Source organism: Hemiscyllium ocellatum, chromosome 19, assembly GCF_020745735.1.
Source record: "Hemiscyllium ocellatum isolate sHemOce1 chromosome 19, sHemOce1.pat.X.cur, whole genome shotgun sequence".
Classification (NCBI taxonomy): domain Eukaryota; kingdom Metazoa; phylum Chordata; class Chondrichthyes; order Orectolobiformes; family Hemiscylliidae; genus Hemiscyllium; species Hemiscyllium ocellatum.
This window is the reverse complement of record NC_083419.1, coordinates 2,008,209-3,069,538: the sequence shown is the minus strand read 5'-3', so window position 1 is coordinate 3,069,538 and position 1,061,330 is coordinate 2,008,209. Positions and strand designations below refer to the sequence as shown.

Sequence of the window (1,061,330 nt, the reverse complement as noted above, 5' to 3'; positions counted from 1 at the left end):
CGTGTTCATGCTGGTCCCCAGAGATTGAAATGCACTTCTTATATTGTGGTGGTTTTTTAAAAGAACAATTGCAGTGAACACACTTACCATTAGACCCATGTTGTGCATCACCCCTAGTTTATTTTGAATATATATTTAAATGTCAATACAACTTCTTACAGCACACATCGTATGTCAAATAAAACCACTGAAGAGTTCCAACGTGCAGAGTCATTGTACATTAAGCTTGCAGTAGCTGTTGTATTATCCTTAAATATATTGTATTAAATGTGAATTTATACCTCTTCATACATAAACATGATTCTTGTGTTACATTGCTTATTGTAGTCTTCTAGTAATTGGGGCGCAATGCCTCTTTGGGGCATGACATTTTCTGTTCATTGGTTTTCTGCAGGTGTGAATTCATACTCTTACTACTAATCTCAGGAGATTGATTTTATAAAGGTACCAAGAAAACTAGATTTTCACATTCAAATGGTATTTGGACTAAGTGATTGTTGGGTCGATATTGCTAGTGATGTGTGACATCTTACTGTGGTTTGACATTGACAGAAACAGTGACGACAAAGTTTGAGCACTAGTTCACCACAGCGCTCCGAGTGTTTGACTGACTGGCAAACAGATTGTGGAATGTGTTGAGTGCATGTGCAAAATTACCGTAGATGTTTCTAATATTTTAGTGTTTTATATTTAGGTTATTTATTCTTTATATTGGATTCCATGATGTAGCCGGTGTGCTGTTTCAGTTTTATTGGTAGTATTGAGCAGACAGTGCATCTGCAGAAACTGATTACAAAAGCTTCCAATTATTTTCTGAAAATTGTATTTTGACATATACAAATAAAAATTAAAACATTGACTTAGTCCCATATTTATTTGTCCACAAGCTGAATATTAAAATGCACAGTGTACTTTCAACTTTGAAATTATTCCCACATCCTTCAGTGTTCAAGAATGTATCTTGATTGTGAAGCGGGCCTGCCAGCGAAAATTGTCTAAGGTAAGATTTTGTGAATGTGAACATCAGGTGATGTAGAAAACCTCAATGATTCTGCTTTTCTTTTAGAATGTCTGATCCAAAGGGTGTTGAAGCAGCAAATCTTTGGATTTATGACTTTTTCGTAAATCTGAAGAATCTCAGAAATGGGCTGAGCAGTAGACCCAAGTTCCTTCAAATTATTTTCTCTGCTGCATGGACCTCTAAGGTTCATGGGTGGCAGCAGCTTTTGAAACTGGAAGGTTGTGCTCAGAATTTGCATCGGTAATACTGGTTTGGGGGGCTGTGCTGAATCCTGGGCAGTATAGAAGGAATGGATGAGTGGATCATCGGCATCGTCGAGCTGCTTTGACTATTCAACATGATCATGGTTGATCTTCTGCCTCACTCTTCTCCTGCCTGTTACCTATTCTTTAAATCTATCTCGCCTTTCAATGTACTAAACGTGTTAAATTTGTTAATTGCTAAGGTTCATAATCTTATGTGAGATGGGATTTCTTCTTGTCTCGGTCCTCTTTCAAAATTCCCCAACCAAGAGCATGTCTCTTTTTCAGAGCCTTGTGTTTGTGAGAGAACCTCTTGTAAAGTCTGGGGAGTGAAGGCCCAATTTCCTCTGATTGTAGGATAAAGACTGTAGATGTGGGAAATGCTTGGCAGGTTGAGCAGCATCTATGTAAAGAAGCTCAATGATTCAGGTCAATGATGTTTCCCCTTGCTGGTTCTGACAGCCATTCAATTTAACATCGAGTTGGTAATTTACCAAAGAGGCAGTGTCACTAAAAGACCTCCCCACATCTTGATCATTCATTCAAGTGAATCAAACCAAAGTAAGAAACCAGTTAGTTCTAAAACGTTCAGGGATACGCTGAGGTTGTCAAAGGTGGTACAGAAATGTAAACTTCAACTTTCTCTGGTAAGAATGTAACAGGATTGAAAGCAGGCCATTTGGCTTTTTGTCTTTGCTTGACCATTGAACGAAGTTGTGGCCAACTCTGCCTTAACCCTCATGCATATCTTTCAGTCATCAAAGAAACTGTTGATTGTTAAATGGTTTAAATGATCTAGAATCCACAGCTCTGTTACGGTACACAATTTCATATGTTTGCAGTCTTGTGAAGAAATGTCTGCTCATGTAAGGCCTAAATGACTGTCTTTATCCTGAGACTGACAATGTTTGAAATTCTGTGGCCAGAGGTATAAGTGTTCTCCCCCTATACCTGATTGTGCCCCCAATCGTTTTTGTTGTATTTTGTCTCATTCATCTAAACACAAAGTATATGGCGTGTCTATATTATCATTCCTGAAAGAATGGTCACCTCTTGCATCTTTCTCTATCCCTGTTTTGCCTTCCCTGTTCTCTCTTGGTGCCCCCTTCCATTTCCTCTCATCATGCTGCCTCCCTATCCTGTCTGACCTCCTTCCACCATGCTCAACTTTCCTTCTATGGCTATAAGAATATGCAATCAAGATTGGAGTGCAGAATTAAGATATAGACAAGTCATAATATCATTGAACTTGAGAATAGATTCATGGGCTGATTGGTCTATTCACGTCCCTTTGAAATATCTGAACTTGTCACTTGATTTTCTTTTATCATGAAGCGCTAAGTGGACACTGCCAGATTTTTCCCGTCATTTCTTGGCTCAAGTGGATCTGAAGGATGTCTGCAACATAAAGCCTAAATCCTGACCTCCATCTCTTGGATCATTGCTCAGTTACTCCCTGTTTGAATCCAGACAATCTTTGCAACTTTGAAGTTTTGATTGAGATCAATAAATTATAAATGTTAAGCTCCAGGTCAATAAGAGTTTGTGCCATCTTTAGCAATTATTTAAACAAAAAGACAGGGATTGTTGCTGAGGCAGTGATACTGCAGAAGGACTTCAGGCTGGGAGAGTGGACAAAGATGTAGCAGATGGATTACAGTGTGGGGAAGTGAGAGTTTTGCACTTGGGCAAAAAGATTAGAGGCGTAGACTATTTTGCAAAAGCAGATAGGCATCAGAAATCAGAAGCACTTGAGCATCGTGGTTCAGGATTCTGATCAGGTTACCATGCAGACTCAGTTGGCAATTAGGAAGGCAAATGTAAGAGGCTGTATAAGCCTCTGATCAGACCGCACTTGGTATATTATGAGCAGTTTTGGACCCCATATCTAAGGAAGAATGTTCTAGCCGTGGAGGGGGTCCAGAGGATGTTCATGAGACTGATCCCAGGATTGAAGGGATAGTGAAGAGAAGTTGAGGATTCTTGGTCTGTACTCAATAGAGTTTTGAAGAATAACACAAATCTTACTGAAACTTAGTGAATACTGAGAGGCCTAGATAGTGTGAATGTGGAGAAGATGTTTCCAGCAGGTGAGGCTATGGACCTGAGGGCACAGCCTGAGGTTAGGGGAGTCAGTGAGAGGTGGATCTGTGGAACTCATTGCCATACAAGACTGTGGAGACCAGGTCATTGTATTTACGACAGAGGGGTTCTTGATTGGTAAGGGGATAGAATAAAGTGTTACAGGGAGAGGGCAGGAGAAGTGGGGTTGAGAAAGGGATCGAATGGCAGAGCAGACACAATGGGCCAAATTGCCTAATTCTGCTATATCTTAAGGTCTTATGGTTCTTGCATTGTGCCTAAATGTAACAACCTGAGATGCAATATTAAAACTAAAAAGAAATTGGAGATTTTGTGTATTTATATTAAACTTCAGTTTATAAATAGGAGAAGATTACAGGAGGTTGGAAGAACATCCTTTCTGGATCTTTGATGCTAGCAATTGGACCACCAAAACTCAACTGCCAAACCTGTTTTGTTTTCACCCTAAGATTAATTAAAATTAACATTCAAGTCTTTTCCATTCTGTTCTGAAATTTCTACAGAACTGCATATCAGCATGTCACCCAAATGAAACTTCCTAAATTTATCTGGCAGCTTTTCTTAAGTTACACTAAATGACAATAAAAATGATCGTGTTGCATCCACAAAAATCAAGGCTAAAGCCATTTTACATTTCCTCTTTTTTCCCAATTTTCTTAGCTGTTTTGTTTGATTTTAGGAGAAAAGATATCCATCATGGTGTGGTGTGACAGAGAACTGTGGCAGACCACTATTTAAATTAAAATCACAAATCCCATCCAAGCAAGTGTCAGAGAAGCAGACAAGGTAAGTGTGTGCCATTTAGCATTGCATTTACATAGGAAATATTCACAAACTTTCAGTTGAGCATGTGTCCCACAAACTAGTTTAAGTAACAGATTGAATGCAGTTCAGTAATTGTGCTATTTCCCATGGGCAGGAATGTTGTACCAGAGAACAAACAAAGCCTGGGTGTGTTCCACAAGTGTATTAAATCTGTTTGAGAGTAATATTTAATTGTTTGTTGGAAGAGATTTGCAAAGTACATTACTGAGTCAAGATCGCCATCATCACATGACTTTTGACGAGGAAGGGCAACATCCTTAAGATATCTTCCCTACTGCACTCTGCTGACATTTAATTCTTTGTTGGCTGCATTCCAAATTGCATTTTACAGCCTGAACTTGCTGTGTATTTGTTATGAAAGGGTAGCGGAAGAAGTGAGGCAAATTAGGAATCAATAAGTACATTTTAGTGTGAAGACAGAGATTGTTACTGAATTACTAACTGAGTCCTTTGGATTTGCATTTTGCAAGAGAAACGGTGCTGGAATTCCAATCCCGATGGAGAAACGTAGGTGGAAGTAACAAAACAATCCTCAAATTAAGAATGGTCAAAAACATTCCAGTTTTGAAGATAACATATATCATAATCTATGTAAATTAATCAGATATTGATGGGTCCATAAAAATCTTATGGTCTATATATTACACTTGGAATAGCAAGATGCAAAAGATTGTGTCTCAAGCTTGCAAGAAATCATATTCCCTGCACAAATATGGCACCAGATGTCATCTCTGTTTTCCCCAAACAACCTTTTGGATATTCCATCTCTCACCTTTCCTGCTGAATGGATTTAGTCACAGGGCAGTAATAGCTCCACTTGAAGTTCCCTGAACGTGACAGTTACCTGAAAAGCATACTCATGCACAATGCCGTTAGCTAGGCACAGATTCCCTTACCTCGCTCTATTAATGAACAACATTAAATGGGCTGGCAAACTGGCTCTGCCAACTGGCTCTGTAGTTGTTATTGTCTAATTCAGAGTTTCTGTTCTTGTCTTCAGTTTTAGGTTCCTTTTTATGTAGCTGTTTGTAAATGGGCCTTCCGTGTTCTTCCTCTCTTGCTCTTTGTGGCTCTCCTCTGGTCTAAGGTAGCCATGTGGTTTCGGGTCTCAACTTCTTGTTAGTGCTACTTCCAGATCAAGGGTTGCCAGCCTCACTTGCATTATTCAAGAGCATTACAGTTCATAACTTTGTGTACTGTTAAAAGTCCTTTGCGAACAATCATGAAAACAATTATTAATTCCCTAAGTTGACGAACTTGCTTTGGTTTATTTGGTTAAATAGCAGATGATGAGGGAATTGCAGTTGCTGAGGTAAATGTTACAAGGCTTATCAACAGCATTGAGGGCCATGGAATAAAAGGGACAGTAGGAGTATGGAAGCAAAGTTGACTGCGACAAAAAGAAAATTAGTTGGTGAGCAATTGATTTTCAGATTGGATGATAGTATGAGTGGAGTTAGAACAAAGTAGTGCACAGCCCAGGAACAGGCACTTTGCCCCACCATGCCTTTCTAACCACAGAGGAACTTCGATTATCCAAACGAGATGGGCGGGCACTATTTCATTAAGATAGTTGATTATTTGGATAATCGATTTTAACGTAAACAGGGAAGCCATACTGATCTAACGTTGTACTCTACCAGAGAGTTTGTTTAAACCTATAGTTTGAGTCTGCCATTTAAGTAAACTAATCTTCGCGGTCTGCAAATTACAGGTTAAAATAAGAAGAGCTGAACCCTTAGCATAAAATCCCAGCATTAAACAAAATCCCGAACAGATACTACGACAACAAGACCATTTCCAGGATCAGTTTCTGGAAACTCGGTCTCCCATAGAAGGACGTAAGCCCCGCCTCACGCATGCCTTTGTTCTTGCCTTTTTTTTAATGAATTGCCCGGTAAAGTGCCAGGAATACTGTAAAACCCTTACTTTTACAAAGGGCTGTGGAGCAATCCTTACTGTAAAAATATCCAGTTGCTGTTGCTTGAGTTTCTTTGTTGATTGCCAGCGTTTTCACAGACGAGTCATAAAGATGTACAGCACGGAAACAGACCCTTCGGTCCAACTCGTCCATGCTGACCAGCTATCCCGACCCAGTCTAGTCCCACCTGCCAGCATCCGGCCCATATCCCTCCAAACCTTTCCTATTCATATACCCATCCAAATGCCTCTTAAATGTTGCACGTGTACCAGCCTCCACCACTTCCTCTGGCAGCACATTCCATACACGTACTACCCTCTGTGTGAAAAAGTTGCCCCTTAGGTCTCTTTTATATCTTTCCACTCATCCTAAACCTGTGCCGTCTAGTTCTGGACTTGCCCATCACAGGGAAGAGACTTTGTCTATTTATCCTATCCATGCCCCTCATAATTTTGTAAACCTCTACAAGATCACCCCTCAGCCTCTGCTCCAGGGAAAACAGCCCCAGCCTGTTCAGCCTCTCCCTATAGCTCAAATCCTCCAACCCTGGCAAGATCCTTGTAAATCTTTTCTGAACCCTTTCAAGTTTCACAACATCCTTCCGATAGGAAGACGACCAGAATTGCATGCAATATTCCAACAGTGGCCTAACCAATGCCCTGTACAGCCGCAACATGACCTCCCAACTCCTGTACTCAATACTCTGACCAATAAAAGAAAGCATACCAAACGTCGCCTTCACTATCCTATCTACCTGCGACTCCACTTTCAAGGAGCTATGAACCTGCAATCCAAGGTCTCTTTGTTCAGCAACACTCCCTAGCATCTTACCATTAAGTGTACAAGTTCTGCTAAGATTTGCTTTCCCAAAATGCAGTACCTCGCACTTACCTGAATTAAACACCATCTGCCACTTCTCAGCCCATTGGCCCATCTTCAGTACGGGTAAATAGAATACACTTACCTCTTTGAAACGTTTTTGTGGGACCTTGAAATCATCTTCAGATAATCTGATATTCAGATAATAGTGATTCCTCTATAAAAATCTTTTGCCTAAACAAGGTCCATATTCCCCTCTTTCCTGTGTATTTATTTATCTGGCAAGATGCGTTTTAAATATTGCTACTGTATCTACCTCCTCCACCCCTCACAACGCATTCCAGGCAGTTGCATTTCTTCATCTTTAAATACTCCCTTTTTAATCATCCTATGTTCCTAGTTTCCCTACCACTGACGACTCACGACTTACGACTCACCAGCCTATAATTTCCCAAATTATTTGTTACCATTAAACAAAGGAATAGCTTTGGCTATTCCCCAGTCCTCTAGGACCCCTCCTGTGACTCAAGAGAATACAAAGATTTCACACAGGCCTCAGCAATTTCCTCACCTGCCTCCCTCAGCAATTGGAATAGATCCCATCAGGTCATGAGGACTTGTCTTCCTAATTAGCTGCCAAGCTCCCAACATGACCAGCTTTTTTACTTCGACCAAGCCTTCACCTGACTCGCCATCCACCTTTGAATAGTGATGCAAAGTTTTCATGAAGCACCTCACTGATTTTCTCTTCTAAATTCCCTCCTTTGTCCTTGAGTGGACCTGCCTTTTCCCTAGTTATCCTCCTCTTATATATGTATAAAGTGCTCTGGGTGTTTCTTTAGCCAGTTTGCCAATGTTTTATGACCCTTTTTGCTCCCTCAATTGCTTGAGTTCTTCAAGGGCCTGCCTGTCTTCAGCTTCCCAAACCTTGTACTTTTTTCTTTTTGACTAAGTTCTCACTTTTTCTCCCATTTTTCCATATTTTTGGTTATCCATTTTTCCATAGATATTTTCATGATTTTTAACATGAATGTGGGGAAACATTTTCAAAATTTACAGCTCAGATATGGCAGTATTATGGCCAGGGAGGATAGTGACAAACTGTGGAGGACACGGTCAGTCTGGTGCAAAGGGTAGACACGTTGGTGAAATTTCATGTAGAGGAATGTGAAACGATTTTTTAGTTAAAAGTATGAGGAGAGCAAATCAAATGTACTATTCTAATAGAATTCCAAGAGCAGATTGAGAGAATACCTAGAATGCACAAGCAAGGAAGTTATGGTGAGCATTTTATAAAATGTCTCATTTTGTCTTAGTTGGGAGTATTGTGCATAATTCTGGGCACCACATTTTCACAAGGATGTGAAGGTATTGGTCAGGGAGCAGAAAAATTGTTTGAGTGATGGTCTCTGGATTTATTTTTGTGGACAGATTCGATTATAAGGCGTTTGTGTCCTTAGAGAAGAGAAAATTCAGAGGCAATTTGATGGAAGTTACCAAAAGGAGGGGTTTGGACAGACTCAGTAGGAACAAACTGGTCCCATTGTTGGAAGGGCTGGAAATCGGAGCATAAGACAATTTAGTGCAAGGAACACTGGTAACAGGAAAATTATTTGTGCAGCGAGTGTTTAGGGCTGAATGTTCTTTTCTATGCTACGTAAACATTCTGTGGCTCTGTATTTCTGTAGACCAATGTTTGTTTAAATATTGACTTCCTTTTAAACTAAGTGAAAGGAATTGTACTGGCTCACGTGTTTGAATAAATCTTGTTTTTTGTCTTTGCCATGTAAATGTGACAGTATGGAGTTAAGAGTTTGGAGTGTACTTCCATAGGTATCTGTAAAACCTTTCATTGAAAAACTTCACACTGGTTTTGAAAGCAAAGACTGATCACCTGAGCTAATTGAACCTTGAAATCTGTGGTTAGCTTAGCTGGATGTTTTATGTGTACTTGGGAATGTTGAAACATACCAGTTTCACTCATGGAAGTATAGCAAGGATAGATCTGCTTTTCTCTGGGTTAAAGGATATTTGAGCATGAAGTGCCAATTCCCACATGGCACAGAGTCAGCACTAAGTTTAGATCCAGCTCCAAGTCTTTTTTTTTCTTTCCTCCCTGTTGATGTCCATAGGAGATTAAGGGAGATTTTTGGATTGCATTTGAACTCTGGTATCTACTAAATTTTAATGGAAATTTTATTGTTTTAAACTAGAGCCAGCAGGTGGTGCTGGCTGCTGCTAGCTTTCGTGCATTCCAGCTACCTTTTTGTACTGTGTTCTCTCAGCTGAGTTTACATTGTTGGCTAACTTAAACTAATCAACTGGCTGCATTCATATTGACCATTTTGTGTGTACATGGTTTTTATTCTCTTCACATTGCATGTTTTTTTCCCCAAATTTAAATAAACACTTGCCATCCAAATTTTTATTTTAAAAATACCTATTTGTGAAAAGCAATATTTTAAATGTTTTATTGGCTATTGTCCATTTCCAGTAAACTATAAATGTTAGTGCAACAAAAAGCTTTTTAACAATACTTACAATCTGGGACCCTGCGTGTGTGTGTGTGTGAGAGAGAGACTGACTAGATTTCACATGTGAAAATATGCAACTCCGGAACAAAAGTTGCTGCTTCCGTGGGACAAGAACAACGTTGTTATAGAGCTATACAGCATGAGAGCAGACTCGTCAGGCCAACTCACCCATGCCAATCAGATATCATAAACTGATCGAGTCTCATTTGTCAACATTTGGTCTGTATCCTTCTAAACCCTTCCTGTTCCATCCAGATGCCTTTTTAATATTGCAGTTGTACCCAAGAGCAAGGCAGCAGTTAATCATTAAACCAGTATGGGGACAGGGTAAGATCTCAAACGAAAGAAGAGCAGGTTCAATAACAGTAAAAACTGAAGTTTATTCTCCTCTATTAATGTTCCACCCAGTGGTGAAGGGCAGCAGAAAACATCTTTTTTTCTGAACCAATTATCAATACATCTCAAGTGTTAATACAATTCCTGTGAAATAAAAAGCAAGCTTCTTGCTGGGCTGTGCCCCTGCCATGTTCACTGATATGGAGCTGGGATTGACAAACCTCATTCAAACAACATGCTTCCAGCCAAGAGATTAAAAGCTGTTTCATTTTTGAAGAGCAAGTAAATTGGACTGGGAATATTAGCTCTGTTTCTTACAGATGCTATCAGCACCATCTGTTTTTGTTTCTGATCTACTGGTCTGAGCTGGATTTGAACTTGGGTCTTTGGTGATAAAGCTGCCTTTTATTTATCGTCAGACTACTATATAAACCCAAAATCATGTTCAACAGTTTCCAGAGCCAAGGTACAGTGGATGTCTGTAGGTGGAGATTTATTTACCTTGGGGAGTGTACATCTGCCAAATCCATGAAAATGTGTGATATGTAGTGTCAGAAGATGTCTGTTTGTCCGTTGTGCCTTTCCTAGCTTTTTTGGTTCCAAGCTCTTTCTCATCATTGTGAATATTTCCTTAAAGTATTTATACTGATGTCTTATGAATTTGTTGAATTATTTTCTTTCACACTCAGGCAGTAGATTCCAGATTGCAACTTGCTACATGAAAGACTTTGTTGTCAATCACCTGTTGGTTCCTGATATGTCCGCAGCTAGAATTATTTTTTCGTTATGTGCTTACCAAAACCATTTGTGGTTTGAACACAATTGAAATCCTCTTAATCTTTACTTGAGTTTAAAAAAAAGTCTCTCAATATCAAGTTATCGTCCAACACGTTTATTTGAAAGTATAAGCTTTCAGAAGGCTGCTCCTTCTTGTAGCTGGTGGGGCAGGATCGTAGGACAAGGAATCAATAGTAAAAGATTCAAGTATCATACAACTGATGTGATGTATTGAACAAACCCAGATTTATCTTTAATCACTTAGAATGGGGATGTAGTTTTGATTAATTGTTGTGGGAAAAAGAATTTCTTTCAAGTCACATCCCCAAGATAACCTAAGATTTTACCAGTACATTTAATCTCAGCTCAGGCGATACATTGAAAGTGATAGATTAGAGTCTGTATCTCAACCTTGAGTCAGACTGGTTCTGTTTCCAGAGTAGGAATTTATGAAATGTCACACTGACTGAACACCTCCAGAGTGCATGATTTTTGAACAAAATAGAATGTATCTGCAAATGCAAGTTTATTTTAAGATCAAACCCACCTTTTCCAAATTCTTCCCTTCACAAACGTCCTCATCCCTGACACTACTCTGATCTCGAAGGTCATGATATCCTTCCAAAACTGTATTCAATAGTGGACACTACAATTTTTAGATTAGATTAGATACAATGTGGAAACAGGCCCTTCGGCCCAACAAGTTCACACCGACCCGCCGAAGCGCAACCCACCCATACCCCTACATTTACCCCTTACCTAACACTACGGGCAATTTAGCATGGCCAATTCACCTGACCCGCACATCTTTGGACTGTGGGAAGAAACTGGAGCACCCGGAGGAAACCCACGCAGACACGGGGAGAACGTGCAAACTCCACACAGTCAGTCGCCTGAGTCGGGAATTGAACCCGGGTCTCAGGCGCTGTGAGGCAGCAGTGCTAACCACTGTGCCACCGTGCCGCCCACTAATCTCCTACCTGAGGCTGAGTTGGTATATTTTTCAAGTTTCAAAACCATAATTTTTTATTTTTGTATGTCTTCATTTCCTTGTAAAGCCAAGGACCAATGTTCCACTTCTGAACTATGCTGAACATGCCTTCCCACATGCATAGGTATATACACCCTCTGGATATTTCACTTTCTGTACATTGTTGTAACATCTGTTATTTTTGCATTGTAATCCCCTTTTAGCCAATTCCAGACAGCCTGGTTGCAGTTTGACATGGATTCTTCATGTGTGTAGAGGTCTTGCTGGCTTTCAATGAGTTCGCAATTGTGTAACTGAGCATAAGTATTAAGTGCTGGTGTTGGTCCTGCTAATTTTTCTTCTAAGGCATTAAGTTATCTGCAGCTGATTTTGCAGGAACCACAGTCCCACTATCTTGCTGTCATGCTTCCATGGATAAGTCATAGTGTGTGGGCTTGTATGGTTTTGTTCCATTTTTGTCTGCAACCCAAGACTTCCTTGTTTTAGACCTGTTTCCCTTGGATCTGCTTTGACTCCAACGCACTGGAATATTGTCAGTGCATTGGAACTATACCTTACATTGAATAATCAGTTGGAATAGTGTCTATGTGCTGCGAAGTCTCCGTAAGACTTTACAATGATCAGAAGTGGGAAAAGGCCAATGCAGCACAAAACAAAACTTAGGTTTTAACCTAGCATTTAAATCAACTTAGCTCCTTTTATAATTGCACTTTCTTCAAACGTGGTTTCATGTTTTTGTCATAAGTAGTCTATGAGTCATGATGTAGTATTCCGAAGAGGCAAGTTTGGAGTTGCTGAGACCAAACCTTTCTTTCCTCTCCATAAGCACTCAGTCTCCACCACCCAAAAGGACAAGGGCAGCAAATGCACTGAAATATTATCATTTGCATGTTTCCTTCCAAGCTACAGATCATTCTGACTTGGAGCAATATTGCTGTCCCAAGGAGGTAGCTTCCCACCAGCACCACCTCCAATGCAATCAGTGGCCTAGCCCTGGGAGGGTCTCGTCATGAATGAATGAAAAAGGATGCCTTAGTCTTCCAGACTGCAAGCTCAAAGCCTCTGCTGCTCACCTTCTACAAATGACTCTGGAAAAGACAAGGTCCCACATCTTTACGGGAAAAGTAAATCAAATATATTGTGGTTCTCTATTTGATTCTTCATGAAATCTGTGTCATTGTTTTGTCTTGAATGATGTTGAGCTTCTGTAGTGGAGCTGCATTCGTTTTGGTACATGAATTTATTATTATGTACTGAGATACAGTGCAAAGCATTGTGTGCTAACCAGACAAATTGTACCTTACGTAAGTACATCAGGGTAATAGAACAGAATGAAGTAACAGTGTTACAGTCAAAGAGAAGGTGCAGAGAAGGACTCTAATATGAGAGGTCTGTTCATAAATCTGCTAACTATGGGAAGAAGCTGTTTTTAAACCTGGTATATGAATTCAAATTCTTTTGCTCAATGGAATAGAGTATAACCAGGGTGTTGGGGGCATGGGGTGGGGGGTAGTTTTTGATTCTGTTGTCTTCTTTCCCAAGGCAACAGGATGTGTAGACAAAAGGCTGGTTTTCATGATGGACTGGGTCGCATTCACAACTCTCTCATTTCTTGTCTTGGGCAGAGGAGTTGACATTCGAAGCTGTGATGCATTCATACAGGATGCTTTCTATGGTACATCTATCAAAAATTGTAAAGGGTCATTGTGCTCTTAACTGTGTTGACTGCAGCATCGATGTGGATGGACCAGGGCAGATTGTTCATTATATTCACCCTCAGGAAGCTGAAGCTCTCGACCATCTCTCCCTCAGCCCCATTGATACAGACAGGGGTGTGTCCTCCACTTCACTTCCTGAAGTTAATGACCAGCTCTTTCGTTTTGCTGACAATGAGGGAGAGATTGTTGTTATGTCATGTTACTAAGCTGTCTGTCTCTTTCCTATACTGTCTCATAGTTGTTTGAGATCTAACCCACTACGGTGATGGCATCAAATTTGAAAGTGGAGTTGGGGCTGAATTTGACCCCACAGTTGTGAATGTGCAGGGGATTATCTGTGCAGCCTTGCAGGGTACTGATGTTCAGAATTATGGTGCAAGAGGTATTGTTGCCTATCCTTACTGATTGCGGTCTGTGGGTCAGGAAATCGAGGATTCAGTTGCAGATGGGTAGCAGAGTCATAGGTCTTGGAGTTTGGAGATTAATTTTGTTGGGATGATGGTGTTGAAGACAGAGCTGAAGTCAATAAGTAGGCATCTAATGTAGGTGTCCTTGTTATCCAGATTGTTCCAGAGATGAATATAGGGCCAGAGAGATGGCATCTTCTATAGACAAATTGTAGTAGATCAAGGCAGTCTGGGAGGCTGGAGCTGATGTGAGCATTACTCACCCATGAAAACACTTCACAACGCTCAATGTCAGAGCCACCGGGCAGTAGTCTTTAAGGCCTGATTTTCCTTTGGCACCAGGATGACAGTGGACATCTTGAAGCAGATTGGGACCCCTCATCGTAAGGAGGTTGAAGATATCTGTGCATATTCCCTCCAGTTGGTCTGCCCAGGCCCTGAGTGCATGTCCAGGGATTCTCCCTGGGCCGGTTACTTTCCATGGGTTCTCACACTCAGGCTGACCTGATGTCTAGCAGTGATTGTGGGTACAGGTGCAACAGAGGCTGTTGGGGTGCAGAATATTTCACTGACCGTGGAATGCATTGAGTTTATTGGGGAGGGCTGCATTGTCAGTGATTCCACTCAACTTCGCTTTGGAGCATGTTATATCATTCATGCCTTGCCAGAGCTGATGTGTGTTTGTGTGGTAAGTCTGGGTCTGTAGTTTGATCTGGTATTGTCTCTTGATGCTTATTGCTGATTATGAAACTACACCTGAATGTTGTCCAGGTCTTGATGCATGTAGACAGGGATTGCTTTAGTACCTGAGGGACTGTAGTAAATGGAATTGAACACTGAACATTTCCACTTCTGTCATTTATGTTCAAGATAAGGTCGTCTTTGGAGCAGCTGGTTGTGCCTAGCAACTACCATGATGACTTCTAGAACAAAAACAGGAAATGCTTGAGAAATTGAACAGTCTGGCAGCAGCTCTGGAGAGAAAAACAGTTAACGGAATTGGAGAAGGGTCACTGGACTTGAAACATTCACCCCACAGATGCTGCCAGACTTGCTGACTTTCTCCAGCACCTTTGATTTTGGTTTCAGATCTCCGGCATCTGCAATATTTTGTCTTACTATAATGAGCTTTTGCATCGATGACCTGGGAATGAGATGATTGACAAACAACCACCTTCTGTTGGTCTAGGTATGACTCCAACCAACTGAGAATTTTCCAATTGATTTGCTGTTGCTGTGAGTTTCATTGGTGCTGCTTCACACCACAGCAGTCAAATGCTGTGAAACTGTCAAGGGTGCTTGCCTCCAGAAATCAGTTCTTTTGTTCCATTTTTCTATCAAAGCTGTATTGAGTTCTGGAGCTGTTGTCCTGGCAAAACTCAGTAAGCTTGATAAATTTGTCATGTAATTTTGGAAAAAGTCAAATGTGCTTTGTGACCTGACTGGGATTATAATGTGTGAGCATTTTTCTGGAATTGCTTGTGAAATCTCAGATTTGAGCACTGAGAGACATTGATCAAGAATGACCCTTCCTGCTCAGGTCAGTAATCGAAGAAACAGCATTATTGAGCATCCCAGTTCTTTTCAGCCCAGGCAGCTGCAATGTTGTGTTTTCCTTTGTCGAGGTCGTGTATTTGTATTGTTATCGTGTCTGAAGATGGAAGTTTCTGTTCACAGAACTTCATCCTCATCATGATGTTTGGTCACTCTTGTGTTAACATGGCTCCTTGTAGGTGTAAGCACTCACCAATATGTCACACTCTGGAGTGAGTTTTTCCTCCACTCTACATCATGATATTAATGCGTTGGACTATTTATTGTAGTTTGAAAAATGATTTAATCTTAGTTGACAATGATATTACTTAGTTCTCCTTCACTTTCTTGACATCTTATCCTCCTCTAATGAGTTGTATTCAAGCACCACGACGTTGACTGCAGTTCCCTGACTGATATTGTTCCTGTCAGTCTCTCTATCTTATGTTTAGCCTCCTCTGTTTTATCTCTGTGCTGCACTTTCCACATCATGCTCTGTTTTCAGAACCTTTCCCTTAAGCCACTCTTCCTGTTCCTCTTGCAAAAGTTCCCTCTATCCCACATTGTTTCACCGTGCCTTGGGTCATAATTCTTGGTCATTCTTGGATATGCTGTTGAAAGCACTTTACAGAAGGCAGTATTCTGATGTAAGACCTTGGTGTTAGTTTGCTTCTGTATGACAGATTTCAAGACTATATTCTTCACAGTTCACCAAGCAGTTAATCTGAAACATGAGTATATTGTGTCGTTGAGCATATTTTGTATTTGTTGATGGGATATGGGTATTTATTGCTCATCTGTAGTTGCCTGTAGAGCAGAGAAGAGTCAACCACATTGAAAACTCTTTGTCAACAAATGAAAGCTTTCTCCTGGATTTTCAGCAGTATACTCAGTCAATGATATTCTGCTTGTTTGAATGGCTGCAGTCCAATTATTTTCACACATTGTGGGATCACACTGAAGCATCACCAATTTCTAATCATTCCACCATTAGGGGCCATGCTTTCAGCTGTCAGAATGCCAATCTATGGAATTTCATTCTCTGATCCACTTTATTTCTGTTTCTTATGGCGCTATTTAAAACCTACCTGTTTGACCAATACTTTCAGCTGGACAGCAATATTCCTTAGATCATATCACAAACTGGGGATGATTTATATGTGAAAGTGAATACATTTGGAGGCAAAAGGGGAATACACAAATACACGGGAGGCTGAACTTGTGGGTCTTGTATATGCTCAAAGTATTTACATGATACTGTTTGAGAAAAAGGTGAGCCCGATCAAGACCAAACTGTGCTTATATACCTTTGAAAGAAAGCCAAGGTTCCAAGACTTCAGGATTATCAGCAAACCAACCTCATCATTGAGTCTCAAGATATTTGGGTAGGTGATCAAAGAGGTAGGATTTAAAGAGTCGTAATATAATGAATAGGTTTAGGGAGGGATTTCAAAACTTGTAATATAGGCAGCTGGATAGATGGCCACCATTGGTGTAGAAGAGGCCTGAATAATAGAGGCAGAGAAATCTGGAGGGTTTAAAAGCTGTACGTAGTTATGAGGTGGGTGGTGGGGGCAACAGCAGGACTTAACAAAGAGGAAAACAGAAAATATGAGAGAAATTCAGTCTAGCAGCATCTGTGGAGAGAGAAACAATGTTAACGTTTCGAGTCTGAAATATCTTGTTCAGATGATCTGAAGAAAAGTCTAATCAAATTTTGAAATTTTCTGTCTCCACAGATGCTGACCAACTGAGTTTTTCATCAGCGTTTTCTGTTCTTGCTTTCAGATTTCCAGCATCTGTTGAAGTTTGCTTTTACTTGGAAAAGAGGATCCTGTTTTGAAAAAGAACTTTTAAATGAATTATCTATTTGAAATGGACAGGTGTCATTCAGCTCCTTACAATGGCAATTAAGTGCAAGTCCTCCACATCCCATCTGAAAAGTAATGAGATGAAATTCATGAGCCAACTATTGATCATAGTGGCAGCATTTAAGGAGAGTCCCAATTGAGGGGAGGGAGGTTGAAGGAGAGTCCCAGAACTTGAGGGGATCCAATTAGCTAAGATGTTGCATTTTCAATCATGTAGGAAGTGACCCACAAAACAACTTGCATTTGTTTCAACACAATTGAATCAATTTTGATTTTATTCCTGCCTGCCCTAGTCACAGATTGAGAAAATACCTTTGCGTGTAAGTATATATCTTGATATGTATGGGTCACTGTGTTTGTTTGTTTGATTTATTGTTGTCACATGTACCAAGGTACTGTGAAGTGGTGTTTTGTGTGTAGTTGTGCATCAGGGTAGCACAACAGAGTGCAGAATACAGTGTTAGAGCTGGAGAAGGTGCAGTGAGAGCGAGATCAGAATTGACGCCTACAGGGTTGTTCAAAAGTCTGGCAGGGAAAAAGCTGTTCTTCAGCCCAATGGCAGAGTGTATAACCAGGGTAGGAGGGGCCTTTGGGATGTTGGTTGTCTTCCTGAGGCAGTGGGGAGTGTAGACTGAGTCAGTGAATGGAAGGCTGGATTCTGTGATGACCTAGAGTTTAAAAATTACTATTCGCTCTCCTCGTCTGAAAAAGATTCAAATGGCCTCCATCACTTTGAAGGCTCAGATGAATGGGGCATGTCTCACACCATCATGACCTGGAATTATATTTCCAAACTTTTATTGTCACTGAGTCAAAACTCTGAACTCAATCCTTAACTACCCTGTGGGCATCCCTACGCCACATGGACTGCACCACCACCAGGACCTCAACAAGGGCAATTAGGAATGGACAATAAATGCTGTCCTTGATCGTGTTACAGATGTTCCCATGAATAAATAACAATAAAACGAAGAGACATTGCCAAACCTATAACAGCAGCTGTTGTTAACTGTTTAATAGAAATTGGAATAAGATGATCAAAAGCTGCCTGTGCCTTATTAATTTATGTCAACTGCTGAGGCATCTATGTCTGAATGTTGTTGCCTATATCAAGTCAAGATAGTTTTGTTTGCTGCGATTTTGTAGGTACAAATTTGTTGGTAGCAAAATTTCACAGCATTGGCATTGGGAGCTTCTTGACAATGTTGATCAGCAAAAAGGTAAAATAAAATCAAGTTGAACTAAAAACACAGCATTGTGTTTCTGACATTTGCTAACTATTTCAATGAGCCACTACAGAGTAAGAAAAATCACCTATACAGTGTATTCAAAAAGAACAGGTACCCAAGGAGAATAGTCCTCCAATTTCTCGGCAACAAACCCAAGCAAGCAGCGAAAACACATCCTGAAACCCTAGCCATTCTCCCCTACATCAAAGATCTCTCAGAAATTTCTGCCAGACTCCTCAGACCTCTTGGCATCATATTAGCCCACAAACCCACCAACACACTAAAACGGCAGCTAATGAATGTGAAAGACTCTATACAGACAACAAGCAAAACTAATGTCATTTACAAAATATCTTGCAAGAACTGTAACAAACACTACATCGGACAAACAAACAGACAACTAGCCACCAGGATACATGAATATCAATTAGCCATAAAATGACGTGACCCACTCTCACTAGTACCCTCACATACAGATGAGGAAGGGCACCATTTTGACTGGGACAACATATCCATCCAACATATCACATGCGTGTGAATTCCTAGAAGCATGGCATTCCAACTGGAAATCTATCAACAAACACATTGATTTGGACCCATTTACCACCCCTGAGATAAGGAACACGAAATGACCACCACAGGAAATGACATCACCAGCCCAAGGAAACCTAAGCACGCATTGAAAGTGGGTCTCTAACACCAGTGCTTCACTGTAGGCTCTCTGGTGATGTGACCCAGTATGGTGACGAAACATTTGAAAATGAACTTTCCAGTTCAACAAGGAAATGTCCAGAACTTTCTAACTACCAAACCTATGGTCTTATGAATGCTGGGGAGCAAAGAGAAATGCAATATGGAAGTTTTCCCAGGTTTCACCTGTCTGCAGAAACATGACAAATCTCTGTGCCAATTACAATTCACATCAGCCTATACTGTGCCATCAGCAAAGTATGGAAAGGGAATCGCCCACTATCAAGATTCTGACGGTTAGTATTGACCAGAAACTCAACTGGACTTGCTCTTGTAGCCACTGTTTACATAACAAGTCAAATGCTAGGAATCCTGCATCAAGTAGTTCATAGAAAGCCTGGGCACAAGTCAGGAGTGTGATGGAATTCTCCCCACTTGCCTGGATGGGTACAGCCCTAACAACACTCAAGCTTGACATCATCCAGGGGCAAAGCAGCCTACTTCATTGCCATCATATCCACTCCCTCTACCACTAACACTCAGCAGCAGTAGGTACTTGCTGTAAGTTGTATATAATACAGAAAAACTTCCCAAACCCGTGACTACTGGCAGCAGATCTATGGGAACGCCACATACTGTACATTCCCTTCCAAGCTACTCATCATCTTGATGTGGAAATAGATTACCATTCCTTCAGTGTTGCTGGGTCACAATCCTGGAATTTCTTTGCTAATGGTGTTATTGCTCATTATGTGTAAGTGATATAAAAGAGAATGGTGGGGATGATAACGAAACTTTATATTGCCATGAAGATTGACCAATGGTGGTTAATGAGGAAAGTTTTGGGTCACAGGAGCATTTCGACTGAATATTCAAATGGACAGATCCGTGGCAGATTGATTTTAACCCAGATCAGTGTGAAGTGATGCACTTTGAAAGAAGGAACAAGGGCAAGAGAGTATTCACTGAATGGCAGAGATACCTGGAAGCTCAGATCTTGAGTTGCGAATCCTGAAGGTGGCAGTTCAGGATACCAAGGTAGCAAAGCTGTACGGGAGACTTCCTGTTATCTGTTGTGACAGAGATTCTAAGAGCAGGAAGTTTGTCGGAGCTGTACAGGAATTTGGTCAGGCCACAGCTGGAATACTGTTTGTAGGCCTAGTCACTGCATTGCAGAAAGGTTGTGTTTGTAATGGAGGATGTGCAGAGGAGATTCACCAGGCTGCTGTCTGGGATGGAGCAGTTTAGTGATAAAGGAAGGCTGACTCGACTCAAACTGCTCTCTTTTCAGGCAGAGCAGACTGAGGATTGAGGTGTATGGGACTGTGAGGAGCATGGACTGTCAGTGGAAAGCAGCTGTTCCCCTCAGTTAAAGAGTCACTAACTCGGGTGGACATAATTTTTGACAGGAAGATGGTTTAAAGAGGATTTAAGGAAAATTAATTTCCAACTGATGGTGATGGAAGTCTGGAGCACTCTGCCTGGGAGGGGAGTTGAGATGGGAGACCTTTATAACCTTTAAAATGTACTTGAATGAGAACTTGATGTATTACCCTTCAATGACATAGACCAAGTGGTGGAGTGTGGGACTAATATAGATTTGATGATTTTTGTCAGTGTCGACTTGATGCACTGGACAGCCTCTTTTGGATGTTTGAGAATTCTGTGTTGGGCAACTTGTTGGATATCTCAGAATACTGAGAAATTTCAGTATCTCCAAACTATTGGTTTCTGTCTGTGGGCTGGGGATTGGCAAACTCGTGTGAATACTCTTTTTGGAATCAAACTGAAAGAAAGTCTGATATTTTTCATCATTGAAGGATGCTACAGAACATCAACATTCCAACACTCTTCATAGAACATAAAAAAGTACAGCACAGAACAGGCCTGCGATGTTGTGCTGAGATTTAATCCTAATGTAAAATATAGCAACTTAACCTATGCACCCCTCAACTCATTGCTATCCACGTGCAGTCCCGCAGTCGCTTAAATGACCCCAATGACTCTGCTTCCACCACCACCGCTGGCAACGCATTCCATGCGTGTTCACAACTCTCTGCGTAAAGAGCCTACCTCCGACGTCTCTTTTATACTTTCCTCCTAATATTTTCAGACAATGACTTCTTGTACCAGTCAATCCTGCCCTGGGGAAGTCTCTGGCTATTGACTCTATCTATTCCACTCATTATTTTGTACACCTCGATCAGGTCTCCTGTCTTCCTCCTCTCCAGAGAGAAAAGTCCGAGCTTATTCAACCTTTCTTCATAAGTCAACTCCTCCTGTCCAGGCAACATCATGGTAAACCTTCTTTGCATCTTCTCCAAAGCTTCTGTATCTTTCCTATAGTAGGGCGACCAGAACTGGACACAATATTCCATGTGTGGGTCTCACCAGGGACTTGTAGAGCTGCAGCAAAACCTTGCGGCTCTTAAACTCTACCCTGCTGTTAATGAAAGCCAAAACACCACATGCTTTCTTAACAACCCTATCCACTTGGGTGGCAACTTTGAGGGATTTATGTGCTTGCACACCCAGATCCCTCTGTTCCTCCACACTGCCAAGAATCCTGTCTTTAATCCTGTATTCAGCATTTGAGTTCGACCTCCCAAAATGCATCACTTCGCATTTATCCAGATTGAACTCCCATCTGCCATTTCTCAGCCCAGCTCTGCATCCTGTCTATGTCGTGCTGCAGCCTGCAACAACCCTTGATACTATCGATGGCATCTGCAACCTTTGAGTCATCAGCAAATTTACTAAACCACCCCTCAACCTCCTCATCCAAGTCATTTATAAAAACTAAAGAGCAGAGGCCCAAGAACAGAGCCCTGCGGGACCCCACTCAACACTGACCTCCAGGCAGAATACTTCCCATCTACAACCACCCTCTGCCTCCTGTCAGCCAGCTAATTCTGAATCCAAGAAGATGTGCCCAAACAATTTTATTCGGGATTCAGTATTCTTATGCAATGGAAGTGTATCCTTTAGCTGATATACAAAAACCAAGGGTAAGTCATGAGATGCTTGTGTTCTGGCCTCAGCCATTGAACCCCTTGTCATGTTTGAATGCGCATCATTCCCGTGGGAATGGTGCTGACAGTGATAGATTGGTCCTACTTAAACAAAACATGCGCAAGATGTTGGCATTGCTGATGAGGCCAGCTTTTGCTCCTTGTCCCTAACTGACCTTGAACTGAGTGACCTGCCTGGATTGTTGAACAGGATAGTTCCGAGTCACCCATATTGCTGTGGTATGGAGTTGTGTTTAGGTTGGACAGGGTGAGGAGGACAGATTTCCTTCCCCAAAGGGCATTAATGAACCAGGCAGGTTATTACGGCTATTCATAATGGTCTCATGGTTGCAGTGAAATTAGCTTTTAATTCCAGATATTTCTTGAATTCAAGTTTAGCCATTTACCATAGTGGGATTTGCACTTGTGTCCCCAGAACCTTTATTGGGTCTCTGGATTACTAGTTTAGTGACATACTGAGCACTAGGCTACCACCCCTGCTGTTAGTTTTACTCAATTATACCATAAATTCTTGAGGATTTCTCATTTCAAAGAACTAGGCACCTAATGGTAGATCCTAACTTTCACGTATGGTAGATGCTGGATGATCCAAAGGGAATTTTGTTTCTCATTTCTATGGGAGGATTCCAGGAGCTACTTTCTGCCAAGGTTTGTCTACTTTGTGAATGGGCTGAATTATCTGATTTTTGCTTTCCATGATTGGTGTTCCCAATATTGTCAAGTACCTAATGTGAATAAGCAGTTTGATGGTAACTTGCTGAGATGGTATGCCAGTGTGTTAATTGCCATCCACAGACTGGAAGATTCAGGTCAAGCAAAGATAACTTCCCTCGAGTGACCTACTCCATCGACAGGATGAAGCAATGAAGATGTTTGCTACAACCACACTCTTCTCTTTTTCCTCTCTCTTGATTAGATTCCCTACAGCATGAAACAGGCCCTTCAGCCCAACAAGTCCATACCGACCCTCCGAAGAGTAATCCACCTGGACCCATTCCCCTACATTTACCCCTGACTAATGCACCTAACACTAAGGGCAATTTATTTTGGCCGATTCACCTAACCTGCACATCTTTGGATTGTGGGAGGAAACCAGAGCAAATCCACGCAAAGACAGGGAAAATGTGCACACTTCACACAGGCAGCCACTTGAGGCTGGAATCGAACTTGGGTCGCTGGTGCTGAGGCAGCAGTGCTAACTACTGAGCCACCGTGTTGCCTCTTCTCCTCGCGCTCTCCTCCTCACTCGTGCATACATCAATTATTTACTGTTAATCTCTGGCTAAAGATTGAACAACCGAGAATATTGTTGTCTGGAGCTGTCCCATATTAGAGACACTGAAGAGAAGGGAGTTTTGGAATCTGTTATAGGAGGGAAGTGATGGTGCTGCAGAGGTGCATGGCTATGCTGCAGATTCTACCACAAGCTGTAGAAAGAACTTTAAGGCGATGGTGATTGAGAGCTCCACGATGAGCGTGGATATTTTGAGCATACAGCTTTGGGACAGAGAATGGGTGAAACTGCATGGTATCTGAGGACTGTGGAACATCCCACAAGGTTTAGTGGCTGTAGCAACATTTGGGAAGAGCTTAAATGAATCTTTGCATTAAAGGGAAAACCAGGATATGGGAACAAGGCAGAACTGGGAGGTTTGGTTTCTGTTTGTATAGAAAATGAGTGCCAACACCCATATGGCCAGTTTACTTTTATAGTTTTTGTCGTAAATTTAGATTGAAGTGGTTACATTTTCTGGTTTGTCACATCTGCTTCACCAGTGAATATTGGGCATATCCACTTTGTAAATACAAACACAAACAGGAAGGGCTATTTCCCCCTCCTCAAACTTTGTTCTGCCATTCATTAATATCACCGGTTCATAACTCCATCCACCTGGGTTTTGATTCCTATTCCTTAATATCCTAGACCAGCAAAAATATGCCTTGAATTTTTAATTAATTTCATTAACAGCCCATGCTTGCAGAAGAATGTTTCTCACTTTGTCAAGCTGTTTTTTTGAGCTTCTATGTGGCCTGTGCCTGAGTTTCAGTTTCCGAACATTATCCACAGCAACCCTACCGATGGAGTTTTTTTTCCCATCTACCCTATCAATTCCTCATGATTTTCTCGATAAAATCAGCTTTTTCTTGACATTCCCTGGAAGATGTGTTTAGTTATACAACCTTTCCTCCGATGTACTTTATCAGATCCCTCACCTCTTTGTGTATGTGGTGATTGACCTTAGATCCTCTGTACCAGTCATGTGATGATACACTTGATGCTTCAAAACTCATTGACCCACAAGAGAGGAAACTTAATATTCATACTACGTTCAGAAAATCGCTCATGCAATCTCCCATTTTCAGAACTGGTTAGCCCATCTCTGGTGACTGTAGCAATTGATACGTTCAAGTAAGTTTCTCCCTATGAGGTAGAGCACCGATGGATTCCAACATGCTCTGGGTCCTCACTGAAGTTCTTGGGCAATTCAGTTAATGTGCAACTCAATCCCCCTTGTAGCAATAGTCAGGTTATTGGTAATTTTAAGGTACTTTAATTGAAATCTACTTTGTTCAATATCCCATCTACCACTTCTGTTACCTGCTTCATTTGGTTACCAGTTGTAACCCTGTGGTTAGATTTTTCCATCTTGTGACCTAATTGCTTAGTCCTTAATGGATATCACACGGTAATTCAGCCTTCAAGTTCAGCTGTGTTTCTGGCCTAAAATGCTGTTATTATCCAGGAGGTAAATTTTGAAAATGAAGAGTGCCAAACCAAGCTAGCTAGACAGACTCTAATGAAAAAGGGCCTTTCAGTGACTGGATAGACAAGGCTTAGTGGGCTGAATGGCCTCCTTCTGTTCTTGTATACTGGCAAGGCCACAGCGACAGGCAAAGTTGTGAATAATTGACTTTGTCAGATGATTTGTGTACCTGCTTCTCTCATCTGGGATCTTCTGCTTGAAGGTGCTGTTTGTTGATTCAGTGATTTACTTTTAGAAGGAATTTGATAAATATTTGGAAAACCAATAGACCTGTTCAAGGATTGTCGTCTTTAGTGACAAATGTGACCACTCTCTCCCTGTCGGCTGGGTGACTGCACCAGGAGTCTGCAACATCTGACACAGCACCTGTTCTGTTAAATTTAGTCGAGTGTGTTGCTGGAAAAGCATAGCAGGTCAGGCAGCATCTGAGGAGCAGGAAAATCGACGTTTCGGGCAGGAGCCCTTCATCAGGAATGAGGCCTGGTTCTTATTGCTGATAAAGGGCTCTGGCCCGTAACATCGATTCCCCTGCTCCTCGGGTGCTGCCTGACCTGTTGTACTTTTCCAACAACACATGCTCAACTCTGATCTCCAGCATTTGCAGACTTCACTGTCTTTGTTTAGTGGGCGGCACAGTGGTTAGCACCGCTGTCTCACAGCGCCAGAGACCCGGGTTCAATTCCCGACTCAGGCGACTGACTGTGTGGAGTTTGCACATTGTGTGCGAGGGTTTCCTCCCACAGTCCAAAGATGTGCAGGTCAGGTAAATTGGCCATGCTAAATTGCCCACAGTGTTAGGTAAAGGGGTAAATGTAGGGGACTGGGTGGGTTGCGCTTCAGCGGGTCGGTGTCGACTTGTTGGGCTGAAGGGCCTGTTTCCACACTAAGTAATCTAATCTAAAAATGAAATTTAGCCCATACACAAAAGGGACTCTCACTGGAGAGGAATATAGCAAGTTCGCACAACTGAATATTGGCAACTCAATTTCCAATGGAACATGCAAGTGTGTGAAAGTGCCATAGACTATTTCACATTGACCCACGTTCTTCCTGTTGTTTACAAGTTTGTTGTCATGTCATTCTCTCTCCTATAGGGTTGAAGTTTGCTGATGTACTTTGCAAAAACTTTAAAAGGTTTTGCTACCTTTTGTGACCAATTATCTTTGGTTGTCTGTATCCCTTGGAAATTTTAACCAAAGGCCCAATTATTTAATGGGCAGCACAGTGGCCCAGTGGTTAGCACTGCTGTTTCACAGCGCCAGAGACCCGGGTTCAATTCCCACCTCAGGTGAATGTGCAGACTCCACACAGAAAGACATTCTCCCCGTGTCTGCGTGGGTTTCCTCTGGGTTCTCCGGTTTCCTCCCACAATCCAAAAAATGTGCAGGTCAGGTGAATTGGCCATGCTAAATTGCCCGTAGTGTTAGGTGAAGGGGTAAATGTAGGGGAATGGGTCTGGATGGGTTGCTCTTTGGAGGGTCGGTGTGAACTTGTTGGGCTGAAGGGCCTGTTTCCACACTAAGTTATCTAAATCTATCTAAAAATCTTATCCCATTTCTTTCCCACCCCACCTCTCATTTTAGAACACACAAATGACTTGATTCTCTAAAAAGAGATATGAATTATTCCGCTAAAGGTTGAACGTGGAAAGGTGTTGGACATTGTGACAGCATTGCAATAGTTGCTGTTGTGAACATCATCATGGCAGGGGGTTACCAGGAGGGGAGAGGGAACAGTTGCTGGCAATCTCCTGCCCAAGACTGTCCAAACTAGAGAAGAAATATTCATGAAGGTACCACCTACTTTTGAGAATCTCCAATGGGCCAAAGGCCCCACACAAACTGTGGAAGGACTGTGCCAAAACCTGAGGTAATCAATTACTTGCCTCTACCAACCCTGTCTGTCCCAATTAGACAGATACGTGGATGGGATAAGTATGGAGGGAGATGGACTAAATGTAGGAACGTGGGGCTAGTTTAACTGTGAAACCTGGGCGGCGTGGACAGGTTGGACTGAAGGACCTGTTTCCATGCTGTAGACCTCTGTGACACAATTGTATATGGAGTCACCTTAGGATTCAGTGACTCTGGGTTGGAAGAATGTCTCCCTTGATCCTGTGCACTGCATTTAGAAGCTGGTGATGATCAGCACACTTGCTCCAAGTCTTCCTACACAACACTAGGGTGAGACTGAAAAACCTATCCGAGTCCATTTGTCCAGCCATTGTAAGTTGAAAATTTACATAATGCAAATAAATTTAGAACGGTCAAGGCTCTCACTTTGAGCCTTGTAATGGTGGGATGTAATTGACTGCCTTATTCAAGGGCACTTCCTGTTCTACCCTGATGTGGAGTTGAAGTCTTGCGCAGGTCCAGATCTGGTAATACTTAGATTCCCTACAGTATGGAAACAGGCCCTTCAGCCCAACAAGTCCACACTGACCCTCCAAAGAGCAACCCACCCAACCAATGCATCTAACACTATGGGCGATTTAGCAAGGCTTCCAGGGACACCTGAGTAACTATGAATGAGGGGCAGGCAATCAGGGGTCAAATGTTGACAGATTTCCTTCTGTAATGGATATTAGTGAACCAGTTTAGTTTTTGCCATCAATATTGGTCACTGTTACTGAGAACATAATGTCTGGATTAAATTAAAAGTAGGGTTCAAATCCTTGAGCTGTTGTGGTAGAATTTAAATAACTTGTCTCAAATTTGCTTATGAGCTAACACTGCCCCCTCCACAGTTGTAAGTAAGGCTTGTTCTGACTTTGTTTCTGTCAAAAACAAAGCAAATTCAGTGGGATACAGAGAAGCTTCCTGTTTCATCCTGCTTTCAGGAATTCAAACTGGAATGGTTTGGGAAATTGCAACATTAAAATGAAAAGTGAGCAGTTCTGTAAATATTTTGTGTTGATCCGAGTATCTGTAACATGAGTCACTTGGTTTGGAGCCACAGACGAAGCAGCACGGATTTCATTTAACTTTGTTCCGATTCTTCACCAAATATGTTCCTGAAATGGCACTGGATCTGCCTTGCCTGTTCCAAACCACACCATGGAAGGCTATAACCTTCCTCATAGTCAGGTTTTAACATCTGAAGCTTCACCCTTGAAATGCACAGAGGAGGTTGCTCTGTTTCTGAATTACAACAATTTAGTGAGGATCAGTTCCAAGAAGGGAATCTGGGTTTGATCATCATGTAGTCTTTTAGCTCAGATGATTGTACCCAGTGAATGTGTTGTGTTTCTGTGGACATGTTGGAAAGTTAGAATTAAAATTGTCACCCTGGGAACCTTGTGGAATATGTGAGATTGAGGGCAGTGGTCTGGATCACCAGTATTACATTCAAACTGTGCCTGTTTTGAAGAGGCCTGATGAAGGAGTGGCGCTCCAAAAACTAGTGCCTCCAAATAAACCTGTTGGACTATAACCTGGGGCTGTGGGATTTTTAACTTTGTTTTAAAGAGTTGCAACATTGACATGAAACAAAAAACTATTCTTTTGAGAAACTGTTACAAAAGTCTGAAATGCATTGAAGGGAACCCATCAACAATGAGACTAAAGGTCTATTATGAATGAAGAAATCCCTTTCATTTTTACAAAGCCATTCAAGAATGCAGGGGACATCTAAAGTATATTACAACAATAGACAATAGGTGTAGGAGTAGGCCATTCAGCCCTTCGAGCCTGCACCGCCATTCAATGTGATCATGGCTGATCATTGCTAATCAGTATCCGCCTCCTGCCTTACCTCCATAACCCTTGATTCCACTATCTTTGAGAGCTCTGTCCAACTCTTTCTTAAATGAATCCAGAGACTGGGCCTCTACTGCCCTCTGGGGCAGAGCATTCCACACAGCCACCACTCTCTGGGTGAAGAAGTTTCTCCTCATCTCTGTCCTAAATGGTCTACCCCGTATTTTTAAGCTGTGTCCTCTGGTTCGTCACTCAGTGGAAACATGTTTCCTGCTGCCAGAGTGTCCAATCCTTTCATAATCTTATATGTCTCAATCATATCCCCTCTCAGTCTTCTATACTCAAGGGTATACAAGCCCAGTCGCTTCTGTCTTTCAGTGTAAAGTAATCCCTCCATTCCAGGAATTGACCTTGTGAACCTACGCTGCACTCCCTCAATAGCCAGAATGTCTTTCCTCAAATTTGGCGACCAGAACTGCGCACAGTACTCCAGGTGTGGTCTCACCAGGGCCCTGTACAGCTGCAGAAGCACCTCTTTATGAGATACTTTCAGGTGTAGTTATTGTAGGAAATGCAACAGCCATTTTATGGACAGCAACAACAACAACATGATCAAAAAGCAGAAATTGCTGGGACTCTGGAGAGAAAGTAGAATGAATGTTTCAGGTCTTAGTGACCCTTCCTCAAAACTGTTGGTAACTGGGAAAAGATGAGAGCAATTTGCGATATTGGAACTAAATCTCAATTCCACTCCGGTGTTTCTACCAGTGATCTTAAATGTGTAACCTCTGTTTACCAACCCTCCTGGACATTGTTCCTCTTTATGTTCTCGATCAAAGCCTGTTCTGTTTTTTTAGCCCCTCCAGTAAATCTGCCCTGAACGTCCCCGCACCAAGGAGAGCAGGGAGAGGGTCTCCTGTGTCTTTCTGCTCTTCACATTGGCTAAGTCCTCCCTGCTGTCCCCATTATCCACATTATCGGGGGGATGTGATCGCACTGGAGAGGGGGCAGGGGGAGATTTACCAGGAAGTAGGTCTGGGCTGTAGAGTCTGTGATGGAGAGAGATTGGACAGACAGGGGCTGTTTCCCTTGGAGCAGAGGGGATTGAGGGGGGACAGGATTGAGATGGATAAGGTGATGACAGGCAGAAACTGGGGTAGACAGGAAGAAACTTTTCCTCTTAGTGAAGGGATCAGTGACCAGGGGCAGTGACCAGGAGGTTTAGAGGAGATATGAAGAAAGAACATGTTCACCTCGAGGGTGGTGGGCATCTGGAAGTCCCTGCCTGTGAGGGTGGGAGAGGTGGAAACCATCACCACATTGAAGAAATATTTGCATGTGTGTTTGTGGGTGTCACGTGCTGGAAACTGGGGTTAGAATTGTTATGTGGTTCTTTTTGACCTGTGTGGGGTTGTGATGCCTGAAGGTCCTTTTTTCTGTCCTGTAGATCCCTGTACAAACAGGAATAGGAAGGGTCGATAATGATCAGCTGTTCCCACTGATTGGGGGTTCTACAACTAGAGGACAGAGGCTGAGATTTGGGCCGAAGTATTCAGGAGAGATGTTAGGAAGCATTTATGCACACAGGATGGGAGTTGTTTGGAACTCTGCTACAGAAGGCAGTGGATGCTGCATCTGTTGTTAGTTTTCATTCTGTAATCGCTCATTTTTCATTAAGGGAAAGTCTGAAGGGAAATCGGTCAAAGTGAGAATATGGATTTTTTTTTTCAAAACCTGCAGATGCTGGAAACCTGAAAACAAAAACCGAAATTGCTGGAGAAACTCAGCAGGTCTGGCAGCATCTGTGGAGAAAGAAACAGTTAATGTTTCAAGTCTGGAATGACTTCTGAACTATTATGAAAAAGGATCACCTGAGCTCAAAACGTTAGCTCTCTTTTCTCTCTACAGATGCTCAGATCTGCTGAGTTTCTCCAGCAGTTTGTTTTTGTGTGTTTCAGATTTCCAGCAACTGCAGTTTGTTTTTGTTTTGAAGATGCTTACAGACTTTAGAAGTAATTAAAAGCAAAGGGTCATGGGATCTGATCAAATGAAAAGGAATTTTTATATCTGTCTGTTTGGTAATCCGTCCTAAATTAGGGTGACAGTGAATTTCTGACTGAATTGGATGTTCATAACTGATGGCTTAGTTCATTCAATATTGGAAATGGCTTTCTAAAGTTTGATTAGACATAATGAAGTCATCTGTGTATATAACTCAGTTGCAACATTCTTTGAGGATTTTGTTAGTCAATGTAACACTTGGGTTTATATCTATATTATTGTATTGGAAGTACATGACAGTCTGTGTGAATATTTCAATGATTACTCTCCATGGTAATTGAACTGCAAAACTAAAACACAATGATCCACCAAGGCAGGTTTCACTCTGAGATCTGACTTATCTAATAGCACCATCAGCTGGTGCCACATCTGGTATCACTATCCGAGCAAAGTCTATTTATCTTGTTGCTCGTTGATACAATCTATCAACACATCGTTGTAATTTTATACTTTTATCTGCACTGCATTGCAAGTCTACTTTTTTAAAAAACAAAATTAACCTGTTATTTCCAATCAGCCTGTTGAGAGATGTAATTAGACACCTTTGGAGCAGGTGGGATTGGAACCCAGGGCTCTGTCTAGGGATAAGGACGCTATCACTGCACCACATGAACCCGAATGCTACCGTTTTTTGTGTCTTTGGCCAGTTGGATAATGTGGCTTTCTATCCTATGTTATAAGTAATTAATAATGATTAGTTGTCAACACAGGTGTTTGTGAGATACTGAGTTAAGTGCTTGACAATTAGTCTGCCTGCCCATTGTCCAAATCTGCGAGACAGACAATTTCTTCATTTACCACACATTCTGAGCTTAACGTTTAGTTAACAGTTAGGAGTAAATTAATGAAATGCCTCCTGGAAGTTCCTGTAACTAATCCACAGACATTCCATTCACACCTGAAGCCACCTCTGCGAATAAATTCCAATGTGTCTGTCAGACCTGACCAACCCTCTACAATGGAGACTTTTTGATCAGTTGAAATGTTGTGGTGTTCACCAAGCCATCCTTAATCTCTTAATTCCCTGTCGAAATATGTTAGTCCACCTCCTCTCTAATTCCATCACTACCCCTCTCTCCTTTTGAAAGTAGTGAAGTCACTACAATTTTGCAACCCAGAGCATGTTTACTAAGTTAAACTTTGCAGATGTCTGAACTATAATCTTCCAAGGTTCTCACCTTTTTCATGAAAAACATCCGTTGCTGGCATTTATTGCACTTGAATGTTACTAATTCCATTATTGCTGTTAGCGCCTTCTGTTAACTTTTATAGTGATATCCCATATATAGTTTAATATAGTTAAAAATCCCACAACACCAGGTTAGAGTCCAACAGGTTTAAAATCTGATTGAAGATTTGTAGCTCGGGTATCCGTTGTTGTGGTTCTGCTCGCCGAGCTGGAAGTTTTTGCTGCAAACGTTTCGTTCCCTGGCTAGGGAACATCATCAGTGCTGTTGGAGCCTCGTGTGAAGCGCTGCTTTGATGTTTCTTCCGGTATTTATATTGGTTTGTTCTTGCCGCTTCCGGGTGTCAGTTTCAGCTGCAGTGATTTGTATGTGGGGTCCAGGTCGATGTGTCTGTTGATGGACGTTCTTGCCGTTTCCGGGTGTCAGTTTCAGCTGCAGTGATTTGTATGTGGGGTCCAGGTTGATGTGTCTGTTGATGGAGTTTGGGGATGAATGCCATGCTTCTAGGAATTCTCTGGCTGTTCTCTGTCTGGCTTGTCCTATGATAGTGGTGTTTTCCCAGTCAAATTCATGTTCCTGGTTGTCTGAGTGTATGGCTACTAGGGATAGCTGGTCGTGTCGTTTTGTGGCTAGCTGATGTTCATGGATGCGGATTGTTAGCTGTCTTCCTGTTTGTCCTATATAGTGTTTTGTGCAGTCCTTGCATGGTATTTTGTAAACTACGTTAGTTTGGCTCATGCTGGGTATTGGGTCCTTTGTTCTAGTGAGTTGTTGTCTGAGCGTGGATGTTGGCTTGTGTGCTGTTATGAGTCCTAAGGGTCGCAGTAGTCTGGCTGTCAGTTCTGAGACGCTCCTGACGTATGGTAGAGTGGCTAGTCCTTTTGGTTGTGGCATGTCCTCGTTCCTCGGTCTATCTCTTAGGCATCTGGTGATAAAGTTGCGTGGGTATCCGTTTTTGGCGAATACCTTGTATAGATGTTCCTCTTCCTCTTTTCGCAGTTCTGGTGTATTTCAGAGCACTGATATTTGATGAAGGAGTCTGAAAGCTAGTGCTTCCAAATAAACCTGTTGGACTCTAACCTGGGGTGTTGTAGGATTTTTAACTTTGTTCACCCCAGTCCAACACTGGTGTCTCCACATCATGACTTGATGTGTTTTGGGTGGTGATGACAAATGGCTTGGAAGTAGTTCAGTATTCGTTGTCGGTGTTTGCTAAGGAAGTGGATGATGACGAAATATTGGTCATGGAGCTGAACATTGAGACGAATGACGTTCCTGAAAAGGCTGACTTCGACTTGAGTGGATAGCGTCAACAAAATGTGGAGATAGTGGGAAGTAGTCCCATTATCTTTCAATCTTTTGTAGATTCAGGGAGAGGTGCCAGAAGATTGGAGAGCAGCACATGTGGCACCTTTCAGCTGGAGTTACTGGGGAATGTTTGTTACCCTTCCCAGATGGTCAGTTTAACAGCAGTAGATCAGGTTTTAGAAACAATAAACTAAGGGGAAAAAACAAGTTTGAGTTAATGAAACCGAGCAGCCATAGATTTATAAAATACAGAACCTGATTTGATTTTGTAATTGAAATTTATGGATAAATAAGACATGACAGGAACAGAGGATTCCAAATGGATTTTAGAGATTTTGATAAAATGCCTAATATTTTATTTTTTCACTGGGTATTTGTGGCACTGGCAAGTCCATTGTTCTGTTGCCTGTCTCTAATTGCCCTGAAGGGTTTGTGGTGTGCTGCCTTTTTGATCTGCTGCAGTCCATATGCTGTAGGTTAACCCACAATATCCTGACGGAGGGAATTCCAGGATTTTGACAGCAACTCTGAAGGAACAGTGATATATTTCTAAGTCAAGCTGGTGAGTGGCTTGGAGGGGAATTTACAGGTGGTGTTCCCATGGACAAGGCCAGCAGCTACATTAGTTTGGAAAGCTAATGAACAAAATTGGTATCATAGGATGTGTCAGTTGTCATTTTTTTAAAAATATGATGCAGGCAAAGAAGAACCAGCTGTAGTAAATGGTTGTTTATCAGACCGGAGGATGATGGTTAAAGGTCAATTCCAAGACCACAGATAGTTTTTAATAGATGACTTGAGTGTTGAAACAGAGTGAAATATCAAGATTTGCAAATGGTATTCTGTTGCTTGAGCTTGTTTATAAAAATCAAAACCTGAAAACGCCCAGTCATAGAGATGTACAGCACAGAAGCAGATCCTTTGATCCAACCCATCCATGCGGACAGGATATCCCAACCTAATCTAATTCCATTTGCCACCACTTGGCCCATATCCCTCTTTCGTATTCATGTCCCCATCCAGATGTCTTTTAAATGATGTAACTGTACCAGCCTCCACTACTACTTCTGGCAGCTCATTCCATACACGCACCATCCTCAACGTGATAAAATTGCCACGAAGGTCCCTTTTAAATCTTTCCCCCCTCACCTTAAACCTCTATAGCTCTCTGGGTCATTGAGTTGATGAGAGGTAATAATGAGCTGCAGTATTTCCAGTGCCAGCCCAGTGTAGTGGGTTAGCTCTGAGGCACGCAAAACCCCATTTACTAGGTTCAGTTTTTGCTTCAGAGGCAAAAGTGTACCCAAGGAAAACGTCCTCTGCGATGAGCATGAGGAAGGCTGTTAAGCAATGAACTAAACTCGAGCAACCTATCCCCAACTTGAATAATAGAGAACAAAATTGATTTGCGCAGGGTAGGTTATGTGGGGAACAGATTGTTAATAAAAGTCTTGGATTCTGTGTTGATTAAATTTTTGATACATTAATTAAAAATGGTTTTAGAAATAACCATGAGATAAACAAATATTCTGCAGATGATCAGCTTTATACACATGAGGTTACAGGAATCTTTTCTGATGGTAATTGGCCTGGATTAGTGGGTTATGTCAAGTAGGATTCTGGCAGCTTGTTTGATTACTTTTGGAGGGTTCATGATTACTCTATTAATACTTAACTTTCAGGAGATTAATGCATGGAGCTGGATGCATTATTTGAGTAGGTGTTACATGTTTGGGAGTGGGATTTGGATAAAAACAGAAAGCACAGCTGATGCTGGAAGTCAAACATACAGAAGTTGCTGGAAAAAATCAGCAGGTCTGGCAGCATCTGGTGGGCGGCACGGTGGCACAGTGGTTAGCACTGCTGCCTCACAGCGCCTGAGACCCGGGTTCAATTCCCGACTCAGGCGACTGACTGTGTGGAGTTTGCACGTTCTCCCAGTGTCTGCGTGGGTTTCCTCCGGGTGCTCCGGTTTCCTCCCACAGTCCAAAGATGTGCGGGTCAGGTGAATTGGCCAAGCTAAATTGCCCATAGTGTTAGGTAAGGGGTAAATGTAGGGGTATGGGTGGGTTGCGCTTCGGCGGGTCGGTGTGGACTTGTTGGGCCGAAGGGCCTGTTTCCACACTGTAAGTTTAATCTAATCTGTGGAGAGAAATCTGTGTTAATGGTTCAGGTTGAGTGACCCTTCCTCGGTTTTGAGGAACACAGATTTCTGTCCACAGATGCTGCCACACCTGCTAAGCTTTTCCAGCAATTTCTGATTTGGTTTAGTGTTAATGAAGTGATCTAAGTGAAACATCAAACACCCAGTGCTACATTCTTTACCCACAAAATAAACCTTTATTATGAAGGAACAATGATAAATTAGAATAATTGAACTACTTATGATATAAACTCAAAAATGTTAAACGTATGGTAAAAGTATAATCTTATCAAATCCCAAAGGTACTTTTTAAAAGAAATTTGTCAAGTAATAAAACAGCTTTTATACAGTACCCAAATCACCCCTCCTAATGCTTCCCCTATCTCGTACTCCCATCAGAGTCCAACAACTTGGTAGGTTTAATCTTTTGGGGCTGTCATGCATTTGAGGTTCTCTGTACTTTGCTTAAATGTTTGGGTTTTTATCTCAACACTTCTGGTCTGGAACTGGCACCAACTTATCACTTCAAGCTAACCTAATTCACTGTCTATTATTTCTTTCTCAGGAGCACTGCTCTACACAGTCATTCTGTTCCAAGGTTTTCACAGGACTAACTGGATCCAAGTTGAATGTGAAATTAAATTTTAATTGCTTAGCTTCAGGGACAAGCTCATATTATTGGGTTTTAAAACAGTTACATTTTTTTAAAAACAGTTTTTCGTAGTCTGCAGCTTGTTCTTCTGACAAACTTGTGTTTGTCAAATCACTTTGCTGTTAAGATGAGATTACTTACAGGCCCTTCGGTCCAACAAGTCCACACCGACCCGCTGAAGTGCACCCACCCAGACCCATTCCCCGACACCTAACACTACGGGCAATTTAGCATGGCCAATCCACCTAACCTGCACATTTCTGGACTGCAGGAAGAAACTGGAGCACCTGGAAGAAACCCGCGCAGACACGGGGAGAACGTGCAAACTCCACACACAGTTGCCTGAGGCGGGAATTGAACCCGGGTCTCTGGCGCTGTGAGGCAGCAGTGCTAGCTACTGTACCGTTCTGAGGGTTCAAAGATTTTTTAACCTCACTGTCCAGGTACCTTCTCAAATGAGGTGAAGTGTCTTTCAACTCTATCCTCAGTAAATAGAGTATAGATTTTTTGTTTATCAAGTTCCTCATTTGAATCATAATCAATCTCTGAGCTCTGACTGCTACATTCTTTACTCCAAGCCTTTCTCTGGCCTAGTTATATTGTCTAATTCCCCTTTCCTTTTAAGTTCAAATTTTTAAATTTCAAAACCTTTCCTATTTCTATTCCTTTTTCTCGTTTTTCCAATTCCAGCTTTCATGTTTCCAGTTCTATTCCCTTTTTCCTCATCACTTTTCATTGCTCTTTACTTTTCTTTCGACCAACTGAAGTCTTTTTTGATTTCTCTAACTTTTTCTTCAAACTCGGTTATCTTAATTTCCAGTGAAATCTCCAATAATTCTCGCAGTGACCCTGCAATTTCAGGTTTGCTCCACCTGATTCGAAATGTTGGATAAACACTTTAAACACCTTTTGTGGTTTATTGCTGTTTCTAATTTATCTGCGCACGCTTTCAATTTAGATTGGATCAAACATTTCAAATAATCCACTGTTGTTACATCTTCTACACACTGAAAACTGTGATACGGAAAACTATTTTGACCAATACAAATCATAGAATAAAATTTGCCACAACATTCCTGGTTTATGTACAGGATCACCATATGCCTAATTGTTTGAAGAATGCATTTGCAGATAATGTCACATATGAAGTCTAGACGATGAGGTGTGTTTCCAATGAGTGTATGCGCGGAGTTGCTTGCAGTTATTGGTGTCAATCAGTGCCTAGTTTTAAGAGACACAACTCCCTCTTAACTATATTTAATTAAAATTCTGATGAAGAAACCCCTCTTGTTGTGATCCCTGCTGATGGAACAATTCAGTTTCCAAAATAAACTCTGGCTTGATGGCACTTTGTTTTTTAAGTTAACTTACTAGTTATTCACAAACATATTTACAGAAGACTACAAATTTTATTTAATGGAAGTAAATTACATAAAATAATCAGATATGAAATAAAACAAACATTAGAGACATTGAGTATCTAAACATTAGAGACATTGAGTATGACCATGAAATGCACAGCCAAACAAGCTTTATTACAAAGTCTCAGGTCTAATGAAATTGCACCGTCTTACTGTTCAAATTTCTGTTTTACTCCTCCTATTGGCTTTTTTTCTGGCCTCTGCAGACAATTTGATGGGTCCTTTCCAAATCTGCTGATTGGAAATTTTTCACAAGTGAGAGCCTAAACTTTCTGTTCTCATAACCTCAAGATTTCTGAACAAACTCCCATGGTCGAGACGTTTCACAAACTAAATCTTCTGACGTCTCTAGTTCCCTGAACTGCTTTGGATGATTTGTGGAAGACTTTTGAACTCAACCCTGATGTTTACTGAACTGAACTTTTTTTCGAAAAAACAAGTTGCTCCTTCCAGATTCTACCTGAATGGAAAACAAAAGATTACATGTTTACCCAACCTGCCATAAACCTAGCAGTACCACCATCTTTACTGAAATACCGTGAGGATCTGCAATCACTTGCTTCCTGACAAATACTGTATTTGTGCCTGTTTCTGAAGGAATCCCTGAGCTTCATACTTTTAAAAAGAAAATCTCTCTGAAATAAGCCGCCCCAAAGTATCTATTGCAAAATTCAAATTCCAAAAAAAGTATTAATATTTATTGATTATGCATGCTTTATCATGGTATCTGAGTTCGTGCATTACTGTTTTTAATTTTAAATCTGTTTTTCTTTATCTCTGGTGTTCTCAGTTTGTGTGTTCCTCCATCTGTTACAGTATCTCTCGTCTGTCTGACTTTGTTGATTTGTGTTTTTGTCTCTGTATGGTTCTAGCTCTGCACTTGTGTGCCTGTTTCTGCCTCTGTGTTCGTATTTATCTATCTTTGGGCATTCCCACTTCTGTGTCAGTGACTCCCTATCTGTGTGTTCCTTCCTTGGGACCTGGGTTCGATTCCAGCCTCTGCGAATTTCAATCCAAACATTTGCCTTCCTGCCCATTTTCTTTGGGTGCTCCGGTTTCTTCCCACAGCCTAAAGTATTATCTTGAAACGTGACAATATTACAAAGGAGGAGGTGCTGGACTGCTTAAAATTGGATAAATCCCTGGGACCTGATCAGGTGTACCCAACTACTCCGGGAAGCGAGAGAAGAGGTTGCTGGTCCCCTTACTGAGATAGTTGTATCATCGATAGGCACAAGTGAGGTGCCAGAAGACTGGAGGTTGGCTAATGTGGTACCGCTACTTAAGCAAGATGGTAAGAAAAAGCTAGGGAACTATAGACCGGTGAGCCTAACATCGATGGTGGGCAAGTTGTTGGAGGGAATCCTATGGGACAGTATTTATGAATATTTAGAAAGGCAAGGATTGATTAAGGAGGTAAAAACAATGACTGCAGATGCTGGAAACCAGATTCTGGATTAGTGGTGCTGGAAGAGCACAGCAGTTCAGGCAGCATCCAAGGAGCAGCAAAATCGATGTTTCGGGCAAAAGCCCTTCATCAGGAATAAAGGCAGTGAGCCTGAAGCATGGAGAGATAAGCTAGAGGAGGGTGGGGGTGGGGAGAAAGTAGCATAGAGTACAATAGGTGAGTGGATGAAGGTGATTGGTCAAGGAGGAGAGGGTGGAGTGGATAGGTGGAAAGGAAGATAGGCAGGTAAGACAAGTCCGGACAGTCATGGGGACAGTACTGAGCTGGAAGTTTGGAACTAGGATGAGGTGGGGGAAGGGGAAATGAGGAAACTGTTGAAGCCCACATTGATGCCCTGGGGTTGAAGTGTTCCGAGGCGGAAGATGAGGCGTTCTTCCTCCAGGCGTCTGGTGGTGAGGGAGCGGCGGTGAAGGAGGCCCTTTTGATTTAAGGACAGTTGACATGGCTTTGTGTATGGGAAATCATGTCTCCCAAACTTGATTGAGTTTTTTGAAGAAGTAATGAAGATGATTGATGAGGGCAGAGCAGTGGATGTGATCTATGTGGACTTCAGTAAGACATTTGACAAGGTTCCTCATGAGAGACTGGTTAATAAGGTTAGATCATGTGGAATATAAGGAGAACAAGCCACTTGGATACAGAACTCACTTGTTTTTCAGACTGGAGGCCTGTAACCCATGGTGTGCAATAAGGGTTGGAGTGCTGGATCCACTGCTTTTTATTGTTTATATAAATGATTTGGATGTGAGCATAGGAAGTATGGTTAGTAAGTTTGCACATGACACCAACATTGGAGGTGTGGTGGACAGTGAAGAAGGTTACCTCTGATTACAATGGGATCTTAATCAAATGGGCCAATGGGATGAGAAGTTTAATTTAGATAAATGTGAAGTGCTGCATTTTGGAAATGCAAATCTTAGCATGACTTATACACTTAATGTAAAAAGTGAGGTCTGCAGATGCTGGAGATCAGAGCTGAAAATGTGTTGCCGGTTAAAGCACAGCAGGTTAGGCAGCATCCAAGGAATAGGGAATTCGACGTTTCGGGCCAGAGCCCTTCATCGTAGGCTGAGGGTTAACCTTATAGAGGCTTACAAAATTGAGGGGCATGGATAGGGTAAATAGTCAAGCTCTTTCCTGATGAATGGCTCTGGCCCAAAACGTCAAATTTCCTGTTCCTTGGATGCTGCCTAACCTGCTGTGCTTTAACCAGCAACACATTTTCAGCTTATACACTTAATGGTAAGGTCTGAGGGAGTGTTGCTGAACAAAGAGACCTTGGAGTGCAGGTTCATAGCTCCTTGAAAGTGGAGTCACAGGTAGATAGGATAGTGAAGGCAGTGTTTGGTATGCTTTCCATTATTGGTCAGAGTATTGAGTACAAGAGTTGAGAGGTCATGTTGCGGCTGTACAGGACATTGGTTAAGCCACTGTTGGAATATTGCATGCATTTCTGGTCGTCTTCTTATTGGAAGGATGTTGTGAAACTTGAAAGGGTTCAGAAAAGATTTACAAGGATATTGCCAGGGTTGGAGGATTTGAGCTACAGGGAGAGGCTGAACAGGCTGGGGCTGTTTTCCCTGGAGCATCGTAGGCTGAGGGTTAACCTTATTGAGGATTACAAAATTGAGGGGCATGGATAGGGTAAACAGTCAAGCTCTTTTCCCTGGGGTGGGCTAGTCCAAGGCTAGAGGGCATGGGTTTATGGTGAGAGAGGAAAGATTTAAAAGGGACCCAAGAGGCAACATTTTCACACAGGGTGGTACGTGTGTGGAATGAGCTGCCAGAGGAAGTGGTGGAGGCTGGTACAATTACAGCATTTAAAAGCCATCTGGATGGGTATTTCAGGAGAAAGGGTTTAGAGGGATGTGGGCTGGGTGTTGGCAATTTGGGACTAGATTAATGAGGTATCTGGTTGGCATGGCTGAGTTTTACCGAAGGGTCTGTTTCTGTGCTGTCTATCTCTGTGCAGGTTAGGTGGATTGGCCATTAGAAATATATGGATTCAAAGATGGGGTGTGAGATGCTTTACAGCGTGTCAGTGTGGACTTGATGGGCTGAATGGTCTGCTTCCACTCTTAAGGGAACCTATGATTATATATCTGTGCTTCTAGCTCTGTGCTTGTGTTTATCTGTGTCTTCATGTATCTATGTATGTGTATGTGTCCGTGTGTGTGTGTCCCTGTCTCACTGTCTCTGTTTTTGCCTCTGTGTCTGTTTGGTTTATCTCTTACTTTGTGTCTGTTTTGGTCCCTGTTCCTGCCTCTGTTTCTGTCTTTGTCTTTATTTCTGTTTGTGTCTCTGTTTTCATATCTTTTTCTGTGTTTCTGGCTGTGTTTTTTTTCTCTCTCTCTAAACTCTCATTTTGTGCATGTCTTTTTCTGTCTTTACGTTCCCCTCTGTCTCTTCCTCTCTTGTCTTTTTCCCTCTGCCTCTCTCTTTGTGTTTCTCTCTCTCTCTCTCCCCTCCCCTGCAGGTAGGAGGTGGAAGAACATTGTGAGCAGGAGCAGTTTCCCACCCCCCGGTCTCAGTGTCGGGCTGTGCAGGTACAAGGGAGGAGGGACACTGCTGCTGCTGCTGTTCTCATGATCTGAGGTACCTCTCTGTCTGTCTGTCTCTGTGTGTGTGTGTGTGTCTGTCTGTCTGGGTCTCTGCAGGTACCGGGTGGAGGGAGGGGATCCCCCCCGCCCCCCGGGGTGGGGGAGGGGACGGTGCGGCTGCGCTCTGGGATTTCATCGCTGCCGGCGGCAGGTCTTTGCGGGCAGTGGGCCGGGGCTAGGGGAGGGAACCGGGAGCCCCCGGGGGGGGGGAGAACCGACGGACAGTAGTCACCTGGGCCCCGGGGGGTAGGGGGAGGGAGCCGGCTGCAGGTACGGAGCTGTCCCAGGGCGCTGGGGGGGAACGGGGAGAGACTTTGAGCCGAGTTTGGGAAGTTGGCGAAAAGTTGAATGAACTTTCTGAAAAGTTTGACAAAGTTTGTAAAAGTTGCTATCTTTGTTTTGTTCCGTGTTTTCCAGCTTTCCCGGGATTCCTTCTCCCTCCCCGCACCTGAGGATTTATTTCTGGGGGGGTTCTCTCTCTCTCTGAAGGCTTGAGAAACAAAAGGCGCCCCGGACTAGAGTTGTTGTTGTTGTGGAGAGAGAGGAGTGTTCTCCCCTGGGGAGAGTTTGTTGTAATCCTCTCTCTCTCTCGGTGTCTCTGGGGTTTGGCGATGGCGAGCGGCGGTTACCGACCTCCCGGGAATACCACCGACTTCCTGGAGGAATGGAAAGCCAAGCGGGAGAAGATGCGAGCCCGGTTCGCCGCAGCAACCGGCGCTAACTCCGCCGAGAGCGGCCCGAACCGGAACGGTGCCCCGCCGCCCGCCGCCGAGCTCAGCAACAACAACAACAACAACGGCGGCGGTAGCGCCGGGGACCGGGAGCGAGCGGCCGCCAGGAGTGTCCCTCCCATCAACAAGCGGCCGGACGAGGACGGGAGCGGCGCCACCAAAGGCAGCGAGAGCGGAGCCAGGAACCCGGCGGCGGACGAGGTGGAGGCGGAGAGTCCGTCCGCCGCTCCCGCCGCTTCCTCGGCGTCACCTCCCGCCAGCAGCAAGATCAAAGAGAAGGGTAAGAGCTCCGGGCCCAGCGCCAGGAAGGGCAAAGGGCAGATCGAGAAGAGGAAGCTCAGGGAGAAGAGGAGGTCTACAGGAGTGGTCAACATCCCATCCACTGAGGTAGGCAGCTGGCTCACCCCCTCACCCTCACCCCCTCATCCCTCCCCATGTCACCCCCTCATCCCTCCCCGTGTCACTCCCTCATCCCTCCCCGTGTCGCACTCTCCACCCCCTCATCCCTCCCCCCTCCCCAATGTACCCCCTTCACCCCCTCATCCCTCCCCGTGTCACACTCTCCACCCCCTCATCCCTCCCCGTGTCACACTCTCCACCCCCTCATCCCTCCCCGTGTCACACTCTCCACCCCCTCATCCCTCCCCGTGTCACTCCCTCATCCCTCCCCGTGTCACACTCTCCACCCCCTCATCCCTCCCCGTGTCACACTCTCCACCCCCTCATCCCTCCCCGTGTCTCACTCTCCACCCCCTCATCCCTCCCCGTGTCTCACTCCTCACCCCCTCATCCCTCCCCGTGTCACTCCCTCATCCCTCCCCATGTCTCACTCTTCACCCCCTCATCCCTCCCCGTGTCACTCCCTCATCCCTCCCCGTGTACCCCCTTCACCCCCTCATCCCTCCCTGTGTCACACTCTCCACCTCCTCATCCCTCCCCGTGTACCCCCTTCACCCCCTCATCCCTCCCCGTGTCACTCCCTCATCCCTCCCCGTGTCACTCCCTCATCCCTCCCCGTGTCACTCCCTCATCCCTCCCCGTGTCACACTCTCCACCCCCTCATCCCTCCCCGTGTCTCACACTCATCCCTCCCCGTGTCTCACTCTTCACCCCCTCACCCCCTCCCCATGCAACCCCCTCATCCCTCCGTGTCACCCCCTCACCCCTCCCTGTGTCACACCCTCACTCCTTCACTGCTTCGACTACTCGCTCACTTCCTTCCCTTCTGGTGGTACCCCCCTCCTGTCTGGTACTCCCTCAATCCCCTTACTCTCTTCACTCCTCCCTTCCTGGTACCCCCTGGCGTCCTCCCTTGTGGTACCCTCTCACTGCCCTTCACCCCTCATCCCTTTTTTCCACCCCTCTCTCATTCCCTCTCCCTGTTCCCACCTCCAAGTGCTCAGCACCTCACTTCCTTACCACCACACCATCCCACACTCCCATTCTCCTCATTTTCCCACTCCCTTGTCCTTCTCACCCACCCCCGGTCATCATTATCCTGATATTCAAATCCACACGAGACCTTGTTGTGTATCAGCTGCATCATCATAGACTGCAGTGAGGCCATTTAGTCTGTCATCTGCATACTAGCTCTTGTTAAAAGTTGTCATCCCCACTCCCCACCCCTTTTGCTGCTAAATTCAAGTGGCTATCCAGTTTCTTTTAGGAAGGTGCTCTGAAACCCGTTAATGTATGAATAAGAATGTATTCCACGTGTTTTCCTCAGGTTCTGTAATAGTATAACAGGAAGGAATGAATATATGCAGCTTAAAACATAGATTAAATTCCACTTGTTCAATTGATCTTGATTTCAATTGGGCTCCCTAAGCCTGTGTCCCTGCATCAAATGTCACATGGGATTGCTGAGCCTTTTATAAGTAAATCGAGCCATGGCGTATAATGTAACTATTTGTGGGACCTTGCTACGTGCAAACAGGCGACCATGCTTCCTATGTTACGGCAATGACTGTACTTGAAAGAGGATCTCATTGGCTGGTAAATGCTTTGCTGTATCCTGAGGTTCATCTATTGCATGTTTATTCTATAGAGTTTTATATTTTCATGTTCCAAGTTAAGGGTCTGTTTCTCTCGTTTGTTGAATCTGCAATGAGATTTTTGAAAGGCTAAAGGCGACCCCTAAGACTAGGTACCATGGTGGAGGATTTGACTTGATCATTTGCAACTGCTGTTGATGTTGAAGTGAATGTGTTTCACCCACTGATGTAACCAACCTCTCTCTCTTCTATCTGTACGAGTTTTTTTTTGTTTAATTTGGGGTGGGGTAGGGACTATCCAAACCATTAAAATGTTAAAATTTCTGTGTGTACACAGGGAAGGCCTGAAACAGCTGGATAATCCCAACTGGGTTTATCTCCATCTCCCGGACGGCATTAACTTTTATCCGTCCCATCGTATAAACTCAGCCTAAAACAAAAAGGAACAAAATCCGTGTTAGACTTTGTAAAATTTTATTTCAAAGGGAAAATGTGTAACTGATTGAACTGTTGTGAGAATTTGACATCAAAACTTTTAATATTCTTGATTATCAAAAGTAATTTCTTTGTAATGGTGTTTGTTTGGGTGAGTGGAGGGGGCCAGCGATGTTGGGGCAATGAATTTTGTATGTTGTTTACTGTTGTATAATTGGAGTCTTGAGGTATACATGTGTGCACACAAAAATATCGTTGATGGAAATGAATGATGTGACAAAGTTCCTGTTATGCCACCTTGACAGGGCAATACTTTACAAAGCAGACCCAGGCTTGTTTGTCTAATTATAAATGTAGCGGGATACCTCCAAGCATTCTGGTAGTTTTTCATTCCTGCCTGATGGCATAGTGAGTGGTGGCCACTCTGAGATCGGCACAGATGTTGCTGAAACATCGGCTGCTATGGATTGGACCACCATGTGGTCTGGTCTTTTACTCAGTGTTGCTTCAAGTTGAAGCAGAGAAAACATCATCAGAATTATCCAGGCCTTGAGGCACCCCGACCCAATTTAAGGCCAAATGGGTTTTCTCTGAGTTGGTATTGCTGCTGCTGTAATGTGAGAAATTGGACAACCAGTTTGTGCGCAGTGGGGTCCTTATGTGACAGTAGCTTTGAGGAGCTGAGGTTTATAAAATCATGAGGGGCATGGATGAGGTGAACCATAACGGTCTTTTCCCTTGGGGCATATTTTTAAGGTGAGAGGAGAAAGATTTAAAGAGGACATGAGAGACAGATGTGCTGGAGAAACTCAGTATTTGTGAGGATAGAAAGCCACTTAATGCATTGAGTGGTTTGTTTGTGGAATGAACTGCTAGAGCAAGTGTTTGATACCGTTACAGTTACAAGAGTTAAGTAGCACTTAGATAAGTACATGGATAGGAAAAGTTTGGAGGGATATGTGCCAAATGCAGGCAGGTGGGACTAGTTTCATTTGGGAATATAGTCAGCATGACTGTAGGGTCTGTTTCCATGCCTATGACCTGACTCTTTAAAAACCAGCAGCAGGAGGAGGACAGTCAGCTCCTGGACCCTGCTCTGTCATTGAATAAGTATTGGCCCGGAGGCCACAGACAGCTGTCATCCATCCGAGAGGGCAGGTGGGTTTCTAAGAGAGAACCCCTTGAGGAGTAATTTTGTTCAGCAAAGATACTAAAGGATATGCACCAAAGGTGGGTAAATGAGTTAGGCCACAGATCGGCCATTACCCCATTGAATGGTGGAACAGATTAGAGGGGCTGAATGGCCTACTCCTGGTTCCTATGTGTCATTTTCCCTTTGTGCTGCACTGGAGCATAAGTCTGAATTTAATGTAATTGTTAAACCATGGTTGAGAATTGGTGAGTTTTCCCAATTTATTTAATTTTAAATTCACATTGGTATGATTCACGTTGTTTCATTCAGATTTATTAAAGCAGTTTGGTTTATTTGGATTAAATAGTAGTTAGATAATGCAATGTTGCATCGTATCTATGTTATAACTTGGATGTTGAGGATTTTATCATCCTTACTGATCTCTTTTGTGGAAAGCGCTGTAGGATTCAGTCACCATTCCGTGTACTTTAGTGCATGGGGAATTCTTCTAAGTTGTCATTAATTTATTTTAGACTGAAAAATTTTGGTAAATTTTCTCATTCTATACATGTGACACAGTGCATTTTAACGATTGACTCCTTGGCTCGAGATTATATCGTTAAAAATCTCACAACACCAGGTTATAGTCCAACAGGTTTATTTGGAAGCACTAGCTTTCAGATCGCTGCTCCTTCATCAGGTGGTTGTGGAGAATAAGGTTGTGAGATGATCTTATTCTCCACAACTATCTGATGAAGGAGCAGCGCTCTGAAAGCTAGTGCTTCCAAATAAACCTGTTGGACTATAACCTGGTGTTGTGAGATTTTTAACTTTGTCCACCCCAGTCAAACACTGGCATCTCCAAATCAGAGATTATATTCTTCACATCGTTTGAATCATAATCACCAGATCTTTATTCAGTTGCCTTTTTACTTTGTGGTCATTTTGTTGCCCCTGTAACTGGTTCCCAAAATAATCTTCCTTTGTGGTGTTGTAGTTTGGATTAAGAATTACTGTAGATTGGGTTTGTTCACATTGTTCACCATTTATGTGACTTATGTGAGAGAGTTATACATGGCTGACTATAGCGCCTCAATTATATCCTGGAGTTAACACTGTCTGGTTAGGAATAAAAAATTATTGCAGTCTTGCAATGTTTGCATCCATTTTGAGAAAAGCAGTGTACAATTGGCAAAAAGGGTATTGGTGTGCCTTTTGTGATATTGGATTAAAGTCGAGGTTGATAGCACAGGAAAAGACCCCTTCGGCACAGCTCAAAAACACCTGACTCTTCTCCTCCTATTTCCCTGGCCTTCGCCCATAACTTAGTGTGCCTTAGTATTGTAAGTGCACGTCTGATATGTGATGGGGGTTTCTGTGTCTCCCACCTTTTGTACAGGCAGAGAGTTCCAGATTCCCATCACCCTCTGGGTGAAAAGAAATTTCCACTCATCCCCTGTGAGTGTTCTGACCCGAACCTTAAATCCATGTCCCCTTGTCATTGATCTCCCCCACGTCATCGATACTTTGCAATAATGCCTCTGTTCCGCGGAAAATAACTGCAGTCTATCCAGAACAAAAGCAGATTTGGCAGCATCTGTGGAGAGATAGCAGAGTTAACGATTCCAGTCCAGTGAAGGGTCTGAAGAAGAGTCATTGGACTTGTCACGTTCACCTATTTCTTTCCCTCCATTTGACTTAGTGGTGTGACCATCAATAGAAGTAGGTAATTTGGCCGGTGGGAAGTTACTTGTTGACACTGAAGTTGTAGTCCATTGCTGAGCGTTCTGATACTGAATAGAACATTCCAGAAGGATAGCCCATCTGGTTTGCTAATGGCAGTTTAGCAGCTCTGATGATATCAGATTCGGTGCTGGAGTTGGAAGCCTGCAGAGTTGATAACTGACCCTTTGCTGGGTGGTTTGTGCTGTGTGACTCTGTGCTGCACGTGGAGAGAGGTTTCAACAGCATGACGTGGAAATGCCTGATGAATTGTCTGCTCTTTGAGAGATCCAGCATTACTTACTGAACTAACCCTGATCTCGTAGGTTGGACTGAGCAACGTTGGTAATTATTCCTTCAGATACGGAGTCAGTTGTTGCCAATTCCTCGTTGGTTCTGTTTTTCCTGAGCTGGACATATTGGTGAAAATGGACTGAGTGGTTCTTGATCAGGGAAGCAATGCAGAGAGAGACTGATGGAGGCATCGAGGACAATTTATTCAAAAAGGCACTGACAATGGACATGGATGTGACCTGATTCCCATTCAACACCCTGCCAACTGGAGACTAGAAAAACAGTGGTTCCTTCTACAGTGCTGACGAGTCAGGTCCAGGTCACTGCACCCCCTGTGTGAAGAGGCAAGGTGAATATTATTTCGGTCAGTTAGTTCCTTCTCTCTGCCATAAGGTGGACAGCAGTTAGAGTGCAAAAGGTTCATTTAATGATTGTCCCGATAAAGAAGAGACCTGAATTTGTATAGCACCTCTGTGTCCCAAAACATTTCATAGGACATTTGAAATGCAGTCCCTGTTGAAAAATAGCACAGATAATTGCCAATTTACACACAGAAAGCTCCTCTAAACTGTTTAGTGATGTGTGTTTGAGGGATAAAGCCTGACCCTGAGTTTAAGATGGTGTCTAGACCTTTACACCCAGCTACCAGTTTCATGTTGGATGTGAGCCCGTGGACTCCAGGGTGATTGAACAGTTCTGGTCTGGTTGGATCATGTGACGACCAGGATGGAAGAAGCCAGTTTGATGGCTTTTATTTTGTTTCTCAGCTGCTGGCCCTTATCCTCTTGGTTCGCAGCATAAATCGACGTGCACAACATGTTCCCTCTTAATGTAAACGTTATCCTCTTCACTCCATCATATAAAACTGGGAAAGTGAGCCCAGTTTGTAAATCTGAGAGTTATAGCTGTTACTAATGGAACTGTCTGCTTGCCCTTAGGCTAGGGTGAGGCAGCAGCGTAAAATCAAATGAAAGCTAGTTGCACCTTGTCTGACATAATTACATATTGTCATGGTGACGTGTGAGGACCATTAGTCTGTTGATTTTTTTCAGTCCGTGTTTGGATGCAGTAATGTTTGTTGGCTGCTGTCTAAGTTAATGCAGTGGAGACTGTGCATTGATGTTTCAGAGAATTTAGCATATTAACCAAATGAGGGAGGGAACATGGCTCATTATTTTGGTAGTCCAGTACATTTTCTTTGACCACATAATATTTTCTTTGCTTTGGAAAAACGACATTTCACCTCCCAGTAAACTCTAGAGCTGCAGGGTTCTCTTACCTTTAGCAGCTTCATGATGCAGTGCTGCTGTGCAGCAATAGTGATTGAAGCACGCGGAATGGAATTACGTTACTGCACTTAAGTGATCACTAATCAATAAATTTACTAAGAGAACTGAGAATCAAAAACAGGAATTGCTGGAAAAGCTCAGCAGGTCTGACAGTATCTGTGGAGAGAAATCAGAGTTAATGTTTCCAGTCAAGTGACTCTTCCTCAGAACTGGAACAATGATGAAATAGAAATGAGGACTTGTCCATTTCAGTGTCGGTCAATTTTAATTACTGACAAACTCTGATACTAAGAACTAATTTTTAGTGTAGAGTGCCATGCCATTGGACATTTCTGAAAAGCTGTTGCAAACTTTTTTCTGTTTTTTTTATCTCTCAATCCAACTCTATTCCCTTTTCTTTCATACTCTGAAACTGATTTGACCTTGATATATTTAAACTGATGATACCTGGTTCAGATTCTGTGCAGCTCAGTAATAATTCTTCAGTCTGATTGAGCGTTGCACAGGGTTCTGTCCCAAATAGCAGTGATAAAGTTAGAAATTCCATCCAAGGCAAGTTTAAATGTAATGAACAGTTGATATTTCAGATTGACTACAAAGTCCTTGTCATCAAGTTTAAATGTTTGACTTTGGCTCCCTCCCATTATTTTAACTAACAGCGCTCCTGCCATTAAAGCAGTGGTTCCCAAATTTATTTCCCACTGCGACTCCACATTGATGCTGGAAAATGATCTCGACCCGTCAGAGGGAGCAGGTCTCTGTCCTTTGCTGTTGTAGCTTCATCCAGAGTGCAAGGTGTCCGCTTCTGCCTCTGACCCAGTGAGCTCTCTTTGGGAAACTCTGCAAACAGGCTGCTTGAAGTTTGTAGCTGATCTTTTCCAACTTGGTGTCAAGCTCTTGCTCTCCTTTGCTCACCCTGCGTTCTTAATTGTTGCCCATCTTTTATTCTCGAAAAATCATTTATGAAATGTGGGTGTTGCCAACTGAGTCATCCCTAAATTCAGAATCAACCCCATTGCTATGGGTCTGGAGTCACATGTAGGCCAGATGGGGTAAGCATGGTAATTCCCTTCCCTCAGGGGTGTTAATGAGCTGGTTTTGGGGTATCCAGCAGGGGTCTTGGGCTTGATTTTTTTGGGTTGGCTTTTTATTCCAGATTTTTAACGAATTCACCCTCTGCTATGGTGGGATTTGAACTTGTGAATCCAGAACATTAGCCCGGGATTCTGGATTACTCACCCAGAGGCATTACCGTTTCACAATCCCCTCTCCCATTCGTTCAAGAGAATGTGGTGGTGAACAGTCTTTGTTGTTAGGTGGACCCGCAATGCCCTTGGAGAGGGAATCCCAGCATTCTGACCCAGTGACATCAAAGGATATATTTCCAGGTCAGGATGGTGAATGGCCTGGAAGGGAACTTGTAGGGGGTGCTGTTCTCATGTATTTGCTGCCTTTGTCCTTCTCAATGGAAGTGGTTGTTTTGGTTTGGAAGGTGCTGTCTGAGGATCTGTGGTGAATTTCTGCAACACATCTTGTAGATAGTACACACTGCTGCTACTGAGTGTCGGTGGTGGAGGGAGGGGATGTTTGTGGATGTGGGGCCAATCAAGACTGCTGCATTTCCTGGATGGTGTCAAGTTTCATGAAGGTTTTTGGAGCTGCATTCAGTATTTCTATGGGCAGTGCAGGTACAGTACCGTCTCTGGTCAGTGGTGACCTCCAGGATGTTGGTAGTTGAAGATTCAGTGACAGAAATGGCATTGGATATCAAGGTAGGATATTTCCATTGTGTCTAGCAGGAGGTTGCTATTGGTGTGAATGATGGCCAATGTTGGGACAGATGCAATCACAGTTACAGCGTTTAAAAGACACTCCGACAAGTACATTGACATGAATAAGAAAGGTTTGGAGAGATGTGAGCCAGGAGCAGGCAGGTCAGACTATTTTGTTTGGGATTATTGGCACCATGGACTGGTTAAACCAAACGGTCTGTTTCTGTGCTCGATAACTATTGAAAACTTAGCTCCCCTTCCCCAAAAATACCAAAAACCACTGCTTCACCATCTCCTTCCTTATGGACACTGGCAAAATGTTGGAAGTTAGATCAGTGCGTTTTTATCGGGTATGAATGTTGGGAAAGACAATCCAGGAATGTAGCGATTAGTTCAATGGACTTAATGTGTCATGATCCCATTGAGCCTTGGGCCAGGCTTGAGGGAGTGAATGGCCTCCTGTTGCTCTGTTACCGTCTCAAAGGTGCAGTGCCAGATAAAGGCCTGTGTATTTCATCAGGGTCTGGCAACTACTGACTTGGAGCCGAGCCCCTGATACTGTGTAGGGCATATATATTTTTAAACAAAAGAAAAACATGATTTGTTGAACTTGCTGCAGACTTGATTACCCTCTCGCTCTTCCAACTGGGCTCTTGTCCAAGTCCATTCTGTTCAGTTGTTTCCAGTTGATTATCCCATTGTGCAGGGCCAGCAAAGGGAACTCTGCATTCAGCCGCTGGTCCAAAAATCGAATTCTCATCAAATGCTCCATCTCTTCAAAAGTCAGTGCAATTGTCTCTCTGAGGAGCCATGCTCTGTCTGTCCAGATATCCATCCAGGACAGGTTCACTCTCTTGGATCAAATGTTGACCACACCTTGGCACACCGCCTGCAAAGTGCAGGTCATGGAGCAGTGCCCGTCTGGGTTCACTGGGTACTCCTGTGTCAGAGGATTCTGAATTCCACTGCAAAGCCCCCGGTAACAATCCCATTCCATGACTGCGGCGTGCTGCACTCCCCATGGTACTGCCTTTGGAATGAAACACATCAATATTGCTTCTGCTGCCAGTCCTTAACTCTGTGCTACTTCATTCTTGATCCTTCCAACAAAATGAACCATTTCCCCCTCTGCTTCGTCCTCATGGTCTTCAGTTCAGTCATTAAGCACAAAGGAGGCCATTTGATCCATGGTGCCATTGCTGGCAATTTAAGAAAACAATTGTTCAACGAATTTCATTCCTCCACGGCCCTGTGGATTCTTTCCTTCAATAATTTATCCAGTTCCTTTTTCAAAGTTGTTCTGGGATCAGCGTCTCCCTCACTTGCAGGCAACAACTCACTGTATAAAACTAAAATTCTCCTGTGCTCCACTTTGTGATAAAACTATATGACAGCACAATCAGAACTGATCCATACCGTCCTCTGCACTGAAGGGGCGAGCGTTGCAGGGATTATTGGTTAGGACTGCCTGCTATCCCTAGGCAAAAGGGAGGACTGCAGATGCTGGAAACCAGAGTCTAGATTAGAGTGGTGCTGGAAAAGCACAGCAGTTCAGGCAGCATCCGAGGAGCAGGAAAATCGATGTTTCGGGCAAAAGCCCTTCAGGAAGTGACCCTATTCCTGATGAAGGGCATTTGCCCGAAACGTCGATTTTCCTGCTCCTCAAGCTGCCTGACCTGCCTGCTATCCCTGTCTGGTTATGTCGGTTTGAGTCACAGCAGCGTAGCCTTGCCTCTCAGCTTTTTTTTTGTCAGTGTACAGTCATGTTCCGTTTTGAAGGTGTCAGTTTGAAACCTTGTGTTTTAGAGGATTCCTGAATTTGGTTCAAAACATGAAGAATGCAGCTTTGGCATGTTGAAATGTCCTGTTCCTTGCTGTGATGTGAGCACTGCTGACATGGCATTTGCTGCCCATCTCTCATTGCCTTTGAGGTTCTCTGGCCATTTCAGAGGACAGTTCAAGGTGGACAATGTTACTGTGGGTCTGGGGTCACATGTAGACCTGACCTGGTAAGCACAGCAGATTCATTCCTTAAGGGACGTTAGTGACCCAGGCTGGTTTTTACAACAATTGATGTAGCTTCTAAGTCCCCATCGCTGAGATTTGCTTTCAGTTCCAGATTTATTGCATGAATCTAAACTCCATCAGCTGTCATGAAATTTGAGCCCACATCCCCCAGAGCATTAGCCTGGACCTTTGCATTATTAGTGGCATTACCATCATTGCCAACTGCCTCTCCTGGAAGAGACTTGATTTCCCTGTAGGATTTCTTCATGCATCAAAGATGTTGCTGGCTGGAGCAACATCTATTGTCTGTCTCTAATTGCTCAGGGGGTCAGTTAAGAGTTGGGCAGTGCAGTGCAGCACAAAGACAGGCCCTGAGAAGATAGGTAGTTCAGGTTGAGGTTCTGGATGTAAACTTGCTTGCTGAGCTGGAAGGTTCATTTTCAGATGTTTCATCACCATAGTGGGTAACATTATCAGTGAGTCTCAGGTGAAGTGTTGGTGTTAGTGACCCACTTTTCTATTTGTGTGTTTAGGTTTCCTTGGTTAACCTGTGGTTCTGGATTCCCTTACTGCAAGAATGTCAGTGAACCATAGAGTCAAGAGATGTACAGCATAGAAACAGACCCTTCGGTCCAACCCGTCCATGCAGACCAGATATCCCAACCCAATCTAGTCCCACCTGCCAGCACCCGGCCCATATCCCTCCAAACCCTTCCTATTCATATACCTATCCAAATGCCTCCTAAATGCTGTAATTGTACCAGCCTCCACCACATCCTCTGGCAGCTCATTCCATACACGTACCACCCTCTGCATGTAAAAGTTGTCCCTTAGGGGTCTCTCATATCTTTCCCCTTTCACCCTAAACCTATGCCCTCTAGTTCTGGACTCCCTCAACCCAGGGAAAAAAAAACTTTGTCTATTTATCCTATCCATGCCCCTCATAATTTTGTAAACTTCTATAAGGTCACCCTTCAGCCTCCGACGCTGCAGGGAAAGCAGCCCCAGCCTGTTCAGCCTCTCCCTGTAGCTCAGATCCTCCAATCCTGGCAACATCCTTGTAAATCTTTTCTGAACCATTTCAAGTTTCACAACATCTTTCCGATAGGAAGGAGACCAGAATTGCACACAATATTCCAACAGTGGCCTAACCAATGTCCTGTACAGCTGCAACATGACCTCCCAACTCCTGTACTCAATACTCTGACCAATAAAGGAAAGCATACCAAATGCCTCCTTCACTATCCTATCTACCTGTGATTCCACTTTCAAGGATCTATGAACTTGCTCTCCAAGGTCTCTTTGTTCAGCAACACTCCCTGGGACCTTACCATTAAGTGTATAAGTCCTGCTAAGATTTGCTTTCCCAAAATGCAGCACCTTGCATTTATCCAAATTAAACTCCATCTGCCATTTCTCAGCCCATTGGCCCAGCTGGTCCAGCTTCTACTGTAATCGGAGGTAACTTTCTTCGCTGTCCACTACACCTCCAATTTTGGTGTCATCTGCAAACTTACTAACTGTATGTCTTATGCTCGCATCCAAATCATTTATGTAAATGACAAAAAGTAGAGGACCCAGCACCGATCCTTGTGGCACTCCACTGGTCACAGGCCTCCAGTCTGAAAAACAACCCTCCACCACCACTCTCTGTCTTCTACCTTTGAGCCAATTCTGTATCCAAATGGCTAGTTCTCCCTGTATTCCATGAGATCTAACCTTGCTAATCAGTCTCCCATGGGGAATCTTGTTGAATGCCTTACTGAAGTCCATATAGATCACATCTGCTGCTCTGCCCTCATCAATCCTCTTTATTTCTTCAAAAACCTCAATCAAGTTTGTGAGACATGATTTTCCCATGCACAAAGCCATGTTGACCATCTCGAATCAGTCCTTGCCTTTCCAAATACATGTACATCCTGTCCCTCAGGATTCCCTCCAACAACTTGTCCACCACCGAGGTCAGGCTCACTGGTCTATAGTTCCCTGGCTTGTCCTTACCGCCCTTCTTAAACAGTGGCACCACGTTTGCCAACCTCCAGTCTTCCGGCACCTCACCTGTGACTATCGATACAAATATCTCAGCAAGAGGCCCAGCAAAACTTGTTACGCTCACCATTATGCTAGTTTTTTTCCAGGTATACTCCATTCATGGGTTCAAACCTATGTCACCAGAAATATAGCCCAGGGTTCTGGATTACCAACTTGGTGACATTGCCACTGAGGCATGACCTTCCCTCCGTGAAAGAGCACTTTCTCCGTGACCAGTATTTTTACAGAAATGAATCATTTTTTGAACAGCAGCAAATAGGTTGAATTGAATCAAGTGGATCTGACGGTTTTTGGAGAATTGCCACTGCGGGATTTTGGCTGAAAGGAATGTTTGGTGATTGAGGGAAATGAGAAATGCAAAAATCCAAACCCTTGTTCGAAATTTTTTTTATAAGTTAGATTATTTTTCTGAGCGTGATGTTTCCATCAATGTGAAGGAGAGGGAAGAAGCTAACTTGTTGAATGCTTTCTGTTTTGAGTTCTTAATTTTAATTTCACATTAACCTGAGCTTTATATCTTGGGCGTGTCCTGATTCATTATCTGCCCTCGAATGCGGAAATGAAGTCTCCCTTTTACCGCCTTTCACAATTTTTATAAATGTTTCTTGTTGTTGAAACTCTTTTTAAAATGGTTTTACTTTGGTCCAACTTTCCTATAGCAACTACATTTTCCCCACAAAACAGCCATTTTAAAAAATATATACTTTCTGTTTGGCTGTTTAAAGTTCCTCTTGGAGATTTGCACGTAGGATTCCAAACATCAGGATTTAGCCAGAGGCTGATTATCAAAAGGGAGAGTTGGAAGTCTGCAATTCAGATAGTTGTGGTCTTTGCTCACTCACACATCCTGCACAAGTATTTCAGGACTCGGTAAATTGTACCCCAGTCTCTGATTCAAGTTCCCCTTTTCCAGGTAGCAGTAAATTTGAATTTTGGTTTTGAGACGCAATCCGTGATTAAAGCCAGCATTGCCCATGTCCAGCTTTTAAAGGGACTGTGGCACAGTGATTAGCACTGCTGCCTCACAGCGCCTGAAGACCCGGGTTCAATTCCCGACTCACGCGACGGACTGTGTGGAGTTTGCACATTCTCCCCGTGTCAGCGTGGGTTTCCTCCGGGTGCTCCGGTTTCCTCCCACAGTCCAAAGATGTGCGGGTCAGGTGAATTGGCCATGCTAAATTGCCCGTAGTGTTAGGTAGGGGGTAAATGTAGGGGTATGGGTGGGTTTCGCTTCGGCGGGTCGGTGTGGACTTGTTGGGCCGAAGGGCCTGTTCCAACACTGTAAAATCTAATCTAAAAAAAAAATGTATGGTGGTAATTTTCCCCTGGCATTGTTTTTCCTGAGCAGGTTACATCAGGCTGCATTAACTGAGTTTGGTGAGCACCAGAATGTCAAAGTTCAAATTGTTTGATAAGCTGATGTGCTGAATCAGGTGAGAGCAGAGAGTTACAGCAGGTTTATTGTTGATATATAGTTCAGTGCAGGCTCCAGGTTTTACCTTTACCTTCATGATCCTTTACGTTTCCAGAAACCACTTCCTTGACTCCAAGCACTTTAAACCCACCACCAACTCCGCCCATTCACTAATGAACAAATAACAAAGACTTTCCATCGGGGCATTTTGTTTTAAGAATTCACCTGGGGGATGGGAAGATGGGATAGAACCGCTGCAGTACGTGTACTGCAGTCTGTGGAAAACTCGAGCAGGGCCTGATGAAGGGCTCTGGCCTGAAACGTCGAATTTCCTGTTCCTTGGATGCTGCCTAACCTGCTGTGCTTTAACCAGCAACACATTTTCAGCTCTGATCTCCAGCATCTGCAGACCTCACTTTTTACTCAAACTCGAGCACTCTATGCACACGCTCCAGTTAATATCACTTGCTCTCAATTCGCTGTCCTTGTTCACCATGAAAGGGATCTACATTTGGAACAGTGATAATAACACTGGCACCAACCTTGACGTTTCATTTGGAGTGGACAGTGGTCTGTTTGAGCGTCGCCCCTCCTGGTGGGTTTGTGTGGGAGTTGTACATTGCCTGTACCAGACAGGGTACCACGATACTGCACGGCAGTGGGGCTACAGGCTCTGTCAGTGTGAGTAGGTGCAGTGATTCTTTCATTCACTTTCTCCTCCTCTTCTGACCAAACAATGTCTCCCCACCACCAGCAGACACACACAGACACACACAGACACACACAGACACACACACCCCCACACACACGCACACCCAGTCCCTGTCCCCGGATAGTCCACTGCAAATTGGCACTAAAACTGCAACTTAGGAACAGGACAAATAAATAATTCTGTTGTGCTGAGCTTGCTCCTTTTAAATAGGATGCAGTGATGAGCAGGTAATCTGTTGTTATGGAGTTCCTTGAGGATAAATGTTGGCTGGTAAATGGAAGACCCTCCCATCCAGTCCTCTTTAAAACTATTTCACGGAATCTTTAATATTACCTGAGCAGACGATGAGACTCGTGTGTCTAATGTTCGTTCCCCTTTGTCACATCATCCAAGAACTATATCCATCATCTGATGTTGTCTTGCTGCCCTCTCTGAGTAATGTTGGTTCACCCGTGCCTTTTAGGGAAGTAAATCTGCTGTCCTTGCTTGCTTTAGCCGACATCAAAATGCAGGATCACAGAAACCTGATTAACTTGGAGCTGCCCTGTAGCAGGCAGTAAGTTCAAGGGCAGCTGGGGGGGGGAGGAAGGGGGCGGCATTGATTAACATTTGGCCTTTGTACTGAGATCCACTTCCTGTGCAAGATCAAGATTAAGAATTTAGAAGCAAGGCCAGGCCATTTGACCCATCAGGCATGCTCGTGCTGTTCGTAAGACCATATTGTGCCTCCCCTTCACTTTCCCGCACTGTTCACATAGCCCTCGATTTGCTTAGTATCCAAACATGTATAATAAATTCTCTGAGTAAACTGAGCATGTCCAGCTCTCTGGAGCAGAAATTTTCCAGTTTTCACAACATCCAGCGAAGATATTTCTCCTTATGTCTGTTTTATTTTGAGACTGTGACTCAATATTTGAGATTTACCCAACCAGGAAATAGCTCCAGCATCCACCCTGTCAAAGTTGGTCATCATCTGAAGTGACTGTGGGAGGTGGGGCACATGGGAGAAGTGAGGTGAGCAAAGCGAAATGGAAGGTATTTTAATGCAGGGAACCGGAAGAATAAAATTGGTGAGCTGAGGGCACAGCTAGGCTGGTGGGAGTAGGGTATCGTTGCTAGGGTCAATGAAAGGCTGGGAAGGACTGGTCATTTATCAGTCCTGGTTGTAGAGTATTCTGATGAGATGGAGAGGGAAGGAAGAATGGGGCCTACAACGGCATAGCAGCGAGGAGAGAAGATAGCTCAGGAACTTGAATAAATGAAGTAATTCAAGTCTGAATCAAAAACTCAAAAGGAGCAAGCATGCTGTCGGTTATAGACTCCCCAATAGTCTATCTTAATTCACTCAAAGGATGAGGTCATCTCTAGCCAGGCCAGCGTTTACTGCCCATTGCTAATTGCCCAGAAGGCAGTTGAGAGTCAGTGACATGGTTGGCACGGTGTCTCAGTGGTTAGCTCTGCTGCCTCACACCACCAGGAACCCAGTTCGATTCCAGCCTTGGGACAGTGTGTGGAGTTTGCACGTTCTCCTCTGGTTTTTCCCCTCAGTCCAATGATACGCAGGGAAGGGTGGATTGGCCATGGGAAATGCAGGGTTACAGGGATAGGGTGGGATGCTCTTCAGAGGATCCTTGTGGATTTAATGGGTTGAATGGCCTACTTCCACTACTGTAGGAATTCTAGAGAAATTGCTGAGAGTCTGGAGTCACTTGCAGGCCAGACTATGTAAGAGATGAGAGTTTCCTTTCCTACTGTCACCAAATTTCAGAGAATAATAAGGCAGTCCTAGGGGATTTTAACTACTCCAGTATTAACCGGGATGGTTTTGGTGTGTTAGATAAGGAGGAAACCATGTTCTTAAATTGTATCCGGGAGAACTTTGAATCAGAAAGCCGGACAAAGGAAGGCACAGTTCTGAATCTAACTTTCAGAAATGAGCTTGGGCAGCAGATCAGGAGGGGAGTGCATTTTGGAGATGGTGACCATAACTCTGTTTTGTTTAGGATCATTATAGCAAAGAATGAGGATTGGCTGGGAATAAGTGTTCTAAACTGGGGGAAGGCTAATTTGACTGAGATAAGATCAAGTAGATTGGGAGCAGCTACTTGCAGATGCAAGAGTGTTGGAGGAAAGACCAAGAGTACAGAGCAAAGGGTAAAACCAGAAGCAGAGAAGCCTGGGTGCCAAGGGACAGAAAGGTTAGGATTAATAAAATAAAATAAATTCTGGCAGATACTGATGGCTCAATGCAGCACAGTCCCGAGAGGATTATAAAAGTGCAGTGGGAATACTTAAAAGGAAAGAGAATACATGAGAAAGCATTCATGGGTAGATTTAGGAAAAACCCAAAGGAGTATCTTAAAACTATAAAGAGCAAGAGAATGAGGAGGCAAAGAGTATGGTCCATTAGGTCTCGCAGAGAGAATGTGTGTGGGGACCAGGAACATATCAGCACAGTCTTCAGTGAATACTGTGTCGGAATTCACAATGGACACAGGGATAGGCATCAGGAAGGAGGACTGAGAGAGAGATTAGAAGAGATTAACAGAGAGTGAAGAGCCACTAGAGGGTTCAGCAGCCTTCACGATGGATAAACCCACAGGCCCAGATGTGATGTCTCCCAGGCAGTTGAGGGATTCAACAGAAAAGATACAAGGGACCTCGGCATTCATTCTGGCCACAGATGTGGAAACTGCTCACATCATGTCATCACTAAAAGAAGTGGAGCAAAGAATAGACCAGGAGTTAATAGCCCAGATTCTAACCTCAGTGGTGGGGATGTTATTATAAAGAATTCTGAGCAACAGATTATATTAGCGCTTGAAGGAAAACATTATTTAAGGAAATTCAGCTTGGGCTTGTTGAGGGAAGGTAACATTTCAAAACTTTGAAAACAAATTTTGAAGAGCTAACAGGATGTGTAGGAGGGGAATGATTTAATTTTGCATGTGGAATTCTGTAGAGCTTTTTATTAAATCCCTCCTGGCAAACTGGTCAACAAAGTTGAGAACCCGTGGGATCCAAGACAAAATTGAGAGGTAATGTCCTTGGGAGGGCGAGCAAGGCAAAGGACTACAGTGTGACTAGTACAACTCAGAAGTACCGAAGCTCAGAGGCATATCCACAGATCTCTGAAGGTAACCGAGCAGGTAGGTGAGTGATTAAGGAGGCAAATGAGAAACTGCTCTTTATTAGTCAAATCCTAGAATACAAGAGCAAGCAGTTTATGATGGAGCTGTAGATAATATGACTTCATCAACAGTTGGAGTATTCTGTGCAGTTCCGGTCACCATATTATAGGAAGGCTGTGATTACACTGGAGGGGGTGCAGAGGAGATTTACCAGGATGTTGTCTGGGCTGCAGGATCTCAGCTGTGAGGACATATTGGATAGGCTGGAGTTATTTCACTTGGAGCAGTGACGGTTGAGGGCAGATCTGATAGAGCTATGTAAGATTATGAGGGGCATAGACAGTGTGGATAGTAAGGCACCTTTCTTCATTAGGAGAGTGCTCAGTAATGGAGGCATTGATTTTGGATAAGAGATGGGAGGCTAAGTGTAAGTTGAGAATCTGGTTCACCTCGAAGTGGTGGGAGTCTGGACCACACTGTCTGAAAGGGTACTTGAATCAGGAATTCCTGTAATATTTAAGCAGATATTTGCTTGCATTGCCATGGCGCCTCAGGCTAAGGCTCAAGAACTGAAAAATGGGGTTAGTCTGGTCAAATCTTTGACTGGCATGGACGGGTTGGGTCCAATGGCTTCCTTTAGTGCTGCAAATGTCTGAGTCTGATATATTTCAACAAGATCACATCTTATTCTTCAAAACTGTCAGGAATACAGGCGTGGTCTGATTAATCTCCACTGGCAGGGTCATTTACTCAGTCCAGGAATCAGTCTAATTAAGCTTGAGCTCCCTCATTGGCAAGTTCATCCTTCCTCTGGTCAGGAGACCAAAACTGTACCTAGTCTGTAGAACATGGAAGTCAGAGCAGAAGGAGGTCATTCAGCCCATTGACCAGCTCTGCCTTCAGACTGATCGTGGCTGGTGGTCTACCTCTACTTTCACTCTGACCCTCCCATCACATTCCCATATTCCCTTCATGTCATTAGTCTCCAGAAAGCGATCAACTGTCTGTACTGACACCTTGTAGTTTCCAGATGATGATACAGCCATCGATCTCTGTGATTGAGCTTCCAGAACTTTCTCAGAGAATTCTAAAAGTTCATCATCCTCTGGGTGAAGAAATTCCTCCTCATCTCACTCTTAAATGACCAGCCCTGTGTCTTGAGCTGAGTGATTTAGATTAGATTAGATTCCTTGCAGTGTGGAAACAGGCCCTTCGGCCCAACCAGTCCACACTGACCCTCGTAAGAGTGACCCACCCATCCATTTCCTTCTGACTCATGCACCTAATGCTATGGGCAATTTGGTATGGCTAATTCACCTGGGCTGCACATCTTTGGACTGTGGGAGGAAACTGGAGCACCTGGAGGAAATCCCTGGTTCTAGAGTCACTGTCTGGTCACTGTCACATGCAATCTTTAAATTTTTGAAGCTGACAAATGTTGATCTTGTCTTCTCAGTCTCTCTGATTAAATAGCTATTTGTTCATTATTCATTCATTGGATGAGGGTTTCGCTGGTAGGCGAGCACGTACAGGAGAGTCTCTTCGCTGGCTTCTGTTTCTTTGGATTGAGTTATTGGCTGGTTAAGCAACTATATTTGTTATGGCCTTGGACATAACATAAATTCCCAGTCCTTTTGATGTTGTGACATGCACTGAAGGAAGTTGTTTAAATTTATTCTGCACTTCAGCTGCAATGGTCCTCAACTTTGGAATTCTCTCCCGAAGCCTTGCTGGCTCCTCTCCTTCAGGCTGCAGTCCCTATCCCCTACATCTCCTACACACCCCAACCTCTTCCACAAAGTAAGTGCAATGTGCCAGGTTTCCCTAGGAATTTGGCCTTGGTACTGTGGAGGGATTTAAAATGGGAGGGGACTGTGAGTAGTGCAAGCAACTCTCTGCTTTCCATCTTGGACGTGTATCCAGATTAGCACTGGGGTGCCTAACTGAAATATAATCATGAGATACAGCAGTGAAACTGAAGCAGCCTCCTGGGCTGATAGTCTGGTTTGCAGCCACCACCCTCTCCTTAAACTATTTGCAGAGTCACCGCCCTTAGCAACAAAGGGTAACCTGAGGAGTGATGTGACATTAACACATTGGTTATTCGGTCGTGTCGTTGCAATAGTGCCATATTTGCATAGCTAAAAGATGCTGTCATGCTAATGTGACCAAACTTGGCTGGGATGCAATTTGTGTAATATTGTGTTTGTTGCTCCTGGGATAACATGATTGTTCAGTTCAAGCTGGATCTACAGCCTGCAGGGTTCAGTGGAGCCAAGCAGGATATTTTCCCAAAGGATTACTGTTGGAGGTTTTAAGAAAAAGCCTATTTTAATCCTTTGGCTCAGGGCTCAGTAATTGACAAGGGAATATAATTAAGCACAAATTAAGGATGCACTGAGAAATTGAGTCAGTCTGCAGTGGGGCATCTCAGGGACATTGTATGTATTGTTAGGAAGCTGTGCTGACATTACTTATGTTTCTGTCTGTAATTCTATTCACTACTACTCTTACAGGTGAAGGCTTTATTTTGACATTTTTTAATAATTTACTTCGGTTATCCGAATGTCTTTGCCCATCCCTGAAGAATGTAGTGCTAAGCTGCCTTCCTGACCCGCTGCAGTCCATGTGCTGTAGGTAGACCCACAATGCCCTTAGGGAGGGAATTCCAGGATTTTGATCTCGTAACACTGAAGGAACGGCGATATATTTCCAAGTCAGGATGGTGAGTGACTTGGAGGAAAACTTATAGGGGGTGGTGTACGTGTGTATCTGCTGCTCTTGACCATCAAGATGGTTGTGGAGGTGGTTTGGAAGATGCTGTATGAATTCTAGAAGGTTGACAGACTAGCTGCAGGGAGAGAGCCAAGGGACATCGTCTCAGGATATGAGGTCAGGCATTTTATTAACTCATTCATGGTCATGGGTGTTACTAGCTGGGTCTGCATTATTGCTTCATCAGGACTGAGATGAAAGATTTCTTCACTGGGAGGGTAGTGAACTGGTGGAATTCACTACCACAGGAATCTATGGAGACCAAGTCACTGAATATATTCAACAAAGAGATGGATAAATGTTTGGATTTTCAAAGCATCAAGGGGTTATGGGGGGAAGGTGGCAGCATGGTTTGAGACAGATGATTAGCCAGGATACTGCTGAATGGTAGGGCAGACTCAGGTCTTACTCCTGTTTTCTATGTATCTATATTTTGGTGAATTTCTGCAGTGCACCTTGAAGATGGTATACTCTGCTGCTGCTGAGCCTTGGTGGTGGAGGGAGGGGGTGTTTGTGGATGTGGTGCCAATCAAGCGGCTGCTTTGTCCAGGATGGTGCCGAGCTGCTTGAGTGTTGTTGGAGCTGCTCCCATCCAGGCAAGTGGGGAGTCTTTTAACTCACTCCATCTTCAGCTGCTTCACCAATGGCCTTCCCTCAATCAGAGGTCAGAGGTGAGGATGTTCACTGATGATTGTATCACATTCAGCACCATTTGCAGCTCCTCAGATACTGAAGCAGTCCGTGCCCAAATCAAACATGAGCTGTGCAGCATTCACTTGGCTGTCAAGTGGCAAGTAACACTGGCACCACACAAATGCCAGGCAATGACCATCTCCAACAGAGAGAGAGGGTAACTATCACTCTGTGACACATTCTACGACATTACCATTATTGAATCCGCTGCAATCAACATCAGTGGGATTACTATTGACCAGAAATTCAATTGAACTAGTCAAACAAATAGTCAGTACAAGACCAGATCAGAGAATAGGAATCCTTCACTTCCTGACGACTTAAAGCCAATCCACCATCTACAAGGCACAAGATGGAGCCTTGTAGATAGTTACTCTCTCTCTCTGTTGGAGATGGTCATTGCCTGGCATTTGTGTGGTGCCAGTGTTACTTGCCACTTGACAGCCAAGTGAATGTTGCACAGCTCATGTTTGATTTGGGCACGGACTGCTTCAGTATCTGAGGAGCTGCAAATGGTGCTGAATGTGATAGAATCATCAGCGAACATCCCTCAATCGGAAGGTCAGAGGTGGGGAAGGCCATTGGTGAAGCAGCTGAAGATGGTTGGGCCTATGACACTCCTCTGAGGAACTCCTACAGAGATGTCCTGGAACCTGTCGAAGCGAGATAGGGATCTCAAGGGGTGAGAGTTGAATCAGCAGCTGGTTTTACATTTCTTTCAATTGACTTCAAATGTATTAATAATGAGCAGTAAACTGAGCTGTCAGTTACTTCATCTTGTCTCACAAAGTAATGATCTAACTCTGGGACCAAGCATGGTTTTCTGGTTACAGCCAAGCAACAGACTGAGGGATAACTGTTGGGCCATGGGAATCTAATCGGTCCCCATTTTGACTCGGACATTCTGTCCCGACTTTGAAGTTTGGATTCTAAATCCTGATAACCTCACTTAATAAGAGAGACCGAAACTCCCCATCTTATGTAATATCTTCCCACTAACAGTGAGGCAGATGGTAGGAGACACTTAGATTGCCTTGGATTAACAGGAACCCTTTCTTTTCTGAATACATTGGTGAAGAATTGGAATGACAAATATCAATGGCAAGTCAATGTGTATTTGTCCCTTCAATCCTGCAGGAATGTTCAATAAGATCGTGGCTGATCTGTTGCCTCAACTCTGCTCTCCCTAAACCCCTTAATTCCCTCGTATCCAAAAATCTGTAGGAATTCTGTTGAATGACTGAACATCTGAGCATCTGCAGTTTTCTGGGGCAGAAAATTCTCAAAATTCTCAGCCCTTTGAGTGAAGGCACATTTCCTCACCTCAATTCTAAATTGTGGACTCCTTGTTCTGGGACTGTGATGCCATTGGTTGGATGGCTGGTTAGTGATGCGAACCTAATGGGTTCAGTTCCCACACTGGCTGGACTTATCATAACGGACACTCCTTCTCAACCCCTCCCCTTACCTGAGGCACAGAACAGGCTTGATGGGTCAAATGGTCACCTTCTGTTCCTTCTTTGTGTTTCTGTAACAGTTTGATCCTCCCATATCACACCATGACCCTAACACTCAGACTGGAACCTGTAGAGTTCCCAGACATAGCTAGTGGGTCCACTTCCTACCTTCTGCTTACATTATCTCCTGTAGTGTCACATTCCTCTTCACTGTCTGTCCATATGAAAGCCATGCTGCACGAAGGAAGCTCTGCTCATTAAGCTCATTGTCTATTCGGGTAACAAATCCATCAAAGTCCGGGGCTGCAGCTCCTTCATCACTACATCCTGTTCGTGCTTCCCTGCCTGACCATCTGTCACATTCTCCTGTTTCTCAGCGTTGCTTCTCTGTTCTGACTGCCTTCTGGAAGAACCCATCTACTCCCTGATGCTCCATGATCACTCCAACTGAGACGCAAGCTCAGACAGTCTGCCTTCAAGTTGGTCAAGCTGCAAGTGTTTATCTCCGATCCCTTTCTCTTGGACTGTGCTGCATTGGACAGGTTCCCATTCCTGTCCTGGTACACCATCATCCACACCATGTCTTTCTAATATTATTTGATTCATTTGTCAATTAGTCACTAATTTGCACAGCTAAAATAACAGCAAGCTTCCTAGCTTAGAGAAAAAAGGACATTCACCAACCCCGGAGGCTGTAAAAGATTCCAACCGCAGTCCCTGGAATTCCCTTCTCAATGGGATTCCCAGCCAGAGCAAGCACCTGTCTTAGCCCTGCTTTCCATTCCTGCCCAGCTCACCTCCATCTCCACGCTGTGCTCCTACTCTGTGACTAATTGAGAAACCCTTGCCAAGAGTCGGAGAGAATGGATTCTGATTGTCATGTGCATTTAATTCTGTAAGTTTTGATGTTTGATTTATCACTGTCATCATTGCACTTGGTTAGAATGCAGCATATTTAAGGCAAATATGCCTCAACATTTTGACCTGCTGATCTGACCCACTTGACCTGGGGTACTCAGTTCTGCTGTTTCTTGTGCTAGTAATTTTTGAGTTCGGCAGTGGGATAGGGCTTTGATTTGTGTAGTTCATTGAGTCGCTGATAAATAAAGCTGTAAACTTTAGGATCACTGTATCCCTGCTTGGGATAGATGAGATTAGAGGAAATGTTGAATCAACGCTGACCTTTGCCTGGTGTGGGCCCTTATGACAGTGGAAGACAACAGGTTTGAGCTAAAGAAAGTAACTTGCATGTAATCCATGGCCAACTCTGATTGGACCATGTTGGTATGGAGGGAGTCTCTCCAGACTGCCTTCCAATCCTACCTCTGCCCCATTTCTCAGGTCTGTGGCTTCGGTTATCCAGAACTGAAACTTTGGAATTTCATCTAATCCTTTGGTTGCCTGGCTGCAAGTCCTGCCCTTTAATTTACTTTGCTTTAATCTGCACAGTACCAGCAGTCTTCCCAAATTTAAGGTGCAGTGGAAATGGAGCTGTTGTACTCTAAGTGAAGCTGATCAAGTTGATCGCATCCAGGGGTTATGGAAGTCTGGGGTTCTTGCTGTGGGAAACTTTAACACAGTGTATCAGTTGGAAATTTCAAAACTGAGATTATTGCTTTTTGTTGAAGGTGGTTTTGAGGATTATGGATCCAAGACTGGGTGGGCTGGAGTTCACAGTGAGACCAAACCGAGCAGCTGTCTGACTGGCTTTTATTATAATCCTCAGTAGTTACATGTTGCCATGAGATTAGCTAATGAATTAAGTTAGAATATCAGCTGTGATCCCATTAATGGCAGAGCAGCCTCCAAGGGAGAAATAACCTCCTGTTAGTCTGGCTTTCTACATTTCACTAACAAGTTTGATCGTCCCTTCTCACTCCCCACCCTCTGGCACCAGGAGGGCAGCGCGATCCTTTGGACCTGCCAGATATAGCTGCAGGGTCCACTTTGTCCTCTTCTGCTTCTCTTGTCTCCTATAATGAAACATTCCTCTTCACTCTATCTCTGCTTGAATTCGGGTTTCACTGTCCGCTGAGGTGGAATTTAAACCCATGAGCCGAGGGCGTTAGCCTGGTTTTCTGTATTACTCGCCCAGTGACATTACTGACCATTCACCACCACCACCACCACCACCACCAGCTGAGAGACATGTGGACGGATATATTGTACAGACTCCCTTTCCCAACTGGAACATGGAACTGCACTAAGCCACTACATCTGTAAGTGTGACTGTCCCCCCTCATTTGGAAAGACCCTTGAACCTGCTGTTTTACTTCCAAAACCATAACTGGAGATGTTGAGGAAGTGGTTTTGTTAATGTTTATGACCAGGTGTATGTCAGTGTGTGGGGCCTGTTTTCTGGTAGTGAATGTTCAAGTCCAGTGCAGCTGCAGCTTGTGTTTTGTGGAGTAATGGGTTGGGATTTGGTTTGATTTCTCTCTCTGTCTTGACCCAGTGTAGTTTCTCTGCGTAGCTCTGTTGCAGGTGATGTCTGCCACTGTGTGCCTTGCTGGGAGAAGGTTGGCTGGCCCTGTGATCCTCAGACAGCGGGAGCCAGTTGCTGCTGTTTTTATCGTCTATAACCTCCGAATGTTGTGTGGTTGCTTCGTCACATGACACTGGACAGAGTTCCATGCTGTCCAGATGATTACAGGATAACATTAACATGTTGTTTATTTCTGCATACTTCCCATAAATACACAGATTTAAAAAAATGATAACTGCTTAATCTGTCATACTTTTCTCTTTAGTTTTAAATAGTGAAAACCCTTCCACAAACCGTTGCTGGATGTCCCTGAGCATATTACGGATTTTAAAATGTCACCAGTGTAAATTAGGAAATGCCCTAACCATGTTTGTGTACATGTTCAGCTGTGATTTATGACCGTGAAAATTGTATTTGGCAAGATTGGACAGTGTGTCCGTAAATCAGATGCTGTCAGTACGTTATTCAACGCACGCACAAATATTGTAAATTTAGTTGAAGTCATGCAAATATTTAAAAATAAGGAGATTCTAATAATTCTTGCAGCATTTTTTTGCAGATTTCCAGGATATTCAGATTGACCTGGAAACTCTTCCTCTTGCTTTGAGACTCTGAGCACTCTGCTTCACAGAAATAGTTGTTCAGGGGAAAGCAAAGACGTCTCCCAGTGGTTTCTGACTTTTTTCACGGATATGGGCGTCATTGGCCAGTGTTTAAGTGCATTGCTAATTGCTCAGGACATCCTTAATGGCACGGTGGCTCAGTGGTTAGCACTGCTGTCTCTCAGCACCAAGGACCTGGGTTCGATTCCACCCCCAGGTTTGTACATTCTGCTTGGGTTTTCTCCGGGTGCTCCTCCCATAATTCAGAGATGTGCAGGTTAGGTGGGTTGGCCAGGTGAAATTGCTCACAGTGTCTAGGGGCATGTAGGCTTGTTATCTTACCCATGGGAAATGCAGGGTTACAGGCATAGGATAGAGAGGTGGGTCTGGGTGGTATGCTGTTTGGAGGATCAGTGTGGGCTGAGTGGCCTATTTCCACACCTCTGGGGATTCAATGAATCAACCACATTGCTGTGGGTCTGGAGTCACAGTTAGGCCAGACCGGGTAAGGATGGCAGATCCATCCCTAAAGGATCTTCGTGAACCAGACTGGTTGTTCCAAACATCGAAACTGGTCACTTTAAGATGAGCTTTTCATTTCCACAATTCTATTGAATTCAAATCTAATCATCTGTCAGGGTTGGACTGGAACCCCATGTCTGTCGAGCATTTAGCTGGAGTTCTGTGTTGCTAATGCAGTGAACTAATGCTGTCCTACGACCAGCAGCTGGCCGCCTCGTATTTTCAACCACCTTCACAAAAACATTTAACTGGTTACTGCTGGAAATGAAGTTGTGCTGCTGAAACCTTTCATCAAGGTGAAAGGAGGGATGGCAACTTTCAGGCCATCACAGCAATTCGGACAATCTCGGTGTGGGAGAAAAGCCTGCTCATTGGCTAGCAGGTCAGTTCTGATTGGCCAAAACCGCACCATGGAGAAAGCACTGGGGAACTTGCTGAGCTCCTGAATAAAATAAGTGCATGTTTTGAGCATATTCCTTTACTTTACAGGAAGCAGCCCTGAGTATGACAGTATGGGATTCATTGATTACCTTCAATCAGTTGTTAATGTAGCTTTGCACCCAGTAAGGATTGTTCAGTAAGTGTTGCATGTCTAAAAGCAGACAACTTATTTTTTGTCCTTGGATGTATTAGATTCATAGTCATAGACATGTATATCATGGAAAGAGATCCTCCGGTCGAACCCATCCATGCCGAGCAGATATCCTAACCCAATCTAGTCCCACCTACCAGCACCCGGCCCATATCCCTCCAAACCCTTCCTATTCATATACCCATCCAAATGCCTCTTAAATGTTGCAATTGTACCAGCTTCCACCACATCCTCTGGCAGCTCATTCCATACACGTACCACCCTCTGTGTGAAAGAGTTGCCCCTAGGTCTCTTATATCTTTGCTCTCTCACCCTCAACCTATGCCCTCTAGTTCTGGACTCCCCGACCCCAGGGAAGAGACTTTGCCTATTTACCCTATCCATGCCCCTCATTATTTTGTAAACCTCTATAAGGTCACCCCTCAGCGTCCGGCGCTCCAGGGAAAACAGCCCCAGCCTGTTCAGCCTCTCCCTGTAGCTCAAATCCTCCAATCCTGGCAACATCCTTATAAATCTTTTCTGAACCCTTTCAAATTTCACAACATCTTTCCAATAGGAAGGAGACCAGAATTGCATGCAATATTCCAACAGTGGCCTAACCAATGTTTTGTACAGCCACAACATGACCTCCCAACTCCTGTACTCAATACTCTGACCAATAAAGGAAAGCATACCAAACACCTTCTTCACTATCCTATATACCTGTGACTCTACTTTCAAGGAGCTATGAACCTGCACTCCAAGGTCTCTTTGTTCAGCAACACTCCCTAGGACCTTACCATTAAGTGTATAAGTCCTGCTAAGATTTGCTTTCCCAAATGCAGCACCTCTCATTTATCTAAATTAAACTCCATCTGCCACTTCTCAGCCCATTGGCCCATATCCTGTTGTAATCTGAGTTAACCCTCTTCGCTGTCCACTACACCTCCAATTTTGGTGTCATCTGCAGACTTCTGATCAGAATATTTTACAATGTGCAGCTTTACTATCAAATCATTTCAGGAAGTGATTTCCTGAAATATAAAGAAGGGTTTTCTAAATCAAAACAAAAGGGGATCATTCTTTTCAGTTTTCAGCATTAGCATCTTGAGTCTGTCAGTACTGGGTCTGGTAATTAGGTATGTACTGAATGTTCATGTGGTTTCCAAACTGCAGAGAACATCTAGCATTAAAACAGTTAAAGAGCCTGGACACTGAACTTATTTCCTTATTAGGACTGTTGTATTCCTTGGCAAGTTCTTATGAACTATGCCAAAGCCCATTGATAGGAAGTTGGAATTATTTCACATTATTTAGTTATGTGTAATTTATGTTTTGAAATCACGGTTCTTCCAAAAGGTTTCAATTTGCATTGAGCAAGAAGCAACTATGTCCCTCCTTTACTGCATCAGGTTATTTCAGACAAAGTGAAATTGTTCCCAAATATTGAAATGTCAGGAAAAGAGACCGTGATCAGAATTCCTATAGCCACCTCTTTCTTTTCTCTCTCTCTCCATGTTGCAGATTTTTAAAGACCATTTCTGTGCTTGACTGTTTTTGTTCCTAGCTGAAAATGTGTTGCTGGAAAAGCGCAGCAGGTCAGGCAGCATCCAAGGAGCAGGAGAATCAGCGTTTCGGATATAAGCCCTTCAGGGCCCATGCCCAAAACGTCGAATCTCCTGCTCCTTGGATGCTGCCTGACCTGCTGCACTTTCCCAGCAACACATTTTCAGCTCTGATCTCCAGCATCTGCAGTCCTCACTTTCTCCTGTTTCTGTTCCTAACCTGTATTAGCCAACAGGATTCCATCTCCTATCCAGCCATCCCTGCTATTATATCCTCTTCATTCCCATTTTTCTCTGAGGTAAAGACACTCATGTATTTATGGAGCATTTTTGTGATCTCAGGATGTATCAAAGTGCTTCAGAGTTGGAGGTGTGCTTACAAAGTCGTTATTGTTTTTGCAAGAGACGCACAGCTACTAATTTGCATGTTACAAGATCTGGTGGCACGGTGGCTCAGTGGTTAGCAATGCTGCCTCACAGTGTCAGGGTCCCGGGTTCAATTCCAGCCTCGAGTGACTGTCTGTGTGGAGTTTTCACATTCTCAGTGTCTGCGTGGGTTTCCTCCCACAGTCCAAAGATGTGCAGGTCAAGTGAATTGGCCATGCACCTAACACTATGGACAGTTTAGCATTAGTCAGAGGGCAATGGGTCTGGGTGGGTTACTCTTTGGAGGACTTGTTGGGCCAAATGGCCTGTTTCCACACTATAGGGAATCGAATCCCATGAATAGAAATGCGGTGATAACCAAGCGTCTGTTATTGTGATGTTAGTTCTGAAGGACGTCCCCCACTCTTGTATCCCGGGGCTTACTCTGAATCCACCTTGCAGAGGTCAGGTGGGCCTCAGTTTAACATCTCATTGAAAAGCCAGCATGCCCTGACAGTGCAGCACTCCCCGAGATTTAGGTTAATGAGCCTTTTTTGATGTTTCTTCATGAGCAATATTAACTTGACGCAATCTCTCCTTGTTTTGACTCTTGCTTCATCTGAGCTTTCTGTGCCAGAAGTCTGCTATTCGAAGTCGAAAGGGAATAATTGCAGCAATGTCACAGGCAGGATTCCGGTGAGGGGGTGGGTATAAATGTGGTCAAAACAAATCATTAAAACAAAATTCAGAAGAGCTTTGCTCAAATTGAAAAGTTCTTGGTGCTTCCATGGGAGTAGTGTCAGATTTAGAGAAAGCTGAATGTGTACTATCCTAGAGTGAGCTCGGAGACCGTCCACCCAACCTGTTTGTGGGGCTGTCGATTCCCTTCTACTGCCTTGCTCTTTCATTAAGAGTTCTTTGGTTCATTGGCTTTATGTAAGTATGGGGATCAATGCAATCTGAAAACGGTGATTTGGCCATTGAATGTTTTCCAGGTGATCCAGGCAGAATCTTGTGTGTATGTTTTGTGAACCCGAGAAGCTCTGACTTTGTTCATTAATTCTGATTGGAAATTGATTTGTACCTAACTGTTCACCACCTGCCACATCCGATTGTTCCCATGCTCCTTCTATACAAAAATATACAAAGATATATAGAGGTCTTGCTGCAAATACACACTCCCATTTATTTATCTTTTATGTAGTCCTTTACTGGACTTTGGTTCTCACTCATTGGACCAACTTCTGTAGTCCATCTTTAACTGTGTTCAGCACCAACAAGACTCGAAGCCTGATACCATCCAAGACAAAGCCCTCCATCCACAAACACCCAGTCCCTCTACCACCGATGCTCACTTGCAGCAGCGTGTTCTATCTATGAGATGCACAGCAGGAATTCACCAAAGATCCTCAGACAGCACCTTCCAAATCCACAACCACTTCTAGAAGGGCAAGATCAGGTGATAAATGGGAACACCTGCAAGGTCCCCTCCAAACCACTCACCATCCTGACTTGGAAATATATCATGGTTCCTTCACTGTCACTGGATCAAAATCTCTCCCTAAGGGCATTGTGGGTCTCCCTACAGCCCATGGACTGCAGCAGTTCATGAAGACAGCTCACCCTCACCTTAAGGGGCAACTAGTGATGAGCAAAAAAAAAGTTCCTGGTTTCTCCCCGTGTTAAAAAACTTCAAAAATTTATCTCCCCTTTCGCAAATATATTCAGTCACTTGGCCTCCGCATCCTACTGTTGCAGAAAATTTCATGGGTTCACTACTCCTTAAATGGTAAAGTATTTCCTCATCTCAGCCCTAAATAGCTTCCCCAAATCCTGAGACTGGTATAACATGCCTGACCTGGTGGATTACAGGTATTTCTAGGCCATGCACGTTATTCACTATTTCCTGCTTTGGTATAATTTGTCAACGTGTTGGGTCGTCTATAAACACAGGACTGACTGTTCACCCTCGATCAGTCCAGCTACAGAATGTCACCAGATGAACAGAACGACCAGCAGAAAAGGTAATAGTGTGTTAAAACCTTCTCTTAAAGCCTGCTAGAGAAAGTTTGAGCAGATTGCAAATATTCTGCTCCCTCTGAAGGAATGGTCAGGTTTCCCTGACCTTCCCGGCCATGCAGAACCTGAGAGACTTACAGCAGTTTTCCAATTATGTAAAATCATGGTTCATGCTGTTCCAGCTGTGAGACGTGATGAGAACTATTTATAGAATCAGAGGTTATTTAGTTCGTTAACCTGGGTCTGGTTTATACCTAAACCCCCTCCTAATGTGTCTCATCTGGAAAAGGTAAAATGATACAAGGTTTACGTTGCAACCTGGTTATTACGTAGTTCAAAACACAACATCGTGGCAAGAGAGTTTCTTTTTATAACTCTGAAGATAGTTTATCTTCCCCTCCATACTCAGCATTGTTCTACATCGTGTCAAACACCAGTTTATTCCAGGCATGTCTCAGATTCCTTTAGAATGTATGTGCCAAATTCTCAAATTTCACCAGAATTCTTAACTCGGGATCTTGACTGAAAATGATGTCTTCCAGTTCCTCCCTCCAAAACTGGGGAGCTTGCTTCTCAGTAGCAGCTTTTTATGCCATCTGCAAAACACTTCGCTGTGAGGTGATTTTGGAAGTGTCAAGATTGTTGTCATGTCCAGATTTTAAAATTTAAACATTCATTTGTGGGATGTGGGCGTTGCTGACTGGGCCCAGTATTTATTGCTTAAAAATGTGTTGCTGGAAAAGCGCAGCAGGTCAGGCAGCATCAAAGGAGCAGGAGAATCGATATTTCTGGTATAAGACCTTCTTAAGCCCAAAATGTCAATTTTCCTGTTCCTTTGATGCTGCATGACCTGTTGCACTTTTCCAGCAACACATTTTTAAGCTCTGATCTCCAGCATCTTCAGTCCTCACTTTCTCCCAGCATTTATTGCCCCTTGAGAAGGTGGGGGGTGAGAGCTGCCTTCTTGAACCGCTGCAGTCCATGTGCTGTAGGTAGACCCACAATGCCCTGAGGGAGGAGATTACCAGGTTTTGACCCAGTGATAGTGAAGGAATGGCGATGTATTTTCAAGTCAGGATGGTGAGTACCTTGGAGGGGAACTTGCAGGGGGTGGTGTTCCCATGGATCTGCTGCCCTTGTCCTTCTAGATGGTAGTGGCTGTGGTTTGGGAAGTGCGGTTTGAGGATCTTTGTACACAACTTGGCGTATGCCAATCTCCCATCAAGAGCCATGTTGTAATAACTTGATAATTTGTTTTCATAATGTTGGACGGATATTGGCCAGGAACCCCTCCCTATTCTTCAAAATAGTGCCCTTATTGAGGCCATAAGATCCTGATGTCCAGCTGAAAGAGCTGATGGAGCTGTGTTCAATTCCCCATCCATTTGAAACCTTTCCAAAAGTGAAGCGTTGGGAATGGCTGAAGCCAGAATCGAGGAAAGTTATTCTCATGGACAGACTGCTGGAGGTGAGGAGATTGGGGACGTTAACTTTGAACATCGAATAATACAGTACAGCACAGAACAGGCCCTTCAGCCCACGATGTTGTGCCGACCACTGATCCTCATGTATACACCCTCAAATTTCTGTGACCATATGCATGTCCAGAACTCTCTTAAATGTCCCCAATGACCTCGTTTCCACAACAGCTGCTGGCGACACATTCCGTGCTCTCACAACTCTGTGTAAAGAACCCACCTCTGACATCCCCTCTATACTTTCCTCCAACCAGCTTAAAACTATGACCCCTCGTGTTAGTCATTTCTGCCCTGGGAAATAGTCCCTGGCTATTGACTCTATCTATGCCTCTCATTATCTTGTATACCTCAATTAGGTCCCCTCTCCTCCTCCTTTTCTCCAATGAAAAAAGTCCGAGCTCAGTCAACGTCTCTTCATAAGGTAAGCCCTCCAGTCCAGGCAGCATCCTGGTAAACCTCCTCTGAACCCTCTCCTAAGCATCCACATCTTTCCTATAATCGGGCGACCAGAACTGGATGCAGTATTCCAAGTGCGGTCTGTCCAAAGATTTTGGTTTCATTCTCAAGTAATTGGAGTGAGATTTGAAGCTGAGACCTTCAGTTCCAGGGCTGGAGTGCTGCTCATTAAAGCTAATGTGTGACTCTCACTCCCCCTCCCAGCCATGCACAGATATGATCCTGCGGCTAGCACACATTGTTACACATTGGCAGTATGGGATTGTACTAGAGAGGGTTCAGAGGACATCCATGAACACACTACCTGGAGTGTTCAGCTGTGAAGAGAGAGACTAGACAGGCTGGTGTTGTTTTGCTTGGAAAGGGAAGGCTGAGGAAGGTCTGATTCAAGTGTGCAAAGTTGTCAGGGGCCTAGATAGGGAGAAACGTTTTCCTTTAGTCCATAATGAGGGCATGGCCTTCAAGTAAATAGGACGTTTTGAGGGGGTTTGAGGAAAAGTTTCACACACAGGGTGGAGGGTATTTGGAACGTGCTGCCTAAAAGGGTGATGGCAGTAAAAACCCTAAAGGCACTTTAAGAAACATTCAGATGAGCCCTTGAAATGCCGTAGCAAATAAAGGTACAGGCCATGTGCAGGGAAATGTGGACTGAGAAAGTGGATGTTTAATGACCACACGATGACTCCAGGATCTTGTTTATCTGCAGAGATGATGCTGATGGATAATCGGCACAAGCCAATATGGTGATTGAGGAACATTGTCCTGAACTGCTCTGATGTGGATTTTTTTCAGGTCATGTGACCAGTTAGGATTTAACAGTAAACAAACATTTCCCAAAATTAGTGAGCATTTTCTTACTGTTGACTTGTGGAGCTTTGCAGCTTGCAATGTCCAATGAGAGGTTGAGTCTGTAGCTCACCACCTGGTCTTGGCTTATTTGAAAACCTCTGTGAGAATCTTCTGTTTTTCTTGAATTATCATGGAGGAGAGTTGCCAAAAAACATTGAAAGTCTGAAGTAAGTTGCACTTGTGCACATTCTGAAACAGAAATAAGTTGTTTTTAATCTATGGATGACTAGCATTGCTATTAAGCCTCAGTCTTTCAGTTGAGCAGATGCATCTTTGTAGTTTCAGTAAACCTTAGATAATTTGGTTCCTCAATTGGAGCAAACAGTATAAAATTGGGTGTCTTTTCAAAGTTTCCACTCTGTTTGGGGTTCAATAGGATGAATGTCTTGGTCAGGTGAAAGAGGCTCCTCTCCTTTCAGTCTTTGTAGCAAACAACATCGAGGAAGGCTTCACAACCCCCACTGAGATCGGCGAATGAAATTTGGAGTTGGGTGTGAGGAGGGTCTGAGGGTTCATGGTTACTGTGGGATACAGTACAGTGGCTGCAACATACTCAACGTCAGGGTGGGCTCTTTGGACAAGCTTTCTCAATCTGGCTTCCCTGGGAACTGACTGTCCTCCCTGGACCAGGCCTTCCCCATTGACAGGCCAAGTAGCTACTGACTGTCCTCCCTGGACATAGCCTTCCCCATTGACAGGCCAAGCAGCCAGTGATTTGCTGTAGTGTTGCACAACAATAAATCATTGGCCCATTCAGATTCTACAAAGACTTGCCTGCCTCCTGTCTTGTGCTGTTTTGTCAGTGTTCTGGAGCTGTTGTACCCTGAGAGTTTAGTGTGACTGAGAATAGGTGTACAATTCCAATCCCCTACCCTGAACCCCCAACACCTGACCCTGCCAGTGACCACTGCCTGTTGTAACCTGGTAGCAAATGTGAGAATGAGTGTACGTCTGCGAGAGGATAAATGAGTTATGTGTGACAGCAAGAGGGAGTATCTCTGACTGTGTCAGGGAGTAAATGTGGGGTAGAGAGTGGGTGTGACAGAGCAAGAGTAACATTGTGAGTGAGCTAGCATGAAGGATTTGATTAAATGAAAGTATGATATTTGGGGACTGAGAATTTGAGTAAGCAAATATGTACAAAAGGGACTAGAGAGAGAGGAGAGTGTGGTGACAGAGGGTAAGTGAGTGTGTGTGAGAGTGAGAAGCACAATGATGGTGTCTGAGGGTGTATTGCATTCCATGCTCTCAAATTAAAACCAACTCCTGTGCAGGAAGGGTTTAGAGGGATATGGGCCAAGTGCTGGCAAATGGGACTAGGTTGATTTAGGATATCTGGTCAGCATGGGACAGGTTGGACTGAAGGGTCTGTTTCCATGCTGTACATCTCTGTGACTCTGAGTCTCTATGAACTTGGGCTTGGGATTCCGAGAACATTCAATCTTCCCAGCGGGGTCACGGTGAAAATGTTTGGGAAGCTCTTACACAGAAGGAAGTCATCCAGCCCATAATGCCTGTGTTAGCTCTTTCTGAGAGCTCTCCAGTCAGCCCTGGGTCCTTTGGGATGTGTTTGGTAACTAAGACACACAGTCGCCTATTTCAGAGGGCAGCCAGTCCCCTGGTTTTGCAAAGTGTTTCCATCTTGACACTCGCTTTTTTGCCACTTACTTCAGTCTTGTTGTTCTTTCCTTGCCCATCCACTATATTTTTCTTAATCCCCTGGGCAATTTGTAAAGTTATGGAGTTATGCTTTGCCGTGTTTCCACTCGGGTTGTCTTGTCATGTGGTTTGAATTTTGACTTTCTGATCCCTCCACAGCTTCATTTCTCTGCCTGATGCTTTCCTTTGTGGGAAAGACTAGGCGCAGGGAACATGTTTAAATAGAAGGCGATGGTAACATATGTTTTCTGTCAGCGGGTTGGCAGTGTCTGGAGCGCTCCCAGCCCAAGAGCAACGGAGACGGGCTCTTTAGATATTTTTAAAGTCAAGTCCAATGCGTTTTTCAATGGAAGGCACTCGGGACAGTCAGCAAAGTGGAGTTGAGAGTACAGTCTGATCGGCTGTGATCTCACTGAATGGTGGAGTGGGCTCTAATGGCCAAAACACCTAGTCCTACTCCAAATTTGTATGTTGGTGTGACCCTCGGAGATCTGAGCCCTGCCCAATGGCTGCCGTGTCTTCAGTTGCTGGAAGCTCTGGATTTTGCTCACTAAACACCCAATGACCAGGAATTGTCAGAGTCTCTCATTAGCCCCTGTCTACCTCTCTTTGTCATTTGTTCATACAATGTGGGTGTCACTGGCTGGACCAGCATTTTATTGCCTGTCCCTAGTTGCCCCTTGAGAAGGTGAGGGTGAGCTGTCGTCTTGAACTACTGCGGTCCATGTGCTGTGGGTTAGACCCACAATATCCTTAGGGAGGGAATTCCAGAACTTTGACCCAGAGACAGTGAAGGAACGGTGCTGTATTTCCAAATCAGGATGGTGAGTGCCTTAAAGGGTGGTGGTGCTCTCATTGCTTTCTTCATAATGCTCTTTACACCCCATGGCTTTGGCAAAATACCACCTTTTTAGATTAGATTACTTACAATGTGGAAACAGGCCCTTCAGCCCAACAAGTCCACACCGACCCGCCGAAGCGCAACCCACCCATTCCCCTACATTTACCCCTTACCTAACACCAGGAGCAATTTAGCATGGCCAATTCACCTGACCCGCACATCTTTGGACTGTGGGAGGAAATCGGAGCACCCGGAGGAAACCCACGCAGATACAGTCAGTCGCCTGAGGCAGGAATTGAACCCGGGTCCCTGATGCTGTGAGGCAGCAGTGCTAACCACTGTGCCACCGTGCCGCCCACCTTGTGATACGTTACTAGGTAAAAGGTGTAAAATAATTGCGGAGATTGCAATAACTGTTTTAAATTGAATATTTATCATCTCCCACTGTTTTGGAAGGTATGAAGACCTGTTTCTTGCTCTTTATGAAAATCCTTTGCATCAGTTAGAGGGCAGAAGAAAAAGATACTGGAGTTGTATCCAGAACAGCTATTGTCAAGGCTGCCAGGAGGGAAGTCCAGAGCTTGAAGGGACCCTGCTCACAGGAAGGCTGCCAGCAGACTGGGGGTCAGCTGATGGGGTATTATGGTAAACAGCAAGGAGGAATGCTGTAGTCGTGTCGTTGGGTCAGTCAGATGGACTGAACAGTTGCAAATGAAATTTAATCCAGACAGGTGGGAGTATTGATAGGTAAGGGAATACCACGTGACAAATAGTATGATGTTTGGATGTACAGATGATCAGAAGGACCTTTGTGTGTGCACACCGACAGATCTTTGAAGGCAACTGGGCAGGTCGGTACGCTGGCTAGCGGAGTGTGTGGGCTACTTGCCTTTATTAATCAAGGGACTGAATGCAAGAGCAGAGAGGTTATGATGGAGCTGTTTTAGTTAAGCCACAATGAAGTAATGTATGCAGTTCTGGTCGCCATATTCGAGTAAAGTTATGATTGCATTAGAGAGGGTACGGTTGGGGGAGGGAGGGGGGTGGGAGGAACAGACTGGATAAGCTCAAGTTGCTTACCCTAGAGCAGAGAAGGCTGGCGGACCTGATTGGGGTGTACAAAGTTCTGAGGGGTACAGACACGAGATAGGGAGAAATCGTTCCCTTTGTTTGAGGGGTCAGGATCAAGGCCCACAGGTTTCAGGTAAAGGATAGGAAGGCTGGAGGAGTCTGAAGGAAACATGTTTTCACTGGGTGGGGGGAGGTACCTGGAACTCATTGCTGGAAAGAGTGGAAGAGGCAGAAACCATCATAACATTCAAGTGAGAAAAACAGAAATTGCTGGAGAAACTCAGCAGGTTTGGCAGCATTTGTGGAGAGAAAGCAGGGCTCATGGTTCGAATTCAGTGCTTTCTCTTAGAACTCTCTGCTGTCAACATTTAAGTATTTAGTTAAGCACTTGGAATACGTCCGCATCCATGGTATCTCAGTGTCCAAAAAACTGGAGATTGGATTGGATCGAAGCTGTCTCACCAGTGTAAACACGATGGGCTGAAGAGCCTCATGTTCCGTTAAAAACCCTTGACTCTCAAAACTCCTTTGTGGGGCTGGTTTCTTCTATCCTCCTGGTGTCAATTTTGAAAAATATTTGTGGCCAACCTGCGCAAGTCAGTGGCCATCAACCGCCCACAATGCCCAGCGTTAATTACTGGTTTGGTCATGTGGTGAAGATGATGTTCTGTATAAAGCCGGGCAAATTGTTGTGTCATTTGCACAGCGTCTGCTACTTACTCGGACGTAGAAAGTTCTCTGTTCTTCCAAAGGAAAGGGAACATTGTTTGCCTCTAACTTTAAATGTTTTCTGTTCGGAGCAGCTCAGGAACAATGCTTTGATGGAAAAATTATTCCGAAATGTTGCTTATTTGCAACATGTGCAGTAAATTGTAAATTTATTCTTGCATTTGCATTAAATTGTAATTACGTTCACCAGTGAAATTGCTGAGAAAAGCACATTGTAGAACAGCGCCCTGATTGTGGGGTATTTCTAGATCGCTTGATAATTCTCATCTGTCTCTCATCACTCTCACTTCCCTTGCTAAACTCTGATCCTCAATGCATCCAGCCCACGCCAGGCTGCTCTCCCGTACTCTCTCAAAACTCGAATGTCCATGACTTATTCTCAGCACCACCCTGCTCATCCCGAGGTCAGAGGTGAGGATGGACGCTGATGATGGCCCAATGTTCATGTTGAAGCAGCTTGCATCCATCTGCAACAAGACCTGGGCACCATCCGTGTTTGAGCTGACAAAGGGAAAGGGACATTGCCTGGCATTTCTGTGGTGCCAGTGACCATCTCCAACAAGGGAACATCTAACTATCTCACCTTGACTTTCAGTGGCATCGCCATCTCTGAATGTCCCACCCTCAATATCCTGAGGTTACCACTGACCAGAAACTGAACTGGGCTAACTTTGTAAGTACAGTGGCTGCAAGAGCAAGTTCAAGGCTGGGGCTGTTAGCTTTTCTCATTCATTCACAGGACGTGAACCTCACTGACTACGTTAGCATTCATCGCTCATATCCATTTGTCCTTCAGAAGATGGTGATGAGAGCTGTCTTCATGCAGTCCATTTGGTGTTTGTAGACCCTCAATGTCATTGGGGGTGGAGGTCTATGCTGCGTAACTCACCTGTCTCCCCACAACCTGTCCGCCACCTACAAGGCACAAGTTAGGAGTGTGATGGAATACTCCCCACTTGCCTGAATGGGGAGTAACACTTCAGAACCCAGTCACCATCCAGAGCAAAGCAACCCACTTGATTGACATCACATCCACAAGCATTCGCTGTCTCCACCTCAGGCGCAGTGTACCATTTACAAGATGCGCTGCAGAAATTCACCAGGATGTTGCCTGGGCTGGAGAGTCTCCATGAAGGAGAGAGATTGGATTTTGTTTGCTGACAGGGGATATGATGAGATTTGTAAAATTGAGGGGTGCAGAGAGTAAGAAACCTTTTCCTTTGGGGTAGGGAATCAGTGACGAGGGATATAGCTTCAAGGTAAGGGACAGGAGGGTTTGAGAGGATGTGAGCTGGAGGGTGCTGGGGAATTTGAAACTTGCTGCCTGCCAGTGTGGGACAGGCAGAAACCTTGGTCACATTGAAGACATATTTCGATGTGTATGGGTGATGTCAAGGATATGGGCTAAGTGCTGGGAAATGGGGTTAGCGTAGTCAGATGGCTGTTTGTGACCAGTGTGAATGTGATGGGCCAAAGGGCCTTGATCCATGTTTTGATCTCTGATGCTGCCTGAAGCCTTGACTCAACTCTGTCATCCGTGAGTGCGTCCCTGCCCTTTGGCATCTGTCTATAAAGGTGAACCTCACTCTGTAGAACCAGGCTCTCTCTCTCGATGCTCACATACAACCACAAAGCTGTCGTTCCTGCAGGTATGTTCATCCATGCTAATGTTTCCTCAGGAATATTCCAAGCAATCTTCACCAACCGCCGACATTCTCCACTCCCTGAAAACCCCTGGTCACTCGGAGCCCTGCTGCTTATTTCTCTCGCTCTCTCTAAATTCTGTCTGTGTTCACCGAACTGCCTTTGGTGCCAGATGAACAGCTTCTCTTTGTGGTTTTTAACCAAACCCCCCCCCGGCCCCATTCCTGCCTATCTCTATAATTGCCTCCAGCCCTACCACCCTCAGAGATATCTGCACTTCTCTAATTCCTGCTTCATGAGCTCCTGAAGTTAAATTGCTGCAACATTTGGTCTCTCTCTCTCTCTCTCTCACCCTCTCACCTGCTGCCTGGGCCCTGAACGCCGGCTTCTCTTCCTCTAAACCCTGTACCTCAGGTGTGCTTTAAAATCTATCGCTTTTACCGCACTGGCTCATCTGGCCAGATTTTGCTCCGTCTAGTTCCGTGTTATCTTTCATGTGCAGTGTTCGTTGTGACTGAGTTGGCAAAACTCTTGCACCTGAATCTCAAGTTCCCTGTCTCGGAGTAGAGCGCACGCTCGAGGTTAGCTCTCTGTGGAGTGCCGAGGGAGCCCTGCACTGGCTGAGATGCCATCCTTTCTCCTTCCTTGGCTTGGTATAAAAGATCCCATGGCTCTGTTTTGAAAAAGAGTAGTAGAGTTCCTCCTGGTGTTGTGTCCAGTGTGAGTCCCTTCCCAATATCCAACAAACACTATCACATTGCGATTGATGGGATCTTGTTGTGCACAGTGTGAATGGTGCATTTCCAACATTGCAACAGTGACTGCCCCTTCCCATAGTCACATGCATTAGCTGCAGAGCACTCAGAGCATTGTCAAACAGAAATCTTCCTGTTTTACAATGACTGGTGCTGGTGGAAGTGTCATATAAATTGATACATGGCACAGTCTTGTTTCCTAACTTCCAAGGTGAGTGAAAAGCAGCCGTTGTTTTCCTGGACAATAGGGTTGCCCTGACATTAGAGAGAGAGGCAACTGGTGGGGTTTTAACCTGAGGGTCGCCACGCCCTGGGTGAGAAGGAGATGCTTTCATGGTAATCTCAGCCAGTGTGGAAATTGAACCCACACTATTGGCATCACACCACGCTACAAACCAGCTGTTCAGCCAACTGAGCTAGGTGACTCCATTCACCTTCCGCTGCCAACGCAAATGGACATTTTGCTCTTATTTGTTCATGTTTGATCAAGCTTTTCACACGTTACACACCAGAAAAATTCTTCCCTTTCCTGGCAGATGCTTAAAATAGCCATGTTCACAATTCAATCATGAATTGTGTTGTTCCCTCCTGTGTGGGGTGTACACCTGACTAAAACTTACACTTGACTGAAGGACAGTGGGTCACCAGGGAGTCTGATTGTGACTAATTACAGTACGCTGGCCCCCCACCTCCCTGTCTGCTCGCACACATTGCACTGGAATGACCTTCTGTTACAAGCTGCTTATATGCTCCATAAGTTTGTTTATAATTTAACATCACCTCATATCACAGTTAACTTGGAGTTTTGAGGAACTTCAAACTACTTTCTGGTTCACAAATTGTTCTTGCGAGAAATTCCAATAATGCGGAGAGCAGCAGATCACAGCGGCGGGGGGGATTTGTTAACGATGTCTGAATCATTCCAGGAATAGAGTTTTCATTAAGAATGGCAGTTTGCTGGAGATAACCAGGTCAGAAGTCAGATGACACCAGGTTATAGTCCAACAAGTTTATTTGAACTCTCAGCGGGGCAGGTTATGAGAGCCCGTGAGTTCAAATAAACCTGTTGGACTATAACCTGGTGTCATCGGACTTCTGCCCTTGTCCGACCCAGTCCAACACAGCGCCTCCACATCGTAAATAACAAGAACAAAGGCAAAAGTCACACAACATCAGGTTATAGTCCAAAAGGTTTGGAGCTATCTGATGGAGTGGCGCTCTGAAAGCTAGCGCTTCTAAATAAACCTGTTGGACTATAACCTGGTGTTGAACTGCTGTGCTCTTCCAGCACCACTAATCCAGAAAATAATATTTAACTTGATCCACCCGAGTCCGACACCGGCTCCTCCACATCACAAGTACAAAGGCAGAATTCCTGTAGAAGTGTTGGTCTGAGTCCAACATGATATGTAACTTCGGCAGTGCAAGGCTAAATCTGTCGTGACAATAATGAAATTTGATGCAAGAATTTCAAAATAAAAAGTTCCACTCCCAAAATATTTCTGAATGTTGCAGAATCATTGGCTTAGATTAATGTGTTGGAGTTTCTGATTGGTAGAGTGCTGGCACCTGGGCATTAATCCATGTTGGAAAATGGGTTGAAGATGTGTTCTCTGAAGTCTATTCAAGTCTAACTGGAATGTCAGCAACCACATCTCTATGTATGGTATTAAATGTATTTGCACTGAACAGAAACATATGATTGCATGAAGCTCAAAGCAAGCTACTGTAAAAATCTGAAATAAAAACAGAGAACTCTGGAGAAACGCAGTATGTCTGGCAACAGCTTTGGAGAGAGAAGAGAGGCAGCTCATGTCTGAAGTCCAGTTTGACCCTGGTACTGAAGATGAGTACCCAGACTTGTCAGGTGCCTGGAATGTTGGGTTTGCTGACAGTGTTAATGCAATTCCTGTACCAGCTGAGGTGACAATAAAGGATATTCCTCAACCTCTTTCCCCCTCCCCAGAGGCATGGTGACTCTCAGGTTCAACCTCCTTCAGTTGTGTCTCTCTCTCATGAGAGAGCAGGACTATGGTCTGTTCGGTTAAAAACAATGACTGCAGATGCTGGAAACCAGATTCTGGATCAGTGGTGCTGGAAGAGCACAGCAGTTCAGGCAGCATCCAAAGTGCAGCGAAATCAACGTTTCGGGCAAAAGCCCTTCATCAGGAATAAAGGCAGTGAGCCTGAAGTGTGGAGAGATAAGCTAGAGGAGGGTGGGGGTGGGGAGAACGTAGCATAGAGTACAATGGGTGAGTGGGGGAGGGGATGAAGGTGATAGGTCAGGGAGGAGAGGGTGGAGTGGATAGGTGGAAAAGGAGCTAGGCAGGTCGGACAAGTCCGGACAAGTCATGGGGACAGTGCTGAGCTGGACGTTTGGAACTAGGGTGAGATGGGGGAAGGGGAAATGAGGAAACTGTTGAAGTCCACATTGATGCGCTGGTGTTGAAGTGTTCCGAGGTGGAAGATGAGGCGTTCTTCCTCCAGGTGTCTGGTGGTGAGGGAGCGGCGGTGAAGGTGGCCCAGGGCCTCAATGTCCTCGGCTGAGTGGGAGGGGGAGTTGAAATGTTGGGCCACGGGGCTGTGAGGTTGATTGGTGCGGGTGTCCCGGAGATGGACAGTGGCAACGGTACCTTCAATTGGATTTGAAACATTATCATTCCCTCCCTCCACCCCCACCCCCCCCACCCCCCGCCCGTCTCCTTCACCATTTGATACAGTCATCGATCCCTCGGCCTCAATCCCATTTCCTGTCCACTGACTATAGCCCGTCCAACCCGCTCCTAATGCAAACTCTGCCTCCCTCCTCATTGCATTTACTCAATTCCCCATTCTGGGGGATTGAGTTCCACAGACTTACGGGCCTTTGAGCGAAGTAATTCCTCCCCATCTCTAATTGAATCTATGATCTGTGATTGTAGATAGCAGCTTTGAATGTTCTGAAGGCCTGACAGAGCTTTATTTTCTCCATGTGTAAGACTCTTGGTTCTGAACAGTCAGATTTATCCCTTTCATGGCCAAGCTATGTTCCAATTAACGGGGAGCTAAGCCCATTGGGTCCAATTTGAGGACAGTCCCTGCCTCATTCTGTGACTCACATTCAATTGTATTTTAGTCAGAAAACATACTCCCCCCTCAGAAGACCCGAGTTCATCATCCAGGTTACCTCTCCCTGCGCAATGATTGAGGGAGGAGTTGTTCTCTTCGTCACTCCCATGCAGGCAAGGGGGAGGGGCTCACGATCCCAGGGTGAGGGGGACAGGCTGGTGCTCAGGGTGGGGGCAGGGTTCTGAGATGGTGAGCTTAATAGGCGGGCTGCGGACTGTGCTATAACTGGGGCAGATGGTAATGGCAGTGTCGGGTGGTTGAGTTATCTGGAGGTTTGAGTGCTCCCTCTAATATCTTCTCCTTTGCATGTCCCTATCAATGTTCAGTGCCTTTCTGAATGAGCATCTCCAATGTGGCTGGACACCAGCCAAGGCCCCCACCACCTGCCACCAAGTAATAAAGAGGATTGATGAGGGCAGAGCGGTGGATGTGATATATATGGACTTCAGTAAGGCGTTTGACAAGGTTCCCCATGGGAGACTGGTTAGATTTCATGGAATACAGGGAGAACTAGCCATTTGGATACAGAACTGTCTCAAAGATAGCAGACAGAGGGTGGTAGTGGAGGGTTGTTTTTCAGACTGGAGGCCTGTGACCAGTGGAGTGCCACAAGGATTGGTGCTGGGTCCACTACATTTCGTCATTTATTCACATCCAAATCATTTATATAACGGAGGTACGGTTAGTAAGTTTGCAGATGACACCAAAATTGGAGGTGTAGTGGACAGCGGAGAAGGTTACCTCAGATTACAACAGGTTCTTGATCAGATGGGCTAATGGGCTGAGAAGTGGCAGATGGAGTTTAATTCAGATAAATGCGAGCTGCTACATTTTGGAAAATCAAATCTTAGCAGGACTTACAATAGTAAGGTCCTGGGGAGTGTTGCTGAACAAAAAGACCTTGGAATGCAGGTTCATAGCTCATTGAAAGTGGAGTTGCAGGTAGATAGGATAGTGAAGAAGGCGTTTGGTATGCTTTCCTTTATTGGTCAGAGCATTGAGTACAGGAGTTGGGAGGTCATGTTGCGGCTGTACAGGACATTGGTTAGGCCACTGTTGGAATATTGCGTGCAATTCTGGTCTCCTTTCTATCGGAAAGATATTGTGAAACTTGAAAGAGTTCAGAAAAGATTTACAAGAATGTTGCCAGAGTTGGAGAATCTGAGCTACAGGGAGAGGCTGAACAGGCTGGGGCTGTTTTCCCTGGAGCGTCGGAGGCTGAAGGGTTAACCTTATAGACGTTTACATGGATAGGATAAATAGACCAAGTCTTTTCCCTCGGGTCGAGGAGTCCAGAACTAGAGGGCATAGGTTTAGGGTGTGAGGGGAAAGATATAAAAGAGACCTCAGGGGCAACTTTTTCACGCAGAGGGTGGTAAGAGTATGGAATGAGCTGCCAGAGGATGTGGTGGAGGCTGGTACAATTGCAACATTTAAGAGGCATCTGGATGGGTATATGAATAGGAAGGGTTTGGAGGGATATGGGCCGGGTGCTGGCAGATGGGATTAGATTGGGTTGGGATATCTGGTCGGCATGGACGGGTTGGGCCGAAGGGTCTGTTTCCGTGCTGTACATCTCTATGACTCTATTTATAGAAACCGCTGACTGTAGGAGGGGCTGGGTGAGGTGAGGGCTAGCTCACCCAGAATTGACCCTGCAGGGAGGGCAGCTGGTTCTAGGGGGAGCTGGCTTCATCCCAATGACCGGGGAGTCCAGAACCAGAGATCACAGTCAAAGGATGCAGGGTGGACCATTGAGGACTGAGATGAGCAGAGTGGAGAGCCTGTGGAATTAATTACCACAGGAAATGATTGGAGTCAAAAATATTGAATGTTTTTGAGGAGGAGTTGGATATAGTTCTTCGGGCTAAAACAATGAAAGGGTGTGGAGACACAAGCAGGAATTGAGTTGAATGCTCAGCCATGATCGGATTGAATGGTGGAGCGGGCTCAAAGGGCTGAATGACCTACTCCTGCTCCTGTTTGCAGTTTCTGTGTAGGTAGACTGCATGCCTCATGGACCATCATCCCCAGGACTCGACGATTCCGCATGTAGCACGATGAGGTCACTGCACCTTCATATCTGACTTTGTCCTGCACTGAGGATACATCAGCAGGTGTGGGGTAGGCAGAAGAGGGAGGGTAAGACCAACGTAGAAGGCAAATGCTCCCAGAGTCCTTTCAACGAAGGGACTGAGTACTCTTAGCGGAAAGTTCCACAAGATGAAGATGGAATAACTGAAAGAGCAGGGACCGACATGGGGCGATTGAAGTAAGTTGTGTTGAAACAGGAGGGGTATTGGTGACAGGGTAAAGCAGGCATTGCTGTGAGCTAAAGTATCACCTGCAGAAGAGTGCCAAGTGCGGCTTGGCAGGTGTACAACTCGATGAGATCTGGTCGAAGTTGGGGCTTGTTCCAAATACCATGAAACTGCTCTGTTTATAGTTGGACGTCAGACCAGGGAAGGCGGGGGTGTGGTTGAATTGTGAATCCCCCCACCCCCCCTACCGCCCTGCCCAAACCCCGTACCATGAGTACCTGACCTGACATGGTCCCATTTGAGGAGTCCGTCTTTGACATTGCAAGTGTCGAAACCTGTTAACTCGCCCAGCCCCAGGACCTTGCCAGATTTCTGCCCCCTCTGATTTAGGATAGTCCAGTTGTCCTGTCATTATTGGAGGCCATACCTTTAGCTCCAGAATCCTTTCCTTCAACTTCTAGCAGTCTCGCTCTTGCTTGCGTGTGCTCGTTCTCTGTCAACCCCTCCCTCCACCCCCCCCCATCCTGCTCTCTCCTCCTCCCATCCCCCGCATTCACTGTCTACCCCTCTCTCTACACCCCCCCTCTCTCTCTCTACACCCCCCTCCCTCTCTCTCTCTCTCTCTACACTCTCTCTACACTCTCTCTCTCTCTCTCTCTCTCTCTCTCTCTCTCTCTCTACACCCTCTCTCTCTCTCTCTCTCTCTCTCTACACCCTCCCTCTCTCTCTCTCTCTCTCTCTACACCCTCCCTCTCTCTCTCTCTCTCTCTACACCCTCTCTCTCTCTACACCCTCTCTCTCTCTCTCTACACCCTCTCTCTCTCTCTCTCTACACCCTCTCTCTCTCTCTCTCTACACCCTCTCTCTCTCTCTCTACACCCTCTCTCTCTCTCTCTCTCTACACCCTCTCTCTCTCTCTCTACACCCCTCTCTCTCTCTCTCTCTCTCTCTACACCCCTCTCTCTCTCTCTCTCTCTCTCTCTACACCCTCTCTCTCTCTCTCTCTCTCTCTACACCCTCCCTCTCTCTCTCTCTCTCTCTCTCTCTACACCCTCTCTCTCTCTCTCTCTCTCTCTCTACACCCTCTCTCTCTCTCTCTCTCTCTCTACACACCCTCTCTCTCTCTCTCTCTCTCTCTACACCCTCTCTCTCTCTCTCTCTCTCTCTCTCTACACCTCTCTCTCTCTCTCTCTCTCTCTCTCTACACCCTCTCTCTCTCTCTCTCTACACCCTCTCTCTCTCTCTCTCTCTCTCTCTCTCTCTCTCTCTACACCCCCTCCCTCTCTCTCTCTGCGCCCCCGTCTCTCTCTCTCTGTCTCTGCGCCCCCGTCTCTCTCTGCGCGCCGCCGTCTCTCTCTCTCTCTCTCTCTCTCTCTCTGTGCCCCCCTTGCTCCCTCTCTGCGCCCCCTTCTCTGTCCCTCTTTTTTTTCTTCAATTTTTTTTTAAGACATGGTTTTGAAAACCAACTTCTTTCTCCATGTTTTGCTCACCTGTCCTGACATTTCCTTGTATGGCTTCATGTTAAACTTTCTCTGGTAACTGTTGCTGTGAAATGCTTTGGAATATTTTGGCTGTGTTGGAGGTGCTATATAAATACAGCTTCTTGTTGTTGAATCAACACCGTAAAGAGCTCCAAGTATTTGGGTCAGAGCAACAGAAAATATCTCAGGAAATATTCAGTGACTTAAATGGTGAAAGAATGTGAAGAATTTCACCAGACTTAGTTTATCTATATGTAAAAAGTTGTGAACATTCTTAACTTGCCTGTGCACTCAACAATTTTACTCATCTCCATCAGCCCTGCTGCAGCTTCTGTGTTTTAAATGTATAAAAACGTGCAGATCTTCATGTTAAAATATTTGTGGGATAATGAGCTAACGCTATTGGGATTCCTCAGTGCCTTGTTCAGGATAGATGGTCAATAAGTGACATGACACGGACACTGTGTAGGTGTGCTATGCTTTGTCTGAGACTATCCTTGTGTGTTAGCGTGTCTCATGAGCACATATGTACATTAATGTATCTTCTGAAAAATCATGGGAGCTCTTTGTCTAGATTGTGTCTTGTCTCAGTATCCCACAGCATTTTAGATTCTGTGTCCACACTCTCCTGAAAGGTGAATGTTTTTTATTCACACTGAGACTTGGCTGGCCCAACATTTCCTGTACCTGTCCCTAACTGCCCAGAGGGCAGTTAAGAGTCAACCACATGGCTGTGGGTCACTTGTAGGCCAGACCAGGTAAGGATGATTGATTTCCCTTCCTGAAGACCATTAGTGTATCAGATGGTTTTGTTTTAATGTTTAAGATTAAGATGATGTTTAACACACTTGCCTTCATTACTCAGTCCTGTGAGTAGATGAGTTGGGACATCATGTTGAGGATGTACAGGACATTGATGAGGCCTCTTCTGGAACACTGTGCCCACTTCTGGTCACTCAGTTATAGAAGGATATTATTAAGTTGAAGAGCGTTGAGAAGAAGTTTACCAGGATGTTGCTGGGAGTGGAGGGTTTGAGTTACAAGGAGGTGAGATAGGCTGGGATGTTGTTCATTGGAGTGTAGGAGCTTGTGAGATGATCTGATAAAATTTCATAAAATAATGAGGAGTATCGATCTTGAAAAGCAGGTGCCTTTTCCCTAGAGGAAGGGGGTGTACTTTTCAGGTGAGAAGAGAAAGATTTAAAAAAGATGTGTGGCAACTTTCCTTTCACTGGTTTGTGTGTGGAATAAAGTGAATGAAGTGGTGAATGTGGGTACATTTACAATGTTTAAAAGACGTTTGGATGAGTACAGCAGAAAGGTTTGGAGGGAGATGGGCCAAGTGCAGGCTGGGGGCACTAGTTTGGGAACATGGTCAGCATGGACTGGTTGGACCGAAGGGTCTGTGTCAGTGCTGGATGACCATGATAATCAACAATGGTCATTCTGAGACTTTTAATTGAATTCGCATTCTACCCTCTGCCGTGATGGGAGTTGAGCTGTTGTCCTAGAGCTCTGGATTCGACCAGTGATGTTTCCAATCGCCCATTGCCCTACCCTTGGAGACCTGCCCATTGCTGCAAAGCCGTTCCCCCCAGCCAACATGGTGTCCTGACATCAGCTGTGATGATATTGGGGCTTTCTGCTGCTGGTCTGTGGAGCCTGGAAACAGCATCAGTGACCCCCTCAAGTTGGCAGCTGACAGGAGGATCACTGTGCTTCTGGGCAATGCATCACTGGTGTTATCACTCCCTCATTGTCCCCATGATGTCGCCAATGAGGTGGTGCACCAAGTCTTGAGGATCTGCGGCTGTTTCAATGAGGTTCCATTTTTCCGCCTCTGGTGGAAGCAGGAGATGTCGTGGCCAGTGTTCTTGAAGAAGAGCATGGAGATTCGCACTGGTACCCAGGCCAATGTTCACCCCTCAGCTAGCATCAGCTCCAACAGACACCGCTTTCCCATTTTGTGTGTGTGTGAGAGAGAGAACTTGCTGTGCAGAATGCTGATGGTCCATTTCCTGACACTACAGCAGCAACTACATTTTCATGGTTGTAAAAGCTCCTTGACGTGTCACACAAGTGGCAATGGTGCTACGTAAATGCACATGTGCATGTTACATTCAAGTCACATGGTTTGTGGTTGGATGGTTATTTATTATAATATGGGAAAATAATTAATTAAAACATTGTCATGCACAACCTACCATTTGGCACGCAAGTGAATCTCCTGTAGTGGCTACAGCAGGACAAGACTGAGACTCGAGTGTCTGAATGTGATAGGTGACTGGGCGGGGGGTTAACTTTGCTGCAAATTAATTGAAATCCCCTTTGGAATGTGTCTCTGGAATGTTTGCTAATGCCAAATTGTTATCACACACTGATGGATGGAAGTATTTACTGGCAGATGTCAGCAACGTTGCAATTTATTTCCAGTCAGAGCTATGCTTTGAAATAGATTTGTTCTTGATTTTGGGTGGGGGTTGGGGTGGGGGGTGGAGGTGGGGGTTGGGGGTGGAGGTGGGGGTTGGGGGTGGGGGTTGGGGTTGGGGTTGGGGTTGGGGTGGGGGTGGGGGAAACAGACAGAGGGAGGATGGTAAACTTTACTGCAGCAAGTTTGGAGGATCTCACACGCAGCCGGCTCCTCCTGTGCTCAGGGAGGGGGTGGCAGGAGGTACATAGTGTGCGATTCGGTTCTGGGTGATGGGCTGAATGATTGGATTAGTCTTAGTTCAAAGTGCAGGTAGCCTCAGGGATTCACCCAGTTTCATTTTGAATTGGATCTTCTCAAATTAATATTCAAAACTCACCAGGTTTCATTGCCCCTTTAAAAACTGTGTTGTACAGGAATTCCGTACATTTCAAAGTCAAGCAATGAATTATGAAGGTCATGCGTTTAACTATACTGTACCTGTTTGGCATCATAGACCGGTTTAACTGATACATTTAAAATTGTTTCTTGTTTTTAGCGATTTGCCGTAAGTGTCTTTTAAGGGGAGTGTCTCGATTTGTTTTTCTGCTGAGATCCCCACCCGGAGAGAGTTAAAAGGCAAAGCTTTTGTGTTTGGTTTTCATCAGATGCTCTGGGAAATGTATAGTTACTTGCAGAAAAGATCTGAATTCCCTTTTTAGAACAGATTAGGGTTGACAAAGAGAAGGCGATCCACTTGGGGGCTGGAGGGGGAAAAGATCAAAAAGATGCAGACGTGGGTAAATTCAGGGGAAACTTCAGAGTGTGGCACGAATAAGCGCGGGGTGAGGGGGAGGAATAGAAGCGGATGCTAGAAGAGTGAGATGAAACAGAGGGGCAGGGGCAGGAGCAAGGGAGGAAGACTAGTGGAACATCAATCAGTTTGAAGAGTCAAAAACAGAAATAGCTGAACAATCTCAGCAGGTCTAGCAGCATCTGGAGAGAAAACAGTGTCAATCTTTTGGGCCCAGTGACCCCTCTTCAACATATAGACCGATCTCTACAGACAATCAGTTGTGAAGATGGGCTGGGTTAGGGGAGGCAGTAGATGATGGGTTGAGGGAGGGAAATCAGTAATTACTGATGAAGGGGAGTCAGTGAAAGTCAGACTGGGGGAATGAGCAGCTGCTCATGGGGAGCACCAGCAGCTGACTGTGGGGTTATGTCACAACAAGGCCATGGTGTGTGGCTGTTGGCGTAAAGAACCTGGGAAAAGATGTTGATGCCATATAATTGTTGAACTTGATATTGAGTCCAGAAGGCCACAGGGCCCCCAGCGGAAAGTCGGACACTGAGCTTTGCTGGAGCACTGCAGCAAGTCTGAGACAGGGAACAGGGTGGGCTGTTAAAGTGGCAGACGTGAGGCAGTTTAGGGTCATTTTTCCAGATAGAAGACAGGCGTTCTGCAAAATAGCCACACAGTCTGCACTTTGATTCCCCAGTGTAGAGGAGAGAACATTGTGAGCAGTGAATGCAGTAGACTAGATTGTGGGATGTGCTGCTTCATCTGGAAGGTGTGTTTGGGCCTTGGATACCGAGGAGGGAAATGGGCAGGTGTTACACCCCCAGACTGCAGGGGAAGGTGGTGGGAGTCGGTGGGGGGATGTAGATGTGGGAAGTGAAGGAATGAACCAGTGTGTTCGAGAGGGAATGGGTTCTGGGCTGAATGCCCTGTAATTTAACACATGCCGTGGTGTAGGTCTGGCAGTGTCTTTGCAGAGAAAAGTAGAGTTAGCATTCTGAGGTGAATATGACTTTGGTTCAGAACTTTCTGTTCAAAAGTTTGTGATTTAATTTGATTTATTGTTGACACATGTACCTGAGTACAGAGAAAAGTTCTATTTTGAAGCAGGACAGGCAGATCGTAGCATATTAGGACATACGGATTGTCGTTCTGAAGAAGTTGTATCAGATTCAAACCGTTAACTCTGTTTCTCTGTCCACAGACGCTGCCAAACCTGTCTCTCCAGCACTGTTTGTTTCCAGCTTCTGTCATCCGCTGTAGTTTGGTTTGACTAGTTCTGTATGTTTGCTGTGTTTTTTTTGTTATGATTCAGAAAATGTTGAAATTCCAAAACCCGTTTCGAATTTCCCTTTTGCTCTAACTAAGGATAATGATCTGCTGTTGTACCTGGTCCATTTTCAGATAGCTTGGGGATAATCGCTATTGTAGCCTATTTGAATAGTTGTCCACTGCTTTGACGACAAGCCACTTGAAGCAGTCATTGTCCGTCCTGAGAGCAGTCGCCCGTTGTCATTGTGACCAACTCCACTCAGTTGTCCCAGAATTGCTGCTGCTGCTGCTGGCCCATTGTGTGTCCCTTTGCAAGGTGAAAGGTCAAGAATGCTATTGGGGAGCGGGTCATGTGCTGTCTTTGAAACAGCACATGAGAACAAATCAGAAAATACTGTTGACGGTTATTTTTGCCAAATCATTTTATGCTTCAAATTCGCAGAAAAGGAACGTCTGTCTCTCGTAAATTTACCTCCATTCTTCAGAGCTTAGAATCTCAGCTCAGCTCAACCTTCTGGATTTCCTTTGTTTTAATCTTGTTTAAGTGTTTGCTTAAAAAGTGGTTCAGGGTGCTTTGTGGTTTTGCAAAGTCTGCTAACTTGAATATTAGCTGCTTCTCTGAATGTGATTTGAGTATTTAATTCCAGGGTCTGTTCGTTCTTGTTTGACAGACCAGTTGGGTGGAGGGAGTGTGGGGGTGATCGGTGCAGTGTGGGTTTTAGTGAGGGTGGATGGGAGGGAAGCAGATTTTACGCGAGTATAGAGAGCAGGCATCGGAGTAGGCTGATCATCCAATTTAGTCCTCTGTTCCCACTTTCTTCCTATATCCTTTGATCCCTTTTAGGCCTATGAGCTGTATCTCACTCCTCCTTGAGAACATTCAATGTTTCAGCCTTGACCACTTTCTGTGGTAGAGAGTCCCACAGGCTCGCCACTCTCTGGGTGAAGACATTTCTCCTCATCTTAGTCCCAAATGGCCTGCCCAGTATCCTCAGCCGGTGACCCCGGTTGTGGGCTCCCTCGTCATTGGGAACGTCCTTCCTATATTTAATCTCTGTCTCGTCCTTTGGAATTTTGTGTTATGCGATTCTCCCTCATTCCCCTAAACTCCATGAATATAGTCCTAAATGATCCAGTCTCTCCTCGTGGCCATTGTGTCCCTCCAGGAATCTGTCTGGTAAACCTTTGCTCCACTGCTTTGTGTCCTGGGGTCAGTGAGGACATAGTGGCCTGACTTGTTTTCAGGGTGGGAGGTGCACAGACAGAGCGGGGACTTGAGCAGGTTAGGAAATAGACAATACAAAGAACTTTTATGGTAAAATTGCAAAGGTTGTAGGATTTGGTCAAAAGAGCAAGCCCAGTGCCCATGTAGCCTGAGCTTTAACTCTGAACACCTTCCACGTCCTGCACTGGTCACCCAGAGGACCTTGATTGGTCAGTCACAGTGGAATATGAAATGTGACAATGAAGGTAACCTTGTATATAGCCCTTGTGCCAAGCGCCTGTAGGTTTAAGGGTGCTTGTCTAACACTCTACCTGTGTCCCAGTACAGATGCAGGCTGATCTGCATTTTAAACAGTTGAGCTTTTAACTCTTTGCGTTTTAATCAACCCATTAGGACATGTTATCTCACACCTGGTCAGATTCATGGGTTTGACCCCACTGCACCAACTTCACCGAGTATCCAGGTTACAGAGCACTGCTGTGGGATTTCTGTATTGCCATTTTGGATAGACATAATAACCCTGTCACCATCTGTAAGGCACAAGTCAGGAGTGTGGTGAAATACTCCCCATTTGCCTGGATGGGGGCAGCTCCAACAATACTCAAGAAGCCTCACACCATCCGGGACAAAGCAGCCAGCTTCATTGGCACCAAATCCTCTCCCACAAACACCGACGCTCAGTAGCAGCAGTGTGTACCATCTACAAAATGCGTTACAGAAATTCACCAAAGATCCTCAGTAACTTCCAAACCCACAACCACTTCCATCTACAAAGAAAAAAGCAGCAGATACAGGAGAACACCAGCCCCTGCAAGTTCCCCTCTAAGCCACTCACCATCCTGACTTGGAAATGTATCGTTGTCACTGGGTCAGAATCCTGGAATTCCCTCCCTAAGGGCATAGTGGGTCTACCTACAGCACATGAACTGCAGCGGTTCATGAAGGCAGCTCACTCCCACCTTCTCAAGGGGCAACTGATGATGGGGAGCAAATGCTGACCTAGTCAGTGACATCCATATACTGTGAATGAAGAAAAAAAAGGTAGTTTGCAGAGTTATGGGATAGTCCTTTCAAAGGGCTAGCATAGGTCTGATAAACCAAATGGGAGAAAGTGAGGACTGCAGATGCTGAAGATCAGAGCTGAAAATGTGTTGCTGGAAAAGTGCAGCAGGTCAGGCAGCATCCAAGGAACAGGAGAATCAACGTTTCAGGCATAAGCCTTCCTGAAGAAGGACTTATGCCTGAAACGTCGATTCTCCTGCTCCTTGGATGCTGCCTGACTTGCTGCGCTTTTCCAGCAACACATTTTTCAGCTGCTGATTAAACCAAATGTCCTGCTTCCTATGTTGAACAATTCTACCTCAGATGTGCATGTTCAGTGTAGATTCATTTTGCAAACTAATGACTTCACATCATCTAAGAAATAAAACTCACAATCAAGTAATAAACCCTCATTCTCCTTGTGTTACTATAGAATGTATGCAAAGGTTAAAGTTTGGGAACAACGAGAGAGGTTGACAGTTGAGTTTATTTGGCAGTGTCTGAGTCATTATTTATTTACCAATCAGATGCTAAAGTACTGGCTGGCACGTCTCCCCAGGGCAGCCATTTGAAAACTCCCTTGGGTTGATGAATAATAAATTGTTATTTTGTCGGGGGGTAGATTCATAGCAAAAGACCCTTCAGCCCATTTTGTCTGTGCCCATAAAAATCAGCCACCTAACTATTCCAATTCCGTTTCCCAGCACTTGGCCCATTGCCTTATGTGCCTTGATGCCACAAGTTTGCATCGAAACATTCCTTCAATGTTCTGAAGGTTTCTGCCCCTCTCACCCTTCCAGGCAGAGTTCCAGGACCCCAACATCCCCTCGGCTGGAAAAGATTTCCCTCACATTCCCTCTGAACCCCCTGCCCTTTACCTTTGATTTGATTTATTGTAGTCAAGTGTAGCTAAGTACAGTGAAAAGATGTATTTGTGAGCAGCAACAGGCAGACCATAGTAAGCAAGGATTTAGAGATTATAGGGCACTTAGACAGAGTGAGGCATGCAGGATACACTGCACAGGAAGTATGTGATGCAGGATCAACATTATTTGAAGTTAGAGTGTCCGTTCTGTGGTCATTGATTCCTACATCAAGAGGAAAGGTGTCTTCCTCTATGTTCCACCCTTGTCTATGTTGATTCTGCATGTGGGTGGAGGCACAGACCGTCTGGAGTGCAGTGGTAATATTACTGGCCTCGATTTCCAGTGGTCTAGATTGGTGACTCTGAAACGAGATCACATTCCACCATGCAGCTGGGGTATTTTAATTAATCTTATAAATCTGGAATCAGAGCCTTCTCTCAGAATTGGTCACTTGAAAGTAGCAGATTATTTGGAAATGCCCCATCTGGTTCACTAATATTTTTTAGGAAAGGAAATCTGCTGTCCTTACCTGGATCTAGCCTCCGTGGTTCCAAACCCACGGCAATATGTTGACTCTAAAATTGCATTCTGAGATGGCTAATCGAGCTACTTAGTTCAAGGGACACACTTGACATCCACAATTCTGATGTTGCACAGAAGCCCTGGCTTACCGGTACCTTAGTCAGAAGTGAGTACTGCAGATGCTGGAGAATAGAGTCAAGATCAGAGTGGTGCTGGAAGAGCACAGCAGGTCAGGCAGCATTTGAGGAGCAGGAAAAGCAACATTTTGGGCAAGAGCCCTTTATCAGGAATGAGGCTGGAAGCCTCAGGTGGAGAGATATATGGGAGGGGTGTGGGACGGGGAGAAGGTAGTTGAGAGTACTGTAGGTGAATGCATTCTGTTGAAGGGCTCCTGCCCGAAATGTCGATTTTTCCTGCTGCTCGGATGCTGCCAGACATGCTGTGCTTTTCCAGCATCACTCTAATCTTGTGCACTAGTACCTTCATAGATGTTTCTTGACCCCCCCCCCCCAATTCAGGAGACCGAGTCTCTTTCTCCACGAGTTTGCAACTAACCCAGTTCCAGTTTGTGTCTGAAAGCCTCAGGAGGAGAGATGCAGCAAGCCCAGGAGTGGGCCATTTGCCTCCTCGAACCTTCACGACCAATAAACATGATCGTCCAACTCAGTCCTGAATTTTTGCTTTATCCCCCATGCCCTTTGATCCTTTTAGCTTCAAGAACTATATCTAACTCCTTGAAAACATTCAATGTTTTGGTCTCAACTTCTTTCTCTGACGGAGAATTCCACAAACTCCCTCTCTCTGGGTGAAGACATTTCTCCTCATCACAGTCCTCAATGGTCTACCCTTGTACGTAGGCTGTGGACTGAGAACTGTATTGATCAACTCACTGACAGTCAGACCCAGGGCTTTCTTACTCCTGACCATTCATCACCATTTGGGCTATTAGCCAGCTGCCTCAGGATCACCCTTAGCCTTGGAACGATGGAAGCCATGAGGCAGAGGAGTAGGGTAGAGGATCGAATGTGAAGACATTAGCAAGAAAGAAGGCATTTAGATTACTGTAGTGTTTCTCATATCCTCAGGATATTTAGGAGGATTTTCCAAACGATGGAGTGCTTCAAGTGTTATCAACGTTATAATGTAGGAACTGCAACAGCTAATTTATGCACAGCAAGATCCCACAAACAGAAATATGAAAAATATCCAGATAATTTACGTGATATTGGCTCAGACATAACCTTCTGTCCATTTTCAGGCAGTGCACTGCAGATTGTTAGTGAGCTCCAACAGCAATGCATATCTTTGTCTTTGTCTGGACTCTGTGGGAGTAACTGTGGAAGAATTTTAAGTGGATGCACTCAAGGGTGTGTGTGTGTGCCACAAGAGGTTCTGCCCTGACCTCTCGCCCATATCCCTAGCCCTGAAATGAAGGGTATACATCTGCAATGGTGATTCTCAAATAGCATGGGATAAATGGATTGAATTTTCCATATTTTGCATTCTTTTGATGAGAAATAATTCAGCTGCTGTAATGCTTGTATTAACAGGAACTTTGACTAAATAATTCCACAAGTGGCTAGAATTTCAACACACATGGGTTTATTTGCTGCTTGTTATGAGGGAACAATCTTTGTCACTGACTTAAGTTTACAAAAAAATCTGTGTTTCTACTCTTGTCTGACCTTTGCATCAGTACTTTTAGCTGACATCTCCACTTCGGAATTAACGTGGTCATTTCTCTGCGGTTGTACTATAGATTAGATTAGACTTAGTGTGGAAACAGGCCCTTCGGCCCAACAAGTCCACACCGACCCGCCAAAGCGCAACCCACCCATACCCCTACATTTACCCCATTACCTAACACTACGGGCAATTTAGCATGGCCAATTCACCTGACCCGCACATCTTTGGACTGTGGAAGGAAACCAGAGCACCCGGAGGAAACCCACGCAGACACGGGGAGAGCGTGCAAACTCCACACAGTCTGTCGCCTGAGTCGGGAATTGAACCTGGGTCTCAGGTGCTGTGAGGCAGCAGTGCTAACCACTGTGCCACCGTGCCGCCCAATACTATACTTTCTGCTACCTGGGCATTTCGGAAAGTCAATGTATTGCCACCGTTGAAGAAAGAAGGTTTCATGTATACATCATGATCCCAGGGTGTTCCCAAGTATTTTGTGGTTAATTGTGCCTGTTTCTTATGAAACTCAGAAAGATTGTGACACGGGAGGTTATTTGGCCTATCTCTATTCAAACCAACTCTTTACAAGAGCGACTTCACTGTAATACCCCACCCTCTTCCCATGGAATTGCTGGATCAAGGTGTATTTTCTGGAGATAACACACCAATCCCAGATTCTGTTTCTTCAGCAAATTTATTCACAACATTTGGAAAAATAATGCAGCTCACCTCTGTTCAGTCTCTGTCTCACTCTCGTCTTCTCTCTCGTTCTCTCACTTTTGCGCTCGTTTTCTCTCTCACTCTCCATTTAAGACTGAGTGGTTTCTTAATAATTGAACACAAGGTGTAACTGAGCAGCTAATTTACATACAGGCCAGTCCCACAAACATCAGTGAGATCATGGCCAGGTTTGTAGGTTTAGCTATGAGCATTGACTAGGAAGTTGGGGCTAATTCCTCTGCACCTCTTGAAAACCACCATAGGAATGCATTTTTCCATTCGCTCATGGGATGTGGGTATCAAGGAACTCATTATTGACTTTCAGTGGGATGTTACTCATGCCCCCCTACACATTAACAGCACACAGGTGGAACGAGTGGGGAGTGTCAAGCTCCTGGTAGTGATTGTCTACAATAAGCTTTCTTCATGTGGATGCACTTGTTACAAAGACCAAACAACGTCTCCATTTCCTCAGGCAGCTGAGGAAATTTGGCGTGACGGTGAATACCCTTGCCAATGTTTAGAGGTGTGCCATTGAGAGCTCTCTGTCTGGATGTATCAGTACCTGGTATTCCAGTTCGGAGACAGTTACAGAGAGTGGTGAACTCCGTCCGGACAATCACAAAGGCCAACCTCCCATCTATAGAATCCATCTACCAGGCCCGCTGTCAAGGAAAGGCAGCCAGCATTCTCAAAGATCCATCCCACCCTGGCAATGTTTTTCTACAACCTCTACCATTGGGGAGAAGGTACAGAAGCCTGAGCGCACACACCAGCCGGTTTCAAAACAGTTTCTACCCTCCTGTTGTTAGAATAGTGAATGGACGCACAAACTCTTAACATTCTCCTGTACCTGTGTTTTGTTTTTGCAGCTGTTTACCTATTATTTACTATTTATGCTACTTAACCCTGTGACCTGCCTGTATTGCTTGCAAGACAAAGCTTTTCACTGTGCCTTGGTACATGTGACAATCAATCCAATTCAATTCAGTTCACTGACTAGACCAGCATTTATTGCCCATCCCAGATTACCCTGCATGAGGTAGTGGGTGAGCTGTTGCCTTGAACTGCTGCAGTCCATGTTGTGCAGGGATACCCACAGCCATTACAGAGGGAATTCCAAGATACTGAAGCAGCGACACTGATGGAATGGCAATATATTTCCAAACCAGGATATTGAGGTGTGTTCCTGTGTATCGACTGCTCTTGTCCTTCTGGCTAGCAGAAGGCCTGGGTTTGGGAAGTGATATTTCAGGAACATTATTACAATGCATCTTGTAGATGGTACTCACTGCTGCTACTGAGTGTTGAATGTGGAGGAAGTGGATGTGGTGAGATACTTTGGCCTGGATGGTGTCGAGCTTCTTGAGTGTTGTTGGAGCTGCCCCCATCCAGGCAAGTGGGGAGTATTCCATCACACTCCTGACTTGTGCCTTGGAGATGGTGGACAGGCTTTGGGGAGTCAGGAGGTGAGTTATCCTGCTGCTGTCTCCCTCGCTTTTGATCTACTCTTGTGGCTGTTCTATTTACAGAACAAATCCAGTTCAGTTTCTGGTCAATGGTAATCCCCAGGATGCTGACAGTGGGGGATTCAGTGGAAGCAAAATTGAATGCGAAGGGGATGATGATTAAATTCTCTTATGTTGGAGTTGGTCATTGCTTGGCATTTGTTATTTTCCACTTGTCAGCCCAAGCTTGGATGTTGTCCAGGTCAAGCTGCATTTGAACATGGATTGGTTTAGTATCTGAATTGTTGTGAATGGTGCTGAACATTATACAATCATCGAACATCCCGCTCCTGACCTTACAATGGAGGGAAGGTTTTGATGAAGCAGCTGAAGTTGTTTGAGCCTAGGACACTACATCTTCAGAGATGTCCTGGAACTGAGATGACTCCCCTCCAACAGACACTGTCATCCTCCATTTTGCACAGTATGACTCAACTGGATTAGTGGTGCTGGAAGAGCACAGCAGTTCAGGCAGCATCCAAGGTGCAGCAAAATCGACGTTTCGGGCAAAAGCCCTTCATCAGGAATAAAGGCAGAGAGCCTGAAGGGTGGAGAGATAAGCTAGGGGAGGGTGGGGGTGGGGAGAAAGTAGCATAGAGTACAATGGGTGAGTGGGGGAGGGGATGAAGGTGATAGGTCAGGGAGGAGAGGGTGGAGTGGATAGGTGGAAAAGGAGCTAGGCAGGTAGGACAAGTCCGGACAAGTCATGGGGACAGTGCTGAGCTGGAAGTTTGGAACTAGGGTGAGGTGGGGGACGGGAAAATGAGGAAACTGTTGACGTCAACTGTTGATGCCCTGGGGTTGAAGTGTTCTGAGACGGAAGATGAGGCGTTCTTCCTCCAGGCATCTGGTGGTGAGGGAGCGGCGGTGGAGGAGGTCCAGGACCTCCATGTCCTCGGCAGAGTGGGAGGGGGGAGTTGAAATGTTGGGCCAAGGGGCGGTGTGGTTGATTGGTGCGAGTGTCCCGGAGATGTTCCCTAAAGCGCTCTGCTAGGAGGCGCCCAGTCTCCCCAATATAGAGGAGACCGCATCGGGAGCAACGGATACAATAAATGATATTAGTGGATGTGCAGGTAAAACTTTGATGGATGTGGAAGGTTCCTTTAGGGCCTTGGATAGAGGTGAGGGAGGAGGTGTGGGTGCAGGTTTTGCAGTTTCTGCGGTGGCAGGGGAAGGTTCCAGGATGGGAGGGTGGGTCGTAGGGGGGCGTGGACCTGACCAGGTAGTCACGGAGGGAACGGTCTTTGCGGAAGGCGGAAAGGGGTGGGGAGGGAAATATATCCCTGGTGGTGGGGTCTTTTTGGCGGTGGCGGAAATGTCGGCGGATGATTTGGTTTATGCAAATGAGTTTTCCCCTGATTTCCATTGATTCCGGTTTTGCTAAGGCTCCTTGATGTGGATCCTGATGTTAAGGGTTGTCCCTCTCCCCTCCTCTCTGGAATTCAGCTCTTTTGTCCAGGTTTGACCCAAGGCTGTAATGAGGTCAGGAGCTGAGTGACCCTGGGGAATCCAAACTGGGCGTCACTGAGCAGGTGCTGCTTGATAACGCTGTTACTGACACCGTCCATCACTTTACTGAGGATCGAGAGTAGACTGATTAGATTAGATTAGATTACTTACAGTGTGGAAACAGGCCCTTCGGCCCAACAAGTCCACACCGACCCGCCGAAGCGCAACCCACCCATACCCCTACATATACCCCTTATCTAACACTACGGGCAATTTACCATGGCCAATTCACCTGACCCGCACATCTTTGGACTGTGGGAGGAAACCGGAGCACCCGGAGGAAACCCACGCAGACACGGGGAGAACATGCAAACTCCACACAGTCAGTCGCCTGAGGCGGGAATTGAACCCAGGTCCCTGGCGCTGTGAGGCAGCAGTGCTAACCACTGTGCCACCGTGCCACCCTGGGGTGGTAATTGGCCGGGTTGGATCTGTCCTGCTTTTCATCTACAGGGCATAGAGTCATAGAGATGTCCAGCATGGAAACAGACCCTTCGGTCTAACTTCGGAGGTATGGCATTGAGGATACATTAGAGGTTTGGATTAGGAATTGGCTGGCTGGAAGGAGACAGAGGGTAGTAGTTGATGGATTATGTTCATCTTGGAGCGCAGTTACTAGCGGTGTACCACAAGGATCTGTTTTGGGACCATTGCTTTTTGTTATCTTTATAAATGATCTAGAGGAAGGACTTGAAAGCTGGGTAAGCAAGTTTGCGGATGACACAAAAGTCGGTGGAGTTGTGGATAGTGAGGAAGGAAGTGATAGGTTACAGCGGGATATAGATAAGTTGCAGAGCTGGGCGGAAATGTGGCAAATGGAATTCAATGTAGCTAAGTGCGAAGTCGTTCACTTTGGTAGGAATAACAAGATGATGGATTACTGGGCTAATGGTAGGCTACTTGGTAGTGTGGATGAGCAGAGGGATCTTGGTGTCCATGTACACAGATCTCTGAAAGTTGCCACCCAGGTAAATAGTGCTGTGAGGAAGGCATATGGTGTACTGGGCTTTATTGGCAGAGGAATTGAGTTCCGGAGTCCTGAGGTCATGTTGCAGTTGTATAAGACTCTGGTGCGGCCTCCTCTGGAGTATTGTGTGCAGTTTTGGTCGCCATACTATAGGAAGGATGTGGAAGCTTTAGAACGAGTGCAGAGGAGGTTTACCAGGATGTTGCCTGGAATGGTAGGAAAATCTTATGAGGAAAGGCTGAGGCACTTGGGGCTGTTCTCATTGGAGAAGAGAAGGTTTAGGGGAGATCTGATAGAAGTGTATAAGATGATTAGGGGTTTAGATAGGGTAGATACTAAGAACCTTTTACCGCTAATGGAGTCAGGTGTTACTAGGGGACATAGCTTTAAATTAAGGGGTGGTAGGTATAGGACAGATGTTAGGGGTAGATTCTTCACACAGCGGGTTGTGAGTTCATGGAATGCCCTGCCCGTATCAGTGGTGAACTCTCCTTCTTTATGGTCATTTAAGCGGGCATTGGATAGGCATTTGGAAGTTATTGGGCTAGTATAGGTTAGGTAGGATTCGGTCGGCGCAACATCGAGGGCCGAAGGGCCTGTACTGCGCTGTATCCTTCTATGTTCTATGTTCATCCTGCCGACCAGTAAACCTAACCTCATTTCATCCCATTTGCCTGCATTTGGCCCACATCTCTCTAAACCCTTCCTATTCATATATCTATCCAGATGCCTTTTAAATGCTGTAATTGTCCCAGCCTCCACCACTTCCTCTGGCAGCTCATTCCATACACGCACCACCCTCTGTGTGAAAAGGTTCTCCCTTAGGCCTCTTTTATATCTTGCCCCTCTCACCCTAAATCTATGTTCTCTAGTTCTGGACTCCCCCACCCCAGGCAGCAGACCTTGTCTGTTTATCGTATCCATGCCCCTCATGATTTTATAAATCCCGATAAGGTCACCCCTCAGCCTCTGACGCTCCAGGGAAAACAGCCCCAGCCTGTTAAGCCTCTCCCTGTAGCTCAAATCCTCCAACCTTGGCAACATCCTTATAAATCTTTTCTGAATCATTTCAAGTTTCACAACATCTTTCTGATAGGAAGGAGACCAGAATTGCATGCAATATTCCAACAGTGTCCTAACCAATATCCTGTACAGCTGCAACATGACCTCCCAACTCCTGTACTCAATACTCTGACCAATAAAAGAAAACATACCAAACGCCGCCTTCACTATCCTATCTACCTGCAACTCTGCTTTCAAGGAGCTATGAACCTGCACTCCAAGGTCTCTTTGTTCAGCAACACTCCCCAGGACCTTACTATTGTAAGTCCTGCTAAGATTTGCTTTTCCAAAATGTAGCATCTCGCATTTATCTAAATTAGACTCCATTTGTCACTCCTCAGCCCATTGGCCCATCTGGTCCAGATCCTGTTGTAATCTGAGTTAACCCTCCTCGCTGTCCACTACACCTCCAATTTTGGTGTCATCTGCAAACTTACTTAACTGTATGTCTTATGCTCGCATCCAAATCATTTATGTAAATGACAAAAAGTAGAGGACCCAGCACCAATCCTTGTGGCACTCCACTGGTCACAGGCCTCCAGTCTGAAAAACAACCCTCCACCACCACCCTCTGTCTCCTACCTTTGAGCCAGTTCTGTATCCAAATGGCTAGTTCTCCCTGTATTCCGTGAGGTCTAACCTTGCTAATCAGTCTCCCATGGGGAGCCTTGTTACACAGCTTACTGAAGGCCATGTAGATCACATCCACTGCTCTGCCCACATCAATCCTCTTTGTTACTTCTTCATACCTGGGCTATTTTCCACATTGTTGGATTTCTTCTATTTTCCTGTGTGTGACCTAAATAAAGACTTTAAAAATTTGCAATTGCTTATTTGTGTAGGCAGAGAGAAAATGTTTCTTTCTCTAATTTTTGATAAGACCAAAACTTGTGCTATGAACCTAATCCACCATTTAGTCCAGTTCGGAGTTTGGAAGAAACTTCTTTTCCCCAGTGAGCTGGGAGAGTGAGGAAGTCATTCCCATTGGGAGTAATTGAGGTGAATAAGGCCATTTGGCCCATCGAGACTGCTCTGCCATCCAATCGTGGCTGAATAACATGGATGTGATTTCAGGCAAGTATGATAGAACATGAAGATGTAGCAAGAATGAGAAGATTTTGTTGGAAGGGCCGAGACAGAGTCAAGTGTTTGAGGCTGGTATGGAGGCTTGGCCAGCTGAGCTGGATGGTCAGTTTCTGTGCCGTCGAGTTTTCCATCGTATGGACTGATCAGAGTAAAGTGATCTGCAAATGTAAAAGTTATTACTTTGTTGGGAACGATGAAGGTATCTGACAGCCGACCACAAAAGGAAATGTTTGGCTTGTTATTAAGTTGTCGAAAAGGAACTGTTCGGGGAAATAGTTATCTAGGGTGTTGACCGAGACAGTAATGAGGCCCTGGCAGAAATGTTGATTCATTAAAATGGATTGTTTGAACTTCAGTGATTTCTTGAAAAATGTGATCTGCCTTGTGACCCTGACTGGATTCAAATCTCTTTGTTGCTTATGAAGGAAAGGTCAAAGTAAACCATAAACCCTGAAGATTTGTAGCGTGTCTGCCCTGGAGTTAGCTCAGGAGGATTATTAAGAAGGAGGAAAGATACAAAGGGCTATGCCTTTGTTTGTCTGTAATTGCACTATCTCTGATTTCAGTAAAACTTAGAGACATAATAGAAATGTTCACCAGCTGGGGACTGGTGTCAGTGGAGCTTGTTTAAAATGCCCTTGGAGTCATCGAGGTTTACAGAAGGGAAGTAAGCCCTTCGGCCCAACCTGTCCATGCTGCCCCATTTTCACAATTAGTCCCATTTGCTGGCATTTGGTCCATATCCCTCTAGACCTATCCCATCCATGTACCTGTATAAATGGTGGTGGTTGATAAAATTGTACTCGCCTACACCACTACCTCTGGCAGCTCATCCCAGACACACACCATCTGCTGTGTGGGGAGAAAATAGCCTCTCTGGATCCATTTGTATCTCTCCTTACCCCTATGCCCTCTAGTTTTAGACTCCCCTACTGTTGGGAAAAACTACCTTATCTAAGCCCTCCTTTTGAAGTACTTGTGTTGATGACTTTGAGTTCTTGGACTCAGAAGGGTGTACTTGGACGCAGTTCAATGACGCCTTACTGAACTGATCCCGGGACTCGGGGACAGAAATGAGGGAAGGGTTTGAGGAGACTGGACCTTGACAGGAGTGAGCTGTAACATTGGAAGGGCAGATTCAGCAGATACTGATGTTGGTGTGGAGTGTGTGAAGTAAAAAGGCCTGCATTTACTCGATGGTATCAGTTTTCAAATGGATTGTATATTCGATAGCCAGTGTTGGACTTGGGTGGACAAAGTTAAAAATCCCACAACACCAGGTTATAGTCCAACAGGTTTATTTGGAAGCACTAGCTTTCAGAGCACTGCTCCTTTGTCAGGAAGCTAGTGCTGGACTGTAGTAGATAGTTAGACTATAACCTGGTGTTGTGTGATTTTTAACTTTAGCTAGCCCTGACAATCTCTGTAAGGATTACATACCCTGATGACTTTGAACAGTCTCCATAATCACAGCAAATGGGTTTTTACAGTGGTCACTGTCCCACAGCTCCATTCAGGAGAACGTTTAGACCATTTCGGACTGAGATGGGGAGAAATATCTTCACCCAGAGAGTGGGGAACCTGTGGGATTCTCTGTCACAGAAAGTGGCTGAGAACAAAACATTGAATGTTTCAAGGAGGAGTTAGATACAGTTCTTAGCGTTAAAAGGATCAAAGGGTATTGGGGAGACAGCAGGAACAGGGGACTGAGTTGAATGATAGGCCGTGATCATATTGAATGGGGGAGCAGGCCCAAAGGGTCGAATGGCCTACTCTTATTTTCGATGTTTCTCTTGATTCTCCCCTCTGTTCACAGTGCATTTGAGTGACAGAGAGGAGTTGTAGAGAGTGTGGATTGGTAATAATAGTTTAGACACTATTTATCACATCTCTGAATAAACTCAAGGCGATGTGAGCCTTTCTAGGAAGAAATTACACCTGGGTGTTGAACCACTGGAAATTTCAGAGTTAGGTTTGAAAAATAAAAAAAGACACAACTGTTTGTGTTTTGAACAAGGTGTTCCAAAGCGGGGGAAATGACAACAGAAATTTGCCATGGGACTAACAGATGGAAAATTGCCACAAGATCACATTGTGCATGAAAGCCTTTGGAAATCCAGTGAGATGGAATCCAAAACCCCCCTTTAACGTTTATATTTTTCTAGCACTGTCCCATTGCCCCCCACTCCCCGTTTTACCCCCCATTCACTTTAATTCATGTACAACTCAGCTGCATTTTGCCTGAACTGTGTCCAGATCCTATCGACAGCTGTGCTTGAGATCTGAAATTCTGTGTTTTTGTGTTTACTTTGTTCTCAAATTTGGGGGGTACAGTGGCTCAGTGGTGAGCACTTCTGCATCATGGTGCCAGGGATCCAGGTTGGATTGCAGCCTCGGGCAACTCCATCCAAAGCTGTGCAAGTTTAGGTGGGTTAGCCATGGGCTATGTAGGGTAACAGAGAGAGGCTAGGTCTGGGTGGGATGTTCTTTGGAGGGTTGGTGTAGACTCGATGGGCTGAATGGCCTGTTTGCACACAGTAGGGTTAGTGTCTGGGTGATACAGGCAGTGCCAGCATTTACTGACCATGGTTAATTTCCCTGAGGGTAGTGATGAGCTGCCTTTCGGATCTGACCAGTTTGGTCAGTCACCTGCTGCCCAGCCCCCTCTGTGTGACGGATGTTGAAATCCCCCTCCCAGAATACAGTCTGCATCCTTGCCACCGGATGGCAATGGTCTATTGGTATTATTGCTAGACTGTTAATTCAGAGGAGAAAGTGAGGTCTGCAGATGCTGGAGATCAGAGCTGAAAATGTGTTGCTGGAAAAGCGCAGCAGGTCAGGCAGCATCCAAGGAGCAGGAGTATCGACATTTCGGGCATAATCCTGAAGAAGGGCTTATGCCCGAAAAGTTGAATCTCCTGTTCCTTCGATGTTGCCTGACCTGCTGCGCTTTTCCAGCAACACATTTTCAGCTGTTAATCCAGAGACAAGAGTATGGTGCTGCAGGTCAGGTCAGGCAGCATCTGAGGAGTAAGAGAATCGACATTTCGGGCATAAGCTCTGCAATCCAGATACCCAGGTAACCTTCTGAGAACCCGGGTTTGAATCCCACCGCAGCTGGTTGTATAAGTTGAACTCCGTAACATCTGGATTTAAGAGTCTAATCATGACCATGAATCCATTGTCGACTGTTGGAAAAACCCATCAGGGTCACTAATGTCCTTTTAGGGAAGGAAACTGCCATCCTTACCTGGTCTGGCCTACATGTGACTCCAGACCCATAGCAATGGGATTGACTCTTAACTGCCCCCTGGGTAATTAGGGACAGGCAATAAATTCTGGCCCAGCCAGCACTGCCCTCATCCTGTGAACAAATAAATATTTTAAAAAATCCCTGTGTGCTTCCGCCAAGTGGGGCTTGTTTTGTTTGTTTGTGAAATTTATTGCCCTTCTGTAATCGCCCAGAGGTGGCTGAGAGTTTGTCCAGGAACAAGAATGGAACGGCATAGATTTTACATGATGTGCAAAACCAGCAGGGGCGATGTGAGAAAAATCCACCTTCACCCAGCAAGCCCTCAGGGCCTGGGATGAACTGGAAATGTGCTGGAGGCAGGTTCTATTCTGAGGCATTCAGGAGGGGCATGGACTGGGTATTTGAAGAGAAACAGTGCCCACGTGTGTATGGAAAAGTCAGGAGATTGGCAGGGGGGTAATGATGCCAGTCTGAAGAGCCAGTGCGGGGTTGGTGGACCTAATGGTCTCCTGTTCTGTGACAATGCTGTGATTCTGTGAAGGATTGCCTATATTGCAGTGGGTCTGGAGTCTTGTGTAAACCAGAGGAGGGTTTTACTACAAGTGATGTTCGTCACATGTTTACCGTTATTTAAGACTTTTATTGAGCTCAAGTTTTACCAACCTGCTACAGTGGGATTTGAACCCGTCACGCCGGAATATTGGCTCGGAGGTCTCGGTGACGAGTCATGTGGTGTTACCAGTACCATCCCTGAGGAGGAGCTCAACATGAAGGATTACTGATTCATTAGCTGAGGGGTGGGATGGGAAGTGACCGGTAGGTGGTAATGAGCAGTAAAGTTCCTCATGATGTCTTCACCTTGATGCAGTGAGACTTACTGGGGTCCAGAGTCCATGTTGGTTCCATCCACAGTATATCACTGTGCTCCATTACCTCTCCCTCTGGGATAGGACATATCCAGGGATAGTGATGCTGGTATCTGGGATAGAGTCCTACTCTCAGAATTATACCTTGAAGACAATGTCAGGCTGTTACTTGACTAGTCTGTGAGACAGCTCTCCCACTGTAGGCACCAGCTCCCAGTTGTTTGTGAGGAGGGGTGACGGCTGTTTTTTCCTGTGGTTTCCACTGTGTAGGTAGGTGTTATGGTTGAAAATGTGTTGCTGGTTAAAGCACAGCAGGTCAGGCAGCATCCAAGGAACAGGAAATTTGACGTTTTGGGCCAGAGCCCTTCATCAGGAATATGGTTGTCTGGTTCTAATTCCTTTCTCCGGGTCGTCTGATACAATCATGTGGCTTGCTCGGTTCCTTCAGAGGACAGTTGCTTTGTAGGTCACGTGTGGGTCAGGTCTGGTAAGGACAGCATGTTTCCTTCCCTGAGGGACATTACTGACGGATGAGTTTTTACAACAACAGACAGTGGTGACATAATCGCTAATTTTTACTTTCTATTGCAGATGTATTCATTGAATTTTATTTCCACCCACTGCCATGGTGGGATTTGAACAGCTATCCCCAGTGCTGCGGGAATGGAGGAGCAGGAGCATGACATTCGGTCTGTCCACTCTGCCCACCGTTGTATGTGATGATGGCTGACCATTCACTTTATTTCCTCTCTCACTGCACCATCCTAGTGTCCTGTTATTGAAAGGCACTGGAACCCTCGGATTATGAGTCCAGTGAGATTGCCAACCTTCTCTGAAACCTTTAATCTCCCCACTGCTCAACAACGGCTCCTTCTAACCTCACTCTGAACAACCTTTTGGTGACCTGTCCTAATGTTTGGATCGTTATCTAATTTTGTTCTGGAACAGTTCTGTGAAACTGGCGTTATATAAATGCGGGTGGTTGTTGTCTTTGTGTAGCAGTTTGCACTGACTCAGCTGTGGGGGAAATGAGCACCTCTTGCTGGGCTGCTTCTGTCCAATTGTAAACTGGATGTGTCATTCCATTATCAATGTCTTGAATGATATTTCCTCCGCACGGTCCAGCCTGGGGGAAAGGTTCAGGCAGTGAGCTGCCGTCCCAGCTCTGTGCCTCTGTCATCAACCCGATTTCTCATTTTTTCATTTAATGAGTATGCAGTCGTCTTTTGTTTAAGCAAATGCTCTCCAGATTGCAGGATGTAGCGCCTTATACTCAGGACCTCTGGGTCTCCCCATCTTTTTCCTCTCACCCCCCCCCCCCCCCCCCCCCCCCACCTTTCTCTCTCACCACCCCCCCCCACCTTTCTCTCTCACCACCCCCCCCACCTTTCTCTCTCACCACCCCACCCACCAGTTCATCGCTGGAGACTCGCAGCGTCATCCCAAACGCTGCTCTCACTTCCACATGGACGGCCTGTGGAACTGTAAGTCGTGCTCTTTCCAAAGGAAATGCTAAACTGAGGCCCTACCTGTCCCTCTCATAAGAGCAGGAGTAGGCCATTCAGCCCATTGAGTCTGCTCTGCCATTGAATGGGCATATGGCTGATTTGATAACCCTCAACCCATCGTCCCTGACTCTGCCCTGTAACCCTTGATTCACTTCCTGATTGAAAAGTGGTGTCTGTCTCAGCCATAGACAAATTGGAGGATGCTGTCAAGGTCACCATCTTAGAGAAGTTTTGGGTGAGATTCTTATTAATTCCCTTTAACGGAGTGTCTGTCTTGACCATTTCAGAGGGAAGTTCAGTCTCAGTCACATTGCTGTGGGTCTGGAGTCACAGTTACACCAGACTGGATAAGGATGCCAGATTTCCCCATTTAAGGTCATAAGTGATGATCGTTGTTACCAGCTTTCAATTCCAGATTTACTGATTTGATTTTTCAATTGTACCAGCTGTCATGCTGGGATTTGAATCTGGGGTTTTAATCTCAGTCTCTAGATTACCCATCCACTGACACGATCACATACCGCCATCTTTCCCCTAACTACACTGTGGGCCGAATGGCCTGCTTCTGGTTTGTGAACTGTGTGAGGTGCCGTGCCTGAGGGTGGTGATGGGAAATGATGAATAGTTGGAGGTGACGGTGCACTGTAGGGACCTGACCGTGAGGGATGGTATGATCTTTCTGTTCCCTTATCTCCTCATCTTGACCTGCTTTGGACCACTTCCAAACTCAGCAGCAACGCCCACTTTGTCTCATCCAGACAAGCCCGTTTGTCTTGTTTCTGCTGCCTGGCTGTGATCAAAACAATCCAGAAAAGCTCAGTACCTCTGGCAGCGTCTAGGGTGACTTTGCTCTGTCGTCTGTGCTATCAAACCCCTCCAGCAATTTCTGTTTCTATTCCGGGTTTCCAGGATCTGCAGTTCCTTGTTGTGGTTTCTCAGGATTTTACTAAAATTCTGTCGATCATACTCTGTGACTCCATTGGCTTATTTGTCTGTGGGGAGTGAAACACCAGTTGGCTTTGGTGACTGTGAGGCTGAGATTGCTGGTACAGATATGAGAGAGGGTGTATCTTTGGCAAATTTGCCAGAAAAAGCAAACTTCCGTATTGCTTTCATATTGCACATGCACTACCCAGGCCCGTCATCACACCCGACCTCCTCCTGAGCTACCTGAGTAAGAAGGAGCGAGGTATCAGGGGCCGTTTCACGTGATGCGCATACCACCACTGATGGGCTGTTTGGGATTGCAGATACCCATGGAGCTAGAGGCAAGGAGTCCTGGAGGGTGTTGGGAGCTCCTATGGTCCAGTGATAATGTCCCTACCTCTGGCCTAGGAGCTCTAGATTTTAGTCCCAACTGCCCCGATGTCTGCCTGAGCAGCTTGATAAAAAGAAGCGGGGGAGAGCTCGGAGGGTTGTGGAGGTGGACGGGGTAGGAACACAAGTTTGTTTGGACCACTTTCTGCAAAAGGAAACTACTAACTGGCAAAATAAAAATAATTAATGGCCAACAATGCCTGAACTGTTCGGCAGGTTGTGCATGTTCTGCCTTGCAGTCACAGATGTACCATTCAGAGTCCTCCGCCCAATTCCTGAGAATAAAGACAACGCCTTGTCCCAGCTCTATTATTTTGTGGTTGATGCTATCCACCACACACCAACGGTTTATGCTTTCTGTCTGCTGATTTTCAGTTTATGATTGCTTTCTCTGCCTCAATACAATGGAGCCAATCTGACCAGGAGTGTATTTGTCAGGATCTCTACCTCCGCGCTCTGAGCGCTGATAAACTGCAGTGTTAACCAGGGGGTCATGCTGGAGGCCGGGCAACGTGCTCAGACCTGATGGCATTCCGATTAGGGAAAGGGAATGAAGACACGGATCGGCTGAACCAACAGATCACTCCTGAAGGTTCAGATAGAAATCGAAGGTCCTGTCTATCACACTCTCGGTTGGGGGAGTGGTAGAGGAGGAGGAGGCGGCAATATCCTAGTGATATTATCACGGGATTGTTAATCCAGCGACCCAGTTAATGCCCTGGGAATGCGGTTCCAATCCTGTTACAGTTGGTCATGGAGTTTGGCTTCAAGGAAAAGAAATCTGGAATGAAAGGTCTGATGATGACTGGGATTCATTGTCAATTGAAATAAAAACCTCTCTGGGTCATGAATGTCCTTCAGGGAAGGAAGCTGCCATCCTTACATGGTCTGGACTACACGTGACTCCAGACCTACAGCAATGTGGGCAGTTAGGGATGGTAAATAAATACCAGTCTGGCCAGCGATGCCCACATTCTGTGAAGCTTGACTGTGTTCCAGCTGTCAGCGGACACGGTCTAAAGTTGAAATGAGTTGGTGCTGGCCTCCCGTTCTCCGGTTAGAGGCTTCCTGTTGTATGAATATTTTCCCAAGCCCTTGTGCCATGAATATGTCTCAGCTTCTTCGTTCTGTGATGACACTGAGCAATGTTTTGTGTATCCAAATCCTCCTTGGCTCAGAGTGGTCATAATTTCTGTTTCAATGCCATGTTTCCATTACTGGAATTATATAACACAGTAGGTGGCCATTTGGCCCATCGTATCCATGCTAACTGTAAGAGTTTTCCAAATACTCCCACTCCAGTGCTGCTTCCCATTCAGACGTCTATCCAATTCCCAATAGAATGACTGCAGTGCCCTTACTGCTCCCATTCCCGGTGTCCCAGTGTTTTTGATTGATTAGGATAAGCCTCATTACCCACACCCCTGGCACTTGGCCTCAGTGGAGGTTGGGGGAAGGGGCTGCGTATTTCTCCCTGCATTCCTGGTGGATCAGTCTGGATCCGTGCAAACTGAGTTAGCCAAGTCCTCCTCTCTTCCAAGTCCGTTCCAGCTCATTTCTACACATCCAAACCGTTCTGCTCCTTAGGAACCGGAGAAGGCCATTCAGCCCCATGAGCCTGTTCTGTCATTCGTTGAGCTCTTGGCTGATCTGTGGTGTAACTCCTTTGGCCCATATCCCTTCACAGCTTTCCTTAACAAAATTGTAACTACCTCATATTTAAAACTAACATAACCCTTCCCTGCCCATTTACTCAGTACATGTCCGTGTACACATACACACACACAAACATATTGTTACAATGTTCTGTATGTGGGGATTTTCTCAGAAAAAAACAAATTGCCCACTCCTAAATCTTCCTTTGAAGAGTAACTGCTGCTTCTGTAATACTATCAAAGTGTCAATCAGACCGTCCGTTTGTGATGAAGGGTGTGCAATTTGTAGTTTTTTTAAATTTGGAAATTGAAATTCACTATTCTTAAAGACATCATAAGAGTCAAATATTTTGTCAAAGTAAGCAAAAATTCATAAACTCCTGTCTTTTCAGACCCTGGCAAACCAAAACCCTGGGCCAGGTTGCTATGTTTAACAAAAAGCTTTATTACACGTAAGGGAAGGTGATGGCCTAATGGTATGATCATTGGACTGTTCATCCAGCGATCAAGATAATGTTCTGGGGACCCAGCTTCAGATCCCACTGTGGCAGAATGTGGTATTTGAATTCAATAAAAATTCAAAGAAATCTGGAATTAAGAGTCTAATGATGACCATGAAGCATTGTCAATTGTTGGAAAAAGCCTATCTGCTTCACTAATGCCCTTGAAGGAGGGAAACTGCCATCCTTACCTGGTCTGGGCTACATGTGCCGCCAGACCCACAGCAATGTGGCTGACTCTTAACTGCTCTAGTCAGTGATACCCTCATATCATTCTTGAATAAAAAAAGTAGATTATTATTACAAATACAGAATTATGAACTGTAATTATATAACTCTGCCAGTTGAGATTCTATTTCCTTTTTAACATTTCTCTCCCTTACCCCACACGTACAAATAGGTTAAAAAAAAATGGTGTTACGGATGGTGTGAAAAACTGGGAAAGCAGTTCAGTGGCTCAGTCATGGAGGTCATTGTTCTGTTTGTCAGGACTTGCTCCTCCTTAATCTCTGTCCTCCTTAATGGAGGCACACTGTGGTTGGTTCTCCGACTGACTTGTTTGAAAGTAACAGTTTATGGCCAGTGGTCAGAGACATGACCTCCCTTTCCTTGGGGATTTAGATTTTATTACAGCCCAATAAGTCCACACTGACCCCCCAAAGAGTAACTTACCCAGGCTCATTTCCCTCTGACTAATACACCGAACACAATTCAGCATAGCCAATTCACCTGACGTGCACGTTTTTGGACTGTGGGAGAAAAGCAATGCAGATGCAGGAAGAATGTGCAAACTCCACACAGATAGTCACCTGAGGCTGGAATCGAACCTGGGTCCCTGGTGCTGTGAGGCAGTAGTGCTAACCACTGAGCCACCATGTCACTCTCTAAAGGCTTCTAGTGATATTGTTCTAACCCAGCAGCTGTTCAGCTCCACAGCAGCCAATCACCTTCTTGTTGACTGGCAGGTGCTCTCAGTCGCCCTCAGCTGGTTGGAACTTCAGAAACCAATCAGCTACTGGTTTCTGGCTGAATCTCTATTTGCTCCCTGGTGCCAGTCCATCTGCGTCTGGCCTCCCCAACTAGCTAATAACGCAGCAGTGCAAACAACACTTAAAATGAGATAGTAGCTTGCTTTTTAAAAGTGCAGCAATTCTTTCCATGAATCCTGGTTTTGAAAGTAGTCCTTTTATATGCAAGATTCTTTGGGGGCTTGACAGGGTAGATGCAAGGAGTTGTTTCCCCTTGTGGGAGAGCCCACAACTCGAGGGCATCATCTCCAGTTGGAGAGAGGGGGAGGAATTTCTTCTCTCGGGGGAGAGAATCTGTGTAATCCTTTACCATAGAGGGTTGTCAAGGCTGGGTCACTAAATATATTCAAAGCTGGGATTGACGTTTCGGACAAAAACCCTTCATCACCAATGGTCAGAAAAGCATTCATCAGCTCTTGCTCAAAACGTTGACTCTCCTGCTCCTCGGATGCTGTCTGACCTGTGCTTTTCCAGCACCATACCTGCAACTCTGATCTCCAGCATCTGCCGTCCTCACATTTACCCAGGCCACATTCGGAATATTGTGCACAGTTTTGGGCCTCATATCTCAGAAATGATGTACTAGCCCTGGAGTGTGTTCAGAGGAGATTCACGAGAATGGTAGGGGAATGAACAGCTTAACATATGAGGAACATTTAAGGACTCAGGGTTTATACTTGATAGAGTTTAGAAGGATGAGAGGTATCTAATTGAAAGTTACAGAATACTGAATGGCCTGAACAGAATGGATGTTAGGAAGATATTTCCATTGGGCAGGAGGGATTAGGACCCAAGGACACAGCCTTAGGGTAAAGGAAGATCTTTTAGAACAGAGACAAGGAGAAACTCCTTCAGCCAGAGAGTGAGGAATCTATGGAATTCATTGCCACAGAAGGCTGTACGGGCCAGGTCATTGAGCATGCTTAAGATGGAGATAGGTTCTTGAGTATCAAGGGGATCAAGGGTTACTGGGAGAAAGCAGGAGAATGGGGTTGAGAAACCTATCAACCATGATTGAATAGCAGAGCAGACTCAATGGCAGGGCTGAATGGCCTAATTTCTGCTCCACAGAAATTATGGTCTTATAGACTAAATGCTGCATTTGTCATCATACAGGTGACTATAGGACCCTGTGGTGTTAATGAAAAGATGTTGGTTTTATGAAAGATCCAGTAAACATACAAAGCCATTAGCTGTGTTTTCATTCAGTTCTGAAGATGTCAGGCTTGAGTTTAGAAGCAAGTTTAATTTTTCTCCCAAAGGTATCTTCCAATTACCTCCTCAGTAGGGTTTAGTTTACAAATCAAGAGTTTGTTTGGACAGGATCAGGTTATTAGAACTGAGACTTATGCCCTCAGACTTGTGAAAAGTTCATGGCAATAGGTTTGGAATGGACATATTAAATTATCTCAACAGACAATAGGGAGTGGGGATGGCATGGTGGCTCAGTGGTTAATACTGCAGCCTCACAGCGCCAGGGACTCTGCTTGATTCCACCCTTGGGTGATAGTCTGTGTGGAGTTTGCATATTGTCCCTGTGTCTGTGTAGGTTTCCTCTGGGTGCTCTGTCTTCCTTCCATAGTCCAAAGATGTGCAGGTTAGGGTGGATTGGCCTTGCTAATTGCCCATTGAGTCCAGGGCTGTTTAGGCTAGGTGGTTTAGCCATGGGGAAACGCAGGGCTACAGGGATAGTGTAGAGGGGGTGAGAAGTTCTTTGGCAGGTTGGTGTGGGTTCAGTGGGCCAAAGGGCCTGTTTCCACATTGTGGGGATTTTATGTTTGGTGAGCATCCTCTCACTTTGAGTCTCTGTAATGGATAGTCTGAGGAAACCGATTGAAACCTATTGTGTTGTAGGATCATTCGACTTAATTTTCATGTTTAGATAGCTTTTCTTGTTTTTAATAATAAGTTTCTGAAATGCTGTGAAAGAAAACCTGCAGCCGTGTCTGAATATCTCTCATTAACCACCATGGAAACTACCAATCATGATATGTTAAAGTATCAACAACAAAGGCTTCAAACACACGTTCCCTTATTCTGATGCAATCAACAATGAGACATTGACAGAAGAGTTTGAAGAAAGAGCAACTTCCAATAATCAATTAAAAACATCAATCAGGCAACATCAGGTTATAGTCTAACCGGTTTCTTTGGAATGATGAGCCTTCAACGTGCTGCTCCTTTGTCAAGTGAAGTGAGAGGGAAGTGCACAGGGGCGGAGACACCAAGGGCAGACAGATCAAAAGATCATAGAAATAGTGTGAGTGGAGTATCAAATAATTAATTTTTACTTCAATTAGACTCTTGGCATGTGACTCTCAGACCTGTTGTGTTATTCCTGTCAAATAAAAACTGGAAGAACTGTGGATGCTGTCCAGGAGCCAGGGGGAGGGGTTGCTGGAATGGGTGGGCGGGCCGATGCTCAGTGAGTCTGACAGCATCTGTGAAGAAAAATCCCAGTTAATGTTTTGGGTCCGGTGACCCTCTGGTTTTTCTTCAGGGATGTTGCTGGACCTGCTAGGCCTTTCCAGCGGCTTCTGTTTTTGTTTCATGTTATTCCAGTCGTTTGGTTCATCTCCGGTCCCACCTTATTGTTAATTTTTGTGGTTCTCTTCAAAGTTTGTGAGAAGATTTGTAGCTCGGGTGCTCCCAAGCACTGAGGATGTCACCTAGACAGGGGACGAAATGTCTGCAAAACAAATTCCCAGCTCGGCGAACACAACCACAACATTTGTAGTTCTCTCTCTGCCTCATTTAATCAATTAAAGGCCTTCCTGTTGCTTGTTAGTCATCTGCTGACACTTTATTCACACTATCTAACATTTTGGATCACCTGCACAGACCTATTATTCGACACTCCACCCACACCATTTGTATGGTCTTTTAATCTCTCTGCCTGTAAATTCTGTGTCTGTGTGCTTCTCTCTCGCTGCATCTGATGAAGGGGCCACGCTCCGAAAGCTTGTGATTTCAAATAAACCTGTTGGATTATAACCTGGTGTTGGGTGATTTCTGACTTTGTCCACTCAGTCCAGCCCCGAAACTTCCACATCAAGCAGGCTGGATTAACAGTGACCTACAGTTGTCCAACCTGAATCCCCACTCGGAGAGGTTCTACAATCCCTTTATAGATCTGGACTTCCAGCCAAGCATGCAGAATGAGGGCAGGGGAAAGAATGCCTTTCTGTAGAACTGAATGGCCTCAATGTCCTACCCTGTACCAGGCCTTTGGGGAATCATTCATTATGTTCCTTGAGCTCATTTAGGATGAATCCAGCTGGACCTCATCACCTGAGCCCTTCATAAAGTGGGCGGCATGGTGGCACAGTGGTTAGCACTGTTGCCTCACAGCGCCAGAGATCTGGGTTCAATTCCCGCCTCAGGTGACTGACTGTGTGGAGTTTGCACGTTCTCCCTGTGTCTGCATGGGTTTCCTCTGGGTGCTCCGGTTTCCTCCCATAGTCCAAAGATGTGCAGGTCAGGTGAATTGGCTATGCTAAATTGCCCGTAGTGTTAGCTAAGGGGTAAATGTAGGGGTATGGGTGGGCTGCGCTTCGGCAGGTCGGTGTGGACTTGTTGGGCCGAAGGGCCTGTTTCCCCACTGTAAGTAATCTAATCTAATCTAGACTCCTAATAAAAGACTAATAGCATAGACCCGTAAATGTCCAGTTGGCTACATGGGTGATTGACTGGTGGCAGGTGAAAAGTTAAAAACAAATGAATAAGTCACAATGATTTAGTGATCAGGAAGAAAACATTAGGCTGTGAGGAAGAGTATTTCTGGTTGTCAGAGGCAAAATAAAGACAAGTGGAAAATAAAAGACTTGTTGTGTACGAGGACTTCTAGTTATATATATAAAAAATAGTCTATTATAAAGGATGAAATTACGACACATCTGGATAGTAGTAACAGGATAGGACAGAGTCAGCATGGATTTATGAAGGGGAAATCATGCTTGATTAATCTTCTTGAATTTTTTGAGGATGTAACTCTGAAGATGGATGAGGGAGATCCAGTGGATGTAGTGTACCTGGACTTTCAGAACGCTTTTGATAAAGTCCCACGTAGGAGGTTAGTGAGCAAAATTAGGGCGCATGGTATTGGGGGCAAAATACTAGATTGGATTGAAAATTGGTTGGCTGATAGGAAACAAAGGGTAGTGATAAACGGCTCCATTTCGGAATGGCAGGCAGTGACCAGTGGGGTACCGCAGGGATCAGTGCTGGGACCGCAGCTTTTTCCAATATATGTTAATGATATAGAAGATGGTATTAGTAATAACATTAACAAATTTGCTGATGATACAAAGCTGGATGGCAGGATGAAATGTGATGAGGATGCTAGGAGCTTACAGAGTGACCTGGACAAGTTAGGTGAATTGGCAGATGCATGGCAGATGCAGTTTAATGTGGATAAATGTATGGTTATCCACTTTGGTGGCAAGAACAGGAAGGCAGATTACTACCTCAATGGAATTAATTTAGGTAAAGGGGCAGTACAGAGAGATCTGGGTGTTCTTGTACACCAGTCAATGAAGGCAAGCATGCAGGTACAGCAGGTAGTGAAGAAGGCTAATAGCATGCTGGCCTTCATAACAAGAGGGATTGAATATAGAAGTAAAGAGGTGCTTCTGCAGCTGTACATGGCCCTGGTGAGACCACACCTGGAGTACTGTGTGCAGTTCTGGTCTCCAAATTTGAGGAAAGACATTCTGGCTATTGAGGGAGTGCAGCGTAGGTTCACGAGGTCAATTCCTGGAATGGAGGGATTACCTTACACTGAAAGACTGAAGCGACTGGGCTTGTATACCCTTGAGTTTAGAAGACTGAGAGGGGATCTGATTGAGACGTATAAGATTATGAAAGGTTTGGACACTCTGGCAGCAGGAAACATGTTTCCGCTGATGGGTGAGTGATGAACCAGAGGACACAGCTTAAAAATACCATTTAGGACAGAGATGAGGAGAAACTTCTTCACCCAGAGAGTGGTGGCTGTGTGGAATGCTCTGCCCCAGAGGGCAGTGGAGGCCCCGTCTCTGGATTTGTTTAAGAAAGAGTTGGGTAGAGCTCTCAAAGATAGTGGAATCAAGGGTTATGGAGATAAGGCAGGAACAGGATACTAATTAGGAATGATCAGCCATGATCATATTGAATGGTGGTGCAGGCTCGAAGGGCTGAATGGCCTACTCCTGCACCTATTGTCTATTGACAGTTAATAGTTTAAAAAGAAAGATCATGGTGATGGGGGAACAAACTGTTTGGGTGTTTGTGATCGCACTTTTGGATATAAAGAAATAAAGCAGACCCAGTCCATATCAGCGTGTGTGGAGGCTGGTACAATTACAACATTTAAAAGGCATCTGGATGGGTATATGAATAGGAAGGGTTTGGAGGGATATGGGCCGGGTGCTGGCAGGTGGCACTAGATTGGGTTGGGATATCTGGTCAGCATGGACGGGTTGGACCGAAGGGTCTGTTTCCATGCTGTACATCTCTATGACTGATCCTGTTAACTGCAACAACGTGACTGAGGAAGGGAAGTTGTTCATTGGCGGCTGGAACTTTGAGTCAGGTGACAGTGCAACAGGGTTTTCTCCAAGTGCAGCCTGTTCTCTGAGGTGAAAGTGAATAAGGACAGAGCACCAAGGTTTCCCACGGCTTTGAGTTCATCGCTTCTGAGAACGTGAGGAAAGTCAGCATTGAAGGGCATCAGATCTGGGTGAACCACGCCAAGACAAAGTCGGATGAAGGCAGCCTCACACGTGAATGAGAACGGGGGGGGGGTAGGCTAGAGCTCTGGGCACAATAACTTGAGGGCCTCTTGCTATTCCTGGGACTGGGGGGAGCAGGGCTATGAAGGGCACAGCTCCTACAACCTCTGATACCAGTCTTGGTGCAATTCCACAGTCTGACCTTCTCCCTTTCAGCTTTTCTAGTTTGGGCAGAGGTGCAGGTCTGTTAATATAATTGTTGGCCATTGTGCCCCAGTATGGACTGGCAGATCCTGACCAGTCTCTGCTTGTCCCAGGTCCTGATATATTGGGCAGCTCCAGCCCCATCACTATCGGTCAGCCAGGGGTTTTATCAGTAGTAAAACCAAACCACATCGATTGTACCTTCTTTAAAACAGTACATTTTTCTTTGTATTATTGGAAGGCAATTGTAAGAATGTGTATGGGATTGACGGTCAGTGAGTGATCATGAATTCTAATAATCACTGTGCATGATGTTTTTTTTCAGAAAGTCATTTTATGTGATAAAGGAATTAAAAATCCTGCCTCTGAGGCATGGTGAATTTTACATTTTTGCAAAGCAGTATTGATGGGAAGTTGATAATCTGTTTCTGTGTGAAATTTGTGTCTTGGAGAACAGCAAAAAAAATTTAAACATTATGAATTGAAATGTCTGGAGCGTGCTTTTAGTTTAATGGGGAAAAACAATAAAGCAGACCTAGGGATGGGTCAGCAGAGCTGTCTGCCTGAGGCTGGGACTAGCCTATGTATGCCACGTGTACTAGTTCTATTCTAGGGTTCAAGAATAAATGATGTTCCTATCCGGTCGGGCTCCCTGGGTTATTACATCGGCGATGAGAGTAAAGCAAGGTTTCAGATAGTCTTGCCTTTCAATGATCCTGGTTAGATCAGAGCTGCTGTTTGTGTAACCGGAACATTCATGCGGGTATGGGGTACTAGCCCCAATACACTGGAAGAATTAGTTATTTTATTCACCCAACGAGATAGAAGGAGATCACTGACAGAAAGTCGTCTTCCTGAGCATCGTAAGGAGTTTGACCCACCCAGCAATCGTGGAGGCAAAATCCTTTGATAAACTGATAGATACAGTAGTGGACCACTGTGATCCCAAACCAGTGTTATGGGTTTAATGTGGCAAAGAGACTTTCTGGGAGCCGGTTATTGAGTTCTTGATGAGACTGAGGTCATTGCCGAAGCACTGAGTGTACAGGTCAGCACTTTGGGATCACCGAGTTTGAGCAATTAATAATATTGCGACTTATAGGAAGCTACTGACTGAGCCGTGATGTGGAGGTGATGGTGTTAGACTGAGGTGGATGAAGGCACAGGCCACATGACACCAGGGAACAAACCTGTTGGACTATAACCTGGTGTCATGTGACTTCTGACTGACTGATCCAGATCTGGACATTAAGAAAAGCCAGGGGACAGGCTATTTCCCAAGAGAACAGAAAAAGTGGTTCACGAGCTTCAGGGGTCTGTTGGCAGTACCGATCTCACCCTTGGGCGACCTGCTTACCATCGAGGTCAATCCCCGGTGGATAATACTTGTAGATCCTATTGGTTGCCAAGGAAGGGCGATTGGAGTCAGGAGCTGCAAGATTCCAGAACGGGATAGGAAGTTTCTCTGCATTACAGTGTGGATAAGGAACGCCGAGCTGTAGTTGTAGAGTTCACCCCAGACAAAGCTACCGGAACAGGCGAAACGTGTAGTGGCAAGGTCAAAGGGCAAAGCCACCTCAAAACAGGGCTTCACTTGAGGATGAGGAGCTGATACAGCTAACCCGCATCACTGCTCCCAAAGTGGCTCCAATCAACATAAAACATCGGAGAGCGACACAAATACTGCTGTACGGAGGTGGGTACTGCTGATGCTGGTAATCAGAGTGGTACTGGAAAAGCACAGCAGGTCAGGCAGCATCCGAGGAGCAGGAAAATTGACGTTTCAGGCAAAAGCCCTTCAGCAGGATCTTTTCCTGCTCCTCTGATGCTGCCTGGCCTTCTGTGCTTTTCCAGCACCACAGGTGCTGCTGTGTCTGTTGTTGAGGAGCAAACCTTTAGGAAAATCTGGTGAGGCATTTTGCTTTTAAGCCTGTGAGACCCCAAAGCTAGGTGCACTGGGATCCCTTGGGATCTCTTACCCCCAGTTACCATGGACAACAGACAGTCTGACTCCCCTTCATTGTGTTTTTGGGAAGGGACTGGCTATAGGAAATCTGCCCAAATTGGCAACAGATCTTTAAAATGGATACTGACGATCCAAACGAAGTCATTGGGATTTCAAAGAGGGCATCAAAAAGATAAAAGGCACCAAGATCCGTGTAGACCCAGAGGTCAAACCAGAATACTACAAGGTACAGCTGACCCCGTACGCAGCACATGCCAAATTCGAGTCTGAATTGAAACATCAGTTATCCCATTTTAAAACCTGACAACTCAGTCTGTTTCAGTGGGGATTATAAACTGACACTCACAGAGCTCCTCACTTACACAGAGACCCTACGCGACACACAGAAGATTGGAATGGTAGCTGGCTGGGGGGGGGAGGGGCGGGGAAGGATGGGAGTCAAATAGTTTCCCAAATGAGTATGAGCCACACCTACCACCAGCTGGAGCTCGAGTGGTTATCCAGGGAGTACATCCCTATAAATGCTCACTAAGGACACTACGAGGACACGGACCCTCCCTCTGGGGTGTCATTGGCTTGCACCACATCTCAAAGGCGGATGGGGAATATCTCAGGAACTACTGCAGAGGAATGTTTGGAGAATTGTGAGGAGGTTTTGCAGTGTTTTTCTGTGGCTGGTGTCCATCTAGAAAGGGGAAAATGTGTGTTCCAGGTAAAGGAGGTATCCTGTGTTGGGTCCAGGGTTGACAAGCACTGATTATAACCTCTCGAAGAGAAAGTAATGGCCATTAAAGGGCTCTAACTCCAAAAACCAACAACAGCTGAAGCTTTTTCTAGGTCCCATGAATTTCTCATGGTAATTTATACCCAACCTGGCACCCCTTCACGTCCTGTTTAAAAATAAATCCAAAATGTGGTAAATGCCACAATCAAAAGCCTTAACAAACACCATACAACTGTCAACAAATATATCAGCCAATTACGATCCCTGGAGACCACTCATTGTAACCTGTGACACCTCCCCCTATGGGATGGCAGGGTTATTATCGCATTGTTGGGATAGAATTCCAATCACGTATGCATCATAAACCCTAGACAAGGCAGACAGGAAGTATGCAAAAGTGAGGACTGCAGATGCTGAAGATTAGAGTCAAGATTAGAGTGATGCTGGAAAAGCACAGCAGGTCAGGCAGCATCCGAGGAGCAGGAAAATCGACGTTTCAGGCAGGAGCCCTTCATCAGGAATGAGGTTGGAAGCCTCAGGGGGTGGATAGATAAATGGGAGGGGTGGGGCTGGGGAGAAAGTTGCTGGGAGTGCAATAGGTGGATGGAGGACGGGGTAAAGGTGATAGGTCGGAGAGGAGGGTAGAGCAGATAGGTAGGAAGGAAGATTGACAGGTGGGACAGGTCATGAGCACGGTGCTGAGCTGGAAGTTTGGAACTGGGGTAAGGTTGGGGAAGGGAACATGAGGAAACTGGTGAAGTCCACATTGATGCCCTGGGGTTGAAGGGTTCTGAGGCAGAGGATGAGGCTTTCAGATTGGGAAAGAAGCAATTGGCCATGCTATTCATGGTGTGATAGTTGAACCAGTGTGTCCAAAGTCAGTTTTTCACCTTAGTAACTGATCTCAGACCTCTGCTTGGCCTCGTCAGGGAAATCTAAGGCGATTCCTCCCATCGCATTAGCTGGGATTCAACACTGGGAATTACCATTAGGTGCCTCTGAATAAACATTGGAACATCACCCAGGGCGACAGACAGCCACCAGCCTACTTCCGAAGATGGATGAAGTCATGACTTTGAACTTCATGGAAACTCTCTACAAGCATTTGCCAAGCAAACACATGCTTGGACCCAAAAGGACCCTGTGTTGCAAAGTTACATCATATCATCCTAAACGGTGCATCACAAGTATGTCCGATAGAAGAGTTGAAATCCTATATCAGGAGTTGAGTAGAGAAGATTATCTTGTGTGGAGCCCGGTTGGTTATCCCATGTCCAGGTCAGTGACCAATACTTCAATGACAATCCAGGAATTTGTGAAGTGAAAATACCTGCAGGAACTATGTTGATGGCCTGGCACAGACACAGATATTGAAATCCTGGTCGTATGGTGCAAGGTTTAGCAGGAAAATCAGAACAGCCCACCAGGAGCTTCATTGCAGCCATGGGATTGGCTGGGGAGATGCTGGGTGGGAGTACACACAGATATCGAAGGCATTTTATGGGCTCTGCATTCTTAATCTATATCAATGTCCATTCAAAATGGATCATTGTGCACCAGTAGGCCTGAGGTCCTTATAACTAGGTAACGGGACATTTCCCAGTGGGCAGTTCCAGTTCTCTATGAAGACAAGTGAGGTAAGGCACATCCACATGGCACCCTATAGCCATCCTCAAACAGTCTGGCAGCGGATGAGGTCCCAGTGTACAAAAGTAATATGAGAAAGCAAACTATAGGCTGTTTGGAAATGAAGCTTAGACATTTCTACTTCAGCTACAGGACAAAGCCACATACAAAGACAGGAATAGCCCTGGCAGAATCATTGGTGGGCCTACACCTTTGGACTCAGCTTAGCCTGACTTGTTCAAGGAGAAAGCGAGGACTGGCTGTGCGTTTCTAGCGCCACTCTCTTCGACTCAGACTTTCCCAAGCTTGCACTAAACTGAGAAGCCCAAAGAAAGGGTGAAACCAGACTGAGATTTAAAACCAGGAGATATAGTCCACATAAAGGTGATGGCTTTCCATGGATTCAGGGAGTCATCCTTCAAATACCAATATACCATACTGTTCCCATTTTAACACCAGGAGAAGACCACACAAAAAAAAAACACGTTGACCACCACGGACAGCGGGCATCCTCCACGGAGATGATTGTTTTGACAGACACCACCATCAGCGTCCTTCACATCAACCTGCTAATGGGAAGCTCTGCCCAACTAAAAACTCGAGAGCTGTCCTTAGGACTATGATGACTCAGACTTGGAGATGGAGACAGAGGCAGTGGTAGATCAGTCGGAGTTCACCACTGAGGGTGAGCTCCTGGACTGACTTGCCAATAGTCTTCACGGAAGCGACGTTGGCCTACCTTTTATACAGCCCCCAACCAGACCCAGAAAGGAACAGGAATGGGGCCAACGACAAAACAGTGCAAGACACCCCACTGTCACAGAAGCAAGGTGGAACACTCGGAGGGGGAAAGGTGTGATAATCCCCTATAAGGGCTGATGGTGAATCACCAATTAATCTCCTTGTGGTGCTCGTTGAGTATGAGTTGCCTTGGTAACAGGCAGTGGCCTTCCCTGCTGGAACCCCTCACCTGAGCCCTTCATAAAGCAGACCAAGGGATGGGTCTACAAACTGTTTAGAGTGGCTATATTTTGCAATTAACAATAAATGATGTTCCTTTCCAGTCAGGCTTCCTGAGTCATTACATCCCATCTGGTCATGAATATCAAGGCATTAAAATGAATTAGATTCAGCCAACAATTTGAGATGGCCCCTGTCCCAACAACACACCAAAAACATTTTCCTTCTCTGTCCTCTGCATCTCTTGCCAATTATAGTTCCTAGATCTCCTATGCTCTGCTCGATTTAAGTATTGGTTCTGGACACGAAGGTTCGTGCTTTCATTGTCAGTAAAACACATTTAGAATGATTTGAGGTACTGGAAGGCATGAAAACAATGTGCATTTACACACTGATCAGACTGACTCTGTAACTTAACAGATCAAAACATTTATTGGATAAGGTTTATCTATTTGGACTGAGATGAAAAAGCAGGAAGGAATTCACAAACCTTGAAAAATGTAATGTGAGGAAATGTAAATTATGGTCAGAGATGTCGAGAGGCAGTTGGTGAAATTCTCTGTTTCTTTAGATGAGTATTTGGAATTCCTACGGTGTGGAAGCAGGCAATTTGACCCATCAAGTCCATACCAACCCACCAAAGATCATCCTACTGAGACCCAGCACCAGCCCCCTTCCCTATAACCCTGTATTTCCCATGACCAACCCACCTAACTGCACATCTTTGGACGGTGCAGACACAGACAGTTGGGTGAAGGTGGAATTGAACCTGGCTCCCTGGTACAGTCAGGCAGCAGTGCTCATCACTGAGCCACCGTGCCAGCCCTACCAGTGCTGTATTGTGTTCTTTGGAACGTTATGTGGAAAGTTTGAATCTACTGGTCATGTGACTTCTTTACATCACAGCACAAACCATGTGTGATTTTAAGTACTTTTAACTACTTCCATGTTGTTGGAGGATCTGACAAAGGGATTTGTTGGTTGTCAACTGTAAATGTCATGTGCACATTAACTCAGCATTATAGTATTATTAACAATTTGGATTCCTCCCTCTATTAATTATGGACGACCCTGTGGCTCAGTAGCTAGCACTGCTACCTCCCAGTACCAGGGACCTGGGTTTGATTCCAGTCTCAGATGACTGTCTGTGTGGAGTTTGCACGTTCTCCCTGTGTCTGTGTGTTTCCTCCGGGTGCTCCGGTTTCCTCCCACAATCCAAAGATGTGCAGGTCAGGTGAATTAGCCATGCTAAATTACCCGATGAAGGGCTTTTGCCCGAAACATCGATTTCGCTGCACTTTGGATGCTGCCTGAACTGCTGTGCTCTTCCAGCACCACTGATCCAGAATGCTAAATTACCTGTCGTGTTCAGAGGTAAATGTGGAATAATAGGGTAAGGGGATGGTTGTGGGTGGGTTACCTTTCAGAGTAGGCTTGTTGGGCCAAATGGCCTGTTTCTACACTGTCGGGATTCAATGAATCTGTAATTATATGCACTTTCTTTAATATCAGGTAAAGTTGTGATAGTCCCAGCTTCCTATCTCATAGTTAGATGGTGGTGCTTTAACCTGAGGGTCAGCTCGCCACAATGACCTCAGTCTGTTTAGGAATTGAACTTGTGCTATCGACATCACTGTGCGTTACAGACCAGTCACACAGCCGCAAGTGCACCCCTTTATGTAAGAACTGAGCTAACAGGAACAAGACGGGAACATTTGGCCTTTTGAGATTACTGCATCATTGAATGTAATCATGACCTGCTCCTTGATCACAAACCCCTGTTCTTGATGTTCACCACATCCCATGATTCCTTTAAGAGCCAAAAGTTCATTGACCTGAGTGTTGATTATATTCAGTGACCGAGTGTTCACAGCAAATCCCAAATCCTTGCTGCAGCAGATTAAATGGTAGGGCCTCCTCACTAAGTGAAACTAACAGGAAACAAACCGTGCTCGTAGCGCAGAGCATCCTTTCTGGAAAGAAAACATGTTCCAGCTTCCAGATTCCATTTTGTTGGAATCATAACATGCCAGAAATGTGTTTCTGTTTGGTCCATTGTTAATAAGAATGTTGGGAGACATCGTGGGGGGTTTAGTTCAGTATGTCTGATGACATGTCATTGGGTAACTGGTCTCCTGGATTTACTTGGTTGCCTGAGGGAGTTGGAAAGGAATTTCTCCAATTGTATCTTTCTGAGAGTGACAATGGTTTAGTTTGCCTCCCACATAGTTGGTGTTCTGAAAAGCTCAGTGGGTCAGAAAAGTATCTTGGAGGAAGCGATGAACATCCCTGAAGTCCAGGAGCAGGAGGAGGCCGTTCAGCTTCTGCTGTTCAGTTGGATCTTGATCGTTTATCTGATTGGTTCCATTACCCTTAACCTCTTTATCCAATAAAAATCTATTGACCTGCTGAGTATTTTCCATTTTTTTTAATTTCAAAAATCCAACAACTGCAGTGTTTTGCTTTTATAAAAAACAATTGATATTTCAGTTTCAATAAGTTGAGTGGCCATCAGTTTTTTGGAGGAGGGATAGATGCAAACTTCCATGACTCTTTGTGTGACAAAGTGTTCCCAAAGTGTTCCCCATACTCTCATTTTAAGTTGTGTTAAGCTGTTTGTCAGTGTTCCTTTCCATCTCCCCATCCTGACTCAGTAATCACCTTTGACACATCGACTAGAATATTAATGTAATCATCTGTATTCAGAATACAAACCTTTGCTCCATATCATTCCGGTGAACCTGCCTTGCACCCTGTATAGGGGAAGCACTATCTCCTACCTGAGTGGCTGCCCTGGGTTCAATTCCAGCCTCAGGTGACTGTCTATGTGGCGTTTCCCCCCACAGTGTAAAGATGTACAGGTTAGGGTAGAATGGTTGCTGGAAATTGCCTTGGAGATGAGGTGGATTAATCCCTGGTATCAGGTGGGCATGGGATGCTCTTTGAAGGGTCAGTGCGGACTGAATGTCCTCCATCTGCACTTTGAGGATTCTATGATTCGGTGAGAATTAATGCCCAAACCTGAAGACCACTGCACCAGGCCAGAGCTCAGTACAACTTTGGAGAGCTTCCCCCACCCCACTGAGAGTTGCAGCCCTCCTTACTGAGCTCCCAGACTCACTCGGTAAATTAATTTTGATGACCTGGTTTTCCAGGTGAAAGACCAAAACTTCAACCTGTGTTTGCTCTGACTCACGCTCCAAGCAGTGACTTGGTTTCAAGTGGCTTTGTGTGTTCGATCCAGCTTTGTTCTTACTTTCTCAACTCAACAGAAGTTAAACAATAAACTCCAGAACAGTGTGAACATCACCCAGGTAGAGGGTATAAAAACAACGTGTGTTTTGAAAATAAATCAATGGGGTTGAACAGCCTCGTTTAATGAGATAAAATGATGGAGTATATGAAGAAGAACAATTTGACTGACAATTGTGAGACCATCAGTTGTATAATAAAGAGTTTTATTTGCTTTCTGATTGGCTTTTTAAAAATTCATTCTTAGGACATTAATGCCATTGGTTGGGTCAGTATTTATTGCCAGTCCCTAGTGGCCCCTTGAGAAGGTGGGGGTGAGCTGCCTTCTTGAACCGCTGCAGTCCATGTGCTGCCCACAATATCCTTAGGGAGGGAGTTGTAGATTTCAGTTGCAGGAAAGCAGGGCACCATATGACTGGACCTGTCCAATGAGCAGCTACAGGTGGGGCAAATGGAAATGGGGGTATCGTGATGGACCCACCAGAAAGAAATACCTTCAAATGGGATTGACTCTCCGGGCTCCTCATGTGGTCATTGGCAAGTGGCAGTGAGAAAGTTCTCAACGTCACATCAAAACCTCAAACTCTGCACAACATTTGCTGAGTGTATCCAACTATTTCTTCTTTTGTTTCAGATTTCCAGTGTTTGCAGTTCTTTGTTGTTGTTGACTTTTGTTTCGCACATAAGTACAGATTTAATGTTGTTTTAGGGAAATTCCCGCAGCTTTGTATCGGGACAAAACATTTGTTTCCTCTATTGGAAACCGAGCAGTTTGTTGTGGGTCAGCCACAGTGGAAAGGTGGGAATTGATGGACAGAGCCCAGGGACTATTCATTTGTCTTCTCTGATCTGGTAACCACCCAATCAGCCAGTGTCTACTTGACTCGTGGGCAGGGCTAAAGGGACTGTGGGGCCTCTTTATGCGATACAATGATAGTGTATCTGTTAACTATGTGACGGTGGCAGTGGTCCATTGACTGCAAAGGTGTATTCTAACATATCCAAAAATAACATTAATCGCAGTCAGTCTCTTACAGTAAGGCTTCAGCAGACTATGGGTGTGAGGAGATTTTTCTTCCTTCTCTTTTCCCATTTCAGGGACCTCTCCAGGTTCCCAACTCATGCTGACAGCATGGAGCAGCGGTGGGTAATTGAGCCAATCATCAGCAAGAGAGAGCGCGATGAGTTGGTGACTGTGGAGCCCGCTGGTTCCCCGTGTCCCAGCGCTTTGTAGTTGAGGGTTGGTCAGTCTGGAGAGCTGGGTACTGTGCCCAGGTGGAGTCTAGTATCTTCCTGGACATCAGGTGCACTCATCTGGAGCTGTTTGATTCAGATACAGCAAGGAGGCTCTTGTAGCATGTTGGTAATGTCCCTGCCTCAGAGCTAGGAGGCCTGCGTTCAAGTCCCACCTGCTCCAAAACGCATCTGACCAGGTTGATTTTGACAAGTGTAGAATAGAGCTCAGCCATTTCCTGGCACAACTGTTCCTCACATCAGTGAAATCTGTTTGATCAAGGGATCATGTTGCTGTACTTTTGAAAACCTCTCCATTACTTTCCCTGCAGAGTCCCGATGATGATGATCATTCTGACCAGAAGCTGCAGCAGAGAGAGGATGCCATTACTCAACAGAACACTCTCCAGAACGAGTCCATCACATCTGATCCAAACAGCCCGTACATCGTAAGGATTTCTTCATTAAACTTGTTGTTTTCTATTTTTGTTTGCTATTGGAGTACTGGTGCTGTGATCTACAATTAAGTAGTGTTCTATAATTGCTTTAAAACTCTAGAATACTGTAAAGTAACGATGTCCTGATTTGTGGGAGTTTGGGGGGGGGGGGGGAGTGCGGCGGGGGGGGGGGTTGTGGGTAGATGGTGTGGGAGTTGGAGAGGTCAGTAGACAGAGATCTGTAACACCTGCGTTATTGTTGACCTGGAAGTTGGGTCTTGCATTAGTATTTATCTCTGTATGTACTAGCTTCTAAAGAACCAGCCGATTCATCACACTTCCTAAACCCTTTCCTGTAGGCCTGCTTTACTTTTCAAGTCTTTATCACATTCCTTTTTGGAAGTTACTATTGACTCCCCTTCCACTGCTCTGTTAGACAACAGGTTCCAGGTGAGAGCAATTTGCGATATTGGAACTAAATTTCAATTCCACTCCGATGTTTCTGCCAGTGATCTTAAATGTGTAACCTCTGTTTACCAACCCTCCTGGAAACTGTTCCTCTTTATGTTCTCGATCAAAGCCTGTTCTGTTTTTTTAGCCCCTCCAGTAAATCTGCCCTGAACGTCCCTGCACCAAGGAGAGCAGGGAGAGGGTCTCCTGTGTCTTTCTGCTCTTCACATTGGCTAAGTCCTCCCTGCTGTCCCCATTATCCACATTATCGGAGGGATGTGATTGCACTGGAGAGGGGGCAGGGGGAGATTTACCAGGATGTAGGTCTGGGCTGGAGAGTCTCAGTGATGGAGAGAGATTGGACAGACTGGGGCTGTTTCCCTTGGAGCAGAGGGGATTGAGGGGGGACAGGATTGAGATGGATAAGGTGATGACAGGCAGAAACCGGGGTAGACAGGAAGAAACCTTCACCCGTTGGTGGAGCGATCATGACCGGGGGCATAGATTTAAGTGGCAGAAGCTTTAGAGGGGATGTGCGAAAAATCTTTTTCCCCAGAGAGGAGTGGGAATCTGGAACTCTCTGCCTGTAAGGGTGGGAGAGGCAGAAACCCTCATCACATTAAAGAAGTGTTTTGATGTGGGGTTGCAATGCCAAGGCACACAGGGCTATGGGCCAGGTACTAGGAAATGGGATTAGAATGGTCAGTCGTCTGTTTTTGACCAGAGTCTACCCCCGTGATGGGCCCAAGGACCATTTCCTGTGCTGTCAATCTCTATGACCTCTTATAACAGCGGTTATGATGTGGGATGTTGTGGTTAGATTTTCTGCCACCGAACCTCCTCACTGCTGTCAGGCTGAGGTGCATGTCCCAGTTGGGGAAGGATGCCCACACTCAGCCTTCAGCAAGACAGGTGAGTAAGGCAGTGGGCGGGAGAATATCTCTGGATGTTGTTCATATGGACTTCCAGAAGGCTTTTGGTAAAGTCCATATAAGGGCCTGTTAATGGCATTGAGGGCTTATTGCTGACATAGCTGAGAAATTGATTGGCAGATGGCAGAAAATTGGGATAATGTATAGGTCCTCAAGTTGGCAGCATGTGACAGCAGTGTTCCACAGGATCTGTGTTATGGTCTTAATTATTCACCTTATTTATTAATTACTTAGCTAATGGTATAGGAAGTGATATATCCAAATTTGTTGATGGCACACATGTTAGGCAGCATTGTAGGCAGTGTAGATGATAGCATAAATTTACAAAAGGCTATTGATAGACGAAGTGAATGGGCAAATCTGTGGCAGATGGAGATCAATGTAAGCAATGTGTGGTTCTACATTTTAAACCGAAGAAGGATAGATCAGGGTACTTTCTAGATGATATGAAGCTACAGATATCCAAAGACACTTAGGGATTCAACTGCGTAGATCTTTAAAATATCATGAACTGGTACAGAAAATAATCAAGATGCCTAATGGAATGTTGGCCAGAGGGCTGGAGTACAAGGATGCAGAGATGATGCTGGAGATACACAAACCCCCCCTCAGAGTACTGTGAGTGGATCAGGACCCCACACCTTAGGAAGGAGATACCGATCTTGGAGGGAGTCCAACAAAGGTTTACAATAGCGATATCTGGACTTATGAGGAGAGTTCAAATAAATGAGAGCTGTTTTCTCTTGAATTTACAAGGTTCAGGGGCAGTTTGATTGAAGTCTTCAAGACATTAACAGGAAAAGGCAGAAAAACTAAAGAGAAACTATTTCTACTGGTTGGAGATTCTAGAGTTAGAGGCAAAATGTGAGAATGAGGGCCAGAGCTTCAGGAGCGATGTTAGGGAGCACTTCGACACACAAAGGCTGGGAGGGGTTTGGAACTCTCTTCCACAAACAGCAGTGGATACTGGATCAGTTGTTCATTTTAAGTTTGAGGTAGTTTTTTTTGTTAAATGCAGGTACTAAGGGTAATGGCCTATGGCAAGAATATTGAGTTAGGTCACAGATCAATCATGATCCCATTGAAAGGTGAAACAGTCTCAAGAGGCTGAATGGCCTTCTCCTGTTCCTGTGTTCCAAGAAGATAAACTCAATTGTGGTGGACAGTAAATATTCCATATCATAGCTTGTTACATTGCATCTCATTATCATCTCTAGTGCAAATAAAGGCTTGACTTTAGAATACGTTTACATTTGAATGGCTACAGTGTTCTCACATAGATACTGAGCTGGTTAAGGCACACCAGACACCTCTGGTTAATACCTGCCAGGTGCAATCCTTTGTCAATAATTTCTAAACTCTCTGTTTGGAGATGTTTCTTAGACCTCTGGAGCTGCTGGGGCTTGAGCCTAGGCTTCCTGGGTCAGAGTAAGAAAGTTCCTGCTGTACCACAAGAGCCCAGTGAGTAGTTATGGTCTGGAATACACTGCCTGAAAGTGTGGTGGAGGCAGGTTCAATTGAGGCATTTCAGAGGGTCATTGGATGATTATCTGAATCGAAATGATGTGGAGGGGAATGGGGAAAGGGCAGGCGGTTGGCACAAGGTAATGATGCTTATTTGAACTATGGCCTCCTTCTCAACCTGACCAGTGCTGTGATTCTGTCCCTGTGTAATTCTGTGTAAGATTGGCACAGTCTGCATTGTACATCCAATGCAGAATGTCCTTACCCAGTGATGGCCAATAATGGAAGGGCCTGTACATACAAGGTGTATACCTGAATCTATTGATCTTCATGATAGCATTTCCAGCCATCTGCAGCTAATGTTCAAGATCACTCCCTCCTACTCTAAATAGAAATGCAGCAACTAAACGTCAGTCTCACAGTGTTACGTTACCAAATGTTGTTTATCCAGCTGAATCAGTAAAATATTTATCTGACCTGCATGCTGACAAAAACAAATGTTATTCTTCAGTTGACTGCCTGCTAAATGTCCAAACTTCCCTACTTTACAACCTGCTCCCATTAATAACTACATGGTGGCTCAGTGGTTAACACTGCAGCCTCACAGCATCAGGGACCTGGGTTCGATTCCAACCTTGGGTGAGGAGTTTGCACATTCTCCCTTTATCTGCATGGGTTCCCTCTGGGTGATCCAGCTTCCTCCCACAATCCAAAGATGTGTAGGAATTGGCAATGTTGAATTCCCATAGTGTTCAGGGGGTGTGTAGGTCTGGTGTATTAGTCAGGGGTAAGTACTGGGTAGGGGAATGGATCTGGGTTGGGCCGAAGGGCCTGTTTCCACACTGTAGGAATTCTAATCTAAGAGAAACAGTCCAGAGGCTGGTTGCGTGTTTAAATTCTGGAGTTTGGAGAGATGTGGCTGTGGGCCTAACCTTCTCACAGGGTTTCGATCATTCAGTATGGAAACATGCCCTTTGGCCCAACCAGTCCACACACCAACCCTCCGAAGAGGAACCCACCCAGACCCATTTCCCTCTGACTAATGCACCTAACACTATGGGCAATTTAGCATGGCCAGTTCACCTGACCTGCACATCTTTGGACTGTGGGAGGAAATCGGAGCACCCGGAGGAAACCCACGCAGACACGGGGAGAATGTGCAAACTCCACACAGTCAGTCACCTGAGGCGGGAATTGAACCCTGGTGCTGTGAGGCAGCAGTGCTAACCACTGAGCCACTATGCCGCCCACATCCACTGCATTTGCGTAGCATCTCTGAAACATCATCCCAAAGCAGTTCATGTAGAGGGAAAGCAGCTTCATTGCTGTAGCACCTTTCCCATCATGCTTTGCAGCCAATGAAGTGTTGTTGCTGTTGCAGTGAATGAACGGTGGCAGTAAGTGTACAGCAGGGTCCCACAACCTGCAACAGGATAAATGACCAATCCTTTGTTAGTGACGTTGGTTGCTGCTTAGGACTCCATGCTTTTCTCAACATAGTTAAAAAAAAATCACACAACACCAGGTTATAATCCAACAGGTTTATTTGGAAGCACTAGCTTTCGGGGTGCTGATCCACGCTCCAAAAGCTAGTACTTCTGGCGTTGAGTGATTTTTAACTTTGTCCACCCCAGTCCAACACCAGCACCTCCACATCGTTTCTCAACATAGCTCTGCTGAGACAAATAGATAATCCTGTGGTGTTTGTAGGAATCCGTTTGAACCTTCAGACCTTGTAGATTTGTCTTTCTGTGGGAGAGTTGGTCTGTACGCTACCTGCCTTGTCTTCACCATGTTGACAGAGCGGCTGTCTCCCTTGTTATGACACAATACCAGTTTGAAGAATGGGTGAGCTGTGTTGTGTTATGTCCCTCACATAGCGTACCTTTAAGATGCATTCAGTTCAGAAAACAGCCAGTTTATCCTTCAAGCCAGTTTCACCATTTAATAAGTTCCTGCCTGATCCATTTGTGTGCTGAATTCCACATTCCCTTGTCCCTTTAATTACCTTAGATTTTTGATCATCAAGGAATTCTATTGATCTCAGCCTTAAAAATATCCAATGACGTACCTTCACTGTCTTCTGAGGCAGAAATTCCAAAACCTCACAACACTTAAGAAGAAAAAATATTCCCTTCATGTCTGTCCTAAAATGGCAACTTGTAAAAACAGTGTTCCCTGCTTCCGGACAGACCTACAAGAGGAACTATCCTTTCCACATCCACCTTGTCGAGACTATTCAGCTTCTGGTACATTACAATCAAATCACCCCTCGCTCTCTAACCTCCAGTGGAATCAAGCCCAGCTCATCCCATGCTCCTGATACCATCATCCTATGGGAACTGAGAATGTCAATGTATCAGATGCCATCTTACCTGGGGCCATGTGTTATGGACTAGGCCAGACCACTCAGAACATTCTTGAGCAGGCAGCCCAGACCATACTTTGTAATTTGTTCCGGTATGTGTACAGTGAAAATTACCTGGAGTAAGTTAGCGAGGTTGACTCCCAGGTTTTAAAATAGACAAAACTTTATTCACAAAATTACACAAAGAACAGAAATAAAGAATCCCTACAGAAGTCAGTCTGTCCAAACTAGACTTAATTATGCTGTTCCGAATATCCACAACAGTCCCAATAATCAACCCCCCTTAAAAAACTGTAAAAATGGAACAAATGCTTACAGGTTGAAGTTAGAAGGGCAGAAGGGGAGAGAAAGAGCCTGTTTCCACACAGTTGAACTCCTAACTAGGTCTGGACTGAATTGCTCAGTTAGAGAGCTGACCACTCCCATTTCATTACACAGGTCACTTCTAAAACATGACCACTTGACCTGAAGTCTCATCTGTTACATATAAACAAAAGGCCTCTCATAATCCTTTTCATCTCTGAACCAAATTAGTCACCCCGGAGCTGGAAGCTGTTTTACAACCCCTCACTAACCTCCAGTGGAATCAAATGCAACTTATCCCATGCTCCTGATACCATCATCTTGTGTGACCTGAGAATGTCACCGTCTCAGACACCACCCTCCCTGGGGCCATGGAGGAACGGTGAGGCAAGGGAGGGAGAATACAGGACCTGAATATTGATGGAATGGAGAAAGACAGCAGGAACTTACTGAACAGAGGAATCTTTGTTCATGAAGCACAAAAAACTAGTATCCAAGTTCAGCAGTTGATCGAGACGGCCGATTTAATGTTCATCTTTATTTCAAAGCGAATGAAGTATAAACATAGGGCAATTTTGCTAAAACTATACAATGCACTAGTCAGACTACAGCTGGAGAATTGTGAACAGTTTGGGTTTCTTATCGAAGGAAAGAAAGGCTGACATTGAAGGCGAAGGTAAAAACAAGGACTGCAGGTACTGTAAATCAGAGTCTAGATCAGTGAGGTGCTGGAAAAGCACAGCAGGTCAGGCAGCATCCGAGGAGCAGGAAAATCGATGTTTCGGGGAATCCAATGACATTGGAGGCAGACCAGAGAAGGTTTACTCAGCTGATCCCAGATATGGAGGGACTGTCTTATGATGAGAGGTTGAGTAGGATTGGGTCTATACTCAATGGAATATAGAAGAATAAAAGTGAAACAGAAATTGAAACTGATGGAAAAGCTTAGCAGGTCTGGCAGCGTCTGTGGAGAGAAATCAGAGTAAACGTTTTGGATCCGGTGACCCTTCCTCAGAATTTATGGTAGCTAGGAAAAAGTTGGTTTCTATGCAAAAGACAGGGCGGGGGAAGGGGGTAAAGTGTAAACAGTAGGTGGGGATAGAGCCCAAAGCGAGAGAAGAACAGTTAGACAGACAAAGGAGTGGATAACAATCTGCTGGGAGGGTGAATAGCTGTTATTGGGGACTGTGTAATGGGTGACAATGGTTGGAGCATAATAGCAGACTGAGTGGGGGCAGGGTAAGTGGAGGGTGATTAGCTGTTAATCAAAGGTGACCTTATTGAAACATACAAGATTCTTAGGGACTTATGGTTCTGAGGAAGGGTCACTGGACCCACAACATTAACTCTGCTTTCTTTTCACAGATGCTGCCAGACCTGCTGAGCTTTTCCAGCAACTTCTGTTTTTGTTTCTGATTTACAGTAGCCGCAGTCCTTTCAGTTTTTATTTAAGGTTCTTAGGGGCTTGAGCAGGTAGATGTTTAAAGATTGTTTCACCTTGTGGGAGAGTCTGGGAGTGGAGGGCGTTATCTTAGAATGAGGGGTCACCCATTTAAGACAGAGATGAATACTTTCTCCTGTAGGAGAGGTGTGGATCTGCAGAATTCCTTACTGCAGAGGACTGTTGAGGCTGGGTCATTAAGTGTATTCAAGGCTGAGACAGACAGATATTTCATCAGGAAGGGAATCATGGATTATGGGGAAAAGGCAGGATGGTGGAGTTGAAGATTATCACTTCAGCCATTGAATAGCAGTGTAGACTCAATGGGCTGAATGGCCTACTTCTGTTCCTATGTCTTATGGTCTTGAAGCATGACATGGTGAAAGTGTGCTAAGGTTTATAACTGAATAGCTCAATATTAGCCCATACTCTGAAATGCCTGTGTCTTTAATGTTTACATATATATGGAGCTGTAATAAACCTGCTTCTTTCAGTACCTTGCAACTCATGCCTTGTTCCTCCTCCTCATTCTTAAATTGATCCCCCTTTACACTGAGACTGTGCCCCCTGGTCCTAGAGTCTCCCAGGAGGGGAAACACCCTCTCAGCATTTACCCCGTCAAGCCCCTTAAGAATCTGACATGTTTCACTGAGGTCACCTTTCATTCATCTAAACTCCGGTGAGTGCAGTCCCAACTTGTTTAGTCTTTGATCATAAGGTAGTCCCTCCATCCCTCCTTCTCCAAACTGCCTACGATGATATAATATTTTTCCTGAAGTACGGGGAACCAAAACTGTTCACAGTGCACCAGAAGTGGTCTCACCAGCACCTTGTACAGCCACAGTGAGACTTCCTTTCTCTTACACACCAACCTCTTGAGCTAAGGGCCACCATGCAGCTGCTGCTGCTGCTGTGTGTTAGCTTTCTATGTTTCGCTCCTCCCCACCGCCCGAGTCCCTCTGTGTTACAGCTTTCTGCAGTTTTACTCCAGTTAAATAATACTGGTTTTGTTCTCCATTCCAAAGGGAATAACGTCACATTTTCTCACATTGTGCTCCATTTGCCAACTTCTTGCCTACTTATTTGATTGAGGTGTATAAAATGCTACAGGAGATTGATGAGGTGGATGCGGAACAGATGCTCCCCTCTGTGGGACATCATGAACAAGTGGTTATAGATACAGAGTGAGAGGAGGTAGCTTCCAAACTGAGATGAAGAGAAACAACTTCCCTCTGAGGGTTATGAATCTGTGAACTTACTACCCCCCCAATTGAATTGGGGGCAGAATCAATCGACAGATTCAAGAAAGAAATAGATATATTTCTGATGAAAAGCAGCACGGTGGCACAGTGGTTAGTATTGTTGCCTCACAGCGCCAGAGACCCGGGTTCAATTCCCGCCTCAAGCGACTGTCTATGTGGAGTTTGCACATTCTCCCTGTGTCTGCGTGGGTTTCCTCCAGGTGCTTCGGTTTCTTCCCACAATCCAACAAATGTGCAGGTTAAGTGAATTGGCCATGCTAAATTGCCTGTAGTGTTAGGGGCAGGGGTAAATGCAGGGGAATGGGTCTGGGTGGGTTGCTCTTCGGAGGGTCGGTGTGGACTTGTTGGGCTGAAGGGCCTGTTTCCACACTGTAAGTAAGTAATCTAAGAAAGGATGGAGACAGGAAAGTGGAGTTGAGACCTCGATAAGATCATGTTAAATGGCAGAATGGGCTGAACGGCCTAATTCCTATGTTCCAGTCCTTAGCTTGTCAGCATCTCTCTGCAAAACATTTATATTCCCCCTCACAATCTGCCTTTCCATTAATTTTTTTTGTCATCTACACATTTGATTACAGTATGTTCACTTGCTTCCTCCAAGTCATTAATATGTTGTAAACTGTTACTGTCCCAGTATTGTGAAACCCCACTGGTCAACCTGATAAAGCCCCTTCCCCCACCTCACTGTTTCCTGCCCATGAGCCAGTTCACCATCCGTACTCATGTACTCCCTCTAAATCGAATGAGTTACATTACGTGAGCTAAGATAAACATTGCTGGGTTAGGTACAAATGTCCAATGGGGGCCAAGCCTTAATCCACAGGGCCAGGTCAGGCTGCACTGACTGCTGGAAGCTGCACTTTGTAAATAGTGACTGATACTATCTGTAACTAGAAACTGATAGTGGCGATAGGTAAGTGAAAAATACCAGAAATATGTACCGATACCTCCTTTCAAACCATTTTGCAATTCTGTGGCAAGTGGAGAGATTGTAGAGAAGGTGATCCAATGCTGGAGCATGAAGTCTCTGGGCTGTGAGCCATAAGACTGTGGGTTCAAGTTCCATGGCAGAGATTTGTGTGTAAACTCCTGGCTGTTAGTGCAGTACTGAGGGAGTGCTGCACTGTCACAGGTGCCGCATTATGGGTGAGATGCAATCTCCTCCCCCAGGTAGAATTACAAGATCCAATGGTCACTATTGGGTCTGGTGGCCTGGTCAATTCGTCACCCACTCTTGGTCCCCATTGTCAGATATCGAGCTGCCTTCCTTCCCTGATATACCGTGAACAATCCCTGTGTCTGGCTACTCCTCTTTCTCTCCAGGATCCACCTATCAGCCACATCCCTGCCCCTGCACAACCCTACCCCAGTCCTCATGTCACTAGTATGAATCCTGCCTTCTCCCCATAACCCTTGACCCCCTGAATAATCATGAGCCGATCTATCTCTGCCTTAAACACACTGTCTGACTTGGCCTTCTCAGCCCTCTGCAGCAATGAGTTTCACAGATTCCTCGCCTTCTGGCTGAAGAAATTCCTCCTCATCTGAGTTCTGGAGGGTCCTGGCTCCCTCTGAGGCTGTTCTCTCGGGTCCCAGTCTCCTATTTAGTCGAAACATCCTCTCTCCATCCTGAACTTGGACTTCCAAATTCCTTTGTGCTTCAGAATTCTAAAGCCTTTTCCCATTTATAAAATAGTCTGCTCCTCTTCTCCCACTGGGATACTTTCTCACATTGTGTTCCACTTGGCACTCCTTTGCTCACTCCCCTAACATGTTCAAGTCCTTCTGCAGCCTCCCCCCTTCCTCTACACTATCTGTCCCTCCACCTACCTCTGAGTCACCTGCTGCCAGCCCTGCTGAGTTTCTCCAGCACTTTCTGTTCCTGTTTGTTTCATTGCAATATTGACCCATCGGTCAGCATCACGTGGGAGTTAGCTGTGCACAAACAGTCTGCTGTTCTACAACAACCCTTCCACTCTATGTCATTGCCTGTGAAACACTTTGCTTGGGCTGTATAAAGGCAAGGATTTTCTAACAGGGGAATACTGCGTTCTGTCCCCATTTCTAAATCTTATTAATTGTTGGGTAGGTTTTGATGTCACGCTTTATGGGCTGAGAAAGATGCCAAGAGGGAGACAAAGCAAACCAGGCTGTGTGTGAATTGGGTGCCCTTCATGTTGTATGTGATTTCTGGTCACTACGTGAATTGGAAGGAAAGCCATGGCTGACCTTGTTAGGAGATTTATGATTTTCTCTATAGAGCAGAAGCCAAATCTCCAGCAATGTGGAACTGGGGCCAAGTTCTCAAGTGACACATGAAGGGCCTTAAGAATCATGTGTAGTGATGTGGCTGCATGGAAAACAGGGAGCAAATTTCCAGCCAAATTGAAAACTCAGCTGCTCGGGCACGGTGGCACAGTGGGCGGCACGGTGGCACAGTGGTTAGCACTGCTGCCTCACAGCGCCTGAAGACCCGGGTTCAATTCCCGACTCAGGCGACTGACTGTGTGGAGTTTGCACGTTCTCCCCGTGTCTGCGTGGGTTTCCTCCGGGTGCTCCGGTTTCCTCCCACAGTCCAAAGATGTGCGGGTTAGGTGAATTGGCCATGCTAAATTGCCCGTAGTGTTAGGTAAGGGGTAATGTAGGGGTATGGGTGGGTTTCGCTTCGGCGGGTCGGTGTGGACTTGTTGGGCCGAAGGGCCTGTTTCCACACTGTAAGTCTAATCTAATCTAATCATATCCGGACTTGCATTGTCATAATTACCCATCACCCACTGTGCTTGCTGACCTCCCAATACTTCAGCAACTCCATTCTAAAACTCTCACCTTATTTCTCATATCTCTTAGTGGCATCACCCCTCCCTTACTTTGTAATCTTTCCCAGACTTACAGCTCCTCCGAAATCGCTCAGATGCCATTAGCCACGCAGCTGCTACAGCCAACACCACTGCGACAAACAATGACGTCACTTCCGCCCCCGCACTGCACAGACCACCGCCACCGTTGACTATGCCGCTAACATTCCTGATGAAAGGCTTACGTTCAAAACGTCGACTCTCCTCCTCGATGCTCCCGACCGACTGTGTTTTTCCAACACCACGCTTTTTGACTCTGTTCTCCAGCATCTGCGTTCCTCACTTTCTCCCCATAATGCGCTCTCAGCTGGCTTGGTATAATTTTTATAAAATAAAGAACTATGGATGCTAGAAATCTGAAACATAAATATAAATTTCTGGAGAAGCTCAGCAGGTCTGGCAGTATCTGTGGAGTGAAAGTGAAATTAATGTTTTGGGTCCAGTGGCTGTATTGATGAGGAGTCACCAGCATCAAAACATTAACTCTGCTTTCTCTCCCTCTCTCCACACACGCTGCCAGACCTGCTAAATTTTGCTAGCTGTTCCTGTTTTTGTTGGTCGAATTTTTGTCAGCCTGTTTGTAATCTTTTGAAGTGTCTTTGATGTTTGGTAACAGTGGTAAAATGCAAATTGTTTTTTAAGAAATAGCGTGTCACAGACTTGAATGAATTGGACAGTTCATTAAATATAAAAAAAATTCAGTCATTTTTAACAATCCCTCATGGGATGGAGACATCATTGGCTGGGCCAAAACTCAATGCCGTGGAGATAGTTCAGAGATTTTGACCGAGGGTCAGTGAAGGAATGGCGATCGATTTCCAAGTCAGGATGATGAGGGGCTTGGAGGGCAACTTGCAGGGAGTGGTGTTCTCACATATCTGCTGCCCTTGTCCTGCGACATGATGATTGTCTTGGGTTCAGGTAGTCCTTTTGGAATCGGACTACTGGGTTCCTGCAGAGTAGATTACAGAAGGTACACGCTGCTACTACTCTGCATCAGTGATAGATGGGGTGGGTGTTGATGGTGACGGATGGGGTGGGTGTTGATGGTGACGGATGGGACGGGTGTTGATGGTGACGGATGGGGTGGGTGTTGATGGTGACGGATGGGGTGGGTGTTGATGGTGACGGATGGGGTGGGTGTTGATGGTGATGAATGTGGTGGGTGTTGATGGTGACGGATGGGTGGGTGTTGATGGTGACGGATGGGGTGGGTGTTGATGGTGACGGATGGGGTGGGTGTTGATGGTGACGGATGGGACGGGTGTTGATGGTGACGGATGGGGTGGGTGTTGATGGTGACGGATGGGGTGGGTGTTGATGGTGATGAATGTGGTGGGTGTTGATGGTGACGGATGGGTGGGTGTTGATGGTGACGGATGGGACGGGTGTTGAAGGTGACGGCTGGGATGGGTGTTGATGGTGACAGACGGGGTGGGTGTTGATGGTGACGGATGGGGTGGGTGTTGATGGTGACGGATGGGGTGGGTGTTGATGGTGACGGATGGGACGGGTGTTGAAGGTGACGGCTGGGATGGGTGTTGATGGTGACAGACGGGGTGGGTGTTGATGATGGATGGGGTGGGTGTTGATGGTGATGGATGGGGTGGGTGTTGATGGTGATGGATGGGGTGGGTGTTGACGGTGATGGATGGGGTGGGTGTTGACGGTGATGGATGGGGTGGGTGTTGATGGTGATGGATGGGGTTGGATGTTGATGGTGATGGATGGGGTGGGTGTTGATGGTGACGGATGGGTGGGTGTTGATGGTGATGGATGGGGTGGTTGTTGATGGTGATGGATGAAGTTGGATGTTGATGGTGATGGATGGGGTGGGTGTTGATGGTGATGGATGGGGTGGGTGTTAATGGTGAGGATGGGGTGGGTGTTGATGGTGATGGATGGGATGGGTGTTGATGGTGATGGATGGGATGGGTGTTGATGGTGATGGATGGGATGGGTGTTGATGGTGACGGATGAGGTTGGATGTTGATGGTGACGGATGGGGTGGGTGTTGATGGTGATGGATGGGGTGGGTGTTAATGGTGAGGATGGGGTGGGTGTTGAAGGTGATGGATGGGGTGGGTGTTGATGGTGATGGATGGGGTGGGTGTTGATGGTGATGGATGGGGTGGGTGTTGATGGTGACGGATGGGATGGGTGTTAATGGTGAGGATGGGGTGGGTGTTGATGGTGACGGACGAGGTTGGATGTTGATGGTGATGGATGGGGTGGGTGTTGATGGTGATGGATGGGGTGGGTGTTGATGATGATGGATGAGGTTGGATGTTGATGATGATGGATGGGGTGGGTGTTAATGGTGAGGATGGGGTGGGGTGGGTGTTGATGGTGACGGATGGGATGGGTGTTAATGGTGAGGATGGGGTGGGTGTTGATGGTGATGGATGGGATGGGTGTTGATGGTGATGGATGGGGTGGGTGTTAATGGTGAGGATGGGGTGGGTGTTGATGGTGACGGATGAGGTTGGATGTTGATGGTGATGGATGGGGTGGGTGTTGATGGTGATGGATGGGGTGGGTGTTAATGGTGACGGATGGGGTGGGTGTTGAAGGTGATGAATGGGGTGGGTGTTGATGGTGATGGATGGGGTGGGTGTTGAAGGTGACGGATGGGGTGGGTGTTGATGGTGACGGATGGGATGGGTGTTGATGGTGATGGATGGGGTGGGTGTTGATGGTGATGGATGGGGTGGGTGTTGATGATGATGGATGAGGTTGGATGTTGATGATGATGGATGGGGTGGGTGTTAATGGTGAGGATGGGGTGGGTGTTGAAGTTGATGGATGGGGTGGGTGTTGATGGTGACGGATGGGATGGATGTTAATGGTGAGGATGGGGTGGGTGTTGAAGGTGATGGATGGGGTGGGTGTTGATGGTGACGGATGGGATGGGTGTTAATGGTGAGGATGGGGTGGGTGTTGATGGTGACGGATGGGATGGGTGTTAATGGTGAGGATGGGGTGGGTGTTGATGGTGATGGATGGGATGGGTGTTAATGGTGAGGATGGGGTGGGTGTTGAATGTGATGAAGTTATTGAAGATCATGGACATATTTGTGTGACTATTGTAATATACTTTACAACAGTTTTTGAGGCCTCCTTTTAGAATGAATTGTGTTTTGTGTGCATTGTTTGTGTTTTCTAACCAAATAAGAAAGAAAAGCTCCAGTTTAAACATTCAGGATACATTTGTTTTAAGCATTAGGGATATATCCAAAGCCTAGAGAAAGATTTCTTTCAGTCTGAATGTCGTTTGGAAAAGTCCTGTGCTGTGCATGGATGATCAGAGCTGTCCTGACCTGGGAAGGAAAGGATAAAGTGCAGCTACTTTACCTTTGAGTAAATACTTTGTGATCATCCCAGACCATAAATGATGGGATAAAACCAGGAAGAGATTGCTTAAAGCTGAATATGTTTATGCTCAGGCGCATGCATGCCTTCAAGAAAAAGCCAACCGTGGTTCCAGTCTATAAGTCAAGGTCATCAAGTGAATTAAACTTGCAGAGCTGTTCGAGACAGAGTCGTTGGTGTGAATATTGCACACGTTCTGTTTGGTAACAAAAACAAAAATTGCTGGAAAAGCTCAGCAGGTCTAGCAACATTGTGGAGAGAAGTCAGAGTTAGCTTAGTAACCCTTCCTCAGAAACTTGAGTTATGTTTTTGGCAGCTGTGCTGAGGCTGCCCTTTGAGTACAATCCATAAACTATTGTTTCTCTTTTCCAATTTATAAAGGATTGTTTTGGGATTAATGGGATTATGCCGTTACCATGTATACACGGGATGTGGGTGTTGTTGACTGGACTGCTATCCATTGGGCATACTATTGCACTCAGTGACATCATGGATCACCTTTGATACACTCAGCACGTGGGAGGGCGGCCGTGAGTTGACACATTGCTTTAATCGTGTCGGCAAACAGATCATTGTGTTTTGACAACATTTATATCACGTTGGCTAAATTAAACACAGTGTACTGAGGTATATATCCCGATGGTGAAGGCTTTTAGATGGCTGGGATCAGTAAATGTGTCCAAACCAATTGTAGTCAAAAAGTGTGGTGCTGGAAAAGCACAGCTGGTCAGACAACATCCAAGGAGCAGGAGAGTCGATATTTCGAGCATAACTCTTCATCTGGAATTCCTGATGAAGAATTTATGCTCGAAACATTGACTCTCTTGCTCCTCGGATGTTGTCTGACCGGCTGTGCTTTTCCAGCACCACACTCGTTAATTCTGATTTCCATCATCTGCAGTCCTCACTTTCTCCCAGACCAGTTGTAGGAGAGCAGATTTGAACTTATGTTTTTGTATTTCTGCTTCAGTGAGGTGACCATTCTCATCTGTTCAAATTATTGCATAGAACAAAGAGTGTGCAGTCCCTTTTCTGCTCAGTTCTTCTGCACTCACTGTGATCAGTTGAGCTGATAGATCCCAGGTCAGATATAATCTCAAGTTCTTTCTGTAAATTAGTTTACCTCTCCTGTTCACCCTCTTTTCAAAGACTCTTCAGACATCACTGATCAATCATTCTATAGTTCCCCGTTTTCTTATACATAATCCCCTCCGGAAAATGCCTTTTTGGGTTCTTTTAAGGTGCGGGTGTATTGCTGGATTTGGCTGGATTGTGTTACCCATATCTAGTTACCCTTGAACTGAGCGGTTCGCTCAGCCAATCCAGAGGGGCAACTGGGAATTAATCACATTGTTCTGGGTCTGGAGTCACATGGCGGCCAGATTGGGTAAGGATGACAGACTTCCTTCCCAGAAGGGAATGAGTGAAGCCGATAGGTTTTTATGATGTTTGATGAATATTGGCATGTTCACCACGACAGAAACTAACTTGATGTTCAGATTTATTATTAGCGTTAGAATCCCTGCAGTGAGGGAAGAGGCCTTTGACCCATCGAGTTTGCATCAACCCTCCCGACAGCATCCCATCCTCTCTCCATGACCACACATTTCCCATGGCCAATTCACCCTGACCTGCACATCTTTGGACTGTGGGAGGAAACCGGAGCACCCAGAGGAAACCCACACAGACACGGGGAGAATGTACAAACACCACACAGTCAGTCACCCGAGGGTGGAATCGAACCTGGAACCCTGGTGTGATGCAGGGCTAACCACTGAGCCACCACGCCACATACAGTAAATGCTCCCAGTACCATTGCTGAGATTTGAATCTGTGTCCCAATAATGTTATCCTGGCCCACAGGATTACTAGCCCAGTTCCACTATCACCATGCTATACCTCCGCTTCATGTTATATCTTTTGCGTGGATCTTTGAGATCCTGCTGGGAACAGGATCAGCACTGCGATCAACATATGCAGAGCCTCGGAGCTGCCACACAGCTCAGAGTCACCCAGCCCCTCCATAAGGCATGAAGGTATAGGTCACTCTAACAGTTCTGTTACCGAAAACAAGACCATGCTTTAAACTCTTGAGCATTCCTTTTAGTGAATTAGTTCGGAGCAAACAGTCTCTTCAAGTGGAGCTTTTGTCTTCTTAGTTTTGTTGTTGCTCATTTTGGCAGATCATTGCGTTAGGAATTTGGAAGGAAGTGTTACTTGGATATGTCTGAATATCTTTGGTTAGATTTCACATAAGAAAGCAGTCATTACTTTGACTGCTGCTAACCAGTTATGTTCTGTTGGCTAATGTGCACACTCTGTCTGCCTTTCATCTGCCACTCCAGAACAGACTGTTGCTCTGCTTCCTGACATCTGTAAGGTTTGTTTTGTCCTAGTTGTTCTCGCCTGTCTCAGCTTTCGACTCCTGGTGTTGTGCACTTCATCTGTGTCAAAACTCAGATTCCCATATTGGTGACCATATGTTGTAAGTTAGCTGACTTTAGATGTGTCACACCGCCTTGGAAAAACCTTGCTTTAATATCTGGAAACCATTTCTGCATTAAGTGTTTACCTCTGGCAAATGGAAAACGATGCAGTATCTCAGCTGTATTTAATAGTATTTTTCCACTGAGAAAAGTCAAATTTGGTTTCACTGACTATTAAGGTTTATTAAAAACCACTTACTGCTTATCCATTAAGTTACAAGAGCAGTCATTGCACAGTATATAAATAGGCCACTGATTTTATTAGTCCTATCAGGAGTTTGTTATTTCTTTGATTTTGAATTCATTCACAGGATGTGGACATTTCTGGCTGGGCCAGTATTTATTGTCCATCCCTAGTTGCCCCTTGAGAAGGTGGGGGTAAGCTGCCTTCTTGACCCGCTGCAGTCCATATGCTGTAGGTAGACCCACAATGCCCTTAGGGAGGGAATTCTAGGATTTTGACCCAGCGACACTGAAGGAATGGTGATATATTTCCAAGTCAGGATGGTGAGTGGCTTGGAGGGGAACTTCTAGACAGAACACATAGAGTGGAGAAAAAGGGTTTTTTTTCAGAATGGCCGCTGGTAACTTTGGAGTTTCGCAGGGGACCACAGCTATTTGTGTTATACATGAACAATCTGGACGAAGTAACTGAAGGCATTGTTACTAGTTTTGCAGATGACACAGAGATAAGTGGATGGGCAGGGAGTGTTGAGGAGGAAAGACTAGGAAAGTAGGCAAAGAAGAGGCAGCTGGAGTACACTGTGGGAAGTAAGAGGGATAAGCAGAGGTGTGGACTATTTTTAAACAGGAAACGACTTCAGAAATTTGAAGCACAAAGGATCTTGGGAGTCCAAGTTCAGGGTTCTCGCAAGATTAACATACAGATTCATTTGGCAATTAGGAAGGCAAATGCAATGTTAGCATTCATTTCAAAAGAACAAGATTACAAGAGCAGCACAGTGGCACAGTGGTTAGCACTGCTGCCTCACAGCACCAGAGACCCGGGTTCAATTCCTGACTCAGGAGTTTGCACGTTCTCCCCGTGTCTGCGTGGGTTTCCTCCGGGTGCTCCGGTTTCCTCCCACAGTCCAAAGATGTGCGGGTCAGGTGAATTGGCCATGCTAAATTGCCCATAGTGTTAGGTAAGGGGTAAATATAGGGGTATGGGTGGGTTGCGCTTCAGCGGGTCGGTGTGGACTTGTTGGGCCGAAGGGCCTGTTTCCACATTGTAAATAATCTAATCTAAAAAAAAATGTACTGCTGAGGCTGTATAAGGCTCTGGTGGGACTGCATTTGATGACCCTTTCGAACTGAGATGAGGAGGAATTTCTTTAGCCAGAAGATGTTGAATCTGTGGAACTCATTTCCCCAGAGGGCTGTGGAGGCCAAGTCAGTGCGTGTTTTTAAGACAGAGATAAATAAGCTCTTGATTAGTAAGGGCATCAAGAATTGTTGGGAGAAAGCAGGATGGGGTTGAGAAACATCAGCCATGATCGAATGGCAGAGCAGATTTGATGGGCTGGACGGCCCAGTTCTTTTCTTATATCTTATGGTTTTATAGTATTTTTCCCATGTATCTGCTCCCCTTGTCCTTTAGATGGAAGTGGTTCTGGGTTTGGAAAGTGCTATCTGAGGATCTTTAGTGTATTTCTGCAGTGCATCTTGTAGACAGTACACACTGCTGCTACTGAGCGTAGGGGGTGGACGGAGTAGATGCTTGTGGATGTGGTGACAATCAAGCAGCTGCTTTGTCCTGGATAGTGTCATATATAGCCTTTCACTCAACAACCTCATCTAGATCTACCATTAAACTCCTTATGTGCCTGCCCAGCTTCTCCTAATTGCATCATGGCTTATTTGTCCTTTGAGGAGAAGGTGGCCATGCTTTCAGCAGGGCTGTTTGGTGGATTTCCACAGGGTGACCGATGAGGTGGTTCTGTCTCTGAAAGGCTTTCTTTCCCCAGTTTGCCTCCTGCTATGTTACTAGTAGAGTCTCCCCTCTCCTTCTGCTTTCCTGGTGTCTCTGATCTGGGTGTGTTCTCAGAAGGAGGCTGTACTGCATATTATTTAGTTTTGTTGAGTGCAGACTTGGAGCTATAACCCAAACCTCCGAAGTGAAGCCTTCAGCGTATCCTTTTTGCACTTTCTTTGACAGCCTATCATGTGACTATACCCCAGATTTGATCTGTTCTCGAGAGGTTCCTGTGGTTAGTGAGGGTTGGGGACTTTGACCACCTGACATTGATCTGGTACCCAGTCCAGTTTCTGTGTGTGAAGAGCAGAGTGGGCAGGGCTGTTGGTGTATTGGTGTATTGGTGTTCCACTTGGTAGGCAGACCCACCTCTCCTGTGGCGTTGAAAATCTGTCAATGTCTGCCGTTAACTCGGACAATTCTTGCATGTGTCGTGTCATCATTGTAGCAATGCTGAGTGTTGCTGAGGCCAGTGACAGGTCTTGCCCATGGACTGAAACTTTGAGCTTGAAATGGGTCTTTCCTGGTGTAGACTGGGATATTCTTTCAGTTTGCTTTGTGTTGGTTAGAGAGCTCCTGTTTGAAGAAGACATTCAGGCTGTGTTGAACAGCATGGCTTTGGAGCCCTAGATCTCTGCCTGGAGACAACTGAGATTGGGCAGTTCCCGGCCTCTCGATCCCTGGATCACCATCCTGGATGGCATCATGGGGAACAGAGCAGAAATATGTACTGAAGATGGTTGGTGCCAGCACACAGCAGAGTTTAACTCTAGCGGTGGCACTTCAGCCTGGACACAAGGCAACAAACTGTCCCACAATTGTTTTAACAGTGGTAACAAATTTGTCCAAAGGCCCTCTCTGATGCTGAATGTGGCCGACACTGAGAGACTGCTTTTGGAAATCAACTGTCTAGGGCAGTTCTCAAGGTGAGGGGCTGATCTGTTAGCACTGACACGTGCCTTCACTCAGACGGTGGTGGATGTGTGGCTTTCACACATCACTGGACCTTGGGTGCATCCTGGTTGAACTTCCTTAAGACTGGGATGGCTAGATCTCTGGGCTGTCCAGGAATTGAGCGATGTGGAAGTGAGTGGGAAAGTGGAGTTGGAGCTCACAATTTCCATGATCATATTCAATAGGATAGAACAGACTTGATGGGCCAAATGGTCTACACCTGCTTCACATGTCCACTTGTGTTCTCCTGGCTGTGTCAAAGGCTTTGTTCAAGTCAACAGATGTTTGTGATGCAGAGTGATGCTGACAGCATGGGTTCAACTCCCACACTGGCTAAGGACTCTCCTTCTGAACCTCTGCCCTCACCTGAGGCTCAGTGACACTCACGTTAAACCACCGGCCGCCATCTTTGTTTAATGAGGGAGCAGCCCCATGGTTTGATACCTCCTTTGCCCATGGCTTTCCCCTTGGAGCTGTGTCACACTTTGTTTGAACTTTACGTCAGGCAGATTGGTAAGAGCATTGTGTGAAATGTGAACGTCTGTCGCCTGGCATGTTGAGTTAAAAGTGGTGCATTGTATATACTGAAAGATACTTCGGTCAATACAGAGTCATGTCCTCTGAAAACAGGAAGAATACATAAACACACTACATTAAAAACATTGGCAAAATATGATTTCCTGCAGCAGTACTCAAGCCCTGCATTACCAAACCCAACCAATTAAAATTGTAAATGTGGTCCTTTTAATAACAGACTTTCAATTGCACAAACAAGCACAGAAATAGCTGGAAAAGCTCAGCGTTCTGCATCGTGAGGAAGGCTGACCGGACCTGAAACATTAGCTTTAATTCCTCTTCACAGGTGCTGGCAGACCTGCTGAGCTTTTCCAGCAACTTCTGTTTTTGTTTCTGATTTACAGCAACCACAGTTCATTGGGTTTTCGCTTTCCAATTGCACAATGTGTTCTTAGATGCCTTTCTATACCGCCTTCTGAATTCTCACCTCACACTCCAGATCGATATTTAAATAGTTTGGATGTTTCTACAAATGGCGGAGGTCCCACCCTCGGAGAGTGAGTTAGTGCTCACTGCACAGTCGGAGGGTGTGCTGAAATGCCAGCGGTGACACCTCTCAGAGGAGATATTAAACCCAAGATCCGTCCACTCCTTCAGGAGGGGCTGATAAGATCCCAAGGTTCCATTTTGCAGAACAGCAACGGGAGGGGGGAGGGCGGGGGGGCTTCCAAATTCGCCGGCAAATATTTGTCCCTCACCCAGCAATATTAGCAGCTTATCTGGTCATTGATCCTCTCTGCTCTGGGTGGGAGCTTGCTGTTTTTGCTAAATTACCGTAGTGACTAGGTTTCAGAGATAATTCCGTAGCTATTGACATTCTGAGCACGTGAAAATTGTTACGAAAATGCAGGTTTGTGCTTTGAAGCAAAACATAAATTTGTCGATACAGACTTGGCCAGCAGAATCTATTGCAAATCCCCTCCCGCCAGCCAACTGCCTGAACCATGTATTTCTGTCTTGTTTGTGGGTAATTGGTGCATGAAAATTAGCTGCTTTGTTTCTGACATTGCAACCGTGTAACTACATCTCTAACATGTTTGATTGGTGGACAGTATTTTGGATTGTCCTGAGGTTGTGAAAGGTGCTGAATAGGAGCAAAATGGTATTTTGTTCAATTTGGTAACTGCAAGATATCAGGAATACCAAAACTGTGCAGTAATTGGCTCAGGATACATTTAACACAAAGGGTCTTCAAAACTGGGGCTGGAGTTTCAATCCGAACACACCCATAGTGCATCCAGGACCGCTGAACTGTATGTCACAGCTTGTGGACTCTTCAACACAAAACATACAAATCACGTTGTTTCTTCATTTAAACCCTGAAGGTGAAACCCTACATGCACGCGCGCATACACACACACACACACACACACACACACACACACACACACACACACACACACAGAATTAATTAGCTTGGAATTTCTGCTAATTGTACTCCTCTCCGAGCCTTCCAAGAAACTCTTAAAATGAGGCTGGTCCTTTTTGGGGACAGGGACTTGAAGAGATATTCTTGATGACAAGCCACCTATCGAGGGGTCCTGTTTGGCCCCACCCCTGGGCATTTCCCATTTGCAGGTAAATGTAATAGGAGGATCTGCCAAGGAGCTGCTCCTCCAGTTGGAGGCTGTTTCTCTTTGACATTGATTGCTGATAATCCTGTCAGTGTGTGACAGTCACAGCCTGGGACAGCTGGTGTGTTAGACTGCGCAAAACACAGTGTGTCAGTCCCTTCAAAGTTGTCCCATAAGGCTCCTCAGCAATATTAATCAGCAATATTAATCAGCAATATTAATCAGTGATATTTTAGTCAGTGATATTAATCAGCAGATCCTCAGTGGGATTGTATGGTGACTAAGAGCGAAATATGCGTTTAATGATGTTGCAAACTTCACCTTCATGAAATTTACTCATGCCCCATTGCTCCCCACAGTGAGAGAACTTAAAATCTGATTCCCTTCTAATAGAAGTTTGGACGATTCTGGTTTAAAAGATTTTGAGTGACTGTAATTGCACTAGACAGTAATTGCTGTACCCTTATGTAATTGGTGAATGCCTGATTGTATTTTTAATAGTAATTATTAGTCATGGAAAAGTTGGAACGATCACAGTTGCCTATTCAGATGAATGTATCTACCTTTATGAGATTAAAGCCACAGTAACTGCAGCACCAGGCCACCACGCGCCTGTACAGGATAGTAGGAATATTTTTGAAAACTGTAAAGTTTGTGTTTTCGATGGTTCGTGGCTGATTTTCAGTTTGGTGATAGACAAATTAATTTGAGTGTAGATCCAAATGCATGAGAGGCTGAAGGAAAGACCGGCACGTGCCCAAACCAGTGAAACTTTGTACCTGGATGTGCTCAAAACAGAGAGTCTACCCCCAAGGTATTTAGCAGAGCAGAGAATTCACCTTTGTTTCAATTTGATTTACTCCAAAGAACACAACAAAAGCAGCGGAGAGATTTTCTGCATGGATGGAGAATTTTTTTAGCAATGCATGAAGGATTTTAGTTTTGCTGAGTTCATCGTTTTCCATGATGATATGGAAAGCTTTGTCAGGGAGGTTTGCTGGCTGGTCATATTCCATTTTCCACCAGTTCCACAGGGATCGGTGTTTGATTCCCAGTGATCCACAGGGATCGGTGTTTGTTCCCCAGTGACCCACAGGGATCGGTGTTTTATTCCCAGTGACGCACAGGGATCGGTATTTGATTCCCAGTGACCCACAGGGATCGGTGTTTGATTCCCAGTGAATCACAGGGATCGGTGTTTGATTCCCAGTGACCCACAGGGATCGGTGTTTGATTCCCAGTGAATCACAGGGATCGGTGTTTGATTCCCAGTGACCCACAGGGATCGGTGTTTGATTCCTAGTGACCCACAGGGATCGGTGTTTGATTCCTAGTGACCCACAGGGATCGGTGTTTGATCCCCAGTGACCCACAGGGATCGGTGTTTGATTCCCAGTGACCCACAGGGATTGGTGTTTGATTCCCAGTGACGCACAGGGATCGGTGTTTGATTCCTAGTGACCCACAGGGATCGGTGTTTGATTCCCAGTGACCCACAGGGATCGGTGTTTGATTCCCAGTGACGCACAGGGATCGGTGTTTGATTCCTAGTGACCCACAGGGATCGGTGTTTGATTCCCAGTGATCCACAGGGAACGGTGTTTTATTCCCAGTGACCCACAGGGATCGGTGTTTGATTCCTAGTGAGGAGATATTGAATGAAGGCCGGTCAATCTGGGCTATATTTACGTTTCCACCTGATACAAGCAGAGAATTAATTCTCTCATAGTGAGCTTATTCCTGTGTAAACATGCAGCAAGGAAGAACTCACAACTGTGTCACTGCTTCCATTATATTCAGGTATTTCATAGCTCATGGCTCAGTTTGGAATATAGTCACTGTCTGTGGAGGCAAACACTGAAATACATTAGCACAAAGATACTGGATGAGTGTATGATCTGCTGGACTACCATTGGATAAGGAGTTTGATGGGGGAATGTTGGTTAGAATACCAAGAAACTTCCATCCTCCTGCTCAGTCTCTTCCCTGTACTGAGGTGGGAGGGACTGCCTTTGACACCAGGGCAGGGTTTCATCGAGAATGGTATCAGGGAGCCAGAGGGAACTGGGGAAAGAGCTCGACTGGTTAAAGACATACCGGACACAAAGGTTGGGTTGTTGGAGATCAGTCATCTCAACTCCAGGACATCTCTTCGGGAGTTCCTTGGGGTAGTGTTCTTGGCCCCACCATTTGAGCTGTTTCATCAGTGACCTTCCCTCCATCACACGGTCAGGAGTGGGGATGTTCGCTGGTGATTGCACAATGTTCAGCACCATTTGTGATCCCTCAAATACTGAAGCAGTCCATGCTGAAATGTAACAAGACCTGGACAATATCCAGGCTTGGGCCAATAATTGGGAAGTCATGCCACACAAATGGCAGGTAATGATCATCTCAAACAAAGAGAACCCAATCATTTCTCCTGCAGTCCATGTGCTGTGGTTGGCCCAAAATGCCTTTCAGGAGGGAAATTCCAGCATTTTGACCCAGTGACAGTGAAGGAACAGCAACATATTTCCAAATCAAGATGGCGAACCTGTAGGTGGTGGTTATGGGTTTGGAAGGTGCTGCCTCAGGATCTTTGGTGAATTTCTGCAGTGCATCTTGTCGATGGTACACAACCGAGCTTTGGTGATGGGGATAGTGGTGAGTGCTTGTTGATGTGGTGGGACTGCTGATTGGTATCACATGCATAAGCTCTCACGTTGGAGTTTAGAAGATTGTGAGGTGACCTTACTGAAACATGTAAGATTCTGGGGTGGGGAGGCTGGCAGGGTGTATGTTGACAGGATTGCTTCCCTCAGGGCTAGTCACATTTTTAAATAATAATTTGTTTCGCATTTCCGGTGATTGTCAGGAGTTGTATCTCTCAGAGGGACATTAGTCTTCATACTTCTCTTGCATGGAGAGGAATTGGAGACAGTGGGAGTGAAGGCTTGGTGGGATCGAGGAGAGAGGTAGCTAGGAAAGTGGAGTTGAGACCACAATCAGATCAGCCATGATCTTACTGAATAGTCAAGCAGGCTCAAAGGGCTGAATGGCCTGCTGCTGCCATTAATTCTCCTGTTGCTTACATCCGTACATCAGACTTGACAATCCATGATATCTTTGAATAAACAACATCGTGACCGCCAATGAAGTTTATTTTTGTCAAAGAAAGGCAGATTGAATCTAAACCAATGAGGAGGAATTTCGTCCTCGTCTCCGAGGGGAGTGAGTCTGTGGGATTGTTTACCAGAGGGGGCTGTCAGGGCTGGGTCATCAGGTCTATCCAAGGCTGACACAGAGAGACTTTTCATCAAGAGAGAATCAAGGGTTATGGAGAAAAAGCAGGAAAGTAGACTTGAGGATGATCAGTCTAAAAATGTGCAGGTCAGGTGAATTGGCCACGCTAAATTACCCGTAGTGTTAGGTGAAGGGGTAAATGTAGGGGAATAGATCTGGGTGGGTTGCTGTTCGGCGGGTCGGTGTGGACTTGTTGGGCCGAAGGGCCTGTTTCCACACTGTAAGTAATCTAATAAAAAAAATCAGGCACAATCTCAATGAATGGTGGAGCATACTCGATGGGCTGAATGGCCTATTTCAGCTCTTGGGTTTAATGGTCAACTCTGTTGTCAAGGTAAAGATGATTTATCTGAAAGAATTTTAAAACAATACAAACATTCAACAGAAAATGCAGTGATTTGTAGGATGAAACTGAATATGAGTTTCAAACAATATGAAAATTAATCATGCTTCTCTTTTGTTTTATTTGGATATATAAACTTCTCAATTAGATTGCAGGCATTGTAATCATTCCCAGTATCTATCAGTCTGTGTACAATATAGATCACATGGGATATGAACCTTTAATCGACTAAACAGAAACAGCTGGAGAGAGCTCTCTCGAGCCAGTAATATTTTACAGTGAGAAGGTTGGGCTGGGTCCACTGTTGCCAAGAAACCTGCAATAAAGCGCTCGTCAGAGCTGGATAAAGGTTATAAAAGTTGATCAGTGTCTGTTTAAGTCTGAGCCCTTGGCACAACATAGGAGCCAGGGAAAACTGGGACAACAGCAGAGCCAGGATTTTATTGGGAATGAAGGGTTTTGCTTCAGAACTGTCAATGGTAATTCTGATTCAGAGAAGGTTGTTGCTGTGTGTGCTGGGTGAAGATTCAGCCCCATGTTCGGGGAGTAATAGACTCGGCTGCAAGAGAGCACTGGGTGGAAGATGGGCTGTCGCAGGGGGAAACTGAGGGGAAACAGCAAGAGACAGGACAGAGAGGAGAGCCTCCAGAGAGAGGAAGCTGGGGAAGGGGAAGGAAACAGAGTGTGTGAATGAAAGATGAAGGTGGAGGTAAGGGTTTGACAAGGAGAGAATGTAGGATAGGGGGAGGGGAGAGGAGTTACAGTGGATGACAGAGCAGCGTGAGATTCATCTTGATTGCTTTAGCAAATAGAAAGGTTCATTGAGCTGAACAGTTTCCCCTTTACCTTTATACAAATCCCTAAACAAGTTCAGTCCAATCATATGATTATTTTACTCAACCGTGGTAACTATGGAGAGATAAAAGCAGACCTGCATTTATACGGTTCCATCCACATCCTCAGGACATCTGAAAGAGCTTGCAAAACAAAGGAAATAATGGCTGATGTAGGCCGTTCAGCCCTTCAGGCTTGCTTTGTCATTCAATATGATGAGGGCCGACATCCAACTCAGTTCCCTGTTCCCGCTTTCTCCCCAGACCTTTTGATCCCTTTAACCCTCAGAACTATATCTAATGCCTTGAAAGCATTCAATGTTCCAGCTCTGACCACATTCTGTGGTATAGAATTGTACAGACTCCCCATTCTCTGGGTGAAGAATTTCTCCCCATCTCAATGATCCATCCTGTCCCGGTAGATTGTGAACAAAGTACAAAGAACATTATAGCACAGGACCAGGCCCTTCGGCCCTCCAAGCCTGCACCAATCCAGATCCTCTATCTAAACCTACTGTCTATTTTCTAAGGATCTGTATCCCTCTGTTCCCTGCCCATTCATCTATCTGTCTAGATACATCTTAAATGATGCTATCGTGCCTGCCTCTACCACCTCCGCTGGCAACGGGTTCCAAGCACCCACCACCCTCTGTGTAAAGAACTTTCCACGCATATCTCTCTTAAACGTTTCCCCTCTCACCTTGACCTTGTGTAATTGAGTTCCGCACTCTGGGAAAAAGCCTCTCATGATTTTGTAGACCTCAATCAGGCCCCCCCTTCAGTCTCCTTCTTTCTAATGAAAGTAATCCTAATCTACTCAACCTCTCTCCATAGCTAGCACCCTCCACACCAGCAACATCCTGGTGAACCCTTTCCAATCCACATCCTTTTGGTAATGTGGCGACCAGAACTGTACGCAGTATTCCAAATGTGGCCAAACCGAAGTCTTACACAATTGTAACGTGACCTGCCAATTCTTGTACTCAATACCCCGTCCGATGAAGGAAAGCATGCTGTATGCCTTCTTGACCACTCTATTGACCTGCATTGCTAACTTCAGGGTAGAATGGTCTGACACCTAGATCTGTCTGTGCATCAATGTTCCCCAGGGTTATTCCATTTACTGTATAAGTCGCTCTAGAATTGGATCTTCCAAAATGCATCATCTCGCGTTTGCCCAGATTGAACTCCATCTGCCATTTCTCTGCCCATCTCTCCAGTCTATCTATATTCTGCTGTATTCTCTGCTGTCTGCTGCTCCTGTCTACTACTTCACCAAACTTTGTGTCATCTTCAAACTTGCTATTCAGACCACCTATACAGTCCTCCATTTGTGTATATCACAAACAACAGTGATCCCAACACAGATCCTTGTGGAACACCACTGGTCACAGGTCTCCATTTTGAGAAACTCCCTTCCACTCCTACTTTCTGTCTCCTGCTGTCCAGCCAGTTCTCTATCCGTCCAGCTAGTGCATCCTGAACTTTATGCAACATCACTTTCTTCATCAGCCTACCATTGGGAACCTTATCAAATGCCTTCATGAAGTCCATGTGTAGGATATCTACAGCCCTTCCCTCATTAATCAACTTTGTCACTGTGTCAAAGTATTCTACTAAGTTGGTAAGACATGATCTTCCCTGCACAAAGCCATGCTGCCTGTTACTGGTGAGCCCATTTTCTTCCAAATGGGAATAGATCCTATCCCTTAGTACCTTCTCCAGCAGCTTCCCTGCCATTGATGTCAGGCTCACCGGTCTGTAATTACCTGGATTATCCCTGCTACCCTTGTTAAACAAGGAGATAACACTAGCAATTCTCCAGTCCTCCAGGGCCTCACCCATATTCAAGGTTGCTGCAAAGATATCTGTGAAGATCCCAGCTATTTCCTGTCTCCCTCCCTCAGTAACCTGGGATAGATCCCATTGGACCTGGGGACTTGTCCATCTTAATTCCTTTTAGAATATTCAACACTTCCTCCCTCCTTATGCTGACTTGACCTAGAGTAATGAAATATCTATCCTTAATGGGTTTTGAGAAGATTTGTAGCTCAGGTTGAGGTTCTGGATGTAGGTTTGCTCACTGAGTTGGAAGGTTTGTTTCCAGACGTTTCGTCACCATATTGGGTAACATCTTCAGTGGGCCTCCGGATGAAGCTCCCATCTTTGGGTTAGTTTGAAGGCTTGATTCGGAGGTTCACTGAAGACGTTACCCAGTCTGGAAAATGAACCAGCTCAGCGAGTAAATCTACATCCATCTATTCATAACTTCAGCATCTTTCATGCCCCTCTCCTCGGTGAATACCAATGCAAAGTACTCATTAAGAATCTCACCCATTTTCTCTGACATCAAGCATAACTTTACTCCTTTGTCCTTGAGAGGGCTAACCCTTTCTCTAAGGGAAGAGTATTAAACTGGACCAAGGCCAATTATATCAAAATTTGGCAGGAGCTGGGAAATGAGGATTGGGAGCAGCTATTTGAAGAGAAGTTCACATTTGATATGTGGGAGACTTCCAAAGATAGGATGAGGTGCAGGATAGGCGTGTCCCTTTGAATACAGGGGATAGGAAAGGCTAGATTTGTGAACCGTGGATGACAGGAGAAATTGTGCAACTAGCCAAGGGGAAAAGGGAAGCGTGCATAAGGTCCAGGCAGCTAAGAACAGAATGGACTTTGGAGGAATATCGGGAGAGTAGGACCAATATTAAACAAGGAAGCAAGTGGGCTAAAAGGTTTCATGAAAATAACATTAGCAAGCAGAATCCCAAGGCTTTTTAGATTAAATTCCCTACAGTGCGGAAGCAGGCCCTTTGGCCCAGCCAGTCCACACTGACCCTCTGGGGAAGAACCCATCCAGACCCATTTCCCTTTGACTAATGCACCTAATACTACAAGCAATTTAGCATGGCCAATTCACCTAAACTGCACATCATTGTGATTGTGGGAGGAAACCCACGCAGACACAGGGAGAACGTACAAACTCCACACAGACAGTCTCCCAGTACTGGAATTGAACCTGGGACCCTAGTGCTGTGAGGCAGCAGTGCTAACCACTGAGCCACTGTGCTGCTCATTCATACATAAGAAGCAAGTGGGAAACTAGAGATAGAGTTGATCCACTGAAGGATAATGAAGGAAGGCTGTGTGTCGAACCTGAGAGACTGGGTGAGATTCTGAATGATTTCTTTGCATTAGTGTTCACCGAGGAGAGGAACATGATGAACGTTGAGATTAGAGATAGAAGTTTGATGAGTCTGTACCATGTTGACATAAGTAGGGAAGATGTGTTGGGTAGGCTAGAGGTTATTAAGGTGGACAAATCCCCAGGACCGGATGGGATCTACCCCAGGTTGCTGAGGGAGACGAGAGAGGAAATAGCTGGGGCTCTGACAGATATCTTTGTGGCATCCTTAAACACAGATAAGGTGCTGGAGGACTGGAGGGTTGCTCATGTTGTCACCCCGTAGAAGAAGGGTAGTAGGGATATTCCGGGTAACTACAGACCAGTGAGCCTGACGTCAGTGGTGGGAAAGTTGTTGGAGAAGGTACTGAGGGATAAAATCTATTTATATTTGGAAAGGAATGGGCTCATCAGTGATTGGGGGGGGGGGGGTGGGTATAGACAAGGTGGATAGAGACAAGCTTTTTCCCAGGGTGAAGGATTCAGTAACAAAAGGGCATGTGTTCAAGTTGAGAGGTGAAACATTTAAGGGGGATACACGCTGTAAGTACTTTACACAGAGGGTGGTAGGTGCCTGGAATGCATTGTTAACAGAGGTAGCAGAGGCAGACACGGGAGATTCATTTAAAGTGTGTCTGGACAGATGCATGAGTAGGTGGGGAGCAGAGGGATACAGATCCTTAGGAATTGGGCGACAGGTTTAGACAGTGGATTTAGATCGGCTCAGGCTTGAAGGGCCGAAGGGCCTGTTCCTGAGCTATAAATTTTCTTTGTTCACTGTTCGTTACCCTCTTACTCCTCATGTATGAATAAAAGGCTTTGGGATTTTCCGTAACCCTGTTTCCTAAAGATGTTTCATGACCCCTTTCAGTTCTCTTCATTCCTCGTTTCCGATTGGTCCTACATTCCCAATGTCCTCCTAAACCTTTGTTTTTTTTCAGTTACCTAGACCTTGTGCATGATTCCTTTTTCCTCTTAGCTAGTCTCACAATTTCACCTGTCATCCATGATTCCATAGTCTTGCCATTTCTATCCCTCATTTTCACAGGGGCATGTCTGTCCTGCACTCTGATCAACCTCTCTCTAAAATCCTTCCACATATCAAATGTAGATTTCCCTTCAAACAGCTGCTCCCAGTCCACATTCCCAGCTCCTTCCGAAGTTTGGTATAGTTGGCCTTCCCCCAGCTTAGCTTTCTTCCTTTAGGACCACACTTGTCTTTGTCCATGAGTGTTCTAAAACATACGGAATTGTGATCAGTATTTCCAAAGTAATGCCCCACTGAAACTTCAACCACCTGGCCGGGCTCATTCCCCAACACCAGGTCCAGTGTGGCCCCTTCCTGAGTTGGACGATTTACATATTGCTCTAGAAAACCCTCTTGGATGTTTCTTACGAATTCTCCTCCATCTAAACCTCTAGCACTAAGTGAATCCCAGTCAATGTTGGAAAATTAAAATCTCTCATCACCACCACCTGTTGCTCCTACATCTTTCCATAATCCGTTTCCATATTTGTCCCTCTCTCTCACACTCCCTGTTGGGAGGTCTGTAGTACAGCCCCAATATTAATACCACACCCTTCCTATTTCTGAGCTCTGCCCATATTGCCTCACTGCTCGAGTCCTGTATAGTGCCCTCCTTCAGCACAGCTGTGATAGCCTGTCTGACCAGTAATGCAACTCCCTTACCCCTTTTACCCCCCTCTCTATCCCTCTATCCCTGGGACTCTGGTTTTGGTCTGCCTGGGCATTAGGACCATCCTTGTCGTTTACCCAATCTCATCCTGTTAGACCTTTATAGGTTTCTATGAGATCCCCCCCCCCATATCCTTCTAAACTCCAGTCAGTATAGTCCTAACTGATCCATTCTCTTTTCATACACAGAGTCATAGAGACGTACAGCACAGAAACAGACCGTTCATTCCGACTCATCCATGCCGACCAGGTATCCAAAATTAATCTAGTCCCACCTGCCAGCACCCAACCCATATTCCTCCAAACCCTTCTTATTCCTATATCCATCCAGATGCCTTTTAAATGCTGTAATTGTCCCAGCCTCCACCACTTCCTCTCGCAGCTCATTCCATACACATACCACCCACTGCGTGAAAAAGTTGCCCCTTTGCTCCCTTTTATATCTTTCCCCTCTCACTTTAAACCTATACTCTCTAGTTCTGGACTCCCCCACCCCAGGGAAAAGACCTTGTTTATTTCCTGAAGAAGGGCTTATGCCCGAAACATTGATTCTCCTGCTCCTTGGATGCTGTCAGACCTGCTACGCTTTTCCAGCAACACATTTTTCAGCTGATCTCCAGCATATGCATTCCTCACTTTCTCCTATTTATCCTATCCATGCCCCTCATAATTTTGTAAACTTCTATAAGGTCACCCCTCAGCCTCCGACACTCCAGGACAAACAGCCCCAGCCTATTCAGCCTCTCCCTATAGCTCAAACCCTCCAACACTGGCAAATTCCTTGTTAATCTTTCGGCAAGTTTAACAACATCCTTCCTCCAGCAGGGAGACCAGAATTGAACACAGTGTTCCAAAAGAGCTTCATCAATGTCCTGTACAACTGCAACATGACCTCCCAACTCCTGCACTCAATGTACTGACCAAAAAGGCAAGCACACCATCAGTCCTGCCATCCCAGGGATTAGTGTGGTATACCTTCACTGCACTCCCTCCATCGCCAGAACATCCATCCTCATATAAGGGGGCTAAAGGTGCACACAGTACACCAGGGGTGGTCTCCCAAAGGCCCTGTACAATTGCAGCAAGGTATTCCTGCTCCTGTACTCAAATCCTCTGACTATGAAGCCAGCACAACATTTGTCTTATTGACCTCCTGCTGCCCCTGCATGATTACTGTCAGCGACTGGTGTACAGGGGTAGCCGGGTCTCATTGTCCCTCTCCCTTTCTCAATTGATAGTCATCCAGTTAATAATCTGCCTTCCTGTTTTTGCTGTTAATCTGGATAACCTCAGGTAAAAACAATAACTGCAGATGCTGGAAACCAGATTCTGGAATAGGGTGATGCTGGAAAAGCACAGCAGTTCAGGCAGCACCCGGGGAGCAGGAAAATCGACGTCTCAGGCAAAAGCCCTTCGCCTGGATAACCTCATATCCATCCACCTTATACTTCACCTGCCATATATTTTCCCACTCACTCAACATGTCCAATTCACATTGACGACTTGGAAGATTTGCTGCCTGAGAAGTTTATTTTTGATATTTAGTTGCTTTTATCATTTCGGAAACATGACCTGCCAGTCCCATAAACAGCAATGTAACGATGATAAGGTGATCTCTTTTTAGAGACATGAACTAAGGGATGAATATTGGTCAGGGCTCCCGGGAGAATGCTGTTCTTCTTTTGAGACAAGTTGCAGTGGTTCCTTTAATTCTACCTGAGAGGGCACTCCCTTTAATGTGCCATCTCCAGTTGTTGAGCCTTCCCGCAGCACATTGGAGGTTGGATTTAGATGGCCATGACGTGGCACTTACAGGATTTGACAAGGTGTAACAGCTCCTGACCTCTGCAAATACAGCAGAGTTCTTAACAGAGAGCCTGGAGAAATTGGCATCCGGTTTGATTTGCGCACTGGCTGACAGGTTCATCAAAGGTTACAGCAATGAAACCCATATTTAAAAACTCTTTGCATTAGTTGGATGATGAAACATCTACAAGTCCATGTGTAGATTTGCAACAGCCAAAAGTGAAGATTAGGAACGTGCAGATTTTCCTGGTACATTAACCTGAATTTTCCCAAGTTCTGCTCACACGCCATCTCTCTCTGCTCCGGTCTCATCAAACCAATCATTTTTATGCCCTTACAGCAATGGCGACATTGTTAAAGTTCTCACCCTGCCTTTCACAACTCTCCCTGGCTTCATCCCACACTCCCTCTGGAACCTCTTACAGCATTAACACCTCCTGAACTCTCTGCTCTCCTCCCAGTCTTGACTTCTTGAGATTAGAAACATAGGAAATGAGGGCGGAGTCGGCCATTTGGCCCTTCAAGGTGATCGTCCAACTCAGTCCCCTGTTCTTGCATTCTCCCTCATACTCTTTGATCCATGCAGCCTCAAGAACTACATTTAACGCTTTGTACACACTCAACGTTTTAGCCTCAACCACTTTCTATGGCAGAGAATTCCACAGGCTCCCCCTCTCTGGGTGCAGACATTTCTCCATCTCAGTCTAAGCGACCTACCCCGTATTCTTAGACTGAGACCCCTTGGTTCTGGTCTCCATTGGTCATGAGGAGCATCCTTCCTGTGTTGAGTCTGTCTAGTCCTGTTAGAATTTTGCAAGTTTCTGTGAGAGTTACATGTCCTGTGCTGCAGCTTCAGCCGCCTACAGTCTGAGCTCTCAAAACTTCCCAAGACTTTTCTGTCCACAATTTCCTTTACAATGCTAAAGCTTATTTCTTTGACCAAGACGTAAGGTTTACCTCTCCTAATAGCTCCCTGTGCGGCCTGGTGTCGTATTTTATTTGTTGCCCCTGTGAAATGTATGGGTTGGTTTTATGAGCAAATGTGTGTTGCCAATTTTCCGCGTCTTACAGTGACAGGAATAGAGTGCAGCTGAAACAGCAGGAAACTGATTGTAAAATCATTAGACACTGATGGGTTATAAAACACATGAGGCAACTGGAAACCCTTCATTTTCACATGCAATTAAACAGGATTCCCAGGTGTGGAGAATTCTCCACATGGTACAACAAGCTACCAGTGGGGAGGCTAAAATTGAGGTCATGTTCCATTTTTTAATCTTAAACTGGCCTGAGATTTCAGAAGATAACTGAGTGATTTACCCAACTGTGGGTGCAAGCATTCAGCTTTCTCAACAACTCCAATACAAGAACAATGAAGAGGATCTAGAATAGGCTGTTCAGTCCATCCAGCCTGCTCTCCCATTTATATCTGGGATAAATCCCCAGGGCCTATTAATCTATTGCAGACTATTTAAGAAGTAGTGGTTCCATGGGTGTCATCTTCCAAGCTTCTTCAGATTTTGGAACCGTTCTCAGGTTGGAGACTAGCTAATGGAACCCTATTATTTAACAAAAAGAAGGTAAAGTGAAAATAATGAATTATCGACCAGAAGCAAAATTAGAAATTGCTAGAAAAGCTCAGCAGGTGTGGCAGCATTTGTGAAGAAAAATCAGAGTTAATGTTTCATATCTAGTGGCCCTTCCGCAGAACTGTGACTGGGTCAGGGTCAGTTCTGAAGAAGGGTCACCAGACCTGAAACCTTAACTCTGATTTCTCTCCACAGGTGCTGCCAGATCTGCTGAGCTTCTCCGGCAACTTCTGTTTTTGTTTCTGATTTACAGCATCTGCGATTCTTTTGGAATTATGCACCAATGTTTGTGATGTCAGTGTTGGGGAAAATGCTGGTGTCCATTATAAAGGATTTAACAGCAGAGCACTTGGTAAACAGCAGCAAGATCAAGGAGACTCAGCGTGGATTTACATCATGAAAATCATAGAACATAGAATATTACAGCGCAGTACAGGCCCTTCGGCCCTCGATGTCGCACTGATCTGTGGAACCAATCTGAAGCCCATCTAACCTACACTACTCCATGTTCACCATATGTTTATCCATTGACCATTTAAATGTCCTTAAGGTTAACAAGTCTACTACTGTTAAAGGCACCTCCAAACGGATCCCACCACCAGGGATATATTTCCCTCCCCACCCCTTTCCGCCTTCCGCAAAGACCGTTCCCTCCATGACTACCTGGTCAGGTCCACGCCCCCCAACAACCCACCCTCCCATCCTGGCACCTTCCCCTGTCACCGCAGGAACTGTAAAACCTGCACCCACACCTCCTCCCTCACCTCTATCCAAGGCCCTAAAGGAGCCTTCCACATCCATCAAAGTTTTACCTGCACATCCACTAATAATAATCATTTATTATATCCGTTGCTCCTGATGCGGTCTCCTCTACATTGGGGAGACTGGACACCTCCTAGCAGAGCGTTTTAGGGAACATCTCTGAGACACCCGCACCAATCACCCACACCGCCCTGTGGCCCAACATTTCAACTCCCCCTCCCACTCTGCCGAGGACATGGAGGTCCTGGGCCTCCTTCACCGCCGCTCCCTCGCCACCAGACGCCTGGAGGAAGTACACCTCATCTTCCGCCTCGGAACGCTTCAACCCCAGGGCATCAATGTGGACTTCACCAGTTTCCTCATTTCCCCTTCCCCCACCTCACCCTAGTTCAAAACTTCCAGCTCAGCACTGACCTGTCCTACCTGCCAATCTCCCTTCCCACCTATCCGCTCTACCTTCCTCTCTGACCTATCACCTCCATCCCCACCTCCATTCACCCATTGTACTCTTGGCTACCTTCTCCCCAGCCCCAACCCCCTCCCATTTATCTTTCCACCCCAGAGGCTTCCTGATGAAGGTCTTTTGCCCGAAATGTCGATTTTCCTGCTCCTCAGATGCTGCCTGAACTGCTCTGATCTAAATTACTGTTGAAGGCAAGGCATTCCGTGCCTCTACTACTCTCTGAGTAAAGAAGCTACCTCTGACACCAGTCCAATATCTGTCACCCCTCAATTTAAAGCTATGTTCCCTGGTGCTAGCCATCATCATCCAAAGGAAAAGGCTCTCCCTGTCCACCCTATCTAACCCTCTGATTATCGTTTATATGTCTCAATTAAGTCACCTCTCAACTTTCTTTTCTCTAACGAAAACAGCCTCAAGTCCCTCAGCCTTTCCTCATAAGACCTTTCCTCCAAACCAGGCAAAATCCTAGTAAATCTCCTCTGAATCCTTCCCTATGCTTTCCCATCCTTCCTATAATGCAATGACCAGAACTGTACATAATACTCCAAGTGCGGCCGCACCAGAGTTTTGTACAGCTGCAGCATGACCTCATGGCTCCGAAACTCAATCCCTCTACCAATAAAAGCTAACACACCATATACCTCTTAACAACCCTATCGACCTGGGTGGCAACTTTCAGGGATCTATGCTCATCTATACTACTAAGAATCTTACCATTAGCCCAGCATTTCTGTTACTCCTTCCAAAGTGAATCAGCTCACACTTTTCCGCATTAAACTCCATTTGCCACCTCTCAGCCCAGCTCTGCAGCTTATCTATGTCCCTCTGTAACCTGCAACATCCTTCCGCACTGACCACAACTCCTTACTGTCATCCGCAAATTTACTAAACCATCCTTCTACCCCCTCATCCAGGTCATTTATAAAAATGACAAATAGCAGTGGACCCAAAACAGATCCTTACAGTACCCCACTAGTAATTGAAATCCAGGATGGATATTTCCCATCAGCCTGTATCTTCTTTCAGCTAGCCAATTTCTGATCCAAACTACTAAATCACCCTCAATCCCACACCTCTGTAATTTCTGCAATAATTTACTGTGGGAAACCTTATTAAATGTCTTACAGAAACCCATTTACACTAGATCAACCTCTTTACGCTCATCCACCTGTTTGGTCACCTTCTCAAAGAACTCAATAAGGTTGGTGAGGCACAACTACCCTTCACAAAACCATGTTGACTATCCCTCATCAACTTACTACTTTCTATATGATTATAAATCCAATCTCTTATAACCTTTGCCAACACTTTACCCACAGCCCAAGTAAGGCTCACTGGTCTATAATTACCAAGGTTGTCTATACTCTCCTCCTTGAACAAGGGAACATTTGCTATCCTCGACATAAAGATCAAAACCAAAGTCTCTGCAATCTCCTCCCTAGCTTCCCAGAGAATCCTGGGAAACATCCCATCCGGCCCAGGGAACTTATCTATGTTCACACTTTCCAGAATTGCTAACACCACCTCCTTATGAACCTCAATCCTGTCTGGTCTAATAGTCTGTGTCTCAGTGTTGTCCTCGGCAACATTGTCTTTTTCCTGTATGAATACTGGTGAAAAATATTCAATTAGCGCCTCTCCTATCTCCTTGGTCTCCACGCACAACTTCCCACTACTGTCCTTGACTGGCCCTAATCTTACTCTAGTCAATCTTTTATTCCTCATATACCTATAGAAAGTTTTAGCGTATTCCTTGATCCTATCCACCAACAACTTCTCATATCCCCTCCTGGCTCTTAGCTCTCTCTTTAGGTCTTTCCTGGCTAACTTGTAACTCTCAAGTGCCCTAGCTGAGCTTTCATGTATCATCTCCACATAAGCCTACTTCTTCCTCATGAGAAGAGATTCAACTTCCTTAGTAAACCACAGTTCCCTTGCTTGACCACTTCCTCCCTGCCTGACAGGTACATACTTAACAAGGACCCGCAATAGCTGTTCCATGAATAAGCTCCACATTTCTATTGTGCCCATCCCCAGCAGTTTCCTTCTCCATTCTATGCATCCTAAATCTTGCCTAATCGCATCATAATTACCTTTCCCCCAGCTATAACTCTTGCCCTGTGGTATATACCGATTCCTTTCCATCGCTAAAGTAAACATAACCGAATTGTGGTCACTATCACGAAAGTGCACACCTACCTCCAAATCTAACACCTGGCCTGATTCATTACCCAGTACCAAATCTAATGTGACCTCGTCTCTTGTTGGCCTGTCAACATACTGTGTCAGGAGCCCCTCCTACACACATTGGACAAAAACTGACCCATCTAAAGTATTCGAACTATAGTATTTTCAGTCAATATTTGGAAAGTTAAAGACCTCCCATAAGAACTACCCTGTTACTCTCGCTCCTATCCAGAATCATCTTTGCAATCCTTTCCACTACATCTCTGGAACTATTCTGAGGCCTATAGAAAACTCCTAACAGGGAGACCTCTCCTTTCCTGTTTCTAAGCTCAACTCATACTACCTCAGTAGACAAGTCCTCATCAAATGTCGTTTCTGCCACCCTAATACACTCCTTGACTAACAATGCCACACCTCGCCCTTGATTGTCACCTTCCCTGTTCTTATTGAAACTCTAAACCCTGGAATCTGAAACACCATTCCTGTCCCTGCTCCACCCATGTTTCCAAAATGGCCACAACTTCAAAGTCCCAGGTACCAGCCCATGCTGCAAGTTCACCCACCTTATTCCGGATGCTCCTGGCATTGAAGTAGACACACTTCAAACCACCTTCCTGCTTGCTGGTACACTCCTGCAACCTTGGAACCTTATTCATTACCTCACTACTCTCAACCTCCTGGACACTGGAGCTACAGTTCAGATTCCCATCCCCCTGTTGAATTTGTTTTAACCCTCCCAAAGAGCATTAGCAAATAGCACCGCCCCAGGATGTTGGTACCACTGTGGTTCAGATGAAGACCATCCTGTTTGTAGAGGTCCCACCAACCCCAGAAAGAGCCCCAATTATCCAGGAATCCGAAACCCTCCCTCCTGCATCATCCCTGTAGCCACGTGTCCAACTCCTCTCTCTCCCTACTCCTCGTCTCACTAGCACATGGCACTGGTAACAAACTAGAGACAACAATTCTGTTTGTTTTAGCTCCAAACTTCCACCCTAGCTCCCTGAATTTCTGCCTTCCGTTCCCATCCATTTTCCAACCTATATTGTTAGTTCCTATGTGGACCACGACTTGAGGCTGCTCCCCCTCCCCCGTAAGGATCCCCAAAACACCATCAGAGACATCACGGACCTGGCACGTGGGAGGCAACACACCAACCGTGAGTCTCTCTCGTTCCCCCATAACCTCCTATCTGTCCCCCTAACTATGGAGTCCCCAATGACTAATGCTCTGTTCCTCTTCCCCCTTCCCTTCTGAATAACAGGGACAGATCAGTACCCCATGCCTTACCCCAGTAAGTCCTCCCGCAATAGCATCCAAAACAGTATACTTGTTGTTGCGGGGAACGGCCACAGGGGCTCCCTGCACTGCCTGCTTCTCACCCCTTCTAACAGTCACCCAACTATCTGCATTTCTAATAGTAACCACCTCCCTGTAGCTTTTATTTATACCTGACTCTGCCTTTGAATGATCCTGGGTTCATCCAATTCCAGCTCCAGTTCCCTAACATGGTCTCCAAGGAGCTGGAGTTGGGTGTACTTCCTGCAGATGTACTCAGCTGAGACACTAATGGTGTCCCTCACCTCAAACATCCCGCAGGAGGAATACTGCCTCCCTGCTAACGCCCCTTCGTAAGAAACGAAAGAGAAAAAAAACTCTCCTGATTTCCCTCTCGGGTGTCACAAACACCCAACTTATATACCTGTTCAGGAAGAGTCCCAGAAACCCCTGCACTCGGTAAAGTTTTTAAATGGAGAATGTATCTTTGCGACAGCTCCCTGGTTTCCACTCTCCCTGCTCCTGCTGCAGAAAATCATGTTGGACAAATCTACAGGAGTTTTCCAGGATGTAACCAGTGGAGTTGATAAGGGGGAATCAGTGGATGTGGTTTACTTGGATTTTCAGAAGGCTTATGATAAGGTCCCACATCAGAGATGAGTGTGTAAAATTAAAGCACATGGGATCGGGGGTAGTGCCCTGACATAGAGACAGAACAGGTTGGCAGACAGGAAGCAAAGAAGAGGAATAGGCTGGTCTTTATTTCAGAGGCAGCCAGTGACTGATGGGGTACCATAGGGATCAGAGCAGGGATCCCAGCATGGCCAGACTACATTTAAATATTATGAGCAGTTTGGGCACTGTATCTATGCAAGGATACGCTGGCATTGGAGGGAGACCACAGGAGGTGTGCTTGAATGTTCCCAGGAATGGGTGGCTGTTACATGAGGAGATGTTGAGGACTCTCTGGATCTCAATGGAGTTCAGAAGGATGAGAGGGAATTTGGTTGAAACTCTAAGAATACTGAGGTCTGGATAGTGGTGACGGAGAGTAGGAGAGTTTCCGCGGGTCAGAGAGGTTAGGAGCCAAGGGCACAGCCTCAGAGTGAAGGGACAACCCTTTAGAACTGGGAAGAGGAGGAATTTCTTCAGCCAGAGGGTGGTAGCTCTGCAGAACTCATTGCCGCTGTGGAGGCCAAGTCATTAAGAGTATTTAAGGTAGATAGGTTCATGATTAGTAAGGGGTCAAGAGTATGGGGTGAAGGCAGGAGATTGAAGTTGAGAAATATAACAGCCCTGATCGTATGTTGCAACAGATTTGTTGAGCTGAATGCCTAATTCTGCTCCTATATCTTACGGTTTCATGGTCATGTTAATGATTTAGATGAAGGAATTAAATGTAATGTCTCCAGGTTTACATGTGAGGCAAAGCTGGGTGGTAGGGTGAGCAGTGAGGAGGATGCTCTGTGTGATTTGAATGCCTGATAGCTGCAGTACAATGTGGATAAATATGAGGCTATTCACATTATTAGCAAAAACAGGCAGGCAGATTATTATCTGGATGGTGATAGATTGGGACAGGGGGAGGTACATTGAGACCTGGGTGTCCCTTGTACACTAGTTGCTGAGAGTAAGCATGGAGGGGCAGCAGGTGGTGAAGAAGGCAAATGGACATCCCTGATGAAGGACTTATTCCTGAAACGTTATCTCTCCTGCTCCTTGGATGCTGCCTGACCTGCTGTGCTTTTCCAGCACCACATTTTTCGAGTATCCATCTAACCTGCATATCTTTTGACTGTTGAATGCACTGAATGACTGAACATCCCGAGCTCTCTGGAGTAGACAGAGAAGATTCCCACGTTGCTGAGGGAATTGGGGGCAAATGTTCGCAGGTAAAGGGATGGCTGGAAAATGAGAAGCCTTCAGAAATGAGATAACAAGAATCCAGAGAAAGTATATTCCTGTCAGGGTGAAAGAGAAGGCTGGTAGGGATAGGGAATGCTGGATGACTAAAGAAATTGAGGGTTTAGTTAAGAAAAAGAAGGAAGCATATGTCAGGATAGATCGAGTGAATCCTTAGAAGAGTATAAAGGCAGTAGGAGTATACTTAAGAGGGAAATCAGGAGGGCAAAACGGGGACATGAGATAGCTTTGGTAAATAGAGTAAAGGAGAATCCAAAGGGTTTTTACAAATACATTAAAGGCAAAAGGGTAACTAGGGACTGAATAGGGCCCCTCCAAGATTAGCAATGCGGCCTCTGTGTGGAGCAGCAGAAGATGGGGGGGGGAGATAATAAACAAATATTTAGCATCAGTGTTGACTGTGGAAAAGGACATGGAAGACATAGAATGTAGGGAAATATATGGTGACATCTTGAAAAATGTCCATATTACAGAGGAGGAAGTGCTGGATGTCTTGAAATGGGTAAAGGTGGATAAATCCCCAGGACCTGATCAGATGTACCCTAGAACTCTGTGGAAAGCTAGGGAAGTGATTGCTGGGCCTCTTGCTGAGATATTTGTATCATCGATAGTCACAGGTGAGGTGCCGGAAGACTGGAGGTTGGCAAACATGGTGCCACTGTTTAAGAAGGGTGGTAAAGACAAGCCAGGGAACTACAGACCAGTGAGCCTGACGCCAGTGGTGGGCAAGCTGTTGGAGGGAATCTTGAGGGACAGGAGGTACATGTATTTGGAAAGGCAAGGACTGATTAGGGATAGTCAACATGGCTTTGTGCATGGGACATCATGTCTCACAAACTTGATTGAGTTTTTTTGAAGAAGTAACAAAGACGATTGATGAGGCAGAGTGGTAGATGTGATGTATATGGACTTCAGTAAGGCGTTTGACAAGGTTTCCCATGGGAGACAGATTAGCAAGGTTAGATCTCATAGATTACAGGGAGAATTAGCCATTTGGATACAGAACTGGCTCAAAGAAAGAAGACAGAGGGTGATAGAGGGTTGTTTTTCAGATTGGAGACCTGTGACCAGTGGAGTGCCACAAGGATCGGTGCTGGGTTCACTGCTTTTCATCATTTACATAAATGATTTGGATGTGAGTATAAGAGGTACAGTTAGTAAGTTTGCTGATGACACCAAAATTGGAGGTGTAGTGGACAGCGAAGAAGGTTACCTCAGATTACAATGGAATCTTGATCAGATGGGCCAATGGGCTGAGGGGTGGCAGATGGAGTTTAATTTAGATAAATGCGAGATGCTACATTTTGGAAAAGCAAATCTTAGCAGGACTTATACACTTAATGGTAAGGTCCTGGGGAGTGTTGCTGAACAAAGAGATCTTGCAGTCCAGGTTCATAGCTCCTTGAAAGTGGAGTCACAGGTAGATAGGATAGTGAAGAAGGCGTTTGGTATGCTTTCCTTTATTGGCCAGAGCATTGAGTACAGGAGTTGGGAGGTCATGTTACGGCTGTACAGGACATTGGTTAGGCCACTGTTGGAATATTGTGTGCAATTCTGGTCTCCTTCCTATCAGAAAGATGTTGTGAAACTTGAAAGAGTTCAGAAAAGATCTACAAGGATGTTGCCAGGTTTGGAGGATTAGAGCTATAAGGAGAGGTTGAATAGGCTGGGGCTGTTTTCCCTGGAGCGTTGAAGGCTGAGGTTTATAAAATTAAGAGGGACATGGATAAGATAAATAAACAAAGTCTTTTCCTGGCGTTGAGGGAGTCCAGAACTAGAGGGCATAGTTTTCGGGTGAGAGGGAAAAGATATAAAAGAAACCTAAGTGGTAACTTTTTCACGCAGAGGGTGGTACGTGTATGGAATGAGCTGCCAGAGGAAGTGGTGGAGGCTGGTACAATTGCAACATTTAGAAGGCATCTGGATGGGTATATGAAAAGGAAGGGTTTGGAGGGATACGGGCTAGGAGCTGGCAGGTGGGACTAGATTAGTTTGGGATATCTGGTCAGCATGGACGGGTTGGACCGAAGGGTCTGTTTCCGTGCTGTATATCTCTATGACTCTATGACAATCTCATCTCAGCCATGAGCATGCACTCCTTACCCTGAAACCAGGAGCCTGTGTACTCGATTCCTGATCCAGGGAGAAAGAGCTCCATAACATCTCCCCCAACAATGACCGTCACCTTTTATGCATTTTAGTTCAGGTTGTCTCTATTTCTCTCAGCTCCAGAGAGTTTCAGCTGGCGTACTCCATCTCTACAGTGACAGGCCCTTCAAGGTTATGCACTTACTGCTTTGGAAGGACTGAAGTAGACTGTACGAGACTCTCATGGGATTTGACCAATGACCTTATGACGAGAGCTAGCCATTGCGCCATAGCTGATAGAATTCACTGTCACTTTTTTTTGGGAATTTCTGATTTGATTAAAAACCTAATTATGTCACTAATAAAACATTTTCGGCCATGACACATGTTTTTGAAGTTTTATTGCAAATAATTAGAATTAGACATAATCAATGAGCTGGAAGGTTCATTTCCAGACATTTCATCACCCTACTAGGTAACATCTTCAGTGGGCCTCTGGCGAAGCTATGCTTTCAGGAATTTTCAGCGTTGCTTTGCCTGAGGCTCACTGAAGATGTTACCCAGTATGGTAACAAAACGTCTGGAAATGAACCTTCCAACTCAGCGAGCAAACCTACATCCAGAACCTCAACCTGAGCTACAAATCTTCTCAAATCTCACTTAGACATAATCAAATTTGCCCATAATCTATTACTCTGTATTTATGAATAGTCGCTTAGTCATAAAGAGCTTGAATATTGCTGAGAAAACCCACAGAGATTGTTAAAGCATCAGGGCAAATCAGAAAAATACCAAAATAAAGGAAAAACATCATTTTTTTACCTTGGGGAGTGTGTCCTGCTTGGTTGGTGCTGAATGGTTTCCATCTGGAAGGACAGTGCAGCAGATACATGCAAACACCAATTCCTGCAAGTTCCCCTCCAAGCTGGTCATGACTCTGCCTTGGAAATATGTCATCATTCCTTCAGTGTCACTGGGTCAGAATCCTGGAATTCCTCCCTAAGGGCATTGTGGGTCACTGACAGCACATGGACTGCAGCGGTTCAAGAAGGCAGCTCACCCCCACCTTCTCAAGGGGCAACTAGGGACGGGGAATAATTGCAAATGGTGATGCCCACTTTCTGTGAATGATTTTTAAATTTGCAGATTATGATAGAGTTACTGCCATAGAGAATACCCTAGTTAGATGAAGACTGACAGTTGACTACTAACTGTTAACTCTTCACATTTTAAACAAGGCAGGTTTGTCTGATTGATTGAAACCTTCCTGCGAGAAATGAAGCAGAAAAGGCTGTTCTGTCGAGTTGAAATAGACACAATGTGTGTATATATTCTTCTTGTCAGCACAGTACAAGGCCCTGTGAATTAGCATCTTTGCAATGCCCAGTCAGCCTCTGTTAAAGCATCTAAAAAATCTGAGCAACAAATGTATCTCAGTGGTTAGCACAGCAGCCTCACAGCGCCAAGGACCTGTGTTCGATTCCAGCCTCGGGCGACTGACTGTGTGGAGTTTGCACATTCTTCCCGTGTCTGCGTGAGTTTCCTCTGGGTGCTCAGTTTCCTTCGGTGCTCAGTCCAAAGATGTGCAGGTTAGGTAGATTGGTATACTAAACTGCCCATAGTGTTAGGTGCATTAGTCAGAGGGAAATGTGTCTGGGTGGGTTACTCTTCGGAGGGTCGGTGCGGACTTGTTGGGCTGAAGGGCCTGTTTCCACACTGTAGGGGATCTAATCTAAATGTTTCATGAGAATTCTGTGCAGTAACAATTTGGAGAAGTGACAGGTACAGCAGTGTTATCAGTGAACCCAGAGACCTAGGTCAAGGTCTGGGGCAAAAAATATCTGAAATGAAGGCTGTAATGATGACCGTGATTCCATTGTCGATTGTTGGAAAAACCCATCTCGGTCACTAATGTTCTTGACGGAAGGAAACTGCCATCCTTACCTGGTCTGGCTGGCATGTGACGTCAGACCCTCAGCAATGTGGTTGACTCGGGGAAATTGGGGATGGGCAATAAATGCTGACCTTGCCAGCTATGCCCTGATCTCATGAATGAATTTTTAAAAAGCGAATGGTATTTGCTACTAACAGGATCCTGCCATAAAGACAAAAAGATGTCCTGCCTGTCACACAATTGATTAGTGTGTGGTATGTGAATTTCAGTTTTTGTGTGATGCCAGGTGTGTGTAGACTGTACATCTCAAAGATTGACGTGGATGGTATCAAACAATGCGTTCCTTTGGCCTTTCACAATAGGCACGGTCAGGACCATTCCCAAACACTTGCTGAAGTGACAACACAGTGATTCTGCGATTGGGCAAGAATTGCTCAATAATCTCAAGCGTGCAAATGATTATAATGAGAATGAATCTGAGATTGTCCGTTGAGTTTGCAGTATGGTGCAGTTGCAAATCCTGGAAGTTGCATGTCTTAATACAAACAGGTGTGTTCTAAACGTGTTTGTGTGGTACAGCCTTTTTAACATGGATTCAGGGGATGTGGGCGGCGCTGGGTGAGCAGTTACTGCCCCACTCCAGGTGTCCTTGAGAATCCAGTCGTGAGCTGCTTTCCAGAACTGTTGCTGTCATTTAGTGTAGGTAGACCCTCCAAGCTGTTATCGAGGACATTTAAGGACTTTGATCCAGCAACAGTGAAAGAATGGTCATATAGTGACACATCAAAATGGTGGGAATGACTTGGAGAAATTCAACTGAACAAAATGGGCAGCAGCCAGTCTCTGGTTGATTCCTTGGGTTAGTGTTAACTCATCAGAGTCACCCTGCCTGGTTTAAATTTAAACAAAATGGCAGTTAATCGTCAATCATCATCTAACTGACGTATTCTCCATGGTAATACCTCAACCATCTAGGTCCACAAGAACCCTCCTCTCATGCATTGATAAAATAATCCCCTTTATGATGGTATTCCTTGTGAGAAGATGCACAGCAGATTTAAAGAAATGTTAGTAGACCTTGGAGTTATAGTGATTAGGTTGGACAAAGAGAGATGGGACTAGACATGGGCCAGATGGACTGAACAGCCTATTTTGTGCCATACATTCTATATATTATTTAACATTCTCAAAGGGATACAGAAGCAACCAATTTGAGTGGATCTGTTTTATTTTTATTCGCTGTGGGACATGGGTGTCACTGGCTGGGCCCAGCATTTATTGCCCATCCCTAGTTGCCCCTTAAGAAGGTGGGGATGAGCTGCCTCTTGAACTGCTGCAGTCCATGTGCTGTCAGTGACCCACAATGTTGTTAAGGAGAGAATTGTTGAAATTCTGTTCCTACTTTCGACTGACGAGGAGTTTTGTGTTTGAGTCAAGTTTCATGCGAAAAGAAAGAAAATTAAAAATTTTCATTTACATCGCATTGTTTGTGACCACTGGATAAATTGAGACATTCTGTGGTCAATGACATTCTTGAAGTGTAGTCTCTGTTTTAACATCGTCAATACAAGATACAGCTGTGGAGAATAAGATGTAAATTAGTGCCAATGCTGAGATTGCTGAACTTTTATCCGGTAAAGCTCTATGGGAAGCAAAGCACTCAATGGAGTTTAAGATGCAGGTCAGCTACAATCTCATTGGATAATGGAACAGGTTAGAGGGACCAAATGGTCTTTTGTTTTCATTCCAGTCTAGTATTAAAAACATTTCAAAATGATACCTCCCGTGGTCTTAGTTAATGTTGAACTTTCTAACGAGAAACATGTGGACACCAGAATGTGGTGGATGACTGTTTAGAAAAAGATTGTAAATAAATAGTTGCGTAATTGACTTTAAGTTCAACCCAATCCAGTCTCAATGAGAATAGGAGCACTCGCTCAATCCAAAAGTCATGGTTTGAATGAGCTCCCCTCAAGTCCATCCGTGGTCTCATTCCCCTGTAATCTCCTTCAGTCCCATAAACCTCCGTCCTCCACCAATTCTGATTCTTGTAGCTTTCTGACTACATTTGCTGCACCGTCAGTGCTCTGCCCGACAGCTGCTGGGCTCCTGAGCTCCAGGTTTCCCTCCCTAATCTTATCCATCTCTGCATCACTGTGTTCTCCTTTTCAGACACCCCTTAAAAAATCTCCATCTGTGGCCATGGGGAGGTCACCTTCAGTAATATCTCCTTGTGTGGCATTTTCACGGATATTGAGTGCCTTGGAACGTGAAATGCAGATTGCTGGTGAAACAGTTTACAATGTTTCTGTGTGATGTGACTGGATGTGACATAAACACCATAAGATATAGGAGCAGATTTAGGCCATTCAGCCCATTGAGTCAGCTCCACCATTCAATCATGGCTGATCTACATGCTGTTTATTGTATTACAAAGTGCAGATAGTTTTACACGTCACGTTCTGCTGAACCACTGTGAACTCACTTTCCTTTTTGTGTCTTGCACTGTTAGCACTTTGCTGCTGATGATCCAACTGTCTGAAATCAGCGATAACATCCTGACATCTGACTCTATGCCTTAAACAGTCTTTGACACCAGCCTTTGGGATGTGTTTGAAATAAGTCTGAAAGATCATGGAGTAAAAAATATTTTTGTTTTATTTTAGGAAACACCAAGAACTACAAGCCGATGGAAAAGGTAAAGAAAACATTTTGTGACGTTCCAGTTTTATGCAAACTTTGGTTTTCCCATAATGAATATTCTGGGCAATCAGTCCGTGACTGCATGGATCCAGGATCCGATCTGACCTCAGCTGACACACTTGCCATTGTTTCATTTGCTCTCCTTCCTTACTGAGGCTGGAATGCTGGCTGTGGCAGCTAGCTAGCTCTGCATAGGCTGGAACTCGCTGCTTGCTCGCCGTGTGGACAGAGACTTGGCAGGGGCTGTTTGGATTGTAGTTCAACACCAAAGGCAAAGTGGTCACTGACTGCTGTTGGCAACTCCAGCCTCCTGCTCAGCCTTCTCAATGAGTTCTAATTGTTTGAATTTGAATAGAACTAGCTGTAAATATAGTTAAAGACAGGCCAACCCCTTGCACTGCATTGTATATAATACTTGGTGTGTGGATATAGAACTGTTGATCTCCAGATTTCCAGTAAATTGTTGATTTGTTGAGTTTGTAAAGATCCTGGGTGAATGAAGAGAGATTGGACAGACTGAGCTTGTTCTCCCTGGAGCAGAGGAGATTGAGAGGGAACAGGATTGAGATGGATAAAACGATGAGGGGCTTTGACAAGACAGACAGAAAGAACCTTCACCCCTTGATGGAGGGAACAGAGATCAGGTAAGGTAAGGGATAGATGGTTAAAGGAGGACTGAGGAGAAATGCCTTTCCCCAGAGGATGCTGGGATCTCGCTGCCTGTCAGAGTAGGATAGGCAGAAACCCTCACAACACTTGTGGAATACTGCGTTCAGATCTAGTCTCCCTGCTATAGGATGGATGTTGTGAAACTTGAGAGGGTTCAGAAAAGATATGCAAGGATGTTGTCAGGGCTATAAGGAGAGGCTGAACAGGCTGGGACTGCTTTCCCTGGAGCGTCGGAGGCTGAGGGGTGACCTTAAAGAGGTTTATAAAATCATGAGGGACATGGATAGGGTAAATAGACAAAGTCTTGTCCCTAGGGTGGGGAGTCCAAGACTAGAGGGCATAGGTTTAGGGTGAGAGGGGAAAGATATAAAAGAGACCTAAGGGGCAACGTTTTTACACAGAGGGTGGTACGTGTATGGAATGAGCTGCCAGAGGAAGTGGTGGAGGCTGGTACAATTGCAACATTTAAAAGGCATCTGGATGGGTATATGAATAGGAAGGGTTTGGAGGGATATGGGCCAGGTACTGGCAGGTGGGACTAGATAGTTTAGGATATCTGGTCGGCATGGATAAGTTGGACCAAAGGGTCTGTTTCCATCTCTATGACTCCATAACTATTTAGATGTGCATATGCAATGCAAAGGCATAGAAGGCAATGACCAGCACAGACTCAATGAGCTGAAGGGCCTTTCTCTGTGCTGTAATCTCTTGCTGGTGTACTGTTTGTGGAATTTTGTTTCGCACCATTTACTTGAGTGGGTAGCACATTCTCACCTGTGATTCAGGAAGTTATGAATTCAAGCCCCTTTCAAAGACTTGACCATGTTATTGAAACCAACACTCCCAGTGCCAGTCCTGAGGGAGTGCTGCACTGTCAGAGGAGCCATCATCGCTTGATCAGTTTATGTTAATTTCAAATCTGAGAGAGGAAATGTTTTGTTAACCAAAGATATTAAGAGATATGGGCCATAGGCAGATATTTGGAGTTAGGTCACAGATCAGCCTTATCTCATTGAATGACGGAACAGTCTCAATGGGCTGAATGGCCTATTCCTGTTCCTATGTTTCAAAGGAGATGTTACACTGAGGTCACATCTGTGCTCTCCAGTGCAAGTGAAAAATCCCATGACACAGTTTAGAGGAACAATAGAGAAATTCTGCCCAATATCTATCCCTCAACGGACATCCTCTGAAGTAGATTATCGAAATTAAGGAAAGTACTTCAGATTCCAGAAATCTGAAATAAAAACAAAATGCTGGAGAAACTCAGCAAGCCTGCCAGCTCTCATGGAGAGAGAAAAAAACAGATTTAACCTTGAGTCCAATGACTTTGAATTTTTCCAGTATGTTTGTCGATTATCTGAGCATTATCACGTTGCTGTTTATGGGAGCTTGCTGTGCATGAATAAAGGGGCTTCAGTATAAGACTGAGCTGAGGAAGAACTTCTTCTCTCAGAGGGTTGTGAGTCTTTGGAACACCTTATCTCAGAGCTGTGGGGCCAGAGCCCTTGTGTATATTTAAGGCTGAGATGGAAAGATTCTTGATCAGTTGGGAAATCAACGTGTCGTGATTGGAACCAGATGGATCTTATTGACTATGAGATCCTTGATTGGGGTTGCTAACCTGGGCCAATCAGGGAGCCCTGGGTGACAGATTAAACGGGGGTTAACCCGGTGTAAAGGGGTGAGGGTAGGTCCTCATGCGTCTGCTCCTGGGCCTGGCCAAACTGGCCATAAACAGATCCAGGCAGCGGGCCGTGAGGGGGTCATTAGGTTTGACTGCCTGCCCCTCTTCCGCGGTTACGTTAGAGCCCGGGTGACCTTGGAGAAGGAGCACGCGGTGTCCACCAACACCCTGGAGTTGTTCAGGGAGAGGTGGGCGCCACAGGGAGTGGAGTGTTTTATTTCCCCCTCCAACTCTATTTTGATTTAACCCCTGCCCTCCCCTTCACTGTTTGTTCACACAGCATTGCCCTTTGATGCTTGTCACTGGCCACTCGGGTGTTTCCTTTCTTCCTGGTGTTGGAAATTGAATAAAGATTTCTGTGCTCCTTAATTTTCACTGTGTCCTAACCCTGCACACTCACCTCATGGGTGCTGGGGTAAAATAAGCACTACCGCTGAGTGGTGGTAGTGTGGGGGTTTGTTTTAAACAAATATATAACCAAGAGATGAGAATCTTGTCAGAAAAACATATAACCAGGGGATTTGGAATCTGCTCAGCTCAGGGACTGACTCTGAGCTGGCTGGTCATAGCCAGTGTACTGTGCAACAGGTAAACAAAGTGACAGGATACCGGCCTCTCTGCATTTATTTCTCAGGGGTTATGGGGAAAGGGAGGGAAGCTGGATGTGAGGAATGTCTGATCAGCCATGGTCCTGTTGACTGCCAGAGCAGGCTCGAGGGGCTGAATGGCCTACTGCTGTTCCTATTTCTGAAGGTCTTACGTTACGTACATTACAGCATGCCATTGGCTGTAAAATCGTCAGGCTGTCTTTAGGTTCCAGAATGTGTTTTTTTTTGTAGAGGGTAGAAATGGTTTTTCGTGAATGCAAATTAGAATTAGCCCAAAAGAAACTTTGAAATTTGGTGAACATAGATAATTTCAATAAACAGTAAATTGATTATTAATAGTGTCTCACAAGAGATGTTCTATATAAATGTTGATACAAGGGCATAGGTTTAGGGTGAGAGGGGAAAGATATAAAAGAGGGGCAATGTTTTCACTCAGAGAGTGGTACGTGTATGGAATGAGCTGCCAGAGGAAGTGGTGGAGGCTGGTACAATTACAACATTTAAGAGGCATTTGGATGGGTATATGAGTAGGAAGGGTTTGGAGGGATATGGGCTGGGTGCTGGTAGGTGAGACTAGATTAGGTTGGGACATCTGGTCAGCATGGACGGGTTGGACCGAAGGGTCTGTTTCTGTGCTGTACATCTCTATGATCTATAAGTAAATCCCCTGGTAAGCAATAATTGGTTCATTAACCTTCACTTAAAGAGTCAGGAAAGTTAGTTGAAGAGGGATTTCTGTTATTGTAAAATTAATTTTGAAGGTTTTGGGGCAGATTATCAGACAGTCACACATGTTCGTCAAAAGGTCATTGACACTGACCACACGCAGTTTATTCATTAACAGGAGAGGGGGAATTCGACAGCACCCTGCCCATAATTTGACAAATTCCTGTTGATGAGGATCAGTTACAGACTCTGTTGTCTTGTGTGAAATTTCTTCAGTTTATCTGAATTCTGCTTGTGGGAAGAGAGACCTATAGTTAGCAGTGCTGAAACTTTAATTTACAGCAAATAAATTCCAGCTGGGGCTTAGTTGTGGAAGTAGTCAAAATTATGCAGCCTTTTTATGGAATAAATCAGGATAGTCTTTGCTACCAGCAAGTAGATAGATCGATAGAAAACACTGATTTAAAATAATTCGCATTTTCAGATGCTAAGTTGGGGTTCCTGGATGTGCTTTGGGGTAAACGTAGCTATTCTTGTAGGGAGTTAGCAGAAACTCAGTGGGTTAAGTGGCCTCTTTCTATACAGTAATCATTCTTTTATTCCCTGATTGTGTGATCCCAAAACCAGCGTTTTAAAGAAGAGTAGGTAAGTTCTCCCGATTGTTCTGTCTAATACTATCTTGCCTTCTTTAGCACAGCTTTCTATTTTGACTGCAGTTGGGTTCCTGCTGTACTGACCATCTAACTATCTGTGACATTGCAGGGAGCTTGCTCCATTCAGACTGAATGTTGTAACGGGCAAACAGTGCATTGTCATTACTTTGGGACATGTTGAAAATAAAAAGGTGCTATTTAAATAGAAATGCTTTAATGTCACAGTAATCAGAATTTGGAGGTTGGGGTGCTCGGTTGGCTGGATGTCTAGATGATGCCAGCAGATTGGGTTCAGGAAGGACTCTCCTTCTCACCCTCTCCCCTTGGCCCTGGAGGAATATTGGAACAGTAGGACCAGTCCTAAACAAGGAAACAAGCGGGCTAAAATAGCTTAAATGAGCAGAATTAAGCAGAATCCCAAAGCCTTTTATTCTTATATAAGAAGCAAGCGGTTAAGCAGAGAAAGGGTTGGTCCACTAAAGGATAAGGAAGGAAGGCTGTGTGTCGAACCTGAGAGAATGGGTGAGATTCTGAATGATTACTTTGCATCAGTGTTCACTGAGGAGAGGAACATGATGAACCTTGAGATTAGAGATAGAAGTTTGATTAGTCTGGATCACGTTGACATGAGTAGGGAAGATGTGTTGGGTAGGCTAGAGGTTATTAAGGTGGACAAATCCCAGGACCGGATGGGATCTATCCCAGGTTACTGAGGGAAGCAAGAGAAGAAATAGCTGGGGCCCTGACAGATATCTTTGTGGCATCCTTAAACACAGGTGAGGTGCTGGAGAACTGGAAGGTTGCTCATCTTGTCCCCCTGTAGAAGAAGGGTAGTAGGGATGTTCCGGGTAACTACAGACTAGTGAGCCTGAGGTCATTGGTGGGAAAGTTGCTGGAGAAGGTATTGAGGAATAAAATCTATTTATATTTGGAAAGCAATGGGCTTATCAGTGATAGGCAACATGGTTTTGTGCGGGGGGAGATCGTGCCTTATCAACTTAATAGATTTCTTTGAGGAAGTGACCACATTGATAGATGAAGGAAAGGCTGGAGATGTCACATCAATGGTCTTTAGTAAGGCGTCTGATAAGGTTCCCCATGGTAGACTAATGGAGAAAGTGAAGTCACATGGTGTACAGGATGTTCTAGCTCGGTGGATAAAGAACTGGTTGAGCAACAGGAGACAGAGAGTAGTAGTTGAAGGGAGTTTCTCGAAATGGAGAAAGGTGACCAGTGGTGTTCCACAGGGATCAGTGCTGGGGCCACTGTCGTTTGTAATATACATAAATAATCTGGAAGAGGGCACTGTTGGTATGATCAGCAAGTTTGCAGATGACACCAAGATTGATGGAGTAGCAGAAAGCATAGGGGACTGTCAGAGAATACAGGAGGATATAGATAGACTGGAGAGTTGGGCAGAGAAGTGGCAGATGGAGTTCAATCCAGACAAATGTGAGGTGATACATTTTGAGAAGTCTAATTCTGGAGCTAATTTTACAGTAAACGGAAGAACCTTGGGAAAAGTTGATGGGTAGAGAGATCTGGGAGTGCAGGCCCATTGTACCCTGAAGATTGCGGCACAGGTGGATAGAGTGGTCAAGAAGGCATATAGTATGCTTGCCTTCCTCGGACGGGGTATTGAGTATGAGAGCTGGCAGGTCATGTTAAAGTTGTACAAGACATTGGTTCGGCTGCATTTAGAATACTGTGTACAGTTCTGGTCGCCATGTTACCAAAAGGATGTGGATGCTTTGGAGAGGGTGCAGAGAAGATTCACGAGGATGTTGCCTGGTATGGAAGGTGCTAGCTATGAAGAGAGGTTGAGTAGGTTAGGTTTATTTTCATTAGAAAAAAGGAAATTGAGGGGGGACCTAATTGAGGTTTACAAAATCATGAAGGGTATAGACAGGGTGGATAGAGATAAGCTTTTTCCCAGGGTGAAGGATTCAATAACAAGAGGTCACGCTTTCAAGGCGAGAGGTGGAAAGTTTAAGGGGGATACATGCGGCAAATACTTCACACAGAGGGTGGTGGGTGTCTGGAACGCGTTGCCAGCAGAGGTGGTAGAGGCAGGCATGGTAGATTCATTTAAGATGGGTCTGGAAGGATGCATGAGTAGGTGGGGGGCAGAGGGATACAGTTGCTTAGGAATTGGGTGACAGATTTAGACAGTGGATTTGGATCGGCTTAGGCTTGGAGGGCCGAAGGGCCTGTAAATTTTCTTTGTTCTTTGATATGGATCATGTGCAGACAGATGGGATTAGTTTAGAATGGCATCATGATCTTCACAGACATGGTGGGCCGAAGGGGCTGTTCCTGTGCTGTTCTATGTTCTAGATGAGGTCCTGGACTTGTGATCTAATGAGAATTTACCCTTACACATCACTGAGCTGTCATCTACTTTATTAACTTTGTAGCTCAGTTGTTTTGGTGAAGGTTGCCTATTGATTGTCATAAAACAATGAACTGCGGATGCTGGAGATTGGAAACAAAAATAGAAATTGCTGCAAACATTCAGCAGATCCAGCAAGTCTGAAGAAATGTCACTGCACTCGAAACATGAACTCTGCTTTCTCTCTCCACCGATACTGCCAGACCTGTTGAGTTACTCCACACTTCCTGCTTTTGCTTCTGATTTCCAGCATCTGCGGTTCTTTTTGGGTTTTTTTGATGTTCGGGAAGCGTGTATAAATGTTTGATGGGGCAACTGTAAAGACTTGAGGGAACAACTTTGACATTAATTGCTGGGGAGGGATCCCTTCCATGCCACCTCCGTAAAGTTTATAAGTTAATACGATCGTTTAACCGGAGTACCCAACCCTTTAAGGTGCTGCATTAATCTTTACTAAAGTGTCAGGGAAAGGCCACCTTCCCCACCAATTAATGTGCCTGAGGTGTTCCCTCCTTTCCAGCTGGTGTATTACAGGGTTACATCCCTGCCTCTTCTCCTTTTTCTCTGAAATGCAGTTTGTTAAATTTGATTCAGAATCCTAGAGATGTACAGCACGGAAACAGACCCTTCGGTCTAACTCGTCCATGCCGACCAGATATCCTAAATTAATCTAGTCTCATTTGCCAGCATCCGGCCCATGTTCCTCCAAACCCTTCCTATTCACATACTCATCCAGATGCCTTTTAAATGTTGTAATTGTACCAGCCTCCACCACTTCCTCTGGCAGCTCATTCCATACACGTACCACCCCTTGATTTGATTTAAGCTTTATTGTCATGTGTACTTAAGTACAGAAGTATAGTGAAAAGTGAACAATGTCACCACACACGGCACCATCTCAGGTGTGGAGATGGCCAGGTACAAAACATAGATACAAGTAGTAACATAGGGAAACAGAGTTAAGAGTTAAGTATTACTGTTGTTCTGAGAGTGTAAGTAGAAAAGTAAAGTTAAAAGTTAATATTATAGTCCTCCTTAGTAGTCAGGCGAAAAATAAAGGTAAAAGTTTGACATTGCACATTTCATAGAATATTAAACACAGACAGGCCATTTCTCCCAAATAATCCATGCTGCCATTCCTGCTGCATTCAAGCCACCTCCCAGACTTTCCCATCTGTCTCAATCCTCTCCGTGTGTCTGTAGCTTCCCCTGAAATGCTTCTGTAAAATTCACCTTTGGCACTGTCAGCAGGTCTTCTTCCCTTGTGACGGACAAGACACCGCAGGGTGGTTCATTGGTTAGCACTGCTGCCTCACAGCACCAGGGATCTGGGTTCAATTCCAGCCTCGGATGACTATCTGTGTGGAGTTTGCACGTTCTCCTCGTGTCTGCGTGGGTTTCCCCGGGCTGTCCAAAGATGTGCAGGTTAGGGTGAATTGGCCAGGTTAAATTGCTTATAGTCTTCAGAGATGTGTAAGTTAGGTGCATTAGTCATGGGAAATGTAGGGTAATAGAATAGGGGAATGGGTCTGGGTGGGTTACTCTTCAGATGGTCAGTGTGGACTTGTTGGGCCAAATGGCCTGTTTCCACACTGTAGGGGATCTATCATTCTCTCTGCTGGAGCAGTCCCACCAGCCCCTGGATGCCTTGCTGGTTTTGTGGTACCTATCTCACACTGAAAGCCTCTAACTCTCCTCAGGTACAATTCAGAAAAACCTTCTTTGATTATTTAAAGCCTCAAAAGAGCCACCTGTCAGCCTTCTGCTCACACAGGAGTGAGGTTCAGTCCTAGTCATCCCTGCTTTCTGTGTTTAACCGTGCCAAACTACTATCAATCATTTTAGCCCCATCTCCACATCTCCATTGAAAGCTAAAACTTTTCAAACAGCAAGGCGACCATTCAGCCTTCATATCTGTACTGGTTGTAAAAGAGCAATGCAGCCAGGTCTTGGACTGTAGTCCTGTTGGTTACAGAACTTCAGATGTGTATTCCAAGGATTTATAAAATGAGTTTAGGGTTTCTACTTCTCCCACTCTTCATACAGTGAGTTTCAGTCCCTCTCTACCCTCTGCTTAACCTCCCTCGAATCCTTCTGTTAATTATTTTAAATCTACGCTCCTGATTATTAACCCTCCTCTAAGGGAAATGGGACCTTGCTATCCACTCTGCCTAGACTCGGTTACATCCCTCTGTACATCACTAATGTGTCTATATCCTTTTAAAAATGCAGTGACCAACACTGCACACTGCATTCCAAATGAGGTCAATCATATTAATCTTTGTTACTTTGTGTTCACTGTTCCTTGCTGTGTGGCATGACTTGCATTTTTTGTACTTTGTGTTATTGGTGAATAGTGAGCAAGGCTGAGAGCAGTCTCCTTTATCTCCAAAACCCTGAGTTATGAGTCAGTCTTGCATAAGAGTTACCAGCTGAGAGTTTGGTGCTGGAAAAGCACAGCAGGTCAGGCAGCATCCGAGGAACTGGAGAATCAACATTCCGGGTAAAAGCCCTTCATCAGGAGTTCCTGATAAAGGGCTTTTGCCTGAAACGTCGACTCTCCTGCTCCTCAGATACTGCCTGACCTGCTGTGCTTTTCCAGCACCAAACTCTCGACTCTAATCTCCAGCACCTGCAGTCCTCACTTTCTCCCATAAGAGTTACCAGCTGAGCGTCCAGACAAGGTCGGGTTTTCTCACACTGATTCACGTTCCTTGTTGAAGGAACGTTGCTGTCCCGTAAAGAGATGAGTGAAATTGTCTTGTTCCTTCTGTTGACTCAGTAGGCATCCCCTTGCTGTTACCTTGATGCTCATCATGTTGTTGTTGATTATGTTCTAAAAAAGAGAAATTGCTGATGAAACTCAGCAGATCTTGCAGCCTTTGAGGAGAGAGAAACAGGAGGCAATGTTTCCCATTGGTCACCCACTAAAGCTGGGAGAAATCAGAGCTGGGTTTTTAAAACACCTTTCCCCTACATCATGGTGTCTCTGATGTATTTGTCTGTAACATTTCCTTGTCTGAATATTTTATTGGTTCTCTCACCAGGTTTTCTTCTCTTGTGACACACAAGATGTCAGTCTATAAGACATAGGAGTGGAAGTAAGGCCATTCGGCCTATCGAGTCCACTGTGCCATTCAATCATAGCTGATGGGAATTTCAGCGCCACTTACCCACACTCTCCCCGTATCCCTTAATTCCTTGCGAGATTAAGAATTTATCAATCTCTGCCTTGAAGACATTTAGCGTCCCGGCCTCCACTGCACTCTGCGGCAATGAATTCCACAGGCCCACCACCCTCTGGCTGAAGAAATGTCTCCGCATTTCCATTCTAAATTGACTCTCTCTAATTCTAAGTCTGTGCCCACGGGTCGGAGTATCCCCACCTGACGGAAACAACTTCCCAGTGTTCAGCCTTTCTAAGCCAAGTATTATCTTGTAAGTTTCTATTAGATCTCTTTTGTCAGTCTTTTGTAAACTCCAGTCCAACTCTGTTCAGCCAGCTGATAGCACCAACATGACTATTCTGGGAACAAGTCACTGGACTCAGAACATTAACTCGTGTTTCTCTCTCCACGGGTGCTACCAGATCTGCTGAGTTTCTCCAGCAATTTCTGTGTCTGTCTGTTTCCGATCTGCAGCATCCACAGTCCTTGGTGTTTTTGACACAGCTTCATTGTTGGAAAAACACCTCCTGAAAGCTACCCACAGCTGTGTCCGCCTCACATCGAATTAGAGAAACCCTTACTTGTTTTGATTTAATCAGTGGTACCTATGATGAAAGGTCACAGACCTGAGCTGTGAACTCTGTCTGACTCTCTATGTCTCTCTCTCCTCTCCCCCCACCTCCCTGTCTCTCTCCCACTGATGTTGAGTTTCTCCAGCACTTTGTAGATTTTTTTTGTTTTTGTTTTTGTTTTGTTTTTGTAGCCCAAAACCAGTTATTTTGGATTCCAGTTGTCAGCCACCACCCCCTCTCCATCCTCCTGTATCCTGATCTCCTCAGGAATGGGGGTACACTTCACCTCTTACAGAGTCCTACAGCACAGTGATAGGCCCTTTAGCCCAAACTGCTCCATGCTGACCCAAGATGTCCGTCCACGCTAACTCCATTTCCCTGCACTTGGCCCATTCTAATCCTTCCCTATCCTTATATTTGGAGAAAGTGAGGATTGCAGATGCTGGAGATCAGAGTTGAGAGTGTGGTGCTGGAAAGACACAGCAGGTCAGACAGCATCCGAGGAGCAGGAAAATCAGTGTTGTGGCCCAAAATGTCGATTCTCCTGCTCCTCGGATGCTGCCTGACCCTGCTGTGTTTTTCCAGCGCCACACCCGGTCCACGTATTTGTCCAAATGCCTTTTAAATGTAGTTGATGTACCCACCTCAACCACTTCCACTGGCAGCTCAATCCATGTGTGTACCACCCTCTGTGTAAAAAAGTTACCCCTCCTCTAACTTTGGGAATACTATTTCCATTTCCATCCTCTGGGATAAGCCAAGTTTCTGATATCCTCCCCATGTCTTCGATGTCAGGACATCCTCCAGATTTGGAACCAAAAGAGAAAATGCTGGAAAATCTCAGCAGGTCTGGCAGCATCCATAAGGAGAGAAAAGAGCTGACGTTTCGAGTCTAACTGATCCTTTGTCAAAGCTCATTCAGATTTGGAATCTTATTTCTATGTTGTCAATGGATGAATATGACCATGTTAACATGGATTATGTGTCTAGTCTTTGCCAGATGGTATCACAGACGTATCGTTGAGACCTTAAGTTTCCATACTGACCTGTTAGGCAAAAACAAAAGGCGATCATTTTGTCATTACTGATCTCAGGACATCCTGACATGGTTAACGGTGCAGTCTTCATTGCAACTTCTGAAATGTGGTGACCAATTTACTTGTAGCAGCTGTCCCAGACATCAAGGTGGGAATGGCCAAGTAATTTGAGAGATGTAAATAACTCTTGGCCAGAGAACCTCTCCCTGTTCTTCAAAGTAGTAGCAGGGGATTTGAGAGGATACACAGAGCTTTAGGCTAATTTCGGACTCAGAAAGATGGGACCTCCAACAATGCAGCCCTCCCTCCTCATTAGGACTGGGGTGGTCAGTGGGATTTTGCACTCAGGACTGTGCAATGAGACTTGAGTCAGGAAGTAAGGAGACCAGGGCTGAGACAACAATGAAGACAAATATTCACCAGGGTGAGGGGGAGGTTGGTGTATTTTGTGACTCCAACAAGGCACCACAGTGAAGTTGCTGTCATTCAGAATCACACTTTAATCTGTACTATTGTACAGCATCCAGCATACTTCATTCTGCTGCAGTTTGACTTCCTGTTGAAGATTAAAAGTCTTTCCCTGTGTCCACACAGCACCACGAACGCTCCTGAAGAAGATATCACAGCATATTCAGCCAGTGGCAGGTATCCTGGCCGAGTAGAGAGGCCTGGCTATAATCGCTATGGAAACGCTTCAAGTTCCACATTCAGCAGTACATTAGAGAAGAAACTGGAAGAATTTGAAAAGGTACTCAGCAATGCAGATATGTGTGTGTGAGAGAGAGGGAGTGACACGTGCTGTGTGAACTCTGTGTGTATGGTATAAGTGTGTCTGTGTGAGTGTGGCAGTGTGTGTAAGTGTCACAGTGTACGTGAGTGTGACAGTATGTGTCTATGAGAATATCTGTGTGTCTGTGCGAATATCTGTATGTGTGTGTGTGAGACAGTGTGTGTCTGAGTGTGTCTGTGTGAGTGTGGCAATGTGTCTGTGTGTGTGTGTGTGTGTGTGTGTGTGTGTGTGTGTGTGTGTGTGTGTGTGTGTGTGTGTGTGTGTGTGTGTGTATGAAAGAGTGAGAGGAGTGAGCAGTATTCTGATTGGTCATGCACTAGATTTAATACCATGCTTCTCTTTTCCCAGTGCATTTCCTCCGCTCTGATATTGTAGTATATTTTCCTTTTATAGTTCTTTCACTGTCCCCCATCCTTTGTGCTGCGTATCTTGCTATTTCAGACAGTAGTTAAGAGTTAACCACATTGCTATGGGTTTGAACTCACATGTAGGCCAGACCAGGGAAGGATGGCAGATTTCCTTCCCTGGGGGACATCAGTGAGCCAGATGGGTTATTACTCCAACTGATGGTGGTTACATGGTCACCATCACTGAGACCACCTTTATTTTCCAGCCACTCAAAACGTGTCCCTAAAATGTCAGCCTGACTCTCTGGATTAATCGGGGACATTACCACCATGCCACCACCTCCATTAGAGCTGCCAAAACTGAGCAAATAAACTGTCCACTGACCATTATCTATGATTTCAAAACAGAAATGATATGAATGGTATATCTTATCGAAACATGAAGAATTCTGGGCAGACGTGAAATTCCCCTGGCGCATGTGAGGCGCCGTGGTCAGGACACTGGGTGGACAATTTCGGGCTGGGCTGAGGAGAGATCTGTTCCCTCAGAGGGTAGTGAGCACGAGGAAGCCTCTTACAGAAAGCTCCGGAGGTGAAGTCACTGAATATATTTAAGAGAGAAGTCGCAAGATTTCTGGAAGATGAGAAGGTGCCAAGGGAGAGAGTAGGAGAGTGAGTGAATTTAATGGGTTGAAGGGCTACAGGGCGCAGGCAGGAAAGTGGAGTTGAGGCAGAGGTGGCTAGCCATGATGGTATTGAATGGTGGAGCAGGCTTGAGGGGCTGAATGGCCTCCTCCTGCTCCTAGTTCCTAATGGTGTGGAAATATAGGATCAGCCACAATCGTATTGACAGGTGGAACAGGCTCTGTGGGCCAAACAGCCTTCTCCTGCTCCTATTTTCTTACAGTTGTGTGAACAATGGAACTGTCTCAGTGTGAACACTACAGCATCTAGATAATCTCTAATCTGCCCGTGTGAAGATGCTACACACGTGGAGCTCCTTCATTCAGAGACGATGCCCTTTGGTTCTGGACTGATCCTCTCAGCATCAAACTGATCTGAGGTGTTCCATCATCCCATGGAGCAGGCAGGACTTGAACCCAGGCCTCCTCGCTCAGCAGGATGGACACTACCAGTGCACTACAAGGGCCCTAAATGTTGGGAATTGAACCAGGCTGTAGCGTTACAGTGTCAGACTTCATCGGACCTTGAGGAACGGCTATTTCAGAATGTATCTTTTAAATGTACACATGGTTATCCCATTATTTGAAACCTGGACTAAATGCAACTAATGTCTTTCATCACCAGGAACTTGCGAAAGAGAGACAGGAAAATCAGAAACTAGTCAAACTGCTACAGGACAGGGATGACCTTATTGGGAAACTGAAGGAAGAAATTGATCTACTTAACAGAGTAAGTGCCATTTGTTAGAAAAACACCTTGTCATTACACTGGAAATAAGATGTATTTATTAAAGGAAACATCAGCATTAAGCTGCAGAGCTGTTCCAGCTTAGAGCTATCACTGTATGTTTCATGGTGTGGTGATCCTGTCCTGGTTAAACTGGCCCTGACCTCTCCCTAAGGTGAGCACCAGGAGGACCCACGACTGAACCCTTTGAGAGAGAGACAGACAGACATTCATGCGTGTTTTGTGTGTGGATGTAAACATAGAAAATAGGAGCAGAATTAGACCATTCAGCCCTTCGAGTCTGCTTCACCATTCAACATGATCCATCTCAGTCTGCTGTTCCCACTTTCTCCCCATACCCCCTCAGCCCGCACTGTCTGCTCCCCAAGATCCACAAGCCGACTACCCTGGCCAAGCCATTGTCTCAGCATGCTCCTGCCCCACCGACCTCATCTCGTCCTCCGTCAACTCCATCTTCTCCCCATTGGTTCAGGCACTTCCCACCTACATCCACAACACTAACTATGCCCTTCATTTCTTCAGCAGTGTCCAGTTCCCCAGCTCCCCCAGCACTTTATCTACACTATGGACGTGCAGTCCTTATACACACCCATACCACACAAGGATGGCCTCCTCTCCAGCAGATCCATGCAGTCCCCCTCCACCAATACCCTCCTCTGCCTCGCTGAACTGATCCTCACCCTCAACAACTTTTCCTTCAACTCGTCCCATTTCCTCCAAATCCAGGGGGTGGCCTTGGGTACCCGGATGGGTGCTAGCATCACCTGCCTCTTTGTTGGCTCTATCGAACTGTCCCTCTCCAGTACCTACACAGGGACTGTGCCCCCAACTCTTCCACTGTTACATCGATGACTGCATTGGTGCAGCGTCCTGCACCCAGACTGAACTGGAGTGGTTCATCGACCTGGGCCACAACTTCCATCCTGCCCTCAAATCCACCTGGTCCATCTCGGACACCTTCCCTTTTCATGACCTCTCCATTTCAATCTCTGGCGACAGTCTCCAGACGGATGTTTACTACAAACCCACAGACTCCCATAACTACCTGGACGACACCTCCTCCCATCCAGTATCCTGCAAGAACTCCACCCCGTTCTCCCAATTCCTCCGCCTTCACCGCATTTGCCCAGATGAGGAGACATCCCACTCCCGAGTATCCCAGATATCCACCTATTTTGAACAACGTGCTTTCCCCCCTCTGTCACCAGACAGCCCTCCACTGCACCACCTCCATTCCCCGTTATACTGCTCTAAACCCCCCCCAATGCAATAAAGACAGGGTCCCCCTTGTCCCCACCTACCACCCCGCCAGACTCTGCATCCAGTGCATTACCTTTAAACACTTCCCACCAACTCCAACTAGACCCCACCACCAAGAACATCTTCCCCTCCCCCTCCCTCTCTGCCTTTCACAAGGATCGTTCCCTTCAACAATTTGTGCCACTCTCCCCACCGACCCCCCCAAACCCCCAGGTACCTTCCCCTGCAACTGGAAAAGGTGCAAAACCTACCAATACCTCCCCTCCCCCCTCACCAACATCCAAGGTCCCAAACAGTCCTTCCAGGTGAGACAGAAGTTTACCTGCCTCTCCTCCAACCGAGTTGACTGTATCTGGTCTTCTCTACATCAGGGAGACTGAACATAAACTTAGGGAACGGCTCACCGAGCGTTGTAGCCGGGCCCATAGGGACCGACCGGACCTCCCAGTCCCTGCCCATTTCAATTCCCCTTCCCACTCCCTTTCCGACAGGACCATCCTTGGCCTCCTCCACTGCCACAACAAATCAGAAAGCAAATTAGAGGAACAACACCTTGTCTTCCACCTAGGCACCCTACAGCCTGGAGGACTCAACATTGAGTTCCCCAATTTCAAATCATCTCCCATCCCCTGGCTCCCTTCTCAGCCCCTCCCCTGTTCCCTTCCACTGCTCCCTGTCACCACCCGGATTTGTTCCTCCCATTGGCCAACCAGGCCATAACCTCTACCTGTGTTCACCTATCCCAACTTCACCACCGTCCCCTCACCCCTTTATCTGCAGCTCACCCTACACCCACCCCAAGGCCTGAAGAAGGTTACACCAAAAACATCGACTTCTCCACCTCCTGATGCTGCCTGCCTTGCTGTGTCCCTCTCCCTCCTGATGCTGCCTGCCTTGCTGTGTTCCCCTCCCTCCTGATACTGCCTGCCTTGCTGTGTTCCCTCTCCCTCCTGATACTGCCTGCCTTGCTGTGTCCCTCTCCCTCCTGATACTGCCTGCCTTGCTGTGTCCCTCTCCCTCCTGATACTGCCTGCCTTGCTGTGTTCCTCTCCCTCCTGATGCTGCCTGCCTTGCTGTGTCCCTCTCCCTCCTGATGCTGCCTGCCTTGCTGTGTTCCTCTCCCTCCTGATGCTGCCTGCCTTGCTGTGTTCCCTCTTCCTCCTGATACTGCCTGCCTTGCTGTGTCCCTCTCCCTCCTGATACTGCCTGCCTTGCTGTGTCCCTCTCCCTCCTGATGCTGCCTGCCTTGCTGTGTTCCCTCTTCCTCCTGATACTGCCTGCCTTGCTGTGTTCCCCCAGCCTCCTGATGCTGCCTGCCTTGCTGTGTCCCTCTCCCTCCTGATACTGCCTGCCTTGCTGTGTCCCTCTCCCTCCTGATGCTGCCTGCCTTGCTGTGTCCCTCTCCCTCCTGATGCTGCCTGCCTTGCTGTGTTCCCCCTCCCTCCTGATGCTGCCTGCCTTGCTGTGTCCCTCTCCCTCCTGATGCTGCCTGCCTTGCTGTGTCCCCTAGACTCCTGATGCTGCCTGCCTTGCTGTGTCCCTCTCCCTCCTGATGCTGCCTTCCTTGCTGTGTTCCCCCAGCCTCCAGATACTGCCTGCCTTGTTGTGTTACCCTCCCTCCTGATGCTGCCTGCCTTGCTGTGTCCCTCTCCCTCCTGATACTGCCTGCCTTGCTGTGTCCCTCTCCCTCCTGATGCTGCCTGCCTTGCTGTGTCCCTCTCCCTCCTGATGCTGCCTGCCTTGCTGTGTCCCTCTCCCTCCTGATACTGCCTGCCTTGCTGTGTCCCTCTCCCTCCTGATGCTGCCTGCCTTGCTGTGTCCCTCTCCCTCCTGATGCTGCCTGCCTTGCTGTGCTCCCCCAGCCTCCTGCTTGTCTACCTTTCATCCCTTTAGCCCTAAGAACTATATCTGACTCCTTCTTGAAAGCATTCAATGTTTTGACCTTAACTGCTTTCTGTGACAGAGAATCCCACAGGCTCCCCACTCTCTGGGTGAAGACATTTCTCCCCATCTCAGTCCAAAATGGCCTATCCCGTATCCTCCGACTGTGACCCTGGTTGTGGGCTCTCTCATCATCGGGAACCTGCTTCCTGTGTTTAAATTTATTTGTGTGTGAGAGAGATTTGCGTGTTTTTTGTCTGTGTGCACATGATAAATGTGTGTTTGAAATTGAGTGGGTGAACAATCTGAACTGTAACCTCAGTTAAGTATAATCCACATCTCATCATTTAATCATCCTCATGTGACAATTCACATTTCAGCATTCCCAGGAACATCTGCTATATCAGAATTCCATGCTCTGCTGATTCAGTTTAATTGACCCACGTGATTTGGTTTGTGCTTACTTGTCCAGCCTTGTTTGTTGGAAAGCTTATTACATACGTTTTGTTTTGAGGAACAAGGCAGGAAAAGCCTTTATTTTTGTTCCTTTTCAGCCCTTTCTTTTACAGCAACATGATTCTTCCTGAAAGTGGGACTGAAAACATTAAATTAACACTTGCTTGGAATGGACACTGACAATGAAGTCAGAAGGCGTGCTTGATGGAGAAAATGATTCTAGATTGGGTTGGGCAGCAGCCAAACCGAGTCCTGGAATGTCCACAAAAGCGCGGAGACCAGTCACTTTTGATCTTTTAATTATGCATCACTTCCCGTCTGTAATCTGAGTTTTGTTCAAGGGCATGGATAAAATGTCACCGTTACTCAGTACAGCAAGGCAATGCCTGCAGACTGTCTTCGAGTCATAACTTCAGGGAACGGCTATGGCATAGGAGGCCATTTGGGCCATCATATCTCTGCTAGCTCTTTGCAAGAGCTGCTCAGTTTATTCCCATTCCTCAGCCACCGTTGGTCTGATATTATTTTGCATCCAGTTTCAGTGGAAGTCCTGTTATAATCTAGTTTAATGTACCGCACGTTCAAGGGCTCCAAAAGGAATTAAATCTTTATTTAACTATTCATTGCGTTCATTAAAACAGGTGTTTATTTTCTTTGCATGGTGCAGTGATAATGTGGTTTCACCCTCTGGATCTCAGCGAATGTGTTCTAGCAAACCTGCAGTTCACTTTGAGTGCTCCTTGCCAATCTGCATCCTCTGAAATTCCAGGCAGTATGTCCCAGATCACAACATGTTACTGGTGTATAAAGTGGTTTCCTGGTATCATTTCTGGGTCTTCTAGTAATTAATGAAATCTCTGCCCCCCCCTCCCCCTGCAGAGTGGGGTCCATTCTGATATATGCTTGACATTAACTCAATCCCCTTCATTAAGTTGTATCTACAGCACAGAGACAGCTATTTGGCCCATCAGATACTGGCAGCAGTTCTTACAGATTGGAGGACGACAAATGTAATTAAAAAAGGAGGGAGGGAACAAACAGAGAACTCCAGACCAATTCACCTGGCATCAGCCGTGTGGAAAATAAATGCGAGAGTCTATTATCAACAAAAGGATATCAGAAAGCTTAGAAATCATTAACGGGATTAGATAAAGCCAGCATAGGTTTATGAAAGGCAAGTCATGCTTAACCAACCAACCTAGTAGGAAGAAATAAGGGAGAACTGGTGGATGTGGTGTACTTGGATTTCAGGAAGGCGTTTGGTAGGGTTAGTGGGTTAAATGAAAGCAAACATTTACAGGATTGGCCTGGATTAAGAATTAGTTGACAGACAAGAAAGAGAGATGGGAATAAGTGGGTCATTTTCCCAAGTAACAGGCAGTGACTAATGGGATTCCATAGGGATCAGTGCTTGGATCCCAGCTATCCACCATTCACATCAATGACCTGGATGATGGAACCAGCTGCAATATTTCCAAGTTTTCAGATTACAGCAGAGCTCGGGCTGAGAAATGGCAGATGGAGTTCAACCTGGTTAAATGTTCAACCTGGATAAACGCAAATGATGCATTTTGGAATGTCGAACTCGAATGCTGAATATAGGATTAAGATTAGATTAGATTAGATTTCCTACAGTGTGGAAACAGGCCCTTCGGCCCAACAAGTCCACACTGACCCTCTGAAGAGCAATCCACCCAGACCCATTCCCCTACATTTACCCCTGACTAATGCCCCTAACACTATGGGCAATTTAGCATGGCCAATTCACCTAACCTGCACATCTTTGGACTGTGGGAGGAAACTGGAGCACCCGGAGGAAACCCACGCAGACATGGGGAGAATGTGCAAACTCCACATAGAGATAGTCGCCTGAGGCTGGAATTGAACCTGGGACCTGGTGCTGTGAGGCAGCAGTGCTAACCACTGAGTCACTGTTCCAAACGTCCAGCTCAGCACCATCCTCATGACCTGTCCCACATGTCCATCTTTCTTCCCACCTATCTGCTCCACCCTCCTCTCTGACCTATTACCTTTACCCCATCCTCCATTTACCTATTGCACTCTTATCTACCTTCTCCCCAGCCCCACCCCCTCCCATTTATCTCTGCACCCTGAGGCTTCCAACCTCATTCCTGATGAAGGGCTCCTGCCCGAAACATCAATTTTCCTGCTCCTCGGATGCTGCCTGACCTGCTGTGCTTTTCCATATAGTTTGAAGATATTAGGAGAAGGGTATAGATGGGACGTCAGAGGTAGGTTCTTTACACAGAGAGTTGTGAATACATGGAATGCGTTGCCAGCGGTGGTGGTGGAAGCAGAGTCATTGGGGACATTTAAGTGACTGCTGGACATGCTCATGGATAGCAGTGAGTTGTGGGGTGTGTAGTTTTGGTTATTTTATTTTAGATTAGGATTAACCCTTGGCACAACATTGTGGGCCAAAGGGCCTGTTCTGTGCTGTACTTTTCTATGTCCTATGTTTAAAAGTAGGTCAGATTGTGAGGTGTAAGGAGGTTTCGAGATGATTTAGATGAGTTGAGTGAGTGTGCAAACACATGGCAGATGCAGTACAAACATGGCTAACTGTGAAGTTAGACACTTCAGTGTGAAAAACCAAAAGGAAGAGGATTGTTTAAATGGGGATACTTTGGGAAGTGTGGATGTGCAGAGAGGTCGGGGTATCTGTGTATACCAGTCAGTGAGAGTAACCAGGCAGTTGCAACTGGAAGGGAAATGGTATATTGGCCCTCACAGAGAGAGGACTGGAGTTCCCAAGTAGGGATGTCTTACTGCAGTGATACAGGGCCCTGGTGAGACCCACAGCTGGAGTACTGTGTGCGGTTTTGGTCTCTGTCCCTAAGAGAGGATAGACTCCCCATCGAAGGGGTACAGCGGAGGAGTCACTCAGCTGATACTGGGGACGGCAGAACTGTCCCATGGTGAGAGGTTGGTCTGACTGGGCAAGTATTCACCAAAATTTAGAAGGATGGGGGCGATCTGGTTGAGACATGCAGGATTCAAACAGGGCCAGACAGACTGGACACAAGGAGGATGTTTCTCGCAGGTAGGGAGTTGAGAACCAGGGACAGCCTCAGGAAATGGGGTTAATTATTTAGGACTGAGATGGGGATATATTTCTTCACCCTGGGGATGGTGATCCTGTGGAGGTCTCTACCACAGAAACCTGTGGAGACCAAGTTACTGAAAATATTCAGGAAGGACATTTTTAGATTTTAAAGTCAAGGTGTTTGGAGAGAAAGTGAAATAGGCAACTGAGTTGGATGATCAACTATGGTTGCAAGGTGGAGCAGGCTCGAGGGGCCGAATGGCCTGCTCTTGTTGCTAGTCTCTTTGTGTGATGTGAGCTGTCTCCTTGTCTTATTTCATCTCACTCTAGAGATGTAACTTCCTATCACTTTCTGCTTTGTGGTTTTTTTATAGAATAAATAAGGAGGAGGTGTTTCCAGTGAGAAGTGAGCTGTTAATAGAGGGCACAGATTGAAGGTAATTGGCAGGAGCAGTGTGTTTTCAAGCTGAGAGTGGGGATGATCTGGAAGGCACTGTCTGAAAGGGTGATAGCAGCAGATTCAGTTGCAACTTTCAAAAAGAATAGTTGAACTATCTGACAAGGAAACATCTACAGTGCCATGGAGAGAGAGGGGCTGGGAGAGGTGGGGCTAATTGGACCATGCTGTGAAAGAGCTGGCACAGAAACAGTGGACCGAATAAATGTGCTGGATAATTCAATGCTTCTGTAAATTCCCCATAAATGCTGTTTGTCTCAGCTATTCCACGGCACATTGGAAACACTCATGGTGAAAATTTGTTTAAACGTCCACCTTATTTTTATCAGTTTCTGCGACCACAATAAGCTATATCATCTGGCCTAAGATTCATAGAAGGAGGCCATTCAGCCCATTCTTGACTGTGGCAGCCCTTTGAAAGACCCCTATTCATCTCACTGCTCTGTGATATCTCCTTCTGGAGTTTATCCAGTTCCATTTTGAAGCTGGCTTTCTAGGCAGCACATTCTACACCAACCTACAACGTAAACACCTCCTGCTGTCTCCCTCGTCTCTGTCAAAATCAATCTGCTCTATGTATTGATCCTCCTGTCAGAGAAGATGGTTTCTCCTTGTTCGCTGAATCAGGACACCTCGTGATTTCAAACAGCTCAGTTAAATCTCAGGAAGGAGGGGGGTGCAGCACAGAGTCCACACAATGAACCCTGAGCTTAGGGAGTAAAGTATGAGGAGAGGTCGGGTTCCGTGACTGGTGTTCCCTGACTGTGGCAGATTGTGAGGTAATACGTTTTGGTGGAAGAAACACAAACAGACAATAGAGACTCAATGGTCCAATGTTGAGGGGAGGACAGGAGCAGAGGGACCTTGGGGTTCATGTGTTTGATTCCTTGAAGGTGGTCAGGTACGTCATAACAATTATTAGGAAGGCTTATTGGGTCCTTGGGTTTATTAACAGAAACATCGAGTATAAAAGCAAGGAATTGATGCTACACCTCTACAGATCACTGGTCAGATCATGTTTGGAGTATTGTGTTCAATTCCGGGCTCTTTATTTGAGGAAAGATGTTAAAGCCTTGGAGAGGGATTAAAGGAGATTTACCAGAATGATACCAGGAACGAAGGATTTTAGATTCAAGACAGAAAAGAGAAGTTGAATTTATTTTCCCTGGAACAGAGAAGATTAAGAGTGACCATATTGAGATGTTCAAAGTTATGAACAATATTGATGGAATAAAGGAGATATTGTGTTTCAACTAGTTGGCATGTCAGTATGTCACATTGTCAGCAAGAGAGCTAGGAGTGAGATGAGGAGAAACGTCTTTACTCAGAGAGTTGTTAGGAGACTGGTGGAGGTGGATTCCATTGGAAGTTTCAAAAGGGAGCTGGAGATATATTTAAAAGGGCTGAAGTGAGAGGGCTAAAGAGGTAGAGCTTGAAAGGTTCGTACAGGAGCGGGAACAGACATGATGGGTTGAATGGCCTCCTTCTGTACTGTAATGTTCTATGATTAAGAGTGATTCAATTGTTGATGTGTTTAAGATGATACAAGAATCAAATATGGTTGCATCAGACAAAACCATTCCTCTAGTGTGGAATTTGAGAACATGGGGACATGATCTGAAATTTCGAGCTTGGCTGTTCTGGAGTGAGATCAGCAGCACTTGTGTCACATGAGGAACTGTGGGAATGTGGATCACAACTCCCTAAGGATTCCAGGGAGATGGCAAGGGACTGGCACATCTTCAAAACATGACTGACCTCACTCTGAACTGTGTACAGAGGAACCTCGATTATCAGGCATTTGATTATCTGAATTTCAAATTATCCGGCAAGATTGCAGGGTCCCGATGCTTGGCTAACTTAAGTTATCCAGCACTCGATTATCCAGAGTTCAGTTAACCGAACGAAATACTCCCTGCCTGTGTCCTTCGGATAATCGAGGTTCCTCTGTAATTCCATAAAGGAGCTGTTCATGCCGGGCTCTAGCAGACTGTAAACACTGAGGCTTTTGTTGGAGAAGGGTGTCAAGTGATATGGAACAGAGACAGGCTAATGGAGTTAATGTACTGAACAGCCAAGATCTTATCAAACGGGGAATGGGTTTGATGGTTAGGTGGTCTCTTTCTGAACTTCATGTCCACTCAACCTTTTACATGAGTAAAGCAAAGTCAGCTTCTCTCGATGTAACAGAGGTCTCTCTTGCATCACATTTCCATTATCCATGCAGGTTGCTGAGTGGATCATGGAATCATGCAGTACAGAAATGGCCCTTCAGCCCATCAGTGTTGGCTGGAGGAAATACAGGTGTGTCTCAAATGCACCAAAAGCAGTGTCAGCAGAGAGCATTAAAGCTCAGGGAGTAGCCTGAATCACTGCCAAAACACAGATTTCAGGATTTACTAGCATGGGGAAAGGGACCATTTTCACAATCTCTCCCTTGGTACATTGCATTCCTTTCAGGAGAAACCTTTGTAATTATCTCCTTGGATGTAACTGCAGCCCTGCAGGATCTCAGCGTTCCCCTGGGATTGGTCTTTGAGCATTGTCCAGTTTTACCCTCTGCCTGCCCTCTACCATCAGAAGTCTGTCTGCTCCTCCCAAAGAATGTGAGCTCCATGCTCCAATCAGTTTCCCTTGCAACCTCTCGCTCCTTACTTCAGACACTCCTGTAAACCTGTCGGTTTTATCAGGCTTAAACTTCCACCATATCTCCTTATAACATCTTCTTTTCAATTTTGTCTGGCAGAGATCTGGTGAGCTGCTCTAGGACTTTGTTAATAATGCAATAAAAATACGTGTGAGCTTTGTGGAAATCTGAAACTCTAAGGGGTGAGGGTGGGTGGCAAGCCTTGCAGGAGGGTGGGGTCAGGGGAATGATCTGCAGAACTTCCAAAATAGTTATTCATAGACATTATTATAAGCCTTTCCAAAAAAATGGGTACATTGAGATACAAATCATGATTGTGATCTACTTGGATAGCAGAGCAAACTCAAGGGGCTAAATGGCCTCTTCATAGAATAATACAACACAGTACAGGCCCTTCGGCCCTCCATGTTTTGCTGGCCTTTTATCCTAATCTAAGATCAGACTAACCTACATACCCTTCATTGTACTATCATCCATGTGTCTATCCAGGAGTTGCTTGAATGTCCCTAATGTATCTTCCTTCTGATGTTGCTTTTATATTTGAACTGACAGTTCATCTCTCCTTGGTAAATAACTTAATTTTTTTTATTCTTCTCACCTCTGTTCAAGGATTTGGATGAAATTGAAGATGAAAATGATCAACTAAAGCAAGAAAACAAGACCTTGTTGAAAGTTGTAGGCCAGTTGACTAGGTAGAAGATGGCTGTGCTTGTTTGACAGAAGCCTGACTGATAACTTACACATTTTTACAAATCTGGAGTTAGCTTTCAATAAACAAGTAAAGACTGAAGAGAAATCATTCCAAGCTCACACTGTTCTCTCCTGAGAATACAACACACCTTCTGTTAGAACTGCATTTTGTGTGAACATTTTGTGTTAGTAGTTGGCTTGTCTGTTGTTTTTTGATAGCAACTGTTGGAAGTCTTATTTCTTAATTAATTTCCTTACACTTCAAAAGAACTTCTTGCAAGGAGGTCACTGGTTTAAATTATGGTAACAGTTTGGTCATCTATATGATTCAGGATCAACTCATTCTCGATGTATTCTCTCTCGTCATTTTTGCATTGAAAATTCACGTGCTGAAATTGTTGAAAATTGTTGAATTGCTGAAAAGAAAGGTATTTGTGCTTTACATAGAATTTAAAACAAGGTTTAGGAAGACTTAGTCTCATGAATGGTAATCATCTGAGGAACTTCTGTAGGGAATATCTTTCCCATTTAAATTCTGAGCAAAACCCTCAGAGTTCCCAGTACAAGTTTAACATGTCCAATGGTCTTTCTTATCCGTGTATTTGAAACCTTGGTGAAGTGATGTGTGGCTTGGCAACTGCACGAAGAAGATGATCACAGTGATTTAACGCCTTACATTCACACTGCAGGAGGAACTGCGAGGCTGGTTCTCATTGAGTTTGTAAGTAATTCACGTCAGGAGTCAGGCCCCTAACCTGGAGTGACTGGGTGTAAGAATTGCCAAAGGAATTAATCTCTCTCTCTCTCTCTCTCTCTCGCTTCGGTCATTCTATCTCACACCTTAGATGGTTCCTGTAAATAAAAGCAAAACACTGCAGATATTGGAAATCTGAAGCAATCTTGGAGAATGCTGGAAATCCCTCAGCAGGTCTGGTAGCAAATGCAGAGAGAGAGAAACTGAATTAACGTTTCGGGTCCAGTGACCCTTCTTAAAAAGAAGTCATTAACAGACACAAAACAGTAAATCTGCCAAACATGCTCGAGTTTCTCCAGAATTCTTTATGTTTGTTTCAGGTGGTTCCTGGGTCAAACGTAGGTGTAACTCTTTACTTACAATTCATAGTTTGGTTTTATTCAATAACTATTCAATGAAATGGGTCAGAGAGCTGACGATAGCTTTGGTTCAAGGTGGAACCACACCCATATGTTCCCTTGTGCTGGAATGGTCTTAACAAGACAGTGTTTAAGTCTTAAAATTATTGTTTGTATCTTTGTGTTTTGAACATCACTGCTTCCTGCCCTTCACTATATTCAGTTATCACAGCTTTTTTATGGCTGCTTGAAATTATTTTTTTTCCTGACTGGAATAAATTACATTCCAAACTCATGAAGTTAACTTTCCGTAATGTACAAACAGCCACCAATAAGATGCAGCTTTTTATTTTGCAGGACAATGTACACTACATAACAATAAACATTTTCTTAGAATTGAATCCACTTTTTTGAATGCGTGGACCATTGTCAAACTAGAACAAACGATCATTTAATCTCTCACAGAGAGAAACAAAAGGTTTTCTTTTGAAAATAAAGCTTTTCAGTTTTGAAGTTATTGCAATATTAAAAGCCTGGAGCTCTAATGTTTGACAGAATGTAAATTCAAAGTGGCTGATGGTGACTTTTGACTACTACTGGGACTCATTCCTACAACTTTGAACACATTGGTTTCCCTTTGTAGATTAGACTAGTGGATCAGAAAGGACAATACTTTATAATCTGTTTATGCTGTTGCAGATAAATTTACACAAAATAAATTCTGGAGCATACCACGATTACAACTTGTGTTGTGTCAGGTTTATTTTTCTTGTGTTAACATCGCAGATTATTGCTTCTTTCTTGATCTATTTTCTATTTGCTTTCTTATTAACCACATTCTTTTATCATTTTGAATTTTACTTTTTTTGTTAATTCATTCATGGGATGAGGACATCACTGGCTAGGTCAGCATTTACTGCCCAGGGGGCAGTTCAGAGCCAACCACATTGCTGTGGGTCTGGAGTCACATGGAGGCCAGACCAGGTAAGGATGGCAGTTTCCTCCCTCAAGGACATTCATGAACCAGGTGGGTTTTTCCTGACAATCGACACATGGTAGTCATTACACTGTTAATTCCAGATATTTATTGAACTCAAATTCCACCAACTGCCATGGCGGGATTTGAACCCAGATCTCCTGAATGTTATCTGATTCTCTGGATTAACAATCCAGCGATAATCCCACTCGGCCATCACCTCCCTTTTTACAAATATCTTTACAATTTCTTGTGTTCATAGTCTTCCAGAACTTGACTCAGTAGCTGTTGAGAGACTCTGGAGAGTCGAGGACTATTTTGGGCTGAGCTGAAAAATATTTTCATTCAGAGGGTAATAAATCTTTGGATTCCTCTACCCCAGAGATCTGTGGACTCTCAGTCATTGTGTCCGTACAAGACTAGGATCGAGAGTTTTGTCAGCATGAAGTGAGCCAAGGGATATGGGGGTGGGCAGGGAAATGGCATCAAGGTAGAATATTGACCAGAACCTTATTGATGCAAGCTGAAGGGCTGAATGGCCTCACTTCTTAATGGCCCCCTGTATATTGCCCTGATCCATGGTGTGGGAATCACTAATATACTAGTGAGTTTTAAGATATCAAAGGTGTTTTAAGATTTATTTCAGAATTCCATATATTAGTTATATCTGCCAAATCTATAAATGCCATAAATAGTTAGGACTTCCTTTATACCATTTGTACGAAACTGAGCATTTAATTTCAAAGTTTCTACCTTTTTCATCCTGTACATATTAAAAAGTTAGGACTGATTGTAAATCCTTTAGTACTTGTGGATTGGTCAGTTTTAATTGTTTTGATCATGTGCTTTAATACTGACCAATCAGGTTGGCACAGTCATTAGGAGCAATTCCAATGGTTTGCAGTTGACAAGGCAGGAGGAAGTGGAGGTGGGGGACAAGAGAAGGAAGAGGTTTGTGGGGGACAAGAGAAGGAAGAGGTTTGTGGGGGAAAGGATGGTATGACAGGATGTGGGGAAGGGATTGAAGGAGAAGGCAGCGAGGGGAATGGAAGGAGGTTGGGATGATTGGTCACTTTTAAAGTAAATGGCCAAAACCTGATGATTAAATCAGTCAGTCAGTAGGCACTAAAGGTTAGGTAGATTGGCCATGCTAAATTGTCCTGTAGTGTCCAGGGATCTATAGGCTTGGTAGGTTAGCCCATGATAAAATGTGAGGTTACGAGGTCAGGGTTTAGGTGGGATGCTGTTCGGTGGGTTCATGCTGACTAGATAGACCGAATAGCCTCATTTCACACTGTCAGGGTTCTATGATCCTAGTGTCCTCGGCCCAACCATCTTCAGCTGTTTCATCAATGACCTTCCCTCCATCATGAGGTCAGAAGAAGAGATGTTCACTGATCATTGTTCAGCACATTCATGACCCCTCAGATCCTGAAACAGTCCATGTCCAAATGAAATAAGACCTGGACAATACCCTGGTTTGATCCACAAGATGGCAAGTAATAATTGTGCCGTATGAATGCCAGGGAATGACCATTTATTTAAAAGAAGACAGAGTTGAGCCATCACCACTTGACACTCAATGGTGTCACCATCAGTGAATCTTCCCAATCAACATCTTAGGGGTTACTGTTGACCAGCACCTTTCACAACTCCAGAACAGGTCAAATGTACGATGATGCATGTCATGTGTCTAACATGGCAGAGTTCTTCCAGATCTCATTCTCCTTCTGCTATTCTCCCTCCCCCCTCATTCTCCTCCCCCCTTCCATTTCCCCTTATTCTCCTTACCCTCTCACTCCACCATCATTCTCCTTCCCCTACCTCCCCTCTCATTCTCCTTCCCCTCTCCCTCCCCCTCATTCTCCTTCCCCTCTCCCTCCCCCTCATTCTCCTTCCCCTCTCCCTCCCCCCATTCTCCTTCACCTCTCCCTCCCATCTCATTCTCCTTCCCCTTTCCATTTCCCCTCATTCTCCTTCCCCTCTACCTCCCCCCATTCTCCTTCACCTCTCCCACCCCCCTCATTCTCCTTTCCCCTTCCATCTCCCCTCATTCTCCTTCCGCCATTCTCCCTCCCCCCCGGCAAAGGGACTAAATGCCAGTTTAGTGACTAACAGCAGCCTGATCACTCAAGAGTCCTGGAATATTGGCACAGATTTCTATCATATATCATGCTGTTACACAATACACAAACTTTATGGTTTATTAACTAAATATTGTTTTATTACTATTTTATTTTTGTGTCTGGAATCGTGTTCATGTTGAAGTTTGGGAAATGCTGAAATAATAAAAACAGAAAGTGCTGAAGCAAGTCTGGCAGCGTATGTGGGCAGAAGCAGAGTTAGTGTTTCAAATCTGTTATGACCTCTCTTTGTAAGTGAAGAGCTGGCCTGGACTGGCAGTGCAGGTATTAAGGGAGGTGCTGTGTTTTGTTTTAGATGAGTTGTTAAGTTGTGGTCCTGCTTATTCTGTGAGGTGACTGGTATTTTAGAAAGAGTAGGGGCAGATCTCCCTGGTACTCACCAACCTCTTGACTACAGCCATTCAAATGGGTCATCAGGCCATTCTCACATTGTCGTCAGCCAATGAGCAGCTTTCTGGTGAATAACCAGTCAGGTAGGACCTGCTGCAGTTAATTTATGAAGAGCAAGATCCCACAAATAACAAGACCAATGACCAGGAAACTTTTTTTATGGTGTTGATTGAAAGATCACCTTTGACCCAGAGATACCAGGAGGAATTGTCGCACTCCTCTCTCAGGTAGTGTGCACTCAGAGAGAACAGTCAATGCCTGTGTTTCATGTGTCACCCACAAGGCTGGCTCCCTTCTCTCTCAAGTCCCACACAGGGAGTGAGAGGTGACTGCAAACTTTCTGCACAGACCGAGGGTGATCCTGAGAGGGTGGAGCTGGGATCTGCCACTCTGCTGAGGCTGGTGTGTTGTGACTCTGTTTCAGCAGCCAGTTTTCACTGAGATGAGGATGACCTCCCATCTCTGACTGCTTTTACAATACTGCCATCTATAGACCTGAACATTAAACACCTTTACCATCATTTCTCAGTTCCAGTCAGACTCTAACTATCATCAAGGAAACTACTACGGGGCAAACACATTCACACAGATCTCTGTTTGTGTTAGTTCCAAGTGTGGGATGATTGTCTTCCAATATTTTATTCAAATGAAGCAGAAACACGTTGCTGTTTTTATTCTTAGATCTGATGGATTGTAGGAGAAAGTGAGGACTGCAGATGCTTGAGATCAGAGCTTAAAAATGTGTTGCTGGAAAAGCGCAGCAGGTCAGGCAGCATCAAAGGAAGAGGAGAATCGATGTTTCGGGCATAAGCCCTACTTCAGGACGGTAGAATCGACGTTTCGGGCATAAGTCCACAGGAGAATCGACATTTCAACGTATTGGATTGTATCCAATTTCTGTTTGACTAATGATGCTGTAATATGCATTGACCTATAACTAAGTAACTTTGCAGATTATATTGCAGCCTTGGGTGAGGGTGAAGTGATTCTGCTTGGGTCTTACAAACACCTAGTGCCCTAAAACCAAGAAACACTTGCATTTCTGTAGCATCTTTCCCATCTCCAGGATTTCCTGGAGAATTTTAGAACCAAAGACGTAACTATCAGGCGCAGTCCTTATTGTCTGGAGCATGGCTGTCAGTTTTGTGCACAGCCACCAGTGATGTCTGTCAAGGGATAACTATTCATGGAGCATATGCAAATATATTTCCTTGTTCTTGTTTAAAGCAGTGCCAATATCCAGAGGCAGGGAGCAAGGCAGAACGGAACCCCAGATAGTGAAAACCCCACATGTTCCAGTGCACCAAGGTGAAGCAGGAACAGTTCTGAGGAAGGGTCACCATATCCAAAACATTAACTCTGATTTCTCTCCACAGATGCTGCCAAACCTGTTGAGCTTTTCCAGCAATTTCTGTTTTTGTCTCTGATCTACAGCATCTGCAGTTCTTTTGTGGATTGTGGATCAACGTTGAGCTGGAGTGCTCATCAAGGTCCTTTCTGGACTGGGTATAAGGGTCTGCTTGGTCAACAATAGTAGAGAATGAACCAGTGGTGAGACTTCGAGAAAGTGCTCTTTCCTAAATATAAATATGTAGTCTATTACACCCTAACCATAAGTATGGGTTAGATGGATTTGTTAGACATAATTACTGAGACTTTCAGGAGTGTTCTGATTCCAGTTGATCATCATATCAGACCAGTCAGATCCCAGAGTCAGAAACCCAACTTGATAAATCAGAAAGTACTTTTACAATTTGGTCAGCTGGTGGTCAGTTGCAGGGCTACCAATGCACTTTTAACAAAGGAACATGAATTTATTATTTAAACTAAACAAATATGTATATGTAGTGTATATAATATATGTGCCAATATGGAAAAGTTCTATCATAAATAATAAAAATACAACATTTCTCTCAACAATATCCTTTACAGACACTCAACTCCATTGACCTGTCATTCCTTTATTCGCTCTTTAATTTATTATTCTATTTCTGCTCCTCTGGGTGTTACTTGAACATGTACCACAGTGTGGCCCAAATAAAGCACTTTTGCTTTGGAAAATTAACTTTAAATTTCTATCCAAATTAGCTCTTTGTAATTGATCAAACAGTTCATTCAGTTATTCCCAAGTTTTCCGAAACTCAACCAAGTCGTTCATGTACACAGGACAGTTCCATCATCCTTTGATAATATTATTGGTTCATTTTGAAAAGTTGCTGGGTCATGTTTCATTCCAAACCTTTCATACCTTTGCCCTGGAAAAGCCTGTCCAGTGTTATTGATCCAGTATTACTAAAGGTGGAAATACCTTTGGTGGTAGCAGTTAATGACTTTTGAAATATCCTTTTAACATGTCAATCCTTACAATGTACCATGTTTATCCAATCCTCACAACACAAACCTTCAAACATGAAATTGGATAGGAATCTGTCCTTGTCACTGTGCTGACTTTGCACTGATCTCCACATAATTAGTGCAATCCAACTGGTTTCAGCATCATCACAATATGAGGTCTAGTTCCTCTGGCACAGTTCAGAAACACTATTGTTCATCATAAACTTAATCTATTCCCTCCATTAAGCTCACATCCCTTGGTTGAGCCTGTAAGGATGTTGTTCAATGGGAAATCCTTTGCCTAATATTCTGAAGTTGCAGGCATTTGCTATATTTTTAAGAGAGAGTGAAAGCTGTTTTGCATTAAGAGTTTACAAGCACCTGTCATGTGACTGACTAGCAGTCTTAGAGTGTACTGGAAAATTGAAAATATGGAATATTTGGCTGTGAAACAGATACCGGAGTTTTGTATGCTATGTTGACAACCATTCAAAATTTAACCAAACAATTTTAATTATGCCCTAGTATACGAAAACCAAATTGTTTTTGAATTTACTGTTTTGCCAACATTGAACCGATGTAATGATCCGATGTTTGGGGTATAAAGAAGCAAGCCTTTTGAGAGTTAGCCAGAGACTGAGACCAACTGCCATCACCAGTGTAACTGCCAACAAAACACTCTCTATCAAAGGAACCTTTTTCATCTGAAACATCTTTGAAGCGAAGATGACCCAGGGAGATCTACAGCCAGAGGAAGAGAGATAAGGGAGACAACAGCTACTGTGTGGTTTTGAAATTAAGTTGCTGTAATTTTAATACAGGTGGTTATTGAGCAATATATTGTTGTGGAGTTGGAGGCAGATGACAAGCAGTTAGGAGAAAGGAGGCTTCGAGTTGGAAGTAGTTGTCATTCAATGTTCACTTTCAGAATTAAAGAATAAATTGAATTTTTTTAAAATCGTGGACTTTGGGAGTTCTCCGTCACTCGTACTTTAACAGATTACAAGGTGAGGTGAGCTATTCTGGGTGTTTGGTTTAATTAGCAGAGGGGTTCACTGCCCTGTTGTAACAGTTTGGGACTCGGTCCGTGATTTAGACAGATCCAGTCTGAGATTTGAATAGATTTGAGGTATGACAGATCTCAGCAGGAATAAACACTTGGTGATTAGTGTCCTAGGTCTTTAAGTACAATGTAGGTGAGACGATTTGTTTAATTTTGGTTACCTGCGGTCGGTTAAATTAAAAATGAGAGAAGTGGCTCTGAAAATTGCTAAAGAGGTTCTGAAGTTTGAAAATGATTACCAAATTTGCTAAGAAAGTTTAGAATGACAGGAAAAGGCCTTACTTTTAGAATTAGCGATAGGGTTCGAGGTTAGATAACCAAGGGCAAAAAGAAAGCTGAAATTGTAAGGGAGTTAATCAAGCACTTGGGTGTGTCAGAGAAACAGACAAGTGTGGTATAGTTAGAAAAAAACTTAAAATTCCAATTGAGGAAAATTGAGTTAGAGGATAAAGGGAGAGAAGGAGAGAGAAAAGAAAGAGAGAGACAAAAAAGAGAGACATAAAAAAGAGAGAAGTTTCTTAGCTGAGCAAAGAGAGGGAGAACAAAGGGAAAGAGAGAGCAAAGAAAGAAGAGGAGAGAGAATTTAAACTTCAGAATTTGTTACTTAGGAACGTCAAGTTAACAGGATGGAGATGAAGAGAGACGGTAGTGATATATACAAATATGTTAAACTCTGCCACATTTTGATGAGACAGATGTCAAAGTCTTCTTTAGTTCATTTGAAAAATTGGCGAAGCACATGGAGTGGTCAGAGTACATGTGGGCAATGCTGGTTCAGACTGAGCTGGCCGGCAGAGCGAGTGAGGTATTTGCAGCGCTGTCAGCTGAGGAGTCAAGAGAATGTGCAGATATCAAGCAGGCTATTTGGAGTGCTTCTGAATTGGTATCAGCAATGTATAGACAGTGGTTCAGAAACATAGTGAAGGAACCAGGTTAGATTTATGTTGTGTTTGAAAGAATTAAACACAGTAATTTTGATAGATTAGATTAGACTTAGTGTGGAAACAGGCCCTTCGGCCCAACAAGTCCACACCGACCCGCCGAAGCGCAACCCACCCATACCCCTACATTTACCTCTTACCTAACACTACGGGCAATTTAGCTTGGCCAATTCACCTGACCCGCACATCTTTGTGACTGTAGGAGGAAACCGGAGCACCCGGAGGAAACCCACGCAGACACAGGGAGAACGTGCAAACTCCACACAGTCAGTTGCCTGAGTCGGGAATTGAACCCAGGTCTACAGGCGCTGTGAGGCAGCAGCGCTAACCACTGTGCCACCGTGCCGCCCCGAATGGGTGCGGGCCTTAAAAATAGGTAAGACCTATGAGGCTCTCAGGGAGATTATTCTGCTGGAGGAGTTTAAAAACTCACTTCCAGAGATGGTAAGAATTCCTGTGGAGGAACAGAAAGTTCAGGAAGTGGGAAGGGCAGCAGAGATAGAGATGAACATACAGTGTTGCATAAGGCAACGTTTAGTTTCTGACTTTCATTCTGTGAGGGCTAGAAATTGGAAGAACAGGAGATGCTACACTACACACAAAGAGTAGATAACACTGGTGATTGTTTACTGGAGGGTAAAAAAAAAGCCCAAGAGAGTGGAAAGGAGATGAAAGGCCTCAGGTGTTTCCCCCGGGGTAAAGTGAGACACGTAAAGTCACAGTGTTGGTCATTAAAGAAAGGCATTGTGGGAAAAGATGTGGTAAAAGAGGGTAATCCAGTGATATTAGTGAAGGTAGTAAAGGAAACGCCAAGACAAGTTGAGGAGCTGCAGGAGACTGTGCAGCCGAGGCAGGAGTTAGTGCCTGATCTCTCAAGAATTCCTCTCTGTGTGTCAAGTTTACTGAGAAAGAATGGGGGGAGAAGGGAAAAAAGTTATAATTTTGAGAGATACAGGATCTAACTAGTCTATAATAGTAATAGATGAACGTTTTTTTACACTCTTTCTGACCTGTTACCCAAAAGAGTGGTAATTTGTGGGAGAGATGGACAGAAAATTAGCGTTCCCTCATGTGAGATTAGGTTGGAGTGCCAACTCAAGACTGGGAAAGTAACAGTCAGAGTGATTGACAGATTGTCAATTCCAGGAATTGAGTTTGTTCTTGGGAATGATTTAGCAGGATCCAAGTTGGGAGCGACAGCCCATCTTATGGAGAAACCAAAGGAAGATCAGGGAATGAGGAGTTAATAGAAAAATACCCTGGAATTTTTCCAGACTGTATAGGAACAAGATCCCATTATCATAAGTCACAGCACGAAGCAAAAACTAAAGAGAAAGAAAACAGCAGGACTACACAATAAAAGATTAAAATGTTGATGCGTTCTCAGAAAAGGACGCAGAAAATATTCCTGAGGGTAATTATCTTAAAGACAGAATCCTAGGATGAAAATGGAGACCACAGTAGGTTAGTGCTGAGGAGAAATGTGCCAAAGTGCACCAGATTGTGTTGCCAGTAGCATACAGACAGGAAATGTTACGCTAGCACATGAACTACCTGTAGGAGGTCACCTAGGTGTACGAAAGACTCAGGCTAAGGTACAAAAGCATTTTTATTGGCCTGGAGTGTGCACGGATGTGGTTAACCTTTACCGTATGTGTCAAAAATGTCAAATAGTAGGTAAACCAGCACCTTTATTGCTAAGTCCCCGCATTCGAAGAACCTTTCATGCTGTTTATGATTGACTGTGTCGGTCCCCTCCGTAAAGCTAAAAGTGGGAACCAGTACTTGTTAACCAGAATGGATGTGTCCACCAGATTTCCGGAGACACTTCCATTATGGAGTATCAAGGCATAAAGAGTGGTAGAGGACTTAGTATGGGCTACCCAAAAAGATTCAGTCGGGCCAAGGGTCAAATTTTAGGTTGTTTGAGGAAGCCATGGATAGTTTAGCCATACATCACTTTAAATCCAGTGTGTATCATCCTGAATCCCAGGGAGCTTTGAAAAGGTGGCATCAGACCCTGAAGACCATGTTGAGAGTACACTGTCAGGATTACATGAACAGTTGTGATAATGGTATCCCATTCCTATTGTTTGCTATCAGAGATGCCCCAAACAAATCTACTCATTTTACTCCCTTTGAGTTAACATTTAGACATGAAGTGAGAGGGCCTTTGAAATTAATTAAAGACAAATTGACAGGGCCGATGTCGGAGATCTCACACTTGGATCATGTATCGAAGGTGAGGGAGAGATTAAATGGGTTGGTGAGTTAGCTCAACAGCACCTGAAGGGAGCACAGCACAGAATGAAGCAGATGGCAGATAATAACACAAGACTATCCCAAGGGGATAACATATTGTTACCAGTGGAAGGAGATCTCTTCAAAGCCAGGTTCAGTGGTCCCTATCAAATTGAGAAAAAGTTGAGTCAGGTAAACTATCTGGTAAAGATGCTGGATAGGAAAAAACCTGTATCATTGGGTACGTCTTGTGAATATGTTGAAACCTTATAATAGCGAGAAGGAACTGGAGAAACAGGGTTAGTTACTGGCCCACAGAGTGAGGAATCAAATCAATATGGTGCGGAGTTTGATGTACCTCAAAATATGTTAAACAATGAAGATGTCTTTGAAGACTGGGATAGGTTAGGGATAGGTTAGTGATAGGTTAGTGAAGTATCTGTCTCAGGAGTAAAGAACTCAGTTGAACAGTTTGTTGCAGCAGTATGAGGACATATGCAGGGGATGGGGAGGATTAATGCTATTGTGCATGAGGTAGATGTGGGGAATGTAGAAAACAACATTCCTACAGAATTAATCCTCTCCAAGCCACACTGGTCCAGAAGGAAGTGGATATGATCGAACTGAGTCAGAGCGAGTGGAGTTCGCTAATCGTGTTAGTTCCCAAACCTGATGGGACTCAACGATTTTGTGTGGGCTATCAGAAGGTCAACACCATAACAAAATCAGACTCCTACCCAATAGCAGGATTGGAGGGTTACATAGAGAAAGTTGGACAAGCCAGTTACATCACAAAGTTGTGCTTATTGCATGGTTATTGGCAGGCACCTTTAACAGAGAAAGTGAAAGAAATTTCTGCGTTTGTAAACCCAAATAGGCTGTAACAAATCAAAGTGATGCCTTTTGGAATGAAGAATGCAGCAGCTACATTCCAAAGACTCATGAACAGAGTTGTGGCTGGGTTAACAAACTGGGCAGTCTATCTGGATGATGTCATGATCTTTAGTGAGTCATGGAAAGATCACATGGTACAATTGGCAGAGCGAACGACCAAGAGAAACAAAACCAGTGATAACCTTAAAGAAAACAGAATTTGCGAAGGCAGAGGTGACATTCTTGGGACATAGCAAGGAACACAAAGACAATGGCCAACAAGGAAATTCCAAGAGAAACCTCGAAGAAAGAGATGCTTCAATTTTTGGAATTAAGCGGATTCTGTCTGAAGTTTGTTGCAAACGTTAGCGGTGTAGTGGCACCACTAATAGATTTGCTGAAGAAGAACACAAAATTTCGGTGGACAGAACAACGCCAGGAGGCATTTGAGAACTTAAAAGCAATAGTAACCACCGCACCAGTTTGTAGCGATGCCAATGTTTTTGAAACCCTTCAAACTGCAATCGATGCTAGTGGTATATTGGAGCTGTACTGCTACAGTAAGATGACGATGGAATTGGCCAATTGGCTACTTTTCAAAGAAACTTAACACCCACCAGAGAAAATACTTTACCATCGCAAAGGAGTATTGAGTTTGGTACTGGCCTCCCAACATTTTCATGTTTATGTGACGAACAATGTGTCAGAGACTATTGTGTACATGGCTCACAATCCTCTTACATTCTTGGGATGATTTAAAGACAAGAATGAGAATATTTTGTTGGAATCTTATGTCACAGGTGTTTAATTTACAAATTCTCCATGTTTCATGTCGTAAGAATGTGATAGCAGATGCGTTATTGTGGATTTAATGGATAAAGTATAGATAAGATTGAACAGATACCAATGTTATAAAAATGTGTGTGCAGAAATTAATATGAACTTAGATTAATGTCTTATGTATTTCATTGTAATGGGGTTAAGAATTAGGAAAAAGAAATGAAGACATCTTTTCATTATGATAGTTCTTTTCTTTATTAAAGAAAGAGGTTTTATGAAGTTTAAAGTGTATACTGTACCTTTAAGAAAGAGTGAAAGCTGTTGTGCTCTAAGAGTTTGCAGGCACCTGTCATGTGACTGACTAGCAGTCTCAGAGTGTACTGGAAAATTGAAAATGTATAACATTTGGCTGTGAAACAGATACATGCGTTTTGGTTGCTATGTTGACAACCACTAGAATTTAACCAACCACTTTAAATTATGCCCCAGGATACTAAAACCCAACAGATTTTGAATTTACTGTTTTGCCAACATTGAACCAATGAGACAATCCAATGTTTGGGGTATAAAGAAGCAAGGCTTTTGAGAGTTAGTCAGAGAGAGACAAACTCTCTCATTGCCAGAGTAACTGCCAGCAACACACTTTCTATCAAAGGGACCTTTTTCATCTGAAACATCTTTGAAGCAAAAGAACAAAGATAACCCAGGGAGATCTACAGCCAGAGGAAGAGAGATAAGGGAAATAACAGTCACTGTGTGGTTTTGAAATTAAGTTGCTGTAATTTTAATACAAGTGGTTATTGAGCAATATATTGTTGTGGAGTTGGAGGCAGATGACAAGCAGTTAGGAGAAAGGAGGCTTCGAGTTGGAAGTAGTTGTCATTCAATGTTCACTTTCAGAATTAAAGAATAAATTGATATATTTTTCTTTAAATAGTGGAATTTGGTTAGCTTTCCGTCACTCGTACTTTAACAGATTACAAGGTGAGGTGAGCTTTTCTGGGTGTTTGGTTTAATTAGCAGAGGGAGTCACCGCCCTGACATAACACCCACATTAACGTTATGTACACCCAAAGATGTCTTTCCCAGCCCCAGTTACACAAATCAAGTTGTGAGATGGTAGAACCTTGTGAATGTCACTGTGATAGTTTTCTGTAATTTCGGATAATATTCTCAAATTTTTAAGCGCCCCCTTATTATTCAATCTGAATACTGGGAGATTAACTTTTGATTTTTCAAATTCTGAGTAATTCTCTTGCTGTTCCAATAGTTTTGTTTCTTTCACCATGGTAATCCCACTTCTGTTGGAGCTACCCTCCCTGTCATAGTATCTCTTTAGTATTTTAATGAGACACTTGTGTATTGTTCCTCCTGTCCGGAGTACTCACTGCACAATTCACACACCATCAAGTTCCTTTTTGATTTGTTCAGCTTCAGTCAATCTCACTTTTATTGATGCCCAAGAAACAGGAATTAATGCTGACATCATTAATGCTGACATCACGTCTGCAACAAAATTCAAGCTGTAACCTTTTTATTTAATTATGGGGGAGCATGGTGGCTCAGTGGTTAGCACTGCTGCCTCACAGCATCAGGGTCCCAGATTCGATTCCAGCTGGGTGACTGTCTGTGTGGAGTTTGCACATTCTCCCCGTGTCTGTGTGGGTTTCCTCCGAATGCTCCGGTTTCCTCTCACAGTCCAAAGATGTGCCGGTCAGGTGAATTGACCGTGCTAAATTGCCCGTAGTGTTCAGGGATGTGTACGTCAGGTGCATTAGTCAGGGGTAAATATAGAAGAATGGGTCTGGGTGGGATAGTCTTTGGAGGGTCAGTGTGAACTTGTTGGGCCAAATGGTCTGTTTCCACACTGTAGGGATTCTATTCTGATTTTCCAAATTTGTTGAGCTCTTTTCAAATATTTTTGTTCAACTCACATAGTGTCTGCCTGAAACTTGACACTTGGGGCAGAAGTACCATGTCCGAGCATTGGTTTATGGATTTTTAATTAATTAATTTAATCTCATCCCATGTCCACGTATTAGTGCCGTACAAGGAGCACAAGCTGGGGCATTGGAAAATTGACCTTCAGTAAAACTTTTATGTCCAAAAATGCTCTTTGCAATTAATCAAACAGGAGCAGAGAGAAGTTCAGAGGGGAGGGATCCTGTACTGCAGCAATTTGCTCGACAATCAGAAAGCAATATGGCTACGTCTGATTGCACCCTTCCAACAGTAGCAGGGACACAGAGCTAGCAAATACCCCATACTTCAGTTTAAGGTTTGTCATGCAGCCTGCAAGGAAGTAGGGGCTGTGAGGGTGGGGGAAGAGTTGTTGGTCTGACAGAATTGCCCCCTGAGGAGCCACCGATGGCCTGAATGGCCTCCATCTGAGCTAGAAGTGAATTTCTGTGTCTGACTGCAGTTGTAAAAACACAGGGGTAGTTCACACAGACAATCAGTCCACATTGTATCTGCACAGTTTAAAAAGATTAGGATGTAATTGGGGAGTAGTGTTGAGCTACATTGGATACTGCTGTATAACAGCATCAACACTGCCCCGTTCTGCAATGGCATCACATCCCCTGTGGCTTGTCACATCTCTCTCACACACATCCATTCAACACAAAACCCCTGAATTAAAACAAATCTCCATTAATGATCTCATCGCACCATTTCTTTACTACACTGCCCCCGCCTTACATCCTGAACCATGCTATTTCTGAGTCTGGCCCCTCTCACACTCTCCGTCCTCCCGGGGGGAGTTAAGGGAACTTCAGTTGTTTGACCTCCTCCACGTTTACAAACTCGCTTTAAGATTTATCTCTCTCTGGCCATCTCTTCGTCTGTTTGGTGGTATAAATAGATCGCAAGTGATCATTTTAATAATATCCCTGCAGCCAACAACAACTTGCAACTGAACGCCCCCGACATCTCTGTGGGATTCTGCACTAAGACCTTGGAGGTGAAATGTCAGTTCACTGAGCTACTGAGTTTCCCAAGGATATTGGATGACTCATTTGTCACAAATTGTTTGTACTTTCCCTGCATTTATCTTGCCTTGATTTAGCCTTAATGTAAACATTGTCTGGAAATATTTAACGTTTCTGTGTGCGAGTTTTTTTGGGAGATGGAGAAAGAGCTCAGAAAGAAATCTCTGGGGCAGTTGAGGAAAGTGTGATGGGTTGTAAAGCAGAAGTTTGATAATTCACTGAATGGGAGCAAGGAACCACCCCCCCGCCCCAAAAAAAGGCAAACTGAGCTTTGAAATATGGCTTAGAAGATTGTGTGAAAAGTTCTGGGCAAGGGCCATAAACCTGAAACTGTGGACGGGAATCATCCTCAGACTCTGAGTGACTTGGGCACTGTAAGGCAGTTGTGAAGATCAGGTGAGATAGGCACAAATTAGATTGTCAACATCAAGGGAAAAATAAATTCGGATTCTGCAACCGAGTATTGAACAATTAGACACAACCTCGCCAATGAGTGGTGAGAGGTCTGTCTGTATGCATTCGCCTATCATTATTACCACAGCTCACCTCATTGATATGCAGATTCTCATTCTCCCACTTGCTGCATGGAACCGGACAGAGACAAGTCCCGATGTGAAAATCCAAGTGGGTACCTGGTGACTCCAGGTCACTGCTCACTCCTCTAGACCTCTGTTACACAGTGACCCCCAACCCCCCCCTCACAAGCCTCACCCCTGGCTATCGGTATCAGTCAGATACCAGCTTCATGGCCCATCTCTGATGCATTAACGATACACTTCTCCATTTCAATGCTGCACCTCATAAACTTACAAACAGGAATAAGATTAGGCCAATTGGCCTGTCAACACTCCTCTCCCATTCAATAAAATCATGGTTGATTCAATTTTAACCTCAATTCTATGTTCTTGTACATATCTGATAATAAGGTCATATTCACAGAGTCATACAGCACAGAAACAGACCCTTCGTTCCAACCAGTCCATACCGACCAAGTTCCCAAACTAAACTAGTCCCAGACTTGTCTCAGCCTGCTCCTGCCCCACCGAACTCATCTCCGCATACCTTGACACGGTTCTGTCCCCTTTAGTCCAAGAACTCCCCACCTACGTTCGGGACACCACTCACGCCCTCCACCTCCTCCAGGATTTTCGCTTCCCCGGTCCCCAACGCCTTATCTTCACCATGGACATCCAGTCCCTGTACACCTCCATCCCCCATCACGAAGGACTCAAAGCCCTCCGCTTCTTCCTTTCCCGCCGCACCAACCAGTACCCTTCCACTGACACCCTCCTTCGACTGACTGAACTGGTCCTCACCCTGAATAACTTCTCTTTTCAATCCTCCCACTTCCTCCAAACTAAAGGAGTTGCCATGGGCACCCGCATGGGCCCCAGCTATGCCTGCCTCTTCATAGGATATGTGGAACAGTCCATCTTCCGCAACTACACTGGCACCACCCCCCACCTTTTCCTCCGCTACATCGATGACTGTATCGGCGCTGCCTCGTGCTCCCATGAGGAGGTTGAACAGTTCATCAACTTTACTAACACCTTCCATCCCGACCTCAAATTCACCTGGACTGTCTCGGACTCCTCCCTCCCCTTCCTAGACCTTTCCATTTCTATCTCAGGCGACCAACTCAACACAGACATCTACTATAAACCTACTGAATCCTACAGCTATCTGGACTACACCTCCTCCCACCCTGCCCCCTGTAAAAACTCCATCCCATATTCCCAATTCCTTCGTCTCCGCCGCATCTGCTCCCAGGAGGACCAGTTCCAACACCGTACAACCCAGATGGCCTCCTTCTTCAAGGACCGCAGATTCCCCCCAAACGTGATCGACGATGCCCTCCACCGCATCTCCTCCACTTCCCGCTCCTTTGCCCTTGAGCCCCGCTCCTCCAACCGCCACCAAGACAGAACCCCACTGGTTCTCACCTACCACCCCACCAACCTCCGTATACAACGTATCATCTGCCGTCATTTCCGCCACCTCCAAACAGACCCCACCACCAGGGATATATTTCCCTCCCCTCCCCTATCAGCGTTCCGCAAAGACCACTCCCTTCGTGACTCCCTCGTCAGGTCCACACCCCCCACCAACCCAACCTCCACTCCCGGCACCTTCCCCTGCAACCGCAGGAAATGTAAAACTTGCGCCCACACCTCCTCCCTCACTTCCCTCCAAGGCCCCAAGGGATCCTTCCATATCTGTCACAAGTTCACCTGTACCTCCACACACATCATCTATTGTATCCGCTGCACCCGATGTGGCCTCCTCTACATTGGGGAGACGGGCCGCTTACTTGCGGAACGCTTCAGAGAACACCTCAGGGACGCCCGGACCAACCAACCCAACCACCCTGTGGCTCAACACTTTAACTCTCCCTCCCACTCCACCGAGGACATGCAGGTCCTTGGACTCCTCCACCGACAAAACATAACAACGCGACGGTTGGAGGAAGAGCGCCTCATCTTCCGCCTGGGAACCCTCCAACCACAAGGGATGAACTCAGATTTCTCCAGTTTCCTCATTTCCCCTCCCCCCACCTTGTCTCAGTCGGTTCCCTCAACTCAGCACCGCCCTCCTAACCTGCAATCTTCTTCCTAACCTCTCCGCCCCCACCCCACTCTGGCCTATCACCCTCACCTTGACCTCCTTCCACCTATCACATCTCCATCACCCCTCCCCCAAGTCCCTCCTCCCTACCTTTTATCTTAGCCTGCCTGGCACCCTCTCCTCATTCCTGATGAAGGGCTTATGCCCGAAACATCGAATTTCCTATTCCTTGGATGCTGCCTGACCTGCTGTGCTTTAACCAGCAACACATTTTCAACCAGACTAAACTAGTCCCACCTGCCAGTTCTGGCCCATATCCCTCCAAACCTTTCCCTTATATGTGCTGATCCAAATATCTTTTCAATGTTGTAACTCTACCCACATCCACCACTTTCTCAGGAAGTTCATTCCACACACGAACCACCCTCTGTATAAAACATTTGCCTCTTATGTCTTTTTTAAATCTCCCTCTTCTTAAAAATGTGTCCCCTAGTCTTGCAATGCCCAATCCTAGGGAAAAGACAACTTTTAATCTTTCGTACATATGGTCATTGAGAATCTATCTATGCCTTAATGATATTTTAATATTTTGCATCCACCGTATTTTGAAGGAATTCCAAAGACTCACAACCCTCTGAGAGAAAAGTGTTTCCTCATCTGTTTCTTGAATGAGGGACCATTTGTAACTATTAGTCCCTTTTTCTGGATTCTCCCACGGGATAAACTATCCTTTCCCCATCCGCCCAGCCAAGTCCCCTCAGGATCTCAAATGTTTCCATGAAGACACCCCAACACTTCTCACCCCCTGAGAATATGGGCCTAGCCAGTCTAGCCTTTCCTCATCCGAGTCAAGATTAGAGTGGTGCTGGAAAAACACAGCAGGTCAGGCAGCATCCGAGGAGCAGGAGAATCAACATTTCAGGCCAAAGCTCTTCAACAGGAATGAGGCCTCTATTCCTGATGCAGGGTTTTTGCCCGTAACGTTGATTTTCCTGCTCCACGGATGCTGCCTGACCTGCTGTGTTTTTCCAGCACCACTCTAATCTTGACTCGGATCTCCAGTAACTGCAGGACGCACTTTCGCCTAGATTTCCTCATCAGGCAACCTGCTCATTCCAGGTGTAAGTCTGAACTGCTTCCAGCTCATTGACATCCTTCTGTAAGTATGGGGCCCAGTATCGTACACAGTCCTCCGGATTCTAGCTCACCGATGCCCTGTATAACTAAAGTATTACCTCCCTACTCTTCTATTCAATTCCCCATACCATCACATTCTATTACCTTTCCTGATCACTTGCTAGAGCCACAGACTAACTTTCTGCGATTGGTGCACTGGGACACCCAAATCCCTCTGTAACCCAGGCCCTGCAATCTCTCAGTATTTCTTTGGAATGCTGCTCCGGTGACAGGGAATTCCATCAGGGTGTATCTCAGGACTCCTTGTTTGATCTCTTACCTCTCACTCACAGCATCTCTGCCTTGTCATATCTTTTTGTATTTTGCAGCCTCAACCTGCCGTTAAAGGCTCACCATCAGTGTGTGCTGCTTCACTGTTTAACACAGACACAAAACTAAGCACCTCGTCACCAGCCGTAATGCATCAAGGGATGGACATATAGACTGGGAGCTAAGGAGCAGCGAGAGTCAAGTGTTCGAAGATTGTGTTCAGGAGAATTCCCTACAACAAGACGTGTCCATGTATGTGTCCAGTCCAACAAGAAACGAGTCAGTGCTGGTCCTCCTTTGTGGGAATGAGGTGGGTCCAGTAGATCAAGAGAGAGTGGGGAAACATTTAGGGACAGTGATGATTGTATAATGAGGTTTATGACAACAGTGGAAAAGACACTGGTCAACCCAAAATATTCAACTGATGAAGAGTGGACTTCAATGGGGCAAGAGCAGAGCGGTGGGAGGTGAAAAAGCAAATATAAGAAGCAAAGAGGGCTTCTGAGAAAAGGCTGGCAGCTAAAATAAAATTAAATGCCAGTTTCTCTTCAAAGCACGTCAATGGTAAAAGGCAAGTAAATGGAGGAGTGTGGCTGATGAGGGATCAAGAAGATTTATAACCAGAGGCGGAGGCTTGGCTCCGGTGTCAAATCAGTAGCTTAGATCAAATTCTTAGCCATGAGACAGATCCTGAGGAAACTCAGTCACTAGGAAGAGGTTAAAATTGAAAAGGAGAGGGTATGGGGTAAGTTGTGACTACATGAGCATACTTGGAATATTGTGTCCAGTTCTGGTCGCCCTACTATCGGAAAGATACAGAGGCTTTGGAGAGGGTGCAAAGAAGGTTTACCAGGATGCTGCCTGAACTGGAGGGGTTGCCTTATGAAGAAAGGTTGACTAAGCTCGGACTTTTCTCTCTGGAGAGAAGGAGGAAGAGATCGAGGTATACAAGATAATGAGTGGAGTAGATGGAGTCAATAGCCAGAGACGTTTCCCAGGGCAGGATTGACTGGTATGAGGGGTAATAGTTTTAAGACACTAGGAGGAAGGTATAGAGGGGATGTCAGAGGTAGGTTCTTTATGTAGAGAGTTGTGAATGTATGGAATGTGTTGCCAGCGGTGGTGGTGGAAGCAGAGTCATTGGGGACATTTAAGCGACTGCTGGACATGCTCATGGATAGCAGTGAGTTGAGGGGTGTGTAGGTTAAGTTACTATATTTTACATTAGGATTAGGATTAAACCTTGGCACAACATCGTGGGCCAAAGGGCCTGTTCTGTGCTGTACTTTTCTATGTTCTATGTTCTATAAAGATGGAAGGATCTCAAACAGGATGAGATGGAGCTGAGGATATTAAAGAAAGTGAAATGGAAATTGCAGAGGCACTGACAATAGTTTTTCAATCTTTCCCGGACTCTCAGATAGTGGCAGAGGATTGGGACAATGTTAACGTTATGTCCTTGTTCAAAAAGGTCAGCCCAGCAATTACAGACCTGTCCATTTAACTTCAATGATGGAGAAACTTCCAGAAACTAATAATCACACTGAAAAATATAGATTGATTCGGAAAAGTCAGCTTGGATTTATTAAGGTAAAATCATGACTAACTCACTTGCTAGTGTGTTTTGAAGAGGTAATAGAGATGATGAGGGTAATGCTGATGACGCAGTTTATCCAATCAGCATGCAGATACAACGCCAGACTCCAGGTTTGTGAAGAAAGTTACAGTTTCTGGAATAAAAGAGACAGTAGCAACATGAATACAAAATTACCTGAGATTTATGATACAAGGTGTAATGATTAATACACAACAAAAACAGAAATTGCTGGAAAAGCTCAGCAGGTCTGGCAGCACCTGTGGAGAGAAAGCAAAGTTAATGTTTCAGGTCCAGTGACCCTTCCTTGGAGCTCTGTTTTTCAAGTTGGAGGGAGGTGTGAGGTAGAGTTGGCAGGGGTTTAAGTATTGTAATCCTTGCTTCTCCTGTTTCATACTAATGATCTGGATCTTGGGATGCAGGGAACAATTTCAAAATTTGCAGATGACACAAAATCTGGAAGAATAGTGAGGTGTGAGGAGGACAGTGTGGAATTCCTAAAGCATATTGACAAGGTTGTGGACAGGGCGGGTAGGAGGCAGATGCAGTAAAACGCATAGAAGCATGAGGTGACGCAGTTTAGTCAGAGGAACATGGAGAGACACTGTAAAATAGGAGGAACAATTCTAAAAGGGCAGTAGGAGCAGAGGGAGCTAGATGTATTTCCACATAAGATTAGAGTGGTGCTGGAAAAGCACAGCAGGTCAGGCAGCATCCGAGGAACAGGAAAATCGATGTTTCAGGCAAAAGCCCTTCATTAGGTTTCCCTGCTCCTTGGATGCTGCCTGACCTGCTGTGCTTTTCCAGCATCACTCTAATCTTGACTCTAATCTCCAGCATCTGCAGTACCCACCTCTGCCCTTTATATCCACATAAGTCATTAAAGATGGCAGTTCATAGAAAACGCAGTATTCCAGGATTTGTCAATAAGAGGCATGGATACAAGAGCAGGGAAGGTATTCTGAACGTGTATTGGATACCAGTTAGACCTCAGCTGGAGTACGGTTCTGGGCACCAATTCTAGGAAGGATGTGAATGCGATGGAGAGCGCGCAGAAGGAGTTTGCAGGAACGGTTCCAGGGAGGAGATACTTTAGCTGTGGGGGTAAACCATTTTAACCAGAGAGTAGTTAGAATTGGGAGCACACTCCCTGGGGAGGTAGGTTCAACTGAAGCATTCAAGAGGGGCATTGGATGGTTATTTTAAAATAGAAGCAATGTGTCGGGTTACTGGGAAAAGGCATGAGGTTGGCACAGAGTAACTGCAGGCCCGATGGGCTGAATAGCCTCCTTCTCCACCATAATTATTCTGTTCTTCTGTCTCCAGCAGTGTGTTTATCTGATGCAGCAATACTTATATTATCCCTAATAACATATAAAAACAGTACTAGCATGAATATCATGGTACTAAAGAGCCCATTATACAGTTATTATAATTCACCGTGATGTCCATACATTACATTCCTCAGGCACATACTTGTCTGGGCTGCCATTAAACTATTAGGTGACATAGTGCTGTGTGTTTCCAGCACAGTGTCACGCTTGAAGGGATCTGAGACAAGACAGAGGCTGAGACCTTTATATCCTCAGTCACCTGCTCAGATACAACAACAATATCCTGAACATCTGTCTTAAAGGGATACCGCCTAACTGACCAAAGAACTACACAACAGAGGTACAGAGTGAAGGTACTTTTGCCTAATGGCAGCAGTGCAGGGGTGTCAGTGAGAGGAGGCAGAGCTACGATAGTGGAAGATGGAGGGGAGGAAGGCGATAGAGGGCGAAAGGCCTATGAAGCTAAAGGTCTGTCATAGAATCCCGACAGTGTGGAAACAGGCCATTTGGCCCAACAAGTCCACACTGACCCTCCAAAGAGCAACCCACCAGACCCATTTCCTTATATTTACCCCTGACTAATGTGCCTAACCTACACATCCCTGAACATCAGGGACAATTCACCTGACCTGCAGGTCTCTGGGTTGTGGGAGGAAACCCCACAGACACAGGGAGAACATGCAAACTCCACACCGACAGTCACCCGAGGCGGGAATTGAACCCGAGTCCCTGGGGCTGTGAGGCAGCAGTGCTAACCACTGAGCCACCATGCTTCTGTATTCATGAAGTTGGAAAGAAAGCTAGAAATTGAGTGTTGAAGGGACAGGTGGAGCAGTGAGGGTGGGGAAGGTTGTGTGTACCAGAGGGTGAGAAGTTTTCGGAGATATTTTGCTGGTGTCTGGAGCCATATATGCTCAGAATCCAGACTGGGATTGAGCTGGGAATCTCTTTTCATTCCACTTTCTTTGATGAATTTTTATTTCATTTCTAAAGTACATCTGTTCCTGACACCTGCCAAGGGACTCCTTGCTGCCTCAGGGTTATAAGCAGCGAGGCTGTTAATTGGGAGTGAGAGCTGCCAAAAGGGAACCTTTGTCCACAGCATTTAGAACATAGAACAGCACAAGAACAGGCCCTTTGGCCCACCATGTCTGTGCTGACCATGATGCCATTCTAAATCAATCCCATCTGCCCCCACATGATCTGTATCCCTCCATTCTCCACCTGTTCATGTGTCTGTCTAAATGTCTCTTGAACATTGCTATCATTATCTGTTTTTACAATGCTCCCACCTCCCTGTGGCAGCATGTTCCAGGCACCTAGCACCTTCAGGTGTAAAAAACACTGGTCTTGCACATCTCCTTTGAACTTTCCCCTCTCTCCTTAAAGCCATGCCCCGAGTATTTGATATTTCCACCCAGGGACGGAGACTCTGACTATTCACTCTCTTATAAATGTCTTCAGTTAAAAAACACACAACACCAGGTTATAGTCTGACAAGTTTATTTGGAGGCACTAGCTTTCAGAGCGCTTCATCAGGTGGTTGTGGAGCAGGGTCATAATACACAGAATTTATAACAAAAGAGTACAGTGTCGTACAACTGAAATAATATATTGAACAAACCTAGATTGCTGAAAGGTCTTTCATCTTATAGAATGGGTTGCAGGTTTTGATTCATTAATATGTAAATCCCAGAACTTCTTTAAGTCACATTCTCAAGATAACTTAATGTTAAAGAAGGTGGCATCTCAGCTCAGACAGTGCATTAAAGGTGTGAGGTTACTGTCTGTCTGTATCCCAGTCTTGAGTCAGACTGCTTCTATTTCCAAAATGTTACATGGATTGACTGCCTGCAGATTGTATATTTTTTGGGCAAAATAGAATTGATCTGTAAATAATAGTCTGAAAATACAAATTCACCCCGGAGACTTGCTTTATCTAACCACCCCTCAGCCTCCAACAATTTAGCAAAAGCAACCCAAGTTTGTTCAACGTCTTCTTATAGCTAATACACTCCAATCCACACGCCAACCTGGGAAACGTGTTTTGCACCCTCTCCAAAGTCTCCACATCTTTCCTATTGTGGGATGACCTGAACTGCACAGATGGCCTGCAGCTCATCGTGACCTGCAAACATTTACACTCAACGACCTGACTGATGATGGCAGTGTGCTGAATGCCTTCCTTGTCACCTTACCCACGTTGCCACTTTCTTAATGCCATTAAGGGTTCTGCCATTTACTGTATAATTTCCTCTTGCATTTGATCTCCCAAAATGCATCAGCTCACACTTGTCTGAATTAAACTCCATCTTCCATTTCTCTGACCAACTTGCCAGATGATCTATATCCTGCTGTATCCTTTGATAACCTTCCTCACTTCATTCACCACAACTTCGCCAACTTTCATATTGTCTTCAAACTCACTATTCAGACCGGTTACATTTCCATCCAAACCTTTGTGTATATTACAAATACCAGAGGGCCCTGCACTGATCCTTGCAGAACACTACTGGTCACAAACCTCCAGTCAGAAAAAAACCCCCTCCACAACCACCTTCTGTCTTCTATGAACCAAACCAATTTTATATCCAACGTACTAACTCATCATGGACTTACACATTATGGATTCCATGCAATTTGATCTTCTGGATCCCCCACAGCACTGACCTTCTGACAGTGCGGCACTCCCTCAGCACTGACCCTCTGACACTGCAGCACTCCCTCAGCCCTGACCTTCCGACAGTGCCCACTCCCTCAGCACTGACCCTCCGACAGTGTGGCACTCCCTCAGCACTGACCTTATGACAGTGCGGCACTCCCTCAGCACTGACCCTCTGACACTGCAGCACTCCCTCAGCACTGACCCTCTGACACTGCAGCACTCCCTCAGCCCTGACCTTCCGACAGTGCCCACTCCCTCAGCACTGACCCTCCGACAGTGCAGCACTCCCTCAGCACTGACCTTATTTAGATAAGATTCCCTACAGTGTGCAAACTGGCCCTTCGGCCCAAGTCCACACTGACCCGCCGAAGAGTAACCCACTCATTCCCCTACCCTATATTCACCCTGACACGATGGGCAATTTAGCATGGCCAATTCACCTGACCTGCACATCTTTGGACGGTGGGAGGAAACCGGAGCACCCGGAGGAAACCCACACAGACACAGGGAGAATGTGCAAACTCCACACAGACAGTCACCCGAGACTGGAATCAAAAGTTGAACCCTGGTGCTGTGAGGCAGCACTGCTAGCCTCTGAGCCACCATGCCACCTTATGAATTGTCCTGATATGTAGATGACAAAAAGCTTGAACAAAATGTCTGCTTTTCAGGAATACTCATGTTCCACATCACCATACAACCTTTTACAATTCGACAATAGTTGCTTTCTACCGTATGTTCTTTGTGGCTGTGTGTGACAGTTTTCCTTTCTCATGTTACAGTTTAACGTCCTCATGTGGTCAAACGCAATATATCACATGCATTCTTGGACAAATCGGGTAAAATTTTCCAACCCATAACATTCCATAAACAGTATCCATTTTAATCCATGTGATTTCAGTTTTATTCTGGCACCAAGGGAGTCATCATTTTGCAGTTGGCTGCATTAATACCAGGCCCCAGTGGCATCAATCACCCACCGAGATCTTTCCCTTGGCTGAATAGTCTGCAGTGCAGGCTCTGGCTGAACGTTGGAGACAGGGATCGCTCTTTAACAATGGAATGAAGAGAAAATCATTCACGTGGAGTGTGGGGGCTGTGCTTGCTCAGTCATCATGTTCCAGTCCGAGGTCAGTGGATTTATATCCTGGGGGATTTAAGGGATATTGAGGAATGCGTAGGAAGCTGGATTTCAGGTGGAAAATCAGCTGTAATCTGAACAATGACAGGACCAGCAGGGAGGGGCCGAATGGTCTACTCCAGCTCCTACTTATTACTTTTCTCATGTTCCAAATCGAGAGATTATACCAGAATAGGGGCAGACCAGAAAGCAGTGGGAACCTCTCTCCTATACTAGAAGTTACAAAAACATTTTAAGAGATTCGTTCATGTTTATGTGGTTTGTTTCAGAGTGAAGGAAGAGGAATTGTTGACATTGGCAGGAGAGTTGTGAATAAAGGAAACAAATTTGCAAAAGAACCTGAGGTGGGAGAGGAGGAGATATGATTTAAACAGTGAGGTGTTGTGATCTGGAACACACTTCCTGAGGCAGTAGGGGAAGTAGGTTTGATTAAAGCATCCAGAAGGGAATTGGTGAAATCACTGAACGATACAGCACAATGAGAGCTCATTTGGCCCATCATACCAGCACTAGCTCGTTGTTGTGGTTCTGTTCGCCGAGCTGGGAATTTGTGTTGCAGACGTTTCGTCCCCTGTCTAGGTGACATCCTCAGTGCTTGGGAGCCTCCTGTGAAGCGCTTCTGTGATGTTTCCTTTGGCATTTATATTAATTCCCAGCTCGGCGAACAGAACCACAACAACGAGCACCCGAACCACAAATCTTCTCACAAACTTTGAACTAGCTCTTTGGCAGTGAAATCCAGTTTGATCTCATTGTTCGGTGTCAGGTAATGATCTGATTGTAAATTATCAGTGGGACCCAATCCAGTGGCCGTGTGACTGCAGTTACAAAGCTGCCTGATGAGAGTATGCAAATAATCCATCAGACGCTGCTGAATCCAGACAACTTGGGTATTGTTCCACAGCTGCTGTTAAAATCAAAGACAGTCTAATATTCTGGCAGTTATGACAAGCTCCCTCATTAACAATACCCCCCTCCTTGGAATGTTGCCTTCAGAGAGAAGCCAAAAGCAGTTTACTGTCTAACCCCCTCCCTGAACAATATGCCTGGACCCACCATGGGCCTGATGGGCATGAGCTTACAAGGGGCACTGGGGTTCTGCTGTCAGGGTGAGAGATGGGTCCTGAGCTCAGTATGGAAATATGGGCAGTAGGAGCATGAAGAGGCCATTCAGCCCTTCGAGCCTACTCCGCCATTCAATATGATTATAATTTTAATGATAAGCAACTTCCCCACTGGCCGCTGTCCAGTTAAGGAGCATGGCCGGGCTGTTGACCTTACTGACCAGCGAAGCCTCAGCCTCAGGCGGGAGCTGAAGGAGATCTCGAGAAATAAAGTGGAACCAGGAAAGAATGTCAAGGGTCATGATGCTGATGGTGGGAAGGGAATGCCAAAAGGGGGCTCTTATGGGGTATTCTCCCCCAGCCCCTTCTCCAGGTCAATGTTTCCTGTAATCCCCATCCCCTCGGACTGTGCCAGGGAGGCTGTTTCTATTTAACTATAGCCTCTGCACATGAGGGACTGAGGTGGGGGAACAGGGAGGGAGGTGGGTGGAGAGTGAGGTGGGGAAGTGGAGAGTGAGGTGGTTGGGGGGAGAGATGGGGAAATGGGGAGACAGGTGGGTGGGGGAGGGAGGCGGGGGAATGGGGAGTGAGGTGGGTGGGGGAGTGAGGAGGGTGTGAAGTTAGGCGGGTGGAGGAGTGAGGTGGGTGGGGAGTGAGGTGTGTGGAGGAGTGAGGTGGGTGTAGAGTGACGTGGGTGGAGAGTGAGATGGGTGGGGGGTAGTGAGGTGGCTATGGAGTGAGGCGGGAGGGGGAGTGAAGTGGATGAGGGAGGGAGGTGGGTGGGGAGTGATATGGGTGTGGAGTGAGGTAGGTGTGGAGTGAGGTGGGTGGTAGAGTGGGGTGGGTGGGGAATGAGGTGGGTGGAGAGTGAGATGGGTGGGGGGAGTGAGGTGGCATTGGAGTGAGGCGGGAGGGGGAGTGAAGTGGGTGAGGGAGGGAGGTGGGTGGGGAGTGAGGTGGGTGGTAGAGTGGGGTGGGTGGGGAATGAGGTGGGTGGAGAGTGAGATGGGTGGGGGGTAGTGAGGTGGCTATGGAGTGAGGCGGGAGGGGGAGTGAAGTGGATGAGGGAGGGAGGTGGGTGGGGAGTGATATGGGTGTGGAGTGAGGTAGGTGTGGAGTGAGGTGGGTGGTGGAGTGAGGTGGGTGGGGAATGAGGTGGGTGGAGAGTGAGATGGGTGGGGGAGCGAGGTGGCTATGGAGTGAGGCGGCTATGGAGTGAGGTGGGAAGGGGAGTGAAGTGGGTGAGGGAGGGAGGTGGGTGTGGAGTGAGGTGGGTGGTGGAGTGAGGTGGGTGGGAAATGAGGTGGGTGGGGGAGTGAGGTGGGTAGGGGAGGGAGGTGGTTGGGGAATGAGGTGGGTGGGGAGGGTTTTGGGTGAGGAGAGAGATGGGTGGAGGAGGGAGGTGGGTGGGGAGGAGTGAGGTGGGTGGGGGAGGTAGGTAGGTGGGGGAGGAGTGAGGTGTGTGGGGGAGGGTGGTGGGTGGAGAGTGAAGTTGGGGAAGTAAGGTGGGTGGGGGAGGGAGGTGGGTGGGGGAGTGATGTGTGTGGGGAGAGAGGTTAGGGGTAGTGAGGTGGGTGGGGGAGGGTGGTGGGTGGGGAGTGAGGTGTGTGGGTGGGTGTGGGTGAGGTGGGTGGGTGGGGAGTGAGGTGGGTGGGTGGTGTGGGGTTGGATGAGTCACTGAGGGGAAAAGCTGAGGGAGATGTTTGTTGGTCCTTTGTTGGTGTTTTGAGTCTGCCCCAGGCTGTGCACCTCCCCCTGACCCCGTGGTGTGTTGAATCCTTCCCAATCAGTTCTGCCACAAAAGGAATATCCTTTCCGTGGATAGCCACACGGGCTGTGCTCAGCAGGTTGGAATGTTGTGTTGATTCTGAGAGTGATGTCATTGGATGTTCCCACCTCATTGAAGGGTCACCCCTGATGGAAAAGGTCAGAGAGCAGGAACCAGACAAAGCACAATCTAAAACAATAACTCACTGTTCCTTCCCTGTCACTGGGTCAAAATCCTGGCTATTCCCTCCCTCAGGGACATTGTGGGTCTACCTACAGCCCATGGACTGCAGCGGTTCAAGAAGGCAGCTCACCCCCACCTTCCCAAGGGGCAACTAGGGACAGGGAATAAATGCTGGGCCCAGCCAGGGATACCCACATCTTGTTAATTAAAAAGAAGGAATAATGCATACAGGTTTCGATCAGGTTGGGGAAGGCATGGACGCAGTGAGAGAGAAATGAAAATCAGGCTTTAGCAAGGATTGTAATCCGTGCTCTTGGAAGATTGTGTGGTTGGAGGAGATTACAGAAATTGGGAGTGATAAGGCCATGGAGAGATTTGATCTCAAGAAAAGGATTGCAAAATGCAGGCATTGCTTAAGTTATGTAGTCAGTGAGCACAGGGCCAACTGGTGATCAGGATTTAGTGGAGACACAGGTAACAGATACTTGAACATGCTTGAACGTATATCCTGAGCACCCTGCACAGTCAGGGCCGGTTTGTGTATGGAAGCATGGCAGTATTATCCATGTCAGGGAGCTGTCCAATCAGGATGTGCTGAAGGAGCTGCCACACTGCCTGGGACACGGCCAGACTTCCACCATTCCTTACTCTGTAACTGTTGGCAATGATGCCATCATTCTGTAGTACCATGGTACCCATGTCCTATTTTATATATTACTGGGCATAACATAAATATTGCCACCTCGGGTAAAACAATCCATTGGTGTGATTGACAGAAGTAAGATAACACAGTCTATCTTGTTCCTATAGTACTCTTGTATCTGGGGAAGACTGTGTAAAGACTGTAGTTTCTTAATGTGACTTCATTTTGGATATGAATCAACATGGGGAAGGACAGCTTTAAACCAAGGCTAACAGAAGGAGCTGAGGAACACATTGTGATGTTGAGGTGTCAGTCTTGGACTGGGATGGATAAGATCAAAGGTCAGGTGACACCAGGTTACAGTCTGAAAGATTTATTAAAATCGCAAGCTTTCGGAGTGTTACCCCTTTGTCAGGTGAAGAGATGAGAGCACCCAGGCACAGCCTTTATTATCAGAGAGGTCAAAAAATCACACAAGTGGTGTGAATGGAATATTGACAAGCTGCATAACAAGTGAGGGGATGACTTATAATCTGATTAATTGAGGCAGAGAGATAATTACAAAACAATTAAAAATAAGGTGATGCTGGAAACAAACCAAATGGCTGGAATAACATGATAGGTTTAAGGGTCACAAAGTAACAAGCAACCCAAAATTGTAGAAACTAATTAAGGTAGAGAGATGATAACAAGTTATCAAGGTGATGGTGTCAAAACAGGAGAGTGAGAAAGATTTTACAGATACAGGGTACTGTGGTGGGATTACACACAGCACAACGTCACGGTTGTGGCTGTCTACATGAGTACAGGATTTGACTATCAGTTACTGCTTGGCGATTCTGCTTTATGTATCTCCAAGGCCACCTTGGAGAACACTTACCCAAAGATCGAAGGCTGAATATCCCTGAGTGCTGAAGTGTTCCCCAACTGGGATAGAACACCCCTGTCAGGCAATTGCTGTGTGGTGTTCATTCAGTCGCCTCTGCTCGGCCTCACCAATGTACCACGTCTCAGGGCATCCTTGCCTGCAGCGTATTAGACAGACAACATTGGCTGAGTCACGTGAGTCTAGATTAGAGTGGTACTGGAAAAGCGCAGCAGGTCAGGCAGCATCCGAGGTGCTGGAAAATTGACGTTTTAGGCAAAAGCCCTTCACCAGGAATCGTGATGAAGGGATTCTGGCTGAAACATCGATTTTCCTGCTCCTCGGATGCTGCCTGACCTGCTGTGCTTTTCCAGCACCACTCTAATCTAAACTCTGATCTCCAGCATCTGCAGTCCTCACTTTCGCCCTGAGTCACGTAAGTATCTGCTGAGTACGTGGTGGATGGTGTTCCCATGTGAGACAATAGTAACCATGCCCATGGTCTGAGATGTCGTGCAGAGGTTTCCATGGCAGGGTTGTGTGGTGTTGTGGTCGATATTGTCCTGAAGGCTGGGTCGTTTGCGGCGAACGATGGTCTAAGATTTGGTGGTTGTTTGAAGGCAAGAAGTGGAGGCATAGGGATGGTTTTGGCAAGATGTTCATTGTCATCGATGACATATTGAAGGTTGTGAAGAACATGGCGTAGTTTCTTCACTTGGAGGAAGTACTGGACAACGAAAGGTACTCTAGTGGTCAGACTCTGTGTTCTGTCTTCTGAGGAGATCGTTGCAGTTCCTCACTGTGGCACATTGGAACTGGCAATTGATGAGTTCAGCATCATATCCTGTCCTGCTGAGGGTATCTTTTAGCATCTTTAGGTGTCCATCATGTTCTTCTTCATCTGAGCAGATCCTGTGTCTGAAAATGTGTTGCTGGAAAAGCGCAGCAGGTCAGGCAGCATCCAAGGAGCAGGAGAGTCGACGTTTCGGGCATGAGCCAGATCCTGTGTCTGTCAGGGAAAGCCTTTTTCACCTGTTTCAGGGGGGAAGCTAAAGGCGGCTGTGGTTACAGTCTTGTGGGAAGCTAGCTTAGACATCATGGCACCATGAGGGTATTTGTTTGGAGTGAGATCTACCCAGAGACAGATTGCTGATTGGTTTGTGCAACTGGGACGAGTTGTGTCTGCTGGAAGTCATCAACATGACAGCCACTCTGATTGGCTCCTGGGCAGGTGAACAGCTGGTGCGTTTAGAATACAGGGAGAAAGCTCCAGACAGCAGGAAAGGCAAGGTATCTCTCTCTCTCTCTCTCTTTGTCTCTCTGTACCTCTGAATCTCTGACTCTTTCCATCTTTATCTCTGTTTCTGTCCCCCCCCATGCAACAAAATAACTGAAGTTCCCCATAGAACATAGAACAGTACAGTCGATCTTGTGCTGACCTTTTATTCCACTCTAAGATCAAACTATTCTACACACCCTTCAAACCAGTTGCTGTAAGCTGTTAGTTCTAAATAGCAAAGGACAAAGAGAGTGATAATGATGGTAAATGGGCGAGAGAGATGGAGATGAAGTTGTCATTGTGCAGTCGTATTTGCAAGTATCTGTTTTACAAGATAAATGTTGATATTGATTTCATTGGTTGAAGAAATTGCAATCAGCTGATGAAATGTGTGACTGGATGACAGAGTTAGTGCTGGGTCAAGGAGACAGTCTACTTTAAAGACCCTGAGGTGGGAATATCGCCGTAGAAATTCCAGTCAGGGATCTTGACAACAGCGTGGAGAATCTGAGGGAAACTCAAGTGGACACTGAATTAAAGCTGCAATCGTGTCCCGCTGTTGTCTTCTTATTTGCTTTTCTGCAGATACCTTGTTTAATCATTTACTTGAATTTAGTGGCTTATTGAATATCTGACAGCTGTGTTGCCAGTAGCTGTTCTATTGAAGGGACGAGAACATCAGAGTGGCAGTATAATGACTGAGGGTTCAAATAGATAACTCTCACAAGAAAACTAATTTGTGGGAGCTGGAGGGAGCTGGTGTTTGTAATGATGTTGCAGTGTTAACATCACAGTCACAATCAATTCCTGAGAACCGCAGATCTGCTAAGACCCCGGGCGAGATATACCCCGGGGTGGCCACTGGATATATCTATAAAGGTATGATGGTTTTTGATAGGGTTGGATAACACAAAAAGTTAGAAAATAATGATCTTTTCAGCAGGTTTATTGTGAAAGTTTACACAAATTCTACCTATATCCACACTGGACCCATCTTTCAGAGGGAACTTTAAACTGAGGCTTGCTAGCATCTCTAACGGACGTTAAAGATCCCATGGCATGGTTGGAAGATGAACAGAATCCTTCTCTTTGGTTCCTGAACACCACTGAAGGCAAATCAGAAACAGAAATTGCTGGAAAAGCTCAGTGTCTGGCAGCATCTGTGGAGAGAAATCAAAGTTAACTTTTCAGAACCTGGTTAACAATGATTTCTCTCCACAGATGCTGCCAGACCTGCTGAGCTTTTCCAGCAATTTCTGCTATTGTTTCTCATTGACAGCATCCGCAGGTCTTGCGGTTTTGGTAACCGATGTCTTGGGAGCCTTCCGCTTACAAATTGATTATTGTGTTTGCAGGAAGAGACGGTGCTGCAGTGTCACCCACCATCAGCCTGTGGTTGGACCGACTCCCTGCTGGCAGACCCTCTGAGCCAAGTCAGTGACACAGTGACGGGGGAAACCATACGTCAGTCTTAACAAGAGGAGGCTCTGAACTGAAAGACAATGCAGTCTGTGCCTGACAACAATCAGCTGTGAGTTGCATTAATAAGATAGAAATCATTAGTCAAACTGCTGTGGAATCAGAACGCAAACATCTTCCCCCAGCATGGTGTTGTTAAATGTGAGTTCATGTTCCAGCCTACAATTGTTTCACAAACTTCCAATGTTCTTCCTTTCCCCAGTCTTAAACCCATCAAGAGTAGACCATTCGGCCCCTCGAGCCTCCTTCACCACTCAGTAGGGTCAGGGCTGATCCTACATTCCTCATGTCCAAACTCCTGCCCTTTCCCTTGATTCCCCGACTGATCAGGAATCTATCTCTGTCTCAGCCTTAAATCTACACAAGGACTCTGCCCCCACAGCTCTCTGTGGGAAGGAGTTCTAGAGATTCTCAACCCTCTGAGAGAAGACATTCCAACGTATTTCAGTCTGTACTTGGTGTCCCTTTATTTCTGAGACTGCACCCCCCAGGAGGGGAAACACCCTTTCCACATTGACCCTGTCAAACCCCTTAAGAATTCAATATGTCCTTATGACATTATTACACAAGGTGGACCTTAATGCAGTGTTCAAAACTAATCCTCTCAGAGACAGCAGCGATACAACATAGATTATGATGAGAGCTATGTTTGCTAAACACTTCACCAAATGTGAAGCACATTATTGCTCCTCTGTTTGTCCTGGTGAATTTGACCGGGGTAATGCTGAGGTCATGAATCACACAATAACCAGTTCAGATCCTTTCCTCCTTCCCTTTTGCCTCACACAGTCCTAACTAACCTGCAGCCTGCACCATGGAGGCTCAGTAAACAGGTGCAGGCTGGAATAACACCTCACGTTTCCCAACTCCTGGAATATGGCCACATTTCTCCAAATGCTTCACAGGAGACGAACCCGGCAAAAACTGAGGCGTAAGACAACAGGCCGAGGAAGTAGGTGTTAAGGAAAATCTTATGAGAGAGAGGTGGAGATGTGGCCAAGATGGGGTTTGGGGGAAGGGGTAGTTAGAGAGGGAATTCACAAACAGAACCCATGGCACCTGAAGACAGGGATCCTCTTTGGGATGCTCCAGAGGTTGGAATTGGAGGCACACAGAGATCAGGGAGTGTCAGGGAGATAGAGAGAGGCAAGGCCATGGAGGGATCTGAAAATAAATTTCTGAACCAGCAATGGTTTGAACAATAAGGGTGTGTGTCAGTGCTGCTGAACACGGTCTGCAGCACAAATTAATAACAGCAATTCCATGACAAATCATTAAAATAATTCATTTGAATCTGTAATTGTGTTAATGTTTAATTTCACTCCTCAATAAGGTGGTCTTTGAGATAGCAGTCAGTGGGTGAACTGTTCAAGTGTTTCAACAGGAAATGTCAACTGAAGTAACTTCTGTGAGGGACCATCACATTCAGGGGAGCTGATTATGATCGTACTCGTTATCAACTCATTGGAACTGCAGCATCATTCCCTGGAACATTGTACCGGCTGTTTTGACAAACAGAGAACATTCTATGTGAAATTAGCAAAAGAAGCACAGACATATTGAGGGAATACCTGTTTACCCAGTCAGTGAGTTACTGTGATACTTGTTTACCCGGTCAGTGAGTTACTGTGATACTTGTTTACCCAGTCAGTGAGTTATTATGACGCGTGTTTACCCAGTGAGTTATCGTGATACCTGTTTAAACAGTCAGTGAGTTACAGTGATACCTGTTTACTCAGACAGTTATTCTGATACTGTTTACCCAGTCAGTGAGTTACTGTGATACCTGTTTACCCAGTGAGTTACTGTGATGCCTATTTAAACAGTCAGTGAGTTACTGTTATAACTGTTTACCCAGTGATTTACTGTGATACCTGTTTACCCAGTCAGCAAGTTACTGCAATAACTATTTACCCAGTCAGCAAGTTACTGTGATACCTGTTTACCCAGTGAGTTACTGTGAAAAACTGTTTACCTAGTCAGTGTGTTACTGTGATACCTGTTTACCCACGGAGTTACTGTGATACCTGTTTAACCAGTGAGTTACTGTGATACTTGTTTACCCAGTCAGTGAGTTACTGTGATACCTGTTTATCGAAAGAATCTGTCAACAGTGATTTGAGTAAATTCTTAAAAGATATGAAATGGTGGCCCCTCTGTAGTGACCAGTTTGGCCTGAGAGGGGTGATTGGATCATTCCTTTCAAGGTCCAGCATAAGCTTCATGGACTGAAAGTCTTCCACTGTGTTTTACTGTTCTTTGGGTTGATGGCAAGGAAGATAATTTGCCTTCCAGATGCTGGTCCTGCCTCTGAGGGAGAATGCTGTTTGTTTAAGTCCCACCCTGGGCCCTCTCGTAATGCAGATTGACGTCAACGTGTGGGAATGGTTGGAAGGTGCTATCTCTCAGCTGATGCTTTTAAAAGTGAGTGTGTGTCTGATCTCCCAAGTGGATGTGAAAAATCCCAGTGTACAAATCTAGGGAAGAATAGGGCAGCTTTCTCCAGTGGTTTGCTTAATAATTATACCTCAACTAACATCAGGCAATATGTTAGTTGTTATGAAACAGTTACTGATGGGACCAACTTGTGTGCAGATTGGCAGCTGTGTATTGAATTCCATTCGAGTTTCCTGAGAGGAATGGTCTCAGTTTAATCCATTTTGTTTTAATGCATCAAATTCAAGCGCAATGTGTTTGGTTTGACCATCAGCATCAGGAGGACAAAGGTCATGGGTCAGGAGGTTGCTAAGCCACCATCCAGCAGCATCGACACCATGAAGACAGAGGCTATTGAAGCTTCCCATATTCAGGCACCCCCATGGCCAACAGTCTGCCAATCAACGCTGAAACCCCCACCTGGATTGGAAAAGGCCAGGGGTGGGGGTGGGGGGGCGGGGGAGGGGTTCAAACTGGGGAAGGGAGTGTGGAACAACAACTACCTGACTGATTACACCTAAACATCAGCTCAGCATATCCCTCTTCAGGGGAGAGCTGGATAAAGCTGGATATCTCAGCAGAAGATAAAGCTGAGCCCGTTCCACCTTCACTGTCTCAGATACATCTGGTCAGCCACTCAGACCCGCATGTTCCATCAGCACTCGGACATTGTAGACCCAGCCAGCTGTCCACTGCCTTGGCCACCTTTAGCAGAGAGCTGGTAGCCATAAACCTTAAGGCCTTCCATTGGGTGAACCGGCCCCTGGATCAACATCTCCTGGGTATCCATACCCCCTGCTGCAAGGACACCTGACAGTGATCGAGTCATAGGGTCAACCATCATGGAAACAGACCAATCAGTCTCACCAGTCCATACCAAACACAATCCCAAACTGAACTAGCCCCACCTGCCTGCTCCTAACCCATATCCCTCCAAACCTTTCCTGTCCGTGTACTTATCCAAATGGCTTTTAATTGTTGTAACTGTCCCCATATCCACCCCTTCCTCAGAAATTTCATTCCACACACAAACCACTCTCTGTGTAAAACATTTGCTCCTCATGTCTTGTTTAAATCTCTCTCCTCTTACCTGAAAGTATGCCCCCGGTCTTGAAATGCCCCATCCTACGGAAAAAACACCTCCCATTAACCCTTTCTATACTACTCATGATTTTATAATGTGAGGTGCTGGTGTTCGACAAAGTCAGAAGTCACATGACACCAGATTACCGTCCAACAGGTTTATTTGAAACCACAGTGTTGGAGCTCCCACTCCTTGCTCAGGCAACTAGGGAGAGAAAATACATCGACACAGAACTTATAGTAAAAGATCAAAGGGTGATACAACCTATCCCATACAACTGTGATGGCTGTTTAATCTTTAAACAGTTAGACTGGAGATCCAGGTTTTGATTGATTCTTATGTAAATCGCGGAATTTATTTCAAGTCACTGCTCCAGGATGACCTATCAGTGTAAAGGAGACATCTCAGCTCAGACAGTGCATTTGGGGAGTGCAACTTTATTATGACTGTGTCTCAGTCTGAAGTCAGATTGGTTTTATTTCCCAAGTAGGAATTCATAAAGTGCAACATGGACCGACTTTATACAGATTGTGAACTTTTTGAACAAAATTGAATGTATGTGTAAACACAAATCTGTAAATGCAAATTCACCTCCATAGATGTGTGTGTGTGTGTGTGTGTGTGTGTGTGTGTGTGTGTGTGTGTGTGTGAGAGAGATTTTATAAACCTCTATAAAGTCATGTCCCAACCTGCTACCCTCCAGTGAAAAAAGTCTGAGCCTATCCAGCCTTCCTTTATAACTTAAAGCTTTCATACCCGGCACCATCCTGGTAAATCTCCTCTGAACCCTCTCCAGCTTCACAAAATCCTTCCTGTATAACATTGACAACTAGGGGACAGTCAACGAAGACTGTAATCTGTGGGGACTGTAATCTGTGGGGACTGTAATTTCTGGGGAGTATAATCTCTGGGGGCTGTAATTTCTGGGGGCTGTAATCTCTGGGGACTCTAATTTCTGGGGGCTGTAATCTCTGGGGGCTGTAATCTTGGAGACTGTAATCTTTGGGTCTGTAATCTCTGGGGAGTGTAATCTGTGGGGACTGTAATTTCTGGGGGCTGTAATCTCTGGAGACTGTAATCTCTGGAGACTGTAATCTCTGGGGGCTGTAATCTCTGGTGAAAATGTGTTGCTGGTTAAAGCACAGCAGGTTAGGCAGCATCCAAGGAACAGGAAATTCGACGTTTCAGGCATAAGCCCTTCATCAGGAACGTTATGCCCGAAACGTCGAATTTCCTGTTCCTTGGATGCTGCCTAACCTGCTGTGCTTTAACCAGCAACACATTTTCAGCTCTGATCTCCAGCATCTGCAGACCTCATTTTTTACCCGCTGTAATCTCTGGGGCCTGTACTCTCTGGAGACTGTACTCTCTGGGGACTGTAATCTCTTGTGGCTGTAATCTCTGGGGACCATAATCTCTGGAGAATGTAATCTGTGGGGAATGTAATCTCTGGGGACTGTAATCTGTGGGGACTTAATTTCCAATGACTGTAATCTCTGGGGAGTATAATCTCCGATGGCTATAATCTCTGGGGGCTGTAATCTATGGGACTGTAATCTGTGGGGGCTGTAATCTCTGGGGACTGTAATCTATGGGAACTGTAATTTCTGGGGGCTGTAATCGCTGAGGATTGTAATCGCTGTGAGCTGTAATCTCTGTGATCTGTAATCTCTGGGGAGTATAATCTCCGATGGCTGTACTCTCTGGGGGTTGTAATCTCTGGGGGCTGTAATCTTGGAGACTGTAATCTTTGGGTCTGTAATCTCTGGGGACTAATCTCTGGGAGATGTAATCTCTGGAGACTGTACTCTCTGGGGACTGTAATCTGGTGGCTGTAATCTCTGGGGACCATAATCTCTGGGGGCTGTAGTCTGTGGGGACTGTAATTTCTGGGGACTGTAATTTCTGGGGACTGTAATTTCTGGGGACTGTATTTTCTGGGGACTGTAATCTGTGGGGAATGTAATCTCTGGGGACTGTAATCTGTGGGGACTTAATTTCCAATGACTGTAATCTCTGGGGAGTATAATCTCCAATGGCTATAATCTCTGGGGGCTGTAATTTCTGGGGGCTGTAATCTATGGGACTGTAATCTGTGGGGGCTGATATCTCTGGGGACTGTAATCTATGGGGACTGTAATCTATGGGAACTGTAATTTCTGGGGGCTGTAATCTCTGAGGATTGTAATCGCTGTGAGCTGTAATCTCTGTGAGCTGTAATCTATGGGGAGTATAATCTCCGATGGCTGTACTCTCTGGGGGCTGTAATCTCTGGGGGCTGTAATCTATGGGACTGTAATCTATGGGGACTGTAATCTGTGGGGGCTGTAATCTCTGGATGCTGTAATCTCTGGGGGCTGTAATCTATGGGGACTGTAATCTGTGGGGGCTGTAATCCGTGGAGGCTGTAATCTCTGTGAACTGTAATCTCTGTGAACTTTAATCTATGGGGGCTGTAATCTCTGGCGGCTGTAATCTCTGGGGATTGTAATCGCTGTGAGCTGTAATCTCTGGGGCGGTAATCTCTGTGAACTGTAATCTCTGGGGGCTGTAATCTCTTATGTCTGTCGTTTGAAAGTGTTAACCATTTCTCGGTGAGTTTCAGTGTAATCACTGAGCCAGCAGTACAGGGTTCAAATCTCATTCTAGGCCTTTGTGTGGGAGGGTTTTATGAACTCTCTGGTGCCATACAGAGGGAATGCTGCCCTGTCAGAGGGTCACATGACACATTAATCTGACACCTCAACTGCCCTTTTGGCTAAAAGGTCTGATCAAACTATTTTTAAGAAGTTCAAGGGAGTTATCTCCAGTGTATGTGACAACATTTCAAAACATCTGCAATTGGTGTCAATTGCTTTAAACCATTCCTGAAGTCATGAAAGGTGGTTTATACATGCAAATTTATTCTTTTGTTTTTTAAGAGGAGGCAAGAAATATGCCAAGGTAATGATTTGTTGGTTTATTTTATTCAGAGGGTATGGAGCCTCTGGCAAGCAAGCTTTACTGGAACCTGACCAGCGATGATGACCAGCAGGGGAGGGTGACCCAGCTATATGAAAACAATCCTCACAACTGAACTAACTGAGTTATTTTCAGATTATGCATTGGTTTAGTAGGATAGACAGTAGGAGAGTGTGGGCCGAAGGGCCTGTGCCTATGCTGCAATGTTCTTTGAAGATGCTTTCAATATAGGCCACAAGAATATGATTACCTCTCATAAATCTGACAAAGAGTTCAAAAGAAACTTTAGTTACTTACGAGAGGGATGAGAATGTGAGAGTTGCTGCAGTTGAGAAGAATTGTACATAGACATTTAAATAGAAGCTGGTTAACACGGGAGGGAGAACAGACTAGCAGGGATGTTAATAGAGTGAGAGGGTAAAGGTTGCCGTGATGTGGCTGGGTCTGTTGCTGGGCAGTGCATGTTACATAATTCTTGGCAACACTTGTTCTTTATAGTTGTGGTATGAGGTGCTTTCTGCCTGGGTTATAAAAATGCAAGACTCCTTCTTGTGCTGCCTTTCATTGGGATTCTCCTGTCTCTACCTGCAGAGTCGATTTCCAATCGTAAATAGTCACACTGTTCATCTCTAGCAATACCACTACTGAGCCAGAACCTGATTGTAGACTCATTTCTATGACAAGGTCGGCCTGAGACACCACGCGGTCTGATCCTGCTCCTGTTTTCTGATGTTCTTTGCTTTTATTTTGAGAGTCTGTATTCTCCCCGGTCCAGCTCATAAATGTCTTCCCTGTTCTAATTGTGGGACATAATCTGTGAGGCACAACAATAAAATGAAAAGATCATAAGATGTAGATGTAGGCCATTCAGCCCATTGAGTCTGTTCTGTCATTCAATGAGATCATAGCTGTTAATCTTCAGTTTCATTTTCCTGCCTTTTCCCCATAACCCTTGATTCCCTCACTCATTAAAAATCAGTCTGTCTCAGCCTTGGATATACTTATTAGCCCATCCTCACCAGCCCTCTGCGGTAAAGAATTCCAAAGATTCACTCCTGTCTGTGTCTTAAATGAGTGAGCCCTTACTCTGAGATTACTCTGAGATTACTCTGAGATTATGTTAGGGGGTAGTGAGGACTGCAGATGCTGCAGATCAGAGTCGAGAGTGTGGTGCTGGAAAAGCACAGCAGGTCAGGCAGCATCCAAGGAGCAGGAGAGACGACATATCAAGTATAAGCCTGATGAGTTTATGCTCAAAACATCGATTCTCCTGCTCCTCGGATGCTGCCTGACCTGCTGTGCGTTTCTGAGATGATGCTGTTTGGTCCTGACTGTATTATGTGTATCTAAATGCTCTGCTAAAACTTAATTTATAACAGACTCTGACCTGTTCCCAATGACAGATGTTTAAGCAAACTGACTGAATGATACCTGTTTATCGGTCTCCTTTATGAAAATGAGTGTGCCATCAGCAATTTTCCAAACTTCTGAGAGATTACCAGAATCTAATGATTCCTGAAAGATTACTACCAGTGTGTCCACAGTCTCTGTGACTACTTCCTTTCATTAACTAGGATATCACACACCAGGGCCAGGGGATTGATTAGCCTTTGGCCCCATTAGTTTCCTTAATATTTTTCTCTTTCTAATGCTAGTTATTGTTCTTTCAATATCGAATAATTTTGGGACACACATTGTGCCTTCCACTAAAGACTGATACAAAGTATTTATTGAACTCCTCTGCCATTTCCTCATTCCCCATTATGACCTCCCCAGCCTCATTCTCTAAAGGGGCTTAAATTCACTTTGGCTTCTCTCTTCCTTTTTGGAGATTTAAACAAGTTACACAGTTGTTCCTGACCCATGTTTCTCCCTCTCAAACTGAATGCAAAATTCTACCATGTTATCTTTTTACTCTGAAATCATTTGTTAAACCTGCCTCATTACACATTACCAGATCCAAATTGGCTCAATCCTTGTTTGGATCCAAAACATATTGTTCCAGGGAACTATCCCGCATACAGTCTGAATTTTCCTTCATGACTAACTTTGTCAATTTTATTTTCCCCAATCTATGTGAAGATTAAAATCACCCATGTTGATTGTACAGCCCTTTTTACAAGCCCTCATCATCTCCTGGTTTATCCTCTCTCCTACAGTAAAGCTGCCATTCGTAGGCCGAGAGATCTTTCTCATTAATATCTTCTTCCCTTTGTTACCTCCTCCACCTGTTTGGATTCTACATCTTGTGATTCAAAATCATTTTTTGCTACATACTTATTCCATCCTGTACCAACATTGCTACCCCACCACCCGTCCCTTCCTACCTGCCTGCTCTTTCGAGAAGCCACATGCACCTGAGGATTTCATTAGATTAGATTACTTACAGTGTGGAAATAGCCCCTTCGACCCAACAAGTCTACACCGACCCGCACCCACCCAGACCCATTCCCCTACATTTACCCCTGCATCTAACACTACGGGCAATTTAGCGTGGCCAATTCACCTAACCTGCACATCTTTGGACTGTGGGAGGAAACCGGAGCACCCGGAGGAAACCCACGCAGACACAGGGAGAATGTGCAAACTCCACACAGTCAGTTGCCTGAGGCGGGAATTGAACTGGGTCTCAGGCGCTGTGAGACAGCAGTGCTAACCACTGTGCCACTGTGCCGCCCACAATTCCCAGCTTTGATCTCCTTGTTACTGGGTTTCTGTAGTAGCTGTATGATCATACCCATTTCCCTGTGTTTGTGCTGTTCATTCATTTATTTTGTTCTGATGACTCCACTCATTTACATAGAGTGCCTTTTGACCATTTGCTGCTGTATTTTTGTTTTTCTTGTACAGTCTGTCCCTTCCAGTACCACTCTGATTATCATTAAGTAACTAGCTGTCCTGCAAGACTGCCATAGCCTTTTACCCACCATCCCCTGTGCAGCACACTATCCCCTCACCCTGTTTTCAGTTTTTCACCACCCGGCAGCTATGGAGAAGGATGTACGATACACAGATATACACAGTTAAAGGTCAGTGCCTGATGTAGTTGAAAGGAGAATACAAGATGGGGGAGAATCTAATTGTGTTTAGGTAATGTCAAGTTCCATTTTTAAAGTCTAGTTTTTTTAGTTTGGAAATCCCACAACACCAGGTTATAGTCTAACAGGTTTATTTGGAAGCACTAGCTTTCAGATTTTTTTTAGTGTCCTGGATCAACATTTATCTCTCAACTAACATCACCAAAGATGTGCAGATGAGGTGGATTGGCCATGCTAAATTGCCCTGTAGTATTGAGGGAGGTGCAGGCTAGGTGGGTGAGTCATAGGTTACAAGGACAGAGTAGGATTCTCTTTGGAGGGTCCGTGCAGGATCAATGGACCAAATGGCTTCTTTCCACACTGTAGGGAAGCCATGATTCACCAGTATAACTAACATAATTAATTCAAGATTATTTAGGTCATTTTTCCCATTGCTGTTCTGAGGGTGGATGGGCTTGCTGTGCTGTGTTACAGCAGCAACATAAGAAATGGAACCACGGAAGGCCATTCCATTCCCTGAGCCAGATCTGTCATTAAAATATGAATGTGGTGGATCTGATTGTAATCACATCTGCACTTTCCTGCTAGCTTCACCTGATTCCCCATATAACGCTCGGCTCCTTATCAATCAAACATCTGTTGAATCCATCATTGAATATATTCAATGCTGTAGCCTCTAGCACTCCTGGGGGAGAGAACTCCAATATCTTTACATTACGCTACCACCTACACGTCAGGCAGCATTTCACTGGCGTTGGGTTTTCTTAACGTGAAAGGTGCAATCTGAATACAAGTTCATATTTTGCCTTGTTATTGCTCAGAGTACAAACTCCCCACAAATTTCACAGATCGTTAATCCTTTAAATCTGTAACCAATTTTTATTTTTTTTATAAACAAACAGTAAGTAACACGTAATTTTACAGTCATTTAAAACATCAACTGGAAATAAAACAGTTTCTTGAACACCAGAGGAATATTAAGTCATATAAACATCAGAAACTTCACAATGTCATTCACTACACAAAGTGAACTCAAATCAGATAGAGAAAGAGAGAATTACTTCACCCAGTATGAAGGTTCACAGAGCTCGCAGCCTCACGAGCAACATGACAGCAGGAACACTGCAATACATCGATGACACACATCAAGCATTCAAGCAGGATAGGTCATGTCAGTGATCAGACACAAAGGTAACTGGTTATCATTCTACAACATCTGATGCTAATGTTTTTTACACTTCATTATCATAAAGATTAGCATTTAATTATGGATTGTTGTCTCACAGCAGGCTTAGATATTCTTTATTAAATACAAAGGGAGGAGGGGCACCGTCTGGTTATGGCTGTACTTAAGTTGTGACTATCAGAAAGAATTAGAATCCTTTATTTGGCAGTGTCTTTTTGTTTTATACATATATATATATATATCTGCTTCTTGATATGACTTAACTTCGTCAATTAAACCCGCACATTACCATCTCAGTGGCAGTTTCTGACACAATGTGCTCGTTGCCTGACTTTGTTAAAATCCTGAGCTAAGTTTATACTAACATTGAATAACTAAAGCTTTCCATACGACTGCTCGGTCTTACATCCAAGGCGTTGTGGCCCGTGATAGGAGAACACCATTTCACAATGCTTTGTGTTTATCATTGCACAGTGCTCGAAAATGATGCTGTTTGCGATTTTGTCAGTTTCTGCTGTTTCCCTGGAATTCGAGATTTAGCTCTCCTGCACAGATACCGCCCCTCCGCCCCCTCAGTGCTGTGTTGGTCCCCATTGTCTGAGTGGAACTTGGGGTGTCGGAGGGGGGAAGTTATGCAGTCAACCTGACAGGGCAGTGGAAAGGAATGATTATCCTGGCAAGAAATTAAAACAGATAAACTCACACATCAGAATCAAAATTACTATTCAATAAACTTGTTGCTATCCCAATGAAGATTCTATATTTCTAAGCACACAGGGCAGTCACAGTGATACACAGAACAGTCCTTTAGACTCTAATGGAATGACTGGTAGCTTTAATAATTAGTGCCATTGACTACATTAGAACAAGAGAAAACATTTAAAAACTCTTTCCAAAGTGTGTGCCAATACACAAAACGGTGATGGCACTTGCTTCAGTTCATTACTCCTGTCTCTCTCGCTTACCTTAACTGAAATGTGATCCCTTCCTGCTCAATAGGTTTCACAAGAAGGAAATCACTGGAATGCAGAAGAAATATGTAACTCATAATAAATAGCATTGACTTTCCTATTCATCAGTCAATTTATATAATTTAAAATAGAACATCTTATTAAAAACAATACACAGAATAAGAAATGCTAACAACATACAAACGCACAGACTAGAAATCATTTTCCGCTTTACGGTGTATATACAACTGTGAGATACATATTTCAATCATGCCCTATCTACACAGATCATATTGCTTAAAAGGATGATAGTTTTGGAAAGGAGTGTTGACATGAAGGAATATTTGTTCTTAACCAGATCTACGTTTAAATAATGGTGCAGTGCAGAGGGAAAGGGACTGAATAGGGGGAGAGTAACCACTGGAAGTGGCTGGGAAGGGAAAACCAGTAAAACTAGTCAATGAGAACATACTGGTCTGCCTCACCTTGTGTACTTTACAATGGAGGACCAGTATGACCAGTATGTTGCCCACTTCCTAGTATTACTGTTTTTGTTTCCAGGTTTTTTTCCCTCTGGGGTTGGAGGCTGAGGTACAATATTTACACACACTTGATGATGAGTATTAAATGGAGAAACACTGAAAGGCTTTTCATTTCTTCAGGCCAAGGGCGACATCCACTTCTTCCTCAGACTGCAGGGTGTGCCATTGTGCGATGGGACGCCTTGGATTGGCTAGCATGTCTGACCAATGGCGAAGCTCTGCAGCTGTGCTGTTGTAGCCAACAAAGACCTTCCCGATAGCATCATTTTTGCCGATCTTGTCATAGTCCAGGACAGTGACAACAACCTGCACCTTCTGTGGGAGAATAAACATGGAAGATGGTTACAAGGACATGGCAATGCAAAGCTGCCCTTTACTGATTCAGTTCTGCTCAATGATCAGGAACTGGTCTTCCACTTCCATGAGATGAGGAACAGCCTTGTGCTGTGTGTAAGAGCTCTGTCACATGCAGTCACAGCTGAAGTTTCAGAGCTTTCTGATACTTTACACGAAGTGAAGGCTGACACTGTGCTTTAAGCAAATGAGTTCTAAATCATAAAATCATACAGCACACCAGAGGCCCTTCAGCCCATCAACTCAGTACTGCCAAAGATACGCTTCTACCTATGCTAGTCCCACTTTCCTGTACTAGGCACATAGTGTGACAATGCTATAGCTTCAAGAGGTTATATTGCCCTGGTTTCTTTCTGGAGAGGGGTTGAACAAGAGGTACCAAGCCAGCTAGTTAAGACCACCGGAGAGATACGAAGCCAGCTAGTTAAGACCACCGGAGTGAACAGCTTGGGAGGCCTTGGGTCTATTTTAATGCAGCCTGAGAGGGTGTAGCTAGCTCTCACCGATGAGGATTTCTGGCTTTTGGTTTCTCAGTAACATCAGAAGCTATTGGGGTCTCAACAGAACAGTCAATGTCTACTGGCTGCTGCTTTCACTGAATTTTCTTGATGTTTTTTTTCCCTGCTGGATGTGAGAGCCCGTGTCTGAATTTGCCTTTTTTTTTCCAAGGGGAGTGTTTATGGGATGTTGCTATATTGGAACAGTTAATTAGTAATAGTTAATATATCTGTTATTCTGTTAAGTTTCCAATAGAGTTATTTTAAATTTCTCTTTCTTTGGTGGAATTTTAACTACAGTGTTGAAATAAATTGTGTTTTGCTAACATCGAGCAGTCTGACCAGTCACATTGCACCAGGAACAGAAACTTCACATTCACCTTTAAAATAAGAAACATTTTGGACATATGCTACCTTCTTAAAATATTTTGAGGGGGTCTGGTCTGGGTCATAACAATAGCCTTGAGGGTTATGATATTTTGAGTGGGTCATCCAAGTCCTTTTTAAAGCTTTGTGAGATTTCCCACCTCAACATCACCCCCATCCCTCCCCCCCACACCCCCCCCACCCCCAGGCAGTGCATTCCAGACTCCCGCCAACCAATGCGTGAAAAGAAACATTTTCTCAAGTCCCCTCCAATATTCCAGACTTTCACTTTAACAATGATGCCACCTTGTTACTGACCTTTTTACTCAGGGGATCAGCTGCTCTCTGTTCACCCTGCCCATGCCCCTCATCATCATCTACACCTCAACCAGATCCCTTCTCAGCCTCCCCTGTTCGAAGGAAACCAACCCCATCCTTTCCAGCCTTTCTTGATCTCAGGGATAAGGGGCTCATCACATAAGGAGCAGCTGAGGACTCAGGGTCTGTCCTCAGTGGAGTTTAGAAGGGTGGGGGGGGGGGGTGGTGGAGAGATCTGATCGAAACTAACAGAATACCGAGCGGCCTGAACAGAGTGGACATTGGGAAGATGTTTCCACTAGTAGGAGACACCAGGACCTTAGGGCACAGCCTCAGAGTGAAGGGAGGGCCCTTTAAGAGAAGTTTCTTCAGCCAGAGAGGGGGGAATCTGTGGGACTCGTTACTGCAGAGGGCTGGGGAGGCCAAGTTACTGAGAGTATATAAGACAGAGATAGATAGGTTCCTGATCAGTAAGGGGATCAAGGGTTACAGGGTGAAGGAAAGAGAATGGGGTTGAGAAACCGACCAGCCATGATTAAATGGTGGTGCAGACTAGATGGGCCGAATGGGCTAATTCTGCCACTATATCTTATGGTCTTATGGTTCAAATTGTAAAAGCAATCCCAGTCATTTACGCCAGTGAGGGGTCCAGGTGTTGGTGACAGGGGAATTTTTCAATCGCCTCAGTCCTGCTCAGTATTTGTGATGCCACTAATACGGGTTTTTTTTCACTTGTTCAGCAGTGCCAATCAGGCGGTGGTTTATGGGAAGGTGGCAAAGGTCACCACTTTCTTTATTGTCTCCAAACAATTAAAAAGCCCCCAATCCATTTCCTGGTACTAACTATGGGTGATTATATTAATTGTGCATTGATAATATTCCTGGATGTTATTGAAAACAGTGTTTTTGCTGTTTGTGTTGCCCTATTATAGTCATGGAACCAAGTGTCAGTCATCTCCGCTCCCGAACATCTCTGCAGGAGCTCCTCAGGGGAGTGACCTAGGCCTAACCATCTTCAGCTGCTTCCATACGCCCTTCCCTCCATCATCAGGTCAGAACTGCACAATGATTCCCCAATGATTGCACAATGTTCAACACCTTTCATTATTCAGGTACTGAAGCCGTCTATATTCAAATGCAGCAAGACCTGGACAGTACCCAGACAGGTATAATATTTGTGCTACACAAACTCCATGCAATGCCCACCTCCAACAAGAGAAAAACCTTTCACTCTTGACATTCAATTACCATCGCTCAATCCCCCAGCATCAACATCCTAAGAGTAATCATTGCTCAGAGACTGAACTGGACTCACCATATAAACACACTGGCTACAAGAGCAGGTCAGAGGATAGGAATACTGAAGCAATTAACTCACCTCCTGACTCCCCAAAGCCTGTCCACCATCTACAAGGCACAAGTCAGGAGTGTGATGGAATACTCCCCACTTGCTGGATGGGGGCAGCCCCAACAACACTCAAGAAGCTCAACACCATCCAGGACAAAGCAGCCCACTGATCGGCATTACATTCCCAAGCACCCACTCCCTCTACCAACAATGCTCAGTAGCAGCAGTGTACATCAGCTACAAGATGCACTGCAGCACCTTATCAGCACCTTCCAAACCCACAACCACCTCCATCTAGAAACAGATACACGGGAACACCACCCTCTACAAGTTTGCCTCCAAGTCACTCACCTTCCTAACTTGGAAATATATCGCCATTCCTTCACTGTCAATGGGTCAGAATCCTGGAATTCCCTAAGGGCATTGTGTGTCTACCCACAGCACATGGATTGTTGTGGTTCAAGAAGGTAGCTCACCCCCACCTTCTCAAGGGGCAATTAGGGATGGGCAATAAATACTGGGCCCAGCTGGTGTTGCCCCATGTCCCAAGAGCGAATAAAAAGTTAATGACAGTTTGCATGAACGCTACTTTGTATTGAGCAGGTGAAGGAATAATCTAATTGATCAGTGAAAGGATCCAATGGGGTAGATGGGCAGAAATAATCTCCTCAGTGCAAAAGTCCAGAGTCTGAAAGTTAAAATTCGAGCAGAGCTCTGCAGCTGTTTAGAAAGGGCAGTGGACATTTAGAACTCCGTCTTTCTCAAAAGGCTGTGGGTTGATTGGAATTTTCAGAATTGGGTCTGGCAGATCTTTCTGAGGTTGAGTTGTGAAGGAATATGGACTATTGGTCGATTGGTGGCACATTAATTGGGAGCTTTATGGCTTCCTCAAGCTTCCTTTGTTTTAATTCATTCACAGAAAGAATTCAAGTCAGCATTTACTGCCCATCCCTAACTGCCCAAAAGACAGAAAGAATCAATCACATTGCTCTGCGTCTGGAGTCACACGTAGGCTATACCAGGCGAGATTGGCAGATTTCCTTCCCTCAGGGACATCACTGAACCAGCTCGGTATCCCCCTAACAATTAACATTCATCATCATTAAATCACAGATTTTTATTGAATTCAAATTCCCCCTCTGGAAGGATTTGAACTCAGGACCCCAGAATTTTAGCTGAGTTTCTGGATCAATAGTCTAGCGATCATACCACTAGGTCATTGCCTGACCTTCTCTATTAGAGCACAGACAAGTGAGGATTCTCTCTATAATTCAAGTTGGACACAGCCCCTTTTCTTTGGCCTGCTGTCTAACCTGGAATGGGCTGCAACAGCAACATAACAATTGCAAAGTTAGTTTTAAACCGCTGCCCCTAAGCTGGGGGATTCGGCAGCTCCTAGGGACAGTGACGAGTTTGATTGAGCTCTTTCACACATTGAGAAAACATGGAATATTTATGCTGTGTAAAGTTTTACTGCACAGAAGGAGGCTAATCAGCCCCTGGGCTACCTCTTTGAAGGTTAGTTCATTAACCCCACAGGCCTGCTCCTTTCCTATGGCTATGCCATACTTGCCTGTTTAATTATTGATCCAATTTCCTTCTGAAAGTTTTCACTGAATCTGATCTGAGCATTCTGAATCAAAACAATCCATGACACAAAAAGAATTCTCTTCTGCCTCCCCTGTTTCTGTTCCAATTATCTGACATTGGTGTTACTCATCCTGCCACCAGTGGAACCATTTCTGAAATATTTGTTTCATGAAATTCCTCACTATTCTGAACATCTCTGATTAATCTCCCCTAACTTTCCCTGTTTGATGAGAGAATGATTTCATCTTCCCTTTGTCTCTCACTGTGCCTCTCATGTCTGCAGCTGTTCTGGTCTTGCTCACTAGTGGATGTGATCATTGCTGTTACCTGGATTTGCTCAAATGGTACTTCAAAGCTGAAGGACTCGTTGTAGTAGGGGTTAAGGGTATTTTTCTTAATTGTTGTCTTCTTTTTCTTCAGCCTTTTACCATTCTGCATCAGATGGATCTTCACGTAGGGATCTAGGAAAGTAATAACAAACAAAATATAAAATATGATCAGTAATGGCTTTGCAATTCACTGCAGACTCGGTATTTTTAGTGCAACTATGCTCTCAGTAAATGTTTTTCACGTGTGGGAATTTGCATTTTCCTTTTTCCTGGTAAACTGACCAGCTGAAGTTTCTGTTTCGATTCTCATGGTCATGAACTCAGGATGCCCCACCTGTTGCAATGTAGGAAATGGTCACTTGTGTACAGCTAACTCCTTCATTAGTAACCGGATTATTTGCAGTAGTTTTTTTTCCCTTTATTCATGGGGTGAGGACATCGCTGGCTAGGCCAACATTTATTGCCCATCCCTAATTCACCCAGAGGGCAGTTTAGAGTCAACTATGTTGCTGTGGATCTGGAGTCACATGTCGGTCTGACCAGACAAGGATGGCATTTTCTCTCAGTTAAAGGACATTAATGAACCAGGTGGGTTATTCCAACAGTGGATTCATGATCATCATTTATATAAATGATTTCGATACGATTATAGGAGGTACAGTTAGTGAGTTTGCAGATGACCCCAAAATTGGAGGTGTAGTGGACAGCAAAGAGGGTTACCTCAGATTACAACAGGATCTGGATCAGATGGGCCAATGGGCTGAGAAGTGGCAGATGGAGTTTAATTTAGATAAATGCGAGGTACTGCATTTTGGGAAAACAAAACTTAGCAGGACTTATACACTTAATGGTAAGGCCCTAGGGAGTATTGCTGAACAAAGAGACCTTGGAGTGCAGGTTCATAGCTCGTTGAAAGTGGAGTCGCAGGTAGATAGGATAGTGAAGAAGGCGTTTGGTATGCTTTCCTTTATTGGTCAGAGTATTGAGTACAGGAGTTGGGAGGTCATGTTATGGCTGTACAGGACATTGATTAGGCCACTGTTGGAATATTGTGTGCAATTCTGGTCTCCTTCCTATCGGAAAGATGTTGTGAAACTTGAAACGGTTCAGAAAAGAGTGTCGGAGGCCGAGGGGTGACCTTATAGAGGTTTACAAAATTATGAGGGGCATGGATAAGATAAATAGACAAAGTCTTTTCCCTGAGGTGGGGGAGTCCAGAACTAGAGGGCATAGGTTTAGTGTGAGAGGGGAAAGATATAAAAGAGACCTAAGGGGCAACGTTTTCATTCAGAGAGTGGTACGTGTATGGAATGAGCTGCCAGAGGAAGTGGTGGAGGCTGGTACAATTGCAACATTTAAGAGGCACTTGGATGGGTATATGAATAGGAAGGGTTTGGAGGGATATAGGCCAGGCACTGGCAGGTGGGACTAGATTGGGTTAGGATATCTGGTCAGCATGGACGGGTTGGACTGAAGGGTCTGTTTCTGTGCTGTACATCTCTCTGACTCTAAATTGCAGATTTTTGTTTAGTTGAATTCAAATTCCACAATCTACCATGGCAGGATTTGAAACTGGGTCCCCAGGACATTATCTGGATCTCTGGATTAACAGGCCAGTGACAATACCACGAGGCCATCACCTCCCACTTCTGATCTAGTGATGTTGGTTAAGGAATAAATATTGGGGTGGACTCTCTTGGTCCTCTTTGTTGGTGGACGGAAAGACTAGGCCTCTCTTTAACATTTCATGTGAAAGCCAGTACCCACAGCAGTGCTGCACTCCCTCAGTACTACACCGTGAGCATTGGCCTAGAGTCCCTATGTCAATTTTTGTGGATACTTTGTGATTTGCTGCTGACACCAAATCCTGAAACATAGTTTCCTTTATGTGCTGCAGATTAATTAAAGCCCACTTCCAGTTTTTGTCTTTACCCTACAATAATGATGACACTTTGGTGATACATATCATTCATGAAGCAATCTGGGACATTGTGAGGATTAAAAAGATGCTACAGAAATGCAGGGTTCTCCCTTGCACATGCAGGCATGACAGGAGGGATGCAGATGGCAGTGAGCAGGCAGCCAAGGTAAATACATTAATCCCATGTCACTAGTTTAAACTGTGAGCTGCTTTTATTCAATGGGAGACTGTCCTAGTTTTTGAGGTCTTTTCATTGAATCCTAAGGCATAAAAGGAGAGAGTTTGATGAATCCTAGTCTATTCCAACTTCCTGAAAGAACTATCCCATTCATCCATTTCTTCTGCCCTTTCCCCACAATCCTGAAAACATTCACTTTTCAAGAATTCATCCAATCTCCTTTTGAAAGTGACTGTTCACGCAGATTCCATTTTGTTCAGGCAGTAGTTTCCAGATCAGAATAATCCTCCTCTGTCCCATATCATCACTGACTTGCATGACAGAAAGGGGGGTTGATGAAATTGCAAAGTCCACAACTATTTTAACTCCAGCATTGGATCACATTGTCTGGGACATTGTATTTACATCAGACAGCAATTTGGGGAACTCAGATTGAAACATTTCCAGTGTAACACTTGCAAAATGCCACATCCTAATAGTTCCATGACTCTGCATATTGTTTTTGTACTTGAGTGAAATGTAAGTAAAATTGTCACAGACTCATTGAAGATGATTGCATTTCATCAGGGCCTTAAATCTTTCATTTATTCTTGGTTTAGGATGATTACACCCAAGGTCTTTTTCTCAAGCTTTTGTTTATGCAATATATTTATTAAACATTCATGAATAAGTAAACTCAGAGGAAAGATATGTCTTCATTTTGTGTTGCACTTAGAGTATTTGTGTTAATCTTTCCAGCAGATTGTGGCACTGAATGTGAAATAAGAATTATGCCCATGCAAAGTTATTTTAACATTCAACAAAAGTATCTGTATGCATTTTCCACAACATTGAAAATCCCAGCACAAAATGAGGCTATATGGCCTATTGTCCATGCGCTGGTCCCTATGATACCTGGACTTTGAACATTGAACATTGAACCTTACAGGGCAGTACAGGCCCTTCAGCCCTCAATGTTGTGCTGACCTGTGAAACCAATCTGAAGCCTATCTACCCCACACTATTTCATTCTCATCCATATGTCTATCCAATGACCATTTAAATGCCCTTAAAGTTGGCGAGTCTACTACTGTTGCAGGCAGAGCATTCCACGCCCCTCCTACTCTCTGAGTAAAGAAACTACCACTGACACCTGTCCTATATCTATCACCCCTCAATTTAAAGCTATGTCCCCTCATGCTAGCCATCACCATCTGAGGGAAAAGGCTGGACAATGAGAGCCTATCTAACCCTCTGATTATCTTAGATGTCTCAAATAAGTCATCTCTCAACCTCCTTCTCTCTAATGAAAACAGCCACAAGTCCTTCAGCCTTTCCTCATAAGACCTCCCCTCCAAACCAGGCAACATCCTAGTAAATCTCCTCTGAACCCTCTCCAAAGTTTTCCCATCTTTCCTATAATGCGGTGACCAGAACTGTATGGAATACTCCAAGTGCGGTCGCACCAGAGGTTTGTACAGCTGCAGCATGACCTCATGGCTCCGAAACCCAATCCCTCTATCAATAAAAGTTAAAACACTGTATGCCTTCTTAACAAGCCTTTCATCCTGGGTGGCAAACTTCAGGGATCTATGTACTTGCACACCGAGATCTCTCTGCACATCTACACTACCAAGGATCTTACCATTAACCCAGTACTCTGCATTTCTGTTACTCTTTCCAAAGTGAATCAGCTCACACTTTTCCACATTAAACTCCACTTGCCACCTCTCAGTCCAGCTCTGCAGCTTATCTATATCCCTCAGTAAGCTACAACATCCTTCAGTACTATCCACAACGCCACCGAGCTTAGTGTCATCTGCAAATTTACTAACCCATCCTTCTACGCCCTCATCTAAGTCATTTATAAGAATGACAATACAGATTCTTGTGGTACCCACTGGTAACTAAACTCCAGGTTGAACATTTCCCATCAACCACCACCCTCTGTCTTCTTTCAGCTAGCCAATTTCTGATCCAAACCGCTAAATCACCTTCAATCCCATGCTTGCATATTTTGTGCAATGGCCTATCGTGGGGAACCTTATCAAACGCCTTACTGAAATCCATATACACCACATCAACCGTTTTACCCTCACTCTTGGTCACCTTCTCAAAGAACTCAATAAGGTTTGTGAGATATGACCTACTCTTCACAAAACTGCGTTAACTATCCTTAATCCACTTATTCTTTTCTGTATGATTATAAATCCTATTGTTTATAATCTTGCCCACAACTGAAGTAAGGTTCACAGGTCTATAATTACCAGGGTTGTCTCTACTCCTTTTCTTGAATAAGGGGACAACATTTGCTACCCTCCAGTCTCCTGGCATTATTCCTGTGGATAATGTTGACATGAAGATCAAAGCCAAAGGCTCAGCAATCTCCTCCCTGACTTCCCAGAGAATCCTAAGATAAATCCCCCATCCGGCCCAGGGGACTTATCTATTTTTACACTGCTAACACCTCCTCCTTGTGAGCCTCAATCCCATCTAGTCCAGTAGCCTGTATCTCAGTATTCTCCTCGAATACATTGTCTTTTTCTGGTGTGAATACTAAAGAAAAATATTAATTTAGCATTCACCGATCTTCTCTGACACTACACAGAACTTCCTGATTAGTCCTAATCTTACTCTCATCGTTCTTTTCTTCCTGACAGACCTATAAAAGACCTTAGGCTTTTCCTTGAACCTATTCACCAATGACTTCTCACATTGCCTCCTGGTTCTTCTTAGCTCTGTCTTTTGGTCTTTCCTGGCTGACTTGTAACACTCAAGCACCCTAACTACGTCTTCACGTCTCATCCTAACATAAACCTCCTTCTTCCTCTTGACAAGAAATTCAACTTCCTCAGTAAACCACAGCTCCTGCGCTCGACAACACCCTCCCTGCCTGACAGGTACATACTTATCAAGGACACGCAGTAGCTGTTCCTCGAACAAGCTCCACATTTCAATCGTGCCATCCCCTGCAGTTTCCTTCCCCATCCTATGCATCCTAAATCTTGCCTAATCGCATCATAATTGCCTTTCTTCCAGCTATAACTCTAACCCTGTGGTATATACTTATCCTTTTCCATCAATAAAGTAAACATAACCAAATTGTGGTCACTATCACCAAAGTGCTCACCTACCTCCAAATCTAACACCTGGCCGGGTTCATCACCTGACTTCAGAGACAAAAACAGAAAGTGCTGGAAGAACTCAACATGTGAGGAGGGAAAGTAGAGTTAACAGTTTGAGTCCAGTTACCCGTCTTCAGAACAGGTAATCAGGGATTAAGATATGAGCTGGGATTATATAAATTAGACCAGCTTTCTCTAGAATTAAGGGGGTGACCTGATTGAAGTCTTCAAGATATTAATGAGAAAAGGCAGGTTAGATAAGGAGAAACTATTTCTGCTGGTTGGAGATTCTAGAGTGAGGGGGACAGTGTGAGAATGAGGGCCAGAGCGTTCCGCAGAGATGTTAGGGAGCAGCGTTACACACAAAGGGGTGGGAAGGGTTTGGAACGCTCTTCCACAAACAGCAGGGGGTATTAGTTTAAATCTGAGAAGGATAAGCCTTTTGTTTAGCAAAAAGATATTAAGGGTTATGGGCCAAAGGCAGGGATATGGAGTTAGGCCGCAGCTCAATCATGATTCTGGATAAAAGTAAATTACTGTGGATGCTGGAATCTGAAACCAAAAGAGAAAATGCTGGAAAATCTTGGCAGGTCTGGCAGCATCTGTAAGGAAAGAAAAGAGCTGACGTTGAGTGGTGGAGTGCAAATGTCACGGATTAGTAACTCAAAACCACAGGGACATGCTTTGGGATCACTGTAGTAAGTAGTGAAATTTCAATTCGGTTCTTAACATCTGGCCTCATAAAACACTCTGGTTGTTAAATACCAGTTATGAAGATGGGTCATACTAGACTTGAAAAATTAACTCCGATTTCTCTCCCTCTACAGACCTGCCGAGTTTCTCCTGCATTCTCTGCACTTTCAGAATTGAAGCAATTGCAATATTTTGCTTTTCATTAAAATGTTATTGATTGTTGTAAAGATCCGTCTGGTTCATAATGCACCTCGGAAAAGGAAACCTGATGTCCTTACCTGGTCTGGCTTACATTAGACTCCACACCCACAGCAATGTGCTTGGTTCCAAACTGCCCTCTGAGTTGGCACAAGTAACGACTCAATTCAAGGATAATTAGCCCATCCTCAAAGGAATAGCAAAAAGGAGAGATTTCTGTGGTGAATTATGTTACTTCTCCTTCTCCAATAGGAGAATTACAACTTCACACGGAAGGAGAGAGCTCCAGGAAATACAATTCAATTCAGCGCTGGAGGATCATTCAGCACAGAATCATCCATTTGCCATATCTGAGGAACATAGGAACAGGAATAGGCCATTCCATTGATCCACTACTCAATAGGATCATGGTTGAAACCAAAAGAGAAAATGCTGGAAAATCTCAGCAGGTCTGGCAGCACCTGTAAGGAGAGAGAAGAGCTGACATTTCAACCCATCTTCATAACTGGTATTTAACAACCAGAGTGCTTTATGAGGCCAGATGTTAAGAACCGAATTGAAATTTCACAACTTACTACAGTGATCCCAAAGCATGTCCCTGTGGTTTTGAGTTACTAATCCGTGACATTTGCACTCCACCACCAATTAGATTGTGCAGAGATAACCAGGTACAAAGCTTGAGAGGTACCATTAGACATCAGCGTAGGGCAAGGCCTCCAGGGTCAAACACAGCCAGTGTGGAGATCAAGCCGGTGCTCTGTATCATCCTGTAGCTATCCAATCAACTGTGCGAACTGAATCCACCCACCTCCTCATTATTCTCACGAGGTACTGACCCTCCGACAGTGCGGCACTCCCACAGCACTGACCCTCCAACAGTGCAGCACTCCCTCAGCACTGACCCTCCGACAGTGCAGTACTCCCACAGCACTGACCCTCCGACAGTGCAGCACTCCCTCAGCACTGACCCTCCGACAGTGCGGCACCCCCTCAGCATTGACTCTCCGACAGTGCGGCACTCCCTCAGCACTGACCCTCTGACAGTGCGGCATTCCCTCTGCACTGACCGCCGACAGTGCGGCGCTCCCTCAGTACTGACCCTCTGGTAATGAGGTGCTCCCTCAACACTGACCCTCCGACAGTGTGGCACTCCCTCAGCACTGACCCTCCAACAGTGAGGCGCTCACTCAGTACTGACCCTCTGACAGTGAGGCGCTCCCTCAGTATAAGCTCCAAATGTCCCAGAGTATCTATTCTATGGAAATGCTGATACCCCTGGAATAAGCCTGTGACTCTGAAATGATTGCTAACCACTAACTCTGAGCTGTGCTCCGAGGGAATGAGCAAAGTCCAAAGATGAAGGATTGAATAAGAAACTCTCACCCTGCTGACAATGTCACTTTGACAGCAGCAAGAAGATCTGCCTTTATTTTGAGAATAACGGTCCCTGTTAAATTCACTTTAGAAAGCAGACAATTAATTACATTAAAGGCAAAGTATTGCAGATGGTGGAGATCGAAATGAAAACACTTCATCGTGTTTAGATGAGGCTTTCTTAAAGATTATGGCAAGGGCACAGATGTATCATCTTAGACTCTCAAGCAGTTTACAAATAAGAATGTGAAGCAGGAGAATTGAATTAAAAACGATCAACATGCCAGGACTTGAGGCTATAATGTTCATCATTCCTGTGAGCAACACATGGTGCATATAACTCACTCAATAACGAGGAAATGTTTCTCCTGAAACCAAGGCAGACGCTTTTCCAGCTCCCAGAATGCTGTGTGTTTTTACAAATGAAAAACCGAATGGTTTGATACAAAATTTAATTTGTACAGGTGCTGGATTATAGTCATGTTTCATGAAAAAGGTTTGAGATATTCTTGGAGTCTTTACACATCTTAATGCAATAACATCCTTGAACTGCACTGAGCTGGATATAACACGTATCATACAAATGTGGAGCATGATCACAGGTAACTCTGACCATCGGCTCTGCGCTTTGACAGAGCTTACTGAATATTCCCACTCCCCTGATCCTTCCTCACAGTCCCACATCATCTTTCTTTTCAGAGTGTATCTTATGCTTTGTTCACTTCAGCCCATGGTGGGTGTGTGACAGCGTTCAGAATGTTTGCCCCTGCAGTCGTCTGCAAAGGAGCAGACTGAGGAGGTCAGGCATGAAGGTGCAGGGGGGTGTTGGCAGTGAGTTGCTGATCTTACTGGGTAATGTTTGTGGTGGTTCAGTCAGGCTTTGACATTCACAAGCTGGTACGAGGGGCCACTGAAATGATACAGCTCCTCAGGACATCAGCAAGTCTCTGACGAGAGAGGAAATTAGTGCCAAGAGATTGGGTTTTGCTGATGTCCAAAGACATTTGCAACTTGATGGTCGTGTTGGTGAGTATGGAACATAGGGTCAGGAAAAGGCCATTCAGCCCTTTAAGTCTATCAGGCATGGTGCTGGAAAATGGCACTGTTTACAAAGTGTGGGAGCTAATGTAGACTGAAAGGATATTTTTTCAGCTTCTGTTTGCATGGGGAAGACAGCCCAGATTGACAATCCTGAAGTCCTGAACCCGAGATTGAAGGTTGACATCTGACCCCTCCACGCTGGTGGTGAATTATAATTCAGGGAGACCATCGGATAGACTACTGAGGGAGCGATGTGTGTAAACACAGGAGAAATAGCCAAAATAGATCATTTCCCCAGCCTGAGACCACAAGACAATGTAACATGATTATGGCTAACCCTCTGACTCGACTCCACCTTCTCATCTCTTCCCTAAATCCTTTCATTCCACGAGGTACCAAAAGTCTCACTGTCTCAGTCTTGAATTTATTCATGAATGAAGCTGCTACAACCGTCTCGAGGAGAGAATAACAAAGATTCTCAAACCAATGAGTTTCAAACAGTTACAGAATACGACGCCATTCAGCCCACCATGTTCATGTTGGATTCCAAGTGGATTTGCTGGATTTGTCGGTTTTATGGCTATGTGTCAAACTCAGTGGGCTTGCTGGAGGATTTCCCTCCAGGACTCACTCTGACATTCCCGGACATTCCCTGCCGCTCCCCTCAGTCATTAGTGAGCTACCCAGACTTCACAGGCCAGGGTGAACCATCTAAAAATAGAGCCGGAGGTGGTCTTTGCTGCCGGAACTTTCCGAGATTTACACTGTGGGCCCCAGCTAGACAACACTCAAATCTGCTGCTCAACTGTTATTAATGAGGGCCATTATTACTCGGGGCCATTATTACTCGGGGTCATTATTACTCAGGGTCATTATTACTTAAGGCCATTATTACTGATGACCATTATTACTAAGAATTGTTATTACTGAGGACCATTGCCTGGTCTGGAGGGAAAGTCTTATGAGGAAAGGCTGAGAGACTTGGATCTGTTCTCATTGGGGAGAAGGCGGCTAAGAGGAGATTTGATAGTGACATACAAGATGATCAGAGAATTAGATAGGGTAGCAGTGAAAGACGTTTTCCTAGGATGATGACGTCAGCGTGTACGAGGGGGCATAGCTGCAGATTGAGGGTGACAGATTTAAGACAGATGTCAGAGGCAGGTTCTTTACTCAGAGTGGTAAGGGCGTGGAATGCCCTGCCTGCCAATGTAGTCAACTCAGCCATATTAGGGAGATTTAACAGTCCTTGGATAAGCACATGGATGATGGTGGGATAGTGTAGGGGGATGGGCTTAGATTAGTTCACAGGTCAGTGTAACACTGAGGGCCGAAGGGCCTGTTCTGCGCTGTATAGTTCTGAGGGCCGAAGGGCCTGTTCTGCGCTGTATAGTTCTGAGGGCCGAAGGGCCTGTTCTGCGCTGTATAGTTCTGAGGGCCGAAGGGCCTGTTCTGCGCTGTATCGTTCTCTGTTCTATGTTACTGAGGACAGTGTGAGGATAGGGAATCTCGCTTCACTGTCAGGGACCTGGAGGTCCTGCTGCATTGGGGGATGGGCATGGGTGGAGAGGAGGGCAGTATTTTACCTTCAGACTGTCACAGGACACTGCCACCTGACACTGCCAGCCTAGTGAGAGCTAGTGAATCTGGGTCATGTCAGTGTCGATGGTTAGAACAAAGAACACTACAGCACAGGACCAGGCCCTTCGGCCCGCATGTCCCAAGGCTATGTCGACAAATGATACTTTTCTAAACTAAAACCCTATCGCTTCTACACGATCTCTATCCCTCTATTCCCTGCCTATGCTTACATCTGTCAAGATTCCTCTTAAACATCGCCGTTGTATCCACCTTCACCATCCCTGCTGGTAGCATATTCCAGACACTTATCACGATCTCTGGAAAAAACCTGCCCCTCGCAGTTCCTTTAACCTTACCCCCTTTTACCTTAGACCTATGTCCCTCAGTAATTGATTTCTCTCCCCTGGGAAAAAGACTCAGACTATCCCTCCTGTCCATGCCCCCGCACGTCATTTGTAAACTTCTATCAAGTTGGTCCTCATCCTTCAACATTCAAGGAAAAACAAATCAAATTTGTCCAATCTTTTATCATAGCTAATACCCTCCCAACAGGGCAACATCCTGGTTAACTGTTTCTGTACCCTCTCCAAAGCCTCCACATCCTTATGGGGATGTGGTGACCAGAACTGTACACAATATTCCAAATATGGCCTCACTAAAGTTCTGTAGAGTTGCTAATTTTTATACATTGTGCCCCGACTGATGAAGGTGAAAATGCTATATCCCTTCTTGCCACTGTCAGGAAATCAGTCTGTAGTTGATGCTACTAAAGGTTCTACCATTTTCTGTCAAACTCCCTCCTGCATTAGATCTCCTAAAATGATCATCTCGCATTTGTCCGGACTAAACTCCATCTGCCAATTCTCCACCCAAGTCTCCAGCCTACCTATATCCTTCTGTATTCTTTGCCATCTTCCTCACTATCCACAATTCCCCCAATCTCTGTGTCAGCCCTAAACTTACCAATCAGGCCACATAAATTCTCGTCCAAATATGTATATCACAAACAACAGAGGTCCCAGCACAGATCTGCAATCAGAAAAACACCTTTCCATCACTACTCTCAGTCTACTATGACTAAACCAGTTCAGTATCCATTGTAGCAGCTCACTGTGGACCCCACATGACTTCACCTTTTGTATCAGCCTCCCATGCGGGACCTTGCCAAAGTCCATACAGACAACATCTATAACCCCGCCCTCATCAATCAACTTTGTCACTTCCTCAAAACTGTAATCAAATTTATAAGACACAACCTTCCCCACATAAAGTCATACCATATTTTCCAAATGTGAATAAATCATATCCCTTTGAATCTTCTCCAATAAATTCTCTCCCACTGATGTGAGGTGCACAGGTCTGTAATTTCCGGAATTATCCCTGTTGCCTCTCTTTAATAAAGGAACAACATTGGCTATTCTCCAGCCCGAGGGATCCTCTCTTGGTGACTGAAGAGGATATAAACATTTCATGCAAGGCTACCAATAATTCCCTCTCTTGCCTCCCTCCATTCTTGGACAGATCCCATCAGGTCTTGGGGACTTGTCTACCTTAATGCTTTTCAAAACACCCATTACCTCCTCCTTCCTTACACTGACATGCTTAGAACATTAACATGCCTCCCCTGAGAGTCACCATCTGCCAAGTCCTCCTCCTTGGTGGATACCAATGCATTGTATTCATTAAGGACCCCACCCACTTCCTCCGGCTCTGTGTATAAATTCCCTCCTTTGTCCCTCTTACTCCTTTCATACATGTGAAGTGCCTTGGGATTTTCCATAATCCTGTTTGCCAAGGACATTTCATAACCCCTTACTGCCCTCTTAATTCCTTGTTTGAGTTCTTTCCTGAACTTTTTGTATTCTTTGAGGGTTCTGTCTGTCTTCATTTTCCTAAACATGATGGCAGCCTCTTTTTCTCTTTTTGACTAAGCTCTCAAATAATCTTGTCATCCAAGGTTCCCAAATCTTGCCATCCTTCTCCTTCACTTTTACAGGGATGTGTTGGTCCTGAAGTGTAATTAATTAGCCTTTAAAAGATTCCCAAATGACAGCCATAGATTTAGCCTGAAACAGCCACCTTGTTAAAATTTATTTGTGGGATGTGGGTATTGCTGGCTGGGCCAGTATTTATTACCCATCCCTAGTTGTCCCCTTGAGAAGTTGGGGGTGAGCTGCCTTCTTGAACCACTGCAGTCCATGGGCTGTGGGTAGACCCACAATACCCTTAGGGAAGGAATGTAGACCTTCACCTGAGAACCAGTCTTATCACTATCCAGGAGAGTTGTAAGAAGGTCATGACCCACCAGATCATGCCACCATCTTCGCTTTACTGCCTCATACTCACTCCAGCTGTGTGACTCCATCCACCTTCCAAAGCTCAAGGTCCATTGGTACTCAACACCTTTCCTCAATGGCTGTTACCCACCTCATCTTCCCAAACCGCTAACTCTTCCTGCGCTTTGTGCTTGAGAGTGTGGTGCTGGAAAAGCACAGCAGATCAGGCAGCATCTGAGGAGCACCTTGCTTCTTGGATGTTGCCTGACCTGCTGTGCTTTTCCAGCACCACACTCTTGACTCTGGTCTCCAGCATCTGCAGTTTGCACTTTCTCCTGCTCCTTGTGCCTCCTTTCTCCCCTACTTGGGGACTTTAATCTTTTCTGCTGGTGCCCCTGCCCCTCTCCCACCAGTAACAGTTCTGCTGGTGCCACTTTCATCCAACAGAAACATCACAAACAGGAGCAGGAGGAGGCCATTCAGCCCTTCGAGCCTACTCCACCCTTCAATATGGTCATGGCTGATCCTGCCAACTCAGTCCCCTGTTCACACTTCCTCTCTATACTCTTTCATCTCTTTGCCCTAAGAACAATGTCCAACTCCTTCTTGAAACCACCCAATGTGTTGGCCTAAACTTCTTTCTGTAGCAGTGAATTCCATGGGCTCCCCACTCTCTGGGCGAAGACATTTCTCCTCATCTCAATCCTAAATGGCCTGCCTGAGACCGTGACCCCTCCTTCCTGCATTGACACTGTCTGCTCCTGTTATTGGTTTCTATGAGATCCCCCTTCATTCTTCTCAACTCCAATGAATATAGACCTGACCAATCCCATCTGTCTTCATAGAACAGAGATATCAGACCTGGCCAATATCACTTTGCTCTTCATGGGATTTTGCTATCAACACATTATCTGCCACCATTCCTAAGTTACAACAGCGACTAACCTTTGAAAGCACAGGATTGGTAATAAAACATTTCAGGACCCTCTGAGGTAGTCAAAGACTTTGTGGAAAATCAGGTTCTCGATGTAGCAACACTGAGTTACAGCTGGCTTCCTCTCCCGGGCAGTCACTGATGTGGATCACGCACGTTAAGTGCCGAAGTCTGACTTTCAATCTCAGGAAGCGTTAACAGTTCTTATATTTTGTAAACTGCTGATCCCCCTCAGCATCTCTGTGATTGCCAATGATTCAACTGTCAGTGCAAGACAGGAATGCATCAATTTGTGAAATTGTTTTCCCTCTGCCTTGGCAGCTTTATCTGTTCACTCCCCCTGCCAGCATTAAACACTTTATTAGTTTGCATTTTCCTCTTGGCTGGGGGATTGTTGTGAAGTTGTAAAAACTGTAACCCACAAGAATGTGCAACAAATACTGATCCTAAGAAATCTCTGGTGTTACTGATAATTAATATAAACTCCAAGAGTTCCTTTTTCGCCCCAGTAGTGTTACATATTAACATTCAGTAACTTACTTCAATAGTTTTGGCCATTTTGTATTTCCATGACATTAATTTGATCCAGTTTTAAAGAGAACTCAGAGCTGATCAAACACGTGCCTGAGAAGCAGGAGGAGATCATTTAACTCCTTGAAGTGCTCTGCCTGGATATGGCCAATGGTGATCTGATCACAGCGTCAACTTTACTTCCCTGTCCATTCCCGAAACCTTTTGACTCCCTTGTCAATCAAGAATCTGTCTAACCTGGCCTTAAAACTATTCAATAACCAATGCTCTCTGGAAGGAGAAACCTACAGACCAATCATCTCCAGCAAGCAAACAATGCCCCTCATCTCCATCTGAAAACCCCCTTTTTTTTTACTCTGGTTCTGATCTCTGTCATGAAGAGAAACAGTAACTTTACTGTCGTGTCCCCTCAGGATCTTATACAATTCGATAAGATTCACTCTCACTCTCCTGAACACCAGTGGACGTAGGTCCACCTTTGCCCTTGAAACAATCCCCTCAACCCCGGAATCAGTTGAATGAACCTTCTCATTTAATTATAACCTTTCTTTAAAAAGGTCAGTGTGTAACAGTTCAGATAGGGCCTCACCATCGCTGTGCAGCAGAATATTTTCATTTTCACAAGATGTGGAGGAACTGGTGTTGGCCTGGGGTGGACAAAGTTAAAAATCACACAACACCAGGTTATAGTCCAACAGGTTAATTTGGAAGCGCTAGCTTTCGGAGCGCTGCTCCTTCATCAGGTGGTTGCGGAACTGGATCATAGGACACAGAATGTATAGAGAAAGGTTACAGGGTCATGCAGCTGAATGATATATTGAACAAATTGAACATATCATTTCAGTTGTATGACACTGAGATCTTTTGATATACATTCCGTGTCCTATGATCCTGTTTCACAACCACCTGATGAAGGAGTGACGCTCCGAAAGCTAGTGCTTCCAAATTAACCTGTTGGACTATAACCTGGTGTTGTGTGATTTTTAACTTTATTTACACATGACGTTCTTATTGCAAAATGTAACAACATTTGGTTTGCTTTTTAAACACTTGCTGTGCCTGAACATTAACATTTTTTTGATTCATTTGCCAGCACACCCTGATCTCTGTGTACAGTAGAGTTCCACAATAACTCTCAATTTAAATAATATCCTGATGTTCTATTCTTCCTGCCTTAGTCAACAAATTAATGATTTCCCACATTACATTCACTGTGCAAAATGTTTGGCTATTCACTTAATCTATCTGTATCCTATTGTTTTTTCACAGCTTAGTCTCCAATCTATCTTTGTGTCACTAGCGAAATTAACAATTGTACGTTCAACTCCTTCATCCAAGTCATTGATGTGGATTGGAAACAGTTCATCCCTGTGGCACTGCATGAGTTACATCTGATCAACCTGAAAATGATCCATTTATGCCAACTTTCGGTTTCCCATTAGCGAACCAATCCCTGATCCTTGCTAATACGTTACTTGTTATCTTCCGAGCATTCATTTCTCACAAGAACCTTTGATGTCTCACTTTGTAAAATGCCTTCTGGAAATCTAATCATACAGCACAGTAGGAGATGGGCTCGTAAAGTTACTGAACAAGTAAACAAGAACCAGGCTAAAGCTTTAGGTTTGAATTCCACTGTGGCTGATGGTGAAATTGGAATTCAGTAAATTAAAAGTTTTCCTGCCCCAAAGCCTGTCCACCATCTCTAAGGCACAAGTCAGGAGTGTGAAGGAATACTCCCCACTTATCTGGATGGGGGCAGCTCCAACATGTTTTGACACCATCCAGGACAAAGCAGCCACTTGATTGGCTCCACATCCACAAACATCCCCTCCCTCCACCATCAATGCTCAGTAGCAGCAGTGTGTACTATCTACAAGATGCCCTGCAGAAATTCACCAAAGATCCTCAGACAGCACCTTCCAAACCCACAACCGCATCCATCTGGAAGGACAAGGGCAGCAGATACATGGGAACACCAGCCCCTGCAAGTTCCCCTCCAAGCAAATCACTGTCCTGACCTGGAAATATATCACTGCTCCTTCAGTGTCACTGGGTCTGAATCCTGGAATTCCTTCCCAAACAATACTCTGGGATGTCTATGCAATTACACTGCAGCAGTTCAAGAAGATGGTTCACCACCAATTTCTTAAAGGGACAGTGTATAAGTGTGAACCCAGCCAGTGATGCCCACATCCCATATGAGAAATCTTTGATCTGGGCTGTCAACTCTCTAATCTTATTTTCCTTAATTTGCTCGTGGTTCAGGTAATAAAGCAGAAAGGATTATCTTTGAAGTTCTACCTTTCAATTTTGCCCTAGCTGTTGATCTGCCCAAAGCAGAACCAGGAGCTGTTCCTATTCTGCCATTGGGACTCATGTGGACCACAACAACTGGATCCAAAACCTACTATTTCACTGTCCCTGAGCCCCCAGTGCTGACACTGGGCAGGAGGGATGGCCTGTACTCCAGCTCTTGAGTACAGAGCACTGCATCCACTCCCTAGCCCCACAATCATCTCGATATACTCCCTCTACTGCTGTGCAGTTTGTTCACACCCTCCAGCCACTGCATTCATCCATACAATCTGCAGGAACCTTCAACTTATTACAGTTACAGGATCATAGAGTCATACAACATGGAAACAGGCCCTTTGGTCCAATGAGTCCATGTCTACCATATTCCCAAACTAAGCTAGTCCCACCTGCCTGCTCCTGGCCCAGATCCCTCCAAACCTTTCCTACTTTTCTACTTATCCAGATGTCTTTTAAATGCTGTAATTGTACCCACACCCACCACTTCCTCAGGAAGTCCATTCCACACATGAGCCACTCTCGGTTTTCCCCTCATGTCCTCTTTAAAGCTTTCTCCTCTCACCTTAAAATTATGCCACCTAGTTTTGAATTCCGTCACATGAGGGAAAGACCCTTGCCATTCACCTTATCAATGCCCCTCGTGATTTATAACCATCTATAAGGTCACCCCTCAGCCTCCTACCCTCCAGTGAGAAAGGTTCCTGTCTGTTTGGTCTGTTTTTATATCTCAAACCCTCCATTCCTGACAACATCCTGGTAAATCTTTTTTGAACTCCCTCCAGTTTAATAATATTGTTAAAACTGTGAACCTATTCATGTAATGAAATGGTGGGAGTTGGTAGTACACTTTGAGAAGGGTGTTAAATAACATTTGGGGGGGGATCCAAGATGGCGGCGACCCAGCAAGACTGAGTCCACAGTGCTCTACCCAAAACTTGGGAAAAGTGGGCTATCCACCCCACCACACTCACTAAACCATTTATAATAGTTGTTAACCTTAAATAGTTACCTATTAGTACATTTAAATAGTCTAATACTAGCTGGAAAATGAGTAAAGGGAAGGGAACAGGCGGCTCTAAGAAAGCAGGGACCCCTCCCCCACCCTCTCCCTCTTCAGCTGCAACAAAGGTGTCTTCAGCTGCTTCAGGAGATTTACCAACGAAGATGAGCTTTGAGGAGATGTTTGCCAGGTGGGAGGCGAAGATTGATGCTTTTATCGATGAGTCTCAGCAGAGCAGAGAAGCACTATCAGCCGAGCTGCAGAAGCAGGGCAGAGACATTCAGGAATTGGAATGCCGAGTCAGAGAGGTGGAGTCGAAGGCCGCAGCCTCAGAGACTGCGATAAAATCAACAGCCGACCACATCCGTTTTCTCGAGAATCGAGTCCAGAACCTAGAAAACCACATTGATGACCTTGAAAATCGATGTCGTAGAAAAAATATTCGGTTGTTGGGCCTGCCCGAGCAGGAAGAGGGAGGCCAGCTGACAGCATTCTTAGAGCATTGGCTGCCACAACTTTTAAATCTGCATAATGGATCAGGCCAGGTAAGGGTAGAATGGGCCTACCGGGTCACAGTACGTGGGCCCGGCTCAACCCAGCGCCCACGCCCGGTCCTGTTCCAGCTGCAGAGCTATAGGGAGAGGCAGATGCTCCTGGAAGCCTCAAGAAATCTGGGAAAAGATCCCCAAGCTATGACCCACAAAGGATCCAGGATCATGCTGTTCCAGGACTTCTCCCCAGCTTTGGTCCGAAAGAGGAAGGCATTCGATGAGGCGAAGAAGCGTTTAAGGGACTTAAATATTCAGTACTCCTTACGATATCCAGCGACGCTACGCCTTAGCCACGAAGGATCCATATATAACTTCGGATCACCGGAGAAGGCTAAGGAATTCTTGGACTCTCTTAAATAAACTGTAAGAGATTGTGGACGCTGGTCTGCCTTTCCCACTATTTTGGTTTACATCCCTTCATCTTTTCTTATCTTTCCCCCTATGTGTGTATGTATATATATATATATATATATATATATGTTGGGGCGTTTGGTTAATGTTGATGGGGAGAGGTGGTTATCTTATTCTATTTTACTTCTGTTTTTAGGAGCGGGGTTGTTTTTCTTTCCCCTGTTATTTTGTGGTATTATATTTAAGTATTACATGTTGAGATTGTAATCTTATAGTTATATATGGTATTAATATTCCCAAATATATTTAGATGTGGGTGTGGGTGGGGGTGGGGTGTTCACTGTTAACTCTAGCTTTATATTATATTTGAATTCTCCTCATTTTATTGAGGAACACCTGGGTCAAGGGTGGGGCACTGGTTGGAAGAGGGTAAGATGGACTGTGGGAGAGGAAGTGATGCTCCCTGGGAACAAGGGAGAAAATCTCCAATTCGGAATGTTTTATATTTTTTATACTTAGAAAGAGTTTTTTGTTATATTGTTTTGAGTGTATCAGAGAGTCTTTACTTTTGTAAATCTTGTATGCTCCATGCTCGGGAGGTTCTAGATAGGGTTTCCCCTCCCGAGGGGTCTCGGATCTGTCCAGATGATTATGGCTGAACAGTCGGTTAAGTGGTGCACCTGGAATGTCAGGGGGAGTAATTCGCCAGTTAAAAGGAAGAAAATATTATCAAATCTTAAGAAGGAGAGAGTTGATATAGCTCTCCTACAGGAGACACACCTGTCGGATAAAGAACACTTAAAATTACGACAGGGCGGATTTGATCAGGCCTTTTTTTCCTCTTTTAATTCAAAAAGCAGGGGAGTCGTTATCCTTGTCCGGAAGAACTTCCCTTTGAAAATTCTAAATCAGATAAAAGACGAATCTGGACGATATATTTTGATTAAAGCCCTCATAAATGGAGAGGAATATGGGATCTTAAATGTATACTGCCCCCCGGCACACCCCTTTAAATTCATAACGGAAGCTTTTTCAAAACTGATGGCCTTTGGTGCCCGTCATACAATTATAGGGGAAGACTTTAATTGTATTGTGGATCCGGAAATAGACAGGATTCCCAAGAGTGCCGCTGGAGTATCTCCCAGATCTAGACAACTGGCGGACCTGAATAAAGAATTAGGATTGGTAGATGTATGGAGATGTCTCCATCCACAGGGTAGAGATTTTTCTTTCTACTCTAATCCACATAAATGTCACACAAGAATTGATATGTTTTTTGCCCCATCGATTTTTCTAAACTCTATAGCAACCTGTAAAATAGGTACTATAGCAATCTCTGACCATGCCGCTGTATACATGGAAACTAAGGTAAAGAACAATGGGACATCTGCTCGGCATTGGCGTATGGACCCCTTCCTGATAAAAGATAGCAAATTTTTAAAGTACTTCTCCCAAGAACTTAAAACTTTTTTAGAAATTCATACTGGTACGGCTAGCAATCCGTCAATGATGTGGGAGACCATCAAAGCTTATGCACGAGGTTTGATCATCTCCTATTCAGTGACCCAGAGGAAAATGAAGGGAGAGCAACAGCGTCTGCTCGAAGCTCGCCTAAAAGCAGCCGAAACAGCATATGCTGATAGGCCTTCTATCACAAAATTGCAGAGGATTACAGCTCTTAGGACAGCTTTAAACACCGCGCTTACTCAAACGGCTAAAAGGGAAATATTATTTGCGAAACAAAGATTATATGAATATGGCGACAAACCGGGTAGATACTTAGCATTTCTTGCAAAGAAAAAGAAAGCCCCTCAAACTATTCCGACCATCAAGGAAAGTACAGGTACCCTGACTCATGATCATAAAAAGATCAATGCGACCTTTAAAGAATTTTATTCTGAACTATATAGATCGCAGGATTGTGAAGATAGGATTAGGAGGATGCAGTCATTTTTAAAAAATTTGACCTTCCCGGGCCTGACTCCGGAACAGGTGTCGGCCCTAAATACCCCTTTAACAGTCCAAGAGATACTTGAGGCAATTAGGCAACTTCAGAGCGGAAAAGCACCGGGCCCGGATGGTTTTCAAGCTGAATTCTATAAAGAATTTACAGGAATATTGGTTGACCCACTTATGGATATGTATAATTTTGCGCATAGTCAGGTCTGTCTCCCGCCCACGCTGAAAGAAGCAAATATTTCTCTTATCCTCAAAAAAGGAAAAGACCCAGAAGATTGTGCATCTTACAGACCAATATCCTTACTAAATGTAGACTTTAAAATTCTCTCAAAAATGTTAGCACTAAGACTAGAAAGGGTACTGCCATATATTATAAAGGAGGACCAGACGGGATTTATTAAGGGCCACAGATCATCCAATAATATCAGAAGGGTCTTGAATATGATCCAAGCCTGTCATCAGGGAAAGATACCAGGAGTAGTAATTTCATTGGATGCGGAAAAGGCATTTGATAGGGTTGAATGGTCATATTTATTTTACACATTGGAAAGGTTTGGCGTTGGACAGGTGTTTACCAAATGGGTTTCAACATTGTATAATGACCCCAAAGCAGCTGTTATTACTAATGGGTTAAGATCGGATGGCTTCAGTGTGGGTAGGGGCTGCCGTCAAGGATGTCCTCTCTCACCATTGTTGTTTACACTGATAATCGAACCATTAGCAGAAGCCATCCGGACTGATCCTAATATAACGGCCCCGAGGATTGGTACAGGTAAACACAAAATTACCCTCTATGCAGATGACGTTCTCTTATTCCTCAGTAATCCTTTAATGTCAGTGCCTCGTCTAATTCAAGTTATTAATACATTTAGTGCATTCTCAGGCTATAAAATTAATTTTTCAAAATCGGAAGCCATGCCAATGGGTGGTCTGGCTATGATACCCCACTTAATGGACGGATCCCCTTCTCCCTTCCGTTGGTCCCTGGAGGACTTCTTATATTTAGGTATTTTTATCACGCCAGTATTTGATCAGCTGTATAGGGCTAATTTTGTACAATTAATGGAAAGGATAAGGCAGGACCTCCAGCGATGGAGAGACCTTCCGATTTCCTGGCTAGGGAGAATAGCATTAATTAAAATGAATGTTCTGCCCCGTCTCTTATATCCTATGAGAATGCTCCCGCTGATGCTGCCAAGGCTAGCCCTACGTAAATTATATGGCTGGTTGGGCTCCTTTATTTGGAACCATAGACGGCCCCTTATTAAGCTGAAGAAGCTACAGCTTCCACAGGCAAGGGGAGGACTGGACTTCCCAGACTTTAGGAAATATCAGTTAAGCTCCCTACTAAGTTACATAGCTGATTGGGTTTCATCTGATCCACAATCAATTTGGCTGGATATCGAAGCCTCCCAAGTAAAATACCCACTTATTAACCTTTTATTTTCAGATAAGAGGAAAATCATTACAGACCACTGTAAAAATCCCATAATATTAAACACAATTAAGGCCTGGAATATAATGCGGCAAAATGAGGGTAACTCACATAAAACATCCCCCCATGCACCAATAGTAGGCGCATGGGGATTCCAACCGGGGATTACAGATGCCACCTTTAAACTCTGGAGATCCAGGGGCATCTCATGCTTAGGGGACCTATTTAAAGATGGGATCCTGATGTCCTTTGAGCAGCTGCGTCTGAAATTCGGAATACCTAATGGGGATCTCTTTCGATACTTCCAAGTTCGAGATTATATACAGAGGAAGACTACATTAATAGATAGTCTTTATAAATCAGACAGAGAACGTAATGTCTTACGACCAGCGGGGGCATCCTCCGTTAGTACTATATACCATTTGCTACATGATGGAGTCTCAGGAGACATGGATGACCTGCTTAAAACATGGGAGCAGGACTTGGGGCTAGAAATCTCTGAGGATATGTGGAATGACATTTGGGAAAATGCTAGAAGAATTGCTATCTGTAACAGAACTCAGGCTATCCAACTAAAGATACTTCATAGGGCCCATATAGCTCCGGCTCGACTGGCAAAATTTAAGGCAGGAGCATCTCCAATGTGTCCTAAATGCAAAATAGAGGTGGGTACTCTTGTACATTGTCTGTGGACTTGTCAGAAAATCCGCAGATGCTGGACTAAAGTGGCAAATACCCTGACAGAAATTTTAGGAACGGAAATTAGGGTGGACCCTGTATCTCTCCTTTTGGGCTTTTCGAACCTCTCATCTCTGGATATGCATGGGAAGAGACTATTTTCTATTCTCTCTTTCTATGCAAGGAAAAATATTTTGGTGAACTGGGTGGCTGAGGGCCCCCCTGGACTTTCAAATTGGCACAGATTAATTATGGAATATATCCCCCTTGACTTCCTCACAAATATGGTGCACCGAAAGACTGAATTATTTTATAAAATATGGCAGCCCTTTTTGAATTATATAAATGCAGATATTTCGGCTATCCTAACAAGGGCTTTTATTTAGCGAAGATTTCAGACCGGGCTGCTCCGGGGCCCCTTGGGAGAGGAATCCTGCGCGAATACGGGTTTTATTATATTTGATGTTTATACATTCCGAGCATGTAAGAGACTTAGGTATACACTCTGGTTAGTTATAGGTTAGATTAGTAGAAAGTTGAGTTTTTTTTTTCCTTCTTTTTTCGTTTCTTTTTTTTCTTTTTTGTTTTCTTTCTTTCTCTTCTCTTTGTTAAATTATGACTATTGTATATATGATTTAATTGTACATCAATGTTTGTATTTGAGAGTTTTGTTTATTTTTGTAAATTTGCAAAAATGTTAAATTTCAATAAAAATATCTACAAAAAAAAAATAACATTTGGGTTTCATTGACAATAGAACAAGACTCAGAAGCAGTTCGAGATGAATCACTGGTTAGAGCTGAACGGAGGTATTGTGGTCGACATTGAACATGACACTTTAGGAAGAATATCTAGACCTTGGAGAGGATGTAGAACAATGTTTTTCAGCAATGATAATGTTCAATTCTGGGGGATGTCTGGAGAAATTGGGTTTGTTGGGGAAAGAGGGACAAGAGGGAGAGTTAACAGGGTCTTCAAAACAATTTTTCAAATGTCACAAATGCGTGCAGAAAATAATCAAATCATTGAATGGCAGAACAGGCTCAAAGGGCTGTCTGGCATACTCCTGTTCCTACATTTCCATCATAGAATCCCTGCAGTGTAGAAGCAGGCCATTCAGCCCATCAAGCCTTCCCTGATGAAGGGCTTTTGCCTGAAATTTGGATTTTCATGCTCCTCGGATGTTGCCTGACCTGCTGTGCTTTTCCAGCATCACTCTAATCTTGAATCATTCAGCCCATCAAGTCCACACAACCCCTCCGAACAGCATCCCACCCAAACCCACTATTCCTGTACCCCTGCATATCCCATGGCTAACCCACCTAGCCTACACACTATGGCCAATCCACCCTAACCCGCACATGTTTGGACTGTGTGAAGAAATTGGAGCACCTGGAGTAAACTCACCCAGACACGGGGAGAATGTTCAAACTCCACACAGTCACCTGAGGCTAGAGTTGAACCCAGGTTCCTGGTGCTGTGAGGTGGCAGTGCTAACCACTGAGCTACCATGCCACCCACATATGTGTGCAATTAATGTCACTGACCCAGATAACAGCCTTGGACCAGGCTGCTAGGCTTTAGGAAAGAATCCTGCTCTGTATCACCCCCTTGTCCAGAACTCTCCACCCTGACCTCTGACACCACCCCCTCCTCCAGGACCCAGTCTGCACTACCCCTTGTCCAGGCTTTCCAGGTCCCAGTTGTTGTTGCATGATGCCACCTTCCCATCTCCAACCAATGCAATACTCTCCCGAGGGTACAGGGACCTTTTCAATAGGTTATGGTGTAGGGACTACTGGTCTTCCAGTGGATATCCAGCGACTGATGAGTTGTTCTGGGAATGGTGCTTGTGAGGGGGGGAACTGGAACAGAAATGATGAATACCATGGGGGAGAGTGGATAGTCAAATTCAGTGACTTTGATAAGGTACAGCGTGAAAACTCAGTAGACTCATGACAGTAATCCCTGCAAAAAAAATCGATGAAAATAGCCAAAAAAACCCCATAATATTCAGCCTCATTAACTGACAGTTGACTGGTATAAAACCCCCTCTGTTTCACAATGTCCTATAGAGGAGGAACCTCTGCAGTAGTGTCATTCCAGACTCGAAATGTTGGACTGGTTCTCTTCCCGCTGATGCTGCTCAACCTGCTGAGTCTCTGCAGTAATTTCAGAATTCATTTCAGATTTGTGCATTCTTTTATTTTTGTAATTCTCACCGAGTCTGGCCTGCATGTGACTCCAGTCTCGGAGTGATGTGGTTGACTCTTAACTGCCCCTGAAATGGCTGAGCAGGTCAACACTAAGGGCAATTAGAGAAGGGTAACAAGTGTCAGAGATACCCACAACCCATCAAAGAATTGACACCGAGGTGTCAGTTTTGTTATTGGCTTCAGTTTGGCCATGTTTTGGTTTTGGTTTTGGTTTTGGTTTCAGTTTTGGCCGTGGAGTGGAACATGAAGCCAACAACTTTCAACCTCTGAAGCAGAAGAACTGCCCACCCACTGAGCTGTGACGGTGATCGAGTGTGGGAATTGAAGAGCTCATTTCTCTTCAGTGGAAGAGGAATGTGGTACAGAGTGTGTCGACAGAAAGGAGATTTGATTTTTTTAGTGTGATTTATGGTGAGCTTACAGTCCCTCTGGCTGGAGATGGTTATGGGATTTGTAAAGTTTGTAAAGTGATGAACTGCAGTGCTCCTGATTGATAATGACTCCTCCCTGGGCTTCACCAGCCTGTTGCTTCATACCCATTTACCAGAGGATTCATCATCGTTAATCTTACTACTGATTAGGATTAATCAGGAATATGATTTTGCTAAAATTTAAAGAGCTATGATTAAGCCATTTCAAATTACTGCTGTGTGTTATATTATAATCTATCACTGGATATATTTTCCACTTGTTTTTCTGATAGTACTGAGGAAGGATTTTATTTATTAATGATGATGAAGAGGATCATCATAAGTCCTTATGGCTCCAAATGATCTTTTGATTAATTGATACTGAGATAAGTTCCTCATTGGGGCTATAATCATAGAGGAAATATTCCAGAGAAATATTCAAAGGCGTGATTAAATTCAGCTGAAGAAGCCAGTGTGCAGGGACCTCAGAGAGTTGTAGTGCTTGATGAGGTTATAAAGATAGGGTGAGGTCACAGTGAGGTTTGAATGGAGAGGGATTGGAAATTTCAGAGATCTGCTTTGCAGGGGATTCCCTCTAACCCCTACCCTCCAAATGATACCATCTTTATAAATGTGACAATGTACAGTCAATGTCGATCACAGGACGAGATTGGTTGAGGCACATAGAGTCATACAGCACGGAGCAGACCTTTTCGTTCAACTTGTCCCCGCCGACCAGACATTCCAATCTGACCTAGTCCCACCTGCCAGCACGTGGCCCCTATCCCTCTAATCCCTTCCTATTCATATACCCATTTAAAAGGCATGTAACAGTATGCTGTAACAGTACCAGCCTCCACCACTTCCTCTGGCAGCTCATTCCATACATCTCCCCTCTAGTCGGCCTATCTACATACGGAGTTCAGGCAGCGGGATTTTCCTGCTCCTCGGATACTGCCTGAACTGCTGTGCTTTTCCAGCACCACTCTGATCTAGACTCTGGTTTCCAGCATCTGCAGCCCTTGTTTTTACCTAGGGAATTCCACGATTCTGACCCAATGACACTGAAGGAACGGGATGTGTTTCCACATCAGGATGGTGAGGGGCTTGGAAGGGAACCTTGTTACTGAATATCTTATATTAAGGACTCCCTTGGTAACATGCTCAGTATATCTTCCCTCTCAAACTCCTTTATAAATTTCCTGACTGCTGTCTATTCCTTCTTTTCCTCAGTTCTATCCCCTTCAGTCTTTCCTAAAAGATACAAGCTTTGGGACGAGCTATCATCCCAAAGAAACCTTTTGACAGCTGCTCCAGTGTCTTACTATATCTTTGTAGAGATAGGAATTTAACCCCATGCTATATCTGTCCTGGGAGTGTTTGACAGGGATAGTGTCGAGGGAGCTTTACTCTGTATCTAACTCTGTGCTATACCAGTTCTGGCAGCGTTTGATAGTGTACAAAGACCAAAGAACAGTATAGCACAGGAACAGGCCCTTCAGCCCATCATGTCTGTGATGACACATGATACCTTTCTACACTAAAAACCTTTTGCTTCTATGTGGGTCTCTATCCTGCCATTTGCTGCCTGTTCATATATCTGTCAAGTTGACTCCTTAACATTACGATTGTATCCACCTCTGGCAGCACATTCCGGGCACTTACCAACCTCTGTGTAAAAACAAACCCTCCCCTTACTTTAAACCTATGTCCCCAGTAATTAACATTTCTAATCTGGGAAAGACTCTGAAATCCCTTCTATCCATAAGAACATAAGAGCTCGGAGCAGGAGTAGGCCATCTGGCCCCTCAAGCCTGCTCCACCATTCAGTAAGATCATGGCTGATCTTCTCATGGACTCAGATTCACTTATCCACCCTCTCATCATAACCTTTAATTCCTTTATTGTTCAAAAAATATCTACCTTAGCTTTAAAAGTGTTTGCTGAAGTAGCGTCAGCTACCTCACTGGGCAGGGAATTCCACAGATTTACAACCCTCTGGGTGAAGAGGTTCCTTCTCAGTTCAGACTGAAATCAGCTCCCCCTAATTTTGAGGTTATGCCCTCTTGTCTGAGTTCCACCCACCAGTGGAAACATCCTCTCTACTTCTATCTTATCTATTTGCTTCATAATTTTATATGTTTCTGCAAGATCCCCCCTCATTCTTCTAAATTCCAATGAATATAATCACAGTCTACTCAGCCTCTCCTCATAAGCCAATCTCTCAACTCCAGAATTAACCTAGTGACCCTCCTCTGCACCCCCTCCAGTGCCAGCACATCCTTTCTCAGGTAAGAAAACCAAAACTGCACACAGTACTCCAGATGTGGCCTCACCTGTACAACTGGAGCATAATCTCCCTGTTTTTAAACTCCATCCTTCTAGCCATGAACAGCAATATTCTATTTGCCTTCTTAATTACCTTTGCATCTGCAAACCAACTTCTTGTGATTCATGTAGAAGGACACCCAGGTCCCTCTGCACAGCATGCTGCAACTTTTTACCATTCAAGTAATAATCCTTTTTACTGTTATTCTGACCAAAAGTATTCCGTCTGCCAGACCTTTGCCCACTCACTTAAAGTACCTAGGTTCCTCTGCAAAGTTTCACAGTCCTTTCATCATCTTGTAAGCTTCTCCCAGGTCGCCCCTTATGTTTCAATGCTCAACTGAAAACAAACCTAGTTTGTCCAATCTCTCCTTCACAGTTAATACCCTCCAAACAAGTAAAAATCCTGGTAACACTGTTTCTGTCCCCTCTCCAAAGCCTCCACATCCTTCTGACAGTGTGGCGACCAGAACTAGACACAATATTCCAAATGGGGCCTAACTAAGGTTTTATACAGCTGCAATGTGACTTGCCAATGTTTATACTCAATGCAGAAAAAGTGAGGACTGCAGATGCTGGAGACCAGAGTTGAAAATGTGGTGCTGGAAAAACACAGCAGGCCAGGCAGCATCCGAGGAGCAGGAGAATCGACGTTTCGGGCATAAACCCTTCTTCAGGAATTCCTGAAGAAGAGCTGATGCCCGAAACGTTGATTTTCCCGCTCCTCGGATGCTGCCTGGCCTGCTGTGTTTTTCCAGCACCACATTTTTCAACTTTATATTCAATGTCCCAGCCAATGAAGGCAAACACCTTCTTCACCACCTTACCCACTTTCAGGAGACGATAGGCCTGTACACCTTCTGTAAATTGATGTTACTGAGGGTTCTGCCATTTATTGTATACGTCCCTCCTGCATTAGATCTCCCAAAATGTGTTGCCTCACATTTGTCTGGATTAAACTCCATCTGCTATTTCTCCTCCTAAGTCTCCCGTCTATCTATACCCTGCTGCATCCTTTGGCAATCTCCCTCACTATCCACAGCTCCCCCAATCTTGGTATCTTCTGCAGATATACTAATCAGGCCACCTACACTCTCCTCGTGATCATTTATATATTTTACAAACAGCAAAGAACCCGGCTCAGATTCCTGCGGAACACCACTGGTCATAGACCTCCAGTCAGAAAAACTCCCTTCCATTGTTACTCTCTGTCTCCAAGCCAGTCCTGTGTCCATCTTACCAGCTGACCACAGATCCCATCTGACTTCACCTTTTATATCAGCCGTCCATGAGGGACCTTGTCAAAGGCCTTGTTAAAGTCCATACAGACAACATCTACCACCCTGCCCTCATCAATCACCTTCGTCACTTTCTCAAAAAATTCAACCAAGTTTGTGAGACATGACCTTCCCTGAATAAACCTTACTTAATAAATCCATTTCTTTTGAATGTGAGTAAATCTTATTCCTAATCTTATTCCGAAGAATCTTTTCAATGACCTCCCTTCACAGATGTTAGGATCACCATAATTTCCTGGATTATTCCTGTTGTCCTTAAACACTGGCTGTTCTCCAATCCTCCAGGACCTCTCTTGTGGCTAAAGTGGATCCAAAGATTTCACACAAGGCCCCAGCAATTTCCTCCCTCACTTGCCTCAGCATTCTGGGATAGATCCCACCAAGTCCTGGGGGTTTGTCTACTCTAATGCTTTTTAAAACACCCGACACCCCTTTCTTACACAGAATATTAACATACCCCTCACTGGACTCACCATCCACCATGTCCTTCTCATTGGTGAATACTGATGTAAAATATTCATTGAGGACTCGCCATTTCCTCTGGCTCCATGCGTAAATTCCCTCCTTTTTCCTTGAGTGGACCTACCCTTTCCTGAGCTGCCCTCTTGCTCCTTTTATATGTTTAAAACACATTGGGATTTTCCTTAATCGGTTTGCCAAAGATATTTCATGCTCCTTTTCGCCCTCCTAATTCCTTGTTTGAGTTCTTTCTGGATATCTTTGTATTCTTCAAGGGATCTGTCTGTCTTCAGTTTCCTAAACCTTACATAGTCTTGTTTCTCTTTTTGACTAAGTTCTCAATTTTTCTTGTTTAGATCATAGTGCTGCTGGAAAAGCACAGCAGGTCAGGCAGCATCCGAGGAGCAGGAAAATCGACGTTTTGGACAAAAGCCCTTCATCAGGAATAGAGGAATGGTCCGTTCCTGATGAAGGTCTTTTTCCTGAGACATTGATTTTCCTGCTCCTCGGATGCTTCCTGACCTGCTGTGTTTTTCCAGCAGCACTCCAATATAAACTCTGGTTTCCAGCATCTGCAGTCCTCACTTTTGTCCTCCCAATTTCTCTTGTCATCCAAGGTGCCTGAATCTTTCCATCCTTATCCTTCATTTTCACAAGAATATGTTGGTCCCAAATTCTAATCAACTGGCCTTTAAAAGATTCCCGCATGACAGATTTGGGGTTACCCTCAGATGGCCAAACCTAGTCTACATTACCCAATTCCAGCCGAACAGTGTGGTTGTTAGCCTTTTCACAATTTATTACTTTCACCTGAGAACGACGCTTTTCCTCAATCATAAGTTACTTCAAACTTGCAAAATTACGGTCGCTGTTCCCAAAATGCTTCCCCAGGGAAACTTTGATCACCTGTCCGGGCTCATTCCCCAGTGCCAGGTCTGATCTAACCTCTTCCCTTGGATCATTTACTTCTTGCTTCAGTGACTAAGACCAGTCAGACTAAGAGGGAGACCAGAAAGGGACAGGTCACTGAACACCACAGGACTGGCGTTCTGAGGTATATCTGTTTTAATGCAAGGGGTACGACAGATAAAGAGTCATCATGTTCGATGTTAGAGTGCTTTGTGGTGTCAGATTGAGAAGGTGCAGTTTAAAAGGATATTATCACCTACCTGATAAACCTCCCACATCCATTTTCTTCAGGTTCTTTGCCTCCAGGATGACAACTGTTAACTTTCCAGCCGTTGGGACATAGCGAAGAGAGAAGCAAATGTCACCCAACTTCTCTTGCTGAGAACACAAACAGATGGACATGGATTTCAGAATCACATCCATAAACCACGGATCCACTGGGATTACACTGAATCCCAGTCACCCACCACACCCTGTGCTCACTACTCCTCCCAGACCCCTGGCTGTGTCACTTCCTAAGGTAAAAACAATGACTGCAGATGCTGGAAACCAGAGTCTAGATTAGAGTGGTGCTGGAAAAGCACAGCAGGTCAGGCATAATCCGAGGAGCAGGAAAATAGACGTTTCAGGCAAAAGCCCTTCATCAGGAATACATTGGGTGGATCTCCAGGATCTGTGTGTGGCAGGGATTTCTGAAACCAGAAGCTGGGGATGGTGCACAACGCTGATCACTGTGGGCAGACCCTGGGAGAGCCCGTGCAGTTTTGAGGGACCCCACATCTTGGTTTTAACAACATGCTCATCCCTGCTTCTTAACCCCTTTCGCAGTCTCGCCAATCCCCACACCCCACTGCAAGCTCCTGTCCCACCACCCTCCAGTATCTCTGCACACTCCCACACCTGGCTGCTTCGCAACACACACTGTACCTGAGAACAACACTCCCTTTCATCCTTCTCTCTCTCTCTCCTCGCTCTCTCTCGCTCTCTCTTGCTCTCTCTCTCTCTCTCTCTCTCTCTCTGAGGGAGATGACTGGGGGCTAAGACATTGGTCAGTGACTGGTTGCTTCCAGGGAGCAATGGATGACCTGAAAGGGATCTCTCAATCGCACTGTCACAAACACATTAGGGTAGTGTCCAATACTGTCAGTGCAGGATCACACCATTCCCCCTCCCCAGGGTGAGGTCAGTCCTGAAATCCGATGAGTGTGAATTCTCCCAGTCATGCCCAGTGGGAGAGTTGGGTGAGCATCGAATGAGAGGGAAGCTATGGGGTGGGGTAGATAGTTAATTCAGTCAATACAGCAAGAAATCTCACAAAGTCTCAAGGGAAGTCACCTTCTATCAAACTCACAAAGTCAGAATGTCACAAACTTCAGCTCAACGTGTTTGATGGCAAAAACCTCAAACCCTGCTCCCAGCTCCTGGACTAAAGTGCAGCGGCCTGTCTAATCCTCCTGCTACCACCCCGCCCCTTGACCCTCACCCTCCTTCATCCTCTTCCCCAACCCCCTCCCTTTCATCCTCACCCTACACATACCCCTCCCTCTCCCTTCCTTCTATCCTCACATTCTCCTTCCCCCTCACCCCTCCTCCCCCTTATCATCCTCCTCCCCCTCCTGGCCACCCTCCCTGTCACCCACCCCAACTCCCCCTCCCCCTTCCCATCCTCTTCCCCAACCCCCTCCCTTTCACTCTCACCCTCCACATTCCTCTCCCTCTCACCTTCCTCCTCCCCTCACATTGTCCCTCCCCCTCACCTCTCCCTCCCCCTCCCCTTCCTCCTCACCCTCACCATCCCCCTCTGTCTCTTGGCCACCCTCCCTGTCACCCACCCCAACTCCCCCTCCCCTTCCTTTCACCCTTCCCATCCCCGTCCTCTTGCACCTCCCCCTCCTCACCTCATGCCCTCCTCACTCTCCCACTTACCACCCCTTCCCCCTCCCCTTTACTATCACCCTGCCCTTCCTCTCACCCTCACTCCCCCCCTCCCCTCATCTCTCCCCCACATACATCAGAGACTTGGACAACAACTTGGAGAAATATTGTCTCCACAAAACCCTAAAAGTCCACAGTTAGGATCGTGGAAACATAGAAAACAGGAGGGGGAATAGGCCATTCGGCCCTTCAAGCCTGCTCCGCCATTCAATATGATCATGGCTGATCATCCGACTCAGTCCCCTGTTCCTGCTTTCTCCCTATACCCTTTGATGCCTTTAGCCCTAAGAATTCTGTCTAACTCCATGTTCAACATATTTTACCTCGTTGATTTTAACATAGTCAATGTTTCAGTCTCAACCATTTTCTGTGAGAGAGAATTCCACATGCTCCCCGCTCTCAGGGTGAAGACAGTTCTCCTCATCTGAGTCTGAAATGGCCCACCTGTATCATTCTGCTCCATACCAGCTTCATTCACTCTGTTTTTGTCTCACTCTTACCTTTTTCAGCATTCCTTCTTTCATTTCCTGTCCCACTCCCTTTCTCTTTGTACATCTATCATTTCTGATCAGCTCTCCCTTCATCCTAGCTTATCTCCTTTTTACTCTCTTCCCCCATGTCTCCTTCTCCCTCTCTCTTTCCCTTGCTATCTATTAGTGGGTGGCACGGTGGCACAGTGGTTAGCACTGCTGCCTCACAGCGGCTGAGACCCGGGTTCAATTCCCAACTCAGACAACTGACTGTGTGGAGTTTGCACATTCTCCCTGTGTCTGCGTGGGTTTCCTCCGGGTGCTCTGGTTTCCTCCCATAGTCCAAAGATGTGCGGGTCAGGTGAATTGGCCATGCTAAATTGCCCGTAGTGTTAGGTAAGGGGTAAATGTATGGGTGGGTTGCGCTTCGGCGGGTTGGTGTGGACTTGTTGGGCCGAAGGGCCTGTTTCCACACTGTAAGTAATCTTTCTCCTGTCCATCTGCCTTTCTCGTTTCCTCATGGCTTCTCCCCTGCATCCCTGACTCTCCAGCAGCCTGTCACCCCTCCCTTTGGCTTTTGTCATTCGGTTCGGTCTCGGCTGGTAATATTTCTCAATGTTTCACTGGCCTTGTGAAAGCTTGTGCATGAAATAAAATTAATTGTTGTCGAAGCTGCACACTAATAATATTGCCAGTGACAGCAAGGATGTGATCAAAGCTGTATCCTGTCAGAATGCACTGAGTGATTGAACAGGGTGTTTTTAAAATTGCAGAACAATATTCAATCTGAGAGACTTATTAAAAATAGACCAAACAAATGTCAATAGGCTTGTCTTTATATTCCTGTCAGTGGAGACCAGCAGGATAACATTAGAAAGTTTAAACAGATACAGAATGTCATTAATGGTTTCTTATTAAGCATTTAGAATCATAGTCATTCAGAACGAAAACAGACCTTTCTGTCCAACCCGTCCATGCCGACCAGATATCCCAGCCTAACCTAGTCCCATTTACCAGCACTTGGCACCCATTCCTCCAAACCCTTCCTATTCATATACCCATCCAGATGCCTTTTAAATGTTGTAATTGTACCAGCCTCCACCACTTCCTCTGGTAGCTCATTCCATACATGCACCACCCTCTGGTGAAAACGTTGCCCATTAGGTCTCTATTAAACCTATGCCCTCTAGCTTTGTACTCTGCTACCCTGGGAAAAAGGACCCTGTCTATTCACCTTATCCATGCCCCTCATGATTTTATAAGCCGTTATAAGAAGGACCCTAATCTCTTTAAACAGGTAAAATAGCAACATCTGACATGGCAAGCAACAGCTGCTGGTAGTTTGGTGACAATGTCCAAGAGATTCTGCCAATTCCTCGATATAAGCCGAGGTGAGAGTGATCTTGATTCACCGCTAGATCACACTTAACTGGAACAACACCACACCCCACTGTGGTCAGCACACACACACACACACAAACACACACACACACACACACACACACACACACACACAACGGGACAAGATCAGACCAGCTCAGGAAATTGATACAAAAGTCACAGATTTCACACCCCCAGTGTCTGGTCGTATTACATTAATACCCCACAATTGCAGAAACATAAAAACATCGAAACTCATAGCAGGAGTAGGCCATTCAGCCCTTCGTGCTTGCTCCACCATTCAAAATGATCACAGCTGATCATCCAACTCAGTGCCCTGGTTCTCCGCTTTCTCATTCATAAGCTTTGGTCTTTTTAGCCCTAAATGCCACATCTAGCTCCTTCTTCAACAACATTCAATGTTTTGGAAGAGAATTCCACTGGTTCACCACTCTCTGGGTGAAGCAATGTTTCCTACAATTTTTTGACAATGTTTAGGAGTCTGCATTAAGGCCCAGTTGGTCCAACCTTTCCTCATCAAACAACCCACTCATTCCAGGGATCAATCCAGTAAACCTCCCCCCAACCTCCTCCAATGCATTTGCACCCTTCCTTAATGAGACCCGTGTACTCGGGTTTGAGATGTGGTCTAATGGCCTGTAACAGCCTTACCTTGAAGTTCCGTTTCACTCTCGTGATAAACAGTAACCTGCCTCACTACTCTCTGTAACTGAATACTAACGTTATCAGACTCCAAATATTATTTTTAAAGTCTTAACAATTTGTCCAATCACTTTCAAAGTTTGCCACAAAAATATACATTGGCCATACCACCAGTCTGTTATTGAATTGATGATGCAGCTCATATGACCATTGCACACCTGAACTCAGTTTAAGGTTGAAAATTTAACTGACTTTGTCAAGAACTCAAAACTACTCAAGATCAATGTGGATGCATACATGTGCATGTGTGTGTGTTCATGTGTGTCTGTGTGAGTGTGACTGTCTGTATGTGTCTCAGCAAGTATGTAACTGTGTGTGTATAACTGTCCACGTGTGTGTGTGTGTGTGTGTGTATATAAAACTGTCTGCATGTTTGTGTGTGTGTGTGTGTAACTGTCTGCGTATATATACAGCTGTGTGTGTCTATGGGTGTATCTGTGCGTGTGTCTGTGTGTGCACAACTTGTGAATGTTTCCTTATTATTTCTGGTGAACTAATCAATTACACTTTATTTGGACTGAGGTCAAGTCTTATAGCTAGACAACCCAAGGTGGTTAACAGGGGGAGCCAATTCACCTGGTGTTAGCTCACCCAGTGCTGGTATTCATCATCATTGCAAAATCCAGAATAATAGCTGACAAATGAGTGAGAATTACACTTTTAGAGATCAGAGGAATTGAAGCCATACTCACATTGGGTGGACAAGATATTACCTGAGGTAAAGTGAGGACACTAACCTCCTCTTTCTCAGCTCCTTGCAGATCCCTCCACTCCTCCGTTACGTGGCCAAAGTCTACGGTGTTCATCGGCACTTTCACCTCCCCGATAACATCGTGTTTAGAGAATCGATCAAAGTCATATACAGCCATTACCAGAGTTTTCCCTCCCAGCTCTGAGTAGGGAATCTGAGAAAATCCACAACAATTCAGCCTGGATGAGAAATTCACATTAAACACCGACATGGAATACATTACACACAGCAACATCTGTCTACGCCCCAGCTGGGCCATTACTCCAGTTTCTGCTTCATATGATCATTCTTCCCAATCCTGAGTCCCCCTCCCCATGAACCCCATAACTCACTGCCAACTCCCCCTCACCTTCTCCTCAACTCCCCTTCACCTCCCCCTCACCTCCTCCTCATCTGCTCACCCCACTCATCTGCCTCTCACCTCACCCTCACTTCCCCCTCACTTCACATCCTCCTCACCTCCCCCTCACCACCCCACACCTCACCTTCTCCTCAACTCCCCTTCACCTCCCTCTCACCTCCTCCTCACCTCCCCCTCACCACCCCACACCTCACCTTCTCCTCAACTCCCCTTCACCTCCCTCTCACCTCCTCCTCACCTCCCCCTCCACCCCCTCACTTCCCCCTCCCCCTCACCACACCTCCCCCTCACCTCCCCCTCCCCCTCACCTCCTCTTCACCTCCCCCTCACCACCCCTCACCTCCCCCTCACCACCCCTCACCTCACCTCCTCCTCAACTCCCCTTCACCTCCCCCTCACCTCTCCCTCACCTCACCTCCTCCTCACCTCCCCCTCCACTCCCCCTCACTTCCCCCTCCCCCTCACCTCCCCTCCACTCTCCCTCAATTCCCCCTCCCCTTCCCCCTCACCTCCTCCTCGCCTCCCCCTCCACTTTCCCTCACTTCCCCCTCCCCTCCTCTCAACTCCCCTTCCCCCTCACCTCCTCCTCCCCTCACCTCCCCCTCCACTCCCCCTCACCTCCCCTCCCCTCACCTCCCCCTCCCCTCCCCCTTACCTCCCCCTCACCTTCTCCTTCACCCCCCTCTCCCCTCCTCTTTACCGCTCCCTCAGCTAACCAACTCTTCCCCACCTCATCCTCACCTCCCTCTCATCTCCTCCACCTCTGCTCCCCCTCAGCCCCTCCCACATTTCCCCCAGTATCTCTCCAGCTCTCCCCACTACTGCCTAGCTCCTCCTTGCAAGCTCCTCCAAGCTCTCCTCTGTTTCCTCCTCAGCTCCTCCCATTTTTCCCCCACTCCCCCAATTGGGGTACACTGGGTAATGCTGCTCCCTCTAAGCCAGACCTCCTCCAGGTTCAAGTCCCACTTCAGGTCTTGGTGGCAGTGGAGGGTGTGCCATGATTGGGTTAATTATCAAACTGCAAAGCCTTCCCTTTCAATCTGGTTCTGGTGGACAATGATAGTCAGGAGCTGAGGTGCTGAACGGCCTACTCTATGTGCTTACAAGAGTTTCCTGGCCAGGCAGAACTGTATGGGAGCTAAAATAACAGTTAAATGACCCAAACACAGGTCCTTACTGTGAGTAAGGGTCACTCTCTCTCATTCTGAGGGACAATCATGTACCCTGAATCTCATTCTGCATTCTTTCAAAGACCCTGTTATCCAGATCCTGAACGCCTGGGATTCTCATTCAACCAGCATCCGAGATTCAAAACGGTGATTCAGGATGTTCAGGATTGGATAACCAGGACTTGCCGTATGAGCAATTGGAAGGGAATATTGGATCAGACGTTCCCTTGATGCCAGCTCAAGATTGACCTTCTGGATGAGGAGAGAGTGGTGGTTGGTGTACTGGTCGTTACGAATGGCTCTGGTACTCACTTTCACCCTGTGACAGTGATGATCCGGCCATCTCTGGTATTCCCAGTATACCTGCCTGATCCCAGTAACCTGCATCCTCAGAAAAATGCATACCAGGCTCAAAACATTAACTCTGCCTTCTCTCTGCACAGTGGCTGCCAGACCTGCTGAGTTTCCCCAGCACTCTCAGTGTCTGTATCAGATGAAGAGGGGATGGGAGAAGGTTTGTGTGAAATAGAACCACCAGCATGAACCAGTTGGACTGAATGATGTGAATCTAAACACAATATCAACATGATGTAATCAACACTGAGATGTAGAATCTAATCTCAGTGACAAGGAGAGGATCCCTGGGCTGGTGTGGGGAGATACTGGACAGCGATCGTCATTTGTGGATTCAGATTTTACTGAGACCCTGAAATAAAATATTACCTTGAAGATAAAGGACTCATTGAAAACAGGGTTCAGGGTCTTTCGGTGAACTTTGGTTTCATACTTTTTCTTCTTGTCGGGCAGTAGGAATACCTTCACGTATGGGTCAGACGTCCCTCCCATATCGAGTGCTGGTAGCTCAGCAGCTTGAATAATGCCCACAATGAGCTGTTGGAACGACACAAAACAGAGATGTCAGCAACAACTTGCCGTTGATGTAGCACCTCTCACTTAATAAAACTTGCCAAGACATTCCACGTGAACATTATTAGACACAAACTCATGGCGGGCTCTCTGAGGAGTAGTAGGACAGGTGACCCAACCCCCTGCCTGTCCCTCCCCTAAATAAACTATCTCTGGCCAGTGCTGGTCTGCCACTCCTGTCCGGCTGAGCAGCCAGTTTTGGGACTGATTTGGTTCTGACTCCCCGCATAGACCCCGCATAAAGGTCCACAGCACAGGGAAAGGCCCTTCAGCCAACCAAGGATGGTTCTCAGGAGATGTCTGCACCAACACAATTCCAATACCAGTTGAGGTTATGAGGAAGGACTCTCCTTCTCACCCTCTCCCCTCACCTGAGGTGTAGTGTCCCTCAGGTTAAACTCCCACCAATTCATCTCTATCTAGTGAGAGAGTGGCCCTATGGTGTGGTCAGACAGTGTTAATGTGGCCTTTACAATAAATTTGTTTTAGAATGTTAATTGTTGATTCATTCCACGACCAATGTTTCTTTGCACTCAATTTGTTTAAAAATAAATAAAACTTTGCATGAAAATTAACTGCACTTATTGGTGTATTCCAAATGTCCCTCAGTCACTCTGACACTGTAAGCAGTACTGAGCTCTATCTTCAGACATGAAACTAATCTGATCTGCAGGATCTTTGATTACCCCCCGGCACCACAGACCTTACACAATATCTTCTTTCCTTCATAAAAACCTGAAGTGAAGTGGCTAGAAGGTCCTTGCTCAAACACAAATGCACTTCATTAATGGGCCCCTGAGAATGGCATTAATACAAGAGAGTTCAGGACAGACAGGCAAACCCATTTCGAGTACTTTGCAGTACACTCCAGGAGACAGATGAGAGCTGTCAGCTGGCCTGAGTGTTTCTCTTATTGGTTGGTCAGGCAGTGGAAAGATCATTTAGTGAGGAAAATCTATTTGCTTTTCGGGGAAGTCAATTAGGAGTAAAATGCGCGAGTTTCCTAAAGACTAGGCTAATGCCTTCAATAACGTTGCATCGGCTGTTGTTTATCTGTGTTCATTAGAAAAGGAATTGCAGGTGAATTCAGAGAGACTTTGTGGCCCAGAGTCTAAACTCGAGCAGTGAGTGAACACAATGGGAACTGATGCTTCATCAGGAGATTACTGCTTCCTATCTTCCCGGAGAGCTTCATGGAAAGTTGTTTATATTCATCGTTGCTTGTGTTATGCAACCTCAGGCTGTTAGGGTGTTGGTTTGGATCAGTGGGTGAGTTGAGGGGAGGGAGCTGGGAGGCTGGGGCGATGGGCTGGATGGGGTTTGAATGAAAGAAATGCATCAGAAATGTCATCTTACGTGGGGGGAAAGACCACGGGTGGCTCATGCTGTTGGCCCTGACCAGAACAACACATTGAACTGACGTCACGTTTAGAATCACAGAATTTTACGGTACAGAGAGAAAGGCCATTCGACCCATTGTGTCTGTACCATCCTCTGAATGAGCTACCCAGCTAGTCCCACTCTCCAAGCCCTATCTCTGTAACCCTCTCACATCATCCCTTTTGCATATATCTTCAGCTCCCTTTTGAAACCTCCAATGGAATCCACCTCCACCACTCTCCCAGGCAGCACATTCCTAAACCCTAACAACTCTCTGAGTAAAGACGTTTCTTCTCATTTCACTCCAAGCTCTCTTGCTGACAATCTTGAGATTGTGAGCATGAGGGATCATTTCATCATGTGAAGAGATTCATGACAGATCGAGAGACCATGCTGGGTCCACAGGAATATAATAAATACTACCTTGTTTGCTGGGGCTCTGTCAGTTTGAGGTTGCTGTAACAGTTGACTCACTGAGGGATTCAGGCAAAATCAACTTTGATCAAATGGACACCGTGACTGGATGGACAAAATGTGCCTCCCCACCTGTCAGCTTCTCTGTCTTCTCAAATGGACCATGCTCCAGAGAGGACAATGGCATTACAAAGGCACTCCGTTGACATGCTGAGACCTTGGCATTAATGATCGGTGGGCACTGGTGACCAGTCATTGTGCATTGAGCTGCATCATGCACCATGAAGAGAGGCTGGATTGGTCAGCACTACATTGACTTGAGAAGAATGAGGGTGATTCTTAGAGAAACCCATCATGTTCTAACAGAACTCGGCAGGTTAGATTCCGGGAGGATGTTCCCGATGTCCAGGACCCCAGAATCAGGGGTTACAGTTTAAGGGTATGGATAAGGCCATTTCAGACTGAGATGAGGAGAAATGTCTTCACCGAGAGAGTGGGGAGCCTGTGGGAGTCTCTGCCACAGGAAGTGGTTGAGACCAAAACATTGAATATTTTCAAGAAGGCGTTAGATATAGTTTTTAGGGCTGAAGGAATCAAAGGGTATGGGGGAGAAAGTCAGAACAGGGGACTGAGTTGTGTGATCAGCCATGATGATGTTGAAGGGGGAGTAGACTCAAAGGGCCAAATGGCCTCCTCCTGCTCCTATTTTCTATGTTTGGGTCATAATTGCTAAATAATGAAGCGGTGTAATAGTAGCGAGGAAAGGCCCTGACTTGGTCTCCAGATTCCACCAGCCAGTGGGACTTTCTGTTCCTTGCTCAAAGATCTGTGAGTTGAGAATGAGCTGTGAGTGATGTGAAGACCCATGACAGGAACTCATGAAGACATGAAGACACCAATCTGGAATTGAGGGATACCCAATGACAGTGGTGACTGAGACAGAATAACAGATATACAGTCATCCTGTGGTTGTTACTGCTCAGGCCGGCTAAAAGTGAGATTGTCCTGTACAAAATCATCCCTCCACAAATCCCCCACACCCATTGGCCCATCTGTTTGCAACTATCTATCTCATTGACTGCTTATTGGCTAGATCGCCACTTGCAGAGATGCTTAGAATCATAGAATAAAATAATTGGATGCCTACAGTGCGGGAGCAGACCATTCTGTCCATTAAGTCCACACAGATCCTCCAGACCAACCCTCACCCCCCCGACCCCCATCTTAACCCCAATAGCTCCATTTCTCATGGCTAAACCACCTAGCCTGCATATCCCTGGACATATGGGCAATTTTATAGAGTTATAGAGTCATGGAGATACACAGCACGGAAACAGACCCTTCGGTCCAACTTGTCCAAGCCGACCAGATATCCCAACCCAATCTAGTCCCACGTGCCAGCACCCAGCCCATATCCCTCCAAACCCTTCCTATTCATATAGGTAAAAACAAGGACTGCTGATGCTGGAGATCAGACCCTAGATTAGAGTGGTGCTGGAAAAGCACAGCAGGTCAGGCAGCATCCGAGGAGCAGGAAAATTGACGTTTTGGGCGAAAGCCCTTCAACGGGAATAGATGAAGGGATTTTCCTGATAAAGGGCTTTTGCCCGATACGTCGATTTTCCTGCTTCTCGGATGCTGCCTGACCTGCTGTGCTTTTCCAGCACCACTCTAATCTAAACCCTTCCTATTCATATACCCATCCAAATGTCTCTTAAATGTTGCAATTGTACCAGCCTCCACCACTTCTTCTGGCAGCTCATTCCATACACGTACCACCCTCTGAGTGAAAAAGTTGCCTCTTAGGTCCCTTTTATAACTTTACCCTCTCACCCTAAACCTATGACATCTCATTCTGGACTCCCCCATCCCAGGGAAAAGACTTTGTCTATTTATCTTATCCATGCCCCTCATGATTTTATAAACCTCTATAAGGTCACCCCTCAGCCTCCGATGCTCCAGGGAAAACGGCCCCAGCCTGTTCAAGTTTTCCCTCTAGCTCAAATCCTCCAACCCTAGCAACATCCTTATAAATCTTTTCTGAACCATTTCAAGTTTCACAACATCTTTCTGATAAGAAGGAGACAGAATTGCACGCAATATTCCAACAGTGGCCTAACCAATGCCCTGTACAGCCGCAACATGACCTCCCGACTCCTGTACTCAATACTCTGACCAATAAAGGAAAGCATACCAAACGCCTTCTTCACTATCCTATCTACCTGCGACTCCACTTTCAAGGATCTATGAACCTGCACTCCAAGGTCTCTTTGTTCAGCAACACTCCCTAGGACCTTATCATTAAGTGTATAAGTCCTGCTAAGATTTGCTTTCCCAAAGTGCAACACCTCACATTTATCTAGATTAAACTCCATCTGCCACTTCTCAGCCCATTAGTCCATCTGATCAAGATCCCGTTATAATCTTGAGGTGATCTTCTTCGCTGTCCACCACACCTCCAATGTTGGTGTCATCAGCAAACTTACTAACTGTACTTCTTATGTTCACATCCAAATCATTTATATAAATTATGAAAAGTAGTGGACCAGCACTGATCCTTGTGGCTCTCCACTGGCCAATCCACCTAACATGGACCGAACTGATTAGAGACCATAAGACCAAAGGAAATAGGAACAGGAGTAGGCCATTTGTCCCCTCAAGCCTGCTCCTCCATACAAGTGGATCACGGTCAATCCAACATTCCTCATGTGCTCATCCCTGCCCTTTCCCTGAAACCCTATGTATTGTGACAAGTCCAGAGGGTGGCGTTGGGATGATTTTCCAGCGTCTTCACTAAGGGGCCAGCACTCAGAGCGGTTTAGAAATGAAGCCTGAATGATCTGAGTTGACGTTATCCTCTGTAAAGAAGTACTGACTGGACCAAGGCACTGACCTTTCTGCAATGTCCATCTGGGAGGCTGTGATTCAATGAACTCAAACTCTCTGTTTTCCAAAGTCCATTGTTCATTTTAAACTAAGACGTCGTGCAAACTAAGGCAGGAATGAAGCCTAATTGAAGCCATTTAAACCATGCACCATGCTTACTGCAATTGCAAATTTGAGGAACTAATCCTTGTCAACATCGTACTGTTACACAGAAACAAATATCTGTTATTTTCTTAAGACGTGTCTCGCTGTACCTGATTGTTCTGGAAGTCATAATCCAAAGAAAACTGTAGCTTCCCAAGTTTCTCCTCTTCCTTCTCTTCTTCCTTCCCTTCTGCAGTGAGGCCGGTCTCAACATCTTCATCATCATCCTTCAGAGCCTGTGGATGGGGCGAGAATGTTAGAATGCAGTGCTTCTCCTGTCTGGTGGCAAGACAGTCTCTGATAAAGTTGAAAAGCTACTACAAGCAAGCTGTCAATGATTTAATCTTAATTAGCGCAGGCAAAAAGTAAAACTTTGCTGTGCTGTTGTTACTGGAGGTTCTAAAACCAGTAAACAGCTTGCGCAAAGTGTACCATGTCTCAGGCAAGGAAGTTAAATTTACAAGCGCGATTTAAAGCTGTTGAGCATTTCAGTCTGATATTAAACCAAATCAAATATTGCTGATATCCATATATCAAAACTGTCAATTGAACATGCTAAAAACAGGCAGAATTCAGCACAGCCTTACATGCGGTAACTGTGAACAAAGTGAGATTTGTGCAACATTTCCTCGAACCAAAATTACAGTTGGTTCTATTCTCAGAAAGTTTTGAGTTTGTAGCTTCATCAATGATTAGAACTGATACATGCTACCAGTTTAATTCTAAATTAAGCACAAATTCTACCAAAATACTGCTCCAGTTCCCAATTTTTAGGTTCAAACCAACTTGAGATTTTTGGATAAAAGTCTCATCAAGAGTTTGGCATTTTACTTTAATTAGTTCAAATTGAAAGATGTCAGTAGATTGTAATATCAACACCAATCCAATGTCAAAGCAGATCAGAAATTTAGTTTTTTTTAAGGGGGAAGTGATGGCCTAATGGTATTATTGCTGAGGTCGACACCCCTCTGATAATTAAAACCGAAAATCCCAAAGAAGAATACCTCACCTCATAATCTGATTTTTAAAAAGTGTGACAAGGGGTAAACCTACCTTTCACCCCAAATCGGTTATAAAGGAGTGGTTAAATGAAATGAAATCCTTTCATTCACTCTACAATTAACAAGTAACAATTTATTTATCTAACTCCAATAGTGAACAAATTAACAGAATTACTACCAAACTGAACAATTACACCCTAAGTACTGATTATTCCCTAACTGAATTAAATTCAACTGGAATTAATGCTGTTCAGATAAACACAACTCCCATTTATATCAACCTAAGTAATAAGAAAACATTAAATTAAAACTTAATCTCTTCAAATTCAAACAGTCTATTTCCACTTTATCTCCAATCTTCCTTCTGTTGATCTCATGTCACAAATGCCTTTCTTTATTCTACTCTGGTGTCCAAAACTTTTTAAATTTTGTTTTAGATTCTGAGGAAGTCCTTGGACCATTTTTCTACATTAAAGGACAGAAATTCATTTAAAAATAATTCAATTATATTTTTGAAATAATTGAAAAATCCAGGGAATCTTGGTTCTGCATCCATTATTGGTTCAGAATTTATAAAATAAAGACCATTGTCCTTCAAATCAAAGTTGGTTTAGCTCAAAAATATACAAGAGAGCCAAGCTATCTTCAGGAAAGCTGGAATCAGTAAGGTATGCTGGTTAAAGTGTAAAAACAATGAGCATCTGAGCATTGAAAATAACCTACCGCAATGGACAATCCAGAACAGTCATGAGATAGAATATAGATAAGGAAGGACATAGAAGGAAGAAATACAATTTATAAAACCCACACACAAACTGTAAATAAAGCAACTGGGCAAACATGGAGAAATGATCTCATTAAAAAGAACACAGTGTGCTACATTTTTAACGTCAAACCTTTGCAAACACTTTCAGTTTCTTTTTAGAGACCTTTGTCAGAAAAGTGAGTTTTTTGTGCACATTTTAATTGATTGGAAATGAATCAAAATGTAATGATTGGAATAGCTTTTGATGCACTGGTGGCAAGTATTAGATCATTGAATCAGTTCTCCAGGTCCAAGGACAGCAACAGTTCAGTAAGAAGTGACACTAGGAGATTTTCTGTACGTCAGTGTTTTCCAGAGAGACTTTAACAATCCTGTCCTCATGATCAAATAACTTTGAAAATATGTCATCTCTCTCCAACACATATATCAATGGAGACAAAAGCATTGGAAATATTTATCCACTTCTGGCAACAAATAATTTCAGAAGCAGACACACGGTCTTGAAGAGGAGTGACTGAAAAATGTTCAGATGATTAAATTAAATGCAATGTGTCTAACTCCAGGTTTCCCTGAGAGTTTCAGTCCAAACCAAACAGGAAACAGTTCCAACCAGCCATTTGACATCTGCTGACATTTGAAACTGCTATTACTTCTGAAAGGCCTCTTGAGAAATTCAGTTTCACTGATTGAAATGATTTATTTGAAAGGAAGGGCAACGCGTGCTGGAAAAGAAAGGGAGCGATTGGATTTGAATGGTGTCACTAGCAAGACAACATGGGATCACAGAAATTGCTGGGAAGTCTCAGCAAGTCTGGCAGTCTCTGTGGAGAGAAATCAGAACTCTGTTCTGAAGAAGGGTCACTGGACCCGAAACATGAACTCTGATTTCTCTCCACATTGGCTGCTGGACCTGCTGAGCTTTTCCAGCAATTTCTGTTTTTGATGCAGATTTGCAGTATCTGTAGTTCATTGGGAGTTTTAACATAAGGTCACCCTTTTACTAAAACCGAACAATACATGTGCCCTGTAACAGCAATAGCTTCTGTTGCTGTAGTGACCCTGATGCAGCAAAACCTGCAAAGGTGCTTCCACAGGAATATTGCCAAACACGTGGCATTTACCAGGTGACCGTTCCCAGCACCTTGTGGTACCATCTCTACCAGTCTGTGGTGCTGGGTAAAGAGAAAGTGAGGACTGCAGATGCTGGAGATCAGAGGCAGAAAGTGTGGTGCTGGAAAAACACAGCAGACCAGAGAGCACCCGAGGAGCAGGAGAGTCGATGTTTGGAGCATAAACTCTTCAATAGATCAGGAGGGAGAACTGTTTCTGGTGGCTTTGGATTCCTGATGAAGGGCTTATGCTCAAAACGTCGACTCTCCTGCTCCTTGGATGCTGCCTGATTGTACTGGGTAAGGGTTGTTTAAGGTGGGTCACTGCCACTAATCCTTTCCTTTCCCTTCCAGCAATCTCTCTAGTGATTAGTGGGTGAGGATAAAGCAGCGTAGAGTATCTACAGAAGAGGCTGTTCTTAGATAACAAGATTTGTTGCATGATAACTAAAAGTACAACAATAGTTGGTCAGGTGTATTGACTGACAACTTCGGGAGTTGGTATAGATATATCTGGTCTCTCCAAAACCTTGTCTCTACCCACCCATTGTGTGTGACATCAGTAGAATGGGTGGACCATCGTAACATGAAAATGAAATTTTTCAGGATATTACTTCATCCAACAGAGCCAGCTGAGGAGTTATTATGATAGGTGTTCACCAAAAAGCCTGGTCAATGAGGTAAACTAAGAGGGTGACCTGATGGAGGAGCGAAAGCTTGAGAAATTGAAAGATTTAAGGGGAAAGATTTCCATAGCTGAGGAAGGATTAAAACTGAGGAAACACAAGAATCCAGAATTGACGGAGCTTTCAGAGGGTTGTAAGACTCTAAGCCACTAATTATTTGATCATTCAAAATAGAATCCATTGCATAACTTTCAGCAATTCTGTCATGTCCATCATATTAACAGATAGCAGGCAATATCATTCTCATACCCTCACAGTCATGGAAATGTATAGAACTGAGCAAAAAAAAAAGTTCTAAGTGGAATAAGGCCAATTTTGATGGTATTAGACAGGAACTTTCAAAAGTTGATTTGGGGAGCCTGTTCACAGATAAAGGGATGGTTAGGAAATGAGAGACCATGTAAAATGAGTTAACAGGTGTTCAGAGACAGTGTGCTCCTGGTAGTAGGAAGGGTAAAGCTGAGAAGTACAGGGAATGCTGGATGATGAGAGAAATTGAGGCTCTTATCAAAAAGAAGGAGGCATATATCAATTATAGACAGCGAGGAACGAAGGAGTGTAAGGGCAGGAAGAGTATATTTAAGAGGGAAATCAGGATGGCAAAAAGGGGACAGGAGATAGCTTAACAAATACAGCTAAAGAGAATCCAAAGATATTCCATAACTACATTAAGGGCAAAAGACAAACTAGAGACAGTATAAGATTCCTTAAAGGTCAACATGGCCATCTATGTGTGGAACCACATGAAATGGGTGAGACACTAAATGGATATTTTGTGTCAGTATTTACTGTGGAGAATGACATGGAAGCTAGGGATCTTGGGGATGTCTTTAAAATAAATAGCGATGTCTTTAAAAGAGTTAACATTACAGAAGAGAAGGTGCTAGAGGTCGTAAAATGCAGAGGGCGGTGGTTGAGGGTTGCTGTTTAGACTGGAGACTGTGACCAGTGAAGTGCCACAAGGATCTTGGGTCCACTACTTTTTGTCATTTATACAGATGATTTGGATATGAACACAGGAGGTATGGTTAGTAAGTTTGCAGATGACATCAGAATTGGAGGTGTAGTGGACAGTGAAGAGGGTTACCTCAGAGTACAATGGGACATTGATCAGATGGGTAAATGGGCTGAGGGGTGGCAGATGGAGTTTAATTTAGATAAATGTGAGGTGCTGCATTTTGGTAAGGCAGATCAGGGCAGGATTTATATAGTAAATGATAAGACCTTGGGGAGTGTTGCTGAACAAAGAGACCTTGGAGTGCAGGTTCATAGCTCCTTGCAAGTGGAGTCGCAGGTAGATAGGGTGGTGAAGTAGGCATTTGGCACACTTGTCTTCATTGGTCAGAGCATTGGAGTTGGGAGGTCATGTTGTGGCTGTACAGGACATGGGTTAGACCACTTTTGGAATATTGCATGCAATTCTGATCACCTTCCAATCAGAGGGATGTTGTGAAACTTGAAAGGGTTCAGAAAAGATTGACAAAGATGTTGCTGGGGTTGGAGGAATTGAGCTATAGGGAGAGGCTTAAAAGGCTGGGGCTGTTCTCCCTGGAGCCTCTGAGGGGTGACCTTATAGGGGTTTATAAAACCATGAGGGACTTTGGTCGGGTAAATTGACAAGGTCTTTTCCCCAGAGTGGGAAGAGTCCAAAACTCGAAGGGCATAGGGTTAAGGTGAGAGGGGAAAGGTTTAAAAAGGATCCAAGGAGTAATATCTTCACACAGGGAGTGGTATGCGTATGTAATGAGCTGCCAGAGGAAGTGGTGGAGGCTGGTACAATTGCAGCATTTGAAAGACTTCTGGAAGGTATATGAATAGGAAGGGTTTGGAGGGATATGTGTTGAATGCTGGCAAATGGTCAGTGCGGACAAGTTGGACTGAAGGGGTTGTTTCCACACACAATGACTCTATGACTCTATGTTATAGTAGTATGCTGTGGCAGTAAAAATGTTTTCCTGTTTAATAATGTTCCTGCAGGGTTAGCTGATAGAATCATATCTCATTGTGAGACATTGTGGAGATGATGACGTCTTTGGACTCAACTCCATTAAGCTGTATCCTTTCTGAAGTCCTCAAGCAATGGAAAACTGAATCCAATCAAACATATTTAGTAAAGTGATTCATATCTTGCAGCCAAACAAATCTCAGAGACTATTCACAGTATTAGATTATTTAGTGAGATGAATGAAGACTTATAGCGAAAGATCAAAGATTTGGAAATGCTGAAGGGGTTGAACTGTAGACTATGAGAAAATATACCTGTTGAATTCATATGTTAATTAGTGAAATCAATTTTATTTGCCTGTGTATTCCTGGTGTACAATGTGGAAGGAATATAGATACTTTGAGGAAACATGTGAACACATCTCATACAAGTGCACAGGTCCACACGTGTGTGTGCTAACGTATATGCACTGTGCACCTGTAACTGCACTTTTGTGTACATACATGTGTATACGTGACTGCATATGTGTGTTTGCAGATCACTTATACAGACACTTACATACACATAGAATCCCTGCAGTGTGGTAGCAGGCCATTCAGTCCATCGAGTCTACACCAGCCCTCTGAAAAGCATCTCAACCAGATCTATCTCATCCCTGTAACCTTGCACTACCAATGGCCAATCCACGGATCTGCACACCTTTGGATCATGGAAGGAAACCACAGCATTTGGAAGCAACCCATAAAGACCGGGGAGAACATATAATCTCCACACGGACAGTCACCAGAGGGGGGAATTGAACCTGGGTCCTTAGTGCTCTGAGGCAGCAGTGCTAACCACCGTACCACCTTATACTTACATCAACACACTTACACACATTCACACACACTTATGCACAGACATGCAGACTTACACACATTTATGCAGTTACAGACACAGATTACACATGCATCAGCACATCCATGTTCATCCATGGACATGTGCTCATACATTAGAAACATGTGTTATATGTCTACACACATTAAAAACCGCTCGGGATTCTTCCTGCTGCTCACTCACTGAGATGTCCCAACTACAGACCGAAACAGGAGCACCAGCCTTGACCAAGAATGGCTCAAGCCCAGTTATCCTGGTGTGTTAGCAGCGTGCAGACTGCAGAATGGAATGAAGGCTGACAGAAAGATCGTTTAGTAAAGAACATTTCATGACAGCATGGTTGTGGGGCTGGGATGGGGGAGGACGTGGGCTCAGGGAGAAGGACACAAATAGGAGGAAACCTTCTGGAATGAGATTTGCAAAGCTGCCTTGGTTTGAGTTCTCCAGCAGTGAGGTGTGCATTGAGAGTCAGTGCAGAACTGCCTTAAAGAGATCTTTCCAGCACCTTACAGTTTGAAAACTAGCAGCAGCACTTCTGACCTGTGACAAGCAATTTTCCACAAAGTCATCGCACAGATAAATGGCCCATTAATCTGCATTCTCGTGCTGTGGATTGAGGTGGGAGTGTTGGTCAGGGTTTGGGAAGCATTCTCCAAGTAACATCAGGGATTAACTTCGATCCAATCAGCAGGGACAGACTCATAGTAACACCTCAGACAATACAGCGCTCCCTCAGATCTGCAGTGAGAGCATTTACTGGGATTAGGTTTTCATGTCTCTGGAATGGGGCTTGAACCCACAAACTTGTTTTAGCCTGATTTCCCTAGCCACTCACAAGATGGTGTACTGTCCTGAGGGCAAAACGCAGTGGATAGTCTTCCACATGAGAACATCTCCAACAAACATAAAACATACCGTACTGAAATCAGTTATTCTTCAATTCTCTACATACTGTAAGCTTGCATCAGTGAAGATTACAATATTTAACGTACAGTGCACTGAATGTTCCCTTTTATTATACCTGCGAAGGTCATGTTGCAGTTGTACGGGACATTGGTTGGGCCACTTTTGGAAAACTGCATTCAATTCGGGTTGCCTTACTACAGGAAAGATGTGAAACTTAAAAGGGTGCAGAAAAGATTTATAAGGATGTTGTCAGGGTCCCTAGAGATGTTGTCTCTTGAGTGTCAGAGGCTGAGGGGTGAACTTATAGCGGTTTATAAAATCATGAGGGGCATGGATAGGGGAAATGTACAAGGTTTTTCCCCCAGGTTAGGGGAGACCAACACTAGAGGGCATAGTTTAGGGTGAGAGGGGAGAGATTTAAAAGGGGTTTAAGGGGCAACCTTTTCAAACAGAAGGTGGTACATATGTGTATGGAATGAGCTGCCAGAGGAAGTGGTGGAGGCTGGTACAATTACAACATTTAAAAGGCATCTGAATGGGTATATGAATAGGAAGGGTTTGGAGGTATATGGGTCAAGTGCTGGCATATGGGTTTAGATTATTGTAGACTATCTGGTTGGCATGGATGAGATGGAATGAAGAGTTTGTTTCTGTGCTGTACATCCCTATGACTCTATGATTCTAAGAGGAATGAGGTTTTTTGTGAGGGTTTTGGGCCAGTTACTCAAATCAATTCCAGGGTCAGCAACAGAGGTTAGCCAATTAGTTATCCAGGAGCTACTGAAGATATTTCATGTTACTGAAGGAAATGCTGTTGGTTCTGAGGACCCCTCAGAGGATTATGGCAGATCCGTGCAGGTGGGGATCAAAGGAAACTGAAACGCAGTGGAAAATTGCTGGCTCCATGTAGGTGAGGGCTAGGGTCCAGAGGAGCTACAGATGGCTCATTGCAGCTGACAGCTGACAGCTGAGGCTCAGAGAAACCCACAAGCAGTATTTGCTTGGTGTAGTTGGGGCAAATAGATGCAATGCTGGTTCAATGAAACTGTCAGATAAAGTGCTGGAATTGTGCTGGTATTTACATACTGGAGTACAACCTCAAAAAGTCAGCCAGCTCAGGAGAAGAGATTGGTCAACTGGGAAGTGAGCAAACATCATGTTGGAACAACTTGTTAGAGATGTCATAGGCTAGGTATTTGAAGGAGAAGAGGTGAAATTGTTGTGGGAGATAAGTTTTTCATGTGATTTTATAATAGTCTCTGGTCTCTCAGAGATTCATCAAGGTGCCTGCCTTTCCTATTGCCCTAATTCTGGGCTGAGATCTAACCAGTTTGAGGTAAAGAGTTAACAACATTATGAGTTATTTCTGATTCCATCAGCATTTTCTGAAGGTTTATGACATTCAGGAATTGTGCGGAAACAGACAGAAAGGTCCTAATCTCTAATCCCAGCCAACAGGAAGTGAATGCAAATGGTGACCAGACTTGCTGGCAGTTGGACGAACCAGTGTGGCAGTCTGAGTTTGGGAGTTGGGAGCTATGTATTGGAATGTTGATGTAACTGTGGATTCATGGCTTGCAGTGAACCCAAAGCAACTTGGAGAATCAACTCAATGTCACTTTTTTTCTTTATTTATGGGACATTGACATTGCTGACTAGGCCAGTGTTTATAGCCCATCCCTACTTATCTACCCACTGAGAAGGTCACCAGTAAACATCCTCACATCCGACCTTAGGGAAGGAAGGTCATTGATGAAGCAGTTGAAGATGGTTGGGCCTAGTCCTGAGGAACTCCTTCAGGGATGTTCTGGTTACTGAGATAACTGACCTCCAACAGCCACCACCATCTTCCTTTGTGCCAAATGTGACTCCAACCAATGGAGAGTTTACCCCAGTTCCCATTGATTCCAGTTTTGCTAGGCTTCCATGATGCCACACTCAGTCAAATAAAGCCTTAATGTCAAAGGACATCACTCTCACCTCCCCTCTGTGGGTGAACTACAAGCTTGTCAGAAAGTTAATGGGATGGGCTGAGATGGTCTGGCCAGCACATTCAGTGAATGCATGTTTGAAATAGTCATCTTCAGTGGACTTTTCCACTGAAAAGATGGCATGGGAAAATCACTCTCTCTATCACAGTACAGTCATATATTTGGACAACGAATTGAGAAGGTCCCTCTGAGATAATTTTTAACTTTTGAAATACCATCTTTAACTTTTTTAATCAAACAAAACAAAACAAAACATTTAATTGATAATTATATACAAGTCTCTGAATAAGAAAGCAGGGACACCAGATAATGACCATGACAAATCAATGATGAAGAGAGTTCCTCACCAGGTTGCAGTCCTACATTACCTGCTCCTTCACTGACTTTCCCAGCTCCTTCACATCTTTCATGTTCATCGCGTTCTTTCCCCCCTTTTCCTTCTTCTTCTTGTTCTTCTTCTTCAGCAGACATTTCTTGCAGACGCAGAAGCAGCAGGTCAGAATCAGAACCACAGCGACAATTGCAATTGCTATCAACGCCCAGGGTGGCACTGCAACAAAAAAACACACACAAACCACAAACACAAGCCACATCAGAGACCAAGGGTTTGCAATTCTGTAACACCTCACTGTCGCAACAGGACGAGGCCACTCAGCCCCTCAAACTTGTTCTGTCATTCTATTAGATCATGCGTTAGGACTGAGTTCAGGAGGAACTTCTTTAGCCAGAGGGTTGTGAGTCAGAAATTTCCTGTGAAGCAGTTTGAGGCTGCCTCGTTGCATGTTTTTAAGGTAAAGATAGGTTTTTGAACATTGAAGGAATTAAGGGTTATGGTGAGAGGGCGGGTAAGTGAAGCTTAGTCCATGAGATGATCAGCCACGATCTTACTGAGTGGTGGAGCAGGCTCGAGGGGCCAAACGGCTTACTCCTGCTCCGAGCTCTTATGTTCATGTCACCCAAACTCCAGAGATCCACCACTGATCCAGCTCATTCAACACCTTGTCTTTGCAACAATCCGACCATAAATCAAACTCCATCTGGCTCTTCACCCCACCCTCATTGCTTCCTCTTTCCCCTTTCAATATTTACCCAATTACCTTTTGAAAGTTACTATTGAATCTGCTTCCACTGCCCTGTTTCTGCTCGGAATCACAACATCTCCATGGAGTAATTGCCATGGAAGTAAAAGTCTGCCTCTGGTTACTGACCCTTCTGCTACTGGGAAAACCATCAAAACCCTTTGTAATTATATTGACAATCTCGGTGTTGGCGAATTGTTTGTGACCAAACAAGAAGAACCAAATAATTTGCATTTATATAGTGCCTTTAACAGCTACAGGCCATCCATTTACAGTGTTTTGTCACCAACAAAGTACTTGCAGAATGTGGTTACTGTTGTAACATGGGAAGTGTGGTGGCCAATTTGCGCATTGGAAGTTTGTAGAAACAGCAGCGTGGTCATTGTCAGATCGTCTGTTTTTGGTCACTGATTGAAGGAGGAATATTGGCCAAGGTAGCTTGGAAACTTCTCTTATTCTTCTTCGAAATAAGTTTTTAAATGTAACCCTGAGATAGCAGAGGGGACATTGGGCAAAAGTCTCATTCAACAACCCCACCTCCAACAACCTTACTCAGCAGCACTGAGGTGTCAATCTCATCTCAACCACCAGCCAGAAGAACAGGCTGATCATTACCACCCTCTTGTTTGTGAAACCTTGCTGTCTGCACATAGACCAGTGTTCCTGATGAAGGGCTTATGCTCGAAACGTCGAATTCCCTATTCCTGAGATGCTGCCTGGCCTGCTGTGCTTTGACCAGCAACACATTTTCAGCTGTGATCTCCAGCATCTGCAGACCTCATTTTTTACTCAGTGTTTTTCTTACATCAATGAGCACACTTCAAAAATACTTCATTGGTTGTAAAACAGTTTGGGCATGTCCTAAGACTGGGAAAGGTGATAAATGCAAAAACTCTTTAAGTTTCCTTTCAAACCATTGACAAAGCGAACAGCTCTGAAATGCATTAATCAATAAAATACCAATCACACCCTGTGCTGCGCAAAATCATTACTGTGTGCATGTGTTACTAATAATCATGGCAATTTATTGACGATCTCTGTAGCAGTTAGGAATTCATATTTTGCATTAACTCTGATTTGGTGTGTTAATCATATTGAAGCAGTGAACCCAAGCAACTGGAATTTAAGAATAGAAGCAAAATGAGCAGGTGACCATTCAGCGCCTCAAGCCTACCTCGTTATACCAACACAACCACAGCTGCTCCAGCCCAGGCCTCAACTCCTCTTTCATGCTAACCCATGATTTGGATGAGAGTGAAAGTGGTCTGATTAGTATGTCAGCAGGTGACCTAAAGGTTAGGGAAGCTGTCGATAGTGAAGACATTGCCAGAGGATACAGTAGGATATAGATAGGCTGGAGAGTTGGACGAAGGGAGTGGTAGATGGGGTCTAACTCGATGTGTTTGTTGATAGAGTTCTGGTTAGAATGCCATGCTTCTAGGTATTCTCGTGTGTGTCTCTGTTTGGCTTGTCCTAGGATGGATGTGTTGTCCCAATCGTGCAAGGACTGTAACAAACACTACTTTGGACAAATTGGCAGAAAACTAGCCACCAGGATACATGAACATCAACTAGCCACAAAACAACATGACCCTTTCTCACTAGTATCGTCACATATGGATGAGGAAGGAGACCACTTTGGTAGGGACAACATACATCCTAGGACAAGCCAACAGACACATGCACAAGAATTCCTAGAAGCATGGCATTCCAATTGGAACTTGATCAACAAATACATCGAGTTAGAACCCATCTACTACCCCCTGAGAAAAAGAACAGGAAATGACATCACCATAGAAAATGACATTACCAACCCAAAGAAACCCAAACATATAAATAGAAAGTAGGAATTATCAACAGTGCTTCCCCCAGAGGCCCACTGAAGATGTTACCTAGTAGGGTAACAAAATGTCTAGAAATGAACCTTACAGCTCAGCGAGTAAACCTACATCCAGAACTTACCCTGAGCTACAAATCTTCTCAAAACTCGCTAAGACAAAAGGTTTTTAGTGTAGAAAGGTGTCATGTGTCAGTGCAGACTTGGTGGGCCGAAGGGCCTGTTCCTGTGCTGTACTGTTCTTTGTTCGCTATAATCAGCACAGCCTTAAACTCCCCAATAAACAAGGACAGAACAAAGTAGAAGAGGAGTAGGCCACAACCCCTCAAACATCGTCCTGCCAGCATGTTGCAATCTGTGGTGTCGTCAATAGGACCTGCTCAAGTCAGAAAGGAGACATTGATTGTTGAAGACAGTTGTGTTTTTCTTAATTCAGCAAAATGTTTTGTTTAGAACTGGAGAAATATCACAGAGAAAGGACAGTGTCTGAGAGTGTGCTGGGGATTACACCAAATGGGGTCTTCAACAGGGAGTTAGAGTGTCATTAAGAAGGCAAATGGAATATTGTCCTTCATTGCGAGAGGGATGGAATTTAAAAATAGGGAGGTCATGCTGCCACTGTGGAGGATGCTGGTGAGGCCACCCCTGGAGTACTGTGTGCACATTTGGTCTCCTTACTTGAGAAAGGACGTACTGGAGGGGGTGCAGAGGAGGGTCACTAGGATGATTCCGGAGTTGAGGGGGTTGGCTTATGAGGAGAGACTGTGAAGACTGGGATTATATTCATTGGGATTCAGAAGACTTAGGGAGAATCTTATAGAAACAAATAAAAATATGAAGGGAATAGATAAGCTAGAAGCAGGGAGGTTGTTTCCACTGGTGGGTGAAACTACAACTAGGGGGCATAGCCTCAACATAAGGGGGAGCAGATTTCGGACTGAGCTGAGGAGGAACTTCATCACCCAAAGGGTTGTGAACCTGTGGAATTCCCTGCTCAGTGAAACGGTTGAGGCTTCCTCATTTAAGGCAAAGATTAATAGATTTTTGAACAGTAAAGGAATAAAGGGTTATGGTGAGTGGGGGCGGGGTGAGGGAACTGGGTCCACAAGAAGATCACCCTGTGATGATTGTATTTTTTTCTTTCAAGGTAAGTGTATCTAACAGATGGGATTTATTGCCCATTCCTAATTGCCCTTGAATTGAGTGGCTTGTCAGGGTCATTTCAGAGGGCAAGTAAAGAGTCACCCACATTGCTGTGGGTCTGGAGTCACATGTAGGCCAGACCAGGTAAGGATGGCAGAGTTCCTTCCCTGGGAGACATTTAAGAATTGAATGGTTTCCTTTAGGAGCAAGCGATGATAATTTGATCGTCAATATCACTGACATGATCGATGTTTTCAGGATTTTATTAATTACATTTAACTTCGACATCTGCCAGGCTGGGATTTGCATCCTTGTCCTCAGTGTATTAGTCTGGGTCTGAATTACACTCTAGTGACATTATCACTGGATCACAATCTCCCTTTAAATTTCAACTTCTTGCTTGAATCAATTTTAAAGACCATATCTTTTTAATTTTCTCTATTTTTAAATAGGAAAAGGACTAGTTTAAAAGCCAAGGATGGTTGAAGGATTGCTGCACTTTTTCAAAGCAGCTTATTGACCCTCATTGTGAATGCTGTTTACACAGCTGCTCCTTCCAGCCATGTGGGGAAAGACAAGTTTCCAGACAACCTGCAGCCCAGGTGGTTGCTTTTTTTTTGTGTGAACGTCCTGGTTATTTAATTTCCACCACCAGAAAAATAGGAAAACACCTGAGTGGCCTGTGACAAGCAGTGCCCTTCACATCAAAGGGCAATGCTGTGTGAACAAACAGTGAAGGGGAGGGCAGGGACTAAATCAAAATAGAGTTGGAGGGGGAAATGATGCACTCCACTCCCTGCGGCGCCCACCTCTCCCTGAACAACTCCAGAGTGTTGATGGACACCTCGTACTCCCTCTCCAAGGATACCCGGGCTCTAACGTAACCGCGGAAGAGGGGCAGGCAGTCGGCCCTAACGACCCCCTCCACGGCCCGCTGCCTGGACCTGTTTATGGCCAGTTTGGCCAGGCCCAGGAGCAGACCCACGAGGAGGCCTTCAGACCTGCCCTCCCTCCTCCGCACCGGGTGCCCGAAGATCAGGAGCGTGGGACTGAAGTGCAACCAAAAGCAGAGGAGAAGGTTTTTGAGGAAATCAAAGAGGGAGTGCAAACGCCCACACCCAGTATACACATGGTCCACAGACTCCACAGCGCCACAGAACAAGCAGTTGGGCTGGGAGTCCGTGAACCACCGCAATCTGCGGTTGCAGGGGACTGCTGCGTGCAGCACCTCCACCCCAGATCCCCAAGAGAAAGGGGGAGGACTCCAGCATAGAGGGCCCTCCACTGGGGATCCCCACCACCCGGTGGCAAATGGGCACACCAGGGCCCCAGGTGGTTGCTTTTTTTTTTTCTTTTTTCATCAAACACTCCTGTTTATTTTTTTTTTAAACCCCCACACTACCGCCTAACTGCGGTAGTGCTTATTATTTTTAACCCCAGCACCCATGGTGTGTGTGTGCAGCTGTGAGACACAGTGAGAGACATAAAGTGCACAAATCTTTATTTAATTTCCACCACCAGGAAAAGTAGGAAAACACCCGAGTGGCCTGTGACGAGCAGTGCCCTTCACATCAAAGGGCAATGCTGTGTGATCAAAACAGTGAAGGGGAGGGCAGGGACTAAATCAAAATAGAGTTGGAGGGGGAAATGATGCACTCCACTCCCTGCGGTGCCCACCTCCCCCTGAACAACTCCAGGGTGTTGGTGGACACCGCGTGCTCCTTCTCCAAGGACACCCGGGCCCTAACGTAACCGCGGAAGAGGGGCAGGCAGTCGGCCCTAACGACCCCCTCCCCGGCCCGCTGCCTGGACCTGTTTATGGCCAGTTTGGCCAGGCCCAGGAGCAGACCCACGAGGAGGCCTTCAGACCTGCCCTCCCTCCTCCGCACCGGGTGCCCGAAGATCAGGAGCGTGGGACTGAAGTGCAACCAAAAGCAGAGGAGAAGGTTTTTGAGGAAATCAAAGAGGGAGTGCAAACGCCCACACCCAGTATACACATGGTCCACAGACTCCACAGCGCCACAGAACAAGCAGTTGGGCTGGGAGTCCGTGAACCACCGCAATCTGCGGTTGCAGGGGACTGCTGCGTGCAGCACCTCCACCCCAGATCCCCAAGAGAAAGGGGGAGGACTCCAGCATAGAGGGCCCTCCACTGGGGATCCCCACCGCCCGGTGGCAAATGGGCACACCAGGGCCCCAGGTGGTTGCTTTGGTCAGTAACAAGAAGCTGATTGGTCTGTAGACTAATGATTAATTATTGAGGACAAAGGCTTTCTGCCTGCTAACAGCTCTGGGATTGGTTCCTGGATAGCCAACCATTGAATCTCTGGATGAGAAGAAACTATTTTTTGCTCTGTAGTAAAAAGCATTTCCAGCTGAAAGATAGCCTGGTTATTTCCCCTTTCCAGTTGTGGACAGCTGTGGCTTTTAATTGATATGTCAGAGATCTTTATATGTGTGAACCAGTCACCCTGTGCCTCCTGTAAACCAGTAAAAATACCTGGAAAAGAAGGATTGAGAGGTAGCATCTGATCAGAGAAACTGTCATCACAGTACACCCTGTGGGCAGGGATCAGTGACCAGTCTCTCCCTCCACCCATAACACCCATGCTTTTGTCCTGTCTGTGAATGCACGTGTGTGTACATGTATGTGCATATGTGAGTGTGTGTATGTGCATTTTTGTGTGTATATGTACATGTGTGCATGTGTGAGTGTGTGTGTGTATTTCTGTGTCGAGGGTGTGTTTATAAGAGGTTAGGTGTTTAACTTGTAGGTTTAGGTGTCTAGAGTTCATATCTGTTCTTCTGTAGATCTTATTTATTAGTGATTCTTATTAAACACAGATACTTGGTCTGTGTCTCCTGAGGAAAGTAAATTGGGGAATTATGTGTCACTTTAAAAATCTTTGATATTAGCCACAACTCCAGGAATAGTGAGACTTGATTTCCCACACGCTCCACCAGTGATGGGTTACACAGTGCACATTCATCAGGCTGTGGGAAAACGCTTACTCCTCAAAATGAGTGGGTTGGGGTCAGTCCAGAGATTAAAATTCACAAAAATTGGCAAACAGGAAGCCAATTCCCCTGATCTTTATCAACTTCCAGTTTCAGCTGAAGGGGGATGGCAGGCAGATGATCAAACAGCACCGAGGAACTGGGTCAACAATTGTCATGAGATGGTGCACTTTTTCCTTACACGTGTTATTTTTTATTACATGTTAGTTGGATTCCCCAAGGCCCAGGACAGTTGAAAGGAGCAGGATGTTTCCAGCACTGTTTGTGGGTCAGGAGGAACAGTGTGGTTTCCTTCAGTAATTGCCCCTACCCACCTACAATATATTTGCTCACCCACAGTCTTCCCCATGTCACCAAGGGACTTCCAAGTTGCCATTTGACATGTTCCTTTGATTGGGTACACATATCTCTCCCCCCAACAACCTTTCCTGCATTAATCAACCTGTCGTCAGGCTTCCCTGCTCTAGAGAGAATGCTGTTCCCTCTAGCCTGCCAATCAGCACAGACCATGGATGTATAAACTGCACTCTAGCGTTTCCTGAGTATGATGCAACCCAGAGCCCTCTCCATGGAAACTGGGCCCTGCCATTTTCACAAGGAAGCTCAAAACAGTAACGTCCTCACAGCAATGATCTTCAGTTGGCAGGAATGAGATCTTATAGGATTAATCTTCAGAATTTGTGACATGAATGCTGGCTAGTATAAATTGAAAAGAAATGAAATGAAGGGAGTCTAAAGCATTTTCTCACTAAATTTCGACATGGGTGTTGTTTCCAGTCAAATGTAATTGGATCACGGAATGGTCAGAATACAGAAAGAGGCCATTCAGCCCAGTGTGTGTGTGCTGGCTCTATGAAGGAGCAAGTCACCTTCGGTCACTCCCCTGTCTTGGTTCATAATCCCACTTCATTTTCAGATAAGAACATCTGAATCAGGCTCAAGAGTAGGCTGTCCGGCTCTGCCATTCGATAAGATCATGGATGATCTTCTTGTGGACCCAGTTCTCACCCCGCCCCCACTCACCATAACCCTTAATTCCTTTACTGTTCAAAAATCTATTGATCTTTGCCTTAAATGAGGTAGCCTCAGCTGTTTCGCTGGACAGGGAATTCCACAGGTTCACAACCCTTTGGGTGATGAAGTTCCTCCTCAGCTCAGTCCGAAATCTGCTCCCCTTTATGTTGAGGCTATGCCCCCTAGTTCTAGTTTCACCCACCAGTGGAGACAACCTCCCTGCTTCTAGCTTATCTATTCCCTTCATAATTTTATTTGTTTCTATAAGATTCACCCTCAGTCTTCTGAATCCCAATGAATATAATCCCAGTCTACACAGTCTCTCCTCATAAGCCAACCCCCTCAACTCCGGAATCATCCTAGTGACTCTCCTCTGCACCCCTTCCAGTACGTCCTTTCTCAAGTAAGGAGACCAAATGTGCACACAGTACTCCAGGGGTGGCCTCACCAGCATCCTACACAGCAGCAGCATGACCTCCCTATTTTTAAATTTCATCCCTCTCGCAATGAAGGACAATATTCCATTTGCCTTCTTAACGACACTCTAACTCCCTGTTGAAGACCCCATTTGGTGTAATCCCCAGCACCCTCTCAGACACTGCAATCCAGACCCCACATGCTCACTGTGTGACAGGGTGTGTTCTCAGGTTACAGTTGCTTGTTGTGTTGCCCTGCATCCTCTGGTTTCTGATCCATTCATGGATAGAAAGAGTTTCTCCCTCTCCACTCTGCCCAGACAGAGCGCCTCAATCATTTCCTCTGTCAGTCTTTTCCAAAGAAAACAGTCCAAGTTTCTCTAATTTATCAAAATTCCTCATTCCTGGCACAATTCTTGTGAATTCCTTTTACAGTCTCTCCAGTGCATTCTTTAACCAGTGTGGTGATCAGATACTATACTCTAGCTGAGACTGAACCTGTGTTTACTCAAGTTTAACTGAATCCTGTCACAGTTATACTCAATACTGAGGTGGGGGCCTAGGTTCCCAGCATGCTGACCATTTGGGGTGAGATAGCAGACTAGCATTCTCATCCCATGATCAATCCAGTGACCAAGGCTAAGTTGTTGGGGCTATGCATTCAAATCTCACTGTGGCAAATAATTAATAATAAATTTGTTTGATTTGATTTACTATTGTCACAAGTACCAAGGTACAGTGAAAAGTTTAGTTTTGTGTGCAGTACAGGCAGTGCATACCATACAGTGTGCACAAGGAAGTAGGAAGTATTCCATCACACTCCCGACTTGTGCCTTGTAGGTGGTGGACAGGCTTTGGGGAGTCAGAAGGTGAGTTACTCACCGCAGTATTCCTTGCCTCTCCCCTGTTCTTGTAGCCGCTGTGTTTATGTAGCTGACCAGTTCAGTTTCTGATCAATGGTAACCCGAGGATGTTGATAGTGGGGGATTCAGAGATAGTGATGTCAAAGGGTGATGATTATATTCTGTTTTTGAACATAGAAGTGTACAGCACTGGAACAGGCCCTTTGGTCCATAATATCTGTGCCGACCATTCTAAACCAATCACATGGTCTAGAATCCCGCTACTCCCTGCCTGTACATGTGTCTGTTCAAATGTCACTTAAACTTTTATAACGATTCTGCCTCTACACCCTCCCCTAGCGTTGTATTCCAATTAATTACCATCCTCTGTATAATAACCTGTATACCGTCCTTGCAACTCTCCTTTGAACTTTCCCCTCTCACCTTAAACCTATGCCCCGTAATATTTGACATTTCCACTTTGAGAAAGAAACCCATGGCTATCCACCCTACCCATGCCTTGCATTATTTTATACAATTCTATCAGGTCACCGCTCAGCCTCTGATGCTCTGGTGAAAACAATCCAAATTGAATTTGACCAAACAAAATGCGTCACCTCACCCTTCTCTGGATTAAATTCCACCTGCCCAGCTTTCCAGCTGATCTATATTCTGCTGTATTCTTTGATAACATTCCTGACTATCCACAGCTCCACCAATGTTTGTATCATCTGCAAACTTACTAATCAGACCACTGACATTTTCATCCAAATCATTTACAGAAGAACCTTGATTATCCAAACATCTCCTGCAGGGAGTATTTTGTTCGGATAATTGAATGTTTGGATAATGAAATGTTCGGATAATTGAATGTTTGGATAATTGAGTGTCAGGTAACACAGTTTAGCCAAGCATTGGGACCTTGTGATCTTGTCCGGATAATCCAAAACGCGGATAATTGAATGCCAGATAATCAAGGTTCCTCTGTATATATCTTATACTCAAAAGAGGTCCCTGCACTGATCTTTGCAGTTCACCAACAGTCACAAAATTCTCGTCAGAAAAACAGCTCTCTGTCTTCTATAGCCAAGCCAATTTTGAATCCAACTTACCAATTCCTTGTAGATTCCATGCAATTTGATCTTCTGGGCCAGCTTGCCATGAGGGACCTTGTCAAATATTTTAGTAAAGTCCACGTAGACAACATCCACTGCTCTGCCCTCATCAATTATCTTCATCACTTCCTCAAAAAACTCAATCAAGTTTGTGAGACAAGACCTCCCCTGCACAAAGCCATGTTGACCAACTCTAACAGGTCCTTTCTTCCCCAAGTGCAAACCTGATGAAGATAATCATTGTCTGGTCTCTTGTCAGCTCCATTCTGGATATTATCCAGATCATGCTGCAATTAGAGATGGACAGCTTCAGTATCTGTGGAGTTGCCAATGGTGCTGAGCATTCGAATGAGTCTCTAAATCTCCCAAAGGTTTTTCAAATCTGAGGATCACACACTGTTGACATTCATAAAATGACAAAAGCAGAATGCTACTTTCCTGGGCACAGATCACCATGCCGTGCGTAGCACTCTTGTCTATAAATCACAAGACTGTTGGTACAAGCTCCTTAAGCACTATCACAAGAACATTATCCAGTTAATAGCACAATTCATGGAAACTTTATGCATGTAAATTAGCAGCTGCATTTTCTACATCACTGCAGTGATGATACTTGCTCAGGAGTACTCTAGGATGCTTTGAAAAGTGTTATGTATTCAACTCCTTATGTATCATACTCCTTCCTGAAAACATTCAATGTTTTGTTCTCTACTGCTTTCTGTGACAGAGAATCCCACATGCTCTCCACTCTCTGGGTGAAGACATTTAAGACCATAAGACCATAAGACCATAAGACATAGGAGTGGAAGTAAGGCCATTCGGCCCATTGAGTCCACTCCACCATTCAATCATGGCTGATGGGCATTTCAACTCCACTTACCCGCATTCTCCCCATAGTCCTTAATTCCTCGTGACATCAAGAATCTAACAATCTCTGCCTTGAAAACATTTAGCGTCCCGGCCTCCACTGCACTCTGCGGTAATGAATTCCACAGGCCCACCACCCTCTGGCTGAAGAAATGTCTCCGCCCTTCTGTTCTAGATTGACTCCCTCTAATTTTAAGGCTGTGTCCACGGGTCCTAGTCTCCTCGCCTAACGGAAACAATTTCCTAGCGTCCACCCTTTCCAAGCCATGCATTATCTTGTAAGTTTCTATTAAATGTCCCCTTAATCTTCTAAACTCCAATGAATACAATCCCAGGATCCTCAGCTGTTCCTCATATGTTAGACCAACCATTCCAGGGATCATCCGTGTGTGAATCTCCGCTGGACATGTTCCAGTGCCAGTATGTCCTTCCTGAGGTGTGGGGATCAAAACTGGACACAGTACTCCAAATGGGGCCTAACCAGAGCTTTATAAAGTCTCAGTAGCACAATGTTGCTTTTATATTCCAACCCTCTTGAGATAAGTGACAACATTGCATTCGCTTTCTTAATCACGGACTCAACCTGCATGTTTACCTTTAGAGAATCCTCGACTAGCACTCCCAGATCCCTTTGTACTTTGGCTTTACGAATTTTCTCACCATTTAGAAAGTTGTCTATGCTTTTATTCTTTTTTCCAAAGTGCAAGACCTCGCACTTGCTCACGTTGAATTCCATCAGCCATTTCCTGGACCACTCTCCCAAACTGTCTAGATCCTTCTGCAGCCTCCCCACTTCCTCAGTACTACCTGCCTGTCCACCTAACTTCGTATCATCTGCAAACTTTGCTAGAATGCCCCCAGTCCCTTCATCCAAATCATTAATATATAACGTAAACAGCTGCGGCCCCAGCATTGAACCCTGCGGGACACCGCTCGTCACCGGCTGCCATTCTGAAAAAGAACCTTTTATCCCAACTCTCTGCCTTCTGTCAGACAGCCAATCCTCAATCCATCCCAGTAGCTCACCTCGAACACCATGGGCCCTCACCTTGCTCAGCAGCCTCCCGTGTGGCACCTTATCAAAGGCCTTTTGGAGGTCGAGGTAGACCACAGCCACTGGGTTTCCCTGGTCTAACCTACTTGTCACCTCTTCAAAGAATTCCAACAGGTTTGTCAGGCATGACCTCCCCTTACTAAATCCATGTTGACTTGTTCTAATCAGACTCTGCTCTTCCAAGAATTTAGAAACCTCATCCTTAATGATGGATTCTAGAATTTTATCAACAACCGAGGTTAGGCTAATTGGCCTATAATTTTCCATCTTTTGTCTTGAACTCCATCTTTTCTCCTCAACTCAGTCTGAAATGGCCTACCCTGTTCTTTATAAGAGAAAGTGCGGCACGGTGGCACAGTGGTTAGCACTGCTGCCTCACAGCGCCAGGGACCTGGGTTCAATTCCCGCCTCAGGTGACTGACTGTGTGGAGTTTGCACGTTCTCCCCGTGTCTGCGTGGGTTTCCTCCGGGTGCTCCGGTTTCCTCCCACAGTCACAAAGATGTGCGGGTCAGGTGAATTGGCCATGCTAAATTGCCCGTAGTGTTAAGTAAGGGGTAAATGTATGGGTGGGTGGCGCTTCGGCGGGTCGGTGTGGACTTGTTGGGCCGAAGGGCCTGTTTCCACACTGTAAGTAATCTAAAAAAAATGTCCGTGACTGTCATTTCTTCATTACTCCTTTGTCAATATATTTTCAGGTGTGGTCATGCTGTGTGAGTGTATTACCCAGTGCTAACGTGGAATGGATAATGTCTTCTGTTTTTAATTCGACCATGGGATTTTGGCATCGCTGGCTGGGCCAGCATTTATTGCTCATCCTTAGTTGTCCTGGTGAGGGCAGTGGTGAAGCTGCCTTCTTGAACCACTGCCATCCATGTAGTGGCCATGCAATCACAAAAGGAATTTTGACCCAGTGACAGTGAAGGAACAGTGATATATTGCCAAGTCAGGATGGTGAGTGGGTTGGAGGAGAACCTGCAGGGAGTGATGTTCCCATGTATCTGCTGTCATGGAAGTTTTTGTAGGTTTGAAATGTGCAATTGAAGGAGTATCAGTGAGTTATAGTGATGAATCTTGTAGATGGGCTAAAGACATTACTCTGAGGAACTCCAGCAGAGACGCCCTGGAGCCAAGGTGGCTGACCTCTAGTAACCACACCTTCCATTATTTAAAATTCCAGCTGATGCAGAATTTTCCTTTGATTCCCATTGGCTCCTTGATGCCACACTTGGTCGAATGCAGCCTTGATGTCAGGGGCTGTCTGTCTCCCCTCCCCTCTGGAATCCAGCTCTTTTGTCCAGGTTTGACCCAAGGCTGTAATGAGGTCAGGAGCTGAGTGACCCTGGGGGAACCCAAACTGCGCGTCACTGAGCAGGTTATTGCTGAGCAGGTGCTGCTTGATAGCTCTGTTACTGACACCGTCCATCACCTTACTGAGGATGGAGAGTAGACTGATGGGGCAGGAATTAGCCAGGTTGGATTTGACCTGCTTTTTGTGGACAGAACATACCTGGGCCTGGGCTATTTTTCACATTGCCAGTAGATGCGAGTATTGTAACTGTACTGGAACAGCTTGGCTCGGGGAGTGGCAAGTTCTGGAGCACAAGTCTTCAGTACAACTGCCAGGATGTTGTCAGGGCCCATAGCCTTTGCAGTATCCTGTGTTGAAGTGTTCCTTCTTATTTTCCTGGATTTGGATTAGAAGTACGGTATCATCAAGTGGCATTTGTCTGAATTCCGGAGGCTTTGTTCGGCTCAGGGGGTCACTGTTACTGTGCCTCGGAAGTGTGTCTTTGAAGAGGTGTGGCAGGGCAGTAGATTGACTCCTGGGATGAGATGATTACCTTTTGTGAAGAGATAGATTAGATTGACCTACATCCCTGGAATTTTTGTGAATGAGGGATGATGCCCAGAGAACCACAGCAAGGTAACAGCACAGGAAAATTCTGTTTTGCCCATTGGTTATGTACTTACCAAATAAAGTCGCTCTCTGTACAAATTCCTCTTTCCAGCCATTGTTCTGGAGTCTCGTAGAGTCAAATGTTTCAGTTTCAGATCCAAGTTCCTTGTCAATGAGCTTCGGGTTCCCACATCAACCATTAAACTGGACAGCTGTTTTCTCTTCCCTCATGGCCTCCCTAATCCTTCCACCAATCACTGTAACTTTGTGCCCCAGGGAACCTCACAAATTTCAAATGTCTTGTTGATCTTGCTCTTTGTGCACCTTCATTGCAGCTGTCACATTGTATTTTCTGGATCAGTGGTGCTGGAAGAGCACAGCAGTTCAGGCAGCATCCAATGAGCAGCGAAATCGACGTTTCACGCAAAAGCCGTTCATCAGGAAGCATTGTATTCCTCACTTCATTCTACTACCCTCGTGTATTTTGTTTGGTATAATATACCAATACGACACGCAAAACAAACTTGTCACTGTATCTAGGTACATGTGACAATAATAAAAGATCAAATCAAATCATAAGAATGGACCCCCTGTCCGCTCAGGGAAGCAGGTCTCCCTATCCGTTCTAACGGAACCTCTCATTATTTGGTACACCTTGAATATGACACTCATCAGCTTCCACTGTTTGAAGGGAAACAGCCTTCGTCTCTCCAATCATTCTCACTGCTGCAATTTTCTAATCCCCAGCAATATTCCTGTCAGTCGCCTCTTGGACTCTGTCTGGAGAAATTGCATCCTTCCTGTAACGTAGGGACCAAAACTCTCCACAAAACTCCAGCTGTGGCCGAACCAATGTCCGATATACTTCCAGCATTACATGACTGCTCTTCTACTCAACACCTTGCCAATGAAGGAAAGCATCCCAAATTCCTCCTTTCCCATCTTACCTATTGGTCTTGCCACTTTCAGAGACTTTTGGACATGTACCCCAAGGATCGTCACCTCCTCTGTCCCTCTCAATACCTTCCTGTTAATTATGTATTCACTCAGTTTAAAGGTACCAATGGCAGAGGATTTAAAGTTGGGGATGGACACTTGTCAGACTACAGGAAGTACCTATATCATAGTGTGTTGTGGGGTGACAGGTTTCAGAGACAGGGAGCGGGGACAGCACAGAGAGATCTGAACATGAGAATTTGCATATTGAAACAGTGGAGAAACTGGAACTGATGTAGGTCAGTGTGCATCATACAGACACCATGAGAAATCAGCTTGTTGGGTTTTTTTTGGAACAGTTGCAGCACTGAGATGGTAATGCATTTTATTTATTGCAAGTATTGATAATATACTGTTTGAGATGTCAGACACGCATTGCCAGATTAATCCTAATAACACGCGGTTACGCGGTGTAATAGAGTCAAAGAATCGGTCCAACCCGTCCCTGCCAACCAGATATCCCAAAACAATCTAGTCCCACCTGCCAGCACCCGGCCCATATCCCTCCAAACCCTTCCTATTCATATACCCATCCAGATGCCTTTTAAATGTTGCAATTGTACCAGCCTCCATCACTTCCTCTGGCAACTCATTCCATACACATACCACCCTCTGTGTGAAAAAGATGCCTCTTGGGTCCATTTTACACCTTTCCCCTCCCACCCTTAATCTATGCTCTCTAGTTCTGGACTCCTTACCCCAGGGAAAGACCTTGGCTATTTATCCTATCTATGCCCCATATGATTTCATAAGTCTCTATAAGGTCACCCCTCAGCCTCTGACGCTCCAGGGAAAAAGCCCCAGCCTGTTCAGCCTCTCTCTATAGCTCAAATCCTCCAATCCTGGCAACATCCTTGTAAATCTTTTCTGAACCCTTTCGAGTTTCACAATATCCTTCCGATAGGAAGGAGACCAGAATTGTACACAATATTCCAAAAGTGGCCTAACCAGCATTCTGTACAGCCACAACATGATCTCCCAACTCTTACACTCACTGCTCTGACTAATAAAGGAAAGCATACCAAATGCCTTCTTCACTATCCCATCTACCTGCGACTCCACTTTCAAGGAGCTCTGAACCTGTACTCCAAGGTCTCTTTGTTCAGCAATGTTCCCTAGGACTTCATCATTAACTGTATAGGTTCTGCTCTGATTTGCTTTCCCAAAATGCAGCACCTCACATTTATCTGAATTAAACTCTATCTGCCACTTCTCAGGCCATTAGCCCATCTGATAAAGATCCTGTTGTAATCTGAAGTAACCCTCTTCACTGTCCACTACACCTCCAATTTTGGTGTCATCTGCAAACTTACTAACCAGTAAGTAAAAAATGAGGTCTGCAGATGCTGGAGATCACAGCTGAAAATGTGTTGCTGGTCAAAGCACAGCAGGCCAGGCAGCATCTCAGGAATAGAGAATTCGACGTTTCGAGCATAAGCCCTTCATCAGAAACTTACTAACCATACCTGCTATGTTCATATCCAAATCATTTATATAAATGACGAAAAGTAATGGACCCAGCACAGATCCTTGTGGCACTCCACTGGTCACAGACCTCCAGTCTGAAAAACAACCCTCCACCACTACCCTCTGTCTTCTACCTTTGAGCCAGTTCTGCATCAAATGGCTAGTTTTCCCTGTATTCCATGAGATCTAACCTTGCTAATCAGTCTCCCTGGGGGAATCTTGTCGAATGCCTTACTGAAGTCCATATAGATCCCATCTACTGCTCTGCCCTCATCAATCCTCTTTGTTACTTTTTCAAAAAACTCAATCAAGTTTGTGAGACATGATTTCCCATGCACAAAGCCCTGTTGACTATCCCGAATCAGTCCTTGCATTTCTAAGTATGTGTAAATCCTGCCCCTCAGGATTCCCTCCAACAACTTGGCCACCATTGATGTCAGACTCACTGGTCTATAGTTCCTTGGCTTGTCCTTACCACCCTTCGTAAACAGTGGCACCACGTTTGCCAACCTCTAGTCTTCTGGCACCTCATCTGTGACTATCGATGATACAAATATCTCAGCAAGTGGCCCAGGAATCACTACCCTAGCTTCCCACAGAGTTCTAGGGTACACCTGATCGGAAGCAAAAAATAAGAATGGTTTGTTGTTTCCCTGGTGCTAGGATCAAGGATGTCTCAGAGAGGGTGCAGAATGTTCTCAAAGCGGGAGAGGAATCAGCAGGCGGTAATCGCACACTTTGGAGCCAATGGCATAGGAAGGGGAAAAGGTTAAGATTCTGAAGGGAGATTACAGAGAGTTAGGCAGAAATTGAAAAAGGTGCCTCGAGAGTAGTAATATCTGGATTACTCCCAGTGCTACGAGCTAGTGAGGGCAGGAATAGGGGGATAGAGCAGATGAATGCATGGCTGAGGAGCTGGTGTATGGGAGAAGGATTCACATTTTGGATCATTGGAAACTCTTCTGGGGTAGAAGTGACCTGTACAAGAAGGACAATTGCACCTAAATTGGAAGGGGACTAATATACTGGCAGAGAAATTTGCTACAGCTGCTCAGGAGGATTTAAACTAGTAAAGTGAGGGGGGTGTGGGGGTGGTGGTGGGGGTGGGAGGGGGGGGAGCGGGGGGAGCGGGTGAGACCCAGGGAGATAGTGAGGAAAGAGATCAATCTGAGTCTGGTACAGTTGAGAACAGAAGTGAGTCAAACAGTCAGGGCAGGCAGGGACAAGGTAGGACTAATAAATTAAACTGCATTTATTTCAATGCAAGGGGCCTAACAGGGAAGGCAGATGAACTCAGGGCATGGTTAGGAACATGGGACTGGGATATCATAGCAATTATAGAAACATGGCTCAGGGATGGGCAGGACTGGCAGCTTAATGTTCCAGGATACAAATGCTATGGGAAGGATAGTAAGGGAGGCAAGAGAGGAGGGGGAGTGGCGTTTTTGATAAGGGATAGCATTACAGCTGTGCTGAGGGAGGATATTCCTGGAAATACATCCAGGGAAGTTATTTGGGTGGAACTGAGAAATAAGAAAGGGATGATCACCTTATTGGGATTGCATTATAGACCCCCTAATAGTCAGAGGAAAATTGAGAAACAAACTTGTAAGGTGATCTCAGCTATCGTTAAGAATAATAGTGTGGTTATGGTAGGGGATTTTAACTTTCCAAACATCGACTGGGACTGCCATAGCATTAAGGGTTTAGATGGAGAGGAATTTCTTAAGTGTGTACAAGACAATTTTCTGATTCAGTATGTGGATGTACCTACTAGAGAAGGTGCAAAACTTGACCTACTCTTGGGAAATAAGGCAGGGCAGGTGACTGAGGTGTCAGTGGGGGAGCACTTTGGGACCAGCGACCATAACTCTATTAGATTTAAAATAGTGATGGAAAAGGATAGACCAGATCTAAAAGTTGAAGTTCTAAATTGGAGAAAGGTTAATTTTGATGGCATTAGGCAAGAACTTTGAAAAGCTGATTGGAGGCAGATGTTCACAGGTAAAAGGACGGCTGGAAAATGAGAAGCCTTCAGAAATGAGATAACAAGAATCCAGAGAAAGTATATTCCTGTCAGGGTGATAGGAAAAGCTGGTAGGTATAGGGAATGCTGGATGACTCGAGTAATTGAGGGTTTGTTTAAGAAAAAGAAGGAAGCATATGTCAGATATAGACAGGTTAGATCGAGTGAATCCTTAGAAGACTATAAAGGCAGTGGGAGTATACTTAAGAGGGAAATCAGGGGGGCAAAAAGGGGACATGACTTAGCTTTGGCAAACAGAATTAAGGAGAATCCAAAGGGTTTTTCCAAATATCTTCAGGACAAAAATGTAACTAGGGAGAGAATAGGACCCCTCAAAGATCAGCAAGTTGGCCTTTGTGTGGAGCTGCAGAAGATGGGGGAGATACTAAATGAGTATTTTGCGGAGAAGGACATGGAAGATATAGAATGTAGAGAAATAGATGGCGACATCTTGCCATATCTCCATATTACAGAGGAGGAGATTAGATTACTTACAGTGTGGAAACAGGCCCTTCAGCCCAACAAGTCCACACCGACCCGCCGAAGCGCAACCCACCCATACTCCTACATTTACTCCTTAACTAACACTACGGGCAATTTAGCATGGCCAATTCACCTGACCCGCACATCTTTGGACTGTGGGAGGAAACCGGAGCACCCGAAGGAAACCCACGCAGACACGGGGAGAACGTGCAAACTCCACACAGTCAGTCGCCTGAGTCGGGAATTGAACCCGGGTCTCTGGTGCTGTGAGGCAGCAGTGCTAACCACTGTGCCACCGTGCCGCCCATTGGATATTGGATGTCTTGAAATGGATGAAGGTGGATGAATCCCCAGGATCAATGGAGGAGTCTGAAACTAAAAATCTGCATTTGAATTCTGTTGAAATGTAAATGTGGCTTATGTCTCTTTGTGGTTTTAGAAGAATGTTGGGTGAAATAAGAATTCATTTGAATGAAAGGAAATGTTACTGTTTCTATTCCAAAGACACAGTCCTTGTGGATGGTTAACTGCTGTCCAGTCAGAATGACTATCATAGTTCCTTCGATGTTAAGAGTGTACTACCCGAGAAACATGGGTGCAGCCAATCTGAGTGAATTTCCCTCATTCCTCTTACTAAAATTACACAATAATTTGCCCGTGGCACCAAGTCAGCACCTTGTGGGAAGGTACTAAATTGGGGGAGGACACATTCCATCAGAATTAGGCAGGAGCTGGGGAATGCTAATTGGCAGCAGCTGTTATCGGGCAAGTCCACGTTTGACATGTGGGAAATGTGGGAAATGTGGGAAATGTTTCAAGACTTGCTGATGAGAGTTCAGGACCAGCAAGGAGGAAGGAGCAAGGTTCAGGGAGCCTTGGGTAGTGAGAGAGGTTGTGAATTTGTCAATAGGAAAAAAGAAGCAATGAGCACCTGTAAGGTTTAGGAAGTTAAAAATTAGACAGGGACATAAAGAAAGCAGGAAATAACTCATGCAGAGTATAAGGAGAGCAAGCAGGGGCCAAGGAGTGACTTTGGCAAGTTGTGTTAATGAGAATCTCAAGGCATTCTATCCATACATTAAAAACAAAAGGATAACTAGGGAGAAGGCAGGACTACTCAAGGATAACGGAGGGATATGGGCAGAGAAATGGCAGATGGAGGTTAATCCGGGTCAGTGTGAGATGCTGCACTTTCAGAGATCAAATGTTAAGGAAAATAATACAGTTAATGACAGGACTCTGAACAGCATTGATGTACAGAGGGATCTTGGGGTTCAAGTCGATTGCTCCCTGAAAGCAGCCACGCCAGTATATAGGGTGGTGATAAAGGATTATGGCATGTTTGCCTTTATTGGCTGGGGAATTGAGTACAAGAGACAGGATGTCATGCAGCAGCTTTATGAAATATTGGAAAGGCCGCACTTAGAGTATTGTGTTCAATCTGGTCACCACATTACAGGAAGGATGTGGAGGCTTTGGAGAGGGTGCAGAAGAGGTTTACAGGATGCTGCCTGGATTAGAGGGTATGAGCTATAAGGAGAGGCTAGAAAAACTCGGATTGTTTACTCTGGAGCAGCGGAGGCTGAGGGGAGACTTGATAGAAGTCGGTAAAATTATGAGATGCAGAGATAGATTTGACGGTCAGAATCGTTTTCCCAGAGAAATGTCTAAAACCAGGGGGCATGCATTTAAGGTGAGGGGGGGAAAGTTCAAAGGAAGGACAGGTGTTGTACACAGAGAGCGGTAGGATCTGGAACACGCTGCCTGGGGTGGTGATCGGGGGAGATACAAAAGAAGCATTTAAGGGACTTTTAAATAAACACATGAGGGATATGGACCAAGGGCAGGCAGAAGGGATTAGTTTAATTTGGCGTCATATTTGGTACAACATGGTGGGGCTGTTTCTGTGCTGTGCAGTTTTATATCCTGAGTCAATATCTGTGTTTTTCAGGCAGTGACTCTATGTGGGTAGGATTTTTAACAATGCAGAGAACGATCATTGGGCTGATTCTGGAGTTGAGGGGGTTGGTTTATGAGGAGAGGCTGAGTAGATTATATTCACTGGAATTCAGAAGAATGAGGGGAATCTTATACAAACATATAAAATTATAAAGGGAATTGATAAGATAGAAGTAGAGAGGATGGTTCCACTGGCAGGTGAAACCAGGACAAGAGGGCACAGCCTCAAGATTAGGGGGACCAGATTTAGGACTGAATTGAGAAGGAACTTCTTCACCCAGAGGGTTGTGAATCTGCGGAAATCCCTGCCCAGGGAAGTAGTTGAGGCTTCCTCAGTAAATGTTTTTAAAGGTAAGAGAGATAATTTTTTGAACTGTAAATGAATTAAGGGTTATGGTGAGAGGGCGAGTAAGTGGAGCTTGAGGCCATGAAAAGATCAGCCATGGTCTTACTGAATGGCGGAGCAGACTCGAGGGGCCGAACGGCTTACTCCTGCTCCAGGCTCTTATGTTCTTATGGATTAAAATGGCATGGGTAAGTCAGTTGGGAAAGTTTAAAGTCTTATAAATCAGAACCCTTCTGCCATTACTCTCACCTGCACCTTTAACTGAAGTGGCTGGGTAAATTTCTGAAGAGGTTGATGAAAATGAACCGTTATAATTGACTTTAAAGCTCATTGTTTTTCCACCCCTTGCTGCTTGGGTTCCCAACATTAGGTCACTACCCTCCAGTTGGGGAATATCAGGCCCAGGAGGGAAGTCTGGATGGGGCACCTCACCCACATAGACACCACCTCCCTCAGACTGAGCTCCCCTCTGAGGGAAATGGGGTTACTGTGGATGGACCTTTTGGTTGGCATGGACCAGTTTGGTCTCCGTGCTGTCGGACTCTGTGACACTCTCCAATTGCATTCACATCTTTCCCATAACGTAGTGTCCCAAATTGTACACAATCCTCCAGCTGAGGTCTAACAAGTGTCTTATATAAGTTTAACATCACCTCCTTGCTTTTAAACTCTATGCTCCTATTAATAAAGCCAAGGACACTGTGTTTTATTAACTACTCTCTCCCTGTCCTGCTGCCTTCAGTGTACATATACCCAACTCCCTCTGCTCCTGCACCCCCTTCAGAATTGTACCCCCTATTTTAATTGTCTTTCTATGTTCTTCTGAGCAAACTACATCACCTCACACTTCTCTGCATTGACCCTCATCTGCTTCCTATCTGTCAACACCACCAACTTGTCAATGTCCTTTCAGCATTCCACACTCTCCTTCTCAGATTACAATTCTTCCAAATTTAATGTCATCTGCAAACTCTGAAACTATCCCCTGCACAGCAACATCCAGATGATTAATACACATCAGGAAAAGCAAGGCTCCCAATACCGCCCCCTGGGGAGGGTCACCATAAGCTTTGGTATGTGTGTGAGGCAGGGGATACAGTGGATAGAGTGGTCCTGGCAGAAGCAGAGTCATTCACTGAGAGGGTGGTCTTGGTTGGGGTCTCAATGTTTGAGTAGGATGAGGGGGTAGGTAGTTGGGGGAAAGGGGACACAGATGGTTGCTCTTGGGCAGGGACAAGCTGTTGACATCTGGTCACCCTCGAAGGGGTGAGTATGGGAGATAGGACTGGAACCTGGAGAAGGAGGAGGAGATGTTGGGGATGGAGGTAGAATTTCAGGAGGAGGCCAAATGCCTGTTAACTGTTGTTAGTGTACCCGCCTCAACCACTTGTGCTGAGAGTGAAGAGTGAAGAATAGTTCCAGAAATGAGAAACATCAGTGATGAGGAGAGATTGAAGAGCTTGGGACTGTTCTCCTCAGAGAGAAGAAGGCTGAGAAGGAGATCTGCTCAAAGTTTTCAAAATTACGAGCGGGCTGGCCAGAGTAGATAGGGAGAAGCTGTTCCTGTTCATAAAACAAATCTGTGCACGAGGAGCAGAGATTCCAAGTGATGTGAAAAACAAGCAAGGGTGATTTTTTTTTTAGATTACTTACAGTGTGGAAACAGGCCCTTCGGCCCTACAAGTCCACACCTACCCACACTTACCCCTTACCTAACACGACGGGCAATTTAGCATGGCCAATTCACCTGACCTGCACAACTTTGGACTGTGGGAGGAAATCCACGCAGACACGGGGAGAATGTGCAAACTCCACACAGTCTGTCGCCTGAGTCGGGAATTGAACCCGGGTCTCAGGCGCTGTGAGGCAGCAGTGCTAACCACTGTGCCACCGTGCCACCCACTAAGAGAATAACCTTCTTCACACAGTCTGGAACACGGTGAGTAGAAATGTGGTGGTGGCAGCTTCAACTGAGACACTCAAGACGGGTACTAGATGGGGATTTAAACACACACAATGTGTAAGGGTATGGGGAGAAAAGCTGAACACACACACACACACACACACACACACACACACACACACACACACACACACACACACACACACACTCTCTCTCTCTCTCTCTCTCTCTCTAATGTCATGCACACAATATGGTTACAGAGTGTGGAAGGACACCTTGTAAAACCAGGTCCTATTATATCTGCAGTTGGGTGACTCCCTGTTTTCAGGCTGAATTTGCTGGATGATGACGTGATGCTCATTTTTACAGCCAGTGCAGCTATGATGGGCCAAATGGCCTGTGGTAGTTTGCTGCTTCTGTGATGGTGAAACTAAATTCAGCTGCTGATCAACCATGATGTAATTCAGGAATGTTCCATCATAAACACTAGCATGGAATTATTGGGCCAAATGCCCTGCTCCTTTACCCTACAGCCGATATAATAATGGAGAAAGCACCAAAGGCTGACGGTCCCACCGTCGCTTCTTTGAGTTCAAAACAGGACAGCAACCATCGGGAAGGGGGCTGGAGCTGTAGGTACAAGACGCAGGGTTTTAAAGGAGATAACGGAAGTTATGAAGATAAACATGGACTGTGGACCCAATTAACAGATTCAATAAGTAGAAGGAAGATTAGCAAAAGGAAACTAAGATTTTGAAAGCAATCTGATCTGCAGCTTATTTGAAGAACTTGAAAGGAAAAGAATTGCACTTTAAAGAGCATTGGTGACAAAGCTGTGTGCTGTGTCCAGAGGCTTGGCACCTTTAGAAATGCCAGTAAATACCTTTGATGAAAGATAATTGAGTTCACCACCTTGTTGATGTGTTTTCTGTTCTGCTTGTAGAACAGTCTTTTACAGAATGTTGTCTGGTGAAACATTCATTCGACAAGCTTTCTTTTACTTAGCAATCCATTTGTTCTCCATTACCAACACCGTCTCTCTCCATCTCCAAGGCATTGAGTCTCTCTCAGTCAGCTTCTGTTCAGCTCAATCTCTGCTCCGATGACCATCTGTGCCTTTATCCCCTGCGTAAAATAACTCTCCTTGTCAGCCCTCTATCCTCAGAGCTCCTTAAATTTCACTTCTTCCAGAAATAACCCAAAACTTCCCCCAAAATCCTTCAGCCGGTAGCCTCTCAAGCCTCACATTCCTGTCATACCCTGCTCACTGATCTGCATTGCTGCTCACTCTGGTACTCAGTTTTAAAGTTCTCATCCTTGTTTTCAAAGTCATCTGTGTCCTTACCCACCCCAACCCCTTCCCCCCAATGTCATCTCCTTCAATTCTTCGAAATTCCTGAGCTCATTTTATCCTGAGCCCTTTGACACATCCTCGCCATTAATCACTTCACCTCCGGTGACTGTGCCTCCTGCTGGCAGGGTCTGAGATACTGGAAACAACACTCCAAGCTTCTCTGTCTCCCTAAACTCTTCTCCTTAATATCTCGCTCTTAGACCAAGCTGTTAACCATTTGCCTTGATATTTATCAGAGGGTCATAGAGATGTACAGCATGGAAATAGACCCTTCGGTCCAACTTGTCCATCCCGACCAGATATCCCAACCCAATCTAGTCCCACCTGCCAGCACCCGGCCCATATCCCTCCAAACCCTTCCTATTCATGTCCCCATCCAGATGCCTCTTAAATGTTGCAATAGTATCAGCCTCCACCACTTCCTCTAGCAGCTCATTCCATACACGTAACACCCTCTGCATGAAAAAGTTGTCCCTTAGATCTCTTTTATATCTTTCCCCTCTCACCCTAAACCTATGCCCTCTAGTTCTGGACTCCCCACCCCAGGGAAAAGACTTTGTCAATTTATCCTATCCATGCCCCTCATAATTTTATAAACCTCTATAAGGTCACCCCTCAGCCTCCGATACTCCAGGGAAAACAGCCCCAGCCTGTTCAGCCTCTCCCTGTAGCTCAAATCCTCCAATCCTGGCAACATCTTTGTAAATTTTTTTCTGAAATCTTTCAATTTTCACAACATCCTAGACCAGAATTGCTCACAATATTCCAACAGTGGCCTAACCAATGTCCTGTACAGTCGCAACATGACCTCCCAACTCCTGTACTCAATACTCTGACCAATAAAGGAAAACATATCAAACGCCTTCTTCACTATCCTATCTACCTGTGACTCCACTTTCAAGGAGCTATGAACCTGCACTTCAAGGTCTCTTTGTTCAGCAACACTGCCTAGGACCTTACCATTAAGTGTATATGTCCTGCTAAGATTTGTTTTCCCAAAATGCAGCACCTCACATTTATCTAAATTTTACTCCATCTGCCACTTCCCAGCCCATTGGCCCATCTGATCAAGATCCTATTGTAATCTGAAGCAACCTTCATCACTGTTCACTACACCTCCAATTTTGGCAAACGTACTAACTATACCTGTTTTGCTCACATCCAAATCATTTATATAAATGATGAAAAGTAATGGACCCAGCACCGATCTTTGTGGCACTCCACTGGTCACAGGCCTTCAGTCTGAAAAACAACCCTCCACCACCACCCTCTGTCTTCTACCTTTGAGCCAGTTCTGCATCCAAATGGCTAGTTCTCCCTGTATTCCATGAAATCTAAACTTACTAACCAGTCTCCCATGGGGAACCTCATCAAACACCTTACTGAAGTCCATATTGATCCCATCTATTGCTCTACCCTCATCTTTGTTACTTCTTCAAAAATCTCAATCAAGTTTGTGAGAAATGATTTCCCACGCAGAAAGCCATGTTGACTATCCCTAATCAGTCTTTGCCTTTCCAAATACATGTACGTTCTGTCCCTTAGGATTCCCTCTAATAACTTGCCCACCACCGAGGTCAGGCTCACTGGTCTGTAGTTCCCTGGCTTGTCTTTACCACCCTTCTTAAACAGTGGCACCACGTTTGCCAACCTCCAGTCTTCTGGCACCTCACTTGTGACTATCAATGATTCAAATATCTCAGTAAGAGGCCCAGCAATCACTTCTCTAGCTTCCCACAGAGTTCCCACATGGTAGGCTGTTGGAGAAAATGCAGAGGCATGGGATAGAGGGTGATTTTGCAGTTTGAATTAGAAACTGGCTTTCTGTAGGAAGGCGGTGAGTGATGGTTGTTGGAAAATATTCAGCCTGGAGTTCGGTTACTAGTGGTGTGGCACAAGGATCTGATTTGTGACCACTGCTGTTTGTCATTTTTATCAATGACTTAGACGCAGGTATAGGTGGATGAATTAGTAAATTTGCAGATGACACTAAAGTCGATGGAGTAGTGGAAAATTTGGAAGAATGTTACAGGTTGCAGGGGGACTTGGATAAACTGCAGAATTGGGCTGAGAGGTGGCAAATGGAGTTCAATGCAGCTAAATGTGAGGTGATGCACTTTGGGAAGAATAACAGGAAGGCAGAGTACTGGGTCAATGGAAAGATTCTTGGTAGTGTGGCTGTGCAGAGGGATCTTGGAGTCCATGTACGTAGATTCCTGAAAGTTGCCACCCAGGTGGATAGTGCTGTTAAGAAAGCATATGGTGCGAGGGTGTCATTGGTAGAGGGATTGAGTTCTGGAGCCACAATATCATGCTGCAACTATACAAAACGCTGGTCCGGCCGCAATTGGAATATTGTGTACAGTTTTGGTCGCTATATTTTGGGAAGGATGTGGAAGCATTGGAAGAGGTGCAGAGGAGGTTTACCAGGATGTTGCCTGGTCTGGAGGGAAGGTCTTATGAGGAAAGGCTGAGAGACTTGGGTCTGTTCTCATTGGAAAGAAGGCAGCTAAGGGGGGATTTGATAGAGACAACAAGATGAACAGAGGGTTAGATAGGGTAGACAGTGAAAGTCTTTTTTCTAGGATGATGACGTCAGCTTGAATGAAGGGGTATAACTACAAATTGAGGGGTGATAGATTTAAGACAGATGTCAGAGGCAGGTTCTTTACTCAGTGGTAAGGGTGTGGAATGCCCTACCTGCCAATGTAGTCAACTCAGCCACATTAGGGAGATTTAAACAATCCTTAGATAAGCACATGGATGATTTTGGGATAGTGTAGGGTGATAAGCTGAGAATAGTTCACGGATCAGTGCAACATCGAGGGCCAAAGTGCCCGTTCTGCGCTGTATTGTTCTATACTCTATGTTCTATGTTCTACATTCTAGGGTACACCAGATCAGGTTCTGGGGATTTATCCACTCTTCTGTGTTTCAAGACATCCAGCACTTCCTCCTCTGTAATATGGACATTTTTCAAGATGTCACCATCTATTTCCCTGCATTCTATATCCTCCAGGTCCTTTTCCACAGTAAATATGTCCTGGTGTGGCTCCTAATCTTAAGGATTGTGTATCAGTGGAATTCTCTGCCCAGTGAAGCAGTTGATGTTTTTAAGGCAAAGATAGATAGATTATTGAACATTGGAGGAATTAAGGGTTATGGTGAGAGCGCGGGTAAGTGGAGCTGAGGCCATGAAAAGATCAGCCATGATCTTATTAAATGGCGGAGCAGGTTCAAGGGGCTGAACGGCCTACTCCCGCTCCGAGTTCTTATCTTCTTACGCTTGATTACATTCCTGTGAAGCATCTTGGGATATTTTGTGATGTTAGAGATTCTATATAAATACAATATTGCCATTCTTGCCTGTCATTATTGATTTATCTAGGGCGCCTCATTGTCAATTGTTGAGTTACAATCAAAACACTTTCAGACATAGACCATAGTGAATAGGAACAGTAGGCCATTCAGCCCTTCAAACCTGCTCTGCCTTCAGTATGATCATGGCTGATTATCCAACTCAGTAAACCGTTACAATGAAACAAGTAACAGCGGGTGTTGGAAATCAGAAGCAAAAACAGAAATTGCTGGAGAAATTCAGCAGGTACAGCAGGATCTCTGGGGGGAAAGCAGAGTCAGTTTCTCAGGTTCTGAAGAAGGGTCACTGGACTCAAAACATTAAGTCTGTTTCTCTCTAGCAACTTCTGTTTTAGTTTTCAGTCACCTGCTGCTGGTTTTCCAGCCGGTGATCATAAATGGGCTACCGAATACCCTTAGTGTATGACCACTGGTTCTGAACTACCTAGTCATTGGGAACACGCTGCATTCACCTCATGTTTACAACATTCAACTTGTGACTGAGCAGGATTTGAACAAGTCTGATTACTGGCTGATTTCACATTGGAAAGGTAAAAGAGGAACAAGCTTTTAAAAAATTCAAGTACCTCTTTCCATAATTACAGCATGAATATTTATGAGCCAATTGTGTTAATGCATGGGTGTAAATGTGTTAAATAATGCAGATTACGCTCTGACAGCTTTTTATTAAACATGCCACTGTGAGAATTATCGGATGGTGAAAATGTTGCCATCTTGACCCATCATTAACTGCAAATTCATGTATCTTTTTGACACCAGCTGCATAGCTTAACCCTATTTGAATTTTTTTTTAATGTACATTCATGGGATGTGGACATCACTGACTGGGAGAGCATTTATTTCCCATCACAAACTGATTGGACCAGGTGGTGGTGGGCTGTCTCCATGATCCTCTGCATTATTTGCGGATGCTGGGATATCCACAGTTCTGTTGGGAGGGAGTTCCAGGACTTTGACCCAGTGGTAGAGAATGAGCTGTGCTGAAGTCCCTGAAAGAATAACATCCACCCAAGTCCATTTCCAATTCAGTTCGGCTCATGTTCTGTTGTGAGGAAGGCTGGTTTCATTACAGGAATATTGTGTACGTAAATTCAACAGATATGGCAGGATACTTGAGGCATTATTCTCAAATACAATTTAACGTGAAATTGTTAAAAGTACTGGGAGCCTGATGATTGCTGGTCAGGGCAGATAATCACCTAGGAAAATGGAGACCTTGATTTCCAGCTGGAAGTGAGAAATAAGAGTAAGGTTTATTTGGTAACCTTCACACCAAACTCAGGAAACCTGAAATCTCTGTGCAGTTATTGAAACATGGAAAATGGGAGCTTGACTAGGCCATTCAGCCCCTTTGAGCTGCTCCATCATTTAATCTGATCATGGCTGATTATCTAACTCATTTCCCTGTTCCCGCTTTCTGCCCAGACCCTTGGTCCCTTTAGCCCCCAGAACTACTCAATTTGATTGTTATCACTAAAGGGATAGTGTTGAGAAAACCTGAGGGTCAAAAAGTCGATAAATCCCCAGGTCCTGATGGAATCCATCCCAGGGTGCTCAAAGAAATGGCGAAAGTTATAATAGATGTGTCAGTGGTAATTTACCAAAATTCACTGGACTCTGGGCAGGTCCCAGTGGACTGGAAGACAGTGAAAGTCACACCACTGTTTAAAAAAGGGTGTAGGCAAAAGGCAGGTAACTATAGGCTAGTTAGCTTCACATCTGTTGTTGGAAAAATGCTGGAGGCTATCATTGAAATAGAAATAGTGCAACATTTGGCTGGAAAGGTTCCATCAGGTGGATGCAGCATGGATTCAGGAAGGGACGGTTGTGTTTGACTAACTTCCTGATGTTCTTTAAGTATGTAACAAGTGTGGTGGATGGAGGGGAACAGGTGGACATTATATACTTAATTTCTAGAAGGCGTTCGATAAGGTGCTGCATAAAAAACTCATCCATAAGATAAGAATGCATGGAGTTGTGGAAATGTACTAGCATGGATAGAGGACTGGTTAACCAATAGAAAACAGAGAGCTGGGATAAGTGGGTGTTTCTCTGGTTGGAAATCAGTGGTGAGCAGGGTGCTGCAGGGGTCAGTGTTGGTCCTGCAACTGTTTGTGACACATATATAAATGATTTGGAAGAGGAGGCCAAGTGGAACATATCCAAGTTTGCTGATGACACTAAAGTGAGTGGAAAGGCAAACTGTGCAGGGGATGTGGAGGGTCTGCAGAGAGATTTTGATAAGTTAGTGAGTGGGCAAGGGTACGGCAGATGGAATACAATGTTGGTAAATGTGAGGTTATCCACATTGGAAGTATAAATAGTAGGTCAGAGTATGATTTAAATGGTGAAATGTTGCAGCATGGTGATGTGCAGAGGGACACAGTAAGATCCCACAAAGAGCAATATGATAGTGACCAGACCATCTGTTTCTTCAAATGTTAGTTGAGGGACATATCTTGGCAAGGTTAACAGGAGATTCTTCTGCATTTCTTTGGGTGGGTCTTTTACAATTATTGGAGAGGGCAGGTGGAGGCTCAGTTTTAACACCTCACCCTAATCACGGCTCCTCTGACAGTACAGCCCTCCCTCGGTGATGTCAGAGTTGACCACCCCCTCCCATTCTCACCTCCAATGATTCCTCCAGATGTGCCCAATGCTTCGTAATTCCCTCCCTGAACCTTTTGGATTCCCTTTCCCTTTGTTCATCCGGAATGTATCAGTATTTACTGCCCCTGAATCTCGTAGGAATCCGATCCCAATGATCAACCATTCATTATTTCTTGTTATTGCACAAGCCATAGCCTCTGGTTCTCCTGGTGTGGGAATGCTGGAACTCAGCTGATTCAAATTATATTCCTAGGTCACACCCCCACCCTGACCATCCCTGACCCTCCCTGAATGACCCTGAATGATCCTGACACACCCTGACCCACCCTGACTCACTCTGATCCACCCTGACACACACTGACTCACCCTGATACACTCTGACCCAATGTGACCCACCCTGAACCATCCTGACTCACTCTGACTCACACTGACCCACACTGACCCACCCTGACTCACTCTGACCCACTCTGACACACTCTGACACACGCTGATGCACCCTGACCCACTCCGACTCACAGTTACCCACCCTGACTCACTCTCACCCAATCTGACCCTCCCTGACTCACTCTGGCCCACTCTGATCCACCCTGACCCACCCTGATACACTCTGACCCAATGTGACCCACCCTGACCCACCCTGATACACTCTGACCCATCCTGGCCCACTCTGACCCACCCTGACCCATCCTGACTCACTCTGACCCACCCTGAATGACCCTGACCCATTCTGACCCACTCTGACCTACCCCGACCCACCCAGACCCACCCTGACTCGCTCTGACCCACTCTGACCCACTCTGACCCACCCTGACCCACCCTGACCCACTCTGACTCACTCTGACCTACCCCGACCCACCCAGACCCACCCTGACTCGCTCTGACCCACCCTGACCCACCCTGACCCACTCTGACTCACTCTGACCTACCCCGACCCACCCAGACCCACCCTGACCCACCCTGACCCACCCTGACCCACTCTGACTCACTCTGACCCACTCTGACCCACCCTGACCCACTATGACCCACCCTGACCCACTCTGACTCACTCTGACCCACCCTGACCCACCCTGACCCACTCTGACTCACGCTGACACACCCTGACCCATACTGACCCACACTGACTCACCCTGACCCACACTGACCCACCTAACCCAATCTGACCCTCCCTGACTCACTCTGTCTCACTCTGACCCACCCTCACTCACTCTGACTCATTCTGACCCACTCTGACCCACTCTGACACACCCTGACCCACTATGACCCACCCTGACCCACACTGACCCACACTGACCCACACTGACCCACACTGACCCACCTAACCCAATCTGACCCTCCCTGACTCACTCTGTCTCACTCTGACCCACCCTCACTCACTCTGACTCATTCTGACCCACTCTGACCCACTCTGACACACCCTGACCCACTATGACCCACCCTGACCCACACTGACCCACTCTGACACACCCTGACCCATACTGACCCACACTGACCCACCCTGACCCACACTGACCCACCTCACCCAATCTGACCCTCCCTGACTCACTCTGTCTCACTCTGACCCACCCTCACTCACTCTGACTCATTCTGACCCACTCTGACCCACTCTGACACACCCTGACCCACTATGACCCACCCTGACCCACACTGACCCACACTGACCCACACTGACCCACTCTGACCCACTCTGACTCACTCTGACACACCCTGACCCATACTGACCAACACTGACCCACCCTGACCCACACTGACCCACCTAACCCAATCTGACCCTCCCTGACTCACTCTGACCCACACTGACCTACTCTGACCCACACTGACCCACCCTGACCCACTCTGACTCACTCTGACACACCCTCACCGATACTGACCCACACTGACCCATACTGACCCACACTGACCCACCTAACCCAATCTGACCCTCCCTGACTCACTCTGTCTCACTCTGACCCACCCTCACTCACTCTGACTCATTCTGACCCACTCTGACCCACTCTGACACACCCTGACCCACTATGACCCACCCTGACCCACACTGACCCACTCTGACACACCCTGACCCATACTGACCCACACTGACCCACCCTGACCCACACTGACCCACCTCACCCAATCTGACCCTCCCTGACTCACTCTGTCTCACTCTGACCCACCCTCACTCACTCTGACTCATTCTGACCCACTCTGACCCACTCTGACACACCCTGACCCACTATGACCCACCCTGACCCACACTGACCCACACTGACCCACACTGACCCACTCTGACCCACTCTGACTCACTCTGACACACCCTGACCCATACTGACCAACACTGACCCACCCTGACCCACACTGACCCACCTAACCCAATCTGACCCTCCCTGACTCACTCTGACCCACACTGACCTACTCTGACCCACACTGACCCACCCTGACCCACTCTGACTCACTCTGACACACCCTCACCGATACTGACCCACACTGACCCATACTGACCCACACTGACCCACCTAACCCAATCTGACCCTCCCTGACTCACTCTGTCTCACTCTGACCCACCCTCACTCACTCTGACTCATTCTGACCCACTCTGACCCACTCTGACACACCCTGACCCACTATGACCCACCCTGACCCACACTGACCCACTCTGACACACCCTGACCCATACTGACCCACACTGACCCACCCTGACCCACACTGACCCACCTCACCCAATCTGACCCTCCCTGACTCACTCTGTCTCACTCTGACCCACCCTCACTCACTCTGACTCATTCTGACCCACTCTGACCCACTCTGACACACCCTGACCCACTATGACCCACCCTGACCCACACTGACCCACACTGACCCACACTGACCCACTCTGACCCACTCTGACTCACTCTGACACACCCTGACCCATACTGACCAACACTGACCCACCCTGACCCACACTGACCCACCTAACCCAATCTGACCCTCCCTGACTCACTCTGACCCACACTGACCTACTCTGACCCACACTGACCCACCCTGACCCACTCTGACTCACTCTGACACACCCTCACCGATACTGACCCACACTGACCCATACTGACCCACACTGACCCACCTAACCCAATCTGACCCTCCCTGACTCACTCTGACCCACACTGACCCACTCTGACCCACACTGACCCACTCCGATCCACCCTGACCCACCCTGACTTACTCCGACCCACTGTGATCCACCCTGACCCACCCTGACTCACTCTGACCCTCCCTGACCCAGCCTGACCCACTCTGACCTACTCTGGCCCACCCTGACCCACACTGACCCACCCGGACCCAATCTGACCCTCCCTGACTCACTGTGGCCCACTCTGACCCACTCTGACCCACCCTGACCCACCCTGAATGACCCTGATCCAGCCTGATCCACCCTGACCCACCCTGTTATACTCTGAGCTGAAAATGTGTTGCTGGAAAAGCGCAGCAGGTCAGGCAGCATCCAAGGAACAGGAAATTCAACATTTCGGGCATAAGCCCTTCATCAGGAATGCCCGAAACATCGAATCTCCTGTTCCTTGGATGCTGCCTGACCTGCTGCGCTTTTCCAGCAACACATTTTCAGCTCTGATCTCCAACATCTGCAGACCTCACTTTCTCCTCCCTGATATACTCTGACCCACCCTGACCCACTCTGACGCACCCTGACCCACCTTGATACATTCTGACCCAATGTGACCGACCCTGAACCACCCTGACTCACTCTGACACACCCTGACCCACATTGAACCACCCTGACCCACTCTGAACCACCCTGACCCACCCTGACTCACTCTGACCCACCCTGATCCACTCTGACCCACTCTGACCCAATCTGATACACTCTGACTCAATGTGACACACCCTGACTCACTCTGACCCACCCTGACCCACCCTGACCCACTCTGACCCAATCTGACCCACCCTGACTCACATTGAACCACCCTGACCCACACTGACTCACTCTGACCCACCCTGACCCACTCTGACCCACTCTGACCCACTCTGAACCACCCTGACACACCCTGACTCACTCTGACTCACTCTGACCCACCCTGAACCAACCCTGACACACCCTGACTCACTCTGACCCACCCTGGTCCAAACCTGAACCACCCTGACACACCCTGACCCACTCTGAACCACCCTGACACACCCTGACTCACTCTGACCCACCCTGGTCCAAACCTGAACCACCCTGACACACCCTGACTCACCCTGACCCACTCTGACCCACTCTGACCCACTCTGAACCACCCTGACCCACCCTGACTCACTCTGACCCACTCTGAACCACCCTGACACACCCTGACTCACTCTGACCCACCCTGGTCCAAACCTGAACCACCCTGACACACCCTGACTCACCCTGACCCACTCTGACCCACTCTGACCCACACTGACTCACTCTGACCCACACTGACCCACCCTGGCCCACTCTGACTCACTCTGACCCACTCTAACCCACTCTGACACCCCCTGACTCACTCTGACCCACACTGACCCACACTGACCCACACTGACCCACCCTGACCCACCCTGACTCACTCTAACCCACTCTGACCCACTCTGACGCACTCTGACGCACTCTGACGCACTCTGACCCACACTGACCCACACTGACCCACCCTGACTCACCCTGACCCACTCTGACCCACTCTGACCCACTCTAACCCACTCTGATCCACCCAACTCACTCTGATCCACTCTGACCCAACATGACCCACTCTGACCCATCATGACCCACTCTGATCCACCCTGACCGTCCTGACTCACTCTGACCCACCCTGAACCAACCTGACTCGCTCTGACTCACCCTGACCCACTCTGATGCACCCTGACCCACCCTGACCCACCCTAACCAACTCTGATCCACTCTGACCCACCCTGACTCACTCTGATCCACTCTGACCCACCATGGCCCACTCTGACCCATCCTGACCCACCCTGACTCACTCTGACCCACCCTGAACCATTCTGACCCACTCTGATCAACCCTGATCCACCCTGACCCAAACCGACCTACCCTGACCCAGACTGACCCACTCTGACACACCCTAACCCAACCTGACTCAATCTGACCCACCCTGACCCAATCTGACCCAATCTGACCCAATCTGACCCAATCTGACCCACTCTGACCCACTCTGACCCACCGTGACACACCCTGACTCACTCTGACCCTCCCTGACTCACTCTGGCCAACCCTGACCCACCCTGACGCACCCTGACCCACCCTGCCCCACTATATCCCACCCTGCCCCACCCTGCCCCACTCTGATCCACTCTGACCCACCCTGAGCCACCCTGACTCTCTCTGACCAACCCTAAGACCATAAGACCATAAGACATAGGAGTGGAAGTAAGGCCATTCGGCCCATCGAGTCCAGTCCGCCATTCAATCCATGGCTGATGGGCATTTCAACTCCACTTACCCGCATTCTCCCTGTAGCCCTTAATTCCTTGTGTTACGGACCTAGTCTCCTCGCCTAACGGAAAAAATTTCCTAGCGTCCACCCTTTCCAAGCCATGTATTATCTTGTAAGTTTCTATTAAATCTCCCCTTAATCTTCTAAACTCCAATGAATACAATCCCAGGATCCTCAGCCGTTCCTCATTTGTTAGACCAACCATTCCAGGGATCATCCGTGTGAATCTCCGCTGGACACGTTCCAGTGCCAGTATGTCCTTCCTAATGTGTGGGGACCAAAACTGGACACAGTACTCCAAATGGGGCCTAACCAGAGCTTTATAAAGTCTCAGTAGCACAATGGTGCTTTTATATTCCAACCCTCTTGAGATAAGTGACAACATTGTATTCGCTTTCTTAATCACGGACTTAACCTGCATGTTTACCTTTAGAGAATCCTCGACTAGCACTCCCAGATCCCTTTGTACTTTGGCTTTACAAATTTTCTCACCATTTAGAAAGTAGTCCAAGCTTTTATTCTTTTTTCCAAAGTGCAAGACCTCGCATTTACTCACGTTGAATTCCATCAGCCATTTCCTGGACCACTCTCCCAAACTGTCTCGATCCTTCTGCAGCCTCCCCACTTCCTCAGTACTACCTGCCTGTCCACCTAACTTCGTATCATCTGCAAACTTCGCTAGAATGCCCCCAGTCCCTTCATTCAGATCATTAATATATAATGTGAACAGCTGCGGCCCCAACACTGAACCCTGTGGGACACCACTCATCACCGGCTGCCATTCCGAAAAAGAACCTTTTATCCCAACTCTCTGCCTTCTGTCAGACAGCCAATCCCCAATCCATCCCAGCAGCTCACCTCGAACACCATGGGCCCTCACCTTACTCAGCAGCCTCACGTGTGGCACCTTATCAAAGGCCTTTTGAAAGTCTAGATAGACCACATCCACTGGGTTTCCCTGGTCTAACCTACTTGTCACCTCTTCTATGAATTCCAACAGATTTGTCAGACACAACCTCCCCTTACTAAAACCATGTTGACTTGTTCTAATCAGACCCTGCTCTTCCAAGAATTTAGAAACCTCATCCTTAATGATGGATTCTAGAATTTTACCAACAACCGAGGTTAGGCTAATTGGCCTATAATTTTCCGTCTTTTGTCTTGATTCTTTCTTGAACAAGGGGGTTACAACAGCGATTTTCCAATCATCCGGGACTTTCCCTGATTTCGGTGACTCTTGAAAGATCTCAACCAATGCCTCCGCTATTTCCTCAGCCACCTCTCTCAGAACTCTAGGATGTATCCCATTGGGGCTGGGAGATTTATCAATTTTAAGACCTTTTAGCTTTTCTAGCACTTTCTCTTTTGTAACAGCAACCATACTCAACTCAGCCCCCTGATTGTTGGGATATTACTCGTGTCTTCCACTGTGAAAACTGACGCAAAGTACTTGTTAAGTTCTCCTGCTATTTCCTTATCTCCCATCACTAGGCTTCCAGCATCAGTTTGAAGTGGTCCAATGTTTACTTTTGCCTGTTGTTTGTTTCTTATGTATTGAAAGAAACCTTTACTATCATTTCTAATATTACTGGCTAGCCTACCTTCATATTTGATCCTCTCCTTCCTTATTTCTCTCTTTGTTATCCTCTGTTTGTTTTTGTAGCCTTCCTAATCTTCTGATTTCCCACTGCTCTTGGCCACTTTATAGGATCTCTCTTTTTCTTTAATACATTTCCTGACTTCCTTTGTCAGCCATGGCTGTCTAACCCCTCCCCGGATAATCTTTCTTTTCTGTGTCATTCAGTGCCATAGATTTAATTTTGTTCTTAACTAACAAGGCAACCCCACCCCCTCTGCCCACCTCCTGTCTTTTCAATAAGTTGAAAATCCTCGGAGGTTTAACTGCCAGTCCTGACCCCCCTGTAACCACGTCTCTGTGAGACGTACCACATCATAATCATTCCCTATGATCTGTGCCATTAGTTCATCTGCTTTGTTACGAATGTTATGAGCATTCAGGTAAAGTGCCTTAATGCTAACTTTATCATTAGAGATGTTGGAAGTCATAAGATGTCCTAAGTTATCCTTCCTTCTCAGTCTGCCTCAAGGTTAAATCCGCCTGGACACATGCTATCCTGCTGCTTATCTTTCCATTTAACTCCATACTCCCTGTCGCTTTCACTTTCCCTTCCCCCCAACTCAGAAGTTTAAAGTCCTACTGACCACCCTATTTATCCTCTTCGCTAGGACATTGGTACCTGATCGGTTCAGGTGGAGACCGTCCCAACGGTACAGACCCCCCTGTTCCAAAACTGGTGCCAATGCCCCATGAAGTGGAATCCCTCTTTCCCACACCAATCCCTTAGCCACGTGTTTACTTCCCTAATTTTCTTGTCCCTATGCCAATTGGCACGTGGCTCGGGCAGTAATCTGGAGATTATGACCCTTGAGGACCTGTACTTCAATCTCCTGCCTAGTGCCTCGTAATCCCCAAACAGGTCCTCCACCCTAGTCTTGCCTATGTTGTTAGTCTCAACGTGGACCACAACAACTGGGTCCTCCCCCTCCCGCTCCAATATCCTTTCAAGCCGGTCGGAGATGTCCCGCACCCTGGCACCGGGCAGGCAACACACCATGCGAGACTCCCGATCCGGCTTGCAAAGGATACTATCTGTCCCCCTAATTATAGAATCCCCTATAACCACTACTTGTCTATTAGCTCCCCCCTCTTGAATGGCCTTCTGCACCATGGTGCCTTGGTCAGTTGGCTCATCCTGTCCAGAGCCCTTTTCCTCATCCGTACAGGGAGCAAGAATCTCGTACCTGTTGGACAAGATCATGGGCTGAGGCTCCTCCACTCCTGAACTCAGGTTCCCCCTGTCTGCCTCACTTACAGTCACACTCTGATGTCCCTGATCACTAACTGAATGTGAATTACTTAATTTCCCAGGTGTGACTGCCTCCTGAAACAAAGCGTCCAGGTAACTCTCCCTCCCGGATGTGCCGCAGTGTTTGAAGCTCAGATTCCAGATCATCAACTCTGAGCTGGAGTTCTTCCAGCAGCCAACACTTGCTGCAGATGTGGTCACTGCCGTTCACAATGGGATCAGCCAGCTCCCACATCATACAGCTACAGCACATCACCTGCCCAGCCATCTCTGCTTAGTTAATCCTGAACCACCCTGACCCACTCTGACCCACCCTGACTCACCCTGACCCACCCTGACTCACCCTGATCACCCTGACCCACCCTGACCACCCTGACCTACTCTGACCCACCCTGACTGACCCTGACCCATACCGACCCCACCCTGACCCACTCTGACTCACCCTGATCCACTCTGACCCACTCCGATTCATCCTCACCATCCTGACCCAGTCTGACCTACTCTGACGCCCCCCGACCCACTCGGATGCCCCCTGACCGACTCTGACCCACCCTGACCCACCCTGACCCACTCTGACCCTCTCCGACCCTCTCTGACCCACCCTGATCCACTCTGATCCACCCTGAACTACCCTGACACACCCTGACACACCCTGACCCACTCTGACCCACGCTGATCCAACCTGACTCACCCAACTGACTCTGACCCATCCTGACCCACTCTGACTCACCCTGAAACACCGTGACCCACTCTGACCCACCTGGCCCACTCCGACCCACTCTGACCCATCCTGACCCACACTGACACACCCTGACATTTTCTGACCCACCCTGACCCTTTCTGACCCACCCTGACCCTCCCTAACCCGCTCTGACACACTCTGACCCACCCTGACACACCCTGATTCACCCTGACCCACCCTGACCCACTCTGACCCACTCTGACCCACCCTGATCCACTCTGACCCACCCTGACCCACCCTGACTCACCCTGACCCACCCTGACCCACTCTGACACACTCTGACCCACTCTGACCCACACTGACCCTCCCTGACCCACTCTGACCCACCCTGACCCACCCTAACACACTCTGAGCCTCTCTGACCCACCCTGATCCAATCCTGACCAAAACCGACACACCCTGACCCACTCTGACCCACACTGACCCACTCTAACTCACCCTGACCCACCCTGACCCATCCTGATCCACCCTTACCCACTCTGACTCCCCCCCGACTCACCCTGACCCTCTCTGACTCACTCTGACCACCCCCGACTCACCCTGACACACCCTCATCCACTCTGACCCAGTCTAATGCACCCCGACCCACCCTAACCCACTCTGACTCCCCCCCGACTCACCCTGACTCACTCTGACCCATCCTGACCCACTCTGACCCACTCTGACCCACTCTGACTCACTCTGACTCACTCTGATCCACTCTGACCCTCCCTGACCCTTCCTGACCCACTCTGACCCACCCTGACCCAATCCTGACCCAAACCGACACACCCTGACCCACTCCGACCAACACTGACCCACTCTGACCCACCCTGACCTGCTCCGACCTACAATGACCCAGTCTGACTCACCCTGACCCATTCTGACTCACCCTGACCCATCCTCACCCATCCTCACCCACCCTCACCCACCCTGACCCACTCTAACTCACCCTGACCCACCCTGACCCATCCTGATCCACCCTTACCCACTCTGACTCCCCCCCGACTCACCCTGACCCTCTCTGACTCACTCTGACCACCCCCGACTCACCCTGACACACCCTCATCCACTCTGACCCAGTCTAATGCACCCCGACCCACCCTAACCCACTCTGACTCCCCCCCGACTCACCCTGACTCACTCTGACCCATCCTGACCCACTCTGACCCACTCTGACCCACTCTGACTCACTCTGACTCACTCTGATCCACTCTGACCCTCCCTGACCCTTCCTGACCCACTCTGACCCACCCTGACCCAATCCTGACCCAAACCGACACACCCTGACCCACTCCGACCAACACTGACCCACTCTGACCCACCCTGACCTGCTCCGACCTACAATGACCCAGTCTGACTCACCCTGAGCCATTCTGACTCACCCTGACCCATCCTCACCCATCCTCACCCACCCTCACCCACTCTGACCCTCCCTGACTCACTCTGACCCACCCTGACCCACTCTGACCCACCCTGATCCTCCCTGACCACCCTGACCCAGTCTGACCTACTCTGACCCCCTCTGACCCACACTGACACACCCTGACCCTCCCTGACCCACCCTCACCCACTCTGACCCACCCTCACTCACTCTGACTCATTGTGACCCACTCTGACCCACCCTGGCCCACTCCGACCGGCTCTGGCCAATCCTGAACCACACTGACTCACCCTGACACTTTCTGACCCACCCTAACTCTTTCTGACCCACCCTGACCCACTCTGACCCACCCTGACCCACTCTGACCCTCCCTGACACACCCTGACCCACCCTGACACACTCTGACCCACCCTCACCCACCCTGACTCACCCTGATTCACTCTGACCCACCCTGACCCACTCTGACCCACCCTGACCCACTCTGACCCTCCCTGACACACTCTGACCCACCCTGACACACTCTGACCCACCCTCACCCACCCTGACCCACCCTGATTCACTCTGACCCACCCTGACCCACTCTGACACACCCTGATCCACTGACACACTCTGACCCACCCTTACCCACCCTCACCCACCCTGACCCTCCCTGACTCACTCTGACCCACCCTGACACACCCTGACCCTCCCTGGCCCACCCTCACCCACTATGACCCACCCTCACTCACTCTGACTCATTCTGACCCACTCTGACCCACCCTGACCCACACTGACCCAGCCTTACCCACCCTGACTCACCCTCACCCACTCTGACCCAACCTGACTCACCCTGAAACACCGTGACCCACTCTGACCCACCCTGGCCCACTCCGACCCACTCTGGCCAACCCTGATCCACACTGACTCACCCTGACACTTTCTGACCCACCCTGACCCTTTCTGACCTACCCTGACCCACTCTGACCCTCCCTGACACACCCTGACCCACCCTGATCCACTCTGACGCACCCAGATCCACTCTGACACACTCTGACCCACCCTGACCCACCCTGATTCACCCTGATTCACCCTGACCCACCCTGACCCACCCTGACACACCCTGATCCACTCTGACACACTCTGACCCACCCTGATTCACCCTGACCCACTCTGACCCATCCTGACCCACTCCGACCCACACTGACCCAGCCTGACTCACCCTGACCCATTCTGACTCACCCTGACCCATCCTCACCCACCCTCACCTACCCTGACCCTCCCTGACTCACTATGACCCACCCTGACCCACTCTGACCCACCCTAATCCTCCCTGACCACCCTGACCCAGTCTGACCCACCCTGACCTACTCTGACCCCCTCTGACCCACCCTGACACACCCTGACCCACCCTCACCCACTCTGACCCACCCTCACTCACTCTGACTCATTGTGACCCACTCTGACCCACCCTGACCCACACTGACCCAGCCTTACCCACCCTGACTCACCCTGAAACACCGTGACCCACTCTGACCCACCCTGGCCCACCCCGACCCACTCTGACCCACTCTGACCCACCCTGACACTTTCTGACCCACCCTGACCCTTTCTGACCCACCCTGACCCACTCTGACCCTCCCTGACACACCCTGACCCACCCTGAGCCACCCTGACACACCCTGATTTACCCTGACCCACCCTGACCCACTCTGACCCACTCTGACTCACTCTGATCCATTCTGACCCTCCATGATCCTCCCTGACACTCCCTGACCCACTCTGACCCACTCTGGCCCACCCTGACCCATCCAGACCCACCCTGACACACTCTGAGCCTCTCTGACCCACCCTGACCCAATCCTGACCCAAACCGACACACCCTGACCCACTCTGACCCACACTGACCCACTCTGGCCCACACTGACCCACTCTGACTCACCCTGACCCACCCTGACCCATCCTGACCCACCCTTACCCAGTCTGACTCACCCTGACCCACTCTAACTCACCCTGACCCATCCTCGCCCACCCTGACCCTCCCTGACCCACTCTGACCCACGCTGACCCTCCTTGACCACCCTGACCCACCCTGACCTACTCTGACCCCCTCTGACCCACCCTGACCCACCCTGACCCACCCTCAACACTCTGACCCACCCTGACTCACAATGACTCATTCTGACCCACTCTGACCCACCCTGACGCATTCTGACCCATTCTGACCCACCCTGACCCACACTGACCCAGCCTTACCCACCCTGACTCACCCTGACCCACCCTCATCCACTGTGACCCACTCTGACCCACCCTGACCCACTCTGACCCACTCTATCGCACGATGACTCACCCTAACCCACTCTGACCCACCCTGACTCACCCTGACTCACTCTGACCCACACTGACCCACACTGACCCACTTTGACTTACCCTGACCCACCCTGACCCACCCTGACCCACCCTGACCCAACCTGACCCACTCTGACCCACTCTGACTCACTCTGATCCACTCTAACACTCCTTGACCCTTCCTGACCCACTCTGACCCACCCTGACCCACCCTGACACACTCTGAGCCTCTCTGACCCACTCTGATCCACCCTGACCCACTCCAACCCACACTGACCCACTCTGACTCACCCTGACACACCCTGACCCAGCCTATCCCACCCTTACTCAGTCTGACTCACCCTGACGCACTCTGACTCAATCTGACCCATCCTCACCCATCCTCACCCACCCTCACCGACCCTGACCCTCCCTGATTCACTCTGACCCACCCTGACCCACTCTGACCCACCTTGATCATCCCTGACCCAGTCTGACCTACTCTGACCCCCTCTGACCCACTCTGACCCAGTCTGACCCACCCTGACCCACTCTGACTCATTCTGACCCACTCTGACCCACCCTGACCCATACTGACCCAGCCTTTCCCACTCCGACTCACCCTGACCCACTCTCATCCACTCTGACCCACTCTGACCCACCCTGACCCACTCTGACCCACTCTGACCCACTCTGACCCACTCTGACCCACCCTGACCCACTCTGACTCACACTGATCCACCTTGACCACCCTGACCCAGTCTGACCCACCCTGACCCAGCCAGACACACCCTGACCCACTGTGACCCACTCTGACCCACACTGGCCCAGCCAGACACACCCTGACCCAATCTGACTCACCCTGACCCAGCCTGACCCACCCTTACCCAGTCTGACTCACCCTGACCCACTCTGACTCATCCTGACCCATCCTGACCCATCCTCACCCACCCTGACCGACCCTGACCCTCCCTGACTCACTCTGACCCACCCTGACCCACTCTGACCCATCTTGATCCTCCCTGACCCACCCTGACCTACTCTGACCCCTTCTGACTCACCCTGACCCACCCTCACTCACTCTGACTCATTCTGACCCACTCTGACCCACCCTGACCCATACTGACCCAGCCTTGCCCACCCTGACTCACCCTGACCCACCCTCATCCACTCTGACCCACTCTGACCCACCCGACTCACACTGATCCACCTTGACCACTCTGACCCACACTGACCCAGCCAGACACACCCTGGCCCACTCTGACTCACTCTGACCCAGTCTGACCCACCCTGACCCACTCTGACACACTCTGACACCCTGACCACCCTGACCCACTCTGACTCACTCTCACCCACCCTGACCCAGTCTGACCTACCCTGACCCACCCTGACACACCCTGACCCACCCTGACCCAGTCTGACCCAGTCTGACCCAGTCTGACCCATTCTGACCCATTCTGACCCACTCTGACCCACCCTGGCCCACCTTGACCCAGTCTGACCCAGTCTGACCCACATGCCTTCTGATGAAGGGCTTATGTCTGACACGTTAATTCTCCTGCTCCTCGGATGCTGCCCGACCTATTGTGTTTGATCACACTCTTCACACAGAAGTCTCATGACACCAGGTTATAGTCCAACAGGTTTATTTGAAATCACAAACTTTCGGAGCGTTGGTCAGGGACATCTCCTGAGGAAGGGCTACGCTCTGAGAGCTAGTGTCGTCAAATAAACCTGTTACCCTAGGGTCATGTGACTTCTGACTTTATCCACCCCAGTCCAACATCGCACCTCCACATCATGACTAATAAATGATCCTGGGAGATAAAGCAATGCAGATATAACAATCTAAGAGTTTCCCAATGGTTTTAACTGATGTCAGAGATTTAAGCTTTAACTGAAGTGATCCGTATAAAACTAGTTGCTCAGCCAATCATAAAAGAGTTCCTGTCGTCGGGCAGAACACTTTGGAACGATAGTGCACTTACGAGTTTCTATAATAAGTACTTTGTATTTGGAGAGGCTTTTAGAGAGTAGTTCAGTCAGCCCACATCCACTTAGGTTGGACAGTCAGGCTTCAGAAGCCTGGCAACGTTTCCACACAATCCCTCTCAGGACAGTAATGAGATTGCCCATTTCTTATGTACACTTCCTCCATACAAAGTTCAGAAGAATCGGTCTCAGCTACAGAACAACCTACTTTCTACTGCACAAAGATTTATTATCAAAGTAACAGCACCTTCCATTTATATAGAACCTTTAACATGATAAACTGTCGTGTTAACAATCAAAACAATCACTTAAGTAGATATTAGCAGAGATGATGAAAAATTTGGATCTAAGAGCTCGGTGAGAACTTAATTTCTTTAACTTCAAAGCAAGAAACAACAAAACAAAGGGTAATGTGGTAGTGACCCACCAGTCAGGGTGGGTCAGAAAATTATAGGCCAATTAGCCTAATCTCGGTTATTGGTAAAATTCTAGAATCCATCATTAAGGATGAAGTTTCTAAATTCTTGGAAGAGCAGAGTCTGATTAGAACAAGTCAACATGGATTTAGTAAGGGGAGGTCATGCCTGACAAACCTGTTGGAATTCTTTGAAAAGGTAACAAGTAGGTAAGACCAGGGAAACCCAGTGGATGTGGTCTATCTCGACTTCCAATAGGCTTTTGATAAGGTGCCACACAGGAGGCTGCTGAGCAAGGTGAGGGCCCATGGTGTTCAAGGTGAGCTACTGGTATGGATTGAGGATTGGCTGTCTGACAGAAGGCAGAGAGTTGGGATAAAAGGTCCTTTTTCGGAATGGCAGCCGGTGACGAGCGGTGTCCCGCAGGGTTCAGTGTTGGGGCCACAGCTATTCGCATTATATATTAATGATTTGGATGAGGGGACTGGGGGCATTCTAGCGAAGTTTGCCGATGATACGAAGTTAGGTGGACAGGCAGGTAGTACTGAGGAAGTGGGGAGGCTGCAGAAGGATCTAGACAGTTTGGGAGAGTGGTCCAGGAAATGTCTGATGGAATTCAACGTGAGCAAATGCGAGGTCTTGCACTTTGGAAAAAAGAATAAAAGCACAGACTACTTTCTAAATGGTGAGAAAATTCATAAAGCCAAAGTACAAAGGGATCTGGGAGTGCTAGTCGAGGATTCTCTAAAGGTAAACATGCAGGTTGAGTCCGCGATTAAGAAAGCGAATGCAATATTGTCACTTATCTCAAGAGGGTTGGAATATAAAAGCAGAGATGTGCTACTGAGACTTTATAAAGCTCTGGTTAGGCCCCATTTGGAGTACTGTGTCCAGTTTTGGTCCCCACACCTCAGGAAGGACATACTGGCACTGGAACGTGTCCAGCGGAGATTCACACGGATGATCCCTGGAATGGTTGGTCTAACATATGAGGAACGGCTGAGGATCCTGGGATTGTGTTCATTGGAGTTTAGAAGATTAAGGGGACATTTAATAGAAACTTACAAGATAATGCATGGCTTGGAAAGGGTGGACGCTAGGAAATTTTTTTCCATTAGGTGAGGAGACTAGGACCCGTGGACACAGCCTTAAAATTAGAGGGGGTCAATTCAGAACAGAAATGAGGAGACATTTCTTCAGCCAGAGGGTGGTGGGCCTGTGGAATTCATTACCGCAGAGTGCAGTGGAGGTCGGGACGTTAAATGTCTTCAAGGCAGAGATTGATAGATTCTTGATGTCACGAGGAATTAAGGGTTATGGGGAGAATGCGGGTAAGTGGAGTTGAAATGCCCATCAGCCATGATTGAATGGCAGAGTGGACTCGATGGGCCGAATGGCCTTACTTCCACTCCTATGTCTTATGGTCTTATCACTTTCTTCAGATGTTGATTGAGGGCCAGATCTTGGGAAGGTCATCAGGAGTGCCCTCCTGCCCCTCTCTGCTGTGAAATCTCTGTTAGGGAAAGGTGTCAAGGATAAGGGTCTCAAGGTGGTTAAATGGACATTGGTTAAATGTTAAACATTCAATGGTGGAGCAGGTTTTAGGGGCGATGGGCCTCTTCCCATGACTCTGTCCCTGTTCCAGCTTCAGCACATGACTAAAGCCTGCCACCTGTTGGCCTGAATGGGCACTTCAGGCAGATTTGAATCACCACAAAACCCACTTTTGTGTGGGATTCCCTTTTAATGATACTCCAAAAGGTCCCGGATTGCATTGCTGACGTTTCCCTGACGTCTGTTTTCAGAAGTTTCTTGTTCATGCCGACAAAATATCCTAAATTAATCCCGTCCCATTTGCCAGCATTTGGCCCATCTCCCTCTAAACTCTTCCTATTCATCTACCCATCCAGATGCCTTTTAAATGTCATGATTTGGAGATGCCGGTGTTGGGCTGGGGTGTACAAAGTTAAAAATCACACAACCCAATTGGAAGCACACTAGCTTTCGGAGCGAAGCTCCTATCACCTGATGAAGGAGCGTCGCTCCGAAAACTAGTGCTTCCAATTAAACCTGTTGGACTATAACCTGGTGTTGTGTGATTTTTAACCTTTTGAATGTTGTAATTGTACCAGCCTCCACCACTTCCTCTGGCAGCTCATTCCATACACGTACCACCCTCTGTCCCTTAGGTCCCTTTTCTATCTTTCCCCTCTCACCCTAAACCTATGCCCTCTAGTTCTGGACTCCCCGACCCTAGGTAAATGACTTTGTCTGTTTATCCTATCTATGCCCCCTCATAATTTTGTAAACCTCTATAAGGTCACCCCTCAGCGCCCAACGCTCCAGGGAAACCAGCCCCAGCCTGTTCAGCCTCTCCCTATAGCGCAAACCCTCCAACCCTGGCACCATCCTTGTAAATCTTTTCTGAACCCTTTCAACTCCTTGAAGAAAACTTATCGTCTTTGAGGGCACATGTGGTAGACAGGTGGGACACACCTGGAACAATGAGTCCAGTCTCAGAAAGCTGAGAGAGGATAGATTTCCCCAGCTGTTAATTCTGATGGAGGAAAGAGAGATAGAGGTCGTGTTTAAACATTACCCCATCAGCTCTCTCTGATATGTACAAAAGCACTTCATAGGAACTTAAGAACAGGAGTAGACCATTTGACCCATTAATTCTGCCCCACCACCACCAATCATGACTGATTGAACACTCTAATGCCTTTCACCCACATGATCCCCCATCATCCTGCACACCATTGCTCTGTCAATCTTGACCTGGGACATACTCAATGACTTAACTCCCACAGCCTTTGGCAAAGCCAATTCCAAAGGTTTACAACCTTTAGAGACAAATAAATTCTCCTTATCTCAGAGCTAAACAGAATCCCTCTTATTTAAGCATTCTCCCCTGGTTCTAGACTCCCCACCCAAGGGAAAACATCTATATCTACCCCCCTCTATCAAGGGGGTATTCTGGAGGTTTCAATAAGATCACCCTCATCCCTCAAAACTCTAAAGGATACAGGCCCAATTTTCCCAATCTCTCACCATTGGACAGTCCCATCATCCCAGGAATAAGTCAAATGAACCTTCGTTGTGCTCCCTCTACAGCAATAATATCATTCCTGAGGTAAGGAAACTAAAACTGACCCCTGGACAAAGGAAGCAGAATTTTATACTTTCATTTTTAAATTAATTCACAAGATGAGGGCACTACTGGCTGAACCAATATTTATTGCTCATCCCTAATTACCCAGAGGGCAGTTCAGAGTCAGTCATATTGACTGTGGGTCTGGAGTCACATGTAGGCCAGACCTGGTAAGGAGTCATTATTAGACTCTCAAATCCTGATTTTCCTCCTTTAACTAGTGAATTTAATACCCACCATCCGCTGTGGTGGGATTTGAACCTGGGTTCCCAGAGTCTCTGTAGTAACAGCACAGCAATATTACCACTAGACCATCACCTCCCCACTGCTTCTGTAGTCAAAGCCTCTTACAATGTAAGTTAGTGTTCGATTCCTGTAAACTTGCTACATTTGCATGTTACTTCACACAATTAATTGGACCTGTGGAGACTGTTAGTCAGACAGGTCCAGAAGCCCATGGTGCACAGCAAGATCCCAAAACCAGCAACAAGTGTTAGAGCAGGAATGGCTTTTGAAAAAGTACTTCCTTTGTTGCAAAATGCTTTGGGACAATCTGAGATTTTTGAAAACACGAAAAAGGTGAAAATGTCTCCTGAGTTATGTTTTGTTTTGACTGGTATTTGACAAAGGTGCAATGTCTAACTCACAGGTGAGCTGAGTGTTGAACCAGCCATTGTTTCATTGTCTCATCTTCCTGCAGCCTGACAGATGGTGAATTGAACCGACAGAGTGGGGCTGTATTTACATGCTAATTATCTCACCATCATGTGACCATTTACCTCGAGAATATTCACCATAAGTAGTGGATTGGAAGGGGGTGGGGGTGTAGAGGTGTTGCATTAAAGACGCCCATGCCAACACAGCTGGGTTTTTGGGAAGGTCATCAGAATTCTAGACGTCCCTACGGTCATTTGCAGCTCAGTGACACAATGCATACCACAGAAAGTGGAAGGTCATAGAGTTTTTGAAATATCAGGGAGTTGAACAATGGGGAGCTGGTACAAAAGAGGAATTGAAGCCTGGGGGAGATCAGTCATGATATTATAGAATAGTGAGACATGATTGAGGGGCTGAATGGTCTATTCCTGTTGTTATTTCTTCTGCTCTTATGTTCCCTTCTTCCTGGGTTACAAACAGTTGTGAGGTAGTATTTAAAAGTTTGACTTTGGCCTTTCCACCGATTGGGTTTTGGTGAAATGTACAAGCCCCTCAGCATGACATGTCCTGAGTCTCGCTACAGTTGTTTGTCCCTTGGTCACTGACTGAGGTGAGGAGGTACAATAGAGCTGCCTGTGCAACAGGTAAAAATTAAACACCTGGATCAGCTGGAGGGTCAGTAACCAGGGACAACAGATCAAAGATAATTGGCAAAAGAACAAGGGTGGGTGTGGGGGGGGGTGTGGGGGGGGGTGTGTGGGTGTGGGGGTGGGTGTGGGGTGCTGGTGGAGGGGTGGTTGTTGGGGTAGGTGAGGAGATATTTTCCAACGCAACAAGTGGCAGTGACCTCAAAGGCACTGACTGAGAGACAGGAAGCAGATTCAATGGTGAATCTCCGGGCTTGCAGCTTCTGTAGAGAAACAAAAAAACAAGAGTTAACAAGTCCAACCTGACTTCTTCAAAAGGAGAGTCAGACTGGACTTGAAATCTGTTTTTCTCTCTCCACAGACTTGCTGAGTTTCTCCAGCATTCTCTGCTTCAGATCTCCAACATCTGCAGGGATTTGAACTTATTGCAACACTGAAGAGAATTATACTTGATTAATACTTGATTAATACTTGATTAATACTTGAACCAGATCAATTTGGAGGGTGTTAGAGAGGGAGCAGGACAAATTGGGCACTTCTTGAAAACAGTTGAAATGATGGGCTGAGTGGCCTTCTGTACAGTAAGAGATTAACAGGACACCTACTCCATTTCCACTGTGTGGGTCAAATAGTGTGAACATTAACTGCTGTGTAAAAACCAGTTGAGATATTAAATAGCAACAAGGGACTTAGGAGTAGCAGGAGGCCACTCTGACCTTTGACCTGTTGTGCCATGATTGGTCTGTTCATGTTAGAAATTCCACATCCTCATTTACCCCTCGATTCCCTGCCCAACAGCAATCCAGCTGCTCAATAAAGTATTCACTGCGCCTGCAACCAACGCCCTCTGAGATCAACAGTTCTAAAGTTGCACAATCTCCCCCCGAGAGTAAAAGAACAACTTGTCTCCTCTCTCTCCCTCTCTCTCTCTCTGTGTCTTTAAAAGCAGAATGTATATATTTTTTGTTTCAGACAATTGGAAATTCCCGGGGTTGGTGGTGGGGGTGGTGGTGTGTGGAACCTCAGTGAGACAGTGACGGTAACATCCTCTTTTACTCACGTGGAATCTTGTTCAGCTCATTCATGAACTTCTCCTTCACCTTTGAGAAACCGTCTTCCTTTCCCCCAGCCTGGCTAGCGATGGGTTCTGTGGCATTACCCGCTGGAGCTGGGGTGGCAAGAGTGACAGGTGGGGCTGCCAAAGCTTCATGGTGACCTTCCGAGTTCTTCATCCTGGACCAGGACCTGGGCCTGGGAAACCTCTACAGGAGAAACAGAGAAACAAATTGAGATGCTGTTCACACTGAGAGCTCTGACAGATTCTCACAGTCCCAGGGCTTCAGAACCTTCCCTCTTGTTTTGCTACCCGGCTTTTTTTGTACTTAGCTGAGTAAATAATGCATCACTGACACATTAATGCTTGTTGCTTCATGCAATATTGATAAACCTGCATAATGGAGTCTAGATCAACCCAGCCGGTAAAAAGGCTTCACTCAGAATGTCACCTGGTCTGTAAAAGAGAGGCTTCTCTGCTACAATTAACCTGAAACCCTCAGACTTACCAACCTTTCAGTTAGTATCACAAAGGCATGACTTATATTCACATCTCTATAATCAGTTAAATGCAGCAGAAACATCCCAGAGTGTCTTCCTGAGCAGTTATCAGAAGAACTTTGTCATTGTGTTACATGTCATAGAGTCATAGAGGTGTACAGCATGGAAACAGACCCTTCGGTCCAACTCATCTATGCTGACCAGATATTCTAAATAAACCTAGTCCCATTTGCCAGCATTTAGCCCATATCCCTCCAAACCCTTCCTATTCATATACCAAGCCAAATGCCTTTTAAATGCTGTAATTGTACCAGCCTCCACCACTTTCTCTGGTAGTTCATTCCATACACACACCATCCTCTGTGTGAAAATGTTTGACCTTCAAGTCCCTTTTATATCTTTCCCCTCTCACCCTAAAGCTATGCCCTCTCATTTTGGACTCCCCACCCCAGGGAAAAGACCATATCTATTTACCCTAACCATGCCCCTCATGATTTTATAAATCTCTATAAGGTCACCCCTCAGCCTCTGACGCTTCAGGGAAAACAGCCCCAGCCTGTTCAGCCTCTCCCTGTAGCTCAAACCTTCCAAACCCACACGGGGCAGCAGATACACGTGAATACCACCCCCAGAAGTTTCCCTCCAAGCCATCCCCATCCTGATTTGGAAATATATCGCTGTTCCTTCACTGTCGCTAGGAATTCCCTCCCAACAGGCAATTGTGGGTCCGTAAATCTGACGTTAACCTTGCTTCTGAGAGCAGAACCAGTGGGCAGGGAAAAGGCCAGCTCAAGGAAAATGAAGCCATCTCCTTCTGGAAAGGTATATCGGAAGGAGGGATTGTGAAAGTGGGGAGGAGCATTAAGCCCTGGGTGACCTTGTACACGAGCCGCTGCAGGAGGTGGAGCAAGAAGTGAGGTCGACAAATGAAGTGCTGCCCTTCATGGTGAAGACTTGAGGATAGCCATTTACACGGGGTCTTGGTGAGACCACACCTGGAGAACTGTGTGTCATTTTAGAATGACATGGTAGATCAGTGGTTAGCACTGCTACCTCACAGTGTCAGGGACCTGGATTCGATTGCTCCTTCAGGTCATTGTCAGTGTGGAGTTTACACATTCTCCCCGTGTCTTCACAGTCCAAAGATATGCAGGTTAGGGTGGATTGTCCATTGGAAATTACCCCATACTGTCCAGGGATATGCAGGTTAGGGTGGATTGTCCATTGGAAATTACCCCATACTGTCCAGGGATATGCAGGTTAGGGTGGATTGGTCATGGAAAATTACCCCATAGTGCCCAAGGTTATGCAGGGTAGGGTGGATTGGCTATGAGAAATTACCCTGTAGTGTCCAGGGATGTGCAGGTTAGGGTAGGTTAGCCTTGGGAAATTATCCCGTAGTGTCCAGGTATGTGCAGGTTAGGATAGCTTAGCCTTGGGAAATTATCCCGTAGTGTCCAGGGATGTGCAGGTTAGGGTAGGTTAGCCTTGGGAAATTACCCCGTAGTGTCCAGGTATGTGCAGGTTAGGATAGGTTAGCCTTGGGAAATTATCCCGTTGTGTCCAAGGATGTGTAGGTTAGGGTGGATTGGTCATGCTAAATTGCCCCATAGTGCCCAGGGATGTGTAGGTTATGGTCATGGCAAATTCAGGGTTACAGGCATGGAGGTAGTGGGTTTGTGTGGGGAAGGGTCCGTCTGCTGCAGTGTTCTAGTGAAACACAGCACAAACTGGAGGGACAACATCTCACATTCACACTAGGCACTTGACAACCTTCTGGACTTAATATTGAGTTTGACCCCTTCACATTGTAAACGTACTCAGAGAGTAGTAAGGGGATGGAATGCTTTGCCTGCATCGGTAGTAGATTCGCCAAGTTTAAGTGCATTTAAGTCATCATTGGACAGGCGTATGGGCGTACATGGAATAGTGTAGGTGGGATGGGCTTCAGGTTAGTATGACAGGGTGATGCAACATCGAGGGCCGAAGGGCCTGTACTGCGCTGTAATGTTCTATGTACTCCCATTCCTTCCCTTTCTTTTAGCTTGTTATCATGTCCTCCCCTTCTCCCATTCCACTCACTGACCTTTCAAGGAGGAGGCGCACCGTCGGTCTGCTGTTCTCACATTTTGATCACTTCATCTGAACTATCAACATCTTTTCCCCAACAGCACCCTACACCCACCACTGCCATCCCAAACTACAGCATGAATGCTGTCCCCCTCACACTTTCCTTCAGCTCCGATATAGACTCAAAACATTAGCTTGCTCTCTCTCCCTGGATGCTGCCTGACCCACTGTGATCTACAGCATTTGTTGTTTTCATTACTTTCTCTCAGAGGGTTGTGAGTCTTTGGAATTCCCTTCCTCAAAAGGCAGTGATTGATAGATAGATTCTCAATGACCAAGTGAAAGATTATTGGGGGGATATGCAGAAATGCAGAGTTGAGATTAAACTCAGACTAGCCCCGATCTTATTGGATGGTGGGACAGGGTTAAGGGTCCGTGGCCTCCTCTTGTTCCATGACAGTAAGTTCCCAGCTCCATCGTCAGGAACCATCTGCCCCACCCAGGACAGAGGCTGTAGGCTGTAGAACTCAGCTTTTGTGCAGAATGAAGGCAGTCTGAGTCCATAAAGAGGATGTTGGTATGGAGACTGGAGTCATATCCAGGCCCGGGGTCTGGCTTGCTCCCCTCCTGGTGAAACAATCTGCAACACTCCCAGTCACCTTTTACTGACACCACCTCTCCAGGCAGAGATTTACAATATTAAACTGAATTTAAATTCTCCGACTGTTGTCTTCGGATTTGAACTCATCTTCCCTGGATCCTTAGCCTAGATCTTTGGATTCAGAGAGTGAACTGGCTTTGATGTCTTTTTTATCCACATCACTATTTTTTATCCTTTTCCTGTCTGTTTTCATTTGACTCCTGAGCACTTTCTGACATTCCCCTACATTGCTTTGTATTGATTCCACAATCAAATCAAGATCCCTCCAAGTTAAATTCCGCCCACTCCAGCAGCAAGTGAGAGCTAATTGGGTGTTAACCTTCAGAGAAATGCAATTGAATATCAGCTTTGTTACAAATGGCTTCGACCTAATCCAATTGTTGAGTAGGATTGGCTCAATGTGCCTTTTTTACAAATTGCTGTGGCCTCATGTTATCGAAACGTAGCAATCAGTATCCCTTTAGCTTCTTCAGCCTGCTCCACCATTCAATATGATCATGGTGGATCTGCGATCTCAACGCCATATTTCCACTTTCTCCCCAAACAAATTGATGTCTTTAATATCTAAGAAATAATGATCATTCTCTTTACTTCACATTTTCAGTGAGTCTGTCTCCGCAGCCATCTGAGGTCAAGAGTTTCACAGGGTTCACTACCCTCTGAGTGAAGATATGTTTCCTCATCTCAGTCCAAAATTGTCTACCCCATATCCTGAGACTTTGACCTCCCCACCACCCCCAGATCCTAGATTCCCCCACCCAGGGGAAACATCCTTCTTGCACTGAATCTGTCCAGCGCTGTTAGAATGTTATATGTTTCAACCAGATCGCCCCCATCCTTCTAAACTCTGGTGAGTACTCGCCCAGTCAAACCAACCTCTCACCATGGGACAGTCCTGCCGTCCCAACTATCAGCTGAGTGACCCCTCCGCTGTACCCCCTCGATGGGGAGTCTATCCTCTCTTAGGGAGAGAGACCAAAACCACACACAGTACTCCCACTGTGGGTCTCACCAGGGCCCTGTATCACTGCAGTAAGACATCCCTACTTGGGAACTCCAGTCCTCTCACAGTGAGGGCCAACATACACGTCCTGGATGTATCCTGGGTCACCTGGGAGGATCCTCGGGGGGCTCACTGGACAGCTGTCCTTGTGAAGGTGCAAAAGCAAACCCTGGGGTTCTGACCCACGCCTGATGGAGCTGACTGCCAGCCGGAAACCCAGTTTGGTCTAAAGGGGAATCGCTAAAGGGGCAGTATAGACCATGTCCAAGTTAGGGACAATCTTCAAAGGGACTGACGTGAATGGGCAGGGATGGGCACAAGGTGGGAGGGGGGAGGGGAGCAGGAGGGCTGAGTTGGTATGCAAAAGGGAAGCAGGATGAGGGGAGTGCGGAGGGAGGGGGTAGTGGGGAAGGGGATCTGGGGTGTGGTGTAGGGGAGGGATGTAGACAGGTGGAGTCAGGACTCAGAGAGGAGCTGGGGGGCTGAGGGGGAGGGGAGGGGGAAGAGTCAAGAAGGACAGGAAGTGGAAGGGGGAGAGAGGTCGGGGAGGGGTGAGGAGGTGCAGGGTGGGGGGATGGGGGGATGAATGATAATGAAGAGTGAAGGGGAAAGGGACGGCTCGATGTATGGGAGATGGAGAAGATGGGAGAGGAAGGGGGGCAGGGAAGTGAAGGGGAGCAAGAGATGGAGGTTGAGGAGGATGGGGAGGAATAAGAGGAGAGGGGGAGGAGGAGACAAGAGAGGAGGGGATAGAATATAGAACATTGAAAAGCACAGCACAGAACAGGCCCTTTGGCCCACAATATTGTGCCGAGGATTATTCCTAATTTAAAATCAAATAACCTAACCTACACACCCCTCAACTCACTGCTATCCATGAGCATGTCCAGCAGGCACTTAAATATCCCCAATGACTCTGCTTCCACCATCACCGCTGGCAACACGTTCACAACTCTCTGCATAAAGAACCTTCCTCTGACGTCTCCTTTATACCTTCCTCCTAATATCTTAAAACTATGACCCTTGTACCAGTCAATCCTGTCCTGGGGAAACGTCTCTGGCTATTGACTCTATCTACTCCACTCACTATCTTGTACACCTCGATCAGGGCACCTCTCTTCCTCCTTCTCTCCAGAGAGAAAAGTCTGAGCTTAGTCAACCTCTCTTCATAAGGCTAACCCTCCTGTCCAGGCAGCATCCTGGTAAACCTTCTTTGCACCCTCTCCAAAGCTTCTGTATCTTTCCTATAGTAGGGTGACCAGAACTGGACACAATATTCCAAGTGTGGTCTCACCAGGGACTTGTACAGCTGTAGCAAAAACTCACAGCTCTTAAACTCAATCCCCTGTTAATGAAAGCCAAAACACCATATGCTTTCTTAACAACTGTGTGTGTGTGTGTGTGTGTGTGTGTGTGTCTGTATGTGTGTGTTAGTCTGTGTGTGTGTGTGTCTGCGTGTGTGTGTGTCTGTATGTGTGTGTTATTTTGTGTGTGTGTGTGTGTTTGTGTGTGTGTATGTTGTGCGTGTCTGCGTGTGTGTGTGTGTCTGTGTGTGTGTGTATGTGTGTGTGTCTGTGTGTGTCTGTCTGTCTATGTGTGTGTGTGTGTGTGTGTCTCTGTGTGTGTGTGTATGTGTCTGTCTATATGTGTGTGTGTGTGTGTATGTGTGTGTGAGTTTGTGTCTGTGTGTGTGTTATTTTGTGTGTGTGTGTGTGTGTGTGTGTGTATGTGTGTGTGAGTTTGTGTCTGTGTGTGTGTGTCTGTATGTGTGTGTTATTTTGTGTGTGTGTCTGTGTGTGTGTGTGTGTGTCTGTCTGTCTATATGTGTGTGTGTGTGTGTGTGTGTGTGTGTGTCTGTGTGTGTGTGTGTGTGTGTGTGTCGGTGTATCTGTAAATCTAGCTCAGGCAGCATTATCACAGATTTGAAAGCGACAGATAAAATCACAACCATGGTACATGCAATTTCCGTGAAAGGAACACTTTAACAAGTTATTACTAAATACTAAAATATTAAAGAGAGCCTGATTAGCTTTCAAGTGCGTTGGATGGAAAAAAAATCAGATGGCATTTGAACAGAACCTGCACAGGTTTGTCTGTTTCATTTGTGAGGAGAATAAGGATGGCAAGAAATTAAATAATGTCCCAAAAATGTCTCCTGTCGCCCTATCGTTGATGGGAGGATAGTCTCCTGTCGTCCTATCGTTGATAGGAGGACAGTCTCCTGTCGTTGACGGGAGGACAGTCTCCTGTTGCTCTATCGTTGATGGGAGGACAGTCTCCTATCGCCCTATCGTTGATGGGAGGACAGTCTCCTGTCGCCCTATCGTTGATGGGAGGACAGTCTCCTGTCGTAGATGGGAGGACAGTCTCCTGTCGCCCTATCGTTGACGGGAGGACAGTCTCCTGTTGCTCTATCGTTGACGGGAGGACAGTCTCCTGTCGTTGATGGGAGGACAGTCTCCTGTCGCCCTATCATTGATGGGACGACAGTCTCCTGTCGTTGATGGGAGGACAATCTCCTGTCGCCCAATTGTTGACGGGAGGACAGTCTCCTGTCGCCCTGTCGTTGACGGGAGGACAGTCTCCTGTCATTGATGGGAGGGCAGTCTCCTGTCGCCCTATTGTTGATGGGAGGACAGTCTCCTGTTGTTGATGGGAGGACAGTCTCCTGTCACCCTATCGTTGACGGGAGGACAGTCTCCTGTCGCCCTATTGTTGATGGGAGGGCAGTCTCCTGTCGATGACGGGAGGACAGTCTCCTGTCGCCCTGTCGTTGATGGGAGGACTGTCTCCTGTCGCCCTATCGTTGATGGGAGGACAGTCTCCTGTCGCCCTATCGTTGACGGGAGGACAGTCTCCTGTCGCCCTGTCGTTGATGGGAGGGCAGTCTACTGTCGTTGATGGGAGGACAGTCTCCTGTCACCCTGTCGTTGATGGGAGGGCAGTCTACTGTCGTTGATGGGAGGACAGTCTCCTGTCACCCTATCGTTGATGGGAGGACAGTCTCCTGTCGTTGATGGGAGGAGAGTCTCCTATCACCCTATCGTTGATGGGAGGACAACTCAGAGCTACAATTGTTTCTTCTCTATCTCTGAATCTGAGAAACCACATCCCACTTACAGCACAATGTGTGTGTGTGTGTGTGTGTGTGTGTGTGTCTGTGCGTGTGTGTGTGTCTGTGTGTGTCTGTGTGTGTGTGTGTGTGTGTGTGTCTGTGTCTGTGTGTGTCTGTGTTTGTGTGTGTGTTTGTGTTTGTGTGTGTGTGTATGTGTGTCTGTGTGTGATTGTGTGTGCGTGTGTGTGTGTGTGTGTATCTGTGTGTATCTGTGTGTGTGTGCGTGTGTGTGTGTGTGTGTGTATCTGTGTGTATCTGTGTGTGTGTGTGTGTGTGTGTGTGTGTGTGTATACAGCACAATGACAGGTCACTAGGTCCATGGTGGAATGTAAGAGTAAGGGATAGGAGCAACAGGAGGCCATTCAGCTCCTTGGGCCTTCTCCACCATTTTGATACAATCATGGCTGATCTCACCTCAGCCTCAACTCCACGTTCCTGCCCTCTCTCCATAACCCTTGACCCCGTTACTAATTAAACATCAGTCTATCTCCGCCTTAAGTTTAGCCAATGCCCCAGCAACCACCTTACTTGGGATAGGAAATTCCACAGATTCACAACCCCTTATCTGAAAATATTGACTGCTTGTTCCAGATTGTCCCACAAGGAGAAATATCCTCTCTACTTTGTCAAACCATCTGAGTACCTTCTACATCTCAGTTAGATCTCTTACCATTTTCCCAGGGGGTTGAGAGTCTTTGGAACTCCTTCCCACAGAGAGTTGTGGGGCAGAGTCCTTGTGTATATTTAAGGCTGAGAGAGAGATATTCTTGGTCAGTCGGGGAATCAAGGGTTATGGAGAATGGGCAGGAGAGGAGACGTGAGGAATGGAAGGTCAACCATGATCCCATTGAATGGTAGACCAGGCTCGAGGGACCGAATGGCCTACTGCTGTCCCTATTTCTCATGGTCTGAATCTCAGTTGTAGAGAGGATAAATCTAATCTTTCTTTACAAAACAAACCTTAAATGTCCTGAGCTAAACTAGTTGCTCTGAACCATCTCCAATATATTTACATCCTTCCTTGAAAAAAGTGACCAGAACTGCACAGTTTGAGTGTTTGAGATGTGGTCTCACCAATTCCCACTTCACTGAAACATAAATTCCTTCAAAACCCAGAACTGGAGTTCCGAGGAAGAGTCATATTGGATTCAAACCACTAACTCTGTCTCTCTCTGCACTGATGCTGCCAGACTTGCTGAGTTTCCCCAGGAGTCTGTGTTGGTTTCGGATTTCCAGCATCTGTATTAGTTTCTTTTTTCCTTCTTTTCCAGTTTGGCTCCTGTCTGGTTTGGACGCTTATTCAGTATTCATAATTGCATTCATCACCTTGTAATTGTAACTGTCCCGGTTTGTTTTGTCACATTAGAATGACTGTTATGGAAGAGTTGTGTGTGCTCAGCTGGTCTCACTTGCTGGAATGGAATGTCAGAGAAACGATGGTCTCTCCTGTGCTGAAGAATTTCATTGTCATAAACAAGAGGAAAACGCTAGTCAACTCAAAGCGTTGAGTACAGGCGTTCAGACATCTTGTCATGCAAGACATCAGTAAGGCAACATTTGTACAATTCTGTTGCCCTGCTGTAGGAAAGATGTTATTAAACTTGAAAGGGCTCAAAAAAGATTTACAAGGATGTTGTCAGGGTTGGAGGATTTGAACTACAGGGACAGGCTGAACAGGCTGGGGCTGTTTTCCCTGGACTGTTAGAGGCTGAGGGGTGACCTCATAGAAGTTTATAAAATGATGAGGGATACAGATACAGTGAATAGCCAAGGTCTATTTCCCAGGGTAAGGGAGTCCAAAACTAGAGGACATATGTTAAAGTTGAGAGGAGAAAGATTTAAAAGGGACCTCAGGGGTATCTTTTTCACACAGAGGGTGGTGCGCGTATGGAATGTGCTGCCAGAGGAAGTGGTGGAGGCTGGTACAATTACAACATTTAAGAGGCATTTGGACAGGCACATGGCTAGGCATGGTTTAAGAGGGATATGGGCCACACACAGGCAAATGGGACAAGTTCAGTTTCGGAAACCTGGCCAGCATGGATGAGTTGGGCCGAAGGGTCTGTTTCCATGCTGTATAAGCCACAGCCTTGTTAGGTTCAGTAAAAGTCTGCTAATTAATTTTTGTGATTGGAGGAACACGTCCTTCAGTGAAGATTGGTGAAGGGGCTCAAGATAACAGCCCAGATAACAAACAAAAACAGACATTGCTGGAAAGGCTCAGCAGGTCAGGCAGCATCCATGGAGAGAAATCAGAGTTAATGGTTTGGGTCCAGTAACCTTTCCTCAGAACTCTGAGTTAATCCAGTTAAGTCGCTGAGAGTATTTAAGACAGAGAGAGATAGGTTCTTGATTAGTAAGGGGTTAGGTTAGATAGGTTCTTGATTAGTAAGGGGATCAACTGTTATGGGGAAAAGACAGGAGAATGGGGATGAGAAACATATCAGATCAACTGGTGGATCAGGCTTGATGGGCCAAATGGCCCAATTCTGCTCCTATATCTTATGGCCTTATGGATTCCCAGCTGCACCAGCACTAACAAGTGTGCCAGTTACTTTCATCTCACTCAATGCCCTTTCGTCTCATTCCTGGAAAGCCTGTAGTATGGCAGGAACAGCCAAACCTCGATCACAATGAGCACAGCCATCCCTAACGGCTGATTAATATTGGACAGAGTCCCTGACTGACTGTCCAGGAAACCCCTGACTCTCTGATAGCCACTCCCCCTGACTGAGGATAGCTTCCCTCTGACCATCAACCTTGACCTTTCAATTGATGCACATGAGGTGTATGTATGTGTGTGAGTGTGTGTTAGTGTGTGAGTGTGAGCTCATATGTGTCTGTATGTGCGTGTGTGTGTGTGTGTCTGTGTGTGTGTGTGAGTGTGAGCGTGTGTGTGTGTGTGAGAGAGAGTGTGAGTGTGTGTGTATGTGTGAGAGTGTGTGTGCGAGAGTGAGTGCGTGTGTGCGTGTGAGAGTGTGTCTGTGTGTGTGCGTGTGAGAGAGCGTGAATGTGTGTGCGTGTGAGAGTGTGCGTGTGTATGAGTGTGTGTGTGTGCGTGTGAGAGTGTCTGTGTGGGTGTGCGTGTGAGAGTGTGCGTGTGTGAGTGAGGGTGTGTGTGCGTGGATGGGTGTGTGTGTGAGTGTGTGCGTGAGAGAGTGTGAGTGCATGTGTGTGAGAGAGTGTGAGTGTGTGTGTCTGCGTGTGTGTGAGTGTGCGTTTGAGTGTGTGCTGTTTAGGATGCTGCTACGTGCCATGGGTATGTGGTTGATAACGCACTGCCTTGAGGGATCTTTGCTATTACTTAGACTTATTACTTAGATTACTTACAGTGTGGAAACTGGCCCTTCGGCCCAGCGAGTCCACACCGACCCGCCGAAGCGCAACCCGACATTTCCCCCTGCCCCTAACACCACGGGTAATTTAGCATGGCCAATTCACCTAACCTGCACATTTTGTTGGACTATGGGAGGAAACCGGAGCACCCGAAGGAAACCCACGCAGACATGGGGAGATTGCGCTGATGACCAGGACAAGCTGCGAGCCATGAGATATGGAGAACACTCAGAGAGGGGCTCAGGCTGAGGGGCAACCTGCTGAAAGGCCAGGCAGGTCAGAGCAGGAATGCTGTGAGAATCCCAGTATCCACTGAGCGAGTGAGCGAGGTGCCCTGAGGGATGGCTTGGTCTGATCCGTGAGCTGGGAGCGTGTCTTTGGTCTGACCGTGACCTGGGAGCGTGTCCTTGGGCTGATCCGTGAGCTGGGGGCTTGAAGCCTCCAAATGCAGCACATGGTAATGAAGGTAACTGATACTTTGGCCTTCAGTGTGAGAGGTTCCGAGTACAGGAGCAGGGATGTGTTGTTGCAGTTATACAGGGCCTTGGTGAGGCCACACCTAGAATATTGTGTGCAATTTTGGTCTCCTTTTCTGAGGAAGGATGCTCTTGAGGGAGTGCAGTGAGGGGATGGTGGGACTGAGGTATGAGGGGAGATTGACCAGGTTAGGATTGTTTTCACTGGAGTTCAGACGAATGAGGGGTGGATCTTGTAGATACGTATAAAATTTTTAACAGGACTAGGCAGAGTAGATGCAGGGAGGATGTTCTCGATGGTGGGAGTGCCCAAAACCAGGGGTCACATTCTGAGGATTCACAGTGGACCATTTAGAATGGAGATGAGGAGACAGTTCTTCACCCAGAGAGTGGAGATGCTGCGGAGTTTATTATTACAGGAAGTAGTTAATGCCAAAACATTGAATGTACTGAAGAGGCAGCTAGATATAGCACATGGGGTGATGGGGATCAAAGGTAATGGGGAGAAAGCAGGAATAGGCTACTGAGTTGGACAATCAGCCATGATTGTAATGAATGGTGGAGCAGGCTCGAAGGGCTGAATGGCCACCTCCTGTTCTGACCTTCTACGTTTCTATGCATTGTTCTGGCTGCAGCACCGCATTGAGGAGAGCTGGGGAATTCCAACGTGCAGCATTGAAGAGCAGAGATTGGTTGGAAAATTTGACTTTTTGGAATTGATATCAAGAAGGACAGGACTTATACACTCAATGGTAAGGTCCTGGTGAAAGTGCCAAACAATGAAACCTTGGGGTGTAGATTCATACTTCACTTCACCTGATGAAGGGGCAGCGCTCCGAAAGCTTGTGATTTCAAATAAACCTGTTGGACTCTAACCTGGGGTTTGTGTGATTTCTGAGTTTGTCCCAAAATGGTATAGCCTCCACTTTCCTCAGAACTAATGCCAGAACGTGAACAAAACAGAGCCCACTTCCCCTTCCCAGGCCCTGCACTGCGTCATTTCAATAATTTTACGATAAAAAAGCTCGGCACGGTGGCACAGTGGTTAGCACTGCTGCCTCACAGCGCCAGAGACCCGGGTTCAATTCCCGACTCGGGCAACTGACTGTGTGGAGTTTGCGTGTTCTCCCCGTGTCTGCGTGGGTTTCCTCCGGGTGCTCCGGTTTCCTCCCACAGTCACAAAGATGTGCGGGTCAGGTGAATTGGCCATGCTAAATTGCCCGTAGTGTTAGGTAAGGGGTAAATGTAGGGGAATGGGTGGGTTGTGCTTCGGCGGGTCGGTGGGCCTGTTTCCACACTGTAAGTAATCTAATCTAATCTAATCTCTCAACCAATTAAACATGCCTTGACATTTATAAACTGTTAGATCTGATTGCATTTTGTAAACATTTAATGCAACTTCTGTAAGGCACCTGGATATTTTCTTGTGAAATGGAAACAACTGTTCTTGGTTTTCCAAACGTCATTCAAGAAAGAAATCGCCACCTTCCACCACATTTCAATATGTTTCAACGATGGAGGTTCAGTGATGGTAATGTCATTGAATGCCAAAGGGAGGGGGCTCACATTCTCTCTCTCACTACCTGGACTGTGTCGTGGGAGTGTTCCTTGCCATTTGCCAGCTCTGGATTGAATATTGTCCAGGGGCTTGTTGCATTTGAACGCGGACTGCGTCAGTATCTGAGGAGCTGTAAAAGGAGCTGAACACTGCGTAATCCCACTTCTGACCTTGCAATGTAGGGACGGTCATTGATGAAGCAGCTCAAGGTGGGTGGGCCTGGGCCACTCCCCTGAGGAATGAAGGGGACACTGTGGTACAGTGATAGAGAGGAGAAAGTAAGGTCAGCAGATGCTGGAGATCAGAGCTGAAAATGTGTTGCTGGAAAAGCGCAGCAGGTCAGGCAGCATCCAAGGAACAGGAGATTCGACGTTTCGGGCATAAACCCTTCTTTAGGGCTTATTCCTGAAGAAGGGCTTATGCCCGAAACATCGAATCTCCTGCTCCTTGGATGCTGCCTGACCTGCTGCGCTTTTCCAGCAACACATTTTCAGCCCCAGTGATAGAGACCCTACACTTGAGACTGAAGGCCCCATCTGCTCCAGAGGATAATAATAAGATGTCTAAACAAGAGGATTTTTAAAGAAAAAAATCGACCTTGAGGAACACTCACAGATGCCCTGGAGCTGAGACTGACCTCCAACAACCACAACCTTCTTCTGATGTGTCAGGAGAGTTTACCCCCTGCCCCATTAACTCTAGCTTTGTTCAGGCCCCTTGATGCCACACTCAGTCAAATGCTATCCAGATATCAAAGACTACCACTCTCACCTCACCTCTGGAATTCAGCTTTGCCTTTCCTGAGTTTTAACTGTATCCCATCAAAACAAAAGAAAACTTCTTGAAATTTGTGAGGGAGGGAAAAAAACCCTAAAATTAATCGAGTCAAAATACAGGCATAATGCGGTGATGTTCCAAAACATTTTTATAATTTGGTCTCTCAGGCAGAGGATTGTCGCTTCATATCTTTGCCAAGTACGCCAGGATAGCTACACAACGGAAAAGTTATTAACAGCTCCAGTGGACCACAAAATGCCCAAATCTGGTTCCAAATATCCCCTGCTAGCACCAGAGAAACTATTAGAGGGACCATCAAACTCTTCCAGCTGTGTAATTAAGCCAACAGGGAAACAGAAAACACTTTTATTTTCTGTAGGAAATGCAACTTTGCAACTTTCCTGATTTCTGTACACTTTGAATTTTCTGGAACTTGGGAATGACTTGCTCCACTTCCTTCACCAGCATCATCCCAACTCCTGAGCTATGCTGCTAGCAACACAGAGGAGCAGCACTTATGGAGAACATCACCACCTGCAAACGCTCCCCCAAGTTACATGACACCCTGACACAACTGGCAGGTAACGTACACTTCACATAAATGCCAGGCAATGACCATCTCCAAAAAGAGAGAAGCTAACCATTGTCCCTTGACATTCAATGGTGTTACCATCACTGAATCCCCCATTATCAACATTCTGGGGCTGCCATTGACCAGAAATTCAACTGGACGATCCATATAAACACAACGGCTCCAAGAGTAGGTCAGAGGCTAGGATTCAAGGCACAGGTCAGGAGTGGGATGGAATACTCCTCATTTGCCCAGATGGGTGCAGCTCCAACAACATTCAGAAAGCTTAGAGTTTTTGAAAAGATTTGGAGCTCAGGTTGTGGGTAAGGTTGTAGCTGATGTGGTTTCCCGCAGACGTTTCATCACCTCACTCTGTGACATCATCACTGTGCCTCTGGTGAAGTGTTGGTGGTCTGCCCAGCCGGGGTATTGATGTGTCTCTGTTTTCTGGTAATTCCAGTTCTGTTTCCGAGCAGTGTGTGTATGGGGTCCAGTTCAATGTGTTTATTGACTGAGTTCCGGTTGGAGTGGCAGGCTTCAAGGAATTCTCTGGTGTGTCTCTGCGTTGCCTGTTCTTGGATGGTTACATTGTCCCAGTTGAATTTGTGTCCTTTGTTATCTGTGTGGTTGGAAATGAGAGAGTACAGGTTGTGCCTGATGGTGGTGGGGCACTCGTACAGTCAGTTATCTTCCTGTTTGTCCTTTGTAGTGTTTCTCACAGTGCTTGGCAGGGTATTGTGTAGATAACATTTGCCCTGTTGGATGTGGGTGTTGGGTCATTAACCTTTGTGTGAGGAGCTGGGAGAAGGTGTTTACTGGTTTATGGGCCACTAAGATTCCCAGGGGTCTGGGTAGTCGGTAGTTATCTTTGAAATGTTTTTGATGTACGGTAAGGTCACTATCATGTCTGTCATGTGGTGTTTTCTACTTTAGATTTGTCCCATAAGTACCTGAGGATAGTGCTCTTGGAGTTCCCAGTCTGTTTAAGTCCCCTCCCCATGGAGCGAGCTGTGCAGAAAATCACAGCAGCTTGGCGAACAAATCTATAAATCTCAAGAAGCTCAACATCATCCAGGACAAAACAGCTACAGCTACAGCTACAGGCACTACAGCTACAAACATCCCCTCCCTCCACCACCAACGCTCAGTAGCAGCAGTGTGTACCCTCTACAAGATGCTCTGCAGAAATTCACTGAAGATCCTTAAACAGCACCTTCCAAACCCACAACCATTTTTACTGGAAAGACAAAGGCAGCCGATATATAGGAATACCATCCATTGCAAGTTCCCCTCCAAAACTCAATTTTATGAAAAGTAAAGATTATTCAACCTCAAAGCTCAATCCAAAACTGAAAGACCAGGAGGAACGCAAATTGATAAATGTTGATAATCTGTTATCTATTCTGCTTTTGCTCAGCATTCTGAATTCCCAGTAAGACAGTAATACAGTAACTTGTCAACATGTATTTTTGTTACTGAAGAACAAAATGTAATCCTCACTGCATCTACCTCAGGGATTAGATTAGATTAGATTACTTACAGTGTGCAAACAGGCCCTTCGGCCCAACAAGTCTACACCGACCCGCTGAAGCGCACCCATCCAGACCCATTCCCCTACATTTACCCCTTCAACTAACACTACGGGCAATTTAGCATGGCCAATTCACCTGACCTGCACATTTTTGGACTGTGGGAGGAAACCGGAGCACCCGGAGGAAACCCACGCAGACACAGGAAGAATGTGCAAACTCCACACAGACAGTTGCCTGAGGCAGGAATTGAACCCAGGTCTCTGGCGCTGTGAGGCAGCAGTGCTAACCACTGTGCCACCGTCAAAATATGTTGAAAGAAAGATGATGGAATTTCCATTTATGATCTCGGAATGTGAGAAAAGCCTTTCTCACCCAGCGAGTAGTTAGGGTACCGAATGGCTGCTTGGAAATGTGGGGGAGGCAGTTTTGATTGAGGCATCCAAAAGGTACATTGGATGATTGTTTAGATAGAAATAGTGCATGAAGGTATGGGGGAAATAGTAGGAGATTGGCTTTAGGTAATGCTGCTCACTTGGAGAGTGGATGCTGTCATGATGGACTAAATGGCCTCCTTTGGTGCCTTAACAATTCTGTAATTCTGGACATACCTTTCTGCGGCTTGTGAGCCTGGGCTGTTTGAGCACGAGCAGCCTGCTACCCACAGAAGGGAAATATCTATACAAGGTTTTCAAGAAAAACAGATACCCGACCAACATAATCCGCCAAGTCGTCAGAAACAAACCCAAACAAGCAGGCACAACGCAACCAAAACCGAGAGCCACATTACCTTACACCAAAGTTATATCAAAAATGACATCCAGACTGTTAGAGCCCTTGGCATCGTGGTAGCCCACAAACCAACTAACACACTAAAACAGCGACTAATGAACCTAAAGGATCCATTAGCTATTACCAGCAAAACTAATGTCATTTACAAGCTACCATGCAAAAACTGTAAAAAAAACCACCACATTGGACAAACTAGCAGGAAACTTGCCACCAGGATACACAAACACCAGCTGGCCACCCTGAGACACCACCCACTCTCACTGGTTTCCATACAGACAGGTAAAGAAGGATACCCTTTGACTGGGATAACACACGCATCCTAGGACAGGCAAAACAAAGACACGCACGAGAATTCTTAGAGGCATGGCATTCTAACCAGAACTCCATCAATAAACAAATCAACTTCGATCCTATTTACCTTCCCTTGAAAAAAAGAACCAGAAATTACATCATCCACCTTAAGAAACCAAGATCTATAAATAGACAGGTGGGGCATACCACCAGCATTTCACCTGAGACTCTCACTGATGATGTTACCGCATCATGGTGACGAAACGTCTGGAAACAAGCCTTTCATCTCAGTGAGCTAACTTACAGACTTCTCATCAACTTGAGCTACAAACTTTCTCAGAAATCGCTAACCCACTGTGAATGGCCAATGGGATGTGTTGGTCGACACAATCCCCAGTCATTGGGATGTACATCCACCTAAATACCTGGGAATCATTCCTCAGAACTGGAGCTCTGTAGATGTCAAAGAGTTCTTCAAAGACCAAACCCATTTTCAATTTTATATTTAGTTTTAAGGAGAACAACGTCCATAATTTAACAGTCAGATTAAAACATTGAGATATTATTGAACTGCAGAGAATGTGTTTTAGCTAGTAAACCTGAGTGACTAGTTTATATAGATCCACAGAATCAGACAGTACAGAAGAGGCCCTTCTGCCCTGCAAGTGGGCACTGACATAAATACGGCATCAAATCCACATTAGTCCAGCACTTCAAGTAGCTATTCCAGCTACTTTTTAAAGGTTGTGAGGTTTCCTGCCTCAATTATCCTCCCAGGCAGTGTGTTCCAGACCCACACCACCCTCTAAATGAAAATAAAATCCTCAAATCTTCTCTAAACCTCCTGCCTTACACTTAAACTCTGCCCTCTTGTTACTAACGCTTCAACTAAGAGCAACAGCTACTTTCTATCTTCCCTGTCCATGCCCCTCACAATCTTATCCACCTCTGTCAGATCACCCCCTCAGCATTCTCTGCTCCAAAGAAAACGATCAGTGTTTATCCAGTCTCCCTGTGTCACTGAACTGCTCCACTCCAGGGAACATCCTGCTGAATCTCTTCTGCATCCCCTCCAGATCAATCATATCCTTTCCATAGTGTGGGGACTGGAACTGCCCACAGTACTCTAGCTGTGGCCTCACCAAAGTCCTGCACAGCCCCAACATCACCCCCTTGCTTTTATCACCCATACATGACTACTAACGGCAGGTGTTTCATATGCATCCTCAACCAGCCTGCTAACCTTTCCTGCCATCATCAGGGATCTGTGAATACGTACTTATCAAACTTCCCAAATTCCATTCTATATCACTTATAAATATCAAGAACAATAAGAGACCCAGCACTGTTCCCTATGGAATGTTAACGGTCACCATCCTCCAATCACATAATCCAGCCTTCTACTACAGTCTTCTAGGAGAAAGTGAGGACTGCAGATGCTGGAGATCAGAGCTGAAAAATGTATTGCTGGAAAAGCGCAGCAGGTCAGGCAGCATCCAAGGAGCAGGAGAAACGACATTTCGGGCATGAGCCCTTCTTACGCCTGCCGTTATTAGTCATGTATGGTTGATAAAAGCAAGGGGGTGATGTTGGAGCTGTGCAGGACTTTGGTGAGGCCACAGCTGGAGTACTGTGGGCAGTTCTGGTCCCCACACTATGGAAGAAGGGCTCATGCCTGAAACATTGATTCGCCTGCTCCTTAGATGCTGCCTGACCTGCTGTGCTTTTCCAGAAACACATTTTCAGTTCTACTACAATCTACCAATTACAATCTACAAGGCACCCTCAAAGTCAGAGTGTGGCCCCTGGAAGTTGAAGATGCATGTTGATAGGGGAGATGAATGATGGTTGGGTGGATAAAATGTTCTTTATTCTTTCACAGGATGTTGCCTGACCCTAGTTGCCCCTTGAGAAGGTGGGAGTGAGCTGCCTTCTTGAACCACTGCAGTCCATGTGCTGTAGGTAGACCCACAATGCCCTTAGGGAGGGAATTCTAGGATTCTGACCCAGTGACAGTGAAGGAACAATGGTATATTTCCAAGTCAGGTTGGTGAGAGACTTGCAGGGGGTGGTGTTCCCATGTATCTGTTGCCATGTCCTTCTAGATAGAAGTGGTCTTGGGTTTGGAAAGTACTGTCTGAGGATCTTTAGTGAATTTTTTGCAGTGCATCCTGTAGATGGTACACACTGCTGCTACTCAACGTCAGTGAAAGGAGATTGTTAGCTGGATTGGTTATTTGGGGGATGAGAAGGAAGTATTTTAGACTTTAGGAATATTCGTACAGATGAACATGTAGACCATTCAGTCTCTAAAACCTCCACAATTCAGTAAGATTATAGTCTCCTGGTGATGGCAATACCACCTCCTGCCTTCCCCTGGGAATCATTCAGTAAGACCATAAGACATAGAAGCAGAAATTAGGCCATTCAGCCCATCGAGTCTGCACCACCATGCAATCATGGCTGATAAATTTCTTAACCCCATTCTCCCACTTTCTCCCCATAACCCTTGATCCCCTTGATACTCAAAAACCTCTCTATCTCAGCCTTAAATATACTCAATGACCTGGCTCCCACAGCCTTCTGTGGCAGGGAATTCCATCGATTCCCCACTCTCTGGCTGAAGAAGTTTCTCCTTATCTCCGTCCTAAAGGGTCTTCCCTTTACTCAAGGCTGTGCCCTCGGGTCCCAGTCTGTTCTGCCAATGGAAACATCTTCCCAACATCTACTTTGTCCTGACCGTTCAGTATTCTGTAGGTTTCAATTAGACAATGTTGCATACCTGATTTTAATGAATGTTTGTAACCTTATAATTTTACAATAAAACCCAGAACAAAACCAATTTTACTGTAAGTGGTACATTATCGAACTCTGTCTCAGAATGAAGTCTTTTGACAAGCACTAAGACCTTTGCTTTAAGGGTATGCTCAGAACTAATGTAAGGCCAAAGCAACTCCAGAAGATCCCCTCCCAAACAGTGTGCCCCACACCAGCTCACCCCACCATTATAATATTTGCTAATTTGATGTTTTCCTGTGAATTGATTGGTTGTCATGATTCCTGTTATATCTCTGGTTCTAACATATCATTGGCTGTAAAACATTGGCGTTAGGAACAGGGCTGTAGAAATGTAAGAAATTCAATTTTAATTCAGGTCCTCAGGCAGTAAGAATACAAATAAAAATGAGACACCTTACAGAAGAAGAGACCTCATAGTGATCACGTTTGTCCTTCTCGTTGCTCCAGGAACATTTTGACATTGTAACAACAGTTATCGTATTTATACTGATGACACCCAATCTCAAATCAGTAACTTCCCATTCACCTCATGCATAAGTCCATCTTTAGCTAAAAAATCCAAACTCATTCTACGTGTAAGGCACTGGCTGGTAAATCACTCAGGTGTAAATCTACACTGACAGAGGCAGACCTTCACGTTCATACAGGGTAAGGAAGCATATTTTGGATCCTTTTGTGCACGGGAGCAGTGTTTGTGGGAATGCCCTCCAGTTTGGTGACTCCATAATCAGCTGATAGATAACTATAACCAAATAGGGAGACGGTGGGGTTCAACCCCTCAATAATATTACTTGTATATAAGTTGACCACCTAATTTTTGACTTAAGGTTTGGTCTCAGAAACCCAACTTTTACCCAAGTCCATATGATAGGTTAAGGGAGGGCTTTACGAAGTTGTGATTTTGAATGATAGAAGTTTACTTAGCATTCTAAAAGCAATAACCCTTTCACAAAGATTCCCTTCCATCTCCAAACCTCGATCAAGGTCAGGCGTGGCTGAAGGGCAGCTTTGGCTGTGGTTCTGATTGCAGATTGTTGCAGACATTTTCACAAAGATTGCAAACATTATGACAATGAATGGAACGTATGTTGGTAACTGTGAGCCTGTGCCCTGACATCTCACAGGCTAACTGTTGCTATGACACCAAAGACTGTCGGATAATGAATACAGTCATATAGATGATCAGATACCCTAAACTAATCTAGTCCCATTTGCCAGTACGTGGCCCATATCGCTCCAAACCTTCCTATTCATATACCCATCCAAATGCCTTTTAAATGTTGCAATTGTATCAGCCTCCACCACTTCCTCTGCCAGCTCATTCCATACATGTATCACCCTCTGCATGAAAACGTTGCCCCTTAGGTCTCTTTTATATCTTTCCCTTCTCACCCTAAACCTATGCCCTCTAGTTCTGGACTCCCCCATCTCGAGAAAAGGACCTTGACTATTTTTCCTATCCATGTCCCTCATGATTTTATGAACCACTATAAGTTCACCCCTCAGCAGCCAACGCTCCAGGGAAAACAGCCCCAGCCTGTCCAGCCTCTCCCTGTAGCTCAAATCCTTCAACCCTTGCAACATCCTTGTAAATCATTTCTGAATGCTTTCAAGTTTCACAACATCTTTCTGATAGGAAGGAGACCAGAATTGCACGCAATATTCCAACAGTGGCCTAACCAATGTCCTGTACAGCCGCAACATGACCTCCCAACTCTTGTACTCAATACTCTGATAATAAAGGAAAGCATACCAAACGCCGCCTTCACTATCCTATCTACCTGCGACTCCACTTTCAAGGAGCTATGAACCTGTACTCCAAGGTCTCTTTGTTCAGCAACACTCCCTAGGACCTTACCATTAAAGGTATAAATACTGCAAAGATTTGCTTTCCCAAAAAAAGCAGCACCTCACATTTATCTGAATTAAACTCCATCTGTCACTCCTCAGCCCATTGGCCCATCTGATGAAGATCCTGTTGTAATCTGAGGTACCCCGCTCCAATTTTGGTGTCATCTTCAAACTTACTAACTGTACCTCTTATATTCACATCCAAATCATTTATGTAAATGACAAAAAGTAGAGGGCCCAACACCGATCCTTGTGGTAGTCCACTGGTCACAGGCCTCCAGTCTGAAAAACAACCCTCTGTCTCCTACCTTTGAGCCAGTTCTGTATTGAAATGGCTAGTTCTCCCTGTATTCCTTGAGATCTAACCTTGCTAATCAGTCTCCCATGAGGAACCTTGTCGAACGCCTTACTGAAGTCCATTTTGATCACATCCACTGCTCTGCCCTCATCAATCCTCTTTGTTATTTCTTCAAAAATCTCAATCAGGTTTATGAGACATGATTTCTCACGCACAAAACCATGTTGACTATCCCGAATCAGTCCTTGCCTTTCCAAATACATGTACATCCTGTCCCTCAGGATTCCCTCCAACAACTTGCCCACCACCAACGTCAGGTTCACCGGTCTATAGTTCCCTGGCTTGTCCTTACCACCCTTCTTAAGCAGTGGCACCATGTTTGCCAGCCTCCAGTCTTCCTGCACCTCATCTGTGACCATCGATGATACAAATATCTCAGCAAGAGGCCCAGCAATCACTTCCCTAGCTTCCCACAGAGTTCTTGGGTACATCTGATCAGGTCCTGGGGATTTATCCACCTTTACCCATTTCAAAACATCCAGCACTTCCTTCTCTGTAATATGGACATTTTTCAAGGTGTCACCATCTATTTCCCTACAGTCTATATCTTCCATATCCTTTTCCACAGTAAATACTGATGCAAAATATCACTTAGTATCTCCCCTATTTTCTGTGGCTCCACACAAAGGCTCTCCCTAGTTACCCTTTTGTCCTCAATATATTTGTAAAACCCCTTTGGATTCTCCTTAATTCTATTTGCCAAAGCTATCTCATGTCCCCGTTTTTGCCTTCCTGATTTCCCTCTTAAGTATACTCCTACTGCCTTTATACTCTTCTAAGGATTCACTCGATCTATCCTGTCTGTACCTGACATATGCTTCCTTCTTTTTCTTAACCAAACCCTCAATTTCTTTAGTCATCCAGCATTCCCTATACCTACCAGCCTTCCCTTTCATCCTGACAGGAATATACTTTCTCTGGATTCTTGTTATCTCATTTCTGAAGGCTTCTCATTTTCCAGCCGTCCCTTTACCTGTGAACATCTGCCTCCAATCAGCTTTTGAAAGTTCTTGCCTAATACTGTCAAAATTGGCCTTTCTCCAATTTAGAACTTCAACTTTTAGATCTGGTCTATCCTTTTCTATCACTATTTTAAAACGAATAGAATTATGGTCACTAGCCCCAAAGTGCTCCCCCACTGACACCTCAGTCACCTGCCCTGCCTTATTTCCCAAGAGTAGGTCAAGCTTTGCATCTTCTCTGGTAGGTACATCCACATACTGAATCAGAAAATTGTCTTGTACACACTTCAGAAATTCCTCTCCATCTAAACCTTTAACACCATGGCAGTCCCAGTCGATGTTTGGAAAGTTAAAATCCCCTACCATAACTACCCTACTATTCTTACAGATAGCTGAGATCTCCTTGTAAGTTTGTTTCTCAATTTCCCTCTGACTATTGGGCGGTCTATAATACAATCCCAATAAGGTGATCATCCCTTTCTTATTTCTCAGTTCTACCCAAATAACTTCCCTGGATGTATTTCCGGGAATATCCTCCCTCAGCACAGCTGTAATGCTATCCCTTATCAAAAATGTCACTCCCCCTACTCTCCAGCCTCCCTTTCTATCCTTCCTGTAGCATTTGTATCCTGGAACATTAAGCTGCCAGTCCTGTCCATCCCTGAGCCATGTTTCTGTAATTGCTATGATATCCCAGTCCCATGTTCCTAACCATGCCCTGAGTTCATCTGCCTTCCCTGTTAAGCCCCTTGCATTGAAATAAATGCAGTTTAATTTATTAGTCCTACCTTGTCCCTGCCTGCCCTGACTGTTTGACTCACTTCTGTTCTCAACTGTACCAGTCTCAGATTGATCTCTTTCCTCACTATCTCCCTGGGTCCCACCCCCACACCCCCCCCCCCCCCCCCCCCCCCCCCGCCACCTTACTAGTTTAAATCCTCCCGAGCAGCACTAGCAAATCACCCTGCCAGTATATTAGTCCCCTTCCAATTTAGGTGCAATCCGCCCTTCTTGTACAGGTCACTTCTACCCCGAAAGAGATTCCAATGATCCAAAAATATGAATCCTTCTCCCATACACCAGCTCCTCAGCCATGCATTCATCTGCTCTATTCTCCTATTCCTGCCCCCACTAGCTCATAGCAGTGGGAGTAATCCTGATATTACTACTCTCGAGGACCTCCTTTTTAAATAACTGCCGAACTCTCTGTAATCTCCCTTCAGAATCTCAACCTTTTCCCTTCCCATGTCATTGGTTCCAATGCGGACAATTACTTCCTGCTGGCCCCTCTCCCCCGTGAGAACATTCTGCACCCTCTCTGAGACATCCTTGATCCTGGCACCAGGGAAACAATACACCATTCTGCTTTTTCTCTGCTGGCCACAGAAATGTCTGTCTGTACCTCGGACTACAGAATTCCCCAACTCAATTGATCTCTTGAAAGCCGACGTACCCCTCGTTGCATTAGAGCCTGTCTCAATACCAGAAACTTGGCTGTTTGTGCTATGTTCCCCTGAGAATCCATCACCCCCTACATTTTCCAAAACAGCATACCTGTTTGAAATGGGTATATGCACAAAAGACTCCTGCTCTAGCTGCCTACCCCTCTTACCCTTCCTGGAGTTAACCCATCTGTGTGACTGTATCTGTGACTTTCCCCCCTTTCATCACATACTGTTTCTGTTGCAAATTCCTCATCGCTTCTATCTGTCTCTCCAACAGGTCCACTCAATCTGATAAGATTTGCATCCAACAGCATTTATGGCAGATATAATCCGCAGTAACCCTTAAACTCTCTTTAAACTCCCACATCTGACAAGAAGTACATATCACTGCAAAGGCCATTTTTGCTCCTTCACAATCTACAGACCCAGAAAATACCACCGTCTTATTCCTCTACAAACACTGCCCCAGGTTAAATTAATAGCTGTGGCTTATATTTTAAGTTTAATCAAGAGACTTATCTCCAAAAACACATAATTAAGAAAGAATCCACTGTACCCACTACTGTAGCCTTTCTCTTGGACAGACTTCAAACAACAATTAACTTATCTGATTCTGTGCTGTGACCTTTGCCCAACAGTTCCTCCAAGATTAGTTGTGAATTTTAAAGTTGGAACAATAGAAGCAGCCTGAATGGGTGTGGTCAAGCTCCCACTGAACCAAAATTTTTAATTTTAGCTTTCTGCAGTTACTGAGGTCTTGATGCTGGATGAGGAAGCTCTCAGTCCTCTGCCACTCTGACATCTAGAAGCTGGGGTTGTGTTCCTGCTGCTAGAATTGGATGTGAGACAATCTATTTTACTGAATTTGCCTTTGCAAAGGGTGTGTTTATGGGATGTTATTATATTAGAACACTTAATTAGTATTAGTTATTATATATTATTTTATTAAGCATTTAATAGAGTTAGAGGTAAGCCAATTTTCTTCTGTTATTTGTATTTTTATTTTTATTTTGTCTGTATTTCAACTGTGGTCTAAAATATAAAATGTGTTTTGCTTACCTTTGAGTGGTTTGACCAACTGAATTGCATCCAAGATATCTCTTACATTTACCTTTAAAATAAGAAAAAGTTAGGGTCTGGACTACGTTCTTAAAAAGTTTGAGGTGGGGGTTTGGTCTGGTCCATAAGACAAGATATGTTGAATGCTTCAATATCTTAAAATACCCAGGATTTTGGATTGAAATCTGCTTTGTATGAGTTGTGCTTCTCTGGTCTAAATTTGGAATTTGGAAAAGAAAAAGACTATACTTAAGACTTCATATATGAGATGAGGCTGGGCTTAACAGTATTGGATGCCATCTGCTCAATCTCCTGTCTTGCTTTGTAGCTGGAGATTTACACTCTGGAATACATCACTGCCTCTCTTATCAGCTTCTCGCAGCCTTGATTTTAATGCACTTTTTGCTAAATCCAGACAACCATAAAGCGCCTGTGCTTTGATTTGCAAATCTTATGGCCTTGATGTTTCTTTCAAGGCAGATTTATAAACCAAAATTAGTTTAAGTAATAGTTACAAGTTATTTTATCGCGTTCTATTGTTTTTGCCTGTGGAAAGTTTGTACAAACCTTTTACTGTGTTTTGTGCACATGAAGAATGAAGTGCTGTTTGAACTGAAAGATTTAAGTGTCAGATAATTTGACTGCTTTGTGATTTTGAATCAAATGGCATATTCCCCCGATATGAAATTGACTTATCCATGAGGCAGGAAATGCTCCATTTGCAGAAATCAATAAGGATGAAATTAGTTCTGATATCCAGGAGTTTGAGAGAAACATTAATCTGGACAAGGAAGAAAATTTATAGTAAATGATGATTCAGAGAAAAGGCATTAGTGATTTGAGGACCTTGTGTAAGTGCATCATCACAGCAAGTGAGTAAACTATGTTCCTGTATTCCTGCATCAGTGGGGAGGATGGGAAAAGTGATCTGCTTGATTGTGATCTGCTCATATTTCTCAAAATACAAAAGATATCTTTGAGCATGATTCATCAATTAAAATTAGAGATTGATCGATTTTTTCCAGACAAGGGTATGAAGCTAGTGGAGGTGGGTGGAATTAAATTAGACAGCAGCCATTGGCCAGAGGGCTGCACCATCACCTCATGTTCTTTATGTTGCAGTTTTCTCCTGTTCAAATATGTAAAAGAAAGAACTTGCATTTAAATAGCACCTCCCAAAGCCCTATGATGTCCCAAAACATTTTACTCTCGATGAGGTACTTTCTAAAGTGTAGTCAACTTTTAAATGCTGTAGTACATTCTGATTTAGCAAGTAGTATTTTGTGATGGTGGTTAAGGGATATGTTTTCCCAGGGAAGCAAGTTTTATTCCCTGCTTTTTCACATGGAAACTTATGTTCATCTGTGAGGGAAGATGGAAGCAGGGTCACCAGACTTGAAACGTTAACAGTGTATCTCTCCCGCTCTCTCCCTCTCTCTTTCCCTCTCTCTCTCTCTCTCCCTCTCTCTCCCTCTCTCTCCCCCCCCTCTCCCCTCTCTCTCCTCTCTCTTCCTCTCTCTCTCTCCCTCTCTCTCTCTCTCTGTCTCTCTCCCTCTCCCTCTCTCTCTCCCCCCTCCCTCTCTCCCTCCCTCTCTCGCTCCCTCTCCCTCTCTCTCCCGCTCCCTCTCTCTCTCTCCCCTCTGTCTCTCCCCTTCTTTCTCTCTCTCTCTCCCTCTCTCTCTTTCCCTCCTTTCTCTCTCTCCCCACCTCCCTCTCTCTCCCTCTCTCTCTCCCTCTCTCTCTTTCCCTCCTTTCTCTCTCTCCCTTCCCCCCTCTCCCTCTCTCTCCCTCTCTCTCTCTCCCCACAGATGGTGCCAGACTGGCTGAGTTTCTCTAGCACTTTCTGTTTTTATGAAGACAGAGCCCTGGTTAACTTTTGCTGAAAGCCAGCATCACCAACAGTTCTGCATTCCCTAAGGTTAGTGCTGAGGTATTAAAGCCTCTTACTCTTGATCCCTCTCACTCAGACACAAGGGAGCTGCTCACTGAGTCATTGCTAATAAAGCTGATGGTTTACACAATGACAATTTGCAAAGGACTTTCCCACACAGGAATAATGAGCTAAACTGCTTGTTGATTAAACGTCATTTGTTTGACAACGAAAAGCAGAAATGTTCCTTCAAATTTGCAACCAATAGGTCCCACCTGACCTTTTTCCTAAGAAATAAATCTCACCCGTTTGGATCCTTGAGGGTGTGAAATACAGTATAGCAAAGCGAGTCTTTCTCAATTTATTCCTTTCTTTAAAAGTACAAGGAATCTAGGTGTCACTGGCTGGGCCAGTATTTATTGCCTGACCCTAGTTGCCCCTTGAGAAGGTGGGGGTGAGCTGCCTTCTTGAACCGCTGCTGTCCATGTGCTGTAGGTAGACCCACAATGCCCTTAGGGAGGGAATTCCAGAACTTTGACCCAGTGACCTTAAAAAAACGGGGATACATTTCCAAGTCAGGATGGAGGGGGGAACTTGCAGGGGGTGGTGTTCCCACATATATGTTGCCCTTACCATTCTAGATGGAAGTGGTCATGGGATTGGAAGGTACTGTCTGAGGAGCCCCGGTGACAGAGTGAGGATAACAGAGTGAGGGTCTGAGGTTCCTTCAGCTCCCTTTCCCAATTCAACCTAAAACATTGGCCACTTTGACACCCCTTCCTCGTAAAGATCCTAATCATGTCACCTCAAAGCCGATGTTCCTTCAAGAATGCACATCTTCACAACAAGGAGCATTGTGCAATACTTGGAATCTACTGTTAGAAAAAGGAACTCATGGGAGACGTATGATGAAAAGGACAAGACTGACTGACTCGTCGGGCCTCAATTTACTGTCAGCCAAGCCCCTCCTCCTACATGAACCTCACAGCCACTGGGGAAAAGGAAAAAAGGGAAATAAACCTTTGCTCATGCTCAGTTGGCACATTCGAGACTTTTGAAGCCTTGGAGAGGATCCCCCTACACTGTGCCCCCGGGAACCTATCCTGGAGCTCAGTCATGGTACAAAAGGAAGAGAATCTCTAAGGGGAGAAAGTGAGGTTTGCAGAAGCTGGAGATCAGAGCTGAAAATGTATTGCTGGAAAAGCGCAGCAGGTCAGGCAGCATCCAAGGAGCAGGAAATTCAACGTTTCAGGCATAAGCCCTTCATCAGGAATCTCTGAGGGAACAACTTAACCCCAAAGTCATGGTTTAGTCAGAAATCCAGCTGAAACATTTCTGCTCAGGGTCAGCAGTGCTGAATGCAAGCACCCTCTGTGTGGAGGCATGGTAACACTTTGGGTAACACTGCTGCCTTACAGCACCGGGGGCACAGGTTCGATTCCAGCCTCTGGTAACTGCCTATGTAGAGTTTGCACATTCTCCCTGTGTCTGCATGGGTTTCCTCCCACTATCCAAAAATGTATAGGTCAGGTGGATTGGCCATGGGAAATACAGGGATGGGGTGGCTTAGGGTAGGATTCTCTTTGGACGGTCAGTGTATACTTGATGGGTCAAATGGTCTACTTCCACACAGTAGGGATTCTATATGAATGACAAATTATGAGCAGAATCAGCCTTCAAACCTGCTTTTTCTTTTGGTTAAGACCAAGCTGGGTTTGTCTGTGTTCTAGATTCCAATTTTACATCTCACCCCACTCTCTGGAGTCCCTGTCTAACAAGAATCTATCCACCTCTGCATGACAGGTATGTAATAATGTCACCTCCACTGCCAGCTGGGACAGAGAGTTCCAAAGATACAAAACTGTCTGAGACAAAAAACTCCCCTCATCTCTGTCATAAAAGAGCAACTGCATTTTAAAACACTGCCCCCTAGTCTTGGACTGAGCCACAACAGGAAATATCCTTTCCCCACCCACCTTGCTAAGCCCATTCACAATACCCCCTCATTCTCTAAACTCCAGGGGAAACCAGCCCAGTCTGTCCAACCTTTCCTCATCAAACAGCCCACTCATTCCAGGGATCAATCCAGTAAACCTCCCCCGGACCCTCTCCAATACATTTATGCTCTTTCTTAAATAAGAAAACAGATATTGCAAATAGAATGCAATATTTGAGATGTGGTCTCACTAATGGCCTGTAAGAAAGGGTAGCGTCCTATGAGCCCTCTGACGTACTTGCTGCACCGTGTGGTAACCTCTCTGACTCATGCACCAGAATACCGATTCTGCACCTCAGTATCCCGCAGACATTCTTCAATTAAGTTACACTTTGCCCTTTCATTTTTCCTGCCAAGTGAGCAACTTCATATTATTCTCCATCTGCCAGATCTTTCCCACTTGCTCAACTTGTCTACACCTGTCTTCATCCTTCTTATGTCTTCTTCACAACTAACTTCCCATTCTATTATCTGCAATGTGGCTATCCACGTCTTCACTCCCATCGTCAAAGACATTGGTGGCACAGACTGCAACGTGAGCCCATTAGTCACATCCTGTCAATCAGCAAGAAACCCATTTATGCATGATCTCTGTTTTCTAGTAGCCAGCCAATCCTCTATCCATGGTGGCATGTTACCCTCCTGTGTCATGAACTACTTTGTGGAATCATCTTTTATATGCCATCATTTCGAATGTCTTCTGGAATATAATACTTCTCCAGACTGTACTTTATCCACTGCTTTGTTACTCCTTAGGGGACCTCCAATAAGTTGGTTTGAACATGATTTTCCTTTTGCAAAACCTCTTCTTGAATTTTTCTTAGTGCCCAGCCACAACCTCCTCGATGACTGAAACCTCCTTCTGAAACCTTCTCCATGAGAAATGGCAAGCTACTGCATGTGAAATTAATCTGAAGATCTGTCTGCCTTCTCAACTGGCTGTAAAAAATACCCTGGCGCTATTTCAAAGCAGGGCAGGGGAATTCTGCACAATGTCCTGACTGATACCTGTCCCTCAGACAACACTGAAAACAGATTATCCAATCATGGTCACATTGCCGTTTGTTAGAGCTTGCTGGATTCTATAATCTACAATGTTCTTTATCAACTGTAAAGCATGCCCTGAGCTCACGAGAGGTGCTATATAAATGCAAGTTTCAACACTGTAGCTGTAATGCAGTATCTATTATAAATATAATCAATTCTCTCAAAGCCATACAGCGCTTCACATTCAGTTTTCCAACAATTTGGCTTTTCACAAATTGCATCACAATGCAGACTTTGATTGACATTCTTCATGGACTTTTAAAAAAGGAATTGCATCAAATCTCCAAACCGCAAAAGCTAACATAAAACTAGAGCTCATTTACATGCATAGATTTTTCCATCTTGTTTATCACTTGACAGATCTGTGTGGGTGCATGACCGTCAAAAACCGAGCAGAATGTTGAGTGCAGGAACATAAATAAATAAAGGGGACAGCTTTGGTTGGAACTCTAACGGAGAAGCCTTGCAAAGCCACTTTTCCCTGGCTGATTTTATATCTTAACTGGGTCTGGAAGCTAGTGAAACTGTATTAATAGGTCTCTCGTCATCAAGAACTCATTCAGTTGCTTTGGGGGTGGATTACGCGTGACAAATATTTTGTTTGCAGAATTGTATATCATTGCAAGGGCTATTCAGACTGGTGTAGCGGTGTTGGCTCTTTTGAAAATATATCCAGTTAGTTACCCTCCCATGCCTTCGGTCCCTGAACTCCCTAGCAAGCTTTTCCTTTGTGACATTTGATGACTAGTTTTGGAATCGTTCCATCATTAATGGAATCAATGATCAGATGCTTTAAGATTCTCATTCTGTAGTACTGCATGCAGGAGTTATTTCTGGAGGAGTTAAAGGTGGCGTCTTTCTATTGTATGATCATTCTGGCATCTGTTTCATTTTAATTCACAGGGGAAGCTCCCTCGATATTCCTTCTGAACAATACAACTGCTTTAATGCTACAACCCAAGACAAAGATCTGACATAAAAGATAATTGTTCACTCCTGTTTATCCATGAAATTTCAATAACATAAAAAGAGATTTCTTGCTGGTTTCAGATTCAGCAAAGTGTTTCTCTTCTCAAAGTAGAAGAGGGATCTACTCTCAGGCACATACTGTGTCTGCACATAAAAATCAATTTATATTCACAGACTTGACTCAAGTCAAGGTCCTTAATAAATAGTGTGTGAGACATTGTGCATGGTACAATTCTGTGAAAATGTAATAAGATGAGGGTACCTCAGAACACTGACTAATAAAGTTGAGTAGGAGAAGATGTGATTAACTCTTTGCCGTCAATGATGTGTTGTAAAATTCAATTACTTTTAACAATCTAAGGAAACAGCAAAAATGTATTGAGTTAAATAAATTAATCTGGACAAACTGTGTCACAGAAGCACATCTCACCTCCCAAGGGCCAACGTTCATTCTCTGTAGGAGGAAACAGAAAGTGCACTGAGCTTTGACATTGCTTGATTTGAATTATTTATGACTACCTTACACTTAGTCTTCTTACAGAACTCCATATCAAAAGCCAGGGGCTGACAGGCATTCGGCACTCACAGGCAAATCAAGCCACCTGTTTGTAGAACATTATCAGAAAGGAAAGATGTCACTGTCAACATTGATGCTAGCAATTTCTGCAGAATAAGATCCCAAAGTAAAACCTGTTTGATCAGAACAATGCCTGGGTTTTCATGTTTCATATGTTACATGTTCCCCATTTTCTGCTGGTGAATAGTCATGCGAAACTCAGTTTTGAGTAACCTGTGAATTATAGAATCATAAAGTCATACAATGCAGAAGAGACCTTTCAGCCTATCAAATCCATACTGTCAAAAGTACACTATTAATTACACTAGTCACACTTTCCTGCGCCAGGCCCATAGCCTTGATGGTTACAACACTGTCCTTCAAGTATTTGGATATTTCATTTATTCTCATGAATGATACTTGCCCATGGGATATGGGTGTCATTTGCAAGGGGACTTTGCAAACACTCAATAAACATGAGTGAATGGAGATGTGATTCACGATGCCATGTTGCATAACCTTAACTCTCACCCTAACCTTGCCATTAACTTTTACCGAGCTCTAACCCTAATCCTATGACTATCCATAATCCTAATCTCAAACCTAATCTTGACTCCAACCCTAACCTTAACCACAACACTATTCTAAACCTTCACCCTAACACTGATTTTAATTCTATACTGAACATTGACCCTTTCTCTAATCCCATTCCTATTCTGAATCATAATATTAATCTCAGTGCTATCCCGAACCTTAACCCGATTCTGAACTCTAATCCAAACCTGCTGCCTGTTATTACTTATTATACATTCTAAATCCTTGAGTGAGTCAGGCTAGTGCTGGTGGCTACTCAGTTTCATCCAGTACAGAAGGGGGTCCCAAAGGGTTTAATCAAATTATTCAGGCATTATTTGAGTAAATCTATGTTGGTTCTTCTAGATTAACCAACACCTTCTTGAAAGAAAGGGAACTTTGTCCTTGATAAGGAACTTCCCTATCCCTGATGTTCCATTGACTGGATTACATTTTCCCAGTGTACCCCCCCACCCCCGCCATTACTCTCTGTGTGAGAAATTTCCCTCACATATCTCCCTTAAACTTTCTCCTTCTCACCTTGGACCTGTGTCCTCGTTGTAATTGAATCGTCATCTCTGGAAGCACAGGCCCTTCGAACCCTCGACTTGGTCCTGACAGCATTACCTCATACACAGGTGATGGCCTTGTGGTATTATCACTGGACAATTAATCCAGGGAGACAGTGAGGTCTGCAGGTGTTGGAGATCGGAGTTGAGAGTGTGGTGCTGGAAAAGCACAATGGGAATGAAGTGCTCTGGCTCGAAATGTCAATGTTCCTGCTCCTTGGTGCTGCCTGACCTGCTGTGCTTTTCCAGCAACACACTCTCAATTAATCCAGGGAGCCAGGATTGAATCCTGCCCTGGCAGATAGTGATATTTGACATCAGTTGGCTGGACGACTGGTAAGTGATGCCAATAGTGTGGGTTCAATTCTCTCACCGACTGAGGTCATCATGAAAGACTTTCCTTCTCAACCTCTCCACTCGCCTGAGGCACGGTGACCCTCAGGTTAAACCACTCCAAGACAGGGGCTGCTTTTCAATTACTTACAGTGTGGAAACAGGCCCTTTGGCCCAACAAGTCCACATCGACCCTCCGAAGAGCAACCCACCCAGACCCATTCCCCTACATTTACCCCTGTCCCTAACACTACGGGCAATTTAGCATGGCCAATTCACCTAACCTGCATATTTCTGGACTGTGGGAGGAAACCGGAGCACCCGGAGGAAACCCACGCAGACACGGTGAGAATGCGCAAACTCCACACAGACAGTTGCCTGAGGCAAGTCATCTTTCTCTCTGTCTCTCTCTCTCTTTCTCTCTAACCAGAGAATGACCCTGTGGTGACATTATCTTTACATAGCATCTTGGAGAAATGAATGACACTGAAGGGTTTGATGTTCAATCAATTATTTTCCCAAATCTTGCAAAGTTCTGTTCTGCTGATAGTGCCCAATCTCTCAGTGAAGTCTAGACTGGAAGGTAAAGGAATAGCCCCTATTCTTCACAGTCTGGAGATTGTTAAAGTCATCTTCAGTTTGAATGATAGTCTAGGGCCCTGAGTAACATTTACAGACAGTGAGAAACCACCAACTAAACAAAACTCTGCAATGTTTAAAGGACAATGGTGGGAAACCTGTCAAATTTAATCTTATTTCTCCTAGGGAGAGGGAGCTGGGCATAGTTTTTGTTACATTGAAAGGGGTTGTGACAAGATTTCACAAAGTTTCCATTTTCCACAATGACTGCTATCAAGTGGGTGAACACATCTGCAGGCCATTCAGCCCATTAGCCCATCGCTGACTTGAAGACAGGCCCATTCCATGAATGCCATTTTTCCATCCTATCCCCAGAACCTTGTGAGATTTCCTTTTTGAAGCATTTACTGAAACTGCCTTTTGAAAGTTCCGATGGAATCTGCTCCTGTTGTCCGTTTGGGTCTCCAAATCGCAACAACCTGGTGATTCCTTCATCCCACCCAGCATGAGCTCGTTGTTAATTTTGCCAACTACCTTCAATCAGTCTTTTCTACTCTTTTCAGACAATTAACCATCCCATCCCAGGTGACATCCTTTGAACCCTCTGTCTTGACATTCTTTTGAAAACTTGATGCTCAGAAATGAAGATAATTCTCCAATGGAGGACTCACCAACAATATCTAGCGGTGTATAGCAACCTCTTTGCATTGGTATTAACAACTTATTGATTACTCGCTCCCTAGATACACCGTTCCCCCAAGGATCTTGCATTGAGGTGGTAATGTCCTTACCTCTGTGCTAGATGGTATGGGCTCATATTGAACCTGCCCCAAAGATATATCATAACATCGAGGGTGTCTTAGATGATGAGGGGCCTGGACAGGGTGAATGGGAAGCAGCTGCTCCCTTTAGTTGAAAGGGGTGAAATTTTAAAGTGAAAGGCTGGTGATTTGAGGAAAATATTTTCTCCCAGAAGGTGGTGGGGGTCCATTCTGCACTGCCTGGGAGGGAGGTTGAGGCAGAAAACCTCACCACCTTTAAAACGTAGTTCGACGAGCACTCAAAATATCATAACATTCAAGCCTATGGGCCAAGTGCTGGAGGGTGGGACTCGAGTAGATTTAGAGTAGTGTCATTACATATGAGGCTCGAAAATCACAGCAGGTCTGACAGCATCCGAGGAGCAGGAAAATCAACGTTCAGGAATAGAGGCAGGGAACTTCCAAGGGGGAGAGATAAATGGGAGAAGGGGGTGGGGCTGGGGAGAAGGTAGCCAAGAGTACAATAGGTGAATGGGGTGGGGATGGAGGTGATAGGTCAGAGAGGAGGGTGGAGCGGATAGGTGGGAAGGGAGATTGGCAGGTAGGACAGGTCATGGGGACAGTGCTGAGCTGGAGACTCACTGAGATTCTTGTGGAAAGAGGAGGAGAACATCTTCAAGGTAGGAATCCCTGCAGGAGGATTCGCTGTAAGGTTAAAATCAACGAGGCAAAAGTGAGGACTGCAGACTGCCAATGTTTTGGTTAGGACTGACAAAAGGTTTCAGGCTGAAACATTGACTTTCCTGCTCCTTTGATCCTTCCTGACATGCTGTGTTTTTCCAGTCTCACATCTACTGACTCTGACTTCCAGCATCTGCAGTCCTTACTGTCTCCACAGATGTAATAAACCTGTCGGACTATAACCTGGTGTTGTGTGGTTTTTAACTCCTTAGATTTAGAGTAGTTTCATTGTTGTGGACTTGATGGGCTGAAGGGCCTCCTCTGTATCATATGATTCTATGGGTCCATATCTGAATGGGATGACTCCCAAACAGTAAGATTTCCCCCTTCCCCAGTTCTCTCTCACACCATCACTTACCTCTTTTCAAAAGCCACCCTTTTAGTTGAAATTGTCACTTTTCATTTTCTTTCTGTAATGCATCCTGTAGAAACGGGCCTATTAAATATTCTGTCACTGCTTCTTCCGCTTGGAATAAAACATGTGTGACTAAAAAAAGCACAATCTCTTCTGCTTTCCACATAGGTCCTAGTTGAATGTCACAGCACGTGACTCAAAATATTTCGCTCTCCTCACTGTGGAGCCCAGCAGAAGTGAATTTGAAAGCACTAATAAATATTTAAATGTTATTTGGAACTGCTACTCATGATTTCCTAATTGTTACAGGGGATGATTGAGTTTTATGCAAATGTATTGCAAGTATAATAAATGTGCCCAGATACAGGTAAGATGTTCTGAATATTTGATTCGAAGCTGTATGGTGTGTGCTCATGTATTACAGCTGATACATGCACAAGGAAAGGTATCTCGGATATTCACAGTTTAGTTTTGTGGAAACGCAGCAATGACTGAATAATCCGACCAAAGTTAACTCAGGGCCCAAGAAAGACAAGGTGGAAAGAGACTGACGAGTGGGACACAAGTCAGCGATGGGTGTTTAAAATGAAGTTCGGGTCATGAAGGTGATCAGACTCAGGCAGTTGAAGGGGATTGCAAAGAAATTATATTAATGGACGAGACAATGGAAGGACAAGATAATACGTGGATTGGAAAGGGTGGATGCTAGGAAATTGTTTCCATTAGGCGAGGAGACTAGGATCCGTGGACACAGCCTTAGAATTAGAGGGGGGTCAATTCAGAAAAGAAATGCGGAGACATTTCTTCAGCCAGAGGGTGGTGGGCCTGTGGAATTCATTGCCACGAGAGTGCAGTGGAGGCCGGGATGATAAACGTCTTCAAGGCAGAGATTGATAGATTCTTGTTGTCTCGAGGAATTAAGGGCTACGGGGAGAACGCTGGTAAGTGGAGTTGAAATGCCCATCAGCCATGATTGAATGGCGGAGTGGACCCGATGGGCCGAATGGCCTTACTTCCACTCCTATGTCTTATGGTCTTATGGTCTTATGGACTTTGAAAGCTGATTAGGACAATAACATTATATTTAAAAAAAACTGTAAAATGTCAAGTGGAATAAAAATAAGCCTCTATGTCAAAAGCCAATTAGTGAATTCAGCATTTGAACAGTCATGGTCTCAATGTCTCAATTCTAATACTTGTCTTCAAAACCATTCAACCCTCACCCCCCTTCCATCGCTACGATTTCCTTCAGCCCGGTAAGCCTCCAGGATATCTGATTCTCTCCAAATCCTACCGTCATGACCATCACGAATTTTCTTCACTCCACCTGAGGCTGTGTCTTCAGCTGCCTGGGCCCCAGTTCCTTCCAGAATGCTCCCTGTCTCTCTCATCCCTGAATCTCAAATTTTCTCTTTTCCTCTAAAAAAATTCCTTCAGATCTACTTATTTGACAAAATGCTGTCCTACAATTTCATTTTTGTGTTTGGTGGTAAACTTTGATTGATGATCAGTGAAACAACTTGAGATGATTTGTACATTAATCAAACAATATAAAAACAAGTTGTTGTTACGCAGATCCTTCTCAACCTTCTCTGGAGGTCTCCAGCATCACAGATTCAGCCAATTTGATTAATTCCATATCAACGGAGTCATGAGCCAAGTTATATGTCACAGTATAAAGGGTGCAGTAGCAACGTGTATGCAAAACTGGCTGAGTGATAGGAAATAGAAACTCATGATCAATGGATAATTTTCATACTGGGAGAAGGTTTATAGTGGAGTTCCCTAAGATGCAACATTAGAGCCTGGCTTTTCTTGATATGTTTTAATTAGCCAGATCTTGGTGCGCAGGGGATAGTTTCAGAGTTTGAAGATGACACAAAACTTGGAAGAATTGTAAACTGTGAAGAGGAGAGTGTGGAACTCGAAAAGGACATGAACAAGTTGATGGAGTGGGTGGATCAGTGGCAGATGAGGGTCAATGCAGAGAGGTGTGAGGTGCACTTTGGTTGGAAGAACATTGAAAGACAATGTAAAATAGGGGGTACAATTCTAAAGGGGGTGCAGGAGCAGAGGGAGCTGAGGGTATATGTGCACAGATCATTGAAGGTGGTAGAACAGGGGGAGACAGCAGTTAATAAAGCCCACAGTGTCCTTGGCTTTATTAATATGGGAAATAGAATACAGGATCAAAGAGCTGATATTGAACTTGTAACAAGACACTAGTTAGACATCAGCTGGAGCAGTATGGGTGTCACGTTAAAGGAAGGAAGTGAATGTATTGGAAAGAGTGCAGAAGCGATTTACAACAATTGCTCCAGGGATAGGATTCTGGGTAATCCAAGATGGAGGATGGGAAAAATTTCTGGCTTTAACAGGCTGCTCCTTAGTTGAGGTATTTTTGGTGTTGAAGGTGATTTTTTCGAATTCCAGGAGCAGCAATTACTGTCTTATATGATGTTGCATTGTTTTGGAACTTTGGAGAAAAAAAAGTTAAAACACTTTTGGCACTTTTAAAAGGGAGAGGAACTGACAAAGGCAGCATTTGGTGAGGTCAGTGCAGGAGAGAGAGAGAGAGAGAGAGAGAGAAACCCACACTGAATTCAGTATCACTGGACATCGGAGTGTGTCTGGGTACATTAACAAACAGTGAAATTCACAACTAATCTTGGAGGAACCTGTTTGGGAGAGGTCACAGAACAGAAACAGATAAGTGAATATTTTTAAGTGTGGCCTTATAGTAAGTCTTCAATAGTGAGTAGGGTGGATTCTTTCTTGATTATATGTTTTTTTGAGATATGTCTCTTGATTAACCTTAAAAATATAAGCCATAAGTATTAAGTTAGGCTGGAGCAGTGTTTGTAGAGGAATAAGACAGTGCTATTTTCTGGGTCTGTAGATTGAAAGAAGCAGAAATAGCCCTTAGTAGAGTGATATGCTCTTCTTGTCGGGTCAGGGAGTTCAGGGAGAGTTTACGTGTTGCTGAGGATTATATCTGCAATAAATGCCATTGATTGCAAATCCTATCAGATCGAATGGATCGGTTGAGAGACAGTTAGATGCAATGAGGAATTTACAAGAGCAAGGGGGTGTGATGGGTGGCAGTTATAGGAAGGGGGAAATGTCGCAGATACAGTCACATAGATGGTTCCCTCTAGGAAAGGTAAGAGAGGTAGGTATACAGTGCAGGAGTCTTCTGTGGCTATCCCATTTCAAACAGCTATGTTGTTTAGAAAATGTAGGGGGTGATGGATTCTCAGGGGAATGTAGCACAAACAGCCAAGTTTCTGGCATTGAGACTGGCTGTAATGTAAAGAGGGTTATGTCTGGTTCCAAGAGATCGATTATGGTAGGGGATTCTGTAGTCCGAGGTACAGACAGACGTCTCTGTGGCCAGCAGAGAAAAAGCAGAATGGTGTGTTGTTTCCCTGGTGCCAGGATCAAGGATGTCTCAGAGAGGGTGCAGAATGTTCTCATGGGGGAGAGGGGCCAGCAGGAGGTCATTGTCCACATTGGAACCAACGACATTGGAAGGGAAAAGGTTGAGATTCTGAAGGGAGATTACAGGAAGTTAGGCAGAAATTTAAAAAGGAGGTCCTGGAGAGCAGTAATATCTGGATGACTCCCAGTGCTATGAGCTAGTGAGGGCAGGAACAGGAGGATAGAGTAGATAAATGCATGGCTGAGGAGCTGGTGTATGGGAGAAGGATTCACATTTTTGGATCATTGGAATCTCTTCTGGGGTAGAAGTGACCTGTATAAGAAGGACAGATTGCACCTAAATTGGAAGGGGACTAATATACTGGTAGGGAGATTTACTAGAGCTGCTCGGGAGGATTTAAACTAGTAAGGTGAGGGGTTGGGACCCAGGGAGATAGTGAGGAAAAAGATCAATCTGAGGCTGGTACAGTTGAGAACAGAAACAAGTCAAACAGTCAGGGCAGGCAGGAACAAGGTAGTACTAATAAATTAAACTGCATTTAGAACATAGAACAGTACAGCACAGAACAGACCCTTCAGCCCACGATGTTGTGCTGACCATTGATTCTAATGTAAGGTAAACCTAATGTACGAACCCTCAAATTTCTGTGACCATATGCATATCCAGCAGTCTCTTAAATATCCCCAATGAATTCACTTCCACAATTGCTGCTAGAAGTGCATTCCATGCTCCCATATCTCTCTGTGGAAAGAACCTGCCTCTGACATCCCCTCTATACTTTCCACCAAACAGCTTAAAACTATGACCCCTCATGTTAACAATTTCTGCCCTGGGAAAAAGTCTCTGGCTATCAACTCTGTCTATGCCTCTCATTATCTTGTACACCTCATTTAGGTCCCCTCTCTTCCTTCTTTTTTCCAATAAAAAAAGTCCAAGCTCAGTCAACCTCTCTTCGTAAGGTAAGCCCTCCATTCCAGGCAGCATCCTGGTAAACCTCCTCTGAACCCTCTCCAAAGCATCCACATCTTTCCTATAATAGGGTAATCAGAACTGGACGCAATATTCCAAATGCGGTCTCACCAAAGTTTTATAGGGCTGCAACAAGACCTCATGGCTCTTAAACTCAATCCCCCTGTGAATGAAAGCCAAAACACCATATGCTTTCTTAACAACCCTGTCCACTTGGATGGCCATTTTAAGGGATCTATGTATCTGCACACCAAGATCCCACTGTTCCTCCACACTGCCAAGAATCCTATCCTTAATCCTGTACTCAACTTTCAAGTTCGACCTTCCAAAATGCATCACCTCACATTTATCCAGGTTGAACTCTATCTGCCACCTCTCAGCCCATCTCTGCCTCCTGTCAATGTCCCGCTGCAGCCTACAACAGCCCTCTATACTGTCAACGACACCTCCAACCTTTGTGTTATCTGCAAACTTGCTAACCCATCCTTCAATCTCCTCATCCAAGTCATTAATAAAAATTACAAAGAGTAGAGGCCCAAGAACACAGCCCTGTGGAACACCACTCACCACAGACTTCCAGGCAGAATACTTTCCTTCCACTACCACTCTCTGTTTTCTGTCAACCAGCCAATTCTGTATCCAGACAGCTAAATTTCCCTGTATCCCATTCCTCCTGACCTTCTGAATGAACCTACCATGGGGAAACGCATCAAACGCCTTGCTGAATTCCATATACACCACATCCACCGCTCGACCCTAATCAACTTGTCTAGTAACATCCTCAAAGAACTCAATAAGATTTGTGAGGCATGACCTGCCCCTCACAAAGCCGTGCTGACTGCATTTAATCAAGCCATGCTCTTCCAGATGGTCTGAAAATGTGTTGCTGGTTAAAGCACAGCAGGTCAGGCAGCATCCAAGGAACAGGAAATTCGACGTTTCGGGCCAGAGCCCTTCATCAGAAATCACGCAGTAGGTTAAAATCTTCGAGTAAAAAGTGAGGTCTGCAGATGCTGGAGACCAGAGCTGAAAATGTGTTGCTGGTTAAAGCACAGCAGGTCAGGCAGCATCCAAGGAACAGGAAACGCAGTAGGTTAAAATCTTCGAGTAAAAACGCAGTAGGTTAAAATCTTCCTGATGAAGGGCTCTGGCCCGAAATGTCGAATTTCCTGTTCCTTGGATGCTGCCTGACCTGCTGTGCTTTAACCAGCAACACATTTTCAGCTCTGATCTCCAGCATCTGCAGACCTCACTTTTTACTCTTCCAGGTGGTCATAAATCCTATCCCTCAGAATCCTTTCTAACACCGTGCAGACGACAGACGTGAGACTGACTGGTCTGTAATTGCCGGGGATTTCCCTATTTCCTTTCTTGAAGAGAGGAATTACATTTGCCTCTCTCCAGTCCTCAGGTACGACTCCGGTAGAGAGTGAGGATGCAAAGATCTTCGCAAGCAGCGAAGCAATCACATTTCTCACTTCCCAAAGCAGCCGAGGACAAATCTGGTCTGGCCCTAGTGACTTGTCAATCTTAATGTTTGTCCAAATTTTCAGTACATCAGCTTCCCAATCTCTATCTGTTCCAGCATGCTTACCTGCTCCTCAATGGGTTCATTCACTACAAGGTCCTTTTCTTTAGTAAAGACAGAAGCAAAAAACTCATTTAGGGCTTCCCCAACCTCCTCAGACTCTATACACAATTTGCTGGAAAAGCACATTCCTGATGAAGGGCTTATACCCGAAACATCGAATTTCCTGTTCCTTGGATGCTGCCTGACCTGTTGCGCTTTTCCAGCAACACATTTTCAGCTCTGATCTCCAGCATCTGCAGACCTCACTTTCTCCTCTATACACAGGTTCCCTATGCTATCCCTGATCGGCCCTACCCTTTCTTTGATCATTCTCTTATTCCTCACATACGTGTAAAATGCCTTTGGATTCTCCCTAATCCTTCCTGCCAATCCTTTCTCGTGCCCCCTCCTGGCTCTCCTCAGACCATTTTTGAGCTCCTTCCCCGCCTGCCTGTAATCCTCTAGAGCTGAGCAAGACCCTTGCTTCCTCCACCTTACGTAAGCTGCCTTCTTTCTTTTGACAAGAAGCTCCTCCGCTCTTGTCATCCAAGGTTCCTTTATCTTACCCCTTCTTGCCTGTCTCAGAGGAACACATTTGTGCATCACCTGCAACAACTGTTCCTTAAACAGTCTCCACATGTCTATTGTGGCCTTTCCATGGAACAATTGCTCCCAGTCCATGCTTCCCAACTCACATCTAATAGCATCATAGTTTTCTTTTCCCCAATTAAATATCTTCCCATTGTGCCTGCTTCTCTCCTTCTCCACAGCTATGTAGAATGTGAGGCAGTTGTGGTCACTATCACCAAAATGCTCTCCCACCGCAAGATCTGACACCTGCCCCGGCTCATTGCCGAGCACCAAATCCAAAATGGCCTCTCCCCTCGTCAGCCTGTCAACGTACTGGGTTAGGAAACCCTCCTGAACACACCTTACAAAAACAGCTCCTTCCAAACCATCTGCTCGTAGGAGGTTCCAATCAATATTGGGAAAGTTGAAGTCACCCATTACAACAACCCTACTACATTCACACTTTCCCAAAATCTGCCGGCCTATGCTTTCTTCCATCTCCCTGCTGCTACTGGGGGGGCTGTAGTAAACCCCTAACGAGGTGCCTGCTCCCTTGCTGTTCCTAATTTCCACCCACACTGACTCAGTAGGCAGACCCTCCTCGACAATGGTAACTTCTGTTGCTGTGATACCTTCTCTGATTAGCAGTGCTACACCCCCTCCTCTTTCTCCCCCCTCCCTATTCTTTTTAAATGTTCTAAACCCTGGAACATCCAGCAACCATTCCTGCCCCTGAGAAACCCATGTCTCTGTTATGGCCACAACATCATAGCACCAGGTACTGATCCATGCTCTAAGCTCAGCCCTTTTATTCCTGATACTCCTTACATTAAAGCAAACACACTTTAACCAATCCCTTGGTTCTTTCCCAGGAAATTCCTTCCCACTGGCTGCATTACCCCTTGCTATTGCCTCATCTCCATCAACTCTCACCCCCGGTATATAGCTCAGGTTCCCACCCCCCTTCCATACGAGTGTAAACCTTCCTGAACCACTCGAGCAAGCCTCCCACCCAGGACATTGGTCCCCTTCCAGTTCAGGTGAAACCCATCCTTCATGTACAGGTCCCACCTTCCCCAGAAGGCATCCCAATTATCTACATATCTGAAGCCCTCCCTCCTACACCAGCTGTGTAGCCATGTGTTAAGCTGCGCCCGCTCCCTGTTCCTCGCCTTGCTATCTCGTGGCACCGGTAGTAAACCCGAGAACACTACTCTGTTCGTCCTGCTCTGCAGCTTCCATCCTAACTCCCTGAAATCACTGTTTATATCCTCAATCCCTTTCCTGGCTATATCATCGGTGCCAATATGTAACACGATTTCTGGCTGTTCGCTCTTCCCTTTCAGAATCTTATACACCCGATCAGAGACATCCTGGACTCTGCCACCAGGGAGGCAACATACCTTCCGGGAATCCTGATCCTGACCACAAAATCTCCTGTCGATTCCCCTAACAATTGAGTCTCCTACACTAGCGCTTTTCTGTTCTGCCCCATCCCTTCTTTGTCACAGTGTCAGGCTCAGTGCCAGAGGAACTGACTGCTACGGCTTTCCTCTGGTAGGTCATTCCCCCAGCAGTAGCCAAAACGGTATACTTATTGCTGAGGGGAATGTCCACAGGGGATCTCTGCACTGTCTGTCTGTCCCCTTTCCTCCCCCTGACTGTAACCCATCTATCCTTATCCTGAGCTAGGGGCCTAACAGGGAAGGCAGATGAACTCAGGGCATGGTTAGAAACATGGGACTGGGGTATCATAGCAATTACAGAAACATGGCGCAGGAATGGGCAGGACTGGCAGCTTAATGTTCCAGGATACAAATACTACAGGAAGGATAGAAAGGGAGGCAAGAGAGGAGAGGGAGTAATGTTTTTGATAAGGGATAGCATTACAGCTGTGCTGAGGGAAGATATTCCCGAAAATACATCCACGGAAGTTATTTGGGCAGAACTGAGAAATAAGAAAGGGATGATCACCTTATTGGGAATGTATTGTAGACTCCCTAATAGTCAGAGGGAAATTGAGAAACAAACTTGTAAGGAGATCTCAGTTATCTGTAAGAATAATAGGGTGGTTATGATGGATTTTAACTTTCCAAACATAAACTGGGACTGCCATAGTATTAAAAGTTTAGATGGAGAGGAATTTGTTTAGAGTGTACAAGACAATTTTCTGATTCAGTATGTGGATGTACCTACGAGAGAAGGTGCACAAAACTTGACCTGCTCTTGGGAAATAAGGCAGGGCAGGTGACTGAGGTGTCAGTGGGGGAGCACTTTGGGGCCAGCGACCATAATTCTATTAGTTTTAAAATAGTGAAGGAAAAGGATAGACCAGATCTAAAAGTTGAAGTTCTAAATTAGAGGAAGGTTAATTTTGACGATATTAGCCAAGACCTTTCCAAAGCTGATTGGGGGCAGGTGTTCACAGGTAAAGGGAAGGCTGGAAAATGGGAAGCCTTCAGAAATGAGATAACGAGAATCCAGGAACAATATATTCCTGTCAGGGTGAAAGGGAAGTCTAGTAGGTATAGGGAGTGCTGGATGAGAATAGGAATGCTGTTTGTTTAAGAAAAAGTAGGAAGCATATGTCATGTATTGACAGGATAGATCGAGTGAATCCTTAGAAGAGTATAAAGGCAGTAGGGGTATGCTTAAGAGGGAAATCAGGAGGACCAAAAGAGAATGAGATAGCTTTGGCAAATAGGGTTAAGGGGAATCCAAAGGATTTTTACAAATACATTAAGGACTAAAGGGTAACTAGGGAGAGAATAGGGCTCCTCAAAGATCAGCAAGGCGGCCTTTGTGTGGAGTTGCAGGAGATGGGGGAGATACTAAATGTGTATTTTGCATCAGTATTTACTGTGGAAAAGGATATAGAAGGTATAGAATGTAGGGAAATAGATGGTGACACCTTGAAAAATGTCCATATTACAGAAGAGGAAGAGCTGGATGTCTTGAAACGGTTAAAGGTGGATAAATCCCCAGAACCTGATCAGTTGTACCCGAGAACTCTGTGGGAAGCTAGAGAAGTGATTGCTGGGCTCTTGGTGAGATATTTGTATCATCGATAGTCACAGGTGAGGTGCCAGAAGGCTGGAGGTTGGCTAACATGGTGCCACTGTTTATGAAGGGTGGTAAAGACAAGCCAGGGAACTATAGACCGGTGAGCCTGACCCCGGTGGTGGGCAAGTTGTTGGAGGGAATCCTGAGGGACAGGATGTACATGTATTTGGAAAGGCAAGGACTGATTAGGGATAGTCAATATGGCTTTGTGCGTGGGAAATCATGTCTCACAAATTTGATTGAGTTTTTTGAAGAAGTAACAAAGAGGATTGACAGACAATAGACAATAGATGCAGGAGTAGGCCATTCTGCCAGCACCACTATTCTTTTTTTCCCAGTTTTTACAACGCAGGTTTTAATTTTTAATAAGGAATACAGAAAAAAAAACAGAAATCAGAAAATAAAACAGAATTTTCAAAATACTGTTCAGAACAAAGCATGGACAATATCCTTTATCCTGTTCCCTGGCTGCTCAACATCTGACACGTTAGGTGCCTTTCTGAGACAATGTCCTGACCATAAAATATGGAAGCGACACATGTTCCACTCAGTGTACCTCTCAGACACACAAACTGTGAGGAATGGCTCAATGATTTCAGCAATTTTCCAAAACTACACATTGCTAACTAAATAAAAAGTTGATTATTTGCTTCAATAAAACCTGATCATTCAGCACCACCATTCAATATGATCATGGCTGATCATCCTCAATCAGTATTCTGTTCCTGCCTTATCCCCATAACCCTTGATTCCACTATCCTTAAGAGCTCTATCTAACTCTTTCTTGAAAGTATCCAGTCACTGGGCCTCCACAGCCCTCTGGGGTAGAGCATTCCATGCACCCACCACTCTCTGGGTGAAGACATTTCTCCTCAACTCTGTTCTAAGTGGCCTACCCCTTATTTTTAAGCTGTGTCCTCTGGTTCAGGACCCACCATCAGTGGAAATATGCTTCCTATCTCCAGATTGTCCAATTCTTTAATAATCTTATACATCTCATGCTTTAAACTCAAGTGTATACAAAACCCAATTGCTCCAATCTTTCAATATATGATGGTCCCGCCATTCCAGGAATTGACCTCGTGAACCTATCCTGCACTCTCTCAGTAGCCAGAATGTCCTTCCTCAAATTTGGAGACCAAAACTGCGTATAATACTCCAGGTGCAGTCTCACCAGGGCATAGCATCCTGTTATGATGAAGGCAGAGCAGTGAACGTGATTCATATGGACTTCAATAAGGTGTTCGACAATGTCCCTCATGGGAGACTGGTCAGCAAGGTTAGATCTCATGGAATACAGGGACAACTAGCCATTTGGATACAGAACTGGCTCAAAGATAGAAGACAGAGGATGGTGGTGAAGGATAGTTTTTCAAACTGGAGGCCTGTGACCAGTGGCGTGCCACAAGGATCGGTGCTGGGCCCTTTACTTTTCGTCATTTACATAAATGATGTGGATGTGAGTATAAGAGGTACAGTTAGTAAGTTTGCAGATGACACCAAAATTGGAGGTGTAGTGGACAGCAAAGAAGATTACCTCAGATTACAATAGGATCTTGATCAGATGGGCCAATGGGCTGAGAAATGGCAGATGGAGTTAATTTAGATAAATGCGAGGTACTGCATTTTGGGAAAGCAAATCTTAGCAGGACTTATACACTTAATGGTAAGGTCCTAGGGAGTGTTGCTGAACAAAGAGACCTTGGAGTGCAGGTTCATAGCTCCTTGAAAGTGGAGTTGCAGGTAGATAGGATAGTGAAGGTGGCGTTTAGTATGCTTTCCTTTATTGGTTAGAGTATTGAGTACAGGAGTTGGGACGTCATGTTGCAGCTGTACAGGACATTGGTTAGGCCACTGTTGGAATACTGCGTGCAATTCTGGTCTTCTTCCTATCAGAAAGATGTTGTGAAGCTTGAAAGGGTTCAGAAATGATTTACAAGGATGTTGCCAGGGTTGGAGGATTTGAGCTACAGGGAGAGGCTGAACAGGCTGGGGCTGTTTTCCCTGGAGCATTGGAGGCTGACGGGTGACCTTATAGAGGTTTACAAAATTATGAGGGGCATAGATCGGATAAATAGACAAAGTCTTTTCACTGGGGTCGGGGAGTCCAAAACTAGAGGGCATAGGTTTAAGGAAAAAGGACCTAAGGGACAACTTTTTCACACAGAGGGTGGTACGCGTATGGAATGAACCACCAGAGGAAGTGGTGGAGGCTGGTACAATTGCAACATTTAAAAGACATTTGGATGGGCATATGAATAGGAAGGGTTTGGAGGGATATGGGCTGGGTGCTGGCAGGTGGGACTAGATTGTGTTAGGATATCTGGTCGGCGTGGATGAGTTGGACCGAAGGGTTTGTTTCCGTGCTGTACACCTTTATGACTCTATGGTCGGAACTTCAGTCATGACAAACTAGATTGGGGTGTTCTCCTTCGAGAGAGGTGGCTGAAAGGTGATTTAGGAAAAGGTTTCAAAATCTTGAGTGGGCTGGATAGAGTAGACAGGGAGAAACTGTTCCCACTGATTGAAGGAAAAACAAGAAGGCATAGGTTTGAAGATATGTGCAAACAAAGTCAGGGTGTTGTGAGAAAAAACTATTTTTCCAGTGAGTAATTAAGGTCTGGAAGCTTTGTTGTCAGTTGAAAAGATCAGCCATGATCTTATTGAATGGCAGAGCGGGCTCGAAGGGCCAGATGGCCTATTCCTGCTCCTAGGTCTTATGTTCTCGTCTATATACTGACACTATCCAGTGCAAACAGCTGGCCTGATGGTTCCTCATTCCTCACCTCCAATATCCACTCATTCCACCCACTGACGTTCAGTAGCAGCAAGGTGTACCATCTACAGGACACACTGCAGAAATTCACTTAAGCTCCTTAGACAACACTTAAACCATTTCCATCTAGAAGGACAAGATCAGGAGATAAATGTGAATACCACCCCTTGTGAGTTCTCCTCCAAGCCACTCCCCATCCTGACTTGGAAAGATATCTGCGTTCATTCAGTGTCACTGGGTCTAAATCCTGGAATTCTCTCCCTAAGGGACATTGTCGGTCTATCCTAGAGCACATGGACTGCAGCGGTTCAAGAAGGCAGCTCACCCCCACGTTCTCAAGGGGCAACTAGGGACGGGCAATAAATACTGACCCAGCTAGAGACACCCACATCCTGTGAATGAAAATAAGCACATAGGAGAGCCACATTTACAGAACGGTCAGAGCATTGACCTCAAGTCTAAATTGTAGGGACAATGTCCCCTAAATTCCTGCCTTGCCCCAGGGTCAGAGGTGACAAGATGTTGAGATTTTTGAAATGCTATTAAAGAGTGAGAAACTCATTCACTGGTGAGACCATGAGTTCAGTTATTAAAAATAAATATACACCCCTCTCCTCCCCAATGTCAATTGCTAACAGGGTTTTCCTGTGGTTTGTGAAGATGAGTTGTGCAGGGATTGGTGACCAGCTAAATGAATATTTAATGCGGATGTGTGTGTGAAATTGGTGCAAAATTTTTGTTAATTGGAAAAAAAGTTAGGCTCCTGAAACTCAACTCCATTATCTTCAAATGCAGGCAGGGTGAAGTATCAGCTTACTCCACTGGTAAAACTAACCAGATAATGACAAGCAATGTTCTGAATAAATTGTACCAGATGCTATAACATTTTGTTGGTAATTTTTCTGAGTTAATTTTAGAGCAAGAGATAGCAGGAATGATGAATTGGATCTTCCCCTCATTCAGCCCAATCCCTGCATCGACCTAATCCGATGTGTGCTCATACCGCACTCATTCAGACCCCGTAGAAAGTGACTGTCTGTGGATGAAGCCCCAAAATATAACAGCTTCATAAAAGGATTCCTTACTAGCCTCTCCATGCTGTCCTTATTGCATGCAGCATGACCATCAAGAACTGTCTGGTTAGATTAAAGCTTTTCTGGTGTATGCTCATCAAGAACTCGGTATCCAAGTAGGATATCATAGTTTCCTATACCTGGTGTCCCAGCATTATGAATCCTGTTACAAATAGATTAGTGGAATTACTGTTGAATGTAAATAGAGATGCACATGGTCAACATGACAATTGATGGACAAAGAGAGTAGGTGTGTAGTAAAATGAGATCAACATGGTGATGTGTACAATGATCTAACTCTGGCACTGGTCATCGTGTGCTGCCAGGACTTGGACAGGCAGTAATACAACCACAGCAGGTGAGGGCTGTAGGAAGATCAGTATTCACCACATTAGCTTGTAAATAGACAGAATAATTACTCCAGACGCCAAACTGGCCGCAGATATGTGCCAGTGATGTCACGTCTTTGTGACATGGTCTCCTTCAGCAGGGTGTGTTTGGACATGTGTAAATACTGTCTGAGGTCTGTGGAACTCTGTTTGTTGTGAGGAATATTCTTCTGTTAAAAAGCATCTCTCCTATACCTGGTGACACAGACAGACACATAGACATTTACAGCACAGAATGACATTTGGCCCATTCCATCCCCACTGATACAACTACACTAAACCTACTTTCCAACTCTTGACCCATAGCCATGGAGGGTATAGAAATGCAAGTGCATATCTAAATGCTACTAGAATGCTACAAGAATTTCTGACTCATCCTCTCAGCCAATGAGTTCCAGAATTCCATCACTGTTGGTGACAAAAATTCCCCTCAACTCTTCCGTTTGCCTTCTCCCTCTTACTGTAAATCCGTGCCCCCGGTTATTAATCCCTTGACTAAAAGGAAAATATCATCCTATCCACCCTATCAACCACAACCCCATAACACTATCAAACAAAGAAAGTTTGTTTTGAAACTGTCAAATATGACTTGATATCATTGTAAGGTACTTTCAGTATGAAGTTATACCAATATCCAGTCACAAGAGAGAAACAGCCACCAATTATCTCTCTGTTCTCCTGTGACATTACACAGTGATGAGGTTGAACAGCCCTGCTGCTGCTCTGATTGTTTCTGGGATCTCTCCATGTTTACTGCTTCTTTAGACCTCGCTAACGCTCCTCCCAAATCCTGCATCTCTCTGCTGCAGCTTCTTTCTCACCTTTCCTGCTCTTCTCTGATTGCTGTGCCCGGAATCCTGGAGTGGTCATCCATTCAGCTGGGCAGATTAGAGGGAACAGTGCCCAGGAACAGGCCAGGCTGCACACACTGTGTGTTTTACAGGCTTCAATCTCCTCGTCCAGCACATGGCAACTGTGGGTCACCATTACGTTCACAGCTTACCTCCAAGGTCTTTCAGCTTGACAGGGGGTTTATGCCCTAACCCTTTCCAACATTTATTCCTCAAACAACATCACTTGAACAGACGTCTGGAGACAGTAAGGACTGCAAATGCTGGAAGCAAGGGTCAATGGATGTGTAGCTGGAAAAGTACAGCATCCGAAGAACAGGAAAGTCAGTAGTTCCAGCCCGAAACCCTTCCTTGCTGTCTGACCTGCTGTGCTATTCCAGCTTTACATCTATTGGCTATCACTTGGACAGATGGTCTGGTCCATATCACATTGCTATTTATGGGAGTCTGCTGGGAACAAATTGGCTGCCACATTTCCTACATTACAATGGCGACCACACTTCAAAGGGATTGGCTGTAAAAACGCTGGAGGCGCTACAGAAATTGAAGTCTTCCTTGCCCTTTCTTTCGGCAGAGCCTCCATCAATTTCTCAAGAGCTCAAAGGATGTCCGATAAATCCCAGCAACACCCACCCACTAAATGTCAGCAAAGCGCTGCTTTCAGTCTCTTGGTCTGGAGTACTGCTGCCTTGAGCTTACAACCCAGATTCGTGAGAAGGGAATTAATTCGAGCTTCAGGCGTGAAGCATTCTGTGCTGGAGCTACAACATTGTAAAGGTTTTGTTTTGTTTGAATTTTGCAGAGTTTCAGGATGAGAGGATCAACCGCCTTAGACCTGAGGGGGAATAACGAAGATAATTTCTTTTGAAAGATGCGTGGGTGAGATCACAATTGCTTTGCAAATGAGAATTTTTGTGACAAGGAAATTCAATCAGACAGCGCTGTTTGAAAAAAAGCACCTCCACCCAAGGTTTTCTGGGACAAAAACATCATCTCAATTTTCTTCCTTGTCCTCACACAATAACATCAAAGACTTTTCAGGGGAAAGAAAATGGAATGACACTTCTACAGATTTATCCATTACATATTTTTGAAATAATTGTCCAATTTTCACAAATTTGATTTTCTGAAGGAGCAGGAGGCAGGGTCTCTGAGGGATTGTAGTTTTTGCTGAAACTCTGAACAGTTTTGTACCATCAAAATGGTCACCCAAATATCCAATTTGTGATCTGGTGACTGTATTCAGCACACACCAAAATGTCTGCTCGTGTCATATTGGTCAAAGCACCGAAACAAAGCAGCTGTTAATTAATTTATATATGTTAATAAATAATCAGCTTAACTTGGATTGCTGTAGGTCTTCAGTTTAGAAGAATAAAGGATGATCTCATGAAAACCTATAAATTCGAACAGGACCAGACAGATCTGACACAGGAAGGATGCTGCCAATAATCAGGGAGACCAGAACCGGATGATCACAGCGTAAGGATATGGGGTCGGTCACTGAGGACTGAGATGAGGAAAAATGTCTTCTCCCAGAGAGCGGTCAGCTTGTGGAATTCTCTGCTAAAGAAAGCTGTTGAGCCCAAAACTTAGATACTTTCAGGAAGGAATTACATATAGTTCTTCAGGCTAGGGGGTCAAAGGGGAGAAAGCAAGAACAAGGGACTGAGATGGATGATCAGTCAGAAGCAGGCTAAAAGGGCCAAATGGCCTACTCCTCCATTAGTTTCTGTGCTTCTATCATTGTGAAGCCGTGAGGTGCAAATCTCCTCCGTGACATCGCTCGACTTCATGGCTGGGGCTGGCCTTCCTGATGGTGTGACTTCATTCCTCCTTTCCAATCACTTCCCTGTCGTCCTGACTGCTGCCCACCCCCAACACCATCCAATCACTACCACCCCCCCCCCCCCCCCCCCCCAAACTTCTCACCCTCTTCCCAAGCCTTGGAAATAGTCCCTGTGAGATTAAAGGGAGGTTATTGTATATTCCACTTCTTGGAAAAAAACTTGTTTACATTGTCGGTCTGATTTCTGGTAAAAGCAGAACTATTTCAGTGAATGACTATAGAACCAGGTTACCTGGGAGATGAATGTTCAAACACAAAGGTCAACAAGTTAATTAAATAGTTCAGAAGCTCCCTAAGGATTGTTCATGGTACAAGCAGTCTCGTTTGAGAGTTTGAGTGAAGGAAACATGTTTTTTTTCAGCAGAATTTGATTGAAATTCTGGATGTTTACAAGAAGACTGAAAACTCTTGTTAACTGAAGACTCTGGTCGGTGAGGTGCATTTCTAGTGTAGCCAGGTTGACAGTTTCAGATACAAAACTCCACAGATAAAGAATATGAGAATCAGCTGTATTCTAACCCTAGGTGATGGGATTTGAAATGCCAGGGATGCTTGTTTAGAACAGGAAGTTTGCAATCTTCCGATGGTTGAAGGACATTTCCACTGACAGCCATGGGAGAAACGGAAGGCCCAGAAATCTCAGACCAAGTATGAACCATGGCCACAATACCCAGAACAAATGGCTAATCTTCCAAGTTTTGGTCAATATCTGATTGAAGTTTTCAGGGATTTAAGTTTAAAAGATGTAGAAAGAAAGCAAAGTCAAGGCAGGATTTGGATTAAAAGTAATCACATTGATTTTTTTTATCTATAATAACCCTGACTATTCAAGATAAAGTGTAGTTATTAGGATTTGTTCTATGATTTTTGTGCAAAAAATATATTTTGATTGAACTGTGAATCTTATGACTTCAGTCACTCAGTCATAGTTATGGAGTAGAAACAGATCCTTGCATCCAAATTGTCCACGCCAACCAAGTTTACCAAACTGAACGAGTCCCATTTGCCGGTGTTGCACCCATATCCCTCTAAACCCTTTCTATTCACGTACCTGTCCAGATGCCTTTTACATGTTGTAATTGTACCAGCCTCCACCACTTCTCCTGGCAGCTCATTCCAGACACGTACCACCCTCTGTTTGAAAAAGTTGCCCCGGAAAACCCTTTCAAATCTCTAGCCTCTCATCTTAAACCTAGGCCCTCTAGTTCGGGACTCCTCCAACCTGGAGAAAAGACTTTGTCTATTTCCCCTAACCGTGTCTGTCATGATTTTATAAACCTCTATAAGGTAACCCCTCAGCCCCCGATGCTGCAGGGAAAATAGCTCCAGCTCAATGACTCAATCATTGCAGTCTCGGTAACATCATTGCCAATTTTTTCTGTATCCTTTCTAGATTTCTAAAACATTTTTAAAGAAGTGTTACTGTTCTTGACCAAGATTATGAGAATATAAGCACACTATTATGGCAAACTGAAGTTCAGTTAAAAATGTTTGGAAACTGCATTTTGATTGGCAGTGACATCTGGACAAAAAGTCCAGGAGCATTTGTTGCTCCACTTTCAAGATTCGTAACCTTGTTATTTTCCTGACATTAGAGGATTATTCCACCCAATGGCAATTTATCATCAATCAGATTGCAGAATTTTTGAGGAGTTTGGGGAGGGATACTGGGCCAGTGGTAAACAGTTACACTGTCAGAGCATCAGTGCTGACAGAATGCCGCATTGCTGGAGGGTTACGACTGAGGGAGTGCCACATTGCCGGAGGGTTACTACTGAGGGAGTGCTGCATTGTTGGAGGTCAGTGCTGAGGGAGTGCCACATTGTTGGAGGGTCAGTGCTTAGGGAGTGCCATATTGTCGGAGGTCAGTACTGAGTACCACATTGTAGGAGGGTCAGTGCTGAGGCAGTGCCACACTGTCATAGGGTCAGTGCTGAGGGAGTGCCACACTGTCAGAGGTTCAGTGCTGAGGGTGTGCCGCACTGTTGGAGGGTCAGTGCTGAGGGAGTGCCACATTGTCGGAGGTCAGTACTGAATACCACATTGTCGGAGGGTCAGTGCTGAGGCAGTGCCACACTGTCATAGGGTCAGTACTGAGGGAGTACCGCACTGTCGGAGGGTCAGTACTGAGGGAGTGCTGCACTGTTGGAGGGTCAGTCCTGAGGGAGTGCTGCACTGTTGGGGGGTCAGTGCTGAGGGAGTGCCGCACTGTCAGAGGGTCAGTACTGAGGGAGTGCCACATTGTTGGAGGGTCAGTGCTGAGGGAGTGCCACATTGTCGGAGGTCAGTACTGAGGGAGTGCGGCATTGTCGGAGGTCAGTACTGAGTACCGCATTGTCAGAGGGTCAGTGCTGAGGGAGTGCCGCACTGTCATAGGGTCAGCACTGAGGGAGTGCCGCACTGTCAGAGGGTCAGTGCTGAGGGAGTGTCACACTGTCAGAAGATCAGTGCTGAGAGAGTGCCGCACTGTCAGAGGGTCAATGCTGAGGGAGTGCTACACTGTCAGAAGGTCAGTGCAGTGGGAGTGCCACACTGTCAGAGGGTTAGTACTGAGGGAGTGCCGCATTGCCGGAGGGTCAGTGCTGAGGGAGTGCCACATTGTTGGAGGGTCAGTGCTGAGGGAGTGCCACATTTTCAGAGGTCAGTACTGAGGGAGTGCGGCATTGTCGGAGGTCATAGAACATAGAACATAGAAGGATACAGCGCAGTACAGGCCCTTCGGCCCTCGATGTTGCGCCGACCGAATCCTACCTAACCTATACTAGCCCAATAACTTCCAAATGCCTATCCAATGCCCGCTTAAATGACCATAAAGAAGGAGAGTTCACCACTGATACGGGCAGGGCATTCCATGAACTCACAACCCGCTGTGTGAAGAATCTACCCCTAACATCTGTCCTATACCTACCACCCCTTAATTTAAAGCTATGTCCCCTAGTAACACCTGACTCCATTAGCGGTAAAAGGTTCTTAGTATCTACCCTATCTAAACCCCTAATCATCTTATACACTTCTATCAGATCTCCCCTAAACCTTCTCTTCTCCAATGAGAACAGCCCCAAGTGCCTCAGCCTTTCCTCATAAGATTTTCCTACCATTCCAGGCAACATCCTGGTAAACCTCCTCTGCACTCGTACTAAAGCTTCCACATCCTTCCTATAGTATGGCGACCAAAACTGCACACAATACTCCAGATGAGGCCTCACCAGAGTCTTATACAACTGCAACATGACCTCAGGACTCCGGAACTCAATTCCTCTGCCAATAAAGCCCAGTACACCATATGCCTTCCTCACAGCACTATTTACCTGGGTGGCAACTTTCAGAGATCTGTGTACATGGACACCAAGATCCCTCTGCTCATCCACACTACCAAGTAGCCTACCATTAGCCCAGTAATCCATCATCTTGTTATTCCTACCAAAGTGAACGACTTCGCACTTAGCTACATTGAATTCCATTTGCCACATTTCCGCCCAGCTCTGCAACTTATCTATATCCCGCTGTAACCTACCACTTCCTTCCTCACTATCCACAACTCCACCGACTTTTGTGTCATCCGCAAACTTGCTTACCCAGCTTTCAAGTCCTTCCTCTAGATCATTTATAAAGATAACAAAAAGCAATGGTCCCAAAACAGATCCTTGTGGTACACCGCTAGTAACTGCACTCCAAGATGAACATAATCCATCAACTACTACCCTCTGTCTCCTTCCAGCCAGCCAATTCCTAATCCAAACCTCTAATGTATCCTCAATGCCATACCTCCGTAGTTTTAGCATTAGCCTACCATGGGGTGCTGTCAGTGCTGAGTACCGCATTGTCAGAGGGTCAGTGCTGAGGGAGTGTCACACTGTCATAGGGTCAGTACTGAGGGAGTGCCACACTGTCACAGGGTTAGTACTGAGGGAGCGCCACACTGTCAGAGGGTCAGTGCTGAGTGAGTGCCACACTGTCAGAGGGTCAGTGCTGAGGGAGTGCCACACACTGTCAGAGGGTCAGTGCTGGAGGAGTACCACACCTATGGAAGGTCAGTATTGAGGGATGCTGTATGTTTTGGATGATTTTGCCCTCAAAGTTGAATGTAAAACATTCCAAGGCACAAATCATGGAAAGGAAGTTCTCCTCATGCCATGGTCAAAGTTTACCACTGAACCCAACCGAGGGGCTTGAAGCTGATGGGATAGTTTATGCATTATTAATTGTGGAGAATAGCTGTGCACAAAGTGTTTGCAGCTTCTAACATAGCAACAACATCGACCTTACAAAAATCATCCTTTGGCCAGAATGCAGTCTGTAATTGAGGATGCTGCTGTCTAAATGGGTCTTTCTTTTTCCCTTTGAGCTCAGGGTCTGAAGATCCAGAAACATGATGTTGATCCCATTCCTTTTTATCAGCTGTTGTGTGGTAAGTCAGTTTCCCCAGGGCACTGTGAGATTGAACAGACAGTCCCATGCAATGTTGAGTTGAGTGTGGACTGTACTCCTCAGTTTCTCCAGGAGGTGCTTGTACAGAGTGTGAAACTGCCACCTCAGCTTCCAGTTGATGAAACTTTCAGCCCTGTGGTTTCTTAAGCAGAAGGCAGGATTGAAAACTCAGCCAAAAATACACATCCTGTAGGGTTCACGCTGGTTCATTGTCAAACTCAATTTAATGAAAAAGTTGTATTTAGCTCATGCTTGGATTCCTGCAGTGAATATTACCTCTCTGATTTCTGGTCTACTTTTGGGATACCACAGCGATGAAATGAAACTGCTTCAACGACCTGACATGGCTGTAATGGTATTCTAAAGGTCAAAACCTCCTTGATCCACACTTGCTAGGGTCAGAACTAAGCCATTTGACCCTTTGAACCCGTTCCACCATTCATGATGATCATGGCTGATCATGAACTCCATACCCCAATCCACCCTCCCTCTGTATCCCCTGAAATCTTTGGCCACAAGGACTTTATCTACTTCCATCATGAAAACACAATGTTTTGGATTCAACCATTTTCTGTGAGAGAGAATTACATAGGCTCCCCACCCTTTAGGTGAAGGAATTTCTCCTCATCTCAGTCTGAAAAGATTTACCCTTTATCCTTAAACAATGACTCCTCGTTTTGGATATCCCCACCATCAGGAACATCCTTCCTGCGTCTAGTTTTGTTTGAACCTTATGGGTTTCTATGAGATTCCCTCCCAGTACCCTGGTCCCACTTTCTCCCCATTTATATCTTCCACCCCTTAATCAATCCTTTGGTCCTCCTTTTGCTGAATCTAAACTACACCCAGTCCTTGCATCTGCTGCTCCATTTTGGTCAATTTGTAAGTCCCTTCCTTGCATCTATTACTATCTGTAATTTCCCTTGCTGGCTGTGATCAGGGCATCTCTTGTATTTTATTTGGCTCCTGTGTCTCCTCTCACTCTCTACGTAATGCTCCCCAACTTGTAATCGTCAGCTTACATCTCATAACATTGTAGTTTCCTTAATTTAGGTCTAGGACCCAGTCACAGCGTCAGTGACATCTCTCTCGCCAGTTCAATGAAGACTTCTATTACATTACGATCTCTGCTTTGTACGTTGGGGTCCTGTCTTTTGTCATCCATGGCTGCCCAAAAGGACAATCAGCTTCAGGCTCATCACTCATTTCTAGCTCAGATTACCTCATTTACTCGCCGTGTTTTGCTGCAGGTATCATGTGACCCAGCTGAATCAGGAGGCCTAGCTGCAGTCGATGGCATCCTCGCTCCTGACTTAGAAACTCCCAGGCTTAAGTACCACCCCAAACCATTGACTGCATGATCACTGGTTGCTCTCGCAGTGCCCGTTCTGAAGGAGTGCTGTCCTTTCAGAGATGCTGATTTTGCAATGAGATGTTGAACTTGAGTCACTTGTCCTCTCAGGTATGTCCAGCTTCTGTCCTAAAAGGTTGGCCCTAACTATAAAACACTGTCCCCTAGTTTTTGACTGACCCACAAGAGGAAACCTCCTTTCCCCATCCACTTTGTTAAGCCCATTCAGGATCTGATACACTTCAATCAACTCACCCCCTCACTCTCTAAACTCCACGGGAAACAAGCCCAGTCTGTCCCACCTTTCCTCATCAAACAGCCCACTCAGAGAACATAGAACAGAGAACATTACAGTGCAGTACAGGCCCTTCAGCCCTCGATGTTGCGCCGCCCTGTGGAACCAATCTGAAGCCTATTCCATTTTCATCTATACATCTATGCAATGACCATTTAAATGCCGTTAAAGTTGGCAAGTCTACTGTTACAGGCAGTGTGTTCCATGCTCCTACTACTCTCTGAGTAAAAAAGCTACCTCTGACATCTGTCCTATATCTGTCACCCCTCAATTTAAAGCTCTGTCCCCTCGTGCTAGTCATCACCATCTGAGGAAAAAGGCTCTCCCTGTCCACCCTACCTAACCCTCTGATTATCTTATACGTCTCAGTTAAGCCACCTCGCAACCATTTTCTCTCTAACAAAAATAGCCTCAAGTCCCTCAGCCTTTCCTCATAAGACCTTCCCTCCATACCAGGCAACATCCTGGTAAATCTCCTCTGCACCCTTTCCAAACCTTCCACACCCTTCCTATAATGCAGTGACCAGAACTGTACACACTATTCCAAGTGCGGCCGCACCAGAGTTTTGTACAGCTGCAGCATGACCTTGTGGCTCTGAAACTCAATCCCTCTATCAATAAAAATTTAACAACTCTATCAACCTGGGTGGCAACTTTCAAGGATCTATGTACCTGGACACCGAGATCTCTCTGCTCATCTACACTACCAAGAATCTTACCATTAGCCCAGTACTCTGTATTCCTGTTACTCCTTCGAAAATGAATCATTTCACACTTTTCCACATTAAACTCCATTTGCTACCTCTCAGCCCAGCTCTGCAGCTTATCCATGTCCCTCTGTAACCTACAACATCCTTTGTCACTATCCACAACTCCACCGACCTTAGTGTCATCCACAAATTTACTAACCCACCCTTCTACGCCCTCATCCAGGTCATTTATAAAAATGACAAACAGCAGTGGACCCAAAACAGACCCTTGTGGTACCCCACTAGTAACTGAACTCCAGGATGGATATTTCCCATCAACCACCATCTCTGTCTTCTTTCAGCTAATCAATTTCTGATCCAGGTAACAGTGGGGACTGCAGGTGCTGGAAATCAGCACAGCCGGTCAGGCAGCATCCAAGGAGCAGGAAAATCAACATTTCAGGGAATTCCTGATGAAGGCCTTATGTCTGAAATGTTGATTTTCCTGCTCCTCAGATGCTGCCTGACCGGCTGTGCTTTTTCAGCACCACTCTAATCTAGACTCGGATTTCTGATTCAAACTGCTAAAAGTGGTACAGTGGCTCAGTGGTTAGCACTGCTGCCTCACAGCTCCAGGGTCCCAGGTATGATTCCACCCTCGGGTGACTGTCTGTGTGGAGTTTGCACATTCTCCCTGTGTGTGTGTGTGAGTTTCCTCCCCGAATCCAAACATGTGCAGGATGGGTGAATTGGCCATGTGTTCTCGTAATTGCCCGTAGTGCTCAGGGATGTGTAGGTTAGGGGCATTAGTCTGGGGTAAACATAGAGCAGTAGGGGAATGGGTCAGTGTGGGTTACTCTCCAGAGGGTCAGTGTGGACTTTTTGGGATGAAGGGCCTATTTCCACACTGTAGGGATTCTAAATCAAATCACCCTCAATCCCATACCTCTGTATTTTGTTGAATAGCCTATTATGGGGAATCTTGTCAAACACCTTACTGAAATCCATAAACACTACACCAACCGCTTTACTGTCATCCACCTGTTTGGTTACATTCTTAAAGAACTTAATAACGTTGATGTGTGTTGACCATCCCCAATCAAATTATTCCTATTGAGATGATTATAAATCCTATCTCCTATAACCCTTTCCAACACTTTACCCATAATCGAAGTAAGGCTCACTGGTCTATAATTACCATGGTTGTCTCTACTCCCCTTCTTAAGCAAGGGAACAACATTTGTTACCCTCCAGTATTCTGGCACAATACCCATAGACAATGACAACATAAAGATCAAAACCAAAGGCCGGCAATCTCCTCCCTGGCTTCCCAAAGAATCCGAGATTAAATCCCATCTGGCTCAGGGAACTTATCTACACTTACACTTTCCAGAATTGCTAACACCTTGTTAACCTCAATCCCATCTAGTCTAGTAGCCTGTATCTCAGTACGCTCCGCAATCACACTGTCTTTTTCCAATGTGAATACTGATGAAAAATATTCATTTAGCGCTTCCCCCATCTCTTCTGACTCCACGCACAACTTCCCACTACTGTCCTTGATTGGCCCTAATCTTACTCTAGTCATGCTTTTATTCTTGATATCCTACAGAACGCTTTAGGGTTTTCCTTGATCCTATCCACCAACCACTTCTCATGTCCCCTCCTGGCTCTTCTGAGCTCTCTCTTTAGGTTTTTCCTGGCTAACCTGTAACTCTCAAGTGCCCTAACTGAGCCATCACATCTCATCCTCACATAAGCTGCCTTGTTCCTTTTGACAAAAGATTCAACTTCCTTAGTAAACCACGGTTCCCTCGCTCAACCATTTCCTCCCTGCCTGACAGGTACATACTTATCAAGGACATGCAGTAGCTGCTCCTTGAATAAGCTCCACATTTCTATTGTGCCCATCCCCTGTAGTTTCCTTCCCCATTCTGTGCATCCTAAATCTTGTCTAATCGCACCACAATTACCTTTTCCCCAGCTATAACACTTGCCCTGCGATTTATACCTATCCCTTTCTATCGCTAAAGTAAACGTAACCAAATTGTGGTCACTATCACTAAAGTGCTTACCTCCCTCCAATCTAACACCTGGCGGAATCATTTGGGTACCAAATCCAGTATGGCCTCGCCCCTTGTTGGCCTGTCTACATACTGTGTCAGGAAACCCTCCTGCACACATTGGACAAAAACTGACCCATCTAAAGTACTTGAACTATAGTACTGCCAGTCAATATTTGGAAAGTTGAAGACCCCATAACAACTAATCTGTCACTCGCTCCAATGGAGGATCATCTTTGCTATCCTTTCCTCTCCATCTCTGGACCTATTTGGAGGCCTATAGAAAACTCCCAACAGAGTGACCTCTCCTTTTGTGTTTCTAACCACAGCCCATACTACCTCAGTAGACGAGTTCTCCAACGTCCTTTCTGCAACTGTAATACTGTCCTTGACTAACAATGCCACACCACCCCCTCCATTTTCCATTTTCTCTGTTCTTATTGAAACATCTAAATCCCGGAACCTGCAACAACCATTCCTGTCCCTGCTCTATCCATGTCTCCGAAATGGCCACAACATTGAAATCCCAGGTATCGACCCAAGATGCAAGTTCACCCACTTTATTCCGGATGCTGCTGGCGTTGAAGTAGACACACTCCAAACCAACCTCTTGCTTGCTGGTGTGTGCTTGCTGCTTGAAATTTTATTTCTGACCTCACTACTCTCAACCTCCCATATACTTGAACTACAATTTAAGTTCCCATCCCCCTGCTGAATTAGTTTAAACCCACCTGAAAAGCATTAGCAAATCTCTCCCCCCAGGATATTGGTACCTCTCTGGTTCAGGTGAAGACCATCCTGTTTGTAGAGGTCCCACCTACCCGAGAGCAAGCCCCAATTGTCCAGGAATCCAAAACTCTCCTTCCTGCACCATTCCTGTAGTCATGTGTTTGACTCCTCTCTCTCTATTCCTCGCCTCGTCAGCATGTGGCATGTGTAACGAACCAGAGATAACAACTCTGTTTGTTCTAGCTCTAAGCTTCCACCCTAGCTCCCTGAATTTCTGCCTTAAATCCTTATTCCAGGACTCAATCTAGTAAACCTCCCCTGAACCCCGTCCAATGTATTTATATCCTTCCTTAAATAAGGACTCTGAAACTGCACAGTGTACAAGACATGGTCTCACCCTGAACATCCTGACTTTTCTGTTCTATTCTTCTTGTAATAAAGGATGGCATTTCCTTAACCTTCTCAATCAGTTGCTGTACCTGAATACAAGCCCTTTGGGACTCATGCAGAGGGACACGTGGATCCCTCTGCCCCTCGGAATTCTGCAGTCATGCTCCATCTCGATGATACTTGGCTTTTTTATTCTTCTTGCCAAAGTGATCAACTTCACATTTTACCACATTACACCCCCTTTGGCCATGTTTTTGTCCATTCTATCAAGCTATTCATATTCATCTACATCCTCCTCTTCAAACCTACTTTCCTACTTCTGGTTGTGTCTTTCCATGTGACAGAGCACATGGCATTATACTAAGAAAGGACAGGGGAGTCCTCCGGTGACCTTGGTCAATTCCAGTCATGGAGCTGTACAACATGGAAACAGACCCTTCGGTCCGACTCGCCCATGCTGATCAGAGATCCTAAGTTTATCTAGACCCACTTGTCAGCACTTGTCCCCTATCCCTCTAAACCGTTCCTATTCATATATCCATCCAGATGCCTTTTTAATGTTGCAATTGCACCAGCCTCCACCACTTCCTCTGGCAGCTCATTCCATACACGTACCACCCTCTATGTGAAAACATTTCCCTTTAGATCCCTTTTTTATCTTCCCCCCAATCCTGAATTTATGCCCTCTATTTTTGAACTTCCCCACCCCAGGGAAAAGAGTTTGTCTATTTACCCTATCCATGCCCCTCATGATTTTATAAACCTCTATAAGGTCACCCCTCAGCCTCCGACGCTCCAGGGAAAACAGCCCCAGCCTGTTTAGCATCTCCCTGTAGCTCAAACCCTCCAACCGTGGCAACATCCTTGTAAATCTTTTCTGAAGCTTTTCAAGTTTCACAACATCCTTCCAATAGGAAGGAGACCAGAATTGCATGCAATATTCCAACAGTGGCCTAACCAATGTCCTGTACAGCCGCAACATGACCTCCCAACTCCTGTACTCAATACTCTGACCAATAAAGGAAAGCATACCAAATGCCTTCTTCACTATCCTATCTACCTGCAACTCCACTTTCAAGGAGCTCTGAACCTGCACTCCAAGTTCTCTTTGTTCAGCAACACTCCCTAGGACCTTACCATTAACTGTACAAGTCCTGCCCTGATTTACCTTTCCAAAACGCAGCACCTCTCATTTATCTAAATTAAACTCCATCAGCCACTCCTCAGCCCATTGACCCATCTGATCAAGTATCCCATTGTACTCTGAGGTAACCTTCTTTACTGTCCACTACATCTCCAAATTTGGGGTCATCTGCAAACTCCCTCAAATAAAGCTATTTGAAGAACTATCCATTGTTATATCTTTGTGGGATCTTGCTTAGTGTAAAGTCACTGCCTCATTTCCTATAATACGGCAGTGATCACATTTCAAAGGTGCTTCTTTGGATATAAAGTGCTTTGGAAACTTTTAAGATTGTGATAGTTGTTATATAAATGCACGTTTGTCTGATTCTCTTATTTGTGAAATCTACCCCTCTGACAGACTGATAATAAGATCTGTGATCACGAAAGCTTGTCATATACAGACAATTTATCCCTGCAGTGTGCACAATTAAAATCTCCTCCCATTGTCAGTATCGCTGCTGCATGTGAGGCTGGACAGAGAATCAATCTGTTACCAAGTTAATAAAGCTTGATTTCAACTATTCATTATGTTGACTTCAAAATAAATCTGATAAGATCAGACATCAGCAAATATATGGCATTTTATGAAATGGAGTCATAGCCTCTCCTCCCAAAAGAATATAAATCCAATTCTCCCAGTTTTCCATGTCTAATACTCCTAAATATTCTCCGTATTGCTTGTTCTTTGAATAGGTAACAGTGTGGAAAATCTAAATGATTCATTTTAATTACATAAATGACCTGTTTTGGAAGAAGCCAGTTCTCATTATATAAACATCGCTGAAAGTTTTCAGCAAATGAGCCAGCAAGTGGAAGGGAGATAGATCCTTTCTGACAATGGTTTTATTTATCATTTCTGGGATCTGGGCGTTGCTGGTAAGTGGTATTTGCTGCTGCCTCTCGCCGCTCGGGTGTGAGTTAGGGTTTTGCTGAGCCACAAGACTTTGAGAACACCATTTGTATTTAATATGGTGAAATATCTACCACCTAATGTGACTTCCCCCAAATCCCACTTGCCCATCACTGCTGCATTCCTTAATTTACATTGACTCCTGTTCTGACAATGTCTGGATTTAAGAACTCTCATTGTAGTTTCCTAAACCCTCAGTGGCCTCACTCCTCCCTGTATCAACTTTCCTTATCTAATCCCACAATCATCCAAAATATCAACCGCCCTGCAAAACTTTGCTTTTGTACATTCCAAACCTGGTAACTGTCTTGGTGGTCATGCCTTTAATTACGTGGAAGTGAGGACTGCAGATGCTGGAGATCAGAGTTGAGAGTGTGGTGCTGGAAAAGCACAGCAGCTAATGTGTTGTATCATGCTGTTGTTGCTGGTGAAGGGCTCCTATCTGTCACCCTAGCTCTGGTAGACAGGTTTGAGAAAATAGAAGATTTGTGGTGGGAATGTGACATTGGGTCTTTTGTCAGATTTCCCAGCACCCTTCTCTCTCTCCATTCTTGCTCTTCTGTTAAATTTGAGGTGTGCTTTTGGAGGGAAATCGAGGGGCACATCCAGAGAGTTATTTAGAGAAGTACATCCCTTAGCATTAACTGATATTGTCTCTCATTAACCAGAACCATTAGTTCTAGTGGTCCTGTCCACTGAAGCCATTTGGGCTGCTTTGGTAATTCAATGCCATTCACCTTTCTTATTAGTCTTAAGTTAAGATACTGATGCTTAGTGAGGCAGGATGCCCACACAGAGTCTCTAGTCGAAGTGAGACCCTTGTTGACCTGCGTAAGTTTATTACACAGCATTTAATGGCTAGTTACATTCTGTCTGATTCACAATGCAGTCCCTTTTCTTACTGGCTCCTAACCAATTTTGAGAAAGTAAGGACTGCAGATACTGGAGATCAAAGTTGAAGAGTGTGGTGCTGGAAAAGCACAGCAGGTCAGGCAGCATCCGAGGAACAGGAGAATCAAGCGGGACAATCAAGCAACCAAGATCATCAAAGACCCCTCCCACCCTGATTATATCCTCCAACACCCTCTTCCATTAGGTAGGATATAAAAGTTTGAAAATACGTACAAATAGATTAAAGAAAAGTTTCCTCCCCCCTGTTATCAGACTTTTGAATGAACCTCTCACATGTCAATTCTGATCTCTCTCTCTCTCTGCATCTTGTCTGCAGCTATAACACTGTATTCTGTTCTCTGTTCTGCTACCCTGATGAACCTTGTATAGTACAATCTGCCTGTATAGCATGCAAAACAACACTTTCCACTGCAGCTTGGTACAGGTGACAACGATAAATCAATCCCCCTTGGAACAGACTTTTAGACCTCTGTAATCAGAGAATCCAGAGGGTTTTTATAGATACATTAAGGAAAAAAGGGTAACTAGGGATAGAATAGGGCCCCTCACTGATCAGCAAGGTGGCCTGTGTGTGGAGCCGCAGGAGATGGAAGAGATACTAAACAAGTATTTTGCATCAGTGTTTACTGTGGAGAAGAACATGGAAGATACAAAATGTGGGGAAATAGATGGGAACATCTTGAAAAATGTCCATATTACAGAAGAGAAAATGTTGGACTGCAACCTGGTGTTGTATGATTTTTAACTTTGTCCTCCCCAGTCCAACACCAGCTCCTCCATGTCATGTTTTATACAAGAGGAACCTTGAAATAGACACAGAGAAACTCAGCAGGTTTGGCAGTATCCGTGCAGAGAGAAACAGAGTAAATGTTTCAAGTCCAGTCCGATTTTTGCTCAGAATCCTGAACTCTCTGACTGACTCTCAGGAAAATATTGCTCTTGTTCACAATCTCATAAACAATCTCTCACTGAGGTGCTTCAGATGACAAGTAAGAGGCAAACACAGAGGGTTTGCAGTTTGATAGAACATGCAGCTGAATGAGTTCAAACTGGAAAATTAAAGAGGTTTTATTGACAGCAACAAAATTTCAGCTCAAACCTTTTCCTCTCATTTTCTCATGGCTGCTTAACACTATGAAAATCCTCTGCCAACCCAGTTACTCCATATAGAAGATTAATGTGTGAAAAACTACTTAAGATGATTAAAGATGTGATTTATCTATCAAATTCCACTCTGGTGACTGTGAGTCCATAACAATGCATTGGGGGGTGTATAGAGGCTTAAAGTTAGAGCTACTGTTCAGTTATGATGCCAGGGAGTGCTATTCCAGACAAAGAGTTGTGGAAATTTAAAACACTCCATCCTGAAACCTATTGAGGCTGAGACCAAATGAAAACTTCTTGTGTTAAGTTGTTCAGGATTCAGTAAAAGGTATTTAGGGGCACAGAACAAAAGTAGATAATTTCCTAAGCAATCTTTTCAGAGATGTTATTACACACCACTAGAACTGGAAGGATTTGAACCAGACCACCTGGTCCAGAGCAATGGACACTACCACTGCACCACAGGGGCCCTTCAGCACAAAGGTGGTTAACTGGAGCTCATGCCTTGATCAACTGTGATCAAACCGAATGAAAAGCCAGCAGGCTTCATCCCGGTCTTATCCTCGGATTTCATCTTGGTCTCTGAAATGCTGGTGTCAGTTGAGATTGAAGGGCCAATTGCCGTGAGTGCCAAGTGAGCAGATGTTCTGTTGGCAGAGAATAAAAGCTGAATCCAGAGAGCGGGCTCTGTACCAATTTCTCTCTGGCAATTTAACAGTTTCTATTTTTGGCGAGTTGGAAGGTTTGTGCTAATTTCATGTGCAAGCTGAACTAAACCTGCAAGACTGGCCATATTTGACTGATAGTATTTTTGCTAATTGCCCCCTCTCTCTCGACCCATTTTTAACGTGACCATTGATGCTAGAGATCTCACTAAAAATCTTTGAATTTACCTGTCCCATATTACAGCTTGCCTTTTTAGAACGAGGCATTGTTCAACCCAGGTTTTTCCAAATTGCTGATTAAAGATGTGATTTGGTCTTCCACCCTGTCAGCTCTACAAAACAATGAGGGTACGTAACACAGGCATAGGAAGAGGCCATTCAGCCTGTGAAGTCTGTACTAGCATTCAATGTGTTCATGGTCTTGTGATGTGATCAAGGTTTCAAAAGGGAATTTGGTCAGTATTTAAAATGGAAAATATTATTGGGCTTTTGGGAAAGAGCAGGAGAGGGAGACTCAAAGATGTAACCCAGGCACGTTGGGCTGAATGTCCTCCTATTGGAGAAATGAGACTCTTGTGTTGCTCACAAGGAAAGGTTAGCTGATCTGGACTCCTGGACCTTCCTCAGGGAACTTCCCTGCACACCTTCCTCTCCAACTATGGATTGTAATCAAGGGTTTAAAAAAAATCCCCCACTCCCTCCAATTTACCCTAACCACACTCATCCAATTCTTGGTGCTGCCAGTCCAGATCAACTCCGAATTACTTTTGGTAAATGGAGGAATGGTTGTGGCAGGTGGGGGGGGGGAGAAAATTGATGGGACGCTGAACCAAAATATTTTCTCTCAGCATTACTGAGCTAAACAGGGCTGTGGCACCTTCAGACATTATAGCTTGTTTAGATTGAACCCATGATATGAGGTCAATCAAGAGCTCAGAATCATGGAAACATAGAATCATATCGAATCATGTAAGCATATAGAATCATAGAATCACAGAGACGTACAGCACGGAAACCAACCCTCAGTGCAACACTGAGGGATATCCTCATTTAATCTATTCCCATTTTCCAGCACTTGGCCCATATCCCTTTAAACCCTTCCTATTCATATTCCCATCCAGATGCCTTTTAAATGCTGTAATTTTACCAGCCTTCACCAGTTCCTTTGGCAGCTCATTCCATACATGCACCACCCTCTGCGTGAAAAGGTGTGAGGGTCACTTTAAATCTTTTCCCTCTCACCTTAAACCTATGCCCTCAGATCAAAATTATTTTTTTTTTATTTCAAAAATATACTTTATTCCTAAAAAATCTCTGTGTATATATACATTGTCACAGATGCAGTTCGGTTCAGTTTAGTTGCACATCAAGCAAACAAGCAAAATATTGGACTTTGACAAAAAATACCAAAGGCCTCTCTTATACATACAATGCTGACATTTACAGATATTGAGGCAGTGGGAGGGTCTGTATCCCACACTCCTGCAGAAACCATTTGCCTCCACTGTGCTGCAGAATCCCTTTGGCAGAGCTGTCCAGGATATCCCAGTACACTGACACCTGCTACAGCTATAAGCACATACTCTGGTATTGTGTGCTGGTATTCTGTGCTAATGTCAAATTTAATTCCTCTACCCCCATCCCCTATCTCCCCTCCCCTCCTCTACAAACGCCTTGCAATTTCTCAGTTTCAAATTTCAGATAACGGGGAACAAAGACTTTAGTGTACTCAGATCATTCCAATTCTGCAGCAGCCAATGAGATCAGTCTTAGCTCTTATACCAACTAAATCCAATATAAGAGTGTCTGATGAACCTGAGAGATTACAGCCTGCAAAAGACTCTTTGATATTAGTCTGACAACCTTGCTGGTTCAGGTTGTCTATTTTAATGAAGGTACCTTATCACTTTTTGAGCAGTCACGCACTCATAATGGATTGCCATTTTCCATCCTCTTCACATAATCCAGCTGGTCCCACTTCATATTTAACTTCAACTCTGAAGCTGATTGTCAAGTCAACCCACTGTCATTGTCCCCAGAGAAATAAAGATATTTATACCTTTTTAATGCAGGGGCTAATCCCTCTCAAATGAGTAATCGTAAAGAATTAGGAAGATTTTATACGACAGAAACAGACCATTCTGTCCAACATTTCTGATTCCTCGGATCTAACCTCATCAGTAGATCTTTCTGTTCAGTTCTTCCATATTTATTTATCTAGATTCACCTTAAATACATCAATATTATTGCCATCAACTGCTCCCTGGAACGAGAGCAAGTTCCACAATCTCACCACTCTCTGGCTAAAGGTATTCCTCTTGAGTTCTATTCTTGATTGGTGAGTGTTATATTTATGGCGCTGGGGTCTGGTCTCAATCACAAGCTCCATGTTTACCTTATTGACTGATATCTGAAAGATCTACAGAACAGAACAAAGCCCTTCGGCCCATTGTATCAGTGCCAGTCAAAAACAACTACTTCACTGTTCATCCCATTTCCCAGCACCTGGCCCATAGCCCTGTCTGCCTTGGCATTGTGAGTGCTCATCGAAACATTTCTTCAATGTGATGAGGGTTTCTGCCTCTCCCACAGGTAGGGAGTTCCAAATCTCCATCACCCTCTGAGTGAAAAGTTCTGCCTCACATCCCTTTTAACCCTCCTGCTCCTTCCCTTAAATCTCTCCGCCCCCATCCCCACTCCCACCCCACCCCAGTCATCGATCTTCCCATGAATGGAAATGTTAACTCTGTTTCCCTCTGTTCACAGATGCTGCCAGACCTGCTGAGTTTCTCCAGTGTCCTCTGTCTCTGCTTACCTTCGTGAATTCTTTCACAATTTGAAACACATCTACTGGATCTTCTCTTGTTAGGAAAAGAGCCTGGGAATTGGGAACTGGACAACTGGTGATATATTCACAGAGGAGAGTTAAATAGACTTCTAAGGTATTTTCAGACTGGGGTCTGTTTATCATTTAATAGTGAAAAACATTGCTTTCTGGTTACTGTCCTCAGTTTTTCACAAAGTGCAACTAATTCTGTTACTAATTGTTTTGTCACTAAATCCAAGATCCAGGTAACGTTTGGGGACAAAAACAGAATCTGCTGGCAGCATCTATGGAGAGAAATCAACGTTAATGTTTCGGGTCCATGGACCCTTCCTCAGAACTGATGGTAGCTGGGGAGGGTAGGTGATGATGCAAAAGATGGGGTATGGGGAAGGTATAGGAATAAACAATACATGGAGATAGAGCCCAGAGAGAGACGTTGAGGGGACCTGAATTTGAATCAAAGGGCAGAATTTGAAGTCAATAAAAATCTGAAATCAAGAGTCTAATAATGACATGCATCAGTTGCTAATTGTCGGAAAAATCCCATCTGATTCACTCATGTCCTTTAGGGAAGGAACCATCCTGACCATCTGGCCTGCATGTGATTCCAGACTCACAGCAATCTGGTTGATTCTTAACCACCCTCAGGGTAATTAGGGATAGGCAATAAATGCTGGTCCAGCCAATAATGTCCACATCCCATGAATAAAACCTCACTTTAGATGTTTTCTCTTATGCTCAATGATTGTGTACTTGAGCTCTGATGTAAGTGGAAATGTTCCAAGTGTCTGGCTGTAGTGAGGTCATGGTGCACACTAATTTAAATTGGATTTGAGGCATCAAGGGTTATGTTGTACTCACAGGATTATGTACAAAATAAGGCTTAATAAGAAATTGGGTACAGCATTAGCAGCGTGGACTCAATTCAAAGGTGGGCTCAGCTGCTTTCTGCATCTGTCTCAATCAGATTGAACCACAGGCAGCTGAACATTGACGAGAAACTGTTCCCCTGAAAGTCCTCATGGACAGATTCGATTATTTGCAGTTTCTGCCTTTTCCACTCTGATAACCAAAGGTGTCTATGAATAGTCAAAACTGGCCTGCAACTTCATCAGCATCATCAGAGTTATATCCTACACAGAACAATATCAGAAACTGTGCAGAATGAGTGTGTTGTTAGCAAATAGATCTCATTGTAACCAAGTGTGAACATGGTGGGGTATGTTACTTTTCTTGGAAACTAAGAATCTAAATGGGTCAAAACCATGTAGAGAGCTGGGGTGATGAATACACAGGTCATTACAGGTGGTGACAGGGAGAGATTGGCAATGGTTCTGCATTTGTAATCCAAGTTAATGGACAAATACATGAATAGGAAGGGAATAGAGGGATACAGATCCTGCAAGTGAAGACAGTTATAGTATGGAAGGGGAAAATGTGTGGGTGCAAACTTGGAGAGCTGAGGGGTCTGTTCCTGTACTGTTCTTTGTTGTAATGACTTGGGAGCATGAGTTCAATTCCCATCATGGCAGCTGGTTAAAATCAGTTTATAACCAAAGCTGGATTTGCAAACTGCTCTCAGTGATGGGAATCTTGAAGCTATTATTATTGATTGAAAACTACCACCTGATTTGGGGAGGGAAATGTGCCAACCTTACCTGATCTAGTCTACAGGTGACTCCAGGCCAATGTGGTTGACTTTGACTGTCCTCTGAATGGCCCAGTTGAATGGGAATTAGGGATGAGTACAAACAGCCAGTGACACCACATCTCAGGAAAGATTAAACAAATGACTTCAGAAGGCCATTAGAAGTACTGGGGTTTATTACTAAAATACCAGAATTGATGCACCAAAATATTATATTTGTTTCTATTTGCTAGGGGAATGGTGAGAAAGTGGAACTTGCCACGAGGACTGGTTTGGGTGAATGAAATGGACACAATGTGAAGCTGGATAACCACATAGTGGGGAGAGAATGGAAAGGTAAGATGATAGGGCAAGCTGATAGGATGTGATGATTGGGTGAGATGATTGGGTGAGATGATTGGGTGAGATGATTGGGTGAGATGATTGGGTAAGCTGATAGGGTGAGATGATTGGGTGAGATGATAGGGCGAGATTGGATGGCATGAGGAGCTGAAATACAAGTAGAGCACATGGGGCTGAATGTATGTTTGTGTGTTTGAAAGGCTAGTTACTTTCCTACTCAAACTGTTCAGAGATGTGATATACACCTCTGGATTGAGTGGGGAATTAACCCCAGGTCTCCTGGTCCAATGGAAGGGATACCACTCATGTGCAGCCAGAGCACCCATGTTAGAAACCCTTTGTTAAAGGTGACTTCAGAAGCAAGGGCTGAAATAATTTACTAATTTGCTCCAATTATCAAAGAGATTTCAGTCCTCTAGCGGCAGTTTAATGAATACAATAACATCAAAAATATTAATTTCCAAATCCATTTTTACACAGACTAAACAAATGTAAATTCAACTGATTACTTTGAATGAAGACTAAATGAACGGTGGATACTGGAAATCAGAATCAGAAACAAAAATTGCTGGAAAAGCTCAGCAGGTCTGGCAGCATCTGTAAATGTGTTGCTGGTTAAAGCACAGCAGGTTAGGCAGCATCTCAGGAATAGGGAATTCGACGTTTCGAGCATAAGCCCTTCATCAGGAATGAGAGAGAGTAGCCAAGCAGGCTAAGATAAAAGGTAGGGAGGAGGGACTTGGGGGAGGGGCGATGGAGGTGGGATAGGTGGAAGGAGGTCAAGGTGAGGGTGATAGCAGCATCTGTGGAGAGAAATCAGAGTTAATGTTCGGGTCCAGTGACCCTTCCTCAGAACTTGGTGTGAACATTAACTCTGCTTTCTCTCCACTGATACTGCTAGACCTGCTGAGCTTTTCTGGCAATTTCTGTTTCTGTCTCTAATTAACTTGGTCTTCACCTCAAGGGTGAAGCAGAGAAACAATATGAAGACAGGTCCTATATTCCCATCCAAACACAAATGTGAACAAAGATGTGTGAACTGGAGATGGCTGAGGGCAGAAGATGAGGCAGAAAGGTGAACAACAAGACTTTTATAGTCAAGAAGTGTGAGATTACAGCGTCCACTGATGACAAACAATTAAATGGCTGTGACCAGCTTTCTTTAATTCATTCATGGGATGTGGGGGTCACTAACTACTTTACCTTTTATTGCACACAAAGCACTTAGGACATCACCAATCAGAAAGGAAGGGTCACTGGTCCCGAAATGTTAATAGAACATAGAACATTACAGCGCAGTACAGGCCCTTCAGCCCTTGGTGTTGCACTGAACTGTGGAACCAATCTGAAGCCCATCTATCCTACACTGTTCCATTCTCGTCCATATGCCTATCCAATGACCACTTAAATGCCCTTAAAGTTGGCGAGTCTACTACTGTTGCAGGCAGGGTGTTCCACGCCCCTACTACTCTCTGAGTAAAGAAACTACTACCGATATCTATCACCCCTCAATTTAAAGCTATGCCCACTCATGCTAGCCGTCACCATCCGAGGAAAAAGGCTCTCACTGTCTAGCCTATCTAACCCTCTGATTATCTTATATGTCTCAATTAAGTCACCTCTCAACCTTCTCTCTAATGAAAACAGCCTCAAGACCCTCAGCCTTTCCTCATAAGACCTTCCCTTCATACCAGGCAACATCCTCTGAACCCTTTCCAAGGCTTCCACATTCTTCCTATAATGCGGTGACCAGAACTGTATGCAATACTCCAAGTGCTGCCGCATCAGAGTTTTGTACAGCTGCAGCATGACCTCATGGCTCCGAAACTCAATCCCTCTCCCAATAAAAAACTAACACACTGTATGCCTCTTAACAACCTTATCAACCTGGGTGGTAACTTTCAGAGATCTATGTACATGGACACTGAGATCTCTCTGCTCATCAACACTGCCAAAAATCTTACCATTAGCCCAGTACTCTGCACTCCTGTTACTCTTTCCAAAGTGAATCACCTCACACCTTTCTGCATTAAACTCCATTTGCCACTGTCACCCAGCTCTGCAGCCTATCTATATCCTTCTGTAATCTACAACATCCTTCGGCACTATCCACAACTGTACCACAAATTTACAAACCCATGTTTCTACGCCCTCATCCAGGTCATTTATAAAATTGACAAATATCAGTGGCCCCAAAACAGATCCTTGAGGTACACCACTGGTAACTAAACTCTAGGATGAACATTTCCCAACAATCACCACCCTCTGTCTTCTTTCAGCTAGCCAATTTCTGATCCAAAACGGTAAATTGTCCTCAATCTCATGCCTCCGTATTGTGTGCAGTAGCCTGCACAAATGCCTTATTTTTTTTTCCTTTTTTCTTCTTCTTTTCTTTTTTTTTGTGTGCAGGTGTGAGACACAGTGAGAGACACAAGGTGTACGAATCTTTACTCAATTTCCACCACCAGGAAAATAGGAAAACACCCGGGTGGCCAGTGACAAGCAGTGCCCTTCACATCAAAAAGGGCAATGCTGTGTAATCAAAACAGTGAAGGGGAGGGCAGGGACTAAATCAAAATAGAGTTGGAGGGGGAAATGATGCACTCCACTCCCTGCGGCACCCACCTCTCCCTGAACAACTCCAGGGTGTTGGTGGACACCGCGTGCTCCTTCTCCAAGGACACCCGGGCCCTAACGTAACCGCGGAAGAGGGGCAGGCAGTCGGCCCTAACGACCCCCTCCACGGCCCGCTGCCTGGACCTGTTTATGGCCAGTTTAGCCAGGCCCAGGAGCAGACCCATGAGGAGGTCTTCAGACCTGCCCTCCCTCCTCCGTACCGAGTGCCCGAAGATCAGGAGCGTGGGACTGAAGTGCAACCAAAAGCAGAGGGAGGAGGTTTTTAAGAAAATCAAAGTGTGAGTGCAAACGCCCACACCCAATATACACATGGTCCACGGACTCCACAGCGCCACAGAACAAGCAGTTGGGCTGGGAGTCCGTGAACCACCGCAATCTGCGGTTGCAGGGGACTGCTGCGTGCAGCACCCTCCACCCCAGATCCCCGAGAGAAAGGGGGAGGACTCCTGCGTAGAGGGCCCTCCACTGGGGATCCCCACCGCCCGGTGGCAAATGGGCACGCCAGGGCGTGTCCGGGCGGTGGATGAGGGAGAAGAGGTGGACGGTGTGCAGCAGCAGTCTGTACAGGACCCGCCTTTTAACGTCCTTGAACGGGACAAAATTAAAATTCCTGAGGCGGCTCAGGTTGTGGGGCACAGGCTCCCGCGGGAAATATGGGACCTTGGGGCCAATGTGAAATTCCGTCCGGGCTGGGGTGAGCGCTGATGGGATCCCACCGCACACCTGAGCGTCCTCCAACTGGTGCACTACGTCGGGTCTGAGCACCGCTGTTTTAAGGCGTCGGATGGCGGTGGCCACGTACCGGACGTCTACCGCTGCCCTGCTCGCTATGTCTTGCGGCAACGTCCAGCCCAGGCCCCCGGCACCCAGCACGTCCCCGACCCTGGTCACCCTCGCCGCCACGGCCCTCCCCTCCGACAGCCACTCGAACCCGCGAGCACGGAGGTGCGGATTCCTGAGCAACGGCTCCCTGACGACAGCCGCCACTCCTGCCGGACAAATGCCTTATTGAAACCCATTTACATCCCCTGTTTGGTTGCCTTCTCAAAGAACTCAGTCAGGTTTACGAGGCATGACCTACCCTTCACAAAACCATGTTGACTATCCCTAATCATCTTATTCCCATTGAGATAATTATAAATCCTATCTCTTATAACCCTTTCCAACACTTTACCATCATCGAAATAAGCCTCACTGATCTATAATTGCCAGGGTTGTCTCTACTCCCCTTCTTGAACAAGGGAACAACATTTGCTACCCTCCAGTCTTCTGGCACTATTCCTGTAGACAATGACAACAAAAAGATCAAAGCCAAAGGCTTAGCAATCTCCTCCCTGGCTTCACTAGGATAAATCCCATCTGGCCTAGGGGACTTATCTAATTTTTACTCTTTTCAGAATTGCTAACCCTCCTCCTTGTGAACTTCAATCCCACCTAGTCTCCTAGCCTATTCCTTAGTATTCTCTTCAATAATATTGTTTTTTTCCAGTGTGAATACTGATGAAAAATATTCATTTAGCGCTTCCCCTATGTCCTCTGACTCCACACACAACTTCCCACTACTGTCCTCAATCGGCCCTAATCTTATTCTATTCATTCTTTTATCCCTTATATACTTATAGAAAGCTTTAGGGATTTCCTTGATCCTATTCACCAATGACTTCTCACATCCTGTCCTGGATTTTTTAGGTCTATCCTGGCTAACTTGTAACACCCAAGCACCTAACTGTGCCATTATGTCTCATCCTAACATAAGCCTTCTCCTTCCTCTTGATGAGAGATTCAACTTCCAAAGTAAATGATGGCTCCTGCACTCAACCACTTCCTCCCTGCCTGACAGGTACATACTTATCAAGGACACACAGTAGCTGTTCCTTGAATAAGGTCCACGTTTCAATTGTGCCCATTCCCCGCAGTTTCCTTCCCATCCTATGCATCCTAAATCTTGCCTAGTCGCATCGTAATTGCCTTTCCCTCAGCTGTAACTCTTGCCCTGTGGTATATATCTATCCTGTTCCATCACTAAAGTAAACATAACCAAATTGTGATCACTATCACCAAAGTGCTCACCTACCTCCAAATCTAACACCTGGCTGGGTTCATTACTCAGTACCAAATCTAATGTGACCTTGCCTCTTGTTGGCCTGTCAACATATTGTGTCAGGAAACCCTCCTGCACACATTGGACAAAAACTGACCAATCTAAAGTACTTGAACTATCGTACTCCCAGCTGAAAATGTGTTGCTGGTTAAAGCACAGCAGGTTAGGCAGCATCCAAGGAATAGGAAATTCGACGTTTCGGGCATAAGCCCTTTGTCAACATTTGGGAAACTGAAGTCTCCACGCTCCTGTCCAGAATCATCTTTGCTATCCTTTCCTCTACATCTCTGGAATTATTTGGAGGCCTATAGAAAACTCCCAACAGGGTGACCTCTCCTTTCCTGTTTCTAACCCACAGCCCATACTACCTCAGTTGACGAGTCCCCAAACATCCTTTCTGCAACTGCAGTACTGTCCTTGACCAACAATGCCACACCTCCCCCTCTTTTACCATCTTCTCTGTTCTTACTGAAACATCTAAATCCTGGAACCTGCAACAGCCATTCCTGTCCCTGCTCTATCCATGTCTCCGAAATGGCCACAACATCGAAATCCCAGGTACCAACCCAAGCTGCAAGTTCACCCGCCTTATTCCGGATGCTCCTGGCATTGAAAAAGACACACTTCAAACCAACTTTTTCATCCATATGTTTATCCAATGACTATTTAAATGTCCTTAAAGTTGGTGAATCTACTACTGTTGCAGGCAGTACGTTCCACATCTCTACTTCTCTCTGAGTAAAGAAACTACCTCTGACATCTGTCCTATATCTATCAACCCTCAATTTAAAGCTATGCCCCCCTCGTGCTTGCTGTCACCATATTTGGAAAAAGGCTCTCCCTGCCCACCCTCTCTAACCCTCGGATGATCTTATATGTCTCTATTAAGTCACTTCTCCACCTTCTTCTCTCCAACGAAAACAGCCTCAAGTCCCTCAGCCTTTCCTCATGCTTCCTTCCCTCCAAACCAGGCAACATTCTAGTAAATCTCCTCTGAAATCTTTCCAAAGCTTCCACCTCCTTCCAATAATGCGGTGACCAGAACAGTACAGGATTCTCCAAGTGCAGCCGCACCAGAGGTTTGTACAGCTGCAGCATGACCTCGTGGCTCCAAAACTCAATCCCACTACCAATAAAAGTTAACACACTATTTGTCTTCTTAACAATCTTATCAACCTGGGTGGCAACTTCCAGGAATCTATGTACTCTCCACTGATTTCTTTACACAGATATAGACAGACCTGCTGAGCTTTTCCAGTATTTTTTTCTGATTTTGTGTCGGACATAACCAGATTACTGAGGGTCTGGAGTCACACATATATATGCCAGACCAGGTAAGGACAGCAGATGTTTTTCCCAGAAGAACACTACTGATCCAAGTGAGCCTTGTCTCCAACAATCAGTCACGGTTTCCTGATCCCTTCATCCCAGATCACATTTACTAAATTCAGATTCCACTGTCTGCCATAACAGGATTCAACCCCAGATTCCTGGGGCAGTCTCTGGGTCTCTAGATTAATAAAAACCAAAAAAAACTGTGGTTGCTGTAAATCAGAAAGTAAAGCAGAAGTTTCTGGAAAAGCTCAGCAAGTCTGGCAGCATTCGTGGAGAGAGAAATAGAGTTAATTTTTCAGGTCCAGTGACCCTTCCTCAGCACTGGACTAATAGTCTAGTGTTAACATCACTAAACCAGATCTCTGCTCAACTTGCAAAGCACAAACTTCACATGGTATTTTCATTAGCTGCACCAACCTCTTAGTGTCTAGATGAACCTGGCACCATAATTAGTTTATTCAAATAGTGCCAAATCTACATTTAATTTGAAATACATCAGTAGCGCATTAATATCAAACACTGGAGGACAAAACAAAGAAATAAAACTAGAGCCAGTTACTCAGAGTACCCGCAGTACCTTTTGAAATAATTGTTTCTCACTGAATACAATGGGCTGCAGAGCAGGGGATCAATTGGCAACCAACTCAATTGTTAATCGACAGAGTTCCCTGTATTCCTGCAAAGAGACATGCTGCACTGACTGGGCTCAATATACGGCAATGCTTCAGGAATGATGGACAAGTTGGAAAGCTTTCTGCAAGGTCTTGGGTTCCTGAAGCATGTTCAGGACCCTCTTGGGAGCAACTGCAGTGATTGTAACAAGGTCAGTCTTGTGGGCCTCATAGAATCTGTGTTCCCTGATTGGGCTGTTAATCTGGTCCAATCAGGGAGTCCTAGCTGACAGATATAGCAGTCGTACACTGCTTGTCACTGGCCACTCGGGTGTTTTCCTATCTTCCTGGTGATGGAAATTGAATAACAATTCGTGCACTTAGTGTCTCTTACTATGTCTCACAACTGCACACACACACCATGGGTGCTGGGGAAAAAAAAAGAAAAAAAAAGCAGTCGTGTTAATCCGCACCTCCGTACTCATGGGTTCGAGTGGCTGTCGGAGGGGAGGGCCGTGGTGGTGAGGGTGACCAGGGTCGGGGACGTGCTGGGTGCCGGGGGCCTGGGCTGGACGCTGCCGCAGGACATAGCGAGCAGGGCAGCGCTAGACGTCTGGTACGTGGCCACCGCCATCCGATGCCTTAAAACGCGGTGCTCAGACCAAACATAGTGCACCAGTTGGAGGCGCTCACCCCTGCCCGGAGGAATTTCACATTGGCCCCAGGGTCCCGTACTTCCCGCGGGAGCCTGTGCCCCACAACCTGAGCCGCCTCCGGAATTTTAATTTTGTTTCTTTTCAGGGGGTAAAAAGATAGGTCCTTTGTCGACTGCTGCTGCACACCGTCCACCTCTTCTCCCACATCCACCGCCCGGACACGCCCTGGTGTGCCCATTTGCCACCGGGTGGTGGGGATCCCCAGTGGAGGGCCCTCTACGCAGGAGTCCTCCCCCTTTCTCTCGGGGATCTGGGGTGGAGGGTGCTGCATGCAGCAGTCCCCTGCAACCGCAGATTGCGGTGGTTCACGGACTCCCAGCCCAACTGCTTGTTCTGCGTTTGCACTCCCTCTTTGATTTTCTTAAAAACCTCCTCCTCTACTTTTGGTTGCACTTCAGTCCCACACTCCTGATCTTCGGGCACCCGGTACAGAGGAGGGAGGGCAGCTCTGAAGACCTCCTCGTGGGTCTGCTCCTGGGCCTGGCCAAACTGGCCATAAACAGGTCCAGGCAGCGGGCCGTGGAGGGGGTCATTAGGGTCGACTGCCTGCCCCTCTTCCGCAGTTACGTTAGGGCCCGGGTGTCCTTGGAGAAGGAGCACGCGGTGTCCACCAACACCCTGGAGTTGTTCAGGGAGAGGCGGGCACCTCAGGGAGTGGAGTGCATCATTTCCCCCTCCAACTCTATTTTGATTTAGTCCCTGCCCTCCCCTTCACTGTTTGATCACACAGCATTGCCCTTTGATGTGAAGGGCACTGCTTGTCACTGGCCACCCGGGTGTTTCCTATTTTCCTGGTGGTGGAAATTGAATAAAGATTCGTACACCTTGTGTCTCTCACTGTGTCTCACACCTGCACACACACACCATGGGTGCTGGGAAAAAATAAGCACTACTGCAGTTAGGCGGGAGTGTGGGGGTTAAAAGGAAAAAAAAGAGAAAAAAAAAATATAACCAGGAGATTAAGGGCACTGTTTGTCACTGGACCCACTCGGGTGTTTTCCTATCTTCCTGGTGGTGGAAATTGAACAAAGATTTGTGCATCTTGTGTTTTTCACTGTGTCTCACACCTCCACACACACACCATGGGTGCTGGGGGAAAATATAAGTACTACCGCAGTTTAAAAAAAACAGTTGTGTTAGGGGTTCTGTCCACGCTGAGCGCTGGCTCTGAGAGAGCTGAATCAGTGTCAAGGTCTCTCCACCTGTAAATAAAGGGGGACTTGGTGATGGGATACCATCCTCCAGGGAGTTATTTCAGCAATAATTAAGAGGCATGGTACATTGGGGAAACTGAGCAAAGGCTACGACAACAGATGAATGGGCACCACGCAACAATCAACAGACAGGAGGGTTCCCTCCCAGTTGGGGAACACTTCAGTGGTCCAGGACATTCAGCCTCGGACCTTCAGGTGACCATCCTCCAAGGTGAACTTCGGGACAGGCAGCAGAGGAAAGTGGCCGAGCAGAGGCTGATAGCTAAGTTCGGTACCCATAGGGAGGGCCTCAACCGGGACTTTCATGTCACATTACAGATGATCACCATTGCACTACACACCCACACACAGATACTCCTATACACACACACACACACACACACACACACACACACACACACACACACACACACGCACATCTACACAGATGTGCACACAGATGCGCACACACACCCTTACAGACACACACACTCACACATGCATCCCCTCGCAGACTTAAGACACTCTGCATTCACTACATACAAACATACACTTTCCCACACTCACAACCCCCAACCCAGACAGACAGACACACACAGACAGACAAAGACCCCCCCACACACACATATATATTTTGTGGGGTGAATTTGTACTTGCAGGGTTACATTGTACTTTGCTCAAAAACTGCATGAATTCATATAAAACTCTGTTATCTCACTTTTTAGATTAGAATCAATCTAAACATCAGGTCATAGACAGAGAACACAGGGGGCTAACACCATCAACATATTGTCTAGCTATCACCATTGTTAACAGCTAACCTGAGAATGCAACGTTTTAAAAAAGGTTTTGTGATTTACACATGAAAGAAGTGAAACTATCACTGTATTCTAACAGATGAAAGGCTTAACAGACAATCAATTTTTCAATGTATAATTTCAGTTACATCACACTGTAAATTTTTGCTATAAATTTTGTTAGGATTGAGCCCTCCACTACCATCTAATGAAGGAGCGTCGCTCCGAAAGCTAGTGTGCTTCCAATTAAACCTGTTGGACTATAACCTGGTGTTGTGTGATTTTAAACGATGTTTTACAACCACTTGAAGAAATGAGAAAGGAGGGACAGATGTGGGGAAGGCACAAGGTTGCTCATAAAAAAAATTCTCTTCATAATTCTTGCTGTGTTTGCAACATTTTAGTCTAATTTTATTGCAATTTCAGCACGAGGGATAGCCATCTGGTTCATTTTGGAGACAACGTTCACTCCCGATCTGAAACGACAGTACAGGCATTATAGGCCAAGTAGTGTCTTTTGTGCCATGTCTTTCCTAATGTTTTAATGTTTCGATGTAATGAAATATTGCAGAGTTTCAAGGAGTATCTGAAGGGCAGAGAGAGAGAGAGAGAGAGACATGGTGAGGGTGGATACCAGATTTAACACTGAGGCTGTGATGGGGACAGTCACCAAGGATGACCCTGTGATTGGAGGACTAGAGGGAATGTCAGAGTGATGCCTAAATGTCACAGAGTTTCCATCGTGGTTGTTGGTGCTAGAAGGAGGCAAAGTCCACCAGGAAGCATGGTTAGTGTTAATGAGCTGCTCCGAGGATTAGTCATAGAGTCATAGAGATGTACAGCATGGAAACAGATCCTTCAGTCCAATCCATCCATGCCGACCAGGTATCCCAACGCAATCTAGTCCCACCTACCAGCACCCAGCCCATATCCCTCCAAACCCTTCCTGTTCATATATCCATCCAAATGCCTCTTAAATGTTGCAATAGTATCAGCTTCCACCACTTCATCTAGCAGCTCATTCCATACACACACCTCCCTCTGTGAGAAAAAATTGCCCCTTTGGTCTCTTTTATATCTTTCCCCTTTCACCCTAAACCTACACACTCTAGTTCTGGACTCCCTAACCCAGGGAAAAGACTTTGTCTGTTTATCCTATCCATGCCCCCCATTATTTTATAAACCTCTATAAGGTTACCCCTCAGCCTCTGACACTCCAGGGAAAACAGCCCCAGCCTGTTCAGCCTCTCTCGAAAGCTCAAATCCTCCAACCCTGGCAACATCCTTGTAAATCTTTTCTGAACCCTTTTAAGTTTCACAACACCTTTCCAATAGGAAGGAGACCAGAATTGCACACAATATTCCAACAGTGGCCTAACCAATGTCCAGTACAGCCGCAACATGACCTCCCAACTCCTGTACTCAATACTCTGACTGTGGGAACGCTGGTCCCCAAATTGAATTCAAGGCAGAGGGAGAGGGGGAGGAGTGGGTGGGGCTGGAGAAGTGGTGGAGATGGAAACGGAGCATGGGGAAGGGGTAAAGCTGTGGAGTGTATCAATGAGATCATCATGGTGTTGGAGCTGGGGGCTTTGATTGGACAGTTATAAGGAGGATGGTCCTGAGTCCCTAACAAATTAAAATCTGTTTCTAGGACTGAATTTTCCATGTTCAGTCATAATGTCATCGAGTCGACAGCACCAAAACAGGCCCTTCAGCCCAGCGTGTCTATGACTAACATACACCAGATTACACTAATCCCATTTATCTGCACTTGGTCATTGCTGTCTGTGCTCTGCCATTTTAAATACTCATCCAGAAGCGAAAGAAATGCTGCGAGAGTCCCTGCATCCACCAGCCTCTCAGGCAGCACCTTTTATACTTTACCAGCCTCTGGGTGAGAAATGTTTCCTCAGATCGCCTCAAAGCCACTTGCTCCTTGCCTTAAGTGTATGCTCTGTGTTCTTAGACACACCTGCGATGGGGAAGACATTCTCATGATCTACCCCATCTTGCCTCTCATACTCTGCCTGTCCGACTCAACCTCCTGTGCTCCAAGGAAACCAAACCCAGCCAATCCAGTCTCTCCTTGTAACTGAGTCTTTCCATCCCAAGCAACATCCTAGTCGATCTCCCTTTAAGGAAGGTCACTGTAAGGTTGACTGCTTATAGTGCCTGCTCTTGGTATTGGTGGATGAATGTGACAGCAAGACAAGCTATTCTGTGTTTGTTCTGAGGAAGGGTCACTCAAACCAAAACATTAATTTTGGTTTCTCTCCATGGACACTGCCAGACCTGCTAAGCCTTACCAGCAATTTCTGCTTTTCTGTTTCTGATTTACAGCATCTGCAGTTCTTTCAGTTTTTAACCCTATAAGCACATCCTCAGCAAAGGAAAATGAAGTAAATAAAATTGTGTCAATGCAATTTCAGCAGCAGGAAGCGAACCCCAGCTTTTAGCTGTAACAGAGAGAGGAATAAGAGCTTCCACATCCAGTTTCAAACCCCAGCAACTGCAGAAAGCCAAAACTAAAACTCCTGGTTCTGTAAGAGCTTTACCACACCCATTCAGGCTGCTTCTATTGTTCCAGCTTTAATAAAAACATCAAGATCTCACAAGCTGTTTACTTTATAAAACTGAAAGAATTGTAGATGCTGTAAATCAAAATCAGAAATGTGGCTTTGGAGTAGACGGGACACCACCTCTGTCTCAACCTTCCTTCACAAAATAAAACCAGCACAAAATGCACCTCTTAAAGCCATAATATTGTCACACATTACAGATGGTAAATAGCAGAAGCAAAATTAAATTTAATGGAACATAGAACGTAGAATGTTATAGCACAGTACAGGCCCTTCAGCCCTCCATGTTATGGCAATCTGTGAAATTAATCTGATGCCCATTTCATTATTATCCACATGCATGTCCAATGCCCATTTAAATGCCCTTAAAGTTGGTGAGTCTATTACTGTTGCAGGTAGTGAGTTCCACGCTCCTACTACTCTGAGTAAAGAGACTACCTCTGACATCTGTCCTATAACTATCACCCCTCAATTTAAAGCTCTGTCCCCTTGTGCTAGCCATCACCATCCGAGGAAAAAGGCTCTCCCTGTCCACCCTATCTAACCCTCTGATTATCTTATACGTCTCAATTAAGTCACCTCTTAACCTTCTTCTCTCCAACTAAAACACCCTCAGTTCCCTCAGCCTTTCCTCGTAAGATCTTCCCCCCCATCCCAGGCAACATCATAGTAAATCTCCTCTGTACCCTTTCCAAAGCTTTCACATCCTTTCTAGAATGCTGTGACCAGAACTGTACACAATACTCCAAGTGCGGCCGCACCAGCGTCTTGTTCGGCTGAAGCATGACCTCATGGCTCCGAAACTCAATCCCCCTACCAATAAACGGCAGCACACCATATACCTTCTTAACAACCCTATTAACCTGGGTGGTAACTTTCAGGGATTTATGCACCTGGTCACTGAGATCTCTCTGTTCATCTACACTGCCAAGAATTTTACCATTAGCCCAGTACTCTGAATTCCTGTTCTTCCTTCTGAAGTGAACTACGTCACACTTTTCCACATTAAACTCCATTTGTCACTTCTCAACCCAGCTCTGTATCTTATCTATGTCCCCCATAACCCACAACATCCTTTGGCACTATCCACAACTCTGCCCACCTCAGTGTCATCCGCAAATTTACTCACCCATCCTTCTACGCCCCCAGCCAGATAATTTATGAAAATGACAAACAGCAGTGGCCCCAAAACAGATTCTTGTGGTGCACCACTAGTAACCGAACTCCAGGATGAACATTTCCCATTAGCCACCACCCTCTGTCTTCTTTCAGCTCACCAATGTCTGATCCAAACCACTAAATCAGCCTCAATCCAATGCTTCTGTACTTTGTGCAATAGGCTATCATTTTGCACCTTATCTAATGCTTTACTGAAATCCATACACACCACACAAACCGCCTTACCTTCATCCACCTGTTTTGACACCTTCTTGACGAACTCAGTCAGGTTAATGAGGCACAACCTATCCTCACAAAACAGTGTTTACTATCCATCATCAAATTATTCCTTTCCAGATGATTATAAATCCTATCTCTTATAAACTTTCCCAGCACCTTACCTACAACTGAAGTGAGGCTCACTGGTCTTTAATTACCAGGGTTAACCCTACTCCTCTTCTTAAACAAGGGAACAACATTTGCTATCCTCCAGTCTTCTGGCACTATTCCTGTCGACACAAAGATCAAAGCCAAAGGCTCTGCAACCCCTACCCTGACTTCCCAGAGAATCTGAGGATAAATCCCATCTGGCCCAGGGGTTCTATCTATTTTCAGGTCTTCCAAAATTGCTAAAACCACCTCTTTGTCAACTGCAATCCCATCTCATTGTATAACCTGTATCTCCGTCTTCTCACTAACATAGCTCTTTTCCAATGTGAATATTGATGAAAAGTATTCATTAAGCACTTCCCCTATGTCCTCAGTTCCACAACTTCCCACCACTGCCTTTGCTGCCATGATATTAATGGTTTCCCTATTAAAGCAAAAGGAAATCAGTACCAGAACACGACAATGATAATCAAATCTCAAAGAAGTGAAAAATGAATAAGAAGAACTGAAGGTTAATAATGTATCAGTGTGTACATTACACAGTAAACAACAGATTTATATGAAGTTTATTTCCTCAGTTTACAGACTCTGATCCTATTCTCTCTGTCTGAGCACATTGTTGACAACATTTGAGATTTCCTGTACATTGCAGTTTCCTGAAGGCCTTCCTGGTGTCTCTCAGTTAAACCTCGATCAGTAACAATTTACTCTCCCCGCTAAGCCAGATAGGCGAGGATTCAAGCTGCAATCTGGGAACGGCTGTACAAAGCCCAGGCTAATATGCAGTACTGCGCCAGTTACAAAAACTGCATTACGCTCAGGGGCTGCCTGCCCTGGCTCTCAATGGATCTAAACGATCTCAGAGCACCTCTTCAAAGAGAAGGGGGGGTAAACATACATAACCTCAACCAACACCGCGAAAAATAAACAGATGGTCTGCTCGTTGTCACATTCCTGTCTATGGGAGCTTGCTGTGCTCAATTGGTGGCTGTTGTTTCCTCCATCACAACATCAGCTACACTTGCAACAAGAGCTTCATTGGCTACATGCCATTTGGAACACCCCTGGGGATGGGGAAGGTGCTACATAATTGCACCTTCTTTCTGTCCTTTCCTTTGTTTATTTCTTTCTGACTGAATTTCTCTAAAGGAATTCTGCTACATTGAGTGTTATGACAGGAATTACAGATCAGTTCCCCTTTGACGAAACTCTCTGCTCCCCAGTGAATGTAAACAACACATTTAGCGCGTGTTATTGATTTCGGACCAGACTCTATATTAAATAAAACAGTAAATCAGCTACTGGCAGACATTTAAAACAAAGTCAGATGTTTCGAAAGATTAAATACATGGAAAGGTCACTTGGGTTACTGTATGCAGCTGTCATTAATGTAATCACACACTTTCTACTTTATAGGCCAGTACATTCAGTTAATCTTTCAAAGCTTGTGTCCAGTAAGGCTGCAGTGAAGACAAAATGCTCAGCTCAAAGATATTGCAGCGTTTTCTCTTTCCCAGCTCACTCTGGGAATACAGCAAAGTGAACAATAACAAGACACTATTATACTGCCCCTTCACAAACATAACAAGGTTGAAGGGAGTCGAATACTCTTTTTGGTTGGTAGCAGAAAGACATATGGACACATACACATGCACACACATGCACAGGCACACTCACGGACAGGCACACACATGGACAGGCACACACATGGACATGCACACACATGTACAGACACAGACACACAGACACTCACAGACATACATGCACTCACAGAGACATACAGACACACACCCAGACATGCACACACATGCATACACATGCACACACACACAGACACATACACATGTAGAAACACACACACACTCTTACACCCACAGACACACCCACAAACGCAACCACATATACACAGACACATACACGTGTAAACACGCACATATCCACATACACTCAGACACAGACACATGCACATACACACACATACATACACACGCACAGACACACACACACACAGACATACACACACACAGACACACACACAGACATACACACACACATACACACACACACACACACACACACATGCACATACACACCCACACCTACACGCACCTACACACACAGACACACACACAAACACACACAGACACACAGACACACACACACACATTAAGGTGTGAAACATAGTGAGGATTTACTTCTTCACCCACCTCCTGCGCCCCCACCTTCACCCTGCTCTACCATCCTCACATCCTCCTTCTCTCAGTGTGGAGGCCATTGGCTGGCCCAGCATTTATTGCCCATCCCTCATTGACCAGGGGTCAGTTAAGCGTCACCCATGTCGCTCTGGGTCTGGAGTCACTTGTTGACCAGATCAGGTCAGGATAACAGATTAGTGATTCTAATCTTCAACTCCAGACTTAATGAAGTCAGCTTAAATTCTATCACAATATGGAGATGCCGGTGTTGGACTGGGGTGGACAAAGTTAAAAATCACACAACACCAGGTTATAGTCCAACAGGTTTATTTGGAAGCACTAGCTTTCGGAGCGCTGCTCCTTCATCAATCTTATACAATCTTATACTCCACCTGATGAAGGGGCAGTGCTCTGAAAGCTAGTGCTTCCAAATAAACCTGTTGGATTATAATCTGGTGTTGTGTGGTTTTTAGCTTAAATTCGACGAACTGCCCTGGTGGGATTTGACTCCATAGTGAAGCCACTCCTCCTGATGAAACAGCAACGTTCCGAAAGCTTGTGGTTTCAAACAAACCTGTTGGATTATAACCTGGTGTCATGTGACTTCTGACCTTGTCCACCCCAGTCCAACACCAGCACCTCCACATCATGTGTTAGATTCAGTCGTGTTGCTGTGGGTGGAGTCTTGTGTCGGTCAGATAAGATGGAGGTTTTACTAAAGGACACTACTGAATGTTTACAACAATGATTACCTGCTTTTTCATTCTAAATTTGTATTGAATCTAATTTTCACCCTCTGCTTTGGTGGAGTTTGAAATCATATTCCTAGAACATTCAGCTGTGGCTGTGGATTATTACTCTGAGGCGATTCCCAATAATTCCTGCCTACCTAAATCATTGCTGTCTATCCTTTTAGTTTTAGTCATTCATAGAGATTGTAAATAATTGAGGTCCCAGCATTTACTGATTATATCCCATTTACCCTGTGCTCTGTCCTCCCAATCCACTATCTACACTGTTCTATTATCTCCAACCTCATCAACTCTTAACTCATATACTAACCTTTTGTGTGATAGTTTATCAAATACATTTTGAAAATTCAAAATTCAATTTGTCCATCCCTTTCACCTATCTAATGACAAAATCCTCAAAGGTTTATGTTTGTAAACCATGTCTGTCTGACCAGACTATGATTTTCGATATGTCTCAACATTACACCTTGCAGCGGAAACTGTCTATGTTCTGCAGCAGCTTGACTGGCAGGAAGGTGAAATTACTGCGAGTCATGTTTACATAGATAAACTAACAAAGAGTCAGTTAGACTCGAAACCTCAGCTCTTTTCTCTCCTTACAGATGCTGCCAGACCTGCTGAGATTTTCCAGCATTTTCTCTTCTGGTTTTACAATGATAATCTCCATGATACTGGAAATAGGGACAGATTGTTTGAACATAGAAAAGCTTGACAGACAAAGGGCATAGAAGGATAAGAGTTTTAACATATCATTGAGACAATATCATTGTTGCAAAAAATGATTGGTTGTCGATCACCTCCCGTTGGCTCCAGTCTGTGGTTGCTGGGATACCTTGTGAATTGCAAATTGGATGATTTGTGCTTTTCCACTGTTAACTTGTAAAAATGGCATATTTCCCTCAACTGCACGGTGACGTTTATTAATTTTAATATCAATTAACAATTAAACTTGGTTCAGAACATTAAGTTGAGTAATCAACACCCTTTCTAACATAAGATCATTATCAATCGGTCCATCTAAACTGATTCTTGATTTGATGACATCATGGCTGATCTGATTGTGATATCAAATCCACTTTCCTGTCTATCTCCCTTAACCCTTGACCCCCTTGCAGATCAAAAAGCTCTTGAAGTCAGCCTTGAATCTATTCAGTGACATTGCTCCCTGCCCTGTAGGGCAGAGAGTTTCAAAGACCAACAATCTTCCACGAGAAGTCTCTCCTTCTTAAATAGCAACTCCTTGACCTTGAAGCTGTGTCTTAATTCTAGATGAACCCATGGCAATAAACATCCTTTCAGCACTTAGTATCTCGAGTTGCTCATTATCTTGTTTGCTTCACAAAGATCATCTCATATCCTTCTAAACTCTAATGAGTATCAGTCCAACTCACTCAACCTTTCACCCTAAGTCAAATCCTCTCATTTCAGATATCAGCCAAGTGAATCCTCTCCAAACCCTTTCCTAACCAAGTAAGGAGATTAAACAGTACACAAGGACTGCTCTTACCAAAGCCAGGTACTGTAGGAGCCTGACCTCCAGATTTTTAGAATCCATCTCCCTTACTATGAAGCCAACATTCCATTTGCCTTCTGAATCACCTGCACACTAATGTTTTGTGATTCATTGCTGAGACCACATCTGGAGAACTTTGTCCAAGAATATTCCTATATTTATGGATGGCTGTTAATGTGTTGGAAGTAGGTCAGAGCAGGAATGGGTTTGAGCTAAAGGGAGAGGCTAAATAGACTGGGGCTGTTTTCCCTGGAGCATGGAGGCTGAGGGGTGACCTTACAGAGGTTTATGAAATCATGAGAGGCATGGATTGGGTAAATAGACAAGGTCTTTTTCCTGGGGTGGGGGAGTCCAGAACTGGATTGGCATAGGTTTAGGGTGAGAGGGGAAAGATTTAAAAGGGACCTAAGTGGCAACAAAGAATGGTGCATGTATAGAATGAGCTGCCAGAGGAAGTGGTGGAGGCTGGTACAATTACAACATTTAAAAGTCATGGTTTGGATGTGCTGGTGTTGGACTGGGGTGCACAAGGTTAAAAACCACACAACACCAGGTTATAGTCCAACAGGTTTATTTGGAAGCTCTAGCTCTGGGAGTGTTGCTCCTTCATCAGGTGGTTGATGAAGGAGCAACACTCCCAGAGCTAGAGCTTCCAAATACAGCTGTTGGACTATAACCTGGTGTTGTGTGATTTTTAACATTTAAAAGACATTTGGATGGGTATATGAATAGGAAGGGTTTAGAGGGATATGGGCCAGCTGCTGGAAAATGGGACTAAATTAATTTAGGATATCTGGTCAGCATGGACAAGATGGATCGAAGGGTCTGTTTCCATGCTGTCCATCTCTGTGATTTTGTGACTGTATGAGCAGGTTACCTTATGAGGAAAGGCTAGATAGACCCGATCTATATCCCCAGGAGGTTTTCAGAGTCAGAGGTGACTTAAGTGAAACAGATAAAATCCTGAAAGGACATGACCGGGTGGATGTGGAGAGGATGTTTCCCATTGGTCTCGTTTGCTGTGATCTGCCTGGAATGCTCGTAAAACAAAACTTTTCACTGTTAGCGAGTTTTGAGAAGATCTGTAACTCAGGTTGAGGTTCTGGATGTCATTTACAAAATACCTTGCAAGAACTGGAACAAACACTACATTGGACAAACTGGCAGAAAACTAGCCACCGGGATACATGAACTCCAATTAGCCTCATGACCCTCTCTCGCTTATATCCTTACATACAGACAAGGAAGGACACCACTTCGACTGGGACAACACAGCCATCCTAGGACAAGTCAAACCGAGACGTGCATGAGAATTTCTAGAAACATGGCATTCCGACCAGAATTCTATCAACAAAGATATTGACTTGGATCCCATTTACCACCCCTGAGAAAAAGAACAGGAAATAACATCACCTTAGGAAATAATGTCACCACAGGAAATGACATCACCGAACCAAGGAAACCCAAACACAAAAATAGAAAGTGGGCACAACCACCAGTGCTTCATCTGGAGGCTCACTAAAGATGTTACCTAGTATGGTGACGAAACGTCTGAAAATGAACCTTTCAGCTCAGCGAGCAAACCTACATCCAGAACCTTTCATTGTACTTAGGTATATGTTGTAGTAATCAATTATATCAAATCAAATGAGAATCTAGAACTTGGGGCCAATGTTTAAAACTAAGGAGCAGACATTCAAGACAGAAATGAGGAAACATATTTTTCTTTATGAATTGATTCTCTCTCTTTTAATCCAATTATTTTTTCTTTCTCTTTATTTTACTTTCCACACCTGATTTTATCTTCATTCTGCTTCTTTCTCAATAATTAAATCTCACTGCCCAGTGTTGGCCCTGGAGTGCAGGAGGGGCGAAGGACATTACCAGCTCACACTGACAGCAGTGTGGGCAGCAAGTCATTTTAGACACAACACCAAGTCTAACTTCGAGAAGGACACGCTCATCTGTAGAAAGATGTGGCTGTTTATATTTTGTTGGAAAAAATCATGACCTCAATGGAAGAGATATTGCTGTCATGATTCTGTCTGGTGTGGAATATGCAAACTGTCAATGAATAATAAGTTTTTTTATCACCTTTTTTAAGTGAGATCCGAAATTATTTTGAGAACATGGAGCTTCAGAATTATTTTATAAGATCAAAAAGATAACAAACGATGGTGGGAGACCGAAAACTGTCTATAAATCACATGAATATGTAATTGATGTTCAGGATGTCAAAATAAAATAGTAACTATGGAGGCTCAGTAACAGAGAGGGGCAGATTGAAAATTTTGAGCAGAGGAGCTGAAGGAGTGAGGAGAATGTGCTATACACAGCAAGCTACCACAGAAAGTTCCTGAAGAAGGGCTTATGCCCGAAACGTCGATTCTCCTGTTCCTTGGATGCTGACTGACCTGCTGCGCTTTTCCAGCAACACATTTTCAGCACATTGCTTGAAAAGCCAATGTGAGCAAACTCCCTTTTCCTGAAGGAAGTTCTATAAATGCTTGCAGTGAATAAAATATGGGGCAGCTGAAGGAGGGAGAGGTCCATCGAAGAATGAACAGATACCTGTTTCCCTGATTCTATTTTCACAGAATTATTACAGTGAATAAGGAGGCCATTCAGCCCTATCCTGCCTGCATGGCTTCTTTACTATAGGAACAAAGTTGAAATTATCATTGACTTATTCAACCCCTACAGTGTTAGCAGAGGCCATTTGGCGCATCAAAGCTGCACTTACTTTCTGAAGTGTATCCCACCCAGATCCACCTGCACAGCCCTTTATTTCCCCATGGCTAACCCACCTAGCCTATACATAACTGGACAGCATGGGACAATTTAGCATGGCCAATCCACCCAACCTGCACCTCTTTAGAAATGCTATAAGGACAATTGAATATTTAAAAGCTGGATGATTCCTCCAGATCCTACTGCTCAAATTGTCAATTCTTACAGAAGAAGTAAGGATAGCAGAGAGGTTTTTGCTGAGCTATATTATCGCTTGCAATGGAAAATCACCAGCTGCATTGTATCAAAGTAGGCAGCTAATCACCCTCAAGTTTCATGTTATGTAAAAAGGGAAATAGAAGAACAGACTTCGCTGTGAATTAGAACATGATTAAACCTTGCTGCATAAACTGTGGTGACATGTGGAAGCCTGGAGTAAAAAGACAATCATGAGAGTGCACTGCCTTCCAAGGGAATTGTGGTCTCTGGCTTTGCCGGGACTCTCTGAACTTAAAGCTCGGAATGCATTATTTTTTTCGGTAAATCTTCCTTCTTGACATTAGTGAAGAAATAACAAATCTCATTGTGCCAATGGTCCTATCCTTCTTGATAATTACAAATGGTAGAGGCGCAATCTTTTAATGAGTGGATTTGAATAATTGCAGTTATAATTAATTATCGCCACTGTGTTGCGTTGAATGAGACCAGGACAGAATATCAGAATGACATTTCAGTTTGGCTCCATTCCCATATTGCATTTGAAGAATCATTAATGAAATATGAATTAAAGTGCTCAAGTAATGTACATCTGATGATTCCAATTTATTTTATTTATTCATAACAGTGAAAAATCCAGATGTTTCATATTGCAGATAGCTTTAATTTTCAAATTATGCTCAAAACATATTACTAACTACTACAATTTAGATCTGTTAATTTATCCACATTGTCATTTGTGCAAATCTAATGTACAAAATTATATGTGTAAATGAAGTGTATAGATGAATGAAACAATACATGCTTTTTTTCTCCTGACGAGGTATTGATATTATCTGTGATTTCTCAGAGGATCCCTGGCGGGGCAAGTTACTCATTTGAAATAATTACAAATGTCATTATAGGAACACCGTCTTGATGGTTCAGAACATGAATACCATTACACACTACCTATTGTTAGCCACTAACAATCTCCATGAACAGCTATTCACCCTCCCAGCCAGATCATTGTCCACTCCTTTGTCTATCCAACTGTTCTTCTCACTCTTTGGGCTCTGTTCCCACTGATCCTTCACTCCTTACTTCCTCCCCTGACCTATCTTCAGCCTGTAAACTAACATTTTCCTAGCTACCATCAGGTCTGAAGAAAGGTCATTCAACCCGAAACACCAACTCTGATTTCTCTTCACAGGTTGTTGCCAGACCTGCTGAGCTTTTCCAGCAACTTCCGCCTTTGTTTATGAATGTTCCTGGAGTGTGAGACATGATCTGAAAGTTTTCTATTTTTCCACTCATCAGGACAAACGCATGAATGCCAAATTCCAAACAAAAACCAAAAGAACAGCGGATGCTGGAAATCAGAAACAGAACCAGAGATTGCTGGAAAAGCTCAGCAGGTGGAGAGAAATCAGAGTTAATGGTTTGGGTCCGGTGAGTCTTCCTCGAGATTCTGCAACAGCCTCAGAATGCAGACCCTACTCAACAAGCCATACTTACAAAACTCAAAACAAACAAGCGACTGTTAGATGTGGATCCTGATTGGACAACACTTTCTGAACAACTCTAAGTGTGCTAATGCCTACACTAGCAATTGATTGGAGTTAGTAAAAAGGCTCATTTACAGCAGTAAAGTGACACAAATTCATGCAAAGGCACCCACTCTCTGCCAACTAAAGGAATGGGTCCAAGCCCTTTCTGCTTTGTTTTATTTCCTCAGGAGTTTGTCGAGTGTATAGACCCACATTACTTTCATTGTGATGATGTCTTGACCAGAGTAACCCTAACCAATGTTAATTAGGAAATCCTGCTAATTGAGTGGAGGAGGCTGATGGTGTGAATGTGTTGATATAAAGTTAAGATTGAAGCAGAGTGAGTCAAATAGTGAAGGTTTGCAAATCCCAGGCTGTGTCTTGTTGTCTAGAACACAGGGCCCATGACGGCTGGGGAGTGCAGTTATCAATGCATCACATTTCCTATGACATTTGACCCATTCTCTTCCTTCTGAACCTGCAAGACATGATGGGTTTGAGAGATGAGTGCTTTTAAGTCTGATCAAAGGAATTAATTGTGCACTCTCCGCTGGTAACATAGGGAGAAAATTCCTGTCTCAAACCTATGCCTGTGAGCAGGATTTGGAGTCAAGCGGAACTTGAATCTGAATGTCAGGTCACATGGTAACACATGCGGCTTTCTCCAGCCCCCAGTCAACACTATTACTCATGCTTCAGATGGTTCAGCTGAGCACAGATAGAACAAAGCAATAACAAGTATCACATTTTAACCGGCTCACAAAATATTTCCATCCAATTTTTGTGTGATTATTTATAGTTCTCTTCCTGTTTACGGAAAGCCAAATTGACTCTAAACCAAGTGTTAGTGTCTCGACATCAAACAAGAAACCAAGCATCATCTCGGGCTGCTTAATATCTCAGGTAATGGTGTCGAGAGAGCAGCTGGGCAGGAAGGGCCTAATTCCGGTACTGAAGACTGTCAAAATGAAAGGTGTAATGTTTGACTTAGTGAGCTTCTGTAAGGGCAAACTCTCTGTGGTTTTGATTCCATTTTCAGACTGAAATAGATTTAAGAAGGGCCTGTGTGAAGGGGGAGGCTACTGAACTTTAAAGTTGACACTGGCCCCAAGTTCATACTGAGAGGAAGTCCCTGTGGGTCTGGGAGTGGGGGGGGGGGGGGGGGGGGTGTTGCTTGGGGCAATCTCGAACCAGGAAACACAGTTTAAAACTCAGGGCTCTCCCATTTACACAGGCTCGAGGAGAAATTTGTCCCTTTCAGAGACTCATGTGTCAGTGGAATTCTTTCTTAGAGAGAGGTACAGACAGGACCACTGAATATATTCAGGGCTGGATTAAATTCTTAATCAAAAGAGATTAGTGTGTAAAATTAAAGCACGTGGGATTGGAGGTTGTGTAATGACATGAACAGAGAACAAGTTGACAGACTAGAAATAAGGAGTATGAATAAATGAATCTTTTTCTGAGAGGCAGCCAATGACCAGTCGGATATCACAGGGACCAGTCGGATATCACAGGGACCAGTCGGATATCACAGTGACCAGTGGCTCTTCACAATCTATATTAATGATTTAGAAGACAGAGCTAAATGTAACATCCCCAGGATTACAGATGGCACAAATCTGGGTGGGAGGGTGAGCTCAGTGGTTAGCACTGCTGCTTCACCGCACCAGGGACCCAGGTGGGATTCCAGCCTCGGGTGACTGTCTGTGTGGAGTTTGCACATTCTCCCCATGTTTGTGCGGGTTTCCTCCGGGTGCTCCGGTTTCCTCCCACAATCCAAAGATGCCCAGGTTAGGTGAATTGGCCATGCTAAATTGTCCATAGTTTTAGGTGCTTTAGTCAGAGAGTAAATGGGTCTCGGTGGGTTACTCTTTGGAGGGTCGGTGTGGACATGTTGGGCTGAAGGGCCTGTTTCCACTCTGTAGGGAGTCTAATCTAATACTGCAGTGTGATTTGGACAAGTTGAGCGAGTGGGAAAAGACATGGTATGTGAAGTATAATGTGGATAAATGTGAGGTTATTGACTTTGGTGGCAAAAACAGAAGCAGATTATTATCTGGATGGCTATAGGTTGGGAAAGGAGAAGGTGTAATTAGACCTGGGTGTCCTTGTACACCAGTCACTGAAGGTAAACATGTCAGGGCAGCAGGTGGGGAAGGAGGGAAATGGGATGCTAGCTGCATAGTGAGTTCAGGAGTAGGGATATCTTACTGTAATTGTACAGGGCCATGGTGAGATTTTGGTCCCCTTACCTGAGGAAGGATGTTCTGACGATTGAGGGAGGGCAGCGAAGGATTACCAGACTGATTCCTGGGAGGGTTGGACTGATGCATGAAGAGAGACTGGATCAGTCAAGTGTCTCAGTGGAGTTTAAGAGAATAAGAGGGATCTCATAGAAACTTATAACGTTCTTACAGACTGGACGGGTTAGATTTGGGAAGGATGTTTCCCAAGAAGTCCAGAACTAGGGGATCACAGTCAAAGGATAATGGACAGGCCATTTAGGGCTGAGATGGGGAGAATTGCCTTCACCCAGAGAGTGGGGAGCCGGTGGGATTCTCTGCCCCAGAAAGTGGTTGAGGCTGAAACATCATTTTCAGGAAAGAGACAGACATAGTTCTCGCGGCTAAAGGGATGAAAGGGTCTGGGGAGCAAATGTGAATTGAGTTTGATGATCAGCAACAATCATATTGAATGACAGAGCAGGCTCGAAGGGCTGAATGGCCTACTGCTGTTCCTATTTTCGATGTAATGTGTTATTAATGAGAAGTGAAACATTCGTTGGGGTGAAGCTAGAAACGTGGAATGGCACTCATAATCATGACTTTACTGAATGAGAAAGCAGGCTCGAGGGGCTGATGGGCCTCACTGCACAAGAACGATGGTAAATTGCTTATTTGTGCAAGCACACCTTCACATGCAGAGCTCCTGCAGCATCGCAGTGCAGGCTTCCTGCACCTTCACATGCGGAACTCACACAGCATCGCATTGCAACCTTCCTGCACCTTCACATGCAGAGCTCCTGCAGCATTGCAGTGCAGCCTTCCTGCACCTTCCTGTGCAGAGCTCCCACAGCATCGCAGTGCAGGCTTCCTGCACCTTCACATGCAGAGCCCCTGCAGCATTGCAGTGCAGGCTTTCTGCACCTTCACATACACAGCTCCCGCAGCATCGCAGTGCAGCCTTCCTGCACCATCACATGCAGAGCTCCTGCAGCATTGTAGTGCTGCCTCCCTGCACCTTCACATGCAAAGCACCCGCAGCATCGCAGTGCAGCCTTCCTGCACCTTCCTGTGCAGAGCTCCTGCAGCATCGCCTTCCTGCACCTTCCTGTGCAGAACCCATGCAGCACCTCAGTGCAGCCTTCCTGCACCTTCCTATGCAGAGCCCATGCAGCATCGCAGTGCAGATTCCTGCCCAGCACATGTTCTTTTCTTCTCAAGGACGGATGTTGAATTTGACTAAGGCATGCCCACATTGCAGCATGGCTCCCTGTGCCCTTGTGCTCACACTGATCTCTCTCCTTCACAGAGATATGTGCTATCTGCTGGTGTTCCTTACAATTTGAATCACCTTGGCATCCAACATAATTAAAGAGCCCTCTCACCCTTCTCATCCTGGTTATACTCTCTTCCACCCTCTTCCACCTGGCAGAAGATATAAAAGTTTGAAAACACCTAAAACAGATTCAAGAACAGCTTCTTCCCTGCTGTTATCGGACTTTTATGTACGGACTTTTCATTTATTAGAGTTGATCTTTCTCTGCTCCTCTGTAGCTGTAACACTATATTCTGCATTCTGTTCTATTACCCTTGGGCTTATGTAAGATATGATTTGACTGGATAGCACGCAAAACAATACTTTTCACTTTATCTTGGACAATAATAAATTAAATCAATGAAAATGCGGTTTGGTCTATTTGAGTGAAATGAGAAACATCAGTCAGATAAAGCAGAAACTAGATGCTGTGATTTATTTGGATGAAAATATCCGTGTTGATGTTTATGTGGGTCTTATTTAAACCAAGCTCAACTAAACCTCTCAACATGTCGTTTTACTCGACATTACATCAGTGACTGTGGTTCCAAAGTGGCTGCAAACTGCTATTGGATACCCTGTGGTTACCAAAGCATTGTGTAAGTGGTGGCTCAGTGGTTAGCACTGCTGCCTCACAGCGCCAGCTGAATAGTTGTGGTGGAAAGAAAGAAATTACATTTATATGGTGCCTTCCATAATAGCTTTGCTCATTAACGAAGCAAGAACAGAAGGCCATTGATTTATCGTGATGGTCAAACAATGCGAGGATGCATTGGGTCACCATTTTCAAACACACTCAGTGGGGAGGGTGTGGAATGAACTGCCCAGAAATAGAGGGGAGGCATTCAAGAGGGATATTGGGTAATTATTTGGATAACGATAATGTGCAAGAGTATGGGGAAAAGGGAAGGCAATTGGCATTGGGTGATGTTGCTCTTTAAAGAGCTGATACATGCTGCACTGTAACAGTTCTGTGATTCGGTGAAAATCTTAAGGTGGTTCAAAATGCTCTGCAGTCATTGGGATACTTTTACATTGTTGTCATTGTCACAAGGCCAGAAATGTGGTGACTGATCTGTGCACAACAGAATCCCTCAAACCACATGATAACAATAACGAGGTGTTGGTTTAGGGTTCGGTACAGGTGAGGGTCTAGATTAGGGTGTTGCTGGAAAAACACAGCAGGTCAGGTAGCATCTGAGGAGCAGGAAAATCAACATTTTTCCTGATGAAGGGCTTTTGCCCGAAACATCGATTTTCCTGCTCCTCGGACGCTGCCTGACCTGCTGTGTTTTTCCAGCAACACCTTAATCTAGACTCTGATCTCCAGCATCTGCCGTCCTCACTTCCTCCTGGTGTGAAGATTGTCCTCGCTCTTCTCTACAGAGAATGTCATGGATCTATTATGTTCACTTGAGAGGCAGAGCGGCCTCAGTTTGAGTCTTTTTTGGAAGATACTGCCTCCCTCAGAAGAGCTGAAACTTGCTGCCTGTGAGCCAGGAGTACGGACAGGTGCTGGCACTGAACTGGCAGCACAGACCCGAGGCTAGTGCTTTGGGGCATGATTTCAAATCCCACCATAGCAGGTGGTGAAATCTGAATTTAATAAAACGTGGAATAAATAACTTTCCTAATGGTGACCACCGTTAATTGCTGTAAAGATCTATCTGGGTCACTAATGTCCTTTAGGAAAGGAAACTGCCATCCTTACCTGGTCTGGCCTACATGTGACTCCAGACCCACAGCAATGGGGATGATATTTAACTGTCCTCTAGGGAGTTAGGGATGGACAATAAATGCTGGCCTAGCCAGTGATGTTCTCATCCTATGAATGAACTTCTAAAAAGTGGAGTCTCGATCAGAGTGGTGCTGGAAAAACACAGCAGGTCAGGCAGCATCTGAGGAGCAGGAAAATCAACATTTTGCGCAAAAGCCCTTCATCAGGAATAGAGTCAGAGAGCCTGCAGAGTCTGAAATGTCGATTTTCCTGCTCCTCGGATGCTGCCTGACCTGCTGCGTTTGTCCAGCACCACTCTAATCTAGACTCTGGTTTCCAGCATCTGCAGTCCTTGTTTTTCCCCTTTTTAAAAAGTGGAGACAATTAATCATTTCCATCGAAAATCAGATGGGTTTGGAAGGGCCATGGGAACAGAGCAGTGATACTGACCAGACTGGACCATGGATAGCCGCTAAACTGTTGTTTGTCAAGTGGTTTCCTTCTGTGCATTAACGGTTCTCTGACAGTGAACAATACAGCTCACCATCAGCAATGTCAGCCCCAACACTGGAATAGGATTGCAGTCTCAGAGAGTGGAGCTCATTGAACCTGGGAGCACACAGTGCTCCGGATGGGAACATGCAATATTCCGGGTGGGAGAAAGATGGGATTCTAGTTCAGCCTCAAACACTGACCCCAGGGAGAGAGCTGTCTTAGAACATAGAACATAGAATATAGAACATAGAACATAGAACATAGAATAATACAGCACAGAACAGGCCCTTCGGCCCATGATGTTGTGCCGAACATTTGTCCTAGCTTAAGCACCTATCCATGTACCTATCCAATTGCCACTTAAAGGTCACCAATGATTTTGACTCTGCCACTCCCACAGGCAGCGCATTCCAGGCCCCCACCACTCTCTGGGTAAAGAACCTACCCCTGACATCCCCCCCATACCTTCCACCCTTCACCTTAAATTTATGTCCTCTTGTAACACTCTTCTTACAAGCTCTATCCACCTGAGTGGCAACTTTCAAAGAGTTATGAACATAGACCCCAAGATCCCTCTGCTCCTCCACCTTACTAAGAACCCTACCGTTAACCCTGTATTCCGCATTCTTATTTGTCCTTCCAAAATGGACAATTTTACACTTGACAGGGTTGAACTCCATCTGCCACTCCTCAGCCCAGCTCTGCATCATATCTCAGTCCCTTTGCAGCCGACAACAGCCCTCCTCACTGTCCACAACTCCACCAATCTTTGTATCGTCTGCAAATTTACTGACCCATCCTTCGACTCCCTCTTCCAAGTTACTAATAAAAATTACAAACAGCAGAGGACCCAAAACTGATCCCTGCGGAACTCCATTTGTAACTGGGCTCCAGGCTGAATATTTACCATCTACCACCACTCTCTGACTTCGACCAGTTAGCCAGTTCTCTATCCAACCGGCCAAACTTCCCACAATCCCATGCCTCCTGACTTTCTGCATAAGCCTACCATGGGGAACCTTATAAAATGCCTTACTAAAATCCATATACACTACATCCACTGCTTTACCCTCATTCACATGCTTGGTCACCTCCTCAAAGAATTCAATAGGACATGTAAGGCAATACCTACCCTTCACAAATCTGTGCTGGCTGTCCCTAATCAAGCAGTGTCTTTCCAGATACTCATAAATCCTATCCCTCAGTACCCTTTCCATTACTTTGCCTACCACAGAAATAAGACTAACTGGTCTGTAATTCCTGGGGTTATCCCTATTCCCTTTTTTGAACAGGGGCACAACATTCGCCACTCTCCAGTCCCCTGGTACCACCCCCATTGACAGTGAAGACGAAAAGATCATTGCCAACGGTTCTGCAATTTCCTCTCTTGCTTCCCACATAATCCTAGGATATATCCCGTCAGGCCCGGGGGACTTGTCTATCCTCAAGTTTTTCAAAATGTCCAACACATCTTCCTTCCTAACAGTATCTCTTCTAGCTTACCAGTCCGTTTCACACTCTCCTCTTCAACAATACGGTCCCTCTCATTTGTAAATACTGAAGAAAAGTACTTATTCAAGACCTCTCCTATCTCTTACGACTCAGTACACAGTCTCCCACCACTGTCCTTGATCGGACCTACCCTCGTTCTCGTCATTCTCATGTTTCTCACATACGCATAAAATGCCTTGGGGTTATCTTTGATCCTACCCGCCAAAGATTTTTCATGCCCTCTCTTAGCTCTCCTAATCCCTTTCTTCAGCTCCCTCCTGGCTATCCTGTATCCCTCCAACGCTCTGTCTGAACCTTATTTCCTCAACCTTATGTAAGCCGCCTCCTTCCTCCTTACAAGACATTCAACCTCCCTCGTCAATCAAGGTTCCCTCACACGACCATCTCTTTCCTGCCTGACAGGTACATACATATCAAGGACACGTCATATCTGTTCCTTGAAAAAGTTCCACATTTCAACGACATCCTTCCCTGACAGCCTATGCTCCCAATTTATGCTCCTCAGATCCTGTCTTGCAGCATCGTATTTACCATTCCCCCAATTGTAAAACCTACCCTGTTGTGCGCACCTATCTCTCTCCATAACCAAGGTGAAAGTCCCAGAATTGTGGTCACCATCACCAAAATGCTCACCCACTAACAAGCCCATCACTTGGCCCGGTTCGTTACAAAGTACCAAATCCAATATGGCCTCCCCTCTGGTTGGACAATCTACATACTGAGTTAGAAAAGCTTTCTGGACACACTGCACAAACACCGCCCGATCCAATCTACTTGATCTAAAGAGCTTCCAATCAATATTTGGGAAGTTGAAGTCGCCCATGACTACGACCCTGTGGCTTCTGCACCTTTCCAAAATCTGTTTCCCAATCTGTTTCTCCACATCTCTGCTGCTATTGGGGGGCCTATAGTAAACACCCAACAAGGTGACTCTCCTTTCCTATTTCTGACTTCAGCCCATACTACCTCCAAAGGCAGATCCCCCTTAAACTTCCTTTCTGCAGCCGTTATACCATTTCTAATTAGCAATGCCACCCCCCTCTTTTTTTACTACCCTCCCTAATCTTACTGAAACATCTGTAACCAGGAACCTCCAACAACCATTCCTGTCCCTCTTCTATCCACGTTTCCGTGATGGCCACAACATCGTAGTCCCAGGTACCGATCCACGCCTTCAGTTCACCCACCTTATTTCTGATACTCCTTGCGTTGAAGTATACGCACTTGAGCCCATCTCTGTGTCCGCAAGTATTCCCTGTCAGTGCTACCTTCTCCACAGCCTCCCTACATTCTTGGACATCCTGACAAACAGCTAGCCTACTTGCTGGACTACAAGTCCGGATGCCATCCCCCTGCCAAATTAGTTTAAACCCCCCCCCCCCCCCCGAAGAGTGCTAGCAAACCTACCTCCCAGATATTGGTGCCCTTCGGGTTCAGGTGCAACCTATCCTCCTTTTACAGGTCCCACCTTCCCCAGAATGCAGTCCAGTTGTCCAAATACCTGAAGGCCTCCCTCCTACACCATCCTTGCAGCCACGTGTTCAACTGCACTCTCTCCCTATTCCTTGCCTCACTGTCACGTAGCACCGGCAACATCCCAGAGATGACGACTCTGTCCGTCCTAGCTTTTAGCTTCCAGCCTAACTCCCTGAGCTCCTGAATGACCTCCCCACCCCTCTTCCTACCTATGTCATTGGTGCCAATGTGCACCACGACTTCTGGCTGCACACCCTCCCCCTTAAGGATTCTGAAGACACGATCCGAGACGTGTCGGACCCTGGCATCCGGGAGGCAACAAACCATCCGAGAGTCTCGCCCATGTCCACAGAACCACCTGTCTGTCCCTCTAACTATAGAGTCTCCTATAACTAGCGCTCTCCTCCTCTCCCCCTTTCCCTTCTGGTCCTCAGAGCCGGACCTCGTGCCAGAGACCCGGTCACTGCAGCTTACCCCAGCTCGGCCATCTTCTCTCTGTTGCTCTGTTCACCTTTAAGTACTCAAGCAGAGCCTCTACACAATGCCCCGGTGATGATCTAACCCAGGCAACAAACAGGTAGAAATTGATGTTCGGGGTAAATGTGAGCACAGTAAATCAAAGTGTGAGGTACCCAACGACCTGGCATAGTGGTCAAACAGCCGCCTGTCACAAACACACTGACAGCAAACGTTTCTAATGTCAGATACATTCATCAAAGGGTTCAAATAAATCTGGTGTAATGCTTAGTCAGAATTGGCCAGCATCAGGTAAACTCCATCTTTAGCCAGAGCCTCCTCTCTTTCCTGTCACTAATTGAAAGTTATTGGCACCTGAACAAATCTTCACATTCTCTCATTGGAGTTTCTCACTCAATGAGAATATGCTTTGAATACTAATGCGTGATCATTGGCAGTGTGAGGTTTACCTCAGTGACTTAGAGCAACAGCAGCATTACATGTCACCTTAGATAATCTTAAATCCAAATGTCTGATGGGAGCTCAAATCTAATGTATCCAACCTCAGGGCAATGATACTGTGGCTGTAATTACATCAGATTAGCAACCGCGAGTCAAAGGTTTGACATCTTCTCATGATTAGCTAAACGTTTGAATTTAATAAATCAGGATAATTTCAATGATGAAGAAATGACTTGTAGGAGAAAGTGAGGACAGCAGATGATGGAGGTCAGAGCCAATAGTGTGGTGCTTGAAAAGCACAGCAGGTCAGGCAGCATCTATTTTAGGCATAAGCCCGTCGTCAGGAATGTGTGTTTCCCCAGTGATTGCTGTTTCAAGGTCAACACCAAGTGTGGAATCAATAGCCATACAACACTGCAGTCCAGTGCTGAGGGAGTGCCGCACTGTCAGACGGTAGTGCTGAGGGAATGCCGCACTGTCAGAGGGACAGTGCTGAGGGTGTGCCGCACTGTCAGAAGGTCAGTGCTGAGGGAGTGCCGCACTGTCAGAGGGTCAGTGCTGAGGGAGTGCCGCACTGTCAGAGGGTCAGTGCTGAGGGAATGCCGCACTGTCGGAGGGTCAGTGCTGAGGGAGTGCCACACTGTCGGAGGGCCAGTACTGAGGGAGTGCCGCACTGTCAAAGGGTCAGTACTGAGGGAGTGCCACACTGTCAGGGGGTCAGTGCTGAGGGAGTGCTGCACAGTCAGAGGGTCAGTACTGAGGGAGTGCCGCACTGTCAGAGGGTCAATGTTCAGGGAGTGCCACACTGTCAGAGGGTCAGTGCTGAGGGAGTGCCGCACTGTCGGAGGGCCAGTACTGAGGGAGTGCTGCACCGTCAGAGGGTCAGTGCTGAGGGAGTGCCGCACTGTCAGAGGATCAATGTTCAGGGAGTGCAGCACTGTCAGAGGGTCAGTGCTGAGGGAGTGCCGCACTGTCGGAGGGTCAGTGTTCAGGGAGTGCAGCACTGTCAGAGGGTCAGTGCTGCACTGTCAGAGGGTCAGTGCTGAGGAAATGCCGCACTGTTGGAGGGTTAGTGTTGGGGGAGCGCTGCACAGTTGGAGGGTCAGTGCTGAGGGAGTGCCGCACTTTCAGAGGGTCAGTGCTGAGGGAGTGCCATACGGTTGGAGGGCCAGTAATGAGGGAGTACCACACTGTCGGAGGGCCAGTACTGAGGGAGTGCCGCACTGTCGGAGGACCAGTACTGAGGGAGAGGGCACTGTCAGAGGGTCAGTGCTGAGGGAGTGCCGCACTGTCAGAGGTCAGTGCAGAGAGTGTCATACTGTCAGAGCGTCAGTGCTGATTGTGTGCCACACTGTCAGAGGGTCAGTACTGAGGGAGTGCCGCACTGTCGGAGGGTCAGTACTTAGGGAGTGCCATACTGTCGGAGGGTCAGTGCTGAGGGAGTGCCTCACTGTCGGAGGGTCAGTGCTGAGGGAGTGCTGCACTGTCAGAGGGTCAGTGCTGAGGGAATGCCGCACTATCGGAGGGTCAGTACTGAGGGAGTGCTGCACCGTCGGAGGGTCAGTGCTGAGGAAGTGCCACACTGTCAGAGGGTCAGTGCTGAGGAAGTGCCGCACTGTCGGAGGGTCAGTGCTGGGGGAGTGCTGCACTGTCGGAGGGTCAGTGCTGAGGAAGTGCCACACTGTCAGAGGGTCAGTGCTGAGGGAGTGCCGCACTATCGGAGGGTCAGTACTGAGGGAGTGCTGCACTGTCGGAGGGTCAGTGCTGAGGAAGTGCCACACTGTCAGAGGGTCAGTGCTGAGGAAGTGCCACACTGTCAGAGGGTCAGTGCTGAGGAAGTGCCGCACTGTCGGAGGGTCAGTGCTGGGGGAGTGCTGCACTGTCAGAGGGTCAGTGCTGAGGGAATGCCGCACTATCGGAGGGTCAGTACTGAGGGAGTGCTGCACTGTCGGAGGGTCAGTGCTGAGGAAGTGCCACACTGTCAGAGGGTCAGTGCTGAGGGAGTGCCGCACTGTCAGAGGGTCAGTGCTGATTGTGTGCCACACTGTCAGAGGGTCAGTGCTGAGGAAGTGCCGCACTGTCGGAGGGTCGTGAAACTGACAGCCTCCCCACGTGGTGTGGGTTCTGTCCTGCGATGGGGTAAATACCAGCGAGTGTGAATATCCCTCTTAACAGGGACCTTAGTAAGTTACATTGACAGAATGTAAGTGGTGTTTCGTTCCGAGACTCAGAACTATTGGCACTGGAAGGAATCCTTCCCCACATGCCCCCTCTGCTATGGGCATGACCCCCTGCACTGGGAAATTCCTAGCCATCTTGTTAGCATTGGGTTTTGTATCCACCTGCTCTATTCCCCACCACAGTACAGTGTCCACACTGAAAACCAGATCGCATTCCTAAAACCCATTCAAATCAAAATAAAGTCCATGAAGTGCTCAGTCTGTTTTAAAAACAAACATCTACTTAACTTACCATGTCAAAGACATATAATGCTTTCATAACTACACAAAATTATCAGTGAAAATGTGAACTTAACATTCTGCCGAGGTAAGTGGTGCAGGTCCTTTTGGAACTCATCCACGCGATCATAATGAACTCAGTCAAATTATCAACGCCAGGCAAGAAATCGAAACAGTGCAGTTTACTGGGAGTTGGAGATAGTGAGGAGTTCAGATGCTGGAACATCAGAGTTGATAAAGTGTGAAGCTGAGAAAAGCAGATCATGCTACTACACCTGCCGTGCGTTTTCCAGCTCCACACTTTATCAACTTGAGTTTACTGGGAGTGTAAGGTCAGCTGACCTCCTCAAGTTTATCATGTATTCTGTAAATCAAAGCAGCCCAGAGGCAGGTGGGATTATCCCCTCAAGTGAAAACTCTTTCTCACTCAGAGGGCGGTGGGTATGGAAGGCACTGCCTGGGAGGGGAGTTGATGTGGGAAACCTCACAACCTTTAAGAAACTACTTGGGTGAGTCACTCGAAATTTCATATCATCCCGGGCTATGGGCCTGGTGTTGGAGGGTGGGAGAAGTGTAGGTTTCGAATAGTTTTTGTCAGTGCACCTTGTCTGATCTGAATGATTCTGTGATTCTACTGAATATGTCTTTTTATCAATTTTAAAGGCTTCTGTGGTTTGGAATAATTTCAGCTTGTTACATCAAAATTCCCACATAGTAATTGCTTCAGGGTCAAATGTCCCACATACCAACACACGACAACCCATACACAATGCTGGGCTCATTATCATGGTCAACCTTCCTTTACAGGATAGAGACCAATAATCAATTACTCCAGTGAAAACACAGCGGGCTTACAACAAAACGTCAAACCACTCAACCATCCAGAGGCTGCTCTTTGTTGGGGCTGGACTTTGATCTACATCTCTTAATAAAAAAGGACTGACTTCTTGAAAATTTTCTTCTTATTCATTCACAGGATGAGGGCATTACTGATGAAGCATTTATTGCCCATCCCAAATTACTCAAGGGGTGGTAAAGGGTCAGCCACATTACAGTGGGTCTGGAGTCACGTGTAGGCCAGACCGGGTAAGGATGGCACTTTCCTTCCCTGAAGGACATTAGTGACCCAGATGGGTTTTTCCAACAATCGACTCATGGTGATCAGTGAATTCTTAATTCCAGATTTTTATTGAATTCAAATTCCACCATCTGCCGTGGCAGGATTTGAACCTAGTCCCCAGAGCATTGTCTGGATTTACAGTCCAGGGGGCAGCACGGTGGCTCAGTGGTTAGCACTGCTGCCTCACAGCACCAGATGACCTGGGTTCAATTCCCGCCTCAGGCAACTGTCTGTGTGGATGTTTGCACATCCTCCCCGTGTCTGTGTGGGTTTCCTCCGGGTGCTCCGGTTTCCTCCCACAGTCCAAAGATGTGCAGGTTAGGTGAATTGGCCATAATAAATTACTCATAGTGTTAGGTGAAGGGGTAAATGTAGGGGAATGGGTCTGGATGGGTTGCTCTTTGGAGGGTCGGTGTGGACTTGTTGGGCCGAAGGGCCTGTTTCCACACTCTAAGTAATCTAATCTAAAAAAAACCCACTCAGCCGTCGCCTCTCTGCCACCTCAATGTTCAGGGATTGCACCAACATCATGGGACAGTAATGTACCCACACGTTGGGTCGGGGCAGATTGGGGTCCCTGTTCCAACAGCAAACCCCTTCAGGGTCAGAAGTTTGTAAATCTGTGCTTGTGTGTTTCTCAGCGTCTTCCTCCCACCATATTGTATTGTGGCTCTGCATTCTGCACAGCCCTGTACGAACTGTACTCATGTGGTGAGGAACTTTGCAGTAAAACCGATTTCAATGAAAGTGGACTCCAGGTGGATTTTAGACAGAAGATTCTCCTCTACCAGTGAAGCCAGGGATAGGTGACAAATCCAGTGAATAAAGTCTCTTAATGAGATCAAGATGGCGGCAGAGTGGCAGAGCTGCGTGTGAGCTTTTGCCTGAGGCTCATTTGCTCCCAGATGCCTCTTTTCTTTTCTGTTGACCTTTGCCCTTTGCCTTTCATGTTTTGTTTCATCTTTCATTTCTTGGAGACTTTTGGTGTAGATTAGTCAGCAACATCAGCGTGGCAGCCAGAGCAGCCCGTAGGCAGAACGCTGGCTCCAGGTACAAACAATGACTGCAGATGCTGGAAACCAGATTCTGGATCAGTGGTGCTGGAAGAGCACAGCAGTTCAGGCAGCATCCGAGGGGCAGAGAAATCGACGTTTCAGGCAAAAGCCCTTCATCAGGAATAAAGGCAGTGAGCCTGAAGGGTGGAGAGATAAGCTAGGGGAGGGTGGGGTGGGGAGAAAGTAGCATAGAGTACAATAGGTGGGTGGGGGAGGAGATGAAGGTGATAGATAGGGGGTGGGGGGAGGGTGGAGTGGATCGGTGGAAAAGGAGCTAGGCAGGTAGGACAAGTCCGGACAAGTCATGGGGACAGTGCTGAGCTGGAAGTTTGGAATGAGGGTGAGGTGGGGGAAGGGGAAATGAGGAAACTGTTGAAGTCCACATTGATGCCCTGGGGTTGAAGTGTTCCGAGGCAGAAGATGAGGCGTTCTTCCTCCAGGCGTCTGGTGGTGAGGGACCGGCGGTGTAGGAGGCCCAGGACCTCCATGTCCTCGGCAGAGTGGGAGGGGGAGTTGAAATGTTGGGCTACGGGGCGGAGTGGTTGATTGGTGCAGGTGTCCCAGAGATGTTCCCTAAAGCGCTCTGCTAGGAGGCACCCAGTCTCCCCAATTTAGAGGAGACCGCATCGGGAGCAACGGATACAATAAATGATATTGGTGGATGTGCAGGTAAAACTTTGATGGATGTGGCATCTTCCCCTGCCACCGCAGGAACTGTAAAACCTGCACCCACACCTCCTCCCTCACCTCTATCCAAGGCCCCAAAGGAGATTTCCACATCCATCAAAGTCCTACCTGCCTAGCTCCTTTTCCACCTATCCACTCCACCCTCTCCTCCCTGACCTATCACCTTCATCCCCTCCCCCACTCACCCATTGTACTCTATGCTACTTTCTCCCCACCCCCACCCTCCTCTAGCTTATCACTCCATGCTTCAGGCTCTCTGCCTTTATTCCTGATGAAGGGCTTTTGCCCGAAACGTCAATTTTCCTGCTCCCCGGATGCTGCCTGAATTGCTGTGCTCTTCCAGCACCACTGATCCAGAATGGTGGCTCCACCTGGTGTTCAGCAGTAGCAAAGCTCCTCCAGTGATCAGAGACAGCAGACTTTTCAACATGGCGGCACCCAGCAAGGTGCCACCTCGGAGTAGGGCAGCCGGCGTGGGAGTAGGGCAGCTGGTTGGGAGCAGGGCAGCTGGTGTGTGAGTAGGGCAGCCAGCGTGGGAGTCTTGGCACAATGGGTGGCCTGGTTTGCCAGCGGAGTTGGGGGCTCCTCTTTGCTGGGCGTGTGTTGGTTTAGCACCAACCTGGCATTGGCCATGGTGAGGCTGGCCCAACAACAAATGAACTGAGGAAGGGTCACTCCACCAGAAACATTAACTCTGATGTCTCTCCAGAGATGCTGGTGGACCTGCTGAACTCTTCCAGCAATTTCTATTTTTGTGCTGAAAGAGTATGTTTTGTTGTGTAATAGATGGATTACTTTGAGTTCATTAAAAATGCCGGTGAAAGTCTCTATCAATTTGGATAGAAGCACAAAGAGATTGACCGTACTGACAACTGCACCAATATATTTCTCCGATTGGTGTGACTGGTGGATTAGTGAGGCTAGTGCATTCCTCTATCACAGTTATAACTGTGGAAGAGAGTCAGTGAAGCCATGATGGGCCAAATGGCCTCCATCTGCACTATGATGGAATTTGTTGGTTTTAATTTTAGGTGTGGGTGTAAAATCACAGAATCAGATGAAAGCAACATCTTATTGGAAATGCAGCCGAAACAAACTACAGCTGGTAAGGTTCTTGGTAGTGTGGGCGAGCAGAGGGATCTCGGTGTCCATGTGCATCGATCCCTGAAAATTGCCACCCCGGTTGATAGGGTTGTTAAGAAAGTGTAGGGTGTGTTAGCTTTTATTGGTAGAGGGATTGAGTTTCAGAGCCATGAGGTCATGCTGCAGCTGTACAAAGCTCTGGTGTGGTCACACTTGGAGTATTGTGTACAGTCCTGGTCACTGCATTATAGGAAGGATGTGGAAGCTTCGGAAAGGAGATTTACCAGGATGTTGCCTGGCATGGAGGGAAGGTTTCATGAGGAAAGGCTGAGGGGCTTGAGGCTGTTTTCGTTAGAGAGAAGTTTGAGAGGTGACTTAATAGAGATACACAGGATGACCATTGGATTAGTAGGATGGACCCTGAGAGCCCTTTTCCTTGAATCATTATGGCTAGCACGTGGGGATACAGTTTTAAATTGAGAGGTGATAGATATAGGACAGATGTCAAAGGTAGGTTCTTTACTCAGAGTAGTAAGGGCGTGGAACACCTTGCCTGCAACAGTGGTAGACTCGCCAACTTTATGGGCATTTAAATAGTCATTAAATAAATAGATGGATGATAATGGAATAGTGTAGGTTAGATGGGCTTCAGACTGGTTTCTCAGGCCGGCACAACATCGAGGGCTGAAGGGCCTGTACTGTGCTGTAATGTTCTACGTTCTATGTTGTATGAAACAGTTGTGTTCCACACTCTGAGCTAGGTTACCATCTGTATGGTCGCTCCTTTCTCCACACATCACACCTTTAGTTCCAAGGATGAGTCACATTAGACTTGAAACATTAACTCTGTTTCTCTTTCAGCTGCCCAACCTGCAGAGTTTCTCTAGCACTTCCTGTGTTTTTGTTTCGCATCATTATGTTTAATATTTGCTATCACAAAGCAATTTAGTTCCACAATAAAGTTTTCTTACTTTCCGCAGAGCTGACTTGTACACTTCCAGTAAGACCGAGTCTGGACCTCTTCCTCTCCTCTGCAACCATGAACTCTTCCTGTGCCATTTTATTCTGTGATACCTGTAATCTCTAATCTCCCTCACCCAGGAGATTATCATGGCGGCACGGTGGCACAGTGGTTAGCACTGCTGCCTCACAGCGCCAGAGACCTGGGTTCGATTCCCGCCTCAGGCGACTGACTGTGTGGAGTTTGCACGTTCTCCCCGTGTCTGCGTGGGTTTCCTCCGGGTGCTCCGGTTTCCTCCCACAGTCCAAAAGATGTGCGGGTCAGGTGAATTGGCCATGCTAAATTGCCCGTAGTGTTAGGTAAGGGGTATATGTAGGGGTATGGGTGGGTTGCGCTTCGGCGGGTCGGTGTGGACTTGTTGGGCCGAAGGGCCTGTTTCCACACTGTAAATAATCTAATAACCCCATGTGGCTGCTCTCGCATTACCGAGAGAGAGAGATGGCTGGTGGGGCTTTAACCTGAGGGTCACCGTGCCTCAGGTGAGGGAGAGGTTGAGAAGAAGAGTCCTTCAGCTGGTGTAGGGATTGAACTCTCACTGTTGACATCACTCTGCATCATAAACCAGCCATCCAGCCAACTGAACGATTGGCCCCGTTACCCTGAAGCCTGACCCTGAGCTCCCCTCCTGTTCCCCCTTCTCCCCCACCACCTTTCTCTGAAGTATAATTACATCATGTTTTCTCCTCTCTCTCCAGTTCCAAAGAAGAGTCACTGGATCTGAAACATTAATTCTGTTTCTCTCTCCACAGACTCTGTCAAACCTGCTGAGATTCTCCAACACCTTTTAGGGTTTTCTCCTAAACTGGTTTGGACTGAGGAATAATTCGAATCAGAAAGCAAAGCTCTCCTGTATAAATAAATTCCACACTCAATAGTTTTGTTACTGGAAAGAAGAAACTTGCATTTATATAGCACCTTTATATACATACAGATAAGGAAGGACACCACTTCGACTGGGACAATACAGCCATCTTAGGACAAGCCAAACAGAGACATGCACGAGAATTCCTAGAAGCATGGCATTCCAACCGGAACTCTATCAACAAACACATCAAGTTAGACCCCATCTACCACCCCATGAGAAAAAGAACAGGAAATGACATCACCACAGGAAATCACATCACTAACCCAACGAAACCCAAACATATAAGTAGAAAGCAGGAATCATATACACTGCTTTGCCTGAGGCCCACTGAAGATGTTACCTAGTAGGGTGCCAAAATGTCTGGAAATGAACCTTCTAGCTCAGTGAGCAAATCTACATCCAGAACCTCAACCTGAGCTACACATCTTCTCAAAACTCACTAGTGTAGCACCTTGTGCAATCTCAGAATGTCCCATCAGACCTGGGAGGCAATGGGTAATGATTAAAGTGCAGGCACTATCTGCAGTACTCACATGTCCCAATCCACAACACATTGATTTTAAAATTCACATCCTGATATTAAAATCCCTTCACAATATCACTGCTCCCCATCTCTACAATCTGCTCCAGTCTGTCAACCTTCTGAAATCTGGATTATGTCATACAGTCACCTAATTATGCCAGTCCGTTGATGTTCTTTATCAACACCTGCACACGCACAACATGGGGGCTGGGGATAAAAATAAGCACTACCGCAGTTAGGTGGTACAGTGGGGGTAAGGACAAACAGCAAATAGGAAAAAAAATTGATGAGCAGGTGACGGGTCACGTCCTCGCTATTGCCATTGCTCCAACTTTCTCTCTGTGTCCCAATGTCCATACCATTTTTACATATTCAAACAGACAATGGTTTTATCTCTGACCACTGAAGTTGAACATTGTCCACCACTTTCCTGTCTGAAAATAACCATCAATAACATTCTGATGGATTTGTCCTGGAACCATTTTGTCCTCAATCCACCGACACTGATTGCCTGGTTTGAATTAGCCCAACGCTCACATTCGGCCCACATCTGCTGGCCCTTGGCTGCTGAACTCTCTCCATGAACTCCTCCTCCTCTCTTTCCTGCTTTATGAACACCTACCTTTCTGCAAACCTAGTGATCGTCTGTCCTCATAGCTTCTCATGTGATTTCATGCCACATTCTTGATAAAAAGCCTCTATAAAATGCCTAGGGATGTCCTTTTTAGCTACATTCAAGGCACTGTTTAAATGAAGGTCATTGGGGATATAAGACCATTAGAAATAGCCACAGGTGTAGGCCATTCAGCCCCTCGAGCCTGCTCCACCATTCAGTAGGATCTGTGCTGATCCAATATTCCTCACATTCACTTTCCTGCCCTTTCCCTGTAACCCTTTATTCTCCGACTGATCAAGAATCTCTCAGCCTCGGCCTTAAATCTACTCAAGAACTCTGCCCCCTCAGCTCTCTGAGGGATGGAGTTCCAAAATCCCACAACCCCCGAATGAAGGAATTCCTTCTAATCTCAGTCCTAATTTGGAGCCCCTTTATTCTGGGACCATGACCATTCCCTCTCAGTCTTCTAAACTCCAGTGAGGAGTGTTCCAAGCTGTTTAGCATTTGGCCCATGTCCCTCCAAACCCTTCCTATTCATGTTCACATCCAGATGCCTTTTAAATGTTGCAATTGTACCAGCCTCCACCACTTCCTCTGGCAGCTCATTCCATACCCGTACCACCCTCAGCATGAAAAAGTTGCCCCTTAGGTCTCTTTTATATCTTTCCCCTCTCACCCTAAACCTATGCCCTCTAGTTCTGGACTCCCCAACCCCAGGGAAAAGATCGTGTCTATTTATCCTATCCATGCCCCTCATGTTTTTATAAACCTCTATAAGGTCACCCCTCAGCCTCCGACACTTCATAACCAGCCCCAGGCTATTCAACCTCTCCTTAAAGCTCAAATCCTCCAAACCTGGCAACATCCTTGTAAATCTTTCTGCATCCTCTGAATTCTAACCAGTTCTTTCCTGTAGGAGGCAGCACCTCTCACTCTTCTCAGCTCCAATGAGTAGAGTCCCAATCTGTTTAACTTTCGCACATAAGACAATCCCTCCATCCCCGAGATCATTCGAGTGAACCTTCTCTCAACTGAATTGATTACTTACGTGAGGGGCGAAAAGTGTTGTGCTGGAAAAGCACGGCATCTGTGGAGCAATAAAGTCGACATTTTGGGCATAACACTTTCATCACGAGCAAACTTGCCTACAGTCCTCCAGAGATCTGAGGGAGCATGCCGTCCAAAACAATTGTCTGATATGTGATAGAGGAGAATTAACTTAAAGTGTTCCTCAAAATGTTGTAACTTCAAATTCTAGCTCAGCTAATCTAGTTCAGTGATTCATCCTCCCGAGTGTCTGCACTGGTCTTCAGAAAAAGACTAGTCACGGTTTAGAGCTGCCTTCTTTTCTGGAAGCATATGGCATGGCTAATTATACCATAATTACAATAATTCTTTTTATCTCCATAACATTTTTAAATTGTGTGTTATTTTCAGAATTCAGCAGGAAGTAATAAAGTGATGAAATACGATACAGTGATAATTTGGTCATGACAGCATTCTTGCCTTGAAACAGAATGAGCCAGCAGACCATCAGTTGGAGATTTTGTTAACAGTCACTTAGAATAGAACATGTTCTCCTAATCGTAAAGTGGAAAATAACAAAGAGCTTGATCAAATTAAATCACACACAGAAATGAGAATGGATTTCACTCCAGACGGGTTTCTTTGTAATCCAGCACTTCATCAATCAGACGGTCTGTGTTCGGGCGATGTAAAATAACGTGCTTCATTTGCAATATTCATATTGAAGACGTTGATTTATTCTTACACATACAAAGAGTCCATTTGGCCCATTGAGCTTGTGCTGGTCTTTTGAGGTTTCCACGCAATCGGTCCCATTCCTCCCTTGCTCCTTCTCTTTCGTTCAGGACATTCATCTGACTCAAGTATTTTTCTGGTTCTACTTTCGGAACACTTGTTCAATCTTCTTTCCTGTAGCATATGTAGGAAGCAACATTACCTTGTTTCTATCGCTAGTTCCTCAGTTAATTTTCTTAATTTTGGCATATGTCCCATACCAAGGCTCTTGCCATTGGGAACAGATTCATGCTTGTTCCCTTGATGAAAAGCCCTTCCAGAGACTGTACAACTACATCATTGTGTCACCTCGAGCTCAAAAGAAATAACACAGTTCCAGTTTTCATAGTATCCCTAAGTGTGGAAGCAGGCCATTCAGCCCATCAAATTGACACTGACTCTCCAACGAGCATCCCACCCAAACCCACCCTATCCCCATCCCCATGGCCAATCCACTTAACTTGCACACCTTTGGACTGTGGGAAGAAACCGGAGCACCCAGAGGAAACCCGCACAGGTATGGGGAGAACATGCAAACGCCACACAGACAGTCACCCGAGGCTGGAATTGAACTGGGTCCCTGGTGCTATGAGGTAGCAGTGTTAATCACCACACTGCCTGTATTACTGTGAAATCTAGGCCTGAAGATAGTTCTTATCTTTGCTTTCCCTTGACCAGTCTGTAAAGAACACAAACTCATTGCATGGCATCAAACCATCAAGTACCCTTGGGCAGTTCAGCCAGACCTGTCTATTGTGATCTCATGGCCCTGGAGTTCCTTGTCTCCCAGGTACACTGCCATATTCTAACCTCCCTGTTCCTTACATTTCAAGGTCTTTTGTATCTCTATCCCAATTTTTAAGTGATTATCAAATTATACTTAGAACTTTTATATTCATATATTACTGTTTATGCTAGCATGAATATATCAACCATATGAATATTTAACCATCTATCTCCTTATATCAAATCTCAAACCCAAACCCAACTTTTCCCCGGGGAAAGAGAGCACTTCATGGTCACCATTTCTATGAAGAATGGATGAGTTTTCCCAGGTCAGTATTTACCTCTCAGTCAACATTACTGAAACAGATGATCCAGTCACCATCACACAGCCATTTGTGGGATCTTGCTGTGTTCACTTTGATACTTATTTTGTTTACAGCTGCATTCCTTTTACCTGGTGCCGTTGTCTATGTTTTTCCCAGTAACACACGAAACTGGAATGTGTGTAACATGATATTGAAGAATTCAGCTGATATTTATTATAGTTTGCGAAATATTATATTCACAGGCGCATCCGTGTTATTGTAAAGTTAAGCTTCTAAATTGTACAGAGCAGTGTACTTGCATTGCATGCCATGCTTCAAGTGACCCGGGGGTAAGATGGAATATGAGACCTTTAAACCTCATTCACCACGCTATAATACAGTGATGATATCATAAACATGTGTGGCTTTTTAATCTGTGTGCCTTTAAAAGCTGTAGCTTTGCAAGAAAAAAGAACTGTTTTAAAAGCAGGGATTTACCAGGATGGCTGCATAATTTCACAGAAAGGAATTCAATACCTATTATGAGCTCGTACACAGCCACCTGATGAAGGAGCAGCATTCCGGAAGTTAGTGCTTCCAAATAAACCTGTTGGACTATAACCTGGTGTTGTGTGATTTTTAATTTATCATGAGCTTTGTTTTCATGGCCTGTTCTCATTGGCTCCTGCAATTTTCAGCCAAATAGGTGCCAAGGATTTGAAGTTGTTTGGCTCTCAGCTGAGCAGGTTGGAACTGAGCAGGTCACAGAGACACAGACACAGACGATGTGCTCCCCAGGGGAAGCATTTCTGCAGCTAAAAATATTCCACTTAAACTTGAAGAAAACCAGTTTCCATTCCGACAGCAGTTGCTGTGGGCTGTGACTTTTGAATTGATAAATCAGAGATATTTTCCACATGAATTATTCCCTCTGTACTTCTTACAAAACCATGGAAACATCCAGAAGAAAGACAAGTGAACAGCAAGGAGCTAGGCAGCTGAAGAAGGACCATCTCAACGTGAGAATCAGGAAAAGGCAACTGAACTTTCCACCAATAATCAGTTTCCCTGTTTGTTGGTTGGTTTGTGCATAAGGTTGGGTTGGGTGGGGTGGAGGGGGGATGGTGTAGTGTTTCAGGGGATTCAAGTTTTAGTTGGTATGCAAATTGTTTGTATCTATTTACCTGTGGTTGTAGTCTAACTAGTCATAAAAATAATAATTCTGGTTTTGTACAGAAACCCAGTCTGTGTTTTTTTTATCAGACTTGGTCTGAAAGCTGGGTTTCTGTGGGGCATCTTAAATAAAATTGTATACAAGAAAAAGGGTGGCAATGTAGCTCAATGGCCAGCACTGCTGCCTCACAGTGACAGAGACCTGGGTTCAATCCCACCCTTGGCAGACTCTCTGTGTGGAGTTTGCACATTCTCCCCGTGTCTGTGTGGGGGTCCTCCAGGTGCCCCGGTTTCTCCCACAGTCCAAAGATGGGCAGGTTAGAGGGATTGGTCTTGGGAAATGGGTCCGGCTCCCAATGCCTGATCTTCATCATGGACATCCAGTCCCCCTACACGCCATGGTGAAGGCCTCCAAGCCCTCCGTGTCTTCCTCTCCTGCCAACCCAAACAGTACCAATACACTCATTCGATTAGCTGAACTGGTCCTCACCCTCAACAATTTCTCTTTCGAATCCTCCCCTTCCTTCAGACCAAAGGAATAGCCATGGAAACCCACTTGGGCCCAGCTATGCCTCCCTCTTCTGCAGTTACACCAGCACCATTTCCCACCTTTTCCTCCATGACATCGATGACTGTATCGGCGCCATCTTGTGCTCCCATGAGGAGGTCGAACAGTTCATCAACTTCACCAACACCTTCCACCCTGTCCTTCAGTTCACATGGAACATCTCGGACACCTACCTCCCCTTTCTGGGCATCTCCATCCCCTTTTCCAACACCCAACTCAGCATGGACATCTCCTTCAAACCCACCAACCCCCATAGCTACCTGGACTATATCTCCTCCCACACCCCCTCCAGGAAAAAGAGTATACCTTACTCCCAATTCCTCCGCTTCTGCTGCATCTGCGCCCAGGAGGACCAATTACACTTCAGGACATCCCAGATAACCTCCTACTTCAAGGACCGCAATATCCTCTCTCACATGGTCAATGATGCCCTCCAGCACATCTCCTCCACTTCCTGCACCTCTCCCCTTGAACCCCATCCCTCCAACTGCAACAAGGATAGAACCGTCTGGTCCTCACCTTCCACCCCACCAACCTTGGGATATAACAATTCATCCTCCATCATTTCCATCATCTATAATTAGACCCCACCACCAGAGGTATATTTCCCTCCCCACTCCAATCTGTGCTCTATAGAGACACTCCCTTTGTGATTCCCTTGTTAGGTCCACAACCCCGACCAAACCCATCCTCCACTCCCTGTACCTTCCTCTGCCTCCGCAAGAAGTGTAAAACCTGCACCCACACTTCCTCCCCTCATCTCCATCCAAGGCCCCAAAGGATCCTTCCACATCAGAAAGAGATTTTCCTGCACATCCAAACACCTCATCTAATGAGTCTGTTGCTCTCGATGTGGTCTCCTCTACATTGAGGAGAAAGGACGTCAACTTGCGGATAGTTTCAGAGAACATCTCTGGGACACACGCACCAAATGACCCCACCATCCTGTGGCTGAACACTTCAACTCCCCCTCCCACTCTGCCAAGGACATGCAAGTCCTGGGCCTCCTCCACCGCCAAAGCCCAGCCGCCTGATGCCTGGAGGAAGAATGCCTCATTTACCACCTTGGGACCCTCCAACCATACGGAATCAATGTTGATTTCACTAGTTTCCTCATTTCCCCTCCCCACAGCTTATCCCAGATCCAACCCTCCAACTCAGCACCACCCTTTTCGACTATTCTACCTGTCCATCCACCTTCCCAGCTATCTACTCCACCCTCCACTCTGACCTATCACCTTTACCCCCACCTCCATCTACTTATCACACTCCCAGCTACCTTCCCCCCAGTCCAAGCCCCAGCCCCTCCCTCCCATTTATCCCGCAGCCCAACTTGGGCACCCCTCCCCACCCCCCACGCATTCCTGATGAAGGGCTTATGCCTGAAACATCGATTCTCCTGCTCCTCGGATGCTGCCTGATCTGCTGTGCTTTTCCAGCACCACACTTTTCGACTCTGATCTCCAACATCTGCAGTCCTCAGTTTCGCTCTGGGAAATTGCCCAGAGTTGCCAGGGATGTGCAGGCTGGGTTGCTCAGCCATGGGAAATGCAGGGTTACAGCGATGGGGTAGGGGTATGGGTCTGGGTGGAACGCTCTTTGGAGAACTGGAGTGGAATCAATGGGCCGAATGGTCTCCTTCCACGATGTAGGGATTTAATGAAAAATAGCAGAGCTTAATTTACAGTGTGATCCTCCAGTGAGTTGACACATGTGTCTCTTAAACTTATTAGTTGTATTTGAGAAGGTGGAGGTGAGCTGTCTTCTTGTTCTTCTGTAGTCCACTCGATGAAGGTTCCTTTGTCCCCTTTCCAGAGGTTCTTAGAACAAAGAACATCGAACATTACAGAATAGTGCAGTCCCTTCAGCCCTCGATGTTGTGCCAACCTGTGGAACCAATCTGAAGTCCATCTAACCTACACTATTCCATTTTCGTCCATATGTCTATCCAACAACCATTTAAATGCCCTTAAAGTTGGCGAGTCTACTACTGTTGTAGAAAATGTGTTCCATGCTCCTACTAATCTCTGAGTAGAGAACCTATCTCTGACATCTGTCCTATATCTATCACCCCTCAATTTAAAGCTATGTCCCCTCGTGCTAGCCATCACCATCTGAGGAAAAAGGCTGGACAATGAGAGCCTATCTAACCCTCTAATTATCTTATATGTCTCAATTAAGTCATCTCCCAACCTTCTTCTCTCTAACCAAAACAGCCTCAAGGCCCTCAGCCTTTCCTCATAAGACCTTCCCTCCATACCAGGCAGCATCCTAGTAAATCTCCTCTGCATCCTTTCCAAAGTTTCCACATCCTTCCTATAATGCGGTGACCAGAACTGTACACAATACTCCAAGTGCAGCCGCACCAGAGTTTTGTACAGCTGCAGCATGACCTCATGGCTCCGAAACTCAATCCCTCTCCCAATAAAAGCTAACACACTGTATGCCTCTTAACAACCCTATCATCCTGGGTGGCAACGTTCAGGGATCTATGTACATGAACAGATGAGATCTCTCTGCTCATCTACACTACCAAGAATCCTACCATTAGCCCAGTACTCTGCATTCCTGTTACTCCTTTCAAAGTGAATCACCTCACACTTTTCTGTATTAAACTCCATTTGCCACCTCTCAGCCCAGCCCTGCAGCTTATCCATGTCCCTCTGTGACCTACAACATCTTTCGGCACTGTCCACAACTCCACCGACCTTAGTGTCATCTGCCAATTTACGAATCCATCCTTCTACGCCTTCATCTGGGTCATTAATTAAAAATGACAAACAGCAGTGGGTCCAAAACAGATCTTTGCAGTACACCGCTAGTAACTGAACTCCAGGAGAATTATTTTGCATCATTGTCTTCTTTCAGAAAGCCAATTTCTGAACTAAACTGGTAACTCACCCTCAATCCTGTTCCTCTGTATTTTGTGCAGTAGCCTACTATGGGGAACCTTATCAAACCCCTTACTGAAATCCATATACACCACATCAATGGTTTTACCCTCATCCACCTGTTTGGTCACCATCTCGAAGAACTCAGTAAAGTTTGTGAGGCATGGCCTACTTAAAGGAGAAAGTGAGGTCTGCAGATGCTGGAGATCAGAGCTGAAAATGTGTTGCTGGAAAAGCGCAGCAGGTCAGGCAGCATCCAAGGAACAGGAAATTTGACATTTCGGGCATAAGCCCTTCTTCAGGAATGAGCAGGGTGTGTCCAGCAGGCTAAGATAAAAGGTAGGGAGGAGGGACTAGGGGGAGGGGCGATGGAGATGTGATAGGTGGAAGGAGGTCAAGGTGAGGGTGATAGGCCGGAGTGAGGGTGGGGGCGGAGAGGTCAGGAAGAGGATTGCAGGTTAGGAGGGCGGTGCTGAGTTCGAGGGAATCGACTGAGACAAGGTGGGGGGAGGGGAAATGAGGAAACTGGAGAAATCTGAGTTCATCCCTTGTGGTTGGAGGGTTCCCAGGCGGAAGATGAGGCACTCTTCCTCCAACCGTCGTGTTGTTATGGTCTGGCGATGGAGGAGTCCAAGGACCTGCATGTCCTTGGTGGAGTGGGAGGGACAGTTAAAGTGTTGAGCCACGGGGTGGTTGGGTTGGTTAGCCCGGGCGTCCCAGAGGTGTTCTCTGAAACATTCCGCAAGTAGGCAGCAGCCTGTCTCCCCAATATAGAGGAGGCCACATCGGGTGCAGCGGATGCAATAGATGATTTGTGTGGCGGTGCAGGTGAATTTGTGGCGGATATGGAAGGATCCCTTGGGGCCTTGGAGAGAAGTGAGGGTGGAGGTGTGGGCGCAAGTTTTGCATTTCTTGCGGTTGCAGGGGAAGGTGCCGGGAGTGGAGCTTGGGTTGGTGGGGGGTGTGGACCTGACGAGGGAGTCACGGAGGGAGTGGTCTTTTCGGAACGCTGATAGGGGAGGGGAGGGAAATATATCCCTGGTGGTGGGGTCCGTTTGGAGGTGGCGGAAATGGCCTACTTAAAACTAAGTGACTGGGTCAGTCCGAGGGCAGTTGAGAGTCAATCACTTTGCTGGGGTCTGGAGTCACACATAGGTGAGACCAGTAGATTTCCTTCCTTAAAGAACAATGATTAATCAGAATTTTATTTTGTCTAACCATTGACAATGGTTTCATGGTCATCGCCAGACTTTTATTTCCAGATTTTCGTTGAATTCATGTTCTATCACCTGCCTCTTGGTGGGATTTCAATCCAAGGTATTACCTGGGTCTGTGGAATGTTAGTCCAGCAACAATCCCGCTGGTCTGACCGTGAGGGGTCAGACAACACAAATCTGTGGCCAGTTTCCCTACATTAGAACTGGAAAAAGTACTTCAAACTCTGTAATGTTCCTTGGGGCATCCTTAATTCCAGAAAGGCACTCAGGAAATAAAAGTCTTTCTTTCTTTTAGTATATCAAAGTAAGCCTTAATAGTTTGCACATAAATAGCATATAACCATATTCATATATTGGGGTGTAATTAATGCTAGCAAGTTATATTTCTGCACATTTCACATGATAGAGATAAGCTAGCAACATTTCAAATTTTTGTTCAAGTATTAGAATACTAAAAAAAAATCATTTTTTCTACCCAGTGAAGCAGTTGAGGCTACCTCGTTGAATGGTTTTAAAGCAAAGATAGATAGTTTTTTAAATGGTAAAGGAAGTAAGGGTTACGGTGAGAGGGCGGGTAAGTGGACTGAGTCCATGAAAAGATCAGCCGTGATCTTACTGAATTGCAGAGGAGGCTTCACAGGGGCAGATGGTCTCCTCCTGCTCCTATGGCGATCAAATCATAGAATCCCTACTGTGGGGAAACAGGCCCTCTAGCTCAACAAGTTCACCCAGACCCATTCCCCCCACCCTATTATCCGATATTTACTCCTGACTAAGGCACCTAATCGACTCATCCCTGGACACTAAGGGCAATTTCCCACAGCCAAGTCACCTGACCCGCACATTCTTGGACTGTGGGAGGAAACTGAAGCACCCGGAGTAAACCCACGCAGACACGGGGAGAATGTGCAAACTCCACACAGTCAGGCACCTGAGGCCAGAACCAAACCCGGGTCCCTGGCGCTGTGAGGCAGCAGTGCTAACCGCTGAGCCACTGTGCTGCCCCCATTGCAGGGAACGATGTCAACCCCCTTCATGATACTGTTACCCTATGCCATCATGCTCCCCCATTGCGTCCCCCAGTGGAACGGTCTCCTATACCACAATGCCATGGTCAGTGAGGTCATCCTGACGTGGACATCCAGCCCCACAATCTCATCCAAGCAGGCTGAGAACAGGTCAAACCCGCTGGAGAACTGCAGAGGAGGCTGTGGCTCGTGCACCCCCCACTCTAGGACTCCTTTCCCGCCCTCAACTGCAGCTTCACTCCTCAACAGCTGACCACTGGTCAGTCACCACTTGGTCAGGAAGCTGTCAATCAACTTGTGACAAAACAGACAGGTGGGTTTGTCGTTTAAAGAGTTGGTTGTTACAGAACAACAGGCTCCCAGACGAGTCCTCTCCAGTTTTGTCCTGCAGGATGTGACAAACATTCTTTTACATGCAGCACATTAAAGCCATCGGGGCTTGGATCTGAACGGCATTTGCAGAGACAATTAAAAGGTTGTGCATGCCTAATGTCACAGAGACACAGTGGTAACAGAATTAAGATGGCTGTAACAGCATTAAATCTGGGTAACTGTACCATTCTGGTTTTTCCTTGACTTAATTAAGGTTTCAGGGACACAGCACATGGACCTCAGGTGCAGTTGGATGTTCAGTTTGAGACAGAGATGGCAGTATGATAATGAAATATTTTGACATAGACTGCGAACATCATTGAGAAGTACAATATTACAAGGGACAGGCCTTTCCACTGCAGTGAATGTAATGCTGTTACCCATTTACATTACGCCAGCCAGACAAAACCTTCTCAGTGTGCCACATTTGATTGTCAAAAATAGGACAGCAGTGTTTTTAACTCCAAATTGGACATGATTTAATATTTGAATGTATTTGGAAGGCAAGGATAGACTGCATCGATAACAATCAGACTATATGAATATAAATATTACAAAGAAATAAATAAAGGAGACTCAAGCAGGAGTGTATTACATAGAAAATTGTGACAATTTGAAATGAACTCTGAGAAAGGTTTAGAAGCGGATTAATTTTCAATCGAGATTTCCACAACTACTTAAAGGGGATGGAGCAGGGATGTAATGGGGCGCTTGCTTCAAGAGCCAGTGCAGGAATGATGGGCCAAATGGCTTTCATTTCATAGAATTATTGAATCTCACACCACAGAAGGAGGCCATTCTGCCCATAGAACCCTTACAGTGTGGAAACAAGCCATTTGGCGCACCAGGTCCACACCGACCCTCAGAGGAACATCGCACACAGATTCAGATTTCCCTCTCTATCCCATAACCCCACATTCCCCATGGCTAATCTCCCTAGCTTGGACATCCCTAGAAGGGGCAATTCAGCATGGCCCCAGTTTATTCCTGATGAAGGGCTTTTGCCCGAAACGTCGATTTCGCTGCTCGTTGGATGCTGTGCTCTTCCAGCACCACTGATCCAGAATCTGGTTTCCAGCATCTGCAGTCATTGTTTTTATGCAATTCAGCATGGCCAAACCACCTCATCTGCAGACATCTGCCCAAGGGTAGAATTGGACTCAGAGAGGCAGCAGTGCTAACTACTGAACCATCTTTGTTCTTTATTGTTTTGTTGTATTTCAGAAATAAACATTATGTATTGCTGAAAATACGAAGCCGCTCTGTCAGTGTTGGTGGATTGATGTAAAGTTAACAGTTTGGATTTCTGCTCCTAAACCAGTTCGTGAGATTGGGATGATCTCCTGATCTGACACTTCTACCTTAGGAAAAAGCACTCTGAATGGTGGGATCTCCATTTACAGCAGGAGGAGGGTGGATATGGTTTGGACCCATTACCCCTGGATGCAGATCACTCATGTCTACAGGGGCTGATGAATGTTGGGTGTTTAAAAACTTACTTTGATTCGCTAGTTGTTTCAGCTATGTAGTCCTCACCCCTTGTATTCCCACACAACTCCATCCATTCCCCACATACGTACACCGTACCTCATATTCCCATCATCCCCCTTTTAGCCCCTTTTGGCCTTTATGTCAAATTATACAAACCCATGCGACCTCATTCACACCCATGGACTTGTACGCTTCTTGCCAACTCAGCCAGAATTGACAATGAGCAAATGTCAGGAGACAGACTGAGATTAAAGAAAATAAATTGCTAAATATTTATCATAGAGTCCACTGTATAAGAAAGACCATTTGATACATTTAATCTACTTAATCCCTTATCTATAAAACCAGACTGATATTCACAGCTCTGGAACAAAGACAATGAATCTTCTTTGAACCATGAGTCAAATTATAGCTTTACAATCTCTGACCCATTACAAGGTTGTGGAAAACAATCAAATATTCATAATACAACAGTTATAGCCCTGAGAGTAATGTCAACAAACAGCTATTGAAATTGCTATGGCGGCTATTTTATAACTCACAGACACTGGCAGGCAATTTTTCTTCAAGGATTAAAGGGTGGATTACTGAAATGACTTGACAGCTTTACAATTTGACAGACTTTAACTGCCTTTGAAAAGCATTCCCAACTTCTCTAAAGACTCATAACTCCCACACTGTGAGATGAGTTCTTCGCGTCAGTGGAACCTCTACACAGAGTTTAATTGGCCTGAATGAATTCTCGATTCCAACCTCTGGGAGGCGTAGCTTGCTCATACAGAAAACAGGATCCTCCAAAAATAAATCTAGGATTTCCATTTTTGAGTTCCACCACCATTTCTCAAAGTCCATGTGCCTCCACAATTCTGTAAATAGTCAAACCAAATCATTCCAATTGAGGAGATTCTATTGGAACCGCTGAAAGCCAGATTTTGATAAAGGGTCAACTCAGCCTGAAAGATCACCTCCGGGGTCACTTGACAGATTCTGTCTGACCTACTGAATACTTCAAGCACTTACTTTATTTCAATTCCAGATTAGTCACATCTTTAGTATCTTGTTTTTACATTTGGTTTCTGTCTTGGGGCTAAAATTCCATTTTTGGCGATAGCATCTGTGACTCTTCAAGGGGAAGTTTAATCAGCTCTTTGTCAATTCAGTTTGCATGCAGCACTGGTACATTCTCAGAACTGACATCTGCACTGGATTCACAGCCTTAGTTTTGACACTTTATTAATTTTTCCTCACTATTCTATTCTACGTGCTCGCTGCTCGAGATATGACATGATTGGTGTGTAATTTCTTCGTTAAGAAAAAGGGTTTCTGTTAAATGGGTCACGTGAAATTAAACAAGTGAATTATGCTTGGCTGTGCTTTTAATAATTCCGAAGCCCCTTTGTCTGCTTGGAGTGTAATTAGCTTCTTGTGTCACTCTTCATTTTGGAATTCAGCTGCTCTCTCTTAATTCAATAAACCATGAAAGTCTCATATGATTCTGTTCCCTCATCCATCAATTTCTGATCAATCCCAATTTCAATCATTCCATTCACAGGAGGAAGCCTTGCCAACCAAAATCATAGAACCAGGGACAGACTTCCCAATCCCTCAAGTCTGTCATTCAATTAAATCGCGGTTTATCTGTAAACCCCAATAGATTATGACATCTCATTAACCGTTACACGTAGATTATTTTTCCATGACTGTACATGCTTTAGGTTGAACAGTTGCAGTGAGCTGCAGGCTACACATGACCTCTTTGCGTGTGCTTACTCAGAATCCCACAATTTTTCCCAAATCACACAAGAAAGTAGACATCTCATTAAACGTCCAGAAAACTAAGGACTTCCAGCTCCCAGGAAAAAAAAACACTTCCTCCAACCCCACACCCCAGACTGAGGGTCATTTGGACCGTTCCCCACCCTCTTGGTGAATACTCTATACACTGGGGTTGAGAGGAATGAGAGGTGATCCCATTGAAACAGGATATGGACAGGGTCAATACTGAGGGGATGTTTCCTTACGTGAGAGATTTGACCGTAAGACCACAAGATATAGGAGCAGAAATTAGGCCATTCAGCCCATCCAGTCTGCTCTACGATTCAATGATGGCTGATAAGTTTCTCAACCCCATTCTCCCGCTCTCTCCCCGTAACCCTTGATCCCCTTGATACTCAAGAACCTCTCTATCTCAGCCCTAAACATACTCAATGACCTGGCCCCTACAGCCTTCTGTGGCAGTGAATTCCACACATTCCCCACTCTCTGGCTGAAGGCGTTTCTCCTTGTCTCTGTTCTAAAAGATTTTCCTTTTACTCTAAGGCTGTGCCCTTAGGTCCTAATCCCTCCTGCCAATGGAGACATCTTCCCAATGTCTACTCTGTTCAGGCCATTCAGGATTTTGTAAATTTCAATTAGATCCCCCACTCATCCTTGTAGACTCCATCGAGTATAAATCCAGAGCCTTCGAACATTCCTGACATGTTGAACTTTTCATTCCTGGGACTATTCTCGTGAACCTCCTCTGAACACACTCCGGGGGCAGGCTCGAAACGTCAGCTCTTTTCTCTCCCTACAGATGCTGCCAGATCTGCTGAGATTTTCCAGCATTTTCTCTTTTGGTTTCAGGGCCATTACATCCTTCCTGAGATATAGGACCCAAAACTGCTCACAACACTTTAAGTGCGGTCTGACCAGAGCCTTACAGAGCCTCAGAAGTACACCCCTGCTTTTATATTTAAGTCCTCTCAAAGTAAATGCCATCATTGCATTTGCCTTCCTAACGACTGATTCGACCTGCAGGTCTACCTCGAGAGAATCTTGGGCTAGAATTCCCAAGTCTCTGCACTTTAGATTTCTGAATTTTCGCCCCATTTAGAAAACAGTCCCTGCCTCTATCCTCCCGCCCAAAGAGCATGACCTCACACTTTCCCACGTTGCCCTCCATCTGCCACTTCTTTGCCCACTCTCCTGAACTGTCCAAATCCTCCTCAATACTAACCGCCCCTCCAGCCACCTTTGTATCATCTGCAAACTTTGCCAGAATTCCCTCAGTTCCTTCATCTAGATCGTTAATGTATAAAGTGAAACGTTGCGATCCCAACACTGAGCCTTGTGGATTACCACTTGTCACCGGCTGCCATGCTGAGGGGGACCCTTTTATCCCCAGTCTCTGCTTTCTGCCAGACAGCCAGGCTTCTATCCATGCTAGTACCTTGCCTCTAACACCATGGGCCCTTATCTTAACTCAGTAGCCTTCTGTGCAGCACCTTGTCAAAGGCCTTCATGAGGTCCAGGTAGCTAACATCGAGGTAGAGAGATTCAATGACCAAAGGACATTGTCTCAGAATAAACAGGCACCAATTTCAGACAGGGATGAGGAGGAATTTCTTGTGAGCATTGTGAGTCTTTGGAATTCCTTCCCACAGAGAGCTGTGGGGACAGAGTCCTTGTGTGTATTTAAGGCTGAGAGAGAGAGAGAGAGATTCCTGATCAATTAGGGAATCAAGGATTACAGGGAAAGGGCAGGAAAGTGGATGTGAGGAATGTTGGATTAGCCACGATTTGATTTATTGATGGGGCAGGTTCATGGGGCTGAATGGCCTGACCTACTGAATGGCTGTTCATATTTCTTATGGTCCTACAGTATGAGACGAATGAATCATTATTGCCAATGTTCCGGGTCAGTCTCTGGCTGATTATGAAAAGAATATTCAGAAGCTCAGGTGATAGTCCTGAGGTTAAGGTCATTGTTTATTTGGCAGCAGTGATCTCTATGCTTCTATAGGCTTTAGGAACTTGGACAACTTACACCAGGCCCCACCAAGCTCTGGAGATGAACCATCAGCACTTTCACAACATCCTCCTGATCCAGAGGCAGCAAAGGAAGTCAAATAGCAGCAACATCTCTCAGCCAACCTGGCCAATCCCTCGAATCCTGCTCCGCTGGCCGGGATGTGGAATGCAGAGAGCAATGACCACTTGGTGTTTGGGTTTTGAGTAGGAGGGCTGTCAGATTGTTGGAGAATGATGGAGACGATCAGGAGATTGCACACACTCCCTTCTTGATGACGCTGGGTAGTCACTCAGTCATGGAGTCCCTTCACTAGGTTGGTGCCCGGGCTGATCTGGATTGTCGACGCATAATAGAGGCATGTCCCTCATTATCCAGCAGTAGTGTCCAGTGGGTGTGTGCTGTCCCCATCTGCAGGGTCTATTCATCAGTCATGAATTTGAGATCAAAAACCATCTTTCACCCCTTTGATTCCCATCTGAGATAGTTTCTCCCAGAGCCCCCCTGCCCCCAGCTGCTGGGTGGGGCATTGCTCACCGCAGCTGCCTTCCCACTTAGCCCAAGGCCAGTGAAAGAGGAGCAGGCCCATGGATAGCCCAGGACCAGTAGCTGCCCACACCCAGGGCAGAGACAGCTGGCTCAGGGAGATCGATCTGCCTCATAGCCCCGCCGGTGCTGCACTATCCTGGTGCACCGTGCTCTGAACAAACAGAACAAAACTATGGGGAACTGGTGATGTGACGATGTGGTGATGTGGTGATGTAGTGATGTGGTGATGTGGTGATGTAGTGATGTGGTGATGTGGTGATGTGGTGATGTGACGATGTGACGATGTGGTGATGTGGTGATGTGATGATGTGACGATGTGGTGATGTGGTGATGTGACGATGTGATGATGTGGTGATGTGGTGATGTGGTGATGTGGTGATGTGGTGATGTGACGATGTGACGATGTGACGATGTGGTGATGTGGTGATGTGGTGATGTGGTGATGTGGTGATGTGATGATGTGATGATGTGGTGATGTGGTGATGTGATGATGTTGGGATGTGGTGATGTGATGATGTGGTGATGTGGTGATGTGGTGATGTGATGATGTGACGATGTGACGATGTGACGATGTGGTGATGTGGTGATGTGAAGATATGGTGATGTGGTGATGTGATGATGTGATGATGTGGTGATGTGACGATGTGGTGATGTGGTGATGTGACGATGTGATGATGTGATGATGTGGTGATGTGATGATGTTGGGATGTGGTGATGTGGTGATGTGGTGATGTGGTGATGTGATGATGTGACGATGTGACGATGTGACGATGTGGTGATGTGGTGATGTGAAGATATGGTGATGTGGTGATGTGATGATGTGATGATGTGGTGATGTGACGATGTGGTGATGTGATGATGTGGTGATGTGGTGATGTGGTCATGTGATGATGAGATGATGTGGTGATGTGGTGATGGGACGATGTGGTGATGTGGTGATGTGATGATGTGACGATGTGGTGATGTGACGATGTGGTGATGTGATGATGTGGTGATGTGGTGATGTGGTGATGTGGTGATGTGGTAATGTGGTGATGTGGGGATGTGACGATGTGGTGATGTAATGATCTGGTGATCTGGTGATGTGGTGATGTGACGATGTGACGATGTGACGATGTGGTGATGTGACGATGTGGTGATGTGGTGATGTGGTGATGTGGTGATGTGACGATGTGGTGATGTGGTGATGTGGTGATGTGAAGATGTGGGGATGTGGTGATGTGGTGATGTGGTGATGTGATGATGTGACGATGTGATGATGTGACGATGTGGTGATGTGATGATGTGGTGATGTGGTGATGTGGTGATGTGACGATGTGGTGATGTGGTGATGTGGTGATGTGAAGATGTGGGGATGTGGTGATGTGGTGATGTGGTGATGTGATGATGTGGTGATGTGGTGATGTGGGGATGTGATGATGTGGTGATGTAATGATCTGGTGATCTGGTGATGTGGTGATGTGACGATGTGACGATGTGGTGATGTGGTGATGTGGTGATGTGGTGATGTGACGATGTGGTGATGTGGTGATGTGACGATGTGGTGATGTGATGATGTGGTGATGTGGTGATGTGGTGATGTGACGATGTGGTGATGTGGTGATGTGGTGATGTGGTGATGTGACGATGTGGTGATGTGACGATGTGGTGATGTGGTGATGTGACGATGTGGTGATGTGGTGATGTGGTGATGTGGTGATGTGACGATGTGGTGATGTGGTGATGTGATGATGTGACGATGTGGTGATGTGGTGATGTGACGATGTGGTGATGTGACGATGTGACGATGTGGTGATGTGACGATGTGGTGATGTGGTGATGTGGTGATGTGGTGATATGGTGATGTGACGATGTGGTGATGTGTGATGTGGTGATGTGACGATGTGACGATGTGACGATGTGGTGATGTGGTGATGTGGTGATGTGATGATGTGGTGATGTGGTGATGTGATGATGTGGTGATGTGGTGATGTGGAGATGTGGTGATGTGGCAATGTGATGATGTGGTGATGTGGTGATGTGGTGATGTGATGATGTGGTGATGTGGTGATGTGGTGATGTGGTGATGTGATGATGTGACAATGTGGTGATGTGGTGATGTGGTGATGTGATGATGTTGGGATGTGGAGATGTGATGATGTGGTGATGTGATGATGTTGGGATGTGGAGATGTGATGATGTGGTGATGTGATGATATGATGATGTGACGATGTGACGATGTGATGATGTGATGATGTGGTGATGTTGGGATGTGGTGATGTGATGATGTGGTGATGTGGTGATATGATGATGTGATGATGTGGTGATGTGGTGATGTGATGATGTGGTGATGTGGTGATGTGATGATGTGGTGATGTGGTGATGTGGAGATGTGGTGATGTGGCAATGTGATGATGTGGTGATGTGGTGATGTGGTGATGTGATGATGTGGTGATGTGGTGATGTGGTGATGTGGTGATGTGATGATGTGACAATGTGGTGATGTGGTGATGTGGTGATGTGATGATGTTGGGATGTGGAGATGTGATGATGTGGTGATGTGATGATGTTGGGATGTGGAGATGTGATGATGTGGTGATGTGATGATATGATGATGTGACGATGTGACGATGTGATGATGTGATGATGTGGTGATGTTGGGATGTGGTGATGTGATGATGTGGTGATGTGGTGATATGATGATGTGATGATGTGGTGATGTGGTGATGTGATGATGTGATGATGTGGTGATGTAGTGATGTGATGTTATGGTGATGTGGTGCTGATTTGGTGATTAGATTAGACTTACAGTGTGGAAACAGGCCCTTCGGCCCAACAAGTCCACACCGACCCGCCGAAGCGCAACCCACCCATACCCCTACATTTACCCCTTACCTAACACTACGGGCAATTTAGCTTGGCCAATTCACCTGACCCGCACATCTTTGGACTGTGGGAGGAAACCGGAGCACCCGGAGGAAACCCACGCAGACACGGGGAGAACGTGCAAACTCCACACAGTCAGTCGCCTGAGTCAGGAATTGAACCCGGGTCTACAGGCGCTGTGAGGCAGCAGTGCTAACCACTGTGCCACCGTGCCGCCCTCAAATGATGTGGTGATGTGGTGGTGTGGTGATATTGTGATGTGGTGATATGGTGATGTGATGTTATGGTGATGTGGTGATGTGGTGATGTAGTGATGTGGTGATGTGGTGATGTGATGTTATGGTGATGTGGTGATGTGGTGATGTAGTGATGTGGTGATATGGTGATGTGCTGTTATGGTGATGTGGTGATGTAGTGATGTGGTGATGTGGTGATGTGATGATGTGCTGATATGATGATGTTGGGATGTGGTAGAGTCTAAGGATCTGGAAGAATGGGACCAGTTTCTCAGGAGGAGGTGGTGAAAACAATTTGACACTTGTTGGTATGTTGGAAGATTTGGAAGAAGGATTCTTACCCATATTTTCATCAGGAAAGCTAACAAAAGGGACTGCAGAAAGTGAACAGCTGCTAACCAAAAAAACTGCTGCCACTTGTATCTTTTCTTCATCAAATCAGATTTTTAAAAAATCATTAAAACTAAACTTAAGTTTGAGGATGAAATCTGTGATTCCTGTCTATTGATTTTTTTTTCTGAAATGATTTCCAGGCACCAAAGCATCATTCATTTAGTCAAGGCTTTATCTTTCTTTTCAGTGGGGGGAATGCTACAAATTATTTTTGCCAATTAGCATCTGCACGAAGGTATTCCTAGCAATTAGCAACTGTATTATTTAAAGTATACTGTTTTGTGAAGCCATGGGTGTCGGTTACTGTTAATGAGAACTGGATGTGTCTTGTTGATGGTACGATTTCACTCCCACATTATAAAGCTGAAGGATTTTCATGAATAACTTTCTCTCACCATCACCCATTTTACATCCTCCCAACCATTCAAACCAAAACACAGAACTCGATCGGACTGAAACAGAAAATACCCACTGGGGAGGCTCGACTTGATTCTGGCCGAGACCTTACAATAACCCTCCACTGCTGCCTTACAGCACTAGGGTCCCAGGTTCGATTCCAGCCTCGGGTGACTGTCTGTGTGCAATTTGCACATTCTCCCTGTGTCTGTGTGGGTTTCCTCCGGGTGTTCCAGTTTCCTCCCACAGTCCAAAGATGTGAAGGTTAGGCAAATTGGTCATGTTAAATTGCCCGTAGTGTTAGGGGCATTATTCAGAGGGAAATGGGTCTGGGTGGGTTACTCTTGGGAGGGTCAGTGTGGACTGGTTGGGCCGAAGGGCCTGTTTCCACACTGTAGGGAATCTAATCTACTCGGCCAGGCAGAGAATCAATCCCAGCAGTTCTGAGGAAGGGTCACCGGAACCGAAACATTAACTTTGATTTCTCTTCACAGATGCTGCCAGACCTGCTGAGCTTTTCCAGCAATTTCTGCTTTTGTTCCTGATTTACAGCATCTGCAGTTATTTCTGTTTTTAAATCACAAGAATTGCTGTGTTTTCACTCTCGCTGTCTCGTTCACTGGAATGTAGCTTTTCCCCGGTCTTTTCAGTTTAACTCTAATCTCACTTAAATGGAAAGTGCCCCAATGGTGCTGAATAAAATCCTGACGTGGTCGCACAGGGTTTTGCTTTGAGTCTTGAAACAGACAGGGGAGTTATTTTGAGTAAGATAACACAGTCTGCCTGGGGGCACAGACTGCACTTATTGTTTTGTGATTAATGAGAAATGCTCACGGCACCTCCACAGGCACCTCAGGCTATAACATTGGACCCTGACTCACAAAATTCCCAAAGCATGGAGCTTGGAGAGACTGCCTTTCACTTTTCTCCACAGCTCAAAGCTGGGACAAGAAACAACTCAACAGCATTTTCCAGGAATCAGTCTGCTAATTCCATATCAAATGTTGCTGCTACTGAAACTGGACTCAGGTGTTTGTATATACACTCACTCACACACACACACACACTGACATACAGAAACACACGCAGGCAAAGAGACAGAAATGTAGACACACACGGAGACCATAGAGACATAGACAGACCCACACAGACAGACACATACAGACATAGACAGAACATACACGAACACACAGGCACAGACACATTCTCAAACAGACTAATGTACTCACACAGACATAGATCCACTTAGGTACACACTCATACATTCCCCTTAAATATCACATCTGCTTAGCAATAAATCTATTGCCAGCATACATGCTAACGAACAGCACTACTAGTTAATTCTATTGTAATGCTTTTACAGCAGATGTGCCAACTGTGAATATTGCATTTTAAATATTCCAAATAATCTCACAATTCAGATTCAAATAAATGTTTTGAGTACATTTCAGTGGTTCATGATATACATGAGCTGAAAATGTGTTGCCGGAAAAGCGCAGCAGGTCAGGCAGCATCCAAGGAGCAGGAGAATCGACGTTTCGGGCATGAAGAAGGGCTCCTGTTCCTTGGATGCTGCCTGACCTGCTGCGCTTTTCCAGCAACACATTTTCAGCTCTGATCTCCAGCATCTGCAGTCCTCACTTTCTCCCATGATCTACATGAGGCAAACAATAATTTTGCGGAATGGAGTGGGTGGGGGGAAGTGTTCTGTGTGGGGAGAATTAAATCTTTATCGAATTCATAAAATTGCATTTCAGGAAAGTCATTAGTAAACAACTGTAGAGCCAGCATTATGTGGAGACGAGTGGGAATAAACAGGGGAATGCTCAGCAACTCAGGGCAGAGCTCTTGCTGATTGCTACCAGGTTATCACCATTATTTCAGTGTGGCCATGCTGCAGCCCCTGCTGATGGGCTTCGGGTTCAGAGATGCTCTACACGCGGCACCCAAACTCCTTGAGGCACTGGGAGCCCGCAAATGACCAACGAAGGTCTTTAATTCCTTGACTGTTCTGATGGCTTTATTTGGGGCAACATTTTCCTGAAGAGGTACAGGGGTCACTGATATCCGCTGTATCTTCAGCAACTTCAGGGGATTTGGAGATGTGCTGTTCCTCAGACAACTCCCACAATTGCTGGCGAATTCACTTCACTCCTCTTTGCTTCACACAAATATTACCTCGCCCTCAATTCCCCAGTTGGAAAAACGTGCTGATTAATTGCTTTATACCCGCGACAGAACAAGAATTTAACAGCGTGAGTAAATATGAACGCTGTGATTATTGTTAATGCAAAGTCAATATTCTTGGCTCAGAATCAGGAGCATTTCAACTCTTTAATGTAATTAATGTTCAAATTCTTCTTAAATTTTAAAATAATATTAAATATCAAATTTTGAATCCATTTTCTAGTCTGTCTCTTACTTCCAATCTGCTTTCACTCTCTTTTGACTCAGTGGTTAGCACTGCTGCCTCACAGCACCAGGGACCCAGGTTCGATTCCAGCCTCAGGCGACTGTCTGTGTGGAGTTTGTACATAGAACATAGAACAGTACAGCATAGAAAAGGCCCTTCAGCCCACGATGTTGTGTCGACCATTGATCCTCATGTATACACCCTCACATTTCTGTGACCATATGCATGTCCAGGAGTCTCTTAAATGTCCCCAATGACCTCGCTTCCACAACTGCTGCTGGTAATGCATTCCATGCTCTCTCAACTCTCTGTGTAAAGAACCCGCCTCTGACATCCCCTCTATACTTTCCTCCAACCAGCTTAAAACTATGACCCCTCGTGTTAGTCATTTCTGCTTCTGGGAAATAGTCTCTGGCTATCGACTCTATCTATGCCTCTCATTATCTTGTATACCTCATTTCTCTTCCTTCTTTTTTGCAATGAAAAAGTCCAAGCTCAGTCAACCTCTCTTCATAAGATAAGCCCTCCATTCCAGGCAGCATCCTGGTAAACCTGGTAAACCTCCTCTGAACCCTCTCCAAAGCATCCATACCTTTCCTATAACAGGGCAACCAGAACTGGACGGAGTATTCCAAGTGCGGTCTAACCAAAGTTTTATAGAGCTGCAACAAGATCTCACGGCTCTTAAACTCAATCCTCCTGTGAATGAAAGCCAAAACACCATATGCTTAACAACCCTGTCCGCTTGGGTGGCCATTTTAAGGAATCTATGTACCTGCACACCAAGATCCCGCTGTTTCTCCACACTGCCAAGAATCCTGTCTTTAATCCTGTACTCAACTTTCAAGTTCGACCTTCCAAAATGCATCACCTCGCATTTATCCAGGTTGAACTCCATCTGCCACCTCTCAGCCCATCTCTGCCTCCTGTCAATGTCCCGCTATAGCCTACAACAGCCCTCTATACTGTCAACGACACCTTCAACCTTTGTGTCATCTGCAAACTTGCTGACCCATCCTTCAATCTCCTCATCCAAGTCATTAATAAAAATTACAAACAGTAGAGGCCCAAGAGCAGAGCCCTGTGGAACACCACTCACCACTGACTTTCCTTCCACTACCACTCGCTGTCTTCTGTTGGCCAGCCAATTCTGTATCCAGACAGCTAAATTTCCCTGTATCCCATTCCTCCTGACCTTCTGAATGAGCCTACCATGGGGAACCTTATCAAATGCCTTGCTGAATTCCATGTACACCACACCCACCGCTCGACCCTCATCAACTTTTCTAGTCACATCCTCAAAGAACTCGATAAGGTTTGTGAGGCATGACCTGCCCCTCACAAAGCCGTGCTCTTCCAGATGGTCATAAATCCTATCCCTCAGAATCCTTTCTAACATCTTACAGACGACAGATGTGAGACTGGCTGGTCTGTAATTGCCAGGGATTTCCCTATTTCCTTTCTTGAAGAGAGGAATTACATTTGCCTCCCTCCAGTCCTCAGGTATGACTCCGGTGGAGAGCAAGGATGCAAAGATCTTTGCAAGTGGCGAAGCAATCACATTTCTCGTTTCCCAAAGCAGCCGAGGACAAATCTGGTCTGGCCCTGGTGACTTGTCAATCTTAATGTTTGTCAAAATTTTCAGCACATCAGCTTCCTCAATCTCTATCTGTTCCAGCGTGCTTACCTGCTCCTCAATGGGTTCATTCACTACAAGGTCCTTTTCTTTAGTAAAGTCTGAAGCAAAAAACTCATTTAGGGCTTCCCCTACCTCCTCAGACTCTATACACAGGTTCCCTATGCTATCCCTGATCGGCCCTACCCTTTCTTTGATCATTCTCTTATTCCTCACATACGTGTAAAATGCCTTTGGATTCTTCCTAATCCTTCCTGCCAATCCTTTCTCGTGCCCCCTCCTGGCTCTCCTCAGGCCATTTTTGAGCTCCTTCCTCGCCTGCCTGTAATCCCCTAGAGCTGAGCAAGACCCTAGCTTCCTCCACCTTACATAAGCTGACTTCTTTCTTTTGACGAGAAGCTCCTCCGCTCTCGTCATCCAAGGTTCCTTTATCTTACCCCTTCTTGTCTGTCTCAGAGGAACACATTTGCAACAACTGTTCCTTAAACAGTCTCCACATGTCTATAGTGCCCTTTCCATGGAACAATTGCTCCCAGTCCATGCTTCCCAACTCACGTCTGATAGCATCATAGTTTCCTTTTCCCCAATTAAATATCCTCCCATTGTGCCAGTGTCCCCATGACTGTGTGGGTTTCCTTCGGGTGCTCCGGTTTACTCCCACAATCCAAAGATATGCAGGTCAGGGTGAATTGGAGATGCTAAATTGTACTTAGTGATTGGGGATGTGTGGGTTAGGTGCATTAGTGAGGGGTAAATTTAGGAGAATGGATCTGGGTGGGTTACTCTTCGAAGAGTTGGTGTGGATTCGTTGGGCCAAAGAGCCTGTTTCCACACTGTGGGGATTCTATGATTCTATGATTTCTCTTTCCAGATCTGACTTGCTTCAAATTCAGTTGATTTCCCTTTCCAGTATTCCTCTGTTAATCCTCTACTTTTAAAACTCATTGACGAAGGAGATGAGCTGCAAATCCTGTTGTTCACTGGGGCAGGCAATCTGAATGATGCCAGGGGATTAAAGTGACGTTGAAAACATGAAAGCTGTGTTGAAAACACCACTGGCTGTCTCCTGACTGGATTGTGCAAAGCCATTCAAACACACTGCCGATGCCAGTGACATTGGGCTGTGGGCTGTTTCGATGCAAAATGACAAGGTGGGGGTTGAACGGCCTACTCAAAGAAACTGGCCACAGGTCAATAATAACATCCAGTGATCGAGAAGCAGACATTGAGATTTGTCCTGGCTCCACCTCACTTTGAAATTTCCATCAGGAGCAAAGTATTAATTATAGCAACCACAATCCTTTAACTTTTGGAAAAAAACATGGAATTTGTCCAGTGGGGTTCCTATCATTTGAAAGTGATTTGCATGCCTGGAAAAGAAAATGTTACAGGGGATAGTTTATTAAGAGGGTATTTGAAGGACACTGAACCATGTGGAACCATTGAGTTTTATAAAATGTGAATGTTGTATAACAGGTTATGACTGTTAATGTGATAGAAATGGTGTCAAGAAAAGTTATGATGAGTAATGAAAATGCCTCTTAAACAAATATTTCCATTTTTCTCTGGAGGAAGGTATGATGTATTAATATTTTACCATTTATTTTAACAAATGAACCAATGAAATAAATGTGAATTATGCTCTCAGTTTAGAAAGTGAGAGCGTTTTTTTTCCTCTTTTGACTGGAGGAACCTCCCACGTCTTGGGAAAAACTTTTGGTTTCAGTTTGGCTGTTTTTGCAGGATTCTTGGCTGATGCAGGATCTGTGAAAGAGTTACTTCTGATGAAAGGAGGTGATTTGGATTTGTTAAATAAAAGGTTACTTCCATTTAAGTAATTTAGGTAAAAAGGTCTAGACCAGTTTGTTAAAACCCTGAAGGGGTTATTTGGAGCTGAGAAAGTCTAAGCTCAGTAGTATGAAGGCTCAAAGAAGAAACAATTGAATGTTCTAAATTGGGAATTGAAGCTATTGCTAAGTCATACCATCAGTGTGATACAGAAGGGAATTTCTCTGCTGTGAGTGCTTTTGGGATATTGGGATTGTATTTCCCATCCATTTCAAAACCTGTCTTATATCTCAGTAGTTTGGTTTATTCCATTTTGTCATCATTTCTTTTAGAGTCATAGAGATGTACAGCACGGAAACAGACCCTTCAGTCCAACCCGTCCAGATATCCCAACCCAATCTAGTCCCACTTGCCAGCACCCGGCCCATATCCCTCCAAACCCTTCCTATTCATATACCCATCCAAATGCCTTTTAAATGCTGTAATTATACCAGCCTCATGAAAACATGAAAGCTGTGTTGAAAACACCACTGGCTGTCATTCCATACACATATCACTTCCTCTGGAACTCATTCCATACACATATCACTTCCTCTGGAACTCATTCCATACACATATCACCCTCTGCATGAAAACGTTGCCCCTTTGATCTCTTTTATATCTTGTCCCTCTCACCCTAAACCTATGCCCCCTAGTTCTGGACTCCCCGACCCCAGGGAAATCTATTTACCCTATCCATGCCCCTCATGATTTTATAAACCTCTATAAGGTCATCCCTCAGCCTCCCATGTTCCAGGGAAAACAGCCCCAGCCTGTTCAGCCTCTCCCTATAGCTCAAATCCTCCAACCCTGGCAACATCCTTGTAAATCTTTTCTGAACCCTTTCAAGTTTCACAACATCTTTCCGATAGGAAGGAGACCAGAATTGCCCGCAATATTCCAACAGTGGCCTAACCAATGCCCTGTACAGCCGCAACATGACCTCCCGACTCCTGTACTCAATACTCTGACCAATAAAGGAAAGCATACCAAACGCCGCCTTCACTATCCTATCTACCTGCGACTCCACTTTCAGGGAGCGATGACCCTCACTCCAAGGTCTCTTTGTTCTTCATAAACTTCTGGTTCATTGTTAAAACCCAATCATTGTGTGTTTGTGTCTTAGTGAAAGGAAAATTCCTCACTAAAACACTCATGCCATAAGGTTCTCATAAACACAAATTAGGGGCAGAAGTAGTAGGCCATTCAGCCCTTCAAGCCTATTGTCCCATTCAATCGTTAAGCTCAAGGCTGAAGAATTTCTGCGTTGATTTCTACAATCCCATCTAAGCTCCATTAACCCTTGAGTCCCTGCCTAGCAAGAATCAAAGCACTTTGGCACAGAAGATATTTAATAACCTCTCCTCTACTGCCTGCTGAGACAACATGGACTCCACCTTGACTCCCCTCAGCTCGGTCATAAAACAGCAATCACAATTTAAACACTTCCCCCTAGTCTAGACATCCCTTCCATATCCATCCTGTTAAGCCCTTTCAGGATCTGATACACTTCAATCAACTCAGCCCCTCACTCTCTGAACTCCAGGGCAAACAAGGCGAACGTGGATACTTCAGATACTGGAGGTTAGAGTCAAGATTAGAATGAGAAATTCCTGATGAAGGGCTTATGCCTGAAATATTGATTTTCCTGCTCCTTGGATGCTGCCTGGCCTACTGTGCTTTTCCAGCACCACTCTAATCTTGAGTCCTGTGGAAACAAGCCCAGTCTGTCCAACCTTTCCTCATCAAACTACTCACTCATTCCAGGGATCAATCCAGTAAACTTCCCCGAATTCCCCCCAATACATTTACACCCTTCCTTAAATAAGGAGACCAAAGATGCATACAGTATACGAGATGTGGTCTCACCAATGCCCTGTTTAACTGAAGCATAAGATAAAGGTGAAGTCACTGTAGCCTTTCCAGACCATAGGGCTATCCTGTCAATAGACAGAGATAACTTGGGGTGGCCATGCGTCAGACGAGGGGTGAGACTGAGAAGGAAAGTCCTCAGCTGGTCTGGGAAGCAAACCCCCAGTGACAGCATCATTCCACATCACAAACCAGCATCCAGCCAACTGAGCTAACCAATTTAAAGCATCCTCCAGGGATACTTTTAGAATTGCTGTCACCATCCATAGCCTACAGAATAAATCTCTTCACCACTGACACAATTTGGAAGCACATATTTGATACATAGGAAGGTGGTTGTGGTTGTTGGAGGTCAGTCATCTCAGCTCCAGGACATCTCTGCAGGAGTTCCTCAGGGTAGTGTCCTCAGCCCAACCATCTTCAGCTGCTTCATCCATGACCTTCCCTCCGTCATAAGGTCAGGAGTGGGGATAATTGCCAATAATTGAGGGTTACGGGGAGAAAGCGGGGAGAGTGGGCTTGAGAAACGTAGCTGCCATGATTGAATGGCAGAATAGACTTGAATGGGCTGAATGGCCTAATTTCTGCTCCTCTGCCTAATGGTCTTATGCTCAGCACCATTTGTGACTTCTTATACAGTCCATGTTCAAATGCAACATGATTGGATAATACCCAGGCTTGGGCTGACAAGTGACAAGTAACATTCACACCACACAGATGCCAGGCAATGATCATCTCTGTAAAAGAAATTCTAACCACCATCCCTTAACATTCAATGTTGCTGCCATTGCTGAATTCCCCCACTATCAACATGTTAGTGATTACCATTGACCAGGAACTCATCTGGGCTCACCACATAAACACAGCGGCTACAAGAGCAGGTTAGATGCTAGGAATATTGCAGCAAGTACCTCACCTCCTCACTCCCCAAAGCCTGTCCACCATCTACAAGGCACAAGTCCGGAGTGTGATGGAATACTTCCCACTTGCCCTGGATGGGGCAGCTCCAAAACACTCAAGAAGCTCAACACCATCCAGGACAAAGCAGCTGCTAGATTGACATCCACAGTCAACCATTCCCTCCACCAGTGACCCTCAGTAGCAGTAGTGTGTACTATCTACAAGATGCACTGCAGAAATTCACCAAAGATCCTCAGACAGCACCTTCCAAACCCATGACCACTTCCATCTAGAAGGACAAGAGCAGCAGATATAGGGGAAGACCACCCCCTGCAAGTTCCCCTCCAAGCCACTCACCATCCTGACTTGGAAATATGTGACCACTCCTTCACTGTTGCTGGGTCAAAATCCTGAAATGTCCTCTCAATGGGCATTATGAGTAAATTTACAGCACATGGACTGCAGCGATTCAAGAAGGCAGGTCACCCCCACTTTCTCAAGGGGCAACTAGGGACAGGCAATAAAGACTGGGCCCAGCCAGTGACACCCACGTCCTATGAATGAAGATGACTTTGGATGAAGGATATTGACTCAGTCATTGGGAAGATCTCACTGCTCATCTTTCACATACTGCCTTGTGTTTGTTAATGATTTACCTGTCAGGACAGATAGGGCCTTTGTTTAAGGTTTTATCCAAACGTTGGAGCCTCTGGCAGTGTAGCACTCCATTAGGATTGACCAGTTTGATTACATGCTCTAGCACCTGGAGTGAAAACAGACTCATGCAAAATTAGCTGCTGAGTTTTAACAAAGTTTGATGCATGGAAAATATGAGATGCAAGGAACGGTTGATTAGTCTTTGGTAAAAATGTGGATCTGGATCACTTATGGATTTTTTACTGTGTTCCTTAATGTTAGATGATTGGATAAATTGGTTTGGGTTTAGAATGTTCGAGATTCTCTCAGATGCTGTTGTGGAATTTTCACAGCTGTCAAATTGTGAACAGAGTTTTCAGAGCAGATTGTTGGACATATATTAGCTTGAATCCTTCACACTAAGATGGAAGCTTTTGTGGCAGCTTCAGTGTCCATCTGTGGCTCCCTGTGGCTTTTTCTTCAGGGGTGGGAGGGGGTGTGGCCTGGGATTCTAATGGGGAAGGAGAAGGTCAGGTGCATGAGCCCAGAGCCATGAAACAGACTAAGATCGACTTTGTCTTAAAATTTCTTTTTAAAAATTACTGTCTTTGTTTATTGTACTATTGTGCAGGGACTGTTATTTTGAACTTACAATTTCTTTATTTTTCTACTATATTACTATGATTTTGTGCTTTTGAAGATTTCTAATGCTGGACTTTTAATATCTTTATTCTTCTGTTTCTTCCCCTAAGAATTTGTACTCAAGAATCTGTATCTAGGTACCTTTGTACTTAAGATGGTACTTGAAGCGGTGACTTGTAAACGTTTTCCTGTACTTACATGTGACAATAAAGCTAATTCTAGTTCTAAAGCAAGTTTTTTGGTGTACGCTTTGTCAATACAGAACATCCACCATAAGGGGAAAAGCTTCAGTTAAGATCTGCAGCCTTGTAATAATGTTGATTTGACACAGAGTGGGAAAGATCTGAGCTCTACTCAGTGTCCTCTTCATTTGCTTATTATTTAATTACCCTGTAACTGTAAAGTTGTTGTGAGACTCGCACTTATTTGAATTGTGATAAAATTGCAAGTGAGAGGACTCTGAGTGAACAAAAATTTCATTACAGCTATTTATAAATCCTCAATGACAAAATAGGGATTCTAAAGCGACTTTTATGTTTTACTGGCTTTGATTTTCTGCTTTTATCATCACATTAAAACATCAACTGATGTTGGCAAGATAAAAATCATCACTCAATCCAGCTTAGGGGCAGGGATTGTATTCAAGGAAACTTCATTTGATATGTTTCAAGTTAGACTTCTTTCAAATGCATTGGCTCTATTCTAGCTAAGATGATCAGGTAAAAACATCCCTAGCATCAGTTATGGGAGAAACAGCGCAATCTTCATTTGGGAATCAGCTTATTTTCCAACAGGACTGGGTGGGTTTTTTATTCATCCATTGGATGTGGGTGTGTCTGGCTGGGCTTGGACTTATTGCCCATCCATAGTTGCCCTTTGAGAGGATTGTGGGAGTTGTCTTCTTGAACCAACGTAGTCTTTAGGGTGTAGGTTGACCCACACCCCCTGAGGGAGGGAATCCTGGGATCCTGACTCAGTGACACTGATGGAACAGTGATATATATCCAAATCAGGATGGTGTGTGGCTGGGAGGGGAACTTGCAGGGGATGGTGTTCCCATGTACCTGCTGCCCTTATGCTTTGAGATGGAAGTTCTAGGGCAGTTCTCACCTGAATGAACATCACTGTGCTGCTATCTCTGCTGGGTATGTCCTGCTGGTGGGACAGGATATGGGAATGTTGTCTCAGATATATGCACAAGTGATGATTCTGTGCACATGACTTTTGGCTGTTGACCCGGCCTGGTGTTGACCAGCTGGTGAGACAGCTCTCCCAACTCTGGTATTCGACCCTTGATGTTATTAAGTAGGTCTCTGCAGGGTTGACAGGGCTATGGGTTGTTGGTCTATGGGTTGCTACCAGGTGGTCCATGCACCTACATTCCTTTTTCGAGGCTTTTAAGCAGTTGATGCACAGGAGTGGGTAGCTAGGCATGGCAGAGGGGAGTTTGTGGGTGTGGAGTCACATGTAGCCAGACCAGGTGAGAATGGCATGTTTCCTTCCATGGACATTAGTGAGCCAGGTGGGCCTTGCCTCACAATCAACTAATGGAATCAGTCATCAATCGATTCTTAACTCCAGATTTTTATTAAAATTAAATTCCAACATCTGCCGCAGTGGAATTTGAACCAGGGTCCCCAGAACGTTACTCATGTCGCTGGATTAACAGTGTTGAGAGGAGCACAGCAGGCTGATGAAGGGCTTTTGCCTGAAATGTTGATTTTCCTGCTCCTCGGACGCTGCCTGACCTGCTGGGCTTTACCAGCACCAAACGCTCAACTCCATTCTCCAGCATCAGCAGGGCTCACTTTCACGTCTCTGGATTAACAGGTCAGTGATGACACCACGAGGTCTCCTCTCCCCTGAAATGCTATTGATGAGGGCAATGCTCTTGATGTAGTCTCCCTGGACTTCAGCAAGGCTTTTTTCATAGGGTCCACGTGGAAGACTGATTGCAAAGGTAATAGTCCATTGGATCCAAGGACATTTGGCAGATTGGATCCACAGTTGGCTGTGTGGCGGGAAGCAACGGTGAATGGCTGAGGGGTGATTTTGTGACTGGAAGCCTGTGTCCAGTGGGATTCCACAGGGGTCAGTGTTGGGATCCTTGCTATTCAGAATTGAACGTAGGAGAGTTCATCAGTAAATTCACAGGCAATACAGAAAATGCTGAAATGGCAAATAGTGAGGATTGGTTGTCTGACAGAAGGCAGAGAGTTGAGATAAAAAGTTATTTTTTGGAACAGCAGCTGGTGACAAGCGGTGTCCCGCAGAGTTCAGTGTTGGGGCCGCAGCTGTTCACTTTATATATTAATGATCAGGATGAAGAGACTGGGGGCATTCTGGCGAAGTTCACCGATGGTTTGAAGTTAGGTGGACTGAGGAGGTGGGGAGGCTGTAGAAAAGTTTAAATGGTTTAGGAGAGTAGTCCAGGAAATGGCTGATGAAGTTCAATGTGAGCAAATGCGAGGTCTTGCACTTTGGAAAAAAGAATACAGGCATGGACTACTTTCTAAACGGTGAGAAAATTCATAAAGCCAAAGTAGTGGGCGGCACGGTGGCACGGTGGTTAGCACTGCTGTCTCACAGCGCCTGAGACCCGGGTTCAATTCCCGAATCAGGCGACTGACTGTGTGGAGTTTGCATGTTCTCCCCGTGTCTGCGTGGGTTTCCTCCAGGTGCTCCGGTTTCCTCCCACAGTCCAAAGATGTGCGGGTCAGGTGAATTGGCCATGCTAAATTGCCCATAGTGTTAGGTAGGGGATAGGTGTAGAGGTGTGGGTGGGTTGCGCTTCGGAGGGTCGGTGTGGACTTGTTGGGCCGAAGGGCCTGTTTCCACACTGTAAGTAATCTAATCTAATTTAATCAAAGGGATCTGGGAGTGCTAGTCCAGGATTCTCTGAAGGTTGACTTGCAGGTTGAGTCTGTGATTTAGAAAGCAAATATAATTTTGTCATTTATCTCAAGAGGGTTGGAATATAAAAGCAGAGATGTGCTACTGAGACTTTATAAAGCTCTGGTTAGGCCCCATTTGGAGTACTGTGTCCAGTTTTGGTCCCCACACCTCAGGAAGGACATACTGGCACTGGAGCGTGTCCAGCGGAGATTCACACAGATGATCCCTGGAATGGTAGGCCTAACATACGATGAATGGCTGAGGATCCTGGGATTGTATTCATTGGAGTTTAGAAGGGAGGGGAGATCTAATAGAAAATTACAAGATAACGCATGGCTTAGAAAGGGTGGACACTAGGAATTTGTTTCCTTTAAGCAGAGAGACTAAGACCTGTGGGTACAGCCTTAGAATTAGAGGGGGTCAAGTTAGAATGGAAATGAAGAGACATTTCTTCAGCCAGAGAGTGGTGGGCCTGTGGAATTCATTGCCGCAGAGTACAGTGGAGGCCAGAATGCTAAATGTCTTCAAGGCAGAGATTGATATATTCTTGATCTCGCAAGGAATTAAGGCATACAGGGAGAGTGTGAGTAAGTGGAATTAAAACATCTATCAGCCATGATTGAATGGCGGAATAGACTCAAAGGGCCGAATGGCCTTACTTCCACTCCTATTTCTTATGGTCTTATGGAGAGGGGGCAGGGGGAGATTTACCAGCATGTTGCCCTTGGCTGGAGTCTCAGTGATGGAGAGATTGGACAGACTGGGGCTGTTTCCCTTGGAGCAGAGGGGATTGAGGTGGACAGGATTGAGATGGATAAGGTGATGAGGGGCAAAGACGGGGGTAGACAGGAAGAGACATTGCCCCTTGTGGTAGGGAATCTGTGACCCAGGGTACAGATTTATAGTAAGGGGAGGAAGTTTTCAGGGGGGAGTGAGGAATCTGGAACTGCCTGCGTGTAAGGGTAGAAGAGGCAGCAACCCTCATCACATTGTACACATTTGTAGATGTGCACTTGTAGTGTCAAAGCATAGAAGGCTATGGGCCAAGTGCTGGCAAATGGCTATGGTGGCTGTTTGGAGCAGTGTGAACATGATGGGCCAAAGGGCCTGTTCTGCACTGTATTATTCTATGTTCTAAATGTGAAATATAAAGTTAGTCTCAATAATAGTGAACATGAAGCTATCTGCAATGGTTCTGAAAACCCCTCGGGTTCATTCATGTTCTTTAGGGAAGGAAGCTGCCATCCTTACCCAGCCTGGCCTACATGTGACTCCAGACCCACAGCAACATGGCTGACTCTTAACTTGCCCTCTGAGATATCCTGAAAAAGTTACTCATTTAAGGGCAATTAGGGAACAAATACTGGCCAGGCTAGTGATACCCACATCCCATTAATTCATTAACTAATGACCTCACCGCCCATAGGCAGCAGTAGCTATAGTATAATTGAATTTTACATTCACTTCAAGGGAGTGAGTCTGAGATGATTAAATTAGGGAAAGAAAACAGAGCTTTCTAAAGTGAATTGTCAAATAAAGTTAAAGGGAACGTCAATAGAAATACAGTGGCAGACATTGAATGGAATATTTTGGAGTACATAGAATAAAAATATTAATTCTAAGGAGGTTCACTGAAAAGGTTAAAGGGATTATTAATGATACCAAGACAGGTGGCATGTCAGAAGATAGACAGATTATAAAAGACAACAGGGAATGAGAAATAAATTAATAAGATGGGAAGAAATACTCACCAGAAACATACAAACAGGTTTACTGACTAATACCTGGAAAGGGTGGCAGGTCACACGAGGAGAGGTTGGACAGACTTTCTTTTTTCAAAATTCACGGGATGAGGGTATCACTGACTAGACCAGCATTTATTGTCCATCCCTAATTACCCAGGGGGCAGTTAAGAGTCAACCCCGTTGCTGTGGGTCTGGAGTCACATGTAGGCCAGACCGGGTAAGGATGGCAGTTTCCTTTCCTGAAGGACATTAGTGAACCAGATGGGTTTTCCCCAAACAATCAGGAACTGTTTCATGGTCATCATTAAACTCTTTATTTCAGATGGTTTTTTCACTGAATTAAAACATGGTCATCTGCAGTCTGAACCCAGGTCCCCAGAACATTACCTGGGTCCCAGGATTAATACTCTTGAGATAAGACCACCAAGCCATCACCTCCCTTTATCCTGTATACCCACTCGAGGTTGAGGTGACCTGGTTGAAACATAGGTGATCCCGAAGGATCCTGATTGGGTGCATGTAAAAGTGATCTTTCCTCTTACAACCTCAATCTTTGTGTCACTGTTTTAAAAACAGGGGTGTTCCACTGAAAACAGAGGTGAGATTTTTTTCTTTCATAGAAGGTCATAAGTCTTTGGAACCCTCTTCTTCAGAAGGTGGTAGAATCAAAATATTATAAAGGTGGATGTGTGTGTGTGTGGGGGGTGGGGAGTGAAAGGCTAACTGGGCTTGGCAGGAATATGAAATTAATGGATCTATCTTGACTTTACTGAACAATGGAGCAGTTTGGAGAAACATAATCTACTGTTGCACCTGATGTCTCTGTCCATAGAAAAAAAATAAAGAGAAAAACAACTAGACTGGGAATAGTAGTTTCCATTTGCCTCTTGCCCTTGCCCATTTGGGGTGGCACGGTGGCACAGTGGTTGGGGTGGCACGGTGGCACAGTGGTTAGCACTGCAGCCTCACAGCGCCAGAGACCTGGGTTCAATTCCCAACTCAGGTGACTGACTGTGTGGAGTTTACACATTCTCCCCGTGTCTGCGTGGGTTTCCTCCGGGTGCTCCGGTTTCCTCCCACAGTCCAAAGATGTGCAGGTCAGGTGAATTGGCCATGCTAAATTGCCTGTAGTGTTAGGTAAAGGGGTAAATGTAGGGGATTGGGTGGGTTGCTTCGGCGGGTCGGTGTGGACTTGTTGGGCCGAAGGGCCTGTTTCCACACTGTAAATAATCTAATCCATAACAGACTCAAATACATTTCCATCTTTCTGCTATTTGGACCTCTGTGCTGGACCAGTTTGGAGATGTCAGAAGCAATAATTATGAAAAATTGATCCACACTGTCCACTTTCCCTTCAGTCATAAAAGCTGATGTATGAAGTACTAATGGGAGCAATCTGCAAGTGCCCCTTGATCACACAGATGAGCTTAAGTCTGAGGTACTCCTCTCTCGTCTGAAAAAACAATTTATTTTCGGAATGGAAAGTGCTGCGGACGTTTACTGAAGTTGGCACATTAATTTACATGAGATTTTCAACACTGCAGGAGAGCAGACCAGAGATCTAAACAATCAATGCACTCTTGCCTCTTACAAAAATACTTGGGTTGCTTTGATGGGAATGGTTTGCCTTGTAACCAAGAGGTGACATTGAGAATCTCAATGGTCTGGCTGCTGTAATTTCTGTTCTTCTTCCTGCCAGCAGAGATCCCAGAATAGAACAACAGCAAGATCCAATTCTGTAAGCAATATCAAATTAGCCCTGCTGTAAAAGTGACCAACATTTGGTTTTAATACGTAGAACAAGGCTTCTTGATTTAAGTCTTTTCCATTATTTTAGTCTGTTCAGATCATTTCATTATGAGCTACCATCACTAAAACGGATTATCTGGTCATTTTGTGCTCAGGTCTCTGGAGTGGGGCTAATGCAACTGTGACACTGGCCCTGAGGTGAAAGTGTGACCCATTAATCTGAACCTAACAAGCCAATAGGTCAAACACTCAACTTCAAATAACAGTAATATTTCAAACCAGGCATGTGCCTTGTCGAGATCATGCATTGTTTTAGTACATAAGGAGCCCATTCTGCCCCTTTGATCTACACTAGCTCTTTGCTAACACTGCCAATATCGCCTGTTCTTTCCTAACATAGATCTGTGTTTTCAATCAGGCCCTTACTTTGCTTTAGAGAATCTTGCCTGCCTAACTACTTCATCTTAACAAGCACCATTTGAGCAGAAATGAATTTTTGCAGCAAATAATTTACTTCTCCGATGTTTTTATTTTTTTCCTAGTCAGTTAGTTGTCCACTAAGCACAGCACAAACTGTTTAAAACTGCTTTCTGATGTGATAACTTCAAGGTGTTAATGAAACAGCTTCCTCTCTCTCAATGGGAAGAGCAGGGATTTGGTCTTTAAAATCCACCCATCATCTCTTACTTGGTCATTATTTGTCTCTTACTTATGCTGAAAGATATTTTCCTCAGTACCCTGGTCTCTGTGACACGCTCTCCCCTCATTGATCACCTTGCTTGAAGAAACTGCATCAACAACTTTCCATGGGTAAACTTCCTGAATGCACTGTCACAACGCAAGCCTCACCGATAAGTGACACACAATCAGGTGCTCAGGGGCACCCAGTCCTGACTGGCCAGGAGAATAAACTCCCTGGTGTACTCCTGGTCAGTGAGTGGCACTACCTGCTGCATCCTGTGTGTCAAATTTACTGTTACGAACCTGCTCCCATTTCAAAGAAAAGAACTAGGAAAATTTACAGCCCAGGAACAGGCCCATCAGCCCTCCAAACCTGGGCCGATGCAAATCTCCTGTCTAAACCTGTTGGTCAGTTTCCTTTCTTAGAGCCTTGTAAGAGCAGCTCTCGCAGTTAGGGAAAGCTACAACTTATTTTACACAGTCTTGTCCTGATAATTCAATATCGTTTTCAGTCCTACAAGTAAAAGGAATTTCACCAGCAGCTTGAATTAAGCAACATAACTGAGGGCAATGTTGGCCCTTATCAGAGTGGGCAAAGGGCATCCTGTAGATGTGTTCTACTTGGACGTCCAGAAGGTATTCAGCAAGGAACCTCAAAAATGTCATGAGAGCCCATGGTGTTGAAGTTGGTTTGTTGGCTTGGATAGGGAATTGGCTAATGGGCAAGAAACAGTGAATGTGGATAAGGCGTTGGCACCCAGGACCCAGTGGGGTCCCACAGCGATTCGGGCTGGGACCACAACAGGAAGTGAGTGTACAGCACTCAAATTTAATGATGACACAAAAACAGGTGGAAAGGCAAGTTGCATGAGAGGTACAAGCAGATTACAGAAGGATCTTGATAGGTTGACTAACTGGGCATAACATTAGAAACTATATATCATGTGAAATTGTTTATTTTGGAAGGGACAACAAAAGAACAGAATATTAATTAAATGGAGAGAGACTGCAAAAAGCTACAACAAGAAGGGATGTGGGGATCGTGTACAGGAAACACAGAAAGCTAGCACACAGGGACAGCAGGGAATTGAGAAGGCGAGGGGAATGTTGGTCCTTATTTCAAGGGGGTTGGAGTATAAGAGTGGGGAAGTCTGACTGTAACTGTACAGGTGCTCGGGAGACCACATCTCAAATATTGTGAACATTTTTGGTCTCTTATTTAAGGAAAGATAATTCATTGGAGACAGATCAGAGAAGGGTCACTAGGATGATCCCCGGGATGGAAGAACTGGCTTATGAACAAAGAATGTACAGGTTGGGACTTTACTTCCTGGAGTTTAGAAAAATGAGAGGTGATCTCTGAAACACATCGGATTCTTAAGGAACTTGACAAGGTCAATGCAGAGAGGTTGTTTCCCCTCATGGGAGAGGCTAGGGCCAGAGGGCAGAATCTCAGAGTAAAGAGGCACCAATTTCAGACTGAGATGGGGAACTGTGGGGGCAGAGTCCTTGTGTTTATTTGAGGCTGAGATAGAGGGATTCTTGATCCATCAGGGAATCAAGGATTACAGGGCAAACAGAAGGAAAATGGATATGAGTAATATGAAGATTATAGAGTCGCAGGTACATCGGAATGTGAAGAAGTTGTTTGGTATGCTTTCCTTTATCATTCCTGATGAAGGGCTTATGCTCGAAACGTCGAATTCTCTATTCCTGAGATGCTGCCTAACCTGCTGTGCTTTGACCAGCAACACATTTGCAGCTTTATTGGTCAGAGCATTGCATATAGGAGTTGGGAGGTCATGTTGCTGCTGTACAGGACATTGGTTAGGCCAATGTTGGAATATTATGCGCAATTCTGGTCTCCTTCCTACCTGAAGGATGTTGTGAAACTTCAAAGGGTTCAGAAAAGATATACAAGGATGTTGCCAGGGTTGGAGGGTTTGAGCAATAGGGAGAGATTGAATAGGCTGGGGCTGTTTTCCTGGAGTATCAGAGGTTGTGGAGTGACTTTATCAAAGTTTATGAAATTATGAGGGGGCATGGATAGGGCAAATAGACAAGGTCATTTCCCTTGGGTGGGGGAGTCTAGAACTAGTGGGCATAGGTTTAGGGTGAGAGGGGAAAGATATAAAAGGGACCTAAGGGGCAGTTTTTCATGCAGAGGGTGGTATGGGTATGGAATAAGCTGCCAGAGGAAGTGGTGGAGGCTGGTACAATTATAACATTTAAAAGGCATCTGGATAGGTATGTGAATAGGAAGGGTTTAGAGTGATATGGGCCAAGTGCTGGCAAATGGGACTAGATTAGTTTAGGATATCTGGTTGGCATGGATGAGTTGGGCAGAAGGGTCTGTTTCCATGCTGTACATGTCTATGACTCTACCTTATGGCTTTTTTGGGTGAAATGGGGGCAGCACGGTGGCTCATTGGTTAGATTAGATTCCCTACAGTGTGGATACAGGCCATTTGGTCCAACAAGTCCACACTGACCCTCCGAAGAGAAACCCACTCAGACACAATTCCCTTTAACTAATGTGCATAACATTCTGGACAGTTTAGCATGGCCAATCCACCTGACCTGCACATCTTTGGACTGTGGGAGGAAATCCATGCAGACACGGAGAATGTGCAAACTCCACACAGACAGTCACCTGAAGGTGGATTCGAACCTGGGTTCCTGGCACTGTGAGGCAGCAGTGCTTGGATGGCACGGTAGCTCAGTGATTAGCACTGCTGCCTCACAGTGACAGGGACCCAGGTTCGAATCCACCTTCAGGTGACTGTCTGTGTGGCGTTTGCACATTCTCCCCACGTCTGCATGGGTTTCCTCCGGGTGCTTCGGTTTCCTCCCACAGTAAAATGCAACATCTTCCCTCTCTCATCCCAATCTGCAACACTACAAAATTTACATAGCCCACTCACTCTCTCGGGACAGCTCCCCATCTTCCCCTATGGGAAACACAGTGCCATCCTCTTTTCATGTCCTTTAATACCCATGTCTCTCTAATTCCAGCAGGAAAACAGCCCCAACAGAGGCAGAGCAGTGAGCTGCCCAACGTTCAGCGCCTCACCTGGTACATGGGGGACATGCTGACTGTAGTCCCCCTCACTGAGCAGACACTGGTCTGTATTGGACACTGCCCTGGATTTACTGTGCAGGACCGAGCGAAGGCTACGCGCTTTGATTGGCCTGAGGTCTGATGACAACAGGACATCATCCTTAGTGTCTGCACTAAACAGCAGGGGAATCCATCCAGCAGTACGTCAGCCTGGTCTCTCTGTCTGATGGGACTAGGTACAAAGAGATAAAAGCAAGGCCATGCAGACAGACTGTGAGTATCCAGGTCAGTGTCCTGTGGAACCCAACAGGAACTGGCTCCAGATTCCATGCCGAGTTCTCCCGCTGGCTGGCTTATTTGGTGAGTTTGGTAAGATCACAACCCATGGTGACCTCTTTACGAGGTATTTAACAACTGGAATGATCATTGGTCAGGAACTCAGCACTGCTCAGTGAGGGTCCCGCTACTTGAGAAAAATTACACGATGTGGTGAGATATCTCAGTGTTGAGAGGGGCCTCACCAAATACATCTCCTGATTTTACCACCCACCTCACTCACTCACGTCTCTCAGAGCCTGGTATAATTCCGCCCTCTGTGAATCAGGAAGATAAGGACAATGCTCCACTCCTTGTATACAATGCAATGGGAGATGGCCTAGAATTGAAGAAATTTGGATGCTATTTTGTTCCTCAAACTATCTCAAAACACGCCAACACCATCCAATTCAAATGCTAATCATTGCTTTGTAAGTAAAACATTGAAAAATGCATGGAAGGCTGAGCAATTTATTGATTTTCCCCTTCAATGACTTAACAGTGATTGTGAGGGGGATGTCTAACAAAGGTATGTGCTGCTGTGGTGCCCAGGTCCCTGTGTTCTGTGAGTTAATTATTGCCCTCTTGGAACAATAAGGATTTTGATTTACACTCCATGCAGCATTACATGAAGTTAGCTCCTTTTGTGCTGAGCTGCTGGTTATTTCACCCACATCATCCTCACACTGTGAAACCCCAAAGCCTCCATCCCTCTCTGTGAACCTGCCTGTCCTGTGGGGCTGAAACTGGTTTAATGATGAAGACAGCTTGTGTGGCCAAGACTTGCATTCTCTGGAGTTGGGAAGATTAGGGGGTGACCTGATGAGATGTTCAACCTGATGCAAGGGTTGATACATGGCTATAGGAGAGAAACTGCTAACTTGGGTGGGGTGAGGGTGAAGTGCAGGACAAAGCAGACAGAACCATAAATGATGGAGCTAGGACTTACGGTGTGACATCACACAGTCATAGAGATGTACAGCACGGAAACAGACCCTTCGGTCCAACCTGTCCACGTCGACCAGATATCCCAACCCAATCTAGTCCCACCTGCCAGCACCTGGCCCATATCCCTCCAAACCCTTCCTATTCATATATCCATCCAAATGTCTCTTAAATGTTGTAATTGTACCAGCCTCCACCACTCCCTCTGGCAGCTCATTCCATACACGTACCACCCTCTGTGTGAAAAAGTTGCCCCTTGGGTCCCTTTTAAGTCTTTCCACTCTTACCTTAAATCTATGACCTCTAGTTCTGGACTCGCCCACCCCTATCAGAAAGCTCTCTAAAAGAGTTGAAATCTGGAAATCTCTCACTCAAGTTGTCTTCACGCTCTGAGTCAATTGAAAAGTTCAACACTGAGATCAATAGAATCTTGTCAGGGAAGATGACTTTGGGCCATGAAACGTCAGCTGTGAGACAGATGTCAGATATGAACCAACCAAGATCTCACTGAATGATGTAACACAAGCAATGGGCTGAATGGCCTCTGCTGTCCCTAGTATTGTGTCATATGATCACCAAGATGGAAGAAAGTGAACGAGATGGACATTGGTCCTTTCCAACTGTTCTGGCTACAGATGGAGTGCAATGAAGTTTTACCAGGGAAAGACCACTGGACCTGAAACATTAACTCAGTTTTTCTCTCCATAGATGCTGCCAGATCTGCTCGGTTTCTCCAGGACTTTCTGTTTTTGTTTGTGAAGGTTTCCCAGACTGATTCCTGGGATGGCAGGACTGATGTCTAAACAGAGACTGGATCAGTTTGGATTCTATTCAGGGGAGTTCAGAAAAATGGGGTGGATTCTCATAGAAACATACAAAATATTAACAGAACTGGACAGGTTAGATTTGGGAAGGATGTTCCTGACACTGGGAAGCCCAGAACTAAGGGTCACACCAGGATACGGGAAAGGCCATTGAGGACTGAGATGAGGAGAAATGTCTTCTCTCAGAGAGTGGGGAGCCTGTGGGATTCTCTATCACAGAAAACGGTTGAGGTTGATATATTGAATAGTTTCAAGAAGGAGTTAGAAACAGTTCTTAGAGCTAAGGGGAGCAAAGGGCATGGGGGAGAAATCAGGAAAAGGGGCCTGAGTTGATGGTCAGTCATGATCATATTGAATGAAAGAGCAGGCTTGAAGGGCCGAATGGCCTCCTCCTGCTCTCAGTTTCCATGTTTCTGCGCCTGATGACAATTCTGATGTTCCTCCAGTGGATACACAAGGTTCTCACCCACAGTAAAGACGTGTCGTTGAACCACAGCTGCCTTCCAAATACCCTGCCTCAGGGGTCAGTGGATGCTTCCATGTAAATTCCTGATGAAGAGAGTATGTGGAGAAATTGACAACATCTGGATCATACCTCCACATGGGGGCTCAGGCAAAATCAGACAGAAATTGACAGGAAACTACAAAATTTGGAAAACCAAGTTTCAGTTAAAGTGATAAAGTTTACAATGAGGGCCTAAAACTCAGGAAGTAAAGAGGGTATTCGTGCATTATCTCTTCAGCTATCTCATCCAGAACTCTGGGGTGTCGTCCATCTGGTCCTGGTGATTTATCCACTTTCAGACATTTCAGTTTTTTAGCACCTTGTCCTTGGTGATGGCTAACTTGCTCATCTCTTCCCCCTGACTCTCTTGAATCTTTGGGATGTTACTCATGTCTTCCACTATGCAGACTGATGCAAAGTACTTAAACAGTTCCTCCACCATTTCTTTGTTTCCCATTACTACATTTTCCGGCAGCCCAATGTCCACTTTTGCCTCTTTTGTGCCCTTTATATATCTAAAGAAACTCTTACAGTCTTCTTTTATATTACTGGCTAGCTTACCCTCATATTTAATCTTCTCCCTCCTTATTTCCTCCTTCATTGTCCACTGTTCATTCCTGTAAGCTTCCCAATCCTCTGGATTCCCACTGCCCTTTGCACATTATATGTTTTCTCTTTTGCTTTGATGCTGTCCCTGCCTTCCCTCGTCAGCCACGGTTTCGGCATCCTCCCTGTACCATGCTACTTTTTCCCTTGGGATGGATCCCTGCTATGTCTCCTGAAATACTCCCAGAAACCCCTGCCATTGCTGTTCCACTGCCTTTCCTGCTAGGCTCCTCTCCCAGTCAGTTCTACCCAGGTCCTCCCTCATATCTCTGGAGCTGTCTTTATTCAGCTGTAATACCGTTCCATCTGGTGACAAGGAGTCAGAATATGAATGAAAGGCTGTGGGAGTTAGGGTTTTTCTCATTGGAGCCAATAAGGATGAGAGGTCACTTCATAGAAGTGTACAGGATGATGAGAGGCAGAGATAGAGTGGATAGCCAGAGACTTTGCCCCAGGGGGGAAATGTCTATCACAAGGAGGCATAATTTTAAGGTGATTGGAGGAAGGTTTAGGGGAGATGTCAGAGGTAAGTTCTTTACTCAGAGAGTGGGGGGTGTGTGGAATGCACTGCCTGAGGTGGGAGTAGAGTCAGAGACATTAGGGTCATTTAAGTGACTCTTGGATAGGCTCATGGAAGATAGTACAATGAAGGGGGTTAGTCTGACCTTAGAGTAGGATAAAAGGCCAGCACAACATTGAGGGCCAAAGGGCCTGTACTGTGCTGTACTGTTCGATGTTCTATGAATTTAATCACAGGATGAGAAGGTAACATTTGAAGCTTTGATGGCTGGGTGTGCCTTTATTAAATGCCAATAATTTGTCGAGGACAAATTAAGCTGACTATTAGTTAAAGCTGAAAATGTGTTGCTGGTTAAAGCGCAGCAGGTCAGGCAACATCCAAAGAACAGGAAATTCGACGTTTTGGGCAGAAGCCCTTCATCAGGAATGAGGAAAGTGTGTCCAGCAGGCTAAGATAAAAGGTAGGGAGGAGGGACTTGGGGGAGGGGCGATGGAAGGAGGTCAAGGTGAGGGTGATAGGCCGGAGTGGGGTGGGGGCGGAGAGGTCAGGAAGAAGATTGCAGGTTAGGAGGGCGGTGCTGAGTTCGAGGGAATCGACTGAGACAAGGTGGGGGGAGGGGAAATGAGGAAACTGGAGAAATCTGAGTTCATCCCTTGTGGTTGGAGGGTTCCCAGGCAGAAGATGAGGTGCTCTTCCTCCAACCGTCGTGTTGTTCTGGTCTGGCGATGGAGGAGTCCAAGGACCTGCATGTCCTTGGTGGAATGGGAGGGGGAGTTAAAGTGTTGAGCCACGGGCTGGTTGGGTTGGTTGGTCCGGGTGTCCCAGAGGTGTTCCCTGAAGCGTTCTACAAGTAGGCGGCCCATCTCCCCAATATAGAGGAGGCCACATCGGGTGCAGCGGATGCAATAGATGATGTGTGTGGAGGTGCAGGTGAATTTACATAGAACATAGAACATAGAAGGATACAGCGCAGTACAGGCCCTTCGGCCCTCGATGTTGCGCCGACCGAGTCCTACCTAACCTATACTAGCCCAATAACTTCCAAATGCCTATCCAATGCCCGCTTAAATGAACATAAAGAAGGAGAGTTCACCACTGATACGGGCAGGGCATTCCATGAACTCACAACCCGCTGTGTGAAGAATCTACCCCTAACATCTGTCCTATACCTACCACCCCTTAATTTAAAGCTATGTCCCCTAGTAACACCTGACTCCATTAGCGGTAAAAGGTTCTTAGTATCTACCCTATCTAAACCCCTAATCATCTTATACACTTCTATCAGATCTCCCCTAAACCTTCTCTTCTCCAATGAGAACAGCCCCAAGTGCCTCAGCCTTTCCTCATAAGATTTTCCTACCATTCCAGGCAACATCCTGGTAAACCTCCTCTGCACTCGTTCTAAAGCTTCCACATCCTTCCTATAGTATGGCGACCAAAACTGCACACAATACTCCAGATGAGGCCTCACCAGAGTCTTATACAACTGCAACATGACCTCAGGACTCCAGAACTCAATTCCTCTGCCAATAAAGCCCAGTACACCATATGCCTTCCTCACAGCACTATTTACCTGGGTGGCAACTTTCAGAGATCTGTGTACATAGACACCAAGATCCCTCTGCTCATCCACACTACCAAGTAGCCTACCATTAGCCCAGTAATCCATCATCTTGTTATTCCTACCAAAGTGAACGACTTCGCACTTAGCTACATTGAATTCCATTTGCCACATTTCCGCCCAGCTCTGCAACTTATCTATATCCCGCTGTAACCTACCACTTCCTTCCTCACTATCCACAACTCCACCGACTTTTGTGTCATCCGCAAACTTGCTTACCCAGCTTTCAAGTCCTTCCTCTAGATCATTTATAAAGATAACAAAAAGCAATGGTCCCAAAACAGATCCTTGTGGTACACCGCTAGTAACTGCGCTCCAAGATGAACATAATCCATCAACTACTACCCTCTGTCTCCTTCCAGCCAGCCAATTCCTAATCCAGAATTTGTGGCAGATATGGAAGGATCCCTTGGGGCCTTGGAGAGAGGTAAGGGAGGAGGTGTGGGCGCAAGTTCTGCATTTCCTGCGGTTGCAGGGGAAGGTGCCGGGAGTGGAGGTTGGGTTGGTGGGGGGTGTGGACCTCCCACCCTGCCCCCTGTAAAAACGCATATTCCCAATTCCTTCGTCTCCGCCGCATCTGCTCCCAGGAGTACCAGTTCCAATACTGTACAGCCCAGATGGCCTCCTTCTTCAAAGACTGCAGACTCCCCCCAGACGTGATCGACGATGCCCTCCACCACATCTCCACCACTTCCCACTCCTACGCCCTTGAGCCCCTCCCCTCCAACCGCCACCAGGACAGAACCCCACTGGTTCTCACCTACCACCCCACCAACCTCCGTATACAACGTATCATTCGCTGTCATTTCCGCCACCTCCAAACGGACTCCACCACCAGGGACATATTTCCATCCCCTCCCCTATCAGCATTCCGAAAAGACCACTCCCTTCGTGACTCCCTCGTCAGGTCCACACCCCCCACCAACCCAAGCTCCACTCCCGGCACCTTCCCCTGCAACCGCAGGAAATGCAAAACTTGCGCCCATACCTCCTCCCTTACCTCTCTCCAAGGCCCCAAGGGATCCTTCCATATCCACCACAAATTCACCTGCACCTCCACACACATCATCTATTGCATCCGCTGCACCCGATGTGGCCTCCTCTATATTGGGGAGACGGGCCGCTTACTTGCGGAACGCTTCAGGGAACACCTCTGGGACGCCCGGACCAACCAACCCAACCACCCCGTGGCTCAACACTTTAACTCCCCCTCCCACTCCACCAAGGACATGCAGGTCCTTGGACTCCACCATCGCCAGAACATAACAACACGACGGTTGGAGGAAGAGCGCCTCATCTTCCGCCTGGGAACCCTCCAACCACAAGGGAGGAACTCAGATTTCTCCAGTTTCCTCATTTCCCCTCCCCCCACCTTGTCTCAGTCGATTCCATCGAACTCAGCACCGCCCTCCTAACCTGCAATCTTCTTCCTGACCTCTCCGCCCCCACCCCACTCTGGCCTATCACCCTCACCTTGACCTCCTTCCACCTATCACATCTCCATCGCCCTTCCCCCAAGTCCCTCCTCCCTACCTTTTATCTTAGCCTGCTGGACACACTTTCCTCATTCCTGATGAAGGGCTTCTGCCCGAAACGTCGAATTTCCTGCTCCTTGGATGCTGTCTGACCTGCTGCGCTTTAACCAGCAACACATTTTCAGCTCTGATCTCCAGCATCTGCAGACCTCACTTTTTACACGACTATTAGTTAAATACTTGTACTGGACAAAGTAGATACTACTAATACTATTCACTTGAGATTATCATTGCAGCTCCACTAGTCCTAAATAAGGTGCTACACTTGAACAGAGATGGAGTTACAATAACAATCATTTCACTCATCAGCCTCCCAAATAACAGCAGGGCTTTGTAAAATACCCTCAGTCTGTGGACATATTCTGGGAGTCCCAGAACATCGGGACTCAGACGAGACCAGAGCTAACATCATTAAAATATAACACATTAATCATCTGTTATATGATCTGTGTTCAGGGGATGGACATTAACTGGGACTTCACTTGTGCTCTGACATACAACAGAGCGAAACAGTGGTGAACTGGTGCTCTGATGAAGAGGCATCTAGACTTGAACCATTAGCTGGTTCTCTTTTCCGCGGATGCTGCCTGAGCTGCTGGGGTTTCCAGCATTTTTTTTTAAATCAAAAAAAATTCCAGCATCTGCACCTGAAACTGTGGTTGTTCGGTTTGGAGATGAGCATTTCAAATGTGCAGCTTTGTGAATAAAAGTTTATAATTGTGTAAAGATAAGGCCCCAGTTCTCTCCCTCATTGCCTGACTATCTGAAGTGTACCACAGAGCCTATCTTTGTTTAATATCCTTCTGCAGCATGGATTCTGATCACATTAACATTTCCACTCAATGGAGACAGAGTTAATTTTCTGCAATACTGGGAAAACACAATGGGAAATCAGTCATCAAATTTGATGGGGTGTTGGAAAGGCTGCCCATTTGCTCTTGCCCATTTATTGCTTCTGTTCAATATGAACTTCACCCCCATGAATGACTTTACAACAATAACACTGTCAAATATGCAATTTCTTTCTTTTTTATTCCTGTGATATAGATGTCACTGGCTGGGCCAGCTGTTATTGCAATCAATCTGCTATGATGACGAATTTGTGCGAATCTGTCTTATGAAAATATAACAGCAGATTGAAGGCATTCAGCCCTTCATCCAATTGGATCACAACTAATTCGTAACTCAGTTCCATCTAACTGTTCAATAACATTGAACACAAAAGGGCATTTAGCCCAACTAACTCATGCTAACTCATTGAATGATATTTGCAAGTATCCCAACTCTCTCGGCTTTATCCCCAACACCCTGAAAATGTTTTCTTTAATTAATTTTTCTCATGAACTCAAGGGAACGTGATGTTTTGTTTGTATGCCCTACTCTTGCTATTGAACCCATTTCAGCCCCGGGTATCTCTCCAATAAAATTACAAGCTGAACACTTCCAGTGAATTCCAAAGAGTCCTGGACATTTCCACGAACCGAATTGGCTGGGAAGCACATAAGGATAATGATAGCAGCGACCACTGCACGTTACAAATGCAGTAGGAGGAGCTCACTGGGAGGGGAAGCTGGGATGTGAGCCAGGATAATTATAATGTCATTACTAATGTGCTCTTGCTGCTGTTTCCCTGTGCAAGCCTGCATATCTGTATCCTCCATTAATCTTGTTAACTGTTAGTGTCACAGTCCATTTCCAAAATGATGGCTTTCTGATTGATGGACACACTAGCACATAAACTATGTGGCCAGACTTAGATTTACCTGCTGCAGTTTTATTTGTCAATTAACAAGAATCTTGGGCCAATTCAGAGACTTAACACGCCTGAACAAAACCAGAGCTTGTGCCCATCAGCGCCATCAGCTTCAGATAAGGGTGTGAACCGAAACTCCCTCTGCCCTATTAGCTGGACCCAAAAGATCATAAAGGCTATTTTTTTCAAAGAAGAAGGACAGTAGGATGACACAATGGTTCAGTGGTTAGCACTGCTGTCTCACAGCGCCAGGGACACAGGTTCGATTCCAGCCTCGGGCAACTGTTTGTATGGAGTTTGCACATTCTCCCCATGAGGGTTACCTCTCAGGGTCCAAAGACGTGCAGGTTAGGTGGGTTAGCCATGGGAAATACAAGGTTATAGACTAAAGGGGTTGGGTTTGGCTGGGATGCTCTTCAGAGGTTTGGTGTGGAGTTGATGGGCTGAATGGCCTGCTTCCACACTATTGGGATTCTATGAAGGGACTTATCTCCAGGGTCCTAAACATTATTCATTCTTCAATCAACGTCGTAAAACAATCCATCAGGTCATGAACACATTCCTGTGGTTTTGGAGCTTGGCTGATGGCTTTCTGATGTTGTAATCGTGGCTTCGCTACAAAATCACTTCAGTGGCTGTAACACACCTCAGACCGGAAAGACACGCTGTAACTGCAAGCTTCTCTTTCTACGTGCCAGGTTCTGAAACTCATCTCTTCACATTGCCACAGTGAATGCGGTAAAAATTGAAATCTCTCTGGTGATTGCTCTTGACATGAACAAAAGCACACCTCACCATCGCGGGTTAAAAAGCTCAGGGGATCGAAAGCTACTGACTTTTTTCCAGCCTCAGAAAGCCAATCAAGAGAATCCATGGGATTCTATTCCCCACTGAGCAGACGCCTCAATGAGGCTCTTGTCTGTCAGTCCCCAGGTGATACATCCAATACATCCTCATCGTCACATCAACCGTTCCACTCAGCATTGCATCTGCTTGTCTTAACTGTTGTGTAAATCATCCTTCTTTGAAAAAATAATGACTGTTATGTGAATATAATTCAACTGAGTAATCTTACATCAATTGGCTAAGCATACCAGGTTTTATCCAGATATGAATTTTTAAAAATGTACATATTTTCATTAATTGCCAATACATTTCGTTGTATTTGTATTTGATCCTCAGAAGAGGTCATTGTCTTTACAAGTAGAGGTAAGGAATACAAAACCATGGGAAGCTATAATAAACCTTCATAAAAACACTGGTTAAAGACCATTATGAGAGTTGTGTTGAATTCTGGGCTTGAGGAAGGGTCTCAAGTCCTTGCTGAGGGAATGGGGGTCACTAACTGGAATAGGAGCAGGGATGAGGGACGTCAGTGAATGTGGAGACACTGGAGAAACTGGAATTGTTCTCTGTAGAGCAGGAAAGGTGAAAAGTAAGATTGACCTTCCTCTAGTAGGAAACTAAAACGCACAAAGACAATGGAAGCAAAATTAACAATCACTTGCAAAAACAAAATGGGTAAAAACTCCACAAAAATACCAGTGTCAATCAGGGAAGGAAATCTAACACCCACACTGAATGTCAGTCTGAGTTACATGTGACTCCAGGCGCTCAGCAACATGGTTAAAATTGACTGCACAGTGTTCAGCACCGTTCATAATCCTCAGGTACTGAAGCAGCCCATATTCAAATGCAGCAAGAGCTGGACAATCTCTAAGCTGGGACTGAAATGTGGTCAGAAATATTCCCATTATGCAATTCCAGACAGTGACCATCTCCAGCAAGAAACAGGCACCAGAACACCCTTCCTCAGCAAAGGAGACTAAAACTGTACACAATACTCCAGGGTTGGTCTCATCAAGGCCCTGTACAATGCAGCAAGACATCCCTGCTCACCTGCACAAATCTTTTCATAATGAAGCTAAGATCCTATTTCCCTCCTTCATCACCAGCTGCCCCTGCTTGCTTACTTTCAGCGACTGGTGTACAAGGACACCCAAGTCTCACCGCACCTCCTCCTTTTCCCAATCTATTGCCATTCAGATAACAATCTGCCTTGCGACCAAAGTGGATAACTTCACAACCATCTACATTAAACTTCACCTGCCATATATTTTTGCACTCACTCAACTTGTCCAAATTACACAGCAGTACCTCTAGATCCTCCTCACAGCTCACTCTCCCACCCAGCTTTGTGTCATCTGCAATCCCGGAGACATTACATTTAATTCCTTCACTTAACTGACTCACAGAGATTGTGGATAGCTGGATATTGATCCCTGGGGTGCCGCACTGGTCAGCTGGCTGCCACTCAGAAAGTGCTTATTATTTATTCTTACTCTTGTTTCTTGTCTGCCAACCAGTACAATTTCATGTGCTTTAATTTTACATGTAAATCTTTGATGTGGGATTATGTCAAAAGCCTTCTATTCCAGGATTCTCTCGTGGTAAACCTGCAGGTTGAGTCAGTTGTTAGGAAGGCAAATGCAATGATGGCATTTATTTTGAGAGGACTTGAATATAAAAGCAGGGGTGTACTTCTGAGGCTCTGTAAGGCTCTGGACAGACCACATTCGGAGTATTGTGCACAGAAATGATGTACTGGCCCTGGAGCATGTTCAGAGGAGATTCATGAGAATGGTCCCAGGATTGAACGTATGAGGAACAGTTAAGGACTCTGGGTTTATACGCAGAACAAAAAACATAGAAAAGTACAGCACAGAACAGGCCCTTTGGCCCACGATGTTGTGCCAATGATTAATCCTAATGTAAAATATAGTAACTTAACCGATGCACCCCTCAACTCACTGCTATCCATGAGCATGTCCAGCAGTCGCTTAAATGTCCCCAATGACTCTGCTTCCACCACCACCGCTGGCAACACATTCCATACATTCACAACTCTCTGCATAAAGAACCTTCCTCTGACGTCCCCCCTATATCTTCCTCCTAATATCTTAAAACTGTGACCCCTTATCCCAGTCAATCCTGTCCTGGGGAAAAATCTCTGGCTATTGACTCTATCTACTCCACTCATTATCTGTACACCTCGATCAGGGCACCTCTCTTCCTCCTTCTCTCCAGAGAGAAAAGTCTGAGCTTAGTCAACCTCTCTTCGTAAGGCTAACCCTCCTGTCCAGGCAGCATCCTGGTAAACCTTCTTTGCATCGTCTCCAAAGCCTCTGTATTTTTCCTATAGTAAGGTGACCAGAACTGGACACAATATTCCAAGTGTGGTCTCACCAGGGACTTGGAGAGCTGCAGCAAAACCTCGCAAATATGTCTTGAAATGGTTAAAGGTGGATAAGTCCCCAGGACCTGATCAGGTGTACCCGAGAACTCTGTGGGAAGCTAGAGAAGTGATTGCTGGGCCTCTTGCTGAGATATCATTGACAGTCACAGGTGAGGTGCCGGAAGACTGGAGGTTGGCTAACGTGGTGCCACTGTTTAAAAAGGGCAGTAAAGAAAGCCAGGGAACTATAGACCAGTGAGCCTGACCTCGGTGGTGGGCAAGTTGTTGGAGGGAATCCTGAGGGACAGGATGTACATGTATTTGGAAAGGCAAGGACTGATTCGGGATGGTCAACATGACTTCGTGCATGGGAAAATCATGTCTCACAAACTTGATTGAGTTTTTGAAGAAGTAACAAACAAGGTGGATGAGGACAGAACAGTAGATGTGATTTATATGGACTTCAGAGCTGAAAATGTGTTACTGGTTAAAGCACCGCAGGTCAGGCAGCATCCAAGGAACAGGAAATTCGACGTTTCGGGCAGAAGCCCTTCATCAGGAATGAGGAAAGTGTGTCCAGCAGGCTAAGATAAAAGGTAGGGAGGAGGGACTTGGGGGAGGGGCGATGGAGATGTGATAGGTGGAAGGAGGTCAAGGTGAGGGTGATAGGCCGGAGTGGGGTGGGGGCGAAGAGGTCAGGAAGAAGATTGCAGGTTAGGAGGGCGGTGCTGAGTTCGAGGGAATCGACTGAGACAAGGTGGGGGGAGGGGAAATGAGGAAACTGGAGAAATCTGAGTTCATTCCTTGTGGTTGGAGGGTTCCCAAGCGGAAGATGAGGTTCTCTTCCTCCAACTGTCGTGTTGTTATGTTCTGGCGATGGAGGAGTCCAAGGACCTGCATGTCCTTGGTGGAGTGGGAGGGAGAGTTAAAGTGTTGAGCCACGGGTTGGTTGGGTTGGTTGGTCCGGGTGTCCCAGAGGTGTTCCCTGAAGCGTTCCGCAAGTAGGTGGCCCGTCTCCCCAATATAGAGGAGGCCACATCGGGTGCAGCGGATGCAATAGATGATGTGTGTGGAGGTGCAGGTGAATTTGTGGCGGATATGGAAGGATCCCTTGGGGCCTTGGAGAGAGGTAAGGGAGGAGGTGTGGGCGCAAGTTTTGCATTTCCTGTGGTTGCAGGGGAAGGTGCTGGGAGTGGAGGTTGGGTTGGTGGGGGGTGTGGACCTGACGAGGGAGTCACGAAGGGAGTGGTCTTTGCGGAACGCTGATAGGGGAGGGGAGGGGAGGGAAATATGTCCCTGGTGGTGGGGTCCGTTTGGAGGTGGCGGAAATGACGGCAGATGATACGCTGTATACGGAGGTTGGTGGGGTGGTAGGTGAGAACCAGTGGGGTTCTGTCTTGGTGGTGGTTGGAGGGGCGGGGCTCAAGGGCGGAGGAGCGGGAAGTGGAAGAGATGCGGTGGAGGGCATCGTCGATCACGTCTGGGGGGAATCTGCGGTCCTTGAAGAAGGAGGCCATCTGGGCTGTGCGGTGTTGGAACTGGTCCTCCTGGGAGCAGATGCGGTGGAGACGAAGGAATTGGGAATATGGGATGGCGTTTTTACAGGGGGCAGGGTGGGAGGAGGTGTAGTCCAGGTAGCTGTGGGAGTCAGTCGGTTTATAATAGATGTCTGTGTTGATTCGGTCGCCTGAGATGGAAATTGAAAGGTCTAGGAAGGGGAGGGAGGAGTCTGAGACAGTCCAGGTGAATTTGAGGTCGGGATGGAAGGTGTTGGTAAAGTTGATGAATTGTTCAACCTCCTCGTGGGAGCACGAGGCAGCGCCGATACAGTCATCGATGTAGCGGAGGAAAAGTTGCGGAAGATGGACTGTTCCACATATCCTACGAAGAGACAGGCATAGCTGGGGCCCATGCGGGTGCCCATGGCAACTCCTTTAGTTTGGAGGAAGTGGGAGGATTGGAAAGAGAAGTTGTTCAGGGTGAGGACCAGTTCAGTCAGTCGAAGGAGGGTGTCAGTGGAAGGGTGCAGGTTGGTACGGCGGGAAAGGAAGAAGCGGAGGGCTTTGAGCCCTTCGTTATGGGGGATGGAGGTGTACAGGGACTGGGTGTCCTTCGTGAAGATAACGTGATGGGGGATGGAGGTGTACAGGGACTGGATGTCCATCGTGAAGATAACGTGATGGGGGATGGAGGTGTACAGGGACTGGATGTCCATCGTGAAGATGGACTTCAGTAAGGCGTGCGACAAGGTTCCCAATGGGAGGCTGGTTAGCAAGGTTCGATCTCATGGAATATGGGAGAACTAGCCATTTGGATACAGACCTGTCTCAAAGGTAGAAGACAGAGGGTGGTGGTGGTGGAGGGTTGTTTTTCAGACTGGAGGCCTGTGACCAGTGGAGTGCCACAAGGATCGATGCTGGGTCCTCTACTTTTTGTCATTTACATAAATGACTTTGATGTGAGAATAAGAGGTACAGTTAGTAAGTTTTCAGATGACACCAAAATTGGAGGTGTAGTGTACAGCAAAGAGAATAGAATAGAACAGGATCTGGACCAGATGGGCCAATGGGCTGAGAAGTGGCAAATGGAATTTAATTCAGATAAATGCGAGGTGCTGCATTTTGGGAAAGCAAATCTTAGCAGGACTTATACACTTAATGGTAAGGCCCTCGGAGTGTTGCTGAACAAAGAGACCTTGGAGTGCAGGTTCATAGCTCCTTGAAAGTGGAGTCGCAGGTAGATAGGATAGTGAAGAAGGCGTTCGGTATGCTTTCCTTTTTGGTCAGAGTATCGAGTACAGGAGTTGGGAGGTCATGTTGCGGCTGTACAGGACATTGGTTAGGCCACTGTTGGAATATTGCGTGCAATTCTGGTCTCCTTCCTATCGGAAAGATGTTGTGAAACTTGAAAGGGTTCAGAAAAGATTTACAAGGATGTTGCCAGGGTTGGACGATCTGAGCTACAGGGAGAGGCTGAATAGGCTGGGGCTGTTTTCCCTGGAGCATCGGAGGCTGAGGGGTGACCTTATAGAGGTTTACAAAATTATGAGGGGCATAGATAGGATAAATAGACAGAGTATTTTCTCTGGGGTCGGGGAGTCTAGAACTAGAGGGCATAGGTTTAGGGTGAGAGGGGAAAGATATAAAAGAGACTAAAGGGGCAACCTTTTCACACAGAGGGAATGAGCTGCCAGAGGAAGTGATGGAGGCTGGTACAATAGAAATACTTAAGTGGCATTTGGATGAGTATGTGAATAGGAAGGGTTTGGAGGGATATGGGCCGGGTGCTGGCAAGTGGGACTAGATTGGGTTGGGATATCTGGTCAGCATGGACGGGGTTAGACGGAAGGGTCTGTTTCCGTGCTGTACATCTCTATGACTATATGAGCTCTTAAACTCAATCTCCCTGTTAATGAAAGCCGAAACACCATATGCTTTCTTAACAACCCTACCCACTTGGGTGGCAACTTTGAGGGATCTTTGTACTTGCACACCCAGATCCCTCTGTTCCTCCACACTGTCAAGAATCCTGTCTTTAATCCTAAATTCAGCATTCGAGTTCGACCTTCCAAAATGCATCACTTTGCATTTATCCAGGTTGAACTCCATCTGCCATTTCTCAGCCCAGCTCTGCATCCTGTCTGTGTCACACTGCAGCCTGCAGTAGCCCTCGATACTATCGGCAACACCTCCAACCTTTGTGTCGTCTGCATATTTACTAACCCACCCCTCAACCTCCTCATCCAAGTCATTTATAAAAACTACAAAGAGCAGAGGCTTAAGAACAGAGCCCTGTGGGACCCCATTCAACACTGACCTCCAGGCAGAATACTTTCCATCTACAACCACTCTCTGCCTTCTGTCAGCCAGCCAATTCTGAATCCAGATCGCCAAACCTCCCTGTATCCCATACCTCCTGACTTTATGAATGAGCCTACCATGGGGCATCTTATGAAATGCCTTGCTGAAGTCCATATACACCACATCCACTGCTCGACCTTCATCGACCTATCTTGTCACCTCCTCAAAGAACTCAAAAAGATTTGTGAGGCATGACTTTCTGCTCACAAAGCCACGCTGACTGCTTTTAATCATGTTAGGCTTTGCCAAATAGATAAAAATCCTATCCCTCAGAATTCTTTCCAAAACTTTGCTGACCACAGACACAAGACTGACTGGTCTGTAATTGCCAGGGATTTCCCTATTACCCTTCTTGAAAAGAGGAACAACATTCGCCTCCTTCCAATCCTCTGGTATGACTCCCGTGGAGAGTGAGGAAGCAAACATCCTCGCCAGTGGCTTAGCAACCTCCTTCCTTGCTTCCCAGAGCAGCCTGGGATAAATCTGGTCTGGCCCTGGGGACTTAGCAATCTAAATGTTTCCCAAACTTTCCAGTGCATCAACTTCATCAAACTTGATCTGTTCACGCCTGTATCCCAGTTTCTCAAAGTTCTCATTCACAACAAGGTCCCTTTCCTTGGTGAAAACTGAAGCAAAAAACTCATTTCGGGCTTCCCCTATCTGCTCAGACTTGACACACAAGTTCCCTCAGCTGTCCCTCATCGGCCCTACCTTCTCCCTGATCATTCTCTTATTCCTCACATATGAGTAAAATGCCTTTGGGTTCTCCTTAATCCTTCCTGCCAAGCCTTTCTCATGCTCCCTCCTGGCTCTCCTCAGTCTATTTCTGAGCTCCTTTCTAGCAAGCCTGTAATCCTCTAAAGCTGTACTCGATCCTTGCTTCCTCCACCTTACATTAGCTGCCTTCTTCCTTTTGATGAGAAGCTCCTCTGTTCTCATCACCCAAGGTTCCTTAATCTTACCCCTTCTTACCTGTCTCAGAGGAACAAATTCATGTATCAGCTGCAACAACTGCTCCTTAAATAGTCTCCACATGTCTGCTGTGCCCTTTCTGTGGAACTGTGCTTCCCAATTCTTGTCTGATAGCGTCATAATTTCCTTTTCCCCAATTAAATATCTTCCCTTGGTAACTGCTCCTTTCCCTACGATAAATGTGAGGCAGTTGTGGTCACTGTCACCAAAGTGTTCTCCCACCATGAGATCTGACACCTGACACCTGTCATAGAGTCATCGAGATGTACAACATGGAAACAGACCCTTCCAAGCACCAAAATCCAAAATAGCCTCGCCCCTCGTCGGCCTGTCTACATACTGAGTAAGCAAACCCTCCTGAACACACCTGACAAAAACAGCTCCATCCAAACCATCTGCACTTAGGAGGTTTCAGTCAATATTGGGAAAGTTGAAATCACCCGTAACAACAACTCTGCTACATCTGCATTTTTCCAAAGTATGCCCGCCTATGAGTTCTTCAATCCCCCTACTGCTATTGGGGGGTCTGTAGAAAACTCCCAATGAGGTGGCTGCTCCCTTGCTGTTCCTAACTCCCACCCATACTGACTCAGTAGACAAACCTTCCTCAACAACCTTTGTTTCTGTCACTGTGATACACTCTCTGATTAGCAATGCTACACCCCCTCCTCTTTTTCCACCCTCCCTGTTCTTTTTAAATGTTCTAAACCCTGGAACATCAAGCAACCATTCCTGCCCCTGTGAAACCCACATCTCCGTTATAGCCACAACATCGTAGCCCCAAGTACTGATCCATGCTCATAGTTCGTCACTCGTATTTCTGACACTCCTTGTGTTAAAGCAGACACACTTTAATCGATCCCTTTGTTTCATCACACGAGAAACCTTCCCGATAGATTCACTACACCCTGTCACTGCCCCATCTACAAGTACCCCCCTCTCAGATATGTGGCTCTGATTCACTTCCCCTTGCCAAACTAGTTTAAACCCTCCCGAATCACACGAGCTCAGCTCCCACCCAGGACATTTGTGCCCCACCAGTTCAGGTGCAACCCGTCCTTCATGTAGAGGTCCCACCTTCCCCAGAAGGTATCCCAATGGACTGGGTATCTGAAGCCCTTCCTCCTGTACCAGCCTCGCAGCCACGTGTTAAGCTGCATTAGCTGACTGTTCCTCACCTCACTGTCTCGTGGCACCGGTAACAAACCTGAGATCACTCTCTACTCATCCTGCTCTTCAGTTTCCAACCTAACTCTCTGTAGTCACTTTTCAGATCCTCAATCCCTTTCCTGGCTATATCATTGGTGCCGATATGTACCACGATTTTTGGCTGCTCCCCCTCCCTCTTCAGAATCCTGTAAACCCGATCGGCGACATCCCAGACCCTGGCACCAGGGAGACAATGTACCTTCCGGGAGTGCTGTTCCTGACCACAAAACCTCCCGACAATCCGTCTAACTATTGAGTCCCCTACCACTAGCACTTTTCTATTTTGCCCCCTTCCCTTCTGAGCCCCAGTGCCAGGCTCAGTGCCAGAGACCTGACAACTATGGCTTTCCCCCGGTAGGCCGTCCCCACCAGCAGTATCCAAAATGGTTATACTTATTGCTGAGGTGAACGGCCACAGGGAATCCCTGCTCTGACAGTCGGTTCCCTTTCCTCCCCCTGACTATAACCCAGCTGTCCTTATCCTGTGTCTGGGGAGAGACCACATCCCTGTACATCCTCTCAATTTCCCCCTCAGCCTCCCGGATGATCCGAAGTTCACCCAGCTCCAGCTCCAGCTCCAGCTCCAGCTCCAGCTCCAGCTCCAGCTCCAGTTCCCTGACTAGGTTTTCGAGGAGCTGGAGTTGGGTGCACTTCCTGCAGATGTAGTCAGCAGAGACATGTGAAGTGTCTCTCACCTGGCACATTCTGCAGGAGGAACATGCAACTGCCCTAACATCCATATCCTGCTACTCTGAAAACCCGCACAGAATTAAACAAGGGAAGAGAAGAAAAAAAACCCTGAAAACTTACCAAGTTTCCAGACTCTTGGTAAGGTTTGAGGAGGTGGGTGGGAGGGAGGCCTACAGTGTAGGGTCTTGGGTTTAGATCTCACCCACTTAAAAATTTTCCGGTAGCCCTCGTTTCTCTCCGGCCTCTGTCCTTGCCACTCTGTTCAAAAAATGTCTTTTACTCACCTTCCCAGCAGTCCTTTACTCCACTCTCACACCTCTTGGCAAAATGGAGTTGAGAAGGATGAGGGGGGATCTAACTGAAACTTACAGAATACTGAATGGCGTGGACAGAGTGGATGGTGGGAAGATGTTTCCATTGATAGGAGAGATTAGGACCCAAGGGCACAGCCTTAGGGTAAAGGAAAGACCCTTAAGAATGGAGATAAGGACAAACCTCTTCAGCCATAGAGTGGGGAATCTATGGAATTCACTGCCATGGAAGGCTGTGGAGACCAGGTGATGGAGGATATTTAAGATTGAGATAGAGAGGTTCTTGAGTATCAAGGGGATCAAGGGTTACGTGGAGAAAGCGGGAGAATGGGGTTGAGAAACTTATCCTGATGAAAGGCTTATGCCCGAAATGTCGAATTTCCTGTTCCTTGGATGCTGCCTGACCTGCTGCGCTTTTCCAGCAACACATTTTCAGCTCTGATCTCCAGCATCTGCAGACCTCACTTTCTCCTCTGAGAAACTTATCAACCAGGATTGAATGGTGGAGCAGATTGGATGGGCTGAATGGCCAAATTTCTGCTCCTATGTTTTATGGTTTTGTGATCTTTGTGAAGTCCAAGTAAACTACATCCACTGGCTTCCCCTTATCAACTCTACTAGTTACATTCTCAGAAAATTCCAATAAATTTATCAAGCATGCTTTTCCCTTTCTAACTCCAGTTTTCCAAGTGCTCTACCATTGAAAATGTCTGAAATTTGTTCCTCCTTTGCTGGGTTCTAAATTGTTTTTAATCCTCAAGGTTACCACTTCTACTTGCATCCTTATTAGCCACTTCTTTAGATCTGATACAATATGCAACTTATATTGTTAACAGTAGTCGATTTACCTTCTGTCTGGGTGTTTGTGCCTCACGGGAATGTATATCTGTTGTAGACTTTTTATCAATCTTCATAACATACAAGCCATCACCTGTCCTCATTAAATCCTTCAGTGTGTTTTTCATTGTACCAAAGCTAACTTAATCCTGATACCTTCATAATTTTACTTTTTCAGATTTAAGATACTAGCTTCTGAATTAACTAAATCATGCTGGAAAAACTCAGGGTGTTTTCTCTTGAGCGGTAGAGGCTGAGGGGAGACTTAATATAAGCCGAGGAATTATGAGATGCATAGATAAGGTTAACGGTCAGAATCTTTTTTTCCCCAGAGCTGAAATGTCTAATACGAGGGAGCATGCCTTTAAGGTGAGAGGGGGAAAGTTCAAAGGAGATGTGAGGGGTAAGTTTTTACACAGAGAGCAGTACGAATCTGGAATACACCGCCAGGGTGGTGGTGGAGGCTGACACAATTGGGACTTTTAGAAAAGCACATGAATTTGCATGGAATGCAGGGATATGGACCAAGGGCAGGCACAACACCGTGAGCTGAAGGGCCCATCTCTGTGCTGTACTGTTCTGTATTCTATATCATGTTCAAACTTAAAATGAAATTCAATCATATTATGGTCATTATTCCCCAAAGTTATCTTTACAGAAAGGTTATCACTGGACCCTTTCTCATCACACAACATTGAATCCAAAACAGCCAAAACCCTTGTAGATCTAACAATGCTGTTCCTGAAATCCATCTTGTACTCACGGCAGGAACTGCTGCTGATCTGGTTCACTCAATCCATATGCAAATTGAAGGCACCTGTTATTACTGTTCTACCAATGTTACACACATCTCTAATTCCTTGATTTATACTATGCCCAAACTTAACACTACCATCTGGTGCTTGATATACATCTCCTAACAGTGTTTCCTGTCCCTGTCTGCTTCTTAGCTCCATCTAAACTGATTCGACATCTTGATCCTTCAACCTAAGACCTCCTTTTAATTGTGTATTGATTCTGTCTCTTTTAAAAGTATCATACATCAACTGTTCCTTTTTGACTATCCCTCTTCGTTGAGTTGATTGGAAGGCAGTAAGCATTACAGAACCTCAGGAAAGGTCACCGGACCTGAAACATTAACTCTGATTTCTCTCCACAAATGCTGCTGGATCTGCTGAGCTTTTCCAGCAACTTCTGTTTTTGTTTCTGATTCATAGCATCTGCAGTCTTTTCAGTTTTGTATGAAAATGTAAGACATTGGCCTCAGTTATAAAATTAAATTTTCAGCTCTCACATCTCAACATGTGAAGTAGATGCACTTGAATTTGTGAAGTATTAAAAAATATGCTCATTAAACTTGCCGTTGCTGAAAATCGCAAGTACCAATTGGAAAACCATGCTTAATTATGGAAAGTGGTCGAACTCAATCCCTCTGTGCAATTGGATGTGTTAATTTAGGACTGGTATATGCAGAAACAGATTATGTTTAGAGATTGGACCTCCAGGGACAACATAATTCTTCTCCTCTGGTCCTTATCACGGAAGGGAATAAAAAGGTTCTATTTACAGTCCAGTCTTATTCTGACCTATTCACTGTGAGTCAGCTACTGAAGCCCTAAGCACGGAAATTCCCCTGTAAGCACACCACCTCACAAACGCTCTCTTAAATTTAAGGTGTGTCCTAAAATCAACCATTTTATCTAAATTCTTCGTTTCATTTCCTCTTGTGTTCTGTGGCTATGTATCCAAAGCATTTTTGACAAATGTCTTGTGAAGACTTATTTTTAAATGTGAAAGGTGTGACATAAATATAACTTACATTTATTGTAGCTCAAGCATTTGGACTTTTCTGAAGTGTAAAAAATAAATTCTTTGATGTAAGGAAGTGAGCTGCAGAATTGACGGGTTTCTTTTGCGAGTTTTGACTCAATGCGAAAATTTATGGGCACTGTCATATTCTCTTTGATTCAATGTATCTTAAAGAGAACACTATGTGGCATAACATTCTGAATAAGAGAGATACTGGACTTGAAATGTTAACTTGGCCTCTCTCCTCACAGATGCTCTCTGACCTGCTTAGTTTCACCAGCAATTTACGTTTCTCTTTCAGGTTTCCAGCATCAGTTTTTTTTTGCCTTGAGATCATTCTTAATGTTTGTAGACAGCAGGAAATCTGGAACTTGTAGTAAACCCCACTTGGAGTACAGTGAGCAATCCCGGCACTACATCTTAGGATGGATGGAAGTTTTGGAAGGATTTGTAGCTTGGGTTGTGGATGGGCTCACAGATTCATTCACCGTGCTGGTGTAGCTTCCTGTGGACATTTCATCACCTCGCTAGATCACATTGTCAGTGTGCCTCTGGTGAAGCGTTGGTGGTCTGCCCAGCCGGGGTATTGACATGTCTCTGTTTTCTGGTACTTCCAGTTCCGTTTCCGAGCAGTGTGTGTATGGGGTCCAGTTCAATGTGTTTATTGACTGAGTTCCGGGTTGGAGTAGCAGGCTTCAAGGAATTCTCTGGTGTGTCTCTGCGTTGTCTGTTCTCGGTTGGTTACATTGTCCCAGTTGAAATTGTGTCCTTTGTTATCTGTGTGGTTGGAAATGAGAGAGTACAGGTTGTGCCTGACGGTGGCGAGCTGATGTTGGGGCACTGGTACAGTCAGGTATCATCCTGGTTGTCCTTTGTAGTGTTTCTCACAGTGCTTGGCAGGGTATTGTGTAGGTAACATTTGCCCTGCTGGATGTGGGTGTTGGGTCATTAACCTTTGTGTGAGGAGCTGGGAGAAGGTGTTTACTGGTTTATGGGCCACTAAGATTCCCAGGGGTCTGGGTAGTCGGTAGTTATCTTTGATAAAGTGACCTTAGAGGGGGGTATAACGTAGGTTTACAGGAATGATACCTGGATTTCAAGGGTAAGTTATGAAGAGAGATTATACAAATTAGGACTGTTTTGTATAGAATTTAGAAGGCTTAGCAGTGATCTGATTGAAGTCTTCAAGATACTATTAGGAAATATTGGGTAGAGAAACTATTTCCACTGGTTGGGGATTCTAGAACTATTAGCATAGTCTGAGAATGAGGGCCAGAGCATTCAGGAGAGATGTTAGGGAGCACTTCGACACACAAAGGCTGGGAGGGGTTTGGAACTCTCTTCCACAAACAGCAGTGGATGTTGGATCAGTTGTTCATTTTAAATCTGAGATAGATAATGTTTTGTTGAGCAACAGTATTAAGGGATATGGGCCTCAGGCAGGGATGTGGGGTTAGGCCACCGATCAGCCACAATACCATTGGATGGTGGAACAGACTCGAGGCTCCTGTTCCTATGTCCCTCCATGTGCTATTTGTATTTGAACATGAAGTGTCTCCTTCAAACCGATCTGGAAAATTTATCATCCAACATCCATATTTCAAAAAAGGTGCATCATAACTATTTATAAGTCAGCAACAAATAATTGTTACTTTCACGCATTTTGGGGTCTGCTGTTTGTCATTTTTATAAATGTCCTGGATGAGGACATAGAAGGATGGGTTAGTAAATTTGTCGATGTCAGTAAGGTCGGTGGAGTTATGGATAGTGACGATGGGATGTCATAGGTTACAGAGGGACATGGATAAGCTGCAGAGCTGAGCTGAGAAGAAGCAAATGGAGTTTATTGTGGAAAAGTGTGAGGTGATTCACTTTGGAAGGAGCAGCAGGAGTACAGAGTACTGGGCTAATGGTAAGATTGGTAGTGTAGATGAGCAGAGAGATCTCGGTGTCCATGTACATAGATCCCTGAAAGTTGCCACTGAGGTGATAGGGTTGTTAAGAAGACATACAGTGTGTTAGCTTTTATTGGGTGAGGGACTGAGTTTTGGAGTCATGAGGTCATGTTGCAGCTGTACAAAACTCTGGTGTGGTCACACTTGGAGTATTGTGTACAGTTCTGGTCACTGTATAATAGGAAGGATGTGGAAGCTTTGTAAAGGGTCCAGATGAGATTTATTGTGATGTTGCCTGGTGTGGAGGGTAGGGCTTGTGAGGAAAGGCTGAGGGACTTAAGACTGTTTTGGTTAGAGAGAAGGTTGAGAGGTGATTTAATTGAGACATATAAGATAATCAGAGGGTTGGTTAGGGTGGATGGTGAGAGCCTTTTTCCTCAATGGAAATGGCTAGCATGAGGCGTGAGAGACATAGGACAGATGTCAGAGGTAGTTTCTTTACTCAGAGTGTAGTAGGGGTGTGGAACACACTGCCTGTAACAGTAGTAGGCACACCAACTTTAAGAACATTTAAATGGCCATTGGATAAACATATGGGTGAGAATGGAATAGTGTAGGTTAGATGGGCTTCAGATTGGTTCCACAGGTTGGAACACGAGGGACGAAGGGTCTGTACTGCACCGTAATGTTCTATGTTCAATGTTCCAGCAACCATGTTGCCTTTGCTGTTGACCTCTCTTTCCGCCCTCCACATGACCTTTACCCCTCGACCTGCACCCCTTGCACTGGGGGACTGGGTGCTCTGGGATCCTCTGTCTCGGGATATGAACACACCCACCTTTCTTAGTGATGGACATCTGTCATCCAGCAGGACAGTCACCCCCCACCCCACCCCCAGGGGCTGGCTCACTGCTGGACCCACCAACTTCGAATTGGCATGTGCTTCAGTGCCACTCCCCTGAGAGGGGCAGCAGTGTGGGCCACTCACTGATGGAAAGGTGTATCCCTCCAAAATACCTTGCTTACAGTTTCCCCATTTGAGGGCTCCTCTGTGCTGGCCTGTGATATTGTGTCTAAAGTGAACAGCAACATCACTGGAGTTATACCTGACTGTCAGCATATCTTGAAGATGGCATCACTGTATTATTTGCTCTAATTATTCAGGGACGTGGGCATCGCTGGTTGGGCCAGCATTTATTGCCCATCCCTAGTTGCCCTTGAGAAGGTGGTGGTGAACTGCCTTTTTGAACCGCTGCAGCCCATTCCCTCCCCAAGGGCATTGTGGGTGTACCTGCAGAACGTAGACTGCAGTGGTCTGTGCTGGCCCAGTCAGCAATGTCCATGTCTCAGGAGTGAATACAAACATGCTTGTGTGCTGTAGGTTAACCCATAATGCCCTTGGGGAGAGAATTCCAGGATTCTGACCCAGTGGCATAAAAGGAACAACGATATATTTCCAAGTCAGGATGGTGAGTGCTCAGAGGGGAACTTGCAGGGACTGGCGTTCCCATGTATCTGCTACCCTTGTCCTTCCAGATTGTGGTGGTCATGGGTGAAAAAGGTGTTGTTGAAGGATCTTTGGTGAATTTCTGCAGTGCATCTTGTAGATAGTACACACTGCTGCTACTGAATGATGGTGGTGGAGGGAGTGGATGTTTGTGGATGTGGTGTCAATCAAGCGGCTGCTTTGTCCTGGATGGTGTCAAGCTTCTTGAGTGTTGATGGGACTTCACCCATCCAGGCAAGTGGGGAGCATTGCATCACACTCCTGACATGTGTCTTGTAGATGGTGGACAGGCTTTGGGGAGACAGGAGGTGAGTTACCATTGTATTCCTAGCCTCTGACCTGCTATTGCAGCCACTGTGTTAACGTGGCCAGTTCAGTTTCCTGTCAAAGATAGACATAGATGGAGAAAAACTGAGATTTAAATTTTGTCACCGTGCCTCAGGTGAGGTGAGGGAGTGAGTCCTCTCTGGTGACCTCAACTAGTGCAAGAGTTACACTGTTGGCACCACTTTGCACCACAAACCAACTGTGTAGCCAACTGAGCTAGCCAACTCCAGTGATGAAAGCATCTTATGAAAAGGAATTAGGTACGTATTGTCAGTAAATGGATATTTTCATTCGAAGAGCTATCAGGGAGAAGTGAGGTGAATGGACTTCTTGTGTACTCTGACTGTGCTTGTGATTGTGAGGTAGAACTAGCTTGTTGGAAATGGTCATTGCCTTGCATGTGTGTGGTGCAAATATTACTTGCCTCATTTCAGCCCAAGCCCGAATATTGCTCAGATCTTGTTGCATTTTAACATGAACTCCTTCAGAATCTGAGGAGTCATGAATGGTGCTGAACATTGTGCAATCATAGAACAGAGAACATTGAGCAATACAGCACAGAACAGGCCCTTCGGCCCTCGATGTTGCGCCAACCTGTGAACTATTCTCAGCTCGTCCCCTTACACTATCCCAAAATCATCCATGTGCTTATCCAAGGATTGTTTAAATCTCCCTAATGTGGCTGAGTTGACTACAATTAGCAGGTAGGGCATTCCACGCCCTTACCACTCTCTGCATAAAGAATCTGCCTCTGACATCTGTCTTCAATCTGTCACCCCTCAATTTGTAGCTATGCCCTTGCGTACAAGCTGATGTCATCATCCTAGGAAAAAGACTCTCACTGTCTACCCTATCTAATCCTCTGATCATCTTGTATGTCTCTATCAAATCCCCTCTTAGCCGCCTTCTTTCCAATGAGAACAGACCCAAGTCTCTCAGCCTTTCCTCATAAGACCTTCCCTCCAGACCAGGCAACATCCTGGTAAATCTCCTCTGCACCTTTTCCAATGCTTCCACATCCTTCCCGAAATATGGCGACCAGAACTGTACACAATATTCCAAGTGTGGCTGCACCAGCGTTTTGTATAGTTGCAGCATGATATTGTGGTTCTGGAACTCAATCCCTCTATGAATGAAACCTAACACACCGTATACCTTCTTAACAGCACTATCCACCTGGGTGGCAACTTTTAGGGATCTATGCACATGGACTCCAAGATCCCTCTGCACATCCACACTACCAAGAATCTTTCCATTGACCCAGTATTCTGCCTTCCTGTTATTCTTTCCCAAGTGCATCACCTCACAGTTAGCTGCACTGAACTCCATTTTCCACCTCTCAGCCCAATTCTGCAGTTTATCCAAGTCCCCCTGCAACCTGAAACATTCTTCCAAACTGTCCACTACTCCATTGACTTTAGTGTCATCTGCAAATTTACTAACCCATCCACCTATGCCTGCGTCTAAGTCATTTATAAAAATGACAAACAGCGGTGGTCACAAAACAGATCCTTGTGGCATTGAAGAAGCATCTGAAGGTGGTTGGGCCTAGGAAAGTACCCTCAGGAACTCCTGCAGGGGTGTCCTGGAGCTGAGATAATTGAATCCAGAATCTTGGAGTACTGGCTTTGTGCATAGGAAATCATGTCTCACAAACCTGATTGAGTCTTTTGAAGAAATAACAAAGAGGATTGATAAGGGCAGGGCGGTGGATGTGATCTAATGGACTTCAGTAAGGTATTCAACAAGGTTCCCCATGGGAGACTGATTAGCAAGGTTAGATCTCATGGAATACAGGGAGAACTTGCCATTTGGATACAGTACTGGCTCAAAGGTAGAAGACAGAGGGTGGTAGTGGAGGGTTTTGTCATTTATATAAATGATTTGGATGTGAGCATAAGAGGTATAGTTAGTAAGTTTGCAGATGACACCAAAATTGGAGGTGTAGAGGACAGTGAAGAGGGTTACCTCAGATTACAACAGGATCTTGACCAGATGGACCAATGGGCTGAGAAGTGGCAGATGGAGTTTAATTCAGATAAATGTGAGGTGCTGCATTTTGGGAAATCAAATCTTTGCAGGGCATATACACTTAATGGTAAGGCCCTAGGGAGTGTTGCTGAACAAAGAGACCTTGGAGTGCAGGTTCATAGCTCCTTGAAAGTGGAGTCACAGGATAGTGAAGAAGGTATGCTTTCCTTTATTGGTCAGAGTATTGAGTACAGGAGTTGGGAGGTCATGTTGCGGCTGTACAGGACATTGGTTAGGCCACTGTTGGAATATTGTGTGCAATTCTGGTCTCCTTCCTATTGGAAAGATGTTGTGAAACTTGAAAGGTTTCAGAAAAGATTTACAAGAATGTTGCCAGGGTTGGAGGGTTTGAGCTACAGGGAGAGGCTGAACAGGCTGGGGCTGTTTTCCCTGGAGCTTCGGAGGCTGAGGGGTGACCTTATAGAGGCTTATAAAATCATTGGGGGGGGGGTGCAATTAGGATGAATAGACAAAGTCTCTTCCCTGGGGTGGGGGAGTCCAGAACTAGAGGGCATAGGTTGAGGGTGAGAGGGGAAAGATATAAAAGAGACCTAAGGGGCAACTTTTTCACGCAGAGGGTGGTACGTGTATGGAATGAGCTGCCAGAGGATGTGATGGAGGCTGGTACAATTGCAACATTTAACAGGCATCTGGATGGGTATATGAATAGGAAGGGTTTGGAGAGATATGGATTGGGTGCTGACAGATGGGACTAGATTGGGTTGGCATGGATGGGTTGGACCAAAGGATGTGTTTCTATGCTGTACATCTCTATGACTCTATGACTCTATTGGCTGTGAATTGTAGCAGGACACCACATACTTGGCTGTCGAAGGGCCATTTCATATGGCATCACAAAGGTGAGTCCCTGAGGTCCTGACAGCTATTACAAAGAGCTGGGACTGCAATATTCAAGCAAACAATACAATTAGGAAGGGCTGAAAGGTGGATGTGTGAATCACTACGTGAGTTATTTATATGCTCCTTAACAGTAAATAGTTTGTAGCACATGGTGAACAGTAACAGAGTGTAGGGGCTTGTGAGAAAGATAATCCTGGAGTGGTTTTGGTCAGTTTCTTAGGTAGCATGTTCGAGAGCCAACCAAAGAGCAGGCTACACGAGATCTGGTGACACACACAGAGAAAGGAATAATCCGAGGCCTCACAGTGAAGTTATCTCCCCGGGCAGCAGCGATGAGAACTTGATCGAATATCACATGGCAGGGTGGTCCGAGTGATGAGTGCAGATTGAAGAAGTTGGGAATGTCTTCCTCAGACAGAAGGTGCTGAGACGGGATTTGATACAGGTTTTCAAAATCATGAGCGGACTGGGCAGAGTAGAGAGGGAGAAACTGTTCCCACTCATAAAAGGGACAACAACAAGTGGGGCATAGATTTAAAGTGATATTCAAATGAAGCAAGGCAGATGAGAGAGTAGTGAGGGTGTGGAGCACACTGCCTGGAAATGTGGGTGAGGCAGGTTTGATTCAAGCATTGAAGAGAGGCACAGGATGGTTATTTGGGTAGAAATCGTGTTCAGGGATATGGGGTGAAGGAAGGCGATTGGCACTAGGGAATAGACCCCTGTGCAATGGACCGAATGGCCTCCTTCTGCACCTTGATTTTGATCAGATGAACTTCTCACTCTTTATTTAACCATCCTTTTAACTTCCTGCCTCATGACTCTAGTTATTCATAAACCATCAATATCCTCCATAATTTTATTCTTCCCAAGGCTCTGCTGATCTATTTCTGTTTCTGCTGCTTATGTTCATTCCCTCTCACATTCTTACACATTGCAAATCTGTGCTGTGTTCCTATTTACCATTTCTGTGTAATGTCTCATCCAAAGTTCTCCCTCAGTAACACAGTGCAGGGGCTGTCCCAGCCTGGACTAGATTCTCTGGACCAAGTTTCTGAAGCTATTGCCAGTCGGTCTGAGGAGCACAGTGCCCCCCTCCCCTCCCCATGACTGGCAGCTGGTCTGGACCTGGATTCCAGTGACTCTCTCTAATGTATTGAGTGAGTGTCTCGGTGATGACCATCTTCAAGGGAGGCGATGGCCTAGTGGTATTATCGCTAGGCTGTTAATCCAGAGAGTCAAGATTAGCTTGGTGCTGGAAAAGCACAGCACGTCAGGCAGCATCTGAGGAGCAGGATCCAGAGACCCAGGTAATGTTCTAGGGATCCGGATTCGAATCCCACCATGGCAGATGGTGCAATTTGAAATCAATAAATATCTGGAATTAAGGATCTAATGACTATTATAAATCCATTGCCAATTGTCGGAAAAACCAATCTGGTTCACTAATGTCCTTTAGGGAAGGAAACTGCCATCCTTACCTGGTCTGGCCTACATGTGACTCCAGACCCACAGCAATGTGATTGACTGTCACCTGCCCTCTGGGCATTTGGGGGGGGCAATAAATGCTGGCCTTGCCAGTGATGCCCTCACCCTGTTACAATAATTTGTTTTAAATCCTCTGTTGGATGTCTGGTCATTGTGGGCTTTCACTGGGCTCGGCTTGGGAGGAAGATGGCGAGGAGACAATCAGACAGGCCCAAGTATGGTCTGGGGAGGATGTGAACAGCTGAACTATGTGTAATAGGAGTCTAAATGTCAGGCAGGGGTCTGTGGCTTAATGTTCACCATGAGATCCTCCCTGTGAAACAACATCCACCAACACTCACCAGCAACTCCCACCGCAGTCAGGGATTGGAGAAATAATGGAACCAGGAAATGGGTGCCACTGTGGAAAAAATACTACAACAAAAATGGAAATTGCTGGAAAAGATCAGCAAGTCTTGAAGCATCTGTGGAGGGAAATCAGAGTTAACATTTCAGCACCATCCTCAGAAGAAGGATCACTGGACCTGAAACTCTGATTTCTCTCCACAGATGCTGCCAGACCTGCTGAGTTTTTCCAGCAATTTCTGTTTTTGTTTCTGATTTCCAGCGTCTGCAGTTCTTCAAGTTTTTCTCTGGAATAATATAGTGCCAGGTGGAGAGGAAAGGAAGAGAGAGAGAAGAAAAGAGAGATGAGAGAATGAGGAAGGAGAGAGGAGAGACAGAGGAAGGAGAGAAGAATGAAGAAAGAAAGAAAAGCAAGAGAGGAGAGAGACAGTGGATGGGAAGGGAGGGGAAAGAGGGGAAGAGGAAGATATGGGATAGGAGAGAAGAGGAAAGAGGAGAGGAAGAGAAAGGAGAAGAAAGGTGAGGAGGAGAGAGGAGGAAGCAGGGATGAAGAGGAGTTGAAAGAAGATGAAGGGAGATGCATTCATGTGTAATAGAGAGAAATGCAGATTCTTTACCTTTATGTTAAAACTAAAAGTTACCTGGCAGAAGTTTTTTCTTCCTTACTGAGCAATACTTACCTCACAACTGAATGGATAATGAATGGGATTCTGTTTAAAAATCTTATTTTCATTTTAGCAGATTCCGTTGTGCTGACCAGTAAGCAGACACAACTATAGCCACATTGCCTTCCATCAAAGACATATCAGAAATTACTTTCAGTCTAGTCAGATCCCTTGGCATCATGGTAGCCCACAAACCTACCAACCCACTTAAACAGCAACTAATGAACCTATAGGATCCGTTAGCTATTACCAGCAAAACCAACGTCACTTACAAACTACCATGCAAGAACTGTAAAAAAGCTCTACATCAGACAAACTAGCAGGAAACCTACCACCAGGATACACAAACACCAACTGGCCACCAAAAGACAAGACCCACTGTTGCTAGTTTCCATACATACAGATAAAGGAGGACACCAGTTTGACTGAGACAACACACACATCCTGGGACAGGCGAAACAAAGACACGCACGAGAATTCCTAAAGGCATGGCATTCTAACCAGAACTCCAGCACTAAACACATCGACTTAGATACCATCTACCTTCCCTTGAAAAAAGGAAATGACATCACCCACCTTAAGAAACTAAGACCTACATAGAGAGGTGGGACATACCACCAGCGCTTCACCAGAGACTCTCACTGATGATGTTACCTAGTATGGTGACGAAACATCTGGAAACAAACCTTCCAGCTCAGTGAGCTAACTTACATACTTTTAATCAACTTGAGCTACAATTCTTCTCAAAAATTGCTAACAGTAAAATCCTGTTTCCCAAAATCATATTCTACTGGATCAGGTACTAAATAACTGAGTTATCAACCAGCTCTCCCACTCTGAGCACATCACTGCAGCAGTATAGTGTGAAGTATAGCACAGGTGTGACCCATGTGATCTACACACAATGCCCCAGAAATAACCATCAGGCACAATGCAGGTTCATCCCACTTTGGGTAAAGTTGGGTGAGTAATGATTATTGGAAATATTCACTCATTACTTCTTCCAAATAGTTCCATGGGATCTTACCTGTCAGATGGAAGGGGTTTCACTTTAATTCTGTATTTCAACCAGTATAGATGATACAAAAATAGGTGGGGTGTTAAACAGTGAAGAGGATAGCCTTAGATTACAGGAGGATATTGATGGGCTGGTCAGAGGCATGTACAATTCCGTCTGGGTAAATGGGAGATGATGCACGTGGGCAGGACAAACAAGGCAAGGGAATCCATGATGAATGATAGGACTCTGGGAAGGATCAGAGGGACGTGTGTGTGTCTGTGTGTGTCTATGTGTGTGTTTGTGTGTGTGTGTGTGTGTCTGCATGTGTCTGAGTGGGTCTCTGTGTGTGTGTATGTGTGAGTGTGTCTGTGTGTGTGTGTGTGAGTCTGTGTGTGTGTGTGTGTGTATGTGTACACCTATCCCTTGATGTATCAGGACAGGTGGATAACATGCTGAAGAAAACTTTTGGGACACTTGCCTTTATTAGCCGGGACATAGAGTTGAAGAGCAGGGAGATGATGCTGGAACTGTGTAAAACATTGGTTCGACCACAGCTGGAGCATAGTGTGCAGTTCTGGAATCCGGATTATTGGAGGGATGTGATCGCACTGGAGAGGGGGCAGGGGGAGGTTTACCAGGATAAAGGTCTGGGCTGGAGAGTCCCAGTGATGGAGAGAGAGTGGACAGACTGGGGTTGTTTCCCTTGGAGCAGAGGGGATTGAGGGGGAACAGGATTGAGATGGATAAGGTGATGAGGGGCAGCGACAGGATAGACAGGAAGAAACTGTACCCCATGCTGGAGGGATCAATTGACCAGGGACAAAGATTTAAGGGAAAGGGCAGGAGGTTCAGAGAGATGTGAGGAGAACCTTTTTCACCCAGAGGATGCTGGGAATCTGGAACTCTCTGCCTGTAAGGGTGGGAGAAGCAGGAACCCTCATCACATTGAAGAAGTGTTTCGATGTGCCGTTGCGATGCCAAGGCATGCAGGGCTATGGGCCAGGCGCTGGGAAATGGGATTAGAATGGTGAAGTGGTTGTTTTTGACTGAAACAGGCACAATGGAGTGAAGGTCTCTATGACAACAACTCGAATTGATCAAAAGTGTGAAAATGGGCTTTCCTATTGTACACCTGGCTCCATGAGCTGCTTTCCATAAACAATGACAAAAAGAGAAGTCAGGCTTGCTATGTGACTGGTGGTTTATAGAGCCCCTACCTTGACCAAATTACAACCTCAAATCTGCTCATGACCTATGAGCCAACAATTCTTGGGAAGTGAGGAGAGAGCTTCTTACTGAACAAAGCTGCTGTTACTGGTCATTGTGATGGGTACAGGGCAGGGTCAGGTGAGGTTACTTTAGCACAAACAGAGTAACGTTGGGCGTTAATAACTGACTCAGTTGCAACAGCTTCAGTCTACACAGGCTATCATTTCAATGAATAATGTTGTTGCTAAATGGCTTGCTGATGGCCTTAACCACTAAATGTGGGAGAAGGTAAAGTGTCTGATGTTAGCTCAGTGAGGGCAATGCAGCCAACTCACCCAGCACTTTATACTCAGCATTGCCCGCTCAACAGCAACCAAGGGAATAGAATAAAAGGGGTCCTGGGTTTTTGTGTAGCAATGCTTTGGAAATGACAAGCTGAACAGCTCCTTACAAAACTGTTTCAGGTGGAAATTCAAGCTTCTGTCTCTGAAATCTCCTTCAACCTTGCAAACCTTTTCCCAATTCTTGCACATCCCAAATTTCTCCAGCTTTTCATGACCTGGATCTGAAGCTTGGGAATTCTCTCCCTCACTTGTAATCTCTCACCCCTCTCCTACACACTTGTATCCAAACTCAGACTTATGATGACCCACCTTTCTATACAATTTTGTGTCAAATATTGTCAAATGTTGTTTGATTCCTCCCTTGGGAAGCACTTTGAAATATTGTGTTGGATTAAAAATGTGCTATCAATAGGATTTTCACTGTTACTTTCTGAACCATTGAACAGTCTGAGTCAACATTTGACCCTTTTAAAGATTTAGTCTTTCACCTGATGTGGGTGTCACTGGCTGGGCCAGCATTTATTGCTTGAGATAGAGTCATAGAGTCGCAGAGTCATAGAGATATACAGCATGGAAACACACCCTTTGGTCTAACTTGTCCAGATAGTCCAACCCAAATCTCGTCCCATTTGCCAGCACTTGGCCCATATCCCTCTAAACCCTTCCTATTCATATACCCATCTAGATGACTTTTAAATGTTGCAATTGTACCAGCCTCCACCACTTCCTCTGGCAGCTCATTCCATACATGCACCACTCTCTGCATGAAAAAGTTGTCCCTTAGGTCCCTTTTATATCTTTCCCCTCTCACCCTAAACCTCTAGTTCTGGACTCCTCCACCCCAGGGAAAAGATTTTGTCTATTTATCCTATCCATGACCGTCATGATCTTAACCTCTATAATGTCACCCTCAGCCTTTGACGATCCAGTGAAAACAGCCCCAACCTATTCAACCTCTCTGTATAGCTCAAATCCTCTAACTCTGGCAACATCCTTGTAAATCTTTTCTGAATCCTTTCAAGTTTCACAACATCTTTCTGATATGAAGGAGACCAGAATTGCACGCAATATTCCAACAGTGGCCTAACCAATGTCCTGTACAGCCGCAATATGACCTCCCAACTCCTGTACTCAATACTCTGACCAATAAAGGAAAGCATACCAAACGCCTTCTTCACTATCCTATCTACCTGCAACTCCACTTTCAAGGAGCTCTGAACCTGCACTCCAAGGTCTCTTTGTCCAGCAACACCCACTGGGATGTTACCATTAAGTGTATATGCCCTGCTAAGATTCACTTTCCCAAAATGCAGCACCTCACATTTATTTAAATTTCCTAATTACCCTTGAATTGAATGGCTTGCTTGGGCAGTTAAGAGTCAACTGTGCATAGTCATGGGTCTGGAGTCACATGTAGGCCAGACCAAGTAAGGATGGCAGATTTCCCTCCCTAAAGGAGATTAGTCATGACAATGTTTTTTGTATGACTATTGTCAATGATTGAAATAACCCCTTCAGAGGCCATAACCTGGCCACCAAGTCCCCTTTTATTTACAATTGGAGAGTCCCTGACACTGATCCAGCTCCCTCAGAGTGAACAGAACCTCTGGTCCACTCCCTGTATGGACCAGATTATCAGCCTCAATCAAGGAACTCCTATTCTCTGAAGTTCACCAAGCTGATCTCGTTACAATCACTATCCTTAAGACTAGCTTTCAATTCTAGATTTTGAGTTGAAGTGAAATTGCGCCAAAGACTGCAGTGGGACCTGAAACCATTCCCTCAGACTATTAAACAGGGCATCTGGATGGATAGTTACTGACAGTCCAATACTTCACCATCACTCCCTTTCAGACAATCTTTCTCAACCCAGGAAAAGGAGTGAGGTTTCACCCCTCAAGCAGTGTTCTTTAGAATTAGGTTTTATGTCACCTGTTCTCAATATCAGGACACGGGCGAAAGTGTACAATTTATAAGGTCATCATGTCCTATGTCATCTTAGGTACCAAGGTGCCTGTGTACAAAATTGTAGATATAAATTAGAAAAAAAAAGAAATAAAGTTAAAAGTTGAGCATTACAGTCCTTCTAAAGCAAAGATAGAGAAAAAGAAAATAAAAACAGATGGAGCAAATGAGTCTGTCCTGTGTCTCACCACACTGGCTTCAGACCACAAGACTGTAAGAACCAGGAACAGGACTAGGCCATTCTGCCCATTCTCCGTCATCTGGTAGGATCATGTCTGATCCAACATTTCTCACATCCACTTCCTTGCCCTTTCCCCATAGCCCTTGACTCTTTAACTGATCAAGAATCTCTGTCTCAGCCTTAAATATACACACGGACTCTGTCCCCACAGCTCTCTGAGCTGAGCAGTTCTCAAGACTCAAAATTGGTGCCCCTTTCTTCTAGGACTCTGCACCCAGTCCTAGACCCTTCCAGGAGGGGAAACATTCTCTCAGCATTGACTCTGTCAAGCCCCTTAAGAATCCGATATGTTTTAATGAGATCACCTCTCATTCCCCTGGACTCCAGTGAGTAGACTCCCATCCTGTGTAACCTTTGCATTAATTCCCCCATTTACATCTCTGATCCAAATCCAGGATGCAAGCTCCTGATAATCTGTCTGCCCCTCTGCCAATGTTTTGATCATGATCAGGTACCCAATGAGAGGGAACACACCTTGCACGTGTCAAACGCAGGCAGGTGGGACAGGTTAGTTTGGGAAACTTGGTCGGCATGGACTGGTAGGGCTGAAGGGTCTGTTTCATTGCTGTAAGACTGTATGACAAGGAGTCTGTCATTATGGTAGAGATCATCTGTGATGGGTAGACACTGCAGGGGGGTGTGGAGCCTCATTTCCCACCCCCAATGCGAGAAATTCTGAGTTAATTTATGGGATCCTCTGCTGTCTGTGTGTTTTCATGGATTTTTTGTGCTTTTTTGCTATGTCCTGTTAGAGGCTGTATGATTCTTTAACTTTTATTTTGGAATGGGTACAGACAGTAATGCAGTATCGTTAATATAAGCTCCCTCTGAATTCCTAATGCCACCGGTTCCCTGCCAGTTATATTCTGGCCCTGGATTGCCATGTTCAGGAACAATACACAGCTGTCAGCTGTGGACCCATGGGGTGAATATTCACTTCCAACTGAGAAGGTAATAGGTTCATGTCCTACTGCAGGATTTTAGCACTGAATTTCAGCTGACTGAGTGCTGCACTATTGAGGTGCTACATACCCATCACTGAGGCTCCATCTACACCCAGCTGGCACATGCAAAACATGAGTGCCACAGAATAGTCATACTGGACTCAAAACGTTAACCCTATCTCTCTCTCTCTCTCCACAAATGCTGCCAGACCTGCTGAGTTGTTACAGCAATTTCTTGGGGATGTCAAAGCTCCCCCGACAACATTTCAAACAAGTGTAGGAGGGGGGTTGTCACTGATGGTTCATGTTTACACCTTAGATAATCCCATGAAAACTGACGAAAAGTCACTGGACTCAAAATATTCACTTTGCTTTCTTCCTGCAGGTGCTGCCTTGACCTACTGAGTTCCTCCAGCAATATCTAAGTTTTTTTTCAGATTTCCAGCAGGCGCTGCTCTTTGTTCTACGCACAAAACAGACGATCACATTTCTGTCTGTGGGATCTCATTGTGCACAAACTGTGCCGTGTTTCATACATTACCACAGTGAAGACACTTAAGAAAAAACAAAAGCACTTTATTGGCTGTGATAGTGTTTGGGATGTGCAGAATTCTGAAAGAGGCTACGTAAACACAAGTTGTTTCTTTTATATGCTTCTATTTGGATCAAAGTCTTGTCGAGTTGCAATGCCATTTAAATCTCCTAGCCCACACTGTCTGCCCTCCGGTTCAAACCAGAGCAGCTATACACTGAAACGCCTGTCATGACAGGCTTCATTAGACTGAGAGTCCACACAGTGAGCTGAAGCAGCCATTTTAGTATTCCTGTTAGCTGTCGGAAGATTGACTGACTACATTTCACTTGTCACAGTGTGTTGACATGAGACGCCTTTTTAGCATTAAGCTCATCAGTAATGATTTGTGGTCTCGCAGCTGTCAGACTGTCAAGGTCAGATCAAAATCTTTCTCTCTCTTTTATCTTTCACAAATGATTGCCTTTGCTATGATCTTGGGGCTGTTGAGTGTGTGCAAGGACTCCTTGCTTCACTCATTGCTGAGGAAATCACCATCAAGTTGTGATTTGTGCAGTTATTTGCCCATTTATCCCAGCACAGCAGTGACAAGGCTCTGAAGGGAAAATAAAAATCAATTCTTAAATAACACTCCATTCTGTGATTCTCATTTCACTTTGTTCTGATCACCCAGAGGTCTACTTTGGTCACAGCCCATTGGTTTGTGATAAGACATGGTCAGACACCAATCATGAAGGTCATGTTATTACCAAACCAGATCTCTTTGTGAAATCAACTCACAAAAGAACTCAATAGATAATGCTGTAAAGAGAGGCATCTTGTCATAACTTTCCATTCTACCCTCATCAGGACACATGCAAGAATGCCAAATTTTAAACAAAAGCAGCAATCTATGTTCCAGGAGAAATCACAGAATCGCTGCTAGACGGAACAAATAGCTACAGATGCTGGAATCTGTACTGAAAATCAACAAATGCTGGAGATCACAGCGGGTCCAACAGTATCCACAGAGAGAGAGCAAGCTAATGTTTCGCCTCTAGATGACTCTTCATTAGAGCTGATATGAAGTGTAGAGGGGGCCGCATTTATGCTATAGTTGGGGGTTTGGTGTGGGGGTGGTGGGGTGTAGGAAGCTGGGGGAGAAACGATGTTGGCAGTTTAGATTAAGTGATTGGAATGTCACTTAACTAACTGTCAGACTGGGAAAACCAGACAGTTCCACTGGGAGAGGGGAGAGAGGACATGGTGACAGAGAATGTAACAAGCTAAAAGAAAGGGAAGAAATGGGAGTTGATTCACAATGTGAAGGTGTTGAACTCAATATTAAGTCCAGAAGGCTGTACAGTGCCTAGTGTGAAGGTGACGTGTTGCTTCTCCAGGTGATTACTGTTGGGTGATTGGCTGAGTGGGTTCAGCATGGCTCAGGGATGGAAGCACTCTCTCAGTGAGAAGGCTGTGCGCTTGAGCAGCCAATATGGAGTCTTGAGCTCAGTTGACACACTGAGTGCAGGACTGAGGGAGTATGGGGTAGCTGCACTCGCAGGTAGATGGAAACAATACCGTTCCAAGGGGGGTATTTCCCCTGGAGCATCAGAGGCTGAGGGGTGACCTTATAGAGGTTTATCAAATCATGAGGGACATGGATAGGATAAATAGACAAGGTCTTTTCCCCAGGGCAACTTTTTCACACAGAAGGTGGTGTGTGTGTGGAATGAGCTGCCAGAGGAAGCGCTGGAGGCTGGTACAATTACAATATTTAGATTAAATTTCCTGAAGTGTGGAAACAGGCCATTCGGCCCCACCAGTCCACACCGACCCTCCACAGAGTAACCCATCCAGATCCATTTCTCTCTGACTAATGCATATGACACAATGGGCAATTTAGCATGGCCAATTCACCTGACTGGCACACCTTTGGATTGTGGGAGGAAACCGGAACACCCGGAGGAAACCCATGCAGACACGGGGAGAATGTGTAAACTCCACACAGAGAGTCACCCGAGGCCGGAATCGAACCTGGGTCCCTGGCGCTGGGGGGAGCAGGGACTGCAGTGCTAACCACTGAGCCACTGTGCTTCCCCTTTTTTTTTGACAATACAGAAAATGGAATTGAAAAGGCATCTGGATAGGTGTATGAATACGAAGGGTCTAGAGGGATATGGGCCGGGTGCTGACAAATGGGACTAGATTAATTTGGGATATCTGGTCGGTATGGGTGAGTTGGACCGAAGGGTCTGTTTCTGTGTTGTCCATCTTTATGACGCTATGTTGTCTTTTGTGTCCGGGTTATGATTAATACCTTCATCAGTAAAATCAGGAAAACAGATATCTGATCATTATCTCATTTCTGTCTGTGGCATCTTGCTGCGTATAAATTGCTTCCTACATTACTTCACAACAAAGACTCTTGATTTACTGTGCAATGCTTTGAGAGTTGTTAAAAATGTTATTTCTTTTAACAAATCTAAGTCCTTTTTGTTAAACCTGATATGAGCGTATAACACAATTGATTTCAACAACTCATTCCAGTGTCAGAAAATGGGAGCTGAATGCCAAAATGCAGGATGCTGCAGGCAATTGATGAGCCAGGGGCCTTAACACTGTGTTCTTTCAGCGCTATTAATGTCCCCAAGCAATGCTTTGAGAAGTATTTCAAAACCCTCATTTTGAACATAATTGAAAACATCTACCATAAACAGGGTACGATCCAAGACTCATAAATAGATTCACATGGATTGGCCATGGGAAATGCAGGGTTACAGGGGTAGGGTAGGGGAGTGGGTTTGGGTGGGATGCTCTTCAGAGGGCTCATGTGAACTTGATGCTTCCACACTGTAGGGATCCTACTATTCTATCATATAGCAGGGCTAGAACAAACACCTCGTGTTTAGATGTAATCAGTATGTGGAGTGAGGGACCCAGGGAGCTTCCATCTGTAATCTCTGCCACAGGAGGAGGCAGCTAATAGCATCCAGATAATTGCTGAAATAAACTGAATTGAAAGATTTCAAATGTAATTTGAGTTGTGAGCTACCATCAAGTCACACTCATACCCACAGATAATTTGCCTTAAATTAGCTTCAGTTTGAATACGAGGATACATCAAAGGGGAGATTCTATAAATTAATCCCTGTTTGAGGTAAAACACAGCCACCCTCCTGAGTTGTCTTTTATTAAGCCCTCTGTTACCCCGAGGCTCAGACTCATCCAGCATCGAAACAGACCCTTCGGTCCAACTAGTCCATGTCAACCATATCCCCAACTACCAACCTGTGCTTGGCCAATATCCCTCCAAACATTTCTTATTCATGTACTCCTTCAAATGTCTTTTAAATGTTCTAACTGTACATGTATCCATCACTTTTTCTGGAAGTTCATTCCACACTCTCTCTGTAAAAATGTTGTCCCATTTTAAATCTCTCTCCTTTCACCTTAAAAATATGCCCCTGGTCTTAAAACCCCACAATCTATAGAAAAGACAACTTCCATTCACCTTATCTATGCCCCTCATGATTTTATAAACCTCTATAAGGTCACCTCTCAACCTCCTACTGTCCAGCCTATCCAGCCTCTCCTTATAACTCAAACCCGCCCTTCCCACTAACATCCTGTAAATCTCTTCTGAAGCCTCTCCAGTTAATAGCATCATTAGATTAGATTACTTACAGTGTGGAAACGGGCCCTTCGGCCGAACAAGTCCACACCAACCCGCCGAAGCGCAACCCACCCAGACTCATTCCCTACATATACCCCTTCACCTAACACAATGGGCAATTTAGCATGGCCAATTCACCTAACCTGCACATCTTTGGACTGTGGGAGGAAACCGGAGCACCAGGAGGAAACCCACGCAGACACGGGAAGAATGTGCAAACTCCACACAGACAGTTGCCTGAGATGGGAATTGAACCCGGGGTCTCTGGCGCTGTGAGGCAGCAGTGCTAACTACTGTGCCACCGTGCCGCCCGCTAGAAATTAGAATGCCTACTGTGTGGAAGCAGACCCTTTGGCCCTACAGGTCCACACCGACCCTCTAAAGTGTATTCCACCCAAACCCAGTCCCCTACCCTAGGACTCTACATTTACCCCTAACTAACACATCCTGAACACTATGGGCAATTTAGCATGGCCAGTTCACTCTAACCTGCACATACTGGGGGAATGGAAGGGAGGCTAGAATCGAACCCGGGTCCCTGGCGCTGTGAGGTAGCGGTGCTAACAACTAAGCCACCATGCTTTCTCCTTTAAATCCTATAACGGAGACCAGAACTGGGCACAGTACTTCAATAGAGACCTCACCACGCCCCCTACCTAGTTTTGTTCCAAACAATGTCTCAGTCACTGCCTCAGTCACTGTGTCTAACATTGATCCGAAACTGGACTCACCCTATAAACACAGCGGCTATAACAGCAGGTGAGAGGCTAGGAATACTGTGGTGAGTATCTCACCTCCTGACTCCCCAAAGCCTTCCCATCATCTACAAGGCACAAGTCAGGAGTGTGATGAAATACTCCCCACTTGCCTGGATGGGGGCAGCTCCAACAACACTCAAGAAATTCCACACCATCCAAGATAAAGCAGCTGGCTTGTTCTGTGCTACCAACCACTAGCACAGTGCCATTAAATGGAATATGAATTTATAAAGAATGCAGTGTGAATGTGGAACTTGTTGCCAGTTGAAGTAGTTTAAGTAAAAACTTGAAATAAGGAACGAGAAAGAGTTGTAGAGGTAGGTTACCATGGAGTGGACACACACCTGTTTCTCTCCCACATCCTGTGTGAAACCTTTGAGAAAGGAATTGTCAATAAAAATCTGGAATTAAGAATCTAATAATGGCCATGAATCCATTGTTGGTTGTTGGAAAAACCCATCTGGTTCACTGATGTCCTTTAGGGAAGCAAACTGCAATCCTTACCTGGTCTGGCCTCCATGGGACTCCAGGCTCATAACAATGTGGTTAACTGTTAACTGCCCTCTGGACAATTAGGAATGGACAATAAATGCTGCATAGAGAATCGATGTTTCGCGCAAAAGCACTTCATCAGGCTCTTGCCCAAAACGTCGATTTTCCTGCTCCTCAGACGCTGCCTGCCCTGCTGTGCTTTTCCAGCAACACACTCTCGATTCTGATCTCCAGCATCTGCAGTCCTCACTTTCTCCAAATAAATGCTATTTCGCCAACGACACCCTCATCCCATGAACGAATAAAGAAAAAATAATTACCTAAAGGAGAAGATAGTCTATTTAGAGTAAAACTATTGGATGGCAATTATTTGAGAATATTACATACTAATGCTTGGATTACAACTTGGGAGTAATTACTATTACAGTATTACTATTACTATTACTATTACAGTATTACTATTACGGTAAATGTAGAGTAAGTGATGTATTTTATATCAGAAAGTGGAAAGTTTCAGATTGAAAGGTAACCGAGTGAAATCTACACGTAATCTGCTGTTTTAAATTCAATTCTGGTGCAGTAGATTTTTATTTAGCCATTTTTCATTCAGTGTGAGTGAGTCTCTTTAATACCAAATACAGAGAAACACCAGCTGGTCTATCACTCTGTCCCCACACCATGACAGTGAGGACTTTGTGATCATTCCGTTCAATGTCATGAGTCACGGAGCTTGGTCACCAACATCAGTGCTCCTAGTCCCTGCCCTGGTAACTCCCTGAGCCATAGTATTAATGTCGGCCCCAGTGACAGCCCCAGGTCAGGGGAGAATGGACCAGGCCTTACCCATGTTATCTCGAGTGGTCAGACCCATATGCAAATCAGCAGGTAAATAGCTTGAATAACCAGATGGAACGTAACCTGAGCATTGCAAAGAGAACAGCCATTTATCAAGTTGATCAACCACCTGATGATGGAGCAGTGCTCTGAAAGCTAGTGCTTCCAAATAAACCTGTTGGACTATAACCTGGTGTTGTGTGATTTTTAACTTTGTACACCCCAGTCCAACACCGGCATCTCCACATCATGGTCATTTATCACGCACTTGAATAAAAGGAAAATACTGTGGATGCTGAAGGTCTGAAATAAAAACAGAAATTGCTGGAGAAACTCAGCGGGTGTGGCAGTATCTATGGACAGAGAAATAGAGTTAATGCTTTGTGACTGAAGACCCTTCTTTAGAAATAGATGGGGACTGGAAAATGATGGCTTTTAATGCTAAAATAAAAAGGCAGGAGGAGTGAGTGGAACCGATTGTGAGGGAGCTCAGAACAAACATCAGAGAAGAGAGAGAGGTAAAGGATAGGTGTTAATGGAGGTACATAGGTCAGGTCTGCTGAGAGTAACCATAGGTGTAATGATAGCTGAAAATGTGTTGCTGGAAAAATGCAGCGGGTCAGGCAGCATCCAAGGAGCAGGAGAATCATTGTTTTGGGCATAAGCCCTTCTTCAGGAAGGAATCATGCCCAAAACGTCGATTCTCATGCTCCTTGGATGATGCCTGACCTGCTGTGCTTTTCCAGCAACACATTTTCAGCTCACTTTCTCCTGGGTGTAATGATACTCTGTTATTGACAGGAACAGTAGAGATAGTAAATGATTGAAAATACCTACTGTTGGCGATCTGAGGATTCTGAAGAATTCTGAGTCAGATTGGACTGATATTGTTGGTGTTTAATTAAAGCCAGTATCCTGATTAAGTCCTTAATTTATTTATTGTGGGGGCTAAAGGAGGATGTGCAAGATAAGGTACTGATGAACTTATCATTGTCTTAGAAAATAAGATCCAAGACTGAACAATTTCTACTCCGACAAGAGAGATATATCTTGGGTGCAGGATAATGGGTTTGTACATTAAATAAACATAATCTGGAATGATTTTCTCCCTTAATGCTCTCTCTCTCTGGGTTTGTTTGTTTTCAACTGTACTACAAGACGTGTTTTGTAATTTCAGTATTAATCCCTAGTGTCTTGGTGAAGGGAAAACAATGAGCTTTCAGAAGAAAGCTTTGGCCTGTTTAGGTCTTTGCTGTTGAATATTCATGTTGTTGCTTGTTATTTGTGTGTATTGTTGAGTGAGTGAGCGAGGAAGAACAGTGGAAATAAGAAATTATTTATCTCTGTGAACTACAAGGCTCTTCATCTTAACTTCTGCGTCTCTTGTGATTGGGAAGCAGGGACACAGTGAAAAAAAATACTTGAATAAATTAAATGTGTTTTAATTAATTTATATAAAGCTATGTTTTGTGGTTAATATGTTGTTATTGCAACATCTTTTTATAGCAGCCTTTCTGTGCCCTAGATAGATTTATGGATATATGCAGTTCGCTGCTTTATTTAAAATAGAGAATTTATACAGAGAAAATATATCACTTACTCAGGGAGAGTTAAGTTGTGAACTGACAGAGCTAACGGGTATTTTGGATTCTTTTCAAGGTATGTGAGTGTTGTTGGCTGGAACAAAATTTATTGCCCGTCTCTAGTTGCCCTTGAGAAGGTGATCGTGAATTACCCTCCAACCACTCACCATCATAACTTGGAAACATATCCCCGTTCCTTCACTGTTGCTGGGTCAAACTCCCTCCCTCAGGGCATTGTGGGTCTACCCACAGCACATGCACTGCAGCGGGTCATGAAGGCAGCTCACCCCCACCTTCTCAAGGGGCAACTAGGGATGGGCAATAAATGCTGGTCAGACAGAGACACCCACATCCCACAAATAAATTTTAAAAAGTCTGAGAAAGGAAATATGTTTGCAGTGCTCCAGGGTCACAGAAGAGCAGTGGGTCCAACAGGACTTTTCTTTCAAAGGCATTGTACAAGCTCAATGGACCAAATGGCCCCCTTCCATGCTGTAAGGTTTGAACAATTTCAACTATTGAATCAATGAAAATATTTCTGTAACTTTCAAACCAACCACAGCTCCATAAAAACACATCCCCAACTCAGAATTCAAAGCTTGAAATCCCACTCCAGGGAATGGAACACAAAATCCAGGCCAACACTCCCACTGCAATACTGAGGGAGTGCTGCACTGTCGGAGGGTCAGTGCTGAGAGAGTGCCACACTGTCAGAGGGTCAGTGCTGAGGGAGTGCCGCACTCTCAGAGGGTCAGTGCTGAGGGAGTGCCACACTGTCAGAGGGTCAGTGCTGAGGGAGTGCCACACTGTCAGAGGGTCAGTGCTGAGGGAGTGCCGCAGAGAATGAGGGTCAGTGCTGAGGGAGTGCCACACTGTCAGAGGGTCAGTGCTGAGAGAGTGCCAAACTTATGGAAGGTCAATGCTGAGGGAATGCCGCGCTGTCAGAGGTTCAGTGCTGAAGGAGTGCCTCACATTAGGAGGGTCAGTGCTTAGAGAGTGCCGTACTGTCACAGGGTCAGTACTGAGGGAGTGCCGTACTGTCAGAGGGTCAGTATTGCGGGAGTGCCACTCTATCAGAGGGTCATGCTGAGGGAGTGCCACACTGTCAGTGGTGCCATCTGGATTTCTCTGTATTCATTTTGAACTAATGCAGGAACCCTCCTTTTCTCTGGGGTTGTTGCTGTCTGTGATAATGATAATGTGATTAGATTAGATTAGACTTACAGTGTGGAAACAGGGCCTTCGGCCCAACAAGTCCACACCGACCCGCCGAAGCGCAACCCACCTATACCCCTACATTTACCCCTTACCTAACACTACGGGCAATTTAGCATGGCCAATTCACCTGACCCGCACATCTTTGGACTGTGGGAGGAAACCGGAGCACCCGGAGGAAACCCACGCAGACACGGGGAGAACATGCAAACTCCACACAGTCAGTTGCCTGAGGCGGGAATTGAGCCCAGGTCTCTGGCGCTGTGAGGCAGCAGTGCTAACCACTGTGCCACCGTGCCGCCCTCGATGTAGAAAGGAATTTAACAATAGCGCATTAACAGTTTGGACACAAATATCACAAGAGGGAAATTCCACCTCAGCAGCTACTAGACACATGGTCGAGGCAGTCTGTGTGTGTGACATTCCTTAATCCCTTTTCTTAGTCAAGCTCTTTTGGACGAGTCATAAAGAAAGAGAGTGCAATATAGGGCAGGATTCGGAAAAGTATCGAGAAGCCGAGGGGCCTTTGTGTTCATGTACACAAATCCTTAAAGCTTGGTCGGCAAATTGGATAAGATGATTAAAAATGATGCCTGGATTTAGAAAGAGATGAGTCAGGCAGAGAGGCAAAGGAGAGTGTGCTGGAACTTTCTAACTCAGCTGGAGGATTGGGAATAATTCTCAGCACAATGTTCCCTCTCAAATTCACAGAGCAGGCTCTCCTCTGATATAGGAATAAACTCTGTCCCCTCAGACAGAGTGGGAGGTGAACAAAATACACCAGATACATTTCAGGTGGAACTGGACAAATACAGGAGCTAGAAACATAGAAACATTGGTGTAGAATTAGGCCATTCGGCCCTTCGAGCCTACACCACCATTCAATATGATCATGCAATCTCATTATCCAGTTCACTATACTCCTTGATTCCTTTCACCACAAGAGCCAGGCCCAGCTCCCTCTTGAATCTATCTAATGAACTGACCCCAACAGCTTCCTGAGGGAGAGAATTACACAGGTTCACACTCTCTGAGTGAAGAAGTTCTTCCCCATCTCAGTCCTGAATGCTTAACCCTTATTCTTAAGCTGTGACCCCTAGTTCTGGACTTCCTCGATATTAGGAACATTCTTCCCACATCTATCCTGTCCAGTCCCATCATATGTTTCTTTGAGATCGCCTCATTCTTCCAAAATGCCAGCGAATACAAGCCCAGTCAATTCAGTCTTTCCTCATATATCAGTCCTGCCATCCATCCCGGGAATCTGTCCCGTGAACCTTTGCTGGTCTCCCTCAATAGCAACTGCAAATGTGTTGCTGGTCAAAGCACAGCAGGTCAGGCAGCATCTCAGAAATAGAGAATTCGACGTTTCGAGCATAAGCCCTTCATCAGGAATAAGAGAGAGAGAGCCAAGCAGGCTAAGATAAAAGGTAGGGAGGAGGGACTAGGGGGAGGGGCGATGGAGGTGGGATAGGTGGAAGGAGGTCAAGGTGAGGGTGATAGGCCGGAGTGGGGTGGGGGCGGAGAGGTCAGGAAGAGGATTGCAGGTTAGGAAGGCGGTGCTGAGTTGAGGGAACCGACTGAGACAAGGTGGGGGGAGGGGAAATGAGGAAGCTGGAGAAATCTGAATTCATACCTTGTGGTTGGAGGGTTCCCAGGCGGAAGATGAGGCGCTCCTCCTCCAGCCGTCGTGTAGTTGTGTTCTGCCGGTGGAGGTGTCCAAGGACCTGCATGTCCTCGGTGGAGTGGGAGGGGGAGTTAAAGTGTTGAGCCACGGGGTGATTGGGTTGGTTGGTTCGGGCGGCCCGGAGGTGTTCTCTGAAGCGTTCCGCAAGTAAGCGGCCTGTCTCACCAATATAGAGGAGGCCACATCGGGTGCAGCGGATGCAATAGATGATGTGTGTGGAGGTACAGGTGAACTTGTGGCGGATATGGAAGGATCCCTTGGGGCCTTGGAGGGAAGTGAGTGTGGAGGTGTGGGCGCAAGTTTTACATTTCCTGCGGTTGCAGGGGAAGGTGCCGGTGGTGGAGGTTGGGTTGGTGGGGGGTGTGGATCTGACAAGGGAGTCACGAAGGGAGTGGTCCTTGCAGAACGCTGATAGAGGAGGGGAGGGAAATATATCCTTGGTGGTGGGGTCCGTTTGGAGGTGGCGGAAATGACGGCGGATGATACGCTGTATACGGAGGTTGGTGGGGTGGTAGGTGAGAACCAGTGGGGTTCTGTCTTGGTGGCGGTTGGAAGAGCGGGGCTCAAGGGCGGAGGAGCGGGAAGTGGAGGAGATGCGGTGGAGGGCATCGTCGATCACGTCTGGGGGGAATCTGTGGTCCTTGAAGAAGGAGGCCATCTGGGCTGTGCGGTGTTGGAATTGGTCCTCCTGGGAGCAGATGCGGCGGAGACGAAGGAATTGGGAATATGGGATGGCGTTTTTACAGGGGGCAGGGTGGGAGGAGGTGTAGTCCAGGTAGCTGTGGGAGTCAGTCGGTTTATAATAGATGTCTGTGTTGAGTCGGTCGCCCGAGATAGAAATGGAAAGGTCTAGGAAGGGGAGGGAGGGGTCTGAGACAGTCCAGGTGAATTTCAGGTCGGGATGGAAGGTGTTAGTAAAGATGCTGCCTGACCTGCTGTGCTTTGACCAGCAACACATTTGCAGCTGTGATCTCCAGCATCTGCAGACCTCATTTTTTACTCCCTCAATAGCAAGTATGTCCTTCCTCAGAATAGGAGACCAAAACTGCACACAATACACAAGGTGTGGTCTCACCAAGGCCCTGTATAACTGCAGCACAATATCCTGACACTCATTCTCCAACCCTCTCACTATGAAGGCCAGCACACCATTAGCTGTCCTCACTGCCTGCTGCACCTGCATGCCAACCTTCAGCGACTGTTCCACCATGACACCCAGCTCTCGCTGCCCCTCACCTTTTTCTAAACTCCTGGACCCTTCGGTCCGACTCGCCTATGCTGACCAAATATCCTAACCTAATCTAGTCCCATTTGCCTGCACCTGGCCCATATCCTTTGAATCCCCTCCTATTCATATACCCATCCAGATTCCTTGTGCCAGCCTCTGCCACTCTCTCTGGCAGCTCATTCTATCCATGTACCACCTTCTGTGCGAAAATGTTGTCCATTTTTTACCTTTTCCCTTCCCCCATAATCCTATGCCCGTAGTCTGCAGCATTTGTGGAGAGAAATCCGAATTAACGTCTCAGGTCCAGTGATCCTTTCTCAGAACCTCACCCCAACTTATAACTCGGATTTCTCTCCACAGATGCTGCCAGACCTACTAAGGTTTTCCAGCAACCTCGGTTTTAGTTTCTGATTTATAGCATCTGCCGTTCTTTTGTTTTTTATTAAACCCTATGCCCCTCTAGTTCTGGACTCCCCCACCCTGGGAAAAAAAACCTTATCTATTCACCCTAGCCATGCCCCTCATGATTTCAGAAACCTTTCTAAGGTCACTCCTCAGCCTCTGATACTTTTAGTTTATCTGCCATTTCGAGTCTCCGATTGTCAGTGGTAGCTGTAACTCAGTGGATAGTAATTGTGAGTAAAACCTTTTAGTCCTGGATTGAGCAAACTTGGAGGTAACTCATTTATTCACAAAGGTGTGGGAGGAAGAAAGAAGGAAATTATGGACCTTAATATCTGTCACAGGGAAAGTGTAACAAGATATTAGAGCAGGGTATTTGGATAAGCGCAGGGATCAGTAGATTAGACTTAGACTTACAGTGTGGAAACAGGCCCTTCGGCCCAACAAGTCCACACCGACCCGCTGACGCACAACCCACCCATACCCCTACATTTACCCCTTACCTAACACTACGGGCAATTTAGCTTGGCCAATTCACCTGACCTGCACATCTTTGTGACTGTGGGAGGAAACCGGAGCACCCGGAGGAAACCCACGCAGACACGGGGAGAACGTGCAAACTCCACACAGTCAGTCGCCTGAGTCGGGAATTGAACCCGGGTCTCAGGCGCTGTGAGGCAGCAGTGCTAACCACTGTGCCACTGTGCCACCGTGCCACCCAGTACTGGGACCTCAACTGTTTACAATTACATAAACAACTTCAGTTAAGGGACATCAGGTAAAATGGCTAAACGCGCTAATGACACAAAGATCGTGAGGAAAGGAAGGTGTGAAGGAAACAAAAAGAGAAGACTAAAAGGAGAAAATAGTTTTAATAAATAAGCAATGATCTCGCAAATAGGGTATAATGTGGAAAAAAAACATTAAATTGTCCATTTTGCAGGAAGAATTAAGAATTAGTATGTTATCTGAGTGGTGAGAGGGTACACAGCTCTAAGAAGCAGAGGAATCTGGGTGATTAGACCAGAATGTGAACGTGCAGGTACAACAAGTCATCAGGATAGTCTGGAGAATTCCACAACACCAAAATCTGGGCTGGTCGAGCAGTGCAGGAACGAGGGGGTTCTGTCTTTTGGATCAAATATTAAATTGAAGTGCAATCTCTCAGACAAGTATATAAAAAAGCCCAATGACTATATTTTGGGTAATAGCAATGCCCTGGTCAATATTTATCCCTCGTAGCTAAGCAGAAAACAGACTGTCAACTCTTTATTGCATTGCTTTATCCAGGAGCTGACTCCGTACAAATTGGCTGCTGCCTTTCTGAGAGTAAAATTGTGGCTTCGGTACAAAAGTACTTCAGGCTGTCATGCTGTTTGATAAATGTAGCTGTCATGAAAAGTGCTATAAAAATGCAGGATTCTCTCTTTATTGCACATTTTCCTGAATAAGTGACAAACACAATGATACCGATTGCATGTGGAGAGTTGAAGACACATTGGCAAGTCAGCTGCTCAGTTTTACATCTCTGCCCAACCTCATTTCAACTGAAACCAACTCAGCTGTGAATTAATCATAATCTGTTTTATGTTGTTGGACATTGTTAAAATCGGAGCTCAATTACTGAGGTGATGAGATCATTTTAAGGTGAAAATCCTTGATTATGGAGTGGTTAAAGTGCATTGCGATACAATTGAGATGGTAAACCTAAACAAGAAGTTTTTGACGATATCTATTTATAACATTGCATTCAGTATTTTTGTAAATAGCTGCTAACAAGTTCAGTATAATTACCAGCAAGTCATTTACATTGCTTCACATCAAACCACTTCAAGTCAAATACAAGTCAGCCTCATTAGAAGCCAGTTTTTAAAGTTCTATTTTGAGCTAACACAAGAGAGGGGGTGGTGGTGTGTGTCTGTGTGTGTGTCTATGTGTGTGGCTGTGTGGGGGTGGTGTCTGTGTGTGTGGGGGGGGGGGGGATGGGTGTGTGTGTGTGCGTGTCTATGTGTGTGGCTGTGTGGGGGTGGTGTCTGTGTGTGTGTGGGTGTGTCTGTGTGTGTGTGTGTGTGTGTGTGTATCCGTGTGTGTCTGTGTGTGTGTGGGGGGGAGGTGGGAATGTCTGTGTCTGTGTGTGTCTGTGTGGAGGTGTGTGTATGAGTGTGTGTTGGGGGGGGGGGGATACTCTCTCAAAAGTGAGACTCTTAACTGCACAATATCCAGGCTTTGTTTCTGTGGAAGGTGGGGACGGAGGTGGGGATTAGATTAGATACCTTACAGTGTGGAAACAGGCGCTTCAGCCCAACAAATTCATATCGATCCGCTGAAGAGTAACCCACCCAGACCCATTACCCTCTGACAAATGCACCTAACACTACGTGCATAGCCAATTCACCTGACCTGCACGTTTTTAGATTGTGGGAGGAAACCAGAGCACCCGGAGGAAACCCACGCAGACACGGGGAGAACGTGCAAACTCCACACGGTCTAATGAAGCTGAAATCGAACCAGGGTCCCCGATGTTGTGAGACAGCAGTGCTAACAACTGAGCCACCATGCTGCCCTTGTGAGTGGAAGTGATGATGATGAAGATGAAGATGAAGATGAGGGGGACGGTGAGGGAGGTGATGAGGGTGAGGGTGAGGGAGGTGATGAGGGTGAGGGTGGAGGTGGTGAAGGTGAGGTGAGGGAGGTGGTGAGGGTGAGGGAGGGGGTGAGGTTGGGGTTGGAGGTGATGAAGGTGAGGGTGAGGGAGGTGGTGAGGTGAGGGTGAGGGATGTGATGAGGGTGAGGGTGAGGAGGTGATGAGGGTGCGGGCGGAGGTGGTGAAAGTGAGGGAGGTGGTGAGGGAGGTGATGAGGGTGTGGGTGAGAGAGGTGGTGAGGGTGAGGGTGAGGGTGAGGGAGGTGGTGAGGGTGCGGGTGAAGGTGGTGAGAGTGAAGGTGGTGAGAGTGAGGGAGGTGATGAGGGTGAGGGTGAGGGAGGTGGTGAGGGTGAGGGTGAGGGAGGTGGTGAGGGTGCAGGTGAAGGTGGTGAGAGTGAGGGAGGTGGTGAGGGAGGTGATGAGGGTGAGGGTGAGGGTGAGAGTGAGGGAGGTGGTGAGGGAGGTGGTGAGGGAGGTGATGAGGGTGAGGGTGAGGGTGAGGGAGGTGGTGAGATGCTGTGTGAGGAATTAAAGTGTTTTTTTTCTGAGTTGGTGAAAGAACAGAATGAAAAGACAGACAGACTTTGACAGTTCGCTCATCTTAGTCCTCAGGGGCTGTTTAATCTTGGATCTGTTTTCAAACAAGCTGCTAACTCCAACAGCCAGAACTATTCATTTTCCCCACAGTAACTGATTGAACCTTTAGCTCACCACTCATGATGGGTTACACATCTACTTCCCCAGAGTGGGATCAACTCCAGGGGGGAGTGGGGGCGAGGTGCAATGTGGTAGGGGAAGCGTGGATAGTGAGAGTGAGGGGGTGAGAGGGGATTTGGAGTTGGAGGAGAGCAGGGCTAGATGACATTGAGTTGCTGGAGGACAGATTGGGAGTGTGGAGCTGGGGATAGGCTGGGGTGCTGTTGGATACTGCGAGGCTGTGTGGGGGAAGGGGGAAGCAGGGCTCAGAGGGTGGACAAATGTTAGGGGGAGCGCTGGTGGAACTTCAGGAGAAAAACAGGTACGCTGATCATAGGGTCCCTATAGTGTGGAAACAGGCCATTCAGCTCATCGAGTCCACAGTGATCCTCCAAACAGCTTCCCAACCAGACCCACCCACCCCCATCTTAACCTCACCTATCCCATGGCAAATCCACCTAGCCTGTACATTCCTGCACATCCCTGAACACTATGGATAATTTCCCATGGCCAATCCATCCTAACCTCTACATCTTTGGACTGTGGGAGGAAACCAGAGCACCTTCTGTGCACTTTGCCTCACTCTGTCTAAGCACCCTATAGTCTGTATGTCCTTGCTTCCTATGATCTGCCCGTACTACTCACAAACAAAGCTTTTCACTGTACTTAGCTACATGTGACTACAATAAAAAAAACAAAAAAAACATTCACGACTCCTCAGATACTGAAGCAGTCCATGTTCAAATGCATCAAGATCTGGACAATATCCAGGCTTGAGCTGACCAGTGGCAAGTAACATTCGTGCCACACAAATGGCAGGAAATAACCATCACCAATAAGAGACTATCTAACCACCACCCCTTGACATTCAATCACTGATTACCCCATTATTCACATCCTGGGGGATGACCTTTGACCAAAAACTTAAATAAACTCACCACATGAACACAGTGGTGACAAGAGCAGGTCAGTGACTTGGAATACTGCAATAATTAACTCACCTCCTGTCTCCCCAAAGCCTGTCCACCATCTATAAGGCGCAAGTCCGGAGTGGGATGGAATACTCCCCACTTGTCTGGGTGGGGGCAGCTCCAAGAACACTCAAGAAGTTCATCCAGGACAAAGCAGCCACTTGATTGGCACCACATCCACAAACATCCACTCCCTCACCCACCAACGCTCAGTAGCAGCAGCGTGTCTATCTACAAGATGCACTGCACAAATTCACCAAAGATCCTTAGACAGCATCTTCCAATTCCATGCCCACTTCCATCTAAAAGGACAAAGGCAGCAGATACATGGAACACCACCATCCCCACAAGTTCCCCTCCAAGCCCCTCACCATCCTGAAACATAGTCATAGAGTCATTCAGCAGGAATCAGACCCTTTGGTCCAACCAGTCCATGCTGACCATAATCCCAAACTAAACTAGTCCCACCCGCCTGCTCCTGGCCCATATCCCTCCAAACCTTTGCTATTCGTGTACTTATCCAAATGTGTTTTAAATGTTGTAACCGTACCTGTGTCCTCCACTTCCTCAGGAAGTTCGTTTCATACATGAACCACTCTGTGCAACAAATTGCCCCCATGTCTTTTTTCAATCTTTCTCCTCTCACTATAAAAATATGCCCCTCGAGTTGAAATCACCCGCCCTATGGAAAAGACACCTGACATTCATCCAATTCATGCCCCTCATGATTTTATAAATCTCTATAATGTCACCCCCTCAACCTCTTATGCTCCAGTGAAAAAGCCCCAGCTTATCCAGGCTCTCCTTGTTAATCCTTCAGGGTCACTGGGTCAAAATCCTAGAATTCTCACCCAAGGGGAGGGTCTATCCACAGAATGGTGACTGCAGCTACTCAATAAGGTAGCTCAGCCCCACCTTCTCAGGGGCAAATAGGGACAGGCAATAAATACTGGGCCTAGCCAGAGATGCTCATGCTCTCTGAATGAATAAAAAAGATGCAATAAAATATATCCTGTTTATAACAAAAGACTTTTCTTGGTAGACTAGATGGTCTTATGAGGGATGTGGAGAAATCCATGCCCAGAAGGTACTGGTGACAGCTCACACAACATTGTCTTTCGACTCCCCACGCAACAACCATTGCCAGGATGTTTGCTTCCACAATTCACATTTCCAACATGTACATTATTTTGCTTTTGTGTTTGATTCTTTCTTGTTGTCCTTTGATGTAGCTCAGTGAGACTGTCAGTGATTCGAGAGGAGAGCCCACACCGCGCTCTCTTTCTCCCCAGACTCTTCAGGGAGGGGTAATAAACAGCAGTCTTTCACACAATGCCCTGAGCCATAGGATAAACAAAGAAATGGCACTGAGGTTTTTTTTGGAAGTAGAACCCTTTATTTGCAGCAGCTGGCGTTAGCCTCCTGGAGTCTATTGAGAGGATGTTCTGTTTGCGTTGTCTCCTGCAGACAGTGAAGAAAGAAAGCGAGCTGATAATTGATGAACTGTTTGGCTGCATCATCTGCTGACATCAGCCTTGCCCTGAGGCCAGGCTCCATCTTCATTTGGAGAATCACTTTGCGGAAAAAATGCCACAGATGGGGGTCAAACGTCTCTCTCAATACGAGCTGCTACTGTTTCCAAAGAAGAAATGTGCAGATTTACAGGTAACTGTTTTGAAAAGCGGATCAAGGTTGATGATTTTAGGGAATTCACAAGCAAGGCCACTCAGCCCTTCAAGTCTGCCCCCCCCGATTCAATAAGATCACAGCTGATCTGATTTTAACCTCAGCTCCACATCCTGCACATCCTCAATCATCTTTCATCCCCATGAACATCAACAATCTCTCTACCTCTGCCTTTAAAATACTTGAAGCTTCTACATCCTTTCGAGGAAGGCAATTCCAAGGACTCATAACCCTCTAAAACAAAAACAATGGTTCCTCATCTTTCTCTTAAATGGGGGACTCCTTACTTTTAAACAGTGACCCTTAGTTCTAGATTCTCCCACAAGAGGAAACATTCTTTCCATATCCACTCAGTCAAGTCCCCTCGAGATCTTATATGTTTCAAGTTATCACTTGTAGATTGAGGAGGAGCTGAGACCCATTTAATTTGTAACCATTTTCCTCACTTACCCTGTCCCCTGGATTAAGCCTCACTCACCCTGCTTTCACCTTACTCCTTGCTCATCCTATCCCCAATTCAGGCCTCACTCGCCCTGCTCTACCTCAGGCCTCACTCACCTGTTCCCCAGTCAGGCCTCACTCAACTGTCCCTGGGATCAGGCCTCACTCACTCTGTTCCATGGGTCAGGCCTCACTCACTCTGTTCGATGGGTCAGGCTGGGTGGTACCTTTTGTGTTGTGTAAAAGGGGAGGTGATGTCCTAGTGGTAATATCACTTGACTGTTAATGCAGAGACACAGGTAATGACCTAGGGTTCTGAGTTCAAATCTTGCCACGGCAAATGGTAGAATTAGAAATCAATGGTAGAATTAGAATTCAATAAAAATTTGGAATTAAGAATCTAATGACCATGAATCTGTTGTCGATCGTCAAGAAAAACCAATCTGGTTCACTCATGTCCTTTAGAATGGTCTAGCCTACATGTGACTCCCCTTTCAGTCATGGCTGACCATGGGTTGCATCCTCATTCTTGTAGCTTTCTGCTTCCCTGAAGGAACGTCCCTTGTGATTGAAGAGACCAATGCTGGAGTGACAGTCCCGGTCGCAGAGGTCACATCTGTTTGTGGTCGCTGATCTGCTCGAGCTGCTGCACTCCTTCCTTGGTGCCCACTTGTCTGCTGCAGCGCTCATCAGCTTCCTTTCCCCTGTTTGGAGGTGTTGGGTCAGGATTCTTCTCCACCTTGTGGGGTCACCTGCAAGCTTTTCCCAGGACTCCATAACAATATCAAGTGCCTTCATGTCCCTCATAGAGATGTCCATGGAGCACAGCTAGAGACGCCCAGTGGGTCTCTTCCTAGGTGCAAGTTCTCCATGGAGGATATCCTTTGGGATGCAGCCATCCTCCATGTGGTGGATGTGACCCAGCCAGCGCAGTCTCCGCTGCCTGAGCAGAGTGTGTGTGCGCTGGGAAGGCCAGCATGAGATAGGACCGCTGCGTTGGATACTCTGTCTTTCCACACTGACCCTTAACTGTTCTCTGGGAATAAACACTGGCCTAGCCAGCAACACCTTTATCCCACAGATGCATGAGAAAAAAGTACCTTGTATTTTTTATGTTTGATTTGTTTTCAAATTAACCCTTTCCGACACGTTATTGAGCTCTTGAGCAAGTGAGACTCTAATCCCAGTCTTCTAGATCAGAGGCAGGGACAGTACCACATAAGCACCATGTTTTATAAATATATTTTTTACGCAAAAGTTTTTGTACCTGAAATACATCAAATCAAAAATGAGCCCCACCTCATGATTATAGTTTGCCCAGCGTTGATCTAACTGAACTACCCAAACTCTTCAGCATGTGTTCACCCTCATGAATATTTATTCAAATATTGCGACAAGTCTGAGAAAAGCTTTGATGTGTAATTAATAGTCAATTAAAATATGCAAATGAAATCATGTAAACATTAAATTGCTGACTCTGTTTAATGTTTAATGTATCTTTGGGGAAAACGTTGTTTAGCATTCGCTGTCTTCGATGAACCAGCTAATCCGTGAAACAGAAACAAACAGGAAAGATCCGTCCCAGATTTAACTACAGATTACCCATGGTACACAGAAACCTCAACCATGAAAGCTTGACAAACTATTTCTGACACCGTCTGGTAACCGTAACTTACTCGATATCTGGATCTCTCAGCTCAGAATTCTACCACATCTGGAGCTGCTCTGAGCTGGCCTCACTTACCCCCCACCCCCACCCCCTGCGCTCTCTTTACCCCTTCTCCAAAACACAGCTGACCGCACTCCTCCTCCAACACTCCGTTTCAGTATCTCAAGAATGAACCCGTCACTTCATTCGTTTTTACAGAATTATCGAATTTGTCTGGTGCTGGAGGGGGCTGTTCAGCTGATTGTGCCTCTACGGGGTGTATTACCCAGGTAAAAACAAGGACTGCAGATGCTGGAAACCAGATTTTGGATTAGTGGTGCTAGAAGAGCACAGCAGTTCAGGCAGCGTCCGAGGAGCAGCAAAATCGGTGTTTCATGACTTTGAAAAACACAGCCCGAAACGTTGATTTTGCTGCTCCTCGGATGCTGCCTGAACTGCTGAGCTCTTCCAGCACCACTAATCCAAGGGCTGTATTACCTAGTTCCAATCTCATGCCTTTTCCCAAGGCTCTGAACATTCCTATCCAAAACAAAACATCCAATACCCTCTTGAATTCCTCATTTGAACCCGCCTCCACCATGTTTCCACTACTCCACTATTGTTTCCAGGTAGTACATTCCAGACCTGAACAACCACCGGCTTATCCAATAAAATTAACATCAAAGTTCCAGGATTAACATCAAAGTCCATTTCCTGGGATTGGGCTGGAGAAGAATCTCTTTGTTCAGAAGGAAGTGGATCTTTGGAATTCTCTGCCCCAGAGCTTGTGGTGGTTTAATTATTGAGAGGGTTGAAAATAGAATATTGATAGATTTCTCGATATTATGGATAGGAGGATAATACAGAAAAATGGCTTCGCAGAGAAGATTAGTCATGATCTTTGTTGAGTGGTACAGCAGGATTGATGGGCAGAATGGTCTACTTGTGTCCTTATTTCCTATAACCTTTGTATAATTTGGTGACCAAAACTGGATAGTACGTTCCGAGTGCAGTCTGACAAAGCATTGGGCTGCATCTTCCAGAAACGAGTGAACTGACAATTTCAGTGGGTTTTATGGAGGATATCTGCGGGTCCCAATGGGTTTTCTTGTGTTATCTTTACAAACTCACCTCATTACCTACAAACTACATCCTCTTGTCTCCCTCCTCTCCATGTTCTCCCACTCCCTGCACGCAGGAGTACTGGTTACTGCCTGCATCCCCTGACATTGCTGACACTGGAGCCACCTTTAACACTCCTGTCAGCAGCAGCTGCCCCACACAGTTCATTTCATTTACCCCAGGACCTTCACTTCACCAAGGGGTTTCTAGAAATCCTGCTGGACATTCAGGAGTGTGTGTGTGTATGTGTGTGTATGTGTGTGTGTGTGTGTGTATGTGTGTGTATGTATGTGTGCATGTATGTGTGTGTGTCTGTGTGAGTGTGTGTGGGTGTGTAGGTGAGTGTGTGTGTGTGTGTATGAATGTGTGTGTGCATGTGTGTGTGCGTGTATGTGCATGTGTAAGTGTGTATGTGTGTGTGTGTGTGTATGAATGTGTGTGTGCGTGTGTGTGCATGTATGTGTGTGTGTGCAGTCACTGCCGACAGGGGATGGAGGAGACAGCAGTGAGCTGGGATCACCAGGTACCCTCTTGGTATTCTGTATCAGGGATTGTCACTGTTTGGCTTCTATCCAGTTGGTAGGAAAATGGGAAACTGTATATGAACGAGGAGAGGTGACCAAATAACGAAGGTTGAAATGCAAGCTGGTGCACACTAATAGGCTTCTTCAGTGCAAACCTCACCTCATACGTCAACACATAGTTAGGAAATGGGACATTTTGCTAATCTCACGCAAAACTCCCAACTTTTGCACCGCCCGTGTTTCTCAAGGGCTGGGAAGATCCCTGCCCCCACTCCCCACTGATAAAAGTTTCACACAAATTTACTAAAACAATTGAAGAAATGTCAAAAATTCTGGCTTCACTTAAATGCAACAATTCTTCGGGAACCTTTGGAACATGTTTGTCAGTTTGAACCAGGTGGGCTGAATGGCCTGCAGTGTGCTGTACATTCTCAATCCAGTTGCCTGGGAGGTGTAACAGGGTCAGCCAGGAGAACATCACAGAATAGGAGTTCCCCAATTGGGGCTGTTAACCCTGGTATATAAACAGGAGTGTCAGGGGTTCTGTTGACTCTGAGAGCTGGCTCTTAAGGGAGCTGGATCAGTGTCAGGGACTCTCCGTGGGTAAATAAAGGCAGACTTGGTGACAGAATACTGGCCTTTGTGGAGTTATTTCAGGGGGCAGCCCCAACAATATTCAGGAAGCTTGACACCATCCAGGACAAAGCAGCCACTTGATTGGCACCACATCCACAAACACCCACTCCCTCCACCACTTCCATAACCCCCAACAGCCACAGTGTGTACTCTCTACAAGATGCACTGAAGAAATTCACCAAAGATCCTCAGACAGCACCTTCCAAACCCACAACCACTTCCATCTAGAAGGACAAGAGCAGCAGATACAAGGCAACACCACCCCCTGCAAGTTCCCCTCCAAGCCACTCACATAGAACATAGAACATAGAACATAGAACAATACAGCACAGAACAGGCCCTTCGGCCCACGATGTTGTGCCGAACATTTGTCCTAGCTTAAGCACTTATCCATGTCCCTATCCAATTGCCACTTAAAGGTCACCAATGATTCTGACTCTGCCACTCCCACATGCAGCACATTCCATGCCCCCACCACTCTCTGGGTAAAGAACCTACCCCTGACATCCCCCTTATACCTTCCACCCTTCACCATAAATTTATGTCCCCTTGTAACACTCTGTTGTACCTGGGGAAAAAGTCTCTGACTGTCTACTCTATCTATTCCCCTGATCATCTTATAAACCTCTATCAAGTCATCCCTCATCCTTCGCTGTTCCAATGAGAAAAAGTCTGACCATCCTGACTTGGAAATATATCGCCGTTCCTTCAGTGTCACTGGGTCAGAATCCTGGAATTCCCTCCCTAAGGGACATTGTGGGTCTACCCACAGCACATGGACTGCAGCGGTTCAAGAAGGCAGCTCACCCCCACCTTCTCAAGGGGCAACTAGGGATGGGCAATAAATACCGGGCACAGCCAGCAACACCCATTTCCCACAAAGGAAAAAAAAGAATTCTTTCCCTGATGTGTGATACACCTACGGCCAAGACATGACACAAATATTGAGAGGAGGTTAAAATGAGGAGAGGGATAAATAATGAAAACGGTTTGCAATCTGGTGCCTGTGTAGTCCAGTAAATACTGATGGAGCATTCCTCAGCCAAGACAACCCTTCAATTCAGAGGCAGCTTTCGAGAATGGGCTTTGTGGATGAAGGGGTGGGGGGGGGGAACAATTCCTGCCCCCCCCCACCCCACCCCGCTGCTGTTTCCATGTGATGCAGGAGAACAGCTGGTCTCAGCAGGATCTCTCCTTTGAAAAACCTAATGAGAGCAGCATCCTTTTGCACATCATGGCACACAGTTACACCAAACTGTGCTACATGGGAGAGAACTAACTTCAAAACGAGGAGAAGGTCAAGAAAAACAAGTCAAGGCTTTTTCTGATCATCACTGCATCACGCCCACTCCTTCCCGACTTGGGAGTTGAGCATAGAATGGATATGAAGCATGAATCAAAACTGAAAGACAATATATCCAGGGCGACCACCATATCCGCAGGTCTGGTTACCATGGTTTCAGTTACCCGTGGTTTACCGCAGCCCGAACATATTATATGGAACATTCCAGAGCCAGCGAACAGGGGGCTGCCGGGAAGGTAAATTTTCCATTTAAATGAATGAGTTTGCAACTATCCATGGTTTTGGGCTTCCCCGGTAGGTTTGGAATGTATCCTTGGACTCCTCCATCGCCAGACTATAACAACACGACGGTTGGAGGAAGAGCGCCTCATCTTCCGCCTAGGAACCCTCCAACCACAAGGGATGAACTCAGACTTCTCCAGTTTCCTCATTTCCCCTCCCCCCACCTTGTCTCAGTCGATTCCCTCGAACTCAGCACCGCTTTCCTAACCTGCAATCTTCTTCCTGACCTCTCCGCCCCCACCCCACTCCGGCCTATCACCCTCACCTTAACCTCCTTCCACCTATCACATCTCCATCGCCCCTCCCCCAAGTCCCTCCTCCCTACCTTTTATCTTAGCCTGCTGGACACACTTTCCTCATTCCTGAAGAAGGGCTTATGCCCGAAACGTCGAATCTCCTGTTCCTTGGAAGCTGCCTGACCTGCTGCGCTTTTCCAGCAACACATTTTCAGCTCTGATCTCCAGCATCTGCAGTCCTCACTTTCTCCTCTTTGAAAAGTATTCCCCACGGTTCTGGGGGGTCTACTGTATTCTAAAGGGGGTGCAGGAGCAGAGGGAGCTGGAGGTATTTGTGTACAGATCATTGAAGGTGGTGGCAGGACAGGGGGAGAGAGCACATAGTGTCCTCAGCTTTATTAACAGGGGCATAGAGTATAAGGACAAGGAGGTGATGTTGTGCATTTGTTTGACCCCAGCTGGAGTATTGTGTACAGCTGTGGGTGCCACATTGTTAGAAAGGTGTGAATGTGTTGGAGAGAGTGTAGAGTGATTTACAGGAATGGTTCTAGGGATGAGAAACATCAGCGATAAGGACAGACTGGAGAAGTTAGGACTGTTCTCCATGGAATGAAGAAAGCTGAGATTTAAAGGTTTTCAAAGTCAAGAGCAGGCTGCCTAAAGTGGCTAGGAAAAGGTTTCAGCTCACAAAAGAAACAAGAATGAGAAGGGAATAGATTTGAAGTCACATACAAAGACAGCCGGGGATGATGGGACAGAAAACTTTTCAATTCAGTGAGTATTTTGTCTCCAAAATGGTGGAGGAGTCGGTGCTGAGCTGGAATTAACGCGTTCTGTCCATTACTTTCCTTCTTTGTCTCTCTTCTTGTGTTTTTTTCTTTCTTTTTTTAACCTCCCTTCCTTGGGTGGCATCACTGGTGTCCCGGGTGAAAGCAAGCACTGACCCCCCTACCTGCAGCGTGGACCCAGACCCCTACCTGCAGCGTGGACCCAGACCCCTACCTGCAGCGTGGACCCAGACCCCTACCTGCAGCGTGGACCCAGACCCCTACCTGCAGTGTGGACCCAGACCCCTACCTGCAGCGTGGACCCAGGCCCCTACCTGCAGCGTGAACCCAGACCCCTACCTGCAGCATGGTCACGGACCCCCCAGACCCTGGCCTCAGGTTGGAAGGATTGAACTCCTATTTCTCAATTTTTCTTATTTATTGCTGAACTTTTTATTTCTTTTCATGAACACAATTTTCTTTGTTCTATTTCTTTTCTTGAAGAATTTGTAAGTAAGAAGCTGTATCTAGGTTCCTTTGTATCGAAGATGGTGCTGTAAGTGGTGGCTTGTAGACGTTTCACTGTACCCCTGTGAGTAGGTGTGATAATAAAGCTATTTCTTGTATTTAGGGTCACAGTCATAGAGATGTACATCATGGAAATGGACCCTTCTGTCCAACCCATCCATGCCGAACAGATATCCTAAATGAATCTAACCCCAATTGTCAGCACATGGCCCATATCCCTCCAAACCCTTCCTATTCATATACACATCCAAATACCTTCTAAATTTTGCAATTGTAACAGGCTCTACTATTTCCTTGGCAGCTCATTCCATACACGTACCACCCTCTGCAAGATAAAGTTGCCCCTTAGGTCCTTTTATATCTTTCCCCTCTCACCCTGAACCTATGCCCTCTAGTTCTGGACTACCCTACCCCAGAAGAAAGACCTTATCTATTTATCCTATCCACGCTCCCCATAATTTTGTAAACCTCTATAAGGTCACCCCTCAGCCTCCGACGCTCCACTGAAAACAGCCCAGCCTGTTCAGCCTCTCCCTGTAGCTCAAATCCTCCAACCCTGGCAATATCCTTGTAAATCTTTTCTGAACCGTTTCAAGTTTCACAACATCTTTCCGAGAGGAAGGAGATCAGAATTGCATGCAATATTCCAACAGTGGTCTAACCTATATCCTGTACAGTCGCAACATGACCTCCCAACACCTGTACTCAATACCCTGACCAATAAAGGAAAGCATACCAAACGCCTTCTTCACTATCCTATCTACCTGAGACTCCACTTTCAAGGAGCACTCCAACCTGCACTCCAAGGTCTCCCTAGGGCCTTACCATTAAGTGTACAAGCCCTGCCCTGATTTAGGAATGAAATTCCCTGCTTGGGCATGTGGTGGAAGTAGTTTTCATTAAGACATTCAAGAGAAGTATTGGATTTTTTTGGGGGGGGTTGGAATGGAGGGCAGGGATGTGGAGAAAAAGCAGGAGATTGGCAGGAGATAAAAGAGCTGGTGCAGACATGATAGGCCAAATGGCCTCCTTGTGCGTGGTAATTCATTCTGTGACACAGTGATATAATCACATTTAAAAGGATGCATAACGAATGCAGGAGGTTCCTTGTTGTTGATGAAGAGTGCAGGCAGTGTGTATGAGATTATTAGCTTATGAGATTATAAGGTTCAAACAAGGAGCTACATTCATTTTTTCCCAATAAACATGGCTCAGAGTAATGAGAATTGCACTGAGAGAACTTGGTGGATATTGGTAAACTGGGAGGATCACTAGTCAATGGTGTACAGAGTGACTGGGGTAGGCTGGGTAAAAGGTATTGAACTATTTGACCATGATGGGATGCAATAATGGGACAGGCTCGATGGGATGAATGGACATCTCCTGCACCCATGTTCACCTGCTAAAAATCCAAATCCATCCATTTAAACCCCGGGAAGATCTCATTCTGGGGACAGACTGGATTCACGGAGAAAAAGAGTGAGTCCAAGTCAGAAGAGGTAAGTTCTGTGGGGCAGGAATAATGGGTCAGCCCGGGCAGTTCATAGAACATAGAATGTTACAATGCGAAACAGGCCCTTCGGCCCTCGATGTCGCACCGACCTGTGAAATTAATCTGCTTCCCATCTAACCTACACCATTCCATTATTATCCACATGTATGTCCAATGCCCATTTAAATCCCCTTAATGTCAGTGAATACACAACTGTTGCACACAAGCCATTCCACGTCCCTCCAACTCTCTGAATAAAGAAACTAGCCCTGATATTTGTCCTATATCTATCACCCTTCAATTTAAAGCTATGTCCCCTTGTGTTAGCCTTCAACATCTGAGGACAAAGACTCTCACTGTCCACCCTATCTAACCCTCTATTTATCTTTAGATTAGATTCCCTACAGTGTGGAAACAGTCCCTTCGGTCTAACCAGTCCACACTGACCCTCCGAAGAGTAACCCACCCAGACCAATTTCCCTCTAAATAATGCACATAACACTACGGGCAATTTAGCATGGCCAATTCACCTAATCTGCACATCCTTGGACTGTGGGAGGAAATGGGAGCACCCAGAGGAAACCCACGCAGACAGGGGGAGAATGTGTAAACTCCACACAGACAGTCGCCCGAGGCTGGAATCGAACCTGGGACCCTGGTGCTGTGAGGACCTGGGATCACTGAGCCACAGTTCTGCACTTATATGTCTCCATTAACTACTTCTCAACCTTCTTTTCTCTAATGAAAACAACCTCAGTTCCCTTAGCCTTTCTGTGTGAGACCTTCCCTCCATATCAGGCAACATCAGAGTAAATCTCCTCTGAACCCTTTTCAAAGCTTCCACGTCCTTCCTATAATGCGGTGACCAGAACGGTGCAGCATACTCTAGGTGCGGCCTTACCAGTGTCTTGTACAGCTGAAGCATGACCTCGTGGCTCCGAAACTCAACCCCCTACCAATAAACCTCAACACACAATATACCTTCTTAACAATCCTATTAACCTGGGTGGCAACTTTCAGGGATTTATACGCCTGGTCACTGAGATCTCTCTGTTCATCTACACTGCCAAGAATTTTACCATTAGCCCAGTACTCTGCAATCCTGTTACTTCTTCCAAAGTGAACTATGTCACACTTTTCCGCATTAAACTCCATTTGCCTCTTCTCAGCCCAGGTCTCCATCTTATCTATGCCCCACTGTAACCTACAATATCCTTCGGCACAATCCACAACTCTGCCTAACTTAGTGTCATCAGCAAATTTATTAACCTATCCTTCTATACCCACATCCAGATCATTTATGAAAATGACAAACAGCAGTGGCCCTAAAACAATCCCTTGTGGCACACCAGTGGTAACTGAGCTCCAGGATAAACATTTTCCATCAACTACCACCCTCTGTCTTCTTTCCGCAAGCCAATTTCTGATCCAAACCGCTAACTCACCCTCAATCCTGTGCATCTGTATTTTGTGCAACAGCCTACCGTGTGGAACCTTATTAAACGCCTTACTGAAGTCCATATACATCACATCAAATGCTTTACCTTCATCCACCTGTGTGGCTACCTTCTGGAAGAACTCAGTAAGGTTAGTGAGACACGACCCACCCTTCGCAAAACCGTGTTGACTATCCGTCATCAAATTATTCCTTTACAGACGTTTATAAATCCTGCCTCTTATAATCCTTTCCAACACCTTACCCACAACCGAAGTAAGGCTCACTGGTCTATAATTTCCAGGGTTGTGTCTACTCCCCTTCTTAAACAAGGGGACAACATTTGCTATCCTTCAGTCTTCTGGCACTATTCCTGTCGACAATGATGACATAAAGATCAAAGCCGAAGGCTCTGCAATCTCCTCTCTGGCATCCCAGAGAATCTAAGGATAAATCCCATCCAGCCCAGGGGACTTATTTATTTTCAGATCTTCCAAAATTGCTAACACCTCTTCTTTGTCAACCGCAATCCCATCTAATCTTGTAGCCTGTATCTCCGTATTATCACTGACACTGCTCTTTTCGAATGTGAATACTGATGAAAAATATTCATTCAGTGCTTCCCCTATGTCCTCAGATTCCACCAAAACTTCCCACCACTGTCTTTGACTGGCTCTTCAGTTTGTGGATTCTGGGAAGAAGATAGAAGAGGGCTGTTTGGGGTTTGGAGACTGAGATCGGAGGCATTGGGGCTGAGGGGAAATCCCCAGATAAATTGAGATTAGTGACTGTTGTGGACACAACAGCCTGATGTTCAGTGGTGGGTCACGGTCCACTCCCCACACCTCCCCACCCACACCCCCACGACATCTTCCCCTGCAGCCATTGGAGGTGTAACACCTGTCTATTTATCTCCTCCCTCCTCAGTATCCAAGGTCCCAAACACACCTTCCAGATGAAGCAGCACTTTACCTGCACTCCCCACAATCTAGTCCTCTCAAGGTGCTCTCCTCTACACTGGGGAAACAAAGCAGAGACTGAGTGGCCATTTCCCAGACCATCTACATTCTGCCTGTCAGCATAGTCCTGAGCTTCCAATGCCTGCCACTTTAACATTCCTGTTCTCCTGCCAATATCCCTGTCTCCAGCCAAGCTCAGTGCAAGCTGGAAGAATAACACCTCATTTTTCACTTGGGAACCCTGCAGCCTTCTTGAATCATGGAATCCCTAGTGTGGAAGCAAGCCATTCAGCCCACTAAGTCCATTCTGACCCTCCAAAGGGCATCCCCACCCAGACCCATCCTACTCCTGTAACCCTGCATTTCCCACGGCTAATCCATGGAGCCTGAGCATCCCCAGACATTATGGAACAAATTTCCATGGCCAATCTATCCTGACCTGCACATCTCTGGACAGTGGGAGGAAACCGGAACACCTGGGGGAAACCCACGCAGACACAAGGAGAATGTACAAACTCCACACAGTCATCCTGAGGATGAAATCAAACCCGGGTCCCTGGGGCATGAGGCAGCAGTGCTATCCACTGACCCACCATGCTGCCCCATCTCATTATTAGGCTCAATAACTTTAGGGCCTGGGAACTTGCTCCTAAGCCCTTTACCCACACTCCCCCTGGGCCCTGACATGACATTGGCTCCTTTCAGTACAGTCAATTAATTTTCACCGACACATTATCAACGTTCTCTCGTTCCTGGCTTACCATCAACCATCTCCTTGTCTGCTGAACTTTCTTGAATCCTTTAGGACTCTGTCTGCAAGTATCTGCTCGTTCCTTTTCCCCAGCCCTACCTTCCCCATTAATACCACCTTTTCCTAACTACTACCAATTCTGAACAAGGGTCACGAGACTCAAAGCATTCTGCTTTCTCTCCACAGATGCTGCCAGCCCTGCTGAGTTGCTTCTGCAATTTCTGGTTTTGTTTCAGACTTCCAGCAACTGCAGTTATTTGTCTTATTTTAATAAAAAAACACTGTTGATTGTCATGGAAACATCCATCTGGTTCACTAATATCCTTTAGGGACACGAGTTAAGTGCACAGAGGCTGGTATCCTGTCACCAAGTCACCCTTTATTTCCCTGTGCACAGTAACACTGGCTATGACCAGCCAGCTCACAGCCAGTCCTTGAGCTGAAGGGATCCTGGTTATATTGCATTCTTTCCACATACTAAGCCCAGTCTGCAACAGCAAGATCAAACGAGCCAAGCTTCCCACATCAAGGCAAGATGCCAGAAATGTCCCCTGGTTATACTGGTCAGCCGGGGCTTTCCTAATTGGTCCAGCTTACCATCCCCAAACAATGACCTCGTAGTCAATGGGATCCACCTGGTTCCAGTCACTACAGAAGGAATCTGCCATCCTCACCCAGTCTGGCCTATATGTGACTCCAGACCCACAGTAATGTGGTCGTTTCTTAACTGCCCTCTGGGCAATTAGGGATGGGCAATAAATGCTGCCGAGCCGGTGATGCCCTTAACCTGTAAATCAACTTAAGAAGTGACCTATTCCCCAGGCTGCTGACACTGTACCAATCTCTAAAGGAGTCATGATGTGGAGGTACTGGTGTTGGACTGGGTTGGACAAAGTTAAAAATCACATAACACCAGGTTATAGTCCAACAGGTTTATTTGGAAGCGCTAGCTTTCAGAGCAACGCTCCTTCATCAGATAGTTTGCTATAAATTCTGTGCCTTATAATTGTGTCCTCCACAAACACCTGATGAAGGGGCAGTGCTCCGAAAGCTAGTGCTTCCAAATAAACCTGTTGGACTATAACCTGATGTTGTGTGATTGTTTACTCTAAAGGTAGGTAAAAACAATGACTGCAGGTGCTGGAAACCAGATTCTGGATCAGTGGTGCTGGAAAAGCACAGCAGTTCAGGCAGCATCCGAGGAGCAGGACAATCGACTTTTCGGGCAAAAGCCCTTCATCAGGAATACAGGCAGAGAGCCTGAAGGGTGGAGAGATAAGCTAGAGGAGGGTGGGGGTGGGGAGAAAGTAGCATAGAGTACAATGGGTGAGTGGGGGTGGGGATAAAGGTGATAGGTCAGAGAGGAGGGTGGAGTGGATAGGTGGAAAGGAAGATAGGCAGGTAGGACAGGGCATGGGGACAGTACTGAGCTGGGAGTTTGGAACTAGGGTGAGGTGGGGGAAGGGGAAATGAGGAAACTGTTGAAGTCCACATTGATGCCCTGGGGTTGAAGTGCTCCGAGGCGGAAGATGAGGCGTTCTTCCTCCAGGCGTCTGGTGGTGAGGGAGCGGCGGTGAAGGAGGCCCAGGACCTCCATGTCCTCGGCTGAGTGGGAGGGGGAGTTGAAATGTTGGGCCATGGGGCGGAGTGGTTGATTGGTGCGGGTGTCCCGGAGATGTTTCCTAAAGCGCTCTGCTAGGAGGCGCCCAGTCTCCCCAATGTAGAGGGGACCGCATCGGGAGCAACGGATACAACAAATGATATTGGTGGATGTGCAGGTAAAACCTTGATGGATGTGGAAGGCTCCTTTAGGGTCTTGGATGGAGGTGAGGGAGGAGGTGTGGGCACAGGATTTGCAATTCCTGTGGTGGCAGGGGAAGGTGCCAGGATGGGAGAGTAGGTTGTAGGGGGGGTGTGGACCTGACCAGGTAGTCACAGAGGGAACGGTCTTTGCGGAAGGCGGAAAGAGGTGGGGAGGAAAATATATCCCTGGTGGGAGGGTCTTTTTGGAGGTGGAGGAAATGTCGGCGGATGATTTGGTTTATGCGAAGGTTGGTAGGGTGGAAGGTGAGCACCAGGGGTGTTCTGTCCTTGTTATGTTTGGAGGGGTGGGGTCTGAGGGCAGAGGTGCGGGATGTGGACGAGATGCGTTGGAGGGCATCTTTAACCACGTGGGGAGGGAAATTGCGGTCTCTAAAGAAGGAGGCCATCTGGTGTGTTCTGTGGTGGAACTGGTCCTCCTGGGAGCAGATACGGCGGAGGCGGAGGAATTGGGAATACGGGATGGCATTTTTGCAAGAGGTAGGGCGGGAAGAGGTGTAATCCAGGTATCTGTGGGAGTCGGTGGGTTTGTAAAAAATGTCCGTGTCAAGTCGGTCGTCATTAATGGAGATGGAGAGGTCCAGGAAGGGGAGGGAGGTGTCAGAGATGGTCCAGGTAAATTTAAGGTCAGGGTGGAATGTGTTGGTGAAGTTGAAGAATTAACCTCCTCGCGGGAGCATGAGGTGGTGCCAATGCAGTCATCAATGTAGCGGAGGAAGAGGTGGGGAGTGGTGCGGTGTAATTACGGAAGATCAACTGCTCTACGTAGCCAACAAAGAGACAGGCATAGCTGGGGCCCATACGTGTGCCCATGGCCACCCCTTTGGTCTGGAGGAAGTGGGAGGATTCGAAGGATAAATTGTTAAGGGTGGGGACCAGTTCGACCAAACGAATGAGAGTGTCGGTGGAAGGGTACTGTTGGGGACGTCTGGAGAGGAAAAACGGAGGGCTTGGAGGCCCTGGTCATGGCAGATGGAGGTGTAGAGGGATTGGATATCCATGGTGAAGATGAGGCGTTGGGGGCCGGGGAAACGGAAGTCTTGGAGGAGGTGGAGGGCGTGGGTGGTGTCTCGAACATATGAGGGTTAGTAAAGATGCAGTGATGTTACGCAAAGTCACTTCCACGTTTTTCAGGTTCAGTAATGGCACTGTAACAGAAAGATCTGTTCAAAATAGGTGTTGCAGCAAGAATTGACTCAGTGAAGCACTGAGATTTCTCAAACAACTGGACAGAACAGTAAAGTTCACTCCTGAAGAATGACAGTCCATGCACACTGCAACATTAGCAGGGGTTCATCTGCTCGCTACAGAGGGCTGGGTTCATGAAGACAATCTCCCGCTGGGAGACTGCTCCAACAGCATTCGTTTACAAAATCTACTTCCACAAACATGCAAAATATGAAATTACATTCCGGAATTCTGTCCTCCCTGACAGGAGCTGGGAATGCAGGAGCACGGACTGTAGAGGGGGGTAATTCTCTGATCAATGCTCTCTGCTCCATGTAGGGAGCTCAGAAGAGAGTGAAGGTAATCTGAGCACGTACAATCCCTCAGCAAGGCAATTGAAAATCTAATCCATAATGAATATTGATTTTGCTTCTGGAATTCCCTCAAAACGTACCATATCTGTGACAGGCCACTTAAAACAGGATCCACACAGTGTTCCTAACAATCACCCAGTGATCGATTGTACACAAATGCTCGGAGAATCAATCCTATTTCTGTAGTTTTGATAGTTAAGGGGCAACTTTACAGACCAAACTTTCATTGCCGAGTTTTGCTTTTCTGCACGTTGACAGCTCAATTTACAGCTTAAAAGCTCGATTATTAAGCCGGCTTCCTTCCCCCACTGTAGCATTGTTCATTTCTGCCCTTGCCTCAGATTTGCTGCTGCTCAAACACTCATGAATTCTGTTATAATCACAAACATTGTGCATTCGCGTGTTCTCTTCACTGACCTTCCAACCTGGGCTCGAATATCTCTGCTGTCAGTGCCCTAATTCACATGAACCTCTATTCACACTACACCAGTGTATAGAGGCTGAAACTGGCTCACAGTCTAGAACATAGAATATTACAGCACAGTACAGGCCCTTCGACCCTTGATGTTGTGCTGACCTTTTGTCCTATTCCGAGATCAGATGTCCCCTTCATTGTACTGTCTTCCATGTGCCTATCCAAGCGTCACTTAAATGTCCCTAATGTATCTGACTCTATCACCACCCTGCACCCACCACTCCCCGTGTGAAACATCTCCCTCTGACATCTCCCCTAAACCTGCCTCCAATCACCTTAAAATTATGCATGCTCTCGATAGACATTTCCACCCTGGGAAAAAGTCTCTGGCTATCTACTCTATCTTTGCCTCTCATCATTGGGTATATCTCTATCAAGTCACCTGTTGCGCTGACCCGTGAAATCAATCTGAAGTCCATCTATCCTACGCTATTCCATTCTCATCCATAGGCCTATCCAATGACCAGTTAAATGCCCTTAATGTTGATGAGTCACTACTATTGCGGGCAGGGCATTCCATACCCCTATTGCTCTCTGAATAAAAAACTACCTCTGACATCTGTCCTATATCTATCACCCCTCAATTTAAAGCTATGTCCCCTCATGCTAACTGTCACCATCTGAGGAAAAAGGCTCTCCATGTCCACCCTATCTCACCCTCTGATTATCTTATATGTCTCGATTAAGTTACCTCTCAACCTTCTTCTCTCCAACAAAAACAGCCTCAAGTCCCTCAGCCTTTCCTCGTAAGACCTTCCCTCCATACTAGGCAATATCCCAGTAAATCTCCTGTGAATCCTTTCCAAAGCTTCCACATCCTTCCTATAATGCAGTGACCAGAACTGTACGCAATATACCAAGTGCAGCCGCACCAGAGTTTTGTACAGCTGTAGCATGACCTCATGGTTCTGAAACTCAATCCCTCTACCAATAAAAACTAACACACTGTATGCCTCTTAACAACCCTATCAGCCTGGGTGGCAACTTTCAGGAATCTAAGTACATGGACACCAAGCTCTCTCTGCTCATTGGCACTATCAGGAATCTTACCATTAGCCCCATACTCTTTATTCCTGTTGCTCCTTCCTAAGTAAATCACCTCACAACTTTCCACATTAAACTCCACTTGCCACCTCTCAGCCCAGCTCTGCAGCTTATCTATGTCACTTTGTAACCTGCAACATCCTTCAGCACTATCCACAACTTCACCGACCTTAGCGTCAGCCACAAATTTACTAACCCACCCTTCTACGCCCTCATCCAGGTCATTTATAAAAATGACAAACGGCAGTGGATCCAAAACAGATCCTTGCGGTACAGCACTAGTAATTTAACTCCAGGATGAATATTTCCCATTAACCACCACCCTCTGTCTTCTTTCAGCTGGCCAATTTCTGATTCAAACAGCTACATCACCCTGAATCATATGCCTCCATATTTTGTGCAATAACTTACTGTGTGGAACCTTATCAAACACCTTACTGAAATCCATATACACCACATCAACTGCTTTACCCTCATCCACCAATCTGGTCACCATCTCAAAGAACTCAATAAGGTTTGTGAGGCATGACTTACCCTTCACAAAACCACGTTGACTATCTCTAATCAACTTATTCCTTTCTAGATGATTATAAATCCTGCCTCTTATAATCCTTTCCAACACTTTACCCATATCAGAAATAAGGCTCACTAGTCTATAATTGCCAGGGTTGTCTCTACTCCCCGCCTTGAACAAGGGAACAACATTTGCTATCCTCCAGTCTTCTGGCACTATTCCTGTAGACAATTATGACATAAAGATCAAAGCTGAAGGCTCGGCAATCTCCTCCCTGGCTTTCAGAGAATCCTAGGATAAATCCCATCCGGCCCAGGGGACTTAGCTATTCCACTTTCCAGAGTTGCTAACACCTCCCCCTTTTTGAAGATCTTTCTACCTCCTTTCAGGGATGGCACCGACATAACTCACAGGGAGAGGGAATTCCAGGCAGTCACTCTGCTCTGAGAGAAGGAATTCCTTCACATCCCTGTTTTAAATGAGTGTCCCCTGATTCTGGAATTAACTCCCCTCATCTGACAGTCTCCGAATTGTGGAAACAGCATCTCAACATTGACCCTGTCAAGCCCCCTCAGAAACTTGTCGGTTTCAATTCGATCACCCTTCGTTCTCCTAAACTCTATTGAACGAAGGTGCAGCCTATTGAACTGTTCTTGATAAAACGATCCTTTCGTGTAAGGAAGCAACCAAGTGACTGTCCTTTGAACAGCCTGCAATGCCAGTATATCCTTTCTTAAATGCGGGGACTAAACCTGTACACAGTACTCCAGGGATGGCCTCACCAACACACTGTCCAGCTGGAACATGATGTTCCTGCTTTTAAGGAGAAAGTGAGGTTTGCAGATGCTGGAGATCAGATCTGAAAATGTGTTGCTGGAAAAGTGCAGCAGGTCAGGCAGCATCCAAGGAACAGGAGATTCGATGTTTCGGGCATAAGCCCTTCTTATGCCTGAAACGTCAAATCTCCTGTTCCTTGGATGCTGCCTGACCTGCTGCGCTTTTCCAGCAACACATTTTCAGCTCATTCCTGCTTTTAAAGCCAACATTCCATTTGCCTTCACTAGCTGCACCAGCATGCTATTCTGTATATCATGCACAAGAACTCAGATCTCTTTTCAGAGTTTTTTTTATTTGTTTATTTATTTTGTGGGATGTGGGCAATGCTGGCCTAGCCAAAATTTATTCCCTGTCCCTAGTTGCCTCTTGAGAAGGTGGGGGTGAGCTGCCTTCTTGAACTGCTGTAGTCCATATGCTGTGAGTTGACCCACAATGCTCTTAGGGAGGGAATTCCAGGATTTTGACCGAGTGATAGTGAAGGAACAGCGTTTTATTTCCAAGTCAGGATGGTGAATGGCTTGGAGGGGAACTTGCAAGGGGTGGTGTTCACATGTATCTGCTGTCCTTGCCCTTCTAGATGGAAATGGTGGTGGGTTTGGAAGGTGCTGTCTGAAGGTCTTTGGTGAATCTTTTAGATACTGGATATAGTCGTGTAAAAGTCGATCGCCTGTAAAGGTCGATCCCCTTATGACCCGAAAAATAACAACTTTCTCATATACCTTGTGTAACAGTCGACCCTAGTGTTTTAGGGCTATTTCCTGGTCTTATATGTAGCCTTAAAGGGCATGATTTGCAGATTTTTGATTCAAATGCAATACATACGTCATCGCATTTACATGCGTATATGAAATATGCACCAGTATATACTGTATTTGCGCCAGTATATATTGTTTTTGCGCCAGTATATACTGTATTTTCACCAGTATATACGGTCATTGCACAACACAATTTTCAAATCATTAATTTGAATGTTGATATACATATTTTGTTTATCTGTGTAATATTTATAGACATATATTTGACCTGTGCATGCAAATATTTACCTTATGGCAACCCATGCTAAGGTGTCTCTCACTGCAGGTCACAACAGGCATACCTCCACCTTGTCTTCACGCTCTTGCCTAAGTAGGTATTGCATACAGCTGTGCTCCTGAACTTATTGTAAAACTCCCCCAAATGTTTCTGACAAAATGGCATCACGAAGAAACAAGTATACAGCACAGTTTAAACTAAACGTTATTGAAGTTGCAGAGAAGAACATTGATAGTGTAGCTGCAAAGGAGTTTTGTGTTTCTGAAAAGCTTGTCTGAGATTGGAGGAGATAAACCATACAGTTAAAGACGATGCCAACAATCGAGGAAAGCTGAACATAGAACATAGAACTAGAACATTACAGCGCAGTACAGGACCTTCGGCCCTCGATGTTACGCCGCCCTGTCATCCCAATTTGAAGCCCATCTAACCTACACTATTCCATGTACGTCCATACGCCTGTCCAATGACGACTTAAATGTACTTAAAGTTGGCAAATCTACTACCGTTGAAAATGTGTTGCTGGTTAAAGCACAGCAGGTTAGGCAGCATCCAAGGAACAGGAAATTCGACGTTTCAGGCCAGAGCCCTTCATCAGGAAGGGCTCTGGCCTGAAACATCGAATTTTCCTGTTCCTTGGATGCTGCCTAACCTGCTGTGCTTTAACCAGCAACACATTTTCAGCTCTGATCTCCAGCATCTGCAGACCTCACTTTTTACTCAAAAATCTACTACCGTGGCAGGCAAAGCATTCCATACCCTTACTACTCTCTGAGTAAAGAAACTACCTCTGACATCTGTCTTATACCTATCTCCCCTCACTTTAAAGTTGTGCCCCCTCGTGTTTGCTGTCCACATACTTGGAAATAGTGGCCACAACTAGAGGAAAAGATTGCCGACTGGGTAATTCAGAGTCGTCAGAACAGAAGCTCAGGGACTCGACAAAAACAAAGCAAAAAAAGATGGATTCAGTGATTTCAAAGCCAGTGCTGGATGGTGCAGTATGTTTATGAAAAGGTGTGATTTAGTGTTTCGACAGATAACCAAGACTGCCCAGTATCCACCTGCAGAAATCAATGTCCAGTTAATTGGGTTCCATCATTTTGTAATCAGAAGCCAGAAGAAGAGTAGGTACAGGCTCTCATGCATCAGCAATATGGACGAAACCCCAATGAACTTTGATATGGCGGGGAACAGAACTGTGGACAAGAGTGGAGCAAAAACAATTTTACTGAGGACTATTGGCCATGATAGGAGCCGATTCACTGTGGTACTTGGAAGATGGAACAAAGTTAAAGCCAATGGTGATTTTTAAGCAGAAAATTCTGCCCAAACATAAATTTCTGAAAGGCATTGTTGTCCTCGTCCATGAAATAGGGTGGATGGAAGGAGGTGGTTACAAGACTTGGATTAGGGAGGTCTGGTATATGCCACCAGGTGGACTTAAAAAAGGAAGAAAGCTTACTGGTTTGGGATATGTTCAGATCACACAGAGTGAAAAATGTTGTCAATGAACTTTGAGCTTACAATACTGACATTGTAATGATTCCTGGAGGTTTCACAGGCATGGTGCACCCACTGGATGTTAGCATCAATAAAGGACTCAGTACGGAAGAAATGGAACACTTGGACGCAAGAAGGGGAAAAACGCTTCACAACGCAACATGCATGCTCCATGGCTTGCAACTGTCAGTGAGTGGATTGTTGAGTCCTGGAAGGAGATGGAAACTGAAATTATTGTGAAAGCCTTCAAAAGCAAATGTGGAATTTCTGATGCTTTCGATGGGATGGAGGATGACTATTATTGGACAGATGGAAGTGATGACAAATCAACTGATGATCCCCTTGAGAGTGGAGATGAAGATGATCCATATGACAATATGCTTGACCCAGGCGACTGGAATGAATTAAAAGCAAATTACTACGGATGCTGGAATCTGAAACCAAAAGAGAAAATGCTGGAAAATCTCAGCAGGTCTGGCAGCATCTGTAGGGAGAGAAAAGAGCTGATGTTTTGTGTCTAACTGACGCACCATCAAAGCTTTTAGCAAAGGGTCAGTTAGACTCGAAACATCAGCTCTTTTCTCTCCTTACAGATGCTGTCAGACCTGCTGAGATTTTCCAGCATTTTCTCTTTTGGACTGGACTGAATTATTCAGTGGTGTACCTGATGAGGACAGTGAACTTGAAGGATTCTGATGGACGTTTGCATGTAACTTCTGCTTTAAGCAGCTAGACCATAATATTTGTGACATAAGGTGAGAAGAGTATTTTGCTGTGTATATCGGTTTTTTGATGTAAAGTGTTTACTGTATATTATTAATAGTTTCATGCAGTCCTTTTTTAATAAAATACTGTCTGTCTTTTTTGTTGTTTTTGCTCCTCCTGTGCTTTTATTTCATGAATTGTGTGTCGTACAAATAGATGGCACTGGTCAGGCTGAGCTGTATTTGTTTACAATCTGGGGGCGCTATCATTGTAAACTCAACAGTACTCGGTAAATTCCAGAACGTAATTCATGAGGCATCCTGACCATCTGCTGGTATACCTATTAACATCTGTACATATGTGAGGACCTACATGCACTTCCTGGTACTGCGAACTGGAATAAGGTATGACAGTACTGTTCTACCGAGGCCGGCAGAATGGAGACAGTTATTAGATTAGATTAGATTCCCTACAGTGTGGAAACAGGCCCATAGATAAATATTCAATAATGGCCATAAATCTTTTTCCCTCGATGTATATTATTTTACACAGAGATCTGGCTCTTGTTTGTCCATTTCAGCCCAAGCATGAAGTCCATCCCCTTGAAAACAATACCTCACGTAATAGTCACCCCCCCTAATTTCAGCTTAAAAACACCATCTACAAAGTTCGACTGTTGCACGAGTATATACAGTAGTATGCACTGCTGCTACTGAGCATCGGTGGGGGAGGGGGTGGATGTTTGTGGATGTGGTACATATCAAGCAGCTGCTTTGTCCTGGAATGCGTCAAACTTCCTGAGTGTTGTTGGAGCTGCCTCCATCCAGGAAAGTGGGGAGTATTCCATCACCCTCCTGACTTGTGCCTTGTGGATGGTGGACAGGCTTTTGGAAATCAGGAAGTGAGTTACTCACTGCAGTATTCCCAGTGTCTGACCTGCTCCTGTAGTTACTGTATTTATATGATGAATCCAGTTGAGTTTCTGGTCAATGATAACATAGAACAGTACAGCACAGAACAGGCCCTTCAGCCCACGATGTTGTGCCGACCATTGATCCTCATGTAAGGTAAACCTAAGATACAAACCCTCAAATTTCTGTGACCATATACATATCCAGCAGTCTCTTAAATATCCCCAATGACCTCGCTTCCACAACTGCTGCTGGCACCACATTCCATGCTCTCACAACTCTCTGTGTAAAGAACCCGCCTCTGACATCCCCTCTATACTTTCCTCCAAACAGCTTAAACTATGACCCCTCGTGTTAGCAATTTCTGCCCTGGGAAAAAGTCTCTGGATATCAACTCTAACTATGCTTCTCATTATCTTGTACACCTCAATTAGGTCCCCTCTCTTTCTTCTTTTTTCCAATGAAAAAGTCCAAGCTCAGTCAACCTCTCTTCATAAGATAAACCCTCCAGTCCAGGCAGCATCCTGGTAAACCTCCTCTGAACCCTCTCCAAAGCATCCACACCTTTCCTATAATAGGGCGACCAGAACTGGACGCAGTATTCCAAGTGCGGTCTAACCAAAGTTTTATAGAGTTGCAACAAGATCTCATGGCTCTTAAACTCAATTCCCCTGTTAATGAAAGCCGAAACACCATATGCTTAACAACCCTGTCCGCTTGGATGGCCATTTGAAGGGATCTATGTACCTGCACACCAAGATCCCTCTGTTCCTCCACACTGCCAAGAATCCTGTCTTTAATCCTGTACTCAACTTTCAAGTTTGACCTTCCAAAATGCATCACTTCACATTTATCCAGGTTGAACTCCATCTGCCACCTCTCAGCCCATCTCTGCCTCCTGTCAATGTCCTGCTACAGCCTTCAACAGTCCTCTATACTGTCAACGACACCTCCAACCTTTGTGTAATCTGCAAACTTGCTAACCTATCCTTCAATCTCCTCATCCAAGTCATTAATAAAAATTACAAACAGTAGAGGCCCAAGGACAGACCCCTGTGGAACACCACTCACCACAGACTTCCAGACAGAATACTTTCCTTTCACTACCACTCGCTGTCTTCTGTTGACCAGCCAATTCTGTATCCAGACAGCTAAATTTCCCTGTATCCCATTCCTCCTGACCTTCTGAACGAGCCTACCATGGGGAACCTTATCAAATGCCTTGCTGAAGTCCATATACACCACATCTACAGCTCGACCCTCAGCAACTTGTCTAGTAACATCCTCAAAGAACTCAATAAGGTTTGTGAGGCATGACCTATCCTTCACAAAGCTGTGCTGACTGCATTTAATCAAGCCGTGCTCTTCCAGATGGTCATAAATCCTATCCCTCAGAATCCTTTCTAACACCTTGCAGACAACAGGTGTGAGACTGACTGGTCTGTAATTGTCGGGGATTTCCCTATTTCCTTTCTTGAAGAGAGGAATTACATTTGCCTCTCTCCAGTCCTCAGGTACGACACCGGTAGAGAGTGAGGATGCAAAGATCTTCGCAAGCAGTGAAGCAATCACATTTCTCACTTCCCAAAGCAGCCGAGGACAAATCTGGTCTGGCCCTAGTGACTTGTCAATCTTAATGTTTGTCAAAATTTTCAGCACATCAGCTTCCTCAATCTCTATCCGTTCCAGCATGCTTACCTGCTCCTCAACGGTTTCATTCATTACAAGGTCCTTTTCTTTAGTAAAGACACAAGCAAAAAACTCATTTAGGGCTTCCCCTACCTCCTCGGACTCTATACACAGGTTCCCTATGCTATCCCTGGTCGGCCCTACTCTTTCTTTGATCATTCTCTTATTCCTCACATGCGTATGAAATGCCTTTGGATTCTCCCTAATCCTTCCTGCCAATCCTTTCTCGTGCCCCCTCCTGGCTCTCCTCAGACCATTTTTGAGCTCCTTCCTCACCTGCCTGTAATCCTCTAGAGCTGAGCAAGACCCTTGCTTCCTCCACCTCACGTAAGCTGCCTTCTTTCTTTTGACAAGAAGCTCCTCCGCTCTCGTCATCCAAGGTTCCTTTATCTTACCCCTTCTTACCTATCTCCTAAACTCCCTGAAATCACTTTTTATATCCTCGATCCTTTTCCTGGCTATATCATTGATGCCAATATGTAACACGATTTCTGGCTGTTCACCCTCCCCTTTCAGAATCTTATACACCCGATCGGAGACGTCCTGGACCTGGCACCAGGGAGACAACATATCTTCCGGGAATCCCGATCCTGACCACAAATCTCCTGTCGATTCCCCTAACAATCAGGTCTCCTACCACTAGCGTTTTTCTATTCTGCCCCTTCCCTACTGGGCCACAGTGTCAGGCTCAATGCCAGAGAACTGGCCACTATGGCTTTCCTCAACGAAATTAATAGTGGGGGATTCAGTGATAGTAACACCGCTGAATGCCAAGGGATGGTGGTTAGGTTGTCTCTTATTTGGGATTGTCGTAGCCTGTCCATTAAATAATATTTTTGATTCTTCCTACCAAAGTTCATGACCTCATACTTCTAATAACCAAGCTTTTGCCTGCTCACTTGACCGATCCGTATCTCTTGTCAGATTCCTTATGTTCTCATCATAACATGCCCTCTCATCTGCTTTCATACCATCAGTAAATCTGGGTACGCTGCACTCTGCCCCTCCTCCAAATCATTCACACCGATAATGAATAATTGTGCTCCGAGGACTGTCACACTTCAAGAGTTTTCTCTTCCCACTAACTCCACTCTTTCTAACCTGAGAAAGACCCATTCATCCTGACTCTGTGTGCTAACCAGTCCTCTGTCCATGCTAATACATTACTCCCAACACCATGTGCTCCTTCCTTGTCCCATTACATTATGTGATACCTCATCAAGCACCTTCTGGTAATCCAGGTGTACAACAGCGACTGCGTCTCCTGTACTCAATCTGTCAAGTCCTCTGTTTTAGAATTCACATCTCAGCTTTGAACTCTGAATTTGAATCCTCCTTTAGCATTACAATCCTCAGACTCACACTCTCTCCCGCATCCCAGAATTAATTCCTCCCACAATAGCAACTGTGCCTTCAGCTTCTTCCATGTTCAGCTCTGAAATTTCTCTCTGGTTCTCATCTGATGCTCCATAAAAACATCCCGGTCCTCACCTTCCCTGAGGTGGGAAGATACAAACAGACAATATTGGAGCAGAGTAGACCATTCAGCCCCTTGAACAGATTCCTCCATTCGATAAGACCCAGGGCTAATTTGTTGATCTTTGGTATTCCACGTCCCCACCTACCCCTGATAACCTTTGATTGTCCTCCACTGCTTTCTGAATCAGAAAAGCCCTCAGTTGCACAACCAGTGGTCACAGGATATAGGGGAGACCATTGAGGACATGAGGAAAGATCTCTTTACTCAAGAGGGTGGTGAGATTGTGGAATTCTCTATCACAAAAGGCTGTGGAGGGCAACCCACTGAATATATATCGAGAGACTGATAATTTTTTAAATATTAAAGGCATCAAGGTGCACATAGAGAAAGCAGGAATGTGGCATTGAGATAGAGGATCAGTCACGAGTAGACTGTATAGTAGAGCAGGTTTGAAGGGCTGAATGGCTTCCTCCTGCTCCTAGTTTCTATGTTTCTTACATGAGCTCTTTCAACACAAAGACTTGAACTGCTGTCACATTTTAACTACATCACATTGCAGTTGCTTTCTGAAAGTTGGAAGAGATATAGATAAGGTAAATGGCAGGTGTTGTCCCTAGGGTGGGGGTGAGGGGGTTTAAGACTGGGGGGCATATTGTTAAGATGAAAGGAGAAAGATTTTTAAAAAGACATGAGGGGCAACGTTTTTACACAGAGAATGGCTCGTGTTTGGAATGAACTTCCAGAGGACATGGTGTTTGCCTGGGGAAGTTACAATTTGGATAAGTACATGAATAGCAAAGGTTTGGAGGGATATGGTCCAGGAGCAGGCAGGTGGGATTAGTTCAGTTTGGGATTATGGTCAGCGTGAACTGGTTGGACCAAAGGGTCTGTTTCTGTGCTGTCTGATTCTATGAAAACAATTTGGAATTGTGCAATACGATGTACACAGCTGTAGGGACGTCCCAAAAACACTTTCCAAGTAATTTAATCCTCTTCGTTGCTGTTATAATGTTGAACATGGAAACCGGTTTGCGCTCAGCAAACTGTGATAGAAAAGGAAAGTGACAAAGAACGATAATCTATTGTTTTTAAGTGATGCTGGTTGAGTAATCATTTGTATGCACCAGAAAGGACAGGTTTGGTTTATTGCTTCATCTGAACCACAGCAGTCCATCAATCATTACTGCAACGTACTGTCAGGACAGGATTTGTTCCAGTTTCTAGCTTGGCTCCTAAATCTTTTGACTTTAAGGTGAAAGAACTGCCCACTCAGCCAGAGCTGTCCCTATGATTAGAGATCACTTCCATTAGATAGAACTTGAAGACCTATTATTCTCAAAAAGCTTTACATGTAAGTGTGCAGGGAGGGGTTTGCATCCTAGCCCCTAATCTTTTCCCACTAATGATTAAGGAGAGATAAAGCTAAGCACAGATCCACTCTGGATGCATCAGGAGATGATGGTAATCACTTTAATACAGGGTTGTGTGGTATCTTACTGTCTGCATCTGTCTAAACAGCATCTCAGAAAGCTTACAGTGAATGGAATGTGAATAATGGGGGAGAGCACGGCAACATGATTGTTTCATTCCGTTAAGTGAGAGGTGTGTTGCTGAGATTTACAACGGGGATTTAGCTAAGGGGATTAGGGGATAAATGGGTGACACTCTTCTACAACAAAATGCAAAGAAGCAATTGTTTGACTGGAATCCATTGTCTGAACTGTGTCTTTCACAGGTTTTAATGAGGGCCACACGGGAACAAGGGGAAGGTTAACAGGAGATCTGTTAGAATCATTTGAAATCATTTTTTGCCTGGACCGTCTCAGATTCCTCTCTCCCCTTCTTAGACCTATCTCGGTTTCTATCTCGGGTGACTGAATCAACACGGACATTTACTATAAACCGACTGACTCCCACAGCTACCTAGACTACACCTCCTCCCACCCTGCCCCCGTAAAAACGCCATCCCATCTTCCCAATTCCTTCACCTCCGCCGCATCTGCTCCCAGGAGGACCAGTTCCAGTACCGTACAATCCAGATGGCCTCCTTCTTCAAAGATCGCAAGTTCGCCCCAGACATGATCGATGATACTCTCCACCGCATCTCCTCCACTTCCCGCTCCTCCGCCCTAGAGCCCCACCCCTCCAATCACCACCAGGACAGAACCACACTGGTCCTCACCTACCACCCCAACAACCTCCACATACATCGTATCATCCGTTGTCATTTCAGCCACCTCCAAACAGACCCCTCCACCGGGGATATATTTCCCTCCCCTCCCCTATCAGTGTTCTGAAAAGACCACTCCCTTTGTGACTCCCTCGTCAGGTCCACACCCCCCACCAACTCAACCTCCACTCCCGGCACCTTCCCCTGCAACCGCAAGGAATGCAAAACTTGTGCCCACACCTCCCCCCTCCAAGGCCCCAAGGGATCCTTCCATATCCGCCACAAATTCACCTGCACCTCCACATACATCATTTACTGCATCCGCTGCACCTGATGTGGCCTCCTCTATATTGGGGAGTCAGGCCGCCTACTTGCGGAACGTTTCAGAGAACACCTCTGGGACACCTGGACCAACCAACCCAACCACCTTGTGGCTCAACATTTCAACTCCCCCTCCCACTCCACCAAGGACATGCAAGTCCTTGGACTCCTCCATCGCCAGACCATAGCAACACGACGGCTGGAGGAAGAGTGCCTCATCTTCCACCGAGGAACCCTCCAACCACAAGGGATGAACTCAGATTTCTCCAGTTTCCTCATTTCCCCTCCCCCCACCTTGTCTCGGTCCCAACCCTCAAACTCAGCAACACTGTCCTAACCTGCAAGCTTCTTCCCGACCTCTCCGTCCCCACCCCCCTCTCCGGCCTATCACCCTCACCTTAACCTCCTTCCACCTATCGCATTTCCAACCCCCCCTTCCCCAAGTCCCTCCTCCCTTCCTTTTATCTTAGCCTGCTTGGCACACCTTCCTCATTCCTGAAGAAGGGCTTATGCCCGAAACGTCTATTCTCCTTCTCCTTGGATGCTGCCTGACCTGCTGCGCTTTTCCAGCAACACAATTTCAGCTTCATTTGAAATCACGAATGGCTTTGATCGAGTGAGCTGGGTGCAATATTTTTGCGCTGCCAGTTTGAGGATGGAGATTTCAGCTGCTCAACGAGGAGGGGAAGTAGGGAGATATTCTGCTGCACAGGGACTTGATCAGGTCTGCAATGTGAGGTCTGGGAGGGCACTGACTTTCGAAAGGCAAGTGGGTCAGTATGTGAATTGGAAACATTGCTCAGGGCTATGGGGTAAAAAGCTGGGAAGTGGCACTAAATTGAGACCTAGTACAGTCATAATGGGCCAAATGGCCTGTCTAATGCTGTGTCATACTGTTAAAAATCATACAACACCAGGTTATAGTCCAACAGAAGCACTGTTGGACTATAACCTGGTGTTGTGTGATTTTTAACTTTGCCTGCTCCAGTCCAACACCGGCTCCTGCAAGCCGTGTCATACTGTGATAGTGTGTCTATAAAGTGAACAGCAACATCACTGAATTTATGCCTCTCTGGTCAGTCTAGCAGTAATTAGGTCAGTTGTCAGGGTTACAGTGCAAAGCGATGCAAATAGTGTGAGTTCAATTCCTGCACTGGCTAAGAGCACTGTGGGGGTCTCTACGTCTCAATCTCTCTCCTCCCATGACATGCTCCTCAGGTTAAACTCCCACAAGTTATCCCTCTGTAATGTGACAGCAGCTCTCTGGGACGAAGGTAAATTTACCTTTCTAGTCACAGTCATAGGGATTTACAGCACAGAAACAGAGCCATTGGTCCAACATGTCCATACCAACCAGGTATCCCAACCTATTCTAATCATTTACCAGCACTTGGCCCATATCCCTCCAAACCCTTCCTATTCATATACCCATCCAAATGTCTCTTAAATGTTGCAGTTGTACCAACCTCCACCACTTTCTCTGGCAGCTCATTCCATACACGCACCACCCTCTATGTGAAAAAGTTACCTTCTAGGTCTCTTTTATATCTTTCCCCTCTCACCATAAAGCTATGCCCTCTAGTTCTGGACTCCCCGACCCCAGGGAAAAGACCTTGTCTATTTACCCTATCCATGCCCCTCATGATTTTGTAAATCTCTACAAGGTCACCCCTCAGCCTCCGACACTCCAGGGAAAACAGCCCCAGCCTGTTCAGCCTTTCCCTATAACGCAAATCCTCCAACCCTGGCACCAGCTTTGTAAATCTTTTCTGAACCCCTTCAAGTTTCACAACATCTTTCCGATAGGAAGGAAACCAGAATTGCTTGCAATATTCCAACAGTGGCCTAACCAATGTCCTGTACAGCCGCAACATGACCTCCCAACTCCTGTACTCAATACTCTGCTCTTGAAGACATATTCACATGGTACCCACAGTGTATCACAGCATATGACTTTTTCGTTATTCATGAGATGTAGGTGTCTCTAGCTGGGCCAGTCTTTATTGCCCATCCCTAGTTACCTCTTGAGAAGGTGGGGGTGAGCTGCCTTCTTGAACCGCTGCAGTCCATGTGCTGTAGGCAGACCCACAATGCCCTTAGGGAGGGAATTCCAGGATTCTGACTTAGCGACACTGAAGGAATGGTGATATATTTCCAAGTCATTATGCTGACTTGATGTCAAGGGTTGTCCCTCTCCCCTCCTCTCTGGAATTCAGCTCTTTGATCCAAGGCTGTAATGAGGTCAGGGGCTGAGTGGCCCTGGGGGAACCCAAACTGGGCGTCACTGAGCAGGTTATTGTTGAGCAGGTGCTGCTGGATTGCACCTTACAGATGATTGAGAGTACTTGGCTGGGTTGGATTTACCCTGCTGTTTGTGTACAGGACATATCTGGGTAATTTTCCCCATTGTGGGGTAGATGCCAGTGTTGTAACTGCACTGGAACAGCTTGGTAAGGGGTGTAGCTTCACACTCCTGAATTGTAAAGTCTCAGAACTTGTCTTAACTTGGACCACTTGAAGCATGCGAAGCTGATGGATAGCAAGTGGTTCAGTGGTCAGCACTACTACCTCACAGCACCAAGGATCCAGGTTCAATTCCTGCCTCAGGTGACTGTGTGTAGTTTGTATATTCTCCCCGTGTCTGTGTGGGCTTCCTCTCACAGTCTAAACATGCACAGGTTAGGGTGGGTTAAACATGGGAAATGCAGTGTTACAGGATAGGATGCTCTGTGGAGGGACAGTATGGAAACAATGGGCTGAATAACCTGCTTCCACATTGTAGGAATTCTATGATTCACCCTGCACTGTATCACACCATAGTTTAACTTTAACTTTTACCATGACATTTAGAAATTCCTGTGAGTGTACATCCAAATACCTCATTTACTGGGTCTGTTGCCCTTGGTGTGGTCTCCTCTACACTGGGGAGACAGGGACGCCAACTCCCGGAACATTTCAAGGAACTTCGCTGCAACACACGCACCAAACAATCCCACCGTCCTGTGGCCAACCACGTCAACCCCCCCTTTCACTCTGCCAAGGACATGCAAGTCCTGGGTCTCCTCCATCTCCAAATCCAATTCCCTGTTGCCTGGAGAAAGAACGTCCCTTTTCCTGCCTTGGGACCCTCCAACCACACAGCATCAATGTTGATTTCACTGTTTCCAAATCTCCCCCACACCCCCAACCCCATCATCCCAGATCCAAGCCTCCAAATCAGCACTGCCCTCTTGAACTGTCCAACCTTCCCAGCTATCCACACCACCCTCCACTCAACATCACCCCCCCACTTGCAACTACCTATTGCACTCATCAATCCTGACCCACACCGTATTTCATTTCATCCACAAACCGAGAGCACAAACAATTCCATCATCACACCACTCCAATAAGAGAACCTTTCTGCCTGGGCACCTAGGTCAGCGATAGCTCTCTGCTCCAGACCTCTCTATCAGATTGACTCCACATGAAGCCTTCAGACCATACATCAATCTCAGTGGTAATCTCTAGGGCTTAGCCAGAAGGCAGAGACATTCATTCCAAGAACCACAGAGAAGAGTTGTTTGATTCAGCAAGTTGTTGTGGTCTACAGTCCAAACACAGAATTACAGGATTGGTACAGGACAGAAGGAGGCCATTCAGCCCATCATGCTACACCGGTTCTATTCCTGAGATCCGATCTCCTGCCTTTTCCCCACATCCCTTCACTATTCCTATCCAATAAACATGCAATGTCCTACTGAATGCCCAATTCACAGACACAAGAACAATTTTGATGGGAAGAATGGGACAAATCAGACAGCTCTTATTGACCTTGAACAAGGCAAGACACGATATTATTCTATAGTCAAGTTGTTAGTCAAGTTCTCCTTTTACAATTCACTGATGTAACATAATTCACTTTCTACTTACAGTGATGTTTTCACTAGTTTTCTTATCTTCTTTCCACCTCAACCTATTTAAAAAAAAACAAGAACATTTCAAATGTTATCGATACAACTGGAAAAGCTTTATGATTCAATGGTCACTACATTTAAGAGAAGATGAGTTGCTGAGGGTCCTCTTGTACCATGTAACATTGCTCAGCAACCATCACACCATTGGAAATAGGAACAGGAGTATGCCATTCGGCCCCTTGAACCTGCTGTGCCATCCATTAGGATTCCAGCTGACCAGCCATTCTTTGTGCCCACCTTGCTGCCCCTTCCCTTTGATTCTCCGACTGATCAAGGATTTTATCGATCTCAGCCTTAGAAACACACAAGGACTCTACCTACACAAGTGTCTGTGGCAAGGTGTTCCAAAAGCTCTCAATCCTCTGAGAGAAGGAATTCTGCCTCATTTCAGTTTTAAATTGTCACCTTTTGATTCTGATTCTATGTTCTCTGATCCTGGACTCTCCTGTGTGGGGATAAGCCTGGGTATGGCACTGCACTGTAAGCCTAGTCTTACTCCCTGATTAACCCGACAAGTCTCCAATGTTGGTGGAGACCAATAGGAGTACCCCCTTGATCCTCCATCACATGAAGGTCTGGATTATTTCAGTAAAATACTGTAACGTTGCAATTGGAGAGAGGTACTGTGTGGTCTTTAATGAAAGGGAGCGAGAAGATCAATTGAAATGCACCTGGGACATGGATTGAAGTTTGTTCTTTATTGTCAATTAATATATTCAGTGATGGTTTTTCTACAATAAACTGACCACGTTATTTTTATATGGTGAACCATAGATGTTGCTCAGTATTTTCTGCTGCATGTCAGAGCTGATGAGGCACCATCACTAATCCAACACTAATACATCACTAATACAACACTAATTCATCACTAATACAACATAGGGAGCAGGCTGACAATTTGAGCACAGCAAGATCCCAGAAGCAACGAGGAGAGAAACAACTAGATTTTTAAAATGAATGTCTACTGAGATATAATTGTTGGCCAGGACAAAGGAACAGAGCCCACTGCCGTTTCTCCCTGAATAGGACTGTCACATCTTTATAAGGAGAAATGTTTTCAGCTTAGAGGGTGTGGAGCGTGTGGAATTCTCTACCACAGAAAGCAGCTGGGGTTATACTCGATCTGCAAATTGAATGTTAAAATGGAAGAAACTTCAGGAAAAACATAACAAAAGCATACAAACATATAAACATATTAATATGAACATATTAAGGACAAAAGGGTAACTAGGGAGAAAATAGGGCCCCTCAAAGATCAGCAAGGTGGCCTTTATGTGGAGTCGCAGAAAATGGGGGAGATACAAAATGAGTATTTTGCATCAGTATTTACTGTGGAGAAGGAAATGGAAGATATAGACTGTAGGAAAATAGATGGTGACACCTTGCAAAATGTCCATATTACAGAGGAGGAAGTGCTGAATGTCTTGAAATGCATAAAGATGGATAAATCCCCAGGACCTGATCAGGTGTACCCTAGAACTCTGTGGGAAGCTAGGGAAGTGATTGCTGGGCCTCTTGCTGAGATATTTGTATCATTGATGGTCACAGGTGAGGTGCCAGAAGACTGGAGGTTGGCTAACATGGTACCACTGTTTAAGAAGGGTGGTAAGGACAAGCCAGGGAACTATAGACCAGTGAGCCTAACATTGGTAGTGGGCAAGCTGTTGGAGGGAATCCTGAGGGACAGGATGTACATGTATTTGGAAAGGCAAGGACTGATTCGGGATAGTCAACATGGCTTTGTGTGGGAAATCATGTCTCACAAACTTGATTGAGTTTTTTTGAAGAAGTAACAAAGAGGATTGATGAGGACAGAGCAGTAGATGTGATCTATATGGACTTCAATAAAGTGTTTGACAAGGTTTCCCATGGGAAACTGGTTAGCAAGGTTAGATCTCACGGAATACAGGGAGAACTAGCCATTTGGATACAGAACTGACTCAAAGGTAGAAGACAGAGAGTGGTGGTAGAGGGTTGTTTTTCAGACTGGAGGCCTGTGACCAGTGGAGTGCCACAAGGATTGGTGCTGGGCCCTCTATTTTTTGTCATTTATATAAATGATTTGGATGCGAGCATAAGAGGTACAGTTAGTAAGTTTGCAGATGTCGCCAAAATTGGAGGTGTAGTGGACAGTGAAGAGGGTTACCTCAGATTACAACAGGATGTTGATCAGATGGGCCAATGGGCTGAGGGGTGGCAGATGGAGTTTAATTCAGATAAATGCGAGGTGCTGCATTTTGGGAAAGCAAATCTTAGCGGGACTTATACACTTAATGGTATGGTCCTAGGGAGTGTTGCTGAACAAAGAGACCTTGGAGTGCAGGTTCATAGCTCCTTGAAAGTGGAGTTGCAGGTGGATAGGATAGTGAAGAAGACGTTTGGTATGCTTTCCTTTATTGGTCAGAGTATTGAGTACAAGAGTTGGGAGGTCATGTTGCGGCTGTACAGGACATTGGTTAGGCCACTGTTGGAATGTTGCATGCAATTCTGGTCTCCTTCCTATCGGGATGATGTTGTGAAACTTGAAAGGGTTCAGAAAAGATTTACAAGGATGTTGCCAGGGTTGGAGGATTTGAGCGACAGGGAGAGGCTGAACAGGCTGGGGCTGTTTTCCCTGGAGCGCCGGAGGCTGAAGGGTGACCTTATAGCGGTTTATTAAATCATGAGGGGCATGGATAGGGCAAACAGACAAAATCCTTTTCCTGGGGTGAGGGAGTCCAGAACTAGATTAGATTTAGATTACTTACAGTGTGGAAACAGGCCCTTCGGCCCAACAAGTCCACATCGACCCGCCGAAGCGCAACCCACCCAGACCCATTCCCCTACATTTACCCCTTCACCTAACACTACGGGCAATTTAGCATGGCCAATTCACCTGACCTGCACATTTTTGGATTGTGGGAGGAAACTGGAGCACCCGGAGGAAACCCACACTGACACGGGGAGAATGTGCAAACTCCACACAGAGAGTCACCTGAGGCGGGAATTGAACCAGGTCTCTGGCGCTGTGAGGCAGCAGTGCTAACCACTGTGCCACCGTGCCGCCCAAAACACTGTGCCATCGTGCTGCCCAAACTAGAGGGCATAGGTTGAGGGTGAGAGGGGAAAGATATAAAAGAGACCTAAGGGGCAACTTTTCCACGCAGAGGGTGGTACATGTATGGAATGAGCTGCCAGAGGAAGTGATGGAGGCTGGTACAACTGCAACATATACCTGGATGGGTATATGAATAGGAAGGGTTTGGAGGGATATGGGCCAGGTGCTGGCAGGTGGGACTAGATTGGGTTGGGATAGCTGGTCAGCATGGACGGGTTGGACCGAAGGGTCTGTTTCCGTGCTGTACACCTCTCTGACTCTGACTCTAACAGAATGTATAACATTGCAAATGAGATTTAAAATTAAACATGCACAGTTCTCAGGGGGCTTGACAGGATGGATGCAGAAAGCATGTTTCCCTCTTTGAAAGAGTCTAGGACTAGAGGGGCTTCATCTCAGAGTGGGGGACTGCCCTTTTAAGACAGAAATGAGGATAGTGAATGTGTGGATTTTTGTCGGTCACTAAGTATATTCAAGGCTGAGATAGACATTTGCAGTCAGTCAGGGGAATGAAGGTTATGGAGAAAAGGCAGGAGTTGAGGATTGTTGGATCAGCCCAGATCTCATTGAATGGAAGACTAGATGGGCTGAATGGCTTAAATCTGCTCCAATGTGTTTTGGCCACACAAGAAATATGAGTATTTGTCACATCTCGAATATATGGAAGTGGTTGAAAGCTTCAGGTTCCTAGGATTAAATATCACCAGCAACCTGCTCTGGTCCATCCACATCGATGCTACAGTCAAGAAATTACACCAACACCTCTACTTCCTCAGGATGCTGATGAAATTCGCCATGTCCACAGTGACACTTCACAATGTTTATGGATGCACCGTGGAAAGCATCCTGCCTGGATGCATCACAGCTTGGTGCAGCAACTGCTCTGCCCAAGACCTGAGGGAATGACAGAGAGCTGTGAACACAGCCTAGACCATCAACAAGCCAGCCTTCCATCCACTGTCTCTGTCTACACTTCCCTCTGCTGTGGGAAAGCAGCCAACATCATCATAGACCCCTCCCACCCTGATTATACTCACTTCCACCCTCTTCCATCGGGCAGAAGATACAAAAGTTTGAAAAATACTTTTACCAACAGATTTAAGTGCAGCTTCTTTCCCGCTGTTATCAGACGTGCGAATGGACCTCTCATATATTAGAGTTGATCTTTCTCTGCACCTTCTCTGCAACTGTAACACTATATTCTTCATTCTGTTCTGTTACCCTGATGTACTTATGAAAGGTATGATTTGTCTGGTTAGCATGCAAAACAGTACTTTTCACTGTATCACAGTACATGTGGCAATAATAAATGAAAGCGAATCAAATATTTCAAGAAAATAATGAAATAATGGTCACATTAATAACAGCAGCCATATTGTATAATGTTGGATAGTGTTTATCAAACAGAAAATTTGACACAACCGCTCCCTGCTGCAGAGAATCCTCCTTGCACCCAACTCTCTCGTCTCAGCCACATACTGTCTCTGTAATGTCCTGTCTTACTTCTCCTTAATTGCAGCATATTGACCTTGCTGCCCTAGAATGCATTAAGGCAAACACCTGTTTCTTATCTACTCTGCACTGGAGAGATCATTGAAAATCCCACCAGTCAATCAGTAACATTTCTGAAGTGCATACAGTAATTAGAGACATCATTTTGAGAAGCTGCTCAATTGAGTTCCTACTGTGATAGCCATATGGAAATCAGTGAAATCAGAGATGGAGGGAACGTAATAGAAAAATTAAAGGAGAAAATGTTTCACTTGACTCAGTGGGCCCTCAGAGATCAAGCTGATATTTCTGAGGAAGTGTTGCCTTGTTAGATTTCTAATCAACCTGTTCTGAGGTGTTATGACTCAACTGTGGAGCAGGTGGAACTTAAACCTATGCACCCCTAGTACAGAGAAAGGGACACTACTATTGTGCCTCAATGATCCCACTCCAATAATTATGAGCATTTACTGATTAACCTGTTCAGAGACATTATGACACACCCCTGGAACAGATGGGGCTTGTACTGAGACCCCCTCAGCTCAGAGGTCGGGACAGGACTGAAGTACCACAAGAGCCCTATGTAATAAAGCTTGTTACAGAAGGCAGATTTCAGCTCAGACATTAATGGGTGCCACCATTTGCTGGTGGAGTTAGATACTGAAAAGTCATAATCTGAAGGGATGGGGTGGGGGGGGCGGGTACGCAACAATCACACTTGCATCCCACTCTTAACCAATCAGCCAGCCTGCCATCTCATCTGTAATGCCATGTTCCTGATAAGATGGCTGCAGAAAACTACACAAAACACAGATTGTATTTCAACAGCAATTCATCCAAATGTAGAATAGGTTGGAGGACTGTCTGAGAGCTCTGGGACATGTGTCCAATCGATTCTACCTTCCTTAAGGTGATAGCGTTTGTACACAGCTATGAAGATTGGTTGGAAATGCTGATTATGCATTTACAGCACAGAAACAGAGTTGATGGGCTGAATGGCCTACCTTTGCTGCTACATCTTACAGTCTGTGCTGGTCCTTACACTTCAGATAAAGTTTCTGCCATCTACTTCCTTCCTATCAACACTTCCTTCAAATCCTTTTTCCCTCTTGTCTTTATTTAACTTCTCCTTAAATACAGTCAAGTGAATATTTTCGCAGAAACACAACATGGGATGGCTGGATTGTCTTATGAGCAGAGATTAAAAGGTTGGGACTCTACTCACTGGAGTTTAGAAGAATGAGAGGTGATCTCAGTGAAACATGTCGGATTCTTAAGGAGTTTGACAGGGTCAATGCTGAGAGGGTGTTTCCCCTCCTGGGCAGGCCTAGGACCAGAGGGCACAGTCTCAGAGTAAAGGGGCAACAGTTTAACTCCCCACTTGCCTGGATGGGGCCATCTCCAACAACACTCAAGGAACTCAAATACAGCTGGAAGTAAGCAGCCTGTTTTACTGTCACCACAACCCCAGCATTCAACGTTCAGTTCTCATCACAGTAGCAGCGAACATCGATGTAGGGTGTACCATCTACTTGGTGCACTGCAGAAATTCAACCAAGGCTCTGCCAACAGCAAACTCACTTCCATCTGCACGGACAAAGGCAGCAGATACATGGGAACACCGGCCCCTGCAAGTTCCCCAAAAAGTCACTCATCATCCTGACTTGGAAATTTGTCACCATTGATTCAGTGTCACTGGGTCATCCATTACCTGTTTATATCCATTTGTACACACCATTTTCTCCTGATAATTTAATCTCCTGCTTATCTGAGTGCCATCGCCGAGCTTAGTGACAGTATATTTGTTCCACTCCTCTAAATCATTGATTTCGATTGTAAATTACCTCTCAGAGGGTTGTAAGTCTTTGGAAATCTTTCCCACAGAGAGCTTAGATTAGATTACTTACAGTGTGGAAACAGGCCCTCCGGCCCAACAAGTCCATACCGACCCGTCGAAGCGCAACCCACCCACACCCCTACATTTACCCCTTTACCTAACACTATGGGCAATTTAGCGTGGCCAATTCACCTGACCCGCACGTCTTTGGACTGTGGGAGGAAACCGGAGCACCCAGAGGAAATCCACGCAGACACGGGGAGAACGTGCAAACTCCACACAGTCAGTCGCCTGAGGCGGGGGGCAGTGTCCTTGTGTAGATTTAAGGCTGAGACAGAGAGATTCTTGATCAGTTAAGGAATCAAGGGTTATGGGGAAATGACAGGGAAGTGGATGTGAGGAATGTTGGATCGGTAGGGAGGAGGGACTTGGGGGAGGGGCGATGGAGATGTGATACTTGGAAGGAGGTCAAGATGAGGCTGATAGGCCGGAGTGGGGTGGGGGCGGAGAGGTCAGGAAGAAAATTGCAGGTTAGGAGGGCGGTGCTGAGTTCAAGGGAATCAACTGAGACAAGGTGGGGGGAGGGAAAATGAGGAAACTGGAGAAATCTGCGGCCTCTCTCCCCAATATAGAGGAGGCCACATCGGGTGCAGCGGATGCACAGTTGATGTAGCCTCCTCTATATTGGGGAGACGGGCTGCCTACTTGCGGAACGCTTCAGGGAACACCTCTGGGACGCCAGGACCAACCAACCCAACCACCCCGTGGCTCAACACTTTAACTCTCCCTCCCACTCCACCAAGGACATGCAGGTCCTTGGACTCCTCCATCGCCAGATCATAGCAACATGACGGCTGGAGGAAGAGGGCCTCATCTTCCGCCTGGGAACCCTCCAACCACAAGGGATGAACTCAGATTTCTCCAGTTTCCTCATTTCCCCTCCCCCCACCTTGTCTCAGTCGATTCCCTTGAACTCAGCACCGCCCTCCTAACCTGCAATCCTCTTCCTGACCTCTCCGCCCCCACCCCACTCTGGCCTATCACCCTCACCTTGACCTCCTTCCACCTATCGCATCTCCATCACCCCTCCCCCAAGTCCCTCCTCCCTACCTTTTATCTTAGCCTGCCTGGCACACTCTCCTCATTCCTGAAGAAGGGCTCATGCCCGAAACGTCAACTCTCCTGCTCCTTGGATGCTGCCTGACCTGCTGTGCTTTAACCAGCAACACATTTTCAGCTCTGATCTCCAGCATCTGCAGACCTCACTTTTTACTCGAATGTTGGATCGGGGCTGAATGGCCTACTCCTGGTTCTGTTTATTTATGGTCATTTGGTCCTACGTAACCAATTTATTTCTAAACATTAAAGAACAAGAGTAATAAAGATGTACAGCATGAAAACAGACTCTTCAGTCCAACTACTCCATGCCGACCAAATACCCTAAATTAATCTCGTCCCTTTTCAGAAAAAGAAAATAAATTTTCTTTACTGTTCTTCAGATTCAGAAGCTTTAAGTACAGAAGGAGGCCATTCAGCCCGTTGTGTCCATGTTGGGTATCTTAGAGCAAACTTGTTCCCAATCCCCTGCTTACTCCTCGTGACCCTGGAATATAATCATGTGACCTTAATAAAGAAGGAGAAATGGGAGAAACTGTATTTATGTAGCGCAGCGAGATGTCTCAAAGTCCTTTACAACCAACAAAGTACTTTCAATCGTGAGCAGCTGGTGCACAATGCAGACAGCCAGATCTGACCAGTTACAACGTGGGAGTCTGCCAAGAGTGAGGCTGGTTAAGGAATCGAGATGATCACTTCACAACGAAATTTCACCTCGTGCTGGGGGGGGGTAGATCTATTCCTTCAGAGCCTAGGAAAAGTAATCTGACAAAGTGGATCACTCAATGTGTATTCAGAATCCACTTCAAATCCATTCCATTTAAAAGCGATGGAATTGCAATCAGATTTAAAGAGGCCCTGCATTTCATGTTATCAGATTAATGATCAGTCATATAACCTGACATTAGAGAAATGCAGGAGCTAAGTTATACAATGTGCAAGACGTGTAATACCACGTACAACTTGACATTTAGTATTCTAACTTGCAAAGAACAATTCCAATCCATTTAACCTGATTAATCAGTCACGATCTTTCAGACACCATTACCAGTATTCACTGAACTGAAAGAATGTAAAGTGTCTACTAACCAGTTATTATCAACTGTGGCCTCGCACAAGGTCAGGTAGAATCACAGTCACATCACAGAGGGAGGCCATTCACCTCACTGAAATTCTGCTAACTCTTTGTTGGAGATAATTGCTTACCCTTTCCCCATACCCAATTCCTTTACTAATAATGTCTCATTGCCTGTGAGGTGAATCTTTCTATATTGTGATAACCACCTGAGTAATAAAGTCAAATTGTCTCAGTTCTCAATCTGTGTCGACCATTGATCAATTGGACTCACCATGTAAACACAGTGGCTCCAAGAGCAGGTCAGAGGCTAGGAATACTGCGGAAGGTAACTCCCCTCCTGACACCTCAAAGCTTTCAATTCCCCCAACATTAAACATTCACTTCTCATCACTGATGTACAGTAGCAGCAAACATCATTGTAGGGTATGCCATCTACAAGGTGCACTGCAGAAATTCAACCAAGGCTCCTCCAACAGCACCTACCAATCTCACTTCCATCTAGAAGGACAAGGGCAGCAGATATGTGGGAACACCATTCCCTGCAAGTTCCCCTCCAAGCCACGCACCATCCTGACGTGGAAATATGTCACCATTCCTTCAGTGTCACTGGGTCAAAATCCTGGAATTCCCTCCCCTAAGGACATTGTGGGTGTCCCCATACCACAAGGACTGCAGAAGTTCAAGTAGGCATTACCTTCTGAAGGGGCAATTAGGGATGGCCGATGGGTGTCCTTACAAACCACACCGCGGTCCATAAAGTGATGTGAAAATTCCATGCCTTTGTCATCAATGCAGCATCTGACTATATATGGCACCTTGGACAACAGCAGTCATTGCTGGAGAAACTCTGCAGGTGTGGTACCAAAGAAGAGTCTTTGGACTCAAATCATTAACGCTATTTCTCTCTCTACACATGCTGCCAATGCTGCCAAGCCCCTCCAGCACTTCTGATTTTAATCTCAGATCTTCAGCGTATACAACATTGCACTTACTTTGTATCAAGAAGCCCCAGGTAATGTTTAAATAAATGGAAATTGGGAAAAAGCTCTCTGCTGTTCAGAGTCTTGTGTATTTAGTGATGCTGTGGGACATCATGGGGAGATGGTTGGTTTCTCTCTAGTTGGGGATGGACCTAGGTATTAAAGGCATCATGAAATATGGGTTAAAAATTGAAAGAACTGCAGATGTTGTAAATCAGAGATAAAGATCTTGTCACGGAATATGGGGATGTTGCAGGAAAATGGAGTTGAGGTGGATTAACAATTTTGAATAGTGCAGCAGGTTTGATGGGCTGAACTGCCTTACCCCTGCTCCTATGTTCCAATGGCCAGTGCTTGACAATGTGGTGCAAATTTTACTTGTCCCTTCTTAACCCAAACCTGAAATGTTATCCAAAATGTCATTGAAATAAAAGCAGAAAGTGCTGAGGTCTCCGTGAATTGCTGCAGTACCTGAGGAGTCATGAATGGAGTTGCACATTCTGCAACCATTGGTGAACACCCCCACTCCTGACCTTATGATGGAGGGAAGGTCATTGATGAAGCAGCTGAAGATGGTTGGGTCAAGGACACTACACTGAGGAACTCCTGCAGAGATGTCTTGGAGCTGAGATGACTGACCTCTAACAATGTTTGTGTCTAGTATGACTCCAACCAGCATAGCTTTCCCCCGGTTCCCATCGAGTTATAGTTTTGCTTTAGTCTTCTGTGATAAACAGTGACTAAAGGAATGGGAGATTATGCTGATAAGCTTATCTGAAGAGGGCTCATGTTTACATAAATACTCTCATGGACCGGATGGACCGAATGGCCTGTTTTGATATTAGATGATCACATTAAGTGGGAATGACTGAACAATAGCTAACACCGTATTCTCAGGTTGTTTGACATTGATTCTTCCACAGTCACAATCCACCTATTTCTGAACCTTAGATAACATGCATTTGCTCAGTTCCACTTTCTTCAAGGTGATTCACCCTCTTTTGAACGAATGGACATTTTCAAATGGACCTCTGTCTGCCATAAGCCTACCAGGAACCCAATTAGAGGAAAATGGAATATCAAGGTCGCTACATAGCTGCAGGATTTAGTGTTCAGCAACCTTACTAATAACCATCTGACAGGGACTGAAATATAAAGTAGCTTTTTTTTTAGTTCATTAAGAGTGGATATTTCTGGTTATGTTTGGCATAACTCCATGCCTAGATAAGGTAGGCGGCAGTGGAATGGCGCAGTTGGAGCTTATTAACTGCTGACTCTGAATGAAAACTTAAATCTGGGGAAATGAAGGGGACTGGAGGAGTGGGAGAGAGAAATCGTTCAGGGATTACAGCTAAATACAGGGAGGAAATTGCAAATCAGCCTTTCATCCACAAAGGCTTAACACGAAACAGCAACCTGTCCAAACTGGCAAGTGCACAGCGAACCATCTATTTAGTGTGTTATTTTTATATACACTTATAAACTCCATTTGCTCCTTAGGCGTTGCCATGTCAATCAGTTTGATTCACAATAGCAGCATCTAATGAGGTATTATCGAGGTGGGGAACGAGTTCAGACTGATTTCCTGAGCAGCACCACATGGATGATCTGACGAAACCAGAACCTGCAGCTCAAAGCGTTGACTTATTTTTAACACTTCAGGCAATCGGTATCCTGCAAGTCTTGCAGCAACTGCAGTTATCTGCACACATAACCACATAGGCCTACTCAAATCCAACAAACAGCCATGAATGCTGGAAATCTGAACAAAAACACAAACTGCTGGAGAAAGAAATGCACATTGGGGGGTTGGCCACGGGAAATGCAGAGTTACAGGGACAGGGTTGCAGGGCAGATCTGGGTGGGATGCTGTTTGGAGGGTCGGTGTGGACTCGAAGATCTCTGGAGAGAGAAACGGAGCTAACGTTTTGGGTCCAATATGCCACTTCTTCAGAACTAAGGTTTATTGAGGAAGGATCACTGGATGTTAACTCTATTTCTCTCTCCACAGATGCTGCCAGACCTGTTGAGTTTCTCCAGTAATTTCAGGTATTCACAAATTACTCATATGTAGAGCAATACATTGGATTCTAATTGGTGCATGCATTAGAAACAGATTAAAAGCTGTTAGAGTCAATCGGAAGTCTCTTTTGCATAAGTAAGCCACACTTATGTATATAAACAGACGTCCCTCACACAGCTGTGAGTGTGCAGAGGATTGCTGCTGTAACATAAATAGGTTACTCCAGAAAACAACTTGTCCAAAATTTAATTTTAGTTAGTCTTGAAAACTAACCATACTACTTTGCAGTACAAAAGCAAATTACATTTATATAGCACCTTTACTGTAGTCCATCAAATTCCTGATTTTTGCCTTATAGATGGTGGACAGGCCATTGGAAATCAGGAGGTGAGTTACTCACTGCAGGATTCCCAGCCTCTGAGCTGCTCTTGTAGCCACAGTGTCTATATAACTGAAAACAAAAAATGCAGGGAACCAGAGTTGATCAGGCGGCATCTATGGACAGAGAGCAAGTTAGATCAGAGTCTAGATCAGAGCTCTGTTGAAGGGTCAAAACACTACCTTGCTCTGTCTCCATGGATGTTGTTTGACCTGCTCTGATTCCTGAATTTTTTGTTTTCAGTACAGAGTCCAGCATCTGTAGTAATTTGCTCCTACACTGTGTTTCTATGACTAGTCCACTTCCATCCCGTTCAATGGTAACCCCCAGGATGGTGATATTGAGGGATTCAGTGATGATAACACTATTGACTGGCAAAGGACAATTGTTAGATTATTTCTTATTGGAGATGGCAGTTGCCTTGCATGTGTGCATTGTGAATGTTACTACCAGGCAGCCTGAGCATTGTCCATGACTTGCTGCACGCGAACGCAGACTGCTTCAGTGTCTGAGGAGTTGTGAATGGAGCTGAACATTGTGCAATCATCAATGAACATCCCCACTCCCGACCTTATGATGGAGGGAAGGTCATGGATGAAGCAGCTGAAGATGGTTGAGCCTAGGACACTACCCTGAGGAACTCCTGCAGAGATGAGCTGGAGCTCAGTTGACTGACTTCCAACAACAACAACCACCTTCTGATGTGTCAGGTATGACTCTAATCAGCGGAGAGTTTACCCCCGATACCCACTGATTCCAGTTTTGCCAGGGCTCCTTGATGCCACACTCGGTCGAATGCAGCCTTGATGTCAGGGGCTGTCCCTCTCCCCTCCCCTCTGGAATCCAGCTCTTTTGTCCAGGTTTGACCCAAGGCTGTAATGAGGTCAGGGGCTGAGTGACCCTGGGGGAACCCAAACTGGGCGTCACTGAGCAGGTTATTGCTGAGCAGGTGCTGCTTGATAGCTCTGTTACTGACACCGTCCATCACCTTACTGAGGATGGAGAGGAGACTGATGGGGCGAGAATTGGCAGGTTTGGTTTTTCCTGTTTAGTGTCAAGGACAAACCTGGGTTATTTTCCATACTGTTGGATAAATGCCAGTGCAGTAACTGGACTGGATTAGTTTGGCTAGGGGAACAGCAAGTTCTGGAGCACAATTTGTCAGTACTGTTACCAGAATATTTTCAGGGCCCATAGCTTTTGCAGTATCTAGTGCCTCTAAATGTTTCTTGTTATCACGCAGAGTGAATTGAATTGTCTGAAAACTGATATCTGTGATACTGTTCTTTGACTAGTTTGTGAGACACCCTTATAATTTTGGCTCCAGCCCCCAGGTGATAGTAAGGAGGACATTGTCGGGTCGACAGGGCTGTTTCTGTCACAGTCCTTTCCGCTGCTGAGGTTAAAACCACATCTTTCATCCAGTTTTGTTCCTTTCTTCTTTTCACTGAATTGATACAACTGAGTGGCTTTTTCGGCCATTTCAGGGGGCAGTTAAGAGTCAACCACATTGCAATGGGTCAGGAGTCACATGTAAGCCAGACAAGGTAAGGTCTAACAAACCAGATAGGTTTTTACGGCAACTGACATTGTGACTTCATGATCATCATTAGAACTTTAATTCAGGATTTTTGTGGAGTTCAAATTCTCCAATCTCCCATGTTGGGTTTCAAACTCGGGTCACCAGAATATTTCCTGGGTCTCTGGATTACTCGTCTAATGACACCATCGGGCTGTTACCTTCCCTAACATGACAGTGCTGTCATCCCCAATATCAGCTGAGTGGCCCCTCCACTGTAGTCCTTTGATGGGGAGTCTATCCTCTCTTAGGAAGAGAGGTCAAAACCGTACACAGTACCTCCACTGTGGTCTCACCAGGGCCCTGTATCACTGCAGTAAGACAGCCCTACTTCAGAATTTCAATCCTCCCACAATATACCAATATACCATTCCCCTTCCTAACTCTTTGTTGTAGCATTAATGCCAATGTGGCAATGCAGGACATTTCCACACAGCAAGTTGCCACTAACAGCAATTTCACATGACCAGGTGATGTGGTTTACTGATGTGTGTTAGGGCACTGCAGTGAAATCTTTGGGATAGTGCAGCTGGAATCTTTTTACATTCAACTGAGAGAGCAAATAGGACCTCAGTTTAATGGGGAGGTGATGACCATGTGGTATTATTACTGGACTATTCATCCAGAGACCCAGGTAATATTCTGGGGGCCCGGGTTCAAATCCCACCGTAGCAGATGGTAGAATTTGAATTCAATAAAATTCTGGAATTAAATGTCAAATGATGACCATGTAAATATTGCTGATTGGTGGAAAAACTCTTCTGGGTCACTTATGTCCTTTAAGGAAGGCAACTGCCATCCTTACCTGGTTTGGTTCCATGTGACTCCAGACCCACAGCAATGGGGTTGACTCTTAACTGCCCCCTGGGTAATTAGGGATGGGCAATAAATACTGGCCCAGTCAGCAATGCCCTCATCCACTGAAGGACTCAGTGTGGGGATTGGAGTCACATGTAAATCAGGACAAACTCCCTTCCCAGAAGGAGATTAATGAGGACTGCAGGGTTCCTTTCATCAGTGTCCTAGAGTTGGTTCCATTTACAATGTTATTGATAGATTTAATCCTTTAAAAATAAACCTTCCAGATGGCTGGGGCTTTTCAAAACACAAGGCACCACAGTATCAGAGCGGCTCCCTCAAGGTGATCATGCAACTTGGCAAATGAACCAACTTGAGCTAAAATGAGCAGGGGTGGGGCACCCTGCTGATTCACTATAAAGTCACAGAATAATCAGTTCGGGCGATGGACTTTGTTGTGATTTAACCCCTACCTTAATCCATAACACAGTTACAGTACTTTACTGAGACAGAACTGATTTTACCTGACAGTAAATTGTACAGGTTTCTCAATAGTCCCTGCCTCTCTTTTCAAATACGCAACACTGCTAACAGCTGCTCTCTCTACACTTTGAAACTTAAATATTTCACTGATTCAGTAATGATGTTGCATTAATGTTGCATATCCAATGCATCTTCACTTTCAGGTGCAACTCCCCTGTTCCATTTCTGAACATCTACCAACTCTGGTTTCCCCCTTCACCTCTCACTGCTTATGCACACTGACAGATTTTACCAATTGATTGATAGTCAGATTATTCGATTGAAAATATAAACTGGATCCAAGAAAGAATCTGTTATTTGAAAATACCATTTATCATAGTGGTACAAAATGGAATCTCCCTCATGTGAGAGAACATCTTGAATTAGGGTGTAATCTGAGACTCAACTCCTGAAACCACTTTCTAGCTTTTGAAATCTTCACTCTCTCTCATTCTGATGCCATGTAGTTTATCTCATTGATGCAAACACTAAATAAATTAAATAGAATCTCTACAGTGTGGGAAGAGGCTGGTTGGCCCATCAAGTGCACACCTACCCTCCAAACAGCATCCCACCCGGACTCATCCCATCTCTGTAACCCTGCATTTCCCATGGTTAATCCACTGAGCTGGCAATTTCCTGGGCAATTTAGCATGGCCAATCGAAATAAACTGCACATCTTTGGTCTGTGGGAGGAAACTGGAGCACCCGGAGGAAACCCACACAGACACAGGGATAATGTGCAAACTCCACACAGACAGTTGCCCAAGGCTGGAAATGAACCCAGGTCCCTGGTGCTGTGATGCAGCAGTGAGACACAGCATCACCATTTAACATTGTAACAATTTAAATTGTTTACATTTATATAGCATCTTTGTTGTAGTGCAGTGTCCTGAGGCACTTCACAACATCATTATCAAATACGATTTGACAGATTCACGTAGACACATGTTAGGCTGGGAACTTAAGTTTGATTCAAGGGTTATGTTAAAAGAGGACACCAAAAGAAAGGATGGAGAGAGGTAGACAGGCACAGAGGAAAAGGGAGATAGAGGAACAAAGAAAAATATCGAGGAAGAAAAAGCGATGGGCATAATGAAGGAGACAGGAAGGGAGAGAGAGAGAGAGAGAGACAGACAGACAGACAAAGAGAATGAGAAATTGAGAGGTATAGAGAAAGAGAGAGCGTGGGAAACAGATAAAGAGACAGAAAAAGAGAGAGACAGATAGAGAAGAATGAAAAGAGACAAGGAAAGAGAGAGAGAGAGTAAGAGAGTTCGAGACACAGAGCAGTTTCGAGAGGCAATTTCAGTTATGGTTATGGTTAGGGTTACAGTTAGGTCTATAGAACATAGAAAAATACAGCGCAGTACAGGCCCTTCGGCCCTCGATGTTGCGCCGATCCAAGCCCATCTAACCTACACTAGCCCACTTTCCTCCATATGCCTATCCAATGCCCGTTTAAATGCCCATAAAGAGGGAGAGTCCACCACTGCTACTGGCAGGGCATTCCATGAACTCACGACTCGCTGAGTAAAGAATCTACCCCTAACATCTGTCCTATACCTACCACCCCTTAATTTAAAGCTATGCCCCATCGTAATATCTGACTCCATACGTGGAAAAAGGTTCTCATGGTCAACCCTATCTAAACCCCTAATCATCTTGTACACCTCTATCAAGTTACCCCTAAACCTTCTTTTCTTCAATGAAAACAGCTCCAAGTGCCTCAGCCTTTCCTCATACGATCTTCCTACCATACCAGGCAACATCCTGGTAAACCTCCTCTGCACCCGTTCCAGTGCCTCCACACCCTTCCTATAGTATGGTGACCAAAACTGCACACAATACTCCAGATGCAGCCGCACCAGAGTCTTATACAACTGCAACATGACCTCAGGACTCCGAAACTCAATTCCTCTACCAATAAAGCCCAGTACACCATATGCCTTCCTCACAGCACTATTTACCTGGGTGGCAACTTTCAGAGATCTGTGTACATGGACACCAAGATCCCTCTGCTCATCCACACTACCAAGTATTCAACCATTAGCCCAGTACTCCATCTTCTTGTTACTCTTACCAAAGTGAATCACTTCACACTTAGCTACATTGAACTCCATTTGCCACCTTTCTGCCCAGCTCTTCAGCTTATCTATATCCCGCTGTAACCTGCAACATCCTTCCTCACTGTCAACAACTCCACCGACTTTCGTATCATCCGCAAACTTGCTCACCCAACCTTCTAGCCCCTCCTCCAGGTCATTTATAAAAATGACAAACAGCAATGATCCCAAAACAGATCCTTGCGGAACACCGCTGGTAACTGCACTCCAAGATGAATCTTTACCATCAACTACTACCCTCTGTCTTCTTCCAGCCAGCCAATTCCTAATCCAAACCTCCAACTCACCCTCAATGCCATACCTCTGAATTTTTTGCAGTAGCCTACCACGGGGAACCTTATCAAACGCCTTACTATAATCCATATACACCACATCTACCGTTTTACCCTCGTCCACCTCCTTAGTCACCTTCTCAAAGAATTCAATAAGGTAATGTCCTAACCCTAACCATAACCCTAACTGTAACCCTAACCACAACCCTAACCCTGACCCAAACCCAAACCCGAATCCTAAGTGTAACCTTAATCATAACCATAACTTTAACCCAAACCCGACCCTAACCCTAACTGTAACCCTAACCCTAACTGTAACCCTAACCACAACCCCAACCCTGACCCAAACCCTAACCCTAACTGCAACCTTAATCATAACCATAACTTTAACCCAAACCCTAACCCGAACCTTAACTGTAGCCCGAACCCTAACTGTAACCCTAACCCTAACTATAACCCTATCCAAGTTAGCTGCACACCCAACATGGTCCAAGTCATCCTTCAATTAGACAGCTTATCCTTTGCTGGATGAGTTTGGTGTGGATTGTGGGATCATGGTGAATGAGACAATTAGGATACAGATGAGCTACAATCTCATTAAGTGAAGGTACAAACTTGAGAATCTGAATGATCAACTCATGCTCCCAGGTCTCAATGTTTACAGCCAGTAAAGAGCAGTTCACTGTTCTAATGTTGGAAACATTGCAGCCGATTAAATTAAATTAAACCCCATCATCTGCTTATATTTTCAGATGAAGGACAAATATGGTCCATAATCTTGGGGCAAAATGTTTAGCTGTTCTATGAACCGCTGCTGTACCATCCACCCTACAGGGCAGACTGGGCCCGTTAGTTTCACTTATGAACCAAAAGATAGTGAGGATCTAAAATCTGGATTAGATGAGGATCTAAAATCTGGATTTAGTCAGGAGCAACAAATCTATGCAAGCTTTTATTAACCACAAAACGGCTTTTCAATATAACGTAACATAACAAAATGGCTTCAGGTTAATGCTGTGCGAAAACGGTTGGAAGCTGCAATCCTGCTTTGCTGAGCTGGCTGAATTAAAATATAAAGCAGACAATGGAGTCTCCATGATATGAATCATAAGAAATTAACTGACCCACCTGACTAACCTTGAACCATGAGTATGAGACGATAATATATAAGACAATACTGTTTCCCAGGAAATATTATTGGAGTAACCTATTGTCCATTATGTCACCTTATTACATTCCATTGTTTTTCCTTTATAATTAAGTTGTACTGTCTCTTAAAAAACATATAAAAATTGCTTATTGTTCAAATTCAATTGTGCAGTCTCTCCAAGAAACACAGAAGCTTTTAACCTCTGTGTTGTTGGGCAAACTTGTGCTTGGCATTGTGATAAACTGTGAAACCTTGCTGAAGCAGACCGTACTCCTAGTGATTCTTTTGACCGATCGCAGAACTGAGAGACCTCTCCCGGGGGTCTAGACCTTCAATAGCACCTTGGACAGCACAGCACTCCCTCTCCCTGGATACCAGAGATCCTAGTTAACCTTGTTCTGGAACTCCAGTTTCTGCAGAGAGACTTGAACACTTGACTTTCTGATGTAGAAGTGAAAGAGTACTCCCCACTGAACCACAGGAATTTTGGGAGCAGACTCTGCATCACAAACCTCCTCCACTTCTTCCTTTCCTACCGTACCAACCAACCCTGGGACACCCGGACCAACCAACCCAACCACCCCGTGGCTGAACACTTTAACTAACCCCTTCCCACTCCACCAAGGACATGCAGGTTCTTGGACTCCTCCATCGCCAGACCATAGCAACACGACGCCTGGAGGAAGAGCATCTCATCTTCCGCCTAGGAACCCTCCAACCACAAGGGATGAATGCAGATTTCTCCAGCTTCCTCATTTCCCCTCCCCCCACCTTATCTCAGTCCCAACCCTCGGACTCAGCACCGCCTTCTTGACCTGAAATCTTCTTCCTGACCTCTCCGCCCCCACCCCCTCTCCAGTCTATCATCCTCACCTTAACCTCCTTCCACCTATCGCATTCCCAATGCCCTTCCCCCAAGTCCCTCCTCCCTACCTTTTATCTTTGCCTGCTTGGCACACTCTCCTCATTCCTGAAGAAGGGCTTATGCCCGAAACGTGGATTCTCCTGCTCCTTGGATGCTGCCTGACCTGCTGCGCTTTTCCAGCAACACATTTTTTTAATCACAAACCAGCTGTCCAGCCAACTGAGCTAAATTGAATGCAAGTCAGGAGTTAAGGCCCAAGGGATCTTCAAAGCCAACCTGAGGGCAAACAATTCTCCAATTAGCCTCCTTGGGCTTCATTCTGTTCACTGAAACAGCAAGAGGCCATTCAGTCCCTCTAACCTGTTCTGTTGTTCTGTTAGATCATAGTTGACTTGTACTTCAATGCCTTTTACCTGCCTTTACTTGATATTCCTCAATTCAAACCAAACACACTGACATCTGCACTGAAAACTCAATCCTCCCTCAGAGTCCAGACTCTTCTTGGAGATAACGCTTCACTCAGCCTATCTCTGGGAAAAGAATTTCTGATTTTGCTCCTACTTGCTATTTCTCCCTTTTTTTTCATGACTCTCTCACCAGTAGAAATAGCCACACAATCAAATTGCTCGAGAATTTTAAAGACCATTAATGCTCTTTGGGTCCTCTCTTGACTTGGTCAGACTGCATTGATACAAATGCCTTGATTTTCTTTCTACTGACCCCTCAGGCAGCTGACCCTTACAGTGCCTGGGGCAGTACTCCCACAGTTAAACTGCAGCAGGTTCAATGTAAAGCCCAGAAGAAACATCCCTCAGCCCCACACCAGGATATTTCCAGCACTCAATGGTTTAAAGTAAATAGGTGCCCACACATAATTACATTGTCACTTCAAAAGGAGCATCTGAACAAGAAATGACAGATAATTATATAGAATTATACAGCATTCACACGACAGAGAGAGGACATTCACCCCAACATGTCAGAGTTTATGCTTCACTTGAGTCTCCTCCTACTCTCCACATCTCACCCCATTATCAGATCATTCCTTTCTCTCTCCTGTGTTTATCTAGCTTTTTGTTAGAAAAAAACTGCAGAATGCTGCAACTGAGAGGGACTCAAGGGTACCTGTGCATGAAACACAGAAAGCTAGCACACAGGGGCAGCAGGTAATCAGGAAGGGTCATGGAATATTGGCCCTTATTTCAAAGGGATTGTTATATAAGAGTAGGGAAGTCTTCTTGCAACTGTACAAGATGCTGGTGAGACCACATCTGGAGGACTGTGAGCAGGTTTGGTTCCCCTTATTCAGAAAAGATATGATTTCATTGGATGCAATTCAAAGAAGGTTCATAGGATGGTCCCCAGTAGGAAGGGATTGTCTTATGAGCAAAAGTTTGGGGCGACACAGTACTCAGTGGTTAGTACTGCTGGTTCACAGCACCAGGGATCTGGGTTCGATTCCAGCCTCGAGCAACTGTCTGTGTGGAGTTTGCACATTCTCCCCGTGTCTGCGTGGGTTTCCTCCAGGTGCTCCAGTTTCCTCCCGCAATCCAAAGACATGCAAGTTAGAGTGGATTGGTCATGGGAAATGCAGGGTTGCTGGGTCTGGGAGGGATGCTTTTCGGTGTGGACTCAATGGGCCAAATGGCCTGCTTTCACACTGTAGGGATTCTATTCTCCCCATTGGCTATATCAGTGACTGCCTTATGTTAATGGCTTAGCTATTAATAGATTGCTGGTTACTCCAGTCATCCCTGAAGTAAAGGGAGGGCTGGATCCTGAGATTACCCTCTCTCTTGTAGATTCATTCTTTCCCCCCAAGTAAGGCAGTAATTGTGATTGAAATTCAGCCAGTTAGGATGAACCTGTCAGCTTCCTGCACTTAGTAGCAAATGCTTATCTCACAAAAACACTTCCAGCTTAATTCAATTGAATATCAGTTGCAATAAGCATCAGCCATAATACCCCACATCGATCTGTCAAGAATTCATAACTTTGAATTTTCTAACAGACCATTGCATTGAACAAGACCCAGAGATCTCCAGCTGAAAATGTGTTGCTGGAAAAGCTCAGCAGGTCAGGCAGCATCCAAGGAACAGGAGATTCGACGTTTCGGGCATAAGCCCTTCTTCAGGAGATCTCCATAATGGTAAAACAACAGTCCTGTGGTTTCACAGTAATACAGGGATGCAGGTATAATTATACAGTGGATACGATCACAACATTTCGAGGCAGGAGTAGGCTATTCATCCCATTTGCTAGGATAGGATAGGATAGGTTAACTCACACCCCTCCACAATCCCACATCTTTTGTAGATCAAACATCTATCCAAGCACAAATCACAGTGAAGAACAGATACTATTTTCTGTTGAAAACAGAAAGAAAATGATGCCTTCCAATCTTATTGATCAGAGAGAACTGCAATCAGAGCAAATGCATTCCAGGAATGAATCAAAACATTGGGAACTTTCATTGGGAAAGTAAAACAAAATCTTGTATTTCTATAAACACTGAGCCAGAAGGTAAGACCCCAAAAAACGTGAAAGAATTAAAAACCAACCCCTTTTACATATAATCATAGGAATAGCAGGAGGCCATTCAGCCCATGAGCTTATCCACCATTCAATAGGATCATATCTGATTTGATTACTCCTCTTTCCCGACCCTGTCCAACCCTTCTTTAAAAAACATTTGAAATATTCACCTCTTATTGAGGAAAACAGTTCCATAGACTTACCACTCTGGGTGAGAAAATAATCCCGAGGGATAGGATTTACACATGTTTGGAAAGGCAAGGACTGATTCGGGATAGTCAACATGGCTTTGTATGTGGGAAATCATGTCCCACAAACTTGATTGAGTTTATAGAAGTAACAAAGTAATTTGATGAGGGCAGAGCGGTAGATGTGATCTATATGGACTTCAGTAAGGCGTTCAACAAGGTTCCCCATGGGAGATGGGTTAGCAAGGTTAGATCTCACGGAATACAGGGAGAACTAGCCATTTGGATACAGAACTGATATAGAAGATAGAGGGTGGTGTTGGAGGGTTGTTTTTCAGACTGGAGGCATGTGACTAGTGGAGTGCCACAGGTATTGATATTTTTTATGATTTATATAAATGATTTGGATGTGAGCATAGGAGTTTTAGTTAGTAACTTTGCAGACTAACTGTACCTGCAGACTAACCGTCGTGGTTCACGTACTGGGACACCCAGATCCCTCTGTATTTCAGAGCTCTGTACCCATCCACTGTTTAGGTAAGATGCTGTTTTTGTTTTAACTCTTCCTGCCAAATTGGACAATTTTGCATTTTTCTAGATTATGCTCCATTTGCCAGATCTTTGCCAACTTATTCCACCCATCATACCCCTTCTTACATTCCTTACATCTTGTTCACACCTCACTCTCTGACCTAACTTTGTGTCACACTCAAGACATCCCAGGATGCTTTATGGCCAGAGAAATGTTATGTCACTGTTGTAACGTTGGAAAACACAGCAAACACCATGCAAACAGCAAGACCCCATAATTAGCAGTGTGACAGCAATATTTCTTCAGGGATGATAGAATGAGCTTTCTCCCTTCATTAATATAGTTAGGGATCCACCAATTTAAACATTTAAAAACAGTCCCTCTGTGTGTCACACCTGGTACAGCACGAATGTAGATTTGCCCCAGCCTGACCTGTGCTAAGTGATAAAGTAGGCACAATGCAGAATGAGTTCAACTACCCCCCCGATCTGTTGGCAGCTGTACAGACAAAGCCAACCATTTCAATAAGGGAATGGGGGACTATAACATCACACCAGTAGCACGGTGGTTCAGTGATTAACACTGCTGCCTCACAGCGCCAGGGACCTGGGTTCAATTCCAGCCTTGGGTGATTGTCTGCTTGGAGTTTGCACATTCTCTCTGCGTCTGTGTGGGTTTCCTCCCATAGTCCAAAGATATGCAGGTTAGGTGTATTAGTCATGGGAAATGTAGGGGAATGGGTCTGGGTGGGTTACTCTTTGGAGGGTCAGTGTGGACTTGTTGGGCCAAATGGCCTGTTTCCACACTGTGGGGATTCTACACTCTACATATACCAGAAGGGCAGGCTGTGACTCTTTGGATAGCCCTGCCCTAGGGTTTGAGGATTCTTTGTAATTGAGTATGTTTATGACTACGATTTTATTTTGAACCCCAGCAAATGAAGGGGATTGGGAACGTGCAGGAAAATGGAGCAGTGGTAGAAGATCAGCCATGGTCTTACTGAGTGGGAAAGCAGATGTTATGGGCGAATGGCCTATTCCCTGCTCCTATTCCATTTGTTCCAACCAGCTGTGAAAGCCTGTGGGCTTGTTCCAGATGAATTGTCTGCAGCTTTCAATAGACAATTTCATGTCCCACAGTGCTCAAAATCCCTCATTTCTGCTCCTAGAATGGCAGAAATGATATCTGTGTGTCAGTGTGTTGTACCACCTCGTGTAATTATCTAAACACATGAACGGCAGCAACAATTTCATTGAGTACAGCAACAGATTTGGGTAATGCAGCTGTGCTTGAATATGAGCTGTAAGATTCCTGACACAATGACAATATTTGTAGAGATAGTCAACAAACAAGTGAGTGCAAAAAAATCGGGAAATGTTGAGTGGACGTCTGTAAGCGCCAGAACAAATGGAACTCTGTTGGTTTATCGCTGTGGTGCATACCAGGGCGATGATAAGCTGTGCCTGTGTAATGATACTCATGTGACTCTGTTCGAATTCAGTCCATTAATTTTTGCTAAACCCAACCAGAGCACACTTCAAGCATCATTAAGCATTGCTAATGACTGATCAGTACAACCTGATGGATGAACTTACAGAGATAAATTCAGCAATCCTGTTTGTAAGGACCATGGGGCAGACCATTGGGACACAGGGTTACTGCTTTCCCATTGGCCTCATGTTCCTTCATGAGTGTACTTTCCCTTGCCAGAGTTTAACCTTTACTGAGCTTGCTGAAGCATTGCATTACCATTTTACCTGATGCATTTACTTGCAAAACATTGGGGGCTTTATTATTCTGGCAGGATACTGGAGGAATGGTGTGCTGTGATAAAAGCTGTCTTTCAGACAAGGTGTTAACTCAAGGCCACACCAAACTCTAGAAGGTGGATTGAGATGAAGCTGTGCTCCTCTGTGTCATGGCCATTCTTAAATCTCTCAGCCAACATCAATAAAAACAGATTAGACATTGTGTTTGTGGGGTCTTGCTGTGAGGACCTTAGCTCAGGGAAATAATGAGGGTGTAAAAAAGGCAGCACAACTGCAGGTGCTTTCTTTTCCTTCTGTAACACATATTATTTCACCAACGAGGTGCACCATGCGGTGGGATCAATTGTATAGTATTTACTAGGTTGGAGGGGCTGAACAGCCAGATCCTGTGATGTAAGATTGTCTGATTTGGGGAACATACCTGGGACTTGAATATATGACCCACCAATCAACCACTCAGCAGCTCAATCCTCAACCAGATTTGCTGTCAAAGATTTTTCAGTCTTTGTCGTAAAATATTCCTGCAGCATTCAATGTTTTTGTCAAATGGATCCTGAGTCATTCCAATTCACAGGAAAAATGCAAAATTGTGTAAATCTCCATTGGTTTGTACTCAGGATTGGCACAATTACTTTGGAGATGTATAAGATTTGGTTGAGAGGAAAGATAGCATCCGGAAATCTCTTGATATCTGATAGAAATTTCCTCAAACAGTGGGGAACAGGTCACCAATGGTCAGGTCAGAGACCCTCAACACGAGGCAATCGGCTCCTAAAACAGTGGTGGGGGCAGGGAAGACAGAGACCTCAAAATACTGCAGGACAGAGATTCCCGGTGGGGGGTTAGGGGTTGGGGTGGGGATGCAGGGAGGGATGAGAGAGATAGAGATTGAGAGAGATGCAGAGAGAGAGAGATAGACAGAGAGAGAGAGAGAGAGAGAGAGAGAGAGCCAACACTGAGCCAGGGAAGGATGTAACAAAAAGCAGTTGGGCTCCCAAAAGTCTGATGATGGATATGAGGAAGGGGCAGGATACTCTCTCTGTGACTGCACTTTCAATTGACCAACTGATGTACAGTTTACAAATAGCCAGAAGTGAGTGATTCGATCAATTGGCCGCGCAAGTTAGATAGGAGGCTGGAGGTAAAGGTGTATCAACATTTGTATAATTACCAACCTCCATTTATTAGCACCTTTAACTTTAGAGTGTTCCATGAGGTTTCACAAGGAAACCTTTTCAGTTAATGTGTTGTCACCAATCGAAAGGAGACAGAAGTGGCTGAGTTTCCGAGTTAAGGAACTCTGGAATTCCCTCACAAAATCCATCAGCCTCTTTCCCTTCCTTTAAGGCATCCTTCCAAGTAACAATGTGGATCAAACTATCCCTGTGTGTAGGTCAGTGTCAGGATGTGTTAATTAAACTTTATAAATTCAAACCCTTGCTGCTCTCTTTCATTCCAGACGCAATGGGATTTTTTTGGTGAAACAAATTCTGGAGCTAGCAGGAACAAACCAGAAGTTTGTTTCAGAATGTTTCTGCTTGTCATCCATATAGAAATATGAAATGGTGCAGAATTTACAATTTGAGAGAAGATTAAAGCTCTCAGCTTTCCTGAGGATGTGACAATGGGGAAGCTGGAAGTGACAATAATTACAATGTGCTGCTTGAGATGCCCATAACTCTGCTAAGCTCCCCTTTAATGTTTACATTTGCTATAAATGTTAGATAGCACTTTGGGTCATTACCTATGTCTAGAGTTGAAAAGTGCTGATGAAAAGGTAGCCAGGTCACTAATGCATGAAAGGTCGGCAGCTTTTGAAGCTGATAGATTCCAGAGAAATGCAAGTAAATTGACAAGAGAATGCAGATAATGAGAAAAAATGTAAAGCAAAGGTCAGTGAATCTGGAAATGCGTGAAAAGTCATATTTCACTGCTCTCTCCACACAGATGCAATCAGAACTGCTTGTGTTTCCCTTGCACTGTGTGCGTTTGTCTCAGATTTCCAGCATCTGCAGGATTTCATTGACATCTGTTGCTGGTCAGGGGAGGTCCCTTAGCAATGGTGGAAAAGAGAGGGGTTTAACTCCTTGTATCCAGCGTACAGGTTAATACAGGAGGTGGTCATGCAGCGGCAATGTCCCTGGACTGGCTAACCTAAGACCCCAGGCCAATGTTCTTGAGACATGAGTTCAAATCCTATCAAAGTGACATTTAAACCCAATAAAATCTGGAATAAAGAGCTGACCTATTGGTGAGCACATAACCACTGTCAAATTCCCTTGTGCCTTCTTAACCACCATATCGATCTCCTTCAGGGATCTGTGGATTTGCACACAAGGTCCCTCTGATCTTCAGTACTGTACAGGGTCCTGCTGTTCCCACTGTAATCCCTTACCTTGTTCGCACTCCCCAGGGGTATTACCTCACACGGTCCTGGGATGAATTCCATTTGCCACTGCTCTATCCCGCTGACCAGTCCATCGATATCCTCCTGCAGTTTATGGCTATCCCACTCACCTTTTGCCTCCTGAAACAATTTTTGTAACATCCACAAATGTCTGACCCATTATTCTTACATTTAAATCCAAATCAATACTGTACACCACAAATGGTAAGGTCACCATCACTGGGCCCCAATGGATACAGACTTCCAATCACTGTAACATTCCCCTATCATCATCATCTGCTTCCTTCCCCTTGGCTAATGTTAGACCCAAGCGTGACTTTGCCTTTGATCCCATTGGCTTGTACTTGCTTGACCAGTCTGTCATGTTAAACTTGGTTAAACTCCATGTAGCCCACATTAAAACCCTTTCAAGTCCTGTTTCCTCCTCAAAACATTTGATCAAATTTATAGAGTACAACTTCTCTTTAACAAATTCATGCTGATTAATCCCTGATTAATCCGTGTACCCCCAAGCGCAAATACATTCTGTTCTCCTGAATTTTTTCCATTAACTTCCCCACTACCGAGGTTAGAGTGACTGGTCTGCAATTTCCTGATTCATTCCTTTATGCCTCATTAATAACGGGACAATGTTAGCAGTCTTCCAGTCCTCTGGCATCTCATCTGTGGCCAAAGAGGATTTGAAAATTACTTGCAGGACTCCTGATGGTTTGTCCCTTTCCTGCCTCAACTGTCTGGGACATTTTGTTCTCTGGGCCTATGGATTAATCCACTATTAAACTGCCTAACTGGTTTCTCTCAGTCCTTTTTCCCAATGTTCATCCTTGTATTCATTGTGAAGACTGACACAGAATATTTCTGTGTCACATACTGACTCACAGCGGGTTGTGAGTTCATGGAATGCCCTGCCAGTATCAGTGGTGGACTCTCCCTCTTTATGGTCATTCAAGCGGGCATTGGGTAAGCATATGGAGGTTATTGGGCTAGTGTAGGTTAGGTAGACTTCGGTCGGCGCAACGTCGAGGGCCGAAGGGCCTGTACTGTGCTGTATTTTTCTATGTTCTATGTTCTATTCATTAAGAACAGTGCTCACATATTCTGGATCCACACACACATTCTCTTGATGGTCCCTGCTGGATCTTACCCTCTCTCTCATCATTCTCTTGCTTTTTACATACTTAAAAGAACGCATTTAGGTTTTCTTTTACTCTATCCACCAATCCTTCCTCATGCATTGTCTTAGCTATTCTAACTTTCTTTAACAGGTCCCCCTGCTCTTTCTATACTCCTCTAGGAACTCAATCAGTTTCACCGCTATGGCCCTCAGTTTCTGCCATAACCTTCTCTTTTCTTTCTTATGCCCCTTGATCTCCAGGAATCTCTTCTGTACCGTTGGTGTGTTGCAGCTTTTCCAAGTGTTGTGTGATTAGTCATTAGGGCTGAGGGGAGATTGCTGAAGGAGCTCAGGAATGGCCAAAAGTGACCAGTTGGGTTTTATCCCGGTTGGTGGTCTGCTGGTCAGGTCTATCCAGATCGAGAGCTCCTGTGCGTTTCTGTTCCCTGAAGGCTGCATGTTCACAGCAGGAGTGTGTTAATGAGACAAGAAACTCAATTAGCCAATTGTTCTGATGAAAGTGGGCTGCTGATAATACTTATAGCAATACACAGCTGAACAATGGATCTAAGCAGGAAAATAATTGTTGTGTAAAAGCTGAATACTGCGGATGCTGAGATCGGAAACAAATGCAGAAATTGCTGGAGAAACTCAACAGGTCTAACAGCGTCTGTGGAGAGAGAAACAGAGTTAACATTTCAATATGACTGTTCTTCAGAATCCTGAAGTTCTTCTGTTCTGTTGTGGAGGTGCAGGTGTTGATGGATGAGGGTGGACAACAATAAACATCACACCACACCAGGTTATAGCTTTCGGAGCGCTGCTTGTGAGATTTTGAATAAACCTGCTGGACTATAACCTGGTGTTGTGTGACTTCAGTTCTGAAGAAGAGGTTATATTTGTTTTGCAACATTAACACTGTTTCTCTGTCTGTAGATGCTGCCAGACCTGCTGAACTTCTCCAGTGTTCTGTGCTTGTGTGATGTACTCATGATGCTGAAAAGCAGTATGTCACTGGAGTGTACAACAGTGCAAGAGGTGCTAGTGTCACGTTCTGAGGATTGGAGGGTCTGCTCTCCATGTGGAGTCATTGTATTTCACCATTAGGGTGACCCCGATGCCTAGGTTCTTCTTGAAGTTCTGGAACTGACTATATGAGATCATGTGATCGAGTGTGTCCCTTCAGCAGAATGGATTCTATCACGATGTACCTGAGCACTACAGAATGGTATTTTCTGGGCCCAGGTTTCTGGGGGTGGAGGTTAATATTGGAGTGACAATCCTTTGCAGATTTAACTGACATCACCAGTGGTGGGAGTAAGCTGTAAATCACTCTGCTTCATCAATGGCCAACTGACCCGATGATACGTTATGGTTAAAGCAATGTCATGAGTGTACAGTATATGAACAGCTTCAGGTAGATTGGAATGCAGAATAATAAAGACTGCACCCAGTTATCGGTTATGTCTTAAAGCTACTCTCCTGAGTGTCTGTCCACTTAGAAACATTGGGTGCTAAGGATTTATTTAGGAAAATGGATCAATGATCTGCCAATGTGAGAGTAGCGAGTTTGAAAAACAGCCTGTGTTTCCATACTTTATCGTACATTGTGGTAAAACGTATGCTTCTCTGCTGTTGTCACTAACACTCCAATCTGGATCCCATTAAACTGGCTTCAGTTCGAGGTAAGATTAGGACTTTCAAGAGATTCTTCATGTGAGCTCTCGTCAGGTTGGTCAGCTCATCCTGATAAAGATCTTGTGGCAACATTTGCAGATGGTCAAGTGAGTACTACTTGTCTCTGAGCCATAGGTATTAGCAGTCGCTCTGCTCGCAGCTCGCTGTGTTTACATCGAGAGAGAGATGGCGTGTCCGATGGAGACTTTAGCACTAATGGTAAAAACAAGCATCGCAGATGCTGGAAACCAGAGTCTAGATTAGAGTGGTGCCGGAAAGGCACAGCAGGTCAGGCAGCATCCAAGGAGCAGGAAAATCGACATTTTGGGCAAAAGCCCTGAACCCTAGCAGCTGCGACAGATACTGCACAGTTCAAGATGCTGCACAGTTCGAGATCATGCATTGTTCAAGATCCTGCACTGTTCGAGATCTTGCACTGTTCGGGATCCTGCACTGTTCGAGATCTTGCACTGATCGAGATCCAGCACTGTTCGGGATCCTGCACTGTTCGGGATCCCGCACTGTTCAGGATCCCGCACTGTTCAGGCCCTGCACTGTTCGGGATCCTGCACCGCTCAAGATCCTGCACCGCTCAAGATCCTGCACTGTTTAAGATGCTGCACTGTTCGAGATCCTGCACTGTTTGAGATGCTGCACTGTTCGGGATCCTGCACAGTTCGGGATCCCGCACTGTTCAAGATCTTGCACTGTTCAAGATGCTGCACTATTCGAGATCCTGCACTGTTTGAGATGCTGCACTGCTCAAGATACTGCACGTTCGAGATGCTGCACTGTTCGAGATACTGCACTGTTCGGGATCCTGCAATGTTCGAGATCCTGCACTTTTCGAGATGCTGCACCGTTTGAGATGCATTACTGTTTGGGACCCTGCACTGTTCGAGGTCCTGCACTGTTTGAGATGCTACACTGTTCCTGATCCAGCACTGTTTGAGATCCTGCACTGTTCGAGATGTTGCACTGTTCAGGATCCTGCACTGTTCGAGATCCTGCACTGTTGGGGATCCTGCACTGTTCGGGATGCTGCACCGTTCGAGATGCTGCACTGTTCAAGAACCTGCAGTGTTTGAGATGCTGCACAGTTCGAGATGTTACACTGTTCAAGATCCTGCACTGTTCGAGATTCTGCACTGTTCGGGATCCTGCTCTGTTTGAGATCCTGCACTGTTCGAGATCTTGCACTGTTCGAGATCCTGCACAGTTCAGGATGCTGCACAGTTCGAGATGCTTCACTGTTCGAGATCCTGCGCTGTTCGGGATCCTGCACTGTTCAAAATCCTGCACTGTTCGGGATCCTGCACTGTTCGGGATCCTGCACTGTTCAAAATCCTGCACTGTTCGGGATCCTGCACTGTTCGGGATCCTGCACTGTTCGGGATCCTGCACTGTTCGGGATGCTGCACTGTTCGGGATCCTGCACTGTTTGAGATGCTGCACTTTTCGGGATCCTGCACTGTTCAAAATCCTGCACTGTTCGGGATCCTGCACTGTTCGGGATCCTGCACTGTTCGAGATCCTGTGCTGTTCGGGATCCTGCACTGTTTGAGATGCTGCACTTTTCGGGATCCTGCACTGTTCGATATCCTGCGCTGTTCGGGATCCTGCACTGTTTGGGATCCTGCACTGTTCGGGATACTGCACTGTTCGGGATACTGCACTGTTCAAGGTCCTGCACTGTTCGGGATCCTGCACTGTTCGGGTTCCTGCACTGTTCGAGATCCTGTGCTGTTCGGGATCCTGCGCTGTTCGGGATCCTGCACTGTTCGGGATCCCGCACTGTTCGGGATACTGCACTGTTCAAGGTCCTGCACTGTTCGGGATCCTGCACTGTTCGGGATCCCGCACTGTTCGGGATCCTGCACTGTTCGGGATCCCGCACTGTTCGGGATACTGCACTGTTCAAGGTCCTGCACTGTTTGGGATCCCGCACTATTCGGGGTGCTGCACAGTTTGAGATGCTGCGCTGTTCAAGATTCTGCACTGTTCAGGACGCTGCACCGTTCGAGATACTGCACTGTTTCACATCCTGCACAGTTCGAGAACCTGCAGTGTTTGAGATGCTGTACAGTTCGAGATGTTACACTATTCAAGATCCTGCACTGTTCGAGATCCTGTGCAGTTCGGGATCCTGTGCTGTTCGGGATGCTGCATCGTTCGAGATGCTACACTGTTCAAGATCCTGCACTGTTCGGGATCCTGCGCTGTTCGGGATCCTGCGCTGTTCAAGATCCTGCGCTGTTCGGGATCCTGCGCTGTTCGGGATCCTGTACTGTTCAAGATCCTGCACTGCTCAAAATCCTGCACTGTTCGGGATCCCGCATTGTTCGAGATCCTGCGCTGTTTGGAATCCTGCACTGTTCGAGATACTGCACTGTTCGGGATCCCGCACTGTTCGAGGTGCTGCACAGTTTGAGATGCTGCACTGTTCAAGATCCTGCTCTGTTCGGGATCCTGCACTGTTCGGGATGCTGCACTGTCCGAGATCCTGCACTGTTCGAGATCCTGCGCTGTTTTGGATCCTGCACTGTTCGGGATCCTGTACTGTTCAGGATCCTGCACTGTTCGGGATCCCGCACTGTTCGGGATACTGCACTGTTCAAGGTTCTGCAACGTTCGAGATCCTGCGCTGTTCGGTATCCTACGCTGTTCGGTATCCTGCACTGTTCGAGGTCCTGCACTGTTCGAGATCCTGCACTGTTTGGGATCCTGCACTGTTCGGGATGCTGCACTGTTCGAGATCCTGCACTGTTCGAAATCCTGCACTGTTCGAGATACTGCACTGTTCGGGATCCTGCACTGTTCGAGGTGCTGCACAGTTTGAGATGCTGCACTGTTCAAGATCCTGCTCTGTTCGGGATCCTGCACTGTTCGGGATTCTGCACTGTTCGAGATCCTGCACTGTTCGAGATCCTGCGCTGTTTTGGATCCTGCACTGTTCGGGTGCTGCACTGTTCGAGATCCTACACTGTTCGAGATCCTGCACTGTTCGAGACCCTGCACTGTTCGGGATGCTGCACTGTTCGAGATCCTGCGCTGCTCGAGGTGCTACACTGTTCGAGATCCCGCACTGTTCGTGAACCTGCGCTGTTCGGGATCCTGCGCTGTTTGGGATCCTGCAACGTTCGAGATCCTGCGCTGTTCGGTATCCTACGCTGTTCGGTATCCTGCACTGTTCGAGGTCCTGCACTGTTCGAGATCCTGCACTGTTCGGGATCCTGCACTGTTCGGGATGCTGCACTGTTCGAGATCCTGCACTGTTCGAGATCCTGCACTGTTCGAGATCCTGCGCTGTTCGGGATCCTGCATTGTTCGGGATCCTGCACTGTTCGAGATCCTGCACTGTTCGGGATCCTGCACTGTTCGGGATCCTGCACTGTTCGGGATCCTGCACTGTTCGGGATGCTGCACTGTTCGAGATCCTGCACTGTTCGGGATCCTGCACTGTTCGGGATGCTGCACTGTTCGGGATGCTGCACTGTTCGGGATGCTGCACTGTTCGGGATTCTGCACTGTTTGGGATCCTGCACTGTTCGGGATCCTGCACTGTTCGGGATCCTGCACTGTTCGAGATGCTTCATTTTAGCTGAGACATTAAATACAGACTCTAGCTGCCCTCCCAGGTGGTTGAAAAAGATCCTGAGACATTATTTTGAAGAGCAGTTGAGTTTTGTAGTGCTGACCAAATATGTAACCCTCAACCAACATCACTACAAACAAATGGTTCTGACCTCAACGCACCCGTGGGAGCTAAATGCGTTCAAATTGACTGCCGTGTTATCCACCTGACAACAATGACTACATTTCAAAAGCTTAAAGTAAAACTCGAGGTCAGTTTGCTCAGTTTGCTGGACAAGTGGTTTGTGATTGTTGAAAATGCGTTGCTGGTTAAAGCACAGCAGGTCAGGCAGCATCCAAGGAATAGGAAATTCGACGTTTCGGGCATAAGCCCTTCATCAGGAATGATGAAGGGCTTATGCCCGAAACGTCGAATTTCCTATTCCTTGGATGCTGCCTGACCTGCTGTGCTTTAACCAGCAACGCATTTTCAACTGTGATCTCCAGCATCTGCAGACCTCATTTTTTACCCGAAGTGGTTTGTGATGCCAAATATGATTGATTTAATTCCAAAGGACTCTCCTTCTCAACATCTACCCTCACCCGAGGCATGGTGACCCTCAGCTTAAACCATAGTCAGTCACCTCCCTCCAATGAGAGAGAGCAGCCCTATGGAGTGCTAAAACTATCATGACTTCACACTTCCAAAACATAAAGTACTTCATTGGGTTTGAGGTTCAGAGCTCACAGAGGATGCTGTCGAAATGAGGGTTCTTAACTTTATGTTTCTTCAAGAAGTCTCTTTCAAACAAGACCACCAACAGTTAACTCTGCCTCTCATTATTACTTGGAGAGACACAAAATGGCTGTTGTTGTATTACCTGACAATGAGTGTTCAAAGGCAATTCATCGCTGAAGCATTTCAGGGAGTTTGAGAGACACAATAAACTCTTTCACAAATCTGAGTGTTTTTTCCATTAACACGGGTCAGTCTCAGCAAATTGATGATTTTTTTGCCACAAAAACAGACTCCCTGTTTCAGAACCAATCTAGATAACTCGATCGGTAAATACTGCTGGTTGATCATCAAGTGACCCTTCAAAACTAGTCAGGCAAAGACTATTTATTCTCTCTCTGTTGATGTGTGTGGCAATTTTCTCAAGTTCTGCTGCAATTTGCAAAACACATTAATAAAAATTGTAAAACAAAGGCAATTTATACTGCCCATAACCCATAAAAGTACAACACAAAAAACCTGAGAAAATAATTGATGTTTATGCCTTTCAGATTTACTCACAAGAGAAAAATATATTGGAGATGTATCAGCCTTGTTGTGAATGTTTAGAATCCATCTACCTTTCTGACAGATACCTACTTAGTCAAATCATTTTGCACGACATACGGTGAATTAAGTAGTAATTAGTATATTAATTAAATATTTATGAAGTTTTTTCTGCTCCTGAAAATTTTACAAAACGCATGTCATTAATATTTCTAGACATCCCCATTTTGATATTTCTGTGGATAGATTGCATGATATGACAGCACAGTGGTTATGTGACTAGACAAGTGATGGAGAGGTGTTGATTGGTCAATTCAAATCTCATTGTGGCAATTTTTACCATCTGGTGCCCAATTAAACTAAATTAAATCTGGAATAAAAAACCTAATATCATTAATGGCAACCATGAAAATAAGAGATGGTCTTTGAAGGAACAAGCACAAATATCTTTTAGTAAAGGAAATCCACTCTCCTTACCCAGTCTGCCCTCCATGTGACTACAGACCCACAGCAATAAGGTGACCAAGCCCATCCACTTTTGTTCAAGAAGATGTTTAACCTTCGTCTCAAGGGTAATGAAGGGTGGGCAATAAATAGTGATCTTGCCAGTAATACCCACATTCTGTGAGACAATAAGACTCAGAATTAGGCCGTTCAACCCATTTAGTCTGCTCTACAATTTGATCACGGCTGATTTGCTTCTCAACTTCATTCTTCTTTCTTCTTCCCCTTGACCCCTTACTGATCAAGCCAAGAAAAATTGAACTGCCATTTGTAGCCCATCCTTAATTGCCCTTGAACAGGACGGTTTGCTGAACCATTTCAGAGGGCAGCTGAGAGTCACCCACATTGCTACGGGTCCGGAGTTACGTTTATTTGTGAGTAGGCCAGTTTGGAAAAGGACAGTTCATATTAGTGAGCCAGGTGGGTTTTTATAATAGTTGATATAGTACACAGTTACCACTAGATGAGATTTTGTATTGGATTTAGATTTCATCTTCCACTCTGGTGGGATTGAGCCCATGTGTCCCAGGGCCTCTGGATTTCCAGTTCAGTGATATTGCCACCACTCCACTGCCTCCCGAGAGTTTTGGATCATTCCTGCTATTTTTTTTCCCCTTTTAGATTTGGGTTATGAGGCTGACATGGGGAATAATCAGGCAACATGCCATTTGTACTGGGCCCTTGAGGAGGAAGCTAAAGAAATTGATTTATGTCAAAACCCAGATTTGGAAAAATAATGAACTGATTTCCTTTATAATGGTCCACCTCCTGATGACTCTGAAAGGCCGAGAACTGAAGATGAGCTCTCCTGAAGTCTTGATTAGAGGTGAGGGGAGGGGTGGTATGGGAGGCTAGTGAAAGTTTGTTTATTAACAATCTTTGCCTTGAACACTCCTGGACTGTGGATTTCCAAACTGGAATCTGCTGATGTCAGGAGACTTGGGGCAGTCTAGATTTCTGTTTAGTCATCATTACAGGGTCGAAGAGATCACTCAATGAAAGGACAAAGGTCCACCGCCTTCACCTTGTAGAGCTGAATGACCTCTATAGCGTCAGAATGAACCATGATCTTTTCTCATCTGACAGTCACATGATGCATGATAAAAGAGTAATTAGCCAACCACAGTGAACACTCTTAATCAAAGAGCCTATGACAGGCACAAGCACAAGATAAGGAAACACCAGGATTGGGGAGTCTTTGGGAACCAGAGATCTTAGCCGAACTGTTACTCCTGAACTCCACTGATCACACAGCATGCCTCACATGCAACATTCCAAAGTGTTATATTCACTTTGGTATTTATTGACTTCCTGCTCTGTTTGGTTCAAATGGATGCCCCGGAATGTGACGTTCACCCAGTGTTCAGCTGAAGTACATGAAATTAGTGAGACTACATCTCAGTAAGGTCTCCATGGTCCCAGATGGTGACTCTCTCATTACAGAGAGATGACCAGTAATGTTTAACGTGAGGGTCACCACACCTCAGGGAGGGGAGAAGTTGAAAATGAGAATTATTAATTGTAACTTCTGCTGGTATGAGAATTGAACTCACACTGTTGGCAGCACTCTGTATTACAGACTTGCTGTACAGCCAACTGAGCTAACCAATCCCAAAGAATAAAAGCCTGATCCCTGCATTAGCATCCTTCCGTCAGTACAAAGTAGTTCAGAGACTTTTTACTCAACTAATACCTGGAATGAGTAGATTGCCTTATGAGGAAAGGTTAGACATACTGGGCCTGTATCCTCTGGAGTTCAGGAGAGTCAGTGGTGAGTTAATTAAAGCCTAGAAGTTACCTGAGGGACTGACCAAGAGGACGTTGAAGAGGATGACTCCTCTTGCGGGAGAATATAGAAAGAGGGGCCACTGTTTAAAAAGTAGTGGTCGCCCATTTAAAATAGAGATGAAGTTCTCCTCTCTTAGAGGATTGAGGATTGTTCAAATTCTCTTCAAAAAGCAATGGATGCTGAATCTTTAAATACTTGTTAAAGGCAGAGGGTGAGAGATTCTCCGTGGCTGAGGGGAATGAAAGATTGTTGGGGGATCTGTAGGAAGGTAGAGAGGAGGTTAAAATCAGATCATCCATGGTGTTACTGAATGAGGGAGCAGGCTCAAAGGGCTCTTGTTCATATGCTCATTGGAGCTGCTTTCCTGTCCTGCTCTGTGATTAAAACAAAAACCCCTGAGACCAGAAGCCACATTTATTTAATCAAGGAGACTACCATGAAGAAATATATTCTGCTCAGTCATGAGGAATGTTGCTTTCCACAATAGCAATGCTCAAATGTGGTCACATTAATTGTCAGCATGCTGTAAATTTTGTTTGAATTTTACTCCAGTTTAGTCAAGGCGACTTTGAAAAGGACTCTCATAAAAACCTCTTAAAATCTACTTTAATATGACTGCCTGGTCAAAAATATTGGTATTGTAATGTGTTATTGCCTGATTAATTGTTACATTTCGATTCAAAAGCCACCGATGTTTTTTATCAGTACGTTAAAACATTGCATTAGCCAATTATTGATAATACAATTCATTTAAATGACAAATTCCACAGAGCATTTTAACTCTATTGGAAGTTTGAATGAAGGACTAAAATTGGAGATGGACAATGACCATGTGACACTGAACTCAGTATCCATGGTCACTGCCTGCTCAGATACTGCTATTACAGAGAGCAGTGTTTTCTCACTGTCCCAGATCAGGAGCTCAATGGAATATTCCCCATATTCCTGGGAGAGTGCAAAGCATTCAAGGACAATCCATTTGATCAGAAATCTATTTATCAGCTCAAACAGTTGCCCTATCACTATTGCTACAGTGTTTATCTATTTACAAGACACACTGCAACAATTCATTAAACTGACTTTGACAGTACCATCCTAACCCACAACCACCTCAAATACAGCAGATGCAATGGGAACACCACTCCTTGCAAAATCCCCACGATGGCACATACCATTCTGATGTGGAATCATGGCACCAGTCCTTCACTTTGATTGGGTTTCAATGCTAATACCCTGCCTAATGGCACGGCTTGGGACTTTTTATCACATCAACAGCCCAGGTCATGGTGGAGAGAATTTGTTTGTTTATTTTTGTTCATTCTTGGGAGGAGGACATTGCTGCCTGGCATTTATAGCCCATCCCTAATTACCCAGAGGGCAATTAAAGGTCAACCCCATTTCTGGAGTCACATGTAAGCCAGACCAGGTAAGGACGACAGTTTCCTTCCCTAAAGGTCATTAGTGAGCCAGATGGGTTTTTCCAACAATTGACAATTGATTTATGGTCATCATTGGACTCATAATTCCATATATTTACTCAATTCTAATTCCACCATCTGCTGTGGTGGGTATTGAACCTGGGTCCCCAGAACATTATCACTGCCAATGCCTTCCCATTTGTTGTGGGAAGTTGGGTTGATCTGGAATGTACAGTGTGGCAGCGAGTTGTGGAAATAGATTCAATGGTAACTATGAAAATAAATACTTGAAGATGACAAGTTTGTTGAGAGCAGAGAAATGGGTTAAATGGGATAACTCCTTCAGGAAGCAGGCCCGATGGGCAGAGTGGTATCCTAACATGCTTCCCTCAGCGTTCAGTAGAAAGTGTTAGCGCCTTTATATATACAGTATAGGAGAATGCTTCAGTGGTCTGAGTATGGACTAATTAAAAGACTGAAGATAGAAAAGTAAAATGAAATATTTTATCAGATTAAAAAAGGAAATTAATTCAAAAGAAAGTAATCTATTCTAGTCCCTGCTTTATGCAACCAATGTTAAAATCAGATTAAGTATCATGTGATTTCATATATCCTCCTGTACTTTGGAAACAAAATATTCTTTTGACATGTACAGACATCAGACAAATGACACTGATCTCCTGAACCTGATATAAAATAGTGTTTGAAGAGAAACTCCATCAGGAATCAGGTTTTATCTCATTCATTAGCTGGAGATATCAAATGATGAGGTTTACAAAAATAATGGTGGAAACGTGTCTAATCTTAAATAAGGAGAAGGACAGGTGGGGAAGAGGAGAACAGATTTTGCTTTCCTTGGGTGTCTACATCCAGGAAAAAGAAGGTTTCCTAAACTTAGATTTATTTTTAAATGTATCCTTTCTCTACCCAAGGTGCATTGTTATAAATTAAGCCATCAATAAGGAATTGTCAATGTAACTATTTGCATAAATCAAACAACAATCTCTTAACTTCTTCCTTTGTTTGTTTTGGGTCATGACCTTAAATTTAGATTTGTATTAATGTCTGATCAACCATGACCTCATTGAAGCCTCAAGGCACTAAGTAGTCTTTCTGTTCTTATGTTCATAATTTTCTGTCTCGAGATCTCATCTAATATTGTACCACACTACTGCATCCTTCATTATAGGATTATAAATGGTTCCTGCACTGGAGGAGGCTATTGAACCCTGTGTGTCCATGCTGGGTCTAACTCACCAACCATCTCCACACGGCACTGCAAAATATTTCTCCTCACATAATAATCCAGTTTGTTTTGTAAAGGCACAATTGAATCAGCATCCACTTGATGCTCAATCAGTGTATTCCAGATTCAAACCATTCGCTGTACTGAATAGGTTCCTCATGTTGCCTTTTGTCCTTGCACCACGCACCCGCAATCTCACCCTGTGGTTCTTGGCCCTTTGCCAACCAGAACAGTTCTCCTCAGTCTGCTCTCTATCCTTTGTGATTCTGCACACCTCTACCTAATGCCCTGTCCTCTCCAAGAAACACCACCCTAACATCTTCAAACTTTCCCGATATTAGAAGTCCCTCAAACTTGGAACCATTCCTTGTGAACACTTTCCATACTCTATCCACTATCTTCACATCCTTCCTGAGTGTGGGAGTCTGGAACTGGATGCTATTACCCTAGCAGAGGCTGGAGCACTGACTAATCAGAAAGTTCTTGTCTTGTTTCCTGTGCCTCTGTTTATGAAGCCTGAGACAGTATGTGCCTTAGTCATTGTTTTTTCAATCTTCAATGATTAATGCACATATACCCACGATGGCAGCTCAGTGGTTCGCACTTCAGCCTCACAGTGCCAGTTACACCCTCAGGTGACTGGCAGTGTGGAGTTTGCACATTCTCCCTGTGTCTGTATGGGTGTGCTCCGGTCTTAAAGAAGGTGCACTTTAGGGTGGATTGGCCCATGATGACCAGGGATTTGCGGGCTAGTTGGACTAGCCATGGGAAATACAGGGGTCTGGGTGGGATGTTGTTCAGAGGGGCAGTGTGGACTTGATGGGCCAAATGACCTGCGTTCACACTGTAGGGATTCTATATAGGTGCCTCTATCTCATATGTATTAAAGAATCATAACTTTATGTTGCTTCTCCAAAATGAATCACGTCATGGTTAGCTGCATTACATTTCATTCATCCCGTCTCTGTTTATCTGTGTCTTTGCCCTTTCCATGTCTGACACCATCTTCCGTGTAGCTCACAATGTTTCCAAGTTTGACAACATTAATAAATGAAGAAACTGTGTCCTGCAGATTCAAGTTTAGATAATTTGTAGGGACCAAGAAAAGTAGGGATCTTCGAGTTGATCCCTGAAGGATCTCTACCCACTATCCAAAAATCACTTGTGCATTGCCACAATCATTCTGTTTCCTGTTAACCAGCCATGGCGGGCGGCATGGTGGCACAGTGGTTAGCACTGCTGCCTCACAGCGCTAGAGACCTGGGTTCAATTCCCGCCTCAGGCGACTCTCTGTGTGGAGTTTGAACATTCTCCCTGTGTCTGTGTGGGTTTCCTCCGGGTGCTCTGGTTTCCTCCCACAATCCAAAAATGTGCAGGTTAGGTGAATTGGCCATGCTAAATTGCCCGTAGTATTAGGTGAAGGGGTAAATGTAGGAGTATGGGTCTGGGTGGTATACACTTCGGCGGGTCGGTGTGGACTTGTTAGGCCGAAGGGCCTGTTTCCACACTGTAAGTAATCTAATCTAATCAATGTCACAGCAAGTTGCCGCTGTCCAACAGGATCATGAGCTTTGACTTTGCTGACAAGTCTATTGTATGACACTTTATCAAAAGCCTTTTGTAGGTCCATGTACCTTCCAACAACTGCAAAACCCTCTCTGTTACCTCACCAAAAGTGCAACCTCCTTGGTTTTCCCTTTAGCTGTCTTCATTAAATTCATTCACGTTTGTTGAAACGACGATTCATTTTGTTTCAGGTTATTTTTTCACAAACCTTTTTCGGCAACGCGTTGAGAGCTGGAATACTGTGAACAGTTTTAATCCCCTCCCTTACCTAAGCAAAGATATTCCAGCATTGGACACAGTCCTGAGACGGTTCAATCAGCAGATACCAGGTACCAAGGGAATGTCTTATGAGGAGATGTTAAATACGTTGGGCTTCTGCTCATTGAGGTTTAGAGGAATGATCTTATTGAAACATACATGATTATTAGGGAACTATAGTGACTGGAACCAGGTGGATCTCATTGGTATGAGATCCTTGATTGGGATTTGCTAACCTTGGCCAATTAGGGAGCCCTGGGTGACAGATTAAACAGGAGATTCACCGCTGTTAGGCAGATCGTGGGGTGGGGGGAGAATGGGAGGCTAGTAATCAGAGATTCCGTTAACTGAGAGCTGGCAAAAGAAACAAAGAAAAAAAAAGCAAGAGATTCAGCATCTCCCCAGCTCAGGGGCAGACTCGGAGCTGGCTGGTTATAGCCAGTGTTACTGTGCACAGGTAAATAAAGGGTGACTTGGTGACGAGATACTGGCCTCTGTGCAGTTATTTCAGGAACATGACAGGATAGATGCAGAAAATTGATTCTCCTTACAGGAGAGTCAGGTCCACACCCCCCACCAACCCAACCTCCACTCCCGGCACCTTCCCCTGCAACCGCAGGAAATGTAAAACTTGCGCCCACACCTCCTCCCTCACTTTCCTCCAAGGCCCCAAGGGACCCTTCCATATCCGCCACAAGTTCACCTGTACCTCCACACACATCATCTATTGCATCCGCTGCACCCGATGTGGCCTCCTCTATATTGGGGAGACGGGCCGCTTACTTGCGGAACGCTTCAGAGAACACCTCTGGGATGCCCGGACCAACCAACCCAATCACCCCGTGGCTCAACACTTTAACTCTCCCTCCCACTCCACTGAGGACATGCAGGTCCTTGGACTCCTCCATCGGCAGAACATAACAACGCGACAGCTGGAGGAGGAGCGCCTCATCTTCCGCCTGGGAACCCTCCAACCACAAGGGATGAACTCAGATTTCTCCAGTTTCCTCATTTCCCCTCCCCCCACCTTGTCTCAGTCGGTTCCCTCAACTCAGCACCGCCCTCCTAACCTGCAATCCTCTTCCTGACCTCTCCGCCCCCACCCCACTCTGGCCTATCACCCTCACCTTGACCTCCTTCCACCTATCACATCTCCATCCCCTCCCCCAAGTCCCTCCTCCCTACCTTTTATCTTAGCCTGCCTGGCACACTCTCCTCATTCCTGATGAAGGGCTCTGGCCCGAAACGTCGAATTTCCTGTTCCTTGGATGCTGCCTAACCTGCTGTGCTTTAACTAGCAACACATTTTCAGCTCTGGATGGGCTGAATGGCCTACCGTCTTATGGTCTTTACCATCATTTTTTCTAACAAAGATGTAACATTCACAGTTCTACAGTTCTCTGTATCAAAGAAAGTTTAGAACATTATATTCAATACCTCTGCCATTTTCAGTCATATTTCTCCCAAGATCCTTCAGTGGGTCTGTTTGAGTCCTCGTGACTCAAATACAACAGACTTTCCTAATGCCTCTTCTTTATCAATGTTTACTCTTTCAGCATTTCAACATCCTTCTCAATCAGTTGGATTTTTGCATTTCCGTCTTTCTTGTTAGAGACCGATGTAAACTATTATCTGGTGACTTTACCTTAGTGTGTAAATGCCACCTTTGATCCTACCTGTTTTTTAAGGGTTAAATACCATAGATGGCATTTTGATTGCCTTTTATTTTAGCTCCTAATCTCGTCTCATATTCTCTTTCTGTTTCTGTTGTTGGTTTTTTCATTCCCCCTCTGACACAGGCCAAATCTATTCCCATTGCATTGAAGCAGATCTTCTGCCAGCTAATTGATTTTGTACTTGATTGCTCCTTGCTCTTCTTCTTAGCCACCTGAAACTTTATGATATAATGACCACTGTTCCCAAAATAGTTCCTCCACTGACACTTCATCTATTTGACCCACCTCCCTCACCAGAACCAGCTCCAGCACAGCATCCTTCCTCATTGGGGCCAAAAAGAGACAAAATTAGAAAATCCTCCTGAACGCACTTCAGAAAATCTTGCGCTTCCCTGCCCGTAAGCTGTGGGAACAGAAGTAGGCCATTCAGCCTATTAAGTCTGCTTTACCATTCAATGAAATCATGGCTAATGTGACCATCCTTAATTCCACATTCCTACCTTTTCCCAAAAACCTTTGATTCTTTTCCTGTTTGAAAAGCTGAGCCTTAATTACACTTCATGACCCAGCCTTCACAATCTCCCTGTCCTAACTACGTGACCCTTCATTTGGAGGTTATGCCCTCTGGTTACTATCCTAGTCTATGTGAAGGTAATTGATGTCCCTTTTATAACAACTCTATAGTTGTGCCTTGCAAATTTGGTCCTCTACATCGTTCCAATGACTGGCCTATAAAACACAGCAGCACTGTAGTCATACCTTCATTTTTCTTACCACCTAAAGAAATAAATTAGGTCCTCAAACCTCTGAGGGTATCCTTTGCTGCATTCAGTGATGCTCTCCTTAATACTGACACCTCTCCTCCTTCCTTTCTTTTCTATTGTTCCTGAGCACCGTGTACCCTGGAATATTTAGTATATGATACTCCCCTCTTGTGAGGCTGCATTGATTTCTTGTCACAAGATGTGATTCCCCTTTACCAGTCTGTAGCTACAGTTCACCCACATTATTTACTATGCTCTGCTCATTCGCAAATGTTCACCATTTCAGACTTTAATCCATTCCTTCATGCACCTTGATCCCAGCTAAAACCTTACAGTTTCTGACTCCATCACTAACTTTCTCTCCCCATCCTTTGTACAACTTGTTTTTTTTTTCTTTTTAATGATACATTCTGTTTCACAAATTCCTGCTAAGTTAATTTAAATCCTTTCTAAAGTACGAGTGACCCACTCAGAAGAGTTTTGGGTCTGATTTGATTCAGCAGCATTGAATGAGTTCCAGCTTCTCAAATTGCTCTCAATATTCCAGGAATCTCCAGCCCTTCCTCCTGACACTGATTATGCAGTACTAATGATGTGCTGCACTGTTTGAAGAGCCATTGTTCAGAGGAAACATTAAAATGTCGTCTATCTGCTCTTCAGTGGCAATATATACAGATCTTTTGAGAAAGAGCAGGGGAGTGTCACAGATGTCATGGCCAATATTTGTCTCTTGATAAATAGCTCGATAGTGAATTGCCTGATAGGTTATGATTTGGAGATGCCAGTGTTGGACTGGGGTGTACAAAGTTAAAAATCACACAACACCAGGTTATAGCCCAACAGGTTTAATTGGAAGCACACTAGCTTTCGGAGCGACGCTCCTTCATCAGGTGATTGTGGAGGGCTCTATCGTAACACAGAATTTATAGCAAAAAATTTGCAGTGTGATATAACTGAAATTATACATTGAAAAATTGATTGGCTGTTAAGCCTTTCATCTGTTAGAACACAGTGATATCACTGTATTCTAACAGATGAAAGCCTTAATAGACAATCAATTTTTCAATGTATAATTTTAGTTACATCACACTGTAAATTTTTTCTATAAATTCTATGTTACGATCGAGCCCTCCACTATCACCTGATGAAGGAGCGTCGCTCCGAAAGCTAGTGTGCTTCCAATTAAACCTGTTGGACTATAACCTGGTGTTGTGTGATTTTTAACCTGGTAGGTTATTTCATGGTCATTTGTGGACCTTACTGTGTGCAAATTGGCTGCTGCATTTCTCACAACAGTGATAACACAGTCATTTATTGAATCCTGCATTATATAAAAATCGTGCAAGATAGTATGGAAAGTGTTGGAGATATAATAATGTTACAGCCAATGCATGTTTTAAAAGTTCGCGCTTTAGTAACGGCGTTCCCTATTCGTCAATTGCATCACGGCGACTTCACATCAACAAAACTTGTGTTATAGCAGAATGACCTGCAATTCAAAGGTGTTTCCTTGGCTGTAAATTGAGTTGGGAGATCCAATCTGTAAGACCCAGTAACTCAGCAATGTTTTAAGCAACTAATGTTGCTTCTACTGATTCATGCAGTTGGTATTTTCGTGAGAAACAATAATAGTGACGGCCATCGAAGAGCAGAATGAGGCCAGAAACCACAATCACACATCATTCCGAAGATCAGCGGGACCTTGGTGCTACACATCTACAAATCCCTGAAGGTAGCAGGGAAGGTAGACAAGGTAGTTAAAAAGGCACGTGGGATTCTTGTCTTTATTAGCTGAAGCAGAGAACACAAGAGCAGGGAGATTAACATTAGTTAGGCCACAACTGGATTACTGTGTGCAGTTCTGGTCACCACATTACAGGAAGGAAGGGACTACATCAGACAGGGTGCAGAGATGACTTAGCAGGAAGGTGCCTGGGCTGGACGGCCTGAGTTATGGGGGGCGATTAGGTTGACTGGGGTTGTTCTCCTTGAAGCAGCCAGGTTTGAGGTGAAATGTGATACAGGGATATAAGATTGCAAAGCACATAGAAAGGTGGTTAGGAAGGCAATGTTTCCACTAGTACAGGAGTAAATAATCAAGCTTTAAGGTTAGGTGCAAAAGGTTAAGAGGAAAGTTGAGGGGAAACCTTTTCACCCAGAGGGTGACGGGAGTTTGGAACACAGTGTTTGAAAAGGTAGTTGAGTCAGAAACTTTTGTAACATTTAAGCAGATATTTACTTGCATTGCCATAGCCTCCAGAGCGAAGGGCCAAGAACTGGAAAATGGGATTATAATGTCATCAGACCTTTGTTGACAGGTGCAGACATGATGGGTTGAATGGCCTTCTCCTGTGTTGTAAATATCTGAGACAACGAGGTGATGAACCCATGTCAGAAAGAAAGAGGGAGCAACCAATAAATTAATTTCACCTTCCTCCACATGTCTTTGTGGGGGTAGGGGGAGTGGTGGGGATGGTGCTGGGGACAATACAATGACCACACTATTCCCCAACTCCCTCAGGAGCTGCTCATCCTTGGTTGAGAATCCGACCTGCTTCAGAGCACAGGATAATCCCATTAGACAAATGAAGATGTTAGCAATGTAACTAGTCTGCCTGGGGATTGAACTGAATCTCATTGTGTCACAGAGTGGAGTCACAGTGGGCCAATTCCATTGCAGACATTGCCTTACTGTGGACAAAATGTATGGAAAATAACATCAAGATAAAGGACTTTTCGCCATTCAGAATTCTGTTTGAGACAGGAATGTCAATCTGTAGGGATGATGCAAATTCTATAAATTCTGCACTTTGTGTTCCTGCTCCACCAGTGACCTGATGAAGGAGCAGCACTCTGAAAGCTGGTGTTTCCAAATAAACCTGTTGGTCTATAACCTGATATTATGTGATTTTTAAATCTGTAGGGACTAGGGACAGTGTTGAAGCACAGCTACATTGTCAGTGGTGACTTTCAAATGAGGTATTATACCAAGATTCAGTCTGCCTGATTGGGATTTGTTGGTCTGTCCTCCAATCGATTCATTTTGAAATCGCTCTAATAGTCTTGATTTGGAGATGCCGGTGTTGGAATGGGATGTACAAAGTTAAAAATCACACAACCACAACCACCTGACAAAGGAGCAGCGCTCTGAAAGCTAGTGCTTCCAAATAAACCTGTTGGACTCCAACCTGGTGTTGTGGGACTTTTAACTTTCTAAGAGTCTTAACTGACTTCCTTGTTTCAACTCGAATACAAGTGAGCTATTTATTCCATTTGTCAAGATTCACCAACTGAGATTGTCCCAAAACCTGGGAATTGAGGAACACGGGAACATAGCGAGGGAGAAGGCCAGTGTCTGAGACCTTCCAACCTTTTTAAGGATTTAAAGTTACAAATGTTGGTCCACGCAAACGTCTCTATCTATCCCTTTAATGACTTTCACAATCCTTAAAATCTCCTGAGGGAGCCTGCAATTGGCTCCTTCTGGGTTGCAAAGACAATGGTTGACGAGTCATGTTGGTTTCAAAATGTTAACTCTGTCTCTCTCTGTCCACAGATGCTGTCAGACCTGCGGAGCCTCTTCAACAATTTTGATTTGAGGTCAAAAATCAAATGACACCAGGTTAGAGTCCAGCAGGTTAATTGCAAATTGCAGGCTTATGGAGCTCAGCTCCTTCCCCTGGCATGGTACCGAGCTCCGAATGTTTGCAATTTCAAATAAACCTGTTGGACTACAAGCTGGTGTTGTTTGAGTTTTGACCTTGTCCACCCCATCCAATTCCAGCGTCTCCACATGGGTTTTGGTGGGTATGGGTATGTTTTGCTTGGTGTTTTGAAAGTTAAAATCTACTCCAAGGAAATATAGTAACAAAAAATCCTCTGGAACAAATTGTTAAACAGAAAGATGCTATTTTTTCTTCTGATCCTGTTTAAACAATGGCTGCTGATGATATAATTGGAGGAACTGAGTATAGAGTGTGTTACTGGGTCTGACAATAAAAATGAAATAACTTCAGCAGGATATCGCCATTACCCACTGTGCATCAGTGAACTTGTCATTTCAACTGGGAATTTTAATGTGGTCTCTGTGCACTCAGGTTCAATGACTCACAGCCAGTCCGCATATGGTGTTACTCGTAACCATGGTTAAATAGAAAATCTTGCTAATGACAAGCAAAAGTGGAGGTTAAAGTTCACGATGCCTTCATTTTAGAAGGTTTTCATGATGAACCATACCTTTGCAATTTTTGCAACAGTTGTCATTGTTTGTCTCTTCCCCTGTCCTCGTTTCTGGGTGATGAACCTCCCATTGTCCGAGTTGGTAACTAAATGCAGTAGTGTTTTACTGTCACCCCCTACAGTGACGGGGTGGGGGTGAGGGGATTGCTGCTGACCAGGAGATTCTCCCACTCTCACTAACTACCATCAGGTGTGTCAGAAGGATGTTCACAGAAGAACCCCTATTGTGTGGAAACAGGTCACTTGGCCCATCAAATCCACAGCAACTCATCAAAGAATATCTGATCCTGCCATCCCTGCGGAGCACCCAAAGGAAACCCACGCAGTCACAGGGAGAATGTGCAAACTCCACACAGGCAGTTGCCCGAGAGTGGAATTGAACCCAGGTCCCTAGCACTGTAAGGTAGCACTGTTAACCACTGAGCCACCACAGTACCCCACTGTGCTGGGGAGGTGTTGGCCTAGCAATATTATTGCTAGACTATTAATCCAGTGACCCTGCTAATGTTGTGGAGACCTTGGTTCAAATCCTGCCACAGCAGGTGGTAGAATTTGATTTCAACAGATAAATCTCGAATTAATAATGTAATAATGACCATAAAAACCATTGTTGATTGTCAGAGGAAAGTCTCTGCTGGTTCACTGATATCCTGTAGGGAAGGAAATGTGTCATTTTTCCCTGGTCTGGCCTACATGTGACTCCAGACCCACAAAAATGTGGGTGACACTTCAGTGTGAACAATAGAGGGATTATTGGGGTGTTTGGTTACAGATGGACCAGCCATGACCACCAAGGCCTGGCGTGGGGTTTGGGGAGAAAGTGGGGACTGCAGGTGCTTGTGATCAGTGTCAAAAGGTGTGGCACCAGAAAAATACTGCAGGTCTGGCAGCATCCAAGGAGCAGGTCAGTCGGCATTTCGAGCGTAAGATCTTCATCAGGAATATGGGGGTCCCAAGGGGGTTGAGAGATAAATGGAGGGGGGGGGGCTCTGATAGGTAGCTGAAGATGCTAGTGATAGTGATAGGTTGGAGAAGAGGGTGGACGGATAGGTGAGAAGCAAGATGGACAGATAGGACAGTTCAAGAGGGTGGTGAAGAGTTGGAGGGTTGGATCTGGGATAATGTGGTGGTAGGGGAAATGAAGACACTGGTGAAATTGACATTGATGCTGTGTGGTTGGAGGGTCCCAAGACGGAAGATGAGGCATTCTTCCTGCAGTTGTCGGGTGGCTAGGATTTGGTGGTGGAGGAGGCCCAAGACTTGCATGTCCCTGGCTCAGTGGGGGGGGGGGGGAGTTGAAGTGTTCGGCCGTGGGGCAGTGGGGTTGTTTAGTTTGTGTGTCTCAGAGATGCTCTCTGAAATGTTCCGCAAGTTGGCGTCCTGTCTCCTCAACATTGAGGCGACCACATCGAGAGCAATGGACACAGTAGATGACATGTGTCGAGGTGCAGGAAGATCTCTGTTGGATGTGAAAGGATCCTTTAAGGCCTTGGACGAAGGTGAGAGGGGAAGCATAGGCACAGGATTTACACTTCTTGCAGAAGCAAAGGAAGGTGCCGGGAGGGGAAGGTGAGTCGGTAGAGGCCGTGGACCTAACCAGGGAGTTGAAGAGGGAATGGTCTCTGTGGAACACGGATAGGGGTGGAGAGGGAAATATATCTTTGGTGGTGGGGTCTGACTGTAGCTGGCAGAAATGGCGGTGGATGATGCGCTGTAAAGCAGAAGTTGATGAGGTGAAAGGTGAGGACCGGGAGGTTTCTGTCCTTGTTGCGATTGGAGGGATAGGATTCAAGAGTGGAGATGCAGAGACAGCAGTGTTAACCATTGAGCCAACACATCACCCCACTGTGCTGGGGTGGAGGTCGATAGCCTAGCAGTATTATTGCTAGACTATTAATCCAGCAACCCTGCTAATGGGGACCTGGGTTTGAAGTCTGCCACAGCAGATGCCTTTTCCTCCGCTACATCGATGACTATATCAGCGCCACCTCATGCTCCCACGAGAAGGTTGAACAGTTCATCAACTTCATGAACACCTTCTACTCTGACCTCAAGTTCATCTGGACGATTGAGGACACCTCCCTCCCCTTCCTGGACCTCTCCATCTCTAGTTTCAGACATCTACTTCAAACCCACTGACTCCCACAGCTACCTGGACTACACTTCCTCCCACCCTGCCTCCTGTAAAAACGCTTTCCTTATTCCCAATTTCTCCACCTCCACTGTATCTGCTCCCAGGAGGACCAGTTCAACCACAGAACATCCTAGGTGGCCTCCTTCTTCAAGGACCTCCCACATGGTCAACAATGCCCTCCAGCACATCTCCTCCACTTCCTGCACCTCGACCCTTGAACCCCATCCTTCACCTTCCACCCCCATCAACATCCGGATACAGCGCAACATCCTCTGCCATTTCTGCCACCTACAGTCAGACCTCACTACCAGGGATATATTTCCCTCCCCACTCCTTTTCGCGTTCCACAGAGACCATTCCCTGGTTAGGTCTATGCCCCCCTATTAACCCACCATCCACTCCAGGCAACTTCACTTGCTTCTGCATGAAGTGTAAATCCTGTGTCCACACCTCACCGCCATCTAAGGCCCCAGAAGGATCCTTCCACGTCCAACAGAGATTTTCCTGCACCTCAACACATGTTATCAACTGTGTCCGTTGCTCTTGATGTGGTCTCCTTTACACTGGGGTCACCAACTCATGGAACATTTCAGAGAACATCTCTGGGGTACATGTTCTAAACAATCCCACTGCCCCGTGGCCGAACACTTCAAATCCCTTTCCCACTCCACCAAGGACATGCAAGTCCTGGGCCTCCTCCATCGCCAAATCCTAGCCCACCGACGCCTGGAGGAAGAATGCCTCATCTTCCACCTTGGGACCTTCCAACCACACAGGATTAATGTCAATTTCACCAGTTTCCTCATCTCCCCTTCCCCACCTTATCCCAAATCCACCCCTCCAACTTGGCACTGCCCTCTTGACCTGTCCTACTTGTCCATTTTCCTTCCCACCGATCCTCTCCACCCCCTTCTCCGACCGATCGCCATCACCCCCCACCTTCATCTCCCTATTGCACTCCCAGTTACCTTCCCCTCAGCCCCAAGCCCCTCGCCCCTCCCATTTATCTATCCACATTCCCCACATTCCTGATGAAGGGCTCATGCTCAAAACGTCGATTCTCCTGCTCCTTGGATGCTGCCTGACAGGCTGTGCTTTTCCAGCACCACACCTTTTGACTCTGGTCCCAGAGTGACGGACATTATCATTGTGCCTCACAACCACCTCCAATCTATTAGATTAGATTAGATTACTTACAAAGTGGAAACAGGCCCTTCGGCCCAACAAGTCCACATCAACCCTCCAAAGCGCAACCCACCCAGACTCATTCCCCTACATTTACCTTTGCCCCTAACACTACAGGCAATTTAGCATGGCCAATTCACCTAACCTGCACATCTTTGGACTGTGGGAGGAAACCGGAGCACCCAGAGGAAACCTATGCAGACATGGGGATAATGTGCAAACTCCACACAGTCAGTCGCCTGAGGCGGGAATTGAACCCGGGTCTCTGGTGCTGTGAGGCAGCAGTGCTAACCACTGTGCCACCATGCCACCCTCTACTGTGCCACCGTGCTACCTACTAAGTCTAAAATAAGATTTGAATTTACATAGCACCGTTCACAACCTCAAGATATTCCAAAGCACTTACAAGACAGCAAGTGTTTTCAGAGAGCAGTTGCTGGTTTAATGTAAGGATTTTTTTTTACAGTAAGCTCTCACGAATAGCAGTGTGATAATGACCAAATGAACTATCATTGTGATGTTGATTGAGGAACAACTGTTTGGTCTAGGCACCAGGGTGAATATCCCAGTCTTTGCAACATGGTCATATGGTCCTCACAATCACCTGAGTGGGCAAGGGCAAGGGCACTTTGAAAACACATTCCAAATACAACATTAACAATTGGCCCCCTCCACTGGAGGGCCAGCCTCAATGTCAGCGTTTCCAATTCTGGAATGGGACAATGAATAAAGCCTTCCGATTCAGAGACAGAAATGTAACCAACTAATCCCCAGTTCCCACTATCTATTTCTGTTGGTCCGACCTGTCTACCTCTGCCTCAGTCTATCTTCCTCGGTGATATTGGTATCACTGCCGTTTCACTATTGGCCGAATTGAAAGATTTTGAAACAAGATACGACGTTATTAGTAAAGTGTATGTTACGAGGCCTTTTTATGTATTGTCTCTGATCTAATGGACTCATTGCCATTGTCCCTGATGTTTTCTCCAATCTGACAAAACTGTCCATTCTCACCCAGTCAGGGCCCTTCAGGATCTTATACATTTCAATCTGGTCGTCTCTTATTTTGCTGAACCCCAGTGGGTACAAGCTCAGCCCTACAAGATCATCAGTCAATTCCAGGGACTAGTCTGGTAAACCTTCACTGAATTGCTTCCAATGCATTAACATCTGAAATACAGTGACGAATGCTGTACACAGTGCTCCAGATGTGATCTCAGCAATGCTCTGTGTAACTGAAGGATGGCTTCCCTGTTATTGTGTACAATTCCCCTGGTGATAAATTGTAGCTTCCCTGATTACTTGCTGCAGACTGACCTTCTGCAATTCTTGCACGGGGTCACCCAGATCTTGAACTCAGTGTACTCTCACCGTTTAAGGAGGATGCTTCTTCAAGTGGACAATTTTGCAATTTCTCACATTGTACTCCGTTTGCTGGATCATCGCCCACTCACTGACAGAACTGTATCCCTCTGTAGCCTCCTTCTGTACTCTTCACAAATTACTTTTATTTGTTTAATGCTATGAAATAAAGCTCACACTCTCTCAGTCCCCTCATCTACGGCATCTCTGTAAATTAGAACCATCTGATGAGCTGATCTGTGTGATTCTTCCGTTCAGTCATACTGGACTGTTTCTCTCCCTGTGCAGACCTACTGAGTTTCTCCAGCAATTTCAGTGTTTGTTTCAGATCTCCAGCGTCCACAGTACATTGCTTTTATTCAAGAATAGTTGAGTGGTCAGGGGTTAATCAGGTCAGGTTTCTAGAGTTAGTCAGGTAGAGTCAGGGAGCTGGGCCAGCAGGTCTGGGTGTAGTTGGGTTGGGGGGTTGGGGAGTTGGGTCAGCTAGGGAGAGTAGTTCATTAGTTGGAGGGATATTTGGGTCTGTCCGGTAGGGTTACTCTGGTCGGGTCATGCCAATAGTTGTGGTTGGGTAGGATTTGGGTGGTAGATGAGTCTGATCTTTAAATGGGATATAGCAGTTTTGGGTTGGGGGGGAATAGTCTGTTAGAGGGGGCCTAGTTAGTAGTATTAATGATATTTCAGTCATCAGGAAGGGCTAGGTCAGACTGGTCTGGGGTGAGGGAGAGATCATTGATTTGGTTGATGGAGAGAGGTTGATGGAGTGATAGAGGGTTTGTGTTGTCGATAAAAGTCCTGTCACTATCTCAGAAAGGAAGCCATTTTTTATTGCCTTATAAATTTCAGAGTTACCTCAAAACTCTTCACTTTAAATCACAATCATTCCTTTCCTTGCACAAAGCAGCAGCTAATCTATTCAAAGCCATGAGGAGAAATGGGAGAGAGAAAGAGAGAGAGAGAGACAGAGACAGAGACAGAAAGAGACAGACAGAGAGAGGGAGAGAGAGAGAGGGAGAGAGAGAGAGAGAAAGACGAGAGAGCTTGGTGTCGTGGTGCAATGAAAACAACCTCTCTCTCAATGTCAACAAAACTAAGGAATTGATCTTCAGAAAGAAGCCATCCACACCAATGGAGCAGAGGTTAAGAGGGTGAAGAGTGTCAAGTTCCTCGGCGTGATGATAACCATGGACTTGTCCTCGACTTCCCACGTAGGATGAGATGGTCAATAAGGCAAAACAATGCCTCTTCTTCATCAGAACACTCAGGAAATCCGGAATATCCATGAGGTCCCTCACCAACTCCTACAGATGCCCCATTGAGAGCATACTGTCCGGGTGTATAACAGCCTGGTACGGCAACTGCTCTGCCCAGGATAGTAAGAAACTACAGAAGGTGGTGTGCACAGCCCAGACCATCACGGAAACCAACCTCTCATCCATGGGCTCCATTTACACAGCTCACTGCTGCTGAAAGGCTGCCAACATCATCAAAGACCCCTCCCACCCCGGTAATGCTCTCCAGTAACCCCTTCCATCAGGCAGGAGGTAAGAAACCTGGACACACGCACCAGCAGGTTCAAGAACAGCTTCTTCCCGGCTGTTATTAAACTGAGGAATGGACTCTCTGCCCTCAAATAATGCTGACCTTGCTAACTTTCCTCTTTCCTGTATGCCCTGTGCAATGTAACCTGTATGCCTCTGTCTAAATCTTTTGTTCTGTTACATCCTTACTTACTACAACTGACCTGTACAGCTCATAAACAAAACTTTTCACTGTACTTTGCTACACATGACAATAAATAAAATCCATCAACCAATCAAATGGTTCCAACTATGACAGTATAGCTTTGAGTTGGACCATAGGATGGATGGGAGACTCCTTGTTGAATAACTCAAACATGTAAATAGTTGCTCAGTTCAACATCACATTGACATGACATCCCAATGCTGATCCAACTCTGTGACTTTATTCACTTTCAGTGAGGATTCTATTTCTAGTTTTTCACAAATGGTAAGAAAATATAGTTACAAAAGACAAATTGTAATCTCTTTCCATTAGCAAGGCACCATTGGTTCTCAATTTGACCAAGGTTCCTTAGAAAGCATCTTCCAAACCCCACCACTTCCATCTAGAAGCACAAGGGCAGCAGATACACAGGAACACCACCCCCTGCAAGTTCCCCTCCAAGACACTCACCACTCTGACTTGGAAATACATCGTTGTTCCTTCACTGTCACTGGGTCAGAATCCTGGAATTCCCTCCCTAAGGGCATTGTGGGTCTACCCACAGCACATGGACTGCAGCGGGTCAAGGTGGCAGCTCACCTCCACCTTCTCAAGGGGACAACAAGAACAGGTAATGAATGCTGACCCAGGCAGCTCACCCCCACCTTCCCAATGAATACTGACCCAGGCAGCTCACCCCCACCTTCCCAATGAATACTGACCCAGGCAGCGATTCGAAGTCCCACAAGTGAAGAACTGGAGTTTAACCATTTCATAACTATCGGGGGGAGAGCAGAGTGAAGAGGCAGGACTCATTGAATGAGCACAGCCAGAGCAGGGATTGAATGGGCAATGCTGGCTTCACTCTGTCCCACAATGTAGTCAGCTACCCAACACCTCATCAAAGAGAATTTAAACCTTTCTCAGGATCAGTGTCAGGTGACTTTGATTATGTCCTCATAGTTGTATCCGTGGGCGGCACGGTGGCACAGTGGTTAGCACTGCTGCCTCACAGCGCTAGAGACCTGGGTTCAATTCCCACCTCAGACGACTCTCTGTGTGGAGTTTGTACATTCTCCCCGTGTCTGCGTGGGTTTGCTCCGGTTTCCTCCCACAATCCAAAAATGTGCAGGTTAGGTGAATTGGCCATGCTAAATTGCCCTTAGTTTTAGGTGAAGGGGTAAATATAGGAGTATGGGTCTGGGTGGTATATGCTTTGGTGGGTCGGTGTGGACTTGTTGGGCCGAAGGGCCTGTTTCAACACTGTAAATAATCTAACCAAAAAATGTGAAGCATGTCAACTGCCATAAATCCATAAAGCTAAGGCATCTTCACAGAATTGTTACAGTGTAGCAAGAAGGCATTCACTCCATCAAGTCTGTACTATCTCCTCAAATGACGGTCCTTACCTGGAGCCAATCTCCTGCCCCTTCCCCACACCTCTGCACATTACTTTCTCATCTACTGATTATTCTATCCCCAACTTGAATGCTTGAATTGAAGCTGCCTAGACCACATTTCCTGGCAGTGTAATCCAGACCCCAAAACCTCATTGTGTTAAAACACTTTCCGCCTTGCTTCTTTTGCATAACCCATGGAATCAAGGTCCTTTTCGCAGTACAGAAGGAGGCCATTCGGCCTATTGTGCTGGGGTACACTTTGTTGGAGCTATTCAATTTCTCACTTGCTTGATGCCCACGTCTCTGTATTTCATTTCCCTTTCAATATTTATCTGATTTTCTTCAGGAAGTTCCCCTCGAATCTGCTTCCAGGTCACATCAATTCACTGCACAAAATAATTGCTCCTGATATTGAGGCTGATTCCTTTGTTAATTTTCTGCTTTTAACATGCAGCAGCTAAACAAAGCTTCCATTAGTCAGCATGAACTCTGAATAACTCTCCTTCCCCTCACTCCAGCAGTGTGAATTCTCCTGGTGTTCCAGCTTTCCTCCATTGGGATTCATGATGTGGAGGTGGACTGGGATGCATAAAGTTAAAAATCACACAACACCAGGTTATAGTCCAACAGGTTTAATTGGAAGCACTAGCTTTCAGAGCGCTGCTCCTTCATCAGATGGTTGTCACCTGACGAACTGCCTGATGAAGGAGCAGTGTTCTGAAAGCTAGTGCTTCCAAATAAACCTGTTGCACTATAACCTGGTGTTGTGTGATTTTTAACTTCATTGGGATTGTTAATGTGTGCTAAACCATTCCTGAAGAAGGGCTTATGCCCGAAACGTCGAATCTCATGTTCCTTGGATGCTGCCTGACCTGCTGCGCTTTTCCAGCAACACATTTTTAGCTCTGATCTCCAGCATCTGCAGACCTCACTTTCTCCTGTGCTAAACCATTGACAACAATAGGACCAGAGAAAGGTTTCAGAGCAGAGAAGGACCATTCAGCCCATCATGTCTATGCTAGCTGAATAAATGAGCCTCCCACCCATTCCCTGCTCTTGTTCTTTGGCCTTTCAGGATCCAGCTGCATCACTTTCATGTCCAGGTTCCTGTTAAGTAGATTGAAGGTTTCTGTCTCAATCATTGATTCCGCAACAAACATAAGATACTAACCAGCCTCTGGGTGAAAGATTGACTTTAGGAACACTCTAACCCTTCTCGCAATCACATGAAATCTGTGCCCCTGGTAATTGACCCCTCCTCTAAGGGAAGCATGTCCCTCTGTCGACTCTCCCCACATTCCTCAGTATTTTGCACACATCAATTAAGTCAGCCCTCAGTCCAATCTATCTTCTATTTCAAGCCGAAGCAATATTTTTCCAAATTTCCTCTGTACTCTCTCTGCAGCAGAGATGTCCTTCCTGTATTGTGCTGACCAGAACTGTCCACAAAACCCCAGGTGTGGCCTCATCAGTGGTTGATCTAATTCCAGCATTACATCATGTACCTCCTCTACCCAATACTTCACCCAATGAAGAAAAGCATCCTATATACTTTCTTTCCCATCTTATCTCTCTGTCCTGCCACCTTCAGGGACCAGTAGGCATGCACTAGGCAAAAGTGAGGGCCGCAGATGCTGGAAACCAGAGTTTAGATCAGAGTGGTTTTGGAAGCACAGCATGTCAGGCAGCATGATTCCTGATGCGAAACATCGATTTTCCTGCTCGTGGGATGCTGCCTGACCTGCTGCGCCGTCCCAGCACCACTCTGATCTAAACCCCAGTAGGCATGCACTTCAAGGACCCTTACCTCCTCTACCCCTCTCAATGGCCTCCTGTCAGTTGTATACACACTTTGCCCTTGCTCCTGTGGAGCTGAGATTGAGACTCTGTAAGTGAGTTTCTCATGGAGAATAATGGAATGGTTACTGCACTGAGACCATTCAGGCCATCAAGAATGCCCCTGTTCTCCAGCGAGAAACCAAGCTAATGTTTCGAATTCACTGTGAGTCTTGTACAGATCATTCTGAAGAGTATTAATATTGGACCCTAGAAGTTAACTCTGTCTCTCTCCACAGACCTGCTGAGTTTCTCCAGAAATGCTCTGTTTATTACACAAGCCTTTTATCCCATTGAATCGGGTTCAAACATGAGATTGCGGTGCTCCCTCTGCCAGTCTCTGAATTTTAGTGCTGGTATAATGCCAGGTATTTGAGAATACACCCCAAAGAGAGTTGGGTCCCACCAAATAGCCTGTCCCTTCAGTTATCTGCAAGAGGCAACTTACTGACCAGAGCCAATCAGCTCATACTTGAAAAACATGGAACACAGTGGCCAAACTGTGCACTTGGATAATATTTGCTGGATAATCTGGAGGGTGCAAATCATTATGCTGACAACCAGATGAGGCCTGTTAATTAAGTGTGCAGTGTGGGACACCTGCATGCACGTAAAGCTGCATATATTAATACACATTCCTGAGAAGTTCTCATTCTATATAGAACAGAAAAAAAGGAGCTGGAGTGGACCATTCATCCCATCAACCCTGCTCCACCATTTGATACGATCATAGCTGATCATCCAACACTGTCCCCTGTTCGTGCTTTCTCCCCCAATCCGTTTGATCCATTTAGCCTAAGACCGATATCTTAACTCCTTCTTCAAAATGTTCAATGTATCAGCCTTAACCACTTAGAGGCATAGAGTCATAGAGATGTACAGCACGGAAACAGACCTTCGGTCCAACCCGTCCATGCCGACCAGATATCCCAACCCAATCTAGTACCACCTGCCAGCACCCAGCCCATATCCCTCCAAACTCTTCCTATTCATATACCCATCCAAATATCTCTTGAATGTTGCAATTGTACCAACCTCCACCACTTCCTCTGGCAGCTCATTCCATACACGTACCACCCTCTGTGTGAGGAAATTGCCCCTTAGGTCTCTTTTATATCTTTCCCCTCTCACCCTAAACCTATGCCCTCTAGTTCTGGACTCCCTGACTCCAAGGAAAAGACTTTGCCTATTTACCCTAGCCATTCCCCTCATAATTTTGTAAACCTCTATAAGGTCACCCCTTAATTAACGCTCCAGGGAAAACAGCCCCAGCCTGTTCAGCCTCTCCCTGTAGCTCAAATCCTCCAACCCTGGCAAGATCCTTGTAAATCTTTTCTGAACATTTTCAAGTTTCACAACATCTTTCCAATAGGAAGGAGACCAGAATTGCACGCAATATTCCAACTGTGGCCTAACCAATGTCCTGTACATCTGCAATATGACCTCCCAACTCCTGTACTCAATACTCTGACCAATAAAGGAAAGCATACCAAAAGCCACCTTCACTATCCTATCTACCTGCGTCTCCACTTTCAATGAGCTGTGAACCTGCACTCCAAGGTCTCTTAGTTCAGCAACACTCCCTAGGACCTTACCATTAAATGTATAAATTCTGCTAAGATTTGCTTTCCCAAAATGCAGCACCTCGCATTTATCTGAATTAAACTCCATCTGCCACTTCTCAGCCCATTGGTCCATCTGGTCAAGATCCTGTTGTAATCTGAGGTAAACATCTTCGCTGTCCACTACACCTCCAATTTTGGTGTCATCTGCAAACTTACTAACTGTACCTCTTGTGCTCACATCCAAATAATTTATATAGATGACAAAATAACAAAAAATAGAGGACTTGCTGCGGCAGAGAATCCCACTGGCTCCCCACTCTCTGGGTGAAGACATTTCTCCTCATCTCAGTCCCAAATGGCCTACCCAGTATCCTCAGACTGTGACCCTGGTTGTGGGCTCCCTCGTCATCGGGAACCTGCTTCCTGTGTTTACACTGTTCGGTCCTGTTAGAATGTTACAGATTTTTATGACATCCCCATTAATCGAATGAAATTCCAATGAAAATAGTCCTAACCGATCCAATCTCTCTTAATACATCAGTCCTGTCATCCCAGGAATCAGTCTAGGATGTTAATTGCACTCCCTTCATAGTTATTGTTATGTTCTACGCAAGTGTAGGATTCTAAATGGTCCAAGCTTTGGAGGTCTGCATATTATTTCTCGAATACACCATTTGAATTGATTTCAGGTAATTAAATAAATCCACCATTGACAGCTTAACTCTAGCTGACTTGAGTATGGCTTAGAATGCCTAGTTCCCAGACAGAACCATCTAATTGCCATGGAAGGTTAAACATATGTTAATCAGTCTACACTCAGCACAAGAAGGATATGGGATATCAGTGAGGTGTCCACTCATTAACATTAATATGCTGGCAGTCAATAAATCTGATTTATTGACCGATGTCAGATACACTTTTAAGTAAATGTTAGCACTGCCTTCTCTCATAAAATCCGAGATCATTGCACTTACAGGAGCAGTTGAACAAAATGAACATAAATGAACTGACTCATAAAATTGGAGTAGGAAGCTTAGTAGGCAGCTATTAATTGGAATGTGCAAGCAATAAGATTCAAAAATGTGTCAACATGCTCTGTTTTAATATAATGGTAACCCATGGTGCAACTGATTCATATTACATCCTTGTTTACTGACAAACAAATAATTCAACATTAAACAAGATTTTGTCCGTGTGTGGCAAATGGTTATTAATCTGTGATAGCTGTGGTATCTACATCAGGCACATCCTTTCAATCCAACCTTCTCCCGTGGAAGCAACGTGCACATTCAGAATTCGCTTTCAACTACACGTGGTATTATCACTTGACTATTAACCCAGAAGCCCACAATAATGTTCTGGGGACCTGGGTTCAAATCCTGCTATGGCAGATGGTAGAAATGGAATTCAATCTGGAATTAAGGGTCAACTGATGGCCATGAAACCATTGTTGAATATCAAAAAAACCCACTTGGTTCTCTAATGTCCTTGAGGATAGGAAATCTGCCATCCTTACCTGGTCTGGCCTACATGTGACTCCAGACCCACAACAATATAGTTGACTCTCAACTGCCCTCTGAAACAGCCAATCAAGCCACTCAGATGTATCAATTGCTAAAAAGTCACAACAAAGAAATTAAACCTGATGGACCACCTGGCATTGACCTTGGGATCAGAAAAGACAAAGGCAAAAACACAAATAGCCCTGGTGACCATGCAAAGTCGCCTTTACCAACATCTGGGAGCTAGTGCCGAAACTGGGAGAGCCGTCTCACAGACTAGTCAAGCAACAGCCTGATATCGTAATTCTTATGCAATCAGACCTTACAGACAATGTCCCAGACACCATCATCCCCATCCCTGGGTATGTCCTGTCCCACCGGCATGACAGACCCAGCAGAAGGTGCGGCACAGTGGGATACAGTTGGGAGGGGGTTACCCTGGGAGGCCTCAGCGTCAACTCCGGACCCATGAAGTCTCATGGCTTCAGGTTAAACGCGGGCAAGGAAACCTTTTACTGGTTACCGTGTACCATCTTCCTTCGGATGATGAGTCAGTACGCCTCCATGTTGAACAACACTTGGAGGAAGCACTGAGGGTGGCAAAGGTGTAAAATGTACTCGGGGGGTGGGGGGGGATCTCAATATCCACCACCAAGGGTGGCTTGGCAGCAGCATTACTGATTGAGCTGGTCGGGTGCTAAAGGGCATCACTACTAGACTGAGTCTGCGGCCGGTGGTGAAGGAACCAACAAGAGGGAAAAACATATTTGACCACAGCATTACCAATCTGCCAGCTGCAGATGTATCTGTCCCTGACACTATCGGTAAGAGAGACCACCACACAGTTCTTGTGGAGACAAAGTCCCACCTTCACATTGAGAATACCCTCTATCGTGTTGTGTGTCACTGTCACCGTGCTAAATGGGACAGACTTCAAACAGATCCAGCAGCTCAGGACTGGGCATCCATGAGGTGCTGTGGGTCATCGACAGCAGCAGAACTGTACTCCAGCACAATCTGTAACCTCATGGCCCGGTATATCCCCCTCTCAACCATTACCATCAGGCCAGGGGATCAACCCTGGTTCAGTGGAGAGTGCAGGAGGGCACACCAGGGACAGCATCAGGCACATCTGAGGTTGAGGTGTCAACCTGGTGAAGATACCAAACAGGATAAACCACCAAACAACATAAACAGCAAGTGACAGACTGAGCTAAGTGATCCTACAGCCAACAGATCAGATCTAAGCTCTGCAATCCTTCCACATCCAGTCGTGAATGGTGGTGGGGGATTAAACAACTCACTGGAGGAGGGAGCTCCACAAATATCCCCATCCTCAATGATGGAGGGGCCCAGCACAGCAGGGCAAAGGATAAGGCTGGAGCTTTCACAGCAATCTCCAGCCAGACGTGCGAGTGGATGATCCACCTCAGTCTCCTCCTGTGGTCCCCAGCATCACAGAGACCAGGCTCCAATTCGATTCACTCCACAGGGGGATATCAATAAATGGTTGGAGATGCTGGATACTGCAAAAGGCTATGGGCCCTGGTAACATTCCGGCAATAGTACTGAGGGCTTGAGCTCCAGGACTTGCTGCTCCCTGAGCCAAGCTGTTCCAGTACAGTTACAACACTGGCATCTACCCAACAATGTGGGAAATTGTCCAGGTATGTCCTGTACACAAACAGCAGGGTAAACCCAACCCGGCCAATTCCAGCCCCAGCAGTCCACTCTCCATCCTCAGTAAAGTAATAAACGGTGTCAGTAACAGAGCTACCAAGCAGCACCTGCTCAGCAATAACCTGCTCAGTGACGCCCAGTTTGGGTTCTCCCAGGGTCACTCAGCTCCTGACCTCATTACAGCCTTGGGTCAAACCTGGACAAAAGAGCTGGATTCCAGAGGGGAGGGGAGAGGGACAGTCCCTGACATCAAGGCTGCATTCGACCGAGTGTGGCATCAAGGAGCCCTGGCAAAACTGGAATCAATGGGTATCGGGGGTCAAACTCTTTGATGGTTACAGTCATATCTGACACACAGGAAGATGGTTGTGGGTGTGGAGGGTCAGTCATCTCAGCTCCAGGACATCTCTGTAGGAGTTCCTCAGGGTAGTGTCCCCAGCCCAACCATCTTCAGCTGCTTCATCAATGACCTTCCCTCCATCATAAGGTCAGGAGTGCGGATGTTTGCTGATGATTGGACAATGTTCAGCACCATTCACCGCTCCTCAGATACTGAAGCAGTCCGTGGTCAAATGCAACAAGATCTGAACTATATCCAGGCTTGGGCTGACAAGTAGTAAGTATCATTCATGCCAAACAACTGCTAGACAATGATTACCACCAATAAGAGACACTCTACCCAGTGCCCCTTGACATTCAACAGTATTACCATCACTGAATCCCCCACTGCCAACATCCTTGGGGTTACCATTGACCTGAAACTCGATTGGATTCACCACATAAACACAGTGGCTACAAGAGCAGGTCAGAGACTAGGGATACTGCAGCAAGTAACTCACTTCCTGACTCCCAAAGCCTGTCCACCATCTACAAGGCACAAGTCTGGAGCGTGATGGAATACTCCCCACTTGCCTGGATGGGGGCAGCTCCAACAACACTCAAGAAGCTCAACACCATCCAGGACAAAGCAGCCCACTTGAACAGACTCACATCTACAAATATATAATCCCTCCCCCACCGACGCTCAGTAACAGCAGTGTGTACTATCTACAAGATTCACTGCAGAAACTCACTGAAGATCCTCAGGCAGCACCTTCCAAACCCACAACCACTTCCATCTAGAAGGACAAGGGCAGCAGATACATGGGATGACCCACCCCCTGAAAGTTCCCCTCCAAGCCCCTCACCATCCTGACTTGGAAATATACCGCCATTCCTTCACAGTCGTTGGGTCAAAATCCTGGAATTCCCTCCCTACTGACATTGTGGGTCAAACTACAGCAAGTGGATGCAGTGATTCAAAAAGACAGCTCATCCCCAGCTTCTCAAAGGCAAATAGAGATGGGCTATCAATGCTGACCAGCCAGTGACACTGAAGTCCCACAAATGAATTTTAAAAAATGAATCAAAAATAATAAAGGCAGCCAAAGGGCAGTCAGTCTGGTTCCTAGGATGGCAGGACTGATGCACAAAGAGAGTCCAGATTATATTCACTGGCGTTTAGGGGAATGTGCAAGAACCTTATAACATATAAAATTCTAACAGGACTAGACAGAGTACACAGAGGAAGGATGTTCTCAATGATCAGGGAGTCCAAAACCAGGGGTAACAGCCTGAGGATGCAGGGTGGGCCATTGAGGACTGAGTTGAGGAGAAATGCCTTCACCCAGAGAGTCGGGAGCCTGTGGAAATCTCTGCCACAGAAAGCAGCTGAAGCTGAAACATTGAACGTTATGAAGGAGTTTGATAGAGTTCTTAGGACTAAAGGGTTCAAAGGGCATGGGGGAGAAAGTGAGAACAGCGGACTGAGTTGGATGATCAGCCATAACCATGTGAGTGGCAGAGCAGACTCAAAGGGCTGAATGGCCTACTCCTGCTAATCCTATTCCCCTATTGTTCTATGTCTAGGGTTCAAATTGAGGCAGAGAACTTCTCATGAATGCAGATGTATCAATGACCATCCAGTCAGTATTCTGGTGATAGTTATTGAGGGATAAACATTGGCTGATTCACCAAGGAGAACTCCTAAACTCTTACCCAAAACAAGGCCACTTTTGAGAATGGGTCCTTCCTTTAACTTCTCATACAATAATGGTTTCCCTCTCTGCCCTGTGTCAAACTTACCAGGGGTCGGACTCATCCTCATCTGCAATGAGTACTGCGGACTCTGGCCTGTTGTATCGTGATGTTTCAGTGACACAAATTAGGGATTTTTCTTAAGGAGTAAAACAACAAGAACATTGCTCTAAATGTGAAGTGGTGCCAAAGGCAGCAAAATCTAGTCTAATCTCATCAAAAGCCCCTGACATTTCAATATAAAATGTGCCTAAAAGCCTGGCCAACAACATCTGTGACAGTTGAGGAAAATCAACAAAATGCAAAATGAGAATCACCTGAGGCTTCTCAATTAATTATACCTGCATCGCAAGATTTTTAAATTCTTTCCTTCCCTCACAGACCTGAACAATTACACAAGGCTTGTCGTTTACCATTTACCACACTCCAATAATTTGCCTTTTTGAATTTCTAAGAATTTAGGAAAAAGAAAAGGCCATGAACACCCTTGAGCATGTTCCTACATTCAAGTAGATCATAGCTGATCTCTCCATCACTTGTCTTCATCCAAGTTGGTCTCATATTCCTGAATATCTTCAAACAATGAAAGTCCAGCAGGCTCAGTTCTGACATTTTCGGTTGACAATAGATTCCAAAGGCAGAGCTTCAGATTTCCACGTGAGTTAATGCGAACAGGCCTTTCCTGACATCATCCCTGAACAGACAAGCACTGGTCGTTGAGTTATAGTCTTACAGCACGGAAACATACCCTTCAGTCCAACCTGTCCATGCTGAATATAATCCCAAACTGAATTAGTCCCATCTGCCTGCTACTGGCCCGTTTCCATCCAAACCTTTCCTGTTCATACACTTGTCCAAATGTCTTTTAAACATTGTAACTGTATCAGCATCCACCACTTCCTCAGGAATTTTATTCTGCATGTGCACCAGCCTCTGTGTAAAAAGATTTGCCCCTCATGTCTTTTTTAAATCTCTCTCCTCTGACTAAAATGCTACCCCATGTCTTCAAATCCCTCATCCTAGAAAAAAGACAACTACTATTGACACTATCTATACCCCTCATTAGACAATAGACAATAGACAATAGACAATAGATGCAGGAGTAGGCCATTCAGCCCTTCGAGCCTGCACCACCATTCAATATAATCATGGCTGATCATTCCTAATTAGTATCCTCTTCCTGCCTTATCCCCATAACCCTTGATTCCACTATCCTTGAGAGCTCTATCCAACTCTTTCTTAAATGAATCCAGAGACTGGGCCTCCACTGCCCTCTGGGGCAGAGCATTCCACACAGCCACCACTCTCTGAGTGAAGAAGTTTTATTAACTTCTATAAGGTAACTCTCAACTCCCTACGCTCCAGCGAAAAAAGTCCCAGCCTTCCTTTATATCTCAAACCTTTCATACCCGGCAACATCCTGGTAAATCTCTTCTGAACCCTCTCCAATTTATTAATATCCTTCCTATAACAGGGAGACCAGAACTGGACACAGGACTCCAGAAGAGGCCTCACCCCCCAATGTCCTGTACAACCTCAACATGATGCCTCAGCTCCTTTACTCAAAGGACTGAGCAATGAAGACAAGTGTGCCAAACACTTCTTCAACCCCCTGTCTAAAAGGACTCCAACTTCATATTCTAAATGTGCCATCCTTATCCTCATTTTGGCACCAGATGAAATAATTTCTCTCTCCCTTGACTCTACCAAATCCTTTAATCGTTTTAAGCTTCAGTTAGATTAGCTTATAATCTTCTAAACTCAAGGGAAAAACCAACCTCATCCGTCCCCAAACTTAACCATTTTAGTCCTGCTATCATCTTCATAATTCTGCTCTGTAGCCTCTCCAAGGGCAGTTTTACATCATTGCTGAGGTGCCATACTCAGACCTGAAAGCAAGACCTCTGCCAGAGACTGACCAAGGATTTGCATTGTAGGAGCTTCTCAGCTCCAGCTCTCTGAGATAGAGTGAATATTCCATCTTTCTCAATCTTTATAGAACTAAGCCTTCTGTAGTATTTCACTTGAAAATTCATCCCATCAATGGGCGCCCACTCACTGTACCTCACCTTTCATCAGTGAGAACTACATAAGATGTAGAAGCAGAGATAGACCATTCTGCCCATTGAGTCTGTTCTACCAATCAATAGGATCATGGTTGATCTGATAATCCTCAACACCACTTTCCTGCTTTTCTCCCATAGCCCTTGATTCCCTTCCTGATTAAATATCTGTCTCTCTCAGCCTTGGATGTACTTAATAACCCAGCCTCAACAGCCCTTTGTAGTAAACAATTCCACATATTCACTCCTCTCTGGAGAGAACAAATTTCTCCTCATCCCAGTCTTAGCAGATTGACTTCTTACTTGAGATGCTGCCCTCTGGTCCACAATTCTCTCATAAGGAGAAACAACCTCCCTGCATCTACCCTGTCCAAGGTGACTAGAATCCTATATCTTTCAATTAGGTTATCCCTCATTCTTCCAAATTCCAATGAATATGAGCTCAATGTATTCAACATCTCCTGCAGACAGTGCCTTCATGATTGTCCAAGTTGAGTGAACTTTCTCCAGCCTGTCTTCAATCTTTTCTCAGATAAGGGCACCAAAACCATTTACAGTATTCCAGCTGTAGTTGATTACTTCCTTATTTGATAAGACTTCCCTGATTTTATACTCAATTCCCTTTCAGTGTTTATCCTGCATTTTCCATTCAGCACCACACAGACTGCTTCAGTATCTGAGGAGTCAAATACCCAAACTCAACAAGGTCCGGACAATATTTGGGCTTGGACTGACAAATGGCAAGGAACATTCATGCCACACAAATGCCAGGTTATGACCATCACCAATAAGATACAACCTAACTACTATATTACCATCACTGAATCTCCCACGATGAACATCATTGGCGTTACTATTGGCCAGAAACTGAACTGGACTTGCTACACAAATACAGGTAAGAGGCTTGGAATCCTACTGACTCCCCAAAGCCTGTCCTACAAGGCACAAATCTAGAGTGTGATAGAATGCTCCACTCGCCTGGATGAGTGCAGCCCCAACAACACTCAAAAAGTTTGACACCATCCAGGGCAAAGCAACTCATTTGATTGGCATCACATCCACAAACAACATCCACTCCCTCCACCACCAACGCTCAGTAGCAGCAGTGAGATGCACTGCAGAAATTCACCAAAAAACCTTTGACAACACCTTCTAAAGTCATGATCATTTTCATCTAGAAGGACAAGATCAGGAGATAAATATAAACATCACTCCCTGAAAGTTCCCCTCCAAGCCCTTCACCATCCTGACTTGGAAATATATCGCTGTTCCCTCACTGTCTCTGGGTCAAAATCCTGGCAGTCCCCCTTGAAGGCCATTGTGGGTCTACCCACAGCCCATGGACTGCAGTGGTTCAAGAAGGCAGCTCACCCCCACCTTCTTAAGGGGCAACTAAGGGTGAGTAAAAGTGGCCCAGCCAGTGACATGCACATCCCATGAATGGATAAATAAAAAAAGACCAACATGCTATTAGCCTTCCTTATTACCTGTTCAACCTGAATGCTAGATTTGTGATTTACACGAAGACCCCCAAATTCCTCTATTCTGTAGCTTTCTCAGCTTTTCTCTCTTAAAATAATATTCAGCCCCTCTCTTCTTCCTGCCAAAGTGCATTAGCTCACGTCTCCTCAACACTGGTGCTCCACAGGCTGTGAGCTGAGGCCATAACTGCACTTCCTGTACTCCCATGACTGTGTAGCCAAATTTTGTCTGAGCTCCAACTACAAGTTCACTGACAACACCAACATTATAGTCCAGATAGCAAACAATGATGAGACAGAATACAGGAAAGAGATAGAGTGCTTGGTGGCAGAGTGCAATGATAACAATTTCTCCCTCAACGTCAGGAAAACTAAAGAGGTAATCTTGAACTTCAGGAAGAAAGGAGAAGGACCATCTACATCAATGCAGCTGAGGTGGACAGGGTTGAGAGCGTCAAGTTCCTATAAGTGATGATAACTGAGAACCTGTCCTGGGCTTCCCATGTAGATGTGGTCATCAAGAAGGCACTCACTAGCTTTCTTCCTCTTCTTCCTCAGGTCGCTAAGGAAATTGCACATATCCATAAGGACCCTCACCAGCTTTTACAGATGTACCATATTAAACATTCTATCCAGATGCTTTATGACTTGCTATAACAACTGCTCTGCCCAGGACCATAAAAAACTATAGAGAGTTGTGAACACTGCTCAGTCCATCACACAACCCTCCCTCCCATCTATTGACTCCATCACATTTCTTGTTGCGGCAGAAAGGCAGCCAACATCATCAAAGACCCCTCCCATCCCAGTAATAATCTCTTCCAACTTTTTCCATCAGGCAGATGACACAGAAGCCTGAACACACGGACTAACAGATTCAAGAACAGCTTCTTCCCCGCTGTAATTAGACTCCTGAATGGACCTCTCAAATTTCAAATCTAACGTTGGTTTTGCTTTTTTAAACACCTTCTTTGCAGTGGTGACTTTGTACTTTTTGCTCTGTTCTATCACACTATGTTCTCAGAATCCCTGCAGTGTGTAAACAGGTCATTCAGCCCAACAAGTCCACACCGACCCTCTGAAGAGTAACCTACTGAGAACCATTCCCCTACTACTCTGCATTTACCCTTCACTAATGCTCCTAACCTACACATCCCTGAACACTACGAGCAATTTACCACGGCCAATTCCCCTGACCTGCACATCTCTGGACTGTAGGAGAAAACCCGAGCACCCGGAGGAAACCCACACAGACAGGGGCGAGATGTGTAAGCTCCACACAGACAGTGGCCCAAGTCTGGAATCTAACCTGGGTCCCTGGCGCTGTGAGGCAGCAGTGCTAACCACTGAGCCACAGTGCCATCCATCTTTGTATGGTACGATCTGCTGTACAGCACGCAAAACACCAAGGTATATACGACAATCATAAATCAAATCAAATCAAAGACATCAACGTTTTCCCAATTACTGATATCAAGCAAACTATCCCATAGTTATTATATCTTCTTCAGTTTTTGAATAAGGTTGTTACAAGGTTCAGAAGAGGAGTCTTTATGGGATTCAAAGTGTTAACTCTGCTTCTCTCTCCAAAGATGCTGCCAGCCCTGCTGGGTCTCTCCAGTGCTTTGTGTTTATTTGATATTTGTGAGCTGATGGGTTTTTACTCTAATCTGATAGAGTCACTGCCACTTTTGTAAGTACCAGCATTTTAATTCCAAATCTTTAGAAAATGAATTGAAATTGCTCATGGTGTCAGACACACCAGGTTCCATGGCTTATTAACACAGTCATCGAAACACTGTCATCTGTAACCAAGGAGACGGTAATGCTGTAATTTCAAATCTCTCCAAGAAACAGAATGCATCACAAACAGGTTGCAGAGATTTCTGAGGCTCTTGGTGGGACCTCAGAGTAAAATTCACTCACGTACCTGAGTCAAACTCTGAAATCAAAAGCAATGCAGAGGGAAAGAAAAGGTGAAATTCTGTGGCATGACCTCCCAACTCTTATACTCAATGCTGTGACCAATAAAGGAAAGCATACCAAATGCTGCCTTCATTATCCTATCTACCTGCAACTCCATTTTCAAAGAGCTATGAACCTGCACTCCAAGGTCTCCTTGTTCAGCAACACTCCCTAGAACCTTACCATTAAGTATGTAAGTCCTGCTCTGATTTGCCTTTCCAAAATTTAGTACCTCACGTTTACCGAAATTAAACTTGATCTGCCAAGATCTCATTGTACTCTCAGGTAAGCTTCTTCACTGTCCACTAAACCTCCAATTTTGGTGTCATCTGCAAACTTATGAACTATACCTCTCATGCTCACATCCAAATCACTTATATAAATGATGAAAAGTAGTGGACTCAACACCGATCCTTGTGGCACTCCACTGGTCACAGGCCTCCAGTCTGAAAAATAACCCTCCACCAGCACCCTCTGTCTTCTACTTTCGAGCCAGTTCTTTCTTCACTATGTCCCTGGGTCCCACCACCCCACCTTCTCCCGAGCAGCTCTAGCAAACATCCCTATCAGCATATTAACCCCATTTCAATTCAGGTGTAATCAATCCTTCTTATACAGATTACTTCTACCCCAGAAGAGATTCCAGTGATCCAGAAAAGTGAAAGCTTCTTCCCTGCACCAGCTCCTCACCCATGCATTCATCTGCTCTATCCCCCTATCCCTGCCCTCACTAGTTCATGGCACCAGATATTATTACTCTCAAGGACTTACTTTTTAAATTCCTACCTAACTTCCTATATACTCTCCTCAGAATCTCGCTCTTATCTCTTCCTCGTCATTAGTTTCAAAGTGTACAATGACCTCCTGCTCGTCCCTCTTCCCCTTTGAGAATATTCTGCACCCTCTCTGAGATATCCTTGATCCTGGCATCAGGGAATCAGCACACCATGCTGATGTCTCACTGTCGGCTGCTGAAACACCTGTCTGTGCCTCTGACTAGAGAGGCCCTGATCACAATTGATCACTTGGAACCCCTCGTTACATTAGAGCCATTCTTGGTACCACAAACCTGGCTGTCAGTGCTACATTCCCCCAAGAGTCCATCACAACCTACATTTTCCAAAACAAGCATTCTTCTTTGAAATGGAGATAGCCACAGGAGATTCCTGCACTACCTGCCTCCCTCTCCTGACTTTGCGGTAGGTAACCCATCTACCTGACTGTATCTTCCTTTTATCTCCCTCCCTGCAACTACCATTCATCACACCTCCCTCATTTCTGTAAATTCCTCATTGCCTTTAATTGCTGCTCCAACTGATCCATGTGATCCGATAGGATTCGCAACCGAACACACTTCCTGCAGAAGTATTCATTAGTAACATGGAAATCTCCCTAAACTCCCACATCTGACAGGAATAGCACATCACTGTACTAAAGGCCATCTTGGCACCTTATCCATCTACTGACCCAGAAAGTAGTGCGGTCTTACTGCTCTAAAATCACTGTGCCAGGCTAACCTTGTATCTATGTTTCAAGTTCAATCAAGAGGCAGATATCAATAAAAACATATAATCAAAAAGAACCCATTGTACCCACTATTGTAGATTTACAAAAAGAAACTAGCCACTGAGCTGCTCCCCTGCAGCGACCTCCGCCCCCCCCCCCCCACGGGTTTCTTCAAGGTCAGCTGTGATTTTTGCAACTAGTATATTTTCCTTCCTCTGTTCCATTTTGTTCTCTGCTCCAATCTCTCGTTTGTTCCTTGAACTCATACAGTTTAACACCTGGATCTTAATTATGATTCTGTAAGTGAGCCAGCACAACGCCTTTCGCCTGCTACTGTTCCTTTGAATGTAAGCAGCAGTATAGTTCCAATGTATCGAAGGGAGTTCAACTGAAGAATTTCTTTTAGGAAGGTGCATCAGGATTTTGCCATGCTTTTCTGATAAAGGGTCACTGAATTTGAAACATTAACTCTCTTTCACTCTCCACACAAGTTACCAGACTTGTTGAGTTTCTCTAACAGTTTTCTAGCATCTGTAGTTCTTTGTTTTACTTTCCTGAAAAAGAAATCAGGCAAACTGGGGAATCTTCATGTGCTTTTTAAAAATCTTTAACTTCTTTGATGACTGGGAAAAGTAGGGCTTCATTTCCAATGCACTACCTCAGTGAGTCGTGACACATTTTCAAGAAAATCATTACCATTTAATTATAAGTGTCAGAATTACCTTTGGAAATGTCTGAGTTTGAAGGACTGCTTGTTTTAATGCTGGTGCTCAGTGTTGACAACGCACAGTAGGGAGGTGCCGTCAAAAACAGTCTGCTACTTTCAAAAATAATCTAGTCATTTTATAATTCTGCTGCTATTCTTGCAGTAGGAAAGAAACCCAGACAAATGCCTTTTGCCAGATACAAATCTTCACATATTTAAGATGCTTGTTTGTCTTCTGCGTAATTAAAAACATAAACCACCTTTTGTTGTACATCTTACAGCTAGGAACCAAGCCAGAACGAATAAATTAGAACCGTGAGTAACCTAAAGTAAATGAAGTGAATCTTTCAGGCTCTGAACTCAGTTATTCTGTGCATGGTCACCAAAGCGAAGGTTAATGAAGTGGCAGTGCTGCATCAATCCTTTAAGCTGTTCCAATTAGTTAGTTACCAGCATTGCTGGAGACTGCTTAATATGTCTTTCCATTCAAATACCTCCCACCATTGGGTATTAACATTTCAATTCTCTTGTTAATAATGACACACACAATACCCACAATGCTCTATTCCATTCACCATCATATGATTAGAATGTTTCAAGAGAGAGGGAGTGCCTCCTTTTGGGTGTCAGCTGCAGGAGCATGTGGGAGATTAATTTTTTAGATTAAAAAAGATTACTTACAGTGTGGAAACAGGCCCTTCGGCCCAACAAGTCCACACCGACCCACCGAAGCGCAACCCACCCATTCCCCTACATTTACCCCTTATCTAACACTACGGGCAATTTAGCATGGCCAATTCACCTGACCCACACATCTTTGGACTGTGGGAGGAAACCGGAGCACCCGGAGGAAACCCACGCAGACACGGGGGGAATGTGCAAACTCCACACAGTCAGTCGCCTGAGTCGGGAATTGAACCCGGATCTCAGGCGCTGTGAGGCAGCAGTGCTAACCACTGTGCCACCGTGCCGCCCACATCTTTACTCCTGCAAGCTTCCACGACAATCCAAGCCAAAGAAGAGGCATACCAGACCGAAAACATTAACTCTGTTTCTCTATCCACATACCTGCTGAGTTCCGGCAGCATTCTCTGTCGTTTAAGGGTTGTGCAATGTTGCCACACTACATATGATGCAACTATAGACCAGGAGGTTCTGACCATTTACCAGAAGATGTTGCATAAACAACCTTGTGATGATATCATGGAAATATCCCTCCAGATAAGTGAAATAGCAGAGTGGGGGCAAAGTTAGTACAAGGGATATGTGAGAGAATGGTAGAGAGAAAGTCATTTAGAAAATAGTCTTTCAATAATGTTACAATAAAATTAGAGACTTAGTATATCTTTGATTAGGCGAAAGTGAGGACTGCAGATGCTGGAGATTGGAGTTGAAAATGTGTTGCTGGAAAAGCGCAGTAGGTCAGGCAGCATCCAAGGAGCAGGAGATTCGACATTTCGGGCATGACCTCTTCTTCAGGATTACCCCCTATACTGGTAGCTAATATTATTATTCAATAAACAAAGTTCTAAAAATAGCCTAAACTCAATGGTAGTTTTTGACTTTGACTTTGCCCTGACCAATTTGTCTTGAAGAAGAAAGTGAGGACTGCAAATGCTGGAGATCAGAGCTGAAAATGTGTTGCTGGAAAAGCGCAGCAGGTCAGGCAGCATCCAAGGAGCAGGAGAATCGATGTTTCGGGCATAAACCCTTCCTCATTCCTGAAGAAGGGTTTATGCCCAAAATGTCGATTCTCCTGCTCCTTTGATGTTGCCTGACCTGCTGCGCTTTTCCAGCAACACATTTTTCAGCAGTTTGTCATGAATCCAAACTCACTAATGTGAGCATAAAATACACAAAACATAGTGCAGCAGTGAGATCCACTGCTGAGCAAATCGTGGCAATAATGAATTTCAAGAAACATGCAAGAAATCACCTGGAGAGAGAAGAATTTTTAAAAATTCAATGCAGATTAAAACCAGCGAGCAGCGAGAAAAGCCACAGAGATGGACAACATCGCTGAAGAAATAGTCTCTGAACAGAAAACTGCAGGGAAACCACAAACAACAACTAGAATTCAAGAAAGTAGTAAAGGGGGAACAGGCTTTTAAAGAGAAAATAAAAAGCAGTGAGAGCAACAAAAGCCCACGAGTAGCCAAGGGGATACATTTGGATTGAAGATCCGTGAAAATATATTGATTTAATCCTTTAGAAGTAAAGACACTTAAAACTAACATAGAAAGCAGAGTTAAGACTTCTGAGTAGTAGTTTGACACTATTTATGCACTGGCAAATTTAACAACAAGCAAATTAAGAAAATTCTTCTGAAACCAGCTTTCATTACACTGAGTAAAAAGGAGCAGAAGTGAGAATTATTTTTTGAAATTCCGAGTTCTACAGATCCAACAGTGAGGTTCATTAGATCTTTATTATTTCAATGGCTCAGGGCAAGAAGCACAACATGTTTTTAGCAACAAAGGAGTTTCATCAATTTTAATTGTGAGAAAATGATGTTGGAAGCAAAAAAAAGATCTGTTTCCATTTTGTACAATGCTATGACTCAATAAAAGGTTGAATTTGATTGCCTGTGTCAAATTTTGCGCAAAAATACCTCAGGCATGTAAACAATTATTGTGAAGAAATACTGTGGAATTGCCACATTGGTAAAGGAAAACTGAATGTTACACTGAAAAAAAACATTTAAAACAGCGAAAACTTTAACAACTTTCAGTTTTAGGACAACAGCAACAAAGATTCAACTAGAATGCCATAAGACAACAAAATACATTTAATATGTATGAGATCACAGAGACAGACATGGACAGCATGGAAACAGACCCTTCAATCCAACTGGTTCATCCTAAATTAATCTAGTCCCATTTGACAACATTTGGTCCATGTCCTTTTAAACCCTTCCTACTCATATACCCATTCAGATGCCTTTGTACCAGCCTCCACCACTTCCTCTGGCAGCACATTCCATAAACGCACCACCCTCTGTGCAAAAAACTTGCCCCTTAAGTTCCTTTTATATCTTTCCCCCTCACCTTAAAACTATGCCGTCTAGTTCTGGATTCCCCCAATCCGAACACTTATTATCCAAATCAAGAAAATAATCATCAACTTCAAATTTCAATCAACATCCAGTCAATGCATCAAATTTAACTCAGACTCTTCTTTCACCAGAAAGGTTCAAGCTATCAGATCCATATGATTGGTCAGCAAATTGGCAACTATAATTAAAGCCCAATCCTTAAGATTTCAAACACCTTTTGGACTGGATACCAAACCAAATGCAAAACACTACTACTGTCGTGTCTCCCACCCACCCTCCTCCTCTACCCTAGTTAACAAGCAGGAAGTGCGGGAGTGATGACCAGGGGACTGCCGGTAATATATCTGGGCAGTGGCTGAACCCGAGACACTACACGTGTTATGTTTCCCACCCACCCACCCCCGCTAACCAAAATAGGATTCTGCTTTGTTAAGGTAAGGATTTTCTATTTCTTTCTCGATGAATGGTTAAAAATTTACTTTTTATTGTTTATCTATTAATTGGTTTTTAGACAAAGACTACAGCAGAGAGGTATCAGAAAGTACTTTAACTCAAACCTATACAAAGTAATAAAGTAATTAACTAAGCAGAGATGGCTGGGCAGGTGATGTGCTGTAGCTGTATGATGTGGGAGCTGGCTGATCCCATTGTGAACAGCAGCGATCACATCTGCAGCAAGTATTGATGGTGGAAGAACTCTAGCTCAGAGTTGATGACCTGGAATCTGAGCTTCAAACACTGCGGCACATCCGGGAGGGAGAGTTACCTGGACGCTTTGTTTCAGGAGGCAGTCACACCTGGGAGATTAAGTAATTCACATTCAGTTAGTGATCAGGGACATCAGAGTGTGACTGTAAGTGAGGCAGGTAGGGGGAACCTGAGTTCAGGAGTGGAGGAGCCTCAGCCCATGACCTTGTCCAACAGGTATGAGATTCTTGCTCCCTGTATGGATGAGGAAAAGGGCTCTGGACAGGATGAGCCAACTGACCAAGGCACCATGGTGCAGAAGGCCATTCAAGAGGGGGGAGCTAATAGACAAGTAGTGGTTATGGGGGATTCTATAATTAGGGGGACAGATAATATCCTTTGCAAGCCGGATCGGGAGTCTCGCATGGTGTGTTGCCTGCCCGGTGCCAGGGTGCGGGACATCTCCGACCGGCTTGAAAGGATATTGGAGCGGGAGGGGGAGGATCCAGTTGTTGTGGTGCACGTTGGGACTAACAACATAGGCAAGACTAGGGTGGAGGACCTGTTTGGGGATTACGAGGCACTAGGCAGGAAATTGAAGCACAGGTCCTCAAGGGTCATAATCTCTAGATTACTGCCCGAGCCACGTGCCAATTGGCATAGGCACAAGAAAATTAGGGAAGTAAACACGTGGCTAAGGGATTGGTGTGGGAAAGAGGGATTCCACTTCATGGGGCATTGGCACCAGTTTTGGAACAGGGGGGATCTGTACCATTGGGACGGTCTCCACCTGAACCGATCAGGTACCAATGTCCTAGCGAAGAGGATAAATAGGGTGGTCAGTAGGACTTTAAACTTCTGAGTTGGGGGGAAGGGAAAGTGAAAGCGACAGGGAGTATGGAGTTAAATGGAAAGATAAGCAGCAGGATAGCATGCGTCCAGGCGGATTTAACCTTGAGGCAGATTAGGAATGTAACAAAAAGGAAGGATAACTTAGGACATCTTATGACTTCCAATATCTCTAATGATAAGGATGTTAGCATTCAGGCACTTTACCTGAATGTTCGTAGCATTCGTAACAAAGTAGATGAACTAACGGCACAGATCATCGTGAATGATTATGATGTGGTAGACATCACAGAGACGTGGCTGTAGGGGGGTCAGGACTGGCAGTTAAACCTCCGAGGATTTTCAACTTATCGAAAAGACAGGGAGGTGGGCAGAGGGGGTGGGTTTGCCTCGTTAGTTAAGAACAAAATTAAATCTATGGCACTGAATGACATAGCGTCGGATGATGTGGAGTCTGTGTGGGTGGAATTGAGGAACCACAAAGGCAAAAAAAACCATAATGGGAGTTATGTACAGACCTCCTAACAGTGGTCAGGACCAGGGGCGCAATATGTACCGGGAAATAGAGAAGGCATGTCAGAAAGGCAAGGTCACGGTGATCATGGGGGACTTCAATATGTAGGTGGACTGGGTAAATAATGTTACCAGTAGATCCAAAGAAAGGGAATTCATGGAATGCTTACAGGATGGCCTTTTGGAACAGCTTGTCATGGAGCCCACAAGGGAGCAGGTTATTTTGGACCTAGTGCTATGTAATGAACCAGACTTTATAAAAGATCTTAAACTACGGGAACCCTTAGGAAGCAGCGATCATAATATGGTAAAGTTCAGTCTGGAGTTTGAAAGAGAGAAGGCAAAATCGGATGTAATGGTGTTACAGTTAAACAAAGGTAATTATGAGGGCATGAGAGAGGAACTGACAAAAATAGACTGGAAGCAGAGCCTAGTGGCGAAGACAGTAGAGCAAAAATGACAGGAGTTTGTGGGTATAATTGAGGACACAGTACAGAGGTACATCCCCAAGAAAAGAAAGATTATTTGGGGAGGGATTAGATAGCCATGGCTGACAAAGGAAGTCAGGAAATGTATCAAAGAAAAACAGATATCAAAGAGCAGTGGGGAATCAGAAGATTGGGAAGGCTACAAAAACAAACAGAGGATAACAAAGAGAGAAATAAGGAAGGAGAGGATCAAATATGAAGGTAGGCTAGCCAGTAATATTAGAAATGATAGTAAAAGTTTCTTTCAATACATAAGAAACAACAACAGGCAAAAGTAGACATTGGGCCACTTCAAACTGAAGCTGGAAGCCTAGTGATGGGAGATAAGGAAATAGCAGGAGAACTTAACAAGTACTTTACGTCAGTCTTCACAGTGGAAGACATGAGTAATATCCCAACAATTAAAGGGGGTCAGGGGGCTGAGTTGAGTATGGTTGCCATTACAAAAGAGATAGTGCTAGAAAAGCTAAAAGGTCTTAAAATTGACAAATTTCCTGGCCCCGATGGGCTATATCCTAGAGTTCTGAGGGAGGTGGCTGAGGAAATAATGGAGGCATTGGTTGAGATCTTTCGAAAGTCACTGGAGTCAGGGAAAATCCCAGATGATTGGCAGACCGTTGTTGTAACCCCCTTGTTCAAGAAAGGATCAAGACAAAAGATGGAAAATTATAGGCCAATTAACCTAACCTCGGTTGTTGGTAAAATTCTAGAATCCATTGTTAAGGATAAGGTTTCTAAATTCTTGGAAGAGCAGGGTCGGATTAGAACAAGTCAACATGGATTTAGTAAGGGGAGGTCGTGCCTGACAAACCTGTTGGAATTCTTTGAAGAGGTAACAAGTAGGTTAGATCAGGGAAACCCAGTGGATGTGGTCTACCTAGACTTCCAAAAGGCCTTTGATAAGGTGCCACATAGGAGGCTGCTGAGTAAGGTGAGGGCCTATGGTGTTCTACTAGCATGGATTGAGGATTGGCTGCCTGACAGAAGGCAGAGAGTTGGGATAAAAGGTTCTTTTTCGGAATGGTAGCCGGTGACGAGTGGTGTCCCGCAGGGTTCAGTGTTGGGGCCACAGCTATTCGCATTATATATTAATGATCTGGATGAAGGGACTGGGGGCATTTTAGCGAAGTTTGCCGACGATACGAAGTTAGGTGGACAGGCAGGTAGTACTGAGGAAGTGGGGAGGCTGCAGAAGGATCTAGACAGTTTGGGAGAGTGGTCCAGGAAATGGCTGATGGAATTCAACATGAGCAAGTGCGAGGTCTTGCACTTTGGAAAAAAGAATACAAGCATGGACTACTTTCTAAATGGTGAGAAAATTCATAAAGCCAAAGTACAAAGGGATCTGGGAGTGCTAATCGAGGATTCTGTAAGGGTAAACATGCAGGTTGAATCCGTGATTAAGAAAGCGAATACAATGTTGTCATTTATCTCAAGAGTGTTGGAATATAAAAGCTTAGATGTGCTACTGAGACTTTATAAAGCTCTGGTTAGACCCCAATTGGAGTACTGTGTCCAATTTTGGGCCGCACACCTCAGGATGGACATACTGGCACTGGAGTGTGTCCAATGGAGATTTACACGGATGATCCCTGGAATGGTAGGTCTAACATACGAGGTACGGCTGAGGATCCTGGGATTGTATTCATCAGAGTTTAGAAGATTAAGGGGAGATCTAATAGAAACTTACAAGATATTATATGGCTTGGAAAGGGTGGATGCTAGGAAATTGTTTCCGTTAGGCGAGGAGACTAGGACCCGTGGGCACAGCCTTAAAATTAGAGGGGGTCAATTCAGAACAGAAATGTGGAGACATTTCTTCAGTCAGAGAGTGATGGGCCTGTGGAATTCATTGCCACAGAGTGCAGTGGAGGCCGGGACGCTAAATGTCTTCAAGGCCGAGATTGATAAATTCTTGATGTCACAAAGAAGTAAGGGCTACAGGGAGAATGCGGGTAAGTGGAGTTGAAATGCCCATCAGCCATGATTAAATGGCGGAGTAGACTCGATGGGCCGAATGGCCTTACTTCCACTCCTATGTCTTATGGTCTTGTGGTCTTATGGTATGTTTTTCAACTACACAGGAAACGCATCAGATCACAAGTTAGTCAGAAAATTGATCAAGAAGAAACAAATTATGTTTGACAACCTCCTAATATTTTTAATCAATATTTGACTTCAAGAACAAATAAGACACTGGTGAGATCATGCTTCAATAGCAGATATTAACTCACAGGGGAATCTGTAAATAGCTTCATTAATGGCCTGTACGTACTATCTGAACTATTCAGCTATGGAAACTTGCAGGAAGAGCTTGTTTGCGACAGAAATTGTGAATCTCTTGAATAGGTTCGGGGGTGGCACGTGGCTCAGTGGTAAGCACTACTACCTCACAGCGCCAGGGACCTGGGTTCGATTCCAGCCTCGGGTGACTGTCTGTGTGGAGTTTGCACATTCTCTCCGTGTCTGTGTGGGTTCCCTCTGGGTGGTCTGCTTTCTTCCCACAGTCCAAAGATGTGCAGGCTAGGTGAATTGACCATGTTAAATTGCCCATAATGATAGGTGCAATAGTCAGGGGGTAAATGTAGGGCTGAAAAATGTGTTGCTTGAAAAGCGCAGCAGGTCAGGCAGCATCCAAGGAGCAGGAAAATCGACATTTTGGGCATAAGCCCTTCTTCAGGAATCAGACTCCTGAAGAAGGGCTTATGCCCGAAACGTCAATTTTCCTGCTCCTTGGATGCTGCCTGACCTGTTGCGCTTTTCAAGCAATACATTTTTCAGCTCGGATCTCCAGCATCTGCAGTGCTCACTTTCTCCTGGTAAGTGTAGGGGAATGAGTTGGGGTGGGTTTCTCTTTGGAGGGTCTGTGTGGACCTGTTGGGCTGAAGGGCCTGTTTCTATACAGTAATTAATCTAATCAACAAGTCTGGACTATTGTTCCAGAAGCATTATGCAGCAAACATTCAATTTTATGCAGAAGATTCTTCAGAGAGTGTTCACAAATTAAAGCACAATTAAGTATTCAACCAAGAAGACACACCTTTCATTTAAAGAATATGCTACATAGATGTGGTTCTGTTCGCCGAGCTGGAAGTTTTTGTTGCAAACGTTTCGTCCCCTGGCTAGGCGACATCATAAGTGCTTTGGAGCCTCCTGCAAAGTGCTTCTTTGATGTTTCTTCCGGTATTTATAGTGGTCTGTCCTTGCCGCTTCCGGTTGTCAGTTTCAGCTGTCCGCTGTAGTGGTTGGTATATTGGGTCCAGGTTGATGTGTTTGTTGATGGAGTTTGTGGATGAATGCCATGCCTCTAGGAATTCCCTGGCTGTTTTCTGTCTGGCTTGTCCTATGATAGTAGTGTTGTCCCAGTCGAATTCATGTTGCTTGTTGTCTGAGTGTGTGGCTACTAGGGATAGCTGGTCATGTCGTTTCGTGGCTAGTTGATGTTCATGTATGCGGATTGTTAGCTGTCTTCCTGTTTGTCCTATATAGTGTTTTGTGCAGTCCTTGCATGGTTTTTTGTACACTACATTAGTTTTGCTCATGTTGGGTATCGGGTCCTTCGTTCTAGTAAGTTGTTGTCTGAGCGTGGCTGTTGGTTTGTGTGCCGTTATGAGTCCTAAGGGTCGCAGTAGTCTGGCTGTCAGTTCTGAAACGTTCCTGATGTATGGTAGTGTGACTAGTCCTTTTGGTTGTGGCATGTCCTTGTTCCGTGGTCTTTCTCTTAGGCATCTGTTGATAAAGTTGTGCGGGTATTGGTTTTTGGTGAATACCTTGTATAGGTGTTCCTCTTCTTCTTTTTGCAGTTCTGGTGTGCTGCAGTGTGTTGTGGCCCTTTTGAATAGTGTCCTGATGCAGCTTCGTTTGTGTGTGTTGGGGTGGTTACTTTCATAGTTTAGGACTTGGTCTGTGTGTGTTGGTTTCCTGTGTACCCTTGTGGTGAATTCTCCGTTCGGTGTTCTCTGTACTATCACGTCTAGGAATGGGAGTTGGCTATCCTTTTCTTCTTCTCTCGTGAATTGGATTCCTGTGAGTGTGGCGTTGATGATCCGGTGTGTTTTTTCTATTTCCGTGTTTTTGATGATTACAAACGTGTCATCGACATATCTGACCCAGAGTTTGGGTTGAATTTGTGGTAGGACTGTTTGTTCTAACCTTTGCATAACTGCCTCTGCTATGAGTCCCGAGATTGGTGATCCCATGGGTGTTCCGTTGATTTGTTCGTATATCTGGTTGTTGAATGTAAAGTGTGTAGTGAGGCACAAGTCCAGTAATTTAAGTATGCCGTCTTTGTTGATAGGTTCCGCGTCCTGTTTTCTGTTCTGTATGTCCAGTAGGTTGGCTATTGTTTCTCTGGCTAGGGTTTTGTCAATCGAAGTGAACAGTGCCGTCACGTCGAATGAGATCATGGTTTCTTCTTTGTCTATGTGTGTATTCCTGATGATGTTCAAGAATTCCTGTGTTGATTGTATGGAGTGTTTGGATCCGCTGACCAGGTGTTTCAGTTTCTGTTGTAGTTCTTTGGCCAGTTTGTATGATGGTGTCCCTGGTAGTGACAAAACCCTAGCCAGAGAAACAATAGCCAACCTACTGGACATACAGAACAGAAAACAGGACGCGGAACCTATCAATAAAGACGGAATACTTAAACTACTGGACTTGTGCCTCACTACACACTTTACATTCAACAACCAGATATATGAACAAATCAACGGAACACCCATGGGATCACCAATCTCGGGACTCATAGCAGAGGCAGTTATGCAAAGGTTAGAACAAATAGTCCTACCACAAATTCAACCCAAACTCTGGGTCAGATATGTCGATGACACATTTGTAATCATCAAAAACACGGAAATAGAAAAAACACACCGGATCATCAACGCCACACTCACAGGAATCCGATTCACACGAGAAGAAGAAAAGGATAGCCAACTCCCATTCCTAGACGTGATAGTACAGAGAACACCGAACGGAGAATTCACCACAAGGGTACACAGGAAACCAACACACACAGACCAAGTCCTAAACTATGAAAGCAACCACCCCAACACACACAAACGAAACTGCCTCAGGACACTATTCAAAAGGGCCACAACACACTGCAGTACACCAGAACTGCAAAAGGAGGAAGAGGAACACCTATACAAGGTATTCACCAAAAACGGATACCCGCGCAACTTCATCAACAGATGCCTAAGAGATAGACCACGGAACGAGGACATGCCACAACCAAAAGGACTAGCCACACTACCATATATCAGGAGCGTTTCAGAACTGACAGCCAGACTACTGCGACCCTTAGGACTCATAACGGCACACAAACCAACAGCCACGCTCAGACAACAACTTACTAGAATGAAGGACCTGATACCCAACATGAGCAAAACTAATGTAGTGTACAAAATCCCATGCAAGGACTGCACAAAACACTATATAGGACAAACAGGAAGACAGCTAACAATCCGCATGCATGAACATCAACTAGCCACGAAACGACATGATCAGCTATCCCTAGTAGCCACACACTCAGACAACAAGCAACATGAATTCGACTGGGACAACACTACTATCATAGGGCAAGCCAGACAGAGAACAGCCAGGGAATTCCTAGAGGCATGGCATTCATCCACAAACTCCATCAACAAACACATCAACCTGGACCCAATATACCAACCACTACAGCGGACAGCTAAAACTGACACCCGGAAGCAGCAAGGACAGACCACTATAAATACCAGAAGAAACATCAAAGAAACGCTTCGCAGGAGGCTCCAGAGCACTGATGATGTCTCCTAGCCAGGGGACGAACGTTTGCAACAAAAACTTCCAGCTCGGCGAACAGAACCACAACAATGAGCACCGAACTACAAATCTTCGCACAAACTTTGAATGCTAAATAGAGTCACAGAGATGTATAGCACAGAAACAGACCCTTCGCTCCAACCCGTCCATGCTAACCAGATATCCTAACCTAATCTAGTCCCATTTGCCAGCACTTGGCCCATATCCCTCCAAACCCTTCCTATTCATATACCCATCCAGATGTCTTTTAAATTTTATAACTGGACCAGCCTCCACCACTTCCTCTGGCAGCTCATTCCATACACGAACCACCCTCTGTGTGAAAAAGTTGCCCCTTTTATATCTTTCCCCTCTTAGCCTAAACCTATCCCCTCTAGTTCTGGACTTCAAAGTTTGGGAGAAGATTTGTAGCTCGGGTGTTCGTTGTTATGGTTCTGTTCGCCGAGCTGGGAATTTGTGTTGCAGACGTTTCGTCCCCTGTCTAGGTGACATCCTCAATGCTTGGGAACCTCCTGTGAAATGCTTCTGTGATCTTTCCTCCGGCATTTGTAGTGGTTTGAATCTGCTGCTTCCGGTTGTCAGTTCCAGCTGTCCGCTGCAGTGGTCGGTATATTGGGTCCAGGTCGATGTGCTTATTGATTGAATCTGTGGATGAGTGCCATGCCTCTAGGAATTCCCTGGCTGTTCTCTGTTTGGCTTGTCCTATAGTAGTAGTGTTGTCCCAGTCGAATTCATGTTGCTTGTGTTCTGCGTGTGTGGCTACTAAGGATAGCTGGTCGTGTCGTTTCATGGCTAGTTGGTGTTCATGGATGCAGATAGTTAGCTGCCTTCCTGTTTGTCCTATGTAGTGTTTTGTGCAGTCCTTGCATGGGATTTTGTACACTACATTGGTTTTGCTCATGCTGGGTTCTGGACTCCCCAAAACAGGAAACAGACATTGTCTATTTACCCTATCTATGCCCTTCAAGATTTTATCAACCTCTATAAGGTCACCCCTCAGTCTCCGACACTCCAGGGAAAACAGCCCCAGCCTGTTCAGCCTCTCTCTATAGCTTAAACCCTCCAACCTTGGAAACATCCTTGTAAATCTTTTCTGAACCCTTTCAAGTTTCACAACATCCATCCGATAGGAGGGAGACCAGAATTGCACACAATATTCCAACAGTGGCCTAACTAATGTCCTGTACAGCTGCAACACATCCAGTGTCTTTTCACAAAAATCTTGTCCAAAACCCCACATTAGCAAAGACAAAACTGCCCAGCCTTCTGCCAGTAATGTACCCATTGTAGCAGAAGGGGTCAATGTTTGAAGATGTGCTCCAGTCTAAAGAATACACCCAGCTAGTGTTAGATAAAGGGGTAAATGTAGGGGAATGGGTGGGTTGCGGGAAGTTTGGGCTTGGAGGGCCTGTTTCCGCACTGTAAGTAATCTAATCTAATCAAATCATCTCCAAAATAGTATGTTTATTCTTGCCTTGGAACTGAATCTCAAAGAGCTTGTCAATATTGTAAAGGAATGAGCTTTTTTACATGAGAAACAGTGACCTATGGACGAACAATATCACTCTTCTCTCAGAGAAGGAACAGCAGCAGCCGATCCAGATGTTGATGGAGAGAAAGAAACAATCATACGATGTCTGTTCCTCATCTTCAAGGACCTGTTTAACTCTCCTTCCTAATTTATTTGTGGAATGAGCTTCCACTACCTATTAACGTATAACATTCCAGATTCCAATAATTCTCTAAGTAGTAAAATTCTCATCATCTCCCCTCTCAATCGTTGGTCTCTGGTTATTGACTTATTCTTGATAGAATACATTTTATCTGTTTTGTAATCAAAAGCTATCATTGCGCTGAAAACCTTAATTCGGTCAGCTCTTCACCCTATCCACTTCAAGGAGAACAATTTAAGCATTTCTCATCTTAACTGATGCCCCTCGTTTTGAGAGACCTCCTCTGGAAACTTTCCAAAGCCTTTACAATGTTCCTACAGCAGATGGTCCAGAATTGTTCACAATTTCCAGCAGAGATCTAACCAGTGATTTGGAAAGTTCTAGAACTGTGTTTTTAGTTCTAGGGAACGTGGAATAAAAGGGAAAGATGACAAACCAAATGGCACCATCATTCACCATTGGTAAATCATCAGAAAGACCAAAAATCCAATCAAGTCTTTAAAGTTAGGAACAAATTGATCTAAAGTAACAAGTAACATTTAATAGGAATATAAATGTCAACAGGGTAAAGTTGCAAACAATTATTCTGAAGCTGAGAAACAGTCTACTGAACATAAAATGTTTCAGATACACATTAAGTAATTGAGGAAACTTTAATGAGCCTATCAGCCTTCATTAATATAAACAGCCAAATGTCTTCATTATGCAAATCAATTGTGTAGAAGATACACTTAATAGAGACCTACCAAACCTTGAAATTACTTAAAGTAAATCTTGTGTCAACCTTGAGATTAATGGAGAGAAAACAAAACAGTTCCCATCATTTGCATTTGATGATAAACCTGCAATATCTTTCACAACTCACTGACACAGAACAATGAAAGTAAGAGCAGGGAGAAGTTATCTTTAATTGAAAAGGTAAACAATCCTTATTAATAATCTCCAGAATTAAAATTAACCTGAAAAGTCAATTACCTTCACAACTTGTGCTCTCTGACATAAGATATTAGTTCATCCAAGATATTCAATGGTGGACTAAGAGTCATCGAGTCAGAGAGATGTGCAGCACAGAAATAGACCCTTTGGTCCAACTCATCCATGGCGACTAGATATCCTAAATTAATCTATTCCCATTTGTTAGCACCTGGACCATATCCCTCTAAAAACCCTTCCTATTTATTTACTCATCCAGATGCCTTTTAAATGTTGTAATTGTACCAGCTTCCACCACTTCCTCTGGCAGTTCATTCCATACACATACCACCCACTGCGTGAAAAAGTTGTCCCATAGATCTGTTTTAAAGCTTTCCCCTCTCACCCTACGCCTATGCCCTCTAGTTCTGGAGACCCCCTAACTAGGAAAAAACCTTGTCTATTTATCCCATTCCTGCCCCTCATGAATTTATAACCCTCTATAATGTCACTCCTCAGCCTCCACTGTTCCAGGGACGTTTTTAAGAGACAAAACTGCTTTTGGTCCAATGTTACATTAATGGTTCGTTAGTTGCAGTATTGAGATTAAGGATATTCAGGTGAAGGATATACAGGTGAGGGATGTACAGGTGAGGGATATACAGGTGAAGGATATACAGGTGAAGGATATTGATTAAGTACCTTGAGTGCATACAGAGAAATACCAAGTCAGGACACTTGGTGATGAGAAGTCTGGGTGGAGTGGGAAAGATGTTTTCACCAATAGGAGAGACAAGGAGCTGAGTGTACAGCTTCAGAGTGGGAGGGCTGATCCTGTGGAATTGAGACGAGGAGGAATTTCTTCAGCCAGAGAGTGGTGACTCTGTGGAACTCATTTCTGCTGTGGAGGCCAAGTCATTGAGTGTATGTAAGACAGAAATAGTTCTTAGTTAGCATGGGGATCAAACGTTATGGGAGAAGGCAGGGATTGGGGTTGAGAAATAAATCAGCCATAATTTAATGGTGGATCAGACTAGATGGGCTGAATGGCCTCATCCTGCTCCGATAGCAGTGGTCTTATGTGAAATGTTGCATTTGGTGAACAAATCTAGAATTAAGTAAAGAGGCTGTTACTACTGGAAATCCGGTGAAGATGTCAGTGTTTGTTTTCATGGAGAAATATGGCCTTTTCATTGACCTCTGGAAAACATGAAAATCAAAACAATAGCATTTTTCTTTATTCATTCACCGATGTGGATGGTTCTGGCTGTGGTACAGATACCAGGATGATGAGAGGCTTGGAAGGGATGGTATACACTGCTGCATTGGTGGTGAAGGGAGTGGAAGTTGAAGGTGGAGAATGTGGTGCCAATCAAGTGGGCTGCTTTGTCTCGGATGGTGTTGAGTTTCTTAATAGTTATATGAGCTGCACTTACTCATCTAAGTACATGGGGAGTATTCCATCACATTCCTGACTTATGAGGCTGATGTACAGGCTATTGTGGAGACAGGAGGTAACTTACTTGGCATGGAATACTCGGCCTCTGACCTGCTGTTGTAGATATCATATTTATATGGCTATCCAGTTCAGATTCAGGTGAGTGATAACTTTCATGATGCTGATAGTGGGTGATTGAGAGATGGTAATGCCATTCAATGTCAAGGGGTAATAGTTAGATTCACTTTTGGTCATTGCCTGATGAGAATGTTACTTGCCACTTGTCAGCCCAAACCTGTATATTGCCCAGATCTAGCTGCATTTGGACATGGACTGCTGCAGTATCTGAGGAGTGGTGAATAGAGCTGAACACTGTGCAATCACCAGCGAACATCCCCACTCCTGACCTTATGATGGAGGGAAGGTCATTGATGGAGCAGCTGAAGATGGTTGGGTCAAGGACACTACCCTGAGGAACTCCTGCAGAGATGTCCTGGAGATGAGATGACTGACCTCCAACAACCACAACCATCTTCCTGTGTGTCAGGTATGACTTCAACCCATGGAGAGATTCCCCCATAATCCCATTGAGTTCAGTTTTGTCAAAGTCGCCTTGGTATGAACAGCAGCTCTTTTATCTCGAGTTCAGCTCTTATATCCACACCTAAATCAGGACTGCCGGGAGGTCAGGAGCTGAGTGACCCTGGCAAAATCCAAACTTAGTGTCAGTGGGCATTTAACAGTGTACTCGCCTGAAATGCTTTTCTGACTATTATTTCGCCCTCCTACTGTCATTTGAACATTCTAACTGGGCACTCACCCTCTCTCTGTGCAGGACCTTGTTGTGGGATTGGTTGCTGCTGCTGCTGACATTCCAACAGTAGGTACACTTCAATAGTATCCAGGAATCTGAGGAAGGGCTCATGCCCGAAACGTCGATTCTCCTGCTCCTTGGATGCTGCCTGACCTGCTGCGCTTTTCCAGCAACACATTTTTCAGCTCTGATCTCCAGCATCTGCAGTCCTCATGTTCTCCTAGAACACTTCAATAGTAACTCATTAGCTACAAAGCTGAGGGGAGGTGATGGCCAAGTGACATTGCTACTAGACTATTCCACCAGAGATCTAGTCACGTTCTGGCGACCTGGGTTTGAACTTGAATTCAATTTAAAAATAAACCTGGAACTATGTCTTGAGGCTGTAAAACTGTTGATGATTATCATGAAAAACCCATGTCAGGAAGGGAAATTGCTATCCTGACCTGGTCAGGCCTACATGTGACTCCAGGCCCACAGCAAAGTGACTGCTATTTAACTGCCTTCTGGACAATTAGGGGTGGGCAATAAATCGAGGCTGAGCCAAAGACTCCCACATCCCATTAATTAAAAAAATAAAAAAAGCAAAAGAACTGGGAAAGCTGCAAATCAGACACAAAAACAAATTTCTAAGGAAGGGTCACCGGACTCGAAATATTAACTCTGATTTCTCTCCACTGAAGTTGCCAGACCTGCTGAGTTTTTCCAGGAATTCCTGTTTATGTCTCCAATTTAAAAAAAACGCTTTGGGGTCAGGGAGGGTGCTATATAAATACATCTTTGTTCTTAAAGGAAGAAAAGAGATCAGTCAGGGCTTAATGGCTGAGGCATCAAGAATACCAATGTAGGTTCTCGCGCATGATCGGAAAACAACACCAAATGCCATTGCCAAGCCTTAATTCTCATTATTAAGCAGTTCCCACTAAATTAGTAACAGCAGATTAGCTGTAATAGGTTTCTTAAAAATACATGCATAGATCTGAAAAATAGAGATCATCAACTAATTGTGCGGTGGAGAGCTCCTCGTTATCTGCCCCAGCATCACGGTACACTGGCTGTGAAGCCTCACTGTTTGTCTCATGTTGTACAGTGGGGTTGCAAAGGGAGAGCCCAGCAGGGAGCTGCTGCAAGTGACAGCAAACATCACATGCTCCACACGCTGCGGCATTTAAACTAAAGGTTGTGGGTAATGCTGAGGAAATCTGGATGGATCTGAGCTGTGCTCAAATGACCTCACTAGATATGACAAAATACCGACATTCCGTAAGGTTGCCAACATAAAATTGCATTTATTTAGCATCTTCAACATAGTCTGACATCTGCTTCACAAGAACAGTGTTTCACTCTGATGTATGTAGAGGAATATTATGGCAGATGATCAAAGACTTGGCCAAAGAGAAGATTTAAGGAGCAAATTTTAAGCAGGTGTAGTAGGCATAGCAACAATGACTATATCTCTAAAGTTAAAAATCACACCACACCAGGTTATGGTGCAACAGGTTTATTTGGAAGTACAAGCTTTCAGAGTGCTGTTCCTTCATCAGGTAACTAGTGAGGTAGGATCATAGGACACAGAATTTATAGTAATTTGCATTTGCAGATTTGTATTTGCATTCTGTTTTGTTCAAAAAGCACACAATTTGTAGGCAGTCAGTCCATGTGACATTTTATCAATTACTTCTTTGGAAATAGAATGAGCTTGACTCAAGATTGGGATACAGCCAGACTCTAACCAAACACATTGGCTAGATGAGATGTCTTGTTTTTTTTATAAAACCTTAAGTTATCTCGGGAATCTGACTTGAAAGGAATTCTGAGATCTACATATTAATAAATTGAAACCTACACCCCCATTTTAAGTGATTAAAGACTTAACAGCAATCTAGGTTTGTTCAATATATTGCATCAGTTGTATGACACTATACAACTATAAATTCTGTGTCTTACGATCCTGTCCCACCAGCCACTTGATTAAAGAGCAGTGCTTCAAAAGCTTGTCCTTTCAAATAAACCTGTTGAACCATAACCTGGTGCTGTGTGATTTCTAACTCTGCCCAGCCCTGTTCAACACCAGCTCCTCCATGTCATGGCTATGCCTTTAAAGCGTTTCATTTGTAAAATACCCATATGCCCAGTGGCTATCCCATTTTTCACTTTACATAGTGAGTTCCAGAGCTTAGAGTCCATGAGCTCAAAACTAATGGTGGTATCATTAAAAGAGTGGCTGCTCTATAGACCAGAATGGGAGGAGCACACAGCTCCAGGAGGGTTATGGAGCTGAAGGAGATATAGCAATAGGGAAGGGGAAGATCATGGAAGGATTTGAAAACAAGGAATTGCACATTTGATTACATTACCTTCCACTTATAAACCATTGGATACACTCAGCCTCTGTTCTGCCTTCAATAACAACTTTTACAATTAATAAATAAAAGAAATTAAATTAGGGAAAGAGGTGCTGCATTTTAGGAAAGCAAATCTTAGCAGGACTTATACACTTAATGGTAAGGTCCTAGGGAGTGTTGCTGAACAAAGAGACCTTGGAGTACAAGTTCATAGCTCCTTGAAAGTGGAGTCGCAGGTAGATAGGATAGTGAAGGCGGCGTTTGGCATTGGTCAGAGTATTGAGTACAGGAATTGGGAGGTCATATTGTGGCTGTACAGGACATTGGTTAGGCCACTTTTGGAATATTGCGTGCAATTCTGGTCTCCTTCCTATCAGAAAGATGTCGTGAAACTTGAAAGGGTTCAGAAAAGATTTACAAGGATGTTGCCAGGGTTGGAGGGTTTGAGCTATAGGGAGAGGCTGAACAGGCTGGGGCTGTTTTCCCTGGAGCATCAGAGTCTGAAGGGTGACCTTATAGAGGTATACAAAATTATGAGAGGCATAAATAGGATAAATAGACAATGTCTTTTCCATAGGGTTGGGGAGTCCAGAACTAGAGGGCATAGGTTTAGGGTGAGAGTGGAAAAATATAAAAGAGACCTAAAGGGCAACTTTTTCACACAGAGGGTGGTACGTGTATGGAATGAGCTGCCAGAGGAAGTGGTGGAGGCTGGTACAATTGCAACATTTAAGAGGCATTTGGATGGGTATATGAATAGGAAGGGTTTGGAGGGATATGGGCCGGGTGTTGGCAGATGGGACTAGATTGGGTTGGGATATCTGGTCGGCATGGACGGGTTGGATTGAAGGGTCCGTTTCCATGCTGTACATCTCTATGACTCTATGACTCTATAACTCATTATTTAATACCCTGATTATTTTTCTTTTGGGTGTTTAGGAGGTTAATCTTTAATTTCTAGAGACTTAAGGATAATTTTGGTTACTGACAATGCTGGAGGCACAAACTATAAAATCCAGAGTTTTTTTAAAGGTATTACATACAGAGATCCAAGATGGCGGTGACCCAGCAAGTCTGAGTGCTCCTCCCAAGACTTGGGCAAAGTGGGCTACCCACCTCCACCACACTGACTAAATCATTTATGATTGTTTTTACTTAATGTAATTAGTTGCTCAGTACTAAATTTAAACAGTCTAGTCTCCTGTAAAAATGACTAGGGGAACGGAACCCGCAGTTCTCAGGAGGCAGGAGCCCCTCCCCCACCCTCTCCAGCTGCAGCAGAGGCGTCTGTAGCCGCCCCAGGGGACTTACCTACGGTGGCGAGCCTCGCGGAAATAATCTCCAAACTCGACGCGAAGTTCGATGCTTTCATAGAAGAGTCCCAAAGTCGTTGGAATTCATTCTTGGCCGCGCTACAAAAGCACGACCGAGACATCAAGGAAATCGAGTGCCGAGTCAGAGCTAAAGGCCGCAACCTCCGAGACTGCAGCAGAATCGGCCGTGGATCAGGTCCGGACTCTCGAACAGCGGACCTTAGAGAATCACATTGACAACCTCAAGAATCGAGGTCTTTGAAAAAATATTCGTCTGCTGGACCTTCCTGAACGGGAAGAGGAAGGCCAGCTTACAGTGTTCCTCGATCAGTGGCTTCCACAGGTGAGGGTGGAACGGGCCTACCGGGTTGCAGTGCACGGGCCCAGCTCGGACCAGCGCCCCGCCCGGTCCTGTTCTGGCTGCAGAGCTACAAGGAGAGGCAGATACTTTTGGAAGCTTCCAGAAATCTTGGGAAAGATCCCAAGCCATGATTTATAAAGGATCCAAGATTATGTTATTTCAGGATTTTCCCCAGCTTTGGTCCGAAAGAGGAAAGTGTTTGACGAAATGAAGAAGCGTTTAAGGGACTTAAACTTTCAGTACTCCTTGCGCTACCCAGCTACGCTACGTTTTAGGCAGCCTTTATTCCGCACGAAGGGCTTTTGCCCAAAACGTCAATTTCGCTGCACCTTGGATGCTGCCTGAACTGCTGTGCTCTTCCAGCACCACTGATCCAGAATATGCTACATTTTAGCTATGAAGGGTCTGTGTACAACTTTAGATCGCTGGAGAAGGCCAAGGAATTTTTGGACTCTCTTAGATAAATTGTAAGAGTTAATTGATGTTGTTTTGCCCTCCCCCCACCCTGGTTTACCCCTCTTTTTTTTCCTTTCATTACTTTGCTGTTTAATATTATCTCCAAGGGGGAGCATGGGGGGGTGGGAAGAGGGGTTTATTTATTTGTTCTTTGATTAGCGATTTTATGCCCTCCCTTTTTTTAAATATATATATAGGCCGGGGGTCTAGTTAATGTAGGTGGGGGGAAGTGGTTACCTTATCCTATTTTATCTCTGTCTTTAGGAGCGGGGTTATTTTCCCCTGTTATTTTGTATTACTATATTTAATTATTATTTGTTGAGACTGTAATTTTATAGTTATATATGTTCATACATGATATTAACATTACCAAATATATCCAGGTGTTGGTGTGGGTGTGGGTGGGGGTTAGGGTACTCATTATTAACTCTAGCTCAGTAGTATAATTGAATTTTCTTTATCCTATCGTGGGGTGCCTGGGTCAAGGGTGGGGCACTGGTTGGGAGAGAATATGGTGGGCTTTTGGAAAGGAAGTGATGCCCCCTGGGAACAAGGGGGAAAATCTCGGTTTAATATTTTTAAAACTTTTTAATTTAGAAATCGTTTTTTATTATATTGATCTGAGTGTATTAAAGAGCCTTTATTTTTGAGAATTTTATACGGTCTATGCTCGAGATGTTTCGGATAGGGTTTCCCCTCCTGAGGGGTCTCGGACTGGCCCGGTGATTATGGTTAATCGGTCGATTAAATGGTGCACCTGGAATGTCTTGGGGAGTAATTCACCAATCAAAAGGAAGAAAATATTATCAAACTTCAAGAAAGAAAGGGTTGATATAGCTCTCCTACAGGAGACACACTTATTTGATAAAGAACGCTTGAAATTACGACAGGAAAGAGATTATTTTCCATTCTCTCTTTCTGTGCAAGGAAAAATATTTTGGTAAACTGGGTGGCTGAGGGCCCTCATGGACTTTCAAATGGCACAAAATAATTGTGGAATATACTCCCCCTGGCTTCCGTACAAAAAACCGAATTATTCCATAAAATATGGCAGCCCTTCTTGAGTTACACAAATACAAATATTTCGGCCATCCTAACAAGGGCTTTTATTTAATTGAGATGGTGGACCTGGCTGGTCCAGGGCCCCTTGGGAGAGGAATCCCACATGGATACAGGTTTTGTTATGATCTGATGTTAACACATTCCGAGCATGTATCTCACTACCCAACTTCTGTGTTATCCATCGTTTCTTTTCTCTTGAATAATGTAAGAGATTTAATCATACCCTCTGGTTAGTTGTAGGTTAGATGAGTAGTTAGTTGAGTTTTGTTTTTTTTTCTCTCGATATTTCTTTTTTTCTGTTTGATAAATTTTGGTTATTATTTATTTAAGATTTAATTGTATATCAATGTTTCTACTTGGGTTTTAAAAATTTTTCTTTTGTAAACTTGTAAAAACATGTTAAATTTTCAATAAAAATAAAGGTATTACATACAATTATGTTTCATTGTATGGCACAATGTAACCCAAAAGGTCTTTCTCTACATCCGCCTCCCTTTATCAGCTTCACTTTTTGTTCCTTTCTTCCTTTCTACTTCCCTGAAATACATTGATGGTTCAACTCAACCTCTCCATGAATCAAAAAGTTCCACATCCTCACTATTCTCTTAGATGGATTCATAGAATTCCTACATTTGACCTAACAAGTCCACAATCCTCTGAAGAGTAATCCACCTCGACCCATTCCTCTACCTTATTACTCAACATTTGCCTCTATCCTACACATCCCTGAACATGAGGAACAATTTAGCACGGCCAATTCACCTAACCTGCAGATCTTTGGATAGTGGGAGGAAACTTTTCTTGCCAGTTCCTGATTGCAGTTATTAGTATTTATCTTGTGCAGATGGCTTAATTATCTGATATATAAGATATTGTTTCTGTGGTGTATTTTTGCGAACAGTTGATCCTTTTTCAAGACACTTAGGATTTATTCCAAGGTGAAGAATTTCCTTAGAATTAAAACTAACTAAAGGCAGAAAGTTTATGATTCGTGAACTAGTTTTGTCAAACAATAGCAGTGGGTGCATTATTGAAAGTTAGTACTTACACAATATATTCTATATAAATTAAAATGTTGGAATGAAATGAAAGGATCTGAAGCCCATTGAGCTGCTCAGATCATTGGCTTTTGCAGCAATCAGAAATAAAACTTCAAGTTGCCCGATGTCCGACCCATCTCCCGCACTTCCACCCTCACCCCCTCACTTCTCTCCGGCAACAACGATAGGGTTCTCCTTACTCCTACCTATCCTCCCACCAGCATCCACATCCAGAAGATCATTAGCTACCATTTCCACCATCTCCAAACTCCTCTACCAGACACATATTCCATTCCTCTCTCTTGTCTGCCTTTTGCAAGGACCTTTCCCTCTGGGACACCCTAATCCCAACATCCCTCCCCCCACACCAACAGCTCCATGACACCTTCCCCTGCAACTGCTGAACAACTGTATAACACCTGCCCATTTCCCTCCTCAGTATCCAAGGGCTCAAACACACCTTCCAGGTGAAGCAGCACTTTACCTGCACTCCCCACAATCCAGTCGACTGCGTTCACTGCTCACAGCATGTTCTCCTCTACACTGGGGAAATGCAGCATAGACTGGGTGACTGTTTCACAGACCGCCTATGTTCTGTTCGCTAAAAAAGCTTCCAGTTGCCTGCCACTTCAACACCCCACCCTGTACCCTGGCCAACATCTCTGTCTCAGCCTTGCTGCAGTGCTCTAGCGAGGCTCAGCACAAGCTGGAAGAACAGCACCTCATTTTCTGATTGGGGACCTTGTAGCCCTCCAGGCTCAATATCAAGTTCAATAACTTAAGGGCCTGAACTCCCCCATGTCCTAACTCCCTACACCACACACCAGGCCTTGTTATCACACAGTTTGCCATTACATACCACCTATTGTTAGCCACTAACTGTCCTCAATAACAGTTATTCACCCTCCCAGCAGATTGTTATCCACTCCTTTGTATGTCCAACAGTTCTTCTCTCTCTTTGGGCTCTATCCCCACCTATTGTTTGCTTCTTACCACCTCCCCCCACCCTGTCTTTTGCATAGAAACCAGCATTTTCCGAGATACCATCAGTTCTGTGGAATGGTCAATTGACCCAAAGTGTTAACTCTGTTTTCTCTGCATTGATGCTGCCAGACCTGCAGAGCTTTTCCATTAAATTCTGATTTTATTTCAGAAATCAGGCTTAATTGCCCAGGTTTTATGGACGAGATTGAGATGGTCTGCAGTGTGATGCTGCCTTTGATGGGAACCTGCTGTTCACAAATTAATCAGTCACATGACTGGGTTCCATCTCAGCGATGTCTCGGGGATAGACCTACCCCCTCTGATTCTTAATCCGAGAGGTACAAGCCCCACTTATGGAATCATAGAGCATGGAAACTGGCTCCTAAGCCCAACTCACTCATGCTGACCAAGTTCCCTACACTGAACTAGCCCCATTTGCCTGCATTTGGCCCATATTCTGTAAACCTTTCTGCTCCATCTACTTGTCCAGATGCCTTTTAAATGTTGCAATTGTACCAGCCTCCACCACATCCTCTGGCAGCTCATTCCATACACGCACCTCCCTCTGTGTGAAAAAATTGCCCCTCAGGTCCCTTTTAAATCTTTCCCCTCTCACCCTAAACCTATGCCCTCTAGTTCTGGACCTCACCACCCCAGGGAAAAGACTTTGTCTATTCACTCTATCCACGCTCCTCATGATTTTATAAACCTCAATGAGGTCATCCCTCAGCCTCTGACAACTCCAGGGCAAACAGCCCCGGCCTATCCAGCCTCTCCAAAGATTTTCACAAACACTCAAGGTGGGAGAATTGTACAGTCTACTCTTTCAGGTGATTATAAAAGATTTTTTAGCACTATTGTGAAGGCAATCAGGGCAGCTCTTTGTGATGCTCCTGGGTTAATATCGAATGTTCAAATCAACATCACTAAACCACTGCTACTGCTCAGGCATTGCTATGTACAAACTGGTTGATGTGATTCTAACCTTGCAACAGGGATGGCATTTGAAAAGATTGCTGTAAAAGTGTTCGGGGTTGGGGAAATGCTGATCGCCGTGCAAGTTTCGTCTTTCCTGGAACAAAGTGACTCAAAAGCCAGCTACCCCGGGAGCAGAAATGGGTTTGCTTATCATTGTCTTGTTTGGAATACAACGGCAGGTAATGAAGTGACTCTGAGAATCCAGGTGCCTCGATTTCAATATGTTTCTTTCTATTAGGCAGCAGATAATCACTCCGACATCGGCCTGGCCCCCGTGAACTCGAGATATTTGATTAGCAGCTGATAACCAATTCAGTTCCAGTATAGTGTTTACAACTGACGAGATGGAGAGCACTTATTATCCATGATAGATAATTACTTCTAACATTGAGTCAGTCTTTGAAGGGATTGAGTACTAATCAACATGATAATGTTTTGCCAGGCCACATTTTGTTTCCAATCATCCCTTGCAGTTCATTTATGTCACTCCTCAATCAGAATGCAGAATCTTATTGCCATTTGTGTATCAGCTCATATTCAATTCAAATAATGTCCGTCATGATCTTCTCAAACACGACATCATGTGGGAGCTCCAACTGTAATCCCTGTCATGGTTTTCAGTAAAATAAAGAAACTGTCCAGATACAGGTCTTGAATAGGAGAACAGATGGATGGACTGACTGGCCTGATTCCAGACGACGTGTTTCCTATATATTCACTGATTATTTATGCAAAACATTTATGCCTTTATCGATGTAAAGAAATTAGTGAGTCGACAAGTTTAATAGCGTATCTCAAAAACTGAGAAATATTTATTTTGGGAAATAAAACAAAAAGCTGCAGACTTTGGAGATCTGAAAAAAATGGAAACAGAAAGTGCTGGAGAAACTCAGCAGGTCTGGCAGCATCTGTGGAAAGAGAAACAGAGTTAACAATTCAAGTCTGCTATGACTTCTTCAGAAGAACAGTTCTGCAACATTAAAATGCTAACTCTCTCTCTTCACGGACACTGTCAGACGAGCTGCATTTCTCAAGGAATTTCTGTTTTTGTTTGTTTCATGTGAGAACTGCTGTAATAAAATTGTGCATTTACATAGTGACTGTTGTAAACTTAGGACAACTCCAAGGGGCACCAGTTTAAGACAGAGATGTGGAGGAATTTTAGCTCTCAGAGGGTTGAGAGTCTTTGAAACTCTTCACTATAGAGAGCTGTGGGGCGAGAGTCCCTGTGTTTTTTATAAGGCCAACCAGATATCCCAACTTAATCCAGTCCCCCTTGCCAGTACCCGGCCCATATCCCTCTAAACTCTTCCTATTCATATACCCATCCAGATGCCTTTTAAATGCTGTAATTGTAGCAGCCTTCACCACTTCCTCTGGCAGCTCATTCCATACACGTACCACCCTCTGTGTGAAAACATTGCCCCTTAGGTCCCTTTTATATCTTTCCCCTCTCACACCAAACATATGCCCTCCAGCTCTGGACTCCCTCATCCCAGCAAAAAGACTTTGTTGTCTATTTATCCTATCCATGCCCCTTATGATTTTATAAATCTCTATAAGGTCACCCCTCAGCCTCTGACGCTGCAGGGAAAACAGCCCTAGCCTGTTCAGCTTCTCCCTGTAGTTCAAATCCTCCAAACCTAGCAAAATCCTTGCAAATGTTTCTGAACCAGTTCAAGTTTCACAACATCTTTCCGATAGGATGGAGACCAGAATTGCACACAATTCTGGGGCAGCACAGTGGCTCAGTGGTTAGCACTGCTGCCTCACAGCATCAGGGACCCAGATTCGATTCTCGCCTCCAGACGACTGTCTGTGTGGAGTTTGCACGTTCTCCCCGTGTCTGCGTGGGTTTCCTCCCACAATCCAAAGATGTGCATGTCAGGTGAATTGGCAATACTAAATTGCCCATAGTGTTAGGTACATTAGTCAGGGATAAATAAAGGTTAGGGGAATGGGTCTGGGTGGGGTACTCTTAGGAGGGTCGGTGTGGACTTGTTGGGCTGAAGGGATACTGTAGGGAATCTCATGTAATATTCCAAAAGTGGCCCAACTAAAGTCCTGTAAAGCCACAACATGACCATTCAATACACTGACCAATAAAGGAAAGTATACCAAACACCTTCTTCACTATCCTGTCTACCTGCAACTCCACGTTCAAGGAGCTATGAACCTGCACTCCAAGGTTTCTTTGTTCAGCAACACTCCCTAGGACCTTGTCATTAAGTGTAAGGCTGATAAGTTCCCCGGGACCTGATGGTCTATATCTCAGGGTACTGAAGGAGGTGGCTCTAGAAATCATGGATGCCTTGGTGACATTTTCCAATGTTCTATAGATTCAGGATCAGTTCCTGCGGATTGAAGGGTGGCTAATGTTGTCCCACCAGACCAGTTAGTCTGACCTCAGTGGTGGGAAAAATGCTGGAGTCTATTATAAAGGTTGAAATTACGTCACATCTGGATAGCAGTAACAGGATAGGTCAGAGTCAGCATGGATTTATGAAGGGGAAATCATGATTGACTAATCTTCTGGAATTTTTTGAGGATGTAACTCTGAAGATGGACAAGGGAGATCTAGTGGATGTAGTGTACCTGGACTTTCAGAAAGCCTTTGATAAAGTCCCACATAGGAGGTTAGTGAGCAAAATTAGGGTGCATGGTATTGGGGGCAAAGTACTGACTTGGATTGAAAATTGGTTGGCTGACAGGAAACAAAGAGTAGTGATAAACGGCTCCATTTTGGAATAGCAGGCAGTGACCAGTGGGGTACCGCAGAGATCAGTGCCGGGACCGCAGCTTTTTACAATATATGTTAATGATATAGAAGATGGTATTAATAGTAACGTTAGCAAATTTGCTGGGTGGCAGGGTGAAATGTGAGGAGGATGTTAGGAGAATACAGGCTGACCTGGACAGGTTAGGTGAGTGGACAGATGCATGGCAGATGCAGTTTAATGTGGATAAATGTATGGTTATCCACTTTGGTGGTAAGAACAGGAAGGCAGATTACTACCTAAATGGAGTCAAGTTAGGTAAAGGGGCAGTACAACGAGATCTAGATGTTCTTGTACATCAGTCAATGAACGTAAGCATGCAGGTACAGCAGGCAGTGAAGAAGGCTAATAGCATGCTGGCCTTCATAACAAGAGGAATTGAGTGTAGAAGCAAAGAGGTTCTTCTGCAGCTGTACAGGGCCCTGGTGAGACCACACCTGGAATATTGTGTGCAGTTCTGGTCTCCAAATTTGAGAAAAGACATTCTGGCTATTGAGGGAGTGCAGTGTAAGTTCACAAGGTCAATTCCTGGAATGGCCGGACTATCTTATGTTGAAAGATTGGAGCGACTGGGCTTGTATACCCTTGAGTTTAGAAGACTGAGAGGGGAGCTGATTGAGACATATAAGATTATTAAAGGATTGGACACTCTGGGGGCAGGAAACATGTTTCTGCTGATGGGTGAGTCCCGAACCAGAGGACACAGCTTAAAAATACGGGGTAGACCATTTAGGGCAGAGATGAGGAGAAACTTCTTCACCCAGAGAGTGGTGGCTGTGTGGAATGCTCTGCCCCAGAGGGCAGTGGAGGCCCAGTCTCTGGATTCATTTAAGAAAGAGTTGGATAGAGCTCTCAAGGATAGTGGAATCAAGGGTTATGGAGATAAGGCAGGAACAGGATACTGATTAAGGATGATCAGTCATGATCATAATGAATGGTGGTGCAGGCTTGAAGGCAGAATGGTCTACTCCTGCACCTATTGTCTATTGTCTATTGTATAAGTCCTGCGAAGATTTGTTTTCCCAAAATGCAGCACCTCGCATTTATCTAAATTAAACTCCATCTGCCATTTCTCAGCCCATTGATCTAAGATCCAGATGCTTAGGAATTGACCGACAGGTTTAGACAGTGGATTTGGATCAGCTCAGGCTTGAAGGGCCGAAGGGCCTGTTCCTGGGCTGTAAATTTTCTTTGTTCTTTGTTTTTTAAGCTCTGATTCTTGTGGCACTCCACTGGTCACAGGCCTCCAGTCTGAAAAACAACCCTCTACCACCACCCTCTATCTTCTTCCTTTGAGCCAGTTCTGTCTCCAAATAGCTAGTTCTTCCTGTATTCCATGAGATCTAACCTTGCTAACCATTTTCCCATGGGGATCCTTGTCGAACACATTACTGAAGTCCACATAGATTATATCAACTACTCTGCCCTCATCAATCCTCTTTGTTACTTCTTCAAAAAACTCAATCAAGTTTGTGAGACATGATTTCCCACACACAAAGCCATGTTGACTAACCCTAATCAGTCCTTGTTTTTCCAAATACATGTCCATCCTGTCCCTCAGGATTCCCTCCAACAACTTGCCCACCCCCGAGGTCAGGCTCACCGGTCTATAGTTCCCTGGCTTGTCTTTACCGCCCTTCTTAAACAGTGGCACCACGTTAGCCAACCTCCAGTCTTCCAGCACCTCACCTGTGACTATCGATGATACAAATATCTCAGCAAGGAGCTCAGCAATCACTTCCCTAGCTTCCCACAGAGTTCTAGGCTACACCTGATCAGGTCCTGGGGATTTATCCACCTTTATGTGATTCAAGACATCCAGCACTTCCTCCTCTGTAATTTGGACATTTTTCAAGATGTCACCATCTATTTCCCTACAGTCTATATCTTCCATATCCTTTTTCACAGTAAATACTGATACAAAATACACATTTAGTATCTCCCCCATTTCCTGCGACTCCACACAAAGGCCGCCTCGCTGATCTTTGAGGGGCCCTATTCTCTCCCTAGTTACCCTTTTGTCCTTAATATATTTGTAAAAACCCCTTGGATTTTCTTTAACTCTATTTGCCAAAGCTATCTCATGTCCCCTTTTTGCCCTCCTGATTTCTCTCTTAAGTATACTCCTACTGCCTTTATACTCTTCTAAGGATTCACTCAATCTATCCTGTCTATACCTGACATATGCTTCCTTCTTTTTCTTAACCAAACACTCAATTTCTTTAGTCATCCAGCATTCACCATACCTACCAGCCTGTCCTAACAGGAAAATAATACCTCTGGACTCTCATTATCTCATTTCTGAAGACTTCCTACTTTCCAGCCGTCCCTTTTCCTGCAAACATCTGCTCCCAATCAGCTTTTGAATGTTCTTGCCTAATAGAGTCATAAAGCCATACAGCGTGGAAACAGACCCTTCATATCAATCAGTCCATATCAAACATAATCTCAAACTGTACCTGGGTCATATCCCTCCAAACTTTTCATATTCATGTATCTATCCGAATGTCTTTCACATGTTATAATTGTACCCATATACATCACTTCCTGTGGACATTCATTTCACACATGAATCACTCTCTGTGCAAAAACAAAATGCCCCCCATATCTTTTTAATGATGTCTCTCCTCTCATTTTAGAAATGTGCCCCTTGTATTGAAATCTCCCATCCTTGGGAAAAGACACCTACCATTAAACTTATTTATATCTCACATTATTTCATAAAATTTTGTGAAGGGTAGGTCGTGCCTCCCGAACCTTATTGAGTACTTCAAGAAGGTGACAAACAGGTGGATGAAGATGAGGTGGTTGACTTGGTGGATAAAGACTTCAGTAAGATGTTTGATACGACTCCACACTATAAGCTATTACACACAATAGGCGTTTCGGGATTGAAAGTGACTTAGTGGATTGGATCAGAAATTGGCTAGCTGAAAGAATACAGAGGGTGGTGGTTGATGGGAAATATTCATCCTGGAGTTCAGTTACCAGTGGTGTGCCACAAGGATCTGTTTTGAGCCCACTGCTATTGGTTATTTTTATAAATGATCTGGAGGTGGGTGTATAAGGATGGGTTAGTAAATTTGCGGAAGACACTAAGGTAGGCAGAGTTGTGGATAGTGCTGAAGGATGTTGTGGGTTACAGAGGGACATAGATAAGATGAAGAGCTGGGCTGAGAAGTGGCAAATGGAGTTTAATGTGGAAAAGTGTGAGGTAGTTCACTTCGGAAGAAGTAACAGGAATGCAGAGTACTGGGCTAATGGTAAAATTATTGTGTCGATGAACAAAGAGATCTCAGTGTCCAGGTGCATAAATCCATGAAAGTTGCCATCCAAATTGATAGGGTTTTTTTTAGATTAGACTTACAGTGTGGAAACAGGCCCTTCGGCCCAACAAGTCCACACCGACCCGCCGAAGCGCAACCCACCCATACCCCTACATTTACCCCTTACCTAACACTACGGGCAATTTAGCTTGGCCAACTCACCTGACCCGCACATCTTTGGACTGTGGGAGGAAACCGGAGCACCCGGAGGAAACCCACGCAGACACGGGGAGAATGTGCAAACTCCACACAGTCAGTCGCCTGAGTCGGGAATTGAACCCGGGTCTACAGGCGCTGTGAGGCAGCAGTGCTAACCACTGTGCCACCGTGCCGCCCATAAAGAAGGTATGTGGTGTGTTAGTATTTATTGGTAGGGGGATTGAGTTTCGGAGCCACTAGGTCGTGTTTTAGCTGTACAATACACTGGTAAGACCGCACCTGGAGTATTGCGCTGTAACATTCTATGTTCTACGTTCTCTGTTCTATCAGGTCGTCCCTTGTGTTTATCAATTGGGGAAGATAGTTTTTGAGTTGAAGATGCATTGGGAGTCTATCTCATGAGCACACAATTATTTGCAGTGCTATGGTAAAACTTTCCCTTTCATGAAATAAAAATTAATTCACCTCTAAAGTGCATCAATTACAAAATACCAAACCCTTCAAACAGCAAAGCAAATATACAGCAATATATAATGACTTATGAAGGGCACTGCTAGGGGAGAGAGTAAGAAACTGTTCCCATTACTACAGGTACCGATAACCAGGAGGCAAAGAGCAGCAGGTTATTGGATCGCCAATTGTCAGCCCAAGCCGGGATATTATCCAGGTCTTTCTGAATTTAGACACGAACTGTTTCAGTATCTGAGGAGTCATGAAATGTGCTGCGCACTGTGCAATCATTGGTGAGTTCCAATGTCTCTGAAACAGCTTCTGGACAGCACAACTTTTGGAATTTTTACATCTGATCTAAAAATGTGTTTCTTGCTCCAAATGAGTACTTCACTGAACAGTTGACAAGGATGATATTATAATCCGCTAAAAAAACCAGCCGAATGTTAATCAGATCACTGAAGTGAGTACAATAGCAGCTTCTATTTACAGCCGAGACCATTGTTTCCTTTGAGAAACAAATTCTAAACACAATGGTTATTACTGAACAGCCGTCACACAATATATCGCAACAGCAGCTGCTCAAACATATTTTCTGCCTTGCAAAATTAATATTGGTGCATAATGGGGCATAGGGTCCTATGGGCGAAGGAGCTGTCTGCTATAAATCAGCTGAGGACTCAGTGCTAGTCAGAGGAGATTGTATCCAGATTATTGTGGGGTTGTTCAGAAGATTAATTGTGAAAAAACATCTGTCATCATGAAATAAGGACAATGGCTTATATGGGAAACAACTAAGCAAAATGCCACATTAATAGCAATTTCATAAATTGGGCTGTTTGCTGTGAAGATAAAAAAATGAAAGAGTGTGTTTGGCTAAAAGATGGAAGTATGAATTTATGAGGAAGAGAATGGAATTTGGGAAAACAAAGCGAACTTGTCTTTATAAAGTACTGTTCTTGGTTTCAGGATGTCCCAAAGTGTTTGACAGCCAATAAAGTACATTGTGATGTGTATTCCGGGTGTAATATAGAGAACATAACAGCCAATTTATATACAGCAAGCTCCCACACAAATACAAATGGGACATACGACAGGAGAATCAAAAACGTTTATATCAGGAACAAATATGAGCCCGGACACACCTGCTGTTCTTCCAATCAGGGCCATGAGATCTTTTACATCCACTTAATGAAGGTGTCTCGATTTAATACATCAGAAAGATGGCAGCTCTGACAGTGTGGCACTCCCACAGCACTGACCCTAAGACAGTGCAACACTCCCTCAGCGCTGACCCTCCAACAGTGTGGCACTCCTTCAGCACTGAACCTCCGACAGTGCAGCACTCCCTCAGCACTGACCCTCTGACAGTGCGGCGCTCTCTCAGTACTGACCCACTGACAGTGCAGCACTCCCTCAGCACTGACCCTCTGACAGTGCGGCATTCCCTCAGCACTGACCCTCTGACAGTGCAGCACTCCCTCAGCACTGACCCTCTGACAGTGCGGCACTCCCTCAGTACTGACCCTCTGACAGTGCAGCACTCCCTCAGCACTGACCCTCCGACAGTGCAGCACTCCCTCAGCACTGACCCTCTGACAGTGCAGCACTCCCTCAGCACTGAGCCTCTGACAGTGCGGCATTCCCTCAGCACTGACCCTCTGACAGTGCAGCAGTCCCTCAGCACTGACCCTCCGACAGTGCAGCACTCCCTCAGCACTGACCCTCTGACAGTGCGGCACTCCCTCAGCACTGACCCTCTGACAGTGCGGCATTCCCTCAGCACTGACCCTCTGACAGTGCGGCATTCCCTCAGCACTGACCCTCTGACAGTGCGGCATTCCCTCAGCACTGACCCTCTGACAGTGCGGCACTCCCTCAGAACTGACCCTCTGACAGTGCGGCACTCCCTCAGCACTGACCCTCTGACAGTGCGGCACTCCCTCAGCACTGACCCTCTGACAGTGCAGCACTCCCTCAGTACTGACCCTCCGGCAGTGCCCACTCCCTCAGCACTGACCCTCTGACAGTGTGTCACTCCCTCAGCACTGACCCTCTGACAGTGTGGCACTCCCTCAGCACTGACCCTCTGACAGTGTGGCACTCCCTCAGCACTGATACTCTGAGAAGGTGGCACTTCCTTAATAGTGCACTGGGAATATAAACTTTGATTATGTTCTCAAGTGTGTGTGTAATGGGTGATGAATGCACGTTGTTCTGTGACCAGAGGGTGAAGGAGATTGTGGGAGGGTATAAACTGCATGAGATGTTTGAGGGAAAGAGGAAGTGAAGTGGAGCACAATCTGTACGTAGTGCAGCAAATTTCTCTCCAATTATCTTGAACAGCTGCATTTTGAAAAGGTGGCTGCAAAATTAATCTCCATCAATGGGCCGATCTGTCTCATTCTTACTTGGCTGTGGGGGTGGAAAGGGATTTTTTACCCTGTAATGGTTACCTTCTTCATGGGCTGTGAATTTCAATGTGGCTTGCACTCACTGAAGGAAGCCAGCTGCTTAAATTCTCCAGCCGCCCACTCCACCTCTCAGCCAGTAGCAATTATTTAATCTTTTCCACACATTCAGTTTTTTGCTGATTACCATTGTGAACAAAAAAAAGACAATCTTAATCACTATTTTCCAATACTTTGTGATATGCAGACCAGTCATTTCACCTCCTCCCTGAACTACTGAACTCATAAGCACAGCACAGTTCCATCTCAGCGCTGATCTCTGGGCCACAGAAACACCATTCAACACACTCACACCAGCTACAGGAGATAAAATGGAGATAAGACCATATGTAATGTAACTCCTATCTGATTCTGGTTGATGTGATCTTTCAGCCACCTGGTCAATATGCTCTGTCAAATGGTGTCTTCCTCAGTGAGTTGCTCATGGAGTTAAATATGATTCCCAGAGCTCAGTAAACTCCAAAGAGCCTACGCTAGTGTTCTACTTCCTCCCTCTTTGTTTCATTTCACTGTGTCAGGAACCTCAGGAATCCCACAGCTGCAAAGGTGGAGACACCAGGTTAACATCAAATTCTGAAGAAGGGTCACTGCACCTGAAACATTAACTCTGCTTCTGTCTCCACAGATTCTGCCAGACCCACTGAGTTTCTCCAATATGTACTGTTTGTTGTTTGCTTAACATTGCAGGGTGATAATGACTCAAGGGGACAACGCCGTGAGTGGAAGCTCATTAAAAATAATTCCTTCACAGGATGTGGATTTTGCTGCCAAGACCAATGCTTAATGTCCAGTCCAATATGGCCAGAGAAAACTCAGCCACTGTCGTATGGGTCTGGAGTCACATTTAGTCCAGACCAGGCAAGGATAGCAGATTTCCTTTCCTGAAGGATATGACTGAAGCAGGCAAGGTTCATCACACATCTCCATTCAGGATCGGGTCAGCGGTATCTCTGTACAACATGGAACAGCACAGCACAGGAACAGACTCTTCGACCCACATTGTTACGCTGACCATGACTCCAAATTAAACTAATCCCTTCTGCCTGCCATTAGTCCATACCTCTCCATTCCTTACATATTCATGTACTTAACTAAAAAACCTTCAAATGTCCCAATTGTATCTGCCTGCGCCATCATCCCAGGCAGCGCATTCCAGCTCTCGATGTAAAACACCTGTCCCTCACATCTCCTTTTGAACATTCCACCTCTCACCTTAAAAGCATGCCTCATAGGTTTAGACATTTAAACTCTGAGAAAAAGATTCTGACCATCAATTCTATCTATGCATAATTTTATCAACTTCTAACAAGTCTCCCCTCAGCCTCCACTGCTCCAGAGAAAACAACCTGAGTTTTTCTAGCCTCTCCTTATAGCTCATACCCTCTAATCCAGACTGCATCTTGTAAACCTCTCCAAAGCCTCCACATCCTTCCTGTAATGTGGTGACCAGATTGAACACCATACTCTAAGTGCGGCCTTACCAATATTTCATAAAGCTGCAACATGACATCCTGTCTCTTGTACTCAATTCCCCAGCCAATATAGGCAAACATGCCATAATCCTTTTTCACCACTGTATCTACTCGCGTGGCTGCTTTTAGGGAGCAATTGACTTGAACTCCAAGATCCCTCTGTACATCAATGCTGTTCAGGGTCTTGTCATTAACTGTATTATTTTCCTTAACATTCTATCTCTGAAAGTGCAGCATCTGACACTGAACCGGATTAACCTCCATCTGCCATTTCTCTACCCATATCTGCAACTGATCTATATCCCCCATATCCTTTGACAATTTTCGACACTATCCACAACTCTACTGATCTTTGTATCGTCTGCAAACTTACTAACCCACCCATCTATGTTTCCATCCAAATCATTTAGATATATGACAAACAGCAGAGGTCCCAGTACGGACCCCTGTGGAACATCACGAGTCACGGACCTCCAGCCTGAAAAACACCCTTCCACCACTACCCTCTGCCTTCTATGGGCAAGCCAATTCTGAATCCACGTGGCCAAGTCACCTTGGATCCCATGCACCTTCATCTTCTGGATGAGCTGACCATGAGGGACCTTGTCAAAAGCCTTCACTATAAATCCATGTAAACAGCACCCACTGTTTTACTGTCATTGATCACCTTTGTCAAATCTTTGAAAAATTCATTCTAGTTAGTAAGACATGACCTGCACAAAGCCATGCTGACTGTTTTAAGTAGGGTTTTCCAGATGTATGTAAATCCTATCCTGTCTCCAATAGATTCCCAACCACCAATGTGAGACTCGCCTCTTCTGTAGTTTCCACGTTCAACCTAGATTTTATTTGTTCCTGGTAAATCAGGATCACTGGAAAAACTAATGTTGATTGCCTTCTCCCCAAATCCTCTGAGATGATGGTGTGAGGTTCTCCAAGTGTCAGCGACATGAGAGTGCGGGTGAAGACCTGGAGTCAACGATACGTTAGAGCTGGTAAGGACGGCTGTGTCTTATCGGCTGGTGAATCAATCAGACTTTCAGAACAATTCACGATATTTGCCTCCACATTGATTGAAATTCTCAGCTTGCCTTGCTGGGATTTTATGATTTCATTAGTTGTTAATCAGGGTTCTTGGAGTACAAATGTAACATCACAATAATGAATCTCTAATATCTACCGAGACTGCAAAACAAAACTAGTGTTTTAAGTTCTTCATGAGTAAAGTCTCATTACCACTGGGTCATTTCAAAGCTTGTGATCTTTAAAGACAATTGATTATAAAACAAGTTTCAGCCAGTAACAATTTTATCCAAGCCTTGTTATTGACTGACAGAGTATTTCATTTAATTAACAGACCAGCTACCACAAGGCAAGATCCACTGATTTCATTTCCATTCTCTATATTGAGTATATTATTTGGGATATCAATTTCTAATATTTCTAAGCCTTGAAATAATATCTTTTGCTGTTACAAGAGGCAAAGGTTTTTATTATGACTCATGGTCTAACCTTCCAGATTAGATTGCAATTTCAATTACATTTCTAATCTGAAAATTGTCACTCAAGTTCCAAACCAAAGACTTAAGTCCAAAAGCCACATAAACACCTCCAATGTTATACCGAGGGCAAGCTACACTCCTTCACATAGAGTCATAGAGATGTAGAGCAAGGATACCGACCCTTCGGTCCAACCCGTCCATACCGACCAGATATCCCAACCCAATCTAGTCCCACCTGCCAGCACCCGGCCCATATCCCTCCAAACCCTCCCTATTCATATACCCATCCAAATGCCTCTTAAATGTTGCAATTGTATCAGCCTCCACCACTTCCTCTGACAGCTCATTCCATACTCGTACCACCCTCTGTGAGAAAACGTTGCCCCTTAGGTCTCTTTTAAGTCTTTCCCATCTCACCCTAAACTATGCCCACTAGTTCTGGACTCCCCCAACCCAGGGAAAAGACTTTTTCTATTTATCCTATCCATGCCCTCATTATTCTATAAACCTCTATAAGGTCACCCCTCAGCCTCCGACGCTCCAGGGAAAACAGCCTCAGCCTGTTCAGCCTTTCCCTGTAGATCAAATCCTCCAACCTTGGCAACATCCTTGTAAATCTTTTCTGAACCACTTCAAGTTTCACAACATCTTTCCGATAGAAAGGAGACCAGAATTGCACACAGTATTCCAACAGTGGTCTAACCAATGTCCTGTACAGCATGACCTCTCAACTCCTGTACTCAGTACTCTGACCAATAAAGGAAAGTATACCGAACATCTTCTTCACTATCCTATCCACCTGCGTCTCCACTTTCAAGAGCTATGAACCTGCACTCCAAAGTCTCTTTGTTTAGCAACACTCCCTAGGATCTTACCATTAAGTGTATAATTCCTGCTAAGATTTGTTTTCCCAAAATGAAGCACCTTGCATTTATCTAAATTAAACTCCATCTGCCCATTGGCCCATCAGATCAAAATCCTGTTCTAATCTGAGGTAACCCTCTTTGCTGTCCACTACACCTCCAATTTTGTAAACTTTCTAATTGTACCTCTTATGCTCAGATCCAAATAATTTATATAAATGACAAAAAGTAGAGGACCCAGCACCGATCCTTATGGCACTCCACTGGTCACAGACCTCCAGTCTGAAAAACAACCCTCCACCACCACCCTCTGTCTTCTACCTTTGAGCCAGTTCTGTATCCAAATGGCTAGTTCTCCCTGTATTCCATGAAATCTAACTTTGCTAACCAGTCTCCCATGGGGAACCTTGTCAAACACCTTACTGAAGTCCATATAGATCATGTCTACCACTCTGCCCTCATCAATCCTCTTTGTTACCTCTTCAAAAAACTCAATCAAGTTTGTGAGACATGATTTCCTATGCACAAAGCCACATTGACCAAACCCTAATCAGTCCTTGCCTTTCCAAATACATGTACATCCTGTCCCTCAGGATTCCCTCCAACAACTTGCCCACCATCAACATCAGGCTCAGTGGTCTATAGTTCCCTGGCTTGTCCTTACCACCTTTCTTAAACAGTGGCACCACGTTAGCCAACCTCCAGTCTTCCGGCACCTCACCTGTGACTATCGATGATACAAATATCTCAGCAAGAGGTCCAGCAATCACTTCTCTAGCTTCCCACAGAGTTTGAGGGTACACTTGATCAGGTCCTGGGGACTTATTCCCTTCTATGCATTTCAAAACATCCAGCACTTCCTCCTCTGTAAAATGGACATTTTTCAAGATGTCAACATCTAATTCCCTACAATCTATATCTCCCATGTCCTTTTCCACAGTAAATACTGATTCAAAATACTCGTTTATTATCTCCCCCATCTCCTGTGGCTCCACACTAAGGCCGCGTTGCTGATCTTTGAGGGGCCCTTGTCTCTCCCTAGTTGCCCTTTTGTTCTTAATGTATTTGTAAAAACCCTTTGGTTTCTCCTTAACTCTATTTGCCAAAGCTATCTCATGTCCCCGTTTTGCCCTCCTGATTTCCCTCTTAAGTATACTCCTACTGCCTTTATACTCTTCTAAGGATTCACCCGATCTATACCTGACATATGCTTCCTTGTTTATCTTAACGAAACCCCTCAATTTCTTCAGTCCCCATACCTACCAGCCTTTCCTTTCACCCCGACAGGAATATACTTCCTCTGGATTCTCATTATCTCATTTCTGAAGGCTTCCCATTTTCCAGCTGTACTTTACTGTGAACATCTGCCCCCAATCAGCTTTTGAAAATTCTTGCCAAATATCATCAAAATTGGCCTTTCTCCAATTTAGAAATTCAAATTTTAGATCTGGTCTCTCCTTTTCCATCACTATTTTAAAATGAATAGAATTATGGTTTTGGGCCAAAAAGTGGTCCCCCACTGACACTTCAGTCACCTACCCTGCCTTATTATGGGCAGCACGCTGGCACAGTAGTTAGCACTGTTGCCTCACAGCGCCAGAGACCCGGGTTCAATTTGCCGCCTCAGGTGACTGTCTGTGTGGAGTTTGCGCATTCTCCCCGTGCCTGCGTGGGTTTCCTCCAGGTGCTTCGGTTTCCTCCCACAGTCCAAAAATGTGCGGGCCAGGTGAATTGGCCATGCTAAATTACCCGTAGTGTTAGGTGAAGGGGTAAATGTAAGGGAACAGGTCTGGCTGGGTTGCGCTTCGGTAGGTCAGTGTTGTCTTGTTGGGCCGAAGGGCCTGTTTCCACACTGTAAGTAATCTAATCTAATTTCCCAAGAGTAAGTCAAGTTTTGCACCTTCTCTAGTAGGTACATCCACATACTGAATCAGAAAATTGTCTTGTACACACTTAACAAATTCCTCTCCATCTAAATCCTTAACACTGTGGCAGTCCCAGTCTATGTTTGGAAAGTTAAAATCCCCTACCTTAACCACCCTATTATTCTCACATATAACTGAGGTCTCCTTACAAATTTGTTACTCAATTTCCCTCTGACTATTAGGGGGTCTATAATACAATCTCAATAAGGTGATCATCCCTTTCTTATTTCTCAGTTCCACCCTAATAACTTCCCTGGATGTATTTCAGGGAATATCCTCCCTCAGCACAGCTGTAATGCTATCCCTTATCAAAAATGCCACTCTCCCTCCTCTCTTGCCTCCATTTCTATCCTTCCTGTAGCATTTGTATCCTGGAATATTAAGCTGCCAGTCCTGCCCATCCCTGAGTCATGTTTCTATAATTGCTCTGATACCCCAGTCCCATGTTCCTAACCATGCCCTGAGTTCATCTGCCTTCCCTGTTAGGTCCCTTACATTGAAATAAATGCAGTTTAATTTATCAGTCCTACCTTGTTCTCTGCTTTGTCCCTGCCTGCCCTGACTGTTTGCCTCACTTCTGTTCTCAACTGTACCAGTCTGAGATTGATCTCTTTTCTCATTATCTCCCTGGGTCCCATCCCCCCACCTTACTAGTTTAAATCCTCCCAAGCAGCTCTAGCAAATCTCCCTGCCAGTATATTAGTCCCCTTCCAATTTAGGTGCAATCCATCCTTCTTGCACAGGTCACTTCTGCCCAGAAGAGGTTCCAATGATCCAAAAATGTGAATCCTTCTCCCATACACCAGCTCCTCAGCCATGCATTAATCTGCTCTATCCTCCTATTCCTGCCCTCACTAGTTCGTAGCACTGGGAGTAATTCAGATATTACTACCCTTGAGGATTCCTTTTTAAATTTATACCTAACTCTCTGTAATCTCCCTTCAGAATCTCAACCTATTCCCTTCCTATGTAATTGGTTCCAATGTGGACAATGATCTCTTGCTAGCCCCCCTCCCTCATGAGAACATTCTGCACTCTCTCGGAGACATCCTTGATCCTGGCACCAGGGAAGCAACACACCATTCTGCTTTTTCGCTGCTGGCCACAGAAACGCCTGTCTGTACCTCAGACTAGTGAGTCCCTTAATACAATTTATCTCTTGGTACCCAACATACTCCTCATTGCATTAGAGTCTGTCTCAATACCAGAAAGTTGGCTGTTCGTGTTACGTTCCCCTGATAATCCATCACACCCCCCCAGCAAATTCCAAATCAGCATACTTGTTTGAAACAGGGATATCCACAGAAGACTTCTGCACCACCTGCCTACCTCTTAGCTTTCCTGCTGTTAACCCATCTATGTGACTGTATCTGTGACTTTCCCTCTTCCTATAAATGCCATCCATCACATCCCCTTGCTCTTGTAAATTCCTCATTGCCTCGAAATGTCTCTCCAACTGATCCATTCAATCTGATAGGATTCCCAACTAATGGCATTTCTTGCAGGTATAATCCTCAGTAACCCGTAAACTCTCCCTAAACTCCCACACCTGACAAGAAGAGCATATCACTCTACTAAGGGCTATTTTTGCTTCTTTCAATCTACAGACCCAGAAAATAGCACTGTCTCATTCCTCTACAAAACACTGCTCGTTAAATTAATATTTATGGCTTATATTTTAAGTTTAATCAAGAGACATAGCTAAAAAAAATATAATCAAGAAAGAATCCACTCTACTCATAACTGCAGACTTACTGTAAGGCCACACTTTAAACTATTCACTTATCTGTCTCTGTTCTGTGACCTCTCCCAAACAGGTTCCTCCAAAATTAATTGTAAATTTCACTGTTTGTTAATTTTCCCAGATGTACTCCAATGTCCAGCGATACATGAATTCAAACAGCAAAGGCAGTGACTGTGCACATTCACTGCTGTGTCGGTTAGCAGTGTGGCTTTCTCTCTCTCTCTCTCTCTCTCTCTCCTTTTAAAATTGCTGTTGTTTTGACTTTTTTTCTCCAATGTTCCAAAACAATGCAACAGCATATAAAACAGTAATTGCTGCTCCTGGAATTCGAGGAAATCACCTCCAGCACCTAAAATACCTCAAAAAAAGGAGCTGTCTGTTATAGCCAGAAGTTTTTCCAATCCTCCATCTTGGATTCTCCAGCCAATGGCCCTCCCAGCAACATCTAAAAGATTGTTTGGCCTTATTTTGAAGATAAGTAGTTACCCACCGTGTCTGAATTAATGTCACCAAAATAGAGACATCTGCACAATATCACGTCACTTTTGTGGGATCTTGCTGTGTACAATTCAGCTGCTGTGTCACTGCCGTGATAAAAATGAATACATTTCATTGTCAGTCCAACACTGGGTTGTCCAGAGATGGTGAAAGATTGAAGAAAAACCAATCAAGTGTGAATTTTCTAGGGCTAAAGGAATCTAAGGATATACAGAGAAAGTGCAAACAGGAGACTGAGTTGGATGTCAGCCCTGAACATATGGAATGGCAGGGCAGTCGCATAGGGCTGAATGGCCTACACCTGCTCTTACTTCCAATACCTGAGCAACATAGACCATTAGAATATGGGGAAGAAATCCCAGTTCATTCTAAATCACTACAATTTTCAGGTGGAGTCACAATGCTCTATTGTTAGTTTGCAGACTCCACTTTTTACTCTATTGTTAGTTTTATGGACATGCTAAGTCTCAGCTAACTGTCCCTAGCCAGCTTGGTGGTGTTCACATTGATGCTGCACTTGTGCGTTAATTTTCCATTAAACATACTGTGGGAAACTGAGAAAAGTACCCTGTTGGCAACGTGGTGGTTGTGAGTGACAGTCAAACCAACCTTGCTAACCCAGGACATGAACACTTAAAATGGGAGGTTTAACCTTCAGGCAGGGAACATCAGGTGAAGATTTTGACTTTTAATTTTTTTTTTCATTTGCCTTTTCTCTTTTCTCTTTATTTAACCAAACTTTCTTTCTGGATCTGATTTCCTTTCTCTGCTTTTGTCTCAATTCTTAAATCTCATTGGTTAAAGAGATGGATTTGCTCAGCAGATTCTGCATCATGAACTCCCTAACTTTACTTTCCTGCAAAGTACACAACTGAAAACATTTGGGCTGAAGGGTGAGGGGAGTAAAAGAGTAAAAATTGGAGAACACAGTAAAATGCTTTACCCTACCAAGAAATGAGCCAATACTAATCGATCATATCAATCATAGTCTATCTGTCCGAACTGACTTTCTCTTGAGATTGCAGTGAAAAGAAATGTAACAATGTAAATTATTAAGAGAATGAAATGACTAATCTGTAGATGTTGTACAAGTCTGCACAATGTTTGGTCTGTCAGTATCATTCTCCAACATTGCTCATCACTGTCCCTTCATAGAATGGAGTTTACTTGGTTGCCAGATAATGCTAGGTAATGTACATGAACTCCATAATTAGAATATGAATTTAAATATGATGAATATAATGGAGTATTTCAAACTCAATGTAATGTGTTATAAATGAGATGTATTGATATGTAAAAGGGCCTGGGAGGATTAGATTGCTTAGGTTAAAGGCAAGTGTTTAATATATCTGCACAGGTTTATTAATAGTCCCTATTCATAGTCTTAGATACTGTAATTAAAGAGCTTGTTAATATTCCATTCACATTATCACCTCAACTAACTGCAATTTGCATTATAAATCAGACTAACCTGGCTACAGAGAAAGCAAGCATGCAAATTAGGGTTAGTTTATGAAATTAAATGTGGGTATGCAATACTGGAAAACTATGAGAAGTACGTAAAAGCATTATTAATTAACTTAAAGAAAAATGAGAAAGGAGGAATCAACAATTGGTGTTATCCAATACAGAGATAAAAGGAGAAATTATAATGAAGAGAAGTGTATCAAACGAAGTGTCAACTGTGGATTTGTTCCAATAAAAGGCTTGTGAGTTTTGGGTCAATTTGAGGTTGCTGGGTATCTGTAAAGTAATAAGCTATGGAGTGTTCAATATATATAAATGTAAGGGCAGGAAGAGGCCATTCAGCCCCTCTGGCCAGATCTATCATTCAGTTATGGCATGGCTGGTGTGTATTAGAGCCACATGTTTTTTTTCCTCTATTTTTATTCTTTCATGGGATGTGCCAGCAATTGATGAATGCCCCTTATTACCTTGAAACGGGGCGTCTAGCCCATTTCAGGAGCAATCAAGAGTTAAATTCCTAAAGCCAAATTTCTGTCCACTCACTTACCCTATCTAAATTGCTCTGCACATTCTGTGTGTGCCATCCACACCATTTCACCACTTACCATTTCACCTGGTTTTGGGTCAGGCACAGACTTGGCTATAGTACATTTGCTTTCTACACCATTATTCTTGTGGCACTCCACTAGTTACAGTTGACAGCCTGAAAATGCCCTCCTTATCCCAACTCTCTGTCTCCTATTAGTTCGCCAATCCTCCATTATGGGCTCTTATCATATTATGTAGACTAATGTTTTAGACCTGACCATTTTCTGGATCTGATTTCTGAAAATCCAAATATATTATATTCATTGGTTCCCCTTTGCTTGTTATCTCCTCCAAGAATTTGAGTAGGTTTGTTAGGAATGATTTATCCTCCAGGAAACAATGCTGAATCTGCTTGTCTGGAAAGAGTACCCAGGTAACTTTCCCCTTCCCTGACATGGAGCAGTATTCTACAAATCAGAATCCAGCTCCACATCTCAGATCTGAACTTTCTCGAGCACCGCACACAGCTGTCTGGCCCACTTGATGGGAGCTTGTGACTGTGAATTCGATAGGTGTTCACCCTCAGGCTGAGGACTAGGAAGGGGAGCACACACACTGAATGGAAACAGTCAGAGCTGTTATAACGAGTCTGAAGATTGTGAAACATAATTGGGGCAGCACAGTGGTTCGGGGGCGGTATGGTGGCTCAGTGGTTAGCTGCCTTACAGCACCAGGGTCCCAGGTTTGATTCCAGCCTCGGGTGACTGTCAGTGTGGAGTTTGCACATTCTCCCCGTGTCTGCGTGGGGTTCCTCCGGGTGCTCCGGTTTCCTTCCACACTCCAAAGATGTGCAGGTTAGGTGAATTGGCCATGCTAAATTGTGCATAGTGTTAGGTGCATTAGTCAGAGGGAAATAGGTCTGGATGGGTTGCTCTTCGAAGGTCAGTGTGGACTTGTTGGGCCAAAGGGCCTGTTTCCACACTGTAGGTAATCTTATCTAATTACAGAATACTGAACATTCTTGATGAAGCACCAATAAGGAAAATTAGCAGTATTCTTGGAGAATTTTCCTTTTGTAATCAGTGTTGTAATTCTTTAATCCTGTTCTGGAAATTGGTTCAAAAGCAATGTCCACTCCCAAGCTAACATACCCAGCATGAATACATTGTAATCACTGAAAAGCAATTCTGTAGTGCAGCATATGTCATAGAGCCATAGTCATAGTCACAGCATAGAAACAGACCCTTGGGTCCAACTCGTCCATGCTGACCAGATATTCTAAATTAATCTAGTCCTATTTGCCAGCACCTGGCCCATATCCCTCTAAATCCTTCCTATTCATATACCCATCCAAAAGCTTTTTAAATGTTACAATTGTACCAGCCTCCAGCACTTCCTCCGGCAGCTCATCTCACACACGCACCACCCTCTACATGAACAAATTGTCTCTTAAGTCCCTTTTAAATCTTTCCCCTTTCACCCTAAACCTATGCCCTCTGGTTTTGAACACTCTCATTCTGGGGAAAAGACCTTGGCAATACACCCTATCCATGCTCCTCATGATTTTATAAATCGCTATGAAGTCACCCCTCAGCCTCCGACACTCCAGGGAAAACAGCCCCAGCCTGTTCAGCAACTCCCTGTAGATCTAATCCTCCAACTCTGGCAACATCCTTGTAAATTGGTTCTGGACCCTTTCAAGTTGAACAACATCTTTTCTACAGCAGGCAGACCAGAATTGAATGCAGTATTCTAAATCTAACCTCACCAATGTCCTGCACAGCCATAGCATGACTCCCAGTTCCTATACTCATTGCACTGACCAATAAAGGAAAGCATACCAAATGCCTTCTTCCCCATCCTGACTATCTGTGACTCTACTTTCAAAGAGCTGTGAACCTGCAGCAATTACATCCCTGACACCCAGACCCCAAAAACCTGCTTAACTCAGAACTTCCTCATACAGGATACTACCAGGAGGTCAATGGAAATATGACAGCATCTGAAAGTCCCACACTGGCCTCCAGAACCACCTCTGAACTCCTGATCTCAAGAGACCTCTGACCGAGAAGATAACTATTGTAGTGTAGGAAATACAACAGGTACGGTGGGTTCCTCAATACAATGTGGTGGAAATTCACTTTAGCTGGAAGATTCGAGGAGCTGAATGTTATTTTAAATGGAGAATGAATGCTGAAAGAAACAGCACAGAGGAATCTTTACCTATGTTTCACAAAAAGCCAGCATCTAAGTTCATCAGGTAATAGGGAAGGTGAAGGGAATGTTTGCCTTTGTTTTAATGGGAATGGTGTATAACAGTCAGGAAGGTTTTCTCAAACTATACAAGGTACGGGTCAGACCATAGCTGGAATGTTGTGAACAGTTTTGGGTCCCTTGCCTAAGGAAAGATATACTGACATTGGAGACAGACCAGAAAAGGTTCACTTGGCTGATCCCGACTGTGGAGGGAATGCCTTATGAAGAGGGGTTGAGTAGGTTGGACCTGTACTCAATGCGATTCAACCTTAATGAAACAAACAAGATTCTGAGGGGACCTGACAGGCTGGATGTGGAAAGGTTGTTTCTCCTTGAGGGACAGCTGCCTGGCCTGCTGTGCTTTTCCAGCACTGTACTCTCGACTTCTCTTGAGAGACAGCCTAGGAACAGAGGGCAGCATCTCAGAGTAAGGGGTCACCCATTTCAGACAGAGATGAGAAGGAATTTCTTCTCTCCGAGGGGAGTGAATCCGTGGGATTCTTTACCGCAGGGGGCTGTGAAGGCTGGGACATTTCATATTTTCAAGCATGAGATTTTTAATCAGTAAGGGAATCAAGGCTTATGAGGAAAAAGCAGGGGTGTGGAGTTGAAGGTTACCAGTTGAAGGTGATTGATTTTGGCAGCAACAGAGAAATAAAGAACACAGTCAGTAATGCAAACCATCCAGGGGTATGAGTGCTGAGATCAGACTGTAAAACAGCCAATAATGATTGGTCAGGAGGAGTGGTCTACAAGCATTGTGGCCATTCCATGTAACAGGACAAGCAAAAAGAGGGATAGCTCTTGTCATGATTAATTTCCCAGTCTCATTACTGAACTAAGGGATAATAGATAGTTATTGTTCAAACTGGAGACCACACCGGAGACCAGCTATGAATATGAGAGGTGATGGAAGTAGGGAGACACAATGAAATGGATCAAAAACTAGCTACAAGCATTGAGACAGTGGGTAGTATTCAAGCTGCTGATGAATAACCAGTGGAGTAGCACAGAGATCAGTAATTGGGCCTCATCAGTCTGAGTTCTGATTTGAAAGCTTAATGAGGGTGTTGAAAGTGGAATTGTCAAATTTGGTATTGATTCAAGTCAGGTCAACTTGAATAGATAGTGGAGATTTTATCGGAAGTGAAATGGTGCAAATTACTTAGATGAGTAAACTTACTAAGAGCAAGGCAATGCCATTAAAAGAAGGACCTGAATTTATATAACAACTTTTAAATCCCACGGACATCCTCTGGATCTGTAATTATGGTTGTGTAAGTAAACCTGGCTGGTGACCTTGAGCACAGCACAGTCTTGGAGATAGCAGTCAGAGCAATATTTAGTTCACCTGGTTTAGTCACAGGTGGTTGAGGGAGGATTGACTAGAACATTCAAAGGAATTTTTTTAGATTAGATTACTTACAGTGTGGAACAGGCCCTTCGGCCCAACAAGTCCACACCGACCATCCGAAGAGCAACCCACCCAGACCAATTCCCCTACATGTACCCCTTCACCTAACACTACGGGAAATTTAGCATGGCCAATTCACCTAATCTTCGCATTTTTGGACTGTGGGAGGAAACCAGAGCACCCAGAGGAAACCAATGCAGATACGGGGAGAATGTGCAAACTCCACACGGACAGTTGCTGACGCTGTGATGCAGCAGTGTTAACCACTGTGCCACCGTGCCACCCACCTTCAATTACAATACTGGAATACTCTGACATGAGAAAGCATCTAGCATCTTGAACCTCCGCTCTCTCCATCACCGACGCTCAGTAGCAGCAGTGTCTACTATCTCCAAGATGTACTGAAGAAATTCACCAAAGATCCTCAGACAGCACCTTTCAAACCTACAGCCAGTTCCATGTAGGAGGACAAGGGCAGCAGATACATGGGAACACCACCCCCTACAAGTTCCCTCCGAGCCCCTCACTATCATGACTCGGAAATATATCTCCGTTCCTTCAGAGTCACTGGGCCAGAATCCTGGAATTCCCTCCCTCAGGGCATTGTGGGTCTACATGGACTGCAGCAGTTCAAGAAGGCAGCTCACCCCCACCTTCTCAAGGGGCAATTAATGGTGGACAATAAATACTGATCCAATCACATCCCATGAGGGAATAAAGAAGAAATATTCACCTGTTTTGTACAATGAACAAAGTGTGTTCAAATGAAGCAGCTCCTGGACTTTCTACCGTATATTGATCTATTTTTTAAAGGTGATTGCAAAATGAGGTGTCATGGTTAGCAGCAAAAGCTTTCACTTTCGTTTTCTCCGTGTATATCATCATCAGTGAGTCAATGTAAATCTCTCAGGCATTTACTCAATGTCATTTCACTTCTGTGGGACTTGGGTGTCACTGACTGGGCCAGCATTTATTATCCATCCCTAATTGCTCAGGGGCAGTATGGAGTCACCACATCACTGTGTGCCTGGAGTCACTGGTGTTACCCAGACTGGGTGAGGAAGGCAGATTTCCTTCCCTACAAGCGGCAGATGGGATTTACAAAAATCAGTAATAATCAACCAGCTTTCCATTTAAGTTTTATTCACTGAATTCAAATTCCACCAGCTGCTGAGGTATAATTTGAACACGGGTCTCCCCGAGACATAGCCTTTGAATTTCTGCTCCAGTGACTTTAGCACAACATTGCCATCTCCCACAATAGAAAGTACACAATATGGACTGCATTCCTGACGGCGTTCTTGTCAAATTAAGACTTTGAACCACAGGCCGGAGAGAATGAACATTATTTGATCGAGTTTCAGGTCATTTGGTCGGATTGGTGTAAAAATTTCTCAGCCAAATATTTGATAATAATGTTATCCTGGCCAACCTTCAAACCTGACCACTTCCCAGCACACCACTCCACCTCAACCCAGCCAGTACCATCAAACATCACTAGGTGATCACTTATTTAATGTGGTGTTTGTGGGGGCCTCACAGCTTAGGTTGGTGGACTGATCTGCAGCAGTTATACCAGGAACTACATTTGAAGAGCCAAACAGTAACAGTGAAAGACTTTGAGACATCCTGAGAAATTGAAAGACATTGTCTAAAAGCTTATCTTCAGAAGTCAACTTGTTAAAGTGTCATTTGTAGGCGCAGTGAGCAGGTTGGCATTCAACTCAGTGCGAGGGGTAAGAGGACAAAATTGGCACTGTTACCCCTGCAATGTTGGCACTGAGTGAGTGCTGGACTGTCAGAGACCATGTGTTTTGGATGAGACGTTAAACTGGAATGGTGCCTACAGCTTTAGAGATATCTGTTGTTTACAGGAGGTTACTGAGTGTGAATTGCCTGCTGAGTTTCTTATATTACAACAGTGACTATACTTCAAAATCATTTAATTGACTGATGCACTTCGAAAGATGCTCTCGAATTCCGAATTTTCTTTTGCTGAATCTTACTGAAAAAGCTGACAATTTCGATCACCTTTGCCAGCCGGGTATTTAACTGCATAGAGCGATGACTCATTAGTTCTGTGATTGAGCACAGAACACACAGTCAAGAACGACACAGCTATAATTTATTGTACAATAGAATAAGAGACAGACAGCAACACATGCAGTTCCAGCTGCTTTAACATTCCATAAATACCAGTTGGGATAAAGATGAACAAAGACTAGGTGATGAATCATTGACATTTCAGAAAAGCCCCTGCGAAGCTCCAATTGGTGGCCACTATTGTGTTGTGGATCACCTTCATCTTCACATCCGTTAAAAGCAACTCCAAGGAAACAACAAGAAATGTGGGGATGAGTCTGTATTCAAATGGAAAATTCATTCCTGCAGAAAGTTATTTTTTTCAATCCAATTGCTTTGACCTGAGGTTGGATTCTGAAGTCTGCTTTCTGACAAACCGTCTCAATTAAGCAGATAAGGCACAGCTTGCATTTATGTAGCACCTAGCTTTCACAACCTCAGGATGTCCCAAAGTGCTTCACAGCCAAGAAAATGTTTTGTTGAAGTGTAAGTGCAATTTACAAAGTTTTAGTGGGCTGCAGCTGATTTGATTGTAGCAAAACTCCCACACACTCAACAATGTGGTAATGACCGAATAACCCGCTGGAGTGATTCAGGTTGAAAGATAAATATTGGCTCAGAATCCATCGAGAGCACTGACCCTGCTCTTTGTCATCCACCTGAGTGTGCCAACAGGGTGACAGCAGAAAATCTCAACTAAGAGCCGACACTGTCAACTCTGCAGCAATCTGCTTGCACGGGAGCGTGAGCCTGAATTATGTATTCAAACCTTTAGCCTATCAATTAAATCAACAACCTTCAGCTGAGTTTTGAGGAAGGATCCCTGGACCTGAAACATTAATTCTAATTTTTGTCCACAGATGCTGCTAGACCTGTTGGGTTTTTCCAGTAATTTCTGTTTTTGCATTTTCTATTCGATGGCAGGAGTTGTAGGGTGTAGGTTTGCTCGCTGAGCTGTAGGATTGATATCCAGACGTTTCATTACCTGGCTCGGTAACATCATCAGTGGTGACCCCCAAGTGAAGCGAAGCTGTTGTCTCCTGCTTTCTATTTATATCTTTCTCCTGGATGGGGTTCCTGGGGTTTGTGGTGATGTCATTTCCTGTTCATTTTCTGAGGGGTTGATAGATGGTAGGGGGTGAACTTGCAGCGTGGGTTGGTACCTGGGACTTCGATGTTGTGGCCATTACAGAGACGTGGGTAGAACAGGGACAAGAATGGCTGTTGCACGTTCCAGGGTTCAAATGTTTTAGTAGGATCAGACATGGGGGTAAAAAAGGGGGAGGCGTGGCATTACTTGTCAAAGACAGTATCACAGCAGTGGAATGGACGATGGAAGAGGACTTGCCATCTGAGGTAGTTTGGGCTGAGGTTAGAAATAGGAAAGGTGAGGTCACCCTGTTAGGTGTTTTCTACAGGCCTCCTAATAGTCCTAGAGAAGTAGAGGATAATATTGCGAGGATGATTCAGGAAAAGAGTGAAGGTAGCAGGGTGGTTGTTATGGGGGACTTTAACTTCCCAGATATTGACTGGGAGAGCTATAGCTCGAGTTCATTAGATGGGTCGGTGTTTGTACAATGTGTGCAGGATGGTTTCCTGACACAATATGTCGACAGGCCAACAAGAGGGGAGGCTATATTGGATTTGGTTCTAGGTAATGAACCAGGCCAGGTGTTAGACTTGGAGGTAGGTGAGCACTTCGGGGACAGTGACCACAACTCGGTGACTTTTACTTTAGTGATGGAGAGGGATAATCGTGCGCCGCAGGGCAAGAGCTATAGCTGGGGGCAGGGAAATTATGATGCAGTGAGGCATGACTTAGGATGTGTGGATTGGAAAAACAGGCTTCAAGAGAAGAACACTAATGAGATGTGGGGAGTGTTCAAGGAGCAGCTACTGCGTGTCCTCGATAGGTATGTACCAGTCAGGCATGGTGTAAAGGGCCTTGTGAGGCAGCCGTGGTTTAGTAAGGAATTGGAGTCCCTTGTGAAAGGGAAGAAGGCGGCATATGTAAAGATGAGGCGTGAAGGTTCAGTAGGGGTGATTGAGAGTTATAAGGTAGCCAGGAAGGAGCTAAAGAGGGAGCTAAGAGAAGCGAGAAGGGGACATGAAAAGTCTTTAGCTGGTAGGATTAGGGAAAACCCAAAGGCTTTCTATAGGTATGTCAAGAATAAAAGGATGACTAGGGTAGGTATCGGTCCAGTCAAGGATATTAGTGGGAAGTTGTGTGTGGAGGCGGAGGAGATTGGAGAGACATTAAATCAGTACTTTTCATCAGTATTCACTCAGGAACAGGACACTGTTGCTGATGTGAATATGGAATCACAAATAATTAGAATGGATGCCCTGGAAATATGCAGGGAAGAGGTTTTGGGAATATTGGAAAGGATGAATATAGATAAGTCTCCTGGGCCTGATGGCATTTACCCCAGGATCCTATGGGAAGCTAGGGAGGAGATAGCAGAGCCATTGGCCTGGATTTTTATGTCGTCGTTGTCAACAGGAATAGTACCAGAGGACTGGAGGATAGCGAATGTGGTCCCATTGTTCAAGAAAGGGAGTAGGGATAGCCCTAGTAACTATAGGCCAGTGAGTCTGACTTCAGTGGTGGGCAAAGTCTTAGAGAGAATGGTAAGGGATAAGATTTATGAACATCTGGGTAGGAATAACGTGATCAGGGATAGCCAGCATGGTTTCGTGAAGGGCAGGTCGTGCCTCACAAACCTTATTGAGTTCTTTGAGAAGGTGACCAAGGAAGTGGATGAGGGTAAAGCAGTAGATGTTGTGTATATGGATTTTAGTAAGGCGTTCGATAAGGTTCCCCATGGTAGGCTAATGCTAAAACTTCGGAGGTATGGCATTGAGGATACATTAGAGGTTTGGATTAGGAATTGGCTGGCTGGAAGGAGACAGAGGGTAGTAGTTGATGGATTATGTTCATCTTGGAGCGCAGTTACTAGCGGTGTACCACAAGGATCTGTTTTGGGACCATTGCTTTTTGTTATCTTTATAAATGATCTAGAGGAAGGACTTGAAAGCTGGGTAAGCAAGTTTGCGGATGACACAAAAGTCGGTGGAGTTGTGGATAGTGAGGAGGGAAGTGGTAGGTTACAGCGGGATATAGATAAGTTGCAGAGCTGGGCGGAAATGTGGCAAATGGAATTCAATGTAGCTAAGTGCGAAGTCGTTCACTTTGGTAGGAATAACAAGATGATGGATTACTGGGCTAATGGTAGGCTACTTGGTAGTGTGGATGAGCAGAGGGATCTTGGTGTCCATGTACACAGATCTCTGAAAGTTGCCACCCAGGTAAATAGTGCTGTGAGGAAGGCATATGGTGTACTGGGCTTTATTGGTAGAGGAATTGAGTTCCGGAGTCCTGAGGTCATGTTGCAGTTGTATAAGACTCTGGTGCGGCCTCATCTGGAGTATTGTGTGCAGTTTTGGTCGCCATACTATAGGAAGGATGTGGAAGCTTTAGAACGAGTGCAGAGGAGGTTTACCAGGATGTTGCCTGGAATGGTAGGAAAATCTTATGAGGAAAGGCTGAGGCACTTGGGGCTGTTCTCATTGGAGAAGAGAAGGTTTAGGGGAGATCTGATAGAAGTGTATAAGATGATTAGGGGTTTAGATAGGGTAGATACTAAGAACCTTTTACCGCTAATGGAGTCAGGTGTTACTAGGGGACATAGCTTTAAATTAAGGGGTGGTAGGTATAGGACAGATGTTAGGGGTAGATTCTTCACACAGCGGGTTGTGAGTTCATGGAATGCCCTGCCCGTATCAGTGGTGAACTCTCCTTCTTTATGGTCATTTAAGCGGGCATTGGATAAGCATTTGGAAGTTATTGGGCTAGTATAGGTTAGGTAGGATTTGGTCGGCGCAACATCGAGGGCCGAAGGGCCTGTACTGCGCTGTATCCTTCTATGTTCTATGTTCTATGTTCTATGGTATCTAGATCTATGTGTTTGTTTATGGCGTTGTGGTTGGAGTGCCAGGCCTCTAGGAATTCTCTGGCATGCCTTTGCCTGGTTTCAGAAATGACAGCCAGACTACTGAGACCCCTCGGAATCCTAGTAGCACACAAACCCACCAACACTCTCAAACAAAAACTAACAAACTTAAAAGACCCAGTACATCCCATGGACAAAACCAACGTTATCTACAAAATTCCATGCAAGGACTGCCACAAATACTACGTAGGACAAACAGGAAGAAAGTTAGCCACCAGGATACACGAACACCAGCTAGCCACAAAAAGACATGACCCTCTCTCCCTCGTAGCCCTACACACGGATGAAAAAAGCCACCATTTTGACTGGGAAAACCCATCTAGCCAGGTAATGAAACATCTGGATATCAAACCTACAGCTCAGCGAGCAAACCTACACCCTAAACCTCAACCTGAGTTCCAAACCTTCACCCTAAACCTTAACCTGAGTTCCAAACCTTCACCCTAAACCTTAACCTGAGCTACAAACCTACACAAACCTTGCAGCAAGGGAGTTGTCCACAGAGTCAAGATTAGAGTGGTGCTGGAAAAGCACAGCAGATCAGGCAGATCCATTCCTGATGAAGGGTATTTGCCTGAAATGTCGATTTTCCTGCTCCTCGGATGCTGCCTGACCTGCTGTGCTTTTCCAGCATCACTCCAATCTAAACTCTGGTTTCCAGCATCTGCAGTCCTCACTTTTGCCTAGTTGTCCACAGAGTCATTTATGATACCTAATATTTCTCTAAAGTGATTTGGTATCTCTCAAACACATATTTATGTTCCAATAAAACTGACTTGATTTGCACTCGAGGAAAATATATTTTAAATGTGGAATGAGGGCACCTCAGTGTTTTTTCTGTCATTTGAATGACAATTAACAAAGTAGTGTTGGGATGTACAGAGAGAACAGCCAATGTTTCCATTTGCTGTTATCAGTATCAATATGGGTTATAAAGAAAGTTATAAAGACAGACTGGGACTTTTTTCACTGGAGTGTAGGAGGTTGAGAGGTGACCTTATAGTGGTTTATAAAATCATGAATGATATAGATAGAGTTAATGGTAGTTGCCTTTTCCCCTAGAGTGGGGGATTTCAAGATGAAGGGGCACGTTTTTAGGGTGAGAGGAGAGAGATTTAAAAATGATACGGGGGCACATTCTTACACAGGGGGTGGTTCACGTGTGGAATGAACTTCCTGAAGAAGTAGTGAACGTGGGCACAATTACAATGTTTAAAGACATTTGGATAAGTCCATGGGGATAGGAAAGGTTTGGAGGGATATGGGCCAGGAGCAGGTAGGTGGGACTAGTTTAGTTTGGGATTACGGTCAGCATGGACTGGTTGGACTGAAGGGTCTATGTCCGTGATGTATGACTCTATGACTCAATGTGTTGTTGGAAGTGAGCAATAAATGCATTTATAAAGTATCAGATATTGGCAATAGTGGATGATCTGAATTTACTGTTATTAATTCTCACTATCTCATCAATTTGCGGATAGATCTCAGGTGAGTGAAAAAGTTTTGCAGCAGAGGCAGGAGTAATGAAAGTGAGGACCAGGGGATTGCTGGGAAGCTAAATTAATCCTTTTAATAACTTATCTCGTGAATAGGCAGAGAGCATGCTGAGCAGCGGTGGACACAAGACTTCTGAGTAAGTTAGGTAATATCTTTGTGCAGTTGCTTTACCTGAAACCCTACTTAGGTCATGTCCTCCACCCAGTTTCCACCTCTAACAACAAAAACGTTTCTATGTGCCGATTCGGTAAGGTTACTAACTTTTTCAATCAGCTCTTTGGGAATTTAGAACAGTGGGAATGGCTGTTAAGGTATGCTCCTCCTGTAGGGTGTGGGGGGCAAGGGTCACCACTAGTGTCCCCTGCCCACTGCATCTGCGGGAAGTGCACTCAACTCCAGCTCCTCCAAAACTGCGTTAAGGAGCTGGAGCTGGATCTGGATGAACTTCGGATCATTCGGGAGAGGGAAGAGATTATTGAGAGGAGTTACAGGGAGGTAGTCACACCTCAGGTACAGGAATAAGGTAGCTAGGGGACGGAAAGGGAACTGGCAGACAGTGCAGGGATCCCCTGTGGCTGTTCCCCTCTATAATAAGCATAACATTTTGGAAACTGTTGAGCGGGGTGACCTACCAGGGAAAAGGCGTAGTGGCCAGGTCTCTGGCACTGAGCCTGACACGATGACTCAGAAGGGAAGGGGGAGAATAGAAAAGCGCTAGTGGAAGGTAGCTCAATAGTTAGAGGAATGGACAGGAGATTCTGTGGTTGTAAGTGAGACTCCTGGAAGATATGTTACCTCCCAGGTGCCAGGGTCCGGGATGTCCCGATCGAGTCTACAAGATTCTGAAGGGGGAGGGTGAGAAGCCAGAAATCACGATACATTTTGGCACCAATGATGTAGCCAGGAAAAGGGATGAGGATCTAAAAAGTGATTTCAGGGAGTTAGGTTGGAAGCTAAAAAGCAGAAAGAGCAGAGTACTAATCTCAGGATTACTACAGGTGCCACCTGCTAGTGAGGCAAGGAAGAGGGAGCAAGTGCAGCTAAACACGGGGCTACAGGGCTGGTGCAGGAGGAAGGGCTTCAGATACGTAGATCATTGGGATACCTTCTGGGGAAGGTGGGACCTGTACATGAAGGATGGGTTGCACTTAAACTAGAGGGGCACCAATGTCCTGGGTGGGAGATTTGCTAGAGTACTTTGGGAGGGTCCAAATTAGTTTGGCAGGGGGATAGGAACCAGGGCTACAGATCAGAAGAGAGGGTAGAACAAAATTACCTAATCTACAATCCCCTCAACTCACTGCTATCCATGTGCATGTCCAGCAGTCGCTTAAATGTCCCCAATGACTCTGCTTCCACCATCACCGCTGGCAACACGTTCCATGCATTCACAACTGGGTTAGCACTGCTGCCACACAGCGCCAGGGACCTGGGTTCAATTCCCACCTCAGGCGACTGACTGTGTGGAGTTTGCACGTTCTCCCCGTGTCTGCGTGGGTTTCCTCCGGGTGCTCCGGTTTCCTCCCACAGTCCAAAGATGTGCGGGTCAGGTGAATTGGCCATGCTCAATTGTCCCGTAGTGTTAGGTAAGGGGTAAATGTAGGGGTGTGGGTGGGTTGCGCTTCGGCGGGTCGGTGTGGACTTGTTGGGCCGAAGGGCCTGTTTCCACACTGTAAGTAATCTAATCTAATCTAATCTAAAGAACCTACCTCTGACGTCTCCTTTATACCTTTCACCGAATATCTTAAAACTATGACCCTCGTACCAGTCAATCCTGTCCTGGGGAAACGTCTCTGGCTATTGACTCTATCTACTCCACTCATTAGCTTGTATACCTCGATCAGGTCACCTCTCTTCCTCCTTCTCTCCAGAGAGAAAAGTCCGAGCTTAGTCAACCTCTCTTCGTAAGGCTAACCCTCCTGTCCAGGCAGCATCCTGGTAAACCTTCTTTGCATCGTCTCCAAAGCCTCTGTATCTTTCCTATAGTAGGGCAACCAGAACTGGACACAATATTCCAAGTGTGATCTCACCAGGGACTTGTAGAGCTGTAGCTCACCCTCGAGGCTCTTAAACTCGATCCCCTGTTAATGAAAGCCAAAACACCATCTGCTTTCTGAACAAATCTATCCACTTGGGTGGCAACTTTGAGCACAAAGATCCCTCCGTTCCTCCACACTGCCAAGAATCCTGTCTTTAATCCTATATTGAGCATTCGAGTTCGACCTTCCAAAATGCATCACTTCGCATTTATCCAGGTTGAACTCCATCTGCCATTTATCAGCCCAGCTCTGCATCCTGTCTATGTCGCGCTGTAGCCCTTCAGTAGCCCTCTATACTATCAATGACACCTCCAACCATTGTGTCATCTGCAAATTTACTAACCCACCCCTCAACCTCCTCTTTCAAGTCATTTATAAAAACTACAAAAAGCAGAGGCCCAAGAACAGAGCCCTGCGGGACCCCACTCAACACTGACCTCCAGGCAGAATATTTTCCATCTACAACCACCCTCTGCCTTCTGTCAGCCAGCCAATTCTGAATCCAGATCGCCAAATTTCCTTGGATCCCATACTAGCTGACTTTATGAATGAGCCTATCATGGGGAACCTTATTAAATGGACAGCATATCTTGAAAAGGTGCAGATCTAACAGAGTTGTTGCTATGGGTGACTTCAACCTCCCCAATAATGATTGGAACCTCCTTACTGCTGATGGTCTGGATGGAGCTGATTTTGTCAGGTGTATCCAGGAAGGACTCCTGACTCAATATGTAGATAGGCCGACTTGGTGGAGGGAGGCCATATTGGATTTGGTGCTGGACAATGAGCCAGGGCAGGTGTCAGATCTCTTGGTGGGAGAGCATTTCAGTGACAGTGACCATAACTGTCTGACCTTTACCATAGCTATGGAGAGCGATAGGAACAGACAGTATGGGTATTTAATTGGGAGAGGGGAAATTATACTGCTATTAGACAGGAACTGTGGAGTATAAATTGGAAACAATTATTCTATAGGAAATGCACAACAGGAATGTGGAAGGTGTTTAAGGAGTGCTTGTTGCAAGTGTTGGATAACTCTGTTGCACAAAGACAGGCAAGGAATGGTAAGGTGAAGGAGCATTGGATGACAATTGAAGAGGGGTTTTCATTAGATTGAAGTACAGACCGACATTTCTGTGAAAAAGCAGAATGGTGTGTTGCTTCCCTGGTGCCAGGATCAAGGATGTCTCAGGGAGGGTGCAGAATGTTCTCACGGGGGAGAGGGACTAGCAGGAGGTCATTGTCCACATTGGAACCAATGATATAGGAAGGGAAAAGGTTGAGATTCTGAAGGGAGATTACAGAGAGTTAGGCAGGAATTTAAAGAGGAGTCCTCAAGAGTATAACTTCTGGATTACTCCCAGTGCTACAAGCTAGTGAGGGTAGGAATAGAAGGATAGAGCAGATTAATGCATGGCTGAGGAGCTGGTGTATGGGAGAAGGATTCACATTTTTGGATCATTGGAATCTCTTCAGGGGTAGAAGTGACCTGTACAAGAAGGGCGGATTGCACCTAAATTGGAAGGGGACTAATATACGGGAGGGGAGAATTGCTCTAGCGGCTGGGGAGAATTTAATTTAGTAAGGTAGGGGGTGGTGGAGGGGGTGGGACTCAGGGAGATAGTGAGGAAAGGGATCAATCTGGGACTAGTACAGTTGAGAACAGAAGCGAGTCAAGCAGTCAGGGCAGGCAAGAACAAAGTAGAGAACAAGATAGGATTGATAAACTGTATTTATTTCAATGCAAGGGGCCTAACAGGGAAGGCAGATGAACTCAGGGCATGGTTAGGAACATGGGACTGGGGTATCATAGCAATTACAGAAACATGGCTCAGGGATGGGCAGGACTGGCAGCTTAATGCTCCAGGATACAAATGCTACAGGAAGGAAAGAAAGGGAGGCAAGAGAGGAGAGGGAGTAACGTCTTTGATAAGGGATAGCATTACAGCTGTGCTGAGGGAGGATATTCCCGGAAATACACCCAAGGAAATTATTTGGGTGGAACTGAGAAATAAGAAAGAGATGATCACCTGATCAGGATTATATTACAGATCCCCTAATAGTCAGAGGGAAATTGAGAAAAAAAATTGTAAGGAGACCTCAGTTATCTGTAAAAATAATAGGATGGTTATGGTAGAGAATTTTAACTTTCCAAACATCGACTGGAACTGCCATAGTGTTAAATGTTTAGATGGAGAGGAATTTGTTAAGTGTGTACAAGAAAATTTTCTAATTTAGTATTTGGATGTACCTACTAGAGAAGGTTCAAAACTTGACCTACTCTTGGGAAATAAGGCAGGGCGGGTGATTGAGGGAGCACTTTGGGGCCAATGACCATAATTGTGTTAGTTTTAAAATCATGATGGAAAAAGATAGACCAGATCTAAAAGTTGAAGTTCTAAATTGGAGAAAGGCCAATTTTGATGGTATTAGGCAAGAACTTCACAAAGCTGATTGGGGGCAGATGTTCGCAGGTAAAGGGACAGCTGGAAAATGAGTAAAAAGTGAGGTCTGCAGATACTGGAGATCAGAGCTGAAAATGTGTTGCTGGAAAAGCACAGCAGGTCAGGCAGCATCCAAGGAACAGGAAATTCGACGTTTCGGGCATAAGCCCTTCATCAGGAATGGATGATTCCTGATTCCTGATGAAGGGCTTATGCCCGAAATGTCGAATTTCCTGTTCCTTGGATGCTGCCTGACCTGCTGTGCTTTTCCAGCAACACATTTTCAGCTGGAAAATGAGACAGTATATTCCTGTTAGGGCGAAAGGAAAGGCAGGTAGATATAAGGAATGCTAAATATCTAAAGAAATTGAGGGTTTTCATTAAGAAGGAAGTATATGTCAGGTATAGGCAGGATAGATCAAGTGAATCCTTAGAAGAGTATAAAGGCAGTAGAAGTGTATTGAAGAAGGAGATCAGGAGGGCAAAAAGGGGACATGAGATAGCTTTAGCAAATAGAGTTAAGAAGACCCCAAAGGGTTTTACAAATACATTAAGGACAAAAAGGTAACTACAGAGAGAGAATAAGGCCCCTCAAAGGTCAGCAAGGTGGCATTTGTGTGGAGCGGCAGGGGATGGGGGAGATACTAAATGAGTATTTTGCATCAGTGTTTACTGTAGAGAAGGATATGGAAGATATAGACTGTAGGGAAATAGATGGTGACATCTTGAAAAGTGTCCATATTACAGAGGAGGAAGTGCTGGATGTCTTAAAACGCATAGAAGGGAATAAATCCCCAGGACCTGATCAGGTGTACCGAGAACTCTGTGGGAAGCTAGAGAAGTGATTGCTGAGCCTCTTGCTGAGCTATTTGTATCATCGATAGTCATAGGTGAGGTGCTAGAAGACTGGAGGTTGGCAAACGTGCTGCCACTGTTTAAGAAGGGCGGTAAGGACAAGCCAGGGAACTATAGACCAGGGATCCTGACGTCGGTGATGGGCAAGTTGTTGGAGGGAATCCTGAGGGACAGGATGTACATGTATTTGGAAAGGCAAGGACTGATTAGTGATTGTCAACATGGCTTTGTGCGTGGGAAATCATGTCTCACAAACTTGATTGAGTTTTTTGAAGAAGTAACAAAGAGGATTGATGAGGACAGAGTGGTAGATGTGATCCATATGGACTTCAGTAAGGTGTTCGACAAGGTTCCCCATGGGAGACTGATTAGCAAGGTTAGATCTAATGGAATAGAGGGAGAACTAGCCATTTGGATACAGAACTGGCTTAAAGGTAGAAGACAGAGGGTGGTGGTGGGGGGTTGTTTTTCAGGCTGAAAGCCTGTGACCAATGGAGTGCCACAAGGATCGGTGCTGGGTCCTCTACTTTTTGTCATTTATATAAATGATTTGGATATGAGCATAAGAGGTACAGTTAGTAAGTTTGCAGATGACACCAAAATTGGAGGTGTAGTGGACAGTGAAGAGGGTTACCTCAGATTACAACAGGATCTGGACCAGATGGGCCAATGGGCTGAGGGGTAGCAGATGGAGTTTAATTCAGATAAATGCGAGGTGCTGCATTTTGGGAAAACAAATCTTAGCAGGACTTATACACTTAATGGTAAGGTCCTAGGGAGTGTTGCTGAACAAAGACACCTTGGACTGCAGATTCATAGCTCCTTGAAAGTGGAGTCACAGGTAGATAGGATAGTGAAGAAGGCATTTGGTATGCTTTCCTTTGTTGGTCAAAGTATTGAGTACATGAGTTGGGAGGTCATGTTGCGGCTGTACAGGACATTGGTTAGGCCACTGTTGGAATATTGCATGCAATTCTGGTCTCCTTCCTATTGGAAGGATGTTGTAAAACTTGAAAGGGTTTCAAAAAGATTTACAAGGATGTTGCCAGGTATGGAGGATGTGAGATATAGGGAGAGGTTGAATAGATTGGGCTGTTTTCCCTGGAGCGTTGGAGGCTGATGGGTGACCTTATAGAAGTTTACAAATCATGAGGGGCATGGATAGGATAAATAGGCAAAGTCTTTTCTCTGGGGTGGGAGAGTCCAGAACTAGAGGGCATAGGTTTAGGGTGAGAGGGGAAAGATATAAAAGAGACCTAAGGGGCAACTCTTTCACGCAGACAATAGTATGTGTATGGAATGAGCTGCCGGAGGAAGTGGTGGAGGCTGGTACAATTACAACATTTAAGAGGCATTTGGATGGGTATATGAATAGGAGGGGTTTGGAGGGATATGTGCCGGGTGCTGGCAGGTGGGACTAGATTGGTTTGGGATATCTGTTCGGCATGGACGGGTTGGACTGAAGGGTCTGTTTCCATGTTGTACACCTCTATGACTCTATGATTCTAAGAAGAAGGAAGAAGGTAACTTAAGTTTGAGTAAGCAAGGATCTGGCACAGATTTGGAGGATTACAGGGTTGGAAAAAAAGAACTCAAAAATGAACTGAGGCGACCTAGAAGGGGCACAAAAAGGCTTCGGTGGGAAGAATTAGGGAAAACCCAAAGGTGTTCTACACTAAGGTGAAGAATAAGAGAATGATCAGCAAGACGGTAGGGCCGATCAGGGATAGTGGAGGAAACTTGTGCTTGGAGTCTGAAGAGGTGGGGGAGGCCCTAAATGAGTTTTTTCTTCAGTATTCACCAGAGAGAGGGATCTTGTTGATAATGAGGTCATCATGGACCAGGATAATAAGCTTGAACAAATTGATATTAAGAAAGTGGATGTGCTGGAAATTCTGGGAAGCATCACGATAGATATGTCCCCAGGCATAGAGACCGGACCAGGTATGTGGACCAGATATAGAGTCAAGGGTGTGGTGCTGGAAAAGCACAGCAGGTCAGGCAGCACCCGAGGAGCAGGAGAATCGATGTTTTGGAATCCTAATGAAGAGTTTATGCCCAAAACATTGACTCTCCTGCTCCCCGGATGCTGCCTGACCTGCTGTGTTTTTCCAGCAACACAGTCTTGACTGTGTTACTCCAACATCTCCCGCAGTCCTCAGTTTCTTTCTGGAGCAGATATATCCAAGGTTACTGCAGGAAGCGAGGAACGGGATTGCTGTGTCTGTGGCGATGTTCTTTGCATCCTCACTCTCCACGGGAGTAGTAGCAGATGTTTGGAGAGAGGTGAACATTGTTCCTCTGTTCAAGAAAGGGAATAGGAAAATTCCTGGGAATTACGGACCACTCAGTCTTATATCTGAGGTAAGCAAGGTACTGGAAAGGATTCTGAGAGATAGGATTTGGAAAAGCATAGTTTGTTTAAAGATAGTCAGCATGCATTCCTGATGAAGGGCTTTTTCCTGAAACATCGATTGTCCTGCTCCTCGGCTGCTGCCTGACCTGCTGTGCTTTTCCAGCTCCACTCTAATCTAAACCATGGCTTTGTGTGGGGCAGGTCATACCTCACAAGCCTTATTGAGTTCTTTGGGAATGTGACAAGTTGAGGAAGCAGTGGATGTGGTGTATATGGATTTCAGTAAGGCATTTGATAAGATTCCCCATGGTAGGCTCATTCAGAAAGTTATGAGGTATAGGATACAGGGAAATCTAGCTGTCTGGATACAGAATTAGTTGACTTGAAAGAAGACAGTGAGTGGTAGTGGGAGGAAAGTATTCCACCTGGAGGTCAGTTACCAGAGGTTTACCACAGGGATCTGTCTTGGGCCTTTGTTCTTTGTAAGTTTTGTAAATGACTTGATGAAGAAGTGGAAGGGTGGGTTAGGAAGTTTGTCGATGACATAAAGGCCAGTGGGTGTTGTAGATAGTGTCGAGGGCTGTTGCAGGCTACAATAGACATTGACAGGATGCAGAGCTGGGCTGAGAAGTGGCAGATGGAGTTCAACCTGAATGAATGCAAAGTGATTCATTTTGGAAGGTCAAATTCGAGTGCTGAATTTGACGAGGGTTAAATACAGAATTCTTGGCAGTGTAGCGAAACAGCGGGATCTTGGGGTCCATGTCCATAGACTCCTCAAAGAGCTGCGAGGTTTTGCTGCAGCTCTGTAGACCCCTGGGAATATTGTGTCCAGCTCTGGTTGTCTTATTAAAGGAAGGATATAGATGCTTTAGAGAGGGTGCAGAGGTGAGTTACCAGGATGCTGCCTGGATTGGAGAGTTTGTCTTACGAAGAGAGGTTGAGTGAACTAGGGCTTTTCACAGTGGAGAGAAGGAGGAAGAGGGGTGACTTGATAGAGGGGTACAAGGTAATGACAGGCAGAGATAGAGTAGATAGCCAGAGACATTTCCCCAGGGCGGAAATGGCTGTCAGCCGGGGTCATAAGTTTAAGATGATTGGAGGAAGGTTTAGGGGAGATGTCAGAGATTGGTTCTTTATGCAGGGAGTAGTGGAATGCACTGCCAGAGGTCATAATAGAATCAGGGACATTAGGGACATTTAAGTGACTGCTGGACAAGCACATGGACAGCAGCAAATTGAGGGGTGTGTAGGTTAGGGTGATCTTGCATTAAGATAAATGCTTGGCACAACATCATGGGCCGAAGGGCCTGTGCTGTGCTGAACTGTTCTATGTTCCACGTTCTAAAGTAATTATCTTCCTCTCAAGTGCAGCAGCAAAGTTAGTCTGATAGTGCAGGTGGTAATGGTGAAATCAGCATATTTATAATTTTAATATGAATAATGTTCGCTGTTATCTTCAATCATGGGAGCATCCTTTGGTTGGAATGTTTTTGTTTGTCATTCCAATTAGAGGACCATAATATTTTTGGTCAAGGATTTCTTCTGAGCTGATTCCATTCTCCCAGCCCAAGAGCTCCTGCGTCCAAAGCCATGTTTGATTTTGCTTCTATTGTACGTGAAGCAGTGGAGCAGACATTTCTGTAAGTGACTACAAGCTGCAATCCTATGCGTGGATAGATTTGAACTGGCCCCTTGCACTAATTTGCAGGAGTAGGCCATTCAGCCCCTCAAGTCAGCTTCACCATTCAGCACACCTATGGTCGATATTTTAGATTTACACAGTTTTTTTTATCTTCAGTACAATATCCAATGCTGGTGTCATAAGCAACACAAGAACAGAGAGAAATAACTAATTAATTAGACACCCATTGCTCCCTACAGCTGGATAATTTGACAAGTAGAAATTTTTGTTAGTTATACACAAGCTTCCAGTAATTTGGAGAGGGATTTAGGGAATGTAATGCCTCAGTGTGAAAAAAATGCAATTATACTGGGGCGAAAAATCTGGAGCAGTTTTGTTTGTTCGTTTTAGCCTTACTATGTGGGAAAAAAAAGTTGTGACTGACGAATTAAATTTTGCTTTGAATATTTAACAGCCAGTTACAAAGAAGTGACAGTCAGGATACACGTTTGTTCTAGATTTAGACAAAATTGTCAGATGTGAGAAAGGATGAACACCTAAACTGTTGTTACTTGGTTGTGTGCTAGAGAGGAAAAAAAAATCCTTCAAAATGCACTGAATTGAAATTTGCTCAAGTTCCGTTCTCACACAGCAGAAACTGCGTTGTTTTAAATTTCAGTGAAAACACTAGAAGAGATGTATTGCTGGGAATTGTCAAGGGAGGAGAAAATAAACCACAAAAGCCAATCAAAGAGCAGAGGCAGAGCTGGAAAGATGCTGGGGCTACCCACACAGATGGTGCTACACTTGGCATTGTGCCCAGACTGTACAGGGAATTGCAGCTGGCAGGTCTGTCAGCAGAACTTTTGGCCCACTCTCCTTCTTGGTGCCATTCCTTTACGCACTCACCTCCTTACCTGAGGAAGGAGGATCTGGCTATGGAGTGAGTGCAATGAGGTTTCACCGGAATTAATTCCTGGGGTGGCAGGACTGAAGTCAGACTGCATCGGTGAGGATTATACTCATGGGAGTTCAGAAGAATGAGGGGAGAATCTCAGAAACCTATTAACGTTCTGCTCGGACTCGTCAGTGTAAATGGATGTTCCAGATTAAGAGCTTTTGCCTGAAACGTTGGTTTTCCTGCTCCTTGGATGCTGCCTGACCTGCTGTGCCTTTCCAGCACCACTCTAATCTTGACTCTAATCTCCAGCATCTGCAGTACCCATTTCTACCAAAATGGATGTTCCCGATGATTGTGGAATCCAAAACCAGGGAGTCACATTCTAAGGATACAGGGAAGGCCGTTTAGGACTAAGATGAGGAGAAATGTCTTCACCCAGAGAGTGGGGAGCTAGTGGGACTCTCTGTCACAGGAAGCGGTTGGGACCAAAACCTTTCAAGAAGGAGTTAGATATGGTTCATAGGGCTAAAAAAACTCAAGACGACTGGGTGGAAAGGAGAAACATGAGTTAAATGGTCAGCCATGATCATACTAAATGGTGCAGCAGGCTTGAAGGGCTGACTGACTTACCCCTTCTCTTCTACAATATTTAAGTGTAAATATTTTCCTGATCAACCTGCTTGGAGATGTTAATACACATCTCTGGGGAAGGTGGGACTTGAACACAGTCTCCTAATCTCGAGGTAAGGACAATGCCACATGCCACAGGAGCACATTAATCTTCAGCTGCAGTCTTCACCTTATCTGATCATAAAGATAATGGAAGAAATATCAGACAGACCCACTGTCAAATTCCTTCCGAGAAAGAACAGAATGATTCAATCAAGATCAGACTAATGAGTGACCAGAGTTCTGTGGAGAGGCTGGGATTGTTCGTCTGGGAGCAGATCATATTGTAAGGACATGTCATGGCTGTCAGAGTTATGAAGAGAATTAAAGCTCAATTGTAACTTTTCAAAAGAAAATTTGATAAGTATTTGAAAAGAAAAACAGAGCAAGTAGAATAGAAATAATGGGATAACACAAAGTCAGCATGGGAACAATCGACTGGTCTGTACAAGATCATGCTAAAGCTCTATCTCTTTGACCAGATTAAAATAATACCAGAGTGTTTTTATGGTGCAAGACTTCAATTTAACTTGGTGATGGGGTGGGGGGAAGATAGGGGGAGTACAGAATGAGAGGTGGTAATTTAAATTTCAAGCTAGGTCAGGCAGGGTGGAGTCAGGCAGGGTGGAGTCAGGCAGGGTGGGGTCAGGCAGTGTGGGGTCAGGCAGGGTGGGGTCAGGTAGGGTGGGGTCAGGTAGGGTGCGGTCAGGCAGGATGGGGTCAGGCAGGGTGGGATCAGGCAGGGTGGGGTCAGGTAGGATGGAGTCAGGCAGGGTGGGGTCAGGCAGGATGGGGTCAGGCAGAGTGGGGTCAGGCAGGGTGGGGTCAGGCAGAGTGGGGTCAGGCAGGGTGGAGTCAGGCAGGGTGGGGTCAGGCAGGGTGGGATCAGGCAGGGTGGGGTCAGGTAGGATGGGGTCAGGTAGGATTTCTTCCTCCAGAATTAAACTGGGACTGACTTCCCCAAAGAACTGTCAGTATTGGCAACAATTGGGCCTTTCGAGTAACTGACTGAGTTAAAAAAACCCCAGAAGCACTGCAGATGCTGGATTTCTGAAACTAAAACAGAAATTGCTGGAAAAGCTCAGCGGTTTTGGAATATCTGTGGAGAGAAATCAGATTTAACGTTTCAGGTCCAGTGACCTGTCTTCAGAACTGAAACGCTAACTCTGATTTCTATCACTGAGATTTTTGTTCAGTAAATTTAGCAAGAAATTGAAATCAAAGGCCTATAAATGAGGGTAAGATACCAATCAGCAATGATCAAACTGAATGGTGGGATAGGCTCGAGGGACTGAACGGTTTCCTTCTGCTCATCTATATTAAGGAACAGCTTGAATAAATTGTCACATAGCCTGATCAAAAGGTAAGAAATTTGATTTCACATTAGATCATTTAAGCAACTGAGGAAGAGATGATGAAGAACAGTGCAACCTTCTCCTGAGAATGTCTCAGAGGAACAAGATTAGCATTAAATGCTCAGCTCCCTTTCTGTTGTTAATTACTGATGTAAGATTCACTGTAGATCTGACAGTGCAGTTTTCCCAGAAAAGGTATGCACCCTCCCAACCTGATTTCAGCTGCTCTAGATGGTGTGAAAAGTGAGAGGATGACGTTGTCAGATAGATGAGCATTAGTTCTGGCAGTAACACGTTTTCTATTTGACTTTATCACACCAAGTGATACACAAAGAACTGTGGAAGTGTTGGCTAATCCAGCCTCCAGTTATATAACCGAGTCATCTGGAGAGTTTGCGTGCAGCATAATGAGGCAATCTCACCCCAGTTTGAATGAGTCAGTGTGGAAACAGTGAAGGGCTGACAGAAGGAAACAGCATTAACTTATAGTCTGTAAACGCCACAATGTCCCACAGTGATCAGATCCTGCCTCGCTTCTTTCACAATCAGTATTGCATCAACAATACCTTTTTGTGCTCGCCACTTTCAGTATTTTTGGTCAAAATGAAGTTGGTTTCTCAGCATTACGGCAAACATTAGAATTTAACCAACTGCCCTACCTTTGCCCCACAAATTACTACCTGGGCAGAGGGGGTGGCATCACGGCTCAGTGGTTAACACTGCTACCTTATCATATCAGGGACCCGGGCTCAATTCCAGCCTTGGGTGACTGTCTGTGTGGAGTTTGCACATTCTCCCAGTGTCTGTGTGGGTTTCCTCTGGATGCTGTCTGAAAGTTGCCACCTAGATTGACAGAGTTGTTAAGAAGGCATACAGTGTTTTGGTCTTTATTAATAGAGGGATTGACTTCCGGAACCAGGAGGTTATGCTGCAGCTGTACAAAGCTCTGGTACAGCCACGCTTGGAGTATTGTGTACAGTTCTGGTCACCGCATTATAAGAAGGATGTGAAAGCTTTGGAAAGGGTGCAGAGGAGATTTACTAGGATGTTGCCTGGTAGGGAAGGAATGTCTTACAAGGAAAGCCTGAGGGCCGTGTGGCTATTCTCGTTAGAGAGAGGAAGGGTGAGAGGTGACTTAATTGAGACATACAAGATAATCAGAGGTTAGATAGGGTGGACAGGGAGGGCAAACACAAGGGGACACAACTTTAAAGTGAAGGGAGATAGGTATAAGACAGATGTCGGAGGTAGTTTCTTTACTCAGAGAGTAGTAAGGGTATGGAATGCTTTGCCTGTATCGGTAGTAGATTTGCCAAGTTTAAGTGCATTTAAGTCGGCATTGGATAGGCATATGGATGTACATGGAATAGTGTAGGTGGGATGGGCTTCAGATTAAAATGACAGGGCAGTGCAACATCGAGGGCCGAAGGGCCTGTACTGTGCTGTAATGTTCTATGTTCTACGTTCTATGCTCCAGTGTCTCCCCACAGTCAAACGTTGTGGGGTTTAGATGAATTAGCCATGGGAAACGCAGGGTCACAGGGATAGATTGGGAAGCTGGGTCTGGGTGGCTTGCTGCTTGGAGGGTTGGTGTGGATGCGATGGGCCAAATGGCCTGCTCCCACATGGTGGGGATTGTATGATTCAGAGGTGTGGGAGCAGCATCATTCCATATCTGGGCCTGACACTTTGAGAAGGATGTCAAGGACTTGGAAATGATTAGATTCCCTACAGTGTGGAAACAGGCCCTTCGGGCCAACAAGTCCACACCGACCCTCCAAAGAGCAACCCACCCAGACCTATTCCCCTATATTCTCCCCTGACTAATGCACCTAACACTACAGGCAATTGAGCATGGCCAATTCACCTAACCTGCTCATTTTTGGACTGTGGGAGGAAACCGGAGCACCCAGAGGAAACCCACGCAGACATGGGGAGAATGTGCAAACTCCACACAGACAGGCGGGAATTGAACCCAGGTCTCTAGCACTGTGAGGCAGCAGTGCTAACCACTGAGCCACCGTGTCATCCCATGAGATGTCCCACAGAGCCTTTTCCAGACATTAAATTCATCGAACGATACAATTAGAGAATGGTTACAGAACAGAAGGAGGCTGTTTGGCCCAACAGCTTTGTGCTAGTGCTGCCCAAAAGGAACTCCGCTAAAACTCACTCCACTCCACTCACTCACTCGATAGCCCTGTGACTCTTTCAGATAATTATCTAATTCCTTTTTGGAACCAAAAATTGAATCTTCCTTCGTCACAGTGCCACAGTGTGTTCCAAATTAAACTCACACTGAAATACATTTCTCCGGATGATCTTCATTGTTTCTTTATCAGTCACTTTACATCAATTCCTTTACCTTCCTCAGGTAGAGGCAGTTTCTATCCACCTACACTCTGCCGATCTCTTGTGATTTTGACTACCTCAATCATATTTCCTCTCAGGTATCCTCAGAACCCTCTGTTCCTCAACTATCTATTGAATTGTCCCCTTTGTTTTATATCACCCTTCCTTGTTCTTCCAAACAAAATGGATCATTTCACACTTTCAATTTTATCATCACTTTGCCTATTCATTCCTTTAGCCTGCCCATATTCTCTTGAAATCTCCCATTGTCCTCCTCAGTTCATAAGGCTTCCACGAAAACCTGTACCTCTCTGATTCCAATTAATCTTTTGATTCCCTATCAGTTCATCAAAATTAATGATATTTTAATCTGGACTGTCATTTGTAATTTTACACAACCAGCCTAAACTTTAAAATGCAATGGTCCTTCGAACATATTTTCCAATCCAAGCAAGCTCCTGCAAACAGCAATTCTGTCAGTGGGCAAATAAACTGTCTTGTTTCATGATGTTGGTTGAGATTGAAAATTAAGATGAAAAAGAAGCTATTTTGGTTTAGCTCCCACTCACTACCTCTCCCACTCCTCACCCTGTTCACTCAATGTCAATAATATTGCTGAACAAACCTTTTGGCTGACCCATCCTCTGGGGAGACTATCATAATGTGGGCGGCACGGTGGCACAGTGGTTAGCACTGCTGCCTCACAGCGCCAGAGACCTGCGTTCAATTCCCACCTCAGGCGACTGACTGTGTGGAGTTTGCACGTTCTCCCCGTGTCTGCGTGGGTTTCCTCCGGGTGCTCCGGTTTCCTCCCTCAGTCCAAAAATGTGCGGGTCAGGTGAATTGGCCATGCTAAATTGCCCGTAGTGTTAGGTAAAGGGATAAATGTAGGGGAATGGGTGGGTTGCACTTCGGCGGGTCGGTGTGGACTTGTTGGGCTGAAGGGCCTGTTTCCACACTGTAAGTAATCTAATCGAATAATCTTCACAATAATGGCCACAGGATCTTTTACCTCAATCTACCTGAGGGAAGAGATATAGCCTTGCTTTAACATCTTTTCCGAAAGGTACAAATGTGTGAGCAAGAGTAGGCATTCTGCCTCTCAAACTTGTTCTGTCATTTAATATGATCTTGGGTGATCTGTTTGCAGCCTTAAAGTCACCCATTATCTAGAATGGTGGAGAAATCTCAAGAGACTGAATGGTGTGTTTCCTCTCTAGCTATGACCACTTATCAGTCAAGAATCCACTGAATACTGCCGTGAATATATTTAATGATTGTGCTCGCACAGCTCATTGGGAAGAAATGTCCACCAGACCAACTTAGAGAAAATGTTTCTCTTCATCTCCATCTTAAACTATTATGAAACCATGTTCCCCCGTTCTAGACTCTCCCACAAGAGGTAATATCATCCTGACCTTCACCCTGTCAAGCCCCCACTAGAGCTGACATGTTTCAATAAGATCATCTCCCATTATTCACACTTCTGATGTATAAAGGGGCTATGTAATCAACCATTCCTCTTAAAATAATCTCTTCACCACAGAAAGCAACTGTGTGAAATTTCTCAGACATGAGTTTGGGAAAGATTTACAAGGATGCTGCCAGAGTTGTAAGGTTTGAGTTACAGGGAGAGGCTGAATACACTGGGGCTGTTTTCCCTGGAGCATTGGAGGCTGAGGGGTGACCTTATAGAGGTTTATAAAATCACATGGTGAGGAGTGAATAGTGAAACTCTTTTCCCCAGAGTGGACGAGTCCAGAATTAGAGAGCATAGGTTTACGATGAGAAGGGAAAGTTTTAAAAGGGACCGAAGGAACAACGTTTTCCCACAGAAGGGTGTTGTGTATATGGAATGATCTGCCAGAGGAAGTGGAGGAGGTTGGTAAAATTACAACATTTAGACCATAGAACATAGAACATTCCAGTGCAGTACCTTTGGCCCCTGATGTTGTGCCAACTTGTGGAACCAATCTAAAGCCTATTTACCCCACACTATTCCATTCTCATCCATATGTCTATCCAATGACCATTTAAATGCCCTTAAAGTTGGTGAGTCTATAAATGTTGCAGGCAGTGTGTTCCATGCCCCTACTACTCTCTGAGTAATGAATCTACCTCTAACATCTGTCCTATATCTATCACCCCTCAATTTAAAGCTATGTCCCTTCATGCTAGCAATCGCCACCTGATGCAAAAGGCTCTCACTGTCCACCCTATCTAACCCTCTGATTATCTTGTATGTCTCAATTAAGTCACCTCCCAACCTTCTTCTCTCAAATGAAAACAGCCTCAAGTCCCTCAGTCTTTCCTCATAAGACCTTCCCTCCATACCAGGCAACTTCACAATAAATCTCCTTTGAACCCTTTCTAAAGTTTCCACATCCTTCCTATAATGCGTTGACTAGAACTGTACACAATATTATATATGTGGCCACACCAGAGTTTTGTACAGCTGCACCATGACCTCATGGTTCCGAAATTCAAACCCCCTACCAGTAAAAACTAACACACCGTATGCCTTCTTAACAACCCTATCAACCTGGGTGGCAACTTTCAAGGATCTATGTACCTGGACACCGAGATCTCTCTGCTCAACTACACTACCAAGAATCTTACCATTAGCTCAGTACTCTGCATTCCTGTTGCTCCTTCCAAAGTGAATCATCTCACACTTTTGTGCTTTAAATCCATTTGCCATCTCTCAGCCCAGCTCTGCAGCTTATCTATGTCTCTCTAACCTGCAAGATCCTTCGACATCATCCACAACTCTACTGACCTTAGTGTCATCTGCAAATTTACTAACCCATGCTTCCTTGGCCTAACCATTTATAAAAATGACAAACAACAGTGTACCCAAAACAGATCCTTGCGGTGCCCCACTAGTAACTGAACTCCAGGATGAACATTTCCCATCAACCACCATCTCTGTCTTCTTTCAGCTCACCAATTTCTGATAAAAACCACTACATCATCCTTAAGTGACCTTCTCTAGATGATTATAAATTCTATCCCTTATAACTTTTTCCAACACTTTACCCACAACTGAAGTAAGGTTCACAGGTCTATAATTACCAGGGTTGTCTCTACTCCCCTTGTTGAACAAGGCGACAACATTTGCTATCCTCCAGTCTTCTGGCACTATTCCTGTAGACAATGACAACATAAAGATCAAAGCCAAATGTTCAAAAATCTCCTCCCTGGCTTCTCAGAGAATCCTTGGATAAATCCCATCTGGGCCGGGGACTTAACTATGTTCACACTTTCAAGCATTGCTAACCCCTCCTCCTTGTGAACCTCAATCCCATCTAGTCTAGAAGCCTGTATCTCAGTATTTTCCTTGACCACATTGTCTTTTTCTAGTGTGAATACTGACAAAAGTATTCAATTAACACATTCCCCATCTCCTCGGACTCCACGCCCAACTTCCCACTACTATCTTTGATTGGCCCTAATCTTACTCTAGTCATTCTGGGGACTCTCCTCTGTAACAGGTTCATGGCCATCATTACGAATAGTTAGATTCTATCTTCACATTAATTATCTGGAATGTGTTATGTTGTGATTTGAACCCATGTTCCAAAGCATCACACTGGGCTTCTGGGATAATAATCTAGTGATGTTGCCACTACCTCCATGTGTGTCATCCCACAAACCATTCTTTAAATTTCTTCTAAACTCTTTCCAACACATTTGCATCCTCAAAACAGTCTGGAACCCAGAACTGGACATGGTGGTTCAGCTGAGGTCTTACCAGTAGCTAAGACAAATTCACCACCTTTTCCATCTTCTATGTTACTTCCTCAAAGAACTCTGAGGAATTAAACCAACACATTTTCCCTTTCACAAAACCACGTTGACTCAGCCTCATTGTATTAACATTTTCTAAGTGCTTTGTTGTAATCGGTTTAATTCTCGTTTGAGGACGTTCCTATGATAGAAGTTGCACTCAATGAAAACTGAAAGAACTGCAAATCAGAACTGTGAATCAGAAACAAAAACAGAAAATGCTGGAAAAGCTCAGCAGGACTGGCAGCATGTGTGGACAGAAATCAAAGTTAACATTTCGGTCCTGTGACTTCCTCAGAACTGAAGTTAGACTAATTGGTGTAGCATTTTCTGCTGAATGCCTCCTTTCCTAATTGATCAGAAGAGTTATATTTAATATTTTCCAGTCTGATGGGACTTTTCTAGAATCTGGGAAGTTTTGGATAATCCAAACTAATGCATTACCTTAACAGCTGCTTCCTGATGACCCAAGAATAAAGTCTATCAGGACCTGGAGACTTAATCATGTATCATAGAACCCCTACAGCGTGGTGTGGGTTAATCTTGTGTATGTCAACCCTTTAAACAGCATCCCATCCAGACCCCACATCTCCATCCCTGCATTTGCCATGGCTAACCTACCTACCCTGCACACAATGGGTAAGTTAGCATGACCCATCCACCTCACCTGCACATCTTTGGACTGTGGCAGGAAACCACAGCACACAGGAAACCCATGCAGACACGGGGAGAATGTGCAAACTCCACACATACAGTCACTCAAAGGAGTAACCCAACCTGGGTCCCTGGCACTGTGAGGCAGCAGTGCTAACCACTGAGCCATTGTGCTGCCCTTCAAAGTGTCCTTTCCGAGGCAATTGTAGTTGTTTTATTATCCTCTCTTCCATCCACACCTTTATTATCAGGTATTTCTGATACATTATTGTGTCTATCTTTGTCAATGTTGTTGCTGTCTTATCATCGTCATTTTGGTCTCTCATGGATAATGCATGATGGTTCTGCTCACAGGCCGATCTGTTAGCCCAGCACAAGGTTAATCTCGGTTTTGATTCAGAAACACATTCCGTACATGAGTTGAAATGTGGGCTATATCTCTGAAAGCAGGAGGCCAAGCAAGGAAGTGGTTAAATAATTGATTCTCATTATTTTTTTGCGAACTGCAGTCAGGTGGCATTAAACCGGCTGAAGTGGAATTAGAGAGGTCAGTGTAGTTATTAAATGGGGCAAAAGAGAAGATCCAGGCTATTAGCAAAGTGAAGGAATTACTGTACTCCAGCTGACAATTGTATTTAAACAGAATTCAAGCCCACCCTTTTATGTGAGAGTTTTATTTCAACGTTAGCCACACTCCATAAAACTCACAGCCACTGATTACTAGCGCTCCTATTTACACAACCAATTCATGCCCAATTAACTCTTCATTAATATATCCACCTCCTGTTCCTATATTCCATTTGGTTTTCAGCATTTCTTTAGATAACACAAGCTGAGGTTTTTAATCGTCATGCAAGCAAAATACTGCAGATGTTGGAAATTAGAAACAGACACAGAGAATACTGGAAAAACTCTGTGGGGCAAGAAACAGAAGATGTTCTGATATGACTTCTTCAGAACTCTGAGTTCTCTCTCCTAGGAAGAAGACTTGTGTTGAACTTGAAATATTAACTCTCTTTCCACAGGTGTTGCCAGACCTGCTGAGGTTCTGGCATTTTTGAAGTAATTCTTTGCTGGTTGAGAGGTTGTGTCCAGTCTTCCAACCCACTGCCAATCTTTGCAGAACTGTACAATTATCTCTCAATTTGTTTCTGTCATTCACTTCCTCCATTAGCTATCGATGATCTTTCATTCTCATTAGAATGTATCATCGTTCAGTGTATGATATAGTTCTTTCAGAATCTGTCACTGCATCTCTACTAATTCCTGACTAAATTTCTAAGTTCACCTTTCCCAGCTCTGTCCTAATATCATTGAAACTAAGTATATTTAGATTTAAGCCATCAACTTTAGCCCCACCAAACCTCAAACTAAACAGGGAATGTTATGATCACTGTTACCTGGGGCAGTGCAGCATTGCCTTCAGTGGTAGCCCGAGGGAGGTACCCAGCCTGGGTCTTGGACTCAGATTTCGAGAGAAAGGTTTGAAGCCACGAATTTCAGACTTGGCGGTGAAGTAAATGCCAACAACTCAAATGATGCAGCAGTTTCTTAGTAATACCCTGGGATTAAATATTTAAGGATGAAAGGCAAAGTATTTATGGGGGATAAATGATATCAACAACTTATGCATTTCAAGATATAATGTTCCTGTGATCCGAAAACAGCATTTCCTGCAACCTGACTGTCCCACACACCAAAGGGAATCCATTAGTGATTCTCCAACACATCATAGGGGCATCCGTTAGTGACTGCCCCATACACCATAGGGGCACCATGAGTGACTGTCTCATACACCATAGGGGCATCCATGAGTGACTGTCCCATACACCAAAGGGAATCCATTAGTGACTGTCCCACACACCAAAGGGAATTCATTAGTGATTCTCCAACACATCATAGGGGCATCTGTTAGTGACTGTCCCATACAACATAGGGGCACCATGAGTGACTGTCCCATACACCAAAGGGAATCCATTAGTGACTGTCCCACACACCAAAGGGAATTCATTAGTGATTCTCCAACACATCATAGGGACATCTGTTAGTGACTGTCCCATACAACATAGGGGCACCATGAGTGACTGTCCCAGACACCAAAGGGAATCCATGAGTGACTGTCCCATACACCAAAGGGAATCCATTAGTGACTGTCCCACACACCAAAGGGAATTCATTAGTGATTCTCCAACACATCATAGGGGCATCTGTTAGTGACTGTCCCATACAACATAGGGGCACCATGAGTGACTGTCCCATACACCAAAGGGAATCCATTAGTGACTGTCCCACACACCAAAGGGAATCGATTAGTGATTCTCCAACACATCATAGGGGCACCATTAGTGACTGTCCCATACACCACAGGGGCATCCATTAGTGACTGTCCCACACACCAAAGGGGCATCCATTAGTGACTGTCCCTCAAACCATAGGGGCATCCATTAGTGACTGTCCCACACACCAAAGGGGCATCCATTAGTGACTGTCCTTCAAACCATTGTGGCATTCATTAGTGACTGTCCCATACACGATAGGGGCATCCATTTGTGACTGCCACACCCACCATAGGAATTCCATTAGTGACTGTCCCACACACCATAGGGGCATCCATTAGTGACTGTCGCACACACCATAGGGGCATCTATTATTGATTGTCCCACACATCATAGGGGCTTCCATTAGTTACTGTCCAACACAGCATTGGGGCATCCATTAGTGAGTATCACACACACCATTGGGGCATACATTAGTGGCTGTCCTACACATTGTAGGTTATCCATTATTGACTGTAGCACACACCATTGGGGCTTCCATTAGTTACTGTCCAACACAGCATTGGGGCATCCATTAGTAACTGTCCCATACACCATAGGGGCATCCATTATTGACTGTCCCACGCACCATAGGGGCATCCATTAGTGAGTGTCACACACACCATTGGGGGCATACATTTGTGACTGTCCTACACACCGTAGGGTCATCCATTAACGACTGTAGCACACACCATTGGGGCATCCATTAGTGACTGTCCCACACAACACAGGGGCATTCGTTAGTGACTGTCTCATACACCATAGAGTATCTATTAGTGACTGTCCCACACACCAAGGGGGCATTATTAAACTGTCCCACACACCATAGGACATCCATTAGTGACTGTCCCACACACCATGGGGCATCTATTAGTGACTGTCTCACACACCATGGGGGCATTATTAAACTGTCCCACACACCATAGGTGCATCCATTTAGTGCCTGTCCCACATACCCAAGGGGCATCCATTAGTGAGTGTCACACACACCATTGGGGGCATCCATTAGTGACAGTCCCACATACCCTATGGGCATCCATTAGTGACTGTCACACACACCATAGGGGCATCCATTGGTGACCGTCACACACACATCATAAGGGCATCCATTAGTGACTGTCCCACACACCATACTGGCTTCCATTAGTGAGTGTCCCACACAATATCAGGGCATCCATTAGTGACTGTCCGACACACTATAGGGGCATCCATTAGTGACTGTCCCACACACCATATGAGGATCCATTAGTGACTATCCCACACACCATAGAGCATGCATTAGTGTTTGACTTCAGAACATGTAGACATTGATGAAACTTTAGCTTTCTTACTTTGGTATCCTTTTTAAATACATCAAGATGTTTTCTTTCCTCTATTGAATGGAAAATGACAATATCATTGCACCACTCCTTGAGTCATTTTAGGTATAATATCTTCCAAAAGAGTGAAATTATCCTTTGAATAAAAGCCTGCGCTTCATTAGAACAACTCAACTGTGGCAACTGCAACAAAAGAAGAACCAAATTGGACTATGTTTGGTGTGTGGCTGGGGAGGGGGGAGCAGGGGCGGGTCAATGTTACAGAGTAATGCTCCTCCCCGTACCACAGTAATCTGCCTCTGGTAGATGTTCCTCATGAAAAAAATGAACACTTCTAGCTTTTGATTGATGACTTGGAAAGATGAGTGAGACGTGTACATGCTGCCCTCTGAACCATCATCTGCCTGTGAATCCAAGGTGGAAATTAACCTGTTACCAAACACCTCCACCTCATAATTCAATTCATTAAGAGCTGTTCGGTATGTGACAATGTTGTAATTTCCTTTGAAGAGCTGATGCCATGATGGGCCAAATGGCCTCCTTCTACATGTAACACTCCTGTGATTCTGTGACCATTTCCCTTGTAGGAATCAGCAGCTAACGTTTGTTTCCTCAAGTCCTGTCCTCTGTTTGTTAAAATTATGCTTGATCATAGAATCCCTACAGTGTGGAAGCAGGCTATTTGGCTCATCAAGTCCAAACAGTATCCCACCTGGACACACACACCCTACCCAGTAACCCTGCATTTCCCATGGTTAATCCGCCTGGCCTGCATATCCCTCAACACTACGGGCAATTTAACATGGCCAATTCACCTAACCTGCACATCTGCAGACTGTGGGAGGAAACCCGAGCACCCAGAAGGAACCCACACAGACACAAGGAGAATGTGCAGGCTCTACACAGACAGTTGCCTGAGGGTGGAATCGAGCCTGAGTCCCTGATGCTGTGAGGCAGCAGTGCTAACCATTGAGCCACCGTGCCTCCCATGATCTGTGTCTTAACTCCACACTTCTCTTACTCAAATCTGAACATTTCAGTTTTGATATTTTCAGCTACCGTCCCCAGCCTCGACCCTGTCTTGGGGTCAGAGTTCCAGATTTCCACTAATATCCCCATCAGCTGGGAAAGAATATTGAAATGTTTTGTTCTTCAGGGTAGAGTAACAATTATGAGCAGGTTCAGCTGCTTAGCATTTTCCCCTGAAATTTCTCTCTGATGCTCTATCAGCCAGTAACCCCATTAAAAATTCCCCAGTTAGAGAAGGACACGGATGAAGCATTTCCACATTTATGACACACATTGTAAATCCTACTGTATCGTCTCTTGCTCTGGGATTCCACAGCTTTCAGAAACGTCATGTTTTTCCAATACAAGCAGTTCCAATAACTTTATAACAGATAAATTGGGATAGGAATCTTTCTAAATGCATGTCTTTCACATTGTGCTTTTCAGAAACTTGGGATGGGTGTCCCTAAGTGCTTAATAGACAGTGAACAAATATGATAGGGCAGTCGCTGTTGGAAGGTTTGAAGCAAGAAAGACGTTAATGAAAGCATTTAAAAAACCATGGATTGTAACAGCTCTAGCTTGCAACTTCAGGACGATGAGAATCACAGCACCACAACCCTGGAGGCCTGGTTTCTGACTGGGATATTGAGCAGGAGAGTAGGTTAGTGGGGTGGTGTAGTGATTGAAACCAGCTGGATCTTATTGACTATGAGATCCTTGATTGGGGTTTGCTAACCTGGACCAATCAGGGAGCCCTGGATGACAGATTAAACAGGGGGTTAACCCAGTGTAAAGGGGTGAGGGTGGGTCAGAGGACCTCCTTGTGGGTCTGCTCCTGGGCCTGACCAAACTGGCCATAAACAGGGTCCAGGCAGCGGGCCGTGGAGGGGGTCGTTAGGGCCGACTGCCTGCCCCTCTTCCACGGTTACGTTAGAGCCCGGGTGTCCTTGGAGAGGGAGCACGTGGTGTCCACCAATACTCTGGAGTTGTTCAGGGAGAGGTGGGCGCCGCAGGGAGTGGAGTGCATTATTTCCCTCTTCAACTCTATTCTGATTTAGTCCCTGCCCTCCCCTTCACAGTTTGATCACACAGCATTGCCCTTTGATGTGAAGGGCACTGTTTGTCACTGGCCACTCGGGTGTTTCCTTCCTTCCTGGTGGTGGAAATTGAATAAAGATTCATGCACTTGTATCTTTCACTATGTCTCACACCTGCACACACACACACGATGGGTGCTGGGGGAAAAATAAGCACTACCGCCTGAGGGAAAATAAAGAGTCATAGAGATGTACAGAATGGAAACAGATCCTTCAGTCCAACCCGTCTATGCTGACCAGATATCCCAACCCAATCTAGCACCCGGCACCCGGCCCATATCCCTCCAAACCCTTCCTATTCATATACCCATCCAAATGCCTCTTAAATGTTGCAATTGTACCAGCCTCCACCACTTCCTCTGGCAGCTCAATCCCCACACATATCACCTTCTGTGTGAAAATGTTGCCCCTTAGGTCCCTTTAATATCTTTCCCCTCTCACCCTAAACCTATGCCCTCTAGTTCTGGACTCCCCCACCCCAGGGAAAAGACTTTGCCTATTTATCCTATCTATGCCCCTCATAATTTTATAAGCCTCTATAAGGTCACCCCTCAGCCTCCGAAGCTCCAGGGAAAACAGCCCCAGCCTGTTCAGCCTCTCCCTGTAGCTCAAATCCTCCAACCCTGGCAACATCCTTGTAAATCTTTTCTGAACCCTTTCAAGTTTCACAACATCTTTCCGATAGGAAGGAGACCAGAATTGCACGCAATATTCCAACAGTGGCCTAACCAATGTCCTGTACAGCTGCAACATGACCTCCCAACTCCTGTACTCAATATTCTGACCAATAAAGGAAAGAAAATAAAGAGGGGGTTCAAAATCTCCTCAGCTCAGCAACTGACTCTGAGCTGGCTGGCGTCAGTCAGTGTATCGTGCACATATAAATATGGGAAGAGTTGGTAATGGGATACAGGCCACTATGCAGTTATTTCAGGAGTGGAGTGGGTGGGGCTATGTGTTAGAAGGTTAAGAGGGGGATGATGTGCAGAAGAAGAGGCCTTTGGAAAGATAATCAGCAGAACCCAGGAAGTACTGGAAGTAGAAGTTATATTTTTCTTTTATATTTTAAAATTTATTTTATTTTAATAGAGATATGCAGATGCAGGATTTCAGCAATATAAAGTACATTTATGTACAAGATATAATATTTTCATGTTTCTTCTCTGTTAAGGATAATGAGTTTTTAACGTTCATTCCTGTGAGAACCAATATCTTATTTAAAAGTCATTTCACATACATTTGTGATTATGAACAGTATAAACACAACTTGAAGTGAGTACTTACTGTTCTTTTTATAAAAAAAACGCTTTCACAGATGAAACACGTTCTCTCCATTTAACAACCTTTATTCATTCCTCATAACAATTATAATGTAATTCTAGTCCTATTCCAAAAAACTTTATGAGCACTTGGTGCTGCCAGTCAAACTGTGAACTCAGAGGCAGCTCACTGTGATAATGATAGGTTGTGAGATCTTCATACGGCATTCATTTTTTTCTATTTGTTCATGGAATGTGGGCATCCCTGGTTAGGTCAGCATTTATTACTTTTCCTTGAACTGATTAGCTATCAAGGCCCTTTCAGAAGGCAGTTCAGGGTCAACCACATGGCTGTGGGTCTGGAGTCACATGTAGACCAGATCACATGAGGATGACAAAGTCCTTTTGTCTCCAAAACATTAGAGCATGGAGTTGGTAAAGTTTCAACAGCCCTAATCTCTTATTACAGAGTGACAATTGGTGGTGGTCTAACCTGAGGGATTTTTAAAACTTCATTCATAGGATGTGATAGGTAGATGGAGGTGGGGGTAATGGTAATAGGTTGGAGAGTGGGGTGGAGTAAATAGGTGGGAAGGAAGATGGATGGGTGGGACAGGTCATGAGGGTGGTGCTGAGTTGGAAAGTTGGAACTGGATTAAGGTGGGGGGGGAGGGGAAATGAGGCCCACATTGATGCCATGTGCTTGGAGGGTTGGAACATGAGGTGTTCTTCCTCCAGGTATCAGGTGGTTAGGGAGTCATGATGGAGGAGGCCCAGGATCTGAGTGAGAGGGGGAGTTGAAGTGTTCAGCCACAGGGCAGTGGGTTTGGTTGGTGCAGGTGTTCCAGAGATGTTCTCTGAAGTGATCTGCGAGTAGGCGTCCTGTCTCCCCAATGTAGAGGAGACAGCATCAGGAGCAACAGATACAGTAAATGACATGTGTGGAAGTGTAGGTAAAACTTTGAAGGATGTGGAAAATTCCTTTGGGGCCTTAGACAGAGGTAAGGAGGGAGGTGTAGGTGCAGATTTTGCAAATCCTGCAGTGGCAGGGGAAGGTGCTGGGAGAGGAGGGTGGGTTGGTGGAGGGCATGGACCTGGTGAGGGAGTCACTGAGGGAATGGTCTTTATGGAAAGTGGATACCACCATCTCTGGTGGTGGGGTCTGTTTGTAGGTGGTGGAAATGGTGAAGGATGATGCGATGTATATGAAGGGTGGTGGTGTGGAAGGTGAGGACCAGGGGGTTCCGTCCTTATTGCGGGTGGAGGGTGGGGTTTGAGGGCGGAGGTGCGGGACGTGGATGAGATATGTAGGAGGGCATCATCAACCACATGGAGGGGAAATTGTGGCCTTTGAAGAAGGAGACCATCTGGTGTGTTCTATGGTGGAACTGGTCCTCCTGGGAGCAGATGCAGTGGAGGCAGAGGAATTGGGAACAAGGGATAGCATCTTTGCAGGAGGCAGGGTGAGAGGAGGTGTAATCCAGTTAGCTGTGGGAGTCGGTAGGTTTGTAGAAGTTGTCCGTGTTGAGTCGGTCACCGCTGATGGAGATAGAAAGGTCCAGGAAAGGGAGGGAGGTGTCTGAGATTGTCCAGGTGAATTTAAGGTCGGGGTGGAATGTGTTGGTGAATTTGATGAACTGCTCATCCTCCTCATGGGAGCACGTGGTGGCACCAATATAGTCATCAATGTAGGGGAAAAAAAGGTGGGAAATTGTTGCGGTGAAACTGCGGAAGATGGACTGTTCCACGTAACCGACAAAGAGGCAGGCATAGCTGGGGCCCACGCTGGTGCCAATGGCAACATCTTTCATGTGGAGGAAGTGGGAGGATTCAAAGGAGAAATTATTGAGGGTGAGAACCAGTTCAGCCAATCGAATGAGAGTGTCAGTGGAAGGATACTGGCGGGGAGCTCGGGAAAGGAAGAAATGGAGGGCTTGGAGGGTCTGGTCATGGTGGACAGAATTGTATAGAGATTGGATGCCCATGGTGGATACGGGCTGGAAAAATAAAAGTCTTGGAGAAGGTGGAGGGTGTGGGTGGTATGTGGGGAACGTATGTGGGGAGTCCCTGAATGGAGGGGATAGGACTGATTGAGGCATGTGGAATGAGTTTGGTGGGGCAGGAGCAGGCTGAGACAATGGGTCAGCCGGAGTAGTCAGGCTTGTGAATCTTTGGTAGGAGGTAGAACCGGGTGGCGCAGTGTTCCTGGACAGAGGTCAGAAGCTGTGGGTGGGAGCTCCCCTGAGATGATGAAGTTGTGTGCGGTCTGGGTGATGATGGTTTGTAGGAGTGATAATACCACTAGGCCATTACCTCATCCATGTTAGCACACCTCAGTCAATGTTGAAATGGCGAGACCTTCATGCTACCTTAGCTCATGTGGGGAGTTGAATCTACAATGTTGGTTTCACTAACCAGCCATCCAGCCAACTGAACAATGCAACTGGATTACTAGTCCAGTGAGGTTATCACTACACCAACAACTCTCTAAATCGTATAATGATTCTCAGTCCCCTGATTATTTTTAACACTGCAGTCAGTCTATTTTCAAATATTTGAAATACAGGCTATGAAATATCTTGAAAGCTCCATTGAGATTGAGAGTTCTAATTAAATTTATCCACTTTTTTTGCACATTCATGTCTACTTTAACAATCCAAAAGGGCACTTGCCTTCACCATAATGGTACTGCACCACTCCCAAAGGACACTTACCCTTTCCCAAACATGTCCTACAAACTATCCGAAAGGTATCCACATCTGTAAAGGACTCTGGTATGTTCAAAGCTTCTCTTATCACTTTTAAAGTGCACAGGTTATGTTTCCAACTCCCTCCCTGTGAAAATCAGATCAGCCCAAAGGTAACTGCATTCGCAAGCTCTAGATGTTCAAAGTGTAGCCTGCCCCCATTCTGAGCGTCTGTTCCTCCTTTCGGGGTGGGACTTCCAGATTCTGGTTTCCATCACCATTGCACATTGATGCAACAACAAGGGCCGAAGAGCCTTTACTGCGCTGTAATATTCTACATTCTCTATTTACGCTAAAATGGGGAGCCATTTCATCTATACAAACATCCTGGTCTATTCCTCTGAACCGTCAAACTTTCGTCTCAAAGCTGACAGCATTTTCATCATGGCTCCCTGGGGTATTGTGGTGGAAGTCATGTCCCCACCATTCCCAGAGTCATCCCATACAGGAAAACTATCCAAAGTCCCCAGTTTATCCAACTGACAAACTCAGGTTAAAAGTAAATTCTCACCGGGTCCCTGTACTTAAGAAGAAAATAACTGTATAATATGTACAAATTGGCTTTAACTAATCATTCGGGTAGCTGGTAGACTAGGAAGGCGTAAGGGGGTCCCTAATTTATGAATGTCCGATTTACTAACTTCCAACTTATGAATGTTCATATTGTGATGATAATCGGACCATTAGAGGTGCATTTTATCCTTTTTTTTCATGAAGTAAGGCTGAGCTAGAGGTGATGACCCGTCTGTTACAAGCCAAAAAAAAAGGAAACAGATTGTGAGGCCTTGGGTTTTTTTTAAGTTGGAATAATAGAAGCAGTCTGAAGGGGTGGGGTCAAGCTTCCACAGAACAATGATTTTAGTTTAATTTTCTGCAGCTGTTGGGGTTTGGGAGCTGCTACACATCTCTCCCTACTACAGAAAAACTCGAGTTTTGTCTCTCTCTTTCTGAGTTTTCTCTTGATGTTGTGAAACAATTTATTTTACTGATTTTGTCTTTGCCAAGAGAGAGTTTATGGGATGTTACTATATTGGAACAGTTACTGTTTAGTTGTTAAATAATCTATTATTCTGTTAAGTTTTCCAATAGTGTTGAGTTATTCCAATTCTTTCATTTATTTGCATTTAACTATAATGAAAGAATAAAGTGTGTTTTGCTTCAAGCCTGGTAGTTTAACCAATCAAGTTGTACCTTATAGCTGCCTTTAAAAGTAATAAATTTAAGGTCAAGACTATCTCCTTAACATATTTGGAGGGGGTTTGGTCTAGTCCATCACTGTATGATGAACACAATCGCATACAGGGTTATAATATTAAAGAACAAACAGCTGCTGTCCATTGTCCTGAACTACGCTCTGACTTGTGGACAAATGAACTTGTGAACAAACTCCAAAATGGGACCCTTTCTCAACCCGTGGGCTGCCTGTATTAATGGAAGTGCAGTCAATAAGATAATTAATGTGCATTAACCCCCTCGGTGACAACTTGCTGCTGCCTAACAAGACGCTCACCTCCTGTTAAAATCTGCAGCCAATTGTTCCTAATATTGAGGTAGATCTCATTGGGTTCTGCCACATTTCGCTTTATAGCCCATATCATTCAGGTCCCATTAGGACTCTGCACAGAATTCAGATCAGAAGCAAAATCTTCTTTCTTCAGGCAGCTGGTCAGTATTTGTGTTCACTGGAGCAGGTGTTGTTTCAGACCATCAGATCATCAGAAACACCTATTTCCAGAGGACCGTGCCTAACTACTATTTTGAGCTACATATGTCCATTGTCTTTGAAGCAACAACATCTAAAGCCTCTCTGACTCTTTTATCTCAATACACCGATCATTTTATTCATCAAATGAATATCAGAGCAACTATCAGTGGGAGGAATTTGCATCTCAGTTGCTTCAGCTTCCACATTCATGTTTGATGATTCGATAGAATATCAATTTCCTGCACCTCAAACTCAATGCATTTCCCCCTTTAGCTGAATGAAGATTCTGTTGCTCTTCATCCAAATCACTAGGGAATTTCCTCACTTCAAAGTCTACATCAGATACTCTGGGAATTATTGCCACATCACGGCTCCAGTTTGATAGATCTACATCAGTTTCCAAATGATAATTTGTAGCAGGTGGTTCAATAACCATTTTACAGTCTTTTAGTTTTACAAAGGCTGTCTGTATCTCCTTCACTGTGTAACATTATCAGAGCACACTCTGAGTCATATAGACATAATCCTGCTGCAGAGATGTTCAATGGTATTATCACCACAATCAAGATGTGAATTTGATGGTATTGATTAAACCACTGTGGGGCACTCAACAGTTGTTTCATATTCCTACAAAACTGAACAAACGTTTGGTGTCCAACTCTTTTTAGGACAGGGTTATGCATCCCACATTCCTGGTTGGGGTCAGTACTTTTATCTCTTGGTTTCAAACCAAACAGCGTTTTTTTAATCACAATTTTTCACTGAATTGACCAACATCCTACTGAATGGTTCTTCACAATCTGGCATGGCTTATTGAAGATACTGCTCTGATTCCTACTGCCCTGACATCTCTGACATGTTTTACAGCACTGCTCTCCATCTTTGTAAATGCATGGCCATGTCAAACACCTGTTTATTGATACCTACATATTCCTAGACACGCTGCCTTAGGAACTTCATGTGCTAATGCAATAGAATTTCATGGAGAATCCCTACAGTGTGGAAATAGGCCCTTCAGTCCAACAAGTCCACAGCGGCCCTCTGAAGCGTAACCCACCCAGACCCATTCCCCTATCCTGTTACTCTACATTTACCCCTGACTAATGCACCTACCCTACACATCCCTGAACATTACGGGCAATTTAGTGTGGCCAATTCACCCTAACCAATCTTTGGATTGTGGGAGGAAACCAAAGGACCTGAAGGAAACATGATAGAGTTCTTCGAGGAAGTAACCAAGTTGATAGATGAAGGAAGGGCTGTTGATGTCATATACATGGACTTTAGTATGGCATTTGATAAGGTTCCCCATTGTAGACTAATGGAGAAAGTGAAGTCACATGGTGTGCAGGGTGTCTAGCTCGGTGGATAAAGAACTCGTTGAGCAACAGTAGACAGAGAGTAGTAGTTGAAGGGAGTTTCTCGAAATGGAGAAAAGTGACCAGTGGTGTTCCACAGGGATCAGTGTTGGGGCCACTGTTATTTGTGATATACGTAAATGATCTGGAAGAGGGCACTGTTTGTATGATCAGCAAGTTTGCAGATGACACGAAGATTGGTGGAGTAGCAGAAAGCATAAGGGACTGTCAGAGAATACAGGAGGGTATAGATAGACTGGAGAGCTGGGCGGAAAAGTGGCAGATGGATTTCAATCCAGACAAATGTGAGGTGATGCATTTAGGCAAGTCTAATTCTAGAGCAAATTATACAATGAACGGAAGAGCCTTGGGAAATGTTGATGGGTAGAGAGATCTGGGAGTGCAGGTCCATTGTACCCTGAAGGTTACTGCACAGGTGGATAGAGTGGTCAAGAAGGCATATAGTATGCTTGCCTTCATTGGACGATGTATTGAGTATAAGAGCTGGCAGGTCATGTTAAAATTATACAAGACATTGGTTCGGCCGCATTTAGAATACTGTGTACAGTTCTGGGCACTACATTACCAAAAGGATGTGGACGCTTTGGAGAGGGTGCAGAGAAGGTTTACAAGGATGTCGCCTGGTATGGAAGGTGCTAGCTATGAAGAGAGGTTGAGTAGGTTAGGTTTTATTTTCATTAGAAAAAGGTGGACCTGATTGAGGTTTACAAAATCATGAAGGGTGTAGACAGGGTGGATAGAGACAAGCCTTTTTCCAGGGTGAAGGATTCAACAACGAGAGGTCATGCTTTCAAGGTGAGGGGTGGAAAGTTTAAAGGACAAGTACTTCACACAGAGGGTGGTAGGTGCCTGGAATACTTTGCCAGCAGAGGTAGTAGAGGCAGGCCCAGTAGATTAATTTAAGATTTGTCTGGTCAGATGCATGAGTAGGTGGGGAGCAGGGGGATACAGATGTTTAGGAATTGGGTGACAGGTTTAGACAGTAGATTTGGATTGGCTCAGGCTTGGAGGGCCGAAGGGCCTGTTTCTAGGCTGTAAACTTTCTTTGTTCTTTTTTCTTTGAAACCCACGCAGACACGGGGAGAATGTGCAAACTCCACACAGACAGTCACCCGAGGCTGGAATCGAACCTGGGTCCCTGGTGCTTTGAGGAGGCAATATTAACCACTGAGCCACTGTGCACCCCACTTCATGATAAAACAAAGAATTGTGTTTGCTGGAAACGTGAAAAACAATTGCTGGAGAAACTCAGACTTTGCCTTTAAAGCCCCTGTTTCACTCTGCACAGCATTGTTTGGATTTATTATTGTCACATGTACCTGGGTACAGTGAAAAGCTTTGGTTTGCATGTAGTTTAGGCAGGTCATACTGTCGACAGTGCATAAAGGTATTGGAACTGAGCGAGGAATACAGTGTTACAGCTGCAGAGAAGGTGCACAAACAGCAAGATCAACATTAAATTTAAATTTGAAAGCTCCATTCTGAAGTTTGATAACAGCGGGGAAGACACTGGTCTTGAACCTGTTAGTGGGTAGCTTTTCTATCTTCTGCCTAATGGAAGAGGTTGAGAGAGGGTATAATTGGGTTGGGAGGGGTCTGTGCTGATGGTGGCTGCTCTCCTGAGGCAGTGGGAAGTATAGATGGAGACAATGGATGGAAGGTTAGTTTGTGAGATGGACTGGGCTGTGTTCACAGCTCCCTGTCCTGGGCAGAGCACTTGCCATATCATGAAGCATCTGGAGAGGATGCTTTCTTTGGTGCATCTATAAAAGTTGGTAAGAGAGTTTATGTCCATGCCAAATTTCCTTAACCTCCTGAGAAAATAGAGGTGTTGTTGTGCTTTCTTGATTCAGCATCAACATGGGTGGATCAGGACAGATTGTTAATAGGTCATCATTCCTAGATGCTGTCACAGCTGTTGAGTTCCTTCAGCTATATCTGCTTTTTATTTCCTTACAATATCCGGGCTGCTTCCATTCTTCATTGGCAGTTCTGTGAGGGTGCCTTTACTTCCTCACCAGAATTCCACTTTTAATATATAAACACTCCAGATTCGCTGCAACCTCAGCTCTAACATGAAGAACTGTCTACACTAACATTTCACTCTGCATCTGCTTCCAGAGCCTCAGTTAGTGAAGACGTTCCAGATAGCTCCTTTGAATTATTCTAGCCATTATGGAAAGTTTTGGCTACTCTGATCTGAGTCTATGGTATTACTGTTACCTCTGGTGGTGACATTGTCTGGCCATTTCTCTGGTCACTACACTCAATGGAAAATAACCTGGAACTTGTTCCTCTAACTGTTCCAGCTCTTTCACCTCCCTTGGACCTGCTGTGGGTGAAGCTAACCTTCACTCCAGCTAAATCAATACCCAGGAGCACTCCAGCCATGGGCAATACCGCTATTCCCACCACCTATGATCTGCATATTGAATCACATCCCAATTACACTTTATACAATGGAATCAGCATATATTCTCCAAATATCCTTTAGCTTCCATTGAACTCTCTTCTGAGGGAGTCTAAACCTTCTCCAGGAGAGGTGAGGAGCTCCTTTACAATAGTCATGAGTTTAGCAGGCATCATTTGAAGCAAATAGAGTGATCCTCCCATGAATATCTTCCACCTACCTTAAACACCTTTCCCACACTCACGGTGATGTTTACATTCAGTTTCCTGGTTGTAGTTAAGGCCATAATTTGATCTCAGGTATTTTCCTATTCTGTTCCCTTTTTCAGATTCACCCTTACAAACCCTGGTAAATCATATGGAGGGGGTTTCCTTGGTAACTTCCAGCATTCTGAACAAATGGCCCACTTTATTACAATGGAAATACTTTGGTCTCCAATGTTCGCCTTTACTACTACTTCCTTTTCTCATCCTGATGAGGGGATCTTGGGCGATTACCAACTGCCCATTTCTTTACACTGGCTCATCTCTTCCATTCAGTCTCCCATCCCCAAACCTTCTTCATTTATGGGGGGGTCAGCAAAAGAGTTTAGTTTTATGTATCAGGTCATAATTGTTAGCCATTATTACTGTTTATCTAGCAGCTGCAAGCCTTCGATTTTCAACATGGGTTCATGTTACAAATGATAATCAGTTTCTCATTTTTTCTGAGAGCTTTATACATGGTTTCAGCTCCTATTGCTCATATCCTTTTGCCAGAATTACTTGCAAGTTGAATATAGGTTTTGTACTGGCTGTTTCCTTAAATTTATAAACTTTTGTTGAAGTGCTTCAGGGACTAACTCATAAGCACATAGCTTTATGCCTACAATTCTCCAGTGAAATCACTTGTGCTTCCCCTGTCAACTTGCTCTGTATTGGCAATGATATGAAGAGTGCCTCCAGATCCCTTTCCTCAACTTTTCAGAGGATTATACAGTACAGAAGAGTAACTGTGTCATCAAACAAGCACTAAATTGACACTAGTCCCACTTTCCAGCATCAAGTCCATAGCATTGAAGTTTCCCACCTCAGCTACTGTCCCTGGCAGTGCATTCCAGACCCCTATGCCTCTCTCGGTCACAAATCCCCTCGAAACCTCTTGCCTTTCATCTTAAAGTGTGTCTCTTATTATTGACACAACTCAATGTACTGCAGTGATAAAGAATTTTAAAACGACAGCCATTGCCTAGTACAATCTCCTTGGTTTAACGCAGTATCTTTTTTTTTGAGTTCACAGTCGGAAGGGAAAAGAAATAATCAAAAGTGGCGTTTACATACCAACTGAATCACTCCAACATTTCATCAGTAATGAAATGAAATAGATAGTGCCAGAAACTATAGAATTGAGTTCAAACCCATTCAGAGTGCAGTTTTAGACAATGCACAAGAATGATACTTTGCTCAAAGGTTTAGATAAGGAAGGTTGCAGGTATAGTCTTGATTTATATTCCTCTGAGAATAGCGATTAAGGGGTGGGTTGATCAAGGCATTTGCTCAGTAAAGGGTATTGAGGATTTATGGAGTGGAGCTAGGTCAATGGATTTAAGGTGCAATTCAGTTGTGATGTTACTGCAAACTCAAGGGCTTGAATCATCTTTGTCTGTTGCTGATGTTCTACAAGGGATTAGAGTTATGAACAGAGATCCTGAGCAGATAATGGTAACAAAATATTGTATTCCCTAAGGATTTGTCCACAGGAACAATCACCAAGTGAGGGTTAGAAAGAATTTCCTCACATCTGGGTTAATTAGAATGTGCAATTCAATGAAATACACAAATTCTCTTTTAAAATGTAACCACCATAGTTGTCAAAAATGAAGAATATTAAAAGAGTATGGAGAGTGAACAGGACTGTGGGAATTAGACTGGAAAGCTGACATTGAAATGAAAGCTGGACAGATTTAATTTTCTGCTCATCCTGTAGAATATGTTACATGTGACACAATAAACCTCAATGTGTAACTGAGTCTTAAAATCAGATTTTCATGAACAACTACTTTCAAATACAAAATAGTCTTTGAAATAAATCTCAAGACAGACCTACCTCGAAACTCTTCCTACTAGATTAGAATAAAGTGATTTTCCTTCAAATTCTATCAGGTTGTTATGGCAACTCGTCCTGAATTTTCAGACTTGTTATTTTTTTCTCTTTCATTTCTACATGTGAAAGCCCATAGTGAGACACCTCAGGTGTTCAGGGAAGTAAGCTATCTGTCCATCTTAAATACATCTTAATTTAACTGCCTCACAATTTGCATTGATATAGCACCCAGAATAAAAGATATCAAGACACTTTACAGAAACATCATGGAGCTAAAGCAATTCTGAGGAAAGGTCACTCAACCTGAAACGTTAACTCTGATTTCTCTCCATGAATGCTGCTAGACCTGCTGAGCTTTTCTAGCAATTTCTGGTTTTGTTTCTGATTTGCAGCATCTGCTGTAAATTTGACTCTGGACAAAAGAAGGAGATATTCAATCAGAAAGGAATTAGAAGAGGAGGATGGAGAAGGTAAAGGCAAGAGATAGGAATGCTAGAGATCTAGGATCATCATGGGACAGAAGGAGGCTATTTGGTCCATTGAATCAATGCTAGCTCTCTAACATCTGTCCCATTACCCATTTCTAACCCCATTGTTCCTGTAAATTTACATCCCTCAAGCAATCCTTTTGAAATCATTGATCAGCTCCTCTTCCACCATCCTCATAGGCAGGGAGGTCCTGGTCATTATCACTCATTATATCCCTAAATCTTTCTTAAATCTGTGCCAGCAGCCAATGGGAACAGCTTTTTCCTGACTGTTGTGTCCAAGGTGGAGGTCATGTGGTGTAGTGAGTAGCCCTCATGACTCTGACCTAGAGTTCCAGGGTCAGGTCCTACCACAGAGTTTGGAGGCCAAGGACTGTGTGCTCACCATGTGGATGAAAGGGTGAGGAATCAACATGCAACCCATCCAACATAGACTGATAGCAAGCCTGCCGATCAGGAGAGAGTCCTGATTGGTCGTCTGCAGCAACTAATGCAGTATCCTGTCAAATGTAACCATGTACCAGTACAGGTGTCCATAGTTCCCAACGTCCTACCAGCATGTGGCACCTAACAAGGAAGAGAGAGACCTGCCCTAACCTTGCACAACACGGTCAAATCTCCCCTCAATCTACTTTGATCTCTAGACATCACCCCAGCTTCTCCAATTGAATTTTGTAGCTAAAATTCCTCATCCCTGAAACCATTCTGGTGAATGTCCTCTCAGGAACCCTCGTGTTGTTGCTAAAATGTGGTGACTAGAACTGGACACACTACTCTTGTTACAGCCAAACCAGACCACTGTAAACATTCAAACTATCTTGAACCAATGTTTCGTGTCCAATATGAGTGCATAAGGTCGGAAGCAGAGTCATCTCAAGCTGAATTCTGAAGAAGTCATAGCAAACATTAACTCTGTTTCTCTCTCCACAGATGCTGCGAGACCTGCTGAGCTGCTCCAGCACTTTTTATGTTTGCTTCCGATTTCCAGTATCTGTAATAGATTGTACTTATTCAGAATATCTTCACTGTTTTTGGGTGCAATACTTTTATTTATCAAGGAACACATTTTCTGTACTCTCTCTCAGCAAGAGCCTGAGTTGGATAATTAGCCATAATCATATTTGAATGGTGGAGCAGGTTCGAAGGGCAGAGTGGCCTATTCCTGCTCCTATTCTCGATGTATCTCTGTAATGTGTCCTGGCACTTTCGCACATGGGGCCTAACATCTTTCTCCCAGGTAAAGGAGTCCAAAATTAGAGAGCTTAGGTTTAAGGAGAGAGGGAAGAGATTAAAAAAAAAGACTTGAGAGGTATTGTTTTCATGCAGAGGGTAGTGGACGAGTTGCCAGAGGAAGTGGTGCAGGCTGGTACAGTTACAACATTTAAAAGGCATCTGGATGAGTATATGAATAGGAAGGGTTTAGAGGAATGTGGGCCAAGTGCTTGCAAATGGGACTAGATTAATTTAGGATATCTGGTTGCCTTGGACGAGTTAGACCGAAGGGTCTGTTTCCATGCTCTGTGGCTCTATGATTCTAATATTGATATGTCCTTGCACGTTCATTAGAACTTTGAAGTCTATTTCAGGCTGTGGAGAGGATTCCAGAGCTCGGGATCTAGGCTGCTGAAGGAAGGATCTTCAATAGTGGAGCAAGGAAGACCAAAACCATGCTAGATGCCTGATTCAGAAAAGGTGCTGAGATACTGATGGAGGAGGCTGGCCATTGGGGATTTTGGATTTAAGGCTGGAAGAGACAATAGTCAATAGACAATAGGTGCAGGAGTAGGCCATTCAGCCCTTCGAGCCTGCACCGCCATTCAATATGATCATGGCTGATCATTCCTAATCAGTATCCGCTCCCTGCCTTATCTCCATAACCCTAAGAGGTTATTGGGATAGAAGGAATAGTGGGCAGGAAGATCAAAGTAACAGAGAGCTTTAAGAGTGAGAGCACCCATTTCAAAACCATAACAGAAAAGTAAAGCAAAATGGAACACTGGCAAGTTAGTATCAGTAGGATATTGCTCAGAGTTTACACAGAGTTCAGCAACTATTATATTTAAGCTGTTTCTTTTCAGGGCTACCATCACGGATTGTCTACTGATTTGGCGTGTCAAATCATTGGGAATATCAGGGTGACCTCAAAACGACCTTAATCTTCTCCCTCTGTTGCTCTGTGATGCCTTTTCTCTGAACCGCAGAATCACTTTTCACAGTTTTGATTACTACTTGATTAATTGTCTTCTGTTGGAAGATTCTGTAGTTAATTAATTAAAACAGGAATGGTTGAACAATCACTAAAACTATCTTTACTGTGACCTTCCACCCACTTCACCTTCATCTTCACCCCATTTAACACATGGCTGAGGTGGGAGCAGCTTTCTCATGGTGAAAACATTCACTCACCCTGGATCAGGAGGAAGGCATTTGATTCAGGCCTGAGGGTTCACTTCCTCATTCCACAGAATCACTGAACTATTACAGTGTAGAAGGAGGCCATTCAGACCATCACACCTGCACTATTTCCATTGCCTAGTGCCATTTTCCTGCCTTTTCCCCATTCCCTTGCACACTACTTCTATCCCAATAAGTATCCAATGATTTTCTTGAATACCTGAATTGAACCTGCCCCCAGCACATTTCTGGGCAATACATTCCAGATCCTAATTACTTGATGGGTGGAAAACATTTTTCTCACATCATCCTTCCTGCTTTCACACATCACTTTAATCCTAACTCAACGGCTTTTGCCCCTTTAATGAGCAGGAACAGCTTTTCCCAATCTACTCTGCTTCAATCGCACATCAAAACTTCTTTGCACAACATTGTCCAAAACCATTCTGAAATTATTGCATGTTTTTGAAAGGTTCCCTTTCATATTAATAAAACCTTTGGTTAAATGGTCACTTTGGGCTGTGTGTTACTGACTTTGTGAACACTCGGGTGGGAAACAAGTCTGTGTCAGTGAGAACGAAATATTTATGACCATGTACATACTTCTGACCTGAGGGGTAATGATAGCCATTGAGATCTGTTTGGTGGTACCAAACGGGATGTTGTTGAAGATGGACCAGACAGATGTTCAGATCATAGCTGACTATGTACTTTGCATATTCATGAATGACCCAATCCCCTCTTTCTCAGCAAAGTCCAAAAAGGTGACCATTTGGCCACTGATTACCCTGGAGGATTACTTCTGATTACTCCAGAAGTTTTCTCAGATTACCCGAGAGAATTACCTCCACTGGAGGTACCCAGTATCACAGTTACTAGTCTTCAGCTAATTTGATTCACTCCACATGATATCAAGAAACACTGGAGACTCTGGATACTCAAAGGCTATGGGCCCTGACAACATCCTGGCAGTTGTACTGAAGACTTGTGCTCCAGAACTTGCCGCTCCCTGAGCCAAGCTGTTCCAGTACAGTTACAATACTCGCATCTACTGGCAATGTGAAAAATAGCCCAGGAATGTCCTGTGCATAACAAGCAGGTCAAATCCAATCCGGCCAATTACTGCCCCATTAGTCCAATTTCCATTCTCAGTAAAGTAATGGAAGGGGTCATCAACAGAGCTATCAAGCAGCACCTGCTCAGCAATACCCTGCTCAGTGACGCCCAGTTTGGGTCCCCCCCACGGCCACTCAGCTCCTGACCTCATTACAGCCTTGGGTCAAACCTGGACAAAAGAGCTGGATTCCAGAGGGGAGGGGACAGGGACAGTCCCTGACATCAAGGCTGCATTCGATCGAGTGTGGCACCAAGGAGCCCCAGCAAAACTGGAATCAATGGGTATTAGGGGCAAACCCTCTACTGGTTGGAGTCAATCCTGACATATAGGAAGATGGTTGTGGTTGTTGGAGGTCAGTCATCTCAGCTCCAGGACATCTCTGCAGGAGTTCCTCAGGGTAGTGTCCTCAGCCCAACCACCTTCAGCTGCTTCAATGACCTTCCCTCCGTCATAAGGTCAGAATTGGGGATGTTCGCTGATGATTACACAATGTTCAGCTCCATTCCCAATCCTCAGATACTGAAATAGTCCATGTTCAAATGCAGCTAGATCTGGACAATATCTAGGCTTGGGCTGACAAGTTATTTTTAAATTCCTCTTTCTGAGATCTGGATATTGATAGCCCATCTCTATTTGTCCTTGAGAAGGTGGGGGTGAACTGTCTTCTTCAATCACTGCAGTCCACTTGCCGTGGGTTGATCCACAATGCCAGTAGGGAGGGAATTCCAGGATTTTGACCCAACTACAGTGAAACAACGGTGATATATTTCCAAGTCAGGGTGGCGAGTGGCTTAGAAGAGAACTTGCAGGGGGTGGTGTTACCATGTAGCTGCTGTCCTTGTCTTTCTAGTTGGCTGTTGTCCTGGGTTTGGAAAGTGCTGTCTAAGGATCTTTGTTAAATTTCTGCAGAGCATCTTGTAGATGGTACACACGGCTGCTACTGAGCATCAGTGGTGGAAAAAAAAGCACTGAGCATTGTGTCATTGTTAGTGAACATCCCTACAACTGAGCTTATGATGAAGGGAACATCATTGATGATGCAATTGAAAATGGTTGGGTCTAGACACTACCCTGAGGAACTCCTACAGAGATGTCCTGGAGCTGAGATGACTGACCTCCAACAACCATAACCATCTTCCTATGCGTCAGTTATGACTCCAATTAGCAGAGAGTTTGCAAAGTAGCAAACAACACTCACACAACACAAATGCCAGGCAATGACAAGAGAGATTCTAATCATCACCCTGACATGCAATGGTATCCCCATCATGGAATCACCAACTATCAACATCCTGGGGTTTACAATTGACCAGAAACTGAACTGGACCAGCCACATAAACACAGTGGCTATGACAACAGTTCAGAGGCTGGGAATCAATGCAGTCAATAACTGACCTCCTGCTTCCCCAAAAGCCTGCCTACCAGTTACTAGACACAAGCCTGTGGGACTCTCTACCACAGAAGGCTGATGGGGCCGGTTTAATAGATATATTCAAGAGGGAGCTGGGCACTGTCCTTGTGGCTAAAGGGATCAAGGGGTATGGAGAAAAAGCAGGAGTGGAACACTGAGATTGCATGATCAGCCACGATCATGGTGAATGGTGGGGCAGGGTCCAAGGGCTGAATGGCCTACTCCTGCAGATCTGTTTCTATGTTTCTAAGCCATGCTAAACTTGAATATAGTATATTCAAATTTTAAGAAACATTTGATGAAGACCCCCATAGGAGGTTGATGAGTGCCATTGAATCTCTTGAGCTACCGTACTATGTAGGTTAATGACTGGGTAACAGGCAGGAAAGAGAGAGTAGGAATAAGTGGATCATTCTCACATTGTTAGGAGTACCACAGGGATCAGTACTTTGGGCTCAGTTGTTCGCAACATGTATAATGTGTAATATTTCCAGGCTATCCTTTTCCTAGGTCTTCCGAGGGCTCACAGTATTCAAAGGTGAAACTAAATGCTTTTTTCTGTCTTAGTCAACAGCATCTCACCAAGCTGAAAAATATATCAATGTCAGTGTTGATTTCTATCTCAATACCAGAAATCCAAGCTTATAGCAACTAACATAACATTTTAAAATTCATTAATGGACGAGGGTGTCACTGGCCAGGCAGCATTTATTGCCCATCTCCAATTACCCAGATGGCTGTTTAAGAGTTAATCACATTGCTGTGGGTGTGGAGTCACATGTAGGCCAGACCAGGTAAGGATGGCAGTTTCCTTCCCTGAAGGGCATTTGTGAACCAGCGGGGTTTTTCCAACAACCGACAATGGATTCATGGTCATCATTAGACTCTTAAATCCAGATATTTATTGAATCCAAGTCCTACTATCTGCCATGGTGGGATTCGAACCCTGGTGCCCAGGACATTACCTGGGTCGCTGGATTAATTGTTCAGCAATATTACCACTATATATAAATCATTAAGTTTACATTACATTAGTGAATGGATAAGAACATGCCAGATCAGGTGGAAAAATGTGAGGTTATCCACTTTGTTAGGAGGATCGGATGTGCAGAACATTTCTTAAATGATGGGAGTTAGTAAGTGTAGATGTATAAAGGAACCTTGTGTCCTAGTCGATAAGTCACTGAAGGCTAACATGCGGTACAGCAAGCTGTCAGAAAGGCTCAGGGACCGTTAACCTTCATTGCAAGAGAATTTGAGTACAGGAGCAGTGAAGCCTTGTTTCAATGTATGGGAGACTGACTGGAAAGATATTATTGGCAGAGAGAAAACATAACACATGTTCACCAGACTTGTTCCAGGGATAGTGGGATATAACTGAGTGCCCAGCGCTGATCCCTGTGGCCCTCCATTAGTTACACCTCTCCAATCTTAAATGGTCAATTAATCCTAACTCCCTGTCTTCTGATGAGAAACTGATTATGAGATGTTTTTCAGATGCAGAACACTGTATGATTCTCATCCCAGTTATTGAACCTGTCTTGGCCTTGTCCCTCTCAATCATTGTTGAAATGTTAACTCAGTCTCTCTCCCACCTGCTGAGCTTTTCCAGCACATTCTGTTTTTGTTTTACAATTTAGAATTATGGGATTCAAACACTCCAACAGCAGAGGTGGCATGGTGGTTCCATAGTTAGCACAGCTGCCTCACAGCACCAGGGACCCAGGTTCAATTCCAGCCTCAGGCAACAGCCTGTTGTGGAGTTTGCATATTCTCCCTGTATCTGCGAGGATCTCCTCCCACAGTCCTTTCCTTTATTGGTCAGAGTATTGAGTACAGGATTTGGGAGGTCATGTTGCAGCTGCACAGGACATTGGTTAAGCCACTGTTGGAATATTGTGTGCAATTCTGATCTCCTTCCTATCGGAAAGATGTTGTGAAACTTGAAAGGGTTCAGAGAAGATTTACAAAGATGTTTCCAGGGTTGGAGGGTTTGAGCTATAGGGAGAGGCTGAACAGCCTGGGGCTGTTTTCTCTGGAGCGTCGGAAGCTGAGGGGTAACCTTATAGAGGTTTACAAAATTATGAGGGGCATGGATAGGATAAATAGACAAAGACTTTTCCCTGGGGTCGGAGAGTCCAGAACTAGAGGGCATAGGTTTAGGGTGAGAGGGGAAAGATATAAAAGAGACCTCGGGGCAACTTTTTCACACAGAGGGTGGTACGTGTATGGAATAAGCTGCCAGAGGATGTGGTGGAGGCTGGTACAATTGCAACATTTAAGAGGCATTTGGATGGGTATATGAATAGGAAGGGTTTGGAGGGATATGGGCCAGGTGCTGGCAGGTGGGACGAGATTGGGTTGGGATATCTGGTCAGCATGGACGGGTTGGACTGAAGGGTCTGTTTCCGTGCTGTACATCTCTATGACTCTATGACTCTATGTGCAGGTTAGGGTGGATTAGCCATGGGAAATGCAGGATTATAGGATAGGGGGTGTGGGTCTGTGTCTGGGTGGTGTGCTGTACAGTGATTTGGTGTGGACTTGATGGGCTGAATGACCTGTTTCCACACTATAAGGACTCTATGTGATCATTTAAAGCCATCTTAGAACATCAGGTCGTTAAGCATTTTTACATTCCCCTCAAACCCAAACTGACGGTATAACCTACTACTCACTTGGTCCTGATTTACACCTTTCTCACTACATCTTCAGCCACCTCCTCAAGCTCCACCTTTCTTTGCTAAGCTTTTAGTCCCCTCCTCCTGAAAGACACTACGCACAAAAGCAGGTTTTTGTTCAGAATGTCACACATCTATGACTACAGTGTCAGCACAAAACCTTGCATAAATCAACTCATCTCAGGAACAGCAAGAACTGTTGATCTGCTAACTCCTTTCGTCTTTTTTTGTAGAACAGCAACGTAAATGGAACATCAGACAACAAGGGCATCTGTTCCCCGAATCCTGTCCATTGCTACACTTCCTGTGCAGCTTGTGCACATATTTCAGTCCAATCTGTCACAGAAATCTCCCATTCCTGAACAGAATGTGAAAGAAGCCAGATTACTGTGCTACATTTCATTCAGTTCAATGTTAAAGCCAGGCCCACCGTTATGTATTTTCATTCTGATTATAATTACTTGCAAAGATTTCTTTTAGCATTCAGCAAACAGCATTTTTAAGTTAAAGAACACAACCCATTTTGACAGATATGGAAGGACAATCGTTTCCTTCGCTTGATATGTCACGAAGCAGGGGGTCACAATTTCAGGCTTGTCAGCAAGAGAGCTAAGATTTTGATGGATACGAACTTCTCTTCTCAGAGATTTATTCGGGTTTGGAATGTGTTACCTGGGAGACTGGTGGAGGTGGGTTCCAGAGGGAGTTCCAAAGAGAGCTGGAGATATATTTGAAAGGGTTGAATTAAAAGGCGTTATAGAAATCAGGCTGCAGAGTTGCTGTTTTGGGGAGCTATTACAGACATAATGGGACGAATGGCCTCTTTCTGTACAATAAATTCTTTGACGTGTTTATCTGTTATGTGTGTCATAAAGGAAGTCGGAGCTGTTTGCCTTTCATATCTTCAGAATGTCACTTGACAGCTAATGAAGTCTTTTTGAAGCATGGGTCTTTAGAATGTGCAGCAGCCAGTGCACTCATAGCAAGCTCTCACTAATAATGATGCAATACACAAGGTCAGAAATCATAACACACTGGGTTATAGTCTAACAGGAGCGCTGTTCTGAAAGTTTATGATTTCAAATAAACCTGTTGGTTAATAACCTGGTGTAGCGTGACTTCTGACTTTGTCCACCCCAATCCAACACCAGCACCTCCACATCAATATAATAAACAATCATAAACAAACATTTTCTTTATTGAGTTTTGTGTGGATCCACCTGTCCTTAGCTCCAGATTAGGATAGGATGAGGTCAAAGCCAGAAAGAAAAAGAGAGAGGAAGTTATCTGGGGAAATGAAAATGTAAAGGCTCTGACTTCACAAGGTCATTGGGTCTCATTCCACCACCATCAAATGGTCACCAGGTACAAGTACCAGTTTAGCAAATAAATGATCAAACAAGGTGCCAATGAGAAAGAGTTCAACATCATGTTCCTGGAGAAGCTTCCTGGATGCTGTTTATAATGTGCAGGATCTGGTTCACGTCCTGAAGAGCCTGCGTGTTGCTAAGGTTTCACAGTTCATATTGAAAATAACTGCAGCATATGTTGTTCCATTCACACGCTGCTCATATCTCTGCACCAAAACACAGTCTATAAATATTTTGTTTGTTCCATGAATTCCTGAACATTATCTTCCCTTTCCTGGCTGCCAGATCCTCTCACCTCCTGTCAGCCCACTGCCTTGTTTCTGCTTTCTTTATAATTCTTGGACTCAGTCGTGAGAACACGCAGAAACACTGACAAAATACTGAAGTTTATTTTGTTAAAAACTTGGTGTTTGATGCTTATTCGGTGTCTGATTGGAACAGAAGGAGGCCATTCATTCCTCTGAGACTATCTTGTCGTTCAAGTAGATTGTAACTGATCTGTACATGAACTCTGTGTACCATCCTGATTCTAATTAATCAAACTGGAAAATGACAGATAATGTTCAGCCAAAATTCCTTCGATGGCAATGGTGAGCGCAAGGGGACAGAGCTCTAAATTGAGGGGTGATAGATATAGGACAGATATCAGAGGCAGTTTCTTTACTCAGAGAGTAGTAGCAGTGTGGAATGCACTGCCTGCAACAATTGTAGACTCACCAACTTTAAATGGTCATTGGATAGACATATGGATGAAAATGTAATAGTGTGGGATAGATGGGCTTCAGATTGGTTCCACAGATCAGCGCGACATTGAGGGCCGAAGGGCCTGCATTGCGCTGTAATGTTCTATGTTCTATGAAATTTTGGGGAAAATGTTACATTTCCTTCAAAGTGTTTCCAGGTATCACCCATGACCAAGTAGAATGCTCCCATGGAACTGTACCGTCATGGTCTCACTGTGACCTTGAGTGAGTTTCCTGGGTTTGAGATCATTTGATACACAGACTGGGCATTACTGCCAGTTCACTGGGACCCACTACATTAAATGGGGCGAGGTGTAGCATTAAAGAACCTGTAACTGGGACAAATTGTCCCACTAAGGTCATGGTCAAGATGGAGCTGTACAACAGGGGAATGTTGGGAGGAATAGTGGAGTGAGAAGGGGCCATTTCAGAGTCGTCATACAAAATGAGACCATTCAGCCCATCGAAACCATACCGAATCAATTTCACTCTCTAAACTCTTTTCACATTTTTTTTATTTGCTCATGGGAGTTTTTTTTGAAGAGGTGACTAAGGTTGTGAACAAGGGAATATCTCTAGAGGTTGTTTATGTGGATTTCCAGAAGACATTTGAAGTCCCATGTAAGAGACTGTTAACTTAGGCAGAAGCCCACGATATTGAGGATGAATTACTGACCGGGCTGGAAAATTAGTTGAGTGGCAGGTGACAGAAAGTAGGGATAAAGGGCAAGTATTCAAATAGGCAACATTCAACCAGCAGTAAACCACAAGGATCTGTCAGGACCACAATTACTCATTATTTATTAGTGATGTGGATAATGGTGAAGCAAGTCATATCTCCAAATTTGTTGATTGCAGAGAATGTAGATGACAGCAGCAAATCACAAAGGGATATTGGCAGACAAAGTGAATGGCACAGTTCCACAGGAGCATGCTACCTGGTCACTGGTGATGCCTGGAAACACTTCGAAGGAACTGTAACATTTTCCCCAGAAGATGAAGATCAATGTAAGCGAGTATGAGGTTATCTATTTTGGACCTGAAGAAGGGTAGATCAGGGTACTTTCCAGATAGTATGAAGCTGAATACAGTTGCTGTCCAAAGGGACTTTGGTGTTCAGGTGCATAGATGTTCAAAGTGTCACAAACAGGTGCAGCACATAATCAAGAAAGCTAATGGAATTCTAGCCTTTATATCCAGAGGGCTACAGAACAAGGATCCAGACATTATGCTACTGTTATACAAAATCCTGGTTAGACCCCATTTGGTGTACAGGGAGCAGGAGTGGGCTCCACACCCTCGGAAGGATAGATTGGCCTTGGGGGGTTTACAGAATGAAACCTGGAGTTCAGGGTTAAGTTATGAGGAGCAATTATTCAAATGAAGCCTGTTTTGAATTTAGAAGATTAAGGGGTGATCTGATTGAAGTTTTCAAGATATTACCAGGGAACGACAGGGTAGACAAAGAGAAACTATTTCCACAGGTTGGGGATTCTAGAACTAGGGTCTTGTCTGAGAATGAGGGCCAGAGCGTTCAGGAGCGATGTTAGGGAGCACTTCGACACACAAAGGCTGGGAGGGGTTTGGAACTCTCTTCCACAAACAGCAGTGGATGCTGGATCAGTTGTTAATTTTAAATCTGAGATAGAGAATTTTTTTGTTAAGCAAAGGTACTAAGAGATATGGGCCTAAGGTAGGTGCAGTAAAATCCCTGTGTTTGTGAATTCAGTTTCCGTGGTTTCAGTCATCCAAGGTTTACTGCAGTCCGAAAATATTACATGGAACATTCCAGAAATAATTCCAGGATGCTGCCAGGGAGGTAAATTTCCCATTTAAATAATAGAGTTCACTACCATCTGCGGTTTTGAACACCTGTAAATGAAGTTAGGTCACACATCGGCCATGATCTCTCTGACTGGTGGAACAGGCTCAAGGGACTGAATGGCTTAGTCCTGTTCCTATGTTTGTTGGTTTTATTGGCAAGCCCAGTAATTAACCCATCTCTAACTGCCCCTTGATCTGAGAGACTTGCCAGGGTTATTTCAGAGGGCAGTTAAGAGTCAATCCCATTTCTGCTGGTCTGGAGTCACATGGAGCAGACCAGATGGCTGTTTTCCTTCTCTGAGGGAGGTGAGTGAATCAGATGGCTGTTGACAAAAATTGATTACAGTTACATGGTCACCATTAGACTCGCTTTTAATTCCAGATTGCTATTGAATTCATCTGTCATGATGGGATTTGAACTCATGTCATCAGAAACCCAAACTGGGACTGTTAGCTCAGTGACATTATCACAGTAACATCACCTTCTCTCACAATCTCCTGTAAATTAATTACCCAGTTCCCTTTTGAAGGTTCCTATTGGCTTTGTGTCCTCCACACTATGGGGCAGTGCATTGCCACCAGCACTGTGAGTCAAATAGACTCCAACGGTTCAAGAAGGTGACTGACCACTGCCTTCACCAGGGCAATTAGGAATTAACAACGTAGACTGGTGTTGGCAACAATGTCCATAATCCCCGAAGGAATGCATTAGTGGGGGGAAACTTCTAAATCCTGACCATTCATTTCATTAAAAAAGCTTTCTCATAGTCAAGACTTCAACCTTGCTGAAAATAGAAACACATTACCAAAGGTTTTTATCTTTCATCAGGACAAACACAAGAATACCAAATTTCATATGATTGCAATAATTTATATTCTGAGTGAAACCGATGCTGGCTGATAAATAACTTAGGGTCGAGATCAGGGTGGTGCTGGAAAAGCACAGCAGGTCAGGCAGCATCCGAGGAGCAGGAAAAATCGACTTTTTGGGCAAAAGCCCTTCATCAGGAATAGAGGCAGGGTGCTACAGAGTGGAGAGATAAAAAATGCAGGCACCACTCTAATCTAGACTCTGGTTTCCAGCATCTGCAGTCCTTGGTTTTACCTGATGGATAAGTTATAAACACATTGTCACAGAGAAGGCAAAGAGGATCTTCGTGTGCCTTAAGCTCCTGGGTAATTCAAAAAAAGACACAGAACTTGAACAGGCTTCTTTGGTTTGCAGAAATTTGGTTCCTGGTTATGAATGAACAAATGCTCAGCACATTCCTTTAATATCTTAATTCGTATCTGGAGTGTTTATTGTAAGTGTTAATGAGTCATGTTTGAGCTCATCTGCTGATGGTAAATTGGTTGTTATGGACATTAGTGCACTCAGTATTGTTTAGCAAAAAGCCAAGACAAATATCTACTGTTGCATGTGATTCTGTGGTTGGGCTGAACTTGCTGAATATATAATCTAGGTTGACTCCTCAGTGTAGTGCTACACTGTCAGGAGGATGCATCTTCTGGATAATTTGGATGTGAGCATAAGAGGTACAGTAAGTAAGTTTGCAGATGACACCAAAATTGGAGGTGTAGTGGACAGCGAAGAGGGTTACCTCAGATTACAACAGGATCTGGACCAGATGGACCAATGGGCTGAGAAATGGCAGATGGAGTTTAATTTAGACAAACGCAAGGTGCTGCATTTTGTGAAAGCAAATCTTAGCAGGACATATACACTTAATGGTAAGGTCCTAGGGAGTGTTGTTGAACAAAGAGACCTTGGAGTACAGGTTCATAGCTCCTTGAATGTGGAGTCGCAGGTAGATAGGATAGTGAAGAAGGCATTTGGTATGCTTTCCTTTATTGGTCAGAGTATTGAGTACAGGAGTTGGGAGGTCATGTTGCGGCTGTTGGAATATTGCATGCAATTTTGGTCTCCTTCCTATCAGAAATATGTTGTGAAACTTGAAAAGATTCAGAAAAGATTTACAAGGAATTTGCCAGGGTTGGAGGGTTTGAGCTATAGGGAGAAGCTGAACAGGCTGGGGCTGTTTTCCCTGGAGCGTCAGAGGCTGAGGGGTGACCTTATAGAGGTTTATAAAATTATGAGGGGAATGCTCAGGGTAAATAGACAAAGTCTTTTCCCTGGGGTTGGGGAGTCCAGAGCTAGAGGGCATAGGTTTAGGGTGAGAGAGGAAAGATATAAAAGGGACCTAAGGGGCAAATTTTTCACGCAGAGAGTGGTACATGTATGGAATGAGCTGCCAGAGGATGTGGTGGAGGCTGGTACAATTGCAACATTTAAGAGGCATTTGGATGGGTATATGAATAGGAAGGGTTTGGAGGGATATGGGCCGGGTGCTGGCAGGTGGGACTAAATTGGGTTGGGATATCTGGTTGACGTGGACGGGTTGGACGGAAGGGTCTATTTCCATGCTGTACATTTCTATGACTCTAAGAAATCAGATTGATGTTTTTCTTGTTCAGGTGGATATGAATGATCCCACAGCAACCATTCATTTAGTGTCGATCAGCTTCCCCCAATTTCCTGACCAACATTCATTCTCCAACCTGCAGAACCAAAGGCAGCTTGTCTTGATGCTGATACCTTTGTCATCTGGTGAGCCTTTGTAGAGTCCAAATTGACATCGACATGTTTCTGCAGTCACTGCATTCCCAAAATAAGCTATTGGGTGTAAAACACTTTGGGGGATTGGGGAAGAGGGATACAGCAGTCGTTCAGTGAAGGGCCATCGTAACAACAGTGCTGCCTTTTGTCCAGATTTACTCAGACGCTGAGGAAAGCTCCTCATTCACTAAGGACGGGAAATTACTGCCAATTAGTGGTTGTTAGTGAATGTATACTTAATATTTCCAATGATATTTTACAAAGTGCTGTTTGGATAGAGCTGGTAATTCATTGGAATAAACACTAGATATTAATTAAAATAATATGAAATGATCACACCAAGTGTTTGTTCATTAATATTGCTAGAAACCATGACTTGGCTTCTGCAGCACAATAATTTAACTGTTAATAATGTCTCTGTAAAAACACCAGTAAAGACAGTGAAAGTGTTTTTGGAACTCCTTGCTGTCAGGAGCTGCTGTGCAGTGTCTCCTTGTGTATAACTAAGGCTGAGATGGTTGGATTCTTAATCAGTAATTCTTGATTAAGAAAAAAAATTCTTAATAATCCTTCTTGATGAAGGATTATAGGAAAAGGGCAGGAAATTGTACATAAGGAATAACCAATTAGCAGTAATCTCATCTCATGGGAACAGGCTCGAGGGACTGAATGGCCTATTTTTGTTGCTATTTCTTATGGTATCATGGTCCTATTGTGACAATGCTGCTCCTTTAACAAGGTTATTCTGGCCTTGCTTTTCTTTTCACATGAGGTTGTAAAGGCAGAGGCTCCGATATGTCTGGGATATCTACTTAAAAAGGCGTTTTAAGTCTATTTTTCCCAAAAAAAACACTTGTCCACTGAAAGGGGAGTGGCCAGCTCTCCCAGCACAGCTTTTCTCTGGTTTGGTTTGGTTTTAGCAGTCAGGCTGTTTTGCAGCAGGTGGTCAAGTTTTAGCTGGGAACCCAGAGAGGCTGCTGGACCCAAAGAAACAGCTCCATGCTAATCCTCTCTCTCTGCAATCTCTCTCCGGTAAGAACCTGTATTTGATTTTTACCTTTTTTTGCGAATGGAATGTTTATGGGATTTTGCAGGTATTTGGAACAACATCATTAAGTTGTGATGGAGTTGACTGGGTTTTCAGATAGGTTAAATTATTCTAGATTCTGTTCTCTTTTGTTCATGTTTCATTCAGTAGTCTATAAATAAATTCTATTTTGTTTAAAATTGAGTGGTTGGGCTAGCTGTATCCTGGAATATCCACACCTCACCTGCTTAAAACAGCCAAAAGTGTGTGGGTCTGGGCTACCTACTTGAAATGATTGAGTGGGTCTGGCCTGGTCCATAACACCATGGGAATAAATATAGTGACTGGAATTCACATTTCACAGTTTCATTCATCACACCAACATAAATACATGCATTGCTGGAAGAGAGACCCTTTAAAAATTGCTGACTGAGTTACCATTGCTCTGGAAAAGACAGAATGAAGATTTTACTAAATAAAGCCTGTTTTCTCAGGAATTCAGGGGGTTAAGGGGTGATCTGATTAAAGACTTCAAGATATTAACAGGAAAAGGTAGATAAACTAAAGAGAAACCATTTCCACTGGTTGGAGATTCCAGAAAAAGGGACATAGTCTGAGAATTAGAGCAGAGAATCGATACCGGAGATCTGAAACAAACAAAAATTGAAATTTCTTGATAAACTCATCGAGAGAGTGTCCCGCTCCGGGCTACACCAGCCAGCACCATGTCCCAGAGAGAGTGTCCCGCTCCGGGCTACACCAGCCCACACCATGTCCCAGAGAGAGTTTCCCGCTCCTGGCTACACCAGCCCACACCATGTCCCAGAGAGAGTGTCCCACTCCGGGCTACACCAGCCCACAACATCCCCCAGAGAGAGTGTCCTGCTCCGGGCTACACCAGCCCACACCATCCTTCAGAGAGAGTGTCCCATTCTGGGCTACACCAACCCACACCATGTCCCAGAGAGAATGTCCCACTCCGGGCTACACCAGCCTGCACCATGTCCCAGAGAGAGTGTCCCGCTCCGGGCTACACCAGCCCACACCATCCCCCAGTAGCATTGTCCCATTCTGGGTTACACCAACCCACACCATCCCCCAGAGAGAGTGTCCTTCTCTGGGCTACAACATTTGTCAAACAGCTGGGATGTTGCATTAATTAGCAGTGGTTACACGATCAATGTTAGGTCGGTTTTTTATCACGTTCCAATTTCACCATCTGCTGTGGTGGGATTTGAACGCACCACCACAACAGAACCAAGGTTCACAGGTTACTAACTCAGTGATATTATCACCACACCAAAATAGGAGCAAACCTGAAATTTGTGAGTATGAACATAGAACATAGAACAATACAGCGCAGAACAGGCCCTTTGGCCCTCGATGTTGCACCGACCTGTGGGTTATTCTCAACTCGTCCCCCTACACTATCCCAAAATCATCCATGTGCTTATCTAAGGATTGTTTAAATCTCCCTAATGTGGCTGAGTTGACTACATTAGCAGGTAGGGCATTCCACGCCCTTACCACTCTCTGAGTAATGAACCTGCCTCTGACATCTGTCTTAAATCTATCACCCCTCAATTTGTAGTTGTGCCCTCTCGTACAAGCTGACATCATCATCCTAGGAAAAAGCCTTTCTCTGTCTAATCCTCTGATCATCTTGTATGTCTCTATTAAATCCCCTTTCTGGATTAGTGGTGCTGGAAGAGCACAGCAGCTCAGGCAGCATCCAAGGTACAGCGAAATCGACGTTTCGGGCAAAAGCCCTTCATCAGGAATAAAATTCATTTATTTTAACGTCGATTTTGCTGCACCTTACTGTTGGATTTCTTGTTGAGTATCTGAAGCGGTTAGCCTCGAGGTTTAGTTTCCCCAAGAGAGGAAGCATCTTCACTGCACCTACCTTGTCAAACCCTTTCATAATCTTGTTTAAAAGACCCATCAACTCTTTCTTTTCTATGGGAAATGAGCCTAGCCAGATTTTCTTTTTTTCATTTGTAGGATGTGGGTGTCACTGGCTGGCCCAGCTTAATTGCCCGTCCCTAGATCCCAGTTGAGAAGGTGAGGGTGAGCTGTCTTCTTGAACCACTGCCGTCCATGAGCTATAGGTAGACCCACAAAGCCATTAGGAAAGGAATTCCAAGACCTTAACCCAGTGACACTGAAGTAACAGTGATATATTTCCAAGCCAGGATGGCAAGTGCCTTGTAGGGGAATTTGCAGGGGGTGGTGTTCCCATGTATCTGCTGCCCTTGTCCCTCCAAATGGAAGTGGCTGTGGGTTTGGGAAGATGAATGATACACTGCTGGTACTGAGTGTCGGTGCTGGAGGGATTGGATGCTTGAGGATGTGGATGTGTGAATATAACTTCTCTATTCCCTACATGGGGACCATGAAATGAACAGGGTGTTCGAGACAAGCTGTCTGTTTTCCTGAAACATGGGGGCACCCTGCTATTCTCTCTGACCGTAGCATGAAACTAGGTCACCTCTAGTTCTGATTTACACACACACCCACAGTGCTGAGGCACATGGTATAAATACAGAATGCACAGAGAATCATTGAAGGATTATATCACAGAAGAAGACCATTCAGCACCACCAAGTCCATACTGGCTGACCCATCCTTTTCACTTTGCATTTTTATCCACAGCTGCTGCTTCGTACAGTTACAAAACTCATGTTATGTGTACAGACCAATCCTCTGGAAAAGCAGACTCTCTAGACTAAACAAGGTTTTAGTTCTTAAAGGAGAAAATGAGGACTGCAGATGCTGGAGATCAGAGCTGAAATTGTGTTGCTGGAAAAGCACAGCAGGTCAGGCAGCATCCAAGGAACAGGAGAATCGACGTTTCGGGCATAAGCCCTGAAGAGGGCTGAAGATTTCTGAAGAAGGGCTTATGCCCGAAACGTCGATTCTCCTGTTCCTTGGATGCTGCCTGACCTGCTGCGCTTTTCCAGCAACACATTTTCAGTTTTGTTCTTAAAGGACATTAATAAAGCAGAAAGAGTCTTACAGAAATACAGCACAGAAACAGGCCCTTCAGCCCAAACTAGTCCATGCTAACCATGGTGCCCACTCAGCTAGTTCCAATTGTCCACATTTGGTCCAAATCCCTCTGGACCCTTCCCATCCATGTACCTATCCAAATGTTTTTTTTTAAATATCGCTACTGTACCTTCTTCAACCACTTTCTCCAGCAATCCTTTCCATATCCGCATCACTCACTGCATGAGGAAGTTGCCCCACAGGTCCTTCTTAAATCTTTCCCCTTCACCTGAAACCTGTTTCTTTACAACGTTCGGTTGTGCTTACATAGTGCTTCTCAAATTCCTTCTAGGTTTCTTTCCAAATTATCTTCCAAGGTGGGATCGGAGACAATTCCTCACCAGCCTAGCTTTGCATTACCAATCCAATATATCACCACGATACCAGCATCACTCCCTTGGATCTGTATTTATTGCCCATCCCTAATTATCCAGAAGACAACCACATTGTTGTGGGATTGGAGTCACTTGTAGGCCAGACAAGGTGACTATGGTAATTTCCTTCCCTAAAGGATTTAGTGAACTGGCTGGGTTTTCCAAATTTATGATTGTCATTAAACCCCTAATTCCAGACTTTTCTTTATTGAATTCAAATCCCATTTGTCACAGTGTAATTCAAACCCAGGCCCCGGAACATTACCAGGGTCACTGGATTAATAGTCTAGTGTTAATACCATGATGACATAACAATGACACAACAGAATTCAAATGCTTCAAATGAAAAGATTGCCAACGAGCCATGAACTGTGGGTGAAAGGAGACAGGTCCCAGATCAATGGATTCTATCTGGTCAGTACCCCTTCCACAATTGCAAGATGCAAAACTATACAACTGGCACTTGTTAAACATTGAGACTAATGCAACATTCACAGATCCATGCATTGCACAGAAGTAAAATGTAGAGTTTAAATCTAGTTTTGTCTCGGTCACCTGGTGAAACTTAGGCTGTACCAATACTTGTTGGGATAACTGCTCTGGAGAAACAATGGAAGGGTTGTTCAACCCAAAATATTAACTCTGATTTCTCTCCACAGATGCCGCCAGGCCTGTTGAGCTTTTCCAGCAATTTCTGATTATATTTCTGATTTACAGTATTCCCAGTTCTTTCCGTTTTTATTTTGAAATGTTTTCTTGTGTTAAGGCTTTTATTAGAATGCACACTACACCTGATGTCAATATTACCACATCATCTTCACAGTAAGGTGAAGCAATTCTGCTGTAAATTGTCTCTTAGATTCAAAGCCATGGTTCTTGAGCTTTGCGAGACTTCCCATCACAAAAACAAACAATAATTTGAGTGCCCTGTCTGATATATAAACAAAGTGCTGACTCTATCCCTCTCATTTTGAGTCTTGCCAACATTGAATTTTACCCCTTCAGTTCTCAATCTTAGATTATGTGTTCAAAACAAAACGGCAGTGAACTGGGGATAAGATAATTGATTAACTCCAGCCCAAAGAATACACCTTTCTCCCAACCTTCCATTTAGTGAGACATCCATAGCTTTTAAACAGATTGAAACATCTGTGTACAGTAACAATCAATTTAACTTTAATTGAATCGCAACATCACTGCTGGCTGCAGAAGTAATTAATCATAAGGGCTCCTCTCGGTAAAGTATATAAACGTGATCCATCAATTGTGAATTATTTCAGACACTTCGATTACTCTTTTCACTCACTGTTCAGGTAAGTCGTGAAGAAAACTTCTGAATGAAGAACAGAATGTGTACAGAATGAGTCTTCCTACTTGAGCAAGGATATTGCAGCACGGGGACAGTTCAGGGAGGGTACACCAGGTTGATTCTGGGGATAAAAGTCAAGATTAGACTGGTGCTGGAAAAGTACAGCAGGTCAGGCAGCATTTGAGGAGCAGGAAAATCGACGTTTCGGGCATAAGCCCTTCATCAAGAATGAGGTTGGAAGTCTCGGGGGTAGAGAGATAAATGGGAGGGGGGTGGGGCTGGGTGTAAGGGAGCTGTGAGTGTAATAGGTGGAGATGACCTGGTGGTTGCAGTGAAAGAGAGACTCACTGAGATCCTTGTAGAGAGAAGAGGAGAACTCCTTCAAGGTAGGCATCCTTGGAAGAGGATTCGCAGTAAGGTTAAAATCAACTAGGCAAAAGTGAGGCCTGCAGATGCACTCTCAGCTACCTTTGCCCCCAGTCCCACTCCCTCCCATTTATCTCTCCACCCCTGAGGCTCCCAGCCTCATTCCTGATGAATGGCTTTTGCCTGAGATGTTGATTTTTCTTGTTCCTCGGATGCTGCCTGACCTGCTGTGCTTTTCCAGCACCACTCTGATCTTGACTTTGATTTCCAGCATCTGCAGACCTCACTTTCGCCTCTGGGGATGAAAGGGCTGTCAGATGAGGAGCATTTGACAGAAATGTGGAGGTTGTTTAGGGAACACTTGCTGATAGTGCTGAACAGGTTTGTCCCACTGAGACAAGGAAGGGATAGTACGGTGAACGAACCTTGGAACATCTAGTCAAGAGGAAGAAGGAAGCTTAGTTAAGGTTGAGAAGTCAAGGATCAAACAGGGCTATAGAGGGTTATACGGTAGCCAGGAAGGAACTGAAGAATGGACTTAGGAAAGCTAGAAGGGGGCATGAAAAAGCTTTAGTGGGTAGGATTAAGGAAAACAATAAGGCATTCCACACTTATGTGAGGAACAATGGTACGGCCAGCATGAGGGTAGAGCCAATCAGGAGCAGTGGAGGGAACTTGTGCCTGGAGTCAGAGGAGGTAGGGAAGGACCTTAACGAATACTTTGCTTCAGTATTCACTACTGAGAGGGACCTTGTCATTTGTGAGGACAGTGTGAAACAAGCTGATATACTCGAACAGATTGATGCTGGGAAGGAGGATGTGCTGAAAAGTTTGAAATACATAAGGATTGATAAATCCCCTGGGCCAGACGAGATATACCCTCGGTTCCTACAGGAAGCGTGGGAAGAGATTCTGCACCTTTGGTGATGATCTTTGCATCCTCACTGTCCACTGGAGTAGTGCCAGATGATTGGAGGTTGGCAAATGTTATTCACTTGCTCAAGAAAGGAAGTAGGGATAACTCTGGGAATTACAGACCAGTCAGCCGTATTGTCTGTGTTGGGAATATTATTGGAGAGGATTCTGAGAGACAGGATTTATGATTACTTGGAAAGCCATTGTTTGATCAGAAACAGTCAGCATGGCTTTGTAAGGGGCAGGTCATGCCTCACAAACTTTAGTTAATTCTTTGAGGATGTGACAAAACAGATTAATAAAGGTAGAGTAGTGGATGTGTGCATGGAGTTTAGCAAGGTATTTGATAAGGTTGCCCATGGTCCCCCATGGTAGGCTCATTCAGAAAGTAATGAGGCATGGGATGCAGGGAAATCTCGTTGTCTTGATACAGAATTGGCTGGCCCATAGAAGACAGAGGGCAGTGGTAGTTGGAAAATATTCAGACTGGAGCTTGGTCACCAGTGGTGTTCTACAGCGATCAGTTCTGGGATCTCTGCTTGTCATCATCTTGTACACCTCTATCAAGTTGCCTGTCACCCTTCTTTGAGGAGAAAGTGAGGTCTGCAGATGCTGCAGATACCCTCCTGATGAAGGGCTTATGCCCGAAACATCGAATTTCCTGTTCCTTGGATGCTGCCTGACCTGCTGAGCTTTTCCAGCAACACATTTTCAGTGCTGTCACCCTTCTTTGTTCCAATGAGAGACGTCTGAGCTCCCTCAACCTTCCCACATACATTCCCTTGAAAGTGAAATGTAGGACAAACAAACCCAGAATTTCCAGGATTACAAAATAGATAAAAATTAAGATAAACAGTGGTTATAAAAGACAGCAGGTGAAAATTACAATTGAGACTAAAGATGAAGACAAAGTATTCAGCTGGGAAGGTAAATATGAGAAGCAAAGAGGGATTCTGAAGAGACCAGCAGCTAATGTGAAGGTACATTTTCTGTAAGTACATCAATAATAGAAAGGTGTTAAAAAGTGGAGTAGACTCCATTAGTGATGAAAAAGAAGATCTATGCAGGGGAACAGAGGACATGGATCAGGCATTAAATGAATACTTTACCAAGGAAGAAGAAGCCACCTCAGACACGGTGTAAGAAGTAGAGATACAGACACTAAGAGAGTTTAAAAGGGATAAGGAGGAAATATTGGATTGTCCATCTGTTTTTTTTAATGTTGACAAGGCACCAGGATCAGACAAAATGCTGACAAGACTGTGAAGATTATAAGATTGTGGAGACTGTGAAGACTGTGAAGATTGTATTTCTGCATTTCGGATTATGGACTAAACTTGGAAAAGGAAGGAATTCTTAACATGGTTCAATCTGCCAGGTCTTAAAAATGTGTTGCTGGAAAAGCGCAGCAGGTCCGGCAGCATCAAAGGAGAGGCAGAATCGACGTTTCAGGCATAAGCCCTTCTTCAGGAATGAGGAGGGTGTGCCAAGCAGGCTAAGATAAAAGGTAGGGAGGAGGGACTTGGGGGAGGGGCGTTGGGAATGCGATAGGTGAAAGGAGATTAAGGTGAGGGTGATAGGCCGGAGTGGGGGGTGGGGGTGGAGAGGTCGGGAAGAAGATTGCAGGTCAAGAAGGCGGTGCTGAGTCTGAGGGTTGGGACTGAGACAAGGTGGGGGGAGGGGAAATGAGGAAGCTGGAGAAATCTGCATTCATCCCTTGTGGTTGGAGGGTTCACCCTCAATTCCTCATTTCCCCTTTCCCCCACCTTTTCTCAGTCCCCACCCTCAGACTCAGCACCGCCTTCTTGACCTGCAATCTTCTTCCCGACCTCTCCACCCCCACCCCCCTCTCCGGCCTATCACTCTCACCTTAACCTCCTTCCACCTATCGCATTCCCAACGCCCCTCCCCCAAGTCCCTCCTCCCTAACTTTTATCTTAGCCTGTTTGGCACACCCTCCTCATTCCTGAAGAAGGGCTTATGCCGGAAACGTCAGTTCTCCTTCTCCTTGGATGCTGCCTGACCTGCTGCGCTTTTCCAGCAACACATTTTTAAGCTCTGATCTCCAGCATCTGCAGTCCTCACTTTCTCCTTTTTTTCAATCTGCCAGGTCAATGGATCTCATAGAAGAGTCACACAGGACTCAAAACATTAACTCTGTTTCTCAGATACTGCTAGATGTAATGAGTTTCTCCAGGATTCTCTGTATTAGTTTCAGATTTCTGGTATCTGCAATATTTTATTTTTATTAGATAATTGCAGATATTAAGAAAGATAAACCAAACAACTATGGTCCAATCAGTTTAACTTTGGCATTGTGAAAATTCTAGAAACAAATTAATAGTCATGGATCAATGCAAGCTAATTAAAGAATGGATTTTTAGGGAAATTTTGTGCTTAATTAATTGCTTAATTTGTTTGAAGAGGTAACAAAGAAGGTAGATAAGGCCAATGCAGTCGATGAAGTGCATATGGACCTCCAAACGATGCTTGAGATCATACCACTCAACAGATATGTGAGCAAAGTCAACATTCACAGAAAGAAAGGGACAGTTACATCATAGATCTGGAATTTGCTGAGAGAAAACAGAAGATAATAATTAATAGATGCTTCTGAGGCTGGGGAAGGGCTTCCAGTGGAGTTCCCCATGGTCAGGTTAAGGACTCCTACAGTTTTTGGTATAATTGCCCAGAACATAGTGTATCAGGTACAGGGTTGAATTTTGCAAATGATACAAAACTTGGAAGCAATGTTAACCATGAAGATAGCTTAAAACTTCTGAACTATAAAGGTACATTGATAAGTTGATGGAATTGGCAGACAATCGGCAGATGAAGATCAATGTGAGGAATGTAAAGTGATTATTTTGGTATAAAAACAAGGAGAGGCCATATAACGTAAAAGGTAGAATGCTAAAGGGGTTTAAGGGGGTGAGGCACCTCATGAGGCTTTCTTAATAAGGTCAGCTAGTACTAAAACAAAAGGTAATGTTGAATGTTTAAAATAATGAGGGGTCTGGACATAGTAGACGGGGAAAACATGTTCCCATTGTTGGCAGGATCAAAAGCAAGAGGGAACAGAATAAAAGTAACTGGGAAAAGAAGCCAAGGTTGACATGAGGAAATCCATTTTCACACAGCGAGTGGTTAACATCTGGAATGCACTGCCTGAGGTTGTGGTGAAAACGGGTTCAATTGAAGCATCAAAAAGGGAATTACAGTGTGATCAGAAAAGGAAGAATGTAGCTGGTTATGGGCAGAGGGTGGGAGAATGAGTGCAATGTTCATTGGGACAGCTGGTGCAGACATGACCTCCATCCACACTGGATGGTACACCACTCTGTATAGTCCATTGGGAAAGTTTCAGACTGGATTTTACACTCAAGCATCTCAGGAAGTTGAACCCAGCTTTCTGACTGAGAGATTAACAGAGGCTGCCAATTCAGCAAAGGATGACACGAAACAGTTAATACTACAATCATAAATAGACCAGTAAAATGTGGTAATGCTGTCAAGTGATAGATACAGCTAAAAACCTGAAACATAAACAGAAATTGCTGCAAAAGCTCAGCCAGTCATGACAGCATTTGGGGAGAGAAATCAATGTTAATGTTTCAGGATGAGTGACCCTTCCTCAGAACTCAGCAACTTTCAGGTTCCACTTCTCAATGCATTTGACTGCAGTTTGACTCACTAAATCTTACAATACAAAATTCTGCTGAAGTTCTGAGGGAGTGCTCCATTGTCAGAATTCAGTTACTAAAACTGATGTTCTAATTGCTCTCAGATTAAACACAAGATATCCGACAGTATTGTTTCAAAGATCAGGAGAATTGATTCCCAGCAAATGTTTATCCCCCCATTATCATGACTGTTACCTGGTCATTGGTGCCATTTCCTGTTCTGTCTGCAAATTGTTGCTGTGTTTCCAACACAATACCAGTGATAACACTTCCAATTTACCTCACTGGCCGTAAAGTGTTTTGGGGTGTCCCAGTGTTGTGAATGGTACTGTATAATCACAAGTCTTTAGTGCAGTAAAAAGATGTCATTTGGCCCATCGAGCTTGTCCTGGCTCTTTGAAAGTGTTATCCATGAATTCTGTTACCCTGTGCTCTCCCGACAAACTTACATATTTATCCACTTTAACATATTCCTCCAATTTTCTTTTGGAAGTTATTATTGAATCTGTTTCCATTACCCATGCTGGCAGTGTGTTCCAGATTGTAACAACTTGCTGCATTAAAATGTTCTCATTTCCCCTGGGCCTTTTGTCAATTAGCGTCAATCTGCATCCTCTGATTAACAGCTCTCCCAACAGAAAAAAAGCATTTCTGTCTGTCTGTCTCTCCCTGTCTGTCAAAGTTCCTCAGAATGTTCAACCCTCGATTAAATTACTCTGAACAACCTCCCTCATCTGTACAGACCTTAAAAAAAGATTAAAAGAAATCAGTTGATTGATGAAGGTATCAGAAATGTGGATATAACTATTCATTGTTTAAGCTTACAATCATTCTTTAATTGCTAAATATTCGACCAACAAATTAGGCACATTTGTCTCATCTCCTGAGCCAATTTTACTTTCCAATGTACATTTGCCAGAATTGTCCCAAGGATCAGCAGATGTGACACAATTGATCAAATTTCAGTTCAAAAATGTGCTGACTATGGCTTCAGGTATATTTTATGAATTTCAAATGCACAATAATCCTACAGGAATCTACATTGCTCCATGTTTCATATGCTTAGCAAGACCCAGTCAGATTTTAATCACTAACATAGCCCATTAATCAGAGTATTGAAGGTACAGAGGGAAGGACCTCAGCAATTTTCAGGCATGTTGCTGGTCACCTATTCCTTTCACAAAGAACTCTCTACATTGGGCATTTAATCCACTCTGTCCCAAACCTGATCCAAGCACCTGGCACAAACCTAATTAAGTGGCCTGGCACACTCTCACCTTGGAACCAGAAGGGCATGTCCTGAAATCCAGAGAATGAACCTCAAATGCAGCCTGCTATAGAATTTCCAATGCCATTCCTGAGGGAATGCTTCAAGCAGCAACGTCATGTTGCACATGAGATGTTAAACTGAGCCGGCCCTCTCAGCTGGGTGTCCACAGCACCACCCAAGAAAAGAACACAGCAGGAGAGAGTCTTCTTGACCCTCAGTGATACTCAACCTAGCTACCACCAATAACTGAAAGAGCTCCATTGCTTCACAGAATTGGGAAGTAGAGCCTGTGGTGAGGCACTGGACTAGAAGTTGGTTCACCCAGTGCCTGGTTAGTGATGACTTCAGAGGATACAGAATATCCAAAGGGGGGTCATCTACCATATTGGACTCGATTGCATAAGCAGCTGACCATGGGTATTGGCAGGGTTTATGCAAGGATAAATGTTGTTCTCAACCATTGGATAAGATTTCCCCAATCTCTCCACGCCACCCCCACTTCTCAAACCCGCTATTAGATCACTAATACCCCACTGATTGACAAACACACATCTCCAGTTAACATCTCACCCGAGAGTTAGCAGCTGTGTCTCTGGAGGGTCACTCTAGATTCTTCAAAACAAATGTCATCAACATCAACACCTCAATCAACTTTCAGGCATCTTCCTCCTTTCCATTCTAACATTCCATTCTCCTTCCTAACAGCTCGCTACTCCTACACGTTAGCCTTCAGTGACTTTTCAATGAGGATTCCCAAGTCCCTCTGTCCATTTACACCTCCCAACCTCTTACCACTTAAGTGCACCTCTCTTCCTCCTACCAAAACGGATAACCTCATACTGTTCCACATTAAATTCCATGACCTTGCCCATTCACTAAGCCTGAAAATATTTCTAAAAACGTTTTCCATCTTCCTCACAACACATATTCCGTTAGCTTCATATCATCTGCAGATTTGGAAATGGGTCCCCACATCCAACTCATTGATAAACACAGTGAACATCTTGGTCCCAAATCCTGATCTTTGAGGTACCCCACTAGTCACAACCTGACACTATGAGCATGGGCTTTTACTCTAGAAACTTGTTCTGTTAAAGCGCTGTTTATTTTTTCTCTCAGATATTAATCGTTTCCCAGGGCTGTATGTGTCATTCAGGTTTCTGCCATTTAAGATTTGGATTTGAAAGTGCATGCAGAGTAAATGTGACCAGTGGGTAATGTGTTTCTCACTCAGTGTGAATGGTCATCATTTAATAACCTGAGCCCTAGTTACTCAAACTGATGGGTTTACTAAGGCAATTGAGAGCCAATCACAATATAGTGGGGCATGAGTCATACATAAGGCAGACTGAATAATGATGATATTTACCTGTCCCGAAGGAATATTAGTAAACCAAGGATTTTATTTAAATGACAATCTAGTAGTTTCACAGTTGCCATGACTGAGAGCAGGTTTCTCTTCCAGATTTATTTAATTTTTGTTTAACTTATTTTTCTCATGTAATATTCAGAGACATTGTTACACACCTCTGGAGAAGGTGGGACTTGAACTAGGCCTCCATGGACCCTACCACTGTCTCACAAGGGGGCTCCTCCAAATTTATTTAATTAATTTATTTAATTACCTGAATTCTAATTTTGATGCTGTGGTGGGATTTGGACTCACACTCTGTGATGTTAGGCTGCGAAGTTATTAGAGCTGAAAATGTGTTGCTGGAAAAGCGCAGCAGGTCAGGCAGCATCCAAGGAGCAGGAGAATCGACGTTTCGGGCATGAGCCCTTCTTCAGGAATGAGGACAGTGTGCCAAGCAGGCTCAGATAAAAGGTAGGGAGGAGGGAGTTGGGGGAGGGGCATTGGAAATGCAATAGGTGGAAGGAGGTTAAGGTGAGGGTGATAGGCCGGAGTGGGGGTGGGGGCTGAGAGGTCAGGAAGAAGATTGCAGTTTAGGAAGGTGGTGCTGAGTCCGAGGGTTGGGACTGAGACAAGGTGGGGGGAGGGGAAATGAGGAAACTGGAGAAATCTGAGTTCATCCCTTGTGGTTGGAGGGTTCCCAGGTGGAAGATGAGGCGCTCTTCCTCCAGGCGTCGTGTTGCTATGGTCTGGCAATGGAGCAGTCCAAGGACCTGCATGTCCTTGGTGGAGTGGGAGGGGGAGTTGAAGTGTTGAGCCACGGGGTGGTTGGGTTGGTTGGTCCGGGTATCCCAGAGGTGTTCTCTGAAACGTTCCGTAAGTAGGCGGCCTGTCTCCCCAATATAGAGGAGGCCACATCGGGTGCAGCAGATGCAGTAAATGATGTGTGTGGAGGTGCAGGTGAATTTGTGGCGGATATGGAAGGATCCCTTGGGGCCTTGGAGGGAAGTAAGGGAGGAGGTGTGGGCGCAAGTTTTACATTTCTTGCGGTTGCAGGGGAAGGTGCCGGGAGTGGAGGTTGGGTTGGTGGGGGGTGTGGACCTGACTAGGGAGTCACGGAGGGAGTGGTCTTTTCAGAACGTGATAGGGGAGGGAAATATATCCCTGGTGGTGGGGTCCGTTTGGAGGTGGCGGAAATGAAGACGGATGATATGATGTATATGGAGGTTGGTGGAGTGGTAGGTGAGGACCAGTCGGTCCTGTCCTGGTGGCAATTGGAGGGGCTGGGCCCAAGGGCAGAGGAGCGGGAAGTGGAGGAGATGCGGTGGAGGGCATCGTCGATCACGTCAGGGGGGAAATTGTGGTCTTTGAAGAAGGAGGCCATCTGGGTTGTTTGGTATTGGAACTGGTCCTCCTGGGAGCAGATGTGGCGGAGACGAAGGAATTGGGAATATGGGATGGCTTTTTTACAGGGGGCAGGGTGGGAGGAGGTGTAGTCTAGGTAGCTGTGGGAGTCGGTCAGTTTATAGTAAATGTCCGTGTTGATTTGGTCGTCTGAGACAGAAATGGAGATGTCTAGGAAGGGGAGGGAGGAGTCCGAGATGGTCCAGGTAAATTTGAGGTCGGGGTGGAAGGTGTTAGTAAAGTTGATGAACTGTTCAACCTCCTCGTGGGAGCTCAAGGCAGCGCCAAATCAGTCATCGGTGTAGCGGAGGAAAAGGTGGGGGGTGGTGCCAGTGTAGTTGCGGAAGATGGACTGTTCCACATATCCTACGAAGAGGCAGGCATAGCTGGGGCCCATGCGGGTGCCCATGGCTACTCCTTTGGTTTGGAGGAAGTGGGAGGATTGGAAAGAGAAGTTGTTCAGAGTGAGGACCAGTTCAGTCAGTCGAAGGAGGGTGTCAGTGGAAGGGTACTGGTTGGTGCGGCGGGAAAGGAAGAAGCGGAGGGCTTTGAGTCCTTCGTGAAGGGGGATGGAGGTGTACAGGGACTGGATGTCCATGGTGAAGATAAGGCGCTGGGGACCGGAGAAGCAAAAATCATGGAGGAGGTGGAGGGAGTGAATAGTGTCCCGAATGTAGGTGGGGAGTTCTTGGACTAAGGGGGACAGGACAGTACCGAGGTATGCAGAGATGAGTTCAGTGGGGCAGGAGCAGGCTGAGACAATGGGTCGGCCGGGGCATTTGTCAGTCCCCATTATTCTCCTGAAATGAGATCTCAGTGGGTGCAGCACAGTGATGAGAACTCAAATCAGTTCCATTACTCCTGTCATATTGACCCCAAAGGGACTGGGAGCAGCCCAATTCTGATTCGCCCCTTTGTACAAAATGGAAACTTTTATCTTGAGCTGATTTCTCCTTTAGTGCAAGCCAGTCCTTTCCAGATTTTAATGTTGTTTGTTAAATGAAGCAACTAGTTGCTTATTAGAGAGTAGCAGGTTCTGTTCAGTGTGCTGTACAGTGTGTAAGAACCAAACAGATTATTATCTATTTGTCGACATTAGATAAAGATCCCCAAGGAGTTTAGACAAATGGCTTACATCTTGCTGTGTTAAAAGAGTTACTGTATGAACAGAATGTTATAATGAAAACTGCACTGTTGCCCACATTACACCCATGACTACACGCCACTGGCTGGAATGTACACTGGGACATTGCAAAATTCTGAAAGATGTTACATTAATGTAAATTCATAAAATAGAAGGAATCCGTTTGGTCCATTGCATTCGTGTTAGCTCCTTGAGACAGCTATCCAATTAGTTTGCTTTCCTCGCCCCTGCTTTCTCCATCACACTTCAAATTGTTTGGTGTATCCCTTTATTTATCTTTTAGTTTTGAGCGTGACTGTCGAAAATGCTTCGTGCACACTCTCAGGAAGTGCGTTCAGCTGATGACTCACTAGGAGAGTGTTTGCAAAATGTCACATAATAAAGAGAAATGATGCATTCATTGTCACCCAAGCAATGGAAAGGGAATGTGAAAGCAGAGATGATCACCTCATGATATTCTCACTAGACTCGATCCAATGACCCAGGTAATGTTGTAGGGACCCAGGTTAGATGGTGGATGGGGGAATTTGAATCTGATTAAAAGCCCTGATTGAGGGTCTAATGATTGCCATGAAACTATTGCTGATTATTGGGGGGTGGGGGAACCCATCTGGTCCAATTTAGGGAAGGAAACTGCCATCCTTACCCAATCTGGCCTACATGTGACTCCAGACCCATAGCAACGTGATTGACTCTTAACTGTGTAAGAACGACTATTTAAGAAGAGTGGTAAGGACAAGCCAGGGAACTATACACCAGTGAGCCTGACCTCGATGATGGGCAAGTTGTTGGAGGGAATCCTGAGGGACAGAATGACCATGTATTTGGAAAGGCAAGGACTGATTAGGGATTGTCAACATGGCTTTGTGCACGTGAAATCATGATTAACAAACTTAATTGAGATTTTTGAAGAGGTAACAAAGAGGATTGATGAGGACAGAGGGTAGATGTGATCTATATGGACTTCAGTAAGGCGTTCGACAGGGTTCCCCAAAGGAGACTGATTAGCAAGGTTAGATCTCATGGAATATGGGGAGAACTAGCCATTTGGATACAGAACTGGCTTAAAGGTAGAAGACAGAGGGAGGCGATGGAGGGTTGTTTTTCAGACTGGAGACCTGTGACCAGTGGAGTGCCACAAGGATCGGTGCTGGGTCCTCTACTTTTCATCATTTACATAAATGATTTGGATGTGAGCATAAGAGGTACAGTTAGTAAGTTTGCAGATGACACCAAAATTGGAAATGTAGTGGACGGCGAAGAGGGTTACCTCAGATTACAACAGGATCTTGACCAGATGGGCCAATGGGCTGAGAAGTGGCAGATGGAGTTTAATTCAGATAAATGCGAGGTGCTGCATTTTGGAAAAGCAAATCTTAGCAGGACTTATACATTTAATGGTAACGTCCTAGGGAGTGTTGCTGAACAGTGACCTTGGAGTGCAGGCTCAGAGGTCCTTGAAAGTGGAGTCGCAGGTAGATAGGATAGTGAAGAAGGCGTTTGGTATGCTTTTTTTTTGGTCAGAGTATTGAGTACAGGAGTTGGGAGGTCATGTTGCGGCTGTACAGGACATTGGTTCGGCCACTGTTGGAATATTGCGTGCAATTCTGGGCTCCTTCCTATTTAAACGATGTTGTGAAACTTGAAAGGGTTCAGAAAAGATTTACAAGGATGTTGCCAAGGTTGGAGGATTTGAGCTATAGGGAAAGGCTGAACAGGCTGGGCCTGTTTCCCTGGAACATTGGAGGCTGAGAGGTGACCTTATAGAGGTTTACAAAATTATGAGGGTCATGGATAGGGTAAAGAGGCAATGTCTTTTTCCTGGGGTCGGGGAGTCCAGAACTAGAGGGCATAGGTTTAGGGTGAGAGGGGAAAGATATAAAAGGGACCTAAAGGGTAATTTTTTCACACAGTGGGTGGTACGTGTATGGAATGAGCTGCCAGGGGAAGTGATGGAGGCTGGTACAATTGCAACATTCAAGAGGCATTTGGATGGGTATATGAATAGGAAGGGTTTGGAGGGATATGGGCTGGGTGCTGGCAGGTGGGACTAGATTGGGTTGGGATATCTGGTCGGCATGGACGGGTTGGACGAAGGGTCTGTTTCCATGCTGTACATCTCTATGACTCGTCTATGACTCTAAATGCCCAGTGATGTCCACATCCCATAAATGTTTAAACAGGAAAATATTTTTTTCCTAGCACATTGAATGGATGCTGGGTCCAGTTACAAAGGCAGAATTCAGAGGTCAAGTTAAGGTGCTAACTAGCCACCAGGTCTGACCCTGAATCTGCTTTTCATTCCCCATTCTATGATGAATGGTCTCGCCTACTCGTACCTCTCTAACATCGCCCATTCCTCATATCCGTATGTACACCACATCCAGCCTCAACTAATCCACTGCTGGCTGGTCAACCATCTCCAACTGTCTGGAAACTTGAGATCAGTGTGGTACACACCTCTTATTCTGCATAAATCACTACTCACCCAGCACCATTAGACTACTTACAGTGGAAACAGGCCCTTCGGCCCAACAAGTCCACACCGACCCGCCGAAGCGCACACACCCAGACCCATACCCCTACTTTTACCCCTTACCTAACACTACAGGCAATTTAGCATGGCCAATTCACCTAATCTGCACATTTTTGGATTGTGGGAGGAAACCGGAGCACCCGGAGGAAACCCATGCAAACACGGGGAGAATGTACAAACTTCACAAAGTCAGTCGTCTGAGGTGGGAACTGAACCCGGATCTCTGGCACTGTGAGGCAGCAGTGCTAACCACTGTGCCACAGTGCCGCCCATAATCCACTCTGGACCCCTACTCCCTCATTTAAATTCTGATCATTGTTACTAAAGCCTTCTGTGGTCTTACTCTTCTTCAGTTTTGCTACCTCCATCTAGAACACTCAGAAATCTCTATGTTCCCCCAGTTCTAGGTGATTTTGTATGCCCCTACTCAGCCAGCTCCCCCCAACACCATCCCTACCAACTATTGGCAGCTGTGCCTCAAACATTTAAGATCTCCATAAATCTCTCTACCTCTATTCTTTTTCTCCTCCTTTAAGACTCTTCTTAAAATCTACCTCTGACTGAGGTAAAGGCCAATATCTCCATTTGTGGCTAGATTTTGTTTGATCATTGGTCCTGTGAAGTGCTCTGGGGTCTTTTATTATGTTTACAGTCCCCATATGAACTCAAATTGGTGTTGAGTCACTAGTGTTCACTGGAGAGTTTTAAATTATTCACTGAATGTGGGCATCACTGGCTGGATCAGTATTTAACACCCAAGGTTCAATTGAAAGTCAACCCCACTGCTGTGGGGCTGGAGTCACATGTAGGCTAGACCAGGTAAGGAGGGAAGATTTCCTTCCCTAAAGGACAATAGTGAACCAGATGGGTTTTTATGACAATTGACATTAATTATCTGATCACCATTATCCTAGTTCTTTATTTTTTAACTGAATTTCAATTTCTGCTCTGTTGGGATTCCAACCCAGACCCCCAAGAGCAGGGATTCTCAATAACTACCCCAGTAACGTTAGCCCCAACCATCACCTCCCTTGAGCTCAGTGATAATATTTCAATCAGCAAGGTGTGGAGTCGACCCTCTGCAATCCTCTCTCACTGAGATTGTGCATTGATCTGTCTGGAGCAGTGGTTCTGCTGTAAGTAGGAGGTGGGGAGAGTTTGTCCAATGAGTGCAGATACCGAGCACTCACTGTTGATGCTGTGAGCACACACCGCCAGCTCAGCTGACATAAGATGCAACAGTGTCTCCCTTTTATTCACTGACTGGAATCAATATCACATATATTCAAAATAGTATTGAATGGACACGGGTGGTTAATGTAAAAACCGAACTAGACTGAAGTGGTGTATGTTTACTTCACTGAGAATGATGAACAGCTTGTATATGAATCAATCTCAGGGAAACAACAGGGGTTATGAGAGAATCTTCAGGCTAACCAACTTCACACACCATTTCTCTCTGTAACCTCTACCAGTTCCAGAATCTTCTCTGAGTTCTCTGCTCTCCTGACGTTTCCATTGTTCCACACTCTCCCGGAACCTCTCCAGCTCTCTCCTCCTTTAAGATGTTCCTTCAAACCTACCACCCACTGTCTGAATATTTCATGTGGCTCGATGTCAAATCTTGTTTGATGATGCTCTTGTGAAGCAGTTTGGAATGTTTATCACAATGTTAAAGGCTGCTATATGAATGGAAGTTGTTGGTGCGCGGAGTGCAAGAAAATTGATCTTGATGGTATGAACTGGTAACGGTTATATTGATTTTAAAAGTCTGTTTTACCCAAACAGAAGCACAAAAAGAAAAAAAAATGCAGGCTTAATTTAATTGAATATTTGTATTTAAGTAATATGCAGAGACAAATTATGATAGATAGAACAAATGGAAAGCAGATAAACAAACAGAGAAAGAGAGAGAGGGAGAGAGAGAGAGAGAGAGATAAACAAATAAAGACTGGGAATTTGAAACATATATAAAGCCACACAAGACTATTGCCAACCAGTCAGCATCCTGTTTACCTGTAATAGAAATTGTTGTGATTGTTTGAAATTTGGTATTCTTGCATTGGTCCTGATGAAGGTGGGACAGAAAGCTTTGACAACATGCCTTTTTTCTCAGCAAGGATGTTGTGCAATCCAGAGATTACTACATGGATACAGGCCATTCAGCCCAGCCAGTGTATGCTAGTATTAATGCTATATTCAAGCCTCCTCCCATGCTCTCAAGCAGTAAATCTTTCATGTCTTTCTTCCTCATCTGATTTTCCATACAGGTGCCAACAAGGTTCAATTCAATTGCTCCCTGTGGGAGCTCCACGTTTTGCCCACTCTCTGGACAAAAAGAATTGTTCTGAATTTCCAAGAGTAAAGCAAAGAACTGTAGATGCTGGAAATTTGAGGCAAAAACTGAAATTACTGGTGAAACCCAGCAGTCTATGGTGAAGAGACACTGGACCTGATTTATTACCTCTGCTTTCTCTCCATAGATGTGGCCAGACCTGTTGAGATTTGCCAACAAAATCTGACTTTGTTCTGAATTCCTGATGGGATTTCTTGGTGACTGCCAAGACTGAGAGCCTCTCCCTTCAAATGAGAACACACTCTCTGTGTCAAACTTCTGATTCTTTTCAAGATCTCTATCAGGTGAGCTCATTTCTCCAAAGCAAACACACCCAGTCCGTTCCTCCTGAAAAATATAACTTTGGATTAATGTTATTCATCGACTGAATCTTGCCGGTGATGCTCATGTGTCATAATGGAATAAAACAAATCTTTCCCTGACCTGTCCCCCTATTTTTAGATCTTTCTTCGGATGGTGACTGGAAGTGAACATGTCTTTTCACTTCCAATTTTCGAAAATAGGTTTAACATAACTCCTCAACATTTCTATTCTATTTCACTGGAAAGCAACCATTTTCTTGGCTTGTTTCCTATTTCATTCAGCCCTCTTTACCCATCTGTTTGAGTACCAGTGATGTGAGCATTTGTACTCCCTGATCACTTTGTTCCTCTGTCCAATCTAAATTCCAATTTTCCAAAAACACAAGTATTCCTTATTTTCTGATGAAAGTATGAAAGCTCACCCTTATATGATATTCACTTGCTAGCCATATGTTTATTTCACTACTCATTAATGTAGTCTTGTGATGTGTGAGAGTTCTTCACAGTATTGAATACATACCCTCATAACCTCTCACACCCACCATCTCACCTGTTTCCCGCAAATCTCTAAACCCCATCAATTTGGTGCCATCAACTACTTTAGAAATTGTATTTTCAATGCCAAAGTCTAAATGATTATCTGTGTGTGTGAACAACAGGACAGGTGGCATTAATATGTAAATGACCCCACTTCCCATTGGCTGCTATCCTTAGTAAATATCGTTCAATGTGAAGTTTGAACCAATCCAGTTAGTGAGTCAGAAACCAAAACATGCTTCATTCTGGATGTAATTTATTGACTTCTCAGTCTTATTTTCTTTCTCTCGCTATTTTATTTTGGCTTTTTTTTTCTACCCAGAACTGTCATCAAACACAACTGAGCACAGTCCAATCACCGCCAAAACAACATGACTTTCTTTTTACTTTTGGTTTTAACTGGTAACCACCATCAGTTAAAAACACCTCTGTATCAATCTGGAGGAGGAACACTTCATCTTCCGCTTTGGGAACATACAACCACGGAAACAGACCCTTCGTCCAACCCGTCCATGCCGACCAGATATCCCAACCCAATCTAGTCCCACCTGCCAGCACTCAGCCCATATCCCTCCAAACCCTTCCTATTCATATACCCATCCAAATGCCTCTTAAATGTTGCAATTGTATCAGCCTCCACCACTTCCTCTGGCAGCTCATTCCATACATGTACCACCCTCTGTGTGAAAAGGTTGCCCCTTAGGTCCCTTTTATATCTTTCCCCTCTCACCCTAAACCTATGCTCTCTAGTTCTGGACTCCCTGACCCCAGGGACAAGACTCTGTCTATTTATCCTATCCATGCCCCTCATAATTTTGTAAACCTCTATAAAGTCACCCCTCATCCTCTGACACTCCAGGGAAAACAGTCCCAGCCTGTTCAGCCTCTCCCTATCACTCAAATCCTCCAACCCTGGCAACACCCTTGTAAATCTTTTCTGAACTCTTTCAAGTTTCACAGCATCTTTCCAATAGGGAGGAGACCAGAATTGCACACAATATTCCAACAGTGGCCTAACCAATGTCCTGTACAGCCACAACATGACCTCCCAACTCTTGTACTCAATACTCTGACCAATTAATGAAAGCATACCAAACGCCTTCTTCACTTTCCTATCTACCTGCGACTCCACTTTCAAGGAGCTATGAACCTGCACTCCAAGGTCTCTTTGTTCAGCAACACTCCCTAGGACCTTACCATTAAGTGTATAAGTCCTGCTAAGATTTGCTTTCCCAAAATGCAGCACCTCGCATTTATCTGAATTAAACTCCATCTGCCACCCCTCAGCCCATTGGCCCATCTGGTCCAGATCCTGTTGTAATCGGAGGTAACCTTCTTCGCTGTCCACTACACCTCCAATTTTGGTGTCATCTGCCAACCACTCGGTATCAATATTGAATTCACCAGTTTCCAAATTTCCCTGCTACACCTCATCCCAGATCCAAACCTCCCATTCGGCGTCGCCCTCTTGACCTGACCTATGTGTCCATCTTCCTTCCCACTTATCCCCTCAATTCTTCCCACCATCACCTGCAAAGAACATTACAGCACAGGAACAGGCCCTTCGGCCCTCCAAGCCTGTGGCGATCCAGATCCTCTATCTAAACCTGTCACCTATTTTCTAAGGATCTGTATCCCTCTGCTCCCTTTCCATTCATGTATCTGTCTAGGTACATCTTAAATGATGTTATCGTGCCCACCTCTACCACCTCCGCTGGCAATGCATTCCAGGCACCCACCACCCTCTGTGTAACGAACATTCCATGCATATCCTCCTTAAACATTTCCTCTCTCACTTTGACTTCACGACCCCCGGTAACTGAGTTCCCCCACGCTGGGAAAAAACTTCTTACTATCCAACCTATCAAGGCCTCTCATGATTCCCCCCTCAACCTCTGTCTTTCCAATGAAAATAATCCTAATCTACTCAACCTCTCCTCATAGCTAGTGCCCTCCATACCAGGCAATATCCTGGTGAATCTCCTCTGCACCCTCTCCAAAGCATCCACATCCTTTTAGTAATGTGGCGATCTGAGCTTTAGGCAGTATTCTAAATGCGGCCGAACCAAAGCCTTATACAATTGTAACAGGACCTGCCAACTCTTGTAGTCAATACCCTGTTCAATGAAGGAAAGCATACCGTATGCCTTCTTAACTGCTCTACTGACCAGCGTTGCCACCTTCAGGAAACAATGGACCTGAACACCCAGATCTCTCTGTACATCAATGTTCCCCAGGGATTTTCCATTTACCATGTAGTTTGCTCTTGAATTGGATGTTCCAAAATGCATCACCTTGCATTTGCCTGGATTGAACTCCATCTGCCATTTCTCTGCCCAACTCTCCAATCTATCTATATTCTGCTACATTCTCTTCACTATCTGCTACTCCACCAATCTTAGTGTCACCTGCAAACTTGTTAATCAGACCACCTAGACCTTCCTCCAGATCATTTATGTATATCACAAACAACAGTGGTCCCAACACGGATCCATGTGGAACCACTGGGCACAGATTTCCATTTTGAGAAACTCCCTTCTACTATTACTCGGTGTCTCCTGCTGCCCAGCCAGTTCTCTATCCATCCAGCTAATACACCCTGGAACCCATGTGACTTCATTTTCTCCATCAGCCTGCTGTGAGGAACCTTATTAAACACTTTACTGAAGTCCATGTATATGACATCTACAGACCTTCCCTTATTAATCAACTTTGTCACTTCCTCAAAGAATTCTATTACGTTGGTAAGACATGACCTTCCCTGCACAAGACCATGTTGTCTATCACTGTAAAGCTGATTTTCTTCCAAATGGGAATAGATCCTATCCCTCAGTATCTTCTCCAGCAGTTTCCGTACCACTGATGTCAGGCTCCATATTTCGCCATCCTACCTCCCTTTCCCCAGTCTAAGCACCACTCCCATTTATTTCTCAGCTCCTTTCCCCCTTCCCAGTCATGATGAAGGGTTCTGCCTAAAATGTCGTCGTTTCTGCTCCTCGGATGCTGCCTGACCTGCTGTGCTTTTTCCAGTGTCACCCTTTATCGACTCCAATTGATTATTTACAAGCAAGGTCTATTACTGGCAATGCAAATCATCAAAGATTGGGGGAGCGAGGGGCCATTGAGAGCAGGGACAGGCTAAATCACAATGGAGCAAGAGGGGGAAATAAAGCACTGTAACCCCCTGCAATGCCTACCTCCTAATAAAGGCACCTCTCAGTCTTATAGCTCCCTCTATACACCAGTCCCATATATTACACATGGGTCAATTAATAAATTAATAATTAATTAATTAACCTTTTGCTACATTAATCTTTACTTCTACTCTCTTTTCTATCTCACAGTAAGGTTGTTAAGGTGAAGGTTTTGACAGGATTCATGCTGGAGACTATTTAACGAGCCTGATGACAGCTTACAGTCTTGGGGCAGAATTCAGGAATCCAACTTGAGATCCTAATGAGGTCAGACATGTCACCCCTGACAATCGATAGTCTTGGTAATTATGCCAACTAACAAATGTAAGGTGAACCCACTGCCATCATGTAGTTAACGACATAAAAAAGTGTCTCTTCTTGTAAAGACTCAGGGTGGTTCATCTTCTCTTGATCAAAGAGGTCTTTTGAAGCAAGGCTCGGTGGTGCTGTGGTGGGATCCCTTTGGGAGCAGGCTGTTGCTAACATAATGAGCCTCAGCAGGGCTGATTAAACATGTCTACACAATGGGGCTCAGCTTTAGCTCCAGCTGGCACTGCCGAACCCAATTATTGCTTCATTTTAAAAGAGTAGAAAGGGAGGATTGGCAGCACTCTACCCCAACCATTACCTGGTGCTCATTGGTGCTGCATTACATTAGATTACTTACAGTGTGGAAACAGGCCCTTTGGCCCAACAAGTCCACACCGACCCGCCAAAGCGCAACCCACCCATACCCCTACATTTACCCCTTACCTAACACTACAGGCAATTTAGCATGGCCAATTCACCTGACTTGCACATCTTTGGACTGTGGGAGGAAACCGGAGCACCCAGAGGAAACCAACGCAAACATGGGGAGAACGTGCAAACTCCACACAGTCAGTCGCCTGAGGCGGGAATTGAACCCGGGTCTCTGGCGCTGTGAGGCAGCAGTGCTAACCACTGTGCCACCATGCCACCCACATGTGACACTCTTGTCTACCACTCTCCCTGGCTCTACAAGTCCTCACCTTATCACTAGGCAGCTTAAACCTTTTTGTCCATTAAAGGCACGATGTAAATGTAAATTGTTACGATAGGATGGTACCTTATTGAAAACCTTTTGGTAAACTAAGTCAATTGTATCCAATGAATTATCTCTGTCTACTCTCTCAGTTATCTTTCAAAAAATATCAACAACGTTGGTCAAGCTAATTTCTTTTTTCTTTTGCATGCTGACTATTTATTGTCATTGATTGTTCCTCTTGGGCTGTGAGCATTTATTGAGCGTCCCTAATCGCACTGAGTTGGTGTCTTGAACCACTTCAGTCCTTGGGGATGTAGGAACACCCACAAAGCCCTTAGGGAGGGAATTCAAAAATTTGACCCTGAAGGAACTGTGAAATATTCCCAAGTCAGGATGGTGAATGGCTTGGAGGGGAACTTGCAGGGGGTGGTGTTCCCATGTATCTGCTGCCCTTGTCCTTCTAGATAGAAGTGGTTGTGGGTTTGGAAGGTGCTGTCTGAGGATCTTTGGTGAATTCCTGCTGTGCATCTTGTAGATAGTACACACTGCTGTTACTGAGCGTCGATGGTGGAGGGAGGGGATGTTTGTGGATGTGGTGCCAAAGAAATAGGTTGCTTTGTCCTGGATGGTGTCAAGCTTCTTGAGTGTTGTTGGAGCTGCCCCCATCCAGGCAAGTGTGGAGTATTTCATCACATTTCTGACTTATGCCTTCTGGACAGTAGACAGACTTTGGGGAGTTAGGATATACTCACTGCAGTATTCCCAGCCTCTGAACTGTTCTTGTAGACACTGCATTTATGTGGTGAGTCCAGTTCAGTTTCTGGTCAATGGTAACTCTCAGGATAGTGGGGGATTCAGTGATGATGATGCCACTGAATGCTAAGGTGGTGATGGTTAGTTTGTTTCTTGTGGGAGATGGTCATTGTGGCATTTGTGTGGTGTGACTGTTACCTGGTATATTGTACCTGGTCTTTGTTGGCCCTCTATCTTCAGAATAAAATCTCAGGTAAACAAGTAGTTGGCTCTTGGCTTACCTGAAGTGGAGGAAGAACAAAGACCAAATTTGGGACAACGACATTTTATGATATATTTCATTTCCAGATGTTCATTCGTATTCTCCTTTTGTGCAAATTATGGAATTTTTAGATGGAGTATCACACTCATTAACTAGTGATTGTCAACGGCAACTTTGTAATTCCTGCCATCGATGCCACACCACCTCGTCCACTGCACCCTTGACTTCTCCCTTTTCTCAAAGGTATCTGCCAGTCTCAGCCAAGAGCCCCTGTTTGCTTAAATTACCAGAAAGGTGGCTGGATAGAGAGGAAGAGAAAATGAAAGTTAGAAAAAGAGAAAGGAGAGAGGGGGATGTTCAATGTTCGATCTCCCTTGTGGTTGAGGTAAGGAAAATGACTAACATGAAAGGCTTGAAATAAAAATAAATTTCTTAGTCAGTCTGTCTCTCAAAAAGAGATTGACGAAAGGAAAATGATCTGAAATATTAACAAGCCTTTTTTTCTGTCAAATACTCACTGACCTGCTGCGCTTTCTGGCATTTTCCACTTACTTCTTCAAAGTTTCTTTGTGCCTTTCTGAATACTGCAATCTTATTCTGTTGTATGTGATTAGTACCATTTTTTTTAAAGAAAGAAAAGATGCGGGGAGATTCAGAGAGACTGTTCACGGCTTCCTGATTGCTCTATAATTGTAGCAGCTAATCAGACTGATACACAATTAAAGTCCAGGGAATCCACTTGAAATGGAAATGATAAAGTTGGAGAGAGATTTCTACATTATCCAGCAATAAAGAAGATTTGCATAAAGTATATTTAAAGAAAGCCTTTACTTCTAAAGGTGTTTAACAGCTGCCAGTGTATGAATATTGAGTGGAGTGGATACATCAATTGTATGAAGTATAACCATTTATATGCATCAATCTGACAGCCTTCCAATTAGCTGCTGTTTGGGCTTTCATTCAGGTTATTAATCCTCGTTATGAGCCACATTACATTGGGATAATTACAATCAAGAGCAGTGAAGGCCCTATTGTATCAATCGCCAGAACAATAATGGAAGTTATCAATATCTTCACCATCCTGACAAACCCCCAAATCAGAAACTAGCCTCAAAATACCAGGAGGGAGAAGAAACGATGTGGGACAGGGACAGAACAATGGAAGGCAATGCGATAACAGGAGATAGAGGAAGAAACAGAGAGAGAGAGAGAGAGAGAGAGAGACAGAGACAGGGACAGAGACAGAGACAGAGACAGAGACAGACAGAGACAGAGACAGAGACAGGCAGAGACAGGCAGAGACAGACAGAGACAGACAGAGAGACACAGAGAGAGACAGAGAGAGACAGAGAGAGACAGAGAGAGAGAGAGACAAAGAGACAAAGAGAAGAGAACAGTCAAGGCAGCAGACTTGATATGGAAGATGGTAATAGATTGGAGGTGAGGGAGGAGGAGAAGCAGGTGAAGACGGGAGAAGCTGAGGGACAGAGAAAGGGTACGAGAAAAGGAAATAAAAGTTGAAAGATTTTGGAGAATAATATTATTAAAGGTTGTGGGGAGAGTGGGGGGATAGGAGGATGAGGGGATGGGAGGATGAGGGGATGGGGGGAATATTCTGAAAATACAATGGAATTTAAAGGAGTAGGAAGCAGGGCCAAGGAGAGAGTATGATAGTGCAGGACTTGGAATAGTATCACAATGAGCTGCAGAACGGGCGAATGGGCCAGACCCTGGTATCACATATTGACAGCATTCACACTCAGAATCCTCCAGCTTCACCCAGTGCAGCAGAGTCTCCTGGCCAGATAGAAGCCCTCTAATAGAAACCCCCCCACCAGCTTCCTGCTGTGAATAAGTGTCACTGTCATTCTGAGGATCACACACACTCATTCTCACACGCTCTCACGCAGACACACACATACACACACACAAAGACACGCACACACACACGGTCCCTATTATTAATGTCCAGGTCAGCCAGTGAGCCTGAGGGGGTAACGAAAAGTCCCAGTTCCTGGAACTTGCTGGTGAATCTACCCATCACTATCACTTTGACAATTGTTTTGCAAAAGCATATCTCACCCTCAACCTCTGCATTGTTTCTAAGACATTGCTGAGCTTGCACACTGATAACCCAATCGAATTGGGGCAGGGACATAAAATCAGAAGGAACCTTTTAATGGTGAGCATTATTGATGCAATCCAAACTAAATTCTTGGAACTGGAGCAAACAAATTAAACTGTTTAATCCCCTGGAAAGGTGATAAAGGGTAAGTCTTTTGGAATTGCTTTTCCTCATCTTTCCTTCCTGTCCCCTTTTTCTCTTTATCTGATCCCTCTTCCCGTCTCTTTATGTCCATTTCTGATCTTGATTATCCCATTTCACCTAACTCAGTGCAACTTCCTGTGGAGCCTAAACCACCTTGCCAGTTCCTTTTTGTTTTACTCTGTTACATTGTTACAATTTCCCTGAAGTTTCACTTCCTTGAGCAATGTCAGTTGAAGGATCAATATCTAGAACAGATTGGGTTAAGTGGTCCCTCAGTTCGGAAAAGAGGTGAGTTTTGAAAAAGAGAGCGATAGTGGATTTTAAGCTCTGTTTCTCCCTCCAAAGAGGCTGCCAGATGTATTGAGTTTCTCAAGTATTCTGTGTGTTTATATGAGATGTTCTTGGAAATCTCAAATTATCCTCCCACCTCAGACTGCCCCAGTTCCTTCACACACCCTTCATCACTGTGTCTCTCCTACCCCAGTTATACTCTCTTTCACCCTCTTCCATCCAGCAGAAGATATAAAAGTTTGAAAACACAAACAGATTCAAGAAAAGTTTCTTCCCCATGGTCTTCAGACTTTTGAACAGACCTCCCAAATGTTAATTCTGATCTCTCTCTCTCTCTCTCTGTGTAACCTCTCTGTGGCTATAACACTGTATTCTTTACTCTATTCTGCTACTGTGATGCACTTTGTATGCTACAGTGTGCCTATATAGCATGCTAAACAAGACTTTTCACTGTATCTCGGTCCATGGGACAATAAATCAATCAAAATCAATCAATATGCCACCACTGTATTCCAAAGAAAATGGACTATAAAACTGGGAAGGTTTTGCAAGGCATTAATCAGACCACAGCTGGAATATTGTGAACAGTTTTGGGCCCCTTATCTAAGGAAAGATATAGTGGATTTGGAGGCAATCCAATGAAAATTCATGAGGCTGATCCCAGGAATGGAGGGACTGTCTTATGAAGAGAGGTTGGGGAGGTTGGAACCGTGCCCAATGGAGCTTAGAGGGATGAGAGAAGGTCTTATTGAAATATACAAGATTCTTAGGACTTGACAGGACAATGCAGAAAGGTTGTTTCCACTTGTGGAAGAGTCTAGACACAGCCAGTGTAACTATAGGGTAAGCAATTACCCTGTTTAAGACAGCGGTGAGGAGGAATTTCTTTTGTCAGAGGGTAGTGAATCTGTGGAATTATTTATTGCAGAGGGCAGTAGAAACCAGATCATTAAGTATTTTCAGGGCTGAGATTAACAGATTTTTAATTACAAAGGCTTATAGGGAAAAGACAGACAAATGGAGTTGAGAATTATCAGATCAGCTACGATGTCACAGAATGGCAGGGCAGCACCCTGTTGGGCTGAATGGCCTAATTCCATACCTGAGTTCTGATGGTGCCCCAGCTTCCACAGCTAATTGGAAAATGCACCAGTCCTTCATTGCCCACTGGGATGATTCTTGACCAGCAGGCAGTCTGATTCCACACAGCCCTAATTCCAATGTGACCATCTATAACTAAAGCAAATGATGAAACCCAGTGGACCAGTCTTCTCCAACTAGCCCAGACAATAAGACCATCATATATCAAGAGGAGTAGGCCACTCAGCCCATCAAGCCAATTCCTCTATTCAATAAGATCATGGATGATCCATGGTGAGATGCTATCAATTCCTGAAGAGTACAGGAGGATACCGTGAGGGTTAGTAAACTTCTGCCCAGGAAAGAAACTTTGCAAATTATTTTCAGGGCTGGGGTTATGGAGCTTAACGGCCCCCATTGGATCCTGCACAAGGCAGTTTAGGAGCTGAATGTGGATGAACACAAATTGTTGAAGATGTACAAACAGATTGAGAAAGTGATTTAAATATACCTTGCTTAATAAACATAAGAACTAGGAGCAGGAGGCGGCCATTCAGCCCCTCAAGCCTGCTTCACCATTCAACACCATCACGGCTAATCTCAACTCAGCTTCAACTCCACTTTCCTGCCTGCTCCCATAATACTTCACCCTGTTACTAATTAAAAAATTGTCTATCTCCCCCTTAAGTTTACTCAATGTCCCAGCATTCACCTCGCTCTGGGGGAGTGAGTTACAGAGTGTCACGACCCTTTGAGAGAAGTAATTTCTCCTTATCTGTTTTAAATCTTCTATTTTTATCCTAAAACTATGACATCTCCTTCTCGATTCTCTCTACATCAACTTTTTAATTCCCCTTTAGCATCTTCTATCCCCCAGTTAGATCTCCTCTAAATCTGTTAAACTCCAGACAGTATAGGCCTATACTGCTCAATCTCTCTTCATAAGACAAACCCCCTCATCTCTGGGATCAATCTAGTGACCCTCCTCTGAACTGCCTCCAATGCAACTATATCCCTCCTCAAGTAAGGAGACCAAACCAATACTAACATGGTCTTATTAATGCCTTGCACAGTTCCAGCAGGACTTCCTTACTTTTATATTAGATTCCTTTAGCAATAAATGACAAAATTCCATTTGCCTTCCTTATTACTTGTTGTACCTGCAGACTAGCTTTCCACAACACATGTACAAGGATACCCAGATCCCTCTGCACCGAAGCATTTTAAAGTTTCTGTCCATTTAGATAAACAGTTGCAGCTCCACACTGAGACCACACTTGTAGCTCCACACTGAGACCACAGTTGTAGCTCCACACTGAGACCACAGTTGCAGCTCCACACTGAGACCACAGTTGTAGCTCCACACTGAGACCACAGTTGCAGCTCCACACTGAGACCACAGTTGTAGCTCCACACTGAGACCACAGTTGTAGCTCCACACTGAGACCACAGTTGCAGCTCCACACTGAGACCATATGTGCAGCTCCACACTGAGACAACTATAACGTCTCCAATGTAACCTGCTCCAATGGTTCTAGGCTTGAGATAAACCCATTTGATGTAATACATTGAAACAAATTTCTTTTGAATTCCATCCAGTCACATCTCCAATCCTGATGTCTCTAAAACACTGGAACCTGGTTGTCAATGTGAAATATTTTTTTAAAAATGAATTGCAAAGATTTTCTCCTGAGATCTCTGAATTTTTCCATTGATCTTCTCTCATATACTTGGAATGATAACAGAAGCCAATGAACTGAGCCAGGATTGAACAAAAAGATGTATGGAGATCAAGTGTGACAGTGCAGTACTTGTGGAGACTGATAATCCAGAGAACACTTCAAATATCATCATGGTAGTTTGAGAATCTAAACTCAGTTTGAAACATTTCTTGAAGCATAGATGACCCTTAAAGCTCAGCACCTGAGGCTGCAGTGTTCCAAACTCACACACAGCTTGTGGTTCGAGCTACTAACGGCTCTGTACTTCCTTGATACTCTAAACAGTTAGACTGGACTCAGAATGTTAACTCTGGTTTTCTCTCTGACACAGTTGGTGTATGTGAGAGAAGAAATGTCGCAAAATTCAAAACTCTCAGGAGAAAATCTTTGCAGTATCAATTCATGCATAAAAAGGGCAAAGTCATCATCAAAGGAGGAACAGAGGGATCTTGGTGCTCAAGTACTTAGATTCCTCAAAGTTGTTAAGAAAGCATATAGTATTTTGGCTTTCATTAACAGGGGAATCGAGTTTAAGAGCTGCGAGGTTTTGCTACAGCTCTCCAAGTCCCTGGGGCGACCACACTTGGAATATTGTGTCCAGTTCTGGTTGCCCTACTATAGGAAAGATACAGAGGCTTTGGAGAGGGTGCAAAGAAGGTTTACCAGGATGCTGCCTGGACAGGAGGGCTTGCCTTATGAAGAGAGGTTGACTAAGTGCAGACTTTTCTCTCTAGAGAGAAGGAAGAAGAGAGGTGATCTGATCGAGGTGTACAAGATAATGAGAAGCATGGATAGAGTCAATAGCCAGAGACATTTCCCCAGGGCAGGATTGACTGGCACGAGGGGTCATAGTTTTAAGATATTAGGAGGAAGATATAGAGGAGAAGTCAGTGGTAGGTTCTTCATGCTGAGAGTTGTGAATGCATGGAATGCGTTGCCAGCGGTGGTGGTGGAAGCAGAGTCATTGGGGATATTTAAGTGCCTGCTGGACATGCTCATGGGTAGCAGTGAGTTGAGGGGTGTGTAGGTTAAGTTACTATATTTTACATTAGGATTAAACCTTGGCACAATATCATGGGCCAAAGGGCCTGTTCTGTGCTGTACCTTCCTTTGTTCTATGTTCTAAACTGTCAGACAATCGGCTGCCCTCTCATTAGAGAGGGTGGAGGGTGGGGGGGGATTGGTGAAGTTTTAACTTGAGAATCACCATGCCTCAGGCAAAGAGGGAGATCGAGAAAGCAAGTCCTTTATGGTAGCTCCATTTGACGTGAGAATTAAGCTCATGTTGTTGGCATCGATCAATGTCACAAGTCAACTGTCCAGCCAACTGAGCTAATTGATCTCACCTTCCCAGGCAGCTGTCACCTCTGTATCAGAGAAGTTTCAACTCTCTCTCTCTCTCTATCTGTCTGGCCCACAAAATCGCAGTGCCTTGTGAAGTCTTGTTATTGTTCTAATGGAGGCAAAACAGCAGCTAATTTGTTCACAGTAAGATTCTACAAACAGTAATGAGATAAAGACTAGATAATCTGTTTTTAGTGATGCTGATTGAAGTATAAATATTGGGCCCAGGACTCCAGGGAGAACTCCCCCGCTGTTGTTGAAAGAGTAACCTCTGAATCTTCTCTGCCCAACTAGAGGGCAGGCAGGACCTCAGTTTAATCTGGATCACTGGACCCGAAACATTAACTCTGATTCTCTCTCCACAGATCTGCCAGACTGACTAAGTTTCTCCAGCAATTTCTGTTTTTGCCTCAGCTTAATGCCTCCTCCAAAAGCTAGCCACACTGTCAGTGCAGTGCTCTGTCTGGATTCTGGGCTATAGTCTGTGGAGTGCGATTTGATACCAGAAGCTGTCTGACTCAGAGGAAGGTGCTCATGACCTGTCCTTTTACCGTGCCAAGGACAGAGGAGCCGAATTCCTGCAGGCCAGGTAAAGCTGTGCTCTGGTGTCATTTCGATCCTGCAAGTCCCTGGGTTGTGACATCTCCATTAGTCACATCTCCTCTCAGCTATTTTAAGACAATGACTGCATTTAGGTTGAAGAGGTGACCATCACCATCGTGAAGGGTATTACTTAGGATTAATATGACAAACAGACAGTTTAATCAGCCCAGTTTGAAGGTAGTTTTGAACAGTATAACATTACTGAATGGTTTCCCACAGACAGAACTGCTCACGTTAGTGAGGCATTGTCAGGTCTCACCATCACAAGTGTGATTGTTCTTGACAAACATCAGAGCAAACAGTCTTTGTCCCAGACATCCCTATGGTAATCAATAAATCTCAGATGTTTAGGCCTGTTTTAAACTGACTTTTTGATAAAGATTTATCCAGAAGACAGAAAAATGAGACAAGGTTCTTTCCAACTCCCTTGAAATGAATAGCTTTTATATTGTTGACTGTTCTCACTGAGTTACAACCACCTTGTAAAATCTGTGCACAGTTCATTTTCCACGCTCTACTGGTTAACCAGAAGTAATGTGGGTCAAATTTTTACTGACACCAGTTCCTTCCCTTGTGTAATTCAGTTGACATGTAGTCTAGGAATCACAATATGCTGAATAAATTACTCTATTACCTGAGAGATTGTTGGTGTAATATACCGTATCCGAGAATTCAGCATTAAGTAAGAAAATGTATAGCTATTAAATACAGGAATAAAACAGCTAAAACTACTGCAGTTGTAAAACATGGGCAAGAAATATAGGATATGCATAATAGGTCAATGTGGATCTGAAAGGAAATTTAAACACATTTTGGATATTCCCATCAGAGCTCTGAATAATGATGCCTTCAGTTTCTTTCCCCTCTACGTTCTCTCCTACACTCTGTACCCCATCACTGGCTCTCATTCTCTCCATCCCTTCATCAAGGCAACTTGGTCACATGTTCAATATGTCCTTCTGGAGCACATGTGAGCTTTCCTGTCTGATATTCTGTAAATTTGGGAGAGGCAATGGCCTAGTGGTATTATTGCTGGACTGTTAATCCAGAGACCCTGGTAATGTTCTAGGAACTTGGATTGGAATCCCACCCCAGCAGATGATGGAATTTGAATTCAATAAATATCTGGATTTAAGATGCTAATGATGACCATGAATCCATTGTTGATTGACGCAGTTGGGTTTTTCCAACACTAATGTCCTTTAGGGTAGGAAACTGCCATCCTTACCTGGTCTGACCTACATGTGACTCCATCCCCACAACAATGTGGTGACATTTAACCTCCCCTGGGTAATTAATGCTGGCCCAGCCAGTGATGTCCTCATCCTATGAATGAATTTTTTAAAAAAATGTGAAATTGTCCATTTTGGCAGGAAGAATTAAAAAGAAGCTTATTACTTAAATATTCGGAGATTGCAGAGCTCTGAAATGTAGAGAGATCTGTGTGCATTTGTGCACTAGTCACTAGCTGAAAATGTGTTGCTGGAAAAGCACAGCAGGTCAGGCAGCATCCAAGGAGCAGAAGAATCGACGTTTCGGTCATGAGCCCTTCTTCAGGAATGAGCCCTTCTTCAGGTTCCTGAAGAAGGGCTCATGCTCGAAATATCGATTCTCCTGTTCCTTGGATGCTGCCTGACCTGCTGCGCTTTCCCAGCAACACATTTTCAGCTCTGATACTCCAGCATCTGCAGTCCTCACTTTCTCCTAGAAGATTTTAACCTACTGCGAATCCTCTTGCAAGGACGCCTGCCTTGAAGAAGCTCTCTTCCTCCCTCTACAAGGATTCCTGAAGAAGGGCTCATGCCCGAAACGTCGATTGTCCTGTTCCTTGGATGCTGCCTGACCTGCTGCGCTTTTCCAGCAGCACATTTTCAGTTCTGATCTCCAGCATCTGCAGTCTTCACTTTCTCCTGCACTAGTCACTAACCATTATTATGCAGGTACAGCAAGTAATTAGGAAAATTCATAGAATGTTATTGTTTAATGTAGGTGACGAAATTCCTCCTCTCTTTTGTTGCAAAACAGTTAGGCCCCTGATATGAAACTGCACAGTAACATTGGAAGAAAAACACACAAAAAGCACGAGAAAAGCTAACTTTTCCCCATTATTTTTGAAGACTTTGTTTAGTGATATCAAAATAAGATTGTTTGACCTGGAGAGGGAGAACTTGATTAAATTCGGGAAGCCATCAATGAAATCTCCAGAAGCACCTCAAATCTGAGCTGGTGAGCCTAATGCAGGCTCAATGCTCCTCTCACACATTCTCTTCAGTCAGCGAGACTTTAAAACTATGAAATCATAACAAAGACAACCAGGAGTAGACTGTTTGGGCCCTTGAGTCTGTCATTCAATAGGATTATGGCTGATCCAAAATTCTTCACATCCATATTCCCACCTTTTTCCCAAAAGTCTTTACTTCCCTGCAAATCAAGAAACTATCTCAACCTTAAATCTACACAAGGACTCCATCCTCACAACTCTCTGTGGGAAGGAGTTCCAAAGACTCTCAACTCTCTGACAGAAGGAATTCCTCTTCGTTTCAGTCTGAGAATGGTGCCCCTTTATTCTGAGACTGTGCCCTCTGGTCCTAGCCTCTCCCATGAGGGAAACACCCTCTCAGCATTGACCCTGTCAAGCTCCGTAAGAATTTGTTATGTTTCAATGTGATCACCTCTCATTTCTCTAAACTCCAGAGTGTAGAGCCCCACACTGTTTAGCCTTTGCTGATAAGACAATCTCTCCAGCCCGGGGATCATCCTCTTTCTAAATCTCCATGAAATCCAAGCCTCATGAGGACTAATTTAAAGTAAAACCTACTGTGAAGACAAACACATGCTTCCCTTTAAGTTTTGCAACTCCAATTTTTTTCAAATTCTATAAAGTGATTGCAGAAATCTCGAAGTTGGAATAGAAAGAAAATTGTTGTGATCTGAGGGATGTGTTTATGATAATCCAGTGATTACGTTACTCCATGAATAATCTGGGCAGTTGCAGTCACTTGCTCAAGACATCTAGGGAAGGATAATGAATAGCTACCTTGCTAGCAACTGAACGAACCTGTGTCAGTGCAGTCTCTCAGGTACTGGGATCAAACCCGGGTTCTGACTATTCTCCAGCTGATGTACAAGATCCCATGGCATAGTTTTGAATCAGAGCAGAAGGGTTTTTACTGATTTCCCAACCAATGTTTATCCTTCTACTACCTCACAGATTGTGTGGTCACTATCACAGTCTGATCCCTGGGATCTTGCTGTGCCCAGATTGCTTCTTTTGTGCTGCTGTCTCCAAGGTTATGACATGGACCATGTCTCAAAGTAAAAGTATTGTATTCGTTGGAAAGTCACAAGGTGACAAAGGTTTTCATTATTTTCAAACTAAACCAGAAACAAGAGACAATCACACTGACTGTGTTATTGTCTTTGGGTTCTGATGAGCTTGTGTTGGAGTTGCGCTGACAATTTTGGAATCATCAGAGCTGGATTCCCTTATCAGACTCAATCTCAGCTTCCACTCACTTTCAGGAGAAAATTGTCGTTCACATACAAGCTTTGATCTTCTCCCACACTCTGTGCAATTTTCATCCACGTGAGACAGTTTCAGCTCTCAGACTTGTGGCATTGGTGATTCCTTTTTAAAGAAAATTGCCTGGGATATCAAAAATATAATAACTTCAGAGATCAAAGAGAGGCAATCTGATTTCTCCCCCACCTTCCATCACTGTACAGATTCTTTGCTCTTGATTTACAGAATCATTTTCCTCCCCAGCCCCAGGATTATTCCACTGTAGGCAAGAAAATAATTCAACCCATGTACAATTTTCAGAGAAGTGCAGAGAAAGGACAGAATTTTAATTTCAAGCCCTTGGAACGTTCCAGAAGTGGTTCATATCAGAATGGGTTACCTCTTATAAAAGAGACAACTGCATTTGTGTAACACCTTCGAGAACCTCAGGATATCGCAAAGAGTTTCAGAGCCAATGAAGTGAACTCAATGTGGTAAGGCAGCCAATTTACACACAGTAAGCTCGCACAAACACCAATATGATAACAACCAGCAATACCATCAATTTGTTTGTGATTTAGATTGTGGAATAACTCCCCTGGTCTTCATCAGGAGAGTGTCAAGGCATCTTTGATGAGATGGCAGACAGGATCACAATCTGACATACCAAACACTGGCATCACCAGGCGGGCAGCAGCCCCTTGGTATTGCACTGACAGTGTAAACCTGGACTTTTCCCCTCCAATCCTTGAGAAAGATGTGAATTTTCTGATTCCGAACAGAGAGTAATGTGCAGGACAGCATAGGGCTCAGTGGTTAGCACTGCTGCCTCAGTGCCAGGAACCTGGGTTCAATTCCGCCCTTGGCCACTGTCTGTGTGGAGTTTGCACATTCTCCCTGTGTCTGCACGGGTTTCCTCCGGGTGCTCTGGTTTCCTCCCACAGTCCAAAGATGTGCAGGTTAGATGAATTGGCCATGCTAAATTGTACATTGTGTTCAGGGATGTGTGGGTTAGGTGCATTAGTCATGGGTAGATATAGAGTAATAGGACAGGGGAATGGGTCTGGGTGGGTTACCCTTCAGAGGGTCAGTGTGGACTTGTTGGGCTGGATGGCCTGTTTCCACACTGTAGGGAATCTATTCTATTCTAGAGGCAGAGCTGAGGGTTGAGTCACTGAGTTTTGCTGCAGTCGGCACAGGGTGAGAAGTGGACATCGACTCACCCATAAGGCCATTCGACATAGGAGTAGAAGCAGGCTACTCAGCCCATCAAGTCTGCCCCAATATTCAATGAGATTGTGGCTGATCCAATCATCTTCAGCTCCAATTTCCTGCCTTTTCTCCAAAACCCTGGATTCCCTTACTGATTCAAACGCTGTCTGTCTGAGCCTTATACATAATGACCCAGCCTCGACGGCCCTCTGCAGAAAAGAATTCCACACATTCACTCTCCTCGAAGCGAAGAAATTCATCCTCATTTCTATCTTAAATGCGCAACCCTCATTCTAAAATTATAAAACCCTCTGGTCCTAAGCTCTCCCACAAAGGCAATAACATTTCTGCATCTACGCTGTCAACTTCCCTATGTAGGAGAAAGTGAGGACTGCAGATGCTGAAGGTCAGAATCTAGAATGTGGAGCTGGAAAAGCACAGCATCAGATGAGCAGGAGAATCAACGTTACTCAGGACCCATCCTATCAACCCCAAGTTCCCTATATAGCTTGTATGTTTTAATAAGGTCACCTTTCATTCTTCTAACCTCCAACAAGCACAGACCCACCTCCCCAACCTTTTCTCATGAGACAGCCCCTCTGTACCTGAGTGAACCTTTCCTGGACTGCCTCCAAAGCCAGCATTTCTTTCCTTAGATAAGGAAGGGGGTCCAAAACTGTTCACAGCATTCCAGCTGTGCTCTGACTCGTGCCTTGTATATTTTTACTAAAAAACCCATATTTGTATGCTCCATTTCCTCTAAAATAAAAACCAATATTCCATTTGCCTTCCTTGCTGAAATTGGATGCCATCTTTTTGTAATTCATGGCCACAAATGACCAAATCCCTCTGTTGTGGAGTTTTCTGCAGTCTTTCTCCACCAGCTCCTCTATCCTTCCTGCCAAAATGCACAGCCACACATCTCCCCACATTATATTCCATCTGCAATGTTTCTGTCCACTCACGTAACCTGTCTATATCCCTCTGCAGACTCTGTCCCACCTTCACTACTTGCCCTCCCATTTATTTCTGTGTCTTCCACAAACTCTGAAATTGAACTTTTGGATATAACTCACATTCCAGACACCGAAGCACCAAAGAGGTAAAAACAATGACTGCAGATGCTGGAATGCTGCCTGAACTGCTGTGCTCTTCCAGCACCACTAATCCAGGAACCGGAGCACCAAACCCAGGCTGATGCTCCCTGTGCATTTTTGACCGGAAACTGATCTCCAAGGCACAAGTCCGGAGTGTGATGGAATACTCCCCACTTGCCTGGATGAGGGCAGCTCTAACAACACTCAAGAACCTCGATAGCATCCAGGACAAAGCAGCCCACGTGATTGGCACCACATCCACTCCCTCCACCACCAATGCTCAGTAGCAGCAGTGTGTACTATCTACAAGATGCACTGCAGAAATTCACCAAAGATACTCAGACAGCACCTTCCAAACCCATAACCACTTCCATCTGGAAGGACAAGGGTAGCAGATACATGGGAACACCAGCCCCTGCAAGTTCCCCACCAAGCGCCTCACCATCCTGACTTGGAAATATATCAGCGTTCCCTCAGTGTTACAGGGTCAAAGTTTTGAATTCCCTCCCTAAGGGCATTGTGGGTCTACCCACAGCACATGGAATACAGCCGTTCAAGAAGGCAACTCACCCCCACCTTCTCAAGGGAGCAACTAGGGACAGGTAATAAATGATGGGCCCAGCCAGTGATGCTCATGTCCCATGAATGAACAATGAACACTGTTAAAGGGAGTTGCTCTCAGGGGAGGCTTTGAATTAAGACTCTCATCTGCTCCTTTGGTGGAGGTAAATCATTAAAACATAGAAAGTTGGATTGGAGTAAGCCATTCAGCCCTTTGAACCTGCTCCACCATTCAATACAATCATGGCTGATCATCCAACTCAGTCTCCTGTTTCCATTTTCTCCCCCATAACCTTTGATCCCTTTAGCTCTAACAACTATTTCTAACTCCTCCTCGAAAACATTAAATATTTTGGCTTCAGCTATTTTCTGTGGCAGAGAATTCCACAGACTCCCCACTCTGATCTCTCCCTATAGTTAATACACTCCAATCCAGGCAACATCCTAGTGAACAAAACAAAAATTGCTGGAAAAGCTCAGCAGGTCTGGCAGCATTCTTGGAAAGAAAAATAGTTCTGAGGAAGGGTCACTAGACCCAAGACATGAAATCTGATTTCTCACCACAGATGTTGCCAGACCTGCTGAGCTTTTCCAGCAATTCCTGTTTTGTTTCTGATCTACAGCATCTGCAGTTCTTTAGGTTTTCAAATCCTATGAAAACCTCTTTTGCAGTTTGTCCAAAGCCTTCACATCCTTACTATAGTGTCACTACCAGAACTAAACACAATACTCCAAATGTGGCCTCACTAAAATGTTACACAGCTGCAGAAATAACACACCAGTGATGATGGTGAACACAGATTCACCAGAGTCAGAGCCAATCCAATAAACAGCAACACCTCCACATCAGCCCCAATGATTAAGAGTGTAGCATGTAATGTGTCAGTGTCTAATCTCTGTGCAGTTAACACCAAACTGAACTCATGATAGGAACCACAGTAAAAGGAGGATGAAACCCCAGATAATTACAGATAACTGGATGCATTACATGTTAGATCAAACCCTGCCACGTTCAGCTACATAATTTCTAGCTGCAAATGCATTGGATGGGACAGAGAAGAGGAGAATTTCCTGTTCTCCATTCCAGCTGTGAATAATATGTCATGGTGAAATAACTGCACAGAGTCTGGTACCCCATTACCAAGTCACTCTTTATTTACCTGTGCACAGTACACTGGCTGTGACCACTCAGCTTGGAGTCAGTCCCTGAGCTGAGGAGATGCAGAATCTCCTGTTTATTTTTTCCTCTCTCCAGCTCTAGCGTTATCAGAACCTCTGACACTCCCTGTTTATTTTTTTCCCTGCCCCCCACACTCCTGCCTAACAGCAGTGAATCACCTGTTTAATCTGTCAGACAGGGCTCCCTGATTGGCCTAGGATAACAATCCCAATCAAGGATCTCACAGTCAATAAGATCCATCTGGTTCCAATCACTACATATAGTTTCAAACAAAATAGAGAAAATACACCAGAAAACAGCTTACCACACTTTGGGAAGTGAGCCATGCCAGAATTGATCAGCAATGTTAACCTGTGATAGATCTGATTCAATTCTCTGGTTATTCTCTTGAGTATTTTGTCCAACTTTGCATAAACGATGCAGAAGTACAACATGCCAAATTGCATTTTGCAAAGGAGTTTTACTATGTGGCTTATTTTAACCAGGCTGGCTTAGATAGTATTATAAATGCACATTCGAACCAAAGCTGAGATAACTCCACAGCCCATCTGGCCTTATGACAGATGAAGGTTCCTTATTCACTCATACCTATAAATTATTCCCTCAACTCTGCCACATCATTTATAAACATGGGCAGTGTTTTCAACATGTTCCCAGTCTCTGAGCAAAGTCGCCCAATCTCAACAAATGTGGACAAATAGGAGCAGACCTTGGCTGTTTGATTCCTGACTCTGAGTTACTCCTGCACTTAAAAATGTGTTTAGGAAGCCTTCCTGTAGAAGGGCTTATGCCCAAAACATCGATTCTCCTGCTCCTTTGATGCTGCCTGACCTGCTGCGCTTTTCCAGCAACACATTTTTAAGCTCTGATCTCCAGCATCTGCAGACCTCACTTTCTCTGAGTTAGTCCGGCTTTATTGTCTATTTATAAAGACTGCAAGGAAGCAAATATAAATAGCACCCACACATTCCCAGGAAAGAGTGTGGGATCTTTTATATCATCAGACAGGGTAGACCAGTTTAAGATCTCATCCTAAAGTTGGGACACAGTGCAGCACTCCCTCAGCATCGCGCTGGCGTGTTTGTACAAAATGTTGTGTTCATGCCTCTGGAGGGGTATAATGAAACCACACCTTCTGGATTCAAGGATGAGATTGCTGGCATCTGAGCCATTGATGACTGTCAAACAATGTACACATTTGATCCACAAGCAGCAAATTAAATTGAGAATGTTATTTACAAACCTCAGAATCAATTCATTGTGCTCCACACCTTCATTTAATGCTTGCCAGGCATTTTTAATGGGATGGCTAGTTCGTAGGCTCTGGCATCTACTGTAGAATATTACAAAAATTGAAATGTTCCTCATCAATTCTTGACTGTACTTCATTCAAATAGCTATCATTACACAGAACATGTCTCTTCTCTTAATGTTCAAAACATTGACAGCTTATTTTAAGGCTGAACAGAAAATAGCTTCAATTTGCATTCAGTGCCTATTTAATTTGACAATTACCTTTTCAAATAATAAAACGTGCGAATAATATCTCTGAAGTTCCACCTCACTACACTTTCCATGAGAATTTTCTCTTGAATCAATAGAAAAGATCTTTGCTTTTTAGTTTCCTGTTTGTCACATAATCCTTCAAAAACGGAAGTGGGGATTTCCAATGGCCTTAAACATGTTCATAGATACTATCACAATTCCACAAGCATGTCCCATTTAAAATAAACATTGTTATGGCATAGAAGGAGGCCATTGACCATTTGTGCCTGACCAGCCTCTTAAAAATATGCATCATACTTTTGAGCCAGTTTCCTGCCTTTTCCCCATTCCCTTGCATAATATTTCAATCCAAATAATCATCCAATGACTCTCTTGAATGCCTCAGTTGAACCTTCCTGCACTACATTTCAGATAATGCATTCCAGACCTCAACTACCTCATAAAGAGCTCACTCACCATGGGTTGTGATCTTACCAAACTCACCAAATAAACCAGCCAGCAGGAGAACCCGACATGGCCACCTCCTCTTAAGGACTCCCCTGTCAGTCACTGGGCACCAACATCTCAGGGCACACTCCATGAGGCACCGGTCACACACTGCCCACGGCCATGGACATTGGCATCTGCTGTGTGCAAGTCTCTATGACCCCTCATGGCCCATCTCCGATCCACTTACAAGATGTTTCTGCCCTTCAATGCTGTGCCTCAGGTTTGTAAAGTGCTGTCCATGATGTCTTGGTGAATTTCTACAGGGCATCTTGTAGGTAGTGCACACTGCTGCTACTGAGCGTCAGTGATGGAGGGAGATGTTAGTGAATGTGGTGCCACTTAAGTGGGTCACTTTGTCCCTGGATGGTGTCAAGTTTCTTGAATGTTGTTGGAGCTGCCCCCATCCAGACAAGTGGGGAGTATTCCATCACACGCCAGACTTGTGCCTTGTAGATGGTAGACATGCTGTGGTGTGTCAAGAGGTGAGTTACTTGGAACATATTCCAGTACCCTGTATTTACATTGTGAGTCCACAATGTTTCTGGTCAATGGTAACCCATATTATTGGGAATTCAGTCATAGTAACACCATTGAATGTCACAGGGTGGGGGTAAGATTGAATGTCACAGGATGATGGTTAGATTGTCTCCTATTGAAGACGGACTCCTGCAGAAGGGCACATGCCCAAAACGTCGATTCTCCTGCTCCTTGGATGCTGCCTGACCTGCTGCACTTTTCCAGCATCACATTTTCAGCTCTGATCTCCAGCATCTGCAGTCCTCACTTTCTCCTCCTAATGAAGACAGTCATTGCCTAGCATTTGTGTGGTGCAAATGTAAGTTACCACTTTTCAGCCCAAGGAGAACTGCAAATGCTGGAGTTCAGAGTCAAAAAGGGTGGTGCTGGAATGTGCTTATGCTTGATACATCTACTCTCCTGGTCCTTGGACGATGCCTGACCGGCTGTGCTTTTCCAGCACCACACTTTTTGACACTTTTCAGCCCAAATCTGGATATTGTCCAGACCTTGCTGCATTCGAAGATGGACTGCTTCATTCAAACATGGCCCTCCCTCAGTACATGGCCCTCCCTCAGTACATGGCCCTCCCTCAGTACTGGATCAGCACCTCCTCAAGCCTTCAGAATGATAGCTGAGGCCACCTTCTGCCGCTGAAACTGGAGTGTTCCCTAATGAGACATTACTGACACTTCCTGAGGTATCTCAATGCACAAACTAAAGCTGCATTGTCAATGAGCAGCAATAAGAGAAAACAGGAACATTTATTGTGAAAGGAAACAAGCATTGACATTGAACCACAACATGAACATGGAAAAGATTATTTTATATTATTAATACTTGAAATGTCAGAACTGAAAAAAAGTAAATAGAATTCTTCTATCCCTTGTTGGGAATTTTTCGCTCATAAACCATGTGTCATGTTATACTGATAATCTCTTCCCCTTACAGCTTATTGATTCATATTCATCACGTCTAGACACTTTTCTAATCTTTCGCTTCGTCACACACACATTCCCAGATCAATTAAACCAGGAAGTGAATTACATCTGCTACTACTGCATGCTAAGTGCCCAAGTAATCCTAACCACACAGACAATCGTGAGCACAAGGCTATTACTGGGAACCATTAAAAAAAAGGCAGCATTATGGTGACATATTCAGGACTCTGTCAGGAAAAGTCACACGAGTCCTAACAGAGACAACCAAGCTCTACTTTTCAAACATTATGTCGTGACAAACAGGACTATAATGAAGGCAAAATGAATCACAATATAGGTCATTCCTCAATTCATCACTGGAACCATATTTCCTCAAAATAAAGATCTCAGCAGTTCATCAAACCATTGTCCAATCTCAGGAACAAACCCTTGATTCAAAGAATGAAAAGGAGCCGAATATTTCACACCATTTCACAGTACAAGAGATTCAGATCTATATGATATTTTTTGCACATTCAGAATATGCATTTGCAATAGTAGGTGATCCTCCCAGAAACCAAACTGACCATAAACATATGACGACTTTGGAGACGCAACAGAAAATTCAACTTAGGTTTCCCACTCCCCACTCAAGGATTTCATTGTTTGAATTGGTTCCCAATAGTGCAGTCAGATTCTGGTTACATTTTCGATTATGCTTCTATAAATGTCACAGGCAATCTGTAGAGTTCCATTTGAACAGTAAGCAGCTGCAATGAGCCAGGTCGTAATGCATTTCATTGGCTTTTTGCCTCTTCATGTCGATCATCTCAATTGGGAACCAATTCAACTCAGAACAAAGGAGAAGCCTAAAAACTGCCAAGGCTTCCAGAGACCATCTGCTTTGCTGCAGTTGGGGATATGGTGGTGTGATGGTAATGACAGAGAGCTAGCAACTGAGAGGCCTGGGTTAATGATATGGGGGACATTAGCCCAAACACAGGTATGGGCACTGGCAATAAAGCTATCTGCAGGAATGGTGACCATGACAAGCAACGTTGTCTGTTCTGGGTAAACTCCTCTGTTTCACTAATGATCTTAGGGAAGGAAACTGCCATCCTTACCCAGTCTAACCTACATGTGACTCCAGACCCACAGCAATATGGTTGATTCTTAACTGCCTTCTGAGATGTGCCAGCAAGCCACTCAATTCAGGAGCAATTAAGGATTGGCAAAAATGCTGGCGCAGTGTCACATGGAAGGAGAATAAAGATTGATGAGACACTCTCACTGGCCTGCTGGAGATGTCACCATTCAAACGAGATGTTAAACCAAGGTCCTGCCTGCACTCTCAGGTGGTCAATAAAGATCCCAGGGTACTATATCAAAGGAGAGCTTTCTCTGGACTCGCAGTCAATACTGACTTCTCAATCAACATTCCAAAACAAATCATCTTCTTAGAGGTACATCACTTGATACGGGAACTTGCTGTTTACAAACTGCATGCATTTCTGACAGTTATAGCAAAGGCAATACTTCTACTCAAAATGATATTCTTCCTCCCAACGGCTGGTGTTCTCATGTTGAACAGAGAAACTATCAAATTCTTCTCATTTGTCATATCACTACACCTGGGCTGTGAAGAAAGTCTCTAGGTGTTGAAACTTGAAATTTGCTAATTAATTGGGAATCATAAATCCTTTTTTGTAGATTCATGCTTGCTAGGGAATAAAGGAAGACAGCTAAATTCTTCATTGTTTAATTACCAGGAGTTATAAGTATCCCTTATTACAAGAAGCTGGAAGAGGTCCAATTGTGGGTCTCGTTCCAAGCGATGAGAACAAAGTGATTACATTCAAAATTATTCCACCAGCTCTCTCTAAAACAAAAAAATCAAAAGGTACTTCAGACAACAGATGTAATTTCACAATGGTATTTCAGCTGTGACCTTGTGACATTAACGTCACTTTTGGAGGTTAATTGCTTCCAAGAATATTATTTATTTAATTTCAATCCCATTATCCTCAAGAGTTAAAAAGCCTGGAATGACAAGGATGTATCGAGATGCTGAAAATACCAATCTGTTCTTAGAGAATAATGCCAGGAGTTCACACCTGAAGGAATTTTTTTCTCCCATTTGTAAATGGATGGTAAAGCAGATGTATAAAAAAAGACCAATTGAACCCACTCTGCAGCTGAAACACACACACGCATAGGTGGTCTGATGCCGGACCTTTATTAACTGCTCAGAATCAGGGGTTGAGTTTGTCAGGTGACAGGCTTGCAATTTTCCTGTCTCTATGCAAAATTGCCTCCCGTTTATACAAAGCCTTTTATCTTCTCAAATGTCTGAAAGCACTTTACAGTAGCAGCATCAGGCAGACATTAGCATCGAGCTCCGAGGGATGACTTTGCAACTGAAAGCTTGAGGATTTTAAAACACTCCTTAAAGGAGGCAAGGGAAGATTTCAGGAGTGAATTCCAGGGATTGAAGTCTGGGCATTGAAAGACATAGTCACCAGTGAGAAAACACAGAAGACTCAAGGGGCCAGAACTGAGGAAATCTCAGAATGCTGTGGGAATGATGGAGGTTTCTTTTAATTCATTCATTCATTGGATGAGGGTGTCACTGGCCAGGCCCAGCATTTATTACCCATCCCTAATTACCCAGACATTGTTGTGGGTCTGGATTCACATGGAGGCCAGACCAGGTAAGGATGGCAGTTTCCTTCCCTAAAGGACATTCATGAACTAGTTAGGTTTTTCCCAACAATCAATGATGGACTCATCATCATCGTTAGACTTTTTAATTCCAGATTTGTTCCAGGTTATGGGAAAGGGATGTGTGAGGACATAAAGTGATTTAAATATAATGATAATCATTTCATCATAATTTTCTCAGAAAATGAATCCAATGATTTGTGTCGAAGGGATAAGTCAGAGTAGGATGCATGTGTAGAATCTGTGTTAAAAAGAATAATTATTTTCATTTGGCTAGACCATTTTCAAAACAATCTGAGCAACTATGATTGATTTGTGCTAATATTTTCAATTAGACATAGTAAGGAGGAGTCCAGATACAGTACACAAAATCAGAGAGCACATAAGGCCATTCTGCCCATCTGTTCTTTGCAAGAGCTACCCAATTAGATCAACTCCCTCTTCCTACCCTCCTTTGTCCTTATTTTCCGGTGAAGGTGGGGAGTTCTGGAATACAATGCCAGGGAGAGCAGTTTAGGCGACCTTTAAAAAAAATTGCATGAGTCATCGAGTCGTACAGATGCATTGAATGGAAACAGACCCTTTGGTCCAACTCATCCATGCTGATCAGATATCCTAAATTAATCTAATCTCATTTGCCAGCATATGGTCCATATCTCTCTAAACCTATTCATATATTCATATATTCATCCAGATGCCTTTTAAATATTGCAATTGTACCAGCCTCCACCACTTCCTCTGGCAGCTCATTCCATACACGCACCACCCTCTGTGTGAAAATGTTGCCTCTTAGATCCCTTTTAACTCACTTTAAGCCTGTGCTGTATAGTTCTGGACTACCCCACCCCAGAGAAAAGACTTTGTCTATTTACCCTGTCCATGCCCCTCATGATTTTATATACCTTTATAAGGTCACCCCTCAGCCTCGATGCTCCAGGGAAAACAGCCCCAGCCTGTTCAGCCTCTCCCTGTAGCTCAAATCGTCCAACCCTGGCAACATCCTTGTAAATCTTTTCTGAATCCTTTCAAGTTTTACAACATCCTTCCTGTAGCAGGAAGACGAGAAATGCACACAGTATTCCAAAAGTGGCCTAACCAATGTCCTGTACAGCTGTAACATGACCTCCCAACTCCTGTACTCAATACTCTGACCAATAAAGGAAAGCATACCAAATGCCTTCTTCACTATCTGTCTCCCTGAGACTCCACTTTCAAGGTACTGTGAACTTGCCCTCCAAGGTCTCTTTGCTCAGCAACACTCTCCAGAACCTTACCTTCAAGTATATAAGTCCTTCTAAGATTCACTTTCCCAATATGCAGCACCTCACATTTATCTAAATTAAACTCCACTTGCCATTCCTCGGTCCATTGGCCCATTTAATCAAGATCCTATTGTACTTTGAGGTAACCTTCTTCACTGTCCACTACACCTCCAATTTTGGTGTCATCTACAAACTTACAAAACATACCTCTTATGTCCAAATCCAAATCATTAATATAAATGATGAAAAATAGTGGACCCAGCACCGATCCTTGTGGCACTCCACTGGTCACAGGCCTCCAGTCTGAAAAACAAACCCCCATCACCACCCTCTGTCTTCTACCTTTGAGCCAGTTCTGTATCCAAATGGCTAGTTCTCCCTGTATTCCGTGTGATCTAATCTTGCCAATCAGTCTCCCATGGTGAACCTTATCGAATGCTTTACTGAAGTCCATGCAGATCACATCTCCTGCTCGGCTCTCATGAATCCTCTTTGATACTTCTTCAAAAAATCAATTAGTTAGTGAGACATGATTTCCCACACTCAAAGTCATGTTGACTATCCTTAATCTATCTTCGCCTTTCCAAATGCATGTAAATCCTATCCCACAGGATTCCCTCCAACAACTTGCCCACCACCGGTGTCAGGTTCACTGGCCTATAGTTGCCTGGCTTTTCCTTACCACCTTTCTTAAGCCAACCTCCAGTCTTCCAGCACATCACCTGTGACTATTGATGATACAAATATCTCAGCAAGAGGCCCAGCAATCACTTCCCTCGATTCCCACAGAGTTCTAGAGTACACCTGGGGATTTATCTACTTTCACTTCACCTCTCTCCTTCACTTAAAGTGTTATAACATTCAGGGCTATGGGCTATGTGCTGGAGAGTGGGACTGGTGTAGAGTTGGAGTAGTATTTAGAGTAGTCTTGATGGGTCAAAGGGAATCTTTAAATTTTTTTATTGTCTTTGTGTCCCAAGCCCAACACTCCAATTCCCCATGAAAGTTAAATGTAATTCTGGCTTTCCAGTATTTCCACCTGTAGAAAGTTTTTCCCTATTTACGTTACTTATCATACGGACTGCTGCAGTTTCAGAACAAAGAACATGGAAAAGTGCAGCACAGCACAGGCCCTTCGGTCTACGATGTTGTGCTGAGGATTAATTTTAATGTAAAATAAAATAACCTTACCAACACACTCCTCAACTCACTGCTATCCACGAGCATGTCCAGCAGGCACTTAAATATCCCCAATGACTCTGCTTCCACCATCACCGCTGGCAACGCATTCCATGCATTCACAACTCTCAGCATAGACAGTAACTGGAGAGTAATTATGGGATGGCCAACAAATGTTGGCTAGGCCAGTGACACCTACATTCCTTCAAATAATAAAATAAAATTCAGTTTTGAATACCTCTGCGAGATAGCTGCTTAAGGAAGATGCTCTGACAATGGAATGAATCCAATGAAGATTGCTGGGATAGCAGGACTGGTGTAATCAGAGAGATGGGATTGGTTTGGAGGACATTCATTGAAGTTTAGAAGAATGAAGGAGGATCTCATAGAAACGTAAAAAATTCCAACAGGACTAAACAGAGTAAACAGAGGAAGGATGGATGTTCCTGACGACTGAGGAGACTGGAATTGGGGTCACAATTTAAGATAAAAGTAAAGAAACCATAGTCCTGGAGCACCACTCTCTCATTAGAGAGAGACTGGGGCAACTGGTGGTGATTTAACCGCGGGTCACTGTACCTCAGGTGAGAAGGAGGGACCTTCATAGTCACCTCAGGCAGAGCACAAACCTGTACTGTTGACTTCACTCTGCATGACAAACCAACCAACTGAGCGAACCAAGCCCATAATTTAAGGAAACGGGATGAGCCATTGAGGACTGAGATGAGAAGAAATGTCTTCACCCAGAGAGTGGGGAGCCTGTGGAATTCTCTGTCACAGAAAGTGGCTTAGGACAAAACATTGGATGTTTTCAAGAAGGAGTTAGAGGGTTAATGGGATCAAAGGGTATTGGGGAGAAGGCAGGAACAGGAGACCAAGTTGGATGATCAGCCATGATCACAGTGAATGATGGAACAGGCTGGAAGGGCTGAATGGCCTATTCCAGCTCCTATTTCCTAGGTCTTTACATTTCTGTATTAACCTGCTTTGCTTTTGGTCACATTGAGAATTAGTTTTTCTTCAAGAAGTTGCTCAATAGTTTGTGCTCATCCCATCCAAATAAATTTGTTAGTAGCAGACAAGAGTGCAGAATGAGTGGCATCAATAGATTGAAACAAAGAAACAATGTAAACAGATCAATGATGCATTGATCAATAAAATGGACTCTCCATGATGGTTATTTTAAACATTAAATAACATTAAGCTGATATTTGAAAAGCAATTTAGCTACAAAAAAGGGTAGAAATGATCGGACAGATGTGAAGGTCAGATACTAAATCCTCCAGCTTCCAAGAAAATGCTGCCAGTTGAGTTGATTACAATCCCTGAAAGGATGAAAGTTCCTCAGGATTAACCTGCTGATTATTTTACACAATACCATACAGCATAAGGACAGGCCCTTCAGCCCACCAAGCCTGTGCCAATTCCTTATCCTTATTTAGACCCACTCTGTATTGCTCATGCATGATTTCTATCTCTCTGTTGACCTCCCAATCATATACCTAGCAAGACATGCCTGAAACATTGACAGCATACCTCGCTGGCAGCGCATCCCAGACACCACCACCCTCTGTGTGGAAATGTTTCTTGCAGCTCTCCCTTAAGCTCCACCCCCCCCTCACCATGAACCTGTCTCTTGTAGTTGACCTTTCCACCCTGGGAAAAAGCCTCTGTCTATCCTACCCTATCGGTCTCTTATAATTTTGTCAACCTTTATCAGGTTGCCCCCTCAGCCTCTGTTTTTCGAGTGAAAACGATCCAAGTTTACCTAACCTCTCCTCATAACTAAAACCCTCCAGACTAGGCAACATCTGTTAAACCTTCCCTGCACCCTCTCCAAAGTATCCATGTCCTTCTGATAGTGTGGCGACCAGAACTGCACACAATAATCCAAATGCAGCCTAGCTGATGGTTTATACGGTGGTACAATAACTTGCCAATGTTATTCAATGTTCTCCTGATGAAGGTAAGCATGGTGTATGCTTCTTGACTACCTTATCTTCCAGGGATGTGTGTTCTTGTGCACTCAGATCCCTCTCTATGTCAATTACCTTAGGATTCTGCCATTTATTATATAATCCACACCTGAATTGGATCTTCCAAAATGTATCACCTCACATTTTTCCGAATTAAACTCCATCTGCCATTTCTCTGCCCAAATCTAGAATCTATCTATCTATATCCCGCTGTATCCTTTGATAATCCTCAACACAATCTTGAATTCCACCAACTTTGGTGTCATCAGCAAACATACTAATCAGACCACCTACATTGTCCTCCAGACTATTTATATAAATTGTAAACGACGAAGGTCCCAGCACTGATCCCTGTGAAACACTACGAGTTACTGATTTCCATTCTTACAATATACATCATTGATATAGATGATGGTGTTAAAAGTAATATTAGCAAATTTGCTGATGGCACAAAGCTGGTGGCAGGGTGAAATGTGAGGAGGATGTTAGGAGATTACAGGGTGACCTGGACAGGTTAGGTGAGTGGACAGATGCATGGCAGATGTAGTTTAATGTGGATAAATGTATGGTTATCCACTTCGGTGGCAAGAACAGGAAGGCAGATTACTACCTAAATGGAGTCAAGTTAGGTAAAGGGGCAGTACAAGAGATCTAGGTGTTCTTGTACACCAGTCAATGAAAGCAAGCATGCAGGTACAGCAGGCAGTGAAGAAAGCTAATAGCATGCTGGCCTTCATAACAAGATGAATTGAGTGCAGAAGCAAAGAGGTGCTTCTGGAGCTGTACAGAGCCCTCGGGAGACCACACCTGGAATATTGTGTGCAGTTCTGGTCTCCAAATTTGAGGAAAGACATTCTGGCTATTGAGGGAGTGCAGCTTAGGTTCACGAGGTCAATTCCCGGAATGGTGGGAGTATCTTGGGTGAGTCCTGAACCAGAGGACACATATTAAAAATAAGGGGTAGGCCATTTAGAACAGAGCTGAGGAGAAACGTCTTCACCCAGAGAGTGGGGGGTATGTGGAATGCTCTGCCCCAGAAGGCTGTGGAGGCCAAGTCTCTGGATATTTTCAAGAAAGAGTTGGATAGAGCTCTTAAGGAAAGTGGAATCAAGGGTTATAGGGAGAAGGCAGGAACAGGATACTGATTGAGGATGATCAGCCATGATCATAATGAATGGTGGTGCAGGCTCAAAGGGCAGAATGGCCTACTCCTGCACCTATTGTCTATTGTCTATTCTGAAAAGCACCCTTCCATTGCTACACTCTCTCCTTTAGGGCCAAACCAGTCCTGTCCCTCTTTCAGCCATGTCTCTATGATGGCAGCATCATAACTGCATGCATAAATCCAGGCTCTAAGTTCATCTGTCTGACCTGTCATACTACTTGTCTTGAAGTAAACACAGTTCAAGCCTCCAGTTCTGCTGAGCAGAGCAACCTCTCCCTGACTGCTCTTCCTCACAGCTATACTTGCCTTCGCCTCTTCCCCAGTCTCTGTACTGACTGACCTGTTGCTCCAGTTCCCACTCCCTGCCATTTTAGAATCTCGACACTAACTAGGGAACTCTAGGATTCAAGGCATCAAACTCCATAATTTAAATCAGAGGCTTCAGTTGACACAATTAGCTGCAACACTAACTTTGCAATTGCTGTAACAACAAAATAAATTAAACTTCAACACAGGACAGGATCAAACTCTTATTAAATGGCCAATCTTGTTAAAACATATAAGAGTAAAAAGTGAGGTCTGCAGATGCTGGAGATCAGAGCTGAAAATGTGTTGCTGGTTAAAGCACAGCAGGTCAGGCAGGGCGAGGGCATTAAATGCTCAGCTCAGCGGAACTGGAGGCTTGAACTGTGTTTACTTCAAGACAAGTAGTATGACAGGTCAGACAGATGAACTTAGAGCCTGGATTTATGCATGCAGTTATGATGCTGCCATCATAGAGACATGGCTGAAAGAGGGACAGGACTGGTTTGGCCCTAAAGGAGAGAGTGTAGCAGTGGAAGGGTGCTTTTCAGAATAGACAATAGACAATAGGTGCAGGAGTAGGCCATTCTGCCCTTTGAGCCTGCACCACCATTCATTATGATCATGGCTGATCATCCTCAATCAGTATCCTGTTCCTGCCTTCTCCCTATAACCCTTGATTCCACTATCCTTAAGAGCTCTATCCAACTCTTTCTTGAAAATATTCAGAGACTTGGCCTCCACTGCCCTCTGGGGCAGAGCATTCCACACACCCACCACTCTCTGGGTGAAGACGTTTCTCCTCAGCTCTGTTCTAAATGGCCTACCCCTTATTTTTAATATGTGTCCTCTGGTTCAGGACTCACCCATCAGCAGAAACATGCTTCCTGCCTCCAGAGTGTCCAATCTTTTAATAATCTTATATGTCTCAAAGAGATCCCTCTCAGTCTTCTAAACTCAAGGGTATACAAGCCCAGTCGCTCCAATCTTTCAGCGTAAGATACTCCCACCATTCCGGGAATTGACCTCGTGAACCTAAGCTTCATCAGGGCTCTGGTCCGAAACGTCGAATTTCCTGTTCCTTGGATGCTGCCTGACCTGCTGTGCTTTAACCAGCAACACATTTTCAGCCCTAAAACATATAAGACCCTGAATAGAGTGGTTACCTGGAAATATTAGGCAAAAGTGGGTACTGCAGATGCTGGAGGTCAGAGTTTAGATCAGAGTGGTGCTGGAAAAGCCCAGCAGGTCAGGCAGCATCCGGGAAGCAGGAAAATCAATGTTTCAGGCAAAAGCCCTTCATCAGGAATAGAAATATTGCCTCTTGTGGAGGACACTAGAACGAGGGATGTGGTGTAAAAATACAGTCTCCCATTTAAGATGGAAATGAGGGCAGTTCATTTTTCTTTCAAAGGGCCATTAGTCCCCAGAGAGTGTGGAGACTGGGTCACCAAATTTATTCCAGTCTGAATGTGATAGTAAAGGGAATCAAGGCTTTTGGGGGAAGACTAGCGTGAAGGTGTAACTGAAACCCACAAACAGATCAGCCAAGAGCTTAATGAATGGAAGTGTAGGCTCAAAGGGCTGAATGGCCTCCTAAGTCCTAAACTCCTGTGATTAGAAAATTAGGCCAAATGTTTACCTCCATTGTATGATCCCAAACAACTTATCTCCATGATCCCACTCAGTTGTTGCTGCCCAGTGTCTCATTCCCCAGATACGCTGTACACACAAGGTGCTGTTGTCATCAGGGTGAAGGGTGAGGGCATTAAATGGGAAATGTGTGCACTCCGTCTCTGAGAAAACCCTGGGAAAAATAACTCAGAAACCCAGTTTTCCATTTGTCTTTAACTCCAGGATTTACCTGCTTTGACATTATTCAAAAGTTCAGCATAGGAGATTAAGCAAAATCAGTCAACTTGAAACAAAATATAATCAGAAGCAGAAGCTGAGTCTTCTCCCGATAACTAACATGCCAGTAATAGTCTGTGTTACAGTCGTACTCAAGTGGAAAGGAAGAAATTAATTTGTACAAACAATGACAAAAGAAGTGATGGGAGAGGACAATGGAATAATTAACTTCAGGAAGCAGCATAGCTCCTGTTCTTCGTACACATCTCTCGTGCTGTCAATTATCTTGTGAAGAAGAAATAAAAATGACTGAGTGGTAGGAGGAGGGAAAAAATGGAACAGAGAACAAGCTGCATTTATATAGCACCTTGCAAGACCTCCAGATGTCCTAAAGGACCTTACAATAATGAAATACTTTATGATCTTTGACAGGGACTTGACTGGTGCCATGCAGATGAAGCCCAGGAATTAAGATTGTGCTGCAGATACCAGACTCACTCCTCACTCATTCTGCCTGAGCTCTGTGGTATTGAAAATCTCCCTTTCTCTTCAGGCAATGTACACTGACAGAGAGAGCTTGGCCAGGATATCTGTTGGAACTCATCTTCCATTGGCTCAGGACCTTTCACATTCAGCTGAGATGGCAGGTAGTACCTCAGATGGCCAAAAAGGTAGCACCTCTGACAGTGCAGCACACGCTCTGCAGTGCACCCTCTGCACAAGGTCAGAATGACAGTAGGAGTTGGTGCCTCCTCGTGTCTAACAGTGTATTGACTCGAGACGAGAATAGGATCCACAGATACACCAAATCAATTCAGATCATTTGAAGGTGTAGAAGATTCCTGGAATTCCAGAGGGACCTTTTTATCAACAGCCTGTCCACTTTGCTGTATATATTACTAAAGGTAGCAATAATTAATAATAACTAATAAAGTCTTCAAGAGAAATACAGACAGGTATATACCACAGGGCAAGACTTATAGCTCGGGGAAAGGCAATTATGATGCAATTTCTCGAGGGGTGGAATTAAGGAGAGGTTAAATTTAGTTAAACCAGTTTTGGAATCTTGTGAACAGTTCTGATCTTCACACTGTAGCAGCCTTGTGTGTCACTAAGACGATGACCAGCTTGGTGGTGGTCTACTCTATGGTAGGAGTGATCTTTATGTTGTCATTGTCTACAGGAATAGTGCCCGAAGACTGTAGGATAGCAAATGTTGTTCCCTTGTTCAAGAAGGGGAGTAGAGACAAACCCTGGTAATTATAGATCAGTGAGCCTTACTTCGGTTATGGATAAAGTGTTGGAAAAGGTTGCAAGAGATAGGAGTTATAATCATCCAGAAAGGAATAAGTTGATGAGTGATAGCCAACATGGTTTTGTGAAGGGTTGGTCATGCCTCACAAACTGTATTGAGTTCTTTGAGATGGTGACCAAACAGATGGATGAGGGTAAGGTAGTTGATGTGGTGTATATGGATTTCAGTAAGGCATTTGATGAGGTTCCCCACTGTAGGATATTGCACAAAATACAGAGGCACAGGATTGAGGGTGAGTTAGCGGTTTAGATCAGAAAGTGGCTAGCTGAAAGAAGACAGAGGGTGGTTGTTGGGAAATATCCATCCTGGAGTCCACTTACTAGTGAGGTATCGCAAGGATCTGTTTTGGGTCCATTGCTGTTTGTCATTTTTATAAATGACCTGAATGAGGTCATGGAAGGATAGGTTAGTAAATTTGCGGAAGATACTAAGGTCAGTACAGTTGTAGACAGTGCTGAAGGATGTTATGATTACAGAGGGACATAGATAAGCTACAGAGTTGGGTTGAGATTTGGCAAAAGGAGTTTAATGTGGAAAAGTGTAAGGTGATTCACTTTGGAAGGAGTAACAGGAACGCAGAGTTCTAGGTGAATGGTAAGATTCTTGGTGGTGTAGATGAGCAGAGAGATTCTGATGTCCATGTGCATAGATCCCTGAATGTTGCCACCCAGGTTAATAGGGTTGTTAAGAAGGCATATGGTGTGTTAGCTTTTATTAATAAAGGGATTGAGTTTCGGAGCCATGAGGTCACGCTGCAGCTGTACAAAACTCTGGTGCGGCCACACTGGAGTATTGTGTACAGTTCTGGTCACCGCATTACGGGAAGGATGTGGAAACTTTGGAAAGGGTTCAGAGGAGATTTACCAGGATGTTGCCTGGTATGGAGGGAAGGTCTTACAAGGAAAGGCTGAGGGACTTGAGGCTGTTTTGTTAGAGAGAAGAAGGTTGAGAGATGACTTAGTTGAGACATGTAAGATAATCAGCGGGTTAGATAGGGTGGACAAGCAGAGTCTTTTTCCTCAATGGTGATGGCTAACACGAGGGGTCATAGCTTTAAACTGAGGGGTGATAGATATAGGACAGATGTCTGAGGTAGTTTCTTTATTCAGAGAGTAGTAGGAGCATGGAACACCCTGTCTGCGACAGTAGGAGACTCACCAACTTTAAAGGCATTTGAATGGTCATTGGATAGTCATATGGAGGAAAATGGAATAGTGTAGGTTAGATGGGCTTCAGGTCAGTTTCACAGGTTGGTGCAACATCAAGGGCTGCAGGGCCTGGACTGCGCTGTAATGTTCTGTTACACCCCACAGAGATTACAGCCATCACTGTCTGTCCCTTTGTTGACCGTGTCAGTTGTTATAGTCCAGGACAAGATCACCAAATTACATTATGAACAGGTTAGGGAGAAGGAAATTTTAAAGTAGATAAGAAGGTGGTATTCAGGGGATCCACTCCACAGAGGCCTGTGACTAATGGAGTGCCTCAGGGGTCGGTGCTGGGCCCATTACTGTTTGTTATCTATATCAATGATTTGGATGAGAATGTACAAGGCATGATTAGTAAGTTTGCAGATGACACTAAAATAGGGGTTATTGTGGACAGCGAGGAAGGTTATCAGAAATTGAAGCAGGATCTTGATCAGCTGGGGAAGTGGGCTGAGAAATGGCAAGTGGAGTTTAATATAGATAAATGTGAGGTCTTGCCTTTGTAAAGTCAAATAAAAATGGGAGTTTTATGGTGAATGGTTGGGCTTTAAGGAGTGTAGTGGAACAGAGGGACCTTGGAGTTCAGTGCATGGTTGTCTGAAAGTGTGGTCTCAGGTAGACAGGGGAGTGAGGAAGGTTTTTGGCACACTGGCCTTCATCAGTCAGGGCACTGAGTGTAGAAGTTGGGGAGTTATGTTGCAGTTGTACAGGACGTTGATGAGGCCACACCTGGAACATTGTGTTCAATTTTGGTCACTTTGTTATAAGGAGGATTTATTAAACTGGAAAGAGTGCAGAAGAAATTTACAAGGATGTTGCCAGGACTTAACAGTCTGCATTATAGGGAGAGGTTGTACAAGCTAGGAGTTTTTTCTTTTGAGTGTAGGAGACTGAGGGGGATCTTGTTGAGGTGTATAAGATCATGAGAAGCACGGATAGGGTGAATGCACTCAGTCTTTTACCCACAGTTGGGGAATTGAGGACTAGTGGGCATCAGTTTAAGGTGAGCGGGGAAAGAATAAAAGGGAACCTGAGGGGCAATGTTTTTACACAGAGGAATGAGCTGCCAGTGGGAGTGGTTAAGGCGAGTACATTAACAACATTTAAAAGGTATTTGGACAAATACATGGATAGGAAAGGTTTAGAAGGATATAGGCCAAGTGCAGGGAAATGGGGTTAGGGTGGATAGACATTTTGGTCGGCTTGGGCCAGTTTGTGCCAAAGGCTTGTTTCCATGCTGGAGGAATCTATGACTCTAATAAGACCACAAGATTCAATGGTGCTTGAAACCAATAGCATGCAATGTTATAACAGTAGTGCAATCTAAAAACCACATAGCCCTTATTTCTTACACCCAAAATTAACAAGTGACTTCTGAGAATAATTGTCTCTGATCAACAACTCAGAGCACAAGTCAAAAAGCATGTGACCAAAACTGATCCCACAGATTTCTCAGTAACTCTTCCCCCTAGTCACTCTACAGTGAACTAGACACTGGGCCACAACCCCCTGGTCATCAATTGCTCTGCTATAAGCAAGACCTAAAGGGTAACCTTTTCACTCAGAGGGTAGGACGTGAATAGAATGAGTTGCCAGAGGAAGTGGTGGAAGTTAGTACATTGCAATATGTAAAAGGCATCTGGATGGGTTAATGAATAGGAAGAGTTTGGAGAGATATGAGCCTGGGTGCTGGCAGGTGGGACTAGATTGGGTTGGGATATCTGGTCGAAATGGGCAAGTTGGACCTAAGGGCCTGTTTCTGTGCTGTACATCTCTGTGACTCTGACTCTAAGCACACTTGGCAGTGAGATATGAAGATGGCAGACATTGTATAAATAATTCCTCTAGTTTTCTTTCTTTGTGTACTGAGCAAGCCAGCATTTTCTGGAACATTCCCCAAAGTACAAGAGTTGGTGGCTGGTAACATTCAATTCTGTCTAGTCATGGGGAGGGGCCCGTTGCTCTGGACAGTTCAGGGGTCACTGAACAGGAGGTGAAAGGAGGCAGTGAACTGTGGGGCAGTGAGGGTGGAGTGCTGCCTTTAAGCTGGGCTATAGAGAAGGCAACTGAACTACACCAGTGCCATGTCACTAGAGCGCTCATGGAAGTCCTAAAGCGATTGAACAGCTCCATGCAGCTGGGGCTCAGGAAAATCCAGGGAATGAGAGAAACAAGCTCCACACAAAAAGGAGCTGTTGAGTTGTTTCATTGAGATACACTGAGTCTGTGCACTTGGGAATTTGTTGAGGAGTCAATTTGTTGAGATGTTGCACATAATCATGATGTTCGGATGCAGGCCACTTGCGAAGAATTGTTGAGTAACTCGGTGTTGGGAGTCAGAACTTTGGGTATGTTCTGAACACTGGTGACTCGATAGAAGCTGGGTGCCACTGCGAGGGCAGTCCAGCTCTGAGGTGGGATTAAAAAGACATGAGCCAGGTCTCTGGGAATAGGTTTGTCAGTTGTCTAATGAAGGTTGGAGCATTGTTAGGAAAGTGATGAGTGGGTGCTGATGGAATTGGCATTGTCAAGCAGCTCAGAGTTGGTGATCTTGTCCTGCTAGGAGATGGTAAAGATTGATCTAAGCCAGTGAAGGTTGGATCTGTTCAGCCTTTTCTCCATCCTGCGGAGTATTGTCCACATCTCCCCACTGCAGTGGAGTGAGCTGAGGATGGGTTTGGTAAACTCAAAGTTTGGTGTTTTCAGTCATCCCACAACTTGGACATCACACAACTTGCAAGAACGGCAGCTGCTTTGGTTTCAGCATCAGGTGACAGATTGTTGGGGATGTTGAACCTGAGTGTGTGAGGCTTCAACAACCTCCAACCTTGACAATTCCCCACTGAAGGGTCTTGGAGGTTGTTGCATTGTCGAAGCTGTCAGATGGTGGTGTGGCAGCTCCCTAGATCATGACCTTTGTCTTCCTGAAACTGATGGTCAAACAAGATCTGATACAGGAGTGATGGAGTCTGTCCGTCGGCATGGTCCTGAGTATAGAAAGCATCAGAAATATGAAAACATCATGAAGTCACCATGAGGGCTGTGGGACCGGAAGGGACATTTACAGATGGATTTTCTTCTCCTTCACTTGTGGGCCTTAGAGAAACAGAAATGTGGCCCAACATCAAAACATCCATTTCATGGGAGCCTCTCCCTATCCCGTCTCTTTAACAACTGCTGGCTACTTCCTAAGGCCCCGCTATATCTGCTTCTGCCCCTGTCCTTTTGTGTACCTTGCAATGCAGCTGATCACATACTGTGGAATTCTACCGCAAAACCACCCTCCTCCCTAACTGTAAGACCCCCCCCTAAAAATCTTTCTGTTTCATCAGGGACTCTAATCCCAACATCTGCAACAGCCAGTTTCTTCACAAAAACAGAAACTCAGCATGTCTGGCAGTATCTGTGGTCAGAGAAAGTAGAGGTACTGTTTCAGTAGTGACCAGTACCCTTCTTCAGAAACTTAGTTTGCTAAGCTCTTGTTTTCTATCTCTCTCGGCTCTGGCTTTTCCTATCATTAACTCCTTTACCTACCTCCCCCACCAAAGATCCCCCCTGCTCAAACTACTGACAATCCCCGTCATCAGCATATGTACCACTTTTCTCTAATTACTATTAGTTCGGAGCAAGGGTTACTGGACCAGTTCTCTCTTCATAGATGCTGCCAGACCTGCTGAGTTTCTCCAGCAATTTCTATTTTTGTTTCAGCACCCACAGTTCTTTGCTTTGTATTTTAATTTTGTCAGTTATGTTCCTGTCAGGAGTTTTGGGATCTTTCTGTACCTTGATCTCTGGAATGAATTTGGATTACCTCAAGGATTCAATGAGGTATTTCTGAGATGCTATCATTCCTAAGTTAAAGACATTTTGTTTTAATATAAATATTTGGGCGGCAGGGTGGCATAGTGGCACAGTGGTTAGCACTGCTGCCTCACAGCGCCTGAGACCCGGGTTCAATTCCCGACTCAGGCGACTGTCTGTGTAGAGTTTGCACGTTCTCCCCGTGTCTGCGTGGGTTTCCTCCCTCAGTCCAAAGATGTGCGGGTCAGGTGAATTGGCCATGCTAAATTGCCCGTAGTGTTAGGTAAGGGGTAAATGTAGGGGTATGGGTGGGTTGCACTTCAGCGGGTCGGTGTGGACTTGTTGGGCCTGTTTCCACACTGTAAGTAATCTAATCTAATTTGTCCCTCCAAAGAGATGCTGGGAATCAAATGCTGCTTGACCACTTGGGGCAGTTGGACTGGTCTTTTCCTCTCCATCATTGTCAGGTTTTCACAGACACTTTGAACTAGCCTTGGGATTTTTTATGACATTAAGTAGCACCTGATAGATAGATGGTCTTGTTGTTGGCTTTGAACAGAAGCCAAGAGAGTCAAATGTTTCATATTGAAGAGGTGGTTGTACAACAGCACTGTCCATCTTCACCAAGACACACTCTAGATACAGAATAAAACACCCTCTACACTGTCCCCCCATCAAACACCCCCAGGACAGGGACAAATGTTTAGTATTGAAGAGGTGGCTGTGCAATAGCACTGTCCATCTTCCCTAAGACACAAAGACCTCTTGCTGTCAATGATAGCCTGACAATTGTCTGCCTGCTGTTTGATTTATTTTCTCACTGCTTTCTGTGATTGAATTACTGCTTAATCTTCACGTACTGAAGGGCAACTGTTACACAGAAAACATCATCATCACGCTTTCCGATCTACATCCATATTACTAATGGTAAAGATAGGAAAATGGGTTTCCAAAGACAGCTCTGTGTAGGTGCTTATGGATGTGTCATAACAGGGAACTAGAACTGAATAATGCATCATTATGGCCACAATTCTTTGTAAGAAATAAGGCAGAAAACATTTGAAAATTGAATGAGCCATTATGTCTTTGTTTCTAAGTAGACCTGCACATTTTTCATTTAAAATCTTAAAAGTGAAAAGCTTGCATTGCTACAGGACATTTCAGACCCTCAGGATGTTCTAAAACACATTAGACCCAATTAAATACATTTGTAAGTACAGTCACAGCTACAATGTAAGAAATACTTCATCGTAACTTGTTCATTTTATTACTGAGGTTAATTCAGTGATCATTATTAGCTGGGAATTTGGTAGATCTACTAAATTTTCTCTGGAACATCCCCAAAGAATTTTTTTTACACCCACAAGAGGGTATACAGTGCTTTACTGTAATATCCCCCCTGAATGATGATAGCTGCAACAGCACGGCATTCCCTTAGTATAGCGCTGGACCATCATCCTGAAGACTCTGGGGTGAATCCGTCACCTTCTGCCTTAGAGGGAAGTTGTACTGAAGGAACTTTGCAATAAAAGGCCACTATAAAATACACAAAAAACAACAAAAATTTACTGGGGCAAACAAAAACAGAAATTGTTGGAGAAACTCAGTATGTCTGGCAGCATCTGTTGAGAGAGAAACATTTGTTTCTTAAATGTTAACAGAAACATTAACGCTGCTTCCTTGCTCTGAAGATGCTGATACTCTCCAGCAATTTCTGCCTTTTTTTTTGTTTGTTTCAAATGGCTCAGTGTTTAGTAATGCTTCCTCACAGTGCCAGAGATCTGGGTTCGATTCCAGCCTCAGGCAACTGTCTGTGTGGAGTTTGCACATTCATCCCATGTCTGCGTAGGTTTCCTCCGGTTTCCTCCCACAATCAAAAGGTGTATAGGTTAGATGAATTGGCCATGCTAAATTGCCTCATAGTGTTCAGGGATGTGTAGGTTAGGTGCATTAGTCTGGATGGGTTACTCTTTAGAGGGTTGGTGTGGACTTGTTGGGCTGAAGGTCCTATTTACACACTCCATGATCTCCATGTAGGGACTCCATGATCTCCAGCATTCACAGTTCTTTGTTTTATTGAGGTATTTTCTGAGTGAGGACGTCTGGCGATGTGGATTGAAGGAGATAAATGGAGCTGATTGGTCAAGATCTAATGGAATGGTGGAATAGATTTGCTCAGGCTTTCTCTGTGTCATTGTTCGAGCTGCCTGTTGATGTGCAAATATGGTAAGGGCACTCATTTTGAAAATTAGCAGAAGATGGTTGCTCAAGTAATTTATCTCAGCTAATTGAACTTTTTTTTAATCAATGGGTGCTGTGCTATCAAGTTACCTGACATAATACACCTGAATCAGTCAATCAGACGAGCACTTCAAACACTACAAATAGAACATTTTCATTTCCATTTTCAGTCTGCAGCTCTGTTGACCAAATTAATATAGAAATACAAATGCTCAAAAAGCAATGTAGAAAATTCTGGAAACACTCAGTACAACTATGAGCAGTCTCTGAACTGCCCCCATATCTTTGAGATAACAACAAAAACCTTGTTAGAAGCAGGTTTGCAGTGTAAAGAGGAAAGGCCATGTGGGGTGAATCTTGGGTACACGGTCTTGTTTTGCTCTTAATCTCGATGAATTGCTTTCTGATGTTCTTGCTCTCTCCCCACGTGTTTTCAGAACATCCCACTGTTTTTGGTTTGTGCTGTTGACCCTGTTTCAACAGGGGCCAGAGGTGATGGTCACCAGTTAGATCTCTTTGTCTTTCAATAGTTGCCCTTTATCAGTGGGAAGAGTGAAAGGGAGGGAAAGTGCAGATTTAACCCAATTCCCCCTGCATTATATCTCAGATTTTATCATGCGCAGCAAAGGTTTAACGGGACTGATTCCTGGAATGGCAGGAGTGATGTATGAAGGGAGACTGGATCAGGGCTATAGTCACCGGGGTCTAGGAAGACTGGGGGGAGCTCTGAGAAATCTATAAAATTGTAACGGGACTCGACAGGGTAAACACTTAAAAGACTGTTCCTGATGCCCGAGGACTCTAGAACCCGGGGGTTACAGTCTAAAGACATGGGGTAGGGTATTTAGGACTGGGATGAGGAGAAATGTCTTTACCCAGAGCATGGGGAGTCTGTGGAACTCAGAAAATGGTTGTGGCCAAAATGTTAATGTTTTCAAGAAGGAGTTAGATAGAGTTCTTAGAGCTAAAGGGATCAAAGGGTATGGGGGAGAAAGCAGGAACAAGGGACTGAGTTGAATGATCGGCCATGATTGTACCGAATGATGGAACAGGCTCAAAAGGCCAATTGGCCTACTCCTGTTGCTATTTTCTATGTTTCTAAGATAGTTTCTAATGCTAACAGCACTGCATATTGCTCAGTTTGTAAATATGATAACACCTTTCTCAAGATTAGTTGTGTAAAACAGAGAAAAATCAACAATTTTTCTGAGCTTCGATACTATAAAAAGATTGCAAGTTCCATTTAAAACTCATCGCTTCAGCTGCCCAGTTCCTTACTTTATATTCAGCCAATCAGTTGAATGCTTTCAGTTGCATTATCAGCCGGTGGCACACTCACTTCTGAGTCAGAAAGATCCCAATTTAAGATCCATCCCAGAGAACGGAACACAAAGCCAAGATTGATACTTCGAATTCAATGCAGCAAGACAGAGTGTTGCACTGTCACCGCTGCTACAGAAATGTAAGTGTTACTTGTTGTACATTACAGAAAGAAGACTTGTGTTTATGTAATGTAGTGAAAAAATCCTACAGATGCCAGATATCACAGAATCCCTACGGTGTAGAAACAGGCCATTTGGTTCAACAGGTCTGTACTGACTCTCCAAAGAACATCCCGCCCAGTCACACCCCCCTGCTCTATCTTTGCATTCCTGCATTTCCCATGGCTCATCTACCTCATCCACACGACCCTGGACACCACTGGCAACTCAGCATGACCAATCCACTCAATCTGCACATCTCTAGACCGAGAAAGGAAACCAGATCATCTGAAATAAATATCTGAAATAAATGATGAAAGTGCTGCAGACCTGGGAGCAATGGTGGAGAGAGAAACAGAGTAACTGTTTCAAGTCCAGAGTAACTTTTTTCCAGATTTCTATAGCGCTTTTCCCAACCTCAGAATATCCAAAAGACCCAGTGAAGTACGTGTGAAGTCTCATTACTGCTGTAATGTAGGAAACACAACAGGGATCTCCCATAAACAGCACTGAGACAGCAATCAGATCATCTGCTTTTATGAGCGGTTAAGGGATACATTTTGGCCCCAGGAACACTTGGGTAAATTCCATTCATCTTCTTCACAATGGAGCCAGAGGATCCGATATGTCTACCCGGGAAGTTCACACCATTAAAAATAGCACCTTTAGTGTCAGGAAATGATGTCAATTCAGGCTGTTCCTTAAATATCTGGAATGGGTTTGAGCTTGTTGACTTGAAGGCAAGAGTGCGACCCACTGAACCAAGACATACATCACATTGAGGCAAGATATTTAATTACTACACAAGAGTATTTATTTCTACTCAGATGTGCACTGAATTAAATGCATGGACAGTAATGTAATTGCCATTTTGCTAGAATTGTAGGTGTTATCTGGTCCAGCAAATGGCTTATGCTCAAAATGTTGATTCTCCTGCTCCTCGAATATTGCCTGACCAAAGCAAAACAATATTAGACAGAAATGCCAGCATCAACCAAGGAACTGGGTCAAAATCCTGCAAAATCCTCCCACCTGCACATCTGCTTTCAGTGGACTGCAGCAGCTCCAGAGGGTAGCTCATCAGTAACTTCTCATCAACAGTTAACGCTGAATAATTGAGTTGAAAAATGTGGTGCTGGAAAAACACAGCAGGCCAGGCAGCATCCGAGGAGCAGGAGAATCGACGTTTCGGGCATCAGCCCTTCTTCCTCGGATGCTGCCTGACCTGCTGTGGTTTTCCAGCACCACATTTTTCAACTCTGGTCTCCAGCACCTGCAATCCTCACTTTCACTGAGTAATTGAGCCAAGAGTGTGATGCTGGGAAAGCAAAGCATGTCAGGCAGCATCCGAGGAGCTAAGGCCCTTCATCAGGAATAAAGCTGGAAGCCTTGGGGGTGGAGAGATAAATAAGAGGGGGTGGGGGTGGTAGGAAGGTATCTAAGAGTGCAATAGATGGATGGAGGTGGGGGTAAAGGTGATAGGTCGGAGGGGAGGGTGGGGTAGATAGGTGGGAAGGAAGATGGACAGGTAGGATAGGTCATGAGGATGGTGCTGAGCTGGAAGGTTAGAACTGAGGTAAGGTGGTGGAGGGGAAATGAGGGATCAAGTGAAATCCACATTAATGCTGTGGGTTTGGAGGGTCTCGTGGCAGAAGATGAGGCATTCTTCCTCCAAGCGTCGGGTGGTGAGGGAATGGCGATGGAGGAGGCCCAGGATCTGCATTTCTTGGGGGAGTGGGAGGGGAAGTTAAAGTTTTCAGCCACAGGGTTGATTGGTGCAGGTGTGCTCGAGATGTTCTCTGAAGCGCTCTGTGAGAAGGCGTCCTGTCTCCCCAATGTAGAGGAGACTGGCCTTGCAGTGACATTTTCGCTTGAAATTGAATAAAAGCACTGTCCAATCATCTGTCAACATTGATGATCAAAGACAGAGCTCATTGGGGCAATGGTGAGCAGCAATTTGAGGAAATAGAATTGAGATCAAAGTACAGTGAAGGAACTGGCCGAGATATTTGGTTTCTATTCTCCAGAGCTGACAGCTCCCACAGTACTTTCAGTTCTGCATAAATGTTAATATTCACAGGACAGACCGACACCTCAGAATCAGTCTTTAGCACAATGGTAATTAACCACCTGTAATTAGCCATTTCAAACAACATCATATCAGACAGAATGAATTTCAAAGTTGGCTGTTAATACCTTTTTGGATTAGTGGTGCTGGAAGCATTCAAGGTACTTTTTTGTCTTCTCTATCTGTTAGTTTGAAGTGTTCTGCCCTTGGGCTCTTGCTCATGGCAACTGTAACTAGGCACAGGCAGCCAGTCTAGATTAGAGGGGAGCTGGAAAAGCATAGCAGGCCATATAGCATCCCAGGAGCAGGAAAACCAACATTTCGGGCAGAAGCCCTTCATCAGAATCTGAATCTGAGTAATTGAGCCAAGAGTGTGGTGCTGCTATAGAACATGTTACATAAGTCTGTCAGTTCAAACTCACGAGTTTTGACCAACTCACTCTCCACAAATAAAGACATTCAGTGATGATGGTGGTGACAGTGACGGTGACCGTGACGGTGGATTTTGGGGGGTGGGGGGGTGGGCAGAATAGTGATAGAAACCATCAAAAGTATAAAAAAGGAGCAAACATTTTCTTTTTAAAAAGTGTTTCTACAGTAGAAGAACAAATTAAGCCACGATGTTATTGAATGGCAGAAATTGCCTGAATAAACTACTCCTGCTCCTATATTTGAAAATTAACTGCACTTAATATAATTCACATAATGTAGGAAAAACATCACGATACTGCTCACAGTGAGTGAAAAACAAAGACTACTTGGTGGCATAGTCCAGGAGGGTCACCATGTCGAGAATCATAAAGGAAACATTTGAAGTTGAAAAGTAAAGAAGTTTCCAGAGATTAGGGACTGGACTGTGGGAAGCCTGTTCCTTACTTGACGAGTGAGTGACCAGAGTCCAGAAGCTCAATGGATACACACAGGGAATCCAAGCTCTTAAAATGAGGACCGTTCTGCCAGAAGAGGTGACGAAAGCTAAACTGATTACATCATTGTAAACTGTATTGGTTCTATTTTAAAAGGATTACAATTGAGAAAAAAAATAATAAAATAAGAAATAGCCCAAAGGAGAGACTGAAATTCTGCACAGACAACAAGGGATGAATTACCCCTTGTGTTAACATTTGTTCACCTCAAGTTTAATCGTGCCCTCAGGATGTGGGTGTTGTGGTCATTCACATTCCATCCACAATCGCCCAAAGGAAATGCAGCTGCCTAGTCAACATGGCGAAGGGGCTCCCATCTCGATGAAATTAAGCTGAAGGCTGGTGCCTCAAGGAGAAAGCGTTCCAAAAGGCAGACAAAGGATACATAATCAAATAAATATTGCCAGCAGCATCAATTTGACCCAGCTGTAATGGATTGTTCACCAAGGGAATCTAGATATGGGACCCAAATTCTGCTGGTGGTGCCTACAACCCTCGGGAAACACACCATCGGTATCTTCATAAAAGTAACTGTGATTTTACATTCTTAAAAAGCACAAAGTAGATCTCTTTCTTCTGCATTAGACAGCTGTCAGCACACACATGATTTGATTGACCTCATCACAACGCTTTAAAACGCCAGGGGTTGAAGAAAACTTTCGAGGCCGTAAGAAAAGAGTGCCCTGGACTCTTGATCCTAATCCAAATGAGCTATTAATAACACAAAGCATCTGTCACACCTTTCAGAGCTGACTTCTACATTCCACTTTCCACTTGTTTGATATAAATAAAGCTTCATCACACAATCAATTGTTGTGCATCCACGATTTAGTCTGTAAAATATTCCTCTTGACACTTACAGTGAAGTGTTTTATACATATGTGTGCTTTATGATGGAACAAAACAACTCAGTAACAAAATCCAGGTCCCCAGTCAGAAACAGACATCCTTTGAATTAGCACATTTTCACATGAGAGTTATATTTACAGGTGAAATAATTGCTCAAACCTCAAACTTGTCAGGTTAAAACAATGGTACGACAGAATACTTACAACTCGGGATCAGGGTTAGTCGGCTCAATGTGTCCTTTGTGTTCAACACAAAGCTTCTCCCATCTTTCTGCATCTCATTCTACCAACATTCTCTTTGATGCCTCAATTCCTGTTAATCCAACATCCTGTTACATGCAGCCAAGCTGTTGTGTGAGCAAGCTCCACATTCTCATCACACTCTGGAATAATGGTGTTTCCCTCAGATTCTCAGCTGGATTTATTTGTGACTGCACCAGCTGAGAGTTCTCAGATCCACCACAGTTGGAATGGGCATCGATGCCCATACACCTGGCACCAATCTGAATGACCAATCTGACCTTCTGGCCCTGTAATCCACATACTGTGGCTCCTCTTGTCCTACACAAACACATCACTAGCTCTTTCATTCACCCAAAGACTCACAATGAGCCAATTCATTCACCCAATTATTCAATGATTAGTGCACACCCTCCTTTCATTTATCAGTCCAGTCATCCATCTGCCCATCCACCAAAGCAATGACCTTGACCTTCACCCATTCATTCTTCTACCAACTAATCATTCACTCCATACCCCCAACGTCCCATTCACCTCAATCTCCATTCACCTCAACCCCATTCACCTCAACCTCCATCCACCTCAACCTCCACTCACCTCAACTTCCATCCGCCTCAACTTCCATTCACCTCAACCTCCATTCACCTCAACCTCCATCCACCTCAACTCCCTCCACCTCAACCTCCATCCACCTCAACCCCTTTCCATCTCAACCCCCTTCCACCTCAACCTCCATCCACCTCAATCTTCATTGACCTCAGCCCCCTCCATCCCAACCACCATTCACCTCAGCCCACCTCCACCTCAACCTCCTTCCAATTCTACCCCATCTACCTCAGCCCCATCAACCTCAAACCCCCTCCACCTCAACGTCCATCCACCTCAACCCCCATTCACCTCAACCTCCATCCACCTCAACCCCCTTCCACCTCAACCCCCTTCCACCTCAGCCCACCTCCACCTCAACCTCCTTCCAATTCTACCCCATCTACCTCAACCCCATCTTCTTCAACCCCCATCCACCTCAACCCCCATCCACCTCAACCTCCATCCACCTCAACCTCCATCCACCTCAGCCCTCTCCACCTCAAACTCCATCCATCTCAGCCCTCTCCACCTCAAACTCCTTCCAACTCTACCCCATCTACTTCAACCTCCATCTACCTCAACCTCCATCCATCTCAACCCTTATTCACCTCAACCCTCATTCACCTCAAACCTCATTCACCTCAACCTCTATCCAACTCAACCTCCATCCATCTCAGCCCCCTTCCACATCAACCTCCTTCCAACTCTACCCCAATCCACCTCAACTCCCATCTACCTCAAGCTCCATCCACCTCAATCTCCATCCACCACAACCCCCATCCACCACAACCCCCATCCACCTCAGCCCCCATCCATCTCAGCCCCCATCCATCTCAGCCCCCAACCACTTCAACCCTTATTCACCTGAACCTGATTCACCAGAACCCCCATTCACTTGAATCCTCGTGCCTCATTCAGCTTTATTGTATCAAGGTGAGATTAACCATGAAAGGACCAGTTGGATACTCACCCAGGGCCATCCTGTGATACAGTGGAGACCCAGGTTTAATGCCATCTGCTCCAGAGGAATGTAATAACATCTCTGAGCGTGTCGCTTTGAAAATATTTTGGATCCTCACTAAATCTTACATGGATTGAATCTCTTTCAAGGCAGAGATTGATAAATTCTCGATGTACAAGGAATTAAGGGCTACGGGGAGAATGTGGGTAAGTGGAGTTGAAATGCCCATCAGCCATGATTGAATGGCGGAGTGGACTCGATGGGCCGAATGGCCTTACTTCCACTCCTATGTCTTATGGTCTTATGGATCTTCAGTGGGCAGGATCAGACTGAGGGAGATGGAAATTATACACAATGTGTTCTAGTGGAGTTCAGGGCCCAGGGTGGGCCTGTTTCTGGGAGGGGGTTGGCAGGGGTTTCGGAATGCTCTTAGACACCGTGTGACTGTGTTTTCATCTCTCTCCAAACTCTACGGTATCTCGGGAGGCTGTGCCCCATGTTTGACCCAAACCAGTTTGCTAGTTCTCTTTCAGCCACCCTTCCACAATATTAGCCAATGTGAAACAATAAAAGTGAAAATTCCTCTGAGCGTCAGGGCAGTGAGCAGGGGAGACTCTCTCTCTCTCTTTCTCTCACTAATACAGCCGAATCTGTCGTACTCCAGCTGGTTTAAAAATATCCTGCTGGAGTTTGGTGTCACTGGGAAGCTGGTTAGTATTTCCTTCTGAGATTAACACTAACTGCCCTGGCTTCAGTCTGGTCCTGGGCAGAATAGAATGTGCTGATTGCTGTTACAGTTGCCAGCTCTGTCTCTGGGATTTCCTCTGTCTCTGGGATTGTCACTGTCTCTGGGATTCCCTCTGTCTCTGGAATTGTCGCTGTCTCTGGGATTGTCACTGTCTCTGGGATTCCCTCTGTCTCTGGAATTGTCGCTGTCTCTGGGATTGTCACTGTCTCTGGGATTGTCACTGTCTCTGGGATTGTCACTGTCTCTAGGATGCAGTGAACTTGTGGGAGCCAGTGCAGTCTTATTGCTCTCTCTGTTTGGCTGCATTTCTATGTGTCAACCTGAACACTCCATATCTCTCAAGAGGTTAATGCAGGATAATAAATCTGTGTATAAATATGGAGGTGTCACAGAGGCACAGAGATCAGAAGATCAAACCAAGTCGAAAGCTCCTTGACCTACACACCGTCTGTTCAGAATTTCCCTGAATTCGCTGCAGCTCGGTCCCGAGTTGCCGGCCCATTCCCGGGCAGGAACGGGAAAGTGGGAAAGTCTCTCGGCTCAAACACTCCGCCGCTGCTCTCCGGCCGTTTCCCCACATCCTAGTCCGGGTCCCTTCTCCCAGGATCCAGCATTCTCCGTGTTCCCGTCTTGAGAGAGTGTACCAGTGTGTGAGAGTGAGTGTGTGAGTGAGTGTGTGACTGTTGGTGCTGGAATGTGGGTCAGAGTAAGTGTGCGCCAGTGTGTGATTGTGTGTCAGTGTGAGTGTGTGTCAGTGTGTGGGTCAGTGTGTGATTGTGTGTCAGTGTGTGCGCCAGTGTGTGATTGTGTGTCAGTGTGAGTGTGTGTCAGTGTGTGGGTCAGTGTGTGATTGTGTGTCAGTGTGTGCGCCAGTGTGTGATTGTGTGTCAGTGTGAGTGTGTGATTGTGAATATGCGAATGTGTGAAAGTCAGTGACTGTCAGTGTGTGTGAAACTGTACGGTGTGTGGGAGAGATTGTGTGTACCGGTGTCAGTGTGTTCCTGTGAGTGACTGTGTCAGTGTATGAGATTGTGTTAGTGTGTGTTGTGTTTGAGATTGTGTGTGACTGTCAGTGACTGTGAGATTGTCAGTATCTGTGTGAGTCAATGTGTGACAGATTGTGAGTATGTCATTGTGTGTGTCAGTATGGGTGTGACTGTGTGTCAGTGTGAGAGATTGAATGTGTTTATCAGTGTGTGTGTCAGTGTGTATGACTGCGTTAGTGAGAGAAAGATTGTGTCAGTGTCAGTGTGAGAGAGATTTGTGTCAGTGTGTCAATGTGTGATTGTGTGTCAGTGTGTGTGTCAGTGTGTGTGATTGTGTGTCAGTGTGCATGATTGTGTGTCTGTCAGTGTGTGTCAGTGTGTGTGATTGTGTGTCAGTGTGTGATTGTATATCAGTGTGTGTGTCAGTGTGTGTCAGTGTGTGTGATTGTGTATCAGTGTGAGTGTGTGTCAGTGTGTGTCAGTATGTGTGATTGTGTATCAGTGTGATTGTGTATCAGCGTGAGTATGTCAGTGTGTGTTTCAGTGTGTGTCAATGTGTGATTGTGTATCAATGTGAGTCTGTGTCAGTATGTGTGATTGTGTGTCAGTGTGTGTCAGTGTGATTGTGGGTCAGTGTGTGTCAGTGTGAGTGTGTGTCAGTGTGAGTGTGTCTGTGTGTGTGTCAGTGTGTGTGTCAGTGTGAGTGTGTGTCAGTGTGTGTGTGTCAGTGTGTGTGTGTACTGATTAAATTACAACTAGTCGGAGCACTATCAACGTGTTCTTTCTGATAAACACCTTTTGTGAATACATTGCCGGTTTGGAATTGAACAAGGTGAAAACGGGAACTTACTGAACCCAGTGGTGATAATGTTCCACCGAGAGTGGACTCTTCACTGAAACAGGGCAAACAGATATTCAGCGAGTGTTGGACAGAAACAGAGGAATCCTCTACCTCATCACACACACAGCCCTAACACCAGCAGCAACAACACACCGAGCAAATGAAAGATGACATTTGTTTTCGCTTTCTCTCTGATAGAGTGGCAGAGACGAACACACACACGGGCTGCATCAATCCCACACTCTGGGCACAGCCTCTACACTCAGGCACCTCAACTTTCTGACACCCACACACACAGAGTCCGGCTCCTTCCCCTCTCTCACCCCCCTCACTGACTCGCAGTGATCTGGGTGATGGGGATATTCCTGAGCGAGCTGAGGGAACACAATCCGTGTGCTGACATGTACCTCCCATTCCGTAAGGAAGCATTCATTAGACAATAGCCCCTTCCCAAAACAAATCAGCAGGGATCCTGTGAGCCACACTTTCAGCATGGACAGAGAGCTTGGCAACACAACATTGTCTTACCTGGAGAGATGTCCTTTATTTTGTTTAAAATAAACAGAAAATCTATTTAGCTGAGGTTGCCTGAGGAATAGAGACAGACACAAATTAAAAGGAAGACACGGTTTCTCTCTCTCTCTCTCTCTCGTCTGCTTCTCCTGGCCAGTCTTTGCAGAGATTTGGTTCCAAGTGTTGAGAGTGAGCGGTTTTATACTGCGGGAGACAGGGGGAACCGTCACTTGAACAGAGAAACACTGCAGCTCCCAGCAAAGTCTCCAGTGAGAACCGACTGCATCACTGAGTCCTTGTGTGTGATTGGATACGGAAAGGCACTGCCTCGCATACCTAATACAGCAGCAAGGAGCAGGGGCAGGGCCACACACTCTCCTCCCCCCCCCCCCCCCCCCCCCCCCCACACACACACACAGGAGAGAGTTCCTGGAGAAGCGCCCTTACAGGAGGGAGGTGGTGGTCTAGATAAGGCAGCACCCTGTACCCCTGACTGCTCCCCCACTCAATCCCCCCACCCTGCAGCACCATCAGAGAGACCAACCAAAGAAAGCACGGGGAAGGTGAGATTTTCAATCAGGAATGTAGCTGTGAGAGTAAGGGGACAGATTGCCCTGTGTTTACCCGGAGCAGATGTGAAGCTGGGTGTTTCTTGTGGGTCTGGGCTCCATCAGATGCCAAGCCCTTCCCCAGTGGGAGTTTCCTGCCTGGGAGCACAGAGCTCATGGCTTGGGTTTGAGTTTATAACTGCAGGAAGCCATCCTGCCCCTTCGTCCCCTCCCAGGGTCTGGTGGGGACCATCCACCCTCCTCCCCTCTTTCTGCCGGACAGTATTTTCAGCGGCTGCTTTACAAAAATTGTTAGTTTGGATTTCTCTGGCCAAAGCCCAGCTGCCATTTCGGTGGTGTAGGAGTACAACACTGTCACCAGAGCCCAAACACCATCCACCCTCCTCCACTGGCACACTATTCAAGGTAATGTGGATACAAACGCTCAGTAACCCAATGGGGTCTACTCACAGTTTGACCCAGACACCAGATTCATGATGAGATCCACCTAAACTCCTGGGTGAGGGGGCATGACCAGGCTGCCCTCTTTATTCAACCTGGAGAAAGGGAAGACTGTACACGCTGGAGATCAGAGCCAAGAGTGTGGTGCTGGAGAAACACAGCAGGTCAGGCAGCATCCAAGGAGCAGGAGAATCAGCGTTTCAGGCAGGAACCCTTAATCAGGAATAACGCTATTGGCCAAGGGGGTGGAGAGATAAATGGGAGGGGGGTGGGTCTGGGGGGAGGATAGCTGAGAGTGCAATAGGTAGATGGAGATGGGGGTGAGGGTGATAGGGCAGAGAAGGGAGTTGGGCAGACAGATGGGAAGGGAGATGAACAGTTAGGATGGGTCATGAGGGCGGTGCTGAGCTGGAAGGTCGGAACTGGGGTAAGGTGGGGGGGAGGGGAAATGAGGAAACTGATGAAATCTACATTGATGCCCTGGGGTTGGAGGATCTCAAGGCAGAAGATGAGGTGTTCTCCTGTCCAGGCATCGGGTGGTTAGGGACAGGTGATGGAGGAAGTCCAGGGCCTGCATGTCCTTGCCAGAGTAAGAGGGGGAGTTGAAATGATTAGCTACGAGGCAGTTGGGTTGGTTGTTTGAGGTGTCCCAGTGATGTTCTCTGAAGTGCTCTGTGAGTAGGTGTCCTGTCTCCCCAATGTAAAGGAGACTGCATTGGAAGCAACAGACACAGTAAATGACATGTGTGAAAGTGCAGGTAAAACTGATGGATGTGGAAGGCTCCTTTGGGGCCTTAGACAGAGGTGAGGGGGGAGGTGTGGGTGCAGGTTTTGCAATTCCTGCAGTGGCAGGGGAAGGTGCTAGGAGGGGAGGGTGGGTTGGTGGGGGACGTGAACCTGACAAGGGAGTTGCAGAGGGAATCTCATCCACTTCCTGCACCTCCACCCTCGAACCCCTCCAATCGTAATGAAGACAGAATGCCCCTGGTCATTACCTTCCACCCCACCAACCACTGTATACATCACATTATCCTCCACCATTTCTGCCACCAACAAATGGACTCCACCACCAGAGATATATTTTCCTCCTTACCCCATCTGCATTCCATAAAAAACATTCCCTCTGTGTCAGACAGAGTTTTGGGGAGTCCACAACGAGAGTATAGTGTGCAGTTTTGGTTTTGATTTCTCAACCATGGAAAAACATACTGGTCTTGGAACATGATTGGATAGGAGGAAGGGATTGTCCCAGGAGGGGTGTAAAGTGAGCCTGAATATAGTCTGAAAGGGAATCTCATTGGTCAGTACAAATCTTAAACGGCTTGACGTGACTGAACCTGAAAGTTTGATTCTCCTGGCTGTGGAAACTAGGGTATGGAGTCACAAACTTGGGGTCAGGGGCTGATCATTTCAGCTTGAGATGAGGAGACATTTCTTTCCTCAGAAAGTTATGAATCTCTGACCCAGAGTGTTGTGGAAGTCTTGCTGGTCAGCACAGTGAAGCCAGGCGTCAATGGAATTTTGGTAACTACCCAACAGCTCCAGGAGATCCCTGCAGGAGTTCCTCAGGGTAGTGTCCTCAGCCCTACCATATTCAGTTGATTCATCATCAGCATCCACTCAAGAAGGTCAGGCGTGGGGATGCTCGCCGATGATTGCGCAATGTTCAGCACCATTCACCACTCCTCAGATACTGAAGCAGTCCATGTTCAAATGCAACAAGATCTGGGCAATATCTAGGCTCAGGCTGACACATGGCAAGTAACATTTGCACCACACAAATGCCAGGCTATGACCACCTCCATAAAAGACAATCTAACTGTTGCTCCTTGATGTTCAATCCCAATTACCATAAACATATCACTGTCAACATCCTGGGGGGTTATCATTGACCAAAAACTGAACTGGACTCACCGTATAAATGCGGTGCCTACAAGAGTGGGTCAGAGACTGGGAATACTGCAGTGAATAACTCACCTCCTGACTCCCCAAAGTCTGTCCACCATCTACAAGGCAAGAGTCAGGAGGGTGGTGGAATACTCTGCACTCGGCTGGATGGGTGCAGCTCCAACAACACTCAAGAAGCATGACTCCATCAGGACACAGCAACCCATTTGGTTGGTGCCAAAACCACAAACATCCCCCTCCCTCCCCCATCGATGCTCAGTAACAGCACTGTGTACCATCTACAAGATGCCCTGCAGAAATTCACCAAAGTTCCTCAGACAGTACCTTCCAAACCAACAACCACTTCTATCTAAAAGGACGTTGGCATCAGATATATGGGATCACCAGCCCCTGCAATTTTTCTTCCAAGTCACCCATCATCCTGATTTGCAAATATATCGCCATCTCCTCAATGCCTCCATGTGAAAATCCTGGAATTCCCTTCCTAAGGGTATTGTGTGGCTGTACAGGACATTGGTTAGGCCACTGTTGGAATATTGTGGGCAATTCTGGTCTCCTTCCTATCGGGAAGATGTTGTGAAACTTGAAAGGGTTCAGAAAAGATTTTCAAGGATGTTGCCAGGGTTGGAGGATTTGAGCGACAGGGAGAGGCTGAACAGGCTGAGGCTGTTTTCCCTGGAGGGTCGGAGGCTGAGGGATGACCTTATAGAGGTTTACAAAATGATGAGGGGCATGGATTGGGTAAATAGGCAAAGTCTTTTCCCTGGAATGGGGGCATAGGTTTAGGGTGAGAGGGGAAAGATATAAAAGAGACCGAAGGGGCAACTTTTTCATTCAGAGTGTGGTACGTGTATGGAATGAGCTGCCAGAGGAAGTGGTGGAGGCTGGTACAATTGCAACATTTAAGAGGCATTTGGATGGGTATATGAATAGGAGGGATATGGGCCGGGTGCTGGCAGGTGGGACTAGATTGGGTTGGGATATCTGGTCGGCAGGGACAGGTTGGACCAAAGGGTCTGTTTCCATGCTGTACATTTCTATGACTCTATGACAACACATGGATTGCAGTGTACAAAAAGGCAGCTCAACCCCACCTTCTCACAGGGCAACTATGGACGGGCAATAAATACTGGCCCAGCCAGCAATGCCCACATCCCACAAGTGAATTAATAAATATAAAATGGGGTGTATAGGTAGAATTGAAGTAAACGATCATCTACCACAACAACAGAGTATGTTTAAGGAGACAAGTAACTAACTCCTGCTCATAATCCTTACATTTTATACATTTTTTGACATGAGTCTCCCACTAACTTTGCAGCCAACTGCTCAGCAACTAAAATCTATCCCCACAATCATCAGAAAACTAAAATTGTGTTCAAATACGATTTTCTTTTGGTTATCTTTCGGTCTCTCTGTCTCTTCTCCCATTTTCTTTCTCTCTGTCTGTATCTCTCTTTTGCTCCCCCCCCCCCCATCTCTCTATCTTTTTCTTCTTCTCACTCTCTTTCTCTCTGTCTGTCTCTCACACCCCTTTCTCTTTCTTCTCTCTCCTCTCTCCCTCTTCTCTATCTCTCTCCTCTCTCTCCATCTCTCCCTCCCCACTCTCTCATCCCTTCTCTCTTTCCTCTCTCTTCCACTCCATCTCCCCTCTCTCATCTCTATTTCCTTTCTCTCTCTCTCCATCTCTCTCTCTCTTCTCATTACACATATGTTATGATGACTTCAGCCAAATATTCCTCCTGGGCACAGGACTGTTGCCAGTTTTCTAACTCAGTTTTGAAATAAGATACATGAAAAAAGACTGTCAGTCTATAAACAATGCATTTGTTTATAATATAAATGGGGGACCTGTATGTGTTGGGGGCTGTGCAGTGTTTGTACATTTATTCTGAATATAACCACAAACTGACTCCCTTGAGTAACACCACAGAACAGGAGGCACTGCCATGAATTCCACTCCTGGTGAGAAGGCTGCATGCAGAGAATTCGCTGGGGCGATTACATAATAATGTTAAAAGATTCACATGTGTCTATCCTATCTCTCTCTCTCTCTCTCTCTCACTCACACACACATACATACACACAAATGAACATACTGACACACACCATACCATAGTGACACACTGGCACATTCACGTGTTCACACTGTGCACCTGCTGACACATAACATACACACACTAACACACACTGACATGCATTGTGTATCCATAGTCACAGACACAGTAGTGACACACATAAATACACACCCTGACATACAACCTGTACACACTGACACATCCATACACAACACACAAATGCATTGTGCACACCAATACTGACACAGAGACTAACACACAAATGCACACATACACACTCTCTCACACACACACACTCTCACATGCATACACACTCTTTCACGCACAATCTCACACACAAATACATTCTCACACACACATTCACACACATATGTACACAGACTCTCCCATACACACTCGTACACACATACACACTCTCTCTCACACACACACTCTCACATGCATACACATACACTCTCTCACACTCACAAACATTCTCCCACACACACACACTTTCCCTCACACGCTCTCACATGTGCATCCTCCTGAGACAATTCCTCCAGTTGATGTCAGGATGCTAACCTTGAGAGGTCGGGACTCTGGGATATATCCTAAAGGGGATTCAAATGTTAAAAAAACTAAGGAATTTGAAGTCAGAGTTTCTGCCATTTTTGGCCACTGCTTTCAATCAAATACAGGATGTCAGTTTAATTGCATTTGGTTGCTGTTGCCTAGTAACAGCAAGGATATATAGTTTTTGAAAATTTATTAGCCCAGTGTGCAATATGACAGAGTAATAAATTAAATACATGAACTACAAGATATCCCCAGTTTTAATCTGATGTTAAATGTCAAATGAAATTCCAAACGCAGACCTTCACATCTCCAATCAAGTTTTATTTAGTTATATTGTAGAGAATTACTTTCAACTGCAATATAGTGTGATGTGTTTGATCTGTGCACACGTGTGATGGTCACAATTATATTCCTTTAATACTACACTCTGTGAGAGAGCAGCTTTAATTAAACACTTTGGGAGATATTTTCTTAAAATACCTTACTACTGATCTTAACTTTACATTCTCAGATAAGTTTAAAATCTTGAATGCTGGATTATCCCATTACAATGTTATATTGTCGATCTGTTAACATTAACATCGCCTGCTGATTTATTCTGATCCCTCCAGCTTTCAAAAGCTTTCAAGGTTATAAATTAAATGGTACAATTCTAACGATGGTGCAAGAACAGAGAGACCTGGAGGTTCACATTCACAAATCTTTTAAAGTGACAGAGTAACGGATGAAGTTGCTGAAGCGACAAATGAGATTTGTAAGCCTTTAGGTCTGGAAGTGTATGGCACAAATGGAAGGAATTTGCAGTAAACCTTTATAAGGCACTGGCCCTGCCTTATCTCGAGAATTGTGTTTAATTCTGGGCACCGCACTTTCAGCAGGAAGCCAAGATGTTGGGGGTGCAGAGGAGATTTTGTAGAATGGGGCCAAGGATAAGGGACTTCAGTGAATCTGGAGAGACTGGAGGAACTAGGGTTGTTCCAGCAGAAGTAGTTAGGCGAAGGTTTAAAGATGGTTGGAGCAACATACTGCAGATTTTGGAATCTGTACTGAAAACAACAAATGCTGGAGATCATAGAGGGTCAGGCAGCTTCCATGGGGAGAAAACAAGCTAACCTTTCGAGTCTAGATCTGATCTCTGATGAAGAGACGTTTGGACTTGAAACGTTAGCTTGCTCTCTGTCCCTGGATGCTGCCTGACCCTCTGTGACTTCCAGCATTTGTTGTTTTCAGATTTTAAAGATGGTATCAGTTTGTGTCATTTCTGACTTTTACTGCTTGTTTTTTTTTCTGGGTTTGAAATTATGAAGGGTTTGGATAAAGTAAATAGGGAGAAAACTGTTACAAGTTACAAAGGGGGTCAGTAACCAGAGGGACAAAAACAGAAATTTCTGGAAAATCTCAGCAGGTCTGGCAGCTTCTGTCGACAGAGAAATGAGGTTAATATTTCGGGTCCAGCGATCCTTCTTCAGAGTCCTTCTGCTCCTCGGTTGCAGCCAGACCTGCTGTGCTTTTCCAGCACCACATTCTCAAATGTGGGAAATTGCCCAGGTATGTCCTGTACACAAAAGGCAGGTCAAATCCAACCCCTCTGCACCTCACAGTCATCTTCCACTGAAGTAAAGCCCTGCTTTTGTTTTCTTCCTGTCAAAGTTAACAACTTCATATTTTTCCATGTAATGTTAAACTCTACCAGCCAACTGTGTCAGGTTTGTGCAGATTTTGGTATCTCCAATCAGTTCAGAAAAAGAGACCATACCTGAACACAATCTAGCGGAAATGTGATTAATGAAATTACCCCTGTTCCACCATCTTTCCAATTTCCTCTTTTGCTTTATCCATTCGCAAGGGCTGAACCTATCTTGAAGTAAAAAAAGACTAATTGATCTTGCATTTGTCCATGTGTATGTGGTCCTCATTTCTCAGCTTACTCGGTTCTGAGAATGATTTTGAAAATTCTTGCCTGAACTCGGTCTTCCTTTGCAATTTTATCTCCTCTCATGATCAGCTTTGATCCCAAGTGTACTGAGCTGCTGAAAACTGAAGATTCTTGATTCTCTCAGATTGAAAGTCGTTCTGCTACTTCTCATTCTTTATACTTTAATCTTGCCACAATCTGACTTTTGGACTTTCAAGTGTGTCCTGCTGGTGTATGCAGTTTGATTGAGGATTGTTTGAACCATTTCAACCTATTGGACAATGTAACAGCTGCACCAGTGTCTTGTTCATACACAGTAGCACGTTGCAGTATGTGGAAATTTACTGACCAGTGGTTATCATGCAGCCATTGTTCTTTCATCGCTTAGCTTATGTCGCTTTGACTCCCTTACATCTTCATTTTGGTTGTGTTTTCAATTCAATTGCCATGTGCTTCCATTACTTGCAGATTTAGAATGACAGCATTTCTTAAAATGACCACATTTGCCATAACGATATCATTCCATTCCCCTGCTGGACAATCATCTCATTTATGACCCTTATTCCTACCACATTAAGAAAGTGGTGGTTGGTATGATTGACCAGTTTTGGCTGGTGCTTGTGTTGGTGAGCTCTCTGGTTTCAGGCATCCCCACTGCACTGATTCTATTTCATCAAGCCTTGGGCTTGCTTCAAAGTATCCCCCTGTTTTGTTTCAGGACCTCAGGCTGCCTCACAAACTGCACTGCTTTCACAAACATTAAGTCTTCTTTGGACTTAAAAAAATCTGACAATGCCTCATCCATCAACCATCGTATTGTTGTGGTCCTATACTAATTTGTCCCTAAAATTTCTTGGACATTTAGCAGCTGATCTGTAAAGGCCATTAATGAAACAATGAATGACCTGACCTAATTTCTGTCTCTGCTTCTTAAACCGAGTCTATTCAATGAGATTATTTTTTCAGACAGGGAAGTGTAGTTTGAAGAATTTTAGATCTTTATTCAAAGAGGTTGAAGTGTCATCTCTACCCTTTCTGGTCAACCCAATATCCACAATGGTTCCAAAATCAGAAATTGCCTGAAAAGCTCAGCAGGTCTGACAGCATCTGTGGAGAGAAATCAGAGTTAGTGTTTCAGGTCCAGTGATCTTTCCTCAGAACTTAGGGAACTGAGGAAGGATCACTGGACTTGAAACAGTAACTTTGATTTCCCTCCACAGAAGCTACCTGACCTGCTGAGTTTTTCCAACAATTTCTGTTTTTGTTTCTGATTTTCGGTATCTGTAGTTATTTTGGTTTTTATCCACAATGGTTCCGATTGGATAAGGCAGAATACTGACCTGACCACACTGGTCTTTCCTGTGCAACACTGAGGCTGGTTGATACCTTCTTTTAAATTCACTCATGGGATATGCGCATCACTGGCTGGACCAATATTCATTGCCCGTCCCTAGTTGCCCCTTGAGAAGGTGAGGGTGAGCTGCCTTCTTGAACCGCCGCAGTCCATGTGCTGTGGGTAGACCAACAATGGCCTTCGGGGGGGAGTGCCAGGATTTTGACCCAACAGATCTGCAGTTGTTGCGGTACATGTTAACAATGATCTTGCTTGCATATCAAAGCTACACACATTCACTGATTTACACTTGGGCTTCCAAAGTGGGACTCAGGATATGAAGAGAGCTCACAAGTTGAAGTGTTGGTGTCATGAGAGTGGAGGGAGCAATGGCCATTGAAAAGCTTCAACCTCCTTCCCCCATCTCCCATAGGTCTTCTCCCCCTCCACCACTCTCCACATCTTCTGCTTCAGGCCTACAACCTTTGAGATCTCACTGAGGGAGTTGTGACAATCTGCAAGCCTCAAAAAGGAGTCACAGTGGGAACAAAAACGAGGGGAAGTGATGATCTCTATGAACTCAGAGGGTCTTCCTCATGTGCTCACTCTCTCTCAGTCATGTGATAATACATCAACATTACACCTTTAGCTTATAGACTCAGGCCATCAGGCAGTTTGCAACAAAGCCACCGGAATGTAAAGATAAAAGAATGGCAGAGAGATTACTGCTCAATCTCCAACTAGTCAGGTTCTCAACTCATAGCCTTATATCACTGGCTAATGAACAAACTCATTCATTTATTAAATTTTTGCAATGAAGTAGCAGAATCCACTTGCAAATATGGTTTAGGAATGCCATAAGGATTACATTACAGTGAGAGATTCCACAAATTAATGACGTATAAAGGTTTTTAATGATTTGTTCAAAGTTTCCAAAATAACTTGGGGGCATAGTCTGAGAATTAGGGCCAGAGCGTTCAGGAGAGATGCTAGGAAACACATGCACACACGAAGGGTAGGAGAGGTTTGGAATTCTCTTCCAACAGCAGTGGATGCACTGGATCTGGTGTTAGTTTTAAATCTTAGATGGATACATTTTACTTGAGCACAGATATTAAGGGATATGGACCAAAGGCTGGTGTATGGAGTTGGGTCACAGATCAGCCATGATCCCATTGAGTGGCAGAACAGGCTCAAGGGGCTGAATAGCCTACTCCTGTTCCTACCTTTCCAAATGAAGGGGAATTGATAAGGATGATGAGGAGAAATGATTCCCTCTGGTCGGGGAGCCCAGAACAATGGACCATCACTGAAAGCTCAAATCAATTATTTCGAGAGCAGCGTTCATTAACACTTTAATACACTGAATGTATTAGAAACTCAGAACCACCTTCCCAAAGGGCAAATAGATGCAAGATTGTGTGTAATTTAAAGTTTGAGATGATAAGCTTTTCTCAACCAAAGATATGAAGAAGAATGGTGGGGTTTGTTCAAGGATCATGTATGATGGGACTGAATGGCCTTGAGGATCCGAATGGCCACACCCTCTTCAGTTCTCCACTGCCCTTGGAGAAGGCTTACCAAAGCACTAATCTGCATTTATTATGACCATTGAGAGCAGGTAAATAAATGGAAACAACATCTATCTATTTATTCAATCTCACCTTCAGGGGTACTATGATGTCAGAATCATGGAATCCCTTGGCAACATGGTGTCTCAGTGGTTAACATTACTGCCTCACAGCACCAGCGTCCCAGGTTCGATTCCAGCCTCTGGCAACTGTCTGTGTGGAGTTTGCACATTCTCCCCGTGTCTGCTTGGGTTTCCTCTGAGTGCTCCGGTTTCCTCCCACAGTCCAAAAATGTGCAGTTCAGGTGAATTGGCCATGCTAAATTGTCCACAGTGTTAGGTGCATTAGTGAGAGGGAAATGGGACTGGGTGGTTTTCTCTTTGGAGGGTTGGTGTGGACTTGTTGGGCCGAAGGGCCTGTTTCCACACGGTAGAGAATCTATTCTAATCTAAACAGGGATTGCTTTGCATTATGAATGTTTTACAATCAGACTGAGATTCCCCAAAAGTGGGAGTGGGCGGAGTTGTCAGCTGTCACCCTGACAAAATCCAGCCAATTGAATCATAGCAGGAAGCCTTTCATCCCATTGAGTCCATGCTATCTCACTGTGCTCTAAACAAAGGACATTTAGGTAATGTGGCAAAAGATATTCTCAAGAAATAACTCCAGAAATATGAGAAAATACTAACAGGCTGGAGCTTTTTACCTTCATAGATGTGAAGACTGGGTGGGAGGGTAATCTTGGAGCTGCTGTTGTAATTGTGGAAGGATTTGACAGCATAGACAGGGAGATACGGTTTTATGTACTAGGGGAAGGATCATAATTAGGGTTTGCAGATAGAGAATAATCACCAGTGAATCTAGTCAGGAATTTAAGAGAAATATTGTGGGGATGATGTTTACCTACTGTCACAGGGAGTAGCAGGGATGATTAATGTTAATCCATTTCAGGAGAAGCTGGGTAACATAAGACATGATTATCAAAATATAATTGAGTGACGTGAAGGTGGAGGTGGAGCAGAAACATTGCCCTGTTGGGTTGATTGGCCGATTTCTGTGGTGTAGACTCAATATTCGGAATAAAATCCAGTGAAGATGACCCACCACAACCGACTCTTGGGCAATAAATTGTAGCCTTGATAGAGACAACCACATCCCCAAATGAATTTTTAGAAATACTTCACACATTTTCACACTTGTAATTTCCTCAACAGCTGTTGAAATGTCTGTAATGTATGTTGAGAAAGTCATGGATAGACAGAATAAATCTCCCAGGTAAAAACAATGACTGCAGATGCTGGAAACCAGATTCTGGATCAGTGGTGCTGGAAGAGCACAGCAGTTCAGGCAGCATCCGAGGAGCAGGGAAATTGACGTTTCGGGCAAAAGCCCTTCATCAGGAATAAAGGCAGTGAGCCTGAAGGGTGGAGAGATAAGCTAGAGGAGGGTGGGGGTGGGGAGAACATAGCATAGAGTACAATGGGTGAGGGGGGGAGGGATGAAGGTGATAGGTCGGGGGGGGAGGGTGGAGTGGATAGGTGGAAAAGACCTGCCTATCTCCTTTTCCACCTATCCACTCCACCCTCTCCTCCCTGACCTATCACCTTCATCCCCTCCCCCATTCACCCATTGTACCCTATGCTACTTTCTCCCCACCCCCACCCTCCTCTAGCTTATCTCTCCACCCTTCAGGCTCACTGCCTTTATTCCTGATGAAGGGCTTTTGCCTGAAATATTGATTTTACTGCTCCTTGGATGCTGCCTGAACTGCTGTGCTCTTCCAGCACCACTCTAATCTAGAATAAATCTCCCACTTGCAGTTGCTGCTTAGTTATTCATGTGACTTAGCCAGTGTTATCATCACTCAGTGCAGACCATGACATAACCTCAATAAATCTTACTCTCACTATTACATATAAATTGACTAAACAATCATTTGACACATTAAAATAACAACAATTCTCAAAGGTCTGAAAAGTAAATGAGCAGCTAATGTTGTTTTTGAAAACCACGTTTATTTTAACTCCTGCGGTCACAGTGCGCCTTTCTTTTCCTTATTGTTTCTAATTCCATTTTTTCCACTTCTATTTCTTAAAAGAAGAATCAACAACAGAATTCAGTTTAAAAAAAATTGTGGTACCTCCTGTGTGAGTGATGCTTGTATTTATAAATGGAGTAAAGGTTCCATGGGGAGATGCAGAAAATCTTCAGCAGCAGGAACCCAGACCAAGGGGATGAAGAGGTACAGCAAGGTGCATTAACTCCCCTCTCTTTAACATACCCCTGGAGTGGTTGCAATAAAGAGTTTTAATTCTTCTTTTTAGCATGCAGCTCAATCACTCTTCAATTAAAATATAGCACTAATTAAGAACTAAGGAGCCAATTATAAAGCATTCTTCATTAAAGGAAGGGGTGGCACAACATTGAGGGCCGAAGGGCCTGTACTGTGCTGTACTGTTCGATGTTCTATGATCTATGTTCGATGAATTTTATTCCTTACTAACCCCATAATTGAGGGGTCTTGTACAAAAAGGAAGATCAAAAATTAACAGTGTGAGAAGGGAGTTCTCGAGGTCCTAGAGATGTTAAGTTTTAACCTGAGGCCATAGTGTTTTACTGATGTATTGTATTCCCAACAGCAGTTTAAGTTTGTAGATATCCCCATGTTCTAAGTGAATGGATGTTCTCTGAGCTGATATATCACCAAGCTCCGCTTCTCAAGGGGCTGAGAGAAACAAGGGTCGGGGAGGGAAAGGATGCATTTTTGCAGCTGCAAATCCAGTTTCCTCTTCCCTCTGTCACTGTCCAGAATTTCCTAAAATACAGTATCTTTTTGTACTGCTGTGCCTGCCTTCATTGACATTTCCAAATTGGGTGATCTGGAGACAACTTCCATCCCAACAGACAAAATATCCAGAAAGCTGGATATTTCAGGAAAAGCAGATCTGGATTTCAAATCAGTTTTTAAAATGATGTTAATTTCAGCTGATTCTTGCTTATTGTTGGTTTGATGGGCTTGACTCAGCCTGATCACTGAAAAGTCAATGTCTCCTTAACTGTGTCACTCCTGCCTGGATTGCTTGACCAAAATGCAAACTGTATCCGCCACTGCTTGGCCAATCCAATCAATTCTAATTTATACTGAACTCTCTTTCCTCGCTTATTCCCTAGAAGCTAAAAATCTCCATCCCACACTCTCTCCCTCCATTTTCACTTTGCTGAAAGTGGGAGAATAGGGTTGAGAAACTTATCAGCCACGATTGGAAAGGATTCTGGGTAATCCAAGATGGAGGACGGGAAAAATTTCTGGCTGTAACAGCTGCTCCTTTTTTTGAGGTATTTTACAAAATTATGAGGGGCATGGATAGGATGAATGGGCAGTGTCTTTTCCCTGGGGTGGGGGAGTCCAGAGCGAGAGGGCATGGGTTTGGGGTGGGAGGGGAAGGAAATAAAGGAGACCTGGGGACAGCTTTTTCACACAGGGGGTGGTGTGTCTGTGGAGTGGGCTGCTGGGGGTGGGGGTGGGGGAATGGTGGAGGCTGGTGAAATTGCAACATTTGGGAGGCATTTGTATGGGTATATGAATAGGAAGGGTTTGGAAGGATATGGGTCGGGTACTGGCAAATGGGACTAGACTGGGTTGGGATATCTGGTCGGCGTGGACGAGTTGGACCGAAGGGTCTGTTTCCATGCTGTACATCTCTATGACTCTATGATCTCTAATACAGGCCCCAGTTATTAAAATCAGGTGACAGAACTTTGAAAATTGATCATCTATTTTTACCACCATCAGAACAACATTCAAATTAAATCCAGTTCATTCAGAGGTCACAAGGCACACACACAGAAAAATGGAGACTCCATCCCCTGTGACCCTGAGGTCATCAATGTGGGGATGGAAGGGACAATTGAAAATGTCAAATCAGGAGGTTCATACGGTGTAGAATGCTCTTCAAGGGGCAGGGCTACAGGAGCTGGCTGTCTTCCCATTGGGGCTCACTGGTCATCTTCAGCGTTGCCCTTCTGATGCCCCATGTCTGGAAGGTTATTCACAGGGGTGCTTTCACAGCATCATCCCGCTCCAATTCCTCATCTTCTTTCATTCACAAGATGAGGGATTGCTGACTCGGCCAGCATTTATTGTCCACCCCTAACTGCCCCGAGGCCAGTTAAGAGTCAAGCCCATTGCTGTGGGTCTGGAGCCACATGTAGGCCAGACCAGGTAAGGATGGCAATTTCCTTCCCTAAAGGACATTTAGTGAACCAGATGGGGTTTTCCCAACAATGGTCACCAGTAGATTCTTAATTCCAGATGTTTTATTGAATTAGAATTCTGCCGTGGCATGATTTTAACCCAGGTCCCCAGAACATTGTCTGGGTCTCTGGATTAATAGTCTACTGACAATAACCACTAGGCCATCACCTCCTCCTGTTGAGAATGCAGACCACCCGGGTTCCTTTGTTGTGATTGCTGTTCATTGTTAGTGACAACAGCACATACTCTCATCTGCCAGAGGTTCTCCTCAGCCATTAAGGAAAGAATCTGTCTGCTGTTGCAAAGTGTTTACATGTTGTGCAGAGTTCCTGGAGAAGTTGCCGGGAGTTACAGAAATGTTGCTGCTTCCTCACAGGAAGTCAAAGGATTTAGTGATGAAAGACAGCAACAAGTGAGAGATAGGAGTTGAGGTATCTCGAGGGCAAAATCACAGCTCAGTGTCAACAAAAGGCACAGACTCACCTCGAAACCAGAGATTTTAAAATTATATGTTACCAAAATATATCGCTAAATAAAAAGGAGAACTTGGAATGACACCAAACAAGGACGCGCATTGAATTCAAAGAGCTCTTTGCCTTGAACATTATGCTTCAGACACAGGAATTTGACAAATCAAAGGCCATTTTGAATCTCAACAATAATATTTTCTAAAACAGCAGCAGAAGCTAAGGCCTGCACTGAGGCTTCATCTCAGATCTGTCATCTCCTGGCGAAGTAATTTAAGAAACAATGACTATGACCACTGACTCTTTACTCAAATACCTTCATAGCAAAGAAGAAATAATAAGGTCAATCCAGAGCATTTCACTTGGTGTTTAAACAGTAGCAAGACAAATGGAATCTGTGTCTTAATATGTCCTTCAGCAACAACAGCAGGACCTCAAGGACTGTGGATGCTTCTAATTGCAGTGATGGATTCCTTGACATGACCAGCCAATTAGTTGATACATTCTTAAAAACCATAAAACAAAACAAAGAAGATCTTCTCACCTTGTGCACCTTAAAAGAGGGAAGAGAGGGAGGATATCTGCAGCAAATTCAAAAGGCGTGTGCTTGACAAAACATTCCCATCAAGAAGCTGCTCTCCATCCCAACTATTGGTATAAGGCAGGCTTTGGTGCGTATTGCTGAAATGATGATGAGTTCCCCTCTATTGTTAATTACCAAGATTATAATGCATCAGCAAGCATGACTGAGTAAAGTTCTGGACTTTTCTCATTTTATGAAAGTTGTTGTTAAGACTGTAAACTCAATTCGAGCAAGATCCTTTCAGTGTGGCTTGTTTGAATCCTTATTCAATGAACTCAATGTTGCCTAGGGGGAGCTAATCCTCAATGCTGATGTGAGGTGGTTAAATCAAGGAACAGTCCTACAAAGACATTTTTAGATCTGATGCCTGAATCATTACTTTTGTTAAATGAAGGAATAAAGTGCACAGGGAGCTGTCAGGCAATGTGTAACTGCCCTTCGGGTTCCTGACAGACATAACAGCAAAATTGAATGAGCTGAACTCTGAACTGTAGAGAAAGGACAGTGTCTCAGCAACATATGCTCAGTGCTGTGAATGCATTCAAACTGGACCTGGGTCCTTGGTCCTCCCAATTAAACACCAAAATGCTGCAACACTTCGTGAGCTTGAAGTAAATACTAGAGAAAAAAAATCAATGATAAATAAAATAACACCACCAGAAAACGTCTGCATAGCTCTGAGGAAGTTAGCACATGAATTCAACAGGCAACTTCAGGAATTGATGTGTTGAAACAATTCATCATGTTTGTCTCAAAACCGTTCCTTCAATTATACAATGGTGGGTTGGCTGCCAAATTCCACCAGGGCTTTGATTTTCATAGCTGTAAGGTTGATGTGGAGATAGTTACTGTACAAAATGGTATTGAGCTGAAAGCCAGCTTGAGAAGGCAATTTTTGGGAACTTGCAAACAGAGAAAAATATCTACTCCTCTCATTCCCTTCCCTGCTTTTAAAGTGGAAGTTTACTTTGACTCCACATCCCTCTGTGGGACAGCGTTCTCCCAAATGAAGATAATTAGGTCCAATCTTACAAACAGGCAAACTACAACCCAGGCTTCAAGGCACTGGAACCGTCTCAGGTATCACACCAAGACTTAATGGGTAGAGGACAACATGGTTAATCCCACACCATTGGTTGTAGATTTATATCGCACTCAATATAAACTGTTTACTCCATGATCAGAACTGCTCAGTGTTGGTATAAACCCGATATTGCCTTCAAAGGAAGCCTTTAAACACCTGGCGGATATTGCCCAATGATACACCGTGCCTGACTGCACATCGTTTCACTGCTGCGTTCACACCTACCATCTCAGCTGCTACAGGCTCTGAATGTCTCACTTCCCAAACCTTTTCCAGTAAAGACCTTGTGAACTATTGCTGCAGTTGTAATGTTGAAATACAGCAGACAATTTGTACACAGCAAGTTCCCAATAACCTTTTTTTTTGTGATGTTGGCTAACCAATAAATGTTGGGCAGGATCTAAGGGACAATGTCCCTTGCTCTTCATGGAGGTAATAGACATGTCATCTTCGAACACAAAACTGTACAGCACAGGAACAGGCCCTTCAACCCACTATGTTGTGCTAAACATGATGCCAACTAATCCCCTGTGCCTGCCCTTGGTCCATATCCCTCCATTCTTTGCATATTCATGCACTTATCTCAAATTCTCTTAAATACCCCTATCGTATCAGCTTCTACAACCACCCCTGGCAGCGCATTCCACACACCTACCGCTCTGTGTGTTAAAAAAAACTAGCCCCTCACATCATCTTTGAACTTTCCCCCTCTGGGAAAAAGAGTCTGACTGTCAACCCTATCTATGCATCCCATAATTTTACAGACTTCTATCGACCTTCCCTCAGCCTCCATTGCTCCAGAGAAAACAACCTGAGTTTTTCTAACCTCTCCTGAAAGCTCATCCCCTCTAATCCAGGCACCATCCTGGTAAACCTTTTCTGCACCCTCTCCAAAGCCTCCACATCCTTCCTGCAATGCGGCGACCAGAATTGAATGAAATAGTTTGTTTCAGAGGAAGACTGGATTATTACCACATCTTGAAAGAGAGCATTTCCCAATGTGGCTGTACTCCCACTGGAGGGGTCAGACAACATCACGTCCTCAATTCTCTGGTGTAGGATTTGAACCCATGACCTTCTGATTAATTACTCCAAAGTAATTTCTCCATTTCCACATCACTACTGGACAGCAGGGAAGACAATGGTCTGGACTTAATACAAACACTGAGTGAAAACCACTTGCTAGGAAATTAAGGATAATGCAAGGACCTGACAGATAGGTCAAGAACTCAAGGGAGTTGGTTTGATTCAGGCCTGAGCCTGAATGTGATTCTTAACATGAACATTCCAGGACTGTATCTGATACTGGTAAAGAATGATATTAATTGAACACCAGTCTAAATGAAACTAATAGTATAAAGAGTGTTCAAAAATCAAGAAGGATCAAAAGGATTTGAGTCTTTGGCAGTAATATGTAAGTTGTCATTTTACTGTAATTTTCTTTGGAGTATTCTGCGTTGACATTCAGGAAGACCCAATGCTAAACACTCAAGGAATCTGCAAGACTGTGAAATCTGTCAGCAGAATTATATGTTCAGTTGTGGAGATCACAACATAATCTCAGTAATAGGATTATTCTTATTTATGATATGCAGTATATGACTAGCATAGAAAGTGTTTTTAAGATGTATGACTTATTAACATTCAGACAGGCGCAACGTCAGCCTACAGTGCTTTCTAAATATGTGAAGTGTACTCCGAAAGAAATTGGAAATGGTTTGCATAGAAACGTTATCATAATACCGACCTGAGGAATTGTGTAAGTGAACAGGCACGATGCATAAAGATCACTTTATCATCAGCTGGTCACTGCATACATCTGATTGGAATAGTCTGATTGCAATTGTAATATTGCAATAACAATTTGCATTTATATAGTGCTATAATATCATGAAGCATCACAGAGCACTTCAAGAGTGCATTTATCAGAAAGTTTGACAACAAGTGACAGAGGCGAGGTTAGACCACAAGAAGTAGCTGCAGATTTAGGCCATTCAGTCCATTGAATCTGCTCCACCATTCAATGAGATCATGGCTGATTTGATCATCTTCAACTCTACTTTCCTGCTTTTTCTCTTGATTTCCTGACTGATTAAAATTCCGTCTATCTCAGCCTTGAAAATACTTAAAGACCCAGCCTTGACAGTCCTGTGTGGTAAAGAATCCCACAGATTCACTCCCCTCAGAGAGGAAATTCCTCCTCACCTCTATCTCCTTATTCTGAGATGATGCCCTCTGGTTCTAGACTCTCCCAAAAGGAGAAACCACCTTACCACATCTCCCTCATCAAGGCCCCTAAGAATCTTTCAATCAGGTTGTTTCCTGCTCCCCCCACCCCACCCCTTGATATGGATTGACTGAAGAGTCAGTTTGAGAAAAGTTAAAGGAGGAGAGATTCTGCTCTAGTTGCAAAGGAATTTTGGAGGTTTCCTAATTGTATCTTCCCCATCTTTCCTCATTAACTACTTACCCTGACCCCTATGGGGTATGGCGCATCCAATTCTAGCTCTGTTTCACCACTTTCTGCTTCCCAGGTAACTCACCACTCACTGTGTTTCCCTGAACTCATAGCTCCCTCAGACACTGACCCCAGATGTAAAAGCTCACCGAGCAACCCAGAGAACGTCAGTCAGTCAGCCTGAAGCTCCAGTTTCACGGGAACGGGGGGATGGTTGTCGCTGGCTAGTTTCCGGGCAGGAACATGGAGTAAGCAGTCAGTTCAGATGTACTTTTGGAGAAAAAGAATCTTGATGAAGACAACACCTTGCTTTGCTTCAGTTAACCCAACCGCCACCACCACGATATCTCTGCAGCTTACTGCAACACTGCCAAAGTCAGCAAATTGGGGACTGGGCTGGGAAGCAGGCAGGTAACTTCTGATGTTGGGTCTTGGTTTGCAGACTTTTATTGGTTCAGATTTTAGCATAGTTCATGCATGACGTGGACTTGGAGAGGTAACACTAAGCTGTCTAAGGCATGACATTCTCAACTGGACCCATATGGTGTGGTTAAACAAGTCCCTGCAGGAGTGAAAGGGGAACCACCCAGCAGTACACTGCAGCCAAATAGCTAACAAACATGTGGTCAGACCATTTGTCTTTAGTTAGGGATCAATACTGACCAGAAAGGCAGGTTATGCTCTGCCACTCTACTTGGAAATACAACCAGCAATTCTTTATACCCTCAAGAAGCAACACTCTCTCAGCACTGACCCTCTGACACTGTGGCACTCCCTCAGCACTGACCCTCTGACACTGCGGCACTCCCTCAGCACTGACCCTCCGACAGTGCGGCACTCCCTCAGCACTGACCCTCTGACAGTGCAGCACCCCCTCAGCACTGACCCTTCGACAGTGCGGCACTCCCTCAACTCTGACCCTCTGACAGTGCAGCACCCCCTCAGCACTGACCCTTTGACAGTGCAGCACTCCCTCAGCACTGACCCTCCGACAGTGCGGCACTCCCTCAGCACTGACCCTCTGACAGTGCAGCACCCCCTCAGCACTGACCCTTCGACAGTGCGGCACTCCCTCAACTCTGACCCTCTGACAGTGCAGCACCCCCTCAGCACTGACCCTTCGACAGTGCAGCACTCCCTCAACTCTGACCCTCTGACAGTGCAGCACCCCCTCAGCACTGACCCTCTGACAGTGCAGCACTCCCTCAGCACTGACCCTCTGAGAGTGCGGCTCCCCCTCAGTTCTGTTTGTGTGAGATGTAGGAGGGTCAGCTTGGATGTGTTTTCAAGTCTGTGCAGTAGATCCTGATCTCACAACTACATGGATTGGGATCCACAGGTGAGCTAGCCGCTATGCAGGTCATAGCTTGTGTTTAATAGAAAAATACTCCCAAGATGTTAGAAAAGCTGATTAAGCATTATGTTCCTTGATTTGAAGTCAACTTGATTGTTTCCATTGATCATTTCTAGTTTCATAAATGTCTTTACTTCATCAACTGGGCAATTTCCTGGCAAATATATCCCTCTCCTAATCTTCAGAATGGAGCACAATGATGGATAGAGTGTGAATAACGTGCTGAGTGTGTGTTTCAAGGAAGCTCAGTTCTTCTGAAGCCAAGGAGAACTACAGATTGAATACAGATTCAGGAGCTAATGCGCATACCCAAGTTAACCCATTTCAGTTGTGCTGTGTGGCTCAGAGTGCCACTTTGTCCATCATCGTTAATTAGAATGTTGTAGCAATAATTGGTGGTTATACAGATGAGACAAAGGCTGACTAAGATGTACATTGCAGGGTTGAGGCCTTAAGGAACCTTGGCAAGTCAAGACTTTGAATTAGGTTTCTATCTCTGCCAAAAAAACCAGCAATATCTACAAGTTTGCTGGAAACTGATGTAAATTACACATCTCGAATGCAATATTATGGCAGGAGTCTGCTACCATGAGGTGTTATATTACAGGCTTCAGGAAATGTAGGCACATCATTTAGTCCTTGGCCTTCAGTCAGAGTGAAGTGATTAAGGAAGCTCAGACTGTTCCACCATTGTGTTAAATTAATGATTCACAAGAGATGTCAATTTTCACATTCATTCCCACACATTTCAGCAATGATCTACCCTATCTACCTCAGAAACAAGACAAAGTAATCAGGACAAAACAACCAATTGCTTGGTACCCCATTCACAAGGTCTGACAGACCCTACCCTCACCACCGACGCTCAATAGCAGCAGTGTGTACTATCTACAAAATGTACTGCAGAAATTCACCCAGGATCCTCAGACAGCACCTTCCAAACCTACAAACACTCTCATGACCTCGCATCTCATGTATATGCCTCGAGGAGGAGTCTGCCTCTGTTATCACTGGTATTCAGGCCCTTTGTAGAATGGGTAATAGTTCCCACCTTCATTATGAGACCCCTAATGGTACCCACATTGGACAAGGGCAACACATGGGAACACCACCCCCTGCAAGTACTATCCAAGCCACTCACTGATTTGATTTACTTTATTGTAGTCACATGTACCTAAGTACAGTGAATAGCTTTGTTTTACGAGTATTACAGCTGGATCATAGCAAACAAGGACATCCAGATCATAGGGTGGACTACACAGAGCAAGGCAGACAGGGTTACACTGCTCAGGAGGTTCAGAAAGCAGGATCAACATTAATAAGGTTGACATTATTTGAAGTTAGGAAGGTCCATTCAGCCGTCTAATAATAAACACCTGGTGAAGGAGCGGCACTCCGAAAGCTAGTACTTCCAAATAACCTGGTGTTGTGTGATTTTTAACAATGTCCAGGAAGAAGGTGTTCTTGAACCTGATGGTGAATGTGGTCACTATCCTGATTTGGAAATATATCACCACTCCTTCACTGTCACTGGGTCAAAATTCTGGAATTCCCTCCCTAAGGGTATTGTGCATCTACTCACAGCACATCGTCTACAGCAGTTTAAGCAGGTAACTTAGTACCACCTCCTCAAGGGGCAACTAGGGACAAGCAATAATTGTTATGCCTCACTGGGTAGCACACTAGAAATCCAGCAATGCTATTCCCAGAGCCATTACAGAAGTTCAAATCGCAGTGTTCCCCAATTTCCTGTCTTTTAGACTCACATTTATGGAGAGTAGGCTTCTACATTGGACAACAACTACAATTTACTACAAGTAATTAGACTCTAGCTATAGGTAAACAGTTATAAACCTTATCATAAAACACTAATAATCAAAACTCTAATCCTTTTATAAAATCCACACACACACAAACAAACATAGATTATGGACAGAGGGAAAGACTGGGATTGCAGTTCAGCTGTTCCTGGTCACAAGAGCTTCTAAGATTCTCGTGTTTGTCAGACCATTGCTTTGTGGTCATCCTTCTCCAGATGCTTCTGTGGGTTTGTCAGAGGCACAGAGTGACTGTTCACTGATATTTAAAAAAAATTTATTTAATGTCTTTCCCTGCTGCTTGAAAAAAGTGACAGTGCAGATAAAACATTCACATGAGCTTCAGTGACTTGTCTTTTAACCCTGCCAACACCCACTTTCACAGCACCTCAGTTTAAAACAGTATCTTTTCCCATTTCCAAGTCCACAGTCCAAAAATAATAAAAGTAGTCACCACAGAGTCCTTCAAGGATGTAACTAGTAGGTTAGATAAAGGGAAGGCAGTAGATGAAGTATATCTGGATTTCCCAAAGGCATTCAATAAGGTGCCACACAAATGGTTAAGTTATGCTAGAGAAAATATTGTAACATATAGAATCCTGAAGGGAGGGTCTAGGACCAGAGGGCACAGTCTCAGATAAAGGGGCTTCAATTTAAGACTAAGGTAAGGAAGAATTTCTTCTGTCAGAGGGTTGAAAGTCTTTGGAATTCCTTGCCTCAGAGAGCTGTGGGGGCAGAGTCCTTGTGTATACTTAAGGCTGAGCCAGATTCTCCTTCAGTCAGGGAATCAGGGGTTACAGGGAAAGGGCAGGAGTGTGGACATGAGGAATGTCGGATCAGCCCTGATCCTATCGAATGGTGCAGCAGGCTTGAGGGGCCGAATGGCCTACTGCTGTCCTATTCCTTATGCTCTTATAGATGTATTCATGGAGTCCTTGTTAATGCATTAGTCTGATTAATGCACTGGCTTGTAAACAGAAGTGAAGAGCAGCAATACATGGTGCACTTTCAAATTAGTAAACTGTGATGAGCTGAGTGCCACGTATTCAATGCTGAAGTGAAGCTATTTACAATCTGTATTAATAACTTAGACAATTGTATAGTGAGTGATGTACCTATGTTCGCTGCTGATATAATGCAAGATGGGAACGTAAGTTGAAAGGGAGGCACGGAGGGACTGCAAAGAGATACCAACAGGTTAAGGGAGTGGGCACAAAGATGGCAGATAGAATATAACGTGGGGAAATGTAAGGTTATTCACTTTGGAATAAATGTAGAGAGGCATATTAATTTTACAAGGTGTTATACTTGAGTATGTTCACATTCAGGTAGATTTGGCTATATTCATACAAGGAACAAAAACGTTAGCGTTTGTTTCAGCAGGTGTTAATGTGACAAAAGACATGGTTTTTATCTTCATTCCCGTGTGAGATGTGGAAGTCACTGGCAACACCTAACTGTGTTTCCTATCCCTTATTTCCCCTGAACTGAGCGTCTTGATCAGATCATTTTGGGAGACAGATAAGAGTCAACCAATGTAGTGGGTCTGGAGTCACATGGAGGCCAGACTGTGGAAGGATGACAGATTTCTTTTCCTAAAGTGAATCCAATGTTTTTATTTTATGAAAATTGTCAGTTTTTACATGGTCACCATGAGACTGGCTTTAAGTCCAGATTTTTGTTTTACTGAAATCAAATTTCACTATCTGCCCATGTCCCAAGAACATTAACCTGAGGTTTTAGATGACTAGACAGAGGTATTACCACGACAGCATCATCTCCTGCTAATCAGAAAGGAGACTGGAGTACAAGAATAAAGGAGCCTTGCTACACTTGTACAGCCATTGATGCAATCAGTGGAACAGGACATTGTTGCTGATGTGAAAATTGAGTCACAATTAATTAGAATGGATGGTTTTGAGATAGGTAGGGAAGAGGTGTTGGAAATTCTGAAAAGGGTGAAAATAGATAAGTCCCCTGTGTCTGATGGCATTTATCCTAGGATTCTCTGGGAAGCAAGGGAGGAGATTGCAGAGCCATTGGCCTTGATTTTTATGTCCTCAGTGTCTACAGGAATAGTGCCAGAAGACTGGAGGATAGCAAATGTGGTTCCCTTGTTCAAGAAGGGGAATAGGGATAACCCTAGTAACTATAGGCCGGTGAGTCTTACCTCTGTTGTGGATAAAGTCTTAGAGAGAATTGTAAGGGATAGGATTTATGAACATCTGGATAGGAATAATGTGATCAAGGACAGTCAGCATGGTTTTGTGAAGGGCAGGTCGTGCCTCACAAACCATATTGAATTCTTTGAGAAGGTGACAAAGGAGGTGGACGAGGGTAAAGCGGTAGATGTGGTGTATATGGATTTTAGTAAGGCGTTTGATAAGGTTCCCCATGGTAGGCTACTGCAAAAAATACGGAGGTATGGCATTGAGGGGGAGTTGGAGGTTTGGATTAGGAATTGGCTGGCTGGAAGGAGACAGAGGGTAGTAGTTGATGGTAAAGGTTCATCTTGGAGTGCAGTTACCAGCGGTGTTCCACAAGGATCTGTTTTGGGCCCATTGCTGTTTGTCATTTTTATAAATGACCTGGAGGAGGGGCTAGAAGGTTGGGTGAGCAAGTTTACGGATGATATGAAAGTCGGAGGAGTTGTTGACAGTGAGGAAGGATGTGGCAGGTTACAGCGGGATATAGATAAGCTGCAGAGCTGGGCAGAAAGGTGGCAAATGGAGTTCAATGTAGCTAAGTATGAAGTGATTCACTTTGGTAAGAATAACAAGAAGATGGGGTACTGGGCTAATGGTCGGATATTTGGTCATGTGGATGAGCAGAGGGATCTTGGTATCCATGTACACAGATCTCTGAAAGTTGCCACCCAGGTAAATAGTGCTGTGAAGAAGGCATATGGCGTACTGGCTTTTATTGGTAGAGGAATTGAGTTCCGGAGTCCTGAGGTCATGTTGCAGTTGTATAAGACTCTGGTGCGGCCGTATCTGGAGTATTGTGTGCAGTTTTGGTCGCCATACTATAGGAAGGATGTGGAGGTATTGGAACGGGTGCAGAGGAGGTTTACCAGGATGGTATGGCTGGTATGGTAGGAAGATCGTATGAGGAAAGGCTGAGGCACTTGGGGCTGTTTTCATTGGAGAAAAGAAGGTTTGGGGTGACTTGATAGAGGTGTACAAGATGATTAGGGGTTTAGATTGACCATGAGAACCTTTTTCCACATATGGAGTCAGCTATTACGAGGGGGCATAGCTTTAAATTAAGGGAACGTAGGTATAGGACAGATGTTAGGGTAGATTCTTTACTCAGCGAGTTGTGAGTTCATGGAATGCCCTGCCAGTAGCAGTGGTGGACTCTCCCTCTTTATGGGCATTTAAATGGGAATTGGATAGGCATATGGAGGAAAGTGGGCTAGTGTAGGTTAGGTGGGCTTGGACCATGCATCATCGAGGGCTGAAGGGCCTGTACTGCGCTGTATTTTTCTATGTGCTATGTTCTATATCTGGAGCGCTGTGTTATATTGTCCTTCATATTGCAGAGACGATACATTATCACTGAAGGTGGTGCTGGAAAACCTCACTGGATTGGCCACCAGGGATGAGAGGGCTGCTCCAATGAAAGGTTGAGTCGATGAGTTCAATATTCTTTGGAGTTTAGAAGAAAGATGATCCCATGTAGATGTTATGAAGGGGCCTGACACTGAGGGGAGAATCTTCCCTACTCCAGTTGTGGCCCAGAGGGGTAACCAAGTGGCAGATAATCGACTGAGGTGGCATTAGCGGTAGTACCAAAGAATGTTGCAGGTTACAGAGTGACATAGATAAGCTGCAGAGCTGGGCTGACAGGTGGCAAATGGAGTTTAATGTGGAAAAGTGTGAGGTGATTCACTTTGGAAGGAGTAACAGGAATGCAGAGTACTAGGCTAATGGTAAGATTCACGGTAGTGTAGATGAGCAGAGAGATCTCGGTGTCCAGGTACATAGAGCCCTGATTGTTGCTTCCCTGGTTGAGAATGTTGTTAAGAAGGTATATGGTATGGTAGAGGGATTGAGTTTCGGAGCCAAGAGGTCATGCTGCAGCTGTACAAAACTCTGGTGAAGCCGCACCTGGAGTATTGTGTACAGTTCTGGTCACCGCATTAACGGAAGGATGTGGAAACGTGGAAAGGGTTCAGAGGAGATTTACCAGAATGTTGCCTGGGATGGAGAGAAAGGCTGAGGGACTTGAGGCTGTTTTCGTTAGAGAGAAGAAGGTTGACAGGTGACTTAATTGAGACGTATAAGATAATCAGAGGGATGGACAGTGAGAGCTTTTTTTCTCAGATGGTGATGCCTAGCACAACGGAACGTAGCTTTAAACTGAGGGATGATAGATATAGGACAGATGTCAGAGGTAGTTTCTTTACTCTGTGAGTAATTGGGGTGTGGAATGGCTTGCGTGCAACAGTAGTAGACTCGCCAACGTTAATGCCATTTAAATGGTCATTGGATAGGCCTATGGGTGAGAATGAAATCACGTAGGATAGATGGGCCTCTGATGGTTTCACAGGTTGGTGCAATATCGAGGGCCGAAGGGCCTGCACTGCACTGTAATGTTCCATGCTCTATGATATCCCTACCATACTGTGTCTCCAGGAATGAAGTTCTGGCTGGAAAGGTATTCCTGGCCCACCACCATGAGTTACCATTAACTGGTCAATGACCTCATGGAGACCTCTACATGGCACCATCACCATCATGATATACTCTGTCCCAAGCAGACAAACTCCATCCCCTGCTCTTTCTTCTAAATACCCCTTGGTGCCACTTTCCCAGTGAGCTCCACCATGCAATTATTCCTTGCGCACTCCTCCCACACCCCCCCAGAGGGTATCTCCATGGTTTGGTGTTGCCAATCTGCCAGCAGGCATGGCCTGTGAGGAGGCATTGCAGCTCAGGGTATGGGAGTATTCCCCTAATGAGCAGCAGCTTTAGGTTGGGAAGGACATCTCTGTCTCAGGGGGATAGGGTTAGGGTTTCAGGAGATTCCATTGAAATGCCTGTGTGAGGTTTCCGGTTTGTAATTGTGGGGTTGGTTCTTGGAAAGATTCCTCCTGTTCCCTGCCGGAGTTTAACCACATTCAGGATGAAAATGCACAGGACCTGCCCTGAGAGATTGGGTCCAACAGCTCAGAGAATCCGGAACATGGGAGCTCAGTGTCAGGAGAAGGAAGTGATTATTTCGGATAAAATCCCTTCACTCAAGGGGTGGTGAGACTTTGTAATTCTGTTCCTAAAGGGCATGAAGATTTCATCGATGGACCACCAAGGATGAGCATTAAATGTTGGCCCAGCCAGTGATGCTCACAGCGTGAGAGTAAATGATCGAATAAATCATTACGGCTGGAGGAGGCTTATTTCTGGTGCCTCAGAGAATCCGCAGATTTGGGGAAAGTGTGAGAAAGTGGATTTGGAGTTAAGATCAGTTGTAATCACAATGGAAGGCAATGCACACTCAAGGAGAGGAGAGAATAACATGAGATGATCCAGTCTACTCCTGCTCTCTTGTGTTGTTGTTCCTTTTGAACTGGCATTGGGAGGAACCCATGAGGGAATGATTTTGAGGCTCCTGAACACAGAACTTAGAATCATACAGTCCAAAAGAGGCCCTTCAGCCCATCAAGTCTGCAACACCAAAAATACACTAAGTTGACACATTGTCACCTTCCAGTAACAGAATCAGAACAGTGAAGCAAAATTAATGGAAAAGCTCTTTACTGGAACTGCTGCAGGCATGTTATATTGGACTGCATCATCGTGCAGTGATGGCTCTGGACTGGATCTTGATTCCAATAATCGTCTGAATCCCAGGGAGAATTTCTTCTGATCACAAAACCACAGCAGAGACAATTCCCAGGAGGTGTCTCTTATCCCTGAGCAGGCCTGGCTCATCTGGGATCCCACAGTCAGACTGCTCCAGATAGTTTGATTTTTAACGAGGGGAGGTTGCGTCACTGTCCGAGGGTTCGATTCCCTTGCTGGAGCCAGAGTACCAGGTGCTTGATGTCACTTTGTAAGGGAAATGGAACAGGGTGCGAATCTGCAGGAGAGCACATTCAGTTACTCATGCAACAAACAAAACCATTTAAAAGGTTGCCTCAGTTACTGGAATCAACATTATTCACTCCTGAGAGCAGATGGCCTATTATCAGCTGACAGGTGATTTCCTCCCCACATTCAATTTAGTAAATTTAATTTCAGAAACAATTGCGGATACAGAAAATAGTGTCAACGCACTCTCATAAAACCATCTGATGTTATCCCATCGATTCTCTGCTGTGTTTGTGGGAGGGATGATCCGTTCAGGGAAACCTGGCAAAGGTTCTTCACCTAGAGCTCACTGTTATCCACCAACATTTACTCAGATCGGGTCGTGGGCTGGGCAATGCTGGCACAGTTTGATGTGGATTCCTTGAGAAGGGGGTGGGGAACCATTGAGACATTTGATAGAAACATTAAAAAAAGAAGCAGGAGTAGGCCATTCGGCCCTGCTCCAACATTCAATGTTGTCCTGACTGATCATCCCGTCAGTCCACTGTTCCCACTTTCCCCATACCCTTTGATCCTTTTACCCTTAACAACTATATCTAACTCCTTCTTGAAAAGCCAAGTTCTGTGCCCATGAGATAAAAGCAAATTACTGCGGATGCTGGAATCTGAAACCAAAAAAGAGAAAATACTGATTAATCTCAGCAGGTCTGGCAGCATCTGTAAGGAGAGAAAAGAGCTGAGGTTTCAAGTCTAACTGACCCTCTGTCAAAGCTAAAAAAAGGGAGAAATAGGGAGGTATTTATGAACATTGAATTCAACAACTTCAGATGATTATCCCATCTCGACCCCTCTGTTTTCATTCTGCTCCATAATTTTATTTTATTTATGTTTTCTTTCACGGTTCTGTACCACTTATTTATTGATTGTGTCTCTTTCTCTCGCTCCCCACTCTCTCATCACCTTTTTCCTCTCCTCTTCCCCCTTTGCGACCCTTCTCCCCTGTTTTCCATTTTGTCTCTGCTTCACCCATCCCCCCCCCCCCCCCCCCCCCATCCCCCACATATTTTGTCACATAGCACTGGCTTCAGCCTTGGTCATTCACAGCTCCTAACCTCCCTATAATCTCTCTATTCACTGTCAGTATCACCTCTTCACTGCGACCTTTGCTTCCGGAGCCATGACTCACTTTCTCTCAGCCTCGTATAAATACCTCCCCATTTTTCCTTCTTTTTAGCTTTGACAAAGGGTCAGTTAGACTCATAGAACATAGAGCATAGAACATAGAACAGTACAGCACAGAACAGGCCCTTCAGCCCACGATGTTGTGCCAACCATTGATCCTCATGTATGTACCCTCACATTTCTGTGACCATGTGCATGTCCAGGAGTCTCTTAAGTATCCCCAATGACCTTGCTTCCACAACTGCTGCTGGTAATGCATTCCATGCTCTCACAACTCTCTGCGTAAAGAACCCACCTCTGACATCCCCTCTATACTTTCCTCCAACCAGCTTAAAACTATGACCCCTCATGTTAGTCATTTCTGCTTCTGGGAAATAGTCTCTGAATCCAGAAACATCATTCTGGATTAGAGTGGTGCTGGAAAAGCACAGCAGGTCAGGCAGCATCCGAGGAGCAGGAAAATCAATGATTTGGGTAAAAGCCCTTCATCAGGAATAAAGGCAGTGCCTGAAGGGTGGAGAGATAAATGAGAGGAGGGTGGGGGTGGGGAGAAAATTGCATAGAGTACAATAGGTGAATGGGGGTGGGGATGAAGGTGATAGGTCAGAGAGGAGGGTGGAGTGGATAAGTGGAAAGGAAGATAAATAGATAGGACAGGTCATGGGGACAGTGCTGAGCTGGAAGTTTGGAACTGGGATGAGATGGGGAGGGGAAATGAGGAAACTGGTGAAGTCCACGTTGATACCCTGGGGTTGAAGTGTTTTGAGGTGGAAGATGAGGCGTTCTTCCTCCAGGCGTTGGGTGGTGAGGGAGCGGCAGTGAAGGAGGCCCAGGACCTCCATGTCCTTGGCAGAGTGGGAGGGGGAGTTGAAATGTTGGGCCACAGGGTGGTGTGGTTGATTGGTGCGGGTGTTACAGAGATATTCCCTAAAGCACTCTGCTAGGAGGCGTCCATTCTCCCCAATGTAGAGGAGATCGAATCGGGAGCAATGGATCCCATACGAAACGTCAGCTCTTTTCTCTCCTTACAGATGCTGCCAGACTTGCTGAGATTTTCCAGCATTTTCTCTTTTTTGGTTTCTGTACCCATCGGGATGGTCTCAACTGTGATCTTGGGTTCATGTTGCGTGACATGTGACCCCTCCATACTGTTCTGTATTTGTAAAACTTTCCTTACCATTTGACACCATCACCATGGTAACTTGTTATGATCTCTCTACTGTAATTAGTTACTGCAGTTTTGGATTATTTATTACTTTGGTTAGATCCTTGGCATGCGACTTTTATACCTGTTGTTGTGTTATCCCAGTCGTTTGACTTGTCTCTAGCACCATCCTATTTTTGATTTTTTGTAAGTATTACCAGAATCATAGGTTATCCGTTCACTTGATATTTAGCTGTTGACACTTTACTCACACTGTCTGACACTTTTGATCACCTGCAAAAACTTGTAATTCAGTCTGTTGACACTCCTCTCATATCATTTGCACTATCCTTTGACACTCTTAATTACCTAGAATTATCTTGCAATGATCCCTCTGCCTATAAATTTTGTGCATGTCCATTTCCCTCCATTTCACCTGATGGAGGAGCCGTGCACCAAAAGCTTGTGATTTCTAATGAACCTGTTGGACGATAACCTGGTGTCATGTGACTTCTGACTTAATCCCATTTGGAGACATGGCTAATGGGAGAGTAGGTTCTGGGAGTAAGTAGTGCTAACTGCTTTTTCTAAAGTAAAATTAAAAAATACACCTATTTTCTGAATGCTCGGGCCAGAACTCGAGTAACTGTAAAGTGGTTGTTTTCTGATCTTTATAGCTCTCATCAATTACCCTAATCACAATCTCAATGACTCCATGACTGCCACTGACTCAAGTCAATATGATGAATTGACTTGGTATGGTCATGAGATGAAGATATTCTTACAAAGAAGCTTTTTCATGTGGTGGGAGACAGTAATTTAAATCACACACAGTAACACATTGGAAAGAATGATCAATGTGTGAAGCTCCACTGTATGCCGAATGAATCCTTGATTTCACTCAAACTGGGCTCAAAATGCGATTTGCCGACCAGGTAAGAAGGTTCAGAGATGCACTGTTTTACAAATGTCCACCCTCTCTTTGTTGGAAATGTCCAAGTTGAATGAAGATGAAATAGGTGGGTCATCAGTTTTAGCCAAAAATAAACTGTCAGTGGGCGAAAGTAGCAGTATAAAGGAATGCAAGGCAGAGATGTTCCCAGATAAAGGGTGGACAAAAGGTACAGCAGTCTGGCTTCATTGTGCCTTTCCTTTTATTTATTCACAGGATGTCTGGCTCAGTCGACATTTATTACCCATCCCAGGGGGCAGTGAAGAGTCAACCACATTGCTGTGGGTCTGGAGTCATGTAGGCCAGACCAGGTCAGGATGGCAGATTTCCTTCCCTAAAAGACATTAATGAACCAACAATAGATTCATGGTCATCATTAGACTCTTAATTCCAAATGTGTTTATTGAATTAAAATTCCACCATGGCAGGATTTGAACCCAGGTCAGCAGAACATTCCCTGGTTCTCCAGATTAACAGTCCAGGGATATTACGACTAGGGGATCACTTTCCCAACTTGAACTCTGGCTTGAGTCTGGATGGTGCAGCTCCAACAAGACTTGAGAAACTTGACAGCACCCAGGACAAAGCATCCCGCTAGATTAACACCACATCCATGAACATCCCCCTCCTCCACTGCCAATGCTCAGTAGTAGCAGTGTGTACTGTTGCCTGCTTGAGAGACATTACATAGATCAACATAAATACATTAGAGTGTGGTGTTGGAAAGGCACAGCAGCTCAGGCAGCCTCCAAGGAGCAGGAGAGTCAATGTTTTGAGCATAAGCCCTTCATCAGGAATGAGAGGGTGGCCCAAGGAGGTACAGAGATAAATGGGAGGGGGGTGTGCCTCAGGGGGGGAAGGTAACTGAGAGCGCGATAGGTCGATGGAGGTGGGGATGATGGTGATAGGTCAGAGAGGAGGGTGGAGCTGATAGATGGGAAGGAAGATTGACATATAGGGGAGGTCATGAAGGTGTTGCTGAGCTGGAAGGTTGGGACTGGGATAAGGTGGGGAGAGGGGAAATGAGGAAACTGGTGAAATCAACTTTGATCCCGTGGGGTTGGAGGGTCTCAAGGTGGAAGATGAGGTGTTCTTCCTTCAGGCTTCAGGGTTTGGCAATGGAGGAGCCCCAGGACCTGCATGTCCTCAGGGAAGTGAGAGGGGAAGTTAAAGTGTTCATCCACAGGGCGGTAGCGTCGTTTCGTGCAGGTGTCCCAGAGGTGTTCTCTGAAGCGTTCTGCAAGTAGGCACCCTGTTTCCCCAATGTAGAGGAGACCACATCGGGAGCAATGGATATAGTAGATGACATGTGTGGAAGTACAGGTAAATCTCTGACAGATGTGGAAGGATCCTTTGGGTCCTTGGAGGGAGGTGAGAGGGGAGGTGTTGGCACAGGTTTTGCAATTCCTTTGGTGGCAGGGGAAGCTGCCGGGAGGGGAGGGTGGGTTGGTGGTGGACGTGGACCTAACAAAGGAGTCGCGGAGGGAACTGTCTCTAAGGAACGCACATAAGGGTGGGGAGGGAAATATATCTGTGGTGGTGGGGTCTGTTTGTAGGTGGTGGAAATGGTGGAGGATGATGCAATGTATCTGGAGGTTGGTGGGGTGGAAGGTGAGGACCAGGGGTTCTGTTCTTGTTGTGTTTGGAGTGGTAGGGTTCAAGGACAGATGTGCTGGAAGTGGATGAGATGCCTTGGAGGGCATCATCGACCAGATAGGAGAGGAAAATATGGTCTTTGAAGAATGAGGCCATCTGGTGTGTTCTAAGGTGGAACTGGTCCTCCTGGAAGCAAGTGCGGCAGAGGCAGATGAATTGGGAATAAGGGATAGCATTTTTACAGGAGGCAAGGTGGGAGAAGGTGTAGTCCAGGTAGCTGTGGGAGTCAGTGGGTTTGTAGAGCATGTCAGTTTTGAGTTGATCACTGTTAATGGAGATGGAGAAGTTCAGGTAGAGGAGGGAGGTGTCTGAGATGGTCCAGGTGAACTTAAGTCAGGTGAAATGTGTTGGTTAAATTGATGATCTGTTCAACCTCCTCGTGGGAGAACGAGGTGGTGCCGATGCAGTCGTCGATGTAGCAGAGGAAAAGGTGGAGAATGGTGCCGGTGTAGCTGCGGAAGTTGGACTGTTCCATATAAATGACAAAGAGACAGGCATTGCTGGGGCCCATGACTAACCCTTGGTTTGGAGGATGTAGGAGGGTTCAAAGGAGAAATTATTGAGGGCGAGGTCCAGTTCAGCAAAACAAATGACAATGTCAGTGAACTGATGAGACGGCACGAGAGGAAGAAACGGACAGCTTGGACTCCTTTGTCATGGCGGATGGAGGCGTATAGGGACTGGGTGTCCATGGTAAAGGTGAGGCATTGGGGACCAAGGAAACGAAAATTATGGAGGAGGTGGAGGGCGTGGGTGGTGTCCTGAGCATAGGTGGGGAGTTCCTGGACCAGGAGGAATAGGACGGTGTCAAAACCCATTGTAAAGTCTCCTAACAGACCCCTGTTATCTTCAGCCTTATCCAACAGTACTATCAAGAAGAAAAACCATAGAAATTCACAAAAGATCCTCAGACAGCACCTTCCAAACCCACAATCACTTCCATCTGGAAGAACAAGGACAACAGATACATGGGAACACCAGCCCCTCTCCTTCCAACCACCAAGTCATTGATGTTCAATGATCAAAGTTTGTGCGAAGATTTGTAGCTCAGGTGCTTGTTGTAGTGGTTCTGTTCGCCGAGCTGGAAGTTTTTGTTGCAAACGTTTCGTCCCCTGGCTAGGAGACATCATCAGTGCTCTGGAGCCTCCTGCGAAGTGCTTCGCAGGAGGCTCCAGAGCACTGATGATGTCTCCTAGCCAGGGGATGAAACGTTTGCAACAAAAACTTCCAGCTCGGCGAACAGAACCACTACAATGTTCAATGATATGACACATTTTGTTTGCAAGATCTTAGAGCAACAACAGAAAGTTGTTATTTCAGGTTTTTCTTTTCATCCAGGTGATGTGAGTATGGTTGACTTGGCAAACATTTTTTGTTCATCCATAATTGGTTTTTAATAATCAAACGTGTTGCTGTGGGTCTGGAGTCACCTACAGGCCAGATCATGTAAGGACAGAGCTTTCTTCCCGAAATGATATCAGTAACCCCGAACAGCCATTGACAGATTTACAAGGATGTTGCCAGGGCTGGAGGGTTTGACTTATAGGGGGAGGCTGAACAGGCTGGGAATATTTCCCTGGAGTGTCAGAGGATGAGGAGTGATCTTATTGAGATTAATAAAATATTGAGGGGCATGGATAAGGTCAATAGCCAAGATCTTTTCCCTTGGATGGAGGAGCCCAAAGTTTGAGGGTATAGGTTTAAGTGAGAGGAGAAAGATTTAAAAGGGACCTGAGGGACAACTTTTTCACACAGAGGTTGGTATGTGTATGAAATGAGCTGCCAGAGGAAGTGGTGGGGGCTGGTACAATTACAACATTTGAAAAGGCATTTGGATGGGTATATGAATAGGAAAGGTTTAGATAAATATGGGCCAAATGCCGACAAATGGGCTGAGGTTAATGTGGAATATTTGATCGGCGTGGACGAGTTGGACTGAAGGGTCTGCTTCCACACTGTCCAGCTGTGTCTCGGATCGTGGTCACATGGTCATCATTAATCCAGATTTTATTGAATTTGAATTTCAGGCTGAGGAGTGGCAGATGGAGTTTAATTCAGATAAATGCGAGGTGCTGCATTTTGGGAAAGCAAATCTTAGCAGGACTTATACACTTCATGGTAACATCCTAGGGAGTGTTGCTGAACAAAGAGACCTTGGAGTGCAGATTCATAGTTCCTTGAAAGTGGAGTTGCAGGTAGATAGGATAGTGAAGAAGGCGTTTGGTATGCTTTCCTTTATTGGTCAGAGTATTGAGTACAGGAGTTGGGAGGTCTGTTGCGGCTGTACAGGACATTGGTTAGGCCACTATTGGAATATTGTGTGCAATTCTGGTCTTCTTCCTATTGGAAGGATGGTTTGAAACTTGAAAGAGTTCAGAAAAGATTTACAAGGATGTTGCCAAGGTTGGAGGATTGGAGCTATAGGGAGAGGTTGAATAGACTGTTTTCTCTGGAGCATCGGAGGCTGAGGGGTGACCTTACAGAAGTTTATAAAATCATGAGGGGCATGGATAGGGTAGATATACAAAGTCTTTTTGCTGGGGTCAGGGAGTCCAGAACTAGATGGCATAGGTTTAGGGTGAGAGGGGAGAGATATAAAAGAGACCTGAGGGGCAATTTTTTCACGCAGAGGGTGGTATGTGTGTGGAATGAGCTGCCAGAGGATTAGATTAGATTACTTACAGTGTGGAAACAGGCCCTTCGGCCCAACAAGTCCACACCGACCCGCCAAAGCGCAACCCACCCATACCCCTACATTTACCCCTTACCTAACACTACGGGCAATTTAGCATGGCCAATTCACCTAACCCGCACATCTTTGGAGTGTGGGAGGAAACCGGAGCACCCGGAGGAAACCCACGCAGACACGGGGAATATGTGCAAACTCCACACAGTCAGTCGCCTGAGTCGGGAATTGAACCCAGGTCTCTGTTGCTGTGAGGCAGCAGTGCTAACCACTGTGCCACCGTGCCGCCCCACAGTGGACACTGGTACAATTGCAACTTTAAGAGGCATTTGAATGGGTATATGAATAGGAAGGGTTTAGACGGATATGGGCCGGATGCTGGCAGATGGGACTAGATTGGATTAGGATATCTGGTTGGCCTGGATGAGTTGGACCAAAGGGTCTGTTTCTGTGCTGTACATCTCTATGACTCTATGCTGTATTGAGATTTACACCCATACCCGGATCGTTAGCCTGGATTACTAGTTTATTTATGGATGTAGGTTTGCTCATTGAGCTGGAAGGTTCATTTTCAGACATTTCATCACCATACTAGGTAACATCTTCAGTGAGCCTCCAGATGAAGCATTGCTCATGTTTGCTGCTTTCTATTTATTTATCTGGGTTTCCTTCGGCGGATGGTGTCATTTCCTGTGATTGCATTATTTCCTATGGTGATGTCATTTCCGTTTTTTTTCTCAGGGATGATAAATGGGGTCCAAGTCAATGTGTTTGTTTATAGAGTTCCGGATGGAATTCCATGCTTCGAGGAATTCTCGTGCGTGTCTCTGTTTGGCCTGTTCTCGGATGGATGTGTTGTCCCAGTTGAAGTGGTGTCCTTCCTTATCTGTATGTAAGGATACTTGTGAGATGGGTCATGTCGTTTTGTAGCTAATTGATGCGGCTAGTTTATTTATAGATTACTAGCCCACTGAGATTACCATGATGCTACCATCACTTTCCACAGCAACATTCTGTCATTTTGCAATAAGGACTAAAACAAAGATCAGAACAAGCAAGAGCAGGGGGTTCGTTTGTGTTCACAGGATGTGAGCATCACTAGTTGCGGCAGTGTTTATTACCTGTCTGTAATGGGCCTGGAGAAGCTGGTGGTGAGCTGACCCCATGACCCATCTAGGCTTCTCCACCGTTTAAATACCATCATGGCTTTACCTCAGTGTAGCTGCCTCCACCTGCTCCCACAATAACCCAGTTTTCCTCTCAGTTCAGACCGGTTTAGGTGGCGCACAAGTAAAGTTATTGCCCATCCCTAATTGCCCAGATGGCAGGTAAAATTCAACCATGTTGCTATGGGTCTGGAGTCACGTGTCGTCCAGACCAGGCAAGGAACCCAGTTTCATTCCCTGAAAGAACATTAATGAACTGGATGGATTTTTCTGACAATCGACAATGGTTTCATGATCATCATTAGACTCTAAATTCCAGATTTTTAAAAAAAATCACTTGCTCGCAAGCTTCTACAGGCTGGAAACCCTACTACTCATCGCTCAGCTCACTGACAAATGCACTCCTTACAACCATCCAAAAGCTGTTGCTGGGCAGATTTTCTTTCAACATATATATGGCAATTATTCTCACAAAACAATCAAATCCAACTTCTTCCAAAAAGTTACATATAGTTGTTTACTGAATGAGTGAACACCACATAGTTCCATTTTAAGTTGTAAAAGGTTGCGTCTTTGCCACAAAACTGCTCCAAAGTTACATTTTCCAGTTTAATATTCCACATAAAATACATGCAGTGTGGAAAGCACTGAAACCCAGAGGTACAGCAGACATTGTAAATACTGTGAATAAAGCCTGTTACACACACAGAAACCAATAACATAGCCCGAAGACAGTGAGTGTACATCAGTGACAGAGTCGGTAAAATTCACAGTGGACACTCAGGAAAGTTTATATTACTCTTAAAGAAACACAGTAGGATCGTTTACACCTGACAGGACTGGGATTTGACGTTATGGGGAAGACTGTACCTCCAAAAGTGGTTTACCAAGATGTTGCCTGGGTTGGAGTGTATTAGCTATATAAGGAGAAGTTGGGCAATCTGGGATTGTTTTTACTCAAGCATCAGAGGCTGAAGGGTGGCGGGACAGAAGTACATAAAATTATAAATGACATGGATTCAGATGGTACACAGTGTGCATTTTGCACTGGGAGTGTTTTCTCATGCCTGTTTGTGAAACTTGAACATGGGAGGTTTTTCTAATTAGTGGGCACATGGCACCAGTGGCTGGCAAGTACTTATTGCCCTTCCCTAGTTACCCATGAGATCTCAGAACAGTACAGCACAGGAACAGACCCTTCAGCCCACATGGTCCATATCCCTTTATTCCATGCCTGTCCATGTGTCTGTCTAAATGCCTCTTAAACGTTGCTATTGTATCTGCTTCTACCTTCCCTGGCAACACATTCCAGGCACCTGTCACCCTCACACATCTCCTTTAAAAAAAACTTTCCCCCTCTCACTTAAAACCTATGCCCCCTGATATTTGACATATCAAAGGCTGAATATCCACCCTATCCATGCCGTTCATAATTTTATGTACTTCTGTCCCGCCACCCTTCAGCTCTGATGCTTGAATAAAAACAATCCCAGATTGCCCAACTTCTCCTTATAGCTAATACACTCCAACCCAGGCAACATCTTGGTAAACCACTTTTGCACTCTCTCCAAAGCCTCCACATCCTTCCTACAAGAGCAGACTTATTGGGCCTAATGGCTCCTATACTTTATGATCTTACAATGTGGTGACCAGAACTGCACACAATGCTCCCAATGCAGCCGACTAAAGTCTTACACAGCTACAACACGACTTGCCAACATTTAGAATCAACGCACTGCCCAATGAAGATAGCTATGCCATACTCCTTCTTTACCAAATTCTCAGCTTGTGTTGCCACTTTCAAGGAGCTATGGACTTGGACCCCAAGATCTCTCTGAATATCAATGTGGCTAAGGGTTCAGTCATTTACTGTATATTTTCTTCATTTGACCTCTCAAAATGCATCATCTCACACTTGTCCAGATTAAATTTCATCTGATATTCTCTACTCAACTTTCCAGCTGAGCTATATCCTGCTGAATCCTTTGATATTCTTCATCATTTTCCACAACTCCACTAATTTTCGAGCCATCTGCAAACTTATTAATCCAACCAGCTACATATTCATCCAAATCTCTCATTATAAATAGCAGAGGTCCCTTTTCTTATCCTTGCAGAACTTCACTGCTCACTGACCTCCTGTCAGAAAAACACCCCTCCACAACTACCCTCTATCTATGACAAGGTCATTTTGTATCCAACTTGTAACTCACCGTGAATTTCATGTAATTTGATCTTCTGGACCAGCCTTCCAGGGGGGACCTTCTCAAATGCTTTAGAAGAGTTCATGTAGACAACACACACTGTCCTGCCCTCGTCAATCACTTTAGTCACTTTGTCAAAAAACTCAATCAAGTTTGTGAGACAAGACCTCCCCTGCACAAAGCCACGCTGCCTATTCTGGATAAATCAGATCTTCTCCAAATACCAGTAAATCCTGTCCCTAGGAATCTTCTCCAATATTTTCCCTCCCATTGATGTGAGACGCACCAGTCTGGGGCAGCATGGTGTCTCAGTGGTTAGCACTGCTGCCTCACAGCACCAGAGACTGGGGTTCGATTCCAGCCTCGGGCGACTGTCTGTGTGGAGTTTGCACATTCTCCCCGTGTCTGCGTGGGTTTCCTCCAGGTGCTCCAGCTTCCTCCCACAGTCCAAAGATGTACAGGTTAGGTGAATTGGCCATGCTAAATTGCCCACAGTGTTAGGTACATTAGTTGGGGCAAATGCAGGGGAATGGGGCTGGGTGGGTTACTCTTTGGAGGGTTGGTGTGGACCTGTTGGGCTGAATGGCCTGGTTCCACACTGTAAGTAATCTAATCATAATTTCCTGGAATATCTTTGTTGCTTTTCTTAAAACAAAGGAACAACATTCACCATTCTTCTGGGACCTGGCCTGTGGCTAAAGAGGATCTCTGTTACGGGCCCAGCAATCCCTCCCTTGCCTCCTTTCCTCAGCCAGCCTCTTGCACCTAATATACACATATAATACACCTTGAGATTCTCCTTAATCCCATTGTCAAGGACATTTCATGGTCTCTCCAGCCTGCCTAACTCCTTGTTCAAGCTCAGTTCTATTTCCTTTATATTCCACGAGGGCCTTGTTTGATTTTGGTGGAGTTGATGGTGAGCTGCCACTAAAATCCATGTGCTACAGGTTGACTCACAATGCCCTTAGGGAGGGAATTCCAGGATTTTGACTTGGAGACACTGAAGGAACAGTGATACAATTCAAAGTCAGGATGGTGCAGGGGCACTTGCAGGGGATGGGGTTCCCATGTATCTGCTGCCCTTGTCCTTTTAGATGCTAATGTTCATGGGTTTGAAAGGCACTGTTTAGTTGCATTTGAACATGGATTTGCGAATGGTGCTGAACATTGTGCAATCATCAGTGAACATCCCCACTTCTGACCTTATGGTGGAGGGAAGGTCATTGATGAAGCAGCTGAAGATGGTTGGACCGAGGATATTGGCCTGAGGAACTCCTGTAGTGGTGCTCTGGAGCTGGGATGGATAACCCGCAGCAACCACAAAACCATTTTTCTGTGCCAAGTGTGCCTTCAACCAGCAGAGAGTTGACCCCTGAAACCCACTGATTCCAGTTTTGTTCAGTCTCATTGATGCCATCAATCAGAGGCCAAAAGGTAACGTGTGATGTGCTGTAATTAGACAATGATTTGCTAGACAAGATATTTCACCCAGATAAAACAATATTTTGTTTGTTATTTGTTTGATACAAACTTACATTCATGATAGCAACTGAAAGTTACACATAAAGGAGTTCTTATTTATTGTACAATATCTGGAATGATTTGTCAGTCCTTAGTGTATCTAGTACTTGAGAATGCTGGTGAGAAATATTCCTCAGTTTGTTTCAGCAAACTAATCTGAACTTGTAACAGTGCAAGACAAACTTATTTAATCAAGATTTCAGGTGAAAATTTAAATATGTCATTTGCTGTCATGATACAAACAGCATAAACAAGAATATCTAAGGAACATCTTGTAGCAGACAGCACTGTTTGGAATAAAGCAATCTCTCTCCAGGTGATCTCATTACAAAGAGGTCATATTGTATCATGGCAGCTTAATATTCCATTTATTCTCTATCATGAAAATATTTTTGAGCAGTAGTGAGATCAAATTCCCCTCCCCCTCGGCAACCCCAAACTGCTGGATGGCTTTCATTGGAGTAATAACGATGAGGTTATCAGGACCTGCTATTGGTTAAGTGCCAATCATTACTTGCGTACTGAAATATTGGAACCAGGAAGACAGAAGTTGAGTTGCTCCCCTAACTCAAAAGCTAAGTTATAGCAGTATCTCATTCAGAGAGTGACCCATTGAAACACTGACAACAGGGTGAAGTTGTCATATGTAGGTGCTGGATGCTCATTAACCTTGTCAGGAAAAGTTAGGGCTTGTTTATTCCTGTTTTTATTATCTTGTTTAGTCTTAATTACTGCCAGAAACTGCTCTGACTTTTACAGTTGTGGAATCTCATTCCTTCAGATGAGAGTTATTGTTGGAGATCAAAATTTGTTTTTTACTTTAGATGGCTTTTCTCTTTATATCTCTCTTAATGGGCACCTACGTTTTGAACCCCTTCTTAATATGATAGTAAATGCTTTAATTTAACTTAAAATGCCTCGTTCAGATTCAGTACATGTGTAACTAGGGGCACATAATATGAGTGAATTTTTAAAAAATACTCTATTGAGATTCACCAGTAGCTCTGTAGGGGTTTCAACTTATTCCTCCCAGAGTTGAGGATTATCTTATTCCTCCCAGAGTTGAGGATTATTTTATTCCTCCCAGAGTTGAGGATTATCTGATCTCATTGAATGGTCGAAAACTCTCAAAGGGCTGAATGGCCATTTTTGCTCCTACATCTTATGACCTTATGTTTCAAGACCCAATAAGTTACATTGAGAAAAATCAGACCCCAGTAATCCTGGTTTCTGCTCTAGATGTCCAGGAATGTCAGCATTATGCTTCCACGCATCTAACGTTCTTTATTTGTTCATGAGATGTGGGCATTGCTGGCTGGGCCTGCATTATTTGCCCGTTCCTAATTGCCCCTTGAGAAGATGGGGGTGAACTGCCTTTTTGAACGGTTACAGTCCAAGTGTTGTGGGTAGACCCACAATGCCCTGAGGGAGGGAATTCCAGGATTTTGACCCAGTGACATTGAAGGAACGGCGATATATTTCCAAGTCAGGATGGTGAGTGGCTTGGAGGGGAACTTGCAGGGGATGGTGTTCCTGTGTATCCGCTGCCCTTGTCCTTCTAGATGGGAATGATCATGATTTTAGGTGCTGTCAAAGATTCTTCAGTGAATTTCTGCAGTCCATCTTGTAGATAGTACACACTGCTGCTATTGCGTGTCGGTGGGGGAGGGAGGGGATGTTTGTGGATGTGGGGCCAATCAAGCGGCTGCTTTGTCCTGGATGGTGTTGAGCTTCTTGAGTGTTGTTGGGGCTGCCCCCATCCAGGCAAATGGGGAGTATTCCATCACACTCCGGACTTGTGTCTTGGAGATGGTGGACAGGCTTTGGAGAGTCAGGAGGTGAGTTACTCGCTGCAGTTTTCATAGCCCCTGACATGCTCTTGTAGCCACTTCCAGTTGAGTTTCTGGTCAATGGTGACTCCAAGCGGACATTGCCTGGCACTGTGGCACAAATATTTCTTGCTACCTAACAGCCCAAATCTGAATATTCCTTGTTGCATTTGAAGTTACAAGGAGTTGCAAATAATACTAAACACTGTGCAATCATCAATGAGCATCCCCACTCCTGACCTTATGATGGAGGGAAGGTTATTGATGAAGCAGCTGAAGATGGTTCGGCCGAGGACACGACCCTGAGGAACTCCTGCAGAGATGTCCTGGAGCTGAGATGACTGACCTCCAACAACCACAACTATCTTCCGATGTGTCATGTATGACTCTAACCATCGGAGAGTTTATCGCCTGATTCCAGTTTTGCTCGGGCTCCAACAGTCATTCAAATGCAGCCTTGATGTCAGGGACTGTCCCTCTTCCCCCCCCTCTGAAATCCAGCTCTTTTGTCCATGTTTGACCCAAGGCTGTAATGAGGTCAGGAGCTGAGTGACCCTGGGGAACCCAAACTGGGCGTCACTGAGCAGGTTATTGCTGAGCTTGGTAGCTCTGTTACTGACACCGTCCATCACTTTACTGAGGATCAAGAGTCGACTGAGTGGCAGTATTTGGGCTGAGTTTGGAGAGTAGACTGATGGGGCGGGAATTGGCCGGGTTGAATTTGTCCTGCTTTTATTGTACAGGACATACCTGGGCAATTTTCCACATTGTCGGGTAGATGCCAGTGTTGTAACTGCACTGGAACAGGAGAAAGTGAGGACTGCAGATGTTAGAGATCAGAGCTGAAAATGTGTTGCTGGAAAAGCACAGCAGGTCAGGCAGCATCCAAGGAGCAAGAGATTCGACGTTTCGGGCATAAGCCCTTCTTCAGGAATGAGGAAGGTGTACCAAGCAGGCTAAGATAAAAGGTAGGGAGGAAGGGCGTTGGAAATGCGATAGGTGGAAAGAGGTTAAGGTGAGGGTGATAGGCCGGAGAGGGGGTGGGGCGGAGAGGTCAGGAAGAAGATTGAAGGTCAAGAAGGCGGTGCTAAGTCTGAGGGTTGGGACTGCGATAAGGTGGGGGGAGGGGAAATAAGGAAGCTGGTGAAATCTGCATTCATCCCTTGTAGTTGGAGGGTTCCTAGGTGGAAGATGAGGCGCTCTTCCTCCAGGGGTCATGTTGCCATGGTCTAGCGATGGAGGAGGCCAAGGACCTGCATGTCCTTGGTGGAGTGGGAGGGGGAGTTAAAGTGTTCCACCACAGGGCAGTTGGATTGGTTGGCGCGGGTGTCCCAGAGGTGTTCTCTGAAACGTTCCGTAAATAGGTGGCCTGTCTCCCCAATGTAGAAGAGGCCACATCGGGTGCAGCGGATGCAGTAAATGATGTGTGTGGAGGTGTAGATGAATTTGTGACGGATATGGAAGGATCCCTTGGGGCCTTGGAGGGAAGTGAGGGGGGAGTTGTGGGCGCAAGTTGTGCATTTATTATGGTTGCAGGGGAAGGTGCCGGGAGTGGAGGATGGGTTGGTGGAGGGTGTGGACCTGACGAGGGAGTCGCGGATGGAGTGCTCTTTCCGGAACGCTGATAGGGGAGGGGAGGGAAATATATCCTTAGTAGTGGGGTCTGTTTGGAGGTGGCGGAAATGATGAAGGATGATACGATGTATCTGGAGGTTGATGGGGTGTTAGGTGAGGACCAGTGGGGTTCTGTCCTGGTGGCGATTGGAGGGGCGGGTTTCAAGGGTGGAGGAGCGGTAAGTGGAGGAGATGCGTTGGAGAGCATCGCTGATCACGTTTGGGGGGAAATTGCAGTCTTTGAAGAAGGAGGCCATCTCCTGGGAGCAGATGCGGCGGAGGCGAAGGAATTGGGAATATGGGATGGCGTTTTTACAGAGGGCAGGGTGGGAGGAGGTGTAGTCTAGGTATCTGTGGGAGTCGGTTGGCTTGTGGTAAATGTCTGTCTGTGAGTCGGTCGCCCGAGATTGGACTGGAGAGGTCTAGGAAGGGGAGGCAGAAGTCTGAGACGGTCCAGGTAAATTTGAGGTCGGGAGTGGAATGTGTTAGTAAAGTAGATAAACTGTTCAACCTCCTCATGGGAGCACGAGGTAACGCCGATACAGTCATTGATGTAGCGGAGGAAAAGGTGGGCCAACCTCCACTCCCGGTACCTTTCCCTGCAACTGCAAGAAATACAAAACTTATGCCCACACCTCCCCCCTCACTTCCCTCCAAGGCCCCAAGGGATCCTTCCATATCCATCACAAATTTACCTGCACCTCCACACACATCATTTACTGCATCCACTGCACCCGATGTGGCCTCCTCGACATTGGGGAGACAGGCCGCCTACTTGCGGAACGTTTCAGAGAACACCTCTGGGACACCAGGACCAACCAACCCAACCACCCCGTGGCTCAACACTAACTCCCCCTCCCACTCCGCCAAGGACATGCAGGTCCTTGGCCTCCTCCATCTCCAGACCATGGCAACACGACGCCTGGAGGAAGAGCGCCTCATCTTCCGCCTAGGAACCCTCCAACCACAAGGGATGAATGCAGATTTCTTCAGCTTCCTCATTTCCCCTCCCCCTACCTTATCTCAGTCCCAACCCTCGGACTCAGCACCGCCTTCTTGATCTTCAATTTTCATCCTGACCTCTCCGCCCCCACCCCCTCTCCGGCCTCTCACCCTCACCCTCACCTCCTTCCACCTATCGCATTCCCAATGCCCCTCCCCCAAGTCCCTCCTCCCTACCTTTTATCTTAGCCTGCTTGGTACACCCTCCTCATTCCTGAAGAAGGGTTTATGCTCGAAACGTCGACTCTCCTGCTCCTTGGATGCTGCCTGACCGGCTGCGCTTTTCCAGCAACACATTTTTCAGCACTACACTGGAACAGCTTGGCTAGGGGAGTGGCAAGTTCTGGAGCACAGGTCTTCAGTACAATTGCCAGAATGTTGTCAGAGCCAATAAGCTTTGCAATATCCTGATCATCTAAAGAATTCCTTTGCATGAGAATTGTTGAGGTTACAGATCTCATGGCCGAGAGGGGCGTTTAAAACAGATCACAGTGATATTTACTGGGGAAGTATTGATACACACACAAGGGAAGGAGATAAAAAGGACAACCATTTTGTAAGTAATAATTTGAATGGACAGGGCGTCATGTGGTGTACAAATACTAGCACAGAGTAGTTGGAATAGTTTGGGGCTGTTTTCTCTGGAGCATTAGAGGTTGAGGTGTGACCTTATAGAGGTCTATAAAATCATGAGGGGCATGGATAGGGTATATAGACAAGGTCTTTTTCTTGGAGGGAAGTCCAGAACTAGAGGGAATAGGTTTAAGGTGAAAGGCTCCTAATGCATCTTTCCCTTAAGAGGCAACATTTTCATACAGAAGGTGGTGTGTGTATGGAATCCACTGCCCGAGGAAGTGGTGGAGATTGATACAAATACAAAATTTAAAAGGCATCTGGATAGGTATACAAATAGGAAGGGTTTAAGAGGGATATGGGCCAAATGCTGGCAGGTGGGACTAGATTAATTTAGGATATGTGGTCGGCATGGACAAGTTGGACCAAAGAGTTAAGATCAACTTCCTGAAGAAGGGCTTATGCCCGAAACGTCGATTCTCCTGCTCCTCGGATGCTGCCTGACCTGCTGCACTTTTCCAGCACCACATTTTTCAACTCTGGTCTCCAGCATCTGCAGTCCTCACTTTCTCCAAGTTGGACAAAGGGTCTGTTTCTGAGCTGTACATCTCTATGACTCTATGACTGTAGTTGGGCTGAATGAGTTACATGGAAACAATAACACAGAAGCAAACCAGTGTCAGGAATTAGAGCAAACTGTACTTTAGATCACCTCGAGTCAGTGAAAAGGAAAATCAGGCAGTGAGCCGAGAATTGAAATATATGTCCGATCTTCCAGCTAAAACCATCAGTTTGAAAACAAAAGCAGTTTGGGATTCTTCCCATGGGACCTCCATGTGTTTATATCAAACTGGCTGCTCTGGAAATGTTGCTTCATTTTGCTTTGTCCTTTCTGAGATCTCTGTACTTTTCCAATTCTGTCTCCTGGGGATGTTTTGTTACATTTGTACTGACCCTTAGTGAGATGTCTGGATTACTGTGTACAGTTTTGACCTCCTCACTGAAGGAAGTATTATGACTGAGACTGAGGGAGTGCATTATCACTAGTTTGACTGTTCCATGGATAGATTATAACATGAAAATACTTATTTCTCAGTTAAACAAAATGAGAAATTAAATACTTTATTTATATCAGGTTTAATTGGGGCCACACAGTGGTTAGCACTGCTGCCTCACAGCACCAGGGATTCCAGCCTCAGGTGATTGTGTGGAGTTTACACATTCTCCCGTGTCTGCGCAGGCTTCCCCCCACAGTTCAAAGATGTGCAGGTTAGGTGGATTGGCCATGCTAAATTGTCCTATAGAGTGCAGGCTAGGTGTGTTAGTCATGGAAAATGTAGGGTTTATAGGGTCGGAGTGGGTCTAGATGGGATGCTCTTCAGAGGGCCAGTATGTGCCAAATGGCCTGATTCCACAGGATAGGGATTCTATACCAAAGCAACAAGCTCTATCTACCAAGTCTCTCATGTATCAGAGATGAGATTTCTATTTTTAACATCATTTAAGTTTAGATTTTTGGATATTGAATTAGTGGCTTATGGGTTTTTCTGTGCGTCTGAGGTTTTAATAATTCATTTTTAAGCATTTCTAATGGTGGGGTTTTGTTTTAAAACAACGTGTGAGAGTCAATCTTCAGAATTAATGCATTTTGTTTACATTCAGGGGGTTTGTGACCATGCAAGGCACCAAGATTTCTGTCAGAAATTTGTGGACTTCAGCAGTTTTTGAAAATAAGATATTTTAAGCAATCTGTTCACACACATTATAACATACCTCTGCAACAGTTGGACTTGAATCCTAGTCTGACAGCTCAGAGACAGGGACACTACCATAGGAGCCCATTCTCTTTATTTTAAGATTGGGGAAACACTCATTGATTCGAGGAAGAGCCCTTTACAGTTTGTGTTTCAGTTTTGGTCGGCTCTCCTTGGACTGTGAAAGATATATGAAGTACTGTTCTGAAGACAAGGGAAAATATTTAGATTTGTTAAGACTAGAACATGAAACACTAAAGGATTGAGTAACAGTTCCAAATCAAAATTTTTGAATAAAGCACTGAAGAGATTATTTGAAGGTGAGAATCTTTAAACTCCGGTATATGAATGCTCTAAGAAAATAACAAATCAGATTTTTGAGATGGGGAGTTGAAGTCAAAGTTAAATTAAATGCATTGAAGTGTCAACATTTTTCCCTGGTGTGAGCACAAGGGGAGATTTCATATGGTACAAGGGATCCTTTTGGGATTAATGAGATAAGGCTACTACCCTGTGTTTAAAAATTTTCAAGTTGGTGTGATAGTTAAATAGATTAGTTTATTCTAATTTATTTTCAATTCTTCATTTAAAACCAAATCTGCAACATCACATGTTATGTTCCTGTGTGAGATCATCCCATGAAAATCAAAATATGATCTATCAAGCATCATGCTTCATTGAAGTAACTTATTGGAATCAACTCTGTTTTTCCCAGACCTGTCACAAAAGTTAAACTTTTTAAAAAGTATGCAATGATTCCCCATCCTGCTGATGATCAGTCACTGGTTGGCAGAAAACATGAACCAGGTATCTGTACTTATTAAAATGTACAATTAATTAGATTTTAGCTACAGGTAAATGATAATGAACCATCATCACATCACTCTACCAATTAAAACTCTACCGGTACCACGAGATAGCGAGGCGAGGAACAGGGAGCGGGTTCAGCTTAACACTTGGCTGCGCAGCTGGTGTTATAAGGAGGGAGGGCTTCAGATATGTAAATAATTGGGATGCCTTCTGGGGAAGGTGGGACCTGTACATGAAGGATGGGTTGCACCTGAACTGGAAGGGGACCAATGTCCTGGGTGGGAGGTTTGCTCGAGTGGTTCAGGAGGGTTTAAACTAGTATGGCGGGGGGGTGGGAACCTGAGCTATATACCGGGGGTGAGAGTTGATGGAGATGAGGCAATAGCAAGAGGTAACGCAGCCAGTGGGAAGGAATTTCCTGGGAAAGAACCAAGAGATTGGTTAAAGTGTGTTTGCTTTAATGTAAGGAGTATCAGGAATAAAAGTGCTGAGCTTAGAGCATGGATCAGTACCTGGTGCTATGATGTTGTGGCCATAACAGAGACATGGGTTTCTCAGGGGCAGGAATGGTTGCTGGATGTTCCAGGGTTTAGAGCATTTAAAAAGAATAGGGAGGGGGGAGAAAGAGGAGGGGGTGTAGCACTGCTAATCAGAGAAGGTATCACAGCAACAGAAGTTACCATTGTCGAGGAGGGTCTGCCTACTGAGTCAGTGTGGGTGGAAATTAGGAACAGCAAGGGAGCAGGCACCTCATTAGGGGTTTATTACAGGCCCCCCCAATAGCAGCAGGGAGATGGAAGAAAGCATAGGTCGGCAGATTTTGGAAAAGTGTGAATGTAGTAGGGTTGTTGTAAAGGGTGACTTTAACTTTCCCAATATTGATTGGAACCTCCTACGAGCAGATGGTTTGGAAGGAGCTGTTTTTGTAAGGTGTGTTCAGGAGGGTTTCCTAACTCCGTACGTTGACAGGCTGACGAGGGGAGAGGCCATTTTGGATTTGGTGCTCGGCAATGAGCCGGGGCAGGTGTCAGATCTTGCGGTGGGAGAGCATTTTGGTGATAGTGACCACAACTGCCTCACATTCTACATAGCTATGGAGAAGGAGAGAAGCAGGCACAATGGGAAGATATTTAATTGGGGAAAAGAAAACTATGATGCTATTAGACGTGAGTTGTGAAGCATGGACTGGGAGCAATTGTTCCATGGAAAGGCCACAATAGACATGTGGAGACTGTTTAAGGAACAGTTGTTGCAGGTGATGCACAAATGTGTTCCTCTGAGACAGGCAAGAAGGGGTAAGATAAAGGAACCTTGGATGACAAGAGCGGAGGAGCTTCTCGTCAAAAGAAAGAAGGCAGCTTATGTAAGGTGGGGGAAGCAAGGGTCTTGCTCAGCTCTAGAGGATTACAGGCAGGCGAGGAAGGAGCTCAAAAATGGCCTGAGGAGAGCCAGGAGGGGGCACGAGAAAGGATTGGCAGGAAGGATTAGGAAGAATCCAAAGGCATTTTACACGTATGTGAGGAATAAGAGAATGATCAAAGAAAGGGTAGGGCCGATCAGGGATAGCATAGGGAACTTGTGTATAGAGTCTGAGGAGGTTGGGGAAGTTCTAAATGAGTTTTCTACTTCTGTCTTTACTAAAGAAAAGGACCTTGTAATGAATGAAACCGTTGAGGAGCAGGTAAGCACGCTGGAACAGATAGAGATTGAGGAAGCTGATGTGCTGAAAATTTTGACAAACATTAAGATTGACAAGTCGCCAGGGCCAGACCAGATTTGTCCTCGGCTGCTTTGGGAAGTGAGAAATGTGATTGCTTCACTGCTTGCGAAGATCTTTGCATCCTCACTCTCTACCGGAGTCGTACCTGAGGACTGGAGAGAGGCAAATGTAATTCCTCTCTTCAAGAAAGGAAATAGGGAAATCCCCGGCAATTACAGACCAGCCAGTCTCACGTCTGTCGTCTGTAAGGTGTTAGAAAGGATTCTGAGGGATAGGATTTATGACCATCTGGAAGAGCATGGCTTGATTAAATGCAGTCAGCACGGCTTTGTGAGGGGCAGGTCATGCCTCACAAATCTTATTGAGTTCTTTGAGGATGTTACTAGACAGGTTGATGAGGGTCAAGTGGTGGATGTGGTGTATATGGACTTCAGCAAGGCATTTCATAAGGTTCCCCATGGTAGGCTCGTTCAGAAGATCAGGAGGAATGGGATACAGGGAAATTTAGCTGTCTGGATACAGAATTGGCTGGTCGACAGAAAACAGCGAGTGGTAGTGGAAGGAAAGTATTCTGTCTGGAAGTCAGTGGTGAGTGGTGTTCCACAGGGCTCTGTCCTTGGGCCTCTACTCTTTGTAATTTTTATTAATGACTTGGATGAGGGGATTGAAGGATGGGTCTGCAAGTTTGCAGATGACACAAAGGTTGGAGGTGTCATTGACAGTATAGAGGGCTGTTGTAGGCTGCAGTGGGACATTGACAGGATGCAGAGATGGGCTGAGAGGTGGCAGATGGAGTTCAACCTGGATAAATGTGAAGTGATGCATTTTGGAAGGTCGAACCTGAAAGTTGAGTACAGGATTAAAGATAGGATTCTTGGCAGTGTGGAGAAACAGCGGGAATTTGGTGTGCAGGCACATGGACCCCTTAAAATGGCCATCCAAGTGGACAGGTTTGTTAAGAAAGCATATGTTTTGGCTTTCGTTCACAGGGGGATTGAGTTTAAGAGCGGTGAGATCTTGTTGCAGCTCTATTAAACTTTGGTTAGACTGCACTTGGAATACTGCATCCAGTTCTGGTCGCCCTGTTATAGGAAAGGTGTGGATGCTTTGGAAAGGGTTCAGAGGAGGTTTACCAGGATGCTGCCTGGAATGGAGGGCTTATCTTACGAAGAGAGGTTGACTGAGCTCAGACATTTTTCATTGGAAAAAAAGAAGGAAGAGAGGGGACCTAATTGAGGGGTACAAGGTAATGAGAAGCATAGATAGAGTTGATATCCAGAGACTTTTTCCCAGGGCAGAAGTTGTTAACACAAAGGGTCATAGTTTTAAGCTGTTTGGAGGAAAGTATAGAGGGGATGTCAGAGGCGGGTTTTTTATGCAGAGAGTTGTGAGAGCATGGAATGCGCTTCCAGCAGCAGTTGTGGAAGCGAGGTCATTGGGGATATTTAAGAGACTGCTGGACATGTATATGGCCACAGAAATTTGCGGATATGTACATTAGGTTTACCTTACATGAGGATCAGTGGTCAGCACAACATCATGGGCTGAAGGGCCTGTTGTGTGCTGTACTGTTCTATGTTCTGTGTTCTATGTTCTATGTTCTATGTAACCACCTTATAAACTCACCCTGACATATATGCACAAACACAGGAAAAATACATGGGTGTTATGAACGAAAGGGAATACTGAGAAGGTAGACTGGTGGTTCCTGAAATGATCCGTCTGCTGATTAGATGCTATTCCTCAGTCATCCTTCTTTGCACTGCACGAGGTGTGGGACGGCTGGTTCAATTGTGAAAAGGTTTATAACTCATCCATTAAAAGTCACAGGAAGGCAAACTGGATTTCTTCAGGTTTAAAGTCGAGTTAGAGAGCTCCTGAGCTGATGGAGATGTGATGACTTCTCACTAACTTGTTCACAGCCCCAAGGTGATCAGTTACCTGAGAGCCAATCACATAGTTGTTGGCAGGCAGAAGGTCTGTGTCTCAAAAACTGCTCCCTAGCCACTGACCAATCAGCCACTTGTACCACCTGAAGCTCCACCCGTACACAAGCTCCCAGCTCCAGTTCATCTGCAACCAGACCTCAGCCAAGCAGCTGTGTAAACAATGCTCACAATAACAGGCCAGGTTACTTACTTACAAGTTAGAGAGTAACCCCTGGCTTTTCCTTCCCAAGGATAACTAAGGACAGGCAAGAAATCCTGGGCAGCTCCCAAAACCCATGTCCTACAAGTGACTACATGATATCAAATCAAATCTCATTCAGTAAAGATACAATAAATTGGGCAACACACAGTCAGTCATATAAAAGTATGAATGGTTTTCATAACAGAATGGTCTGTTGATCAGTGGTTCTGACATACATGGCCACGTCTCTAATCATATACGGTTGTATCTGCAGTCTTGTACGCATAGTTTGATCAGGAAATACAAACTTGAGATGTTTCCACAAATCATGCTTTCAAAAGAACAAGATTTTACCTTGAACCAAAAAGGGAATTCATTTCTTCAAAAAGAAGAGTGATCAGCTGAGCAACTTGTTCTTAGCAGGATTTTCTCCAAATGAAGCTCCAAGCCACAGTTCAAAACAGCCCCAATGGGGATTTACAGCAAAGTGAGCAGTTATCAGTTTTATAGGAAACATTGTTAAGTCTAGATCCAATCTCCACAGTGAACATTTGGTGACCTCTTTTATGGAAAGCACTTCAGGTATTTTTACAAAACTTAGGAATCAATCAATTTTCTACAAACCATAAAAAGCTTCTCAAGGATTGTTAATAAAAAAAGCATCTTTTGTAAAGTGAAGATACAATCATAGAATCCTTACAGTGTAGAAGCAGGTCATTTGGCCCATACTGACCCTCTGAAGAGTATTCTATCCAGTCCCATCCCCCTAGACTATCCCTGTAGTCCTGCACTTCCCATGGCCAATTCACCTAACCTACACATCTTTGGACTGTGGGAGGAAACTGGAGCACCCAAAGTAAACCCACGCAGAGACAGAGAGAACATAGAACTGTACAGCACAGTACAGGCCCATTGGTCCTTGATGTTGTGCTGGCCTTTTATCCTACTTTAGGATCAGACTAACCTATACACCCTTCATTGTCCTAATATCCATGAGCCTATCCAAGAGTTGCTTAAATGTCCCTAATGTGTCTGACTACCATGACTGCTGGCAGTGTATTCCACACACCCACCACTCTCTGTGTAAAGAACTGACCTCTGACACCTCCCTTAAACCTTCTTCCAATCACCTTAAAATTATGCCTCCTTGTGATAGACATTTCCACTCTTGGAAAAGGTCTCTGGCTGTCCACTCAAACTATGCCTCTCATCATCGTGTACACCTCTGTCAAGTCACCTCTCATCCTTCTTCACTCCAATAAGAAAAGCCCTAGCTCCCTCAACCTTTCTCCATAAGCCATGCCCTCCAGTCCAGGCAGCGTCCTGGTCAATCTCGTTTACACCCTTTCTAAAACTTCCACATCCTTCCTATAATAAGGCGACCAGAACTGAATAGAATATTCCAAGTGTGGTCTAACCAGGGCTCTATAAAGCTGCAGCATAATCTTACGGCTCTTAAATTCAATCCTCCTGCTAATCAAAGCCAACACATCATATGCCTTTGTAAAAACTCTATCAACTTGGGTGGCAACTTGGAGGGATCTATGAACATGGACCCCAAGATCCTTCTGTTCCTCCACACTGCCAAGAATCCTGCCTTTAACCGTGTATTTTGCATTCAAATTCAACCTTGCAAAATGAATCACTTCACACTTTTCCAGGTTGAACTCCATCTGCCATTTATCAGCCCAATTCTACATCCTGTCAACATCCTGTTGTAATCTACAACAGCCCTCCACACTATCCACAACTCCACCAACCTTCGTGTCATCGGCAAACTTACTAACCCACCCTTCCACCTCCTCATTCAAATCATTTATAAAAATCACAAAGAGCAAAGGTCCCAGAACCGATCCCTGTGGAATACCACTGATCACAGAGTTCCAGGCTGAATACTTTCCATCTGCCACCACCCTCTGTCTTCTATGGGCCACCCAATTCTGTATCCAGGCAGTCAGATTTCCCTGTATCCCATGTCTCCTTACTTTTTGAAAGAGCCTACCATGGAGAACCTTATCAAACACCTTGCTAAAATCCATGTATACTACATCCACTGTTCTACCTTCATCAATGTGCTTTGTCACATCCTCAAAGAATTCAATTATGTTTGTGAAACATGACCTGCCCCTCACAAAGCCATGCTGACTATTGCTAATCAAACCATGGTTTTCCAAGTAATCATAAATCCTGTCTCTCAGAATCTTCTCCAATACTTTGCCAATCACAGACATAAGACTGACTGGTCTGTAATTCCCAGGATTATTCCTATTGACTTTCTTGAACAAGGAAATAACATTTGCCACCCTCCAATCATCTGGTCCTACTCCAGTGGACAGTGAAGATGCAAAGATCATCACCAAAGACACAGCAGTCTCTTCCTTCACTTTCTACAGTGACCTAGGGTATATCCTGTCTGGTCCAGAGGATTTATCTATCCTTACATTTTCAAAATTTTCAGCACACCCTCCTTCCTAACATCAACGTGTTCTAGTATATCAGTCTGTTTTACACTGTCTTCACAAATGACAAGGTCCCTCTCAGAAGTGAATACAGAAGCAAAGTATTCATTAAAGACCTCCCCCACTTCCTCTGACTCCAGGCCTAAGTTCCGTCCACTATCCATGATTGGCCCTCCCCTCACTATGGCTATCTCTTATTCCTCACATTACTGTAGAATGCCTTAGGGTTTTCCTTAATCCTACCCACTAAAGCTTTTTCATGCCCCCTTCTAGCTCTCCTAAGTCCATTCTTCATTTTCTTCCTAGCTACCTTGAAACCCTCTAGAGCCCTGTCTGATCCTTGCTTCCTCAGCCTTAAGTAAGCTTCCTTCTTCCTCACCTTGTCACCCAAGGTTCCTTCACCCTACCATCCCTTTCTTGCTTCAGTTGGGCAAACCTGGGGGAAGTTGCAGTTCTTTATTTCCCCCTCCAACTCTATTTTGATTTTATCCCTACCCTCCTCCTTCACTTTCCTCACGAAGCATTGCCCTCATTGGGCTTTGCTTGTTACTGGTTCACTGGAAACATAGGTGTTTACTGGTGGTGGAAATAATGAATAAAGATTTTTGCACAAGGTGTCTTTACTGAGGAAAAAAACAAACAAATAAATAAATATGTAGGAACCATGACCTCACAGTTTGCAAGGTCCAAGTCTGAGAGTTTTCTTTAGAATACCTCTGGCTTAAAACTTCTTTTAAAAAAAAACACAGGGCAAAAAACTATAGTAAAGCTATAGTATCATCACAGAATCCTCAGTTCAATGGTTCCCTCATTGTTGGCCCTCCATTGTGCGGACCCCAAGCCCTGGAGTTCCTTTGTTAAACCTTTTGCTGCTAGGCAACAGTTCTTTTTCCTTCTACCTTTCTTTCTTAACGTACTGAACTGGTCATCTCAAGATTTTAAGCACCTCCACAAAATGTATGTAAACAGAAACCCTGCCAATCACAAAAATCAAAAGTAAGACCTTAAAACCATGTCTACCCCGAACGCTACACAATATAGAAATACAAATCAATTTTGTGTTACCTAAAGATCTTAAGGGAAATGGATTAAAGGCCAGTGTATGGAACTGGGTAACAGATTAGCAATGATGCCATAGAATGGCAGAACAGGCTCAAGGGGATGAATGATCTGTTCCCGTTCCTATGTCCCTATGTTAAAGCCAGATATTGCTCTTTCACTTTATAACCCAAAGTTTCTAAATAGTAACAGCCAAACACGTGAACCTTCCTCACAGTTTAAACAAACATTCTTCGACTGTGTGTTTTTAGGTCAGGTCCTTTTCCTTGTGCTCCATGGTTTTCTTCAGCACCTTGTACCACTGCAATCCCCAATCTCCCGTTTCATTTCCACTGGAAATTCACAACCAACCGCAGAAATGGCTGCTTACAGACTGCTTCCTGAAGTAGCTTGACAAGTAAGAAAAATAACCTTTTCATTTACAAAGAACTGTCAGAACCACAACATGTCCAAGAGTGTTCCACAGCTAATAAAATAGTCGCTGTTGTGATTTAAGAATTATGACAGACAACTTGCTCACAGCCAGATCCCACAATCGTCATTTCATTTTGTTCTTAGATTAGATTACTTACAGAGTGGAAACAGGCCTTTCGGCTCAACAAGTCCACACCGACCCTCCGAAGAGCAATTCACCCAGACCCATTCCCTTACATTTACCCCTTCACTTAACACTACGAGCAATTTAGCATGGCCAATTCACCTGACCTGCACATTTTTGGATTGTGGGAGGAAACCGGAGCACACCCATGCAGGCACAGGGAGAATGTGCAAACTCCACACAGTCACCTGAGGTGGGAATTGAACCCAGGCCCCTGGCACTGTGAGGCAACAGTGCTCACCACAGTGCCACCGCGTTGTCTGTTATGATTCTCACTGTTGATAATACTGACAAGTCAGATACCAAACTGACTACCTTGACAGACCAGACTTTTTCTATCCTTCCCATAGTTGGTTAACATGTTTAGTCCCTGAAACATATTCACAGGAGGCTGCACCTGTTCTTTCATTAACACAAGTATATCTCTTGTTTGTTCTGTTTGGTAAATGTCCCAAAGACAAGTCAGCAAGACCTTAACTCAAACTGAAAAACAGTGTTTCAAATGGTTTTCCCAACTCTATCTGCTACAGGAACTCAGTCCAGAAGCATTATAGCCCAATGTCTAAACTTCTCACCTGGAGTCCCACAAGGATCGGTGCTGGGTCCTCTCCTTTTTGTCATTTACACAAATGATTTGGATGTGAGCATAAGAGGTACAGTTAGTAAGTTTACAGATGACAGATGGAGATGTAGTGGACAGCAAAGTGGGTTACCTCAGATTACAACAGGATCTTGACCAGATGGGCCAATGGGCTGAGAAGTGGCAGATGGAGTTTAATTCAGATAAATGCGAGGTGCTGCATTTTGGGAAAGCAAATCTTGGCAGGACTTATACACTTAATGGTAAGGTCCTAGGGAGTGTTGCTGAACAAAGAGACCTTGGAGTGCAAGTTCATAGCTCCTTGAAAGTGGAGTCCCAGGTAGATAGGATAATGAAGAAGGCGTTTGGTAAGCTTTCCTTTATTGGTCAGAGTATTGAGTACAGGAGTTGGGAGGTCATGTTGCGGCTGTACAGGACATTGGTTAGGCCACTGTTGCAATATTGCATGCAATTCTGGACTCCTTCCTATTGGAAGGATGTTGTGAAACTTGAAAGGGTTCAGAAAAGATTTACAAGGATGTTGCCAGGTATGGAGGATGTGAGATATAGGGAGAGGTTGAATAGATTGGGGCTGTTTTCCCTGGAGCGTCGGAGGCTGAGGGGTGACCTTATAGAGGTTTACAAAATTATGAGGGGCATGGATGAGGTAAATAGGCAAAGTCTTTTCCCTGGGGTCAGAGAGTCCAGAACTAGAGGGCAGAGGTTTAGGGTGAGAGAGGAAAGATATAAAAGAGATCTAAAGGGCAACTTTTTCACACAGAGAGTTGTACGTGTATGGAATGAGCTGCCAGAGGAAGTGGTGGAGGCTGGTACAATTGTAACATTTAAGAGGCATTTGGATGGGTATATGAATAGGAAGGGTTTGGAGGGATATGGGCCGGGTGCTGGCAGGTGGGACTAGATTGGGTTGGGATATCTGTTCGGCATGGACGGGTTGGACCAAAGGGTCTGTTTCCGTGCTGTACATCTCTATGACTCTATAACTGACTCGTTTCTTTTCTGTGAATTGAACTATAGAATAGGTAGGTTCTTGATTAGTACGGGAATCAGGGTTATGAGGAGAATGGAGTTGAGAAGCAAAGCAGCCATGGTTGAATGGCAGAGCGGGCTCAATGGGATGAATAGTCTAATTCTGCTCCTTTATCTAATGGTCTTATAAGTCCTTTCCAAGTCTGTTGTAAAACAATTTTCACAATTCTAACACCATGACGAATTCTATCCCTGTCAACCTGATTTAGAAGCTTCAGTAGCTGGACAAACACCACGGCTGCAGTGAGAGGATTCTCAAATAAACAAAACAAACTCTCATGAGGAGCTAAATTCTTGTTGCCTTCTGAACCAGGTCTCCTTACTCTGCTTGTCATAAACTCCAAATGTTTCAATGTTTTATTCCTTTTGTTATAAATTCTGTGTCCTATGATCTTATACTCCACAACCACCTGATGAAGGAGCAGTTGGAGTATAACCTGGTGTAGTGTGATTTTTAACTTTGTCCACCCCAGTCCAACACCGGCTCCTCCACATCATGACTACAATTATGTCTTCTTAGAATTGATGCTTTTCAGTCTCTGCTCCAGAATGAATTGCTGACCTTTTCTAATATCCTTGACAGGACTAAACCACACCTTATGCCTCATCTTGAAATGTTAATTCAAAAATATAATGTGTATATTATACATATTACATCACAAGTAATGGATATGGGCATCTGTGAAAAAGACAGCACATGTTAATCCTTCCTAATTGTCCCTGAGATAATACCAATGTAACAGAGGCCAGGCCATCTATTGTTCAGAGATGATGGTTATGGGATAAACATTGACAATGGAGAGAAATCTTTTACTCTTGTTCCAATAATGTCACTGGGATCATTTACAGTGAGCAGGCACAGTCTCTGTTTAATCCCTTTCTGAAAAACCACCTCCACCGCTGCAGGTGTCCCTCATTACTTCACTGGGAAGTGCTAATCTCAATTTTACACTCAGTTGCCTGGCGTAGACATCCTTGAATTTCTGACAGGCATGACCAGCCCATCACCATCGCCTCCCACCACCACAATCCCCAATCTCTCCCCACCCTTCTCTTGCCTGTTTTGGGCACATTCTGGCTCCTAACCTCCTATTGTCTTTTTTATCATTTTATCATTTTGAATATATCTTCTCTGTTCCCCTGAGAGGGATAGGAATGTGGAACTCAATACCATGTGGATCAGCTGTAACATGTGACACAGGCATTCCAGGGTACATTAGATTACTTAATGAGGGAGAGGGGATTACAAAGAGACACCGATGGGGCAAGGTGTCAAGGGTGTGGGTGGAGACTCACATGAAGCTTGAGCAGTATATTTGATGGGCTGAATGGCCTGTTTCCATGTTGGAAATTTGATAGATTTCCATCATTAGAGAGCACAAGAGGAAAAAGAAAATCCCAATAATCTGCCATGTCATGCCATGACAGTTACTGAATGAACTAAAAGGAACCCAGCACAAGACGGCATTACCATTACATCGGGTTAAAAAACTGCAAGCAAAATTCAAACTTGCTCAGGCGAGAATGTTTGGAGTTTTATCTCAGCATCAACAACACAAGTAAATTCTAATCCAGTCAAAAGCCAAAGGACAGATATTGATTGTGAGTGAGGCCATCCATGAGAGACTGGTTGCAATGTAAGTCCTATAGTTACATTGTGATGGAAATATGATGTGACAGTTGAAATTGATGTACAAATGGGCTACAGACACCCTCACATGGCAAAACCTCAACTTGTTATTGTAAATTTGTGTTTGCTATGGTTGTTCAATAAAGCAGATGGCTCCCTGGCTATGTGGAACACTGCATTCCAAGGAAGAAGTCTGCAAACATAACCAATAGTGACAGACTGGATGAGACCTCTTGGATCACACAATCTGTGATGCCTCATGTATCAACATGCACAGACACTCCAACTCAGCAGAGAGCTCTCCAAGGGGGCTGGGGAACCTGAGAATGACACACATTTGGAGGAACAAAGCTGAGAAATTCCTCTAAGGACTTACTTCCACCAAATGGAGTCCAGTAAATCCCTGTTGTACTAAACAATGCACCAACTGTCTTGTACATAAATGATTTGTCATAACAATAAAGGCTTTGGGCCTAGTTTTGGAAAGTGTAGATAGCAGGGTATTTTTGGTGGTACAAATGTGATGATCCAAATGGCCTCTTCTTTACTGTGTAGGTCTATCAATTGGAAAGTGTAATGATTATAATGAGGTCAGCCAAGTGGACCTCAGGATAGATGTTTCCTGATTGGGGCTGGTAATCTGATCCAACCAGCGAGCCCTGGCTGAAAGATATAGACAGAAGTGTCAGAGGTTCTGCTCACTCTGAGAACTGGCTCTGAGGGAGCTGGCTCAGAGTCAAGGACTCTCCATGTGTAAATAAAGGTGGGCTTGGTGATGGGATACCAACCTCTGGGGAGTTATTCAGTGATAAGCATGTTCCTGAAGAAACTCATTTGCAACAGCTGTGGTTGAGTTAGTTTCTGGTATATGCTGTTATTTGGGAAGCTTGGCTCATTCGATCCTCTTGCCAAAGATTGGGTTCAGTATGTGGAAAGAATGTGTTATTTTGCTGAGGATAGTGACATTGGGGAAGATGAAAAGCAACAAGTAACTTTCCTGACCGCTTGTGGACCTGCAGTTTTCTCAGTTATAAGGAGCCTAACTTTCCCTGAGGCTCCAGATACTAAAACCTTTCAAGGGTTGACGGATTTAGTTAAGGAGTATTACAACATTAAGCCTCTAATGCTGAGATGCTATCAGTTTTACTCGGCAATTTGAGAATGGGGGATTCCTAGTTCTGGATTTTTGATGAGGTTAAAACAACTGGCAGAGGCATGTGATTTTGCTTTAACCCTTAACGAGATGCTGAGAGACCGTTTGGGAGGTGGGATTAATGATGTAACTCTGTAGATGCACCTACTAGCTGAAGCCCATCTGGACTTAAGCAGACATTTCGACTTGCTTTATCGTTGGAAAATGTGGCGAGTGGAGTACAGGAGAACCTCGATTATCCGAACTTGATAAGCAGGCACTATTTCATTTGGATAATCAATTATTTGGTTAATTGATTGTGTGCCTTTCCTCTGGGGCTCTGAGCTTTTAAAGACTGCTCCCCATTCAGGGGACTGCAGCAGCATACAGTGTGCGAGGCCCCGCCCCCAACACACACACACCCCTGCCCCCAACCCCCTGCTGTACATCTCTATGACTCTATTTAATTCCTTGGCCTCTCACTTTACTGACATGTCCACTATTTGGCCCTTTGTCCAAAATCTTTCGGAAGTCTCTGTTCCCAATAATCACGTCACTACAATCAATCGTGTTGCCTCGACAAAAAGACACCAATCAATTTAGTTCTGTAAAGATTTGTTTTTACAGACTCTATGCTGTGCTTTCCCTAATTAATCTAAACTTTCTCTGTAACATAACTAATAACTTACTGCTTCTTCCTTCAGAGATATCGATTCACTCTTCATTCTTTCTCCTGTGTCTTTCCCTTTCAATGCTACTTCTTAAATGGTGATATCTTGCTCAACCTCCACCCCAGACAGACACACAAAGACCCACATGCACACATATATTGTGTGCGGTGAATTTGTACTTGCAGAGTTACATTGCACTTTGCTCAAAAACTGCATACATTCATGTAGAACTCTGAGCTCAAAAACTGCAGGAATTTATGTAAAACTCTGTTATCTCACTTTTTAGATTAGAATCAATCTAAACATCATGGCATAGACAGAGGACACAGGGGGCTAACACCTTCAACATATTGTCTATCACCATTGTTAACAGCTAACCCGAGAATGCAACTTTTAAAAAAAGGGTTTTGTGATTTACACATGAAAGAAGTGAAACTAGCACTGTATTCTAACAGATGAAAGACTTAACAGACAATCAATTTGTCAATGTATAATTTCAGTTACATCACACTGTAAATTTTTGCTATAAATTCTGTGTTACGATCAAGCCCTCCACAATCACCTGATGAAGGAGCGTCGCTCCAAAAGCTAGTGCTTCCAATTAAACTTGTTGGACTATAACCTGGTGTTGTGTGATTTTTAACTTTGTACACCCCATTCCAACACCGGCATCTCCAAATCGAGAGGGGATCTGATTGAGACATATAAGATTATTAAAGGATTGGACACTCTGGAGGCAGCTTAACACAGCTTAAAAATACAGGGTAGACCATTTAGGACAGAGATGAGGAGAAACTTCTTCACCCAGAGAGTGGTGGCTGTGTGGAATGCTCTGCCCCAGAGGGCAGTGGAGGCCCAGTCTCTGGATTCATTTAAGAAAGAGTTGGATAGAGCTGTCAAGGATTGTGGAATCAAGGGTTATGGAGATAAGGCAGGAACAGGATACTGATTAAGGATGATCAGCCATGATCATATTGAATGGTGGTGCAGGCTCGAAGGGCGGAATGGCCTACTCCTGCAGCTATTGTCTATTGTATCCATGGAGACAGAGCAAGCGAATGTTTCGAGCCAAGATGACTCTTTGTCAGCTCTCCATGGATGCTGTCTGACCTGCTGTGATCTCCAAGATTTTTTGTTTTCAGTGCAGATTCCAACATTTATAGTAATTTACCTCTGCATTCTAGTATCTACTTCTTTCTGAAACCCTACTTACCACTGTCTTCCCAAACTGACAGCAGGTCCCCATCCCTCTTTCTCCCGGCTGTTCATCCCCCCACCAGAGTGCTCTGCAATATCCTTGGCCCAGTGTAAGGCCACAGAGATCAGTGCTGGGGCCACTGTTATTTATATTATAGGTATGTGTCGTAGATACATTGATTAGTCAACATCACAGGTTGGAGGAATGGGTGGGTGGATCGGTGGCAGGTGATGCACTTTGGTTGGAAGAACATTGAAAGACAATTTAAAAAAGGGGGTACAATTCTAAAGGGGGTGCAGGAGCAGAGGGAGCTAAAGGGTATATGTGCACAGATCATTCAACGTAGCAGGACTGGGAAAGAGCAGTTAATAAAGCATAGTGTCCATAACTTTATTAATAGGGGTGTAGAGTCCAAGAGCAAGGAGATGATTAAACACTTGTTGGACGCCACCTGGAATATTGTATACAATTGTGGGTGTCACTTTACAGAAAAGATGTGAATGCATCGGAGAATGCAGAGTTATTTTCTAGAATGGTTCCAGGAATGAGAAACTTCAGTGATCGGGTTAGATTGAAGAGGTTGGGACTGTTCTCCTCGGAAAGAAGGTTGGGAAGATTTCTGAAAGAAGTTTTCAAATTTAAGAGTAGATGGGGAGAAGCTGTTCGCATTCGAAAAGGAACTGGGCCAAGAGGAGAAAACGTTTCGTGATGTGGAAACAAAGCAAGGGTGATGTGAGAGAGGAAAAAAAACTTTAACTCAACAAATAGTCAGACTCTGGAACACACTGACTGGAAGGCAAGTTCAAGTGAGGCATTCAAGAGAAATTGGATGATTGTTTGGAAAAAAGTATTATGCAAGGGATTGGGAAAAGGTGGGAGATCAGCCTTAAGTCATGATGGCCATTTGAAGAGCTTGTGTTGGCATGATGGGCCAAATGGCCTTGTTCTGGAACAGACCAGCCCCTCTCAAAACAGATTAAATTAGCCTACACCGTAACATTATGTCATTTTAAAGGTAAATGTGAGGTGCTGTTTTCCAGATGCAATTCAATTAGTCAACGAGTTGATGTTAAGCAAAACACAATTTATTCAAACACTATATTAAAATACAACAATAGAATTAATCTATTATTGTTAAGTTTTCCAGTAGAGTAACTGTTCCAATATAGTAACATCCCATAAACACACCCTTAGCAAAAGGGAAATTCAGACACAGATTGTCTCACATGCAGTTCTCTAATCAAGGAGGAAAGATCAAAAGACAGTTCTGGGAGAGGGACAGGGAGTACTCCAGCTTCCAGCTGCAGCAATGAGAGATGTGGCAGCTTTTCACTTCTTCCAGACCCCAGCAACAACTGCTGAAAGCTAACCTAAAGATCCTGGTTCTGTGTGAGCTTGACCACACCCATTCAAGCTGCTTCTATTGTTCCAGCTTTGAACAAAAGCACCCAAGGTTTCACAAGTTGCTTCTCTTTTCAGATTGCTCAGCACCTGCACCCCAGTCTGCCTCTGAAAGAAATCAGGAAAAGACACACTCTTAAATCCACAGCATCGTCAGCCTCCTTCTGTGCAGTAACAATTCTATGATCTGTGAATGAATTGGATGAGGAAAGTGAATGTACTATCACCAGGTTTGTGGATGCTAATAAAGTGGGAGAGTGAGCGCTGAGGATGACAAAGTCTGCAGAAAGATACACAGTGCTCCTTGGATGCTGCCTGAACTGCTGTGCCCTTCCAGCACCACTAATCCAGAATCTGGTTTCCAGCATCTGCAGTCATTGTTTTTACCTAGGTTTAGTGAATGGGCAACAATTTAGCAGATGGAATATAATGTGGGAAAATGTGACATTATGCACTTTGGCAGGATGAATAGAGGAGCTGCATGCTATTTAACTGGAGACACTGCAGAAAGGTACAGCACAATAAGGGTCCCTACCTATGAATCATAAACAGCTGATATCCAAGTTCAGCAGGTATTGGAGAAGGCGAGTGTTGGTCTTCCCCAAAGGGAATGAAGCAGCAAAATAGGGAGGTTTTGCTGGAACGGTACAAGGTACTGGTCAGATTAGATTCCCTACAGTGTGGAAACAGGCCCTTCGGCCCAAACAGTCCACACTAACCCTCCGAAGAGTAACCCACCCAGACTAATTTCCCCTCTGACTAATGCCCCTAATACCATGGGCAATTTAGCATGGCTAATTCACCTGACTTGCACATCTTTGGACTGTGGGAGGAAACTGGAACATTCAGGAAACCCACACAGACATGAGGAAAAATGTACAAACTCCACACAGACAGTCGCTGAGGCAGGAATCAAACCTGGGACCCTGGTGCTGTGAAGCAGCACTGCTAACCACTGAGCCACCATGCTGCCCAGATCACAGCTGGAATACTGTGTATTCCAGCTGTGGTTTGTACCCCTTGTCTAAGGGAAGACATCCTGTCCTATCACCCTTAGTCCAAGAACTTCCCACCTACTTTCAGGACACCACCCACGCCCTCCACCTCCTCCAGGATTTGCGCTTCCCCAGCCCCCAACGCCTTATCTTCACAATGGACATCCAGTCACTGTACACTTCCATCCTCCATCACGAAGGCCTCCAAGCCCTCTGCTTCTTCGTCTCCCGCCGACCCAACCAGTACCCTTCCACTGACACCCTCCTTCGACTGACTGAACTGGTCCTCACTCTGAACAACTTCTCTTTCCAATCCTCCCACTTCCTCCAAACTAAAGGAGTTGCCATGGGCACCCGCATGGGCCCCAGCTATGCCTGTCTCTTTGTAGGATATGTGGAACAGTCCATCTTCCGTAGCTACACTAGCACCACCCCCCACCTTTTCCTCCGCTACATCGATGACTGTATCGGCGCTGCCTCGTGCTCCCACGAGGAGGTTGAACAGTTCATCCACTTTACTAACACCTTCCTCCCCGACCTCAAATTTACCTGGACCATCTCAGACTCCTCCCTCCCCTTCCTAGACCTTTCCATTTCTATCGCGGGCGACTGACTCACAGACAGACATTTACTACAAACCGACTGACTCCCACAGCTACCTGGACTACACCTCCTCCCACCCTGCCCCCTGTAAAAACGCCATCCCATATTCCCAATTCCTTCGTCTCCGCTGCGTCTGCTCCCAGGAGGACCAATTCCAACACCGCACAACCCAGATGGCCTCCTTCTTCAAAGACCGCAATATCCCCCCAGACGTGATTGACGATGCTCTCCACCGCATCGCCTTCACTTCCTGCACCTCCGCCCTTGAACCCCGCCCCTCCAATCACCACCAGGATAGAACCATACTGGTCCTCACCTACCGCCCCAACAACCCCCATATATATCGTATCATCCGCCGTCATTTCCGCCAACTCCAAACGGACCCCACCACCAGGGATATATTTCCCTCCTCGCCCCATCAGTGTTCCGGAAAGACCACTCCCTCTGAGAATCCCTCGTCAGGTCCACACCCCCCACCAACCCAACCTCCACTCCCAGCACCTTCCCCTGCAACCGCAAGAAGTGCAAAACTTGCGCCCACACCTTCCCCCTCACCAAGGCTCCAATGGATCCTTCCATATCCATTGCAAATTCACCTGCACCTCCACACACATCATTTACTGTATCTGCTGCACCCGATGTGGCCTCCTCTATATTGGGGAGATAGGCCGCCTACTTGCAGAACGTTTCAGGGAACACCTCTGGGACACCCGGACCAACCAACCCAACCGCCCCGTGGCTGAACACTTTAACTCCCCCTCCCACTCCGCCAAGGACATGCAGGTCCTTGGCCTCCTCCATCGCCAGACCCTGGCAACACGACGCCTGGAGGAAGAGCACCTCATCTTCCACCTAGTAACCCTCCAACTACACGGGATGAATGTAGATTTCTCCACCTTCCTCATTTCCCCTCCCCCCACCTTATCGCAGTCCCAACCCTCTGATTCAGCACCGCCGTCTTGACCTGCAATCTTCTTCCCAACCTCTCCGCCCCCATCCCCTCTCTGGCCTATCACCCTCACCCTCACCTCCTTCCACCTATCGTATTCCCAGCGCCCCTCCCCCAAATTCCCTCCCCGCCTCCACCTTTTATCTCAGCCCGCCTGGCACACCTTCCTCATTTCTGAAGAAGGGCTTATGCCAGAAATGTCGATTCTCCTGCTCCTCAGATGCTTCTTGGCCTACTGCGCTTTTCCAGCACCATATGTTTCAATCCTGGCATTGGAGGCAATCCCAAGAGAGGTTCACTCAGTTGATCTTGGGGATGGAGGGACTGTCTTAAGGAGAGGATGAGCAGGTTGGGCCTGTACTCATTGGAGTTTATAAGAATGAAAGGTGACCTTGATGAAAATACAAGATTCTTAGGGGACTTGGCAGGATGAATGGGGAGGGGTTGTTGTCCCTTAGAGTGTCTAGCACCAGAGGGCATCATCTCAGACCAAATGGTCACATGTTTAAAGACAGGAGGAGGAGAAATGTATTCTGAGGAGAGTAAATCTGTAGCATTCTTTACCACAAGTGAAGGCTGACCATTACACATTGTCAAGGATGAGAGGCTGACTTAAATCAGTAAGGGAATAAAGGATTATGGGGAAAAGGCAGGAGAATGATGTTGAAGATTATCAGAGCAGCCATTATCTCATTAAATGGTGCAGCACACTCAACAACCTTCCCCTGCCATTCTGTCTTATGGTCTAGTATATATACACACACCACCCTGGGTGTCGGTCTACCTGACTGATTGCCTGACCCAAAAAGACTCAATCACAATCACTTTCTGAAACTTCCTCCTGCCACATCATCAATCCCCTTCCCTGTCAGATGGCTGAGCCAGTCATGTGACCTTAGACTTGGTGCTGCTAACACCACCCAGAGAAACCATCACTTCCATAGGGTTGACAGCGGGAGAATGAGATGTACCAAGTACCTACTCCTCTGTTTTTCTGGCTAGTAGGTGTTCCATCTCTACACTCACATTCTCTCTCTCTCTCTCTCTCTCTCTCTTTTCCCCCACCCCCTTCTCTGTTACTGGGTGACCACACACTGGGAGTGCTTTCCCTGGAGCTGTAAGTGCAGTTTCAGGACTCTCAGCAGCTGCTACAAAAGCTCCACACCTTAAGAACTGTACTAGACCCCTAAGCAATCAACTGAAACAGCACCACTCAGTAAATATTCATCATTATACCCAAAGAAATAGAAGACTAGTCTATACAACCTGTCCTCAAAAGTTCACTCTTTTGGCCCCTACACCATCCCATTCTTCTTCTCTGCAAGACCAATACTGCATTTCCCTCCTTGCAGGTCAGAATCCCCCTACAAACACTGTGACAGACATCCTCTATCTTTTTCACTCCTGTCAATCTACAAAGGTTAGCTTTCCCTATGTCACTGATGGTCTAACTGAGACAGCTGTCTCTCTGCATTTAACTGGGATTTTAAAGAGCAAAATCAAAATCAGTAATCCAATGAGAGGAGAGAAATACTCGTGATGGGATGTGGACATGGTGACAATAGAGAGGAAATGATAGTTGATCAGATATGCAGGATCATGGTAATGAAGTCAGTCAGTAATATATCACAGGAAATAAATGTCCAGAAACACAGAGCCTATTGGTCACTGGTGACGAATGAAACACAAGTGGATGATAAAATGGGAAGTAATTGGAAGACATTCAGCTGTGAATGATTTGGAAGTTGAAGCAGTTTAATGACCATCTGGGAGAGGGAAGGGAGTAATAACTGGAATTTGTTCACAACCAGCAAAGCAAAGGAGAGAATTGACGCAGATTGATACAGCTCATCAGTGAGTGTAGAGCATATTGTCATTACCCCTAGAATTCCAATGCAGAGTGGGCAAGGGCTACACATGAACTTGTGAGAGGACAACGGATCTACAGCAAGGGAAAAAAGGGACTAATGGAAAACTTTATGATGCACACTCTGGAATTATCCTTCCAGCTAATCCCATGACATTAGTGTGACTTGGCCAAATGTGCAGTGGGAAATCTGGCCTCTGTTACATGCAAATTGGAATTTTGCTGTGCCGAGCTGAGAGAGAGGACAGCTCTTGAGAAATGAGAGGGACTTGGGGCGGTTTGGATTGAATTTTCAAGGAGCAAGCACAGACACAGCCAATTGTCTCCCAGCATTTTGCAGACCCTACAATGGAAGTGAGAAATACATCCATGTTTCAAAAACATCAGAGGATGAGGAAACCACCAAAACCAGACATCAAACAAACTTCACTTCTTAGGAGTGAGCACAAATAAGGGATAACACTCCTGAATTCAACCAGCAACTCTGAGGATTATAGTTTCAAGAATATCAAATTAAATCTTAACACAAAAAGTAGACAATTAATGGCATCAGATATCTCTAGAGCTAAAGCAAACCTGATATGCACAAAGATGGCTCTGTTATGTACTTGTTATCCTCTTAATCAAATTTCAACTCTATGCTTCGCCAGAAAACGTTTCATGTCAAGTTGATCACAAAAGTGAAACTTAGTTTTCATGGCTGTGGGAGATTCCAATCTTCAGGTGAAACTGTCTAACATCCTATAATTGAAACCTCCCATGAGCCTGGAGTGAGCTGAAACTCTTCATTAATCGTGGCCCATTCACCCATCACCCACCCTGAACTCCTCCTTCACCCAGAGAGTGGGGACCCTGTGGAATTCTCAGCCATAACGTGGTTGAGGCCAAAACATTGAATGTTTTCAAAATGGAGTTAGATATGGTTTCTGTGGCTAAAGGGTTTGGGGAGAAAGTGGGAACAGGGAACTGAAACAAAAACAGAAATTGCAGAAACAGGGGTCACTAACTCACAATTCTGTTTCTCTCTCCACAGATGCTGCCACACCTGTGAAGTTTTTCCAGCAATTTCTGTTTTGGTCTGAGATCTTTGGAATCAGTAATTCTTTGTTTTCATAGAATTGCAGAATCCCTACAGTGTGGAAACAGGCCATTTGGCCCATCAAGTTATCACCCATAACAGGAGACTGAGTTAGATGATCAGCAATGATCATATTGAACGGGGAAGCAGGCTCCAGGGCCTAATGGCCTACAGCTGTTCCTATTTTCAATGTTTCTCATTGTGTGAACACTTGACCTCAAATCCCATCATGGCCTCACTTCCTTTAACTTTCTCCAAACCTTTCGAATTCTAATGTCCCTGCAAATCTTCCTTTTGAACATCTTAAATTTTAATTGTTCCTCCATTGAGCCTTAAGCGTACTGGGCCCTGAGCCCTGGCATTCCCTCCCAAGGCCTTTCCATTTCTCCACCTCTCTTTCTCTTCCTTTAACAATCTCCTTAAAACCCTCCTCTTCGGACAGTGCTAATATTTCCCATTCCAGCTCAGTCACTCCTTCCTCTCCTGAGGAGAGCTGGGTGACATTTTACTATTAAAGGTGAGATATAAATAAAAAGTTGTTCATTATCTCATTAACCATTCACCTTTGCTGTCTTGTACTCTTTTTAGCAGGATTACAGTTCATTAATCATTCACAGCGGAATCTCTCATTACAAAACAAAACATCATCAATTCTGTGAACTGTATAAAAGAAGATCTGCATTAAATTTATAGAAGCAGTGCAGTTTTCCATCTAATAACAATTAAATATATCCAAACAATTCTATTTCTCCAATATAAATTTTGATATCTGTATTCATACTGGCAACTAAAGTTTTTAAACTGTAATTACTCTGAGGCATGCTTTGAGCTTCTAATTACTACTCACTAATTCTGCTCTCCCTCTAGATTCTCTCTGTGTGTATTGACCAGGGAGGCAGATTAGTCTGAACAAAACTAAAGGAAGCAATATTTTGACCATAAACATGCAAACGCGTGCCAATCTCCAATTTTACTCAGATTAAATGCTGCCTATGTTGAATTAACTGCATTTACACAATGACCCTGATCTTTTAGTCAGTACTGAGGCTCAGTCCTCCTCAATAAAACTATCACCTTCCATTCCATTCCTGCAGTTTAGTGTCTCAGCTACCAGCTGGAGCTGCCAGTGATGGCAGGAAGCTACACGAATGTTGAGGCTGATATGTATTTGCCTACAGTTGGAGTAATTACTGAAAAAGCTCAGCAGATCTGGCTGCATATGTGGAAAGAAAGTAAAGATATCATTTCAGGTTGAGTGACCCTTCCTGAGAACACTTGGCACTTTGCCTACAGCTGGATATCTTTACCTGAAAATAAAACAACTTAAGGGTGGCATGGTGACTCAGTGGTTAGCACTGCAGCTTCACAGCATCAGCGTCACAAGTTTGATCCCAGCTTGGGTGACTGTCTGTGTGGAGTTTGCACATTCTCTCTGTGTCTGTGTGGGTTTCCTCCCACAGTCCAAAGATGTGCAGGTCAGGTGAATTGGCCATGCTAAATTGTCCATAGTGTTAGGTGCAATAGTCAAAGGGAAATGGGGCTGGGTGGGTTACTCTTTGGAGGGTCAGTGTGGACTGGTTGGGCGAAGGGCCTATTCCCACACTGGAGGTATTCTAATCTAATCAGATGCTGGACATCTGAAACAAAAGCAGGTATTGCTGGAGAAACTCTACAGATTTGGCAGCATCTGTAGAGAGATAGAGTTAATGTTTTGAGTTCAGTGTCTTTTTGACAGAAGAGTTCTCGTGAAGAGTCACTGGACTTAAAACATTAACTCTGCTTTCTTCCCACAGACACTGCCAGAGTGTTTCCAGTAGTTTCTAACTTTACCTGATATGGCAATGCTTATCTTACCCTTTATAATAAAAGGTGCAGAATATGGTATTGAAATGATATTTAACACAGGTCACTGATTTGTGTAGGTTTGTAGTTCAAGTTGGGGTTTAGGATGTAGGTTTGCTCGCTGAGCTGTAGGTTTGATACCCAGACGTTTCATTACCTGGCTAGGTAACATCATCAGTGGGGACCCCTAAGTGAAGTGAAGCTGTTGTCTCCTACTTTCTATTTATATCTTTCTCCTGGATGGGGTTCCTGGGGTTTGTGGTGATGTCATTTCCTGTTCATTTTCTGAGGGGTTGATAGATGGCATCTAGATCTATGTGTTTGTTTATGGCGTTGTGGTTGGAGTGCCAGGCCTGTAGGAATTCTCTGGCATGTCTTTGCTTGGCCTGTCCCAGGATAGATGTGTTGTCCCAGTCGAAATGGTGGTTTTTTGTTTCATCCGTGTGTAGGGCTACGAGGGAGAGAGGGTCATGTCTTTTTGTGGCTAGCTGGTGTTCGTGTATCCTGGTGGCTAACTTTCTTCCTGTTTGTCCTACGTAGTGTTTGTGGCAGTCCTTGCATGGACTAAACAAAAAACTAAAAAACGTAAAAGACCCAGTACAACCCATGGACAAAACCAATGTCATCTACAAAATTCCATGCAACAAACACTACGTAGGACAAACAGGAAGAAAGTTAGCCACCAGGATACACGAACACCAGCTAGCCACAAAAAGACACGACTCTCTCTCCCCCGTAGCCCTACACACGGATGAAAATAACCACCATTTTGACTGGGACAACACATCTATCCTGGGACAGGATGAACAAAGACATGCCAGAGAATTCCTAGAGGCCTGGCACTCCAACCACAATGCCATAAACAAACACATAGATCTAGATACCATCTATCAACCCCTCAGAAAATGAACAGGAAATGACATCACCACAAACCCCAGGAACCCCATCCAGGACAAACATATAAATAGAAAGCAGGAGACAACAGCTTCGCTTCACTTGGAGGTCACCACTGATGATGTTACCTAGCCAGGTAATGAAATGTCTGGATATCAAACCTACAGCTCAGCGAGCAAACCTACACCCTATACAGATCACTGATTTGCACAAATATTAAATATACAGGCACTTTCTAGCCTGGAATAACACTAAACTCCTCAGTTACAAACAGAAGAACATTTCCATGAGAGTGTCATGCTTCAATTGGTCTGAGTTAAGATGGAGTCTGAGAACTTTTCACCCTCAGGTCACATGTTTTTCTAACAATGATCTTGTTGCTTAAAGATACACTGGTGTACTGACTTTGAACCATAACACATCTTCCAAAGGTTAGAATCTACCTGAAATAGATATAAGTGGCTGCACATGGACACACATTATCAATTCAATACCTGTACAAACAGTTAAAACAGAGTTTACAATGTTAATAGTTTAAACTTCAATATAAAGCCTGAGAGGGTTGGTCCTGATCATGTTTCTGTTTTAGAGCGTTACATATTGTTCTCAGGACCTTGTGTTTGACAAACTGGTTGCCTTGTTGCTGTCACTCAATGTTGCCAGCCAATCATTATCATTTAGGTGTCCTTCCTCACTCTCTCCATGTCAGACCTCTGACTGACTGCACCCAGCAGCCCCCTGGCCATGATCCTGGCCCAGATGATGATACACCATTGTCCCTGACTGCTGCTGGCATGTGACTGACCATTGCCCACTGCCCGCTCTGTCATCACACACATTCCTTGACCGTGCCCAGCTGGAGTGGCCAATCCTCTGGACTGTGTGTATCCTGTGCCCTAGACTGATGGTACACGGACAGCCTGATTAAATGAGGCTGACCCCCCCCCTCACTGTGACTTCCCCAACTCAGGAGTAGCGCCAACCAATGGTCATTTTGATGTTTGTCACACAGACAGCTGGAGTGAGATCAACATCTCGGTGTGAGTCATTCAGCAAGTTGCATCCCCACCTCCCTAACCCACCCAACCTCACCCCCAGGGACAGAGCCCTGCTGACAAGTGTCTGTGTCTGTCTGTGTCTGTCCATGGGTCTCTGTTAAAGGGGCCCTCAATATGGCAGCACTGAAGGCCTTTGGCTCTGACTGAATCACCGACATAGCAAGGAAAGGCCAGGCACTGATGCTGTGAGCTTGCAGGTATGCGCTAAGTGAATGAACATGAAGTGAGGTGAGTGAACAGCCCTGAACCACTCTCTGGTCCAGTCTGTGAGCTGGAGGCCTTTCCCTGTGCCTGTTACCACACCAACCCCATCATCAGCATTAATTATAACCCATTGCCCAGCTGTGTTCAGATCTGACAAAAGGTCACCGCACCCAAAACATTAACTCTGTTTTTCTCTCCAGCAATTTCTGTTGTTTTTTAGAGAAACTTGCTTCAGTTCTCAGTAATGGTGTAAAAAATGCTGTCAGTTGTTCCCAACATTGACCTCGCCCCCATCGGATTTCTCGGGTAATTCTGACACAAATCTCACTCAGGTTCATGTCTTTAGGATCTCTATAAGCTTTCAGCCCTTGATTTGTTGGTCAGTAATTAATGGTTATTGATTTGATAGAATGTAACATTAGACAGTTTCAGCATGGGTAGCAGAGTGATGATGTGATCCCAGTCACTCGTTACTAAGTGCACCTCTCCTGAAATAGTTTGCCAGTGAGCTGCAATCCAAGGTCAGTCACTATTCCTTCAGGGACCCGAATAATAACTGAAAATAACAGTCACCGTGTCAGCAGTGGTTGTATCGCTGTGTTGCTCTGTCAAGGAATAATGGGGATATGGAGAGGTAATCCATCACGGATGTGGCATCTCCCCAGTGTTCTGTACATGTATCTGTTGTTACTATCATCCAAACAACAAATGGAACATTGCGTTGGTGTAGGAACCCTAGCCGCTGTTTGGGCTCATACGCTTGATGTGCCTCTCACACATTCATGAGCAATTAAATATCCTGACTCATCTCTGGCCAAGGCACAGAAAAATGTGTTGTTCAATGTCATTCCTGTCTAACATGGACATTAGATCGTAATGTAATGCTTTTGGTATTAGAAACCATTTGACATTAAACTGTTGTAATACACCAAGTTCTGATTTATTATTGTCGCATATACCTAAGTACAGTGAAAAGTTTTGTTCTGCATGTAGTATAGCAGATCATAATATACAAAGACAAAAGGATCATAGAATGATTGAACAGAGTGAGGAATACAAAGTTACAGCTGCAGAGAAGTTGTACAAAAAGCAAGACCAACATTAGATTGAAAATTTGAGAGCTCCATTCAGCAATCTAATAACAGCGGAGAAGAAGCTGTTCTTGAATCTGTTGGTACGTGTGTTTTAAGCTTTTAGATGTTCTCCTTGATGGAAGAGACTATAATTGGTGTGGAAGTGATCTTCCATGATGGTGGCTGCCTTTCCACGACAGAGATTGGTTCTGTTACTCTGGCCAAAGTGTAAAGATTGTGCTTGGATAAACCTTCACCTTTCACTGATGCAATTGAATCATCTGCTATTATGACTCCAATGAGTTGGTGGTCGACATTTAGAAATCTAATTGAAGATCAACTGGACAATATCCCCAGACCTTGAAGAATTTGAACTTGCAGTACTATCAAGCAAAGACAGAAAATGAAAGGTAACTTCTTTATGATTAACATCTAAGTTCTACCAAAATAGAAGGTCTGTCTCTTTTATTAAAAAAACATTTACCTGCTTTTCCAATTTTTTAAATCGCAGTCAAATGTTCCTCACAACAAAGTTATAAAGCTTTCTTGAAAGAAAATATAGCTAAAAAATCACTTCAGAGCAGATTTTCATGTTAAGAAGGTTTACCTCTGTACAAAGGTTTGTTGGTTCTGCTGTTTTCTCTTTCCAATTTAGAACAAAAGTGCACCTTATTTGGCCTGAGTACCATCTAATGGCTAAAACTCACAACTGCATGCCTTCAACTTTTAAACTGCAGGACTATAACTCCGGATGAGACTATGTCTAGGAAAGGAGCAACAGGAGATTGAAAGAAAAACTGTTTTGATCTCCTTATCTGAGGAAGGATGCTCTGGCAATGGAGGAGAGTGCGGTTAACCAGGCTGATCCCAGGAATGGGAGGATTGACATATGAAGAGAGGTTGATTCAATTAGGACTATATTCACTAGAGTTAGAAGAATGAAAGAGGATCTCGTAGGAACCTATAAAAATTCTAACAGGAATATACAGGGTAAATGGAGGAAGGATGTTCCCAGTAACAAGGGGAATCCAAGACCCGGGGGTTACACTCTAAGGATGTGGGTGGCCCATTTAGACTGAGATGAGGACAGATTTCTTCACCCAGAGAGTGGGGAGCCTGTGGAATTCTCTGCCACAGAAAGCAGTTGAGGCCAAAACATGGAATGTGTTCAAGAAGGAGTTAGATATAGTTGTTAGGGCTAAAGACCTCAAAGGGTATGGGAGGGAAAGCAGCAAGAGGGGATTGAATTAGAGGATCAGCCACACTTGTCTTGAATGATAGACAAGCTCGAAGGGCTGAATGGCCTATTCCTGGCTGGAAAATCGGAGTAGGAGTAAGCCACTCAGCCCTTTGGATCTGCTCTGGCATTTATTTGGTCATGGGGTTGATCATCCAACTTGTTCCCAAATTTCCCTGTACCCTTTGATCCTTTTAGCTCCAAATCCTTCCTGAATCATACAGTGTTTTGGCCTCAACTGCCCTCAGTTAATAAATTCCACAGCCTCATCATTGTCTGCGTGAGGAAATATGGAAATAAGTTTCCATAACCTTTGTTTTATCAAAGTAAATCAGGAAAAGTCTTAAAAGTAATTGCAATTAAATAAATGGTAAATAATTGGTGCGTTGTAAGTTACGAATGTGTTGGACTGGGTGAGGAGAGATGGGGGAGTGAATTGGAGAGTGAAGTGGGGAGGAGGAGTTGTGAGAGTGCGCTGGAGATAGAAATGGATTGGAGATTGGCTGGAGGTGGGTTTGGGGTGAAGAGTGTCGGGGTGAGTAGGGATTGGCAGTGGGTTTGTTCATTACAGTTTACATTTTCATCCTTTTCAAGGACTTCCCAACACAACAGCCGATGTTAATCAATTCCAACACAGGTTCTCTGGCTGTTATTCTCCTGGGATATATATCAGCCCGACATTGGGACATCTCATCCACGTCTATAACAATGGCATCTCTGTCAAAAGCATCCACTCGGAAAGTTACAAGTTCTTGGGCATGTACTGTACAAGTGGTCACATTGGGAATTGCTTTGGTTCCTAACATACAGCAATGACAAACATCTCAAAGATTGTTGCTGCTTCAATTATGGTCATCAGGAAACACAGCTGCTGGGTACGTTCAGCATCACTGTTCTCCTGTCCCCCAAGTCTCTCTCACTCCATCCTCCAACAGAGGGTCTACTGCACATGCTCACATTTGAAGAAGAATTGACTGAAGTTAAAGATAAGATTTAAAATTGCTCAGAAACAATCCCAGTGGAGGTACTACTGGGCATGGCTATTCATGCTGAGATTATACTGAAGGACAAATGCCAGCTAACAATTAGAGACAATAATGTAAAGGAGAGAAACACAGAAAAATGATACAATGCTAATTTAAAATTAGTTTGAACAAAAAAGATAGTTTTTGGAATGAGAATGTGCTGTACTCGGGGTGTTTCTGGGACCTCTGATGTCATTGTTACCTATTCATAAATAAAGTTATCATTATACAACACTGAAGAATAATGAGACTATATTGGTCATGGGGGAGTGGTGGCTGTCCGTAAGAAAATGATCAAAGAGAAGGGTTTGAACTATCTCGTGGGGCATTACTGATATGGGTATTACCGGAAGGTTTAGAAATAGTCTTGGTCTCTATTGTTTTAAAAATGAACAGCCCACAGGATGTGGGGATGATGGATTCAATGCCAATAACTGCAAGGATTAAATGTTTACTTTACAACTGGTTGGATTAAGTGCAAAGACAGTAAACAACAGTGTCAAAATAACTTGGATTTCCAAACGATGATTGACTCTCAGCCACATCTCAGAGGGTCGTTCTCCCCGCTCTGATCAAGGGGTTACACCCCACATTGATGGAGATGGACTGTTCCCCCATGTACAGACTGTCCCCTGTGTACGCACTGTCCCCTGTGTACAGAGTGTCCCCTGTGTAAAGAGTGTCCCCCATGTCCAGAGTATACCCTGTGTACGGACTGTCCCCCTTTTACAGACTGTCCCCTGTGTACGGACTGTCCCCCGTGTACGGACTGTCCCCTGTGTACAGACTGTCCCCCGTGTACAGACTGTCCCCTGTGTACAGACTGTCCCCCATGTACGGACTGTCCCCTGTGTACAGACTGTCCCCCATGTACAGACTGTCCCCTGTGTACAGACTGTTCGCCGTGTACAGACTGTCCCCTGTGTACAGAATGTCCCCCGTGTACAAACTGTACCCCGTGTACGGACTGTCCCCCGTGTACAGAGTGTCCCCCGTGTACGGACTGTCCCCTGTGTAAGACTGTCCTCTGTTTATAGAGTATTCCCTCTGTTGTGGTTCTGTTCGCCGAGCTGGAAGTTTTTGTTGCAAACGTTTCGTCCCCTGGCTAGGAGACATCATCAGTGCTGTGGAGCCTCCTGCGAAGCGCTTCTTTGATGTTTCTTCCGGTATTTATAGTGGTTTGTTCTTGCCGCTTCCGGGTGTCACCTAGCCACGAAACGACACGACCAGCTATCCCTAGTAGCCACACACGCAGACAACAAGCAACATGAATTTGACTGGGAAAACACTACTATCATAGGGCAAGCCAGACAGAGAACAGCCAGGGAATTCCTAGAGGCATGGCATTCATCCACAAACTCCATCAACAAACACATTGACCTGGACCCAATATACCAACCACTACAGCTGACAGCTGAAACTGACACCCGGAAGCGGCAAGGACAGACCACTTATAAATGCCGGAAGAAACATTAAAGAAGCGCTTCGCAGGAGGCTCCAAAGCACTGATGATGTCTCCTAGCCAGGGGACGAAACGTTTGCAACAAAAACTTCCAGCTCGGTGAACAGAACCACAACAACGAGCACCCGAGCTACAAATCTTCGCACAGTATTCCCTCTGTACGGACTGTCCCCCGTGTACAGACTGTCCCCGTGTATAGAGTGTCCCCTGTGTACGGACGGACCCTCATATACAGAGTATCCCCAGTGTACAGACTGTCCCCCGTGTACGGACTGTCCCCTGTTTATAGAGTATTCCCTGTGTACCGACTGTCCCCTGTGTACAGACTGTCCCCCTGTGTACGGACTGTCCCGTGTACGGATTGACCGCCATATACAGAGCGTCCCATGTGTACGGACTGTCCCCCGTGTACAGACTGTCCCCCGTGTACAGACTGTCCCCTGTGTGAGACTGTCCCCCATGTACAGAGTGTTCTCTGTCTACAGACTGTCCCCAGTGTATGACTGTCCCCCGTGTACGGACTGTCCCCTGTGTATGGACTGTCCCCCGTGTACAGACTGTCCTCGTGTATGGAGTGTCCCCTGTGTACGGACGGACCCTCATATACAGAGTATCCCCAGTGTACGGACTGTCCCTTGTCTAGGGACTGTCCCCCATGTACGGACTGGCTCCTGTGTAAGACTTGCCCCTGTGTAAAGAGTGTCCTCTGTGTATGGACTGTCCCCCATGTACGGACTGTCCCCTGTGTACGGACTGTCCCCTGTGTACGGACTGTCCCCTCTGAATGGACTGTCCCCTGTGTACGGACTGTCTCCTGTGTACGGACTGTCCCCTGTGTACAGACTGTCTCCTGTGTACGGACTGTCCCCCGTGTACGGACTGTCCCCTGTGTACGGACTGTCTCCTGTGTACGGACTGTCCCCCGTGTACGGACTGTCCCCTGTGTACGGACTGTCCCCTCTGAATGGACTGTCCCCGTGTATAGAGTATCCCCTGTGTACGTATTGCCCCCTGTGTACAAACTGTCTCCTGTGTACGGACTGTTCCCCATGTATCAAGTGTCCTCTGCGTACATATTGACCCCTGTGTACAGTGTGTCCCCTGTATGGACTGTTTCCTGTCTACAGACTGTCCCCTGTGTACGGACTGTCCCCTCTGTACATAGCATCCCCTGTGTACGGACTGACTCCTATGTATGGACTGTCCCACTTGTATATAGTTTCCCCCGTGTACGGACTGTTCCCTGTGTATGTATTGACCCCTGGGTACAGACTGTCCTCTGTGTACAGACTGTCCCCTGTTTATGGACTGTCCCCTGTGTATAGATTGGCCCCTGTGTACAGACTGCCCCCTGTGTACAGTGTCCCCCGTGTACAGACTGCACCCTGTGTACAGTGTCCCCCGTGTACAGACTGTCCCCTGTATGGACTGTTCCCTGTGTACGGACTGTGCACCAGACGCCTGGAGGAAGAACGCCTCATCTTCCGTCTCGGAACACTTCAACCCCAGGGCATCAATGTGGGCTTCAACAGTTTCCTCATTTCCCCTTCCCCCATCTCACCCTAGTTCCAAACTTCCAGCTCAGCACTGTCCCCATGACTTGTCCGGACTTGTCCGACCTGCCTAGCTCCTTTTCCACCTATTCACTCCACCCTCTCCTCCCTGACCTATCACCTTCATCCCCTCCCCCACTCACCCACTGTACTCTGTGCTACTTTCTCCCCACCCCCACCCTCCTCTAGCTTATCTCTCCGCACTTCAGGCTCACTGCCTTTATTCCTGATGAAGGGCTTTTGCCCGAAACGTCGATTTCGCTGCACTTTGGATGCTGCCTGAACTGCTGTGCTCTTCCAGCACCACTAATCCAGAATCTGGTTTCCAGCATCTGCAGTCATTGTTTTTACCCTGTGTACAGACTGTCTCCCGTGTACAGACTGTCTCCCGTGTACGGACTGTCTCCCGTGTACAGACTGTCTCCCGTGTACGGACTGTCTCCCGTGTACGGACTGTCTCCCGTGCACGGACTGTCTCCCGTGGACAGACTGTCTCCCGTGTACAGACTGTCTCCCGTGGACAGACTGTCTCCCATGTACAGACTGTCTCCCGTGTACAGACTGTCTCCCGTGTACAGACTGTCTCCCGTGTACGGACTGTCTCCCGTGCACGGACTGTCTCCCGTGGACAGACTGTCTCCCGTGTACAGACTGTCTCCCGTGTACAGACTGTCTCCCATGTACGGACTGTCTCCCGTGGACAGACTGTCTCCCGTGTACAGACTGTCTCCCGTGTACAGACTGTCTCCCGTGCACGGACTGTCTCCCGTGGACGGACTGTCTCCCGTGTACAGACTGTCTCCCGTGGACAGACTGTCTCCCATGTACAGACTGTCTCCCGTGTACAGACTGTCTCCCGTGCACGGACTGTCTCCCGTGTACAGACTGTCTCCCATGTACGGACTGTCTCCCGTGGACAGACTGTCTCCCGTGTACAGACTGTCTCCCGTGTACAGACTGTCTCCCGTGCACGGACTGTCTCCCGTGGACGGACTGTCTCCCGTGTACAGACTGTCTCCCGTGGACAGACTGTCTCCCGTGGACAGACTGTCTCCCATGTACAGACTGTCTCCCGTGTACAGACTGTCTCCCATGTACGGACTGTCTCCCGTGGACAGACTGTCTCCCGTGTACAGACTGTCTCCCGTGTACGGACTGTCTCCCGTGTACAGACTGTCTCCCGTGGACAGACTGTCTCCCGTGTACGGACTGTCTCCCGTGGACAGACTGTCTCCCGTGTACGGACTGTCTCCCGTGTACGGACTGTCTCCCGTGGACAGACTGTGTACAGTTCTGCTCTATCAGAGGCGAGTCCAGCTTTAGGATGAGTAATTGCACTGTTGCCCGATCTGCCCTCTCAGGTCGAGGCAATGAAGCCCACAGCAGGGTTTCGTAGAAGAGCAGGGTTCGCCATGGTGTCCTGGCCAATGTACAGAATCAGGCCATTCAGCCCTTCAGCCTGTTCCTTTATTGAATATGATCAGGGCTGATCTGTTTAGGGTTCAAATTCTACTTGATACTCCACATCCACCTGATGAAGGAGCAGCGCTCCGAAAGCTAGTACTTCCAAATAAACCTGTTCAATGAGAACCTGGGGTTGAGTGATTTTTAACTTTGTCCACCACAGTCCAACATCAGCTCCTCCACACCATGATAACCCCCTTGATCTTTGATTCTTCTCACTAACAGGAATCTATCTATCTCCACCTCAAAAATATTGAATGACCCTGCTTCCCTTCCTTTCCAAAGTCATAAAACACTCCAAAAGAAAATTATTCTCATCTCTGGCTTAAAAGAGTGATCTGTAATTTTAAAACATTGTCTCTAGTTCAGGACTGATCCACAAGAGGAAGCCTCCTTTCCCCATCCACCTTGTTAAGCCCATTCAGGATCTGATACACTTCAATCAACTCACCCCCTCACTCTCTAAACTCCAGGGGAAACAAGTCCAGTCTGTCCCACCTTTCCTCATCAAACAGCCCACTCATTCCAGGGATCAATCCAGTAAACATCCCCCGAATCCCCTCCAATACATTCTTCATGAAATAAGGAACGCTGCTCCTTCATCATGTCCTAACACCTGATGAAGGACCATCACTCTGCAAGCCTGTGCTTTCAAATAAACCTGTTGGTCTATATCTTGGTGTCATGTGATTTTTGACCTTGTCTAACCCAGTCCAACACAGGCACATCCACTTTTTAAGTCAGGAGACCAGTACTGCTCTCAGTATTCGAGATGTGGTCTCACCAATGCCAGGTAACTGAACCATAACATCTTGATTTTCATAAAAGCTCAAACACTGTCCTCCATTCTGTTTATGCCATTTTCACTAACATCTCTCTGAATTAGTCTCCCCCCCACCACACCACCCCCACCCCCACCCCATGTCTCGTTTGTGTGGATTTGCTCTTAGAAACATTGATCCAATTTCAACGATTCACTCCTGTCCTTAACTCCTAGTTTGCATCCAGACTGAAGAAACAATCCTGAAGCAGGATCATCAGAGTCGAATGTTAACCCGGTTTCTCGCCCCACAGAAGCTGACACATCCCCTGAGAACCTGCAGCATTCTATGTTTGTTTCAGATTTTCAGCTTCCACAATATTTTGCTTTCATCCTTATTGTTATATTTAATTCCTTTCATAGTAAAGTCTAGTAACCCATTAGCTACCTTAATTAATTGTGCCCTCTATGTCTCCAGGTAGTGTTCATAAAAATGTCTTTTGTTCATTATTTCATAAGAATTAATGGGCACCACTGGCTGGGCCAGCACTTACTGCCCATCCCCAAGATACCCCGCAGATGGTGAACTAGAGTATCAGTGGGGGGGGGGGGGGGAGTGGATGTTTGTGGATGTGGGGCCAATCAAGCAGCTGCTTTGTCCTGGATGGTGTCGAGCTTCTTGAGTGTTGTTGGGGCTGCCCCCATCCAGGCAAGTGGGGTTACACTTACACTACCATTACACTCCTGATTACACTCCTGATCACACTTACACTCCTGATTCGTGCCTTGTTGATAGTGGACAGGCTCTGGGGAGTTAGGAGATGAGTTACTCACTGCAGGACTGCGAGCCTCTGACCTGCTCTTGCAGCCATTGAGTTTATACGGCTAATCTGGTTGAGTTTCTGGTCAATGATAACCTCAAGGGTGTTGACAGTGGGGGATTTGGTGATGGTAACATCATTGAATGTCAAGGGACAGTGGTAAGATTGTGTCTTATTGGCGATGATCATTGTTTGTCAGCCCAAGCCTGGATATTGTCCAAACTTAGTTGCATTTGAACACGGACTGCTTCAGTATCTGAGGAGACGCGAATGTGTTGAACATTGTGCAATCACCAGCGAACATCCCCACTCCTGACCTTATGATGGAGAAAAGGGCAATGCAATTGTATTGGTCAAGGTTCCTGCTGCTAATTAAGTTTGACCATGAATGCACTTCCTTTCGCCATCAAGTATTCAGATTGGAACTCCAACTCCAACCTTCTTCCTTATAACCAGCTGCTGCTTACAGCTCCACTCAACAGAAAAGAGTTACCCAAATCCAATAAATAATAACATTCCTGTGAGGTCAAGCAGCAGCTGCAGAGACAAGAAATATTTCCAGTTGATGATCAAAAGATATCTGGATCAGAAAAATGTCAACTTACATTTATGTAGCACTGGTCACAACCACTGGATGTCTCAAATCATTTTACAGCCAATGAAATACATTCATTGAAACTTGGTTACTGATATACTGTGGCACAAGTGACAAACAAGTTTTACACAGCGACCTCCCATAAACATCAGGATAATAACCGATTGGTGTTGGTGTAAGTATCGGTCCAAGACCCAAGATAGAACACTCCTGCTCCTCTGCAAATTATGTTCATTTAATCTTTTACCTTTATCTGAAATGTCATACAGAAATAATGCTTAACATCTTATCTCAAAATCAATGCCTCCAATTGTACAACTCCACATCAGAAGGAGACTGGGAGAGGTTGTCTAGATTACTGTGTCTCTGAGGCAGGATTTGAACCCACAAATGTTTTGGCCCAGAGATGTACAAGGCACTGAGCTGATGCTATCTCTCTGTCTATTATATCTGTCCAAGGCAATCTATATCAGACTGCTCCAAGTCGAACACAAGCTTTTGACTTAAAGGTTATAGATTGTTACAAACCTGGACCTGATGTGAATTTTATATTCTGACAAGAGAATCAATAACTTTTACTTTTAAAAACAAAATCCTGGGGACTCACCAAGAGAATAAAGATAAAGTTTCCATGATGTTGAACAAAGTGCAAGAAACTTTACTGTGCAACATTGGAATAGTAATAAACAGTCGACCAATATATTCTCAGTCAGAAGTTACGATAGTATTAGGCTATAGTCCAACAGGTTTCTTTGAAATCACAAGCTTTCGCAGCAGTTTCTGACTTTGTCCCATCCCAGTCCAACACCGGCACCTCCACATCATGGCTACAGCACATTCTAAGAGTGAATATGCAATAAACAGAGCAACATACTGTGACTAAGTACTACACAAAGCACATCAAAAGAGCAAGTGCAACCAAGACAGATCCCGTGACGTTCTTACTAACTCACCCCAGATATTACTGACACGTTGGGCCATCAAATCTCATTGGGGGTTTACAATCCTTCACTTGACAAAACTGGCCTTGAACCAAAAACAGAAATTGTTGGAAAAGCTCAGCAGCTCCTATGGAGAGAAATCAAAGTTAACGTTTCAGGTCCAGTGACCTTTCCACAGCCTTGAACCACCCTCTCATGAGTCAATCCATCATGTTCTGCCTCAGCGTCTGGACCCATTCTGGACCACCGCTGTCTCTTGCTGCTCTCTCAGACTCAGAACATTGCAAACTGCATTCCAAAAGGTCATCCCCTTTTGGTAGCAATAACAGCAAATTGGATGATTATTTAAATGGTGAAAAGTTGCAGCATGCTGCTGTGCAGAGGGACCTGGGTGTCCTTGTGCAAGAATCACAAAAAAGTTGGTTTGCAGATGTAACAGATAATTAAAGAGGCCAATGGAATATTGTCCCTCGTTGCTCGAGGGATTGAGTTTTAAAAACAGAGAGGGTATGCCACAGCTGTATGGGGTGCTGGCAAGGCCACACCTGGAGTACTGTGTGCAGATTTGGTCTCCTTTCTTAAGAAAGGATGCATTGGCACTGGAGGGGGTGCAGAGGAGGTTCACTCGGTTGATATCGGAGTTGAGGGGGTTGGCTTACGAAGGAAGACTGAGTAGACTGGAACTTTACTCATCGGAATTTAAAAGACTGAAGGTGGCGGGGGGTGGATTTTATCGAAACAAATAAAGTTATGAAGGGAATAGATAAGATTGAAGCAGGGTGCTTGTTTCCAATGTCAGTTGAAACTAAAACTAGCCCCAAAATAAAGAGAATCAGATTTAAAACTGAGTCGAGAAAGAACATTTTATCCAAAGTGTTGCAGGTCTGAGGAATTCCCTGCCCAGTGACACAGCTGAGGCTTCCTTGTTGAGTGTTTTTAGGGAAAGTTAGAAAGATTTTTGAACAATAAAGGAATTAAGGGTTATGTTGAGAGGGCGGGTAAGTGGAGCTGAGGCCATGAAAAGATCAGCCGTGATCTTACTGAACGGTGGAGCAGGCTCGTGGGGCCAGACGGCCTACTCCTGCTCCGAGCTCTTATGTTCTTATGTTCTTCCCAATATCAATGGCTTGGATTCTGCTCCATAAGCTTCTTTTCAGGATGAAGCTTCATTGTATCTGAGGGCAGCAACACTCACCTCTGTCCGTCTCCATCCAGCAACCGAACCTGACCGCTCTTCACCATTGAACTGTTCTGGATGGCCAGTGGGAAACATTGCAACTGGCCACTTTCCTACTTCTAAACTGAACCACTTGTTATTAATATTTTGGAACAGCCAAATGTAGCGACTTCTTGGAATTGGCTAATATTACATTCTCACAGATTTCTGCTTTCTGCAGTACAGAGAACGCTTACCAAAAACCAGCCTTCCCAGCATGGCATCCTCTTGACCTGGCCTGGCCTGGTGTCCTCTTGGCCCAGTGTGATGGTCTAGAGCGATCTCCCAACCTTGTCATGCTCAAGATGTAGCGCAGCGTGGTGAGGAGCCAGGACCTGGAGCAGACTGGAGGCATTGTCTGGGCTGAAAGACTGCTGTCCTGGATATTTATTTCTGAAATGCTGAACATTTTAATTTCTATATTTTTCAAGATACTAAAGTAGCTGTATCTGGGTACCTTTGAACTTAAAGCGGTGCTGTAAGGGGTGATGTAGAAACTTTTCACCTTACTCATTGGCGATATGTGACAATAAAGGCTAATTCAATTGTCACAGTCACTGAAGTTGATGATGATAACCTTGAGCTTAATGCATCCAAACTCTGGTCCTTATTTTTATTCCCAAATGGCAGCTGGGTGGGTCCCTCTGTGTGCGAGCAACAGTAAGATTGGACTGGGTTTTTGAAGGCACGAGTTGCCGGTTTTTTGATCCTGGTTTAGCATAAACGCGAAGCTAAGCAGACGAGTAAAGTGGCTTTTCCAATTAATGTTTTAAGCAGCTTAACAAAGCAGGAATATGCCATTTGACCCCTGAGTAATTTAATGACAGGGTAACACTGCCAGTGTAATTTGGAGCAAAACAGGGTGAAAATTGAAAAGGAACAGGAAGCCTCACTTCACAGGGGAAGATGTACAGCTGAAAGCAGATGAGATGCTGAGGAGAGTGGGCAATGATTCCAAAGACCGAAATCAAGCAGCTTGAGGCAGTTGAGCAGCTTGGAAGGAAGGCACAGGATGATTAAATACGACCTTGTGTAAGAGTCAGCAAAGTCAAATGAGATAAAAATTAAATGGCTAAAGGCTCAGGCAGAACATAGGAAAATACAAAGACTTAATTTAGACAGAATTTTTCACGACCTTAGGACATGCCAAAGCATTTTACAGTCAATGAAATATTTTTTGAAGGGCACTGCCGTTGTAATACTGGAATGTGAAGCCAATTTGTGCACAGCAACATCCCAAGCAGTAATGTGGTAATAATATGGGAGGCAGTGCCCGAGTGGTATTATCATTAGACTATTTAATGAAGGGAGCCTGGTAATGTCCTGAGGACCCGGGTTCACATTCTACCACAGCAGTCAATAACAAACTGGTATCTGGAGTCTAATGGTGACCATGAAACCATCGTCTATTTTTGGGGAAAAACCCATCTGGGTCACTCATGTCCTTTAGGGAAGGAAACCACCATCCTTACCCAGTCTGGCTGACATGTGACTCCACACCCACAGCAATGTAGTTAACTCTTAACTACCCTCTGGGCAATTAGGGATGGACAATGAATAAAGCCTGGTCAGTGATTCACTGATCCTCCGACAGTGCGGCACTCCCTCAGCACTGACCCTCCGACAATGCGGCACTCCCTCAGTACTAACCCTCCGACAGTGCGGCACTCCCTCAGCACTGACCCTCTGACAGTGCGGCACTCCCTCAGTACTGACCCTCTGACAGTGCGGCACTCTCTCAGCACTTACCCTCTGAAAGTGTGTCATTCCCTCAGTACTGACCCTTTGACAGTGCAGCACACTCTCAGCACTGACCCTCTGACACTGCGGCACTCCCTCAGTACTGACTCACTGACAGTGTGGCACTCCTTCATACTGACCCTCTGACAGTGCAGCACCCCCTCAGCACTGACCCTCTGACAGTGCGGCACTCCCTCAGTACTGACCCTCCGACAGTAGGCACTCCCTCAACACTGACGCTCCGACAGTGCAGCACCCGCTCAGTACTGACCCTCCGACAGTGCGTCACTTCCTCAGTACTGACCCTCTGACAGTGCGGCACTCCTTTATACTGACCCTCTGACAGTGTGGCACCCCCTCAGTACTGACCCTCTGACAGTGCGACACTCCCTCAGTACTGACCCTCTGACAGTGTGGCACTTCCTCAGCACTGACCCTCTGACAGTGCGGCACTCCCTCAGCACTGAACCTCCGACAGCTCAGCACTCCCTCAGCACTGACCCTCCGACAGTGCGGCACTCCCTCAGCACTGAACCTCCGACAGCTCAGCACTCCCTCAGCACTGACCCTCCGACAGTGCGGCACTCCCTCAGCACTGACCCTCCGACAGTGCGGCACTCCCTCAGCACTGACCCTCTGCCAGTGTGGCACTCCCTCAGTAGTGACCCCCTGATAGTGCAGCACTCCCTCAGTACTGCACCGCTGTGTTGACCTTGATTACGGGATTGTTACAGTGCAGAAGGAGATCATTTAACCCATCCTGTCTGTACCTGCTCTTCAAATGAATATCATTATTTAGAGCTAATCTCCTGCCCTTTCCCCATCTCCCACACACACTATTTTTATCCAAATAACCAGCCAATATTCTCTTAAATGCCTCAATTAACCAGTACATTCCAGACAGTGCACTGGCTGTGTTGGAAAGTGAAGCAACTGTCTTCTGCCTGGGAGCAGGCACGGGCGGGAGGTGAGGTAGGGATTGACAAATCCTCCGCATTGTCTCACTGCAGGGTCTGGTGTTTGGAGGAGGTTAGGACACAGGACAGGCAGATCGCAGATTTTCAAATCCAGCAATATAGGCTTTCCCCATCTGAAACTGATTCTGATGTGAAATGTAAGGTACTGCCACTCTCACTACAGTTTCAGTTGAAGACAGTAAGTTGGAAGGTGCAGCTATATCAGGAAGCAGATGCCGAAGGAGAGCATTTGTTTTCATTGCCAGGACCTCCAGTAGTGAGCTGCACTTACAGCAGTACATCCTGAGTACCACCTGCAACTTCCATCTGTTCAAATTAAAACATGGATCACAGGACTGGAGCACTGTCCCAATCCATCCAGTGAACAGGAACAGGCTGAATGGTCACCTCCATTGATCTCCGAGTTTACAGTTTTATAACAGAGTTGTGATTAAATCAGAGGTGATTTTGTAGAATGACTGAGGTCACAAGAGGATTTGAAAGAGTGAAAAGGAGAAATTGTTCCTAATATCTAGAATGTTGGTAACTGGAGGGCACAGATTTTGGATAATTGGCAAAACCAAAGGGTCACGCTCGGAATTTATGGAGTGCGTTGTGATTGAGATTCATATAATTCTGTCGAGTTACGTGGAGTGACTTTCCCAGGATTTGTGAGGTTTTGAGGCAGGAGTTAAAGGAGAATGTGGAAAGTGCAGAAGGATGCTGCCAACAATACTCATGTTTACAGTAAAAAAAACACACAACACCAGGTTATAGTCCAACTAGATTGTGCTGATGAAGGAGCAGCGCTCCGAAAGCTAGTGCTTCCAAATAAAACTGTTGTACTATAAGCTGGTGTTGTGTGATTTTTAACTTTGTCCTCCCCAGTCCAACACTGGTATTTCCAAACCTTTCTTTCATGGAGTTTAAGGGTTTATCTGCTTTACAGCAGCAGAGCAACAGCCACTAGAGAATCTTAACAAGGAGAGACTTTTTAGTCTATCCCCTAGTAACAATTAACTACAAGTTACGTTAGCCACTCCTCAGCACAACCAGTTGCTTCATAAGGTCAGAATCAAAGATGTTTCATTGATTATTTCACGATGTTCAACACATTCCTGGCACATTAGTACCAGGTTATGATCAACTCCAACAACAGAGAATCTGGCTGTTGTTTCTTGACAGTTAATAGCATTACTAAAACTGAATTTCCCACTATCAACATCTCAAGGGTTACCATTGACCAGAAGCTAACTGGCCTGGCTGTACAAATACATGGCTACAACAGCTGGGCTGGGAACACTGCATCAAGTAACTCACCTCCTGACTCCCCAAAGCCTGTCCACCATCTACAAGGCACAAGTCAGGAGTGTGATGGAATACTCCCCACTACCTGAATGGGTCTGGTTCCAATAACATTCAAGAAGCTTGACACCATCCAGGACAAAGCAGCCACTTGATTGGCCCCACATCCACAAACATTCACTCCCTCCATCACCGATGCTCAGTAGCAGCAGTGTGTACTATAGAACATAAAACATTACAGCTCAGTACAGGCCCTTCAGCCCTCGATGTTGCGCCCTCTGTCATACTAATCTGAAGCCCATCCCACCTACACTATTTCATGTACGTCCATGTACTATCTACAAGATGCACTGCAGAAACTCACCAAAGATCCTTACCGCAGCACCATCCAAACCTATAACCGCTTCCATCTAGAAGGACAAGGGCAACAGATACATGGGAACACCAGCCCCCTGCAAGTTCCCCTCCAAGCCACTCACCATCCCGACTTGGAAATATATCGCCGTTCCTTCAGTGTCACTGAGTCAATATCCTGGAATTCCCTCCCTGAGGGCTCTGTTGGTGCTGCAGGAACTGCAGCAATATTTCAGCACCCCAATCATCCTAACCACTGGATGATAATTTACAGAATTGCAACCTTTATTTAAATTCACTTTGGGTTGACTTTCTGTATTCAGATTCTTTAACACAGTTTGACCAGAAAGACAATTTGACTCATTAATCAAAAACAAATTCAAATATTGGGGCTTGAGATGTTGAGTGTCAACAAAATGTTTCGTTTCCATGAGCTACATTAACAATGATATCATAAGAACAGTTATTCCTGTACATTGTCATTTTCCTCTTCTGTATTTCAAAATCTTTTTAATTAAACGGGCGCCACGGTGACTCAGTGCTTAGCACTGCTGCCTCACAGCACCAGGTTCCCAGGTTCGATTCCAGCCTCGGGTGACTGTCTGTGTGGAGTTTGCACATTCTCCCCATGTCTGCGAGGGTTTCCTCCGTGTGCTCCGGTTTCCTCCCACAATCCAAAGATGTGCAGGTCAGGTGAATTGGCCAAGCTAAATTGCCCGTAGTGTTAGGTGCATTAGTCAGAGGGAAATAGGTCTGGGTGGGTTGCTCTTCAGAGGGTCGGTGTGGACTGGTTGGGCTGAAGGGCCTGTTTCTACACTACGGGGAATCTAATCTAAACATGCTGCTCAAACATTTCCTTCCCATATTTGAAGCAAGTGTCAGTGTAACTGTTAGTGGCCATTTCTTTCCTTGTGACAATCCATTTCTCATCAAATTAATTCTTTCAATAAAATCACAAGTGAAATTATGCATTAATCTATTCTAAATTGAAAGCAAAAATGTTAACCACAAACCACTGTTGTCTAACAGTAATTGACTTCGTTTTGCTTGGAAAATTACAGAGCAGAATTAGACAGCAGGTTTTTTACACAGGCTGGTAAATAGCTGTAACTCTCTCCCTCAAAATAATGGAACATTTTTGAAAGGGTAAAAGATTTAGTGAGCAAGTTAAAATTGTGTTTAGAGTTGAACTTGTGCATTCGTGATAGGGTTAGGTATAGAATTGGTTAGGACTGCAACACTTTAGTTAATGTTAGTGTTAGAGTGAGGATTGAGTTAATTTGAGGCTTGGGTTAAGGTTGGAGTAAAGGTTGAGTTACAACTAGGTTTAGAATTGATTTAGGATGAGAATTAGCATTTGAAGAAGAGCTAGAGTTGGTTTAAGATTTGAATAAGGGTTGCCAAATAGTCATTTGGTAATAAAGAACTTGAAGTCTGCTGGAAAAGATACATTTGGCTTGTACATGTTAGGACACTTTGGAAGATTGACCAGGAAAGAGAAAAGAGTCCTTTACTGCTTCAAATCCACTTACCAACCAATAAACATTTTCTTCTCATACAGTATCGGGGTTGTTTACCCTTTACACTGGTATTTCTTGTAAATTGTCCCGATGAGTGCAAAATGAAAAACTTCCACAAAGTATATATTTCTTCAACAATAATTAAGTTAAGGTTAAGGTTAGGTAAGTGACAGAATTAAGATAAGGTTAGAGAAAGGGTTGGATTCCGGTACAGTTTAATATTGGATTAGGTGAGAGCTGGTGTTGTTTTGATTTGGGTGGAATTGGGTTAGGGTTAGAGTGACAGCTGAGTTAGGTTTAGGGTTATAATTGGGGGTTAGGTTTGAGTTAATCAAGGTTCAAGTTTGGACAGGGTTTTTCATCGGGGGATCATTCCGCTTGCATACTCATTTACTGAATGTCGTTTTTGTTTCATTGTTCCCAGGTGGCATTATGATCCCAATTGATGCCATTACTGAAAAAGTCAGATTCCAGACTGAGGCCTGGCTTGATAGATCACATTCTGATTTGGTTTGGTTTTAATAAAATGGCTTCTTATTGAAACATAAACACAGAAAGCTGCAGATTTTGTTGCCACAATAAAATTGAAATTTTCTGATGAGAGAAATGAAGATAAAAAAACTGTCTATATATCACACAAATTCAAAGATTTTTGAACATGCAGTAGAAAGTATAATCTCTTTAATCCCATTAGTCCTCCATTAATTAAGAAAAGCATTTGTATATTACCTGAACCCACACCTGAACCTAAAAACAAAAAAAACACACACTGTACAATAAGCAAAAACAGCACATGTACTGTACTCACACCGGCGTACCTGTCTTTAACACCTCAGTAGGTTTAAGTCATTTGTAACTTTACCTTAGAAACTGGCTTCTTCCTGGAGCTGTTCTTGCATAAACATACTCAGCTTAAGTAATTTCTTCAGGATTTACCCCAACACTTCTGATCTGGAATTAACACTAACACTGCTCTCCAGTTTCACCACATCCTTCCCTTTTCAGGGGCACTGGTCCATGCAGTCATCTTCATCCATTTCTTCCCAGGACTACTTAAATGACAATAAGACTTTCAAAAATCTCTTGCTAACTATGGATATTTACCCCAAACCTGAAACAAACAAATTCCAGATATCTCCCACAAACATTGAGACTCCATGAATTACCCTGCTAAGTTGCAAAACAATTGAAAATAAATAAAATTCCACACGCGTCTCCCAGAAGCTGTTTTAACAGAAATCACCATGGCTACAGAAAAACATGCAAGTTAATTATTAACTTTAGGTGCGCACAAAAACTCATGCCCCACATTAAACAAGAATCTAGGAACCGAAGCTTACGATAATCATTATCTAAAATATCTATAAATCTCATAATTCACTTCACATTTTAAATTTGATCATTCTTTCTATTGCATTTTGCTACATTTTTCTTACCATTATCTTTTAATTTTCATAATATGTCTTATTACTTGAAAGGATTATGTTAATTTTTAACTCTTCAAACTTCCTCAATGTGGGCTGTCTCTCCTTGTGAGTCACTGTTTCTGGTGTTTTAAGCTGGCCTGAGAGATGGGTTTCAAGGTATGTAATATAAAACACAGAAATACTGTGGATCCAACACCTTTGTAAAGAGAGAAATAGGGTTAACATTTCAAATCCAAAATGACTCTTCTGTTGGGGGTCATATCAGACTCAAAATATTAACCTTGTTTCTTTCTCCACAGCTGCTGCCAGACTTGTTGGGTTTCTCCAGCACTTACTGTATTTTTAATTTCAGATTTCCAGTATTCACATTATTTACTCTGTATTCAAAGTTTAAATTGGATCCATGAAAGAGGCAGTGTGATGGTTTGAACCAGGTGGATCCTATTGACGGTAAGATCCTTGACTGGGATTGTTAACCTGGTCAAATCAGGGAGCCCTGGCTGACAGAGAGAAACAGGAGATTCTGAGAGTCTCCTGACTCTAGGGGCTAGCTCTGAGCTGACTGATCAGAGTCTATGAACTGTGCACGTATAAATACAGGGCAACTTGGTGACAGCATATCGGCATTTGTGTAGTTATTTCAGGTAGATCTCATTTAAATTTAATATTCAAGTAAAAGCCACAGTTAAGATTAACTTGGAGTGAGGTTTTCACGTTGCAAGTGAATTTCTGGAGTAAACAGGGAAGGGAATATTGGTAGCAACCAGGCATTAGTTGGGATCCAGAGTTACGTAGACTGGGTTGGGCAGTGGGCTGTTAGGGTAGAGAGACAGTTGAATTATGTGGGTTTGTGTTCATTAATGTTTTAGATTTAGGGTTAATGTTTGGGGTTGAGTGTTTTGGTTATGATTTGAATTCAGGGTTGGGTTGGGTTTTGATTGGTTTAAAATGAGGGTGGTTTCTCCAGAAAGTGACTCGAACTGTTTCTGCCTGACAGTTTCTGAGGTTCATTATCATCACCAGTGAAACTCCACTCATCTGGAAAAAGGTCAAATCATTTAATGTTACTGAATGTTAACATCTTTCATTTGCATGATTGCAGCTTTGATTGGATCATGCAGCTAAATGCACCAATAGCAGATTTTCTCTTGTTCAAATATAAAATGAAGGGTTAGTGGTTGAAGAATAGTTAAAGCAAGAGAGACAGAGAAAAAACTCATCTGTCATGATGGAAATGAAAGCCTCAGTTTTGTAAATGTATTAACAATGTATGTGCATGGATAAATGGTTGTGAAAATCAAACCGAAGCATCAACAGCCGTGTTCCATTGCACATCATCTGTGCATTGAGTTTGTAAGATATTTGCAGTCAATGACCCCTGCCCCCAACGTAATGAGATTCCCACAGGGCACAATGTGTGTGCCAAATGGCCCACTGAGGTTATATTAACGTACATCATCTTCATAAAGGTAACTGTATGAGTTTATAAATGTTTGCTATAAATATCACACTAAGTGTTGCTGAATAAAGCAATGTCTACATTTCAGCTGTTCAATTATACGGGTAATTTTGCAATGATTTTCACTTGCATTCTCATGTATTTCTGAAACCATCTTTTTAAAGATTGGCTGAGTGAGGCACCTTGTCCAGTTTCCTGGCCAATGGGGTGACTTGAGCAACAGTGGCAACTTGCATTTCTATATTGTCTTTATACCATCCAAATGGACCTCACAAGAGCAACTATCAGACAAAACCTGACATTGAGACATTATAAGATATTATATTAGTTATTCTTACAGAATCATATCTTATAGATAACACCCCAGATCCCACCATCCCCATTCCTGGATATGCCCTGTCCTCACCATCCCCATTCCTGGATACTCCCTGTCCCCACCATCCCCATTCCTGGATACGCCCTGTCCCCACCATCCCCATTCCTGGATACGCCCTGTCCCCACCATCCCCATTCCTGGATACACCCTGTCCCCACCATCCGCATTCCTGGATACTCCCTGCCCCACTGCCAGGGCAGACCCAGCAGATGGTGTAGCACAATGGGATACAGTCGGTGGAGTTGCTTTAGAGGTCCTCAACATCGACTATGGACCCCATGAAGTCTCATGGCTTCAGGTTAAACATGGGCAAAGAAACCTTTTACTGGTTACCGTGTACCATCTTCCTTCAGATGATGAGTCAGTAGTCCTCCCTGTTGAACACTGAGAATCCACGTTTCGGGCATAAGTCCTTCTTCAGGAATGAGGAAAGTGTGTCCAGCAGGCTAAAATAAAAGGTAGGGAGGAAGGACTTGGGGGAGGGGCGATGGAGATGCGATAGATGGAAGGAGGTCAAGGTGAGGGTGATAGGCCGGAGTGGGGTGGGGGCGGAGAGGTCAGGAAGAAGATTGCAGGTTAGGAGGGCGGTGTTGAGTTCGAGGGATTTGACTGAGACAAGGTGGGGGGAGGGGAAATGAGGAAACTGGAGAAATCTGAGTTCATCCCTTGTGGTTGGAGGGTTCCTAGGCGGAAGATGAGGCGCTCTTCCTCCAGGCGTCGTGTTGCTATGATCTGGCGATGGAGGAGTCCAAGGACCTGCATGTCCTTGGTGGAGTGGGAGGGGGAGTTAAAGTGTTGAGCCACGGGGTGGTTGGGTTGGTTGGTCCGGGTGTCCCAGAGGTGTTCTCTGAAACGTTCCGCAAGTAGGCGGCCCATCTCCCCAATATAGAGGAGGCCACATCGGGTGCAGTGGATGCAGTAAATGATGTGTGTGGAGGTGCAGGTGAATTTGTGGCAGATATGGAAGGATCTCTTGGGGCCTTGGAGGGAAGTGAGGGGGGAGGTGTGGGCACAAGATTTGCATTTCTTGCAGTTACATGGGAAGGTGCCGGGAGTGGAGGTTGGGTTGGTGGGGGGAGTGGACCTGATGAGGGAGTCACAGAGGGAGTGGTCTTTTCAGAACGCTGTTAGGGAGGGGAGAGAAATATATCTCTAGTGGTCCCCCGGCCTGTTCAGCCTTTCCCTATAGCTCAACCCTGGCAACATTATTGTAAATCTTTTCTAAACCCTTTCAAGTTTCACAACATCCTTCCCATACGAAGGAGTCCAGAATTACACACAATATTCCAAAAGTGGCCTAACTAATGTCCAGTACACCCACAAACATGACCTCCCAACTCCTGTACTCAATACTCTGACCAATAAAGGAAAGCATACCAAACGCCGCCTTCACTATCCTATCCACCTGCGACTCCACTTTCAAGGAGCTATGAACCCGCACTCCAAGGTCTCTTTGCTCAGCAACACTCCCTAGGACATTACCATTAAATATATATATCCTGCTAAGATTTGCTTTCCCAAAATGCAGCACCTTGCATTTATCTAAATTAAACTCCATCTGCCACTTTTCAGCCCATTGGCCCATCTCGTCCAGATCCTGTCATAATCTGAGGAAACCCACTTCGCTGTCCACTACACACAAACTTGGATTCTTTTCACTCGAGTGTCAGAGGCTGAGGGGTGCTGCAAATGTGTTGCTGGTCAAAGCACAGCAGGTTAGGCAGCATCTCAGGAATAGAGAATTCGACGTTTCGAGCATAAGCTGAAGGGCTTATGCTCGAAACGTCGAATTCTCTATTCCTGAGATGCTGCCTAACCTGCTGTGCTTTGACCAGCAACACATTTGCAGCTGTGATCTCCAGCATCTGCAGACCTCATTTTTTACTCGAAGAGGCTGAGGGGTGTCCTGACAGAAATATATAGAATTCTCAGAGGCATGGATCGGGGTTAGTTGGAATCTCTTTCCCAGGGTGGAGATATCGAATACTAAATACCAGTTCTGAGAACTTGACCTGAAATGTTAACTCTGATTTCTCTCCACAGATGCTGCCAGACCTGCTGAGCTTTTCCAACAACTTCTCTTTTTGTTTCAAGTACTAAGGGCATAGGTTTAAAGAGGTATTGTCACTGAACTGTTAATCCAGAGATCCAGGTAATGTTCTGGGGACCCGGGTTCGAATCCCGCCACTGCAGATTGTGGAATTTTAATTCAATAAAAAATCAGGAATTAAGAGTCTAACAATGGTCCGCAAATCCATTACTGACTGTCAGAAAATCTCAGCAGGTTCACTCATGTCCTTGAGGGAGGAAACTGCCATCCTTTCCTGGTCTGGCCTACATGTGACTCCAGACCCACAGTGATGTGGTTGACTCAATCAGAGATGGCCCAGCCAGTGACACCCACACCCAGTGAATAACTAAAAACAAATAGCCATACGCACCCCGGCACACTCACACACTGAATGGCTGCGAACCTTTTCCTTGAATTGCTACAGTTCCATCAAACCACAGAAAGGTTCCAGCACAGAAAGCAGGTCATTGTGTCTGTGCCAGTCAGATAACCAACTAACCACCCACGTGCCAGCTGCTGTCTCATTGTTCTACAGCTTACAGCCCTTCAGGGGCAGATTCCAGCTCCTTTGAAATGTGTTGAGTGTTTCCACCTCAGCCAACACACTGGGCAGTGATTTCCAGACACTCACTACCCACTTGGGGGGGGGGGGGGGGGGGGGGGAACATTTTCTTCATGTCCATCTAAGCTTTCTCCCAATCACTTTCCATCTCTGCCTCCAGTAACTGATCTCACATCTAGGGCGGGGGGTGAATTCATCCACAATGAAGGAACTGCAATATGTGTTCACGCTGGGATTGTGTGTGTGAGAGAGGGAGAATGAATGTTGGATGCAGTGCTAACCTGTGCACCTCTAATGTCACTCTACAGGGTTAGGGAAGTGCTCTTGAATAAACTTTGGCAAGTTGCTGCAGTACCTCTTGTAGGTAACATATGCTGCAAACATTGGTTGCCAACCTCTGAACAAGCTGTTCAGTCTCTCACCGCAGAATACTTCAACTTCACTCTGTTCCTTAAAACAGAAGCCAAGGCTGAATCTAAAACCTCACCATCAACTCAGTATCACCTGCCAGGTGCATTCTGGTGGGAGTAGTGTAGTTTATAGACTTTCTTAAAGTAGTTATCCAATTACATAAAACATTCAACAGGACATTATTGGAAGTCATAACAAAGACAATATAATCATTGTAAGGGACTTTAATGTTTGTCATTGGTAGACCAGGTTAGGGAAGATGATCTGGAAGTATGGAGTTTTTGTGACAGTTTTCTAGAATGATACTTAGAAACAATTAGAGACAAAGCCTCATAGATCTAAATCTGTGCAATAAAACGCAGTCAATTAGAAAGTGTGTCCTTAAAGATCTATTGGGTAATAGTGACCATAATATAATTGAATTCTGTATTAAGTGTGAAAGCTACATACACTAGTCATAAACAGAAATCTTTAAATCTAACCAAAGCCAGTTACATAGGTATGAAGGAAGATCAAGCTAAGGTTAGTTGGGAACATAAACTGAAAGAAATGTCAATAAATAAACATGTAAAGAAATAATTTAAAATGTTCCACAAAAACGCAATCTATTAAAAATCAAAAATCAAAAACCCCAGCAAGAAAGTTACATCGCTGACTCACTAAGCAAGTTAAAGATGGTAATAAAATAATGGAAGGGGTGTACACTACAATACAGAGAAAAGAGAATGGTACTATGTCTGAGGATTGGAGCAATTTATAAATCAGCAAACAGCCACCAAAACTTGATAGAAAGCAAAATAATGGTGAAAGCAGGAAAACTGACAGAAACATAAAAACAAATACAATAGCTTTTAGAAGTTTTTAAAAAGGTTTCCTAAGGTAGATATTGACTCCTTACAGGCAGCTGCAGAAGAAATTATTCTAGCGAATGAGGAAAAGGCAGAGACATCGAAGGTACAGGTTTCATACCTGAAATCAAGGACCATTCTGAGGCTGACAAGAGTAAGGAAATTCATATCAGCAGAAAAAAAACACTGGAGATACTGAGAGACAAAATCTGACTGCTCTTCAAGACCCGATAGCCTATCTCCACAGTTTCTAAAAGGGATAACTACAGAGATTGTGAATGCAGATTTTCCAAAATTCCCTAGTTTGCAGAATAACCCCAAAGTATTGGAAGTTATCAGACAAAACTCAGCTTTTTTAGGAAAAGGTGGCGGGAGAAAAAAACATGAACAAACAAGCCAATTAGCCTGACATCCATGACTGGGAAAGTTTGGAATCCACCATTAAGAAAATCTTAACAAAGGATTGAGAAAATCAGGATATAATCAGATTAAGTCAAGATGGTTTTACAAAAGGGAAATCATGGTTAATAAGTTCATTAGAAGGTTTTGAACATGTAACAAGCAGAGTAGATAAAGTGGAACTAATAATTGAATTTCCAAAAGCATTCAACATGATGCCACAGATCAAGGCTGATATACAAGTTAATGGCTTGTGGAGGTGGGTAGAGATATATGAGGATTGAGTAAAAAATCTTCGAGTAAAAAATGATTCCTGATGAAGGGCTTATGCTCGAAACGTCGAATTCTCTATTCCTGAGATGCTGCCTAACCTGCTGTGCTTTGACCAGCAACACATTTGCATATATGAGGATTGGCCGAGCAGGAAGCAAACAGTAGGAGTAAATGGAGCATGCAAGATACGAGGATTAAGGGCTACGGGGAGAATGCGGGTAAGTGGAGTTGAAATGCCCATCAGCCATGATTGAATGGCGGAGTGGACTCGGTGGGCCGAATGGCCTTACTTCCACTCCTATGTCTTATGGTCTTATGGAGGACAATATAACGAGGTTGCATAGGGATATGGACAAGTTCAGTGAATGGGCAACAGGGTAGCAGATGGAGAATGATTTGGAGACATGGGATTATTCCCTTTGGTCGTGAGATAACTGCAGTATCCTGTCACCAAGTTACTCTTTATTTCCTTGTGCACAGCACACTGTATGTGGCCAACCAGCTCAGAGCCAGTGCCTGAAGTGAGGAGACTTAGATCTGTCAACCAGGTAAACAACTCCAATCAAGGAGCTCATAGTCAATAACATTCACCTGGTTGTAGTCACTACAGGAACTTAGGAAAAGCAGAATATTTTTCAGCAGAGTTAACTCTGTTGACGTTAATGGTCAGAAGAACCTATGTGCACTTAGTGAAAGTTAGTGTGCAGCTACAGTAAGCAGTGAAGACATTAGATGGCATCTTGGGCTTTATTGCAAGATGCTCTGAAGTACAGTAATAAAGAAGTCTTGCTACAATTTTAAGAGATGTTAGTGTGACCAGGTCGTGAACATTGAGCGCTGCTTTAATCTTCAAACGTAAGGCAGGATAGACTTGCTAGGAAAACAGACAAGGCTCACAGGATTGGTTCTGGGTTAAGAGGGGTTGGGTAAATTGTGCCCATATTCTCTGGAACTTAGAAGAAGGTGAGGTGGTCTCTCTGAGACGTTCAAGATTCTGAAGGGTCTTGAGAGTTTAGACTTCAAGAGGCCATTTCTCCCTGATTGGTGAATCAAGACCACATGGTCATAGATCAAGAGCCAATCATTTACAACTGATATGAGGAGAAAGGACTGTGACTCTTTAGAATTCTTACCCCAGGGAGTTATGGACACTCCATCTTTGAACATATTCACGGCAGAATCAGACAGAATGCTGGTCACTGAGGGAACTGAGGAATAAGGGGAACAGACTGAGGTAAGAGATCAGCCAAGACCTGATTAGTCAGAGTAGTTTTGACTGGCTGTGTAGACCACCCTGCTTATATTTTGAATATTTTTTATATTCTGATAGTTGTAGAAAATGAAGATAGTAACCACTGCTTATTTGAGCAGAAAAATGAGCAAAACCAATATTTTCCTTGTTTTCTCTTGGTGACTCTTCTCAAACCTGAGTTGCCCTGGAGACAGAGTACACATCATCTACTGCAGAAACTCACTAAAAATAATGCAACTCCCACCTGAACAGCATCGGGACTGCAGCAGTTCAGGAAGGTGATTCAACAGCACCAGTTTTCAAGGACAATTCGGAATGGACAATAACGCTGTACTGGCCCAGCCCACACCACGCAAATGAGTAAAAACTGAAAACGAAAATGTAACATCACCTTTGGAATTCTTTATGTTCCTGTCCCATAGGCCCTGTGGAATGATCTATACAAAATGGAGTAAACAACAAGACTGATGGAATTCACAATATTGCAGCTTGACTGGACATTGGTTAAATGATTTTTCTGGCACCTTCACAAAACTGTGGTTCCTAATGACTCTTCTAGTTCAATTCAAATCATCAAAGCTACTTCACGGGAAACAAGAAGACAGACTCGCGCTCTGTGGCCCTGGAATGGTTGGTACTGGGCTCGATTTACACATTATAGAAACACAGTAACAGACCATGGAACAACATAGGAATAGACACAAACAGTCAAGCACACAGCCCCCAAGCTTGCTGTGCCATTCAAAAGATCATGGGCAAATGTCAAACTCAATTCTGTTTGCTCTTATAGAAAATAGGAGGAGGAGAAGGACATTCGGCCCTTCAAGCTTGTTCCACCCTACCATACAGAGTCATAGAGTCATAGAGACATACAGCACGAAAACAGACCCTTCAGTCCAACTCGTCCATGCTGACCAGATATCCCAATCTAATCTAGTCCCACTTGCCAGCACCCGGCTCATATCCCTCCAAACCTTTCCTATTCATATACCCATCCAGATGCCTTTTAAATGTTGCAATTGTACCAGCCTCCTCCACTTCCTCTGGCAGCTCATTCCATGCACGTACCACCCTCTGTGTGAAAAAGTTGCCCCTTAGGTCCCTTTTACGTCTTGCCCCTCTCACCCTAAACCTATGTCCTCTACTTCAAGACACCTCGACCACAAGGAAAAGACCTTGTCTATTTACCTCATCCATGCCCCTCATGATTTTATAAACCTTTATAAGGTCACCCCTCAGCCTCCGATGTTCCAGGGAAAACAGCCCCAGCCTTTTCAATCTCTCCCTGCAGCTAAATCCTCCAAGCCTGGTAACATCCTTGTAAATCTTTTCTGAGCTCTTTCAAGTTTCACAACATCTTTCCAATAGGAAGGAGACCAGAATTGCACGCAATATTCCAACAATGGCCTAATCAATGTCCTGTACAGCCTCAACATGACCTCCCAACTCCTGTACTCAATACTCTGACCAATAAAGGAAAGCATACCAAACACCTTCTTCACTATCCTATCTACCTGCAATTCCACTTTCAAGGAACTATGAACCCGCTCTCCACGGTCTCTTTGTTCAGCAACACTCCCTAGGACCTTACCATTAAGTGTATAAGTCCTATTAAGATTTGTTTCCCACAATGAAATACTTTGCATTTATCTAAATTAAAATCCATCTGCCACTTCTCAGCCCATTGGCCCATCTGGTCAAGATCCTGTTGTAATCTGAGGTAACCCTCTTCGCTGTCCACTACACCTCCAATTTTGGTGTCATCTGCAAACTTACTAACTATACCTCCTATAATCATGTCTAAATCACTTATATAAATGATTAAAAGTAGTGGACCCAGCACTGATCCTTGTGGCACTCTACTGGTCACAGGCCTCCAATCTGAAAAACACTCCTCTACTCCCACCCTCCGTCTTCTACCTTTGAGCCAGTTCTGTATCCAAATGGCTAGATCTCCCTGTGTTCCATGAGATCTAACCTTACTAACCAGTCTCCCATGGGGAACCTTGTCGAACACCTTACTGAAGTCCATATAGATAATGTCCATCACTCTGCCCTCATTAATCAATATGATCATAACTGATCATCCGTCTCAGGGCCCTATTCCCACTTTCTTCTCCAATGCCTTTGATCCCTCTTGCCCAAAGAATTATATTTGTTTCCTTCTTGAAAACATTCAATGTTTCATTTTCGGCTGCTTTCTGTGACACAGAATCCCACAGACTCCCACTCTATGGGTAAAGACATTTCTCCTCATCTTAGACCTAAATAGCTTACCCCATATCCTTAGACTGTGACGCCCTGGTTGTGAACTCCCTCGTCATCAGGAACATTCCTCCTGTATTTATCTGTATAGTCCTGTTCAAATTTTATAGGTTTCTATAAGACCCCACCACATTCTTCTCAACCCCAGTGAATATCGTCCTCGCTTATATCTTATACATTTGGGTCAGTCTCAGTGCTGAATAGGGTTGTGCCTCCATGTGTCATTCTGTCAAATATGCTGTCCTCTTGTTGAAATATTAAAACCGGGGCCATGTCTGGTCCCCTGATTGATGAACAAACATTACCAGCCACAGCTGGAGTACACAGCTGGAGTACACAGCTGGAGTATAGTGTGTCGTTCTGGAATCCACATTATCAAAGAGGTGGTATCCAACCACAAGGGATGAACTCAGATTTCTCCAGTTTCCTCATTTCCCCTCCCCCCCACCTTGTCTCAGTCAAATCCCTCGAACTCAGCACCGCCCTCCTAACCTGCAATCTTCTTCCTGATCTCTCCTCCCCCACCCCACTCCGGCCTATGACCCTCACCTTGACCTCCTTCCACCTATCGCATCTCCATCGTCCCTCCCCCAAGTCCCTCCTCCCTACCTTTAATCTTAGCCTGCTGGACACACTTTCCTCATTCCTGAAGAAGGGCTTATGCCCGAAACATTGAATTTCCTGTTCCTTGGATGCTGCCTGACCTGCTGTGCTTTAACCAGCAACACATTTTCAGCTCTGATCTCCAGCATCTGCAGACCTCACTTTCTCCTATCAAAGAGGTGTGACTGCATTGGAGATGGGGCAAAGGGAGATTTACCAGGACGTTGCCTGGGCTGGAGATCCTCAGTGATGAAGAGGGATTGGACAGACTGGGGTTGTTTTCCCTGGAACAAAGACATTACAGCACAGGAACGGGCCCTTCAGCCCTCCAAGCCTGTGCTGATTCAGATCCTCTATCTAAGCCTGCTGTCTATTTTCTAAGGATCTGTATCTCTCTGCTCCCTGCCCATTCATGTATCTGTCTAGATACATCTTAAATGACGCTATCGTGCCTGCCCCTACCATCTCTGCTGGCAATGTGTTCCAGGCACCCACAAATCTCTGCGTAAAGAACTTTCCACACATATCTCCCTGAAACTTTTCCCCTTTCACCTTGATCTCATGCCCCTAGTAACTGGGAAAAAGCTTCTTGCTATCCACCCTGTCTAGACCTCTCATGATTTTGTAGACCTCAGTCAGGTCCCCCCTCAACCTCTGTCTTTCTATTGAAAGTAATCCTAATCTACTCAATCTCTCTTCATGGCTTGTGCCCTCCATACCAGGCAACATCCTGGTGAACCTCCTCTGCACCCTCTCCAAAACATCCACATCCTTTTGGCAATGTGGTGACCAGAGCTGTACACAGTATTCCAAATGTGGCCAAACCAAAGTCCTATATAACTGTAGCATGACTTGCCAACTCTTGTACTCAATACCCCGTTCGATGAAGGAAAGCATGCCGTATGCCTACTTGACCACTCTATTGACCTATATTGCTACCTTCAGGGAACAATGGACCTGAACACCCAGCTCTCTCTGTACATCAGTTTTCCCCAGGGCTTTTCCATTTACCATATAGTGTGCTCTTAAAGTGGATCTTCCAAAATGCATCACCTCGCATTTTCCCAGATTGAACTCCATCTGCCAACTCTCCAATCTATCTATATTTTGCTGTATTCTCTAACAGTCCCTTTCACTATCTGCTACTCCACCAATCTTAGTGTCATCTACAACTTGCTAATCAGACCACCTAAACATTCTTCCAAATCATTTATGTAGATCACAAACAACAGTGATCCCAACACAGATCCCTGTGGAACACCACTGGGCACAGTTCTCCATTTAGAGAAACTCCCTTCCACTACTACTCCCTGTCTCCTGCTGCCCAGATTGATGAGGACTCACGTCAAGGTGAAGTCTAATTGTATTGTCAATGTCTTCCAGGAGATGTCTCAAAAGGTGCTGCCTGGCTTTCAAAAGGAGCTACATTGGTTCCACCCTATTGATGCACTGGTATCTGGTGCTGCACTGAGATTTAGAGAGTGTGGAGAAACAGTCATTATCCGACAGCATTAATTCTGTGTTGAAGGAGAACACAGCAGTGGGGAATTTTCAGCATAGAATGGTCTCTCTTTATCTTTACCTGTGAGTCCCCACACCCAGAGAGGCAGAGGTCTATTTCCGTGCTGTATGACTGTTTTGGTCCAACCAATCCATGCCAAACACAATCCCAAACTAACCTAGTCCCCCCTGCCTGCTCCTGGCCCATATCCCTCCAAACCTTTCCTATCCATGTACTTATCCACCACTTCCTCTGGACCTTCATTCCACACGTGAAACACACTCTGTGTCAATAATTGCCCCTCATGTCTTTATTAAGTCTTTCATCTCGCATGTTATAAATATGCTCCCTTATCTTGAAATCCCCCACCCTAGGGAAAAGACAACTGCCATTCATCTTATCTATTATTTTATAAACCTCCATAACGTCACCTCTCAACCTCCTATGCTCTAGAGAAAAACAAAAAACAAAAGAACAAAGAAAATTTACAGCCCAGGAACAGGCCCTTCGGCCCTCCAAGCCTGTGCTGATTCAGATCCACTGTCTAAACCTGTCGCCCAATTCCTAAACATCTGTATCCCTCTGCTCCCCACCTACTCATGCATCTGTCCAGATGCATCTTAAATGAATCTACCGTGCCTGCCTCTACCACCTCTGCTGGCAACGCGTTCCAGACACCCACCACTCTTTGTGTGAAGTATTTGCTGTGAATCCCCCTTAAACTTTCCACCTCTCACCTTGAAAGTGTAACCTCTCATTATTGAATCCTTCACCCTGGGAAAAAGCTTGTCTCTATCCACCCTGTCTACATCCTTCATGATTTTGTAGACCTCAGTCAGGTCCTCCTTCAATCTCCTGTTTTCTAATGGAAACAATCCTAACCTACTCAACCTCTCTTCATAGCTAGCACCTTCCATACCAGGCAACATCCTCATAAACCATCTCTGCACTCTCTCCAAAGTGTCCATGTCCTTTTGGTAATGTGGTGCCCAGAACTGTACACAGTATTCTAAATGCGGCCGAACCAACGTCTTGTACAATTTTAGCATGACCTGCCAGCTCTTATACTCAATACCCCGTCTGATGGAGGCAAGCATACTATATGCCTTCTTGACCACTCTATCCACCTGTGCAGCAACTTTCAGGGTACAATGGACTTCAACTCCCAGATCTCTCTGCTCACCAACTTTTCCCAAGGCTCTTCCGTTTACAATATAGTTCACTCTAGCATTAAACATCTCAAAATGCATTACTTCATATGTGACTGGATTGAACTCCATCTGCCCAACTCTCCAGTCTATCTATATTCTCCTGTACTCTCTGACAGTCCCTTATGCTTCCTGCTACTCCACCAATCTTGGTATCATCTGCAAACTTGCTGATCAGACCAACAGTGCCCTCTTCCAGATCATTTATGTATATCACAAACAACAGTGGCCCCAGCACTGACCCCTGTGGAACACGACTGGTTACCTTTCTCCATTTCGAGAAACTCCCTTCAACTACTACTCTCTGTCTCCTGTTGCTCAACCAGTTCTTTATCCACCGAGCTAGAACACCCTGCACACCACGTGACTGCACTTTCTGCATCAGTTTACCATGGGGAACCTTATCAAATGCCTTACTAAAGTCCATGTATATGACATCTACAGCCCTTCCTTTAACTATCAACTTGGTCACTTCCTCAAAGAAATCTGTTAAGTTGGTAAAGCATGATTTCCCCCATACAAAATCATGTTGTCTATCACTGATAAGCCCATTCTTTTCCAAATATAAATAGATTCTATCCCTCAGTACCCTCTCCAGCAACTTTCCCACCACTGACCTCAGGCTCACTGGTCTGTAGTTACCCAGAATATCCCTACTACCCTTCTTGTACAGGGGGACAACATTAGCAACTCTCAGTCCTCTGGTACCTCACCTGTATTTAAGGAAGCCACATGTGTACCTGTCAGGATCCCAGCTATTTCCTCTCTCACCTCTCTCAGTAACCTGGGATAAATCCCATCTGGTCCTGGGGATATGTCTATCTTAATATACTTTAGCCTACCTAATGCATCTTTCCTCCTTATGTCAATGTGATCCAGAGTAAACAAATGTCAACATTCATCATGCCCCTCTCCTCAGTGAACACTGATGCAAAGTAATCATTGAAAATCTCACCAATTTTCCTTCCTTATCCTTTAGTGGACCAACCCTTTCTCTAGTTACCCACTTGCTTCTTATATATGAATAAAAAGCCTTGGGATTTTCCTTAATTCTGCTCACTAAAGTTGTTTCATGACCTCTTTTAGCCTGCTTGATTCCTCGTTTAAGATTGGCTCCCAATATTCCTTCAGGGTCCATTCTTAGCTGCCTAGATCTTATGTACACGCCCTTTTCCTTTTGGCTAGTCGCACAATTTCTCCTGTCATCCACGGTTCACGAATCTTGCCCTTCCTATCCTTTGCCCTCAACTGGACATGCCCATCCTGCACCATCTTTAACCTATCTTTGAAAGCCTCCCACATCTCAAATGTGGACTTCCCTTCAAATAGCTGTGTCCAATCCACATTTCCCAGCTCCTGCTTAATTTTGATATAATTGGTCTTGGCCCAGTTTAGTACTCTTCCCTTAGGACCACTCTCATCATTGTCTACGAGTATTCTAAAATGGACAGAATTGTGTCACTATTCCCAAAGAAATCCCCCACCGCAACTTCTACCAACTAGCCTGACTCATTTCCCACCAGGGTCAAACATCCCAGCGTATCCAACTTCTCCTTGTAATGCAAACCCTCCATTCCCAGAAACATCCTGGTAAATCTCTTCTGAACCCTCTCCAGTTTAATAATATCCTTCCTGTAACAGAGGGACCACAGTTGGAAGCAGTATTCCAGGAGAGGGCTCACTAACGTCCCGTGCGACGTCCATTTATCCGGTTGCAAAAAAAATTTCAATCTTGTTTCTGTTACACATTGGACAGTGAAAACCTCAACTTGATTGAGGGAGTAATCCTGAGGGAGTAGTGCATATATACATTCAACAGCCCTTAAATAAGCTGCCAGAAGTGGTTCTGATACCAAAGGATGCAAAATTAATCAGTTACGACACATTTTGAAACAAATGATTAGTTAATTAATGAGCTACAGAAAGTCACAGGAGTTGAGGAGTCAAAGATCTCTTCGTTGACAATTCAAATTAAAAAGCTGGACCCTGATTACTGATAATCACTGGGATAGCCCTGAGAGGGATCATACGAGAGCTGTTATAAGCCAGAGATTGTCTAAACCCGACACATCCACAGGCTGACAGTCTCCTGGGTCATTCTTGCTGCTCTAGAAACTCCCCAAAACCCGGTCTGCATAAGATGAGCAGAAAGCATCAAAGTTTGACTTTTCAACATTTGTTCATGGGATGCAGGTATCACTGGCTGGTCCAGCATGTCTTACCCATCCCTCATTGCCCTGTGAGAAGATGGGACTGAGCTGCCTTCTTGAACCGCTGCAGTCCATGCGCTGTCAGTGACCCACAATGCCCTGAGGGAGGGAATTCCAGGATTCTGACCCAGTGACACTGAAGGAAAGGTGCCACCTTTCCAAGTCAGGATAGTGAGGGGCTTGGAAGGGAACTTTCAGGGGGTGCTGTTCCCATGTATCTGCTGTCTTTCTAGATGGAAGTGGTTGTGGGTTTGGAAGGTGCTGTCTGCGAAGGAAGTCAGGGATGGTTCCACTTTAAGTTAGCTCCTGTAAAGCACTAATTGATCTCAAAGCTGGTTGATTCAAATGTTGTATGTAAGTTTGTATTTATTGCTTTAAATCTATTCTTGCGTTTATTGTGGGTATTACCTGGCAAATGAAATCAGGAATGTTACAGTCCTCTCCAAGAGAGAGAGCTCCAATGGTGTGGGCCCAAGCCAAACAGGCACAGCTTGGGTGAACTGGGTCGATGTAAGGATAGGAGCCAGTCACATGCCCCACCCTGATGAGGTATCTAGATCCAAACCAACAGGCAGCATCCCGAGAGTCTCCTTCATTGTTCCTTGTGACTGCGACACGAGAGCTCTCAACATTGTTTATTGCAGCTCAGACTGAGCAGCTGGCCAAGGGAGGAAATGGTCACCTATCCTGCGGCATGCCCTGACATCTGCATCAAACACAGCAACACCACTTGGCAGTGTCTTCGTTTGGATCTGTCAAGGATTGAGCCTCACGGTCAGCAGCGACCTGCAGCGAGTGAACCTCTCCGTCAACGAAATGGATTGTGTCCTCCTTGTTCATTTTCCTCATCAATTAAAAAATGCCAATGCTCACAATCTATTCTCATGGTTTGTCCTCTCTGATATGGTGTCATCTTCGATATGTTAGACCATGGAACATGTATAATCGTGACTTGGATTTGTACTGAGACAGGTCATCTTGAAGTTTATTAACAATTAACTATATATACTATTAAAACATCTCAGATTTACAGATAATCTAGGTGCTTTATTGATTAATATTTTTTTTAAAAAGGTAAAGTCAGCACAATCCCAGAGTCCCATAGATTTGCTCTCTCGTCAAAGAGAGATGCTGCTGGGAGTATAAGCTGAGGCTCACACCCCTCAGGTGAGGGCTGAGGTTCAGAAGGAGGGACTTTCATGGTGACATCAACAGATTTGTTTGAAGTTAATGGGTGTCATAGAGGCATAGAGAGCTACAGCACAGAGAAAAGGCTCTTCAGCCCATCACATCTACACCAGTCACAAATAACCACCTAACTATTCTAACCCCATTTCCCTACACTTGGCCAATTGCCCTGTGTGCCTTGGTATTGCAACTACATACCTAAATCCTTCTTCAATGGATTGAGGGTTTCTGCCTCTCTCACTCCGACAGACAGGAAGTTCCAGATTCATAGAACATAGAACAGTACAGCACAGAACAGGCCCTTCAGCCCACGATGTTGTGCCAACCACAGACCCTCAAGTTTTACACCACCCTCTGGGAAAAAAATACTTTGCCCTCACATCCCCTCTCAACCTTTTCTCTTTTTGCTTAAATCTATGCCCCCCGTGATTGATCCCTCCACCAAGGGGTGATGTTTCTTCCTGTCTATCCTGTCGCTGCCCCTCATCACCTTATCCATCTCAATCCTGTTCCCTCTCAATCCCCTCTGTTCCAAGGGAAACAACCCCAGTCTGTCCACTCTCTCTCCATCACTGGGACTCTCCAGCCCAGACCTTTATCCTGGTAAACCTCCCCCTGCCCCCTCTCCAGTGCGATCACATCCCTCCGATAATCCGGATTCCAGAACTGCACACTATGCTCCAGCTGTGGTCGAACCAATGTTTTACACAGTTCCAGCATCACCTCCCTGCTCTTCAACTCTATGTCCCGGCTAATAAAGGCAAGTATCCCATAATGCTTTCTTAGTCACTTTATCCACCTGTTCTGATACCTTCTGGGACAGGTGAACATACACACCAAAGTCCCTCTGATCCTCAGTGCTCCACCATGTATTCCTTCTCTTACTTGTTCTGCCCAAATGCAACACCTCACACCTCTGGATTTAATTCCATCCATGATCCATCCAGCTGACCAGCCCATCTACATCCTCCGGTAATTTAATGGTTTCCTCCTCACCATTTACCACCTGACTCCTTTTTGTAAGAATCTGTAAATTTACTATCAATGCTCCTACGGTCAGTCTAAATTATTTATATAAAGCACAAAAAGCAAGGGTCCCAACACTGCTCTCTGTGGAATCCCATTGGGCACAGGCTCCCATCACAAAAATCGCCCTCAACCATCACCCTCAGCTTCCCGCCACTCAGCCAATTCTGGATCCAATTTGCCAAATGTCCTTGGGTCCCATGGGCTCTTACCTTCACGATCAATCTCCCTTGGGAGACCCTATCAAAAGCCCAGCTAAAGTCCAAGCAGACCACATCAAAAGCATTGACCTCATCGACACACCTGGCCATCTCTTTGAAACATTCAACCAAATTGGTCCTCCATGACCTTCCTTTAACAAAACCACACTGACTGTTCTTCATTAATCCTTGCCTCTCCAAATGCAGATTAATTCTGTCCCTCAGAAATGCTTCCAAAAGTTTCCCCAACAAGGAGCTTAGACTGACCGGCCTGTAGTTTCCTGGTTAATCCTTGACTCCCTTCTTGAATAACAGCACCAGATTGGCTGATGTGTCCAAGTCGGCTTACCCAGCATTCCTCACATCGTACTCTGTTCTTCTACAATCTAGATGTTCAGAATATGGATTAAGTGTGCACATCAATAAGACCAAAACAATGGTCATCCGAATAAATACATCAAAGGAAATAGAGTGAAGATTGAAGTGGCTGATGTGTATCTGGCAGGAGGTTCCCCTAACTGCACCAGCAGCACCAGCAGCAGCACCAGTGAGAGCACCAGCAGGAGCAAGACCAGGAGCAGGAACAGAAGCAGGAACAGAAGCAGGAGTGGAGATAGCAGAACTATGTTAGAATGTCGATAATTCTGTTCCCCAGTAACTGACGGTGTTCAGTGCAACTCCATTTGGGGTACAGTCCCTGCAGTTGTGATGTTTAGCCATCTTGGTTTTTTTTAAAATATGATCCATCTCTTTAAAGTAACTGCATTTGTCTTCTCTGTCTGATGGAAGGTTGGCTGAAATAGGCGTTTTTAACAGATCTCTAATCTTGGGTAACGGCTCATTCTTGAGGTCAGTTTATACAGATTGGCAGTTATCTGTGATCTCCAGGTCAGATTATCGGATACACAGAAAATAAAAGTTGGAAATGATTAGTTTATTTCACCAGAAGACGAAGGCTGTCCTAAAGGGGTAAATTCAAGTTAAATCTTCAGAAGTAGTATAGCAGTGAGGGTGTTGTAAATCTATCAAGATGACTCTCTGAGGAGGTGACAGAAGAAGGTAATATTCAATCAGCAGATGGAAAAGTTATTCCTTTCAAAGATGACCTTTCTGGGATGCAGTATCTGAGCAACTCGAGAGGTGGGATTCAGTGAGGGGGGAATGTTTTGAAGAAACAGATGAGTTTGGGTCTTTGGTTCTCAAAGCTCCCCCACACTGAGGGGTTTCCTCACCTCATACTCTGGGGATGTTGTTGGTTCATTGATAGAGATTGGCCATTGTGATTGGTTAATAGCTCCATCTTTGCTGGTTTGGGTCTCTACGAGAATGATAGCAGCAACCTGAATGAACTGCTCATTTAGATTGATGCAGACATGCTGGGTAGACTGTATGGAATCTAAAACAAGAGGACATCGGTTTCAGATAAGTGGGTCGCAGATAGAAAACAGAGATGAGAAGAAATTATTCATGAAATTATTTGTTCTTTATTCTTCTTTGAAATTATTTCTCTCAGAGGATGGTGAATGTGTGGAGTTTACTACCCCAGAGTGCAGTGGATGCTGGGCCATTGAGTAGGAGGAGATCACCAGATTTTAAATTCTTAATAGGTTTGCAGGTTATGGAGAGAGGGCAGGAACATGGAGTTGAAATCAGCCGTGATTGTGTCAAGGCAGAGCAGGCTCAAGGGGCTGAAAGGCCTCCTCCTGCTCCTAGTTCTGATATTATTGTTATTGATGAAGGAAATTAATAGATTAATTAATTAATAACTTCAAATTCATCTGTGGTTACATCATTCACTATTTCTGTAACCTCCTCCCCCACCCAACCTGCCCTAACCTCTTAACTCTTTCAGTTCTGCTCCCTTGTACAGTCTCATTTATAGTCATTCTGTTATTTGCCACTATGTTTTGACTTGCCTGGACGTCATGCTGTGGAATTTCACCCCACCGCCACCCCCCCCAAAGCCAATACTCCTCTTTTGACTCTTTTTTAGACACATCTCAAAGCCTATCCCTTACACAATGACTTTGCTCCCCTGTCATTGTTGAGTCTCCTTGTGTGTCTTAATGTCAGGTGTCGTGATTATAATGAGGTCAGCCAGCTCAACCTCATACAATAGGATCTCCCTGATTGGGGCTGTTAGCATGTTCCAATAAGGGAGCCCTGGCTGACATGAAAGGGTGCGTGTCAGGGTTACTGATTCAGTGTGAGGCAGTGCTATTATCAAAGGCTATGCATTAGTAAATAAAGGCTGATCAGTGATGGGATGTCAGCTTCTGAAGAGTTATTTCATCAGGTTTATCTAATAATATTCCTCTGAGCATGTTTTACAACATAAAAGGTGCTGCATAAATGTAAGTTGTTCTTGGTTGTTGTTAAAAACTATTTGTACAGATGGTTTGAAAGTGTGAGAGGAAGGAATTCTGCTCAATGAAAACTGTCATGTTATTCACATCGGGCAGAGGCAAATCAGACTGATAATGCTAATTAAATGCAAATTAGAGAGAGGAGGCATTATAAATGCGCACATTTAATGTGACAAAGGTGAAGAGGGGGATTTATTGTGTACCACTGGAACTGTCAGTGATAGTGATGAGAAGGAACTGATGAATCATTTCTCAAACTAAATCCACATTTCTTAGATCTAAAGGCTCTTATTACACAGGGAGCTGATCACAGAGCAAGTCAAAGGCTGGGACACTGACAAATTGTCAACAATAAACTCCTCACGCAGTGTAACAGGAGGAGGTGAAGGTGCTCCAGGATCAGTATCGCAGAATGAGAGCAGCCCGCCCTGCTCCCTGTACTGGGGACTACACATCAATATTCTCCAGAAACTGGATTCAACTTCAGACAATGTGGTCACTTGTTAACAACAACAAGTTGCATTTATGTAGCAGCACCAATGTAGCAGAACATCTCAAGGTGCCACAGTGCCCTGTTACTAAACAACGTTTGACACTGATCCACGTAAAGGTCTTTAAGTTCTGCAACTGACAACTCGGACAAAGAGGGAGGTTTGAGGGAACATGGTAAAGGAGTCAAGAGTGAGAGAGAGAACAGAGAGGCTCAAGGAATGAATTCAAGGGTTAAGGGCCTTGAAAAGTGAAGGCATGGCCACCAGGGGTTCAAATCAGCAAAGCAAATCAGAGATCCCACCCCCCACCCCCACCCCCACTCCCCCACCCCACCCCAAAGGTCAGAGCCAGGGAGGTGTAGAGATTATGGCATTCCGAAGTTCTGAGAAAGTCATTGAGAAAGGGAAAGGTGAGGCCAAGGAGGGATTTGAGAGAAGGATGTTTTTATCTTGAGCCTTGCCAGGCCTGGGGCCAGTGAGGACGAGTTAGAGCAGCAGGTGATGGGTGAACAGCTCTGAATGCAAGTTGGGGTAGAGGCAGCAGTGATCCATGGAAGCAAAACAGAAGCTGGAAAATGACAGGCTGGTGAGGGGAAGTAGGAACAAAGAAGCTTTCACAACTTTTGTCTAAGGCCTTCTCAGGCAATGATAGGATAGTAGGAGATGACTGTTTGATAAAGAGAACACATCTGCAACCAGTGAAACCAGGCACTGATTCCACTCATTTGGTCCCGAAGGTTGACAAGACACCAGGAGTAGGTCAGGTGCATCCAAGGATTGTGAAGGAAGAGAGACTGGAAATTAAACAGGCACGGGCCACAGTCTTTCAGACTTGCCTGGACTCAGGGGAGGTACTAGAGAATTGCAAACATCACAGCCTTGTTCAAGAAGGGTTGTAAGGATAATCCCAGTAATTGCAGTCCAGGTATCTTAACGTCACAGCTGGGGAATCTTCTAGGAACGATTATGAGCAATAGGATTAGTCACATGGAAAGAGATGAGTTGATTAGGAAGAGTCAGCATAGATTTCTAAAGGGGAAACATATTGAACTAACTTGCTGGAGTTTTTTGAAGAACCCAATGAAGGTAACACATCTGATGTAGTGTATATGGAGTTCCAGGAAGGGTTTGATTCATTTCAAGACAGCAGTCTTGTGGGTAAAGCTATACATCACAGTATAAAAGAGACAGTAGCAACATGGATTTAAAACTGGCTGAGTGGTAGCCATCAGAGAGTCATAGTCAATGGATAGTTTTCAGGCTGGAGGAAGGTTTATAGTGGAGTTCTCCCGGGATCGGTATTGGGAGCCTTGCTTTCCCTGGTACATATTCATGATCTAGATCTTGGTGTGCACAGGACAATGTCAAAGTTTGCAGATGACACTGAAGTTGGAAGAATTGTGAAACGTGAGAAGGACAGTGAGGAACTCCAAAAGGACATTGACAAGTTGATAGAGTGGGCTGATGGGAGACAGGTGAGGGTCAGTGCAGAGAAGTGTGAGGTGATGCTGTTTGGTCAGAAGAACATTGAAAGACAATATAAAATGGGGGGGGGGGGTATAATTCTAAATGGGCTGCAGGAGCAGAGGGAGCTGGGTGAATACGTGTACAGCTCATGGAAGGTGGCAGGACAGGGGGAGCGAGCACATAGTGTCCTCGGCTTTATAACAGGAGCATAGAGTATAAGGACATGGAGGTGATGTTGTACAAGACACTTGATTGACCCCAGCTGGAGTATTGTGTACAGCTGTGGGTGCCACATTGTTAGAAAGGTGTGAATGTGTTGGAGAGAGTGTAGAGTGATTTACAGGAATGGTTCTAGGGATGAGAAACATCAGCGATAAGGACAGACTGGAGAAGTTGGGACTGTTCTCCATGGAATGAAGAAAGCTGAGAGGGGATTTGAAAGAGGTTTCCAAAATCATGAATGAGTTGGACAGAGTTGGCAGGGAGAAGCTGTTCCTGCTTGTACAAGGAAGAAGAATGAGAGGGACTTCGATGTAAAGTGAGGCGCAAAAGAAATAGTGGTAAATTGCAGGAAATCTTTTACACACAGCGAGCAGTTAGAGTCTGGAATGTGCTACCTGGAAATGTGGTGGAGGTAGGATCAACGGAGGCATTCAGAGTGGGATTGGGTGGTTATGTGAGGGATATGGGGAAAAAGCAAAGATTGGTATGAGGTAATGAGGCTCAGTTGAAGAGCTAGTACAGGCATGATGGCCCAAATAGCCTCCTGCTAAGTCTTAACAATTCTGAGATTCTGTGATTCGATGATTCTGTGATTTTACGATTTGTGTTTATATGGTTCTATGATTCTATGTGAAATAACTCCCCAGATGCTAGTATTCTGTCACCAAGTCACCTTTTATTTACAGGTTGAGAGTCCTTGACACTGATCCAGCTCCCTCAGAGCCACCTCTCAGAGTGAACAGAACCCCTGACACTCCTGAAGAAGGGCTTATGCCCGAAACATCGAATCTCCTGCTCCTTGGATGTTGCCTGACCTGCTGCACTTTTCCAGCAACACATGTTTCAGCCCTGACACTCCTTTTTATATCTGACAGCCAAGGCTCCCTGATTAGATTCACAGCACTAGTTAGAGAGCTCATGTTCTGTGATGTCCACCTGGCTGACCCCTTTACAATCACTACAATACAATTCTGTGATTCTGAGAGGCTTTGATTGTATGGTTCTGTGATTCAAAGTTCATTCAGCCTGCAAGGGGTGTTTGTCACCTCTGCTGTTTGAGTTTAAACTAAGCCATCTATTACAGAACCTACTTGTCCACATGGTGAGGTTGAAAATGGAGGCAGAAAGATAAGGGGATTTGTTATCATCAGCTATTCCTGCCTTACTGAGACCTGCTACATGTACTGTTACTTATATGGGAGAACAAATTAGGAAAGTTGTTAAATAATTATCCTGCTTTATTTCTCTCGCACCAGTTTAATGCACACAGAGTGGAGTCATATAGCCATACAGCATGGAAACAGACCCTTGCGTGCAATTTATCCACGCCAACCAAGTTTCCCAAACTAAACTAGTCCCATTTGCCTGCAGTTAACACATATCCCTCTAAACTTTTCCCATCCACGTACCTGTCCAGATGTATTTTAAATGTTGAAATTGTACCTGCATTTACCACTTCCTCTGACAGTTCATTCCACATACGAACCACCCCCTTTGTGAAAGAGTTGCCCCTCAGGTCCCTTTTAAATATTTCTCCTCTCACCTTAAAAATATGCCCCCTAGTTTTGAACTCACCCACGTAGGGAAAAGATATTTGCGATTCACCTTATCTATGTCACTCATGATTTTACAAACCTCTGTAAGATCACCCCTCAACCTTCTACACTCCAATGATAAAACTCCCAGCTTATCCAGCCTACCCTTATACATCAAACATTCTCATTCAAGCAACATTCTTGTAAATCTTTTATGAACCTCTCCAATCTAATAATAGCCTTTCTATAATAGGGTGACCAGAACTGTACACAGTACAGCAAAAGTGGCCTTAGGAAGATCCTGTACTCAAACGTCTGAGTGATGAAGGCAGGTGTGTTAAGCACCTTCTTCACCACCCTGTCTACTGGTGACCAACTTTCAAAACATTATGTACCTGTACCTCTAGGTCTCTCTGTGACAACACTCCTCCGAAGCCGATCATTAATTGCAAAAAATTCTGCCCTTGTTTGTTTTACCAAAATGCAATACCTTACATTTATCCAAATTAAACTCGATTTGTCACTCCTTAGCCCATTGGCCCAATTGATCAAGACCTCTGTAATCTTAGATAACTTTCTTCGTCATTCACAGTGCCACCCATTTTGGTGTTATCTGCAAACTTACTAACCATGTCTCCTATATTCTCATCCAAATTATTAACATAAATAGCAAACAAAAGCAGACCCAGCATTTACGGGCGGCACGGTGGCACAGTGGTTAGCACTGCTGCCTCACAGCGCCTGAGACCCGGGTTCAATTCCCGACTCAGGCGACTGACTGTGTGGAGTTTGCACATTCTCCCTGTGTCTGCGTGAGTTTCCTCCGGGTGCTCCGGTTTCCTCCCACAGTCCAAAGATGTGCGGGTCAGGTGAATTGGCCATGCTAAATTGCCCGTAGTGTTAGGGTAGGGGTATGGGTGGGTAGCACTTTGGTGGGTCGGTGTGGACTGTTTCCACACTGTAAGTAATCTGATCCTTACGGTATACCACTCGGCACATACCATAACTCTCCAGCACCACCGTCTGTCTCCTACTGTCAAGTTAAGTTTGTATCCAATTGACAAGCCTGGATCCCATGTGGTCTAACTTTACTAGCATGCAGAATCCAGTCAAAGACTTTACTAAAGTTCATGTAAACAGCATCTATCACTCTATCTTCATTAATCTTTTTGGTTACATCCTCAAAAACCTCAGTTCAGGTTATGATACAAGCACAAAGCCATGCTGACTAACCCTAATCAGTCCTTGCCTCACCAAATCCTCTCTCTCAGAATCCATCCAACAACTTACTCACCATTAATGCCAAACTCACAGCTCTATAGTTCCCAGGCTTCTCCTTACAGCCTTTCTTAAATAAATGCACACCACTGGCCAGTCTCCAGTCCTCTGGCCCCTCACCTGTGATTGTAGATGACACAAATACCTCTGATAGGGGCACAGTAATGTCTTCCCACAACATCCTGGGTACACTTAATCAGGTCTTGGAGCTTTATCTATCTTTGGGGTTTTTAAGACTGCAGCACCTCCTGTTCTGTATTATGGACTGTCTTCAATACACCAATATTTACTTCCCGGTGTTCCCTCGCCTTCATTTCTTTCTCCACAGTAAAGACTGGTGCTATGAATGGTTATAGACTCACTGAAGTGGGACTATGAATTCCAAAGTTTATGTTTATAAGTGCTTACATATATGAATCATATGTTGGATATGATAAGAGATCATACAGTGGAAGGAGTACAAAGACTCTGAAAGGGTTTCTAAAAATATGTATTTGTATTCAGATTGAGTGTAGATGAAGTGAAGCTTTGGTGGTACAAACTCGATGGGCAGAAGGGCCCTTGTGTACATGCTTTTTCATTATAAATCTCTGATTCTAAATGTAAAGTCTGTAAACAGACACTTTGAACTTTATTTCATATCATTCTGATATCTGCACCTGATAAATATTGGCTGAATTGTCATGGGAGGGTAATAGGTGGGGGAGGGGGGTGGTAGAGGCGGGGACGGTGTGTGAGCAGTATGATGGATTGGTATCAATTAGCACTAAGTTGAAACAGGACCATGATGGGGCACAGGTTGGCATGGAGGTGATGATAGACAATGGTAGTTGGGTATGATATGAGGTAGCATGGGTTGGTATAGATAAAGCATGGTTATGTATGAGGAGGATGAGCACATTATAAAAGGGTGAAGGCCGGAGGGCTCTTTTGTGTTTTATCCTATTTCTAAACCTCCATCCAGTGTGGGGAGCAGCCCTCTACCCTGCCCATTCCCAAACCACAGCCTCTGCACTGTTTCCAAGGCTGTCCAGCTCAAACACCAGAAAGATGGTCACACCAGAATGGGAATCCCAAGTTCTGAAGCAGATTGCCCTGGGTCATATTCACCCACCCAGGAAATGCTCTGACCTAGGAGCAAAGATTCCCAGCTTTGTATCCTAGTTGTGCTGCATAAAATAACATAGAATATAGAACAGAACAGCACAGGAACAGGCCCTTCGGCCCACCATGTCTGTACCGACCAGGATGTTCGTCTAAACTAATCCCACCTGTCTGCAGATGGTCCATTCCCCTCTATTCCCTGTCTGTTTACGTGTCTGTCTAATTGTTTCTCCAGCTTTGCTATTGGATTTGCTTCAACCATCTCCCATGTTTGTTATTACCAAGTAACCTCTGCCTTTCCTATGGTGTACCTGGACAGCAAAGTGAAATCCAGTCTTTGTACTTTTCAGATAATTTCCAACATTCCTGCTTTTTTAATCCTTCTTTGTTCTTTTCTCTGCAGTGCCAAACCCCTTGGGAGGACTGTCCTTTTCCTGCAACTCCCCCACCTCCTTCCAAACTGTCTCCTGATTAGACTGAGGTAAAAACAAGGATTGCAGATGCTGGATGCTCCTGCTCCTCGGATGCTGCCTGACCTGCTGTGTTTTTCCAGCCCCACTCTAATCTAGACTCCTGATTAGACTGGCCTATGACTGACATATGTTCAGTCAGAGAAGCGCTCGTGATCACAGTGTTCACCTGTTCCCATGAATTCAGCCTGAAACTAACACTGACCGTGTCCACCCTGGGTGTTGTTTCAGCTATTGTTCAGTGTCCCCTCTGGGGTCAGGGGCTTTGCCAATAACCTCCCCTCCTGTAGCCTACCATACCCTTCAATGGTGTTCTGCATTCCCTAACCCCACACACACCTTGAATTAGCCCCCACCCCATCCATGTCCTTGTGCCCACATCTGTTTTTCACTTCCTGCCCCCAAGCCCTGACTCGCCCACCCATTTCACCAGCCTATTCAGGTCTCCTCACACACCCTGAACTGGGAAGACACGTAGCAGAGTGGGAATGTCATTAATGAAGTGTTTAAAAAGCTGTAACTCCCCCTTAATCAACAACTCACCACTGTCCAGAAAGAAACCCTCCCCTCCCCCACCCCTCACTCTTTGACAAAAGATGTTCCTGACTTTGAGATGTCCCTCACTGGACTCCTCTCCTGATTCTGCCACAAACCCCTCACCTAGACCCCAACAAGTTTCCACCCAATATTTAGAGTCCAATGCGTCTCTCCTTCAGAAATTGGTGTTTTGTTCCTGTTTTGGTTTGAGTTTTATCGTTTCAGCTTTGTTGTATTTCAGATAGTGCAGCAACACAAATGCTTCACAGTGGGAGGGAGAGCGAGCGACAGAAAAGGATCAATTTTACTGATAAATTGTCAGCCCTGCTGGAATCTGTACCCAGGAACAAAATACAGTTCTTAATCATCCTGTCTCTCTGGTGTTCTTAAAATGTACATTTTCATTTCAGATCTCTGCCTGTTGGGCAGACACAGAATGAAAGGTTGATAAAAAGTGTTATTAAGACAGTCTCATCCAAATTGTTGTTGATAGTGAGGGAAAAGAGAACTTCCTTTGATGAAAACGCCACAAACAGAATATAAGGTTGGCAGCTATGTGTCAGTTCCAGGCAGAATAATGAGTTTCAAATCTGAAATGCTATCCATTATCTGAATGAAATAATGGGACCCTGGGGGCAGTTTTAAGCTGCTGAAATTCAACTAAAGGAGTCCAGTATAACAATGATGCTCCCTTGCCTTGAGAGCATGAATTATAAGTTAGAAAAATTGAAATGTGGCACGTTAGTATGAAACAGCAAACTTATGTGTGCCACCCAGAGAGTCAGAAGGGAAAAGGTGGAATTGAGCAAGTGACATCATCAAGGAGATGCTAATGACATCCCCAGTCTGTGTTTGAGACTGCGATGGTCAATTGTCATCTTCATGAAACACAACAACAATGTATAAATATATATCATCTCTGTACATAATTATTCCATGAAAACAAGATTCCCAAAAAAAAGATTCTTATCAAGAGCAAAGTGCTCAAATGTGACAGGCAAGCAGAAAATGCTGGAAATACTCAGCAGGTCAGGTGGCCTCTCAGGAGAGAGAAACAGAGATAACATTTCAGGTTGACAATTAAAAATGAGCTGGGATGGTTCTCTAAACATTGATTTGCCAAGTTTTGAGAGAACTGTTAGCAAAGACACTCTGAAAAATTATTCAAAGCAGAGGCAGAGGTAACACGGTGTTGTGTAACAAATATCTATACGAACAATTCATTGGAGATTATTTTTAAGAAATAATGTGCTATGGATAAAAGGGAAGCAGTGTTTGTCCTGTACTTAGATTTCCATTTGGTTAATTGTCACATCAAAGGTTAATATGGAAACTGAAGAGTCATGGTACAGCTGGGAACATTGACATGGATAGAAGATTGACTGGATAACAGTAAGTAGATGGTGGATATAAATGGGTAGTGTTTTTATTTGACAAGTAGTAACAAGTGGTGGCCTATATGGACTGGAGTTGGGACACCAAATGTTTACTTACAATCCATACAATTACCCCGCTGAAGGGACTAGAGGTTGCTAAATTTGATGATGAAGGAAGGAAAAATAGGAAAGTAAAATGTGAGGAGGATATTACACAAGAAGACAAATACTGACAGAGCTGTAGCGGAGTCTGCAGTGTAGAGGCATCTGGATTTCTGTGTTTATGAATCACAAATGTATGTACACACAGCAAATAGTCAGAAAGTGAATAGAAGGCTATTGTTTATAGCAAGGGGAATTGAAGACAGAAGTGAAGAGGTTATTTCAAATAGGATTATTGTGTACAGTTTTGTTCACCAAACTGTCGGAAGGATGTGGAGGCTTTGGAGAGGGTACAGCGATAGTTAACCAGGACCTTGCCTGGTTTGGAGGGTATTAGCTATGAGGAGAGATTGGATACACTTGGTTTGTTTTCATTTGAATGTTGGAGGCTAAAGGGCAACAAAGAACAAAGAATAGTAGAGCACAGGAACAGGCCCTTTGGCCCATCAAGCCTGTGCTGACACATGATGCCTTCCTAAAGTAAAAGCCTCTACATTGTCTAAATCCCCCTGTTCCCTGCCTTTCCTGTATCTGTCAGGATGCCTCTTAAATATTGCTATTTATCTGCCTCCACCACCTCCTCCAGCAGAATATTCCAGACATTTACCACCCTTTATGTTCAAAAACCCGCCTCTCCCATCTCCTTTAAACTTACCCCTTTTATCTTAAACCTATATTCCCCAGTAATTGACATTGCTACCCTGGGAAACAGACTCTGACCATCCATTTTTGTGTAACATTGTAAAGGTGGCTTGCGCTGCCTGGGAGAGTGGGGGGGGTGGATCCCATCGGAGGTTTCAAATGAGAGCTGGAGATATATTTGAAAGAGATTAATTCAGAGGGCTACAGATGTAGGACTGGAGAGTGAGACTAACTGGGTAGCTGTTTCCAGAGCCAGTACAGACATGCTGGGTTGAATGGCCTCCTTCTGATCAGATTTTGTTTGATTTGATTTATTATTGTCACAAAACCAAAATACGGTGAAAGGTATTGTTGTAAGAACATAAGAGCTAGGAGCGGGATTAGGCCGTCTGGCCCATCGAGTCTGCTCCGCCATTCAGTAAGACCATAGCTGATCTTCTCATAACCTCAGCTCCACTGTCCCACCCTCTCACCATAACCCTCAATTCCTTTATTGTTCAAAAATCTAACCATCTTTACTGTAAAAAACATTCAACAAGGTAGCCTCAGCAGCGTCACTGGGCAGGACGTTGTGTTCTATACAGGCAACCCATACTTACCTTGGTACATCAGGGTATCAGAACAGGAAAGGTCATGGAGAAACTTCAGCTGTGATGTTGGCGAGGTCTGCTCATAAGTCTGATAACAGCGGGGAAGAAGCTGTTCTTGAATCTGTTGGTACGTGTTTCAAAACTTTTGTATCTTCTGCCCAATGGAAGAGGCTGGGAGAGATTATAGCCGGGGTGGGAGGGGTCTGTGATGATGTTGGTTGCTTTCCCAAGGCAGTGGGAAGTGTAGGCGGAGTCAGTGGGTGGGAGGCTGGTTTGTCTGATGGACTGGGCTGTGTTCAGCACTCTCTGTAACGCCTGGTGGTCTCAGGAAGAGCAGTTGCCATTTCCAGATTGTGATGTATCCAAATAGGAAGCTTTCTGTGGTACATCTATAAAAATTGGTAAGAGTCATTGTGGACTTGCCGAGTTTCCTTAGCCTCCTGTGGAAGTAGAGTTGTTGTTGTGCTGTCTTGACTTTAGCATCAACATGGATGGACAGGATAAATTGTTGGTGATCATTCTTCCCAGGAACTCGAAGCTGTTGACCATCTCTCTCAGCACCAGTGATAGGGACAGGGTATGAAGTCCACTCTGCTTCCTGAAGACAATGACCAGCTCCTTTGTTTTGCTGACATTGAGGAAGACCTTGTTTTCTTACACCACATCATTTAGCCTCCTGTCTCTTTCCTGGACTCTGATAGTTGACTCTGAATGAGGCAAGACAATCGTGAGGGGCTGTTCATGTGTAAATAAAGGGGGATTTGGTGATGGGATACCAGCCTCTATGGATGAAATAACTTCCCATAAACCAGTATCCCATCACCAAGTCCCCCTTTGATTTACACACGGAGGGTCCCTGACACTGATCCAGCTCCCTCAGAGCCACCTCTCAGAGTGAACAGAACCTCTGATGTTCCTGTTTATTTCTTTTTTTATATCTGTGCCTCATGGAAAGTTGGGCTCTTAATAGCTAAAAAAGGCTGCGGCTCCACAAGCTATCAGGAGAATTACTGTGTGATTGTCATCTACCCCAATGTCATTTGCACAGAAAAAAGTAACACATTATTTTCACATACTGGGATCAATCTTCAGCAGGATTGAATGAATCAAGTTTCCCAAGTAAAGGCATGATGCCAGGAATGCTTACCCCATTTTCAAAGATGTCTGTAGCGAGTGAATTTGTGCAGGAGTGTGTTCTTCTCTTGTCACCCCTGAAGTAACTCCACTGAGGCCTGTATTCCATCATCAAGTCACAATATTTAAACATGGAGAGTCCTGGACACTGACCTAGCTCCCTCGGCGCCAGCTCTCAGAGTGAATAGAACCTCTGACATTCCTATTTAAATCTGACAGCCAAGGCTTCCAGATTGGACCAGATTAACAGCCCCAATCAGGGAACTCTTATTCCATCAAGGTTCTCCTGACTGCCCTGGTTATAGTCACTGCAGTGGAGTTACTTCAATGAGGAGAAATTCTTTCTCACAGACTCCTATGTCTTTGGAACTTTCCTCCTGAAAAGCAGTGGACGCTGCATCCTCAAGTATCTTTAAGGTGTAAATGGAAAGATTCCACATCATCAAGGAGAGGTGAAAGGTTATTGGCTTAGGAGGGAACCAATCAGCCATGACCGATTAAATACTGGAGCAGCCAGAAATGGCCAGATGGCCTTCTCCTGTTCCCGTGTATGTCTGTGTGCTTACAGTTGGGAATTGTAGTTATAAAGTGGTAATTTAACCTACAAATGGTGGTAACTTAGAGTCATAGAAATGTACAGCATGGAAACAGACCCTTCTGTTCAACTTGTTCAGGCCGACCAGATATCCTAAATTAATCTAGTCCCATTTGCCAGCAGTTGCCCTGTATCCTTCCTATTCATATACCCATCAAGATGGCTTTTAAATGTTATATTGTACCAGCCTCCACCACTTCCTCTGGCAGCTCACACCATACATGTACCACCCTCTGTGTGAAAACGTTGCCCCTTAGGTCCTTTTTAAATCTTTCCCCTCTCACCCTAAACCTATGCCCTCTGGTTCTGGACTCCCCAGCCCAGGGAAAAGACCGTGTCTATTTACCCTATCCATGCCCCTCATGATTTTATAAACCTCTATAAGGTCACCCCTCAGCCTCCAACACTCCAGAGAAAACAGCCCCAGCCTGTTCAGCCTCTCCGTATAGCTGAAATCCTCCAACCCTGGCAACATCCTTGTAAATCCTTCCTGAACCCTTTCAACTTTCACAACTTCCTTCCAATTAGCAATTTTTGAGAAGATTTGTAGCTCAGCTTGATGGTAAGTCTGTAAATAGCTCGCTGAGCTGGAAGGTTTGTTTTCAGATGTTTTGTCACCATGACTCGGGAACATCATCAGTGAGGGTCTCCGGTGAAATGCTGGTGGTACGCCCCGCCTCTCTATTTATAGGTCTTGGTTTCTAAAGGTGGATGATGTCATTTTCTTTTTTTTTAAGGAAAGGTAGATAGGGTCTAAATCAACGTGGTTATTAATAGAGTTCTGGTTAGAACGCCATGTCTCTAAGAATTCTTGTGCATGTCTTTGCTTCGCCTGTCCTAGGATGTGTGCGTTGTCCCAGTCAAAGGGTATCCTTCTTTATCTGTATGTATGGAAACCAGTGAGAGTGGGTGGTGTCCCAGGGTGGCCACTTGGTGTTTGTGTATCCTGGTGGTGAGTTTCCTAGTTTGTTGCAGTATATGCATGATATCTTTATGGTTGGTTAGTTTTGCTGGTGGTATCTAATGGATCCTTTAGATTCATGAGTCGCTGTTTTAGTGTGTTGGTAGGTTTGTGGACTACCATGATGCCAAGGGCTCTAAGTAGTCTGGAAGTCATTTCTGGTATGTCTTTGATGTAAGATAATGTGGCTATAGGTTTTGGTATAGGTTTGGGTTTGTTTCTGAGGAATCAGTGGATTGTGTTTATTGGGTACCTGTTTTTCTTGCAAATGTTGTATCGATATTTTTCTTCTGCTTTTTGTAGTTCTTGGGTGCTGCAGTGTGATGTAGCTCATTGAAATAATGCTTTGATACAGCTCCGTTTGTGGGTGTTGGGATAATTGCTTCTGAAGTTAAGTATTTGGTCTGTGTTTGTTGTCTTTCTGTAGATTCTGGTTTGAAGCTCCCTGTTAACTCTTAAGTTCATTTGTCACATTTCGGAATGGGGGTCTGTTGCCATTCTCCTCCTCTTTTGTCAATTTTATGCCTGTCAGGATATTATTGATGTGCTGTATGTTTCCTCCAATTTGTTCCATTTTGTGATGATGAAGATGTCATCCATGTAGCAGACCCAAAGTTTGGGTTAGATAGATGGGAGGGCAGCTTATTTAAGTCTCTGCATTACTGCTTCCGCTATGAGTCCTGATATTGGTGATCCCATCGGTGGTCCATTGACTTGTTTGTAGGTTTGGTTATTGAATGTGAAGTGGGTGGTGAGGCACGGGTCCACTAGCTTGAAGATGTTGTCTTTGCTGATAAAGTTGGCGCTGTCTGCTGGTGGTGTTTGTGGTCCTGGTTAACAAAAGAACCAGAGATGGCACCATGCACCTTAAGAAACCAAGACCTATAAATTGAGGAGCGGGACGTACAATCAGTGCTTCCCCAGAGACTCTCACTGATGATGTTACCTAGTCATGGTGACAAAACGTCTGGAAACAAACCTTCCAGCTCAGTGATCTAACTTATAGACTTATCTTTCTGAACGCAGGGAACCCAGATTTGAATGATGTATTCCAAAAGTGCCTGAACCAATGTCCTGTACAGCTGCAAGATGACCTCCCAACTCCTCGATTCAATGCTCTGACCAATAAAGGAAAGCATTCCAAATGCTTTCTTCACTATCCAGAAATATAAAGAGTATATAGACACATACCTCCGTGAATGTGTTTCAACACACAGACAGGTGGTTAACCAACATTTATAGACACTTACGTGTATACATGAAGAAACCAATATTTGAATTAGGAGCTAGAGTAGGCCATTCAGCCCATTGAGTCAGCTCCACCACTCAGTGAGATCATGGACTGATCTGTTTATGGACACAGAGATATATAAACACCCAACACAGGAAACATTGACGGGTTTGGATTCCTGAAGCATTTCCCTATTGAGTGATTTGGAGAATTTTATGGTATTATTCCAGACTTTCCGAGGCTGTGTCTTTGCTGCTTTTCACTTTATTTTTATTTTAAGGACCAAACTGTGTCTTTTGTTTTGCTGTTACAACTTAGAGAAAGATCAGTGTTCATTTAAACCTCGGATTTAAAAAGCTGTCCAAAATAGCGAGACAGAGACACATGCATCTGTGAAAGGCTTCAGTGTTGATCAGAGATTTGTGCAGAGTCAGAATTCGACTAAAGGGCATGAGAGCTCCATCTGCACACAGTTCATGTGCCTTTGCATCGAGAGAGCCAGGTCTGTGATGTGGGCGTGACTCCATCTCTGCTCTGCTGGAGGCACCATCCAGCTCCCTCCTGACCTTCAGAAACTGTTTCTGTTTCCCGAGCATACGCCAACTCCCCATCTCTACACTGCGCCAGGAGTCTCACATCATCCAGACACGCAGCCTCACAGCATCCCCCAGCTTTCAGCCAGTCCCAGTCTCATTCGGGAATTACAAGAAAATGCAAGATAACCTTTGAATTGAATTTAGTTCGAAGCCGTGGCTTAATGCAGAACACTCTTTTAATTCTGGAAGTCATAGAATCAATCCTGATTCCAAGGATTTTGTCATTAAATACAACGCAACACTCCAGTGTAATACTGAGGGAGTGCCACACGGTCAGAGAGTCTGTGCTGAGGGAGTGCCACACTATCAGAGGGTCAGTGCTGAGGGTGTGTCGCACTGTCAGACACTCATTGCTGAAGGAGTGCCGCACTGTCAGAGGGTCAGTGCTGAGGGAGTGCCACACTGTCAGAGGGTCAGTGCTGAGGGAGTGCCGTACGATCAGAGGGTCAGTATTGACGGAGTGCCGCACTGTCAGAGGGTCAGTACTGAGGGAGTGCCGCACTGTCAGAGGGTCAGTGCTGAGGGAGTGATGCATAGTTGGAGGGTCAGTGCTGAGGGAGTGCTGCACTATCGGAGGGTCAGTGCTGAGGGAGTGCCGTACTGTCAGAGGGTCAATGCTGATGGAGTGTCGCAATGTCAGAGGGTCAGTGCTGATGGAGTGCTGCACTGTCAGAGGGTCAGTGCTGATGGAGTGCTGCACTGTCAGAGGGTCAGTGCTGATGGAGTGCCGCACTGTCAGAGGGTCAGTGCTGAGGGAGTGCTGCACTGTCAGAGGCTCAGTGCTGATGGAGTGCTGCACTGTCAGAGGGTCAGTGCTGAGGGAGTGCCGCATTGTCAGAGTGTCAGTGCTGAGGGAGTGCTGCACTGTCAGAGGGTCAGTGCTGAGGGAGTGCTGCACAATCAGAGGGTCAGTGCTGAGGGAGTGCCGTACGAGCAGAGGGTCAGTGCTGAGGGAGTGACGCACTGTCGGCGGGTCAGTGCTGAGGGAGCGTCGCACTGTCGGCAGGTCAGTGCTGAGGGAGTGCCGTACTGACGGAGGGTCAGTGCTGAGGGAGTGTCGCATTGTCAGAGTGTCAGTGCTGAGGGAGTGCTGCACTGTCAGAGGGTCAGTGCTGAGGGAGTGCTGCACTGTCAGAGGGTCAGTGCTGAGGGAGTGGTGTACGATCAGAGGGTCAGTATTGAGGGAGTGCCGCACTGTCAGAGGGTCAGTACTGTCGGAGTGCCGCACTGTCAGAGTGTCCGTGCTGATGGAGTGCTGCACTGTCAGAGGGTCAGTGCTGAGGGAGTGCCATACTGTCAGAGGGACAGTGCTGAGGGAGTGATGCACTATCGGGGGGTCAGTGCTGAGGGAGTGCGCACTGTCAGAGGATCAGTGCTGAGGGAATGCCGCACTGTCAGAGGGTCAGTGCTGATGGAGTGCTGCACTGTCGGAGGGTCAGTGCTGAGTGAGTGCCGTACTGTCGGAGGGTCAGTGCTGAGGGAGTGTCGCATTGTCAGAGTGTCAGTGCTGAGGGAATGCTGCACTGTCAGAGGGTCAGTGCTGAGGGAGTGCCGTACGATCAGAGGGTTAGTATTGAGGGAGTGCCGCACTGTCAGAGGGTCAGTGCTGAGGGAGTGCAGCACTGTCAGAGGGTCGGTACTGACGGAGTGCTGCACTGTCAGAGTGTCAGTACTGAGGGAGTGCCGTGTTGTCAGTTGGTCAGTACTGAGGGAGTGCTGCACTGTCAAAGGGTCAGTACTGAGGGAGTGATGCACTGTCAGAGGGTCAATGCTGAGGGAGTGCTGCACTATCGGAGGGTCAGTGCTGAGGGAGTGCCGCACTGTCAGAGGGTCAGTACTGAGGGAGTGCGCACTGTCAGAGGGTCAGTACTGAGGGAGTGCCGCACTGTCAGACGGTCAGTGCTGAGGGAGTGCAGCACTGTCAGAGGGTCAGTGCTGAGGGAGTGTCGCACTGTCAGAGGATCAGTGCTGAGGGAGTGTCGCACTGTCAGAGGGTCAGTGCTGAGGGAGTGCTGCACTGTCAGAGGGTCAGTGCTGATGGAGTGCCGCATTGTCAGAGGGTCAGTGCTGAGGGAGTGCTGCATTGTCAGAGGGTCAGTGCTGAGGTAGTGCCGTACGATCAGAGGGTCAGTATTGAGGGAGTGCTGCATTGTCAGAGGGTCAGTGCTGAGGTAGTGCCGTACGATCAGAGGGTCAGTACTGAGGGAGCGCCACACTGTCAGAGGGTCAGTTCTGAGGGAGTACACCACTGTCCGAGGGTCAGTGCTGAAGGAGTGCTGCACTGTCAGAGTGTCAGTGCTGAGGGAGTGCCGTGTTGTCAGTTGGTCAGTACTGAGGGAGTGCCGCACTGTCAGAGGGTCAGTGCTGATGGCGTGCCACACTGTCAGAGGGTCAGTGCTGAGGGAGTGCTGCACTGTCAGAGGGTCAGTGCTGATGGAGTGCCACACTGTCAGAGGGTCAGTGCTGAGGGAGTGCTGCACTGTCAGAGGGTCAGTGCTGATGGAGTGCCACACTGTCAGAGGGTCAGTGCTGAGGGAGTGCCGCACTGTCAGAGGGTCAGTGCTGATGGCGTGCTGCACTGTCAGAGGGTCAGTGCTGAGGGAGTGCTGCACTGTCGGAGGCACAGTACTGAGGGAGTGCCGCACTGTCAGAGAGTCAGTGCTGAGGGAGTGCTGTACGATCAGTGGGTCAGTATTGTGGGAGTGCCGCACTGTCAGAGATCAGTGCTGATGGAGTGTCGTACTATCAGAGGGTCAGTGCTGATGGAGTGCTGCACTGTCAGAGGGTCAGTGCTGAGGGAGTGCTGCACTGTCAGAGAGTCAGTGCTGAGGGAGTGCTGCACTGTCAGAGGGTCAGTGCTGAGGGAGTGCTGCACTGTCAGAGAGTCAGTGCTGAGGGAATGCAGCACTGTCAGAGGGTCAGTACTGAGGGAGTGCCGCACTGTCAGACGGTCAGTGCTGAGGGAGTGCAGCACTGTCAGAGGGTCAGTGCTGAGGGAGTACACCACTGTCCGAGGGTCAGTGCTGAGGGAGTGCTGCACTGTCAGAGTGTCAGTGCTGTCGGAGTGCCGTGTTGTCAGTTGGTCAGTACTGAGGGAGTGCCGCACTGTCAGAGGGTCAGTGCTGATGGCGTGCCACACTGTCAGAGGGTCAGTGCTGAGGGAGTGCTGCACTGTCAGAGGGTCAGTGCTGATGGAGTGCCACACTGTCAGAGGGTCAGTGCTGAGGGAGTGCTGCACTGTCAGAGGGTCAGTGCTGATGGCGTGCTGCACTGTCAGAGGGTCAGTGCTGAGGGAGTGCCTTACTGTCGGAGGCACAGTACTGAGGGAGTGCCGCACTGTCAGAGGGTCAGTGCTGAGGGAGTGCTGTACGATCAGTGGGTCAGTATTGTGGGAGTGCCGCACTGTCAGAGGTCAGTGCTGATGGAGTGTCGCACTATCAGAGGGTCAGTGCTGATGGAGTGCTGCACTGTCAGAGGGTCAGTGCTGAGGGAGTGCTGCACTGTCAGAGAGTCAGTGCTGAGGGAGTGCTGCACTGTCAGAGGGTCAGTGCTGAGGGAGTGCTGCACTGTCAGAGAGTCAGTGCTGAGGGAATGCAGCACTGTCAGAGGGTCAGTACTGACGGAGTGCCGCACTGTCAGAGGGTCAGTGCTGAGTGAGTGCCGCACTGTCAGAGGGTCAGTGCTGAGGGAGTGATGCACTGTTGGAGGGTCAGTGCTGAGGGAGTGCTGCACTGTCAGAGGGTCAGTGCTGATGGAATGCCGCACTGCCAGAGAGTCAGTGCTGAGGGAGAACTGCACGGTCAGAGTTTCAGTTCTGAGGGAATGCTGCACTGTCGGAAGGTCAGTGCTGAGGGAGTGCCACACTGTCAGAGGGTCAGTGCTGAGGGAGTGCCGCACTGTCCGAGGGTCAGAGCTGAGGGAGTGCCGCGCTGTCAGAGGGTCAGTGCTGAAGGAGAGCCGTACTGTCAGAGGGTCAATGCTGATGGACTGCTGCACTGTCAGAGGGTCAGTGCTGAGGGAGTGCTGCACTGTCAGAGGGTCAGTGCTGATGAAGTGTCGCACTGTCAGAGGGTCAGTACTGAGGGAGTGCCGCACTGTCAAAGGGTCAGTGCTGATTACTTTGCCTGAGAGCAAGTAAACCTTGAGTTATTATCACCTCTAAAAGACCCAGAATAAAAGCCAAATAAATGCTGTAAATCAGAGCCAAAAATAGAACTTCTGAGGAGAGGTCACTCCAGCCGAAACGTGAGCTTTGATTTCTCTCCACAGATGCTGCCTGACCTGCTGAGCTTTCCAGCAATTTCTGCTTTTGCCTCTGAACAAGAGCCAAACTGATGACCTTTCAATTCCATCTGTCATTCCCCAGTGATAGAGAAGGGACAGACTTGTCATCAGAAAATAAAATCCCCAAGAGATCTCAGTGTATATGTACAACTCACTGAAACAGTGCCCAGTACAAACAGCTCATCTTCTCAGCTTTGACTTGTATCTGACTGAAAGGTTCGGGAGTGTTAGTTGAATGGGTTCTGAATGTTGTTTTAAAATATAAGTACTGTTATTATCTTCAACATTATTGGCTCCTTCAGATAGCCTGCAGTTATTGTTGGTCATGTTCTTTCATTTTTATGAAGTCCAAATATTTTATTTTAACCCATGAACCTTGTGATTTTAATCTTTTAGTAATTATCTGGGTACTTGGTTCCTGAGAAATTAACTAAAAATGTTACTAATTCCAACCACGATAAGAAATATAAACAAGGAAGCAATCCCCGAGAGCAATGATCATTGGAGCAGGACTCTTGGCATTAACTGATGATGTGTGAATGTTGGCAGATTGTACATCATTTACTGTGTAGGGCAGTTACTACCAACTGAGGAGGAGTTACATGATCTCTGTCTCAATCCGATGCTCAGTGAAGGTGAGGAGGTCAAAGTGCTGAATTGGTTTAGAGAGATTGGAGGTCATTTGCACAGTACTGTACTCAGGGAATTTGAGAAGGAGGTTAGATTATTATGGAAATAGGACAAGATATGTAGACAGTGGAAATCGATGTGAATAAGCTTAGTGCCCAGTCAACACTTAAACACTGTCTGCACAGTTGAGTGAACAAGGTGCAGTGCATCACGTATTGGGGTAATGTGGACGTTGTATGACTCTGTAATGTTAGTGAGTTTGGATAGCTTGCTCTTTAGGTACTTGACATCAATGGGAATGATGTATAATGAGACTCAGCTGAGTTAATCTTCCAGCCGAAGTTGAAATCAGCCTTTGGTGACACTGTGACTCAGTGGTTAGCACCTGCTGCCTCATAGCACCAGAGACCCTGGTTCGATTCCACCCTCGGGCGACTGTCTGTGTGGAGTTTGCACATTCTCCCCGTGTCTGCGTGGGTTTCCTCCTTAAGTTCCGGTTTTCTCCCAAAGATGAGCAGGTTAGGGTGGATTAATCCAGGGAAATGCAGGGTTACAGAGATGGGTTGTGTCTAGGTGATGTGTCATTTAGACGGTTGGTATGGACTCAATGGGCTGAATGGCCTGCTTCCACACTGCAGGGATTCCATTCTATGATTATTACTGAACATAGGAAGGATGCTGGGCTGTAGTGGGTGCAGAATCGGGTGCTAATCTGTTCTGAAAGAGTGGCCCCTGTAACAGAATGTGACAGGAGACAATCAATAGCTGAACAAACTCCTTTCATAATGAGGTAACACTGCCACCGAGTTATTACTGGGACTTTCCATCCATCCAACACTGAGGGCAGGATTGTGTGGCTCTGTTTTTTGATCATTTCTAATCAACCTGTTCAGACATGGTATGACACACCTCTGGAGCAGGAGGGATTTGAACAATGGTCTTCCTGGCTCAGAGCTGGGGACTGATGGTACATTTACAACAAACTGGAGGGTCAATGTATTTCTCGGAGTTTTGGGTACTTGTTGTGAAGATGACAATAGAATCTACTTTTAGACATTTGTGACACATGTTCCAGCCAGAAGTTATCAAACTGCGTCATGTTTGATTGGTTCATTTCAGAATTTCCTGATGACTTGCTGAATCTTCCTTTGCCTGTCTCTGTCTAATTAAGGCTGGAATGGGACAGAGAGACAAGACCTATACATGTCAAATCATTCCCTAATGATCTAATTAAGCAGCACTGTGCCCTCAAATCCATTTGGAGATAGTGTTACCTGCTAAAGGATGGCATGCTGGCATCTGCCCAGTATAGCAGACAGTTACCTGCTACTCCCACCAATTGTACAGCAAATGGATGTCAATTAAATCTGCCCTCTGCTGACTCTCTAGTCAGATCTTGTCATCACGAAACCTTCAGCATCCAATCATGGGGAACAGCAGCTAAAACTGAGAACATCAGGTTTGATAATCAGATTCTTCCCTGGACTTCTTCTCTCTCATCTAGTCCATTTTGACAATTCTTTGCCAATTTTCCAAACGGCAATCAGATGGTCACCCCTCCCACTCTGACCTCCCCCCCAGCTCGAGTGATGCAGAAATGCAGAGCAGAGTCCACCTGAGAGCTGTGTTATAGCGAGACAGGGAGAGACAGCACCAGCTGCTGTCTGAAGGGTTTCACTGTCGTGTGTGTGTGTGTGTGTGTGTGTGTGTGTGTGTGTGTGTGTGTGTGTGTGTGTGTGTGTGTGTGTGTGTGAGAGGGTGAGTGAGCGAAGTGTACAGAGTGAGTGAGTTGGTCGGGGGGGTGAAGTAGTCAAGTCTGGGAGGGGGAAGGGGTTTGTTGGTGTATCATGGTGTCATTAAGGAGGTCAGTGGCAGTGATTGAGAGTTTGTTGTGTGACTACATCCAAGTTAGACTAAGTTTTCATTCACCTGACATTTTCAGGCCAGCCCTTCAGTTCAGAACAACAGAACTACCTGAACACTGACTCTAAGTGAAGGAGAATTGCCAATTGGAAGTTGAAATTTCCGTGACAATTCTCGCAGAGAGTAGCCCAGCAGGACTTGCACAGGTCCCCGACATTTATCCTGAGTGCCAGATTCAGATTCTGGTCATCTGGTCATTTCGGCCAATGTGTTCCAGCTGGGTTGATATATTGAGGGAGCAAATGGTTAGTTCAGCAACAAACAACATGGGCATTAAGACAGAAATTCTGGAGAAACTCAGCAGGTTTGGCAGTCTATGTGGAGAGAGAAGCAAAATTTCAAGCTCAATACAAATCCTGTTGAGGTGACAGCAATGTCTATTGTTTTAAAGACCCATTTGGTTCACTAATGTCTTTAAGGAAGGAGATCTGACATCCTTACCTGGTCTGGCCTACATGTGACTCCAGACTGTAACTGCTGTCTGAAATGGCCTCGGGGGCATTCGGTTCGAGGGCAATTAGGGAGGGGCAGCAAATTCTGACCCAGATTCCATGAAAGAATAAATTAAAAGAAATTTCTCATGACCCCTCTGGATATTTATCAGATAAGATTAGAGGCAGAATGTTCTGTTCTGGAATGAGGGAGGAATGGTGGAGAGGCATATGGCGTACTGGGCTTTATTGGTAGAGGAATTGAGTTCCGGAGTCCTGAGGTCATGTTGCAGTTGTATAAGACTCTGGTGCGGCCTCATCTGGAGTATTGTGTGCAGTTTTGGTCGCCATACTATAGGAAGGATGTGGAGGCATCGGAATGAGTGCAGAGGAGGTTTACCAGGATGTTGCCTGGCATGGTAGGAAGATCGTATGAGGAAAGGCTGAGGCACTTGGGGCTGTTCTCATTGGAGAAAAGAAGGTTTAGGGGAGATTTGATAGAGGTGTACAAGATGATTAGGGGTTTAGATAGGGTAGACACTGAGAACCTTTTTCTGTTAATGGAGTCAGCTGTTACTAGGGGACACAGTTTTAAATTAAGGGGTGGTAGGTATAGGACAGATGTTAGGGGTAGATTCTTTACTCAGCGGGTTGTGAGTTCATGGAATGCCCTGCCAGTAGCAGTGGTGAACTCTCCCTCTTTATGGTCATTTAAGCGGGCATTGGATAGGCATATGGAAGTTATTGGGCTAGTGTAGGTTAGGTAGGATTTGGTCGGCGCAACATCGAGGGCCGAAGGGCCTGTACTGCGCTGTATTTTTCTATGTTCTATGTTCTAGGTGACAGGAGAGTTACAGATATTCTTGCAGGAGTTCCTCAGGGTAGTGTCCTAGGCCCAACCATCTTCAGCTGCTTCATCAATGACCTTCCCTCCATCATAAGGTCAGGAGTGCGGATGTTTGCTGATGATTGCACAGTGTTCAGCTTCATTCACCACTCCTCAGATACTGAAGCAGTCCGTGTCCAATTGCAGCAAGATCTGGGCAATATCCAGGCTCGGGCTGACAAGTGGCAAGTAACATCACACAAATGTCAGGCTCAGACCAATTGTAGTAAGAGACAATCTAATCACTGTCCTTCCAATTCAAAGGTGTAACATCACTGTAATCCCCCACTATCAACATATTAGTGGCTACCACTGACTCAACTGGACTCACCATTTAACCACAGCGGCTACCAGAGCTTGTCAGGGGCTATGAATACTGCAGTGAGTAATTCACCTCCTGACTCCCCAAAGCCTGTCCACCATCTACAAGACACAAGTCCGGAGTGTGATGGAATACTCCCCACTTGCCTGGATGGGGGCAGCTCCAACAACACTCGAGAAGCTCAACACCATCCAGGACAAAGCAGCCGCTTGATTGGCACCACATCCACAAACATCCCCTCCCTCCTCCATCAATGTTCAGTAGCAGCAGTGTGTACTAAGTGCAAGATGTTCTGCAGAAATTCACCAAAGATCCTTAAATAACACCTTCCAAACTTATTACCACTTTCATCAAGAAGGACAATGGCAGCAGATACAGGGGAACACCACCCCCTGCAAGTCCCCCTCCACGTCACTCACAATCCTGATTTGTCAATATATTCGAGTAAAAAGTGAGGTTTGCAGATGCTGGCGATCAGAGCTGAAAATGTGTTGCTGGTTAAAGCACAGCAGGTCATCAGGAATCCTGATGAAGGGCTCTGGCCCAAAACGTCGAATTCCCTGTTCCTTGGATGCTGCCTGACCTGCTGTGCTTTAACCAGCAACACATTTTCAGTTGCCAATATATTGCCATTCCCTCAGTGTCTCCAAGTCAAGCTCTTAGAATTCCCTCCCTGAGGGCATTGCTGGTCATTATTGATTACACATGGACTACAGTGGTTCAAGAAAGCATCTCACCCCCACCTTCTCAAAAGGCAGCTAGGGGCGGGCAGTAAATACTGGGCCAGCCCACTCCCATGACTGAATACAAAGAAATGAACAAGAAAAGGCACAATCCCTCTGATGTTGTTGCAAACATAGACTTTGTACTCCACTGACAGAGGTCACATTACTAACTGGTCATCACCAGTCAGGATTCCCCAGGATCTGGGTAACTGTGCTGCTGAGATCCTATAGACACTGTCCATGCTCTAACCAGCGTGTTACTGGCCAGTCCGATCAGGGTTCGGTCGAATACATTGTACTAACCTCTTGTAGCCAGACCATACACATCTTTGGAGTTTACTGATGTGGGCTGTGGGGGTGTGGGGGTGTGGGAGTGTGGGGGTGTGGGGGTGTAAGGGTGTGGGGGTGTGGGGCTGTGGGGCTGTGAGGGTGTGGGGTGTGGGGGTGTGGGACTGTGGGGGTGAGGGGTGTGGGGGTGTGGGGGTGTGGGGGTTTGGGGTGTGGATTTGTGGGGGGTGTGGGGGTTTGGGGGTGCAGGGGGTGGGAGGATGGTGGGGTGTGTGGGTGTGGGAGTGTGGGGGTGTGTGGGTTTGGGGTGTGGTAGTGTGGGAATGTGTGGGCTTGGGAGTGCAGGGGGTGTAGGGGGTTGAGGTGTGGGGTGTGGGGGTGTGTGGGTTTGGGGGTGTGGGTGAGGGGTGGTGGGGTGTGTGGGTGTGGGGGTGGGGGGATGGTGGGGTGTGTGGGTGTGGGGGTCTGTGGGTGTGTGGGTTTGGGGGTTTGGGGTGTGCGGATGTGGGGGTGGTGGGGTGTGTGGGTTTGGGGGGGTGGGGATGGTGGGGTGTGTGGGTGTGGGGGTCTGTGGGTGCGTGGGTTTGGGGGTGTGGGGATGGTGGGGTGTGTGGGTTTGGGGGTGTGTGGGTGTGGAGTGCGGGGGTGTAGGAGTGGGGGGCTGGTGGGTGTGTGGGTGTGGGGGTGTGGAGATGAGGGTGTGTGAGTTTGGGGTGTGGGGGTGTGGGGGTGTGTGGGTTTGGGAGTGTGGGCATAGGGGGTTGGTGGGGTGTGTGGGTGTGGGAGTGTGTGGGTATGTGGGGGTGGGGGTGGGGATGGTGGGGTGTGTGGGTTTGGGGGCGTGGGTGGGGGGGTGATGAGGTGTGTGGGTGTGGGGGGGTTTTGGGTTTGGGGTGTGGGGGTGTGGGACTGTGGGGGTGAGGGATGTGGGGGTGTGTGGGTGTGGGTGTGGGGGTGTGGGGCTGTGAGGGTGAGGGGTGTAGGGGGGTGTGGGTGTGGGGTGAGGGGTGTGGGGGTGTGGGGCTGTGAGGGTGTGGGGTGTGGGACTCTGGGGGTGAGGGGTGTGGGGTTGTGTGGGTTTGGGGTGTGGGGGTGTGGGGATGTGTGGATTTGGGGGTGTGGGTGGTGGGTGGTGGGGTGAGTGGGTATGTGGGTTTGGAGGTGTGGGGGTGGGGGGATGGTGGGGTGTGTGGGTGTGGGGGTGTGGGAATGTGGGGGGATGGTGGGGTATGGGGTGGGGGGTGTGGGGGTGTGTGGGTTTGGGGTGTGGGGGTGTGGGGGTGGTGGGGTGTAGGGGTGTGGGGGTGTGTGGGTTCGGGGTGTGGGGGTGTGGGGTTGGTGGGGTGTGGGGGTGTGGGGGTGTATGGGTTTGGGGTGTGGGGGTGTGTGGGTTTGGGGTGTGGGTATGGTGGGGTGTGTGGGTGTGGGGGTGTGGGGGTGGTGGGGTGTGGGGGTGTGGGGGTGTGTGGGTTTGGGGTGTGGGGGTGTGGGGGTGGTGGGGTATGGGGTTGGGGGTGTGGGAGGGGTCAGGCCAGCTTTGCTGCTCCAGCAGATTGCCCACAGGAACATGGCACACCCACATTGCCAACAGAATCTCCAGGGCCACCCCAGCCTTGTGCTTGTCAGCAGGTAGAGCCCCCAGCCCCCAGCCCCCAGCCCCCATTCCCCAGTCCCCAGCCCCCAGCCCCCAGCCCCCAGCCCCCAGCCCCCAGCCCCCATTCCCCTGCGGGGAACAGATTGACTGGTGAGGAAAAGCAAGACAGGCTCAGCCTGTATGCCCAAGCATTCAGGAGAGCCAGGGGTGACTTCAGGGTAACATAGACAACTCTGGAAGGGGAGAGTATTGGGTATGGCACAGGTTAATGTGGCTTAACCCTACATCAATGTATCTGACAAAGACTAATAAGATCTTAAACTGGGTTAGCAAGTTCATGACAGAGAGGTAGAAAATTGAGTCAGCTCAATAATAAGATTGATATATATAAATATATATACACATTAAAAATTTATTCACTCTGATTCAAAAATGTTTTTCGTTTAAATGAAACAAGATAAAATCACGCTGGCGACAACGAGATACTGATGCTGTAGCTCACCACTCCCACCACAAGGACAAGAAGGAATCAGCAATAATTTCTTTTCCAGCACCACACTCTCGAGATCTTAACAACCCTACCAACTGTCAGGGATCTGTGTACCTGAACACCGAGATCTCTCTGCTCAGCTACATGACCAAGAATCTTACCATTAGCCCAGTACTCTGCATTCCTGTTGCTTCCTCCTCTCTGATTGGCTACTTGATCCTAGAGAGAGAGAGAGAGAGAGAGAGAGAGTTGATTCAGATGCCCTAACCCTCATCCAGATCCCAGATCCCTCTATCTGTGAACCACAGGCAGCAATCTCTCTGTAAAATTGCGACCTCCACATCAGGAATGGCCCTCTCCTCCTAACCCACCCCCAAACCCACACACCCCACCATCCCCACACCCCCAAACCCACACACCCCCACACCCATACACCCCTCCATTGGTCAGGCCCCCCCCCCCCCCTCCCTCCTGTGGTGTCCCTCTTTGATTACCGAGAAAAAATGTGCTTTATGGAAATGCCAACCTCTAAGTCTATTAATGCGATACCTAAATCCAGACTGGAAAACGCTGGCTATGCACGCAGATCATGGGGTGGGTACCCCAATTCCCTAACACTGAGGCAGTACAGGCCATTGCTGCTGGACTGGGTCTGCGGCAGGTGGTGAGGGAACCAACAAGAGGGAAAAACATGGTTAACCGCATCCTTACCAACCTGCCAGCTGCAGATGTATCTGTCCATGACAGTATCGGTAAGAGAGGGTAAAAAGTGAGGTCTGCAGATGCTGGAGATCACAGTTGAAAATGCGTTGCTGGTTAAAGCACAGCAGGTCAGGCAGCATCCAAGGAACAGGAAATTCGACGTTTCGGGCATAAGCCCTTCATTAGGAAGAGAGTATCAGTAAGAGAGACCACCGCACAGTCCTTGTGGAGACAAAGTCCCACCTTCACATTGAGAATACCCTCCATCGTGTTGTGTGTCACTGTCACCGTGCTAAATGGGACAGACTTCAAACAGATCCAGCAGCTCAGGACTGGGCATCCATGAGGTGCTGTGGGTCATCGACAGCAGCAGCACTGTACTCCAGCACAATCTGTAACCTCATGGCCCGGTATAGCCCCCACTGTTCCTGAGTGATGAGGGATCAGGTAATGGGAGAACAGCAGGTCATTGTCAGATCACCCACAAATATCCAGGCCAACAATTAGAAGCCCAAATTAGTTTGACACACAGACAGCCCTTTCAGTTTTTTTTTAAGAGCAATCCGGTTGTCCCACTCACCTCCTCTTTTCCCAGATCCCAGCAATTCCCCTTTTCCAGAGTTTATTCTGCTGTCTTCTGTATTGCTGTACGTTGCTACCACCTGCAGGCCACCAGCAGTACTGAAGGTGAATTTTCCAATCTTTATTCCAGTTTTTCCATTGGGACTCTGCGGAATTCCCTTTGCAGCTCACACCATAGGAATTGTTTGGGAATTTGAAGAATCTGCTGGATAATGCCTGGAAACTTCTGAAAGTTTCCGTTTAAATTGGGGAATTTGGAAGGACAGATGGAAGTGAGTACAGGGAAAGGTATTTAAATCCTGAATTAACACTCAACTAACCGCAACCTTTACTCACACCCTGCAACACCTCCCCACCCCTCCAACCACATTGAGCCCCTGGACCCTCATATCTCCCAAACTCTGACCCAACACCCTTGGGACCCTCACCTTAGCCCACCCTGCTCCAGCCCTGACATTCCCCACCCTCCCATAGCCCAACATCTCCTGATCCAGACCCACTGTGCTTCTGTTCCCCCTGGATCTTGCCACATACCCACCCTTCGGCCCTGATCCACCTCCATCCCTCACAGCCCGGGACCAATATCCCCCTCCCCTCTGCCGTACAAACCCATCGAGCCTGATACCCCCACCCTTCCAGATTTACCCTCAATGCTGCATCACCTTCCTGGCCTCTTTCCCAATTACAGCCCAGCATCCCACCCGACCTGCACCCTATCCCTAGTATCGTATTTCCTTCACACTTGATATCCTAACCACCTGGCACCTTATCCCTTTTCCCTGCATGTGTCCTTTTTTTACCTCACAGCCCAGCAATCCAGTTATCTGACCCCTTTACTCTAAAAGTGTGGCACTGGAAAAGCACAGCCGATCAGTCAGCATCCGAGGAGCAGGAAAATTGATGCTTGGAGCATAAGCTCTTCATCAGGGATGAGGGGGCTGAGAGATAAATGGGACAGGGGTGGGGATGGGGAGAAGGTAGCTGGGAATGCAAGAGGTAGATGAAAGTGGGAGGTGATGGTGATAGGTCAGAGAGGAGGGTGGAGTGGATAGGTGGGAAAGAAGATGGACAGGTAGGACAGGTCATGAGGACGATGCTGAGTTGGAGGGTTGGAACTGGGATAAAGTGGGAAGAAGGAAAATGAGGAAACTGGTGAAATTCACATTGACCCCGTGTCCCAGAGATGTTCTCTGAAACATTCCTCCCTCTTGAACTGTTCTATCTATGGGAAATGTGGCAAGTCCTGAGTTGGAGGATATTCTGATGGACATGGGCACCCTCGCCAGTCCGACTGAGTTTGGGGAATGTTGCTTGAGTTTAAGAATTTAGGGCGGCACAGTGGCACAGTGGTTAGCACTGCTGCCTCACAGCGCCAGGGACCTGGGTTCAATTCTCGCCTCAGGCGACTGACTGTGTGGAGTTTGCACGTTCTCCCCGTGTCTGCGTGGGTTTCCTCCGGGTGCTCCGGTTTCCTCCCACAGTCCAAAGATGTGCGGGTCAGGTGAATTGGCCATGCTAAATTGCCCGTAGTGTTAGGTAAGGGTATATGTAGGGGTGTGGGTGGATTGCACTTCGGCGGGTCGGTGTGGACTTGTTGGGCGGAAGGGCCTGTTTCCACACTGTAAGTAATCTAATCTAATCTAAAATTGCATAGCCTCATTCAGGACAAATCCTGACTCCAGATCAGTCCACAGCAAAACCCCAAAACAAAGCCAAGCCCCAGCCAAACAGTGAATATTTTCTTCAGGATTCAGGCCAGTAAGCCATTGTAGTTGCTGCCCGGTATATAGACTGGAGAGAGCAAAACAGTCTCACTGGCGTAAATTGAGTAAGAGAACTCATAGGTCATTATCCAGGAGAGTGCCCACCCTGGAATGTCAACCTACATCTGGTCTGGAACAGTTACATTCCTAAGCAATATCCAAGTCAGAACCAATCAAAATAAACATCTGGTTGAATGGTCACTGCAGAGGATGGCATATTATTATGAGGAAGAGTGGCTGTCTTGACCAAAGGTCATCACCTGACAGTGGCTAAACTCCACCAGGGTCATCCAGGGGTTTTCAAAATGAACATGTTGGTGAGAGATGATGTCTGATGGCCAGGATTGGATGCAGACGTAGCTGCGCTGATGGGGCAGTGCCCAGAGCGCCAACAAGGACAAACATTAGCACCAACAGCTTTCCCACGTTCAGGGAATGGCCGGGTAAACCCTGGGCTCAGTTGCACATCAACTATGGTGGTCTTTTCAGCAATGGGCAGCATGGTGACTCAGTGGTTAGCACTCCTGCCTCACAGCGCCTGGGTCCCAGGTTCAGTTCCAGCCTCAGGTGACTGTCTGTGTGGAGTTTGCACATTTTCCCCGTGTCTGCGTGGGTTTCCTCCAGGTGCTCCGGTTTCCTCCCACAGTCCAAAGATGTGCAGGTCAGGAGAATTGGCCATACTAAATTGCCAGTAGTGTTAGGTGCATTAGTCAGAGGGAACTGGGTCTAGGTGAGTCACTCTTCGGATGGTCGGTGTGGACTGGTTGGGCCAAAGGGCCTGTTTCCACACTGTAGGGAATCTAATCAAAAGTGTGTGGAGGACTGTATACCGAGGGAGTCAGTCTGAGTGTTCCCCAACAGGAAATCCTGGATGAATCAGGACATACAGAACCTGCTAAAAACCAGGCGTGAGGCCTTCAGCTCAGGAGACCCACTCAAATATAAGGAATCCAAGCATGACCTACGCAGAGCCATTAAGACAGCCAAGGACCAATCCCGATCCAAACTAGAGACCCAGACAGACACCTGGCGACAATGGCAAGGACTGAATGACATCACAGGTTCTAAAAAGAGACAGTGTAAGATAGCAGACGATGACACATCCCTCCCAGATTGTCTCAACATCTTCTACACTCGTTTTGAATAGGATCTTAGCAGAGAGGTAACACCTATTCCAACAGGTCCTGACAAACCTATCCCAGCAGTCACTGCGTTAGAGTCAGATCAGTTTTCCTTCGTGTGAATCCAAGGAAAGCGATGGGACCAGACGGAGTACTAGGCCATGCACTCAGAGCATGCACAAATCAACTGGCAGAGGTTTTCTCTGACATCTCCAACCTCTCCCTGCAGCAGGCCACTGTCCCTGCCTGTTTCAAGAGGGCCAACATCATCCCTGTGCCTACGAAGGCTCATGCAGCATGTCTCAGTGCCTACCGCCCAGTGGCCCTAACTTTGGTGGTCAAGAAGTGCTTTGAAAGGCTGGTCATGGCATTAATCAACTCCAGCCTCCCCACTACTCTTGACCCACTCCAATTTATCTATCAGACCAACAGATCCATGTCAGATGTCATATCGCTTCCCCTTCACTCCTCCCTAGAACATCTTGACACCAAGAACAGCTACGTAAGAATCCTACTCATTGACCACACTTCAGCCTTCAACACTATTATCCCCTGGGGACTGATTACTAAACTTAATGATCTCGGACTAAGCCCCACTCTCTGCAACTGGATCCTCAGTTTCCTGACCCACAGGCCACAATCAGTGAAGATTGGGGACAATATTTCATCCTCACTAACACTCAACACTAGAGCCCCCAGGGGTGTGTACTTAACCCCCTACTGTACTCACTGTATACCCATGACTACGTCATCAAATACCAGACTGATGCCATTTACAAGTTCACTGATGACACCACCATAGTCGGTTGAATCTCAGATAGCGACGAAACAAACTACAGGGAGGTGGAAGACCTGGAAAAATGGTGCACTGAGAACAATCTCTGAGGGGAGAAGACTGAGATACGAGATGTTACAAAGAGGTATTATCAATTCTAGAAGGAATGAAAGTAGACAAATCCCCTAGACCGGATGGGATTTATCCGAGGATTCTCTAGGAAGCTAGGGAGGAGATAGCAGAGACTTTAGCTTTGATATTTGAGTCGTCATTATCTACAGGCTTGGTACCAGACAACTGGAGGATTGCCCTTGTTCAAGAAGGGCAGTAGAGATGACCCAGGTAATTATATACCAGTGAACCTTACTTCTGCTGTAGGAAAGGTTTTGGAAAGGATTATAAGAGATAAGATTTATCATCATCTAGCAAGCAGCAATGTGGTTTCAGATAGTCAACATGGTTTCGTCAAGGACAGGCCGTGTCTCACAAACCTCACTGAGTTTTTGAGAAGGTGACCAAGCATGTGGATGAGGGTAGGGCAGTTGATGTGGTATACATGGACTTCAGTAAAGCCTTTGGTAAGGTTCCACATGGTAGGCTGTTGGAGAAAATGCAGAGGCATGGGACTGAGGGTGATTTAGCAGTTTGGATTAGAAACTGGCTTTCTGAAAGAAGGCAGCGAGTGGTGGTTGATGGAAAATATTCAGCCTGGAGTCCGGTTACTAGTGGTGTACCACAAGGATCTGTTTTGGGACCACTGCTGTTTGTCATTTTTATAAATGACTTAGTCACAGGCATAGGTGGATGGATTAGTAAGTTTTCAGGTTACACTAAAGTCGGTAGAGTGGTGGACAGTGTGGAAGAATGTTTCAGGTTGCAGGGCGACTTGGATAAACTGCAGAATTGGGCTGAGAAGTGGCAAATGGAGTTCAATGCAGCTAAATGTGAGGTGATGCACTTTGGGGAGAATAAAAGGAAGGCAGAGTATTGGATCAATGGAGAGATTCTTGTTAGTGTGGAATTGCAGAGGGTTCTTGGAGTCCACGTATATAGATCCCTGAAAGTTGCCACCCAGGTTGACAGTGCTTTTAAGAAAGCATATGGTGTGAGGGTGTCATTGGTAGAGGGATTGAGTTCTGGAGCTGCAATATTATGCTGCAACTGTGCGGCCACACTTGGAATATTGTGTACAGTTCTGGTCGCCATATTTTGGGAAGGATGTGGAAGCATTGGAAAAGGTGCAGAGGAGATTTACCAGGATGTTGCCTGGTCTGGAGGGAAGGTCTTATGAGGAAAGGCTGAGAGACTTGGATCTGTTCTCATTGACAATAGACAATAGGTGCAGGAGTAGGCCATTTGGCCCTTCAAGCCAGCACCACCATTCATTATGATCATGGCTGACCATTCCTAATCAGTATCCGCTTCCTGCCTTATCCCCATAACCCTTGATTCCACAATCCTTAAGAGCTCTATCCAACTCTTTCATGAAAGTATCCAGAGACTTGGCCTCCACTTCCTTCTGGGGCAGAGCATTCCATACACCCACCACTCTCTGGGTGAAGAAGTTTCTCCTTAACTCTGTTCTAAATGGCCTATCGCTTATTTTTAAACGGTGCCCTTTAGCTCGGGACTCACCCGTCAGCGGAAACATGCTTCCTGCCTCCAGAGTGTCCAATCCTTTAATAATCTTATATGTCTCAATCAGATCCCCTCTCAGTCTTCTAAACTCAAGGGTATACAAGCCCAGTCGCTTCAGTCTTTCAGTGTAAGGTAATCCCGCCATTCCAGGAATGGACCTCGTAATCCTACGCTGCACTCCCTCAATAGCCAGAATGTCTTTCCTTAAATTTGGAGACCAGAACTGTGCACAATATTCCAGGTGTGGTCTCACCAGGGCCCTGTACAGCTGCAGAAGGACCTCTTTGCTTCTATACTCAATCCCTCTTGTTATGAAGGCCAGCATGCTATTAGCCTTCTTCACTGCCTACTGTACCTGCATGCTTGCTTTCATTGACTGGTGTACAAGAACACCCAGATCTCTCTGTACTGCCCCTTTACCTAACTTGACTCCATTTAGGTAGTAATCTGCCTTCCTGTTCTTGTCACCAAAGTGGATAACCAAACTTTTATCCACATTAAACTGCATCTGCCCTGCATCTGTCCACTCACCTAACCTATCCAGGTCACCCTGTATTCTTCTAACTCCTCATCACATTTCACCCTGCCACCCAGCTTTGTATCATCAGCAAATTTGCTAATATTATTTTTAATACCTTCATCTATATCATAAATGTACATTGTAAAAAGCTGCGGTCCCAGCACTGATCCCTGCGGTACCCCACTGGTCACCGCCTGCCATTCCGAAATGGAGCCGTTTATCACTACTCTTTGTTTCCTGTCAGCCAACCACTTTCCAATCCAAGTCAGTACTTTGCCCCCAATACCATGTGCCCTAATTTTGCTCACTAACCTCCGAAGTGGGACTTTATCAAAGGTTTTCTGAAAGGCCAGGTACACTACATCCACTGGATCTCCCTTGTCCATCTTCAGAGTTACATCTTCAAATAATTCCAAAAGATTAGTCAAGCATGATTTCCCCTTCATAAATCCATGCTGACTCTGACCTATCCTGTTACTGCTATCCAGATGTGTCGTATTTTTGTTCTTTATAATAGACTCCAGCATTTTTCCCACCACTGAGGTCAGACTGACTGGTCTATAATTCTCTGTTTTCTCTCTCCCACCTTTCTTAAAAAGTGGGGCAACCTTAGCCACCCTCCAATCGTCAGGAACTGATCCTGAACCTATAGAACATTGGAAAATGATCACCAATGCATCCACGATTTCTCGAGCTACCTCCTTCAGTACCCTGAGATATAGACCATCAGATCCCGGGGACTTATCAGCCTTCAGACCTAACAATCTCTCCAGCATCATTTCCTGCCAAATATAAATTCCCTTCAGTTCAGGTCCTTCAGCCACTATTACATCTGGGAGATTGCTGGTGTCTTCCTCAGTGAAGACAGATCTGAAGTACCAATCCAACTCTTCTGCCATTTCTTTGTTCCCTATAATAAATTCCCCTGTTTCTGTCTTCAAGGACCCAATTTTGGTCTTAACCATTTTTTTCCTTTTCTCATACCTAAAAAAGTTTTTACTATCCTCCTTTATATTTTTGGCCAGTTTACCTTCGTACCTCATTTTTCCTCTGCGTATTTCCTTCTTAGTAATCCTCTGTTGTTCTTTAAAAGCTTCCCAGTCCTCCGATTTCCCACTCATCTTTGCTATGTTATACTTTTTCCCTTTTGTCTTTATATGGTCCTTAACTTCCCTCATCAGCCATGGCCACCCATGCCTCCCCTTAGGATCTTTCTTCCTTTTTGGAATGAACTGATCCTGCATTTTCTGCATTATACCCAGAAATACCTGCCATTGTTGTTCCACTGCCATCCGTGTTAGGGTATTGCACCATTGAACTTTGGCCATCTCTTCCCTCATAGATCCATAGCTCCCCTTATTCAACTGAAATGTTGTCACTTCTGATTCTACCCTCTCCCTTTCAAACTGCAGATTAAAGCTTATTGTATTATGGTCACTACCTCCTAATGGCTCCTTTACTTCGAGGTCCCTGATCAAATCTGGTTTGTTGCACAACACCAGATCCAGAATTGCCTTCTCCCAGGTAGGCTCCAGCACCAGCTGCTCTAAGAATCTATCTCGGAGGCGCTCCACAAAGTCTCTTTCTTGGGGTCCAGTATCATCCTGATTCTCCCAGTCCACCTGCATATTGAAATCCCCCATAACAACTGTAGTAGCATCTTTGTGACAGGCCAATTTCAGCTCCTGATTCGACTTGCACCCTACACCATAGTACTGTTTGGGGGCCTGTCGATAACTCTAGGGTAGCTCTACCCTTAGAATTTCTCAGCTCTATCCACACGGACTCTGATTCTAGGTCCCCCCGCGCAAGGGACTGAATATCATCCCTTACCAACATGGCCACCCCACCCTCTCTGCCCGTCAGTCTGTCCTTATGATAGCACTTATAGCTTTGAATATTCATTTCCCAGGCTCTGCCCACTGAAGCCATGTCTCAGTTATCCCCACAATATCATATCTGCCAAATTCCAAATGAGCTTAAAGTTCATCCATCTTATTTCTAATGCTTTGTGCATTCATATATAATATTTCTAATTTGTTACTCCCCTCACCCTTTGGTGGCACAGTGGTTAGCACTGCTGTCTCACAGCGCCTGAGACCCGGGTTCAATTCCCGACTCAGGTGACTGACTGTGTGGAGTTTGCACGTTCTCCCCGTGTCTGTGTGGGTTTCCTCTGGGTGCTCCGGTTTCCTCCCACAGTCCAAAGATGTGCGGGTCAGGTGAATTGGCCATGATAAATTGCCCGTAGTGTTAGGTAAGGGGTAAAATGTAGGGGTATGGGTGGGTTGCACTTCGGCGGGTCGGTGTGGACTTGTTGGGCTGAAGGGCCTGTTTCCACACTGTAAGTAATCTAATCAATCCCTATTTCACTTGACCTTACAGCATGATCCTTTTTTGAATTTTCTGCTCGATTGATTCCGTTGTCTTTCTTGACTTCCCTTGTTCTAACTTTCCCTTCAATTTCCTCCTTAAACATCCAGTTTGTCCCCTCCCCCCGCTACTTAGTTTAAACGTAGCTGTGTTGCAGTGGCAAACCTGCCTGCCAGAATGCTGGTCCCTAACTTATTAAGGAGCAACCCGTCCCTCTTGTATAATTTATCCTTCCTGCTAAACATACCTCAGTGATCCAAGAATTTAAATCCTTGCTTCCTGCACCATTTCCCCACCACACTTTCAAGTCCATTATCTCCCTGTTTCTGGCCTCACCAGCCCGAGGAACTTGAAGCAAACCGAAGATAACCACCTTGGACATCCTGCTTTTCAGCCTTCTTCCTAGCTCTCCAAAGTCCCACTGTAGAATGTTCCTCCTCTTCTTCCCGACATCATTTGTGCCGACATGTACCACCACCCCTGGCTCTTCACCTTTGTCCTTGAGGAGTTCCTGCACTCTGTCTGTGATGTCTTTAACCCTGACACCAGGAAGGCAACACACCATCCTTAAGTCCCGCTTGTTGCCAGAGAAACTCCTTTCAGTCCCCCTCACTATGGAGTCCCCTATTACCATGGCTCTGTGTGATGTCTGACTCCTCGGCTCTACCTCCACGCCAATTTCTGATTGGCAGACTTGAACGCCTCGCGGACTGGCAGTGACGCCTGTCTCTACAGTTTCCAAGAGATTCAACCTGTCCCTGACAGGTACTTCCCCCGGGGTCTCTTGCACTTGTCTCATCTCTCCCTTCCTCAACGTCTTCTCCCTTCTACTCTCTTCTGGTATGCTCGGCGTAATAACCTCGCTGAAGGTCCTCCCACAAAGATCTCATTCTCTCAGATGAGCCTGAGGTTATCTAGTTCTTGGAAAGAAGGCGGCTAGGGGAGGATTTGATAGAGGCATACAAGATGATCAGAGGATTAGATAGGTTGGACAGTGAGAGTCTTTTTCCGAAGGTGATGACATTGGTTTGTATGAGGGGGCATAGCTGCAAATTGAGGGGTGATAGATTTAAGACAGATGTCAGACGCAGGTCCTTTACTCAGAGCGTGGTAAGGGTGTGGAATGCCCTACCTGCCAATGTAGTTAGCTGAAAATGTGTTGCTGGAAAAGTGCAGCAGGTCAGGCAGCATCCAGGGAACAGGAGATTCGACATTTTGGGCATAAGCCCTTCTTCAGGAATGAAGGGCTTCTTCATTCCTGAAGAAGGGCTTATGCCCGAAACGTCGAATCTCTTGTTCCTTGGATGCTGCCTGACCTGCTGCACTTTTCCAGCAACACATTTTCAGCTCTGATCTCCAGCATCTGCAGTCCTCACTTTCTCCTGCCAATGTAGTTAACTCAGCCACATTAGGGAGATTTAAACAATCCTTAGATAAGCACATGGATGATGATGGGATAGTGTAGGGGGATGGGCTGAGAATAGTTCGCAGGTCGGTGCAACATCGAGGGCCGAAGGGCCTGTTCTTTACTGTATTGTTTAATGTTCTATGTTCTAACAACCTAGCTCTCAATACCGGCAAAACCAAAGAATTCATTATTGACTTTTGGCGGAATATTACTCATGCCCCCTACACATTAACAGCACAGAGGTGGAATGAGTGGAGAATGTCAAGCTCCTGGGAGTGGGCATCAACAACAAGCTTTCTTGGATCTTCATGTGGACGCACTGGTTACAAAGGCCCAACAACATCCCTTCTTCCTCAGGCAGCTGAAGAAATTTGCCATGATGGTGAATACCCTTGCCAACTTTTATAGGTGCCCCATTGAGGACATTCTGTCTGGGTGTATCACTACCTGGTACGGCAACTGTACCATTCAAGATCGGAGACGGTTACAGAGAGTGGGGAACTCAGCCCGGACAATCACAAAGGCCAACCTCCCATCTATAGAATCCATCTCCCAGGCCCGCTGTCAAGGAAAGGCCACCAGCATTCTCAAAGATCCATCCCACCCTGGCAATGTTTTTCTACAACCTCTACCATCGGGGAGAAGGTACAGAAGCCTGAACACACCCACCAGCCAGTTTCAAAACAGTTTCTACCCTACTGTTGTTAGAATTCTGAATGGACTCTCAAACTCTTAACATTTGCCTGTACCTGTTTTGCTGCTAATTACCTATTATTTACTATCTATGCTTCTTAACTCTGTGATCTGCCTGTATTGCTCGCAAGACAAAGCTTTTCACTGTGCCTTGGTACACGTGACAATCAATCCAATTCAATTGAATACAATTCTTTTCAAGGGCTCAAAGTGGCTGGATGTGCAGAGAATTCCATTCTCAAACGCAGGGATGACAATGGAAAAGCTGTGCAAGTCTTTTATAATACACAGACTCCCGTAAGTGTTGGTTATTGGTGACGGGCCATCGTTTACCAGCTGGGAATCTGAGTATTTCCTAAAGGCAAATGGTATTCAGCGTGTAAGGACAGCTCCATACCATCCACCAGCTCCATAACATCCATCAGCTCCATACCATCCACCAGCTCCATACCATCCACCAGCTCCATACCATACCATCCATCGCCATTGGTCTGGCAGAAAGAGCAGTCCAAACTTTGAATGCAGGCTTAAAGAAACAGCCGACAGCTTCACTAGATATCAAACTGCCCTGGTTCCTGATTGATTATTGGACCACCCCCTCACATACCTCCAGGGACAACTCCAGCAGAGTTGCTAATGAGGAGAAGACTCCACACCATCTGATCTTCCCAGAGCCTGAGGGTGGGGTCAAACAGCATCGGGAATGCCAAGCTTCCACTTAGGGAGAGAGACCGGATGCTTCAAGTGACAATGTTTGGTGCTGAAATCACGGGAATGGCCCTGAATGGGTAAGAGATATGGCCAACGAGAGGTCAGATCCCATCCTGTCCAATGTTTGGGAAGGTGACGCAACCTCAATGCTTTAACCACCTGAAGAAGAGGATGAATTCCTTCCAAAACACTCTGAGTGCAAGAATCGGTGCATGCCACCCATATCCGAGCCTGAGTTAGAGGAACCCGGAGGGAAACACCCCAGGAACAACTACAGGAGAAATAACAGGCCTCACATCATGGGATTCAGGGGGAGAGGGACGTGCTGATTGTAACGAGGTCAGCCGTGGACTTCAGAGAATAGGGGTTCCTTGATTAGGACTGTTGATCTGGTCCAATTAAGGAGCCCTGGCTGACAGATATAACTGGGAGTGTCAGAGGTTCTGCTCACTCTGAGAGCTGGCTCTGAGGGAGCTGGATCAGTGTCAGAGAGTGGTAGTGGCGGGTAGCTTTTTTTGGGACAGGAGGCCTGTGGTCAGCGATGTTCCACAGAGATGGGTCCTGTGTCCTGGGTCCTTTTTGTTTGTCATTGATATGAATGGTTTGAATGTGAATATAGAAGGTATGGTTAGTATGTTTGCAGATGTCACCAAAATTGATGGCATAGACAGTGAGGAAGGTTTCCTAAGATTACAAAGGGATCTTGATCAAATGGGTCAATGGGCTGAAAAATGGCAGGTGGAGTTCAATCTGGATAAATTGGAGGTGTAATGGACAGTGAAGAGGGTTACCTCAGATTATAATGGGATCTTGACCAGATGGGACAATGGGCTGAGAAGTGGCAGATGCAGTTTAATTTAGATAAATGCGAGGTGCTGCACTTTGAAAAAGCAAATCTTAGCAGTACTTATACACCTAATGGTAAGGTCCTAAGGAGTGTTGCTGAACAAAGGGACCTTGGAGTGCAGGTTCATAGCTCCTTGAAAGTGGAGTCGCAGGTAGATAGGATAGTGAAGAAGGCGTTTGGTATGTTTCGTTTATTGGTCAGAGTATTGAGTACAGGAGTTGGGAGGTCATGTTGTGGTTGTACAGGACATTGGTTAGGCCACTGTTGGAATATTGCGTGCAATTCTGGAATCCTTCCTATTGGAAAGATGTGAAAGTTGAAAGGGTTCAGAAAAGATTTACATGGATGTTACCAGATTTGAGCTAAAGGGAGAGGTTGAATAGGCTGGGGTTGTTTTCCCTGGAGCATCGGAGGCTGAGGGGTGACCTTATAGCGTTTATAAAATCATGAGGGGCATGAATAGGGTAAATAGGCAATGTCTTTTCCCTGGGTGCGGGAGTCCAGAACTAGACGGCATAGGTTTAGGGTGAGAGGGGAAAGATATAAAAGGGATCTAAGGGGCAATGTTTTCACGCAGAGGGTGGTACGTGTATGGAATGAGCTGCCAGAGGAAGTGGTGGAGGCTGGTACAATTACAACATTTAAAAGTCATCTGGATGGGTATATGAATGGGAAGGGTTTAGAGGGATATGGGCCGGGTGCTGGCAGATGCGACTTAATTGGGTTGGGATATCTGGTCGGCATGGACGAGTTGGACCGAAGGGTCTGTTTCCGTGCTGTACATCTCTATGACTCTATGATTCTATAAATGCGAGATATTGTATTTTGGTAGAACAAGCGAGGGTTCAGCTTGAGTGGTGTTGTAGAATGGAAAAACCTAGCTGTGCAGGTACATAATTCATTGTAGTTTGTGTTACATATGGACTGGCGGATTAAAAAGTGGTTTGGCACACTTGCCTTCATTACTCAGTCCTTTGAGTATATGAGTTGAGACATCATGTCGAGGTTGTACAGGATATTGGTGAGACCTCTTCTGGAATACTGGGTCCAGTTCTGGTCGCCCAGTAATAGGAAGGCTATTGCTAAGTTGGAGAGGGTTCAGAAGAGATTTACCGGGATGTTGCCGGGTATGGAAGGTTTGACTTACAAGGAGAGGCCGAATAGGTTAGGACGTTTACACTGGAGCGCAGGAGGCTGAGGGGTACCATATAGAAGTTTATAAAATAATGAAAGGTACAGATAGGGTTAATGGTAGTTGTCTTTTCCATAGGATGGGGGATTTGAAGACTAGGGGGCACATTTTTAAGGAGACAGATTTAAAAAAGCCATGAGGTGCAAATATTTTAAACAGAGGGTGGTTCACATGTGGAATGAACCTCCTGAGGAACTGGTTGATCTGGGTACTGTTACAACGTTTAAAAGATGTTTGGTTAAATGCATAAACAGGAAAGGTTTGGGGTGATTTGGGTCAGGAGCAGGTAGGTGGGACTAGTTTAGATTAGGGTTATTTTGGGCATGGATTGGTTGGACCGAAAGGTCCGTTTCCATGCCTTATGGCTCTATGGCTCTAAGTGCTATGCTTGTGTAAGTACAGGGTGACTTGGTAGAGGACACCTGAGTCTATGGAGTTATTTCAAGAGACAGGTATATTCTTGTCAGCAGTTATCGGGGATAGTCAGAGATATGGAATACGAAATACAAACAGATCACCCATTACATGAGTGAATGTTGGAACAAGACCGAAGGGCTGAGTGGTCTAATTCTGCTCCTCATCTTTATGTTCCTATACAGTCCTACAAAAATAATGTTCTTTTGTTTTAGGTAAGTATTGTTTATGCTTGTGAGACTTCACTGTTTCACAATGTTTCTATTTTCTCATAACGATTGCTGTTTTAATCTTGAATTCTTGCATCGGTCAATGTTGAATTAACTCAGTTTCTGTAAAGTTTGCAGGCCTGTGTACCATAAGGATGTTTCAAATTGCTTCATTTTCTCAGTGGTAGTTGCAGTGGGAGGAAAGACAGCGAGGACCAGGGACCCCACAGGAAGGTACATTTAAAATATAAAAACTTACCTCCTGTATAGGCTGAGGGCACGCTGAGCAGGAGCGAGCACGGGACTGCTGGGTGGTTGCTTTACCCGAAACACTCCTCGGGTAGTGTGTCCCACCTGTCCTCCTTCTCTAACCAAAAAGAAAAGTTCTGTGCACCGGATTGATACGATGACTAGTTTTTATGTTTTTTTAGTTTTTCAATAGTCTTGTTGGGAATTTGGAATAGTGGGGACTGAAGGTTAGGGCAATGGAATGTTCCTCCTGCAGAAAATGGGACTAAGGGTCATCACGAGTGTCCCTGCTAACTGCATCTGCGGGAAGTACACCCAACTCCAGCTCCTCGAAAACCATGTTAGGGAACTGGAGCTGGAGCTGGAGCTGGAGCTGGATGAACTTCGGATCATTCGGGAGGCAGAGTGAGTTATCGAGAGGAGTTACAGGGAGGTAGTCACTCCTAAGGTACAAGAAAAAGGCAGATGGGTTACAGTCAGGGGACGGAAAGGGAACCGGCAGGCAGTGCAGGGATCCCTGTGGCCATTCCCCTCAATAGCAAGTATATCATTTTGGATACTGTTGGGGGGGACGACTTACCAGGGGTAAGCCAAGGGGTACAGGTCTCTGGCACAGAGTCTGTCCCTGTTGTTCAGAGGGAAGGGAGAAGAGGAGCAGTGCATTAGTCACTGGGGACTCCATAGTTAGGGGGACAGATAGGAAGTCCTGTGGGAACATGAGAGACTCACGGTTGGTGTGTTGCCTTCCGGTCTCTGATGTCGTGGTATCTTGGATCATGTTTTCCGGATCCTTGGGGGGAGGGGGAGAAGCCCCAAGTCATGGTCCACATAGGCACCAATGACATAGGTAGGAAGAGAGATGGGGATTTAAGGCAGAAATTCAAGGAGCTAGGGTGGAAGCTGAGAGCTAGAACAAACAGAGTTGTTGTCTCTGGTTTGTTGCCTGTGCCACGTGCTAGTGAGGCAAGAAATAGGGAGAGAGAGGAGTTGAACACGTGGCTACAGGGATGATGCAGGAGGGAGGGTTTTGGATTCTTGGATAATTGAGGCTCTTTCTGGGGTAGGTGGGACCTCTGCAAACAGGGTGGTCTTCATCTGAACCAGAGGGGTACCAATATCCTGGGGAGGGAAATTTGCTAATGCTCTTCAGGAGGGTTTAAATTAATTGCGCAGGGGGACGGGAACATAAATTGTAGTTCCAGTGTTCAGGAGTTTGAGAGTAGTGAGGTCAGACACAGGGTTTCAAGGTCACAAGAGGGCACCGGCAAGCAAGAAGTTGGATTGAAATGTGTCTACTTCAATGCCAGGAGCATCTGGAATAAGGTGGGGGAACTTGCAGCATGGGTTGGTATCTGGGACTGCGATGTTGTGGCCATTTCAGAAACATGGATAGAGCAGGGACAGGAATGGTTGTTGCAGGTTCTGGAATGTAAGTGTTTCAGTAAGAACAGAGACGATGATAAAAGAGGTGTGGCATTGTTAGTCAAGGGCAGTATTACGATGGCAGAAAGGACGTTTGAGGACTCGTCTACTTGAGGTAGTATGGGCTGTGGTTAGAAACAAGAAGGGGTGGGTCATCCTATTGGGAGTTTTCTATTGGCCTCCAAGTACTTCCAGAGATGTAGAGGAAAAGATAGTAAAAATGATTCTCCAAAGGGGCAACAGTGACAGGGTAGTTGTTATGGGGGACTTCAACTTCCCCATCATTGACTGGAAATGCTATAGTTCGAGTACTTTAGATGGGTTAATTTTTATCCAACGTATGCAGGAGGATTTCCTGACACGGTATGTAGACAGTCCAACAAGGGGTGAGACTACATTGGATTTGGCACTGGTAATGAACCCGGCCAGGTGTTAGATTTGGAGTTAGGTGAGCACTTTTGTGATAGTGATCACAATTCAGTTATGTTTACTTTAGTGATGGAACAGGATAGGTATATAATGCAGGGCAAGAGTTATAGCTGGGGTAAAGGCAATTATGATGCAAACAGGCAAGATTTAGGATGCATAGGATGGGGAAGGAAACTGCAGGGGATGGGCACAATAGAAATGTGGAGCTTATTCAAGGAACAGCTACTGTGTGTCCTTGATAAGTATGTACCTGTCAGGCAGGAAAGAAGTTGTCAAGTGAGGGAACCATGGTTTACTGAGGAAGTTGAATCTCTCATCAAGAGAAGGAAGAAGGCTTATGTTAGGATGAGATGTGATGGCTCAGTTAGGGCACTTGCCAGTTACAAGTTAGCCAGAAAAGACCTAAAGAGAGAGCTAAGAGTCAGGAGGAGACATGAGAAGTTGTTGGCGGATAGGATCAGGGTAAACCCTAAGGCTATCTATAGGTATATCAGGAATAAAAGATTGACAAGAGTAAGATTGGGGCCAATCAAGGACAGTAGTGGGAAGTTGTGAATGGAGTCAGAGGAGATAGGGGAAGTGCTAAATGAGTATTTTTCATCAGTATTCACACTAGAGAAAGACAATGTAGTCGAGGAGAATACTGAGATACAGGCTGCTGGACTAGATGGGATTAGGTACATAAGGAGAAGGTGTTAGCAATTCTGGAAAGTGTGAAAATAGATAACTCCTCTGAGCCAGATGGAATTTATCCTAGGATTCTCTGGGAAGCCAGGGAAGAGATTGCCAAGCCTTTAGCTTTGATCTTTATGTCGTCATTGTCTACAGGAATGGTGCCAGAAGACTGGAGGATAGCAAATGTTGTTCCCTTGTTCAAGAAGGGAAGTAGAGTCAACCCTGGTAATTTTAGACCAGTGAGCATTACTTCAGTTGTGGGTTGTGTTGGAAAAGGTTATAAGAGATAGGATTTATAATCATCTAGATAGGAATAAGTTGATGAGGGATGGTCGATACGATTTTGTGAAGGGTAGGTCGTGCCTCACAATCCTTATTGAGTTCCTTTGGAAGGTGACCAAACAGGTGGATGGGGGTAAAGTGGTTGATGTGGTGTATGTGGATTTCAGGAAGGTGTTTGATAAGGTTCCCCACTGTAGGCTATTGTAGAAAATACGAGGCATGGGATTGAAGGTGATTTAGTGGTTTGGATGAGAAATTGGCTAGCTGAAAGAAGACAGAGAGTGGTGGTTGTTGGAAAAATGTTCATCCTGGAGTTCAGTTACTAGTGGTGCACCACAAGGATCTATTCTGGGGCCACTGCTGTTTGTCATTTTTATAAATGACCTGAATGAGGGCCTAAACGGATAGGTTAGTAAATTTGCAAATGACACTAAGGTTGGTAGAGTTGTGGATAGTGCCAAAGGATGTTGTAGGTTACAGAGGGACATAGATATAAGCTGCTGAGCTGGGCTGAGAGGTGGCAAATGAAATTTAATGTGGAAAAGTGTGAGGTGATTCACTTTGGAAGGAGCAACAGGAATAAAGAGTACTGGGCTAATGGTAAGATTCTTGGCAGTGTAGATGAGCAGAGAGATCTCGGTGTCCATGTACATAGATCCCTGAAAGTTGCCACCCAGGCTGATAGGGTTGTTAAGAAGGCATACGGTGTGTTAGTTTTTATTGGTAGAGGGATTGAGTTTTGGAACCACGAGGTCATGCTGCAGCTGTACAAAACTCTTGTGCGGCCGTACTTGGTGTATTGCGTACAGTTCTGGTCACCACATTACAGGAAGGATGTGGAAGCTTTGGAAAGGGTGCAGAGGAGATTTACCAGGATGTTGCCTGGTCTGGAGGGGAGGTCTTATGAGGAAAGGCTGAGGGACTTGCGGCTGTTTTCATTAGAGAGAAGAAGGTTGAGAGGTGACTTAATAGAGACATATAAGATAATTCAGAGGCTTAGATAGGGTGGACAGGGAGAGCCTTTTTCCTTGGATGGTGATGACGAGCACAAGGACAAAGCTTTAAATTGAGGGGTGATAGTTATAGGACAGATGTCAGAAGTTGTATCTTTACTCAGAGAGTAGTGGGAGCATGGACTGCACTGCCTGCAATAGTAGTAAACACACCAACATGAAGGGCATTTAAACAGTCACTGGATAAACATATGGATGATAGTGGAATAGTGTATGTTAAATGTGCTTCAGATTGGTTCCACAGGTCAGTACAACATCGAGGGCCGAAGGGCCTGTACTGCGCTGTGATGTCCTCTTCTATAAATTCTTTTATTTGCCAGTCCTTTTACCTTGGATTTCTATATTCTGTAAGTTCTTGAACAATGCCATGGGTTGTGTGAGTGACTGTTCAATTGCAATTTACTGCTCTGAAGTTTTAAAAATCGGTTTCTTTGTCACATTGTATCTTTGGACTGTTTACTGGGTGTTCCAACTTTTTCCAATCTTTTGTAACAATCAATCCAATAATAGTTGTAGATTTGAAAAGCCAGTATAGATTTAAACATTGCCTTCAGGTGAAGTTTGAAAGTTTAGAGCTAGATGGCACCAAACGATTGTTGCAGTGTCTTGATGATTGAATGGAAACAGTAAATTATGATGCAAATGTTGGTTTTCCAGTCAGGATACTTACACGCTGAATAAACTTTCCCCTGAACCATATAATGACCAGTTAAGACACAGTGGGTGACAGGAGAGCACCAGATGTCCTGCGATTTCTTCCAATTGAGAGGGAGCCACCCAGTGCCCTGAGACTGAAGCCAGGAAAATATAAAGGGAGGCACTTACATTCAGTTCATCGTCTCACAGCCAATCGAATGGCTTTTTTTTTCAAATTGGTCATTGCAACATTGGAAACGTGGCAATCAAATATGGCACAGCAAGCTCCCATTAACAGCCAATGGTAATGACCAGACTTCGTTAATGTGATATTGACAGACACCAGGGACAAAACTCTGTCCTTTCCTCGAGATAATGTCGCAGAACATTTCAGGCCCAGCTGAGATCATAGATGGAAACTAAATTTACCAAGCGCACAATCTGATAGTGTGTCACTCTTCAGTACTGACCCTCTGACAGTGCGGCACTCCCTCAGCACTGACCCTCTGACAGTGTGGCACTCCCACAGCACTGACCCTCTGACAGTGTGGCACTCCCTCAGCACTGACCCTCTGACAGTGTGGCACTCCCTCAGCACTGACCCTCTGACAGTGCGACACTCCCTCAGCACTGGCCCTCTGACAGTAAAATGCTCCCTCGGCATTCTGGAAAAATCTCTGGAGGCGGAAGTCTGTGGAGATGTCGGGGGTGAAGATATCCTACAAATTTGTGGAAGCATTAGGTCAAGGAGCCCATGTGAAGCAGTAACAGTGAGCTGAGTTAGAGAGGAGGCGGCTGAGAGGCGACTTAATTCATACAAGATAATCAGAGGGTTAGATAGGGTGGACGGGGAGAGCCTTTTTCCAAGTATGGGAATGGCAAACACGAGGGGACACAACTTTAAAGTGAAGGGAGATTGGTAGAAGACAGATGTCAGAGGTAGTTTCTTTACTCAGAGAGTAGTAAGGGGATGGAATGCTTTGCCTGTATCGGTAGTAGATTCGCCAACTTTAAGTGCATTTAAGTCGTCATTTGACAGGCATATGGACGTACATGGAATAGTGTAGGTGGGATGGGCTTCGGATTAGTGTGACAGGGCGGCGCAACATCGAGGGCCGAAGGGCCTGTACTGCGCTGGAATGTTCTGTGTTCTATGTTCTATAATTGAGACATATAAGATAATTAGAGTTAAATAGGGTGGACAGGGAGAACCGTTTTCCTCGGATGGTGAAGGTTTGCATGAGGGGACATAACAGCTTGGTTGAAGTTTTTTGGGAGAGATTTTATTTGAACAAGTTAAAATTGAAAGCATGGCCAGAGCATTGGTGGAAGATGACCAAGTCTCGCTGTGCTGGCTGAGCAAGGAACCTTCAATGAGGTTTCAATGTCTTTAAAGACAACTCTGGGGTCAAACCCTTGAACTTTTCTTTCCAGCATTTATTATGAGTTTGGACTAATTTTTCTTTATTGGTTCAATAAATATTATGTTTTTCACCATTATTTTGTCATGGATTTTTATGTCATTTTGCTCTAAGTACATCGGCAGCCTCTTGTTCGGACATTGACCATCATGGTTGGTGGAAAGAGAAGTTATAAGTTACATTTTATCAAGTTAAGTCTCACTCTGCGATCCACTGTGTCCAGTAATACAGTCAGCCACATTCATCAAACCACACCTCCCCTGCTTCCTCACTATCTCAGGTTTTCCCTGGAAGGTAGGTGTGGATCAAACAGAGGCCCACAATGGCTCTGGGTAAACAGGTTCCCTACCCAACCATACCCGGCGCATCTAAATGCACATGGGCCAATCTGACTCTCCTCAGCATGATCCAGACCAAACCAGTGGATGAGTTAATGAAAACACTCCAGAACTGCACACAGCATTCTAACCAATGACCTAACCAATGCTCTGTACAGCTCCAACATTATCTGCGTGCTCTTATACTCCGTGCCATGACTAAGGAAAGCAGATGGTCGGACTTGCCTTGTTAACTGTCCTATTCACCTGCTCTGCTGACATTAGGGATCTGTGAACAATTATCCCAAGATTCCTCTGTTTCTCTAAACTACCCAGTGTGTGTGCCATTCGTTGTGCCTGAACTGGGGCTACCACACCCCCTTCCCACTCACTCCCCAGATCCCCAAAATAGGCAATAAATAACAGGGCCCAGAGGAACATTGATATACAGAGGAAAATTGTGGTACTCCCTGAAAGTGGCAACGCTAGTGGATAAGGTGGGGAGTACAGCATACAGCCTACTTCCCTTCATCGTCGGGCATGTGTTTTAAAGTTAACAGGTCATGTTGCAACTGTATAAAACTTTAGTTTGGCCACATTTAGAGTACTGTGTGCAGTTCAGGCTGCTGCCCAATAGGAAGGATGTGGAATTTTTGGAGAGGGTTCAAAAGAGGTTTACCAGGATCTGGCCAGGAATAGCTCTCAGGAGAGGTTGGGCAAACTTGGATAGTTTTTGCTAGATTGTTGGAGGCTGAGGGGGTGACCTGATAGATGTATTTGGAATTATCAGAGACATGGATAGGCTGAATAGTCAGAGTCTATTTCCCAGGTGGAATACTAGAGGGCACAGGTTTCAGGTGAGAGAGAGCGAGTTTTCAAGAAAATGTGTGAGGCAAGCTTTTTCACAGATGATGGTAGGTGCCTGGAATGTGCTGCAAGGGGAAGTGGTACAAGCAGATACAACAGCAATGTTTAAGGGCATTTAGACAAACCTATGAACAGGCAGGGAACAGAGGGATCAAGACCATGTGCAGGCAGATGGGAGTAGTTAAGAATAGTATCATGGCCAGCATACACATGGTGGGCTGAAGGGCCTGTTCCTGTGCTGTACTATTCCATGTTCTATGTTCTTATCCTTCAATTCCCCAAGGGACTTAACATTAAACAACTTCAGAGAACCCTCTATCCAAGGTACAGCTCCACTGGTCCAGTCTAGTGACAGTGTCTCCAGCTAACCACTTAGATCCTGCACGGACAGGCTGGCAGGGGGATTCACTGACATCATCAACCTCTCCCTCCTACAAACCGAGCTCCCCATCTGCGTCAAGAAGACCACCACCATTCCAGTACCTGAGAAAACACATGCAATGTGCCTTAATGACTACCCCACAGTGGCTCTGACCTCAATAATCATGAAGTGCTTCAAGAGGCGGGTCATGACCCACATCAACTCCAGTCTCCCAGCCTGTCCCAATCCCCTATAATGTGCCTATTGACATAACAGGTCCACAGCGAATACCATGTCCCGAGCCCTGCACTCATCCCTGGAACATGTGGACAGCAAGGACCCCGACATCAGACTCCTGCTCAATGACTACAGCTCCACCTTCAACACCATTATCCCCTCCGGACTGATCTCAAACCCCTGAGACCTGGATCGTCAGCTTCCTGACCCACAGACCGCAGTCAGTGAGGAGAGACAACAGCACCTCCTCCCCAATAACCCTCAACATTGGACACCCCCCAAGGATGTGTCCCCAGCCTCCTGCTGTCCTCCCTGTACACCCTCGGCTGTGCTGCCAAATTCCGAACAAACCCCATCTACAAGTTCACCGACGACACCACCGTAAGATGGATAGCAAACAACGGTGAGTCAGAATACAGAGAGGAGACAGAGGGCTTGGTGTCATGGTGCAGTGGGAACAACCTCTCTCTCAATGTCGGCAAAACTAAAGATCATTGACTTCAGGAAGAAAGGAGAGGAACACGCTCCCATCTACACTAACGGAGCTGAGGTTGAGAGGGGGGAGAGCATCAAATTCCTCAGAGTGACGATAACTGACAACCTGTCCAGGGCTTCCCAGGTAGATGTGGTGGTCAAGAAGGTACAACAACACCTCTTTGTCCTCAGGCAGGTAAGGAAATTCCGCATGTTCACAAGGTCCCTCACCAACTCCTACAGATGCCCCACTGAGAGCACACTGCCCGGGTGTATAACAGCCTGGTACGGCAACTGCTCTGCCCAGGACTGTAAGAAACTATAGAAGGTGGTGTGCACAGCCCAGACCATCATGGAAGCCAACCTCCCATCCATGGGCTCCATATACACAGCTCACTGCTGCAGAAAGGCAGCCAACATCATCAAAGACCCCTCCCACCCCGGTAATGCTCTCCAATAACCCCTTCCATCAGGCAGGAGGTACAGAAACCTGGACACACGCACCAGCAGGTTCAGGAACAGCTGCTTCCCGGCTGTTATTAAACTGAGGAATGGACTCTCTAACTTCAGTTAATGTCAATCTTGCCTCCAGCAGTGTAACCTGTCCCCCTCACTCTGTCCAAGGTTTATGTCACTGGATGTCCTTGCTCACTATGATCTGCCCGTACTGCTCGTAAACAAAGCTCACTGTACTTCGGTACACGTGATAACAAATCAAGTCAATCAATCAGTACACCTTCCTGATGAGTACCGTTTCTGACTGGGAGATTGGAGTGATGGCATTAACCACTGTTAACGTTTCAGGGTTGAGATTTTCCTCTATGGGTTGTTGTGGTTCCACAACAACGGACACCCGAGCTACAAATCTTCAACCAGACTTTAAACATTTTCCTCTATGGGGTTTATCATTGTGGTATTCTCAATAAGAGGTTGCTAATGTTGTAATTGAGATCCACTCTGGGAATACAACCACTTGCTCTAAAGTGTTCTTTCTGGCCTTGACACATCCCTCACTCCAAGCAACCTTAGTTTATACTCTGTGAGAAATTCAAGCAGTTACTTTTGATAGGAGACTCTTGAATTGTAGGGCTGAGGGAGTGCAGCTTTGTCAACCACACAGACCACTGGGTGAGAGACTGAACCCAAACCCTGCCTCCCACTGTCAATGTTTCAGGGAGACGTGGAAGATCTTGTGGGACCATTTTGAAGCAGATGAGAGCTCTCCCACTGCCCTGACCCCAGACCTAACTCAAACAATCCTTACTTAATTGGGGAAGTGTTGGCTTTAGTGGTATTATTATGGGCTGTTAATCCAGAGACCCAGCTAATGTTCTGGGGACCCAGCTAATGTTCAAATCCTCCCATGACAGATGGTGAACTTTGAATTCCATAAAAAAAATTGGAACTGAGAGTTTAAAGATGGCCATGAGACCAGTATTAATTATTTGGGGAAACCCCATCTGGTTCACTAATATCAGGGGAAAAAATTGCCATTGTTACCTTGCCTGGTGTATGTGTGACTCCAGACCCACACCAATATGGAGAAAGTGAGGACTGGAGGTCAGAGTCGAGAGTGTGTTGCTGGAAAAGCACAGCGAGTCAGGCAGCATCTGAGGACCAGGAGAGTCAACGTTTTGGACATAAGCCCTTTGAAGGGGTTTTGCCTGAAAAGTCAGTTCTCCTGCTCCTCGGATGCTGCCTGACCTGCTGTGCTTTTCCAGCACCACATCACCCACAGCAATGTGGTCGATTCTTACTTACTCTCTGGGCAATTAGGGATGGGCAATAAATGCTGACCCAGTCAGTGACATCTACACTACATACAAAAAAAACTTGTCCAATGTTTTTAAGGCTAGAGGAAGACACGACCAGGAAGGAAGCTACAGAAATATTGGAAAGCAAGAATTAATGTGGAGATATAATCAAATAATCCCAAATCTGGGTTCTCTAGTTACCTCCTCGATCTCACCTGTCAGTGATTCTGAACACTTTGATTAAACTTCCTTATAATTTATTCTATTTTAAGGGAAACAAGTGAAGACTTTGGGACATAATGAGCTAATGAAATGAACAATATAAATGTAAGTTCATCCTGTTAAGAACAGTAGGAGATCTATAACAAGGCCAAGTCAAAAACAATATTTTCTTTCTTTAAAAAAACGTGATTTTACTGGATTTTACTGAGGCTCTGTAGGGGCAAGGTTTGAAAATGTGCAGGTCTGTGAAGGAATGTACTGTAAGTTTGTTATGAGTTTGTACATGATTCTTGTCTTAACAGATATTTTATTCCAACTCCTCCGCACTCTGTGTGGGGGAGCAGGGAAACTATTTATTTGAGAAACACTCTGTAGTTCTGCAATTTGAAGATCAAATGCAATCTTGGAGGGAAATTATTTTTATAACTGAAACATTAGGAAGCAAAAAAGGAAGCTTACAATGATGAGAGAAGGACAGCAAAATTAAAATAGAAGAGAAAATTCAAAATCTTAATTACTAATCACTCAGACTTCATCTGCCTAGAATTAGCTTACTAATTAATGGAAAAGCATGAACTGATTATTGCAGAAGGCACTGTGCCAATCAAGGCAAAGAGAGGAAGGGTTTCTATTCAAGTCAGTCACTTATTTGCTTTTGATGAGTGTGCAGGCTTTGCAAAGGAACTGAAGGGTTTTGAAACATCTTTGCCAAATATTATGTTGAAAATAGACACTTAGAAACCTGGCAGAGACCTGGAGTCTATCTAAGACAAGTTGGTTTTTCCAATACTAATGGAAAGTTGGATTTATAGATGCCCCTCAAAACAGGGGTGCTGATCAAATGGATTTAATCAAATGTCGTTCTCTCTGCACAGTCTTACTGGGTGCCTGAGTATTTCCAGTAATTTTACATTTAGTTCCACGATTGATAGTGAGCCATGGGACTGTTTAATAATATAAGTGACTGTGACCTTTATAGTGCCTGCTCTTTCCAAGCATTATGTACAGCCCTGACTCCACAATCAATGAGAAGAATCAATGGTTTCCAAAGGAGTGCAGTGGAGGTTCACCAAGACTGGGAGATGATGATGAGGTTCACCAAGACTGGGAGATGATGATGAGCAACACAAGGGTCAAAGGCTGAATTGAATGGAATTTCAATAATTTGAAAGGGATTGTTGTGGGATCTTTTACAACGCCCACCAAGGCAGACAGAACTTCAGTTTAACATCTTATCTGACGATATGGTGCTCCCTCAGTGCCGACTCTCCAACAGCGTGGTGCTCCCCCAGTATTGACTCTCTGACAGTGCAGCACTCCCTCAGCACTGACCCTCCAACAGTATGCACTCTCCCAGCACTGACCCTCCGACAGTGTGGCGCTCCCTCAGCACTGACCCTCCGGCAGTGTCACACTCCCTCAGTGCCGACCCTCTGACAGTGCGGCACTCCCTGAGCACTGACCCTCTGACAGTATGCACTCCCTCAGTGCTGACTCTCCAACAGTGTGGTGCTCCCCCAGTACTGACTCTCTGACAGTGTGGCGCTCCCTCAGCACTGACCCTCCGACAGTATGCACTCCCTCAGTGCTGACTCTCCAACAGTGTGGTGCTCCCCCAGTACTGACTCTCTGACAGTGTGGCACTCCCTCAGCACTGACCCTCCGACAGTGTCACACTCCCTCAGTGCCGACCCTCCGACAGTGCGGTACTCCCTCAGCACTGACCCTCCGACAGTGTGGCGCTCCCTCAGCACTGACCCTCCGACAGTATGCACTCCCTCAGTGCTGACTCTCCAACAGTGTGGTGCTCCCCCAGTACTGACTCTCTGACAGTGTGGCACTCCCTCAGCACTGACCCTCCGACAGTGTGGCGCTCCCTCAGCACTGACCCTCCGACAGTATGCACTCCCTCAGTGCTGACTCTCCAACAGTGTGGTGCTCCCCCAGTACTGACTCTCTGACAGTGTGGCACTCCCTCAGCACTGACCCTCCGACAGTGTCACACTCCCTCAGTGCCGACCCTCCGACAGTGCGGTACTCCCTCAGGACTGACCCTCTGATAGTGCGGCACTCTCCCAGCACTGACCCTCCGACAGTATGCACTCCCTCAGCACTGACCCTCGGACGGTGTGGAGCTCCCTCAGCACTGACCCTCCGACAGTGTCACACTCCTTCAGTGCCAACCCTCCGACAGTGCGGTACTCCCTCAGGACTGACCCTCTGATAGTGCAGCACTCTCTCAACACTGACTCTCCAAAAGTGCAGCACTGACCCTCTGACAGTGTGCCACTACCTCAGCACTGACTCTCCAACCGTGCAGTGCTCCATCAGCACCGACCCTCTGACAGTGTGGCACTCCCTCAGCACTAATCTGTGTAATTGGTTCGGGTTGTGTTTAGTCTATCTTGCTTGATTAGGAAAGAAAACAGAAACTTTGTGAAATAAATTTATAATATGCCGGTGAAGCTCAGCTGGTCTGTCAGCATCTGTGAAGAGAGAAACAGGGTTAACGCTTCAAGTCCAATAAGTTTAGGAACATGTCTCCTTCTGAGTTTGTCCCTAAGTCACTCTCAAGCTTCCTCTCTGTAACCTGACCTCCTTGTTCTGATTTTGTCCATGTAAGTTAATACTACCCTGGCGATCCTGCTGAGTCCTTTAATCATCTCAGTTAAATCGACCTCTTCATCTTTAATATTCAAGGAAATAACCACAGTTTAAGGGGGTCTTGGCATAACGTGGTAGTGTCCGTACCTCTGGACTACGAGGCTTGAGATTCAAGTCCCACCTGAGGTGTGTCAGAGGAGTTGACCTTTCTCTATCAAATACAAGCCAGGTCGCTGCAACCTGTCATCAATGTGTAACCCTTTCAGGCCTGGTGCCAAGCCACTCACTCTGCACTTTCTCAGCAGCCTCTTTAAGGATGTCATGCGGGTACCTGCAGGACCTGAGAAACAAATAGGAATTTGTGTCACACAAGCTGTAATGGATATTAAAAATATAATAAGCCATCAAAAATAAAAATGTAGGCTCCGACAGATTCAGCAGCTGCTGCTATGAGCCTTTCCGGACCAGAGGATCTGTGATGACAGAATCTCCCTCATTATCACGCAGCCGCTGTCATCTGTCCATAACCACACTCTGACACCGTGCAACCCCCAAACAATCCCATCTAGCTGCTGCCCTCCTAATCTCCCTGTGGAAGTTATCACTGTCACTAACCAGCCTGGACCAAATGTCTGTATTTCTGATAGCAGCTGTCACTTCATACAGTTCCTTTTGATCTTTCAGTTTCAATGACTTCTTTACTAATCTTCAAATTCGGGTGTTCCGAATACCCACAGAAATTAGCTGTTGTTATCTTCTTCATTTACTGTACTCCTTATACAGGCCTTTACACATACACTACGAATGCGTTGTTGTAAATGTGGCAGCTGAAGTACTCTGATTTGTTTCCAAGTGTATTTGATTCTATTATAGTCCAGTAACCTATCCTTGTGAATTGCTTGATTGCATAATTCTCTCGTGGTGTGACAGATGAGTCAAAAGATTAATTCCACACAAAGCTCTAGAAACTAACTGGGAACTAGCGAAATCTACTTTCTATTGGTAATATTGTAAGTTATTTAATGTTTTAAAATTTTGTTAAAAAATACTGTATGAATTTAGAAGAAAGAACAAAACTCCACAGAAACAGCCCTTCACCGTCTGAGCCTGTGCTGACACATTTTGCCCTTCCATGTAATAAATGTCTTCACTTACAGGATCCATTTGCCTCTATTCCCTTTCTATTCATGTATTTGTCTGTGAATGATGCTATTGTGTCTGCTTCCACCACCATAGTATGGTCCTGGGGAGTGTTGCTGAACAAAGAGACCTTGGAGTGCAGGTTCATAGCTCCTTGAAAGTGGAGTTGCAGGTAGATAGGATAGTGAAGAAGGCGTTTGGTATGCTTTCCTTTATTGGTCAGAGTATTGAGTACAGGAGTTGGGATGTCATGTTGCAGCTGTACAGGACATTGATTAGGCCACCTTTGGAATATTGCATGCAATTCTGGTCTCTTTCCTATCGGAAAGATGTTGTGAAACTTGAAAGGGTTCAGAAAAGATTTACAAGGATGTTGCCAGGATTGGAGGATTTGAGCTATAGGGAGAGGCTGAACAGGCTGGGGCTGTTTTCCCTGGAATGTCGGAGGCTGAGGGGTGATCTTATAGAGGTTTATAAAATCATGAGGAGCATGGATAGGATAAATAGACTAAGTATTTTCCCTGGGTTGGGTGAGTTCAGTACTAGAGGGCATAGGCTTAGGGTGACAGGGGAAAGATATAAAAGAGACCTAAGGGGCAACGTTTTCATGCAGAGGGTGGTATGTGTATGGAATGAGCTGCCAGAGGAAGTGGTGGAGGCTGGTACAATTGCAGCATTTAAAAGGCATTTGGATGGGTACATGAATAGGAAGGGTTTGGAGGGATATGGGCCAAATGCTGGCAAATGGGACGAGATGGGATTGGGATATCTGCTAGATATGGACGAGTTGGACTGAAGGGTCTGTTTCTGTGCTCTACATCTCTATGGCTTTATGAATCTATGATCCCCTCTGGCAATGCGTTTCAGGCACTCACCACCCTTTGTGTGAAAAACCAGCCTTGCATATCTCTTTTAAACTTTCCTCCTGCCTCCACACCTTGAACCTGGGTCCCCTAGTAATTGACCTTACAGAACTACAGTCATCTCCACATTACTCTGTAATGAATAGGATTGTGGCCAGATGGTGTCTGAATAATAATGTTGCTGGGCCAGCACTTCAGAATCCCAGGTCAATATTCTGAGAACATGGTTCAAATCTCCCTATGCCAGCTGATAAAGTCTGAATTCAGTTCAGTCTGGAAGAAGAAGCTAGCCTAATGGTGATTATGTGACTAATCACTGTTGTAAAACCTTATCTGTGAAGGAGATCTCCGATTCTAAACCATCTGAATCGACCCATGGCAATGCATTTGACTCTTGACTCCCCTCAGGGAGTTAGGGATGGGGGATAGGGATGGTCAAGCCAGTGACACCCATAAACCACAAACAAATTTTAAGAAAACAACAAACATGCAACAGCCAGTGTTTTGGGTGCAGCAAGATCCCACAGAGCTCAATAGGATAATATTGAGGATGAACTTTAATTGCACACTGTTGATAAGTAGGGTACCATTGAATTCCAGAGTTGAGAGGGTTGGCTGATGAGGAGATGATCAATGTTGGAATTTAAAAGAATGTAGGGGTATCTTATAGAAACATATAAAATTATGAAGGTAATAGATTGGATAGAAGTAGAGAGGATGTTTCAACTGGCGAGCAAAACTAGGACAAGGGAGCATAGCCTGAAAATAAGGGGGCGCAGATTTCGGACTGAGCTAAGGAGAGGCTTCTTCACCCAGTGGCTTGTGAATCTGTGGAATTCCCTGCCCAGTGAAGCAATTAAGGCTTCCTCATTTAAGGCAAAGACTGATAGAGTTTTGAACAAAGAATTAAGGTTATGGTGAGTGGGCAGGTGATGGGAGCAAGGCCATAAAAAGATCAGCCATGACCTTATTGAATGGTGCAGCATGCCTGATGGACCAGGTGGCCTACTCCTGTTCCTGGTTCTTATGTTCTTATGAATCTTCTACATGAGCATGCGAGATCCTTTGGATTACTCAAAGGCAAAGATAGTAATAAAGGTAGATGCGAAGCGATCAAAATGCTTCAATGGTCATTCTTAACACAGGTCCTACAGACATCTGTCACTTATCACTGTCATTCTGATGAAATATGGGTTTACAGGGATTCATAGAGGGAGCCATCAATTACTGATAATTAATGGCAGAGCTCCGTCACACTAAAAGCTATAAAATACATCAGGGCATCTGACATTCACTGCTCCTGAACTATTGACAGCTTTTTCAGAGATTCAAACTCCATCTCTAAAAAAATGTTTGCCCAAAGAAGGCATTGAAAAGCAAACTACAAACCCCAAATCAGGGTGTAGCTCAATGATTTAGAGTTGATTAATGAAGAGATTCCAACAAAGTGATGGAGTTAACCTTGAGCAGACTGATGTTAAAAGGTACATTACCATACTGCAGAATAAAACCAGTCTAGTTCGAGTGGAGTGAGCCAAAGCAGAGCAAACAATCCAGAAATTTCAAACAAAAGTGAGTTACAGCTGAATCCACTCAATTTTATGTGTGCCACAATCTTTTATATTGGTTCAAGGATCAACTCCGAATTCACTGACTGCTCTCCCAGTCCTCCCAGGCTGATTGTGCTGTTTTGGATCATAGACAGTCACAGAGCTTTTGCAGCATGGAGAAAGGCTCTTCGGCCCACTGTGTCCATACTAGTTATCAAATATCCAGCTATTCTAACCCCATTGTCCAACACTTGATCCTGTATCGTATGGTGTTTCAAGTGCTCATCCAAATACTCCCTTAATGCCTTGAGGGTTCCTACCTCTGCCACCCTTTCATGCAGTGAGTTCCACATACACAGCCTGGTCAAAAATATTTGTTCCAAATCCCTCTGCACCTCCTGCTCCTTAGCTTAAAGCATGTCCCCTGGTTATTGAGCTGTCATTATAGGGGAAAAGATTGTCTCTATCCACCTTGTCAATGCCCCTCAGAACTCAAACACCTCAATCTGATCCCACCTCAGCCGTCACTGCTCTAAGGAAAATATCCTTGTCTAGTCTTATCCAGTCATTTGTCATAGCTAGATCACTCCAGCATAGGTGAAAGTGGGGACTGCACATGCTGGAGATCAAAGTCGAGAGTGTGGTGCTGGAAAAGCACAGCAGGGTCAGGCAGCATCCAAGCAGCAGGAGAATCGATGTTTCAGGCATTCCTGATGAAGGGCTTTTGTCCGAAATGTCGATTTTCCTGCTTCTTGGATGCTGCCTGACCTACTGTGCTTTTCCAGCACCACACTGTTGACTCACTCCAGCACAGGTAACATCCTGGTGAACCTCCTCTGTATCCCCTCCGGTGATCCACAGTGGCTCAGTGGCTAGTACTGCTGCCTTGCAGCATGAGGGATCCAGGTTTGGTTCCACCCTTGAGTGTAATATGGACTAGGCCAGACCACTCAAAACATTCATAAGTAGGCAAACTAAACCATAACTTTGCAATTTGTTTAGGTAATTGTACATTTAAAATTACCAAATGTCGTTGGTTGTGAATCCTATCAAATCGATTGGAAATAGCCAAGATTCTGGTATTGAGACTGGCTCTAATGCAATGCAAGCGATTGATTGTGTGAGAGGACTCGCTAGTCCAAGGTACAAAGAGACGTTTCTCTGGCCTGCAGCGGAAAATCACAATGATGTGTTGTTTCCCTGGTGCCAGGATCAAGGATGTCTCAGAGGGGGTGCAGAATGTTCTCAAGGGGGAGAGAAACCAGCAGGAGGCCATTGTCCACATTGGAACCAACAAAATAGAAAGGGAAAAGGTTAAAATCTTGAAGGGAGAATAGAGAGAGTTAGGCAGGAATTTAAAACGGAGGTCCCCGAGGGTTGTAATATCTGGATTACTCCCGGTGCTGCAAGCGAGTGAGGGTAGGAATAGACGGATAGAGCAGATGAATGTATGGCTGAGGAGCTGGTATATGGGAGAAGGGTTCACATTTTTGGATCATTAGAAACTGCTTTGTGGTAGAAGTGACCCTGTACAAGAAGGGGCCAGCAACCATAATTCTATTAGTTTTAAAATAATGATGGAAAAGGATAGAACAGATCAAAAAGTTTAAGTTCTAAATTGGAGAAAGGCCAATTTTGATGGTATTAGGAAGAACTTTCAAAAACTGGAAGGGCTTATGCTCGAAACGTCGAATTCCCTATTCCTGAGATGCTGCCTGGCCTGCTGTGCTTTGACCAGCAACACATTTGCAGCTGGGGGCAGATGTTCACAGGTAAAAGGATGGCTGGAAAATGGGAAGCCTTCAGAAGTACAGTTAGTATGTTTGCAGATGACACCAAAATTGGAGGTGTGGTGGACAGCGAAGAAGGTTACCTCAGATTACAACAGGATCTGGACCAGATGGGCCAATGGGCTGAGAAGTGGCAGATGGAGTTCAATTCAGATAAATACGAGGTGCTGCATTTTGGAAAATCAAATCTTAGCAGGACTTATACACTTAATGGTAAGGTCCTAGAGAGTGTTGCTGAACAAAGAGACCTTGGAGTGCAGGTTCATAGCTCCTTGAAAGTGGAGTCGCTGGTAGATAAGATAGTGAAGAAGGTGTTTGGTATGCTTTCCTTTATTGGTCAGAGTATTGAGTACAGGTGTTGGGAGGTCATGTTCCGGCTGTACAGGACATTGGTTAGGCCACTTTTGGAATATTGTGTGCAATTCTGGTCTCCTTCCTATCGGAAAGATGTTGTGAAACTTGAAAGGGTTCAGAAAAGATTTACAAGGATGTTGCCAGGGTTGGAGGATCTGAGCTGCAGGGAGAGGCTGAACAGGCTGGGGCTGTTTTCCCTGGACCGTCAGAGGCTGAGGGGAGACCTTATAGAGGTTTACAAAATTATGAGGGGCATTGATAGGATAAACAGACAAAGTATTTTCCCTGGGGTATGGGAATTCAAAACGAGAGGGCATAGGTCTAGGGTGAGAGGGGAAAGATATAAAAGAGACCTCAGGAGCAACTTTTTCACTCAGAGGGTGCTGCAGAGGGAGTGGTCAAGGCTGGTATAGTTGCAACACTTAAAAGGCATTTGGGGTATATGAATAGGAAGGGTTTGGAGGGATATGGGCTGGGCACTGGCAGGTGGGACTAGATTGGGTCGGGATATCTGGTCAGCATGGACAAGTTGGACCGAAGGGTCTGTTTCCGTGCTGTACATCTCCATGACTATGACTCTAACCGAGATAGCGAAAGTCTAGAGACACTATATTCCTGTTAGTGTGAAAGGAAAGGCTGGTAGGTATAGGGAATGCTGGATGACTAAAGAAATTAAGGGTTTGGTTAAGAAAAAGACAGAACCCTATGTCAAGTATAGAAAGGCTAGAGCGAGTGAATGCATAGATGAGTATAAAGTTAGTAGGAGTATCATTATAGACAATAGACAATAGACAGTAGGTGCAGGAGTAGGCCATTCAGCCCTTCGAGCCAGCACCACCATTCATTATGATCATGGCTGATCATCCTCAATCAGTATCCTGTTCCTGCCTTATCCCCATAACCCTTGATTCCACTATCCTTAAGAGCTCTATCCAACTCTTTCTTGAAAGTATCCAGAGACTTGGCCTCCACTGCCCTCTGGGGCAGAGCATTCCACACACCCACCACTCTCTGGGTGAAGAAGTTTCTCCTCATCTCTGTTCTAAATGGCCTATCCCTTATTTTTAAACTGCGTCCTCTGGTTCGGGACTCACCCATCAGCGGAAACATGTTTCCTGCCTCCAGAGTGTCCAATCCTTTAATAATCTTATATGTCTCAATCAGATCCCCTCTCAGTCTTCTAAACTCAAGGGTATACAAGCCCAGTCGCTCCAGTAAGACAGCCCCGCCATTCCAGGAAATTAAGAGGGAAATCAGGAGGGCAAAAATGGGACATGAGGTAGCTTTGGAAAATAGAATTAAGGAGAATCCAAAGTGTTTTTACAAATACATTAAGGACAAAACGGTAACGAGGGAGAGAGTGGCCCCTCAAAGATCAGCAAGGTGGCCTCTATGTGGAACCACAGAGATGGGGGCAATACTAAATGAGTATTTTGCATCAGTATTTACTGTGGAGAAGGATATGGAAGATATAGAATGTAGGGAAATAGATTATGACACCTTGAAACATGTCAAGCTTACAGAGGAGGAAGTGCTGGATGTCTTGAAATGCATAGAAGTGGATAAATCCCCAGGACCTGATCAGTTGTACCCGAGAACTCTGTGGGAAGCTAGAGAAGTGATTGCTGGACCTCTTGCTGAGATATTTGTATCATTGATAGTCACAGGTGAGGTGCCGGAAGACTGGAGGTTGGCTAACGTGGTCCACTGTTTAAGAAGGGTGGTAAGGACAAGCCAGGGAACTATAGACCAATGAGCCTGACCTCGGTGATGGGCAAGTTGTTGGAGGGAATCCTGAGGGACAGGATGTACATGTATTTGGAAAGGCAAGGACTGATTAACAATAGTCAGTATAGCTTTGTGCATGGGAAATCATTTCTCACAAACTTGATTGAGTTTTTTGAAGAAGTAACAAAGAGGATTGATGAGGGCAGAGCAGTAGATGTGATCTATATGGACTTCATAAGGCGTTCAACAAGGTTTCCCATGGGAGGCTGTTAGCAAGATTAGATCTCATGGAATATAGGGAGAACTAGCCATTTAGATACAGAACTGGCTTAAAGGTAGAAGACAGAGGGTAGTGGTGGAGGGTTGTTTTTCAGACTGGAGGCCTGTGACCAGTGGAGTGCCACAAGGATCAGTGCTGGGTCCACTACTTTTTGTCATTTATGTAAATGATTTAGATGTGAAGTAGAGGGCATAGGTTTAGGGTGAGAGGGAAAAGATATAAAACGTTTTCACTCAGAGGGTGGTACGCGTATGGAATGAGCTGCCAAAGGAAGTGGCCGAGGCTGGTATAGTTGCAACATTTAAGAGGCATTTGGATGGATATATGAATAGGAAGGGTTGGAGGGATATGGGCCAGGTGCTGGCATGTGGGACTCGATTGGGTTGGGATATCTGGTTGGCATGGACGGGTTGGACCGAGGGGTCTGTTTCCATACTGTACATCTCTATGACTCTATGACTCTAAGTTAGCTCGGTTGACTCCCAGGTTTTAAAACAGACAAAAGTTTATTCACAAAATTACACAATGAAACACAAAGAAAGAATAAAGAACCCTACAGAACTCAGTCTATCCAAACTAAACTTAATAATTATGATGTTCCGAATATACACAACAGTCCTATTAAGCAACCTCCTTTAAAAACTGTAAAAATGGAACAAATGCTTACAGGTTGAAGTTAGAAGGGCAGAAGGAGAGAGAAAGGGCCTGTTTCCACACAGCTGGACTGCAAACTAGTCCTGGACTGATCTGCTCAGCTAGAGAGCTGACTACTTCCCTTTCATTGTACAGGTCACTTCTAAAACATGAGTACATTTGGTCTGAAGTCTCATCTGTTTACATCTGTACCAAACTAGTCACATCGGAGATGGAAGCTGCTAACGACCCCTTTGAAAAAACAGCAAGGACACAGTCACCTTGAGAATAGAAAACAGGGACCAGCTTTGTGACAAGTGACTGTGTGGAGTTTGCACCTTCTCCCCGTGTCTGTGTGGGTTTCCTCCCACAGTGTGGAGGTGAGGTGGATTAGCCCTGGGAAATGTGGGGTTAGGTTTATGGGTGGGTCTAGTAGGGATTTTTTTGTACGGTTGGTGATGGGCTGAATAGCCTGCACCTCCACTTTAGAGATTCTGTGAATTGTATTATTCCTGCAGTGAGGTGACCAGAGTTGCACACAGCACTCCAGCTGTGGCCTGACCAAAGTCTTATCCAGCTCCATGATACCCACCCTGACCTTGTGTTCAATGCCTTGATGATTAAAAGTTATGTCCCATGTGTCAAATAGAAGTCTCTTCAATTTTTACTTATTTTTCTCTCGATGGACAATGGCAAATGTTAAGAAATTTTTCATATTAAAAGAGTATTTAATTTGCTAATAAATTGAACAATGAAACCATCAAATAGTTTGTGCAGTTTTAATGACATTTTCAGTGATTTTCAATCCAGTTCCTTCCAACTCATCGATGGACACTTCACTAAAATGTTTACCTCGGCTATCTCGATAAACCTGCATCAGATTACTGTTCTCAAAAACACAAAGAAATGCTTTTTAATGGAAAAGAAATTGAAAATTATGTTGCACCCCTTTGTAGATATTGGAACATTCCTCCATCTGAGTCTGTAAATGAGTGTTAACAGAAACACATGGCGTAACTCTCACCGTTGTAGTGTCGGGTGTATTCTGGACACAAGTGTCCAACAACAGAAACTCCAATATCCCGCCATTCCCAAATCGCTCTTTATGGCAGCTTCCTGTATTGCAACTGCAACAGTGTGTACCCTTCAATAAAACAATGAATTGACTGTGTGGTAACCTGTACAAGACCAATGGGGAATCACAAATGAATCTCTCAGTGGGGATGGTTGGGCACGAGTTCCCTTGGTAACAGGCAATGGCCTTGCCCAACTGGAACTCATCACCTGAGCTCTTTTTAAAGCAGAGCCAGGAATGGGTCCATACAGCTGTCTGTCCCAGGCTGGGACTAGCCTATCTACACCACATGCTAGTGGCTATATTTTGGTATTCAAGAGCAAATGATGATCCTTTCCCATAAGACCATAAGACCATAAGACATAGGAGTGAAAGTAAGGCCATTCGGCCCATCGAGTCCACTCCGCCATTCAATCATGGCTGATGGGCATTTCAACTCCACTTACCAGCGTTCTCCCCGTAGCCCTTAATTCCTCGAGACAACAAGAATCTATCAATCTCAGCCTTGAAGACATTTAGTGTCCCGGCCTCCACTGCACTCTGTGGCAATGAATTCCACAGGCCCACCACTCTCTGGCTGAAGAAATGTCTCCGCATTTCTGTTCTGAATTGACCCCCTCTAATTCTAAGGCTGTGTCCACGGGTCCTAGTCTCCTCGCCTAACGGAAACAATTTCCTAGCGTCCACCCTTTCCAAGCCATGTATTATCTTGTACATCTCTATTAAGTCTCCCCTCATTCTTCTAAACTCCAACGAATACAATCCCAGGATCCTCAGCCGTTCCTCATATGTTAGACCTGCCATTCCAGGGATCATCCGTGTGAATCTCCGCTGGACACGTTCCAGTGCCAGTATGTCCTTCCTGAGGTGTGGGGACCAAAACTGGACACAATACTCCAAATGGGGCCTAACCAGGGCTTTATAGAGTCTCAGTAGCACATCTCTGCTTTTATATTCCAACCCTCTTGAGATAAGAGACAACATTGCATTCGCTTTCTTAATCACGGACTCAATCTGCATGTTTACCTTTAGAGAATCCTCGACTAGCACTCCCAGATCCCTTTGTACTTTGGCTTTATTAATTTTCTCACCATTTAGAAAGTAGTCTATGCTTTTATTCTTTTTGCCAAAGTGCAAGACCTTGCACTTGCTCACGTTAAATTCTATCAGCCATTTCCTGGACCACTCTCCCAAACTGTCTAGATCCTTCTGTAGCCTCCCCACTTCCTCAGTACTACCTGCCTGTCCACCTAACTTTGTATCATCGGCAAACTTCGCTAGAATGCCCCCAGTCCCCTCATCCAAATCATTAATATATAATGCGAATAGCTGTGGCCCCAACACTGAACCCTGCGGGACACCGCTCGTCACCGGCTGCCATTCTGAAAAAGAACCTTTTATCCCAACTCTCTGCCTTCTGTCAGACAGCCAATCCCCAATCCATCCCAGCAGCTCACCTCGAACACCATGGGCCCTCACCTTGCTCAGCAGCCTCACGTGTGGCACCTTATCAAAGGCCTTTTGAAAGTCTAGATAGACCACATCCACTGGGTTTCCCTGGTCTAACCTACTAGTTACCTCTTCAAAAAATTCCAACAGGTTTGTCAGGCATGACCTCCCCTTACTAAATCCATGTTGACTTGTTCTAATCAGACTCTGCTCTTCCAAGAATTTAGAAACCTCATCCTTAATGATGGATTCTAGAATTTTACCAACAACCTATAATTTTCCATCTTTTGTCTTGATCCTTTCTTGAACAAGGGGGTTACAACAGCGATTTTCCAATCATCCGGGACCTTTCCTGACTCCAGTGACTCTTGAAAGATCTCAACCAATGCCTCTGCTATTTCCTCAGTCACCTCTCTCAGAACTCTAGGGTGTATCCCATCGGGGCCAGGAGATTTATCAATTTTAAGACTTTTTAACTTTTCTAGCACTATCTCTTTCGTAACGGCAACCATACTCAACTCAGCCCCGTGACTCCCTTTAATTTTTGGGATATTACTCATGTCTTCCACTGTGAAAACTGACGCAAAGTACTTGTTAAGTTCTCCTGCTATTTCCTTATCTCCCATCACTAGGCTTCCAGCATCAGTTTGAAGTGGCCCAATGTCTACTTTTGCCTGTCGTTTGCTTCTTATGTACTGAAAGAAACTTTTACAATCATTTCTAATATTACTGGCTAGCCTACCTTCATATTTGATCTTCTCATTTCTTATTACACTCTTTGTTATCCTCTGTTTGTTTTTGTATCCTTCCCAATCTTCTGATTTCCCACTGTTCTTGGCCACTTTATAGGATCTCTCTTTTTCTTTAATACATTTCCTGACTTCCTTTGTCAGCCATGGTTGTCTAATCCCTCCCTGGATAATCTTTCTTTTCTTGGGGATGTACCTCTGTACTGTGTCCTCAGTTACACCCACAAACTCCTGCCATTTTTGCTCTACTGTCTTCCCCGCTAGGCTCTGCTTCCAGTCTATTTTTGTCAGTTCCTCTCTCATGCCCTCATAATTACCTTTATTTAACTGTAACACCATTACATCTGATTTTGCCTTCTCTCTTTCAAGCTCCAGACTGAACTCTACCATATTATGATCGCTACTTCCTAAGGGTTCCCTTGCTTTAAGATCTTTTATAGAGTCTGGTTCATTACATAGCACTAGGTCCAGAATAGCCTGCTCTCTTGTGGGCTCCATGACAAGCTGTTCCAAAAAGCCATCCTGTAAGCATTCCATGAATTCCCTTTCTTTGGATCCACTAGCAACATTATTTACCCAGTCCACCTGCATATTGAAGTCTCCCATGATCAATGTGACCTTGCCTTTCTGACATGCCTTCTCTATTTCCCGGTACATGTTGCGTCCCTGGTCCTGACCACTGTTAGGAGGTCTATACACAACTCCAATTATGGTTTTTTTTGCCTTTGTGGTTCCTCAATTCCACCCACACAGACTCCACATCATCCGACGCTATGTCATTCAGTGCCATTGATTTAATTTTGTTCTTAACTAACGAGGCAAACCCACCCCCTCTGCCCACCTCTCTGTCTTTTCGATAAGTTGAAAAACCATGGAGGTTTAACTGCCAGTCTTGACCGCCCCCCCCCCAACCAAGTCTCTGTGATGCCTACCACATCATAATCATTCACTAATATCTGTGCCATTAGTTCATCGGCTTTGTTATGAATGCTACGAGCATTCAGATAAAGTGCCTTAATGCTTACTTCCTTATCATTAGAGATGTTGGAAGTCATATGATGTCCGAAGTTATCCTTGCTTTTTTCTGCATTCTCAGTCAGCCTCAATTTTAAATCCGCCTGGACACATACTATTCTGCTGCTTATCTTTCTATTTAACGCCATACTCCCTGTTGCTTTCATTTTCCCTTCCCCCCAACTCAGAAGTTTAAAGTCCTACTGACCACCCTATTTATCCTCTTCGCTAGAACATTGGTACCTGATCAGTTCAGGTGGAGACCGTCCCAACGGTACAGATCCCCCCTGTTCCAAAACTGGTGCCAATGCCCCATGAAGTGGAATCCCTCTTTCCCACACCAATCCCTTAGCCACGTGTTTACTTCCCTAATTTTCTTGTCCCTATGCCAATTGGCACGTGGCTCGGGCAGTAATCTAGAGATTATGACCCTTGAGGACCTGTACTTCAATTTCCTGCCTAGTGCTTCGTAATGCCCAAACAGGTCCTCCACCCTAGTCTTGTCTATGTTGTTAGTCCCAATGTGGACCACAACAACTGGATCCTCCCCCTCCCGCTCCAATATCCTTTCAAGCCGGTCGGAGATGTCCCGCACCCTGGCACCGGGCAGGCAACACACCATGCGAGACTCCCGATCCGGCTTGCAAAGGATACTATCTGTCCCCCTAATTATAGAATCCCCTATAACCACTACTTGTCTATTAGCTCCCCCCTCTTGAATGGCCTTCTGCACCATGGTGCCGTGGTCAGCTGGCTCATCCTGTCCAGAGCCCTTTTCCTCATCCGTACAGGGAGCAAGAATCTCGTACCTGTTGGACAAGGTCAAGGGCTGAGGCTCCTCCACTCCTGAACTCAGGTTCCCCCTAACTGCCTCACTTACAGTCACACTCTGTTGTGCCTGATCACTAGCTGAATGTGAATTACTTAATCTCCCAGGTGTGACTGCCTCCTGAAACAAAGCGTCCAGGTAACTCTCCCCCCTCCCAGATGTGCCGCAGTGTTTGAAGCTCAGATTCCAGATCATCAACTCTGATCCGGAGTTCTTCCAGCAACCAACACTTGCTGCAGATGTGGTCACTGCCGTTCACAATGGGATCAGCCAGCTCCCACATCATACAGCTACAGCACATCACCTGCCCAGCCATCTCTGCTTAGTTAGTTAATTACTTAGTTACTTTGTACAAGTTTGAGTTAGAATACTTTCTGATACCTCTCTGCTATAGTTTCTCCCTAAAAAAGGAATTAATATATATATATATACACACAGGCTGTAAAATGCCTCTCGGATATCGTAGGTTAATGGAAGGTGCTACATTCGTGTAACACATTAAAAATGATTCACTTGGATATAATACCATCATGCCCAAGGAAAAATTGCACATTCTTATCAGAGAATCTTCTTATAAAATCACAGTCTATGAGACAAGAACATGTTGGAACTAGCTATTGTAAAATATACAAGGTCTTGTAAAAGATGCACCTTGAAATGAATTCCATTTTATAGCAATTGGTGCACCCTCTAACTCACTGCTTATGTGGTGGAAATGTGATTTTAGCTGAAATAAAAATCATACTCAGAAGTCTATGAAGGGTGAGAATGTGGATCTCATGACCAAATGGAGTGATTCTTGGGATCTAATGTCTCTTAGGGAAGGAAACTGCCATCTTTACCTGGTCTGGCCCACACGTGACTCCAGACCCACAGCAATGTAGTCGATTCTTAACTGCTCTCTGGGCAATTAGGGATGGGTAATAAATGCTGGCCCAGCCAGTGATACCCTTATACCATGTATTTAAATTGGAGGAACAGTTACATGGGGATTCCAAGGTGAGATGGGATAATACAGCAAGAGGCTGTGGTGGAGCATAAACACCACATTATCATCAGGGTGAGGAATAACTTCCCACTCTTTCCTGTCCTTGTTTGATCACAACCGGTCACTAGGACTTTAATCTTGTGAGCAGGCAGAAGGGAAAGGGAAAGCAAAAGAGAGTATGGAGTCAGGTAGAAAGATAAGCAGCAGGTTAATGTGTGCAGGGTTTCAGTTCAAGGCAGACTAGGAATGAAGCAAAAAGGGAGGATAACTTAGCACATAATACTAAAGCTGATGGAAACCATGAAGATAAGAAATTTCGCATTAAGGTGCTTTACCTGAATGCTAATAGTATTCATAACAAAGTAGATGAATTAACAGCAGCAATCATTGTGAATGATTTTGATGTGGTAGGCATCACAGAGATGTGGTTACAGGGGGTTCAGGACTGGCAGTTAAACATCCGAGGATTTACAACTTATCGAAAAGACAGGGAGGTGGGCAGAGGAGGTGGGGTTGCCTTGTTAGTTAAGAATGAAATTAAATCTATGGCACTGAATAACATTGAGTCCGATGATGTTGAGTTTGTGTGGGTGGAGTTGAGGAATCACAAAGGCAAAAGATCATAATGGGAGTTATGTACAGACCTCCCAGCAGTGGTCAGGACCAGGGACGCAACATGTACCGGGAAATAGATAGGGCATGTCAGAAAGGTAAGGTCACACTGATCATGAGGGATTTCAATATGCAAATAGACTGGGTGAATCATGTTGCTGGTGGATCCAAAGAAAGGGAATTCATGGAATGCTTACAGGATGGCTTTTTGGAACAGTTTGTGATGGAACCCACAAGGGAGCAGGTGATTCTGGACTTAGTGCTATATAATCAGCCAGACTTTATAAAAGATCTTAAAGTAAGGGAACACTTAGGAGACAGCGATCATAATATGGTAGAGTTCAGTCTGCAGTTTGAAAGAGAGAAGGCAAAATCGGATGTAATGGTGTTACAGTTAAATATAGGTAATTATGAGGGCATGAGAGAGGAACTGACGAAAATTGACTGGAAGCAGAGCCTAGTGGGGAAGACAGTAGAGCAACAATGGCAGGAGTTTCTGGGTGTAACTGAGGACACAGTACAGAGGTACATCCCAAAGAAATCTTTCAAAAATCACTGGAGCCAGGGAAAGTCCCGGATGATTGGAAAATCGCTGTTGCTACCCCTTGTTCAAGAAAGGATCAAGACAAAAAGATGGGAAATTATAGGCCAATTAGCCTAACCTCAGTTGTAGGTAAAATTCTAGAATCCTTTGTTAAGGATGAGATCTCTAAATTCTTGGAAGTGCAGGGTCGGATTAGAACAAGTCAGCATGAATTTAGTAAGGGGAGGTCATCCCCAAATTTACTAACCCATCCTTCTATGCCCACATCCAGATCATTTATAAAAATGACAAACAGCAGTGGCCCCAAAATAGATCCTTGTGGCACACCACTGGTAACTGAGCTCCAGGATAAACATTTCCCATCAACTACCACTCTCTGGTTTCTTTCAGCTAGCCAATTTCTGGTCCAAACCACTAAATCATGCTCAATCCCAAAACTCCATAGTTTGTGCAATAGCCTACCGTGTGGAACCTTATCGATCGTCCACATACACCACATCAACTGCTTTATCTGGATCCACCTGTTTTGTCACCTTCTTGAAGAACTCCATAAGGTTAGTGAGGCATGACCTACCCTTCACAAAACTGTGTTGACTATCCCTAATCAAATTATTCCTTTCCAGATGATTAGAAATCCTATCTCGTATAACCTTTTCCAACACCTTATCCACAACCTTACATGGGGATCAGCATTTTCAGGGGAGGGGTGCAGTCCCTCAGACCCCCCAGTCTGGCATCTGCCTATCTCCACAATCCATCTCTAGGTCAACACAACAGCTTCAATTGGATAAATTGTGAACAAGAAGAAAGAATAATAATATGGGGAAGTGTTCAAATACACAGCATCTGCTGACCCACCACGTTACATATTAACTGAGAGGGGAACTCATTGAGCCAAATGAGCTGAAAATTTTATAATTTATAATTTAGAGATCTGAGGTCAATTTTGGAATTCTCTTTGTTTCAAATTGTCAGAACACATTGGGAAGAGTCATCATTTCCAGTTGTTGGAAGGAGCTGGTGGCCTATTGGTTAACAAGGTGAACAATCGAGAGGCCCGGGTCAGTGCTCTGGCACTTGGAGTCAGCTCTTACTGCGGCATCTGGCGGAATTTAAATTCAATTAATAAATCAGTAAGGGATAGCCAACAAATCCTGGTCTTGCCAGTGACACGCTGATCCCAGGATCAAGGGCAAGAAATTTATAATTCCCATTTGATCTACAGAGACTTTCAAATCAAGCGTTTTGATGAGCTACTACATACCTCTGGACCCGGGTAGGGTCTGCACCTGCACTACCTGTCCCAGAGGCAGGAAGACTATCACTGCACCACTAGGTCCCATTACAGGATTCCGTTATGGGCAATGTATTAGCATGGATAGAGGATTGGTTATCTAACAGGAAGCAGAGAGTGGGAATAAATGAGTGCTATTCTGGTTGGCAATCAGTGACTAATGGTGTGCATCAGGAATCAGTGTTGAGACCACAAATATTTACAATTTACAATGATGATTTGGAATTGGGGACCACGTGTCGTGTGTAAATGTTTGCGGATGAGGCTAAGATGAGTGGTAGAGCAAAGTGTGCAGAGGATTGTGAAACTTTGCAAAGGCACATAGATAGTTTAAGTGAGTGGGCAAAGGTCTGACAGATGGAATACAATGTTAGTAAATGTGAAGTCATACAATTTGATTGGAGTAACAGTAAAAAGGATTATTACTTGAACGGTAAAAAGTTGCAGCATGCTGCTGTGCAGAGGGACCTGGGTGTGCTTGTGCAGGAATCACAGAGGGTTGGTCTGCAGGTACAACAGGTAATTAGGAAGGCAGATGGAATATTGTCCTTCATTGTGAAAGGGATTGAGTTTAACAGCAGGGAGGTTATGTTGCAGCTGTACAAGGTGCTGGTGAGGCCATTCCTGGAGTACTGTGTGCACATTTGGTCTCCTTACTTGAGAAAGGACGTGCTGGAGGGGGTGCAGAGGAGGGTCACTAGGTTGACTCTGGAGTTGAGGGGGTTGGCTTATGAAGAGAGACTGAGTAGACTGGGATTATATTCATTAGAAGAATGAGGGAGGATCTTACAGAAACATATAAAATTATGAAGGGAATAGGTAAGATAGAAATGGAGAGGATGTTTCCACTGGCGGGAGAAACTAGGACAAGAGGGCATAGCCTCAAAATTAGAGGGAGCAAATTTCAGTCTGAACTGAGAAGGAACCTCTTCACCCAGAGGGTTGTAAATCTGTGAAATTCCCTGCCCAGTGAAACAGTTGACACTACGTCAGCAAATGCTTTCAAAGCTAAGATAGATAATTTTTTTGAACTGTAAATGAATTAAGGATTATGGTGAGTGGGCAGGTAAGTGGAGCTGAGTCCATGAAAACATCAGCCATGATCTTATTGAATGGCAGAGGAGGCTCGAAGGGCCAGACGGCCGACTCCTGCTCCTGGGTCTTTTGTTCTAAGAGCATTCCAACTTGTAAATGTACTTCACTGAATAGCAATTGTACATTGATTGGCATCAGACAACAATCAAGTTCTCATTATTACTGCGGCAGGCAATGTTAATATAACTCTATCCACAATAGCAGATAAATAGCTTGTGAGCTAGAATTCAATTTAATCATTAGTCCAGTTTTTATATAACAATCCATCACTCGCCCTATCACTGGGTTAATCTTAGTTTGAGGGAATGCTCAATAATTTTTCAATCAGCCTTTGTTAATGGCTTTTTCAGGAAGGCATTCATAAAGAGCTGCTCTGCAGCAACTGAGTGTTACAGAAGAGAAGACCACATCTAGATATCAGCTAAAGTAGCTCATTTGGGAGAGCGTTAGACCGAAAGGTTCCTGGTTCAGTCTTGGGCTTTATCAGACCAAGCATGTATCTTTCTGCCTTATTATTCATTTAAGGACCCACTTGTGGTGCAGTGGTAGTGTCCCTCCCACTGGACTGAGAAGCCCAGGTTCAAGTCCCACCTGCTCCAGAGGTTACTGATAAAAAGTGGGTTTTCAAAACAAAAACTTTTTTCCCAGATATCTTTGCAGATATTTACGATCAATCTGTTTAAGGATGTTATAACACAACTGTAAAGCAGGTGGGATATGATACTAAACTTCCTGCTGTATAAAAGTGACTGACGTTTCTAACGATAATACTCTGAATGAATTAATCTCAGCTTTCAAAGGGCAGGAGGGGATGATTCACTACTGTCAGTTCCAGCCAATGTGGCTTCAAGGCTTTGCTATAATAGCTGTAGCCATTGTGAATGCTTGGCTGGGTTTCAAAAGAAATCGCACTTGGTTATGCCCTTCCTCCCATTGCAATTCTAGCCCGAGACCTAACATTTCAGTCTTCATCCAGTGTGTGAGCATGTGACAGCTGTCATGTGATAATCCACAATCCTAGATACCGTGCTGTCATGATAATCATAGTCCCCAAAACATTAGCAATTAATAAAACTACCAAAAATCTCAGCTTGTCCTTGACTGACTGCTATCCAGGAGCAAAACAAACCACAGCAAGTTATTTCAGTAACAGAAAAAAGAACTCTGCCTATTGTAACTCTCTTTAGTAAGAATTGTAAAAGAACATGATTTCATAGTTGTGTACCGTAAACTTTAACCTTTTGAAAAATTCCACTCTGTTCCCCACCCCACCCAACCCTCACATTCACACGTAATAATCCCTGTCACTGCGGCCCCATCACAATCTCCCGAAAGCATTAATGGTGTGGGGCACATTGACCTTAATGTGAAGATGGAACTCATTGAACTTATTGTCCAATTCTGCCAAACATCTCACTGCAGTTCCAATACTCGGGCTCCTGCAGCCTGCCCAAGATTAAACGAACAACATTCAAATTAAAATGTAATTTCAAAAATTAGCGATGCTTCTCCGGCCTCAGTGGTATCCAATGCTCAGATAAAACCTTGAGAGTTTCTGACACTGCCTGGGCACAGACAGAACCAGGGAGATGGGCCGAATGACCTTCCCAACTGCCCACTGCATGCAGCTGTTTCTGGCCAGGTCCAGGAGCAGGGGTGAGGTGGTCCTCTGATTGCCCGAATGTTCCCCAACACCCTCCCGTCCCTGCCCATCACCCTCTCCCAACACCAGGCAGCCCAGGATCAGGAACAAGGGGGTGAAATGCAAATTAACTGTGAGGAGCAGCCCCTACAACATGTGAGAGAGGGGCCAGAGTGTGAAGCCAGCTCCCTGTGGAGGAGGGGAAGACTCTCTGATGGAGAGGCCCCCCTCCCATTGGAGGTCTCCCTCACCTCCGGGGCAGCTGGATAGGACACGAGGCTCTGACTGTGACTCACAAATATCCCCTTTTTCATGATTCCCACTGGGTAGTTCTACTTGCGTCCTGATGACCCTTCACACATCTCCCATTTCAGCTGAACCCTTTTGTTCCATAACTTTTAACCCTCTCCTCCCCACAGCCCCAAACTATTGAGATGTCAATGTCTGGCTCATCCCATCCCCTATTTGTATCGGGGCAAGAGTGACCATGGAGTCATAGAGATCTAAAGCATGGAAACAGGCCCCTTTGGTTGGGTTGAAGAGTTGTTTCTGTGCTGTAGACCTCAATGACTCTATCAGTGTATGGTCACTCTCGCCCTAATACAGAGAGGCTGTGGGGTTAGCCATGATCTGTTTTAATAACCCCATCCCTCCAGGACCACCAATGCCCTCCCTTCTCCAACCAGATGCTGCCCAACCACATTCAATTCCCCTCCCCCATCTTGACTGTGACCAACCTATCAGACACTGAGGACAATCAGATCAAACCCAGATCTGAGACTGGATGAAGCCACAGATTAAACCTAGACTGCCTGCTTATCAATGACTCAAACCCTGACTAACTACTCTAGATTAGATTGGTGCTGGAAAAGCACAGCAGGTCAGGCAGCATCCGAAGAACAGAAAAATCGACATTTTGGGCAAAAGCCCTTCATCAGGAATCCAGCTCCTACTTTCCTGCTCCTCGGACGCTGCCTGACCTGCTGTGCTTTTCCAACACCACTCTAATCTAGACTCTGATCTCCAGCATTGGCAGTCCTCACTTTCGCCCTAACTACTGTCCACCCTCAGGAATAAATTTGCAAGTTGACTCTGACTGAGTGAGCAATAAGGTCTGGACTGACCAGGAATGACTGAGACACAATTCCTGGATTCAGCTAGAATGGGTATCCACACTTACATTGGACCAAGCTCCTGGCTGCCTGTATGTTTGGCATCAAGGAGTAATTGGGAGGAGGAGTTAAATCTGGTGAGGAGGGTCAAAAATGAGACATAAACAAATGGGGATCATCTGCTCCCCACCTGATGTTGAGAAAGTCATCTTGCCATCGTTCCCTGTGGAAGGAGCATTTAATGGCAAGGGTTTACCTTATTGGCGAGAATCTACACTTTGGTCTTTTTACCCGGATTAACTCATCACCCTCGCTATTATTGTCACCACCCCACACCTACAGAAACACAGTCGGGGGGGCGGGGGTGGGGGGAAGCTGGTTGCATTGCAAGAATCTCTTCAAGTTCATAACATCTCACAACACGGAAGGCATTCAGCCCAGCATTTGTATTCTAGATGTTGGGAAGAGTTGTACAGTTAATCCCACTGTCTTGTTTTACACCCTATAGCCTGTGATTCTTGCTCTTTCAGGTATTTATTCAATTTCCTTTTGAATGTTACCAGTTGAGTCAGTTTCCACCACCCACTGAGGCTGTATGATTCAGATCACAACAACTCTGTGTAAAATAAATTCTCCAGACCTCGCCTTTGATTCTTTTAGCAATTACCTTAAATCTGTACCAGCTGGTAACCTCCCTCTGCCAATGCCAACAGTTTTCCATTATCCAAACTCTCTCTATTCAATCCCCCTTGACTGACTGTTCTAAGGAGGAAAATCCCAGTTTCTCCACTCTCTCCATGAATCCAGAAAGAGAACTAATATAAACCAGGTGTCTGATACACTTTGTATTTTGTACAAAGTCACAGTCAGTGTGAATAACCCCCTCACTTCAGTGCAGTCTGCACAAGACAAGCAATCATTCACCTGCAATCATGGGACTTCAACCTAAAGGGGTTCTGTCAGTTTGACAGATGATGTAGCTCTGCCTGTGAAATGGCCCCTGTTGCTAAACCTGAGGCGATTGTAGATAAGAAAGAAAGTCTCCAGTAAGCTTCCGAAAAGAACAGCCAGCAGCAACAGCTGGGGCAGAAGCAGGGGTTCACCTCCACTCTGGAAGATACCAAGGTTAGTGTTCGCAGGTGAACACAGGGACAACTCGACAACAGCAGGACAATCGTTGAACAGTGAACAAAAACTGTTACAATCGTTATTTCCAGAACTACAACTGCAATAGTGCAAGGACTACACAGTACAACAGTGCGTGCAAAATCCTTGTGATATTCAGGATATTCCTCAGAGTTAAAAATACCCTCATTTGGCACGAATGAGAATTATTTCATCATTAGAGTTAAGTAAATAATGCTGAACAGAGCATATTTTACAGAGCATATTTGGTGGGTGGCACGGTGGCACAGTGGTTAGCACTGCTGCCTCACAGCGCCTGAGACCCGGGTTCAATTCCCAACTCAGGCGACTGACTGTGTGGAGTTTGCACGTTCTCCTCATGTCTGCGTGGGTTTCCTCTGGGTGCTCCTGTTTCCTCCCACAGTTACAAAGATGTGTGGGTCAGGTGAATTGGCCATGCTAAATTGCCTGTAGTGTAAGGTAAGGGGTAAATGTAGGGGTATGGGTGGGTTGTGCTTTGGTGGGTCGGTGTGGACTTGTTGGGCCGAAGGGCCTGTTTCCACACTGTAAGTAATCTAAAATTGTATTTTGATCGTTTCAACATTGAACTGAGGTACAGTCTGTGACTGATCAGAAGAAAGCAGATGATGCGATGACTCTGTCAGGGACAATGGCCTTCTGTATCAATGCATTCCTCATAAAATACCACACGGCAGGCAGCTCCCACCATGCCTGTTTTATCTAGACCTATTTTCAAATCCTTCCATGGTTTCCCCCAACCCTCTTTCTGTGATTTTTTTCTACAATATGTTTATTTATCCACTGTGGGTGTCATTATCTAGGTCAGGATTCATTACCCATCCCTAGTTGGCCCTTGAGAAGGTGGGGGTGAGCTGCTTTCTTGAACTGCTGCAGTCCATATGCTGTGGGTAGACCCACAATGTCCCTGAGGGAGGGAATTCCAGGATTTTGACCCAGTGACAGTGAAGGAATAGCGATATATTTCCAAGACAGGGTGGTGAGTGACGTGGAGGGGAACTTGCAGGGGGTGGTGTTCCCATGTATCTGCTGCACTTGTCCTTCCAGATGGAAGTGGTTGTGGGTTTGGAAGGTGCTGTCTGAGGTGAATTTCTGCAGTGCATCTTGTAGATAGTATACACTGCTACTACTGAGTGTCGGTGGTGGGGGGAGGGGATGTTTGTGGATGTGGTGCCAATCAAGCGGCTGCTTTATCCAGGATGGTGTTGAGCTTCTTGAGTGTTGTTGGAGCTGCCCCCATCCAGGCAAGTGGGGAGTATTCCATCACACTCCAGACTTGTGTCTTGTAGATGGTGGACAGGTCTGGGGAGTGAGGAGGTGAGCTACTCGCTGCAGTACTCCCAGTCTCTGACCTGTGGTTGTTGCTAGTGTATTTGTATGGATCGTCGAGTTCAGTTTGGTCAATGGCAATGCTCCAATTGTTGATTGTGAGGCATTTAGTCACAATGATGCCGCTGAATATCAAGTGAGTGTTGGTTAGAATGTCTCTGATTGGTAATAGTCATGTTACTTGCCACTTGTCAGCCCAAGCCTGGATATTGTCCAGATCTTGTTGCATTTGAATATGAACTGCTTCAGTAGCTCTGTTACTGACCCCTTCCACCACTTTACTGAGGATGGAGAGTAGACTGACTGGGCAGTATTTAGGCTGGGTTGGATTTGTTCTGCTTTTTATGTACAGAGCATACCAGGGCACTTTTCCACATTGTCGGGTGGATGCCCGTGTTGTAACTGCACTGGAACAGCTTGGCTAAGGGAGCAGCAAGTTCTGGAGCACACACCTTCAGTCTGACTGCTAGAATGTTGTCAGGCCCTATTGCCTTTGTAGAATCCAGTGTCTCCAACCATTTCTTGATGTCACGTGGAGTGAATTGAATTATTAACTGTCTCTAAACCCTCTGCAGTCTCTGCAATCCTTTAATGTTGGGCTCATATACAACATTCAAGCAATAAACTCCAGAAAAGCCTTTGATAAGGTTCCACATGGTAGGCTGTTGGAGAACATGTAGAGGCAAGAGATTGAGGGTGATTTAGCAGTTTGGATTAGAAACTGGTTTTCTGAAAGAAGGCAGCGAGTGGTGGTTGATGGAAAATATTCAGCCTGGAGTCCGGTTACTAGTGGTGTGCCACAAGGATCTGCTTTGGGACCACTGCTGTTTCTCATTTTTATAAATAACTTGGACGCAGGCATAAGGTGAATGGGTTAGTAAGTTTGCAGATGACACTAAAGTCAGTGGAGTAGTGGATAGTGTGGAAGAATGTTACAGGTTGCAGGGGGACTTGGATAAACTGCAGAATTGGGCTGAGAGGTGGCAAATGGAGTTCAATGCAGCTAAATGTGAGGTGATGCACTTTGGGAAGAATAACAGGAAGGCAGAGTACTGGGTCAATGGAAAGATTCTTGGTAGTGTGGATGTGCAGAGGGATCTTGGAGTCCATGTACCAGGTGGATAGTGCTGTTAAGAAGGCATACAGAGTGTTAGGTTTCATTGGTAGAGGGATTGAGTTCCAGAGCCATAACGCCATGCTGTAACTATACAAAACGCTGGTGCGGCCGCACTTGGAATATTGTGTACAGTTCTGGTCACCCCATTACAGGAAGGATGTGGAAGCATTGGAAAAGGTGCAGAGGAGATTTACCAGGATGTTGCCTGGTCTGGAGGGAAGGTCTTATGAGGAAAGGCTGAGGGACTTGGGTCTATTCTCATTGGAACGAAGGCAGCTAAGGGGGGATTTGATAGAGACATACAAGATGATCAGAGGATTAGATAGGGTAGACAGTGAAAGTCTTTTTCCTAGGATGATGACGTCAGCGTGTACGAGGGGGCATAGCTGCAGATTGAGAGGTGATAGATTTAAGACAGATGTCAGAGGCAGGTTCTTTACACAGAGAGTGGTAAGGGCGTGGAATGCCCTACCTGCCAATGTAGTCAACTCAGCCACATTAGGGAGATTTAAACAATCCTTAGATAAGCACATGGATAGTGATGGGATAGTGTAGGGGGATGGGCTTAGATTAGTTCATAGGTTGGTGCAACATCGAAGGTACAAAGGGTCTGATCTGCGCTGTATTGTTCTCTGTTCTATGTTCTAATAAATATATATACATTCCTATTAAAATTGGAATTTGAAACTGTTGGGACGTTTTTCCATTGAAAAGTGATTAACGTTGTGATTTCTCAGAGGCAAAAATGTCAAAAGTTCGAAGAGTGCTGTGAATTATATGCTATTTGTAAGAAAAACAAGAACATTTTAGAGAGGAAACCAAAAAAGCTGATTTGAGAGATAAGAGGTGGGGTTTCTGATCCTTAATTGTTGAACAAACAGACTTGGAAAAATCCTTGGATATTTTACAGTTCGCTGCCTTTGGACTGAAGTTGCTGTGTGTTTTCACAGAGCAAGATGTGAGTCGTTATTGCAGACATTTACAGGGAACTGCAAACTATCTCTCTCTCTCTCTCTCTCTCTCTCTGTCAGTGTTGTGTGGCACTGTCACCGTGCTAAATGGGACAGACTTCAAACAGATCCAGCAGCTCAGGACTGGGCATCCATGAGGTGCTGTGGGTCATCGACAGCAGCAGCACTGTACTCCAGCACAATCTGTAACCTCATGGCCCGGCATATCCCCCACTCAACCATTACCATCAGGCCAGGGGATCAACCCTGGTTCAGTGGAGAGTGCAGGAGGGCACACCAGGGACAGCATCAGGCACATCTGAGGTTGAGGTGTCAACCTGGTGAAGATACCAAACAGGACAAACCACCAAACAACATAAACAGCAAGTGACAGACAGAGCTAAGTGATCCCACAACCAACAGATCAGATCTAAGCTCTGCAGTCCTGCCACATCCAATCGTGAATGGTGGTGGGGGATTAAACAACTCACTGGAGGAGGGAGCTCCACAAATATCCCCACCCTCAATGATGGAGGGGCCCAGCACATCAGGGTAAAGGATAAGGCTGGAGCTTTCACAGCAATCTCCAGCCAGACGTGCGAACGGATGATCCACCTCAGTCTCCTCCAGTGGTCCCCAGCATCACAGAGACCAGGCTCCAATTCGATTCACTCCACAGGGGGATATCAAGAAATGGTTGGAGACGCTGGATACTGCAAAAGCTATGGGCCCCTGATAACATTCCGGCAATGGTACTGAAGACTTGTGCTCCAGAACTTGCTGCTCCCCGAGCCAAGCTGTTCCAGTGCAGTTACAACACTGGCATCTACCCAACAATGTGGGAAATTGTCCAGGTATGTCTAATACACAAAAAGTAGGTCAAATCCAACCCGGCCAATTACCACCCCATCAGTCTACTCTCCATCCTCAGTAAGGTGATGGACGGTGTCAGTAACAGAGCTATCAAGCAGCACCTGCTCAGCAATAACCTGCTCAGTGATGCCCAGTTTGGGTTCCCCCAGGGCCACTCGTCTCCTGACCTCATTACAGCCTTGGGTCAAACCTGGACAAAAGAGCTGGATTCCAGAGGGGAGGGGAGAGGGACAGCCCCTGACATCAAGGCTGCATTCGACCGAGTGTGGCATCAAGGAGCCCTGGCAAAACTGGAATCAATGGGTATCGGGGGGAAAACTCTCAGGTGATTGGAGTCATACCTGACACATCGGAAGATGGTTGTGGTTGTTGGAGGTCAGTCATCTCAGCTCCAGGACAACTCTGCAGGAGTTCCTCAGGGTAGTTTCCTAGGCTCAACCATCTTCAGCTGCTTCATCAATGATCTTCCCTCCATCATAAGGTCAGGAGTGGGGATATTCCTCAATGATTGTACAATTTTCTGAACCATTCATGACTCCTTAGATACTTAAGCAGCCCATGTTCAAATGCAACAAGATCTGGACAATATCCAGGCTTGGGCTGACAAGTGGCAATTAACATTCACACCACACAAATGCCAGGCTATGACCATCACCAATGACAGACAATCTAACCTTCGCCTGTTGACATTCAGCTATGTTGCCATCGCTGAATCTCCCACTATCAACATGCTGGGGGTTATCATTGACCAGAAACTGATCTGGACTCATCACATAAACACAATGGCTACAAAAGTAACTCAGAGAGTGGGAATACTGCAGTGAGTAACTCACCTCCTGACTCCCCAAAGCCAGTCCACCATCTACAAGGCACAAGTCCGGAGGGTGATGGAATACTCCCCACTTGCCTGGATGGGGTGCAGCTCAAGAAGCTCAACACCATCCAGGACAAAGCAGCCGCTTGATTGGCACCACATCCACAAACACCCCCTCCCTCCACCACTGATGCTCTGTAGCAGCAGTGTGTACTATCTACAAGATGTTCTGCAGAAATTCACTAAAGATCCTCCAATAGCACCTTCCATCTGGAAGGACAAGGGCAGCAGACACATGGGAACACCACTCCCTGCAAGTTCCTCTCTGAGCCCCTCACCATCCTGACTTGGAAATATATCGCTGTTCCTCCACTGCCGCTGGGTCAGAATCCTGGAATTCCCTCCCTCAGGGCATTGTGGGTCTACCTACAGCACATGGACTGCAGCGGTTCAAGAAGGCTGCTCACCCCCGCCTTCTCAAGGGGCAACTAGGGATGGGCAATAAATACTGGGCCCAGCCAGTGACACCCAAATCCTACTTAAAATTTGCTTAAAATTATATCTTGTTCAAGGTTTGTGCGAAGATTTGTAGCTCGGGTGCTCGTTGTTGTGGTTCTGTTCGCCAAGCTGGAAGTTTTTGTTGCAAACGTTTCGTTCCCTGGCTAGGTGACATCATCAGTGCTGTGGAGCCTCCTGCGAAGCGCTTCTTTGATGTTTCTTCCGGTATTTATAGTGGTCTGTCCTTGCCGCTTCCGGGTGTCAGTTTCAGCTGTCCACTGTAGTGGTTGGTATATTGGGTCCAGGTCGATGTGTTTGTTGATGGCGTTTGTGGATGAATGCCATGCCTCTAGGAATTCCCTGGCTGTTCTCTGTCTGTCTTGCCCTATGATAGTAGTGTTTTCCCAGTCGAATTCATGTTGCTTGTTGTCTGCGTGTGTGGCTACTAGGACATACCTGGACAATTTCCCACATTGTGTGGGTGGTGTTGAGGAATCACAATGGCAAATTCGTGGCTAGTTGGTGTTCATGGATGCGGATTGTTAGCTGTCTTCCTGTTTGTCCTATATAGTGTTTTGTGCAGTCCTTGCATGGGATTTTGTACACTACATTAGTTTTGCTCATCCACAAATGCCATCAACAGACACATCGACCTGGACCCAATATACCAACCACTACAGCGGACAGCTGAAACTGACACCCGGAAGCGGCAAGGACAGACCACTATAAATACCGGAAGAAACATCAAAGAAGCGCTTCGCAGGAGGCTCCAGAGCACTGATGATGTCGCCTAGCCAGGGGACGAAACGTTTGCAACAAAAACTTCCAGCTCGGCGAACAGAACCACAACATTATATCTTGCTGTATTACAGGGAAAGAAGCTATCTAATTGATGAGCCTCTCTTAAGTGGTTCAGGTCGTTTGGATTCTTAAACTTCAACATGGTACACAAATTGCTAGTAAGGCTAATCAAATGCATAAAATATAATAAAGAGAAGTAATAAGATAATTACATAATTAGAGCTCATTAAATATGGTAGTTCAGGTGATTTATCAAGACTGCAGTGTATGGGAGCTCCTGAACATCACCTGATCCAGGGCAAACAAATCTGCAGTAGTGTTTGAAATGTCCGCACTTTTTGCTCACAGTGTACGGGCTGGAGGCTGCACTGCAGCCGTTGTGATGTTTCAGCGATTGGGATGCTTTGTATCGAAAAGACAGGGAGGTGGGCAGAAGGGTCAGGGTTGCCTTGTTAGTTAAGAATGAAATTAAATCTATGGCACTGAATGACATTGGGTCAGATGATGTGGAGTCTGTGTGGGTGGTGTTGAGGAATCACAATGGCAAAATAATCATAATGGGAGCTGTGTACCGACCTCCCAGCAATGGTCAAGACTAGGGGCGCAAGATATACCAGGAAATGGCGGATAGGATCAGGATGAACCCTAAGGCTTTCTATAGGTATTTAAGGAAATATACCTGGGAATGTCAGAAAGATAAGGTCACAATGAGCATGGGGGACTTCAATATGCAAATAGACTGTTGCTGGTAGATCCAAATAAAGAGAATTCATGGAATGCTTACAGGATAGCTTTTTGGAACAGCTTGTGATGGAGCCCACAAGGGAGCAGGCTATTCTGGACTTTGTGCTATGTAATGAGCCAGACTTTATAAAACATCTTAAAGTAAAGGAACACTTAGGAGGCAGTGATCATAGTATGGTAGAGTTCAGTCTGCAGTTCAAAAGAGAGAAGGCAAAACCAGATGTAATGGTTATACACTGTTCACCTCCATCAACATCGATCTGGCAAAGGAAACACTTACCACACTTTTAGAAGAGACCACCACACACACCCCAACCACCATCAATCACATTACCAACGAAAACATCATGAAGCTAGTGGACCTGTGCCTCACCACCCCTTTCACCTTCAACAACATAATCTACAAACAAACCAACGGCACACCCATGGGATCTCCGCTCTCAGGATTCATAGCAGAAGCGGTAATGCAAAGACTAGAACAAACAGTCCTACCAACCATCAAACCAAAAATCTGGGTCCGCTACGTAGATGACACCTTTGTCATCACAAAACGAAACAAGATAGAAGAGATATTTAACATCATCAACAACACCCTCACAGGCATAAAGTTCACCAAGGAGGAAGAAATGTACAATAAACTCGCATTCCTGGACGTCACAGTCGAAAGAAAGGACAACGGAGAACTACAAACCTGCGTATACAGAAAACCGACAAACACTGACCAAATACTTAACTACACCAGTAACTATCCCAACACACACAAACGAAGCTGTATCAGAACACTATTCCAACGAGCCACCACACACTGCAGCACAGACAAACTGCAGAAAACAGAGGAGAACCACCTATATGACGTATTTAAGAAGAACGGATACTCCAAAAACACAGTGCGCAGATTCCTCAAGAACAAACCACGACAAGCAGACCAAACACAGCCAGAAACCCTAACCACCTTACCATACATCAAAGAAGTTTCAGAAATGAAAGCCAGAAATGAGACCCCTCGGAATCCTAGCAGCACACAAACCCACCAACTCTCTCAAACAAAAACTAACAAACTTACAAAATTCCATGAAAGTACTGCCACAAACCCTATGTGGGACAAACAGGAAGAAAGTTAGCCACCAGGATACATGAACACCAGCTAGCCACAAAAAGACACGGCCCTCTCTCCCTCATAGCCCTACACCCGGATGAAAAAAACCCACCATTTCAACTGGGACAACACATCAATCCTGGGACAGGCTAAGCAAAGACATGCCAGAGAATTCCTACAGGCCTGGCACTCCAACCACAACGCCATAAACAAACACATAGATCAAAATACCATCTATCAACCCCTCAGAAAATGAACAGAAAATGACATCACCACAAACCCCAGGAACCCCATCCAGGAGAAAGATATAAATAGAAAACAGGAGACAACAGCTTCGCTTCACTTGGGGGTCACCACTGATGATGTTACCGAGCCAGGTAATGAAATGTCTGGATATCAATCCTACAGCTCAGCGAGCAAACCTACACCCTAAACCTCAACCTGAGCTACAAACCTACACAAACCTTGCGAAAGTTAAATAAAGGTAATTACAGGACATGAGAGAGGAACTGACAAAAATCGACTGGAAGCAGTGGGGAAGACAGTAGAGCAACAACGGCAGCAGTTTCTGGGTGTAAGTAAAGACACAGTACAGAGGTACGTCCCAAAGAAAAGAAAGATTATCCAGGACTAAATTACACAGCCATGGTTGACAAAGGAAATCAGATAATGTATCAAAGAAAAAGAGAGCCGATAAACTGGCCAAGAGTGGGAAATCAGAAGATTGGAAAGTCTACAAAAACAAACAGAGGAAAACAAAGAGAGAAATAAGGAAGGAGAGGATCAAGTATGAAGATACGTTAGCCAGTAATATTAGAAACAGAAAAGGAGAGGTCACCCTGTTGGGAGTTTTCTATAGGCCTCAGAATAGTTCCAGAGATGTAGAGGAAAGGACAGCAGAGATGATTCTCGACAGGAGTGAGAGAGACAGGGTAGTTGTCATGGGGGACTTCAACTTTCCAAATATTGACTGGAGCACTATAGTACGACTATTATAGATGGGTCAGTTTTTGTCCAGTGTGTGCAGGAGGGCTTCCTGACACAGTATGTAGGTAAAAACAATGACTGCAGATCCTGGAAACCAGATTCCGGATTAATGGTGCTGGAAAAGCACAGCATTCAGGCAGCATCCGACTTCTCCTCAGATGCTGCCTGAACTGCTGTGCTTTTCCAGCACCACTGACCCAGTATGTAGACAGGCCAACAAGGGGCTCGGCCACATTAGGTTTGGTACTGGGTAATGAGCCTGGCCAGGTGTTAGACTTGGAAGTAGGCGAGCACTTTGGTGATAGCGATCACAATTATGTTATATTTACTTTAATGATAGAAAGGGATAGGTGTATACCACTGGGCAAGAGTTCCAGCTGGGGGAAAGGCAATTACAATGCGATTAGGCAAGATTTAGGAAGCATAGGATGGGGAAGGAAACTGTAGGGGATGGGCACATTGGAAATAAGGAGCTTATTCAAGGGCAAACTACTGTGTGTCCTGGATAAGTATGTACCTGTCAGGCAGGGAGAAAGCTGTAGAGCGCTGGAGCCGTGGTTTATGAAGGAAGTGGAATCTCTGGTCAAGAGGAAGAAGAAGGCTTATGTTAGGATGAGATGTGAAGGCTCAGTTAGGGCACTTGAGAGTTACAAGGTAGCCAGGAAAGACCTAAAGAGAGAACTCAGAAGAACCAGGAGGAGACATGAGAAGTTGTTGGCGGATAAGATCAGGGTAAACCCTAAGGCTTTCTATAGGAAGTTAAGGAATAAAAGAATGACGAGAGTAAGATTAGGGCCAATCAAGGATAGTAGTGGGAAGTTGTGTGTGGGGTCAGAGGAAATGGGGGAAGCACTAAGTGAATATTTTTCGACAGTATTCACTCTAGAAAATGACAATGTTGTTGAGGAGAAAACTGAGATACAGGCTACTAGACTGGGTGTGATTGAGTAAAAAGTGAGGTCTGCAGATGCTGGAGATCAGAGCTGAAAATGTGTTGCTGGTTAAAGCACAGCAGGTCAGGCAGCATCCAAGGAACAGGAAATTTGACGTTTCGGGCATAAGCCCTTCATCAGGAATGGGGAAAGTGTGTCCAGCAGGCTAAAACATAGGGAGGAGGGACTTGGGGAGGGGCGATGGAGATGTGATAGGTGGAAAGAGGTCAAGGTGAGGGTGATAGGCCGGAGTGGGGTGGGGGCGGAGAGGTCAGGAAGAAGATTGCAGGTTAGGAAGGTGGTGCTGTGTTCGAGGGAATCGACTGAGACAAGGTGGGGGGAGGGGAAATGAGGAAACTGGAGAAATCTGAGTTAACGTAGTCCGGAGTCCGTGCGGAATCAGTCGGTTCCGTAGGCAGGTGCTGAGGAAGGAGATGTGGCTGTGGTAACGAGTCTGTTTGAGAATGTGGCTGAAGAGCTTCTGGGCAGAGGAGATGACCTGGGGGGTGCAGTGAGAGGGGGACTCACTGAAATCCTTGTAGAGGGAGGAAGAGAGCTTCTTCAAGGAAGGCATCCTTGCAAGAGGATTCGCAGTAGGTTAAAATCTTCGAGTAAAAAGTGAGGTCTGCAGATGCTGGAGATCAGAGCTGAAAATTGTTGCTGGTTAAAGCACAGCAGGTCAGGCAGCATCCAAGGAGCAGGAAATTCGACGTTTCAAGCATAAGCCCTTCATCAGGAATGAGGAAAGTGTGTCCAGCAGGCTAAGATAAAAGGTAGGGAGGAGGGACTTGGGGGAGGGGCGATGGAGATGTGATAGGTGGAAGGAGGTCAAGGTGAGGGTGATCTCCATCGCCCCTCCCCCAAATCCCTCCTCCCTACCTTTTATCTTTGCCTGCTGGACACACTTTCCTCATTCCTGATGAAGGGCTTATGCCCGAAACGTCGAATCTCCTGTTCCTTAGGTGTGATTGAGGTTCACGAGGAAGAGGTATTAGAAATCCTGCAGAGTGTGAAAATAGACAAGTCCCCTGGGCCGGATGGGATTTATCCTAGGATCCTCTGGGAAGCCAGGGAGGAGATTGCCGAGCCTTTGGCATTGCTCTTTAAACCGTTATTGCCTACAGGAATAGTGCCAGAAGACTGGAGGATAGCAAATGTGGTTCCCCTGTTCAAGAAGGGGACTAGAGACAACCCTGGTAATTACAGACCAGTGAGCCTTACTTCAGTTATTGGTAAAATGTTATAAGAGATAGGATTTATAATCATTCAGAAAATAATAATTTGCTTAGGGATAGTCAGCACGGTTTTGTGAAGGGTAGGTCATGCCTCACAAACCTTATTGAGTTCTTTGAGAAGGTGACCAAACAGGTAGATGAGAGTAAACCGGTTGATGTGGTGTATATGGATTTCAGCAAGGTGTTCGATAAGGTTCCCCACAGTAGGCTATTGTACAAAATGTGGAGGAATGGGATTGTGGGAGATATAGCAGTTTGAATCAGTAATTGGCTTGCTGAAAGAAGGCAGAGGGTGGTGGTTGATGGGAAATGTTCATCCTGGAATCCAGTTACTAGCAGTGTACTGCAAGGGTCGGTGTTGGGCCCACTGCTGTTTGTCATTTTTATAAACGACCTGGATGATGGTGTAGAAGGGTGGATTAGTAAATTTGCAGATGACACTAAGGTCGGTGGAGTTTTTTAGATTAGATTTTCTAAAAATCTAATCTAAAAAATCTAATCTAAAAATCTAAAAAATTAGTAAATTTGCAGATGACACTAAGGTCGGTGGAGTTGTGGATAGTGATGAAGGATGTTGTAGGTTACAGAGAGACACAGATAAGCTGCAGAGCTGGGCTGAGAGGTGGCAAATGGAGTTTAATGCGGACTAGTGTGAGGTGATTCACTTTGGTTGGAGTAACCGGAATGCAAAGTACTGGGCTAATGGTAAGATTCTTGGTAGTGTAGATGAGCAGAGAGACCTCGGTGTCCAGGTACACAGATCCTTGAAAGTTGCCACCCAGGTTGACAGGGTTGTTAAGAAGGCATACAGTGTTTTAGCTTTTATTAATAAAGGGATCAAGTTCCAGAACCATGAGGTTATGCTACAGCTGTACAAAACTCTGGTGTGGTTTCACTGTATTGTGTACAGTTCTGGTCACCACATTATAGGAAGGATGTGGAAGCTTTGGAAAGGGTGCAGAGGAGATTTACTAGGATGTTGCCTGGTATGGAGGGAAGGTCTTACAAGGAAAGGCTGAGGAACTTGAGGCTGTTTTCGTTGGAGAAAAGAAGGTTGAGAGGTGACTTAACAGAGACATATAAGATAATCAGAGGGTTAGATAGGGTGGACAGGGAGAGCCTTTTTCCAAGTATGGTGATGGCTAGCACGAGGGGACATAGTTTTAAATTGAGGGGTGATAGATGTAGGACAGATGTCAGAGGTAGTTTCTTTACTCAGAGAGTAGTAAGGGGATGGAATGCTTTGCCTGCAACGTAGTAGATTCGCCAACTTTAAGTACATTTAAGCGTCATTGGACAAACATATGGATGAACATGGAATAGTGTAGGTTAGATGGGCTTCAGATTGGTATGACAGGTCGCAGCAACATCGAGGGCCGAAGGGCCTGTACTGTGCTGTAATGTTCTATGAAATGATAGTAAAAGTTTCTTTCAATACACAAAAAAAACAAGAGGTAAAAGTAGAAATTGGGCCACTCCAAATTGATGCAGGAAGGTTAGTGATGGGAGATAAGGAAATAGCTGAAGAACTTAGTAAATACTTTGTGTCAGTCAGTGGAAGACATGAGTAACATCCCAACAATTAAGGAGAGTCAAGGGGCAGCATTGAATATGTTAGCCATTACAAAAGAGGAAGTGCTCAAAAAGCTAAAAGGTCCAAAACGTGATAAATCTCCTGGCCCTGATGGGCTACATCCTAGAGTTTTGAGGGAGGCTGCTGAAGAAATAGTGGAAGCGTGGGTTGTAATCTTTCAAAAATCACTGGAGTCAGGGAAAGTCCCAGATGATTGGAAAATCATTGTTGTAACCCCCTTGTTCAAGAAAGGATCAAGAAAAAGATGGAAAATTATAGGCCAATTAGCCTAAACCCGGTGGTCGGTAAAATTCTAGAATCCATCGTTAAGGACGAGATTTCTAAATTCTTGGAAGTGCAGGGTCGAATTAGAACAAGTCAACGTGGATTTAGTATGGGGAAGTCGTGCCTGATAAACCTGTTAGAATTCTTTGAAGAGGTAACAAGTAGGTTAGATCAGGGAAATCCAGTGGATGTTATCAATCCAGACTTCCAAAAGGCCTTTGATAAGGTGCCACACGGGAGGCTGCTGAGTAAGGTGAGGGCCCATGGTGTTCGAGGTGAGCTGCTGGGATGGATTGAGGATTGGCTGTTTAACAGAAGGCAGAGAGTTGGGATAAAAGGTTCTTTTTCAGAATGGCAGCCGGTGACGAGCGGTGTCCCGCAGGGTTCAGTGTTGGGGCCATAGCTGTTCACATTATATATTAATGATTTGGATGAAGGGACTGGGGGCACTCTGGCGAAGTTCGCAGATGATACGAAGTTAGGTGGACAGGCAGGTCGTACTGAGGAAGTGGGAAGGCTGCAGAAGGATCTAGACAGGTTGGGAGAATGGTCCAAGAAATGGCTGATGGAATTCAATGTGAGCAAGTGCAAGGTCTTGCACTTCGGAGAAAAGAATACAGGCATGGACTATTTTGTAATCGGTGAGAAAATTCATAAAGCCAAAGTACACAGGGATCTGGGAGTGCTAGTCCAGGATTTTCTAAAGGGAAACATGCAGGTTGAGTCTGTGATTAAGAAAGCGAATGCAATGTTGTCATTTATCTCAAGAGGATTGGAATATAAAAGCACAGTTGTGCTACTGAGACTTTATAAAGCTCAGGTTAAGACCCATTTGGAGTACAGTGTCCAGTTTTGGTCCCCACACCTCAGGAAGGACATACTGGCACTGCAGCGTGTCCAGCGGAGATTCACACGGATGATCCCTTGGAATGGTTGGTCTAACATACGAGGAACGGCTGAGGATCCTGGGACTGTATTCATTAGAGTTTAGAAGGTTGAGGGGTGATCTAATAGAAACTTACAAGATAATGCATGGCTTGGAAAGGGTGGACACTAGGAAATTGTTTACATTAGACAGGGAGACTAGGACCCGTGGACACAACCTTAAAATTAGAGGGGGTCAACTTAGAATGGAAATGAGGAGACATTTCTTCAGCCAGAGAGTGGTGGGCCTGTGGAATTCATTGCCGTGGAGCGCAGTGGAGGGCGGGATGCTAAATGTCTTCAAGGCAGAGATTGATAAATTCTTGATCTCACAAGGAATTAAGGGCTACGGGGAAAGTGCAGGTAAAAGAGGATTGATGAGGGCAGAGCAGTAGATGTGATCTATATGGACTTCAGTAAGGCATTCGACAAGGTTCCCCATGGGAGACTGTTTAGGAAGGTTAGATCTCATGGAATACAGGGAGAACTAGCCATTTGGATACAGAACTGGCTCAAAGGTAGAAGACGGAGGGTGGTGGTAGAGGGGTGTTTTTCAGACTGAAGGCCTCTGACCAGTGGAGTGCCACATGGATTGGTGCTGGGTACTCTACATGTTGTCATTTACATAAATGATTTGGATGTGAGCATAAGAGGTACAGTTAGTAAGTTTGTAGATGACACCAAAATTGGAGGTGTAATGGACAATGAAGAAGGTTACCTCAGATTACAACAGGATCTTGATCAGATGGGCTAATGGGCTGAGAAGTGGCAGATGGAGTTTAGCTCAGATAAATGCGAGGTGCTGCATTTTGGGAAAGCAAATCTTAGCAGGACTTATAGGGAGTGTTGCTGAACAAGGAGACCTTGGAGTGCAGGTTCATAGCTCCTTGAAAGTGGAGTCACAGGTAGATGGGATAGTGAAGAAGGCGTTTGGGATGCTTTCCTTTATTGGCCAGAGTATTGAGTACAGAAGTTGGGTGATCATGTTGCGGCTGCACAGGACATTGGTTAGGCCACTGTTGGAATGTTGCATACAATTCTGGTCTCCTTCCTATTGGAAAGACGTGAAACTTGGAAGGGTTCAGAAAAGGTTTACAAGGATGTTGCCAGAGTTGGAGAATTTGCGCTATAGGGAGAGGCTGAACAGCCTGGGGCTGTTTTCCCTGGAGCGTCGGAGGCTGAGGGGTGACCTTATAGAGATTTACAAAATCATGAGGGGCATTGATAGAGTAAAAAGACAAAGTCTTTTCCCTGGGGTGGGGGAGTCCAGAACTAGAGGACATAGGTTTAGGGTGAGAGGGGAAAGATATAAAAGGGACCTAAGGGGCAACGTTTTCACACAGAGTGTGGAGTGTGTATGGAATGAGCTGCCAGAGGATGTGGTGGAGCTGGTAGAATTGCACCATTTAAGAGGCATTTGGATAGGTATCTGAATAGGAAGGGTTTGGAGGGATATGGGCCGGGTGCTGGCAGGTGGGACTAGATTGGATTGGGATATCTACTCGGCATGGACGGGTTGGACTGAAGTGTCTATTTCCGTGCTGTACACCTCTATGACTCTATGTCGCATTAAAATGCCCATCAGCCATGACTGAATGGTGCAGCAGATTCGATGGGCTGAATGGTTTTAGTTCAACTCCGATGTCTTACATTCTTATCTGGAGGCAGTCATACCTTTTAGGATACAGTGTCCAGACGTGATCAGTGGTCAGTGACAGGAGGGTGTGGCTGACAGTAAGGGAGGTAAGGGGACCCAGAGTGTATGAGTATATTTATCCAGGTTGGAGATTTTCTCAGGCTGTTTGATGAAAGCAGGGTGTGCAATGGTTAGTGAGGCCCATCTGGAGTATTGCGTACAATTCTGGCCCCCTTTGGCTTTATTGGAGGCAGCTCAGAGGAGTTTTACTGGATTGGTTCCGGAGAGGAGGAGTTAGTCCTAAGAAGAGGTATTGAGCAGATATTGTCTCAAGTATAGAATGATGAGAGGAGATCGAGTTAAGGTCTATAAGATGTGAAAGGTGATTGACAAAGTAGGTGGAGAGAGGATGCTTTCTCATATGGGACAATGTAGGATATGAGGTCATGGTTTTAAGGTAAGGGGTCACAGACATAAGACAAGATGAGGAGAAATTACTTCTCTCAAATGGTTATGAACCTGTGGGATTCACTCTTCCAGAGCAAGATGGATGCTGGGACATTGAGTAAATTTAAGGAGGAGCTAGATAAATTTTTAATTAGGAACAGATTGATGAGAGCAGGCAGAGAAGAGGAGTTGAGGTTAAGATGAGACCAGTATTGAATAGTGGAGCAGGCGTGTGGGGCTGAACGGCCTCCTCCTGCTCCGAGCTGTGATATTCTTCTGAGTTAACTGCGCATAGCCCAATGGGACAGGAAGACATTGGAAAGTAGACAGCAATAAGGAATCTTCTCATGACTGGTTTGGTGAGGGAAGGACGCACTATTCAACTCAGTAAGCAGCAAGACTTCAGATGGCTGTGTTTTGTTCCCAGAGTCAAGTTTGGGATGTCTGCTCTGGACTTATGTGCATTGATTACAAAATTCGGAACTTCACATCTGAAAGTGGGAAGAAGACAGCAGAGACAAGTATTTTAAAGTTAAATAAGGACAACTGTGTGGGCATGGAGCCGAGCTGTCTGAAGTGAACATTGATGGTAAGGTAGAGAATAGATCAACAGGGACACAGTGGCAGATATTTAACAGGATATTGCAGAATCCTCAAAATAAGCATATCCCTGCCACAAAGAATAGTTCCAAAGGAAGGACCCACTATCTATTGTTAACTCAGAGAGTTCTGGAAAGTATCAAGCTTAAAAACACACACATCACTCCCCTGAGAAGGAGCAGCAGATCAGACCATTGCTCAGGTGAAGAAGGCGTTTAGCACATTTACTTTCATTGCTGAGTCCTTTGAGTATAGGAGTTGAGGCTGTCATGTTGAGGTTGTACAGGTGAGGCCTCTTCTGGATTACTGTGTGCAATTCTGGTCGCCTTGTTCTAGGAATGATATTATTAAATTGGAGGAGGTTCAGAAAGGATTTACAAGGAAATTGTGGGGACTGGAGAGTTTGAGTTATAGGGAGAGGCTGGATAGGCTGGGACTTCTGTCACTGGAGTGTAGGAGGCTGAGGGTTACCTTATAAAGGTTAATAAAATCATGATTAGGTGAGCAGCAAAGGTCTTTTCCCTAGAGTAGGGAAATTCAAGACTCGGGAACACATCTTTAAGGTCAGAGGAGAAAGGTTTAAACAGACATGAGAGACAATTCTTTTACAGAGAGTGGCTCACCTGTGAAATGAACTTCCAGAGGAAGTAATGGATGCAGGTACAGTTACAATGTTTAAAAAACATTTAGATAATAAGGAAGTAGAGGATGAAATGAGCTAATATTTTGCTTCTGCTATCACTGTAGTAATTGCTGTGAATCAGGAGGGGGGAGGAGAGAGGAACAAGATGGAACTACAATCATCACCGAAATGGTACTGAGCAAACTCATGGAGCTGTGGCCTAATGACTCTCCAGGTGCAGTGGACTCTAGCCTTGGGTCTTCAAAGAAGAAGCTAACACGGTAGTAACAGGCATTAGTTCATTCGCCAAAAGTTGGAAAGGTTCCACTAGACTGGGAAAGTAATAAATATTACCCTTTTTTAAGAAGGGAAAGGGAGATGGAAAGCAGGAAAACTGCACACCAGTTAGCTGTCAATCATTAAAGAGATTATAGCAGTGCACTTAGAAAAACTTAAAATAATTGGGCACAGCCAGCATGGGTTTTGTTGAAGGTAAACTTGTTTAACCAATTATCTGATGTGCTGTGGATAGGGAAAGACCATTGATACACTGCACTTGGATTTCTGGAAGGCACTTTATCAGGTTTCTAAAAGATTTTTGTAGAAAATAAAAGAGATGTAATTAAGATTGATAGAAGGGCCAGCACGGTGACTCAGTGGGTAGAACTGCTGCCTCACAGCGCCAGGGACCCAGGTTAGATTCCAGCCTGTCTGTGTGGAGTTTGTACATACTCCTGGTGTTTCCTCCCAAGGGTCCTAAGATGTGAAGATTAGGTGGATTGTCCAGAGCGTCCAGGGATGTAAAGGCTAGGTGAGTTAGCCATGGGAAATGCAGGGGAGGGTGTGTCTGGGGGGGAATGTTGTTTGGAGAGTTGGTGTGGACTAACCACTGAGTCACTATGCTGGCCCTTATATCAACATTAATGACATCCCTTTAATTTTCTACAAAAATCTTTTACAAACCTGATTCTCTGAAGAGGATCCCACCCAGATCCACCCCCTTACCCAATCCCAGTCATCTCTAGCACCATCTTGAAACACTGAAAATAAAGTAAGATTCTGCTCCAGTAGACTTCACCTTTCTCTCCTCTTCTTGTTCCTCCTCTGCTGCTCCTCCAGCCACTGCTTGACATCGGTTGGAGCCTCTATTACAGGCCTCCACTCCCGGCACACTGCATCGGAACTGGAGCAATGGACCTGGAGGTACATGGGTTGCATATTCCTGTTCCCCATCCTTCGCTGCAATCTGTCATTGCTCACCGAGGTCACCGACGATTCCATTCCTGGATCTAGAGCCTCGGCCTTGCTTTGAGTTCAGGCCAAGGGGAGTCAGCCCAGGACCTGCTCCTCGCTCACCAGAAATCCCCAGACTGGGAGTGAGCCAGGCTGGGCTCATCCTGGTGTTGCTGCTGCTAACGGACACCTCCTTCATCCGCCACTCTCCCGGCTTCAAAAGAAAATTAAGAGACAAAAGGGAAAAGGGCAAAAGTTAAAAAAAAGATTAAAAACAGAAAGCAGAGGGGAGTGGATGAGCCCTGTCACTGCGCTGCCATCTTGGAAAATGGTCAGATGATGAAGACTGAAATGAGGAGAAATCTCTTCACGTAAGAGAGGAATGTGAACTTCTGAGATATTTATCTTGAGAGTTATGGAAGCTCAGTTGTTAAATATGCTCAAGACTGGGGTTGATGAAGTCTTAAACGCGAGAGGAATGAAGGAGCATTGGGATCAAATAGGGAAGTGAAGCTAGCCAACCAGCCATTTGGTTTACATGAGCTTTAAAAGGTGTATTTTGTCCTGGTTTATTTATAAAGAAAGGTTAAGACAGAAGCCCTGAGCACTCTGCTCAAAGCCAATAAAGAAAACAGCTTGTGAGGCTCTGGGGATTTGTTATAAACTGGAACAATAGAAGCATCCTGAATGGGTGGGGTCAAGCTCCCACAAACCAGGATTTTAGCTTAACTTTCAGTAGAAGTTGCTGGGGTCTTGAAGGTGGATGTGGAACCTCTCATTCCTCTCTCTGTTACAGCTAAAAGCTAGAGTTCTCTTCCTGCTCCTAGAATTGCAGGTAAGACAATCTATTTCACTGAATTTGCCCTTGCCAATGGTGTGTGTATGGTACAGATACTGTTCAGTCGTTAAATAATCTGTTATTCTGTTAAGTTTTCCAATAGAGTTAAGTTTTTTTTGTTGCATTTTTACTATAGTCTATGAATGAAGTGTGTTTTGTTTGAAGACTGTTAGGTTAACCAATTGAACTGCATCTGGAACACAACACCTGGCACTTGCCTTTAAAATATGAAAGGTTAGAGTCTAGGCCATCCTCTTAATATATTTTGAAGAGGTTTGGACTGGTCCCCCAGTTTTGTAACAGAGTTATAGCTTTACAGAGTTGCTTGGGCAGTGCATCTCTCAACATGCGGTGTTTCTCCCTCAGGATCAGAAGGGTCTCAGTAAGGTACAACCAAAGCCTTTTGAGTGCAATAACTGAGGTCAACATTCTCTCTGCAGCACTAAGGGAGTGCTGCGCAGTCAGTCACACTGTCTTTTGGATGAGTTATTACACCTCACAACTGGGTGTAAATGATCCAGTGACATGATTTGAAAAGGAGCAGGAGAATTCTCCATGATGTATTGGTCAATATTGAACTCAACATCAATGTCACAACATTAGATCATTAGGTCATTATTTAATTCATATTTGTGGGAGTTGCTGTATGTAAATTAGCTACTGAGTTTCCTATATTACAAGAACAGGTACACTTCAAGAAACCTTTAATCAGATGCAGAGCACTTTGAGACATTCTGGCGATGTAAAAGAAACTATAAATTCCATGTTATCTGCTGGTGGGGAGTCTGAAAAAAAAATGGGTCAAAACTTTAGAATCAGAGCCAGGTCATTCAGAAATTGGGAAGCACTTTCTTCACACAGAAGATGGTCGAACCTTCCAAACCCATGACCACTTCCATCTGGAAGGACAAGGGTAGCAGATACATGGGAACACCACCCTCTGCAAGTTCCCCTCTGAGCCTCTCACCATCCTGACTTGGAAATATATCACCATTCCTTCACTGTCACTGGGTGTAAATCCTGGAATTCCCTCCCTAAGGGACATTGTAGGTCTACCCACAGCACATGGACTGCAGCAGTTCAAGAAGGCAGCTCACCCCCCACCTTCTCAAGAGGCAACTGGGGACAGGGAATAAATGTTGGGTCCAGCCAGTGATACCCACATCCTGTGAACAAATAAAACAAAAAGAACTGTGCAACTTCCATTAAAAGCAGCAGATTCTTCCTTGATTAGATTCTGTGATCAACATTAGGCTACAAGGTCACAAAGGATGATGGAACCAAAGAAGATCAATAGAGCTCAGACACAGTTCAGGCTTGGTCTAACTGGAATGGCAGATGAAACCTGAGGGGATGAAAGATTATCAGGAATATATAGGTATGTAGCAAAAACAGAAAGTGCTGGAGAAACTCAGCAGGTCTGCCAGTCACTGTAGACAGAGAAACAGAGTTAATGGTTTGCAGTCGAGTGAGTCACCTTCAGGAATGTAAAGTTGAGGCTAAAATCAGGTCAGTCATGACCTTAATGAT

General features: G+C 45.1%; 2 protein-coding genes across 5 annotated transcripts; one reads left to right on the top strand and one right to left on the bottom strand.

Moving 5' to 3' along the window:
- Positions 1-41,236: 41,236 nt before the first annotated feature.
- pawr (PRKC, apoptosis, WT1, regulator) lies at positions 41,237-206,692 on the top strand. 4 transcript variants are annotated; one of them, XM_060839586.1, is made up of 7 exons: positions 41,237-41,347; positions 41,770-42,470; positions 132,230-132,346; positions 180,344-180,375; positions 192,426-192,579; positions 194,277-194,381; positions 204,777-206,692. In XM_060839586.1, exons 2-7 carry the CDS (start codon positions 41,964-41,966, stop codon positions 204,861-204,863), a joined length of 1,002 nt encoding a protein of 333 aa, XP_060695569.1. In that variant the 5' UTR covers positions 41,237-41,347; positions 41,770-41,963; the 3' UTR covers positions 204,864-206,692. The 4 variants fall into 4 exon arrangements, with proteins under 4 accessions (XP_060695569.1, XP_060695571.1, XP_060695572.1 ...); XM_060839588.1 differs by lacking the exon at positions 41,237-41,347 and adding an exon at positions 41,430-41,503; XM_060839589.1 differs by lacking the exon at positions 41,237-41,347 and adding an exon at positions 41,587-41,622.
- Positions 206,693-250,640: 43,948 nt separating this feature from the next.
- Positions 250,641-851,264, bottom strand: LOC132824600 (synaptotagmin-A). The gene is made up of 10 exons (XM_060839187.1): positions 851,198-851,264; positions 598,529-598,571; positions 358,713-358,914; positions 307,636-307,817; positions 298,098-298,223; positions 292,960-293,127; positions 290,693-290,860; positions 285,708-285,825; positions 255,705-255,838; positions 250,641-251,219 (listed from the first exon to the last, which is right to left on the bottom strand). Exons 3-10 carry the CDS (start codon positions 358,882-358,884, stop codon positions 251,013-251,015), a joined length of 1,275 nt encoding a protein of 424 aa, XP_060695170.1. The 5' UTR covers positions 358,885-358,914; positions 598,529-598,571; positions 851,198-851,264; the 3' UTR covers positions 250,641-251,012.
- Positions 851,265-1,061,330: the final 210,066 nt, after the last annotated feature.

Coding starts and splice junctions, on each gene's coding strand:
- pawr (XM_060839586.1), top strand. CDS start 41,964: ATGGCGAGCGGCGGTTACCGACCTCCCGGGAATACCACCGACTTCCTG. Junction 42,471..132,229: donor TCAACATCCCATCCACTGAG/GTAGGCAGCTGG, acceptor CTTTCCCTGCAG/AGTCCCGATGATGATGATCA. Junction 180,376..192,425: donor ACTACAAGCCGATGGAAAAG/GTAAAGAAAACA, acceptor GTGTCCACACAG/CACCACGAACGCTCCTGAAG.
- LOC132824600 (XM_060839187.1), bottom strand. CDS start 358,884: ATGAAGAACTCGGAAGGTCACCATGAAGCTTTGGCAGCCCCACCTGTC. Junction 293,128..298,097: donor ATGACTTCCAGAACAATCAG/GTACAGCGAGAC, acceptor TCGTTCCAACAG/CTCATTGTGGGCATTATTCA. Junction 290,861..292,959: donor ATGAGTCCTTTATCTTCAAG/GTAATATTTTAT, acceptor GGATTTTCTCAG/ATTCCCTACTCAGAGCTGGG.